The following is a 1,153,433-nucleotide window of genomic DNA, read 5'->3' on the forward strand; positions in this document are numbered from 1 at the left end:
TGGGATCGAGTCCCACATTGGGCTCCTTGCTCATCAGGGAGCCTGCTTCTCCCTCTGCCTCTGCCTGCCATTCTGTCTGTGCTCACTCTCTCTCCCTCTCTCTCTCTGACAAATAAATAAATAAAATCTTTAAAAAAAATAAATAAAATAAAAAATAAAAAACAAAAACAAAACAAAACCTATAAGACAGAAACATAGAAACAAACAAAAAAAGGCAACAAATAGAAAACAGTAGCAAATATGGAAGGTATTAACCCAACTATATCAGTAATTAATGTAAAGGTCAGTGGTCTAAATATGCCAGTTGAAGCAGATTGTCAGAAAGCATCCAGACCTAACTTTTTTTTTTTTTTTAAAGATTTTATTTATTTATTTGTCAGAGAGAGAGAGAGAGCGAGAGTGAGCACAAGCAGATAGAGTGGCAGGCAGAGGCAGAGGGAGAAACAGGCTCCCTGCTGAGCAAGGAGCCCGATGTGGGACTCGATCCCAGGACGCTGGGATCATGACCTGAGCCGAAGGCAGCGGCTTAACCCACTGAGCCACCCAGGTGTCCCCAGACCTAACTTTTTGTTGTCTATAAGAAACCCACCTGAGATATAAAGACATGTAGAGATTAAAATTAAATGGAGGAAGAAAGATCTATCGTGCTGATACTAACTGAATTGGGAGTAGCTATATTAATTTCAGAGTAGACTACTGAACAAGGAAATTTGTCAGAGGGAAAAGAGGGGCATTATATAATGATAAAGGGGACAGTTCTCCAAGACTGAATAATTCTATTAAGGATTATTATTATACTATTATTATATTTATTATTATATAATAAATTATTATATTTGCTATTGTTATACTATTATTATTATATTATTATTATTGTTATTTTTACTATACTTATTGAAGTATACACTTACCAACAGAGGATTAAACTATGTGGGGAAAACCTGACAGAACTGTAGGGGGAAATAGGAGTTGAAGACTTCAACACCTCTTTATCAAAAATGGATGTAACTTGCAAGTAGCAAATCATTATGATGCAGTTGAACTCAGTAGCACCAGCAGTGAACTGGATGTATTTGACCTTTGTCAACTGCTTCATCTAGCGTCATCAGAAAACACATGCTTCTCAACTGCATGTGGAACTTTCACTAAGACTGATCACAGTCTGGGCCATAAAATACATCTTAACAAATTGAAAAGAATAGAAATCATTCAGTGTCTCCATTCAGACCATAATAGAATTAAACTAAAAATCAACAGCACAAAGATAGCTGGAAAATCCTCCAAATACTTGCAGATTAAACAACAAACTTCTAAATAACACATGAGACAAGGAAGAAATCTCAAGAGAAATAAAAATATTTTGAACTAAATGAAAAAAAACCACAACTTGTCAAAATTTGTAGCACAAGGCAGAACAATGCCTAGACGGAAATATATAGCACTGAATGTACATATTAGAAAAAAAAAATCTAAAATCAGTAATCTAAACTTCACCTTAGGTTAAAAAAAGCAGAGCAAATTAAGTCCAAAATAAGAAGAAAATTAAGTATAAATCAATGAAATTGAAAACAAGAAATCAGTAGAGAAAATCATTAAGGCCAAAACCTGATTCTTTGAAAAGATAAATAAAATTGATTAGCCTCTGGCCAGGCTAAGAAACAAAGAGAGAGAACACAAATTGCTAATTTTAGAAATGGAAGAGGAGATATCACTATAGGTCCCATGGTCATTAAAAGGATAATAAATAAATACTATGAAAAACTGTATCCCCAAATGTGATAACCTAGATGAAATGGATCAGTCCCTTAATGGATAAAATCTGCTGAAACTCACATAAGAAGAAATAGACAATTGGACAATCAGAATGGGCCTTTATCGGTTAAAGAAATTGTATTAATAGTTAAAAACCTTCCAAACAAAACATCAGTCCCAGATGGGTTTCCCGGTGAATTCTACCAAACATTTAGGAAGTTATTATACCAATTCTCTGCAATCTTTTCAGAAGATAGAAGGAGAAAGAATGCTTGCTAATGTACTCTTTGAGGCCAACATTACCCTAACATCAAAACCAGACATGACAAGAAAAGTACAGATCAGTAAGTCTAATGAATATAAATACAGAAATTCTCTACAAAATATTAGCAGACTGAATCCAAGTGGCACCACAACCAAGTGGGTGTGCAAGGCTGCCTCAATATTCAAATGTTAATTAATCCATCACATCAACTGACTGATGTAGAAAAATCACATGATAATTTCGATACAGAAAAAATGCTTTTGACAGAATGCAACACACATTCATGATAAAATTTTTCAGCAAACTAGGAATAGAGAGGAACTTCCTTGACTTGATAGTGAACATCTACACAAAAGCTACAGTTAGCATCACATTTAGTAGTGATGAACTCAAATCTTTCCCACTAAGATGAGGAATAATCCCAGAAAGTCACCTTTTACCACTCCTTTCAACATCATACGGGAAGACCTAGCTAATCCAATTAAAAAAAAAGTTGGGAAGGAAGAAGTAAAACTGTATTTGTTTGCAAATGATGTGATTATCTGTATTAAAAAAAAAAAACAAAAGAATTGATAACCAAAAATGAAACTAATAAACAGATATAGCAAGGTTGTAGTATATAAAATTAATATACAAAAGTCAATCCTTTTTCTGTGCACCAGCAATAAACAAATAGAACTTGAAATTAAAAACAAAATGCCATTTACATTTAACACCCCCCAAAATGCAATACTTAGGTATAAATCTAATAAAAATGTGTATAAGAAAAGAAAAAAACTGTGTAAGATCTATATTGAGGAGAACTTCACAACTCTGATGAAAGGAAATGGAAGGACCAAATAAATGGAAGGATATTCCATTTTCATGGGAAGGAAGATTCAATATTATGAAGACGTCTGATTTTCTTAACTTGGCTTATAGATTTATAATGCAATCCCAATCAAAAGCTAGCAAGTTATTTTGTGGATATGGACAAGCTAGTTCTAAAACTTAGAATTTTGCAGAAGCAAAATAACCAGAATAGCCAGCATGGTGTTGGAGGAAAGAGAAAAGTTGGTGAACTGACACTGTCTGACCTCAGGACTTATAATAAAGCTGCAATAGTCAAGACAACATGGTATTGGTGAAAGAGTAGACAAACAGATCCATAACGCGGGATAAAGAGCCCAGAAATAGATACACGCAAATAAGCAACTAATCTTTAACATATGAGCAAAGGCCATACAATGGAGAAAGCATGATCTTTTGGACAAGTCATGCTGGGACAACTGGACATTCACATGCAAAAAAAAAAAAAAAAATCTAGACACAAACCTTACACCCTTATAAATATTAATGGCTCAGAAACCTAAATGTAGACTGCAAATCCATAAAACTCCTGAACGATAAAAGAGAGAGAAAATCTAGATAATCTTGGATTTGGTGAGGTCTTTTTGTAAACAAAAGCAAGGACGTGATCCGTGCAAGAAATAATTGAGAAGCTGGACTTCATTAAAATTAAAATTTTCTGTTCTGTGGAAGACCATGCCAAGATACAGGAAGACCATTCCAACCCACAGACTGGGAGAAAATATTTACAAAAGACACTTCCAATAAAGGACCTATAATACGTGAAGAACTCTTAAATTTCAGTAATCAGAAAGCAACTGGATTAAAAAGAGAAGACCTTAACAGACACCACACCAAAGAAGATAAACAGATGGCAAATAAGCATATGAAAAGATGCTTCATATCATATGTCCTTAGGGAAATGCAACATAAAACAACAATGAGATACTCCTCCACAACGATTATAATGGCCAAAATCCAGAACACTGACAGCATCAAATGCCGAGAAGGATACAGAACAATGGGAATTCTCATTCACTGCTGATGGGAATGCAAAATGGTACCACCACTTTGGAAGACAGCTTAACATTTTCTTTGGAAACTAACCATATCATCCAGCAACTGGGTTCCTGGGTATTTTCCCGAAGGAGTTGAAAACTTATATCCACACAGATGTTAAGAGCTACGTCTTTCATAGTTGCCAAAACTTGGAAGCAACTTAAACGTTCTTTAGGAGGTGAGTGGATAAGTAATCGGTGGCACATCCAGCACTTTACTCGGTGCTAAAGAAGGAATGAGCTGTCCAGCCATAAAAAGACAGGGATGAAACATAAAGGCATATTACTAAGTGAAAGTAGCCAATCCGAAACGGTTCCCTACTGTGTGATTCCAACTGTCTGCCTATGTGTTTCCCTGGAAAAAGTAAAACTCTGGGGAGAGTAAAATAATCAATGGTTGCCAAGGGAAAGAAGGAAGGAGGGGAGAATGGACAAAGCCGGGAGGATTTCTAGGACAGTGAAACTCTTCTGTGTGATGCTATAATGGTGGATACAGGCCATTATACGTGTGTCAAAACCCATAGGATGTCCAACACGAATGTAGACTATCGAGTTTGGGTGGTGATGTTGTACCCATGTAGGCTCATCATTTAGAGCAAATACGGTACTCAGGTCGCAGATGGGGATAATGAGGAAGGCTGTGTGGAGGTGGGGAAGAGTCTATGGGAAATCTCTGGATCCCCTGCTCAATTTTGCTGTGAACCCAGAACGGCTCTAAAAAAACCATCTATTTTTTGTAAAGGAAAGGAAGCATATTTCATAGCTGAGTTCTGCCCATAGACGGCGAACAGTGACCTCCAGTCTCAAACTGTATCATCACAATGATTTTAGTTTTACAAGACTAAAAGTCTCAAAATGTGATCTTCCCCAGCCTTTCCATTCCCTGCCAAAGTCCTCGCAGCTCTCACCCCCAAGATGAATTCAAAACCTAGCTTCTAGAAAAAGAAAGAACCTGCTTAAAGTTGGAAAATAGGGTTCTCTCACCCGCCTCTGGTTATCAGGCTATTGAAAAATGACTGGTGTGCTGACTTAGCTAGAGCTTCCCATTTCCCAGTGTGGGGGCAGTAGCTGGAAGCCCGGAGGTGACTAGAGGAAGTGAGACCTAACCCATTAGAGCCCCTCCCTCCAAGAGTCCTCATTGCAGAAAGAACCATCTAGATGTCTCTTCTGTCTCCTTTGGCCTTGGGACCTCAGTACAGGTCACTGCCTATCACAGACAAATCAAGAAACAGAGGCTGCCTCCTTCCTCTCCATAGCCAAGTAGTCCGTGCTAACCTTTTGTGTGCTAGGGCCATCTTCTCCCTCAATCACCACTGTAAGACATGATGCCTGACTCTTGCTACCTTGAACTCAAATGTGACATGTTGAATTGATGACACACAAGATGGGAAAGAGCAGTAGAGTTCACTTAGTACAAGAGAGAGAGGAAGCAACACACTGAAGATGACCCATATGATTAGAGACCGTTTATTCTGGCCCCTGAATATCTTTTTTTTTTTTTTAAAGATTTTATTTATTTATTTGACAGAGACAGAGATCACAAGTAGGCAGAGAGACAGGCAGAGAGAGAAGGGGGGAAGCTGGCTCCCCGCTGAGCAGAGAGCCCGATGAGGGGCTCGATCCCAGGACCCTGGGATCATGACCTGAGCTGAAGGCAGAGGCTTAACCCACTGAGCCACCCAGGTGCCCCTCCAGCCCCTGAATTTCTATGTAGCACTGTACTCACTGCTTTCCCACTGTACTCCGAGGTCCTTTTCTAATCCTCGGATTCTTGAGGATTCTAGATACATGAATTGAAATAGTGTAAAAGCACAACTGGTTTCTGAAAGATGTTCTAGAGGAGTCAGTTTCTTAGCATTGTTTATCTTTGCTACAACTGAAATTTCCTCAAACTGGAAGGCTCGCATGTGTTATTCATTTGTTCGGATAGCAAACACATCATCGGGCCTCGGTTCCAAACACTGGGCCACACCCTTGTAATTCCGAGCTCTCCTCCTGCATGGTCTTGAATCATGTTGTTGTAACTCATAAAGTCTACTCTTTGATACAACAGTGGGGTTATCATGCTTCTTTAATAATCACTAACAGTGTTAAGGAGGACTCCTGCTGAAGCGGGACTATAAATTATCACATTTGGGTCCAGGCCTTTGGAGTCTGTTCCATTTTTCCACAGAGCAAAATGAACTTTTCTCTCACTGACTTTGATCCCTCTTGCTATTTTTTATAGTAAACATTGAGAGACTTTGCGAATCACGCATCTAGTCATCTCTGTCTGGTCTCGTGTGGTCATTAATTCCTAGGATGGGAGATGGATGGCCTGTGCAGCTCTCCTAATTCATGACACGGGACTGCCACCAGACTATAAACAATTAATGAAAGGAGACTTTGCTAGTGAAGGAAACTGTCAGGTCCATTAGATTTAAGTCCAATTTCAGTTCCCTTCCTGTTAACTTTTCTTGAAGTTTTTACAATATAGAATCAGTTCTTAGTAATGCAATAAAATGACACTAATTCAGATCAGCTGGGGTGGGGTGGGCTGTAGGAAGGGAGTCCAGTTAGAATTAATGAAAGATATGAGGGGTTTTTTTTTTTTTTGAATTATGGATTTATTATATGTTTTTCAAGAAACAACATGAATTAAGGTTAGCTACCAGAGGTTTTTCTGGTGGAATTGTTCTTGAAAGAGCTTGGTTGCAAAGAAGAGGAACTCCCTTAAGCTTAAGTAGAGAGACATGAGGGAGTATAGCAAGGGCTCTTGGACCCCCACCCCCATTCCTCAGCACTCATTGATCCTTCCCTCCTGATGGAATCTTTTTTTTTTTTTAATTTTATTTATTTCTTTGACAGAGAGAGAGAGATCACAAGTAGGCAGAGAGGTAAGCAGAGAGGGAGGAGGAAGCAGGCTCCCTGCTGAGCAGAGAGCCTGATGCGGGGCTCGATCTCAGGACCCTGAGACCATGACCTGAGCTGAGGGCAGAGGCTTAACCCACTGAGCCACTCAGGCGCCCCCCGCCTCCTGATGGAATCTTACTGCTAGTCCACTGGAGGGTGACCTCTGGCTGTGGGAGCGTGTGCAGTCCAGGCCGGACATGCTGGAGAGTTGACCATCCTTACAGAGGAGCCTCAAACAGTGGCCAGCAGGAGTTGGATAGTAAATATTTTAGCTCCTCACTGTTGTGATAGGACAGCTCTGTGGCACATTCTGCATAGCCTCTTAGAGGTCCCCAGTGGGATTGTCCCCACAGCAGTAACCTCATTAGCAAACACTGCCTTGACTCTCTTCTCCTCCTTATTTTCATTCCCCACGACCCTGCCTGTGCTTCCTGGGATCACCTTCTAAACTGCTTGCACTCAGATCTTTGTCTTGGGTCTGCTGGTGGAAGAACCCAACTGAGATGGCAGTGAAGGCGATGAGCAGGATGAGAGACTACAAGAGATGATTTTATTGCACATACAAGGAGTAGTCACCAAGGACAGCCACATAGATAAAGAAATCAGCCCATCCATAGTAAGTCTGCACCCCGTGTCAGTAGAGAAGGAAACTAAAATTCTCAGTGCAGTATAGATCTAGAATAGTTTAATGACAAACACTGCAATCTTTTCTTCTAAAGAGCCCCTTAAAAATGGGCTGCCATATGAGCTCAAGGCCTGCCTCATCTCCCCCTCCTGGCAGAGCAATGGGAGTTGTCTCCTCTACCGGAGCATCTGGGGGGCCTTTGTCCCTGCTGATCTGCGAACAGCTCCTCGCTTTCCTTGGGTGATGCAATTCATGTGATTCACCAGGTGTTATTTTTCAAGTTATGAGTCTGGGTTCTTTGTCTCCTCCAGTGGGTCACCTAGGTACTAAAACTATGAAGTCTGGAACTCTTGGGTCTCTCCAGAGTCTGTCTAATCACTTAGCCCTGAACCTCTGTGGGTATCTGCTCCTTTCTTCTACTTTAGATTCTGTGTTTGCTCAGTTTTTTGGTTCTGTCTTTGGCACGACTCCAGCAACACCTAAATGTGGTCTCTGTGTCTTCACATAAATTCCCAAGAGAAAAAATGCATTTGGCCTATGCATTCATCCAAATGACTGTAGCCACAGGGACAGCTTCCAGCGCTCACTCCTTCACCCTAGGGGAGGGACAGGGGATGTTGGGGAAAGGGGAAGTTCTAAAGAAAGAGAGATGGGCTGCTAAGGCACCCCAAACTACAACAACTACAGTATTAATATTACATATCTGTTAATAACCAGAATATCTACTGTTATAATTAAATAGGGTTTCCTTTTTTAAAATAGTTTTTTTTTTTAAGATTTTATTTATTTATTTGACAGAGAAAGATCACAAGCAGGCAGAGAGGCAGGTAGAGAGAGAGGAGGAAGCAGGCTTCCTGCTGAGCAGAGAGCCCGATGCGGGGCTCGATCCCAGGACCCTGAGATCATGACCTGAGCCGAAGGCAGCGGCTTAACCCACTGAGCCACCCAGGCGCCCCGGGTTTCCTTTTTTAAAAAAATATTTATTTATTTGACAGGGAGAGAGAGATCACAAGTAGGCAGAGAGGCAGGCAGAGAGAGAGGGGGAAGCAGGCTCCCTGCTGAGCAGAGAGCCCGATGTGGGGCTCGATCCAGGACCCTGAGATCATGACCCAAGCCGAGGACAGAAGCTTAACCCACTGAGCCACCCAGGTGTCCCTAAATAGGGTTTCTAAAGTGCTTGAGGCTGCTTGAAGGTTGTGTCTCAAACAGAATAATCTTTCCCTTCAATTTCTTCACTGGCTAATGTTTGCTGTGCTGAACTGAACCAAAAATAATAGTGGGTTAATGATATTTAATTTTAGTTCATTTATCATGTTGGCTGTAATACTTTTCCGAGGTTGCTCAGTATTTGGGGCAAAGTCCTATTTCCTGTGTGTTTTGATGCCCTACCTGGGTTAGCATGCTTTAGATCATCTTCTGTTCATTCACTTGTGGTGAATGAACGGTAAGTACATAGACTAACATGTGATTCACTGAATTGTATCTTCTGAGATTCAGTTGTAGAAACACAAGCTTCTGGGGAAGGGGGGAAGGACAGGGACACACCGATTAACTTACTGTATTGCTGAGGATTTGTCATCACTCTGACGTAGTCTTTCCCCAGGACAAATTTTAATTTGTCTCTGAAGTTGATGATACATGAGCTCAGATGTTTTTGTGTTTCCGTCGATCCTAGTCCGATTAATAATATCTTAGATCCCCATGCTATGCACTTAATGAAGAAGAGCCTGAGCAGGTTGGTCGGCAGCCTAGCCAAGGGATTAAGAACAGGGCAGGGCTGTGGCACCACACTGTCTGCCCGACTCCTGGCTCTGCCAGGGACTGCGTGACCTTGGACAAGCTGTTGAAAGCTCCATGCTCGCTGTCCTCGCGGGTAAAATAGAAATACAATACTCTCTACCTTGCAGACTCATTTTGAGAATTATTTCTAAAATAGCATTTGGACCCATCCTTAATACCTACTAAGCCACAATAAAGCTATCCAGTGTTACCATTTAATAAAAGGTTGGGTCAAACACTTAAAAGCCAACACATCACGGTTAAGTAAACATAGATTGTCTTTTCCATGTGTTTGCATATTGTCAAGGAAGATGATTCTTGAACCTTGTCGTGAAAATGGAAAACAGTTATGAGCGGTGTTTATCAGTAGATACGGGGGTGCCGGGGTGATGACAGAGAAGACAATGGACACTCATTGGGTGTCAAGTATGTGTCAGGCATTTGATGAGTATTACCTCATTTTCTCACATGGTTCATTGGGATTCTGTCCACATCCATGTGGCTCCAGATCTCTCCATGCTACTCTCCCTTCCAAGTAAAATAAAAGCCCTGCCCGTCTTTATCCAGTGAACTAAGAAGGCAAGACTGTGGGGTTTAATTCACCTTCAGTCCCTCACTAGTTCCGACCTTGGGTGACCTTTCTGATGCTCTCTCTCCTCCTTTCTACCTTAGCTTTCTGGACATTTTTTTTGGCCCAACTCCCCTAAGGTCAGCTCTCCATGACCCAAACCCTTTTGCGTCCTGGTCCTGTTCCTCCAGATCCCCAGATCACGTTTGCCGCTAGGACTTGACCTTCTTGTTCATGGCTGCTTCGACTTCCAGACCTGCTGGGAGGCAGCCAAACCAACGCCTGAGCTTGGAAGAACAAGGAGCCAAACCCCTGGGTGTTCCCCTGAGCTGTACAGTTCCTCTTGCTTTTGACTTCTTTTCATTCCATGGATCAGAAGACGGTATTTTTATTGTCGCTCCAAAGGAAAGACACAGAAATACCCATGCTGCTTTAAGCAGCCCACTGTTTGGGAACTGTTGCTGCCCTGTTCTCAAATTTCAGCAAGGCACCTTACTTTAAAAAATAGCAGATCAATTTGAAGTTTCCTGTGTCCACAAGCTTGCTTCTAGGAGAGTGGTTTTGGTAGGTCCGGGAGTAACTCCATCTTCGTCTGTAAAGTGTCACCAAATAATGTGTATTTCTTAATTGCAAACACTGTGTGGTTTAGAGCCAGGTTAAGTGAAATATCACCGGTATTGATGTCACATGGAGGTTTTCCAATGGACTTTCCATCTGTCTGCTCCTGGGTTCTTCAATTTCACTTGTTTGAGCATTGCTTCGAAACACATATCCCTACCAGCGACATAGGTATTAAATAAACAAGGAAGGATGCAAATTCTGGCCAGGCAAATGTTTTCCTTAAAATAGATTGAATGCTGTTTCTAAGATTTAACCAATTGGACAAAATATATCAGCATGATCTTCCTTCCTCTTCCCCCTTTACCTGGTCGGGGCTAATGAAATACCATTTATTTAATGATATGCCTTGCTTGTTTGCGTTTGAGACCCTAGTCATGCACTTCTTCTTCTTTAATTATCTGACTCGAAAGAACATTTCAATAGTCTTTTCAAGACCTACTTGAGTTATTATCCCACTGTTGAATGTAAGAGTTACTTTTCCCCTCCAGACACATAATCGCTGATCATTTTCCTCATATAAAGTTGACAATTCATTTGTCTCCTAAGCAATAAGACATGACTGCCTCTGTGCATAATGAAGAATTGCAAAGTCTGTATTGTGAAGCACATAGCAAAACTAATTGCATTTAACCACAAAAGCCTAATCAACATAAAAAATTAGAATATAGACAGTGAATGCGAGTGCCAGAAAGGACTTGAGAGATCATTTATTATCTGTGCAGCTTACAGCTGAGAAAACTCTGTCCAGAGAGATCAAGAAACTTCTTGAAGGTCACAAACTAGCTCCTGGCAGAGCCGGGTCTAAAATCCTTGTTTCTAGAGTCGTCAAGCAGTTTTCTCTTAAACTAACCAACTTCCTCATATGTTTTGAATTTTGAAAGAGAGATTGCCGTGTATTCCTCAATGTGTTTGAGAAGAAATGGGATTTGCCGAAGGACATAGATCTTTTCAATCTCAGTACAAGATCAGGTCACATGCTACCTATACCGTGTAAGATTTGCAGCTCTCAGCCCAAGCTGGGAGAACTTTTTACTGTCTGAGTTCTCATGTGACATTCTTCACTTGTCACCGGACACACTTGCCTCTTCCTATTTTATGTTACATTTCTCTGTGTCCTATGACTTATCTTCTGTACTAGGTGATGAACTGCTTAAGAGTAGAATTTCTACCTTTATATCTTTGTGATTTCCAAAGTACCCAATACACTGGCTGGTGTAGATAGCGGGTATCAGTCTGTCTTCTCTCTCCTCTCCCTCCTGCAAACTTACAGGGCCATATTCCAAGACTCTGTGAAATAATGTTGACTCTTTTCATTTGAGGAAAGATTTTTCTTGGTTTTTAAACCAATAAAATGATGGTACAGTGTAGATGACATGCAGAACATGCAGTAAATTGAGCAGAAGTCTATAACTTGACAATCCAGTGGTATTGTACTTAATTTCATTCCTGTGGGCTTTCAATAATTCTAGCAGGGTGAAGTTAAGCTCAGGCTGGTGGAACATTTTAAGTAAGCTTGAATTTATTTATTTTTGCACTGTAGCTTTAAGAGAAATGACAATTTACAGTTTTCTCTTTTGTCGTTGTCCCCTCTAAAATTGGGAATAAAGCTAAGATTTCACTGTAGCCACGTACAGGAAAGTAAAAAATTGGGCGATATTATTTTAAAGACCTGTTCTAGCTTTTTTACGTCTTTATCTATCCATGTAGTCAATAAATAGTTATGAAATACCAGCTGTGTGCCATTCTGAGGGTGGGCCAGACACTGTGGATAGAGTGGTGAATAGGAAAGAAGCAATTCCTGGGTGCCCGGGTGGCTCAGCTGGTTAAGCGTCTGCCTTCGGCTCAGGTCATGATCCCAGAGTCCTGAGATCGAGTCCCACGTCGGGCTCCCTGCTCTGTGAAAAGCCTGTTTCTCCCTCTGCCTCTCTCTGTCCCTCATGAAAAGAGAAAATCTTTAAAAAAAAAAAAAAAAGAAAGAAAGCGATTCCCTTCCCTCAGGAACCTCATATAATGATGAGCAAGACAAATAAGCTAGCGGGAGGTAGAGCTCTGTGTGAGAGCTCTGACAGGACAAGCGCACAGAAGAAGCCCAGATAGTCACAGGGGAGCAGATCAGACTTTCTGGAGAAAACGACATCTCAGCTGGGCCTTGAATGGCGAGTGGGAGTTGGCCAGGTTGATGTGGTGGTGTTGGAAAGAATGTTCCAGACGGAGAGAACAAGATGTAGGAAGTCACAGAGATAAAAGAGAGCTCGGTGTATTTAGGTACTGGGAGAAGTCCAGAAGGTCTAGGTTTGGGGATGACAACTCAGTCACAGTGGGGACCTCCATATTGTAAAAGAGTGCAGTAGGCTTTCATGACCGTTCAGGACAGCGTGCTTGTGATTTGCCTCCTTGTGCTTATTGCCAGGCAGAAATACAACCCTGCAAAATTAGATTTATAAATTTTCAACAGAAGCTTGGGGTCAGGCTTTTATGAGAAATCTGGCTATTTTAAAATGTTGGTAATTACTCCACAAAAGTTTTAAAACACTGTGTGGTCTGAATGAATTGGCCTGCCTGCTGGATGCATCCTGAGGGCCCCAGTTTATAATCTCTGATCTAGAACGATGGTTCAGAAAGGTTCAGAGACCGCCATCAGCACCACCTGTGAAAGCGTCAAAAATGCAAATTCTCAGGCCTGCCTTCACTTAATGAACCGAAAACCCTAGGGATAAAACCGGCAATCTGGTATTCAACAAGCCCTGCAAGTGATTCTGATGCAGCTCAAGTTTGAGAACCTTTGGTGTCCAGCCCTACTGGCAAATATGGGGGCCACATGTGGTTAATAAGCGCTGGAAATGTGGCTAGTCCCCACCGAGACATACTCCACACCTAAGGTACATGCTGGTTTTCAGAACTTTTTTGTAAAAAAATAAAATACCTCTAACTTTGTATATTGATGACATGTTGAAATAGCATTTTAGGAATATATTGGGTCAAATAGAAGATACCATTAAAATTAACTTCTGTTTCTTTTCATGTTTTAAAATGCAGCTAGTAGGAAATTTAAAATTATGTATGTTAGATTTCCACTGCTCAGTGCTGGCCTAGGGTGTCGTTCGTGGGGCAGGGAGTGTGGGATAGTGAGGTTGAAGCAGGTAAGGGTAAACAAGCCTTGTGGGGCTTTGTAAGCTGTGCTGAAGACCTATACTATGCTCCTAGGAAACCTCGCAGTGATCAGAACCAATGGGAAGTATGATCAGTCTGGTATTTTAGACACACACTGGCCGAAGGGTGGCTCATGCACTGGAGAGGGGCCTGACTATCCACACACAGACCACGGGGAGTAATCCAGCGTGGGAATGTTGGCTGGCATTGACATTGGGGTGTTCTGCGTAATATAGTTTTGGGTGCCTGTTACTCAGGTGGGTGGAGGAGAAGGACTCACCCAAAGATGAATAATGTAATCTGTGCCCTCTACGGAGCATATGGTCCAGTAGAGAAAAGAGACACCGAGAGGCAGCTGCAGTTCCGGTTGCAGTCCTAGTTCAGAGAAAGGACTGTGGAGCTGGTCTGCTTGAAGATTGGATCCCAGCTCTACTACTTAGCAGGTGGGTGACCCTGGGCAGGTCACCTCTCCAAAACAGGACTAGTGGTGTCTACCTGGAGGATGTTGCAAAGATTTTAAGTGAATCTATGTCTTTAACCTTTTATCTGCCTGTCTGTCTGTCTGTCTCTCTCTCTAAAAGCTTACAGCAGTACACAGGCAATATTGCAATTCTCACAACTCAAGGGGGACTATAGAGGAGAAGGAGATGCATTAAGGAATTAGCCTCCACTCTGAACTGAAATGCTAGTGTAATATACTGTTTAAAATACCTGGTATTCCCAAGACCAAATACAGGAAGAGATTGGATGGTTTCTGAAGCTTAGGACCATCTTGACTTCACTTTCTTCATTTTGTTAGTTCCTGCTACCCTGGTCTATCTCTTTAACATTCATGCCTTCCCTTCTCTCTAGGAACCTACTGCAAATTTCTCAGTCTTACCTAAATCGTTATCCTCAAATAGTTAAAGACCCTCAATACCTCCTCTTATATATCTATTCCCACGTGCCATATGTCAGCCTGAAGAAGGGAGTGCAGTTGACCCTTGAACAATGTGGGGGGTTAGGGCCACTGACCCACTGCATAGTAGAAAATCCATGTACAACTATGGATTCCCCCCAAACTTAACTACTTATAGCCTCCTGGTGACCAGAAGCCTTTTTGATAACATCAGGTCAGCAACACATATTTTATATGTTATATGTTACTCTTATAGTAAGGTAAACTAGAGAAAACATTAATAAAATCCATAAGGCAGAGAAAATACATTTACCCTGACTGTGTTAATTGAAAAAAAAAAAATCCACGTATAAGTGGACCCAGGCAGTTCAAGCCCACATTGTTCAAGGGTCAACTCTAATGACTATTTCCAAGACCCTTTCAGGACATTGAGGTGGATGTTAATCTTCCAGGATCACCAAGGGGGAGAGGGTTGGGCCAGTTAAAAAGAAGCTTAAGGGCAGGCATTTCTTGTGAAGTATTTGCAATCTGCACATTCTAAGCACACCCTACCAGTCAAAGATGGCGGGTGGCTTGCCCATGGCCTACTGAGATTCAAATTCCAAGAGCAGTTTGACTTGTCTCGTGTCTCTCTCTCTCTTGGATCTCACACCAAATTTCATATCCTCCACAAAACTTTCAGGTTCCCTCCATAGCATCTGGCTCCCACCCTTCTCACAGCATTTATCACTTTTGGCAACAATAAATAAACACAGACTAGAAACAGCCAGAAGTTCCCATCAATATGGAACTGTTTAGGCAAGTTATAATAACAACATAATGTGATATGCATGCATTGGTTAGAAAGAATGAGGCAATTCCTTAGGCACTGATATGAAGGCTCTCCAAAATAAATTGAGAAAATGAAGAAGAACGTGCATTACTTTGCTACATATGATGTGTGTGAAGGAAAGGAAAAAATACAGAATATTTTATTGATGCTCAGACATCATCAATTGTAGATGCATTATGATTTTCTCTCTAAAAAGGGAAAATTGGTGCCAAACAAGATTACAGCACCAAAGATTAAAGAACATTAATGTGTCTTTTACAGATGTAAAAACATATGAGTTTTAGCATTGACGAAACAGAATGGTATTTGCTTGTTAAGCACACGGGCTAGCTCTAGTTAGTGTCAAATCCTCTAGGATGGCTGGGGACTGGAGCTGTTCTCTTCAGGGAGTTTGTCACTCTGCATTAGCAGCAATGACCACAGAACTTTGGATACACCTCTGTGGGTCACTGAAGGAGGCCAAAGAGGGGTGTGTTCGCATGTTGGTGTCTTTATCTGGTGTACATCGTGCCCTGTTTGCTTGCTGGTTTGGGAACAAACAGTTAAATAACTTAGAACCAGGTCCAAGTTGTGACTCCTATCCATCCTTCAACAGAAGAGATGCTGTGGTTGACTCTGGCTCAGCCAGAGTTTGGTGCTCAGTAGGTGATGAGGTCATGCTCATGATCATTGGTCACGGAGGACGGATTGAAGGTAGCAGAGTGGCCAGGGAGGGTTCCTGCTTATAGGGGAGATGCAAACAGGTAGTAGGGTTTACACTTGCTGATATTTCCCCAGCCCTGAGCATAGGACATGGTGTGGGACACCCTCTGTGTGTTTTATAAAGGAAGATCATCAAAGCAAACTCATAGGCTGAAAATTGGGAATACACCTTGAAAGCAGTGGAAACCATATTCAACTCTAGGGAAACTTTTCCTATTTAGGCTGTTTATTGAGGATTCAGACTCTCAAAAATATTCCCAGGAAGTCCGTTGAAATTCTGCAAGGTCATAAGGGCTGATTCATACTGAAGGGAAGCGTGCTCAGAATTAAACACCTCAAGTACATCATGCCCTACAAATACAGTGTGATTCCTTAGCACTGCTGTAGGACAAAGAAATCTTGTGGGGTGACTTTTGACACTGTTAGGGTGGCCCTTTTCTAGAACTAGTATTTCTATATAGGGCCCATGCTTGAGTCACTGTAATAGGGAAAGCTCTTATAAAATTTATTTTTACCGAAGTACAGTTGACACACGTTACATCAGTTTCAGCTGTACGACATGGTGAGATGACAAGTCTATACATTATGCTGTGCTCACGCAAGTGGAGCTGCCATCTGTCACCATACAACATTATCACAGTACCACTGACTAGTCCCTTTGCTGTACCTTGTATTCCTGTGATTGAATTTACTCCATAACTGGAAGCCAGTACCTGCCGTGGCCCTTCACCCATTTTGCCCATCTTCCTACTCGCTTCCCCTCCAGCTACATTCATTCAGTGTATTTATGGGTCTGTTTCTGCTTTTGTTTGTTCATTTATATTCCACATATAAGTGAAATCATATGGTATTTGTCTTTCTGACTTACTTTGCATAATATTCTCTAGGTCTATCTGTATTGTCACAGATGGCAAGCTCTCATTCTTTTTATGGCTATATATATATATATATATATATATATATATATCTCCTATATATATATGATATATATATATCTCCTATTGATGGACACTTGGGCTGCTTCCATTATCTCGACTATTGGAAATAATGTTGCAATAAACATAGGGTGCATATATCTTTTTGAATTAGTGTATTTGAATTCTTTGGATAAATACGCAGTAGTGGAATTGCTGGATTGTATGAGACTTGTTTTTAACTTTCTGAGGAACTTCCATACTGTCTTCCACAGAGGCTGCACCAGCTTGCATTCCCACCAACAGGGCACAAGTGTTCCTTTTTCTCTGAATCCTCATCAACACTTGTTATTTCTTGTCTTTTTGATTCTAGCTACTCTGATAGGTGTGAGGTGATGGTATCTCATTGTGGTTTTGATCTGCATTTCCCTGATACCGAGTGATGCTGAGCATTTCTTCCTGTGTCTGTTGGCCATCTGGATATCTTCTTTGGAGAAATGTCTGTTCATGTCTTCTTCCTGTTTTTAAAATCTGACTTTTTGGGTAGTGAGCTGTGTAAGTTCTTTATATGTGTTGGATATTAACCCTTATTGTGTATGTGCTTTGCAAATATCTTCTCATTCAGTAGGTTGCCTTTTTGTTTTGTTGATGGTTTCCTTCTCTGTGCAAATATTTTTATTTTGGTGTAGTCCTAATAGTTTATGCTTGCTTTTGCTTCCCTTGCCTAAGGAGACCTATCTAGAAAAATGTTGCTAAGTCCAATGTCAAAGAGATTACTGCCCATGTTTTCTTCTATGAGTTTTATGGTTTCAGGTCTCATATTTAGGTCCTTAACCTGTTTTGAGCTTATTTCTTTATTATTATGTTCAAGAATGCTAGGTTGGTGACTCCTTCAACATGTAAGTATTCTCTTCGCTCTCTTGCACCGGTTTTAAGGGAATTCCAATGTAATACCAATTCTTGATCCCGTATAGGCAAGTTATTGCCTTCTACCCACATACATGCTGACTTTTTCAGGGTTTTTTTCTGTCTTAATTTTCTTCAGTGTGACTAGGATATGCCTAAGTGTAGATTTTTTTTTAATTTTTTATTTGATTTTTTTGTATTTAACCTGCTTGGTTTTCTTTTATTTATTTTTTTTAAATTTTAATTTAAATTCAATTCAGTTAACATATCATGTATTATTAGTTTCAGGGGTAGAATTTAGTGATTCATCAATTGCATATAACACCCAGGGCTCAATATATCAATGTCCATCAGTCAGCCAGTTACCCTGTCCCCCCACCCACCTCCCCTCCAGCAACCCTCATTTTGTTTCTTATAGTTAAGAGTCTCTTATGGTTTGCCTATTTTCATCTTATTTTTCCTTCCCTTCCCCTACATTCATCTGTTTCTTAAATTCCACATAGGTGTTAAATCATATGGTATTTGTCTTTCTCTCACTTAGTTCACTTAGCATAATGCTATTTCCATACATGTCATTGCAAATGGCAAGATTTCATTCTTTTTGATGGCTGAGTAATAGTCTATTGTATATATATACCACATCCTCTTTATCCATTCATGTGTTGAGGGACATCTGGGCTCTTGCCATAGTTTGGCTATTGTGGACATTGCTGCTATAATCATTGGGGTGCACGTGCCCCTTTGGATCACTACGTTTGTATCCTTTGGATGAATACCCAGTAATGCAATTACTGGATCATAGGATAATGATGTTTTTAACTTTTTGAGGAACCTCCATGTTGTTTTCCAGAGTGGCTGCACCAGCTCGCATTCCCACCATTTTCTTTAAGTTTCCTCATCTGTCATTTGGTATCCATCATGTTTTGGGAACGTCTCAGTCATTATTGCTTCAAACATTTTCTTTTCTTCGTTTTTCTCTTTTCCTTCTGGTATTCCGTTATGCATATGTTACATCTTTTGTAATGGTCTCACGCTCCTGGCTGCTGTTTTATTTTTATTTATTTTTTCCTCTTTGGATTTCAGCTGTGGAAGTTACTCTTGATGCTTGTTCAAGCTCACTGGTTCTTGCCATGGCTCTGACCAGTCTACGAATGAGCCTATCAAAGGCATTCTTCACATCTGGTAGTGTTTTGTTTTGTCTGGTTTTGTTTATAGTGTTTCCTTTTGATCCTTTGAATTTCCATCTCCCTGTTTACATTACCCACATTCTTTCATGTTTTCCACTTTTTCCAATAGTGCCCTTACCATATTAATTAGTTGGTTTAAATTCCCTATCTGATAATTCCAACATCTTTGCCGTATCTAGTCTCCTTCTGATGCTGTCTTTTCAAAATGTGGTTTGGGTTTTTTTGTTTTTTTGTTTTTTTTTCTTGGTCTTTTACTGTGCTGTGTAATTGTCGTGAATGGGATACGATGTACTAGGTGAAAAAAATAACAATGTACTAGGTAAATAGACCTCAGTGTGAGATTTTAAATATTCATATACCAGGTAGATTGGCCTTAGTGTGATGTTTAAGGTTTATCTGTCAGGGGTTAGGCTGTGTTCACTGTTTGCCGTAGCTGTAGGTGTCCGGGGCTAACCTTCCCTCTGCTGCGTGTGGGGTTTGTTTGTTTTTTGTTTGTTTGTTTTGGTCTCCTTTGTTATCTTTGGGTTTCCCTAGAGACGTTAAAAGCACCACCTGTGATGCATAGTGTTTGCAACCTTACTGCTGTCACTCTACAGCAGCCCTAAGGGTGTGGTGAGGTGTTGGGGGAGCCCTGTTCTCCAGGCCCCCCAGTCAGGTCCCAGTCTTTTAGAGCACCTGTGTCCCTGGGGCTGTGACCGTCACAGGAGCTTCTCAGATTGTTTTCCTCCCTTTCGGAGAGACGCCAAGGCTAGAGCATACCAGAGCTGGGTATTTCCCTTCTCCCGCATTGGTTAGGCTCTGATAAAATAGCTCCGGTGAAGACAAACCTTGTTAAAAAGAACAGAACGTTCTCGATATATTTAAAAACAGCTACTTTCCCTCTCTTTCTGCTCCAAGACTGAGGGGATTTTTCTCCTATCTTCACTATGAAAACATGATAGGCTCCTGGTGGAAAAAGTCAGGCAGGTGTGGGGCCCCTCTTGACACTGGATCCCCGGGTGTTTTGAACTCTCAAACTTGTCCCCACCGAGCCTCCAGGAGTTCGTTAGTTACAGACTAGGTTTTCCTAGGCAGCGTTTGGCCCCCTGTCCAGAGAACCCAGTGGGGACTCTCTGTGTCTGCCTGTGTCCTCACTTTCGGGACACTGGTTTGCCCTGTGACTTCAGTTCTCTGGTGCATCTAAGAAGGGTGGTTGATTTTCCACGTGTTCAGCTTTCTTGTTGGGTGAATGGGAGAGAGCACGTCCCAGCTCCTGAAATGGCAGCCAAGAAACACGGAAGCTCAAGTGTTTCTGTCTGGTGGATAGGCTCTCTGTGATTTCTTCCTTCGTATGTCCCTTACTTTCCACATTTTCTACAATGTACACATATTCCTTTTAAAAATGAACAGGAAAACATGTTCTTTTCATATAGAAAAAAATTAAAAATGAGTTTAATCTCTGTTGGCTTCGACAAAAATAAGGCAAGGTGCAGAGAGTAGCATGGTACTTAAAAAAAAAAAAAGAATAAAAAACAGGAACGTTTACCCCTCCCCCACAGCTTACCATCTACATTAAAATGACTTTACAATTCCGCTGTGTCATCAGGACAATTGTAGTATTCAGGGAGACTCTTGCCCAAGCAAATTACTATTGTTCATGATAGGAGCTTCCTGAAAGACACATGAACTCTTCCATAAAGCATCGAAACTGACAGTTAAGTCCCTAGGACCGTTTGACTCTCCACCCAAAATCCTTGCTTTCCTACTTCCCCCAATCCTCAGTTATCCTATCATGATCTTTACGCAGTTGTAAACAAATCCCCACATTGAAAGACACATCTTCAATCAAATTTCAGTTAGGTCCAGCCTTGACCTTGCCCTGCAAGCTACCGAAGCTCCATCGAGTAGCACTCTCCCTCCCTGCAGCAAGCAATACGGTCGGCTTGTCCTGTTAGCAGGTGATGCTGGCGACAGCTGGGGACCCGGCCTTGGACGACACATAGCATTCTACGTATTTATGTGAACAGGAAGAAAGGGACAGGAGTAAGCACATCAGGCTCTTAAAGCTAGCTGCCTGGTGGGGGTAAATTTAAAAAAAATAAAATTTGGGGGGGTATTATTTCACTAGGTGTGGTAGACCCATGTCCATTTTATAATGGACTTTAATTAAAACTTTTGCAAGAGAATTCAGAAAATACATATATTTGCTGGAGGGACTATACCTCCGTTCTCTCTGAAGTTTAGAATCCCACGGTGAGCGTTGCTTCATAACAGTACTTGGGCTCACAAAGGCCTCTTTCTTGTACACAATCCACCCCAGTGTTTATAAACAGGAAAGTGGTTTCCCCATACTCTTGACTTCGTTGTTTTGCCTTATGCAATTTAGTAAATCCCTTTGGAAAATCCTGACTGCAAGTGATGGCGAATATGGATGCCTTCTTACCGAAAGGGCTCAGTCATTCGGAACACGTCCCTTCCACTTTCCATTAAGTTCGCCATTCCAAACCACACCTGTGATGGATGGCACTCACCTGAACATCCCTCTAGCAATTCCACACCTATCCATCATCGCCTCTCACGCTGTGCTCCCCTCGTCTTTGATCATCTCTCTCTAAGCACAGCAGAGAGTGAAATCCTGTGACTCATACACTGTGACAGTCTGAGGAAGGACAGCAATTGTGTTTTATCTGGCTTGACGTAGCTCTTACTTAGTAAATTTTAGGGAGAGGGGTAGAATTGGCTCTTCTTCCAGGATATCTGTAAAAGGAGATCGACTGTTCGTATGAAAATCTCATGGGGACCGCCTTTATGCATAAGTGGAGACTATGTCTCTGTCCTTTGGTGAGGTGGACCGAAAAATTTTCAGCTCGTATTACACCTTTTTGGACTGAATGAGGTTCAAGGCAAGCACAAATGAAGGTTGCTTCCTGGGAACGCCGATGACCGGAAAGCTCTGTCCCGGGATGGGCCGGGGGGGTGGCGGGGGACATTCGTCCTTTTCACGTATCCCTGTTGTGGTAGATTCGACCACAGGGACAGTTGCGGGATGGATGTGTCCACCTGTACCAATGACAGAAATCAAGACCACGTTCCGTGTGGCCCCTTGTAGCTCCCCAGGGGTGAAGTAGTAGAGATGAACAATATGGCAGAGCCCGTGGTGCTTTTCCAACTGGAGCACGCATCGGAGTCACCCGGAGAGCAGTTGCGCTGTCCACACCGGCTGGGTCTCCTGCAGCAGCTGCGGTCTAAGGGACAAGGTTCTGGTCCTTGGAGTGGCTTGTCACTGAGCAGGAAGAGCCAGGGTAGCCGAGGAACCCGGCTGGGGGAACTTGGCTTGGGTGTCGGAGTACAGTCCTGAGCCGGACTGATTTGTCAGCGTGGTGGCGTCTGCAAGGGCAGGGCAGATGCCACCTAGGGTTTATCAATGAGGCGGGAGCCATGTCTCCCCTCGGCATGGCTCGTGGGCCCAGGAGCCGAGAGCCTCACGTCCGGATTCTGCTCTGGTGCACTGGCCACAGCTCTGGGGTCTCTTGTTTGCACAATCCCTACTTGCAAAAAAGGAAACAAGAACTGTGCCTTCTTTACAGCGATCCTGTCATTAAATAAACCCATTAAGGGATCCAGTGGATTGGCCTATACTCTTATCTGAGTATAGTTCTTTCTTGGAAAGAACTAGGCCTACCTGGTGGGCTCGGCTACTCTGGCTGAACAAAACGGCTTTCCCGAGGAGGAGGCAAACGGGCAGCGCCCCAGTGCAGGCAGGATGGCTGGCTTCTGGCTCATGCGCTCCCTCTCCCTGCCTCCCCGCCGCCCCGCCGGTCTGTGGGAGCTGGGGAAACGGAGTCAGAGAACAGTCTAACGCGGTCGCGATCCTGAACCACGAAGGCAGTGGTTTGGATGCCTTTAGAGCACCAGAGCCTCCCAGGCTGCAAAGAGTCGGATTTGCACACGAGGTAGAGGAAATGGAGGCTCGCGGTGAGATAAGGCTCTTCTCTTGGAACTGAAACCAAACCCTTCAATAAAAGACTAACCCAGCGCCCTTTTACAGGGGAAGCGCCAAGCCCATTGTGGCTGGTAAACTCTACAAAGGGTAGGAGGAAACAGCCCAGTCTGTGATGCTCAGACTAAGTGGAAATGCAGACAGGGGAGCTCACACTTCCAGGGACCAGGGAGTGTCTCCGGAGGATGCACATAGTGTGGGTCTGATTTCCTGCAGGACTCAGAGGAGGATGACTTGGCAATACTTGGCATTAGGAAAGCCAGAATTGTGGCATTCTCCCCGGGCGATTCTAGGAAAGGTTTTTATCACTCTATTAGAGAAGAGAGAAAACTTTTCCATTTTGGTCCCTGGAGTCATGAGTTCCATAAGGAAGAAGGTGTTAACCTTCTTTGAAAACTTTTCAAAACAAATAAATGCAAGACAGTTTTGTGACAATCGGGGAAACATGACTACGATAATAAACATGACTAGGAAACTTGTTCATTCCCCGCCTTGTGTGCACGCTCTCTCTCTCTTAAAAAAGTTCAGGCAAAGAGAGGGGGAAGCAGGCCCCCCGCTGAGCAGAGAGCCCAACGGGGGACTCGATCCCAGGACCCTGAGATCACGACCCGAGCTGAAGGCAGTCGCTTAACCAACTCAGCTACCCAGGTACCCTGTTAATTCCCTCTGGTATGAAAGTAGGATTGTGGAAGCCAGAGGGATGGATCAAATGGTACAGAGGAGCATGCTGAAGTATTTAGGGGTGAAGTGTTATGACGGCTGGGACTTAATTTCAAAACGGTTTCATGAAAAGGGGAGGGGGACAAAGTAGTAACCATGGTTCTGTCTTGGTAGGAGAGCATAGGCGTGCACGGAACTCGTCCTTCCCTTGAGATCTCGTGAAATCTTTCAAAATCAAAAGCTATTACTACAGATGTGTTCCATACCATATTATAGCATAGGATAAATCTATATTCCCATACAGATGGGCTGGCTAGAAACAGACTTTAAAGCCCTAATTACGTTTGAGCTGGGTTTAGCATGGCTTGGTCCCTGGCCACATGTCTCCTAGTGGTGGAGATGATGGACTCTTCTCCTTTGCAACAAGCCTGGTTCTTCCCAGGAGAGCAGCTCTCTCCTTTTTGTTTTCTCCCTGCCCCTGACCAAGCAGTCCATGGCCAGAGCCTACCTAGCGCTCCGCAGGAGACCTTCACTCAGGCAAGGGTTTCAACCCCCTGGAACTCAAAAAACAGGAGGCAGTTCGTTGAGCTAAATTCTTTATTAGGAAAGCACCAACACCACATTCTTGGAAATTACTGGAATTTTATTTGCCTCAGGCTTATGACTTGCAACCAAAGACATTGTGCAAAGAAAGCAAAGATTAAGTACACTTTAGGGAGAAGGAGACGATACACATCGGTAACGTAGGAGATCAGGTGGATAAAAGAAGCCATCCAATACACTAGAGAGATTGCAATATTCAATAGCGTTTTCAACAAAACTTTTTTTAAATCAAGAGCAAAGAAAAAATTAAGCAATGTTTACAGTAGACATAAATCTTATACAGTTCAAAAAGCATTTTTTCAGATCGTAGAGCATAAAATGGAAAAAATGTCTATGCAGGTGAAGTCTAACTACTGTACATTTATCACCTAGTAAAGTTGCTTATATGTACCACAGTGTAAAAAAAAAAATACCGAACAAATTAAAACCTTGAAAATTGCCTGATGAAAAATAAAATAACCAGTGGCTTTTAATGGCTTCTCCTGGTTATCAGTTCTACAAAATTAAAAAAAAACAAACAAAAAACCAAAAAAATTAAAAAAAAAAAAAACTTTTCATCTGAACAGGTGGTAACACCAGGCACAGTCAAACCGTTACCAAATTAGACCCACCCATAGAAATATACTATCCACCCACATATTTTCCATCAAAAGCTTTGTCTGTTTTAATCTTTGAATCTTTGAGGCCCATTTGGTCACAATATGTTACAAATATTTGTGTGTGTGTGTGTGTGCGCGTGTCTGTGCGTGTTGTGTCTTTACACCATGATATCATATGTTTGTCGGGCACGATCCTAAAGCTAGTTGATAGATGAGGATGATACAGAAACAACCCAGTGCCCGTAGGACAAATGCACGCACTGGGTAGAAATGAGAGAGGGAGGAAGGAGTTCAGTTCTACCGAGGTGGGGTGGGGTGGGGGAAGGCCCACGCTGATCACTCATCGTCAGTCCCACTTGCTTCTGACTGTTCCTAAAAATTAAAATATGATAAAAATGCATGAAATCACACATAAGAAAAAGGTGTAATAGACCCTCCAGAGGCAAAGTAGAACGGAAATGGCGTTTTGGAAAGGGTTAACCCACGTCTCCACATTCTGGGGCAAGGTGGCAAGACACCTGAGAGAAATCCAAGGTCCAAAGGGGAGCTTCTGCTGCGAATCCCAGAGCACTATACCCCCCATCTATGCCGCTGTTTCCTTTTCTTCTGCCTTGGTATAAGAAGGTCAAGGTCAACTGTTATTTTTAGCACACTGGGTTTAGAAAATTCACCAGAGGTCAAAAGGACCATGCATTTGATGTCAAGGCACAGGTAAGTCTTTGAAAGAAAACACAGCATTTTAAATGCATCTGAAAAAGTCTGGGCCCAGGGTGAAGGCTGATGAAGGGTTCGCACATGTTTTTCATCAGACCCAAAAGGCAGTGCGCTGAAGGAGGGGTGTGTGTGACGAGGAACCTGAGGTCTCCTGGAAAGGGAATATAATGGAGGCCGCTGGCATGTGTCACCCACATCTGGGACACTGTTTGGGTCTGAATCCAACCTCTGCTGTTCGCAAAGAGCCAAACACACCTAACCGGGGCCCGGGCTTCTGTGACACGTTGCAAGTAACAGCGCTCCTTGGGGGCCCCCACGAGTGTTAAAGATGACATCACAAGGGAAGGCAAGTGTTTCAGGGCCTGGTTCCATCCCTGCTCCTGAATTTTTCTGAGATTAAAAATAGGCAGCCTTCGAGAAAACTGTATTTGTAAGCAGTGGGAACGTAAGAAAGGAGAAGAGGAAACTCAACTGAGTAGTTTTTCATTTTTGGAGCCAGGCACTAACCAAAAGCTTGAAATTCTGTGTCCTAGATCATGCCGCTTGGCTCCCAGCCCTCAGGAATGAAATCTCCCCGAGTCTCTACCTTTCCCTTTCTGGATAAAAGAGCGGTTAGACGGCAGGGACGGAGGGAGAGAGCTTCTGGGCTTCAGCCCAAGCCGCTGCACTTACATTTTCATCCTGCTCCTCGTCACTGTCGAAATCACTCACGACAGGCTTGGCTTTTCCCCGATTCGGCCTCTTCTTGCCTTTGCCTTTGTCCCGGGCTTTCTCGTCTTTCTTATTGAGCTTGATTTTCACCTTAACAGATTTGGCTACGACAAAAAACGGAAGAGCAGGGAGGAATCGCAGGCAAGTCCTTCCGCAGGGAGTGAAAAGACCGTCAGGCTGCAGCGCACAAAGCGAAGGTCCCCAGAGCGCCTGGAACACTCGCTGAGCTAGCACCCGCTCTGCTCACACACACAGCTCGGTCAGCAGGACACCGCGCACTGTTCGCCAGAACACGCTCCAGGAGCCAAGGCAGCGGCATGGGGTCCTGCTTGTGGTCGCTTAAGGGTTGGGCAGGGGGCTTCCTACACAGGGGAAGCAGAGCTGCCTTTCTTGCTGGTGGAGGGTTGGGGGTGTTTATTCAGTAGAATTTTGTTGGGACAACGTACATGTAAGTATAAAGCCTTTTCTTTCTTTAAAGGCCAATGTTACTGTGGAGATAACTCCAGCTGACTTGAAAACTGAATAATAGTAACAGCACAGAAAGGTACGAAACGTCAAGGTACATGATTGTGAACACATTCCTTCCACTCCTCTAGTACCTCCTGATTGCTCTTCCTGGGGATGATTTCCAGAAACAAACAATTTACGGTTTATAATTACATAATTAGGGAACATAAAGAATTCCAGGGCAGTACACAGTCATTCACTTGCTGGAGGCACGCCCCAGTTACCCATCCTTACCTTTATACTCACCTGTGGGGGGGGCACTGCTATCCATTAGTATCTATTTGCCCAATTCTTTCCAAGGCCTGGAAATAGTCTACCTCCAAGGGTCCACTATGAATGATTTAACTGGTCAGCTAGTGATGGCTGCTCAAATTCCCAGCTTTTTTTTTTTTTTTTTTTACCAATGTAATAAGCAAAGCTGCTGTAAACCTCTTTTGTTGACAGATCTGGCAGGATTTGGGGGAGGTATGGTGAGTAGAACCATATGGTAAACTTCTAAGCGTTCTGTTCCATCAGCCTTCACAAGACAGCACCCCTATCCACCTTCACAGGGCTATTCTGAGAATACAAACACGGGGGAGAGCTCATCGTGCAAGGCCATGGAGGTAGGCGTGAAAGCCCAGGTACAAGGAAAATCTGTTCCGCCACATTGTTCTGGAACAGGTGACCACTGCATGCCATTTTTAGGACTTGATGAGGAAGTCACGGAGCATGTGGGGCTCTCTTTCCAACCAGTCATACTGGAATTTCATGTTTGTTGGGTCTCAAGGCGCCTAGAAATAGACCTACCCTGGAGGGAGTCATAGCTCTAGAAGGAAACTTAGGAGAGGTTCTCAGACTTTTGTGAAGTGGGGGAACCCACCACAGTATTTGCCAAAGTGAAATTTTCTGTGGAGACAGAGGCTGACAACACAGTTGAGATCAGAGCTGCTCTGAACCGTAGTGCCAGCCTATGCCCTCTGTCCCCACCAAACACGGTAGAGGCCATCAAATCCGAGTACACAAAACAGTACTCCTCGTCGGGCTTTGGTCCCTTGTCCCCAGATGTCTGCTGCAGAATGGACTTACGAGAGAGGGGCCTGCTGTTCGGGTGGAGTAATGGGGGGAAAAGAAGAAAAGACGGGGGATGAAAAGGACGACCTATTCCTAGAAATGCATAAAGCTATAAAGGCCTCTTAAAAAAATCTTGATGAATAGAAAAAAATGCAGTGTGTATCTACAGGAGGAGCACTTCCTGCCATTAGGAGAACAGAAAAATCCATGCAAGGTGGAAAAGGGCAGAAGACTGGCAGAAAAGGTAAGAAAATGTCTCTCCAAGTAGATTATTTAATTACACCTGGAGTGTGAGCTGGTAAACTACCAGGCTGAGTCCACGGACACGGACTTCCACAAACCCACCCGATAGGCTGCCAGGCTCATGCAGGTGAGAGACTGGACCAGCAGAGGGACACTGTACACAGCGTCCCAAGTCTTTATGATCCCACCCTGACGGAGCCATGAAAAGGGCTAATTAATTACCAAGGCTGGCAGGCAGAAAAACGGTCCCTGTCTTCATCCCCCAAATGTGACATGACACGGCCAAAGGGGGAAGGCTGTGGAGCAGCTGACCTTGAGAAGGGGAGTTAATCCCAGACAGCCCACGTGAACCCCGAGTTGTAAGAAAGGAAGCAGCAGAGGTCCTGGTTCAAGATGGGAGCAAAGGAACATTCTGACCTCACCTCCCAAGGAAACGCCCATCCCCAGCCACAAGTAGAACAATTTCCTCAGGTGACAAAACCCAGACACGACCTGAGTGACTGCCCTCGGGCAGGTAAGTAAGGAAAACCCAGCCAACCAGTAGGAGAGGCTTAGACACTCACCATAAACCCCACCCCTGGGATGGTGATCCAAGACCAGGAGGGAACTCAAAACGTGGAGACTCTCCCCAAGAAGTGAAGGGTTTGACCCCCACACTGTGCACCCCAACTTTTAAGACTGGCATCTGAGACAGGAGTCTCTGGAACATCTAGCTTTGACCACCATGGGTTGCCTGTGTAAGAACCCCACAGGCTTCAGGGAGCTGAGAAATGGGTCTCTTGCCCCAGGACTCAGGACAGAGGCAATGACCGAGCAGCACCCAGACTTCCAGTAAAAGAGGCTTCTTAAGCATCACCCCAAAGGTGGACCCACATTTGAAGGCCTGCTGGGGTGCTCTCTAGGGATGGAGGGATCTTTGCACTTTCCCCCTACCTCATACCTGTTTACTTCCTGGAAAGGAGATTGTACGCTCCTCCGGTACCCCAATTTTAGCAGCTACCACCCCCTCAGGGCACAACGAAAGCCGGGAGTCCAAGAACGCCAGTCTTTCAGTGACAGAGACCTCTCAGCTTACCTTCCCAGGGACGGTCTGAGGGACAAGCTTCTAAAGAAACACACACATCCAGCTAAGGACAGACAGTAACCCTTTCCTGTGACCTTGCGGGGGGGGGGGGGGGGGCGCTATCTTTGAGCTCTTAATCTGCCACACATCAGAATGTGTCTCTCAAAGGGTAGTTTTCAGACCGTTCTAGCACCCTGGGTTTCCATGAGTGCCAACCAGGGGCCGTCTCGAGGTCGCCCGGCCCTGGGGGCCAGCAGGCTTCGACTTGTGACCCAACGGCACGCTGTAGGGTTACCTACCTGACAGGTTGCTGCCTGAGGGGCTGGCATTTAAGTGCCTGAACCACGATGCTCACGGAGATCCTCTCCTTTGAGACTGGTCCTTGGCACAATCTTAACTACAAGAAACCCCTAAAAATGGGCTGCCTGGACCATCACGAAGGTGAGCGAGCCAGCCAGGAGGCTGGGGTGAAGAAGTTTCATCTCCACTCAGAGGCTACTCCATCAAGAGTCAGAGAAGTGATGATGTAATACATCGAAACCAACGCCGAGTCAAGGAAAAGAGAAGCAGGACTGCGTTCCAAATGAAAGAGGAAGGTGAAACCTCAGTTAGGGATACCCTTTACTGCCATGTTCTTGAGGACTTTGTCAGAAGAGGAATTGAAAATAAATAATGGCCATAAAAGTGCTCACTGAACGGGGTAGGAGGATGGATGAACATTGTGAGAACTTCCACAAAGAGGCGGAGAATACCCGACAGCAGCCAATAAAGGTCACGGACGGAACTCCAGTATGCAGTGCCAGAAGGGCAAGCTCCATGAGGGGAGTTCCACAGAAGACCGACCGAAACCCAACCGGGGGGGGGGCATGAAAAATAAAATGGAAACCCCCTCAGAGTAGCAGCAAAGTTTTCAGCAGACTTTCTACCACAGAAGGGAGTGGCAGATACATGCAAAGGGCTCAAAGGAAAAGGAAAAAAAAAAAAAGGCCAACCAGGAACACTGAGCTGGGTGAGTTTAATATTGAGAACCGGAGAGAGAAAAATGTTTTCCAGACAAGCACCAAGTAAAGCTCATCGACACCAAACAGGCCTGCTTAAGAAGTGTTACAGGGACATTTTTGGCTAAAAACAGAAGGTGCAAATAATAAATCTCACTGGTAAATATATAGGAAATGTAGTAAACTGATCACTTGTAAGTTAAGTTGGTATGAAGGTTAAAAGATAAAAAATGATACAAGTAACTATAACGACAGTAATTAGTTGAGATACACCAGTATATACATAAGATAAAGGGATTTAAATGTGACGCTGAAAACACAAAATGTGGAGAGGTGACTGGGCGGCTCAGTCAGTTAAGCATCTGCCTTTGACTCAGGTCATGATCCCAGAGTCCTGGGATTGAGTCCCACGTCAGGCTCCCTGCTCAGCAGGGAGTCTGCTTCTCCCTCTGCCCCTCTCCCTGTTTGTGTTCTCGCTCTGCCTCTCAAATAAATAAACCTTTCCAAAAAAATCCTAAATGGTGCAGAGGGGAGATAAAAAATGTAGAACTTTAGAAATATGTTAAAACTTAAGCTATTATAAACTTAAAGTAGACTGTATTATAAAAGTCTCCTGGCCACACAAAGTGAAAGCCTACAGTCAATACATAGAAAATCAAGAGAACTACAGAGACCACTAAACAGAGTCAAGAAACCACAGATGAAGGGATGTAAGAGAAGAAAGGTGCAGAGAGGAACCACAAAAACTCTAGAAAGCAATTAACAATATGGCAATCATCATAGAGCTATCAAGAGTACCTAGGCTGCAGGTTGGTTCAGCATCTGCAAATCAATCAGTGGGATGCAATACATTGATAAAAGAGAGAACAAGAACCATAGGACACTCTCAATAGATGCTGAAAAAGCATCTGATGAAGTACAGCATCCTTTCTTGATCAAAACTCTTCACAGTGTAGGGATAGAGGGCACCTACCTCAATATCATCAAGGCCGTCTTGATGAAAAACCCACAGCGAATATCATTCTTAATGGAGAAAAACAGAGCTTTTCCGCTAAGGTCAGGAACACAGCAGGGATGTCCGTTATCACCACTGCTATTCAACATAGTACTAGAAGTCCTAACCTCGGCAATCAGACAACAAAAAGAAAGAAAACACATACGAATCAGCAAAGAAGCAGCCAAACTCTCACTCTTTGCAGATGATATACTTCATGTGGAAAACCCAAAAGACTCCCCTCCAAATCTGCTAGAACTTGTACAGGAATTCAGTAAAGTGTTCAGGATGTAACATCAATGCACAGAAATCAGTTGCATTCTATACTCCAACAGCAAGACAGAAGAAAGATTAAAGAGTCAATCCCATTCACAATTACACCCCAAGCTGTAAGATACCAAAGAAGCAAAGAATCTGTACTCAGAAAACTATAAAGTACTCATGGAAGAAACTGAGGAAGACACAAAGAAATGGAAAAATGTTCCATGCTCATGGATTGGAAGAACAACTATTGTGAAAATGTCTATGCTACCTAAAGCAGTCTACACATTTAATGCAATCCCTACCAAAATACCACCAAGTTTTTTCAAAGAAATGGAAGACATAATCCTAAAATTTATATGGAACCAGAAAAGACCCTGAATAGCCAGAGGAAGGTTGAAAAAACCAAAGTTGAACCAGGACCTCTGCTGCTTCCTTTCTGTACTCCAAATTCCAGACTTCAGGCTCATTACAAAGCTGTCATCATCAAGACAGCATGGTACTGGCACAAAAACAGACACATAGATCAATGGAACAGAATAGAGAGCCCAGAAATGGATCCTCAACTCTAAGGTCAACTAATCTTGGACAAAGCAGGAAAGAACGGCCAGTGGAACAAAGACAGCCTCTTCAACAAATGGTGTCAGGAAAATTGGACAGCCACAAGCAGAAGAATGAAACTGGACCATTTCCTGACACCACACACAAAAACAGACTCCAAATGGATGAAAGACCTCAATGTGATCAAGGAATCCATCAAAATCCCTGAGGAGAACACGGGCAGCAACCTCTTCGACCTCAGCCGCAGCAACTTCTTCTTAGAAACATCGCCAAAGGCAAGGGAAGCAAGGGCGAAAATGAACTATTGGGACTTCATCAAGATCAAAAGCTTTTGCACAGCAAAGGAAACAGTCAACAAAATCAAAAGACAACTGACAGAATGGGAGAAGATATTTGCAAATGACGTATCAGGTAAAGGGCTAGTATCCAAAATCTAGATAGAACTCATCAAACTCAACACCCAAAGAACAAAGAATCCAATCAAGAAATGGGCAGAAGACATGAACAGACATTTCTGCAAAGAAGACATCCAGATGGCCAACGGACACATGAAAAAGTGCTCCACATCACTCGGCATCAGGAAAATACAAATCGAAACCACAGTGAGATATCACCTCATACCAGTCAGAATGGCTAAAATTAACAAGTCAGGAAATGACAGATGCTGGCGAGGATGCAGAGAAAGGAGGACCCTCCTACACTGTTGGTAGGAATGCAAGCTGGTGCGACCACTCTGGAAAACAGTATGGAGGTTCCTCAATAAGTTGAAAATAGAACTACCCTATGACCCAGCAATTGCACTACTGGGTATTTACCCTAAAGATACAAACACAGTGATCCGAAGGGGCACGTGCACCTGAATGTTTACAACAGCAATGTCCACAATTGCCAAACTATGGAAAGAACCTAGATGTCCATCAACAGATGAATGGATAAAGAAGATGGGGTATATGTATAAATGGAATACTATGCAGCCATCAAAAGAAATGAAATCTTACCATTTGCAATGACATGGATGGAACTAGAGGGTATTATGCAAAGTGAAATAAGTCAATCAAAGAAAGACAATTATCATATGATCTCCCTGATATGAGGAATTTGAGAGGCAAGGCAGGGGTTCGTAGGGATAAGGGAGGGAAAAATGAAACAAGATGGGACTGGGGAGGGAGAAAAACCTTAAGACACTATTAATCTCAGGAAAGAAACAGGGTTGCTAGAGTGGAAGGGGATGGGAGGTATGGGGTGGCTAGGTGATGGATATTGGGGAGGGTATGTGCTATGGTGAGTGCCGTGAATTGTGTAAGACTGATGATTCACAGACCTGTATCCCTGAAACAAATAATAAATTATGTTAATAAAAAATTAATTTAAAAAAATTAAACATAAATGGGCTAAAGGGGGCAATCAAAAGATGTGTTGACTGACTGGATCAACAGAAACAAGAGCCTACTCTCTGCTGCCTACCAGAGACTTTCTCCAGCTCTACAGCCACACAGGCTGAGAGAGAAGGGATGGAAAACAAAATACTCCAAGCAAGTCCAAACTGGGAGCAGCAACAGGTAGATCAGACCAAATAGACTTAAACGAAGACTATACCAAGAGGGAAAAGAAAGGCACTACATGACGATAAAGAGGTCAATCCAGGAGACAGAACACTCATAAATATTCATGCACCCAATATAGAACACCTAAATACATGAAGCAAATATTAAAGGATATAAAGGAAGAAAAGGACAGTACCACAAGAAAAGTAGGGGACCTCAGAATCTCGTTTACACCAGTTAATGGCCTTACATGACACATGAGATCACAAAGTTAACACATGTTTAGAGAACATTCCATCCAAAAATGGGAGAAGGTACATTCTTCTCAAGGGCACATGCAACATGATAACATGTTGGGCCACAGAACATTTCTCAAAACATCTTAGAAGAATGGAATCATGGAAAGCACCTTTTATTTTTAACTACAAAAGTATGAAACTAGAAATCTCAAGAAGGAAACGGGAAAAAACACAAAGATGTAGATTCTAAACATTCTGAGAAACCTGTGAGTCAACAAAGAAATCAAAAAGGAAATAAAATCTCTTGCACAAATGAAAATCAGAAATGCAAGGTTTCAAAATCTGTGTATGCAACATAAGCAGTTCTAAGATGGAGGTTCACAGCAACACAAGCCTACCACAAGAAACAAGAAGAATCCCAAATAAATAAGCAACTAGAAAAATATAGCCCAAGGTTAGGGGAAGAAAGGAAAGAAGTTGGGAAATTAGAGAAATTGTGGCTAAAAAAAAAAAAAAAAAATAGAATGCATCAATTTAACTAAAAGTTCATTTTTTGAAATGATAAACAAAATGGATAAACCTCTGGCCAGATTCATCAAAAGAGGGCTTAAATAAAATCAGAAATGCAAAGGAGCATAAGCAACTACTGTAAACAACTATATGCCAACAAACTGGAAAACAGAAAAAAAAAGGATCAATTCCTAGAAACGATCTTCCAAGGCTTCATTATGAAGAAGTAGAAAATCTGAATAGAACAAGTCCAAGTAATAGAATTGAATCAGTAATTAAAAACCCCACAAAGTCCAGGGCCAGAAAGTTCCACAGGTGAATTCTACCAACCACTGAACAGTTATAACCCATCCTTCTCCATTTATTCCAAAAATTAAAGAATGTTTTCAAATTCATTTAACAAGGGCAGCAGTACCTTGATACCACACAGACACAGCACAAGAAAAGAAAATACAGGCCAATATATGTGAAAGAAACAGATGCAAAAGTTCTGAAGAAAATGTTAGCAAACTGAATTCAACAATGCATGAAAAGGTCACATGCCACAGTCAAGTGGGATTTATTTCAAGGAGGCAGGGTGGTTCAAATCCACAAAACAATGTGCTATACCACATTAGCATAGTGAAGGATGAACATATCTCAGTAGATGCTGAAAATACATCTGATAAAATTCAACAGCCATTTATGATAAAGATTCTTAAAGGAGGTGTAGAGGAAACATACTTCAACATAATGAAGACCATTTACAAAAACCCACAGGCAACAACATATTCAAATACTGAAAAACTGAGAGCTCTTCCCCGGGGATCAGCAACAAGCCAAGGATGCCTGCTTTTGCCACTTTTATTCAACACAGTATTGGAAGTCCTAGCCAGAGCAGTTATTGAAGAATAATAAATAAAACCGTCACTATTGATAGAGGGCATGATGCTATATATAGCAAAACCTAAACACTCCACCAAAACACTATTAGAACGAATAAATGAATTTGGCCAAGTAGCAGGTTACAAAATTAACACAGAAATATTTTGTTCCCTTATAGGACTAATGAGCTATCAGAGAAATCTAGAGAACAGTCCTACTTGTGACTGCACCAAAGATGTAAGAATACCTAGGGAGGAATTTAACCATAGATGAAAGATCGGTGCTCTGAAAACTCTAAGACATTGATGAGAGAAACTGAAGATGACACAAATAATGGAAAGATATACCATGCTCAGGGATTAGAAAGCTTAGTATTATTAAAATGTCCATACTGTCCACTGCAATCTAAAGATTCAATACCATCCCCGTAAGAACATGAATGGCATTTTCCCAGAAAACTAGAACAAAAAAGTCCTAAAATTTGTATGGACCGCAAAGGACATCAAATAGCCAAAGCAAAGCAATCTTGAGAAAGAACAAAGCCAGAGGTAGCAAGCTCCCTGATCTCAAACTACACTACAAGTCTACAGTAATGAAAACAGTATGGTACCAGCACAAAAACAGACACATAGATCAATGGAACAGGATGAGAACTTAGAAATAAACCTATGCTTATATGGTCAAAAGAGGAAGACTATATAATGGGGAAAAGACAGTCTCTTCAATAAATGGTGCTGGGTAGACTGGACAGCTACATGCAAAAAAGTGAAACTGGACCTTTGTCTTATACCAAATACAAAATAAATTCAAAAGACAACAAAAAGGTTAAATGTGAGACCTGAAACCATAAAAGTCCTCTAAGAAAACACACAGTAAGCTCATTGATGCTAGTTTCAGCATTTTTTTGGTACTAGTTTCGTCAGGCAAGGGCAACAAAAGCTAAACTAAAGGGACTAGGTCAAACTAAAAAACTTTTGTACACTGCAACCATCAACAAAATGAAAAGAACCTACTGAATTTTTTTTTTAAGATTTTATTTATTTGACAGGCAGAGATCACAAGTAGACATAGAGGCAGGCAGAGGGCAGGGGGAATCAGGCTCCCTGAAAACAGAGAGCCCAATGTGGGGCTAGATCCCAGGACCCTAAGATCATAACCTGAGCTGAAGACAGAGGCTTTAACCCACTGAGTCACCCAGGTGCCCCTATTGGGCACCTGGTACCTACTGAATGTTAATGATATTTGCAAATTACACATCCAGTGAGGGGTTAATATCCAAAATATGTAAAGAACTCACAAAATTTAATATCAGACAGAGCCCAATGAAAAAATGGGCAGAAGACTTGAATAGACATTTCCCAAAGATGCCAGCCAACAGCAACATGAAAAGAGGCTCAACATCACTCACCAAGAGGGAAATATAAACCAAAACCACAATGAGAAAGCACCTCACACCTGTCAGACTGGCAATTAAAAAGAGAAGTAACTATTGGTGAGGATGTGAAAGAAAAAGGAACACTCATGCCCTGTTGGTGGGTATGTATATTTGTGCAGACACTAGCGAAAACAGAATGGAGATTCTTGAAAAAATTAAAAATAGTACTACCACATGATGCATCAGTGCCACTTCTGGGCATTTATCTGAAAAAGGAAAACATTAATTCAAAGAGATAGATGTACCCTCTGTTCATTTCTGCGTTCTTTACAACAGCCAAGATATGGAAGTGACCCAAGATCTACCAATAGAGGAATGGATAAAGATGTGATCTATATACACAATGAAATAGTACTCAGCCACAAAAAAGAATGAAATCTTGCCATTTGCTACCACATGGATAGATTGAGAGGATATTATGCTAAGTGAAATAACTCAGGCAGAGAAAGGCAAATACCATGCAATTTCTCTTAAGTATGAAATCTAGAAAAGAAAACAAACAAATGGATAAAATAGATGATAGATACAGGAGGGAAATGATTGATTACCAGAGAGGGGAGGTGTTGTGAAAGGGACTTCACAAACCTTGATTTATAAGATAAAGTCTTGGACATATAATGGACAGCATAGGGAATACAGCCAATAATACTGTAATAACTTTTTATGGATTCAGATAGTAACTAGACCAGTTTGTAATACTTGAAAATATCAAATCACTATGATGTACACCTGAAACTAAGAGGATATAGTATGTCAATGATACTTCAATAAAAAGATCCATCTATATGCTCCCTACAAAAGAATTCAGATCTAAAGAAACACAGACTAAGAGTGATGGGATGGAGAAAGTCCATACAAATCAAAACTCAAACAAAGCTGGGGTAGCTATAGTTCTATCAGGGAAAATACACTTTTAAAGAAGATTGGAATAAGAACATGAGCATTACATAATGATGCAGGGGTCCATCCACCAAGAGGATATAACATTGTGAATATTACTGAACCCATCATAGGCACACCTACATACATCAAGCAAATATTAATGGACCTAAAGAAAGAAACAAATTTTAAAGCACATGACTTTACTACATCCAATGACATCAATGGAGAGTTCAACCAGACAGAAAAGCAATATGGAAACATAGGTCTTAAGTGACATGTTGGATCAGAGGGCCTTAACAGATACATACAGACCATTTCATCCAAAAACAACAGAATACACATTTTTCTTAAGTGCCCATGGAACAATCTCCAGGATAAGTCATACATAAGGCCATAAAGCTAATCTGAATAAACTTAAGAAGACAGAAATAGAAAGCATCTTTTCTGACCACAATGGTATGAAAACAGAAACTAATTTTAAGAAGAAAACTGACACATTAAAATGTGGAGATTAAACAATGTTACTGAACAACCTATGGGTCAACAACAACAACAACAACAAAATCAAAGGAGAAATAAAAAAATACACTGATGAAATGAAAATGAAAACACAGCATACCAAAACTTACACTGCAAAAACGCTTCTAAGAGGCTACACTGAGAAAGAAGAAAAATCTCAAACAACCTATTTTTACACCTCAAGGGACTAGAAGGACAAACCAAGTCCAAAGTTAGTAAAAAGAATAAGATAATAAAGATCAGAGGAGAAATAAATGAACAAGAGTGTAAAAAGATAAAGATCAGTGAAACTAAAAGCTGTTTCTTTGAAAACCAACAAAACTGACAAACCTTTGGCTACACTCACCAAGAAGAAAAGGCTGCACAATCGAAATGAAAGAGAAGTTACAACTGATACCACTGAAACACAAAGGAGCTTATGAGACTTCTATGAACAATTAATATGGCAACAAATAGGACAACTTAGAAGAAATAAATTCCTAGGAATATACAACCTACGAAGACTGAATCATAAAAAGAGAGAAAATATGAACAGATCAATTATTGTGTAAGAAGATCAAATCAGTCATCATCCCAGGGCGCCTGGCTGGCTCAGTCAGTAGAGCATATGACTCTTGATCTCGGGATTGTAAGTGTGAGCCCCCTGTTGGATATAAAGATTACTTAAAAATAAATAAAATCTTAAGGAAAAAGAGAGGGATTTATTCCAGGCATGCAAGGATGGTTTAAATCCGTAAGACAACCAACATGATACAACACATTAACTGAACAAAGAAAGGATAAAAATCATGATCATCTCAATAGATTTGGAAAAATCATTTAACAAAATCCAACATCCATTTACGACAGAAACTCTCAACAAAGTACATATAGAGGGACACTACCGCAACATACTAAAGGCTGTATGTGACAAGCTCACAGCTGATACTAAGATCGGGATCAAAAACAAGGATGCCCACTCTTGCCACTTTCATCCAACACAGTATTGTAAGTCCTACCCTGAGAAGTTAGGCAAGAAACAGAAAAGGCACCCATGCTGGAAAGGATGAAGAAAAATTGCCACTCCTTGTAGATCTTACTAGATACTGAAAACCTTAATGACTTCAAAATACGTTAGAGCTAATCAAAGAATTCAGTGGAAGGATACAAAATCAGTATACCACAATCTTTCTGTATGCTAATAACAAGCTACGAGAAAAATTAAGAAAACGATTCCACTTACAGTTGCTTCCCAAAGAATAAAATACCTAGGAATAAATTTAACCATGCAGGTGAAAGACCTGTACACCAAAAACTATCAGGTATTAAATGAAACAAAGTGAAGCATACACAGAGAAATGGAAAAAGTAATAGTGCTATCAACTGGAAGAAACAGCATTGTTAATATGTCCATACTACCCAGAGCAACCTGTAGGTTCAATGCAATCTATCAAAATTCCAATGGGATTTTTCACAGAAATCAAAGAAACAATCCCCTAGAATCTGTGTGAAACCACAAAAGATCCAGAGTAGCCAAAGCAATTTTGAGACAGAGCAAAGCTGGAGGTACCACATTCACTGATTTCAAACTATATTACAAACTTACAGCAATCAAAACAGTATGGTACTGGCATTAAAAATACACACATAGATCAGTGAAACAGAATAGAGAGCCTAGAAGTAAAGCACACACATGATCAATTTACAACAGAGCCATGAACATACCATGGTGAAGGGACAGTTTCTTCAGTAAGTGGTACTGGGAAAACAGGACAGCCACATGCAAAAAAATTAAACTGGACCACTACCTTACACATAACAAGAATTATTTTAATATGGACTAAAGACTTGGGCATATGATCCGAAACCATAAGATTCCTAGAAGAAAACAAGCAGTGAGATCCTTGACATTGGTCTTGACTTAGGTGTCTGCTCTGAAAAATTATTGCTAGCAAAAGCAAAAATAAACAAGTGTGACTATATGATATGAAAAAGCTTCTACACAACAAAGGAAACCATCCACAAAACGAAAAAGCAACTACCGAATGGGAGGAAAAGAAAACAAAACCTGCAAATCATCTCTGTTAAGAAGTTAATACTCACAATCGATAAAGGTCTCCTACAACTCAATAGCAAAACAATCCAATTTAAAAAAGGGGCCAAGGAGCGGGGCGCCTGGGTGGCTCCATGGGTTAAAGCCTCTGCCTTATCTCAGGTCATGATCTCAGGGTCCTGGAATCGAGCCCCACATCGGGCTTTCTGCTCAGCTGGGAGCCTGCTTCCTCCTCTCTCTCTGCCTCTCTGCCTATGTGATCTGTCTGTCAAATAAATAAATAAAAATCTTTAAAAAAAAGGGGGGGGCCCAAGAATTTAGACAGACACTTTCCCAAAGATATATATAGATGGCCAACAAGTACAGAAAAAGATGTTCAACATCTCTCATCATCAGGGAAATGGGAGATCAAATCCACAATGAGGCCTCACCTCGCCCCTGTGAAAATGGCTGGAGTCAAGAAGACCAAAAGCAAGAGTGCTGGTGAGGATGTGGAGAAGAGGGGGCCCTTGAACAATGCTGGTGGAGATGTAAATTTGTGCAGCCACCATGGAAAACAGTGTAGAGGGTCCTCAAAAATTAAAGTATATTACCCATCAATTCCAAGTGTGGGTGTTTCCATGAAGAAAATACTACTAAATTAAAAAGATATGTAAACCCCCGTGTTCACTGCAGCATTACTCACAGTCTGGATTTGAAAACAACGAAATCCTCACTGTGAATAAAGAAAATGGCAAAGGTGGGGGAGGTGTCTGGGTGAGTGGTAGAATATTATTCAGCCCTAAAAACAATGAAATCCTGCCATTTGTGGCAACGTGGATGGACCCAGAGGACATTATACTATGTGAAATGAGCAAGATAAATACCCATATGATCTTACTTAAATGTGAATTCTTACAAATAAAACAAAAAAAACCCACCAAGAACCCAAACCCTGAAGCTGGTTGCCAGAGGTGGGGTTGGAGGGTGAGTGAAGAGGGTCAAAAGGCACTTCTAGGTAGAAAATCAGTAAGTCTGGTGGGTTATGGTAGCGCGTGGTAACTACAGTTAGTAACACTGTGTATGTGATAGTTGCTAAGAAAGGAGATCTAGGATCCTGGCAAAAGAAAACATGTGTAACTGTTTGTGGTGATGCCACTCCATCAGATTTACTGTGATCATTTTACAATAAATACAACGACCAGTATGTTGTACACCTGAAACTAACATGTCACTTATACCCTCAGTTTTAACAAGAAAAAGTGGAAGGAGAGGCAGAAAATAGGGTCAGAGAGAGGCAGCGTGAGTACAATGTTCTCGCCTTCAGCCTCTAGATGGACCCACAGCACCCAGGGACCTACAGATTTGTGAGGTAGTAAATAGGAGTTGTTTAATCCAACCCAAATTTGTGCTGGTTGTGCTGGTTTGTGACAGCGGCCCCAGAAAGCTCACACACCAAGTCTCAGGAGAGCTCAGAGAAAGAAACTAAACCTCGAGGGGTGAGAGGGCAGCTCTGTGAAAGCGGATTAGAGATGTGGCTGTAAAGGAAGGAAGGATCTCATTGAGGTCCCTTAGGTAGAGCTAAGGCATCAAATGCTGGGTTATCAGAACTGGGGAATAACCGTATGGAATTAGAGAAGATAAAATTAATAAAAGGCAGACTCACTGAAAAGACGGACACCAAGAACAGATGTGGGTGTGGGGACACAGACACTCATCACAGTACTGACAGAGATCAAAACTCCAGGCTGGGGGCAGGACTCCTGTGTCTAATGTTTGAAAAACGTCTGCAGTGAATCAGGGGTAGACATTTTCAGGGGGAGTATTTACAGTAAGACTGATCGGTTTCTTGGACTCAATAATGAATGGTAACACATACTGCTGTCTGAAGGCACTCACTGCTATGGGAAAATGTTCATAAAATAGAAAAATTAGGCTACGAAACAGTGTGCTGTGCTCTTACAAAGAAAATAGGTAGAGAAAAAACTGGAAGGCAAATTCTCAAAATGTTAAATGTATACCAAGTAATGGAATTACAAATGGTCCTTTCTTAAGAAAAAATATTTTCCAAGTTGTCTGTACTCAATATGTAATAAGGAACAAACCTAATAAAACAAGTTTGAAGTGTATCTGTACTGTTTCACATAGCAGACTGTAAACCACTGGGATTAATTACCTGGAGAAGAGGTACGGGGTGAGGATGTAATTAGGTAGGAAAGTTTTGAGTTTTGAAGGCAGCCTTAACCTTGTATAAATACAAGAATTATCAAGCAGAGATGGAATGAAGCTAAGACAGAAGAGATCTAGGGTGCAAAATTTTTGAATGGATAAAGATGATGTGATACACACACACACACACACACACACACACACACACACACACACAATATAATATTACGCAGCCATAAAAAGAACGAAGCCATTTGCAGCAACACGGATGGAGCTAGACTATCACACCACATGAAATAAGTCAGCAAGATGGTGGAGTAGGAGACCTAAATATCATCGGGTCCCAGGAGTTCAGCTCGATAGTTATCAAACCATTCTCGACACCTACAAACTCAATAGGAGAGAGAACAGAAGAAGAGCAGCAATTCTAGGAACAGAACATTGACCACTCTTGGGAAGGTAGGATGTGCAGAGAAGTGAATCCGAAACGAGTGGGAAGATAAACCACAGGGGGAAGGGCCCACTCCCGGTAAGCAGTGGAGCAGCAGAGCACAAAATCAAAACTTTTAGGAGTCTGCTCCATTGAGGGACATCACTCCAGAGGCTAAGCAGGGATGGAGCCCTCACGGGGACAGTGTGGTCTCAGGACCCACAGGGTCACAGAAAGATCGGGGGTGTCTGAGTGTGGCAGAGCCCCCAGGTATCAGAGCAGGGTAGCTCACTGTGGAGACGGAGCTGAGGAGTGGGCTCTCAGCTTGCGGTTATCTTAAACTGTGATCCGTGGCACAGTCGGGCCACTGCTCTTCAAGCAGGGATGCCACAGGTGGCAGATCTGGGGAGTCTCCTTCCTTCCTTCCTCTGGGAGGAGCGGCACAGGACTGCGCTGCAGAAATCTGCCGCGTCTGGAGACTCCAAATGGGGCCGTGCGCCAGAGACAGAAATGCTCAGTCACAGGCCGGGTAAGCTCAGAGCGCGGCCGGAGACCAGGGAGATGGAAAGGATTGACTGCTTTTCTCTGAGGGCACACTGAGGAGCAGGGTTCCAGCTCTTGGCTCCTCTGGGTGGAGACAGGGAGGCCGCCATTTTCATTCCCATCCTCCAAAGCTATACGGAAAGCGTTCAGGGAACACAAGGTCCCGAGAGCGAACCTGAGCAGATGACTTAGCCCGGCCCCTGGCCAGAACAGTGCAATTCTGCCTCGGGCAAAGGCATTTGAGAATCACTGCAACAGGCCCCTCCCCAGAAGATCAGCAAAAACATCCAGCCAAGACCAAGTTTGCTGATCAATCAGAACTGCAAAACTACAGAGCTAAGGGAAAGCAACACAGAATTCATGGCTTTTCCCCCTTGATTCTTTACTCTTTCAAAGTTAAATTTTTTTAATTTTATTTTTTTCTTCTATTTTTTTCATTTTTCATGTGCCTATTTTAATATTTTTAAACTATCTTATCAATACCTTTTTAAAAATCTTTTTTCATTTTCATTGCTATAGTCATATTCTATCCCTTCATTGTATTTAACCTTATTTTTGGTATACATATAGGATTTTCTTTCTTTACAATTTTGGGATATAGTTTCTTCTAACAGATCAAAATATACCCTAAATCCAGCACATGGCTTTGTTCTTATCTCCAGCCTGATCACATTCTTTTTTTCTTTTTTCAACCCACTTATCAATTCCTTTTTTAGAATGTTTTTAATTTTCATCCTTACAGTCATATTCCATCCCTTCATCATGTTTACCCTTATTTGTGTCTATATATAAGTTTTTTATTTTTAAAAAATTTGGGAGGTAGTTTCTTCTAACAGACCAAAATACAGCCAAAATCAAATGTGTGGCTCTGTTCTGTTCACCAGTCTAATATACATATATATATTTTTTCTTTTTTTCTTCCTTTCTTCTCCCCCCAATTTAGGGTCTTTTCTGATTTGGTTAGTATATATTTTTCTGGGGTAGTTGGTACCCTTTTAGTATTTTGTTCTCTCATTCATCTATTCTTATCTGGATAAAATGACAAGGTGGAAAAACTCACCTCAAAAAGAGAATAAGAGGCAGTACTGAAGGTTAGGGACCTAATCAATATGGACATTAGTAATATGTCAAAATTAGAGTTCAGAATGACAATTACCAAGGTGCTAGCTGGGCTTGAGAAAAGCATGGAAGATACTAGAGAATCCCTTTCCAGAGAAATAAAAGAACTGAAATCTAACCAAGCTGAAATCTATTTCAGCTATTGATGAGATGCAATAGAAAATGGAGGTGCATGCTGCTAGGATAAATGAGGCAGAAGAGAGAATTACTGATTTAGAAGATCAAATGATGGAGAATAAAGAAGCTGAGAAAAGATAAACAACTACTGGACCACGAGGGGAGAATTCAAGAGATAAGTGATACCATAAGATGAAACAATGTAAGAATAATTGGGATCCCTGAAGACGAAGAGAGAGGGAGGGGCAGAAGGTATATTGGAGCAAATTATAGCAGAGAATTTCCCTAATTTGGCAAAGGGAACAAGCAACAAAGTGCAGGAAGCACGAAAAACCCCCCTCAAAATCAATAAAAATAGGTCCACACCCTATCGTCTAAGAGTAAAACTTACAAGTCTCAACTGATAAGGAGAAAATCCTAAAAGCAGCTTGGGACAAGAGATCTGTAACATAAAATGGTAGAAATTCTAGATTGGCAGCAGACCTATCCAGAGACCTGGCAGGCCAGAAAGGACTGGCATGATACATTCAGAGCAATAAATGAGAAAAATACGCAGCTGAATACTATATCCAGCTAGGTGGTCATTGAAAATAGGAGAGATATAAAGCTTCCAGGACAAACAAAAACAAAGAATTTTCAAACACCAAACCAGCTCTACAGGAAATACTGAAAGGGGTCCTCCAAGCAAAGAGAGAGCCTAAAAGAAACAGACCAGAAAGGAACAGACAATATACAGTAACAGTCACCTTACAGGCAATATGATGGCACTAAACTCCTATCTTTCAGTAGTTACCCTGAATGTAAATGGGCTAAATGCCCCAATAAAAAGACACAGGGTATCAGAATGGATTAAAAAACAACAACAACAAAATCCATCAATATGCTGTCAGCAAGAAACTCATTTTAGACCCAAAGACACCACTAGATTTAAAGCGAGGGGGTGGAAAACAATTTACCATGCTAATGGATATCTAAAGAAAGCTGGAGTGGCAATCCTTATATCAGATAAATTAGACTTTAAGCCAAAGACTATAATAAGAGATAAGGAAGGACACTATATCATACTCAAAGGGTCTGTCAAACAAGAAGATCTAATAATTTTAAATATCTATGCCCTGAACATGGGAGCAGCCAATTATATAAACCAATTAATAACAAAATCAAAATAAACACATCAATAATAATACAGTAGTAGTAGGGGACTTTAACACCCCCCTCACTGAAATGGACAGATCATCCAAGCAAAAGATCAACAAGGAAATAAAGGCTTTAAATGACACACTGGACCAGATGGACATCACAAGATGTATTTAGAACATTCCATCCCAAAGCAACAGAATACACATTCTTTTCTAGTGCACGTGGAACATTCTCCAGAACAGATCACATCCTGGGTCACAAATCAGGTCTCAACCAGAACCAAAATATTGGATCATTCTCTGCATATTTTCAGACCACAATGCTTTCAAAGTAGAATTCAACCAGAAGAGGAAAGTTGGAAAGAACTCAAATACATGGGGGCTAAAGAGCATCCTACTAAGGAATGAATGGGTCAACCAGGAAATTAAAGAAGAATTAAAAAAAAATTCATGGAAACAAATAAAAATGAAAACACAACTGTTCAAAATCTCTGGGACAGAGTGAAGGCGGTCCTGAGAGGAAGTATACAGCAATACAGGCCTTTCTCAAGAAACAAGAAAGGTCTCAAGTGCACAAACTAACCCTACACCTAAAGGAGCTGGAGAAAAAACAGCAAAGAAAACCGAAACCCAGCAGAAGACAAGAAATAATAAAGATCAGAGCAGAAATCAATGAAATAGAAACCAAAAGAACAATAGAACCAATCAACGAAACTAGGAGATGGTTCTCTGAAAGAATTAGTAAGATTGATAAACCCTTGAAAACTATTCCCCAAAGGATAGGAACATGGCAGGGATGTCCACTATCACCATGGCTATTCAACATAGTACTAGAAGTCCTAGCCTCAGCAATCAGACAATGAAAATAAGTAAAAAGCATCCGAATCGGCAAAGAAGAAGTAAAACTTTTACTCTTTGCAGATGATAGTATTCTTTATGTTGAAAACCCAAAAGACTCTACCCCCAAACTGCTAGAACTCATACAGGAATTTAGTAAAGTGTCAGGATATAAAATCAATGCACAGAAATCAGTTGCATTTCTATACTCCAACAGCAAGCAAGACAGAAGAGAGAGAGATTAAGGAGTTGATCTCATTCACAATTGCACCCAAAACCATGAGGTACCTAGGAATAAACCTAACCAAAGAGGCAAAGACTCTGTACTCAGAAAACTATAAAGTACTCATGGAAGAAACTGAGGAAGACACAAAGAAATGGAAAAACGTTCCGTGCTCATGGATTGGAAGAACAACTATGGTGAAAATGTCTATGCTACCTAAGCAATCTACACATTTAATGCAATCCCTATCAAAATACCACCAACTTTTTTCAAAGAAATGGAAGACATAATCCTAAAATTTATATGGAACCAAAAAAGATCCTGAATAACCAGAGGAATGTTGAAAACCAAAGCAGGCGGCATCACAATTCCAGACTTCAAACTCTATTACAAAGCTGTCATCATCAAGACAGTATGGTACTGGCACAAAAACAGACACATAGATCAATGGAACAGAATAGAGAGCCCAGAAATGGACCCTCAACTCTAAGGTCAACTAATCTTGGACAAAGCAGGAAAGAACGGCCAGTGGAACAAAGACAGCCTCTTCAACAAATGGTGTCGGAAAAATTGGACAGCCACAAGCAGAAGAATGAAACTGGACCATTTCCTGACACCACACACAAAAACAGACTCCAAATGGATGAAAGACCTCAATGTGATCAAGGAATCCATCAAAATCCCTGAGGAGAACACGGGCAGCAACCTCTTCGACCTCAGCCGCAGCAACTTCTTCTTAGAAACATCGCCAAAGGCAAGGGAAGCAAGGGCGAAAATGAACTATTGGGACTTCATCAAGATCAAAAGCTTTTGCACAGCAAAGGAAACAGTCAACAAAATCAAAAGACAACTGACAGAATGGGAGAAGATATTTGCAAATGACGTATCAGGTAAAGGGCTAGTATCCAAAATCTAGATAGAACTCATCAAACTCAACACCCAAAGAACAAAGAATCCAATCAAGAAATGGGCAGAAGACATGAACAGACATTTCTGCAAAGAAGACATCCAGATGGCCAACGGACACATGAAAAAGTGCTCCACATCACTCGGCATCAGGGAAATACAAATCAAAACCACAGTGAGATACCACCTCACACCAGTCAGAATAGCTAAAATTAACAAGTCAGGAAATGACAGATGGTGGTGAGGATGTGGAGAAAGGGGAACCCTCCTACACTGTTGGTGGGAATGCAAGCTGGTGCAGCCACTCTGGAAAACACTATGGAGGTTCCTATAAAGTTGAAAATAGAGCTACCCTACGACCCAGCAATCTCGCTACTGGGTATTTACCCTAAAGATACAAATGTAGTGATCCCAAAGGGCAGGTGCACCTGATTGTTTATAGCAGCAATGTCCACAAACCACAATAGCCAAACTATGGAAGGAACCTAGATGTCCATCAACAGACGAATGGATAAAGAGGATGTGGTGTATATATACACACAATGGAATACTATGCAGCCATGAAAAAAAGCCCCAAATCCTGTTATTTGCAACAACTTGGATGGGACTAGAGGGTATTAAGCTGAGTGAAATAAGTCAATCAGAGGAAGACAATTATCACATGATCTCTCTGATATGAGGAATTTGAGAGGCAGGGCAGGGGGCCGTCAGGGGTTTGGGAGGGAAAAAAATTTAACAAGATGGGATTGGGAGGGAGACAAACCATTAAACACTCTTAATTTCAGAAAGCAAAGCGAAGGTTGCTGGGGGGTGGGGGAGGGAGGGATAGGAGGTCTGGGTGACGGACATTGGGGAGGGTATGTGCTATGGTGAGTGCTGTGAATTGTGTAAGACTGATGATTCACAGACCTGTACCCCTGGGGCTAATGATACATTATATGTTAGTAAAATAAAAAGAAGTCAGAGAAAGATGAATACCATATGATCCCACTCATAGGTAGATTTTAAGGCACCAAAAAAACGAGCTAAGGAGAAAGAAACAAAGCAAGAAACAGACCCTTAACTAGAGAGAACACCTGAGGGTTACCAGAGGGGAGGTGGGAGGGATGGGGGAAGTTGGTGATGGGGATGAAGGACAGTGTTCATCTGAAAAGCACTGAGAGATGTACAGAATTATTGAATGGCTGTATTGTACACCTGAAACTAACGTAACACTGGATGGTAACTATTCTGCCATTAAAATAAAAACCTTAATTAACTTCTGAACACACCAAAATTCAGCAATCCCGGTAAATATCCTGATGCAGTATTAGAAAAACTCAAAGTTAATGCCCCCCAAAAATCCACGATGAACAAAATACCAAAACTTAAATAAAGACAGGATCCATGTTTGATCCATGATGGGTAAGAAGGACACTGTTTCCAACCCATTTTGACAATTATTTTCTGAGACACGGATTCTCCCAGTGGGTTTGGTCTTGGGCCCAGCAGCCTCAGGGAGCAGGTCAGAAATGCTCACAGGCCCCAACACAGGTTACAAAATCAGAAACTCTGGGGATGGCACCCACAGATCGACACTCCATCAGTCCCTCCAGGGGAGAAGATCACCATGGTACACAACAGACAGGCATGAAGAGCAGTGTGCGTAGAAAATGTATTTCACGCTAACTTCTCAAAGACAACATTCACTGAGTCTTTGCTAGGACGCTAGCCCAATGCTAAGCTCCTTGCGCGCTGGGGGAGGGGGATTTAATACCTGGCTTTTATAGAGAAGGAAAGTAACCTCGAGCAGGGTTACCTACCTGGCCTGAGGTTGCCCAGCAAGGACACGGGAGACCAAGGAATGGAATCCAGATCTGCGGGGCTGGAAAATCTGTTTTGTTAGCCCCTAGGGAACCGGCAACGTAGGTGGCAAAGGGCAGAGAAGCAGAGGAAGCAAAGGCTTGGGCTTACCCTCTGACTCGGACTCCTCCTCCTCCTCCTCCTCCTCCTCTTCATTGCTGTCGTCCTCACTCTCTTCCTCTTTGGCGATTTTCTGCCGAGCGCTCTTAAACACGGACTGTAAGACGATCGAGTCTTCGTAGATCTAGAGGGTCATAGTGGTACCAGTTACAAACCACAAGCTGAGGACCCAAGATCCTCCTGACTGCTTTGTGATGGGTGAGTCTATTAGAAACAGTGGCAGTTTTCATGCCTGCAGGAAGCCCAACAGGAAAACACTGAACTCAAACACTGACACACGGATTCTTCTGGGAAAAAAGCCCATTAATGGTTGAAATAATTTGTGTGTGTGTGTGTGTGTGTGTGTGTGTGTGCGCGCGCGCCCATGTGCATGGGTATAAATATTTAGGAAAGGGTAGGCTTCTGTAAGATAGCCTCTCATTTTTGATAACAAAGAGAGTGTTTTAAAAACTGCATTTCTTGGGCACCTGGGTGGCTCAGTGGGTTAAAGCCTCTGCCTTCGGCTCAGATCATGATCCCGGGGTCCTGGGATCAAACCCCAAGTTGGGGTCTCTGCTCGGTGGGGAGCCTGCTTCCCCCCAACTCTCTCTGTCTGCCTCTCTGCCCGTTTGTGATCTCTATCAAATAAATGAATAAAATCTTAAAAAAAAAAAAAAAAACCAAAACACTGCATTTCTTATTTGAGCTGTTCTATCCAAAACTGTGGTAAAGTGACCTCCTTAAACAAGCAAAAGCCCTAATAAAATGGAGGCTCATCTTTATCATCCGTTTATCAGCACGGGGTGTTACTACTCCAGTCAATACTTCCCTTTTAGTGTCTGCACACACCTGAGCACAGCCCTGCAGAGTTGCCAAGATCTGAAGCTCCAAAATGGTCCCTTCTCTCAAAAAATTAAAAACAGAAGTGCCACGTGATCCCACCATCCCGCCTCTGGGTATACACCCAAAAGTGCCGAGCGCAAGGTTGCAAAGGGAGATTTGCACACCTGTGTCTCTGAAGGGCCAAGAGTGCAAGCAAACCCAGGGTCCACTGGATGCAGGAACAAAATGCAGTATATACGGAAAATGAATTCTTCAGCCTTAAAAAAGGAGAAGTCCTTCCACCTGATACCACAAGGTTGAACCTTGAGGACTGGATGCTGAGTAACAGAAGCCAGTCACAAGACGACAAATACAGTCTTTGCTTCTGTGAGGTATCTGAGGTAGTCAAATTCACAGGTTCCCAGGGACCAGAGCAGGGAGCTGGGGGGGTGGGGAAGGGAGGGGTCAATGGGAGGTGTTTCATGGGTAGAGAGTTTCAGCTCTATCAGATGAAAGCTTTCTGGAAATCTGTTGGGCAATAAAGAGAACATAATACTGAACTGTACCCTTAAAAATGGTGAAGAGGGGGGCACCTGGGTGGCTCAGTGGGTTAAAGCCTCTGCCTTCGGCTCAGGTCATGGTCTCAGGGTCCTGGGATCGAGCCCCGCATCGGGCTCTCTGCTCAGTGGAGAGCCTGCTTCCTCCTCTCTCTCTCTGCCTGCCTCTCTGCCTACATGTGATCTCTGTCTGTCAAATAAATAAATAAAATCTTAAAAAAAAAATGGTGAAGAGGACATTTTAGGTGTTTCAACAAATAAAGATCCATGGACAACAATGACCCTGGCTGTAGAACAGAGTCCTTTATTGTAAAGAGGAGCCACAAGCTCATGAAGGTGACGGGACACCCTGGAGTGAGCACCACAGGACAGATTGCAAAGGGAACAGAGAGGGTAGGGAGGGGTCCTGGGATGGGGCCGTGGGGGCAGAATCTGCCAGAAGTGAGAATTCAGCTGGATAGGAACATGTAAGGGGGATTCCATCAGGGCTGAGAAAGGAGGGGGCTTTCTAGGGAAGGAAACCAAGTGTATGCATCTGGCATTGTGCCAAGGTCAATTTCTGGCCATGACCGTGGATTGTGTTGGGCAAGATGTTGCTGTCTGGCGGCCACATAAGAAGTACGCGGGTTCTCTCTGTCCTCTTGCTTGTACCAACACATAGATCCAGGGAAGCAAGTGGTCACGGGCCCAATGTGATTAGACCACGAACTGTTCAGGGGGAGAAGCAGCAGGAAAAGGAGGCTACGGCACGAGAGTAGGGTATGACTTTGGAAACCAGCCTATGGAGACGAAATTCATCCTGGACCCTGATAGCACACAGTGGGTAGTACACAGGAGGGCCAAGAAGGCTGTGAGAGAGAGAGAGAGAGAGAGAGAGCGCGCAACTAGTCCCCAGGATGGAGAAGGAAGCCAGTCAAGAAGCCACTTGTGACTCTACTTCATGTGTGAGACAGGGTGTGGGCAGACAGGGAGGCTGCGGTATGGGACGGGGTCTGGAGGCCTAGCACCATGCTGCCACGGTAGGGTAGAGGACACCACCGTGAACCCGGAAATGTACCGTCTTTTCAGAAAAGGTCCATGCAAGGATTCTCGTGTTCTCCAGTTTCACGACTGGAATGGCCACAAGGACAGAAAAGGCAAGATCCAGAGAGAAGCCTAAGGAACTTATTGCTGGTTTGACACGGACACCGGGCAGCAGACACACGGACCTCTCCTTCCTTCCCCATGATACAAGGGCATTGGGCTGGAAAGACAGGCAGGAAAAAAGGGGCACCTACACAAGGGAAGTGGAACTGAGGTGTCATTAAAGTGAGAGGCTCCTCCCCTAGTTATTCTCATTGACTTGAGTGTCACTTGCTCATACACAGCAGACAAGAGTTCTTGATGCAGTCGGCTTGATAAGCATTTTCTGTAAGCAATTAGAGACAGTGGTTCTTTTTTCTCTAGGTTTTTTTTTTTCCCCTTACATCACAGCAGTTTCACTTCTTTTTTTTCCTCTTAAATCACAGTAGTTTCACTCCCTGATGCAAGGTTGCGGTCAGAAAAATGAAGGTGAATATAATCAAACACACAGTCTTGACAAAAGCAGAAACTGTACCTCTAGCCTTTAAGCATTGCACTAAGTGATTTCCTGGAATTCCTCCTCTAATTAGAAGCCAAGCCTTGAAGGGAAGCACAAGCAGGAACTAGCACATCTATGGTACAAAGAGGTTAGCCTTAATCTCAAAGTGCCAAAGCCTCAATTTACTTACATACTAGCTTAGGATGTATGTTTTTACTTCTCATTTTTGATTCCACCCGGGGGGAGCAGCAATGATTCAACAGCAGAAAAATGAAATCTATCACTTAAAAGCACAGGAGCACAGGTAAGGTTCCACATTTTTCAGAAAACTGAAGACGTACCTGGGATCCTTCCAAGTTGAAGGTCTGAGCGTTGTGGCAGAGAAGCATGACGTCTTTCTCCAGGTCACCCAGGCTCCGGTACTTGTGATTACGAATTCTTTCCTAAAGCAAATTTCGGATAAAAGAGAGGAAAAAAGAGGAAGGGGGAAAAAAAAAAGAGCAAACAATCATTGCTTCGTCCAAGAAAAAGCCCGATTTGATTTTCCCTTTGTCTTCACAGCAGACAGCCCTGCTGGGGATGTGGGAGTGAACAACTCCAGGGGGCGCCAGTCAGAGAGACCACCCTCCCACGGGGGTCCCTTCTTGTAAGGGGGAAGGAGCAGCACAGGATGGGACACAAAAACAGCAAAAGGGTGGGGGAGGAGTCTGAAACGTCTTAAATAAAATGCAACATAATACAGCAGGAGCTCTCCACGCAATTCAACAAAATACACGGGAAGGCCCAAGGATGTCTCCGCCATTTTGGTGACAAGCCCTAGAGTGGGGGCGGGGGGGCTTACGGGGGCACTGTCCATGGTGCTCAGATAAGGGCGCCACTGCCCAGTTCTCAATGTTGGCATTTCAAGGGCTTCACCCTTCTTTTTTATAAAGTGCGTAAACAAAATATCTACCTTTATTTTTTTGAAATCCACCGGCTTCCTAATTAATTCATAATATTCTGGCAATTCTTTCCTTGAAGGTAACTGAATGAAGACTTCACTGAGCTGCCGCCCTGAACTGTAGGGTGGGAGAGACAAACAGACACAGATCCGATCATATGCGACCGAGGAAAGAGTTTGAGTCAGAAAATGCCCAAAAAGCAAACAGCACCCCGTGCCTGTGGACATGGGGGCCCTTTAAATCAAGAAAAATCCCACGACCGTACTGGAGGTGCGTGCTCCTTGAGCTCACTCCAGAAGCACATTAAAATGCCATTAGATCCCCACTTCTGTCACACACAGGACATAGCAGGTCCACTGTGAGTTCCTCCTTCAGAGTGAACACAGCTCTGCTTTTTGATAGAAATCTTCAAAATGTCCTATTCAACCAACAATTCCATTTTTAAATGAATATAATTGAATTGGTTTAAAAAAAAAAAAAAGTCCATAATGGCTTTATTTCCATACTCCTTTGTCTCAAACTCCCTGTCTACTTAGAGCATAGTATGTTAGAATATACTCCGGAAACTCAGATGAAAAGCCTTTGTGTGTCTTTCTTTTCTGTCTTATTCCTTTCAGAGTATTTTACACACTGTGAATCACGTATACCTTTATTAGTATTTGCCAGAGGAACCCCTTCTGATCGCCTAACTGCACTCATGTGTGCACGGAGCCCCTTGGGCAGGAAAAACCTGACCTCTGTAGCAAGCGTGGATGCCTCGCATGTCTGGGATGCGTGTGGTACCCTCCCTCAAATCCATGGTCGCTTTATTTGAAAGCAAATTTAATAGCAACAAATGCTTCACAATTTATAACTTTGAAAACCAGTCTCTAATGCACCGTGAGCTTTTAACATCACTTATAGCACTGGAAGCAGGCACAACGGTTACAGGAACAAAGATAATTTCGGTTCAAGAGTCTAACGTCTGACTCGGACTCTCCAGATCAATGGGGCCGCTTGTGAGGCAGGCTGGAGTTATTTTTCACAAAAATCTCGCTTCCCTTACGAGGCAGTCTCTACTTCCTTTGTGAAGGCAGACCTACCAAATAAAATAAACATACATCACTGCCATGTAAATTCCAGAAGGTTGAGTCCAGGAGTGCGCAAGCACGCTAGAAGCCATGGCGAAGGATAAGGGACAATATGCTCTTTTAATCCATGGTCCCAGTTGTATAATTAAAAAATATTCATAATGACAGTTATCATAAAAAAGGCATGCGCAGTAACTCAAGCGGTTGCTTAGCAACCAGTGGGGGAAATGCTGAAGAGCATAGGGGCCTGCATAAATTAACCGAAAATCCTCTGTCAAAGGAATGGGCGAGTTTTTCTGTTATGCTGGGTCTCGGCTTTATTTTTTTAAGACATATAGGAGCCTCACGAATATGAAAATCAGGGGCACACACGAGGGGCTGAAAAACACTACAATTTACGAGGGAATTGGATTTTCAGGTTATCGTGGGAAGAACCAAGGAGGGCCTCCCACCCTACAGCCACCCCTACCCCCGTTCTCCCGGCTGACACATGCGTTTGTACGTCCATCCATTATACCAGAGACTATGTGACAAACATGCTGGTTTATTTACTGTCACCTTCACTATAGGCCCACAATTTCTGGATGGTCTCTTTCCGTCCCATTCTGAGATTTATATACACAAACGTTTTACCTGTTTGAAAAGGAGTCTCTGAAAGGCAATTTATAGGTATCAGTTTTTCTATTGCTATCCGTGTCTTCTCCACAATCAGGAAGTCAGACCCCTTTGTAATCTTGGACTGAACACCTGACCCTCAGTGACATCTTTACGCTGTCATTTTGTACATTGCCAACAGATGGTGTCATTTTTCTATTGACGGATTACAAGGACATCTGTGCTCTGTACACCTGTGATGGACAGACTCTCAGTTTCAACTGTACTACTAGTGACATGAGAAATAAGCCGTTTGCACCAAGAATGGTGATAAAGCACTTTCGAATTGGGGGGTTGGTGGTGGGGGGCGGGGGACAACATGGCCAAAACAATCTTGGTCTGATGTCCCTGCCCTTAGTCGGGTTGTGGGAATTCTAGACCCTGTGACAAGACAGGTTGAGAATTATCTGTGCTCATAAAGGAGAGAGCTGAACGTTCTGGGACTCAGAAAATAAGACAAAATTTTGATACTGTTTAAAAAGTTAAGGTTCACTTGACTCCTTATTCCTGTCCTACTTCCTATCTCCTGTCTCCCTGAGGACAGAGTTACGGGGCAAACACAAGACCCGGAAGCTACTGGAAAAAGACCTCTTGTGGTTTGTTGGTGCCATCATCACATAGTCACCTCAGTCTGGCTTTCAAGGCCCTCTTATGCTCATTCCCCGCAAACCCAGTCTGTACGGAGGACCTGACTCTTCTCGCCAGGACAGCCTCTTTCTCCTGTGCCGTGAAGACCGTGGTCAACCTCCACTTGGTACTCATCCCAGTCTTCATGCCTCCAACCATACTTCAAGAAGCCATTCTCCATGAAAATGGGAAGAAATTCTTACTATCAAACTAACCCTTGGTACCTCCCCCCTGCCCACAACTTAATTCTTCTATGTACATGCTTTTTTTTCTTTTTTCTTCTGCTCTTTTCCAAAGAGGGTGGGAACATCTTATATGCGGACAAAAGCGTCCCCCTCCCTGTTGGAGTAGTGGTTCTGATGACCAGCTTGGGCAGGAATGTCAGGAGGACAACCAGCTTTCTGTGACCTATAGAATGCCATGAGGTAGGGGCGTCTGGGTGGCTCAGTTGGTTAAGCGTCTGCCTTCAGCTCATGTCATGACCCCAGGGTCCTGGGATCGAGCCCCAGGTCGGGCTCCTGTTCAGTGGGGAGTCTGCTTCTCCCCCTCCCCACCTCCTGCCCGCAACTTGTGTATGTTCTTTCCCTCAAAGCAAGCGAGCAAGCATCAAGTTAGCAGGACAACTTGCTGACAGATCACTACAGTAATTTATTTTTTTCCTACATTAAAGGTTAAAAAAAAAATTAAAAAGGAAGTGAAAAAGCCTGAAAGAGTTTTGAATTCTTGGCATTTTTCAAACTTACGCTGAGTAAAGTTTTTTTCAATATACCTTTTCAATGCCTTTTTTTTTTTTTTTTTTTTTTTTTTTTGCGCTGCTGGAAAGTTTTTTTTTTTTTTTTTTTAAAGTCCAGAACAATAGACTAATTGTACGATGGTTTGCAGAAGGTGTTCTGTTTCTGTTGAAATGCTTACCCCCGCCCCCAACTCCAGGTATTTTTCCATTATGTCATTTTGTACAATTTAAGGCCTAGAAGTAGAAACTGTTCACTGGAAGAGTGCACTTCCCATGACAGAAAGGATACCCACTCCCCTCCACGGAAGAAAGGATTCCACTGATGGTCCATGACTTCAGATCTGTTTCATACAGTGATCGATCGCCAAAGAGGAAACGTGGGCTTGATAGGAACAGCCTGGGAGGAGGGAAGGAGTGTAATCTAAAATCTAAAATAACCCTGTGCACCTTCCGAGAGTTTCCAGGTGCTGGCGGGCCAGCAGCCCAGGGGTTTCCCCCGCACAGAGGTGAATGGGCACAGGAACATATGGCCCCAGTGTCAGGGTGTATGAGACAGAAGGGCTCCCGTGCTACTGTGGGCACGTGGTTTGGAATACGCCACTGTGGACTGCATGGATGGTGCCGCATACACATGGGTACACACGCACACGCATGAGGTTTCCTCCGCTCGGCTTCACTTGGGAACCCACTTCTCTCCCTTACTTCCGCAAACCAAAGGATGCAACTTTCATGTCTGTACTCCTGGGATTCTAAAATGATGACTGCGTACACAATGAACACGACATAAACCTCATTTTTCCCTCTAATTCCATTTTAGGCACGGCAGAAGACGGGAAATACACGCTAAGAGACCTAGTCCTTTAAAATGCTTGCTATTCTGCCTTCCCTATGAACCCAAACCAAGAAGATAAGGTATTAGCTGAAAAGTTTTTTGGGTTTTGTTTCTGGGCTTTTTTTTTTTTTTTTTTTTCTGTCTTATGGTTTTCTTTTTACCTGCCTAGGCTGATCTGTTGACAAGCATGGATAATGGAGACTCCTGAAAAAAGAGAATTTAGCTAACACTGAAATTGCCGCACGTTTACACTTATTAACTAAACAAAACCTATCTCGCCACCATAAAAAAAGAAAAACAATGTCACGATTTAGAATACCCACTTGGAAGGATTTCACCAAAACAACAAAAAAGTTACTACCATCTTAAAGGAGTCAAACACAGGAAAATCTTTCTGGACGAAAACTTTAAAAATCTGGGTTGACATGGAGGGCAGCAGGTAAAAGTAAGCCACTGCTTTTCAGGGTCCGATTCCCGTGCACCGGAAACGCACCGCAAACGCGGCGGCGCCCACTTCCCCTGAGAGCCCCCAGAGACCCGGGCCAGGCCGGCAACAGGTGTGAGGAGCACCTGCCCTCCGTGTTCACGACTGCGATCTCTCCCCTGGGTCTTCCTGAGTGCGGACCGGTAATCCCTAACAAGCTTGGAGATCGGAAGAATACGGGAGGTTACGGCAGAACAGAACACAGTGCGGGCAGACGTGCTTTTGGCCGTGGGAAGTGGGTAAGCATCACCCCGGGGGGCGTGTCAGGACTGCAGAGACAGGAAGCGCCCGAGGTAGCAACAGAAATCAGGTCACATGAGGTGGAGGCAAGGTGAGCGCCCTGGCGTCAGCAGTCGACAGAAGGCTCCCCCAGCTCAGTGAGATAGGCAGCGAGGCTTCATGGAGCGTCTTAGATACAGGGGTGCCCGGCTGCGCGCCTCTGGTTTTGGTGATCTTCCCTAGGCCGATCATACACGTATGTAACATAAGCCTGTCCATACAAAGGACACAGACGTACACACACGACGTGCCTCACAGCGGTATTGAGAATAGCTAATGCAAACCAGCCGGGACGCTTGCTGGGGAAAGGACGACAGGACGCTAGAGGGTCTGAAATGATGCATTTGAAGAGGACGCCTTGAGGAAGGGAGAAAGCCTTGTTGGGACCTTCGGTAAAAATAAATCAATATAAGAACACAGGGTGTCCGATTGTAAATATAGTCCAACTGCAACTAGGTTTTTAAAAAGTCACCAACTAAGGACCACAAGGAGATACGCCAGAGCATACATAAACATTCCCAACAACGTACTCGGACTCAACAGGATGAAGATTTACACGCTAATGTAATTTGGAACCGTATCATTATCCGTAAGTAAAGTCGATCTCACACACTTCTCCTGGGTTACCTTCTTTGACAACATGCTGTAAGTCAAAAACCTCATCTAATTTTTTCCAGGGAAATGCTATATCTGAGGGGTATATGACCACCTTTTATTTATATCACCATAAACAGCACATTTCACCTACTGGCACCTTTTAATTCTTCTATAATAAAGCCAAATAAATAGTAGAAGAGAATAATAGTAGAACTTTGTAGAGATTAACTTAGTAGAAGTAGTAAACTACTAAGTAGAACTTAGTAGAAGTTAACTTAATAGAACTTTGTAGAAGAAGAATAGGAGAAGAGAATAATCGCATACGATTTATCATGTATCACAACCCTCGGAATCTACTATACTGTTAAAAGTTCCCATTTATTTCTTCAGGTTTCTCTCCCTGAACTTTCTTCTACAAATCAAAGGTGCTCGGCAGGACATGGGATTCCGAGAATATGATTTCTTTGCTTAGACAAGCATTTTGAGGAAGCTTGGAGATGTAGTACCTATCACTTGACTCAGAAATACTGACCCTGGATGTCTGGTTGCTTCCCCTCTTTTGCTCACTTGACATTTCCTAAGAGCAGGTAGAAGTATCGCATCCTAACCACTCACCTGTCCAGCTGTGACCTTGGACAGCTGCTTCACCTGTTTATGTCATGTCCTCTGAAAGAGTGGGACAGGGCCCAAAGAATGTCTTCCTTTCAAAAGGCAAGGACCCACCTTCCCCTGAGTATTTTATCCTTGGATCTGACGGTGTGTGTCTCTGCTTTGCAATAGTAAAAAACTCTTCAAAGCCTTTGGCCCAACTCAAAAGCATAAAACTCTCGCAGGCAAGCAAAATCAAATGCTCCCCACCTGAGCCTCAAGTCCCACACATCACTTTGCCAGATGGGTGGGCTACCAGGGGCACCGGAGGGCTGCTCTAAGTAAGTGGCTGTTCTAGCAAATTCCTAAGGAAGGTATAGGACGTGTGATTCTACGCGAGGAAGCAGAGTCCCGCCCACCCCCCCCCCGTGAATATACAAGAACATACATGCCCAGGAACTGCCGTCTTCCAGAGCAATCCATTTTTTATTACAATGCTCGTAGAATGGCTTTCAAGACAGTTTTATCAGCCTGTAAGAAACTCTGCCTTGTTACTCCTGTTGAGGCTCCTCCCTCAGAGAGCGGTCACGGACGCTGGTACTGGCCTGAAGCTTGGAGAGGCAGACACACTGCCCTTCCGGGCCAGATGGACCCTAGAAGCCTCCGGAGGCCTTCTGCACCTTGCAAGACAGACAGGCTAGGTTTATCTGTGGGCTGCCCACCTGCTTTGTGTGGGGATAACCGACCAAGCCTCGTAAACGGAGTGCCAAGTGGCCAGAAGTCCAAGCCGCCTCTTTGACTAAACATGCCACAAGTAGCAGTATTTGTCAGGAAGGAAAAACAAAGTTCTGAAATCCACATTTCCCCAAGCAAATTCTCCCTGGGCAAAATGCAGCTCCTGCATTCCAGTTTGGCCTCTCCCAAAGTGTGCTCCAAGGAACACAAGCTTAATCAATTTTCAATGGGTTTCCCTGGGAAAAGGGGGTTTTGCTGGTCGAAGGCGTTTGGGATACACTAGGTGGAAAGAAGCCCAATAGGGGACTTTTGGTCAGACTTCTTGAAGCCTCTCACTGCACCAGGGGGTCTCCAAGAAGCTATGGGACAGAAGTTTGAGGACCCTAGTCCAGGGATCACCATTTCAGACAATGCAGGAGGCTACAACCTCACCAAGCTACAGCTACGTACGAGGAGGCTGAGCCCCAATATCCAATGCAGGAAGCAAGGCTGTTCACCTCCAAGTGTGTCCGAGTTCATGACAACGTCTCTCGCATCTAATTAGAGCTACTATATGCCAAAGGGCTTGGGCCCTAGATCCACAGTCCCAGCCTCCCTCCCCTATCTGAAGAGAGAACTATGTCTGGTGCCAACATCGCTAAAAATAATTCCGTCTGAACGAGCTTCTTGGCTGGTCCTGAAGGGACAGTCAATACTAGCAACACAATCACTACATCAAGGGCCGTTTATAGCCACGGAGAGAAATCGGATTTTCCGGGAGGGAGGATGCCGGGCAGGGAAGCTGTGCACGCACACTCTCCCCTTGTGGGACCCACACACGCCACCCGTCCCTCCCCCCACATTCCTGTGGGCAGCACAATATCCACCTACCAGAGACCCCAGGGCGATCTGTAGGTTCCCTTCTCACATCCAGTCTGCTCTGCATCTTGTCAGTCACATGTCTGAGAAGTCACCTCTGTCCTCACACCTACCGCCTTGTCCCACGCTTTGGCCCCTTCCCTGACCCTGCAGGATCCAGTCCTATTGGGATCCAGATGGTCTCTAGAGGGTCTTGCTTTTTCCTATCACCATGGTGGCCCATGCACAGGGGACCAAGGGCCTCTGCCTTGTCCCCCACCCCTGCGGTCTACTTGGGGATCCCCACTCTGTGCACGAGCAGACCTGATGACCCAATGCCTTCACAGATCCTGCGCTGGCCCTCCATGCCCTCCCTGTACAAACCATACTCATACGGGGTGCGTGTTCTTCCTTCATAGCCCTTGCCAGCTATGTTTTAAGGCTTTCCCTTGGATTCATTTCTACCCTGTTCTCAGTACTTGCACAGAGACTGTCACACAAAGTGCTCAGTGCTTCTGAACATATGAAAAGAACTTTTCAATTCTGTTTACCCCAATACAAGCTCGGAACAACACACATCATAAACTTGGGCATATGGAGAAGAGAAGCACACGGGACAGTAAGGGACGAGAAAGATTCCAGAGCCCGGAGGAAATGCCAAGGCCCGGAACTGCTAAAAATCACAGTCTAAATGTGTCTTCTGTAAAAATGTATTTATCTAGGTCCCGACTACATACAGCCCTATCACCTCCACGGAAAGCCCAGGCAGGACACGGGAGGCTTACAGTACCCTTTAAAGTTGGGATTAATCCACTTTTCATGGTCACATGACCATTCTGACGGACAAGGGGGAAAAGGAGCTTATGTCTGCCCTGTTTACTGGGTTGGGTGCTTAGCCGCATCACACCATTTAGACCATTAAAGCGTCCTTTCCATGTTTGGGGGGGGGGCAATGGAGGGGGGAGGGGGAGTGTTTAACCAAGTTGCTTCCTTATTTAAAGTGGCCAAACTAATAAAGTCCGAGTTATATGTTGTTTCAATCCCCAAATGCAAATCCAGACGGAGTTCTGTCTCCCGGTGGCAGAGACGGAACCTGATTCCTGACGTCCAGCACACACACCAGGGTTAGAGGGTCTGGCTTCCAGGGCTCAGTGCTGTTTCTTCAACACCCACAGGAATTACCAACAAATCGACCATCTTGCACACCGGTCCCATCCCCACACAGGCATGGGGAGGCACCAATCACTCCCACGTTTCATCGCCTTACATGCACCACCGGGGATGGGTGTTCGTTCTGGAATGCACTAGAGAAGCAGCTTCGATGCCTCTTCCTCCTGGCCCTAGACTAGGTCCCACCACGAGTGAGGAAGAAAGATGCTGTAAGGATGTCACTGGGTCAACCAACAGAAATGGAATATAGATGGTCAAGCATCATAACGAGATACCTATTTTTTAAGACTGGAAGGAAAAAAAAACCTTCAGTGCAGGACTAGAAGCTCCACCCTGGGAAAATCCTGCCCATCCCCCGCTCCCACTCCACCAACAGCACCTCCTTCTCCCAAAATCTCTAGGAGAAAAGCATTTCCATTTACAGCCACAGAAGCAAAAGCACACAAAGGTCAAAGGGCCTGGCTCAGGACACTGAGGACCAGGGGCAGGGGAGCCCAGAAGCCCCCCGGGTGCCTCCAGAAATCTGGCACAGGGCATGCGCCCTTCCCCGCGCCCCGGCGGACAGCCACGCACCAGGCACCACGCACCGCAGGCGCTGTTCCGGAAACGCGGACGCCAAGGGGACCCCGAGTTAGGGGGCCAGCGGGTGGGAGGCAGAAGCTGTGCCCTCAGGGAGCGGGGAGCCCCAGCAGCCCGCGGGGAGGAAGAGGGGCTCTGCCGGGCGGACACACCGAATGGAGGCGCGCAGAGACACCTGGAAAGCCCCGGGGCCAGCCGGTGTTTTAGGGGATCCAGACGCCTCCACGCCCCCCTCCACCCCATTGGGGGCGGTCGGGGGGTGGGGGTGTGGGGCCCGCGGTGAAATGTGCTTCCGGCTCCTTTGGAGTCGGTCTGTGGCTGGGCCAAGGGATACCTGTGTTCAGAGACAAGGGCATACGAGACAGATCCTGACCTGTTTCCTTCTATTTCCAACTGAGAATTACCGGGCACCTTCTCCACGTTACACCTGTGGTAGAGTAGAAAGAACACCGGCGTCAGAAGACCTGGGTTCGAGTCCCAGCCCAGTTCTTCCTCCTCTGTTGGGTGACCTTGGGGAAAGCGGTTCCTTTTCCAAGCCTCGGACCGCTCACCCTCCTGCCTCACCTCCTCCGGGGGTCTGAGGGAAGACCACACGAGGTTATGCCTGGAACCACACTCGGAAAAAATGCACAATTCTCCGGAAATTGGTGGGGGGCAAACAATGATTTCCTCGCGTCTCTGAGGCTTGTCCTGCTTCTCTTAGACATGCGAAAGCCTGTTACTCCAGTTGGTTCCCTTTCCCCCTGCACATGTTCGGGGGAGCGTTAGGGCACGGGTTCCCTCCACTGCTCCCAGAGCAGGGCAAGGCAGGCAGCATTGGCTGGGGAGGGGCCAAAGGGGGCTGTGACCTCCCGGAAGCAGCTGTGGCCTGTCCCTGTCCGAGCCTGGCTCCTACTACTTACCTCAGAGAGCTGGAGCGCACGGTGTGACAGCAGCCAGCCTAGGGACACCACCTAGGCGGCCGGCTCTGCCTCCCAGACCTCTAGTCTTTGCAAGTAAGTCCCTTCCACTGCGGAGGACCAGGAAACACCACCTGAGGTCTCTGGCCCTTCCATGGCTTCTAGGGAAGCCATCCTGAGCCATCCTGGGCCTGCTACACGGGTGTCCCTTTGTGTGGCGGCCAGCCAAGCAGCTGCCAGGCATGAGACATCGCAGCAGAAACCGCCCTCCCGTCCAGACCTTCCTCCAGGTGAGGAGAGCTCCCTCTGGCATACACCACCTACATGGGGCCGCCTAGAAAAATCCCTTCTCGGAGCCACTGCCAGCTCGAGGGCTCGAGGCACGACAGAGGGGGGGAAAGTATAGACCGGGGAGAGCAGAGAGGTGGGAAAAGAGAAAAAGAGCTGGGACGTCTGAAAGAAGAGGGAGAACGGGAAGGGACATGATGGATAATGATGTGGGAAGGCCACTGAGGTGGACGGTGGACCACCACCTCTCCTGTGCTAAGAAACTAGATCATCCTTACCCCATAGGCAAAGGGAAGGTGTGCAGTGTTACCTGGGAGACAGGCTCAGATCCACACCCCAGAAAGGCAGGATGGGGAGCAGATGGGAGGCAAGGGACACGGGCAGCAGACCAGGCCAGCCACGGGACGGCCCCCGGAAGAAGCGTGGCCTGGACAGATGCTGGTGTGCCTGTGGAGGGCACTTGGCGTGCGTGTGTTATCAGGAATCAGGCATGGGGTTGGGAACGCTTTTTCTGCTGTGCCTCTGGGACACTGGGTAGGTGATTAGGTTAACCACGGGGATACACAGGAAAACAGACCACGGGGTCACAGGACGTGCAGTAGCGGAGGAAGAGAAACGTGGCCACCAGAAATACTAGCTTAGTTTGCAGCACAGGATGGAAATAATTCGAACGAAGGGCAAGGCTCTGGGAGCCAAAGCTAATGAGGCCTGGAGATCGCAAAGGATGCAAGGCTTGGAACAAGAGCAATCCCTGCAGAGGAATTTTGAGCGATTCGGGTAAGGAGTGCATGGGGACAGACCTACCCAGGTCAGTGATCTGATCACCTTAGGTGGGGGAAGAAAAAAAAGGTACAAAATGCCAACAACAACAACAACAACAACAACAAAAGAGTTCAAACAAGAATAGAGGGATGTGGATTTGGCTTTAGCCATCTCTGTTACCAGAGATCTACTTTGGAGGGCCAGGAGGAACAGAGTATGAGCAGTGCACGCTGGGTGGAAGCCTCTGGATGGTGCTCAGTGCGGGGGAGCCCCACGGTAAGTGATACACATCAGGTCAAGCACGCGAGAGGAAACCTTGGAAGAAGGGAACATTTTAACAGGAGCCCACCCCTTCTGGAGAATGGACTGATGGGATGTGGACCTTCAAAGCCAGCAGCTCAGCCTTCCTCAAATAGGGGGAAAATGCTACAAGGGACTTCGGGATGTGCAGGACATCAGCAAGGGCAGTTTGTCCTAAGGTTGGAGGTCTACCGAGTCCTTCTGTGGAAAGGTGCTAAAATGGAATGGAATGAAATGAAATGTTGGCTCTCCATTCCCGGGGTCAATGTCTTTATGATGACAGTATTTTTTTCCCCCTAAAAGTGACCCTAAACACAAGAGAATGTCACTGTGTCCTCCTATGATGAGCTCATGTGACCCCTCTGTCCCTGAATTCCCCTGGCCAGCCACCTACTGGAAGGAAGACCAGGTGGCAGGAAGACTATGTCCTCCAATGCACGTACGGTGAGCAAGTGGGTAAGTACTTTGAGGTTTTTTTGTTTATTTTTACCTTCTGGCCCTATTCTGGAGGACAGGGCTGGAAACGAGGAAGGAATGCCATAAATGTTTCCAGCATGAAGGAATGATTTTCTACAGGTGAGGACAGTTAAAATTCAGAACAAGCCAAGGCTTTCCACCATTCTCGGACAGGTCACCAAGGCTTCTTAAAATTCAGGGCAAGAAGAGGACAGTCCCTGTTCTGGGAGGACAGCAGAGCCTCAATAGTGTCAGAGAGGAAGGAGCCCAGTGGCCACCAGACTTGCCCCCACCCCCACCGTAGGCCAGGGTTTCATCCACCGATCAGACCGGCCAGACAGGTATCTCCTGCCTCCTGCACTGCTTCCCTGTGTCTGTCCTTAATGCTGGACCTAAAGTCCCAACTGTCGGCAGACAGCAAGGACTGTCCTCCTGCAACGCTCCTGCCACAGTCCTCCAACAACGGGTCAGGGGCACCGCCATGATACGACCTCATCCTCTGTGTCCAGATTCTTCAGAGATGAGAACAGTGCTCAGGTTTGAAAAGCAAGGCACAATAAACGTTGAACAAAAGCTACCGGCAGAGCACAGGAAGGCCCTTCACATGGGCACAAGTTCCGGGTTGCAAACGAATCACATCCTGAAGGAGTGTGGACTGCTTCTCACCATGTTTAAGAAATCACAAAGAGCAGAAATGGAGTCAGAAGACGAGAAGAGTGTCCGTGTCCCCATGTCAAAATGGAAAAGGAAACTGGAGGCTGCTACCCTCGGTAAAAAAATTGAGAAAAAATTATTCAGATGCCACGGGGCTATTTAGGGAAGATAAATAACATCATTGGAGTACCAGCAGGGGGTCTCCTAGAAAGAGCCATGGCGGGCCAACCTCATTTCATGCTTTCGGTGGGGTTTCTGGGTGGATAGACTGGAGAGGCCACAAACGTGGTTGCCTCTTGGTTTTAGCCTTTCTTGATAGCCTTGACAAAGGACAGATGAATGTGCGTGACATGATGGATGGTCATGTGAGTTTGCACATGGCTAATCGACTTTAGGGATTACTGGCTACCACATTCCTGTGACCCTGAAGTGATTTTCAGGGGGCATAGGCTACAGACCTGTCCTTTGCCCTTCAGAAGTTTCTCAGCAACAGCTTATAACAAATCTTCCGATGCCCAAAAGAAAAACAAACAAAAAAAAGAACTTAAAGAAGGAAATCTTCTTTTAAAAAGCCTAAAAATTAAGTTATAACAGTAGACTGGAAAGATGGGACATGAGTCAGTTAAATGGAACTGACAGGGGAAGGAATGAAGTCAGTAGGTACAGGTTCCAAAAAAAAAAAAAAAAAAAAAATCAAATGCTTAGTCCAAGGCTAACCGTGGCAGCATCAAGAGACAAAAGAGCTTTCTGCATGTTTCGGGGAACGGCAGCTTTTCCACAAGCCTGTGTTCCATAAAGGTTAAGTCTGTGTCAGAGTTGCTGGAAAACTTTAACACAGTCTTGAGTCACTGTAACAGAACACTGGTATCCAGCCCAAGGAAACGGACCACCCCGCGCTGCGGCATGAGGATGCAGACGGAATTCTGGGTGCTGTATGTCAAACGAGACACTAAGAAAGCAGGAGGTGCCCAAGGAAGGGGACCAAAAGGCGCACGTCTAGATATCACCCAGAGAGCAAAGTGGGGGGGGGGTTAAACCTAAGAGGAGAATGTGGTGAGGTGGGTACGTTGTCCACAAAGGACATTTCTTGAAATGAGGAACGGGTTTACTCTCTCAAGGTCCAAAGAGAATAATCAGACGACAGAAGGCTGAATCAGTTTTAATATGGGAAATGACTTTGTGTTTAGAGGTTTCCTTCGGTGCCGCGAACTGCGCCCTAACCCAGTAACCTAACCCTTGGGGATAGGCACCCAGAGGCTGGATGGCGGTCTGTCCGACGTGGTGGCGTGGGGGACACACCTGTGTTGTGGGAAGACCAACCAGGGAGAGCTAAAACACGGAATCCCTCCAGAATCTTTCCCTTATCCAGGCAAGTCTAAGCCCCATCTCTAGACTTGGGACAGCTATCTCTCCGAGACCCCTACCCCTCCGCACCTTGCTCTAGAGCTCATCCCCGGGGCCATTTTAAAGGCTTACAAATGCACATCAGGATGAATCCCTTTTTGAAAGAAATTAAGTCTGAGGTTAAATAGCACATAATCTTACAACAGGATTTTTTTAAAACCTTCTACAGAAACAGAAAACAACGCATAATATAGTCAAGTCAAAACAAAGCCTTCTCATACTACTTGATTTGGGGAAAGAAAACGATGGAAACGAGTCGGAGCTGACCAGAATTACCTTTAGAGAGCAATTACTGCCGAAGGAGTTTACATTTGTGAATCACACAAAATGACTGGCTCTTTGGGGTCACATTTTAAAAAGTATCCTCCTTAAAAAACAAAACAAAACAAAACAAACAGGCCTGGCACTGAAAACAAAGGGGATAAATAGACTCTTAAATTATCCTAGTTCTTTATAAAAAAGAAAGATACATCTGTCCCAGAATCATGCAAGAACTTTGAAAAAAACTGTCTCATGAGAGCTAATTAATTCTTATGTATCAGTTAAATATAGATGGCAGATCTTATTTAATACATCGCTAATCTGTATGACTGTCAGAACCCTAACATTTGGCTGAGGTGATAGGAGGGAGGGGAGTACGGCTGGTATTTCTTGCACAGGTAGGTTGAGTTGCTATATTAGTAGCTGACTTTAATGGCAGAGAACTCTCAACACATGGAGGGGTAGGTACATTTCCCAGCAGTATTTTCTAAAACCAACAAAAATATAACAATGTATCCAATTAAGGCCCTCCTAATTTGAGAGCCTCCTACTTGAGAACCAAGTTTGGTAAGAGAAATAAAACACAGAAATATTCAGAATCAGTGCTTTTTCTAGATTACTAACACGAACAGGCCATGAAACACGCGGCAGCTACTGGGAACGTGCCCCCTAGAACGGACCCGAACGTGGAAGCCGGCAGGATGGGCCTTGGGAGGGTACTTTTCGAGGAAGGGTTAAAGAAGTCATTGAAACCAGAGAAAGGGGAGGGGAAGAAGAAGAAAAAAAAAAGGACTTAATGTCTGCATGCTAAAATATTTAAATATTCGTTCCCTGACAATACAAGCAGAGACATGCTCAATCATCAGTCCCAGTGAAACTGTGTTTTCGGGGGGGGGGGGGGGGGGGGGGGGGGAGCACGGAAATCCTATCAGCAAGGACACTTCCTTTCAAGCACCCCGGAGCTCCATTTACCCATCCAAGGGGCTCAAAGTAGTCTGAGAGGCTGGCGATCAGGAAGGAGACGACTCCCCCAGCCCGTATTCAATCCTCAAGCTCACAGAGGGCCTCTCGAGGCAGCTAGTCAGCCTTCCATTTTGTGGATGAGGCACACGGGCTCAGGGAAGTCAAGGCAGCTGCCCCGGTGCCCGCAGGTAGTGAAGGCGGGAGTGCAGACTCCAACATGGGGGGCTGAACCCAGACGAGGGCTTGTGCCATCAGCTCCCGGGCTGGGCTTAGCTAAGGGTAAGGGATGGAGAGTGGCCAGCCCCCAGCTATGGGTTTCAGAAAGGCATAAACCCCAAAGGCTAAGGAGCCAGCAGGTGATATAATATAAGGAGTCGAGTGGGCCAGGTGGGAAAGGCTTGACGGCAAATGGCTGCCAGCCCTCCATGGGGGAAGGGTGACAGCAGGTGATGGGGGGGGGGGGGAGGGTGCCCAGAGCAGGAGAGCCCGTGGGGCGGGGGTGGCCACGTCTTCACTCCCACCAACTATGACCTTAGGGAAACTCGGGTAGGACGCAGCATGATCTTTAGGGTTTTTTGCAAAGAATGGGAAACACCTGAAATTTCTAAGAAATCTCGCCAGTTTTAAGTGTTTGCTTTCTTTTTGTCCTCCCTGCCCCCACCCCAACAACATGAACCATGAAATAAATCAATCTGTTGGCAATATGTGGTCCACCAGCTGGTGACCTCTTTTACACCATGCACGGAGGAACGAGCCATCACCTGGAAGAAAAGGCCTAGCTTCTAACCCTCTTCTTGGCCCTAGACTCACCCAGCAGGTTACAAACTAAGGCACACCTGGGCAAAGTGACCGCTGTTGCACTAAGACAACGACAAAAGAGTGGGTGGCATATGCAGGAGGGATCCTACTTATTTTTCTTGCAACAGGGGCTGTTCAAATAAGGCATTGTTGTCCAAGCTGGTTTCCTGGAAACTGTTCCTGCCTATCATACGTCTGCCGGTAGGGCTGGGGACGGAGAGAAACATGACAGAGTTATGGACTCTTGGTTACAGGGAGGTCTGCATGTTTGCTCTGGTCAAAGAAACAGGCTTATGGCCAATTTTTTCTTCCTTGGACGGCTGTCATTCCCCTGTCAGTGAGCAGGCTCATCGAAACCCAACGTAAAGGGGCTGCTCTCTGTTGCCACCTCAGAAATACATAAGGGGATGCACTTGGAAAACAACAACAAAAACAACAGAAGAAGAAGAAGGAGAAGAGGAGGAGGAGGAGAAGGAGGAGGAAAGGGTAAAAAGAGTGAGCAGAGAACCTAAAAAATCTGGGACACAAAGAGGGGCATGAAATGCTGACTTCTTCACACATACTTCCTCCTGCCACTTTGTACCACTTCTGGAAACTCCTTACATATAATATAACAAAGACTTAACAATAACACCTCTGGGGCGCCTGGGTGGCTCAGTGGGTTAAGGCCTCTGCCTTTCGGCTCAGGTCATGGTCTCAGGATCCTGGGATCGAGCCCCACACTGGGCTCTCTGATCAGCAGGGAGCCTGCTTCCCCCTCTCCCTCTGCTTGTCTGCCTACTTGTGATCTCTCTGTCAAATAAATAAATAAAATTTAAAAAAAACAAAACAACAACAACAACAAAAAACGCCACCTCTGGGTAGAAAGTGTCTTCCTTTTTATACTATTTCACCTTTATAATGAGGTTTTCTTCCTGGTATAAAACATACATTAAAGTCACAATGAAAAACTAAAATCCCAACTTAGTTATTCATGTTAAACACTCCCAGGTGTACAGAGCAACACTAATTAATGTAAAAATCAAAAAACAAAAAACAAAAAAAACAAAAAAACAACAAACAACAAAACTGGTAACCAAAAACTGATCAATGCCACTATGTCATCGAGAGAAATACAGTGTTTAATTCTTCTGTTTCCTATCGATTCTTCAATCGGAACGAGATGTGACCTTCTATGAAAACTGCATCACATGATTATCAAGCAGAAACCAAAAGCAACTCCCAAAAAGGTTGCCCAACTAGTTTATCTACCATATTGGGCTGACAGACACTGGTCTGGGGATAACAGGGTCGAGCACAGATTTCTCAACGTTACGCTGAAAAGTTCCACAAACACGAGTTATGTCTGCTGACAGACCACACTAAGGAGAATCATGACGAAGAAGGAGATGGTCGAGACAAGCGCTCAGACATTCAAGTGTGTTGGAAGGAAAGAAGGAACGGCATTTTTGACGAAGCATCTGTTCCGTTTTCAACAGAATCTTGACATGAAATATTTACCTTAAGTATGCTAGGGTTCTTCTCTCCCTAACAACTCAGCCCCAAAGTAGAATTTCATACAACCACTCCCAAATCCTTTCCCATAAAGGATGCTATTTCCGAGATCCTTTAAGAATCGTCCTCTAGCTCAGACCTTAATCTTGTAATCTTAACTCCTGTTTCCAAATATCTCCAACAGCAGCTGATCAAACAGCATCCAGAACAGCAATGGCAGCCATGGTGAATAAGGTCCCTGGTTCCTTTGGGGCAAAAGCCATGAAACATCAACGAGAAAGAACCTGAATGCTCCAGCACATGCCCCCCTAAATCCTGCTCTGCGGTGAGTATCAAACCTGCTCCTGGTGAAGATGATCACAGGGTAGGAGTGAAACACTCACCTGTCCTTGTAGTTTATCACGGTATCGATGATGGCGTTCATCTGCTTCGTCAGTTTGGGGGGATTTGGGGACAGTTTCTCAGCCGGAGGGCGGCCTCTTCTCTTCTTGGCCTTCTCCACGTCTTCCTTTGCAGGATCTTTATCCACGTTTCTTCGTCTTTTCCGCTTCTTGAGCCGTACTTCCTCTTCCATTTCTTCCAAATTGCCGTCTTCAATGGCCTGGCGTGGCAGGAACGAAGGAGGAAATTCAAGACAGGAGAATCACCAAGACAAGTTTAAAAAGGCAACCTGAGTAATAAGAATAAAATGAAACAGAAATAAAATAATAAAAAAAAAAAAGGAAGTTAACAGTAACCAGTCAAGTGAGAAGAGCGAAGGCTGCCATATTGAATCAACGCGTCTTTAAACCATGTCTAATCCGTGAACAAAATATGTTGAAAGCCGGAAACACTAATCGTGAGAAGAAATGACGAGTACAAAAAGAGCTATACATTTAAGTGTCTGAAAGATAACTGAATCCAAATGAAATTTTAGCTCTATGTAACAAAAAGACCTTAATTGTCTCATTACTATCAGGAAGATAGGGGGGAATGGTAAAGCAAAACAAGGGGTGGGCGAAGGAAAAAAAAAAAAAATCCCACTAAAAATACATCCTTACAATCACATAAGCTCTGACCCTTCTTGGAGGTTTTACATCAATTTACTCATGATTCACAACATAAATCTGAATTCCATCCAGATTTCGTCCTAATGTAGCAATTAGTAAACAAGAAAACAGGAAGTACAAAAGCCACATTCTAAATCGTCTGATAAGGAACACACACACTCACAAACAACAAACACTTTTTTTTTTTTCCAATTACCTGCAAACGCTTGCTTTAAACCACAGCCAGCAGCACTAATGCAGGGAGATAAATAAAATAGCTATAAAAACAACCAGGTATAAAGAAACCTGTTCGTAAATTGGCTAAAAGATCCATGTGACAGACCCAGAAGTTTAAACTTCTTTTCCCCGCCCCCCGCAACCTGGTAAACCTCAGAACTTAAAAATAAAATTGCAATGAGGAAAAAAAAAAGCAAAACGTAGATAAAAGGAAATTTGACCATGAAAAATTAAAAAACAAAACAAAACCTTTACATTACATTTCAAGATTGCTTTCTCACACAAAATAACTGATGTTATTTGTTCCTCCTGCCTCTCAATATTGCTTCCAGTATGCAAATGTTAATCAATCCTTTCTCGTAGCTGAAAGAGCCCTAATCATAAAGCAATTACCTTCATTTCTCCACAGCACCAAACATGGCTAATATTTATGATCATGTGAGTATAACAATCAATATAAAGAGTGATTACAGCTCAGACATAATTTCTTTCACACTTGTGTACAATGCCTCCTGAAAAAGAAAGGTTTTATGAAGAAAACCTGTGCAGAACACAAAACAACCTGGCATGTGAAAAAATGCTGGTGGTGATTAAAAGAATGTTTTCTATGCATCTTTCCAAGGTGCAAACCCATCAGAAGCAACATGCACACAGACAAGAATCCTAAGGGACAGTCTGAGGCCAGGCCTTAATAATCAAAAGACAATTTCCATCAACGATCCTACAGTGTTCAATAACCACTATGAAGGAGGCGAGATCTGATGAGTTAGGAGGAAAAAGAAGAAGAGGAGAGAAAAAAAGAAGAAAAAAAAAAAAAAAAGCTCCACATTATTTCATTAATATTCATTTGCCTAAAAGCAGGACACCCACTATACAGCTAAACACACTGCAGCTAGCGAAGATGAAGAGAAGGAAATTGTCCCGCAAATCTTGAGACGGAACATACTAATAATGAATTCAGCATGCAAGGGCTGTCAACAGTTAATGGTACTGCTCTCCTCAGGCACCCAGTTGCACACAGAAATACGGAGAAACACCGGCTTTTGATGTGTTACACACCTACACATGCCTGGGATGTAGTTCTACTGAATCTTCAAGACGGCAACGAAAAAGGATATTTACCTTACCACTATCAGCAGGCCGGCTATCGGAAATCACAGTTAGTGGGGATAAAATTAACAAGCCAGCAAAGCAGCGAGCTGCTAGTCTCTTCATCAGCTGATCAGGAAAAAAAAGAGAGCTGGGGAAAGGCTATGTTTTCATATACAAGTAATTTTATTTTACTGAAAATTTAATACTGAAAGGATTGTGGATACTCAAATCTGCTGTTTCATTCTACCTACTACAAGGCCCGAAGCCTTCCTCCTTCAGCCTGTTTTAATATTGACAACTACTTATCATATTTTCCCCCCCTTATTATTCCAGGCAGCAGAATTAGAGATTTTTTAGCTCAGATGGTTTCTGGTTCTTGCTCTCATTTTCACAATTAAGCCAATAAGAAAACAAATTAATATTCAAATTTATCTTACAAAATTAAAAACAATTTATGCTTTCTTTTTTTGTATTTTAAACCTTATTTTAGTGCTTTTAAGAAAAGACAGGCTGCATGTTTTTGGAGTAACCTAAGATGAATTTTTTTTTGGTATAAAAGAATTTTTTTCATTAAATCCATGTCAGTAAAAGCAATGTGCATGTTGTCAAGTTCAAACATTTTAATACAATGTCCTCTTTCTCCTTAAAGAAAATCCCAAACAACTATGACACTTCCCTTTCAATTTCCTGCTGTAACATTTCTCATTGTTTTTCTTTTCAGTGGGGTACATGAAGAGGGGGGAAGTTGTGAAAAGGATAGGTCTAGGCTCACCCCCTCCCCTTAATTTTGAAAAAACAAAAACAAAAACCCAAAACAAAAAAACGGAACAAAGCATAAGCTCGTGATATTTGGACTTATCAAATCTTTAAATCTGGGGGTGGCTAAGGAGCGAAAACAAATTAAATTGCAAAAAGAACTAGTGGAGACAATGTTTATGACAATTGCTAATACGTGCAGATCCGTATTAAATTTAGGTTTTGGAATCACAAGGAAACACACAAAGTACTGACCATTATTCCCCTTAAATTAAGGTTTTATGCAGGAATGCCGTTAGCTACAAAACATCTTCCCTCCTCCCCAAAGACCCCAAACACATCCATATGTAGTACTTTATGTTCAGGGGCTTCTAAGGGTCTTTTTCTAATGGAAATCAATTCGCTAAATATTTCCCAGTGCTTTTCGCACTTAAAGAAGTAGAGTAAGATTACTCCTGCCTGGAAGTAAAAATTATTCATGGAAATTTAAAACTGTTCTTTTATTTTTTAAATTATTTATTAAACTGGCTGAACAGACTCAACTCAGTGCTAGGGTGGGGGGAGGCACAAAAAAAGAAAAAAAAAAAAAAAACAAAACCAAAAAAACAAAACCAAAAAAAAAAAAAACTTGCTACACAATGCTAAAGTACTACCCCGAAAAGAATGCCCTTCCAAACCTTTTACCAGCACAATAATGAAATAAATCACAGAAGCAAACCCCCAGTTTCCGACTGGTGACGTGTTGCGCAAGAGTGCGAGCCCTAATTCAACATACAGACGGCTCCCATGCTGAACTGCCTCTAGATTTAATGAAGTGAATAGGAAGGAAGTCGGGGGAAAAAAAGTGTACAAATAAGAAATTAACACTTTCCTTCCCTGTCCGACCGGGGAGCTACAACTATGGGGAAGTTTGGTGAGGCACTTCGTTCCTTAAAGGCACACGGCACCCATTTGGCTCCGGATGTCACTGAAAAACCCTTCTGGTGATACAAATCCCCGGCCAAGTTAAAATACTTAAGCATATTCCAGCCTGCGTTTTTTCCTGAATGAAGCTGGGAATTACTCCTTCCTCCACTGGATGGCAACCTTTTCTTCCCCCCACCCCCTTCTTTTCGCTTTCTTTCTTTTCGTTTCTTTCTTTCTCTCTTTCTCGCTCTCGCTGTCTCTCTTTTTTAAGAATACATTTTCACGACACAGGATGTGCAGGGACGAGATACAGACGGGCTCCTTCTTCAATTAGCTCTTAAGAAAGCGGCGCGTAGGTTCTGATAAGAGAATGCAGGAGACCGTTGTGCAGGGTGAGCCGTTGGAGAGCAAACACTTTTGCGGCTTGCAAAAAAGCACATGGCAGACCCGACCTGGAAATCACCCACACGTGGGTTGGGTCCGTGCCCCTCTCTGTCATCCTGACACAAGCTAGGTCTTTCAGGGAAAGACGGACAGTGCAGAAAGTGGGCATTATCCTTGTTCCTATAACCCTCTCTGTAACGGGGTGTTATTAAACCTGACTTCCCAGTAGGACGCGGGAGAAGGGAAGGGATCCATGGCTGTGAATAGGTAAACAGGGACAAGCAAACAAAGCCACAGGCAACTCTGGGGCATTGTTTCGCTGCCTTTGCCTTTTCCACTCGGGATCTCCAAGCCCACCACGCAGGGTGCCACAGCCCCCCCAACGGCGGAACGGACCATCTTAAGAAAATAAAAAGGAGCAATTCTAAAGCCATCTAGACAATGCCTGGGAAATGTCTAGGATAGGAATGGGAGAGTCCATATTCTAATACCTAACTCTGACGTTTAAATATCACAGCTTCTGCCCATGGCCAAGGTCTCTTGCTCTCTCTGTGGGGGTGGGGGTGGGGTGGGGGAGGGGTCTCTCTTCCTTAGGAACTTGCATTAGATTCCAGAAGAGGATCCTAAATACTGCTGGGGTAGGGGGAGGGCTACAGATGGAGGGCTAAGCATTAAAGCATGTGGGTTAAGACAATTACAGCTCAATACTCTACGGCTTCCTGAAGACCACTCACACTTGGCTAAACTTGATTCTAATATTAGGGGAGGCTAACCCTCTCTTCAGCCCTGCCGAGACCCTGGAAGCCAGTAAGACAGGCAGGGATTCTCCAAGACAACCAGACTACCAGCAGTAGCAGTGGCCAAAAAAAAAAAAAAAAAAAGTGGATTTTAAAAGAAACTTTAAGATTTCACATACGGGAAATTTTCTTACCATGGGGATTTTTTTTTTTTTTTTAAATGATAGCAACAAATTGAACATGGAGCTCTTACCCAAAATGCCACCTCATTTTAGTCACTTGGTTGAATAAAGACCCTAGCACTTCTGGATACAGAATTTGAGACTTGGGGCTTGGGACAAATTTTAGGGTTTTTGATCATTACCATCTCTGAAAGCAACTGTTTGAAAATCTCGGCATAAAATCAAATTCTCAAGGTAGAACAAGCCAGACAGTGAAGGGACACACACTGTAGGATTCCACTTACACGAGAAAGAAGAACAGAGGTTGCCAGGCCTGGAGAGGAGGGGGAGTGGGGAGTGGGGAGTTAGTGTTCAAGGAGTGCGGACTTTCGGGCTGGGATAGCGAGTTCTGCAGTACACAGGAGTGATGGTCGCAGAGCCATCTGCTAACATGTACACTCGGAATGGTGAAGGGAGTCAATTTTGCATGATGTGCTTCTTACCACAACTGAAACAAGACAAGTCACAGGGTTGGGGTGGGGGTGGGGGAACCCAGCTCTGTAAATATTTAAGAAACAAACAAACCCATCGACAGGTTCCTGCGTGTTCCTACCACCTCAACGCACCATGCACAAGACCAGGGAAATCTTGCTAACTTTCCTTCCAGCCTCAGACCTTCCAGCATTTTCAACAGGTTCCGTCTTGCCCTTGTCAGGGACCAGGAGCCTTTTCCAAAAATCCTTATCCATTCAAAGTTTATTAAGCCCAGGACGCATGAAAATACCTGCATAGAGGGGCCTATGGATTCACAGACTTTAGAGTTCTGTTAATAAATGCCTCAGATAGTGAAAGAAAGAGAGCAGAGAGGTAGTGGGATCGATACCCACATCCTCCACCAAAAAAAAAAAAAAGAGAGAGAGAGAGAGACAGGAGTTGATCTAAAAGTTTTTTTTTGTTTTATTTTGTTTTTAAAGCATAGGGTTCCCCCCCTGCTACTGTGGTGCAATCAACTGATAACCTATTAATTCGGGGGACCCTCATTTCTTACTTTACTCATGCCAGGCACCTGGGAGTTGGCCACTGAAGCAGACAGCACTGGCCATGAAGGGCAAGCGCCTGGAGCCCCCATATACCACATTCTCAGTACAGTGAGCTTTTCTGTTTCTTCCTCGACGACTTCAGATCACTTTTGCAAAAACAAACCAAGGTGCTCTCTTACCCCTAATGGCCTAAGGAAGCTACCCAAGGAAGCTCTGGAAGAAGGGAAAGGGGTGAGCTTATACAACTGAGACAGGGCAAATTAGAACTGTAGTTCAGGTAAAGAGCAATTCTGGGGTGGGAAGAGGGAAAAAAATAAGGACAGAAGTATAAAACTTATTTCAGCCACAGGATCAACCGAGAGCCCACAGGGTACATTTTGGGGAGTACTGAGCCCGGGACTCTGTTCAGAGCATGACTTTCAGATTTAGTAGACGGCAGCCCCAGAAACATCCAGCCCCCTAGACCCTACCACATTACAAACACGAGGCATGGACACCTTTGTTCTCACAAATTAGGCACCTGCGACGCTCCAGCTCCCTTGGGTGGAATAAAGAACCGGAGAGAATTTGTGAACCAGCAAGAGACTTGGACAAACGATGGAGAATGAGAAGAAACACAGTTCTGCTTTCCGAGACCATGTGTCAGGGACTGTAACTCACAACCCACTCATCCCCCAAATGGGGCTTCTCAGGGAGGCCTGGGTCACCTTGTACTTCAGGGTTCTCAGTATATTAAAATAAAAAGAAAAGGAAATGCCAAAAGAAGGTAACAGATTGCGGCGTAATTTCAATGCTTACAAAGACTAACATGATGTTTTTGAGATAGACAGGCGACGGACAATGATGGAGTACCACCTCCTCTGGAGGCCCTCGAGCCAAAGAAATGGTTCTCTTCGGGGCTTGCCTGGGACATGGGGCCCTCTTGAGGGCTTCTACACAAGATAGATTCTAAGAGCTCTGACCCCCCTTCGGTGAAAAGCATCAAATCCCAAATAAGAGGGAGGCTTAGAGTAGGATGCTTGTTCTGCTTGAGGCGGAGGCAAAGACCAGTAATTGACAAATTAAGGGAGGAGAACAGTAAATAGCACAAAGCAAAGAATCAACAGCACTGCAGCCCAAGGCCATCCCATAGAGGAAAGGGTCTCGGTTTCAGTCCATCTGAAGATAGCTGGCACTGGGAACGTTTCAGCTGTCCCTACGACCAATCATCATCACCAGCAGCATCCCCTACCCACGCATTTCCACAGTCGCCAGGCACTCCGAGCTACACGCACATTTGCTCAGTTAACCTTGCACCAACACCAGGAGGCAGGTACGGTTACTCTTGTCGGGTTACAGGGGAGGAAACGGAGGCTCCCAGATCAGACCCAGGTGGGCAGCTAAGCCAGGATTTCAGCTCTGAAAGTTTGCTGCATAAGCCGCACACCCTTAACCACGGTATTTGCTACTTTATAGCACGAATGAAGGCTGGGAACCATCAGGTAAAGTCTAATTATGCTGGCTAGGCTTAGATGAATCATGTGTCTGAAGACATAACAGGTTACAGCTTAATAAGACAGCAGGCGCGCGCGCGCACACACACACACACACACACACACACACACAGAGTTCTTGCTTTGCACGGCAGTGTGGGACCACAAAGATGACCGTGCGAGGGGAAACTTCAAAAAAAGCCAGCCTGACAATCAGGAAACGATGATTATCCCCTGCCCCTTGCAAATGCCCGTTGAAAAATTTAGAACCCTCATTATGCAGAAGAAAATGTAAAACACAGTAGCATGAATACCTATTTAGCACATGGACTTAAAACATTTAGAAATGACCAGTAAGAGGTTTTTTGGCTTTGTTTCTGGGGTACAAAAAAAAAAAAAAAAAAAAAAACAAAAAAACACCTTATCAGTTTTGGACTCCATCTGCCCTCTTCCACTCATTAAATAATCTAGGATACAGAAGACGCCTCGTTCCTGGGCATTGGCAAGCTGCCAAGGACCAGCTCCCAACATTTTACCCTCTGCCCTTCCGATGTCCCGCAGTATCTCAGATGAGCCCTTTGATGGGGAGGGGTTGGCTGGTCTCTTCATGCCTTTCTTTAAGCGCTTTTCCCCATTCACCTTGCTAAACTCGTCTTCAACAGAAGTTCCTCCCGCTGAGAATCCAGATCCTTCCACACAGGCTCTCTACGACCTCACAGCTTCCTTTGGTTCTCCACAGAAGGGGCTTCCAGGAAAAACCCATCTCCCCAGCCGTCGAGACTGGAACGATCAGGGGAACCTGCTGCCCGAAGTCATCCCTGGAACCTGGGGACACACCTGACAGCAGTGCCCTCGTCTGCCTGGGACGGCACCACTGACCCACTTAGGTCACACGGATTTAGGCTCCTGAAACCATGCAACCAGCCCTTTCCGGCAGAAAAGGTTCTTCTCCTCTGTCCTTGTCATCACCGTTCTCTTTCAACGCACACATTCGCTGCAACAGTCTGGCCTGAACACCAGCCAAGGGGACTGGGATTTATACACACAAAGTGTTCAAATCAAACTAAATGCTCCAGTTCAGTTTCAACTAAAATACACGGAGAGGACTTGAGCTGGGGTTTTTTTTTGCTGTTTTTTTTTTTGGTTTGTTTTCTGTTTTTTTTTAATATTCACCGACTTTTTCCAATGGTTTTTTAAGAGAGCATGAGGAGTGGGTGGGGTAAAGGAAGAGGGAGAGAGAGAGAATCCCCAGCAGGCTCTTCGGACCAGAGTGGAGCCTGACGCTGGGCTTGACCTCACAACCCCAAGATCATGACCTGAGCCAAAACCAAGAGTCGGACGCTTAACCAACTGAGCCACCCAGGCGCCCCTTCCGATATGGTCTACAGCGGAATTTCCTGCAGGACTCCTGGCTTCACGCCTGGTGCCACATTTCCAAACCCTCTAGCCACCTCCAGTTTCACTTTCTGTCTTGTTTTCTTTTTTCCGCCTCACTTTCGCCTTTGGGGGCCAATTACTACTCTTGATCATCTACTCAGTGGGAATGTCGTGTGGGTCTGTCACCTGGAGACAAGGAGGCACCACAACCCCACGCTTCCGGGACGGTCCTTGGACTGAGCCACAGCTACTCCGTGACCAGTCACCAACACACTCTGCAAGAAGGGATGGGAACGGTCTTGGATCATGACACACACCTGTTCACGGACACAGCACAGACTAAACAGCCAGTAGCAAAGTCTCTACTTGATATGACGACACGGTATACCATGCTGTACCGAGTCTCCTCCCGAACTCATACGGGGTGGTCCTAACCCCGGGCGTACCTCGGAATGGGGCTATGTCTGGAGACAGGGCCTTTTGGGAGGTAATTAAGGTAGAAAGAGGTCACTCAGGTGAGCCCAAATTCAGCACAACTGGTGTCCTGGTAAGAGGAGGAGACTGGAACACAGAGGGAAGGCCAAGGGAAGACACGGGAGAAGTGGGTGGCAGCTGTAAGCTGAGGAAGGCTGTAGCAGAAACCAGCCCTGTGGACACCTTGATCTTGGACTCTAGCCTCCAGATCTGTGAGAAAGTCCGTCTCTGTTCTGTAAGACACCCAGTTTGTGGTATTTTGTTCCTGCAGACTCTGCAGACCAATTCATATGGTCACTGAAATTTCTGATTGGGGACTGAGGTTTTTTAAGTCCGTCATGGTCTCTATCACAGAAATGGGTGTGTTCGGGAAGGACGCTGCCTGAGGACCGCCTCCAAGAAACTGAACATCCGTGTGAGTAAGGGACAGCAACTGCTGTGTCTCACGCTGTCATAGAATCTAAGGGAAACTGTCCTGCCTGGACCCGGGCTGCTGAGTTCTGTGTCAGGGAGCCTCTCCCAGGCCTGGTCTCACCCGGTGGAAGTGGGACCCACGCTCTGTGTTCAGGGTGGCCTGTCTCCAAGCTTGTGCGGGGCCGGGCAAGAGGATCTCGGCGTTAGCAGACAAGCCCCCAAATTAGTTCACTTCTTTTAGGAATTTGGACTGCAAAAGCATGAAAGAGGGAGTCCCACGGGTGTGGGAATGGAAACTGAATGAAAGGAACAAAGAAAGTCGCTGGTTCCAGCCAGGGAGGCTCGAAGCCCATATGCACAGACACGTACCTGTAATGGACTAGACCCATGCGGGTACACGCCTGCATCCACACGTAAGCGTGCACACCCACACACGTGCACACACACACACCCGTGCAAAGAGACCACTAGAGCGTCCGCAGAGGAGCACCCAGGCCAAGTTCAACTTGAGAATCAACTGGGGCCCATGCAGTCATAATTTCAGATTTAGACCTGCTCAAGGTACATCTATGCAGCACTTCTAAATACACGTAAAGCTGTTTGTCAGGTGGGACTCTCCTCCTCTACTTCATGCCGCGCCAGTAAAGCTAAAAATTCTAAAAGGAATTTTGAGCCCTGATGAGCTATAAGCTCTCGGTGACACAGGATACATGACAGTCTGTCATGCAATAAACCTTGCAATGAGTCTGTGATTTTAAGGCACAAAGAAACAAGAACAGGGGTTAAGACAGACCAGGTTTTACTAACAAACATGCTTAGCACTCTTCTGGCTTTGCACGGCTCCCAGGGCCTCCTGGGGTGCAAGCCAGAGTTCTGCTGGGAAGTGATGGCTGGTATGTGTATGGGCTGTGCTGGGGAGCAGAAGAGGCAACATCAGGAGACTGGGTCACCTGAAACGTGGTCAGCGATGTGCCCAGTGTGGATGCACACAGGGCCTGGCTCTACCTAGCAGGGACATTTACTGCAGAAAATCTCTCCTAATCGCATTCTAAGAACAGAGCACAGAGAAAGGGAATTTAAGGGGACGCACAGCTCTCAGTCATTAGATCTGAAGAAGGTAAAAAGGCTCCTTCAATCCACCTCCACTTAAGGCCCTGCCCACCAAGAGGACCCCTTGCTCGCTCCACCTGTCATGTAGGCCAAGAATCAGTTGTGTTCCCAAAGATGGAGATGCCAGTTACGCTGTTATCGGAACTACGAAATGCAACTGGAGATTACGTAAAATGAAGCACGATTGTGAAAAGACACGGGGCTCTGATTTCAAAGAACAGGGAGGATGGTGAAGACTCTGTAAGAGGGGAGTGGCTTACAACACAGAAGGAAACGCTGCTGACTTGGGCAAGGGCTAGACTCTCTTAACGTGGGGGAGAGTCCCCACTCTGCGAGCTTGTAAGGACCGAGATTCTCACGCAGGTGACGGAGGTGATCATTAACTAGACTGGGGAGTGCTTTCAGAATGCATGCTGGAGACGTCTTCTCATTACTCATACCTCAGTAAAGCTAACTGACCAAAAAAAAAATAAAAAAAATAAAAAAATAAAGATTTTAAGAATGCCAAAACTGGAAATCCTAAGTGAAACATAATAGGGTTACTTATGGAAAGAAGACTAGTCAGCAGACTCCAAGAGTCAACTTTAGCCTTAAGTAAAAATGTGGCAAATACACATTATGTTTTCTGTTAAAGGTTTCGTCTACTTTAGGCGACATTTTCTCAGCTTAATATTTCCAGTGACCGACCCGCTGTGGATTATGATTATTTCAGTTAAGAAGGCTTCTTTTCAGAGTGGGAGTCGAAAGTCACACTACCTTGCTTGTCCTTTCCTGTCATTCAGCCTTTTCTCCCCGGAAGTAAGAGCTCAACAGCTGGATTCTGATTTTTCCCTAAGCAGTTGTGGGCGACGTCTCATTGGCCAGATCTTCAGTCTTTCTTTCATCAGGTCACTGCAGGGCGATCCTCAGGACGCCAACTCCGAGTCTCCCCAGTCTGATCTTACCCAACCCGGCTGGCCATTACCTCCTGGCCCGTGAACACCCCATGCCGAACAGGAGCAGAAAGCCAGGACCCGACCCTACTGCGCCGTATTTATCCTCCCCCTTCGCGATTTCTCTCACACTTCTCACCTGGAGCACCTTTCCCAATCCCTCGTACCTGTGCACCTTGTGCCAAGCATCAATCATCCGCTCGTTCCCTGCTCAGGGTCTTGCCCAGCCGTAACCTATCACTCTGATCTTGTCTTTACCAAGGCCATGCCTGATTTCTCTCCGTTCCCCTATGCAGCTAGTGCAGTTCTTAGGCAAGAAAAGCTAGGTAGTATAAATACCATCGAATACAAACTGAACTTTTAGGCAGGGTCCCCTGGGAAAACTGCTCGTGGCTCTACACCTGGTTACCGAACACCAGCCGTGAATTCAAGCATCTCTGTTCTAGATCTTTCTGTGTTCATCTTCAAGGACAAAATCATAAACTCTAGCATCGAACTTGCTGTGTTTTCCCTCTGCCTTCTCGGTGCTCACTTGCCCTGTACTGCCAACCGCTGGAGTCACCTGAACGAATGACTCTACTTCCTGAGCACAGGGGAAAACCCATTAGCACCCAGGACAGGACACTGAGGTTTTCCAAAAGTTGCACAAAGCTTCCAAATCCCCCTATTAGTCTGGTCTTTATTTCCTTCTCCACTGCTCCTTATCTAAAATCTCTCCCTATAATGCTACAGTCTTGGGTTTCCCCAGCTTTTCTCACTACCTTTTCTCTCCTTACTCGGTTTTATTTTTGGCCTTTGTCTCTCTTCTCCTGCTCACAATAGTCAACATGAGGTGAAATGTGGCCAGCCGCCCCAGGTCCGCAGTGGACATCACTGGCACATCTGGTGCCTAGAACGGTAGGTGCCGAGATGTCTCTTAATAGTCCTTGGAGTACGGGCTACTGGAGAACTTCAAAACCTCTCTCCGGGGGGCGGGAGGGGAAGATATGACGTTACTTTGGGAAGGGTTTGGCCTCCCCACTTCTACAGCAGGGTTCCCTGGCAGAATTCCTTCTGCTGAGCAACCTGGACACAGACCCTCGACCCGCAGGACGGTGGGTGCCTTCTGAACAGCCCCTTGCCACTGGTGACAGTTCCTTGCAAGAAGCAGAGTCCAATGGAGATCCGGATTTCCCCTGGCCTCGCTGCGACTTCAATGCACATGGCTTCAAACCTTCTCTCTGCAGCCTGTACTGGCTTTGGAGTTACTAGTTGTGATTTCCAATATCCCCTCAAATGGCCCAGCTCAAAGTCATCGCTTTTCTCCCAGAAGAGCAAATATTTCTCCCTGGATCTCTCTGTCTCATCAAAGGGCAGCATCATTTCCCCCCAGTTATCCAGACTTAAAAAAAAAAAAAAAAAGACCTTTAAAATCATGACTTTCCCTCCTTACAGTCAGGCAGGCCTGCCCGTCACTGCGGGCTTTACCTCTGAAATAGTTCATTCCCTTCTGTTCATTCTCTTCTCGCACAGGCAGGGTCAGCTATAATGGCCTCCCTGTGGGTTTTTCTTGCCCTCTCTCCTGGGCCCTAATTCATCCTTTACAAAGCCAGCGGTTATCTTCTTTCTGCTTAGAAGGAGGAACACACATTTGTTCTTACACTTCAGACCCTATGGTCTTTCTACGGAACAAAGTAAAGCCTAGAGTAAAGCCTCCAGGGAGGGCCCTACCTTAATCTTTCTCCTCTACTCCTATCCCTATAAAACCCCTATAAAAACACTGTGCTCCTAACACACAAGGTCGCAGAGGGAGGAGCCACACATTTCCACACCTCAGTGTGGCGCAGAGCCTGGAACTCTCCTTCTGAGCCCCCGTCCTCCACAAATCAGGCTCCTTGTTCAAAGAAACAGCTAAAACGTCCCTTCCTTCATAAAATCCTACAGGACTTCCTCCTTCCCTTGTACTTTTTACAATATATCACACATACTTTTGTTCACTGTTGATTTAATTTTGCTTTGTATGACTTTTGTTCTTCTCTCAAAATATAACCAAATCTCCTATCAGTCTGACATCTCTTTGGGAATTAAAAAAAAAAAAGTCCCCTTAATCAAAATGTAAAGGCATTTAGATTGATGCCTTACTCACCAGCAGCGCCCAAAAATCTTGTTGCAAGAAAATTAAATCTTTGCTCTTTTTTCTTCTGCTTTCTCAAAGTAGCAGGGCTTACCAAGGAAGCACATTGTAAGGCTGTTTGAGGAAGCTACACAATTAATACGGTGAATTAAAAGAAGCCAGACAAATGGGGCAGAATAAGTATTTTGGGCTTCTATTCACCCTGTTCCAAACTCCCTCTATAAACTGCCACTATTTTATTTTTAAATTTTATTTACTTATTTTAAGTAATCTCTGAACCTGAAGTGGGGCTCAAACTCACGACTCTGAGATCGAGAGTCACACGCTCTTCAGACTGGGCTCAGCCAGGGGTCCCTAAGCTGCCTTTATTTTAATTGGTTATTATACCATCCTGTGTCTTGCTCCGGCTTTGGGAGTAAAACGGCCTAAATAAGATAGCCTCGCCGGCAAAAAGAACGCCCTAACCTGGAGGAACACCCAAGACCAGCCCCTCACTTGGTGAAAAGGCAGAGGCACCTGAGCAAGCCCAGCAGAGCACGCGAGGAGGAGGACAGGGAGGGGCTCGGACCTCCGGGGAACGGAGAACAAGACAAACAAGACGGGATAGAGAGTCCCACCGCTGGGAAGATGGAGGCCGCAAGGAGCGCCCTCTTGAGGACTGGCGGGGCCAGTCACCTTTGCGAAGCGCGTCTTAACACTCATTCCACCTAAAGGGCTGTCTTCAGTTTCTCTAGATGTAAGTGGCCCAGGGTCCTCAAGAGCCTCACCTGTCGCCCATCTGTCTTGAGCTCCTGCACCTTGTCAAGAAGCAGCTGGAATTCACACGCCAGGAAGAGGTCAGCTCAGTGGGCAAAGGGGCTGCCAGTCCGGATAGGATTTGTCTTTTGCCAAAACCCCACAGTCCCGCAGTCCTGCCCTGAGAGGCATTTTCAAAATCTACAGGGCGATAAAGTAACTGAAGTTTCAGCATTCATCCAACAAATCTACCTGCCGTGTAGTAAATGCTAGGTCCAAAAACCAGCTCCTTGCCTATGAGGCTTAGTTCCTCGTCTGTAAAATGGGCAAGATAATAGCTATTCCGAATACGTAAGGGGATGAAATCGAGACAGAGATTGAGAGGTCCCAGGCTGGCACTGTCTGGAACAGAGAGGGAGAGGACGGTGGAGGTACTGAAAGTCCTGAAAATTCCAGGGGAAGGCATTTGGGTGAAGAATTCAGACCTGGCAACTAAAAAGGAGACAGTATTTTTACATCAATTATATCCCAGAGAAAAGAAAACACATTGGTCTTGCAAAGGGGAGTGATGGGAGCCCGTTTTGCAGGTTAAAAAAAAAAAAAAAAAAGTACCAGCTATATGACACGGAGAGGTAAAAGCAAAAGGGGGGAACAGCCTGTGAAATCTGAAGTAGAGACTTGAAAACTCTGTTTATGGAGCAGCAAAAATCGCTATCCCAGTGTGGGAAGGCATGCCCCCACATATCCCTTAATGGCTTTAAAAAAAAAAAAAAGTCAGTTGTTTGGCACACGGCACCCTGTAAAATAGGCTGTTTTTAAACCAAATGGAAGGACATGCAAATATTATTAACGGCAGGCTGGGGCTTGATGGATATCGCTGGCTAGGATTTATTGAAATGGCTACAAAAGAGCTCAGCCTCGTAACAGGTTAAAAATAATTCTGGACATAATGGCACTGAAATAACCCCTGGCCATGTTTGCCTTGGCTACTTTTCCAACCTGGGGACGTGAAGGTCAGGGAGATCACAGGTGATTCTGTGTTCTTTGCCTCGCTCTTCCGTATTTCTTGTTACGCTTTTACAACGGGAAAAGATGCCTCCCAAAAAGCTGTTTTCAACTTTGCATTAAAGAAAAACAAAACAAAACAAACAAAAGCAAAGCTCCAAGGGTTCTTGGGTGCGGATTATAAAAAATGCAGAAAGATAACAACTAAGAAAACAACCATCAGATTCGTGTAACAAGATAAAATGGCAAGTGAAACCCTAAATTGCGTTTCTTACTTCTCTTGCAGAATCTGTATTGATGACAGGGAATCCCCTGAGGGATTGACACTGAGGTCTGCTGGACTCCAAGTACCTTCCTCTGCCTTCCAGTAGTATCCCCTGACACTGGTGTACTGATTTTTTAAAAAAATTAATATGAACGCAAATGGATTCGGTCTTGATAATTTGGGTGGGAGGGAGGACTTGTTATGTGTCCACGGACAAAACGGGTCCCTTTGGCACCTGTTAGGCATGCTGTTCGGTAGTTGCAGGGGACTCAAAAAAAATGAAGGGGTTGGGTGGTTTCTTCTTGACGTCAAAGTGCTAGAAAATTCTTGGTCTCATTCTGCATAGAATGGCAGAAGTCCCCAGCTACCTGTGTGGGGAAGGGAACTCCATATGGCAGGCAGGTGTGTCCGTCGTGGCCACCACCACACTGGTTTCCCATCCATCATGTCCCATCAGCACATGGACGCGGTTCAACTCTCTGAATGAGGCCAACAAGCAGATCGTCCCAAATGCTGGACCATGTCCTGAGGCCACCAACACGCTATAGGACCCTGTGTCAAACCCTCATTTTCAAGACAAAGCCTTCCCGAGGACAAGGAGCAAGTCTTTCACCTATGCGCCTCCAAGTTTTAGGGCCAAGTCTCAGAGCTGGAACCAGACCAGGGTAAATCCAGAGTTCTCTCCAGGGTCACCAAAGGCAAAGTCAAAGACGGGCAGGGCAGGAAAGACGGGCCCATGTACTCTTCCTCACCCTCATCCCTCTCAGGGAGGTGAAATGACTTATCCAAGATGTCACGTAGCAAAATGACGACAGATCTGGAACCAGACCTCTGAGATCCTGGTGCCTGAGCCCCCCTTCCTCCCACTAAGTTATCAAAGGCAAAATGGAAGAGAGGAATAGATCCACTGACAACCTCGATAAAGTTCTGAAGATATCCTTTTAAATAATCTGTAGGACATCTTTAGAAAATACTCTACACAAGGTCCAAGGGAAGGCTATTTTAGAAAACAGCACCCTCCATTAGGAATATGCTTTCTACAAAGGACACTGAGCACTGCGATCTTAAATATTGTATGTCAGGAGGAGTGGCAGAGTAAGCTTTGCCCAGAGCAGAGTTTCATGGTCCCATCGACAATTTTTTTTTCATGAATTCTGACAATCCAACATTCTCTAATAAAAAATAAGAAAGAAACCCTAAGAAAATATAGAAGTTGAAGGCCTTCTGCTTAAAACAACATGCTCTCTTGGGTACTTTCTTGTAGGAAACTAAACATGAAACCCCAGTTAATGTAGTGCTTTCTTTTTGTCTTTTAATTTGGAGTTAGATTGGCTGTATTACTCTGGGTTTTGCCAAAAAAGAAAGAAAAGGTCGGAACTGGTAGGCAGTTGTGAAATCTATGGCCATCTGCAAGGCAGAGGAGGCTGCCGCAGGAGAGTGGCCATTGTACTTTTGGGTGCAAATTTCAGTGATCTTCATCACCGGGCCTGCAAATTCTTGAGAAGCTCACGGGCGCTTCTGTCGGAACCGCATGCCTTTTGAATTCTTTTAAGGAAGCAGTCTTTCCGAGAAGACACAGATCACTGGCATCGAATGGGAAGAATGCCAGCAATGTCTACCTTGACCCTCATGAGTCAAAAAGCACAGGATTCACTCATTCTGCCAAAAGGACACAGACTGCGGCCACATCTCCCGCAAGCCTGCATTTCCAGCGGGTATGCTCGCTTAGTCATGGTACTCACAAGGTGCTTACTGCATGTGGGGCGCGCTCATGCTGGCCTGTGCTAGTGCACCAGGCAGGCGAGGGTGCTGGCTTTCTTGGAGCCTCATACTCATGGAAGGAGACAAGGAGCTCGCCTTCGCACAATGGCAGGGCCATGCAGAAAACTGGCTTAAGTCACGTGACAGACCCTGGCCGGGCCTGGCGATTTCAGCTGGTATGGTCAGGAGGGATCTCTCTGGAAAGAGACCACTAGGACAAGGAGACAGCCATGTGTGATGGCCTGGGAAGGAGGCTTCCTGGAAGTGCAGAGGACCTGAAAGACAGCCCAGGGTGACAGCCCCCCCGAGAGCAAGGGGAGAAGTTGAGGCCAGAAAGCCCCGGGTCACAGACCACGCTGAAGTGTTTGGGTTTTGTTTTGTTTGTTTTTTAATTGTATTTATTTATCTGAGAGAGTGAGCGAGAGAGAACACGAGTTGGCGGGGGGGGGGGGGGAGCAAAGGGAGAGGGAGAAGCAGGCTCCCTGCTGAGCTGGGAGCCTGATGTGGGGCTTGATCTCAAGACCCCGGGATCATGACCTGCGCTAAAGGCAGATGCTTAACCGACTGAGCCCCCTGGGCGCCCTAAAGTGTTTGGGCTTAACTGCACTTGCAATAGGAGGCTGTGACGGGGTTGGGAATGGGGTGGGGGTGGGGATATGGAGGGGTAGGGGGAGTGGGTGGGGGCATGGTGGGGAGGAGGAGGGGGAGTAGTGGGTAGGGCGTGACAGGGAGCTGGTGTCTGCTTTGGCAGGTAGACCCTCTGACCTCTCAGGGTAGCCACAGAATGGCTGTGAACTAAGAGGAAAAGCCGTCCCACAAAGCCAGGAATTAACACATTCCGCAGGCCTCAGCACCTAACGACCTGCATCGCCTTTTCTTTACTCAAAGGTACGGGACGTGCTGTAGTTCTCCTCCAGTGGGGGCCAGGGGCACAGGGGCGGCCATCAGAGGCTTGGATCTCCCAAGCAGGCGAACTCGCCTTCCCCTTCTGGAGGGCATGGAGGGGAGCTGCCCTTCCCTCCTGTGGGGGAAGGAAAATCCTAAGCGGGGGTCCCCAGAAGCAGGACACTAACCCTAACAAAGTAGGATCTACATCGCTTAAACTCTGCTCATGTCTTGAGCGTCTCACAATCTATTTTAATCTCTATTAATTCCCATCTGTGTACACTTGGAGACCGGCTCTCGACAAGCTCTTAAAGGTGGCTAAGTGTGCACTATTATCTCTAATAGCATCTCTCAAATCTGGCTCTTAATTGCACTAATAAGGCGGGCACCGCTTTGCCAGTAAGGAATGGAAACTTGACAATTAACACCTTGTTTCCTGGTCCAGGCACAGAGCGGCTCAGCCTCCTCCATGTTGGAGAAATGGGTGTCACGTTGAATTTGCTTTTAAGCAGCCTCTGTGCATGGCCCTGCTAGTAGGAAAGCAGAGGGGGATCATTCTTTTTTTTTTTTTTTAATTATTTTTATTAACATATATATTATTTGCCCCAGGGGTACAGGTCTGTGGATCATAAGGCTTACACACTTCACAGCACATACCCTCCCCAGTGTCCATCACCCAACCAGAGGGGGGGTCATTCTTAAAACCAGAGCACAAAGTAAAAGTCAAAGCAGCTTCACGTGGTTTTAGAGGTTGTGGAAGGGACCCTGCGAGTCCAAGGTAATACGGCTCACTCAACTCAGGAGGCCCAGGGTCCCATCCTCAGCAGGTGGCAGGGCCGGGACCCATGGGCCCCGTTCCCAACAGATGGCCCCCGTGCTCTTCTGTAGACATGGAGGATTAAGTAGAAAACCCCACAGGACAGAGAGCTCACAGCTGAGTGTGTAGAGCTTGCGGGGGCTTGAGGAGAAGAGGCCCATCCCACCACCTACTCAGGAAGCCCCCATCTCCTCCTCTTTAAGTCCATTAATGAGCGGGGATGGGAGCCTCTTTCATTTCCCCTTTCCCTTTCCCCGGTCGCCCCAAACCCTATACTCAAGACATACAGTGGAAATGGTTTGCGGTTTTTTTTTTCCTCTTTTACTATTACTTATCAGGTTTATTCTGACATAATTTAATTCCTTTTTTGTGATAGGCAATTTGTCTTCGGAACCCTTCTTTTATGAGCCAGGTTAAGCGTTAAGACAGTTAAACCTCAGAAAACTCTACCAAGTACATGCTATTGTCCCCCGCCCCATTTTATGGCAAAAGCTACAAGTTACACTCAGCACGCAGACTTGCAGGCTAATTATAATTAGACAGAGCTGGGATTTGAACTCTGGGTCATCAGATTCCAAGGCTTCCGTTTTGGACCATGATCCTAAGCTATCCAGGTACACGATCACCGAAGTCCCAGTTGTGACACCCACCCAGATGTGGACACAGGGGTGGTGAAATCATCCCACCTTGCCTCTATCTTCCCGACCAACACCTTCCCTCACCTCCACCATGGATGACATCATTGCAGAATGTGTACCTGGATCACGACGTCACATCATATGCCTTAAGTATAAATACTTTTTTACCTGTTAAGGATAAACAAAGAAGATTTTCTTCCTGCAGCCTTACTGATTAAAGAAAACAAAAGTTAAAAAAAAAAAAAAAAAGTATGGGACAGGAACCAAATCTTGATTTCAAAAAAGCAGACATATTTCTGAAACTATCAATTTCTCTGCAGGAGTTGGCTCCACATAAAGATAAGGCGAACTTACTCGGGCTTGTACATATCTGGAAGCCCGATCCAATTTCCCATGGTTACTTTCCATGCCTGAGTTACGTTTCTGAGCTGAATCCCTATTTCAAAGGGTAGCACTTGAAACCAGAAATTCCACGCATCACAGTTTTAAAAACTGAGCAAAACAAGTCTCTCCTGCTTCTCAACCTTTAGTATTTAGTTTAGTTGGCCCTTGGAGAACTATCTCTTCTACCGAACTTACCCTACTGAATTCTGACAAGAGGGAGCACATTAAGGTCCAAGTGCTGTGAAAATAATCTAGCTGGGATTTGGATTTGAGCATAAAATAAAAACTGTAGAAAAGTTACCAAAATTCGTTTACTACTGTCAAGCATTTCCCCACACAACTCAAACTCTTGCCACTAATCATTTCAGTACTTCCTTCCTAAAGTACAAAGAACAGGAATTTGGCAAAATCCAAATCTATTTTCTAGGTCCTTAGCTCTCCCTTGTGTATAAAAACGGAAATGCAGCTTGCTAGAAATTTTGCCCCAGTATATCAGATGACCCAATTTTAAAAGCTAGAAAATGCCATTTGATTAAAAAAACAAAACGAAAAAATAAATAAAAACAAAAAAACCCCATGCTTATGTCTTACAGCAAAAAGCAAAGAAAGATTATTTAAAGTGACAAAACAAAAGCAACAAAATGTTAAAAGCATTCTGCACATTATACTTTTGATAAAGAATCCCCAAAAACAAAAACAAACCAACATAAAGTCTTGTCAGTGTAAGATATTTTAGGAGAAAAGGGACATTTCACAGAATCACAGGTGCTCTCAGCTGGGATTACAGTGAGGAGTTTCCAGCCCCTGTCTCTGATTTCAGGTTGGATTGTACTGAATCCAGACCAAACACAGGAGACACTATACTGTTTCAGAGATTTCTAGAAATTTCTCTCAAGAGGAAAAATCCTCTTCTTGTGGGTGACAAGACAGTTCACTCTTTCTCCTTGTGTATTTCAACAGAATTTCAAATACTGTGTTTGAAATTCCAACTTCTTTAAACTTTCTTGGTACTTTTTCCAGTTCTTTGATTTCTCTGCCTCTCCCCTGTAGTTTCTGACATGGGCCGCTGGTGATGGAAAGCCAACCAGGGGATCTTATCCTGTTTTCGGCACCCTGGTGTTACGTAGCTTTTTGAGACACCCCCAGGTAAATTCCCTTGAGAAGTGTTGCATTTTACTTACTGATGACCCCCTCTACTGTATGGTTTAAGACTCTCTTACTGTTTCCCCCACTTTAAGCTGCGGGAAGGAGAATCCCCCCAAATCCTCTGAGTGGTCAGAAGACAGGACCAGGCACAGAAATCATGGGGAGCTTGGGCTATGACTTGGCTGGACGAAGAGGGCATTCTCTGGGCTGCCCTTCCTCTCTGGGCTGCCCTTCCTCTCAGGGCTGCCATCTTGAAATCCCAAATCGTCTCAAACCAGCTGCATCTATCCCTAGATTGAAAAATGGGAGGAAGTGAGTCTTATCCCGCTCTTCCTTGTAACTTGGTTTGGGGCCCAACTGCAAAAACAGGGCACTGCAGACACAGAGATAACTTCCTTCATCACTGGGAGCTTCTATAGGATACCTAAAAAAGCATCCTCCTCCTCATGCAGGAGGACCACATAGAGAGACACCAGCGAGTAAGAAGGACCTGCCAAATTACTATTTCGAGACTCTCACATCCATTGCTATACAAAAGAGTACTCTTCAAAGTTTGTTCCTTCTATCTGGCTGGCAATTAAATATTACACAGAGCACATAATTTAGTTTGCATTCCAATTATCTTCCAGTGCTGTAGGGTACAAATCACTCACTCGGCAATTAAAAACATTCTGGGATGTCACTAAATGTTTTAAGGGAGGGAAGGATTCTGAAGTTGGCAGAAGGACCAAAGGAACAGGAAGAAGAGAAAAAGCAAGGACTCCAGGATGCACCCTCGGCTCAGCTTTTAGCTTTGTAGTCCACGTCCCCCAGCCCATTTTATGGAGCCCCTGCCCCCGGTAGTGATGACAATACTAGAGACATCACAGACAGCGTGCATGGCTGGAGCTAAACCGAAAAACCTGTCCCCCTGGGCTCATCAGACGTCTGCCAATTCAGGCTGATGGAACGCCTGCTCTCACACGGAGACACACAGAGATATTTTTCCAAGAAATTATCAAGACGAGCCAACTATTGTGTATGTGCACGCGCGCGCGCGCGCACACACACACACACACGCAGTACGCGGTGCAGCTCAGTAATCGCCTTGGGTCCACCATGGGAAAAGCTCTGAAATGCTGATGGAGACCCTATTTTTAAAACCGCGTTCATATTCTCTTTTACGCTTTCTAAAGGCGCCACCCACTGCCTTTAGAAGGATTAGGATAAAGTTGGTATGCGAGAGGAAAAAAAAAACGAATGATACCAGCGCCTTCCAAAAACGGATTTGTGAGCCCACCATCAGACAGCAGGCTAAATCAGGATTTGTGGAGGGAGAGGTGTCTCCTCAGTTGCAAAGGCTCTTTGGGGTCGACAGCGGTGCCTGGGGGACAGGGATCCTGAGAACCACTAGAAGCCACTGGGTTGGCCCCTCTGGCCGGGCCACGCTGTGTAGGGGAAGCTGCTCAGCATATGTGACAGGAAGGCAGGGCAGGGCGCCTCCTGTGTTGGCGGGAGTGAAGAGGAAGGGAGGTAAGAGGTCAGGCCTGAGGGTATTGCCACCTGTTGTATCATCAAGAATTTGTCTGGTCTTTGTCCTGGCCTGCTGGCAAGGAGTTCTAAAGCCCTTGGAATTTCCGGAGTGGTGGTGGTGTCTTTGTTATGCTAATGAGGTGACCAGAGAGGGCCCCCCAGAGGGCTCCAGGATGGGGGCTGTCACCAGGAGGACCAACCGCTTGATGACATGGTTGGGCTGTGGAGCCAGGCGGACCTGGGATGGGTGGAGGACCGGAGGGGAAGGTCTAATCACCCAGCTGATGATTTTATTTTATTTCATTTTATTTTATTTATTTTTCCCTCAGCAAATGATTTTCATCATTTGTGCCTACATAGTAAGAGCCCTGGGTAAAAACTCTGGCCACTGAAGGTTAGTGGCGCTTCCTGCTCGGTGAGGTGCACTGATGTGCCATGAGGGTGATCTGACGAGGACAGGGCGGGGAGGGGATCTTTGTCTGCTTCTTATACCTCACCCTCCCTATGCCCGTCTTCACTGGCTGGTCCTCACTTGGGTCTTCTGTCAGAAAACTGTGGCCACAAGTAGTGCTTTTCTGAGTTCCATTAATCATCACAGCAAATTACTGAACCTGAAGGGCTCATGAGAACCCCTGCACTTACAGCCAGTCAGGTAGTGGAGGTAGCCTGGGGACCCCCAGAGTGCAGCGGGTGGGGGGAATAAGCACGGCCTTGTTGGGGCCTGAGTCCGTTAACTTGTGGCGTCTGTGCCAACTCTGGGTAGTGAGCCTGGTTGGGTTGAAATGGAATACTTGCCCGTGAGGGTCCAAAAGTGGTGTGTGTGAGGGGCTGGGTGCAAGGAGCAAGAGGAGTGAGACCCTAAAGGTACCCAGAGATAGGTATTCTGTGAAGCTAATAATAACGTGCAAACCTCAGGACTCTTACCTCACATGCTCCTTCTAAGGCTCTGGGAGGTCCCTCACGATATGTTCATATGGGCAAATACAATGTACAAAAGCTAGACATTTTCGTCTTGCTTGTGTTAAAAAGCTCCCTCACTGGGGCACCTGGGTGGCTCAGTTGGTTAAGCCTCTGCTTTCGACTCAGATCATGATCCTGGTGTCCTCGGATCGAGTCCCATGAGGCCCGCATCGGGCTCCCACCTCAATGAGGAGTTTCCCTCTCCCTCTGCCCCACCCCTCCCCATGTTCACTCTCTAATAAATATATAAATAAAATCTTAAAAAAAAAAACCAACCCAAAACAACAGCAACAAACCTTCCTCACCCACCGAGCCATCAGATTCTAGAAACTTCAGTCTTGACAACCCCCTGGTGGTGACTGCCATCGCTGAGAAACAGGGCTAGACTCTCTTGCATGGTCTAGGGTGGTACGAAGAAAGCAGCCAAGACTTTGCAGAGTCTCAAGCAGGGCACAAAAGAGCTGGGAGCACAAGGACAGCACCAAGGGGTTGGGGGTCTTCATGAGACTTCAGACTGCTGGAAAGCTGCCAACCGGAGATGGAGCCAGGACCCCAGACTTGAATAGCTCAAATCATGAAAATCTCCCAGGGAATGAGATGGGACCAGACGCATGTCGAGAACCTCCAGGGACGGGACAGATGGGTAGGCCTGTGCTGAGCCCAGCAGAGACCTACAAGATAGCGGGAGAACCAGGGCACCGGCCCCCAAGGCCACCAGGAAACACCAGCTTCTACCATTATCCAGATGCCACTTGGGAAGGAAGGTGGGACAGGAGCCCCCAGGAGAGGAGAGAAAGAGCCCCTGGGACTCATGAATGTTGACCTGATTACCCCAAAAAGATATGTTAACTTGAAATTGGCTAACACCAAAGAAATCTAAGTTTCCCTCAATGAAAAACAGGGATTTCAGAATAACTTTTAAAAACCTTTTTCTTTTTTTTTTTTAATTGAGCTGTTTGAAATTGTGATCCTTCTCATTTAAAACAACATTACGAATACAGAAACATTTTAAAGTCTTCCAACTAAACAGATTGTCTAAAGGTCACTGTGGGAATTTTTAGCATAATAGGATTATAAAATAAAACCTGTTTGTGATAAAACCATAATACAATGTTCAAAGAAAGTGGCCATATCACTTAAATTTAACCTAAGCGTTCTGAGGCAGAGACGGCTAGCTAGTCACCAGAGTCATCTTCTCCTGGGCTGGTGGCCAGACCCCATTTCCCGGTCTCCCTTATGGCTGGTGTGGCCGCATGGCCGAGCCACAGCCCGCGGAACATGAGCGGAAGGGATACGGAGCCGTGGCAGGCCCGGCCCATCCGAGCCCCACAAGTGCCACTCTGTGCTGTCCTCCCCACTTCCCGCTTGCTGGGGTGCAGACGAAGAAGCTGGAGGAAGCTCCCTCTGCCCGGGCTCTTGAATGGCCACATGGAGAGCAGCGGCCACCACCAACCAGAAACACCCACCTTGGGCTTTGATGTGAGGAAGAAATTTCTACTGTTTTTTTTCTGATAGGCCCACGAGTAGGACATGTGTAGGTCCAGCCGTTGCCACCATGAGCGTTAGCCTAGGCCGCACTCTTCCACCTCAATCTGCTGCTAATTCAATGTGGCAATCAGTGGGCGCATACTTTTTGCACACAGAATTCCTAAGTTCCAACCAGATCCACCTCACCTACTACGAGGAGAGTGGGCGTGTGGGAAACTACCAAGAATGTGAGGAAACTGGGTTGTGAGCTGGGCCCAAAGAACGAGCACAGACACGTGAGGGCTCAGAGAACGTTCCATGATGGTTTGTGAGGGCGCCATGGGTGTGGTGACGGTGGAGCTAGCCCTTGAAGGATGAGAAAGGCTCAAGAGAAGGAAAAGGGTGGGGAAATGCCTCCCACACCGAACGTGGGCAAAAAGGCAGAGCGTTTCCTTGAGGGACGGCCCGCCTCCTGGCACCGGGGCTGCGGAGACCGTGGTGTGAGCCTGGGGTGGGGAGCTGCTCCGTTCGGCTGCCATCCAGCTCTGCGAGTCCCCGCATCTCCGAGGCCTCTGCCAAGCAGGCTTTGTACAATATTGCCAGGAGAAAGAAGAATTATTTTAGCCCTGTCTCAGCATTTCTTCCACAACAGTCTCTGCCATATTCCCTTTCAAGGCTGGGTCGGCCGGGCCCATTCAGCGCACTCAGTCATAAGCCAGGAGAGAACATCTCTTCACGTCTGGGCTTGTGAAAACCCCTCGAATATAATGTTATTATCAAAAAAAGCTTGCTAGGCTGATATCGAACAGGACTGCAGCTGGTGAATGAGAAAACAAATGACAGTAAAGCATCTATTTTGAATGCTCAGGCCACGGGGCAAGCTTCCTGGACTGTGGGTCCCAACTGACAGCGAGTTACCAGCTCCTTCCAAATACTGACCGACAGTTTGCAAAAGAATGGATCACAAAAAAGATGGATTGCAACAGAGCTGTGCTGAGCACACTTCTGTCCTTCCTGGGTGACTTCGTATCTCACAAGACAGCTCAGCATGAATAGGATATAATATAATATAATATAATATAATATAATATAATATAATATAATATATAAAATATACTTATATAAATTATAATGTATATTACATATTATATCATATTATAAACATGAATTTCACGGTGTCATTTTGAAAAACAAACCAGTTTTCTGTTTTTAGATGTATATGTTAGAAGTCAAAGAAGGTCTACTGGACCACCAGAAAAGGGAAATGCTATCCTAACATTATGGTAAACGAGTCAATGGCCATTTTCCTCTTAAAAGTTACAATTTCATTTCACCAACATTCCTTGGGTCCCTACTATGTGCCGGGCACTGTGCTGTTCACTAGTAATAGGCACTGAAGGAAAAAGAGAGCAAATGAGGCATTCTACACCTGAAAACTCTCTAAGATCCACGTTATTTTTCTTTTTTCTTTTTCTTTTTTTTTTTTTCTTAGAGTTTATTTATTTATTTGACAGACAGAGACATAGTAAGAGAGGGGAACACAAGCAGGGGGCATGAAGGAGGGAGAAGCAGGAGTCCTGCTAAGCAGGGAGCCTGATGCGGGGCTTGATCCCAGGACCCTGGGATCATGACCTGAGCCGAAGGCAGACGCTTCAATGACTGAGCCACCCAGGCAACCCTAAGATCCATATTATTTTCCTTAAGAGTGTTTCCCAAAGATTATTTTAAAATGGGTGAGTTCAGCCACATTCTTGCCTAAAAGATAAGGTAATGTTTGTTAACATCTGTAGATTCTGTGTGTAAAGACCGACTTTGCGTGTTGGCCTGGAAGGCCGTGTTGTCTGCTGGAATGGGACTCTGGGTACTCAGTTTATCACTTGAATAAAAGAGAAAGGGAGGAGAATTTTCCTGAGCTCGGAAATGATTATTAAACAAACACCAAACTCTTCCCATTACAGAACAAATCTTAACGATACCACTACAACCTCACAATCGGGAAACAAAAGGAACCCACAAAACACATTCTGGGGCCACGGGGATATGTGGATAGGACAGTCAGACAGTCACGCGTAGGAAGCCGGATTTCACATGCCATTGTTCAGCCATAAATATGAGCGACGCTTTCTTCGTCTCTTTCCTTTTTTCAGGCTTTTCAAAATTCAGGTCACGTCTCTCTCATCATACAGCAACCGCAGTACATCCTATCTCAAATGGTACCCAGGCCCGTCGGCCTTGGATAACCAATCTCGAAACACGTCCCCTGCCTTTCCACCCGCCTACCTACCTGTGTCCTGGGTCCTAAAGCCACGTGTCGCAAAGCTCAGAACGGCTTTCCCCTTCCATAAAAGGAACCCCTGACAACAGCTTCTGTTTTGTTTAGTTTTCAACCCGATGGAGCTATCTCCAGAGCTCCTTTACCGGTCCTGCCTGGGACGAGGGTTGCAGACTGCTGTCAACACAGGTCCTAAGTCTGCTCCCAGCGAGGAAAAGTGGGGCAAAACCTTCAAATGCAAGAATCCCACTGGCCACGGCATGCACACACGTCACTCCTAGGGCCACTGAGATATGTCTGCGCTCCCCAGGCAACACTCTGAGATTTCATTCCCCAGTCAAAATGAGAACTCAACATTTTCCAAAGGCGGGCTGTACCCCCAAACTGCAGAATAACATTGCCAAACTTCAGTGACTCCCATCTGCTCTTGCCATGGACAGACCAGATGAGCCAAAACTGAGCACGCGAATGCTTCAGCACTCACAAATTCTTGTTTCTAGCCAGCTGTGCATCCCTGCGTCGTCACTGAACCTCTCTGGGCCACAACTGCTTTGTCCCTAAAACCAAGAATGTACAAAGACACCTTCCAGCTCTAATTTCTTTGGGTCGAGGAAGGAACCACGCAGCTAGAAACCACACTGTCTCCAAACTCTCTCCGCAGGCCTTGGAAAAGTAAAACTCCGAGTCAAGACCAGGAAATTGAGGGGGGACAATTAAAACGATCTCTCGGAACCCCTTCCGCGTTCGGATCCTAAATCCGACAGAGAGGCCTGACCAGGCGAGTGGCCACGAAGCGTGAGCGGGCCTCACGCCTCACTGTTGCCAGTGGCCAGTTCTGCTCTCGCGCAACATTCTTCATTATACTCCAAGGCCCTGCCTTGAAACGCAAAGAGGCCACTGCCACCGTCAAACGACCTTCCCCGTGTTCAAGAGCCGCTTCTGCTTTCCCTGGACACTTGTCCCCGGGCTCCCGATCGCTGGAGCCCACAGGGGCGTCCGCCAGGCAAGGACAGGTAAGAAAGCAGCCACACCTACCCTCAGCCACTGCTTCTCGGTGAGGGCGTCGCTGTAGTCCACGTCCCGGCGCTGGCGAGACCCCCTCCCGAATATCTTCTCCTCCTCTTCCTCACACGTGAGCCGCTCTACTTCGGCGTCGTCCTTAATAATCCAGGAGGGCAGCTCGTCCTCCTCCATGAGGCGGGGCTTCCGCTTCGGGTTCCGGGCGTCCTCCCTCCGCCGGTCCATGTCCATACGCTGGAGGCAGGAACGACAGTGTCACCAGTGGGGACCGGGACTCGGCACAGGGTCGCCCTCACGGCACACAAAACGTCCCCGGGTCACCTCCTGTGGTTTCAGGGTTCCTCTCTGCTTTTCCCATAAAGTCTCTAGATCCTGACCGACATGTTCTAGCTCATTCCTTGAGCACTCGGTCCCCACGGGGATTCTGCAAGGTAAAAATCTCCTCCCTCCCTCTGGACCCCATCTTCGAAATTCGTGCCTCTAGAAGACACTCTTTAAAAAATTTCTATACTACGTCTGCGTGTGCACAAAGCTCCCGCTTTAAGGCGTAGGGAGGAAAGTCCAGTTGGGGATGTATTTAAAATAACTCACTGCTTCCCCGGCATCCAAGCGCTCTGAAAGCCCAGGAAAGAAAAACTCCATGAAGAAAACTTCCCTCTCCTCAATAGGGCTCATGCTTTTAATTAAACAACTAAGGGGCGACCCTTGGACTGGGACATGTGGGCATGTTAAAGGCTTGATTAGTCATTCAGCCACAAAGGTATTGAATTTTTGGTGCACTGTGGGCCCCGCGAGAGAGATGTCCTTCAGCTCTAGCTTTTAAAAAGTTGAGCTCTTACGAAAATACCATAGCACCAGAGCAGAAGGTCGAGCCCATCTCAGCTGCTCAGGTCATCAGTGAAGTGTCTCTCTTTCATATATTTTCCTAGACTCCCAAGTGCCTGTGTCTCCACCTCTTGCTTGCTTTGAAAAAATCCAGTGCACTTGTAAGAAAGTTAAATGCCACATACTTGGCTTTAACCTGTAATTAAACAATCTGCTAGCTTCAAAAAGCAAATAAAACCTCCAATGGACGGCTGCATACATTAGTTATATAAGTAGATAGATAGATAGATAGAGAGGTTGCTAGCTAGATGTACTATTGCTACAATCGAATAGACCATTAACCGTTAAATGATTTACCTTTCCCCTTTCCTCCTTCGGTTCTACCGTATTGAAACAGGGATTCAACATAACTTTTTCGTAAGAGTTAAAACCGGCAACCGAAGGTCAATGACATTTCTATTCAAATCCAAACTTGACCTCTAGGATCCACATAAAAAAATGCAAGTTCAAAGTCCCTTAAACGGCGCTTCAACTTTTTTTGGAAATCATTATATTCCCAAGATGGGGCAGGCTTGCAGCATGGGGGAGCCCCATTGGTTGATAAATGTGGCCGTCCTGTTCTGTCATGTGCTATAGTTAGCTGGACAGGCTGTTCTTAATCCTGACTCCTAATGCTCTGGTATTAGATATGGGATCCACCAAACTTGCACTGGTAGCACAGTGCATGCCTTGCTGGCGATGCAGCCTGGAGAGGGGCCTCTCCAAGTGCCCTCCTGACACTACTTTAGACAGCTAATAAGAAAAAACCCAAAACACACATTTTTTGGTTAATGCATTCTACTGAGATGACACTTTGGTTTTTGGTTTGACCACCACCATTACCTAAACCAAGAACTGTTAAAAATGACTTACACCATGCATTTGTCCACAATTGGGAACATAATCTTCTCTGACATAGAAATAAAAACAAATTGGTATAAAAAATAAAAAGTGAATTGATATATAAAATTGGATATAAAAAGTAAATTGCACTTTTTTTTTTTCTTTTAGAAAGGGCTGATGCACTATTTTTCAATAAGCTTCAAGTTCTGATGGCTGCATCTCTCCCCAGGGATTTCTACTTGCCGAAGACCAGAACGAAATCTGAAGGTGATATGCAAGGATGTCTAATTTACTACTCAGGTACGACATGAATATATTTGTCTTAAGACCTGATTAAATAAATGTTGTGTTAACAAGTACAGTTATTTTTAAAAAGTACTTCTTGCCTTTGTAGGGAACATAGCAGTTTATAAAGTTTCATGCTTGTATGTTACCAAAATGTTTCATATTTGTACCTTGGTCTGTCAAAGATCTTTTTAGGTAAAATTCATATGGAACCAGCATGAAAGATCACTGTTTCTGAAGTCCCATTTTTAGAAGGAAATGAGAAAAATATTCAAAAGAAAGATTTTATTTTAAAGAGACTGTCTGCTTGATGAGTGTTATTTAACTACCATGTCTATGATAAACCAAATCATAAGCTTATATTAAATTTTACAGAGAACTTTTTTTTTTAATAATAAGGGATAAAAAGGTTAAATATATGAAATCCGAATCTAGCTCACATTCCATTCTTGTCTCACTGAACTTCATCAGAGCAGCTGGCAAGGATTCAAATTTGATTTCCTGCCCCCTGGTGGAGGTGTTAATGCACAGTAAACCGGTCAAAGGCGGCCACTGCTTAGACTAAAAGAAAACACACCACCAAACCCAACCCCAAGTTTGTAAAATCCAAAAATGAAAAGTCAACCATTGAGAAAAAGCGGAACATGCCCCCAAATTGAGATGCCTACCAAAAAGTGCTCCCTCGCCAGCTTCATTGTTCTAAGCCTGTTCTTTGCATGATAAAATACTCCCAAATTAAAAGAAGGCTGGGCCTTGGCCAGACATTCAATTTCTTTTTTTTCCCCCCATGAGGCTTTCGATTTCTGCAAACATCCAGCCCAAAAGTCAGAGAAGAGAAGTCCTCTTTTCCCCTCACTCTGGGGCTACCGATGGAAATCTCCATCTCTGGGCCTGCTCTGATTTGTGTAATGACACACAATGAGGCCCGTATCCGAGGCTGTGGGCTGTGCTGAATTATTGCCAGTCGGTGACCAGCCAGGGAAGCTATGGGCCTCTTGCCCCCATGTTCCCCAGGAATTCATGTTTTAATAAGTTCCTCCAGGATAGAAAAAAATATCTGCTTCCTCTGTGTATCTCTAACGTCCCTCAGTAGAGAACAGGCTATAAAGGGAGGGACCAACAGTTTAAGTTAAGAAATTTTGGTTTTATGGGTGCCTGCATGGTTCAGTGGGTTAAGCCTGTGCCTTCAGCTCAGGACATGATCTCAGGGTCCTGGGATCGAGCCCCGCATCGGGCTCTCTGCTCAGCTGGGAGCCTGCTTCCTCCTCTCTCTCTGCCTGCCTCTCTGCCTACTTGTGATCTCTGTCTCTGTCAAATAAATAAATAAAATCTCAAAAAAAAAAAAAAAAAAGAAATTTTGGTTTTAGGAACACCCTACATGGACCCTGCTGTTATATGATCCTGTTGCATCATTTTGATCTAAAATGGCCCAACCCGGGGAGGATGGTACATGGGGGGAGGAGAGGAAAGTACACATTCCAGGTTGGGAATCATTCCCATGGCTACCTAAAACTTCCCTCAGAGAGAATTAAGTGTCTTTTTATCTTGAATCATTATGTGTGGACACAATGACTGTTCCCTAGACAAAAATTAAAAAATCCACCCCCAAAAAGAAAAAAAAAGTAAGCCTCCACACAGCTAGAACTCCCTTCTCGGACTGTCTGCACGAAGAAGACAGAGAACGCAAATCCTGTGGGTCATATCTGGCCCAGGGTCCCGTTTTGTTTGGCATGCAGTATTAGATCATAATAAAAAATTGAATTTAGCCGCAAACATTTTGAAATCCAGCGATCACACACGAAAAACCTAGATTTCCAGCTTCTCTTGGCAATGTGGAATTCCTGGCTCTGTGGGGCTTGGGGCCCTGTCCCCCTCAGACAATGCAGCTCCAGGTTACCACCGCCACCCCCTCTCCTACCCCTCCACTCTCCTCACTCCTGCAAACTGCGTGTCTGACACCTGAGGGCACTAAGACTGGGGAGGGGGCTCCACATTACAGCTCACATTTATCCTCTCATTCCACCATCAAACTAAATGTCAGGAAGATCGGCATGATTGATGGTAGTGGAGGGGGCCTGGCAACTTTTCTATGTCCTGATCCACGCTGACATTGTCTCAAGGCCTAACATTTTGCAAAGGCCGCCATTCATTCAATCGGTATTTGTTAAGCAAGCACTACGTGCCGCGAGCTGTTCTGAGCGTCGGGGAAGCAGAGATAGTTACCCACATGCCCTGAGAATGTAGTAAAACATCCCTCCTCAGGGCCTCCTTCGCTTGCCAAGGGGACTTGCTTCCGCACGTCCTTACCTTGTGGCAGGCCATGCACACAAACCGAATGCAGATTTCCGCCAATTACCCGTGACTACCTACGTAGGGTGGATCATCGAGGTTGAAACTGTGGATATTAAACCCTCAAACGTCAAGGTTCTATTCTACCTGTCCAGACCAGTGAAATCCAACTGACTCTTTCACTGAAAGGTGACACATCAAAGCTGCACCTTGAGATGCTTCTGGAAGGTTCCCTTCAGCAGGCTCCCATCACCGTTAAGAAGAGGCGTGACCCTGTTGTTGGGTCGCCGTGGGGCATGTTTGTTGTGACCCAGTGGGGAGACAGCAAGGGAATGGCTACAGACCACCTACGGAAGCCGGGCAGGTTTCCCGGAAGACGCTGGCTTGGAATTAGAAATGAGCCAGGAAGCGGGCAGCAGGTGAGGGGGGCGGGTAGGAATCTGTGGCAAAGCTGTGGACCACGTGGCCTGTCCAGAGGGCACAGCTGCTACTAAGCCCTGGCCAAGTGCTTCCACACAGAGACGTGGGCCTGGTATTGCCTATTCTCCTTTTTCAAGAGAAGCCAGAAATCAGGATTCTTTTTATGTTGGCAACAAATTGGAAATTTAAAAAAAACCCTGCGTGGGCCAAACAAAATATGTCTGCAGGCTAAACCCAGCCAGTTTGCAGCCTCTGAACTGAAGGGAAGTCACAGCCTTCACAAACGAAATACCGCGGGGGCACGCAGGCCCCGGACACCCTGGGTCAACAGAGAAAGGGGCGTGAGTTCCTATGACATTACCATAAAGAGATCAAATTCTTCTTCTCGTCGAGCAATCATTTGGTTCAGGGTCTCATCGTCGGGCACTTCATCTTCTTCCTGGGGTCAAGAACACAAGGACTTAGCAGGCTTTAAGGAAGAGCTTGGACAAGTGGGGCAAGGTACCAAGGAGTCACGTGGGTCTGTCCTGCAGACCACAGCCAGAAAGCAAAGACAAGGGTCACTGGGTGTGTTCTTTGCCATCCTTATTTCGCAAGCCATTCAAACCATCTTCCCTGAGAAAAATCTGTTTGTAAAGAAAACATGGTACACGACGAAAAACCCGGGGTTTTGGGGGCATGCATCTTGATTCCGTTACTTTTAAAACAAAGATACTTAACGTCTCCCCACCTCAATGACCTCATCTGTAAAATGGGTATGACGTTTACTCTGAAGATAACTTGCAACATTTAAGTACGGAAATGCACAGGGGAAAGTGCCTAACATAAATTCTTTTACTTCTATTAATCTCAATCTACATGTAAGTGCTTATTTTCGAAGCCTTACAAAAACCACAAATAGCTGATAGTTTGTGACTAGGCACAGAGCAAGACCTTAAAATTATACAGACAGGTCAAATGCAGAGCCTTTAAGATATGTATCATCAGTGTCTTTCAGTGGGAATTCTTATGCTAATGGTTAAAGCTGTGGATGGGACAATTCAGAAAGTAGCTATCACAACCCCCCCACACAAACTATCTTTAATTTAAAAAAATTAAATTAAGCAGAGAAAGCAGGTACACAAGGGCTAACATTTCCTTTTTATATTGTGTTAGACCAAGGCACATGCTCTCTCTGCAAATTCCTCAGAAACCAAGTTCTCCAGCTTCCTAGAAATGTGATGACTTCCATACTTGAAGAAAAACATGATTTTAAAAGTTGGGCAGAAGCTGCAGAACTTACCTTCCAAAATTATTTTTATCATATGCTGGCTAAGCATGTTAAAAATTGAGCGGAGAATTTCAGTGTATTAGCAGGAGGAGGAAGGAGGAAAACCCAGAACTTCAAACATCCCATTTCCCAAATTATACATTCACAACGAGGCACCTTGTTCTAGAAACAGTGTGAGTGTACGAGTGGCTTAAATGAGATAACTCGGGCGCTTCCCAAGATAATGTCTGACGTGCTGTGTTAGAAATGAATGCATTTCCATAACACAAAACTCTAATGATTCAAGCTAATAATTACTTCTAAAAAGCTTTCTATGCTAGTTCATCTCTAGACTGATTAAAGTCAATTTGTCTCAATATTCTATTTCATCTGACAAAGACTAGCTGGCAGGGGGCTGATACTTTACCATACAAAGAATCTGGTTAACGGATCCTTTGGTGAAAATGTGCTCTGCTTTGCCCACTCTATACCCAGAACCCCATACTGTCCACTCATTGTCTATACAATAGAGGACTCTGACATCCCCATGATTAAGATGAAAAGATTCTCTTATGGGGTGCCTGCCTTCAGTTCAGGTCATGGTCTCGGGGTCCTGGGATCGAGCCCCGCATCAGGCTCTCTGCTCAGTGGGGAGCCTGCTTCCCTTCCTCTCTCTCTGCTGCCTCTCTGCCTACTTATGATCTCTGTCTGTCAAATAAATATAATCTTAAAAAAAGGAAAAAAGATTCTCTTGTAAACTGGCAAGAAGACTGCTTAAAGTGGCCTGATCTTCCCAGAGACTGGAATGCCTGGGAAGCAGGTGAAATTTTTTCCTGGACTCTTTGTGCCTTAGTCCTTCCTGGCCTGTCAACCGGGCAGATAGTGGCCTTAATATCTGGTACCAGAGGCCTTGACTGCGGTCTGTCAGTGTCCCCAAACATCTTCACATCCCGAAGGCCACCCAGAAAATGGTACCGTGTCTGACACACTCACAGCCTGGAAGGAGCCTGGAGCCCCAGCAAGACTGCTCGTAATGATCCCACTCCAGGCTCCCACCCCAGCGGCCCCCAGGGCTGGGAGATACTGACATGTCCCCGCAGCCTAGGAGGGAGAGAAAGTTCCAGGCTACCTTGCGCCCCATCTAACCCAGGCCAGCTTCTGTTTTCCCAAGGCTTTCACAAAACAAATGAAGCAAAAACACAGTGGAGGCCTTGGGCTGAGTGTCAGCTCTGCCCACACCTGCTGTGGGACTGCATGTATCGCATGTCCCCCTTTCTTTTACATTCCCAGGTGTGTCAACCATAACAACAACAACAACAACAACAACAAAATCACCCGAAAACCTGATTCTAAATTAGTACCAAATACTTAATTTCAAGAAATCGAACCTGTATCACATATTCAGTTTCAAGAGTCAGAGTGCTGAACTATTCGAGATCAAAATTTTAAAACTGTGTGTCAAGGCAGGAATGCATGTGCACACCTACTTTTCATTATTTTAATGAAATCGCATACATAACTCTTCAGTGTGTGGAAAACTTTATTTCAGGATTCATTTAAATATCAAAGTCTACTTCATATTTAAGACTCTGTTTCAGGGGAAAAAAAAAGTACAGGAGGCTTTTAAAAGAATTTGCCTTATAATTTATAGGAGATTTCAAAAACCTACATCCTACAGAAGGCAAAGTCAAGCTGCATATAATATATGCAATGAGAAGAGTGCTTCGCTGGTCGCTGTAAGGTCAACCCGCTCTTCAGTTTACAAATATGGGGACATCAAACCAAACGTGTCCTTCCCAAGACAACCCTGTGATAAGGATGGGTGCTGGAATTTTTGTGCAGTTTTCTAGACTACATTGGAACTATGTCCTTCAATCTCTTTCAAATCCATTTGGGTTGAAAATTTAGTATGGAATTAATAAAACTGGCAGGACGCCTGGGAGGCTCAGTCGGTTAAGCGTCTGCCTTCAGCTCAGGTCATGATCCCGGGGTCCTGGGATGGAGCCCCTGGGATCATGGGCTCGGGCTCCTGACTCAGCGAGGAGTCGGCTTCTCCCGCTTCCTCTGCCCCTCCTCCCGCTTCCTCTGCCCCTCCTCCCGCTTCTGCACTCTCTCTCTTTCTAATAAATAAATAAAATCTAAAAAAAAAAAATTGCCCAAACTGGCAATCAAAAAAAAAAAAAAAAACAAAAAAAAACAAACCAAAAACCAAAAAACAAGTGATGACCTGAAGACCCCCCCCCTTAGAGAAACATAAGTAATGTGTTCTTTGAACAGCCTTGCCAAGGAAAAAAAAAGAAGTTCTTTACTTTTCTTTTTCTTTCTTTCTTTCTTTTTTTTTTTTTAAACTGGTCATTTTCTCAGCCATTGATCGGCTTTTACAGAAAAATCCGAATTGGCGGTAAATGTCGTGCTTTCCAAGTAGGAGTAAATAGGTTAAGGTGGTTCTGAGGGCTCGTCCTACAAGCATCCGGAGGTGCTTAATCGAAAGGCAAAAGACAACAGAGGGCCCAGGGGCGGGGGGGATGGCAGAGAGAAAGGGCTAGGAGGGGCCCTTCCTCCCCAGGGGTCTTGTCTCACGGGCTGGTTTTGTTCCCAGCAGCCTCCGGCCCTAGGGGCCGGCCTGTAGTTCTGCGTGCGCCCTACAGAGGGCAGCATTTATAACTCGATCCCCCCGCACGCCTGGGTTGCATCTCTGGGAAGAACGTGTCCTGGCTGAGCCTCACAGTCCCTCTAGCAAATGCTTCCCAAGGCCCTGGCTTGGATAACTTTCAGAGGCTTTCTGGGCTTGGGATGGAAGATAGCAGCTAATTTATTCATTTTAATTAACGCCAGCCCAGGAAATTCTTTAAAGAACAAAGAGGTCATTCTTAATCCTCCCGAGACAGAAGGTCACCGTCGGATCTCATGCACTCGGCTTTCTGTAATACCTCATTTTCCTCCTCGTGCTCCAGGATGGCCTGCAGGAACGCCCTCCGCTCGTGGCTCGAGGACTTCTGATCGAACATGCCCGCCTGGATCACCTTCTGATCCACGTTCAGCTTGTACTTGGCGGCGGCGAGAATCTTTTCCTCCACGCTGTTCACGGTGCACAGCCTCAGCACCCGGACCTCGTTCTGCTGACCGATGCGGTGAGCTCGGTCCTGTGCTTGCAGATCCTGTGCAGGACAAGGGCAGGCCGTGAAAGGCACCCGTGCCCATGGGCGGAGCCTGCCCCCGACGGGAAGGGCTTTTTCACCACCTGCACCATCAGACTCTGCTTTCATTGCTCCTTCCTCCCTAACGGAGGGAAGCTGGGCTCCGCACAGCTTCATCCACCATCAGCCTTAGTCCCCAGCTAAACAAACAAACAAAACTCAATACATTTGATATCAGAATTAGACTCTGGTGTTACCTACAAGTGACCTTAAATTGCAAGAAATCATGGACACTGGTTTCAAATGTTCAAGAAGATTTTAAAAACAGTCATGAATTACACACACACATACGCACGCACGCACGCACGCACGCACTGCACGTACAGGGGTTGCTTAGGGGACAGATCTCCTGGCATCTAAACCCACCAGAGACGCAATCTTCAGTTTGGGGAATGAAAAGGATTGCTAGTGTAATACTAAATGGGTCACATTTTGGGGGGCAGAAATCTGGCTGTGTGTATCAAAGGTGTGAAAACTGGTTATGGTCCCTGACTCCCGAAATTGTACTTCCAGCAACTTATCCTATGGGAATAATCATGGATATGTACCAAGATTTACAAGGGTATACCTCTCGCTGTTAAGTATTATTTACAATTTTTGAAAAGCAGAATTAAATAAAAAATCAACAATAACAGATTGGTTAAAATAATTAGTCTTTGTAATGTTAAGTACCATACAAAATCAACTAGAAATTTAATGACACAGAGCTATGATAAGTAAAAACTACAAGTTACATATGAGTAGGTACCTGAGGACCCAGGCCAAGAAAAGGCAGGAGGGGACATGCCATTGATACTGACATTTCCAAGTAATGAGAGAAGAGTTACTGTTAAATTCTCCTCCTTTTATGTTCAAATGGTTTAACTTTTTTTTTCTGCTTTAAACATATATTATTCTTAGAAGAAGAAAAAGGTTGTAATGAAATCTTTCAATAAAAACCTTCCCAGGACGCCTGGGTGGCTCGGTTGGTTGGGCAGCTGCCTTCGGCTCAGGTCATGATCCCAGCGTCCTGGGATCGAGTCCCACATCGGGCTCCTTGCTTGGCGGGGAGCCTGCTTCTCCCTCTGCCTCTGCCTGCCATTCTGTCTGCCTGTGCTCGCTCTCTCTCCCTCTCTCTCTGACAAATAAATAAAATCTTAAAAAAAAAAAAAAAAAAAAAAAAAACCTTCCCTAAACTTGAGGCCAAGTTACCTGATTTTAATGCTACACAATAAAACCTTCTCAGTCCGTCACTGTTACTCCTTCTGGCCCAGGCGATGGTCTCTGCGCCCATGCTAAGGAGTGATTTCCATGTGTTCCCCATTAGACCTGTTGACATTTTCAGGCCAGAAGTCTGTCCCTTGTATCCCACATCCCGATTTTACACAGAGCTGATACTCCACAGCTCTAAGCTCATTCCTGGTCGTGCATGTGGCAGAGGTGACAACGGGTCAAAGTCCACCCAGGAGACACCCTGTCTTTGCTGCAGGGACCTCTATGATTAAAAGACTAATGAGGCGGGGCACCTGGGTGGCTCAGTGGGTTAAAGCCTCTGCCTTCGGCTCGGGTTATGATCTCAGGGTCCTGGGATCGAACCCTGCATCAGGCTCTCTGTTCAGCAGGGAGCCTGCTTCCTCCTGTCTCTGCCTGCCTCTCTGCCTGCTTGTGATCTCTGTCTGTCAAATAAATAAATAAAATCTTAAAAAAAAAAGGCTAATGAGGCAAAAATTGTTCCTCAGAAGATGTCTGAATAATGTCAAATATCAGACAACTGACCCATGAACGCAGCTAGCACCCATCCAGATCAGATGTTTTTCCAAAGAGGAGAAAGTGAGGTGGGTAAGTAAAATCCAAAGTTGGGGGGGAGGAGGCAGAGCCCTACACATCATTTATAAGACCTTGGTTCAATCATCTCTCTCAACGCACGCTCACCAGCACGGTGAGGCAGTGACCAAGATGGCCAGTTGTGTACTGTCAACCTTTGGATTATCTTTTGGAACAGGGGTCAGGGAACTGTTTCTGTAATGGGCCCAAGAGTTAAGTTTCTATGAATAGTAAATATTCTAGGTTGTCTGGGCCCAGAGCAAACACTCAGCACCTGTTCTCACCAAAAAGCTGATCATCCTCTTCTTTTTTCCCCATTTTACATTTTTCTACTTAAAAATGGGGGAAAACCATTCTCAGCTCACAGGTCTTACAAAAGCCCCTGGGTCTCAGTTTGCTGACCTCTACCATAGAAGATGCTGATAAATCACAAAAATATTGAGATCCAGGTGACAGAAGACTATGACAGGCAAGGAAGCAGAGGGCCGGGGACATCTACAAAGGGGGTCTTAAGTTCGTGAGCCCCTGCCAGTGGCCGCAATGAGGGGGCTCTGTCGGGTTTTGTTTTGTGGGGCTGGCAGTGGTGTGTTGTGTCTATAAAGCCATTTATCTATTTGGAAAGCAGCAAAAATTAGTGTTTCTAGGCTGAAGCAGTTTACGGAATGTAAGCCTGTGCGTCTCTAAGTCAAAATGGGGAGGGGTTGTACGTGGTGCTGTTACTGGATGGATTCTTCAAGACTTCTGAGGTCTTAGGGATCAGACACTTCATCACGCTAAGCAGGTGTGACTGTGCCTGAAGACAAGGACCTAGTCTGAGAAGAGGGCCTCCCAGCTAACAGTCTGAACAACTCAACCCCAGCTCCATGGGCCAATAGTAAGGGCACCAACCCACGGTTCCAATCCACAGTTTGGAAATGAGAGCCTCGGTAATCCCGCAGGATTTTACTGCTAATGCCACATGTGTGTTCTAACTTCGATTCCAACAGGAGCCCCCAGCCAGTGACTTGTATGCCTCTCTCATCTTCAGTCTGTCAACTTCTGTCAAACAGAACCATGATTTGGTCAATATGCCTTAATTTTGACTCAATGTGCCAAAGAATTACCACAAATGCTTCCCCCCCCAATGCAAGCTGAAACCAACATGGCAAAAAGAGCTCCACAACTTTCACCTTGGGGACCATGCAACCTTCCTGCAGGGGTACAGGGTAGAAAGAGCCCAAAGCCAGGATTCACACCCAGACAGACACGGACAAGTTGCTACTGACTGGTTTCCTCACGTGGAAGGTACTTTGAGAACTAGGTACAAAATTTGAGAACTGCCTTGTAACATCTAGTGGAGTTTGCTGCTTAATGAAAATTAGTTCCTTACCTTGTATATGGAAAATCAGTATCACTCAAAGATCTATGACTTCTGAAAATGAAAAAAAAAAAAAAAAAAAAGTTCTGCCCAAACTTATGGCCACATTTAAGTGACGACGTGAAAAATATGTTCAGCCCAGTTCCCCAAATCAGGTAGCAGTGAAATCTACCTACGGCAGATAAAAGTATTTGGAGAAATATATGGTCCATGGGCCGGGAACCTGTAGTAAATTAGACCAGAGGAAGTCTGAGGTCCTGTGTGTTTTGTTGCCTAAGTTTTAGTTCAAATACAGGGAAAGATGAATGAATTGTTCTGGAGTTCCCCCTTTAGTTAAGGGTTGTAAGCTGGGGTGTGTGCATGCGTGTGTGTGTGTGTGTGTGTGTGTTTGTGAGAGAGAGAGAGATGGGGGAGAAAGGCGGGGGGAGTCAAAGAGACAGAGAGAGAAGGAGAAACAGAAGGGGGAAGAGGGAAGACAGAGGAAGAGACAGAGGGAGAGAGAGGGGTGGAGGGAGAGGAAACAGAGATAGGCACAGACGGCCCAGCATCCTTTCCCTGGTAGATCAGCATGTCTAGAGGCAGTGAATGCCCCGGCACTTGGAATCTACTCTGCCAACGCAGGTGGTCAGCCGAGAAGCCACAGATGTATTTACCTCCAAAGACAAAATCCATCGAACCCTCCAATCACCTAGAGACAAGCTAGTATTTTTTTTTTTCCCTTCAGGAAAGATCTAGGCAGCAGATGTAGGGTGATATAAACCACCCTGAACTCCCTGGGGAGAAGAATCACATACTCCTCCCCTGGATGCCCAGCCGAGCCTCAGTGCCCGTGGGCCTACAGCCACTCTCGAAATGTGGGACGGATGCTGAGTTCCCAACAGTGGACAGGAAAACTGCAGGTCTGCCACGGGAATAAGAATTCTACCTGTGCCCAGGGAACGCAACGTGGGCTATAACAATATATAAAAAATATAAAAATATTTCCCAAAGACTTGGAACTAATATACTCTGCGCTGGTGGCTCCCGCACCCTTTCCAAGGTCCGGACGTTTGCAGAGAAACGTTCTTTGCTGCGCTCATGTAGAACGGCTGGGGGGCACTGCAGGGGTTCAGTGACCGTGGCCTCCCCAAGGCTCAGAATCACGGCTCTGAAATCAGTTCCCTCAGCTAGGAGAGAAATGACGCAGAATCTCTGGGGAGCTTTTTCAATGTCTCCACAAGTCTGGGAAGCGCCTGCAAAATGGGGCGTGGGGTGGCAGGGAATGGGAAGCAGGCGTGCGTGCATTTTTAAAAAGCTCTCTCATGGTTCTGTGCATCCCATGACCATTCCCTGCTCCAAATGACCCCGTGAGCCTTTTCGTCCTAGTCTGCGCTGTGACCCAGTGAGACAACCGCTCGGCGTGTTTGCAGGTGGAGGAAACTGAGGCGCAGGCCGCAGCCCAGGTGAAACTGACATACACCTCCCATTCCTACGGGAGAGCTGCGGTTTTCCCCTCTACTGTTTTGAATTCGTATGTGCTCCAAAATGAATCAAACCCCGACGAACATCATTCTACCCGATTCCTCATGAGCAGGTGCACTACCGCCACAGGTCACGGAGGCAACCCCAGGAGAGCCACAAGAGACCCATTCTCTGGGACGTTTTCAACCATCAAAGCAGCCTCTAAAAAGGAGGAAATTGACACATATATTGACCTGGCTCAAAGAACTCGGTAGTAGATGCTCCATGGGACAGTCTTTGATGGCGATTTTAAACAAAACACACAGACTAAAAGAAAAACTACGAATTGTATACAAATATACTAATTGTTTGACCCTCAGCAACTTATGGCTTCTGGAAACTCCTTTCCTTACCCGGAAAGGTGCATTTAATGACATCAGCAACCTTACAGTATTGGGAAAACGGACTGAACCAATGCCCATAAAGAGACTGGCACAGAGTTGGGTCTAATAAATGTGAGTTGTTGCTGCTTTTGCTTCAGAGCTGTAGTGATTTATCCTGTACCCAAACATCCATCCCAGGAGATGGGCTGAAAATGGAGCAGAAACAGAGTTTCTGGACCCCACACTGGAGCTTTTCAAAGGCACATCGAAGGCATGTGGACGACGTCTCACTACCTACCCCCCGAGGGAGGCAAGCGAACAGCCGTCCTGATGTGCACGGCCGTCTCCCCTCTGGAGCGATGGCTCCTTTAGAAATCCGTTCTTCCCCACACATGCGAACGATGACACCGCTAGTCTTTCAGCCCCTGTAGTTCCAGAAGGGACACGGGGGCACCGGCGTCAGAGACAGACAGACCTGGTGAGGATTCCAGTCGCTGTCGAAGATGACCACGGTATCGGCTGCTTGCAGGTTCAAGCCCAGGCCGCCCGCTCGGGTACTCAGCAGGAAGATGAAATACTGGGACCCGGGCTCGTTGAATTTCTTCAGCAACGCAGCGCGGTCCTCAGACTTGGTGGTGCCTGGGGGTAGAAGAAAAGTAAATTTGCCAGTGAACTCCCACCCGAAAATGGCACCGAGCTGGAGAGATCGGCCGGCCTCCTGGAGAAACAGATGCCTGCTGGCATTAGTGAGGTAATCCCCTGAGGTTTTGTTTTGTTTTTTTTTAACTTTTTTTTTTATTTTTTGAAAGGAACTTCGGACATTTTGCAATTAAGAGAGAAAGAGAGAGAGACTTTTCTCAAATCAAGAAGGAACACTGTCTACTACCCATTGTTTCAAAATGCTGGGTTTAAATACTGAGGACTGGGTATCTTTGTAACTCCACAAATTCCAGAACATTCTCACATTAACCTAAAACTTAACGAAAACATTTTCTAGATTTCTGTGCTTTAAAACACCAAATAATTTTTAAAAGCCTACCTACCAACACACACACACACACACACGTGCCTATGATGACACGCACACACACACACACACACCCCTACGAACATTATTGTACTGGTTTAAGGCAATTTGACCAACAGGCATTTAGAGGGAGAACTTGTTGATGCCAAGAGGGTGGGAAAAAAAGGGAAACCAATTTCCACTGCGTTTTACTGTTTGGATTGCTCCTGAGAGTGATCTGGCTGGGAAAAAAACACAAAACCTAAAAGGAATATTTTTATCCCAATTAGCAAAACCTGAAGCCACAATAACCCCATGCATACCAGTACACGTACATGGAAGCTCTTCAGGTTGCTTCGCACCGGCACATTCTGCTCTGCTGAGTTCACAGGGTGCAGACCTGCGATCCAGCCCTGCGGTGGCATATAACCCAGGGGACCTGAAAGGACTCCACAATGGGGGGCGGGGTGGGAGGGTAAGTGGAGAGCGCCAGACCCCAGAGCAGGGCAATCAGGTGCAGGGCCTGATGTCCCCATACCCGCCTCTCAAATTAGCCACTCAGCCACCTGTGTTGTAATGTCTTCTGGGGTGGCGGGGGGTGGGGGGGAGCACTGCTGCAGAGTTTTGAGGAAAGCTTTAGGCTGTTGGGAAGCAGATATGCATGTCTCAGGCTAGTTCCCAAACATCTGCTCTACAAATATTATTTCTACATGGTGTTCTTGTTTTAAAGATAAAAACACAAGAGCAATTTATTTCAGAGGATCAAAACATTTAGGTGAGGCCAGTTTAGGAAATCATGTTACCCTGAGGGTCAAATACCCAAACACGGGAGGGGGAAGGGTGGGGGGGGGAGGGAGAGGGAGAGCTCTTCTTCCTGTGAATAAAAATGGTAAGTACCCTCCTGAGGAGGAGGGGAAAGAAAAAAACTAGCCCAATTCCCCATATATAGCAAATGGGGATTAGGACCAAGGAGCTTTGGGGGTTCTCCTCATTAAACAAAGCAGCGTTCTGGAGAGCTCATTTTGCTTTCTAAATGAGATTTCCAGTTGACCCACCTGGTCAAATCCTGCGGGGAGAAACAGCAGAGTTTAGACTATTTTGGCGGCAGGGGGGTGGGGGGGAGGGCACGAAATGTGCTGAGTGAGGTCTCTACTCTGTGGGGCTCTTTTTTTTTTTTTTTTTTCTCTCTTCATTTCAGAGTTGGCTTTCTGAGACCACAGTGACCTGTTTGTTCGCGATCCTAATGGCAGATGAGCTCTGTGGTGTCGTGAAGCCGGCTTGCTGCTGTTGTCTTTCCAGGTGCAATCATTAAAACAAAGTGACTCACGTGCAGTCACCGCTCACATGATTTACCTCCGCCTTAAGCCAGAGGGAAAGTCACAGAAACAACGGCAACGGCAAAAATGTTTCCAAAGGGAAGGGAAGGAGTTTCTAGAGATAAGGACGTCCATTTCGGGACAGGGTACAGTGAGGTTACAAGTTTGGTTTTAAATCCACTGAAAACCAATCGGCTACCGGCCACATGCATTAAGCTATAAACTAAAGGGGCTCAGGGATATGCCTCCTGGGGATGAAAATAACCCTAAGGTCAAAATAAAGCACTGGAAAACAAAAGAAACACCAAAAGGACTTGGTCAAAGGAGTTTTTGGGTCCTCCTCCACCAGATAACTCAAGCAGAGAACAACCGTGTGTCTGGTATGGATTCATGCTAAGTAGCTGGGAACGTGATGAAAAATCTATGATTAAATTACTCTTCATGCAAAAAACGAAGACCTTTCTAATGACGAGGTTCAGAATTTGCTGGGTTACCATTCCCAACAGTCACAGGTTCCCCAAGTCAAGATCTTTGCTCATCGTCAGCCATCTTGGGGAGAGCGCCTCAGGGCCACTCAAAGTGCTGTCGGTTTACCCCCAGAGCAAATAAATGCTCCTTGCACGTGGCACATGACCTCACACACTCAGTAGGAGCGTCAGTCTCACGTTCTGTTAGACTTCTGAGGTAGAACGTAACCAAGAACACAACTAATAGCAAGTGTGATTGTGCTGAAAGTTGCAGAATGTGCCAGAAGGAACACACTGCCAGGCTTTCATGATTACTAATTTTAACTTAGTTTCAGCTGCTTTGGGGAAATTTCGTCTTCTGGGATGTAGCTGCACCACTTGGTCTCACTCAAAAATCTTTTCCAGGGAAAACAAAGACTATAACGGGACGGTGTGGCCAAATCTGTTCACGCAACCATAATCTTTGCAGGGGGGAAAAATCCGTTTAGCTGTCATTGAGTGATTTCCGCCCTCCCCCCCCCCCGAGGTAAAAAATCTGAGACCTCAAATTCAGCAATGGGAATCTGAAGTCATTTTAGCAAACGGGGAAGAGGCAGGTGGTTGGAGGCTGGGGCACCTGTGAGTGTGGAGACTGATCGTTTGCCCATCGATTCTCTCTAGCACCTCCACAAAGGGCTGCTACTTCTTGTGGCAGAGCCTGTACTGTGTTCTCAACTCCACCGGTAACCTTTTTTTACGAAGCTTGTCTACCTGTTGTCTCCTCCAGCCTCGTGGTGAGGGCCCTGATGACAGGAACACAGCGGTTCCATTCAGCTCGTACCTCGTTTCAATTCATCATTTTTAAAAATTCTGAGTAAGCTCGAAATCATTCTTGAAATGCTGCCACCAGGACAGCAGCCTGCATTCCTGGAGAGGGGACATAGCTCCCTGGTCTGCTGAAACGGATTCTGAACTAAGCTGGCATCCGAGAGACCGAGGTTAGAACCTGGCTTCGCCACTTGCGTCATGCGTTAAGTTTGCGCGCGTCTCTAACTTACGCGTGTCTCTAAGCCTTTGTTTTCCCATCTGTGAAATGGGGATCCTATTCATACCTTGGTAAAAGGGGGCAAAAGTAGCTTGTTTGCTGAGAACATTAAATCAGTAACGCATATGAAGCGCCCTGCTCGGTAGCCCACATGCAGCAGGCATCCCATCAACGTTACCTTTTATGACAACTATTATTAGTAAACAATGGAGACGGCTCTGCCAGCAACAGCAACCTGTGAAGGACACGCTCTCAAGCTGGCAGGAAAACACGACAGAGATTTGTTTCAAGGAAAGCACTTCTTGTCAGCTTCCCAGACTCGAATACTCCAAGGCTGCAATCCTCCAAGAGGGGAGAGGCTACATGAAAAGCCACACAGTGAAACAGCAGCGAAGCGGGACGCCAGCATGCCCCTCACCTGGGCAGCTGGGAAGGCGGGCGTGCCCTTGGGAGGGGTGCTGACCTTGCCCCTCCCGGAGAAGGGATGGGAGAATCAGGTCAAAGGACAAAGGACAAGACGCAGTGCGAGAGATTTGCCAAAAGAGACAGACTGCGGATGGCAGAACTGTGTCACGAAATCAAGAAGGAACATTAACTCAGCCATGAGTCTCTCTGCAGTAACTTTGGAGGGGAGAGGTAAAAAGGTTTTTCAAAATCAAGTCTGTCTGAGGTATAATTAGTTCAAAATTTAATAATACCCTAGGAGGTAGCCATACCCCCACGCCATAAAGAGAATTCACTTAAAATATAAAAAAAATAAAAATAAATATGAAAAATACATAAATATAAATACATATAAATATAATATATAATTAAGTAATATATTTATATATAATACAATATATAAATATACAAATTAAATAATATATAGTTAAATATATAAATAAAATATATAAATATAAATATTAAAAATAAAAATAAAAGAGAAGGGCAAGTCTGAGGTTGGTGTGTGTCCAGTTCTATCTAATTAGTGGCAACCAGCAGGACAGAATGTTGGACTGAACGTAAAACAAAACCTTTTATTTATTTATTTATTTTTGGTTTTGTTTTTAGTTTTCATTTTTTTTTTTTTTTAAAGGAGGCTCCACGCCCAGTGCAAAGCCAAACAAAGGGCTCAAACTCACGGCCCTGAGATCAAGACCCGAGCTTAGATCAGAAGTCAGAGGCTTCACCGACTGAGCCACCCGGGCGCCCAATACAAAACCTTTTAAAGGAACATAAACTTCTAATTTCCCATGTAGCCATAACTTGAAGACTGCATCAGACAAAAAGAGACAGTAGTAACAGCGTTACTATTCTGTGTGCAAGGGACTCCATAGGGTCCTGGCTGTAAATCTGCTCTTATTCCCACGCACTGCTCTTTGAAAGTGTTATCCCCTTGCCACAACATGGGGAATTTGGTATCTTTCAGTCTCAAAAATATTAGGGCTGGTATCCAAATCATACAGTACTTTTGGAAATAAGTATCTTTAAATACATGTTTCCTTCCACTCATATCTTTTTTTTACAATCTTACTCACTTGAGAGAGAGAGGGAGAGCAGGGGAACAGCAGAGGGAGAGGGAGAAGCCGGCTCCCCGCTGAGCAGGGAGCCCGATGTGGGGCTCGATCCTGGGACTTCGAGATCATGACCTGAGCCAAAGGCAGATGCTGAGCCAACTGAGCGGCCCCTCCTTCATATTTTCTTACTGATTTTCCAAAAAGTGAAATACCAGAGGCAAATCAAGCAACTACTTCACATAGTTTCATAAAATCCAGGACACAATGGGGCCCCATCTCTTAATGCAGCATGGAGGTATGTTCTACTTAGGAGAAGAAAGAAGCTTTAGCGATAATTCAGTATCATCCTAAATGAATAATTACAGTGTTACCAAAGAGAGGAGAAACAGCCTTCATCCCTTTAAAATAAGCCTCAACAAAAAAAGCTCAGGGCTCATCAGAACATTTGGGAGGGTGCGTAGCTAACCCACCATCCCAAAAGCAGAGAGGGCTTTTAAATTTTAACTTAGTTTCATTAAGTTTAATCGTGGCACTTATCAGTGCCTCCAAGTCCACTTGCGCTGGCTTGTCCGGGGTTGGGGGGAAGGGGGAGGCAAACAGCTGTACCAGTGATTTTGGCTTATTTTAAGCTGGAGGATATAAAAAACGCTATCTGGCAAAGCTGCCCCTCACCCTGCTAGTTAACTCTCCAACAACTTCCCTCCTCCTGCTGGCTGGGGCTGGACCTAAGTGCCCCCCACCGCCCCATGGCTTGGCTTCCAAGCCTGATCCCTTTGGGACTCACCATCAAGGCGAAGGTACAGGAAGTTCCGAAAAGCAAAGTAATCCTCCATGATGGTCATGAGGGACGTCATCTGGCAGAAAAGCAGCACGCGGTGATTAGTTGCTCTCAGTTTTGGCAGAATACGATCAAGCAGCTCAAACTTTCCTGAGGCCCGATACAGCTCGGCCCTGAACCCAAAAAGGCAAAACCAGAAGACGGTGTTACTGCTGTCTTCTCCAAGGATCCAGGATAGCCTGAATGAATGTGTGGATATCCACCCCAGAGTGATGGGGGCAGGGCATGGAAGAAGGAAACACTTCTCTACAAAACCCACAAAGAGTACATTCCAGATGCTACATATGGGGACAGATTCTGCAAAGAGAAGGAAATCCTTTCATGTTCCTAATACTTTCACTCTCTGTCTCTCTCTCCCCCTCTCTTCATTCTCTCTCTCTCTTTCTCTCTTATGCACACACATAGTCGTGAATCTGTTAAATTTCCTTAAATTGCTACTTGGTAAGCTCATAAAGTTACTAATTTAGGGCACTGAAGATGTGTCCAAATATTTCTTGAGCATCTACTACAACCTGCTGGGCACAATTCCAGGCACGTGTATAGGGATGAGAAAACAGAACCCCTGCCTTCCAAACGGCTAATTGCAAATTGTGATGAGCACTAAAGAGAAAAATAACAAGTTGCCATGAGACGACACATAGCAACACAGGACATCTTTAAAATCAGAGCAGGGTTTGGCAAATTTAGGGCCTGGCCCGCTGCCTGTTTTCGTAAATAGAGTTTGACTGGCGCGTAGCCAGGCTCACTCATTTCTGTTTTGTGTATGTGGTGGCTTTCATGCCACACAATGGCAAAGCTGGGGCACAGACCTTTTGACCCACAAAGGCAAAAATATTTGAGATCTGGCCCTTTAGGGAAAAAAAATTTCCCAGCCCTTGATGCAGGTGACCTTGATGAAGAGAGAACAATTGAACAAAACCCTCAAACAATGAACAAGACAGCGGGCTAAAGAATGGGGGCTTGGAAGAGGAGGAGATTCCAGGAAGTGGGGAGAGTATGTGCAAAGGCCCCGTAGCGTAAAAGAGGCTGGGGAGTCTGAGGAACTGAACATAAGCAACAGGGGAATTCTGGAGATGGGGGCAGAGAGGCAGTGGGTGTGTGGGATGGGGGGAGACAGATGCCAGAGAACTCTTCAAGCCACACTGAGTGTGTTAGCTTTAAGTGCAACAGAAAGCCACTGAAGGGTCTGAAACAGGGCAGTGGTGCGATCTGCCACCTCCATATGTCACCATGTACACTGTACAAATGGACTGGGGAGGGGACATGAGGTCTGGGTTATGCAGAAATTCAAATCACAAAGGGGATGGTGGGGGTGGTACCTGCTGTCAGAGTGTCAAGGAGCTAAAGCAGGGCCTTTTCTCCTTCATAATAAACTCCTCTCCTTTGTCAACAGGGATGTGATAAATTATTAAAACTTAATTGTCGGGTGGCTATGGCTGGGAAAACTCATCAGCGCACTCACTTGACAACACCACAACGGGTCGTGAGCAACTGCTAGTAGCATGTGCTGTCTCTAAGGGACACATTCTCACGTGCATGTCTTCCCTACCTCTGTCCCCTGCTCCGGGGCTGTAGTGCTACTATGCAACCCTGGCCGATCTCACAGCACCAGGCGTGACCACGAGACCCAGAAGAGAGGGAAGCAAACAGGAGCAGGACAGCCTCGTGGCTCTGGTTCTAGATGGGTCCCAGGTCCTAGTTCTTAGCCCAGTGACACTGTCTGCCCTTGGAATCCAAGTGTGGCCCCCACATTCTAATAAACAATGTCCCAGGTACAAAACAGAGCCTTTCTGCGAATGCAAACATCTTTTCCATTGTTGTTGTAAGGATGGCCACTGCTCACAAAAAAACCCATTTCCTATATGGACCATACTTTGATGAACGTAAAATCACACGTAGGTAGGGTGGGTAAGACCTTTCCCCTCAACCACGCCCATGTTAAGTGTCAACTTGAAATTCAATACGATCCATGGACTTTTGGCCCAAGCTACACTACTGGTCGTGAGTAAAACTCTTTGAAGTTTCCACCTCATTTTTAGGACACGAGGTTATTATTAATTCTATTAAATGAGATCCATGTTCTTTGAATAGTGACTTGATCAAAGCATGCAGAAATTAATGCCAGTGAAGTAAGAGAGGGCTAATACCACTTCGGTTAACAACTCCGATGCTGAGGGGAGCGGTGGGCGCAGAAGGCTGGCAGTGTGTGATAGGAAACACTGGGGTGTGAAAAGTTTTGGTATGACCAACAGTTTTTTGGAAGAAAGATAAATTTTAACATTTACCCATTGATGACCCCATTGGAATAGCCCAGGTGTTCAGCAAAGGATTCCTTTAAAAGAGAGAGGAGAAAAAAAAAAATGATTAAAAAAAAAAACCCACCCAGATATGTAAAATTATTAATTTAATAATTATTCTTTTGGTGAGGTCATCCCATTTATTTCTAGAGAATAGTTAAATAAAATAATAAGTAAGTATGAAAATGCTCCTTAGACGATGAACCAGAAACTCAAGGTCTTTGTAGGCAGACTTTGAATGCAGACATAAACATGTCCTGGAGGTCCCATGAGTCTCCAGAATCTCATAGAGACGTCACGGTCAGTTCACACATCGAACAGTGATTAAGCATCTACTGACCCAGGGCTGAGCCAGGCGGGGGAGGGGGGATCCAGAAAGAACTGAACTATCTGTCCCCTGGGAGTTTAGAGTCTAGACTAGAGAGGGGGCCTAACAGAAGCAAATGAGGATTCAGACGTTCACGGAAATACACTGCAAAAATATTTAACAGGACAAGTCACGGTGACTGTATACTATATTCTAACTCTGAGTTTCGAGAAATCCTGACATCCCTCCGTACTATGCTTTTCTCTGTTACACATACGGCCCTCAGTGGACACCGGCTGCTCCCTCAGGTGTCCGGGCTCCCGTCTTCAAAACACAGGACTTGAAATTTAAAATGAGAATTTCAGAATTTCAAATTGAACTTAAATTCCTGAATCATGTAATTCCTTCCTCACTGATCCTGTAGAAGAAATAAAGGACTGTTCTCCGAGGGGTGTTTCCAGGCTTACCGGAGGGAACTGGTGACCATCTGTGGGGAAGGGAAGCATGTCACGCCTTCACACTAACCGCCCGCCGTCTCCCTCCTCTGCTTCCTTTCCTTCCCTCAGCAGCAAAGCTTCTCCTCCCAAGGGACCAGCTCTCTTTCCCTTTGAGCTTTCCTCTCATGTCTGCTCACTGCCCATCATTTACGGTGGGCTCTGAAAGTCAACACCGATGGACAATGGCCAGAAACCCCACTCTGACTCCAAGAGCCATGCCCTCCCTCTTCACCTGTAGCCATGCCTTGCTACATTTTTGGGATCCATCCTTATCGCCTAAGCAGGACTATAAAAACCCGAGAGTGGTACGTGTCCGTGAACGGTGTAAGTTTAGGGATTAGCATCATTTTTTTGTTGTTGTTTGTTTTTTTAAAGATTTTACTCATTTATTTGACAGAGAAAGAGAGGGAAAGAGAACACAAACAGGGGAGCCACAAGGAGGGGCAGAGCGAGAAGCAGGCTCCCCACCGAGCAGGGAGCCAGACGTGGGGCTCGATCCCAGGACCCCGAGATCATGACTTGGGTAGAAGGCAGACGATTAACTGAGCCCCCAAGGCGTCCCAGGGATCGGCACCCTTTTAAAAAAATGTCTTCATTTCCCTGGTTTGAAGGTCCCCAGGGAAACAGTGAGCCCAGCAGGGAAAGGGGGCTTCTGGGCCGATTTCCTATGAACAGAGGTGACGTGCAAAGCATACAAAGACAGAGGCAAAATGCACACACTAGCCCTGAGCCAGAGCTGGGCCATGTGTGCCAAAGACTCTGGGTCTCATTGGTAGGAATATGCTTCCGAAAGTTTTTATGTTCAAAACAAATTGCAAATCAGTCCGTCTCTCTACTGACGGCTATTCAGAATGGAAATATTCAAGGAATGGAGGGCAGGTTACTTAGGCTCGGCTCCCTGGGTTCTCCAGACAGAAGCCCGAGGATGGAAGGCTTCATCCCCCTTCTGACATGGTCTAGCACGTTTCAAAGGCTAATTTTTGCTTGACAACCAAAATGAAGTAAGACTGACACTTAATTTTCATAACTTTAAAGTCCTCAAACCCTTCTATGAATCGGAATAAGTATCTCAAAATTGTTTTCGGGAAAAAAGGGGATGGGACGGTGGGTGACAGGTTCACCTGCCATGACACTGGTCATTTTCATCATTTGACTTTTTTTTTTTTTGCTCCCACCAGCCACAGACCAATATAGAGCTCTACTAATTCATCGATACCTTCTACCTGTTTAATATAGGTTATGAATTTTTAAGATGCTTCCTCTTTTATATATTGTTGTTAAAGTTTCGCCTCTGCCAGTCCCATAAGCTGTCAGCACGTGATGATAGGACAAGTGCATGGAAGTTTGGAGATGTGAAGAGATTTTCACCAGGTCATGGTTACAAAGTGGCCCAGGGACAAAGCCTCCTTGTTGTACGTGGGATTCTCTTCACCTGAGTGTTTCAACAGCTGTGACTTTCCCGTGGGATTTTATTTTTGTCGCTGGTACTGCTGCTGTTGTCAACGGACTTGGGTCTAGAGCTTGTCCACCTATAGACACCCTGCCCTCTGGATGAGGAGGCAACAGCTAGCTCAGGCTGGGACGGGTCCCCAGAGCAGGGAGCGGGGGTGTCATAAAATACTCATCTGACAAGCGTGATGGCCCAAAATAAGGGAGGGGAAAAAAACTGTCGAAGTCAAGAATATTTCAAAGGCAGGTGTGTTTCAACTTAATTTTTATACTGTAATTATTAAAATTCTGATTTCCCAGAACCTTCTTTTATATCCCTCTTATTGAACCGGGGCAGGTGCCGGAGGGCTCGCTCGCACGCCGTGGTCAGGAGGCCCCACCACGACCCCGTGCCTTGGCCGCTACGCGGGACAGTGGGGCCTCCGGTGTGGCTCCTCTTCCCTCCTGCTCGGGTCTACGGCTCCCACGGGGCTGAAGGTTCTGTCCATTTAGGAAAGTTATTTACATGCCGTGAACAGGCCAGAAAATGTGCTTGCCCCTAAAAATAGCTTTGTGAGAACCCGAGTGTCAGGATGAAAGCCAGGATGTCGGGATGGAAGCCAGAAAGGAGAAAGGCAGATCTACGGAGCCGAACCAAAGGCAGCGTCTGTTACAAAGAAAATACTTCGAGGGCATCTTCCTCTCTAGTGGGTACAAACACGTCATCTTAGTATTTTTCATAACCTCCTTCCTTCCATTTCACAGCTCCTACCATAACAAGGCCATTCACAGCATGTCCCCAGCCCACGGGACAAGCCCAAGCTTGCAGTGTCTTCTCGAGGCTTCGAACTGTTAGTTCTAAAATTCCAGACACTACAGCGCTCGGTGCCAGAGAGGACGGGGAACCAGAACGTTCATGTGTGTTGATTCTCCTTGTTAAGCTATCAGAACACATCCTTCCACCGTCCACACCCATGTCGACCCTCCTTCTTTTCTCCTTTTTAAAAAAGTGGTGTGACTAGGAACAGGGCAGGTGGGATCAGAACCACAGCGGAGAATGCGGACTTACCTCAATGTGCTGGAACATATAGGGGTGGTTGCAGATTTTTCTCAACTGCATGATGGTGTTCATGAGCGTCTTAGCACCTCCCTTCCCCTGAGGACAAGTGGGGAGAGCAAACACAGAACAAACAAATCGTTAATTGACCAGATACCCCCCATTTCTTAAAAAGGAGGCATTTACGAAAGGGCCAGAGGTCTTCTCTGTAACCTACGCCTGTGGGGGTCTGGAGGTCCTGTTCTATAAAAGTTTCTCAGTGACAGATACAACATCTTTCTCGTGACTAACTTATCCTACAGGAGGAAGTCATATCGAGTTGATGGCTTGGTGACATGACTGACTGTTCCCCGGGATTCTGGGAAGACAGAAGCCTGGAACAGATGCCCAGGGAGGGACACAGGATTTTAAAACCTTCTAAGGTGCCCCCTGCCGACATTTAAGTGGAATATATTCCATGTAGAATTGACATGAGCAGAGATAAAAGCTATTTTGGTGATACGGATATACTCCATTCTTCCTGCCCTGATGCAGTTTCCAATTAGGAGGTTATGAGATTTCCTTTGGCAGCTACGGCAGCTACGGAAAAGGCCCAGAAAAACGGTTTAGTAGATCAGCATGAGCAGGGGCGCTTCCTGGGAGGATCTGACGTCACGGCCCAGAGAAGACAGAAACACCCCATGCTGTGTTGTGTCATCTTCTGAAATGTACCTTCTTATCTTTCTCCGAACCATCCGTGAGGAGGATCCCTTTGGCTTGCATGTGGCGATAGAGAATTTTCTGCAGTGCGGACATGTCACACTTGATCACGTATTCAACCTGGGGGAGAGAAAACAGCGGGTATGTTGGAGCAGGAGAGAGGAAGGGGCCTGTTCTGAGAGGACTGCGGGGATGTGGCAGTGGGCGGCAGTCCTGGAACTCTGCGATCCCTCCGTTTCCCCTCCCTGGATTCATGGAGTGGGGGGTGGGCTGGGGGTGGTGGTGGAGACCGTGGTCATCAATGCTAAAGGGACCATAACGATGGGGGGATCTGCCAAAGGGTGTATGTGATCGAGGGTCACGACTTCTGAAATTTCTTGACTTGCTCCATATTTGAGAGAGAGAGAGACAGAGAGAGAGAAAGAGAAGCTTACAAACTATTCAAATTCAAAGATGCTCAATATAATTTCCTCCTAGTATTTCTTCCACTTCCCAGTATACCCCCTTTGATATGAGAGAAAAACACTGACTGTCCGATATCCCAAGACTTGCTCTGTAAGACATTTTTTTAAAGATTTTATTTATTTATTTGACAGAGAGAGATCACAAGTGGACGGAGAGGCAGGCAGAGAGAGAGAGAGAGAGAGAGAGGGAAGCAGGCTCCCTGCTGAGCAGAGAGCCCAATGTGGGACTCTATCCCAGGACCCTGAGATCATGACCTGAGCTGAAGGCAGCCCCTTAACCCACTGAGCCACCCAGGCACCCCTGTAAGACACTGTTGATTATTTATTTATTTGACAGAGAGAGAAAGAGAGAAAGAGCACAAGTAGGCAGAGTGGCAGGCAGAGGGAAAGGGAGAAGTAGGCTCCCCGATAAGCTAGGAGCCCGATGCGGGGCTCGATCCCAGGACCCCGGGATTATGAACCTGAGCCGAAGGCAGATGGCTAACTGAGTCACCCAGCAACCCCTGTAAGATAATTTTTTCAATGGTCACAGGCAGCAACCCCCAGTATTAATCCACAAGTGAGAGCTGTAACAGCCCTAGGTTGGCTGCCACTGACCTCTGCTTTTCAGAGACAAGAGACTACTCCTGTGCGGACGGCAGGTAGGGATTGGATGCAACTTTATGACCACCTCAAGAAGGCAAAGAAAGCCTCGTGAGCTTCCAGTTGGACTATCATAAAAAAAGAAGAAAAAATCCGAGTTAAAACAGTTAAAGGGAATTCACGTGCCCTTGGCTTAGCACACACCTGCAATACTTCTAGAAGGTTCTTAATGCATAAATCTGCCTTGATTATTTCCCGGTATTATTTTCTTTATTAAAAAAATCCCCAGAATACAAATGTGCAATTTTCATAATAAACATCAGATAAATGCCTAGAAATCTGCAGAATGTGATTAAAAGTAAATCAGCAAGCTGTCTAATGTTTAATAAACTGATTAAAAATGATCAGGTTATTTTCAGCTCCGAGGGCCAGGGCGAGTAGGTCACAGATGAAGAGAAGTTGAATATTCATTCAATTGTGGCTTTAAGAGGAACCTATCGGGCCAGATGGAACTGCAATTAATAGCCTTTCGCCACTTGTTTTGATGCACCAAAGAAGACTGGAGAAAGGGTCCTTTGCAGAAAAGTTAAGGAAAGCAGGTGACCTTTTATACACTTGTTTTTGTTTCTAATGACCTTGGCCAGAGGGGGAAAAACCGAAATCTCCAAGTTTAATAAATAAGAATGCACTTGCTCCAGGCTTTCTGTTCCAGATGCCTGATCATGTCCTATTTTTAAAGCACTTCGACTTTTTCGAGAGCTGTTCACTCTCAAAATGAAATCTGATCACGGTGAAGAAGAGCGTTGGACAACTTCAGACGCAACCAGTAGGAGCATAAAAATGGCACCAAGGCAGGTGCCTGGGTGGCTCAGTCAGTTGAGCGTCTGACTCTTGATTTCAGCCCAGGTCATGATCTTGGGGTCGTGGGATCAAGCCCCACGTCGGGTTCTGTGCTCAGTATGGAGTCTGCAGGACTCTCTCCCTCTGCCCCTCCCTCTCTCTAAAATAAGTAAATAAATCTTAAAAAACAAAAAATGGCCCCAAGGGTTAATATCACTGAGCTCCTTCTGTTGACCAGGACCTACACGGAGTGCTGTATGTCACAAGACAATGTCATATCTGCATTTTATACAGACCCTGAGCCTCTGAAATTTAAAAGACTGGCTCAAAGTGATGGCGGTATTTAATGGTGCGGTTAGGACTGGAAACCGAGTCACTGAGTCCACTCTTCTAAGCTCTGTGCTGAGGATGACCTAGGAGACGTTCAGGTTTTCCCATGCTCACCGCCATTGGGGGGACTCTCTGCAGGAAGGGATGGCTGCCACTGCTGGCTCTTAAGTGCGCTGGGGCCCAGCAGATACAGAATTAGGGACAGCACCCTCAACCCCCTTCCCACCATCAGTCAGCCAGTGTTAAGCGCTGGAGGGGAGGGAGTTTGGGAAGTAGGAGGCACGGGCGATGATGCCACGTAAATAGGGATTCCAAGCCACACAGCCCGCGGCACGCCGGTCAATAGAGAGGTGAGCCCACCCCGAGGACCTGACAGCCGCTCGAAGACTATGGGGTGTGGTATATTACCACTTTCTGAACTGAGATTTCCAAACAGTAAGATTACATATCTCAAAGGCGGAATGGAGTAATGTTTAATTACATCAAGCATTCCAAATGTCTACATCATGAATGTACAAGTTGCCCATCTCGGTGAAGCTGATTTGTTGTTTCATGCAGGTCAAGTCAAAATTAGGACCGATTTTAGGTAGGTCAGCCTCTAGTGAGCCTCCAACACTGTACACGTATCTTAGCATATTCAGGCATCTCTCTCTCTCTCTCTATATATACACACACACACACACACACACACACACACACACACACACATACAGCCATCTCCAAGTCTAGTTGGTTCTTGATTATCTATGAATTAACAAAGTGGACAGTCAGCATAGACAACCCCAAATGGGAGCTAAATCACAAGATCAATTTTTATTTAGTTTACGTTAAGTTTTACATAGGTCCTTTCGTGCGAGCTGGCATTCTTTCCTGAGTACAAGGAATGGATTTAATACTACAGCCTGATGGTGGTGTTGGGGTACTGGGGGGATGGTACCTTCCCTTGCCCACTGGGTGTGTCACTGGACTCATGACATTATTAAATCCTTGTCAATGAAAGCTCATTTTTATTAAATACTCATCCATGAACACTAATTTTGCTACAGAGCAGAGCTGCATTCACCCAACTTTTGACCCTCCTATGGCTGCTTTAGTTCCATCTGAGCACAGTCCAGCTACAAGACAGAATGACCATGTAGGACACAGAAAATATATTTTATATTTTTACGAGTTTTCCTAGCTTAAGACTCAATAATAAGAAAAGAAATGACCCAATTAAAAAACAAACAAATAGGCTTGACTTGAGCACTGTTTCATCAAGGAAGACATATGGGTGTCAAACAGGCAAGGAAAAGATGCCCACTACCAGTGGATGTTAGAAAAATGCAAATTTATCACAGGATACCAGTGCACGCCTGCTGACATGGCCAAAAATGTCAAGAAACTGATGGTAGCCAATGAGGACTGATGAGAACGAGGAGGAAATGCAAGGCTCAGACATTGTTGGTGCAACTGCACGATGGTTCCAGAAGTTTCCTACAAGGCTACGCGTGCACTTCCCATAGGATCCGGCAATCCTGTCACCGGGTCTTCACTCCAGTGAAATGAAAACCTATGCACCATGGATACAGCACATGCATGCGTAATTGTCAAAAACCAGAGAAAACCTAACTGTTCCCTCCATGGAATGGACGGACCTACTGTGGTGTGTCCATAGACAAGAATAGACAAGAATGCTAACTCAACAATAAAAACGGGACAACTGTGGCTATGGGCAACAACTTGAGAAAAAAACACTGAGAGAAAAAAACCCAGAAGCAAAAGGTCTGATGACAAGACCTGATGTCTGACTCCATCCCTGTGACATTCTGGAAAAGGCAGAGCTACAGGGAGGGAGAACAGATCAGTGGTCAGACCAGGACAAGGGTTCCAGAAAGGATGTGACTAAAAACAAAGAGCACCAGGGACTCTGGCGGGGGCGGTCCTGGGAGGGAGAACTGTTCTGTATTTTGACTGTGGGTGTGGTTCCCACAATTTTGCATTTGTCAAAGCCCACAGAACTATAGACCCCAAAGAGTGGATTTTATATGTAAATTTAGAAATAAAGTTAAAAACAAACAAACAAAAAAACACACAAAAAAACCTACTTCCTTAACGGGTGGCTTTTCATGAGAGCATTTCAGAATGACTGCTATGGAACAGTTGGCCTTTTTCCTGCCATCAGCCAGAATTCCTGCCCAGGCTCTTTAGAGAGGCCGAGAAAGACACACGTGTTGTTCGTGGCCGTAAGCAGATGGTGGCAGAGGGAAGCTCCTTACCCCCCGAGGATGATACTTCAGTGGCCAATTGCCCTCAGGTAAAAAAATCCTAACAAGACAGAAAAAGTAGAGGGAACGCAGGCCAAACCACACCAACAGCTACTTACGTGGGCAAAGTGGTGAGTTCCCGGACTGCCCTGGAAAGGCTGATGAGCACACGGGTGGGGGAGGGCCACGGAAAGCGTGAGGAAGAGCAGAGCATGAAAGAGAACTTGAGAGGAACGGAAAGGGGAACTAGAAGTCGGAGCAACGGGAGTTGACGCTGAGGGGTAAGGCAGCAGTGGCTGTCGGAGTTGAGAGCCGACACATGCCAGGCTTTGACTCAGGGGTCCTGCATCCACTTAGTCCTCTCAATGATTCCGTGAGGCGGGTGGTATTTCTCTGCCAGTTCACTGGGGAGAACACGGAGCCCCACTGGATTCACTGATCGATGCCAAATGGTTAGTAAGACACAGGGACGGTGATAGGGCATGTGCGCTCTGACAGGGGGCCCATGATTTCCACTCCACCAAGCTCCCTCCATGAAAGGGAGCTTATCCATAGATAATGTATCACATACAGGGCTAAGTTAACATATATATACTCAAATACTCAAATACTACCCTGGATATTAAAGAGGGTAAGTGTACTTTACGCAGGAGATACTGCGCTATAATCTAACCCTGATTTTTTTTTTTTAAGTGTACCAATACTCAGGGAGCTCTTTTGTGAATGGAACAGTGGAATAAATATTTTAGTAAAGCAGAGAATTCCTTTGTGATACAACTCATCACCCCATGGCCCTTATGCTGGGCAAGTCTGGATTTTTATAGAGTGGATTTTCTTCAAACTGGGCATATTTCCAACTTGTGATGAGCTTTCAAAAATCTATCTCTATTAGCCTGTCCTGGAAATTAAGTAAATAAGATGAAGACGTTCTAAAGAATGAATAAATGAAGGACTTCAGTTAATTACCCTTGATTTTTATACCTCTGCTAAAGAAACAAAGGAGCCCAGGACACGTTAAAACCGTTAAATCCGTCTCTGTACCTTGCAGGATCTCTTGCTGGGAAGTAGTTCAAGGTGGCTACATGACGACTGGACCATTCCCCAGTTTATTCAGTAACTAAGGTCCACCCTGAACAGTGAGGGGGTCACCCAAAGATGCCGAGACCATGGGAAGTCAAAAACAATATCAAGACTGTTCAACCCAATATGCATTCACTAGAAAAATAAAATACTTAAATACTTAAATATTTAGGCTTCTGCGGGATAAGCATGATGTAAGAACGGTGCTTAAGTTTAATTTTTTTTTTTTCCTGACTGTTAATGAACAGGGGAATCTGGAACCAGATCCTCTCTTCATAAGGTGATCAACTTTGTATGCTCTCTTGTCAACTGCTACTTAAGAAATGAATAGGATGAACCAATCTGTACAAAAACCAGAGTCACGACACAGAAAAAACACAGTGACACGAAATACACATTTCAGAACTGGCTCATGTACAGAGAAAACTCAAATCCACATCTCTCTCCTGCCACAAGTAGTACACAATGCCCAACAACCTATCTTTAAGAAAATAAAATTTAGGGGCACCTGGGTGGCTCAGTGGGTTAAGCCTCTGCTTTGGCTCAGGTCATGATTCCAGGATCCTGGGATCGAGCCCCGCATCGGGCTCTCTGCTCAGCAAGGAGCCTTCTTCCTTGCCCCCCTCTCTGCCTGCCTCTCTATTTGTGCTCTCTGTCTCTTAAATAAATAAAAATAAAATATTAAAAAAGAGAGAGAATAAAATTTAGAACTCAGAAGGGTGTGGTTCCAAAATATGATCGGGAACATACTAAACTAATACCTGAACCAAACCAGAAAATGTGGAGCAAAGGGCTCAAAAGACATTCTAAAGCTCCGAGAAGTCAGGGTGCTAAACACCATGTGAAAATTACCTGCTTCAAATATTCATGGGGACTTAGTTTATAGGGTACAGGGCAAAAACCACATCTGAGAATAATTAGATGATGTGTCTGTAATTTGAAGGAACTCTGTTTTTCACTTATTATCTAAAGAGTGACGTCATAAGCATTAAATACACTTCTAGGAAACCTGGTAAATGTTTACAAGGACTTCTGGTGATGACGTAAGACCCAAACTCATATCCTCATTGGACTCACTGGCAGATCAATTCGGTGGCGTCCACAAGAGTGAACTTCACGAGGTTAATAACTTAAAAAAAAATCCAAACTTAAAATATAATGTTAAACTAATATAACTGAGTTGATGTAAGTGTGAGCGAAAATGTCAGAAGACTCGATGAATTTGTTAATTTCATAAAAGCCGGCGCCAGAGCTTTAGGGAAACCAGGCCGAAAATGTTGACATTTCCCTTCTCTCTCTCTGCATTCAAACCTCTAGCTTCTCTCAAACAAAAATGTCCTGTACGATATTTCCAAGATCCCTGGGACTAAAACACGAGCTGGTTGTTTTAAGCTTCTGCCTTCGGCTCATGTCATGATCTCAGGGTACTGGGACCGAGCCCCCACATGGTGCTCCCTGCTCAGGGGGGAGCCTGCATTCCCTTTCCCACTCCCCTTGGTTGTGTTCCTGCTCTCGCTGTTTCTCTCTCTGTCAAATAAATAAACAAAATCTTAAAAAAAAAAAAAAAAGGAAAGAAAAGAAAGTTTCAGATGCAGGTACTTGGGAGATCGGCAGGGAAAGGAACCATAGCTTTGGAATTTGCAACATACTTTCTCGGGCAGCTGGGACTCGACTTCCTTCTTCAGCCTCCTCAGTAAAAATGGTCTTAAGACCTTATGTAGACGCCTGATGATCAATATAGTTTCCTCTTCATTTAAGTCCACCTACGAGAGAACCTCAGATGAGTCGGACATTTTTTTTAATAATATTTCACAAAATAATGCTATAGGGTTACATTTATTAATTTGTTGTGATATGTGATTGAAATTTTATGTCCATTAAGGCTAGGTCTTTTCCTGTTTTGCATGCCTCAGAATCCTCTTCCTACGTGCCAAGTGGTAATAAAATGGTGTCTAAATGGGCGTCTTTGTCTTAATGTGGAATTCCATGGAAAAGGGGCCAGAGCCGCCAGTCTCCCAGCTCATTTTTTGGATAGGACTGCAACAAAGCCTTACTGAAGACTGAGACAGAACCCAAGTAAAGGGGCAAGAGTTCATGTGTGCTTCCTCAAAGTCAAAGCCTTAAGTTAGGCTCTTAACTTGGATTGTCTCAGAAGCAGAAACACCCCAAGGCGACAAGGCCTGAACAGGAAAAGAAGAAGAGAGTAGACCTAGTGGATGGTGGTGGGTTTCCAAGCCCCTGTACCTCACTCTTCCTTCCGTCTCCCCTTATCTTGGTCAGTCCTCTTTATCTGGAACCTTCTCTAGAACCTCTGGTCACCTTTCTCTATGAACCTCTAGGGGGCAGACTTGATTGACATTACTTTCTACAAATGGGCAAGCCAATGAATTACTGACAAAAGGCAAAAGTCCCTATGATGTACTTCAAAATTAAAGTGCTGAATAGTTTCAACATAAATGTCCTGAAATCCTTCTAAGTGGCTTTTCATTCCCACAGTTAAGAAACCACTAATCAAAAGGACAGGTACCCATTCCTTTTCTTGCAATGGCCCGTGTCTTCCTTCCATAAATGAGCTCCAAGAGAAGACAGATGGTGGACAGAATAATAAGGAATTTGAAAATGGCTATTCCAGATTTGAGGAGTATTAATGTAGACATAAAACAGGCTCACACTAAAATTGAAAAAAGTGTGTACAGAAAATCAGCGTGAGCTAATTCAGTTTCACACACAAACTCTTCACAGGGAAACAGTTTAAGGAGAAGCCCAAGTTTTACAAGGAAATATGTGCTTTAAGGTTTGTGTTCAGTTGGGTCGGTTGATCTGATTAAATTGATTCAACAAATCTTTCTCCATTCGTCCTCCCTGTGGCCTGTACAAATAAGGATTCCATCAGTCAGGATCATTCTCTAGTGGCCTGATTAATGTGTCGGGAAAAGACCAAGGATCCTAGATCCTAGGACCCTAGACCCATCACTAGATCCATTTTCTTAGGGCAGAAAACACCCCTGGAAAGAGAACACACGCACCCACTGATGAGTTTTGTAAAGTGAGCGACATTGTCAACCACCCTACAGGTTTTCTGGGGCTCTAACACTCCCACCTTCTGGTTCTTTACGTTCATTTCATTGCCATAGAGTGGAAGATACAAAAGGTAGACCAGTACCCTTTCTCCAGTCATGGCAAATGGGGCGTTAAACCACTGTTCAAAGGTGCTGCAGCTCTTGAAAATGGTGGGGAGGAGGAAGTTAAGGAGGGCCCAGAGTTCCGGGAGCTTATTCTGCAGTGGGGTCCCAGTCAAGAGGATCCTCCTGGGGGCCACATAGTGAGTGTTCAAGACCTGAGTCAGCTTGCAGTGGTGATTCTTCATCCGGTGGCCTTCATCCACGATCATGTATTTCCACCGAATCTGTAACCCAAGAGGAAGGACCAACATGAGACGAGCAAGCGGAAATACAACCACCTCCAACAGGCAAACTGTGGTGTGGAAAACCAAGGAATTCAGACTTTGTGCATAATATGGTGTGACTCTCCTTTGTGATAACGGGATGTCAATGCCAGTGCTGCTTAGGGGCCATGTGATTCCAAACTGCTTTTGCCAAAGAGGGGAACTTGGGCCCAGATGAAATGATTGGGCTGGGACTAGCTCCTGTGTCTCCTGAACCAATACTCCCTCTGTTAATGCTAGACCATGACGGCTCTCCCTGATTCAGTGCTCATGCTGCCTCGGCTCATAGCAAGAAGAGAAGAGAGCTCCCCACTTGAAGCAGAAATTAGTGACCGATTTCCCAAGATGGCGTCAGTAGGTACGTACAGCTGAGATGCTCTGGTTTCCTGCCTTTGCTTCTATTGTTATATCGTTAGGGCCTGGCTCAGCTCAGTGTTCTTTTCTCTTCTTAATTTGAATGAGTTGGTAACATTTAAAATTTGGAATATTTCACACAAAAATGTGAACATCCAGCTTCTCTTAAAAAAGTAAGATCTGGCGACCTGGAGTCTCTGGGTTCTGACCCAGGTCCTCGCTGGCCAGGTCTCGGATCACTGTTTTAAGATATCTAAAGTGAAAGGATATACTCACTGGCAGTGAAGACAATGCTAAAATATCATTCCTCTGTTTTTGCCAGAACTTTGGAATTAAACACAATCTCCTTTCCCAGCATGGCCGCTGTGTGAAAAACAACAAAAGGCCACATAACACAATCTTCCTCCCTAAGTCTGTACACAGGCCTCTTCCTCTCTCACAACTTACCCTTCAGCCCTCTTCAAGGTCACTGGTCTCAGTTTCTTTAAGTGAGAACAATGTGGAATGTCCCACTAAGCCTATTCATTCCCTACAAAACAGTGGCAATGGCCAAGAAAAGCATCTGGTGTTCAGATGTCCCTGGATCCTGCTCCAAAGCTCCCAGAGAGAGAAGAGGGAGGTGAGTGCAGTATTCTAGAGGGTCCTGCCTTCCTCATTAGAAGTGACAGTAAAGTCGGGGGAGAAGAAGTATAAAATTAGTCAGGCTGGGATGTTTGGGTAAAAGAAACTACCAGAGCTTTTCTTATTTTAATTCTTCCTCCACTACTTCTAAGGAAAGTGTCCATGAGAGTGAAATTGTATGGACAACTACCCCAAGCTTACCCACAGCATGAAACGAGGGCACCAGATACAAACGTATTTAAGTCAGCAGTCAAAATTCACTTTCCTAATTTGGCTTATGACCTAATAAACAAGGAATCAGAGAGGACTTTGATTCTGCTAATCTACCCATTTACCAATTAGGTCTTCCGCTTGAACAAAATTCCACTACCCTTTTCCATAGCTTCATTCCTCCAGCAACAAATAAAAGCAATTCATCTCATTACCAGGCATCTCTGATGAACGCGGAAATACATATGCAGAAGCTGGGATAGGATTTTTTTTAAAAGAATCTCTGATGTACAAACACACATTCCCAGAGTCCTACCAAAAACATGTCATTTCTGACACTGCCAAATTCCTCTCTGAGAACGAGGAGCAGGAACAGGGCACTGTCGCCAGGGCCATCTCAATTATTAAACCTCCCCTAGGAGCATACTTCCTGTACAGGAGCTCCCGTAATGCCAGGAAGGGAACTCAACAGTTCCCAGAGCAAAGGTTTAGTGGGGACAGAGAACAGACCCCAGAAACAGGGATTCTGCTCTCTTCTGGCCACCGCTTAGTTTCCGATTACAGCAATTCCAAAACACCACAGGGTAGGAGAAATCACCGGAGGAAGAAAATTGAAGTTTCCGTGTTTGGTCCCACGAAAGAAGGTATGCTGAATGAATGCATTAGGAGGTCAGGCTATAGAAATCAAAGAACAACTCTCTATTTTCTGGCTGAAGGACAACTTGGGACGTACAAATTAGGAGACAAGCGTGTCGCAGGTAGAAAACAACTCTTTCTCGGCTTCGAGTGAATAGGCACAGAAACAGCCCAGAGCCATCCATACAGTGGCCCATTATTTCACCAGGGGAAAAAAACCCAACACAGGAAGAGCATCAAAGCTGTAGCGTGGACAACTGTTCACACGGAGAAACCATATGGAGGGGTGCCTACTCATCTTTGGAGAGACAAAGGCACTAGAGGAATGAAGTCATGCTGCTGACAATAACCCAGGGCAACAAAAACAATTATTTCTTCCACAAGCACGTTCAGGGCCGTTGGAGAGAAAAGGAGCTGCACAAGGAGCCCAGGTGAATTTTTTAAAGAGATGTAAACTCATAAACTATGAGAGGCTCCATCACAGAACCAGGATCGATGACATAGACCAACAAAAGAAACAAAACAAAATGAAACAAACAAAAAAGCATCCCTAAAATTAAAACCCATTCCCAAAATATATCTGACTCTGAGAGAAAGAGAGAGAGAGAGAGAGAGAGAATGAGAGGGAAAAGCCATCTAACGATCAAATTATCCCAGTGGGCATGATCTGGGGAATCCTTTACACTCCAGCGCGATGGTCCATAATGAGAGGTAAAAGAACTTTTTTTTTTTTTTTTGAAACATACCTTTGCAAGAATGTGCTTGTCTTTGATAATGTACTCGTAAGTAGTCAGGAGGACGTTGAATTTGCCACTCCGCAGCTGGGGGACAAGGGAGCGACGCATGGCGGGGGTGCCCTGAATGGAAAGAAACACATACATCTATATATATATGACCCAGTGTGAGTAATGTGGCATTTTGCCTCACTGTTCACAGCTTAATGGAGCCCAGACCCGTGAGCGCGGGCTGCGTCTCTATGCATTACCGTATACGGACCCATTATCCACAAAGAAAGTGCCTGGCAAAATCGCGCACATCTGGACACTTTCCAGACCCTTCTAGGCAGGCTTTCCCCCTGGAAACTGAGGGAGGGGGAAGACGGAGAGGGAAATTACAGCAACCCCGAGGTGGCGGGGAACCCGCTGCTCGGCTGAAAGGCTCCATTTCCGTGGGAGCTGGCGGCCCGGGCGCCCCGGTAATTGGCGAACTTCGCAGGAAGAGCAGGCGCGGTGGCGGCGGCCCGCGGAATGTGCGGTATTTGTCATTTGTATTACTCTCATCAGGAACCGCGCAATATGATAATTAACAATTTTCTTCTGCATTTCACTATCTGAAAGTAATTATGGTTTATTACAGTAATCTTCTTGGGATGATTAACTCACACTGTTTGGTACATGATGTACATGACAAAACTTTACAACCAAATACAGTTCACAGATGTGCATATGGAATGAAGAAAAAAAAAAAGAGGAGGGTCTATTTTTTGCTTTTCCACATTTATATATAAACACAGCGTTCCAAACCTTGTAAGAAATTTTCACCACAGAAGGAGCCCATTTGTCAAATTCATATGTCCAGTTAGACAGAGTCCTGTAGAACAAAGAAGAAAACAGACAGAGAAAACGACATTGCTGTTGCGATCGGTGGTTAAAAAGATGTCCTTATTCATGCTCAGGCCTCACCTTGAAAGGGGACAGAGAATAGAAAATATCTCCACTACGGGATTCTTTGAAAAGTATGGAAATAAGAGATAAGTGGGAACTAAGCCGGGCCCAAAGCATGACAAGTGTGTTTGTCAGTTTCTAAGAAATCTCATAAGAAAAAAATAAATAAATAAAATTTTTAAAAATGCATAAACATAGAGAAGGGGAAATTAAAAAAAAAACAAACCCTTAATTTCAATATTGAAAACAGCAACTGCCAGAGTGATTTGGGGACTCTTAAAAAACAGCCATGTAAGTTCACAGAAAAGTTGAGTCAGGAAAAAAGTAAATGACAAAAGCACATGAAAATATTAAATAAATCTGTCAAGAGGGAGCAGGGGGAGAAACAGGGAATGCCTTTTTTGTTCTTTTTAAATCCCTGAAAGCATCACCATAGTACAGGAATCAGAACATGCAAAATATAGATAAAGAACTGAATATGTACTCGAAACGTAGATACAATACCAAGGACGTCTAAATACTATGGATTTGGCTAATATAGATTCCGAAGGTCTGTAAACAGTCCTCGTTTAGACAGAATTTGCAAATGAGAAACCAGAATCCCTCCGCTCATCTGTCTGTCTGTTTTGCAAGGTCCAAGTCTGTCTTAGCACCCAGACTGACAAAGATCTCAGCGGCTGGAACTGTGACCTAACACCAGCAGCCAGAGCCACTGCCCTCCCAGGAGGGCCGTTCTGAACCGGTATTCCTTCTCTCAGGCCCAGAAAAGACCTAGGAGGAGCCGCCCAGGCTCTGGGCATTGAGTGGAGGACAGGAGGACCTGCCCTGGCAGAGCAACGGAATCATGGACATTAGACTGTCCGTTCTGAAAGCGGTTTAATGCCAAATTCACAGTTACGATTGTGATCCAGATTCTGCTCTAAGAGATACAGTCGAGGCAGATTTAAGAAGTCATACTTTTTTGAATGTATGTAAGCTTTTGGAAATGGGACAAGGGGAAAAAAAATCCAAGAAATCTTTTAAAAATAGGAATCAAAACCTTTCTGCCCCGTGAGCCGCTTAAGGTGTGATGCGGGCTGTGAACTGTGGCGTGATGCTCAGGGCGGATGAAATCACTTTGTCCTGTGGTTAAATAGCCATTCAAAGAGGCCGGGGGTGGGAAGCGAAAACCTAAGTTCAGATCAGCAGCTTCTGGTGATCCTGCTACAGGTTACAATTCTGCCTTAAATGGAAAACAAGGACAAGCTCCTAATAGGACAATCTATAACCTACAGAAAGATAAGTAAGGAATAAATGACTTTACTTACGAAAGGGGAACAATGATGAGATAGGGGCCATTGAGTCTTTTGTGCTCCATCAGATAAGTGATGAGTGCAATGGTCTGTATGGTCTTCCCTAGCCCCATTTCGTCAGCTAAGATCCCGTTCAAATTGTTATTATACAGGGAAACCATCCATTCCAGGCCCTGGAGCTGAAATGAAGAGTAATTGCTTCAATTATCCAAGATCTGCACAGGTAATTAATACTAATACAACTCAAGTGAGGCTGCGACTTCTTAACTCCTCGGTGCTATATGTTGGATTTCCCACAGTAGGAAAATGGGGGAAGCACCAACACAAAAAGAATTTAAAATATGAGCCTGTAATCATCCCTGCTGCTTGGCAGGTGCTAAGTGTTAATCAGATTTAGAAATGACGGGCTGTAGCATACTGGTGGGATTTTAAGCAGCTTTGCTGCTCATCCCTACTTAGCATTTCACAGTATATGACATTCCAGAGTTATTATAAATGAAGAAAACCCAAACGAAAATCCATTCCAACCACTCCAAGAACAAAAAGCCAATGTGAGGATTAGAGACAAACAAACCAGAAGGCAGGTTTGGCACACAGATCAGAGATCATTAGACACAGCCTCCTTGGCCATGAAGAGCCTTCCCGGGCCGTGATCCCCTCTGCCAGCAAGCTGGCTGACCAGGGAGCTGGGCTCGCTGCAGGGCCCGCAGGATGGGCCTCGCGTGGGAACTGCCATGGGGGCGCTCCCCCGGGGCACCGCAAGGGAAGCTGATTGCTGGAAACACGGATGACATATTTTTAAAGGACGAAAGGCCTGCACCAGAGACAGAGCTTTGTGGAGTTCCTGTGTTAAGTACAAGAAAGGCTGGGGTGAAAATACAAAACTGTTCCCCTTCCTTCTCCCAACCGCCAATACCAATACCACCACCGTCACACAGATGTTGGGCTTAAATGGTAGGAGCAATTCAATATACTTCTGTATATATACATATGTGTGTGTGCATGTGTGTGTGTGTGTGTACATATTATAAAATACATACAGCTATTTGTGCATATTATGTTATGTATTAAATGTAAGTGAATATACATAAATACACAAATATATAAATATGCATGTCTGCTGAAGTTAATTTAGCTTGCTAATTAAGTTATGCTCAGGGAAATGTTAATTTTAATTTGTTTTATGTAAGAACCAAGTGAGTAATTCAATTATTTTCAATATTTATTAAATGACTGCTCTGTGCAAAGAACCATGCAAGGGGGTACAGCAGATGGACGCCTGCCCGTTCCGCAGGAGGCAGCCTCCCTGCAGAAGCTTGCAGTCCAAGAGGAAACAAAGGCAATCGCATATCCACAGGCACCGAGAAGGGGTTCAAAGTACGTGGCACACATATGAATACGTATCATCTTATTTAAAATTGTTCTGGCACGCACGTTGAGTTGCATCGAGCAGAGATTTTCTTGGGGAGAGCCCTTCGATGGTCTGCAGAAATACTTCCATAGGCCACTTAGGGTACCTTGTACCGTGCAAGATTCCGAATCATCCTAAAGGATTCTGCAGGAGGGCAGCAACACCAAGAGACGGGAGAAGCGGGAAGAGCTCCGAGGGAATGGGCAGACGGCGAAGTGACTGCAAACCGGAAGGGCTGCAGACCTGCTACAGGATCCCCAGACCACCAGACCTTTCGGAAAGTCAACTAAATGCCAGAAACATCTGGATAGTCGTGATGGTGTTTTGTTTTGTTGTTCTTAGATTTTATTTATTTATTTCAGAGAGAGAGAGACGATGAGAGACAGAGAGCATGAGAGGGAGGGAGGGTCAGAGGGAGAAGCAGAGTCTCTGTAGAGCAGGGAGCTGATGTGGGACTCGATCCCCAAACTCCAGGATCATGACCTGAGCCGAAGGCAGTGGCTTAACCAACTGAACCACCCAGGTGCCCCGATTTTTTTTTTAATGAAAACTGGCCAAGGGGCTGAATTTTGCATGTGTGTTAAAGCCAGATAAAACAGAAGCATAAGCTGGCAGAAGAGGAGACCAGAAATTCATGAAAACAGTGGGAGGTGATACGGGTTTCCCCAGACCATGAAGGGGTGGGTCTGGGAAGCCGTGGGAAGACCCCCCACTAGGTCAGGGTTACGTAATTATTAAAGATACGCAAACCATCAAGGAGCGAGGTGGCAGAGAGGTGGCGGAAAGCTTACTCGTGGACAGGGTGATCCAGGCAGGCCCCGAGCCACAGCTGGAATCAGTTTGTGAGAAATGGAAAGAATCTCACGGGTCTGATGCGGGCGGCCAGAGTCCAGGAAGGAGGAAGTCAGGGGAGCAAAAGCCCGTAAGGGGACTGACGCGGACGCATGCTCAGGAAGTCTACAAGCAGCCCAGAAGAGGAAGCTCAGATGGAAATGGGGGAGACAAGTTTGGAAAGGCGGTGAGGACAAGTGATGAGAAAGGCTTTGATTGCAGGAGGAAATCAACATGGCATTAAACGTGATTTAGGTCCATAGGCCCTGGACCCTTCACCCCCACGTTGTGGCAGCCAGCCCAGTGCCGGCAGTGAGGAGTTCAGGGGAGCCAAGCCCATAAACTCAGAGAACTTTGCATATACTTTCTAAATTACAAAACATTAATAAGGGATATATGAACATAAAGTTGGGTGGTCCAAGAAATTTGGGAAATAGGAAGTCAAAGTGATCTCGCTGCAGGACGCTGACACGCAGTCATCGATTACAAGAGTCCTGAATGTGCTCACACACACCAGGGATTACCAGGAGGGGTCACTGCCACGGTGCTCTTCTGTCTGGTTGGCTCAGGATCGTCCTGGGTTATGCTTGGTGCGAATAAGAAGGGCCCTTATTCACTCTTGTAAGCATCCAAATCTGGAGTAGTCAATTACATGACAATCCTACCTCTGGATGATAGTATTTCCTCGTATTCATTTGACCACGACCCCATTTTCCTTTTTTTTTAAGGGAAAGCTCATGAACCAAGTGTTCTAAGGAACACACTTTGGGAAACGCCAGAGTGGTAGGCGGTAGACAATAGGAGCTGCCCTTATTCCAACAGGTCAGACGAAAAGTCTGCTCTGTTTACAGTGGGCGTCTCATTAAAGCTCACCACTTTACTGTGTTTTAAAAAAGGCCATACATGTAGTGGACAGCGGTTCTAGAAGCTGAATCCATGGCATTAAACTAGACCCACCACCAAAGTTCTGGAAGAAATGCTTCATGGACTACAAGACAAGGCAATGATGTTCCCTATACTGGGTTTTCCACTGTGAAGAGATCCACAACAAAACCGTTCTCAATGCTAAGCCTGTATTTCTTAGAACACGAGTCATCCTAAATTCACGGAAGGGAACTTTCTAGGGGATGCCCTGGTATGACGGTAGAACGGAAGCGTCTCTAAAGCAAGAATTACAGGCACCACAGAGAATCATTGTGTCTTAAGCAACGTGACCCCAGAGGCCTCACCACCATCAGACTCCTTACGCAAGCCACGTATGCATGTGCAAGACATAAGGTGAGGGCCATGGCTGCCCCAGAGGGCCCGACCCCAACCAGTTACCTGATAATGCTTCAGGGTCCCGTTAATGAGGAGGGCGGACTGCTTCTCCACGCGCTCGGAGATGGCATGGGCCACCGTGTAGTAGGACTGGGAGCCCCTGGCGCTATACTGCATGCTGTACTCGTCGTCCACGTCTTGCTTGGCTGTCCTGAGACACAGAGAGCCGAGAATCATCTACACATTCCTGGGCATACGGATGGAGAGCCGAGCCCTGCTGTGCGAAGTATAGTTTACTGATCATCTCCCGTACATCTTCTGGTTAAAAGACAGGACTGGTAACCCTCACAGAAAGCGAGCAAGCCGGAGGTTAATTCATGTGCCTGGGCCCTGGGAAAGGTCACAGAGTCAGGACCGGCAGGCAGGCTTGCCTGACCTCCAATGACTGATCCGAGCAGGAACCACATCCCTGCAGATGACCCAGTGGCCAGGGAGGCCAGCCTAGGCTCTCCAGATGCAAAGATAAACCCTATCCACAGAATGGTGTCTAGAGCTTGCTGGGCATGAGAGGGAGGGAGGGATGTGACCACAGAGATGGGAAAGGCACCAGCCGGCTTCCACTTCCTCTGCCTTGCTAACGGGCTGGTGTTTAACTCCACGGGCAGTGAGGAGCCACTGGGCAGATCTAAACCTTCGGCGGACCCAGAAAACAAAGTTTCCTAGTGTGAGGCCCACAGACCTCGAATCAAAGGAGAAAACATAGGCGTCTGGGTGGCTCAGTCAGTTAAGCCGTTAAGTGTCTGCCTTCAGCTCAGGTCATGGTCCCTGGGTCCTGGGATGGAGCCCTGTGTCAGGCTCTCTGCTCAGCAGGGAGTCTCCTTCTCACCCTGCCGGCTCTGACTGTCACTCCCCCTGCTTGTGCTCTCTCTCAAATAAATAAAACCTTTAAAAAAAAAAAAAAAGGAGACAATAACAAAATGCCTATTTTTTTTTTTTTAAATCTCATTACTTTAAAGTGTTCTAGTTTACATATCATTTCCCCCAAGTTTCAACATTAGAGCCACACAAGCAAAGAGCTGACATGGAAAACGGCCCTAGTGAAGACTGGATCCGGCACTCGGACTCGGGGAGGAGGACGAGGTGCCAAGAGGTCCTGGGGTGCTGTGGAGACCATGTGGGAAGGGGGGGGGCTGGCTGGCAGCGGGGACCTGGGTGGAACAGCATCTCTCATGGGCATTCCTGGGTAAGTGTTGATGCCACTGAGGAAGGTGGGAAAGCCGAGCTCCAGAACCGGGGTGGTGACCTCTGATGGCAGCATTTCAAGGGGAACGTGGCTATGAACTTGGTCGCCTTCCTTCCTCAGACAAAGTTCTCTGAAAGAAAATCCATAAAGCACAATTCTGGGGACATGCATTTTTCACAAGGGAGAAAACGGAGTGATGCGCACTCAATGATCTGCTTGGCGTCCTTCTCAGAAACCTCTTCGCTGTTGGGATCCAGAAGTATTTTCTCTTCCATGTCCTGCCGACTGGACTCTTCTTCCTCATCCTGGGGGAAGGAACAAAGACACAGGAAGGATTCCATTTCAGGGACAAAATCTCTAGGATTGGCATTTTCTGAAGGGAGACTGAACGGTGTTCAGCTTCACAGAGTAAACACGATGTAGGGAGAAAGTAAATTTAACACCTCCCTAAACCAGGCGATACGCTGTTCCATTTCTGTTTAAATCACGAAGAGAACAGAAGAAACCCTTTGAGGATCCGTTAGAACCCTTGCTCCCAATATAACTGGCAGATGGGTATTTATCATTGGTTATCAAAGAGTCTGACAGACCATACCTGCTCTCTCTTAGAGAAATTCCACAGCCAAAGCCAGACTCAGACGCTTACTACTGCCCTTCTCCTAAAAATGCCCCCCGATAATTTAGCCAAGGGGACTTGGATGACCCCATGCATTCCAGGTAGTGGGGCTGGAACTTGAAACCCACTGCTTTGGGACTACTTCACACCACAGATCTCTGAATATTTAGACGAAAGCTGTCAGTAACTTGGCAAAGGATTCATTACGGGCTCCTCTTAGCCGCATACTACATTCTGCTGATCTGTTGGAAAGTTTTGCTACATAGTCATTATGCCCACGGCCAACCACTGCTGTTGGGAGCTAAACCCTCCAGACTCACCGGTGGAATTTCTTTAAAAGCAGGTTTTAAGAGATTAATGCTTTCCCATCACTCTTGGATGAAGAAATGGGAGCGGACATGATATTCATGCTAACAACCAAACCTCTGGTGACGGACCACTGAGATGCTGGGAGGTGAGGTGAGGAATCAGTTTGGCTCCTTTGTTTTCCAGGAAAAGAGTGAGGCTCTGAGCAGGGACGTGACTCACTGTAAGTAACAGACCCAAGATGGGGACTCGGGTTCAAATTCATTCTAGTCCCAGCTGCTCGGAGCTGTGTGCAGCTGTCTGTCCTGGGCTGACACCTGTGGGTTCAGCAACCCCCCTGTCCCTCCCTGGCTCTCTGACCCAGTGACTTCCAGTGGATCTTCTGGTTTCTTCCAATGGATCACTTATGGACCCATTCATCCCAGTGAACAAGAAACATTTTTAAAATTGATTCTGGGGGGCACCTGGGTGGCTCAGTGGGTTAAAGCCTCTGCCTTCTGCTCAGGTCGTGATCCCGGGGTCCTGGGATCGAGCCCCGCATCGGGCTCTCTGCTCCGCGGGGAGCCTGCTTCCTCCCCTCTCTCTCTCTGCCTGCCTCTCTGCCTACTTGCGATTTCTCTCTCTCTGTCAAATAAATAAAATCTTAAAAAAAAAAAATTGATTCTGGAAGCTTCAAAGACCTCAGAGCCAAAGCGGCCTGTAAAAAATAAATAATACGCAACCCAAAGCAGCTGTTTTTGCTGGTACCTTTTTCTTAAAACATAACTTTTTAATTCCTCCTCTTTGTAAAAGTTACCAAGTGTTCACAGTAGATTAATTTAGGGGAAAAAAGGGCAGGTACTGCAAAATACAAGAAAATCACAATTGTCTTAGAATTCTGGTGAGTGACCTGATTGGTAGGACGGCTTCGCCCGGTCTGTGGCCATGGTGCTCTTTGAACCAAGATTCCTCGACACTGGTAAACAGAATTAATGACGACCCACAAACAATGCTCTCAGCAAGGAGATAAAAATCTTCTTTTAATCCTTCTATTTATAATTATAACGCATTTCGTAGTTGCTCTAAAGAAAACCCTTTATTACTCTTTCTTAAGTTCTGTTAAAGGTATCCAAGGTTACCATTTTAGGTTCTAGGTAAACTTACTGCCCATTTGTTCCTTCCAAGAGACTGAGAAATGTGCTTCTCTTGGGGTAATGGGAATATCCAAGGAATTTAAACAAGAATCACATTTAAAGAGAAACCAAGAGGATCAATAACTTCATCAAACCAAGTCTGTGTTGCCCTTTCATCTACCCTTCCAGACTTACAATTTTGAGTAAACTCTAAGACCTAAAGGACCCCAGAAACTTCTGGGTGGCTCAGCCTCAGCGTGGGCCAGGGAAGGCAGGGCACTGCCTTCCCAGAGTAACCCATCTCCAGTTCTCCCCAAAAGACCTTTCCACCACCTCCCATTTCATGTCAGCCTCTCTTTTCTTGGTTTCATATAAATTCAGAATTCTCCGAGTCCCGCCACTGGCCAAGAGCCCCGGCGAGGTCACTATACTGCTGGACACCATCGCCATAGCTCTGGGGCATCCTCAGCTCCAGATGTCACGCCAAGGTTAGCACTGGAGGACGCAGTGATAGACACAGGCTCTTCCCACATACACCCCAAAGACTGAGATACCCACGTACCTCCTCCTCGTAATCAGAATCACTCTCTTCACTGTCGGATCGCGGGGCAACTTCGTAACTGCAGGAAGAGCAGTGGGAAGGAGAGGGGGCTTACTTTTCTAAAATTAGAAGACACCACACACGCACATGACCTACGTAGCATGTTCTGTGTACAAATGACAAATGTGGGGAATCACTTGAACTGTTTCAGTGAAGGTCATGGTGCTGGTGTTCTGAGATTTTATGGGGACCACAGACATCTAAGAAGCCACTGGACACCAGAATTTCTGCTTTAATGCCGTACCCGGGATTCATTTCCAACCAGGCGTCCAGCTGACTTGCTTTGGGTGCTTCTGGTCCGAAAAGGACCTTGCCAGTTTCCGTGTGAGTCACTTTGACGGGCAGGTCACTCATCTGACTGCTTTCATCTATGGGCTAGAAAGGAGAAACAAAAACACATCACCGCTGGGTGTTATGACCACCTCCCAGTTCTGTGCTGGACACTGCCCAGCATCTGAAACCCTTTTCTGTGACTGGAAAGTTCCCCACCTATGAGTCCTGGCAAGAGGCGGGAGGTCACCTCCTACTAAAGACGCTGAAAGCACCAGCCTCCCTTGCAGCAAGGGTGTCAGTGCAGACCTCAGCTCCATCAACTGGACGCACTCACCAAGGCTTGGAATTAGGAGCCCGAGGCTTGGGGAAGCCGGGAGCAACAGGCATGCTGGAGGGAGGGTAGAGCACAGGGACGGGCCATGCCGAGCCGCTGCCAATGCACCGTCAGCCACGGCCTCACCGACTGGCTGGACGGTAGAACACGTCCTACTCTAGCCTCAAGGCAGGCTCTCCAGGCTTCCTGGAGGTCCGATGAATTACCCAATATGAACATATTCCCTTCTTACTTAAATCTGGCAAAGTTGTCATCTGTCATTTGCAAATAAGAACCCCCACATAATAACCCCCCCATAACAACTATTGCTAAGTCATGGTTTCTGAGAGAATGGGAAAAGAAACAGGTATTGTCATCTGTGTCCCCTCTCGAGGGGCCCGTCTGAGCTTTTGCAGAACCCAGTGTCCTGTTCTCTAGCTTGGCCATGGGCACCTGGAAGCGAGACACAGCCAGAAGCTGGATCCTCTGAAACCGGGCCGCGTGGACCAAGCCGGAGATGAAGTTCATTATTAGAGACTTCATGAAGAATGGCTTGCTCAGAAAATTAAGAGGATAAATGAAATCACAGAGGCCGTGTCTAACCTACTTCAGGGAACAAATTATTTTAAAAGGCCTAAAAAAAAAAAAAAAAAAAGGATTAATCAATCCTATGCAAATGAATGCTACTGATTACCCGGTGACCACACTTGCAGGACAGACCCCCCAGGCCAGACACTGGCCTGGAAATGCTTGATTTGTGAGCAGTCCAAGTTATCCATCTCCTTAGAAGTAATAAAATTCAATGTTTACACAATTCATTAATTCTGAAGAATTTTTTTCTCAATTGTTCTTAATTGGAGTTAAATAAAAATGACAGGAAACACAGGACACTGCAGTGTATCTTCCATATCTTAGAGGAAATGACAAAAAAAAAAAGTTCATTCTCCCTCCTCCTTCAACAAAACAGTCAGAATAAAAAACAAACAAACAAAACACCAAAAAACAATATATTAGCGAGTATCTACCAAAAAAAAAAAAAAAAAAAGCTTTTAAAAAAGAAAAGGCCAACTCCAGGCCGACTCTTCTTTTTTCTTTGATGTGGGCTAAAGCAACAGATTGGGACACTATTGCTCTACACGCGTGACGTTTCTTCCTCGCTGGGGCGCAAGGTCATCTCCATGGCCGCGCGGTAAAGCAAGGAATCTACCAGTCGCTATCGCCTCCTTTGAGGAAACCATATTCCGTGACCGTGGACTATGAGAACACAGCCTGTTTTCTTGCTTACGTCGTGCCTCAGAGAAAATCGGGAGTCGCCGTGGTTGGAATTAGGACTTGGGCAAAGGCCCTGAATGAGCACCGCAGAGAATAAGAACATGATTTCAAAACAAACTGAGCAAGATGCCCACTTTGCCAACTTCAGCAAGCAGAATGCACATGGGTTAAGATTTAAAAAACAAAACAAAACAAAAGGTGTATGTCGCAAGCCCAAGATCATCCGGGGATCTTCCCAACAGACGGTGAGAGGTAGGAGCACTGTCATAGGAACGCATTCGTCTCCCCCTGCGTGCTTGTTAATTACAGACCCACGTGAGCCGTGCTTAGGTAAGGCTGGGGGCTTTCACAAATTAGCATTGTTTCAAAGTGCTCCAATAAATAGTGTTCTTCCCCCAGAACGGCTCACTGAGGGTGACTGACCCATGAGACACTCATCCTGATCCTTTCTTTCCTTGTGACAGATTACAGTGGTGAAGCAACACTTATTGTTCAAGGAGTTTCTGCAGGGAATAGTGGTTTCAACCTTTCAGCTCCGATCCAGGCTGCTCACACTCGTAGTATGCCTCGCATGCACAGATTCTAGAAGGGTCCCCCAAGCAGGTTTATCAGAATCTGAGAGAGGAGAAGGCCGTTTGAAACAAACTCCTTCCCATCCTGTTCTGGGGCCACGCCTCCTCGTGTGAATCCCTGGCAGAGAACTTTTTCGAGTTTTCGGAGGAGAAAAAAAATCCAGTAAGTAAGTAAGTGTGTTCTCATGATTCTGGGGAATTTTCAAAATCCTGAGAAATCACATTAGGCATGTGGTGGTGAATCTACACAGAGAAGCACTCTTGTGAGCCTACACAAAAATGTCAAAAAAAGAAGCTCACCAAATACGTAAATTGTTTGTGTTTACGGAGTTTTATAATTTCAAATTAGTAATATACTGAGGAAACTGGGTCATATCTTTATGCTTCTGTATCATTTACGGGGAATATGCAATTATAGAATCACTTGAGATTTTTACACGTTCTATAGAGTCATAAACATATATGCGCACAGAAGATTCCAGAATGGTACACAAACTTAATATCCGTTGATTGGCAGTCTGAGACGGAAGGAGATTACGTTTCAGTATATCCCTTTTCTACTTGCCTAATTTTCTACTATGCTAATGTACTACTATTTTTACTTAGAAATGAAAAGCTGAGTAAAAATAAAGTTGATGTTCACAGAAAATGGTGCTGGAGGGCATGGCAGGGACTCATTGAGCAGAACACGGGCAGGAATGGGCACAAAACTCCTCACCTCTCCGTCTGGTCCCAGGGCAGACTCTCCTCCCTCGGCAATCTCTTCAGCCTTCTGCAAAGCAAGGTCAGACGTTACACATCAATCAAGAAGATGGTTATCAGAAAGATTTCATGGCAACTCAGTGGCCCAAAAGAGCACTTCCTTGCTACTCACCACCGTCCCCTAACAGAGCATAAGTACTGACGTCTTTTATTTCCAATTCTCTTCACTGTCTGACACAACGTGTGTGGGATTTTTCGTTTTTGTTTTTTTTTCTGGCAACTTGGAGGGAGTTACTGAATGCCAGGTGTGATTCAAGACTGGCCCACGCCAAAAATTCGTGGATGACATTTTCTAGAACCCAAAGAGCTGAAGACACGGGAGCAGCAGGGCTGAGGTCAGCGCGTGTGAGATGTCCTTCTCGTGTCTGGCAAACCCTGACATAACCAGCCCAACTTTCTCATTCCCCTTAGCAAGTTTTCTAAAAATGTCGACCACCAGTAAACTTGGAACCGCTTCCTGGGTCATAAAAATACAACTTTCTGTGAACTCTCTGGATGTTTTCCATTCTACCTAATTAGCTTTTCATACTATATAGTATTTCCATGGTTGGCAATATGAGGAAGTTGGATGCAGATACTGTGATCTCATGAAAAAATCTGTCATCGACCATTTCTTAAATATTTCAGTATCTTAGTCCATTAACCTCTATGTGCTTCAAAGACAGCCTAAATGAAAAGCTAAGATTATGTCACGTTTTGTACATACCTGAGAGGGTCTCATCTGCAATAAACACGAAAAAGTCTCAAATTTCTTACATTTATAACAACCTTTCTGACAAGTGAAATCTTTACCATCACCTTTACAGAATCCTTATTTTTATTGCTGGAAAGCTACACTACTTCTGCGTGAGGAAAAAAAAAAAAAAAACACAACTTTAGTCATTTCCTTTATCAAGACATTTAAGAAAATGAGCTTTCTTCCCCTGGGCTCTTTAGTTAATTAAAAATATATATAATGATACAGAATCAATATTAACTCTACTTTGTTTACTTAAGGCATTGATTATAGAATACATTTTTGCTTTCCATGAAAAATAACTCCATTGTCTCTTGACAAAACAGCTTTTATAGAAAATGTTCCAAATCCAACCTTTTGTCTACACTGAAGAAAAGCAATTCCCATAAATGTTTGAAATTTTTGAAGTTTTTTCAAAAAAAAATTTTTTTTTTAAAGATTTTATTTATTTATTTGTCAGGGACAGAGGGAGTGAGAGCCAGCGAGCACAGGCAGACAGAGAGACAGGCAGAGGCAGAGGGAGAAGCAGGCTCCCCGCCCAGCAAGGAGCCCGATGTGGGACTCGATCCCAGGACGCTGGGATCATGACCTGAGCCGAAGGCAGCCGCTTAACCAACTGAGCCACCCAGGCGTCCCAAAGTTTTTTCAAAATTTTCTTACAAGAAATACATGTAAGTACGTATGCCAAAGCACAAGGCATGAAAAACTTCAGCATTTCTACCACAGAGTTGGAAATAAAATGCTCCCTTTGGTTATGACTTCCCCAGAATTTAATTATCTATGTCACCCCAAAGTGAAAAGTTCCCAGGCTCGAAAGGAATGGTCAGCTTTGAAAAGCGCCAGGCCCTATGTCTTGGCTACGGACAGAGAGAACAATGGCAGAAAAGCTCAGAAAGGAAACCACCCCCTCAACCAGCCCCTCACAGTTCCATTTTTTGGAATTCTCAGGCACTATACTCAGGCGACTGTTTTAATTAATGGGAAGAAGTCAATTAATCCCACCATTCTTTCCATACAAGTCAGAAATAAACTACAAATTTGGCCAACAAAGAAAATCAAATGAGACAATGGATAAGCCAATTTCCAGTATCTCGCTAGTGGAACTGCATCACCATCTCAATGAATAGTACATTAAAAAGCTTGAAGGACCACAAATAATAGATTCAGAACCATTCTCAAGGATGGTCTTCTATGAATATACTACTGACTCGCTAGAGCGTTATCTAAAAACCACCCCACCACCAGGCCCTTCCTTTACTGAAAATCCTCTAAACTCATTTTAAAAATTCTATGTGGTATCAAATTCGAGAAGCAATGTAATATGGGATTTAAGAAACTTGGTTCTGGGACTAGACCACCGGTGTTTGAATCCCAGCTCTGCCGCTCCATACGAGAGACGTGAGCTGTGTGATCTTGAGCAAATCTCTGAGTCTTGGTTCCCTCTTCCGTCAGAAAGGGACAGTACCAATCCCTCCCTCGTCGGGTGGAGGCAGGACTAGGTCATAATTTCAGGATGCACGATCCAAGGCTCCATGAAATATGTAAGGCCAGTGTCCATCTCCGCAATGTAAAAGATTCGATGCTAGTCCTAGGACCGCTCCTTTATGTCTGCGAGAACTGGCTATAGCACTGCCTGAAGTCAGGGATTTCTGTCTGTTTTTGTCATTCGTGCGTCCCCACACCTACAGAGTCCTAGCACATCAAAGGTACTAGGTAAATGTTTGGCGACTGAAGGAAGGGAAGCATCTGGAACAATGCTTTCCACTTAGCACACACTCAGTGGACTCAGTGGGTCATCATTATTGGAATTAGATGACGGTCTATTTGCAAGCCATAAAACAGTTAAACACACACACACACACACACACACACACACACACTCTCTCTCCTCACCGAACTGTCGCTCTGCGAGAGGTCTCTTGCACGCCCTGAACTTACACCCAGCCCAGCTGTTATTACATGCGGTGGAAGCCAGGTGGCAGTCTTCTCTATGACAAGAGAGACCATGTTCTCCCATCATGCCTTGGATTCTTTCAGTTGGTGACAATCTCGGGTTCTCACATCACAGGGGTGGCTTTATCCTCGCTGCCCAATCCTCCCCCCACAAAACAAAACAAAACGCTTCCCTTTTCTGGGTTCAAGATTAACTCCAAACAGACTGCGACGGGGGCTACCATGTCTCCCACCACCTGGGGAACATCACATAGTTCTCTCCATCCTGCGATCACAAACACGTCCTACACGACCAGCAGAAGCCTGAGCTGGGTTTTTTCCAAGGATCAAAAACAAAACAATCTGCAGCCCTTCACCCATTAATCAAGAAGTTGGGAACTAATTATGCTGCTGGAGGGAGGAGGGAGGGCCATTCTCGTGGTGATGGGAGGGGATATGGGACACACCACTCAAAACGAAAAACAAGGTGGCTCCCCAATTTCAAAGGTCAAAGCCAATTTAGAGATCCACATGGCAGGCCTCACCAAGTTGTGTCTTACCAGCCTCACCCACTACCTGTCTTCTGGCAGAAGCTATAGAAAATAATCAGCAACAGGGATGAGGAGGCAAAGGAATCCCGAGACGGGAAAATCCCATGTAAGCCGAACCCAGGAAAATAAACCCCAGAGGGGCGCTTCACTCCCATTACCATAACGCAGGCCACAGCTTCAATCTGTGAGGAAAACAGTTTTGTACCAATATTTTACAATTTTATAATTTATATTATAAAGTGAGTGCACTTGACCTCCCAGCAGAGGTTCTTCTCCTCCGCTAAAACAACATTCGAAAGTGCGGGCAACTTCAAGGCTCATTCTGTTTCAGGGGAAACCTAAGCATCCAGAAACCACCTGGGTTACTTATACTGTCATTTAAGTGGATCTCTGAGCATGAAGACAGGTGATCGGGCAATAAAAAAGATCCAATAAAAAAGATCCAATTGCACATTACTTTGGTTGTACCCTGCAATGAAAGCCAATTCCAACATTTTTGACTCAAGTAACCGGTCAATCCAGTTAAGCAGGACTTTGATCCAAACTTCTGTTTTCACCCATTTTGATACTGGACTAATCAAATGACTGATCACCACGGCACCGCATTCACCTGCCGTTCCTGGTTGTCCCTACACTCAAAATGCCCAGCATTACCTTAGAGCCTTTCAGGGGCGCCTGGGTGGTTCAGTCGGTTAAGCATCTGACTCTTGGTTTTGGCTCAGGTCATGATCTCAGGGTTGTGAGATCGAGCCCCGTGCCAGGCTCTGCACTCAGAGCGGAGTCGGCTTGGATTTCTCTCCCTCACCCTCTCTCCCTCCCCTTGCTCGTGCTCTCTGTCTCTCTCTAAAAAATAAAGAAATCTTTGGGGAAAAAAAAAAAAGAGAAAAGAAAAAGAAACTTATCCTTTCACCTGTGAGATTCTCCTTGCAAGGGAAAATCTTCATCTTGGGGGCAAATGGGAGAGAGAAAAGAATTGAGAAGAACAGGAGAGTGACTTGAATTGACAAGGAATGTCTCAATGACGTCACTACTGTGCCTCTCATGCTTGTCACCAAAAATTATGCTGAGAGGTTTTTCTGATTTGCTGCTATCTAAAAAGGGTAAAAACATACTTCCCGTTGCTCTACTGACCCGTGTAGAATTCTGAGCCAGAAAGAGCCCCCCTCCAAAATGTCACAGTCCTGAGATGTGCTTTATAACAGCATTTGCTGAGAAAGAGAATAAAAGAATTTTCAGAAGGAAGAGCAAACACCACGACGAAAAAAATACTTGGCACAGAGGTCCCCACGGATTCTCTGCTGGTTCCTGTTAGTGTCATGAGTTTCCAAGAAATGTCACACATTCACAACAAGGGTGTAGTTCTGTTGGTATATGCTGCATTGGAAGATCTGGAAGAGGGAATTAAATATTTATTTCCGGCCTGAAGTCAACCGCTCAGGAGGCAGAACCCGTGAAGGGACTAGACTTCTCAGTAGGCTGGTGGAAGATCTGGAAGAGGGAATTAAATATTTATTTCCGGCCTGAAGTCAACCGCTCAGGAGGCAGAACCCGTGAAGGGACTAGACTTCTCAGTAGGCTGGACGTGGGAGGTGTGTAGGGGGCGGTGAGCCTGGGCTCCTAACCAGAGCTTAAGGAAAAACACCCTAGAGTTGCACAAGGACCACCTGATTACCACCAGAAACCACTGCAAATGAGGGGCCCCACAATTAGAAAATTTTCTGTGTCAGAGCTAGCGAGGGAGGGGTAAGCAGAGTCCAGCAAAAAGGGTAAATCCTCGTTTCCAACCGCATGCCTCAATGGTCAAAGAATCTGTCAATGTCCGAAAAGACATCCTACCCAACGCTTAACTGATCCTAAACTGGGGGGAAAAATGGTAGCCAAACATTCTTTTGACATCATCGCAAATATATAACATGGGAAAAAAGAAGATTTTATTAAAAAAAAAAAAAACCCTTGGAACCACGTTTCAAACAATTGCTAGCCTATGTTTATACCACAGAATTGTTTGGTAAAATAACTACTATTTACTGAGCATTTACTATGTGCCCAGGTACCTTCTAAATGCTCTAAATACATTTGGCCACGTAATCCCATCACCTCCTCACAGATCAGGAGACTGAAGCACCAGGCAACCAATCTTTTAAGGAAATATTCTATAAGGGAACAAAAGCAAATCAGTAGGGTATGTTTTCTGATGCAGTGAGGAACTTAGAAGTTTGCAGACAGACCTGAGTTCTTGGGCGGTGGCCCAATTTTCTACATCAGCACGCTCAAGCCTATCTGTACACACCCTTGTGGCTTTATTAGTCCCATGCCCTTTTTCATCCTGTAGTTCAGCCTGCAGATGTTAGAGAACAATCAAGAGAAGAGGACAGAGACCTCAAGGTCATGCTGAGGGCACGTCGGAGTCCATTAATCCTGTTGCCCAGCAAAAGCTGGTTTCACATAATGGATATTTCACTACTTTGCAAATTACTCCTCCTCAAACACCTAGGTAGAGACACATAGTTCGCTTCCTTTTCCTCCACTTCAAGGGCATTAATGGAAGAGCGGGCTGAGAGCAGTAAGTTCCAGAATGACTTATAAACGTGTACGTCGCAGCAGCAGCTCTCATGGTGAGAACAGAGGTGCAAACACGCTCATGGCAGGTTTAAGGAAACCCACTCTCCTGGTCAGCAACAACAAGGAAACGCAATACACTTCCCCAGAAAAAGAGACACCTTCTCGGTTACACTGGCGCAATATTAAAAAAAAAAAAATTAATCCTTTTCCAGTGAAATCCCAAGTGCAACCGATAACATGCTGGACAGAGGTGCCTGTGGCCCAGCTACCCCTACACCTGTTGTCGCAGCACAGCTCTGTCGGTCCAGTGGGTCACAAGAAACAAAGGCTTATTGAGGCCTTACTTAATCGCAAAAAACACACTCTAGATAGGCACAGCATCATATTCGGTTCTGTGGGAAGAGCTGAAAGGGTCAGTGATGACTATTTAAGCTTCTGAACATGACCGTCCTCCCCAGCAGAGAAACTGCAACAAACCACCCTCGATCATTCACTCTAACGGAGGGAAGAACGACAGATAATCCAGACTGTCCAATAATCAGCTTTTGAAAGCAACCATTTTCTTTGCACTTGAATAAAGGTGCATCTGGAATTAGGTAACTTGCTTTGAACCAAATCTCAAAGCCCCAGGAAAGAGATGGTTTTCAGGAAGGACTGGAGGTAGTGGGGGGTGGGAAGGACCAGGTCTCTTTGGTTTCCTTCCTCATCCCATCCGTCCCAGCAAGAAGGCTCTAGAAGGAAATCCTGCCTGTGCTCCTAGGCCCTGTTGAGGGCAGGGCGAGCTCAAACGCTAGGGAAAAGCACAACAGGGAAGAGGCAGAGCTGATGACAAAGTCATGATTCTGCACATCCAGTCACGTGAGATAACCAGCGGGAGCCCCCTGGAGCGTCCTGTCCGGCAGAGGGGAGCGGGACTGGCTTTGGGATGGATCATTCATTTGCCAGGAAATCAGGCTCCCTTCCCCCCAAGTTTGGCTCCCAGTCTTCCTTCACAGCGTTCATCACGGTTTACGATGATCTCTTTGGGTGTGTGTTTGATCAGTGTCTGTCTGTCTCTCGCTCTCTGGTGGAACTGAGAGAGAGGGCAAGTGTACTCTTCCTCCACATCTCCCTCTTCCTCCCCAGCACTGAGCCCTCTGCCTGGCTCACGGTAAGCGTCCAGGTAGTATGTGCCAGACGAATGGATAAAGAGAAAGAGTATCTGCCATCGGCAAACCCAAAGGCAGGGGTTGGGAAGTAGAGTCTAGAGATCACGTGGGGTTGGCAGCACCAGGAAAAATGTTATGACAGGTTCCTGCCTTGTACGGATTAACCGAAAATACGGGCGCAATCACTATCACTCAATGATATATCCTTCTTTGCCGACGATGATATACCATCTAATATCATGACAGGAATCTAGTAATTATAAGCCAGAAGCACAAATCTGGGCCATTAGCTTTTAATCACACACAAAAAGTAGAATCTGAACTTCAGTACCGAAAACACCAATGGTGACCTTTTGTGGTAACCTGTGCAAAAGATCTCTCCGCATTAGGAAAAGCAAAAACCGTCACTTCACGGGGTCCCCTCGTGGAATGTTACAGAATCCCACCTGTTTGCCCATGTGCTCTCTCCTGACTCTGAACACATCCTTTTAAGTTAGAAATTGGGAGCTGGAATTCTGCAAAGTCTGTAATGCTACCTTGACAAGAAAATGAGGTATTTCTCACCGACAAAATTGTCTAAATCTGAGCCCTGAGTCATCCCTTGTTCATCTTCACAATGCAGGAAGCGATCTTATACCAAAGGAGTCAGGGGCAAGGAGGCGCCTTCTCCATCATTCACCCCCCCCCCCTTAATTACGAAGCAGGTATGAGAATTCAGGAGCCATGAAATTATTTTTTTGAAAAATATTTTGTTCAGTGATTCAGTGCAGAGAATACATGATGAACGCCACCCAGCCTGGCTCCTCACGACCCGATGAAGACTTCCTGGTTCCCGTGGACATTGGGCATCCAGGCCACTCAGGATCCGCCATAAAAACCAAATACGAATCAAGAACCAAACCAAACCAAACCACTCAAGCTTCCAAGAGGACCTACATTCACAGGTCGACCCGGGCCATTTACACCTGCATCGACATTACAACAGCCACAGAGCTCAGAGTCTAAATCTCATCCTTCCCTTTCCACGCTGAGTAGGTTCTACTTTACACGGAATCATTTACTGTCCTCTGTCACGACCGAAAACCCTGGTCTGCCCACTCACCTTAGCGCCACAACAGGGCAGCTGAACTGAACGTACCACTTGGGCATTGCTGTCCGTCTGAACAAACAGGCTCAAACAGGCTCTGACTGTACCCCAGAGCCATCTCTCACCCCTTCCTTGGGTTCTTTCCAACGGCACTCTGCCTTTTCCGCTTCATTTTCAAGGCCCTGCCACACCAATGTTAACCTCAAGCAAACACATATGTGTGCCCATGTTTTTCCTTTTTCTATTGACCATGTACGCTTCATTTTGAAACATGCTATGGAACAAGGAAACACGGACTGGAGTGTTTCAGTTCACTTCCTACCCCTTACACACTCATCTCCTACCTCCTCTCTGGTGTGCCTGGTTCCCTCCCTCACACCATTGTGCCTGGCTCCCTCCCTCACACCGTTGTGCCTGGCTCCCTCCCTCACACCGTTGTGCCTGGCTCCCTCCCTCACACCGTGCCGCCCACTATCGTAAGCATTTTTTGCAACTCGGGGTCACCTGAATCCATACGCACAGCACCCCCCCCCCAACTCGGCTGCCACCATCAGGGCACTCACCTTCTTCCTCCTCCTCCTCTTCTTCTTCTCTTTCGCTGCTTGGGCTTGCTTGTGCTCCCAGACCAGGTTGGTCAGGTTGGCCACATACTCATCGGTCTGCTGCAGAAGGTAAGCTAAACGCCGGTCTTTCTTTTGATCGATCAGTTTTCTGTAGCCCTCTTCATCTTCAGCCTATTAAGGAAAGAAGGACATGATGAGAGCACAGCAAAGATGTACACAGCTCCACTCTCCACTCAGCGCTCCCCATCATCGTCTGAACGGACGGCTGGTAGGCGCCGTGAACTGAATGACCCAGGCTGCGGGAGTGACTGTGTGCAGTGCAAGATGGTCGGGGTGGGGGGGGGCGTGCCTGGGAGTGCATTGCCCACCCGAGTCCCAGGACACGGGCTCTGCGGCAAAGTCAGGACCCAAAACAACACTATTTACCAGTGCGGGCAAGCACTTTGACTCAGCTCTGTGTTTTTCTAGGTTTCTTTGCCCAAAACAAAAAGAGAGAGAAAGATGCTAAAATTTTCCAATTCATCATCCAAAGTGTATCCTTCACTTGGAAGCATGGAAATTCTCAAGAATAACCCAAAGTGGAGAGAGGAGTATAGTCTGTCAGGTAACCAACACCAAGCAACCCAAATGAACTCATGATGACTCCCGTCTCACCGCTACCCTTCCTGCAACTCCTCTCCCTGGTCCCAAACTGGGCTATCCTGCAGCCAAGTCCAGACATATCATTGTTTCATTTGGAAACATTTCAGTAGGAAACATTTCATCAAGAACTTCTAAGGGCAAAGACCCAAATGGACTTTGACAAGTGTAACTTCTTATATGTAAAAGCATGACAAACCGGGCGGTTGACAGGAAATGTCAGATCTGGGGGGACTTTTGTCACAGGCTGGCAGGGCGGGCCTAAGTGACCACAGGCAAGGCGTTTAGCACCCAGAGTCTGATACTGCTGAGTGATAAAACAGATTCAGTCATTTCCACCTCTACGTCCCATTAAGCAACATCATGGGGTTAAATGCCATAAAAACTGATGTCCTTGGAGCCATTGCAGGAGAAATCTTTTTTATACGTCCCAATAGAAGGACATCCCAGAATATTTTCCTCGTGTGACTCAGGATAAAAGGGACATGTCACAAAATCCTCCAGAGGCCAGGGCACCGCAGCCCAGCCAAGGATCTTCTGTCCAGGGGCGTCACTCCAGTGTCTCCCCGAGTGACAGGCGTTTTATCACTCGGTCTAGCTGCTGTCTGCCCCGTGGATGAGCAGGAACCCCAAATGCTATTATAACTCTAATTGCTTTTGGTTATGGTTGATCTCACTTGAAGAAAGAGTGATAAAAAACTTCAGTTTCTCTGTTATCTCTATATTCCATCATTTAATTGCAAAAATTAATGATTTGCAAATGCCTAATCATTAGTGTCAAGCCAATCTGTTACTGAGGTTCTAATATAGTTTCACTCCAGCTGAATCAGACAAATCTGCTTCGTATTCAGATCCCTAGAAAAGGGCCTCCCTGGCTGGGTAGAGATCTCGTGGACAGTCTTCTCCTTCCCGGGGTAAAAAAAAATGGGAGGGGGGAAGGGAGGTAGGAGAAGATGACAAGATTTAGTGTACCTGGATGCAGAGCCTTTTGAAATACGCTTACTCTCTGGAATCCAAAAAAGGTAATGAAAACAAAATGCAAAGCACCGGCCCACCAAAGAAGACAGTGTCACTTGGAATTTTCCAGGGACGTAATTAGGGGTCAAGGCTAACGATTTCATCTCCATCCCATAGTCTGGCATTATGTCCCAGATAGATAGGTCTCCTATCATTATAGATCACACAGACTTTTCTAAAATCCACAGTGTGCTCTGAGGTCCAATTCCAAAAACAAATGGTCAATAAAATCAGACACCCGGGCCAGCGATGTGAACCATCCCTTCTGGATTTATCTCCCCATTAAAAAAACAACAGCACAAAGGTAATGATCCATGAAGAGCATCTGACAATAACACAGCCATAACCAAAAAAGTGACATTTCAAAATTAACTTAAAAATCACTTTTTATACTAGAAGGGAGAAATTTCTACCATTAAAAAAAAGGGGGGGTTAAGCACTAGGGGTTTCAAGAAACGGACCTTCTTTGAGTCCAGATACAAATTAATGACACATTTGCTCAAAACAACTTTTGTCTTTAGTCTCAAAGAGGCACTATTTTAATAAGAACAATCATATCAGTCCTTCCAGGTCTAGTTGTTAAATGCCCTGCAAACTGTGGTGCCTGCCTCGATGGGAGACACTATATTCTGCACAGCAAGGCCACCCCAGGACACGGAAATATTACATAGCCGTCAGCTGTGGCCCTGGGTTTTCGGCATGCATTGTCCAGGAGGGAGATGTTTTTACTCTTTCTGTAGGAAGTAAGTTCAAAGGGACGTGTTCATATATTTGACAAGCTGCTTTTACCCACTCTTGAGATGGTGTATTTAACCTTCTCAATATAGGTGCACACGGGAACCCCACCGCCTGTGGTCCCCGCAGGCGAGCCCCTTACCATCAGTCTCCGCATTCTCTCCTTTTCGATCCGTTCCGTCTCTTTTTTCTGCTCTCTTTCCGTGTTGGCATGCCAAGTTGCCACTGCTTTGGACAGCTTCTGGATCTTCCCGGCCACAGACCGATGGTACTCCTTAAAATCTTTTGCGTGCTGCAGAATGCTGTTGAGGTACTCCTATAGGACCCGAACGGAGGAGGGAAAACGATCCTTAAAGCCTACTTCCCAATGTCATCTGAGGTTTCCGTGGAGCCCAAGAAAACACTCAGGGTGTCTTTCACAACAGCAGAAGACTAGAATCTTCTGTGGTGCAGGTGCCCTGGGATGTCTCTTGGTAGCTGAGCTGCACGATTTGGGGCTTTTGGGAAAAATAGCCTCTGGGAGGAGGCGCCAGCTTGTAAGGGAAGCCTCTAGGACCTTGAGGATAGGGCCTCGTGAAAACTGCAAGATCAGGGACAGAAGCCTGCAAAATGGGTGAGGATAAGACTGAAAGCAAACCACCCTCCCATCAACCCGAGGGAGTCGGCCATTTCGAGGGAGAACAGGTCATAAAAGTGATGCCTCCTTCTGCTCTAACTCAGATGTCTTAGGACCGTGACTTGAAATACTGTGGAGGGGCAGCTGAACTTGCTGCAGAGGGTTTGGAGCCGTTTTTTAAAGACAGGAGAGGAAACGTGTACCCATGAACGTCTAACATTTTTCAAAATGAAACGAAGCCGGGCACTAAATGAAGCCCAGGAAAACAAGCACAATGTATGGGATTGCATCGCAAAATCAGATCCGCCATCAAAAGACTTCCAAACGCCTAGAAAAGGGATGTTTTAAAATATCTGCCCCTAGGAGACCTCCAGCTGGGCCCTGGAAAAGCCCAGGAGACTGTATTTATATTTGCTGTAAAAATAACCGTTTGCTCTCTCCTTTTCCAAGTTCCCACTCCGGGGGCCTTTGCCCTCCGGCAACCCGCCCGCGCCCACTCAGCAGGCAGGTGCAGGCGGGATGGTGAGGAGGACGCCTGCCTGGTATCCAGAAAGCAGGGTCCTCCACCTCATCCCAGCCACAGGAGGCTGTGGACAGGCCACCCACCTCGCCGGCGTGGCCTGTTCTCCCCTCCTGTTCCTTGGGGCGGTCGGCCTACTGCAGCTCTAGGGAACCTTTCTGCTCTGCCATGTTCCCACCGCCCGGCCCCGTGGTCTGTTCTCCAGTCCTCCTCCCTCCGCCAGAGGGCTCGGTCGGGGCGTCTCTGCCACTGTGGGGGCGCAGGGTCCAGGCCCCCAGTACCTGGTGCTTCTGCCGGCGCTTCCTCTCCTGCTCAATCTTCTGTTGCTTCTCCAGTTTCTCCGTCATGCGGGCCTCCCGAAGGGTCTGGCGCTTGCTCCGCTTGTAGGCTTTGGAGTTGAGGGCTGTCTCCAGGGTCGTGTCCCGTCGCATGCAGGCCACCACCTCCTGTCTCAGCTGTCAAGGGGCAGTGGGGGAAGAGTGGTTGGAGAGCCTGTCCCCAGATGCAAGGCCCAGCTCCCGGGCCCTGCCCTGTTCTAGCTCCCGGTTAGTGGAGGCACACGGCGGACTCTAGAAGGTTTGGCACCACAGGTGGCCTTTTTGTAAATGAAGGGACTACACCATGTGAAATCTATGGGGTATTTTCAAAGATGGCATAAGTTTTCTTTCTAAGACATTCAGATCAGGGGAAACACACACACACACACACACACACACAAACTTACAGCACTGTTAACACTAAAAAAAACCAGACACTGACTTGAGTTTTAAATAAATTCATTCATTCTGCTTAATTATTCTAATGGTATTAATGAGCTAATGATCTTCTGAAATATTTGACTTCATTTTAAGTGCCACAGTAACATTCTCTTTGTGTCTAAAGATTAACTTGAATGCTGCTCTGTTAAAAAAAGAGTGGAGAAATGACTTCCTGTTCGCATACAGGAGCTGCAGGCACTCACCCAGTATTAGTTCAATGTTCATGCTCATACAGACGACGGGAAGCACTGGCGCTGACTTCCCCCACTCCCAATAATGATATTCTTGGAGATATTTACATTTCACACTATATCATGGAGTTCCTTTAGATCATCATTAATATGATGTCTTTTTTTTTTTTAAAGATTTTATATATTTACTTGACAGAGGGAGAGAGACACAGCAAGAGAGGGAACATAAGCAGGGAGAGTGGGAGAGGGAGAAACAGGGAGCCCGATGTGAGGCTCGATACCAGGACCCTGGGATCATGACCTGAGCCGAAGGCAGACAGACGCTTAATTACTGAGCCACCCAGGTGCCCCTAGATTATCATCAATATGATGTCCTATCCACGTTGTATATTATGTGGTGGCAGCTGGGGATGGGGTTAGGAATATATTATTAAAATAATAATTCAACTGAACCTCAACTCAGCATCAATTACAGTTAGTTCACTGGGAAGCTTCATAGATCATGGATTTTTCTATAATATCAAGCAAAAAGTCAGAGACCAGTAAGAGTCTGGCATAGTGAAGCGAATCTGACTATAATCTCACTTGTGAAAATATGCTTGGTTATTAATCATTTAACAATACTGGATCAAGCACTTTATCAATGTGTTGTAGGACATCACCTATAAGAAAGGAAGTGAGTAGGACCCAGAGCCTTTTATTTTCTTTCTTTTCGACTTCCAGCTGAAATCTACTATGGCCAGCTGGCACCCCACCACCACAGACATTATAACCAAGAGGGCAAATGCACTCCCGGGTTCATGGGACAGAGGCAAGTGGGGTAGCTTTGCGATTTCAGTCACTCCCTGCAACAGACCGAGTCATGCAATTCAATACTTCCAAACTACTTTCATTCATTAATAATTCATTTTGCACGCCCTGAGACTTTCACCAAGTCAACCCATCCGCCTGAGGAGCACACGTCCCTCTTCCCCTTTGGCTTAAATGAGGCAGTGCGAGGATCGGGCGACCTGCACCTGTTGGCTCCACAAAGCAAAACTCATCGTCGTAACAATTCGCTCTTCTTCTCTAGTAACTGAGATGATAAAACAGCTCATGGTGCTAGCTCTGATTCACCAGTGACCACTAAGGAAGAACAGAGACGATCATCCACGATCAGTCGCCATGTGGGGGCCTCATGGGGTCAAACGGTTTTACATGTTTCTTTAAATGATGAGTTATTCATTTCGCAGAATGGCTATCATATTTGTTAAAATTATTTTCGTCATCACAGCTCAGATTTTACATTCGTGTTTACAAAAGCGGCTCTGGTCCTGCTCTCCCACCTTCTTGCTGGGAAGCTATCCCATTCATTCTCGAGGTTTCATCCACGGTAACAAAATGCCATTACTCTGACTTTGGAAACCATAATAAGGGGGGGGGCGGGTGGGATGTCTTCTGATATACAGAAGCAAGAAAAAAAAAAGAAGAATAAACAATTCAGTCTTCATTACTTTGAGTTCTGTGCAGGCGGTCTAAAAGATACACTGTTTTACTAAGTTTCTATCTTTGTAACAATATTGAACAGACGTGCATCTATTTCCTATGTCTCAGATTCGCTGGGGAAAAGGCATTACCTGACGCTGAAAATTGAGTAACCGAAGTGCTTTCAGTTCCACCGTTGCTTTGGTTCGTAAATCTGGTGGCAAAGAGCCAGGCAGATTTTCCAGTTCTTGTATCCTATGTGCTATGCGAGCCTGGAGCCTAGAGGAGACAATGACATGAGGGAAGGGGGAGGTGGAAATACACATTACGATTTAGCCTTAATGATAAACGAGAACCCTCAGTGGGTCTAAGTTCCTGGCAAGACACATTCTAGACATCGCCGGCCGGCCAATTTCTGACACCCAACTAGAGTTTCTGATGTTAAACAGAGAAAAGCTACCTTCACATGAATGCAGACAGGTGCTACGTGTTACGGGACACTCTGACCTTCTTCACTGACCTCCCTCTAACACCCACAAGAAGGGCTCGTGATACACCGAGGAGGGAAGTCAAGTGTCACAGCTCGCCTTGAACAGAGAGAAAACGAGAAACAGGACGGCGGGGTTGGCTCCCGAACGCCCCGCTGGTCAGAGTGCAGAACTTGAGATCTCTTCCTAAGTTCTAGGCCTGCCCCAGGCAACCAGGCCATTTGCCCTCCTTGCCAAGACGCTGATGACAACAGCCGTTAAAGCTGAGTGAACAAGGGCCCTTTTAGGTGCTGCTGAGGCCACAGAAATCAGCCAACCCAAAACATTCAGAGAGAGCCCTGCCAACCACAACCACTTCCTCTGTGAGCCCAGCTTGTCTGAAAAAAGAAAAGGCAAATTAGGCATTTTTAAAAATCAGGGTTGGGGCAGCAGAGGGTGGTAAAGTAACAGTGTTTAAAAACTGCGAATTTCTGGGGTGCCTGGGTGGCTCAGTCGGTTAAGCATCCGGCTTGGGCTCGGGTTATGATCTCAGGGTCCTGGGATTGAGCCCCGCATCGGGCTCCCTGCTCAGCGGGGAGCCTGCTTCTCCCTCTCCTGCTCCCCGTTTGTGCTCTCTCTCGCTCTCTCTGCCAAACAAATAAATAAAACCTTTAAAAAAATAAAAAACTATGAATTTCTAGAGAAGGATTGCTGTGGATTCTCATCTCAGACATCCTTGAAAATATAACTGCAGGCCCTTCTTCATCATAAAGGCAGAACAGAAGAGAAAAGACATCCCACTTTCTTCACTCAGTTGGGATACTTTTACCGTTACCCATATACACCGGCTTCAGGTTCGCCTGGATCCTGTCCTTACAAATAATTACATGCCATTTAAATCTATTTTTAGAACTACCTCCCTCCAAACTTGGGGCAGGAGCGTCATGGAATAGATTTCATGGAGAACAGTAAAAGGCAGTAAATTAAACTAAGTTAACACTCACTACACTAAGGTGTAGCTAATGCACAATTTTAATTCTTCCTCCCTCCCTCTCTCCTTCTGTCTCTGTCTCGGTCACACACATGCACACATGCACACACACACGCACCCCTACAAGGTCAATGTTACAATGGTCCCATCTTCCTGATGAAAAAATTCAGGTTTGAAGAGAGCAAGCAACAGGCAGACTTCACAGAGCTAGTGAAGGAGGGAGCCCAGACAGGAGCCCTCATTTGCCTGACTCCCCACAGTGACACCCTAGATAACGAATATCCACTTCCTAACTGCAGCGTTGGGACCTTCAACTATAAAAGTTGATAATTAAAGATTTTTGTAAAAATTCGTATTATGTGGGGCGCCTGGCTGGCTCAGTTGGTGGAGGCTGCGATACTTAGTCTCAGGGTTGTAAGTTCAAGCCCCATGTTGGGTGTAGAGATTACTTAAAAAATAAAACCTTTAAAAAAAAAAAGTAAAATAATTAAACACAAATCTGTATCATGGTTTTGTCAGCTTTTAAGATGCTGTGTGTTAAAATGAAAAAGTAAAATCTTGTCTGACCTAGATGTCACAAAATATCGTAATACTTCAATTAGCCCAAACATCAAAATGAATAATTTAAAAAACAAAAACAAAAAACTAATAGCTGTTTGCTCTGGTAGAAAAGGAAATGGGATTTTTTTCAAAACTTCAAAAATGATAGTAAGAGAAACACATCATTTTTTTCACTGACTTCACTGCAAACAATATTATGACAGATTCCTATCTTATTTGGTACACACACATTATTAATTCTGATTTCCTGACTGATTCATCGTCATAATGTGCTATTAGTAGTACTGTCATTGTCATCCTGCTGTTGTTTCTACTGTATGTGCCAACACACGCAATCACACCTTTAAGTGGCACTCTCTCTCCTCTTTGCAACAGACTAAACATCTGCGAGTGCAAACAACAACAGTAAACTTCCATCAGTTTTAAAATAAAAATAAATAAATAAATAAAATAAAAAATAATAAACTTCCACCATTTTCCTCTTTTTATCAAATTGTTCAGACTTACCCGACATTCTTTTACATTCCTATTGATACTCATGGGATCATTATCATTTTTTTTTTAAAGATTTTATTTATTCATTTGACAGACAGAGATCACAAGTAGGCAGAGAGGCAGGCAGAGAGAGAGGAGGAAGTAGGCTCCCTGCTGAGCAGAGAGCCCAATGCGGGGCTCGATCCCAGGACCCTGGGATCATGACCTGAGCCGAAGGCAAAGGCTTAACCCACTGAGCCACCCAGGCGCCTCTACCATGTTTTTTGTTTTTTTTTTTTTTAATTTTTATTTTATTTTTCACTGTAGGAACAAAGGTCCATTTCATTTGTCCAATTCAATTTTTTAAATAGTGACATAGCCCCAAATCTCCAATTATAGCCAAAGATGATGCATCTTAACTACAAGTTTGATAGAAAAACCTACTACTTTTTTTAAGTGCTCCATATCACTCGGCATCAGGGAAATACAAATCAAAACCACAATGAGATATCACCTCACACCAGTCAGAATGGCTAAAATTAACAAGTCAGGAAATGACAGATGCTGGCGAGGATGCGGAGAAAGGGGAACCCTCCTACACTGTTGGTGGGAATGCAAGCTGGTGCGACCACTCTGGAAAACAGCATGGAGGTTCCTCAAAATGTTGAAAATAGAACTACCCTATGACCCAGCAATTGCACTGCTGGGTATTTACCCTAAAGATACAAACGTAGTGATCCGAAGGGGCACGTGCACCCGAATGTTTATAGCAGCAATGTCTACAACAGCCAAACTATGGAAAGAACCTAGATGTCCATCAACAGACGAATGGATAAAGAAGATGTGGTATATATACACAATGGAATACTATGCAGCCATCAAAAGAAATGAAATCTTGCGATTTGCGACGACGTGGATGGAACTAGAGGGTATCATGCTTAGCGAAATAAGTCAATCGGAGAAAGACAACTATCATATGATCTCCCTGATATGAGGGAGAGGAGATGCAACATGGGGGGTTGAGGGGGTAGGAGAAGAGTAAATGAAACAAGATGGGATTGGGAGGGAGACAAACCATAAGTGACTCTTAATCTCACAAAACAAACTGAGGGTTGATGGGGGGAGGGGGGTTGGGAGAGGGGGGGTGGGGTTATGGATATTGGGGAGGGTATGTGCTATGGTGAGTGCTGTGAAGTGTGTAAACCTGGCGATTCGCAGACCTGTACCCCTGGGGATAAAAATATATGTTTATAAAAAAAAATAAAATTTGAGAAACCTACTACTTTTTTTAAAAATATGTAATTTATTATTTTTATTTAAAAAAAAGATTTTATTTATTTATTTATTTGACAGACAGAGCTCATAGTAGGCAGAGAGGCAGGTGGAGAGAGAGGGAGAAGCAGGCTCCCCGCTGAGCAGAGAGCCTGATGCAGGGCTCGATCCTAGAACCCTGGGATCATGACCTGAGCTGAAGGCAGAGGCTTTAACCCACTGAGCCACCCAGGTGCCCCCAAATATGTAATTTAAATAGGAAAATAAAAACCCTGAAGAGAACAACTTTACTCATGCAGAAACGAAGGCCATATTATAGGAAAATTAGTGATGAGAGCGCCAGTGATTTCATCAGGCTACTTCCCTGGTTCTAGATTGACTATAGACCTTTTTCATCTGAATATCCCAGAACTCCAACCATCCTTGGTGTTCTGGTTTCCTCTCTTTGACAAAGTGGGTCAGGTGCGAAAATTAGAGGCATAGCTGCTTTTCCTTAATCTTCCACAGGTCTGTGGAAATAGGACTAAACAAATACTATTAGGACAGCAGGGCTGAGAGCACCTAGATTCAGTCACAGGGACTGGGAAGGGATGGAGGAAGGTGGGGAGTCGAGAAGGTGGGAGCTGGTGCGGGGGCAGGGGACTTCCTCCTGAAACGTCTGCTTCTCCAAAGGGCCTAGTGATTTGTCAGTGAATCTCAGCTTCCCAAGCACAGAAGAATCTTTCTTTTACGAAAGGGAGACAAGAAATGCAAAGTGCGGACATTTAAACTGCAGAATAGGGAAGGGAGCTTCCAGAGTAAAATTACATGCATTTGGTTCAGCACGGGGTGGGTGGGAGCGAGGGTACAGGAGGGGCTCCTTGCGGTGGTTGTTGTCATTGTTAATAGAAATCTTCATTTTCAATAATGCTCCTCTCCAGACAATTTCGTCTCCCCATCAATGGGATCCAGCAGGTAGTCCGATAAAGAGATTTGAGAGTCTAAACTTCCAGAAACAACAACACAAGCAATACTGCTAACTGCAGGAGACTCATTTAGTGTCCTCACGAGCACAGAAAATTGAAGCAGAATTAGGTCACTCAGGTTTTTCATACAGATTGAACAGTAAATCAAGAGGGGTTACTGTTCCGGCAAGAAAAAGAGTTCCATTAAAGGTAACAGAATATTTGCTCAGGTCTAGAGGAGAAGTTTATGATTCCTGTAGGAGAGTTATTTGAACAGAAAATGACACTGGTACATTTTGTTCCTTCAAGAAGCTGAGTGACACTTAAAAAAAAAAAAAGAGGGAGAAGGAGACTGACTTTTTGTAACTCTGCTGATAAAACGGCCCTTGGTAATTTTCGGGAAGGAATTTCAGGGCTGCACTGGGGGAGCTGGGGAAGGACAGAAGGCAGGCTAAGCAGACGAGGCTTGCTTCCTGAAGCAAGGTGCGCCACCGTGTCCACACTAAATCCAGAGGTGATCCCGGAGAGGCCTGGCCTGATGCGACCGGGCTCTTCTCGGATAACTCGTTGGAATGACAAGTGCACCTTCCATGCAAACATCTGTAGAACTCATCTGCATCCTAATGTGACAACCCTGAGCCCTTCTGCCCAAATGCCTACCTCAGAAGTCAGGTATACTGACAGGGCAAAGAAAGTGTGCCAGAAAGGCCGGGAAACAAAACAAAACAAAACAAAACAAAACTGGAAATATCTCTCTGACACTTACTACAGGAAAAGGCAGTCCATTCCATCATTAAGAGAAAGATGGTCAAGAAGAAAAGGATCCAATTTAAATGGGAACAAAATGTTTTAATGGCAGAGCTTGTACGGATCTGAGGCAAAGTGTGCGCAGGCAGAAACTTATTTATGCTCTTGCCGCGTGAAGAAGGTCAATTTGTCAAGATTCTGATTTTATGATGAACAAGAGAAACAGCCAAATGACTTAAAAGTTAGAAAGAAATCTGAGATTCTGACAAGTTCCCTTCAATTCTCGTAGATGAGGTAAGTGATATTACAACGGTCAAAGACATGAACATCTGTTAGAGTCTCTGACAGATGATTTTTGCTCCAACCAAGTTCATAAAATTATAGAAGAGGGTTTTTTTTTCTCCTTAGACCTTGCTCAAATACTCAATCAGAAGATAAAAAGAACATCGGACCCCCCCCCCCGGCCGTTACTGGTGCTAAAGATGAGCGAGCCGCTCTCTCAACAAGGGGCAAGAGTTCCTCCAATGTCTCTCACAAGAGCCCACAGCACTTGATCAAACCCTTTCTAAAGGAGAAATGTAATTAATTTCTGCCACTGAACAATTCATCTCCATACAGAGAAGTCAGCTCTCACCCCTTTGACCGAGGAAGATAAAAGATACACTGCAAGGCTGCCCATGGAAACCTGTACCTCTTCTCAAGATGGCCTCAGGAAAGTTCAAGTCCAAAGACCCCACCAGGTTTGCAGACCCAGGGTTGCCAGAGCGATGGTTTCGGAAGCCATGTGGCTTTACAGAAGAGGAGACGTTTATCAAGCAATGATAATAATATGACAATAGTCATTACCCCATATTGTGCAGGGCTTATCATTTAAAAGATACTGACACCTGTATTTTTTTTTTTTTCTTATTGGCATGGGACCAGAGGACGAAAACGTTTCCACCCTGGAACAGGCTACACTGTACCACTCGGTCCTGTATACTTTGGGACGTCTTCCATTAAGATCGCTTCTAAAAAAGGGGCTAAAATGGGCTCATGACTAGAAAGGCCTGCAAATTAAAGTTCTGGTAAAAACAATAAAGAAAATTTAGGACTCAGTAAAACACATACACACCCATGACACAGGCTGAGTAAGGAAAAAAAGAGTCCAGATGTGTTTCTAGGTATAGAGAGTGTCTGTTCTGAATGTCGTTCGCATGATAGACAACAGTCCTGGTAGCTTCGCACGTTCAAGGAAGGGGAAAAAAAAATGCTAGCTCTTAGGAAGTCAGGATTTTAGAGTAACTAAACAATACCTCCTTGATTCCATTTACTGTCTTTTTGAAAAATACCTATGGGGCTATATGGGAGGCTCAGTCGGTTAGGCAGCCGACTCTTGATTTTGGCTCAGGTCACGAGCTCAGGGTCGTATGTTCGAGTACCGTATCCCACGGGGCTCTGCTACCCCCTCCCTCAACCCCTTCCTAGCTTGCCAGTGTATGCGCTGTCTTAAATAAATAAATCTTTTAAAAGAAATACTTTTGACTTTTTTTTTTTTTAACTTGGTAACAGCATACAGGACCACATATAAAAAAGTTCTCCTACCCCAAATGAGAATACAGCGCTAACATTTGACTTCATACCACACAATGATCTGCGTAGCAACAGTGCAATCCCAACAGACTGATGGGTATCTAACTCTCTAGGGGTACCTGAAACTCGGGAAACAGCAACATGAAAGCTCTTCCTTGAGGATTAGTACTAGGAATGAGAGCAGAGCTCTACTCTTCATCCAAAAAGCTAAGCGCATTTAATGGCAAGTCACTGTGATTTCTTCCTCAGAGTCACACTCAAAGCTGGCAAGTTAGTATTTTAATCTAATAACAAGTCATGCGTTTTTCAATAAAGACGCAGATAATGTCTTTCAAGGGAGCCTGGATGTTATTCACTAACATTCCCTAGGACTTCTAAACTTCAGTTTTCCTTTGACTGATATAATAATCAGGAAACAATAATAGCTGGTATGTCCTCAAAATCCTTGTATCGTTTAGCCTCCCACCCCCATAAGAGGTACTGCAACACTCTCTTTTAACACAGAAGGAAACTGAGTCACAGAGAAGAAATGTCACTTGGGGTGCCCGGGTGGCTCAGTTGGTTAAGGGTCTGACTCTTGATTTCAGCTCAGGTCATGATCTCAGGGTGATGGGACTGAGCCCCATGTCAGGCTCCACACTCAGTGGGGAGTCTGTTTGGGATTCTCCCTCCCTCTCCCTCTACGCCTCCACCCCACTCACATATGCTCTCCCCCCCCTCAAGTAAATAAATAAATAAAATCTTAAAAAGAAAAAAAAGGAGAGAGAGAGAGAGATGTAACTTGACCAAGGTAACACAGCTGGTAAGTGACAGAGCCCGCAGGACTGGCCAACTCCAGAGACGGTGATCTTAACCTTGCTTTATCTTCACTCCTTACTCATGAACTCTCTTTTTGGTTAACATTAACCACTTATTTATATGAAGGGCCTGCTAGCTCCAGCTTGTCCACAGTCCGTTTGTATAAATAAAGTTTTATTGGAACACGGCCAGTACATCATTGTCTGTGGATGCTCTCTCAGTAAGGGCAGAGCTGAGGGACCTTAGCTATGGGCCTGCAAAGGGTAAAATGTTTACCATCAGGCCTTTTACAGAAAAGGTTTGCCAACCATGGATGAGGACGAATGTGCCAGGTCAGGTAAGAATCAAGTTTCTGGAATAAGAGTTTAAATACAGACTCTGTGTGAAGGCAGCTTACCCCTAAGGCTGGAGCAAGCAGGAGAGCCACAAATGCACACATTACAATGAAGAACCCCACTCAGCAGCTCTAGTAGCATGAGATGTGTCATGACCCGGAGGTCCGGCTGGCAGGGCGCACGCAAGGCGCGGCCAGCTCAGAGTCATTTGCAGGATAAAATGACAAGCCACAACAAGGCCCCGCTTGGGCTAAGAGTGAGAAGACGCCCTTCTTGGATCCACAAGCTCTTGGGGCTGGGCTTCGGTCTTCACCTCCCTGGCGCCCAGCACGGTGCCTGGCATGTCACAGGGGGTGATGACCATTTTCTAACTCTGTGGCGGAAAATCACAGTCCTGTCCACTCCCATCACCCCAGTGGCAAACAAACTTGGGGTCCGGCCTGGGCCTCGTCCCACAGGGCAGGGCGACCCCCCACCTCCCCCGGGCTTCGTGGCTTTCAGGAGGACACTGCGGCCAGCCCCCGCGCGGGGCCTGGGTGCGGGTACCTGTACTCGCGCTCCTGCAGGATCTCCACCGGGTCCAGGCCTTGCGGTTTCTGGATGGGGCTGATGCGGCTCTGCTTCTGCTGCAGCTGCAGGACGGGCGAGGGCTGCCCCGGGGCCGGCTGCGGCACGGAGGGCCCTGGCACGGCGGCCGCGGGCGTCTGCGCGGCGGCGGGGGGCGCGGGCGAGGGCCGGCCGCTGGGCGCGGGCACCGGCAGCTTCTGCGGGGTGCTCGGGCCGCTCAGCTCCGGCCCCGGGCCTGCGGGACAAGAGCGACATGGGCAGCTCGGGCGGGCCGGCGCCCTGCGGCCACCCCCGGCCTGCCCGCTGGCCCCCCGCCTCGGGGGGCCACTGAACATCTCCAGACAAGGGAGTAGGAGGGGAGGAAAGGAGATGAGGAGGGGGGAGGTGGGGGGGGAAGTCAATGAGAAGAGCCTGGCATCTATTCTCAGAGCGCGGTGGCATTCAGTGATATACCCCGGTGAAACGGTCCAAAGACGACGCAATTCGTACGTACATTAAAGAAACGGATGGTCAGCGTTTAATGTAGCTCTAGAGTAGACTGTTGGGTTTTTTGCTTTTGTTTTTTTAAGGATTGCAGGTGCATTCAAGAGCTCAGGAAAGTAAGGGAGTCATGCAGCTGTCAGATGCAATCTGGGTGCGGTCCTAAAATCACAGCCTGCAAACTGCACCTTGTGGGTCTTGAGACAGACCCTTAGCCTAAGCTGGGGTTTCCAAATACAGCCAGCAGCTCGGCCAGCCCTCCCCTGCGAACCAAAAGGGGCACACGTTTTCCTTTAATGACCTAAAAGGCACATTTCAGGCTTAATCAGTGCATCTCAGGAACTGAAGGGGTGTGTGTGTGTGTGTGTGTGTGTGTGTGTGTGTTTAAACCACATATAAGAAAATGTTTCTGAAAACATTCAGTGTGTGTGTGTGGGGGGCAAATCCACTCATTCCACCTATAAAAACTAGCAAATATTAAGATTCAGGAGAGCATTTTTTTTCTCATGCTAACAGAATAAAGGGATATGCAATCAAGCTTATCAAAATGTACTTAATAAGTTAATGTAATGCAATTTTCCACATTAAACTTCAGGAGTTCAAATTGATTGCTAGGTATGGACTGAAAATAAGAAGTGTTCTGTCTCTCTTCATAGTTAAATTTTTACTTCAAAATTATAAATAAGATTAGTGATGCTACCAGATGAATTAGGAAATGAAAAAAAAATCTCAGTAAGCTGTTAAAACCTCTGAGAGGCATTCTCCCAAGCATTTTCTATATCTTCTCTAAGAAAAGTTAAAACTATTAAACGGTAATAAAATAATAGTCTGTATACTTCAGAGCGCCTTAATAATTAACCATACAAAGACGTACATTATGAAAAATTAGACACATTTATTCAATTTCCAGCAAACACCATTCAGAAATGGGCTTAAATGACAATGCAAGGAGAGTATAAGCAAACATTTTGACAGGAGGAAATGTGAGGAATTAGAACAAACTGCTTAGGAAACTGTACACGTGTGTGTGTGTATGTATGTATGTATGTGTGTGTGTGTGTGTGTGTGTGCATGGTACTAATGTGCTTTTCTTCACCTTCCTTGTGAAATTAGGTAAACTTTCCAAAACACGTGCAGCTACATAATCCTGAGGTAGCCCTGGGTCCAGTGGGGGATGAAAAACTCTTACGGGAAAAAAAAAAACATTTTTAAAAATTTTCTATTTTAGGCATCATAGATGTACTGTCGTAATAAAGAGATTCTTTTCAGCTAAATACTTTCTGATTTTTTTTTTCTGAATGGGAAGTCTTTTACATAATGCATCGCGTTTCATAATATTTTATATTTAGAAGTTTCTTTCATCCGTATATAAGAAACCGATTTCTACACATTAAATCTCAGGGTTGTTAAGCATTGGAATGAGTTATGGAGGGATGTTCTAGAATATGTTTTCCCTAGAGGTCTTTAAAACAGGGTAGATTTTTCATCTGGTTTACTTTAGGTGTGATCCAACCAAAAAGAGAGGAGACAGATTTCTAACAGGTTGATTCTCTGTGATTCTATAAATCTCCTTAATAAACTCAAGAAACTGGTAGAATTAAATATATATCAAGACTTGGTATAAGCATACTAAAACCCACTCACTGAGCCCCCTAAAAACACCACCATCTTTAATAAAGAAAATGCGGGTCTTGTTGATACGATAATATCATAATAATTACTGTGTGTTCAGTTCTGCGAGTATTTTCCTCCTTTCAAAGTTTAAATAATTCATCAACAAAAGCCAGAACAGGGGACTGGTATTACACATTCCACCTGGTTCCAGAACTTTCTTCATTAGCTTTCTCGCCTATAATTACCTACGCAGAAGCCTCTGATGATTCCTTGAGGTATCTTCAAGTCTGTATTTTTAAAGCCACATTTCATCAAAGGAAGGTATCCGAACCATGTCTGATACCCCTAGTTCCAGTCCGAGTCATTTTTAGCCTACGACACAAGACAAGATCTAATACACACAATAATTTGACTTTCTGAATCCATTAAAGACAAAGACATTCTTAGCCAGCTGACCGACCCTTCAAATGGAGAAGCAGAGAGACAGAGACCCAAACATGAACTTCAAATATCCCAATTCAAAAAGTCCCACAACTTGCTGTGAACGAGCCTGAGCTAGCCCCTTAACCCCGTGAGGCTCAGTCTCCCCATCCACAGAATGGGGTAGTAACCTTACCCCCTAGGATGGGAGTGAGGACTCAGTGAGATCGAGTAGCCACGTGCTCCAAGCCTCCACTCTGGTCATTTTTAATACTAGCAAGGCCACGAAGGTTAAGTCTAATTCAGTTACTTAGCTTTATAGAGAAACCCCATGGCGAAGGCAAGGCTTTTAGGGAAGCTTGGTACCGTGCTGGCTGGCAGCGTTGGGAGTACACTCTCCTATAGCAAACTTCAGGATGTTTCTGTGGCTCAAGACGACTTGGCACAAATACTCAGATAAGTCAGCTTGCCACCTGCTTCCTGCCAAGCTCCTATCAAGAGCCACTTACAAGCAAATTCCTTTCCCGACTAAACACCGCGAGTTCATATACTGCGTGGGGCTATTTTTTCCTCCCTCCCAACAGATTACATAAAAACTCCTACTTACAGAGCCCAGGGAAGCGAGGGCAGCTTGCCGCAGATGGACATGCCCAGAATGTAACTGCCTGTTCCTTGGGTTTCTTGCTTGTCCCTCAGGCCGCTTAGAGCCGAGGTGCCTGGCTGGGTTGGCTCTCTATCGACAGAAGCCATCCCTGCTACCGACACCCACGGTCTGCTAAATGATCAGACCGCTTCCCGGGATCTTCACACGTAAGACAAATTACATTCCTTAGCTTTTCTCCTATCCACCCCCCTCCCAACATAAACAATTCAGGCTCAATTGTCAGAGCTTTCCCCTCAGTCCTCACCTTGGAAATCAAGGCAGAGGTATGTCCAGATACCCCTGTGAGTGACCCCATGCAGCTAAGGTGGGCAGGGGGCATCTTTCTCAGATGCATCCCTCTGCCTGATTTTAAGAAACAGGAAAACAAACTTATTAAAACACTGGAGTCTCACATGTACAGAATTTCTGTGCATTCAGGGCTCACACCGTCTTCCTAGCACACTAGGATCCTCATTCAATATTCTGTGCCTTAAATAAGGATTTAAGTGGTTTCCATGGGCTGAAAAAAATAAATGTAATGAAGTGTATTTAAATTGAACGTACCTAGATATTTTAGGTACCCAAAAAGAGTGAGGGTGGGAGGGACAGGGAGCAGGAGAGACAAGCACTGAGAAAAATTAGCAATGAAACGTTTACTTTCTACCATAAGATCTTCCCCACCCCAAACCAACCCCCCCAAAAAACAAACAACAACAAAAAACCCCCTGAAAAACCCAAAGTTATACAGTTCTTTTTTTTTTTTTTAAGATTTTTTTTTAAAATTTATTTATTTGTCAGAGAGAGAGGGAGAGAGAGCAAGCACAGGCAGACAGAATGGCAGGCAGAGGCAGAGGGAGAAGCAGGCTCCCCGCCAAGCAAGGAGCCCGATGTGGGACTTGATCCCAGGACGCTGGGATCATGACCTGAGCCGAAGGCAGCTGCTTAACCAACTGAGCCACCCAGGTGTCCCAAGTTATACAGTTCTTATTTTTAATTTTGCTTTAGTCTCCATAGAAGAAAAAAATGAATCAAAGTGAAAAATAAAAGATGATGGCTTAGATGTGCACGGAGCCCACAGCAGGTAAGGATTTAGAATTGTTTAAATTTAAGAAGAATTATTTGTTCAGTGTGCAACTCCTGCAGTCAACCCATAATTCTCCAGTCGTGGCCTCTGAGGATATGGGTCACTTAGGGTGAGCAGGTTTGAGGCAGACCACCCCAGCCAAAGAGATTCTCCCAAACACGAGTAACACTACAAAGCCGGACAAAAGAAACATGGAATATACTGCCAGATAAATGGACATCCTTAAACTTATTTTTTCCCCTGATATATTAGTAGAGGCATTAATACACAATAATACTTTTTTTAAAATTAAGGGGGGATGGAGATAAGTAATAACAAATTTAAAAATATTAACTCTAAAAATAAAATATGCTTTGCCTTATTTTGACTTGCCCTAAATGCCAACCCCCCCCAAAAAGTCTGTCAAGTAATGATGTCATTTGACTCTAAAAGCTGAGATTTGGGGACAAGTTGTACAACACTTTGGGGTGTAGCTGCCTTCCCAGTGGCAGGAATGGGTCTGCTCTGCTGGCAGGAGGGAGCTCCTTCCAGCTTTGTCCACAGCCTCCTTGCCCACTCTGGCATAAAACACTATCTGCCCGAGTACCTTCCTTTCTAATGAAGCCTGACCGCTGGAAATACAAGAGACAGAGCACTGAGTAACACAACGGATTCCTCCTGACGACAAAGGCCTAGTGAGCAAAGACGAAGCATCAGAGATGGGTAATGTCTGGTCCAGAAAACACACTCGGGATTGTGCTTACTGGGACTGAAGTAGCTGTTAGATACAGCATACAGACAACGGAAACTTGATCCCCTAAGTTTTACTACTTTAATCGGTCTCCTTATTCGAACTTTGGGTGAAAAGTTTTCTGAAATGAACCCTTCAGCTTCCTGTCTTCTTAAAGGGTACTCTGGCCTCTTTTCCTGCTGTGCACGGGTCATTTTAAAAAACACTCATGTCTGGGACGCCTGGGTGGCTCAGTTGGTTAAGCATCTGCCTTGGGCTCAGGTGATGATCTCAGAGTCCTGGGATTGAGTCTCATATCGGGCTCCCTGCTTAGCAGGGGGTCTGTTTCTCCCTCTGCCCTTCACCCTGCTTGTGCTCTCTCTCTCTCTCTCTCTCTCTCTCCCTCTCGAATAAAATCTTAAAAAAAAAAAAAAGTAGCAATGCTCGTGGAGGTCTGTGATGACACCCCAGGCCACGCTTCAATGCACAGTGAAGGACGCCTATAGGACATGGTCCCACACCACTAGCGCCTGGGAGGTACTGGCTTTGCTTCTCCCTCCTCCAACTACCAACTCTCTGGTGGTTCTAGAGGAAACTACAGCAATGTGGCATGTCAAGAGTCCTAATTTCGCTGCCCTTGTGTCTGGAGAACCAGTAGACAGCCTCTAGGTAAGGAGCGGAGATCCTTTTCCTTTTGGGACACCTATGAGGAAAACGGCTGCTGTCTTTGGCTCCCGGTTTAGGACACGTTCTTTCCCAGCCATGCATGAGCACCTCTGTGATGAAGGAGTCGGGGCAGGGGTAAGGACACAGGCTCTGGGGCAGACCGCTAGCATGGGCGTCCCGACTCTCCATGTTCTAGGTGGGTCCCACGCGCAGAACATTCGAGCTGAGCACAACGCACAAGGCAGGCCCATGGGGGCTTAGGAAACACAGGCTACACACCCAGAGACATGCGTGTACTTTTTCTTTCCCTCTGGCTGCCTTCCCAAGAGCTGGAGTTAGGCTGTTCTGAACCCTTTAAACACAACAGGTGTCCACACTCCCATTTTCGGCCTGGCTTTCCTCAGTCCCACAGGGTCCTCCACCTGCCAGAGCACCACGGTCCCTACACAGAAGTCGGGAGCAGACGCGATCCTCTCCTGCTCCTTAAAACTCCTTAAAAACCCATTCCTAAGGCTACATCTGCAATTAACAAGGTGAGTTAATCCTTCCGGTAGGCCAACTCTTGGAGCCTCCCCCACCAGAAAAGAAACATTTGCAAACCCAGAAGGCAGACGATAACCAAAAGATAATACTACTACTAATCTGAACTCCTCTCCACTGCCTAAGTCCCCAAGCTTAGACAAAGTACCAATGTCCCAAACGAATCGTTGGCAGTGATCGGCACGTCCTGGCTTGCCCCAGGGAGAGGGAAGCATTCACAGGACAGGGTGTCAACGTTGAGGAAGACCCCGGGATTCCAAACTCTACTTAGGACAGAACCATCAACTCTTCATTTATCTGGTGGTTAACAGAAACCTTGCCAGAGAAAACAACGTTCGTGGAAGCTCATCGCACAAACCCCCGCACCTCTGAATTCTAGTGGCGGGGTCCAGCCAGACCGTCAGAAGGCCACGCAAAGGACCGACTCATCTCCACCCGTTACATCCTATCACAGCCTGGGGTCTGATGCCAGGGACTATAGAAGAAAGAGGTCGCATGGATTCTGTCACTCTGTTTATTAGGAACAAATCTTATCGATGCCTCTATCATGCAGTGTCTCTTACAACAACAATAACAATACCAATAATTAAAAAAAAAAAAATCCCACCTGGAAAATCTACCTTATAGTCTCAGGCTAGAAAAGGCTCTGCGTTCCTCTGAGCAATGGGTAAGCCGCCTGCTCCCGCATGGTGAGGCTTTGATAGCAGACCCTGGGTCTCCTCTCCTGGCTGCCAGGAAGCCGCAGTCCTCTCTCGAGCTCCGGGGCAGCAACCGTGAGCTCTGGGGGGCCCTCCATGCCCCTGACCTCCCTGACCCTGACTTCTTGCTATTTCCCTCTGTTTCTGATTTCCTACTTGATAATGACTTTACCGCAGGTTTGCTCTGCGGAGTTCTCCCTAAATGCTCTTCACCACACCAAGGGGCAGAGAGGAATAAATCAACACCCACAGCGTGGCTCGAGGAGAGCTGAGTCTAGGGGCTCCTTCTGGCCCTGGGAACACTCTAGGGGCCTGGTTCTTAACCTGGGCCGGGTAGCCGGGCTCCTGACCAGACCAACCTTGAACCTCTTGAAAGAGAATGCAGAATCGCCGGGGACACGGCTTCCTTCCCAGGAGCCCTGCGGGGCAGGAGCCCAGGGATCCAGCTACGGAAGCCACACAAGGGTACAACAAAAGGCTAAGCCAGAACAGGGCCGAGAGCAGCCCAGCGCCTCTGCGCCCTTAGTAGTCCTCCTTAGCCGAGCTGGACCGTCGCGTTACTCATTTGGTTGCACATTAACCTACCAGATGGTCTGTTGTAGTTAACAAGGGCCTGCTGCTGCGGCTGCTGCGCCTGCGGCTGGGGCTGCGGGGGCTGCTGCTGCTGCATGCCGGGCAACGTCCTCTTCCCCTGGACTGCAAGCTGCAGTGTTTCGGGGAGGGGCTGGCCTCGGGCCAGCATTTTGTAAGCTAAAATCTGCGCTCGCAGCTGATGCAGCTGGACGGGGCTGAAAGGCGAGGGACCTCTGTTGGGCTGGCTCATCGCCTGCGGATCACCCGAGATGAGGGGCCCGGGCTGGTTCGGCGGCATCTGGGGAGGGGTCGGGCCGCCTCCTGACATCGGGCTGGAGACGTGCTCTGGGGCTCCCAGTGGAGACGGGTGTGGCGACATGTAACCTAGAATAAAACAGGAAAGGAGATCACATGCTGCCCCCAATGACCCTGGAAGCCCGGCATTCGTGGTCATTTGGATGGTTTTCTGCAATGGCACTGCCTGCTAGAAATTTAAATATGCATCACTTAATAATTACAGAACTATGGGTGATTATCAAATTGCTCTGTACCAAATACATGTGGTGAAGATTCTCCAGTCATCACATTAAAAAGTGAAAGACACAGAGCCAAGTTTGGTAATAACGCTTTGCTGAAATCAACATACCCCAAATATCATCATTTCAAAATAAAAAATTATTAAAGACGTAGTTTACATTTTTTTTTTTCGCGCTAAGTGACAACACATCTCAATTAGGACAAGCCACATTTTAAGCAAAATGATCAATAGCTGCTACATGTGTCCTAGAAGGTACGCTGCTAGTGGCTGTTGCACACATAAAACCAAGACAGCAGGGGACAGTGTTATATGTTAAAAGTAGTTCCAACCTCCAGAACAGAACCTGGTGAGTGTGTACTATCTCGCAACGGGGAATGAAGAGCGTCTTATGGGACAGCAAATTATTACTTGGTTTATTATTGTGCACAATTATTGAGGGCCTCCACTGCCACAGGGACTACACAAGGCACTTAGTTTTCTCCCTTGAAACAGAGCCTGATGGAAGGATTGAGTGCAGGGGATTTACTTGGAAAGTGCAAACACACTGGCTTGGGGGGGTGGGTAGAGATAGGTGAAGTAAGTAGGAGACAGCAGCTGCTCTGGTGGGTGCTAATTTTAGGCACAACCTCTGGGGTATGAGGTCAATGACTCACCTCTAAATTATCCTAGGGAATGAGATGGGGGTAGGGAAGAAGCTGGGGTATTTATACTCTTAGGATCATCAATCACTGCTTAGGTCACTGGTTTTACTCTAGGGATTATTAGTCCCCAGGGACTTTTCCAGGTGTGGGTAAGAGGGGCTCAAGTCCATTGGAGGCTCCACTGGAGGCAAGATGGCAGGCTGGTCAGTGGACTTCAGATGGGTGGGAGCACAGACAGGGAGGGTAAGGACAATTAAAGGGATATGAGCGGCGTACACATTATTTCTTTAATCCTCACAACAGCCCCCAAAGCTAAGTGCTGTCACCTCCATTTTTTTTTTTTTTTAAATAAGGAAACTGAGACTCAGAGTGTCACATAATTAGGTCTTGGCAGCTTCAAGATACAAACCGAAGTCCGTCTGACTCCAATGTGTATATATTCTTTCCAGGCTCTAATATTAATTTGGTTTTATACAAACAAGTTAGAGACTTGAACGTCTCAGAAATCTTCTAGGAACCATTTACAACATCACATAAACACGAGAGTAATCTGTTTGGGCTTTAAGAGAGCTACGTGGGAAATTTAAGAATGCATTTCTTGGAGAAGAAAAGTTAAAAAAAAAAAAAAAAAACGCCTGAAGTATTTCAAGGAACTCATTTCAGGAGATGAGCTATAGATCCTGGCCAACGAATTCCTAGAAAAACCTATGACTGAGCATTGCTGGCACGAGAGCCAAGGTGAGGAGGGAACAAAGTAGCCCCTTGCATTCCTAAAGGTTGCCGTGAATTCAAACTGAGTGCTAATTAATCAAGTCATGGGTGTCCTAAGACACAATATAAAATATCAAAGGTCTTTGCCCTTTAGTAAATGTACTCCAAGTCACAATTATCATAAAGGTGTTTATTAGACATCTGCTGTGTGTTGGAACCTATGTCGGGCTTGAGCAGAAAGCTCTGGGCATCCACATGGGATCACGGAGGCCCAAGAACATCAGACCGATGCTGAGTGGGGACTCAGCATCATCACTGGAAAGACTAGAGAAGAGAAAGGCCATAATTTTATCTCGAATCCCAGTTTGGAAAGGGAAACAAAGGTATTCAGATGCTCTAAGATGAGGGTAGGTTCTGTCTGACAAACTGGTAAGCTGAGAAGATCCATTCAAAGCAACGCCGCCCTGAGGAGAACTAGAAGTTCTACTAAGTCTCATTCCCCAAATCCCTACCTCATAATGGAGTGCAAAACCACTCAGCCACTGGGGTTCTAGTCAGCCATCTGAGGCAGCCAAGAAAATGCCCCAGAGCAGCCTGCATGACCAGCAGAAATTTAAAGCCCGGTATGTTGTCACTTATGACAGAAAACGTTTGAGTGGATCCTCAACATGCACATAACTTTGTCATTAACATTCTTCCTCCTCCATGAGGCTTATGTTCGCCCCTTAATTGTAATGCTGGTACCTGCGGGCATATAGTTTGTTCATTGTTGAAAGCACCTTCCTGACACCTTTTTGACCAACCCTCTGTCTACCATAAGGGGAGAAACCTGCTACCAAAAATCTTCCTACTGGGATTTGCATAGTTGAATGGATACCATCAGGCATTGAAATGGGTCCTATGTCTCCTGCCTTCCGGTCTCTCCTATTTCCAAGGTCATCATCTGTGGCTTCCCCAAGATCCGTCACAGGACAGCCAACACAATGGATCAAAACATCAGACAATGCAGTCAAAACTCAACTGTTGACTAAACTGCTCTGTCAAACTACGATGTATGGGAAAATGAGTCTAGAAAAGTGAGACAGTTGTATCCGGCACAACAATTAGGTTTACCTCACATTCACTGAGGAAGATGCTGAGAGTGGAATAAAAATCATTTTCTGGAATTAATCCATGCAACAAAATTTTACCTCAAATGTGACAAGAAACTGGGGATGGGAAAAAAATTTTTTTTTCCTAAGAAATACAGGGGATGTTAACAGAATCATTCTATCTCAGTATGACATTAAAAATGTGACAGTATTTAAGCTGAAGAGATTTTTTTTTCCCCCTACATGACTAGCATTCCATAAAACTTCAGGAAAAACCAGAATCTAAATGATGAGACAACATAATGTATTTTAGTAATTATCTTTAGTTAAGGAAACGGGGCGAAGCAATTGCCTGAGAGAACAGACATTTGTCTGTGGGATGCCGGTGTCGATACCGAATCTGCTCTTTTTGAACTCTGGATTGATTTGCTCATTCAAAAGTGGTCCCAAAAAGCGTGGCAGTTTTCCATTCCAAGTCTGTGAGGGCCATTATCTCCCTGGTTTCACCTTGCCTCAAGAGAAGCCATCATGTCTCTCCTTTTAATAATCTTGAACTTATAAGTGCCAATTTTATATGAATTTTCTCTTCTCTCTCTCTTATACACACATACCCCGACATACACGCATTGAATATTATATACTTGCCTTTGAAGGCTTTTCCTTTCCCATGGACTAAAAATAAACAATGTTATCATTGGGACCATAAGGTACACAATTCAGTATTTATTGAAGGAAATGGTTTTGTTTCTCAACCAATACCGCAAAATAACCTAATACGTTGCTAGGTAGTTAAAGCTAGCAGCTTTCCGATCAATACCATACCTCTCCATACGTGTGTTTATAAAGGTTTTTTTTTTTTTTTTTTTTTTTTTTTTTTTTTTTTTTTTTTTACAATGGGGTCTTTAAAGATACATGCTATTACAGGGTCTATTTTCTTTTTAGATCATTACATAGAATAAGACTCTATTACACCAATACTACTTTATGCAAAAATATGCTTTTAAATAACTCATTCCCCAGCCTACAATGCACTTTACTGGTTGGCAGAAATATATTACATGCTAATTCGGATTCCATTTAGCGCAGACCCCTACATTTCCAGGTAATTACGACTTGCCGAAATTATATAAAAATTAGTATCTATTTAAAATGGTTGACTGGTGAATGCATCAGCTCACTTCTCTACCTAACTGAGCAAAATGAACAAGGTATCTATCCAGTTAAGTGCTAGATGATGTACCAAGTGTTGGAGATCCCAAGAAGGATAAAAGGAACCAAGCAGTGAGAGAAATTTTAAGATACATGAAAGTGCTCACCGAAAATTCGTGCATTTAAAGTGTTTTGTGTTGGAGGTTTCCCTCAGGCCCTACTCCTAGAGGCACTGCAAAGCCAGGAGCAGACAGAGCAGGCAGTTGGCTTTGACCATCGTGGAACATCATTCATCTACACCTCTCCAGGAGTACAAAACAGGTCTTCGTTAGCTCTGGGAACACACCTGGCTCCTTAGAATTTAACTGCTAATCCTGTGAGTGTCGTCTAAACCCATTCTTAGTCCCGAACAGGTCAAGTATTTTCTTCCTATACTGCAAAAAATCCAAAGGAATCAGGCTGTCTGGCTGACGTGGTCAAAATTTGAGGCGTCATCTGCGATACTCATACCTGTTTGCCATCAAAATTTCAATCAGAGGGGCACCTGGGTGGCTCAGTGGGTTAAAGCCTCTGCCTTTGGCTCAGGTCATGATCCCAGGTTCCTGGGATAGAGCCCCTCATTGGGCTCTCTGCTCAGCAGGAAGCCTGCTTCCTCCTCTCTCTCTGCCTGCCTCTCTGCCTACTTGTGATCTCTGTCTGTCAAATAAATAGATAAAATCTTAAAAAAAAAATTTCGATCAGAGGCTGGGATATCCAAAACCTGCTTGACTATGAATGAAGATATACTCCCATGCCTCCATGATTTCCGCGCACGCGCGCACACACACGCATATTTAATTCTGAATACCTTTCTCAAAATCCTCAGTCAAAAAATTTCCCCTCGGGTGGAAGGATGGTCGATCACGAACAGAGAAAAAAACCCACATATATTAAACGACAAAGGACTACCTATGACAACACATAAACCACAAACTTTGAATGCGAAGATCAACATGTTAGGGTTAACTGGTCCTTGGTTAGGGCATGCCCTTGCATGTTGAAATGACCGTCCAGTGATTCTGCAAACAGGTCACAATGTACTCAAAGTCACTGTGCCTTCAACAGTGAGGAAGGAAGGCGCTGAGGAGAAGAGAAATATGTCATATATGGATTTGCCATTACTGTGGATTGAATTATGTCCTCTACAGGGATAGGCCAAAGCCCTAACCTCTAGGACCTGTGCAGGTGACCTGATTTGGATACAGGATCCTTGCAGATGTCATCAAGTTAAGATGAGACCATACGGGATTAGGGGGGGGACCCTAAACCGATGACTGGTGTCCTTACGAGAAGAGGGGAATCTGGCAGCAGGCATAGACACTCCAAAGTTCCCATGGAGACCAAGACGGATTGGAATGAGAGATCTACAAGCCAAGGGGTGCCAAGGGTTGCTCTCAACCACCAGAAGCTAGGAAGAGGCAAAACAAAAGGTTTTTCCTGAAAGCCTTCAGAGAGAGCAGGGTCCGCGGATACCTTGATTTCAGGCTTCCAGCCTCCAGAACTGGGAGAGAATCAATTTCTGTTGTTTCATTGCCTGCCGCCCACCCCCTTGTTTGTGGGAATTGGTTACAGCGGTCCTAGGAGACAAACACAGCCACCCACCAGCAATGACAGGTAATTCCACGGCCAGAAAAAGCCACCTGACAATGTCTGAGCATGCGATTCAAGGGACACAGGTGGCTCATCTTACCTTCACATCTCTGCTATCATCTGGAGGCAGACCTTGTTTCTCCTTCTGGCCCTGTCGCTTACTCACTTAAGAAAACATAGCAACTTCTCAGAGATTCAGCTTTCCCATCTAGAAAATGGGGCTGACCTCATTTACCTTCAAAGATCATAATAAAGAATCCGCATCGGGTGCACAGAGTCACTTTGCAGATTGCTTGGACACAGTGGGGGCTAGTAGAATTTACAAGGATCTTGGAAATGACACTGCCCATACAAAAATCATAGTCGTGTTGGCATGGGTGAGGGGAGAAGCAGCCTGCAGGGTTCACCCTTCCTTAGACACGTTCTTTGGAAGTCACAAGTAAAGTAACCGGTAAGACAGAAGACAGACAGTGCGGAGCCAACAGCAGGTGTGCAGCGGACACAAACCTTGGCTGTGTTGATCCATCGGACTCTGGGGAGGGCCCATTCCCGGGTGAGGCGGCCGCATACCGGAACCCTTCAGGGAGCCACAGTGGATATCTTCTACAATCCCCTTGTCGTGCAGACCATCGATGGGCTGGAACATTGAAAGGACATCAGTTAGATGCCTCCGGAAGGTATAAGATTTCCATCTGGGCCTTTAAGATTTAAGACTTTTAAAGTGTTCAAAACCGTGGCATAATCATCCACTGCTCATACGACAGACATATACGTTTATACCTGTACTACCTGTACTTTCATGTATTACCCATACTTTGCAGGTGGGGATGAAAAAAAAAATAAGACTACACCAAGAGGGTCAGCAAAACTATTCATAAGTCGGAAGTTAAGGCTTTAAACAGTTGGATTTCTTTTTTAAGATTTTATTTATTTATTTGACAGAGAGAGAGAGAGATCTCAAGTAGGCAGAGAGGCAGGCGGGGGCGGGGTGTGGGGGGAAGCAGGCTCCCGGCTGAGCAGAGAGAGCCCGAGGCGGGACTTGATCCCAGGACCCTTGAGATCATGACCTGAGCCAAAGGCAGCGGCCCAACCCACGGAGCCACTCAGGCGCCCTAAACAGGTGGATTTTTGTGTGTGTGTGTGATGTCAAACACCTACAAATAAAAGTGATGTCCTGCTCACAGATGCAAGCCACTCTTCCCTACCCTCTCAAGCAAGCCCTGAAACCTGTTGTGGTTGAAGGCAGGCCAAAGTCCGAAGGAAGGCTATTTGAAATGTCTACGACGATGCTTTTTGCTTTTTTCTTTTTTTTTGGTTATTTTTTTCTCATCAGTGAGGAAAGAACTACATGGAAAGTTTCAAAGTCAAAACCAGAAAGTTCAGGCAGTCGGGAAAAGAGGAAGACCCGGGGCGGGACGGGCTGCGGCCAGAGGAGGAAGGTGTGACGGACGAACCGGCACCACAGACAGAAGACGACTTGCAAACGTTTTAAAGGCAGAGTTTGGGAAGAAAAAAGAAAAAGTCAAGATCACAGGGACTCCAAACAGGACGTGAGGCCTCGTGCCTAACAGGCACACGATAAAGAGCCATTGAGCTGACATTAATCCAATCCAGAATTGGGCAACGGAGCATGTGCGGGGGGAGAGGGGGAGGAAAAGTCTATTCCTCCCCAAACTGGAAGAGCAATTTTCAGAACCGCCTGAAAGAAATAGTTCCAGGAGTTTATAGAAACCAAATGACTTCAAGCAAGAAAGTATGAGTGTTTGCAGTTTTACAGAAAGGAAAGTTAATTTCTGCAGAGTCAAAAGCATGCACTTGAAAAGAGGAGAAATTTACCATAAAGAGGATGTTCGGAAGAAAAATGGGAAGAATTTGGTATAAAGAGTGTCTCTGAGTCTGTTAAATAGTAATAATAGGGAGGAAATCAAAGCAACACAAGCAGATGTATTTAGGCCACTTGTTTATTTCCAGCGATGTTGAAAAGCGAAAAGCTGCATCTCAGAGGGAGAAGGAGGAGAAAGACAAGGCACAGAGCTGCCCTGGAAAAGGACTCGAGAAAGGGGAGGCATCTGGTCAGCAGGTGTGAACTCGAGGCTCTTAACCACGTCCCCACGCAGGGAATCATCTGGGGGGTTGGGAGGAAGGAAGAAACAGGAGGGAAAAAAATGCAAACTCCGTAAAACAAGAGAAAAGTGAAACAAAAAGAGAGTATCGTGGGGGATAATGAGAAGATACGAGAAAGGCACTAGGTCGCAAAATAGAAGAGATCAGAAGAGAAATGACCCAGTGCAAAAATCCATCCGTGAACCAACACTCAGTCATAGCTTTTCACCTTCCAAATGCCTAAATAATACTATAGGTCAGCTAAATCTTTCCTCCACATTTTATCTTTCATTTGGGAGGTGAGACAGCCTCGAACCGCCCTGAAATTATTCAAACCACTTGGACTAAGGCCCACGAGTGACAGATCAGGCCTATAATAGCTCCCAAATTAATTTAATAGGAACACAAGACAATGTAATGACTTCAGTATGTCAAGATGTTCAATACGTCCCCTCAAGAATATCATTTGGAAAACAGGCAGCTTTATTTCTTCACATACTGGACAAGCTAAAAATATGTTAAAAAAAAACAAAACAAAACAAAACAAACTCGAAAGCAGAGCAAGAACGTGGGGCTACAATGCAGGGTATCCAGTGTGTGTTGTCAAAGGAGAAGAGGAGGCTCCAGAGTAATTAACAGTGATGACATGGTGGCATTAATGGCGAAAGGAAAACAAAACCAAAAAGTCAGGCCTGTATGATGCGTATACCTGGATTTATCCAGGACCTTTCACTGAGCAGGGAGGAACGTGAGTTATAAAAAGCAAGCACAAAGCTGTTACCTGGGGTGAGGCCAGAATTAACCGTTTCTTTATCTCAGTATGGTTTTATTTCTCAAAGTGAGTATATATTACTTTCCTGATTTGAAAATCATCTAATAACCAGATTTGTTAAAAAAAAAAAATGGAAGAAGAAGAGCAAAGGAAAGGAAAAGGAAAAAGGAAAAGAAAGGAAAGGAAAAGACAAGACAAGGGTAAGAAAAAGGGTCTTCCCTTCTGGGCTCTGATGCCCTACTTTAAACCTGACGTCCAGTCCTACACGACTAGAGGAAAGACTTGCTCTTTTTTGATGTAATCCTTCTGTTTTAAAGCAGGATCTTCCATGGTCTGTGTACTTAATACCAAGAGGCAGCCTGACTGCCCCATCTGTCTGTGACGTCATCCGAAAGGGATGGAAAACCTCTACTTGTCTCATCACACAGGCCCCTCGGGTCACTGCAGTGTGGCGTCACTGAGTTTCACTGGCCACTTACTCCCCTTCAGAGCAAACGGTCACAGGATCTGGCCTTCTCAAGAGGCGGTTCTCTCTTCTTTGCATCTCCTGTGAAAGGCCTAACACCTACTTATACTGAAGGGATCCCTCCTATAGCCACAATCCAAGCCTCATAAGTAGGAGAGTATTATAACCTCAGTCCAGAAACAGACAAATGGACCTGCGCTCTGCAGAATCCCAGCCCTCTTCCAAAATCAGAATAAAGCCACTTGACGGAGGAGACAGCAAAGTGCATTTTAGGGAGTCCCTAGAAACTACTTTATTTCGATAAAGCCTTAACAAAAAAAGAAGCCTTAGAAAATGACTCGTTTACTTTCCACTCTGTGGGATCTATTTTTTTAAATAAGTATCAACATTCTTAGGGAAGAATAAATTTCAATACATCCGTTTGTGGATGATATGTGATTTTACATATACGGCTAGAGAAAAATCAAGATTTATGCGCGAATATACTTACTCACCAGGCCCACAGCCCACAACCCACAAATCACAAAATCTAATTGTCAGAACTACAAATCCTATCTAGCATTGTTCAAAAAGCCAAGATTTGATCTTCCTTTACAACATCTGTAACAATAACAGAGCCTCAGAATGTATGTTTTTAATAATATACAAGATAAGACAAAGACCTTGCTTGATTCTCTTATTAACAAGAGTAGGGGGGGAAAAAAAAGAGGGGGTGTTATTAGGGATATTAGCCATCCATGACTCAGAAGACAAGAGTGAACAAGAAAATAAACTCTTACCTTATGCATCTGGTGCATGCCTTCCTGTGGGAAGTCAGCGGACCCCATGGTCGGCATAGGGTGTGAGACACTGGGAGGTCCAGGGCTTGGCCCCATCATACTGTGCACAGAACCCGGGGACGGGCCGGGTCCTGGACTGGGTCCAAGAATAGGTCCAGGTGAGGGTCCGGGCCCCGGCGAAGGCCCTGGGTGGGGCATCGCGCTAGGGTCTGTGGGCGTGGACATCTACCTCTCCGGTCTTGGCCAATCAGTAGAGGGATCCTGAGTCCGAAGGAAGAAAAGAGAAAGGAATGTCTTCAACATGTTAAGATCAGAATGAAAGAGTGTTAGTCTTTCATGGTGCCATTTCTGTAACAAACACCAAGCAGGACTGCCCTGTCGCGTCCAGATGTTTGAGGGAGCGTGACAGAGATCCATCTGCCCTAGTCTTTATGAAGCCCACTTGTTTAAAAGGGAAAAAAAAAAAAACCACTCTAAATGATTCCCCAGAAAGATATAAATCATCCAAGATACAAAAAAAGACCCACTGGAGAAACTCAAATTTAACACATAAGCAAAATTCTAAACAAGTTGGAAATTTATTACTGGAGTCAACAGATGCTCTCCATTACTTACTGGCTTGGGCACCTTACAAGTCATTAACCCCCCAAAGCCATTAAAACATAAAACCCCTGAAAAAGTATCCAACCAAGACACATTTTCCTAAGCGAATGAGCGCCGGAAACTTCACAGAGAATTCTAGCCAGTTAAAAGAGGGGGAAAGAAGTACAATTTCAGAAACAGAGAAGGAAAGAGAATTAGCCATTGTGGGAAAAGCAGAGGCTGTGGGACAGGGGTTCAAATACCCACACGGAACAGCGACTGGCTGAGACTGAAACGCAGTGTAAGTGGTGTGTGACCTCCGGGCCTCCCCTGCCCCCCATGCATCATTATTGTCCCCACTGTCTCTGCTGTACCACAAGTGATCAGAAGAAACAGCTCACTGATTTCTTTTTTAAAAGATTTATTTATTTGACAGAGGGAGGGGGAGCACAAGAAGGGGGAGCAGCAGAGGGAGAAGCAGGGATTCCCAATAGGGGGGCTTGATGATCCCAGGACCCTGAGATGATGACCTGGACTGAAGGCAGACGCTAGGCAGGTGCCCCAGAAGGAACGGTTTCAAGTGTGGTCCTCCTGCCGGCTCATGAATCGAAGACCACTTGGAGAACTGAGACCAGGGATTCAACCTTGGCTTCTCTGTGGCCCATGATCTCCAAGAGAAGTCATCTGTGACTACCGGATCGCACCCAGCATGGACGAAGTGAGAAAATCCCAGTTCTCTGACTTCGGAAAAGCCAGATTCCATCACCCCCACTCCAAGACTTCTTGGCATCCCCTCTCGTGGGGAACCGCCTCATGGTGGGCATGCCTGCCTCTTGGACAGGAGTCAAAACGAGCAAATACGCTGTTTCCCAGAGGCCCCATCAATGATAACTGAAGAGTGTTAGTGTTCAGTGTGACACGGGACCTTACGCTACCTGGGGCCACGCACACTGTCCACACAAAAACTTTTCTGCTGTCAACCTCAAAAAACACGGAATGAGACCCCCTCGGTGATTTGCTCACCCTTAGTGGCAGGGCTGGGAATGGACCACAGGGGCCCAGCCGCTCACGGCCAGGGAAACGCAAAAAACGCACATTAGTTCCATTCGTAGCCACCGGCTCTCCCCTCTGGCTGAGTCTCTGGAAAGTGAGGGCCTTGAGGACACAGGTCCTGCTCTCCTTCACTCCTGTGTGTCCCCGGCTCCTCCAGCCCGCCTGTAGTGTGGGAAGGACTCAAAAAGGAGCTGAATGGAGGCCCACGGATTCCAAGGGCAAACTATGAATAGCATCCGTTATTTGATAAATAAAAAATTAGAGAGTAATCCGTGCCTGAGCTATGTTCACATAAAGAAATCTAGGAAGGGGAGGAAAGAATTTAGGCCATTCTGATGAATGAATTTGAGCTAAAACGGGAAGCAATGAAAGGCTACGTTGGAGGGATTATAACACAGTGTTTTGCTGATACAAGATGGGACTCAGAACCCAGCTGAAGTGGTTTCTAAAACAACAGGGAAGCTTCAAGGGTGAATTATAGCCTTGAATTCACTAGAGAGCCAAATGTTATTATTTATTCTTTGTGATTAACAAAGCAGGCAGAAGTAACTTTTTTTTTTTTACTTTTTTTTTTTGCATGCCACCCCCTCAGACACAGACTCGTTCAGTCGGCGTCTCCTAAATTTAGGGAGCTGACGTCAACTCGGAGGTACTACAAGTTATAATGTTCTTTCATGTATATCAGCAAACTAATACACCCCTTTATTTTTCAGTGAATAAAAGGAAATTGCTTACTTCCTGTTATGGTTTACCTTGAAATGGGCTTCAATAGCTATTCCGGTAACCTACCAGCGGTCTGAACAATGAAGATACGAATACTGAGCCTGGCGGTCCCCACTGGCCACATTTTCTGTTTTAACGTATATTGTCCCTTAATCCTGCCTCGTGCCTGTGTATGGGATCGCTTCCATGGGGGAATCTGGCTGAGTGCTGTGATCACTTGTATACTGTCCCATACAAATGCTCCTCATTTTTGTGTTAAAGGCAACTCCCAAAAAGGTTCTTCAAGGGGAAAAGAGACGAGAGGGGGGAATGGAAAAGTACTGGATACCTCCAGGGACTGTGGACACAGCAACGTGTTGTGGAGGAAACTCCTTAGGAAGAAGAGAAGCGTCCAGTGTCTGGGCCTACCCCATGGGTCCACAAAGAAAGGAGCTCAGAGAGGCCGAGAAGCGTAACCGAGGAGGAGCCTTGCCCCGGCTCACGCAGGCAGGAATCTGGAGGATCATCCAAATCGGGAATGGGACACTCAGGCTGCTCTGATCGTGTCCAGAGACGCGGGTTCTGTCTGGTCTTCCCGTCTCGGGACCACCACCAACCCTGGGATCCAGGGCACCAGTGCTTTTCCTCTATAGAGTCTTTTTGGATCTTCTGGGCTTGAGCATCTCAAGGCTTCCCCCACCTGTGCACCCAGGACTCCAAGCATCTCGAGGACGGGCTCCAGTCCTGCGTGCGGTGGCGTTCACAGGGCAGAATCAGGCCTGTCCCAGGATTCACGCCTTGCCACCAGCACCCAGGTAGACAGACGAGGGGTGACTCTCAAGGAGGAGGTCATAGCCCTGGCTTCTTGGCCCTCCCTCTGTATTTCTGCTGGGAGCTTCATTGCGGGTGTGAGGACACAACCATCCTTTCCCACTGTGGAGAGCAACTTGGCCGCTGTGAATTACAGAGCGGCTCAGCTCTGGAGCAGGGGTGCGGGGCACTACTAAGTTACTGTGGTTCAGGTGTCAAGTCCAGTGTTGGCCAACTCAGCTTCTCCTTCACCAACCACCTGGGGGTCCCTAGGAATCAAACGCTTTTCTTACTCCTTCAAAGCACAGATGACAGCATGCAGACAGGCAGTGACAGGGGTGGACACAGCAGGGACCTGGGAGGGAACAAGCTCAGATCACCAGGACAGGGGAGGAGCCCAAGTCTCTGCACAAGGTAACACTCAAAATCTGAGTTTCCTTTGGGTTGGGAGGTAGGGTGGCGAGAGTTACGCACTGTCACAGATGAGCACAGCCTGTCCCACAGTTACGTGGCTGACAGAAGGAAGGCAACGCATCTGGGGTGGGGGGACAAGAGCGTAAAGCGCAGCGATCCCCCCCTCCCATGCACTGCACTGCGAGTCCCCATCCTCCCGTAATGCACTCCCCGAGGGCTGGCCGCCGTGTTCTTGGTCAAGACATTTTCAGCAGTACACCCTGTCTTTTTCTGCATCTGGATCCTGCCTTTAAAACTGGGGAGTGTGTGTTTTTAAAAATAAAAGTCGTTGGAGCTTCCCACAGCTGCAACCACCCCAGATGCCTTCCCTCCTTCCTACTCTCCTGAGCTGAACAAGCCCTAGCACACCCATCAGCATATTAAATAGGAGTTCAACTTCCTGGAACGTGGAGGGTCGCCAGCCTGACCATGACGACAGCGACCAAACATACACCTTTTCCTGTCCTACTGTGATCAGCCAAAATACTACTGGCCCCGCCCTTGCCGTCATATTTAAACACGCCCCCAGGGGCATCAGAGTCATTGGAGCAACCTGAGTTGAGGACACCTGCTGTCACATCCCCCTGTAAAAGGTGAGGGCAGGAAGTAAGAAAGGGACCACACAGCTGGCTCGGAGTCACATCTGTCAGCACAACTCTACATCGCCTGCCCCAGCCCAGTGCTGAGCCACTGCACCCCTGGGGCAGGCGGGAGCCCATACATGCAGGAACCAGGAACGCAAAGAGAAGGGCCGAGAAGTCTCCAGACGGCAATAACGGGAGGGAGAGCCTGCCAGGCTGAGGATCTGGCTGTGATACTAGATCAAACTATGAAGGGACAGAGGAGTGACCAGAAGCCCGGGAGAGCGTAGGAGGTGGACACGAGGGCATGCATGAAGGTCGCTGAGGTCTAATCAGATGTCCAGAGGGCCCATTTTGCTTGTCCATTCCCAGCTGTCCTGAATCTCCACCGCCCACAAGGCAGGTAGGAGGCACAGAAAGGCCCCGAGGGCTTACCCCGAGGCTCCGCCAGTCTGATAGGGAAAGGGACTTTTCCATAAATAGCAGTGGGGGCCCAGATGGAAGCTCCTGCAAGACAAGAAGACAAACAGCTAAGGACGAACAGGAGAGACTGCCTGCGCTCTACAGGGTGCAAGGAGGCAGAGGGAATACCGGTGGGCTTCCTGGAGAAGGTGACCTTTCAGCTAGGCCTCCAAGGAAAAAACATAAAACCAACCAACCAAAAAACCAACCAGACAAATAAATAGATGTATGTCTCCCAGACACTTTCGTTTTCTAAGCACAGAAAGGGTTTTTGGGGGGAGACAGGGCATCCCGACTCGACAGCGACTCTTCGGTAACTCATGTGAGGAAGCACGGGCAGATCCCGGCTTTCCCACACATCTTCATCGCTGCCGGACTTACACAAAGACTGGGGTCCGGGTCAAAGGTGGCACATTCTCAATAAAAACTAGGCCCCCCTCGCATCCCCAGGAATAGCTCCGTCCTTTTAAAGTTCTCTGGCTGTTGCGGGAGAACTGCACGGCTCGGGAGATAGTTAAGATAAGGGTTCTTTTATGTCTGTTTGCTGATTCAGAACATCTCCTGACCTGAAGCGCTTCCCGCTTTCTGAGCAGCTCTCTATAAAGGAATTGATAATTCTCCCACAAGAAGTAGCAACATCTCTCCATCGGGAACAGAAGCACCGCTATTCTTAATGGGGGAGTGGGGCGTGAGCAAGAACAGCAGTGAAGATAAAGGAAATAAATCCACCAGAAGTTTCTTTTTCAGAGACCAAGGTTGCCTGGATAGACAGCGAAACATTACCAAAAGGCCTCCCACTCCTCCGTCTGGGACGTGCAACTTGAAACAGTACACACCACGGGGAAAAACCACGCCGGGCCTGAAGTTCAACGGGACATGTCACTGGACCCCAAATTCTAGAAAAGCCTAGAAAACATTTTCCTCCTAGTGCTTTCTGTCAGTTTCCCATTCAAAGTCAAGTAGGTTTTAAAAAGGGGTTGGATTTGGGGCGCCTGGGTGGCTCAGTCAGTTAAGCATCTGCCTTCGGCTCAGGTCAGGATCCCACCTGGGATGGATTCCCACATCAGGCTTCCTGCTCACTGGGGAGCCTGTTTCTCCTTCTCCATCTGCAACCCCCCCCCCCCCCCCACCGCCTTGTGCCCTTTCTATCTCTCTGTCTCAAATAAATAAATAAAATCTTTAAAAATAAAAACAACAAAAATAAAAAGGGGTTGGATTAAAAAACGGTACTCGGTCCGGCTTCTGTGAACTTTTCTGTCAAACGGTCAAGGAAACAAACGATGTTAGCTGCTGCCTTCCCTTTAAATAACCTGGCCTGGGACTGTCCTTGCCCAGAGTCAGACCTGGCCAAGGCTCAGGGGAAGCTCTGTGTGGGACAAAAGAGAACACAAACATTGCAACAGCTAATTCCTGCCCTGCCCTCCCCGGGGGATACTCAGGGACCTGGCACTTAACACCGTCACCCTTCAAGATGGTGGCCTACCTGTGTCACAATCCCAGGACCTCCTTCAAGAGGAGAGCCAACCTTTCCACTGAGGAAAAAGGCTTCGGAGGAGGATGCTTATGAGCAAACCCAAAGTACCAGAAAAAGTCCCTCAGCAAAACAACGCTAGGGCAGAGCATCCTTCCAACGCAGGACTCACGACCTTTGGTAGTTATAAAGGTTATCACCGATCGCCATCACTACAACATTTAGTTGAACCCAAACTGCTAGGCAAGTGGCCAAAACCAAACTACGCCAACCAAACGGACAACAGGTCGCTTCAGAGCACACCCCCCTGACAGGTGTGTCCATTTACATGTACAACCCTCCTTCCTCGGTTCCGTGAGGTCCCTGTGCAAGCAGCCTCATTTGGGATGCTGGTAAGAAATAATGGTCGCCACCTCCTTCTCTGTCCGCTAAGATAACTGCATTTACACATTAAACCTAAACATCTGAGTCTGAAATACCTATTTTAAAAACTCTTCTGGCCGAGAAGGTGCGCTATGACTTCGCAGTAAAGCTCAACCCTCCTTTGCTGAATGAACCTCAGGGACAGGACAGACAGGTTTTGATATGCCCCACTTGCCGGGGCTTTCACAGTAGCCACAAAAGTTCAAGTAGGAACCCTTCAAGTTCACTGCAATTAAAATGGAGAACGGCTATTTACTGCTAACATGCCCTTTACAAGAAATCACCACCATAGCTCATTTGAGCGCTTCAAGTTTCAAGTTCTTCATCTGCAAACTAGGCAAAACCATCGTCGGCGACAACCACGATTCTGATGTGAATCAAGTAAAATACCACATTTGGAGACACCTTCTGAGCTCTGCCGCAAAAATTGTACATTACGGGGACACCCTTTCAATGGTTTCGACACCCACCCCGGCCTCGAATCCACAGGGCGATCTAAACTGGTTTTGCTCATGAATTCCCTCGTTCAAAACTTCTGAGACAACCCTCCAGTAAGCACCGGATAAAATATTCATGCAACAGTCCGGAGATCAAGTCTTTCTACCGCGTCCAACACTGTCTTCCGCAAATTCTCCCCAACACCAACCTCCTCCCTGAGCCATCAGGTCAAATGTCTTCTCATGGATTCTTCAGACCAGTCCCTGTAATCTCTGGATTTTTCTTCTGATGATCAGTACCCCCATGTGCCCCACCCCTGCCCACAAGGCCACCCCTCGGACCTGCGACAGCTCCCCTGACCTCTCCCTGCATCACGAGGTCTGCGCGGTTTACCATATTCTCAGATATATTCTTGAAAACACAACTGCAGATTTAATTGTGGATTTAAATCTCAGTTGTAGATTGTGTACTTTTCACGGAGTTATGGGCTTTGCTTAATAAATAGCATTTTAGCACGTGTATGAGTACGGTACAGCGGCAACGGCCCTGGGTCGCTGCAGACGCTACAAAGGGCAACAGGAGCCCACTTCAAAAGCAGTGCGGGGTGGGGGGGGAAGGGGAGGGGGCTTCCCTCCTGTCCATTCCACTTGCAAGTTCAGTGACTTATCTTCCAGTGGGACAAGAACAATTGGGATACGCAACAGCAAGTGGGTGAAGAAATACGTAATCATCCTCAATAAGGAAAACACAAACACAAACCAACAGACCATTTCCCTGGGGTTACTATTAACCTACAAAACAATACATCCCGGTATTTTTTGTTCGGATATGAGTTTTCTATTTTTTTTTAAAGATTTTATTTATTTATTTGACAGACAGACATCACAAGTAGGCAGAGAGTCAGGCAGAGAGAGAGGGGGAAGCAGGCTCCCCACTGAGCAGAGAGTCTGATGCGGGGCTCGATACCAGGACCCTGAGATCATGACCTGAGCCGAAGGCAGAGGCTTAACCCACTGAGCCACTCAGGCGCCCCTGAGTTTTCTATTTTTAAGTACTTTAAATTTCCAAATTCTGAATTCAGTTTTTTTTAAAAAGGGGGGGAGGTGGGGGGGATTAGAATTATATTTAATGGTTTTTGAACTTCAAACTTATTTCAACTCCTAGGGGATCCACTGGACAATTCACGAAAGGGTCGGCCCATATTTGGAGGAGATCAGCTCCTAAAAAGTTTCTAAAACATCAGTGCTTGCATCGCTGTAGATAATGTCTTGGTATAAAACCGATGCTTGGGTTGATGCTTACGCCCCTGAAAATACTAGAGAAAGCTGTGATTTTTAAAGCTTTTACATGACACAGGCATATAGCCTGATTATAACTGTGTGAATGTTCTGAAAGTCTTACATAACGAAGAAAGCATCACAATTCACAGCTTCAATTACATAATAATGTGTTATAAATCCAGACGCCCAGAAGGGCACCACTTACGTCAATATTTCAGCCAAAATCCTGTATTCCGTATCTAAACCATCATTCCAAATGAGTGAATTAGTAAGTTATTCACCCATAATTAAAATCAAAAGATGCTTCTATCCAACATCGTAAAGACCCAGCTAGGTGGTTTCTGAATTTCATCAGCTCTACGATATGTTTTGCTGAGGTATAATTATTCAAGCATCTTTGACTATATCTTTAAAACCTGTAATACTGACAGTCTAATGTATCCTGAATACTTCCAGGGAAAAGTACTACATTCACATGAGAAAAAAAAAAAAAAAAAAAAAACACCAAAAACCCAAAGTCATAATAAATAGCAATGAGGTGTAAAGTTTTGCAAACCCACGTTGCAAGATCCCATTTAACTTGCTGATAAATAACCTCAAAATACATATGCTGTCTTTCATAATGATTGAGGCAGCACTGAGTTTAGACTTCTGTATTCTCTGGTAAATATAATCATGACTTCCTATGCAGAAAAAATAAACATCTCAGGCCTTCTTAAGTACTCTACCAAACAGCTTTACTGCCATCCCTATTTTCTGCTCCCAACTACTTACGGAATGACCCGAGACTTTTTCAAATGGCTAGAGATTAGAGTCCCATCATGCAAACTCTCCCCAAGATGACAGAGAAGTCAGCATCCTCTGTAGGTCTGAAACGATCTATAGAACACATTTAAGGACAAGGAGTGATTCAGAAGACCACTCTTTCACACAAGAAAGTGACAAGAGAAAAATCAGAAGTAGCTCCCAAATATGGCTTTCCCATTAGGGAAATTTTCTCATCTGTTCACCAGAAACAGTGCAGAAGAGAAAAGTGACTCATTTATAGGGAGTTCTCCAAGTCCACTCATGTTAAGCAACAAACTGTCCGTAGCTCCCCTGAAAATCAACTTGACCCCAAACAGTGGGAATCAAAACTTGGGCTGGTTGAAATCAGGTCCTATCAACACTCCCTCACAAGGCCAGCGCTGGCAAACCCTGCCCAGCATTATATTTGTGATAATTCAGTTCTCATGGCAGCATGTCAAGATGTCACCAATCATGATTTATTATTTCTCTGGAGTATCAGAAAGCTGCTGACCTAGGGCAGTTTGACAAACAAAGACCTTGTTTACAAAGGAAGACTTCTAAAGGGGGAAAAAAAAAAAGAAAAAGAAAAAAGCCAGGAAAACACTGGAGGACACCACCACTTTTATAGCTTATGAAAGTTTTCACTTTTCTGATCTTGCTCTAATAAATAAAAAGCCTTTAAAATGAGATGTCAAAATATTATAGTAATATAAGGGGCATCCCATGGTCTCCTAGAGAGAATGGGATACGCTTTTACATTGGCCTGTAAATGTCTGATCTTAATCAAAGACAGAAAGTTTTGAATAATTATTTGCCAAAGTGTTACTTTCCAGTTACACTGTCAGAAATAATTCCAGCATTAGCAATAAAATACAAGCAGGGGCATTCTTTTTTTTTTTTTTTTTGTCAATTCCAAGCCTCAGGTATTGGTCAAAGCACCTTTCAAGAAACTTGACAAGAAATGCTCAAAAACCACTTTAAAACCGAACAAAAGAAAAGATCTAAAGCTCCTTTGAACACACTCTTGCGGTGAATATTTTCTTAAGACGCCACCGTGCAGCTAGTCCCAGAGCTGGGATGTCACTGCTGTCACTCAGAAGAGAAAGGCTGCATTGAAGGAGACACTCCCTCCCCTCTGACCATTCTTCAAGGGTTCTGATACCCCAAACTCCTAATTTATTTTCACAATCTTCTTTACCCACAAGGCACCACCTCTGCTTAATGCATCCAATCAGGTAAATGGATCCCGGTCCCCAGGTTTGGATTTTTTCCTTAGTCCACTGCAATAAATATCTTTGGTACCTAACAGGTATCTCCAAATCCCTTCTTCCCAGTGCAAACACTGGAGTCAGGGAACTTTAAAAAAAAAAAAAAAAAAAAGTCCAGGAGAATAAAAGCGCAATTAGATCCCTAAAAGAGGGAGTGTGTCAGGATTTGCATAACAATACACCAACTTGGATAAAGACCTGCCACACCTCTTAACACTTCACCAGTGTGCTCAAAGTAAGCTGGACGCCTACCAGGTCTACTGTGAGCAAACAAGCCTGGAGCAGTGCCCCCCCCACACCAAAAAAAAAACCCGATGCAAAATATTACCGAAATATCTGAACCTGCACATCTGTCTATACACACACATGCTGTTGGGTATGGCTTTTATTTTAGTCAAGCTCTCAGGGCCTTCTGAGTCCTAGCTGGTGCGGCAGAAATTCTCTGCTACTCCACACGCCAGCAACAAGCTTTCTGTTCCTACAAGCATTCTGCTCCTAGGAGCACGGCACGACCAGGTGTAAATAAAAAAGTCCTTTGAAATGGGAGTTTAAAATTTAACTCTGCTCTTCATGACGCACAGATGTTAAAAATAACCGCTCCAAGCAGGAGATGAACGTGTATCCTTAACGCTTCCCCCAGGCTCTAACATTTCAGGTACTTAGGAATGGAGTCTATCTAATGACCAGGAGACAATGATGACACCTCTCCCTAAAATATTAACCCCCGTCGCTTTGTTGTTTCAAAAGCACCAACGTCCACCAGATTGGGGAGGAAGGAAAAAAAGCGAAACCTTGCAAAACTCTCCCAAAAGTTATATAAACAAAGGAGGGGAGAAGCCCAGTGTGGGCTTTGCACCCATGTGCTATTAAAATTACATAACACCCGGCGCAGACATTGGAGAAGGAATGGATTCTGCACAACAGCCCCCTCCACTTCCCTCGACTCCCCAAGCCCGTCTCCTTCTCTTAAAAAATCCAAACGCCTGGCAAGACCAAAGGGACGACTCGGCATATTTCTTTTATTGCCGGAGTAAATCCTGCGAGAGTTGCAGGCACGTTTAGGCCCGAAGTTTGAATGTGCAGCAGCAGCGACTCCACTCTCCGGACCCGGAGGAGAAAGAACTGACAAGCGGCAGCAGCCGGCGAGGCCTCCTTCTTCGCCCTCGCGGGGCTTCCCGCTGGAAAGTTTTCCACGCCATCGATCGCAGGGCGAGGAGCCCGCTTCCCCTGCCTGCCTGACTTTGCAGGAAAGGCGAGCCGGGAGCCCGGAGGGGGCCGGCAGGGAAAGAGCTGGAAAGCTCCGCACTCGGCGGGCGGCGCCGGCGCAGGCTCCTTACCTGGGGGACGCGGAACAAAAAGAGGCGCGGGGCTCGGCGAGCCTGCGGCGGCGGCGCGACCGGCTGTCGGAGCGGGTCTCCCCACCCGAGCCCTAGGCCCGCGCCTGAGCCCGCGGCCCGGCCCCCGCCGCCGCCGCCGCCGCCGCTTCCTCCCTCGCGCGCGTCATGTCACGGCGATCAAACATGTCTGTGTGCGCTTCGCTGCTGTGACTTCCTGATTCTCTGCCGCTCGCGCGCGCACACTCACACTCACAGCCACACGCACACGCCACCCCCACCGGCCCCCGCCACCAAACCTCGCCTGGTCCTCCCGGGGCTCCCGGCGGCTGCCGGCGCCTCTGCTCGCGACGCACGGGCCCCGGCGCGCACAACACACACTCACACTCACGCGCAGACACGCTCGCGCCGGCCCCGAGGGCGCGGAGACGCGAGCGGCGGGAGCTCGCCGCCCCCTCCCACCCCCCTCCCTACTTAGCGGCCCTGCCAAACTTTTTTTTTTTTTTTTTCCTGCCTGATCCGTGTCCAACTTCCCTCCACCCCCACCCCCCACCCCCAGCAGTCCGGCCTGCCCCGCGCTCACCAGGATCCGCCGCAAGCTGCAACCCGGATAAAAATAATAATGCAATCCAGGCGGCGGAGGCAGGGGCGAGCGCGAAGACGCTAGCAGGCGGCGATCTCCCCGCGTGTACCGGAAACCCGCCGAGTGCCGGGACCAGGGCACGGGGGTCCCCCCGAGCCCGCACTGCTGCGCCCCGCCCCGCGCGATGCAACTGCTCCCAGGCGGCGAGGCCTGGTGCGGGGCACCCAGAGCACCGGGCTCGGCGTGCGCCCGCAGCCGGAGGGCGCCTAGGGACTGGCACGCCGGACCGGTTATTTGGGGAAGTGCATCGCGACACCTTTGCAGATGGCATGGCCCTGTTTTGCAACGCAAACGGGAGGAGGGAAGACGGCCGGATGGAGGGGGAGAGCAGAGGAAGGGGTAAATCAGGTTGGGATGGGAATAAAGCAAACTCGAAAGCAGGGAGCGAGAAGGAAGGGGTGCGTGTCATCGTTGGGAGGAGGCTCCCACCCGGTCTCCCCGCCTCCCGCCCTCGCCACCCCCTCCCTCCTTCCCCCGCCCCCCCGCAGCCCTTCCCCTTCTCCGGCGAACGCCACCACTGCTGCCCGGGTGCGCGCGGGTCCTGTTTGTGACAGTCAGGCAGAGAAGATTATCCAGATCATGGCCTCCCGGCCCGCAGCCACGGCGGCTCACCCGGGCCCCAGCGAGCCCCTAGCACCCGGACGATCGCGGGCGACCCACACCCGAGGTTCCCGCGGCTCAAGCTGGGGGACGACGCCAAGCAAAAGAAAACAAACCCCGGGAAGGGGAGGGCAGGGTAACTGAGCCCGGCGGGCACCTCCGACCTCCTTCTTTGGGGCCTCCTCCCGCCCTCCCGGCAGTGCGGCCCGGGCCGGACACCCCGAACTTCAACACCCGAGCCCGCGCGGCCGCCAGGTACCCGAGGCAGGGACGTCCGCAGAGCCCGGGGCGCAGCGCCCCGGTAACCCCTTTGCCTAAAGGCCTGCGTACCGGTCAGCGTCCCCATCCCCGCCCGAGAGAACCCGCCAAGTGGAGGTGACACCTCCGATCCCGCACGCACCGGCCCCGCGGCGGTGGCTGCCGCCTCTACGGCGCGCCGGCTCCGGCTTCGCCCGCCGCGATCCGCTCGCGTCTCGGCAACGGGAGCCCTTTAAACAAGTCTCCGGGAAGCGGGTGGCAGCCGCCTTCGTTGGCGCCCCGCCGCCAGCCCGGGCTCCTCGCCCTCCTCTCCCGCTCCCCTTCCAACTCTTCCGGGGAGGACTGCTGGGGTGAACTGTCGCCTTTCCATCCTCCTCCCGGGTCCTCCAGCCTTCCCCCCTCCACCGTCCCCCTCCCCCAGCTTTAAGGGGATGGGGGGGGGGCATTGCAACCTGGCCGAGTGTGTGTGTGTGTGTGTGTGTGTGTGTGTGTGTGTGTGTTGCAACCTTGAGTTGGCAGCGCATCGCTGACTACCTACCTAGGGTCAAGGCTGTGGTTTGTGGGGATTCCCCCCGCCCCTAGCCTCCCCGAAGTAGTAATTATTACTGTTATTATTAGAACAGCAAGGTTCGGTTGAAACTTTCCCGTTTCTTCCGCGGCCGCCCGGGAGCTGTCGTTAGAGCATTCCACCTGAGGCCCGCGGGGAGGAGGCGGGCTTTTTTGTTGTTGTTGTGGCGGTTGGCCCGCCTGTTTGTTTTGGTCTCCGTGCATGCACAATAAATAATAATTAGGATAATAATGAATAATCCCCGGCGAAGGCGGCGCGGTGCCGGAGGGGTTCGTGCGGCGGCTGCAGCCCGGAGGCCGGAGGGAGGGGAAAGAGGAGAAGGGAGTTGTAAGTTATATTTACCTTGCTCGCGAGGAGTGTGCTGGCTGAATCTCTTCCCTCTCTGAGTCACCCAGAGTACAGAAACAGAGGGAGAGAGGACTAGATTATGAATATGACTTCATTGATGACAGCCATCCCCTCCTCTTCCTAAACTCCGGCTCCGCCCCGCGTCCCACCCTCGCCGCCTCCACGGGCGCCGGAAGACGCGCCGCAGTTGGCCCCGCGCGCCGCTCCTCCCTGCCCGGCCGGGCGCGGGTTGGCGGGACGCGCCTGTCACTCGCCCCGCTCAGCGACTCCGGGAGCTCGGGGGAAGGAGGGGGCGGTGTGCAAGAATGTGCATCCAGACAGCTCTACTGTATGCGTGGATCCGTGTGTGTCTGCAAGGCGCCCGCTCTCGGGCCGTGCAGGCGCCTGGAGCAGGGAAACTGCGCAGGACGCCGAGAGCCCCAAGCCCTGGAGGAGTTGGGCGCCCGTTATCGCTCTCCGCGCCGTCCTCCGGGCCGGGGGCGCTGCCGGGCTCCCCCACCCCGCACCGGGGAGGCTGGGGAAGCGGAGGCGGCACCGGGAGAGCCAGGGCAGCCGTAGTAATAGCGCGTAGTAGTTTGGGGGTATGTGGAGAAGGTGCTGGAATGTAACCGTGCCTCCGCCTGCCGGAGCCAGCCTGCAGAGGGAAAGGGAGGGGACAGGCGGAGGGCTCCCGAGGGGCACCAGAGCGGCTGGTGGCACGGTCTTGACCGTGAAAGAAAAAACAGGCATCGTCGTGCCGGCTGAAACTTTTTCTCCCCAACCCCCACTCAAGGTTGTAATTATAAATCTGTCCCCTTTCTCCCCGGTAAAAAGGGAGGCGGGCACAAAGAACATTCCTGCCAAATCTGTCTCTTTTCTGGAGGACGGCAAGCTTCCAAATGCCAGTGAGGGAAAAAAACAGCTGAGAGGCTGAACGCCTTGTAAATAAATAAGCCCACCCTAACCCCTCTGTTTACTTCGTGGACCAGATAGGACACTTGAAGCTTCCCCTCACCTGTCATCTTCGAAGAAAATATATACAAAATGACGGGAAAACAACCCCATGGGGGCGGGGCGGGCGGCTTAGGGGACAGCTGAAGCATGGAATCTGCTTTTGATTTAAAAAGGGGAATAAATCTCTTATCCTGTACAGTCCACAGGCTCTTCTCTCCCACCTCGCATTTAAGAGCGATTAAGGCTCCGCACAGTAGTTTGCCGGTACTTGGCAGTTGGGCGACCTCTTGTTCCAATTCTCCTTGAAATACAGTTCTTTGGCTGGCGGAATAGGTCAGTGTTTGCTGAGACAATTTTATTTTTAGTTTTATGAAGTGTGAAAGAATGTTAGGAGATTTTAAATCAGGGGCCTATTATTTCAGACTCAGATTAATGTAAGTGCTTGACTCTTAAAATTAAAACTGTTCCTATATGGTAGTGTTATGAAAAGAATGATGTATCCCTTATTTTGTAATGTAATGGCTTCAATTAGTCATTCAAAGTGCACTGTGGCTATTTGGTTGAGGATTTTCCCCCTAGAGTAAAATCCTATTTTAAGACCATTTTGCAGTTGCAGAATTGACTCTTGGAGCAGGCGGGTCTGAAACACAGTTCTAGGATGCTGGGAACCAAGCACTGGAGAAGTGGAGGACAAGAAACAAGGCTGCATCGGCTCATGAAATGGCAAAATCTGTTTACGTGGCTGGTCCACTGCGAGGGGAAGCAGAATTTGCAAGGCCACCAAGTTCAGGAGCCAAGGAGTGTCAAAGTCAGCCATCCAGTAGTTTCTAAGGCCTTGTTACCTGCTTGATAACTTCAGCGTTATACTTTCCCATCTATCCCAAAGTGAACCTCAGGATAACAAAAGAGAACGCATCTAAGAGAAATAGGATAGAGTATGCCCTAAAGGACTGACTGTTAGAACTTGTTTTTCTGCCTGAGAATATGCCAGGATAACTTTTACCCAGGAAACAAACATCGAGAAACCTTGAAATTAGCAATGTAGTAAAAGTATAACTTCTAACTGCCTCATAATCCACAACTAATAATATAGCAAGATAATCTAGTTGTCAGTAAGAGGGCCCTCACCTAATAGCAATGCTTATTACATTAGCTAATAATAGGTTCTAATTTTTTTTTTTCAGGCCCAATTTGTTTCTCTGGCACACCAACCTCGCACTTATCCTTCCTTGTGCATAAGTACCTTTGATCCCTTTAGGATTCCATCTTCACCGGCCATGCCACATTTCAAAGACAGAACAATCATCTTAGTAAGACACTGGAGGAAGAGACTGGCCATTCCTCCCGGCGTTTTGTCAGAGGGAGAGTGGACAAGAAAACGCTTGCTTTGCTACACTTGTATATTCCTCGGCTCATATAAAATTTTGATGCAGTGGTTGGAAGGACTGGTATCAATGCATTCTATACTCAACTGTGGGAACTGAAAAATAAAATCTGTCTCTAGCAGCAGAGCTTAAATGCAGATACTGCGTCTCCTTTTCCCTTCGTATTGGTCTAAGAAAGCATCACCTTCTCCCTTCTGGTCTTCCCTCGGAAGAATCGTCTCGTTTGTGGCATGCGCTGCAGAAAGTAGAAATGTTAGAAAGTAAGGCCTACACTCAGGAGAAATGAAAAGGCGTTCACTCAGTACGGGTGCGGGGGGAAGCCTGTAGAACATGGAGCAGAAGCTTCATCTCTTAGGTAAAGCAACATGTAACAACTGATGTAACAACTGATGTTAAGGAGGAAAATGATGGGGTTCTTTTGTCTCGCAGAAGATCCACACAAAAGCCAATATGGTTGCAGGCTAAAAGGACCCCAAGAGGTTGCGCGGGTTGCTGTGTGTGCGTGAAGCTTTTCCTTTTGGACTTTGATGAGTCATGATGTGTTCTCTGAACTTGCTTTTCTCTTTCTAGTTTGGCATCAAGAGATGGAAGTCGCTCTTTCATGTCTGTATGGCCACTTTCACTTGTTATGTAAGTCGGCTGTGGTTGATGTTCTGCTTAGAGTGGATGTTGGGTTTGAAAAATTGGTATCTGGCTATAACATCCTCATAGAGAACAATTCCTCGTACAACGTTTAGAAGCTTGTAATCCCACCAGGCAAACTGGTAATGGCTGGCTGAAGTGTTGCCTGGCTTCCGACAGGAACAAGTCAGACTCTTAGGAAATGAATACTTCTTCTACAGTCATGGAGCCTAAACTTGTTTAGGCTCTTGGACAAAAGTGAATTAGCCGACATTTACTTTAGTGATGAGTTTAGCATTAGCAAGTAAATTGACTACAGAGGTAAAAGCTCTTCTTTCTCCTTTTTCCCAACCGTCTCAAGAGATTTTGTTTTGTCAGTCATTCCTCCAAAATATCCACCCTGTTCTCTGTGATGGTATCACCCTCTCACTTAAGAGCCTTTGTCTATTTCCAATCCATTCTGTGATAAATTTCAGTCATAGCATGTCATCCAAGGCTGAGCACAGACGGATTTCTGCCGGTGTCGTTGACTTCCTCAAACCCCTCAGCGCCAGAAACCTGGTCTACCCGCAGGTTTCTAAGGGGCCATACTGGATATACCTCCCTCCGACCAAAATGCAGATTCCCAGTCATATCCTCCAAGACTCAGCTATGGCCCAGCCTCCTTCCGGTGGCCCTCCTTGCTCTCCCCAGGCAAAAGAAACTGCTTAGCCTACTCTGCTCCCATAGCAACCAGTGTGTACCTCCATTATAGCTCTTACCACTTTGATGCAATTATTTGTTTGGTATCCTCCACTAGATGGTTAGTGCCTGGAGGGCCTAGAGCAAGTTCAATTTATCTTTGAAACCTCAGCACTTAGCCAGGCGTCTAGTACATTGTATGTTGTTTAAAAACAAAGCAAAAACACCAAAAAGCAAACAACCCCCCCCCATATTAAAATTATCTGATAGGATCTAAGGGCTCTTCCCAAATAGTAATTCTCATGCTAATGAACAGGATTATTAAGTGTTCAGAATCCACTGTTTTCCAAGCTGAAAAGGCTAATATGCTTTTGTTTGGTTTGTTCTGTTTTGTTTCGGGGGGCGAGGTTGGAGGTGAGAAACTACAGCTCTCAAAGTCATATAGAGGGCACTGAGAGGAGGTTTTGTGTGGTTTTTAAATTAGACTAGGAGCAACATGAGTACACTTAGCAACCGTGTGATAGAGTAGTAATCGTTATAATAGTATCTCCTTTTATTTCTCCTTTAAATCAAAGGCCAGGGTTTGTGCACAGGCCTTGACCCATGCCCTTTGTCCACTTGATCCGACTGAGTTACGTGACATTATCCCCATTTTACAGATGAAGAAACTGAGAGGCATTAAATAATTTGCCTAAGGTGGGGTCTCCATAGTGGAGTGAGCAAGGCAGTTCACTGTGATTTGGGAAGAACATTAGAAATTCTATTTCTTGGGGGTGCCTGGGTGGCTCAGGGGGTTAAACCTCTGCCTTCGGCTCAGGTCATGATCTCAGGGTCCTGGGATGGAACCCCTGCTCCATTGGGCTCTCTGCGCAGCAGGGAGCCTGCTTCCTCCTCTCTTTCTGCCTGCCTCTCTGCCTACTTGCGATCTCTCTCTCTGTGTCAAATAAATAAATAAATTCTTTAAAAAAAAAAAAAAGAAAGAAAGCAATTCTATTTCTTGGGCACCTGGGTGGCTCAGTTGGTTAAGCAACTGTCTTTGGCTCAAGTCATGATCCCGGGGTCCTGGGATCGAGCCTTGCATCGGGCTCTCTGCTCGGCAGGGAGCCTGTTTTCTCCTCTCTCTCTTTTACTTGTGATCTCTGTCTGTCAAATAAATAAAATCTTAAAAAAAAAAAAAAGAATATATAATGACCAAAAAGAGAAGAGCTTTACAAACGTTCATTATATTCATTCAAGTAGCACCTTTACGAGGTGCCCAGGAAAGTGGTCACGTGCCCAGGGCTGTACCTGAGGAGTACTCACTGAAGAGCCCCGGGGAGGGGTGACAGTGCTCCTGTCTCGTTCTTTCACTGACTTCAGGGTGTTGACACTGCCTAAAGTTCACACCTTCCGCAAAGTGTCTTGTCTGGTTTTAACCAATTAACTCTCTTATTTGGAAAACAAGTGGCTTCAAAGATTCCTTCAAAGAAATCGAAGATTGAGATAAATCCAATAATGCACTCACAGGTGAAAATCAAGATCAAATCTGCCACTTTCAGTTCTAAGAGTTTTTCGCCAGCCATACGGAGACGTGAAAACAATGACAGTCTAATTGGATCTGACAAGAAATAGGTCAAAAACATTCACAATTTTGCGAGACTACTTGCAATTTGGATTTCTATGAACTGTCATTAATGATGAATTCTGATCTGAGCACCTATTTTTCCGTGAGATATTAGCTACTGATAGAGGATGATATCATCGTGATTAGCGGGGTATTTTATTTTCTCATCTTCATCTCGGTCTTCTATAACTTCTATTTTGTGTATGTTTTATGATACACTTGATATAGTAATACTAAATACATGCATTACGAATTAATAGACATAAGTCATGGTCTATCCTTATTTCATTCTTTTCCTTTTTAACTGCAAGCGGAATGTGATCAAACGACTTGAAGAGAACTAAGCGATGAAGTCAGAATTTTTAACCCAGCTTGGTAAAGCTCCAGACTCGGCGTGCTCTATGCTGCTCATGTAAAAACTTGTTCCAACATTTATCATCAATACAGGGTTCTTAACCCATTAGGGGATGAGGAGGGGGGCAGTGGAATATAAATGATCTTTGGCGAATTCGACAATCCCTCGACACCGTGTTTGAAATTCCGTGATCATGTTGAGATGTGCTTTCTGCAAAGGCAGTCCGTACCTTCAGTCAGATCCTCCAGGAGATCTTCAGCACAGGGGATAAGAAGCACTGCTAGCGAGCTATCACCAGCATTAACGATCTAGGGGACTTTTCTGATAAGAAATTAACCTTTCCCTTAACTTTCACAAAATAAAGCGGGTACACTTTCTATGTCCAATCATGTCTATCCTTAGAAAAACCATTTAGAATTCAGTATTTCTCTAGATAATTCAAATGCTTCCTAACTGCCCAAAGGAAGGCTTCATTTGTCTCTGGAGATGGGCTTTCTGAGGATAATTTCATTCTGAAGAATTTTTTCAATAATACTCCATTATACATTGTTGACCAGACAAGAAGGCGTTTTACAAATGTTGTCGTGAACTTATCTCCGAGGCTTCAACGCCTCTCTGGGCAGGTGCATTTTGGGGGTCAGAACAAGAATCCAGAGGCTGAAAGTTTTTATTGTTATTATTGTATTGTTATTATTGTTATTTATTGTTATTGTTCAAGTATTTTAACTTCTCCTTGGCAGGCCACTGTCCCCACTGCCCTCTGTTTCTCTGAATGATGATATGCTTCTGTACCAGTGCGACGCTTAGGTCATCTCCAAGCCCCTCAACCACACACTACGGGGACAAAACATGCCGTGGGTCTCCTTTCCACGCTGCTGGAGGAGATTTTATGGCAGCATTTTACTTTCAGACCACCTTCGGCTGTTACCAGACTTATCTTTTCAGCTGCCGTCCATTGCATCTTATGTGTGTGCGACCCTCTTCCAGCTTGCCTTCCAACACATCACCCACCAGATTCTTGCTTCAAGTTCAACACGCAAAAGCGCAATCTGCTGTTGTTTAATCCAGGCCATTTTTTCCTGTGCCTGAAGTCGTTCTATGTAAATTCAAGGGAAGAGTAGAAAATAAACCAGGAACATATAAAAACAGAAATAACCATGAAAATTACCTTAGATGACTCTTTAAAGAAATTGAGATAAATAATCTGCTTTGGAGGAAAAAAAAGAATCAGTCTCTCCGCAGGTGGGGACAAAGCACATTCCACAACAATATGGTTTATTGTAGTCTTCAATGGTGTCACCAGCCAGAAAGTGATGAATATTAAAAAAAAAAAAAAAACCAACAACAAATATTCAAAGTTTGAGGAAAGGGTTGCAAGCATCTGGATTCTGCATGGGGCAAGGTTTAATGCCAGGCAGGAAGCTTCTATCTTTTATCTCCCCTTCAGATAAACTCAGCTAAATAGTTCCTGACTTTACTGAACGCTGGGCATAGAGGAAAAGCTCACATCTGGTCTGGAATTGTGAATATACAATTGCTTATCTCACCAGAGACATTGTGGTATCTGTTGGAATTTTACTATTTTGAAGACTGGGGACTTTTGGTCATAGACTTTTCTTAAATAAGAAGGAAAGCAAGGGAATGGCTGATAAGGTCAAAGAACATCAAAACATGCAACATTTTTTGTTTGTTCAATAGGACTTAGGGCATGGGGGGGTATGTGTGCATCTTAAAGAGATCAACACCTCACACTTTACATATATTTTACTGAGCTACTTAAAAAATACATCTTCTCATGGGCGCATTTGTCTTACGGAGTGATTTATTTACCGACATTAACGACCGTGACCACTGTTACCTGATATTCTGCAAGTCCCACAGCCCATATCAATGTTTATTCCCTAAGAACTTTATGACCCGAATGCTGAGCTATTATTCCTAGTGCTAGCATAATAAATAAATACTTATCAATTGAGGAAAATAATTAAATAATGCAAGTGTAATGGAATGATCTAGGTAAGTGACTATTCTTTTAAACAGCCTACAGGTGCTAGTCTCACTGGTCTTTGAGCTGTCACAGGCTGTGTATCAATGTCTTCTTTCAAATGGTAACACTACAGCTTCTTATAGGAATCCCTTTAAAAGAGACATGCCAGGGGCACGTGGGTGGCTCAGTCGGTTAAGCATCTGCCTTCAACTCAGGTCATGATCCGGGGTCTGGGGATCAAGTCCCGCATCAGGCTTCCTGCTCATCGGGGAGTCTAGTCTCCTTCTCCCTCTCCCTCTTCCCCTTCTTGCTGGTCATGTGCTGCTCTCTCTCTCTCTCTTACAGATAAATAAGTAAGAAATCTTTAAAGAAAAAAGACATACCAATCTCGGAGCCCCTGGTTCCATGCACAAAGGAAGCATCATGGACTAGAACAAGTGGTTACATGGATTGCTCATGGCCACCCACCAAGATTAGAATCTTGGTCTCCTCACCCCCCCCCCGTCGATACTCCTTCTCCTGTACCACATTGTTTCCCCTTTTTAAGAGAGAGAGAAAAAGAATTTCCAAGTTCACAGTCTTCAGCTCGTAACAGCCATCAATGCTAAAGTGAAGAAACAGGCCCACCGCTGTCCACCCTGTGCTGTCAGATTCATTTTCATAGACAGTGGCTTTCAAATTGCTGTAACAACTCCTCTCCGCACAGAATGTATTCTCCATCATGACCCGATATACAAATACTTAGGTATAAGTGAATTGTGCCAGTCAGGGTCCAACTAGGGAAATGGAGGAATTTAATTCAGGAAATTGATTACATAGGCAAGGGAAGAGCTGAGAAGTCAGATATGGAACTGAGAGCACCAAGAGTAAGAAGTCACACTCACCTTAAAGCTGAAGGAGCTAAAGGATGAGGCAGAACTCAGAACCCAGAGACCATGGTCTCCTAGAGCGATGGGAACCCATGACGGCTCTCAGAACCACTGTGGGGGTACAGCTGTTGCTGGAGAAAGCAACCAGAGGCAGAAAGAGAAGAGACCCTGTCTAGCCCTTCCTTCCTGTCCTCCAGCTGTCCTGTCTCTTGCTGGTGCCTCCCAGAGGCTGACTGCAACAGATACAGGTGCCCGGGAAATGCAGCCCCACAGAGTCAACCCCACTGGCCACAGAGAAGGGATCTAGGGCCAACAGACACAGTCAGGGCAACAAATTCTCCAAGGGCACTCACCCCTGCTAATGGCAACGCTCTCTGAAGTGAACAGTTCCTATTCTATTTCTTTTTGTCACTGTGGCACATACCCCACTATGACTCAGAATGCACAGTGAGTTGAAAAACACCCCTTGGACCCGTAAGGTGATACACATTTCAGGAACCTCTTGCCCTCATCTAAATATTCTTTCAGCTCAGGTTATTAAAACATGGGTCTCGTGATCAAGACTTTATGGGTTGTATCATCTGAAATGTAGTCAAATAAAAATTTCCACCAGGCTCCTATACTTGGACCATCTTTCTTTCGTTCTTTCTTTTTGAAGGTGTCTAGATACCAAGTAAATAATGATGGATGACAATGAGACAAGTCAGTTCTAGGCTTAATTTTTCTACATAATCAGCAAATAGCCAGTGATAATAAAGCTTTATCAAGTCCCTTTATTTTCATTTTCTGTAGAGACTTCAGAGTATAGCAATAATAGTTATATTTTTATAATAGAATCATTCTTTGTAAGTCATTTTTACAAAGATATTCGTAGTACCACAAACCAGGCTTAGTATGCATGAACAGCCCCCTACAACTGTAGTAAGACATTAAATGTAAAATTTAACCAGTGTTTAAAGCCAACTATAACATATAAATATATCTAAAACTACAGATGCAACAATTTTAGATTTTTTGAAATCTAGTAAAATAGATACAATATCCTAATTTGAGATAATAACAAGAAAACTATAGCTCGTGATTACATTTTCACGTGACTATCAGGTTGCATATTATGTTAACAGTGAAATCCATAAAATTTCCCACCTTGGTGAGAATTCAGACTGTGAAATTTGCTAGTAATGCTCCCAGGGCGTACGGTTTTAATAGATTCATGATGGATTTGTTGGTCGCTAGTCATTATGAAGGGCATAGGATCTGGCCTCTGCTGATGTGTGTATTCACGGTCTTTTCTGAAAACTGAGCAAAACTATCTAGTAACACTCTGCGTCAGAGACACTATCTATTAACATAAACAGGGGAAGAGAAGGTCACTCAGGCATCTAATAACCTAATAACACCTTGTTTTGTCGGAATGAATCACCAATGCATGTAGCTTGAATTAAACTTGTTATCAACATTCTGCTGAACGGTCACAATTCCTTCTCTCTCCTGAATAACACCCCCCTCCCCCGCTCCAGGTTCTCGCTTTACGGATGGATACGTTACCAGGCTTCAGAAGCTTCGTGGTGTATGACATCAGATACACTGCTGATAATGAACTAGGAAAGCTGCTTGGAGCAGCCAGATAACACCGACTGACAGAAGCATCAACATTTGTACATTTAGACAATCTACGTATTGAGAAAATGTGGAAAGTGAGTGAGGAAATACCACTAAAGTCCTTTCAGTACCAATTGTGAAAACCCGTAAAAAATTGTGGCGAGGCTCAGCAACACTAGCGGTGGGCTGGCCACCCTCCAGGGGGATTTTGCGTGCATAACCTCCCTCCCACGAAAGCTCCCCTGTTCTATGAGCTTCCGGTCTGGAGAAGTCACGTGACCTTGGCCTGGGAGCCCTTTTACCTTCACTTACAGACTGGAAGGATTTGTGCCATCTTGTGTTTCTGGTCTGGGTTTTCCATCTGTAGAGTGAGGAGAAGGTAACAATGGCACCCGACACAGAGCACCGTTAGGAGAATCCTAAAAGACAGTAGAGATAATGTACATATCCTGCGTGACCACAGAGGAAAACACTAAGTAAATGAAATGATTCTTTAAACTAACTTCTGTTAGTCTCTGTGTCCTAACAGGTCTTAACACTCCTCCTCCTTCTTGGATTAATTCCTTTGGGTTCTAAGGATTTCCCTTCTTCCTCCTCTTCTGCACCTTCATGGGCCAAGCCCAAGTTTCAGGTCTCGCTGGGAGTTTCCTCCTGTGAGCTCCCCTGAACTCCTCAGCTCCTCTCTGGCTCATAAAACTCTCGGTGTTAAGGGTCGATAGCTCCCCAAATTTTCCGCCCCTTATCTCCAGCTGCCCCAGAGGCATCGCGTTTGGACGGTTTTCCTTCATCTTGTTCTGCCTACAGCATAATTTATCATTTTACCTAAAATTTGTGTCCCCTTCGAGCACCTCTTCCTATGTCCATTTTTTAATTATCTCCACGCATTTTCACGGTGATAAACTATGACCCCATAACCAAAAATCTTGATTCAAGAAAAAAAAAATTCCCCATAATTCTTCAGCCCAGTCCAATCACTGTGATAATTCAGTTGTGGTTCTTTCCAGTGTTTCCCATCACGTAGGTGTTTGTACTGTTGTAACCACAGTCTGCCATTCTAATTGTATCTTGCTTACAATTCTAATGATTCCATGAGGATTTTCCATGTTGGAGAAGCTTTCGTAACAGATTATTGTTTTACTGTTATCTCCGTTTCCAGCAACTCTCTCCTTCAGTTCATTCTACACACCTGGCTAAATTTCATTGTATTCATAGCACGGCTTTGCTCATCTTTGGTGCACTCGGAACCACAGGTGATTCCTTACTGTTCAAAATATGAAGCCCAGGCTGCTGAGTCAAGCTCAAAGGTCCTCTTCAGACAGCAGTCCATCCTTTCCAGCCTCGTCTCCTATTACAGAACTTCTCCTTAGGCCAAATCGCATCACTTATTCCAAACACAGAAACGATCAGTGTCCTGGTGCCTTCCTTCAAACCCTTCTGCCCACCTATGATGAGCTCAGGCACTACTCCCTCTCCCAGAAAGGCTTCCCCACATACTGGGGATCCTCTCCTCTCGTTCTGGGCCACTTGTTGGGCAAGCTTCTAGAACCCTATGTTCTACCTCTCTGTGTCCTCAGAGCTCAGCACAAAGGACATGCTCAATAAATATTCATTAATGATGATGATGATACCTACTGTCAGCACAGCTGTTCTGCTTCCTACGATAATGAGGAAAGCAGTATGGGAGCATTAGGAAGAAAATTCACTATAGTCCTCCTTAAAGGCTGCCAAAGTCCGAAGAGATATACACGTATTCTACTTTCATAGTGAAGACACAATCAAAATTAGGAAGGAAGGTTGGGAGGGAGGGAGGAGGGAAGGAGGGAGGAATCAAGGATTATTTTGCATTTTCACTGTGATAATCGATTTCATTTGTGATAGAGCAGAGATCAATGTAAGGCATTCTTAAGATTGTCACATCTCTATTATAAAATGTCTTGAGACCCAGAAAGCTGGAACAGCGGATAGTAAAAGAGTCCAAATTAGAGCCCTAGGCTTTCCAAATCTAGTCAGCGCAAGTCAGACACATCAGAAGCAGGATGGTATGATGGCGAAAAGCTTGGGCTCTTAAGTCCTGCTGCCTTGCAGACAGTTTTAACGCTACCAATTTTAACTACTAGTTGAATGATCATGGAAACTCCACCTAACTTCTCTGTGTCCCAGTTTCCCCATCTGTGAAAGAAGGACAACAGCAGTGGTATTCTAGAAAACGTTTGACAAATGGCTCTCCCCCCAAAAGCCCCGATTTGTAACATATGTCGATTTCCATGGTATAAATAAATACTCCCACAATGACTGATCTCAAGCTACCGGCAGGCTCACAAAATTCCTGAAAATTTAGCAATGGACACTTCCACGGTCCCATCCTTACGGAGTTGATGTGAAGATTAAGTGAGTTAATACGTGTGAAGCCTTTAGAACGGGCCCTCGCACATCATATGTTTCGTTGGATAAATATTAGCTGTTTCTATTATACCATTTTAGTTTCCCTCCCTCTATGGAAATGGAAGATAGAAATAGCAAGTACTATTGAAAAAAAGCAGTTGCCTTGATTTTAGTTCATTTCAACCTCTTCCTAACCACATGTTTTATGTTCACTATTGCCAAGCAGCCCCCGTTGACTTATTTGAATTTCCTCTCCTTTTTCCTTAATTCATCTTTTTCGGAAGCATTCTAAGAATCAGAGGACTGGCTAAAAGCCACATACCAGGAAAGAAAAAGGGGTTATAAAAAGTAAGGATAATCCCAACTGAAAATTTTTTTCCTGAATAATCATTTTAAGAAAAGCCTAAGGACTCCCTCAAACGGCTAGACATGAGAGTTCATTTGGATACAATTACTTACTGCACATTTGGGGTGGGGGGGAGGGGCGGATATGAGATGTACTTCATCTAGCCTCTTTTCAAAATAACTTTATTCCCTGGTGTTCTTCCAGACACAAATAAATAGGAATTGTTATTAAAAGGAATCCCCAAATATAGGACTCTGAACAGGACTTTCTGCTTTTTGGTTTCAATGGGTACTTCCATGACTTCTGCTTATAAAACACCTGCGGACAAATATCCCGCTTTGCCAGCTCTTTCATTAGAACTAAGGCTCAGGCAATAGTATCTGCTACTTACAGAAAGCAAAGTGCTTTTCTATCTTGAAACCAGAAGTTGACCAGCCAACAATTCTGCTCATCAGGCGGAACCCTGGGCCTTGGGATTTTTCTCTAGAATGTCTTCCTCTTTCTTGATCAGCTGTCTTGTCACAAATTCTGAATTCTTCTTTTGCTTCTCCCATTTGCAAAATGGTTTCGAATGGTGCTTTTGTGAAATGTAGTCCCTTCTCGATTATTTTCTCCAGGGTTCCTTTCCTCCTGTTGCTCTCAATTTGGGACTTCTTTTCTACATGCCATGCGTAATGTCATCATCAACTGTTAGAGAGTCTTTATATTAGGAAGAGCCTCCTTTTGCTGTTGGAGGAACATGGGAGACAGTGAAACATCTAGGCTACAATCCCATGTGAGAGTCTGCTTGCATTCTGCCTCTTTGGAAAAAAATGGGAGCCTTTCTCAACTTTAGCCTACCATTTCTCCCCCTTCCCCTCAGGTCCTGGCCACCAGCCTTCTACTATCTGTCTCTAGGAAAGTGACTACTCACATCAGTGGAATCAGACAATATTTGTCTTTTTGAAAATGGCTTATTTCCCTTAGCATAATGTCTTCAAGCTTCATCCATGTTGTAGCATTTAACAGGATTTCCTTCCTTTTCAGAGCTGAGTAATATGCCGTGATACACACCTACAACGTTTTGTCTGTCCATTCTTCCGCTGAAGGGCATTTAGGTTCCTTCCACTTTTTTGGTTATTGCAAGTAATTCTGCCATGATCAGCGATCTGCGATCTGTTTTAGTCCCTGCTTTCAATTCTTTGGGGTATATGCTCAGAAGTGGAATTACTTGGATCATACAGTAATTCCATTTTTAATTTTTTGAGGAACCACCATACTATCTTCCTTAACAGGAGGTTTTCCTTTGTGCACCAGTTTATACTCCCACCAACTGTGCACAAGGATTCCAGTTTCTCCACATCCTCACCAGCACTTGTTCTTTTCTGATTTTTCTGTTTTTAATTTTTTAAACAGTAGTTATTCTAATGGATAGGGAGTGGTACTGCTACAATGAGATACCACTTCAAACTGACTAGGATGGCTGTAATACTGATTGCTTCAACAAATGACCACTACGTGGCTTGTCTGCCTTCAGCTCGGGTCATGATCCCAGGGTCCTGGGATCGAGCCTGGCTTTGGGTTCCTTGCTCAGCAGGGAGTCTGCTTGTCCCTCTGCCTCTGACTCTCACCCCCGACCTGTGCTCTCTCTCTCACTCTGCTCCTGTTTATAAATAAATAAGATCTTTAAAAAAATGGCAGCTACAGAAAATAACACATATTAGTGAAGATCTTGAGAAATGATTAGAGCCTTCATACATGGCTCGTGAGAATGTGAAATGGGACGGCTTCTGTGGAAAACAGCTTGCTGGTTGCTCAGTCAGCTAACCGTACAGTTATGTGACATAACTCCATTCTCAGGAAGGGAGTGGAAGGACTGAAAACAGGTGTTCAAACAAAAGTGTGTGTGGGAGCTCACGGCACTATTCACAATAGCCAAAAGGTGAAAGCAACCCAAATGTGTGTCAGGTGAATGAATACGCAAAATGGGATGTCCCTACATGATGGAGTATTATTCAGCCATGAAAATGAAGGGCTGATACATGTTATCACACAGAGAAACCTTGAGAGTGTTATGCTAAGTGAAAGAAGCCAAACACATTCTCTTGGCACAACATGTCCCAGCATGGAAAAGTCTAAAGAGGCAGAGATCAGATTAATGGTTGCCAGAAGCTGGATGGGGACAAGGCAGGGTGGGGAAGGACGACTCAACAGGGAAGGGGCTTCCTTTTGGGGTGACAAAAAAGTTCTGAAACCAGATAGTGATGATTGTACAACATTGTGAATGTGAGAAATGCCACTGAGTTAGACACTTGAAAATGGTTATAGTTTTATGTTATGTAAATTTTACCTCAATTTAAAAAAAACTTACTGATGAATGTATCGTTCACCATCTACGTGTCAGGCATAGTGGATGTAGAGTTGATTACGATAGCACTTCTCTCTCTGGACTCTGAGATCCTTAAGGACTGGCAAGTAAAATGATAGAGAATAAAGGTCTGTGCGAAAACACATTCCTAGGCCGCTGGAGGCCAGTCCCACCTGGGGTGCTAGCAATAATGACAGTAGGGCTTTCCGAATGAAGTAACAGTCCTGGAGGGTTGATTGGTTGATGGATTAGAATGCCTTTGAGCATCCCCTTTGTGCTTGATACTGTGCTTGGCTAGGAATGCAATGACGAACAAAATCAGGTGTCATCCCTACGTCATGAAGCTTGCTTTGCGGGCAGGTCAGACATGGATTACAACCACCTGCAGACTGAGGTAGGCACTATGAAGAAAAGGAATAGTCTTCCACGAGAGTGCAGAATAAAGAAAGAGCCTAGACTAGCGAGCAATCGGGGAAGGTTGTAGTCACCGCATGAGGAGCGTGAGGCTAGAGACACAAGCAGGGCCTGAAAGGGCCTTTCTGATTGGCCCTAGGAAAGATGCTCTTCTTTATCTCCAACATGATAGGAAAAGGGTAAAGAGGGCTTGCATGACGGTTACCACCATCCTGGCACTCAAGAATGGACGGGAAGGGGGCACGAGTAGATGCAGAGGGGAGACCCGTTAGGAAGCAGATGTAGTTGTTCAGGGAATAGGTGATGGTGTTTGCAAGGTGGAAGGGGAGACGGACAGACATGGACCTGGACCAGTAAAGCAGAGGCAGAGTTAGGAAGGGAAGGGAAAGACTGGCCCAGGTAGACTGACAGCCGGCACAAAGGCAGGAGGTGTTAAAGCCTGAAGTGGAAGCTGGGAGAGGCTTACCAGCGTAAGCCTCACGATGGCAGCATCCACGGAAAGGTGTAGCTGCAGGAGCCATGAAAGGTGTTGAGAAATTCTGCAGAGATCAGATCACAGTGGCGCTCACTGGTGAGTCTGGACCTTGCCTTGGTGGACATGTGAAACTGTGAAGCATTATAGGAGGGAAATGGGACTACAATATGTCTGTTTTATTATTATTTTAAAGATTTTTATTTATTTATTTGACAGAGAGAAATCACAAGTAGGCAGAGAGGCAGGCAGAGAGAGAGAGGAGGAAGCAGGCTCCCTGCTGAGCAGAAAGCCCGATGCGGGGCTCGAACCCAGGACCTGGGATCATGACCTGAGCCGAAGGCAGTGGCTTAACCCACTGAGCCACCCAGGCGCCCCAAGATGTCTGTTTTAGTACGATCCTTACAGGGGTGCTAGAGAACGGATCTAGGGAGAATAAAGTGAAGATACTCAAGTATTAGAAAAAGGAAACCTATCAGGGGGTTGTTGCAACTGCTTAACACAAGAACTAACGTGTGTCTGGACTACACAGTGTCATGAGGCTGGGGGATGGGATGGCTCTAAGAATCAGTTGATAACCACAGCAGTCATGGTTTGTTGAACCCGTGGCACATACACAACCACAACAATGTCACTCAGATGGCCTCGTGGGTCTTTGTCCACTTAAGGGCTGTGGATGAAACAGATGAAAAGGTCCCCCTGGAGCAGAGTCTCTGACGATATTTTGCTTTCAGAATTTGCTCCCATTCTGATGTGATTCGGTCACTCAGCTGAACTACAAACTCTTTAAGGAGAGGGATCACGTCTTACTTGCTATATCATGTCCCACCCCTACTGCCATACTTGCCTCGAAGAAGGGGCTTAATCAATACTTGAATGAGTACGTAAATTTAAAAGGCTTATTTCTCAGTGTTCCTGTCCTATTACTAACATCAAGGGGGAAAATACACAGAGCTTGAAGGATTCTAGAACTGAAGCCCCCACCAGTGAGCTTACCAATGTATCAGCTACCTTTTACGACAAGACGTTGCCCTTATCTGCTCGTGCCGCACAAGAATCTGTCCTCTTTATCACTGATGTGTGCTGCTGTTGACTGGTGTTCCGCGGTGTGGTGGAGTAGACTAGAACGTGATTTACTGGGGTCTGGAAAAAACTCTCTCGGGCTCAAAACACATATGAACATAAATAAAATCTTAAAAAAAAAAAACACATATGAACAGACCATCACACCAGGATCCAAGTAACATGGATGCAGAAATTTCCTTGAACTTGTTCAAACTGTGTCAACTCCATCTCAGGGATTCTGTAACAAATGGTCCTCCCAACGGACCTGGCTTGACAGGCATGAATGCTATTTGTCTGCTCTAAGCACATGAGCAGATCCCATTGGAAAATCTGGTTCTGAGACCCCTCATTCAGAAAACTTTAATCTCAGAAATCTTTAGTTAAGACATAAATCCCAAAAGGCAAGGCTTTGAACATATCGGGGATGGGGAGAAAGCAATTAGACTAGTAATTCAGAGCTTAGAACTTCCATTGGCAGTATTTAAAGCTTAAAAAAAGACTTTAACAACGAACAATTAGACTAAGTTTCAGAAAGGAATCCGAGAAAAACAGAAAAAGTTATTTGATGTGGGAACACTAAATGGCCTCTAAATGCGTGTGTGTGTGTGTGTGTGTGTGTGCACATGTGTGTATATTTCTATATATTTCTTAGCAGGTTTGGTCTTCTGATTATGACACAAAGCTATGGAAGTAGGGTCACACAATTTCTTTTAGAATGAATTTGTGTAACTTAAGAGACAAATGCTAACCTCTTTGAATGACAAAATCTAGTAGAACTCTAGGATTATCATTTCTATCCATCATGACCCAAGGCTAATTTTCTTTCTTTCTTTCTTTCTTTCTTTTTTTAAGATTTATTTATTTGAGACAGAGAGAGAGCATGGGGATGAGCAGAGGGAGAGGGAGACCCTCAAGCTGACTCCCCACTGAGACTGGAGCCTGATACTGGGCTGGATCTCAGGACCCTGAGATCATGATGTGAGCGGAAATCAAGAGTCAGATGCTAACCCAACTGAGCCACCCAGCTGCCCCAACCCTAGGCTGTTTTCAAACTCGCTGTCCTTCCTGTTGCTGATTTAGTAATTGGAGATGGGGGAAAAAGGTGTAGGTAAATGGCAAGAGAGGAGTAAGAAGGAAAAACAAGGCCTGAGAAATATTTGGGGTTGCATGGAACATTGTAGAGCTGTAATTCTCTGCTCTTCTGAGTCTTGCTCTGTGTCCTGAAGGCCGGTGAGTTCCTGAACTGGATTAGTAAACTCCCTTGTCTTCTATCTTCCAGCTGGTACCAGCCGAAACTCTGAGCCATGGGCAAGAACTCTGGGGTGGGGGATAGTGAGATCAGGATGCTACTTCTCTGCTCAACTGCAAACCTCCACCTCAGGCACAATTTATTCTAGGTGGTGGGGAAGGGGAGGGTCTTCCACCAGGACTTTCTTGGGTTCTGAGATTTGCTCCTTCCCCTCACCCTCTCAGGTATTAAATTCTCCAATATACCATACTCTGTTGATTTCCCTTGCCCATACATTTGTAAATAACCCTTCATTAACCTGCCTGGAGTTCCATTTGAATGCACCATCAGCTTCTTGCTGGGAACCCTGATGGATACAATTGTCTTCTAAGGCAAACAGAGCTGAAGCTCTGACCAGAGGATCTTGGAAAATCCCAAGGAGATAGGGTAACAATTTTTACTGACGTTTTCCTTTGGCCTCCGTAATGAAAAAGTGAACGTGTTGTTTAGAATGTAATCTGCGGTTAATTATTGATGGGATAATGTTCCCTTCTGTAGCATTCACTCTCCTCTGGTGAGCCCAACTCCCCCATTAACTATAAACAAAATTAGGAAACTACTTTATGAACTAAGTTTTAAGCATCTTAAGTTTGAAATGCCTGAGGGAGAGCCAAGTGGTAATGCTCTCTAAGTGTTCAAAGATGAAACTGTTGGCCACTGGAGACCGGGCCGTCCACACTTCGGGAGGTGTTCCAGGAGAAGCTGGAAAAGCATGGACTGGTCCTTGAACTTGCTGATTTCAAGGTCATTTTCCATGTATACCTTTAGGATTCTTCGGTTTATGCTTTAACGGTTGATCATCGTAGTTACTAAGAAAATGTTGACGATTGAGCAGGACATTTTGATATAATGATATGTGAACAATATGTACATTTTTAGGCTCAAAAATCTTAAAGAAAATTCATCTTCAGTATGGCGTGGCAAAACCCTGGTCGCTGTTTGAATCCTAACTCTTAGCGAAAAGCTGTGTGTTCTGTGGAAGCTGCCTAACATCTCTGTACTTGGTTTTCACTTAACTTTCTCAATGACAGATGGTGGGAATTCAGCGAAGTAACGCCTGGGACAAATTTAGGTCCTCAGCCAATGTTAGTTCTCTTCTTCTGCTTCAGCATCTCCATTAAACTGTTCCTCCTGCTACATCAATTTATGGTGCGAAGGTAAATAAGAATGCATTTAAGAATTCTTCTTGTAATTGAAGACCACAATCAAAGTAGTGGTCACCACAACCACTTCAGTGTCTCACAGCTTGGAGGCACCGTGTTCCATGCCATGGAGAATACAGCGCATAAGAAAGTCTTCCCCGAAAGGGCTGATATTTTAAAACACTAGTAACACATTCTATCCATACAGTGCTTTTTACCTTATAGCCATTTTGCTTAGAGCCTGAAAATATTCCTTAAGCCAGGCATGATTGTTTCCGTTTATAAAGGGAGGAATCTAAAAAGGGCAGAAAACCTCACTCGTCGTCCTCAAGGAAGTGGTCTTTCCGCAGGCTCATTCAGACATTTGACTCAGTTGAGGAAACAAGTTTTTAAAGACAAAAATAGTTTTTAAAACTTAATAAAGGAAACACAGCGGCCGAGATGAGCCACATGAGTTAAAACTAAATCATCTCTAAGTACAAGGAAGGATGTCGAGAGCGAGAACACCTCTTTGGGCTGGGCGGCTGAGGGTATCAGAGAAACACGCAGCCCAGGGACCTAGAGCCCGGGCAAAGGAAACTTTTTTTTCCCCCTAAGATTTTATTTACTTATTTGACAGAGAGAGAGACAGTGAGAGACGGCATACAAGCAAGGGGATTGGGAGAAGGAAAAGCAGGCTTCCTGCCGAGTAGGGAGCCTAACTTGATCCTAGGACTCTGGGATGATGACCTAAGCCAAAGGCAGAGACTTAAAGACTGAGCCACTCAGGCGCCCCCAGTCTAAGGAAATTTGATGAATTCCTGGCTCTTTGGCAGGCAAAGCAGATCCATGCCCATTCTATGCCTCAGCTTCCCCATCTGCAGAATGGAGGTAATAACAGAATTTACCCACAGCGGGTCTGTGAGGTTTAAATGAGATAATCTAGTTGAAGTGCTTGGCAGAATCCTGACTTTGGGGACAGTGTTTAATAAATAGAGCTGTTAAGATTATAAAACAGAGCAACAGAGTCCCAGTGGAGAGCTAATTTGCCTAGAGCCACAGAGCTGGTTAGTGACAAAGCAGAGATCGGAGCCTGGACCATCCTGTCCCATGTCCTTTTGTTATAAATGAACCATAGCTTAATTAGGTTTTAAAACATGGGTGATAAGCAGTCAGCTCAAAGAGAGACTAAGAGCTAGCTATTCTGCTATCCACAATCTATCAGTGTAGCTTTTCCAGGAAGCAGACACATCACAAGTATCTATGCAGAAAACATAAATAAATCAAATTCCTTCAGAACGTTCTGGTCTTCCTCCTACGTGTGGTACTGCCTCACAGTGGAACCCCTTCTAACATGGCTCATTTGTGATTTGAGTGACCAAATCCCCTTGGACAGGTATAAGAACCATTGGCTTACAAAACGATTGGTTCTTACCGTGGCTAAGGCCGTAGGGAGGCCCCCGTGTAGACAGTTCTGGCAGGACAGAAAAGGATGTGGAGATTAAAGAACTAAAGTAAAGCCTGCAATTATCTTTGAGACTAGCTTGTGCCTGGTTTTATATACACTCCTTAGCTATTTTGAGTCACTCGGGACTTATCACTCTGGGCTTAATTCAGAAAGCATTCTTCTGGTCACGTGTTGTTGCCATGGGACCAGAAGACCTACAACCAGTCACCATACTGTCCATGGTTAATAAGGGCAGGACCTATTGCAACGCATTAAAACGGAATGAACTTGGCCAATCAAGACTTAAATAACAACGCAACTTGGAGCAAGATTAGCTTACTTAACACGACTCGCCAGCCTTTTCTCTGCTCGGATCACCTCTGCAAGAGCGCTTGCTGTTCTCCACCTTTTTTTTTTTTTTTTTTTATAAATCTTTTTTTTTTTTTTTTTAAGATTTTATTTATTTGTCAGAGAGAGAGAGGAGAGCGAGCGAGCACAGGCAGACAGAATGGCAGGCAGAGGGAGAAGCAGGCTCCCCGCCAAGCAAGGAGCCTGATGTGGGACTCGATCCCAGGACGCTGGGATCATGACCTGAGCCGAAGGCAGCTGCTTAACCAACTGAGCCACCCAGGCGTCCCTGTTCTCCACCTTTTAAAGGCATTTCACATCAACCCCAGTCAATTCCAGCGAGGACAATTTGACCCAAAATCTTTACTGGGTTCTGGAGGCACCATTTTCTCGACTTTTCCTGGAATAAAAGTAGAGCCTCCCTGGGTTTAGAAAGTGCTTTTCTGGTTAATGAGGACTGCACAGCTTTATTCCTAATTACGGTAGTCCCTTTTATGGTGTCATGCTTCTAGAAGAGATTGGAAAGTTTGCATCCTTAAATGCCAAGCCAGCAAAACAGTTGTAGCATATATTAAAATCTGAGTAGCTATAACTCTATTTAAATCCTTAAGACTAGTGGAGCGACTGCCACACAAACTATCTACAGACTCCTCGAGTCACACGAGGGGACATTTCAGTCCAGGGTCTCGGCTGGGACTGAGCTGACAGAGCCGGGGTTGAGAACACGGATATGAGAGATTCTGGGAGACTTCTTTCTCAGTGTGAAATCTATTTGTCCTTTTCCTTTCTTAAAGAGTAAGGTGACATTTCTCTGCCTCTCTGTTGAGCATGAAGAATTTAAAGCTGACACGTTTAGAGGGCCTGGCTTCGTCTGTCTGGGTTTTAGTCGATGTGTATGGTGTAGAAATGGGTGTTCCAGGCAACAGACACTGTGCTGATTTTTTGGTCCCTTTCGGGGAGGTTCTGCACTCGTGGCTTCTAGTTGGTTCCTCTTTGTTTTGATTTCATCTGTGACTTCACCCTTAAAACCAGAGGGAGTTTGGTAGTCGTTTTTCTCTTTTAGAAAAGATGGCGGGTCAAACGCGTCCCATCATCAATGGTGACAAAAGACAGAAGGTAATGATAATCCCCTCTCCTGACTTGGGTCAACTTCCATGAGGATTCAGGCGAGACTTTCTTTTAGGAAGAGGCCAGAATGGTAGGACAGAATCGGTTCCCAGCACTGCCAGGCATGTTTCTTTTGCCTGTCGGCTTCCACAACAGGTCTCTCTGGGAACCATGACAGACAGACCAAAGCCCAGAGCATGGGGTACAAGGCAGGGCTTGCTATGTGTTACTTGCTGTTCCCTTTTCCTCCAAGATGACCAGATGAAACACTTAAGAACCCACTTCAGGAAAACAAAATTGCAATAGAAACTTCAAGAATTATGGTAACCAGGGAACATGATCTCCTTTGGTAAGGAACTGGGAGAAAATTGGAGAAATTTCTAAATCTGACATTTCTTTCCTGTCATTAACCCTAGACCTTTTAGACAAGAGGCAGCAAGAGCAGCCTACATAAGGAACATATAATCAAGTACAAGATTAACATCTGCTGACTTACCACCAGGGGACAATATCAGGCTATAATTACTGTTCAGATGCTCCTTATAAAATACTGGGCTCGGCGATACCAGATCCAAAAAGGGGTATGTGACAGTTTCTTCCAAGAGCATCCAAAGAAGGGACATAGTTGTGGGGAAAGAATATTGGTCTTTGACTCCAAGTCTTACCTTGTTACCCATGAGCTGAAGGAACATCTTTAAACCCAGGTTTTGTTTATTTCTTATCTGTCAGTGAGGCAAGAGAAATTCTGATTTGCTCTCAGGACTACCGAGAGGAGTGCTCCTCAAACGACCAAGCGCCTGAGGAACTCGTTAAATTGTAGTCTGGTTCAGTAGGTTTGGGGTGGAGCCTGGGATTCTGCATTTCTAGCAATTTCCAGGAGACGTTGACGCTGCTGGTCATGGGCCACACTTTGAGAAGTCAAAGGACTCATAAACTGCTAGGTACAAGTGAGCAACATGAAACAGCAGCAGTAGTCACATACTCCACTGAGAAGTGCTCTCCAGTGAAAAATATTACTGACCTTCATGTCTTTCCATTCTACACTGTTCTTTTCGGTGCTTCTAACAATACCTATATGAAGAATTAATTTTTCTAGTGTGGTTAGGATGGAGCCTGAGGGAGTTCAACATGCTTGGCATAACATGGATGCTGAGGAAAGAAAAGGCGAGCTCAAAGGAAGGAGGAAGGAAGGGAGAAAGTATAGAAATATGTTGTGTTTTAGGGGTGGGGTGGTTGTCTCATCTTGGAGATAAGGAGGTGTCCCAGAAAGAAGGGAGGCACATCATTGGCATTTTGCCTCAAAATTTAATGGCGGCAGTGAGTGAAGACAGATTAGTCAAAGGTCCTTTATAGATGATGGGGAAATTTAGGGATGCTACTGTGAATAAACACGGCTTGATTAATTTCCAGAAATTACTTGTGATGTCTCATCTGTCCCTATGACTGTATCTAAGCAATATAATCATAGGCCCCTGAAAGAGAGAGGAAAATATGGAGACACTCTTTTTGTCAAAAAAAAACAAAACAAAAAAACAAAAAACAACCAAAAAATCCCCATAAAACACTTTTTTTTAAACTTCTTTTTTTTACTTTTAGAGCGGAGCCCAGACCATGGAACAGCATTTACTGAGCACTTGCTGTATGCAGAACAGGATTCTAGGCAGTAGGCCTGTTTCCATGGAAGGTGCTCCAAACCACAGCTCAGCCCAACGGGGGCTGCTGAGAGCAGAGCGGCTTTGCCTTCTCTTTGTTTTAGGCAAGATGCCTTTACTTCTTAAGTTTTAAAAAGACGTCACAGGTAATTCGGATTTCCTTTCTACTAATATTCGAACTAACAGGAAAAAAAGGCGAGCATTTAGAAGTAAGGCTCCCTAAAAACTCTTACTTGAAGGACACCTCCCAAGGCCACCCCACCTCAAATTGCACCCCTGTCCTACCCTGCTGGACCCCTGCTCTCTCCTGCTGTGTTTCTCCCCAGCACTTAACACATCTCAGATACCTGATTTCAGTCTTACTTTGTTACCATGTGTTATCCTGTGTCTTCGCCACTAAGGCACAATCTCACTGAGGGCGGGGACTTTTGTCTGCTTTGTCCACTACTGAACCCCAGCAAGTTCAATGACTTCGGCACACAGCACGTGCTCAGCAAGCATTGGTTAAGGGAATAAAGAAATCGTGAGGATTTGTCGTAGATAAATGCTTAGCAGTGTTTTCCTAAAGAACTTGAGAGACGAGGCTGTATGCTTTCAAACTTGTGGAAGGCACTTCTGGATTTCTGAAAACCACACCTAATGTATCCTTATTTCATTCTTTTATTTTTCCCTTTCTGCTTCCAGCTAAAGATGCTACCCACTATAACACATTGCCCAAGATTTAGTGAATGTTTATGGAACAGTGAATATGGACAGGACACCGCTTTCTCCTGCATCCTTCTAAAGGAAAGGCACTCATAAAGCCTTCCAGAGGGCTCTGGAATTAGCTTCCCCAAATCTCCCTAGAATACAGAAATCACTTCTAAGTCCCCAAGGAAATTCTTTCTCCTTGTGTCTTTGGCTGGAGAGCCCCAGAAACAGAACTGGGGAAGATGTCTGGTCTTTTCGGAGATGCTCAATAAGAAAGCCTTTGATGGATCTCAGTCGGACTCCCACAAGCTTCCTGGATCAAGCAGGGACCCACAGCATCTCTTGAGACAGGAGGGTGGTAGGAAATGCCAGTCCCTAACTTGAGGTTCCCTCGGGCTGTGGCAGTTTGAATGCCCATCAAACCCCAGCTGAAACAGTGCTTCCTTCCTATAGAGCCCTTATCTGGGGATGCCTTGGAGCTGGGGACCTTCAGTCTGGGAGCTACTAAGGCGACTGCATTTACTGTCTTAACCCTTTAAAGGAGGCACTGACGGTATCTAGCAGAGCAGGGGGTTGCAGTGACCTGACTTTAGAAGGGATTTAGTGAGCGCTGAGCCCCAGCCTGTGAATCCTATTTTCAGTCTTCATGCAGTTTTAAGATTTAGCCCAATTTCCAGACCATCCCCTACCCAGGCTTGAAAATGGCTTTATTTCACACTTTGCGGCAGGAGGTAAGTGGGTTTCTATGTGAAAGTGATGGTGCCAAAGACATTTACGAACATTAAAAAATGTCTGAACATGGCTTCAAGCCACTCAGCCTATTTCTCATCCCGCGCCGTGCCTTGTGAAGCGTATGCAAGTTCAGAGCTCTCTTTGAAATCAGTGGCAGTTATGAGCTTGGAGCAACTCTGTGGGGCACTGAGCAATATAATAAATGAGCCCCTTTGAAGACCAACCATTGTAGTTGGGCTCTTTTTGTGCTATCCTACACTGACTTCTCAGGGATGTTCTGCGGTGATGGGAGTGGCCCGCCGACACACGCCTTCTGCTTTCCCACCTCGGGCCTGAATGGGGGAGGGAGGCCAGAGAAGTCAGTCCTCTGGTTTCCTTAAAGAAATGACCCTGGTCTTTTGCTACCCTTTTGATATCAACAGGTGGGATAAGCCACCCCACACCCACATCCCTTGATTTGAAACAAAACCAAAACCAGCTGCCTTTCATCTGCATGTGCTTACTGGTCTATGCGGCCAAAACCAGCAGCAGTAACAGTAAGAGGAACAAAACACAAACAGAGAGCTATTACCTGCCAGGAGGTAACACAGATGTATTTGTGTATCCGGGGGTCTACAGATCATTCATTTAGTTGAAAGCAAGGAACACAATCGGGGATATTTTTCATGTTTCTCTGATGACATTACAGGCCAAGTTGATATTCGAATACTGAGACGACATTTCTTGAATATTCTTAAAAGGGAATGAGGGCTTTTTTGTTTTGACTTTTGACTAAATACTCTTAAGTGACTGGTATGTATATTTTGAATCATGAAGCTGGGTAAGACACCTATGTTCAGGGTGCTTTAAGTATGTTTTAAGAGAAGCCTCAATTGTTTGGTCCAATTTTTCAAGAGCAAGTTTGAATGGCAACTTGAAAGCCACCTCTCTGCACTAGCGGCGGATTAGATAATTTCTGCAGAGCGCCATCTTCGTTCCGCGCAACCACACTGAGATCACTGGTGTTAACCCTACTCGGCCCACAGAAGAACCGAAGCCAGGGGGCTTCGGTGACAAAGAGTTACTAGTGACAGAGCCTGCAGCCAAAGCCAGGCCCTCTGAGTACCAGATCCAGCCCTCATGCCACCATGAAACTGTAGCTGCTTCTCCAACGACAACAACCCATCCCTCTCTGCCATAAAATTAGCATGCGGTTCATTTACCACAAGAAGCGTGTGAGCGCTTGAGTTAGGATCAAGTCCCTGTAGGAGCCAGTCGAGAATGATGGTAAGAAAAGTAAGTATCAGAAATAGGAAATATCAGAAACAGACTTCAAGGAAACTTGCATTTCTAGATATAAGTGTGGGATAAGAAAATTCCAAGTCCTTTTTACCATCTTTGAAACTTTTCCCAAAGCAAGAGCAAAGATAGACAGGCATGTCTTTGTAGCTGTTGATTGGTATAAGGCCTCTTTTAGTTTACTTTTTAAAAAATTCTGCCTCATTCCAGAATGACGCTAGGTGCATAACAGATAACAACTAAGTGAGGCACAGGAAAAGAACAAAAGGACACGGAGGACATGGGGAGATGGAGAGGAGAAGGGAGTTGAGGGAAATTGGAAGGGGAGGTGAACCATGGGAGACTGTGGACTCTGAAAAACAATCTGAGGGTTTCGAAGGGGCGGGCGGATGGGAGGTTGGGGGAGCAAGGTGGTGGGTATTAAGGAGGGCACGTGTTGCATGGAGCACTGGGTATGGTGCAAAAACAATGAATTCTGTTACACTGAAAAGAAATAAATTAAAAAAAAAAAAGGACAAAAGGAAAACAATACTATTAATTGGTGACCAGAAATGACTTAAAACATGCTACCGCACGCCACAATGAGGATGAAGGCAACGCATAAACACAGGGGCAGTGGTGAGATCATATTTGTCATGAGAACACTAACAGCAAATGCGTACAGTGGACTTATGATTTGCCGGACGACAGGAACAAGCACTTGGACATTGACCGTGTCATTTAATTCTTACCGCAGACTTCTGAAGTAGGTAGGATGACTTTGGTTATTTTGCAGATGAGAAAACTGAGTCCCAGAGAAGTTAAGAGCCTCCAGGTCAGCCAGCTACGAGGTGCCGGTGCTAGATTGGAACCCAAGCATTGTGGTTTCAAGACCATGCACCCTACACCCGACGAACACACTGGGGTTGCTACTGAAAAACCAAGGGAACGCCTGTTTCTAAGGGAAAGGGCTCTCTGTGCCCTCATGAGTGGAACATGCGTGGTTCAGAGGCAAGTGGCTTCCTCCACATCCGCCATGATGCTAACAACACCGACGGGCCAATGGCTGTTTCCTGTGGGGTTCCTCGATGCAGGCCGAGGCCCCATGCCAAAACGTAAGTCACTGAAAGTGAGTAAAAGTCAAAGAAGCTGAAACGATATGGTTCAAGTATTTGGTTTAGATGGTTTACCTTGATCTTGAGATATAATCCAAAGTACCTGGAGAGATGGACGGACTTCATGTCCTTCAAGCAGCGCCCCGCGGAGCCTCCTTAGCTGTAAACATCCCTCGAGCACGGCTCTGCCGGAGGAAACAGAAACATCACGGCCACAGAGAATGGAGACCATAAATCTGGAGGGAAACTAATCTCAGTTGTGCCTTCACTGCTACTCCGCAGTCCTATTACCCGGGCTTCTCCAGGTTCCCTCAGCTGCTGTTCCGAAACCTTCCCCACTCTTCACAGCCTTCAGTCTTTTCTCTTCACGATGACCTCGTTTCTAAGTTAGGGACCCGCAGCCATCAAAATGGCTTCTTTCATTTTCCCACCCATTCGCCCACGGGCCCATCTGCATCAATACCCGTTCTTTCCCAGTCCTCACCTATAGCAAAAGATGCTTTTCCCGTCAGAGGGAACGGCATCCGTCCACTGGACAATGGACATCAGTCCACCTTGCCTCCTTCAAAAATGTGCTTTATCAATAACATCCTTTTCTTACCTTTGATGTTCTGTTGGCTCTTCCGCTCAGCAGACCAATAGGCTCATCCCTCACCTTTAAAAAAAAAAAAAAAACAATTTAAATAACCAATTATTTTTAGCACCTCTATGTCTTTTTCTTTGATAGCGATTCCTTTGCAAAATGCAAGCGAGATTTACTCACTCTTACTCCACATCACTCATGGGCGCTTTGATCCTTTCCAACCTGGCTCTAGGCCTGTCGCTGCCCTGAGACGGCCCTGCTTCGCTTCCTCACCCAATGGAAGAAGCTTTTTTTTTTTTTTTTAAAGATTTTATTTATTTATTTGACACAGAGAGAAATCACTAGTAGGCAGAGAGGCAGGCAGAGAGAGAGGGGGAAGCAGGCTCCCCGCTGAGCAGAGAGCCCGATGCGGGGCTTGATCCCAGGACCCTGGGATCATGACCTCAGCCGAAGGCAGAGGCTCAACCCACTGAGCCACCCAGGCGCCCTGGAAGAAGCATTTTTCATTCTCATCTTATACGACTTGTCCTGTTGACTCTTCTCTCATCTTGCAGTTCTGGCTTTGCCTTTCACTACATTTCTCTCTCTCTTCTGGTTGATGTCTGCACTGGTCACTCCTTATCTTTGCCTTGACTGGGTTCTATTTCTCTCCCCTCTCCTTAGATGTCAGTGTTTTCTCTCCAATTTTATTCACATTTGGGGGATCTTGTTCCCAGTGAGGTTTAACATTTAAATCTCTATCCTGAGCCCCTGTCTCCCACTGTTTTCTAAATAGTTCCACCTGGGTATCCCACAGGCACTACAAACTCAGTATGTCCAGAATCGAGCGTGCTCATCTCTGCCTCTTTACTACACAAAATTGGCTCTCCCTCCTATACTCTTTGTATTAGTGAACGTTAGACCCTTGGCCCAGTTTCCCAAGCCAACATTCTTGGAGCCTTGGACCGCATTTTCACGTTCCAAGCAACAAACCCTATTTATTCTTCTCTCATTTACCTCTCACGTCTAAGGGGGCCACCTTTCGACTTGATTTAGGTCCACTAACTCCCTCAAGTACTGCCATATAATCCCTGACATTTCTCTGCAGGAATTTTCATTTCCACCCCCCGCCCCCTTCACTGGAGGCCCAAAGTTCAAATACAAACATGTGATTCCGTTACTGCCTTGCTTAAAATTGATCGTTAGCATCTCAGGACTCCTAGCGCACGATTTGAAATCTTTTGTCTGCCTGGAAACACCTATTCATATTTTTCCTTCCTCTGGGAAGTTTTCCAGAACAGACTGCCATGTGTTCTCCTAATGTGTCAATCAACTTTGTGGATCAACCAATTTTGTAAATCTCATTGTATTTACTTGTTGGCAAGTCTGCGTCTCCACTTGCCTAAACACCCTAAGAGTAGGACCTCGCTTTCTCCACTTTGTATCTGCAGCACGTGGCCTACTGGTAGGCACTCAGTAAACATTAAGACAATGGAGGAAATGTAGACATTTCCAGAAAGTGTATAATTGCAATGAGTGAAAAAATTTTGCCTGGGGAATCTCTTACCCTAACAAGAGACCAATATTCAATTACTTCTTTATAATAACTCACTCTTCCTCTTACGGGGAATATACATCCAGAAAATATCGTATATTGAGTAATCCAAAACCGTTAAGGTTAACCAGCAAAGCAGAACTAAGGCATGCTTTGTAGCTCCTAGTTGTTTTGAACAAGCATGTTGGAAGCAAATGGACATTGGCACCCATTTACCCAACCTGGGTAACCTGGGGTGAATCTCCTATCCTTCTTCTCTCATCCTTTGTGTCCTGTTTGACCCTGAGACTGGAATTCCAGGGAAAACCAATCCCTACACTAATCTGGCACTTTAGGGTCATGTCAGACTTACCCTAATGGAGACACAGCTCTCCTGGCATTCGGCACTTCTGGAAATGCACAATTAATACACACAGAGATTTATTGGCTGATATCTTCATCTTTGCCCCATTTCCTTTACATTGATTTAGTGGTGGGTAAAGCTAGGCCAAGAGCATGATTTATCCGCCTGACCTTCAGCCTGGCCTGGAGCCTCATTAAAATCTGTATTTTCGTGGTAGGCCTATATTTTGATCATTAAGTTAATTTCCTTGTTGTTCTTTTTTTTTCTGAACCCCCAAAAGAAAAATCAAATTATGCCTCTTGGATCAAAAGAGAATCGAGAGACAGAGAGAGAGGGTATAAGTGAGTCACGGGACAAAAAGATGCAAGTTCACAAACAAGGGAAAAGCGGATGGTCAATGACTCCATGTGAGAACACCTTGTGGCAACCGGTGCTTATGGGTCAAGACTAAAAACTCTTTTATATTTAAAAAAGAAGCTCACATATCTGCTAGCTGGGGTTGTGAAATATCGGTACAACTGGGAAGGTTAAACAAGGTGTGCCTTTTCTGTCTGCTGTGCAAGGTAGTTATGAGAATTAAATGTGGTTAGCAATTTGCCAACTGTAAAGTTCTCCACTCCTGTGTAGAGTTACTGGAGCGGCCACTTCCTAGGGACTCTGGATTTTGGGGTTACTCATCTCCACACGGCTATGGGGGCTTCCATCCGTTGAGTTCCAGGGAGCACTGGCCTTGATCAGAAGCCCAGCATTTGCCCCCCCAGTGAGAATACCAACTACACCACCTGCAGAGTAAGTTATTTGCGTTAAGGGCCACGGATCTTTTTCTTATTTAAAAAAATGCAAAAGACTTTCTGTTTTTGAAACAATAAGTGGCACTGACATCTCTCAAGATTGAAAGCACTATTGTCTCATTGTAAGCACCCCCTTATTATGAGGCGAGGATGTTGTTGGCAGGAATGAATAATTAGGTAACTCTTCTCGGGCACATTTTCTTCGGGTCCCAAGAGGAGCGGTACAATTGTAACATCTCCTTGGATTAGTTCACAAACATATGGCAAATGAAGCACCTGAGCCAGATGTACAAGCATATTATACTAGGTCTGTTTTAACTTAAAACTGTGAAATACATCAGATGGTGGAGTTATTTTGGTCGTGAACATCCATCACGGAAATAGTATAGAAGTATCTTTTCTTTATTGTCCATTTCACTTGGGTTGGAAATAATCAAGAACAGAATAGCTTGGAACTCATCACCTGTAGTAGAAGATTCCAGATGAAGTTCAGGACCTAATGAAGTGCCTGGTCTGGATTTCCATGGGCCCCAGACGCCTCCACATAGTTTATTAATGCCTAGTTCCAATATTCACCACCGGCAGGTCTGGAATCTCAACGAAACAATGATTATTTTCAATTCTCTTTCCCTCCTCTTGTGTTCTCACTCCTCTGGAGATGCGTATAGGTAATTTAATACAGAATTTTTTTAATAATGAGGATGTAGTCTCTACTGATTCAGTAGGGAGTTCCTGGGGTATTTTTTTTAGCCTATTTTGTTATTATGACATCGGTTGTTTATTTTACTAAAGACTATCATCTGGTACTGGCTTTTTGGAATCAGTCATCTAAGCAGAAATGTCCATCCCATTTGCTGGTAGGAACATCCCATTTCAGAATGACTGGGATAATTTTTAATCCGAGTTACTTAAATTTCAGAATTAGAAGGTGTAGATGCCACTGAACTCCCAAGTGTACCGTGTTGTGTGTGTTCAGTCTGAGAAGAAAATAAAGAACACACAGGTGCTGGCAACTGTATTTCCCCTTAGATACATATATGCAAATTCCATTCGCATTAATGAGTGCCTCTGCATGTGTACTGAAAAGGATGTGGACCTAAAGTTAGGATGGAATCTATTACCTTATCCAGTTTAAAAAAAAGAAAGAAAGAAAGAAAGAAAGAAAGAAAGAAAGAAAGAAAGAAAGAAAGAAAGAAAGAAAAGACTTGCATCATACACTCAGGAGCTTTTTCTGATAAAGAGTTTATTAAACAATATGGCGGCACTGGCACCAGGGAAAAGGTACTTACTTTTTATAGCTACTGTGGCATAGAGCGGAGATCTTGGAGTTCAATGACTATGGCTGGCAAATGTTGAAGCTGACAAGAGAGGTCCACCGAGTCTTGGATATTCTGCCTTTGTGCTGCATCAAAATAAGGAAGCGAAGTATTTATGAACTTAATTCTGATTTTCAATTTTTTCCCCCGTTGAAATGGCAATTCTCTGCATGAGAGTATGTATAGATGTGCAGCTCGGATGTGTTCCTAGCCAACACGATATTCCATAAATGTGGTGCACCTGTGTTTTCTTGGTCACCCTGCTGTCACCAGGGTGCCTTAAAGCGCTCTCTGCAAAATAACTGAGTACTGGAAGGGGGAAGGGCGGGAGTGTGAGAGAAGGGGGAGGATCTCCTTTTTAAAAACATTTCTTCTCAGGGCGCCTGGGTGACTCAGTGGGTTGGGCCTCTGCCTTGGGCTCAGGTCATGCTCTCGGGGTCCTGAGATCCAGCCCTTCGTCCGTCCGGCTCTCTGCTCAGCAGGGAGCCTACTTCCCCCTCTCTCTCTGCCTATCTCTCTGCCTGCTTATGATCTCTCTCTTGGTGTCAAATAAATAAATAAAATCTTAAAAAAAAATTCTTCTCATTTGGAAAGCCTTGGAATGTAGATTTAAATTCAGGGTAAGGTATAAGGTTTATCCCAGAGATGTTGACAAATCCCCATGTGGGACTACAGTGGCCCCCGATGCTCTCATATCGTACCGACCTCCCAGGGATGTCACTGTGTTTATAATATGCACTTCTAATATTGCAGACCTCTAAGGTCAGGGAACCTCGGGCAGACAACCACCCCCAACTGTATATCACATAGGGGACCCCTCTATAAAGCTGCTAAGCCAGCATCTCCTGGTGACCAATGGGGACACGAGCATAGGAATGACCTCCACCCAGCAAGCCCAACCCTCCCCCATGAGGCTGAGAAATGGACTTTGAGTAGCAGGGGGAAACCACAACAAGTGGGACAAAATGGCAGGCAATGAAGGTAGACACCCAAACAGAAACAGCAATTTTGGGCACCCACCTTCCTTTTCCCCCTGAAGATTTAAACTTCGGACAGTCAAAGCAATCATGTTCTGACCTTAAATGGCCGAGGCCGGGTGGCCACTGGTTGTTCAAACACTCAGTTCCTCCGCCCTGGTGGTGGCAGCAGCCGCAGAAAGTGGAGTTCAGTCCTCTTGGCATCAGATTCTAGAAAGGGGAGGGCCGGGAGGGAGGGAGTCTATTGGCCTAAAAGCTGAAACATCTGCTAGGGTTATTAACAGCTTTTTGGCTGAGTTCAGCAGCGGGGCACCTTGTGGTGGATAGATCCTTCTCTCAGCAATTCAAAACAATGCAGTTAAAGCAAATTTCTCATTTTCAGAGCACAGCTTAATGAGGCATACAGTATTTTAAAAATAGTCACACTTAAAACGGTCACTAGCAGTCACTGCAATCAGTGGTTACCTTCGCCGCTCCATCGAGCTGTTCACTTGGTCGGGATGATGGCATAACACGGATTTTTCCAAAGACCGCTGAAGCTCACGGTTAACTCGCTTTGGAGGAATTTTACATTATTTATGAAGTTTATGCAGATTACCCTACGATGTAAATATTGGCAAACTTGATCAAAACCACTTAGAGTCCTTGTGGCTCTCTCCCTTCCCAAAAGTGTGCATTAAACCATTTTAGGCCCAGAGGTCCAGTTCCAGGAAAGGTTCTAGGGGCTGGATTTCGAAGATGAGGCAAAAACTGACTGTGTGATGACAGCCTGGGCTGGGAAGAGCATTGGTTGGAAGTCAGGGGCGGAGGGTTCTAGTCCTTGGACTAACTGGCCTGGTTAGTTAGTCCATACAAGGTCTTGTGTGTGGGGGTGTGGGGTGGAGTGGGGTGGGTCACTCAATCTTTCCGCCTCAAGCTCTTCGAGGAACACGCGCAGGCCTCGTGAGGGATACGCCCTCCCGTGTTTCTATCCAGCTCTGTCATCCTGGGAACTGTGGAGCTCAAATGCAGTGTTAAAGAGCTCCTCTCGTGAGATCCACGCTTGTGACCAAGCTGAGTCTGGTTTGCATCAACGCATGACAGTCTGCGTGTATCTGGGTGCGGGCATCAGACGAACGGTAAAATTAGAGAGCTCTGCCAGCCACTTCAAGAGAGTGTACCATATGCTGTAGCAGACGTGGGCAAAGTACAACCAGCCCAGCTGGATTTCCTAGCCGGTTAGTTTATCCGGCCAGATGACAGCGTCCAGCTCAAGAAAGGGTCGCACGTCGCTCTGTATCCTACTGATCCAGCATGCTAACTTTGGCAGCAGGAAGGCGGTGACGAGGGAGAGAAAAGGCTGACCTGGGATGGGCCAACATCTATGACAGTGCTGAATTACTCCCAATTCCCACCCTCACTTTTCTCCTCACCAGCCCCCGTGCCCAGGGCCTGGTAGGAAAGGAGAGAGAGGATGGCCAGGTTGCTGTTTCCCCAGGTAAAATCGTAATCTGACCACAAATTGGAGGGGGGAAATCATGGGAGGACAGCACCCCTGCTTCCTGCATTCTGATCCAGGATCCTCTAGGCACAAAGACAGTGTTTATGTCTATTCAGAAATGATGCTGGTTGGTTCTAAGATACACACTGGTAGGCAAGGGTCTCATGAATGTGGGGGCACCTCTAGCCAGTATAAGCAACAAGTTTCTATCATGAGGCTTAGGGTACATGGTCTAAGTCACCTTGATTTGGCTTGTCCCTTACCTCAGTCAGTGCTCAAGTCTCACTCAGACCTGCTGGGAGCAGCACACAAGTCAAGTTAGTAAGAATAAAACTGAAGCCTTTCCACACTACCCAGAAGGGCTCATATGGTGTGGTCCTTTATTCCCGAAGGAACTTAAAGGAAAACCTTCAGAAGACTCAGGATATCTGAGTCCTACAGATCAAGGACAGGCATATCCTCACGTTCCTTGCTACAGAACCCATTTCGGTGGTCTCAGGCTTGACTCTTACATGGGACAGTGCATCTATCAAAGGCAAACTCCTACCTCTGCAAAGATGCAGGATATTTGGGAGATGCTTCTGACAGCAGTTTGGCTCCCTTGTTACCATTGAAAATCTAGCTGATGTCGCACCTTGTTCTCCAGAAACACCAGCCAGCCTGCTGCTCTGAGCTTTCCTTGTTGCCCCAGGAGGCTGGCCACTGTTGAATGACCAGCATGCCGAGCCCTGTCTACCCAGTTCAAAGCAGAGGTCTGAAAGCCTCAATCTTGGGAGACGGCAATCTCAGGTCAGGCCACCAGCCCCTCCCCTGGCTTTGTGGCACAGATTCCCACCATGTTCCCATGTTATATGGACACTGTCATCTTGCGCAACAATGAGGGAGCCACCAGAGGGTCTGATGTGAGGGAATGCCCGCTCAGGAAGCCTTCCGTAAGTACAGCATATCCCCCATGAGCTTCCAGGGAAAGTCGTACCTGAACTTTTCTTCTATGGAGAGACAGATGAGATGGGGAAGGAAGATCCGGCCTTTGTTGCAAAGACAGTGACCAAGGTTCCTGTGTAAATGGGATGCCCAGTTCCTAAGTCCAGTGCGACTGAACTCAGGGCTGTAGACTCACAGCAGGCCCACCTAACACATGCTACTCTTTCAACACTTCCCTACTGAAGCCTGGGGACTCAGGCTGGAGACTGTCTGTGGTTCTGCGCCCACGGGCCACTGAAAGGGTAGCCACAGACAGCAACAGTATGGCCTGAAGTTGGCCTTCCAGAGACTCATAAAGAGAACCCTAAAATAAGGCTGATGGGAAATAAATATCAATGTGTCACTCTGCTCCCCAACATGTCAACAAATCTATGTCAGAAGCAAGAATAGACATGCCTTCCCATCCCATGTCACCCAGAGCATGGATGCTGATTTGCTGGAAATATGCATGTGTGAGTTTTAAACACAACATCACCTGTCAAGTCAGGGCATGCATAAGACCCAATAGCAAATATTTTTTGTATTACTGAATAAAAAGTGATAGCATCCTACTTAAACTCTGCCATACTTACACATAATTCTAATTCAGACTCAAAGGGCATGTGTAGTATTTAGTACAATCGCGCAGAAAACAGAAAACCTACGGGCCATCTTTACTTTGGCCAATAAGCTATTAGTTAATTTTGAGGAAGTCCAACAGGTATATAACAATCTTTTTTCCAAAGTAGAGTAAGACGAAGCATTGTGACCATTTACTGTTAAATAATGTAAGGCCATCATACTTTTTCAGAGTGAGTATGAAGATCTGGGGATTTCGTAATACTGAGGGACAACCTAATATCTTAACAATTGCTAGAATTCTTCTATAATCTGAAATCAATCAATCATTCAACAGCTATTTCTTAAGGCTGACACATAGATGAAAGATGGAGGAGATAATGCAATCTCGATATTCCACAGCAAAGTAACCATACTCTCATAGAAATCCAAGGGGAAACAGGGGTCATCGCTCTAATCTGACTGTTAAGTGGGGAGACAGGCTTACAGAGGTTTAGCCCTTGACCAAGGCTCCAACAGTGAAGTTTCTTTACAACGTATTCCTATTCCGTTACTCATCGTAGTTTTAATGACAAAACCAGACTCCCTTACAAGATATGTTATCAAAGATAGAGTAAATACTCTAAGATAGGACTCTAATCACATTATCTGTGTGCTTGTCTCTCTTTTATATCCTCCCCCAAATACACTTCTTTTAGAGAGGAATGCCTACTCTTTGATCCAAAAGGAGTAGGACATTTTTTCTTAAAAACTTTCAGTGGAAAGTCAGTGTTGATAGTCAACACTAATCTTTATCAATTCACCAATGGATAAATAAATATTTTGCTGTACTGAAATACATAAGGATATCAAGTAGCACCAACTGTAAGTGAGGTATTCTGGGGATGGAATACTAATACTGTGGAGTACTCTTTATGTTCCAGATACCTGCTAAGAGCTTTGAAAAGTATGTGATATCTTAATTATAATAATCTTGTAATTAGGTACTTTTTTTTACAGATGAAGACACTGGGACCCAAAGAGGGGAAGAAAACTGCCTAATGTTACATCATTACTATGTGGTAGAGAGATGCTTTAATATCAGGCTACCCTGTCTTTGTTGACATGCATGTAAAACACATATGCCGAAGGATATATGTTCAAGAGATCATACATAGTAAGTGATGGGCCCTAGAGATAATAAGTGATAGGAGAATTCAGAGGAGAAATCACTGCAAATATTCCTGGAGTGAATCAGTGATGAATCCTGCCAGGTTAGAGTGCTCGGCTACCATGTTCCATTGAGAAAGTGGATGAGCCATGTCTTAAGGAATGGGTAGGTTTCCATCAGCAAATGTGGTAGGGAAAATCACTTCTACTTTGGGGACATGGATCCTAGCAGAGAAAGCATAGTAAAGAAATCATGTGTAGATTGTCTTGGCTAGAAAGGAAGGTCCCCTTTGGGAAGTCATGAAACGAGCTAGAAAGGAAGCCAAGGTTCAGACTCTAAAATAAATTCAGTGTCGAGGTAAAGGGTTTGGGTGTAATGCTTTGGATAAGAGCAGACTGTAAAGAGTTCCTTGAAGCTAGATTAGGGAACCAGAGAAAGGAGAGTATTTCAGATTTTTCTATGACAGTCCAGCCATGAGGTAGCAATGGTAGTGATACAATGAAAACAGACTTAAAAGGAATTTATGGGGTAAAATAAGCACTGTTCTAAGGGTACAAGGGATTGATTGTAAACCCATGCAGATATCATTCCCTTTAGGGACCCGCTATAATAAAGAAGATTCATCTGTTGACTACTCAATTATTGAATGCCTACTAGGTTGAATGTCTACTACTTGGTGCTACTCTGTGCTGCTAAGGAATTTACATTCTAATGGATGCTCTGGGGACTGTGGTTTAGGCTGATAGGAAAGGGCAGACTCATGAGGGGGGGTTGCTTTTGTTAGAAGACAGTGAGTGGGCGGGGAGATTAAGGCAACCCAATGTAGAACAACAGTAAAGACTAATGTCTTAGTGGGGAGCCCAGCGTTAGAAGGAGAAATTAGCAAGTCCTACAGAAGTAACCAGGTATCAGATCATTTCCAAATTGCAAACTACTGCCTTTGCATTCCCCATGAACACACCCCTTCAACCTTTTTATCCTGCAATCTATACCATGCCCTGAATCCACGTTTCTTTAGTGCTCTTTTGGTGTCACTAAAATTTTGCCTATCAAGGAAACAAGATTTGAATAATTCTATTCGTTTGCAACACAGGAAGATATCTGACTATGTCTAATTGCTTCGGGAGTGCTATGAAATATTTTTATTCCATGAAATTCTTTAGGGCAGTGCTTCTCTCAACTTAATGTGCACACAAATCACCTGAGAATCATGTGAAAATGCAGCTTCTGATTTTGTATATCTGGGATGAAGCCAGAAATTCTGCGTTTCTAAGCTCCCAGGTACTACTGCTCCCGGTGGTCCTCAGAGCTAACTCTGAAGCCTTGGTATCATGGTGTTATTATATCTCACACTGCCCTCTGTCAATGATGATACTGAAAACAACTGTTTTTATCTTGGAGGTGTGAAACTATTAAGACAAAGGCAATAAAAAGAGGAAATTAAACTATGAGAAAAAAAGGCATGTACAAATTTTGTTACATAGACAAGAGTATGGATCAATGACCAAAGAGAAGGGCATATTATGGGGAAAGACCTCCAGATTGGGTGGTTCAAGGAAGTTTCACAGAAAGGGATGCTTTTGAATGGGTCAGGATTATAGTAGGCAAAGAAAGAGAGAAAAAGAATTGGGGTCATAAAATAACATCAGTGGCATATTATTTTGATTATTGGAGATTTGTAACACATTTTGACATCTTAATGCATGGATTCTCTCATTTACCTCTCAATTTTTTTGTTTGTTGTTTTGTTTTGATTTTATGGAACTGTAGATCGTCATTAAGTTTCAAGAAAAATATACTGAGATTGTTTTGGATTTCATCAAGTTTAAGGACTATTTGATGAGGCATTGACATTTCTTTAATATTGTCTTCCTGTTGCTATGTTTCTCCATTTATTACAGTCTTTATGGTCCTCAAAAAATTTTCCAGTTTTCTGGGAATGGTATCTTTTATTAAGGTAGATTTTTTTCTTAGGTATTATATGTATGTTTTGGTTACTCTTATTAATGATTTGGTAACTTTTACTTTGGAAACATTCTCTTAAGAACTATCTTTTCTTTTCTAATAAAATTACAGTTTATTTCCCTATTAAATTTCTAATCAGTTATTGCAGATACATAGGAAAATCTTCTGAATTTGTATACATAATAGGCATGTTCTTTTCACATGTAAGTTTACTAACTTTATTCTTTTCAAATGAGTCTTTTGAGTTTTTCACATAAATAATAACATCTCAAAATCATGATAATAATGTTGTCATTTGTACTCCATTTATCTTTTGTACCTTACTGCATAGGCCAGGACTTCAAAAATGCTTAATAAGAATATCTAATTATGTGAATACCTTTGTTTCCTATTTTGTGTTATCTTTTGTGATTTTATATCCAGATCAATATTACTGAGTCATTCTTTTATTTATCTTCTTTATCAAAACAAATTTGATATTTGTGTTTAATTTTAATTAAAAGTAATAATCCCAAATTACCATTAGTCCTTAAGGACTCAACCTTTCAAGTCTTGGATTCTAGTTTTGTTTCCTTTCTTGAATTTTTCAAAACAAACACCTGAGTGGCATTTTAATTTTAGTCTTCAGATTGCTGAGATTTTTACACATATATAAAAAATGTTTTAGGTTCAAACTATTGGGTTATAATTTCTTCTTATAAGAAATATCTTTAAATAGTCACTCGTTACAGTAGTTTTAGGTTAAGCCTGAGTTTGTTTTGTGTAAGATAATCACTCTCTCCCCTGACTGAATGTCAGAGAAATTAATTGCCAGTTCTCTCTGGTCTCAAACCAAAAGATGTCCAGAAAGGGACACATTAGCTCAGCTGTGGTTTGCACCTCAGGCCTTGGGCACTTCTACGAAGCCGGGGGTGGTGACACATTGCATTATCCAGGCAGCTCCTGCTTTTCCAATGCATGTTTGAATGGAAGCATGTTTCTAGAAACAGATGGGGAGCTAAAAGTCTGCCTGGTGGTGGGCAAGATAAACAGAAAAGACATAATCGGAGCTGTGCCTTGAGATATGATGAGTTTGCCAGGCCATCCAATGGTAGATGGGAACAATTCAATCAAAGAACCAGCATGCAGCCAAAGCACAGAGATGGAAGACCGGGCAATTTCACAAAGGAAAACCACGGGGTGCGTGAAGGGGATAGCTGGAGCCGGCAGGTAGGATGGGGCCAGCTGGAGCAACACCCAAAGAAAAATGGGTGCTGTTCTGAAGGTAATCGCCATTCAAACCATTGAGGGGTCATTCAAAGTAAGAAAGCTTGGACTTCCTATGCTGACTATGTTCAGACTTAATCTTCTGGTGGTCAGCATGGGATTTGAGGGTGGGCCACTTGGGAGCCTAGGGAAGCCTAGAGGAAGATCTGGAATTGGAAATGCAAACGGATCGGGGACAAATGAAACACATGTTTGGGGGTTTGAATGGACAAGCATGTAAGGGAGGGAGAGGCAGAGAGAGAGATGGAGGAGCCAGGAGGACTGTTGTTTTTTTCCAGAGTGTACAGAAGCCATTCCAGAAAGAGCTATAAACAGGGGTCTGGAGGTTGGGAGAATGTTCTGAGATGGTGAAATAGAACTGGTCATGTGTAAGTGGGAGCCAGTGCAGTTACTCAGAGAGAGATGATGAAATGTGGAGCAAGAGCTAAAAGTTGAGGCCAAACACCATGAAGAGACTGGATGGGTCAAGGACTGAAATACGCTCTCAGATTTGCAAATGCAGAAGTGAGTCACCTCGGCTTGAGGAGTTCCCATTCAGTTGTGGAATAGAAACCAAGTAAATAGAAACAGTGGTTATGAGAGAAATTAGGAAGGAGGCTGTGTGATCTTCTAGAAGCTGGAGGTAAAGGGAAAAGAGAAGTATGAGGTAGTTGAGGTTGAGGCTAAGAATTTTTGTTTAATTGATGTTTAAGGTTGAAACTGAGGAAGCAAGTCCCCAAATTAAGTTTGGCTTATCCTGGATCTTCAAGTTATTTCTGGTTTCAGTTCCTTGACTGAACCACAGGATCTGCCTACCTTTCTGCTAATTTATCTTTTCTTCCATTATCTTCCAAATATTTTTTTTCTCCAGAAGACTGTTCAATTGTATTTTATTACCTTCCATCTTAATGATCTTAATTGATAGAGGAAACCATAATTTCGCTGAAATCAGCAATCTAGAAGTGGAAGGCATCTTGGATCATTTTCTCTAACCTACTCTGCCCAAACTGTAATCCCCTTTTAGCATCCTTGACATATATCTAGTGATAATAAATTGCTACTTCAGAAGGAAGCCAATCAGTTAGGTTGGACATACCATACTTAACAGCATGTCCGTGTTAGCTCAGCTGGGATGTGTTTAGCGCAAGTATTAGGTATCTCCAATTCAAAACTGTTTACACAAAGATGAAAGCAGAGTATTTCATCTAGTAAGTGTTGCAGTAGGCAAGTTTACAGTTTGCAAAGTCAGTGTTTCAACATAATGTCAAAGACCCAGGATTTTTCTTTCTTTTCACTGGACTATATTCAGTGTATTGGCTTAGTGTTCCTCATTGTCACAAGATGGCTGCCATTCTCCTGAGCATCACGTGCAATCACCAGACATCTGGCAGAAGGAACAGGGCATATCCTGCTTGACTGTTTTTTATTAGTGAGGAGACCCTTTCCAAAAGCCTTCAGAAGATGTCCACCTTAGTGTTGCACACTGACAATGAGTGTGGCCAACAAGATACACCACCTGGGGTTGTATTCTAGTTCTACTTACACACTTCCTTAAACAAGTAGTTTTTGTCTTTCTAGCTCTGAATTTCATCAGCAGCAAACTTAGAGAGTCCTACAACCTACCTCATAGGGTTGGTGTAAGGATTAGCATAAATATATACATAAAGAATTGGGAAAAGTGTCTGGCATAGAGTCAGTGTTCCATAAGTGTCCATTATCATGCATTCAACAAACCTAGCTGAGCTATGTGGCCAGTTCTTAATCAGCCACTGACAAAGGGAAGGGGGTTACTGTAAGTGGCTTTGAAAACTCAATATTTGTCCTTGAAATGGGGACTGAGATGTGGATTTATATACGGATTATGACTAAAAACCTGGACTCCATTAACAGGAAAGGGAGAAGGGATAGACAGCTCTTGGGGAGGCAACCAGCATCACCGACCACACAAAGCACAACTTGCCAATTACTCTCATTCTATTCATTATCAGTTTGCCAACGTGGGGATATCGGGAAAAGAAGCTGGAGGCAAAGACAATATTATGTTTCACATACAGCCGACACAAACACGGTGGAGGTCAGGGGCACTGACACCGGCCCCTCACCCCCAGCCAGAAGTCCATGTGTAAATTCTGACTTCCCAAAAAACTACTAATAGCCTGTTATTGTCTAGAATTCTTAACGATAACATAAACAGTCGATGGACGTGCATTTTGGGTATATAACATATAACGTTTTATATGCTGAATTCTAGCAATAAAGTAAGCTAGAGAAAAGAAAATGTTACTAATAAAATTGTAAGGAAGAGAAAATCCACGAATAGTACTGCATTTAGATCTGAAACAAATCTGTGCATCGGTGGATCCCAGAGTTCAAACCCAAGTTGTTCAAGAGTCAACTGTCCCGGCAATAAGACGCTAAGACTCATATTCTAAGTACATGCATGCTTGAATCCTACTAAGAGAAACCTGAAACTATAGTAAAAATACTGAATTAGTTACAATATCATCTCAAACATCAGTTTAGAAAAACTTCTATTTCTACGTCAATTTGCAAACATTATCCCGCTGACTTTTCTCCCTTAATTCTTACAACCACCAGGTGATAGATGAAGGGTGGGTTGTCTTACCCTTCACAGATGATACTGATGCTCTTGGAGCTCCAGTAGTAACTTGGATACAGAGTTAAGAAGTAGTAGATTTTCAACTCAAATTCAGATCACCCATTTCTGAGTAAGAAGTTTTTCTTCTCAATCCCAGTGGTTTTCCTGTAAAATAAAGACATTCTGAAATGTTTTCTTCGGCCGTCATTAGCAGGGGCTTGCTGCAATCTTATGGCCAAGAATCAAATACAATGTGCCAAATATATGTCAGAATATATAAGCACATGGCCAACCGTGACATTCTTAGCACCATTCATTCCCAGAGAAGAGAACACACACGTTTACATGTCACTATTCTATGGAAGGGTTATCTGGAGTCTTTTGTTATTATGAACATTCTTTCTTCAAGGGCCCAGTGCTAATTGCTGACTCCTATTTTTTTTTTTTCTAAACCAAAACTGGCAATGGGCCATTTAGAAATGTGATTGCAGAGGATATCATTTATGAGAAACCTCTTCACAAAAAGAGTTGTTCATTAAAAAAAAAAAAAGTTTTATCCCAGAGAGGCAAAATTTGGATAAGTCTTCATTAAAAACATGTGAGATGGTCAGTTATGTATATTTCTTCTTTTTCAAATAAATCGTCATATTTGACAGAATGGGATAGTTAGTGACCTTTAAAAAACTTTAATTACCCTTTTAATAGAAAGCGCTTGACATGTTTTCTAAGAGTGCCATAATCATTGCTATCATGTTATCATGATATGCCCAAAGTTTCTGTCAAAGACTCCAACTGGGACCCCTGCCCTCTGGACATCTGGTTACTCCCTCTGCACCCTATTTCTATGGCTCGTGAGGGTATGCAGCCCTCCCTGTGATTTCTAGGTGTTTCTAGGACTTACTCTTTTATGGTTTTCTTTGCATCTGCACTCCAAGATCCTAGTAGGAGACTGAGGATCTGTTCTAAATGAAAGAGGTATGCAGCCCCAATCTCTTCACTGTTTTATTATTTTTTATTTTTATTTTTTAAAAGATTTTATTTATTTATATGACAGACAGAGCACAAATAGACAGAGGCAGGCAGAGAGAGAGGGGGTAAGCAGGCTCCCTGACAAGCAGAGAGCCCGATGCGGGCCTCGATCCCAGGACCCTGAGATCATGACCTGAGCCGAAGGCAGCGGCTTAACCCACTGAGCCACCCAGACACCCCTCTTCACTGGTTTTAAAAACAGACAAGCCACTCACTCAAATCATTTAATGAGTTAAACAGCCTTGGTAGGGAAATGGAGGTTCAGGGGGTAGGGCTATACTGAATCATTTAGACTCTCCCTGCCATTTTAATTCCTATCTGGGAATAAATGGAATATTACTCTTCCTCTCTCTACTACACCAGCCATCCTCTCCCTAAGGTCTTATGATCTCCATTGTCAGGATATTTTCTCTTACCATTCCCTTTCTAGGAGGAAATCTGGTGTGAAATCGTAGTGTCAAACAATATTTTCCCATTTCTCTGTATTTCTAGTTCACCTGTCCAGTGTCTGCACCACAGTAAGTTTAAATAAAAGACATTATTACAAATTTACTTGTCCAGACTTTTCGCTCCGTTCTTTTCACAGGTGAAATCATAAATTGGACCAGAAGTTGGCAACTGAAGCATGATGGCCAAATCTGGCCACACCTTTTTTTTTTTTTTTAAAGATTTTATTTATTTATTTGACAGAGATCACAAGTAGGCAGAGAGGCAGGCAGAGAGAGAGAGAGGAGGAAGCAGGCTCCCTGCTGAGCAGAGAGCCTGATGCGGGACTCGATCCCAAGACCCTGGAATCATGACCTGAGCGGAAGGCAGAGGCTTTAACCCACTGAGCTACCCAGACCTGTTTGTTACCATTTTTTGTCTAAGGTTGGTTTCACACTCATGCTCCATGACAGTGGAGCTGAGTAGTTGTGACAGAGACCATGTGGTCCCTTAAGCTGAAAAGATTAACAAACTGGCCCCTTGGAGAGAAACTTTGCCCTGATTTAGGCAATATTCTTGAAAATACTTTACTTGCCCCTAGGGCTCTACTGTTGACAACATTTTTATTTATCTTATTTATCTTGCTCCTCTAGCACCTCTGAAATGCCTGTTCTCTCCATTGTACAGAGGGAAATTATAGAAAGACAAAGACCATATAAGTTCACTAATATGTAGAAACTAAAAATCAAAACGAATGGACAAACAAACAAAAACGGAACCAGACTCATACATACAGGAACAAACTGGTGGGTGCCAGAGGGGAGGGGGCTGGGGGATGAACGGGGAAGGGGATTAAGAGGTACAAACTTCCAGTTATAAAATAAGTAAGTCATGGGCATGAAAAGTAGAGCATAGAGAATGTACTCAATAATATTGTAATAACATATGGTGACAACACATTGTAGTGAACATAACTTAATGCATAGAATGATCAGGTCACAAGGCTATACACCTGAATCTAATATAAAATCGAATGTCAATGATACATCAATTAAAAAATAAAATAAAATAAAATAAAATAAAATATCCAAAGTGTATAGGGACAGGGTTAAGCATGGGATGGAGTAAAGATGGAAATATGGAAATATATTGATATGTAGTTTCTCCCCTAATCTCTTAATTCAGACAATTAAAGCCCAATAAGAATTTCCTATTCAAAAAAGAAAAAAGGAAAATTAGAAGTGACTAACCCAAGATCACAGAGGGAGTACCCGACAGCTTTGGGATTGATTAGTACAAACTGATGTGTTGGCACATTCCAGATGATGCCCTACTCCGTTTACTCTGAATTCTTGAGGTAATTCTGCCTGTTCAGTTCCCCTCCCTGAAAATGTCAGGAGGTAAGAGACATTTGAATGAAGAAACAACTGTGGCTGAGTTCTTCTGAGTTCTGCACTCCCTGGAATGGGATTAGAAGGCATGGAAATGCCCCAGAGCCCAAGAGCTACCATGGATGCACGGGTACCTCAGAGCCCAGCTGCTGCTTTGGCTACACTTTGCCCCTGGTGGGACTGTTGGCTTGGCCTCCTCACTCTGAATTCAGTGGTCTTTCCACTATATTAAGCACACTGTTGAATAATGATAGTACAAATGAATGATCATGATTTCATTAGGAAAACACAAAAGAAGAGATGAAACTTTGTGTTGGAGTCCAAATGTGGCCATTACCAATTCCATACCTCTTTGTAGGTACATATTTCTCCTCAGCACCAATGGGTGGTAGAGTCTAATTCCTTTCCCCTTGAATCTGGGTGCTCTTAGGAGCAGGTCTGAGGTGGGACTTTTGACATTAGGTTATAAGAATTTGGCAACCTCTACTTGGCTTTCTTGGAAGGCTCTTGCTGAGAAGCTCCCTCTCAGAACCTCACCGCCATGCTGTGAGAAATAAAATCCACATAGAGAGGTCAGACAAGTGGTCTAATCAAAGACTCCAGCTCATCTCAACCAACAGCTATGCGAGAGTGCCATCTTGGACGGCCAGCCCAATGGGGCCTTCAAGATGACTGCATGAGAAATCCTAAGCAAGAAGCAACGTCCTGACAACCCATAAGTTTGTGCAAGTTAATACACTATTGCTTCAAGCCACCACATTTTAGCACAGTGTTATGTAGCTACAGATAACAAAAGTTTTGGAATGAAAAGGCAATTTAATTACATACAAGATGAACATATTTTGTGAAACTGGTCAAATTAAAAAGAAGCCCATGACCCAATTATAACCAAAGAATAGTACTTCCCTAAAGTTAGTGTGACAAAACAAGGTTTCAGATTTCTTTGGACACTTACTCCTTTTGAGAAAGGGGTGGGGTGAGATGTATGCAGGTGAGAAGTGGTTTCTACAGCATAATCATGCCTCAAAGTTGTTCGCTGTTAGCAAGAGAAAGTTTCCCCTGTAGATGCTTCAGGCACAAGAATCTTACTCCTGGTGAAAATTAAAGAGGTACAGAATAGAAATTCCTCAGTACCTTCCCAGGATTAATCCAGGAATGAAGATTTCCAAACTTTGACCTAGAGAAGGGGGGCCGTGGTTGGAGGAAGGACAAAGGAGTAGAAGAGAGAAGAGGAAAGTTGGAGGCGCTCCAAGAACGCCTGGGTTTCCATCTGAGGCTGACTTTGTATCCCTGGAAGGTAATCCTATGGGAAAAGAGAAGACATGGTTTGCTCTACCTGCAGTTCCTAAAGGTGCTCTCAGTTGACTAATCAAATGGTCTATGTACCTCAAAGTGAATTCTTTTCATGGTTTAAGATCTCATTAGTGTCTGGATTTCAGTGAGCTTATTTTCCTCACAGAGAGAAGGGTGATCATCTTGTGGAGTAAGAGGTTGTCCGAAAATGTCTCTCTTCAGCTTTAGGACAAGGAGGTCCCAACATTGTGTTTCTTTAGTTTTGGAAGGGGTGTGTGTGTGTGTGTGTGTGTGTGTGTGTGTATGTGTGTGTGTGTGTATGTGTGTGTGTGTTCAGCAAGGTCAACACTCTGAACAGTAAGTTTTAGTCCTTCCTTCTCCAACATACCACACCAGCTCTCCCAAGCTCGTTGCTTCTACTTTCCCTTTCTCCCTCCCTCTAGTGCTGGGTATGTTACTTACGCCTCCAGATCGGCTCTGCACTCATTTCTCCCTGGCTCTGCACAGGAAAGCTGACTTACAACAACTTCATCAATGGATCCCCCCCGCCACCACCTTGCCTCCAGCTCTGGTTGAGTCCAACCAATGGAGAGCCTCAGAGAAAAGAGTGAAGGGAGGGATAACAGGAAGATCACCATATTTATTTCTCTGGCTTCATCTCCGTCACCCCGGACCAGGGGTGTCCCTTGTCTCAAGGTCTGAGCTCCTCTCATGATGCCCCTCTCTGCAGGGTACGCTGTTGAATAATGATAGCACGAGTGCTCCCTCCCCTCCTCTCTTGGGCCAGAAATGGTACCAGCTTTGCTTTTATTAGCTCAGTGTGCTGCAGTAACCCTTATGGCATCCCTACAACTCTGTAAATAGTCTTTTTATTCAATTTATTAAATTCACATGGAATGATCCTAACTTGAGCATGCCATCTCTTTCCTGCTAGAACCTGATGGATACACTACTCTACACTATTGGTCATTACATCTTAATATTAATTTGGTTCAAGGTTTTTTTTTTTTTTCCCATTCCTTGGCTACTTGTTACTTTAAGTCCAACTATGGCACTAATAGATTTCTGGTTGCCAGGAATTTCATGGAGAAACAGCAAGTGGTTTTTGCATTGGTGGGGGAGGAAAGGGCAGGAAGATTAAAATCTGTCACTCATGAATCACACCTGAAGGAGTCCTTCACTTATTCTGACATTAATTTTATATCATACCCTGCCCTTCATCTCCATGAAAGCATTAGTTAGGTCAACTAATGGCTAGGTAAGGGTGGAGAGCTAGTTTTCTTCTTCCTGGTGGGGCTGGGATGGAAGATGACTACGTGGGGATGCAGGGGTGAGGTGGGCTGGTGGTACAGTGGGTGGGGGGATACACCAAGACAAAGCTCTTCTACACTGCAATTGTGCTAAGAAGGATCATAACTAAGCACATAGCTTCTTGAAGAGGAACATACAGGTTTTCAATGTAATTCCCATCTTTTCTGTTGTGATTTTGTTAGTTTCAAAACCACCCTGTTCTCACAAAATGTAGGTGATACCAAGGATGCTGTTAAAGGTCTCCCAAATAATCTCTGGGCTTCTAAACTGAAGACCTTCTCAGCAGTGGATATGAAAGAGAGATACTTGATCACAAGGTCATTGTCCCTGCAAAGCCCCCAGTGGTTCTCCATTGCTGAGGATGCAACACTTAAACCTTAAGCCTGATGTTCCAAGTCCTATAATCTGGATTAAGGCTTTCTTCTTAGCTTCATTCCAATTCCTATCGCCTCTCCTACTTCTCCTCTCTTATCTCTCCATGCAGATTAATCTTCAGCCAAATGAAATTCTTCATTTTGAAGCATGCTATACAAGTGCCCCCCTTTAGTAGCCACCCTCAGGGCCTTCGTTCTGCTTCTCTGCAGCTGGAAGTCCTTCCTTAAAACACCCAGCCTCCCACTGGGCAGGAAGCTATGGGAGGAAAGGGTGCTTGATTTCACATTTTGTGCATCTCTCCTGCATAGCACAGTACCTCGCACATTCTAAGTATCATCAAAAGAATTTGTGGAATAAATTAAAGTAGCTGATCCAAATGGCAGTTTTTCAGTAACTGTTTCTAATTTTCTTTGCTTGAGGAAAAACAGGCAAGGTTGAGGTTCAGCAATGAGAGAGGTAGACAGCGAGAGTTCTGTATTACAGGATAATCCTTAACTCTTCCTTTTCAAAGCAACATCTATTTGTCTATCTATCAATAGATCTATGTTGATCTACTAGACCATATTCATGCACAACTATAAGGACAGGGATGAAAAAGAAATTAAAAAAGAAATCTTCAGTATCCCCATTTGCCAGTAGTAAGTTCTCCATAAATACAAACTCCACTGAGGATTGATACCGTGTAAGTTCTTCAAGGTGCTGTGGGGGAGGGGACAATTTCTTTCATGGTTCCTCCATATCTATCTGATAAAGAAGACAGACCATGGAATTGAGAAGAAAGCCAGGAATTGAAAAGACAGAGTTGAATGTCTTAACAATTTTTCTTTCTGATTGGAAAAATGTCCTATTCTGGTGTTTAATGTTGCAAAAAGTTTCCTTCAGTAAGGAGTTAAGGTTAGATGTGGCCCAGTGCCTAGTGAAGTCCTGTGGGAAGGCCAAAGGAAGGCAATGGACAAAGCAGTGCGGAAAATGTTACTTCCAAATCGTTTTATTCCCCCCAGAGGGGGCTCCAGCTCCAACATTTACCCTGTACCTTATAATAGCGCTTAGGGAATCATTAAAAGTGTTTGGTGTCACTATTTTAATTAAGAGTGAAAGTTCTACAAGGGCCAGACACGCCGAGGCTCTGTCAGTAGTGGTCATAGGGGAGAAGTGGAATGTCAAATAAACGCAGGCTCTTGGCTTCTACCAGAGTCCTAGAACCCCTTATTTGAAGCACATTTGGAAAGCGCACTTCCTCTAGCAAGGAAAGTGGAGTTCGTACAGTAAAGTGTGATGCTAGGCATTCTCTATATATCTATCCAGATCTATACCTGTAACATGTATGTCCACTAAAATACAGAATCCAGAGTCAGCTAATGAGAGTTCACATTTTTTGCTAAGGATCGCAAAAGTGTTGTAAAATTGGATATGTGGAAAGCTCAACTTAAATCTTGAAATATGACTTATGACAGCATCTGCCACATGTGGAGCCTTCTTTTTTAAGCTTCATCCTTGGATACCTAGCTTGCATGACATATGTGACTTGACAATCAGTGAGGTACTACAATGGGCATATCTTTATACCTCCTTTCAAGATTGCACAACACGTCATTTTATTGACCAACAGTTCCCTGAAAGTGTACTTTTTTCAGGTTACTCCACCTCTCTTCACCTTTTATGATAAACAAAGAACCCTCTTTTCAAATTCCTAATTTATCATGACACAATTGCTGAATGAGCAGATTCTGTAAACTAACTACATTCTTTTGGCTTTGGAGGGGATCCAGGGATATTTACTTTAAGTGTAGTGCAATCTTATTATAATAAAATACTGTTTGTGAAACATTTCCCAATAACCGCTTACATTAGGATGTTATGCCGTTAGCGATTACTACTCTACCCAGGGTACGCTATATCAGAGAAAACACTAAACTTTAACTATTTCCTCCTTTGGGAATCTGAGAGATCACTTTGCGCAGATTAATGTATTATGCATTCTGCGCTCTATAAAAATGGCCCTTGACTGCAAATTTGAGTATGCTTGCCCTTTGTAGAGAGCTGTGTCCATGAAGACAGGGATGCACAAACATAAACATGGGATGCTTCTACATATATTTAGAGGAAACTTCAGCATATGAAAAAAAAAAAGTAATTTACATACAACTTTGCTTGGCCCAGCAGTACCCAGTTCAGGAAATACCTCCAGAGCTGCAGACACTAGTGTGTTAATGTCTTTGATTACTTTCATATGGTACACTTGGAATTGTTAAAACACAGCTGCCACACATCAGAAGGTACTAGAAACAATCTGTTGGACAATACAGCAAAATGGCAGTAAATGAATTTCAGAAATACCCCATGCTAGTTACTAGAGGATGATTTACATGAAAAAAGAAAAACAACAAAAATTTTAAAAGTGCCAAACACATCAGGAAATATCCCCCAAAGTCACGGTCTTTTTTGGTCTCAAACATCCCTTCAATATTCTGCTGTATACCTAACTGGGGTTGGAGAGGGGAAGGAATATACATATAAACATGAAAAATATATAAATGTAAGATATATATATATTACATAAGTATAAAATATATAATATATAAATATTTAAAAAATATGAAATATATATACTTTCCCCAATACTGGTTAATGAAGTTTTTTTTCCTTCCAAGATAATTTTGTTTGTTAAAAGTAAAGCTTGCCAGTTTTAGAGGACTAATTATTATCCTGAGGTAGAATAATCACCTTGCTAGAGCAAATCTTAAGGGGTGAATTTGTTTCTAACCCTAGCTTCAAAGTGCTATGACATCTCATCTAGCTTAAGCAGTTACCTATTCTATTCTTAAAACTTTCCAATGAAGATGATTCAGCAATGTGTCTTAGAAGCTCGTTTGGTGTCAAACCAGTCACCTAAAAGGACTTGGAAAGCATCAGACATAATCCCAGTGGGTATGCAAAGTTACTAAAACACAAGGGAGGGACCTGAATTCTGTTTCAAACAGAGTCTCTGGCTACCAATATTTTTAAAGCAGGCTCAGTTTTGAGGATGGGAATTGACACAAAGTATGCAGGTGGTTTGAGTGTTGCTAATGGAGTAAAACGCTGTTCCCTATATTGCTGATAGATCACAAGTTCTCATTAGCAATGTGTTGTTTCAACAGCACTGGGTTAGAAGAGGCACAATCAGAACAGTAGAGACAGCTGATGTTCCAGCAAAATGAATCTATTGATATATGCAAAGGGCAAGTGTACAAAGGTGTCAGAGGCATGAACTTGAAAGTGATCTGTCAGCACATACGAACAAATCACGATTCCATGCTAAGTTTGAGGCAGGAGTCCTCAATCTCATTTACCTGGAAAATGAATAAGACAAAGGGTTTAGAGACAACTTTTTTTTTTTTTTTGGACCTAGGGTGAGTGTTTCCCCCAACTGCAGAGAAACTGAAAATGAATGTTTAAAATTAATACAACTAATTCTTTTTTTTTTTAAAAGATTTTATTTATTTATTTGATTTGAGAGAGAGAAAGAGGGAGAGCATGAGATTGGGGAGGGTCAGAGGGAGAAGCTGACTGCCTGCTGAGCAGAGAGCCTGATACAGGACTCAGTCATGGGATTCCATGATCATGACCAGAGCTGAAGGCAGTTGCCCAACCAACCGAGTCACCCAGGTGCCCCTCAACTAATTCTTAAAGAGCACTTACTATGTGCCAGGCAGTCATATGCTGGGGAATACAGCTGGGAATAAGACAAATGCCCTGGCTTTTTTAGTACTTACATTTTGTTGGAGATAGACAGGCAATAGATAAGTAACCAAAAAAAAAAAAAAAAAAAAAAATCAAACAAGGTAATTTCAGCTAATGATAAGTGTCATTAAAACCATAAAACTACATAATGTGCGGGAGGGACTGTGGGTGGAAAGATGGGCTAAAAAATTGTATAGTCAGAGAAAGCTTCTCTGCGGAAATGGCATTTAGGCTGAGATCTGAATGACAAGAAGGAGCCCACTTTGCAAAGCTTGGAGGGAGAATATTCCAGAGAGAGGGAACAGCAAACGCAGAGACCCTCGGGTGAGAGTGAGCTCCGCGAGTTCCAGGGACAGATGAGGCCGGTGAGGAGTAAGGCCTGAGCCTAACAGGCAAGGAGAAAGGCACTTCTGTGTCAGAAGCCTGAATATTTTCACAGTTTACAGCTGAGTTCAGAAAGGTAAGAAGCTCTTTTAGGGTACCGAGAATCAGTTTTGATTACGGGTATCATCTTAGTTTTCACCTGTGCTCCCTGTCGTCAGAACACCTGTGTGCCCACAGAAGGGAGACTTGTGAGCACTTGGGTTTTGCTGCCTCTTGTCCTGTTTGTGAAGGTTGCACCCCAGGCCTCTACAAAGTCCCCACATTTCCCTTGGGTCGTCGTTAGGTCCCACGGGGGCAGGGGCAGGCTGTATATACTCGTGCATAGATCCGTGCCTTACCATGTGACTCTGGGACTGTTCTTTTTCAGTTGTGCTGTTTCTCTGGGTACCTCCCATCTGCTGGCCCTCCTGGGCCCCTGGGCCTGGGGTCACCTCGGCTGGGCTGGGTATGGCTTCTTTCCCTGCCTGGGGACAGCACCAGCACCTTCAGAAGGCACTGAAGTCCTGCCTCTCTACTGAGAGGCTCACATTGCCAGGAATTCTACAAAGTCAGGGAGAATGCTCTCTTTTGTGACACTGCCCTCTACACGGGAGCTTTAAACTGTGACTACTTGTGACCACAGGCTCACAGTTTGGTGACAGTCCTTGCAGCTTCCATTGACAGTGCCACAAACTGGCCTTCTCCCATCTCCCCACCCTGAGCCCTCCCCACCTCTAGATGCACGCACAAGTGCCCTGGGTTCTAACCAGGAGACAAAATGCAAGGGGAAGCTCTATTTGCTTCTCAGCAGTACTCCTCTCCTCTAACAAGCGGCGGGCTTGGTGTCCAGCTCTCTGTCCCCCTAAATATATCTTGGTCTTTGGAGTCACACAAACAGAAGTCTAATAAGCCCTTTCTTTCTCATTTCCCCATCTGCCCAGCCAGGGCAGAGCTCCAGCTAGTGGACGTAATTTTCTCTCCATTGGCTACCCCCCTGCGTGTCTGCGTCCTCTCTGTTGGCATCCATGTCCCTGGGGACGCACCTGCCAGGGGCACCACTGCAGAGGGGCCCCGCCATGCACGAGGCTGTCCTCACTGAGGCACCTGGAGCACTTCCAGGAGCCAGGACACCGGTAGATTTCTTAGCCTCTCCTGTGAGAAGATGACCTCTATCAGTTCCAGGATCTGTTCCAGGCCTGCAATGATTTTTTTTTTTTTTTTCAGGTGTGGATCGGGCACTTTCTGGTTTTTAAAATGTGATTTTCCTGGCCTTTTGTATCCTTTCCGACAGAAGGCTGCTTGGGGCTGCAAAGCAGCATCCCGCATATACTCTCTGGCCAGATGGAAATGCTAATTCCCCAGGCAAGGGCTCTAGCCACACACTCTTCCTGTTTGAGGTCAAGCAAAGCCTCTGGCTCATATCTCCGAGAGCATAGCCTTCCACTTTTACTCCTGGTTCTCGACGTGGGGTGCCTCCAGCAGACTTACCCTCTTGTAGCCCGTTAGGCTGGGTGGGCTGCCATGCACATATGCACTGAGATCTGGGGGGCCGCGTCCCTGTTGACCAAGCTGTGTCCCCATGAGTGGTTGTCAGCCTGAAAAAGGTGCATCTCCTTGCAACTTGGCCACCCAGAGAGGCTGCTTTTTTGTGATTTGCACAAAGACGCTGTTTGTGCCGTCCTGACAGGTGTTGGTAGGAGTGGTTCATTTCTCCATCCTAATGACATCCTCTGGGAGCCAGCCTGGATTTTTCATTGTCTCTGCCCTTCCAACAGTCTTTCCACTTCACGGAGAGAACACAGACCGCCCTGTGTCTCTTCACGGAGCTTCTCAGGCAAGGACCGCAGGTGTCTCCTGCTTCAAGGACTCAGAGTGCTGTCCAAATGCCCCAAAGAAAGGAACCTTGGGCAGGGACGTAGGTGTAGGAAGTGGGCATTCCTACGGTGCTGCGCGTAGCACGGTGAGTATTTTCATGTGCCTCCAGAAAGTCCCCTGAAGTTTTAGCCAAAGGGTTTACCTCTCATTTGGGGAAGCCCCCCAGTGACCAGCACAACCTCCGACTGCTCGGATGCACCTCCAAGATGCGAGCGGACCAGTGTTGGCGCTCGGGGTGAGACTGTGCTCTTGGTTCTCTGTGAGTCAGATCTGTACTGGGAATCTTCCAACAGGAAAAGAGGCAACTCTTTTTTATTTTTTTTTTAAAGATTTTATTTATTTATTTGACAGAGAGATCACAAGCAGGCAGAGAGGCAGGCAGAGAGAGAGGAGGAAGCAGGCTCCCTGCTGAGCAGAGAGCCCGATGCGGGGCTCGATCCCAGGACTCTGAGATCATGACCTGAGCCGAAGGCAGCGGCTTAACCCACTGAGCCACCCAGGCACCCCTAGGCAACTCTTTTTTAAAAGTTCTTATCACCGCCCACTAATGCAGAACTGTGGGCCTCTGCAAGTTCTTCCCCTCCCCCCAGATTTCTCAGAAATTCTTGGGTAGTGTATCCAGTGAACCCAAAGAAAAAGTCAAGTTAGTTAGCATGCAACCTCTTTGTTTTTGGTCTTCTGATATCACTCCGTGTGTCCTATGCTCGGTGTGGGGACCGTGTCTGATGTCTCCCTCTCCCTCCTCCACTACATTTGGAGGCCTCTGCCCATCCTGATCACCTTACTAGGAGGACTGCGGCCTCCGATGAGCCCAGATGCTGCTTTGACCGGCCACGGCCCCCACGGCTTCTCTGCCACCGATGGCCAAGTACCCATGAGATATCACAGCTGTTCAGAATCCTGTTGTGGAATGGGGGGCACGCTCTCCTTTTCAGCCTTCTGTTAACACTAGAGGGTTCCCAAAGCAATAATGTCTGTGGTCTAGAATCTCCGAATGAGCCTCCTGAGCAGCTCTATCCTTTCTACTTATACTATCCCAGCTTGCCTCAGGATGCAGACACAGGGTGGGGGATGAGGCCAGGAGCTCATCCAAGTGACAGATGCTCTGATGTATTCATAATCACCTCTCCCTGGCTCTGTTCCTGACCGAGCCTGTGCCTGGTTCTCTTTTCCATTCTGATGAGACCTGCCTGGGAGGCTCCTTAGCTCATCATACAAATCGACTTATGGCAGGCCCACCTTGCCTCTTCGCCAGGCTCACAAGGCTCCTTAGTCCCTCACCCCTCCGTAGATTTTTCCAAGTGCGACGAGGTTATATATTTTCTATTTGCTGTCACTCTGTCCATGTGCTTTATAAGGACGTGGGAAACACTCAACCACTTTGACAATCTCTTAAGTGACAAAACACATTAACCAGAGACTCAATCAGTCATCCTCTTGCACGTTCTATTAATGGAGTAATGTTTCAAAAGGTTATAATTAGGATGAATTTGTTTGGCACCTAGTGAGGTCATCATGAATCAAAAATGGGGAATAAAAAGCTAGGATACTTTTTCTTTGGTATTCAAGAATACGTGTAGTGGTGAAGAGAGAAAAACACCTGAATTTAAATGTAAGTTGTAATTGATTCAAGCAGCTTAGATCCCATCATTAGGTAAAAAAAGGGAAAAAAATCCATCATTAGGTGAACGTTCTATTCTCGGTTGGGCATTGTGTACAGGTGCATGTGTATGGGTTTCTGTGTATGAGCTTCAGAGACCCTTAACCACCTTCTCCTCCCCAAATTAACACATTCTGAGATTATTATTATCATTATTATTTTTTATGGGTAGGACTTTCCAGGGCAGGAAGCAATGTATAAAGATGTGGGCATTGCTGGTGGATACGTTTCATGGGTAGGTTACTCAGGGTTACAGCCATGGTTCCCCTTTAAAAGTACTTTTCAGCCAAGCCCCCAAGCTGTTGCGAATTTGCATGTTTTACTTTCGGTTAGTGAAACAGATGCCCAGTGGGATGCTGATCAATGTTTAACAACTGGGTCTCAGGGGAAGGGGGCATTAGCAGAGAGGGGCTGATTTGGAGTGCGGGCCTCTCCCTCCATGATGTAAATCCTTCCATCATCTGGGATTTCAAGATGTCAGTGTGATGTCAGCAAGCATGAGCTTGGGAGGAGAAGTGCAGGAGAACACGGTTCCAGAGTGTTTCAACCATGTAGACACAGTGCATGTCAGCAAGCTCAGAAGCAGAGATAAGGGAAGAATGGCATAAACTAAAAAGAAAGTGATGGGTTTTGAATATTTATTACCTTATTTTTTAATGTAAGTTATTTAGTTATGAGCTGACTTATCTTAATTTTAATAGTGGCTTTAACAAGCCACAATAACAAAATATGTGAAAGTTTAACAATCAACCCTTGGGAACCCATAGGAGCTGACCCCAGCGCCTTAGCACATATACCCTGTTACTCAGGACTTGTAAGATCCTGCTTTGGAAACTGGACATGAATGCTCTGTACCATGAACACTGACAAAGACAGCTTGTCCATCATTTGTGGATGATATTGCAATGGCCTTTTGTCAGAATAAAACCTCAATGCTCTATGAAACCTCAATGTTCTAATGAACCCTTAAGAAAACCTCTCAGTTTACTTTTAAATTTCTTCTTCTTTTTTTTTTTTTTTTTGATATAGTGTTGGCTCAAAAAGCTTTCTAAGTCAGTATGGTATTCATTTCTTTTAAAAAAAATCTCTATTCTGACAAAGGCTTACGGGTTATCATGAACTTCCTACGTACCATAAAAAGACAAACAAACAACCAAACAAACAAAAATACAAGGAAAGGTAAAAGAGCGCACCTCGGAAGCTAAGTTGCCGGGATGGCATGTTCTGCATCGGTGGCTCTGCCCCAGCCTGGCCTGGCTGGCCACGGTCCCCTGCTCCAGGTGGTCCATCTCCAGTCTGCCTTCAGATAGGCTGGGCCTGGCAGGACGGGCTCTGCCTAAACAGATGTGCAAGTGGTTGGCAAGGCAATCACATCCCTTCCCTCCGAATCTGGACTGCAGGACAAGAAAGAATTGGTCCAGTCAGTGCTAGGAGTTGAAGCTGAAACAAGGTCATGAGGCAGCACCTGGGCCAGATAGTGAGTTATAAGGAGAAATTATGAGCCAGCAGAGGAGCGAGGTGCCAAGGGAAGAAGGAGGCATTCTACAAGAGGAAAAAATGAGGAGCTCGTCTCCAGCCGATTTAAATCCCTGTCAGCTGGCCCATTCCGGACCACGTGTCATCTTTTTAATAAACCAAGGGGAAAAGAAAGCGGGCAAGGAGAGAATATGGGATACAGTGCTCATTGCTTCCTAGGTAGAATCGTAATTGTACAGAAAGAGGAACTGAATTTAGTCCCAGGGCTGGTTTTGTTTTTGTTTTGCCAGTATTTGCTGTGTGGCTCCTTAAAAGGCTGAACAGAAGAACGGACAGATGTTTTCCGTGGGAAGTTTATAAATGACCACGGACATGCTTCACTCAGTCATTTCTTAGATTCGTCCTTAACTGCAAAAGCCTCGAATTATTACATAATTCAGAGAAGACATTTTACTGGCAGCTAAGTATTCATGGTTGAACTATGCAGCATTTCGAGAATTTAACCTGAAATAAAATTCAGATAATCTTTCAGGGTCCTTCAAATATCAGGTATCAGAGGCAGCCATGTGACAAAACCAAAGTCAAGCTTCCCATTTGTCCCCTCTCCCCCAGGCCCAGCCAGCACCCCGTGCAAGGGCTGTCGGTTTTCTGGTGATATTACTTATGTAAGGCACTATCTTCAAAGAAAACTTCGGGGAAGTAACATTGCCATGAATTTCTGTAATACGCAAGGGTCTTTGTTTAGGATCTCCCATTGGAACCTCTTCGTGTTAGGAGATGGGTGGGCGATAGGGAACACTGAGGCTCAGAGAGTTCGTGCCCTACCTGGCGTTGCACAGCTACAGAATGTGGGAGCTGGGACCTCAACTCCAGCAGCGATGACAGCAACAGCTGAGATTTACTGAGCTGTAGCCACGTGACAGGTATACACACACGCATGCTTATCCCCACTGGATGGATGAGAAAACTGAGAACTCTCCCCACCCACGTCACTATGGGTAACAAGAGGTAAGGGTTTAAAATGCTGATTTTTAAGTTTAGCGGCTTTCTTTGGAGCTGTGAGCCCCTTAAGAGCTGACAGCAGGGGGAGGTTTGGAGAGCACAGGAAGCTCGTTGCACAGAGCCTGTGGGCAGGAGACCAAAGGAAGTTGGCTGAAGCAGGGATGGGAGGTTCTAGAGATACATCAGTTAGGACTGGAGACTGGGAAAATAATTGAGAAAAGGCATCTTGGCTAAAGAGAAAAGGTGGGCACCACGGAGGACGGAGATTCAGTAAGCTGGATGTTAGGAAGCGATGTGCATGGTGCCTTTCCTCAACAATGGAGAGTCTGTCTGCGTTTTCCAGAATGCAGAGTCTCTCTCCGAGGGCCTCTGAGAGATGGAGAGATCCGGGCTTTTGGCCAAATAGAGCCCAATGAGGAAGAGCTAATTACTGTATCACCGAGATATACTGGGCGTCAAGGAATATCTGTCTTGGCTATAAAATTATCCACCTGTTTGCAGCCCATACCTTCAAGACTTGCATACACGACGTGATTTTAGCCTCAGGCCCTAAGTGACTGTGGGTTGTAATCCATTCCCTGGTATCATGGCGGCCCTGAATTCTGCGCCTGACTCGTGTGTCTTCTGTTCTAGGGATATGTGAACTAGCATCATCGTACCCCGAATATAAAACATAACAATAAGATTGCTTTCTAGGGGCACCTGGGTGGCTCAGTGGGTTAAAGCCTCTGCCTTCTGCTCAGGTCATGATCCCAGGGTCCTGGGATCGAGCCCCACATCGGGCTCTCTGCTCTGCAGGGAGCCTGCTTCCTCCCCTCTTTCTCTCTGCCTGCCTCTCTGCCTACTTGCGATTTCTCTCTCTCTGTCAAATAAATAAAATCTTTAAAAAAAAAAAAAAAGATTGCTTTCTAAAGCACCTGGGTCAAAAGAGCATTTATTATAATTGCAGACGTCCTGAAGCTTCCCTAATGGAGAATGTGGATTCACCTCTAGGTCATTTCCAAAAACCCAACCATATCACGGCTCTGATCTTGCAGACTGCCCGACTGGCATAATCTCTTGCTTGGATTTCTACCAAGGCTGTTACAAACCCTCTTCTCACCCACCATGTCTGGTTGCTCTTCCCCTTCCCCAGGGCTTCAGAGACTTGGAGGACACCAACATCCCCCCATGCATCCCTTCGCCTGATCTGACTTCACCTCTGTTCACAGACCTGGTCACTTGCCTAAACGAGGACCAATAGCTTCCTACTGTCCCCGCCCAAACCGACCACTCAAATGTCTGAGATTTGTGCCAAGACCCTCCTATTCGCACAAGCCAGAGAGTTGGGTGTTGGCTTCCCTTCTTCCCTCTCCTGCGCTGGTATGATAAGTTAGTATAACTGGACATGATCTGGCCGTGCCAGCCCTCTGCAGACTAATGTACTCGCTAAATGGCAACGAGAATGTGCTTTCGAAAATGCATATATGATCACATTGTTCCTCCAGTGTAAAGACCTCTGAATTGTTTTCTGTGCTCTCAGGATAAAATGGCAGCTCCTTGGAGTGACTCAAGAGGTCCTAGCCCGTGTAGAGCTTCCCACTCTCTCCCTCCCAGTCTAGCTTCCTGTCACCTCCACACTTGTAGTTCCTTCAGCCTGTGCTGCTCCTTCCTGTGCCTGAGCCTTTGCTCCTGCTGCTTCCTTGCCAACATCCCTTGGTTATCACCGTCCACTTCTTTAATTCAGATTACCGTTCAAATCCCAGTTTAGATGATGCCTCCTCCAAGAAGCCTTCCGTGATTCTAGAGACTCGGTTAGGCATTCCTTCTATGAGCATCTACTACATTTGTACTTACTCTAGTCTGCTGAAATTGAAGTTTTTTCCCTCCTTCAGGGCTTATCACCTTAAGAGCACAAACCTGTCCATTTTTAATTGCAAAACAGTGCTTAGTACAGTATCTGACACAGGGTTGATACTCAGATCGTTATGCTATGTACTCTGTATCCAAAATACCTACCTGTCGATTGAATAATAGTCGCATCAGTGGAAATTCAGTGGGCAATGAAGCCTTATTTGAGGTCCCCAATGCATTATACTAATATGAAGGCAGCTGAGAATTGTTGCATATCTTCTTGTAATCTTTTGTCCCAGAGGCATTTTAATGGAAATTTGAGTCATTCTTTTCAAATTCACTTCCATTTACTTTACAAAATGACTTCAGCACCTGTCTCAGGCTCTCTCTCTCTGTACCATTTTTGGGGGCTTTAACATTCTTCTTAATAACTTCATTTCCACTTGGCCTCCACCACACCAGCTGGCCGCACCAGGGACAACACAGTTACGCAGAACTTCTGCAAGTTTGCGTCTGAGACTGCGACCTTCGCCTTGGAAACTCTGCTTCCCGTCCTCCCATTCTCTTACCATCAGGGTCAGCATGTCAAATGCCTTCTGGCTTCTTGAAGCTTCCCAGGGTGGGGGTCCAGATCACCCGCTGTGTCACTTTGCATCTCTGGAGGGACCTCAAGGGCGGCCGTTCCAATGATGTGTCTGCTGTCATATCCAGATCTTTTGATGTCTTTACATTTAACCCCTTGTCGGGGATGAACGGCTTCTAGGAGGGCTTTCTCCTCACATTCTCAGCCCGCTGAAAGCTGCAGAAGAAAATGATGAAAAAAGTGCTGGATCGGGTCAGTTAAAGTTTTGTGCAACCTCATCAGCTGAACCCTAACGAAACCAAGTACAATAAAAAATAATTTCTTTCAGTCACCTTGTTGCTGATGCCCTATCAAGCCCTTGACGGCGGGTTCCAAACCTTCTCTCCTTAAACCCCCAGCAGAGATCTCCCTTTAGCGAGTTAGGGAAGAATTCCCACAAAGCCACTGGGATCATGGGGCTAGCTTCTCGCTTACCACCCTTCTTGTTCCAAACTCCTACTAGCAGAGAAAGCAGAGCCCTCAGGGGGAGAGATCCCAGGGAAGGGATGACAAAGAATGAGGAAGCTCCCTGGTTGAAAGCTCAGGCGAAGGGCGGAGATAAAGAGGGAAAACGCGGAAAATGACGAGAGTGGAGAGAAGCGGGGTTCGGAGCGTAGACATCAAGTGCCGTACTGTCTCCAGAGAGATTTATTGACCAGAGAGATGCCCGGAGTGGGCACGCAAAGATCCGCCGCTCCATTTCTTCCTGCCTTAATTCCCTCTCCACCTGAAAGCAGTCGAATTCTAAGAATGTCTCTAGCACCAAGGTCTTCAGATTCGAGCAGAGTTTCTGAATGTGAGAAATGTTCTCAATGAGTGGGGTACTGGGTCAGTGGGACAGAAGAAATTGGGAATGGAGGTGATGGCATTCTGTGGTTGATACAATGACAGGGGAGATTCCTGGGAACTGACATGGACTCTGACAAGAAAGCAGTGCCCTGCATTCCCCTCCCAAATGGGGACAGTCCCTCCTCCACACCCTATTGCTACAAACACGCCGTGTGGGTCCCCAAGACAAGGAGCATTTATGGTTTTCTGAGATCCCTTGACAGTGACTCTTTAGGACCGGCTGGGTTTGTAGTAGGTGCTCAATTAAGGCTGGTGAAAAAAGTTCCGTGTCCCTACAAAATTGCATGTGATGTGAATTTCTGTGGCTCTACCACTGACTTCCCATTGACACACATTTTAATTTCAGAGTCGCTTTATCTCCACTTCTGACTGACTCTTAATTGGCTGTGGTTCCTAGCACTGAGAAGGCTTAGTTATTAAAATGGAACCCTGCAGGGAATCCATTTGTAAAGCGATAAATCCTTTTATAGTGTGAATAATCACCCATTAATTGATCTGGTTTATAAATTTGAATTTTCATATGCTTCATTTTTTTTTTCCCTTAAGTATGGGCACAACTACGGTCTCTTTACTATAATCTCAGAGTTCAAGAAGGGTCGAGCATGGACTACAGTTTTTCTGTTTCACAGGTGAGTCCTTTCTGTTAACTTCCGGGCTTTCTCTTCTATTAAATTCTCTTACGAGACAGCTGGACCAAGTCTATTTAAATAACGATCTGTTGCTTGTGAAAGTATTGGTCCGTTCACTTTGTTTTAAAACAACAGTCGAGGAAGTATTTGTCGCTGTGTTGGGGGGGTCTCTGGGCCACTCACTGCAGATTTTAAAATGGTACCCATTCCTACACGTCTCACTTGCATAGAGAAAGGCTATCTCCCAACCTTCATCATTGATGAAACAGAGTCCCAGAATGGCCCACGGGCCATGACCACGTAAGTGTCTTTGGCAGAGACGCCAACGGAATTCAGATCACCTCATCTCCCATCAACGAGCTGCCTCTTGACTAAAGGACGTTTTCTGAGTTCTGTGGAAGTGTATTCAGGACGGTGTCCCGCGACTGACATGACGCTGTTCTGAGCAACGGTAGCTGAGCCAGTCACTCCAGAGAGTGTCACAGGTGTCTGTGTATAGGGCCCATTCAAACAAATTCCGTCCCTAGCCTGTTTTCCAGAAATGAACTCTGTTACACTAGGCTTTCTGCAGGTAAACTCCTGTTTGATAATATTTTGCCCTGCTGCTCTGAGTATTCCAACAGCTCATGCAGAAAGGACAGGATTAGCCCCATCATAGATGATGATGGGGGATATAAGTGTGCGTGGGATATTATTACCAATTGTCATAGAGGGAACATTTAGCCTGGTGTTCAGTCCACGATGCCCGTCGTGTGGGTTATGACAAAAAGAATCTTAAACGGCCTGAAGATACCGGTTTCTCAAGTAATAGTTCCGTAGGGGTCTCGGGTAACATTAATTAATATTCAGCATAATTGCAGCAAGGTTTTTACTTAAGGTTGCTAGGGCACACTTTTTTTTTTTTTAATTCCCATTTCCGCCTCCCCCGCCCCCCAACCCCTTTCAGATTGACACTGGAATCACGCTCTATATTTTCCTTCTATTATTCTGTCCTCGGACTTATTAATCCATCATTTTATCTGGCCCTGCTTTTCAAATGTTAGATTCGAGTGGTGATATTTGTCTTGCCTAGCAAAATACACGGGATGTGAGGATTCACTCTGATTGCGTCTTTCTTAGGTTCTTTTATGTCTCCAGGAGAAACCCGGGAGATGGGCCTCCTTCTGACTTCCTTCCCCTCTGCCTAACCCCCTCCCTCTCCACCGGGGAGCCTGATCCTGAAAGCTGGTTAATCATTTCCCCATCTAGGAGGGCGGGAGAAGCAGGGAAGGGACCGTACAGGTTTATCAGAAAAACCTAAGGGGCCTCGCCTCAGCCCCGTGGCCTCTCCACCCAGAGAGAGTGGGTTATAAGCTAGAGACAGTAACATTAAAAGCAATATTTCTGTCATGAGGCCTTCTCAGAGCTGTGAAACTAACCTGCTTGTATTTTTTTTCCTACAGCCCCATAAAAGGGCTCACAGCCAGAAAGTACAAACCCCATAGGCTGCTATTATGCTGATGACAGTGAAGAAAGGGGGAAAATTGTTTCGTTGCTGAATTGCAGATATAATTATGACATTTTATATATTTTGCAGCCTGTACCAAAGAGTTGTATTAATATCTACTATGCCCTATAGCAGGAAAGAAGTTAGCACCCTAATGCAGGGCGCTCTAGGTCCTGATTTTGCTCAGATTGAATCCCCTGGGCTATTTACTAATATGAATTTTGTGGTTAAAGGGAGATTCAAAGCAGGTGATAATGGCCGCATCTTTTGCAGGACCAGCTGATTCGTACAGATCATTTGTCCCGGCGCAGGGAGGGAAGCTAATTGCACTTGGACGATGTGTCTTTCACTGCCAAGATCTGCCGCTGAAGAAGTCTGCTTAATTCAGCCAAAGATGGATACAATGGGGCGTTGAGCAAAATTTAAATATGTAGCCGGAGCTCATAGGAGAAACGTTTGGGGGGTCAATCTGTGGGGTTTGCAAATCGATGCAATTATGGCAGAAGAAGCCGAAACTTGGTGTGAGTAAAGTCGCCCTGCAGCCAAGTGTGTGTGTGTGTGTGTGTGTGTGTGTGTGTGCGCGTGTGTGTGCGCGTGTTGCAAAAGGGTGTAAAAACGAAAACCAGAACCCGAACCAAAACATCCATCATTACTTTCCAGTGTAGCTCAGACCACAAGGCTGGGGCTGGGGATCCAGTCCATATCTTATATTAAGAATTAAGTAATTCCTGGTGAACAGTGAGCCAATAAATAAACAAACAACATTTTGGGAGATGCAGAATAGACAGGGAAATAAAATGTATAGTAATGAAATATTCATAACCTTGCATTTTATGGACCTCCAACACTGGTTCCGTGATTTACACTATTCCTGTATGTAGTAGTATGGGATCTGCTGAACAATAATAACGATAACATTAGGATGCTGGCAGCTCAGTGTCATGGAGAAGAGAGGACTCATCAGCATCGTACGATCGCTGTGAACTCGAGGAAATAGAAGCACATCTAGGTGGCTGCTTCCCTGCACACTTTATGCTCGGCCCACGGAAATGGAGATGAGAAATGCAGTAATTATGAAAACGACGTGTGTCAGCACCCAACTCCATACAAATACCCACGTTATGCTCCCAGCTTGGGGTCGCTCAGGGGTGCTGGTACAGACCAGCTGCTCCCGAGAGAAAAGCGGGGGTTATTACATCACATGGAGAATCACCTTTCCAGAAAATCATGGCCCACCTGGCCCCTCCACCCACAGTGCTGTGCTCCGAGCGTGGGGGGCTCCTGGCACAGCAAAGAGGGGCTCAGGGTGGATCTGGCTCTCGCCCCTGCCCACTGCGGTCCGGCTCTGGTTGGGAGGGACGCAGAGCTGCAGAGTGAAACGGAGGAGGGGCAGATAACAGCCTCACCATCCTGCTTCAGAGACGGTCTCGAACATTCCTGCTCTCTATCTGTGCCCCCATTTGAGAGCCGGCCTCAAGTCTTCTTTACCCTGTCCCAGGTTTTACAGGTACAGCTGGCCGGCTGCTTGTCAGCGGTCCTGTGGCTGAGCCCTCCTGGCAGGGCCGAGTGCCTGCACCTTCACTGAGGGCTTAGATCACATGTGCGCTGGGCATATAAACTACAGTTTATATATATATACATATATACAGGCAACGCTCCGTGAAAACCACCAGCTCACCTTTGCATTTCCCCCACATCTCCCACGCTCGCCAATGGCCCCCCATCTGTCACTGGGACCCTGTCCCCTGCCCCTCCCCACTTTGAAATGAACAAAGTCAATCAGCCATCAACTTGCCTCTAAAGTGCGAACCCCATAATCAGAATACACTTGCTAACCGTCCTACAGGCGACCGTGAATGATTCTCATTAAAATTTTAGCATTTTGTTACTCACCTTGTCATGGTAAGTCACCATCCCTGCCATGTTTTTTAACGAGACAACACAGTAAGCCATGTTCCCTTCAGTGACATATATTAGGGTTTTGATGAAAATGAGTCCGTCAGCTTTAAGTTTTCATTAGACTTATGGGACATACTTGATTCCCACACAAGGACAAAACTTTTTGAGTGAATAGATCCATTACAGAGAGTCAGACATTACACTCATACGAGTGACAAATAGGCACCACCAACAGAATATGTATACATTGATTTTTTAAGTAAATTGTTTTTGATCTTTGCTAAGTCCCCTATCTCAGCTGATCAAAACCGGGAGTATAGTGATACACCAAGGGTAAGAACAGTACGGTCTCCTTAAGTGTTGAAGACATGAGTCAGTGAATTTCGAGGTCCCAGTGAATTTTTCTTGCTTCTACATGGGATGACGTCAGCTGTCACGCTGTTACAAAAAAATTAAATCAAGTTAAGAGTGGCTTAGAAGGAATACTGAGCTTAATTAAAACACAATTTTTTTTTTTTTTAAGATTTTATGTATTCGAGAGAGCACAAGCAGGGGAAGCCGCAGGCAGAGGAAGAGGGAGAAGCAGACTCCCTGCTGAGCAGGGAGCCCGATGTCAGGCTTGATCCCAGGACCCTGGAATCACAATCGGAGCCAAAGGCAAACACTGAACTGACTGGGCCACCCAGGCGCCCTAAAACACAGTGTCTTATTGGGTCTCCTGGAAGTATACTTTCTTCTAGGACATCCCTTTTCTTTCTTTCTTTTCTTTTTTTTTTTTTTAAACATTCTGTGCCTTCCTTCTCTAAGTGCTGGGAGATTCTTTTACTTGTCATCTTCAAACATATTTTCCTCTACCATCTACTAACGAACGCAGGTAGAACTGGGGAAGCCTTTGCTCAATTGCAATGGTACTTTCCAGAATTTTGTCAATGTGTGCCTGTATTATATATAATTTATATATCCATACATATACATATATCTCAGTATAATGTGAAAGAATAAACAAGATAATAAGCTTTTTGGAACTTCAGTTCCAAGAAGCTGTTGCCTGATTCAGAGTCTTTTCTTTTTTAAGGTTTTATTTATTCATTTTAGTGAGAAGAGAGACAGTGCAAGCAAGGCGAGGAGCAGAGGGAGAGGGACAAGCAGACTCTGCATGGAGCATGGAGCCTGATGTGGGGCTCCATTCCATGACCCTGAGATCATGACCTGAGCCAAAATCGAGTTGGACATCCAACCTATCGAGCCACCCAGGCACACCCCAGAGCATTTCCAAAGGAGAACATCTTAGAATATTTTGGGCCACATAATTCCCAAGTGTTTTATAGATATTGAAAACGTTTAAAGATTAAAAATGATGAAGGGTAAATAAATCATTAAAGGCGATTATAGGAACCATCACCTACCTTGGGAAACAAATGCCATGAGTTATCTCATTACTTATGAGAAGCAACCATTCGTGAATGCCAAGTATCACCTAAAACACAGACTCTCCAGTGGGGCAGCAGAATTGGTTCTACATCCATCACGGTCAATGGATGCTTCCGGCCACCCAGTCCTGCTAACCTGTTCACCAAGGGTCTCTACATTCCCTGAACATATCCCCTAAATCAGTCCTCAGATGGGACGAGCTTTATTCTAGAAAGGGAATACCAGCAGATCCCGGAAAGAAGTTAAAAGGATAGTAAGTTACAAACCCTACCTTGTCCTTTTGTCTCCTGTCCTGCTGGCATCCTTCGAAATGTCTCACTCTGTAACATTTTGGTCTAAGTCATATAAAACATACCTTCCCAGGGTTCTCTATTTGCTAATAGAAAAAGAGCCGAACCGTTGCCCCCGGACTTGCTGTGCTTTGACTTCAGGTGCGCTCACAATCAGCTTATCACCGCAGCGCTGTGATGTGGGTCATAATTAAAAGATTTTACTACAGAAAATGACTGTGCTGTTTGTACATTCCTTTCATGTCCTTGAGGAAGAACGCCATCAATCGCTTATTTGCCTTTTATATGAATTTTTAAAGGCAGCCTAGTGAAAGAGAGGAAGCTGATGCCATAAAAGAGAGACTTCGTTTCAAATCCTGGCTCTGGCCATTAGGAACTTTGTGAACTTGGACCGGTTACTTAATACTGTTGGGTCTTGGTTTCTTCAGCTGGGCAATGGGCCGGAACATCAGCCTTGCAGGGATCCCGTGGATTAAATTAAATAAGACATGGAACGCAACGGATGTATAGGCCTGTATTTAATGCTGTGGATCATTCTCTTCTCTTCTCTTCTTTCCTTCTACATTTCTATGTCCTTCAATGTTATATCCCTCTGGGCAGGGATGGGAATCTCCCAGGCCCTATGTTAGGCGATGAGAAGTTACGAGAATCAGGACATCAGTGAGCTCACTCTCTTTTCACTCTTTTCACTTCAGGCAATCCACAAAGCATCTTCTGTTTCTCCATGAGAAGCCCTCCTCCCGTAACTCATGCTAGCGCTTTGCTTCTTTCCCTATTTGAGCCATAATTTAAGTGCATATTGTGGATTAGATGGCACTGTCCAGGGCATCTGAACCTCCCTGAGGGGGGCTCAGCTTTGCCCCTCCCATACATGATACCATCACTTTTGGGGTCCCCCAAATATTTATTGGCTTGGATAGGCAAGGCAATAAGGTGCTCTCCTGGACTTGGAAGAGTAAATTCACCCTCCTTCACCCTCCAGTTCATTATTCAGTCAGAGAATCAATCCAAAGATAGACTCTACATCATGAAACTTGAAGAAAAAATGCCCCGCACCCTCTGCTCCTATCAGGAGGCACCTCAAGGAAACTCCCTGGGTTTCTCCACTTCCCCACCTCCTTGAGGATGTCAGAGCGGATGTGAATCCCGATTCCCTCCTTCCCACCCTAAACGCTACCTTTAGTACAACCAGAAAAAAGCTAAAGCCACAGTTTTCCATCTAATTATAAGTTTTATCGGATTCATATGTGGCCTTTGAAGAGTTGGTAAGGAAAAGCACGTAGCATCACCAACTATGGTGAAGATAGGACACAATCAGACTGTGTTCTCTCAAAGACCTTTGTAAAGCAGCTGTGAAGATATGACGACACAGCCGTGCTCTTCCCATAGAGGACGAGAAGGATTGCAGGTTTCGCTTCTGGTGAAACTGGGAGATCAGGCTGTCTGACTATGAGGCTGCCCAGCCGCCCTCCTTTCAGGGATAGGATCAAACTGAATAAACTTTAGACACTGTGAGAGCTTCGGGGGGCTTATTCCCTCCTTTAACATACCTTGAACCGACAGACAAGGGTCACTGTCGCAGAGCTGCCAAGACAAAGGGCACCGGGGCCCTGGCTGTGTTTTGCTCCTACCACTTGCTAACTGGGTGACCTGCAGAAAAAAGTTGTTTTACGATTTCCTCATTTTTAGAGTAGGGGAAATGACAAGAGCCCACCTCACAGGGTTGTTGTGAGGACTGAACGTGTTATTACAGGCAAAACATTTTGATAAATATCCAGGCACATAGTAGACACTTGATACATTTAGCCAAAAAGCAGTAACGAAAGCCCCTAAACCTCAGTTTCCTTGATATGCGCATTTGCGTGGCGGGTGTTAAAATGAATGAGAGTTTGCTGGTCTTGGAACCCTTGTTCCAGTAGGTAGAAAGGTATATAAGTAGACAATTATGGTGGAGGGTGTATATTCCCTTACAAAGGACTATGGGGGCAACTTTACAGAGAGGATGAGCTGGGGTTTCAGAGAGCAGTGGCAGTTTTCTCAGCACAAAAGAGGGCACGGGACCAGAGTGGTTCCATAAAGAAGGAATGGCGTGTGGGAAGCCTGGATGGATGAGGGGATGTTGGATTCTGCTGTTGTAGCCTCTGGGACATGGCTTGACAAGAGGCAGGCTACATAGGGCAGTGACGAAGGATGGAGCCAGAAAGTTTAGGCTGAGGACCGGAGGTAAAACTTGTATAGGTCACGCTCAAGATCATCACTGATGGGCTCCCATAAGAGGCATCCAAGCCAAGAGATGCCATGATAACGTAATGAAGCACCTGTTTCTTACTGCATTCATGTTTAACACTCAAGGAGAAATCGTAATAACCAAGAATTATAACTAGCAGAGACATGGTTAATTTGCTGTCAAATTCCCCTTGTATTACTGATAATTACTCTGTTGCCTTGAACCAATCGCTTCAAGTCTCTGAAGCTCATTTTCATCAGGGTTGTTGGGGGGTTTGAGAGAGATAATATATGTTAGTACTCTGTGAAATTTAAAGCAACAGGGAGCCATGCCATGTTAAACGATAAGCCCATTTTAAATCCTTTTGGAATGAAGAAGGCATAAATCCAATGGCGTGTCACGGCCCCTCTTACCAGCCCACCACACGAATGCTGGAATCCCCGGAGGACGAGGAGGGCCAGTTCTTACTACGCTCCTTCATCTTTATTTAGGGACGACACCTACCATGTAGGGGCTATTAGGAGGTGGGAAGGCAATTTACATCCCAGGCAGTGTTGGGCAATCGCTAAGAGGACAGTTCTTAGGGTCCAATGTGTTGTTTTGACACCTAGCTTATTTTTTTAAAGTATCCTTTGCAATTTAGCTAATCTAAGTCTCAACTTGCTTATCTGTAAAGTGGAATAAATAATAATAATAATAAATATTCATTTCATCAGATTGTTTTCAAGATTAAATGTGGTAACACAATAAAGTGCTCAGATTAGTGCCGTGTTCATCATGGGAATCTAGTACATCTGTCATCGTCTGTAAATTTGTAAAAATTTAAAAAACCCTGAAATTTAAATTGTTGGTGAATTATGTGCCACTGATCCCTAACTAGTAAAAGGCACACACAGATTTTAGACTTGAAATATATGCAGCTCCAAGGCTCCTATTTTTTCCCCCAATATCATGCTGCCTCTCCTGATCACAGACCCCCAACACAAATGCACAGCCCTAGTATGAAAATGAGGAATTGAAAGTGAGTGGAGATGATATTTCTAGAGTGTCTGTCAAGTTTAACAAAATGTGCAAAAGTAAACAAGCAGTACCAAGACCTGAAGGTGAGCTGCATATTTAAAATTCTTCCTTTTTAATAATCTAAGCTGTTATTATCAGCGGATAAGAAAACACTAATTTAAAAAAAAAAAACTGCATACAACGTTTTTTTCTTACCCCGATGCATTTTTACCTCTAATGCAATGTACATAGCATAAATAAGTAATGTAATCAAGTTTATCTTTGGAAGAAAAAGTTAATAATCTTACTGGAGAGTTGGAAATAAATGGTGCTCTTATTGCATTTATTACAAATCACACAGATCAAACCCGCACCACCTGAATCTAGGTATCATTTGCATATCTTGAATCCCTTGGGATCCGTTCTCAGCCTCCTCAGGACCCGCAGAGCAAGTTGGCACCTGCACCTCTGCTCTGGGACTTCAGGGGACCCTGGCATCCTTGCACTTGCCCTGTGGGAGCTAGAGACTGCAGGGGGCTGGGCTCGGCATTCAGGGCTCCAGAATGAATTGTATCCATCAGGTCAGTGGGGACAAATGGCTGACCGGCATGACTGGATGACAGAAGGAAACCCACTGAGCTTGCGAGACTACAAAGAGTGACCTGTATGTAAAGAGGAGGGAGGAGGGAGGCATGGACTGGAGAGTAGACGGACAGACAGACATCACAGGGAAGAGTGGAGAGGAAAAGGAGGCAATGTGAGTCCCTGAGGGACCTCCACTGGGTCCTGCAGCTGGGGGAGTTTCTGCAAGTCATGGCCAGTTAACGGCACAGTGTGGCTTGGGGACACCGATGACACCCCCACAGCCTCCATTCCCTGGCTTCCTTTCCATTCCCTGTGCTTCCTTTTCCACACTGGGAATCCAGGATTACTAAACTGGAGGAATCTGGAGGGCCTTTTCCTTTTAGTCCTGTGCCCAGGAACCTTGTCTACACTGCTTATTCTGAGTGTGGCCTAAGCTCCTGCCATGAGCTCTGAGTCCCTTCTCCTGCCTTCTCTTCTCACCCATTATCCCCCCTCTCCCCAGTACTTTCAATAGCTCTATCAGCACTGCCCCCCCAAACCCAAGACACACTGAAAACACGCTCCTTCCAGTCCACCCTAACACCCCCACATGGCTGCCAGCCCTCCTTGGGGGGTCTTCTAAGACATCTATTCCCTGTCCCCCTGAGAGTCGCCCCCCCACCCCCCCGCCACCCCTCTCCTTCTCTCCTCTGCACTCTGCACATCTGCTTATCACGGCATTTCCACGGGGGTATCGCCCCAGCCGGCCCTCTGTCCTGTCTCTGGGTGGCAGTCCCTGAGTCACTTCCGGAATGTGGATGTCTTTTTCCTCTTTGCATTCCTGTGCCTGTTGCTGTGCCTGGGGCTTGGACGTGCTCAAGGTGCCATGAGCTTTGTCGCATACTTGTTGTATAAGGATTCTGCACAGGATGCAGCTGTGGAGACAAGTAGTCCTGAAGTCCACAGTTGGTAAGCGGGAGAGGCCGGAGAGGCTGGTGGTACAGTTCTGGTCCAAGCCCAAGGGCCTGACAACTGGGACAGCTGATGGTGTAGGTTCCAGACCAAGTCCGAGTCTAAAGGCAGGAGAAGATCGATGTCCCAGCTTGGACATAATCAGGCAGAGGGAGAGAGAGAGAGAGTTTTCTCCTATTCAGCCTTTTCATTCTGTTCAGGCCTTCAGAGCACTGGATGGGGCCCACTCGCGCAGGGGAGGGCACTCCGCTTTACTCCGTCTGTGATCCAAATGCTGAATCAGTAGAAACACTCTCAGAGACACACCCAGAAGGTTTAGCAAATATCTGGGCATCCTGGGGTCCAGTCAAGCTGACACATAAAATGAACTATCACACGGGTCCGCCATATTCAACTCCCACGGTGCGTTCTATCTGCTTCAGGAAAACATTAGCACCACAGCTCTTAGAAATTCCTCCCTTCCGATTCTGCATTTACTTTCTGCTCTAGGGGATAGAAAACCTGATTCTGGCTCTCCTCTCTTGTTCTGTGTCTCCTGAGTTCTTTACTAGACTTCTTTACTAACATTGCAAACTCCTTGAGGGTAACTAACGACTACACGCCCCTCTTTTCCCGCACTCTTCATCATGCCTGCCTTGGAGTTGGAACAGAGGAGGCACTCCAAAAATAATTATTCAATTGGATTAGACTGAAATATAATACATATGATCAATGACTTATCAGACATTAGTGACGTTGTACCTACCAGATTGCTGGTTATGGACCCCAAACCCATTGTCCTCCTTTAATGAGAGAGAGGACTCCTAAAATGTGGGGCCGTAGCCATGCCTTCTGGCCGCATCTCAGGGACTGGGAAAGGTACGGTGAACGTGGTCTGGTCATCACTGCACGGAGCTTACGATTCTAATAAAGAACTCTGCTTGCTCGTGGGCCCAGGGCAACAAGGGAAGCTGTCGATGGGTCTTTGATCATGCAGTACAGACAGGAAATGCTGGAGGGACCTAGGGAAGGGAGGGATGTCTGTATGCTCTGATGCTAATGTTTTTCCAGCTTCCTTTGCAGCTAGGGGCAATGGGTCCCGTGAATACGCGCTGGCCACTGGGACGTAGGCAGACAGCTGGGTGTTGTATGGGTTTTACTTTCCCCTTCCTTCTTCTGACCGCCAGGGTCCCAGACGGGATGCCGGAGCCCCAGCAGAGCCAGCTTGAGGATGGAAGCTACGTGCTAGGAATGGTAAAGCAGAAAGACAGAAGGGGTCTTGCGTCTTTGTGCTGCTGCCCTAGCAGCCCTGGACGGCTCATTTCTGGGCGTCTTTCACATGAAAGAATAGAACTTGGTGGTTTTAAACCTCTTTTATTTCGGTTTTCTATTTTATGCAGTGGCACATAATCCTCGCTAAAACAGAGACAAATTAACACTTGCAAAAGAATTGGAGGGAAGTACCGTCTGAAATAAAGGCAAATATTCTTTCAGTTTTTTTTAAAAAAAAAACATGGCATTTTTACTCATATCCCAGAAACAAGGGAGCTACTATCATCACATGTATTTGGTATTACTAATATAAAATATATCCCTTTTATTCATTTCTCCCCCATCATGACGAATCTCTCAGTGATGTGGGGCTTTAGCTTGTCTTTCCACACAAGGACGATTTTCCTGTAAATTAGAGCAAAAGGAAAAAAGCCTTGTAAATCATCTCTCTCACTTAACTTGCCCATTGTCCTCTCTCTGCAGGAAACCCAGAGGTTGCAGAGGAAAATGGCTGGTGGAGATGCAGCGGAAACAACTCGGTTTAGAAATGAGGTGAGAATAAGTGAAATTAATGTAACCGCAGACCTTCCTTTCTTTTCCCCCCTTCTTCGCAAACTTGAAATTGGGGAAATCATTGAGAGGCGTCTTTGTTTTAAATGAGCCCAAGACAAGGATGTCTCTTTCTGTGGATCGCATTAAATGAAGTGGAAAGAGAAGGGGACTCAGAGGATGAATTAAAAAAATCCCACCCGCTTCCGTCTCCCCCAACACAAGGGATCCTTGGCTGTGGGACTTTTAGAGAAATGCTCCACTCTCTCAGTCTTTCCTAATTTCAAAAAGGCTTTCAGAATAAGGACATCAAAGTACCATCTCGCGCTTCGCAAGTTCTGCTATTCTCCCTCAAGAAGAGCCACAATGAATGAACCAAATTGAATCTTTTGCGATGGGACAAATTCTAAAGCTCAAACCAGTCCAATTTAGGGAGCAAACCGGCCTTCTTTGTAATGAAACAAAATGGCGCAGACCAAAGGCAGACCTTAGCATGAGCAGCCAGCACGCAGACGCAACAGCATGTTAGCATCAGGAAGAAAGGATGGTAACAAAACCTGGACGACTCACTTTCGGGATGCTCCCCTCACATGGCCGGTGAATCAGGGCCGGCCCTTGTCTAGAAGCTCAGCTGTACTGGGAGCCAGAAGCTTTGGTTTCTCTCCACAAGGGCCTCTCCACAGCCGCTTCACAGCACAGGGGCTGGCTGCCAGGAGCTGGTGTTCCAAGGGGGAGAAGCAAAGCGCATGGCATTTTGATGCCCTAGTGTCGGAAGTCATGTAGCTCTCCACTGACCATACTCAGTATTTAACACGTTCACAGATATCCACCCAGGCTCACGGGAAAGGGGCCCGGGCCCCACCAGTTCTGTGAGAGACATGGCAAGGCCACACTGTAAGAACAACAAGGGGGATGTCTGAAGAGACTGTGGTCTCCATCTTGGGAAAATACAGACTGCCACAACAGGAAAAAGAAGTTCGCAGTAGGGAAAGTGGGAGTTCTCCCCTCACTGGGTCAGCCTGAAAGCTAATGTACCTGGACCAGCTCTTACAACATCTGGGAAGAGCCTGGAAAGAGATAAGATTCCACTCCCACGGCCCTTTAGCACCACGAGCTGTCCAGGAGGAGTCCCTGGGTGACCCAAACTATGAACTACAGAGAGTCACAAATGGATTTCCAGCTACTACCCCTTTCAAGAAACACCCTGCAGCCATTGTGCTTTTACTAAGAATGAGGTGGTTTGAGGGGAAACTGTGCTGTTCTGTACACTGCCCACTGAGAGGAAGAACAATTCCAAACTGGGGTTTCCATGGCAGTGGGCCTCCAACTCAGGGCCTCCCTGTCATGGCTACTATAGGATCCGGGGAGGCAGGGCGAGCTTGCTGGGGCAGTCAGGGTCTCTCCTTCAGCAGGGCCTGGCACCTGCACTAGAGCGGCAGGGCAGAACCAGAGACTCAGCAGTCCTCACGGAGCTACGACAGGCTGTGTTTAGGGCACAGAGAGAGAGAAAGATGGAGAGAGAGTGCTTCCTGTCCCAGCCCCCTGCTTGGAGCCTCACTCTGTTATTTGGGTACCCGAGCTGCATTGCTGGCATCTTTGTGTCTCACAGAGCCCCTCATGGCAACAGTCTCCTCAGCGTCCACAGACAACCTCTCTCCACAGGGCTCAGATGAGAATCCAGGGAAGCCAACTTCTCAAAAATAGATGCCAGTAGGCTGCCTGCCCCACCAAGTCATTGGACATTTCCAGACATGCCTGATTCCCAGCTGAGAACACAAATTAGGCTCAAACTTGAATCCTTGCTACAACGCTCAGTGTGCCCAGCACACCACAGAGCTTTCTCCCATGCTGACTCTGTGAGGTACGTAGGGTAGATATTAGTATGGCTTCCATTTTTCTATTTTTTTAGGATTTTATTTTTATTCATTCTACAGAGAGAGAGAGAGAGAGCGAGAGCATGCATTTGTACATGAGTGAGGGGAGGGGCAGAGGGAGAGGGAGAGAATCTCAAGCCGGCGCCCTGTTGAGTGCAGAACCTGAGTTGGGGCCCGATCCCACAACCCCTGAGATCATGACCTGAGCCGAAACCAGGAGGCGACACTTAATCGGCTGAGCCACCCATGCGCTCCTGGCTTCCATATTTCATACGAAGAAGTTACTTCTTAGTGGGGATATGCAGGGAGCCTGAAGTGAAATAATAATAATAAAGATTCAGGTTGAACATTTTGGGAGGGCGCCCTGTGTGACTCAGTCGGTTAAGCTGAGATGGGACTACTGATCTCCGCTCAGGTCTTGATGTCACAGTCTTGAGTTCAGGCCCTGCTTTGGGCGTCATGCTGGGTGTGGAGCCTACTTTCAAAAAAAAAAAAAAAAAAAAAAAAGATTCAGATCAAACATTTCAGTGGAGGTCTTTGAATAGCAAATCTGGAACTCTCCTTGGAGTCATTTCTTAATGACAGGTCACCAAGCTTGGCCTGGATGCTCCAGGCAGTTAGACACATTTTCCTGTCTGTGCTCACAGCACGCTGGTCTGTTGTCACATTTATTGCATTTTATGGCACCACTTTAAATGTCATTCTTCCCCACCAAGTGCCTCTTGTGCTAGCAGAGCGCCTGGCATGGAGAAGGCACTTGATAAACATTTCTTGGTGGAATGAATAGGAGTCTCTTCATGTGTCCCAAGCGGAGGTCCGTCCTCCCAGGGTGTTCAGAAGTGGGGGAGCGTTTGTGGATGTCACAACACTGGGTAGTGAGGCTCCTAGACTGTAGTGACCAGGGCCAGGAATATGGGATGTCTTGCCATCTGTCAGGCAGCCCCGTACAAAGAAGGATTCTGCCCCAAATGCCAGTCACTCCTCTGCTGAGAATAACTGCTAGGTTGCTAGAATGGCAGCCTCTCCAGGCTCCGGGCTTGGCCTAGGAACACCTTGGTTACCTGTGACCCGGCTATTTGAGCTTTGCAGTTCACATGGGGGCTGTGCTCTCTTCCCAACCCATGTCTTGGGTTACTGAGATAACATATGTAAAGGGCCCAGGCGAGTACTGGGTTTGGCTCCTTCCCAGCTGTCTCTGGGGAATGAGAACCCTCGCTTGTCAGCGGATCAGTCTGGCCTACGGTATGACTCAACAGAAAGGGATTTTGCATGCAGGCCTCGTGTCCCAGAATCTGCCCTCGTGAAATGCAGAGAGCATTACGGTAGGCACACTGCCGGATTGTTCGGAGGATCTGATGACATGAATATGTAAAGTTTGAGCGGATTGGCGCCTGGCACTTGGTGGTCTCTTGGTAAACAGTTGACGCGACGAGCGGACAGCAGAGATCCAAGAAAAGCAGGGCTCTTGCTGAGACACGAAGGCAGCTGATCAGATCGTTGTCTCTCTTCTTAACAAAATCAAGTGAGATTTCTTCAGTGAATTCCCCCGCATCCTCGACTTCCTGCAAATTAGACAGATTTCCTGCAGGGGACATGCTTCTTGACTTCCCGTTCCATTCCCATCACTGCAGGGGGAGGGATGCTCGGGGCAAAAACATACATGAGTCACTTGCTTCGCTCAGTCCTTTTGTACCCTTCCAATTCCCACTGGTGAGTGTATTTACTTTCCACCTGTTTCTTATTAGAGAACATATGTCATAGCAACATATAAAAATGTTGATAAAAATAGAAAAACCACAATCCTAACCCATCACAACTCTTTAAAAATTGCCTTCTGATGCTTTTCTGTAAGCATGCTTTTATAGAGTTGCTATCATAAGGCACATAGTATTTTGATTTCTACTCCATCTGATTTGTATTGTATATTTTCGACGTGTGTATGTAGGTCGTATAATTATTTTGTCTGATGGCAGCAAAATTTTCATTGCCTTAATACGCCATCCCATCTCACCAGGCATGGAGCTTGTCCTCAAAGGTAGTGCTGCGGTAAACACTTACAAAGGGTTTTTTAATAGTGCTAAAATATTTCACAGAATTAATTCCTAGTACTTTAGCTACAGAGTCAAAACAGTGTGAACATTATGATCCTTGCTCTGTATTTTCTTATTACATTCCGGAAAAGGCTGTACCAGTTTACAATGCCTTTCGAAGGGTACAAGGACCTAATTTCACTTGCAGCCTTGGGCTGGATCTTTTTTTTTTTTTTAATTTTTTTTTTTTATTTAACAGGTGTAAAATGATACGAATGAAAGTTAACTTGCATTTATTTGATTATTATCAAGCATGATTATTTTCATATGTTTTATTTTCTCTATTTTCTTTTTTGTGAAGTTCACATAATCAACCTTCTCCCCAAGCACAGCCAAGTGTAGTTGCAAAAACGAACAGAAGGTTCGTTGCAGGACCTCTAACAACACAGTCTTCTAGCTTAACCTCCTCTCCAACACACCTCCTTCTCCGAAGGGGGTTAGCTTTTCCTAACTTTCAATTTAAATGGTTCTAAGTATTGCACATGAAACAGATGAGACTCAACTCTCTGTAGTATCATGCAGTATTCTATCTGTAGTCAGCATCGGTAAGTGTCTGGAATTTAATATGGGGGTATGTAGAAATCCCCGTGGATCCTAAGGATTTCCATGATTTCTAACCAGCAGGCGAAGGTAAATAGAATTCTTCGTTCCTTCACTCATTTATTCAACAGATATTTAGAGAGGGCCTAGAACACACTGGACTCTAGAACAGACCGTTGGCCTCTAAAAATGAAGAGCCCATAGGCCTGGGGGAGCGAAGGTCAAGTGCAGGAGAGAGTTGAGCAGAGTAATCATGACGGACTGTGAGAAAGGCTGCATGGGCAGAACGGAGAGTGCTCATTTGTTTTGTTTAGAGTAAGCTCGAGGCCCAATATAGAGCTTGAACTCATGACCCCAAGATTCAAAATCATGTGCTCTACCCACTGAGCCAGGCAGGTGCCCCAGAGAGTGCTCGTTTTGGAAGGCTTCACGGAAGAGGAGACATTTGGGCCCGGACTTGAAAGATGAGTAAGATCTGCCAAAAAGAGGATGGAGGCGTAGAGGTGGAGAGGAAATTCTGGGTGTCACAGAAGAGCAGGCACCAGGCACGAAACTCAGGAATGACAACACGATCATAGTGAGAAGTTAAGCTTCTGGGATATGTGGTGTGTTGGGCAGACACAGAGCCAGGCGGATAAAGGGGGATTAGATTTTATGTCAAACCAAGGAGGCTGTTCTTTATCTTCTGGGAAGCTTGGGTAGAAAAGGGAGTCAGGGGAGGTTTATAAGCAAGAGGGTGACATGATCGGGGTTATTCTTTAAAAAAAAATTTCTTTTAGGATTGTTTCTAGAAAATTCCCAAGTACTATTACTCATCTCAAAGCTAGAACCGACTGTGTGAAATTGGGGATTCTGTGTTTTGAGGCCTTCACCACTTTGCCTTTATCCCATTGCTCAGCTCTTCCTCTATTTGCCTCTGGTATCCAAAAACTTGGGAAACCTAGAATATACTCATTTTTAAACAGTACGATAATTTCATTTTCAAATGATGTTTTCCTTCAAAATCCAGCATCTTCTCAGGTGAAGTAGCACTATCTGTAAACAATGGGGTTCAACTTGAATGTGAAACAACACGTAATAAATACCGTGTCCTGGCTCGGGTGATAGATGATACGGGCTCACGATCTCAGCTGAGATATCACAGGTCTTGGAGCAGAGGGAGAGAAAACATGGCGGCACCAAGGACGGCTCCTATGGCTTCCATTCAGACACAGCCCAATCGCTTCCGCTCGTATCCAATCGGTCAAAGCAAGTCGTGTTCTTGTGTTCTGAGTTCATTATGCTTCCTCTCGGGGGAAGGTGCTGGAAGTCACGTGGACGAGCGACGTACACAGAGAGACAGTATGCTTATGCAGTACATACACCAGTATCCATATCTAGATACTATCAGCAGTAGTAAGATAGGTCTTAACTATCTTTTTGAGCACTGCAGTCAGGGGCTAGCCATGTTCCACTTCCTCTTGGCTACAGGCCCTCAACTTGCCACCCCTGCTCTGTATTTTGAGGTTCTGATCCTTGCAAAACAGGCCTCACCGGCTTCTTTGATTTTGTTTAGGTTTGCCCAAGGGTAGGTTGTGGCAGGAGATTGGAGGATGCGGAGAGTGGGGAAGCCTAGGTATTTCTCCCCTTCTCTCTCTGAGCTTCTGGTAGTGTCCCTGGGCATGGCTGTGCCCCCTCTGTAGCTCCAGCAACCTCCAGGCCACCCTCCCTGTTGGTCCCCGCTGCCTGTGAGCAGTTTCCACCAGCAGGCTCCTCTCTGTCCATCCAGCCCCAGGGATGAGAGCGGCCTCTTACAGTTCCTGATGTCCAGTTGCCTCACTGTTTGCTCCTTGGCTCTTTAAACACTTTTGTAAACAGTTCCCCATATTAAATCCCCTCCATGAATGACCTGGTGTGGGTTCTATTTGCCCAATGGAACCCCGCATAATTCAGGCTCCATTCTGTCCTACAAATTAGTTACACTTCTCAAACCTGTCTAGTGGCTGGAAGCTTCAGTCATTTTTACTCCAAAGGTAAATTTAATAGAGTCGGCTATGGCTACTTCAGAAAATGTGGTTAAGCTCCTCTAAACCTCATATCCCAAGATGTCCCAAGGTGAGGCCTCTGGCTTTCTGTTCTAGGCTTCGTGGGTGTGGGCACCAGCGGAGATTTTAAATATTTGCAAAATAAATATTTAAAAATATTTACAAGTTCTCATCTCCTTAAAAAACACAGCAGAGCAGAATAAGATGGGGGGAATTTATGTGAGCGCCAGCGAGTGAGTGATCAGCCCAGGTTCCATCCCTCAAAAAACAGGATAAACTTCTTGTTTGTGTGACTGAGACATGTATCTTCATGCAGGTGTGTGTATAGACATACATACATATATACCTATGTACACAGGCATGTCACATGTATAAATTTATACATCCATATGCACACACATATATGATAGGACCATTTTTAAAGGACTACGGTTATGCGTGGTCTTCAAGGGGGTTATTTAAAGCCGTTTAGAAGGTTATGATCAAAGCCCAAGGAGGATTCATTTAAAAACTCTTACGCTTTGTATCAAATTTCTACTGATGCCTTTGATACGATAATGGAAGCAAATTTTAAATTTGGAAGGGAGGAGACAGAGACGCTGAAGAAAAAAGATTTGATGGCATCCAGACAGAAGGATATCTTTTTGCCAATATGTAGTGAGTGAATGGGCAAATGACAGCCGCGGAGACGGTGGCATCACGTGATGCTTCCCCGGAATTAACGAGGGGATTTGGCTTCGAGATCTACAAGGGAGAGGAGCAGGAAGACTTGGTTTCTAGGGAACAGTTTGCTCATCCTGCCTCAGTCTGCTGCTGGAAGGCCTGGCGGCGGGAGCACTGCTGAGTGTTTTGTTAGGGTCCCCAGGGACTGCCGAGGACCTTCTCTCGGGGGACTGTCATCACTGGGGCAGGCCAGGACGGCACACAGGAGCTGAGCGGTCATTAGGGTTTTCTGAGTCCAAATGATAGCAGGTTCCTGGGAGGGCTATTTGCTGAGGGGAATGTAGTGGCCCTGAGTTCCTGATGTGCCTTTGAGCGAACTTCAGAGACAGACTGACCTGAATTCAAGCCCCCGCTCAGCCACGTGCTCACTGCGTGAGCTGCAGCATGTTATGCAACGTTTTGAACCACCATCTCTGCCTTCATGAAAATGGGCAGGAACATATATGTATATTGCATAGCTATCTATCTATCAGTCTGTCTGGACGGTTCATAGAAAGCACTCGATGCACCATTTTTATCACTGATATTAACAGCCGTTATTTGTATGGTCATTTTTGTAAAATACTCACAGCCACTTTGTAATATAATCATGTGTCCCTGATTTCCTCCGAGGCTACAGGGACGCTCCTATCAGGTTTTCTCACTCCACAGACTGAGATCCTGAAGCCCGAAGGGGACAGCCGAATTAGCGAGTGAGGAGGACACCCAGAGCCGTAAGCCTGTCCTGTGATCCCCGTGCCCTTTGTCATGCCCTTTCTGCTGAACTAGGAAGGCCAACAGACGGCACACTTGCCCTGCCCATGCCCTTTACGGCCATGTGCCCAACAACAGTAGCAGGACACGTCAAGACAGATATTTCTCCTTCCTTTCATTTACTCCCTGCCTCCTCCCGTCTCTTGTTTTCACACTAGAGGCTTAAAGCTTTTCTGTCTTGAATCTTATTCTCTGCTCATCTCCCTTCAAGTGCTTTGACATTCTGTGCCTTTTGGTTTCTTTATTTTTTAATTCACTCCACAAACATTTATGGAGGATTTCCGAGGTGTCCCACCCGGGGGAACAAATGTTTGTGATAAATCTGAGGGGCTCACAACTTCTGGATGGGACGGATCTGCAGACTGGAATTACAGGGCCTCTGTTCCAGAGGGGAACAGAAGACCATGGGACGCCCTGTGTCTCCCCCCATAGTGAGCAGTATGGCTCAGGAGTCCCTGGCCCGGCCCAGGGATGTGACTCTCGCCTCCCTCCATTCGTGCCCTTGGGGGAACAGACTGAAAAGGCACATCGCATATTCCTCCTTTATAAAGGTGGAGTCTTAAGAGCACCTGCCTCAGAGGGAGGGTGGGACTTCCCTGAGAAAACTTTTAAAAATTAAATATTGAACAGTGTTTACAAGTCGTCATCTCCCTTTAAATCCAGAGCTGATCAGAACAAGGGTTGGACTCCGTCTGGGAGCACACGGCATTCACTCAAAGCGATTTCTTATTTCCTTAAGAGGGAGGGTAAACAGATTACTCATTACGGAAGAGCCGGGGTTGAGATCATTGATGAAAAAGGATCAGGATCTTTCCACTTTCTGCAGCCGAACCAAAAAAACCTCGTGGTGCTGCTGCACACCCGAGCGGTGACCGCGATCCGATCGGGAGAGGCCGCACAACGGGCCCTGGGGGTGCTCAGGGATGGCCTGGATCTGGAGGGTGGGGAGCCCGAGCGGAGGGGATGCGCGAAGCCTGCGCAAATCCAGCATCTTACAACCTGTGTGGTCCAGCTGTGGGCTGAACAAAGAGCGGCGGACGTGGTGGGAGAGCTTTGAACAGCACCGGGACTGCCAGCGTCCGTGTGCAGGAAAATGGTCTGCTCAGTGAATACACGATTCCTCCCCAGCATCCATTCCTCCTAGGGAGCACAGAGGTCTGAAACCGTGAGCACATCTCCCTATGCGCTGGCCGTTTCCTGGGCAAAGAGGAGCTTATCACTTTCCATTCAGCTCCCAGCTCATAGAGAAGTTCCTGAAGCAAATGCAAACGCACACTGGGAAGGAAAAAAAAAAGAGAGAGAGAGAGAGAGAGAAAGAAAGAAAAGAAAAGGAAAACACGGTAGCCAGAACAAAACAGAAGGGTTCCCTGCCCTGCTCTAGGGTTTGGAAAAATGAACTATTTGGTAAAAGGATGCTGAATTAATTCTTCAACAGGCAGCACACTTGTGGGTTTTAGCCAGGGGCATCTAAACTATGCTAATCTGTGTGAATCTTACAGTCCTTTGTGTGTATATGTGCGTGTGTGTGCACGCTTATGTGTATGTGTGTGTGTGTGTTCATGGGGGGGGTGTTTAAAGGGGACCGCTGTAGCTCAGACAGGGTGGGAACTCGTTCTCATTTGGAATCAGACACATTCAGAGCTGGATAAAATGAAAAACTTTATTCAGCATTTTCTGAAAGAAGCCATCCGAGGTCTCCTTTCTCAGAACCGAGGACCACAAATACCACTGAAGTCACACGGGCTGTGTAGGCGCACACACATATGTAATTTTTAATGTCCCCCACATGACCAGAATGGATTTGTTCCATTCAGTGGGAAGCCGCAACATTTATTACATCTCTTTCTCAAATAAACCTCAAAGCGAGCATTTCATCTTTCCTCATGTAATCATCATAAGGTAGGAAATGAAATTTCCCAAACCTAAAAGCATGTTGCTAAGAGCTCCAGGGCACTGCGTGTCACGTCTTACTTTGATGTGCTCATGGAGAGGGGTGGGCGAATGACAAAAAAAAAAAAAAAGAGAGAGAGAGAGAGAGACAGAGGAAAGAAAAGAGAAAGAAGGACGCATCGCATCTTCCTTGAGATTTTCAGAAAGCTTTTTTTTTTTTTTCTTTCTCTTTAACTCTTCACGCAGTGACAAGATGGAGCTGATTAAAACAAGACAAGGAAAGTCTTGGTGCCAGACCACTTCAGAAATGGAGCTTTCCAGAAAAGCATGTAGGAACTCCTGTCAAAGACAGGGATGATTTCGTGGCCCCTCTTGCATATTAATGAACTACACGTAACCCCGTTTAGCGGTGCAGATGCAACGTTTCAGGAGCCGTGCCAGAATTCAGCGATAAACGCCAGCTCCGGGGGAAATACATTTCATGAGAGAATTAGGAGATCAGCCATCTGAGACGTCCGCAGAAATCACCCCCACCCCTGGGAGCATCGAGGGGGTTTCTGGGGAGCGGGGCCCTGGCGGCGTGGGCAACGTGGGGTGCACCGGGGTCATTGATCTGAATCGGCTTCCTGTACATTCGCCGAGCCCCGACTCTTCTGACGCCCGGACCTCCTCCAGCAACACATCCACTGCCCAAAGGTGGAGTGCAGGTGAATTGATTATTTCTGCTGTCTGTTTTTCCTGGCGTGATTTTTAAAAAACTGTTTAAACATATCCTCCTCCTTGCTTTAGAAGCAGAGCATCTCTTTCTGCCTCTTCTCTTCGCCTCTGCAACTGCCTGCCAGGTGTTTCTGCTTCTCAACCTGTGGTTGCATTTTTCAGACAGAAGACAAGCACTCAGCAGTCCTCTTCCCTTCCAGGGCTCCTCCAGAATTTGCTTGCTTCTCGTCCCTTGCTCACTCGTTCGCCTTTGCCCCATATGCATCGTGCAACCGTCACCGTTGTCTGTGCTGGCCATCTGTTTCTAAAATTCCTCTGATACAGAAATCACATGACACTCTGAGGTGCAGCCATTCCAATATTGCGAGGTTTCGCTTGGTAGGATTGGGAAGGGAGGGCTGTGTGGTGCTGCCTTAGGAAGCTGACCAGCAAACGTGGAGCGAGAGCTAGCTGGCCCTCTCAAAAGACCTTCATAAGTGGCTGTAGACTCTCTCCGATGCTTTTGTGAGATTGAAAATGGGGAGTAAAGCCACAGCCTTCACTTTCCTCTGAGACCTGGGCCAGACAGCAGCCAAGAGGGAGAGAAGAGATGGCCAGAGCAATGCCCTATGTTGTCATGGAAGAAGATGGCACACAGCAGGTTTGACTCAGTGGCCCTCAGTCAGCTAGAGATGAAAGCACTCACAGACCCAGAACTGCTCCACATGTCTGTCATCCTCTTGGGTCAGTGGACTGACTGCCTGGTTTACATTTGTATGGTGATGGCAAGAGTGCAAGAGGACAAGACAGCTGGGCTTCTGTCCCATATGCTGACATTCCATGCCCAACACATGTCACGTGAACATCTCAAGGTCCAGAGTGGGGAAGGATCTGTCACATGTTTACTCCCAGGTTCAACGGGGATCCAAAAGTATACTCCTCACGCTAGGGAGACAGGGAAGGGGTTCAAAATAATGAAGCGATATCACAAAATCTATCATCCTCATTGAGCTGGACATATGGGTGCCCTCCGAAGTTCTCACCCATTCCTTTTTTCAGTAATCTGATTTTTGTTTTGTACCTAATTCCTCAGCACAAGTTTCACCTTTGGGAGAAACTAATAGCCCACCAGGTTCTAGAGAGACTGGATATACAGATGAGGCTTATGTTACAAGCCTAATCTTATCTGCTGGCCACAGGTACTGGTTTATAAAAAGAGACATGTGATCCAGTTTGGACCACTGAGAATGAAAGAGACAAATGGTGGGAACTCCTGGAAAAGATTTCTTTTTATGCTATGAGAACTCCTAGGAGATACACTTGAAGTTGTGTGGTGTGGAGCTGTGCCTTTTGCAACTGCTGAGGAGGGATGGGGAGCCTGGCACCCAGAGAACATAGGTGAGAGCACTGGACGAAAACCAGTCTACCCCTTGATCAATCCCAATCTGAAGCTCATACTATTTCAGAAATTTCTAGTTAAGTCTAGTTAAATAACCTTATTATTTATTGAGCTATCAAATTGCTCACAATCAACACTATTTTAGTGAATTCACTCCCTGTGTGACTTTGAGATATTGGGATGTGTGTGTGTGTGTGTGTGTGTGTGTGTGTGTGTGTGTCTGTGTAGTGTGAGGTTTAATTTCTTTGGGCCTCAGATTGCCAACCCACAATATTGGGAATAGGTGTTGTATGACAATAATGTACGTCAAGGTCCTAGTGCCCAGCAGGTAGAACCGACCTGCCCCATCTGCAGGTTGCTCCCCAGAGGAGGGAGGGAGTGGGATCTGAAGGTGTAATCCATTCACCAAGCCCTGTGCTGAGGGAGCTGCCTCCAGGGAGACAGGATGTCTGCTTCTCATTTTTTCCAGACCCATGGGCTAGCTGAGGCACTGACAGAAGGCACTGAACAAACATCGGTCCCTTCTCCCCTCCAGTAGTCAGGACTCCTGTTGATAATTAAAAGAGAATAGCAATTCTTTTTGCTCAGCCATAGGACTCAACAATATCGTTAACTTACTCTTTCATGGAAAGCAGTCCATTTCCACCCAATTTTGTGGTCACTTCTTTTCCCCATTCCTTTCCTGAAGCTCATTTCCTTCCCTCTCTCTCTTTTTTTTTTTCATGTTCTCCTCTAGCCTCCCCATCCTACCCCCTTTGCTTTCCTTCTCTCTCCTTGGCCTATCTCTCTCTCTAGGAAAGGACTCCCGAGGACTCTGCCTTTTCATTCTCTGGGTTTGTCCATGTAAGGGCTGATCTGCGGTTTATAAGAGCAGTTTCTGGAGTGAGATGTATGTGAACCCTGATCCTGGTGTTCTGACTCTGGACAGCCTGAGCTCTCTGGGCCTCGCTCCTCCCCTCTGGATAGCTGGTCTGGCTCACTCACCTGCAGTCCCCTAGTGGAGGGCTAAGCAAAATGACATGTGTCAGGTGTCTGAGACTGTACCATCTGTCAATGACCTGTAGCCTCTTCTCCCTCCTAGCTTCATTGAATGAGGTCAGAGCCGTAAACGCCCAGCGGAGAGTGGCCCTCCGAAGTTTAGCATGCGTCATTCACCACGGATCTAAATAGAGTGCTTCCTGCTGCCAGCATTTTCCTGTCTTCACCTTCTTTCCTGTAAACAAGTCTTTACCTAATTGTGTGAGTGGCTGAAACATCTCTTGTCTAACCCTGGACAGAGAACGTAGAGGTGAACTCTGTAGTTCATGGCTACTGAGAGAATTCTGGGAACACTTCCTGCATGCCCTCAGGCAGATGGCTGGCCCACATATATTTCATATTTCAACAACACAAATTAATGCAAAACATATTCATGTATATATTAATTAATGCTAATGTATTCACAGGAGATTCAGATAATGGGAAGTCCATTCTGACACCTCCCTCCTAATTCATTCACCCTAAAGAAACTGAATCTTGCTTAATTTTAGGCTCAAACAAATAGGTCTACTGTGATTTGGGGGCTCCCTTCCTCCACACTCCCTGTGGCCACCTGCTCGCTATCCACAATTTGCTCCCACTGGCAGGAAAGACTTCCATATTGAAATGAGATGAGGGGAGAGATGGCGTCTGTGCAGAGACAAGGCTACTGTGGTACTTGGGTATGAATGAATCTTGGTCTCAGAGACTCAAGACAGAAGTACAGAAGTAAGTAGAAGAGTGAAAGGTTAGTACTTGAAGAGGAGGCTGAAAATGAAGGCAGAGTTGCTTGGGGGTAGGAGGAGGACCCAGAAAGGGAAGCCAGAGTGAAAGGGAAGCCATCACGAAGAGGCTGGAAAATTGCCCAGAGTCAGGTGTTTGTATCTTGAAACAGGAGCTATTTTTTGAGGAAATTTTTTTTTTCTTTCTTTGGGGAATAGCCTGATAATTTAGGCAAGGTTGAATTTGAAGGTTGTTTTGTCACTACTGTTTGTTTGTTTGTTTGTTTATTTGGGTTTTTTGTTTGTTTGTTTGTTTTTAAACCGAGTTCCTTCAATAGATGAATGAGCATTTTCCACAGGGAGCTGTTTTGTGGTGGAGCTTGAATCCAAAGTTATGAGACGAAGAAGGTCTCTGCCTTCGAGGAGCTTATCATCAAACTTGGATAAATGTGCAATGAGATGGGGCGCCTGGGTGGCTCAGTGGGTTAAGCACCTGCCTTCGGCTCAGGTCATGATCCTGGAGTCCCAGGATCAAGTCCCACATCAGGCCCTCTGCTCAATGGGGAACCAACTTCTCCCTCTGCCCCTTGCCCCTTTCATGGTCTCTCTCTCAAATAAATAAAACATCTTTAAAAAAAAATGTGCAATGAGATAAGACAAGTATCAAATACTGCCCCCTCTCCACACAACACACCATTCTGTTGCACCCCCCGCCCCCTGCTGGATGGGCAGGTCTTTGGGGGGACTGGGTTATCAGGACTTCTGTTACTGGGACATACACAATTACATAGAAAGCCCTTCCTGAATCTGGAGGAGCCAGCCCTCTATTTTCTTCCTGGTGTTACTTCTTGGTTCAAACAGGAAGGCTTCCACTTTTAAAAAAAAAGCCCCAAACCAACAAAACATAACCCATGCATGAGAGACAAATCATTAATTCAAGGGATGAAGAAGAATGCAGACCAGATCTGGAGTAAACACCAAAGGACCAGGTCCATGAGAAAAGCAAAGTGAGTTCCCACATTTCCAGAGCCATTTCAGACATACTGTCACAGCCATCCTATGAGGGTCCCAAGGTGCATAGTAGAGTCCAGGTTTACACTCAGAGGGGTTTCTGCTTCTGAAAATAAGGAGTTTGGAAAAAAAAGGCTATTGTGGTAGCACCTCCAAGATGGCCTCCAATGTTGATGCGCTTGGCGTTATTCATCCTCCCCTCGATGATGTGCTGGATCTAGTGACCCCTAAAAATTGGAATGCAGCAGAAGAGAGGGATGTCACTTCTGAGATCAGGGTATAAAAAGACTGTGGCTTCCGTCTTAGGGACTCTCTCTTGTTCTCTCTCCTTCTTGGATATTCTTACTCTAGACAATGAAAGTTGCCCTTTCGGTGAAGAATTGATGTCTCGGTCAACAGGTCAGTGAGGGTCCAAGGCTGGCCAATAGCCATATGCCAGAGTCTGGAAACAGATCTTCCTCCAGTCTAGCCAGAGACCGACTGCAGCCCTGGAAACACGCTGACCCCATCTTTTGGGAGTCTCTGAGCTGGAGGAACTCAGTGAAGCTGCCCCAGGAGTCCTAACCCACAGAAACTGGGAGATAATAAACATTTGTGGCATTCAGCTGCTGATGTTGGGGTAATTTTTCATGCAGCAATAAACAACTAATACAAATGCCTTTTTTTTTTTTGTCTTTACAAGCTACACTTTTTATTTTTCTTTGTAAAACTGAAATACAAAGAAAACAAAAAACACTCCAAAAGTTGTAACCAAAGGTTACCAATACTCTCCACATGAGATACACAGAATGAGCCATTTTAAATGCAAATCATATCAAATGATCCCCTCTTCCAAACCATTCAATGGCATCCCCTTATGTTTGGAATATAATCCAAAGTTCCTTTCGTGGCCTCTGATTCCGAATGATCCCCTGCTGTCCCTCTGACTATACCATGTCTTCCCCTCCCCCTCACTGAGCTCCAGCAAGCACGGCCTCTTGTTGACTGTCAAGTCTAACCCATATGCTCTTTCCTTCAACAAACAGAAAGTGTGTATATTTAAGGTAAACCACGTGATATTTTGATGTATGTTTGCACTGTGAAATACACAGTCAACACACCCATCACCTCCCATGGTTACCATTTTCTCATTTGGGTGTGGTGAGAACACTTGAGCTCTACTCTCACACCTGTTAGGATGAATATTATCAAAAAGTCAAGAGATACAAAGTGTGGCAAGGATGGGGGAGAAAAAGGGAACCCTTGTGCCTTACTGATGGGAATGTAAGTTGGCACAGCTATTACGGAAAATGGTATGGAGATGCCCTCAAACAACGAAAAACAGAAATTCCATATGGTCCAGCAATCCAACTTCAGGGTATTTACTCAAAGGAAGTAAAATCGCTATTTTGAAGTTATACTTGCTCTCCTATGTTCACTGCCACATTATTCACAGTAGCCAAGATATGGAAACAACCTAAGTGACCATCAAAAGATGAATACATATATGGGTATAAATGTAGTATATATATGTACATGTATATTTATTCATCTCTTGATATGTATACACACATACTTATATTTGCATACCTATGTGTGTACATCAACAGATGAATGGTTATATATGTGCATATATATAAAAATAGATATCCGTATATATGTGTATGTACATCAATACCCATCTAATACGCATATTCATTTATCTACGCTAGAACATTACTCAGCCTTCAGAAAGGAAGGAAATGCTGCCATTTGTGAAAACATGACCTACGTGCTTGCCTCACTGTCATGTCCTTGCTGTTTCACCGTATTCATCTCTCAAAGGTGGCCTCCTCAGGTCTCTGTCCAAATGTTACTCCATGGAGGCACCTTCTCGAACAGCCTCATCTAAAACAGCACCCTTCACCCACTATCCTCATGTATCACCCCAGAGCTGAGCCCTGCTGGGGCCTCGGGAACACATTTTACACAGTGTTCTCCTTCTTCCCTCCCTCCCTCTGCTTACTCCTCCGTTCGTGCCCTCCTAGGATCACTTTGCCCATGAACTCCCAGCGTGCAGTTTCTTGATGGCTTCTCCTTTTGGGGAAATACCAACTTTAGATAGCCACCGAGATTTCAGGATTTATCCGTTACAGCCACCAGAATTCCTTAAATAGAATATGTATGTAGTATTATTTGGTGGGATGTTGAGTTATAAATAACAGTGAAACCTGGGACACTGACGCAGACCTCGGGGGAGAGGGGAGGAAACAGATACCGGAGACGGGAGGAAAGCGCTACAGAGTGTCAGAACACCTGGTAGAGCTGTCTTCCAGGGGGACCGAGAAGACAGACTACCTGTTCCCGAGACTGCGGCTTGAGCAGAAGTGGGTGCCCAAAATCCCAGAAATGGAATGTTGGCTTTTATTTTCTACTTTTGGCAAATCACTGGAAAAAAGAACATCTTGAATGAATGGATAAGCAAAAGGTAGTCTGTGCATACAATGGAACACTCTTCAACCTTAAAAAGGAAAGAATTTTGATGGGTGCCGTCACGTGAATCTTAAAGACATGAAGCTATGTGATGACAGCCAGATGCAGAAGGACAAATACTGTAGGATTCCACGTGTTTGAGGTACCTGGAGCCATTAAACTCTCACACAGAAAGTCAACGGTAGTTGCCAAGGGCTGGGAACTTGAGTGTTGAATGGGAAGGATTCAGCTGGGGAAGATGAAAAGAATTATACGGGCAGTGGCGGTGGCTTGCCCAAGAAGCACAGATACTTAATGCTACTGAATGGTCCTTTTAAAAAAAAGTCAGTAAATTTTACATTAAAGATATTTGACTATAGCAACAAAAAAAAGAGATAACCTCAGGACGGAATCGACCAGTTTGCAAGTAGGATCAAATGGATTAGAGAGTCCAGAAGTTTGGAGCACCAAAGACCGAAGAAGCTGTTTGCTTCTAGGCCCCGAGGGGTAAGAGATAAGCACGGAACAGGATTTGTGCAACAAAGGCCCAGCCAAACTCAACCCTGCGGCACCCGTCTGCAGAGGGCATGGCTGTGCCAGCTGCCTGAGCATCCTAGAGAGCTCCAAGGAAGTCATCAGTGAGGTGAGAGAGGCTTGGCCAGGGGGTTGGGGAGGGGGGAACAGAGCAAAACAGTAAATCAGGTCTGACAGTAATGCTTAGGAAAGAACTCTGGGTGTAGTTAGTGACACATGGAACTAAATGAAGGCAAATACCCCAGAAGCAACTATGTCTTTTAGGGCATGGCCATTGCCAACAAAACCACGAGCCCAGAATGAAAATCCCTCTAACTATCTGAGGCTTAAAACAACTCTCAGGCCCCCACATTTGTACCAGCTTGAAGAGTGCTGTGAAAACTGTACAGTCCCCAGGGAGGCCTTTTTTCCCCTACTAGTAACTTTGAAACTGGACACTAAGGAATTTATCAAGAGGCAGAACCAGGAGCCAGGAACCGTGGGTGAGAGTGGCTCCCAGAGAGCAGAAACAAGCTTGAAACAAAGCTAACCCTTTCGGCTAGGGCAGACAACCTCGGAATTGTCAGCCTGGCAGGATCGCAGGATCACCAGATCCCAGGGTCTGTGGCGTGTGGCTCTATCCCTCCACTATCTGCTTGGGAATATGTATTGCTTTTAGCCTCTCCCTGTACCAGCCTTGAGTGGATGGGTGTGTTGGGATGAGATGCATGGGAAGATGATTTGCTCTTTAATTTAGAGTCTGGTGGACCACAAGGAGCCATATCTGGACAGATGGTACAGACTCTGCATACTCTGGAAAGGCAGGGCTCTGAGTTGGGTGCTGGGGCTAGCTGCAACTTCTGAATTTTCTCCCCAAGTTGTCTCTGCAGAAGGGCAAATGTGTTGTGTGTGCGAGATTCAGAGTAAGTGGCTATTTAGGAACCAGAAAAGGAGACTGTGGCTAAGACTTTGATGAGTTCGCCAGCATTCATTTTTCTGCACCTGGGAGCACAACTAGACTACATGTCCCAGCTTTCCCTGCGACTAAGTGTACCAAGTGACCGAGAGCTGACCAATAGGGATGTGGGAAAAAGTGACTTCCAGGGGGCGCCTGGGTGGCTCAGTGGGTTAAGCCACTGCCTTCGGCTCAGGTCGTGATCTCGGGGTCCTGGGATCGAGCCCCACATCGGACACTCTGCTCAGCCGGGAGCCTACTTTCCCCTCTCTCTCTCTGCCTGCCTCTCTGCCTACTTGTGATCTCTCTCTCTGTCACATTAAAAAAAAAAAAAAGTGACTTACAGGATTGACCCGTACAATCCTGGAGGTGGGGGATAGGCACATCTTTTCTTTTTCTGGAATGCAGGAATGGGCACAACTCCCGGGAAAAATTTAGGGGATCACCTGTTGCAAATTGAAGAAGAACAAATTAAATAGGGTCTAGGCCCCTAGAGATGAATATAGCTAATAAAAATATTTCATCTTCCTGGGAAAAGAGCAGAAACAGAAATAAAGAACAATTAAATACAGGGCCACACCCTGGCCCCAAGCTGTAGGATCTGCCTGACAATGCATGAATATAATCCAAGTGGATTCTTGAGTCTATAGGCCAAACAGGAAGGGATGACCTTCAAGCCTTTATATAACCTGAACTCTCCATTCTAGAATTTCTAATATGACTTCATTTTTCCACTAAGTGACGTGCATACTCAAGGTTTTTTTTTTTTTTTTTTTTTTTTTTTTTTTTTTTTTTTTTTAAGGAAAGTCCTTGTAAATCTGAGGACTTTTCTTCTTTAAAGACAGAGATCATTTGGGAAAAAATGTGGAGGTCACAACCTTTTCATGCACCCATGAATTTCTACAATGTTTCAGAAAAATGTGAGGTCAAACTGATATCTTTCCCCTTTGATGATTCCTATTCTTTATTTCCCTTATAGTTAAAGGATTTTTTCCTTTATATATGAAATGCAGATATTTTGTCAGAGTTTGTGTAAATGCGGGTTTGTCAGTTCTCATAAAATGTGACATGGTGGGCTCCTTCAGTTGGCACATTTGTCTTTTTCTTTTCAGGTAGGTTGTTTCTATTACCTTCATCACAGATTAGTCAGGGTGGCTCTCTCACTCCCATGACCTCTTAAAAACAGAGACTCTGTCTTAGTGATGTTTGTATCTTCAGCCCTCCATACATAGTAGACAGGCAGTAACAGACTATTCAAGTGATGAAGATGAGCGTTTTCTGGAAAAATCTCTAGTAAAGAACACATCTATCTGTTGATAGAGGGATGCTTGACACGTCAGACTTCCACGTGATTTCTTAGGTCTACATGGATTATATTCACTGTGTTTTTCTTTAACCAATGAGACTTTGTCCAGGTGATCTGCTTTAGGTGATGAGACATTAAGAAATACAATACCAGCAGAAACAGTAAGAGCCTTTGCACATTGGGTCATGTTCTCTTTAGATGCCTAGAGAGCCCCGAGACTGCTACGTGAAGGGGGGAAGCTAGTCTACAGATGCAAAGCCATGTGGAACAATGATAAGCTGCTTTACCTCAGTCACCACCCCTGAAACTTCCAGACCAATTTGTCTACCAAAGGCCAGACATCTGAGTGAGACCATCTTTGAATATCCAGCTTCAAACAACTCAGCCAGGCCAAAAGTACTTCCTACTGACCCACAAAAGTACAAGGGAAATGGAGATATTTGTTGTTTGTGGTCAGTGAGTTTTAGGGTGGCTTATTATGCAGAAAAAATTAACAGGAAGATAAAGGAAGCCACTGAATCATTCTAATTAGAAGGATGACATTAACGGACTTCCATTTTTACAAGATAACTCTGGCTGTTCTGGGGGTAAAACAGTGCTGGGAGGTGAAGCCAAGAGTGAAAACAGAGCCATTGGGGAGGCCATGTTGCAATAACCCAGTTGAAGGACTTCATCAGTCTGTTCTAGGGTTATGGAAGATCTTCTCTAAGAGAAGGAAACACACATAGGATAGAGTTTGAGGAAGAATTTATTTTAAGGGCTAGGTTTTTTTGTTTGTTTGTTTTGTTTAGTTTTGTTTTCAGAAAAAAAGGCAGTTAAAAACTCTGGAATGAAAGCCAGACTTGTAATGGACTTCTCAAGAGGTATAAAGGATTCTAGAAGACAATACAGCCAAGTCTCCCCATTTTAAGTGAAAAAGGTTTCAAACCAAGAATTCTGTACTTAACCAAACTATCAATCAAATGTGAGGTCAAAATGTAAACATTTTCAACATGCAAAGATTCAGAATGCCTACCATCTAGTCATATCTTCTGAAGAATTAGTGGAGGGATTAAAGGTTTTAAGCAAACAAACAAACAAAAAAGGGGAAAATATAAGCCATAAACATGGTAAGACTAATCCAAGTCTGTTCCTGATATTGTCTGTTGGCACTCAGCTCCACCGTGGTCTTCTGTACTCTCCTTTCTCCTAGCTCTGAGAGCCTGAAAACTATCTCTTTGAGATTCCATTGCCAACTGGGTTCTGTTTTCTTTTACTTTATTTTTTTGGCCAGTGGTCGAACTGTGAATGAAATTAGAAGGCAGGAGGGAGGTGGGAGAACTTTTTGATTGAGGAAGTGGCTTCAGTACCTGTAACACAGCTGCACTAGTCTCACTGGTAGAACTTTCAACAACAGCCCTGGAGTATGTGTTCCTGGAGCACAAAGGGATTGGAGGTTGTGGTCTCAGGAGTTCATGCAAGGGTGGTAGAGGCTTACTGGAATCACTGTTCCTGTGTAACAGCATCCTTTCTCTTTTGTTCTTCCAGTCTGTCCAACACTTTAGTAATGAACTACCTACCTCAAGGTTTAATTCATCTCTCCCTGCGTTCATTATCTAGAGTGGTTTCTGCTTTTTGGCCTGGCCACTGAATGATACAGATTCCAGTGAAATGAAATCATAGGCTAAGACATTTCAAAAGGCATTGAAAGCAATTGATCTACTTTATATAGGAAGTCTACAACTCCAAGAATGCCTTCAAGAAGAAGATTGGAATGATTTCTGAGCATAAGAAAGGAAAGTCTGGGGCATCTGGGTGGCTCAGTCCATTGAGACTCAGAGGTTTGGTTTCATCTTATGGTTTCCCACGACTAACCTCACATTGGGCTCTTGGTTCTTAGAGAGTCTACTTGGGATTCTTTCCTCCTCTTTCTACCTGCCCCCACTCCTCCCACACTCAGGTACACATGCATATACACACTCTCTCTCTCAAATAAATAAACACAATCTTAAAAAAAAAAGAAAGGAAAGTCTGAGGACAATGATAAAGAAATCATGTACTTCTCTGAAAAAGAAAATATGATAACTAACTCTAGGAGAAACAAAATCCTAATAGGAAAGTCATGGTCAAAATATGCAACAAACTAAAACATAACATGATTTTGAGACTCCAGTGAAGTAGGAGAGATTCCCTTTGATCTAGACTCTAGAATCATCCTTCTTCATGTAGTATAGTGGTCATCTCCTTAGACTCACAGAGAGAGGCAATGTAATCCTAGAACATACTTGGCTTTATGTGGGCAAGTAATAATCAACACCATTCATTTCAGCTCTAAAAATCAAGCCATCAAAAAAAAAAAAAGACCTATATATAATTTGGTTATAGACCATCATGCAAATGTAAGGATCTGAGGACAGAAATTGGGGTCTGGAAGGACAGAGATTTGGGTGAGGAAATCCTCATCTTCTATGTAGATAATCAATAAAAACTGCAGAAAATGGATGAAATATGACAGAAGATATCCTAGCACATCACTCAATGCTACAAAGTACCACTGGAAGTAATAGTAACAATATTGGGAAATGTTGATGTGCAAAAAGGGGTAGTTGAAATGAGCCAAGTCCTTGCCATTCTTAATGAAGAAGTCAATGAATCATTTCTAAAATCAAGGAATCAAGGAATCCAGTAATTTATTGCTATTTAGAATTATGTATTTAGGGAAATGATCTTCTCAGTAACAGAACTGGGGCTGGGCAAGGATGGAATGGGTATTCTATAGTCTTTTATTAATATTTATTCATTTTTATTCTATGCTATTTTGATGTCCAAATATTACTTTGAAAAAATACTTTTTTCTTAAAGAACACTGCATCAGGGAAGGATGACATTACTATTTATATATCTTATAATTGAGCTTATCTTCCTCTATAGGGTGGAGTTACATTAGATCATTTTCAGTGCCTCCAGCTGTAAAATACTAAGTATCTTTGAAGAATGGAATGCACCCCCTCCTCCTGGAATGAGATTGGAAAGTTCCTTTACATTCCTACATCTTTTATCCTATCTGAGGACCACACTTAGAGACAACCATTCAAAATACGGAGTTTTAATCATGGGCGGGCAGGAAGAGTGAAGTTAATGCAATAGATATTTATAATAGGCCTCTGAGAATACTAGGCTCCAGAACTGTCATTTGTAGATTAGAAAAAAATCCAAATAAGCATCATAATGATTCATAACATATAATTAGAGATAGGCAAAGCCCAAGTATGCACTTTAAAAAGAGCAAGTCTATACTGACATGGCCATATTAAAACAAAACAAAGTACCTTGAGTGGATTTCTTCTTGAGGTTTGGAGTGATAGAAGGAAACTTTTTTTTCAGTGCTTGTAGAGAAGCACTGATAAGATCTAATGGTGCATTTTGTTAAAAAGTGGTGCATATATAAAATACTAAAAAGGGCTGATGTCCATAACCCGATCGCTCTTTTTCAAGTTCGTTAGACATAAAATTCTCCCCAAGAATTAAAATCCGCACTCTATTATTTTTTCCATGCCCTCTTAGAGATTATGCTAGTAGAGGCCTGCCAAGTTATCTGGAGTCATTCGGCTCATTGGCAAGGCAGCTTTGTCCATTCACTGAACCCTGCAGGCCAAGAACCTTTTCCCATTTCTTCCATCTGCCATATCCACTTTGAATCTGGTGGGCAGTAACCATCCCTTCCAAAATGAAAGCCACCCCCCTTCAATCTGTAGGTCATCATTATGTCCTTTTCCATAATATTATGCTCTCACCATAACGGGCGCTTAACGGATACAACATGGAACAGCAACAAAATCTATAAAAGGATTTCCTATCAACTTAGGTGCAGCCAGCTTGGGCCAGAAGGCAACCACTGACCAGATGGCTCACTGAATGCTTGTTTGCACTACCCCAGAGAACTCCAAACTCCACTCATCTCAATCATTTTCGACTTAGAATGTGGTAGGTGGTGGTACTTATTATCTGATCCTTACAAGAATCTGTTTCTATAAGGGACTCTCACCAGAGTGCTGTTGACTCTCCAGGCTGAGAAATTATTTCCTTCCATGCTGGGAAAATTGCTTTTTCTTCAAGTATGTGTCATCGTCCTTATATATATGCACATATGTCTGTGCATCTACACGTGTGATTGTTGTTCTGCAAATTCAGGGCAGCATTTGTCTGGGTCAAGTGCCTTGTACCTCGGGGGTGTGCATGTCTCCTGCAAGGCCTCCTTTTCAACACCTTCTTTTCGTTTCTGAGGGCTGCGAGGAGAAAATGAAATTCTAATGTATGGCTTTCCTGGAAGAGGAGCTGATCCCTGGACTTGCCTAAATTTCTCATTTGCCCACGTAGAGCAAGATAGGTCAGTGAATGGCTGGTAATCCTCAGTCTGCAAAGCTTCTTAGATGTCACATTTGCTGCTTGGGGTTGATGTGTTTCTTATAACCAGAATGCTACAGAAAACATTGCTATTAACTTTGCAGGTGAACCCTGCAGGGGCTACTTGGGGAGAAGGCACTTAACTCCATAGGTCCTGTCAGTGAGGCATCTCTGCTCGAGATCTCCGTTGAGGTTTCGTGGTCCATCCTGACCTCCCATATTCAAGAGAGGTCTCAATTTTCTTTCCCTTTCCCAGCATCTCTGCTGTTGCTTCAGGTCCTTACCCAGTGGCCATCAGCATCCCCAGCTCTATGCCATTCAGTGATCGTACGGGCACCCAGAGTGTCCACATCCTCAGTGGGTGGCCAGCATAAACAGCAACATCCAAGAATGACACACCTGGAGACGTCTTCAGCTAGACGTTAGACTCCTTCAGATTAAGGCAAGTATCAAGGTGACATGATCCACAGTGCCCAAACAATACAGTGTCAAATAAATGTGTCCTCTATGTATTGATTTTGCAAGGCAAATGCAGACCCACCTCCGGGATGGAGGGATGGCTGGGGTATGAATTTGGGGGGCCTGGTCCACTGAGATGCTCCACCACCTCAGGACTCGTGTGCAAACTTTCTGAGGGTTTTGAAGAATTATGTAGCAGGAAAGGCCAAAGCCACGTGCTCTTTCTCAGCAGAACTTTCCTCCCTTTCTTCCTGGCCTCACAGAATGTTAGACTTGGAAAGGACTTTAGATCTCACATAGGTCAATGCTCTGCTTGGACAGAGGGCAGCAAGGTGAAGAGAGCGGACAGAAGTCAGGTCCTTCTGGAACCACTGAGCCAAAACCCAAACTGGGGCTGGGGCTCCCACACTGAAGCGGTCTCCACACCACCAAGCCTCTCCCCACCATTTCTTCCTAGCCCTTAGCACGTAGAGCAATCAATGGCCCATTTACAAAGGCTGACAAGTCCTTCTTTTTCACAATGAACAGTGAATAGGTGACTTCCATAAAGGAATCTCTATTTTAAAAATTAACTGGTTTTTTTATTTGTATAAAAGTGTCTCATTTGGTCTCTTCAAATTGAAATACAAAAAATGGCGCCTGCCTTCGGGGGTTCTTGACAGACATCCTTTTTTTCTATGGGTATCTGACAAAAACAAGTTGATGGTTTAACCGAAGACAAGAAGACGGACTAGATGTTCCTGTAAGCGCTACCCTAATCGTAGTGTTTGCCACTGGGTCATTCTCAGGGGAGAGTAAGCCTTTAGTGGAGATGGGAATGTTGGTCTCCTGTAAGACTTGAGCAGGAAATTTAAGAGCTCCAGGATCCGGACTGCGGTCCCCCAATCCCTGCCTGTTGAGTAGAGACTGAAGATACCTGGCAGGGATTGGGTCAAGCCGCATGAGGATGCCTTACGTGGAGATGCTGCCATGTTGAGTTTGTCAGTCTTCAGTCTCAACAGGGCTACAAAACTGGGTTTCTACCCACTGAAAGTGGTACATTGTTCAAGGGCAGACTCACCCTAGCCAAGCTAGCAGATATTGCTATTTAAAACTAGACAATTATAATCTTTATTTATTAATTTCTATTTGGAAATTTTTCTGTGTTGTGGACTCTAAAATTTATATTAGCACATTTCTCCCCTCTTTGAAGATATCCATAAGTAACCATATAATCAAGAAGTTGGCTGTTGGGGATTGAATCAGGAAAAGGGAGAGGAGGGGATTTTTAACAGAGATGGCATAGGGTATGTTAGCTTGATGGCTTCACCTCTCTATAGGGATATACGAGCATAATCCTGATACTGAAATCTGTCTGCATAAGACTGGTCCCTGGTCAACTCTGGTTAGGCAATGCAACACTTGCCATTGTCACTCTTTTGGTTTATGCTTTCATTTCAGACCATCTCCTCTTGATTGGCATCCTTCCTCAGGATCTGTTAGTATCTTTATTCTCCTAATAGTTCCATTTTATTGATGTGGAACCATTTCCTTTTTAAGGTGCCTTTGTCTCTACTGGCTCTAAGCCACAATGTAGACTTTGTGCTCTGTGATATGATGTCTTTACCTCCAAGTTCTTGAGGCATAATACTGCCAGCTCCACTCCCAAAGTAGGTACCGACAGCAGTGTCCACATGTAGAAATTTGTTCTTTGTGGTATGGTGAATGGCTGCAGTTTAGCAAACCATTGTTTCATTAGAAACAATATCCCAGAGCAGTTATCCAAACCTTAATGTCTACATTATCAGAGCTATTAATGATTTCCATCACTTTTGTTGTGGCAATTTAGTAGCATGAAGTTTTCTCCAGTGCTTTGGGGACCAAGTTAAGAGACAACAGAATGCAGCTTTGTTGAGGCCACTCAATGGGAACTTAATTAGAAAAACGTACAGCTATGGTCTATACCAAGAGAGAGGGATGATGCTTTCTCCCCCTTCCTACTAACAAAGCCAAGCACTCCAGATGTATCCTTTTAGGGATTAGATCATATTTTTTTTTAACCAAGTGCCATTTCTTGGTAATCTTTCCACAGATTATTTTCCATGAATACAGTCTCTAGAATAGTGTGAGATTACTCATGGGGTGAAGGGTATTTGTAATAGAAAAGAAAAAGCAAAGCACAGAACGGGGAGTCGGAGCTCACACACAGCCACTAATGATGACCAAAAGTTAGAATGTTCTCCAAACACCCTAGAAGCCCTTAATTGAAACAGCTGTTACACAAGTTTCCCGTCCAGGAACGTCAGTGTTGCTTCCTGACTAGAGAGAGTAATGAAAGTGATATATGGCTTTGGTTGTGTGAGATGCTTTTGGCTAAGTGGGAGACAAATTGAGATAAAACTAAGTCCAGTGAATAGAAAGCTAAGCTGGGAATAAGACAAAGTTATAGAGCTGGGAACTGGGGAGAAGTCTCTATTTACCGCTGTCAGCCTCGGTTCCAATCTTATAAATGTGGGCACGCATTAGTCCTGTGCCCAAAGCTACCCTTTGACAGATATGGACCCATGAGCAAATCACTTTCCTTCCCCGAGCCTCAGTTTACCCATCTTTAAGCAGTTGACATGTCTGACTTTATACTGAGTGATCGGGATATTCAAATCTCTTCTCCTCTATGAGCAGAGATCCAAAATGAAATTCCCAGATGCTGTAGTGCCCACCCGCTTCAGCAGGAAGTCCCGTCCACCTGGGTAATGATTTTGGCTGCAAGGAACAGAAACTCCACAAGTGACTTAGAGATGTAAGTGTCTATTTTCTTGCAGAATTTGAATTCAAGGGGTAGGCAGCTGCTGGCTCTTGTTCAGCAGCTCAGCTATGCCAGGAATGCTGCCCTGGCAGTTTTCCTATCTTTTTTGCCTTTGGTGGTGAGTTGGCCACCACAGCTACGGCAGCAAATCGTCTTTCAAGTTTGCAATAAAAACAGGGGATGGGAAGAGGGAGGGAGAGGGCGTAGGTGGCAGCAGCCACATCTGTCCCTTTTTTGGAAGAACAAAAGCTTTCTCTTGACCTCCCTGGCAGATTCATAGCCGAGGTCTGATTGGTCAGAGCTGTATCACATACCAATCCCAGGCTCAAGAGATGCTGCGGAAGGGAGTGCGGAGCTCGGCCATAATATGATTAGCGAGGGCCAAAATGTAAGTGCATAAAATTCAGGACTGCACTGCTTTGAGGTTAACAGAATAATAATTTTTTAGTCTAGCTTGACGGTTACACAATAACAGTGAAACATTTACGGTACTTAGTGGACCATCCACTGACCTGAGAATATCTCAGTTACTTCCCAGCCCCATCCCTTCTCCTGAAGGGGAACAGGGCTCTGATCCAGGGGTGGAAGCTGGGCAGAAGATGGGAGCCAGTTCCCAGCTGTGACTGTGTGGTACTGTGGGCTGTGTCTTGGTACCACAGGATTCTACCCTGCACTTCAGCTTCACTGCGGAGGCAAGCGAAGGGGGGAAGGAATATTAAGATTATTAAGATTGAGATGATGAAGACATTAAGTTTAAGGTGGCCTTATTCACAGTATCTATCATAATGTCCCATTGAGTTTCCCTATGTGGGTGTGTATCCAGTTATGTATGTATATATAATAAAAATAATAATGAAGAAATAATAAAAAGGAAAACCACCACTAATACTAATAAAGGAAGGGAATTGTATGTTATAATAAATGCAAAGTTCGGGACATGTTAATTCAAAGTGAAGGCAGGAGGGTGGGATGGGGAACCGCCTGTTGTAAAAAGAAATTACTGATCGCGTTAGCTTGCCAGGGCTGCTTGGAATAGAGCACCGCAAACGAGGGGCCCAAACAATAGCAGTTCATTGTCTTACAGATCTGGAGGGCAGAAGTCCAAGATGCAGGCTGGTTCCCGTGCAGGCCATGGGGAAACTTTGCCCCTGGTTTGCACATGGCCATCTTCTCCCTGTCCCTTCACATCTTCTACCCTCTATGAGTGTCTGCCTCGGGGTGCAGGCCTCCCCTTTGTATAAGACCATCATACAGGATGAGAGCCCACCTGAATGACCTCATCTTCACTCACTCATGAGACCTGGCATGGTTGTATCTCCAAAGAAGGTCATGTCTGAGGCAGTGGTGGTGAGGACTTCAAGATGTGAACAGAGGAGGATACAATTCGACCCACGACGCTGATATTAGGTTATAATTCCTGTTTGAGGTGAAGGATGATGAGTATTCAGTATGTTTTAAAAGTAATTAGAAGAGGATTCTTAGGACAACAGTGGTTAAGAACCCAGGATCGCGATTAACCCAACTCTGTGGACTTAAGTTCCATAAGAAAAAAAAAAACAAAAAAGAGAACTAACTCAAGCAGATCAGAGAGTTGTTCTTACAACACGTCCTGGGCACAAGGCATGACAGGACCCAGAGCTTTAAATTCTGTGAAAAGCTAGTTTGCTGCCATCTGTGATGGGTGCTCTGACGTAATCCTCAGGCGCCACATGGTTGGGCCGCATCAGCGCTTCTCCGCAGGAGACAATCTGGCTCTCCAAGGTTACATTCCCTCAGAGGATGAATCAGGGGTCTCAACACTCTGCTCATGGATTCTCATTCATTTTCCCAAGGTAAGAGCTTGTCCCTGGAGGGCAGAGAGCAGGTAAGATACAGAACTGCCAGCCCCCTGGCACAGAGCCTCAGCGCCCACTCTGCTTCTCGCCAGTCTTGTACCAGTGCCCTCAGGCACACTGCAACTCCACAGCGTCGTGGCCCTGCCTCCTTTGTGGACTTTGTCAGAATCCCTTGGTCTATCTAAATAGGTTTCCTTTACTTTTGGGGACAAGGGTTATGTTTTATTGTATTTTTTTAAAGATTACACTTATTTATTTGAGAGAGAGACAGTGAGAGAGAGCATGAGAGGGGAGAAGGTCAGAGGGAGAAGCAGACTCCCCATGGAGGAGGAAGCCCAATGTGGGACTTGATCCCCGGACTCCAGGATCATGACCTGAGCCAAAGGCAGTTGCTTAACCGACTGAGCCAGCCAGGCACCCGAGGGTAATGGTTTTGATATCTCTACTCCAGATTTCCTTTGGTATCTCTAGGCATTATGGATATCACCCTCCCTGAGCTCTACACAGCAAGACATAATGGGACAGGAGGTCTCTGAGGACACACACACAAAATATACTTTTTTTTTTTTTTTAAAGATTTTATTTATTTGTCAGAGAGAGAGGAGAGCGAGTGAGCACAGGCAGACAGAATGGCAGGCAGAGGGAGAAGCAGGTTTCCCGCCAAGCAAGGAGCCCGATGTGGGACTCGATCCCAGGACGCTGGGATCATGACCTGAACCGAAGGCAGCTGCTTAACCAACTGAGCCACCCAGGCGTCCCAAAATATACTTTTTTTTTTTTTTTCAGGGGCTGTGGTTACCTACCTGCCTACATTTATGAAATAAGTTGGACCTTGCAGCAATCTTTTTCTGAAATCAAGTAAATCTTTCTCAAAGTGGTAGTCCGTCTAGTGGCTAGTGTAAGTTAATTCTTCCTTCCTTCCTTCCTTCCTTCCTTCCTTTCTTTTTTTAATAAAATTTGCCTCATCAGGTACCCTGAAATACAGGTCAAATTATAAGACTAGGAAAATAATCTCAAAGTTCTTCTCTACTTTATAGGTTATCCTGTTTTCTCTCATGAAACTATAGTTTGTATCTATCATGCAACCTTCATATTTGGTACCAAAAAAAATTTTTTCTTAGCATTTTTCTGAGTTTTTAGGCTCCATGGGATTTTTAAAGTTGCTAAAGCCTCAATTGATGAGTCCCTATGACTCCTGCCTCCTAGTATTCACACCACTGTGATGTCTCCTTCTCTATTGACCAATAACCTACAGCAGAAGTGATGGTAGTTCCAAAGCTAGATCATGGAAGACCTTATGAATTTCACTTTGATCTTTCTTGATCACTCACTCTGGGGGAAGCCAGCTGCTATGGCATGAGGACACTCAAGCAGGTCTGTGGAGAATCCACATGGCAAGAAATGGAGACCTCTTGCCAAAAACCACAAAGGAAGTAAGACTTCCTGCCAATGGTCATGTGAGCGAGCCCTCCTGGAAGCAGGTTTTCCAGTCCCAGTCGATGCTTCCAAAGATGTAGCTCCAGCCGCAGAGAGCACTGAACTATCAGCTAAGCAGTTCCCAAGTACCTGATCCCCAGAAACGGTGAGATAATAAATGTTCGATGTTTTAAACTGTTCAGTCTTTGCGTAATTTGCTATGTAGCCATGGATATCTAATGCAAATCCTGAAACTGAACAAAAGAGCTCTGCAGGAATAAGGTCCGCATGCTGGTACATTCTGGACCAGGAACTGGTAAAGTCAGCTTAGTCTTTGCTCTGGCTCAGTGGGAGAATAACTGCCTAACTTCAGCAAATGGCTGTTCTCTAACCGTGACACTCCCTAGTAAAGTGTCTGTGCCTTACTCATCCTCCACCACTACCTCCATCACAGCACATGACCTCAGAGAGGGATGTGACAAATTCTGGTTGAATCGCTCACAGAAAGAAGAAGGAATGCTTCTGATTCTTCTCCTAGGAAAAGATGAGGACTCACTGCTGTTCCAGATCTTTCTTCCAGATTTGGTCCAATTACATCAGAGGCTCTAAGATAGGAAGGGCTAGAGCATTTTGACCTATTGGACAAGAATGCTCAGAGACCCTGTCATCTTCACGAAGACACCCAGTGGCAGACTATCAGAATTGCTACACTTCAATAATAGGGAAATTGGTAAACACACTTTGGAAAAATTACATAAAGGAATATCAGGCAGCCACTGAAACAGCATTGTAGAACTATATTTTGTAACTTGGGAAAGACATTTTATGATATTTTGATTAGAATGGAACCTAACACATATTTGAATAAATGAATGAATGACGATTCAGCAAAGTATATTCTATTTTAAAAATAAAACATTAATATATCCAGATAGGTAGTGAGATGGAGAAAATCATATTTGAGATATTATTTCTCATAAGTCCTCTGTGTTTCAGGAATTCTTTGGGGTGGCAGTTAGTATAAGAATAGAAGTTGAGACCCTGAATGCTATGCTGGACTAAAAATTTATGATCGGTAAGGTACTGTCTAAGGACCTGGTTAACAGAATGCCTTTTGTTTGGCTGGGCAATAAAATAATGGCTGTATGCAAACTATGAGGCAGAGCTGAATTGCTCTGTCCTTATATGACAAAGAAGTACAGAGGTCATATATGTTTAAGTTATTTGCAATGTCCCCCGCCATGAGGGATTTTATATAAGAAAAATCTCAGGACCAGGAGTTAAACCCTTACCTCATAGGCTATCCATGCTCACTAATTCACAGAGCTTTAGCTAAGATTCATCTTCTCTCTGGGCCTTAGTTACCTCATGTGTAGAATGGGGGGGGCTGTAATTTTAAAGAGCCTCAAATATGTTGTTCAAAGTGCATATTAATTTTTGTGGAAAAAACCAAGGGAATGATTGATGAGCATAAAATACACTGGATATAATTTTGTAAAGTTGATATTATATTCCATTTCACATTTTAGAGTGCCTGGGGGAGGAGTCATAGTGATTACCTGTGTTAAAGTTTTTTCTTTGCCAAGATAATAAACTGTCATCTGGAGTCTCCAATTCAAGCGACTCTCCATTTTAGAAGAAGACTATATAGTTGGTTGTGTACTTTCTGAGCAAGAAGAAGAAATGTTTTGTATTTCAATCCTTGTTCTTTTTTTTTTTTTAAAGATTTTGTTTATTTATTTGACAGACAGAGATCACAAGTAGGCAGAGAAGCAGGCAGAGAGAGAGGAGAAAGCAGGCTCCCAGCTGAGCAGAGAGCCCGATGCGGGGCTCGATCCCAGGACCCTGGGATCATGACCTGAGCCGAAAGCAGAGGCTTTAACCCACTGAGCCACCCAGGCGCCCCTCAATCCTTGTTCTTAAGTGAGGAGAATGTCAGTGTTGTTAGGGTTTCATAGCTTCCTTATAAGTCATAGAGGAGGGAAGATTACAAAGAAAGCTACTTAGCACTTATCTTGCTGTCTCTTTGAAAGTAATGCTTCTCACATTAAAAGGAGGAGAGTTTCAGAAAACAAAAGTAAATTCTACTTTTTCTACTTTTTAAAATGCACACACTCCATTTAATAATTTTGGCATTTTCCAGAAGAGCCTACTCCCAAACCCTACGAGGAACTTAGTCTCCTGTTTTTATACTGACATCTCTGTTTTGACCAATAACTTTATTACTCAGGCTGACTTCCCACTGTTTCTAGATCTGAATGTTTCTGCTCCTAGTAATTCCAAAAAGTCAAATGGATCCATAAAAGGAAAGATCTGAGATGATTAGATATTAAAAGAATTCAATGACAACCCTTAGGCAATTTTAAAAGTTTGACAAACGTTTCTTCAAATGATACCATCCTTGAACAGGGACGTCACCTGTTGTGTTTGGGGCTAGATTGGGAATCCAACCAATGCGTGGGAAGAAATGACTGGATGAAGGAGGGAATTAGAACTTTGACAGAGACAACATTCATTTAGATTTAGGGCATAATACATAGACATAAAATATCTGACATATATACTGGTTATATATTATATATTTGTTATAGATATGTATCTATTTCACATATACAATTTTAGACATTATATTAGTTATGTATTATTTATATATATTGTGTTGTCTATTTAATTTCTATAAAATGTTTGCATGTATTTAGGGAAGCTATCCTAGTATGTATGTAAAAAACTCACTCGCAGTTCTTTTTGGTGCACCCTCACATATTACCATATACCGCATCTGTTCAGTACTCCTTAGATGCTCTCTCTTGGCCTCATCTGTTAGAGGCTCAGTTTGGTAGGTTCCAACCAGCTGCACACAGGTGCTATCTAAGAGCCTCTTGGTTCCAGCCCCAGGGTTTTCTGTTGATGTCCTGCTGTGGACCCCTGCAGTACTGTGTCTGGCACCCCGGCATAGGTAGCTGGAATTATGGGGGAGGATTACACCCCCATGGGGCCAGTTTTGATCTGTGAGAGATGGAAAGTGGTGAGTATATTTATCCTGCTCTCCCGTACAAGATGGAAGATGCCGAGATGGAGTATACTCAGCTTTGGAGGGAAAGGTCCAGTGAAAGTGGACAGTCGGTCACATTTAGAAGGGTTGGCCCCACAGCAGCTTGAACTGGTCATCCCATTCATCTGCTCCACTCCCCTGTCCCTAAGTCTACCTTCCTGGGAGCACCCTTCCTCCTGTTAGTTGTACAAACCTCGATCTTAGACTCTGCTCTCTGGAACACCCAGGCTAAGGTCATTCTACAGTTTGATTCAGGAAGCAGATTCTGTATCCAGTTTGGTTTTCTTTCCCCCACTCCCATATGTCCAGAACTCAACCATTTACTCTACTCTTTTCTTAAAAGAATCAGCTGCTCTAGAAATAATAAAATAATGAATCTGTTGCAGGGCACTATTCTGAGATGTTAATTTGTGTCCTTCTCACCCCACTTCCAACCCAAACCTGTGTGCAGAATTTTCTACCAAGAGAAGAAGATACTTGCAGGACTTTTTCTTTTCTGTCATTTATTTGCAAAAGTCAAAATGATTTGGAGAGGTGCTAAGTGCTCTTAGGACAGCTGGAGGAGAGAGCCATTGCCTGAGGATAATTGGAAGGAGAGAGGCTTCTAAAAAGAGAGGCCAGAGTTTGGACTGAGTCAGAAGCACGAGGAGGAATAATATGAGAGGAGACCAGGATTCATGCTCTTTGTGACCAACTTCAGAACAGGCTACAAGGCAGTGATGTGCACTGGAAGGGTGCCAGTCATTGGCAAAGCCTCTGATACCCCCTTTACGTATGGCAGCTGAGACCAATGGCGTCAAGGGCATTCAAACCAGGACAATGGGCATCCTGATGGTATCTGGCATGGACCCATACCAGGGAAAATCTTCCCACTATCTGTGGGCCTTAGGTAAGACCTTAATACTTGAACACAATCCTCAGGCACATTCCAAGAATGATGGCACTAAATTTCTTGCCATGCCATGTGGGTTTAAGAAGTAAAGAAATGGATATGAATCATATGTCATGTTTCTGTGGACTGGCCTTCATACCCACAAGAAGCTTTTATTGCTATGGTTGGTTCAGTTTTCCATGGAGTAGCTGCCCCAGATCTACCCAGGGGCCTTGGTCAAACTCTCCTTCTAGCTTTGTCGGAGAAGCTGGGGGAAATTTCACAAAGTGTTACCCAGCTCATCACCGTAGCCTCAGAAAAAGCTACTTGAGCTATTGAACTGTTTGCATTCTGATTGCAAGGATTAAAGGTCAGCTTCAGAAAGTAAAGGTATGAAAAGGATTAGCCAAAGCTCGTGACAGCCCAGCAAGGCAATGAACATGGCTGGAGTTAATGTTGTGCTGCCGCTCCTGACGGCGGCAGGTGAGTTTTCAGAGGCTATCCCGTTGAAGGTCATTCTGGGCAGAAGAACTGGCATTTGGTTGATTTTGTTTGCAGTGAATTATTTCTCAGAGAATGGCTTTATGCCACCACTTGCTATTATTTTGATGAACAAAAGCCTGGGCTGATGAAGGGCAGTGTGTATGGCCTGGTGCGTGCACGTGTGCACGCATTCCAGCTCGTCATAAACAAAAGCCAGTTATTTCTCAGGGGACATAGGGTATCCTAAGTGCACTGCTGAAATAGGCTTATATTTCTAAAGACAGTGGGTCCCGTGAAGAAACAATGGAACTAGATTTGCCGGCGTTTCTGGCTCTGGTTGTTTATCAGTGAACCTAAGACATTACATTGCTGTAGCATGTGTTAAATTCCTAAATGATGTAGCCAATTGTCAGATCAGCTTGGATACCTGCCCCTTCTCTTTGGCAGGGGTGACCCTGTTTTTGACAAAAATCTTACGGCTCCTGGAACCTATCCTACTGTGGAAAGTCGCTGTTGACCAGCACTCTGAAGGGAAGAAATCCGAGGATACTAACTTTCAACATGTATCCACACTGTGCCAGGCACTATGCCAGAATTTGTGCCTACATTACTTTACCTAATCTTCATTAACACTCAGAGAGAGGGGGCATATTCAATCCTCTTTGGGTAGATGAACAAACTACCACTATAAAATTATACAACAAATAGGTCAAGATCGCATCAGTCATGATCAGCAAGTACAGAGCCACAATGGCATACCACGATAAGCCCCTTTTTTATTTGTCTGTGAGGGGGCTAGAGGGTTTTGTTCCATGCACCTCGTTCTGAATCCCAGGCTGGAAGTGATGCTACCCAAAACGCTTCTCACATTCATGGCACAAGTGTAAGTGAGCAAACCCAGCCATACAGGCACATTCCAAGCCTCTGCTTACCTCCTGACCACTAAAACTCATCAGAAAAGGCAAATCACATGGCCAAGCCCAAGGGGGTGAAGAAGTACAGTCCTCTCATCACAGGGCCACTAATACAGGTGCGTGAAGAATCAGACCCGATAAACCAATCACCATACTGAGTATCAGAGACCATATTCCAATGAAGTAGATCTCCTTCTCAAGCCCAAGCTCCTTCAGTCATGCTGGTATGAGCAGGCATGCACTTCTCCCTAATGCAGGTTCTCCTGGTACAGGATGGGAATGATGTGGGAGGCTGTGGGCAGCACTGAAAGGCGATGTGTGCAATGTCTTTAGAACTGCCCTGTCCTCTCCATACTCTTTCTTTGGGTGATCTCATCTAGACCCAAGGCTTCAAATGCCATCCCTATGCAGATGGCTGTCATCACTTTTATCTCAAGCCTGGACTTCTCTTTGCACTTCACATATATTTGTCATCTCCACTTGTCCAGTAGGTCTTTCTAACTTAGCATGGCCATCCCCAAGCCTCATCTTCCCCCAGAGCAGCTCCCTTCATTGAGGTCTTTTCCTCATCTGTGTAAATGGAAGCCCTATCTTTTCTGTTGCTCAGACTTAACTCCTTGGTTCCTTGCTTCCTCTCAGCTACCAGCAAATCCTGCTGGGTCTACCTGAAAACATTTCTAGAATCTACCACTTCTCCACATTTCTATTGCTGTGGCCTTGGCCCAAGTCCCCATCATTTGGTGCCTGGCACATATTAACAGTCTCTTGAACGGGTTTCCTGCACCTGTCCTTTCCCTGTATACTCATTTCCAATAACCATCAGATGATCCTTTAAAAAGTGAGTCCAATCTTGTTACTCTTCTACTCACATATTCCATGCTCTCATGGCTCACTGAGAGTGTAGGAAAATGTTATTATAATGTCCTATAATCTGCCCCTCCCTTCTGTTTCTCTCTCCTCATTTCTTACTAGACTCTCCCTCTCTCACTCCTTTCTAAACACGTTGGTTTCCTGGCTATTTTCTAACATCTATGTTTGCTCCCAACCCAGGGCCCTTGCACATATCATTCTCTCTTCCTGGAAAGCTCTTCTCCAAATATCTAAATGGTCTTGTTCAGAGATCACCTTCTTAGTAAGACTTCTTTGTATTTCCTTGTATTTGCTATTACAACCACAGCAGTCCCCCCTTCTTTACTTTCCTAATTGTTTGGCTCTCTTCAGGAATGAAAGCTCCAAGAAGACAGGACCTTTGGTCTATTCTAGGCACTGCTAAATCCCCTATACTTAGAATAATGCCCAATGCATAGTAGGTTTCCCTATACTTAGAATAATGTCCAACACAGGGTAGGGCTCTGCAAATACTGAATGGACAGGTAAATGTGAGGATGGTAGTGCTGCTGCTAATTCTACCAGCAGATGAGCTGCAAAGGTTGTTATTAGATGGATTTCAAAGCAGAGGGACACTTTTAGAGTTTAGTGAGCTGAGGCACACACGCCTTGTGCTGTCGGTCAAAGGGAGATGTAGCTGGCACCATAGTGTATTGTATAAATTCACTTTCAAGACCAAGTCTATCATTCCTCCAGCTGCTGTAAGGGTTTGATGCTGAGCGCTCATAGTTGACTTCTTTTCTAGGAATAGCTTCTGTCCAAAGGGAGATCAGTCACCCAAGTTGATAACTCCTCCTTGGAGGCAGCTAGCATCTGCTGACTAGGTGATCCAGGGGTACAAAGACCTAGTCCATGTGCTTCTATAAGGGACAACTTTGAGGGCTGTCTCAGCTTCAGAGCTTATAGGAACCACATCAGAGTTGAACTTCTCCCTCTGTATAGTCCTACTTCAATTACTTCCTGGTAAATCTCCTGTCTGAAAATCTCCATCTCAGAGTATGTTTCCAGGGAACCCAACTAAAACATAGGTAGTGATTCCCTTATGTTTTTAGCAATTCATTCAAGCAGTGTTCATTAAATTTTTATCATATAGGCTCAGTAGGCTCTGAGGGGTACAACGGTGACTCTGATAGGCCAAGTCCATGGCTGTACAGAGCTTATTGTCTGGGAAGTGAATTTCTTGGGAACAGACAATCATAGTGCAAGGTGGTAAGGATGTGAATGGAATAAACTCACAGGTTACCCCTTACTACAAATGATTAAGTAGGACTGAAGCAGGGAATATGCATGCCATGATGAGGGGTATGATATATGGTTAGAGAGGCAGGAGGGAGTCTACTCAAAGATGAACTCGTGCATCTTACTAAGGCATTTGGACATAATCAGGGTACAAGAGGGAGTCTCAAAAGTGATGAGACATTTTCAATGAGACATGATCAGTCTGTTTCTTAGAAATTATCTTGATGATAGTTACTGTAGAGATTAGGTCAGCAAGATCTAAGGATAACAGAAAATTCTTGAGGGTTTCTGGTTATCCTCACAAGGCTATTGGTCAGATTGTTTTCTATTACAAACACTCATTCTTCTCTTTTAGTGCATTCTTCTCCTTCATGTGTGGACTTATGTCCCTTTTGATCTAATTTCATGTTCCTTTAAGGTAACATCACTGGAGAAATAGATTTGTAATACATGAAAAGAAGCAAAAGGACTGCACATGTGTCTTGCAGATGGAAAGACTAGGCAGTATGTATATGGTGTGATTTGATTCAGTTGATTCTCCAGGGTATCTTGGATCTCAATTTGCATCTTATGGACCAGTCACTTAATACATTTTATTGCAGTCATTTGGGTATGTGCCCTACCATCCTTATTTAATTCTAGGTTCCTTGAGAGCAGGGTATCTTACACGTCTTTCACTTCACTAAGCACTGTGCAGGACCAACACTGTGCTAGGTGGTCAGCTGATAGAAGGACTGCATGGCCACGGCAGGGAGACACTTGGAAAGCAGACAGTATGGGGAGTAAAGCTCCATGATCAACAATAGCCTATGGTGCCCCCACTGCTGCTTTGCTCTCTGTTCACAATTCACCCAGAGAGTCTGAGATGGGACAAAATAGAGAATGGTGCTTTTTTTTTTTTTTATAGCTTTCCTCCTGCCTTCTGTCACAGTGGGGATTTCTTTAGATTTGGGGAAGGAAGAGAGAAGAAATATTGGGAGGGGTAAGCAGAAACAGTGATGAATGGGACTTAAAGGAGAAAGACAGGTGAAGAGAATCATTAGGATCTTTCTGTGTCATAAAATGTAATATGCTTTTCTGGTGCCTCTGAGAGATTTCAGTAAATATTTAAACTACTTTTCAAAGCTTATTTGAATGTCAGTTTTTATTTTTTTGTAGGACACTGGGCTGAGATGGGCATTAAGAAGGTTCTGTTTAAGTCATGTGTTGTATCAGGAAGCATAGGGTTCTGTGAGGCTTTCTAGAAAGGCCTCTCCTATAAAGAATGAGACAGTCCTTATTTCTTGGGCTTATCAGCCACATACACAAACTTTCTGGGCCTTGTGGCTAAAACCGATGACAGTTGAAGGCCCCAAAGCTCATCTCTCAAATCATTTGGGAGGTATGTCTGGTCTGATGACCGTAAATTTCAATGAACCAGAACTGGATTCTTCTAGAGCATCTCTCTCTTTCCCAACAGGGACTCCTTTCCCCTCTTCTGCTTTTCCCATCCTTTTGTATAGTTAGCTCCATGCTAGGTTCTAGGAGCTTTCGCTATCAGCATATAAGGGGCTTCGGATCAATATGATAGAGGATGGAGTCATTCTGGTTGCTTATCTGACTCAGACCTTTTACGTTAATTCTTACAATACGGTTTCTGGCTTGTCCTGAAATTCATCCCATGCTCTGTTCTGAACTCAGGAACTCTACCTTGCCCTTAAGGTCTGAGATCCCATCTTAGTAATCCATCAGGGGACTTTCTTTGGTTTTGCCTGGCCCTCATACAACCTTGGAGTTTTGTCTTGACCCTACACTAGTGCCTTGACCACTGGGTACCACCTGGCCAATCTCTCTCATACAAGTGTCTACTTCTAAAGAGCTTCTCCTGGATTATCCGTCCCTGAAGCATAACCCACGAGGGCTTTGGAGAAAAGGAGTCTTACATTCAAATCCAGGTTCTACCCTTCACTATCTGTGGCCCTGGACATGATTCTTCACTTCCTACAGCAACAATTCCTTTATCAGGAAAGTGGGACTATCCATCCCGCCTTGAAGAGCTGTGATGATAAATAAAATAACATGCAGGGTGCCTGGGTGGCTCAGTGGGTTAAGCCTCTGCCTTCAGCTCAGGTCATGATCTTGGGGTCCTGGGATCGAGGCCCACATCGGGCTCTCTGCTCAGCAGGGAGCCTGCTTCCCTCCTCTCTCTCTGCCTGCCTCTCTGCCTACTTGTGATCTCTCTTTCTCTCTCTCTCTCTGTCAAATAAATAAATAAATAAAATCTTTTAAAAAAAATAACATGCAAAGTCCTCAAGGACTCAATACCGGTTATACTGTTGTTGACCACACTCTCCTGCCTGCCCCTTTGAACACAGCTGGACTCCCATAATTACTAATAATCACCTGAGTATCCTTTCTAGGTCTTGGCCCTTCTCAGGCCATCCTGACCCATGATGGTTCACTGGTTCATGCCAAGGATACACTGAAATATGACTGCTGGAGATTTAAGTTCCTGGCAAATCTGAGGATGTGGGTCCTGTGTTATAGGGAGCGAGAGTGTCGACAACTCCATCACCCTCTTCTTTGGTGGCCTTAGTGCCTCTGGTCTGTATTTTCTCTAGGTTCTTACCAGAGAGCTCCCTCCATGCTATGTTCACAGCCTGTCAAATATTTACTGCACAACAACTGAGCCAGGCACCAAGGGGGTTACCAGGGTTAATAAGAAAAGAACTAACGCTTACTCAGCATCGGCTGTTCAACAGCCATAGTCTCATTTACATCCTTTATTTAATTTAATCATCAGAAAGCCTAGAGAGACAGATATCACCCCCATTTTATAGATGAGTAATCATGGGTTTCATCGGAAACAGAATAGGGGACTTTAGTACACATGAGTTAGATGACACATCGAACCCAAAAAGTCTAACAGTAACTAAATTTTGCCCCACTAATTATTTGGATCAGTTCCTATTTTGTCAACATTAGCAGAAGAAAATGTCTGAGTGAGATCTCCGAGATCGTGTTCTCTATAATTTCTTTAAGCTAAGGCTGTAGATGCCATGCCCAGAGAGGTTTCTGTGACTGGCTCATCGATAGCAACGGAGCAGGAAGATTGAAACCCAGGCCTTTTAAATCAGGGAGGAGGAGGAGGAGGAGGAGAAGAAGAAGAAGAAGAAAGAAGAAAGAAGAAAGAAGAAGAAGAAGAAGAAGAAGAAGAAGAAGAAGAAGAGGAAGAAGAGGAAGAAGAGGAAGAAGAGGAAGAAGAGGAAGAAGAGGAAGAAGAAGAGAAGGAGGAGAAGGAGAAGGAGAAGGAGAAGGAGAAGAAGAAGAAGAAGAAGAAGAAGAAGAAGAGGAGAAGGAGGAGGAGGAGGAGGAGGAGGAGAAAAAAGCCTATACTATTCAAAGACCAAATTAAAGTAAAATCCTTTTCTAGCATTACATATTCCTATTTTTCCAATTCTGTCCTTGGATCTACTTTTCTTGGCTTACAGTTCTATTTCTATTCTTGACAAAGTGCTCTCAGGCCTATCACACTGTGAAAAGGGCAAGGCAGAATAAGGCAAATCCATGTGGCCTGTTAAAAGCAGAGGTTGCTGCTCTTGGCCCTTTGAAAATGGTCCTGGGGGACTGGGGGGTTTTCTTCCATCGCTGCTTTGTTTTAAAAATGCTTGTGAGCAAGCCTCTCTCACCCTAGAGTTTCTGTTTTCAAATCTCACAATTAGTCTGCCTCTGGGGAGGCACGGAGGCCCTGATGCCATGCAGAGAGTGCAGAGGGGAGCATGAGTCCATGGGCCCGCGTGGGGCCCTGCTGTATGCTGGGCTCACTCAGCTGCCCACGAGCCTTTCCACCTGGCCTCGAGCTGGCGGGCACGGAACATCCACTGGGCCTGCAGAGCTGGCCAGGGTCGTAATCAGCTGCCTGCCGTCTCCTTATCAAAAGAGGGATGGCCTGTGAGAGGAGTTGCCAGAAGTCTTCCTCACCCACAGGGCTTGCTTGCTCATGTATTTACATCTTTTAAGACTTTCATTCCTGCTGTGGGGCTCTGGGCATTAGTGGGTGGCATGGACTACCTTTATTGAGGAGTCTCAGAAGAGAAGGTTTGGGAATTATTAGGCCTGGAGGAAAGACTGCCTTCCTGGGTTTTGTATATTTGTAAGACAGCATGCTCTTTCTCACAGTTTGCCTCCAGTCATGGCTGAATTGTGTTGTCCTCAAAATTCATATGCTGATGTCCTAACCCAAGTACCTCAGACTGTAAGTGTTTGGTGATAAGGTCTCTAAAGCGATGAGTAAGTTAAAATGAGGTTTCTAGAGTAGGCTCTAAGTCAATCTGAAATTTGGACGCAGACACCGGAAACATGCTCACACAGAGGAAAGACCATGTGAGGACCCAGAAAGATGGTGGCCATACGCAAGCCAAGGAGCAAGGCCTCTGAAGAAACCAAACTTGCTGACAACTTGATCTTGGACTTCTAGCCTCCGGAATTGTAGAAAATGAGTTTCTGGTGTTTAAGCAACCTAGTCTGTGGTCTTTTGTTGTGATAGCCCAACCAAAATAAGATACTTTTCTTTCTGCTGCCAGAGTCTCAGAAGCCAAAGACATTGGGTCTATCTTCATGTACTGTCTGAGACCTGGAATCTTCTGGAAAACCAAGAGGGGGAGACGGTACATGAGTGGTCTAACTTTTTGTGGTGTCTTTTGGTCCTTCTAGCCCTCAAGACATCAGATGAAAGAGCCAAGAGCAGGTATTATCTGGAAGACCCCTCAGTGGTGGCAGGAACACCAAATTATCTCAGGGCATAATATACTGGACCCTGATGTTTTAAAGTGTCAGCATTGTTACGTGGTGTGTGACAGAGAAGGGTGCATGGTATAGAAGGATAGAGGATGCAGATGCTAATTATAGAATAACAAAGTGAGAAGAAAGGAAAAGCAAAAACTTGGGCTAGCTGTGTGTAAGAAATACTCATTACAGTCATTTATGTGAACTGCTTACCATTGATAGCTAATTATCATGCAGCACAATAACAATTATGTATATCATTAAATATGTATCAGATTAGTTTTATTTGATTAAAATAATAAACTCCAGAAACACAGAGCATCAGGCCTAGGAGGGACCTTAGAGATGAACATCTAGATCAAACCCCTCATTTTACGGATGAGGACACTGAGGCCAGTCTGTGGCTACTGCTGATGGCAGTGCTGGGACGGGAACATATGTTTGTGGCTTTCCAGCTATGCTCGCCATGAGAAACCGGCCCGAGGTCAGAACCAGAAATCCACAAAGACCACATCCTTCCTGACTGTTGTCTTGAAGCAGTACCCTGTTCAGGCACTACCATATCGCTCTGCTCTGTTTCCCTCACGTCACGCAACAGTGGCTGAGCGTATCTTGGGTGTGTATTTGTGCGCCTTTTCACAGCTGCAGACCTAGTGCAGAGTAGGTGCTCGATAAATATTTCCCAAATGGAATTAAGGAACGAACGACGCACCAGGAGAAAGACTCTAGTGGAAGCATCACATTGGAAACATGGCGGCCAAGACAGGACCACACCTGAAGGCTGGTGCTGAGGTTTCCTAAGACCAGGTTTTCTGTCTTTCTGCTTTCTAGGCTGGATCTCAAGGACCTTTGGAGAAACGTGTTAAATACACAGATTCCCAGGCTCTTCACCTGGAAATTCAGATCTGGCAGGTCTGGATAGGGTTCCAAGAACTTGCATTTTTTTTTTTTTAACAGTTATTCCAGGGGGCATGTGGGTGGCTCAGTGGGTTAAGCCTCTGCCTTCGGCTCAGGTCATGATCTCAGGGTCCTGGGATCGAGCCCTGCATCGGGCTCTCTGCTTGGCGGGGAGTCTGCTTCCTCCTCTCTCTCTGCCTGTAGCTCTGCCTACTTGTGATCTCTGTCTCTCTGTCAAATAAATAAAAATCTTTAAGAACAAAAATATAAAAATCTTTAAAAACAAAAACAAAAGCAAAAGACAAGACTCCAGGAATTTGTTATGTTCAGGATATTTGGAAAGCGCTGATTAATATTAACATCTCAAGACCATAGCTATCAACACACAACCTAAAATAAATAGAGAAAAACCTTAATTTTTTGCCATTCTGTGGAGAAAATTCCATGTTAAGAGACTACCAGGTTGTTTAAACAACCCATTGGTGGTGATATGATGGGTAGCAGCTCAGGAAAAAAAGAGCACAGTGCATTCTTTTAGCAAATTATGCCATGCCAGGCCCAATGCTAGGTTCTAGGGGTCAATTACATGGGACACAGAAACCCTGCATGCAGAGAACATACTGTCCGATGGACGGACTGAGGAGGGACTAGGCCATTCTTTCCAATCTTCTCTAAGGTACAACTTTCAGAGAGTAAAAGTAACCTTTTAAGTGTACAGTTCTTGGATATTTGCAAAACATAGTCCCATCCCCAAAACTATCCTGGTGTCTTTCTGTCCAGTTCCAAGGGGACCTGGAGTCCCAATGTGCCTGGGACTGAGGTGTTCCCAGGGAGGGAGACATTGTAGGTTAAAACTGGGCCAGTCTCGAGCAAATCAGGGCTGCTGGTCAGACTTCACAGTGAACCTCTCCCTCTGCCCCCAGCTCCTAGGAACTGTTGCCTTTTATGTTTGACTACACCCCCACAATCAGGGAACGAATTAGAGATTTGCTCATGGTGTTGTATCAGCACTTTACTCCTTTTGATTGCCAAGTAGACCACCATGGGGAGGTACCAGAGATGGTTATTTATTCTCCAGGCAATCTTAATATATTGTGAAACCACTGTTTGGGGGTGAATGACGGCCACAGGGATGTCCTGTCCCTATTATTCCCCTCTGTCTTCTAAGGCGACTCTCTCTGATCCTGTGGGGATAATGAGGCTTGTCCCTAAGAACTTTCACTGCCTGGTCTCTGTCTGCCGTCTTGATGGGAGTATCCCATAAAGGAGCAGGAGGTGGGCAGGGGCAGATGGGAGGCGCCGCAGCTGCTGGCAGTGGTTTCTTTGAAGGCTCTCGAAGCGCGGTGTACACTGAGCACAGATTCATCTTCGCCCAGATGCACAGCCCCCAAATAGCACATGGGCGTCTGAAAGAGGAAGTCAGCTCGCCACTTGCAAGAGCACAGCGCGTGAAGGAGGGGAGAAGACAATTTCGCTCCCGGGCTTCAGAGAAATGCCTACTCTTATTAAAAAGCGCCTAGGTTAAGCAGATCAGATCTCGATTTATAAAAGATCCAGGGAAAGCACCACTCGCCATCGATGATAGAAAACTCATTTCATCTCCTTGAGACGGTAGGAGCCAGACTCCCTTGCAGTTAATGAAAAACTTACGGTGGGCCAAGGAAGATGGTCTCACCTTGACTCTGGAGGCTCTCTTTAAACAGTTACAGCAAATCCGAAGTCTTTCTCCCTTTCTTTGCCTTTTCCAAGAATAGACTGAAAAATCCCAGCCATGTTTCAAAAGAATATGCATCTGTAGCTCTCCCTGTCGTCTCCCAAGCTCCTGACATTTCCTCCAGGTCAGAAACGCCGCATGCAAATACCTGTCTCTCTATTCATGTTCCCTCACGCAGGCAGTGAGGCAAAAAATCGGGACTCAGTCCTTGCCTTGGGATAATTGCTTAGCAAACAGGATGCACATAATCCACTTTCATTATTCATCCTCCAGTTAGGGGCCAGGGTCAGTGTTTGGTGTCTCGTAATGAGAGGTGCCTTACAATGGAGGTGATGAAATCTGCCATTCAGCTCACGGCATTGAGAGAAGGCAAGGAAACCCCTCCCGCGGCTGATGTAGATTCCAGACATTTCTGCTCCCCATAAAGCAGCGAGCCGGATGGACCCTCTCGCGAAGAGCAGGACGTGCTGATGTCGCTGCCTAGCTGATCTTGGGAAAATGCCGTGCCTGCTCATTTGCTTATTATATATTATGCTTTCTTAATCTGGGTCTGATAGCTCCTTCGAAGGTGTCTGCCCCATGCCACTGCACACCCAGGGAGCTGCGCTGCTGGCGTGAAGTAGAACAGAGTTTGAAAGCGATCGTCAAGCAAGGCTAATTCAGATGTAACCGGCACAGCCCTCACGGCTGGCTCAACCACGCAGCGGAAACCTGGTTAGTTTTTAAAGGTTATTTTTTTTCGTAAAATGCTTGAACTAGAGGTGTCTCCTGAAGAGAGTTAAAGGACTTCTTGGTGCAATCTGTTCTCATTCTCCTGCAACTTTCATTCCATCTCAGTGGAAGGTGGTTGGCTATTAAAAGAAAAGATAATCCATTATCACTGTGAGTCTTCAACTGCCAGGGGGGACCCTGCAGCAGACTGGAAGGGAAGGCTGATAACTTGCATTTAAAGGAAAAAAAATATCAATTGCCAGTTGGTGCCTTGCCATCAGTCAGAAATACACCATAAATTTGTCCGTGGGCAGAGGGATGGGGTCCCTTGGAGGATTTGCGATGGGATTTGAAGGCTTCCTATTTCCCTCGAGGTGATTAGTCTGAGCCCAGTTCGGATCTGCAGTGACTGAGTTGGTTGTTTTTGTCAAGCTCTTTGGTGACAGGTGTCCGTGTTACAAGAAACAAATTGGCACTAATTGGGCACTCCTGTTGGCATCTTGGCAGGAGGGAGCAACAATGGCTTGATCAGGAAACTGCACGGTAACGGGAAGGGGACATCTGTGCTGGACACACCCAATCTGTCTGCTTGTTGTTTGATGGTTTTTTATTTGTTTGTTTCAGGAACAAATGTTGAGTGTGGGATTCTCTCCCCGACCTGTCCCCAGCACGTAAACTCACCCGCACACCTGCACAAAACCAGTATGCTGATGACAGGCCCATCACTCTGTGATCACCCAAGATCATCAGTGAGAGATGTGGGCCAGTGACCCCACCCTGATCAAAACACGAAGGGGGTGCCTGGGTGGCTCAGTGGGTTAAGCCTCTGCCTTCGGCTCAGGTCATGATCTCAGGGTCCTGGGATCGAGCCTCACATCTGGCTCTCTGCTCAGCAGGGAGCCTGCCTCCCTCTCTCTCTCTGCCTCCTTGTGATCTCTCTCTATCAAATAAATGAATAAAATCTTAAAAAAAAAAAAAAAAACCCAAAACAAAACGCTAACTACTAGCGGGCAGGGGTGTCGTACTTTTAATTCTCCTGTGTGCCCGGCATCTGGCCTGGAGCACAGTAGACGCTGAATAAATATCTATTAAATGAGCAGATATTTGTTGATCAAACAACTGCCTTCTCTCTCTCTTTCTCTTAAGACTGTTAGTGCACGGTGATCCTTTCTAGTAGAATCCTAGACCTTGAGAGTGAGACCTTTACAACCTTCTGAAGAAAGTGCTCTCATTCTTCAGATAAGAGACACAAGGGCTCAGCGAGGTGAGTGGCTGAGCTGAGAGCAGGATGTCTGTCTTCTGGGCTCTGGCAGGCCGCTATCTCAGTGCTCCTTCTAAGAAGACCCTTTTCAGAACCCGCGCACTGCTGCTATCGAACAGCACGACGGACCATGAGCAGGGAAGCCTGATTTCTGTATTGGGATTCTCTCCTGATTATGTGGCCTCAAGAAAATCACTTCTCATTATTGGGTTTCTACTTCTTACAGTCTATTTGGGGAGATGGACCCGTAACCATTCAATTACAATGCAGAACGCCATGTTGGAATAGAAGGGGAAGAACCTGGAACACACAGGCAAAAAAAAAACACCAAAAAACAAAAAACAAAAAAACCCCCACAAAAAAACAAAAAAAAGTAATACCATTTGGGGGTAAATTATTTTTCAGCTCTTAATAATCCATACACTGAATTAGGACATATAAGACTCTTAAGAGGTGACCCCCTCATTTATTAAGTCCTAGGAGCTCATGTGGAAATTCAGTGACCGGCCCAGCATACAGTAATGACCCATGGGGGTGGGGGGGTGTTCTGTACCACAGGAGATAGAGCGATTTGTGTTTGTAATTAAGAGGAGGTAGGACAGTTGGGGGGCAGACTCAGGTCAGTGAATGTGAGGTGATCTAGTCTGACTTACAGTATCCTCTCTATGGGTGGCATCAACACAGAACGATCCAGGCTTGGGTTCTCATTAGGAACCTGAAAAAACTTTTGCGACCTTATGCTTCTGGTTAATTTCCTAGAATTACAAATCTAGACATAAAGGAAGAGGTGGGGTGTCTTGTTAGCTGTTGATAAATTAGATACTCAGTCATCTAGAGTAAGGGACACAGGGATCGATGGAGCTCTTCAGCCATCCAGAAACTCCTCCATGCAGACTTCTGCTATAGCAAGGAGCCAGAATAATGACGTTGATTGCATTTCTCTTTTTTCTAATGCAGAGGCTCACTAACTTCCATAGGATGCACAGAATGAAGACAGGAGAGGTGACGTGGTCTCATCAGAAAGTGTGTGACAACGATCTCACAGCACTTTGGAGAAGCTTAAGGAAGGGCTCTGGTTTGGGTCACCTTGAACCCACAGAGGAGACAGCTATGTTCAAAGAAGTAAACTTCTGCCTACAGTGAGTTACTCTAGTCCTGAGTGGGCGAGTATCTACCTCCTGATTTGGGGGGTATTAGCAAAGGTCAGAAAAGACTCTGTTTTTCCCGGCTAAATTCATGTATGTTAAAGGAGATGGGACCCTAGCAGATCACTTTGGCCTCAGTAATGATCTTGCCATTAGAAAGGCCTTCTTGTTCCTGAGTGTGGACTGACTCTCACTGCAGCTGGTGGCTACTGAGTAGTGGTGGCATTACAGAGTGGCTCCGAAACAGAAGGTCACTTCCTGGTGTGAGAAAGGATGCTGAAAGGAAAGATAATCACCTGTGTGTACACTCTAGTCCTGGAATAATAATGCTGAACATCCACGTAGTGTTTTTAATGTACCACTCATTGTCTCTCTATTAACTCATCAAACCCTCACTATGCTGTGGATAAGACTCTTGTTATCTCTGCTTGACAGATGAAGAAACTGAGGCACAAAGCAATGAAGCAACTTGCCAAGGTCATACAACATGCCAAGGTCACACAACATGCCAAGAACCAGGATTCAGACTGAGGGGTCTAGTTCTGGGGGCGCTCCTATAAACCCTGTCATAAACCATTGGAGGGAAAATATGCACAAGTTATTCTCAGACAAGAAAAGCAGCCAAGGAAGGAGGCTGCTGTGGTCCTTTAGACCTTGACAGTGAAGATGATGAGAAGCTGGCGGGACATCCCTGTGTGGCAGGAGGTAGGGCGTTTTGAGCAAGGGGGACAAACACTAGTGCTTAGGGACAAGGAGGCAGTGTGGCAAGGCTCTGTAAAAATGGTCCATTCCTGAAGATAGTGTGCAGTTACTGGGGATACTATAATCTATAATCAAACAGATAATAAGTATACTATCTAATATAATAAGTATATTATATATGCTTATATATAAATAAGTATAATAAGTATAAGGTAATAAGTATATTATCTGTTTTTATTTCCTTTCTTTCTAATTACATCTAAGTATTTCTAATTACATCTAAGTATTTCAAAGGTTTTCAAACAACAATCTTTTTTTTTTTTTTTTTTTCTTCATCTGGGCTAATGGAAAGAAAAGTTCCCCTCCACCCTGACCCTGGCCCTCAGGCTTCTGGAGTTGGAAATCAGGCACCATGGACGCTCCGCCCCATATCCACCAGACCCCCTGGGTGCCCCTGGTATAGAACAGACGGGGTCTGACATGCTGACCGCTCCCCCTCACAGCTTCCTGCTCCTCCCTTCCTCTCTCCTCAGGCCTTTCTCTGACATTGAGAGGGCCTCCTCCACTCCACTAAGGACAACCTGGATGACCAAAAGATTTACATTTTCCAGGGGCAGCTTGGAGCAGTGGGGGAGGGGACTCAGCAGATGAATCCCCCAGCCTCCCCAGCCTCAGGTGAGTGGACTCAGATGTGTGGCTCAGTTTTCTGAAGGGTATCTAGTAGGTCAGAGCCCAAGGTGTCCTCAGCAGTAACTCATTCATTAACACACGCTTGCTTGGCTTTTCTCACTTTCCTGTCTCAGTTCCCAATCCCTCCCACATGCTCTCGGGGTCACCTCCCAAACAAACTAACCACATCCAGGTCCTTACTTCATGCTGGAACACAGGACAGTTTTGAAAAAGGTGGCACCTGTACCTCTGGTGTTGACTGTGGTGGCAGCAGGGAGGCCCGGAAGCAGGGAAAATCAGATGAGAATCCCCCCTCCCTCCAGGACTCTTTGTCTAGAGCTCAGGCATTTTAGAAGTCAAGGTGTTTTCCTTCATCAAAGAGAGCCAGCCGTTCCTTTCCTTTGGCCCCACACATTTTATTTTGGCCCTATTAAAGGAATCCATTCCAAGGTTGAGAGACCCCACAAAATGTATTTTAATCAAGTGGGTAATGGAAAACAGCAGCTCTGCTGAATGCAGATGTGTGCCCTTGCTAGAGGGAGTCCAAGAAACAGAACGAGGAGACTGATAACCCACAGGGTAGAAAACATCCTCAAAGCTCTAGTTCTCCATGGTTTGAAAACTAAATGAAACTCCTTCATCCAACCATCTGAAATCCAAAGGACTCTAGGCCCATCCCTAGAGCATGGAGGTGATGGAATGTGTCATGGTCTGCCCGTTCCTTTGTGTTAGTTTTCATTAGCGGGTGGTCCTATTCACGGCTCTCCTGTGTGTGTGTCTCTACATCAGGGAACCCCGGAGCCCTGTTGATGTCTCGCTTTCACGATTGAAAGGGGGTGTATTTGGAAGTGATGGGGCAGAGAGGAAGTTGGTGGTGACTCACTGGGTTTCCAAAGGAGCAATATTCTGTGGGAGACTCTACTCGAGTAAAATAGGATGTGTGTGTATAAAATACTCAGGCTCTGTGACTCACATATTTAAGTTACCAAGTTTTAGTGCCTGGAACATGGGGAACTTTCTATGTGGTGAGTCTACACTTGGTTATTTGGTTCAATTCTGAGAATCCCACTTTGATAGGACTTGGACAACTAGAGTATGTTCTAGAGGCTAGAAACTGTAACATATGAAGTATAAATTACTATGCAGGGGGGGTTTCCTCTCTGGGTGATAACCACATCCTCTCTCCATTCAAATTTGGAAGCAGGTGAGAAGTACCGAGGAGCTCAGACTATCATCTTTACTGTTGGCAAAACTGCATTTATGGGTATGGTTCGTACCTGCACCAAGTAGACTTTAGGAGCTATGCTTGCAAGGACTGAGCTAATGGAACAGACACTGACCCAGCCCATGTCCAGGAGCATCTGTGGACAGCCTCATACTTGTTAAACACAGAGAACAAGGATGGAGAAGATCCTCTAGCCATGCCTCTAGAAGGCATCACTAGGCTTTGATCCAGGTCTTTGTACCATAGGGAAGCAAGAGCAAGGGTGCAATCCCTAGCATGTTTGCCAGAAAGATGGCCAATCAGAGGCTTGGCCTCACATGTTCTGGACTCATATCAGTCTCTCCAGTCAGACAATGGTTCTCCTCAGCTCCTGGGGAAAAACAATGAAAGGCACAGGGAAAAAGTCAAAAAGTCTTGGTTAATACTTCTGGAAGGTAGAAATTACTATCTTATGGGTCAAGATAGAATCATGGGGAATGGAGAAAGTCTTGATGATTACAGCTCTGTAACAGAGCTTGAGGTCCAGACTTGGGATACCACCAGCTTTGGTTTTCTTTTTCAACATTCCTTTGGCTATTCAGGATCTTAGCTGTTTCCATAAAAATTTTAGGATTATTTGTTCCAGTTCTGTGAAAAAAGTTGATGGTATTTTGATAGAGATTGCTTTGAATGTATAGATTTCTCTACATAGCACAGACATTTTAACAATATTTGTTCTTCCAATCCATGAGTATGGAACATTTTTCCATTTCTTTGTGCCTTTCTCAATTTCTTTCATGAATATTCTGTAGTTTTCTGAGTACAGATCCTTTGCCTCTTTGGTTAAACGTATTCTTAGGTATCCTATGGTTTTGGTGCAATTGCAAATGGGATCTACTCCTTAATCTGTCTTTCTTCTGTCTCATTGTTGGTGTATAGGAATACAACGGATTTCTGTGCCTTGATTTTATATCCTGACACTTTACTGAATTCCTATATGAGTTCCAGCAATTTAGGGGTAGAGTCCTTTGGGTTTTCCACATTGAGTATCATGTCATCTGCAAAGAGTGAGAGTTTGACTTCTTCTTTGCCAATTCAGGTGCTTTTTATTTCTTTTTGTTGTCTGATTGCTGAGGCTAGGACTTCTTTTTTTTTTTTATTTATTTATTTGACAGACAGAGCTCACAAGTAGGCAGAGAGGCAGGCAGAGGGGCGGGGGGAAGCAGGCTCCCCGCTGAGCAGAGAGCCCGATGTGGGGCTCGATCCCAGGACCCTGAGATCATGACCTGAGCCGAAGGCAGAGGCTTTAACCCACTGAGCCACCCAGGCGCCCCGAGGCTAGGACTTCTAACACTATTTTGAATAACAGTGATGAGAGTGGACATCCCTGCTGTGTTCCTGACCTTAGGGGAAATTTTTTCAGTTTTTCCCCATTGAGAATATTTGCTGTGGGTTTTTCATAGATGGCTTTGATGATATTGAGGTATGTAACCTCTATCCCTACACTGTGAAGAGGTTTGGCAGAAGACATGAGCAGACATTTCTGCAAAGAAGACATCCAAATGGCCAACAGACACATGAAAAAGTGCTCCACATCACTCGGCATCAGGGAAATACAAATCAAAACCACAGTGAGATATCACCTCACATCAGTCAGGATGGCTAAAATTAACAAGTCAGAAAACAACAGATGTTGGTGAACATGCAGAAAAAGGGGAATGCTCCTACGCTGTTGGTGGGAATGCAAGTGGGTGCAGCCATTCTGGAAAACAGTATGGAGGTTCCTCAAAAAAGTTGAAAATAGAGCTACCCTATGACCCAACAAATACACTGCTGGGTATTTACCACAAAGATACAAATGTAGTGATCCAAAGGGGAACCTGCACCTCAATGTTTATAGCAGCAATGTCCACAATAGCCAAATAATGGAAAGAGCCTAGATATCCATCAACAGATGAATGGATAAAGAAGATGGGGCATATGTATACCATGGAATACTATGCAGCCATCAAAAACCCCCCGAAACTCTGCCATTTGCAATGATGTGGATGGAACTAGAGGGTATTAAGCAAAGTGAAATAAGTCAATCAGAGAAAGAAAATTATCATGATCTCACTGAAATGTGGAATTTAAGAAACAAGGCAGAGAGGATCAAAGGGGAAGAGAGGACAAAAATGAAACAAGATGAAACCAGAGAGGGAGACAAACCATAAGAGACTCTTAATCTTAGGAAATACACTGAGTGTTGCTGGAGGGGAGGGGGTGAGGGGATAGGGTAACTGGGTGATGGACCTGGGGCAGGGAATGTGTTATAATGAGCACTGAGTATTATATAAGACTAAGAAAACACAGGAGGAAAAAAAAATCAGAACCCTAAGGGAGCTCTTTATTCCTAGGGCTTAACTATAAATGACTCTTTGAAAAGGGATTTATAGGTGAACCAATGAAATCTATATTATTATTGTGATGCTAAAATTAAGCTCTAATAATGAACTAGGCCATAAGAGCTGAAATCCAGAAGCATCTGCCCAGGGACAAAGTGTGTTCCTCTGTTATCATCTATGCTCACATTCTCCATGTGGCATCCAGTTTCTTTATCTCCTGGCATGTCTAAGCAATACCCATCACTTACAAATTTCTTTCTTTTCTCCATTTTCCCCACACATCGTATAGGCTTCTGGCTGTGAGCTCACTGAAGGAAGGACCAAGTGTTACATTTCTAGGCTTCTAAGAAGCTGAGGAGCCAACCAGAAAGATGGCGAACTTTCAGAGGGGACAGGACTAGTTCTGAGTCCCACTTAGCATTTTGAAGCTCAGTTTCTTCCTCTGTAGGGGTTTCCATGAAACTGTTGTACTGAGATAGTTGTCCCAGTGATTAGCACAGGGCCAGGAGACTATCAGATTCTCCATAAGATCATGTACAATGCTGGCCAATTGCTGAACAGTAACCAGGAATGGTCTGAGGCACTGGGAGAGGAACAAGAAGGAAGTAAAAAGCGGTGGGTGGCAAAGGACAGGATGTCCCCTGTGTTTGCTTGTTTGCTAACTTACTTAAAGATGGCCTCATTTCCATGCAGGGAGCGAAATTTTGTTTTTTATTTCCTACACTGAACTATCCAGGGAAAACAACTACAATGTGCTTATAAATGTGAAGGAAACGTTCCTGCCCCTCTCCAACAAGCTTCTATTCTGTAGGGTTAACAAATCCAAATGATTTTCTGTCTATACAATAAATGGTTCGCAGCCATCAGTACTTGAGTTAAGTGAGACATTCACCCCAGAAAACACTTCTGTCCATACCTGGCTTAATTAAAATTTAAACTTCTTGATGGCAAGCAACTTATTTTGTCCTACTTGTCTAGCTCAGTATCTTATACCTCAAGTAACAGAAAAAAATAAACAACTCCAAATGGCTAAAAGAACGAGGGAAAATTGTTGTCCCACATAATAAGAGTTCTATGAGTAAGGGCAGTGGGGTACTTGGGGAGAGTAGTGTGGTGGCAGTGGTCTGTCCTGTGCAAAGGGTATTTTATCAGTGGCATTATTGAGGATTGCCAATGCACAGTGAAAATGAAAAGCATGCTTATTTTTAGCCAGTGTTATTACTGTTCTAAAATAACCCATGCACAAGGCACCCCCTATTTGCCTGTTCTTCTGGTGTGCTGCTCCCACCACCCATCTCTGGGCACATGACTGGAGAAGTGCTGTGCATCCCACCCTCCCGACTTGCTCACCAGGGCCGTAGGGCACGGAGGAGTGGTAGGGCCATAGGAAAGGTCTTACATCTATTTATCTGCTTGGTTATACATCTATTTTTTTTTTTTAATTTTTGTTGTCTAACACTGACTTCCCTGAAACACTTTTGTGAACTCATAGGACATCCTCATCAATGAGCCATTCTATAATTTTTTTTTAAAGATTTTATTTATTTATTTGACAGAGAGAAAGATCACAAGTAGGCAGAGAGGCAGGCAGAGAGAGAGGGGGAAGCAGGCTCCCTGCTGAGCAGAGAGCCCGATGCGGGGCTCGATCCCAGGACCCTGAGATCATGACCTGAGCTGAAGGCAGAGGCCTAACCCACTGAGCCACCCAGGCACCCCGCCATTCTGTAATTTTCTTGGGTGGCTGCATCTCTTTTTTGAGTGGTCACAAACCATTCCTGAGCCCCCAGGAGCCTAAGGTTCACCTCCAGGGGTTGCCTTTGGGGTCCCATTATCTGCAAAGGAGGTGTTGTTGTGACATGCTACTCACTGCCTCTCCTCTGCCTTGCCCACAGTGAGAACTTGGTAATGATCTATCTCTTGCTGTGACCAGGGATGCAAGTGCAGGCCGACCTACTAGGGGCAGCTTGCATGTTCCTAGCTCTTAGCCCTTCTCATGCCCTCTAGAGGCATGAGGCAAACCTGAGTCCATGGCTTCTCACAAATACAGGGCTGGTGGAGGAAGAGAGCATCTGTAGCCCAAGGTAAAGCAGTTGGTTCTTCACCAGAATTCCCCTGAAGGGACGGGACACCACTGCATGGTAACAACTCTTCTAAAACAAATACTATCTCAAGAAAATCTTCAAAATCCTTTTCCTTCACATTTTTACCCCAAGAGTTATAGAGCTGGTTTTCCACAAGGACGTTTGGAAGTGCTGCCTTAGGCGGTTTCAGGTCACCGTCAGTGCATCTGTGCTCTTTATTCACTGGTATCTCAGTCACAAATGAGGCAGAAACAGACTTATCTTAACCCCCAGTGACCTAAACATGACAACATCCAACCGGAGAACAAGAGACACCCCTCCTGGGTGTCCAGGAACCCTAAGACTTCCTCTCACATCCTACTGCTCAGGGCAGAGTCCCAGGTCTTCCCCCAAACAAACAGCCGACCAGGGGAATGGTCATCACAAGAGTGGTTCAGACTAATCAATGTTTATTCTTGAGCCAAAGAGACAGTCCCCTCCCAGAACACATGGTCATGGTGGAGAAAGGTGATGCACGACCAAATTGAGGGGACAGGTACCCAACGGCATCTGCTAATTGGGCATTCAGTATCTGTCAAGTGATTTGGACTCTGGGAAACTCAGAGTCAAGGATGCTTGCCAACAAATTCAATCTACCCTAAAAATCATTAGGCTTTTGGAGGTGAATGACAGGGTTAGAGGAAGTAGGGATGGGGCTGCACAGATGGCTCCAATCAGAATGGAGATGGGCTGGCGATGAAAGGATCTCTTGGGCTGTCAGAATGCTCATGGTTTCCTGCCTGCAAAGAGACAGCAGGTGAAGGTCCAGCTCTCTGCCGGCTCTTCCTCCCCGGAGGATTCTCCCCCTGCTTGAGTTTGGTCAAGTTGAAAGACCTCACTTTGATTTGCTGGAGTGTACTTTTCCCTTGGTGCTCTGTGGACAACCTAAGGCATCTCAGACGAGCTTGCTGGACTCTCTCAGCTGTGGGGAGAACTCAGTCCAGCGTAGGCTGCTGCCCAGCATGCTCTGGGGCCCTTGGGCCAAACTACTTTACTGTCTTGACCTGTGAGATCCTGTGGTTGGCTTCTAACGGTCAATCAGGCCAAACCCTGTCAAATAAGGTCAGGCTACACTCATCCATGAGAGCCAGATTGAGATCTGCAACATCATTTTCCCATGCAATTCAGGCCAAGATCTTTTGCTCAAGCCTGCCATGGTGCTGAAAAGAAATAGGATGCTAAAGGTCAAACACACAGAATGGGAGGTTAAAATGGTGCCCTCTTCCTCAAAGCCCATAGTGCCTGTGTACTGTGCTGCCCGGTCTAGCCCTGGTTTCCTTGGCTCTCAGGATAACAGTCATAACATCCCTCAATGCCCATTCTCAGGATTGGAAAAATAAAGCTTTACTGGTGGGTTTCTATTTGCTTGTTTTCTCTCAAACATGGTATATATTATCTCAATATTTTTTTGAAGATTTATTTTTCTTTTATTTTTTTAAGAAAATTTTTTCAAAGATTTTATTTATTTGAAAGAGAGAGAAAGAGAGGCACTCCAGAGAGAGAGAGAGAGAGAGAGAGAGCGTGAGCAGGGGCAGAGGAGGAGGGTCAAAGGGAAAGGGCGAAGCAGGCTCCTGGCTGAGCAGGGAGCTGGACATGAGGCTCGCATGGGATCACAACCTGAGCCAAAAGCAGACACTTAACCCACCGAGCCACCCAGGCACCCCTGGATTTATTTATTTATTTGAGAGAGAGCTCAAGCAGGAGGGGCAGAGAGGGAGAGAGAATCTGAAGCAGACTCCGTTCTGAGTGTGGAGACTGATGCAGGGCTTGATCCCATGACCCTAAAATCAGGACCTGAGACAAAACCAAGAGTCAGATGCTTAACCAACTACGCCACCCAGACGCTCCCTATCTCAACATCTTTCTAGGAGTTGGTTTAAGATCCAGATTAGCAGTAATTCTAGACTGTGCTAAATTCTCTGCAGGATTACAGTTTTTAAAAACACCATTTGGGAAGGCAAGAGGCACAGTCTGGACAAATAACGGAGGTGTTAAGAAACACACCCAACTGGGGCACCTGGGTGGCTCAGTGGTTAAGCCTCTGCCTTCAGCTCAGGTCATGATCTCAGGGTCCTGGGATCGAGTCCCACATTGGGCTCTCTGCTCTGCAGGGAGCCTGCTTCCTCCTCTCTCTCTCTCTCTCTGCTTGCCTCTCTGCCCACTTGTGATCTCTGTCAAATAAATAAAATCTTTAAAAAAACAATCCTTAAAAAAACACACACACACACACCCAACAAAGTAGCCCTATGTGTATATGTGTCCTATATATTCTTATATGCATAAATAGAATCTATACAGAGAAATGCAAGCTTTTTATATCCATAAAGATGTGCTCTATCTAACTTGGAATGGAGAGGTGACAGTAAGAAGGTGATATTCAGGTGTTGCAAGTTTCCACAGCTGCATTTCTTGGGTGTGTTTACTATATGCTGACTTTGTTTTTTTGGGTTTTCTTTGTTTTTTGGAAGAGGCTAGGGTGGGCTTGGAGGCAAAAGGATGTAAAAAGTAAATTTGCACATTGAGATTTACCCTCCCAGAGTCTCAAGTTCTTAGAGTTGGGGTCCTTCTCTTGGTTGTCCCCCCCAACAAATTCTGGATTCTGTTCTTGGAAATCAAGGAAGACACCATTCCATCTTTGCAGCACCCCAAAGAGGATTCCTTCGAAGAAATGAAATAAGATGACGATGAGAACGTATTCTTAGTCCTCATGTCCTACGTGGTTAGAGGGTCCGTCTCCCTACAAGGTTCTCAGAGTCTTGGGATTTTGAGATTTGCACCAAGTTGTACGTTAGTTTATATATTCCTGAAGCCAATATTAATGAGAGCTAATGTTTACCTAGTGCTTCCTAAATGCTTCTATACTGTCCTTAAGGATTCCTCTCTGTTAATTTACCAGGTACATAAAGTAATTATGTCCATTTTACAGATGTGCAAACAGAGGCACAGAAGGTTAAGTAACTATTCAAGGTCCCACCACTGGTAAGGAATAGACCCAGAATCTGATAGTCTGGTTTGGGATGCAAGCTCATAACCATTCTCCTGTGATGTTCTCATTTTGTGTCTAGGGGCAAGGTGTCCCCTGGAGATTGACAGTAGATGCTTTTATGAATGGCAAGTCATGGCACTAGAAAACAAACCAAACAACAAATCCAGCATTTGAGCGTTCAGCTCTCTTTCATTCTGCTTTGTATCATACTAGCTGGTGCGTCAGCTGTAACTGAGGCAGGGAGTCTAGTCTTGGCACTCTGAAACACAGACATCACAGGCTCTAACAGAAGAACCAGACACACTGCCTCTGGGCCCTTCCCTGTCACCCAGGGGTACGTCATGAGTCATGCCTAGAGTGGTTCTTCTCAAATGGCATCACTCGGCTTGCACTGCTCAGTCTTTGGAGATGGTTCTGGTCATTAAGGACAGATCAAAACAAAGAATGATGCTATAGTAGACACGGTTGGGGTGTATATGGGGAGCAGGTGGAGAAGGGAGGAGAGTGAGGCCAAGAATTAGTGCAAGAGGCATCATGAGAGAGTAAGATCAGAATTTGCCCTCTAGGAGCCAGGTGGACCCTTCTATGCTTCTCCCTTACTGTGTTCCCAAATGAAGCCTGCCTGTGAGTCAGCCCAACCCACTTTCCCACATCCTGAGTGTGTACCACCCTGCTTCTGAGTGCTTACTTACGACCCACCCCCCCCAAATGAGGCCCTCTTTTCTACCCTCTGTTTCTGATAGAAAATTCTGCAGTCTTTAGGTCCTACTTAGAATTCCATCTCATCAGCAGAGTCTTGCCTGAGTACTCCAGCCTGTCTTTTTTTGGCGATGGTGGGGGGAGCATACGGAGAGAGTAGGGGGAAAGGCAGAGGGAGAAGAAAGAGAGAATTTCAAGCAGGCACCATGCCCAGCGCATGAGCCAGACATGGGGCCCAATCCCACAACAATGAGATCATGACCTGAGCCAAAATCAAGAGCTGAATGCTTAACCAACTGAGCCACCCAAGGGGCCCTGAGTACTCCCCTTTCTTTTTTCTTTCTTTTTTTAAAAAATATTTTATTTATTTATTTGACAGAGAGAGAGAGAGATCACAAGTAGGCAGAGGGGCAGGCAGAGAGAGAGAGAAGGGGAAGCAAGCTCCCTGCTGAGCAGAGAGCCCGATGCAGGGCTGGATCCCAGGACCCTGAGATCATGACCTGAGCTGAAGGCAGCGGCTTTAACCCACTGAGCCACCCAGGCGCCCAGTACTCCCCTTTCTAAGACTGTTCACAATGTCTGCATTTGGTAGCACAGGGTCAGGGCTCACATCTGGGGATGTGTGACTAGTTATAAGGGCTTCTCTGTGGTCCTGGAGGCCGTGTCTGGGTCAGATTGTGGGTTTAGTCACTGTGGTTTGTGAGAAGGCTCTGGGAGTGGTTCCAGAGCTGAGTGTGCGTTCTGGGAAAGTCCAGGGATGCTCATGACAGAGCCAGAGGGTCAATCAGTCAGGTGTGGTCAAGAAGACCAGTTATCAGAAGCATCTGTTAAGCCTCCTTGGGCCTATGTGATCAGTCTCATCCGGGCTCACAACATGCATAATCTCTCTCTCCTCCAAAGTTCGCCAGAACACTTCTTCTGTCATTTACATAGTATTTGATCATTTATGCCCTGTAATAGTACTCCATGTTTCCCATGTGTTGCATCTCCAATCTCTGGGAGAACAAAAGATATATATATATATTTTTTTTAGATCTCTTTAGTGCACAGTATGTGGCTCAGTATATTTGATCTAGTCATGCCAGAAATATCTATTGCATGAATGAATCTCAGCAATCCTGTCTGTTATGGGTTAAATTGCATTCCTCAAAAAGAGAGACATTGGGGTGCCTGGGTGGCTCAGTGGGTTAAGCCTCTGCCTTCAGCTCAGGTCATGATCTCAGGGTCCTGGGATCGAGCCCTAAGTTGGGCTCTCTGCTCAGCAGGAAGCCTGCTTCCCTCTGTCTCTCTGCCTACTTGCGATCTCTGTCTGTTAAGTAAATAAATAAAATCTTTAAAATGAGAGAGAGAGAGAGAGAGAGAGAGAGAGACCTTAACCACCATTTTGCACCAAAAAAAAAAAAAAAAAAAAAAAAAGATATGTTAGAGTCCTAACCCCCAGTATCTCAGTGTGACCTTATTTGGAGATTTGGAGATATGATCTTTACAGAGGAAACTGTGTTAAAGTAATTGCGGCAGTCCTACTCCAATATGACTGATGTTCTTACAAAAAAGGGGGAAATCTAGACACAGACACAGTCACACATAGCGGGCAGTGTGAAGGGGCACAGCGGAAAGGCAGGGGAGAAGCCTGAGATGGATGCTTCCTCCACAGCCCTCAGAAGGAACCATCCCTGCAAACAACTTGATCTCGGACTTCTGGTCTCCAGAACAGTGAGACAATACATTTCTCTTATCTGAGCTGCTGCTCCTGGTACTTCATGAAGGCAGCCCTAGCAAACACATGCACTATTACTCACTGAGCATATATTCCGTGCAAAGCTCTGTTCTAACCATTTGACAAGTATTAAGTCCCTTAGCCTAAGAAAATCTTCAGGAGACAGGCACAATACTATTGCGGTACCAGAAGAGGACACTAAGACCCAGAGAAGTGAAGTCAGTTGCCCAAGAGGCCTCAGACAGCGAGTAAGCGACAGGCCTAGGATTTGAACCCAGGTAGTCTGGTCTCAGAACACACACTCTTACTGCCTCAGTGGGGGCTCACGCTGCCTCAGTGGGCGCTCTGGATCTGAAAGAGGGCAAACAGGTGGGCTGCAGACCATACTCACTTCAGAGGAGTTTGGTTTGACCTTGAGGCAGAATGCATTTTCCAAAGATGCATAAAACTGCATTTCTTGTCCCACGTACTCTCATGAGGTGTGAACTTGCCACTTCTCATCAAGAGATGGAGTCCATTTCTCTGCCTCCTTGAGATTAGGGAAGCACCGTGACAGCTTTGAAAAAGAGTGCAGGACGAGTGTGATGCTGTCAAAGTTCAGAGCGTGGTTCTTAACTGGGCCGGAATCTTCTGTTGTCTGCCCCTTGGAAGCTGGTTGCCACGTCCATGTCCAGCTTCTTGAGACCGCCATGCCGTGAGAAGGCCAAGCACATGCAGAGGCCCTGGAGGCTGAGAGACCATTCAGAGACAGGGAGAGAGACAGAGAGACACAGAGAGGCAAGGAGCAGAGAGGCAGAGGTGCTAGATACGTGGGGAAGGAATTCATTACTCTGGAAATGGATCCACCAGCCCCAGACACCTCAGCAGGTGCCACGCAGATCAGAAGGAAATTGTTCAGTGGAAGGAGAATTAAAAAGGCGGCTCTCAGCCACTAGTTTTGAGGTTGTTTGTTACTTAGCATAAATAACCGATACAAATCTGACGTTTTAAAATAATTTGACTTGTGAAATTGCATTTGTTACGTTGGCTACATTTAAATTTGCTGCCAATGGTTACAAGATTGAGGAAGGGCTCACACCCACACCAACCTCTCCCCCGCCCAAGGATTTTCAGCTTTTTCCTAAAGAATGAGAAGGCTTAGCTCTTCCTGCTTAGCAACAGTTGCATAAGATGCAGCAGAGTTCCCCTCTGGGCATGGTGGGGGCGGGGGAGCTGCCCTCTGCAGCGCTCTGGTTCCTTAGCAGACTCACTTTCCTCCTCTGCGTTTTCTGCCTGCCTGTCCCCTCCAGCCACCCGAAATATGCGATGAAGCTTCAGCTGTTTCCTGAGAGCCTCCGACCGCATTGCCCGGTTCCTCCAGGTAGTCACGGAGCCCTAGAAGCATCTCAGTTCCCGGCCCCGTACCCCCCTTCCTCCAGTCTCCTCCACGTCCCATCTCTACCCTCAGGAGGGTTGGGGCTCGCGGCCAGGCTGTCGTGCCGTCTGAGGCTTTTCTTGTTTGCTTCTTCTCTACCGCAGGAGGGGTGCGTCTCCAAAATTGAAACTTCATACTGTGCCATTCCTTCATCTCATTTCCAGGCCCCCTGCTGCGTGACCGTGTGACACATAGTCATTCTGTGAGAATTGAGAAGGATATTGGCAGTTTGGGAGCTGTTGTTCCTGCTTATGTATGCAAAGAACATAATTGCTAAGTGCATCGTCTGCTGTAATTTACACATCCACATATAGCACCGAGCAGGGCACTCTCTTCTTCCACGGCACCCGGGGTTGAAGCCGCGCACACACTCCAGCCGAGAGAGAAGCTGGCTGTTTTCCAAGGCCCAAGGCAGCCCAGTGGAAGGCTGGAGCAGCATGGTTTCTAAGACCTCTGAAATGGAACTGGAAGAATTTCTTCTCAGATTATTTAGAATTTTTGCAGGGGAGAGGCAAGGGATAGATCTGCAGCATCTCACCTCCTTTGGCACTTGATCAAATGAGTCTCAGGTTCCTCCTAAGAGTTAGTTGTAATGATGGGTCTAGGATTCACAGCTCGGTGCAAGTGATGGCATTAAGTGAGGGCTGATCCCAGCACTCAAGACACACACCTCCGAGCAGAGCAGCCGCCCATTTCTGGAGAGGATTTCGCTAGGGAGAAGGCACGTCCTCACAGCAAATCTGTTCGGACGTGTCGTTTGACCGAATCTTCCAGGTGGGCTGGTGTTTGACTTGCACGTGTTTCTAAGGGCTATAGGACGTTTCTTTGCTGGACTGGGAAGTGGGAAGGGGTCTTTTCCCAGGATGCTCAGTGAGACCCCAGCATTCGGCCTAATTCATTTTAATAGCGCGGCGGGCATGAACCAGGTTGCACCCCAGAACTCAGTTCCTTCCGGAAGCCATGACGGCACCCGACACTGGGAAGGGTCCATAGTAGAAAGGTTTCAGTGCCGCTCTCCACAAGCTTGTATTTTAAGCTTACATTTTAAAATTGGAGACAAAAATCAATACATATGAAACAATTATTTTGGAGGGCTGGAAAAAGAGAATGTCAGGAAACTCCAATCCAGGCATTATGATAACTAGTCGCTGGTATCAGACTTCTGAGGCTGAATTCTGGCCCTCTGACTCACTGATGGGACCTGCGGTGGTTTACATGACCCCATTGCCTCGGCTCCCTCATGGGTAAGATGGGTAGGAAGCGCCTCTGTCAGTGTCGCTGTGGAAGGTAAAGGACTTCAGGTACAGAGAAGGCTGCCTGGAGCTTGGTAAGGACTCAGAGGATGCTAGCACTTAGCATTTTGTTCCTCACTCTGCATCACCGAATGTTCTTTCTAGACCTTGTGATTTCCTTTATAACGTACCAGATGTCAGAACAGCACCCCTCATCACCAGGCCCCATTAACACACTTTCCCTTCCCCAACAGGCCCTGAAACGGAGCTGGCCTTCAGACTGGACCGAACTACTCTCCCATTTTCAGCTGTTTTTCTTTGGGCCACAGGGTGAAAACTGTTCCATACCTCAAAGTTTTTCATCTGGAATAGGGACAATGATTCCTCTCTGAAAGGACTGCTAGGAGCTGAATTGTATACCCCCCAAAGGTGTATTGAAATCCTAATCCCTAGGACCTGTGAATGTGACCTTATTTAGAAATAGGGTCCGTGTAGATGTAATCAGTTAAGGGGAGTTCAGAGTGTGCCTTGATCTAATACATCTGGTGTCCTTCTGAGAGGAGGGACCCTGGGACAGAGACATACACAGAGAGGGAAACACCATGTGAAGACAAAGACACGGAGGGAAGACAGCTCTAGGAAGATCAAGAAGAGGGAGACGCTGGCATTAGGCTCCACGAGTCCAGAAATGCCGGGGGCCAAGGGAAGCTGGAAGGAGCAAGAAAGGATCTTCCCCTAGAGCCTGCAGAGAGAGCATGGCCCTCCTGACACCCTGATTTTGGACTTCCACACTCCAGAACTGTAAGAGAATAAATCCCTGTTGTTTTTAAGTTACTCAGTTTGTGCAACTTTGTTATGTAATTCTAAGAAACCAACACAGAGATTGTATATACACAATGGACTCATAAGAGTGTGCGGCATAGGATGGGCACCTAAAGTGGGTCTTCTGAAGGCTGCATTTGCTACTGGGGAGATTGCTTACTTGGCCAAAGGAGCAAAGGAGAAGGCTCAGCTCTTTAATATGCACACAGGATGCTTCAGATGCATGTTTTCAAAGGGTAGTTCTCCCATTTATTCAGAGACCTTCGTGTTTCACACAAGGGAAAATGGAGCAGCCCATGTGGGCCCTCAGCCACTAGAGGGCATTTGAAGGACACCAGATCAATAGAAGCTGACCTCCTGTGGTCAACCAAAGGCCACATATACTGTATGACCCACTGTGAGAAAGTAGGAAATAAATGACTCAAACAATGAATTTACTTATTGATTTCTTTGGGCCAGTAGCTAGTCCGGTGGTTGAGTTAGGAATTCTGAGCAAGGAGAATGTAAACATCTCAGCGTGTGTCCCATCTGACTCCTAGTGGTAGCTATTTCCCCACCTGTGTAGAAACAGGCAGGACAAAGAACTTTCGTAGGACAAAGAATCATTTTTCAACAACCAAAGAGAATAAGGAATGACAGATTTAAGCCCAGTTATACACTCCATTAATAAAAACAAGCAAGGCTATTAAAATAGGAAACCCTAAGATTGGACATTTACCACACATACTGTGCAAAGGTACAAAGCAGAATCTTAGACTAGAATCCCATTTAATGGAGCTCCCTATAATTCAAAATCGGCAAGTGACTAGGGGATGAACGGGAAAGGCAAAGCCCACAGAGGTGAGGCGGGGAGGGGAGATTAGAGATTTAATTCTGTCTCATTCTCAATGATTGACATTCTGGCCGACCCTGGACAATTCACTTAACCTGTCTGGGTCATTGTTTCCCAATGTATAAAACAAGATAATAGCAGTCATCAGATCAATTTTCTAAAGTTCATTCAGGTTCCCTAATGAAAGGCGCATTATAAACACAAATTGTAATTATACCTGAGAGTGCTTTTTCCTTGGAGGGAACCAGAGGGCTTTTCTGTCTTTGAAACTTCAATTAGGAAAGTTAGAATCTTATGCATTTGTCAGTAGTGGATAAAAATTTATTCATAATATGAATCATATAAGAGCAGGTTAATGATGCTCAGAATCTAAAAGTGGGGCACTGAGGATGTGAACAAATTACCTGGAACCTGAGAGTCTGGCCCTCATCTTCCTAATTAACCCTGGGGCCTTGGGCAAGTCATTTCACCTCCCTGTGGCCTTCGTCATAAAATGATGCAGCTGGATTAGCAAAATGTTTTGCAAACTTAGTTGCTCTCTTCATGACTTCTGCCATATTGGAGGATCATCTATACTATTATTAACTTGCCTTTTATTTCTTTAATTTGTCCATTATTTCTTTAAATCCCTTAGCCTTTTATTTTTTTAAAAGGTTTTATTTTTAAGTAATGTCTATGCCCAATGTGGGGCTCAAACTCACAACCCTACTATCAAGAGTTGCACACTCTACCAGACTGAGCTAGCCAGGTGCCCTTATTAATCTTTTAAACACAAATGAATACTGCCCACTATAGCCTTGACCTAACAATAAAATAATATTCATAATGTCTCAGGTTTAGTGTGCTAGACCTACAGCTACAGTTAGAGGTACACAGATACAGACCTACAAATACATAGGTACGTGTGTGAATGTAGTCTTTGATTACTCATTAAAGGAAAATATAATTATTAGAAAACTATTAACTACTAGAAAAATATATTCAAAACAAATACAGATATCAGAAAATGTAATTACTAGGAAAAAATACTCTTTGCTTAGATTCCACCTAAAAGTTCTCTTACGAATCACATTAGCATCTGTACCAATTGGGGGGAAAAATGGCCTGGATTATCTTGAAGGATTCTTCTAAAGCTCTGAGCCTCTGAAAGAAATTAAAGTAAGTATAAAACAAATAGGAGAGTAGCTGATGGTTTTGATAAAATTTAGATCTATCCATAGCAGAGAAGCTATCAATTTTTTACCCTGTGTTTTCTCTACCAGATTGATGTATTAAACCCTGATACTGTTAAGTCAGAAAAAAGATTGGCCAGGGTCACATCAGATGGATATTGACAGGAGAAAGTTGAGAGAAAACGTCCTTTAAAAAAATATTAACTGAGGGACGCCTGGGTGGCTCAGTTGGTTGGACGACTGCCTTCGGCTCAGGTCATGGTCCCGGAGTCCCGGGATCGAGTCCCGCATCAGGCTCCTGGCTCCATGGGGAGTCTGCTTCTCCCTCTGACCTTCTCCTTGCTCATGCTCTCTCTCACTGCCTCTCTCTCAAATAAATAAATAAAATCTTTAAAAAAAAAATTAACTGAAAAGGCAGATCCTCAAAGCAGGAGAGGAACTCATCCCACAAAGCCAGGCTTTGTGTTGACTATGTCTCAGAATGTTGTAGAAAACAGAGGTAAACTTAGAAACAAAGTGTGGATGTCAACTATTTCACTCTTGTTTGTAGGTGGGTAGCTACCAACCGCTCTGTGTTTGTGGGTTCGTTCCGCCAGCAGTGCTGTTTGAGTGCTGACAACATCCCAGGCCCTGTTCTTGGCACTGTCGGAGCACCCACGGACGAGGTCTTCTTCCTCAGAGAGCCTGCTCTGTGCGGGGGCTGTGGTACCGGGGGTGACCTTGGACACCGCCGTGCTGCAGCGGGACGGCCTCTGGATCTGGGGGTAAAGGAGCTGTGCTCAAGAAACACCTCTGTGTAGTCACAGCCACTAGATCTACACCCAGTCTTTTCCTTTCCTGCGTGTTCACGTCCTTGCCTCTAAGTGGGTGCACGGCATTTCCCAGAGAAGGCTGAACTGATGGACGATCCGTGGATGGGCCTGGCAAGGCGCGAGCAGCAAGTGCCACTTGAATGTTAGCTGAATTTGAATCTGAGAATCACAGCATTAGAAAGGAATTTAGAGATAATCTAGCCCGTTCTTTCCCAGAAATAGAGCTGGAAGCCACAAGAAATTTAAGCTGAGGGACACAATATGGAGGCTTGGCCGGTTGCCCTGTTGCTCCAGGGTGAGATTTCTATTGTTTGGCTGTGAGATCCCATTTCAAATAAAGTGATTCTGTGCTCAGAGCTACAATCAAATATTAACAATATGTAGTCATCTAAATATAAGATATATAAATATATGTAGTATAAATATGTAATTGTTCAGTAATAATCATTCACATTGGCTCATCAGTCCCACTTTTCTTTAGCTTTAAGGCAGAAAAAATTTCTATATTATCTGCCACTAGGGTTTTTTTTTTAAATTTTTTAGATTCGATATGAGTGCCACCTTTGTTATATTGCTTAATACATGGCATGACCAGGATATGGTCAACAACTACAGTTCTACCTTTTTTTTAATAATAAGTAGGAGTATACTGATTCAATCTAAGATGTGGGGCCAGCATTTTGGAGGCCCCTTCTCCAGCTCTTTCCTAGCTGTATTGCTCACATTGAGGTGAGCAGTCCAGGGGCTAAGAGGTTATGTTACTGGAGCCCTAGCCTGTCCTTTTCTACCATTCTTCCAGGACGTGGACATTAGAGTCCCCGGCTCACCAGGGTATGAAGGTCTCTTGCTAGGCCTTCTCCACAGGTCTCTCTGATTTAGGATAGGCCAGGCCACTGGCAGTCCTCAGTCCAAGCATGAGAAGCCACCCAGGGGAGGGGTGGGTGGACGAAGGGATGGTAGACAGAGCTTGGAAGTACAGGTTAGGGTGTCCACACACACATGCAAAAGACCATTCACAGTGCAGCACAGAGCAAGGATGGGGGGAGTGGGAAGAAAACTGGGGTCGGGCTATGGGTTATTTCTAGTCTCAGCCCAAGCACACATTACAGTTGGACTTGAGTTTGCTTTTGGTGGCTGTCTGGTTTGTTTCTTCTCCCTTCCTCCTGATGGCTTTCTACTGCCAACTCACTACACTCTGGCACATCTATGAGGACTGATCAGGGCAGAGAGCGGAGGTTAAACTCAGAGTGGAGGTTAAACTCCTGGTTGTTGAGTAACTAACAATCTTCACCAATTGTGAGCAGCCCTGATAAAGTGTTTCTTAGAATCACACTATCTGAAAATCTGAAGGGACCTCAGGGATCATTTCTCAAGTCCATGAGGGTAAGAAAAATGAAAGCTGGAAGACAAAGACAGATAGCTAAATTAATACACGATTAATCTAAAATCTCATCTTCACCTATTTTTATGATCTCATTAGCCTTCAAGGCATGTGATCATGCCAACGTACAGAAATGTGGTTTGTTCTTAGACCAAGGGTCCTTGCAGTTGTGTGTTTTTGGAGTTGTATTTGCTGTCACTGTATAGGAAAGGAGCTTCACAACTATTTTGTACCCTGCAGACAATTCTTCTAGAAATATTACAATTCTTGCCCAATTTCTTAGGATTCTAGAGCACTTCCTACACTGTTTTGTTCATTTGACTAATAATATTTTTTTAAGTGCTCACAATGACCCCTTTTCCTCTAACAATCTTAACTCCCTTATGTCTTATTTCCTCTGTGCCCTGCTCCAAGGCTAGGCTATATGATATGCTCACCTAGGATATAATGCCAAAGGCTAACAAAAACTTAATGGCTCTCCTCTCAGGTAGCATTAAAAGACCTCCTTTCTGTATCTGAACTAAAAAGGGTAGTAATTTTTAATTTCCAGATAGAAGGTCAGATCTGGAAAGAGAGATGACAACACAACCCTAAAGCTTTTGGAATTCTTTTAGCCACAGGAGCAACCTGGAGGAAAATGTGTTGGATGGCAAGTACAGATCAGCCCTTTGACACTCTACAGAAAACACACAAAGCCAACGGCTCTGTGTTGGGTCAGTTATCCATGCAGAAGTAAGCAACACCGAATGCAAAGTCTGGGAAGAGCAGACAATGTGATGAGACAAAGGAAAGTCGAGAGAAGGACTTCTGCAAGAGAGAACCACAGCAACACTCATGGCTACAGTCAGGGTAGATGCGTCACAGAAATCCTATTCAGTGACAAGGACAGTGCAGAATGCATGGGCTCTCTGTGGCTGGCGAAGAAGCCAGCTGGTGAGGAAGAGAAGATGAGGTACAGAGGGAAGAATGGGGTATGTCCATCTCAGTAATGGAGCCCTTCAAGAATAGATCAGATCTGTGCAGAAGGAGAAACAATTGCATCTCAATATAGGGACCTAGACCAGGAATTCTTGAGCTTTTTTCTGTGATCCACAGGCTAGATGAAGTTCCCAGGCAGGGCCTCCTCTGATGGGTATGCCAGGGATGAAGCAAGATTGCTGGGGCCCTGCCACTTCCTTTTGGACTTCTTGAAAAACGTGTTAGAATGCAAGCAAGAGCAGTGTTCATTCACATATGGCATGAAGGACCCCCTCCTCCTGGGGGAACAGCATTTACCATGGGTTGAGGCAACAAAAGGTAATATTTGCTGGTGCTACTCAAGGCGAGGCTGGTCCCAGAGCCTCCTTCAGCACCACACAGAGGCCCAGCTTGGGTGTGTGAGATGCATGTTCTGCACAAACAGCCAATCTGTCACCCACCCAGCCTCTACCTCACACACACACACACACACACACACACACACACACACACACACCCTGTGGATGTGAGTAGAAAGGACATGGCTGATGATCCGTGCTGGTTGAAGGGAAGAGAGGAGGAAGGCAAAAGTCTGAGTGTCTTCTGGGTGTTTGGCCAGAAGGGAGAGAAAGCTCTGTAATGAGGGGAGGTTTTTCTATAGGGATCATGAGTGGGGCCACCGCGTGGGGAAGCCTCAAATGCCCAGAGTGCAACATCTATGCCCATTGAGCAGGTGGGTGAGCATAACCCCTGATGCCCTGTAGGTTCTCCATAGATTAGAAGCTATGGATCAAAGTGAAAAGCAAGACTCTTGATGTAGTTCCTCTGAATCATGGTGGTGTGCTTGACTTGCTTACAGTAAGATTGCTTGCTATTATATTTGGCCTCCCCTCCACTATGGTGCAAACAATCCTACAGAGGGATAATCTTAAATCTACACTACTTCCTCTTTGGAAAGTAGATCATCAACACAAACATTTGTTTTTGCAATTACATTACCTGTGACCCATCTCACAACCTCTAAGAATACTTTTGGGCTGTCATGCTACGGAGTCAGGCAGATTGAGATGGAGTAATTTTCTCTGGATGGCATTAAAATTAAGAAAAGATAATGACCGGGCACCTGGGTGGCTCAGTGGGTTAAGCTTCTACCTTTGGCTCAGGTCATGATCTCAGGGTCCTGGGATCAAGTCCCGCATCGGGCTCTCTGCTTAGCAGGGAGCCTCCTTCCTCTTCTCTCTCTCTGCCTGCCTCTCTGCCTACTTGTGATCTCTATCTAATAAATAAATAAAATCTTAAAAAAAAAAGATAATGACCATAAGTTGTCACTGTGTGTGGGCACACACGCACGCTCTGCCTCATAGGACACCGTGGTTCAGCCAGCACCTCTTATTGTTGGATTAGAACATGGTCATTACAGGAGTCGATGTAAGAGACAAAAAAAAAAAAAAAAAGGATATGGACACGCCTTCCATGATCCAAAGCTTTTCAAAATGACCAGTATTCTTATCTAGGTTGTAAAATGTGGGTCCTGGCATTTCAAACTGAAACAGGGCAGCAGAAAGCTAGATCAAAATGGAGTCAACAGTTGGAGTTAAATCTTGTTTGGGTGGAAAAGAAGATGTTGTGATATCAGAGCCACAAATAAAGAAATGAGGTGGGGAGGTATTCATGAGAAACGCAAATTATATTGGGCCTAAGTGTCTAATTACATCATTAATGTTGAGGACATCAGAACTATGGAAAACACAAAATAGGAACCAAGGACTGCAGGAATTTGAGGCTGGCTGCACTCAAGTCATGGCCTCCTGGATGGAGAGCAATGGAGAAGCATGGGAAAAGTCTGGATACACCTGAATCTGAGGAGCTGGAGCTTGAGTGGTCTTGTGACCACATCTTGGCAACTCTGCCTGGGCAATAAAGTGACTTCATTAAAAAAAAAAAAAAAACTATTTTAGAATAGTTGTAGATTTATAGAACTACTATTTAGACAACAAAGAGAAATCCCATGTACCTCACATCTGGTTGACTCTATTTTTAACCTATTAAATTAGAATAGTACATTTGTCTTTGAACCAATACTGATAACACTATTGTTGCCTAAAATCCATACTTTGTTCAGATTCCCTTAGTTTTTATATAATGTCCTTTTTCTGTTTCAGAATGCCATCCACAATACCATATTATATTTGGCTATCCTGTCTCCTTAAGTTCCTCCTGGTTGTGACCATTTCTCGGACTTTTCTTTTTTTTTTTAATGACCTTGACAGTTTTGAGAAGTACCAGTTGGATAATTTGCAGAATGTCCCTCAAGTGGGATTTGTCTGACATTTTTCTCATGATTAGAATGGAGGAATGGGGGAAGATCACAAAGGTCAGTTTCATCTCATCTACCCACGATACAGACTATCACTATGACTTACCACTGTTGATGCTGACCCTGATCAGCTGGATGAGGTCGTGTTTTTCTGGTTTTCCCACTGTGAAATCATGCTTTCAATACTGTCCTCTTTAGAGGGAAGTCACTATGCACAATCCACAGTTAAGAAGTAAGAAGTTATACTCTCTTTCAGGATGAACTATCTGTATAATTTATTTGGAATCCTTTCATGTAGGAAATTTATGTCTTTCCCCCCATTTATTTTCATCAGTATGGGCTCATAGATATTTACTTTATTATATCATATATATTATATCATAGATATTTAACTTTTGGTTATGACCTAATACTACCTGACTTTTTTTGTGCCAACTATTCTAGCTTTGGCTATTGGGAGCTCTTTTAGATGTTTCCTGTATCTCCTTGAAATTCCCCAGTGATTGTGTGTGGGTTTTTAGTTGTTGCTTTTTGTTTTTAGCACTTTCTTACTTTCTGGCACTACAAGATGCTTCAGGCTTATCCTGTATATTTATGGCCCCAGTCTTAGACTCAGTCATTTCTCCAAAGAACCTTTGTTCCTTTTACAGGAGAATGGTATCAGAAACCAAGATCTGAGTACTGGGCAGGGTGGTATTTTTAAAGGTCTGAGCTGCCCACTGCATAGCACTCCTTGTGACCCAGCACATTAGGCATGCTGCAATTATAGATAGGCTTCGAGTTGCCCTCACAGGTCAAAGAATCCATATAAAAATTCAGAAGATAACAATATTGCAGATTGTGCCCTCTACTGGGGAGAGGACTGCTCCAGCTTTTGAGTCACTCAATTATTTTGCAGAAACCCACTTCCATCATACTCCCCAGAAGCTGATGTACGTGTATTAGCTTTGAATGGCATTTATGAAAAAGAGTCAACTATCTAATATTAGCTGACATCAAATAATTTTGCAAGAAAGTATACTTTTGGGCAATAGCTAGTGTTTGGCCCCTGTTGTAGTCACAGCTCTGCTCTTCAGTAGAGGCAGTAAAAGTTGAGTGTTTGGGCTCTAGAGCCATCCAGCTTTATTTCAAATAACAGCTTCTCCCCTTGCTACCCTTAAGGACATTTTTGTGCTTCAGTCTCCTTGTCTATATGATGAGGACAATAATAGCACCTACCTTAAAACTGTACTTTAGATGATTATATGGGCTAACATACACAAAAGGATTAAAGCAGTCACTGACACATAGTAAGTGTTAATATGCAAGAATGTGTTATTAAAATTCCAACATCTGACCCTGAAAAGCCAAGGCAATCTTGGAAAAGAAGAACAAAGCTGGGGGTATGACAATCACAGATTTCAAGACATACTATAAAACTCTAGTAATCAAACCAGTATGGTACTGGCACAAAAATGGACACAGATCAGATGGAACAGAATAGAGAGAGCCCAGAAATAAACTCACAACTACATGCGCAATAAACCTTTGACAAAGGATTATAAGGCAAAAGTATGCATTGGGGAAAAGACAGTCTCTTCAAGATACAGTGTTGGGAAAACTGGACAGCTAAATGTAAAAGAATGAAACTGGACCACTTTCTTACACCACACACAAAAATAAACTCAAAATGGATTAAAGACCTATGTATAAGACTGAAACCACAAAAATCCTAGAAGAGAGTACGGCAGTAATTTCTCTGTTTCTTTCTAGATATGTCTCCTGAGAAAAAGGGAGAAAAAGCAAAAATAAACTATTGGGACTACATCAAAATAAAAGCTTCTGCACAGCAAAGGAAACAGTCAACAAAACAAAAAGATAATATGTGGAATGGGAGAAGATATTTTGTAAATGACATATTTGATAAGGGATTAGTATCCAAAATCTACAAAGAGTTTATACAATTCAACACCAAAAAACAAACCAACCAACAATACAAACAAACAAAAATACACAAAAACAAAACAAAACAAAAAAACCCTAACTATTTAGAACTGGGCAGAAGACATGAACAGACATTTCTCTAAAGAAGACACCCAGATGGCCAACACACACATGGAAAGATGCCCAGCCTCACTCATCAACAGGGAAATGCAAATAAACCCCAATGAGATAGTACGTTACACCTGTCAGAATGGCTAAAATAAAAAACTCAGGAAACACCAAGTGTTGGTGAGGATATGGTAGAAAAGGAACCCTCTTGCACAGGTGGTGGGAAGGCAAACTGGTACAGCCACTGTGGAAAAGACCATGAAGTTTCCTCAAAAAATTAAAAATAGAATTACCATATGATCTAGTAATTCCACTATTGGGTATTTACTGAAAGAATATGAAAATGCTAATTTGAAAAGATATAGGCACCCCTATGAATTTTGCAGCATTATTCACAATAGCCAGATTTTGAAAGCAGCCCGTGTCCATTGACTGATGAATGGATCAAGAAGATGTGGTATCCCTACAATGGCATATTTCTCAGCCATAAAAATGAATAAAATCTTGTCAGTTGCAACATCATTGATGGATCTGGAGGTTATAATGCTAAGTGAAATAAATCAAAGACAAATACTGTATAGTTTCATTCATATGTGGAATTTAAGAAACAAAATGAACAAAGGAAGAGACAAACAAACAAACAAACAAAAAACAAACTCTGAACTACAGAGAACAATCTGATGTTTACCAGAGAGGAAGGGTGTCGGGGGATGGGTGAAATAGGTGCTGGGGATTAAGAAGCGCATTCGTCGTGATGAGCCCGGAGTGATGTGTAGAATTGTTGAAGCTAGTGTAACACTGTATGTTGATTATACTGGAATCAAATAAAGAAAATGAAATTCCAACATCTATCTCTGTACGGCTCTAACTGCATTAGCAGCATATCACAATAATGACCCCACGTGAACAAGAGATGGAAATAAGTTTCATCTAATGTTGAAGATGACACGCAGGTCTATAGCATATCTGGAAAGATTCTGAAGTTCAGAAATCCCTCAAAGGATCATGAGGATCCAGTACCTACAGGGTTAACAATGAGTTGCCGGGAAAATGCCGCAATCCAGGAAAACTTTCCCCGGGGTTAAGGATGGCTGTGTCGTCATCGTACTCTAGGTTTAACAGGAAAACTTCATATATGGGATTGTTAAAGTTTACTGTGGTCGATGGTAAAATCTTAGGGTCACAGTGACTGAGTCAAGGAGGCCAGGCCAGGGCCAAGAGCCATGGCTGACCGGCAGTGAAGGGAAGAGGACAAGAAATCAGGTATATTCCTCCCAGAAAACAAGGCTTTGAAATTTTTGCATTTGCTGTGTGTGTATCAATGTGACTACAGATGTGTGTATCAGTGTACAACAAAATCACACACACTGAATGGCTTAAACAGCAGAAAGGTATTTTCTCACAGTTCTATAGGCTGGAAAGTCCAAGATTAAGGTATTGGGCTGGTTTCCCATGAATTCTTTCTTCCTGGCTTCCAGGAGGCAGACTACTCACTGTTTTCCTGTGGCCTTTCCTCTGTCAGGAGAAGAGATTTCTTCCCCTTCTTATAAAACATCAATCCTATAGAATTAGGGCCATACCCTTATTAGCTCATTTAACCTTAATCACTCCTAAAAGGCCTTATCCCCAAATGCAGTTACAGTGGGGGATAGGGCTTTAGTAGCAGAATCTGAGTGGGAGGAGTGGGTACCCAATTCAGTCCATAATAGTGTGTGCAGAATGTTAGGACTGATTGCTTCTGGCTTTTGGGCAGATTTTCTTGTCAATCGTTATAATGTTTATTTTCCTAAAAGGCAAGCTGATTCTGGATTAGCCTTTCAGAATTAGCTCTACTGATCGGGATTAGGATAAAATGGCATAAGAAAAAAGAGAGGAAAATCCCCGTAGAATAAACTAGAAAAGAGAAATATCTTAACCTAGACTTTCTATGACTTAAAACCTCATGAAGTGAGATGTGCTGATCTTTGAAGTAACCTGAGTGTCCCTTATGTAATCCCATTGGAAATCAGTTTGCACAGAGTTTAATCATGGTGGTATTCAGACAAGGAATGCACCACTTGCCCCTGCTTTCCTGGATAAGGAATCCATAGAAATCAGGAAAGTGGCCTCAAAAGAATTAATTCCTCCTCGAGTTGCTGGTCCATTTTTTCTAGAATTATATAAACAGTCATATTCTGTAGGATGGACCAAATACATTTAGCTGAATTTCAAGATATTGAGGAGGCCTGAGTGACATTAGAATTACACCTTGTGGGGGCGCCTGGGTGGCTCAGTGGGTTAAGCCGCTGCCTTCGGCTCAGGTCATGATCCCAGGTCCTGGGTTCGAGCCCCACATCGGGCTTTCTGCTCGGCAGGAAGCCTGCTTCCTCCTCTCTCTCTGCCTGCCTCTCTGCCTACTTGTGATTTCTCTCTGTCAAATAAATAAATAAAATCTTTAAAAAAAAAAAAGAATTACACCTTGTGAACTGTAAACATTTCAAAACACTTCAAGGTGTTTTTCTATCTCTTTCAAAAGCTATGCTATGGAAAAGACAAGCTTTCAATCTGAATTTTTTATGTTATTGCCCATCCACCACCAGAAGGCACTACAGCTAGGCTAGAGGTCATGCTCACCTAAATTGCACTTGATATACTTAGACTTTTTTTTTTTTTAAAGATTTTATTTATTTATTTGACAGAGAGATCACAAGCAGGCAGAGAGGCAGGCAGAGAGAGAGGAGGAAGCAGGCTCCCTGCTGAGCAGAGAGCCCGATGCGGGGCTTGATCCCAGGACTCTGAGATCATGCCCTGAGCCGAAGGCAGCGGCTTAACCCACTGAGCCACCCAGGCGCCCCTACTTAGACGTTTTTATCAAGCAACACTTGCCATATTCAAGGAACAACAGACACTGTGAGTACAAGGACTTTGTAAGAGCCAGTATTTTACTCCAGTGTCGACAGTCTATTTGGGGTGATGGCGCATATTCACAAACACTGATAATAATAAATAAATAGCTAACATTCACCTAACACATCTCCCGTGTGAGGCATTTTCCATACTTGACTCCACTTGCCCTCATTCTCAGCAAAGTCTAGGAGATGGGTGCTCTCATTTAACATGTCGGAGAAACAAAACTCAGGGAGACTCTACGACACCCCAGAGCCACACGGAAGGGAAGCAGAGAAACTAGGATTTCGACCTGTTCTGTCTATTACAATAGCTTGATCTCTCGGCCAACCAGGCTCCGGTGCAAAGTACCTGGGGTCCAGCATTAACTGAAAATGATTTGGATTTTAAGGAAGAATGTGATCAGGTGGGAAAAAAGCGAAAAGCTTCGGGCTGGAAATACAGAAATGTTGAGTGTATTCTCAGAAGGCAGAAATGGGTACAGAAAAGGGGTGTCAACGGTGCACGAAGGCAGGAAATTGCAAGGCCCGTTCAGGAGATGAAACCTTAGTGGATCATGTAATCATGCTAATAGGGTTGATTGGGACCAGATTATGGGTCGGCAGAAGTTAACCTAATGAATTTGAAAATTATCTCATAGGTGCTAATGAACTGAGGCTTTTGAGTGGGTGTATATGAAGAAAGAACCATTTGGAATCATGATCTCACATGCAAAATGGATTGAAGAGGGGGAGAAATTGAAGGTTAGCTGGTAGTTCTCAGGGCTGGCTGCATATTAGAATCCCCTGGGGAGTTGTTTTTGAAATGTCAAGGCTGGGTCCCGCCCCAGCCCAATTTAATCAGAATCTCTGAGGTTGGGACCAGATAGGATTTTTTTTCAAAGCTCCCCCAGGTGATTCTAATGTGCAACCAGGGATGAGACTCAGTGAGTTAGATTATTGCAATCATGCAGCATATAATAAGTTTTTGAGCTAGGATGATAGCAGAGGAAATGACCGAACGCAGCAGAGACTGTGGAGGTAGGGGAGGAAGTAATAGCTGTATTTGGGGAGAAATTATTATAGTTAGGGAGGGAGGGGGCCAACAAAGATGTTACAGGAGTAACTTGGACAAAATTATAAGTGAATGAATTCAGGAGAACAGATCACGTAGGGCTGGCGAAGTTTTCCATCCTGGGTATGTTAAGTTTCTGTCAAGAACACGATGTTTCGGTGACTTTGATCTTTGGGACTATATTGAAGGAGACATCATGAGAAGAAACTCGATCTCACAGACGGGTAGAATAAAAAGAAAAGAAGGCAGGGACGCCTGGGTGGCTCAGTTGGTTAAGTGTCTGCCTTTGGGTCAGGTCCTGATCCCGGGGTCCTGGGATTGAGTCCCGCACCCGGCTCCTTGCTCAGCAGGGAGCTCCCCCCCTGCTTGTGCTCTTTCTCCCTGTCTCCGATTAAAAAAAAAAAAAAAAAATCTTTTAAGAAAAAGAAAAGAGGGCAGAGGACCTTGGGGGGATGAGCCAGTGGATGGGTGGCACAGGAAAAAGGGAAGCAAAAAAGAGAAACAAAATGCATATTGCAACATGAAGGAACGTGGAAAGGGATGGCCAGCTGCGGACACGGCTACCAAATGGGGGTGATGCAACCTCCCTAGCCCTGTGCCCTCAATACACAAGAACCCACAAGGCTGCCACAGCTCTTCGTATCTTCCTATCCAGGGCTCTCAAGCACACAGTATTGCTTGCTGTGAATGCAATCTGGTCTCTTTGCTTGATGAGGAAAAAGAAAAAAAAAAGCACTTTAAGTATGTGCCTCCATGGAGGAGATTATTAAATCGGCTGAAGGTCTCTGGGATAGGTTGGAAGACATAATAAAAGAAGGAAGCCAAGAAAGGGGAGTTTTTTTAAAAGGCAGAAGGGAATTAAAATTGCTATCAACAAGTTGGCAAGTAAAAAACAGTAACACAGAGAAGAAACAGAATGGGGGGAAAGACAGCAATTCTAGGCAGATACAATGGAGAGGAACCTTGATAGTTTGAAACATAAAATAGTTGCGTTTCGGTCCCATCGCCTGGTGGTCAGGAAGATTCAGTTTCTAGGGGGTTGGAGGAATTCCGAAGAGTATATCATCCAAATGCATAAAAGGTCCATCTCAGAATGAACAGGCCAATAGCATAGTCATCAAGCTCTAAAAACACCTGAGACTGGCCTTTGAGTGATCTTGAAATTCTTCAAAAGGAAAAAAAAAATCAATAACTGAAAAGAAAAGCAGCTGTCACAAGGATGGAACAGGAGTTCTCTAGGGACATGTTGAAAAATTAAATTTTATTTCCTTTTCTGATAAGTTACTTGGCTTGTTGATTAGGGCAGTGACAGAGAAATGTGTATCTGACAATGTCTTTCATGATGTTTTATGACCAACATGGGGCAATGTTAGATGATAAGACATTAGGTGGACTCATCGCTGCTTAAATGATTATAAAGATCGCTGGGCCAGCAATCAAACACACAGGCGCTGGTCACATTCCATCACTTACTTAGAAACCAACAGGAAGGGAGCTTCCATACTCTCCCGGCTTCAGATTCTTCGTCTCGAAAATGGGTTCAATCACAGCTGCCGTTTGTGGCCCCCCGGGATGAGTGAGTCATTATATGGGTACAGGCTCTGAAGTCTGAAAAGTCTAATGACATCAGGTAACTGTTACCACTGATGCTGGTGGTGGGCAGAGTGCCTAACCCCCAGAACTTGAGGGTATGTTATGTGAGTCAGCAAGGTGGAATGAAGGCTACATTGGAATGCAGTTTGCTAATCATGCAACTTTAAAGGGGATTATCCTGGATTATCCAGGACCCAGTGTAATCACAAGAAGGAGGAGGCAGAAGAATCAGGACCAGAGAGATGGCATTGGGACCTGACCAGCTATAAGTCAAGGAATGCAGGGGTCATGGGCCAAGGAATGTAGGCAGCCTGCAGAAACTGGAAAAATCAAGAAAATAGGTTCTCTCCTAAAGCCTCCAGAAGGAATGCAACCCTGCAACAGGTCGATTTTAGCCTTAGAGAGACCCATTTTGGACTTCTTACCTCCAGAATTATAAGATAATCAATTTGTTTTGTATGAAGACACCATGTTCGTGGCAACATGGGACAGCAGCAATATGAAATGATGCCATGCCTCTGTGCAAGCCTTTCTCTAAAGTTCTAGAACCTCTGCTCTTGGTGCTAATCCATGCAAAATTCCTATTAACAATTTCTATGAAGTCATAGAAACATGCTTCCATAATTTGCATGTAATACAAAACTGCAAAGGATGGCAGGTCTACTCCTTAAACTCCTGATGAATCTAAAAGGTCTCTATGAATCAAATTAAGATACAATATCAAAAGGAAATAGGAACTTTTCCTTTTAGGTTCAAAATACAAATTGCACAAGTATGGAATGCATAGAGCAAAAGTTGTTCATGCAAAAAGAACAGATGAATTTTAGATTACTACGAAGTCGTAATAAATCAAGAGAGACTGATAAATAGCCCAGGCCATCCCCAGGCCGCATTGACAGAATCTGGGTAAAGAAATGATCAACAGTTTTGTTGGACCCTAACAGGTGAATATACTTTTCCTTCTGGAAAATCGCATAACTGACTAATGGTATATTTGCAAAGCAGAGACCAATAAGACAAAACCCATACAAAATTGCCAGTGATGTAAGAATCATCTGTTTAAAATATAGAGATTTATGACCCCTATCCTTGATCTACTAAATCGGAATCTCTGAAGATGGGACAAAGAGTATGTATTTTTGTTTTGAGCAAGTGTCCCAGGGGAGTCTGATGTGAAGGACATGTCTAATGTACAGACCCGGGGTCAGAGAAGAAAATGTTGAAGTCACTGGTATAAAACACCGGTATGGATTGCGGACTCTCAGATTTAGCGAAGTCTTCATAATTGTCTTCAAATATTTGAAGGGTTATCAAACGACTGTCCTCTGGAGTTATGCAGTAACTGAACTTACGTATATGTATATATCTAGCTAACTCTGGCTACTCCAGCCTGAAGGTTAAAAATAGGTCCAAGTAACTGTAACAAAAGAGTAATTCTGTGGACACATCCCAACCTGGCGGTGGGGACTCCAAACTTCTCTCCCCCAAATGTTTCTGGGAGTATCCAAGGAGCATTACGTGTGTCTTTGAGAACCAGCTCTTGGTCTCTAAGATTACCTAATGTATTTATCATTTTCTGTCTCTGGCTGACTACCGCACGTTACCAAAGGTACCACTGCAGCCTCATCAGCCAAAGAAAACCCACGGAGGTCTCCACCTCAGAGACCTGCCATGTTTTCTTCAGCTACTTCCTGGTTTCTGACGACTATGGTTTCTCTTATGCTGTCTGCCGGGTCGCCTTGAGACTAACTGTGGTTTAACAATTACTCCAATTAAGGAAGGTTCATGGTTAATTTATGCCACTCTCTGTGATGCAGACTTGTGCTCTTAATACTTTACAGACAACCTTCTTCTCCTTCCTCCCTTCTGCTTCCCTTCTTTCCTTCCAGGAACTCTGTAGTCCCTCTCCCCATGAATTAAACAAATCACCAACATTAACTCCAATGAGTGTAAGGAGATGAGAAACTTCTTGTATAGATACACGGGTATTCCAATGGGAGATATCTAAGCTTTATAAGAGATTACAAGCAGAAAATCCAGCAGGATCTGGAGCCAAGGCAGAAACTCTCAGGAGCCACAGACTTTTCTCTTAGGAGTTTGCTTTATGTATTTTTAAGTCAGCTTTCATTGCTTCTCTGTGTTCAGGGTAGAGAATGTCTGCCTCAGTGGACGCTAACTTTCTGAGTGTTCAACAAAGATTAACCAGGGCCTCTGGGAGCTATTTAAAATTTCCCATGGGAGAGAGCCTAATGGGCCCATTTGGGGTGAGGTGGTCACCCCTGGTCCAATTAATGGTAGTTGTAGATCATATGGTCCATTGCCTTTTAGCAGATATGGAAGTAGAATTTCTGAGAAGTAGTATGAGCAGTGTTTTCTGTGCAGAAGGTTGCCTTAGGGGCGTGGGATGGGCAGGCATCACAAGGGGTATTTATGTCATTAACCTTGGACCAAATTTGTATTCCTCTACTTTCCTCCCTTTGATCGAGCTTTTCCTACAAGACCCTTTGTGGGTAGACTTCTGTGGGGCTGCTCAGCCAGTCTTCCTGCAAGACACACTTGGCCATACCTGCTTCCCAGCATAAACAGAGCCTTCATTCTCCATCTAAAATCTCTTTTACAAATAATTATAAGGAGATGAGCTTCCTATCCCTGGAAGTACAAAAAGCAAGAACCACCTATAAGAAAATAGTAGGAAAAAAATATCATGCTCCTTGGCATAATAGCATAGACAAGACAGTTTTAAAACTCATTAGTAGCCCAAGTTTACAGGTAATATAAGTAGATTTACCAGCCAACTGAAAGTTCAATTTCCATATTCTCATCTAAATTATCCAAAGTATTGAGAACCTACAGAATACACCTACTCTCAGAACTGGCTATTCATTAAAAACAAAACCAAAACCAAAAACTGTTCCTACTGTGACTACAAATCCATTTACTTTGCCAAGAGAAGGAGGAACACATGGGGTTAACAGTTGTAAATTAGGTATTTATCAGTTGGACAGGTTTTCTTGTGCTCTTTTTACCAAATGTTGTAGGGATTTTAAGAGGAGTTTTCCAAGTCATCAAACTAATTACTTTCAGTATTTCTTAAAGAACAGAGGTGGTGGTAAGAAAAACTAGCTAAGATGGTGCGATTGAGGGGCTCGCCACCTTGAATACAAAGCAGATGCCCAGCCGTGTATTTGGGGCAGCTGATGTTGTGTTTGCTAAGTGAGCACCATTGTGATTTCAGGCCCATTTGGCAACTTCATTTTTTGTCATTGGCAACTCCATTAATTGTGTTTAATGATGAAGAGAGAAGTCTTGAGTCTTGATTTTCTAGGGTTTTTTTTTTTAATTAAGTGAACTGTGTCTTCAGTGTTTCACAGCTTTTTCCTTCCTTGTTTCTTTCTCTAGTTTTATAGAGTGTGAACATTTATGTTAGGATCCACAGACAGCGAGCGGTGCCAGTAGCTTGAGAACTGGTGGTCGGTAGGTCTCTCAGCTGCTTGTTCATGCAGGAGATTCCTGAATTCTCACATCACTGCACTTTAATCCCATGGAGCACTGGGAACAGTGTAAGGTCATCTTTCTTGCTATGCAAATCATTAGAGCAAAAACACAGGCCATCCCCATAAAACTCCCCTTTTTTCCTCAAGTAGGAGAAAAAATTAACTATCTAGTAACTAAAGGCACAGACAAGGAGACATCATGATGTACTAGAAAGAGCATGGGTCTTCCAAATACACAGACATGAGTTTGAGGACCATCTTAGTCCTTTGCCCTTGGGGCCTTGTTAAAATGGGAATAATAACACTGACCTCATGATGGTGTTAGAAAAATTCAATGATAAATCTGTAAGCATCATACATGCTCAATAAATGTTATTTCTCTTCTTCCACTGCCTCAAAAGTTGTGGAAAGGGTTAATGGAGGCATGTATGTCAATAATGCTTATATATTATTGAGTCAAGGAGTCCTATGAGATTTTCATAAAAGCTATGGACTTTCTCCTGGGGAAAGGAAAAACCCCAAAAGATGGAAAAAATGAGTAATTGGGGTTCAATTTGAGGAAATTCACGGATCTCCTCAACATAACAATGGATCACTAGGATAAGAGCTTCTGTCATCAAACAAATGATTAATTGTCACTCCCTGCCTGCTGCTCTGTTCTGAACTAAATACTTAGTCAGGGTTGATGTGAACTTACAGAACTGATGTGATGTTAAGAACTCCAGCAAAGGGGGGCGCCTGGGTGGCTCAGTGGGTTAAGCCGCTGCCTTTGGCTCAGGTCATGATCTCAGGGTCCTGGGATCGAGTCCCACATCGGGCTCTCTGCTCAGCAAGAAGCCTGCTTCCCTCTCTCTCTCTCTCTCTGCCTGCCTCTCCGTCTACTTGTGATCTCTCTCTGTCAAATAAATAAATAAAATCTTAAAAAAAAAAAAAAAAAGAACTCCAGCAAAGAGAGCTTGTTTTTTCTATACCTAAGAACCTGAATTTAAGTCTGAGACTGCTGTTCGAAGACTAAAGCTTGGTAACTAAACTTTGAACCTTGGCTTGAGATCGGATGGTAGAGAGAGAGATCCTGGGGTCCTGAATAGAGACAGAGGGAAGGAAAGCAAGAGACGCCCAAAAGTTTGGAGAAAGGGATGGAGAACCAGAGGCTGGGGTTCTTAGGTTTTTCTTCATCCATTTTACAATTTTTTTTTAAAGATTTTATTTATTTATTTGACAGAGAGGTCACAAGCAGGCAGAGAGGCAGGCAGAGAGAGAGGAGGAAGCAGGCTCCCTGCTGAGCAGAGAGCCCGATGCGGGGCTCGATCCCAGGACTCTGAGATCATGACCTGAGCCGAAGGCAGCGGCTTAACCCACTAAGCCACCCAGGCACCCCCCATTTTACAATTTTAATCAAGTATCTGTCTTAGGTGCATAGTTTACAATTCTTCCTTAAGTATGTGTTACATTTTTAAAAGGCAAATTGAAATAGATGCCCATTTAAAAAAAAAAAAAGAAATAACACAGTGTATCTTATAGCAGAAAACAAAGCAAATAAAATACCTAAAACACTTGCTACCATCCTGCTCCTACCCAGTCAACATCCCTTCCCAAGAGAAAAACTCGACCAGTTTTAATGCTATTATTTTTCTACTTTATACATTTTCTGAACTTCCTCCTGTAAGAAGTTAGGACTTAACTTACCTCACGTATTTAGTAGGGAGAGAGAGAAAGTGAGAGAGAGGTGGAGGGAGAGGCAAGGGGAGAGGAAGGGAAAGGGAGAGAAAGAGGGAGAGAAAGGGAGAAAAAGGGGAAGAGAGAAAGAGGGAGGGAAAGGAAGAGAATATATCTATGGTAGCCATTTCAGTTGGAAGAATTGTGTCTCTCCCTTTAGGTCAGAAAATGTGTGTCTTACTATTTGTATAGAAATGTGGTGCTCTTCATTTATTCAGTTCTTTCTTTCTGAAAATATTTCTAATCAGATTCTGTTTCTCCTCTTTAATTGTCTTTCTCCTTCTCTCTTTCCAGTATGTTCTGGGATACTATCTTTCCTTTATTTTCTACTCTCTCCTTCAAATCTGTGTTTTGGTAATTTTATATATATATTATTTATTTGTTTGTTTGTTTGTTTGTTTATTTAATTTCTGAGAGCTATTTCTTGTTCACTGATGGTCCCTTTTCTCATAGCCTCCTGTTCTTGGTTTGCAAGAGGTAATATTTTCTCAAATTTCTCTTAGGAAAAGAGGTGTCTGTATTTTTTTTTTAAGTTCTTTTTTGTTCCCTGCATTAGCTCTGTTTCTTCTCAGTTTTTATTTTTGTTTAATTTGGTCTTTTTATTCATGCTGGAAGTTTTGATGAACTGACTGAAAGCCCTGGTCTGTCTCTGGACTTTGAGTTGATGTTATGAATGAAGGTACACAGACTTCAGGCTCTGTGGGGACAGGGGTGGGGCTTGCAGACAGATACCATGGCTGCAGCCTGAGGAGGTGAGGAGTGGGGAGCCAGCCCCTCATCCTGAGTGCTACATGTGTGTGTGGAGGGGGTATTCTAGAAGCCAAAAAGAAGTCTTTCTTAGGAATGCCAGCAACCACACTAACTCTCCTAATTTTTCCCTAGATGGTGTAGTCTGTTCAATTTCTTCAGAAAGGAGAGCTCTGGGGTTTCGTTGTTATTTTGTTTAGGGCCAAATTCTCAGTTGGCAGCTGCTCTGCCAGGGAGGGCGAGGATATGTTTTGTATTAAGACCCACTTGTTTTAGCCCCACTCCTCTTTCTCCAGCTCTGCCATAACCTGCTGTTGCCAGGTCGCCAGTCTTATGCAGATTGATTGACTGATTATTATGTTAGTCACCATACAGTACATCATTAGTTTTTGATGTAGTGTTCCATGACTCATTATTTGCGTAGAAGACCCAGTGCTCATTAAAACATGTGCCCTCCTTAATACCCACCACTGAAGTACCCCCCCCCAACTCTCCTCCCCTCTGAAACGCTCAGATTATGGAGATTCTTCTGAGAAGGAAAATGGCCACCTGAGCTGTGCCCCTCTGTAAGACTCTTACAGTGGAGCTTTCTCTACTTCTTTTAGTCATGGTCACTTTTCCATTTGCTTTTCACGTCTGAGAAATTTGTTGAAATATGTTGTCTGATGGTGAACCCTACTCATTGTACTCTAAGGAAATCATTGCTATGATTTACAGGGGGTGCCAGGAGAGAGGGGAGTCACAGTAACTCTTCTCAAAATCCCTGCCCTCTCTTATTGGGCAAGCACCCTGATATTTTTAAAGTAACCTCAAGCACCTAATCTAAAAAAACCATCCCTCTCTCATCCATGCTGCCGTGACTCAGGCTCTTAACTACCCATCTCCCCTTTCTTCCACACTGCTACCTACATGTACCGCATGAGTCTTGTGACATGTCCCAGCGCTCTACTCAAAATGGCACACCACTACTAAGTCTACATTTCATCCCAATCTACATTTTTCTCAAGAATATTTTTTTTCTTATGAAAACAGGTGAAAGAGAAAGAATATAAACATTTACCAAGCATTGTCCTAATTCTGTGTTCTGAGGGCTGGGGAGTGGGGAAGGCTGTTGTTAATGACTACTTTTAATGGTTGTTAACCCATCAGAAATGAAAGAACGAATTTCTCTGGAGCAGTAAAACAGTAAGGTCAGGTTTTTGTTTGTGTTTTTGTTTTTCTTTACAGAGAATAAAGCCAAGTAGTTGGGCAATGAAAGATGGATGAAGAAGAGAGAGCACTTGCCTGAGAAATAGTCATTCATACAGGAGTCAGTATTCTCTGTATTCACATAATTAAGTCACGGATAAAACTTTTCAGAAAGAAGATGACTGAATAAAACCATTGTTTACATTTCTTGATTATCATTGCATTCTCTTAACATAAAGTGCTGAAGTGACTTTTGAATTTGCCTCAAAGTCATGGAGATATATATCCACTTTGGTTGTCTGCCCCATCACAGTCATAAATACCAAGAGTGAAGGCCAGTAAATCTGCCATTTCATAGCAAAAACAGCACCATGACAATTTAACTAATGATTCCCTCACACCACTTTTATTATATAAAGAAAGGTTTCTCTTTTTGACAGAGAAAGACATCCTTCATGGATCCTTTCTCAGAAGGGCAGAAATGTGTGCCTTGGTGATATAGAATATTAAACTGAAGTGGAGAAATAAAGCAAAGAAATAGGGATTCCCCCTCTTAATGCTTTTTAGGATTACTTTCTCCCCCTCGCTTACTTTTTCATATTCTTTCTAAGTATGGTTTATAAGAGGATGCCTTAACATGAGAACTGGACTGAGTTGGTGCCCAGCTTTTGATGGACCTGAGTGTGGGTCTAGTCAAGGTCTCTCTTATCACTCATCCCTTTTTTTCTAGTCAGACTATTCTAGTCATTGTCCCTGAAACACATCTTACACCTGCCTACTGTGAAGCTACTGGTTACACTGTCTTCCTTGCTTAACAAGTGCTCCTCCCATTTATATGCCTAAAAGTCCCACACTTCCTTCGAGGTCCAGATCCCACCTGCTCTGTAAGTCTATCCTAGACTGGCCTCCTCCTCTTGGAAGTATCTCCTCCCTGCTCCAAATTTCTGTCTCTTGAATTGTCTATTTTGTTTTATGGCTCCTGTGTGGACACTTCCTCTCTCTCTGACTGCAGTGAGATCACTCAAACTCTCAACTTCCATGACAGTGAGGGTGCTTGCCCATTAGGATAGTTCAGGAAAAAAAAGCAAGCACCAGTTTTAGAAGACTTTATTTTTTTTTAAAGATTTATAATTTGTTTTAACTTAGAAGATATATTTTAAAAATAAAAAATAATGGTTATTTCATACCCGAGGGAAGGAAAATATTGTTGAAATATTTCATCAAAATATCTACAGCCAGCTGAACACAAATAGCTCAATTCAAAGGTCAGTTTCTTCTTCCAATCATTTCCCCCTCATTCTCTAATACTGTTAAGGCTGAAAATTCTAGTTCACAGTTTATGGCTTTAATAGATAGTTATGGACATTACACTTGAATGCAGACCAGAAACTGGGGTAGGTTTCTCACTACAGACTAATTACAGATTCCCCTTCACTTTAAATTGATGAGCATACTGACTGCAAATCTGGAGAGGTGAGGGATTTATATTGGGAGAGTGGAATCAAAGATTCCTACCCCACTGTTTAGTTGCACTGCGTTCAGTCAAGTATTTCTTTATATTCTATGGATGTTTGTGTATATGGGTTTAAAATATGTTCAATGATAGGTTACAGATTCTTTTCACAGATGATTAAAATAAAGCACTAAGGGCTGAGAAAGGGTCAAAATCCTGGTGGCTGAGCTATTTTAACCACAAGTATATGACTTCCTAAGAAATTTTATAGGTTAGCTGAAGTTCGTGGTGTTTTGCCCTAAAATAACACGTGCAGGATATAATAGTAAGTGTCAAAATACCTAATGTTTATTGCATGATGACTATATGCCAGGCAGCATAAGCATTTTATACGGATTACCCTATGAGATCCTTGGGACAATTCTTTAAGGTAGGTAATACTATTAACTTTATTCACTGATAATGAAATTGAGTCACAGAGGTTTGAAATGACTTGTCTAAGATCCTGTAGCTAGTAAACCGTCCTGCTGGGTTTTGAATCCAGAAAACCTGACTCCTGACTTAAGTCTTAGCCACTATGTTTTCATTCTGGATTATACCTAAGAAAACCACCCAGAGAAACAACTATGGCTGGAAATAATAACTTCATTAAAATGTTTCAATCTCACATTCATCATTTAATAAAAATTCATGTAAGCACCAATTCCCCTAAGTGCAAGTGTTCTTGTGTATGAAGAAGCAACATTTTACATGGCCGCCATTTTCTTTACCAAAAGAAGCTAAAAAGATAATCAATAGCTACAATTTGGCTGTACTTAAAATGTCCCTATTTCCCTCAAAACTGAATAAATATAACCAGTAATGTGGCTGATCATCACTGATATTCTGTGAATAAAGTACTCTGTGATCAGGGTCAACCTTTTTCCTTTCTCTAATTACACCCTTCCTCTCTATACATATGACTGGTGTAGCATTCAATACTGACTCCAAGACAACCTACATCACATTGTATAGAGTGATCATTCACCAAACAAACAAAATTCTTCCATGGCACAAATTCTCATTAATAAACAAATGAGAAGTTATCTAGGAGTTATTTCTTATACAGTTGATGATTGAACAACATGAACATGGAGGTAGGGGAAGGAATTAAGGGCACTGACTTCCCCGAACAGTTGAAAATCTATGTATAACTGTGTATAACTTTTGACTCCCCCCCAAACTAACTCATAACTACTCATGGCTTACTGTTGATCAGAACTCATACTGATAACAAAACAGTTACTTAATACATATTGTGTATGTTATCTGTATTACATGCTGTATTCTTACAATAAAGTAAGCTAGAGAAAAGCAAATGTTATTGAGAAAATAGGGAAAAGGAAATGCCTTTTTCAGGACTATAGTGCATTTATTAAAAAAATCCATCTATCAGTGGACCTGTACGGTTCAAATCTGTGTCACTCAAGGTCACCTGCACATGTGTTGCTGCATGCCACATGGGGTTTAGTTAAACTTCAAAGCAAAATGCCAGCAAAGAGCACTTGATATTAATTGTTATTTTATATAGTATGATACTGAAATTCCAAAAATGTTCTCTTATTTATGAGTTTCACCAATAGCAAGCCTTCTGTCATGGTTTACAAATATGTCTGCAAATTTTTTGACACTCCTGTCTTCAAAAGGTTCATGTTAGTTCCCCTCCTCTTGGGTGTACATTGGGCTTAGTAGCTCACCTCTAACAAATAGAATATGGCAGAAATAGACAGAAGCTTTGGAGATTAGGTCATATGGAAGCACTGGAGCTTCCTCCTTGGATCCCTTGCTCTAGAGGAACCTTGCTGACCTTTTGTGAGAACACTCAGACAGCTCCACCACCGGGTCCTCGTATCAAGGAAATGAGTTCTTTCAACAATCATGAAAGAAGTGAGGTTTCCAAGCAACAGTCACCAGAGCAAGTCATCCTACAAGCAGAGCCTACAACCCCAGGGAAGCCTTCCAATGCCTTCAGATGGGGCTGACATCTTGACTGTGACTTCTTTAGAGATCCTAAGCCGGAAATGCCCAGATAAGCTACTCCTAAATTCCTGACCCACAGAAATGGTGAGATAATAAATATAACTTGTTTTAAGATCCTAGGTTTTGTGTTAGTTTATTACATTGCATTAGATAACTAATATATTTTGTCTTCTATACACATAGTTCATCATTAACTTTATGACTTCTTTTATATTTTCTCTACAATAACTTGAATTATACCTGTTTTCACTGGGTATACCTTGACTATGTTTTGCTTCATCTCTTTCTTTAGCAGCAAAATTCATCATTTCTAACTGGAAAGGTATAAATATGCCCTTGTACTAGACAAAGTCCATTTGTTTATTAGCAAGATCACTGTGCCCTGCTTAAATTCTGAATGTTTCATGCCACTATTGGGAAAAAATTGTAACAGTGAATTAAAGGTAGGAGAAAATTGATCTCCAGTCCACTGAAAACCAATTTTCAGATAAAAATCATTGTATTTACTATTTCCATTTCATTTTTAACTACTTTACAAAATCATGATACTTATAAATTCACTCATTGTAGCCTGTTCAAATTCATCCTCCATATTTGCACAAACTATTAGCTATTTAAGCTTATGATTTTTCCCTCAGTGGTAAGATTTACATTAAAGTTTCCAGCAATACTTTTAAGAATATATGTACTACTTTTTAAAGCCACTGGACCGTTTTGTGAAATACAATGTAATGTAACAAAATAGTATTGCAAATTTGCAATGTGATATATATGAACAAAAAGACAAATAGTACATACCTATCTGCCAAGCATTGTTGAAAGTATCAATAAATTTTAAATGTATAGTTAGACCAATACAAATGATCTATATCATGAATGAAACAGGAGATATCACTACAAAATCTAGATATTACAAGGCTGGAAAGCGAAATTTATAGACTACTTTAGGCAGTAAGTTCAACAACACAGATGACATGAAAAATTATTTGAAAGACTAAAACTGCCAAAGTATACTTAAGAAGACAGAAGTAACCTGATTAGCTCCGTGTCTAACAAAGATACTGAATCTGTAGATAAAAATGGTACCAGAAAAACTGCAAGTGCCCTTGATCCAGTAATCAATTGTACCAAAATTATGATAAAGAAATAATACCAATTCTACAATTTTTCCAGAACAAAGAAAAGTAACAAAAACTTCTTAACTCATTTTATGATGCCATAATTACTTCGATGCCAAAATCAAAGACATTATAAGAAGATAAAATTAAAGGCCAATATGGCTCATAAACATAGAGACAAAATCCTTAAAAAATCTTAATAGATCCACAATAAAATTTTAGCAAGTCAAATTGAGCCACATATTAAAAGGATAATACAATATGAGCAAGTGGGCTTCATCCCAGAAACATAATTTTGATATAACGGTTAAAAGATAATCAATGTAATCCATCATATTAATGAACTAAAAAAGAACCGTATCTTAACAGAGTCAGGAAAAGCGTTTGCCAGAATTCAACATCCATTATGATAAAAACCAGGAATACAAGTTAATTTTATCAGTCGATAAAAGGAAGCAGCAAAAACTTACAGCTAACATTCTATTTAGTGGCAAAAGACTAAAACGCCACCCCCCTGAGATGGGAACAAGCTAGAATATCCACTCTCGCCTCTTGTATTCAGCACTGTACTCAAGGTTCCAGATAGTTCAGTAATGCAAAATAAATAAATAAATAAATAAAAGGCACACAATTTGGAAAAGAAGAAGCAAAACTGCTAATTCGAAGACAATATGAATGTCTGTCCAAAAAACTTTAAGGAGTCTGTAATCTAGTCTAAAGCTACCAGAACTAATAGGTAAAATTTGTAACAGATACATTTTATGTAGAATGCAAGATCGATATGGAAAATTCAACTGTATTTCTATATACTAAAAATAAACAATTGGAAATGGAAATTAGTGAAATAGACTTATAATAATATTAAATAATGAAATGTGAGTCAGTGTAACAAAGTATGTATAAGATCTGTATATTGAAAATTATAAAACACTGCTTAGAGAATTTAAAGGAGATCTAAATAAATGGAGAGATATACCATGTTCATCAGCTGGGAGACTAAAACTGTTCAGATTTTAATTCTCTCTAAAGTTATATGTATGTTCAATGCAATTCTAGTTAAAGTCTCATTAGGAATTTTTTTTATAGTAACTGACAAACAAAGTCTAAAATTTACATAAATGGAATGGATCTAGAATAACCAAGCCAATTGGAGAAAAACAAATCTGAGGACTTTACATTACCTGCTTCCAAGACTTAGTATAAAGCCACAGTAATCAGGACAGTGTGTTACTGGCATAAGGACAGACATATAGAGCAATATAACAGAACAGAGTCCAGAAGTGGACTCACCCATCAAAGTTCAATTGCTTTTCTGACAAAAATACCAAGGAGAAAGAACAGTCTTCTCAACATATGGCACTGGCACTGGATGCCCAAAATTAAAAAAAAAAAGAATCTCAAACTTTACCTCACAACATATACAAACATTGACTTGAAACAGACAAAAGGCCTACATGTAAGAGCTAAAACTATAAAATTTCTAAATAAAAACATATGAGAAAAGCTGTGAGACCCTGGGATGTACACAAAATTCTTAAGTGGGCCATAACATTCATAAAAAATATAAAAAATGGGTAAATTGGACTTTATCCAAAAGCTTTCACATTTGAGAGCTAGTGCTAAGAAAATTAGGAGGTTAGCTATGGACTGGGAGAAAATATATGCAAAATATATATCTGACAAAATATTGTATTTAAATATATAAAGAACACTTACTACTCAATAACAAGGAAAGAAGCCAATTAACAATGGGCGATATATTTAAACATAAACTTCATGATGTACTGTATGGTGACTAATAGAACATAATTTTTTAAAAGTTAAAACAAAACAAACTTCAGAGGATGGAAAAAAATAAACAAACAGAAGCTTCACCAAGGAAGATGGCAAATAAACACATAAAATGTTGTTGAACTTCCTTAGTCATTAGGGAAATGCAAATAAAAATCACCAGAAAGCTCTACACACTTACTATTTAGATTAAAATTAACATGGCAGACAATACTATGTATTGGTAAGTGCAATTCTCATTGCTGATGGGAATGCAAAATAATAGAGACACTTTGGAAAACAGGTGGAAATTATTTTACAAAATAAGCATACACCCACATAGCCTAGCAATAACATTCTCAGATATGTACCAAAGAGAAATCAAAATGTATGCCCACACAAAGATGTGTGCATGAATGTTCATAGAAGCCTCATTGTGGTGGCATCACCATGGTGATTAAGAGTGAACACTTCAATGCCAGATTGCAAAGAAGCTAATGATAGCCTCAGGAGAAAAAGGATCTTAGCGTCCGTAAACTGGTAAATAAATAAAGCAATGTAATGGTATGCCTATACGACGGAATACTACTCAGCAATAAAAAAGGAACTATTTAGCAATACAGGTGCTTGTGGATAGACCACAAAATGATTATGCTATCCATTAATTAAGCCAGGCCCAAAAGACTATATGACTCCATTTATATGATCTAGAAAAGGCAAAGTTGTAGTGATAGAGAATCGATCAGTAGTTGTCAGAGCCTATAAAGTAGAGAGAAAATTGATGGCAAAGGAGGCCAAGGGCACTCTCCAGGGTGATAAAAATACCCTGTATCTTGATAGTAGTTCTGGTGGTTGCAAGACTGTACATATTTGTCAAAACCAATCAAACTTTGCATTTAAAATTAGCAAGTTTTGGGGTGCCTGGGTGGCTCGGTGGGTTAAGCCTCTGCCTTTGGCTCCAGTCATGATCTCAGGGTCCTGGGATCAAGCCACGCATCCGGCTCTCTGCTTGGCGGGGAGCCTGCTTCCCCCTTTCTCTCTGCCTGCCTCTCTGCCTACTTGTGATCTCTCTCTCTCTCTCTCTCTGTGTCAAATAAATAAATAAATAAAATCTTTTGAAAAATAAAATAAAATTAGCAAATTTTGTATTCTGTAAATTACATTTTAATAAAACTTATTAAAAAAAACTGATAGGAAAAATATTACTCTGACCAAGATGATGAATACCACCTGTTAAGGAAGTAATGACATTTTTAAAAGCACAATAGGATGTTATGGACAAATTATAATTTACCTTATGTTTCAAATCTGCAAAAAATATATAATAAAATTGTTTTATTGATTTTTTTTTTTTTCCTGAGAGTAACAAACCACTCTGCAGACCAAATTTTGTGAAGCTATAATCTAGAACAGAGCTCTGGGTGTGACGCACCCTGACTGATGCAGGTAAGACTTTAGTTTCCTTCACTGCCTTATTTTAGTCCACCCATGCCTTACAAACACACACATTTCTCAATATTTTGCTCATAGCCATTCACTTTCCTTTTCCTTCCCCAGGGCGTGGACTGTCCCCATGGTTTTGCAGCCACTCTCACTAGAGACAGAGTATGCTTCTATGCCTCTTAAACTTTGAGCTTAGCCATGCTTTGGTCACTGAGATGTTTAAAGAACTTAACTCAAATGGAAGTTCAATGTGTTAGCAGGGTTAGGCTTGCTTTGTGTAACTACCTGGAGAAGCGGATCTCTCCAGTGGGGCTTCCATCCCTTCTCCCCAGGTCCCAGAACAGCCTATATGCATCAACCTCCAGTCAACTTGAAGACCTAGGAGCATGTCTGTATATTCCGGGTATACAGTATACATATATACAGTATACTCCGGTATAACACCGGGTCTGGGAATAATTTGTTATGCAGCATTACTGTTGGCACCTTCCTGTCCCTTAACATTTCTTCCTTCTTTTTTTCCTAGGGACTTTTAGTGCAAGAGATGATGATCCACTCTCCTTGCTATAATGGTCACCTCCAAGGCAAAAGACCACTAACTCTGCCTTGAGCCTGGCCTCTGTGCTGAGCTGTCCATCCCCACATGAGGCTCACAGACTAAGTACCTACTTGATATAGGAAGGAAGGGAAAAATGAAATTATATAAATTAGTTGCCTACTAGAAATTTATAGACTTTTTCCATAAGTTGCACTCAGTGAATATTTTGATTAGTTAATGAAAGTATTATTGATATAATTTAAATTGGACAGAAGATGACTTGTAATTATTTGCCCTCTGCAAGATACAACTGGAGCATGTTTTTTTCTATTGTATGTTCTCACTTGGAAAGGACCTAAGAAAAAAGGGGAGGATGGGTGAAATAGATAAAGGGATTAAGGGCTCACTACACTAATGAGCACTGCTTAATGTAGAAAATTACTCAATCATTATACTATACATTTGAAACTAATATAGTGCTGTATATTAATTGTTCTTTAATTAAAAAAAAGATAGTCCTAAGATTTCAACTAATGGATTTACAATTATTTTTGGTTTAATTTTTAAGAACTGTTTAAATAGTATAGGTATTTATATTGCTATAATATGGAGCTGATGTTACATAGATATTTAGTTTCCCCCTTCAATACAATATGGAGTTTATAATTTTATAGGAAGAAGTACAGATGCACTGGGGTTCATTTATTGAGATAACTTTTTAATGATTTTTGCTATTGGCTTTGAGACGGTATTAAGGTGATATTTATATGCCACATCATCCTATCTCTGCAATGGGTTAAATGAGTAAGAAAGGGAACTACTGTATTGTTAGGTGTTGGGAAATTCACGTGTATGAGTAACTTATTTTGGTGATGTAGAAGCCAAATCACTTTCTGAAATATTTCCAAGGGGATGATTGAAATAAGATACTTTTCTCCTTGGTTAAAATTTTATTAAAACAGACTTTTTTAGAACAGTGTCAGATTTACAAAAGGTTTGGGAGGACAGAAGAGAGAATTTCTGTAATACCCCTTAATGTCGTCTCCCCTGTTACTTAGTTACAATTAATGAACCAATATGGAGATATTAAGGTTAAGTCCATAGTTTATCCAGATTTCCTTATTATTATTATTTTTTACCTATGTCTTTTTCTATTTCAGGATCCCACCCAGATTAGCACATCCCATTTACCTGTCATGTCTCCTCGGGCTTTTTTTGTTTTGGTTTGGTTTGGTTTTGGCCAAACTTGATGAACTTGACGGTTTTGGTGAATACTGGTCAAGTATTTTGTAAAAGTCCCCTCTACTGGCATTTGTCTGATGTTTGTCCCATGACTAACATGGAGTGACAGCTTTTTGGGAAACAGATGACCGGAGGTAAAATGACATCAAGTGGTATTTTCACCACACCCTAACAAGGGTATATCCTTTCCAGCCGATCTATCACTGTTGATAGTGACCGTAATCCCCTGGCTGGGGTTTGTGTAACAGTTCCTCCTCTATCAAGTTACCCTTCCCCTGGCTTGCTATACTGTACTCCTTGGAAGGAGGTCACCATGTGCAGCCCACACTTAAGGCGTGTGGAGTTAAGCTCCTCCTTTCTGAGGATGGAACGGCTACATACATTATTTTGAAATTCTTCCGCCCAGCTTTATCTTTTCTTCTGCACTTATTTATTTACTCATTTGTTTACATTAGCATGGACTAAAGGATATTTACTATACACTTTGGGTTATCGTCCAATAGCACTTTGTTTCATTTGGTGCTCAAATTGTTCTTGCTTTGGCTGTTAGTTTTTTCAGTAGGACTGAAATGTCCTTTTGGCAAAACCCCATCAAGGTGAGTTTTTGTTTTGTGTTGCTCTGGTTTTTGGCATTTCCTTGCTTCCTGTCACTAGAAGGTGCCCCAGTCTTCATCTTATATACTTCCTACTCTGGTCCCAGAATCAACCATTTCTTCAAGGAGCAGCCCTGATTCCTTTGATTGCAAAATGGTATTAGACACCAAGATGCAGCTGCTTGGTGCCCTCGTTGAGACTGGAGTTTTGTTGTTTCTGGGGTCTATCCACTGACAGAGTAAGGATGACATGTGTGTGTATGAACCCAACTATAGATATGTACCTACAGATATTTTGGTAAGTAATGATGGGTATCTGTACAAAGTGAAACATGAGTGCACACTAATTAATGCCTCCCCCTCCAGTCCACAGTCATGTGGATCATTTCAGCCTCCTCCCCTTGCTCAACTGTGGATTCCCATTCTAACAGGGAGAAACCTGGCCCCTACCATCTGCCATACATTTGATTTTTAAATTCTAGGATACACGCAGAGCTGTATCAGAAATGTGAAGCCATATCCCCATGGGAAACAACTTTATCAATTAGAGTGCAGTGCACTGTTGAGGGGGTATGTGTGTGCAGTATAAAGCTCCTTTTGCCTTACAGATTCCACTCATTTCTAGTTCCTTAGGTCAGCAATTTCCACCCCCAACTCCCTTCAGTGAGGTTGTTTCATTCATTTGCAATACAGTATGATTCTCCTGTCACAGACTGCCATCCTTCCTGAGATCCCTGAACTCCTAAATGATTTGTTCAAAGATGGGCAATTAAAGTTTCCTTTATGCTAGATAAAGCTCTATGGGTTTTGGCGACAGCATGATGTCAGGTGCCTGCCAACACGGAAGTGGGCTGAACAGATGTAATATTCTAAAACCTCCTATACTTCACCTACCCAGTCCCCAAACTCCTGGAAACCATTGATTTTTTTGTTTCCTTTATAATTTTTTCACTTCCATAATGTCATATGATTGAAATAATAAAATGCATAACCTTTCCAGACTGAGCTTTCATGTATAATATATATTTTCTAAAGATTTATTTATTTCTTCTACAGAGAGTGAGAGAGAGAAAGAGAGAGCGAGCGAGCATGGGGTGGGGCAGAGGCAGGGGAAGAGAGAAATTCAAGCAGATTCCACACTGAGCACAGAGCCCTATGCAGGACCAGATCTCATGACCCCAAGATCACGACCTGAGCCAAAGCCAAGAATTGGACACTCAACTGACTATACCACTCAGGTGTCCAAAGTGTAATATGTATTTTAGGTTCATCCTGCTTTTTTCATGGCTTGATAGCTTATTTGTTTTTATTGCTGAATAATATTTCGCTGAATGGATATACAATAATTTGATTATCCATTCACCTATTGAAGGATACTTCAGTATTTCCATATTTCCACATTTTTGGCAAATACATTCCCACAAGCAATGTATAAATCATCAACAATCATTGCTTCAAGATGAAAACAGAAAATTAAGTGAACATGTACTTACAAGATGTTGAGACCCCAACCATCTTCCTCTAGGAGGACCCCAGAATTCCCATGCCTGGTCTTTGTGCAGGATACTGAAAGTGTTTTCTCTGGAGGACCTAAAAAGGATTCAAGGGGAATGATGTAACACTAAAGATTCATCAATGAAATGGACCAGCCAGGTCACCTTTGGTGAAACTCACAGTCCACAAATCCCACCTAAGCATCCACAATCCCAGTGAGTTTTTTAGTCTCTCACTCACATGTTAAGAGACAATCAAAGATACAAAAATCAGAAGAGAGCCTCTAACACGAAAGGCAGACAGCGATCAAATAGCAAAAGGCAACTTGGAAATGAGAAGGAAACTTTAATATCCTTCTCCTTAATAAACTCAGAGATAGTGGGGGCACCTAGTTGGCTCAACTGGTTGAGCAGCTGCCTTCAGCTCAGGTCATGATCTCAGCATCCTGGGATCAAGTCCCACATCAGGCTCCTTGCTCAGCGGGGAGCCTGCTTCTCTCTCTGCCTGCTGCTCCCCCTGCTTGTGCTCTCTCTCTGACAAATAAATAAGTAAAATCTTAAAAAAAAACAAAAAACCTCAGAGATAGAAAATATTGCAACCACAGAAAGAGAAGAGCGGATTGAATTGGGGGAGGGGTTGTGGGAGTGGCTATAAGCAACCCAAAATGGCCAAGGCAAGGCTGTTAGTTCATGCTGCTGCTAAGGCAACTTTCCATATTACCTGCACATCATCCTGTATCCCTCCAGCAGCAAAGGGAGTCTTCCACCCCAGAGGGACTAGGAGTCCTTTGTGATCCCATCACAATATGTGTCATGCTGTGTGATGCTTTCTAACAGCAAAGCCCTTCTTCTGAATGAGTCCAAAAAGTATTTTGAGACAGGACCACCTATCATTTCTATTTCTCCTCTCCCAATTCTGTGTTCAAGCATGTATCACAGCTGGTCTGTGAGCATCACCTGAGGAACGTGTGTGTATGTGTGTGTGTGTGTGTTCATGTATTTACATGTATAAGGGATAACTCCCACACGGAATAGAAATAACCTATGGGAGACTTTTGCAGATGTGGTTAGCTAACTTAAGACGAAGTCACACTGGGTTCATGTCGGCCCTAATCCAAAGACTAGCGTCCTTCTAAGAAGAGAAATTAGAGACAAAATTTAGATATGTGAAGAGGGAAGACAGCCAGGTGAAGACAAAGGCAGAAATTGGAGCCCTGCAGCTGCGAGCCAGGGAACAAGGATCACCAGCAGGCACTAGAAGCTGGGAGAGGCCAAGGCGGGTTCTCCCTTAGAGCTTTGGAGAACGTGGCTCTGCCGACCTCTGACTTCAGACCTCTGGTTTCCTTACCTGTGAAGGAATGATTTCTGTTGTTGTGAGCTGGCCAGTTTGTGGTACTTTGTTAGAGCCGCCCTTGGAAACTAAAGCATGGGGACACTTGCCCATACTCAGGTGTCTTGGCCAGAAGTCTGGCAGAGATAGGGACAGAATGATGGGCAAGAGAGGGGGAGGCTGAAGGGAGAGAAAAGCAGAGGAGAGCTGTGCCATTTTCTTAGTTAGGTTTTCAAGAAATAATAGAACTAAGAGAATCTGATGGCGTGACAGACAGATAGATGATACTGGCTGATTTACTATAAGGGATGGCCTCACACGACGCTGGAGGACAGAAAGTCCCAAGATCTGAGGCTGGGAAGCTGGAAGCCCAGGAGAGCCCTGGGTGGAGCTCCATTCCAGACGCTGATCGACAAGAGACCCAGAAGAGCTGATGCTTCAGTTCAAGCTCAATGGCAGGAAGAACACTGGTGCCCCAGTTTGAAGGCAGTCAGACAGGAGGAATCCACCTTACTCCCAGACGGGCCTGCTTTTCCTTCCACTCAGGCCTTGAACTGATTGGATGGGGCAGGGAGGGCTCCTCTCCACAGGCGGGAGGGCAACCTGCTTCCCTCAGCCTACCAATTCCAATGTTCATCTCTCCAGAAACATCTTCATTTAGAGACCCAGAATAATGTTGGACCAGATGTCTGGGCACTCCATGGCCCAGTCAAGGGGACATAAAGTAGCCATCGCGGTCCTGCTTTCTACAGGACTGGAGGCAGCAAGTCCCTGGGGAGCCAAGCCCAGCAGTGAATGACGCAGGTCTGTGGGACCTCGTGCAAGCATGGCCAGAAGCCACAGAAAGCTGTCACCCCGAGGGGACCACGTGCATCTGGTCTGTGTGGTTCAACCATAACCAGAGCAAACCAAGGACATGCTAAACAAGGCCATTCTACTTCTCTGGTGCAAAACTTTGGACATGCAAGAACCTGCAAAACCTTGACCTTGGTGCTAAAGGAAGTTGAGTTTCTCACAAGCCCAGCAAATGAGAGCTGAAATCTATCAGTCAGTTCTTAGGATAGAGAGAGATAAGCTCTCACACACATGTCTTCCTTACCTGGGATTTATACTCTTTGTTCTATTAAGTAATCTCTAGCAAAATAAGATGGCATGGGGCAATCCAAAAAACCCTTGAGAGCTCTGTTGCATAGAACGTGTTTTAGAGAATGTTAGGCTAGAAATGGACACTCGGTGCTCAAGTCCTGGGAAATAGACGTTTCCCTGCACCACCCACACTGCTCGGACACGGAGCTCCTGCAAACACCTCCAGGGCTGCAGTCTGACACTGAAGAGGAGGGATTTCCTGGGCTCTGTGAAGGCTTCTGCTTGCCATTGTCAAGACCGTCTAAGAAGTCAGCCCTCTGGACAACAGGGAGGAAAGCCCTTGGGGCAGGCCCATACAGTCCTACAACCCCCAAGTGCACCAGACTCACTACTGTGATGAAACCTCTTTGTCACAATTTTCCAAGATATCCACTTATCCTGAGAGTAAAATACAGAAAAATGTTAAATCACAGCTGTGTAACGGAATGGCTAGAGAATGCAGGCCATAAAGATGCTGAGGCCAGCGTGGGAGGACCTATGCCTCAGCTGCGGCTACACTGATTCTGTCACCGAGAGCATCACCAGAACTGAAAAGCAGGAGGACATGGTGACTTTTAGGAACCCTGAAGGTAGGAAGGAAGCTTTTAGTGACAGGCTGCTTTTCTGGATAAGTTTTGTCCCTCGCAATGGTGTGAGGAGCCCGGAAAACTATGCACATTGGTGTCAGAAAGGCTGGGGTATGAATTCCAACCCTGCCACTTACTGGGATATTAGGTACATTACTTAACCTCCTGGTTCTTAAATATGGTAACTTTTTTGGTTTTGTTTTGTTTTTTTGTTTTTTTGTTTGGCTTTTTTTTGCCCGCATCTTCCTCTTCAACTTGATTCTGAACTTCTATTTCTAAATACGACTTTATATTCTGGCAAGAGAATGCCCCTTTCGGGGCATTTTCCTAAAATGACATAGCCCTCCAGATAATCAACAATCACTGAACAACCATTGTTTCAACAGCAAAGAGCTCTTTAGAAAGAATTATTATTATTGTTATTATTAGATTTTATTTATTTATTAGAGAGAGAGAGAGAATGTGCACGAGTAGGGGGAGAGGCAGAGGGAGAGCAAGAAGGAGAAGCAGACTTCCCTCTGAGCAGAGAGTGCGACAGGGACTCAATGCCAGGACACTGGGATCATGATGAGAGCCAGAGGCTCAACCGACTGAGCCACCCAGGCGCCCTCTTTAGAAAAATTATTAATGAAGCAAGTATTTAATAAGCTAACCAATGGATAAATAAAAGAGAAGGGTATGGACAGATGAGAGAAAGCACAAAGAAGCATTTAGTGCCTTTCAGGCAAGATTGTGGAACACAAAGGGTCAATTGCCTATGGCGTCAGAGGCCATAAAGTGTGGTCACTTCTGATCTTGAAAGGCCATTGCAAATACGATTCTCTTTCACGGCAGTGGCTGGGGTTGCCTGGGGAAATCACACTTCTGCAGTGCAAGGGAAAGCAACTCGTGAGACTGATAAGGGACGAATGAATGGCAGGTTTTTAGCCAATCAGCTGGGCTGGCAGAAGATCCAGCTTTCCAGAACAAGCCTCTCTGGCCCTTAGTGGCTGCCTGATACGGCCACTTGGAGGCCATAAAACACAGCTCCTGACTGCTTGGGAGAATCTTTGATGCTGACTCCTCAGGATACCGAAGAGAAGGTCCCCATGATATCACCAACATCATCACTCACATCCATGCTCACTTATGAGGGCTCATCTATCCTCTGACTTAGGGAAGATGGGCCAGAAATCTCAGAGAGCATCTGACCTGGCTTTTCTGTGTTACAGATGAGGAACTGAAGGTCTGAATTGCGATGGTGGTTTTTCTCAAGGTGACTCAGAAGACTGACCCATATTTTCTCATTTTGTTGTTGACAGGTCGGATCTAGCTTCAACGAAACCGCTATCTGTAAGCGTCAGTGCTCAGATGGCCCAGGAGAGACAACATTGGGGATAATCAGGATGGAAATGTCAAAGGTAGGCAGAGCCCAAGGTACCTCTTGGCTTCCTTGTTTATTCCTAGTGCTTCTTAGGAAGGATATCCGTTGAGGGACTTCAACACCTTGTTTCTCATTCCTTATGCTCAGATAAAGAGGAAAAGAATAGAGACCTGGTTGTTTGGTATTTATAAAGAGTTTTCACATACCCTGTGAGTGTGGGTCTTCGTATGGATGCTGTGGAGTGAGTAGGACACATAGATTTCCACTTTACAGACAGATGCAGTTCTGGGAAGGCCTCGGTCAGAGGTCATTTTCAGTCTCAGATGAATCACCTGCTCGTATCCCTTACTTTCTTGAGGAAATCCACAGAGACCAAGAAGCAATCAAACCAAGAAGCAATCAAACCAAGAAAATCCTCATTTTCATACATCTAACCTAGAACTAGGCCATCCCATTTTCTTTCTGTTATCGTAGAGCATACAGCATCTTCCACACAAGAGGCACCCCCCAAGTTCATGATGCTTGTACATTGCACACACTTTTGACTGCTACTGGCTATTGTAAATCCTTTCCTAGATAAGAGAGGACTAAGAAAAGTGAAAAAAAAAATAGGTAACCTGGGGAGCTTGGGTGGCTCAGTCGGTTAAGCATCTGACTTCGGCTCAGGTCATGATCTCAGGGTCCTGGGATGGAGCCCCACATCCATGTCAGGCTCCCTGCTTGGCAGGGAGTCTGCTTCTCCTCTGACCATTCCTTCCCACCGCTTGTGCTCTCTCTCTCTCAAATAAATAAATAAAATCTAAAAAAATCGGTAACCTGGATATAAAACAACTGCCTTCTGTTTTTGTTTCTGTCACAGTCTTTTTTTAAAAAGCTTTTTTAAAAAAATTTAATTAATTTATTTATTTGACAGAGAAATCACAAGTAGGCAGCGAGGCAGGCAGAGAGAGAGGGGGAAGTAGGCTCCCTGCTAACAGAGAGCCCAATGTAAGGCTCAATCCCAGGACCCTGGGATCATGACCTGAACCGAAGGCAGAGGCTTTAACCCACTGAGCCACCCAGGCACCCCTGTCACATTCAGTGTTTCACAAAAAAATACCTGTAATTCAGTGGCACTGGGGGAAAAAAAAAGGCACTGGAGTGCAATTTACTACCATGACTGCTATTTCTGACTCCTATTTATGTAGCATTTTAAGTGAACACTCCTTTTTTTTTTTTCCCTCTATTACTCCCATTTCATAGATGAGGAAATTGAGCTTTAATGAGTTTAGGTGAATTGGATTTGCTGTGTGTCTCTATCAACACTTCGCAAGGTGCTCCCTAAGTATTTGCTGAACCGAAGAGCATTCATTTCTATATCTCTTTTTGCACTTAATATTCAAATTAATGGCTGAGCCTTTTTTTTTTTTTTTCTCCTCTCTCCCTCAGAAGTGCACACCATGGGAAGGTGCCTCTGGGGATGCAAATGGCCCACTCGATGTATTAGGCAACTATAAACAAATGGAGATTTGCACAGATGTAATTAAGAATGGAAAATACAAACCTATGTGCAGAACCATGATTTACAGTCAAATTCACCTGCCTTGAAAGCTCATATTAGATTGCTCCTCATTTGATTACCAAGCTGGTGTTTCAATGCAAAGCATATGCTTGTGGGCCCCCAGGTTTGCTGGGCTTGTGAATTAGCTAATAACTATGAAACGAACCTTTTAAGGGAGGATTGGTTTATGCCTCAGCAATGCAAACATGGGCAAGTGAAACTATATGCATCTCGATGGGTTATTTCTGTATGGAGGACAAATGTGTAAAAATATGTTTACCAGAAAAAAAAAAATTCTGGTTTTGACTGTTTGCCAAACGTTACACAAATAATTAGTGATGTTGTTAAATGCTCAGCAGCTCTTCCAAATCTTCTTTTATGGCATCAAATATGTTCGTTCTCCAGTATATGGGCATATATAATGTTTTAGAGTATTCAGAGAATATAGCTTCTGGCCTGAGTTACGACATGGGCTGCGAATGTTCTGTCCCTCCTACTCATCCTTTCCGGGTTCTCTCTCATATCTGAGAACCTGAAGAGAGATGAGTAAGTTTTTGGGGGTTTTGTTTGTTTGTTTTTATATTGTCAAAAGTCAAACTTAACTTTTCCAAATTGTAAGTAAAATAGCCTAAAGCTATTCATTTTTGTCCACACTCATCTCCATTGTGTATCCTCTTCCGTCTAGGATATCTGGAGGGTAGAGTTTTGAATATGAAGCCAGAAAGCAAAAATTTGAGGACTGGAAGACCAGAACTTGGCTTTATCCCCAACATTATTCCCTGCATTACACCCCACAACTTCTTGAAAAGCTGAAATGACCTCAAAGAAAGTCTCTTCAGCAGCACTCTGTAGACTCCGTGGATGTTGTTAATCTGTATAAACTATTGTCCCAACAGTAAACTTTGGGTCTTACCACCATGCAAACTCAGAATGTGTGTCATTACCTTTTCGTGACTTGAATGAAATGCAGTAGATTTAGGGTATCGGGCCACCTCCTCTAACTGCAGGCCTGCCATGGTCAGTGGTAACCTACGATGTTGCATTATTTGGTTTGTCCAGCAGGAGATCCACAACAGGGTCTTTCTACTATGGGGGAATCTGGCCAGGAAAGGGCCTAGGAGGAGTCACCTTGAGGAATGTGTTGTGTTGGGGCTGAATGGAAGAACTGTGTATGACAGTTCTACACCAGGAAAAAAAAAAAAATTACACCAAGGAGGAAGAACCCTGCTGAAGGCAAACACCAACCATGAGACAGAATGGCCAGTCAAAAATGGGCACAGTTGTGATGTACTGATGGGGTTAAAAATCCAAAACAATAGGAGAGTATGTCAGAGGAGAAGGAGACAAGAATAAGGAACTACCAAAATGGAAGGCAGTGTGGACATATCCCAGAGCAGAGCACCGTGGCAGGGCAAAGAGAGGTAGAGTACGTCAGATGCCTTCTGAAGAGCAGTGAGAACTCCCCATCTCACCATTTGACCAAAGGTCCTACAAAGAGTGACCTGGGCTTCATATTCTCATTGCACAGGCCCCAGAGTCTTGCTGCTAGCTAGAGAAACATTCCCAGGACCCCAGGACCCCCTCAACACTGCCTGCCTCTAAGAAGACCTGGGAAACTCATGAGACACAGAATCACCCAAGAAAAGGAAAAAGGAGAAAATCAAAGGGGGCTGGATAACATACAAGATGAGATACCTACCATCAGAAAATAAATATATCCCATGCACTGATGGAAATTAAAAAAAAAAAAAAAAAGTGGGATCCAAGAGAAAACTTTTCCTATCAGAGTCTAGAAAAAAATAGCCATGCAAATAAAGGCCCATTATTTCCCCCTCTGCACGAAATAGCTGGCTTGGAGTTTTAACATGGGAGGAAAAGCCAGATGGCGGCAGACGGCCTTATTATAGAAAGTCCACTTGTACTGAAGTTTCCTCAATGCGCTTCATCACTGCTGAGTGAGGTTTTGTTTTGTTTCCTTCTTAAGTGCAGGGCAGGCTAGTACCAGAATTTGTATAAAGGCTGCAACCTTTTCATGAAAATGTTCTACCCAATACCTCCGATACATGATATATGATGCCACCACAGGAAAACTAGTGTTGCTACAGACGTTAATCATAATTATGAAAATTTTTAATTTAAATGTAGGTCTGAACACACAAAATACAGTGCATGGCCATCTGTTAGTTTTCCATCTGGGCTCATTTGCAAAATACATTCTGTTTCACTCCCCCCTCCCCCCTCTATTTATAATCTTCCCTGGAAAACAAATATGCCTAATGTATGGCATGCCAGAGCTGAAGTTAGCTATTTACAAGTGGCTTTTAATAGACATGGCTACAGTTGAAAGCAGTAACAGAAACTTCAAGGTTTGTGTGTGTGTGTGCGCATGCATGAGACACCTCCTCAGATTCTGTTGGTTGATTTCTCCTTTGAGAATGCCCGGTCCTCATGTCAAGATGGCTTTACAGGTTATTGGTAAAGAATAACGAAAAATGGAATCTTGCTCTACTTATCCCTTGGTGTCATGCTAAGAATACAATCTGAAACTTTAGAGCTTTCATATCAGCATTTTTCATGGTGGACAGAAAGTAGACATACAAACGTTTATCAACAGATGGCTGCAGAAGCAAAAGGCAGTATCGTCATAAACAGAATATTATTCAGCCTTAAGAAGGAAGGACGGATCCACGTGACATGGTGGCATGTTTTCAAACATTAGGTTAAGGGAAAGGAGGCAGGCACAAAAGACTGCATGATGCCTGATCTCTTTCATATGAAGTGTCCTGAAATAGGCAATTATGTAGGGACAGAAAGCAGATGAGCAGTTTGTTTGCTTGGGGCTGGAAGGTGAGGTTGGGGGACTTGGGGAGTGACTGCTAACAGATCACTACTAGGAGTGGCAAAGGTGTTTCAAAATTGGTTGGAAATGGATGCACAATTCTTTGAACATACTGAAATAATAGTGGACTGTACACTTTAAATAGGTAAACTTTCTGATCTATATAAATTATATCTCAACAAAGGTATTTTAAAAAAAAACCTGTAGAGCTAGACAGAGATGTAGAAATTGCTTAGTCTATCTGCCACATTTTAAAGAAGTTACCGCGAGGTTTGGGGGGTGAAAATGACTATTGCCCAGCTGGATAGCACTCAGGTTTCTAGGCCTCCATGCAAGGGTTCTCCCTGATCCGTAATGCTGAAATATGACACCAATAAATTCATCTACGGGCATGAACAGAGTGGGCTGCAGGAGGAGAGATTCAAATGGGAAGACGAATTAGAAAAATACTGCAGTGAAATCAAATAAAGGCAAGAAGGGCCTTCAAAGATGCTCGCGGGAGTAAGGACAGGACAGTTTCTGCGACCACAGGTGATCTCCTGGAGGTAAATGCTCTGGGACGTTGCATCCGATGGCTCACGAGGGCAAGAGTCCCGGGGGAGTAAGGGGGCTGTGATCCAGAAGCCTGGAGAAAGTAGGAACTAGAGAAGGAAGAGGAGTTTAACTCTTACGATGACTTTGAGTTATCTAGAGAACACAGAGTGCAGACACCAAACAGGAAGGTGTCATGGCAGAGCTCCTAATGTGTTGGAGAGCGTAGGGCCAGAAGTAAAGGAGCAGGCTGTCTGCTGAGCATGCGCGGTGACCTCGTAGAATGGGCGCGGATGCCAGGAACCAGGACAGAGCAGAGACTGAGGACCGCGCACAGGGGCCCCCAAATCTAAGGGTGCAGAGGAAACAAAGAAAAGGGGAAGGGGAGGCCCAAGAAAGACTCGTGGGAAATCAGGACAGGTCAGCAAAAAACAAGGCACCAGATCTCATTTAAGCCAGCCGCAGGCTCTCGGATGGATTTTGGAGTTTGTCATTTGAGGGCTCGTCCTTCGTCAGGGGGACTTTTTGTTGACTTAGGCAGCTCGTGGGAAATATATTAAGGAACTTGAATTAAACAAAGGCTCTGACTCTGGAGATAGGCAGGACGAGGAGAAATCTATAAGAATTAAACTGATGAGATGAGAAAAAGTAGTGAATAGCATTAAAATACGGACGGAGGCAGCTGGAAAATTTTGAGAACGAGGCGATCACGACAAACTGTGTTGTGAAAAGGAAACTATAGTTCCCAGAAGATCGACTGTCACAATGAGGGCGAAAATTTACCAGTAAGCTTTTTCCTCATTTCTGCCATAGTGGAGTGAGGGGTGTGGGGGAGGGGGGCATGGGTACTAAACCGGACCACAGGAGAGGAGGATAGTTCTCCCACATTTAGGAGGTTAACCAAATTCTGCGCTTCCCACTTCAGAGGAGGTGGGGTTGACAGTAGGGGCAAACAGAGGCTTCTGAAGATCAAACCCTGTTGCAAAGATTCCCACTAGAAGGCCAGAAAACCAAGAGGCACAGGAGGGGCCACCCCTTGGACACTGTTTTCTCAAAAACAAAACAAACAACAACAAAAAACAAACAAAAACTAACCAACCCCGCCCCCGCCAAAAACCCAAGTATTGAGCATTTGTTTCTTTACCAGGATGATGGGCAGGTCCTAGGCACTCAGAAAAAAGAAAGATGTCTTGACTTGCCCTTCAGGAGATCGCAGGTAAGTCGCAGGCAGGCAGACAAAACTGTTTCCAAACCATGAGCTCAGCACCAGGAGAGAGGCCTGGGTACGCAGGGAAAGGCGTGCTCTGCCCTCCAAGGGCTGGCAGAGTGGGTGGAGGAGGGTTTGCACAGCGGAGGTCATGCCTGGGCGGAATCTTGAGGGATCAACGGTACATCTAGAGGCAGACTGGAGGTGGAATGGGCTCTTCTCCCCACGTGCAGGGCACAGCAAAGGGCCTGTGGTACAAGCGGCCAGCCAGGACCCCGTGCTGCTGATCATGAGAAGCGAGAGGGCCATCTGCAGGGACCCGAGCAGGGGTGTCAGTCCGCAACCTGCATCCCCACGAGTAGCCCCTGAGAGAAGTACTGGGTGGAGGTAATTTATGAAGCACAGAAGAGAAAACAGAAGGAACAGAAGACAGTGAAGGCAGAGTGGACCAGCAGGTTATCGATATGCGCTCCTGGGGCTCGATCTCACTTCAGTCTCCTGGAAGAGCAAAGAGGCCCAGACTTCAGAATGACCAGGGTGAGGGCAGGGAGTGGGCACTTCTTCTCCACTCCTATCTCCTGGGGGTTGAGGATTGCTCTGGGTGTGTTCAGCACGCGTGCACACACACACACACACACACATTTACATTTTCACACTGAATCTGCCCCCAGCTTGCCGCCAACCCCGTTCCTCGTCTCAGGCACAGAAGCAGAGAGAACAGAACTTGAAGCAGGAGGCTGCCTGTGTGTCAGAAGCTGTCTCCCCCAGAGTGGGTGAACTCAGGGGGGGTCACGGGCAGAGCATCAATGGCGTCTGCTAAACAACTCAGAGCAGGCTACCTGTCTCCTCCTTCCAACCATACCTAGTTCACATCCATGCCCACAGCTTCGCCCAGGACCCTCACACTTCCTCAACCCTAAACTTCGGACACCCTTCCAGTCCTCGTCAGTCAGAACCCCTCCCTCTGCTTTGAACACACAGGATGCGAGTCGATGGCAACACACATGCCATTTATTGGCTTTTTGACTTTGTCATCTCTGAAGATCTCATCCCCTTTAAATTGCTGGTGTCGGGAGGAGTCAAGATGGCGGAGAAGTAGCAGGCTGAGACTACTTTGGGTAGCGGGGGATCAGCTAAATAGCTTATCTAAAGATTGCAAACACCTACAAATCCAACGGGAGATTGAAGAGAAGAAGAACAGCAATTCCAGAAACAGAAAATCAACCACTTTCTGCAAGGTAGGACTGGCGGAGAAGTGAATCCAAAGCGACGGGAAGATAGACCGCGGGGGGAGGGGCCGGCTCCCGGCGAGCGGCGGAGCAACGGAGCAAAATCAGGACTTTTAAAAGTCTGTTCCGCTGAGGGACATCGCTCCAGAGGCTTAACTGGGGTGAAGCCCAGGCGGGGTCAGCGCGGCCTCAGGTCCCGCAGGGTCGCAGAAGGATCGGGGGTGTCTCAGTGTCGCAGAGCTTACCGGTATTAGAACGGGGAGCCGGCTGCAGAGACAGAGCCGAGGAGTGACTCTCGGCTCGGGGTTGCCTTGAGCCGGTCGCAGGCTCGGTCAGCTCGGAGCGCGGCCGGAGGCCAGGGTGACGGGAGCCATTTGGCGCTGTTCTCTGAGGGCGCACTGAGGAGTGGGGCCCCGGCTCTCGGCTCCTCCGGGCCGGAGACCGGGAGGCCGCCATCTTTATTCCCGTCCTCCGGACTCTACGGAAAGCGCTCAGGGAACAAAAGCTCCCAAAAGCGAACCTGAGCTGATGACTCAGCGCGGCCCCGGGTAAGGGCGGTGCAACTCTGCCTGGGGCAAAGACGCTTGAGAATCACTACAACGGGCCCCTCCCCCAGAAGATCTACGGGAAACCCAGCCAGGACCAAGTTCACCTACCAAGGAGAACGGCAGAATTCCAGAGGAGAAGAAAGCAAAGCACGGAACTCATGGCTTTCTCCCCATGATTTTTTAGCCTTGCAGTTAATTTAATTTTTTTTTCTTTTTCAATTTTTCTTTTTCTCTTCTTCTGCTAAATTTTTTTTAACTTTTACCGTTTTCTTTTTTTCACGTTTTTTAAATAGTTTATCTAATATATATATATTTTTTCCTCTTTTTATATTTTTTCTTTATCGGCTTTCTTTTTTTTAATAGTTTTTTTTTTTTTCTTTCTGAACCCCTTTTTATCCCCTTTCTCCCCCCTCACGATTTGGGATCTCTTCTGATTTGGCTAAAGCATATTTTCCTGGGGTTGTTGCCACCCTTTTAGTATTTTACTTGCTCCTTCATAAACTCTTATCTGGACAAAATGACAAGGTGGAAGAATTCACAACAAAAAAAAGAACAAGAGGCAGTACCAAAGGCTAGGGACCTAATCAATACAGACATTGGTAATATGTCAGATATAGAGTTCAGAATGATGATTCTCAAGGTTCTAGCCGGGCTTGAAAAAGGCATGGAAGATATTAAAGCAACCCTCTCGGGAGATATAAAAGCCCTTTCTGGAGAAATAAAAGAACTAAAATCTAACCAAGTTGAAATCAAAAAAGCTATTAATGAGGTGCAATCAAAAATGGAGGCTCTCACTGCTAGGATAAATGAGGCAGAAGAAAGAATTAGCGATATAGAAGACCAAATGACAGAGAATAAAGAAGCTGAGCAAAAGAGGGACAAACAGCTACTGGACCACGAGGGGAGAATTCGAGAGATAAGTGACACCATAAGATGAAACAACATTAGAATAATTGGGATTCCAGAAGAAGAGGAAACAGAGAGGGGAGCAGAAGGTATATTGGAGAGAATTATTGGAGAGAATTTCCCCAATATGGCAAAGGGAACAAGCATCAAAATCCAGGAGGTTCAGAGAACCCCCCTCAAAATCAATAAGAATAGGTCTACACCCCGTCACCTAATAGTAAAATTGACAAGTCTTAGTGACAAAGAAAAGATCCTGAAAGCAGCCCGGGAAAAGAAGTCTGTAACGTACAATGGTAAAAATATTAGATTGGCAGCAGACTTATCCACAGAGACCTGGCAGGCCAGAAAGAGCTGGCATGATATATTCAGAGTACTAAATGAGAAAAACATGCAGCCAAGAATACTATATCCAGCTAGGCTATCATTGAAAATAGATGGAGAGATTAAAAGCTTCCAGGACAAACAAAAACTGAAAGAATTTGCAAATACCAAACCAGCTCTACAGGAAATATTGAAAGGGGTCCTCTAAGCAAAGAGAGACCCTCAAAGTAGTAGATCAGAAAGAAACAAAGACAATATACAATAACAGTCACCTTACAGGCAATACAATGGCACTAAATTCATATCTCTTAATACTTACCCTGAATGTTAATGGGCTAAATGCCCCAATCAAAAGACACAGGGTATCAGAATGGATAAAAAAACAAAAACCATCTATATGTTGCCTACAAGAAACTCATCTTACACCCGAAGACACCTCCAGGTTTAAAGTGAGGGGGTGGAAAAGAATTTACCATGCTAATGGACATCAGAAGAAAGCAGGAGTGGCAATCCTTATATCAGATCAATTAGATTTTAAGCCAAAGAGTATAATAAGAGATGAGGAAGGACACTATATCATACTCAAAGGAACTGTCCAACAAGAAGATCTAACAATTTTAAATATCTATGCCCCTAACGTGGGAGCAGCCAACTATATAAACCAATTAGTAACAAAATCAAAGAAACACATCGACAAGAATACAATAATAGTAGGGGATTTTAACACTCCCCTCACTGAAATGGACAGATCATCCAAGCAAAAGATCAACAAGGAAATCAAGGCCTTAAATGACACACTGGACCAGATGGACATCACAGATATATTCAGAACATTTCATCCCAAAGCAACAGAATACACATTCTTCTCTAGTGCACATGGAACATTCTCCAGAATAGATCACATTCTTGGTCCTAAATCAAGTCTCAACCGGTATCAAAAGATTGGGATCATTCCCTGCATATTTTCAGACCACAATGCTCTAAAGCTAGAACTCAATAACAAGAGGAAATTTGGAAAGAACCCAAATACATGGAGACTAAACAGCATCCTTCTAAGAATGAATGGGTCAACCAGGAAATCAAAGAAGAATTGAAAAAATTTATGGAAACAAATGATAATGAAAACACAACAGTTCAGAATCTGTGGGACACAACAAAGGCAGTCCTGAGAGGAAAATATATAGCGGTACAAGCCTTTCTCAAGAAACAAGAAAGGTCTCAGGTACACAACCTAACCCTACACCTAAAGGAGCTGGAGAAACAACAAGAAAGAAACCCTAAACCCAGCAGGAGAAGAGAAATCATAAAGATCAGAGCAGAAATCAATGAAATAGAAACCAAAAAAACAATAGAACAAATCAACGAAACTAGGAGCTGGTTCTTTGAAAGAATTAATAAGATTGATAAACCCCTGGCCAGACTTATCAAAAAGAAAAGAGAGAGGACCCAAATAAATAAAATCATGAATGAAAGAGGAGAGATCACAACGAACACCAAAGAAATACAGACAATTATAAGAACATACTATGAGCAACTCTACGCCAACAAATTTGACAATCTGGAAGAAATGGATGCATTCCTAGAGACATATAAACTACCACAACTGAACCAGGAAGAAATAGAAAGCCTGAACAGACCCATAACCAGTAAGGAGATTGAAACAGTCATCAAAAATCTCCAAACAAACAAAAGCCCAGGGCCAGACGGCTTCCCGGGGGAATTCTACCAAACATTTAAAGAAGAACTAATTCCTATTCTCCTGAAACTGTTCCAAAAAATAGCAATAGAAGGAAAACTTCCAAACTCATTTTATGAGGCCAGCATCACCTTGATCCCAAAACTAGACAAGGATCCCAACAAAAAAGAGAACTACAGACCAATATCCTTGATGAACACAGATGCAAAAATTCTCGCCAAAATACTAGCCAATAGGATTCAACAGTACGTTAAAAGGATTATTCACCACGACCAAGTGGGATTTATCCCAGGGCTGCAAGGCTGGTTCAACATCCGCAAATCAATCAATGTGATACAACACATTAATAAAAGAAAGAACAAGAACCATATGATACTCTCCATAGATGCTGAAAAAGCATTTGACAAAGTACAGCATCCCTTCCTGATCAAAACTCTTCAAAGTGTAGGGATAGACGGCACATACCTCAATATTATCAAAGCCATCTATGAAAAACCCACCGCAAATATCATTCTCAATGGAGAAAAACTGAAAGCTTTTCCGCTAAGGTCAGGAACACGGCAGGGATGTCCGTTATCACCACTGCTATTCAACATAGTACTAGAAGTCCTAGCCTCAGCAATCAGACAACAAAAGGAAATTAAAGGCATCCAAATCGGCAAAGAAGAAGTCAAACTATCACTCTTCGCAGATGATATGATACTCTATGTGGAAAACCCAAAAGACTCCACTCCAAAACTGCTAGAACTTGTACAGGAATTCAGTCAAGTGTCAGGATATAAAATCAATGCACAGAAATCAGTTGCATTTCTCTACACCAACAACAAGACAGAAGAAAGAGAAATTAAGGAGTCCATCCCATTTACAATTGCACCCAAAACTATAAGATACCTAGGAATAAACCTAACCAAAGAGACTAAGAATCTATACTCAGAAAACTATAAAGTACTCATGAAAGAAATGGAGGAAGACACAAAGAAATGGAAAAATGTTCCATGCTCCTGGATTGGAAGAATAAATATGGTGAAAATGTCTATGCTACCTAAAGCAATCTACACATTTAATGCAATTCCTATCAAAGTACCATCCATTTTTTTTAAAGAAATGGAACAAATAATCCTAAAATTTATATGGAACCAGAAAAGACCTCGAATAGCCAAAGGAATATTGAAAAAGAAAGCCAAAGTTGGTGGCATCACAATTCCGGACTTCAAGCTCTATTACAAAGCTGTCATCATCAAGACAGCCTGGTACTGGCACAAAAACAGACACATAGATCAATGGAACAGAATAGAGAGCCCAGAAATGGACCCTCAACTCTATGGTCAACTCATCTTCGACAAAGCAGGAAAGAATGTCCAATGGAACAAAGACAGCCTCTTCAATAAATGGTGTTGGGAAAATTGGACAGCCACATGCAGAAAAATGAAATTGGATCATTTCCTTACACCACACACGAAAATAGACTCAAAATGGATGAAGGATCTCAATGTGAGAACGGAATCCATCAAAATCCTCGAGGAGAACACAGGCAGCAACCTCTTCGACGTCAGCCGCAGCAACATCTTCCTAGGAACATCACCAAAGGCAAGGGAAGCAAGGGCAAAAATGAACTTTTGGGATTTTATCAAGATCAAAAGCTTTTGCACAGCAAAGGAAACAGTTAACAAAACCAAAAGACAACTGACAGAATGGGAGAAGATATTTGCAAATGACATATCAGATAAAGGGCTAGTGTCCAAAATCTATAAAGAACTTAGCAAACTCAACACCCAAAGAACAAATAATCCAATCAAGAAATGGGCAGAGGACATGAACAGACATTTCTGCAAAGAAGACATCCAGATGGCCAACAGACACATGAAAAAGTGCTCCATATCACTCGGCATCAGGGAAATACAAATCAAAACCACCATGAGATATCACCTCACACCAGTCAGAATGGCTAAAATTAACAAGTCAGGAAATGACAGATGCTGGCGAGGATGCGGAGAAAGGGGAACCCTCCTACACTGTTGGTGGGAATGCAAGCTGGTGCGACCACTCTGGAAAACAGCATGGAGGTTCCTCAAAATGTTGAAAATAGAACTACCCTATGACCCTGCAATTGCACTGCTGGGTATTTACCCTAAAGATACAAACGTAGTGATCCGAAGGGGCACATGCACCCGAATGTTTATAGCAGCAATGTCTACAATAGCCAAACTATGGAAAGAACCTAGATGTCCATCTACAGACGAATGGATAAAGAAGATGTGGTATATATACACAATGGAATACTATGCAGCCATCAAAAGAAATGAAATCTTGCCATTTGCGACGACGTGGATGGAACTAGAGGGTATCATGCTTAGCGAAATAAGTCAATCGGAGAAAGACAACTATCATATGATCTCCCTGATATGAGGGAGAGGAGATGCAACATGGGGGGTCGAGGGGGTAGGAGAAGAGTAAATGAAACAAGATGGGATTGGGAGGGAGACAAACCATAAGTGACTCTTAATCTCACAAAACAAACTGAGGGTTGATGGGGGGAGGGGGTTGGGAGAGGGGGTGGGGTTATGGATATCGGGGAGGGTATGTGCTATGGTGAGTGTTGTGAAGTGTGTAAACCTGGCGATTCGCAGACCTGTACCCCTGGGGATAAAAATATATGTTTACAAAGCTGTAAAAAAAAAAAAAAAAAGGAAAGAAAGGATGAATCCCCAAGTTTTGTAGCAACATGGACGGGACTGGAAGAGATCATGCTGAGTGAAATAAGTCAAGCAGAGAGAGTCAATTATCATATGGTTTCACTTATTTGTGGAGCATAACAAATAGCATGGAGGACAAGGGGAGATGGAGAGGAGAAGGGAGTTGAGGGAAATTGGAAGGGGAGGTGAACCATGAGAGACTATGGACTCTGAAAAACGATCTGAGAATTTTGAAGGGGTAGGGGGTGGGAGGTTGGGGGCACCAGGTGGTGGGTATTGTAGAGGGCACGGATTGCATGGAGCACTGGGTGTGGTGCAAAAATAATGAATACTGTTATGCTGAAAAAAATAAAAAAATTAAAAAAAAAAATAAATTGCTGGTGTCTTGCATTTCCAATAGGGCCCTGGACATATTACCACTGATTGATGGCTCAGGCGAGGGAGACTTTTTTATGAGCTTTTTGGAAACCATGCCCTTCCAGTAATTTGGCCAATCCAGTGCCACCTCCAAAAGCATCTTCTTGAGGGCTGCCTGGCTGACTCAGTCGGGAGGACATGCGACTCTTGATCTCAGGGTCGTGAGTTCAAAGCCCGACGCTGAGTGCAAAGATGATTTAAAAATAAAAGTCTTTTTTAAAAAGGCATATTCTTAATACTGAGGCAACAAAGTAAGCTATCTTGGGGAGAAGAAATGTGCTGTCCTATGATATGAACCAAATTAGCCTTACACCGAGTTTTGACTTCTTGATAGCCTTCTATCAAAAATAAATGAACTGGTAGGAGTCAGAACGTAGTCATACATTTGAAGCCGAACTAAAGGATCAGAGCAGATGCAAGACATAAAAAGAGAAAGAGCACACTGGCTTTAAAATACATAGAAAACATCAATGTCTGCTTCATAACATTTATTTAAAATTTTTTGCCCTTTGCGTCACCTTAATTTTGGATACCACTATTCCTATGGACATTACGAAGAATTGTACATTTTAAAAAATCTTTATTTATCTTGGCATCTATTTTCCGACAGGTCAACTAGCATGGAAATCCTGGGCCTTGGGAGGTCTGAGTCTCATTTTTATATTTACCCAGGGAACGTGCTGTTTCTCACTAAAGTCACTTGAACTATATGGGCCAGTTTCTCTTGTCAGCTTCTTGGAAGCTTTGAACTAGAAAAAGAAATACACAGCAGGGTAATCTAGCCCTTTGAAATTTGGGACAACTAGGAAAGATGCACGGCGGTATTGATTTCTAATAGGCTTTGTTCAGATGACACCAGTCTATAATATGATGAGGATTCTTGGATTAAGATGTCCAGCGGTTATAAATGAAAAGCCCGTCTCTTTTTTGGGGAGGGCGGGGTGCCGAGATGGCGTAAGTATGCGATTTTCAGTTATTTCCTTTGTGGGACTTTGGGCATTTGAAAAAAGGCATGTCCTTTCATTAGTGGCACAAAAGGCAGTGGACAAGGACATGTCGGTTTAGAAGTTAACACATTTCAGTGTTTCTCATAGAGTTGAAGACGCTGAAGAAGCCACTCTCCTGGGCTTTTTGCATGGATGCCTCCTGTTTATGGAGGACTCCCGATAGGCTGGGCAAGGGGCTGGCGCCTTAGTGCTGGGTATCCACCATTTTGCAGGCACTCGGGAAGTTGTGTGTCCATTCTTTTGTTGGGCAGATGGGCAAACTGAGGCAGAGGATGGCAGGGGACCCAGGCAGCCTCAAAGCTGGTGACAGTGGCACTGAGTCAAGAACTGGTTTGTGTTCATCTCCGAAGGAGAGGCATTGAACAATGACCCTACGAGGCTTGCCTTCATCCCAAGAAGCCTTCCCTGGCCGGACTGGTTGGTTGACCTGCTGGCTGTTTATAGACATTACCTCCTTGTTGGAGTAAGAGAGGTGAGTCAGAGAATTCCTTTCGGCAGAAATCATTTGAACTATTTGGCTTCTAAACCTAACCTCTTTCCAAAGGGCTTCATTCTAAATAGTTCCTCATTCTGGCTCCATATAAGGTTCCTAGAAATCACTGGAATGGGTTTTTGTTTGGTTATTCCTAGTTAGGCATGTCGTCCCAGTGAGAACTGCAGAAGTCTCAAGGAATTCCAAGTTATTTTTACATTCTGATATTTCGGTGGGTGCAATTAATTCTTTTCTATTATGAGAAACAGAAATCTGAACTATGTGAATCTTGGTATCTGTTCATTAGCGATCTATAATGTTAAAATTTTGAAATAATGTTGCTTTGCTTTAGAAAGCAGTTAGGCCATGTCGCTCCCTGATTTAGAGTCCTTTCAGTATATTTTTCCATTTCAATTTATATGTCCTAATTTCCTGTCAGTTTGAATATATTCTATTTATGAGTTATTTGCATTTTTTCCAGAGTCAGGTAGGACCTCAGTCTAACTGCAGAGACTCCTGAAGACTTTGAATGGAGAGCAGCCCCCAGCTGCAACCCCATAATTTTACAGATACCTGGATGAGGGTCTCATAAAGGGATAAAGGACAAAACCACAGTGAGACACCACCTCACACCAGTCAGAATGGCTATAATGAACCAGTCAGGAAACAGCAGATGCAGAGAAAGGGAAACCCTCCTACACTGTTGGTGGGAATGCAAGCTGGTGCAGCCATTCTGGAAAACAGCATGGAGGTTCCTCAAAAAGTTGAAAGTAGAGCTACCCTACGACCCAGCAATCACACTACAGGGTATTTACCCTAAAGATACAAATGTAGTGATCAGAAGGGGTACGTGCACCCGAATGTTTAATAGCAGCAATGTCCACCATAGCCAAACCATGGAAGGACCTAGATGTCCATCAACAGATGAATGGATAAAGAAGATGTGGTGTATCTATACAATGGAATATTATGCAGCTATCAAAACCCTGAAATCTTGCCATTTGCAACAACATGGATGGAACTAGAGGGCATTATGCTAAGCAAAATAAGTCAATCAGAAAAAGATAATTATCGTATGATATCACTGACATGAGGAATTTGAGAAACAAGACAGAGGATCATAGGGGAAGGGAGGGAAGAATGAAACAAGATGAAACCACACAGGGAGACAAACATAAGAGACTCCTAATCTCAGGAAACACATTGAGGGTTGCTGGAGGGGAGGGGGGGTGGGACGGTTGGGGAGGCTGGGGGATGGACACTGGGGAGGGTGTGTGCTGTGGTCAGCGCTGTGAATTGTGTAAGACTGATGAATCACAGACCTGTACCCCTGAAGCAAATAATACATTATATGTTAATTTAAAAAAAAAAAAAAGGGAGAAGGGCAGAGGGAAGAGGATAAGGACATCTCTCAGGTCCAGTTTCTCACTCCTTCCCACAGAATTTGATGCCCTCCTTTGTTATGGATTGAATCACATGTCCCTCCAAAAGACAAGGAAGTCCTAACTCCCAGTATCTATGAATGAAATCTTATTTAGAAATAAGGTCTTTTCAAATGGTCAAGTCAGATGAGGTCATTAGGTTGGATAATAATTTACTATGATGGTTTCCTTCGAAAAAGGAAAATTTGGAAACAGAGACAGAAACACAGGGACAATACCATGTAAATAAAGGTTGGAGTTTTGTTGCCACAAGCCCAAGAATGCCAAAGATTTCTAGAAAACCACTAGAAGCTAAGAGAGGAGCATGGGTTTTCCCTCACATCCTGAGGAAGAACCAACCTTGCCAGCACCTTAATTTTGGGTGTCTAGCCTCCGGAACTGTGAGACAATTAATCCTTCTTGTTTTAGGCACCCGCCCCTGGCATGTTGTTCTAGCAGTCCTAGCAAATGAAGATCGACTTCATCCCAGGCCTAGGCTTGCTCCCCAGCCCCCTCCTTGCTTTCTCACAACACAGATCCATTTTCCTACATCTCTTCAGTTTACTTTAAACAGGACTTCATTTCATCAATATCCTGCCTAGAAAGACTCGAACCCAAAGTCAGGAGGTCCATCAGAGTTCTACCAAGGCCTCTGTCCGGAGGGACACCGAGTACAGAGGGTGCAAAAGATGGCCTTCATCTCACCCTTTTAAATGAAATACTGGTACTGGCCGTTCCATGACCCAAATACCGGAAGAATGATGATGTCACGCTTTTGCTCTGATGCTGAAGTCAGTAGTTCCAATTTTATCTATTATGCCATTTCTTCTTTTATTAAGCATGTCATTGTAGGGAATCTACTATTTCTGGGGAAAAAGGACACTGCAGGTGGGAATATTCATTCAATATTTAACTACAGGCAACTAAAATGTCTGGGCTACTCCCCACATAGGCATGTCCTCCATGAATGGGCTTCTTACTGCTTCTTTTTGGATTTGGGTGCACAGATGAGCATGAAGCCTAAGGTCTCTGAATCCATGTGTGAGAGAGATCCTTGCTTTGTGGACTTATGCTCCCTCTGTCCTCCCTTGAACTTTCAAAGGTAAATCATTAATGCTAATTATCCAGAAGAAAATTACATTACACTTTTCTCTAGCATTACTCCAACTCTGAACTATACTTTCTTACTTATCTGTAAAAATAATAGTAATAATTGTACTCTCTCCTGTCAGCATCTGTTTCACACTTGGGAATGTCTAAGTGAAAAGACGCCGGGGAGAGTCAAGGCTCTGGGAATAGGAAAGGGTGTGTAGTTAACTATGGAAAAAGCTTCACTCTGTTGTCTTTTCTCCATCTCTAATAATTGTTTTCAGAATCTCAGAGGTTTTAGGAGAGACAGTAGGACAGATGTCAAACCTGGAAGCAGCTCATTCTTGATACCCAGGACATCCTGTCCATTCAAGTTTTGATGGCCTTTTGTTTCGTTTTGGTTTGGCTTCCTAGAGTGGCAGCATTTCTGGTTGTCACCAAAAGAACTGTGTATGTAGGATAACAATGAAAGAGGCTCATGCACTTAACAATGAAGGGCCAAAGGGAAATGTTCACCAGGCTGCAGAGTCAGCTAGAAATGAAGAGGAGTTGCAGGTACTCTGTGTTTCTTTGTAAAGACTTAGGTGGAAAAGAGCTGCTTTCTAACACTCTCGGCAGAAGACTTGATATAAACAAAGCAGTTAAATCCTCCTTCCTGTCCTAAGGGAGAAGGTCTTGGTTGTCCCAAAGGTTCATCTTCCCAGGGATGCTGTGTCATGTCTTCGTTTCTTCTCCTTTGTTCAACAAATACTTATTGAGGGCTTGCTACATGTCAGGTGCCGTGCTAGCCTCTGAGGTATTATGGTGACTAAAACTGTGCCCCTGCCTGCCACGGGGGAGGCCAATGTGATCTCATTTATATAAAGAGATAAACTAAGTGCTAAGAAAAATATAAAATCAGTTAAAGGTCATGTGTGGGAGACAGAGTTGTTCTTTTGGACAGGGCGGTCAAGGAGGCCTCTACGATAGGGTACATGAGAGCAAAGATGAGCGGACAGTGAGGAAGCAGACTGTGGTGATCTCTAAGCATAGACTTCTTAGGTGGTGGAAAAGTGAAACAGGGAAGGCACAGCAAGAAGAGTGGCCTCAAGCAAACAGCTGACTGGTCAGGGAGTGTGTAGGGGGCAAACTCAGGTAAAACTTACATGCCACATGTCCCCTGAGGGATCAGGCCAAGGGTGGGACACAGCCTGAAATCACATACTGCTTGGCTTCTTCCATTTCCTTGCCCAGTTCTCCCTGTTCCTTTGACGGTCTCCTCTCAGAACAAGTCTTTAACAAGTCACGTGACCAAAAATCCTCAGCTCAGGGTCTGCTTTTTAAGAGTAGCCATTGAAGAGTTCCATGCAAATGAGCGCTATGATCATATGATGCTATGATCTCACTGTTTCTAAGGAGCCCACTGGCTGCTGTGTGGAGAAGCAAGGTAAGGAAGTCGCAGTGGGACCAGGGAGACCCCACAGCACGTTGTTGCACTACTTCAGGAAATGATGGCGACCGGGGCCAGGACAGTAGTAGAGAAGGTGACAACTGATGGGATTCTGAAAGATTTTGACAATTGACAGGGTATGGTTGAGAGGATTTGATGACATTTCAGAAGAGAGAAAGAGAAGAATGAGAAACTAAAAGGATGGAATTACACACACTGCAATGGGAAGGCAGAAGGGGTCCATGTTTCAAAGGAAGAGTCAGGAGTTCAGTTGCTGACATGATGAGTTCGAGATATCGGGGGGATATGCCAGTGTAGACATCAACCAGTCCATGGACATACCAGTCTGGCATTCACAGGAGAGGTCTGGGCTAGGGTGCTGGGAGTACTCAGCAGACATGCCAATAAGATGCTTTCACCAGAGGAGTGAAGTTGGATACAGAAGAGGCCTCGGGAGTGAGGCCTAGAGTATTCCAACCCTCGAGGTTGGGGAAGGAAGGAGGAACCAGCAAGGAAGTCTGGGAAAGAGTGGCCAGTGAGACGAGAGGAAAGAGTGAGGGTGATGCCTTGAAGATAATGAAAGAAAGGGTAGCTTGCAGATGGGAGTGACCAGGATGGGAGTGACAGTGCTGAGAAGGTGCAGTATGATGAAACCTAAGAACATTCCATTATATTAGGTGGTAGAGGCCTTGGGCTGTCTTGACAGGAGTTGTTTGGAAGGGAGGGTAGGTACAGTCTTGGGGGGAGGGGGTCAAGAGAAAATGGGACATGAGGAAGTGATGACATCAAGTACAATCCACTTCTCTGAGAAGTTTTGTTTTCAACAGGAGCAGAGAAATGGCAGGTGCTCGAGGGCAGAAGGGAGGGTTTTGAGAAGATGCAGATGTTACCAAATGTTTCCTAATCATGCAACCGATCTTGGAGAGAAATAAAATAAAAATTCAGGAGAAAAGGGAAAACAATTAGAGCAATATCCTTGAGTGGATGGGAGAAAAACAAAACCTGGCGCATGAGCGAAGGGGTTGGTCTCAGGTTGGTACGTGCGCAGTTCCTCCTTCCTCACGAGACACAGGTAATATAGATGCAGACACAGGGAAATGGCAGGTGAGGTGGTGAGTGCACATGAATGGTCTTTTCTGAGTGTCTGTATTTTTTTTAGATATCTAGGACTCATGGTCATAGGCTGTGTTCAGAGACCTGATCACTACTATATATCCATTTTCACAATCATGGTGATTTAGGCACTGATTCCTCTAGGCATCAAAACATAATTGATGTCCACAAAGAGCTACATCTCCATGCAAATCTCTGATTCCTGGGTTGAAGTTTCCTGGAGAATGCCCTAAAATACAGGAATGATTAATAAACCAAGCCATTAATTAATCAAATCTATGTATATGATTTTAAGAAAAACTAAATTCATCCCAGAGAGCTGATTATTTCGTAGGCAACTTTTCACTAGCAACATACAGTTTTATTTTTAAATTTGCTGATCTCTGTCTACACAAATTAAAGACGACACACCAGCCGTCCCTCCCCCGTCTCCTGGTTTTGGCCACTTTGACCAACCCATGGTATTATTTAAACATTTTTCTCTTTTTATTATAAAAACGTCAGCCTGCAGATTAATGAAAACTTGTCCTTTTTGTGTAATTTATCCTTCGAGGCTGATGGAAAACCTTCAGGGGGAATATAAAAGCAATCAGGCATCCATTTAGAAAAAAAAAACAGCTGTGATTATTTTTTGTACGTGGTTTTATATCATTTCACTTTTTCAATATGTCTATTTCACATAATTTATTACTTGACACTTTTTATTTTCAATCATTTTTGGTTGCTTATAAATAAACATGCATTAATGTCAAGAGAATTAGCATTCCATTATAAACTTTATACAAGCTGAAAAAATGGCTTCAGTGAAGTTGCCTCCTTATTTGGGACATGCATATACATTCCATGGTGCCTGTCTAGAGAATTAAACACTGGCACATTTTTTATCTTTGCTAAATAGAAGTAGTTGTGAAATGGAGACAGTGATTTCCAGAGCAACATTATGCAGGTGAAGATGATGCATTTTAATGTTGTTCTGTTTGGAAGTTAATCTTAAGATAATTTAAATGGTAGCTTAAATAATGATTCTTTGCACTTCCCCAGAAAGAATCCCAGTCTGCAGTGTGACCATATGTGTTTATATATAGTCAAATATTATGATATGATTTAATATTTCTTAATGTCACAGTTAAAATATGTTATTAGAATATTTTCAATAAAAGTGAAGCAGGTGGTGGGTATTAGAGAGGGAAAAAAAAAAAAGTGAAGCATTTCTCCACTAGTCATCAAAGCATATCAAGTTTGAGTTCCTCTATGTAAATCTAGGAAGAAATCGGAATTTTCTGCTAGTTTTGAGATGAAGGCTATTGAATCAGGGTCTGGACAGCCAAGAGCGGGGGTGGGGGGGAGTGAGGGGATCTGAATGCAGTGGAAGAAGAAGTCATTATCTAATTTTTAAAGTGATTTCTCAGAAAGCATAACATAATATCGAAATAAAAATTGCAAAAATAATAGAAGGAAACTATAAGCAGAACAAATTTATAAGCAAAATAAATTCATCTCAACAAATAGTACAGTTTTCTCTTCTCTTTGGGTCATATAATTATTAGATAATTAAAATGTTATGACAAATATTACTAATGCCTGGTACTAAATGGATTTATAACATTTAAAGAATTCTTTTTTCAAAGTATATAAATTTTAGCTACACCACAGGTAAACTTTCATTATCAGTTTTGTACAAAACTACAATGTGTCTGCCTGAGGCCTCAGGATAAGTGGTACTAACTGATTGGATCTCCTCTTTTTCCATAAATGTGTTTGTGATTGCTGGCTTTACTACCCCCAGTCGCTAAAAATGGTAGCCTTTTCTTATCTGAAGACCCTTTAAAGACCCCTCATCTGAAACAGCTGCCTTGCAAGGGGATATTAATTCTCCCTCTTTTTAAAAGATTTAGTTAGTTTAATATAGAGAGAGTTAAAGAGCGAGAACATGAGCAGGGGGTGGGGGACAGAGGGACTGGGAAAGAAAATCCTCAAGTTGACTCCCTGCTGGGTGTGGAGCCCGTGTAGAGCTCCACCCCAGGACACTGAGATCATGACCTGAGCCAAAACCAAGAGTTGGACACTTAACCAACTGAGCCAAGCAGGCGCCCCTATTCATTCTTAAGACCTGCCTTCACCAACTTGTGTTGCTTCCAGATTCATAATCTGAGATAAATCCCTGCAGATTACAGAAGGTTATAAAGCCTAACTCTGGAAGAAGAAGCATATCCACTGAGAGATTTTTGCCTATTTATATTGGAAGAGCCTAGAGAGTGTATAGGGAAGTGGATTTTGTGAGTGTCAAAAAGAAAAGTAAACCCTATCAGTATGGATGTACATAGTATAGGTTTTGCCTTCAGTGTATTATTTTAATATGCTAGTATTTAATAATTTAGTTAAGAGACAATAAGACTAAACATTATCTTCCTTTCTGTGATGGGTGAATTGTTAGCACTTTCTTGGTAGAGGAAGGAGTTCAAAGACTTAAGAAGGATAATAAGGTTGATTTATCATATCAATTCCCGCACACAACCTCACACACGCTATGCTCTCAGGAGAGTTAGGAGGGCACATTTTTTTCTAAGGTATTGAGAAATGACTTGGTAAAAATAACACCAGCACCCCTAAAAACATTAGTTGTGGCTTTCCCCCGCAAGCCAGGAATGATGGAAAGGAGTATAGCCATTGAAGAAGATCCTTTGATTTGAATGGAGGATGAAAGCATCCAGCAGTAGGAGATGACCAAGTGCCTAGGATAAGATCAATGTTACCATTGGAATAGGGGTCGGGTCAGCAACTAAATTCAGAAAGATTCGATTTAACCTGTAGAAGTCTTTGGCAGTGGCCATGATGTCCTTATGACTGAAATAGCGGAACAGACTTAAAAGGATGTACTTAATCCACGTAAATGAGGGGGGAAAACACCCTCACATCCGGGTGAATGGATATCTGACTTCAGACAACAAAGGAGAAAGTGAGGACTCTTTATTCTGTCCCCAAGCCACATAGACACACATTTCTTGAATGAAGGGTAAATATGGGTTTCTTGAAGAAGGATCCTACAAGTTTGCCACAAGTATGACCTATGTATTTTCCTCAAAGCATTTTCCCAAAGTGATTATAACAGGGTGACTATATATTGGGTACACTGAAACACCCAGGCTTTTCAGAGATTATAGTATATCCCTTAAAAACTAATGCAAACACTAATCTTTACATATCCGATATATCAGTCAGAGTCAGGGCTTAGGAAGTTAAGTTGTTAAGTGAACTTTAAGTTTGAGTCCATTTATAATAAAACTCATGCATCTTCAACCCTGCTCTGTAATTCTTTCTCTAGCTTCTAGATGCATAGCAGGGAAGGCATATACCTACACTGAATGCCTTGGTTAACCCTTCATCCATGTGGTGAACGCTATTAGGGTAGGAAGGGCCAAATGGAACCACCTGGATTACGTTTTCTAGCAAAATAGTAAATTTAAAATATTAATGCCTTCATTGGGGAAATGCAGGGATTAGTCCCACCAACAAATACTTGAAGGATGTAGGTATTGATTTCTTTCATTCTCTTTTATCTCCTTATTTAATTTGTGCAGAATATAGATTGCCGCGGACTGTCAGCGGTGAGTCTGCGGGGGGGTCCTTGGATAAGCAGGTATGGGGTGGATTCGGCGCGACAGACAGAGAGGCACACTCAAGGCGTGTATCAGCTGCTGCGATTTATTGCGGTGAGTATCAATTTTTATATGCATTGTACATGGAACATTGGCACAGGATCAAATATGATGTTTCTTACTCAGAATAGCCTAACATTTGGTTACGTATTAGCCTAAAGTTAGCCTAAATAATAGCCATTCAGCAGAACTGCGTAATGACCTTTTAGCCTGAGGTTATACTTGCTAGACATGCGGTTTTGACTAGTTTCCTATTGTCTATTTAGTCCCTTCAGCGGGGTGAACCGACCTAACGGATATTGATTAATTGTACCTTTGTCCATCTATTTAGGGAACTATATTTTACTTTCCTTCCCTTATGAGTAACCCACCGCGTGAGGCTTGAATCATATATTCCTGTGTAAGGAAGTGGTGCATCAGTGGGTTGCAATTTATAAGGACCTTTATACGTGCCAGGCGTCCACCATTTTCCCCCAATCTTTACTTGCAATGTGTGATTTCCCCGACGTACTTTTAATCCTAAATGTTTATAATAATCTTCATCCTTATCGTGTTTACTTTTAGTTTCACTTTGTGTGGATCTCTTATTCCTATTTCTTGTAAGTCTTCCTAGTTCTAACTTTTGTAAGGCGTCTAAAATTTCCCCAAAAGACCCCGAAGAATTCTTAAGCATAATGATTAAAGCTTGACCTAGATCAGAGTCTTTATTTGTAACAGTTCTGTTGTTTGAGAGCGATTGCCAAGAAACAATAAGCCTAAAGCAATGGTGATAAGAAACACCCAGGTGCTGAATGCGGCCCAGCAGGTCCCCAGGAGTGGAACACAGCTTCTTGGGAGCTTCTGCGACCCAATACCAGAGGGCTTAGCCACTTCAGGCACGTACCCCTGGACTAGCAGCCATTGAAGCGATTTGCTTGTCATGCTGCACAGTCGCTGGTGCGGGTGCGGCAATAGATTGCTTATGGAGAATGAAAGTGTATTAGCACAAACTTATCAAGTGGTGACCCATTTGCATTTATTGTTCCAGTATGGTCTTTTGGGGCGGGGGCGTACCCGACATAGGTCTTACACAGTGATATGCAGACATTAATATGACATCTTCTTTCTTCTCTATAGCAATCAATAGGATCACCAGAAGAGGTTTGCTTTCGTGGAAGAAACAGCACCGTACCATCAGCAACTTTCCTCAGGAACATGTCAACTTTCTGGCTCTCCCAGAGCAACTGATCTCTTTCTACTTAAGGTGTAATTACCATCCCCTGGGGAATTGTTAGAAACGCAGTAACTCAGGGCCCCACTTCAGATTTATTAAATCAAAACCTGCATTCCAACAAAATTCTCAGGTGATTTGGAGCCTATTAACAGTTTGAAAAGAACTGATCTTTTCTAAAGGGATCTTGATCGTATCAATATCGCAAAGAGCACCATACTGGCCCACCACAAGGATGACAATGCTGACTAGACCTGGAAGGAGAAAGTGAATTTGTACATATGTGTGAGGGTGGGAAATAAGGCCTATGGAAATTTAGGAGTCTGCTAACGCAGGGACATTTCTTGGAGTTCAGTGATCTGGGAAATGTGTAGATAACCTGTTTAAAGAAGAAGGCAAGTTGACGCATCTTGTACCTTCGACTGCTAAGACAGAGTCACAAAGACTGGTGAAGATGTTTGCTTTTTGGAAGTCAGAGAGACAACATACAAAAGTGTTTTTCCACCATTTCCTGAGTATCTATCTGGGTTACCAGTGGTGCCAGCTGTGACTAGAGCCCGGATCAAGAAGAGATTTTGTAACAAGTCCAGGCCATGGTGCAAGTTCATTTCCCATTTTAGCCATACGACTCACCAGATAGGACTATAATCTAATTATCTGTAATTCATATGGTTTTGATATGGTACCTGCTACTAACAGAATCACGGAGTGTAACTCTAGAATTTGGATAGAAAGGTATGCTCTGTTCTTCAGAGAAATAATCTTATTTTGAAAACACAGGGCCTGACTTGTTACAGGGCCGTATTGGAGACGGAACAATGGGCCAAAGAACACTAAGGGACCATGCCATTTCAGTCATATCTCACGAAGGAGCCATGTGTGCTCCACCAAGACGCGGCATTGGTCATGCTATGTGCAACAGTCCCTCATCACCCAATGCAAGTGTGACACAGAAAATTGGACTTAGGCAGGTGGTTAAGGAGCAAGGAAATTCACATGTAGTGGATTCTAATTCTAACTGCTGTTGATACACAGGCACTTCTCCTTCATCCCCTGGAGAAGTTCATGCCAATAGTTATAAGGAAGAACAAATTTAGGCCTGTTGTAAAGGTGATTGCACAGGGAATGCAGTCACAACCCCAAATTGGACCCCACTGCAACTTTATAAGGATTCTCTGTAATCACTCTGACAGACATCTGGGAAGGGAAAACTCCAGCAAACCTTCCAGTGACACATTTAGTTGTTACCTCCCCCTGGAAAGATGCATAAGCAGAAGTAAAGTTTATGTTGACTTACAGGCAACAGCTAGTGGTTTGGACAGATGATGAAAGGGACTGAATTGAGAAGTAAAATGACAAGGAAGACTGAGGGAGAAGGACATGGTTGGACCCATCTCAGAAAGGGGACAGGCATGAAAATATTTGTATTTGTATTTGAAAATATGTGAGAAGGTTCACAAAAAGGTTTTCCTGTGACGAAGCCTCTTATTAGGTAGGCAAAATGGTCTGTTTGCTGGATCTTCGTCAGCCTCTTTCTCTAGTCATGGATTTAAGAACAAAGTTGCTTTCACAGGAAAGATGTAAATTAAAGTTGTGTGTGGATTTAACAACACAGGTAACAGTCACTTTTGAGCGCCTGACACACTAACAACAGAGGCAACCTCGAGTCCTCAATAGGACATCACTCCTTGGAAAGCCTGACCAACCCCTTGGTGATAATAATCACATTGGAACTTAACATCATGAAGTGTGAAATTTATACTCAATGGAATTGACACTTACTTTATATATTACTTGCTTTCCTTCCCACAATCTGTAATGATTCTACCCATAGCATTATCTGTGGATTTACTGAGTATCTTTTTCAACATGAAGGCATCACACTCAACACTGTTTCTGACAAAGAAGCTCACTTTACAACAAAAGAATAGATGAACAATCACAAAATTCACTTGGTCTTACCTATAACTCCAAAATAACTAGCTTGATAGAATAGTGCAGTCACCTACTGACAACCCAATTATGGTGCTAGCAGTTGTGGATTTCGGAAAAAGCAATATGGCTCCATGTAGTTTCTGAGCCAGAAACCAATCATGGGGGCTATTCCTCCTATAGCTAGAATATAAGATTTGGGGAATAAAAGGGTAAAATTGGCTTCTTTCTCAATTATCCCTTAATAACTTACTCCAAATATTTTTGTTTCCTGATTTTGTGACTCTGGAGTCTTGGGCTTAAAGATATCAATTTCTAAGGGAGGAGGGCATCCTCTGGGAATACTACTATGACCACAAGTAACTGCAAATTGGGGCTATCACCTGGCATGGTTTGGCTTTTTTTTCCCCCACTAGCCATAATACTGTAATGCCTAATGCTTCAGGCAAAGAAGCACTGTGGTACATGATGGAGAGCTCAGGCTTGCCTGATTATCAAGGGGGAAATGGGGGGCCGTTTCATAATGTTATACAGTGGGGCATGAGGAATATGTCTCAAAGTAGGATATTCTTTCTTGAGTCTTTTAGAATTTACATGTACAGGGTAAATGTTATTGGGAGACTATGGCAACGTAATATTGGAAGGACCACTAATGGCTCTAGAAATGAAGGTCTGGGTCAGAACAGCTGCAACCCTAGCTGAAGTAAATGGTAAACAGAATAAGCCATGGGAAAAGAAAAATAATCATGACCAGTTTTAGAAATGAGGACAGTAGTAAAGATACCTATTTTGCCCCTAGTTTTGCTATATATATCTTTAAATATATTAATCCAAGCCTTCTTCCTTTATGAGTTACAGAATATAAAACAAGTCTCATTGATGGAGAAAAAGAATGAGAATTACTCAGAAAAATAGAGAGTAACTTGCAAAATTTTTGTTTTCCAGTTTGGGGGACGAAGTGAGCACATCTTTGGTTATGCAAGGTTAAATTGTACATGTTAGCCATAAGCATGATGCTGCTATGTGAATTTTTAAATGTGGGTAGAGAGGTGTGTGTAATTGTTGAGCTGATAGAGTGGTAGGCTGTGTGACACTCTCTATTATCAAGTAGGCACCACCCTCCATCCCTTCTACATTTTGTTTTGTGTTGTAGGGAAGAAGTCTGGATCTGCGTTTCACAGAATCCCTTTCATTACACGGTTCAGGGATATTTTCTGGGACAGAAGCAGTTGTGAAAGATGTGAGTGGAAGAGAAGTCATAATCCAGCAGCAGCTATAAGTAGACAGCTGAAATGATCCGCAACATTTTCCCGTGGCTTCTGGGCATTTTCTTAAAATCAGGCATTTGTGGCGCTTCCCATGGATTCCAGTGGCTCTTCTGAGACTCCCCCCTGAAATGCTGCAGACAGCTGAAATCACCAGAACCGGCCGCTGTTGGGCTCCCAACTCCTGAGAATCACACGTTGCTGCTGCAGACAGTTGGGATCATTGTTGGCACCAGCTTCCCCAGGATTCTTACACTTCCGGATTTCCACCCCCCCAAAGAGGTCTTCCTGATTTGTACTCCTCTAGCCATTCCCACCACAATGCCTACCATTGTGTAAGACTCCCTATAATAAATCTTCTTCTATTTGAAATCTTAAGAGTCATATAGTCACTTGCCAGTACAGATCAACCATTTAGGAGCAAGGAAAGACCCCTTATTAACCTAAATAGACACACTGAAGACCAAGTACATTTTGTTCACAGGAAAACTTCTCATGCTCTTAAAATCTGTCTAAGTATTTGTAGTTAATCCTAGTAAGCTTGGCAATCGATTCTCAAGGAAGGAACAGAAGCAGTAGATTAGAAAGGAGATAGAGTCATCTGAATTTGGGATTCTGAAAGCACCAACAAATAATTAGAAGGGTAGTTTCATTGATTCTTTTATATAATAGTAAATATAAGAACTTAAGAATTTTAGAAGTCTGGGATCATTTAGTATAGGATCCAGCATTTCATATAACAAAGTCCAAAAGGTATGGTAATACTGTACACCAGCACAAAAATACAAAATGAAAATGAAACTCTTGAAATCAAGAAAAATGTACACCACACTGAGAATGCTTTAAGAAACAAGAGAGATGTGCAATCCATTCAAGAGAGTTTACTCCCATCAAACATATTTAAAATTGAATACACAAAATTTTTGTGGCTCCCTACTAATTTTAGGATTGCTTCTTCTAGCTCTGTGAAAAATGCTGTTGGTATTTTGATGGGGATTGCTCTGAATCTGCAGACTGTTTTGGGTAATATGGACACTTTAACAATATTGGTTTTTCCAATCCGTGAGCATAGGATATCTTTCCATTTCTTTGTTTCAACTTCAATTTCTTTCATTGGTGTTTGTAGTTTTCAAAGTACAGGTCTTTTACCTCTTTGGTTAAGTACATTCCTCAGCAACTTAATTGTTTTTGGTGAAATTGTAACTGACTCCTTAATTTCTCTTTCTGCTGCTTCATTACTGGTGTACAGAAATGAAAGGCATTTCTGTAAGTTTGGTACCCTGTGAGTTTACTGAATTCGTTTATCAGTTCCAGCAGTTTCTGGTGGAGTGTTTCAGGTTTTCTGTATATAATATGTCATCTGCAAATAACAAAAGTTTCTTCTTCATTGCTGATTTGGATGCTTTTATTTCTTTTTGTTGTCTGATAGCTGTGGTAAGGACTTCCATACAGTATGTTATGTAAAAGTGGGAGTGGACTAAAATTTGTATGGAACCACCAAAACCCTGAATAGCCAAAGCGACCTTAAAAAAGAAAAACAAAGATGGAGGCATCACAATTCTAGACTTTGAGTTATATTACAAAGCTGTAGCAAATCAAAACAGTATGGTACTGGCACAAAAACAGACACATAGATCGGTGCAATAGAACAGAAAACCCAGAAATGAACTCACAATTCTGTGCTCAATTAATCTTTGGTGAAGCAGGCATGAATAGCCAGTGGGGAAAAGACAGTCTCTTCAACAAATGGTGTTGGGAAAACTGGAGAGTCACATGCCAAAGAAGGAAACTGTTCCGCTTTCTTACACCACACACAAAAATAAATTCAAAATAGATTAAAGACCTAAATGTGAGACCTGAAGCCATAAAAATCCTGGAAGAGAACAAAGGCTGTAATTTCTTTGACATGGACCACAATATTTTCTTACTAGATATGCTTCCAGAGGCATGTGAAACTAAACCAAAAATAAACCGTTGGTACTTGAACAAAATAAAAAGCTTCTGCAAAGCCAAGTAAACAGTCAGCAGAACTAAAAGGCAACCTGTGGAATGGGAGAAAATATTTGCAAATGACATATCTGATAAAGGGTTAGTATCCAAAATCTACAAAGACCTTATCAATCTCAACACCCCCAAAATGACAATTAAAAATGAGAAGACATGAATAGACATTTTTCTGAAAAAGATACACAGATGGCCAATGGACACATGAAAAAGTGGTCAACATCACTGATCATCAGGGAAATGCAAATCACAACTACAACACCACTTCTCACCTCTCAGAATGACTCAACCAACAGCACAAGAAACAACAGGTGTTGGCGAGGATGTGGAGAAAGGGGACCCTCTTGCACTTTTGAGGGGAATGCAAACTGTTGCAGCCATGATGGAAAACAGTATGGATGTTCCTCAAAAAGTTAAAAATAGCACTTCCCTGTGATCCAGTAAGTGCACTACGAGGTATTGATCCAAATACCAAAACATTAATTCAAAGGGATACATATGCACCACCATGTTTACAATGGCATTGTCTACAATAGTCAAATTATGGAAAGAGCCCAAGCATCCACCAACTGAAGAATGGATAAAGAAGATGTGGTACATAATATACACACAACAGAATATCACTCAACCATAAAAAAAAGAATGAAATCTTGCCATTTGCTATAACATGGATGAAGCCATAGACTATAATGCAAAGTGAAATAAGCCAGTCAGTGAAAGAAAAATACTGTATGATTTCACTCATAGAGTGGAATTTCAGACACAAAACAAATGAGCAAAGGGACAAAAAAGAAAGAGGCAAGCCAAGAAACAGACTCTTAACTCTAGAGAATAATCTGATGGTTTTCAGAAGGGAGGTGGATGGGGGGATGGGGAAAATGGTGGATGGGGATTAAGGAGTACAACTGTGATGAGCACCTGAAGTTTAATATAAGTGAAAAATCACTATATTGTATACATTAAACTAATATTACATTGTATGATAGCTAACTGGAATTTAAATAAAAACTTAAAAAAATAAAAATGAATAACGAGTTTTCTATCTCTGACTTGTTGGTATTATTCAGCGTTCTGCCTGAGCTCACATTTCCTCCCAACACATGGTCCCAAGGTTTTCTTATCAACTCTCTTGAAGAGACACTTATCTAAGCTAGCTAGGTTTGTAAAAGTTCTCCCTGAGAGATTAAGAAATGGGGCCCCAATTACTGAATAATGATAACATTTATATAGTGCTTATTGTGTGCCAGGGATTGCTTTGGGGCCTTGCGTATATTAATGAATTAAGCTAATTTTAATATCAAATCTGTGAGATTTCATATTTATATTTCTTTTAATTTATTTGATTTTATATTTAATAGCAATATTTAATATTACTATATTTCTCTTTTACAGATGAAGGAACCAAGCCAAATCACCCCTAGTAGTCAACAACTGAAGTCAGAGTTGCCTTTCCCTCAGGCAACTGCTGTATTCTCCTTTTTCATACTTGGGTGCAGTAAACATCACACCTTGACACCACCTCCTGGAGAAAGCAGCCATTGGACAACTGAAACATATTCTTTACTAACTGTGCTAGGACTCAATTCTAATTTTTACAGTCTTGCCCCTGTAAACACATTCACCAGACATTTCTGTGACCTTTTTGATGATTTCCTATCCATCATCACACCTCCTGGTGAACTCCCCAACCCTCTGTGTGACCACCTAGATCCCTGATTTCTCTGTTGTATCTCATTTATCTCTCAATCCCCAACTACGAGCACAGAGCTTGACACCCATTCTTTTCTCTGCAGATGTTTGCTGAACAGAGTCTTAGAAATCTGAGTCACAGTGACCTACAGGCTTCTAATTCCAATTTCTACTCTCTTTCCCTCAGACCCCTGAACTACAGTAGTGCAGACCACAGCTGGAGAAAAGTTAAACTCGTGGGCAGTTTACTTTACCAAGACTGGAGGACCAGAAGTGTGGGAATCAGCAGAAGTGATGAATTCAACCCAAAGGGAACACTGAGTGGGAAAGCACGAGTTTTCCTTTGAGTCAAGGTGGTGATGGGGGAGGACAGAAATGAGGAATAAATGGTGAAGGTAAGGAGCTCGAAGAGAGGGCACTGGTTTTAAGGTAAAAATTCCAGAGTAAAATTTGAAGAGCAAACATTTGGCCCATCTTGATGTTTCTAAAGCTGTAGTAGCTAGTCTTCAAGATGGTCTGTAAGAATCCTCACCTCATGGTGCTCCACGTGTGTGTAGCAGGACCACTGTCCTAGGGTGGCTTATGGGACTATCAGGATTAGGCAGAGGCGACGCTGTATAACCTGCGACTTAGTCATGAAAGATGTTGTGGCTTCTGCCTACATCACTCCCTCTGGGGGAAGCCAGCTGCCATGTTGTAAGGATGCTACAGTGGCCAATGAAAAGACCCATGTGGAGAGGAACAGAAACTTCCAGTCAGCTTTCAGATCAGTGAGCCTTGAAGTTGCTGTCCCAATCAACCGCTTGACCATGACCTGTGAGAGATTTATTCAGAACCAGCCAGCTAAGCTACCTCTGGATTTCTGACCTGCAGAAACTGTGGGGAATAAATGTTCATTGTTTTAAGCTGCTAAATCTGGGAGTTATTTCATAGCAATAGAAAATTAATACAAAAGCCTAAATTATATGTTGCAGATTGAGGGCTACAGTGCCATTTCTGGCCTGCTGACATGGTTTTGTTTCATGGAAGGATGGAAGGATGGTTTTAAAAATTCAATTGTCAATTAATTTTAAAAAACAACTTACTTGTTAGTTTCTTTAAAAAGCAAAAGATCTTATAACACAGCCCTGTCTTTATGACTCTGTTGCCTTAGACTTGATTTCTCCCATTCCTTTAAACATCAATAGGCATTTGACTGGGGCTCCTGGGTGGCTCAGTGGGTTAAAGCCTCTGCCTTCAGCTCAGGTCATGATCTCAGGGTCCTGGGATCGAGCCCCGCATCGGGCTCTCTGCTCAGCATGGAGCCTGCTTTCCCCCCCCCTCTCTCTCTCTGACTCTCTGCCTACTTGTGATTTCTGTCTGTCAAATAAATAAATAAAATCTTAAAAAAAAATAGGCATTTGACTTTGCTACCCTTGGCCCAGGCTCCCCTCTATCAGGAAATGATTCTGTTTATCTTATAATGTCTTTGTTTTCACAAAAACTGTCGTTTTATGTATTAGATATCTTCTGTTGTTGTTATTGTCTTCCAAAGGTTTCACTGGATGAGTTTTGCTGTTAAAATTAAACAATACAGCTCCCATGATTCCTAAATGTGTCAGCTCATCAGAAATATCTGGAAAATTCTAAAATGTAAAGATTTCCAATCATGGATTATTGCAAACATGGTCATTTTATGACCATATATTTTTATTTCAAAAGAAGTTCAAGTTCTCTCTTCCCCTTCTGGAGACAGGGCAGGACTGAGTAGGTAGGAGTGTGAAATGGTGGTTTAGTCCAAGTTGCTGATCAGGTTGAACATCCCCAAAAGGTGGTCCAACAGTGGGAAAATTCCAGAAGAGCAGATCTGAACCAGGTCCTTTGTTTGGGGGGAGGGGGTGTGGTAGAGCATTAAGCTGGGAAGAGCAAATAGCAATGCCAAGTCAAGGCAGACAGCGGTGGGATCAACAATAAGAAATGGAGCCAAGAGGACGAACGATTGAAAGCAAGAGGTCAGGACAAAGCGGGAGGGGTCTAGGATGATTACCACAAAAAGCTTTGGTGTTTCTGCAGTTCTCTCTTAATCCATGGACGCATGAGACATGATAATGATGTGGCAATGGATCTTTAGGAACTCTGCCAAATAAAGGACTGCTTTGAAAATTTATCATAAAGACTATCCACATGATATGGCTGGTTTCTGGCAATCTAGCCTTTCTAGGTAGAGGAAAATCCCATCGATTACTTCCAATTATTTTTTTCCCTCTTTTGAAATGCCCTAGTACTTCAATGCTTTGGGCAGTGATGAGCAGGCTTACTTTGGGAGAAATGGAAAAATATTGCGGCCAGCTGATATGACGGTTTCTACTGACATCAAGCTAATATATTTAAGTGAAAGACGATACTTTAACATTTATGCACATCTAGTTCAAAGAAATTATATTCACATGCAGATCATATATTTGACTCATTTCATAGACACTTTTCATGCCATGCATTCAAGAAATGTGAAATCAAGCCAAGTTTTCCATAGCTCACATCATTTTACACATTTGGGAAGGTGAGTAGTAAAAATTGTAGGCAACTGATTTAGGAGATTCTACAGCTGATTATAGATTTAAAGGAAGTTGGAAAACCTCAACAAATATCTTCCTTTCTTTAGTTCCCAGAGAATTGTACAGAAAGGAATCGCTAAGCCGGAAAGCATGGTTTTGCTAGCTTCCACAATTCCTTTTCACCACTATCCTCCTTGAGGCAAAAGTTAGCCTGTATTTTTAAGTGTCTGGGTATAAACATGCCCGTATTAAAACATTCTCCTTGTTTATAATTTTATGATTTATCTATATATCTTTATTTTTGGCTACCGTGGCTTTTACAGCTTTCTAATTTATATAGCCATTTGTTTAGGCTGTCAAAACATTTTTAATTTTAATTACTGTGTATCATGCCTGAGGGTGTAAAACTGTCAGATAAATCTGAGACTCGGCATAAACATGTGGAGAAGTGCATGTGTTATCATTCAACAATTGCTAGTGGGCAGTTAGCAAACGCCTTTCTAGGTGGTGGGTTGGTCGGCTTCTTTTTCCCCCTGATGGGGGCAAAGGATGAAGTTGTCAGGCTGGGGGCTGGACACCCCATGACACACCACATGTTGGTAACCTTGGCGCAAAAAGGGCAAGAGTGTGTGATAGACCAGCTGCAGGCAGGGCGGCCTACAGAGGGCTGATGGGAGAGCACTTGGTGTTAGGTTTCTAAGACCGGGCAACTAGATGATCAACCTGCCATTTATTTAAAAACATAATTGGGGAAGAGGAGTGAGAATTCCTAAAAAGTGGGATACTGTATGTGACTGGCAAAATGTGATCAAGGATTTGGCTCCTTCTGCTTTCTCGTAAAGTCTCAGTAGTACGTATGGATGCATGCAAGTATCCGTCCATCCATCCATCAACCTATTATAAATCCAGAAGTCTTGAATTTGAGATCAGGAGACTTGAACTTGAACCTGAGCTTTGGTGATGTCACTTGCCAGCTATCATAACCTTGAACACATTCTTTAATTGCAGATTTATATTACAGTGAGCTGAAAAGCCTTTAGAGATAATCTAGCGCATTATCCAAAATAGCATGTGGATCTGTGAAGAGGTATGTTTCTGGATGAAGCCTGTTATTTATGCAGGCATGACAATGTAATATAATTACAGCTCAGTTATGATTTTTTTATGTCAATCTTAAGGGAAATTCAATGTTTAGGGAAGGTTGCCTTCACTCTGTGCCACTTCCCCTAGAGCCGGCCGCTGAGCTCGAGAACTGGAAACAGGACGGCACAGGGAACATGATGATAGAAAGTCCCTTCTGCAAATTGCTTTTGCTGCTCTTCTCCAGCTTTTACCCTTGACGTGCCGAATGCACACTGATGAGGGAATATGCTTCTAAGTAAATGTCAACTAATTGAGCTGTTAGATGTGCAGCATTGAGTTTTCCAAAAGGCTTCTTGTTCTTTTAGTCTATGATCTCAAGCAGGTAGAGGCATTTATAATACAGAGCTACAATGATTATTGGTGTGAAATCTTTCAGAGAAGAAGCCCTCATAGAAAAAGGAAGAGTCTTGCACTTTTAAATATTAAAGCTTAATGACTTATAGACGATGAATTGAGTGGATAAGTCACATGAACGCAAAAAATATCCCTCATGTACATTTGGCTCTTTGATGGAAAGGTGCTTAACTCAGGAAAGATTTTTTTAAAAACATTTTATCATCTTTGATATAGGAAAACACTGATAAACTAACCCTTCAGAACTCTGCTATTTTTCCTTGGGGGAAAAAAAAAAAAAACTTTTCCCCTCCTAATTTTCCAATATAACACATTTCTCTTTTGTACCCCAAAATTTAATTGTTCCCTGTTGGAGTCATTTGCTTCCTTATGAAGGCATCATTCACTCAGGGCTGATTTATGCGATTTGGTAAGTCCCTACTATGTGCTAGACACTGAGGAAGGGGAAGGAGATTTAGGGAGAGTAAAAACAGGTAATAAACAGGAAATCAGAGCTGGACTGTATTTCCAGCAGGACGGTTGTTGACAGTTGTTCATCTCTGGTAACTATGTAGACTGGACTATGGATTAGGTCTCATTTAAACCAAGTTTGATTTTTTGTTCTTCCCCCAATACCAAGCACACAGAAGGAAGTAAATAGGATTCCCAATAAATATAAATGCAGAACGAGTGTTTCTCTTTTTCTGCCTTTTGATTTTGTTAATTCTACCTTGAAGTCTACACTAAGAAATAATACTAAGAAAAAAACATGACACCCATGTTACTGTTACTCAATTATAATTTACCTTGGCTTTGAAGTGACAAAAATGAAAAGGAAATATATATGCCTTAATATGTCACTTAATTATGGGCATCAGCACAGGAGAGAAAAGGAAGGCAACTTCACACCCATGTCTGTAGCTACATTTTCACAACAGGTAGGAGGTGGAAGCAACCTGTGCGTCCCACTGATGAATGATTAGATAAACATGTGGAATATACACACAACGGAATATTATTCAGGGAGTCCTGCCACATGCTACAACATGCATGAACCTTGAGGACATCAGGCTGAGTGAAATAATTCAGTCACAAAAACCCAAACACTGTATGGTTTCATTTATATGAAGTATAGATTGTAATCAAATTAATAGAGACAGAAAGTAGATTGGTGGTTGCCAAGGCCTGAGGGGAGGGTGAAAGGGGAGTTGGTTAATGGCTGTAGAGTTTCAGATATCCCAGATGAAAAAGTTCTGAAAGTCTGTTTCACAACAATGAGAAGAGACTTAATGCTACTGACTGTACATTTAAAAATGGTTAAAATGGTTTAAAAATGGTTAAGACACTATATGTCAGTATTATGGCATATAGTTTTTACAACAATTACAAAAAAAGGTAACTAATATTGAATAAATGCTATGTTCTGGGTACTTTACAGGAATTATGACACTTAATTCTCTCTATTCCATCATTGGACAGGCACAAGACATACATAAGTTAAATAGTTTTCCAGGCTTTAGGATTCAGAAGCTGAGGACCTGGAATATGAATCCAAGTATTTCCCTGTTTTCCTCTTAATAAAGTCTTCCACAAAACACAGATGAAGATGCCATCTATATTGAGGAGAGATTAATATTTAAAATAACAACAAAATAGTAATACATGACCACCAGCTGTGTGCTATGCTCTGAGTCTGTTTTTCTGATGACTTTACATACAACCTAATCTGCAAAATGTATGACATAAATATTATTTATTAACCCCAGTTTATAGATGAAGATAGTTAAGTACTCTGCTCAAGGTCAAGGAGTCAATAAAAGGCAGAGATTTGACTCTAGGTAGCCTCACCCTCATGCCCTTACTCTCATATTACATGACCCAAGAAAAAGTGTCCAGTCGGAGGGTGTTTCTTACCATCCCAGGCCCCTCTTCCCATACATTATCAATGTAGAGAATCAAGTGGAATTGTGCGGTTGGCAAAAAGCCATCATTCCCTCTATTTTGAAGCAGACAATACAGAAGATCTGTCAGAGAAGTTAGGAATGTTGTTGAGGAACACATGGGGAGTAACTAAGAAACAGATTTGAATCCAGGGCTCCAGACTTCTGGCCACACACCCGTTCTCCCCCTCCCTACCTAGGTGAGGTCTACTCCAGAAATTCCCTAGACCATCTGGGATATGGAAAGACCTGAGTGTGTCACAGACACTCCCTTGCTTTTACACGCATTGCTCTGAGCTCCGTGTGATTGTTGGTGGCCGTAGGTCGGGTGGGATTTGCTGAGGAGGGCTCTGATGACTCAGCCTTGGGGGCAGGCCACAGGGACAGCCTTGCCTGAGGGGCTCTTCTGGTTGGCTGAGGGAGGCATGGGCAAGTCTGTGCCCTGCTTTTTCCTGACATGTCTTCAGAGAACAGGATTCGTATTGGACACTTGGTGACAGGCACGGAATGTGAGCAAAAGGAACCTCGGCTTAATATCTCGTGAGATGGACAGCACATATTATGCTGCTAGTAACTCACAACTGATTTACTGCCCTGGATGACTGGTGTGTTCTGAAGGAGAGGGAGAAGGAAGGGGCAGAAACTGCTTTTTGTCCCAAGACTTCTTTTCCTGCAGATGTCTGCAGCTGGCACTCCCTGCTTTCCTTCCTCTGTGGGTGCAAACGAATAACCCACATAATCATGTTTCTGTCTTAATTACCTTTCTATTACTTAATTAAAAGACCTGATTCTGATGCCAGAAAAAGCTGGTAGATCTGTTGAAGGAGGGAGAGCTGGGCTGTACTTGACGTAGTCAAGGCCTCCTTACCCTTGAAGTCTCTCAAATGAATGAAGCCATAAATCTTGGGCAACTTATTTTCCCCTCTCTCCAAATAATTTTAACATGTTAGAAAAGATCTGGCTCACAGTTCTAAAGTTGTATTTTGGTTCTCTTTGTTCCATTTACCTATAACTACATAAGAAAGTGCCCCAAAGCTTAATCCCTGAAAACAACAACTGTTTCCCCCCAAAAATCTGTAGAGATTTGGGTGACATTGTGGATCTGGGTGGGGACTGTCATGTATCTTTTTGGGCTGACTTGTAGGGTCAGCTGAAAGCTAGCAGTTCGAGGGTGAGCTCTGCTCTGACCCATATAGCCTCTCACCATGAAAGCTGCCCAGGGTTCTTCTCACTGTGGTTAGAGGGTTCTCAGAGAAGAAGCAAAGATAGGAGATGGAGAGGAGAAGGGAGTTGAGGGAAATTGGGAGGGAAGGTGAACCATTAGAGACTATGGACTTTGAAAAACAATCTGAGGTTTTTGAAGGGGCGAGGGGTGGGAGGTTGAGGGAACCAGGTGGTGGGTATTAGAGAGGGCACGGATTGCATGGAGCACTGGGTGTGGTGCAAAAACAATGAATACTGTTATGCTGAAAAGAAATAAAAAGTTTAAAAAAAAAAGAAGCAAGGATAGGCTGCTGCATTTTTAAGCCTCTGCTTATGTCAAGTAGGCTAGCATCCTACTGGCCAAGGTAAGCCACATGGTTGAACCAAATGTCAGCCAAAGGTGGGGACTCTAACACCACAGAAACAGCAGAGCCTCAGGGCATGGGTACAGGAAGGACTTTTGGAGACTAGGAATTCAGTCAATCTTCTACTTCTTGGGGAGTAGCTCTTGTGGAGACACTGTTTCCTTCCCTTCTATCCCAGAGCTAGCACAGGACGGTACCTGGGATACAAAAGATGCTAAATGCCCTTGAAATGAATGGTTACAGGGTGTCCAAGTCTCTTCATCATATCTCCTTTGGTTCAAGTAACAAGCATCTCTTTGAACAGGCTTCAACAAAAGAGAAACTAACCTATCTCGTTGAACTCAAGGCCAGGAAGTGCAAACACGTTTCTTGAGGGACCAGGATCAGGAACTGCAAGTTATCAGGGGCTGAGTCCACTCCACGGGCCAGAGGCCACTCTTACCACAATAAGCTGTGGGGAGGCAATGGCCCCAGTGTCACGTGGTACAGAACTTGGCTTCCTGTAGAACTCTGGATGGAGCAGTGTCCGTTACGGGGGACTATAGGTAGGAGAGGTTTCTTCAAGAATTTAGAAATTCTTTAAGATGTGGTCAATAGCCCCAAGTTTTCTGCCTCCCTGATCAAACACTAGTCTAGATGCGGCTGTGCAGATGGAATTAAGGTCCTAAATCAGTTAACCTTAAGATATGATGGAGATATGTGGGTGGGCCTGACCTATGCAGTGTTTTCTCCAGCTGGTAGCAGAAAAGGAATTCAGAGGTTCAAAGCATGAGGATATCTGACATGCTGTCTCTGGCTCTGAAGATTAAGGGGTCATGAGTTAAGGAATGTTTATAGCCTCTAGAAGCCGAGAGCAGTCCCTAGGTTTCAGACTGCAAGGAAATGGGAGACCCCAGTCCTGCGACCAAAAGAGTTGAATTTTGCCAACCATGCCAATAAGTTTGGAGGACATGCCTTCCCAGAGCCTCCAGATGAGAGCCCAGCTGGCCAACACCTTGATTTTGGCCTTATAACACTCTGAGCAGAGGATTCAGATGAGCCACACTGGATTACTGATCTTCAGAAACTGAGATAATAAACATGTGCTGTTTAAAGTCGCTGAATTTGTGATAGCAGGTGATTGTTACTTCCATCTTACCTCTTGAAAATGCTAATACCCCTTGAGACATAACTGAAATTATTACTCATACTTTGGTCTAAACTTGTTGGCCGGAAAGACTTCATGATTTGTGGAAGCAAAAATGTTCTCAGGGTGCCTGAGTAGCTCAGTCTTTTAAGTGTCCAACTCCTGGTTTCGGCTCAGGTCGTCATCTTAGGGTCATGAAATCCAGCCTTGCATCAGGCTCCTTGCCCAGTGTGGGGTCTGCTTAAGACTCTCTCTCCCTCTCTTTCTGAGTCCCCACCTCTCAGATAAATAAATAAATATGATCTTTTTTTTTAACTTTTTCTTCTTATGTTAGTAACCATATATATTTCATTACTTTTTGATGTAGTGTTCTATGGTTCATTATTTGCATATAACAGTGCTCAACGCAATCAACTTTTCAAAAAATTATTTTAAATGTTCTGAGGGAAAAGGAACATGATAATTTGAAGGGGTAAGTTGCATGTGTGTGTGTGAGAGAGAGAGAGAGGTTAAATTTTGAACTGAGGGAAGGTAAGCTTGCTTTTGTGGATTGCATGCTAGGCTTTCAAGGATACAGCATACAAGTACTAAGGCACCAGTAACCTGAGGGGTGGAATCATGAACATGTGTGCTTGACAGACAGATAAGATAGATAGAGGCAAACTGAGACAGATAAGGAAGGAAGATAGAGACAGAGATAGGCAGACAGAGAGAGACAGAGACAGAGACAGAAAGGCAGAGACAGAGAGACAGATATAGGAGAAAAAAAAGATGGGGAGTGGAGAGATTTGTAAAAAGGTACTGAAAAGAAATGAAAAGGCCTTCAATTTATCTGTACTTCTGCATATCCTATCTCCTTCTCAATTATATTAATATTAATATCATCAGCACTCAAACTTGCTCTAGTAAATCTGATCTCTCTCTCTCTCTCTCTATATATATATATATATATACACACACACATATATATGAAAAAGAAAGAGAGTGACATAGGGAGAGAGAGATAAGAAGAATATGAAAGAATATAAAGAAAAATGAAAACCAGGGAATTCACAGAAGCTGTGTAGATTGGGATTTGATACCATTACATAAATCTCCCAGTTCTTCAGTAAAGTTAGCAACTCAAGAAATGCTGAGAGTGATTGGATTTCTTATGGGTAGCAGTGAAGAAAAAAGAGACTTGATGAGAATTAGAATCAAGATGTGATGCAGTGCACTAGGGGACAATTTCTAAAGAGCAGATTCAAGAGAGCAAGTGGGACGAGAAGTAACCTTCTTTTGACCTCTGTGAATTTCCAGGGGATGTTTGGAGTTACACAGATGTGGAAAACTTTTCTATTCATTCAATAAGCATTCCTTGAGCATCTGTTACAGATGCTTAGGCTGCTGTTATAGGGAATATAAGAGTACATGATGATGATGGTAAAGACAGTGACGATGGTGGTGATCTTGGTAATGATGGTGATGGTGGTGGAAATGATGGTGACAATGGTGATGATTGTGGTGATGGTGATAATGGTAATGGTGGTGGTGATGGTGGTGATGGTGATAATGGTGACAATGGTGGTGATGATGGTGATGACAGTGACAATGGTGATGGTGAGGATAGTGATGATGGTGACAGGGGTCACAATGGTGACGATGATGGTGATGATGGCAGCGACAGTAAAAATGATGTTCTCAGTTCACAAAGAATAATTTCTTTCCTCATTTGATCCTCACATCTAGCCATTTGACCTTTCTTACAAGAGTGAAAAGGGTTCTGGTGATCAGCCCACAAGGTGAAGACAGCACCTGACCCAATCTCTAAATGTGTGTGTGTGTGTGTGTGTGTGTGTGTGTCTGTGTCTGTGTCTGTGTGTCTGTGTTTCCTACTAACCTAGTGTTTCCCAATTATGGTGCTATTTCTTCTGGTGGGCCCCCTATTTTAGTAAGCATGCAAGCAAATCTAGAAAACCAGCAGATATTTATTTGAACACATCCTGGATAAATAAATAAAATTAGCACTGCAAAGACATTCAGTGATACTATATCTTAGGATGAAACCAAAGCAGGTACGAATTAAATACTAAAATAAGAATAGTACAGATAAGGAAGGTGAAATATAAATATTAACATTTATAATCAACATGTTATACTATGTTGTAGATGTTTATGATCCATAACATGGTCAGGAGATGCATGATACCTATAAAACCAGAGATCAGGTAAGATATCGTAACTACGACTCCTGACACTCTTCTTGAGCCACATACTAGAGGAGGAGCTAGGACATCTGTGATCAAAATCACACTTTTGCCTCTCACTGAAAATATGACTTTGGGCAAATCACTCTGGATGTGCTTTCCTTATGAAACGAAAGAAATAAAATTTTCTTGGCCAGGGCAAACAGGTGGCATTTGAGTAAATCCACTAAAGAACAATTAAAATGTATTGCACGGTGGTTTTGGGATCTGGATTGCCTCGGCTGAAATTCTGGCTTTCCCACTTACCAACTATGTAACCTTAGATGGGATATTCACCTCTCTGTTCCTCAAATTCTTCATTCACAAAAGGGAGACAGTAATCTATTCCCACAGAATTGTTGTGAGGATTCAGTGAGTTGATTAGAAGAATGTCTAGCATAATGAACACTAGGGACATGTTTGTATTATTACCTCAGGACCTCAGAGAAGGGTTTGTTACACTCATTAGAAAGGATGAAAAGAAGCTTCACAGAAAAGTGGCATCTAAGATGGGCCAAATATGTTATCAGCTTACCTGCATGGAGCTTTCCAACCATGCCAGAGAAGCAGAGCGAGCCGGGGCAGAAAGGGGAGGGTGAGTAGGCCAGGGAAACAGAGAAAAGACCGCTAGCAAGTGAGTCTGCTTAGTTCTTCAGAGACCAAGCAGAAATCTCCACTGCTCCAGGTTGCCTGCGTCTTCTTTCCTCTGGATCATGCTCACAGTTTGGGACATCTACCAAGTCTGAGGCTACCAGCCAAGCTTGGCTGATTTGTTGGAAGAGCACACACCCATGGGGTGGTGTGATGAAGCTGTACCTAGGTACCTCCCTGTGACCGGGCCTCAGCAACAGCAATGGCTCTGGGAAAGGCCACAGCAAGACTCCCAGAAGGAACCTGCCAATATTATTGAGGCCTGGAAAACTCCTGTTTCAGCCTCCCTGCTCTCATGCTCTAAGAACAACCCACTCTTCTCTGTTTCACAAGGATCGCTATTCAACAGATCATATGCTACTCTGTTAAACAAAATCAGTTACTCTCTCCACATGCTATTAAACACAGCTACATTAAAATAATGTGTAGGTTGAGACAAATACATACCACCACAAGATAATTGGGAGTTAAGTCACTGTGACAAGCTGAATAACTAAATTAACCCTATTAAAACCTGTTTTCACGGGGTCAAAGGCTTTTCAGTGGGAGAAATCAGGTGTAAAAGAAAGCACTCATTTTTTGAATACCTTGCAACGCTTGCTGAAAAATAAACCAGTCGCCTGAAGAAGCAAGCAAACAATTTGACTTAGTTCAAGGAAAAGATGAAATGAGGTCACAGGTATTTTCTATTTTTAATTTAAATTCTATTAGCTTATAAAGAGACACTGCTTTTTTTTCTTTTATCCCAGTAAAAGCATTTTATGGTGAATATTCCAATATGCTGAATGTGGCTTGTTTTAACAGTAAATCACTAGAATTTAAAGAAATGTCATTTAAAACAACAATGCGGTTTAATAGTCAACCTATCAAATCTGGAGGACCTCACAAAATGATAAAAATTCCATGCTGGTGAGAGTGTAGGAAACAGGTTCAAACACAGGAGCGTTCAGAATTCCTGGATCAGTACTTCAGAGCCAAAGAATGATCCAACGTATCATGTGCATTCCTAAGCAGGTGTAATATCTACGACCAAAGGCAACAAAATGATTATACATTAAGCTACAGGAATATAAGTTCAATGAGAGCAGGAATTATTTTGGAATTGTTCCAGCCCCTTGTTACCCAGCACCTAGGACAACTGTTACCACAGAAGGAGCAGTCAGTAGATATTGATATATATCTACATCTATCTATAACAACATACATGCATATATATAGTAATATATATATACATATGTAATAACAAATATGAATTACAGTGTTTTATATCAAAAGATACCTAACTGCTTAGTCATAGGAATGGAGGAAATAAAATATGATCTAATAATACAAAAGGATATGAGATCACCATTAAAAATAATGCTGTAGAAAAAAACCTTCTATTCTTTTTAGAAAAATATGTTTTTGATCAATTGTTAAATGAAAATAGCTGTTTTAAACAATACATACACTAAAATCTTAATTTTTCTATGAGGAGTATGTACAAAAAGATACAAAAACTGGGAGATATATACCAGAACGTTAACACTCTGGTTTATCTGGTTGTAGTTTACTGATGATATTTTTCTCTTAATCTTCTAAAATCAGAAAAAGAATTGTAATGAGAATAGCATAAGGTTAGTGAGCAGGCTGAGACGATGAGCAAACTCCCTCGAAGTGAGAAGAAAGAGAAATTTCTCTGAGTATCTTTAGAGAGAAGATCCAAGACCAACAGGAGAATGGTGCTGAGAAGCAAACATCAATTTGGCACAAGCAATTAGAGTTGTTCAACAATAGGGTGTGCCACGAGGGGAGGCAGTGAACTCCTTGTCCTATAGCTACGCAAACAGAGGCTAAGTGACAATCCAGGAAGGGTTAATACATTAGAAAAAATCTTGGGCTAAATGAACTCTAAGTTCTACAAACCCAAGAATCAAAGATTCCATGAGCTGACTGGCAGACATCCCTCTACAAACTCTATTTGATATGATAAAGAATTCTTTTTTTATTGACAAAGGATGGGTTTCTATTTCTCCTTCTGCTTTCTGTTGTCTCTTCCCTGTCTGTTGTTTCTTCTGTTTGTCAAGTCTCTCTGTAAGCTGTCCTTCTTTACTTGTTTACTACATGGGTAATCAGAGTTTCATTCTTATCTATTTTTATGGCTTCTGGGTCTTCAAGTAACCTTTATAGTTATACACTGTGAAGTAACCTTTATAGTTATCATGAATCTTCTTAAAGTGAATTGGTTTTCAACCAGCTGAGCCTTCCCTTTACTAATACCACAGGATACGTTCTAGAAAACAGAGAGAATAGGATGACAGCCAAGAGCTGCAGAACAGAGAGGAGAAAGGGATCTCTATATCCACTTGATGGTTTTGATGATGGTTGTTTGTAGCCAGTTAAAGTACCCATAGAAAAGTCATTGCCTTTCTTGAACTACCATACATTGATCAGTATCTATAACTTCAAATTTCTGTTTGACAGGAAATTACAGAATAATTTTTATTCTGAGTTTGGAGCTAATTTTTAATAGTTGAAAGGAGCACCATTTAGATTCACAGTATGAACAAAGTTTGTATGAAGCCAGTTATGTAGTGTTCCAGTTCGTGCACATGAATCATGGGTTTTTTTTTTAAAAGATTTTATTTATTTATTTGACAGAGAGAAATCACAAGTAGACAGAGGCAGGCAGAAAGAGGGAGGGAAGCAGGCTCCCTGCTGAGCAGAGAGCCCGATGCGGGACTCGATCCCAGGACCCTGAGATCATGACCTGAGCCGAAGGCAGCGGCTTAACCCACTGAGCCACCCAGGCGCCCTGAATCATGGTTTTTGAAGTTGTTTGGTCTTAAAGATAGTGCAGGGAACAAGGACCTATTCTATACAAAGAGAGCATCTAATCTTTGGTTTGTAGTAACTTGATGTTGGACAATATATGACCCAACTCTCTTCTAGGCTTGGTCCCCCATGGTAGGTTAGAGTAGAAAATTTATTTGGTACAGATCCAAGTGCTACCTGAGGCTAGCTTAACCTGCCATGGAATTAATCTGGACCCAACTTTTCCTGCAAAAACTTACTTGGTCAGCCTTGTAGAGCAGTGAGAGGATTTAGAACACGTATTTATTTTGTGACAAAACTACACAATTTCTTGAGACATACTTGTTCGTTTTATAAAAGAACACAAAGTGCTAGCAAAGTGCCAAGTTCATCATTTGTGTGATCCATTTCTTGGAATACTTTGGAATAACCATGTGGGCTCTCTGGCAGGGAGTGAAGAAGAGAATGATAAAAGATGATAAAAACCATTCCAAATGGTATCTTCCATGGTAACTGAAGCAATGTTTTCAGGGAAGACTGCTGAAACATCACACTTCCCCCATTGCCAAGAACTCCTGGAAAATCACGAGGTAAGCAGATTGGGCAGAAGGCATTTGGGATGCTTCATCAAGCCTGCAGAAGTGCCTTCGAGCAATATCCCATTTCATTAGCTATTCAATGGAATGGGAATAAGAGAACAGGGATGCAGTGCTGACCAACAAAACAGAAGGTCACCGTAAGGAGACTTCTTACCCTGCTGCCCAATCCCAAGTGCCACTATTCACACATTTCCAGTTGGAAAAGACCCATCAGTAAGTTTCCAGGACAGGGAACAGGAATATACTCTTCCCCATTGCTCTCTAAAGCGTGTGGTCTCAGAATAGTATGGAGGCTAATTGGGACACAGGGCACAGTGCCTGCGGTCCTTCAAGCTTCTCTTGGGCTCATCAAATCAGTCCATGCGCTTCCTGCCATACCGTGAGCCTCAGAAATTCTGAAGATGAAGACAATAAGGGGCATGAAGAGGGAGAGATGATATGCAGAATGTGGTAGGACAATTTGACCCATGCTTTGTTAAGAAAGTAAGCAAAGCTGTAGGCTTCTGAGAAGAATACCCAGAGATGGGATGATGAGAACAGTAATGAACATGATAAAGGCTGAAAAGCCACAGGGATATCAGACTGATCTGTTCCATGACAGAGGTATCTATATAAAGACTTTTAGATAATATTTTAATGCCAAGTTCTTTTCATTACTTTGGCTGAAACGCAGGAGTGGACGTTAGCACGTATCTGGCATGTGGGCCATCTCTGGTACACTCATTTCCTTTTGCTTAGTCATGTAGCCAGTAGCAAAGCTGATCTCAACTAAGGTGGCTGGTACTAATTGTTCGTTTCCAATTACTAGTTGTTCAAGGTTTATCAAGTATTGTGACTTTAATTAGGGCCCTAAGATGTAAACTGCAATGTCTTTAACAGACACATTCCGATGGGGATAATTTGATGAGCCAGTTGCTGTTGTATAGTAATTGAAAACCAAAGAGAGATTCACATATGAATAGTAAATTAAGATGTGCAGTAGTAGCTGGGATTTATACCTGGACCGTTGGAGGCCTTAATGACCCCATAAAAGGGAATAAGGTCATTTGTTATTTAAAGGATCATAAGATATTGCATTTCATAAGGATATTGAGCACGCACAAGGTTAAAGCATTCATGGGTGAGCCAGATTCCCCCTTTATTCCATTTATAAGCAGAACCAGAAGAGTTAGCACTTCTTTGTAATAAAGCTCTAAATTCCAGAATGACTTGCTGCTCTACGTCCCAAATCCCAAAGGGCAGCTGCTGCTGGGCTGGGCTTTGTAAAATGTTAGTTTCATCCTCAAACTCAGCACAGGCACTGAATCCTCCATTTTAGAACCAATTAAAGTGAACGGTTTTCCAATTTTCTGGGACAGATTGTCACAAGTGGCTGAATGGGGAGACCCAGAGGTCTGGAAAGGTGGTGAAGAAAAAGCCCAATTCTTGGTGTCCTTTGGGTCCAGTGGGTCTCGTTTGAGGTTGAAGAAAAAATTAAAAGGGCTTAGCTATATATAGATGGGGGGGTTAATAGTGGAAAGAGAACTCTCAATTACCCATAGAAACAAAGGGAAAATCCAAAATTGCAGATTATCCCACTTAATATGTGTTGGCATTTGAAAAGTATGGTCAGCATCGTGTTTGCCTCCTTAATTATGTCTCCCTTGGGCTGCTCTTAGAGTTCGTGGTGTTCTCCTGACACACAACCTAACAGCAGAAAAGGAAAACTGGGGGATTACATTTGAGGATTCTAGCCTGGGATTAAAATTTGGTTGTAGATAAACCCTTCTGTAGATAATGGAGAAGTGACAGCAATGTCTTCCCTATCTATGACACATTTTGTTTCCTTCCGTTTGTGGCAATAGGCATGTCTGCAGACACAGGCACAGACCTTCCCAGAGAGCCCTGCCATCATTTCTGCTATCATTAGCATGTGGTCTATGGATATTTTTCGTAGCCAGGGTCTAAGCAGGCACAGCCTTAGCCTGTGGAGGGACAGTTTAGAAAACGAGGGAACAATTTCTCCAGGTAAGTAATTAGAACAACAGGAGCAAATCAGAAGACTTAAATGTTGCTATTTAAATGGAAATTCAGCCAGGTCCCCCACATGCTGCGAATTTTATCTATACAACCTCAAAAGGCCCTGGTGATGACACCCTTAGATGTGTGGCTATGATTGTCGCATTGATGTGATGGGATTCCAGGAAATATTTCTGGGGTGGAAAGATGATCATGCAGTCACATGTGGTCTGTTACTAAAATGATCAGTTATGAACGATTTCAAACATGCAGGAAGGTACAGAAATAACAGATACCCATATAGCTACTTCTTCAGATTCATAAAATTTTGACAATTTCTTTTCTCCAGATTAAAAAAATAAAGCTACCAATATGGCTATGGTCAATGACAAAATATACAGAGATGTCATTTTCCACTTCTCTGCTGGATTCTTCCAATGTGACTGAATTTCCTCCCAGCAAGGGTAGAGTCTTTTTCTCATTCCTTGAAACAAGGCTGACCTGGTGACTTGATTTAGCCAACGGAATATGACTCTTTGACTTGATATGGTCGTGTGTGCACCAGGTCTGAGCCTAGGCGTCCGAGAAACCCTGTCAGCTGCTTTGTGAACAGGACTGGACTGTCCTGCTGAGTGATGAGAGACACGTGACCCTGTCACCCCCCATCACCCAGTGACAGCCACCACCCGCCCCTCCCCATCTGCTAGCTGACTGCAAACGCATGAGTGAACCCAGCTAAGAACAGAGGAGCCTCGCAGGTCCCAGCTCGAATTGTTATCCACGTAATCCTGAGCAATAATAAGTGGTTGTTATCTGTAAGCCACTAAGCTCTGAAGTGGTTTGTTGCATGGCACTTCCTTCTCCCCATTGAAGTTTCCACTCTTTTGAAATTGGGGTCTATCCTTCCAATACATACAAAGATACCCTAGATGTATACAAAATCAATAGGGATATACAAAAATCAGTATTAAACACTATTCCTAAAATGGTGTATTACGTGCTGCTCAGAGGAAAGATAGATCATACCATCCTTTGCCCCTTGTCTTTTCCAATCTACTTGTTTTCCTACTTATCATGGTGACATACGTGGATGTCATTTATTTTAAGTACTATATATTTTTTCAGTGTATGAATACACCACATCTTATCCATTCCCTTCCTGCCGGAGTAACAAGGAGCTGGGATGAAGGACCTTTCAGCCTTACCATGCTATGATTCAAATAAATGTAAACAGGTAGAAACATTCTGTAAAGAGTCAGTCAGGATAAGGGATAGAAAAACTCATTCCTTTAGCCTTCACCTCTTAATTAACTGATGGTTCCGTTGGTCCTTGAACAACATGGGTTTGAAGTGAGTGGGTCCACTTATATGAGGATTTTTTTTTTTTTGAGGTAAGTACAATACAGAATTGTAAATGTATTTTCTCTTCCTGATGATTTTTTTTAATTTTTTTTTATTTTTTCATAAACCTATCATGTATTTTTATTCCCAGGGGTACAGGTCTGTGAATCGCCAGGTTTACACACTTCACAGCACTCATCATAGCACATACCCTCCCCAATGTCCATAACCCCACCCCGCTCTCCCGACCCCCGTCCCTCCAGCAACCCTCAGTTTGTTTTCTGAGATCAAGAGTCTCTTATGATTTGTCTCCCTCCCGATCATTTACTCTTTTCCTACCCCCCAAACCCCCCATGTTGCATCTCCACTTCCTCATATCAGGGAGATCATATGATAGTTGTCTTTCTCCGATTGACTTATTTCGCTAAGCATGATACCTTGATGATTTTCTTAATAACATTTTATTTTCTCTAGCTTCCTTTGTTGTAAAAATACAGTATATAATGCACATAATATTCAGAATTTGGGTTAATAAACTGTTTATGCTACTCACAAGGCTGGGGTCAACAGCAGGCTATGAGTAGTTAGGTTTTGGAGGAGTCAAAAGTTATACGTGGATACAGAGGAGAATATTACTCAGCCATAAAAAGAATGAAATCTTGCCATTTGCAATGACTTTGATGTGTATCTAGTGGGTATACTGGTAAATGAAATAAGTCAGTCAGAGAAAGACAAATACCATCTGATTTCACTCATATGTGGAATCTAAGCAACAAAACAATGAAAAATAAAGAGATAAACCAACACATGGACTCTTAACTTACAGAGAACAAACAGAAGGTTCCCAGAGGGGCAGTTTTTTGGGGGGTGAAATAGAGGAGATGACGAGTACACTCATCTTGACAATTACTGAGTAATGTACAAAATTACTGAATGGCTATATTGTACACCTGAAAGTAATAGAACACTGTATGTATGTTAACTATGCTGGAATTTTTTTTTTAATTTAAAGTTATACATGGATTTTGAACTGCACAGGGGTCAACACCCGTAATCCCTGTGTTCTTTGAGGGGCACCTGTATGAACCAAAGAACATTCATTTCTGGGTACAAAAATTTCTACATGTTCAGGTCAGGATTCAGAAAATAAGGCCAGGAATATTTAATTTAATGTCATTCACTAACCTTTAAGGGTTTTACACAAAACCACATAGTTTCACCTTGAGAAAATGGTTATTAAAGTATTTCCTACAAGGACACCTTTGTGGCTCAGTCAGTTAAGCATCTGCCTTTGGCTCAGGTCATGATCTCAGGGTCCTGGGATCGAGCCCCACATCAGGCTCCCTGCTCAGCGGGGAGCCTCCTTCCCCCTCTCCCCCTACTCCTCCCCCACTTGTGTGCGCTCTCTCTCTCTCTCTCACTCTCTCAAATAAATAAAATCTTTAAAAAAATTAAGTGTTTGGGGCACCTGGGTGGCTCAGTGGGTTGAGCATCTGCCTTTGGCTCAGGTCATGATCTCAGGGTCCTGGGATCAAGCCCCGCATTGGGTTCTCTGCTCAGCAGGGAGCCTGCTTCCCTCTCTCTCTGCTTGCCTCTCTGCCTGTGATCTCTGTCTGCCAAATAAATAAATAAAATATTTTTAAAAAAATAAAAAATAAAAAAATTAAGTTTTTAACAGCGAACTCATGGAGTTGCTTCATACTGTATCCTTGTTACTATCCTTCCAAGAACCGGTCCCTCCCCAAAGCTGGTAAGTAGAGGCTCCAAGTGCAATGGAGGCACGCAGGCTTTTGCATCGTCACATCACTGTGTGTTGAGGTGATCTGGGGGGTGGGAAATACCAGAGGGTGATAGTAAGAGTGATTACATGCCCACATCTGCCTGGGACAATCCTGGTTTACACCTGTTGTTACCACACCGTAATTAGTAGTGTCCCCTTTCATTCACAAAATGGGCTCTGATTCAGATGATAAATGACATGGATACTGTGGTACCCATGGGGTACACTGTCCAGATCCCTCTCATGAAGGACTTGTTACTGCTCATTGTGAACAAATGGCTTGTGGCTTTCTGCCCCTTTACGGATGGCCTCAGCTTCAGAGACCTGCTTCAAAGTCATAATTCTGAGTTGCCCACAGACCGTGACTTTAAGGGATTATAAAAGTCTTGCTCTTAGTTCATGCAAAGAACTCTGGAATTCTGGCTCAGTGTTCTAGAGTTCTAGGTAAATAATGTTCCCCTCCCACGCACACGTTCTGCCTCATCCCACTCCTGATTCCTCCCCTTTCACAAGAGTTGACCCCGGGGCACTCCAAAACATGCAAATTTCACTTTAGCACCTATTTCTTAGGGAACCCAACCCAGAACAATTGGGATGAGAAGAGGGCTTTTTGAGCTGGGCCAACATGATGATCAAGAAGTTGAGGGAAATGACTCTGATGAAAAGCCATGATCAAATGCCCAGTTTCCAAACCTGAGTTGGGTTTCCCAGGGAGATCCCCCTGACTGGAGAAGAGATGGGTCCCCTGGATAAGGGTGCTGCAGCAACTGGCCAGTGCGATGGCAACAATACCCTGACTTGATCTGCAAAGGGACCGATGGCCATTTTCTTGAGTGAGTGCAAAGTAGGGAAAAGGGAATACATCAGCACCCCAAAGCCACTGAACCCAGAATGCAAATGGATGCTGACACCCAGAAATCCAAAGCACCATCATGACACCCTTTTTGCACTGGGGGCAGAGGGCAGCCAGGTTACAGATGCAGCCCTGGTCATCGTAGACCTTTCAAGTCTACAAACCAATTTGGTAGTTATTTCTTTGGTCTGTGCTTATATAACCAAAGAACTGGGAAGAGGTAGCTGGTACCACCTCCTCTTTGAGTCCTTGGACTGTGGACAGGAGGGACTGTGGAGGGCGGGGAGGCTAAGCTGAGGCTCTCACAACCACAAGGAATACAGAAAGGACTGGACAGTGATGTTAAGAATGCCAATAGGCCAAATCGAGCACAACACTGGGCTAGGACGTCAAAAACATTTCCTCCCCCATGCTGTCTTCTGCCAGCAAACCCAGCAGAATGGACTTGGAAGGAAACATGTACAGGTTGAACAGGCCAACATGACTGAGGAGGTCCGCTCTGGGAGATGACTGATGTGCTCTTCCAGACATTGACTTATTGCTTAGAAACAACAATTATTTACTTTAGCAGAGCTACTTTTTATTAGAGTAAAACGTCCCAGTCAGCTCATTGGTCTCTCTCCTTTAATAGCTGTTCTCAAGATAATCAATGACTTTTAACAGCCAGGCTCAGTTATCAATGTACACGAGTAAGCGTATTGATTTGACAGATACTTTTCTTCACTGGGCACCAATTATTGCTATCTGAATTGTGCCACATTAGGCTAGAAACACCATGTAATCTTGCTAGTTACTTAATGCATTCTGGTGATTGGCTTCAAGAAGCTTTATAATCACACTGTTGATTTGTGAGTTAACAATACTTTAAAATTCCACTGAGAGCTAAGAAGCAGAGTCTGCTTTAAAAAAGGTTAATAGAATAAGACATCCAATCTATTTCATTTTTGTGAGGATAAATGAATGGAAACTTTACAAGACTATGTAAATCTTACCTACATTTTGTGTTCTATTGGAAGCTAGGGTATTTCTAAAATAGAAAAACCTCCCAATATTGATATCCATAGTGCCATTAAAATGCAGACTATTTGATTTCATAAACATTCCTAAAATTAGAAATCATTAAAACGATTAAAAAGACATGTCTCTATTTCTGATTAAAAATGGAGAAAAATCAAGACTCAGAATGTCATTAATATTATTAACCCAGGCACTAGCCTAGCTGCTTAATTAAAAAAACAACAATTTAAAAAAAATGCAGTGAGGGTTCCAGCCAGGCAGAGCAGCCTCACGCTGGACAGAGGTTGTAGGAGGTCTGTGTAATGACACGTCCTTACAGCCCAGAATTTAGCCCCTGAAGACATCTGACATTCCCATGTTCTGTTGTTTGTACAACAGACTTTGTTAGGGCTGCTACCATTAAGACCAACACTCCTTTCTGGTCTGAATCTTTCTTGCTCCATCTTTCTTTCCATCACTTATTCAGTGAATAATTGCAGTGTTCTTACAATCTGCCTTGCCACAAATCAGGCCCCAGTGATACCCAGTGGTGAGAAATATAATGATGAAAATGGAAGTGTTTCCTCCTTACACCCAGTCCTATCATTCATGGTTCTTTTCAAATAAAAATAACTTGATTGCTGCTACAGGGAAATGATTATGAATTTCAAGTGTACCTAGAATATCAATAATAATGGATATTTGGGGCCGAATTCTCAGTGTGGCTTACCTTGAGTCTGTATTTTTTAAAATTTGTCCAAATTCTGAAATATTAAAATTTTACATTTGAATGAATTATTAAACAGAATTGTAAAGTTCAGGATGCCCAGATAGAAACACATGTAGTTAATATTACATTTTATCAGAAGAATATGCTTCGTTTCTGCCCTCTTGGGGGACTAGGGTCTTTATGAAAATGGTCAGATAGCATTCTTTCAGTCCAGACATCCATATGCAATTCCTGGATGGGTTGAAGAAGTCGGGACTTCGTGACAATGCTAAAAATATTATAAGTGATAGGTGCCAAACTTAGGTAATGAGAACTATATACACGTTTTACTATAATTAATTTGGGTATAAATCTACATAAACACCCTCCATACATAGGGGGCCTATGTTCCAGGTGTTTTTTTTTTTTTCATTCCAGTATCTTTTTATTAAGAAAGTTCTTTGTTGGGGCGCCTGGGTGGCTCAGTGGGTTAAGCCGCTGCCTTCGGCTCAGGTCATGATCTCAGGGTCCTGGGATCGAGTCCCGCATCGGGCTCTCTGCTCAGCAGGGAGCCTGCTCCCTCCTCTCCCTCTGCCTGCCTCTCTCTCTACTTGTGATCTCTCTCTGTCAAATAAATAAATAAAATCTTTAAAAAAAAAAAAAAAAGAAAGTTCTTTGTTGTTGCTTCTTCAGGTGTCCAAATGCACCGTAAATATATCTTTGTTTCTGAATTTCGAAGGATATTTTCAAAGGGCTAGATGTCTCCTCTACCTGCTAATTCTGGAAAGAGTTCTGCAGATCTACTGGCCTCTGAAGCTGTTTCTCTACTCTGAACACTTAATCCTGAACCGATGTTCTTTGTTATAATCACCAGCCGTGTTTTATGGCTCTGGCAATACCTATGGAATTACATTTCACAACTTTTTCCTAGTGATTAGCTTTATGGAATATAGATGAGTTATCAAGTTCCCCACTTCCTTTCCTGGAAAAATGTGTCATGTAGGACAAAGCTTGAGCCATAAACGAGTATAAGTAATACTGTGAGAAAGACCTAGTTAGGGTAGGCTAAGGGTGGGTAACAGTGTCAATGAAACAAATTTAAGAATGTGTGATGGCTCGAGTACAATGGAAATTTACTACTTCAAACCTAAAGGTCTAAAGAAGGTGTTCTCGGTTGATGGAAGTGATCCCCCTGTTCCCTATGAACCTGAGGAAGAGGCAGGACCACCACAAAGGAATGCACAGCAAGGAACGAGGGACATGAGGAGCAGCTGCCACAGGACTACGGACCTCTGATTTGTCCTGAATACATGGATGGTGCAGACCTCAAGGCTCCAGTATGACCTCAAGGGAGTGAGGTCATACTCCTGGAAAGTGACCGGTATTGGGCTTTTGACTAACCTTGGTGGATGAGGCCCAGAGCCTAATTGTGTTTGATTTTGAAAACCAAAGAAAACTGACTTTGAGTTTTGTGGAGGAGTATCTACCACATTTATATAAACCACAGTTTACTCCATCATGGCAATCTGAGGCTAAGGAGTCCAACCTTCTATGTTTTGGTCAGCTCCATTTTTGTCTCTAAGGCTATGCTGGTCTTTCTGTGAGGATGCTGGTGGTAATGTCTGTGCCTTCAGGAGATACTGAGGGGTCCTTTCCATTCTTGCCTTCTTATCCCCATTACAGCCGTGGTCATATCCCTCAACCCAGGCCACTTCTACTTCCCCTTCCCCTCACTGCTCTCGTTTTTGATTCTGCCAAGTTTCTTTCTCCCCCATCTGAAGACACCTGGTACTCCTCCTCTTCACCTACCATGGATCTTTCTACTCTCTTCTTAGAGCTTTGCTATCTTCAGGGAAACTTCTCCTTCTCAAATGCTGCAGCACCTCTGGAAAGAATGCCCACTGACTGGCTCTTGCACTTAGAGTTTACAGAGAGGTATAGTGGGACACACGATCTACTTCTGGTGGTATGAAGTCTCTTCCTCATTACACTCTCAGTAAGAAAGAATCCCTTTTGGACAGATACATATAAACTATTAAAAAATTAGTTGCTATGCCATTACACATTATCTCCTGCCTAGAGCCACACTCCTACACAACCACCTACGGGCCATAGCATGCAGGCTTCCACCTTACAGCGATGGGATGTTCAGGAGCTACATGGTGAAGACTCATGATAAAGACGTCAGGTCATAGAAACCAACAGTGTAAGGGTCTATTTCCTGCATGTAGGGCATGGTTTGAAGATAAATATTTTCATGTAATGATCATTTGGAAAACTCATTTCCTGATTTTTTGTGAACTAAATTCCAACAAGTCTTTGCTGCACACTGTATTTTCCAGAGATCATTTAATTTTACTCTATTTAGGCCACAGGAGACAACATAGGCAACAAGGTACATCTCATGATAAATAGTTTTGGTTTATCTTTCAGCTTTGCAAGAATTTCTGAAAAATTCTGATTTTCTTCTTAAAATGATTTAATATATTGCACACAAAGAAAGGAACAAATTTCAGCATGGGTTGGGGGGTAGTCATTAATGTTCAGATATGTACCAGAATCAATTATGTCAAAATATTCTCTTTTTTTGGTTTAAATTCAGTTAGCTAACTTATAGCACATCATTGGTTTCAGATGTAGTGTTCAATAATTTGTCAGCTGCACCTAACACCCAGTACTCATCACAAATACCCTCCTTAATGCCCATCACCCAGTTACTCCAATCCCCACCCACCTCTGCTTGAGTAACCCTCAGTTTGTTCCTATAATTAAGAATATTCTATGAGAATAATCACAGCTGATCTAAATGGTTGATCATAAAATTAGGGTATGCGTGGTTTAATAACACCAGACACCATGAACTGAGCACTAACATATCAAGCCCTGAAGTCGGAACCTCATATGCAATAGTTATTCAATCCTCACAAAAATCCTGCACACATTTGCCCCATTCTAGAGACAGGAAACCCGTGGTTCAGAGACATGAAAAATGACATTCCCGCTGTTCCACATCTAGAGAACATCAAGCTGGAATTCAACCCAAGGTGTTTTTATTCCAAATGCCACACGCTTCAGCACTTTACCACCTCCATGAACTCTGTGTACCTCTGGGCGATTTTCTACTTTTTTGGAGTTAATTTTTTTTTTTAACTCAAGTATGATTAACATGCAGTGTTACATTAGTTTCACATGTACAATATAATGATTCAGCAATTCTATACATTTCCCAGTGCCCATCAAGGTAAATGTATTCTTCATCCCCTTCACCTATTTTACCCATCCCCCCATCCACCTCCCCTCAACCAACCATCAATTTGTTTTCTCTCTCTTTTTTAGTATTTTATTTATTTATTTATTTATTTGATAGAGAGATAGAGACCACAAGTAGGCAGAGCAACAGTTAGGGGAAGGGGGCAAGCAGGCTCCCCACTGAGCAGGGAGCCCAATGCAGGACTCGGTCACAGGACCCTGGGAATATGACCTTTGTTGAAGGCAGCTGCTTAACCAACTGAGCCACCCAGGCACCCTGTTCTCTCTTTTTAAGGTTCAGGGTTGTCTCTTTTGTTCTTTGTCTATTAGCTTGTTTTGTTTCTCACACTTTACATGAGTGAAATCATATGATATTTGTCTTTCTCTGATTAACTTATTTCACTTAGCATTATAATTTCTAGGTCCATCCATGTTGTTGCAAATGGCAAGATTTAATTCTTTTTTTATGGCTGAGTAATATTCCATTAAAAAATAGATTGCCTCTTCTTTATCCATTCATCTATCAATGGACACTTGGGTTGCTTCCATTTGTTGGTTGTTGTACAAAATGCTGCAATTAACAGAGGTGTTCATCTATCTTTTCAAATTTGTGTTTTCATTTTCTTTGGGTAAAACCCAGTAGTGGCATTACTGGATCATGTGTTAATTCCATTTTTAATATTTTAAGGGACCTCCACACGGTTTTCTACAATGGCTGCACCAATTTGCATGGCCATCTCCAGTGCATGAAGATTCCTTTTTCTCCACATCCTCGCCAACACTTGTTTCTTGTGTGTGTGTGTATGTGTGTGTGTTTTAATTTTAGCCATTCTGACAGGTGTGAGATGGTATCTCCTTATAGTTTTAATTTGCATTTCCCTGGTGATTGGTGAAGTTGAGCACCTTATCATGTGTCTGTTGGCCATCTGTATGTCTTCTTTGGAAAAATGCCTATTTAGCTCTGCCCATTTCTTAATTGGATTATTTGTGGTTTTTTGGTGTTGATTTGTATCTATTATTTTTATATTTTAGATACTACTCCCTTATTGGATATATAATTTGCAAATATCTTCTCCCATTCAGTATGTTGCCTTTTTGTTTTGTTGATGGTCTCCTTTGTTGTGTAAAAGGTTTTATTTTGGTGTTTGGTATAGTCCTAATAGTTTAATTTTGCTTTTGTTTCTCTTGCCAGAGGGACCTATCTAAAAAATATTTCTATGGCCATTGTGTCAAAGAAATTACTGCTTGTGTTTTCTTCAAGGAATTTTATGGTTTCAGGTCTCATATATGTGTCCTTAATCCGTTTTGAGTTTATATTTGTGTCTGATGTAAGAAGGCATTGGACAAAGTACATCGATTCATGATTAAAAACTCTCAACAAAATAGGTTTAGAGGGAACATACCTCAACATAATAAAGTCCTTATATGACAAACCCATAGCTAACATCATACTCAATGGTAAAAAACTCGTGGCTTTTCCTCTAAGATCAGGACCAAGACAAGGATGTCTACTCTCGCCACTTTTATTTAGTGTAGCACTAGAAGTCTTAGCCACAGCAAAAAGAAATAAAAGGCATCCAAAGTGGTAAGGAAGTAGTAAAACCGTCACTATTTGTACCTGACGTGATACCATACATAGAAAACCCTAAAGAATCCACCAAAAAAACTACCAGAACTGATTCATGAATTCAATAAAGTTGCAGGATATGAAATTAATTTATGGCAATATGCTGCATTTCAATATGCCAATAATGAAGTAGCAGAAAGAAAAATCAAGATTATCTCATTTACAAATGCACTAAAAATAATCAAATAGCTGGAAATGAACTTAACCAAGGAGATCAAACACCTGTCCTTTGAAAACTATAAAACACTGATGAAAGAAATTGAAGATGACACAAACAAATGGAAAGGTATCCCATGCTCATGGATTGGAAGAACATATATTATTAAAATGTCTACACTACCCAAAGGAATCTATACTTAATGCAATCCCTATCAAAATACCAATAATAACACAGAACTAGTACAAAAAATCTTTAAGTTTGTATAGAGCCACAGAAGACCTTGGATAGCCAAAATAATCTTGAAAAAGAAGAGAAGTAGAGGTATCACATTGCCAGATTTCAAGGTACACTACAAAGCTGTAGTAATCAAAATAGTGTGATACTGGCACAAAAATAGACACAAAGGGGGCACCTGGGTGACTCAGTGGGTTAAAGCCTCTGCCTTCGGCTCAGGTCATGATCCGAGGGTCCTGGGATCGAGCCCCACATCGGGCTCTCTACTGAGCAGAGAGCCTGTTTCCCTTCCTCTCTCTCTCTGCCTGCCTCTCTGCCTAATTGTGATCTCTGTCTGTCAAATAAATAAATAAAATCTTAAAAAAATAGAAACAAAGATCAACAGAACAGAATAGAGTAAAAAAATAAACCCATGTGTTTATGGTTAATTAACCTAAAACTAAGAAGGGAAGAATATACAATGGGAAAAAGTCTCTTCAACAAATGGTGTTGGGAAAACTGGAAAGGTTCATGCAAAAGAATAAAACTGGACCACTTTCTCACATTGTACGCAAAATAAACTCAAAATGGAGTAGCATTTTGGATATCTACTAATGAAGAGTTTAATTTTTCTAATTGTGCCTACTGTCTTCTCCCTCTCTAGTTTTCTAACTATTCATAGTGAGTGGTTGGGAGATAGCAGCATAACCTTTACAATTCATTTTTTTAAATATAAAGAAATTAAAACTAATTTTGAAAATTGGGGGCATTTCACCAAACAACATGGACCAAAATATCATGTTGGATTTTCAATGAGAATCTTTCTTGTTGTATGTAAAGTTCTAAAAAGAAAAGTGGATCCCTGGCAGAAGCTAATGGTTAATGATTAAGGGCACTTAGTTCATGTTGATTGAAAGGACTCAGGGTGGAGTTCAATTGAATTTTAACCAGGTTTTGGGTGGTCCATCAAAAGAGTGAGGGTGCTCTCTCATTTCCCAGGATTACCCCAAATTACATCCATTGTCCCTGCTTAAATATCAATGATGTGCCTCTCTCAAAAATAATTTGATGTGAGTAATAATTTTACCACCATCCCTTCCATGAACAACCCCTCCCTGGATAAACATAAAGACCATCATTCCTCAGAGTCTGGCACTCTAATGTGGCATATGAACCTCGCATTTCATTGGAAATCAAAGTCGGGTGCAGAGACCAAGAGGAATCTGCAGGGTTGTCAGCTGCCAGCACCTCTGATTGAATTTGGGAAAACAGATCAGTTCAAAATCACTAGCCTCTCAGGGAAAACTGCAGGATGATCAATTACAAATACCACATATCTCTGGGAGCAGACGTTATCTATACATTTGTTTCTTCACATCCTCTTCTCCACATGTTCCCAGCTCCTCACTCAAACAGCTATTAACAATAACTCCAAGAAGCAGTGGGAACTAATGACAAGTTTCATCCCCTCAGTTTAATAACCCAGCCCTAATTCTCCTGTATTCATTATCCCCCGGCACCAAACCGTTTCCATTTGCACACCAAAGCAATCCTCCATATCTTTACTGTTGATGTCAGCTTGATCTGCACTGATCACTTTCATTAAGAATACACATTTACTGAGTAATGTGATCCAAAAACAGATGCTTTCCAAATAAACCACTCATTGTATTGATGAAAAGGCACTGTCGTGAAGGTCAAAAGCCCTTGAGTTTTTCCATTTACCAAAGGGAAAATAGATAAAGAATGACTACCTCATAAATTTTGTTATTCATTCAACAAACACACTGGCCATGTTTGAGGCAATGGGATCATCCCTAGGACACAAAGCTGAACAACAAAGCATAGAGCAAACTAGAACAAACTCTTAAAGGGGCAGTTGCCCAGTGGGGGAGAGTGTAAGAATTTTACCTCCTGAAAGAAGGGGATCTAGGACATTGTGCCCTGAGTGGCGTCAGAGGAGGCCTGGTCTCTACACTATGGAAGGGTCAGTGTTGGCTCACTGGCTCCAGAATACAGAAGATGGGGAGATGTGAGAGAAAAAAAAGGCAAAGTTAAGAGCTAAGTGGACAGTGGCACTGAAAAATCATCACAAGGGCATTGTATTAGTTTGCTAGAAGTTTGGTAGAAGGTTCCACACACTGATGGGCTCACCCCATAGAAATCTATAGTCTCACAATCCTGGAGGCTAGAAGTCTGAAATTGAGATATTGGTAAGGTTGGCTCCTTTAGAGAGCTCTGAGGTGGGATCTGTTCTGTCTTATTAGATTAGGACCCACCATAATGACCTCATCTTAATTTAACTAATTATATCTGCAGTGACCTCATTTTCAAATAAGGTCACAATCCAAGGTACTCCAGAGGTGGGGGAATGGTTATGACTTCAGACACCATTCAACCCCTAACAGAGCCACACAAAAAGGCAGGAATGAAGTAGCTAATAGGACAGAAAATGTAGGTGGATAGAGCAGACCCGACAGAGCCTCCGCAGAGTCCTGGAGGCAATGGCGTATCAAGTTTTTGTTTTTTATCTGGACTTCTGAAGCTTGAGGGACTAAGGTGAGGAGTCCATTGGAAGAGAGATACGGACATTTATTTCCCCGGGGGTTAGAGCAGAAGAGCTGTCCTGGGAGGGGAAAGTGTCTAGTGTTCCGAGAACCCTAGAAAGGATCGTATTCAGTCACACCCAAGGCTCCTTCACCCTGTACCCCCGTTTCACCTGATACTCCAAGGGTCATAAAAAACTAGTTACCCTCTCTTATTCAAGGTTAACCATTCATAGGACACTAAACTTCTGGAGCTGCTTTTGGTCCTATAATACACAAACTCTTCAAACACTTTGAAAAAGATTTGCTTTTATTTGTTGGTGTGAAGAGGTGTGTATATTATGTCCATATGTGTACCGCCTACTGTGTGAAAGGCACTTTTTTTTTTTTTGCTTTTATTCTTTTAGCCTCATTTAAGTTTCATGGGGTCAATACACCTTTTCCTAGAATTTCCTAGTATTTTATCTCATTCAAGTTTCATAGGGATACATTTTGTCCTTATCTTTCCTGGTGTCGGTAAATCAGCATGTCTTTTTAATGCTATCTCCAGACTATATTTCAAATCAGTCCCCTTTTTCTAAGGTCCTTACCACAGTAGATTTCAGTGGGTCTCAGAGTGTGCTCTTGAAATAGCAGCATCATTGCAAACTTGTTAGAAATGCAAATTCTCCACCCAGCCTCTATCTTCATCACTACCTGACCTACACAACCAGAGACGCTAGGGGTGGGGACCACAATTCTGTGGTTTTTTTTTTTTTTTTTTTTTTTTTTTTTTTTTTTTTAAAGATTTTATTTATTTATTTGTTAGAGAGAGAGAGAGAGAGAGAGAGCAAGCACAGGCAGACAGAGAGGCAGGCAGAGGCAGAGGGAGAAGCAGGCTCCCTGCTGAGCAAGGAGCCTGATGTGGGACTCCATCCCAGAAACGCTGGGATCATGCCCTGAGCTGAAGGCAGCCGCCCAACCAACTGAGCCACCCAGGTGTCCCACAATTCTGTGTTTTAACAGCTCCCCTGATGATTCTGGTCGCTAGGGCAATGTCATTTCCCACCTGGTTTGATGCTCTGGTCTCCTAACTAGTATCCCTACTTAACTCCCCTCTCCACAGAAGAACCAGCATGATCTCCCCAAAACACTCATCGGATCGTTGCATTCCCCTGCTTACAACTTTTAAAGCAAAGACTTCCCACTTCACTTAAAATAAAGGTGAAGTTCTTACCCTAACTTTTAAGACTTTGGGTGATTTGTCTCCTGGTATCCCACCTCTCACAATGCTAGGAATGCCAGTATTGTAGTTAATAAAACATGCTAAGTCAGCCTTGTTTGCTCTTGTATCCTTAGCACTGGTGCATAAGAGACATTTACTTAATATTTATAGAGTCGAACACTTAATTGAAAAAAGTGTCCTTTATCTACCCTGTTTGGGATTTTATAGAATCCAAATTTGTCCCTTCTTAACTTTTATAAGCTTATATTTTAAAGAGTCCCATTCTTTTTTTTTAAATTTTTAAATTTATTTGACAGACAGAGATCACAAGTAGGCAGAGAGGCAGACAGAGAGAGAGGGGGAAGCAGGCTCCCCACTGAGCAGAGAGCCCGATGCAGGGCTCGATCCCAGGACCCTGGGATCATGACCTGAGCCGAAGGCAGAGGCTTTAACCCACTGAGCCACCCAGGCGCCCCCAAAGAGTCCCATTCTTAATTTGTCCCCTCCACATGTCTCCATCCTTTGGGTCATTCCAGTTAATCATTAAGTAAACTCTACAAAAAATTAACAAAGCACCTAGTAGCACAATAAAATAAAACATGGGCTCCTCCCCAGAAGTTCCTATGCTACTAGAAAAGCAGACATGTGCACACCTTCTTTAAAAAAATAAAACGAAACAAAAAAACTTTATGGTAGGCAATACAATACATGGCAAAGAAGGTAATAACTGAGCTGGGTCCAAAAGGAAAAGAAAGAATTCTCCAAGTAAAGAACTGTGGAAGGAGAGTTCTGACAGAGGAACAGCATGTGCAAAGGCACTGAGCTAAAAAGAAAACAAAAACCAAGTTCAGAGTGGTTGGTCTTGGGGAAGAGATGCTACACATGAGGCTAAGGTGTGAGGGTAGACCCTCCACATATTAAAGGTCCCTGTAAACAAGGGAATTTAGGTTTCACTCCAGAACATTGGAAGTTCCATATTGTTTTCCATAGTGGATGCACTATTTTGCATTCCCACATTCCTACCAACCCTCCCACATTCCTACCAACACTTGTGTTTTCTTTTTTGAATAATAGCCATCCTAATGGACATGAGGTGATGCCTCATTGTGTTTTAGATTTATATATCCCTGATGATGAGTGGCACTTTCATCTCTCATGGAAGAAATCAGATTTTAATCTGGACAGGGGTAGGATCATCTTTGAGTTTAGGGTCCCTCTGGTGGTAATGTGGGGGATGAACTAGAAAGAAAAGAGACAAGAGGCGTGAAGCTCATTCAGAAGGCAATAATTTCGGAACCTTCTCTGCTTCTCTCCCTTGTTCCCTATGTGGAATGCACATGGGGGTGTCCTCGTCACTTTAGACAACGTGATGATCAACACGGGCTTTCTCGTTCCTTCAGATGCTCCTTCAGGTGTAGTTCAAACTGCTGTCAGTTTTGGATAGGTGGGCTCTGTGTGAAGCAACATACCTTTGAGCCCACTGTGCGCTCTGTCATCCAATGAAACTCCTCTGGAGCCCCTATCCCATGCTATCTATAGACTTCTTTACTGACAGCGGCCTCAATGACTGCAGGATTGCGTGTTCACTACTCCTGCCTGGTAAGACTTCAGCCAGCCTGCCCATCCATGCCTTCTTCCTAGTACTTGTGAAGCCCCCACCTTTTATGCTGTAAGAGACATTGAGGAGTATTTAATATATTCTACAAACACAGAAATTGACAGTGAAATAAATTATTTGCCCCAAGTTATACACCTTGGTAGTGTAAGAGGTGGGACTTGACTCTTACCACCATGAATTATTTGTGCCCTAAGTGGTATCCTGTGGACACATGGAAGCATGGGGTGAATAATGACAGCCACAGTAATGACCCTGTAGCAGTATGCATGGTGACTCACAGCTTACAAAGTGATTATTATGTACATTATGTTATTTTAAACTATAAGAGGTAAATATCCTAATCATCCCCAGTTTATTGACAAATACAGTGAAATTAGAGAGATCAAATGACTTGCTGAGTTGTCCATAGCCTGGGCTGGCTGAGAAGACCCCCAAATTCAGGTACCTTGATTTCTAATCTATACCTTTTCTATCACATTCCATGGCCTTGAGTGCACAATAGGCTATAAATGAACACTTGCATCTCCCTGATACGACCTTTCGGTACCCCGGGTTTGTGTATGTTAACACTTTCTACGTGGACGAGGATTTGAAACTGTCCATTTACTAGTTGACTCAGCACCCTGACTTAAATTAGGTAGATGAGCAACAGCTTGATTAAAAAGAATGTGAAATCAGAGGCTCTGAATAAGTAAGATTCTGATAAATTATAACAAATCAGTAAAATAAGCAGAGGGAAATTAGAGGGGGAATAAGAATGAGAAAAATATTATTAAGAAGATATCACAAAATACTAGGTAAGAGAGGTTGCACAGTTGCAGTGGAAATTCTGGGGAATATCCGCCAGTGCAACAAGAAAACAGCCGACGAGAAAACCAACGTGTGATGCTTCCGGTGTTTAAGCAGACCCAGCACAGAGACATGTACATCACTACCATCTCCAGAACCCAGGCCAATGTCAAGTATCTCTCAGAATGTCAAAAACGTCTGGCATTTGAAATTACATTACGCCTCTGTGAAGTTTGCTAACTCACTACACAAAGGACTTTTTCTTTTCCAATGATAAAATTAATTAACAGTGATACCTGCTATTTAGGGAATGTTTACCATCAATGAGCAGCAACCACAATAGGTACTTTCTGTGCATTCTCTCACTTGTACCCCCTGTCATTATTAACATTTCCAGGTTTTAGATAAAGAAAATGAAGCTCAGAGAGGTTGAGCAATTTGCTTAAGGTCACACAGTTATCAGGTGATGAGGTCAGGATTTGAACCCAGGATTGTCTGAGTCCAGAGTGTAGACTTTTAGACACTAGAATTTAGGGGGAGGGGAGTAAGTTTGCATAAGAACTGATATGAATTTTACTTGTAAATCAACTTTTTTACAGAATCATTCTGAAATAGCAGCAGCTAAAAGACAGAGTCTGGTTTTCTCTCCTATTCAACCAATAGGTACATGGAAAATGAGGGACCAAATTTCTTAGAGTAAAGTTGTTAGGTTCTAACCGATTTTTAAAATAGCCCTGTTACTTGTATTTACTTACACCAAGCTACTAACCATATTTTTGAGTGTATGTTTTTCTGCAGCAAATTATCATCAAACTGGTGTATTTTATAGCAAATATCAATAATATATTAAAAATCTAAACATGATTTTCAAAAATTACAAGCAGATGTATTTATTTTTTGTGCACATCTCACAACAGCACAAGAATTTTGGGTGCATATTCTACTTGACCCATATGTGAGGTCTGGCATATATTTTTCTATCATCAGGAACTCTGGCTTTGTGAAATGAATGAATGTCACAGGGATAAATGAGAATGATGATATGGGTTATTGATTCCTAGAAGTATCTAAGATGATTCACCATAAATCATGAATTATATTTTATTCTTCCATTTTAATATTTTAATCATAACTCTCTAGTCTTAAGATGGTGTATCTTGCCCAAGAATCCCATAACCTCAATTCATTACAGAGTGTCCTTGAAGATGGCAGTCAGATAGAACAGTAATTCCCCTCTTAGGAATTGGGCCGTCTAGAGCACTTGTGACTTGCCTAAGGAAATGGAATGGAAGTTTCCAGAAAGCAGCTTCATCTCACGAGTAAGTCTCACCACCGGCATCGGCAGCCCCATGATCTAGTGTGGAGATCTTCAAGCTGTGGCGCATAGACCAATTGGTCTGCAACCTGATTTTCTAGGTCTTGTGAGCCAAGGACGGTATTTACATTTGGAAAGGGTTGCAAAAAATCAAAAGAAGAGGAAAATTGTGAAAATTACAGGAAAAAAAAAAAGAAAATTAGAGGAAATTGAAACCTCAGTGTCTTTAAAGAAAGTTTTCTTGGAATACAGCCATGCCCATGCATTTCTGTATTGTCTGGGACTGTTTTGTGCTGCAAGGGTGGTTTCCACTGAGACTATAAGGACCACGAGATCTAGGGCAGTCCCGATTTCCCTTAACAGAAAAAGTTTGCTGACCCCTGATCAGGATCCTGACCTTCACATCTTCAGAAGGTGCTGGACACAAAAAAAATACATTTGACAAGACATTGCTCTCACTGTTGCACTGAAAACTCACAATCACTCACTCTCAAATGTTTACTGAATGTGTACTATGAGGCGGTCTCTGCGGAAGCCATGTGAAATGCAAAGTTAGGAGGATACCAGCCCTGGTTGTAGGGAGCTTATGGTCTCTCCAAGAAGGACATAAGACACACCAAAAACATAAAAGCCAGAGGCCAGGACAGAGATAACAGGCCAGACTGGTGTTTACAATGGCAACTAGTTAAGAGCCTTAGCGAGGTAACTTTTTGACATAATTCTTCAGAAGGAATCAAAGTTGGGAGTCAAGTTAATGGTCCCTTCTGGGTAGTCTGGGGCTTATTTATTCACAATTAGCCATTTGAGTATTCTTCAGACTTTGAATGGCAAGCAAAAGAATCTTGAGGCTTTGTACACAGAAATAAATTAAAAAAAAGTCTCTATACAAAGAAAAAAAAATAGTTGTGCCTGAAGGTATATTCATTTTTCTTGGGTTGAGAGCTGTGGGGCCTGGGAACCATGAGGTCACAGTGGCCAGTTAAGTGCATTTTTTGGAATCCTTCATAATGACCTCATTGTCATAAATTCTGTCAGTGATTTATTGTCATGACAGAAATCTTGATGAACCCATCTCATATGAATATGGCTATCTTAAACCCTTTCCTTGGTGCTGCCCTGCATTTTCCATCACTGCCACCTTCTTCCCAGAAGCAGCAACCCAAAGCTCAGCCCTCCTGAAGAAAGGACTAATAACGGCCTGTGGAGGCCAAGGCCGGCTGCCCTCTGCATGCCCCATTAACCTCCCTCCCTTGAAACTTTATCACTGGGTCTTTTATTTCCCATCATTTTCAAATTCCACTTGTTCTGTGATCATTTGCCTAACAGCCTAGAGAGAGATGAGATTACTGCTGCTATCTCTTTTTTACAGATAACAGGAAGGAGGTAAAGAGGACCCAGAAACTTGTCCACATGTTATGTAGAATCAACCATTAGAGAGCCCTGAGTTCAGACTGTAGGTATCAAGGGAGGGTGAGCAATGAACAGCCACATTCCGCCCCCTCCCCCGGTATCCAAGCTCTCAGGAATATATGCTTGACAGGAACTGCATCCTCACCAGTATTTGATGACTCCATGGAGTCACTGTCTGCCCTTTTATCAGAAAGTTACTCATTTTCTCTCACTATTTTTACACAGGTGTCTTTTTCAGACTCAGTTATTACCATGCCCGGCAACAAACATGTATTAAGCAGTGACCACATGTCTTATATTATTAGGGATTATGAAGGATCAAAGAGAAGTATCATGCTACCCCCATCCTTGGGGAATGTGGGACCCTTTGCAGAGGTCAATGAACCATCTAAGAAATCATGTGGAAAAAAATCTTTTTTTTTTTTTTAAAGATTTTATTTATTTATTTGACAGAGAGAGATCACAAGTAGACGGAGAGGAAGGCAGAGAGAGAGAGAGAGGGAAGCAGGCTTCCCGCCGAGCAGAGAGCCCGACGCGGGACTCGATCCCAGGACCCTGAGATCACGACCCGAGCCGAAGGCAGCGGCCTAACCCACTGAGCCACCCAGGCGCCCCTGTGGAAAAAAATCTTAATGATACAATCAATTTTTAAATTCTCTCTAGGTGTATCCTCTGATAAGTATACTAAAGATTGACATTGGATGCTAAGAAGGTACTTCCTTGTGGTTATGGATTGTCCTTCAGAAACCTTAAGTCCTGTTGTACTTCTTCAAAGAGCCCAGGAGACAGCAGGAAATAAAGAAGATGGAGTGGCAAGACGTGATTCCCAGTCCTGGCTCTGCCATCGATTCATTCTGAACAAATCAGATCCACTCACGGAGCTCACTTTCTTCCTCTGCAACATGGAGGGTAGAGAAGAGATAATGCTCTGGGTTCTTCCTGCACCTACACAGGAACACCAGAGCCCTAGCTCCCTTGCATCTAGAGGACTGTGTGGCACTGAGGTCTGACCCATGGAACGTGGGCCACTTCCAACCCTGGATATAAAATGGAATCCCTTGTGTGACCTTCCACCTCTTCTAAAGGACTCTAAAAATCTCTGAAATGGTGGAGAGCCTCACGTTAGAAGAAGCTTGGGTGCCTAGGTTCATGGCATGAAGGAGATTTGCCAACTGGGAGCCTCCAGGTCAGACTTTGTGTGAATAAGAACAAATCCTTTTTCTGTCATGTTACTACAATTGTAAAATTGTGGCAGAAATTAGTCTATCCTCATGAGAACAGATATGTTGGTCTACGGTTATCTTCAAGGATGTTTCTGCCATGAAAATTTGTATTCTTTGGTAATTCTACTGCATCCTTTCTTTTCCTTTGCAAGATATGAGTGGACAGTATTTGGACTATGGTTTCCACTGTCTTCTCTTAACTGACATATGCACAAAGTCCCAATCCCCCTCTGAACTTTAGACATCAGACTTGCCTCTATTTTTTGGAACTCATCATAAAGCCATTTGATATCTGCTATGGACTGAATGTTTTTGTGTCCTCAAAATTCATATGGTGATGCCTTAACCTCCAATGTGATGGTATTTAGAGGTGGTGCCTTGGGGAGGTGATCAAGATTAGACAACCTCATGGGTCATGAGGGTGCCCCCCCATGATGGGATTAGTGCCCTTCTAAGAAGAGGAAGAGGCACCCCAGCTGCCTCCCTCTGCATGCAAAGATAGAACAAAAAGACAGCCATCTGCAAGACTGGAAGAGGGATCTCATGAGACAACAAATCTTCCAGCACCTTGATCTCAGACTTTGCAGGTTCCAGATGGTGAGAAATAAATATCCGTTGTCAAACCACCCACCGATGTCATTTTGTTACAGCAGCCCAAGCTGCCTAAGACAGTATCTAACTCAAGGAGTGATTCTTTTTCAATTGTAATCTTTTCACGCAACAACTAAAAAGAGTTACTGGATTGGTTTGTTTTTTTCATTTCTGCAAGGATATTTCCAAAAGTACAAGGCTGTGAAAATTATATCAGTCGGCAAGATCTGCATTGGTGCTGGTCTCAAATACCAACCGTCACCCCTAAGTTCTTCCCATGCTCCTTTTAGCAGAAGACACCCGGATGCAAGATGGGTATGAGCTTTATCTATGGATTGAGCCAGAGAGCCAGAGAGGTCAGACATCGTGGCATAAATGCAGTGCAATTTTCAGGAGCTCCAAAGAAGAGGCCACGTGCTTGCAATGCTTCATTCCCCTGATGATTCCCTTCCCCACCCCCTTTCCCTTCTCCCCCCTTCCTCCCTTTCTTTCAGGTCTTGATCCTCTGGGCCAGTGCTTATTTATGTGGTTGTTTTTTATCAACCAAAAATGAAAAACATAATAGAGGAAAAGGGAAAGTGAGACAAGATAGGACATAGCAATTGTCTGCCTTTCTGACAGATGATATTTGCATTCCAGGATCATTAACTGTACATAGAAATAGTAGTGTGTGTGTGTGTGTGTGTGTGTGTTTTAATAAGTCATCCTCGATGTGTGAGTCTGTGGCTGTTTAATTTATCATGATACGAGATTGCAGGGCACACCTGTGTGAGTACACACTTCTGGATATCGCTGTGCATAAATACAGCTAGCTGGATCCCAGTCTGTGCAGACCTGGCAGCAGTCCAAAAAGGAAATTTTCATTGATCTTCCAGTTTAATTATATCTGTGGCGATATCTACTACCTTGTGAATCATCATGTGGGCTCGTTAGGCACCTGTTCTCTCTCCACTTGCAAGGAAAATGTTTCAATTAGAATAAAAAAATGATTAAAGATTTTTCCTCTTCATTTCTTGCCCTAGGTAACTGGGAGAAAATTGACATGAATATGCAGCTAGTCAGGCGGAGAGCAGGTCAAATCACAGATGGGAACTTATTAGCTCTGTTCCATTTCCCCCAATGCACTCCCACCTTTCTAACCCACACACGCAAATCAAGCATTCATTATATGGGTGTCACACACATATTTTTTACTCAAATGAAGGCTCCACAAAGCATTGTGAGTCAAGACGTTGCATCATTTCTTTGGTCCTGGCCAAGTCTGATGGCAGGATTTGTGAGTGGCTGAAGTTGCAACCACTGGTGATTAAACACCATGGGATATAGAGTGAGAGGGTACCTGCAAATATCTGGCGTGTCAGCCTCTGTATTATGTACCTCTGGGTAGTATATCCAGCAAATCTTCACACCAGTGCTAATGAGAGGTACTGTTAGTTTCACTTCTTTGATGGGAAAATGGAGGCCAAGCCCTATTCACAGTTAGGTGGGTTTGGTTCCAATGTCTCCCCCGGATACATAAGTGTCCATGCTCATTGTTGTGAGCCTCTGAGACTTTGTGGTTTCTCGGTCATGCTGCAAACTAACAGAGGCAGCAAAGACATGCCATGAATCCCACTCTCTCATGTTGGCTTTCTAGGTGGAGAGAGTGGACAAGGGCTAGGGAACGCAAGTTATCAGCACTCTTCATCCTCAGTATGGAGTCTCTTAGTTCCCTCCAGTTTGGATAAGGAATAAATAGGACAGCTAAGTCAGGATGGTGAGCGGGCTGCTCTACGGGAGCTGTTTTTCAGTCCTCTGAAGAATTATCTCAGGACGATGGTGGACAATGGATTTTAGCAAGAGTTCTGACAGCTAAGGCTTGGAAGGTCAAGAAATAGATGCAATTAGGGGCGCCTGGGTGGCTCAGCGGGTTGAGCCGCTGCCTTCGCCTCAGGTCATGGTCCCAGGGTCCTGGGATCGAGTCCCGCATCGGGCTCGCTGCTCGGCAGGAAGCCTGCTTCCCTTCCTCTCTCTCTGCCTGCCTCTCTGCCTGCTTGTGATCTCTCTCTGTCAAATAAATAAATAAAATCTTAAAAAAAAAAAAAGAATAGATGCAATTAAGAATTTTACTTCAACTGGACAATTAGCAATCCAGACAGCAGTGACATCCATGAGGGTGATGAACTAGTCTGCTTATTCAGATTTTACCCCCTCAACATACCTCAGGAAGAGCCTGGAAGGAATTGACACACTGGGACTATCACTTCTTCACTAAAGCAGGACGATTATTCTATAGCAGTGGCTGAACACAGACGACGGAATGCAGTAAGCCCTGGTCCACAACACAGGGCCCAACACATACTAAGGGCGTTGACAATATAAGCTTCACCTTCTCGACCTATCATGGATACTTAATACATATTCATTTTAGTCACAAGAATTGAAACCGTAAACCAGGGTCAGTGTAGTCCAGCAGATCAGACCCAGGTAGAATCAGAACCTGGCGACTTCCCAGCGATCACCTGTTGGGGCAGTCAGTGTGAGGGAATGAGGCAGTGGGTACCTCTGTTCATGCCCCTCCTCTGTGTCTGGAGGGGGCTTTTTTGCACCTTGACTGTAGGGTTGCCCAAAGAGCTTGCTCTAGCCAAAAGAATGTTAGAGGGTGGGTGGGATGCGACCAAAGGCTTGGAAACTAGCTGCATAGTTGAGCTTGCTCTATAGTAAGAACTTGCTCTACAAGTGAACCTTCTGGTCCAGGTTGAGGATGAGACGCATGTGACACAGAGTCAGTCCCCTGGAGCTGTCCCAGCGCCACCCAAGCAGAATCAGCCAACACTCACTGACCCAAGATGTAAGCTAACTAAATGCTGGGTGTTGTGTACCTCTAAGAACTTGTGATCACCTGCTATGGGGCAAACAAATACAGACAGTAGAGGGACTCCAGTAATCCCATCCCCTCCTGCTGGCAGCTGAGATGGAGAAAGCGGACGATGTCTAGAAAACAGACAGACGGCACCAGCTTCAGCCTCAGTGAGAAGCCTCTCTGTTCCTTCCAGCTCAGATAAGAGCCCATCAATAACTGTAGTCGAAATCATAACACTCTGGGTCTGGCAGGAGGAGTGGCGATGAGCACATTTTACAAATGAGAAGCTGAAAGTGTCATGGCTGGTCCGAAGCCACCCAGATGGTGGATTTGCACTTCCATTTGTAGTTGCTGGATTCTCTGACTATGACCTTTCTCAGCAGAACAAATAAGCCTGGCAGAAATGGGGGATGTTGAACAAGAGAGATCAGAGGGAGAAAGTGAAGTCTGGCTCAGGCTGAACTACCGACAGGGTGAGGCCCATGTCTCTGCTTTCTAGAATATGCTCCGTGCCACTGGGGCCCTTGTGACCCACTGTGGCGGGGAGACTTCCAATTCTCTGCTTTATGCAGGGTACATCAGGGAGGCGGCCTTGCTCCTTATAAAGCTTCTCCTGTGAGTTTCCTCCTCCAGGGAGTTTCTTATTATGACTTTGGACTAGCCCGGTTCTCCAGCCCAGAGGACGAGATTTCCGAGTCACTTTGCCTTTATCTGGTAAGCAGCTGTGTGTGGGGTACTCTCCCCTACATTGTCCTGCTAGTGGCCTTTCTAAAAGGCTCCAGAAACAAAACTGGTCAGTCCTGTGTGCCTAGTGGGTCTAAATGTTCAAACATGAGCTTGTTGCATATTCGTTACTGGCATTTCCGTGATCATGATTCCAAGTTCTGGAGCTAAGCTGTGTGTATGCTAACTAGGAGAGGGCTGTAAGTCACAGACAGCCTCCCTGGTCTAAGACGCCATCTGTTCCTGTTTTGTTGATTCTCTAATGCCACCTATTAGAGGGTGTACCATAATTTAATAACATATTTCCAGAAGTAGAGGGAAGCAACACTACATTTACGTACAACTGGAAGTAAGATGCATGCCTATTTCTGTGCCGTTAAATCGCAAAAAATAAAATAAAATAATAATAATAATAATGCAAGTCAGAACTGAGAAAACACACATTCCTTAATGGATACAGATACTGCACCACTGGCTGCCTTTTTTTTTTTTTTACATAGTGGTTGGATTCTGTTCCATTATTTCAACTCAGAAGCTGCGGCACTTTACCCAGGTGTCTTAACTGAGTCTCTTTTGTCCTTCCTTTTTCGGACACGAAAGCATCCTTTCCAAAGGAAGCCCTTTGTTCTCCCATTTTTATCTCAAGACTGATTCTTTCCACTCGTTCTTAGAAATGCACGTGCAATTTCATTCTTGTGGGGAAGGCGGCTGGCAGCATGACACCGAACATCTCTAATGCCACCTTGGAAAAGAGCTACAAGTGAGAGAAGTGGACAGAAGTTTCCTCTTAATTTCAGAGGGCTTGGTTCCTTGGGGACAGGGAACTTGATGTTTACAGCAATTGGGGCCCTTAGTTAGCCACTCTTGTCTCACAGAAGAGTAGGAATTTAGTAAAAGGATTTTAGGGTGCTCTGAGAATTGCTAGAAAGCCTGGAGGACCAAGTTCATAAACCAGGAAGGGAAAAAGGAAGCCAAGCGATAGCCAGGACCACAGCCAACCTTATATCCCAGAACTTCAGTGAGACCACTACTGCTGGGTCCCCTGGATCCCCCGAACCAGAGCTGGGCCTTGTTCCCTGGCACTAAAGCCTGCTGGGGCTCCTCATTTCCCTCTGCATTAAACATCCTTCCCCCAAAAGCCATGCAGCTTGCTCTCCATCTGCTTTAAGTATGTGCTCAAATATCACCATTTCAGAGGCCTTCAAAAATCATACTATTTAACATTTTACCCTTCACATCTGCCTCTCCTCTAGCATATTCTAGTCCATTATACTTGCTTTTATTCTTTCCATATCAGTGGCAAGCATGTGCTACATCACATAGATCCCTCATGGTCTGTGTTTTTCTCCCTAGAGAATATGAACCGTGGGGGACCGTGACTTTTGTCTGCCTTGTTCTGTGCTGTCCGTCCACTACCAGACGAGCACCTGGCATACAGTGAGCACTCAATACCTATTTGTCAAATGAATGAATGAAGGCAGGCAAGCTGCACCGATTCTCAATTGCCCCAACTTCTCTGAGTAATGTACTCAATTCAAAGTCTGGAGAAGGGGAAGCTGATTGGTTGAATCCAGGTCACAGGCTTAGGCCCAGCTAGGAGGTAGGCTGGGAAAAACAATGTTTTCTATAATGCTATTTGTTCTCACTTCACCTCTTTCCTGGGCTAATACCAAAATTCTTTACCCATCCTATTTTGACCTTCTGCGTATTTTATAATGCTTTCGTTGAGGGGTCTCTGCAGCACAAATTTACTTATGGCAAAATCAATTATATCCTCTCCAGATCCAAAACCTCTCATGACCCCCTCCCCTCCTCACCTATAGGCCAAAACCTAAGTGTTTGCCACAGCATAAAGGGGCCTCTGTGTTTGGTCCCCGCCTCCCTCTCCTCCTGTTGTCTGGAACATCCCCGCCCTCAGGGGTGCCCGGGGAGCACCTACACCAGTACCCCTGAAGTACGTCTTCCCCGCAAATACTTGCCCTCTGTGATTCCCAACATCTGATTTGCATTCCCATCCCTCCTGGCCCCGGGAAACTGTCTGGGACTACTGACTTTCCCTGGAGCTTCAAACACCCCTGCAACAGCCCCTGTCACTAGCTCTTTCCCTTCTCACTTAGCCCCAGGCGGTGCTTACCGGAGCCTTCTCCTAGCCTTGAGCTGCCGGCTCCATGCTGGTGAGCTGAGCTGGCCACCAACCAGATGGAGCTGACCGGAAGTACACAGCTATGGGAAGGATCCATTAGCCAGCGCCCTGGAACACAGCGTCCAACAGGGGAACAAAACCTCCCCGAGGCCTAAAGGATAACGGAGGTGGAAGGTTGGGGGAGCTGGTGGGTCGAGGCAGGGGTGGGAGTTGGGGGAGAGCGTGCACAGTGAGCCAAAGTTTATGGATGTCAGGCCTGAGGCCCCTGAGTGATGATGTTTTACGTACACAGGAGGCCAAAAGAAGGCCAGGGCGGATGAAGTAGGGTGACAGATTGGTGAGCCTGATGGGAGATGGCGCTATAAAGACAGAAAAGAGCTGGGTCATGCTGGGCTTTCCAGCCGTATGGAGAATTTTGGATACCATCCTAAGAGCCACAGGAAGCCATCTAAGAGTGTTAGCAAGAGAGGCCCACGGTCTGATTTGTATGTTACGTCTATTATCCCAGCTATAGTGTTAAAGATGCTTAAAGAGGGACAAGCCTGGAGGTGGGAAGCCACTGGAGGCCACTGCTCCAGCCTGTGGGACAAGTGACTGTGACAGACATGGATCAGGCTGTGGGACAAGTGACTGTGACAGACATGGGTCAGGCTGGTGGCAGTGAGAATGGGGCTGAAGGGTAAATTTGGGAGGTATTTAGGAAGTCATTATTCTGATTAATGATTAGGTGTGGGGTGTGAAGGTGCGAAACCAAGAAAAATGCCCAGAAGGGACTCACACATTTCTAATATAAAAACCATGTTTAATTCCCCTCTTTGCTACTCACAGTGTGGTCCATAGGCTAGGGACCGAGAAACACAGACAATGGACTGAGCCTCTGCACGTGACCAATCTTCTAAGGTCATGATGCGTAGGTACATTTGAGTCAGAAAAGCACTGTCCTTGTAGACACTGCCCTTGTGGACCTAGCAGAGCACACACACACATACCACACTGCAGAAATGTGACAAATAAATCTATGCATTCCCATATATGTGTGTGTGTGTGTACACACACACAATAAGTCTCACGCAAATAAAGTAAACAATATGCAAATATTCCTAGAGACCGGACCTTTGTAAATTGCCATAAAAGACAATTTGCAAAATGGTCAATTTTCCCATTTTGAAAAAAAATACTGACCCCAAAATCTACAAGGGAGGCACTGTATTTTCCAGATAATCATAACCAGAATAATACAGAAAGAACAGAAATAAAAGAGTAAGTAAGATGATATTGTGGATAGGAATGTCTATCTGTGTTTCCTCTTGAGTATGTCTGGACCTGTGGCCACACAAAGCTTCTCAGCTGACCAATAGAGAAAATTGGATTCACTTTGCTGGTTCCCTTGGATTATTCCCACCTTGCTCAATGAAGGACTGCTTGAGAGAAATGTAGACAAGCACAGAAACAGGATGGCCACATGTAGTTTATTAATAGCAGCACAGCCTGCTGGATGGCCTTTCCCGCCCTTTAGTTTTTACTGGAAAATGAGTTAACGAGTAAGTTAATTGAATGCTACGTGGTAAGCATGCACACATCTACAAGTGTGTGTGTGGGGGGGTGGGGGATGGGGGTGTGTTTAAGCTGATCACACTCAGGAGCTCTTGTGTTCTGCGGAAGGCAGGGGAAGGGGGCGGTGTGTTAAAACCACCCTCCCACTGGTTTCTGGGTCCTCGCTGGCCACCCTGGAACTGTGCCCAGGCTAACTTGCCGAGATGTGTCTGTCATTTTTGACTGGGTGTGATTATATCAGCCCAGTGACTTGTCAGGTCCCAAAGAAATTAAAAAAGGAAAAGTCCAGATGGTGACATTTGTGGTGAAAAAGAAAAGTGTCTTTTTCAGTCAAGCTGCCTTCCAATTATTTAAATTTATACAGAGTTTATTTATTTATTTGCCATTTTCTAGTCTAAAAAGAGAAAGTTTTAGGCCTGGAAGGGGGTTGCCTCTTGCCCGTGGCATGGTTGCCCTTCATCTGCTCATGGCTGGAATGACTGGTTTAACATGGAGTGAAAGGAAGGCGTGGAAGCTTGCCAGGAAGCGGCCCCTCTGTGGTGTGAAACAACTGTGTCCTGTCTGACTTAGGAGCATCTCCAAACCTTCCCCATTTAATTTTTTAATGGAAAGGAATTCAATGTTTGAATGCTTTGAGAATCTGAGAGGGAAATGTATATCTCTTTGCCTTTTTATTGAGTTTGGTACCATGAGAGGCCCCATAAATGCTATGATTAATATCAAGTAACATTCGATGAAAGCTGAAATGTTCTAAGCACTGTCTTAAATGCCTTACATGCATTATTTCATTTGATCCTCATAACCACCTGATGACATACATATCCATTATCGTTCCCATTTTTTTTTCAGATAATAAAAAGAAAATGAAGCTTCAGGAGGTTATGTAAATAGCTCAGGGTAACATGTTAGCAGGTGGCAGATTCAGAATAAGAAGGTCTATCCGATTCCACTGTAACTACCAATCTTTACAGCACAACAAACCCTACAGCATAGCATGTGGGAATGAAGAATTGGGTACTTTGGGCTACCAGGGGAGGTGAGCTTGAAGGAATGCAGAGGCATTAACCAAATGAAGAAAGGTTTAAGGGCAGGAGGTACACATGACAGAAACCAAAGACATGCATATGAATATGGCTTGATTTGGGAATTACCTGTGTTTGGATCATAGGGTCTGTGTGCATTTGAGAGGTGGGGAATGAGTTCAGAGAGGCCAGAAAGCAATGTCATGTTGTGAGAGGTATTTGTCTGCCCACCTATGAAGTTTCTCCTTCTGTTAGAGCTGGGGACATTTTGAAACCAGGATGTTATGCGATAAGCAGCACAGTTTTTAAAGTCACTCTTCAGACAAGTAGAGGATACACTTGATGTTTCTCTCCTATACCCTTCTCCCTCTTATGTCCCCCAGCCTATAGCCCATAGGCTATAGAGACCACAAAGAATTGGGCGTTTGAATAAGCCTAGCCCCCAGCACTCTGTCCTTGGCCAGTCATGCTTGAATCCTGGCCTTGATCACAGAGATAGCCTGACATTGTTGATTAACCTTACTCTAGAAAAACAAACATAGCATAGGTATCCTCCTGTTTCCCTCCCAAGAGAGGGTCTCGGTGTACAGACAAATTACAAATATTCTGGGAGGCTGTGGCCAAGAGAAGTGAATGATCCTTTCTTTCTTCTTCAAGACAGTCTTGTCTCATCTCCATCCACCTCAACCCCTGTAGCCATCCATCTGTATAGAACCCCCATATACCTCTATTTCAGCTTAAACTTTTTTAAAAAAGGGTTTATTTATTTATTTGAGAGATAGGGTGAATGAGAGAGAGCACACAAACAGGAGTATAGGGAGAGGGAGAAGCAGGCTCCCCGCTAAGCAGAGAGCCTGACACGGGACTCGATCCCAGGACCCTGGGATCATGACCTGAGCCAAAGGCAGATGCTTAACAGACTAAGCCTCCTAGGCAGCCCTCAGTTTAAACTTTCTGAGTTCAGAAAGATCTCAGATCATATCCCTTCCCTTCAATGCAATGTCTTACCTATTTCATCTCTCTCTTAATTTCTTATTCCTCTGTTCAATTCAACCCTGAGCCAAACCCACCTCTGAAACTTTTATCTTTTTCTAGAACCTAATGATAGCTGTTCGTCAGTTGACCAGGCTCCTAGCCACCACTGGTAACAACATAGAAAGCTGTATATAATAAAGTCTTCCTATTAACCTAGCTGTAAGTCTTATGTTGATAATTAGAATTTTTCAAATTGCATAAAAGTCAGATAAGTTCATCTTAATTTACTGATGATAATTTATCACTGAGATTTATGGAACACTCTTTGTGCAGCATCCCCAACGGTCTCCCGGAGAACTGAATTATCATTCACTGATATTTAAGAGTATAACACTGTTCCATAGAAATCTAGGTTTTCTATAGAGCAAAGTAAAACCCCTTAACTTAAAAAGATGCTAGACTGGTCCTTATCTATTTGTCCTTATAATAATCTCTGTGTAATCTTCCCTAATCCCATTCTCTGCAGGTCCTAAGTCTTAAAATCCTTCAAGTTCATGTCAAGCGCAGTTTCTGCCATGAGACATGTTTCATGTGGGATCATCCTAAATAAGACAGGAGACCTATTGGGGCGAGGATCATGCTATGGGGACACTGCTGAAATGAGTGGATCCCTGAGGGTGACAAAACTGAGGGACACATATTTGGCAGGGTTCATTCCCTCTGGTGAAGATAGTTTCAGGGCAGGGGCACCTGGGTGGCTCAGTTGGGATCAAGCCCTGTGTTGGGCTTCAATTTGGGCTCCATGTTGAGCATGGAGTCTGCTTAAGATTCTCTCTCTCCCTCTTCTTCTGTCCCTTCCCCCTGCTCTCATGCACTCCCTTTAAAAAAAGAAAAAAAAAAGCTTCAGGGCAGTGATCTCTCCAAGCATCATGGGATGCATGAGAATCAGAGCATATCAGTCTGTCTCCAAGTCCTTCATCCCTGAATTGTGTTGCCATCAGGATATGAATGTGAACTTTCCAACATATCCTAAAGTGATATTCTGGACTACCATGCAAAAATTTCAAAGTAAGTGTCAAGCACATGCTTCATAGTTCCCACACATTGGTGGTATAAAAGAATTTTAGGTAATCTGTGATGATAGGAGGGAGGGGGAGAATGTTTCCCTTATCATTTTAAGTCAACAGGACCATTCAGAGAGCTTTTTATGTGTTCCATGACAATGTGACCTTGTGTCTGACACCAACTGGAGTAATCTGGAGGGCAAGAGAGAGGCTGGGTAGCTTCTGTGGCAGTAGAGTAGAGAGTTGCGGCTACATGGGGAATGGCCCACATTTCAGAGACTTAGTGGACACTACAAAGGAAAATTTTCCATAGAGCTTGTCATGGAGGTCATGTGGAAGAAATAAAGCTGTCCTACAGCTATCTGAAATCCTGCTCAAGTGGGTCAAATGAAGGAACGATGAAACCCCCAAAAGAGGACTCTTTGAAGTGGATGGCTAAAAAAAAAAAAAAAATCAGAAAAGAAAGACCAAAGAAAGGAAGATACCTCACCTGGAAAGTGCAAAAGATATTTCCAGTAGGATGTGTGAAGTGTCTCAAAAATATCCCGAAGAGAAAGGATCAATTTTAAACATTGGTCAGAAAAGAAAGTCTAAAGCTGTCTTAGCTAGCTAACCATTGAGCAAGAATATTCTGCCCTCATTGCTTTCCTTCACTTCCTCTGGTTTTAACCTTTATGGTGTGAGAACTATGATATTAGATGAGGAAGAAGACGTGAAGTCAAAAGGTATGAAGAAAGAGAAGAAGGGAGGATTGTGCCCCTCTTCCCTATCTTGTGGCCCACCAAACCATAACCTGGAAATAAAAAATAATTGTGATTTGAATGAAATTCAATGTTTTAATTAATATAAGGAATTGAGCACTTCATAAGCTTCATACTAAAGATCCTAGTATCATAGACTGAGAAAAGATGAATAAGAACACAATGGAGCCAATGAATCCAAACCATGTTATTCACAAAAATAGAAGTTATAGTTGTATTTAAAAAGAGGTCTATAGTTTTGAGGGCTCTGGTTGGTCCTCAAGATGTGAAAGACTTGAACAGTTTACTTACTTAGGGAAAAGAATCAGTAGAGGGGGCAAGATCTTTGACTTCAGAGTAGAGATAACTGATGATACAAGTCCTAAAAGAAGGCGGAAAAGGGGATATCTTTAGGTAAAGGAGCTAGGTTTGGAAATGAGGAAAGACAGGTCCTCTGAAACTGGGAGTAAGTAGCTGAACACAGATGAGAAAATAACACAGTTAAATCCAAAGTTTGGTTATAACAGTTGAGAGAGTTATATAGTCAAGATGGCATTCTCAACTATTCCTGCTGGAGAATCCTCAGTGCCCTTACCTAAGTGGATCTGGCACTGTGGTGTCTAAGGAAAGAATCAGGACAGTTCATGGAAACATCTTGGGAGTCTCTCCTCTGCAGCATTCCTGACTCATCTCCCAGTTCCATATGTGCCTAAGCCCCCAGTGGCATCTTTCTCCCCAATCCCTTTTATCAGAGCTATGGAATAAAATGAATTGGAATCAGAGAAATTTACTAGGCAGACAGGATCCAGAGAAACACAACAGTAAGAAATGAGTCCTGTTCATATGTTGAGAAGCTTGAGGCCCATCTTGTTTAATAGGTACCATCAGGGAAAGCCCAGATCATGAGTCACAAAAGGAGTGGGCAAGCGTATACTGAGGTCAAGAGATTGTTCATAGTTTATGAGACCGATTAATCTTTGTCCTTTCTATGTCACACCTAATTTTCGAGAAGCCAGCTGTACAGGTAGTGGTACATACAGGGAGACTATTTGCTTGAGTCTACTAAGTCAACTACTCATTTTGCCTCATGTACCTAGGTCACGGGGGTTAAGTCAATCATTCTTGCTAAATAACCTGACTTCCCAGTACCAACTTACTTATGTATTTCAACCTACTCCTTTAAGACCAAATGCAGTCATAGTTGGTACCCTCCACAGTAACAAGATGGCCAAATATGCTACTGGAATTAGGCCACTCACATTCAATATTTTATTAGTCTTTCTTTCTCTGCCTCTTTGTTCATATTCGATGTTGGCTCTTTTGAGCTAATCAGAGGGCTCACTCTGCAGCACATGGGTTTAAATTGTAGCCTTTTTATTATGGTCATGAGGACCACTCATAAATAGCTTGAAAGAAATTGACATTCACATGCTAAATCTTCTGGGGCTGATTTACATTAATCCATCTGGAGTTCTTGCTATATGAAAAACTCCGTGCTAGGCACAAAGAGACAGAAGATGGATTGGATGAAATGTCTGCTCTCAGGAGCTCACAACATCTCACTGGGGAAACCAGCAAAAATACAACATAAACACTGTTGACACAAGGTAGAAAATACGTGCCAATTTAAGGGAGAGTCCTTCCTTATGGATTAAATTCATCTTTTTAGTTTTTCATATTTGTTTTCCTAAAAGGCAGGGGACATGTTCAAATGTCTTAGAATTCCATTTTCATAGTCATAAACTTTGACTATAACAGGGATAATTCTTACAGTAATTGGATTCTTCCACATTACCAGTATATTTTTTCCCAAAGACTCATATACCCTTCAGTACTTAAAAAGTACCTTCTTAGCGTTGAAAATGTTAATGAAGCAGAGATTTGCAAGAGGTTCTTCTGATAGATCAGTTGAACACGCAGCAGATTTCCTATCCCTATGATACTTCGCTTAGTGTGTGGTTCAAAATCTGGTTTATGATCACCAAAGCATCTCTTTTTAAGAAAACATGCTGATATGTAAATCCCCCATCAAAATTGCCTTTTGTTGAGCTCCTAGTAAAATTCCCTCAATGCTTTTTGACTATTGTTGTGTTACATTCCAAGTTCAATGAACTATGACAAGCTGGGACATGTTTATTTAAATGGATTTTGTGGAAATGTAACACTAGCTTTCTAACACCTGTTTGCATTTCCATACGGACTCAACAAAAAGGGAAGTGCTATTCTCATGATGAACATGAGAAATAATATCTCAAATTTCCTACTTCTGATTAATTGTAGGACAGGCAAGTTGTCTTTATCGTCTTTGTCCTGTATTCATTCAGTTAATCATTCATTCTCCATCATGTATTGGATGCTTATGCTATACCAGGCCCCGTAGGTAGACACTGGTTGCACAAAGATGACTAATCATGCCGTGGGAGGCAAATGCATATGTTAGTGGAAGGTTTTATTTCTTCCTAAAAGACCATCATGTCATCATGCCCATGGCAGAATTCCAGCTATTCTTTTCCAAATGCTTTTTTTTTTTAAAGATTTTATTTATTGATTTAACAGAAAGAGAGAGAGAGAGACAGTGAGAGAGAGAACACAAACAGGAGGAGTGAAAGAGGAAGAAACAGGCTTCCCACTGAGCAGGGAGCCCTATGGGGGGCTCAATCCCAGGACCCTGGGATCATAACCTGAGCCGAAAGCAGATGGTTAACAACTGAGCTACCCAGGTTCCCCTCAATGATTTCTTTTATACTGAGCATTCAGAGAAGTTATATTCTCATCATTCTCTGGGGCATCTGGGTGGCTCAGTGGGTTAAGCCTCTGCCTTTGGCTCGGGTCATGATCTCAGGGTCCTGGGATCAAGCCCTGCATCTGCTCTTTGCTCAGCAGGGAGCCTGTTCCCCCTCTTTCTGCCTGCCTCTCTCCCTACTTGTGATCTCTCTGTCAAATAAATAAATAAAATCTTTAAAAAAAAAAGAGTGTAGATTCTGCAGTGGAATATCTGTATTCAAAGTGGAAGGATGCCAATTTTTACTTATGGTGCCCTGGTAAAGTGGCTAAATTTTTCTAATCTATAAAATGGGTGTAATAATTATACCTACCTACCTCAAAGGATTTTTGAGAAGACCATCATTGGCAGAGAGTAAGCATTCAAGAAACATGAGTCAGCTTTTATTTTTTTCTTGAAGAGATGACATAGCATTTTTGTATGTTTGATGTATTTTGTGTTTTTCTTAGAAATGGTCAGAATGGGGCAGTTTACCCACCCTCCTTGCCACCCTGCACCTCATTTTGAGTACCTCTAGACAGATTACAGGAAGCATTTTGAACTGTATATGGAGAGGGGGGGACCCAGGATAGCAGCAAGAAGTACTAGGCGAGAACAACAAGGCAACCAGAATCACAGCATATGAGATGGTGCTATTCAAAATACCTCACAAGATCCTCTAGCATAAAACACTCCCTCTTGAAATGATAACTGGAGAAGGTAAGACCTACACATAGTTCCCCAGATAATGAGTGATGGAGTTGGGATGCCTTGTTCATTCCACAAAGCGAAGACTCAGAATTGCATAAAGGGATGATAGAGAGGTGGAAATAGAGAAAAGGACTAAATAAGATGATCTCTATGCCTTTCTTAAGGCTGGTCCACTTGCTTCATCCTTCTCTACTCTCCACTATTCCTTGATCTGTAGGTCATATACCACACATCTGAAGGTCTCTATCTGGGTTCACATCTTGGTTTTACTCAAGTGTAGCTCTCCAGTGATGTGATTCTTGCTTTAACTGTATGAGTAACTGAGAAATTCAGTCCAGGGAAGACAAATCACTTTGTTTAAAATATAAACATTATTATTTTTTTTTTACTTTAATTTTTTTATTTTTTTTCAGCATAACAGTATTCATTATTTTTGCACCACACCCAGTGCTCCATGCAATCCGTGCCCTCTACAATATAAACATTAGATGAAAATAAAACTAATGGTGCGAGAAACTTTACTTAAGAATTTTCATTTAATCTTTATAACAACCCTGTGAAGTAGGTGTTATCACCATTGGGAAGCTGTGAGCACTAAGGCACAGAGAAGTGGAGTGACCTATTCAATGTATCATAGCTCGATAAAACAGAACTAGAATTTAAAACTAGGTCTGATTTGACCCTGAGAAAATGTTTATTTATTCCTGGTAAGTGGGGAAAAAAAGTATCAAACAGAATAATCTCTGGATTTAAATAAACTACCTTACATGTAACACAATAGGAAAAAAAAATCTACCTAGGGTTCATCTGGAGGTAGAGGAAGTAGTCATGGCTTTTATCTTTCTTTTTTCTAAAAAAATACTTTTCAAATTTGCTGCAATGGAAATATTTGCTCTTATGATAAAATGACATGCAAAAAATGTTATCCTGGAAAAAAAAAAAATGGATCTGTGCAAGTGGCATTGAACTATGAGTTCAATGGCAGTAATGTAGAGGTTAACTAGTCTTAATTCTCCTTGTGTTCAAAGTGCCCTCATTTAGAAATGGAGAAATGTAATTGAATCTAAGAGGCTTTTTCTTTTTGAAGTAAAAGAGAGAAGATAAAAAATTTCCCATCTGAATTATAATTAAAGCTATGTGTTCTTAAAATTTTATCTGCCCCACATTTATACCATATCCAGTCACCAAGCCCCATTTAATCTAAGTGCAAACATTTCATCTCAGTACCAAGGAACTTGCTGTCACCTTGATTTCTCCACCCTAATTGTCACAGATGACTCTACCTTGATTATAATGAGATGGAACATAATAGAAAGGGAAAGGTTATGAAGATCCTTCAACAACAGCTATAAATTTAGTACATTAAAAAATCATTTATATGAATTTTGTTTCTGTGTCTTCCAGATACCAGTCATGTGAACTTGACACAGCAATATAGTCCCTCTGGGCTTCAGTTACCTAATCTATAAAATCCAGAGGTGAGGATGAGGTTTTCCCTGTACAAGGCAGTTATTGAAATCAAATTATATTATAATTATATAGAGTTAAAAATTCAATTTCTTAGTCACTTTAGCCACATTTCAAGTGTTCAATATCCACATGTGGTCAATGGCTTGTGGCTACCATACTGTATAGCACTGCTGTACAGTCCCATCATCACAGGGCATATTACTGGGTAGTATAGGAATGACAAATGCTTAATTTATGGAGCATTTTACAAGTGCCTATGCAAGCCTCATTTGATTGTCTTTTCCACAGCCCTATGAAGAAAAGCAAAAGATGGGAACTGAAGCTCAGAGAGGCAAGAATGACTTCCCAAGACCACAAAGGACTCAAACCAAGGTCTTCTATTAATTCCAAATCTTTCCTGCATTTTCTACTCCATCGTCCTGGCTTCTAAAGCCACCTTCATGGGCCACAGATGTTCACTGACACATGGATTCTGAGAAACCTTGGAAATGGTTGCCAAACTTACCCAAGCAACAAAAAATAACTATCCTCTTCGTGCATGGCATGGTGGTACAGGCACCACGGGAGAGAAGATACCACCTCCCTGCATACCAGCAGTTGGCAATCTGGTTGAGAGCCCAAGTTTTGTGAATAAATACATGACCCAAGCAGTTTTTAACCCAGACTTGAACAGCATATACCATTAAATACCAAAGAAATGAGGAAAATAAAAGTGTATTCTTTGGATGATCATGTATCAAGATATGGGGAGATCAGGCAGGAAACGGCTGTTTTTCAGTATTATTTGCCTTTTGAAACTGAGTGAATATATTACTTTGATTAAGAGAGAAATTACACCTGTTAGAATGGCCAAAATCAACAAGACAGTAAAGTGTTGGAGAGGATGTGGAGAAAGGGGAACCCTCTTACACTGTTAGTGGGAATGCAAGTAACTTCAGAAAGTTCAGAAAACAGTGCAGAGATTCCTTAAGAAATTAAAAATAGAGCTATCCTATGACCCTGTAATTGTACTACCAGGTATTTACCCCAAAGATACAGATGTAGTGAAAAAAAAAAAAAGGCCATCTGTACCCCAATGTTTATAGCAACAATGGCCACAGTCACCAAACTGTGGAAAGAACCAAGATGCCCTTCAACAGACGAATGGATAAAGAAGATATGGTCCATATATACAATGGAATATTATGCCTCCATCAGAAAGGATGAATACCCAACTTTTGTATCAACATGGACGGGACTGCAGGAGATTATGCTGAGTGAAATAAGTCAAGCAAAGAGAGTCAATTATCATATGGTTTCACTTACTTGTGGAGCATAAGGAATGACATGGAGGACATTGGGAGTTAGAGAGGATAAGTGAGTTGGGGGAAATTGGAGGAGGAGACAAACCATGAGACACTGTGGACTCTGAGAAACAAACTGAGGGTTTTGGAGAGGAGGGGTGAGGGGGTTGGGGTGAGCCTGGTGGTGGGTATTATAGAGGACACATATTGCATGGAGCACTGGGTGTGGTACATAAACAATGAATTCTGGAACACTGAAAAAACAAAATTGAATTTTAAAAAAGAGAAATCATATGAAAGAAGAAAATTGTTGGGGCTTTTATGACATTGTATGTTAGCCTTCCCCTGTGTAAAAAAAAAAATTACAATTAAAATCGTTCCTTTTGAATTAGTCATTTTCCAATTTTTCTTCTTTGATGTAATTAATCCTCCTTTATGTATTACCCAAGAAGGTCTCGGTCTAACTAAAATACTTCCCACCAGGACTGTCAAATACATATGATACGATATATGCATTTGTTTTCTTAAATTTTAAAAATCTTTATCACATCTTTCTTGGGATTTTCCACTCATGTCCAATTTAGACACATAAAGTCAGGGACTATACATAGCACAGAGCAGGAACTTGAACGTTATTTGTTGAAGGAATATGTAAATATATACTCAGACTAACAATGCGCCTAGGCATTGAAGACGTATTCTAGTGATGTATTCTAGTGAATAATAGTGAAGAGAAGTAACAAAATTCAGTAAAAAGATGGGAGGAAAAAGATTGATGGACCTATGTAGGAGAGCTTGTGATCTTGCCAATAAAAGAAGTTTTGTAAATAAAAAGTAGATAACCCAAAACAGTTCCTAATCTAGACCTAAACATGATAAAATAGGAATTTATGAATTTCTTGTCTTGTAACATGCTTATTTCTCCCACTGTACCTTTTTATTTAGTCTAACCTTCTGATTTTACAAATAGTGAATTAGCTTATTCCAGACCCCCTTTCCTTGAAGCCTGAAGATTTTCTTCCTGTGTCAGGATATCTCACATTAGAGTGTAAGACCATGCGTTACTCTCATTGGGGGAAACAAAGAAGTAAATACCTGGTCCCTGATTTTGAAGGGGTTGCAATCCAACTGGAGTGATACGACATGAAAACATTAAGCAACAGTACTAGAAGTGCCAAAGAGCTGCTGCCTTCTCCAGTCTCACAATCTTGTACTTGACCAACAAGATGTAAGCTGTGTGTGTGTGTGTGTGTGTGTGTGTGTGTGTGTGTGTGTATTTGTTGTAATACTCCAGTCACATCACAATCAAGAATAGGTCTTCTCTTCATTGACTACATCACCAAATTTCAACATTTATTATGTAATCAGTCAAAATCTCTTCTTTCCTCACCTAAGAGTAAGGAAAGTTGGGATAGGGTCAAGTTGCCTTTTCTCATCAAGGAGAGAAGTGTAAGTGGCCCCAGTCCTTGAATAAACATGATATAATCCTGTTCAAAGATGAGCCTTACCTATCTTTTAATAGACTTGAGATATTCTTTTTTTCCTAAGAACCTTTATCACAAATTTCCCCCATCCTCACAGGGGTAGGTAAAACATGAAACTGTGTTGGCCAAAATGCTTATTTCAAATAAAAAAGGAACAGACACCTCAAAATATGGAAGGCAAGCACTGGGATAACTACATTCGTAGGAGTTGCTTTGCCATGGCAATCTTAAGACAAGAATTTATCTTAATAACTGGCATTCTCAAATACCTTTGGTTCCAAATTATTGTTCAGCCTCAGAAACTCCATTTGCCTGATGTCAAGTCTCTGTGATTTAAGCCTATAAACTCTCTGGAATTCAGAGCTTTTCAATCCTTCTACCTGCCTGTATGTCCTGGCATGTGTGCATTACTAATAATGAACCAATGGTGTTTCTACACATCACTGTAATCCTTCAGTGTAATGGGAAAACCAATCTGAGTACCGCACTCTAAATCACATTCTGCATATTAACATTTACTTGGTCAAACTTGTTTCTTCCCCCTTTTCCTCTTGGAGAAAAAGTAAGCCACCCAACTCAATTATAAATCATTGTATTGTGTAAATATTTTGGAGGTGTCACGAACCACCTAATATTGACTGGGCCTACCAGAAGGGCAAGTAAGCTTTACAACAAGAATAGCAAAACAACAGAATCCATCAGAGTCCTGTTTAAAATAATTTTTCAAGACCAAAGCTTTTATAGATTTTACTAAGTGTGGAAACTCTCTTGATCTCACACCACTCTAATCCATCAAAAAAATATTTTTTTGCTCTCTTTAGAAAGGGTGAGACATCTGGACCAGAGAACTTGGTGAGAACTGATGGGTATGATCCTTAGAGAATGGCTATATATTCTAATACCCAGAAACACAGCCAGCCCTTTTAAGAACATACATCATTCAATGAAGAATGATTTTGTTTTTGTTTTATATGAATCTGAAACATCAGAGAACAACAAAAACCCAATCCACAGACACTAAAGGCACTGATCTGGGTGAAGGTCTAAATGATGTTACTGACTTGTTAGTGCTTAAGGACTTGTTCAAACATATAGCACCAAACAACCAGGAGTACTATACAATCACAGAAATCGTCAAATCTTCCAGCTGGCAGGGCCAGTGAGAGATCATCAGGTTTACTTTTTTTTTTCCAAACAGTAGAAATAAGTCTTTTAAATTTAAGATGACATTAAATTAAAAAGGCACTCAATAAATGTTAGTTGATTTATTCCAATGAAAGGATCATTTTATTTTGCAGTAATGAAGCATTCCAATAATCAGTCAATCTCTAAGAAATTCTTTGATTCATCCATTCATTTAGAGAATATTTTAAAGGACCCACTATCTGCCTGGCAATGATACAAGGCACTTTTAAGGGAAGAATAAAATCCTGTCATTTTCTTTGAAATTTAGTTTCTCAATTAAAGTCTACTTTATTTAAGTGCTTTACCAAGCAGTGCTTAATTAATCATTATTAACTTTTTTTTTCATGTATGCAGGTATGCAGGTTGGAGGACATATGCTATCTCACTGAAAAAAGATATAAGTCATCCTTAAACCAAAACTTGCACAAACTTTTTGACCTGAAAATCAAGATGAATGAGGCATAAGAACAGAAATTCAAGAACAGGGGGTGAAATGAAAAGCTTATCATTCACAAGTAGGTAATTAAAAGCTCACATTTGATCATGAGCTCTCTAGGAACCTAGGTGCAAAGTGAGGCATTAGTAAATTGTTTATATTGACAGAATGAAGAAACACATGCCTTCTTTAAGAGAAGCAAAGGTTTCACCAGCATTGGAATGCAAAATAACTTATGTAGGGGCTTATGTGCTGCATATTTCCCATAATGACCTTCCCACAGCAATGGCAGGAATAGTTTTCTCAAGAATAGACTATTTCTTACAATGCATCTGAATGTCTCCCTCAGCCTGGTATGTAATAAGTGCTGAAAACATGAATGAACAATAATAAAACAAAAACACTATTGAGTATAGACAATTCTATCCCTGTGGACAGGCCAAGTTAGAGTGATTTATGAATGAAATTAATGAAATCATGACAGATGAGCACATTCTTTACTTGTACTATTTTTTTAAAATGCACCTCAAGTCACAGTAAAATGACATTTAAAAAGATCAAGGAGATGGGGCGCCTGGGTGGCTCAGTGGGTTAAAGCCTCTGCCTTCGGCTCAGGTCATGATCTCAGGGTCCTGGGATCGAGCCCCGCATCAGGCTCTCTGCTCAGCGGGGAGCTTGCTTCCTCCTCTCTCTCTGCCTGCCTCTCTGCCTACTTGTGATCTCTCTCTGTCAAATAAATAAAAATCTTAAAAAAAAAAAAAAAGAAAGATCAAGGAGAACTAGTTAAGAGACATCACTATAAAATTTGTACAAGCAAAAAAGCAGAAAGTTTTCAGTGGCTGAAGACTGAAGATTACTAAAGGTTATGCCTGTAGTAATGGAGACCCAGAAACTGGGAATTACACTGCAAAATCCAGAAATACTTGGGAACTAGAAACACCAACAAGCTAAGAGTTGGGCAGTATGGGTTGGTTTGAAAATAGGAGGATTCATTTAAAGTGCATTTAAGAAGCAGTTGCACCATAAAATCCCTCCAACCCACAAGCCTAGGGAATTGACCTTTCCTAACCCTGGAGGAGGACTCCAGGTTAACACTTTGGATGGGCTGGAACTGAAGGGATTCTTACCTTGGTTAATGACTGGCAGAGCAAAATACAGGGGCAAGGCCAAGAAGTTAAAAAAAAAGGAGTATTAAGTGAAACTTTTCCTTTCTTAACTCTCATAACTTGGATCCTTGAAGCACTGGCAGCCAAAGAGGAGAATGAAGGAGACTTTTTTAGAGAAATGGAATGGAATAAGAGATTCTGATATTTGGTGGTCACTCAGCAAAACAGCTAGGTTCCTGTAGTGCCTGGGTGGTTCACTCGGTTAAGTATCCAACTTGTTGATTTTGGCTCAGGTCATGATCTCAGGGTCCTGGGACTGAGCCCTACATTGGACTATACTCACTGAGGAGTCTGCTTGGGGATTCTCTGTCTCCCTCTCTCTCTGCCCCTATACCTGCTAAAATAAAGAAAGAAATGAAAAAAAAATTGTTTTTAAAAAGCTAGGTCAGTTTACCAAACCATATGCCCCTTTATGCAAACATAACTTCCAATTAGATATTTAGTATTTTTTTTTAATTTTCTTTATCCATTTAGGAGAGAGAGAGTGAGAGAGAGCATGAGACGGGAGAAGGTCAGAGAGAGAAGCAGAGTCCTTGTGGAGCTAGGAGGCTGATGTGGGTCTCCATCCCAGGACTCTGGGATCATGACCTGAGCCAAAGGCAGTCACTTAACGAACTGAGCCACCCAGGCACTCAGTATCTTACTCTTAAGTAAGAAAGGCCAATCAAGGACCAATCAAAAGGATCACCAGAAATTTGAGAAAAACATCTGACAGACAACACAGGAAACAAAACAGACAAACTTCAAAACAAACGAAGTTCAAGAAAGAACTTGAAGGAAATGGACAAAATGAGGGGAAAAAAAGTCCAAAAATGTAATTATTACTCTCAGATTGTTGAAAGATGACAGAACAGTGAAGTTACAAAAATAGGAATAAAACAAAAAAAATTTTTTTTGAAGATTTTATTTATTTGAGAGAGACAGGCAAAGAAAGAGACCAGAGAGCATGAGCTGGGAAGCAGAGGAAGAAGTGGGTTCCCTGATCATCAGACTTGACCACCGGACCCCAGGATCATGACCTGAGCCCAAGGCAGATGCTTAACCGACTAAGCCACCCAGGCACCCCAAAACAAAAAAATCTTTAAAAATAAATAAATTTTCGAAGTTGGGATTAAAATATAAAAACAGAAATGAAAGAAATCCAACAGAATGTTTAGAATATAAACTTGAGGAAATCTCCCAGAAATCGGAATGAAAAAGTCAAAGAGATGGCAAATAGAAAAATACATATATAAGTAAACAAGAGAATTAGTATAATAACATGTGAGTGGTAAGAGTTCCAGAAAGTGAAAAGATAGGAAATGATCAAATTTACTGAATAAGCAATAGAAGGTATTTTCTTAGAATTGAAGAACATGAAATTGCAGAATCAAAGGATCCAATGAATGAGCATCACAATGGACACAGGCCAAGGTAGATTACTGAATTTTCAACACTTGAGGCCAACATAACTAAAAACAAAGAATCTTCAAAGCTTTCAGAAATGTATTTTGTTAATCTCAAAAGAGAAATGAACAATCAGAATGGCAGTGGACTTTTCAACTATCCCACTGAAGGAAGCAAAGAAAAAAAGTAATGTTTCTGGCTTGCAACCAAGAACTCCATAAGGAGCCAAATGATTGATCACATATGAGAATGGAAAACAAGACATATTCAGATATCTCAGGTCTCAAAGATCATATTTCATGTATCCCTTCTCCAGAAACTAGAGAAGTTGTTCTACTGCACTGTGCATTGAAGTAAAAGAAAGTCATAGAGTCTAGAAACCAGAAGATCTAACAAAAGTCCCAAGACAGAGAACAATAAAAATAATGATAAAAGGATTATCTTGACAGTAGATATAGATCAAATCTAAAGAGAAGCCAGTCCATGCTAGACCAGGAGAATGGTTGATTATAGAAGGGATATCTCAAAAACAAAAAGTGTGTTTGAATATATTAAGAAAAAAATTTATCTTTTTAAAAATTGTGATAGGGGCACCGGGGGGTGGCTCAGTTGGTTAAGCAACTGACTTGAGCTCAGGTCATGATCCCAGGGTCCTGGGATCGAGTCCCACATCGGGCTCTCTGCTCAGTGGGGAGCCTGTTTCTCCATCTCCCTCTGCCTGCCTCTCTGCACACTTGTGTTCTGTCTGTCAAATAAACAAATAAAATCTTTTAAAAAATTCGTGATAAAACACATAAAACTTACTATCATAATTATTTTTAAGTGTTACAGTTCAGTAGCTTTAAGTATATTTTCAGTTACTCAATATTCTTCCAGATACTCTTCATCTTGCCAAACTGAGACTCTACACCAATTAAACAAGTCCCCACTTGCCCCTCCCCCTAGCTCCTGGCAACAACCATTCTACTTTCTGTTTTTATGAATTTGATTATTCTAGATACAACATCTAAGTGGAACAGTACAAATTTATCTTTTGTGACGGGCCTATTTCACTTAGCATAACGTCCTCAGAGTCCATCCATTTGTAGCATGTGTGAGAATTTTTTCCTATTTAAGGCTAAATAATATTCCATTGTATGTATATAGCACATTTCTTTACCCATTCATCAGTTAAAGGACATGTGATTTCTTCTAGTTTTTTTTTTTCTATTTCATATAATGCTGCCATGAACACAGGCATACAGATATATCCTTAAGACCCTGTTTTCAACTTCTTGGGATACATAGTTGAAGTATACTTGGATGGATCATATAGCAATTCTATTTTTAACTTTTTGAGAAACCACCATACAGTTTTCAAATAGTGGCCATACCACTTAACATTCCTACTAAGAGTGCACATGGGTTCCAATCTCTCTATATCCTCACCAACACCTATTCTCTGATTTTGATGGTAGCCAGCCATTCTGAGTACAGGGTGCTATCACACTGAGATTTTGATTTGCAAGACTCTAATCATTAGTGATACTGACTATCTTTTCATATCCTTACAACCACTTGTATATCATTATGGTAAACAAAAAAATGTCTTTTGAAGACTCCACTCCAAAACTGCTAGAACTCATACAGGAATTCAGTAAAGTGTCAGGATATAACATCAATGCACAGAAATCAGCTGTATTTCTATACACCAACAGCAAGACAGAAGAAAGAGAAATTAAGAAGTCAATCCCATTTACAACTGCACCCAAAACCATAAGATACCTAGGAATAAACCTAACCAAATAGGCATAGTTTACTCAGAAAACTATGAAGTACTCATGAAAGAAATTGAGGAAGACACAAAGAAATGGAAAAACATTCCATGCTCATGGATTGGAAGAACAAATATTGTGAAAATGTCTATGCTACCTAAAGCAATCTATACATTTAATGCAATCCCTATCAAAATACCATCAATTTTTTTAAGGAAATGGAACAAATAATCCTAAAATATATATGGAACCAGAAAAGACCCCAAAGAGCCAGAGGAATGTTAAAAAAGAAAGCCTAAGTTGGTGACATCACAATTCCAGACTTCAAGCTCTATTACAAAGCTGTAATCATCAAGACAGTATGGTACTGGCACAAAAATAGACACATAGATCAATGGAACAGAATAGAGAGCCCAGAAATAGACCCTCAACTCTATGGTCAACTAATCTTTGACAAAGCAGGAAAGAATGTCCAGTGGAAAAAAGACAGTTTCTTCAACAAATGGTGTTAGGAAAAAGGGACACATGCAGAAAAATGAAACTGGACCATTTCCTTACACCACACACAAAAATAGATTCAAAATGATTGAAAGACCTCAACGTGAGACAGGAATCCATCAAAATCCTTGAGGAGAACATAGGCAGCAACCTCTTCAACCTCAGCCACAGCAACTTTTGATGTGAAACATCGCCAAAGGCAAGGGAAGCAAGGGCAAAAATCAACTATTGGGACTTCATCAAGATCAAAACCTTTTGCACAGCAAAGGAAATGGTCAACAAACCCAAAAGACAACTGACAGAATGGGAGAAGAATTCACAAACAACATATCAGATAAAAGGCTACTATCCAAAATCTATAAAGAACATATCAAACTCAACACCCAAAGAATGAATAATACAATCAAGAAATGGGCTGAAGACATGAACAGATATTTCTGGAAATAAGACATCCAGATGGCCAAAAGACACATGAAAAAGTGCTCCACATCACTAGGCATCCGGGAAATACAAATCAAAACCACAATGAGATACCACCTCACACCAGTCAGAATGGCTAAAACTAACAAGTCAGGAAACAACAGATGTTGGCAAGGATGCAGAGAAACGGGAACCCTCCTACACTGTTGGTGGTAACGCAAGCTGGTGCAGCCACTCTGGAAAACAGCATGGTGGCTCCTCAAAAAGTTGAAAATAGAGCTACCCCATGACCCAGCAATCATGCTACTGGGTATTTACCCTAAAGATACAAATGTAGTGATCCAAAGGGGCACGTGCACCCAAATGTTTATAGCAGCAATGTCCACAATAGCATTGTAGAAAGAACCTAGATGTCCATCAACAGATGAATGGATAAAGAAGATCACACACACACACACACTCACACATACATACAATGGAATACTATGCAGCCACCAAAAGAAATGAAATCTTACCATTTGCAATGACGTGGATGGAACTAGAGGGTATTATGATGAGTGAAATAAGTCAATCAGATAGACAATTATATTATCTCTCTGATATGAGGAATTCAAGAGGCAGGGCAGGGGGTTGTGGGAGGTAGGGAAGGAAAAAAATGAAATAAGATAGGATTGGGAGGGAGACAAACCATAAGAGACTCTTAATTTCACAAAATAAACTGAGGGTTGCTGGAGGGTGGGGGATAGGGAGAGGCTGGTTGGGTTATGGACATTGGGGAGGGTATGTGCAATGGTGAGTGCTGTGAAATGTGTCAGCCTGATGATTTATAGATCTGTACCCCTGGGGCAAATAACACATTATATGTTAATAAAAGTAATTTTAAAAAAATGTCTTTTGAAGTCTTTTACCAAGGTTTAATTGGCTTTGGGGTGGGGGTGGGGTTCTTGCTGTTGAATTTACCAAGTTGTAAAAGTTCTGTATATATTCTACAAATTAATCAGATATATGATTTACAAATATTTTCTCCCACTCCACACATTGCCACACAGAGTGCCATCCACTCTGCTGGCTGCCTGTGTCCCTTAATGCACAGTTTTCCATTTAAATGAAGTCCAATTTATCTATTTTTTTCTTTTGTCACCTATGCTTTTGGTGTCATATTCAAGAAATCATCACCAAATCTTATGGCATGAATCTTTTACCTTATGCTTTTTCTTCTATGAGTTTTATATTTTTAGCTCTTATGTTTAGGTCTTTTCTATTTTGAGTTAATATTTGCATTTTGTATAAGGTAAGGAAAAAGTTTCATTCTTTTGCATGTGGATCCAGCTTTCCCAGCACCATTTGCTGAAAAAGATGTCCTTTCTCCTATTGAATGGTCTTGGAACCCCTATCAAATTGTCTATATAGTCAAGTCCCCCCTTCCCTGGGCTTCCTATGCTATTTCATTGGTTTATACATCTTTGTGCAGTATAATGCTGTTTTGATTACTATAACCTTGTAGTAAGTTTTAAAATCTGAAAATGTGAGACCTCCAATTTTGTTCTTATTTTTAAAGATTGTTTTGGCTATGCAGGGTCCCTTGAGGTTCCACATAAATGTTAAGATGGATTTTTCCACTTCTACAAGAATCACGATTAGCATTTTGATAGGGATTGCATTAGATTGTAGATTACTCTGGGTAGTATTGACATTATAACAATATTAAGTCTTTCAGTCCATAAATGTGAGATCTTTCCACTTACGTGTGTCTTCTTTTTCTCAAGCAATATCTTGCAGTTTTCAGTGTACAAGTCTTTTGACACCATGGTTAAGTTTATTCAGAAGTTTTTTTTTTTTCCTTTTTGATGCTATTTTAAAACAAACTATATTCTTGAGTCCCTTTTGGATTATTATAGTGTATAGAAATGTAACTGGCATTTACATGATTTTACACACAAAAAAACTGATTTATGCGTATTCTATAACCTCACTGAATTATTTGGTCTTTTTTTTTTTTTTTTACTTTTTTTTGGTGAAATCTTGAGGGTTTTTACTTAAAAGATTATGTTATATGTGAGCAGAGATAATTCTGCTTCTTCCTTTCCATTTTGGAAGATTTATCCTTTTCTTGCCTAACTGCACTGGCTAGGACAAGTATATATTAAGAAGAGAAAAAAGGGAGGGAGGAGTCAAGATGGCGGAGAAGTAGCAGCTGAGACTACTTCGGGTAGCGGGAGATCAGCTAAATAGCTTATCTAAAGATTGCAAACACCTACAAATCCAACGGGAGATTGAAGAGAAGAAGAACAGCAATTCCAGAAACAGAAAATCAACCACTTTCTGCAAGGTAGGACTGGCGGAGAAGTGAATCCAAAGCGACGGGAAGATAGACCGCGGTGGGAGGGGCCGGCTCCCGGCGAGCGGCGGAGCAACGGAGCACAAAATCGGGACTTTTAAAAGTCTGTTCCGCTGAGGGACATCGCTCCAGAGGCTTAACTGGGGTGAAGCCCAGGCGGGGTCAGCGCGGCCTCAGGTCCCGCAGGGTCACAGAAGGATCGGGGGTGTCTGAGTGTCGCAGAGCTTACCGGTATTAGAAAGGGGAGCCGGCTGCAGAGACAGAGCCGAGGAGTGACTCTCGGCTCGGGGTTGCCTTGAACCGGTCGCAGGCTCGGTCAGCTCGGAGCGCGGCCTGAGGCCAGGGTGGCGGGAGTCATTGGGCACTGTTCTCTGAGGGCGCACTGAGGAGTGGGGCCCCAGGCTATCGGCTCCTCCGGGCCGGACACCGGGAGGCCGCCATCTTCATTCCCGTCCTCCGGACTCTACGGAAAGCGCTCAGGGAACAAAAGCTCCCGAAAGCGAACCCGAGCGGATGACTCAGCGCGGCCCCGGGTAAGGGCGGTGCAACTCCGCCTGGGGCAAAGACGCTTGAGAATCACTACAACGGGCCCCTCCCCCAGAAGATCAACGGGAAACCCAGCCAGGACCAAGTTCACCTACCAAGGAGTACAGTTTCAATACCAAGGAGAGCGGCAGAATTCCAGAGGAGGAGAAAGCAAAGCACGGAACTCATGGCTTTCTCCCCATGATTTTTTTTAGCCTTGCAGTTAATTTAATTTTTTTTTCTTTTTCAATTTTTTTTTCTTTTTCTCTTCTTCTGCTAAATTTTGTTAACTTTTACCGTTTTCTTTTTTAACGTTTTTTAAATAGTATATCTAATATATATATATATTTTTTTTTCCTCTTTTTATATGTTTTCTTTATCGGCTTTCTTTTTTTTAACAGTTTCTTTTTTTTTTTTCTTTCTAAACCCCTTTTTATCCCCTTTCTCCCCCCTCACGATTTGGGATCTCTTCTGATTTGGCTAAAGCATATTTTCCTGGGGTTGTTGCCACCCTTTTAGTATTTTACTTGCTCCTTCATAAACTCTTATCTGGACAAAATGACAAGGCGGAAGAATTCACAACAAAAAAAAGAACAAGAGGCAATACCAAAGGCTAGGGACCTAATCAATACAGACATTGGTAATATGTCAGATATAGAGTTCAGAATGATGATTCTCAAGGTTCTAGCCGGGCTTGAAAAAGGCATGGAAGATATTAAAGCAACCCTCTCGGGAGATATAAAAGCCCTTTCTGGAGAAATAAAAGAACTAAAATCTAACCAAGTTGAAATCAAAAAAGCTATTAATGAGGTGCAATAAAAAATGGAGGCTCTCACTGCTAGGATAAATGAGGCAGAAGAAAGAGTTAGCGATATAGAAGACCAAATGACAGAGAATAAAGAAGCTGAGCAAAAGAGGGACAAACAGCTACTGGACCACGAGGGGAGAATTTGAGAGATAAGTGACACCATAAGATGAAACAACATTAGAATAATTGGGATTCCAGAAGAAGAGGAAACAGAAAGGGGAGCAGAAGGTATATTGGAGAGAATTATTGGAGAGAATTTCCCCAATATGGCAAAGGGAACAAGCATCAAAATTCAGGAGGTTCAGAGAACCCCCCTCAAAATCAATAAGAATAGGTCCACACCCCGTCACCTAATAGTAAAATTTACAAGTCTTAGTGACAAAGAAAAGATCCTGAAAGCAGCCCGGGAAAAGAAGTCTGTAACGTACAATGGTAAAAATATTAGATTGGCAGCAGACTTATCCACAGAGACCTGGCAGGCCAGAAAGAGCTGGCATGATATATTCAGAGTACTAAATGAGAAAAACATGCAGCCAAGAATACTATATCCAGCTAGGCTATCATTGAAAATAGAAGGAGAGATTAAAAGCTTCCAGGACAAACAAAAACTGAAAGAATTTGCAAATACCAAACCAGCTCTACAGGAAATATTGAAAGGGGTCCTCTAAGCAAAGAGAGACCCTCAAAGTAGTAGATCAGAAAGAAACAGAGACAATATACAATAACAGTCACCTTACAGGGAATACAATGGCACTAAATTCATATCTCTCAATACTTACCCTGAATGTTAATGGGCTAAATGCCCCAATCAAAAGACACAGGGTATCAGAATGGATAAAAAAACAAAACCCATCTATATGTTGCCTACAAGAAACTCATCTTAAACCTGAAGACACCTCCAGGTTTAAAGTGAGGGGGTGGAAAAGAATTTACCATGCTAATGGACATCAGAAGAAAGCAAGAGTGGCAATCCTTATATCAGATCAATTAGATTTTAAGCCAAAGACTATAATAAGAGATGAGGAAAGACACTATATCATACTCAAAGGGTCTGTCCAACAAGAAGATCTAACAATTTTAAATATCTATGCCCCTAACGTGGGAGCAGCCAACTATATAAACCAATTAATAACAAAATCAAAGAAACACATCGACAAGAATACCATAATAGTAGGGGATTTTAACACTCCCCTCACTGAAATGGACAGATCATCCAAGCAAAAGATCAACAAGGAAATCAAGGCCTTAAATGACACACTGGACCAGATGGACATCACAGATATATTCAGAACATTTCATCCCAAAGCAACAGAATACACATTCTTCTCTAGTGCACATGGAACATTCTCCAGAATAGATCACATTCTTGGTCCTAAATCAAGTCTCAACCGGTATCAAAAGATTGGGATCATTCCCTGCGTATTTTCAGGCCACAATGCTCTAAAGCTAGAACTCAATAACAAGAGGAAATTTGGAAAGAACCCAAATACATGGAGACTAAACAGCATCCTTCTAAAGAATGAATGGGTCAACCAGGAAATTAAAGAAGAATTGAAAAAATTCATGGAAACAAATGATAATGAAAACACAACGGTTCAGAATCTGTGGGACACAGCAAAGGCAGTCCTGAGAGGAAAATATATAGCGGTACAAGCCTTTCTCAAGAAACAAGAAAGGTCTCAGGTACACAACCTAACCCTACACCTAAAGGAGCTGGAGAAAGAACAAGAAAGAAACCCTAAACCCAGCAGGAGAAGAGAAATCATAAAGATCAGAGCAGAAATCAATGAAATAGAAACCAAAAAAACAATAGAACAAATCAACGAAACTAGGAGCTGGTTCTTTGAAAGAATTAATAAGATTGATAAACCCCTGGCCAGACTTATCAAAAAGAAAAGAGAAAGGACCCAAATAAATAAAATCATGAATGAAAGAGGAGAGATCACAACGAACACCAAAGAAATACAGACAATTATAAGAACATACTATGAGCAACTCTACGCCAACAAATTTGACAATCTGGAAGAAATGGATGCATTCCTAGAGACATATAAACTACCACAACTGAACCAGGAAGAAATAGAAAGCCTGAACAGACCCATAACCAGTAAGGAGATTGAAACAGTCATCAAAAATCTCCAAACAAACAAAAGCCCAGGGCCAGACGGCTTCCCGGGGGAATTCTACCAAACATTTAAAGAAGAACTAATTCCTATTCTCCTGAAACTGTTCCAAAAAATAGCAATAGAAGGAAAACTTCCAAACTCATTTTATGAGGCCAGCATCACCTTGATCCCAAAACCAGACAAGGATCCCAACAAAAAAGAGAACTACAGACCAATATCCTTGATGAACACAGATGCAAAAATTCTCGCCAAAATACTAGCCAATAGGATTCAACAGTACGTTAAAAGGATTATTCACCACGACCAAGTGGGATTTATTCCAGGGCTGCAAGGTTGGTTCAACATCCGCAAATCAATCAATGTGATACAACACATTAATAAAAGAAAGAACAAGAACCATATGATACTCTCCATAGATGCTGAAAAAGCATTTGACAAAGTACAGCATCCCTTCCTGATCAAAACACTTCAAAGTGTAGGGATAGAGGGCACATACCTCAATATTATCAAAGCCATCTATGAAAAGCCCACCGCAAATATCATTCTCAATGGAGAAAAACTGAAAGCTTTTCCGCTAAGGTCAGGAACACGGCAGGGATGTCCGTTATCACCACTGCTATTCAACATAGTACTAGAAGTCCTAGCCTCAGCAATCAGACAACAAAAGGAAATTAAAGGCATCCAAATCGGCAAAGAAGAAGTCAAACTATCACTCTTTGCAGATGATATGATACTCTATGTGGAAAACCCAAAAGACTCCACTCCAAAACTGCTAGAACTTGTACAGGAATTCAGTAAAGTGTCAGGATATAAAATCAATGCACAGAAATCAGTTGCATTTCTCTACACCAACAAGAAGACAGAAGAAAGAGAAATTAAGGAGTCCATCCCATTTACAATTGCACCCAAAACTATAAGATACCTAGGAATAAACCTAACCAAAGAGACTAAGAATCTATACTCAGAAAACTATAAAGTACTCTTGAAAGAAATTGAGGAAGACACAAAGAAATGGAAAAATGTTCCATGCTCCTGGATTGGAAGAATAAATATTGTGAAAATGTCTATGCTACCTAAAGCAATCTACACATTTAATGCAATTCCTATCAAAGTACCATCCATTTTTTTCAAAGAAATGGAACAAATAATCCTAAAATTTATATGGAACCAGAAAAGACCTCGAATAGCCAAAGCAACATTGAAAAAGAAAGCCAAAGTTGGTGGCATCACAATTCCGGACTTCAAGCTCTATTACAAAGCTGTCATCATCAAGACAGCATGGTACTGGCACAAAAACAGACACATAGATCAATGGAACAGAATAGAGAGCCCAGAGATGGACCCTCAACTCTATGGTCAACTCATCTTCGACAAAGCAGGAAAGAATGTCCAATGGAAAAAAGACAGCCTCTTCAATAAATGGTGTTGGGAAAATTGGACAGCCACATGCAGAAAAATGAAATTGGATCATTTCCTTACACCACACACGAAAATAGACTCAAAATGGATGAAGGATCTCAATGTGAGAAAGGAATCCATCAAAATCCTCGAGGAGAACACAGGCAGCAACCTCTTCGACCTCAGCTGCAGCAACATCTTCCTAGGAACATCACCAAAGGCAAGGGAAGCAAGGGCAAAAATGAACTTTTGGGATTTTATCAAGATCAAAAGCTTTTGCACAGCAAAGGAAACAGTGAACAAAACCAAAAGACAACTGACAGAATGGGAGAAGATATTTGCAAATGACATATCAGATAAAGGGCTAGTGTCCAAAATCTATAAAGAACTTAGCAAACTCAACACCCAAAGAGCAAATAATCCAATCAAGAAATGGGCAGAGGACATGAACAGACATTTCTGCAAAGAAGACATCCAGATGGCCAACAGACACATGAAAAAGTGCTCCATATCACTCGCCATCAGGGAAATACAAATAAAAACCACCATGAGGTATCACCTCACACCAGTCAGAATGGCTAAAATGAACAAGTCAGGAAATGACAGATGCTGGCGAGGATGCGGAGAAAGGGGAACCCTCCTACACTGTTGGTGGGAATGCAAGCTGGTGCGACCACTCTGGAAAACAGCATGGAGGTTCCTCAAAATGTTGAAAGTAGAACTACCCTATGACCCAGCAATTGCACTGCTGGGTATTTACCCTAAAGATACAAACGTAGTGATCCGAAGGGGCACGTGCACCCGAATGTTTATAGCAGCAATGTCTACAATAGCCAAACTATGGAAAGAACCTAGATGTCCATCAACAGACGAATGGATAAAGAAGATGTGGTATATATACACAATGGAATACTATGCAGCCATCAAAAGAAATGAAATCTTGCCATTTGCGACGACGTGGATGGAACTAGAGGGTATCATGCTTAGCGAAATAAGTCAATCGGAGAAAGACAACTATCATATGATCTCCCTGATATGAGGGAGAGGAGATGCAACATGGGGGGTTGAGGGGGTAGGAGAAGAGTAAATGAAACAAGATGGGATTGGGAGGGAGACAAACCATAAGTGACTCTTAATCTCACAAAACAAACTGAGGGTTGATGGGGGGAGGGGGTTGGGAGAGGGGGTAGGGTTATGGATATTGGGGAGGGTATGTGGTATGGTGAGTGCTGTGAAGTGTGTAAACCTGGCTATTCGCAGACCTGTACCCCTGGGGATAAAAATATATGTTTATAAAGCTGTAAAAAAAAAAAAAAAAAAAAGAAAAAGAAAAAAGAAAGGATGAATACCCAAGTCTTGTAGCAACATGGACGGGACTGGAAGAGATTATGCTGAGTGAAATAAGTCAAGCGGAGAGAGTCAATTATCATATGGTTTCACTTATTTGTGGAGCATAACAAATAGCATGGAGGACAAGGGGAGATGGAGAGGAGAAGGGAGTTGAGGGAAATTGGAAGGGGAGGTGAACCATGAGAGACTCTGGACTCTGAAAAACGATCTGAGAATTTTGAAGGGGTGGGGGGTGGGAGGTTGGGGGCACCAGGTGGTGGGTATTGTAGAGGGCACGGATGCATGGAGCACTGGGTGTGGTGCAAAAATAATGAATACTGTTATGCTGAAAAAATAAATAAAATTAATTAAAAAAAAAAAAAAAAGAAGAGAAAAAAGCCTCAGTCTTCCAGCATTGAGTAAAGTGTTAGTTGTGGGTTTTTCATATGCGGCCCTTATTATGGTGAGGTAATTTCCTTCTATTCCTAGTTTGTTGAATGTTCTTAAAATGAAAGTATAATGAATTTTATGAAATGTTTTTTCTACGTTGAGATTACCATGTGTTTTTTTCCTGTCATTTTGTTAATGTGGTATGTTACAGTGATTGATTTTTGTATGTTAAATCATCCTTGCATTCCAGGGATAGATCCCACTATGGTGTTTAATCCTTTAAATGTGCTGCTGAATTCAGTTTGCTTGTATTTTGTTGAGGATTTTTCCACTAATACTCATCAAGAATATTGTTTTCTTATTTTTCTTTTCTTGCAGTGTCTCTGTCTGACTTTGGTATCAGGGTAATGCTGGCCTCATAGAAAAAGTTTGAAAGTATTCACTCCTCTTCAATACTTTGGAAGAGTTTGAGAAGGATTAGTGTTAATTCCTCCTTAAATGTTTGGTAAACTTCACCAGTAAAGCCACCTGGTCCTAGATTTTTCTTTGTTGGAGACTTTGATTAATGATTCAGTATCCTTACTAGCTGTAGATATGTTTTTTGTTTCTACATGATTCTATCTTAATAGGTTATATGTTTCTAGGAGTTTATCCATTGTATCCATTTCATCTAGGTTATCCAATTTTTTGGTGTACAGTTGTTCATAGTGTTCTCTTAAAAACCCTCTTCTGTAGTATTAGTTGCAATGTTGCTTCTTTCATTTCTGATTTTAGATATTTGAGTCTTTTTTTCTTAGTCAGTCAAGCTAAAGATATTTCAATTTTGATCTTTTTGAAGAAACAACTTTTGGTTTTGTTAATTTCCTCCACTACTCTTCCAGTCTCTATTTTGTTTTTCTCTGCTCTTGTCTTTAATATTTCTTTCCATCTGCTCATTTTGGATTTAGTTTGTTCTTTCTCTAGTTCCTTAAGGAATAAATAAATTTGATTCAAGATCTTTCTTCTTTTCTAATGTAAATATTTAGAGGTATAAATTTACTTCTTGGCACATTATTATCTGCATCTCACAAGTTTTGGTATTTTGTGTTTTCAGTTTCATTTGTCTTAAGGTATTTTATAATTCCCTTTGTTACTTCTCCTTTGATCCAATGGTTGAGAGTATATTGTTAAATTTCCACATATCTATGAATTTTCCACTTTCCCTTCTGCTATTAATTTCTAGTTTTATTCTACTGTGACCAGAAAAAAATGCTTTGTATGATTTCTATTTCTTTATTAAGACATTTTGTAACCTAAGATATGGTCTATAATAGTTTTAAAATGTCACATATGTACTGAAGAAAATGTGTACTTTTGTGTTGTTGAGTAGAGTGTTCTGAATTAAGTCTGTTAGGTCCAAATGGTCTATAATATTGCTGATGGCCTCTATTTTCTTACTGACCTCCTGTATGTTTATTCTATTCTTTACTTCAATTAGAAAACTGAAATCTCTTACTACTATTGTAGAACTATTTCTCCATTCAGTTTTGTCAGTTTCCTTCATATATTTAGGAGCTCTGAATCTTAGTGCTATATATTTATAACTGTAAAATTTTCTTGGTGATTTTACCCTTTTATCATTCTATATAAGGTCCTTTTATGTATCTTGTAACACTTTTGACTTCCAAGTTTAATTTGTCTGGTACTGCTATAACCACCTCTATTCACTTTTGGTTACAATTTGCACAGACTGTTTTTACCCTGTCACTTTCAACCTATGTGTGTCTTTAGATCTAAAATGAGTCTCATGCTGTGTATACAGAATATCACTGGATTTTTTTAAAAGTCCTTAAGCCAATCTATATCTTTTGATTGGGGAGTTTAATCCATTTACATTTAAACTAATTACTAATAGGGAAAGACTTATTATCACTACTTTATTAATTGCTTTCTACATGTCTTTCAGCTTTTTTATTCCTCATTTCCTCCCTTACTGCCTTCCTTCACATTTGGCTGATTTTTTTTTTTTTTTGCAGTAATATACTCTAATTCTCTTCTCGTTTTCTTTAGTATATATTCTGTATATGTTTCCTTTGTGATTACCAGGGAATTACCTATAACACTTTAAGTTGTAATAATTTTTTAAACTGATAACTTAATTTTAATAACATACTAAAACTGTATTTATTACTTCTTCACTCCTCAGCCCTTTATGTTTTTTCCACAAATTTTATATTCACACTTGAAATAGATCTATATGAAATGTGTGCCTATTTACATAGATTTATCATTGTCTTCATGCTTTTGTCTTTAAACTATAAAAAAGTTAAACTTTTAATGTAACATAGGAATAATATCCCATGATACTGGCATGAAGAAGCTGACTTCCAGCAGACAACAATTTTTATCTTTTTTAAATTTATTTTTTAAAAAGATTTTATTTACTTGTCAGAGAGAGAGAGAGAGAGACAGAGATAGCACAGGCAGAGAGAGCAGCAGGTAGTGGGAGAGGGAGCAAGGAGACCAATGTGGGCTTGATCCCAGGATCCTGGGATCATGACCTGAGCTGAAGACAGATGCTTGACCAACTAACTGAACCACCCAGGCATCCCAGACAATAATTTTTAAAACTGGATAGAATTACAAATAGAGCTTTTATATGAAGTCACCGGAAAATGAACAGTGGTAGGCAGAGACTGGAGAGGAGTAAATTCTTGATAGATTGCCAGTGCTCTGGGTAAGAACTGTGATTATGTAGCTTTGTTGCCCAAAGATATCCCCAAACTCCTATCCCAGTTCTAGTGACATAAAATTGCAGCTTTGTCAGCTCAAGGTGGCAGACAACAGAATTCAGATCATCAGAGCAGCTGGAAATTTAAGAGAGCAATTTTTGGAAGTGAGAGAGAATTAGAAATGCTGATATCCAAAATCTGAGAATAAGCTGCCCAAATTTCTGCCTGACTGCTAAACTACACATTTACATAGGAGACCCCAGGGGGCTCAACAAGGAAGCAGGCAGAAACTAGGGGGTGGTCTACACTTAAAAAATACTACTACTCCTGATGAGATTTGCAAATTTCCCATGTCTGATTAAGCACATTCCCTAACTACATACAATTCAAGTGGTAAAAAGTGAAAACCTTATTGGCTTGAGATGTTAGAGGAAAGAACTTGGGGCTGAAGAAGCAACTGAAAGTTTATGGGGAACTACAGAGCAAACAGCATGAAGAATTTGATCCCAAATTTTGGTTTAAATTTACTCTAATTCTTGGGGACGTCTGGGTGGCTCAGTGGGTTAAAGCCTCTGCCTTTGGCTCCGGTCATGATCCCAGGGTCCTGGGATAGAGCTCCGTGTTGGGCTCTCTGCTCAGCGGGGAGCCTTGCTTCCTCCTCTCTCTCTGCCTGCCTCTCTGCCTACTTGTGATCTTTATCTGTCAAATAAATAAATAAAATCTTAAAAGAAAAGATTTAAGAATCAGAGAGGAAGGCCTTGGCAAATTAATTAATTTATCCTTTGTTTTTCCTAAAAGCTTTTACCACTCAAATCATTGCCACACTGTGAAGTTGTATCTGTGCATCAGTGATGTGACAACCCACCAAATGTCAGGCTTTTTGATTTGGGGGCACAGGGGAAAGAACTCTGGAGAATGGCTTCCCTGAGAAGTGTGGGCCATGGCTGCCCATGACTAGAACAATAGTGTGTGTTGTGTGGCTTCTGAGGTTCACATCCTTCGTGAGAGAGGGGCCTGTGTATTTTATAATAGGTTGTTCTTGAGTCTTTGTGGTATGTGGAACCCTGCAAAATATGAGAATCCTCTGTTAGGATTCAAAGGAAAAAAAAAAAAAGGTAAGAAATAGTACTATAAGCATGTTATTTAGAGATACTAGGCTAAATAATAAAAGAAACAGGTAAAATAAGCAAAAATGAATATTTTCTGGTCAAGTGTCAAGATATGGGGAGGATGGTCAGGGAAATGCTGTTTGTTAGTGATTACTATTTGACTTAAAAAAAAAAAAACAAACTCAGAGCATGTACTGTCTGGATCATAAAAGAAATTAAAGAAGAGAATTACTGGGAATTAAGAGTTGATGACATTGCACTTTGGCTTTGCCCTTTACAGAGTGAACAGTCCTGGTCCTAAAACCTTGATTTCAACTGGTCATTGTTCAGTTTGTAACCTTTGATAGCACTCTCCCTGTTTATTACCCCAAGACTGTCCCAGTCCAGATAGAATAATTCCTGACAAAATTCTCAAACATATGTGGTCTGATATATACATATTTTTTATTAGTGGTATTGACCACTAATGTATGATTAAGATCCATGAAGTCAGGGCCCATCCACTGCACATCATACTCCTTTGACAATTACTTATTAAATGAAAATGTAAATAATGCAGTTAAACTAAAAATGTACCTAGGCAGTGAGGATGCATTTTGGTAAATAATTAAAACAGTTAATAAAGCCCAGAAAAATATGGGAGAACATAATGAAACTAGACAGCATTATATATTATTTTTAAAGATGGAGAACAGAATGGAGATTCAAAAGAAGATCTACTGCATGTCGTTCCCATGCCCTCCTACCCCTCATACCTGTCCAAACAGCCTTGGAGAAAACATATGGTAGACAGTGAGAGTTACAGAGGTCTAAGGCTGAGAACAGAATTGCTCCCCTTTGGCACTACTGGCATGATCAGCCCACTATTTCTTTGCTGGTGGGGGGCTTTCTTGTGCACGGCATGATGTTTAGCAGAATCCCTGGCCTCTACTCACCAGATAGCAGGAGCACCTTCCCTCCAGTTTTAGTAACAAAATGTGTTCAGATGTTGCCTCTGGGGAGCAAAATCTTGCTGGGTTGAAAACCAAAGGCTTAGAGTGAGATGCACTGTCTTCACTGTGGGGGCTCTAATGTATCACATGGAAAACAATCACAGGTAGACTGTTTGTATTACTAATAATCTTTTAGGATTGGTTAACACAATGAAAAACTATTTTAAATATGAACTATCTCACGGATCTAAATAAGTACTCCCTTCTATTAATTCACACTGCCCCCATCTTATTTAGGGTAGGGATATAAGGCCACAGTACCTTAGGATCTACAAGAGTGTCTGTGATGGTCCACTAACCACCAGATGGGTGTCGACGCACTCTTCCTCTGGTAGTTGCCTCGGTGGTCACTGTGGACTGGATGTGGTGTAAGTGGTCTTGTCAGAGTGAAATCTAGAGTCTCTGGCCAGAGACTTAATACTGTAATGTTAGGATAGCAGGAGGACAGCTTGCACCCCGTACCAAGAACATATGTCTTATGGATGTAAGAACTCAGGGTGTTTAAAATTAGTAAAGCCATATATGCTGGTCGATAGATCATTAGAGCACAGGCTAAGTTCACGCCTTCCACCCATCTGCTTGTAGGTTTCATCTATATGCAAAGCAGACAACTGTAATATGTTGATACTAATAATATATGGTATCTTTCACTGGGCCAAAAGCAGGTCTTATGGCATGGTCTGTCGCCAGAATTTGGATTTTAGAGTCACCATTAATCAAAACAAACATTCTGCATAAAGAAACAGAATACACTGTCAGGATTTTTAATTCTCTAAATTAGTAATTTCTTTCCTTGTGGTGTGTTGGGGCAAAGTTGTGAAAGACAAGTTGATAACTTCAAACTTTTAAAATTTATTGTGATCTGTATGCTGCTGAGAAATGCATAATTTGGGGATTTAACACCTGATTAGCTATTAAATGGCTGTCAGGAGAAAATTTTGCAGTAATCGGTTTAGCTTTTAGCCCCTAATTATCACTTCACAGTGGATTTGGGTTGAGATAATTGAGAACTGCAACACTTAAAGGACTCCAATTGGGCATTTTTTTAATACAACGAAGTGAATTATTTCTCTATGAGGATTGCATTTAACAGGTATTGGTAACAAGGAAGGAAATGTGATAGTGGATGGGATTTTGCAAAGTGATTTAAAGTAGTTGATTCATTCATTATGCAATTAAGTGGAGCTCAGCTGTGTATAACTTATCTGGTGTCTAGGTCAAAGAATGTCTTTCAAAACTCCAGAAAATTCACTGGGAGGAATTTTATTTTAATGATGGGTTGGAGGGATGGCGTTGCTGTCTGGACTATGTAACAGATTCTATCTTTAGATACTGTGACCTTGGGCTGGCTCCTTTCTTATTCCTTTGGTTTCCTTTTCTGCCCAGTGAAATACCTATCATTCCATACCCTATTTGTATAAAAGCTCTTAAAAGCTCGGCACTGGCAGGTTGTTCCTCATTTATCACTAACAAGGACTTACTATCAGAGCTAGTAGATTGTTACACACTGTCCAACCACCACAGACTCTACACTCACAACTGCTCACTCAATACACACACACACACACATTCATGCTATTACTTTAACTGTTGCACTCTCCTCCAGAAAAGCCCAAATTCTTTCCAACCTTTCAAATTTTCTTTTCTTTTTTTTCCAAAACAAAGAACAGTTGAATCCATTCTGTATGACAACAGATTAACCACGAAGATGATGGGACCCTTACTGTATCGTGTAGGGCACACAAGCAGACGTGTAACTCAACAAGGGAAAGAGAAGAACCAGCTTTGCACACTTTAGTTCTCCACTCTCCCATTCCAAAACTACCTTTAGTTCAAGGAGCAGGACTCTGACTACGCACTATATTCATTTGTCTGTATTCCCATCTCCTCTAACCATAGTGAAATTGGATGTGATTTTTTACCCCAAAGCCATTCAGTACCACCCTTCTTCCTTCATAATAGAAAGCTGATTTGCAATAGGATGGGCAAGTGCCTGGTCCCAGAAAATAAACCAGAATTGGTATAAACCAATAATGGCAACTTCTTCTCCCTTTGCAGAAAACTCACTTTTCTAGATAGATGCCCTCAAAAACCAGAAGTGAACATGTGACCTATTATTGTATTTGAGGTGCTTGGAAAAGTGTGCTCAAAGGCTTCTGAGTGTGGTTTTTCTAAATACAAAGGGAGGATTCTTTTTTAGCCATCTCATGCTCGAGTGCTAGGAGACCAATGTAAGTAGTATGTCAGCTCACAACCAGGAGACAAAAAGCACAAAGGTGTGAAGTCCTTGGTGTGAGCCTGACAGAAGGCTGTAAAGGGCCTAGAAGGACTTCCTCTGTTGAATGGTTGGAATAGCTTGTGTCAGATCATGATCCTACTGGTGACAGCTAAAAATTGCAGAGAAAATACAACAATCATCTGGCTAAAGGCATCGGATGCCTGGTGAGGCTTATGAGAACTGTGGGGGCTGAAACTCTGCGAAGGGGAAGACCTCAGAGAGGTAAGCTGAATTCTACTGCCATGGGTTCTCTCAGGGAATTTAGTGATTCTGAGCTTGGCCAAGAGTTTTAGCTTCTGGGATTTGTACCAACGGCTGCTTGTGAACAGAGAACTGGCCGAGGTCTGGGCTGAGATGGGGGAGGAGGAATGTTAGCAGACAGCTAGTTTTTCCTGAAGGACATTTGCTGACTTCTAGGGCTGACGGAGAGAGGGTAAGAAAACTAAACAGAGTAAAGCAGTCAAGCATTTCATGAGACAAATATTAGAATTCGGTACCCATCAAAAGGAAGGAACTTGAAGAACACTCCAGGCCCTTGGTGTAAAACCCTGGAGGGCTAGGGGGAGCTAGAAAGGGACTGGGTCTCACTAGGGATACCAGCCTTGATTCGGTCCTAACTGGATTAAGGCAGGAGATCAGTTACCACTCTCTCTGCCTGGCAGTGGGAAGAGTCTATCTCTTCTAGAGAAAGACAAAATAATCTGGGACTTACATACATTTTAATACATAGTGCTTGATATTCAATCCAAGACTACTTGGCCTGAGGCAAGTTCAAATCACATGACTGAAAACCAAGAAATGTGCATGCATACCCACTAAAAACAGAGCCGGGCATAGTTGAGACACTGTACTTCGCTGAAAAGAACTTAATAGAATTACAGTTAATTTAGTCAACACAAAAGGTGAAAAGATACAGGAAATAGATAAAAGACTTGCAATTTCACCAGTGAATAGAGTCTATTAAAGAAAGAAACAAATGGCAATTATAAAACTTAAATATACAAAGTCTGAAGTTAAGAATCATTACAGGGGTTAAATACCAGATGAGGCAAAGCAGAAGACAGGATCAGCGACCTGAAAGACAGGTCAGCACAAATACAACCCTAAACTGCGCCCAAGTACAGGATAGAAAGAAAAAAATAAAGAGAAAGATCATAAAAACAGTCAGGAAACAAGACACATTACCTTCAATAAAGCAACGATAAAACTTAAAGATTACATCTCAACTGAAACAATGAAATCCAGGAAGCAACAGAATGACATCTTTAAAATGCTCCAAGAACTGACAATCTAGAGTTCTCTCCTTCAAAACTAAAAGTGAAACAAGGACACTTTAAGACAAACATAAACTAAGATAACTCGCCACCAGTAAATCAGTTCTAAAAAGAAACAGCAAAGCGAGTTATGCAGGGAGGAGGAAAATGAGGCCAGAAGGAAACAGGGATGTGGGAATGAAGAGCCACAGGAACGTTAGTATGTGGGTGAGTATAAATAAATAGTGACTCTATAAAACAAAGGAGTAACATCTCCCGGGGTTTAAAAGGAATTCAAATACATGGCAATTACACAAAAGGCAGAGGGGTAAATCGTAGTGTTTAACATCACAGCCAGAAGAGGGAATAACTTGTTTTAGATGATACCTGGTCAATAACAAATGTTGTAATCTATTAAAGACCATGTAACTAACCAGCTGGAAGAGGGAAGATTCAATATTAAACACAGTCGATTATTCTTAAAGAAACCAGGAAAAGAGAGGAACATAATACAGATGCATCAGAAAGAAAAAAAAATAATAGAAAGATGGAGGCTATAATTTAAATTGGAAATATTACCTTTTTGTTAGCTAAGTACTACATGTAAAAGATTAATACTGCCAGGTGAATAACACAGCTGAAATTCAGCCCATGTGCTGTAAAATCCAGCTGAATGCCTTCAATATAAATATACAGAAAGATTCATAATAGGATTTACCATGAAAACTCTAGCAAAAGGGGGAAAAAAAGCTGATGTAACTCAACTAATGTCAAAGCAATCATTTTCTAAGGCAGGAGTAGACAGAGAGCTAGGTACAGATAAGAGACAAAAGCAAGTTAAAATAACAATAATAACAACAACAATAATAATAGTAATACAGAAGTCATTCCACGAGAGAGACACCACCCAACATGGAGCTTCAACATGAAGGAAGTGCTTTGGATAACGAAGGTAACACGGATCCAAACAGCAAACCTTACCCTCCCAAACCACCCGCTCCCGGCTTCATCACAGTAAATCCCATCATGCCTTAAATCACTGCTAGCTTCTGTCGCACAGAGCTGTAAGCATTCCTAACCTTCACCTGGTCACCAGGCTAGAAATCCGGAATCATTCTTATTTAGGCAAACGTTTGCAGGGGGATCAAAGACTTCTGCAGAATGATGCTGATTAGAATCGGCTGAGGCGGAAAGCAATCTCGAGGACCCCCTGCAATCCGTCCATCTTGCCAATGAAGAAATAGGGACTCAGGGGGACAAATGACTTGGCTAAAGCCACACAGGGGTACGGTGGTAGGATGAGGAGTCCTCACGTCCCTGACTTCCAGTCCATGCTGCCTGTCCTGCCACCACCCCCAACCATGCCAGGTGCTGCTAAGCCTCTCTCTGAGCTGCTTTATTATTATTACGGCAGATAACTCAGCTTTATTTTCCACAACGCCATTCATCCCTGCAACTATGCCAAAGTGCTTTACCAGAGAAAGAGTCCAATTTCACAGTTAAAGAGGAGGAGAGAGAAATTAAATACTGTAGGTGCAGACACAAAGATATTAAACCAAACTCAGTTTGGAAGGAAGGCTTTAGACATATTAGAGAGAGACACACACACACACACACACACACACACACACACACACACCCAAAGCTCTGTGCACTATGCCACATGCGTGGCTTTCAGACAGGGTCATTTTAACTCTGTGTTAAGGGAGCCAGAATCAGGGACAGTGTAGAGCATGACACGGTGCTTTGTCTGGGGCAAACCCCCCGTTACTGGTCACCCTGGGGCTCAATGAAATCACAATGGCACAACCTCACTTCCACGAGAATCCTTTCTCTCCAACGCGGCTAACCTGTGTTGAAAAGGAGTTTCTTGTTCCGCTGCTTCCTATACCTATGTTGGCAGGAGGCATTCAGGACAGAGCGCACCTGAGGACCCCAGGGCCGCCGACCGAGGACATACAGGCACCGAGACACAGTTTCTGGCTGTGTGACTGCAGGCAGCTGCATCCCCAGATGAGGGATTTTTAAACAAGTTGGTGATTTTCAGATGAAGGATACCAGCCACGGAAGTTTAAAGTGCTCCTGAGCAACTTGGGCTGCCAGTGAAATACCAATTTCTCCTTTTTTTAGAACAATTATTTCTTTTATTTTTCCCCAGACAAACCCTAGACATTCTTCTCCTCCCTTCTGAGGCTTCTCTTTGAAAGAGCCCGCGCCGTAGATCATGCCGGGTGACTCCCCAGATAGAGCTGCCGAACACAGGTGCATTCTGGGGCTTCAGTGTCTGGCTTAGTCTCTGATTTGTTGCAGGAAAAATACTTGCTGTAGTTTCCCAATTCCCAAATGTGGATACTTTGAAGATGGATATGATGTATTAATTTTGTGTTTTTACAGATTTATGCTCTGCAGACGTAACTACATTTTTCCAAGAAATGAAGTGAGCCCTGACTTCAAAATCTGTACATCAGGAATGGCATGACAGGATTTGTGGGTCTTCTTCTCTCTTATAGGAGGCAACAGTGTCCAAACATGAAAATAAAGAGTCTGCTGTTTGAGTATTTAGAAGACTTCAAGAGGTTGATGTGGAAAAGGCAACATGGGAAGAACCTCTCATGATATTTGGCGAATAGAAATAACTCCATAAATAGCAGTCCCATCCTTTATCTGCCATGTGCCCCCTTGTCATCATCACCAGCTATCAGTTACTGAGTGTTTGGTGTCCGAGGCCAAGTGTATAGATGGTTTTCTTATACTCAAAATAGCTTTTAAAAAATATGGTATCTTTGATCAACATGATGAGGAGTAACAGAATCCGGGAGGGTTAAAAACAACAATCAGGGTTGTCAGGGTGAGTCATTTGAGAGCCCAACTCTTGGTTTTAACTCAGGTCATGATCTCAGGGCTATGAGACTGAGCCGTGAGTCAGGCTCCAAACTCAGTGGGGGGGTCTGCTTGAGATTCTTTCTCCTTCTGCCCCTGCCCCACACCCCCGCGCTAATAAAAAAACAAAACAAAACAACAACAGCAAAAACATATTAACAATCAAAGATATTAGGCAGTTTTAATAGAAGATTAATGGAAAAACAGACCATTTGTTTTTACCAAATTCTTTTTTAATGTGACACAATCTTGAAAGTTTGTAATGATAACACTTAAAGAGCATTTGTAAACTAGTCTGTAGTTTACAAAGTCTTTATCGTTATTGCTTTCGAACCTGTAACAATTACGGGAAAGAGGCAAAGGATGGATTGTCACTCCCATTTAATAGACGAGAGACCAAGATGGCAGAGATGGAGAGCGGTAAGGGGGAATGAGTTAGCGGCTAACCTGGGAGGTGAGATGAGGGATGGTGAGGGTGGGGGGGAGCAAGGGCTATAATATTTTCTGTGGTGAATGGTGGGTGTGTACCCAGATCTCCCCTCATTAGAGGATTTACTGCCTGAACTGCACAGAGTGGTGTTAGCAAAAAGCCTGCACACAATGGTCCCTTCAGGGACGGCTTCAACTGCAAAGCCTTCTTGCCCCAAATCATGGCCCTTGCCGGGGTGGCAATCATGTCCCATTAACTGACTGATGTGGTTAGAAGAGCCCAGCCTATCCAATTGAACTCTGTATAGCTCTAATGTGCCATTTTAGCTGAAAAGTGTCCTGCGGGTTTGGCAACATTGCACCATGACTCCTCTACCTAATTATGTTCCCTTCCCCTCTCTTCCAGAGGTGTGATTCCAAGGACACCCCTAATAATACCTTGTACTTTACACTTTGTCTCAGAGCTTCCTGAAAACCCAACTTGGGTCCATCACGACCTGGAATGATCAGAAAAAGAAGCAGGCAAGAAAGGGTTTCGTAGATGAATCACACAGTGCCTGGTTGTTGGAAGACCTAATCACCACTGGTGAAAAACTGAGTATCTGGTACAAAGTGAGGATTCGGTTGTTAAAATGGACACTGGATATGAACAGGGATGGTATATAGGTAGAGTGGAATGCATTGAGCAGTACAGTATACCAGAGGCTATGAAAACTATGGGGGAGAGTAATCATAAAAACAATAAATTCCAGGGATTATCCTAAGCTTGAATGACATTCTAGAAAAGATCATAAAAGTCTGAGAGCAATTAACAGGCAACGGAAAGCCAAATATGAAAAGGGTAACCTATGAAGACACTCTCATCTCCTGCCCTAATGTGCAGAGAAACCTTAGGTCCAGAAGCAGAATTTCATCATAAAAGAAGCCAAATGTCGTAGTTATCTAGGCTGCTTTAACAAAAATAACATAGACTATGTGGCATATAAACAACAAGAATTTATTTCTCACCTTCTGGAGGCTGGAAACTCCAAGGTCAAGTCATAGGTAGATTTCATATCTGTAGAGCTCCACTTCCTGATTCACGGACAGCCACCTTTTCCCTATGACCTCACATGGCAAAAGGGGGCATGGGAGCTCTCTGGGTTATAAGGCACTTATAAGGGCACTAATCACACTTTTGAAGGATTCATCACCTCCCAAAGGCCCCACCTCCAAATACAAGCAGACTGGGGATTTGGTTTCAATATATGAATTTTGTGAGGGCATAAACATTCAATCTATACCACCAAGCTCAAAAGAAGATTAAATTCTGAGAAGAGGCAGGTCTGTTGTTTTGAGATCAGGGTCCTGTGAAAATCCGAGACCCTGACATTTAGGATGGAAACATCTGGGTTGGTGTCCCTGAAAATCCTGACTTCTTAGGCTTCTCTGAATGCTCTGAACTCTCTCACTAGCAACCTAACACTCACTATTAGCAACTAATACTACCTCCTGGCTTGAAGACCATGAAGGTCCCTCTCTCCTACAAAATGACATACACCCCCCCAGGACCTGCCACTAGCTCCTCTTCTGGACTCAAGTCACAGCAAAACCTAGATGAGACATTCTGGGCCTGGTAAGGGATGAAAGGGACTATCTAAACCCCAAAGAAGCTGTGGAAGCTAAGTATGGCAGGGTCTAAAATGTATGGTGCTTGTTATGGTATTTGATCAAGAAGACAAGAACATCAAATTGAATGAGGGAGAGTTTAACATTGTGGGAGCACTCTCCTGAGAAATAGGATTTAACACTCTAACAAAGACCCCGGGAGGTGATGTGAACTTGCTGCAAGGATGAATCCTAGAAACCCGAAAAAGTGATGACCCACACTGAGTGAGGTTCAAATGTCAGAATTCTTGTGACAGTGGTTGAAAGAAGAAAATAAAAGGATTAAAGAAGTAGGCATGCTGGAGTGCATGTACTATATAAGGCCAGAAAATCCTGCATATGTTAATGTCACACAAGAAAGACAGAAGGCACTCCAGTTGCCAAGGCCATAAACGATGATCTTGTGAGAGGGCATCATCACTACTAAAATATTCAGTGGTACTCTTATCTATACAGCAGAGCTGTTTGTAGGTGTAGTCATTACAGAACTAGGCTCACTGAAAGCAATGGATATGACAGGACCTCAAAACAATGGAAGCCAGGTGACAGTCCATTCAGATGGAAGACAAATGGATGTGATTACTGTAATGAGCAGCAATGTAAGAATGGTAACCAGGGGGCCTGACCTATATAGAATGATTTTTTTAAGTTCCATTATTTTTATTTATCTCTACACCAAATGGCGCTTGAACCCATGACCTCAACATCAAGAGCCCCATGCTCTTCCACCTGAGACAGTGAGACACCCCTGTAAACCAAGTAAAACTTTAAAAAAAGGTAATAAATACACACCTACCAATAACTATTTTAAGTGTATATGGGCTAAATGTTCCAATCAAAAGACACAGGTGACAGAATGGATAAAAAACCAAAATGAAACAAGACAAACAAACAAAAACAAGATCCATCTATATGCTGCCTCCAGGAGTTCACTTTAGACCTAGACACATGCGCAGACTGAAAGCGAAGGAATAGAATGCAAGTGGAAGTGAAGAGAAAGATGCGGTAACATTATTTGTGTTGAACAAAATATACTTTAAAACAAAGATTGTAATAAGAGACAAAGAAGGATACTACATAATGATAAAGAGAACAATTCAATAAGAGAATACAACAATTATAAATATTTATGCATTCAACATGGGAGCACCTAAATATGTAAAGTAACTATTAACAGACAAAAAGGAAAAAAACTGACAGTAATGCACTAATAGTAGTGGACTTTAACACCCAACTTTTATCAATGAATGGATCATCCAAACAGAAAATAAACAAGGAAACAATGGCTTTGAATAATACATTGGACCAGATGGACCTAACAGATATATTCAGACCACTCCATCTGAAACCATAAGAATACACATTCTTTTCAAGTGCACATGGAACATTCTCCAGAATAGATCGCATGTTAGGCCACAAAACAAGTCTCAAGAAATTAAAAAAGACTAAAATCATATCATGCATCTTTCCCTAACACAATGGTATAGAACTAGAAATCAATCACAAGAAAAAGTCTGAAAACAGCACAAATACAAGGGGACTAAATAACATGCCACAACGAATGGGTCAACCAAGAAACCAAAGAGGAAATAAAAAATTACAGGGGGACAAATGAAAATGAAAACACAATAGTCCAAAATTTTTGGGATGCAGCAAAACAGAGGGAAGATTATGGCAATTCAAACATACCTGTTTGAGAAAAATCTCAAACAACTAACCTTACACCTAAAGGAGCCAGAAAAAGCCCAAAGCCAGTAAAGGGAAGAGAAAAATAAAGATTAGAGCAGAAATAAATTAGAGACTGAAAAACTATACAAAATATCAGTGAAACCAGGAGCTGGTTCTTTTAAAAATGAAACAAAACTTATAAACTGTTAGCCAGACTCATCAAGAAAAAAAAAAAAGACTCAAATAAACAAAAAAAAACAAATGAAGGAAATAACTGACACCTCAGAAATACAAAGGATTATAAGAGAATATTATGAAAAATTATATGCCAAGAAATTGGACAACCTAGAAGAAATAGATAAATTCCTAGTAACATACAACTTTCTGAAACAGAATCAGGAAGAAATAGAAAATTTGAATAGACTTATTGGTAGCAAAGAAATTGAATCAGGAATCAAACCACCCCCTCAGAAAAGCCCAAGACCAGATGGCTTCATAAGTGAATTCTTCCAAACATTAAAAGAAGAGCTAATACCTATTCTTCTCAAGCTATTCCAAAGAATAGAAATGGAAAAAAGAAATGTCCCAATTCATTTCATTAGGACAGCATTACCCTGATACTATAACCAAATAAAGGCACTACAAAAAAAGAAAGAAAGAGAGAGAGAGAGGAAGGGAGGGAGGGAGGGAGGGAGGGAGGAAATTGCAGGTCATATCTCTGATTAACATACATATAAAAATCTCCAACAAAATATTAGCAAACAATTTCGACAATACATTAAAAAAAAAAAAAAAACCCCATTCACCATGATTAAGTGGGATTTATTCCAGGGAAGCAAACAAAGGTGGCTCAGTATTCACAAACCAATCCATGTGATACATCAAATTAATAAGACAAGGGATAAAAACCACATGAGCACCTCAATAGCTACAGAAAAAGATTTGACAAATTACAACTTACATTCATTATAAAAACTGTGGGGTTAGAATTTTTAACAGTGGGGTTAGAGGGAACATATCTCAACATAATAAAGGCCATATATGAAAATTCCACAGTTAACATAATACCCAATGGTGAAAAACTGAGGGCTTTTCTGCTAAGATCAGGAACAAGACAAGGATGTCCATTCTCACTACTTTTAATCAACATAATATTAGAGGTCCTAGCCGTAGCAATCAGACAAAAAGAGAGAGCGAGCAAGTGAGCACAATAAAAGCCATCCAAGAAGTAGTAAAACTGTCACTATTTGTAGATGACATGATAGTGTATATAGAAAACCTCAAAGACTACACCAAAAAAAAAAAAAAAAGACTAGGACTGATACATGAATTCAGTAAAGTCACAGGGTACAAAATTAGTACACAGTAATCTGTTGCATTTCTATACTCTAATAATGAAGTAGGAGAAAGAAAAATTAAGAAAACAATTTCATTTATACTTGTACCAAAAGAAGAAAATACCTAGAAAAAAACTTAACCAAAGATGTGAAGTGTCTGAACTCTGAAAAGTATAAAACACTGATGAAAAAAATCAAAGATGAGGCGCGCCTGGGCGGCTCGTGTAGGTTAAAGCCTCTGCCTTCGGCTCAGGTCATGATCCCAGGGTCCTAGGATCGAGCCCCGCATTGGGCTCTCTGCTCAGCGGGGAGCCTGCTTCCTCCCTTCTCTCTCTCTGCCTGCCTCTCTGCCTACTTGTGATCTGTCAAATAAATAAATAAAATATTTTTTTAAAAAAATCAAAGATGACCCAAATAAATGGAAACATAATCCATGCTCATGGATTGAAGGAATTAATATTATTAAAATGTCCGTACTACCCAAAGCAATCTACAGATTTAATGCAATCCCTATCAAAATACCAACAACATTCTTTTCACAGAACTAGAACAAATAATCTTAAAATTTGTATGGAACCACAGAAGACCCTGAATAGCCAAAGCAATCTTGAAAAAGAGGGACAAAGCTGGAGGTATCACAATTCCAGATATCAAGATATACTACAAAGCTGTAGTAATCAAAATAGTACAGCACTCACACAAAAACAGACACATAGATCAAGAGGGAAGAGTAGAGAGCCCAGACATAAAACCACACACTTATGGGAAATTAGTCTATGACAAAGGAGCCAAGAATATACAATGGGGCAAAAGCACACTCTTGAACAAATGGTATGGAGGAAACTGGACAGCTACACGCAAAAGAAAGAAACTGGGCCACTTTCTTACATGACACACAAAAATAACTCAAAATGGATTAAAGACCTAAGTGTGAGACATGAAACCATAAAATTCCTACAAGAAAACAAAAGCAATAATCTCTTTGACATCAGCTGTAGGAACATCTTTCTAGATATGTCTTCTGAGGCAAGGAAACAAAAGTAAATTTAAACTATTAGGACTACACCAAAACAAAATCTTTTGTACAGCAAAGGAAACCATTAACAAAACAAAATGTCAATTCACTGAATGGGATATATTTGTGATATATTGGCAATATATTTGCAAATGATATATCCAACAAGGGGTTAATATTCAAAATATATAAAATACTGATACTGCTCAAAACCAAAAAAATAATGACTAAAAATTAGCAGGAGACCTGAACAAACATTTTTCTAAAGAAGACATACAGCTGGCCAACAGACACACGAAAAGATGCTCAACATCACTCACTATCAGGAAAATGCAAATTAAAACCACAATGAGATATCACTTTATACCAGTCAGCATGGCTAAAATAAAAAACACAAGAAATAGCAAATGTTGATGATGATGTGGGGAAAAAAATGAAACCTCATGTACTTTTGTAGGAATGGAAAGGGTGTGGCCACTGTGGAAAAGAGTATGGAGATACCTCAAAAAATTAAAAACAGAAAAACCACATACTCCAGTAATGTCACTACTAGGTATTTAACCATAGAAAATGAAAACACTAATTTGAAAAGATACATGCACCCCTGTGTTTATTACAGCATTATTTATCAGAGCCAAAATATGGAAGCAACTCCAATGTCTACTGATAGATGAGGGAAAAGATGTAGTATACATACATACATACATATACACACAACAGAATATTACTCAGCCATAAAAAGGAATGGAATCTCACCATTTTTAACAACATCAATGGACCTAGGGGTATACTGCTAGCCAAAATAAGTCAGTCAGAGAAAGAAATATACCACATGATTTCACTCCTATGTGGGATTTAAGAAACAAAACAAAAGAAGAAAATAAGAGACAAACAAAAAATAAAACCCCAGACTCTTAAATATGGAGAACAAAATGGTGGTTGCCAGAAAGGAGGTAGATGGGGGATGGCTGAAACAGATGAAGGGAATTGAAAAACACTTATTTTGATGAGTACTGAAAAATGTTTATAATTGTTGAATCATATTGTATACCTAAAACTAAGAGAGCACTGTATGTTAATCATACATGAATCAAAAACAAAGGTTTTTCTTGGAAGAAACTATAAACAAATAAACATGTATAAAGATTTGATATATGTATATGCTGTGAAAGAATTCTCACCATCGAGTTAATTACTATGTCCATCACCTCATATATATACCTTTTTGTGTGTGAGAACACTTAAGAAGTTCTGCTACCTTAGTAAATTTCAAGTACACAATATGGTTTTTCCAACTACAGTCACCATGTTATACATTAGATCCTCAGGTCTCATTCATCTCACAAGTGAAAGTGTGTACCTTTTCATCAGCCTTTCTATATTACTTTCCCTACCCCCAAGTCCCAGATAACCACCACTCTACTCTCTGCTTCTGTGAATTCAACTTTGTTTTGTTGGTTTTCAGATTCTACTCATAGGTTAAACCATACAATGTTTGTCTGTGTCTGTCTGGCTTACTCCACTTAGGTTCATCCATGGTTTTGCAAATGACAGAATTTCCTTTTTTCACTGGATGGATGGATGGATGGATGGATCACTTTATCCATTCATCTGTCATTAAACACTTAGGTTATTTCCATACCTCGGCTATTGTGAATAATGCTACAATGAACCTAAGAGTGCAAATACCTCAAGGTGGTAATTTCATTTTCTTTGTCTACATACCCAAAATGGTATATAGCCAAATGGGTACACTGTATCCTATGGTAGCTCTATTTTAATTTCTTAAGTAGTCTCTACAGTGACTAAACCACTTCACATTCTCACTAATAGTGTAGAAAGTTTATCTTTTCTCCACATCCTTGCTAACATCTATTATCTCTTGTCTTTTTGATAACAGACATCTGAGTAGGTGGAAATCTTATTACCCATTTCTCTGATGATTAGTGATGTTGGGCACCGTTTCATGTACCTGTGGGATATTTGTATCCTCTTCCTTGCAAAAATGTCTATTTAGGTCCTTTCTACATTCTAATTAGATTATTTATTTTGTACCATTGAGTAGTATGAATTCTTTTTATATTTTGGAAAAACATTCAACTCTTATTCAATTTCGCAATTCTGAAAAGCAACTCTGCCAGGAAAAGTATTCTTGGTTAGCAGAGTTGAGGTTTTTTCTTTTTTTATTTTTTTTCAGCACTTTGAATATATCCCTTCTTCCTGACTTGCACGGTTTCTGCTAAAGATTTTCTAATAGTCTTATGGGAGTTCCTTGTACATACAAGTTGCTCTTCCTGTTCCTTTTAAAATTCCATCTTTATGGGATGCCTGAGTGGCTCAGTCAGTTAAACAGCTGTCTTTGGCCTAGGTCATGATCCTGGAGTCCTGGGATTGAACCCCACATCAGGATCCCTGCTCAGCAAGAAGCCTACTTCTTCCTCTCTCTACCTGCTGTTTCTCCTGCTTGTGCTCCCCACTCCCCGTAAGTAAGTAAGTAAGTAAGTAAATAAATAAATAAATAAATAAATAAATAAAAAAAATAATTTCTTAAACAGTGGACCTTTTATTTTTATTTATCTATTTTTTTTTCCTAAGTAGGCTCCATGGCTAGCATGGAGCCAATGCAGTGCTTGAACTCATGACCCTGAGATCAAGACCTGATCTGAGATCAAGAGTTATATGCTTAACCAGCTGAGTCACCCAGGCATCTTTAACTTCTGAAAATTTATATATAAAGTGTCCTGGAGTGGACCTCTTTGTCATCTTTGTTGGTGTTCATTGGGCTTCCTACCTCTGGATGTCTGTTTCTTTCCCCACATTAGGAAATTTTTCTGCCCTATTTCCTTGAAAACACTTTTTCACTCTTTCTCCCTCTCTGTTCTTCTATGGGACCTCCTTAATATATACAGGGGTCCCCTTGATGTCCTATGAGTTCTTTATCTTCTTTCTTCCATTCTTTTTTTTTTTTCTTTTGCTCTTCTGATTGAAGGACTTCCATTGTTCTGTCTTCAAGTTCTCTGATACCTTATTTCACTTGCTCTAGTCTTCAGTTGAATCCCTCTATTGAATTTTCAGTGCAGCTATATTCTTCATCTCTACAATTTGCTTGATTCTTTTAAAATATTTTCCATCTCTGCTGAAATTCTCACTTTGTTCATGCATTGCTCTCCTGACATCAATGAACTTCTTCATTACTGATATTTTGGAATATCTACCAAATAAATCACTTATCTTCATTTCATTAAGATCAGTTTCTAGAGATTTATCTTGTTCTTTTGTTCAGAACATATTTTCCTGTTTCCTCATTTTCCTATGGTTGTTGTGTTGATTTCTCCACATTAGATAAAACATCCACCTCCTCTAATCATGACAGAGTGGTCTCATGTAGGAGATGAATCTCATCAGTCAGGCTGTCCCAGGCTCCTGTTTACTTCTCCAGACTTTGTGATTATCTGAGCTGCATCCTTGTTCTAGTGGCTCTCAGGAATTAAGGGTAATCCAAGAGCCAAAAAAGAAGATTGCAATCATCACTCAGACAGGCTGCTTAGAAGATTGACCCCCAAGAAGCAGCTGGTAAAATATGCAGTTAAGCCCCTCCTAGAAAGAAACTGGAAATGAGAATTTTTGCCTAGCTCCTCTACACTGAGTCTGGATATGTAGCTATGGGAGTGCTCTCATGCCCATTTAAAAACTTCATTTATGTATGCTCCAGTCCTATGGGACTCAAGGATGCACACTCCACTGGCCATCAGAGCTAAGTGATTTGGGGACCTGTTCCATGGATGGCAAGCTGGGGCACTAGATAGGTGGACAAGCTCCTTCCTGGAAGATACTGGCAACTTGGATTTATTGTGGAAGTGAGACAAAAGAGAAGGCAGGGAAAGTGCCCCCTTGCTCTTTGGAGCTCTATGGAGGACTGCAGTCAGCATCAAGATGCAGGTTAACTAGAAGTTGAGCCCTCATGCAGCAGCTGGTAGGATATACATTCAAACCCCTTCCATGGAGAGACTGGGAGAGGATGTCTTTGCCTACTCCTTCTGCATTGAGCCCTGGGAGGATGGTTGTGGCAAGTGCTAGCGCACCCATTAAGAACTTTCTCTTTGTTTACTGTATTCCAGTGAAACTCGTGAATGCAAGTTGCTTTGGCTTTCAAAGCTAGGGGTTTTGGGGGCCCATCCTTTGGGTCAAATTTGGAGCCTGATACGTGCAGTCCAAACCCCTCACTCCTCATGAAGTTGGGGTTCTCTCCTGACTGTATGCTGCTGTGCCACAGGGTGGGATTTATGGTGACAGTGTCTCAGCCTTTTCTCTCTGTTTCAATGTGGGTGTTTTCTCAGTTTCCCGACGTGTAGGAGTTGCTCAGCTTGTTTCTCAATTTCCTTCAGAAGGAATTACCCTCTGTGTAAATGTACATTCCGTGTGTCTGTGGGAGGAAGAAAGGTGAGGCACCTCCTATGATGCCCTCTTAATCTAGAGGCTCCTATCCAAACTTTTTTAGAGTTTCTTGATGCATGGTTGGAGTGGCTACAGACCTAATAGAGCAATCTGGTCCTTTGTTCCACAAGCCAGTTAATAAATTACATCCTGGCCCATGTTCAGCTCACAACGTGTCCTCAAACCCATCATTTTTTTTTTCTTTTCACAACTTTCCAGAAACATTAGAGATAAACATAGCTTATGGTCAGTGTAACTCTCACAGTGGATCCCTTGGCTTTAGGGTCAAGGATAACCTTAGTGCAAAGGCCAAACAACAATCTCTAAAAATGACCCCTTCTCTTCTTTCTTGGAAAAGATAATATTTTTTTCTTATTTTTTTTTCTTTTTCAGGTTTTTATTTAAATTCTAGTTAGTTAACATGCAGGGTAATATTGGTTTCAGGAGAAGAATTTAGTTTTAAAAACTGCATACTCAGGATAGCAGAAACCAGCACTATCCTTGAGATCCCAAGGATGCATGAATGTTGGTACCCATCAAGTCCTCACTTAATACACCAGTCTGGTCCCTGAAGAAATCAGAAGCATCCTGGAAGATGGCAGGAGACTTCTGCAGACACAATAAAATAGAATTTCCAATTGCAGCTGTCGAGCCAGGTGTGCTATCTTTGTTAGGGCAGATTTATGTGGCCCCAGGTACAGAATATACAACCACTGATTTCATAAATGCATTCTTTTCTTTCCCTCTTAAATAAAGGGCCAGTAACAGTTTGAATCATATAGAATGAACACCAATACACTTTTATAGTTTTGTCTCAAGGCTATGTTAACTTTTCCAGTCCTCTATCATAATTTTGTTTGAAAAGGTCTTGACCATCTTGATACCGCACAGAATATCAAATTAAACTGCGACTTTGATAATATCATGTTTATTAGTCTGGATGAATAAGAGATGGTTAGCACTGTGGAGGCCTTGGTAAGACACCTGGCTTCAGCATTTATGTCCCTCTGACAAAGATCAAGAGGCCTGCCACACTCGTAAAAGTTGAGAGGTCTAGTGGTTAGGGGCATGTGGAGATATTCCCTGCAAGTCAGATTATTTCATCATGGTCCTCCTACCACAAAAAATGAAGCACGGTGCCTGTTGGACCTCTTCATGTTCTGAAGGTAGCTTATTACATATCTGGAAATGCTGCTTCAGCCCACAGATAGAAGGCAGCACGTTTTCAGACAGCCCAAAGTAGGGAAGACCCTTGCATAGCAAGTTAAGAACGCAGTGGAAATATCCTGAAAAGCTTATGATGCTGGATATGCTAGTTGTAGGGAAAGATATCCTTTGGTGTTTATGGCAAGGACCAAAGGGAGAATAACAATATAGATACCTGAAGTTCCGGAGCAAGGCTATGCCACTTGTATTGGAGAATCATTTACTTTTTGAAAAACTAGGTTTGGCATGCTACTGATCTCTGAAAGATACAGAGCATTTGACCATGGGACACCAAGTGACCATGCATCCAGAATGACTTATTATTAACTAGATTCTGTTAGATTCACCAAGCCATCAGTCTGGCGAGTCCAATAACAATACACTGTAAGATGGGGGTAGTACACCTGGAATAAAATGCAAGCAGGGCCAAAGGGGAAAAGCAAATGAGCTGCACGGAGCCCAGGCACACTGGCACTCCTTCCTCAGATCACACTCACAGTGCTAAGGGGTTGGTAGGAGAGTTTCCTTATGAGCAACCAACTGAGGAGAAAAGGACCTAAGCAATGCAGATGGCTGCACTGACTCATTCTGTGTCCAAGATAAAGACACGTGGGTATAGTAAATCCTCACTCAAGGCTGCCCTTGAAAAACATGTACAAGAGAAAATATTCGTAATGGAATCCCTAATTTGAAAATGCACCCGAGCATCTACTCTTCTCTGGCCTGAGGACTCCAGGACCAGATGTTCATACCCTTCATACTCAAGTGTCTGGATCACCATTCCAGGTAAGAAACCAGGACCAGCAGAAGAGCTGAGTGAGGTGAGAGAAAACAGTGGAGAAAGGAGAGAAAGAAAGTGGAACGGTAAGTGACCTGAGATATGAATATATACAGACTCACACACCGTGCTGAATGACTTGCATGGCTAGTGGTGGAATTGGAAGAGGAAAAATGAGAAGATCAGGAACAAGGTGCTTTGTGGGGGTGGAAGGTCATGGGAACATGAAGGTAGATACAGTGGAGAATATCTTTGTATTGCATGTTAATACTTCAAAGAGTTTCTATGGCAGTAGAGAGATCAAGCAACCAATCAGACAAAATTACTAGGCCAGATGATGTCAGCCATCCTCTGATACTGGCTACCCTAGTTTTAACATGATGGACAGTTGAGCCAAGTGGCTATTACAATAGGGATAGAGATTGCTTGCATTCTAAAAACATGGACTCCCACTTACTAAAGTGAATGACACACTCTTGCCCCTGAATGTCCAAACTCTCAGAAACAGAGACCACTGCTAAGTCCCCAACATGGTACCAGTTCTTGAGGAAACCAAATGGCAACTTGGTGGTGAGTTGGCTACATTAGACTGCTTCAACCTAGAAAATGGCAGATACTCATTGTGAACATTTCTCAGGTATGAGTGTGCCTTTCTTGCCCACAGGCACTCAGGAATAAGTAATATCCAAGGGCTTATTGAGTGTTGGATCCACTGCCATAGAGTCTTACACATCCTGAAATCAAACCATATGACCCTATTAAAGCAAGCAGAGAGAGAGAAGGTAAACCAAGAAATCCACTGGTCATACAACACATCTTACCATCCAGACCCTGCTGTCCTGATAATGTTTTGAAATGGCCTGCAGAACACCTGACTGAACTACTATCTGACAAACAATACTCTATTGCAAGGACAATATACCAACTTCTAGAACACAGAATCCTTGAACCAAAGATCTGTGTAAAAAAGTGGCTCATCTCTAATAGTTAGAATACATAAACCTAAACTCAAGGGGTAGATGCAGGAGTGGTCCAATTAGCATCACTCCTAATAACATACTTAGGAAAATCATGTCTCGCATACTTCCAACATTTGGCTCTCTGGGTTTAGCAGCCCTGGTCACCTAAGGAGGAACATTTCAGACTAGAATACACTGGATTTGAGAGTTATAGCAGCTATCTTCTAATTCTTGGTTCCTTGTGTCTAAGGACCAGAAAGAAAGAAGAAGAGATGCCATCTTGGCAAAGGTAACTGACCATTATCAGAGGACTATTTTTACACAATGGGGAAAGGCGCTCTCTAATAAATGTCCTACTTGCTAAAATCTGTCTCAGAGTCTGCTTTCTGGAGAACCTAACTTGGTCTTCAAAATGTTTTTATATACATTATCTTATTTGTTCTTCCCAATAACCCTGTGAGCTAGACAAGGACAATTTTATTTTATAGATAAAGAAGGGCCCCAGAGAGGTTAAGTGGCTTTCCAAAGTCTAACAATTAGCTCATCAGTGACATATCCACCAATGGCACCCTGGACAGTTGCCTGTCTCATTTTGTATACCACCATATGCCTTTTTCCTGAGGGAGGGAGCCAAGCTGGGCTGCAATGTCATCCTTCTGCTGTGACAATGACATGCCTGGATCTTAAGACTCATTCTGTCAGAGGTACTCTGGGAGATGTAGTCACAGCACCATCAAGGCGATTTATAACCAGTAGAGGGGAATGTTTTAATGATGTTGTTATGATATATTGGCCCTGTAAAGGCTTATTAAAAAGTAGACTGTGCTAATAAAATGCAAAGGTTGTCACTTACAATGAAAAACCTGGTGATTTAGAAGTAGCGCCCAACTTCTGGATCATCTCTTAGACAATGAATAAATCAAAAGAAGCAAGGTGTCAGGTGCTAGGAATTGCACTGTTGACTGTGATCTTAGCACTGGGTGTGTCTTGTCATTTGGGTAAATTGGCCTGTGAATATCTAGAATCCTTAAATGAATGACTTGATTTCTTGAAATAGTACGGTGAATGGAATCATTCTTTCTCAGCATACCTTCCAGGGACAACATTCAGACTTCCCAGTGAAGCTCAGTGGTAGGAGACTATAGAGCTGTGTGAGTGAAGAAACACTGTGGGTGGCGATATGGATGTTCTTTGAAGCCTAGGCTTGGAAGATGTGGGTCCTAAGCTGCACTTAATTCCTTAGGGGACCCTGTACACATCAAAGTCTCTCTTTGTGTCCAGGGCCCCTGTCCCAAAGTGGGAAGAGACCAAGATGATTATCAAAGTCGACCCTATACTGTGACTCTATGCTCTGATTCACAACTTCTCCAGTGTTTCTGTCTGGGCTCAGCTGCACTGTAGTTTGGAGATGGAATCAGCAATGGTTTCCAGAGTTTGAAGCAATAAATCTGTTACCAAATGTGACTGTGGTAGAACTTTAGAGCCCCCTAGTTTCTTCATGTTATGTAGATAACAAAAAGTGTCTAAGACTAGGACTGTGTCAGGGGTAGTGGTACAGGGAAGTAATCTACCATCACTGAGACCCTGGGCAACTTCAGTACAATGTATGGGACTCATTACAACCAACTGCGTACTGGCAATAATAAGATCTACCTCAAAGTACTCTTATGAGGGATTTAGTAAAGTCATTTATCTAAAGGGCCAACCTTATAATTAGTGTTCAATGGATATTACTTCTGTCCCTCTATTTTTCTAGCTCTTTGAACACTTTCAAGAGAGTGGTCTGAAACAAAATGAAAACCTTTATTTCCAAATTTCTGAAGGAGACTATAGCAAATAGGAACCCAAGGGCATGCATCCAACACCCCTGTAAGGATAACTTAAGTAAGTGGCAATTGTACTCCTGGCTAGGAGAGAAATTATTACCAAAATCTAAGCAAAAATAGCTTCCAGGTAAAGGGACTACTTGACTGCTTGCTACTGTGATTTTAGGGTATGAGCAGAAAACAAAGGCCTCCAAACTTCATACCCCACTTTAATAATTTCCTGAAGCCTAAACATCTGTCTTCTCTATTTTTCTTTTTTGCTAAAAGCAAAGATGTCCAACATTCTTGTAAGGGACAATTTATTTATTTATTTATTTAACCTTTTCAATTCTAAGGTCAGTTGGCAGTGTCTTGGGAAAGAAGAAACGACTATGACTTGATCAAGAAAGGAATATCAGCCTTATAATGCTTGTCCTCCTTTTGGTTGGTAATCTCAACAAACCACAGACACATGGCATGACAGTGGATCAAGAGAGTGGTCTCATTTGGGTGGGCATGGAAGCACCTGCTTTTCCTCTTTCCATCTTTTCCCCATTGGAAGCAGTGATTTTAACCCTAGGTTTAGGCCCAAAGAGAGAATTCCAATGAATAGGAAATGAAGAGGAAAGTTCGCTAACAGAGCCAGAAACCTGCCTGTGGACACAACAGAGAATAGCACCCTTCCCTGCTTAGAATACGAATCCAAGAGCTGTATTCCAGCAGCAGCCACAAATAGAGACACTGTGCCAAGAATGGGCACTTAAAGAAGCCTGGCTGGAGAACTCTACCAAATAAGAGTCTAAGGTTTCCAGGCAGATGCCAATGACTGCTAGAGATCCTAGTTCAGTCCTTAGTTTCCTGTTAAAATACAGATGCTCTTAAAGCATCTGTACACACACGTACGTGCGCGCGCGTACACACACACACACACACACACACACACACACACACGGAGTTCTTAGGGATCTTATGCCCTGATATGAAAGGCAGGACTTGAAAGCAGGTTTTTGAAAGGAGGGAGAAAAGAACTTGAGAAGACTTATGCCTTGAAGAGAAAACCTTTTAAGAAGGAAAAATTAAGTTTGAAACAAACCCTGACCATGTCATCATTTTGCTTAGGCCAGCAGGGCATTTGGACTGTTCCCTTGGTTGTATCCATATGGATGGAAGAGTGGGAAGAGAAAGGGCTTCTAGGTCCAGTGAGATGAAGTAATTTCCAAAGATAACACAGCTAATACACTGGGAATCAGAGTTAAGATGTAGGTCTCTTACCTGCTTCCTCATCTAGAAAAATAACATACCCTTCAGTGAGATTTCACAATAATTAAATGAAGTAACATATACAAAATGCCACTTGAACTAAAACACTACACAACTCTACATAGAATATAAATTAAAGTGTCAATATATCTTCCCAGAAGTCTTCTCTCAGTGTTTGGGAATATAGTAGGTGCTCAATAAATGTTCATTTCCCCTTCTTTTTAGGAAGCCTTTAGCTTCAATTGCAGCCAGAATTTGAAACACCAATTCATCTTCTAACCATGATAGAATCAAAATGTAGTAGAACATCTCTTTTTCTGAAGTAATTTTTATGAGTTTAATATAATCTTACTCTTCCCCTACTAGTTAAACCATGTGAAGTCCATTTTATTTTCTGCTGTCTGCACTCTGACAACATGTTTGACACTCTTTAATTAATTAGTTCCCTTCCAGTCCCTGCATGCTGGGACCTGCTGGCCAACTTTGGCACGTCTTCCAAGTCGGTGACCCTTGGGTGCTGCATGTCTGTTTTGTGACTTGTATAACCTGTCAGCACTTCCATATTAGGAGCTTTTTTTTTTTTCACTTTTTTTTTTTGTCTGTTTTCTTCTTCCATGACAGGATCTGGCAGAACCTCATTCTTTTGCAATGGGATTCCAAAGAGCATGCTAACTATCCAATTGCTTTTCTGATTACTGCAAGAATAAAAGAGGTTTAATCCCACATTGAAAGCCAAGCTATATAATGACTGTTGACATTGGAACAGCAAACACTGGCAAAGCTATTAAGAGAACAGCAGATTGTGGGTAATATTTTTTCTTTGCCTAAGGGCGTCTTCAAAGGATATTAGGAGAGGGTATATCTATGGGTATATATCTGAAGATACCAGGTTTAAGGGGGGGGGAATGCCATTTATAGAAGCCATCCTGCCAAGGATATGGCAACCTTTCCTGAATTCTCCTCATACCCAGCTGCCATTTTGGGGTAAGGTGGACACAGGTGGTAGACCAAGAAAGAGGAGACTCAGAAATTCTCTTATTCAGCTTCTGCTTCATGAACTTCTCCTCATTGAAGACTAGCTCAAAATTAAACTCTTCTGTGCTGTTTTACTTCCCACGGGCAGTAAGTGACTCTTTACAGATCCCACAGTTCTTTGTACATATTTCTGTTTTGATTTAATGCAAAATCCTTTTAAGTATTTGTTAATATGCCAATGTCTCCCACTATAGTGTGAATGCTCTGACCACAGATGTCTCCTTTGTATCTCTATCGCTGGCACTTAGTGGAGTTCCTGACACATGGCAAATACTTAATGAATGCTGAATGAATTAATGGATGATAAATGGTTAACAGAATCCTAGATAGATATTTTATTCCATTTGTGATATGCCATGGACACCAAGGAAGTATCACCTTCTAGACAACTCTCGCTAGACAACTCTGCTGCAGCTCAGCTGCCCAATACCCCCCACCCCATCATGAACCTGCAGGAGAAGAAGTGGGAAGACTCTCCAGGATGGTGATAAGGTGGATCTTCTGTGGTGTGGTCATTGACATAGACCCTCAACCACATAGAATTGCATCTTTTAGCAAATGGCCAAACTATCATATAGTTAGAAGGAACTGTCAAGTCTTTACTTTAGATATTACATTATATAGATAAGAAAATTGAGCCCTAGGAAGTAGAACATCAAATTCAATTCTATAAAATAACAGTGGGATAGAAGATGTGAGAATGGAACTCATGTATCCTAAACAGAATGGTAGTTTTTTCTGTATTATAGTAAAATATACAGAACATAACATTTACCATTTTACCTTTTTGAGTGTACAGTTCAATAGCATTGAATATATTTACATTTTTTAAAAGATTTTATTTATTTATTAGAGAGATGGAGAGAGAGCACAAGTAGGCAGAGCAGCAGGCAGAGGGAGAGGGAGAAGCCGGCTCCCCACTGAGCAGGGAACCCGATGTGGGACTTGATCCCAGGACCCCGGAACCACGACTTGAGCCAAAGGCAGAGGCTTAACTGACTGAGCCACCCAGGGGCCCTTATATTTACTTTGTTATGCAACGGTCATCACTTTTCATCTCTGGGGCCTTTTTCTAAAAGATTTATTTATTTTGGGGGTGCCTAGGTGGCTCAGTCGGTTAAGCCTCTGCCTTCAGCTGAGGTGATCATTCTAGACTCCTGGAATGGAGCCCCACATTGTGGGGGTGGGGGTCCCTGCTCAGGAGGAGTCTGCTTCTCTGCCACTCCTTCCCCTGCTCATGCTCTGTTAATCTCCCTCTCAAATAAATAAAAATCTTTTTTAAAAAAAAGGATTATATATTTTAGACAGAGAGAAAGAGAGTGGTGTGAGGAATAGAGGGAGAGAGAACCACAAACAGATTCCCTGCTAAGCATGAAACCCAACACAGAGCTTAATCCCACTACTCTGAGATCATGACCTGAGTTGAAACCAAAAGTCAGCTGCTTAACCAACTGAGCCACCCAGGTACCCCTCTCCAGGACATTTCTATCATCACAGACTAAGATCTGTAACCACTGAACAATAATTTCCCATTCTCTCTTTCCCTCCAGTATTCTATCTCTTGTCTCTATGAATTGAACTACTCTAGTTACCTTACATAAGTGGAATTACATTTCTTCTCTTGTGTCTGGCTTATTTTATTCAGCCTAATGTCTTCAAGTTTCACCCATGTTGTAGAATATGTCAGAACATCCTTCCTAAGCCCGCATAATGTTCCATTATACATAAATACTGCAATTTTATTCATCTGTTCTCTGCTGATGGGCATTTGGGTTGTTTCTACCTTTTGGCTGTTGTGGATAATGCTGGTCTGAACACTGATGTAAACTATCTGTTTGAATCCTTGGTTTCAATCTTCTGGGTATATGTCTAGAAATAACATTTTGAAAAGTGCTGTATTGGTGATACCACAATATCTTAAATAGCAGGCAGACTGGAGACCACACTGTGATCTAGCCACTTGTTTCTTAAACATTTGCTAGAAGGATGACCTGAATTGGAATGGGTTCCAGTCTGGGTAAGTTCTTCAAATACATTCTGAGATTCTGTTGCATGGCAGGCTAGGTAGCTGGGGTGTACAGATGTGGGACACAGTAGCATGCCAGTGGGACAAGCACAGCACATGAGATACACTGAGTGGAGGAGAGGAGGGAGTGGCTGATCATAGCGGGTTGGGGGAGGGTGGTATTGAGGGAAGCTGTTCAGTAAAGCCTTTACACTCAAGGACATGACACGTGAATAGGATTTTTAAGGATTAAAAAAAAAATTCAACAGTAAAATTAAGGTTGAAAAACTGTACACTCAAAAATAAGAGTGTGAAAAAACATGTTGTATAGTTTAATATGACTGAAGTCTAAAATGTGAGAAAAGAGTAAAGCAGAAAATGAGTCTGGAGAGCTAGACGGAGTCATGAAGTCATGAAGGGCTTGAACACCATGGTAAGGGACTTATATTTTAGATTTTACTCTTTAAGCATCTTACAGAAAGAACATTGTGAAGATGGTGTCTGGGCTACATCACTCTGGCCTCCATGGGGGCTGATTAGAGAGTGGGAGGGGGTCCGGGTAGGAGTAAGAGCTCTGTCACAATCTGAGAAACAGAGAAATTTCTAAGTTGAGATGTTAGAGAACCTGGAAACATAGGATTTGGTGGTTGATTAAGTGATTACAGGGGAATAGAGAGAAGTTGGGGGGAAAAAAGCAGTTAAGGATAACTCCGAGGTTAGTGGCCTTATAACTGGGCTGTTGGGTAGAGTCATTCCTTGGGGAAACAGGATAAGATAATCTTCTCAAGTAGAGAAGATTCATAAGAGGTTGTAAGTTAAAGATACAAAAATTGAGCTCAAATTATTCCATTTGTAAGAAACAAATCACTCTTACAACTTTTTTTTTCAGCAAGAAATTAATACAGGGAATTAAGTGTTCATGAAATCATTGGAAAAGCTGGAAGAGCCGACTCTAAATTGAATTTCCAGGAATAAAGCCCAGAAAATGGCTGCAGAAATAATGTGCTAGGAAAACTACAATCAGCATCCTAATTAGGAAGCTCAGTCAAGTCATCAGGACCCACTACAACCACTGATGCAACTGCCTTTTGACACAGAGGAAGTCAGTTGCTAGAGGCTGTACACCCAGTGCTTCCATGATTGTGTCTGCCAAGAGTAACAATGAAAAGCAGTAAAGAGAGGACTCTGGCCTCACTTTTGCCTCTCGAAAAGCACATCTTTTCTTGATTGTGTTGGTGGCTGCACAATTCTGTGAGTGTACTAAAAGCCACTGAATTATAAACTTTAAATGGGTGCATTGCATGGTATGTGAATTATAGACCAATAAAGACACTGAAATGCCTTACCTTTTTTCTCACTGGCAGAACGTATCTTGTACCCTGAAACCTAGCTGCAAGGGAGTTGGGAAAATGTAAGTTTTAGCTTTCTAGCTTTCATTGTATGGGAAGATAAAACCCATACAATGGTTTTTGTGCTTTATGTGCTTTTTCTGCACCATGTTCCACTGTGGCCAGATTCCACAGTGAATCTGAGTGTTGACCAAGGCAATCTTTGGTTTCCATCCAATAGGATGGATGAATTTTCCTAATAAAAATTTATCATAAAAAGGAAGGAAGGGAAAGAAAAAGTGACTATTTGTAATGTCAGTACTTCAAGGAAGAAAATCAAAAACAGCCAAGAAGTAAAATTGATAAGAATGATTAAGATGGTAAATAAAGAAAATACACTGTTCTAGAAGTAAATGTAGAAACTGAAGAAGGAGGGACATCAGAGATGTAATGGATGCAGCATTGTTTTGTAGTAGGTAGGCTGGGCAAGTCACTCAACCTCTCTGCATCTCAGTTCCTTCCTCTTTAAAATGGGGATGGTAACAGTAACATTCGTCCCTGCCACTGAACTTTCCTTACAGATCAACTGGGATGATGCATGGAAAACTGAATTGCAAACTATAAATCATTCTATTAACTGTTATTGATAATTATTAATTAGTTGTGATAATCTTTCCAGGAAATTATGAAGCCTCTACTGCTCATATGCCGCTTAATATTAGATATAACTGAACAAAAAGTCCTCCCACACCAATTTGACCATTTTATCTCAAAAGAGATGAAGAACAACTACTCACAGCTACCCGTATGCCGCCCACATTTGTCCATGAAGAGTGTCATAAAGCATTCTTCTCAGCCAACACATTACTGCAAAGATCTGAGAACTGATTTACAAATACAAACTCACTACTTCCCACAACAGTCCTCTACGGTCATGGTTGGGTGAAAGACAGGTTCACAGCACCAGCAGATGCAAGGAGCTTGGCTTTCTCATGCTCAAACCCCTCCAATCCCCATCACACCTCTTCCTGCCATGTCATTTACCAACTCTCAAATATCGACAGCCTGTGTGCTTAGGAGTGGGATTCCAATCATCCCACTTCTTAAGGCTCTCAGTTGCATTTGTAACACACCAGCTGTTTCTGAGAACACATTCTTAATATAGGAACAGCAAGAAATTCCACTGTAGCTGTCCCAAGCCACATTAGAGTGCTACCATGGCAGTGACATCTTGTGGCAGAAGAAGACTCAAAGCTGAATCATTAGGAAACTGGGCAAGCGTCACTTTCTCATGAAAGGGAGTTTGCTCTGTCACAGGATAGCAGGCCTGAGTACTACCTGGAATACAGGATCAGGTAAGGTGGGATCTGGCCACAGTGGAACACGGTGCAGAAAAAGCACATAAAGCCCAAGCAACATGTCCACGGGGCAAAAAAATCAACAGTGAGGATATGGAACTAATTAGACAGCCTGCTTGTCGGAAGTCCTAGATGGAGTGGTCATGATGCTCTTGCCATTTCAAAACCTTTGTTGTGAAAAGCAAATTAAAGTGGATCTCTGGGGTCTGGAAATAGGGATCTGTTTTTTCACTACAGATGGTCAGGATGCACCATTCATCTTAAGGATAACTTGACATTTGTTGATCTTTCATTAGGGGAAGTATGATATTTAAGAGCATGGACTTCGGAGCCAGGCTGTCTTAGATTATTGGATTCCTGGATCTGCTGCTTCCTTGCTATGTAAACTTAAGCAAATTACATGACCTCCTAGGCCCCAATTTATCTTTTAAAGGAATAACTCATGTAAAGTGCTTAGCGCAATCATTGCCCATGTGAAGCCCCTTATAAATGTGAGCTACTATTATTCCTATCAGTAATTTTGCCTGAAGAATGCTGTAGTATCTTTCAGATCATTTTAGTTATTTACTTACAATACATAAGGAAAGGGGAGATGCTCTCTTTAAGATGATTACAGTTCTCAGCTGAATTGAACGGAAGCAAAAGCCTTTCTAACATCATCTTACCTCTTTCTTCTGAATACTTTATTTGTGTTACTGTTTGCAAAATGGTATGTGCATCTGGGAATATTTATCCAGACAGGTGATCCTGCCTATCTCCTTTGTTGAGGTGAGCTCACTCAACAAAGATGAAGCATTGGTGATGGAGAAAGAAAATATCAATTAGCAACAAGGAGTAGGGAGGTTACGTTCATGTTAATCAAGAGATGAAGTTCTTAGACTTTTTATTTATTTGGCACAGAGAGAGAGTGCGCACAAGCAGGGGGAGCAGGAGGGAGAGGGAAAAGCAGACACCCCGATGAGCAGGGAGGCTGATGCGGGGCTCGATCCCATGACCCCAGGATCATGGTCCAAGCTGAAGGCAGATGCTTAACCAAGTAAGCCACCCCAGGAGCCCCTGTTTTTAATCAAACAAAACACAATCACCAATTTTATCATGTAAAACAAATAAGCCCTAACACTCCAGCAGCTTGACACAGTAAGAGTTTATTTCTTACCCACGTGAGAGCCCAACATGGCCTGGAAAAGGAGGATGTGTTGAGGGTGGGGGAAGGAAGGCCACAGAGAGGCCTCTGCTCACCACTGTCATTCAGGGTCAAGGCTCCTTGTGTTATGTGACCCCACATGCCTTAGGGCCTCATCTTCTTCTCTACCTACCCAGAGGGAGAGGGGTGGAGAGTATACGCAGGATCACATGGGACCAGATCGGAAACCTGGCCAGAAGACAATCACATTGTTCTATTTTACTGCAAGGGAAGTTGAGAATTGTGCTTCTAGAAGGCATATGCAACAGAGTATCTGAACCTACTAGGGGGCTTGATCTTCTCTATTGCTCACCAAGACATTGAGTCTTTGGTGTCTCTTTAAGATAAATTTCCCTTTGAGATCTGCAAGCTTTTGGCCGGTTCCTTCAAATGGTTTCACATCTTACAAATTAATAAGCTTGACTGAAACGTTAAAACTTCCCAGATCATGTCTAACAGTGAGGTCTACACCAATTAAAAAGTTATGTACTGAACTTACAACTGCAGGCACCCCATAACTACTGGCATCAGGGGAGGGGGTGAGATGAACACTAATGTTCAAGCCTGTCATGTTCTTTCAGGTTTTGAGATTAAAGGACACAGTCTCCTAATGGTACACAATTTTCTTTTTTTTTTTTTTTTTAATCAGTAAGGCACATCCAACTATATAGTTGCAAGTGTGGATTTCTGCTTGGTGATTTGAGAACATCTTCTCTGACATGTCCTCATACACACCAACCTGAACAGCTCACAAAAGCCAATGGCCCCTCCCGCACATGGGACAGCAGAGCCGAATGGGAAGGGGAGGTGCAGAAGTAAAGGCGTTTCTCAGTATCTTGTCTACCTTCGGCAAGCCAGAGCAATGCAGACGTGTCAGAGTAGTTTACTGAATTCAGCAAGATCGCCAAGAACAAGGACAGGGCACCATGAGGAAGGACAATGAAATCTTTGGATCTCCATGTTTCAGAGCCTGTGCTAGAGGGAAGCCGGAGATTAAACCTGGCTTAACATTTTAAATGCTCATCTCCTCTTCCCTTTTCAGAAAATGACTTTGTGATGGATTTGTTCCCCAAGTGGGTACTGAGCTGAGTGGCAGCACCCAGACCCTAAAAAGAGCTGAATTCCTCCCGGAGCCTGAGGATGACCACAGAGTTGGCTCCTTGTAGGGCAGAGAACGGTGACCTTGCCCTCACTCAGCATGTGTCCATCTGACAACACCCCTCAGGACTCATCTCAATGTTGATCCTACTTCTCTTAGCCAAGATGCACCAGATTCTACTAGAAAGGGATCAACAGGAGACAAGCCTTTGAGGGAAGATTCTGTTTTCCCTAACGGCAACCCCTCTTGCCAACCCAGCCAGATTATCTCACGTTCCCCATCATCCCCTCCAAACAGAGTCTGGTCTCTGGGCCTTGTCGATGAATTCTCTCTGTCCTGTCCAGGGTCTGGAAGGTGCCCCCCCCACCCCACGGCGGCTGTGCAGAGGCCCTGAGGTCACCACCACACACCCAACCTCGAAGAACCTGAGTGCACTGTGTGCCTCTGTGCACGGAGCTAATGAGGAGGCTGAGGCCGGTCTAGCCCAGCCCGCGGTTCTCAGGGCTGCAGTGCAGAGCGAGCCTGCAGTTACTGGGGAAGCCTGCCTCCACAGCCCCTGACATCCTCCGCTCCTCCAGGAGACAGTAATACATTACAGGTGTTATAACTTTTCCTCGGAATCAGACTGCCTGGGGAACTGTAAATCTAAATCATGGCTGCCCTCAGGAAACCTGTGGGCCTGTAAACACAGTGAAATGAGTGAGATGAAAGCATCTGAGGGAGAAAATGAATTTCTGGCATCCCACCGACGTCTATTTCATTTTTACAGTCTGGCCACCCCCCTGTGGCAGGGGCAGTGCCCGGGAGGGACAGGCCGCCCCCTGACAGAAAGCTGACAAGTGTGGCTCCTCCTGGAAGCCCTGGCTGCGGGGCCTCATCAAGACGCAGGCGGCCCCGCTCGGAGTGTGCCCGCCTCAGACGCCGCCGAGGCCACGGCGCGCTTGCTCTTCGGGAGGCTGGGCCTGACTGAACAGGCATCTGTAATCAAGGCCGGCCTTCAATGCCAAGGCAGAGCGCGGACTTTTAGAGGGCATGTGTGCCAGGTTAGGGTAGGGAAGAGAAGCGGCCCCTCAGAGAAGGCACCAGCGAGGCAGAGCGACGGTGCCGGCCGACTCCGCGCATGCGCAGCACACGGGCTGGGACTGGGATAGTGACAGGGCCCGGCGTGGGCCCCGGTAGCCGTGTTTGTCTGGGGGCAAGCTGAGCTTCCCGACAGCCAGACCGCATTCTTCAGCCATGAATGTCGGAACACGCTGCGAAAGTCAACCCCAGGGGAAGGATGGGTCACTCGGAAGGGAGGACAACATTTGGACGCAAGGGTGCCCTGGTTTTCGTGAAGGTTCAGCCTTCCCATAAATCCAAGCACACGGCCTTCATGGCGCGGACTGACGGATGAGTTCAGTGGCTGAGGTTGGGACGAAAGGGTCCTTCAGTGTCCTTCCTGTTGCGGATGGGGGAAATGCCGAAGGCTTATAACCGGAAGCTGAAGCCCCTCCTGTTCCCGTGGAAATTCCACATGGGACTCTGAAGCCCGTGTTTGAATTCTTTGCAAATCTCCCCAAGCTCACATTTTACATGCTTTTGGCAATGACTGCAAAACTGCAAAAGCCTGATTTTAGAAAATCACCTAGACTAGTTTGTAGTGTAAATAATATTTTAAAGCGTTGGAAATAACGTCTTGATATTTCAACTTGCAGATTGTTGCTATAGAGGCGGTAGCGCGTACTGCATTACCAGCCTAGACTCCAAAGCCAGACCGTCTTGGATCAAATCCCTGTTTTTCCACTTCCTAGATGTGTAATCTTTGGCAAGTATCTGAACATCTCCGTGCTTTGGCTTTCTCATCCATCAAATGGGTATAATAACAGCACCCTCAGAATTATCTGAGGTTTACTAACCAAAGATGTAAAGGATCTGTACTCAAGGAACTACAGAACACTCATGAAAGAAATTGAAGAAGACAGAAAAAGATGGAAGACCATTCCATGCTCTTGGATTGGAAGAATAAACATTGTTAAAATGTTTATACTGCCTAGAGCAATCTATACTTTTAATGCCATTCCGATCAAAATTCCACCGGTATTTTTCAAAGAGCTGGGGAAAATAATCCTAAAATTTGTATGGAATCAGAAGAGACCCCGAATCACTAAGGAAATGTTGAAAAAAAATAATAAAACTGGTGGCATTACGTTACCTGATTTCAAGCTTTACTACAAAGCTGTGATCACCAAGACAGCATGGTATTGGCATAAAAACAGACACATAGACTAGTGGAACAGATTAGAGAGTCCAGATATGGACCCTCAACTCTGTGGTCAAATAATCTTCGACAAAGCAGGAAAAAATATACAGTGGAAAAAAGACAGTCTCTTCAATAAATGGTGCTGGGAAAACTGGACAGCTATATGTAGAAGAATGAAACTTGACCATTCTCTTGCACTGTACACAAAGATAAACTCAAAATGGATAAAAGACCTCAACGTGAGACAGGAATCCATCAGAATCCTAGAGGAGAACTTAGGCAGTAACCTCTTCGATATCAGCCACAGCAACTTCTTTCAAGATATGTCTCCAAAGGCAAAGGAAACAAAAGCAAAAATGAACTTTTGGGACTTCATCAAGATCAAAAGCTTCTGCACAGCAAAGGAAACAGTCAACAAAACAAAGAGGCAACCCACGGAATGGGAGAAGATATTTGCAAATGACAGTACAGACAAAAGGTTGATATCCAGGATCTATAAAGAACTTCTCAAACTCAACACACACAAAACTGATAATCATATCAAAAAATGGGCAGAAGATATGAACAGACACTTCTCCAATGAAGACATACAAATGGCTATTATCAGACATTATCAGACACATGAAAAAATGTTCATCATCACAAGCCATCAGGGAGATTCAAATTAAAACCACATTGAGATATCACCTTACACCAGTTAGAATGGCCAAAATTAGCAAGACAGGAAACAACATGTGTTGGAGGGGATGTGGAGAAAGGGGAACCCTCTTACACTGTTGGTGGGAATGCAAGTTGGTGCAGCCACTTTGGAGAACAGTGTGGAGATTCCTCAAGAAATTAAAAATAGAGCTTCCCTATGACCCTGCAATTGCACTACTGGGTATTTACCCCAAAGATACAGATGTAGTGAAAAGAAGGGCCATCTGTACCCCAATGTTTATAGCAGCAATGGCCATGGTCACCAAACTGTGCAAAGAACCAAGATGCCCTTCAATGGACGAATGGATAAGGAAGATGTGGTCCATATATACTATGGAGTATTATGCCTCCATCAGAAAGGATGAACACCCAACTTTTGTAGCAACATGGACGGGACTGGAAGAGATTATGCTGAGTGAAATAAGTCAAACGGAGAGAGCCAATTATCATATGGTTTCACTTATTTGTGGAGCATAACAAATAACATGGAGGACATGGGGAGATGGAGAGGAGAAGGGAATTTAGGGAAATTGGAAGGGGAGGTGAACCATGAGAGACTATGGACACTGAAAAACAACCTGAGGGTTTTGAAGGGATAGGGGGTGGGAGGTTGGGGGAACCAGGTGGTGGGTCTTAGAGAGGGCACGGATTGCATGGAGCACTGGGTGTGATGCAAAAACAATGAATACTGTTATGCTGAAAAGAAATTAAAAAAATTATCTGAGGTTTAAGTGACTTAAAGCATATAAAGTATGCAGGACAGGGTCTGGTACCCAGTAAACAATGAGTATCACCATGAGTATTGGAAGTGAAGTTTCTCAACATTTTAATTCTGTGTTTGAGTGGTACTAAGACTAGCTGATGATGATACATGGCTTTTTGCCCAGTGATCCTGCAAGGAAGTAAGTACATGTGGGTCTCAGCTTTACGTGTGAATGCCCATTAATTCATCAGTGGGCAGTGTTCTTCCCCTAGAGACACCTTTGCTGCCAGAAAAAATATATATATTCATTTTTTCGTGACCCAGCACAAACGGAGCCTCCTCCTGGACACTTTCCTGAACTGTTGCTGTCAGCTCTGGTGGCTTTTCTCTTCAGCACCCCCCCCCCCAATGTCTCTTTGCACAGGTCCCAAACAGAGCTTTTCTCAAGTGAGACTGTGACCAGGTTTCCTGGCACCCAGCAGGGCAGGACTCCCATCTGGTGCACGTCTGCACTCCCAGAGTCTTCCAAGCAGGAGGAAAGAAAGAAGCCATAGAGAGGATTCTTATCTCTGGGGAAAGGAAAACCAATGGATCGAAGGACTTAAAAAGATTCGAGAGCCAGGCCTCTAAGTCAAGGTTCTCACAGCTACTGTACCTCCAAGTGCAAGAACAGTTACTCCCATGACCTCGACGGTGATGCTGCTGAGGAAGACACTGAGGGTAACAACTCCAATCACAAAGAACGTGGCTGTTTTCACAGGTCTGACTCCCAGATCCTACATCCTCCCCACCATCCTCCCCAATTAATAGTCATTTCTCTGAATATGGATTGGAAGCGAGAATAGAGAATGTGCAAACTTTAACATCCAGTGTGGGCGAGACAAAACACTTTTGTTCCCTGGGACCATGTGACCATTTAGATTTCTTTTAAATTCAACTTGTTTTTCCAGCTTCTTCTAATACCTATAAACCCGTAGTTTCTAAAGCAAAATAACCTTCCTGACAGGAAGGGAAAGTCTAGGTAATAATATTAATGATGGCTGATGTTATGGAACACCAACTATGTGCCAGACTATTCTAAGAGCTTCCCATGGATTATTCATTTAAATCCTCAGGTATTCTTTGAGACAGAGCAAACCTGTATCAGAGTAATTATAATTTGTCTTCATTTCCGTGATCAAATTGCAATGTCACATATTTTCAAATGCTTCAACATACCAACAGAGCACTGGAAGTGTCCTTTAATTATCATCTCAAGGTTGCGTGCTGACAAGACTAGTGTTTCCCACAGAGTGGTTAGGAGAAAGCTCAGATTTACAGGCATCACAAAATTGTCACCTCCAACACATTGCTTGGTCTGAAAGTTATTTTCTATTTATTCTACAAGTCAAACTATGGGAAGGTGAAATAAATGCCTGAAACCTTTCAGGGATCATTCCTTTGTCTGCAGGGACTAATATTAATTCTAGGGACATGTTCAAATGAATGAGCAAATATGTCACCGGGACAAGAGGCTGAGAACACCCTGTGTCTGCACAATGTTGTTCCTTCTCTCCTTTTTGCCCTCATTTGTTTCCTCCACTGTCTGGCTTTTTCCCTTCCCCATTCTTGGCACCAAGAATCAAAATCACTCTTAGATCTCAAGTATAAAATGGATGGGGGGGGAGAGTTTTCTGAGAAAGCGCCTCATTCTTCTTGTAAGTAGGGATGGAGAGAGAGAGAGAGACTACATCATTTCAGGCAAGTGTAACTTCCTGCCAGACCAATTCCCAAAACTGGCAAAAGTGGCATTCCAGAAAGGGTTCTCATCCTTCCAAACCCATTTTCCCATCCACAGTTAGAATCAATTGCCATCAAACTGGAACTTCTCAGAGAGCATGCAAAGAGTGCAGCTTGTAAAGCTGGTAAAAATAGTTTCCAGGAAGTTGTCAGAGGGCAAGGTGTGAGTCCAGGACTGCTGCTGACTTGCCCTGAAAATACGTGTGAAGGGAAGCACCAGGAGAGAAGGGAAGCTTATGAAAAATCCTGGAAATAAGATGTAAATGGAGTTGCCCGTGATTATGTTTTTTATTTTAAATCATTCTTTTGTAAACAGAAGTTTACTCTTAAAGGCTGGCAGATTTTTGTGATTTGTTTAAAAGCTTTGACGGGATCCTTGATATTTTGTCCTTGTTTTATATCATCCACAGTGCTTTACAAGGTACACTGCCTTACAAAGATGCTTGATACATAATTTGAAGATGGGTAGAAGAAAGAAGAAAGAATCACTCTTTGCCTCTGATTCCAGGGATGGCAAAGGGAATGCAGAAGAATCATGTCAAAATATGCAGTAATCAGAAGTCAAACAGTCGGTTGTTCAAGGTCTGACTTACCCCCAAATAGAGAATCTATAGGACCCAAGTCAACATCACCTATTTTTTCTTAAAATTTCTAATCAGAGTAATTTTTTATGGCTGAGTACCTCAAGAGGTGTTTGAGATCCTGATGAAAAGCTTCCAGGCAGATGTTATGGTTTGTCAGGTCAAAAGCAATATTTTCTGGGTTTTTTTTGTTTTGTTTTGTTTTGTTTTTTCTTGCTGAAAAAAGGATCTGCCTCTAACATTATTAAAGTCTGATAGGAAAAGTGTGTTTTTAAAATGTGTCTCTACCTTTAGAGAATTCCAGACACTAATGGCTTCAAAGTAATTCTTACACACTTTAGAATAAATGACATCCTTAAAAAATGTCTGACTTGGTATTTACAGTTATTAACATTCCCCCTGCTTCCTGTCTAGTTTGTCAATGTGCACGGATGTCCTTAAGAATAATGCTTTAAAAGGAGAAAAATTGCAGTGCCAGAAAGTGTAAAAAATCACAAGAAGAGGCCCCTATTTCACCCTTACATATGCACCCCCACCAAAGGTAATGGAATTTCTCTTTAGGCCAGTGCCTTTTTCATGGTAAACTCCCTGGAATTGAAACTGGGTCTCTTAATCCGTTGATTTGTCTGTCTCAGAAATGCCAAGGGATGCCCTAATGAACAGTGTGCTGCGGAATCAGCATGTGTTGGGGCTGGTAGGAGGCAGACCTGGTTGCTGGGAGCTGCGGGGCTGTCTCTCACATACATGGCCGCATTTCTGGTGCCTGCTATCACTCACAGTGCTCTGCTTCGTCAATCTTGACCGGCAGACTCCGAGTCCAAGCCCAGAGGTCAGGCAGCTCCACACCCTCCTGGTGGAGGACGGGAGATTCGGGAACATCAGGACCATGCCCCTCATGGGCTATAAATACACAGAGGCAAGAGCACAAAAATAGGGGAGCGTCTTCCGTCCATGCTCAACCTCCAGTGGAAAATCTTTCCTGATTCTTCATCTAAGTAGGTTGTTCTTGGCATGCCAGGAGTCTCAGAGCACCCATGTTCTTCTCCTATCCCACCCCTTATCACTGGCGCCCCTCCTGATTGCTGTGCTCTTTCTCTCTCTAAGCCCCATTCTGGCACAGTACTATGTGCAACTTCCTGTTTAACTTTCCTATAGCCACTGTAACTGCTTTCTTGTCCTCACATGGTGCAAGGGGCAGGGAGCTCTCTGCGGTGTCCTTTGTAAGAACACTGATCCCATTCATGAAGGTTCCAGCCTCATGACCTAAGCAGGACCTAAAGGCTCCACCTAATACCATCATCTTTCGGGGTTAGAACTGCGACATAAACATCTGCGGGATAGGGAGACATAGCATTCCACCCCTAGTCCCCTAATATGCATGTTCTCTTCACATGCAGAACACATGCATTCCCTTCCAACAGACCCCAAAGTTTTTAACTTGTTTCCCAGCGCAAAGCTGAGTCCTCTGAGTATAGTCTAAATCAGGCATCGGTGAGACTGGAGGTAGGTTTATCCCCTGAGGCAGACTGCTCTCCTGCTGTGAACTGGGAAATCAAACAAGTTCTGTGCTTCCAAAATACAACTGTGAGTCAGGCATAGGGTAAGTATGCCCACACCAAAAGGGAGACAGAGGGAAAAAGAAAGGGTCTTTAGCAAGTCCAAAACATGAAGTCCCACTATGGGAAAGGGGTTCTTCCTTCCATAACGTTGTATGGCCCACCCCATGGCTCTGCTGGGCACAGCTCATTCTGCATGTCTCATGGGTTGGAGTCCTTTCTGGGTCAGTGGCTCTCCAGAGCTGGAGTCCTAGGACAGCCTCATCCCACTGTTTTCCTAGTCACTGCCCTACTCTCTCTGAAGGTGTGCCCCCACTAGCTCTTGCAACTGTGTCCATCTGCAGGGAAGGCACCACACTGATGCTGCCACCTGTGCCGTCCAGAGGGACAGCCACCAGGCCAGATCGGTACCTGGTCCCCATAGAACAGAATATGGAACAGCTGCTGAGTGTGGTACTGGAAAGTGAGTAGGCAAGCCAGTGATGTGAGGCAGCTCTGAAATCATTCCGCCCAGCAGGCCCTTGCACTTTCAGGCTGTGGTAGGGAGGGTAACCCTAGGTTCTTCAAAATGCCTTTTGGAATCAGGCTTCTGGCTGGCCTGGCTTCTGTTTAGATGGCTGACTAATTACAGAAAGTCATTGGACCGTATCTGCATCCTTTCCTAAGCACACGTTCTTACTTCTTTCCACAATGGATAAGCTGAAAATTTCCAACTTCTGTTTCTCTTATGATTAACAATTTCCCCCTTCAATCGTTTTTCTCTTCTAGCATTTTACCATAAGCATTCAAGAAAAGCCAGGCTGCTCCCTTAGTACTTTGCTTCGACATTTCTTCAGGCCAATATCAAATTCCATTGCTCAAAACAAGAGGATATGAACACAACTCGGCTAGCCTCTATGCCGCATTGTAACAGGGAGCCCACTTCTCCAGTGTCCGTAACACAGTCCTCATTTCCATCTGAGCCCTCAACAGCATGACCTTTACCATCCACATTTCTACCAACGTCCTGCTCAGGATGCCTTTGGGATTCCCTGCTAAGACTAGGGGTTTTTCTGTGGCTCCCCTCTTCTCCTAAGCCCTCAGGAGAATCACCATTAACAGTGCTTTTCTACAAGCATCTGCAAACTCTCCCAGCATCGGCCCCTTGCCAGACTCCAAAGTCACATCCACATTTTTAGGTATTTATTAGAACACCACCCCTCTCCTGGCGCTGATTTTTCATCTTCGTCCCAGGCATTAGGACACGGACATGTTTTAGCAGGAAGGACCAGCATTCAACCCACTGCTGACCATTCAAGTCCAGGGCCTAGCATGGTGTCTGAGCTGTAGTTACTGATCCATATGCATTTGTTAAAAGGGAAGACAAATGTTTCTGGCCCCCTTTTCAGAGCTTCCTTCCCTTTTTTTTGCTTCTATCCAAGCATCTCACCACTGGCCTGACTCCACAGGTTATATCTCTTGACCACCATCTGTTTCTATACTTCCCCATCAGCAAGATACTCCGTGCTCTCTGCTCCAAGCTAACAGTGTTGGGAAGCATCGTCTTATAGAGACGGTCCCAACAGGGACCTGCGGAAGCCTGGGGATAAACAAGCACAGATCCACCTACCCACGTTCAGGAGCTTCTAATGGAGTCCAACTATCCCATATTGCATAGAGAGAAAACAAGACCCAAAGTGTGAAATGACTTTTCTAAGGTCATGCAGCAGAACAGGGAATAGAACCCAAACATCACAACTAGTTAATGATAATCACTATTTTTCTAATCGTGACTCTTCTAGTAACAACAAGCAGGCAGCGGGCACCTGCTGTGTGTCTATCACATGTAGACAACATGCAATGTTTAGTTCAGAGCCTTCATTGCATAACTATAATAATGAGCATAATACACCCTAACACTTACTGACTTCCAACTTGGCCACAGTGCTAAGCACTTTACAAGCAATATTCTCCTTAATCTTCGCAGCAATCCTGTAAGGTAGCAACAACATTGTACCCATTTCCAGATAGATAGCGGCTTAGCGAGTGTAAATGCAATGACATGAGTGGCAGAGCTGGAGAGGGAATCGAGGCCAGTTTGAATCCAATGCCCTTTGTTTTAACCGTGATGCTCAACTACTCCCTTCTTTCCCAATAGCCTTCTCTCCAAGGGCTCTCCCCTCTCAGCAGTGAAACGTGACTAAGCATTTTCCTTTGTCTCTCCTACTAGTGCAAGAGTCTTTCCTGCAATGAAATCCTGCCTGCAGGGGTGACTCCATGTCAGAGAAGGTATTTTTGATGAATGGCTAGAATCTGCACTGCTCATTGTTAAAGGCCCAGAACGGACTAGCAAAAGGGCATCCCACAGAAGTCTTCAAGTCGCCTCCTCTGAAGCCCACGGTGGCCCCAAGTCCCTCACTGCCATCCCATGATGTACTTCTTGGTCTCTCTCCTCCCCCATCTCTCGCTTCCTCTGTCCTACAAAAACTGATGCTTTGCATATATTGAGAAGCCTGTCTGTGCCATGTAAGTCTCATTTACCTTTTACTATAGTTCTTCAAAGTGGTTTTTAATCACATTTTATTGACATATTTTGACTCTGCATCACTGTAAGCTAAAACTCACAGATTTTGAGAGACAATATGTCCCGGGGGCCGGTGGCTTAGGGCGTGAGCACTGGAACCAAACACCTGAATCTTGCCCTTCTTACTAGCTCTGCAACTCTAAGCAAATTATTCAGTCCATTCTGAGGCTTAGTCTCCTTGGCTGTAAGTTGAGAATTATGATGATAATAAAAGTACTCACTAAAAGACAATGCGGTGACAAGTAGATTAAATGGTAACCTAAAGGACTTAGAACAGTGTCAGGTGTAGTGAGTTTTCAATACATATGAGCTCGTATCATTATGTGAATTATCTTGTTTGATCCTACAACTCTATGACCATCATAAGCCATATTTTCCAGGGAGCCTGAGTGATTTATCCAAAATCACACAATAGGTCAGAGCGCAGGGATCCTGGTTATTCCCACTCAGTCACCTGATTCCTATTTCACTTCTTTTCCCCCTCTGGCACAGCTGCCCTAACAACGGACTGACTTCTCCCCTTGGGTAACAGTTAATACAAGCACAGAGCTAGGAGTACATTTTGAAATAGTAATAATTATATTATTAATAAATATATGATCTCAGGACTCGATGAGTCAAGATGCAGAGAAGTAGCAGGCTGAGACTACTTCGGGTAGCGGGAGATCAGCTAAATAGCTTATCTAAAGATTGCAAACACCTACAAATCCAACGGGAGATCGAAGAGAAGAAGAACAGCAATTCTAGAAACAGAAAATCAACCACTATCTGAAAGGTAGGACTGGCGGAGAAGTGAATCCCAAGCGACGGGAAGATAGACCACGGGGGGAGGGGCCGGCTCCCGGAGAGCGGCGGAGCAACGGAGCAAAATCAGGACTTTTAAAAGTCTGTTCCGCTGAGGGACATCGCTCCAGAGGCTTAACTGGAAGCCCAGGTGGGGTCAGCGCGGCCTCAGGTCCCGCAGGGTCGCAGAAGGAACGGGGGTGTCTGAGTGTCGCAGAGCTTACCGGTATTAGAACGGGGAAGCCGGCTGCAGAGACAGAGCCGAGGAGTGACTCTCAGCTCGGGGTTGCCTTGAACCGGTCGCAGGCTCGGTCAGCTCGGAGCGCGGCCGGAGGCCAGGGTGACGGGAGTCATTTGGCGCTGTTCTCTGAGGGCGCACTGAGGAGTGGGGCCCCGGGCTCTCGGCTCCTCCGGGCCGGAGACCGGGAGGCCGCCATCTTCATTCCCGTCCTCCGGACTCTACGGAAAGCGCTCAGGGAACAAAAGCTCCCGAAAGCGAACCCGAGCGGATGACTCAGCGCGGCCCCGGGTAAGGGCGGTGCAACTCCGCCTGGGGCAAAGACGCTTGAGAATCACTACAACAGGCCCCTCCCCCAGAAGATCAACGGGAAACCCAGCCAGGACCAAGTTCACCTACCGAGGAGTGCTGTTTCGATACCAAGGAGAGCGGCAGAATTCCAGAGGAAAAGAAAGCAAAGCACGGAACTCATGGCTTTCTCCCATGATTTTTTAGCCTGCAGTTAATTTTTTTTTCTTTTTCAATTTTTTTTTCTTTTTCTCTTCTTCTGCTAAATTTTTTTAACTTTTACCGTTCTCTTTTTTAACGTTTTTTAAATAGTTTATCTAATATATATATATTTTTCCTCTTTTTATATTTTTTCTTTATCGGCTTTCTTTTTTTAAATAGTTTCTTTTTTTTTTTCTTTTTGAACCCCTTTTTATCCCCTTTCTCCCCCCTCACGATTTGGGATCTCTTCTGATTTGGCTAAAGCATATTTTCCTGGGGTTGTTGCCACCCTTTTAGTATTTTACTTGCTCCTTCATAAACTCTTATCTGGACAAAATGACAAGGCGGAAAAATTCACAACAAAAAAAAGAACAAGAGGCAGTACCAAAGGCTAGGGACCTAATCAATACAGACATTGGTAATATGTCAGATATAGAGTTCAGAATAACGATTCTCAAGGTTCTAGCCGGGCTTGAAAAAGGCATGGAAGATATTAAAGCAACCCTCTTGGGAGATAAAAAAGCCCTTTCTGGAGAAATAAAAGAACTAAAATCTAACCAAGTTGAAATTAAAAAAGCTATTAATGAGGTGCAATCAAAAATGGAGGCTCTCACTGCTAGGATAAATGAGGCAGAAGAAAGAATTAGCGATATAGAAGACCAAATGACAGAGAATAAAGAAGCTGAGCAAAAGAGGGACAAACAGCTACTGGACCACGAGGGGAGAATTCGAGAGATAAGTGACACCATAAGACGAAACAACATTAGAATAATTGGGATTCCAGAAGAAGAGGAAACAGAGAGGGGAGCAGAAGGTATATTGGAGAGAATTATTGGAGAGAATTTCCCCAATATGGCAAAGGGAACAAGCATCAAAATCCAGGAGGCTCAGAGAACCCCCCTCAAAATCAATAAGAATAGGTCCACACCCCGTCACCTAATAGTAAAATTGACAAGTCTTAGTGACAAAGAAAAGATCCTGAAAGCAGCCCGGGAAAAGAAGTCTGTAACGTACAATGGTAAAAATATTAGATTGGCAGCAGACTTATCCACAGAGACCTGGCAGGCCAGAAAGAGCTGGCATGATATATTCAGAGTACTAAATGAGAAAAACATGCAGCCAAGAATACTATATCCAGCTAGGCTATCATTGAAAATAGAAGGAGAGATTAAAAGCTTCCAGGACAAACAAAAACTGAAAGAATTTGCAAATACCAAACCAGCTCTACAGGAAATATTGAAAGGGGTCCTCTACGCAAAGAGAGACCCTAAAAGTAGTAGATCAGAAAGAAACAGAGACAATATACAATAACAGTCACCTTACAGGCAATACAATGGCACTAAATTCATATCTCTCAATACTTACCCTGAATGTTAATGGGCTAAATGCCCCAATCAAAAGACACAGGGTATCAGAATGGATAAAAAAACAAAACCCATCTATATGTTGCCTACAAGAAACTCATCTTACACCCGAAGACACCTCCAGGTTTAAAGTGAGGGGGTGGAAAAGAATTTACCATGCTAATGGACATCAGAAGAAAGCAGGAGTGGCAATCCTTATATCAGATCAATTAGATTTTAAGCCAAAGACTATAATAAGAGATGAGGAAAGACACTATATCATACTCAAAGGGTCTGTCCAACAAGAAGATCTAACAATTTTAAATATCTATGCCCCTAACGAGGGAGCAGCCAACTATATAAGCCAATTAATAACAAAATCAAAGAAACACATCGACAAGAATACCATAATAGTAGGGGATTTTAACACTCCCCTCACTGAAATGGACAGATCATCCAAGCAAAAGATCAACAAGGAAATCAAGGCCTTAAATGACACACTGGACCAGATGGACATCACAGATATATTCAGAACATTTCATCCCAAAGCAACAGAATACACATTCTTCTCTAGTGCACATGGAACATTCTCCAGAATAGATCACATTCTTGGTCCTAAATCAAGTCTCAACCGGTATCAAAAGATTGGGATCATTCCCTGCATATTTTCAGGCCACAATGCTCTAAAGCTAGAACTCAATAACAAGAGGAAATTTGGAAAGAACCCAAATACATGGAGACTAAACAGCATCCTTCTAAAGAATGAATGGGTCAACCAGGAAATTAAAGAAGAATTGAAAAAATTCATGGAAACAAATGATAATGAAAACACAACGGTTCAGAATCTGTGGGACACAACAAAGGCAGTCCTGAGAGGAAAATATATAGCGGTACAAGCCTTTCTCAAGAAACAAGAAAGGTCTCAGGTACACAACCTAACCCTACACCTAAAGGAGCTGGAGAAAGAACAAGAAAGAGAGCCTCAACCCAGCAGGAGAAGAGAAATCATAAAGATCAGAGCAGAAATCAATGAAATAGAAACCAAAAAAACAATAGAACAAATCAACGAAACTAGGAGCTGGTTCTTTGAAAGAATTAATAAGATTGATGAACCCCTGGCCAGACTTATCAAAAAGAAAAGAGAAAGGACCCAAATAAATAAAATCATGAATGAAAGAGGAGAGATCACAACGAACACCAAAGAAATACAGACAATTATAAGAACATACTATGAGCAACTCTACGCCAACAAATTTCACAATCTGGAAGAAATGGATGCATTCCTAGAGACATATAAACTACCACAACTGAACCAGGAAGAAATAGAAAGCCTCAACAGACCCATAACCAGTAAGGAGATTGAAACAGTCATCAAAAATCTCCAAACAAACAAAAGCCCAGGGCCAGACGGCTTCCCGGGGGGAATTCTACCAAACATTTAAAGAAGAACTAATTCCTATTCTCCTGAAACTGTTCCAAAAAATAGAAATAGAAGGAAAACTTCCAAACTCATTTTATGAGGCCAGCATCACCTTGCTCCCAAAACCAGACAAGGATCCCAACAAAAAAGAGAACTACAGACCAATATCCTTGATGAACACAGATGCAAAAATTCTCGCCAAAATACTAGCCAATAGGATTCAACAGTACATTAAAAGGATTATTCACCACGACCAAGTGGGATTTATTCCAGGGCTGCAAGGTTGGTTCAACATCCGCAAATCAATCAATGTGATACAACACATTAATAAAAGAAAGAACAAGAACCATATGATACTCTCCATAGATGCTGAAAAAGCATTTGACAAAGTACAGCATCCCTTCCTGACCAAAACTCTTCAAAGTGTAGGGATAGAGGACACATACCTCAATATTATCAAAGCCATCTATGAAAAACCCACCGCAAATATCATTCTCCATGGAGAAAAACTGAAAGCTTTTCCGCTAAGGTCAGGAACACGGCAGGGATGTCCGTTATCACCACTGCTATTCAACATAGTACTAGAAGTCCTAGCCTCAGCAATCAGACAACAAAAGGAAATTAAAGGCATCCAAATCGGCAAAGAAGAAGTCAAACTATCACTCTTTGCAGATGATATGATACTCTATGTGGAAAACCCAAAAGACTCCACTCCAAAACTGCTAGAACTTGTACAGGAATTCAGTAAAGTGTCAGGATATAAAATCAATGCACAGAAATCAGTTGCATTTCTCTACACCAACAACAAGACAGAAGAAAGAGAAATTAAGGAGTCCATCCCATTTACAATTGCACCCAAAACTATAAGATACCTAGGAATAAACCTAACCAAAGAGACTAAGAATCTATACTCAGAAAACTATAAAGTACTCATGAAAGAAATTGAGGAAGACACAAAGAAATGGAAAAATGTTCCATGCTCCTGGATTGGAAAAATAAATATTGTGAAAATGTCTATGCTACCTAAAGCAATCTACACATTTAATGCAATTCCTATCAAAGTACCATCCATTTTTTTCAAAGAAATGGAACAAATAATCCTAAAATTTATATGGAACCAGAAAAGACCTCGAATAGCCAAAGGAATATTGAAAAAGAAAGCCAAAGTTGGTGGCATCACAATTCCGGACTTCAAGCTCTATTACAAAGCTGTCATCATCAAGACAGCATGGTACTGGCACAAAAACAGACACATAGATCAATGGAACAGAATAGAGAGCCCAGAAATGGACCCTCAACTCTATGGTCAACTCATCTTCGACAAAGCAGGAAAGAATGTCCAATGGAAAAAAGACAGCCTCTTCAATAAATGGTGTTGGGAAAATTGGACAGCCACATGCAGAAAAATGAAATTGGATCATTTCCTTACACCACACACGAAAACAGACTCAAAATGGATGAAGGATCTCAATGTGAGAAAGGAATCCATCAAAATCCTCGAGGAGAACACAGGCAGCAACCTCTTCGACCTCAGCCGCAGCAACATCTTCCTAGGAACAACACCAAAGGCAAGGGAAGCAAGGGCAAAAATGAACTTTTGGGATTTTATCAAGATCAAAAGCTTTTGCACAGCAAAGGAAACTGTTAACAAAACCAAAAGACAACTGACAGAATGGGAGAAGATATTTGCAAATGACATATCAGATAAAGGGCTAGTGTCCAAAATCTATAAAGAACTTAGCAAACTCAACACTGAAAGAGCAAATAATCCAATCAAGAAATGGGCAGAGGACATGAACAGACATTTCTGCAAAGAAGACATCCAGATGGCCAACAGACACATGAAAAAGTGCTCCATATCACTCAGCATCAGGGAAATACAAATCAAAACCACCATGAGATATCACCTCACACCAGTCAGAATGGCTAAAATGAACAAGTCAGGAAATGACAGATGCTGGCGAGGATGCGGAGAAAGGGGAACCCTCCTACACTGTTGGTGGGAATGCAAGCTGGTGCGACCACTCTGGAAAACAGCATGGAGGTTCCTCAAAATGTTGAAAGTAGAACTACCCTATGACCCAGCAATTGCACTGCTGGGTATTTACCCTAAAGATACAAACGTAGTGATCCGAAGGGGCACGTGCACCCGAATGTTTATAGCAGCAATGTCTACAATAGCCAAACTATGGAAAGAACCTAGATGTCCATCTACAGACGAATGGATAAAGAAGATGTGGTATATATACACAATGGAATACTATGCAGCCATCAAAAGAAATGAAATCTTGCCATTTGCGACGACGTGGATGGAACTAGAGGGTATCATGCTTAGCGAAATAAGTCAATCGGAGAAAGACAACTATCATATGACCTCCCTGATATGAGGGAGAGGAGATGCAACGTGGGGGGTTAAAGGGGTAGGAGAAGAGTAAATGAAACAAGATGGGATTGGGAGGGAGACAAACCATAAGTGACTCTTAATCTCACAAAACAAACTGAGGGTTGATGGGGGGAGGGGGTTGGAGGGGGGGGGTTATGGATATCGGGGAGGGTATGTGCTATGGTGAGTGTTGTGAAGTGCGTAAACCTGGCGATTCGCAGACCTGTACCCCTGGGGATAAAAATATATGTTTATAAAGCTGTAAAAAAAAAAAAAAGAAAAAGAAAAAAGAAAGGATGAATACCCAAGTTTTGTAGCAACATGGATGGGACTGGAAGAGATTATGCTGAGTGAAATAAGTCAAGCAGAGAGAGTCAATTATCATATGGTTTCACTTATTTGTGGAGCATAACAAATAGCATGGAGGACCGGGGAGATGGAGAGGAGAAGGGAGTTGAGGGAAATTGGAAGGGGAGGTGAACCATGAGAGACTATGGACTCTGAAAAACGATCTGAGAATTTTGAAGGGGTGGGGGGTGGGAGGTTGGGGGCACCAGGTGGTGGGTATTGTAGAGGGCACGGATTGCATGGAGCACTGGGTGTGGTGCAAAAATAATGAATACTGTTATGCTGAAAAAATAAAAAATTAATAAAAAAAAATAAATATATGATCTCAAATGGAGATCAGAGCATAAATGGAATGTACTAAGGATAATTAATATGTTAGCTAACTGCATTAACTAAAGTTAATAAGATCACATTTTATTTATTTATTTATTTATTTTTTAAAGATTTTATTTATTTATTTGACAGAGAGAGATCACAAGTAGACGGAGAGGAAGGCAGAGAGAGAGAGAGAGAGGGAAGCAGGCTTCTTGCTGAGCAGAGAGCCCGAAATGGGACTCGATCCCAGGATCCTGAGATCATGACCTGAGCCGAAGGCAGCGGCTTAACCCACTGAGCCACCCAGGCGCCCCAATAAGATCACATTTTAGATCAAAGTCTTGGATGATTCCAATTCTGGCCTGAAGTTTTTCTTCTTTAGGCCGTTTGTTTTTTTAAGGACGGGCACATTTTGTTTCTGAAAGCAGAGCTTTGGCATTTTGAAAATGCAAGCAAATCACAAATGTTGCACAACCTAACTACAAAAATAGAACTTCATGCTAATATCCATAAAATGGCATAGATATTAAAAGTGGAAATCAAATAGAAATTAAAGCAATAACTAAATTCAATGCTTCTAATGCAAACTTCTGCGATTGCCCTGTGGAGGGTTCTAACTACCATTCCCCGGGCTCCTTCTTGCAGTCCAACACTGTGCTGTGAGGGCACATTCTACATTTTCCTAGGAGGACCATTTTGCATTTTCATCTGTGATGCTACATAACCTGGCGAGGACAAAAGATCCTCCACTCCCATTACCGGTGCAAAGGAAGAGGTTTTAACTTCCCAGAGTGTTCAGAACTAAGGGGAGTTCTTCCACTTCGAGAAGCCAGCCAACCAAGACTCTGACACCATAGAAAGTGCAGCCTTGGAAATCACTCTGTGACTGGCACACAGCTCGGCCAACGAGGGAGCCACGGGAGCATCTCAACGTGTATACTGTGAAGCATGGTCTGGGCTGGACACTGATTGGCAAGACTCCCTGGCAGGAGAGAAGAGCACCTGGCAGGTCTTAAAACTACTCAAGGGCAGAACAATGTTCTGCTTCCTTCTCTCTCTGATGCCTGTAATTTGTGGAGCCCCACAGCTTGGCTGAGGCACAAACAAGCCCTAGGAGCTGAACGGACATCAGTGTCCTGTGGTCAGTGGTGCAGCATCTTCAAATCCAGCCCTTGCACTGGCTAATAATCATGTCCTTAGCAATGTTTGGTCTCACTGAGTCTCAGTTTCCTTATTTTAAAAATGAATCATAATTGGGATACCCATCTCACAGAAGGATGGTGATGGATAAACAAATTGGTGATGTAGAAATTGCTTTGCACATTGCGTTATACGAAGTTTGATTATTTTAATTATTTGTTTGGTAATGGGGCTCCAGTGTGAAAATCTGATTAACTGCATAATTATCTGTGGGTCAAGAGTGGGAATTCTTTTTTTTCTTAAAGATTTTTATTTATTTATTTATTTGACAGACAGAGATCCCAAGCAGGCAGAGAGGCAGGCAGAGAGAGAGGAGGAAGCAGGCTCCCTGCCGAGCAGAGAGCCCGATGCGGGGCTCGATCCCAGGACCCTGAGATCATGCATGATCCGAGCCGAAGGCAGCGGCTTAACCCACTGAGCCACCCAGGCGCCCCAAGAGTGGGAATTCTTAATGGCAAGAGTCCTGCATGCAAAATAAATACCCGCATAACATATTTACCTTCAATCTACTGACAGATGTAGATTTCTGAACTTTTAACAAAAACATTAGGAAAAATTTACTAAATAATTGGGAAATTATGTCTTAATAAGAAGTTGCTTGGATCATGCCTTTTTTATTTTAGAAAAACATTCTGTTTTGTTTAAAATAATGGTAATAGATGTTTAATGTATTAAGAAAACAAGTCAACTGTAATTTCATTACCGTGAGATGACCCCATTAACTGTATTAGCTAAACTTGCTAATTTTTTATACATAAATGTATATGAACATTACATATATTGAACACTATATTTAATAAAAGTGGATCACACAATATACATTGTTTCACTTGCTAATATTATGTGGGGTACACTTTCCTATGTTAATGTATGTAATTCTGTAATATTATTATTTTTTAGAGATTTATTTATGAGAGAGAGAATGTGCATGAAGGAAGGGGCAAAGAAAAAGGGAGAGAATCTCCAACAGACTCTGCATTGAGCACAGAACTAGACACAGGGCTGGATCTCATGACCCTGAGATCATGACCTGAGCCAAAACCAAGAGTTGGACACTTAAACAACTGCACCACCAGGCTCCCCTATAATATTATTTTTAGCAGTGGCATAGTTTTCTCTTATGAGCATATGGAGTACTTTCACCAATGACTTCTTTTAGACGTTAATTCACAATGGGTTTACCATAAAGAGGAACATATTTTATATAAATATTTTCATGCTTTTATGATTTTTCCTTGAGAGGAGTCTCTCATTATAAAATTGTTGGAAAATAATTTTTTTTAAGATTTTATTTTTAAACAATCTCTACACCCAACATGGGGCTCAAACTTACCACCCCAAGACAAAAAATTGCATGTCCCAACAACTGACCCAGACGAGAACCCCAGAAAATACATTTTAACATAGATTTTACATAGATATATAGATTTTTAAGCATATTAACATATTCCCAAATTAAACTACAAAGCAGATTCTAGTTTACACTCCCACTAGCATTGCACAGGATTGCTCTTTTCTATATATTCTCATCTACACTCAATGATATTAAAAAGAAATTTGTCAATCTGAAAGGTAAAAACTGTTACCTAACAGCTGTTTTAAATAGTATTTCTTTGATTATTAGAGAAAGCATATGATTTTGGTGTATTTATCAGATATTAAAATTTCTTCTCTGAAAAAAAAATGCCCCTATATATGTTCTTTGTCTTTTTTTCCACTTTCTCATTTTTTAAAAAATAATTTATAGAAGCAAAGTAGGCAGCCTTTAAAATGGCTCCAAAAAACATTTGCCTTCTGGTATTCACACTCTTGTGTAATCATCTGCCCTTGAGAATGAGCTGGAAATAATCACTTTCCTCTAATGGACAGAAGATGGCAAAAGTCATGGGATGTCATTTCTGAGAGGAGGTTATACACAGATAAAACTTCCATGTTGCTCACTTGCTCATACTGTCTTTACTGTGTCTCTCCTCCTTTCAGAGCCCTCACTCAGGGAGAAGCAAGTTCCCATGTTGTGAGTAGCCCTGTGGAAAGACCTGAGTGGCAAGGAAATAATGTCTCTAATCAATAGCCATCAAGGATGTGAGCCTTGTCAACTGCCATGTGAGTGAGCCAGGACATAAATGTCCTGTGACCTGCCAAGAAGCACATGAGTGAGCTTGGAAGCAGACCCTTCCCTGGTTGAACCTCGAAAGGACTCCAGCTCTGGTCAAGACCTTTGCTGAAGGCTTCTGAGAGAAAGACTGTAGACAGATTCCTAACCCACAGAACCTGTGAGAAACAGAGGGTTGCTTGAAGACACTAAGTATTAGGATAATTGATTACACAGAAACAGCTAACTAGTTCAAGGAACTTTATAAAAATATAGCGTTAGAGATTTTTAGAGACTTCACACTGAAAGATGCTGCATAAAATATTGATGACATATTTCTTAATGTATACATGAACTGCCAGGGAAATAAAGGAATCTCAGAGGTTAGAAATGACAAGAAGTGAAAACCCAGGAACTAATAAGCAAGTACCAGAGTCTGTTTTGCCCTCAAGATATCTGCCAGTCCCTGGTGGCTTAGGTTCTCATTTTAAGGGACTAGCAGGACTGCAGCAAAGCCCAGGGCCTGAGCAATGTGGGAGGTCTGACTGGAATCCCCTCACACATATATCATCAGAAATCTGACTGGATCAGTAGATGACCTAGAAAAAAAATCTACCATGCCAAAGGAGATAGCAGTGATATGTCCCTGGCTTGACCTTGGACAGAGCAGAGAGAAAAGTGAAGAAAGCAAGCCTCGCATTAAAATCCCTAACTTCAAACCCACACAACACGGAGATTTGGGGCTTGAATTTGTACTGTGTCGTATAAAATTTTAAGCTAAAATTTAGTTTAAAGCCTTTCCTGGTTGAAAATTCTCCAGGGTGCCTAGCAGAAGCAAATGCAAATTCCCTCTGGAGGAACACACTATACACATATCTAAAAGAATTTCTGTGGATAAAAGACCCAAGGCACAGGAGCTCACCAACTTATTGAACACAGGAAGGAACTAAAGCCATGACTAACAGTCAGGAGAAACAACGAAGCACATTATTAGATCTGTAAAAGCCGTAGGCCATAGAACAGACAATATAAAACCAGCATGTTCTAAATGTTTACAGAAATAAATGAGCATGTTGAAAGAACGATGAAAAAACATTAGACTATGAAAACTGACCATATGTTTGAAAAACCAAACAGAACTTTGAGAAATGTAAATATAGCAATTTGCTTTAAAAAGTCAATGGGAGGAAGAAGTAGAAGATTGGACACAGCTAAAGAGGCAATCTGGAAAATACACGTGAGAATTACAGGGGATCTGGCACATGGAATCAGAAACATGAAACTTTATGAAAGAGAGGTTAACAGACATAGATGACAGACAGAAAAGATCTGCAAATGTTAATGGAGTCCCAGGGGGAGAAAAGAGAGAGAATGCAGGAGAGAGGACATGAAAAGAGGCAATAAATTAGAATTTTCCAGCAATGATCAGAGAGACACCAGTTAGGAAATTCAAATAGGATAAATAAAGGTATCCACACTTAGACATCAAAATAAACTTGCAGAGTACCAAAGAAAAGTTCCAAACTTTAGAAGTTGGGAAGCCATGGGGTGCCTGGGTGGCTCAGTGGGTTAAGCCTCTGCCTTCAGCTCAGGTCATGATCTCAGGGTCCTGGGATCCAGCTCCACATCGGGCTTTCTGCTCAGTGGGGAGCCTGCTTCCCCCTCTCTCTCTTCCTGCCTCTCTGCCTACTTGTGATCTCTCTCTCTCTCTCTCTCTGTGTCAAATTAAAAAATAAATAAAATAAAATCTTTTAAAAAAGAAGAAGTTGGGGAGCCAGAGAGAAAAAACAAATGACCAATGATAGAACTATGATCAGACTGAGACCAGTTTCCTCAAAAGCAACTGCTTTAATGTCCTACTGCTACAATAACATATCACCACTAATGTGGTGTCTAAAACACCCCACACATTAATTTTCTTACAATTCTGATGGTCAGAGGTCCAAAATGAGTCCCAGGGGACTAAACTCAAGATGTCAGCAGGGGAGATTCCCTTTAGAGATTCTAGGGGACCTTAACCCCCCCCTTTCTGGCTTCTAGAGCTGTCAACTTGTGGCTGCTACAGCCCAACCTCTCCTGTTACCACACATCCTACTATTGACTTTGACATACACACCTAGCTCTTATATGGCCCTTGCGATTGCATGGGGTTCATCTGAATAATATAGGATCATCTCTCCATCTCAAGATCCTTAATTTAATCCCATCTATAAACTACCTTTTACAATGAAAGGTACCATATTCACAGGTTCCAGGAAGTAGAATATTCTTTGGGACACCATTATCCAGTCTCCCACAACAAGAGCAGAAGGGAAGACAGTGGCATAGTATCTTTGAAATGCTGAGACCTGGACTTCTACATCTGGTGAAATCATTAGTTAGGAAATGAGAGGAGATAAAGATATTTTCAGAGCAACTAAAATAGAAAGAGTTTGTCCTTTAATTCACTAAAGGGATTTTTTTTTTTTTTTTAGGAATGAACTATGTATTTTATTTTATTTTATTATTATTTTTTTAATCTATAAACATATATTTTTATCCCCAGGGGTACAGGTCTGCGAATCGTCAGGTTTACGCACTTCACAGCACTCACCATAGCACATACCCTCCCCAATATCCATAACCCCACCCCCCCTCTCCCAAACCCCTCCCCCCATCAACCCTCAGTTTGTTTTGTGAGATTAAGAGTCACTTATGGTTTGTCTCCCTCCCAATCCCATCTTGTTTCATTTACTCTTCTCCTACCCCTTTAACCCCCCATGTTGCATCTCCTCTCCCTCATATCAGGGAGATCATATGATAGTTGTCTTTCTCCGATTGACTTATTTCGCTAAGCATGATACCCTCTAGTTCCATCCACGTCGTCGCAAATGGCAAGATTTCATTTCTTTTGATGGCTGCATAGTATTCCATTGTGTATATATACCACATCTTCTTTATCCATTCGTCTGTAGATGGACATCTAGGTTCTTTCCATAGTTTGGCTATTGTAGACATTGCTGCTATAAACATTCGGGTGCACGTGCCCCTTCGGATCACTACGTTTGTATCTTTAGGGTAAATACCCAGCAGTGCAATTGCTGGGTCATAGGGTAGTTCCATTTTCAACATTTTGAGGAACCTCCATGCTGTTTTCCAGAGTGGTTGCACCAGCTTGCATTCCCACCAACAGTTTAGGAGGGTTCCCCACTAAAGGGATTTCTAAAGGATGAACTTGAGGAGAAAGAAAATGATCTCAGAAGAAAAATCTGAAATCCTGAAGAATGATGAGCAAAGAACTCAATAAATACATGGGAGAATTTAGACACATACTGAATAAGGAAAGGTTAAAAAAAAACAAGATTCAGAATAAAGACTTATAAATAAAAATGTCATTTAAAACAAGAATCTTTTTGAGACATTTTATGCCAATAAATTGGAAAACGTAGATGAAATATACAGATTTCTAGAAAAATATAAATTATCAAGATAGATCAGAAGAACTAGGAGATCTGAATTGTTCTATAAATATTTTAAAAATTGACCTAGTGGTTAAAAATCCTTCCACAAAGAAAATAGACTTGAATGATTTTATAAGGAAATTCTACTTGCACTCAAAGAATAGATAGTTAAAATCTTACAAACTTTTTCAGAAACATAGAAAATACTTTCCAACAAATTTAGGCCAGCTAATAGAAACTAAATGCTAAAATCTGAGAAGTCTGGGGCACCTGGGTGGCTCAGTCAGTTAAGCATCTGGGATTGAGCCCAGCATTGGGCTCCTTGTTCAGCAGGAAACCTGCTTCTCCTTCTCCCTTTCCCCTCCCCCCTCCCCTCCACTTGAGTGTACACTCATTCACTCTCAAAATAAAATATAAAATAAAATCTGAGAGGCCTAAAAATGATAAGGACAGCTAGCTTCACTCACCAACATATATGAAAATATCCTAATAAATATTAACAAACTCCAATCCTAAATATTACTTATTTAGATTTATTCAGCAAAATCAAGACTGGTGCCACATTAGAAAATCTAATAGGGCAATCTGCCAGATTAGCAGATTAAAGGGAAGAAATCATGTGGCTAACTCAAAAGATGTAGGAACAGTGATGAATTTTCACAATGAGAAATAGAACACAATTTTCTTAACCTTAAGAAAATATATCTATAAAATCTAAATAGCTATCATATCCAATGGTAAAATCTAAGACATGTTTTATGTAAAACCAGGATGAGATGAGAATTTTCACCATCAGTACTTCTATTCAAAATAGCATGAACATCATAGCCCGAAAAACAGATAGAACTTAGAAGATTCAAAGTAAAGGCAACTCTTATTATTCATAGGTAACAGAGTTGTTCACATAAAACACAAAAATATCTGCAAACATTATTAAAATTTTTAAGAGAGTTGAGAAAGGTAATGAGACATCCAAAGACACCATCAGCGTGAAGACAAGCCACACACTGGTGGAAGATATTTGCAACACATTAACTGACAAAGAATTTGTATCAAAATATGTAAAGAACTTCTACAAATCAATAAAAAAAACCCTGTCCCCTCCATGTTTCTCCCTTACCTTACTAATGTGATGGGTAATATTAATAGATTTCTTTATGTGGAATCATTTGTATGTTCTCCAATTACAGGATCACACTGTCATACATTTATTCTTTCAATAAACTGATCAATTCTATTTGGGTGCCAGAGTGGCTCAGTTGGTTAAGCAACTGCCTTCAGCTCAGGTCATGATCCCAGAGTCCCAGGATCGAGTCCCACATCGGGTTCCCAGCTCCATGGGGAGTCTGCTTCTCCCTCTGACCTTCTCCCCTTTCATGCTCTCACTCTCTCTCTCTCAAATAAGTAAATAAAATCTTTAAAAAAAATAATCTGATAAATTCTATTTGCTAGCATTTAATTTTGGAAGTTTCTGCCTATAGTAACAGGTACAATTGATATGTTGGGGTTTTTCTGTTGCCATTTTTTGACCGGTCTTTGGTTTCCAGGATATGTTCACATTATAAAGTCGATTGGAAAGTTCTCTTTTCCTGTATCATAGAATCATTTATAAAGAGAGAAATATTTATTCTTTCAAGGCCTGAAAGCTCCTGATTGTAATACCACCTGGACCTGAAGTCTTTTAACAGCAGTCTCTGACAACGTTAAATATTTGTTTTCAAGGTAATTGTTCTCTTCAGATTCTTTTTCACTACACTTCACATTTTTCCACCTATCCCAATGGCTAGAAGTCAAGGAAAGGATGTAGTTTCTTCACAAACCCCCTCCCCCTCGTGATGGAGGGTAGAACCAGGCTCAGAGGCCCATGAAGGCAAAATACTCAAGCACTTATGTGGGGGGTGGGTGTGCGCTGCTTGTGGGTGTCCTCAAGATGGCCGTTAGCTTAGTAGCAACCTCAAGACTCTAGCTTCTTGAAAGACAAAGATCCTTAATATCCAGAGCATAGAATTATTTTCGGAAGGAACCAATATTAGGTCCATTTATGCATTTCAAACTTTTTTTTTTTTTTGCAACAACCCCCAAAAGGCAATATAATCCACATTACCATGTAATTACACACACACCCCATTGAAATAAATATTTCACAAAACAATACTTATCCTTTCTGCCTGGGAGTCACTCTGACCTATTCATTTAAAAAAAAAAAAAGGCTGTATAAAACTCACTAAATTGCTTTCATGACTTACTAAAGAATTGAAACTGGCAATTTGAAAATTCCACATTAGGGGCTTGATGAAGGATCCGCCCAAGAGGTGATATGTGAGTGGTGGCAAAGTGCAGGAGAGCGCGTAGGATGGGAGTAGTTCCTTCATCAAGCAGGACAGGGCAAGTCAGTCCAGCACATCCGATGAACTTCCAGTTGCACTGGGGTCACAGACCATCTTTTCCTGAGTTTGCCTGTCTCATAGACTATCATTTGTTCCAGCCAAATTTCTTCTCAAGTGGACTTTGGGGAATATAAAATACTATTTAAAACCCAAAATAATCTTACTAATAGTATACTTAAGTTCCACTGAAGAGTATGTCATAATAGAACGTAGCCAACTCAAGGTTGTATCTTTGCATACAGAGCTCCCAAATTTAGTAGCGTCTAAAATAAATCCAAAACATGTACGGAGCTGGTCTATATCTGTAAGTAATACAATACACGCCTCCAAATGTGAAATTGGGGGAACTACATGTTATCTGGGCCACCTTAGAAATGTCGACACCTTTTTCCGCTGCCTTGAAGGGATGTGGGTGGGTGAGAACTGACACCAGCATCATAATCCACAGGCGTCTTGCAGTAAAATGAAAAGAAGCAGTGAAATTGCCGTTGTGGGAAAAATTTAATTACCAGGGAAGTCAGTTTTGCTTCAGAAATGACTAGGATAAAAAAAAATACGTGTATAATTTAAAACGTCAGACAATAGGCGCTCCAATAAACCAAAATATCCTATCTGTAGGAAAACAAGTGAGGGTAGCATGATGGGCTCCTCCAGAGGCCGCTCGGTCAATGACCGATTGATGTAATGTCAGGGGCGGCTTTTACGGAGTTTTATTTCCAACATCACTGTGGTTTGCAAAGCAGCAGGGAGTATCTTCCAGCTAACCAGTTTCGTCGGGCATGAAAAGATAGTTCAGGAGAAAGGCCAGAACTTGCAGGCCAGTCCAAAGCAGGAGTGTGAAGAGAGCACGAGGAGTCCGCAGTGGCCTCTCGGGAGTATTAGCTTTCTGAGCTGCGTGTCCTCTGGTCCCAGCCTCCTTCTTCCCTCCCCGGACCTCATCTAGAAAACTGTTTCCAGAGAGCTGTGTAGCACTCAGGAGCCAAAATGAAGATCAGACGGCTGCAGAGAGGGTCCCAGCAGCCCCCGGAGGTGCCCCAGAATCTGCCTCCTGGACCTGATTTCCTTACATAGCAGAGTTCCAGAAGCCCTCGCCCTCGGGCTGAGCCTGGGAGGGCTGAATTCCAGAGTGGGAACACATGAGGAAAGACAGGGGGCGGGGGGGGGGGGGCGGGGACCAGTGGTCAGAAGTAAAAGAGCATCACCGTGTGTCTGATCCTGAGGTGGGAAGGACAGAGATTCTGACAAGGGCCCACGCCATGAGTCAGAAGGTCACAGATGGGAGGTCAAGATGGGAGCCTGGAAAACGGGCTGGGTGAGACGTGCGGGAAGTCAAGGCACAGCGTGCGGGGACGGCAAGGGATCTGGGTGCTCACAGTACTGGGGCCAGACGCACAACAGGGACTGAGAGCAGTTTCAGGCACAGAGTTGGGCCTGACAACACGGCAGTGTGGTCTCAGGCACTGAGTCATCAGACTGGGCTGCAGACGGCTGGCGCGGTGGGGAGGGCAAGAGAGGAAACCCCTGTAAACCAGCTCCGAGGGCACCCTCAGCTGTCAGCCATCATCTCATCGCCTTCTCAGAGCACTTCTCACACCTGACCGTGCACAGGGACCACCTGGGAACCTTGCTGAAGGGCAGATTCTGACCGGGCAGGTCTGGGTTGGGGCCTGACATCTTGCTCCCAGGAAATACCCATACTCCTGAGGAGCACGCTCAGAATAACAAGGTCCCCTAGAAGTTTTTTGTCTTTTGTTTTTGTTTAGTTTTTAGACAGAGAGAGAACACATCGGCGCATGAACTGGGGGTAGGTAGAGGGAGAGAGAGAAAGAGAGAGAAGCTTAAGCAGGCTCCTGCTGAGCACAGAGCCCCAGGATGTAGGGCTGGCTCCCATGACCCTGGGATCATGACCTGAGCTGAAACCAAGAGTCTGACGCTTAACTGACTGTGCCCCCCAAGCACCCTAGTCCCTTAGAAGTTTTTCAACTCCTACCAGGGGCCCGGCATTGCCCCTTGTTTAAATCCCAATGTTACAGGCTCTGTCCCCTCCGTGTTTCTCCTCAGCAGTTAGAAACAGAACAATTCCTTAACTACACACCTGAACTCCTGATGACACACATACACACACTGTATCCTCTTTATGTCACCATAATTAAACAAGGAACAGAATTCAAAACAGGACTTAGACATCTCAGTCTTCCTTACTACATACCAAAGGCCTGGCTTGTAAGGATAGGGAATCAGGACAGAACACAGCAACTGGCACGAGGGAAAGAGAAGAAAGGATAAACATTTTCTTTAGGGCCCACCATGGAGCGCGTACTCACTGTGCCGGGCGGCGCACACCACGGCCAGAAGCTCACGGAGTGCCTAAATTCCAAGCCGAAGACTGAGGACTCGTCACACTCCCTCGTCTATTTCTCCCAACAAATCCACGTGTTTTTACTTATTTAAACCCCCAGAAGCCCCTGGGTGGGTCAGCCAGTTAAGCTGATAGCTGCTCAGCTCATGAACTCAAGGTTGTGAGACCGAGCCCTGTGCATCGAGCTCCAGGCGCTATGGGGAATCTGCTTGGGACACTCTCTCTCTCTCCGCCCCTTCCCCACCAGGGGTTTAAAAAAAAAAAAAAATCTTGCCATTTGCGACGACGTGGATGGAACTAGAGGGTATCATGCTTAGCGAAATAAGTCAATCGGAGAAAGACAACTATCATATGATCTCCCTGATATGAGGGAGAGGAGATGCAACGTGGGGGGTTGAGGGGGTAGGAGAAGAGTAAGTGAAACAAGATGGGATTGGGAGGGAGACAAACCATAAGTGACTCTTAATCTCACAAAACAAACTGAGGGTTGATGGGGGGAGGGGGGTTGGGAGAGGGGGGTGGGGTTATGGATATTGGGGAGGGTATGTGCTATGGTGAGTGCTGTGAAGTGTGTAAACCTGGCGATTCGCAGACCTGTACCCCTGGGGATAAAAATATATGTTTATAAAAAATAAAATTAAAAAAATACAAAACAAAACAAAACAAAAACCCACCTTACAATAGAGACAATAGGACTCTAGGATTCTAGACTCTAGGACTCCGAGGGGTTAAGCAAATGCCTAAGGGGACAGGGGTTCAAAATGGGACAAATGTGATCTCACCCAATGCATAACAATCCAGGGAAATATTGTCAGTCCTGATTTTTTTTTTTAATAGGAGAAAACAATTCTTACGTGAAAAAACATGCTTTCAAAACCTCCGCAACCAAGAGGTTTAACCCATGCCACAAGGAGGCCGCAGCGTGGGCCTCTACCCAAGCTTCGTCCTCCACCAAGCAAGTCCCAATCTCCGGAGGCGGGGCCTAGGAATGTGCATTTTCCACAAGTTCCCCAGGTGATATATATTTTTTTTCCTATTATTTTTTTTTTATTTTCAGCGTAACAGTATTCAATGTTTTTGCACCACACCCAGTGCTCCATGCAATCCATGCCCTCCATAATACCCACCACCTGGTGCCCCCAATCTCCCACCCCCTGCCCCTTCAAAACCCTCAGATTATTTTTTAAAACTTTTTTAAATTTGAACACGAGTCCTGCAGGATAGCCAACTGTAAAAGGGGAAGATGAGGCAGGTCAGTCCCTGTCATCATGGAGGTAAAGATCACACACCTGTAGAATGTCCTTTCCCTGCCCCCTGCGGCCCGACTGTCATGTCTCCATGGAGGTCAGAAGAAATGGAGAAAACCTGCCTACAGGAGGTGGCCAGGGCCCAGGCCGACTGTCATGTCTCCATGGAGGTCAGAAGAAATGGAGAAAACCTGCCTACAGGAGGTGGCCAGGGCCCAGGCCGACTGTCATGTCTCCATGGAGGTCAGGAGAAATGGAGAAAACCTGCATACAGGAGGTGGCCACTGAGCTGAACTCTGAAAGAATTAAAAAGAAGACGGCATGCAACAGATGGCAAGGCCAGAGTCTGATGACCCGTGTTCCCATGGTCCTTTGTGCTGCTGCTTTTACTGCAGAAAGAATCTGGTGAACCTGGTCCTAACAGTCAGGCCTCGTCAAGTTCAATGGCATGTTAGGTTCTCGGCACTTCTTCTTCAGGAGTGGGTAGGTTTTGCCAATACCAAATTGTTGCTAGAGAAGTGTTCTCTTTTCCAATGATTTACTTAATATGTTAGATAGGGTACAGCTTCAAGATTCCAGGAATGGTTTTGCTGGGCTTCCATCACTATGTCACTGATTCATGGAAAGACCATGACTTCCATTAGCATTGGATGTGAACAGGTGTCCATGATACTTGTCCAGGCTACTGCTAGCAAAAGAAAATTAGCTGGACTATGTGTTTAGTGTAAAGGTCCGTGTGTGTGCATGTGTGTATGTGTGTGAAGGTGGGGATGGGTGGATTGTAAAAAACAGCCCAACAGGGCAATGTTAATGGCCAAAGAAGTTGATGTAAACAAATCAGACCTATTGCTGACTTAATAGAAACAACCAGTTGCCCTGTGAGGGGGCATTCCCACTCTTTTCTTTATGGAGGAATGTCCAGAGTATGAGAAATGGAGGGCAAGAAAGAGTTTTAAAAATTATTTTTAATTCAAGAAATTAATAGAGACTCTATTTGCCTTATAAAATTGTTGCCCTATACCCATAAAGTATCGTTATCTACCAGTATGTACATGTATATCTATATATACACTTTTTTTTCCCATAAATGGCTTCATCATGAGAGTAAATGAATGACTGATGTAGTATCAGAAGTATCTGTGTATCGGATATATCCACTCTTCCTCCTTAACTTCTAACCCCCAGAACAGAGAGTCTTGGGATGCATAGATATGAGGAGCAGCGTGCTTGGTGTGAATGAGGGCGGACGGGAGACTGGGCAGCTGGGGCAGTCAGCCACAGAAGGGTGGCGGGAGAAGGGTCAGGGCCTCATGGCCACAGGAAGCACTTAGGTTTTTATTCATTGTGCTAAGAAGTCACTGTGTTAAGAAGTCACTCAGGAATTCTGTGCATGGGAATGTTCTGATCTGATTTCTATCTGGAAGGGATTTCTCTAGCTGCCCTGAGGAGACTGTAGAGGGCCAGGAGTTAGAAGTAAAGGAAACGGGAGGTTGTTGCAGGAAATCACAGAGACGAGGGTGCCAGCTAACCAGGTGGTGAGAAATGATGGGGCAGGTTTTAAAGACTGAGCAGATTCAGGACTTGCTGAAGGACGCAGTGGTGGAGGAAAGTCAAGAATATGGGTTCAGGATGGATGGCATGTCACTCTTGAGTAGCCTAGGACACATTCAAGGAGAAAAACCTTACAGGCTGTCAACTAAGTAAGTCTGAGTTTCAGAGGCAATGTCAAGGCTAACGATCAATATTTCTGAGTTATCAACATGCAGATGGCATTTAAAGTCAAGCAACTAGGTAGGACACCAAGGGAGTGAGCAGGGGAAAAAGAGGGCCACCGTGGGGCAAACTGACCTTTGGCAATCTGGATTGTGAGGGGTGTCCAAAAAGAGAACTGAAAGGTGTAGCCATTATACTATGAAAGAAAGGAGGAAAATCAGGAGTATGATAGAGCAGCTTTCAAATTTTCTTTTTAGAGCAGCACAAGTCTTTCAAAATACTGCTAAACCTGGGCGCCGGGGTGGCACAGTCCATTAAGTGTCTGACTCTTGGCTTTGGCTCAGGCCTCGAAGTCAGGGTTGTGAGACTGAGGCCGTGTCAATCTCAGCTCAGCAGCAGAGTCTGCTTAAGACTCTCTCTGCTTCTCCCCCCTGCACTTTCTCTCTCTAAAATAAGTAAAACTTAAAACAAAAACAAAAGTAAACAACAAAATAAAAACAGAAATAAAAACCACAGACACGGGGCACCTGGGTGGCTCAGTGGGTTAAAGCCTTTGCCTTCAGCTCAGGTCGTGATCTCAGGGTCCTGGGATCGAGCCCCGCATTGTGCTCTCTGCTCAGCAGGGAGCCTGCTTCCTCCTCTCTCTCTCTCTCTCTCTGCCTCTCTGCCTACTTGTGATCTCTATCTGTCAAATAAATAAATAAAATCTTTAAAAAAATTGTTTAAAAGAAAAAAAACCACAGACACACACACACACACACACAAACTATTGCTTAATCTTAATCTTACAAGAAGCCGGTAACAACAAAACATTTTAAACCCTGCTCTTTAAGCAGGGAGTGCTGGATGTGTCCCTGTCAGTAAGAAATGCGTCCTGAACCCCGGGCTCTCTGAAGGTCAACCATCCCATCACCGGGATAATACGATATTTCTAACAAAAGCTTCCTGTTTGTTCATTTCTTATACTCCAGGACCCAGCTGAGAGCAAAGGCTTGAGGAATGACACTTTGGTAAACTCGTTTGGGGTCAGAAGAGAGAAGGTGCGACTGATGGGTACTACAGACTAAACATTTGTGTCACCCCAAATTCATATGTTGAACCCCTAATCGCCAATGTGATGGTATCTGGAGATGGGCCTTTGGAAGGTGATTGGATCATGAGGGTGAAGCCCTTATGCTGAGATCAGTGCCCTCATGAGAAGAGATGTGCTGTCATTCTCTCTCCATCCCCTGAGGGCATAACCAAGAGGAGGTTCGTCAGAACTCAATCCCCAGACTTCCTCGGTTACAGAACTGAGAGAAATAAATTTATGTTGTGTAAGCCACCCGGTCCATGGTGTCATCTTATAATAGCCCTAACTGACTGAGACAGCAGAGAATGGGAAAAAATAAATAAATAAATAAATAAAAATTAAAAACACCACTAGACCAGCCAGGGGCCTGTCGACAGTAGCGCATGTCTAGGGGATGTGCAGTGTAAGAGGTGACAGGGGCAAACCCAGGCCTGGTTCTTTGAGCTTCACTTCCAAACAACTCTTACAGGAAGAAGTCAGGCCAGTGTGCTGCTGTGTGGAGTAAACACATTTTGTCCATGAGTTGGGCATTTTCTCTTTCTTTTATGTTTTGTAATTTTTGTAATGTTTTACACTTTGTAATTCTTCTTGACCTTGGTTCTTCATCTCAGGAGAGCACAGGACCTTATTTGCCCTGATAATCCACTGATTTCCCTCTCAGACACAGAGTCTGCGTCTCAGTCAGGAAGCTGTAGTTAATTACTTCTCAGACTCACCTCTACATATGTTCAGAAAAACTGGGAAATTAACTTTGGTTCCCACCAAGCAAAATGTTTTCCTTCTTTTAAAACTCTTAGTTTTCAGTGAAATTGCAATTCAAACTGTGGCATGGTTAAGGTCCTAAGCTAGAGTTCTTCATCTGTTCATTCCCTCCTCATTTTAATGGGGATCTTCTTAGTGACATTCATGCATTTTTTATAAAAATTCACTCATTTAGCATTTATTCACTGAGCACCTCCTAGGAGTTGGGTACTGAACTGGGCACTCGGGCACGGGAGGAAACAAGACAGACAAACAACTCTGCACTCATGCACTCTGCACTCTGCAGAAGTAGATGTGTAAGGGGGAAAGGGCAAGTCAAGTTAGAGAAAGCTGTTAATGATGAGTAGCATAAACAAGGTAATAAAGGTAAATGTGAAGACAGTACCTGAGTAGACCATGTTCCATAGAATGATCTGGGACACACTCTGAAATGGGGACACTTGACATGATGGGCATGCCTGAGGCAGATACACAGGTGACCTGCCGAAGGTTCCAAGGCAGAAGGAACGAGCAGAATGTCTTGGTAAATGGCCTGACCTACCAAAGGAACAGAAAGGAAGCCACTGCTGAAGCCTACAGAAGGAACGATAGAGATGGAGATGGTTAGAAAGGCTGACAGGGGACACATCTTACAGAACCATATAAAATCTAGAAAGAATGTCTGTTTTTATTCTAAGTGGGATGGAAGTCAAATGCTTTTAAGGAAGATGGAGACTTGATCTAGTGTACATTTTCTTTTAATTAAACTTTTGTATTTTGAGATAATTATAGATTCCCAGGCAGTTGTGAAAAATAAAATAGATCCTGTGTACCCTTTTCCCAATTTCTCCCAATGGTAATATCTTGCAAAATTACAGTACAGTATAACCACCAAGATACTGAAAGTGATGCAATGCCCCAATCTTACTCAGATTTCTCGCGTTGTATATGTACCTGTGTATTTAGTTTAATGACATTTTCAACAGACTCTTTTTTAGACCAGTTTCAGGTAAACAGAAAAAAATGGAGCAGGAAGTACAGAATGTTCCCATGTGTCCCCTGAACCCACACACTCACACCCCTTCCACCATGAACCTCATGTACAATAGTGCTATGTTTGTTAATCATCTGTGAAGCTGCACTGACCCATCAGAAAGTCCATCATTCATATGAGGGTTCATTCTTGGTGTTCCATAGTCTGTGGGTCTTGACAAATGTATCATGACACATCTCCATCATAGTATCATACAGAGTAGTTTTACTACCCTAAACATTCTCTCTGCTCTGCCCATCATCCCTCTTTCTTTCCACCCCTTGGCAACCTCTGATCCTTTTACTGTCTCCTTTTTGCCTTTTCCAGAATGTCATATAGTTGGAATCATATGGTAAGTATCTTTTTCTGATTGGCTTCTATCACTAGTAATATGCATTTAAATTTCATCTATGTCTTTTCATGGCTTGACAACTCATTTCTTTCTAGCGCTACATAATGTTCCCTGGACTCTATATACCACAGTTTATTTATCTATTCTACTGAAGAACATCTGGGTTGTTTCCAAGTTTTGGCAATTGAATAAAGTAACACTGCCATAAAAATCTGAGTGCAGGTTTTTGTGTGGACACAGGTTTCAACTCCTTTGGGGAAATGCAGAGGAATGTGATTGCTGGATTATAAATGTAAATTTAGTTTTATTAAAAAAAAATCCTGCCAAACCATCTTCCATCGTGGCTGTATTCCACCACCAGAATGAGTTAAGAGTTTGTTGCTCCATATCCTTGCAAGCATTTGGTGTTGTCAGTGTTCTGGATTTCAACCATTTTAAGAGATGTATAGTGGTATCTCATTGCTTTTAATTTGCATTTCCCTCATGACATATGATGTGGAGGCTCTTTATCATATGCTTATTTGCCTTCCATGTATCTTCTTTTCTTTTTTTTTTTTTTTAAAGATTTTATTTATTTGTCAGAGAGAGAGGAGAGCGAGCGAGCACAGGCAGACAGAATGGCAGGCAGAGGCAGAGGGAGAAGCAGGCTCCCTGCCAAGCAAGGAGCCCGATGTGGGACTCGATCCCAGGACGCTGGGATCATGACCTGAGCCGAAGGCAGCCGCTTAACCAACTGAGCCACCCAGGCGTCCCTCCATGTATCTTCTTAAGTGAGATGTCTGTTAAGGTGTTTAGACCATTTTTTAGTCAGGTTGTTTGTTTTCTTATTGGGCAACAATTTCTTTTAAGCAACACTCCTTTATCAGATCTGTCTTTTGCAAATATTTTGTCCCAATCTGTGGCTTGTGTTCTCAAAAAGTCATCACCATAGCAAAGGTTGTTTAGGTTTTCTCCTATATTATCTTCCAGGAGTTTTACAGTTTTGAATTTTCAGTTTACGTCTGTGATCCAATTTGAGTTAAATTTTATGAAGGGAATAAGGTCTGTATCTAGAATCATCATCATTATTTTTTACATGCGGATGTCCCCTTGTTCCTACACCATTTGTTGAGAAAAATATCTTTACTGTATTGTCTTTGCTCCTTTGTGAAAGATTACTTGGCCATATTTATGTGGGTCTATTTGTGGACTCTATTCTATTCCATGAATCTTTTGTCTCTTCTTGTACCAGATCACACTGCCTGGATTACTGCAGCTTTATAACAAGTCTTGAAGTTGGGTAGTGTCAGTCCTCCAAATTTGTTCTTCTTCCATACTGTGTTGGCTATTCTGGGACTTTTGCCTTTCCACATATACTTTTAAATCAGTTTGTTAATATCCACAAAATAACTTGCGGAATTTTGGTGGAGATTGTACTGAATCTATAGATCAAGTTGAAAAGAACTGACCTCTTGATAATACTTAGTCTTCCTATGAATGAATGTGGAATATCTCTCCACTGATTTAGTTTGTCTTTGATTTCTTTCATCAAGAGTTTGTCGTTTTCCTCATATAGATCTTGTACATATTTTGATAGATTTACCCCTAAGTATTTCATTTTTTGTTGACTAACATACTGTGTTTTTAAATTCAAATACCACTTATTCATTGAAGCTGTATAGGAAAACAACTGTGTTTTATATATTAATCTTATACTCTACAGCCTTGCTATATCACTTGTTATTTTCAAGTTTTTTTCATCAGTTCTTTCAGATTCTCTACCCAGTAATGTCATCTGTTAGCAAAGACAGTTTTATTTCTCCATTCTCAATCTGTATGCATTCTTTATCCTTTTCTTGTCTTATTGTATTAGCAAGGATTTCCAGTACAATGTTGAAAAGGCATGGTGAGAAGGGACATCTTTGTCTTCCACCTGATTAGTGGGAATGCGTCCAGTTTCTCACCATTAAATATGATGCTGGCTGTAAAATTTTTGTAGATAATCTTTATCAAGTTTAAGATATTTTCCTCCATTGCTAGTTTACCAAGTTTTTATCATGAATGGGTATTGGATTTGTCAAATGCTTTTTCTGCAACTACTGATAGGATTATACATTTTTCTTTTTTAGCCTGTTGGTGTGCTAGGTCACATGAACTGATTTTCAAATGTTGAATCAGCCTTGCATATCTGAGATAAATCCAATCTGCTTGCGGTGTGTAGTTCTTTTTATACATTGTTGGATTCAATTTGTGATTTTTGTATCTATATTTACAAAAGACACTGGTTTGTAGTTTTCCTATGATGTCTTTTGTCTGGTTTTGTTATTAGAGTAATGCTGGCCTCATAGAATGAGCTAGGGATTATTCCTTCTGCTTACATTCTTTGAAAGAGGTTGTAGAGAATCGATACAATTTCTCCCTTAAATATATAAATGCACCAATGTAAAATTCACCAATGCACCCTTCTGGGCCTGGTGCTTTCTGTTTTGGAAGATTATTAGTTATTGATTCAATTTCTTTAATAGATAGAGGTCTATTTTGTGTATTTTTAAATAAGGTTGTTGATTTTCTTATTGTTGAGCTTCAAGAGTTTTGGGGGAAATTTTAGAGAATAGTCTTTTATGTTAGTCTTTTGAAAAATTTTCTCTCAGCCTGTGGTATGAGTTCCGTGGAATTTCACTGCCTAAGGAGGTTCAAGTATGATCAGCACTGTCAAGATATAGGACAAGCCCATTACCACAGGATCCTTTTATAGATGCCCTCTACAACCACACCCACTTCCCTCTTGTTCTCCTTCCCAGTCTTCTCCTGTGACAATCACTAATCTGTTCACTATTTCTATAATTTTGCAATTTAAATAATGCTTTATAAATGAAATCATGAAGCATATAATCTTTGAGGATGGGCTTGTTTCACTCAGTATAATTCTCTAGAGATTCATTCAGGTATTTTGTGCATCAGTAGTTCATTCCTTTTTATTGCTGAGTAGTATTATGCAGTATGGATGTACCACAGTTTGTTGAAATGTTTACTTATGAAGGACATGAGAGTTCCTTCTAGTCTTTGACTATTGCAGATAATGCTGCTGTGGGTATTCACATGCAAGTGTTCTTGAGTCTAAGCATACATTTTGCTGGGACAAATGCAATTGCTGGTCACAGAGTAGTAACCTTTTAGACTTAAAAGAAACTGACAAACTCTTTTTGGTAAAATGGCTGTACCACTTTACATTCATACCAGAAATGTATGAGTCATCCAGTTTCTGTAAATCCTTGCAGGAATCTGGTGTTGTCACTATTTTTAAATTTTATAGTTTGCAGTGGTTACTCATTGTGGTTTTATTTTGCACTCTCCTAACAGCTAATGATGTTGGGTGTGTTTTCATGTGCTTATTGGCCATCCATATGTCCTCTTCAGTGAAATGTCTATTCATATATTTGCTCATTTTCTAACTGGATTGTTTGGGGACTGTTTTAACTATTGAGTTTTGAAGGGTTCTTTCTATATCCCAGATGCAGAATCTATGTCAGATATGCAATTTGTAAGTATTTTCTCCCACTTTATACCTTGTCTTTTAATCCCCCTTAACTGAGTTGTAGATAGGATAAAAGGTTTTAATTTTGCTAAGTTCAAATTTATCAATTTTTTGTCGTATTCATGTCATATTCATTCATTTCATTTCATTTCATGCTGTATTTTTGGTATTTAATATGAATAGTTCGTCTATTTTGCAAATCTCTGTCTTTTAATTACGGTATTTAGACCATTTACATTTAAGGCAGTTATTCATTTGTTAGAGTTTACATGTACCATTTTTAAAGTTTTATTTATTTACTCTGTTTCTTATTCCTGTGTTTCTATTTTCTTGTCTGGAATAACTTGAACAATTTTTAGAATTTTAACTTAATTTTTTAAAGATGTTATTTATTTGTCAGAGAGAGAGGAAGCATAAGCAGGGAGAAGTGGCAGGCTGAGGGAGAAGCAGGCTCCCTACTTCAGGGGAGCCCAATGTGGGACTTGATCCCAGGCTGCTGGGATCATCACCTGAGCAGAAGACAGATGCTTAACTGACTGAGCCACCCAGGTGTCCCCTAACTTAATTTTTAATAGTATTTTTGAGTGTATCTCTTTGTACAGTTTTCTGAGTTATTGTGCTATAGTTTAAATTTTTTAAAGGGTCACAGGCTGCTCTGTCTAGAATGGGTTTGAAAGTAAAAAAATTAATGCAGAAAAACAAGTGGAAATGCTATTGAGTTTATTATACTAGTTTACAATGGTTACTTTAAGTGTTGCCCCAATTGGTACAGTCTCCAGAAAAGCACACATTTTTCTATCTGGGTGAAATATTATTTCTCACCTCTTTCACCTAAACTTTTTTTCATCTTTTATTTTGTCACCTTCATCTAGAAGCCTATTTATTCTTAAGATTGGATTTCTGTGTTGCCCCAGTGTTTGCCATATAACCCCTAACAGCTCCAATTATACAACCAACTACATGCATTTGTAATTGCTTATTTATGTGTCTGTTCTTCGTATTACACTATGAATTCCTTGAGAGCAGAAACCTATCTTTTCCTTTCTGGGAATTAACCCCTCATAGAATGTCTGGGACCTAGTAAGCCCTCAAAGCATATTTACTGACTGAATCAATACATTTTGTGAGATAGATGTGATGTCTTAAAAGGGCAAATTGTCTTCCAAAACATGGTCAGTTTATTCCCATAGATGCTATCAAAGTGCTTCAATATAGTATATGACCAATTTTAAAGATTACTCATTCAAAACCACACAGTTTAAGTTTGCTTTTACTATATTCCGTTAGAACTGGGTTATAAACAATAAAGGAAATATTGATTAGTATGTTTATTATACATAAAAGTACTCAGTGTGCTAATGCAAGATTTTTTAAAATGCTGTTTCTGGTCACTTCTGACTGGAAGAGAAACAGAATATTGCTGCAGAATTATTCCAGTGCATCAAATCATTATTTCAACTCACAAGGCACTATGGATTAATCACTTCAGCATCCAATATGAGTTCTGGTTTTGATTTCCCTGAGGTTTCAAAGGTAACAAACCAAAACCTCCCATTTTTCTGTTCCAAGGAAATATAACTGAACCCACAACACTCACGTAACACCAAAAAGTGGCCCAAAAAGCTTCTGCTGCTGAAACCTTTATGTGCAGATCGTAACCCAGAGGAAACATTTTCGGACAAGTGTGGATGAGGGCTTTCTGCACTGTATTCACTATTCAAAGTGCTGACACACAGGATGACAGTGTGGCATGGGAATCCATATTCCAGGCTATGTTATTCTAAAAGGTAATGCATGACCGCTCCCCAAGGAAAACAAACCATGGAGTCAGCCTGCCTTATCTTTCTGTCAAATGCACAATTGTATTAAAAGTCTTTGCAGATAGGGCAGTGGGATTTTCCCACAGTAGAGTGACCTGCTGCTTTGTCAATAACCTGGCTTCTGTTTTTGTTAGGTGAAATCTTACGGGATCTTGACTTCATCTGTAAAAATAAGACAGGAAGGAACACTAGTGGTGAAATATAAACACTGACCTTCTTGGATTTTTCCAAGGAATGATTTTCACACGAACCACAAGATGGCATTGTCTGCTATGGGACTGTGTTCTGACGCTCAGCAAGAACTGACAGCAGAAAATGGAGAGACTGGTTTCACATTCCTCATTTTATTGGGGAGATTTTGTGCTTCCCTTCTACGTCAGCTTTGTTCACTGCCTGTTGTGCGGTTGTGGTGAGTGTTGGGTTGTAAAGGAGGAGAAGGGGCGGGAAATGAGTCTTGGGCAGCCTCAGGAAGGGCACCAAAAGGCTATAATGAAATAAAGAGGAAGTTGGTTAAGAACACAGGAGCTCTACCTGCCACAATGCCAGACTCAAAGACTCAGCTTATGTTCACAGATGAACACAAGGCATATCCAGACCTGATCCAGTTGCTTTGGTTCAAGAGCTTCAGATATCTGTTTGCATGAATCATATCTAAAAGATTGTCTTTCCCTTTGGCATCCCTCCATATCTACCTACAATGGCAAATCCAAAGCTAAACTTCTATAGAGCGTGTAGGATGGAACACAATTTCTCATCACGTTACCTCCCGTACCCAAGCGTGATGCCATTGATGGAAAGCAAAAGGAACAAATTCGTGGCAAGTGCCTATACTGAACCTTGAACTTCACAGAACTTTCTCATTTTGAGCCCCATACAACCCCTTTTTGTAGGTATTACAGATGAGGAAATTGAGGCTCAGAATAATTAAGAAACTAGTGCAAACTCAAAAAGTAGTGTCCTATAATTTAGTCTCAAATTAATCCAACCCTATTGCCCATGGGCTTTCCATTATACCGTCCTGTTTTCAAACAGAAAGACCCTTTGCCACTAAGCAAACCTGAAACAAGTGTCAAAGTTCTGTCTTTAGCCTTACTGTGCCTACCTATATCCTGAAGGCCATAAGCACCCATATTGCAGACACTACCCTCGTCCCACACTGCTGTTTCAATGTTCTGGTTGAGATGGCTTGTTACTATCACACATAAAGGGATGGGATAGTTGTACTTGTTCCCTCAATGGAGAGAAATTCAACTTCATCTCCCATGTCAATTTTATATCATGCTTTCTGAACCACTGCTTGTTAGTTCTCTGTGTGTCATATGTACTCTCAGTGCCATACGGGAGAGAGTTTGCAATTTGAGGACTTAGAACTTGTGTAAAATGTATGTTTTTTGCAAAAATCTATCAAAGTGAGCAAACTTAGATGACACGACACATGCCAGGAGCTAAAGTTTCAAAGATGCATAAGATGAAGCTCCTACGGAGCTTGGAGTCTAGTGAGGGAGACAGACACGTAAAGAGATACAATTTCATCATAATTTAGTAAGTGTTATAAAAGAAGTAGGAACTGGAGGCTAAGTGAACACAGAGAAGGGCATTTACTCCATCTTGAGGGTTCAAGGAAGGCTTCTTGAAGGATATGATTTATTACCAGTCCTGGAAGGATGATTTAGAGGCCACTGTTAGAATAGACTAAGCCTTAATCTTTCCTCCTACCCTTCAGTAGAAACCCACTTAGTAGGGAAACCTTCACCAAGCCTCAGTTGAGTATCAAATGCTAATTTTGGGGTACATGCTGGTTATTCTTCATTCTATCCCTCAAATTATTTGTGCTATATTCACTGGGAGGCTAACCTCTAGAGGCTGCATCATTTGAGCTCCGTTACCGTTTGGTTTCAGTTGGATTTGGCCGATGTGGAAGCACCAGCTGAAGAGCCCACAGAAGAAGAAGAGGGACTGGAGTATTTATAACTCACACTGCTCTCAGATTTGTTGCAATTATGCTGGTCACCATATCGTCCTAGGACTAGAGCTTCTGTTGGGGACCCTCTTCCTTAGCTGCAGTTCACCACGCGGCTCTAGGCATACCATTCCCACCTTCGTCCTCTTGCTAGTGCCCAGAGGCCTCAACACCCCTTGCTGGCTCCCTTAACCCTTCCCAACCTTCTCTAAATTCTTCTCTTATTAAAACAATTATTTACAGATTCCCTTACAAAGGCACCACCTGTTTTCTGTGGGACCCTGACTGAGAGAGTAAGAGAGAAAAAAGAGCTTTCTTGCAGCTATACCACCTGTAACATGTGGCCTCGAAGGTTCTGTGGGAGAGAAGGAGAGGCACGGAACCAGCACACTGCAATTAATAGTCTGGGCCTACAAGTAACAAAGTCACTTCTGTTCATCATCCATTACTGAGAACCAACTTCTGCCTAAGGAACACAGGGGTTCATGGCAAGACTTGTGGAAAAGGTGACAGCTGAGCTTGGTCTCAAGGAATAAGAGGAAATTACAGATGATAAAGGAAGGGAGGGTGTTCCAGACAAAGAGGAGGACATGTTTAAAGGGAAGGTAGCAAGAACAAGTGGGAGTCTTCAGAGCAGTGTACATATTTTGGCATGAGTCGAACTCTAGGAGGTTAATAGAAGTTGGTGAGAAGTGCACCAGGACAGGAAGGCAGAGGCTCCATGATGAAAGGCTTTGCTTGTCACGGTTAGTATTTGGGGGTTCATCCTAAAGTTCAACCTAAAGTTATCGGGTTTCAAAGATGGGGAAAGTAACATTAGAAACATTAAATTTTAAAACCATTATTCTCCTAGTATGAGGAGACATATCAGAATGGAGTGAACCAGAAAGCAAAGGGGCTCTGGCTTCAATCTGGACACAGATGGGAAAGGCCTGAAGTGAGTCAGCAGCGGTGGGGGCAAAGAGCATGATGTACTTGGCATGACTTCCAGCTGAGACTTCAGCAGCTCTGCAAACTTGAGAGGAGGCAGGACAAGTGAACTTTGACCTTTAGGGTTTCTGACGGGTGTCCCTCGATAAAGCATGGTACATTCCCTGAGACAGCACAGAAGAATAAGAACCAGAAGATAAAGGGGACAGTTTGAGACATGCTGAGGTTGAAGTTTCTGCAGGATCCACAGGAGGTGATGTTCAGTAACTAACGGGAATGGGATCAAGGCCTGGGTGGAGATAAAGAACTGGGAGTCAAAAAAGGTGGTCATGGGGGCACCTGGGTGGCTCAGTGGGTTAAGCCGCTGCCTTCGGCTCAGGTCATGATCTCAGGGTCCTGGGATCGAGCCCCGCATCGGGCTCTCTGCTCAGCAGGGAGCCTGCTTCCTCCTCTCTCTCTGCCTGCTTGTGCTCTCTCTCTCTCTGTCAAATAAATAAATAAATAAATCTTTAAAAAAAAAAAAAAAGGTGGTCATGGAAGCCCTGGGGATAGGCACAAGTATCCAGGAAGAACAGATAAGAAAGCTCAGAACGCACCTGGATGAGACCTAACAGAGAGGACACCACTAAATAACAAGCTCCAGAGGAGATGTTGATAAATAGTGATCCAGGAGTGCAAAGGAAATGCTGGGAAGTGATAAGTAGGCCAGAATGAGAGGAGCATGAGGGTGAGGGAAAAGGAAATCCCATCAAACCATCTGTCTGTGAGTGGAAGAGAGGGATAAACAATGCAATACACATTGCAGAGAGGTCATCAAAAGTCAGAAAGATGGGATAACTAAGGCAGAAGGTCTGAGAAATTCGGAATCAGCAGGTTAGAGAAGCCTGAGTGTACAGTTGTGAAAACACTTTGGTTAATACACCCCAAGTACAAGTCTGTGGGTCAGTGTTCTTCCTTCCCAAAGATTACCGCAGAGACTGCCATCTGTACATTTCTCTACGGACTGATGGCCCATTGTATAAAGCGAATTTGGAAACTTGTATAAAGTTGTATAAAGAAGTTTTGGAAATTTGATGAATTTGGAATTGCTTAGGCAGCAAATCTAAAAATCTCCAATGTTTTTAAATTGAGGACTGGAGACCTACTAGGCACAGACATAGTGCTTTATGTTTGCTACCTCATTTCATTCTGTACAGAGAGTATTATTATTCCCATTAACAGAGAAGAATCAAGGGCTCAGAGAGATAGCATAATGCACCTAAAATTGAACAGTTAGCAAAGGGCAAAGTCAAAAGTAACAGCCCAGTCTTCAAATTACCAAAGCTTTGGCCACTAGGATCCTGTCTCACATAAGTGGTCAAAGAGGAAATGCCTCAGGCAATCACCCCTCTTAAAACTGATAGGTGAAAAAAAAAAAACAACTGACAGGTGACCAAATTTGTAAATCACAGAATCTTGAAACTTTAAAACTATTATCTAGGATTGCCTCACTCCCTCCACATTGAGCATTAATGCTCCGTGGTTCCTCCTTCCATTATTCTCTTTTAAATAACAAGATTAGTTATTAAGCAGCATCTCACTCCAACCTTGGGTCCCTACTGGACATACGCTGGGTCATAAAGGATAGAGAGACCAGAAAACTAGGTAACTGCCTCTCAGAACTACCTAGAAATAGGCTTCCCTGCTATGCAAGCTTCCCCTCCTCTCTGGCTATCCTACTCACATATTCGTGGTGACTAGAAGAATAGGGACATTGTAGTGAAAGGATTTAATAAGTGTTCAGGAAAATCAAACACAGTGACAAGCAAACCTCCTTTTGAAGGAAAACTAGTAAAAAATAAAGAAAAAATAAAGAAAAAATGTAGTGTTTTAATATATATAACATACCACTATACAATTAATTATGCAATTAATATGATAATGATATAATAATTTAAAAGTATCTTTGACCACTAATGCAAGTGACAGACAGTTGAGGGACAGGAAGGGCAGGGTCATGACAGCATGCTAATTTTCTCCTGGGGCAGGGACAGACCAAATATTACCGTGTCTTGTCTTTGATAAAGAAATGTACATTCAATTATGTGCTTATGTGTGTGAAATCAATCTTTAAGACACTGAGAATCAGAGTATTTTGTATCCTGATCATCACTGTTAAATATTAAAACACACGATAGAACATAATCACACAGCAGAAACAAAACAAACCACCAAAAACATACACAAAAGATGAGAGTACCAAAATCAGAAGATGTAAAATAAGGTACAAAATATAAATTAAAAATTATTTGCTTCAATTTACTTACTAAAACACAAAAGTAGTAAATAGAAAATGATTGTATTTCTTTATCAAAAAGTAAATAGTCCCAAACCAAAAATATATGATATATGAAAAACCTATACAACAAGAAGATAGGAAGAATTTATTAATTTTAAAAAGGAGGAATAAAGATCCACCAGGAAAAGGCAAAGTTAAGAAAAGGAAAATGGATATTAATATCGTGGAAGGTAGAATTTGAGAAAACACTATATGGCATAATTGAGGCCATTTTGAATTGTCAATATGAATAATGAAATTATGGTCGACACCAACTTTATATAATGGGTCATTCTCATAAAAAGCAAAACAAAGTGAAACACAGGGAGAAACTCGCAGGAACCCAGCTGCCTGGGGGATGAAACAAAGCACGTCTATCTGTGTGGTAAGTACAGGTCATCGGTAGCCCGGAATGCTATACCTACTATTTGGAACCTTCTACCTCCTTACCTTCTGCTCCACAGACAAGACATCAGCCCCGGCTCCCCTACATTCCTCTGTGTGAAGCACGACAAGCCTGAAGATTTACGAGGCCCAAACAGTTACTATCAATGAGAGAAGTCACCAAGTTGAGAAAGGCCCATGCAAAGGGCACAGGCAGTACCCAGCCCCAGACAGTTTCGCCCAAGGAAGGAGAACAGGGCTGGGAGCAGGGAAGCCAGAGCCTCAGATCTGTAGGTGTCCTCTCAAGGATTCAGTGTTGGTCTGCTTCACTGCAAAACAAACTAAGACTCCACTCCGTAATGAATCTAGTCCGTAAGACTCCAGTCCGGTTCACAGCCTCCATTCTAGGCTGTATCTCTAATTATGGAATTTTCGGTCTTTGTCTTTCAATATATACACAGCAAACTCCCTCGAATATAACTGGTAATCAAAACACTTGCCGAATGAATGACTGCGTGAATGAATGGAATCTTATCCACTATCGAGTATGTTTTGGTCTAGTTAGGAAGAAAGATAATAGTGATAAAAATAGTATGATAAATGCTACAGAAAGGCCATACCGAGAATACAACGGAAGCCAGAAGAAGGATCCCTAAGTCAACTCTAGAGTCTCCTTCCCAGAATATTTTTATAAAAATCTCTCTCAAGAGAGCAGTGAATACACAAAAGAGGAGGTTTATTCATTACAGTATCCTCTAGTGAAGTGAGGTTGAGTGAATTTGATTTACAAGTAGCAACATGAACAAATATCAAAAAATAGTATCAGGTGAAAAAAACAAAGTCAGAAACAGATTCCTAGAGAAAAATACCAGTTACATAAAATTTTAAAGCACACAATTACTACACATGCATTTTTTTCCCTTTTTTAAAAGACTATGTACATGTGTTCCAAAGTAAAAAAAAAAAAAAAATTACTGAAACCTCAGGGCAGCATTTATTCTTGGTGAGGAAGGGAATGGGGGATGGGGAGAGGGCTGGGCTTTAATTATATTTGCAATATTCTATTTCTTAAGAATATTAAGAATATTTCTTAAGAAACAAGATATGAAACAAATGTACGGATATATGTTGGTACTCATTAAATTTGTGGGGTAGGTTCACTGTTGTCTGCATATTGAATATTGCTCTCTGTACAGTGTGTTTAAAACATTCATAACTAAGAATAATAATTACAATGCCCATATTAGAAGAAGGAATTGGGGAGTTAATTCTGAGACCCTGACGGTTATGTTTTCAGGGTTAAGAAGTGAACGAAGCAATGAAATGCTAAGCCTTAACTGTGCAGCCCTGACACACGTTTCCTACTCAGATAATTTCAGGGACCTAGAGGTCTGTCTCGACCTTCCCCAAGTCCTGTTTCTGTCTGTCCCCAGCTCCTGCAGCCCATGGACCTGGCTGCTGGCCACACAGGACCTCAGCGAGCCAACTCCCAATTCTAGACATGGTCACCGGACAACACACAAGGCCATGGGTGTAACAGTAAGAAGATGTCCAGAGTGGGACCCTGGGTCCTCACCTGTGTCCAGGCCATACTATTTTTTTTAAGATTTTATTTATTTGAGAGAGAGGGAGAGTGAGCAAATTCTTAGAATTAATTTTGACCTATGATAAAACCCTTCAAACAGTAGATCTTGCAACAGACTTTGAAGAGCTTAGGCAGAACATACTCCATTCAGTAATGAGTTGGGAAAAGATGGAAGAGTCTACTTCTGAAAACACTCACTGGAAATGTTTGAAGGAGAAGGGAGCAAAAGCCTGGAAGGGTATCTTAGAGGAAATTTGAGTGCTGGGTGAGGGGTTGGACTAGGTGTCCTTCAGTATTTCTTCTAACTAGGACCTCTCCTGAGACTCGGACTGTTGGTAGAGGAGCCAGTCCATCATCAGTCTACGAGTCATTCACTCCAGCAGGAACTGGGGAAGTAAAAGGGAAGAGACATGATAAGTAGCTTTGAGGAAGTTTGTTTAACAGAGAAAACCACTCAACCCTTTGAGCAGTCCGACAAAAAAGTCAGCCAACTTGTTCTAGGCTACCCTGATAAGAAGCAGAAAGTTAAGTGAATGTTATGCAAATACCATGCCAACGGCAGAAAGGATCTTTTTTTTTTAAGATTTTATTTATTTATTTGACACAGAGAGACACAGTGAGAGAGGGAACATAAGCGGGGGAGTGGGAGAGGGAGAAGCAGGCCTCCCGCCAAGCAGGGAGCCCAAGGCGGGGTTTGATCCCAGAACCCTGGGATCATGACCTGAGCTGAAGGCAGATGCTTAATGACTGAGCCACCCAGGCGTCCCAGAAAGAATATTTTAATAACCAAACCAATATAGCAGTAGAATAAGCTCCCCTTATGTAGGAATGAGTATCCTTTTCTTGGAAGAATTCCAGAAAAGAGGTCAGATGGCCAATGGCTTGGGATGTGGTCAGATGGATTTTTATCTTCATAAGAAAGCAGGGTCACATTTAGAGAGGTCACACATTCTGGTTTTCTCAGGACAGTTGTAGTTTGCATCTTTTGTTCTGTAAAATGATTACTGCCCCATTTCATTTTTTAAAATGTCCCATTTTGAATGATAAAGCCTATGGTCAGCCTACTTACATGAAATGGCTCTAAAATCCCTATAGACTTTAATAATCTTGCTCCCTGTTTTACCTGGGGTAGGAACTTTATAAAAGATGGGACATCTCGACTGGGTTAGAAGAGGGACTTTCTAGTCCCTTTCAGACTGAAGGAGACATTCCCCAAGATCCCACTGAATCACCTCTTGCATCCCACAAGTCCAACTACCACTATCTGAAAAGCTCTCAAACCCATTGGTGACCTACTAAGACATGAGTTTTCATCACACTCAGCACCTTAATGTATCCTAAAGATACTCCTAATACAACATAGTTTGTTTAGTTTTAGGAAAAGGACCTTAAGAGTTTGTTAGAGGAGAACTTTCTGACAACATATCCTTCCCTAGTAAAAATTCATACAGCTGGAGTAATCAAATTAAAAATTAAATACACATATTAATATTACGTATTGATTACAAGAAGTCATGTAAAGCTCCTTGGTTTTATCACAGAACCTGCAGAGTTGTGTCAAGAGGGGAGAGCCTCAGCTCAGTCTCACGATGTAATGAAAGGTTACAGTTCTTCGGCCTGGTGCTATATACTTTTTTGCCTTCTTAATACGTATTTAAAATACTAATAGGGCCTTCAAGTAGGAAAGTGAGTAGGTGTCTGAAATCTGAAACTTACATTTTTCTGTTGCTAAGTGATATTTTTGACTAGCAGAGCTGAAGAAGGGTCACAGACTTTAACACGTATCCAGAGATTTGCCGTAGCTCTCCGCAGGGTCCCCGTGGGGACATGGGAGGATGAGGATGATGTTCGTGGCTACTGCCTAACGAATTTGTTGGGAGAAATCACAGTAGATGATGAGGTAGAGGAGTCAGAAACTAGGCCAACCTGTCCCTGCACGGATGCATGTGACACCCTTGGGTGCCATCTGATATAACTCACCTCTTGTCTCGAAGTTCAAATTCCAGTACGGTTCAGAGCTGCAAAACTGCTGAAACACCAGGGGCGTGTAACCCAGCTGGGAGTGCGGCCTGAGGGCCTGCGCACCTGGCACCGGCTGGGTGCGCATCTGAAATGCAGAATCTTGGGCTCTACCCAAGACCTGCAAGACCAGCATGTGCATGGCGGCAAGATCCCAGGCAAAGTCAAAGCCACTTCGGAAATGTCGGAATGAAAATGTTCTCATGATGGAAAAAAATAATGAGACTCTGTGAGGCGATGGATGTTAAGTGATTGTGGTGATCACTTCACAATAGACACACAGGTCATATCATTATGTTGTACAGCTTAATGTCCTACTCTCAGTAAAACTGCGGGGGCCTGGGGGGGGGATGGGAGAAGCATGAAGAATGGAAGCTCTTTACCCAAAGCCTAGAGGCATGGATTCACATCTGGTCTCTTGGGTTCACTATAATACTGAAATTGCAGGACTAAACCCGACGTCGTGACTGACAATGAGGAAGGGACCCCTCTAGGCTCTCACTATTAGTTACTCACCCTGAATAAAATCTGTCCGGGCCCCGGTCAGGCCCCAGGAATTGGTTCCTCCATACATCCTTTGCAACCTTTTAGCTTGAATGGCTGTCCTCCATTCTTAGAAAACATGCACAGACCTTGGCCCAGAAAGACCGGCTTGGTCCGTGACCACATCTCCCCACCCTGCACCTTCCTTCTGAAGATTTAGAAAGGGCTTTTGCCTCAAGATAAAAATAATCAGAAAAAGCAGAACCTGGCTCTGTATTTTTCACACAGCCTGCTTGGGGTTTTCGAAGAGCATGAAATGCAATTAACACCGATGTGAAATCCACATTTGTTCATTATGAGGTTATCCAATGCTATTGTTACCTGACCTATAAGCAGCTGTTGTCAACTAATGTAAATTGTCACTGGGATCTGGAATTATTATATACAAGTCAAATAAATCTGTCTTTCAGATTGGCGTGTTACAGAATCCTTCCCTCCCCAGCTCTCGACCCCTCACCACAGTCGGGTCATGCAATAGCTACGGTCACACATCTCACTTTTCTTTATGCAATTTCTCTCTTTTTGTTTTTTTTTTCCCCTGAAGTTCTGCTCTATTAAACATTCTTATTCTTGCAACCCAGGATTTTGGGCCATTGAAGACACAGTAAAGAGGTTAATCTGAGCTGAAATAGATCAGATCTGTTACACTCATTCTGATTTATCTGACTCCTTTACTGGTTCACCAGCTTGAAATCTTTGGCACTGGTTCAGGCCATGTCTCTGGCAGAGAATTTTTTCTTTCCTTCCTTCTTTCTTTTTTTTTTTTTTTTAATTTATTTTAAAGGTTGCTCTGTTTTCATTACAGATGATATGGTTGGATCTCAAAGTGCCACAAAGTAAAATGCATATACTAAATGTGATAGATATTTTTCCCCCTGGGGCCATAAAAATGCTTAAACAAAAGCAATTTAAGGAGCCCTTTTCAAACTTCTGGGACACACACTGGAAAATATATTAGGTTGGTGAGAACTATTTTTGTTCTTGGGTGCAGAAGACCCCGAGGCAGTAGCTGTTTTTTTGCACGTGCTGTTATTATCCCCACCAGGATAAATCCAGATGGACAGCGTGCAGGACAGAGATGCCCTGGTATTCCGCTTGGGCTCTCGGGCTCCTCGTCAACAGAGAGTGTCAAGGCTGGCTTGAAGAGGAACAGCTCAACCGAGAAAACCAAGAGAAGGCAGAAATCCTGCCTTGAAGGCGAAGAGGGGAGAAGGGAAAACAGGACCCAAGCTGGAAAACCCTTTGCCCTTGGCAACAGAGTCTGCCCTGCTTCCCAGCCCCCCACGCTTCCCCAGGATTCCGGAGGTCATGCTAGACTGTTTGATTAGCAGAAACAACGGATTTGAAGAAGATGATTCAAACTGGATATGGATGGGAGTTAAATACACAAGCGTAATGAATCTAATTGATCATAAAACAATTCTTCTGGTAACGCAGTCTTTGCCACTGGTGAGTTTGGCTTTGAATTTCAAGTAAGCAGACTGCAGGATAACTTACATTTGAATTGTATTGATTATAACATGGCCATCATTCTCTGTGGGGCTCAGCGTAATATGTGCCCACAGGGGACAAGACCCTGCTTACAGTGTGAGGCCTGCTTCCAGTAGCCTAGGGAGAGAGAGCACCCTCGCCCAGGGCTGTGTGGGGCAAGCGTGGCACCAGAGTCTGGAGTGTCTGTCAGTCATAGAGCCTTGTGTCCAAAGAATTTCTCTCCCAGCCAGAGACAGACAATGCAACATCTTTGGGGCTCTTTACTTTACACTCAGAGAGGAAATATTTAGAAGGTAGTAAAGCACTGACTCCCATGTTTCCTTCAGGGTCTTATGTCTTTGGAGTCAACAATAGCTTTACTTTCTGGAATACCAAGTGTCAGTGAACCAGTACCTCCCCATGCCTTGGACTATGGAAGCTGGATCTCAGGGCCGAACAAGGAGCAGATGCTTGACTCCCTCTTTCCTCAAGAAGAAACCTTGAAACCCTGATACATCACTCTGCCAAACGGTTTTCCTTATTTCCCTGAGGTCCGGAGATCTAAGGCGTCCGGTCACAAAGGTCCCACTAAGTAAATCCTCCGCACTTGTGGCTCTGCTGTGTCCAAAGTCCTGGTTGTTTCCAGAAGAAAAAGCAGGCCCGATTTCCTCACGCATTAACAATTGTTTTGAATCCACTTGTCTACCTAACTTCAAAGAAAGCTCTGTTGACAGGTTTGTCCCCAGGATGTTTTCACTTGGCCCGTAAAGTCCCCGTGACTGCAGAGACTCTGACAAAGGTGGGGTCAGGTGTCCTCTTGCACATCTGTCCTCTCCACCCAGAGCTCTCACTGTAGGGGACACTTGAGCATCTCATCTTCGTGTCTGTGAGACACAAGCATGAGGGGACATGACTGACAGATTGCCATGTCAGCTCTGAGGCAATGGCACCGGCCTTGGGGTCTTGAGGACTGTTTTGTTTGCTTTCTGAAAAGATGAAATCAGCTGGGAGGAACAGCTATTTGGTTGCTTTTCAAAATGCTCCTCAAGTGAAATAGAGTGTAAGGTCTTTACAAATACTACTGTGACTACTCGGGAGTTTATGGGGTAACACAGATTCATCACCCATCTGTCGTGACTGGAAGTATTAGGCCCAACAAATCCACTTCTCTGCCACTGGTTGTGTTTTATTACAAAGCACATTCTCTTTGTGATTTCTGCAGGTGCACAAAACTGGGTTGTCAACGTCTTGCACAAACACTGTTGACCCTAAACTTATTTACAGGCCATTTCCAAAGGTTCATCTAAAAGTTGATTTTTCTGGAAGTCAGAACCATTCTACAGAGAAACGAGATTAGAAATTAGGCTTAGGGTTCCTCAAAAATCTCCTTAAGACATAAGGTATTTATATACTCTTCTATGTTTCAAACAAAACATAGTTAACAACAAAATGCTTGAAGAACTTTTGCTACTCTGAATATTACTTTTGATGAAAACACATTTTTTTTTCATTAGAGGAAGATGTGGAAGAGCCAGTGGCAACTTTAGTGCAGATATAAATAACTGGACACTTTCTAAGTCTCTAGGATATAATGGCAATTAGCAAATTTCAAAATTTGTGTTGTTATATACTTAATCAAATGTGTTAACTAGTCATACTTATCAGACCATATTGGGCTCCTCTCCTTCCTTTTTTAAATCTTAATTATAACAACAATAACAACAACAACAACAACAACAAAGAAAATAAGAGGAAAAGAAAAAAGGATTTTTCTAAGATATCTTAGGTGAAAGGCAGTTAAAAATGTTCCAAAAAGGCAGTTACACAAGAAAATGTGTGTTATTATGAATAAAGAAAATGACCGGAAGTTTTAAATGAGCTCATCTGTGGTGAGTGAAGTTGTTCACAGTAGATCACAGTTGATCACAGGGTACAGCCTGTGCATGGCCTCCTTACAAGAAAGAACATTGTGGTAAAGCAGCTCTTCTCATGGTGGGGCTCTCAGACCAGCAGCTCACCACCTGGAGCTTCAGAGAAATGAAAATGACTGGGCCCAACCCCAGACCTTCTGAAGCAGGGGCCCTGGGAACAGGGCGCTGCAATCTCTGAAGAGACCCTCCAGGGGATCCATGGTCAAGAAGTTCTGGGTTGGAGAGTTTCCTGTAACGCCCGCTAGGTGGCTCTGTTGGTCAGGACAGAAGGCGAAAGAAGGCAGTTGGGTGGTCAGGGGACAGGATTCAGGCTACTCCTAAGAAGCTGTGGAGGAGGGTGACCTATGGGCTGCCTCAAAAAAAAAAAAAAAAAAAAAAAAAAAAAAAAAAAAAATCTTTTCTAAGTCACCAGAGAGAAACTATAAAGAAATCCACTCTCCTATATTGCCCACTAAAATTATGAGGCATGTCTAGGTTTGTTTTTTTACGTCTAGGGCTTGACAAAAGGGAATTTTTTATTAATATGTAGAAAACATAAAATACCTGATTTCCATACTGTAACATTAAATATTGCTACTATTACCTAAAAACGTCACTTAATTGTCCCTTGACTTAGACACTTTGTGACAGAGTGATACCATGACACAGCCAGCAAAATTAGGAATGAACCCTTAATACAACGTTGGATTCTACTGCACTCTGCGTCCATCCTTAGACCAACACTTGGCTCTGTTGCTCTACTTTTGAATTTGTCTCTCTCGTCTGACCCCTCTAGCCTTTCTCATTGTGACCCAATCTTATACTTAACCTAGAGCTTTTCTCATTCCCTGCTTTTACAACACAATCCTACCTTAGTCCCTGTGACTCTAGTCAGGGTCAGGTACTCAAGACTGAGGATGGACTTGGTCCATTCCATTGGACAGGGCATCCATCAGAGAGGGGAGAAAGCAAGAGCTGAGAACCTCCACCATAGCAGCCTTCCGACCGGGCACATTTTTGCGTCTATACTGAGGAGATACTATCATAGCTTAAATGTTCCTCATGGAACTCTGTAAATGCTTCAAAAGAAAGGCACTAGAAAGCTCAGTAGAAATAGTTGGAATCTTTTTGTTGTTGTTGTACCAATGGTTCTATAACAAAAGGTGTTCTCCACCCAGAAGGCGTTCTTAACTGAATGCCTTCTAATAGACATAGAAGTCTATTGCAATATAGTTTTCCTCCAGAATTCTAGCATTTTTTTGTCATATGACTTGAAAAAATATTATTCTGAGAAATGTTCTCTGGTTTCATTGGACTGCCAAAGGTGTTCATGGAGGATACATATAAAGAAACACTGAATAACACTGGAGACACTGTGTCTACAACACATGTAGGTAATGCTGACCTCCCTGGGCCTCACCGAGGGACAGAAGAAACAGTCACCCAGGGACAGAAAGTGAGCTGAGTCCCCGGATGAGCTGATCGAGGGTGGTAATGTTCCCAAATTCAGCATATGTCTCAAGCCAGCAAGCAGAAAGTACTGTTCGTTCATCAAGAACACACCCATGAGAGCCCATCCTTGTCTCCCCAGAACCCTAAAGAGTGTAGGCACTCAATCCAGTTAACGCATAGTGCATGGGTGAAGAGAGTAGACATAAGTGTAACAAATGAAAACCGCATGCTAGATTGCGGGTCTACGACTTGAGTTCTTACGCTGTATAAATTAACACGCAACCTCCATTTTCGTAAAGGCCATGTAAGCACCTTACTCTTATTGCGATGGTTGGGGGGCAATTATGGCATCACCAATGTATAAAGTACATTTGCCGTGGGAAAAAGCATTTCCTTTTTCAGGATATGTTCAGGACCGAGGGAGGTTTAATAGCTACAAACTAATCTCAAGCATCTGGTTCCTGAGCAGCAAAGTCCATAGCTCATCCCTGCCAAAGTCAGGTCCTGACAGTCCGCTAATCTTAGCCAAAAACATAAAGTTGAGAATTTCAGGGTACGGTCAGTAGCTTAAAAGAATCAGATCTTCCACACCCACCAGAAAATTAAAATTCTCTACCTTTGTACGGCTCAGGAAAAACCTACTAACAAGTGTTACTTTCATGGAAATAAGCCATGATCTACACCTCTTCTTAAGAATCAGTCCCTTCAAGCGTTACTCTTAGTGATTACAAAACAGATTTTCTTCTCTCTACATTATTTTGTTTTCTCTAAACCCTCTTCAGGTGAGTAAGGGAGTATTAGTCTCTACAGCTGAGACTTTTGTCCCTGTTTACATGACTCATTGGTCCTGGAATTAGAAGACCACACAGTCTGGTTTTCAGTATGAGCTGAGGACTGTCACAGGGATGTCAAATAGTCCACGTGACTTTTCACAATCCTCTTCTCTCTCTCATCCACTATCAATAGTTGTCATCTCTGGCAAGGAAAACAGCTGCTCCTGGAACAACTATGACAACAGAAAAGACCATCTCCCATCCCACTGCTTTGTGTTTCCCTATTTGCTTGCAGCTGGTGCCACTGACTCACCTCCCATCAGCCAGCCACGGGGCTGGACAAGTTTCGTCACTTACGGATTTGAGACCGCAGCCCCCCCCCCCCCCCGAAGTTTTCCACTCTTTCTGCCACGGATTGAAGGCTGACTACAAAGTATTTACTACAGTGGGAAAAAAAATTCATAGGATTTAAGTTTCAGGAGGGAAGAGATATTTTATATTATGTTTGTCTGGTTTAACAGATGAGGCAAAAAGAAGAAAACGCATCATGTCCCTTAGAAGCAAAGACTCTGCTTCGTTTCTTAGTACGTGAGGAAACAGACGTCTTCTCACCAGTACTGGACATAGCCTGTAAACTTAAGCTAAAATCTGCATTCAAGTCAGTGTTGAGGATGGAGGTAGCGATGCTGGCCAAAACCTGCTTCCGTCCTCCCATTCCCCTGCGAGTAGGAGAGGGAGCCCAAGATGGGACGTGAACTAGATTCAAGTCACCCTCAGAGTCACAGCAGAAGTGAACGCTTAGGACCAGACGAGCATGACAGATGGGACTTTATTAAGATTTAGAAAGCAGAACACTTTCAATTAAACAGTAAAAAGTGGAAGTGACGGGCTAGAGTTGAAAGAGGAAAGGACCGTAAGGCCATTGGCTACTCACACCGGCCAGAGCAGGTCACCTTCAGGAATCAGAGCAGCCTAATTCATGAAATTAGGAGTTCGATCAGATCCTGGAAAACACTGGGAGACAAAGGGAGGCTGGAGCCCCATGTGGCAGGCTGCATTGGAAGCTCGAAAGCAGTCAGAAAGTTTCACTGAGAAATAAGAGAGGAGCTGCAGAAAAAGCGTACGTAGCTGCCGTGAGCTGCACGCTGCTGGCCTTTGAGTGCTAAGAGAGAATAAGGCAGCTGAGAAAGGCCAGGAAATCCATAAAGGAAAATGCTTCTCATTTCAGCTGCATTTAAAAGTAGGCTTTTGGGGCGCCTGGGTGGCTCAGAGGGTTAAAGCCTCTGCCTTCGGCTCAGGTCATGATCCCAGGGTCCTGGGATCGAGCCCCGCATCGGGCTCTCTCCTTGGTAGGGAGCCTGTTTCCTCCTCTCTCTCTCTGCCTGCCTCTCTGCCTACTTGTGATCTCTGTCGAATAAATAAATAAAATCTTTAAAAATAAATAAATAAAAGTAGGCTTTTGTTCTGATTTGGTTTGTTTTTCATTCCTACAGCACTGTGCAAATGACTGTGCAACTAAAATTAAAAAGGGAGAGGAGTCTGTCCATCTTGAACGTTTATCCGACTCCACAGCTCTCAGCTACTCCTCATTCCCGTCTCCACTCCCCTTTCTCACACTGCTAGAAGGCCTATGGAACAGGTGTTCTTGGTGTTCTAGATCTGGCCATTCAGCGGTCACCATTCCAGAACCTAACGGTGCACCGTACGTGAACGCCCGCAGTTCTGCTTGACAGAACACCTTTCCTTCTCTCCTCCGGTGGCGTGACTCCAACTACCGTACATGAGTCCTACTGTGGCCACACCGAGCTCCGGTTTCCCCAGCACCACCGGCTCACTGGCATACGTCCACACTACTTCCTACTACTGCTTCCCGGGCTCAGCAACTAAATCAAATACTCCCCCCAAACCCATGGCACAGGATACACTTCTGGGAGAACCTAAGATTGTGTGTGTACGAGTGTGTGTATAAATTTTAAAAACTCATTAAGATTTGATATTTGTCGATCAAGTTTGCCCTGAAGTTTTGCAAAGCTCCTATGCGGCCAAGCCACAGATTTTGGGAGAAGCGAGGTGGGCATGAGGGGCTGGCTTGCAGCCAGGGGCAGCTGTATAAGGAAGGCTGTCACAGGCTACTTTCCTGACCTCAGACTCTACCCTGGAAAGAGGAAGCAGATCCTTTTTCATCAATAGAGAAAACTGAGTGTCTGTGGGGTCTATACTCACTAAGGGTTTTGACATCATCCAATGAATCAAGTATGACTATATGACTTTTCTCTTTTCTGCACAGCATTTAGTAACCACAAATAACAGGACATTTTAAATAAGTCTACCAAAACCGTAAAGCTTCTCTGGTCGTAAATAAAAATACAACAATAATTGCTTCCTGGAGGGAGCGTAACACTGTGTTATTTATGTTGGGATATGACTACCCAGAGAGAGACAAATACATTTAGCATATTGTAAAATCTTCTTTCTCTCTTCCCAGAAATTTGTAGGAACAAGGAGGTGAGGGAAGAGGGAAAAGAGTCATTTTTACACTCATTTTAAATTTCGGTTTAAACATTTCTCCTAGAAAACACTTTGGCAAGTGGTGAACCTCTCCCAGCTGTCCTCAGGATGAGAAATACCAATCTATTTTATATTATCCTCCTCTCGATTAAATATTTCCTTGGGAAATTGACTAGAAAGCTTGTAACCACCAAGGATAAAATAACTTTTTGGTGAGCGAGTCGCATCCCTGTGCTGAGGCAGGTCAACGTATGAGAAGCAAAATTAAGTGGCCAGGTGCAGAGTCTGTCAATGAGTTACTCGGCCCCTCAAACTGAGCAGGTAAATGAACAATTCGTGGAATAAGATTATCTCCTGCCAGAGAAGCGTTTGCATGAATTTGAGGACGGAAGATCTCATCTGTCCCTCTCTCCTCCCCAGACCCCCCATGACTCTGTGAATGACGATGGATTACTTAAATGCAAGGTCATGGTGGCATCCCCTTAGTGCTGGGAGCCCATTCCCGAGCAAAGTGTCCCTGAGCAGCACAGGAAGTAATCTCGTGGCACTGGGAGATTCGGGGAACCCTGTGGCCAGGGCAATGAAACACACTGTGTTTGGTCAGTTGTGTGGAAACTGCTTTAAGATGCGCCTGGAAAGCAAAGGGCCAAACCGTATTGTCTGTTGGGCAGAATGGCGATTTCTAATTAAAAATGAGGAAGCAAAAGGAGAAAGGAGGGGGAGCTCCAACTCTCACTTAAATACCTAAAATATGCTGCAGCGAAAAGGCCCCACAGAGACACGTGCAAACTGCTAGCTGCTCCCCTGTCCCGACCTTTTGGGAATTCAAAGCTCTGACCTGACCCGGCGTTTCTGGGTAATCCCTCCCCTGTCTGTTCCACATCCAAAGCACCAGCCGTCCTCTTGGCCTATTTGCAGGGTCCGATCTGAAATAATCAGTAAGTAATGCGAGGAGTGGACGTCCCTTGATTGCAGAACACAGGATTGCCAAGGAAACCGTGTGAGGTCTGATCTCAGGGCAGCTCTCTGCAAGCAGGGGAGGCCACCAGATGGACGGGTCACAAGGGATCACAAGAGGAAAGCACTAGAAGCTCAGTGTAGACCGGAGACTGTGGCCACTCCCTAGGATCACGAGGGAGAAGCAAAAGCAGCAAGAGGGAGGAGAGGAGCAGATAGTGTTTATAAGCACCTACTCTATCCCTTACACTGCCGGAAGTGTAGTGTGTATTTTTAATATACACTTAAACTTAATAAATATAATTCACTGTGCTAAGAACATTTGTTTATAGTGTGACTACATCGTAGCCACATAGAATGTTACTGGCAGAACAAAGGCTTAAATCTCATTGTTTCTTTCTTCGGGGTCATGTACTCTCCAGTGACAAAACAAATGCCCATCTTCTATCTACTTCTCCCCTGCACCACAGAACAGAGATATGGCACCAAGGCCGGCCACAGCAGGGTGGGAATATCATAAAGCCTGGGCAGACAGTTCCGGAGGGCTTGGGAAGCCTTTACACAGCTAAAATGTTAACACCCAAGTGATCTTAGAAACCGTTCCCTTCTATTACTCAGATGAAAGGACAGATGATCAGAGAGGTGAAGCTACTTGCCTAAGGCCACACAGCCTGTGGGAGAGTGGGAGCTAAAACCCGAGAGACTGCATTCACAGATTAGAGAGCTCTCTGTACTGCCTAAGACTCCTTTAATTCAGTGTGTCGGAAGTTCTCCATTCAATATTAAACAACAAAACAACAACAACAAAAAACCTCGTTAAAGAAAAAAAAAAAAGGAGAGATTCAAACGTCAAGGGAATTAGGTATTCCAGAAGCTCTCCAGATTCTTATCTTTGGGTCATGAACTTTGTCTCAGTCTGATTCCGATGAGTTTGGACAAGTTCCAGAGGCCTCTGCACATGTGTGTGAAACGCATACACACACGTCCCGTTGGTAATAACTCAGCAGAATGACCGTCAGGGCCACACAACTCCACACATCAGTCCGGCCTGGTGGGCCCTCAGCAGCGATTTATGGGACTACAGAGGGGAGGCCGTCTGGGGTGAGATTAGGAGCCTGGCAGGGGCTTCCGGCGGTTCCACACGGCCCCGCTGTTGCTACAGCTGCCTGGCAGCACCAGCCCGGGGAAACCAGGCCGTGGGCAGAGTTTAACATCGTACGGATCTGCCCAGAGAAAGCACCACTCTTTCTTACTGTCACCAGATCACAGCAATAGGCTCAGAGAGTTCTTCCTGGGAAGAGAAAAACGAGTCTCTGAGTCTGTGATCACATGAGATGGTATGAAAAACAGAAGAGAGAATCCTTCTGGTGCCAGAGGCCTGGCCCCGTCCCCAGTTCGCTGTGGGTCCTTGGGCGAGTTCCTTCTCCCTGGGCCTCGGGGTGCCTACCTGTGCAGCTGGAGAGGGAGAGGATGATCTGGAAGGATCCTTCCCAGTGGCTGGGTCAATCAGTGTTTCCTGATTGGGTGCTCTGACCTAGGGACACAAAAGTCCAGTGTTTACAGCTGGGGGCTATGTCCTAGGGACGCAAAGATGAACAAGGCCAGTCGCTGTGACAAGGAGCCCCTACTGCGTGCGAGACACAGCACAGGGTGGTGTTACTTAATAATGGCAGGTGTCACTGTGTTTCAGGCACTCCATGGGCTTGACCCTCCTTAATCCTCACAACAACCCATTTTAGTCCCGTTTTACACAGGGAAAACAGGTTCATACAGAATAAGTAATTTGCCTAGGTCACATGTTTAATTAGTAAGTACATACCTGCCTTTAGAGCTCTGAAGGGAGAGTCGGGGAAGATTATACAGGAAGCGTTATTTAATTTCTCCCTGAGATATGAATGGTTTACCAGGTGGAGAAGTGATGGCAGAGAGGGCAAGGACACTCCAAAGGAAAGGAACAGTATATGCAAAGGTACAGAGGCACTAAATATTGGAGCCATTTGGAAAACCACAGCTAGTCTGGTGTGCTGGAGTTCAGCGTGTATGAGCAGGTAAGGTGGGAGGCTGAACAGATCCTGGCCTGGCGGATGGCAGCTGGCATGCACTGAACACCTGTGCCCCCCTCACCCATGCCCCTGAATTCATACTCTGAAACCCTCACCCACAGTATGGAGGGGTTTAGAGAGGGGACCTCTAAATAAGGAAATTAAGTTATGTGAGGTCGTAAGGATGGGGCCCTGATCTGACAGGATTAGTGTCCTTCTAGAAAGAGACTACAGGGGCACCTAGGTGGCACAGTTGGTTAAGCGTCTGCTTTTGTCTAGGGTCATGATTCCAAGGTCCTGGGATCGAGTCCTGCATCGGGCTCCCCTCTCAGTGGGGAGTCTGCTTCTCCCTCTGTCTCCCCCTGCTTATGCTCTGTCTCTTGTCCATTCATACTTTCTCTGTCTCACTCAAAAAAATAAATAAAATCTTTAAAAGAAAGGAAGAAGAAACAAACAAACAAACAAACCACAGAGAGCTCACACCCTCCCTGCTGTGAGCACACACAATGAGGAAAGGTCATGGGAGCACGTAGGAAGAAGGTGACTGTCCATAAGCCAGAAGAGTGATCTCACCAGGATCTGACCTTTCTGGCACCTTGACCTCAGACTCTGGCCCCCAGAACTGTAGCAAAATACACTCTGACTGGGAAGCCATCTACTCTACGGTATTGTGTTATAACCGCCAGACGGATGGATACACATGTGAGGTCAGTAAGGATGCAGGCATGCTTGTAGCTCAAGGGGCTAATGTGTGCTCTTCAGAAGCTGTGTGGAGGGCTGCTAGAAGAAGGAGGTGACGGACCCAAGGACCTCTTAGGGAGCCCTCCCAGTGAAACAGCACTAGAACCTTGAGGGCCCAATCCAGGCACTGTCCTCAGTTCCTACTCAAGACACAGCTCGAAAGCCAATGCTTCCAGAGCATGTCCAATTCTGCTCAGATGCTCCAAGGCCCTCTGTGTCCATCCCTATCAGACATGTGTGACCCTGGGAAAGTTCTCTAATGTGTCATGAGTTACAGGGTGAATGTCCCTTTCCGCTTTCCTGTCAGCTGATCAGTATAGATTAGCAGTCGGCTCACAGCAGCGGCCCATTAAAGAGGCTCAGGGAGAGGGGTTAAACCAAGCAAATGTTCCATGCTAGGTCAGTTCAGGTCTGTGCCCCAGAGATGGGAAACCCAGGCCAGGGACACACCAGACCTCTTATGTTTCTACTTGACTCAGCTCTTCTCTCCTATGTTAGGATTTCCCTAGTCCTCCTCATGAAAAAGGAAACAAAAAACATAAATGGATAAAAATCCAATACTGCGTCATATTACAGTTAACATACTTTTCTTCCATTTAAGGAAAAAGAAATCCCTTTGGCAGAGAAAGGAATATAAATATTATATTATTTATAATATATATATATATATAAAACATGCAATATTTTATATATATAGTATAAATAATATTGCATGTTTTATATAGTATATACATTATATGTAATAAAATTCAGTCTTTGGCATGTGACTATCTTATTGTCCCAAATCATTTGTTAAGAAGATTTTTCTTGCATTTAATTATCTTGACACTGTTATCAAAAATCAATTCAACATATTGGAAGAACAAATGTTGTTAAAATGTCTATACTACCTGAAGTAACCTACATATTTAATACAATCCCTATGATTTTTTTCATTTTCAAATCCCTAGCATTTTTTTCACAGAACTAGGACAAACATTCCTAAAATTTGCAAGAAGCCACAAAAGACATCAAATAGCCAATGTAATCTTGAAAAAGAAAAACCAAACTGGAGGAATCACAACCCAGATTTCAAGGCCTATCACAGGGGCGCCTGGGTGGCTCAGTGGGTTAAAGCCTCTGCCTTTGGATCCTAGGATCGAGCCCCACATTGGGCTCTCTGCTCAGCAGGGAGCTCACTACCTCCTCTCTCTCTCTCTCTCTCTCTCTCTCAATGCCTGCCTCTCTGCCTACTTGTGATCTCTATCTGTCAAATAAATAAATAAAATCTGTAAAAAAAAAAAAGCAAGGCCTATTACAAAGCTGTAGTAATCAAAACAGCATGCACAAAAACAGACCCATAGATCAATAGAAAAAAATAGAGAGCCCAGAAGTAAACCCACACTTACATGGTTAATTAATCTACAGTAAAGAAGGCAAGAATATACAATGGGGGGAAGACAGTCTCTCCAATAGATGGTGCTGGGAAAACTAACGAGCTCTAGGCAAAAAAATGACACTGGACCACTTCCTTACACCATATACAAAAAATAAACTCAAAATGGATTAAAGGCCTAAATGTAAGACATGAAACCATAAAATTCCAAGAAGAAAGCATAGGCAATAATCTCTTTGACATCAGTCATAGCAACATTTTTCTAGATGTATCTCCTGAGGCAAAGGAAATAAAAGCAAAATTAAACTATTGGGACTACACCAAAATAAAAATCTTATGCAAAGGAAACAATATACAAAACAAAACGACAACCCACCATATAGGGGAAGGTATGTGCAAATAAATATCCAATAAGGAGTTAATACAAAAATATGTAAATACTTTATATAACTCAAAAAAAAAAAAATCCAATTAAAAGTGAGCGGAAGGCCTGAATAGACTTTTCCCAAAGAAGACATCCAGATGGCCAACAGACACATGAAAAGATGCTCACCATCAGTCATCAACAGGGAAACGCAAATCAAACAAAATGAGACACCCCTTCATACCTGTCAAGATGACTAAAACCAAAAACACAAAAAAACAAGTGTTGGCAAGGAAGAGAAGAAAAAGGAATCCTTGTGCACTGTTGGTAGGAATGCAAACTGCTTTAGCTACTGTTGAAAACAGTGCAGAGGTTCCTCAAAAAGTTAAAAATAGAATTACCATATGATCCATTAATTTTAATACTAGGCATTTACCCGAAGAAAAGAAAAATGTTAATTTGAAAAGATATATGCTCCCCTATGTTTACTGCAGCATTATTTACAATAGCTAAGATATGAAAGCAACCCAAGTGTCCTAGAGATGAATGGATTCAGAAGAGGGGGTGCATATACACAATGGAACAGTACTCAGCATAACAAAGAACGAGATCTTGCCATTTGCAAGGACAGGGATGAAGCTAGAGAGTGTATTGCTAAGCGAAATAACTTAGAGAAAGGCCAATATCACATGATTTCCCACATATGTAGAATTCAGAAAACAAAACAAAGAAAAAAAGAGACAAACCAAAAAAAAAAAATTTTTTTTTTTAAGATTTTACTTATTCATTTGAGACAAAGTGAGATGGAGCGGGGGAAAGAGAAGCAGACTCCTTGCTGAGCAGGGAGCCCGATGTGGGACTCAATTCCAGGACTCTGGGATCATGACCTGAGCCGAAGGCAGACTCTCAACCGACTGAGCCACCCATGTGCCCCCCAAAACCAAATTCTTAACTAGAGAGAACACACTACTGGTCACCAGAGAGTAAGTGGGGTTGGGGTAATGGGTGGGACAGGTGAAGGGGATTAAGAGTACACTTAAAGGTAATGAACACTGAGTAAGATTTAGAATTGTTGGATCACTATATTATATACCTGAAACTAATATAACAGTGTTTGTTAATTATACCTGAATTTTAAAAAATTTAAAAATTAACTGATCATAAATGGAAGGGTTTTATTTCCAGACTCTCAGCCCTATTCCACTGATCTATCCCTTTGTCTGTATGACACTGTTTGATTACTATAGTAGGTAGTAACTTACTATAGTAAGTTTTATAGTAAGTAGTAACTTACTATAGTAAGTTTTCAAATATACTCCATTTTTGCATACTAATTATATATAAATTATGTTAAACATCTTTGAGATATACCTGATTTACCCTAAAATCTTCCCATTTAATGTGTACAATTCAACAGTATATTCACAGAGTTGTATAATCATTGCACCAGTGTAAATTTAGAAGGCTTTAACAATCCCCAAAAGATCCACCCTATCTTTTCAGCACATGTTTTCCCCCAGCCATAGCCAGCCACTGAACTACTTTCTGTCTCTACAGACTTTCCTGGTTTTTTTTTTTTTGTTTCTTTTGTTTTGTTTAGATTTTCCTGTCATACACATTTCATATAAATGGAATCACGGGGTATGTGGTCTTTTGTAAAAGGTTACCTAACATAGTATTCTAAAGATTTATCCAAGCGGAAAAAAACTGAATCAAAATGCTTTGTTCTTTCTTTCTTTCTTTCTTCCTTTCTTTCTTTATTGACAGAGATCACAAGTAGGCAGAGAGGCAGGCGAGAGAGAGAGGGGGAAGCAGTCTCTCTGCCGAGTAGAGAGCCAGACATGGGGCTCGATCCCAGGACCTTGAGATCATGACCTGAGCTGAAGGCAGGGGTTTAACCCACTGAGCCACCCAGGTGCCCCAGTGCTTTGTTCTTTAAGGCTAAATAATTTCCGTTGTATGGATATACCACATTTTATTTGCTCATTATGAATAATACTGCTATGAATGTTAGCCTACATTTTTATTTATTTTTTAAAAGATTTTATTTATTTGTTTCAGCAAGAGAGGGAGAGAGAGTGAGAACGAGAGAAAGAGAGAGAGAGAGAGCACAAGCAGGGGGAGGGACAGAGAGAGAGGGGGGGAGAAACAGGCTCTCTGATGAGCAAGGGCCCAGATGCAGACAGAACTCAGTGCCAGGACCCCAGGATCATGACTGAGGTGGAGGCAGATGCTTAACTGAGCCACCCAGTCACCCCTAGCCTACATTTTTAAACATATCTTTTCATTTCCTTTGGATATGGTAATTCTATGTGTAACAACTTTAGACACTACTAAACAGTTTTCTAAAGAACTGTAGCATTTTTACGTTCCCACCAAGAGTGCAGGAGGATTCAAATTTTTCTACCTCCTCATCAGTACGTGTTGTTATGTGCTTTTTTGATCATAGCCCTTTCCTTATAGTCATTGTACGCATGGCCTAGTGAATATATCTCATCGTGGTCCTCATCTAACTTTCCATAACAGCGGACATTTCTGAAAATCTTGTCACGTGCTTATTGTATATTTGTATATATCCCTTGGCAAAATAATACCTATTCAAACCCTCTGACATTTTAAAAATTGAGTTATTTGTCTTTATTTTGTTAAGCTATAAGAGTTCTTTATCTGCTCTGAATGCGAAGTCAATCCCATAGACGATTTGCAATAGCGCGCTGCTGCCTGCACATGATCTGTGCACTCTCTTGATGGTATCACTTGCCGTGTGGTACGTCTTTAATGCGATCAAGTTCTTTGTATCTATATTTTCTTGAGTTGTTGTCCTTGGCTGTCATACCTAAGAAATCACTGCCCAGTCCAAGCCCAGGAAGATGTACTCCTAAATTTTCTTCCCTAAGTTTACAGTTTGAGCCCTTACTAAGTATATGATTTACTTTGAGTTCATTTGTATGTAAGTGAGGTAGAAGGAAGAGGCTGAAAGTTTTTGTATGTGGCTATCCTGGTGTCCCAGCATCATCTTCTGAAAAGACTTCTCTTTCCCATTTAATTATCTTGACACTGTTATCAAAAATCAACTGACCATAAAGGCGAAGGTTTTAATTTTGAACTCTCGGTTCTTTCATTGATCTTTCTGTCAGTACCACACTGTCTTGAGTGTTGCATCTGTGTAGTTAAATGTTCCACTTGCAAAGTTTATGTAAGTTATAACTCTTCTTTTTTCTCAAGATTGTTTTGCCTATCCTGCGTCCCCTGAATTTCTACATGATTTTTAAATTAGCAGGTTAATTTCCACAGGGGGAAAAAAAAAAGAGCTTGGATTTTGGTACAAATTGCACTGAGTCTCTTGATCAATTTGAGGAGTTGGACCATCTTAATAATATTATGTCTTCCATTGCCTGAATGTGAAATGTCTTTCCATTTATTTCAATCCTTATTGATTTCTTGCAACAATGTCTTACAGTGTATAGTACATTAGTCTTTCCCTCATTTTGTTAAATTCATTCCTGTTTTTGATATTATAAATGGAAAAGTTTTCATAATTTCATTTTCACATTGTTCGTTGCTAACGTACAGAAATATAATTCATTTTTGTATATTGATCTTATATCCTGCAACTGGGCTAAACTCATTTGTTCTAACAGCTTTTGTGGGGAGTCTTTAGAAATTTCTGTATGCGAACTATGTCACCTGCCAACAGAGACAGTTTTATTTCTTTTTCTTTTAATATGAATGGCTGAAGACAAAGCAGAAGGTAATATACCCTGCAACCTCTCCCAGACCCACTCCTGGATGGGACACTTGACATTCTTCCAGGAATCTCCTAATCTTAATGTTAATACCTCGCTGGAGGGGAAAAACAACCTGAACTTGACAATGGCAAGACCTCTGGTACCTCCTAGGTCTTCTTTAGCATATGAAAGTTCTTTTGAAACTTCCCTTTTTTTTTTTTACTTCCCCCAATCCCTTAGTGTATAATCAGCCCCACCCTACCCCTCACAACCCCAGGGCAGCAGCCCCAGGGCAGCAGCAATTTCTGCCCTCAGGTCCAGTCCCTGAGCTTTAATAAACCACCATTTTGCAACACCCCCCCCCCCCCCCCCCCCCCCCCCCCCCCCCCCCCCCCCGCCAAATGTGTTTTATTTGTTTTTCTTGACGAACTCTCCTGCCAGGATCTCCAACACAATGTTGAATAGAAGCATAAAGAGTGGGCATCTGTGTTTTATGGCTGATTTTAGGAAAAAACATTTTATCTTTCACCATTAACTATGATGTTAGCTGTGAATAGTTGATATGACTTATAAATGTCTTCTCGTCTCTAGGTTCTCTGTCTCCGTCTCTGTGTGTCTCGCTATGCTTTTCTCTCCCTCTGATCTTCCGACCTTCCCTTACTCTCCTCTCTTTTTTTATTTCTCCCTCCGCCCCACTTTGAGGGAAACCTCTTGCTTGAAGTAGTCCTTCTGGGCAGAATGAGAGTCAGAGTAAGTAAGCTAACCGGTACAGTTCTTCCCCAGAATCCAGTTAATCCTTTTCTTTTTAGTCTCATCCTAAGTCAAGCTTTGTTCTCCCAGGAATTTCAATTCTAACCTTCTACATGTGTGATATACCTTTAGTTTTAGACATCTAAAAACCTACAAAACTATTTTTGGTTAAGCTTCTTGTTATTGTTACTTTTGCTGTTGGGAGCCTATGAGTGACTTGATAAGATTTCTGCTTTAGTAATATGACTGTCACTGCCATCATCTCTCATTTAAACTACATTAAAACAGTATATTTCTACTTGGGCTCTGTGCACTGAGGAAATCTTAGACATGGCGTGCTGACTAGTAGGTACACTCTGGCTATACATACAGCACATGGAGAAAAATACCTTGTATTTCTATATAATTATGCTCACAATCCAAAACATCACTGATTAAAAATGATACTGTTTTGCTTATATTAAAACATCTATTCATATCATTAAAAGAAAAAAATAATGGACTTACAGTACAATTGTCTACTTTGGAACTAATCCTTAAGTATTACAACTATAATTCCTTCTCTCGTGCCCTTTTGTGAATCAATGAGAGACTGTTGACTTTGTCATTTCACATTCTTGGTTTGGAGGACACACCCAGCATGTTCAAACTTGTGGCCTCTGATATTTCAAATAGAGTTAGACATCCTTTTCTCCAAAATCCTTTTAGATTTTTGAATGCTTTCTGTGTCTTACTTTTCCACCTAGTAAAGGAATCCCGCAAACAGAATGGCAGAGATAGAACTGTGGGTCCTGGGTGTTTAAAATACTGCCAATAAAAACAGTTACATGGATCAATGGAACAGAATAGAGAACCTGAAATGGACCCTCAACTGTATGGTAAACTAATCTTCAACAAAACAGGAAAGAATGTCCAGTGGAAAAAGGAGTCTCTTCAACAAATGGTGTTGGGAAAATTGGACAGTCACATGCAGAAGAATGAAACTGGACCATTTCCTTACACCACACACAAAAATAAACTCAAAATGGATGAAAGATGTCAATGTGAGGCAGGAATCCATCAAAATCCTGGAGGAGAACACAGGCAGCAATATCTGTGACCTCAGCCACAGCAATTTCTTACTAGACACGTCTCCAAAGGCAAGGGAAACAAAAACAAAAATGAACTATTGGGACTTCATCGAGATAAAAATCTTCTGCACAGCAAAGGAAACAGACAACAAAGCTAAAAGGCAACCTATGGACTGGGTGAACATATTTACAAATGGCATATCAGATAAAGGGCTAGTATCCAAAAAATAAATAATCCAGTCAAGAAATGGGCAGAAGACATTAACAGACATTTCTCCAAAGAAGACATCCAAATGGCCAACAGACACATGAGAAAATGCTCCACATCACTCAGTATCAGGGAAATACAAATCAAAACCACAATGAGATACCACCTCATACCAGTCAGACTGGCTAAAATTAAGAAGTCAGAAAATGACAGATGTCAGAAAGGATGCGGAGAAAGGGGAACCTTCTTACACTGTTGGTGGGAATGCAGGTTGACACAGCGACTCCAAAAAATGGTATGGAGGTTCCTCAAGAAGTTAAAAATAGAGCTACCCTATGACCCAGCAATTTTCCTACTAGGTATTTACCAGAAAGATACAAATGTGATCCCAAAAGGCACCTGCACCCCAATGTTTATAGCAGCAATGTCCAAAATAGCCAAACTAAGGAAAGAGCCGAGATGTCCAACAACTGATTAATGGATAAAGAAGATGTGGTATATATATATATGTATATATATATATACATATATATATATATATATTTACGATTGGAATATTACTCAGCCATCAGAAAGGATGAATACTTGGACATGGTTAGAACCAGGGGATACTATGTTGAGTGAAATTAGTCAATCAGAGAAAGACAATTATCATATGGTTTCACTCATATGTGGAATAGAAGAAACAGGGCAGAGGACCATAGGTGGAAGGAGAGAAAAGAGAATAGGAAGTCATCAGAGAGGGAGAAAAACCATGAGAGATGCTTAACCAAGGTAAACAAACTGAGGGCTGCTGGAGGGGAGGTGGCTGCGGGAATGGGGTAATTGGGTGATGGGTATTAAGGAGGGCATGTAATGTGATGAGAACTGGGTATTATACAAAACTGATAAATTACTGAACACTACATCTGAAACTAATGATGCACTATAACTTGGCTAATTGAATTTAAATTTGTAAAAAAGAATAAAAAGAAAATAAATAAAATAGTGCCAATCAGTGGTGCATGAGTGGTGTGGTTGGTTAAGTGCCTGCCTTCAGCTCAGGTCATGATCTCCAGGTCCCAGGGTCCAGCCTCTCAGTTGGCTGCAGGCACCATGCTCAGGAGAAAGTTGCTTCTCCCTCTTCCTCTGCCTCTCCCCCAACTCGTGTTTTTTTCCTCTCTCTCTCTCAAATAAATAAAATCTTTAAAAATAAAATAAAATAGTGACGATCAAAGATCAGTAGGCATGAGAATCATCTGGGAAGTTTAGTAAATTCATGAGCTCATTCTCAAAGATTCTACTTCTATAGTGAAGAACACCAGCTCTTAGCAAAGTTCATTATCTGTTTTGGGGGTGGGGGGTACATGGTTAGACCATGTATCCAAACGTACCCTGTAGTGAGATGTGGCCATGTGACTGTGTCCTAGTTAATAGAATATGAATTGTCACTGTGTACTTGTTCCAGGCTGGGTCCCCAAGTTTTCCTTTTGCTCTTCTCCCTTTCTAGGTGCCTGAGATTGTGAAGTCTAGAGTAACCTTATTTTCTCTTTCATTTTAAAAAATTGATGTAAAATTCACCCTTTTAACCATTTTGATGTTGATAATGCAGTGACTTTTATTTCATTCACAACGTGTGCAACCATTACCCTTACCAGAATCTAATTCCACAATAGTTCAGCACCTCCAAAAAGACACACCTGTCCGTTATATGATCACCCACCTCCTCTCCTCTACACACCTCCTGGTAACCACCAGTTGGGTTTTTGGTTTTTTTTTGTTTTTTGTTTCTTTTTTGGTCTCTATGTATTTGCCTATGCTAGATACTTTATATCAATGGAATCATACAATATATGGTCTTTTGTGATTGTTTCCTATCACTCAGTATGTTTTCAAGGTTTATCTATGTTGTGGCACGTATCTTTTCTTTTTATGGCTAAGAAATAGCCCAGTGGACTAGAGTGCACTATAGATAGTGGACTATTTTACTTATAGATACTTTATTTCTCTATATGTCAGTTGAGGGCTATTTGATTTATTCTCATTGGGGGGTATTATGAATAATACCGCTATGAAAATTCATATAAAACCTTTTTCTAAACATTTATTTTTCAATTCTCTTAAGTGTACACCTAGGAGTGGAATCGCTGGGTCATATGGTAACTATGTGTAAATTTCTGAGGAACTGCCAAATTGTTTTCCACAGTAACTACACCATTTTACATTCTCAGCAACAATGTGTGAGGTTTCTACTTATCCACATCCTTCCTCAATGCTTCTTAATTTTTGCCATTTTTATTATAGCCATCCCAGTGAATATGAAATGTATCTCATAGAGGTATTGATTTGTATTTACCTGATAGCCAATCATGTTGAGCATCTTTCCATGCACTTATTGCATTTGCATATCTTTTCTGGAAAAATGTGAATACAGACCCTTCAGCTATTTTTAAATTGCATTATATTTGTCTCTTACTGAGTTTTAAGATACTTTATATATTCTGGATCTTAGACCCTTATCAGTTAAACGATTTGTGAATCCTTTCTCCCATTCTATAGGGTATATTTTCACTTTCTTGATAATGCCATTTCATGCACAAAATTTTTTAATTGTTGATGAAATCCAATTTAACTACTTTTTTTTTTTTTTTGGTTGCTTCTACTTTTGGTGTCATCTTTAGGAAAAATGCCTAATCCAAATTCATGAAGATTTATCCTTGTATTTCCTTCTAAGAGTTCTGTATTTTTAGTTTTTACATTAAGATTTTTTAATCTATTTTGAGTTGATTTTGTATATGATCTAATTATATTCTTTTGCAAGTGCATATTCAGTTGTCCCACCATCATTTTTAAAAAAACATTGTTCTTTCTCATTAAATGGGTTTGGCACCCATGTTGAAAATCAATTTATTATAGAGGTATTGGTTTATTTTTGGACTCTCAATTCCATTCCATTGATCTAAAGCTCTATTTTCATGCTCCTGCTATACTGTTTTGATTACGGTAGCTTTAGAGTAAGTTTCTAAATCAGGAAGTGAGGACCCATCACTGAATTTCTTCTTCTTCTACATTGTTTTGACTCTTTGGGCCTCTTGAAATTCCATTTGACTTTTAGAATTAGATTTTCCATTTTTTTCCAAAACATCTGTTGAGATTTTCATAGGGATTGCACCTTATCTCCTATTTGCTTTGGGAACTACTGCCATCTCAACAATACTGATATTAATTATTAAAATCACTATCAAACAATTAACATTAAGCAATAATTAATATTATTAATTGAATCTATAACACAAATGTCTTTCCATTCATTTAGGTCTTCATTAATTTCTTTTGTAGTTTTCCATGTACTAGTCTTGTACCCACCTGGTTAAATTTTTTCCTAAGTATTTTATTCTTTTTGATGATCTTATAAATGGAATTGTTTTATTCATTTCATTTTGTTTGTTCATTGTTAGTGTATATAAATACAAGTGATTTTGTATATTGACATTGTATGCTACAACTTTGCTGAACTTATTTACTATCTCTAATAATATTCTGTGAATTCTTTAGGGGTTTTGATATATAAAATCATGTCACCTATGACTAGAGATAATTTTACTTCCTTTCCAATCAGAGCGTCTTTTATTTCTTTTCCTTGCCTAACTCTCCTGGTGAGACGCTACAGTATCATGTTCAACAGAAGTGGCTGAGAGTGGATAGCCATATCACATTCCTGCTATTAGGAAGAAAGCTTTCAATCTTTCACCATTAATATGATGTTAGCTATGTATTTGCACAGATGCTCTCTATCAGGCTGAGGAAGTTCCCTTCTTTTCCTGGTTTCTGTAGTATTTTTTATCATGAAAGGGTATTGGATGCTGGCAGACACTTTCTGTCAACTGAGATGATCATATGGAGTTTTTTGGTCTATTACTATGATGTAAATACTGATAGAGTTTCATATGTTAAACTATCCTTGAATTCCTGGGATATATCCTATCTAGTCATGGTGTATAATCTTTTTAATATGCTACTGGATTCCATTTACTAGGGTTCTTTGGGGGATTTTTACATCCGTGTTCATTATGGATACTGGTCTGCAGTTTCCTTTTCGTGTGATATTTTACTTGCCTTGATATCATGGTAACACTGGGTAAGTGTTCCCTCCTCTTTTATTCTAGAAGAGTGTTGGAAACATAGATGTTAAGTGTTCTTAAAATATTTGATAGAATTCACCAATGGAACCAATTGAAGCTAGGCTCATCTTTGTGGAAAGCTTTTGTTCATTTCTTTTTTGTTGTTTTTTATTGCTGATTCAATCTTTTCCCTTGTTATATGTCTATTTAGATATTCTGTTTTTCTTGAATCAATTTTGACTATGTGTATGTATATTACCTACTATGTTGGTATATGATTAATAATAGTTTCTCAAAATACCTTTTATTTCTGAAAGAGGTAGTTATGTCCCTACTTTCAGTCCTTGTTATTTTGGGTCTTTTCTAAAGATTTGTCAAAAAGGAATTACAAACCAAAAATTCATTAATACTGACCTTTACATTTACCCATGCAGTTATTTTACCAGTGTTTCTATTTCTTTGTTTGGATTTGAGATACTGACTACTATCATTCTATATCAAACTGAATGATTCTTCAGCATTTCTTATAGGACAGATCTACTGATAATAAACTCTGGGCTTATATTTATCTGGGAATGTTTTAATTTCTCCTTTATTTTTGAAACAAATTTTTGCCAGATACAGAATTCTTGTTTGGTACTGATTTTCGTTCAGCATGTTCAATATGTCCCTTCCCATTGTCCATCATAGTTTCTGATTAGAAAACGGCTGTTAAACTTATTGAGGATGCCATGTATATGAGTCCCTAGACTTATTTTTTTTAAAGATTTTCTCTCTTTGTATTTTGACAATCTGACTACAATGTGGTTTTATATAAAGTTCTCTGCATTAGTCTACCTAGAGTTTATTGAGCTTACTTAATGTACAAATTTATGTTTCACCAAATTTGGAAAGTCTTTACATATTATTTTTCAAATATATATTTTGTCCTTTTCTCTCTCACTTCTTCAGGGATTTCTATTAGGGATAGTTAATATGGTTGTTGATATCTCATAGGTCTCTTAAGCACTGTTCATCTTTATTTCATTCTTTTTTCTTTACGTTCTCAGACCAGATAATTTTAATTATCTTCAAGTTTGTAGATTCTTTCTTCTGCCTACTCTATCTGTTGAATCCATCTAGGGAAATTTCCATTTCAGCTACTGTACTTTTCAACTGTGAATTTCTCTTTGGCTTTTTTACATAATTTCTAGTTGTTATTGATATTCTCTATTGGATGAAACAACACTCTCATCATTTCCTTTAGACATATTTAAAATAGTCAATTGAAAATCTTTGTTTAGTAAGGCAAATGTCTGGCCCTCCTCTGTGATGTTTTCTATTAACTACCTTGTGTATGGGCTATATTTTCTTATTTTTTTGCATGGATGCCTTCTAATTTTTCTGCAGGGAAATTTGAATATTATAATGTGATGACTCTAGAAATCAGATGATCCTCTGTCCCTATGTTTATTGTTACTGTAGCTATTATCAGTTTTTCCCTGAGATTTTATTTATTTATTGTCAGCAAGAATGAGAGAGACAGAGAGGGAGCACACAAGCAGGGGAGGTGGCAGTCAGAGGGAGAAGCAGGCTCCTCATAGAGCAAGGAGCCCGATAAGAGACGAGGCTTGATCCCAGGATCCTGGGATCCGACCTGAGCTGAAGGCAGATGCTTAATGTCAGTTAAGCCACCCAGGCATCCCAGCTACTGTTGGTTTAATGGCCTTTTTAAACGAATTTTGAAAGTCTGTGCTCTTTGTTATGAGTGGTGTTGAAGCCTCTCTTCCATTAGCTTAGTGGTCAGCTAATTATGCAACAGATGTTTCTTCAAATGTATGAACACACAAACACCTCTATGCACATGTATGTGTGCATGCATGTGTGCAAGAACACACACCACCCAGTCTTTGCAGATGGGCTATGAATGTGTGCCAGGACATGCCTTTACCACTCAGACAAGCAGTTCACAACTATGCTCTCCCCTTTAGATCCTGCTTGCAGAGTGTGAAGTTCAGCCAGAGGTAAGAGGTTAGACACTTCTCAAGTCTTTTCTGAATATGCACCCAGACTTGGGCATGTGTGTGGCATTCTAGGTTCCTAGGAATTTGTGAGAGCTTTATAAAGTCTTTATTCCTCCAAAGCATCTTATTCCTCAGCCTTTCTTATAAAGAATTTTTCGGTAGTCTATTGTTTACCCCAACTATTATTCCTTGCCCCAGGTGACAGTGCCTAATATACTCTGTCTTTAAGTGTTTTTAACAAAGCCTCAGCCTTTTCCTTTAGGCATTTTTAAAAAGACAGCTCTGCAGAGAACAAATTATCCCTATTATCTCTCTTTTCCTTCATCTGAGAATGACTCAATGTCCCCCTATTTCCTAAACTACTTTCACTGATACAGGATACTGAATTAACATTACTTTTCTTCAAGCATCTGAAAAATAATGTGCCACTTCCTTCTGGCCCCCAAGGTATCTTACAAGAAATCCATTGTGGTATTATTTTATTCTTGTAGGTAAGCATTGTTTTCCTCTGGTTGCTTCAAAAATTTTTTGATCTTTAGCTTTCAGAAGTTTAATTATACTGCTTCCTGGCATGAATTTCCTTGTATTCTGTTAGAGGCTCACTTCATGAATCTGTATGTTTACATCTTTTGCCAAATGTGGAAAGTTTTCAGCCATTATTTCTTAAAATATTTTTCAGCCTTATCATCTTTCTCTTTCTAGGACTACTAACAAGAGTTTTAGGTATTTTGCTAAAGTTCCCTAGGGCTCTATAACTTTGTTCTCTTTTTATTCCAGCTTATTTTCTGTTTTTCAAACTGAGTAATTTCTATTGGCCTACCTTCAAGTTCATTGATTCTTTCCTCTTTCCCTTCCAGTCTGCTCTTAAACCTATCCACTGAGATTTTTCATTCATTACTATAATTTTTAATTCTAAAATTTCCATTTGTTTTCCCTTAGTATTTCCTATTTTTTTCTGCTTTCTATTTTATTTATGTGTTTCAAGTTTTTTTCTAATTTCTTATTGAAGCATTTTTATCATGGCTGCTTTAAAGTCTTTATCAGATAACTCTAAAATTTTTGACATCTTGGTGCTGGCATCTATTAAGGGTCTTTTACCATTCAAGCTGAGGTAATTTAGGTTGAAATTAAAAGCATGGAAAACATATATCATACATATGTTACTCAAAGGAAAACAAAAGTAACTATATTGATACCAAAACAAAGCAAATTACTAAAGATGGAGAAGAAGATTAAGAGTGAATTTACCAAGAACACATACCAGTTCTAAATTTGTGTGAGCAAACAACATTGCTGAAAAATATGTGAAGCAGAAACTAATAGAATTTAAAAAGAAAATTTAAAGAAGAAATGGACAAATCCACAATTACTGTTAAAGACATCAATGTCCCCTTTCAAAACTTGATTGAACAACTAAACAGAAAATCAACACAAATGTAGAACTCAACACCACCAACCAAGAGGATCTGACATTTAAAGAACACCCCATATAGTAAGAGCAGAATACAACTTTTCAAGTGCCCACAGAGCACATATGAAGACACATCTTATCCACACAAACCTCAACAAATTTTAAAGAATTGAAATCATATAAAATGTGTTATCTAACTATAACAAAATCTACTAGATATTAATAATAGATATGAGGAAGATCTCCAAACATTTAGTAACTACACCACACCATTCCAAATAACCCATGAGTCACCAGAGAAATCTCAAGGGCAATTTTTATAAAATATATTGAACTGAATGAAAAATACAACATATCAAAATTTGGGAGGCTCAGCTAAAGCACTGCTGGGGGGAAATTTATTACACTAAACATATACATTAAATAAAAGGGAAAGATTTATGAACAATTATATGCCAACAAATTGGGCAATCTGGAAGAAATGGATAAATTCCTTGAAATGTATAAACCACCAAAACTGAAACAGCAAGAAATAGAAAATTTGAACAGACCCATAACCAGCCAAGAAATAGATTCAGGAATCAAAAATATCTCAACAAACAAGAGTCCAGGGCCCAATGGCTTCCCATGGGAATTCTATCAAACATTTAAAGAAGAATGAATACCTATTCTTCTAAAGCTGTTTTAAATAAAAGGAAAAGCCTTTAATCAAAAATCTAAGCTCTCACCTCAGAAACCTAAAACAAGATAAACTAAACAAGCAAAAGGAGGGGTGCCTAGGTGGCTCAGTAGGTTATGCATCCAACTCTTGATTTTGGCTCAGGTCATGCTCTCAGGGTCATGAGATGGAGCACCACATCTGGCTCTGCACTAGGTATGGAGCCTGCTTAAGATTCTCTCTCTCCCTCTGCCCCTCCCCGCAGCTCACACACTATCTCTCTCAAAAATAAAATAAAATAAAATAAAAAAGAAATCAAGCTCTCTAATAGAAAAAATGGGCTAAAGACATGAACAGGCATTTCAGAGAAGAGGAAACTCAAAGGACAAATAAACTCATGAAAATACATTCAACCCATTAGCATTCGAGAAAATGAAAATGAAGACCACATTGAGATACTCATTTGATAGGCAAAGATTAAGTATTTTAAGGAACATATAACAGTAAGATTTGCCATGACCGCTCAAGGCCATATTTGTGCAATGGTTGCAATAACCCCACCATCATGACAACTACACTGCCTTCCAAGGAACTCTGATCCTTTTCCTTTCCCTTTCAAGAGCTGGCCCTTGCCCCTAAACTCTAAACAGTATAGATATAAAATTTCTTGCTTCCCGACCCTCTCTTATTTGATCCTGAAAATCCTATATTCCTTCTAACGCAGAACTCAGAAACAAGAATTTTTACTCTCCGTATACTATCCAGGGAAGTTTAAGTCATCTTTTTTCTCCTTATAAATCATTTCACTCATTTGCTGTTTGGATGAACTGATTATTATTTTTATTTCATTTAACTTTTCTTTAACAACGTTGAGATTTCGACACTACTTTAATTCTAATAATGAACTTGAGCCCAAAAAAACAGCAGTGAAAAACCAGAGCAGCTCCCCACTTAGGACACTAATATAATAATTTCCCTGCTTTTCTGACATTATTCAGTGCTGTTCTACTTTCACTCTCTTAATATTATAATAGGGATCCTCAATAAATATATATGATTATCATTATAAAGCTCACATATTACCAATGTTATTTATGATATAGATTACAAGCACTTGTATTAAATCAGTTTCTATCATCACTCACTTACCTTGTTACTGTCTGAAAACATTAAATACACCCACCATTTTTTTAAAACTACTCTTGTTTGGGAGACGATAACTTCACTGACGGTAAGACTGTTTGTTTTTTTCATTGCCTTATCTCCAGTGCTTCTTACAGTCCCCGATACAAAGTGAAATCTTTTGATTGACCAAATAAATTAATCCCATGTGGCTACCTTGTTTTAGTTTGCTAGAGTTCAGGAATCTCAATTGTTTTCCAATAAGAATAATAACTAAAAATGGCTAGTGATTTTTTTTTTTAATGTTTACTTGTATACAGAATTGTGCTAAGGATTTGTATCCATTAGCTACAGGTCATTTCCCCTAGTAAAGTATATTTAAATTCGTAATTTGACAGGTGAGGACACTGAAGCTTAGAGTAGTTTGGGGGACTTCCCAAATGCTGGTAATTAATGGTACCAGAATTGAAGCAAACCATCTGTCCTTTTTCTCTCCCTAGGTCTCAGCTCAACTAGGGCATTCAGCCTCGAAGGGTCATATGGAGGTGAGGAGTTCATCCCCTATGCACTCTTAGTTTGACCTCATAACTAGGAGACCAACCTCTTATTCGATTCGGCTGATAGCATATCTCTGATTCATCCTTCTCAGTAGGACACTGATCTCCTTGTTGAATTTCCAAGAACTGAAAGGAAAAAATATATATATTCATCAGCATTTCTGGTCACTCATATCTCTTTTCTTCTATTTCTTTTCTCCTTCCCTAAAAGTAAAAGCCTCCTCGGGAAATAATGTATTTTTCTATTGTTGCTATGTCCAATGATTGCACACTTTGTAGCTTTAAACAACACGAATTTATTACCATATGATTTTGTAGTTTAGAAGTCCTAAATGGAATCATATGATTAGATTGAACTCAAGATCATGCAACTTAACCATATCTGAAAAACCCCTTTTGCCATTTAAAACTGACACATGTACAAGTTCTGAGAATTAGGATATAGCCATCTGTGGGGAGCTATTATACTGCCTAACACAAATAATTAACCCCACTGCCTATTTTCCATAAAGCATTTCCTCACTGAAAGTTCCCTTTAGCCATTTTCAGACCAATTAGATTCAATGTGTTTTTTAGTTCCATTAATCCCTCACTATATAGGGAGTACAATAGATTCTGTGGGAGAAAATGAAACACAAGATGCATATACTATGACTCAAGACCTCAAGATTTTTACAGCTTTGTTGGACATATGGGATAGAGAATTGACCAGACTTAGAAGAATCTTGAGTTGTGTCTAGAATTAAATATGCAATGTAGGACTTTTACCCATTTAGTTATGTGAGGAGACATGATTTTAAAAGGATTCTGTCTCATGGACTACATGCAGCAAAATGCTAAAAAGGCAAAAATTCAATATTTTCAGTTTTCACTTTTACTTTGATCATGAGTATTTGCAGATGAAGAAACTGAATCTCCCAAAGGAAAAAATAACATATCCATGGTCATACAGATAATTAAATTGAAGAGCCTGTATTTAAATCCAGTTCTTTCTGACTTGAAAGTACATGTTCTTTACACTTAAGCATCTAAACATCACTAAAGAGTCAACTCCAAAATTAATGATGACTCTTTACATTTCTAGGTGGTCATCAAGCCACTGTTCCTGAAAGAGCTATATATCCTATGAGAAGAAATAGCCTCATTTTGCTTGTTTCTGTGTGAGGTTAGGCTAGGTGATGGGTTTTAAAAAACTGAGCTCTCATCTCTTTGAAAGTGAGGCACCGTGTTTTATTTAGTGTGTGTTGAACAATGGCTTTCCAGACACAACTGACAAGTTTTGTTTCTGGTTATTCATTTGATACCCACCACTTTAAAAACTGAAAAGTGATATGTTGACTTCAATTCGTTAACAACGGTATCTACAATAAATATAAGGTATGCTTGACAGATATCCTTTTTCAGTAACTGCTATAAAAACAAGCCTAATAGACTCAAAATTCCTCTGGAAAAATTAATCATACTGGATTAAGAGGAAGCATTTTATGATTTCCACAGACATTCCTTCCAAAGTACCTGGCCGCAGTTTAGTTTTCTTAGTAATATAAGAAAATATTAACTAAAATTCAACACAGGTAAAAGCAAAACCTGAGAAGAAAGAAAGCGCATAGAAAAGGAGAGAACTCCACCAACCCCTGCCTCAAAGTAAGTGAGATATGAAGTCGTTGTGGTTGAGGAATTCCAGACTTGAGAAGCCCAACTTCTTTGAAATGATGTGGTAGAAAACTGAGGACAGGAAATTAGCCAACCAAGAGAGTAAGTATTCTCCAAAGGCCACACATGTGGAAACGGCAGGGCTTCTTTACAATGGAAAGTGTGTTTGGTAAAAAATACTCTGAAGTTTGGGGACAGAGAGAAAAGATATTGTAAATGCCCTATCTTTCTCCCAAACTCTTCTCTCTTCCTTTCACTCAAAAGAACTGCATTTTATTTTTTCAAAGGACTTGTGGAGTGATTTGTGTGCCTCTCCTAAAGGAGGAAGAAAGCCAAAAGTAGATTCCAAGTTGGCTACTAACTCACAAAATGACCCTGAGTAAGTCACTTAAATTTTTCCAGCCTTAGTTCCTATAGCTGTGAGTGAGCCAGGTGAACTAGATTAGCTTTCGGGCCCACTTCAAGTCTACATATATGTCATTTGAGTTATTCTCTACGAATAATTGTGGACAAGTCTGAAAACGCTTCTGATGACCAAACTGAAGGTGAGAAGTGAGGTGTTCATGGTTTTATATAATCCAGATTCAAAAATCAGCTTCTTTAGCGGACTACATACATGAGTTCCATTTTGATCAAGGTTATTTGCTGTGATCCAGCAAACTATCCCAGCAGGTGGAACCCATTATATTATTCCCTCTGCTCACTACAGGAGTTTAGGAGTTTAAAAAAACAGCAACTTTTTTCCTAGCATTTCTGGACTTAATCGTCTTCTTTAGTGTTCACTAGATTATTTAATTGAATTCTCTCTCCACCATTTATTCTATGAAGGGTACTTCACAGCCTCTAGCATTGTGCCTTGGAAAGAACAGTAAATTCCCAGTGATATTTCTTAACCAAATGAAGAAGGGAAGGTGTGAGTAAATGAAGTTACTGTTTATAAGACAGATGGTTGCCCGGTTGACTTGATTTCCTGGGAGTTTCAGTATTCTAAATGCTGAGTGCTCTACTTTGTCATGAAAAATATTCAGGGAACTTCACCTTAAATGATGAGCAGGACAAGGTCCTGGAATTACCTTTGCTAATCAGTTGTACTGTAGTTTACTTTTGTCCATGTCTCTTTTCTATACATCTTCTTGATGGTACATTATAGTTCAATCTTACAAATAATTTTCAAAAATCACAACTTCATGCAGCCTGCAAATGGGCAGTAACCCCAGTAGCATTTTCCAGGCCACTCACTTCCCTTTGCTTACTTTCTTTCCCTGCTCTATGCATCATTAATAATGTGAAAATGACAGAAAACTAACAGGCCCTCAACTTCACACAAGTTCCAGGGGAAAAACTCAAAGAGTAAACCACAAGTCTCTTTTATCTTACGATGTATATTTAATTTCCCTTGACATCTTGGTCCCCCTTAGGCCTGTCTTGACCCTGTTCAAGTAAGTAGAAGAGACTGTGCTTATTTTTATGGCCCAGTTTTTTAAAAAGACATTTCTTTATTTCAGAGGGGGAGGGGAAGGGAGGGGGGGAAGGGGAGAGGGAGAGGAAGAGAAACAATCTTAAGCAGACTCCACACCAAGTATGGTGCCCAATATGGGTCTTTTTCTCACAAACCTGAGATCACAACCTGAGTCTAAACCAAGAGTCAGACACACAACCGAATGTGCCACCCAGGTGCCCCATGGCCCCGTTTAGAGGACCTGTGGCTAACAGATGGAAGTGGGGATGAGGAAAATGTAGGTGGGATACATCCGGGTGTAGTGTAGTAACCTTTGAACTCTTGCCTATGCCTCCCAATAAGAAATAGATTTTCAGGTATCATGGATACACATGCATTAAAGTTTCATGATAAAACACCCTGGATTCGTAGAACATTCTCTGATGTTTTCTATTCCTACTTAATTCTCTATTTCATCAAAACAAAAATTCTAGTTGTAACAAAATGACATACCTGGAAACTCAGTTTACAAAAGCCTATGGAGTAGAAATAAGGTTCTAGGATTCTATGCCAATGGATTTTCAGTCTAGTTCTGACAATTATCATTGAAACCTTGAGACAGAAATTCTCTTAATCTCTTGCTACTTCGTTTTTCTCACCTATAAAAACCAAAAAAATAAACCTACTTTACACAGCAGCTTTGAGAATTTCAGCAATAATGCTCCTAAAAATACCAGGCACATTATCAATGTTTTCCCTCACACACACCTACTGTATAAGCCTGTCTTGGTTGAGTTTCCCTTCAAAGAGATAGGATCAGGAGCAGAATGAGTTCTTCTCAGCCCCACATTTATAACTGGACTCAGACCCCACAGATGATAGAGCAGTCTACCGTCCAGCAAAGGGAACAGAGGGAAGTGACGGGAAGACTTAAGATCTGGAGCCCACAGCCTTCCTGGGAACATCTGTGGTCAACAGGGTGGGTACGAGCAGGTGGCTAAGTTCTGGACATGGAGCCAGGCTGCATTTCTAAGCCTAGAGAGCAAGGAATGTAGAAATGCTCTCCCCTGCCTGGCCTCCCCATCTGTGCCACCTCTTGTTTGTTCATCCACAGACATCCTGGACAACACGAAGGGGATCTGATATAGGTGTTGCCTTCCCTCGGCTGCACCTGTGCAGAAGCATTAGTTAATGTCTCACTGAAGGGCTCCACATGTTTCTTTTACCTCAAGCCAGCTTAGTGACGACATTCTCACATGCTCCCTTAATCCTGGCCCCCATAAATCCTTTACAAGCCCCTCCCTCCATTGTCCCTCCCGTCCATCAAGAGCTCAGTGAAATCCCCTGGCATGTACAGTACATCTTTTCCTGAACCCATTCACAAAGAAGCCCTGTCATCACTGTTATTTTAACCACCATTCCTTTTCCCCCTTTGTGTTTGAGTGGGTGTGGCTATTTGTGTGTAATGTGTATGGCCAGGGCAGAGCAGAGGTGGTGAGTAAGAGGGCAGAGGGGTCCTGACCTGTATGTGTGCTGAGGATTTGAGAATGGTGAGGGAAAACTTGGAAGAAGTAAGGACGGCCAGGAGAGGCTATCTAGTGGGGCAAGTATAAGTCCTAATAGCTTTTCTGCGATCTTATTGTCTCTAGACATGAACCGGACTGAGTTTAATTACTAACAGTGATTAGGATCAGTGTGTCCAAATAACACTGCAAACCTAAAAATCTGCTGTTCTTATATCCAGAACAACTGAAATAAAAAAGCAGAATTGCTTTCTAGAGAGGCACACTGGTCCTAAATCCTCCACCAACCCCTTGGTGGGGGTGAAGTCCTTCTCAATTAATTTATCTACTCTGGTATTTTTCAGTCTCTATCATGATCATCCCCCTAGAAAGAAAAAAAATAATAATTTAGATTTTGTTACTGTAAATAATTTTATGCCATTAATAGAGATAACTTACATTTAAGTTATATTTAATTTTTTCTCTAATGAGAGAAATGAAAGCCTGAGCAATACTATCTTGTTGGACAGGACTGAGCTTTAGACCATTGTTATATCTAAGATTTTGTTCATCCACTAAGAACCAATTTTTGCCCCAATCTTGGGGTGCAATACTGCCCCTGTTGGGAAGACATGTTCTGCTCTGCTCTATTGTAGGTCCTGACCCCCAATTTGAGATGTTCTGTCTTTAGATCCTTCTCTCTTCCCTAGAGAGAGTTATAAAGTCAGTAAGTGACAATATATCACTGTCTAGGAACAAATAATGTCACTTCATTGTCTTCAGAAACCATTCAAATTCTTATACTTTGTCTTCAAATAACTCCTGTCTTCAGTTTTGTCTTATTTTCAAATGAAAATATCTCTAATTTTTATTATAAATATTATGTAAACTTGTTACAAAAGATATTGGGACTTTATAAAGAAAGCTATAAATAAACCATCATTCATTATCTCATCGTACACTTTAAAATAAATCCAGACTTATGCACATAATCCCAATAGGTACATTTGAAAAAAAAGAAAAGTGAATCCTACATTTGAGTATTTTTCTGTAATCATTTTACTCTCATTTTACATATGTCACAAATATACTTTCATGACAGTAGAACAGACTGGGTTTTCCATTAGGTAAATACATCCTAAATTCGTTAATCACCTAATGACTGAGACATTTAAATTGTTTCTGAATTTACTATAATAAAAATATTCTATGAGGAATATCATCTCATAGGTATGAAGAGTCTCACCTTGTACATTACAACAGCTGCACATCCTTTCCTCCTTGCCCACTTTTTTCCTACAAATGGATTCCTAAAGGTAGAACTGTTGACTCAAAAAGAATTCGCAAATTAAACTTTGAAACACATTGCTATACTGCCCTTCCATCTTGATTGTATGGATCCAAACCAATGCAGTGGATTGTTTGGTGTCCTTTAAACTTTACATAAATAACCTCATAGTCACTGATCCGTATTATAAAATCTTTTTCTTCGATATAATTATTTGAGGTCTATCTCTTTTGAGATACAAAAATTAATTGCTATAAATTGCTGTAGAATATTGTTTATCTGAATGCCATTATACCTAGTCTTCTACTGGTGTGCATTTAGATTCATTCCCATTGTTTGCTATCACAAATAATGAACATTCAAATACCTATCTCCCTATGCAGGTGTGTCAAGGTCACTGTGTACAGTTTACTGGTAAGTAGCACCTCTGGGTCATTAGTGAATGCATATATTGAACTTCGCTAGAAATTACCAGTTCATCTTCAGCAGTTGTTTTGCCAATTTTCACTCAAAACCCAGAGCTGGAGTGTTTTCGAATTCCAGTTTCACTCTTTTTTTATTTTTAACCAACATTTGGTATGTTTAAGTATTTTTATTTGGGCAAAATGATATCTTGATGTTGTAATTTGCATTTTCCTCATTACTGGTGATATTAAATATATTTTAAATGTGCTTATTGGCTTTTACTTTCTTACTGATTGATGGGACTTTATTGATAACATGGATAATTTGGACTGTTTTAAAACTGGATTGTCTTTCTCTGCCACTAAGGAGCAAAGATATTTTTCTGCAATTTCTCTTCAATGTTTCAGTGTTCTGTTTTTTTTTTTTTTTAAGATTTTATTTATTTATTTGTTAGAGAGAGAGAGGGAGAGAGAGTGAGCACAGGCAGACAGAATGGCAGGCAGAGGCAGAGGGAGAAGCAGGCTCCCTGATGATCAAGGAGCCCGATGTGGGACTCAATCCCAGGACATTGGGATCATGACCTGAGCCGAAGGCAGCTGCTTAACCAACTGAGCCACCCAGGCGTCCCTCAGTGTTCTGTTTTTCACTTTTGGAGATTTTGTTATGGTATTAGATAAGAATCATACATACTGGTATGTATGTTTTCATACTGTCTGAGCAACATCTATCCAGTAATTATTCTTGCTGATTTATAGAACTACTCATTGTATTACTATAATATAGCAACTTTCCATATTTATCTAGGTTCATTTCTTGGCTCATTATCTATTCATCTGTCTATTGTTTCTGACACTATTTCAAAGCTTCCACCAGTCTAATTACTACAGCTTTAGAAACGCTCTTGATACCTGCATGTTAGGTGAGCAAGTCCCACTTTGTTCTTCCTCCTTGAAGGTGTCGTGAGTACTGTTAGAACTCTCTTTTCTCATATAAACTTGATGACTATTTTGTTAAGTTCATGAAAAATTCTGTTATGATTTATTTCAGGACTATACAGATCAAAGCATATAGATTAAATTGGGGAACCACTGACATCTTTGATATAGACCCTTTTGATATAATAATATTCAGTTTTATTTCCATGTTCTTCAATGAATGTTTATAATTTTATCAGTAAGTACATTAATCAATATATGTAATAATATATAATAGTAATAAATAGTAATAGTAATAAAATTAATAATTAAAACACCCAATAAATTATATTACTAATGACAAATATTAATAACATATTACTTATACGTTATATATTTTTCTTCAATGTGTATGGCCAGTTTTGCCAACTTCACATTTGTTTCTAAGGCTACTATGAAAAAAGCACATAAACTAGGGGTCTTAAAACAACAAATATATATTGTCTCACAGTTCTGGAAGCTATATGTCCAAAATAAAGGTGTCATCAAGGCCATGCTCCCTTTGAGGGGATTCCTGCAGTGGAATCCTTCCCTGTCACTTTCCAGCTTCTGGGGGGTTGCCTGCAATCATTGGTATTCCTTGACTTACAGATGCATTGCTCCAATTCCACCTTTCTGTGACTTTCTCCCTGCCTGTTTCTGTCTTCGTGTGGCTGTCTTCTTATAAGGATACCAGTCATACTAAATTGTGGGTCCATTGTACTCCAGTATGGTCTTATCTTAACTCATCATATCTGCAATGATCCTACTTCCAAACAAAGCCATACTCTATGGGCCAGGACATCAACGTATATTTCTCTGAGGGGACATAGTTTAACTCATAATACCTCCTTACACAATCTCAGTCTAAGCTGATAGACAAGTGTCTATCACTTGGAACACTGAAGAGGTCTCCAGGCTGCTCTTTGTGCTTCCACACTGACCTTGTGCCTCACTGCTTACAGATGTTCACTTGCTCACACACAAGTCTATTTCTGCAGAGCATGGCAGATCATTTTCGAGCTTAACTTCATTCATTTCCGTCCCCTAATGAAAATCCTCCAGTAGCTTCTCAGTACCAGAATAAGAAAACCTCAACTTCTTACAAGGGCCTATTGGGCCCTACGAGATGAGCTATGTTCTTCTTTCTTGAAGTTATCATGATTATTCCCTACAGGATCGGGCCCTGCTGCCCCGACTCCTCTCATTCATTTCTCTGCAGGTCCTCTGGTCTTCTGATTGCTCTTAGGACACTTCAGGCTCATGGCTGTCCTAAAGCCTCCACCCATGCCAGTCCTCCCCTTGGAATATTCTTCCTCCTTTTGCTATCATGAAGACACCATGTAATTAATCATCTTTCATCTCTCTGCCATATCCAATTTCCCCCTCTATTGGATTATTCCCAAATACCTTACCAACATGCTTTAACATTGGAGAAAACATGCAGAAAAGAAAGCCAAATCTGCTCCTTGATCCAGATAACACCTCATATTCTCCTTTCTTCTTGGCAAAACTCTCTGGAAGAGTTTTTTAGACTCAAAATCTTCAATTCCCCTCTTCCCACCCTTTTCCTCTTTTCCTTTTAAACTTTTCATTTAGAAAAGTATAGCCAAAAGTATAAAAAACATTCCTGGGCCCATTATCAACTTCGACATTTATTTACATCAAAAAATGTTCCCTATAGTTGATGTGCCACATTACATTAGTTTCAGGTGTGCAGCATAGTGATTTGAAAATTCAGCAATGTTATGCTGGGCTCACCACAAGCGCAGCTGTCATCTGTCATGCCACAAAGCTGCTACAATACTGCTGACTGTATTCCTTATGCTGTGCCTTTTATCCCCTGACTTATTCATTCCATAACTGGAAGTCTGTACCTCCCAATCCCCTTGACCCATTTTGTCGACTTCAAAAATTACCAGTTGTTCCCAATACTGTTGTGTTCTGGATTATTTTGCAACAAATCCTCGATATCATAAAATTTCATTGTAAATATTTTAGTACATCTTTTTTTAAAGATTTATTTATTTATTTGTTTGTTTATTCAACATGAGTTTGGGGAGGGACAGAGGAAGAGGGACAGAGAATCTCAAGAACACTCAGTGCTGAGCCCAGAGCCCAATGCTGGGTTGGATCTCAGGACTATGAGGTCATGACCTGAGCCAAAATCAAAAGGCACATGCTCAAGGAACTGAGCCACCCATGTGCCCCTTTAGTATATATTTCTGAACATACTCTATTCTTAAAAAACCAACTAAACTTCTAAACAAAATACGAAAGTATTTTATTATCAAATACTGTCTGCTTTGTATTATTTCCCCAAAGGTGTCAAAACAGAACTCTGTGTTCACTAAATGGCTGGGGTTAGCACTACTGTAGGATCTTTTTGGTCCTGACCATGGCCTTGTTCCTAGGTCTACCATGGAATGAGTTTGATATATTGTACTTATTGGGGGAGGGGAGTGAAGTTTACAAATATAATAGATACATTTTCTCTGATATGTTCAAAAAAGGAAAAAGTCCTATAAGGTCTACAAGGAAGAAACTTTATCAGAAGGAAGAGGAAATTAAAAGAATGGAAAGTATTCATAAACTGCATCATTCAGATAGTGAAAAGGCACGCCTCTAGTTTAAGGAGATGTTTACTATATCTGTAATTAATTAAAAAACTCAATTAGAAAAAATAACTTTTACAAATTGACAAAAGAATGTACACAACATAATAGTGAAAAAAAAAAAAAAAGTGGGAAACGTATTGAACAGGCCCTTCACTAAAGAGGATACCCAAATGGCCCATAAGCAGGAAAAAGCATTGAACTTCCTCAGTCATCAGAAAAGCACAAATGCACATATTAAAAGTTGAAATTAAAAAGAGTAACAGGGGGCGCCTGGGTGGCTCAGTGGGTTAAAGCCTCTGCCTTCAGCTCAGGTCATGATCCCAGGGTCCTGGGATGGAGCCCCTCATCTGGCTCTCTGCTCAGTGGGGAGCCTGCTTCCTCCTCTCTGCCTGCCTCTCTGCCTACTTGTGATCTCTGTCAAATAAATAAATAAAATCTTTAAAAATAATAAAAATAAAAAAAATAAAAAGAGTAACAAAACTGACTCTTGACAAAAATATTGAGAAACTACAACTCTCATATACTATTCAGGGGGGTTAAGTAAATTCTTTGGAAACCAGCAGTATCTACTAAAGCTGAACATATGCATACCATTTGACCCAGCCATTCCACTCCTACATGGATTCCCACAGAAATACATATGCATGTGTCCCAAAGCTTATCAAAATCTTCACTGCAGTAGTATTTGCAATAGCAAAAAGACGGAAACAACCCAAATGTCTTTCAACAGTAAAATGGATACAGTTCGATAAGATCATATAATGGGATCCTTTACAGAAATGAAAATGAATTTGCTGCACTAAAAACCATGGGTAAAGCTCACAGATATAATCCTGAGCAAAAGAAACCAGACACGAAAGTCATACTTTATGACTCTGTTGACATGATGTCCAAAAACAGGCAAAATCTATCAAGGGTGATAAATACCAGGAGAGTGGTTGCCTTTGGGGAAGGATTTAATGACTGGGAGAAGTTAGAAAAGGGGCCTCTTGGGTAAAGATAATGTTCTACTTCTTAAGGTGGTGCTTAAACGGATGTGTTCACACTGCAAAATTTGGGCTGTACATTTATCATTGTTCAGTATCCCTTGCCTGTATGTTATACATGAATAAAAACTTTAAATGAAAATAAAAAGTAATCCCGACCTTTTGCAGGCAAGCACCAAGAACAGCAGGGGAAAAAGCGAGTAAATCTCAGCACAGCCAGGTGATAATTTGCTAATGGAGAAAAATATTTTCTCTTTGGGGTTGGTTTAGATCAACATCCACCAACTTAAGACTGTAGAGGGCATGGCTTTCAAAAACAGGAGTGATGGGGTCAGGTTACACCTGTAGGTGTAGGGTATAGGGATTAAATGGGCAGAAACGTTTCCAGACATGTTGCAAAACTCAGTTACTTCACCTTAATTTTTTTGAAAGATTTTATTTATATTTTCTTTTTAAATTTTTTTTTAAGTTTTTTTTTTTTTTTATTTGACAGAGAGAGAGACAGAGAGAGATCACAAGTAGGCAGAGAGGCAGGCAGAGAGAGAGAGGGGGAAGAAGGCTCCCCCCGCTGAGCAGAGAACCTGATGTGGGGCTCAATCCCAGAACCCTGAGATCACGACCCAAGTCAAAGGCAGAGGCTTAACCCACTGAGCCACCCAGGTGCCCTCAGTTACTTCACTTGTAAAAAACACTGTGTATGCATACCTCGTAGACCAGTGGATACCCAGGTTAAGATTGCTGGGACTATTGTGTCTGCAAGGAAAAACAAAAGCAAAAACATCTGTCTTTTCACATGCCTTTTCTTTAATAGGTCAACTAGTATCAGAAACGGCAGGCCTGTCTGTGACACTTAACTGATGGGTATTGAAGAAGGAAATTCAACTGGAGAAGGTACAGTGAAATTTGTCCATGGGACAGGAGCCTATTTTTCCTAATAGTAACCATGAGACTTGGTGGCAATGGACATAAAACTTTCACCCTGTTGAAAACCAGGGAGGTATGTGACATTGCAGGATTCGGAAGGTAACAAGGGATAGAATTTCTTATGGGGACAAATATGTTTTCTCTGTGGAAGCCAATCTTACATCCTGTTTTTAGGTTTGAAGAACTTGAGGGCATATCATCTTAGAATGGTGAACTAAAAGGGGCCTTGGAGAAGCCAGGGGTCTTGGAATGATAAAGTACAAGATACTTTACTGATTAGCCAGTACCTCCTATTTATAGTGGGATGAGATTTACGTTTTGTTTAACTCTGGCATGTGTGGCATATAAAAAGGAACCCCAGCATGCAGTCTGAATTAAAGGGCTTTGCCACTCACTGAAGGTGCTGTGTGATTTGGCCCACTTACTAACCTTTCACCATCTGTAGAAGGAGGAAGGAAGGGTGACTTCCATCCTCAGGGAGAAGGCATGAATCTTAGTGCATGAAAGAGTTTGTAAGACATATCACTTGATTCCCTTATGATTTACTTGAGTCCACCCATGTCCCAGCAAGAACTAGGTGGCCCACTGTGAGGGATTCATCTGCAAGAGAATTCATGGAAGGACTATTCTGAGAGTGTGAGCTGTGTTGAGGAAATGAACCAGGGAGAGCAATGTAGGGTTTAACAACAGCGCAAAGCCTGTGACCTCTCCTAAGCCCAAATGTGCAGGGCCTAAATAAATAAATAAATAAATAAATTGTGTTACTAGGTCAGTGACACAGCTGGAACCCCTAAAAAAGGAGCTGATAAGCAGGAGGTGTGGTCGCAAGGACATAGCATGGTGGCCCATAGGAAGAGGGCTAAGACAAGTATGTGAACTTCACTCCTACATCTGCTGGTGTCTCCTGATGGCTGAATCCATGTGAAGTCAGAGGACAAGAGAAAATGGGTGAGGACCAGAGCAGTGGGCCTTCCAGGCTCACAACAGGGAAGACAAGAGCAGAGTGGACCTAGGGGTGGGACACACAGAGTAAAGTCAATCACTTATTTTTGTCCCTGTTCTAGGTCCTTCCACATTCAGTTTTAGTCATTATTTCCTTATTTTTATTATTATGTTATGATAGATACCATATAGTACATCATTAGCTTTTGAGGTAGTGCTCCATGATTCATTGTTTGCGTATAACACCCAGTGCTCCATGCAATACGTGCCCTCCTTAATAGCCATCACCGGGCTAACCCATCCCCTCACCGCTTCCCCTCTGAAACCCTCAGTTTGTTTCCCGGAGTCCATAGTCTCTCATGGTTTGTCTCCTACCTGCCCCTACCCAGCCCACAGGGGCTGGGCCAAACTCCGGGGGTGATTCTCCATACCAAAAGATTCAGCAGGACCTGTGGTCACTGGTTCATACTAGTAATTTCTGAGGATCTGTTATCTCAGTGCTAGAGGTCCCTGCAGGTCTAATGGTCCAGTGAGTTCTCCAGGCCATGACTCAGAACCTACGCTTCCCGATGGCCTGCTTTTGGTCTCCATAGGTCACCATAAAATTATTCCCGGTGAAGGTAATTCCATCTCATTAAGCCCATTCAACAAACATGTGTCCCCCAGGCTCTGGAAGTACTAACCTTTGTCTACTTTTCAGTCTGTAAAAACCCTATCTATCCATCCATCCATCCATCTATTCATCCATGCATCCATCCATCCATCCATCCATCCATCCATCATATATGTGTCTATGTATCTAACAACCAAGGACTGATGCTTTTCTCTCTCCTTTACCCACCTAGACTTCCAGCCTTATCATACTCTGTAATAAGCTTGAACTTCCCTAAAAGACCAAGAAAGTTCTAGTTCCCCAGCAGATTTTACAAGATTCCTGTAGACAAGGTGATACTGAGGACCTGGATACTGGAAGGGAAAACATTCATCTGCTTTCATCTTCCCTACCTCCCTTGTCTCATGCCACAGCAGCATCCCTTCTGCTCCTGGAACAATTCCAGCTCATTCCAGCCTCTGGGACCCCATGCTTGCTGTTTGCTTTCCCCCCAGCAATACTCAATGCACAACCTGGCTACTTTGTCTACTCTGGGTCTCAGTGCAAATGTCTTTTCCTCACAAGAAGTCTTCTCAGGAGATCCTATTTTAACGTCTTATTTATTTCTACCAGCATCTCAGGTATCTTGTGCACTTATTTACTGGTTCATTATTTGTCTCCCACAACAACAAGTCCGACCTTTGGTCTCATTATAATCCTCTATGCTGGCCAAAATTCCCAGCACATAGTAGGAGTTAATACAGATTAGCTGGAAGAATGAAGAAATAAGTGAATCAATCGATAAACCCATTTGTTGAAATGAGTATCCTAAATTGTCTTGTTCTGTTGCCTTCCTCAAAGGGTTATTCTCTGGATCAAATGAGATAAATTACATGGAAAGGCTCAAAGAGTTCAGTGAACTTTTGTGTTATTCTGTGGGGATGGCTTCTTGCTGGCCTGTTCCTCTCACACTAGGATTTTTGGAGCCCCTAAGCATTCATCTTTTTTTCCTTGAAAGAAAGATGGTATGTGGCTCTTACACATACACATGAGAAAAATCAAAGTGTTGTGGAAAAATTACACATTCCAGCTCTGTTGAATACGCAGGCTTTCAAACTGTTAGTCTATAAGAGACAAAGCTTAAACTACCATCATGTAGACATAAACAGCAATATGGATATTATCCATAGACAGGTGGACAGATACACATACACAATATCCATATATAGATTTGAAAATTTGGAAAATACAAAACATAATAAAAATAATGAGAAAATAACACCGATAGTCCCTTCACCCGAGAACAATAACTACTGAAGTTGTGGTATAATTTCCTTCCCCCTTTTACATTCTCCTTCCCATACTTAGGTTTGCTTACTTATCTTTACATTTTATTTTCATACTATATTGTTTATAATAACTGTATCTATAATTCACAGAGACTCTGGCTTCTCATTTTAGTTAATAATTTCAGAATGCTTTCATTTAGCACTAATAGACAATAGAGCATGAATTTGTCTTGTCCTTCTCTTCCTCGGTTTCATGCCCCCCTCCCCATTCTTCCCTTTCCAGAGCAATGACAATGTACTTGCAAGAATGGGGGGCCCAGGCTGGTATGCTGAGAACCTACATGTGAGTAAAGAGCCCCCCCTCCAGATTATTCTGACTCAGCCTTACCCAAGTCCTGTTTAACTAAGCCATGGGCTGCTGAATACTATTCTCAGGATGTCCATGTGGTGTAGGAAGCAGAGGAAGAGGCGGGAATCTGGGGCTGAGAAACAATAATCACAAAAGGCTGACATTTGCCAGCACTTCCAATGTACCAGCGACACGGCTTACACTGATATTTATGGCCCATCTCAAAAATTCTCTCCAAATTCCTTTGTAATGATTACTATTCCTTTTTCTCATCTCAGAGATGAGGAAATTGAGACTCGAGAGGTTAAGTGACTTGCCGAAGCTCACCTATGTAGTCAGACCCTTGGACCTGCCGAAGGGTCTAACTGCAGAGCTCCAAGAGGAAAACAAATTTGATGAAAACAACAAAAAAACAAGAAAAAATAAGTGCACCTGAGAACTGATTTTGGAAGAAGATAAAAACCCCAAGAAGGAAAGACAGACTTACACAATTTTATCCTTTCCAAAGAGCACAGATCTCATTCTCTCTCCCTAAAAGCTATATTTATTTTGTCTCCAGAATGGAAGTGCCCTGTCACTCAGGACCAGGGAGGGACACCAAGACACAAGGCATTTGATGAAACTTCTCTCTTTCCTCTGTTGAGAAGTATGCCTCCCCCTCTTCCCACTACCGTAACCAATTTTTATGTTGGAAAAATCTTTCTTTTTTAATTCAAATACAATTAACACAGTGTTGCATTAGTTTGGGGGGGATACAAATAATGATTCATAAATTCTATACATTACTCAGGGCTCATCATGATAAGTCTCTTAATTCTCTTCATTTATTTCACCCATCCTCCCACCCACTGGCCAGCACCAGTATGTCCTCTGCATATACGAATCTGTTCTCGAGTTTTCTCTCTTTTTTTTTCTTTGTTCCACTTATATACCTCAATGCTGCAAAAACAAATAAGCTGATTTAAAAGTGGGCAGAAGATCTGAATATACATATTCCAAAGAAGACATGCGGATAGCCAACAGACACATGAACAAATGCTCAACATCTTTAATCATCGGGGAGATGCAAATCAAAACCATACTGAGAGATCACCTCACACCTGTCAGAATGGTTGAAATCAACAACACGAGAAACAACAGGCATTGGCGAGGATGTGGAAATGAGGGTACTCTAGTGCAGTGTTGGTGGGAATGGGAGCTGGTGCAGCCACTGTGGAGAAGAGTGTGGAGGTTCCTCAAAAACTTAAAAACAGAAATACCACATAATGCATTAATTCTACTACTGGGTATTTAACCAAAAGGGAAAAAAAAATTAACCTGAAAACTATAAGCACCTCTATGTTTACTGCAGCATTTTTTACAATAGCCAAGACGTAGAAGCAACCAAGTGTCCAGCCACAGATGAGCGGATAAAGAAGATGTCGTATATACATACAGTGTTGGAACAAATCCTGTCTTAGCAGCCACAAGGATGTTCCCAAGAGATGTAGAGAACAAAAATTTCTTTTTCCTCTTTCTTTATTACTTTCCACAGATTCAGTGTCCTATCATCCCCAGGTTGATTATAGTAAAACAAAACAAAATAATTATTCTTGTCAGAATTTTCCCTCTCATCGCACTTAAGGAATTTGGATGGTACAGTAAGGGTTTTAAAATTCCTTTACTGTTGACACCCCTGCTGGTGACTGATGCACCATCAGAGCTCCGGCTACAGGATGAGGCGACCCGAGCTCTTCTGCAGGAGTCAGTGGTAAGTTGACTTGTCTCTCTACTTAGCACATGTCATCCCAGGACCACTCTTAATGGCAAATGTAAGAGAAATTCTACGTAAAAGATGAATACACATAAAGATAGAGGAAGAAGAAGAGCAGCTCATCCAAAACACCCATGAAAGGGGGTTTTGCTAGCTCAATCTCTCTCTCAGCCTCTCTCTGATGATCTCTCTCTGTGTCATATGCACACACACAGTCTTAAAATCATATATTTGGTTAAAGTTACTCATAATGTGCTTTTGCTTTCCCAACACCATTTATTCAAAGTATTCATACCCCGCCTTTAATAATTTTCTTTCTTCTTTTAAAAAATATGTTTTGGGCACCTGGATGGCTCAGTTGGTTCAAGGTCCAACTCCATTTTGGCTCAATTCATGATCTCAGGGTTCTGGGATTGAGCCCGTGTGTGGCTCTGTGCTCAGCGGGGAGTCTTGAGGATCCTCTCTCTCCCTCTCCTTCTGTCCCTCCCCCTGCTCACTCACTCTTCCAAATAAATAAATCTTTAAAATATATATGTTTAATCCAGACATTTCCTTCCTATAGAGTGTGAATTACATGCTGTAGACAGCCTCAGCAGATAAGAACCAAATGTATCCATAACCCTAATCCTAGCTATACCTTTTTTAAAAAATAATTTTTAAGTAAGCTCTACACCCAAAGTGTGGCTCAAACTCACAACCCTGAGATGAAGAGTTACATGCTTTACTGACTAAGCCAGCCAGGTGCCCTGATAGCTATATCTTTTTATTAATTTTTTTTTAAATTTGTATCAACTCTTCCTTGCCATCTCAGATACAAATGTCAAATTCTGAACTCTGAAGCTTTTGTCCATCCCACCCATGAAGGCAGAAAACTGTTCTCTATTCTCCTTGTGTGTGAGTCTTTTCTTGATTCTTGTGCATGAATTATAATTCAAGTCTTTCTCGAGATTATATATATATATATATATATATATATATATATATATATATATATATATATATATATATATATATATATATATATATATAAAATGTTTTCCCAAGAGACCATATGCTTTGGGAGGACAGAATCCCACTGTATCACTCCTCACTCTTACATAGCTTTGCAACCCAAACATTTTTTCCAATATGGAAAAGCCTGGTATAAGGCTGAGAGCCAGAAAGGATACTACTAGTAGTACTTGGCTCACCCTCTAATGCCAGCATATTAAGGAATTCAGTCCATTGAAAAATGTGCCACTGAGATTTCTCAGATAGGCTTTATTCCAACCCAACATCTACAATGAACATAAAAGTCCCCTACATAACCCCCTATGTTTCCCCAGTTAGTCCAACACTTTGTGCCATGTTGTCAATGTTGGTGAGTTCCAAGTGCTATTTGTGGGAAACAGGTGTCCCCTCCAGTGTGCATGGATAGTGCTCAAGGTAGAAAAAGGGAGTGACACTATCAGGGGCAGTCTTTAATGGTGTTTTTCTGGTTGTGTTTTGACACTTCATCCCTAAGACGGTTTCTATGAAACACAACGGCATTTATTTTTTGAAATTAATACTATTTTTATTGCTTTCTTGACATATAATTTAATATAATTTGCATATAATAAACTGCAGATATTTAAAACACACACTTTGATTGGTTTGATTGGTGATGTTTTCACTATCACCATAATCAAGATACCAAAAATATCCATCACTCCCCAAAGTTTCCTTGTGCACTTTTTTGATCCATCACTACCACTGTTCCTATCACCACGGACATTCTGTCACTACAGATAAGTTTGCATTTGCTAGGATTTTATGTGTGTGGAATTATACATGAGCGTTCTATTTTTAATCTGACTTCTTTTACTCAGCAAAATAATCTTGAGTTTTCTCCACGTTGTTTTTATGTGTCTATAGTCCATTTTTTATAAACGTTGAATAGAATGCCATTGTATGATGTACACCATTTTGTTTACTCATTCACTTGTTGACAGATGCTTGGATTGTTTCCAGTTTAAAGCTGCCATGAACTGTTACATCCTTATCTTTCTGTGGACGTAGGATTTCATTTCTCTTGGGTAAATACCTAAGGGTGGACTTGTAGCATAGTTGTACAACCTGTTTAGCTTTAGAAGAAAAGAGCCAAACTGGTTTCACAAGTAGTTGTACCATTTTATATTCTGGCCAACAGTGTTTTTTTTTTTTTTTTTAAAGATTTTATTTATTTATTTGACAGAGAGAGATCACAAGTAGACAGAAAGGCAGGCAGAGAGAGAGAGAGGGAGAGAGGGAAGCAGGCTCCCTGCTGAGCAGAGAGCCCGATGCGGGACTCGATCCCAGGACCCTGAGATCATGACCTGAGCCGAAGGCAGTGGCTTAACCCACTGAGCCACCCAGGCGCCCTGGCCAACAGTGTTTTGATAGTTCTAGGTGATCTACAGTCTCACCAACACTGGGTATTGCCAGTCTTTTTCACTTTAACCATTCTCAAGAGCATGGAATGATATCTCATTGTGGTTTTATTTGTATTTCCCTGATGACTGGTGAAACTGACCATCCTTTCATGATTTAATGGCCATTTGTAAATCTTCTTTGGTGAAGTGTTTGTTTACATCTCTGCCTATTTTTTATTAGAATTCCTTTCTTCTTATTCTTGCCTTTAAAAGTCCTTTATGTATTCAAATTACGAGTCCTTGATCTGATTTATGTATTAGTCATAATAGGATTAAAACATTACTTCTAGAGGGAGTTTGACTACAGTTGCTTAATCAGATGTTAGAAATCTTGATGAAGAAGTAGAGGTTTTAGAATCATTCATTGCATGTTTATTTGGTACTACCTAAGTGCCAAGAACTCTGTAGGCCCTAGTAAAATAAACACCCCTAATAAAAATACTTGCCTTTAAGGAGCTCATTATACAAAATAAATCTACAATAGAATTCTATTGGGAGTGGAGAGCAGGGAACAGTGAAGTTATTTTGCCTAAATGAAGATTTTCAGAAGCAATGTCATTTGAGCTGGGCATTTAAGGATGAATAGGTATGTCATAAAAAGAAACTATGAAAAAAAAAGTATAATCACACTGACTATTATGTTAACTCAGAATGCTAAATCATTTTTTATTTATACTGGTACATCTTAAACAAAAATGGTACATATCACAGTCGGAGTACTGGATCATCTGAAAAATAGCCCTACCAACATCAGTTGCTATGAGGTTGCATTTCCATTAAGCAGGGGTACCTTTATAGGAAAAGTACATGTTCCCTGGTCCCTAGCTAATTGCTTTGCATGGATTAGTACTTAGTAAGTATGCTAATTAAATTTAACATTAAATAAATAACTTTAACTAAACCAACTAAATAAATAGATATTTTAGCCCACTGAGAGGGATTCAAAGATGACACAACAGAGACATTTTTTTTTCACCATAGACAGAGTGGGCATGAATGGCAAACAGGAGAAGACAGTATCTCCTTTCTGAAGCTTTCCCAGAGCTTCTATATAGGGAGACATCATTGCAGCCCCTGGTATACTGCTACAGCAGTTTAGTCTTACCCCGTGTGAGGACTCATCCCTATATACAGGACTGTCCTGTTACAGACAGAGAACTAGAGCAGATAGAGACCATATCTTGTTCATCCCGGCATTTCCAACATTTCTTGCAAATAGCTCAGCTCCTGGCATACATTAAGTATTCCACAAATGCTTACTGTTCTAGAAGAAAACTGAAAATACCTAAATATAATACTATGCTTAAAGTAATCGGTGTCATATTAAATGTAAACATAATGTCTTATGAAGGGTCAAAGGAAGACGTGATTAATTACATCAGGCTTGGATGAGGTAGCACTAGAGAGGGCTATTAATGGAAGGGAAGGATGGGCTTTAGGTGCAGTACAAGGAAAGAGAACGTCAAGTAAAGCAAAGAGTAGGAGCAGAAATGGCTATTACTAAGTTTCTAAGTGAAAAGGGCCCAGATTGAGTTGGCCAGTCCCAAGGAGTCATTTATTAATGGATTCATCAAACAAATACATATCCAGTACTAAAGGGAATGGTAGACTATAAAAACAGAGTAGAACCCCACCCCTACAGATTAAGCAAGCCAAGATGTTGGCTTGCAGAAGTTCCGCGGATGCCAAAAGTAGACAAGGTCCGATGGGTCCAAACAAAGCAGTTCAGTACTCATAGCACAGCCAACAGCAGTAGCATCTGCATGGTTGTGCTTTCCCTTGACCCAAAATTCCCCTGTCCCAAAGGGGTGATACAATGAACACAAATGACAGCTATGCATGCAGTAGATTGTGGTGCCACAGTGGCAGTCACAGCTCAAGGCACAGCACGTTTTGTAGCAAAGCAGCAAGCAAGGAGTCCCATCCCCCCAGCGAGCAGGGGATCTCAGGGCAGAGGCTGCAGTTGCTTTGACACACTTAGTTTCCCATGTGACTAGCTATAGGAGCTGCTCGGGGCAGAGAATGGTTAGGCCTTGCAGCTGACATACTCAGTAAAGATACAAAAGGGTTCTTCTAGCCCATGGTAGACAGCCTCCCTCAATACCTGAAGACCAGACTAAGAAGTCTAGCTTTTCATCTGCTAGAAAGTTTTGAGCAAACAGAAGAATGTTAGTGAGGGGCTACCCTTAAGAACGAATGGAGAGGAGGATACCAGTAAGTGAGCTCACTTAGAACGGGGCTGTGATGGGTCACTATTCAACAGAAGCATGGGCAAGGAAGAGGAAGGAGAGATTTCTCAACACTTCCAGATTTTCTGCAGACACATGGCTCATGAAGGTGGTTAACATGAGACAAGGTCATGGGATCAGGGTGAAATGGGGAAACCAGAGCCATGTGAACTATATATGGAGGCTAGAGGGAAGAAAAGAAGAAGAAATGGCTTACCTACATGTTAGTAAGACTAAAACTGTGAGTTACCTAAACCAAGCCCCTGTATCCCCTTATAGTTCCAAGGCAGATGGACCTTTGGCCTGTTATCATCTGGGGAGTCTACCATGACAGCTCAGACTTCAGCTTCTCTCTTACCACATGCCCTCCGATATGTAGTTCCTTCACTTCCATCACTTACCCACCAGCCGAAATCCCCCTACTAAGTAATGGAGTGGACAGAGCCCAGGAGAGCTTAAAATGACAGTAAGGCTGCCTTAGAATTGAAGGGCTGCCTTAGAGTCAAACCACCCACTTTAGCATGGTAGCCTTTTCTTTCTTAGCTTTAAACACATTTTTTTTTTTCCCACTCTTGGCACTGCGTGACCAAGAAAAGAAATATTCTCATTTGCATTTTGTTTGGTTGGTTTTTTGTTATTTTTTTTCTCCTTGCTGGTGAATCTGTCTTTTAACAGTTTCATTTGTGTTACCCTGAACAGTGAATCTGGGAGATGGTTTTCCCTATTCACATGGAAATTATAGAGCATTCTCCATCACTTAGGAGCTGACAGGTGGAGCCAGAGCTGAGATTCCTTCAGAATTATTCTGTAGACAATGAGGACTCTAAGAGGGCCTTACCTCCCATTTTCATGTTGTCATTATTTTTGACAACAACAAAAAAATCTGGCAATTGGAACTTAAGATAAAGATTAAACAGTATTTGACATAATAAACACAGATGGAAGGAACTTCTTCCATCTTTCATTTTGCCTGCAGAAACTTGCACAGCTGCAATGCTGTCTCTCCCTACGCAAGAGGGAACTAGAATCAGGGTATTTAATTCTGACCCTTAACTATTTCAGGACTGTCTTTCTTCAACAGTCTTTTAGCAAAACTCTTATTTTTAGGTACCTACACTACTTTGATTTGTCTGAGATAGAGAGATGGTTTCTAAGGAATTCCTTCATTCAGCATGGACAGTAAGGAAGTACATTACATGTATATTACATGGACTGTACATGTAATATCTGTCACGTATTACCTATTATTTGGTACAGTTTATTGAAATTATGCCTAATGAGAAATGAGCACAAACAATCCCTAGTGAGAGAAAGATCTAGAAGATCTGCATTTTAATCTGAGCAACCCACTGACTGGCCCCTGGCAAGTAAGTTAACCTGCCTGACTTGCAGTTTTCCTCTATCTTTAAATGGGAACAAAACCACTTGCCTGTCTGCTTCATAGGAATACTAAAGGATCAGAGAAGAGGGGATCTGGGAGAAGTACTTTGAAGAACTGCACTACTGATTTCCAGGAATTCTGAAAACTGAAGGTGATAATGCCTGTTTTATATACTTCATTGAAAAAAAATATTTTAGGTTTGTTTTGTACTCCTGAAATAAAACATGTTTGGATAGTTGTGAAAATAAATATTTCCTAAGTGAATTGATCTGATAGCAGTCCAAGAACAAAAGGGGTCACTACTGTCCTTCTCCCCTATTAATTTTTTAGGTGGTGGGTAGATCCAAAAATAATTCAGAGGAGAAAAAGAGAGAGGTTAATCAATGTGTGTGAATGCTAGGAGGTAAGAACCATGGGTGGATTGATTTTTGGACTTGGGAAAAGATAAAAGGATCATTTTGTATGTATTATAATTATATTACATTAATATATATTATGTTGATATATATTATATATAATATATAATTGTTATGCATTAGTAAGGGTGTATTACTGTCTGACATATCTAGATACACAAATTCATAATGTTCCATTAACAATCTTTTCTTTGGAAATTGAGCATGAAGATCTTTTCATTTTTCCTGTCCTTTTTAAGTATTCTTCAATTCGCCCACAATATCCACATTGAGCCAGATTTGAGACTGCCCATGTATAAAGGACAATAGTTGTAACATGGGCATAGTAAGAAGAAAATCATAATAAAGAACTGAAATAATAAATATTCTTGATTCAAGTTGTCATTTGGCTATGCTGCCTCATGCTATGGAAAGCAAGAGTACAAAGGGATTACAAAGGAGGCAGACCTAACTTTGAGGGTCATGGATATGTTTGCAATCTTCACAGTCATGATGATTTCACACATGCATGCTATGTAAAAACTTATACCCTCTACACATTCAGTTGATTTTATGCTATTTGTATCTTAATAAAGCTGTTGACAGTATCATAACAATTTTTAAATGCAAAAGTTATGTAGCTTTACACCTCATATCTGTCAGAATGGTTAAAATAAAAAAACATAAGAAACAAGTTGTTGGTGGGGATATGGAGAAAAATGAACACTTTGCACCCTGGTACCACTGTGGAAACAGTGGAGGATCCTCAAAAAATTAAAATTAGAGGACTTGAGTCAAGATGACAGAGAAGTAGCAGGCTGAGACAACCTCAAGTAGCAGGAGATCAGCTAGATAGTTATCAAACCATTCCGAACACCTACAAACCCAACAGGAGATCAAAGAGAAGAAGAGCAGCAATTCTAGAAACAGAAAATCGACCGCTTTCTGAAAGGTAGGACATGCAGAGAAGTGAATCCAAAGCAAAGGGAAGATAGACCATGGGGGGAGGGGACAGCTCCCTGCAAGTGGTGGAGCAGCAGAGCATAAAATCAGAACTTTTAAACGTCTGCTCCACTGAGGGACGTTGCTCCAGAGGGCAAGTGGGGGTGGAGCCCTGGCGCGGACAGACATTCTGCAGGATCTAAGAAGGATTGGGGGTGTCTGAGTGTCAGAGAGCCCACAGGTATTAGAGCGGGGAAGCCGGTTACAGAGATGGAGCCAAGGAGTGAGCTCTCAGCTCAGGGTAACCTTAAACTGTGATCTGTGACACAGTTGGGCCACTGCTCTTTGAGAGCAGGGACCCAACAAGTGGCAGATCCAGGGAGACTCACCTTCCTTCTCTGGAGACAGGAATCTGCTGGGTTTAGAGACTACAAACTGGGCTGTGTGACAGAGACAGAAATGCTCAATCACAGGCCAGATGAGCTCAGAGTGCAGCCAGAGACCAGGGAGACGGGAGTGATTGAGCGTTTTTCTCTGAGGATGCACTGAGGAGTGGGGCCCTGAGCTCTTGGCTCCTCCTGGCCAGAGACTGGGGGGCCGCCATTTTCATTCCCATCCTCCAAAGCTCCACGGAAAGAGTTCAGGGAACAAAAGCTCCTGAGCAAACCCAAGCAGATTACTTAGCTGGGCCCCTGGCAAAGGTGATGCAATTCTGCCTCAGGCAAACACATTTGAAAATCACTACAATAGGCCCTTCCCCAGAAGATCAGCAAGAACATCCAGCCAAGATCAAGCTCACTGATCAAGGAGAACAGCAGAATTCCAGGGAAGGAGAAAGCAAAACATGGAATTCATGGCTTTCTCCCCATGATTCTTTACTCTTGCAAAGTTAATTAAAATTTTTTAAGTTAATTTTTTTCTTATTCTAATATTTTTAACTTTACATTGTTCCTCTTTTAGTGTTTCTTAACTAGTTTATCTTAACAATACTTTTCTTTAAAAAATCTTTTTAAACCTTCATTATTAAAGTCATATTTTATCCTTCATTGTATCTAATTTTATTTTTTATATACATATAGGGTTTACTTTTATAAAAAATTTTGGGATACAATTTTTTCCAATAGATCAAAATATACCCTAAATCTAGCACAGGGCTTTGTTCTAGTCTCCAGCCTGAGAAAATTCTCTCCACTTCCTTTTCTTTCTTTTCCCAACCAACTTATCAATTCTCTTTTTAGAATTTTATTTTAATTTTCATCTTTACAGTCATATTCCATTATTCATCATATTTATTCTTATTTTGATATATATATAAGTTTTTCTTTCTTTAAAATTAAAATTAAATTTTTAAAACTAAAAATTAATTTCTTCTAAGAGACCAAAATACACTCAGAATCAAGTGGGTGGCTCTGTTCTATTCACCAGTCTAATATCTATATCTATATCTATATCTATATCTATATATTTAATTTTTTTAAATTTCTTTTTACCCCCTTACTTTCTCCCCCTGATTTGGGGTCTCTTCTGATTTGGTTAGCACATGTTTTTCTGGGGTCTTTGGCACGCTTTTAGTATTTTATTCTCTCATTCATATATTCTTATCTGGATAAAATGACAAGGCAGAAAAACTCACCACAAAAAAAAGAACTGAAGGCTGGGGACCTAATCAATATGGACATTGGTATTATGTCAGATCTAGAGTTCAGGATGACGATTCTCAAGGTGCTAGCTGGGCTTGAAAAAGGCATGGAAGATATTAGAGAAACCTTGTCTGAAGAAATAAAAGCCCCTTCTAGAGAAATGAAGGAACTAAAATCTAACCAAGCTGAAATCAAAAAAGCTATTAATGAGGTGCAATAAAAAATGGACGCTCTTACTGCTAGGATAAATGATGCAGAAGAGAGAATTTGTGATATAGAAGACCAAATGATGGAGAATAAAGAAGCTGAGAAAAAGAGAGACAAACACCTACTGGACCATGAGGGAAGAATTCGAGAGATAAGTGATACCATAAGATGAAACAACGTTAGAATAATTGGAATTCCAGAAGAAGAAGAAAGAGAGAGGGGGGCAGAAGGTATATTGGAGCAAATTAGTGGAGAATCTCCCTAATATGGCAAAGGGAACAAGCATCAAAATCCAGGAGGTACAGAGAACCCCCCTCAAAATCAATAAAAATAGGTTCATACCCCATCATCTAATAGTAAAACTTACAAGTCTTAGGGACAAAGAGAAAATCCTGAGAGCTGCTCGAGACAAGAAGTCTGTGACATACAGGGGTAAAAATATTAGTTTGGCTGCAGACTTATCCACAAAGACCTGGCAGGCCAGAAAGAACTGGCATGATATATTCAGAGCACTAAATGAGAAAAACATGCAGTCAAGAAAACTATATCCAGGGAGCCTGGGTGGCTCAGTCATTAAGTGTCTGCCTTTGGCTCAGGTCATGATCCCAGGGTCCTGGGATCAAGCCCCACATCAGGCTCCTTGCTCCGCAGGAGGTCTGCTTCTCCCTCGCCCACTCTCCCCTGCTTGTGTTCCCTCTCTCGCTGTGTCTCTCTCTGTCAAATAAATAAATTCAATCTTTAAAAAAAAAAAAAGAAAGAAAGAAAACTATATCCAGCTAGTCTATCACTGAAAATAGAAGGAGAGATAAAAAGCTTCCAAGAAAAACAAAAACTAAAAGAATTTGCAAACACCAAACCAGCTCTACAGGAAATATTGAAAGGGGTCCTCTAAGCAAAGAGAGAGCCTAAAAGTAGTAGACCGGAAAGGAACAGAGACAATATACAGTAACAGTCACCTTACAGGCAACACAATGCCACTAAATTCATATCTTTCAGTATTACCCTGAATGTAAATGGGCCAAATGCTCCCAATCAAAAGACACAGGGTATCAGAATGGATAAAAACAAAACAAAACAAAACAAAAACAATAAGATCCATTGATATGCTCTCTGCAAGAAACTCATTTTAGACCTCCAGATTTAAAGTGAGGAGGCAGAAACAATCTACCATGCTAGTGGACATCAAAAGAAAGCTAGGGTGGCAATCCTTATACCAGATAAATTAGATTTTAAACCAAAGACTATGACAAGAGATGAGGAAGGACACCATATCATACCTAAAGGGTTGGTCCAATAAGAAGATCTAACAATTTTAAATATCTATATCCCTAACATGGGAGCAGCAAATTATATAAACCAATTAATAACAAAATAAAAGAAACACATCAACAATAATACAATAATACAATAATAGTAGGGGACTTTAACACCCCCCCCCCCACTGAAATGGACAGATCATCTAAGCAAAAGATCAACAAGGAAATAAAAACTTTAAATGACACACTGGACCAGATGGACATCACAGATATACTTAGAACATTCCATCCCAAAGCAACAGAATACACCTTCTTTTCTAGTGCACATGGAACATTCTCCAGAAAAGATCACATCCTGGGTCATAAATCAGGTCTCAACTGGTACCAAAAGGTTGGGATCATTCCCTGCATATTTTCAGACCACAATGCTCTGAAGCTACAACTCAATCACAAGATGGAAGATGGAAAGAACTCAAACACATGGAGGCTAAAGAGCACCCTAGTAAAGAAAGAATGGGTCAACCAGGAAATTAAAGAAGAATTGAAAAAAATTCATGGCAACAAATGATTATGAAAACCCAACTGTTCAAAATCTTTGGGACACAGCAAAGGCGGTCCTGAGAGGAAAGTATATAGACATACAAGCCTTTCTCAAGAACAAAAAAAGTCTCAAGTACACAACCTATACGTACACCTAAAGGAGCTGGAGAAAAAACAGCAAAGAAAGCCAAACCCAGCAGGAGAAGAGAAAAAATAAAGATTGGAGCAGAAATCAATGAAATAGAAACCAAAAGAACAATAGAACAAATCAACAAAACTAGGAGCTGGTTCTTTGAAAGAATTAATAAGATTGATAAACCCCTGGCCAGACTTATCAAAAAGAAAAGAGAAAGGACCCAAATTAATAAAATCATGAAAGAAAGAGGAGAGATCACAACCAACACCAAAGCAATACAAACAATTATAAGAACATTATGAGCAAGTATACAACAGCAAATTTCACAATCTGGAAGAAATAGATGCATTCCTAGAGATGCATAAACTACCAAAACTGAACCAGGAAGAAAGAGAAAACCTGAATAGACCCATAACCAGTAAGGATATTGAAGCAGTCATCAAAAGTCTCCCAACAAACAAGAGCCCAGAGCCTGACGGCTTCCCAGGGGAATTCTACCAAACATTTAAAGAAGAATTAATTCCTAATCCCCTGAAACTGTTCCTATAAGTAGAAATGGAAGGAAAACTTCCAGACTCATTTTATGAGGCCAGCATTACCTTGACCCTAAAACCAGACAAAGACCCAATCAAAAAAGAGAATTACAGGGACACCTGAGTGGTTCAGCGGGTTAAAGCCTCTGCCTTCAGCTCAGGTCATGATCTCAGGGTCCTGGGATTGAGCCCCACATCAGGCTCTCTGCTCAGTGGGGAGCCTGCTTCCCCCTCTCTCTCTCTGTCTGCCTCTCAGCCTACTTGTGATCTCTGTCTGTCAAATAAATAAATAAAAATTCTTAAAAAAAAAAGAAAGAGAGAATTACAGACCAATATCCTTGATGAACACAGATGTGAAAATTCTCACCAAAATACTAGCCAATAGGATCCAACAGTACATTAAAAGTGTTATTTACCATGACCAAGTGGGATTAATTCCAGGGCTGCAATTTTGGTTCAACATCTGCAAATCAATCAATGTGATATAATACATTAATAAAAAAAACAAATAAGAACCATATGATACTCTCAATAGATGCTGAAAAAGCATTTGACAAAGTATAGCATCTTTTCTTTATCAAAACTCTTCAAAGTGGGGTGCCTGGGTGGTTCAGTGGGTCAAGCCTCTGCCTTCAGCCAGGTCATGATCTCAGGGTCCTGGGATCAAGCCCCGCACCAGGCTCTCTGCTCAGCAGGGAGTCTGCTTCCCTTCCTCTCTCTCTGCCTGCCTCTCTGCCTACTTGTGATATCTGTCTGCCAAATAAATAAATAAAATCTTAAAAAAAACCAACCTCTTCAAAGTTAGGGGTAGAGAGTACATACCTCTACCTGAATATCATCAAAGCCATCTATGAAAAACCCATAGCAAATATCATCCTCAATGGAGAAAAACTGAGAGCTTTTCCGCTAAGGTCAGAAACACAGCAGGAATGTCCATTATCACCACGACTATTCAACAGAGTACTAGAAATCCTAGCCTCAGCTATCAGACAACAAAAAGAAATTAAAGGCATCCAAATCGGCAGAGAAGTGGTCAAACTGTCACTCTTTGCAGATGATATGATACTTTATGTGGAAAACCCAAAAGACTCCACTCCAAACCTGCTAGAACTTTTACAGGAATTCAGTAAAGTATCAGGACATAAAATCAATGCATGGAAATCAGTTGCATTTCTATACACCAACAACAAGACAGAAGGAATAGAAATTAAGGAGTCGATCCCATTTACAGTCGCACCTTAAACCATAAGATACCTAGGAATAAGCCTCACCGAAGAGGCAAAGAATCTGTACTCAGAAAACTATAAAGTACTCATGAAAGAAATTGAAGAAGACACAAAGAAATGGAAAAATGTTCCATGCTCATGGATTGGAAGAACAAATATTGTGAAAATGTCTATGCTTTACCTAAAGCAATCTACACATTTAATGCAATCCCTATCAAAATACCATCCTTTTTTTTCAAAGAAATGGAACAAATAATCCTAAAATTTATATGGAACCAGATAAGACGTCAAATAGCCAGAGGAATGTTGAAAGCAAAAGTTGGTGGCATCACAATTCCAGACTTCAAGCTCTATTACAAAGCTTCATCATCAAGACAGCATGGTATGGACAAAAAAACAGACACATAGGTGAATGTAACAGAATGGAGAACTCAGAAATAGACCCTCAACTCTATGGTCAACTAATCTTTGACAAACCAGGAAAGAATGTCCAGGGGAAAAAGACAGTATCTTCTTCAACAAATGGTGTTGGGAAAATTGGACAGCCACAGGCAGAAAAATGAAACTGGATCATTTCCTTACACCACACACAAAAATAGACTCTAAATGGATGAACAACCTCAATGTGAGACAGAAATCCATCAAAATCCTTGAGAAGAACACAAGCAGCAACCTCTTTGACCTCAGCCGCAGCAACTTCTTCCTAGAAACATCGCCAAAGGCAAGGGAAGCAAGGGCAAAAATGAACTATTGGGACTTCATCAAAATCAAAAGCTTTTGCACAGCAAAGGAAACAGTCAACAAAACCAAAGGACAACTGACAGAATGGGAGAAGATATTCACAAATGACATATCAGATAAAGGGCTAGTATCCAAAATCTATAAGAACTTATCAAACTTAACACCCAAAGAACAAATAATCCAATCAAGAAATGGGCAGGGGCACCTGGGTGGCTCAGTGGGTTAAGCCTCTGCCTTTGGCTCAGGTCATGATCTCAGGGTCTTGGGATCCAGACCCACATGGGGATCTCTGCTCAGCAGGAAGCCTGCTTCCCTCTCTCTCTCTGCCTGCCTCTCTGCCTATTCGTGATCTCTGTCTGTCAAATAAATAAATAAAATCTTAAAAAAAAAAAAGAAATGGACAGAGGACATGAACAGACATTTCTGCAGAGAAGACATCCAGTGGCCAACAGACACAAGAAAAAGTGCTCCACATCACTCGGCATCAGGAAAATACAAATCAAATCAAAACCACAATGAGATACCACCTCACACCAGTCAGAATGGCTAAAATTAACAAGCTGGGAAATGACAGATGCTGGTGAGGATGTGGAGAAAGGGGAACACTCCTACACTGTTGGTGGGAATGCAAGTAGCCAATCTAGAAAACAGCATGGAGTTTCCTCAAAAAGTTGAAAATAGAGCTACCCTATAACCCAGCAATCACACTACTGGGTATTTTCCCTAAAGATACAAATGTAGTGATCTGAAGGGGCACGTACATCCAAATATTTATAGCAGCAATGTCCACAATAGCCAAACTATGGAAAGACCTAGATGTCCATCAGCAGATGAATGGATAAAGAAGATGTGGTGTGTGTGTGTGTGTGTGTGTATACACATACATATATATATACAAAGAAATACTATGCAGCCATCCAAAGAATTGAAATCTTGCCATTTGCAACAATGTGGATGGAACTAGAGGGTATTATGCTGACCAAATAAGTCAATCAGTAAAAGACCATTATCATATGATCTCCCTGACAGAAAGAATTTGAGAGGCAAAGTGTGGGGGTTGAGGGGTAGGGAAGGAAAAAATGAAACAAGATGGGATTGGGAGGGAGACAGACCATAAGAGAAAACTCTTAATCTCACAAAACAGAGGTTTGCTGGGGGGAGCTGGGTATGGAGAGTGGTTGGGTTATGGACATTGGGGAAGTTATGTGCTATGGTGAGTGCTGTGAAGTGTATAAGCCTGATGATTCATAGAACAGTATCCCTGGGGCAAAAAATACATTATATGTTAATAAAAAATAATTTTTTTTAAAGTTAAAAAAATTAAAACTAGAAATGCCCTATGATCTAGTAATTCTAACACTGGGTATTGACCCAAAGAATATGAAAATGCTAATTCATTAAAATAAAAAAAAGCTACATAGGGCCATCCAGTTGCCCCTACAGTGTTAAGAAATCCTGTACCTCTGATAAAAACAGTAAGCACATTTGAAAGTTCAAGTCACTAATGCTTCAATCTTCTTTACCTTTAAAAGCATGGTTAGGGGCACCTGGGTGGCTCAGTGGGTTAAGACTCTGCCTTTGGCTCAGGTTATGATCTCAGTGTCCTGGACTCAAGCCCCACATTGGGCTCTCTGCTCAGCAGGGAGCCTGCTTCCCCCCTCTCTCTGCCTGTGTCTCTGCCTACTTGGGGTCTCTGTCAAATAAAAAAAAAAAATTAAAAAAAAAAAAAAAAGGCAGGGTCAACAGTGTCCAGAACTCTATCTCCTCCAGGCCAGTCAGTGCCCAGGGGAGGGAGATATGGGTTCCCCCAACACTGCACACAATCTGGTAGGCCCTGGAGATGCTGTTGGGCAACCAGACATTGGAGCCAGGTGCTCATGACTTTTTTTAATGACTTGTCAACACAAGTCATTGGCCCAAGCTTCAGTGACTCTCAACAATGGAAGAAAACTCTTCGCAAATAGGGGAGTGTGAGGAAAGAACTTAAATCAAACTCAAAGCTTAGTACCTGCCAGATTTAATCCCTTCTTCTCTCCACTGACAGAGCTAATAAGTGGATTGCAATATTTTACACCTCACCTCTGCTGTTTTAAAGACCTCAGATAATAATAGAAATACATTTATATAGTGCTTTATATGTGTTGGCTCTTTTAATCCTCACATCAATGCAACAAAGAAGTATTAGCCATGTCTTACAGCTGTGGACACAGAAGCTTGGAGGGATCAAAAGACTTCTCTAAAATCACACAGCTGGTAACTGAGAGCTCTTCTGACTCCAAGCTCAGTGCTCTTTCCTCTACACTCTCCTAGTAGTGGACAAAGTGACACGGAATCTTGCCTCTCGGCAATAAGAGGAAATAAGTTTCTCAGGTAAGCTGAGAAAACTTTAGGAGCAATCATTCCCCATCCCAGGCCTCCCTACACTGTGCCCCTGCCTCTCTTCAAACTTCAGTTTTCCCTGAACCAGAACCAGTTCTCAAAATGTCAGAACCCTGAAATTCAAATGCTCATTCACACGTGCAAAAGTTAGTTGCAATAAGTTAAACTGTTAACCTGTCTATATTTCCACTGAGAGGTAACTAAAGCCTGAATGGCACCTGGGGGGCTCAGTGGGTTACTCATCCAACTCTTAATTTTTTTTTAAAGATTTTATTTATTTATTTGACAGACAGAGATCACAAGTAGACAGAGAGGCAGGCAGAGAGAGAGGAAGGGAAGCAGGCTCCCCACTGAGCAAAGAGCCGGATGCGGGGCTTGATCTCAGGACCCTGAGATCATGACCTGAGCCAAAGGCAGTGGCTTTAACCCACTGAACCACCCAGGCGCCCTTCATCCAACTCTTAATTTCAGCTCAGGTCATGATCTCAGGGTTTTGCAATCCAGCCCCTCATCAGAGCCTGCTTAAGATTCTCTGTCTCCCTCTGCCCTTCCCCCTATTTATTATAATAATTAGGAGGTAATTAAAGGTAATTAAGAGGTAATTAAATCCTTAAACAGAAAGAATAGCATTTGGGCAAGTGGCAGACATCAAGTGTGTGGCTACGTAGCTCGAATACCCACAGCACTAGCTCCCTAGCTCCATTTATATGAACAGCTTAATTTCTAGTATCAGAACCTAGATGTGCTAGGAAAGGAGACCTGTTCCAATGGCTTGTCCAGATCTACTCAGACCTGCCCAGTCCCTTCTAGCATCTTCACCTCAGCAGCCAAATCAACAGTCACAGTACTCACAGAGATGATTTAATATTTAGGCTCATATTTTGTTCAATGGTGTCATAAAAGTCTCCTTAGCATCAGTGTCAGCCGCAGATACTTGAAGTTTTTTTTTTTTTTTTTTTTTTTTCTGTCCCTGCCTTTGTCTCACCCACAATGACTCAAGAGACACAAATTAGGAGTTAGGTGTGAGATGGTGATACTTGACTCCATTCCTGCCCACCCCCATTCCTTTCAAAATGGAACATGTTTGCTTCTTTTAGTAAGAGAGTGGATTGTGGTTGTCACGCAGATAAATGCAATAGGGTTTCACGCCATGTCCATTTTGACTTAGTAAGAAGGAACTCCCAAGAAGCATCTCCACTGAAGGAGAATGCAGGTGCTTTGATGCCATGCCAAAGACTACATTTTTGAAAAATAAGGTTTTCATGGCAAATCCAAGAAGAAGAATCTCTTGCCATCATCAAAAAATATCTACCACGTAGCATAACAAAAGTAATGCACGCCTGACATTAAATGGAGCCCTTGTTCTCCAGTGGCATCTTCAATCACAGATCTAATCAGGCATATAATCTATTCCGAAAGAGTCTAGAGAGTTTGCTAACCACAGCTGGAATGTCTTTTCATTTTTTGTGGGGGCAGGGAGAAGCTGAATTTTTGGAAGCCTCAAGTACAGAGCTACTCTACCTGCTTCTTCACTTCCATATAAAACCTCCTAAAATCCTTCTGAAACATGTTGACCTACAGGAGAGCACATTAAAGATAAGGTAAGAAAATAACATTTTTCAACTATTTTATTCCCATTGAAAAAAAGTAAAGATTTTTCCAAGCCATGGAAGGTATGTAGAAAAAAATTGTTAACAAAAAAGGAAAATGTGAAAATGTGGTCCATATTGAAATTGATAACATCTGAAGAATGAATCTAAAAGTAGTCGTTTAAACCGGCACATGTAGACTTTCATGGAAAATTTGTGCCTAAATTTTGTTGGAAATGTAATATTGACAGTAAATTAATTGTTGCTATAGAACAATCTAACCCTGAAAGGATCTCCATGGTAAAATCTCACTGATGGCTAATGCACAGTGCTTTCACACAATGACTGGAAAAACTATCTAAAACCTTCAGCCTGGTGAGGTCAGAATCATCTTGGTCACACACAGGATGAAATTTTATTATGTACAAAGTAGTTTTTCCAAAAATATCAACATCTGAAGTAGAACTGAGTCCGTAGCTGAACCCATATATTCATGGCCAGTTGATTTTTCAACAAGTATGCCAAGATCATTCAATGGAGAAAAAACAGTCACTTCAACAGATGGTGTTGGGACAGCTAGATATCCACACAAAAGAATGAAGTTGGAACCCTGCTTCTACTATATACAAAAATAAATCAAAATGGATCACTGACCTACACATCAGAGCTAAACTTAGAAGAAAGCATGACATAAATCTTGATGACTTTGGATTTGACAGTGGCTTCTTAGATACGACACCAAAATCACAAGCAACAAAATAGATAAACTGGACTCCTTCAAAACTAGAAACTTTTATACATGAAAAATCATCATCAAGAAAGTGAAAAGACAACCTGTAGGTTGTCTTACAATTCATATCTCAGTTAAGGGATCAGTATCCAAAATATAGAAAGAACTCTTACAACTCAATAATAAAAAGAAACACAATTAAAAATTTGGCAGACAATTTGAATAGACATTTCTCCTAAGAAGATATATGAATATGGCCAAAAAGCACTTGAAAAGAAATCACTAGTCATTCAGGAAATGCAAATCAAAATCACAATGAAATAACAACTTCATACCCACTAGAATGGCAAGCAGAAAAAAAAAATTAAAAGTAAGTCTTGGTTGCTTTGCTGTACAAAAGCTGTTTATTTTGATGAAGTCTAAAAAGTTCATTTTTTGCTTTTGATTCCCTTGCTTTTTAGAGACATGTCTTGAAAGAAATCACTGTGACCAGTGTTCAAGAGGTTACTGCCTATGTTATCCTCTGAGATTTTGATGGATTCCTGTCTCACATTTAGGTCTTGTCAACCACTTTGAGTTTATCTTTGTGTGTGATATAAGAGAAGGGTCCAGTTTTATTCTTCGGCATGTGGCTATCCAATTTTCCCAGTACCATTTATTGAAGAGACTGTCTTTTTTCCAATGGTTATTATTTCCTGATTTGTCAAAGATTAGTTGATCATAGAGTTGAGGGTCCATTTCTGGGGTCTCTATTCTGTACTACTTATCTATGTGTCTGTTTTGTGCCAATACCGTGCTGTGTTAATGACCACAGCTTTGTAATAAAGCTTAAAGTCTGGCATTGTGATGCCCCTAGCTTTAGTTTTCTTTTTGAATACTCCCCCAGTGATTCAGGGTCTTTTCTGGTTCCACACAAATTTTAGGATTACTTGTTCCAACACTGAAAAATGTCAATAGTATTTTGATAGGGATTTCATTGAAAAATGTCAATAGTATTTTGATAGGGATTTCATTGATAGGGATTTCTGCTCCTGACAGCACAGACATTTTCACAATGCTTGTTCTTCTAATCCATGAATGTGAAATGTTTTTCCATCTCTTTATGCCTTCCTCAACTTCTTTCAGAAATTGAGAAATTCAGAAATTTCCCTCAGTTTCCAGAGTACAGATCTTTTAGAGTCAACAAAACGAAGAGACAACCCACAGAATGGGAGAAGATATTTGCAAAATGACATCACAGATAAAGGGCTAGTATCCAAGATCTATAAAGAACTTCTCAAACTCAGCACCCAAAAAATAAATAATCCAGTCAACAAATGGGCAGAAGACATGAAGAGACACTTCTCACAAGAAGACATATAAATGGCTAACAGACATATGGAAAATTGTTCAACATCACTAGCCATCAGGGAAATACAAATCAAAACCAAAATGAGATACCATGGCAAAAAGTAACAAGACAGGAAACAACAAGTGTTGGCAAGGATGTGAAGAGAGGGAACCTTCTTATTCTGTTGGTAAGACTGCACACTGATACAGCCACTTTGGAAAACAGTATGGAGGTTTCCCAAGACGTTAAAAATAGAGCTCCCCTATGACCTAGCAAATACACTAAGAGGTACTTACCCCAAAGATACAGACATAATGAAAATGAGGGGTACATGTACCCCAATATTCATAGCAGCAATGTCCATAATAGCCAAACTGTGGAAGGAGCTGAGAGGCCCTTCAAAAGATGAATGGGTGAAGAAGATGTGGTTCATATATATAATGGAATATTACTCAGCCATCAGAAAGGATGAATACCCACCATTTGCATCGACATGGATAGAACTAGAGGGGATTATGCTAAGTGAAATAAGTCAAGCAGAGAAACACAATTTTTGTACAGTTTCATTCATATGTGGAACATAAGGAATAGCATGGAGGACCACACAGGAAGGGAGGGAAAACTGAATGGGAGGAAATCAGAGAAGGAGACAAACCATGAGAGACTCTGGACTCCAAGAACCAAACTGAGAGTTTCAGAGGGGAGGGGGCCAAGGGTGGAGGTAACAGGGTGATGGATATTAAGGAGGGCACGTGTGGTGATGAGCACTGGGTGTTATAAGCAACTAATAAACCATTGAACACTACATCAAAAACTTATAATGTACTATGTTGGCCAACTGAACATAATAAAAATAAACAAATAAGAAGAATAACTCAAGCTGAAAAAATAACTATTGGTGAAGACACAGAGAACTTTAGAACTTTGTATACTATTGTTAGGAATATAAAATATGACAGCCACTACTGAAAGCAGTTTCAGCAAATTCTCAGAAAATGTACCCATAGAATTATCCCATGACATAGCAATTCCACTTCTAAGTTTAGACCCCAAAAGAATTCAAAACAGGTATTCAAACCAGCATATGTACACAATTGATCATAATGGCTCTCTTCATAATAATCAAAACCCAAATGTCCATTAACAGATGTATGAATTTAACAATGTGATAAATCTACATATTACAATATTATTCAGCCACAAAAGGAATGAAGTACTGAAACAGACTATGACATGAATGAACTTTGAAAACATTACACTAAGTGAAAGAAGTCAGACACAAAGGGTCACATTTTGTAGGACTCCATTTATACAAAAGATCCCAAAATGGTAAATACATAAAAATAGAATGTAGACTGGTCGTTGCCTGAGATGGGAGGGAGATTGGAATGGGGAGTAACCACTTAATGGTGTGGGGTTTTATTTCAGGGGGATGAAAAGGAAAGTGCTTTCAAATTAGAGATGGTGGCTACACAACATGGTGAATGTATTAAATTCCACTGAATTGTCCCCTTAATAAAGGTTAATTTTATGTAAACTTAACCTCAGTAGAAAAATATATTGACAACAGTCAGGAAATCCTTAGAATTTCTCTTATGAACCAATGGTCCATTATAAATTATAATTTCCAATCATATCCTTTTTCTTTACTTTCTCCTTTTACTCTGTTCATCTTTTTGTTCAGGGTATAATTTTTTGTTTTCCTTTGACTCTGCTACAAGAGTACCAGACATAACCCAGGACATACCAAAGACAATATTCTCTATCCCTCTGGATAGAATCTTCACTGTTTTCCCTCTTGTAAATGGAATTTGGATGTCTTCACTGAAGTAGATATTGTTTTGTTTATTTAGAATAGGACCATCCATTTCTACCCCTAAATTTAATGAATACTTCTTCAACCCAACTGGTTCTAGCAGGGACTGGCAGTGATAGCACATGACTCAGTATGGGCCAGTCTTAGGCATAATTCAAGGATAAGCACATGACTCAAATCGTAATAATCAGATACCTTCTCCAAGACTTGTTAAATTCCAGATAGGAAAGGATAACCCTTTTCTCTTTGGCTAGCAAAACATAAGAATGAAGTTCAAAACAAAGCTATGGGTATCGCTCTTAGATTTCAAGATACACTACAAAGCTACAGTAATTAAAACAGTATGGTACTGGCACAAAAACAGATACATTAATCAAGAGAATAGGCTAGAGAGCCCAGAAATAAACCCATACATGTATGATTGATTACTCTTCAACAAAGAAGGTAAGGAAAAGATAATCTCTTCAATAAACAGGGTTGGGAAAACTGGACAGCTACAAATGAAAGAATGAAACAGGACCAGCTTCTTTTTTTTTTCCCCTTTGGACCTGTGTCTTATACCATATGCAAAAATAAACTTAAAATAGATTAGAGACCTAAATATTAGAAGTAAAATCAAAAAATTTCCAAAAGAAAACATAAGTAGTTCATCTTCTGTAAAACATTTTTCTGAATATGTCTCTTCGGGCAAGGGAAACAAAAGCAAAAATGAACTATTGGAACTACATCAAATTAAAAAGTCTTTTCACAGTAAAGGAATTCACCAACAAAACAAAATGTAATGTACTGAATGGGAGGAGATATTTGCAAATGATAGATCCAATAAGAGTTTCATATTAAAATATACAAAGAATGGATACAACTTAAAACCAAAAAGAAAAAAAAAAGCCATAATCTGATTTTAAAATGGGCAGAAGACAAAAAAAGGAAGGGGGACAGAAGACATGAATAAACATTTTTCCAAAGATACACAGATGACGTAAAGAGACATGAAGAGATGCTCATCACCACTCATCATCAGGAAAATGCAATGAGATATCACAATGAGATATCAATTCACATCTGTCAGAATGGCTAAAATAAAAAATGCACACAAAGAGGTATTGGTGAAGAAGTAGGGAAAAAGAAACTCTTGTGGACTGCTCATGGGAATACAAGCTGGTATAGCCACTGTGGAAAACAGTGTGGTGGTTCCTCAAAAAAAATAAAAATAGAATTAATATATGATATCATTACTGGGTACTTCCAAAAAACAAAAACACTAATCTGAAAAGATATCTATACCCCTATGTTTACTGCAACATTACTTATAATAGCCAAGATGAAGAAGCAACTCAAGTGTCTGTGAAAAGATGAACTGATAGAGAAAATGTGGTCTGTGTAGAGAGGGATAGAGAGGGGGAGAGAAAGAATGGAATATTACTCAGCCATAAAAAGAACGAGATCTTGCCATTTGTGACAACCAACAAAGACGGATCTAGAGGGCATTATTCTAAGTGAAATCAGTCAGAAAAAGACAAATTATATGATTTCTCTTATATGTGGAATCTTAAAACAAAAGAAACACACAAACAAAAGAGAAACAGATTTATAAATACAGAGAACAAATAGCCAGAGGGGAGGAAGGTAGAGGATAGGTAAAAGAGATGAAGGGGATTAAGAAGTTCAAGCTGTCAGTGAGAAGATAGGCTCATCATGGAGATGAAAAGTACAGCCAGCACAGGAAACACAGTCAATAACATTGTAATAACATAGTATGGTGACAGATCGTGGTGAGCATCACAAAATGCATAGACTTGTCAGACCGCTATATTGTAGGCTGAAACTAACATAACATTATACATTAACTATATTTCAATAATTTAAAAAAATTTTGGCTTTTTTTTTTCACTTTGTTAAGTAGGCTTCATGCCCAGCATGGACTCCATTGAGGGGTTTAAATTCACAACTCTGAGAACAAGACTTAAGCTGAGGTTAAGACTCAGACACTTAACTCACGGAGACCTCCATGCCCCAATAATAATTTTTTTTTTTAAGAATGTGGAACAACTGAAACTCTCATACATGGCTAAAGGTATTCAAATTGGCACAAGTACTTGGGAGAAACTGTTTAGCTGTGTCTTACTAAAACTAGACACGGGACAGACCAATCACCCAGAAATTTACTTCCCATGTATACATCCCCAACAGATATGGGTAGTGGCACTATTGATAACAGCCAAAAGATGGAAATGACTTTTGCCCATCAATGGAGAATAGATTTGTGATGGTCTGTTCACATAGGAGAACACCATACAACAATGAGCAATCCCCAACCACGTACAACAATACGGACATATACAACCTCGCGTATACAGTGCTGAGGGAAAGAAGCACACACAAGAGTGTCCACACCACGTGCATTCACTTATGAAAGGAGAGATATGGCCAAAACCAAGTGGTGCTAGCAGGAGTGACTATTTCTGCAGGGACAGTGGCTGCAAAGGAACATGAGGGGGCATGCTGAGTGCTAACAATGTGTTTTTTATGTGACTGCTGGTTATTCATATTCTTCCTGTTTGTCAAAATTCTTACCAAAATTTTCAGGCTTGGTTTCATTTCATGAACACTGTAATAAACATCATTGTTTTTTAGTCTGTATCTGATTATTATATTATCTGGAGACCCCGTGTTCCTTCCATTTATTGGTTCTTGTTTGGGCTATCCTATTCCTTTGTGTGTCTGCTGCTTTCTGGGTTTGTGCTAGACACTGTCTTCCTAAATTATTAAAGGGAATAATTTGAAAACTGCGGTGACATTACTTTCCTTTAAATAGTATCTTTTTTCCCATTGCTTTGACTTACTATTTGGGGTCATTGGCAACCTGGGATCATCCTAATCCAAATTCAGTTCTTCACATTTTCCAGGCCTCTTTCTTCATGAACCTGAGATCTAAACGCCAGTTCTCGGATCTCCCATCTTCATCAGGGCCCCCACAGCCTGCTCTTCTGTCTCCTCTTTAAGGACAGGTGATCCCAACACTAATACCCTCCCTCCCACCTTTAGCCATGAGGACAAAAAAAAAAAGACTGAGTTCAAAGTTGCCTATGGTCTCTATCATTACTCCTTACCCTCCATTAACACCTCCTGAGAGAATGAAGCAGAAACTAGCATCCAGGGAAAACCAAAGCAATAAATAAATAAATAGATAGATAGATAGATAGATAGATAGATAAATAAATGACTAGAGTAACAAAAAACATCTCTGGTTCCAAATCATATGACGGCCAATACCACCAATGGCCTTTCTCGAGTGTTGTTCCATGGACCACACCAAATTTCTTCCTCTCTTCAGACACACTGGCACTTCTGAAGGGCTTCCCTCACGTGTGGAGGGCACTGATGCTGTAGTTACTTCTATTCAGCCGCACAGAACACAGACAAGAGTGACGTCTCTGCTCCTGCCATCCACTCCAGCTTCAGATCCTCATCGTTTACCGTTGGGGTGAAAGGGATAGCAGCCCCTTATAGTTCTGATCTCATTTCTCAAAACCGAGTTGGAACCTCTTTATAACAAAACACCCAGACTGAAGATTTCAGATCCTTAGTGCACAATCTCTGGGAAATTACCTTAGAATAAATTCAGAGCACATTCTGAGACAGCAATCCAGAGCTTCATTTCCAGAAGTCAATATGATTTTCTATTTATGTAACCTACAATGTTAGTCACATAACTCCTTGAAAATGAATTATCTGTCTTCTTTAGGTCTGTCATACACAAGTGTCTCAGTAAGTATTTGCTACATGACAGTCTTTTGTCATGGGACACTATGTTATGTTCAGTTAAAGAGAGAAAGGAGGTGATTCCTTGAAACTGAGATGCACTGATGTTATGGGGAGAAGAAGACACTCTTACATGTCCCATTTCAAGTTTGTTTCCTACAAAGAGAAGGAGTTAGTACTTATTTAAAAAGATGATTGGGGCACCTGGGTTATTCAGTTCGTTAAGCATCTGTCTTTGGTTCTGGTTGTGATCTCAGGGTCCTGGGAATGAATTCCACATCAGGCTCCCTGATCAGTGCAGAGTCAGCTTCTCCTTCTCCTTTTGCCCTCCCCGCACCCCACTCATGCTCTCTCTCTCTCTCAAATCAATAAATTCTTTAAAAAATAAAAAAAAGACCACTAATTACGAAAATAATATTTTTAAAAATAAAAAATAAAAGACCATGAATTACAAACTATGATAGACAATTTCATAGGTATGATTTTGTTTAATGATCACCACCAGCATGTGGGGAGAATAATGTTAGCTGCATTATCACATACAAATAAAATAAAACTCAGAAACCTAAGTTATAGGATAAATAGGGGATTTAGGCATTGCTCTATCTGGCACGAAAATCTGTCTCTTTGACACAAATTCTTCGGAGCCTTGATTTCCTATTCTGTGCCATGAAAAATTTAACTAGGTCTGGGTTGGCAAATGGCACATAAGCCCAGTATCCAATGTCATCCTTGGTGGCCATCAGCAAACTCAATCATGTCCTTCTTTTCTGCTGAGTCATGACTCACAATCTCTGTAAGGAAGTTGGTCTAGAAACAAGTCTTACCATCAACAAGAGGTAACACGCATATTAAAAGTTTTTATTCCATTCCTTGTTCTTAAAATGATGCTAAGCCCCTTCCCAGGACTCCAGATTCAATCTAAGAATTTCAGTTAATAACAAAGCAGATCTAAAGAGATTATTGTGTTCAGCTGACATGGGAACCCACTACCAGATAGTCTGGGGAGCAGTTGCCCCTCATCAAATAACTCCTTAGCCTCAGAGACACCAGACTGGCAGGCCTAGGCTTCAGTGCTAAGTAAATCCAGAAACTGAAATTCACGTAGAAGCCAATGTTTCTTGGAAGTTTCATTCCTGAAAAGATCAGCTGAAGTCTGATAAAAGGAAGGAAGCAGGACAAGCGGTAGGAGGAGTTTGGGTGTTGGGCAATTTGGGTAGCTGGGAAATGTCAGCTTGTGGGAGCTGGGGAGCATCAGGGACCCAACATTTCAGGATGATCAGGTCTCATTTTGTCATTCTTCACCCTTGGCCTAGAGAATATGCTGAAGTGATTTCAAACAAAGCCTCAAATTCCTGGCTTGATGAAAGAGGCAATATTCATTTTGAATTATGTTTGCAGAAGGCTGGGGGCAAAATATAAGAGGTCGGGAAAGGTGAAGTGACGTGGTGATGTCATTTCGAGTAGAGTTATTTTGCATAATAGAATTTTCTCCTATGTAGGGCACTGTGGAGAATGACATATCAAAAGAGCACAGCGAAAATAGAAGGCCATCAAATGAAGTGGGAGTTATCAAACTTGAGGAGGCTTTGGACAAAACCTAATAACCCACGTGCTAAGCCAGGCTATCCCTTCAGCGATATCTCTGTGCTTTGTGCCACCTCCTTTGGGATCCTACAATTAGGGAAGTGAAAGTCCATTGGCTTTCACAATTGTATTAGCGGTGAAATGTTGGATAAAATGGAACTCTATATATAAACCTAGATCTAATGAAGCCTCCCCGAGCTCCCATTCTGGGGCTGCTGACGTACAGGGCCCTTCAAGAGGATCTATCAGGATTCATTTCATGGTGAAATACACAAAGTATGTGCTAGCCCTGCTGTCGAGTGACCTGGTTCAAGACCCTGATCCAACACTCACCTATGTGACCCTGAAATTAATGCCCCTCTCTGAGCCTTGATAGCCTCATTTGTAAAACTTGGGGCTTGATGCCACGTTACAGTAGGAAAAGGAATATGAGAATGCATACCTGCTCTCGGTCAGTCCATTTAGCTCCAGCAGCCCCTACCGTGTCAGGATCTTTGGAAAGATCCCATGCCTTCCACCAGCAGACAGCAGGGAAAGAAAAGGAGAAAGGATTGCATGGGAGGTTTCTGTGTCCTTGGCCTGGAAGTGGCAACATGGATTCTGAGCATCTTTCATTGTCAAAACTCAAGTTATAGGATCCTGTATCGATGTGATAGGAACTAGGAAATACAGAGCCGGTGGAAGTCATCTGATGGACAGAGACTATACGAGTGTCAACTTTATGTGATTCTCCACGTGCCACCATTGAGAATTATCATGTGAACACATCTTCCTTGGAGAGGAAGCAACTGTTTGTCAATACAGCTACAGAGATAAGAAAAAACAAATGAGGCTCTATTCCAAAGATAAGGCAAAATGCACTTTTTCTAAAAGCCTGTACAGTCATGTGTGTGAATCCTGTGGGGAAGAGCATTTTGTGGCTACAGAAAGAACAAAGTGTGTTTTGTATCCCCAGTTTGATTTTCTCTATGACCTTTTATGACTGTTGATTCTCTCCAAATAATTCCTTTTCTGTTTTCTTCCCTGTTACTTTTGAAAGATACTTTTACCTGCCTTATTTAGATATTTATGAACTGTAATATGTATGGGCTCCAAGTTCTAGGACTATAAAAGGGGGATGTTGGTGGAGAAAATATTACAGTCTTATGTTGTTCCTTACCCATGAATTAATTCTCGATACATGACTTGTTGAAGTTAGTTAATCAGTAAGCACTGTGCAAACAGGTGTGTCATCCGTGATTTTCAAAAAGTGATGTAATATGCAAACGGTTCCAAGTCCATGTTCTGTCCATGGGGCTTATTGATATAAATGTTTCTCGAAACTAATGTTAGCTTTGTTTGTATGGAAAGACCAAAAGCAAGAGCTGGAACTGCCAGAGGCCAAGCCGTCCATTTGTCCTGGAAGCCTGCCCACGTGTCCCGCCATGGACCGTGGAACCATCCTGCCATCTGCCTCCCACAGGGCAGCCTCTGCCCACTTTCTACAGAGTGAATTCTAGCCTCTGCGGCCGCTGACTGAAAATAGGACTCTTACCCAATCTCCGATTGCTATCATTTGCCTCCCTCCCCTCTGCGCTTGGGAACGGTCTACCTGAGCACATCATTTCTTCCCTGCCAGGAGCAGCGCCAAGTCCTCAATGAGCACTTGTATCCTGTTTCAAACTCTCTGCACCTCTAGGGACCTTCCTCTCTGTCCCAGGGTCTGGCCTGATGGATAAAACTAGTTCTCACCATCGTAACGCAGGAGTGATCTGATTCCTCATGGCCCACCACCGGAAGGGCTCTAGCCCAGCATGGTCCTAAGTGTGTTTCAACAAATCCCTTTCCATAGGTTGTTGACAGATGTTACCAACAAAGAGGTGAGAGAGGTTCCCATCATCCAACACGCTGTGGAAACACTGAGAGAAACAAGTTCAACATATGTATTTAATGCAGAACTTGAACAGGTCTCAGTACTTGAACTAGACCACTGTTGTTAGGAATCTCTGAGAGAGGGATGTGGCATGGAGCATTTCCCAAAGCCGTGTGACATAAGCACCCTTTTCCTCAGAGTCTCTCATGGTGCTGACCAGAAGACACGTTGGGGAAAAATGCTGATCCAAGCTCTTCTGTCTTGAGTTGGCGATTCCACGCACCATGAGAGGGTTTTGTGATAACTCACTCTGGTACGACTCTGCTCATGAGGAAGGGGCCTTGCAAAGATTTGGCTGATACCGTTTCTCACAACGGCATCTCCGGAACAGTAGCGAATGTGCCAGAGATGGAGAGCTGCTGCCCAGCATCCCGTCTGGCCGTGAGCACACAGCCTCCGGCTCTCAGCCCCTGCAGTTCTGCTTCAGCACCGGGGAGCCCCCTTGTCCGCAGTTCCATCCCCTATGAGGTGTCGGAGTACGGCAGGGGAAGAGGCCTCATCCGTCTCGGCTTTAATGTGAGTCACTCTGATGTGTACCTTGTGCCCCCCGATGGGATGACTGGGGCTTTCTCAGGCCTGCATCGCAACTCAACTTGTCCTCTGCCTCATCCTGCTGTTTCCCTGCCACTCTCCTGTCATAGGCACTGAGCCATAATACATATCCCATATCCGAATGCCCATCATGTCTTAGGGTCTGGTTTCAAAGAACCCAACAGGGGAGAGCTGTGACCTGGGATAGTCTCAGGAAGGTGTATGAAGATGGGCTTTTGGAGTGGGATCAGGCACTTCCCAGCCAGCCACTGAGGGCACCGCCACTAGAGGTAACTCCTGCCACAAGCCGATGGCCCACCTGCTAAGTCTTCACTGGAGGTTAACAGAGGGATGATGAACGAGTGAAAGGAAGGCATGGAGGGTGGGGTGGACATGGTAGTAGGTTTTTTGAGACAAGAAGGAAACTGGAGCTATCAGGATAAGGACACTGATGCCTTCTGCAAAGCCACAGAAGAGGCCACAGAAAGATCACGAACATGTGAGGGTGAGTGACAAGAACCGAAAACCAGGTGGCTTGGCATACGGAAGGATGGCAGAAAAGGTGAGAAGCAGGTCCAGTCAGAGAGGCTGAACCTTGAAGGCGGTTAAAAGTCTAACCAAGGCAGATATGTTTAAAGGTCAGGGCCTTGATGGGGAAAAACCACCACCCTGACACGTGGAACGGAACGTACAGATGGGCAGAGCCCAAGGTATTGCAGGTGTCCATCATGGGCAAAGACGTCACATGGAGCCACAACAGGCCCCACTGAGAAATTCCCAGTCCGAGCACCTGGAGCTCTGCAGGGAGGCTACATCCTCTGTCACATAGGAGCCTTCTGAAGACGACCCATGACAGGCTACCAGACACGCCAATGGACGGAGTGCCTGAGCCTGGGCCACCGCAAGCCCATGAACCCAGAACTACCCCTATGAGCTGGATCCTGTCGATGCACCCAGTTGTCAAGTTGGTGGGCTCAGAAACAAGTGGAGCTAAGATGAAGGCAGTGTGTCTGGGATGGAGCGTGAACACAGCAGCAGCTCAGATCCCCCAGTGGTGCCCACCACAGATGCCCCAGCATGCCCTCTGAGCTCACACCTCCATCAGTCTCAGAGATCCCTTAGGACAAGCTGAAGGAGGAAGAAAAAGACTGAATTTGATTTGGGAGGAGCCACTCATTATGGGAGTGCAGCTGCACGACATTCGGGGACAGACTTAAATACCTGTAGCGAGGGGCGCCTGGGTGGCTCAGTGGGTTGGACCTCTGCCTTCGGCTCGGGTCGTGATCTCAGGGTCCTGGGATCGAGCCCCGCATCGGGCTCTCTGCTCGGCGGGGAGCCTGCTTCCCCCTCTCTTTCTGCCTGCCTCTCTGCCTACTTGTGATCTCTCTCTGTCAAGTAAATAAATAAAATCTTAAAAAAAAAAAAATACCTGTAGCGAGAGAAAGCTCTTCCAACGGAGCGACAGAGAGGCTGGGATTCGGTCATAATAATGGACACAGCACACTGGTCATCGAGTGTGAAGACTGTGTTTGTTAAGACCCATCAGCCAAAATTATTGAGCCAGTAAACATCAGCCAGTCTCTGTCACTGGCCACCACAGTGTGGGGACAATGACACATGAACTAAATGGCCACCATGAGAGAGATGGAGGATATGCCTGGACCCAACACCGTGCACCCCACTTACCCACTAAATATCCAATATGTCCGCAACAGAAACCAACACTGTGGCCTCGATGTGGCACCCTTCCTCCCGGATACCAACCAGCCAGTTTATTCCTAAAAGGGCCAGGGGTTCTTTCTCACTGGAATAGATACTTTTTTAAAGGTTGATTTATTTACTTATTCATTCATGCATTTAGCATCTACTCGAAAGGGGAGAGGGCAGAGGGAGAGAGAGAATCGCCAGCAGACTCTGCGCTGAGCAGGGAGCCTGACACAATCCTGAGATCCTGAGATCATGACCTGAACTGTAATCAAGAATTGGGTGCTTAACCAACTGAGCCACCCAGGTGTCCCCGGAAGAGACGGTCTTTGTCATGTGTGTGTTTGTGTTTTCTGCCTATAAGGCCTACACAAAAGCACTAAATACAGAGTGCTTGATCCCCTAGCATGGGATCTGACAGACAGCCCAGCACGATGGGGGACTGGGTTTACAGCAAAGGAGGTACAGGAGTGAGTACACACTCATGGGATCCTCTAGTCCCCTCACACACCCCAGCCCCCAGAATCCTGACAGAGCACCGGTGTCACCTGCTGAAGGCCAGGTGAAGGGCAAGCCCACAGCGATCTGTGCTGACGGGGCGCCGTACCGCAGGCGGCAGGACATGAATCACACCCTTGCGTCTTCAGTGGGAAGACACCACAGGTGGTGGAGGCAGGAGCGAGCCCACTTACCACTATGCTCTCTCCCACACTGGAGGACCCCGTACTTCCCATCCCACAACTCAGGGTCCTTTATGGCTAGAGATTCTGCTTCCCAAACAGGGTACACTTTCACCACCAGGAGACAGAGCGAGGACGTTCCACAATGAGCTCCATCTGCCACCTGGACATCTTGGGTTCGTGTGCAGGGACCAGCGGGTGAGAAGAGCCACTGTCCTGCACGAGAATTCAGCCCCATTACCAGGAGGAGCCAGAGCTGTGGGCTGTGATACATGCGGGCATCAAGGAATATACGTGGACCCAGGAATCCATCTGGGACTCCTTTGCCCACTTGGATGCGCAGTAGGAAAGTACAGCAACCCTCATCTATGGGGGGCTTAGCGACCAGGGGCTTAGGGCCTAGCACAGGATGGCGGGGTCCTATTTACAAGGAGGTCATCACAGAAGTGATAAGCAAGGGGAGGACAACGTGTCCCCCACAGTGGAGGGGACAGATGAGCACCAGCTGGGCCTCTGAGGCCCCGTGCAGCAGTGTGGATGACAGCTCCCCCGCAACCGCCCTCTTCCCACCTCCCTCAGGAAGGCCGGTCCACATGATCCTGGAGAAGCTGTTCACTGAATGTGTATGGAAAAGTGGATCTCCACGTCACGGCAGTAAACACAGAGGGGCATGGCCACCCTCCCCTTCAAGGAGGGCCTCGCTGCCCGGCAGTGAGGACCATCAGCAGGCGGCCTCTGGGGCTCAGCTCCTTCAGGACGGGCTTCAGCTGCAGAACAACACCGCAGCACTGCCCTTGCCTGTGCCCGAGGGAAGCAGGGGTCTAAAGGCTGGGCCATTCGGGCTTCATGTGGAGCCCCTGATGGACAATATTCCATCCAGAGTCTGCGCTGGATGGCCTGAAACTGGCTCAGCCCAACTTGCTGGTCAAAATCTTCCTCTGACCAGCTCTGTTTTCTTCCCTTTCCCTCCACAGGCCTTGATCCCTCAGAAACATCTGGTACCCCGAACTTCAGCTTCCAGAAAACATGAGCTGTGACAGCGTCCCACGCAGTGGGAATAGACAAACACAGTACCAGAGATGGGCAACATTTGGTGAGCACTTAATATGAGCCAGGAATTTTGATGAGTGCTGTCTGTGTGTGTGTGTATAAACACACACACACTATATATATATACACACTCACACACTATACACACACACACACACACCATATATATATATATATACATATATATATATATATATATATATATACATATATATATATATATATATATATAAAATATCTCATTTTATCCCAAGGAAAACACCACCTCATGGGTCATGGGATCGATATTATTATCAACCCCCGCACTATACAGATAAGGGAACTAGAGGTACAGAAGGTCGTGCGCTTTGCCCAAGGTCACATTTCTAAAATGCCGGAGCCCATGTTATCACTACATATATTAAAAATAAAATATCATGAGATAATAAGATTATGTTGAAGAATTTTTGTAAGCTGTGACATATTATGCAAACAGTAGTCAATCCCCAGGTGTGGGGATAACATAACAAAGAGATGACACACTCAAATTAGGTATTTTAAGGACAGATTAATAAATGATTGGCAAGGCTGTGAGCCTGGTGTAGGGAAACATAAGAAATAGTACAGTGCCTCAGGGCTAAGAATAGGATTGTTCTCCCACACTAGGTATGGAGGAGGGAGAGGAAGAAGTGGTCAGAAGCAGAGGCTCTGTGGGAAGGGCTGCCTGCCAGGGTCTGTGTCCTTGGATTGATGATAATGGGAAGAAGACCCAGAGATAGTATGCGCACCTTCTCTCCTCCCTCCCTCTGCCCTCCTGCCAGGCCCCCCACTGGGTGCACCTGAAGACAGGCCAGAAGGCCACACAAGTCAGTCTGTCCCAGCAGAAAGCAGGGCACAGAGAGTGAAGAGCGGATCAGAGCGGCAAACGGAAACCATCTAGAACACCCAGGGACACCGGTAGCAGCTGAAAAAACTGAGGATCAAAGCAGACTTCAGCCAAGACCACTAATTTAGGGTGGCAGAACGAGGGCCTGAGTTTTCTGAACCCAATCTTGTGTTCTCCAACCTCATTGCTTCACGTAACAAAAGAAGGGTAATTTTTCCCCTTGCGTGGGCACTTACTTACAGAACAATCATATAACCTGTCCGGGCTCCCAACAACCTTGAGAGCTCACTCATTTCTTATTTCCTGCCTCAGGTGACAGGTCATCTCGTAGGATTCAGATGATTGTCAATGGGGTGACACCCCACCCCTGTGGTATAAAGAGATTTAATGGACCTCCTTGAAAAGTACCATCTTCCTCATCTAGAAACTTCTAACAGAGCATGAAGAAGTGAAGCAAATCCTGCTAGAAATATAAGACTTCCTTCCCTGAGGGGCAAAAGAGTGTACAGAAATGAAGTCAGGAGCCTTGTGCAAAAAACCTTGGACCATTCTGCTGTTTTATGAAATGAAATAAATGAAACTATAGAGGTGAAAAGAATTAATCTTAATCAGAAGGAAAGCAAGAAGGGAAGGATGGGCCAGTGGCTATGTATGGACTACCTTCCATAAGCCAGGCCTTGTTCAACACACACACACATACACACACACTCTCTCTCTCTCTCTCTCCTCATATATATACATATATGCATATATATGTATATGTATATATACGTATATATATATATATATTCATATATATACACACATACATACACACATATATATACACATATACACACACATAGACAAACATATATATATGTGTATACATGTATATATAAATAAATAGATAAAACAGGCATCTGACTTTGACTACTCCAGATTTATTCTCCAACCGGAGACATAAATGGAAATCTCCTTTGGGAAACTGCTCTTTCTTCATTTTCAACCATGAAGGTGAAACAGTTGACTACACCCCCATTTTTAGGACTAGGCTCTGACTGGCTCATACCAGCATATCCTGTCTCCTTATATTAGTTTGTAAGAGCCGCCATAACAAAATACCACAGGCTGAGTGGCATAAATCACAGAAATGTATTTTCTCACAGTTCTGGAGGCTAGAATTCCAGGATCAAGGTGTCAGCAAGTTTGATTTTTTCTGAAGCTTCTCTCCTTGGCTTGTAGGTTAGGCTTCCTGCTATGTGTTCACTTGGTCTTTCCTCCATGTGCACCCATATACCTGTCCTAATCTCCTCCTCTTATAAGGATGCCAGTCATATAACAGAGCCCACCCATATGACCTTACTTTACCTTCGTTACCTCTTTAAATGCCCTATCTCCAAATACAGTCACATTTTTAGGAACTAGAGGTTAGGAGTTCAAAATATGAATTTGGTGGAGAAGACACAATTCAGCCCATCACAGTCCCTTTGGGCATCATAAATGATTCAAAGATGAGCACATATTCCAGTCAGAGACTTGAAACTCAAGGGAACGATTATCCAGACTTCTGAGAGAGAAGAGTTTCCTTTCCTCCCCTGGACTCCATAGTACTACAAGGCCTGGGATTCCCGCAACCACTTTTACCCCTTAAGGAAAGCCAATTCAAGATGAAACATCACAGAGAGGAATGCAGAAGAGGGATTCAGGAAAACTGCACCTGAGTATTGGATTTGAGTCTCTAAACTGCCCCTGGTCTTATACTTGAGCTAATACATTTCCTTTGGACTTAAGCCAATTTGACTTGGATTCCTTTAAAGTACAATATTGAAGTTCCTAACTGATATAATACTATACCTTTGTTTTTCACAGTCAGGTATTTAAGTGCATGGTAGAATTTGTGTCCATCTCTGATAGACGCTAACGTTCTGGCTTTTCCCACTATACAGAGTTTACTTTTTGTAGCCACAAGTCTGCAAGACAGCTACAAGTACGGCCTCAACTTCAGTGTCTCTCTTATACAAGCATGGAGTGAATTACCTATCCTTCCAAAATCCATGCCCTTCACACAGCATCGCCCAAATCCAGTTTATGAATAGGCTGCTTCAAAGTGATAAACCATTTGTCCATCGATGAACACTGAGGTTGCATCCATATCTTGCCTATCGTAGGTAATACTGCAACAAACACTGGAGTGCATATATCTCTTCAAATTAGTTTTTCATTTTCTTTGCATAAATACCCAGTAGTGGAATTACTACATCCTATGCAATTTTTATTTTTAATTATAACAGATAAGGAAGATGCGATAAACACGTACAATGAAATACTATGCAGGCATACAAGAAGAGACCTGGCCATTTGTGACAATGTGGATGGATCTTGAAGATATTATGCTAAGTGAAATGTGTCAGACAGAGAAAGACAAATACCATATGATTTCACTTAAACATGGAATCTTAAAAAAAAAAAAGAAGAAAAGAAGAACAAACAAATAAGCAAAAAGCAGAAACAGATATATAAACACAGAGAACAGAAAGAGGGTGAAGAGGAGTGGGAGATAGAGGCTTCCACCTATAAATGGAACAAGAATGAATGAGTCACAGGAATGAAAGGCACAGCATAGGGAATACAATCAGTAATAATATAATAGCATTGTGGGGTGACAGATGGCAGCTACACTTGTGGTGAGCAGAGCATAATACAGAAAAAAAAGTTGAATCACTATGTTGTACACCTGAAATTCATGTAACATTTTATGTTAACTATACTCTGATCAACAAAAAATTATGTGAAGAATTTCAGAAGAATAATAAAGTCACTGATCCAAAGGGGGGGAAAAATGAATAAAGTGACAAACCAGCCAGTGACTCTCTATTCAAATTCTAGAAGAAACCCTAGAGTTTCTGAAATGTCACCCATCCTGGATAGACTGCCTAAAGTCACTGGAGCCACAAGTTCCCAGAGCCATAGTTATTTTGAAAAAATGGGACTAAGGCAGGATTTTTCACTCTCCTTCAATGCAAGTGAACTGAATACCAGGTGGCTGTGCCAGGCTCTCTACCGTGCACCATAGGGGGTCTAGAGAAGACAGTGACATGGCCCCTGTCCTGAGGATGTTCACATTTATCACAGGAAGAGGAACCTGCAAACAACTGACAAAATACAAACAGAACCTCTTGTAGCTTTTTTTTTTTAAATATTCAGTTAGCCACTGTATAATACATCATTAGTTTTTGATGTAGTGTTCAATGATTCATTAGTTGCTTATAACACTCAGTGCTCATCACAAGTGCCCTCCTTAATACCCACCACCCGTTTACCCCATCCCCCCACACACCTCCCCTCTGAAACCCTCAGATTGTTTGCTGGAGTCCATAGTCTCTCGTGGTTCATCTCCCTTTCAGATTTCTTTCCCTTCCCCTATGATCCTCCATGCTATTCCTTATGTTCCACTCTGCTAAAGAATGATTGGGTCAACCAAGAAATTAAAGAAGAAGAACTTGAACAATTCATAGAAACTAATAAGAAGGAAAACACAGTGGTTCAAAACCTATGGGATACTACAAAGGCAGTCCTAAGAAGGAAATACATAGCTATCCAAGCCTCTTTCACAAAAGCAGAAAAACCCCAAATGCGCAAGCTAACCTTACAGCTAAAGAAGCCAGAGTAAGAATAGCAAATAAAACCTAAACCAAGCAGGAGAAAAGAAATAATAAAGATTAGAGCAGAGATCAACGAAATAGAAACCGGAAAAACAGAACATATCAACAAAACTAGAAGCTGGTGCTTTGAAAGAGTAAGATTGATAAACCTCTGGCCAGACTTATCCAAAAGAAAAGAGAAAGGACCCAAATTAACAAAATCATGAATGAAAGGGGAGATGTCATGACTGATACCAAGGAAATAAAAACAATTATTAGAAATTATTACCAGCAACTATATGCCAACAAATTAAGCAATCTGGAAGAAAAGGATGCCTTCTTGGAAATTTATAAACTACCAAGACTGAAACAGGAAGAAATTTATAAACTACCAAGACTGAAATCAGGAAGAAATCCGAATAGATCCACAACCAGTATTGAAATTGAAGTAGTAATCAAAAAACTCCACAAAAACAAGAGTCCAGGGTCAGAAGGCTTCCCAGGGGAATTCTACCAAACATTTAAAGAAGAAATAACACCTATTCTACTGAAGCTGTTGGCGCAGGCACTTTGGAAAACAGTGTGAAGATTCCTTAAGAAATTAAAAATAGAGCTACCCTATGACGCTGCAACTGCACTCCTGGGTATCTATCCCAAAGATACAGATGTAGTAAAAAGAAGGGCCATCTGTACCCCAATGTTCATAGCAGCAATGGCCACAGTCGGCAAACTGTGGAAAGAACCAAGATGCCCTCCAACAGAAGAATGGATAAGGAAGATGTGGTCCATATATACAATGGAGTATTATGCCTCCATCAGAAAGGATGAATACCCAACTTTTGTATCAACATGGACGGGACTGGAGATTATGCTGAGTGAAGTAAGTCAAGCAGAGAGAGTCAATTATCATATGGTTTCACTTACTTGTGGAGCATAAGGAATAACACAGAGGATATTGGGAGATGGAGAAGAGAAATGAGTTGGGGAAATCAGAGGGGGAAATGAACCATGAGAGACTGGGGACTGAAAAACAAACTGAGGGTTTTGAAGGGGAAGGGTGTGGGGCTGGAGTGAGCATGGTGGTGGGTATTAAGGAGGGCATGTATTGCATGGAGCACTGGGTGTGGTGCATAAACAATGAATTTTGGAACACTGAAAAAAATTTAAATTAAATTAAAAAAAAAACTTTTTAAAGGAAAATCAAAAAACAACAAAACAAAAAACAGAAGGGAAACTTCCAAACTTGTTGTATGAGGCCAGCATGACCCTGATCCTAAAACCAGACAAAGACCCCACCAAAAAGGAGAATTATAGACCAATAACCCTGACGAATACAATGCCAAAATACTCAAAACACCCTAGCCAATAGGATCCAACAGCACTAATTAAAAAGATTATTTATCACAACCAAGTGGGATTTATTCCTAGGATGCAAGGGTGGTTCAACATTCACAAATCAATCTTTTGTAGCTTTTACATAAATATCTTTGCTCAGAGAGGTTGAGAAGAGAACACTGCCTCAGATTTGTGGTTGCTGTCATCTTTGGGGCGCAGGGAGGCCAGATCACTAACAGGACCTGTTGAACAATGAACACAGAGTTTTGCACTTGGCCACCGCTGACTTTAACATGCTTTTGCCACCATTTCCAACAACAAAGGTAGAGAGAAATATAGAACCACGTGGGACTCTAACAGCTCATCATCCTCTATGCCCTTTCCTGAAGGAAAAGAGTAAGGCTGTAACCATAATAACTACGCAATATGGTGGAAACAATACAGAAAATCACAGAATCGAGAGCATCTAAAGGGACTATTTTTTAGGGCTGTAATTTCCTCAATAATAACGTGGCTTTTTTTCTTGAGTTAATCTGATTATGTGGCTTATAAATTCAAAACGCTGCTTGGCTTTCCCACTTTGGCTTTTGAAATGACGTCCTTATTATATTAACTGAGAACAGAGAACTCATAGCCAAAAAAACATCCTTACAAGGACCCTGGAGACAGAGTATTTGAAATCTAGAGTGCCTGAAAATTGTAGAGCACTGGTGTCCAAAACCGTAATTTAATTATTTCTCTTCCTTACTGTTTTTATTACGATCATCAAATGCTACACTGAATAGTATACTGGACAGATTAAGTGTTATGAGAATTGTAAAATCTTCTTTGAACAGCTCCTTTTATTGTGAAGTTTACACTTCAGTGAAAACTTTACCACTTCGGACAGACCTACCACTGAGTCCTTTTGGAAAAAAAATCTGTCTAAAATTGGTGTAATCAACAGTCCAGCAAGACAGAAATGAACTTCACAAAAGCAGCATTCACTAAAGGGGTGTACCTTGCTTGGGTTAACCCAATCCCAGCAGTAGCATCTTGTCTCCAGTAGCCACATCAGGGATGTCAGGCTCATTCCTCTTCTCCTGCCATACCTTTAACTGAGGAATTAGTCAACCTTCTCTATGAAATGAAAATGAGGTACTTAACTATGCCCATGACCTCTACGGTGTACATGCAACTGGGCCTCTAGATTTCCAGTCCTTTACCCCTTTAACTCCAGCTGAACTTGGTGAGGAGTGAAACTCACATAATGATCATGCTGGACTTTTCTGGGATCCCAGTTCTGTTTCTCCTTTTTTGTGTCACCCTTAGGCTGCCCCATTCCACGGTAGTGTGCGTGATGAGTGTCCCTTACCCCAATCAAGGTGCCAGATTACAATGTGCATTTTCAGAAGCTCCAGATCCTTTTGAATAGGAAGCGCTACCTATGCTATGGAAAGGCAGTCCCTCTCTTCCAGGGCCATCTACTGAATGCCTTGTAACAGGTAACTATTTTCTAGGAAATGGCCTATCATGCTAATCGCATGGCTTAAAACATTCTCTGAGACCCTTCCGACCAGCCTCTTAGTACGGCTCATGCTCTAGTGATGACGGCAGGCCGGGAACCCACGTTTGGTAGAATGAGTGACTCCCTTATCATGCAGGTGAAACCAACGTTCCCCCAGCTGCTGCTGTTCATTCAGCAGGATAACCAGTTATTTCTCATGTATTGTGGGAGCTTTATTTGCACCTGAAGAACTGGATATTTCCAACCAATACCTGTCTGGAAAAGGATCCAGGCTAGGATCTGTGAAGAAATAGGATAGTCCTTATTTTTCAGGAAGTCACATCTACCCGGAGAGCCAAAGCAAGAAGCATAAAATGCTGCTTGCGCAGAATAAAAGACTCTCTCTATCCCTAAGAATTATGTCCTAAGACATTCTTGCATCTCAAAATCCATATATCATATAATTTCCCTCATAAAATATGGTCAAAAATATTTAAATGGCACCTTCAGACATAAACAATTTTCCCTAGATAGGTCTAAAATTATATATAACAGAGCCTATTTCTGGCTAGGAATAATCACTTCCTTATGACTCTTCAGCTGCTTCTCAATTCCATTACCAGCATCTGCATGTTTTTCGTGGAAGAAATGAACCTCAAAAGGAAGTTTTAGTAAGCACTAGAATTGCTTGGTTTGTAAAGAAGACCAAGCTATCAGTATTAAATGATCAACTAGATTCTGTTATTAGTCACATGACTTATTTCCATAAGCCAGCCTCACAGTTCCTAAGAGTTTGAAACAAAATCTCAAATTCAACTTATTACCCATCATAGGCCTCTCAGTTGCTCACAAGTGATGGAAACTACATGTTCAGTCTCTGAATGCCAAGCATCAACTCTCTATTCTTACCATCAATGGGTAGAATAGGTCAAAAGTACTTATCCCAAGTGCATGGAAGGAGTGCTTGGGAACATTTTTAGATGAGAAACAGGGAGAGTGGAATAAGGGGAGGACCGTGGGTGTGGTTGGATGAAATGTATCTCAGACCCTCTGCTGGAGTGCAGAGGGGTGGCAGTCTAGGCTCTAAAATCCATCCCTGCTTGTGCCAAGACCACAATTCCCATGGATGGTGCCCAACCAATGAATGAATCCAGTAAGGAAACTAAGGCAGGCCCAGTCCTGGAAGATGTAAAACTCTGAGGGGCAACCTTGGATCCTTGCTGACCCTACCCAAACATTTGTAGATGTGTGCTACAGTCTGAAGACTTGTTTCTTTCCTTCCTGCTATCTCCCCTCTTGGGGGAGAGATTAGATGGCATTCCCAGTTCCTTCTGCTCCCCCCAAATTTTCCTTAGAGCAAATCTCTTGCATGTCTAAGCTCAACGTGGCATTTGCTTTTGAGCAGTTGGACAAACACAGCTATATTCTAGGCTGTTTTCAAAATTTCAGAGTTTTTGCTCTTCATGATGATTGTGGGATTGCAAGCTGGGGACCACTCACAACCGGTGTTCATGGATATGGTCACAGACACCAATGGCTACACGCTCTATGGAACAGTCTCCCTCGGGGAAGAGTTTTTTTTCCACATCTCTCACAGTTTCTACATGTCTTCCCGGATATCCATACAGATAAAACATCTGTTTGGAGTTAGCCAAGCCCAGACCTTAACTCCATTTGAAACACAGACAAAATATATTTTTTGCTTGATTTTTTATATTCACTGAATTTCCTAGAAATGCAGCCACCTTGCAAATCAGGGGACAATCATCCCTATGTTGTTGAGTATTTCCTAAGAGGTGCTCACCATTTCCGAAAAACTGCATCACCAGTAACCACACTACTTCAGCTATTTTAGTAGCCAAAATTAACACCGATACCAGTCTGCATTTGTAGCTTTGGTGCTGATAATGTACACAGGTAAAATTGTGTTTTATGGTTCATTCGTGCCTCAAAATGGGTATGTTCAAACTTACGCTGTTTGAAGTACTACTAAGTACTTCTCTTATATTTTCCTTTTACTTTACACTTACTGAAAACATTTCATTGACATTTATCAGTGCAGGTACAGCCAAGTGACTTAACATACTTCCATTTCAGGCTCCAACAGGAGTATTATAAATATCCATTATGAAAGAAAGAGAAGTGCTCAGTCCGATTGGGTATAGAACCTCTGATTCATGTAAGAGGAGAACAAGATGATTTTTTGGAGGAAAGGTCAGCAAGACATCTTGGCAGGGGTAGATATGTATTTTCTATGTTCATAGGTCTTTCAACCATCCCCCCACTCCTGGCCTGACCTTGATGAATGTGTACTTTCCTGCAGGATCCCTGGCACATGTCTCTATTATTCCATTACAGAACTTGAATCTTGGAAACCAATGGCAAATGGGCTATGGGACACTTGGGACACTGGGTTAAATATGCTGCTCTTTTGGCTAAATGGTCCAAAGCTGTCAAGCTTATTCTAGGGACTCCAGCAGCTATGTGCATGCTTGCTGTGAGCAAGCTGCACTGGGCTTCCAAAGCCAGGCTTTGCATGGTAAGCGCAAAAGGTCTGGAAGCAATCAGCTTTGCACAGACCGGTAACAGGTCTCACTGTCTTTGAACCAGATGGCCACCATTCCCAGATGTTACCTTGGTCTCATTTACACATAATCCTTTCAGCTGCCAGTTTCTGTAGTCCACACCATGCTAGCAAAGCTAAGTTACACCTTGGGTGAAGGGCTATTACTAGATCAGAATAATTTCTTACAAGATAAGCAGAATGCTTTATGTGTAATTCAACCCCTCAGGTTCCAATAAACATTTATAAAGTGCCCAAAGGATGCTGTACAGTTCTAGGGATTTCATAATAAAGGAACAGAATATTGGGAAAGATTCGGTGTCTGCAATTTCAGTATGCACCTTGGTAAAGCCAAACCAAGTCAGTATCAAGAACAATAAACATTTACTCAGGGAGTCTCGTATCATTAGGAGCAAAATTACCATCTCCCCGTCCTCCTGATATTTACGGATTATGTTATTTCATTGGAGATATACCCTCCAGTGCAGACACTTCAAAATGATATTCAGAGGAACAAGTTCTCAACTTAATTAACAAGAAGGCAGCTTCCGCCTCCGGTGCTATCCTGGGGATCTTCAATCAATATCCCGGAAGCTTGCCCATGTCTATCTCTGTTGCAACATTTTCTACCAAGAATTAGGTTCCTGGATTTTGAGTCACACTCCAAAAAGGACCATACAAATGAGTTGGTTATGTTTGCTTGTGGCCATTCATCTTATTAGCAATACGACCTGAATTTATGAAGTGTTATGGTACTTGACTTTGTGTCCAATTTATATCAACATATCAATAAACAATTATTATAACTGTCTAACTACAGTTTGCAATGGGAAATAATATGTCTTCTAATTAAGTCTTTGTTGTTCCTTTCCCTGGAGTTATAAAGTCATAGTACTTTTTATACCCTGATCAAATAGAGTGGCTCATTTGGCCTCATGAGACTTCATGGGTCTTCTCTGCAAGGTCCTATCTCCCTTCTCTTTCTCCTCTTGCCTCCTGGCCACTAGAGGCGTCTTCATTTGGTTGGGTTTGTGTAACTCTAAATGGGCTATCAAGTGTTTGTGACAAAGGGACTGTATCTCTGATCCCTGTTTATTCCCATTTCCTCCTAGTTCCGTACAGTGGTTCACAAAGAAGATGACCAAGCGGTGGCAGACTTCAGTTCTAGGCCCAGATGTAAAAAAAATCCAGGACTGGCTATGCTAGCCTCAGTGAACAATCATTTGGGGGCCCTCCCTGATCTCTCTCTTGCCATCAGGGGCAAGTAAAGATTTGGGGGTTTTATCCTCATTAAATACTTTTTCTTAGATGAAAGTCTTCACTATTACCCACTCTTTCTTATTTAATTTGGAAAAGAGATTTTCTTCTCAATAACAAGTCCATGTGAATAGCCTGTCTTATGAGGCCTGCGCGTCAAGCAGGAGGGGAGAAGACAACTGGTATTTATCGAATAGGTACAGTGCGACACATATTGTTGTTAGTGTGAGCATCTCATGGAAAAAGAAATCAAATCAGCTGGTGGGAATAACTTAACCAAGGTCCTGATCTAGTAGGTGGCAAACCAAATCTCTGACTTCTCTGCCCCACTTTGTCCACTGCTGCCTTGAAAGAAATGGGGAGAAAAAAATCAGGTTTTGAAAAAGACAATGGTTGTAGTAATAATTCACATCTCATGTACCTATCCTGAGCCAGTATTTTAGTGATTTACCTAATAAATTAACTCAATTCTAATAATCACTCTCCCTACCCTGTTTCTTCATCTCTAAGACAGATGTGAGGAGATAATAAGTTGACCCCTACTGTCCTATCTCTTTCTCATCCCCTTTTGGTATGTTCTCTAAGGAACAAAGAGGTCAGACAACCCTTCTGCCTAGGGTCACAGAGTTCATGAATGGAGTAGGAAGAATTAAAATGCTGCTGGTCTGGTTCTAGGGTCCATGCGCTCAATACTATGCACTACCTAACATTTGGGAAAAGGGAGACAAGTGGTGAGTAATGGTGACTGGTCTGTTAAAAGGTGGTGTTTTAATAGAGGTACACACAATGAATTTGACCTTGTTGCATGTAAAATTCATTAAAAATTGGTTTTGGCTGTGTGTTCCATAGTGATACTCTGGAGTCCTATTATAATGTGAGTATCTGGGGACAAGGAGTTAACCCACATTATAGACTTTACTTGCTCTAGGAAAACTCTTTACTCATTGGTATGCACAGAGATGCAAAATGTAACCCCTAATACTCCTGACTGTGTGGAGTGCCCAGGCCTTTCTCATGGGGACCTGCTAAACTACATCCTCAAGCAGAGACATCACCTTACATTTTGACTGAAAGGCTGAGCCCTGTGTTACAGGGTGGCTGGTGGAAGGATCACTGAACTCGAAGGAAACCTGAATTCTCATTCTGGACCACAGAGAATCCTTTTCAGAAAACACTGGTCACCATTTCTACACTTATTCCTCTACTATTTTGTTCCTTAAGTTACGGTCCTGTTACCTCCCATCTGATTCTGACCGTAGTTAAGTAAGTCAAAAAAATTCACTCAGGAGGGCGCCTGGGTGGCTCAGTGGGTTAAGCCTCTGCCTTCAGCTCAAGTCATGATCTCAGGGTCCTGGGATCGAGTCCTGCATCAGGCTCTCTGCTTGGCAGGGAGCCTGCTTCTTCCTCTCTCTCTCTGCCTGCCTCTCTGCCTACTTGTGATCTCGCTCTTTAAAAAAAAAATCCGCTCAAGAGTACAGAGGCAGGATGGAAGTGTGGCACAGCTCCAATAAAATATTAAAAACCACTTTAACCATTATTATTATTATTGCTCTTAATAAGAAGTTGTTTTTGTTTTAGCATAAAACATTCCATAAGCCTTCTCAGCCTTTATTATTGGACATAATAGACTCATTATAAGCCACATGCTCTTAAGTTATTCCTATATAAATTCAGTGTTCCTAAAACTAGTTTTAAGAATGACATCTTTGATGATCCTCACTCTTCACATTTAGTTCAAACCATAAACTTTATGGTTTTCCAAATGATCTCATCCAGGCCTACGGTCTCGCTACCATTTAAACGTAGCTAATCCCAGACAGTACCTTTAAAACTCCCTGAATACACAGTCCCCAGGAACCAAATAACCCGTACACACTGCCCCTGCCAGTACCCAGAACCCGTGGTTTCATGTCCGCGAGCGGGGCCCCCCACTTCGGACCGATTCAAGTTGGAACTTGAAGTTTCTCATTCAGTAGTAAACCCTGATACAGAGTTGAGAGTTAAGTATTTAGAGAATAAACCCAATGAAAGAAGCTTTGCTCATCACAAGGAGGCTCCAAAAAGTGTGGGTGAGCATCTGCTTGTTACCAGGGAGAGTTTTTCTCTGTGAATTAGTGAGGTGCTATGCACAATACAAAAACATCCAAAGAAAGATTGTGAAGCATGGAATTTTCAGAATAGGATGATCTCCGAACTCACAGAGTAACTCAGCAAGATTTTGGAACAGAGGAGCATTCTTCTTGCTGGAGAGTTTTAGACTAAGTGTTTCCCAGAAATACATTTGTTCCGTATCATCTACCTCTTTAAAAAAAATCTGCCTGCACAAATATTCTGTCCCCATGGTGTGAAGCTCTACATGGTGTCATAATCCAGTTGGCTTTATATAGGTCTAGGAGGTGACTGTCCCTAAGTGTAATGCTGAGGCTCTGCGATGAGTGGGTGCCCTGTTCCAAATCCTGAATTAGAATAAGTCCCTCCATAGAAATATGCCTGGGAAGTGTATGACTCGAGCTACTCATAAAGCAATCTTTCTTTCTTGAGGAGTAGGTCTTAACAGAACGGAGCACAGAGAGTGATAGGAGCATTCAGCACCAGAAGGAAGGGAGGACAGTTATGAGCAGGATGGCAAGGCTTTGCTGAAACCGAGCACAGCACATTTCAAGGATGAAGGTCGCCTGTGCAGTGGACCAATAACAGATAGAGTAAGGAATGGGAGACCTTGAGATACTCTGAGTTTTTCATTAAATAATTTTTTGACTCTTGGTCCATTGCCCAACTTCTCTCGTCTTCAGCTTCCTCATCTATGAAATAATTAGGGCTGTAAGACATTAACTTATGTCCCTTTCACTCCACTCACCCCCAATCTGACCTTGAAGTTTTGCCTTGGGTGACCATGCATAAAAGTCCTAATCATACTTCACATATCGATTTCATCCCTGTTCTCTTGTCCCAGTGGAAGCTTGTCAGAACATGGGCTTGGGAAACCATTACAGGCATTGAACTGAAGGATCCAAGAAAGGTGAGAAAAATCTGTCTACATGCTCCCGCTCACAGAGCAGTCAGCTGACCTCCCTGCCCTGAAAAGTGGGAAAGGACAGCTGAGGTTAAATTAGTGGCTGTACAATAGCCTTACAGGAAGCCCATGAAATGTTTGATTCATTAGGCCAACACAAACTTGAGCTGAATTACATCTTATTCCTGATTCAATGCCTTTTACTGTTGCTAAAATGCATGGAATAAATGCATAAGGTTGATGTTGTAAAACAATAAAGGTAGGGGGTGGAGGCAAAGACAGTAATTCCCTAATTCCTCCCTGTTGGATGGGCTCCCTTTGCCCAGACTTGCTGGTGTTAACTGATACCAGATACAGGAACCAGAGAGTGACTGGTGCCCATTTGCAAGGAGCATCGCTAGTTCCCCATGTTGACCACAGAACGCTTACAGTGAGAACTCTACTTGATGTGGGGGATTTAAGTCATGAGCCCCTATCATGGCTTCCTGTCATGTCCCCCAGCCTGTGGCTTTGGAAAACACAGGTAGAAGGAGCCCCTCCGGGTGCGTGATGTATCCTAGTGGCCATATGTGGAGCAACGACCTAACGGATGTCTCTCTGACACAGCAGCTTTGTGGAAGTACACGTACAATCCTGCACGCTTATTTCCAGGATTTAACTTATTGCTGCTGAGGTCTTAGCCCCCAAGTGCAATTTAAAAGTTTTTCATGCCCAGATAAGAATTATGGAGCTGGGGTGACAGGGCAGCTGCCACCAAGATGCTTGGGTTCTGGGAGTGCACGCCAATCCTGAAATCCCAGAGCTGACTGGCTATGGGTTACGTTGCACTTCTTAAAAGAGGGTAGGATCCTTGGCTGGGGAGTCATAGCTCATCAGATGAGGGCATTTGGAAAGGGCCCCTTCCTGCCAAGTTGGGCCCCATGCCCCTGACCTACTCTAAGCAGCACTTAATGTGTGTGTATTTACAGAAGCACGTGTGGGAAGGAGCTGGGGAAAACCCAATGACTTGCTGTTTCTGCTCTGCTGTGTCCTGTCTTTTCCTCCATGGAGACACAGCATGGGAATGGATGCTTTCAGCGGGAGGTGGTGCTAGTACGTGCCGCCTTATTCTCCACCTCCCTTCTGACTAGTATCTTGGAAACTGCCTACAGTGATGTCAACTGTGTGTGTGTACAATATTTCAACTTATGTTTTATCCTTACTTGCTGTATTATCTTTGTCTCCAAAGACACAGATTATTGCTTTCTTTGCTCTTCTGCCATGTCCCTCCTTCCTCCAACTCACAGTCAGAGTCTCTGCAAAAATTCCTGATCTTGTGAGAATTTCTAGAACCAGGAGTGTCTTCCTTTGGGAGAGCTCCATCTATAAAAGCCTCTAGGACCCCTTCATGTAATCTCCCTGCCCCAACTCCCATCACCCACATGATAAATACAAGATCTTAATAATGGCCCATATGGGTCTCCATTGCCCACCCCCTCAGAGTCCGAATTCACCAATTACAGTGTTCCCCACAGCAGACCACTGCCTGCTCAGGTCAAGCAGCAAACTATTTTCTATCCTCAAACAATCACTCTTGCTTCACAGAGCCCTGCCTTGACACATGGTCTTCTGGCTGCATGGCTTGACCCATGTGTCCTTGCCCACCTGAGAAAAATCCTCCTCAGGCTTCAGACTCAACTCAAGAAACTCCTCCTCTCTGAAATCTTTGCTCAGCCCCCAGAATGGAGCAGATCCAGGTACTGAAGAACCCAGAGGATGAAAAATTATAGGGAGGAAGATGCCATAGTAAAAAAAATACAAAATAGACATTTACTAATTACAGTTAAAATAGCCTACTTCCGCAAAATTAATACAAGCATGATGACTCAGGTCCCTCTAGACCTTAGGAAGAAGGCTTCTGTGTAAGTGGGACCCTGACACTTAAGCATCATTAACTTCTCAGGAAAACCACCCCTGAGAGACTGAGCTACTTCCCTCATTGGTCTGGAATGTTCTCTGTACTTTAGTTATAGCATTTATCAAAGTAAGTATCATTAACTAATTACTTCAAAACTCTCCCAGGATTAAAATGTGAGCTATGAACATATGTTGTCAATTTCTAGAATTCTGATATCTAACAAGTGGCTTTTGACAGCTCAATACTGAGGATATATTAGTTGAAAGCAGAAAAATCCAGGCAATCTTGAGAAATGAACTGCTGGGTTTTGTTGAAGACCTCCCAAATGCCAAGATGGGAGATGAAGCATTTGCTGCAGCTGTCAGGAGAGGGGCTTCGAGAAAAGTACTCAAATCTGGGTAGACCCAGCATCTTGACTTTGGAATTTGGTATTCTGTCATTAACCTGGTCTATTGCCTCTCTGTGTCTATTTCCAGAATCCCTGCAACCCACCAGCCAAGTTTCACAGTATGTAGGTTCAAGTCTGCAGTGACAGAATTTAGTTGTCTCAACCCAGACAACTGTCATCCTCCCCTCCTTCTCCCAAGCTGGCTGTAAGAGGCATGTGGGAGTATGAACGATTTTGGAAAAACCCCCACCAGTATCTTTTCAATCTGAACACATTCATCAACTAGAACTGAGCATTTCCACCCCTAGCCCTATACATACCCAACAGGAATATGTACACCCATTCACCAAAAGACTTGGACTAGAATGATCATGGTATTCTAGTGGTACTAACCCCAAAACAAAAAACCAATTGCCCACCAACAGTTGATGGACAAACTGTGACATACAAGGGAATACTAGACAGCAAAGAGAATGAGCATCTAAGAAACACAGACAGTAATATGGATGAGTCTCATATATAGAACACTGAGCTAGAGAAGCCAAACATCAAAGAACGTAGCCTGTATAGTTCCATCTACATAAAATATAAAAATAGGTAAAACTCATCTCTGGTGCTAAAAGTCATAATAGTGGTTGAGTCTTCGGGTGTGGATATTAATTAGAAGTGAACATAAAGGGAACTCCTGAGGTGCTGATAAATAGTGTGTTTCCGGGTCTGGGAGCTCATTGCAAGGTGGTGTTCAGCATTGGAACGTGCATGAGCAACAACCCAACACACACTTCTCCGTATGTATATTATAACTGAATGCAAAATTTAGATGTTTTCATTTAAGCAAGCCTTCACTTCTCTATAAAGGAGAAGTTAAGTAATGACAGTTGGGCCCTCTAGTCTGCACCTGGGGAAATTTTCATTCCACCAAGGACCACTAAGCCAAAGAATAAAATCATGGGTCTCTTACGTAGAGAGCAAATTAATTTTTTTTAAAAGAAACATCCATGTTATGGATAGAGCATTATACTTATATTCACAAGATCTGGGCTTGATTCCTAATTCCAGTGATCACTATCTATATGACAATATCTAATTCTGCTCACATCACAGGTAAGTCCTGGGTTTAGAGAGATTAGTGATGACCTCCCCACAGTCTTAGAGAAATACTCTAAACACCAAATCAAATCAAATAGTGCAGACAAGGCTGCTTCTGAACCCACCCAGTGCTGTAGATCTATAAAATATCAGCTTTTAGAATTAAAAAAAAATAAAATAAAATAATGCAGTGGGAAAAAATAGTTTTTTAATTTAATTTAATTTTTTTCAGTGTTCCAAAATCCATTGCTTATGCACCTCACCCAGTGCTCCATGCAAAAGGTGCCCTCCATAATACTCACCACCAGGCTCTCCCAGCCCCCCAGCCCCCTCCCCTCCAAAACCCTCAGTTTGTTTCTCAGAGTCCACAGTCTCTCATGGTTCATCTCTCCCTCTGATTTCCCCCAACTCACTTCTCCTCTCCATCTCTCAAAGTTCTCCATGTTATTCCTTATGCTTCACAAGTAAGTGAAACCATACGATAACTGATGAAGAACAAAATAGACCAAAGATCCATGTAATGGTTTTAAGCCAAGGAATCCTGATTCAGTCCTAGAGCACAGTATGTTTTATTAAACACACAAATTATCGTCAAGTGATTCCTAACAGCAAGTGGTTCAAAATCAAATCAAATTCTATGAATCATGAGCAAAAGTAAACATTTAAAGTTTCTATTCTAGGAATTAATGAGAAGCTAAGCTGGGGCGTTCATCCTAAATGCATTTTCCAGACAACTAAAGCATGAAGCAGTTGGTGTGAAAACTTCCAACCTTCACTATTTTGTATAGAAATGCTTTGGAAGTAAGTATTTTGAGAAAGGGAATGCACGATCAGGAAGGTGCCCACAGCCCTGACATACATCTTGATAGACTACCATAAAGCAGAAACTGATGCACCCACCACTGCAAACATCCCAGAAGATCACTCTTGCTACCTTCCCAGGCCCACCTCTCTCCCTGAAATGTAGTAGCTAACACGACTATCACAGAAACCACTTCTTCCCTTTAAAGTTGCAAACTCTAGTCAGACCTTTCCCATTTATTATGTTGTGGACATCTTTTCAGGCTAATAAATCATCACACTATTTAATGACTATTTTTAAAAGAGGCACCTGAATATTTTTTTTTAACTGCTCAAATTTTAAATGCCTATGTGTCATCCATATTTATGTGATTATTTCCCTGTGCAGGGACCTGTGATGGCCCCAGGTGCCAGTCATTTAGATAAGCGAGGCCATTTGCCCCCATTGAAATGGCCTTAGACCTCTGATTACTCCAGCTTTGTTCCTCTGTGTCCTTTGTTTGTAGGAGTCTTTCACCTCATAGTGTTTTTACAAACTTACTTCACTTCCAGGACCCCTCCCTCTATCAAAATAGGGCCCCCACAGCTGATTTTCCTTAGTTAATATCCTGGACAAAAGATTGAATACACAAAACCAAGTCTTCTTTCCAGCCTATAGGGAAAAATTACCAGAGTTTAAGAATACACATTCCTAAAACCCCAAAATTTTACATTCTGGGGATCATAAGATGAGAGCTCCGAGTCTCCAAATGCCCCAGATAATTCTGTTGGTGCTAGACCCACAGATCAGGATTCGGTAGCCACTGCTCTCTTTAGAATTAATGAGCCTGTCTCCCAGGCACAAGCTGGGAATCCAGCCTAACTTGGCATTCCTTCAACACACATGTGCGATGCGTAGGTAGACACAGCACACGCACCCCAACACATGTACAAGCATGCACGCACTAAGATAAAGAACTCCACAACAACCTAGGAACAATCAAAGAATGAATGAGGTTGATTCTACTTCTAGTTTTTACACATGTTAGCATTTACTTTAGCTGAAAAATGCTGTATTTTCCTAAAATCCAATGGATGGCTTTTAAAATTCATGTTTCCTTAGTTCACTAACTTTTTTTTCTGTCTTGAAAGATCTCTAGAGAGTAGAAGGAACTCGAGTAAGGGAGAAGAAGGGAGAAAGGAAAAGGAAGGTTAGAAAACAATGCTGGAGGGGCACCTGGGTGGCTCAGTGGGTTAAAGCCTCCGCCTTCAGCTTGGGTCATGATCCCAGGGTCCTGGGATCCAGCTCTGCATCAGGCTCTCTGCTCAGCAGGGAGCCTGCCTCCCCGCCTCTCTCAGCCTGCCTCTCTGCCTACTTGTGATCTCTGTCAAATAAATAAAATCTTAGAAAGAAAGAAAGAGAAAGAAAGAAAGAAAGAAAGAAAACAATCAATGCTGGAAATCTCAACAGTACCACATGCTACAAATGAAAATAAGTTCCCAGCCCTTGTAAGTAGCTGTCAATGAAGGGACAGTGACATAAGTAAGTCACTTATTTAATAATCAAACAACTACCTATGGGAAATGTATAATTCCAAGCACTGCGCAGGGTGCTGAGGAGAAGATGAACAAGGCAGACACAGTCCTTGCCTCCAAGCAGCTGAAAATCTGATGGGGGTAAGTCACACTTGAACACAGGAAGCAACAGTCACAGTGTGCTTTGCTCTTCTCATAAGTTCCCTGGACTGAAAGTTTGGTTCTCAGTGCACGAATGCCGAATGGGTAATGATCAAGGAGCATGTCTTTAGAGGACTATGAGGTAAGGAACTGTAAGCCATGTCAAAGTGAAAACATACTGCATGAACTAGAACAGGTTAGCCTGGAGAAAAAAAAAAAATGAGCCAAGGAGAGGTTGGACAGCTGTTTTCAAATATTTGAAGGAAAAACCTGTAAAAGCAGGAATGGATGCACTTAGTTCCTCCACAATAGGCAGAACCAAGATAGGTAAGATGAAAGCAGCAAGGAGACCGAACAGAGCTCACCCCCCACCCCCACCCCCACCCCCAAATTACTTTCTAACAACTTTAGCAGGTCAGTAATGAAATGGCTGCTTTGAAGTATTATAAAGTCCTAATTAATGAAGTGTTAAATGGAAGCTGGGGGGGCCCTCTGTCAGAGGAAAGTTCTTACACTTACGTGGAAAATGAAGCTCAAAGTTTCCATCTATATCTAAGGCTCTGTGATGCCACAAAATTAAGAGAACAACTATTGTCACTTATAATAAAGTTTTGTCCCAAATGTTTTGAATTTAACAAAGAATAATCTTTCTACTCTGCTTAATCTTCATCAAACCTTTTGAGGAAGAACACAGATACGAGTTTTCTAGAACACGGTGGATATACTTACAGAAGTTGTAAACTCACAGACTATGGGCTGAATTCTGGCTTGCAGATAGATTTTGTTTAGCTCATACAGGGTTTTACAGCTGGGATTTGAATTTCCCTTAGGCAGTATGTTATGTTTTACTACAAAACCTACTCTTCCTATTAGACTCCATCTGTGCTCCCTCCACACATACTTTACCCTCCTCCTTGCTGGTGACAGCACCTGACTCTGTTATCTTGATTTAGACTGAGATGACTGGGAACAGAAAGATCAAAAATGTATGAGTGAACTATATCCTCACTTTGGTAGAAGAAGCGGTTGTCTCTTGGAGATTCTAATATGTCAGTTGACTTCTCAAAGGACTGAAAACGAGATTGGCACATTCCGGGATGGGCTTGGGAAGTCCTGCTTTAGAAGAAGATCCCAGGTAGCCCAGGGCAAATTTACTAGTGGAAGAGAGACCAGAAGGAAAAGACTGCCATTGGGTCACAGAGGTAACAAGCAATTCAGTAGAAAATTATGTCACGAATGTATCTCAACTTCATTTTAAAATCTCATTAGCCTTAAGCCCTAACATGCAGAAGTTAGGGTTACCAACTGAACAGTTTGCCTGGCTTCTGCCTATTTTGTTAGTATCTCATTTGGGTTAGCATTTCCCAGGATCTTTAATTTTTATTTTTCTCCAGGTGAAATTCACATGACATAAAATTAATCACTTTGAAGCATATGCTTGAGTGGCATTTACTACATTCATAATGTTGCACACCATTACCTCCGTTTAATTCCAAAACATTTTCATCACTCTGAAGGGAAATCCCATACCCATCAAGTAGTTATCCTATCTCCCTCTGCACAGGCACTTGCAACCACTAATCTGCTGTCTCTTTGGACCCACCTCTTCTGGATATGTCCTAGAAAAGGAATGACACAGCATTTGACCTCTAGTGTCTGGCTTCTTCACTGAACATAATGTTTTCAGTGTCCGTCCATCTGGTGGCAGGTATCAAAACTTCATTCCTAATAGCTAACTGATATCCCATGGCATGAATATACCACATTTTTCTTACTCGGTTGAGGAACATAGGTGTTGTTCCTATCTTTTGGCAACTGTGAGGAGGGCTGGCATAAGCATTTGTGCATAGGTTGTTTGGAACCTGTTTTCAGTTTGGAAGATACACACCTAGGGAGTGGAATTGATAGGCTGTGGGGTAATTTTATGTTTAGTTTTTTGAGGCAGTTCTGAGGTACGGTTTTCCACAGTGTTATAACCATTTTACTTTACCTCCAGTCATGCACATGGACTGAACACTTCTCCATAGCCTCATCAGCATTTGCTGTTTCCTGGTATTTTATTTTTAGATATTGCAGTGAGAGTGAAGTAGAATTTCAATGTGTTTTTGATCCATATTTATCTAATGACTAATGATGTTATGCATCTTTTCATGTGCTTCTTACCTATTTGTATTTATTTTTGGAGAAATGTCTATTTAAGTTCTTTGCCTGCATTTTTAAATTATTTTGCCTTTTCATTGTTGTGTGATTTCTTTACATATTCTAGATGCTAGTGGTTATCAGACATAATTTTCAAGTATGTTCTTCCATTCTGTAATTCATTGCACTTTCTTGACAGTGTCCTTTGATGCACTAAAGTTCTTAATTTTAATGAAGTTTAATATCTATTTTTTGTTGTTGTTGCTTGTGCTTTGATGTCATATCCATTAATCCATTGCCAAATCAAAGGTCTTAAAGATTTACTCCAGGTTTCCTTCTAAGATCTTTATAGTTTTTCATCCTTATTTATGTTTTGTGTAAAAAAAAAGTTTTAATTTTTATATGGTGTGAGGTAAGGATCTGATTTATTTCATTTGTGCGTACATACCCAGTTGTCCCAGCACCATTCACCAGCATCATGATCATTCAAGGGAGGAAAAGATAATCTTTTTTAAGAGATTTTTTTAAAAAAAAGTATTGTCTTCCTCCCTTGAATGATCATGATATCCCTGTCAAAAATCACTAGATCATAATTGTATGATTTATCTCTGACTCTGAACTCTATTCCATTGATCTATATGTCTATTTTATGTTAGTACCATAACATAGTTATGGTAGCTTATAGTATGTGTTAAAATAAGCAACTATGATTATAAGTGTCTTCTTCATGGCCTGGAGGAGGCAACAGTTTCTTAGATATGACACCAAGAACAAAACAAGCAACACCACAATCAAAATTAGATATACTGGAGAACATCAAAATTAAAAACTTTAATGCTTCAAAGGACACTATCAAGGAAAGGGAAAGAAAGAACAAAGAATGAGAGAAAAAGTCTGTAAATCATGTTTCTTGTTCTTGTATCTAGAACATAAAAATATTATAACTTAATAATAAAAAGACACACAATCCAATTTTTAAATTGGCAAAGTATCTAAATAGGCATTTCTCCAAAGAAGATATAAAAATGGCCAGTGAGCACCAGAAAAAGATGTTCAACATGAACCATCAGGGAAATGCACATTAAAACCACAGGATATATGGTTTCAAATACAATAAGCCTGCTATAGTAAAAATGAAAGATCATAAAAAATGTTAGCAAGGACATGAAGAAAATGGAATCGTCATACACTGTTAGTGAGAATGTAAAATGCTGGAGCTGCTGTGGGAAATAGCCTGGTAATTCTTCAAATGGTTAAACATTGAATGAGTATGTGATCTAGCAATGCAACTCCTAGGTATATACCCAAGAGAAGTGAAAATACCCAAGAACCTGTCATGAATGTTCATAGTGGCATTAATCATAAGAGCCAAAAGGTAGGGACAACCCAAATATCCATCAACTGACGAACAGATAATTACAAAGGTAGTATATCCGCATAATGAACTATTTGGCAATAAAAAAAATGAAACATCGATGCATGTTAAAACATGTATGAACCTTGAAAACATATGCTAAATGCAAAAGCCAATCGCAAAGGACCATGTACTGTATGATTTCCATTTATATGAAATGTCTAGAATTTGCAAATCTAGACAATAGGAAGATTATTGGCTGCCTAAGTCTGGGGGTATAGATAGGGAATTTGAGAAGTGATAGTTAATGGGAGCAGGTTCTCTTTATGGATTAATAAAAAAAAGTTCTAAAATTGTGGTGATGGAAATCCAAATCTACGAATATACTAAAAGCCATTGAACTATAAGCTTTGAATGGGTGAATTATATGGAATGTGCATTTTGACTCAAAGTATTTACATATAAGTAAAAGTAGTTCCCAGCAAATTTTTTTTGTAAAATACAACAAACATTCTAAAACTTATATGAAGTGGCAAAATAGTTATAACAGCTAAGAAAAATTAAAGAAGTTAAAAATGGTAGGAATCAACCTACTTGATGTTAAAATTTAATTTATAAGCATAGTAGTCATTATAGTGAGGTACTAGCAGAGGAACAGACATACAAATCAATGAAGCACAATAGAGAACCCAGAAACAGACCAACACAAATACATCTAATTGATTTTTGACAAAGATGCAAAAGTAATTCAATGGAATACAGATGGTCTTTTCAACAAATGATCCTGGAAAAACTGGACATCCATAGGCAAAAGGAAAGATTTTCATACTCCATCCAAATATCAATTCGAAATAGTATGTAAAATTATAAAACTTTTAGAATACACAGGAGAACTCAAAGATGTAGGATTAGGTAAAGACTTATTAAACATGACACCAAAAGGACAATTCATGAAAGAAAAAAAAATTAAAATTGGAATTCATCACAACTAAAAACTTTAACACAGTGAAAGGCTATGTTAAGTGGATGAAAATGCAAGCTACAGCTAGGTAGAACATATTTTCCAATTATGTATCAAACAAAAGGCTTATACCTAGAAAAGATAGAGAACTCTCAAAACTCAACAATAAAAAACAATTCAGTTTTAAAAAGTGGGCTAAAGAACAGACACTTTAACAAAGAGGAAATATGGATGGCAAACACTCATATGAAAAGATGGTTAATATCATTAGCTATTAGGGAAATGCAAATTAAAACACAACTAGATACAACTACATATCTATGAGAATAGTTGAAATTAAAAAATAGTTGTAATACCAAATGGGAGGACACGAGAAACCATCTCTTAAGCACTACTGGTGGGAACCTAAAATGGTATAGAGACTCTAGAAAATAATTCAGTAGTTTCTGACAAAATGAAACATGTACTGACCATATGACCCAGCAATCATAATCTTGAACATTTATACTACAGAAATGAAAGCTTACATCCACACAAAATCCTGTATATAGAGTAACTTAGTAGTTTTATTCATAACAGCCTTATACTGGGAAAAATCTCAAATGCAGTTTAATGAGTAAATGGTAGAACAAACTCTGGTACATCCATGTAAGAATGTTTAATAATAAAAAGGAATCAACCACAATGTGTTCAACAACATAAATGAACTTCAAAGACACTTACACTTAGTGAAAAAGGTCAGTCTTCAAAGACTGTATGCTGTATGATTCTGTTTATGTAACACTCGCAAAAACGACAAAGCTACAGAGATGGATATCAGATTCGTGCTTGCTAGGTCATAGGGATGGACTGGGGACTGGGGAGAGGAAGGGGCAGGTGCGTGTAACAAAGAGGTAAAACAAGGAATTTCCTTCATCGGCATGGAAGAGTTCTGTGTCTTAACGGTACTGGTAGTTACATGAATATACACATGGGACAAAACTTCATGGAACTATGCACAAACGAATGAAAGTTTTAAAATAGGGAATACTGAATAAAGTCTAGAGTCTAATTAACAATAATGTATCAATATCAATTTCCTGATTTTAATATTGTACTACATCTTTATAAGAGATTGTCAGTGGGGAAAGTTAGATGAAAGAGACACGGGATTCTACTATTTTTTGCAACTTCCGGTCAGTCTATAATTATTTTTAAAATGAAAAGTTAGAAAAAAGAAGTTACAATTCAAAATTTACAAATATTTTATTTATATACAATTAGAGTGAATAAAAAATTTTGTAATGAAGCTCATAATGAGAAAAAATATATCATGGAGACATATATTTTCTTTGCTGCCCACTTTTTTATACCAACCTACTATCTGATTCCATTTCTTTTTTTTTATTTCTAAGAACAAAGATTTTAGAAGTGTTTGAGACTTGGGAAAACTAGTATATAAATCAACCAAAATGACTAACAATCGTATTAAACTTTTTGTATGTGATTTACCTGCACTTTGTTCAAAACCTATTGGAAAGCTTTAATTAAAGAATTAGTGAATGAAGTACCAAAAAAAACATTATTTTTGTTTTTATTTAATTGTACTTATTGAAAACAACATTTCAAACTGACAAGAGTTGAAATTTATCTCTGTGTAATCTTCAAAGAAGCAAAACAAATTAAGCAATGAGAATTCTACTGGAGTGTAAGATTTAATTTGAAATTTTGTAATATACTTTGGAATAACTTGACTTGTGGCAAATCTCTGATGGAGCTCCTATTTTAATTGTGTAAGTTTATATTCTATGTTAGAATGAAATAAAGAAAGCCTACATTTTTTAACATCAGGTTCTGGCAAAATAATTGTAAGAAGCATAAATACAGATAATTTAGTTGGTTATATGTTAAATAAATTATTAAACAAAGATGCCCCGAACAGTAGAAAAAGACAGTGCCTATGAAAATGTTTGGGTTGGGACGCCTGGGTGGCTCAGTTGGTTAAGCAGCTGCCTTCGGCTCAGGTCATGATTCCAGCGTCCTGGGATCGAGTCCCGCATCGGGCTCCTTGATCAGCAGGAGCCTGCTTCTCCCTCTGCCTCTGCCTGCCATTCTGTCTGCCTGTGCTTGCTCTCTCTCTCTCTCTCTCTGACAAATAAATAAAATCTTTAAAAAAAAAAAAAGAAAAGAAAATGTTTGGGTTGAAATACATGTGCATTTCAACACACAAAAATTACAACTGGAAATGTTTATATTTAGCAAACTTTTAATTTTCTTATAGAAAAAATATTATCTTCAATTAAAAATATGGCCTACAGAATAGAGACAATGAAAATATCAAAAATTTCCAAGTTATTAACTATAAGATGCTACTTTGTAGAAGACTCCAGGCTACTTAAAAATAATAATACGCTCAGATTGAAAGATACATTCTTTAGGGAAAACATTAAGGATATAGCATTAGAAACATGTGACTAAGAATCTGGTTATACAGTATATGCTAAAATACCATGAATAATTATTTTGCATGTTATCTTAGTACTCCCATAATCAACACACATTTTTCAAAAACTGAAATTTGTAATAACTGATATGTGTTATTTTTAGTTTTAGAAGAAAGTTTGTGTTTGGAAGCTGTTTTTAATAGAAATGTTAACATCTACTTAGCCAAGTCATATAAATAGCTCAAAAATATATAATTTTTATTACTTTTTGATCATTGGAATCTCAAATGTATCTCAACTTTTACAATAAATTTTATGGTCACCCTCATAAAAGTATTCTTTTCCAGAGAACTTAACAGCAATTCAGGAGCTTAGAACTGTCACATACCTAACTTCAGGAACATTCTCTTGAGGCCTACCTAACACACAGAGAAAAACAAGACAGGGTCAGTTCTGCAAAGGAATAGGACGTAGTCTTTGTTCAGGACATGATTCTCAAAGTCAATTTTGGTGACCACAGAAATGAAAGGAAGGAAAGGAAAGGAAAATCAAGTCAAACATTTGGAGTTAAATGACTTGGATTCTTTCCTAACGGGAATGGTTTCTAGCCTGTGACCACAGGTGAATCACTGAGTTTCTCTGAGCTTCAGTTTCTCCATGTACAAAACGGGGATGGTACCAACAGCTTACTCCAACAGGAGTGCCAGCAAAGGGTACGTGTGAAAGTGCCTGGGAAACCAGGAAGTCCAGGCAACTTCTGACTTAAGACAGTCAGCAGAAGCAGGGAACAGACCTCCAAGAATCAAAAAGGGAAGAGGTAAGAGCTCTTGAGCTCTTGGAACAGCCTATGGCTGCCCGGAGGGAGTTAGACAAAAAAAATGGAGGGAGTGGGCAGGGAGAATGTCTAGGATTTAGTCAATCCTTCTAACTAGACCTTTGTTTTGGTAGCCTGACCTTTACAGCAGTGCTAGTCATCTTGTGCTAAGCCAAGAGCCTTCCATATCCGTTCATGCCTGTTTTCCTTGTCCACCTGTTCATCTCTCACAGCTCAGCTGCCCCTCATCCCTAGTCTATAAACTACAGAACTCCATGCCACCACCGTGTTACAAAAATGCTCATATGACAATGTGCTCTTCCTCCCTGCTCCAGGACATCTGTCCACCCCAAAGTGGCTGATATGGGCAGAACCCAGCAGGATGGACCCTCAACCCTAATGCAGATCAGATGCTGACTGGCTTGGCCATATTCTGGCAAAAGATCCCTTCTACAAGGGTGTCTTGTGTCCCAGACTGCTGCAGTCTTTTCTGTGGGATTCATAACTTGAGCTTTGTTGGTTCCCAAGGATTAAATCACAGAGGCATGATGTTAAATCTTCCCAAGTTAAATAGAACCATGTTCCAGGGTTGATGTGCTTTGGTTTCAAAGTTTTGGGATTTACGGTTGGTTACATTTGCTGGGAGCCTTCTACTCTTACTTTTCAATCCTACCTGACCTCCTATCACTACCCACACCCCCAGCAGCCTGCTTCTCTGAGGTCTCAAACCAGATTCCCTTCCTTAGGCCCTGCCTGTCTTTTGTGATTTTCTCAGAAGTTGGGGCCCTTCTGACATTGGCATTCAACCTTCTCCCAAAGCTCTTTTTAGAACAGATTTCCGCAAAAACCTGTTAAAGATTCATACAAAGGAAAAAAAGCAGGGGAACAAATAAAATATCAGCACCTACAGTGGCTTGAACATTGCCCAAGTCAGAATAAAATGGTGGAGAAGCTCCCCGCCTTTATTTACAAATCCAGAGTTGCAAAGAATTCAGCAGAACACCTGAAACCATGGATCTCGAAGTCCAACCGACTCAGTTCAAATTTGTCCTAATTTCTACTGATTTGTGAGACGTTGCACAAGTCCCTTTTCTCCCCTGGGCTTCAACTTCGTACCTGTCAAATGAGAATGATAACTATGGCGACTTTATCACAATGACATGAGGATGGACTGAAAGTACATGGAAGGGACCAAACATGGAGCCTGTAGAGAGTAAGTCCTCAAAGCAAGTACTCAATAATTAATATTATAAAGTATTTAATCCACTCAATGAAGTATTATAAATCATACAATTAACTGAGGCCCCTGAGAAGGTAAATGACTTGCTTAAGACCACGCATTACAATTCTGAGTTAATAGCAGGTCTTAAACTGCCACCAGGCATTCTTTTCAGTTAGCATCTACTGCGAGTCTCCTTTGTGCTAGGCACTACGCTAAGTGCTAGGGATGCAAGGATGAATGAGACAGCTTCAGTGAGCTAAGACATTATTTAAGGGACAAGAGTCATAAGTACAAATAATCAAAATTTTATAAAAGTAAAAGAAGAGAAGAGAAGAAAAGAAAAGAGAAGTAACTAGAGTAATTCTTTCTCAGATAAAGTGAGTCTTACGGTAAAGTTAGTAAGAGACTTACTTTGGAAGTTTACACAGGCAAAGTGTTAAAAAAAATGGCATTCTAGGAAGAACAAAGCACATGCAAATATATGCAAAGTGCAAGGAGGTCTGCAACTGCATGGTCCAAATGACAAAGCTTTCTTAGCTTAATTAATTAACTAAACTCGTCGAAGCAGAAAGTACAAGATGGAATTGGAGGCAGCGACCTGCTGAAAGGCCCCGGAGCTCATCTTCCTCACCTCGACATACACTCACCATGGGAAGTGAAACCAAATTAGATGTTGTAGAAAAAACTTCGAGAATCCAATTATCATTAGTAACAGATATTACCTGGGAAGTAACAAGGATGTTGATCTAGGCTCTCGCTAACAGTAATCTATCCTCAACAGCAGTCCAGAAAGAGACACTGCAATTAAAAGTCAAAACCAGCTCAAAGCTGCACTGAAGATTCACTTGCAAAAAAAGAGCTGAACGTTGGGAGTTGGGGAGTTTGGGTGACATGATCCCTCCCTCCTGCCTCGCTTTTCTGTGGCTTTCTGCTTCCCATCCTTGAGGTCTGAGGTCTCAGTGTCACCAGCTCCGACAGTCTCTCTCTCTAATCAAATTGCACAGACTACCTCAATACACATATATTGATTCTATCATATCGCCATGCATTTTTCCTTCCATAAAACTTATCCAACTCTGGGGACACCTGGGTGGCTCAGTGGGTTAAGCCTCTGCTTCTGGCTCAGGTCATGATCTCAGGGTCCTGGGATGGAGCCCCGCATCGGGCTCTCTGCTCAGCAGGGAGCTTTCTTCCCCTTCTCTCTCTGCCTGCTGCTCTGCTTGCTTGTAATCTCTCTCTCTCTTGATCAAATAAATAAATAAAATCTTAAAAAAAAAAACTTATCCAACTCTAATTATATTTTTATGGGTTCAGTTGTTTATTTTGATGTCCCCTACTAGCTTGTGACTTTTGTGAAAGCAGTGACTGTATTAGTCTCATGAGCATTGCTTCCCCAACATTCGGCCCAGTGCCCAGCATACAGAGTATTCAAAACGTATTTGTTGAATGAAGGGGCAGTGTTTTGTAGGAAGGACAGAGCACGATAGGAGATCTCCATCTCCACAACCTGGTACCAAAGGTGACTCTTAGAGTCATGCGTAACTTGGCTTGAATCCTACCTCTTTCAAATAAGACCTCTTTGCCCTCGGGCAAAGTGCTTATCTTTCGGGTACCTACCTCAAACTCCTCATTTCTTTTTCTTTCTTTCTTTCTTTTTTTTTTTTTTAACTTATTCACTTGACAGAAAGAGAGATCACAAGTATGCAGAGAGGCAGGCAGAGAGAGAGGGGAAAGCAAGCTCCCTGATGAGCAGAGAGCCTGATGTGGGGCTCGATCCCAGGACCCTGGATCATGACCTGAGCTAAAGGCAGAGGCTTAAACCACTGAGCCACCCAGGCACCCCAAACTCCTCATTTCTAAAACAAGGGCAATAATGCTTGTAGAAGGTTTGTAGATAGACAAGAGACTATTTAAATCATTTACAATCATCAGGTCTGTACTCATCCACTTCCCTTTAAATCTTCACCTGTCCAAACCTCAATCTTTTTTTTTCTTTTATTTATTTTTTTTTAACATCTTAACTTTATTTTATTTTTTCCAGTGTTCCGAGACTCATAATCTTAAGTATCACGTTATGTTTTCTAACACGACTGATTTTAGGGGAAGTGAAGGGGTGAGACAAGAATCCCTAAAAGGACAACTGGAGCACAGGGACACAACATGAGAGAGTAATTTCACTTAGGACCAGCCCTGGGAAAAGTCATACTATCCATGTATCTGAAACTTTTCAGGTTTCTCCTAGGGAAAAAGTTGTTATATGAGGGGGGACAGTTTTCACGGAACCCCGGGTGGGTACTGACACCTGGCCATATTGAAACTGATCAAAGAAACCAAACACACGACCCTCCAGTGTCCTCCTTACAACTCAGCTTCCTGCCTTGTTAAACACTACCATTAGTCTTGGACGCTCACTCTGGTTCACCCCAACTTCATCTACTGATTGTAAGAGGACACTCCTTGGTAACTGAGCAGGTGGTACTTGATGCCAAGGATGCATGAAAGGAAATAGTATTTATCCCTGCAGTCACGTCCCCATTAATCATCTGGACAAGACACGGAGATCAGATGCATTTTTCTCTGTTAACAAGCAAAGACAAGGAGGTCCGTGGGGCTATCTGTAACAAGAACGAGGTGAGTGAAGCCATAAGCAACTCACGGTGGGTTGTTTTAATTTTCATATGGTGCCCTCACCACACACCTACACACGCCCTTGCTGAAAAGTTTTCATTCACTTGTAACACTGCCCACATTGTTCCCGCTTGACTGAGTCTGACAATGACCACTGCTTTCGGAAAGGTTTTCTTCTCTGCTAGTGCCTTCTGTGGTCACCTGTAATGGAGGATGACAAACCACCCTTCTTTCTTCTTCTCCCCTGGCCCCAAGCTTTACTGGCTCCACCCAAAATAAAGTGTTTCCATCACGAGAAATTTTTTTTGAATTAAACAAGCAAAAAACAGAACAAAATTAAAAAAAAAAAAAAAAAAGGCACCGTGACCACAGAACTGTGACTAATATTGGAATTTAGCAAGAAGTCAGCTCTGGTTTCATGAGGCTACACTAAGACTTTGGGAACATTCTGCTACTAAAGCTTATGATGAATGACTGCAGGAAGAAAGGATTGCTATTTCTTGGGCCCTCTTCTCTTTCAGTGTCAGTTTCATGCCACTGGTAACGGGGAGTGACGGGGAGGCATGCGGCAAATTGTCCCCTTGACTGACAACGATAAGCTACTATCATATCAGTTCTGGCATCAGAAAGCTGCTGGGTTGTGGCTCAATTTGATTCAAAAAGGGGGGGAAATGGGGCAATCAGGAGAAAATTATAAATCATTCCACTTTGTCTATGTTTAGAATGACTCCATCAACTCCCGAAAGGTTAAGCAGTGTACACCTAGTAATAAAAAGAAATTTAATCCTCTGTGTTTGAGCCAATTCACTTTCGGTAATTTTTTCCATATAATTTCAAGCTTTCAGATAAGCTGTAAGGAAGATACAAAGAATTTATGTATCTCTCTTCCAGATTCAACAATAATCACATTTTCTTCCATTTGCAACATCATTTGCTAGCTTGTGTTATGTATGTGTGCCTGTGTGTGTGTGTGTTTGATTTCTTAAACCATTTAAAAGAAACTTGTATAAATCATTGCCATAACCTTAAATATTTTGGCATGTATTTCTTTCTTTTTTAATAGAGAGCAGAGAAAGAGTGTGCATGCATGCAGGGGCAGAGGGGCAGAGGGAGAGGGAGAGAGAAAATCCTAAGCAGGATCCTTACCCAACACAGAACCCAATGCAGGGTTCAATCTCACAACCCTGAGATCACCACCTGAGCCGAAATCAAGAGTCAGACACTCAACCCACTGCACCACACAGGTGCCCTTACTTTGGCATGCATTTCTTTTTTTTTTTTTTTTTTTTTATTTGACAGAGAGAGATCACAAGTAGATGGAGAGGCAGGCAGAGAGAGAGGGAAGCAGGCTTCCCGCTGAGCAGAGAGCCCGATGTGGGACTCGATCCCAGGACCCTGAGATCATGACCTGAGCCGAAGGCAGCGGCTTAACCCACTGAGCCACCCAGGCGCCCTGGCATGCATTTCTTAAGAATAAGAACATTTGTTTATTTGACCACAGTTCAATCATCAGAATCAGTGTAGTTTAAGAGTGTTATATTACTATTATCTAATCCACAGATCATATCCAAATTTTACAGTTGCTTCAATTTTTTTCCCCATGCAAAATCCAATCTACTCATTCACTCCATTTAGTTGTCCTGTTTCTTTACTTTCTTTTCATCTGAAAAAGTCCTTCCGTTTTTCTCTGTATTTTGTGACCTTAGCACTTCTAAAAGCACAGGCCAATTATTTTATAGATTCTTCCTACATTTGAGTATATCTGTTTTCTGTATATGGTTATGTTATGAAAAACATGCATTATATAATTTTGCCAGAAGAGTTCAGAAGTACCGCTGGAAAAGAGGAGGGAAAAGACTCTGGAGCCCACAGAAAACCAGTGAGCTAGTTCTAACTCCTACAGCCCTAAATGAAAACACTTCCTAACCTAAAGGACACAGATGTGTTCCTCAGTGGGATGTTTCTTCTGTGGTAGAGCCAAATTCATCCTGCACGAAAGTTAAAAAGCATGTTTCAAGAGGATCAAACTGAGTCTAAATAAATGGGTTTCAAAACAAATTCCAACAATATTTAAAAAGAATACAAAAGACATAGCACCCAACATATGAAATTCAGACATTTTTCATCCCACAAAATATTATCAATATATAAAGAAGTATAAAAATATGACCCACATTAGGAGAAACAAACAACAAACAGGCCCAGAAATAACACAGGTGATAGAGTTGGCAGACCAAAGGTGTTAAACAGAGAAATATAAGATAAGAAAGCCCCCCCCAAATTTTCATAAATAAAAAAATATATTATATATACATATTGTAAATAATATATACAATAGGTTAAAATGTGAAATAAATAAACAATAAAATATAATTACCATTATATTAAACACTATAGAGGAAAAGTTGGTAAGACATAGCAATAGAAACAATCCACAATGAAACAGAGATTAAAGAGGCTGAACAGAACATCAATAATCCTGTGGGACAATAACACACATTCTAACAAATGTGTAACTGGAGGCCAAAGGAAGTTAGGGAAGAAAAAATATTTGAATAAATGATGACCTACATTTTTCCACATTTGAAGAAAACCATAAATGCACAGATCCAAAATAGTCAACAAACTCCAAGCAGAAGAAACATAAAGAAAATTCCCAGCAAGGCATATCACAGCCAATTTTTTCTAAAGATTTTGTTTATTTATTTGACAGAGAGAGAGAGCATGCACACAAGCAAGGAAGTGGCAGGCAGAGGGACAAGGAGAAGCAGGCCCCAGGCAGAGCAGACACTTAACGGACTGAACCACCCAGGCACCCCTAGAAATGTACTTTTGTATGGTTATTACCCTGATGTGAAGTGATGTAATATGTTAAACAGGAGACAAATAATATAAACCCCAGACCAACCACTAAAAAATAATACCAAAATATACATATATATTTAACAAATATATATATACATACTTATACATATACATATGTATATTATACATATACATATATACCATAAACTAACAAATGAAATAAAATGGAATTATAAAAATATTCAATTTGTGCCAAAAAAACAGAAAAACTAAGGATAGAACAACCATTAAAAACAAACAGAAATCTTAGAGTTGAAAAATACAGTAACTAAGCTGAAGGATTCAATAAGGAGTTTCAAAAGTAGATTCAGCCACATGGAAAAAAGAATCAGAGACCTAGAAAATAGGACACTGGAAATTAGCCAGTCAGAGGAGTAAGAAGAAATAAGAATGAAGAAAAAAGTAAAGAAGCCTACATGAAATATGGGACAAAATAAAAGACTATTCACATTATGGGAATTCCAGAAGGAGAGGAAGGAACAGAAAGGATATTTCAAAAAATAATGGCTGAAAACTTTGCAAACCTGGGGAGGGAAACAGATACCAAAATCTATGAGGCCTAAAGGATCCCAAACAGGTTAAACTTGAACAGGACTACACCAAGACACATTATCATTACAGTGTCAAAAGTTACAGACAAAGAAAGAATTGACAGAGCAGCAAGAGAAAAAAGAGAAGTTATATTTAAGGTAACCCTTGTGAGACTACAAGCAGATTTCTCAACAGAAACTTTGCAGGCCAGAAGAGACTGGAATGACATATTCAAAATATATAAAAGAAAATAACTATCAACCAAGAAATCTAGCCTGAAAAAGCTGCCAGAAACAAAGGAAGGAAGAAGGCTTTCCTGAACAAACAAAGGATGAGGGAGTTCAGTAACACCAGACCTGCCTTACAACAAATACTATAGGAAGTTCTCTTAGTACAAGTTAAACAGTGCTAATTAACATCATAAAAACATAAAAAGGTAGCATAAATCTCACAGGTAATGGTAAATACATAGTTATAGTTAGATTCTGCTGTAAAATAGTGGTGCATAATTCACTTACAACTCTAGAAGTTTTAGAAGTGAACACAGTAGAAGTAACAATAACAACCTAACAACTGAGCACACCATATAAAGATATGTAAATTATAAAGACAATAAATTAAAATGCGAGAGGGAGGGAAAGTAAAAGTATAACATTTACAAATTTGAGTGAAGTTTTTATTAGTTTAAAATAGGTTGTTATAGATCTGAGAATTTTGAAGGGGTGGGGGGTGGGAGGTTGGGGGCACCAGGTGGTGGGTATTGTAGAGGGCACGGATTGCATGGAGCACTGGGTGTGGTGCAAAAATAATGAATACTGTTATGCTGAAAAAAATAAAAAAAATTATAAAAAAAATAAAATAAAATAGGTTGTTATAAAAAAATAAAATAGAGGGTTTTAAGTTGAAAATATTTTATATTAGCTGCAATAGAGAATCCTATAATAATTACACAAAAGAAAATGATAAAGAAATCAAAACATACTGCTACCAAAAGACTTCAAAACACATACACATACACACACACACACATGACAGCAGGATAAGAAACAAGGAAAAATGGATCTACAAAACAATCAGAAAATACATTTTTAAAATGGCAAGAGTAGGGCACCTGGGTGGCTCAGTTGGTTAAGTGACCATCTCTTGATTTGAGCTTAGGACATAATCTTGGGGTGGTGAGACTAAGCCCCATGTGGGCTGAGCATGGAGCCTACTTAAGATTCTCTCTCCCTCTCACTCTGCTCCACACCCCCTCATGCGTGTGACCTCTCTTTCTCGTTCTTTCTCTCTCTCTCTCCCTTTATCTCTCGCAAAAAAGAAGAAAAGTGGCTATAGTAAGTCCTTACTCATCAATATCACTTCAAATGCAAATGGATTAAATTATCAAATTAAAAGACATAGACTAGTGGAATGGATTTAAAATTTTAAAAAGATCTAACAATATGTTGTCTTTAAGAGACTTACTTTAACCTACAAGAAACATACACAAACTGAGAGCAAAGGGATGGGAAACAAACAAACAAACAAACAAACAAAAACATTTCAAGCAAATGGTAACCAAAAAAGGAAGGTTTTTTTTGTAAGCTATACTTACATCAGATACAATAGACCTTAACTAAAAATGATAAAAACAGACAAAAAAGGTGATGATAGTGATGATATAATAAGTGAGTAAAGACATCAAGAGGGACATCTGGGTGGCTCAGTGGGTTCAGCCTCTGCCTTCAGCTCAGGTCATGATCTCAGGGTCCTGGGATTGAGCCCTGCATTAGGCTCTCTGCTCGGGGTGGGTGGGGGGGGTGCCCCCCCATGCCTGCCTCTCTGCCTACTTGGATCTCTGTCTATCAAATAAATAAATAAAATCTTTAAAAAAAAGACATCCAGAAAATATGACAATTGTAAATATTTATGTGTCCAACTTAGAACCACCCAAATACATAAAGCAAAAGTTAACAAAGCTAAACAGAGCAATGAGCAGCAGCACAATAAGAAAGAACAGCTAGTAAACCCAAAGTAAGCAGAAGACGGAAATTCTTTTAAGAAGCAGAGCAGAAGTCAATGAAATAGAAAACAAGATAAAATAGATAACACTAACGAATTAAAAACTGGGTTCTAAAGATCGGGATAAACCTCTAGCAAGCTGATAATGAATAACAGAAGATGTAAATCAAAAATGTCAGGAACAAGAAAAAGGACATCACTATCCATTTTATGTATGTTAAAATTTTAATTAGGGAATATTATGAACAATTTTTTAAAAGAAGCCCAGCAACTTGATGTAACAGACAAATTCCTTGAAAGATGCCAGCTACCAAAGGTCAACACAAAACAAGAAGGTAACCTGAAAAGTCTACACCTAATAAAGAAATTGAATTCATCACTTTTAAACTTCCCAAAAAGAAAACTCTGAGCACAGATGCCTTCACTCGTATATCATCTAAAACATTTAAATAAGAAAAAACGCAAATTTCAGTCAAAATATTCTAGCAAATGCCACAGAAGGAAATCTTTTCAACTCACTGATGAGACCGCCATTGCCTTGACACCAAAACCAAAGAAGTTACAGGAAAATAACTGAACAGTATCCCTCTTGAATATATAGGCAAAAAACTTTTAACAAAAATTAAACAAACTGAGCCCATCCTAGTAATTCAAGGTAGGTTTAACATTTGGAAGTCCATCCGTATAATTCCCCACATTAAGAATCATAAAAAGAAAATACATAAAAATGACCTAATAGATTCATAAAATGGACTGGAAAAAATTAAACACTCTAAATGATAAAAAAAAAAAACCTTTTCAGCATAGGAATAAAGGAGAACTTTATCAATCTGATAAAGGGCATCCACAAATAACCTACAGTTAATATTATACTTAATGGAAAAGACTGAATGTGTTCCCTCTTACATAAAGAACAAGAGAAGGATGTCTGTTCTCATTATTACCATTCAGCATTATGCTCTAAATTATGGCCAGAGCAATAAAGGAAGAATGAATGAATGAATGAATGAATCAATCAATCAATCAATCAATAGATATGTAAATGGAATATATACTGAAAAGGAAGAATTCAAACTGTCTTTGTTCACATGAGGACACATTTATCTATGTAAAAAATCCTAAGGAATTTCCAAAAAAGGATCCCAGAAATAATGTCAGGTTCATAAGATTATAGTGTACTAGATAAATATTTAACAACTTCTACATATTAGCCACAAATAATCAGAATTAGAATTTTAAGAAATACCATTTACATTAGAATTAAATATGAAATAAAAGGAATATATTTAATAAAATATGTATAAGTCATAGTCATTGAAAATTACAAAATATTGCTGTGAAAAATTAAAGAAAACAAATGCAGAGGTAAATCATTTTCATTATCAGGTGATTTTTTTTATTTTTAAGATTGCTGTTTTCTCCAAATTGATCTATAGATTCAGTGCATTGCTCAACAAAATCCTAACTATATTTTGTAATGATTTGAAAGCTAATGCTAAAACTCATATGGAAACCCAAGGGATCCAGAATAGAAAAACTAATTTTAAAATTAAAAATAAAGTTGAAAGACTCATGATTTTCAATACTTAACTCTAAAGCTACATTAAGTAAGATGGCATGGTATTGGCCTAATGCACACAGATCAATAAAACAGAAAGCCCAGATATAAATCCACACATATGTTGACAACTGGATTTAGCAATGTGCCAAAATAAGTCAACTGGAAAAGGATTTTGTTTTCAACAAATTGCATTGGAATGACTGTACCTTTATATTAAAATAAATTAAACTTCACCTCATATAATAACTCAGAATAGATCATACACCTAAATAAAAGAGTTAAGAGCTCAAAATTTATAGAAGAAAACAGAAAATACTTCTAGAATAAAATAGAAAAAACTGTGAAACTTTGGGTTAGGCAGAGATTTCTTAAACAGGACACAAAAAGCATGAAATATAAAAGAAAAGTTAATGAATTATACTTCATCAAAATTAGAAAGTATACTCTTCAAATATATTAAGACAATAAATGGTAGACCAGTTAAATAGATAGGTGTTTGCAAAATATATATACTTTATAAAGCGCTTGTATTCAGAATCTATAAAGATCTCTTACAACTTAATAATAAGACAAACAATTCATTAAAAATTTGGACAAAAGATTTGAACAGACACTCTATAGTCTTATTAGCAGGTGGCAAATAAGCATATGAAAACATGCCAAACATCACTAGTCATTAGGGAAATGCTAATAAAACCATAATGAGATACCACACCCATTCATTAGATATGGCTAAAATTTAAGATATTGACTATCAAATGTCACAACGAGGGGCAACTGAAACTGAAAATAGTCTACATTACGAATGAGAATGAGTAACAGGAAAGCAATTTAGAAAATAATTTGAAAGTTTCTTACAAATTTAAGCACACCTTACCATAAAACCTAGTAATTCCACATGCAGGCGTTTCCTCAAGAGAAATGTATGTATACATTCACACAAAGACTTGTGTCTGCATGGCATTCTCAGTTTTATTTCCAATACCAAGACACTGGAATAAACTCAAATGGCCATCGACTTGTGAATGTGTATACTCAACGGTGCCATGATCAAATGGGATCATCCCATCATCAGTAAAAAGGTACAAACTAATGATGCTTTCAGCAATCTGGACGAATCTCAAAAAGATAATTCTAAGTTGAAAAAAATCCAGACACAAAAGACTACATACTGTATGATACCGTTAGTTTAAAATTTTAGAAAAGGTGAAACTCTAGGAAAAGAAAGGGGGGAAAAGAAACAGTGATTGTCAGAGATCAGGAGGTAGTAGAAGGCCTGTAACTACAAAGGAGGAACCAGGTAATGATGAAAATATTCTGTAACCTCATAGGAGAGGTGGTGAGCTAACTTTCTACATTTGTCAAAACTCACTGAATCACATACTTTAAATTGATGAGCTGTGTTATGGGTAAATTATACCTCAAGAAATCTAACAAAAATAACTGTCTTTATCCATGAGTAACAGAATTTGTATCTTGTGCATGTGTGTGCGTGTGTTTGTATAAAATAGTTGAACTGAACCTCAGAGGTAAAAAAACAAAAAAGATATTTGAATCACATTGTCAGATGTTTAGACCTTGCTATAAATTAAAAAAAAAAAATTGTTGCTAACTAGAAATATTTGAGGTCATTTAAGCAGTTAAAAAACACAATTCAGAACTTCATCGTACAAACAATATTCTAAAATTTGTTTTTAATTATGCTAAATCTGAGATACTACAAAAATAGAGTGAAGGAGAAAGGAACTAAGATTCTAAGTGAAAACTGTGTATTTAGTTCTTTCAATGTCTTTGCCACCTCATTTAATCTTCCCAAGAACTCCAAAGGTCAGTTGAGCTGTCACTTCAAGGATATCAAGCGGCTAGAGACATGGAAGTGATTCAAGTTCAAGTCAATTTGACTCCAAGGCCTCCCATCCAGCCCTTATTTTCTATACCCAGGAAGATGGAGTTTTATTACAAGTTCCTAGAGGATCTGACAGATAAATCTACATTTAGAGATTTCCAAACGCCCCCAAGTAAAGAGTAGCCTTTTCTACGTTCCATTTTCCAAGTATCATGTTGGTACTTTGACATATCTCATTTAAGTCTTTTAATGATCCAATGGGTTAAACATCATTATCATCACCATTGTGTAGATGAAAAGAGGTAGGTTCATAATGAAACAAACTCTGTGTTCATTCTACACAAGTCACTGCCTACTTTCATAACTGATCCTCAGTAGATATAGGGTCTGTAATTTTCTATTAGAACCAGCAGACAGCGGTTTCTATGACTATGAGTCAAACACTTAAAAATCCTATGCATGTCCAACATGGTGACTCCTCTGTGCTGAACCCTCCCCTTGTTCCCAGCCTCTGCTGAGCGGCTCTCCGTCACTTCCTTCCTGCTGTTACAATCCTCTTTCCTTTCTCCTTGTATTTTTTCCAAGTACAGAAAATCAGGATTCTGCCCAGCCTGTCTCTTGCCAATGTTTATTGGATAGCCGGCTCTTCCTTCTTTTTGTCTTTAATGTTTCCCATTCAACACTAACATTGGTTGATGGCACTATGTCACTGATAGAACTTCCTACCTTTTGGAAACTCTTGGTCTTCTCTTAGGTCCTAGACTCTTGCAGGCTGATGATAGTGGAAATCTATTTTACAGAGTGGTGAAGTCCTAAAATCAGGGCATAAAAAAACAATTTGTATAATATCAAATTTTCTCTTAGAAAATTCTTAGAAGAGGATTGCACTGCAAGCAAATGGACAACTTTCCAGTACATTCTCAGGATTATCTTCAGAAAAGAAATCACCACTACCTTGGTTGAGTTGAGGTTGTACTAGTTGCTTCCATTAAGGGGCCATTCCACACACAAACACATATCTGTTTACGTAATGACCAGAGTTACTTTTTGTGTGGCAAGAAGATCTCATTAAGAACGTTACATGGGCTTTGCCTTCCATCGCATGCTCACCTGAGCAGAATGGTAACTGGAATCACCTGTAATTACTGTTACCTTTTGGTCTCTGTCTACCTCCCTCTTTTCATTATAAATTTTGGACAGCACTATTGGCTGAGTATGCATAAATTATATGCATTTATAATGCAATGTGCCTACATAGAGGGAGAGAGAGAATATTATATAATCCCTGTCAGTGTGCAGCCCTGAGTTTTGGCTTTATGAAAGACCAATATGTTTCTCTTGTCCAAAGGACTGGAGTTCATCATGACACTAGATCACTATCTAAGACTTACCAGCAAACTGTTACTCCTGCCTCACCTTCCCACATTCTAGGACGAGAGTGAGTGATACAACCAGCTGATGGATAAACCCTTGATCTCCATGTGCTGTGACCTGGGGACCTACTATCTCAAGTTCCTCATCCACAAAGCTGAGGCAGTAAGAGATAAATCAGTGATGATTAAATTTGCTTAGATAAAAATACATCTATCTTAAGGATATGTTAAAGATTTATTCATTTTTTTCCCAAACTTTGGGGTCTTGAAAACATCATCAGGTTTTTCCAAAGTCCTAGTCCCTCTTACTATTTAAAACTTTTTTTTTCTTTGACGACAATTTAATCCATGTGGTTCTGATTGGCCTTCTTTTAAAACATCAGTATTTTTTTTTCCTAAATGGTATATTGTATCCAAGAAGCCTTAAAATATGCTTCCACAGAAGGTTTCTTTTGTTTTGTTTTCCCTTTTTGAAACCTGGAAATTATTCCTTGCCAAATAAAAATTAACTGAGACACCAATAGGTTTGAGTTCAGGCTGAAATGTCATATCCATGAATTTTGAATAGGTTCTAAACTTGGCACAATCTATTCTGTGTCTGGCACTTACAGCCATTAGTTAGAAAAGAATGGTCTCTTGATTAAATGAATTTTGATATCTAAATAAAACGAAAGCATTGAACAAGCACAGCTAATGATGAAACACTGAATGTCATCACGTGGAAAACAGGAAGATCCAAACTCCTTCTCAGAAGTTTTATATCAGCCATGGGTGTTATTTAAGAAGCTTACAGAACACTTGATTCATTTCCAGAAACCAAATACGAGAATTTCAGAGAATTCAGCTAAGCCATTTGTCAGATACTCATGATCAAAAAATTCCAGAAAATGGAACTGGGAACCAAAGTTCATTAGATGCAGTCCCATGGTGTTATATAGTATTAGGATTCTCACACTGGTTCTATCACCCTGCCTGGTTTCCCAGGAATTCAACAATGAGCTCTATAAGAGCTGTGTATACAAAGGAAAAACTCTTCTGGTTTTCTTCCCTGCAATCTCAAGCATATTGTACATTGTTATAGGTGTACCTGGAAAACTGGTTGCTTGTGACCACCTTCTCCATCCACTCTTCCCAATAAACAAGACTTGTTGGAACAAAGCAGTATGGAAACAGAAAAGTTCTGAGTCAAGCTAAATCCCTAGGGATGCTTTGTCAATTTCCCATTGCTATAAATATCCCCAAGTCCATCATTTTAGTAGCTTCAAAGCCCTTTGTCATATCCGGTAAGTGTAGAAGCCACACCAATAGGCATAAAGATGGTTATAGCATTTTCCTAAAAGGCACTCAACAGAGTAGGGCTTTTTTCTGAGAATCCATGACAGGCTGCCCACTCACTGATTAGTGATAGAAAACCAGCACCTCTCAACAAATTCCAACCTCCTCTGCTTGTTTCCTGGTACAATGCTTACCCCCCATCTTAGTAATAAATCTCCCATTTGGCTACCTGACGTTTCTTCAAATTCACCTTGTGTTTTGTTTTCACTGTTCTACATGTGTGCTTCTGTTGTTTCTAGAACCTGGACTGCCTTTCCCTGCCTCTCTGTCTATTTATCTCCTACTCATCCTTCAAAGTCCCACTTACATGCTGCATTCTTTACTCCCCAGCCACACATAGCTATATTCAGAATTCGTCGCCCTCTATACTCTAACACTACCATTTTTAACACCATTATTAGTAGCATCTCATTAATTTTATAGCTAAGACTTTACAGGCCTACCTACTCCACTAAACTATGAACTTCATCTTTTTTGAATGTCTCATTCATCTACAACTTCGAACAACTAGTGCTGAAAAATATTTCAATAATATGTTTAACACTCAATAGACTTAAGCCATGTATTGGATTGCATACAGTAACACCTTAAAAATATGATTCTTGATCACAAGGAGTTACATTCCACAATACATTACAAAAATATAAACATTGAAGTAATTTGTCACCTAAGACAAGGTTAACAACTTCTTTTGTCAAAGGCCAGATAATGAATATTTTAGGCTTTGCACACTGCACACAGTCCTACTTACATATTCTTTGTTTACATTTATAATCTTTTAAAAATGTAAAAAAATATTCTTAGCTCATACATTGTATAAAAACAAGCCAAGGACCAGATTTGGCCCAAGGCTGTAGTTTGCCACCCCTGATCTAAAACAATGCCACCCAATAGAGCATTTTGTGATGATGGAAATGTTCTTTGCACTACTCAACATGGTAGTCACTAGCTGTATATAGCCATTGAGCATGAGGAATTATGGCTAGTCGGAGAAACAAAATTTTGTATTTTATCTCATTTTAATTAACTTTAATAGTCAAATGTGGGTGCTGGTTTGCCTACATGAGTAGAAAATTTAAAGATTATTCAAACCACCAACCCCCGGGGCATTAGTATGACCAGATTATTTTAGAACTGGACCATCAGCAACCAGAAAATCTGTGATAATGGGTCTCTTTGCTCGATGTTATACAAGAAACCAGCAAGCCCCCAAAGTTACCTAAGTGCTACAGAAGAAAATCTCCACCTGTTGAAAATCAGATCAAGTAAAAGGCTTTCAGAGCTGGTGATTACATGAGGTTGCTTCATTCAGGGGGATTCAGAAAGCCAAGGTTAATCCTTGCCACCTATAAGAATCCTCAAACCTAATAAACTCAAAAGAAATAACTTTATTTTACAAGCTGACAAATCAGTTTCCAATCCCCTCAAGATTTTTAAATGTCCTTACTCCCTCATCATTTGTCCTAATAATTTACTGAGGGCCTAGTCCTTTAAGAATCCACAGGTTCAAGGGACCAATGAGGCCCATGCAGTCTGCCTAGACCTAGCTGAAGGCTTTGCTGATGGTGATAGTAGAATGATGGGTCATGTGATGATAAGCTGAATAAGGAGGGGGTCAGACAAAACAGGAAGGTGTTGATAGGTCATAAGAAAGCAGTGGATTAAGGAATTTGTGGGATCCCCGGTCAAATACCTGTGGCAGGGAGGTATCAGAGCACGTAAGCTAGAAGTACAGGAAATGGTATATGGGGTGGGTGGATTTTGAAACTGAGACTTTGGAACTGGAGCAGTTACTGGTGATGACAAGGTCTAAGATGAAACTTGGCTGCAGTATGGTGGAAAATAATGTGTTGCTGGAAATGAGGAAGTAAAGGAAAGAGAGGCCAGAGTGTTAGATGGGTCATCTGTTCTACATGATGAAGTCATGAAAAATGATGATAGAATTAGGGCCAGCAGCCAAAGTTTTCAAGGAACTAAGGAAGGAAGTAGGGTGGCATGAGCCAAGGGTAAACAGTTGACAGCAATAATAAGGAGTAGTAGGTGGTATCACCAGGTACCATCCCACCACGTGCCCCCCAACTCCATGTCTATGCACCTCTACTTCCTGGGCCAAACCTAGCATTGGAACATGAGATCAGCTCGTGCTAAGACTACTACCAGTTAACAGTCTCTGCCTAATCTGGCTCATTGTGGGTCAAGGCCACTTCCTGTTTTAGCCTTCAGATACAAAAGGGCCAATGAGAACCTCCCAAGTGTACCTTCTGGAGTTGGGAACCTATACCTCTTCTCTCCTTTTGAAAGAGACTCTAGTAAGAACTTAGAATAGTCAGGGCTCTCTAGAAAAGGAGAAAACAGAACCAATAGGGAATGTGTGTGTGTGTGTGTGTGTGTGTGTGTGTGTGTGTGTGTGTGTGTGTGTATAGAGAGAGGTTTATTTCAAAGAATTAGCAAATCCTCAAAATCTACAGAGTAGGCTGGCAGGCTAAAGGCCCAGGAGGGGGTTGATGCTGCAGTTCAAGTCTGAAGACAGTCTTCTGGCAGAGTTTCCTCTTCCTCAGGGGAAGTCAGTCTTTTTCTTAAGGCCTTCAACTGTTTGGATGAGGCCCACACTTATTATAGAGGGCAATCTGCTTTACTCAAAGTCTACTGATTTAAATGCTAATCTTATCTAAAAAATATCATCACAACAACACTGAAGACTGAGAGTCAAAAACTGACATAACTTACAAAGGATTTTAATTTAAATATGTACCTCCTCCTACAAACTGTTTGCTAACTCAGAAGATACCATTCCTTGCCCCCAAGCAAAGCTGGCCAACCCTTGCATGAGGGTAGTGCTTGCCAATCTCATCTTGTTATGGAGTCATCATTTCTTCTGCTTTCCCTTCTTTCTTCCTCAAAGAAGTTCTACTTTCTCATTAATTGACTTTATCTCCAGTTTACTTCATGAAAAATAAGTGTGCTTCTCCCTTCACAGCTTACCCTCACTCACCAGGAGACACAGCTAATGTACCTATCTCTAAAGAAAAGTCTAGTGATGTGCTTGTGAATTCAGCATCTCCCACGGCTGCCTTTGTTTTTGGAAAGTTTGTGATCTCTCATACATGCAGAAGATGCTAGCTACTCCTAAACTTAAGAGTAGTACTAAACAGGGGCACCTGGGTGGCTCAGTTGGCTGAGTGTCTACCTTCGGCTCAGGTCATGATCTCAGGTTCCTGGGATTGAGTCCCATGTCCAGTGCCTGCTCAGTGGGGAATCTGCTTCTCCCTCTCCCTCTGCCCCTCCCACCTGCTCATCATCTCTCCCTCTCTCAAATAAATAAAACCTTACAAAAAGGAGTAATCTATACATTATATTTCATTGACTACAAGCAATTGATTATTGCTTTGACAGAAGACTATCATAACACACAGTGCTTGGCATCTAGGGGCATCTTTGATTCTTGTTGTTGGAGATGAGTATGTGAAAACAAATTCCTGGACAGATATCTTTGTCTACAAAGTACATGGTACCTACTGCCTGAGCTACAATAGATTGATTTATTTAAAAAATGAATTTATTGTCTGATTCCACTACTTAATAAAGTGCCTCCAAGTGGCACTTTCATGGGACCTACAGGAAAAAAAGGACCATCGCTTTCTATCCTAGAAATCTTCCCATTAATGTTCTTCAGAGAATTCCACATGTGCTGAGTAATTTCTCCTCCTCATTCTATAGAAATCTGGAGGCCAATGACCACCCAAGGAGGCTGTATTATGGGAAAAAGTCAATCTTTGATTGATAGAGCAAGCTCAACATGGGAGTGTAAGGGTGAACAGCATATGTAGGCCACTTGGGAAACAAAGAAGAAAATGATACCTTTTAGACTCATTGGCTGATATTAAGAGGAAGTTGGAGTGGCCCTGAAAGTATGAGGACACAGTCAAGTTCAAGTGAACCTCAAAAATGTCTGGATGGAGACTGGTCAGGTACATTGGACAAGCAGTCAAATTCTTTTTATCCCACATCCTGCAGAGAGTCCTAGCTATGAATGAATGTAAATGTCTGTCTTGGCTCTCATCCTGGGAGGGTGTAATTTTGCCAAAATCTACCTTACTTTCCTCAGCCTTGTCTTTACTTCTATTTATCTATCTCTAAAGGGGTAACCTCAGTAAGAGCAAAGCTCTGGTTTGAGCTTGTGGGACTTCCTCTACTGGAAAAAGTTCAACAGTTTCCCTAGGCAAATTGGTAATTCATGTATTACTTCCAAATTTTTTTTGTGCTTAAATGGCTCAGTGTCCCAAGGGATTTGAATCCCCGTAAGTAAAAGTCTTTGGGAATTTCCTACTCAGCTAACCTAGAGCTAGGAAGCACAAAGAAGCCAGAAAGAATGCATTGTGTCCAAGGCAAGGCTGATTACTTTACTGCTAATACCCACATTTACCCAATGCAATTCAACCTAAAGACAAAGTTCTCCCCTTGCCTTTTCTCTTTCTTTTCCTAATCTAAATATACTGAGATAAGAACATTTATTTTATTTTTTAATTATGTTCAGTTAGCCACTGTATAGCGCATCATTAGTTTTTGATGTACTAATGTTCAATGCTTCATTATTTGCATATAACCCCCAGTGTTCATCACAACACGTGCCCTCCTTAGTACCCATCACCCAGCTACCCCATCCCCCTACCTCCCTCCCCTCTGAAACAGAATAGAGACTCCAGAAATGGCCCCTCAACTCTATGGTCAACTAATCTTTGACAAATCAGGAAAAAATATCCAATGGAAAAAGACAGTCTCTTTAATAAGTGGTGCTGAGAAAATTAGATAAGAACACTTAAAACCGTTACTGTTCTCTATAAGTCACTCATTAGCAAATGAACATGACCAAAAAAAAAGTGATTTGTTTCACCACTATTTAAGGACAAAGGAAAAAAATAATTTCATTGATTCATTTTTTTAAGATTAAATAATTATGAGATTCTGAGTTATATTAGCATTGGAAGAGAGTTTCTTAATATGGAGGTCTAAGGAATCCTGGAAATCAATGGAAAGAAAGAATTTAGATGGCCTGTGAACTTAAGAAAAAAATGGCATCTTCAGTTTTGTTAACCTCCAACTAAAACCTAGCATTTCCTTCCACTATGGATGCAGACCACAATCCATAGTATTAATAGTACCTGTGATGGCTAAAATTAACAAGTCAGGTGACAACAGATGTTGGCAATAATGAAGAGAAAGGGGAACCCTCCTACACTGTTGGTGGGAATGCAGACTGGTGTAACTGCTCTGGAAAACAGTACGGAGGTTCCTCAGAAAGGTAAAAAGAGAGCCGTCCTATGATCTGCAATTGTACTACGGCATATTTATCCAAAGGAAACAAACATAGTGATTCAAAGGAGCACATGCATCCCAATGTTTATAGCAGCAATGTCCACCATAGCCAAAATACGGAAAGAGCCCAGCTGTCCATTGACAGATGAATAGATAAAGAAGAAGTGGTATATATCTACAAGGGAATATTACTCAGCCATCAAAAAGAATGAAATCTTGCCATTTACAATGATGTGGATGGAACTGGAAGATACTATGCTAAGCAAAATATACAAAGAAAGATGAATACCGTGCGATTTCACTTATATGCAGAATTTAGGAAACAGAACAGATGAACATAAGGGAAGGGAAGGAAAAACAAAATAAGATAAAAACAGAAAGGAAGGCAAACCATAAAAGACTCTTAACTTGGGCACCTGGGTGGCTCAGTGGGTTAAGACCTCTGCCTTTGGCTCAGGTCATGATCTCAGGGTCCTGGGATCAAGCCCCGCACCGGGCTCTCTGCTCAGTGGGGAGCCTACTTCGCCCTCTCTATCTGCCTGCCTCTCTGCCTACTTGTGCTCTCTGTCAAGTAAACAAATAAAATCTTAAAAAAAAAAAAAGACTCTTAACTCTAGGAAACAAACTGAGGGTTGCTGGAGGAAAGGTGGGTGGGGGCATGGGGTTCCTGGGTGATGCGCATTAAAAGGAGGACACTTGATGTAATGAGCACTGGGTGTTGTATGTAACTGATGAATCACTAAATTCTACCCTTGAAACTAATAATACACTGTATGTTAAAAATAAATTTAAAAAATATTAACTGTGGCACACATTTCATGCCATATTACATTTGTAAATATTTCAAAATATTAATACTCATCACTATTTCAAATTTTCAGTAATTATTAAACTCACATTTGATTGGTTTTTTTTTAAAGATTTTATTTATTTATTTGACAGAGAGAAGTCATAATACTCTTATTTCTTAAAGGTTTTCATAATTTCTTTCTGAACTTCAGAGAAGTATTTTAGAAACTACTATCCCCCCCACTGTAGCACAATTAACGTGTTTCTGTTTCTTTCAGCCCTTCTGGGTTCTCTCCATAATGAACACCTACTCTACTAGGGTGTAACTTTTCCATTCTGTTCTCTACGTACATTTGATCAAGTTACTAAGTTGCAACTCTGTATTCATTATTAATTTTATGTTTAGATTTACCAGGTACTTTCTAGTTCCTGAGGGGTTTTTTAAAGATTTTATTTATTTCTTGTGAGAGAGAAAGAGTGAGAGAGAACATGAGCCTGGGGAGGGGAAGGAGGAGAGGGAGAAGCAGACTCCCCACTGAGCAGGGAGCCCAACATGGGGCGCAATCCCAGGACCATGAGTTGAGCTGAATGCAGACATTTAACCCACTGAGCCAGCCCGGCATCCCTAGTTCCTGAGTTCTTTATTTTGGTTCATCTTCTTTTTGGACAAGATGTAATTGTGGAGTCAGTCCTCAAGGCATGTCCATGAGGGGTGCCTGGGTGGCTCAGTGGGTTAAAGCCTCTGCCTTTGGCTCAGGTCATGATCCCAGGGTCCTGGGATCGAGCCCCGCATCGGGCTCTCTGCTCAGCGGGGAGCCTGCTTCCCCCTCTCTCTCTGCCTGCCTCTCTGCCTACTTGTGATCTCTGTCTGTCAAATAAATAAATAAAATCTTAAAAAAAAAATGAAATGAAATGTCCATGTGTGCTGATTTCATGTGCACAATTCCCTGTTTTCCTGTTTTGAAATATTTGCAACAAATGGAATTTGTCCTCAAATAGATTATGACATTATAGGGGCCCTGGACGGGGGACCGAGCACAGAAAGGCTAACAGACAAGTATGCCAGGACTGAGCACAGAGATGGTTGGCAGAGGAGGAGGGAGTAGGGAAGACAGAGTGATTACGAATTGAGCCAAGCCTTGAGAAGAGGGCAGAGGAAGATCATCAAAGAGAAGAGGGAAAGGACACCTCAGGCAGGTGAGTAAGTGGCAGCAAAGACCAAGGATAAGGACACATTTGGCATGTGGGAGAGACACATAAACAATCTAGAATGTGCTTGCTGGGAAGTCTATGTATCAGAAAACTGACACACATCACCTGACAGTTTCACACCATTTCTAGACTTCAGAGAGAAATTGGCACTTATCTCCTGAGTGATAAATCGAATGGCCGCTACTTAAATCCTTACATCCTTGACTTCTGTGAAGCACATGGACATTCCTAAGCCCTTCCTTTATGAAATTCTGTCCTCTCTTGGCCTCCTAGTCCTGAGTCCCTCTAGCCTTCCTGTGTGCACCAGCCCATTCATCCAGGCAATCCTTGACAGTGGTATGCCCATGGTGTCTGTCACTGGCTCTGTTCTCTTCTCCTGCCACCATCGTTCCCTGGAAAGTTCATCCACCCATGCTCACCACATCAGCTACTGCCTGAAGGCCCATGACCCCTAGATAAATGGGTATCGTGTAGGCTGACTCTCCTCTGGGTCCCAAATCCCTACGGATGGGACATCACCTCCTGGGTATCACAGAGGCTCCTCACACTTAGCATATCCAAGACTAATGACTTCCTCTTCCCAACTTGCTCTTCTTGTGTTCTTTATCTCAGCATGACTCAGAAGTTGAGGAAGAAAAAAAAAAAAGCAAAGAAATAGGGAAGAGACAAGGAAGGGAGCACTAAGTCCTACAGAGCCCTTGCATGTCACGTCTTTCTCATTTTGCATCCCAAACATGAAACTTTAGGTCTGCCTCTCTTTCCTTCTCACCTGTATTCCTGCACCCGTCTCCTGATCGTATCTGGGCCTCTTGACTTGCCTTATTCTGTCCTCCAGAGTCAGTCACAAAGATTAGTAAAATATGAATTTGAGCATTGATCTCAGCATAAACATTCTTACCCTCATGGCTCACCAGCCCAAATTTATTTTCAGTAGCCCCATCCGTGCACACCCCCTTCCAGACCTAAGCATTTTTTTATAAAATCCAACGAAACTTTGATCTCCCGAGCACACTCCGATCTGGGATCTCGGACTTTTCCCATGCCTCACCTGCTCTATGTAAGGATCTATCTTACGTCTTTCCGTCTGGCCATCAGCCAATGGTCCTGGACAGCTCAACTTAGACACTACTTTCTGTAGACAGACTTCCCGCCTTCAAGCCTGCATTAGGGCCATGCTCCCTGGTTCTCCCAGAGACTGGCTATGCCCCACAATCACAGACCTACCAGATCCTTTTGTAATTCTTTGTCTCCAGGCCTGCCTAGCCCTCTAGACTCTAAGCTGAGACTCTGGCTTATAGTGGGTGGGCGCTCTGTCAGTATTTCTTATTTTAAGATGGCCAACCACATGATGGCATTTTTGGAACTCTTGATGTTGAATCAAGACAACAGGGCAGAGACTTGGAATTAGGACTCTCTCAGAAAATCCAGGTGTGTGGTTATTAAACACAATACTTCTGTGTGATTTATTTGGATTTCAGAACTCAACATTGTCCTTTCCCTCAAGGAGCTCACCTCCTCACCTAAGATGTATTTGTAAGGAACACACAGCGAAATGACCTGAGAACTCTGAATTCTGTGGCCCACTGCCCCTGCAGAGGCCATCCAGGGCGGGCATTCAGGAAACTTCATCTTCCTTTCTCTCTCAGCAGTGAGCCCCGTGCTTCAGGGGACTGTGTCCTGACTGCAAGTAAAGTAACAAGGCTCAGCTTGAATAACAGACTGAAGCTGCCAACCAGGACCTCTCACGCCTGACCGGGAGGATCTGGGTGACCAGGAGTCTGTCTGGTCCTAGTCACATCCGTCCTCAGTTCACGTCTTTATTTTGCAAGGGGGTCCCTGTGGCCTCCCCTCAGTGTTTCCTCCATTCCCCAACAGCCATGCAAAGGTGGAAGCACAAAGCTTGTGCTTGTCCTGCTGTCTCTGAGGCATACCTGATAAGCACATGCCCTGATAAGAAAAATATCCTGAAAAACTCTGGTCTTTGACCATTTTTTTTCTCCTCTCAATATTCAAGGAGCCCCAAAATATACCCACACCTTGCCTCTTACTGCCTTCAACCCTCCTTTGTCCACTTTTCCGGTTTCTGGATATTTTTTTCCATGTTTGCAGATGAAACAAAGCATTTTGCCAGATGCCCCTGATGGCCCTCTGGTGGTTGAGGGGATTACACAGGCTTCCTCCCCCGCAGCCCCCCTCCCACCCCCGCCCGCCTCCTTTTCCGCTTCGCTGCACACCTGGGAGTCCCAGCTCTGAGCCCCATTCTCTATACCTATGAACTGTAAACAAGCCTTAAGTAACTGTGAGCCAAATGAGAATGGGCAAAGCATGTCTGAAAACTGAAAATTTTAAAATATTACATACATGATAGAATTTGTAGGCCAAATCCTTCTAAGAAACAGGTCAGCAGGGAAACCAGCTGGTTACTTAAGGAACACTAAGTTATCACTGGGCAAATAACGCACTAGATAAAAACATGAAGACTTATCAGAGCACCTGTCAGGAGAAGCACCATATGTGCATTTTTTAACCTGCTGAAAAGAGGGGAGATAGTAAGAGCCTGCCACAGATGTGCTAGGAGACCAAGCGGTCACCACCCCGCCTTCTAAAGAGGGTACATTGTCTTCTGCAGAGCTGCCATTTTGCTGGGTGGGGTGTGGAGGTTCTCCCAGAGCTGGAGGGGGTCTCCCAGACCGCCGAGGGGCTACTGGCTGCTGGTCAATCAGTCAGAACCTCCCCCCCACCCTTCTCCAGACTATGCCAGTTTTCTCTCTTAATGTTTGTTAAAAAATGTAAAGGCTCCACACCTCCCAGTAATTAGCCTGCCCAGACTCTGTCCCTATGTCTCCACCCAACCTTTTGATGTATCCCCATGCATCCTTGTTAATGGAGACAGGGGACTATCTCTATAAAAAGAATAAATGACGGGGCACCTGGGTGGCTCAGTGGGTTAAAGCCTCTGCCTTCGGCTCAGGTCATGATCCCAAGGTCCTGGGATCGAGCCCCACATGGGGCTATCTGCTTAGCGGGGAGCCTGCTTCCTCCTCTCTCTCTCTCTGCCTGCCTCTCTGCCTACTTGTGATCTCTGTCTGTCAAATAAATTAATAAAATCTTTAAAAAAAAAAAGAATAAATGGCAATGACTCAATGGCACAAAGAGACGGGCAACAAATCCTTCCAGTTCAACCCACTAAACAGACCTCCAAATCTCTATCTGGAGGACAAGGACAAAACCTGTATGTTGTTTTCTGGGTTCTGCTGAGGTGCTGTGGCATTGCACATTATCTTAATGCATTTCTGAAATTGTGTCTGTTTTTAGGCCCACATGGGAGGAGCTAGATGATCCTTGTGCCAAGTGTCTTCAACAACGACCCGGGATACAGTTTCCTTTCCTGGTACCAATTTCAGGCCCAGCAGACAGACGGCTTGCTTTTTCTATCCAGCCCCTCCAGGAAAAGTTTCCAGGTGATATACTGAAACAGAGCACATCCGTCCTCCCCATCGCCCACAGCTTTAGCCAGCTTCACTACAGGTCTTCCTAAGGCCCAAAGAAGCTTGGATAATTGAATTCAATAAGCTCTTCACACATGTTAATGGGATTTTTCCAGCAGTCTGAGCCCCATTAGGAAATCGGTCTTCTTCTTCTTCCCACCCCCGGGCCCTGCTGTGAGCAGCACATGAAAGGCTTACCACACATCCCTCCAAGTGCATGGGCCCCGGTCACGGCTTGAGCGCGCCCATCCTCTTGGCCCTCCAACAGTACAGAATGCTGTTGTGCCATACAATGTCATCCAAGGCGTTTTCCAACATACTTGTGCAAATATGCTCCAATACTCTCTACCTGGCAAAGTTTAGACCCAAAGGTGGTTCAAAGAATGTGTCTTCTCTGAAAGCAGTAACATTTAGTATGTTGTAGCTCATTTTTCCATTCCAAATTTCCATACCAAACATACACATGAAACACTCATGTAATCGTTCCCTCTTTCCATCCCCAAACCAAGTAAAGTCCTGATAATTTTAAAGAAGAGGGAGCGGGGAAGAGGGTCCCTGGTTTCGCTCTATGTGTTAGACCCTCTGAGTTCAACTATAGCAGGTCCTGGTAAGTATTCTTGTTTGCATTCTCTTGTCTCTCTGGACACCAAATGTATGAGTTGTGTGAGTTCTCACACATACACTCTGTATTCATTTCAGATCCCTACCCAATTTATGACTCATCACCTCAAGTGAGAGAATGAATGATGACGTTTGCCACAACATGGAATAATTTTCCCTCATGAGTCAGCCCCCAAGTGGCCAGAAATATGTCTCTGGCGTTAAGAACCACTCCAATGTAGTTGCAATGGGACCTATCACGTGAATACAAAACTGTATTTGAAAATAACAGAAATCATAATCTGGGAAATGGAGCACTGTCTCATATTCATAAAGAACTGATCTGCACGGGGCACCTGGGTGGCTCAGTGGGTTAAAGCCTCTGCCTTTGGCTCAGGTCATGATCCCAGGGTCCTGGGATTGAGCCCCGAATCGGTCTTTCTGCTCAGCGGGGAGCCTGCTTCCCTTCCTCTCTCTCTCTCTGCCTGTCTCTCTGCCTACTTGTGATCTCTGTCAAGTAAATAAATAAAATCTTAAAAAAAAAAAAAGGAATTGATCTGCAGAAGTTTCTATAACCAGTTTCCATGAAGGATCACAATATTCTAAACTCAGTTAGCATAATCTCATTCTACTAAGCTAACATCCCATCTCCTCAACTGGAGAATCTGGTTCAGCTTAGTAAGAGTTAATCCAACTTGATTCTTTCACTGTCCATTTCACAAGTATTTATTGAGTTAATATAGTTTACGGGGGGAAGGGGAGACTCAAATGCACATCTGGAGTTCTGAGTTCTGCTTCCAATCACTACTAACAAACTTACGGGTGCTTAATCAATCACTTAACTTTTCTTGATCCATTTCATCATTTATAAAAGGACAGACTGTAGCTGTGCTTGTGAATTTCAAGGAAGATAATAGATTTGAAAATGCCAGCAGGAAATCATTAAGCACTTGTTTTTTTGTTTGTTTGTTTTGTTTTGTTTTTGTTGTTATCATGACGGTCTCAAGCCACCATATAAGAAGCGTCAAAGGATCAAGAGCTTTCAAAGCAGACTGCCTGGGGACAAACTCCAGCTCTACATTTCCTGGGTGTGAGAACACAGGCAGGGCACGGAGTCTTCCATCTGTGGATCTGGGCCAGCAGTACCTCATTTATAGGGTCATTATGAGGGTTGAACAAGACAAAGCAAAGCCTATGAATCCCTAGACAATTCCTAAGACATTTTTAGATGTTAGTGTTTATGATTCCACAATAAAAGTCACCGGAGACGGATAGCTATCTACCAAAACCTAGTCTCTGCTTCCCCCGCAGTTAGAAAGTAGAAGTTGGGTTTGTGGAGAGGCTGGATTTCCTGGCTTCCTTTCCTGGGATCACATGAATCTCTTTGATTCGTGCTTTGCCAATGGTTAGTGAGTTCATGTGATTCTGCAATTTCCAGATCTGATTGAACTAGTGGGTATGTGTTTATCCCTAATTTCCCTCCCTGTGGCGTGAGCTGGATCGTGACGTGCCTATATTCAAGCTTCAACCATGCCCGTGGGGACAATGTTCTTAGTGATGGCTGAACACAGTGACAGCAAGAACCTCGGTCCCCGAATGCCTCTGTGAGGGAGAGCTTCCTTGCCCAGCTGGATCACTCGCCTCTGAATTATTTGAGAACGAAATAAGCATCTGTTTTCCTCCCGCCACAGTATTTGGGGACTTTCCTGTTATAGCAGCCTAGTCTGGCTGAGAGCACAGGGTGATCATGCCGTCTGTTTCTCTGAATTACCCCCCTACCTACCATCATGGTCTATGCAGTAAAGTTGCTCCAATGCGTCTTTTGAAACACTCCTCCAGCAACTGTCTATTACATCTAATGATATTAATTATAGCGCACTATATGAAAAGTGCTGCTCCCTATCATTTTAATTGATATTATGCATCAACCTAAAAATCCTACATTTATTCATGGCTTTGTTCTGACATACAGTTTTCGGTTCCTGAGAACCAATGACTGATCCGACAATATATGAGTTAGTGTCACACGAGAAGCCCCAGATAAATATATCAGAAACACTTCCAAGTTTCACTTAGTGTCCACAGCTGTCTCTATGCCCTGTGCAAGATGCCTCAGTCATACTTGTTTCGATGCTCACATTACTGTTATGCTTCCCTTTGAACCTGAGAACATCAGCACCAACAGAATGGGGTCCGGGAGTTATTGCTCAGGGTAATGAGCTGTGGAAGCAAACACTATCCTCTCTATACATGGTCCATCACGACAATAAAATATGGAAGAAAGAAACATAATCAGAAATCGAGGAACGCTAAAACCATTATCAGGAAGTAGGTCAAGTGGGAAGACACTGCCCCTAAAAACAGAAAAGAAAGAAAACCTATCCAAAAGAATGCACTAGCGCCTTCCTCAGCCTTTCCTGCCCTTGGCTTCTAGGCACTGAGTTCTCCTGATTTTCCTTCAGCCCCACTGGTTACTCCTTCTCAACGTCTTTGGCTAGTTTCTCCTCTTCTTGCAGATTTCCTATCACTGGAGTGTACCAGGACCCCATCGTTGATCCCTCCATCCTTTCTCTATACACAGTCACTTAAAATCATGTTTCTTGGCTTTAAACCATTTATCTACTGAAAACTCCCAAATGTTCAGGTCAGGCCATTCTGCTAAACCGCACTTAGGTATCCAACTGTCTACTCCAGCTCTCCACTTGGAAGTCCAAGAGTCATCTTGGGTTTTACGTGTCCCAGAGGAAGTTGGGGTCTACCCTCCACAACCCTCCCCCACGTGCAGTCTTCCCCTCCTGACTGATGGCAATTCCACCTTGCAGTCATTGCCACGATGACTACACTTAATAGTATTTTCTCTCTCAGTTATGCATGTCCACTGGCTTTGCTATTCCTCGAATTTGTCAATAAGCTCCACTCTCTCCAAAGTTCTCTTTGCCCTGGCTGCTCTCTGCCTACAGACAGCCCCTGGGTGCTGCATAATCATCCACCCCTAGCCCTGCCCCAGCTTCCTTCTAGTCTCTTTTCAAATATCACCTCCCATGACCGCCCTATGTGTAACTGTAACTCCCAGAATGGTCAACCCAGATGCCTTGCTCTCAGCTTTCATTGCCACTTACCATGTTCTAACATGCTATATAATTCACTGATGTAATTGAACCAGTTCTTACTGTCTGCTTTCCAAAGACAATGCCAGTGAGAAGCTAAGCACCATAAAAGCAAAAACTTTGGCTGGCGTGTTGTAGATTTCCAGTTATACTGGTTAAATTAGTAAACAAATATTTCGGGAGCATCTACTTTGTGTCAGGCATTCAGCCAGACCCTGCAAATAGAATCCGAGTGAACTGGGGGCATGAGCCTTGCTCTGCCGAGCTGACTAGGGAAGGACCACCCTGGTAAACTCACATTGCTACATTTGTTTCGGAAACAGGAAGAAAGGATACATGACCAAATCTAATGAGGAACAAGTAGGAACATACTACAGAGGTTTTCAGAAGGCCAGCCTTTCAGAATAGCCTTCAGAAGACTGAAAATAGTTCTTTGGGAAATGCACAGAGGGACTGCTCTTGCCCCCACCCCCAAATGAATTCAGTTCTTCACTCCTTAGTATTGATAGGGAGCCTGCAAAGTGAATCAGGGACCCATGGATTCCTATCAAGAAAATTTAGTCTAGATGAAGCATGGAGGGTTTTTCTCTTATTGTCTTCAATTTTTGGTACACTTTTGGAGAAGCGTCTTCAGAACAGGAACATACCACAGCGCTCAGTGAGGATCTGTGCAATGCTGAACTGGGAGGGTGCAGAGGTCAGAGCTTGCCCAAAGACCTGGGCAGTTGGGATGCTAAAGCTAAAAAGCCAGCACAGACCCTGACAGCCCCCTGCCCCTCACCCCCATCAGCTCAGGAGCAAAGTCAGAGTTGCAGATGAGCTGGTGAGTTTTGTAGACTGGAGCGGACCACAAATCTCCAGCCCTCGTAAGACGTCACGGCTTTTCTTATGAGGTGTGTGTATTACATACCATTTTCTATACGTTGCAAGTCTTCATACAAGTTTTTGGAAGGAATGCAGGTCCCTGCTCTGATATATTCCCAAGAGACCCGTGAAAGAAAGTTCTGCCACACTGTCACCATACAAATTACTTGGAGAAAGTTACTTGAACAGATGTACTGATGATAGCATTACACCAGCTTAAATGTAACACAGAGACACTTGTCCAATTGCAAGGGGGTTTCAAAGTCCCAAGAGAGATGGGAAAATGTGCTCTTCCTTTTCCAATCAGAATCTCCAGAAAAGGTATCACTGTGACAAGACGCCACCCAGGGGACTGCCTTAGTTACTTTCAGCACTGAAAGTGCAAAAGGGCAGAATTGGCACATTACTCCCACTTGAGAAAAGAGATATAAAGCTGCATGTCCAAGAGAAAGAAACTCTTCAGTCCTACTTTGCTTCCACCATTTCTGTCATAAAAAAGCAATTTTCAGACGGAAAAGAGTCATCCTGACACTATATCTTAAAAAAAAAATCATACCACAAAGGAGATTTTGCGTTCCTTCCTAAATTTTACAATATAAACTTATGAACATGTATGTTTACATGAACATGTGTGCTAACGTGCATGTGGAGGGTCTGCCCATATATGAGCTTGGGGCCACGGGTGAGGGAAGTCTGGAAGACATATCCTAAGATGTTGAAAGTAATCATCACCCAGTACACCGTGACTTTTTCCCGTGTTTTTATATATTCTACCATTTTCTACAACATCTATTACTTTCCTAATAAGAAAACCACATATAACAAATAGATGAAAGGGAGCGGGTTATTGCCAAAGTTAGATGGGGAGAGACAGAGGAAGTGGCCACAATGAATGAGTTGAGGTTTCCTGAGCTGCACATCAGATCCCAGGGTATGAAAGGAACATGCAGATGTGGTCATCGAACCGGTGTCAGCAATCCTAGAGGAATTACAGAAAGCAGGCACGGCTCCAGAAGACTGCAAATTTACAAATGTTGTCCAGATTTTCAAGAGAGGGAGACTGGTGAATTTCAGAGACTTGATCCCGAGGCACATGACATCAACCCTTGCATAAATTCAAGAACAGATTATTAAACAGATGGCTTCTGAGCTCTTAGCAAAGGAAGTGGTGGACTCCCTAGAAACACATCCTGCCAAGCGAACCTTGTTTCTCTCTTCGGCTGGACTAAGAGATTTGCAGGAGAGAGGGGCTGACATTTCCACAAGGCACCTGAGAGTGTTTCCTAACATCTGCTAACACTAGAGCTTTCTTCGCTGGTAGAATCTGGCAAGCCAGGAAAACCAAGAGCAATCACACCCTCCAGGATGGAAGAGGCATTTGGGAAATTGATCACGTGTCTGAAATGGGTGGAAAAGCGGGGAAGCGGGTCAGGGTAAAGTTCCCTCTGCTGAGACCCTCACAAGGCTAGGTCTTCATCACTCAAACATCACCTCTTCAGGAAGAGCCCCCCTGACCACACTGTCTTACCCATCACCGGCTGCCCTGTCAATTTGGTTTTCCATCAGAACACTTCTCCTCTCCGAATGTATCCTATTTATCTAGTCAGTTTGTCATCTGTCTTTTCTCACTGGCATGTAGGTCCTACAGGAGCAAGAATGATTACCTGTTTTGTTCAGGGATGAATGCCCAAGGCCTGGCACAGAATGATTCAATAAGTTTTTTTTCAGTGAATGAGATCTACTCTGCCTCGTCTTCCCCGGCCATATGCAAAGAGGCCTATTTCAGGGACCTGTTGCCTCCTTCCCTCATCTGTGAGCACCGAGACCTCCAGAGTGGCCTCCCTGCCTTCAGCACCACTACCTTTACCCCCTTCTTCTTCACCAGCCCGCTGTTTGCTCTGAGGAGAAAGGAAAATATTCGGCAACATTCCCCAACACCTAAATCCCCCCATTGCCACCAATAACAACAACCACCAGGTCATGAAGTGGAAGGAGTGGGGACACTCTAGCAAAGGACATGTTGATTACTATGAATGAGATCTTGGGTCTCCAACTGTGGTACCATGGTCAGCACAGCTGGTCACGTGAGATTAGCACAGCCCAGAGGAGAACAGGCTTCTACCATTTCAACAGCTACACATGTCCCTCCTCCATGGACAAGAGCCAATCAGCAGGTTGCATGAGGAGCAAAGTGCCTTCTTCAACGTCCCCTCCAGAGGGTAGATGGTAGCAGAGCTTCCCTCTCCTGGACTGATGCAACTGTGAGGGAGAGGAGACAGGAGCCCCAGCAGCTTAGAATTCCGTTTCCTACTATGAAAATTTCTCCACGGCTTTGGCTCAGGCCCACTCCTTCAGTTTTATGATTTTTTAGGCCAGAAAAGAGGTAACCTAACATAATTGTTAAGAGGACAAATTCTGGGGCCAGGCTGTCTGGCTTCACATCACATCACATACCCATCAGCTATGTTACTTTTCAAGATAGTTCATTTCTCTGTACCTCAGTTTCCCCAAACTTAAAATAGGGATAGGATTCCATCAGCCACATTGGCTTTCTGCAAAGACTAAGTGACTTAATAAATGTATGTAGAACCATGACTACATATATTTAATTCAGATACATATATCTGAAGTTTTTGCTATTCTTATACATCTGTGAATACCTAATATTTTAGTAAATCATCAGAAGGATCCTCAGCATATATGAAGCACTTGTGTTTTTATTAATCATTAAACTCAGCATTAAATCTCACCCCCCAGATTGAAAGAAGAGTGACAGGCAGATACCACCCCAAAGATTCACATACCATTTCTACCTCATTCTACATGTATGAGACTTTGGTCATGGTGTTAATGCTATCCAGAATTCCTCTTAATCATTTAAGTTTTTATTTAAATTCTGGTTAGCTAACTTACAATGTAATATTAGTTTCGGGTATAGAATAAAGAGATTTGACACTTCCACACACCAGTGGTGCTCATGTACCTTCCTTAATCCCCATCACCTCTTTCCCCCATCCCTCCCCACCATACTCCTCTGGTAACCATCAGTTTGTTCCCTGTACTTAAGGGTCTGTTTCATGGTTTGCCCCCCTCTCTTTCTCTCTCCCCCCCTCCTTTATTTTGTTTCTTAAATTCCACATATGAATGAAATATGGTACTTGTCTTTCTCTGGCTCATTTCACTTAGCATAATACTTCCTGGCTCTATCCATGTTGCTGCAAATGGCAAGATTTCAATCTTTTTATGGCTGAGTAATATTCCATTGTGTGTGTGTGTGTGTGTGTGTGTGTGTGTGTGTGTATCCATCACGTCTTCTTTATCCATTCATCAGTACATGGACATTTGGGCTGATGGAAAAAGCTGCTATAAACATTGGGCTGCATCTCCTTTTTAGCCATTTTTTGAATTAAGATAATCAGGCAATAGTAATTACTCAGATTTTTCTCATGGGATTCTTGTAGACTAGTAGAACATGCACGGTATTTCTTCTACAAAGAAAATAAGAACAATTATTAATATGTGAGATGTTCTCACTACCACCAGAACCTATAAAAGAAGCCAATCACCAACAAAAGGAAAACACCGTTAAATGCATGGAAGCTGTGAATGGACCACCTTCACTTGTCCTCCAGACCACAACTAACAGGCTTCATGACCTCAAGAAATCTCTTGGGCTTTCACTTCCTCTCCTGTAAAATAAAGAAGAAAATCACTAATGTCCCTTCTGATCTTCCTCTCGTGGGAGAATGGCAGAACAGGAGCTTTCTGGGTATAGGTTTTGTATATGGCAAAGCATCATATAGAAGATATTCATATTATTAATTCAGTTAATAATCAACATGTTAGTATATGATTACTCGTTTCTACTAACAAAAACAACTAAAAAAATCCTCATCAAATACATGGATAACGAGCTATTACTAAGCAGGAGTAATTTAATTTGAAGCCTTCTCTCCTAGCGAGAAGTGTTTGTTTTTTAAGAGGCAGTTGATGGGTTTTCCAAGCTCATTTATCAAACAGAATAAGGGGGAGTATAATTTATATAATGCTTTTATTTATGAAACTGCTGCTGGTGTGCAATTCTCTCATCAATATTTGTGAGTACCCACATTTTTCGAGGTGCTAGGAAAAAGCAATGAACAGGACCAGAAAGGGGCTGGTCTCAGTCCACTTAAATTCTAACAGAGGAGACCGGCAGTCTACCACAACCGAGATCAATAATGACAGGATCACAACAAAGTCCAAGGAACCTGATAGATAGAAAGACGTGCTTCTCCTGTGCTTCACAGCAGGAGAAGCACCATCTAAGAGAAGGTGGTTAGGAAAGAGGCCTTTAAACAGGTAACATTAAACTACAACCTACAAGATCAAAATGATCCACCATATAAAGACATGGGGATAAATGTCGGGCAGGAAAAAAAAAACCTAACAAGCACTAAAAGCCTGAGAGAGGAAAGTGCTTCCAATGTCTGAGCAAGTGAAGGAAGAACAGGGGGACCAAAGCAATGGGGAGGCGAGCTGGGGTAGCCCAGAGCCTTGAGGTCATGGAACAAAGTCTATATATTCTCCTAAGAGCAATGAAGAATTTAGGGACCCAGAGATGTGCCGTCAACCAACCTCTTTGAGGGTAGGTTCACACAGACTACAACAACTCATCTGATGCTGCCGTTAACCACCTCTGGGCACTTTTTACAGTTCTGTGATCTGCTAACAAGTTCCACCCATTTTCTGGATAGACATGTCGCGTCTTGGGCAATTCCAAAATACACCACGTCTCCAAGAAGTCAGGGTTCATGTGGGTGAAAGCTTTCGGCCCTGAAAGATGTTCAACCCCATCCTGGATGGCCTTATGGGTAAATAATCCCAGAGGGTTCAAATGTCTCCTATGAATGCCCAACGGTCACCAGGAACAAACACAAAGCCGAGAAATGAAAGTCAAAGAAACGCAGATTTTACTTCAAAATAAGGAAGGGCTTTCTAAATGTTAAGACTTTTACCAGATCCAAAGAAACCAGGGGTCAACATACCTTTTCTGTAAAGGGCCAGAGAGCATGCATTTTAGTTTCTGTAGGCCAATAATGTCCGTCATGGCAGCACAAAAAACAGCCATGACAACACACAAACGAATAAACATGGCTGCATTCCAATAAAACTTTACTCACAAAATCAGGCTGGGGACTGGACTTGGCCTGCAGGCCACAGTTTGCTGACCCCCGGAAATGGGCCTGAGAAAGAAAAATGGCCGCTCACAGATGTCATTCACCCCCTCCAGACATGTTGCATTTGGTCCAAATGGTGTTTTAAAATAGAAAACATTGAGAAGTTAGAAGATTTTATTAAACATCCAGATTCCTAGCTTTTCTTGAGAAAGTGGAAGATTAGTAACGCAGGGCCCACATTCCTATGTGTCAACAAGTGTCAGCAACTATGTAGAGCTGAGCAGTGGCTGCCCACTTTGGAGGGAGCATGGGCTCTCTGGGCTGCCACAGGCCCCACCGCAAGCCTATCGCTTTCCTGCCATTAGGTTTTGCTGCTAAGTTGCCACCTAGCATTATGTTCACCCAGTTTTTTTTTTCCTTATATTAGAGAATTATTTCTCTGAACCTGCATCTATATCCAACAAAGGAAAATAAAAGACAGATTGAAAAAGCCACATTTCAAGAAAAATAAGCACAGGCATATGGGTTTAATGTGCATACAAAGGAAGCTGTGTTCAAAGAATCATTGTTTCTATTCTTCAATTTGTATTTTTTCGCTTTTGAATTTAAAGTTCTTCCGTATTTACAGATTTATGTTACATCCTGATGCCACAATTCAGGAACAATAAAAATAGTTTGGATCTATTTCTGCATTTGATTTCTTCCTTCTTTAGTCATCGGTTACCTGGCCAACTCCCATAGGGATTTGAGCTTGTCCTCCTGGGACAGACCAACATAGAGGGAATGAGCACCCCACCCCTGGGCAAGTGACCCAGGTAAAAATGCTTGCACTGAGGATCCTACCGGGGTTAGAGGCTGTGTTTGTGATCATCTCTAATGCCTGTGATTCTAGAATCCTGGAAACTCTGGAACGTGACCATGGCAAGGCAGCTCAATGAACAGTACAGTCCTTCTCAGCATCACAGACTAACCCAACAGGAGTCCATGCAGTCCATAAACACAGACACGGTGTAGCTTCATGAGCAGAACTCAGATGGAAAGAGACTTATATAATCTGTTGAATGAAGGAAGAAAGCCAAAATGACCAATTTAGGTGAAGGGCAGATGACCGCGCAGAGCAAGCTAACGCAATTCCTTGTTTCTACACACAGCGAATCTTCTCCTCTCTTCCTCTTCTGACAATGATGAGGTAAGACAAGCTTCCATCTACACCTGACCTTTTGCTTCTGAAGTAAGTTTGCATCCGTTCATCTGCTTAGGGCACATATATAGATACTCTTCAGCTTAAAGAACACCCAAGCAGCTGAAAAATTATTGATGGAAGAGACTTATACCCAGATAGAAGGATTATCACCACATGAAGATGTATTCCTCATGGAGACAATGAGCGGCAACAAACATGCAATCATGAAAGTCGTTAGAGACTAAGACATGATGGGAGCTTGACATGGCTCTTCTATTCCCTGTGACTTTACATGATTTGTATGTTAATAAGCAAATCAAAGTATAAGACATGGCATCAAAGAAATCACAGACATCAAAAGACCTCAATACAGAAAGACCATTTGTAAAGAGGTAAGGAGTAAAACCTGTTGTGAATCTCAAGTAACAGGGATGCCTTCTGATCACTGGAAAAAGACTGAATGAGGCTTTTCCGTCAGTTAGAAATTACGAAGGCAGTAGCTGAAGCTGTTAAGAACCTGGGATAAGGGGCGCCTGGGTGGCTCAGTGGTTAAAGCCTCTGCCTTCGGCTCAGGTCATGATCCCAGGGTCCTGGGATCGAGTCCCGCATCGAGCTCTCTGCTCGGCCGGGGAGCCTGCCTCCTCCTCCTCTCTCTCTCTGCCTGCCTCTCTGCCTACTTGTGATCTATCAAATAAATTTAAAAAAAAAAAACTTTAAAAAAAAAAAAAAAAGAACCTGGGATAAGCAAGCCTCTGGCACGGTCTGTCACACAACTGGGAGCTCTAGTACATGTTGAGGGAGTTCCGGTTCACCTTCTGCTTGTCTGAAGATGCCACTTGAGATCACTAAATTGCACATAATTAGAGTGAGCGTTCTCCAGCTGACTTCTATAGGACAAAAAAAGCCTAATCCTTTGCCCTCTCCTGTCATAGCTTCAGTCTTAAGACTGCCCTCGGAGCACACAAAATTACATGGAAGGTCTGGTCCGACACAGCACAAATCATTTACCTCGCACATTTTGCTTCAGATCCATGTTCATTAAGTCTTTATGATCTCGAACTGCAGAATTTTTACAACTTAAATGGAAATAAAAATTATCTAAACCAACCTACTCCTTGAGCAGATGAGATGGGTTAAGGGACTTGTATAAGGTCATACACGTGTCAGCTCCCCAGTCGGGAAGATGGCTTGTGTCCCTGTAAATGATTTCTGATGGAACTCAGATACCCCAGAACTATTTTATAATGACAATGAGAATCGTGAACCACAGCAACCAGAATGCAGCCTCTGTTTTTATGAAGCATGGAAGCTGTTGTTTTGTTTTCTCATAACTTTACAGAAAATGGTAACAGCTATATTGAGATTTTTTTGTTCATGATTATTTTTCATGTGATACATTAACTCCATGGAGCACTTTCAAGTTCTTTGGCAGGTGCCAAATAGTTTAGGCGTCACTTACAATCAAGACAGAATCCTTGCAGAGGATCTCTGCATGAGCCCAATGAGGGCCGTGCTCCACAACACATCGAATACACAGTTGCCTACTGCGGGCGACACAAATGATGCATTCATTTCACTGTAACAATTGTGCCTGTGGCAACATTAGCCAGGGGGAGGGGGGAGTCTCAAGTAAGTGGCTATGGGCACCTGGAAATTAATTTCTCACGCATGGCTTTTCATTTGGAAATCCATCAGTCGCCAGTCCTCAGTGAATTTCTTGAGGTGCCACTGTCATGATTTCCCTAAATAAACCACAGTACAGACACCAGAAACCTCAATTTTTCCACCACGGGCTTCATGGGCCCCGCACAACTCAACCCCACACGCCTCCTTGCTATTCACCACGCCTTACACATGTATTTTATTTCATGCTTTTATTAATCCAAGTCTTCCCCGCCCCCATTTCAGCAGTAACAAAAGAAGCTGTATCAAATCAATGAGCTCAGAGCTGAGAAACAGGGGCCAGCCCCACGTACCCTTTCGACCCACCCGACACAGGCTTGCCGAGCGGAACCTGATGTCTGAAAACACTTTCTAGACCAGCCTCAAAGCTGAAGTCAGAGCTGGCTTGTCTCGCAAGTCACCACTTAGAAGGAAAACATTGGTGCTCTTTACGTTGGGGAAGGAAGGGTGACAGACAGGAATCCTTGACCGAGGCTTACTGGGAGAAAGAAAGCAGAGTAAATGTTCTGTTTTCACTTTGAAATTACAGAAGCAAGTCAGGGCACAGAGGAAAGGCAGAGGGCGGGTGCGGGCCGTCTGGAAGGGAACAGACGTGCATACTTTCGTGTGTTTGTCCTCTAGGCTCAGTTACGCACACCTCACCATGGCTAAACCGAAAGGCCTGCGCTCGGCGGGCAGATTGGCGGTGGAGTTTGTACTGCGCAGCAGAAACCGCAAGGGCCAGCCTCGCTCTGAAAGGTGGCTGTCAACGTGCGTGTCCCGTTCAGCCTTCCCGCCAGCGACATTCTGAGCAGCTTGCCAGGGACACCATGCCGGCTTGGGACAGCAGGATGTTCTCGATGTCTCTCAGTGGATGGTGGTAGAAATATTAAATCAATAACGAAGGGATGAGAAAGGAGAAGAAGATTCGGGAATCCTCGAGTCAGTTTCAGAGGGTAACTAGGCTTTCCCTGATGGCACAAGCATCCTGCTAGGCCTGAGCTTTCATAAACCAGAATTTCTATCCCGGTGAGACTGCGACAGGTGACAGACAGGCCAAGCCACTAAACCTTGAGCTACAGCTGCCCTCCTAACCTCCCTTTCCCCCGCCAAGAGGCGGGGTTGCCACGTCTGTAAAACGAGACTGGCAGGGGTTCTAGCCCTTATTTTTGGATGGCGCTGCTCCTAAGAGTCGAAGGAAACTGGCCTTGTGATGCTATCTTTGTGTGACACACAGGGTACAACAGCAGCAGACCAACCCAAAGGGACACTCTGGACAGGTCCCTGGGCCAAGGCTGCGAGCCTTCCAGCTCACCGCCTAGACCCCCCAGGCCTCTCAACATGACTCGGTGAGGGGAGAATCCTAAATAGTAAGCAAAGTGAAGTGTCCCACTTTACAGCAGGGAAGGGGAACAAAATCAAAATGAAGCTGATTTCTAGAAAATCCGGAGATGCCGCACGGAAGCTTCGACAGTTAATGGACTGACACTCCTATCCCTGCATTTCTCTCTCGCCCCCCCTGCCCCATCTCTCTCTCTCTCTCCCTCTCTCTCCCTCTCTCTCTCTCTCTCTCTCTCTCTCACACACACACACACACACACACACACACACTGGTTTTTACCTCCATGAGTCATGCTTCATCTCTGGTATTACCTTGTGATGACTATATGGGAGCTTTAATCCTAGAGTGACTTGTTGCTTTTCCCTTTCCGTGCTATCTGTGCCTAGATTAAGAACCCTCGGGGCGCCTGGGTGGCTCAGTGGGTTAAAGCCTCTGTCTTCGGCTCAGGTCATGATCCTGGGGTCCTGGGATCGAGCCCCGCATTGGGCTGTCTGCTCAGCGGGGAGCCTGCTTCCCTTCCTCTCTCTGTGCCTGCCTCTCTGCCTACTTGTGATCTCTGTCAAATAAATAAATAAAGTCTTAAAAAAAAAAAGAACCCTCTTACTTGGTCCCTATTTCTTCATGAGACAGGGTTATCACCCTACATGGGGCACATACAAGGCAGGAGATCATGTGATACAGCCCACCTGTGACCGCAGCAGGGAGTGGAAGCCGGGGCTCCCCCTCGCAGAATGCAGGACGCGGCTGCTGCTTCCAGACGTCAGCCTGAATGTCAGGATGATTCTTTTGATTGACTTGAAGTGGCATCCACAAATACAGCCTAACACCTGTCTTCTTCAATCATGTGTGATTGTGTGTAATTTTTGAAATACTTATTTCTAGCCCAATCTTCAAAGATTGTTTTTTCCCCCAACCTCCCCAATTTTAATCAGCCAATCTCTAAACATTTACCAGGTTCACTGTTAACAATCAAAGAGCCCTAAGTTCTAACCCCAGCTACTTGCCATGCCATCTTGGAGAAGATCATTTCTTCTCCTAAACATCTGCTTCTTTTTATTATAAAATGAGGTTTAGCATACTTTCCTCATAAATATTTTTATAAGGATTAGAAATAAATATTGCAAGATACCAACCATAGCGTTCAACACATGGGAGGTATTTAATCAATGGGAACTATTATTATTATTATTTTAAAATATTTGTAAGTTTTACAACTTTGTGTTCACAAATTTTTATATATTATATAAATATAAAAATGTAAGTATATTAAATACAATACATATTTGCATATATTATGCATTTTATGATTTACAATAATTTATTTTCCAAGTGCCAGGGAAAATTTAAAGATGAAAAAAGACTTACCTCCTTCCTTTCAGAGAAAAGAAGCCCTATACACTTGAAGAAAACAATGCTTTATATCAAACATCACAGACTTTCGGGATTTAAGAGACAAAAGCAAACCCTTTGTTTTGGGGGTGAAGAGACCACGGCTAGAGTGCTCACCGGCTGGCTCTCAATCATGCAGTAACAAGAGCAGGCATTTCTCTGCGGGGTGCATTTCCTCTAATGAAGAAATCAAAGATGTGTACAGCTCGAGGTTTGAGTGCCCAGGAGTATCTACTAGCCTGACACCTGTTCCCTCTGTGGGCCTGTGGAGCACTACAGGAAGGCAAACACTCTTTCCGTCTGCCGTGTAAAAAAGTCAGCTAGTCACACCCCACCCTCTCAGAGATAGAACATAATTCCTCTCTCCTTGAGTGGGGACTAGACTTGGTGACCCACTTCTAACAGCATAGTATAGAAAGGGAAAAGCTGCATTGTTGGAGGGAAGAAACGTGGCAGGAGCACCCTCAGCCAAGAGTTCAAGATCATCCATGACCAGTAAGTCATGCTGATATCCAGTACTGTAAATATGATGCATGAGAAGGGCACCAAGATACTCAGCTCCATGCTAGTCTTCCAGAAAACTGATCATCTCAGTCTCTTCATGAAAAAACAAGACACAAACCCAACTGAGATGCATTCTACTGATACCTGGCACCTGTTCTTCAAAAGTCTCAAGGTCAGGAAAGACAAGAAAAGACCAAGAAATGGTCTCAGGTTGGAGAAGACTGAGAAGGCAGGCTGCCCAAATGCAATGTGGTACCCTTCACTAGATCCAGGAATGGAAAAGGATCCATTTTCCTAGTGGAAATCAGTGAGAGCTGAATACAGCGGGTAATTTCAAGAATGGCACTGGGCCAAGGTTAATTTCACATGCCAGATGCCAACTTTTAAAGAAACTGAGTAAAGGGGCATTAGAATTCAATGGACTACCTTTGTAACTCTTCTGTGAATCTAAACATCATTTCAAAATAAAAAGATTTTAAAATCAAGCAATCAATCGGTGATTTTTGAACCGATTAGAAGAATGGCACGCAATTTTATGAGTCAGAAATAAAGCAGTGCCTAGATTGTTGTAGAGTGACACACCTAAATTAGTAATTCCCAACACCAAGTCTTTCTTTAAATAAATAATTATATAAATACATGTAACATATATATATATACACAATTTATTGTTTAATTTTGTAATACATATTGCATAATTATACATTAACTATATTTTATATAATACATATTTTGCATACATAATTAAAGGCATATGTATATATACGCACCCATATATAAGCAGAGAACCCCAGCTTATGATGTTAGAAAAAAAATTTTTAACCTCAAAGGTAATTTTACACAAACTAGAGGCATGACTTTTGGGTATGTTACCAGGTCAACTTGCAAAATCAACATAATGCAGAATAGGGCTAAAATGTGGTAAAAAAAAAAAAAACTGAACCCCAAGTCCTTCACTGGCTTCAAGGCCAGGAGAGAGGTAAGCAGAGAGGAAAGAACACAGACTCTGGGGTCACACAAGGGTGACTTCAAGACCTAATTCTAACAGTCACAGCATAAACCTGAGCAAGTCACTTAGAATTTTTGAATCTCTGGTTCCTCATTTTATAAATGAGAGCTATGATTTCTATCCCAGAATTTTGACAAAAATTAAATGGAACAATGCATGAAAACCACAGTTGTTGAAATATCTAGGCACAATGATTGGACCATATAATTTAAAACAACAACAACAATAACAAAACTCCAAGGCTTCCTGAGTCCTTAGACCTAGAATATGATAGTCATGAACTAATGGCACTCACTGGGCTAGGGGTAAGAGGGCAAGAGTTTGCAGATATGGCTTTGGTGCTACCAACCAGTGAGACTCACGACAAACTCCTCATGAAGGGCTCAGTAGTGCTAATGGGCTGGGGAGGGAGAAAAACAGTTTTATTTGTCAATAAACAGGTGGCTGCCTAACTAAGCATTTGTGCCACTCTGAACCACTCGAAAGACCTAATATTAAACCACAGATAACCTTGTCTTGTGTTCCAGTTATCCAGGGCTATGTGACAGACAGCTAGACAAAAACTTAGTGACTTGAAACAAAGATAACATATATGTTGCCCTCAGATCTGCAGTCTGGGTGGGGGCTCACTGAGGACGGCTCATCTCTGATCCACGTGGTTTCAGGATGGGCGAATTCGATACAGGGACTGGAATTATCTCCAGGATCAGACATTCACACATCAGCAGCAGTTGATGCTGGCTGCCAGGTAAGACTTCAGTCGGAACTACCACCTGGATTCTCACAAGCAGCCTCCCCCTATGACCGGGGCTTCCTCACAACGTGGGAGCTGGATTTCCAGGAGGAGAACATGGAGAAAGAAAGCCAAATGGAAAACCTGCTTTGTGTGACCTAGTATCAAAAGTCACACAGCCTCAATTTTACCATAGTCCATTCACCAACGATGCTACAAAGAGCCACATAATCTCAGGGGGAAGGAAAGTAGGCTTAGCCTTTTGATGGGGGAGCATTCCTGTCCTGAAGAGCATGGGATACTGAAACGACGCTGGGCCATTTCTGGAAGATAGAATCCACCACATTTTATGAACGGTTGCTACTCAGACTAGAAAAAAAGGGGTGGGGGCAGGAACAAGGGTCAGCTATTTTCACATAATCTAGAAACAGAAAAATGTAACACAGCCAAATCGTATGTGAGCTGAGATGTTACACACCAGTTCACCGTTGTCATGTTTTAGGAACCACATGTCCTCTCTTACTTGTCTCTCTGTATCTGCTACTCCATTCTCCACCCTCTGTCTAAAGAATAGCTTTCTCTTCTTCACCAGCTTACACAGGCTTGCAATTTTGCCCTCAGCCTTTTTGTTTAAATCATTCATCTACTGATAACTGATTGATTCAGTAATCAGACTCTGACAGTGCCTTTCTCATATCCTCTCAAGGCCTGAAGCCTTCTGTATCCGCTAGCCCACTATTCCATGCCCACACTCGCAACTCCTGATCCCAAAGTCACCTCTGGCTGCTTGGGTCTGCTCTGTCCACAGACGGTGCCTGTGAATTAATACCTCCTGGGAACAGCTTTTAGCCAAGAATAATACCAAGGGATGAATGAGTATCTTAGCTTCCTCATCCCATAGGATGGGGTAATTCAGACACACTCTACCCTAAATTCTTTAACTGCATTAAACTGCAGTTCCCAAGATATCACTTGTTGGATGAACTTTTATCGGCATATTTTTCCTTCCCTATTTTCCACTCCCCCACAGATGTTTTCCTGGGATCTCCTCTCAAATAAACGTCTTCACTGAAATCCTTACCTGGAGTTTTGGGGGAAACCAAGCTAAAACAATCTCTCACTGCCCTAACTTCATACTCATCCTTTGGGGAGCAGTATAATTAGCCCAATTTGGGTCACATGACCATTTTCCATCTGATCTTCAGTAATTGAGGGTTGGGTCATAAAATAACATGGCTTCCCAGGCTTCTGATAGAGAGGTTGTAGGTGGGAGCAATGGGCAGAAAGGTTCACTGGGCAGAAAGGCATGCCAAAACATGGCTGCCACATTCACGTGGTTCATTTCTAACTTGCGTATTCATAGTTTCCTTTACACCCAGAAACTGTTACCCAAATCTTATAAAAGTGGAGCTCCAAATTAAAAACAGAATACCCACTGTTGAAACCCTGCCTTTATAGATGTAGTAAGCAAAGCCCTTTATAGCTTATGGAGATAGTGGTTTACCAATTATTTAGACTCTACTGTGCCACACAATTTATACGCAGTCTCTCATTTTATGCTCCCAACAAGTGCACATTTTAAGAAGTGGAAGCAGATCAGGAATGTTCTGTAAGTCAGAAGACTGTTTCAACAGCCAACACATTTCAGCATGGAACAATATTATTTCAGATCACTCATCATCTCTTACTATCATTGTAGAGATTCACCATTATTTGAAATAAAATACATAGAATTAAATTTAAAATATATTTAAAATAAAATTAAATGCATACTTTGAAAATAAAATTAAATATATAAATAACATTACCCAGAAAGTTGTGCATGTTTGCCCTCAACTGTTTTGTTGTAATAACTTATGAATGATGCAGTTCAGGAATTCCTTCTGGGCTACTAACTCCATAAACGTACCCCAGAATCTTTTTCTATTTCAGACTAAGAGAAAACTCCAAAAACGGTTATACCAACACATCCCCCCCAACTGAAAATGTGCTTTATTATAAAATTTGAAATCACAGTGAATTTAAACACCTGATAGTCAACCAATGTTACAATCACCTATTGCCTCTAGTCCCCACCAGCTAGATCTACCAAGTAAGAACTGGGACTTCCTTGAATTTCCTCCTCGTATTTTCTGGAGTCCTCGAAGTGAACCATTTCGTCAACTACAAACACGAAGTGACCTCCAAATTTTCCTCTCCTACTTCCGCTGAACTTAGCAATGTCAAGTGCAGCTCCTTGAAGGAACCACCCCAGTATTGTGTTGACGGTGCCATCTTGAGCAATGAGGCTTGACATAGTCAAGGAGCCTCCAGTTTGCCATCTGCCAGTGCTAGATTCGGAGTAGAGTCAGAGAGAATGGCACAGGCTCCACCTTCTGGCCTGTGGCCAAGACAGCCCACCCTGCCTTACAAAGTTTCCCAGGAATGCAGTCCATTTCTATCCCCCACTCTCTATCAAAAGGGCCTCAAACTTGATCCAAGAGGTCAGTGGGTAAAGGCCACCACCATATCCATGGCTGGATAAGGTTTCTCACCCCACATTTGAGACTCCTATCCAGATAAGAGTCTTTCGTATATGTATGTACTGTGGCAGACAGAGGTGGACATGTGGAGAGAGAGTAATGGTGTTTTCCCCATCGGTCTTTCACCCTACTTTGCCAGATTTGTCATCTGAGAAGCACTTCAATGTTATTCCTAATTTCTTGGATGATTTTATTATTGTTAATGCTCAGTCAAATTAATTTTAACTGATGCAAAATTATCATCAGTAGTACGGTACTGGAATGCATTTAAATAATGCCTGCTACCCCTAGCGGGCTGGGCTCCTAAATGACCTCGGAGACCAGGAGACAGCCCAAGAGGGATGAACGTGATGCACCTGGAAGAAAAGCTAAAGTAATGCTCCAAACACACACGGAAGCACAGCATAAAATAACAGGGCAAGCCTGAAAATGCCGGAGACCAAAACCGCAGACATCCCTGCCTGGCGGGTGACAGTTGTATTTAAGAAATGGAACCGCAAGTGACACCAGGGTCTGCATACAGTAATTGCTACTTCGTATCAAAAAATGATCTTTCCAGGGGTGCCTGGGTGGCTCAGTGGGTTAAACCTCTGCCTTTGGCTCAGGTCATGGTCCCAGGATCCTGGGATCAAGCCCCGCATTGGGCTCTCTTCTCCAGGGAGCCTGCTTCCCTCTCTCTCTGCCTGCCTGTCTGCCTACTTGTGATCTCTCTCTCTGTCAAATAAATAAATAAAAACTCAAAAAAAAAAAAATGATCTCTCCATACACACCCATCAGGAAGCATGGAACCTTCCAGATGCATGCATTATTCACCTCCCTGTGCAGAGCAACCCACTCAGTACTGCCCCTTAAACTATGAGCAGAAATAGAGACTAGCCCTCAGTTTTGTTAAAACCATGCTCTATATTCACTGGACACTCAATCCCTTCGTTGCTCTGCTGCCCGAGGCCCTGTCAGTGCGGTCAATTCCGAATCCAGGCTTAGGTAGACGGGATGGGACCTACTGTTTGCTCTCAGCGCATTCTTCTAAAACTAATTTTTAAGCTAATATAAAAGGAGGGCATTGTGCCAACAATGTGTTTGTGTGCCAAATGTTTCACCCAGACCATCTCCCTTAATTCCAATCACAACCATATGAAACGGGTCCTGTTGCTATGAGAAACTCGGGCTTGGAAAGGTTAAGTGCTTGGCCCAGTATCACAGTACTCGTCACAAGACAGACAGGATTCAAACCCAGTGAAATGACTCCAATGTACTAGATCACTGACTTGTTCTAGCCCGTTCCTCTGACTTGGGCAGTGAGGATGTTAGCAGGTGTCTCTTTAGGAGGTCCATTTGTACAAAGTGGAGAGCATCCTTGTTGATGAATAATTGTTTTTCCAGCATCTCCTGTGAAGCAGATGGCTGTGGGGCTGGGAGGGGTGACTGGTGGTAACTGGCCCACCAGGTTTCAGAAGGAGGAAAATTACATTTACCGAAACAGCAGGTGATGGTACTGTCCACTCGTGTATGTAGTTTGTCAACATCTGCTTCTCCTCACAACTCACTCTGTTAGAGCAGAAAACTTCGTAGAATTGGACAGAATTTCCACAATGTTCAGAATCTGTCTTCTTGCCATTTATGGCACGGTCAACCCACAAAATGTGGGAAGGACCACTGTGCCCCAGTGTGCTAGGGGTTACTACTGATATTCCACAACTCATTTCTTCCTGTGACCCTGGAGTGGTGACTATCACAGGAAGGAGGAGGGGAGGGAGAGAAAACTCCCCGTGTAGGCCTGTGCTGAGCACCCCATCCACAGACCTAATTCGTGCTTCACGAGAAGACTTTGTGGTGGACATTTCCTCTATTTTACAAATAGAAGTAGAGACATTTCAAGAAGTTAAATACTGTGTCTATCTGACTGGTTAGTGCCAAGTCTTGAGACGAATGCCAAAGATAAGCCTTCTTCCCACTGACAAGACAAGTTGTCATCGTTGGCTGATTTTGGTCAGGAGGACATCAAGAGCGTCTCTGGATACATGAGGTTATGTTATAAACATGACCTATGCAAACAGCACATCTGATTTAAGAAACTCACTAAAAGGGGCACCTGGGTGGCTCAGTAGGTTAAAGCCTCTACCTTCGTCTCAGGTCTTGGTCCCAGCGTCCTGGGATCAAGCCCCGCATCGGGCTCCCAGCTCAGTGAGGAACCTGCCTCCTCCTCTCTCTCTCTCTGCCTGTCTCTCTGCCTACTTTAATCTGTCTGTCAAACAAATAAATAAAATTTTTAAAAAAGGAAAGAAAAGAAGAAACTCACTAAAAGTGAGAGAGAGAGCACTGCAAAGGTGGGAGAAGTCACACTTGCCTGCTACTTCTCAAGCTCAAAAAAGGGCAGATTTGTTCCTAGTATTCTCTGGGATTTAAACACAGTCAAACATAAATCATGTGGAAAAAATCATCAGTTTTGTAGCCCAAGCATGTGTTATCTGTGGAAACGGCATCCCCTCCGCTCAGCGTCTCCGTCCTTCCCACCCCTGGCCCTCAAATTCAGCTCACCAGCCTCTCACAGAGGCTCTGCTGTTGCCTAGGAAATCTGGCAACGAAAGCCAACCGCGGTTTCACACTGCTCTGGGTGCAAAGTTTGAACAAAATATTGTATTTTAAAAATTGATTTTGTATACTCCTTGGGCCAGCTTCCTGGGATTAGAAGTTTTCTTTCACACTTCACGTTCTCTTCAGACTTCTCAGGTATCAGTGAAAAGAGAGCAAATGGAGACCACGGCAGAACAAAACCATAATTCAGGAGTCAGGTAATAGGTGAAAGATGCTAATCCCAGTTGAGAGGAGTTCATAAAAATGAATCCTGGCCCCCCTTTGGGTAGCGGGAGTACAGCATCATGAATATTTATGGGGGAATATGGGAAGTGTTGGGAAACGGGCTCAGCGGGGGCCAATCCACCCGAACAGCTGGGGATCGTTTGGGTGTTAAAATGAAGTTTTAAGGGACACCATTTAGATAAAATCATATTTGAAAAGAATTATGCCTGTGTTCCTAATAACATCGAGTGCAGAGCAATTTTGAGTTTTATATGCTTTGCAAACATCTGCTTGCTTTTAAACTTTACCCATCTTGTGCCGTGGAAGTTGGATTCGGTTTCAAAAATCTCCCCTATTTTTATGGTGGGGTGATCCAGTTTAAAGGGTTTATAAAAATGTTTTTTTTTTAAAGTGTGTATACCTATTGTGTATATCACGAACTAACTTTTCAAAAAGCATTAATTTTAAAGAGGTCCTGGGTCTAGTGGTTAAGCATGTAGACTCCGAAGCTAGGTTCCCTGCGCCCAAATTCTGGCTCCGCCACTCCCTAAGGATGTGTGGCCTTAGGCAAGTTACTTAAACTCTCCGCGCATTGGTTTCCCAATCTGCAAAATGGGGTAATAACAGTGTCTCCTCTTGTGGTTACTAAGAAGAGTAAATTAGTTGCTGGCTCATAATAAGTAGATTGTGTTAGCACTGGCTTGCATCATCATTATTAAAGTTATTCTTATTTCACTGGGATAATCAAGTAAAGGGTATAAAATGAGATTCATATGCCTACCCCAAAAGCTTTTTAAGAATTAAAACAGATCATGAGCTGAGAGTCTAGCTCCCATGTCTGTAGGAGGCACTGAAGACAGACAACTGGGGAGCTAAAACCCACTTTTGCATCTGCTCTCCAGAAGTATTCCTGAAATGAATCTGAGGATTCACCAAACTAGGAAGAAGTTACCACCAACTAAACCAAAACTGCCGTTAATGATTTAATGCCTCAGTGTCACTGCATGTTTTTAATGAATGAAGGCACAGCTTACTGTGTATTGCCAAGAGGGTTATTCCTACAGTCTACAGAGCAGAATCTCTTCTGACCCCGTGTCCCAGGAAAATGTCATGGGAAACTCTTGGTACCAAATTCTGATTTTGCTCATTCGTGTAGGATTTAATTCACTTATCCAAAACAAAAATAAGGAAGGAAGGAAGGAAGGAAGGAAGGAGGAGGAAGGAAGGGAGGAAGGAGAAAAAGAAAGAGAAAGAGAGAGAGAGGGAAGGAAGGAGAAAACCACCAAAGACTCCATTTAATGACTGCTCAGTGATCTGCCATTGCTCTTGGGGTGTAACTGTTAATTTCATCTCTGTAAAATTTCCAAACGAGGCTGACAATGATTAATAATCACATGTCCCTTTGGAGGAAATGCCCGAAAGCAGGTTCACAGACGTCTAAAACCCAGACTGCTGCACGAGCAAAGAGCTCTCCCTTGCCCAGAGAGAAAATAACTCACTCCCAACAGTTTCCATTCACCTCCCAGTAGCCAGAGTCAAAATACAAATAGGACCATGTCATTTCACAGCTTAAAATTCTTTAAGAACTCCCAAATTCTCTTGAGATGAAGACTGAAATCCTTAATAGATCATTAAGATCTATTATATTAAGATCACATGCCGTGAGTCTGGACTGGCCTCCTGCCTGACTCCCCACACCCTGCCCTACGTCCTAGCCCAGGTCCCCGCTGCAGTGCCCCTCGCTTGGTTCCGTGAGCTTGCCAAGCTCCTTGCTGGCCAGCACCGGTGACAAATCTGTCCATTCCCTGGAAGAGCGGTCATCAGACAGCCTTTGAATATTTGTTTGCTGTGGACCCAGTGAGAGTGCAGTGAACCTAATTTTCTAGTGATTAAAAACGGTTTACATGAACAGATTTAACATACACTTTACCTGGGAGAAGCAAAATCAGTATTTTGAAAAAATTGGAGCATGTTCATTTGTTCTGTAGTTGCTGTTTTCTCCCCCCCCTCTGGCTTTCTTCTGTCAGTTATGGAACAAGATGATTTCCCAGGTGGGGTCTTACGTTTTGATCCCAGAGACCGTCACCTGCTCTGCACCAGGCACGATGTACTTTGGGAGCCCTCCAGATGCCCTCAACCGCTGGTTTCAGATAGAGCTGTGCCTGTGCCAGTGCACACCAAGGACACACGAGAGAAACAAACCAGTGAGGGTCTGGTTTCATTTTTGACTCAGCAATCCTCTCAGCTTCAGGGAGGGAAGGAGCCCATGGAGCAAGCTCAGACAGCAAGCGTAGGCAACACTCGGGCCCCACCGGAGTTTGGGGCTGGGATGGGCTGTGCAGCTGGTCTACCCTATAACCTGGCCCTGCCTTTACCAGGATGACGCTTTTCCACCTCAACTCCTGGATAACTTCTTGGTTTGCAGTTCTAGATCTAACTGTCACCATCTCCAAGAGGATGTGGCTGGCCGGGAAGACCGGGTCAGATCATGGAGTGACTGTAGCTCGTGGATTCTGCAGCATTTTTATGTTCCCGCATCTCTGAGATCAGATGTGGCTTTCTCACTGTGGGGTTTCCCGCCTCCAGAGTCAGCTCAAGTGGGCATCCTGACATGGCCGTCGAGCCCGCACATGTGCGCACATGAGGGTGAGCCCCCGCCACGTGACTGCACCAGCGAAGCCCCTTGCCTTTGCTGACAAACCACTGAAGGACCATTTGAGGAAAGAATACGAGGCTTAGTTGATGTCTGAAAAGCTTCTGTTTACACTTCTGTGTAAGCCCAAGAAAGCGCTGGCACCTGAACGCTGAGAATCAGGTCAGCTGCTGGGGAGACCACGACAGCCAACGGCAAAGTACTCTTCGAAGACGTGCCCTTCCTTACCCTTCTGATGGCCCAAGAGGGACACACATTCTGGTGTTGCTCAGGCAGCAAGCGAACCCCAGAGCCCAACTCCCAGTCTGAAACAGCTATAGGAATGCCGTATGTAATTTATATTTTCCTTTTTATGGCTGCGTAAGAGTCATGTGGGATTTTAAAAATCTTGAGAAAAAGTCCAAAATGAGCCTTATCCATAAAGTGTAAAACAAAATGAGTTGAAAGCATGGAGCTTTCATTTCTCAGACACAAGCAAGTTTAAGGCCATAATTCCATTATCTTTCTTAGCAGTGGACAAAACTGTCATGTGACCTAGAAGCACACAAGTTTTAGGAAACAAGGGGTATGTGTGTGTAGTTGCCTGACATTTTCATTCATTCCATTTATTACAGCTGTAGTTCTGTCGCAGTGATTAATATCTATCTCCCCAACGTGTGTCTCAATGCCGACGGAAGCCTGGAATGGCGTACACTTTCATTCAGTATTTTAGAGTGAATCAACCATGCTTAGCTTTTGGTTCCTGGATGTACGAATATCACCGGGGATCTTCTGTCCACTCCCTGACTTCCAGGGCTGGACAGCTGCAGGCTGAGTCTGAGTTGCAAATGCAGGCTGCCCTTCGCTGTACAGTCTTCCTAAAAAAATTTCAATGAAACGGAACGCCTCTAGGTGGGGCATGTGGTCTCCAATTCACAGTCTCTATCACTTTCATCCTGTTACGTCGACATCATCCACCTGCCCTTGAGGGCTTTGGAGTTCGTGATGCATCTCCTGTGCTTTATCTTATTCCCACAAAATAATCACATCCTTTATATGGTCAGAGGGATGGTTACCGATTTGTGGGGAAAAGTCCCAACCCACGCCACAAGCGTACCCATGAAAACACTGGCTGTTGGAAGAATTTTACATTGTCCCACTCCGCAGGTGGTCCAATTTTTGCACAAATACTTCATCACTGGTCCTTCTCACTTGGGCCTACAGCATGCCTGCGCTGTGCTGTCTCCCGTCCACAGGTGGCAGTGGTCCTTCACTCTTGCAGACGTCCCAAATGCCACCCTGGCTTTGGAGCTCTGAAATCCTGGCCCTTGGGAGAGGATACCTGCAGGGTTCCAAGGTAATGTACCTGCCTTTATCACTGCACCTCCTAGATGCTGGTGCCCATGTGCAGTAGTTACACAAGGGAAGAACTCGGCCCCTTACAGGTCACAAGATGTGTTTACCCTGAAAAGTTAAGTGTCAGTTTGCAAGGGAGAAGGCATTCTTCCCTGTGGTTTAAACCAAGTAAATTTTCCAGTCTTGCTCCTCAAATGAGAAAGCAGGACAGGAAGAGGTGGTTGGTTTTTGTTTTGTTCTTTTGGGGGGGGGGGTGTTTTTTTTTACTATTACCCTAGTGTATTAGTATATCTCCAACTCGACTTATCAGTATAATGAATTGTAAAAATTAAGACATTTTAGAAAATACTAAACTATTAAACTATTTAATATTAAAATACTAAATATCTGTTTTGCATTTTAGCCCCATTCCATGTACCTTTAGATACAAGGGAAAGGTCAGTTTTAAAGAGGTTGAAATCAAGCAATATTTCAGCTCTAGCCCATTTTTCCAGGTAACTTAGCATTTGACTGATGGAAACTCTAAAAGCAAGGCTTCTGTACCGTATCTTTCTTCTATTTGAACTTCAGCCGAATGTGTCCAACTTATAATTCAGTTACAAAAGTGTTTGGTTTGCCTAAGAACAGCCCCACAAGTGTAAATTTTGCTTAGTAACTCGTGACAAAATGTTAAAATCTTTTGTTAGAGACCATGGTGTTACCTACAGCAAGAAATCACAGCAGATAAGTATTAATGGACTAACCACCAGAGAAAAGACAGTCCCACTGTACGTATGACCATTAGCAATGACATCTGTTGGAGGTGACTTAAATAACTTTCTTCACATGAGGAAAAAAATACAGTTATAAAGGCAATATTTCCACGCACGGGACCAGCAGGATATTCCTTTTCATGATTTGACATTAAGAAATCCTCAAGGAAAGTATAGCCTTTTAATAAGTATATATTGCTGAATAAACGGAACCTGTGTTAAACAGGCCACTTGAATTGAGAAATCTTCAGCAAAATCATTCTCATACTTTTAAAATTGGAAAAGCACATGAAAGACAAATGGCCCCATTTAGACCTTGAAAAAAGAGAAAGACTAAGTTGATGAATAATAAACATGAATGATCTTACTTTTCTCGAGTTGGAGAGATTTATGTCCCCTTCCATCTCATATAGAAGTAAAACAGCCAACGTGTGGCTTTTCCTGCACTGGCAGGAATCACTCCCCTAATACAGCTGTGCACATCTGGCACTGAGTCCCCCCGACAACACAGCCCACAGAACGGGGCACAATCTCTTGCTCTGTGAGAGCAAGCCCTTATAGTTCACGTCCTCCCTGGAGGTGTTTCTTCATCTGAGCCCGCACCTAACTGAATCTCTGCCCCATGCTAAGGGAGGACCAGTTTGTTGATCTTCCATAGACTCAAAAATGAGTTTTTCTCCAGCTGTTGCATGAAGAAAACACTGGACGTGAGGAGGAACACCCCACCAGGCAAGCGTTGGAAGCCATTGCCCTGGTGCGGGGAGCACACCACCAAAGCTGTGGACCTAGGTGCAACGCCCAGGACTTTACACTTCATGGAGAAGGTCACAAAACGTTCATTCCTCAAGCTTCTTGGGGACAGATCTCTGGGCCACCTCAACGTCATTGTCTTGGTGCTTCTAACTGAGCCACCAAGAGCTGCTGAACTGAAAAAAAACACTTTCAGGGAAAAACTATCATGTAGTTCAAAAGCAACATCCAAGTACCCAAGTCACTCACAGGGACAGAAATTAGCATTTATTAAGCGCCCACTAGAAGCCAAGTTCCTTATATGCGGTATCTCGGTAGGTGCTTAGAGACAGTGTGACAGAATTCTATTAGTCCTACTTCATGGATGAGACCACTAAAATTCAGAGAGGTTGGAGGTTGACTCCTTCTTTGTTTCATTGTCCCTAAAATAATCTTTAGAAATACGTACTTTGGGGGGGTCCCTGAGTGGCTCAGTCAGTTAAGCGCCTGACTCTTGGTTTCAGCTCAGGTCATGATCTCAAGGTCCTGGAATCGAGTCCCATATCAAGCTCCAGGCTCAGCTGTGAGTCTGTTTGAGGACTCTCTCCCTCTGTCCCTTCCCGCCACTCATGCACATACATTCTCTAATAAATAAATACATTTTTTTAAAAACCTGCTTTGGAAAGGGCAGTCTGAGTGTCTATGAAATTTATTCCCTCCGTCCTTTTATGAAGGATCCTGGGGGTGAGGCAGGAACTTGATATCGGTTGTGGCTTTGGATACGGCATTTACTTTTATAATAAATATTCTTTTCTCTGAGTTCAGTGATAGGCATCTTTGACTTTAATAGAAAAAGATGTCCTTTTTTTGATTGATTTCAGCATGAGTAATACAAGTTACAGAGATTCAGTTCCTGAATGCAAGGTGATCGCAGATGCTTACGAGCAAGTCTGCACTTGTCAATGTGTTCCATGTGTTTCTGGGATCACTTTATCATGGCCAGTGTCTGTAGCAAATAAATAAGAGTATGAATTTTCTCCGGAGGATTCTCAGGATACACAGCACTGTGGCATGGTCTGAGATTCTTCTCAGCTTCCACGTCCCAGCTGATCAATGTAGAATTGCAAAGAGATGTGAAGAAGAGGTATATTATTACTAAGAGAATAAGCTTTTCTTCTGAGAGGTCTGGATGACCCGAGTGTCCATGGTTCGTGTCTGCTGAGCAGCCAGACTCAAAAAGAATTTCAGACGGACAGCTTCCGAGGGGCCTGGCCTATATGTCAGCCTCTGAGATGTAGTAATTAAGCTGAAAATCCTCCTATTTATAAAATATTTTATGTTTGCCTTGTGGTTGGGTATCAGATGTGAAATATTCCTTATTCAGTCTGAACTAAAATTCCAACAGCTAAAGACCCACCAAGTCCAGTTTTATCTCCTTCCTCCCTTCACTCGAAAAAGAATCATGGGAAACACCCAAATATTAAATGAACCACATCTGTGAAGCCCTATGCAAAGTACAAAGAAAATTAACCCTAGTGACATCTGTCTTCTGGGGTCTAGAGATTTCTATCCATCAAGAATTGACTTTTCTGAATTAAAAAAAAAATAGAGGAATTTGACAAATACTGTAAAAGACTTCAGACTGATGACTTTATTTCATTTGTTAGAACTTAGAACTCCATCAGAAAGTAAGAAAGCATAACTATCACCCACAAAATCCTATTCCAGTCATATTTCTCTACAGAATAGTCGCGGGCTTACAGTCATCATCTCAATTTTCCTTATTTCTTTAGTAGAAGAAAAACATTTTAAAAATTTATTTCTACTAGTAATATTTTCCTTGAGGCCACCTACCTATTTTATAGATGTATTTGTTGTTGTAAAGACAGCCAATGGGGGCTAAAAGTATGTTATACTATAGAATGCTCAGAAGCTAGGTTCAGATTGATTTCCATTTATTTATGGTGTAGACAAGCTAGTTTAATTACATCTTTTTCAAGATCCTTGTTTTATTGAGACTGTGACCTAAGACTTTCTATGACCACAAGCATGTCAAGTTACTTGGTACACTAAAAAGAGCCCCAGGTCCTGAAAAAGGAAACCTGAGTCCACACCCTACACTTAAAAAAAGAAGAAAAGATTTATTTATTTGAGGGGGTGGGGAGGAAGGGGAAGGGAGAGGGAGAAAGAACCTCAAGCAGACTCCCGCCTGAGCAGGGAGCCCAATGCAGACCAGACCCCCAGATCCCAGGACCCTGAGATCATGACCTGAGCCGAAATCAAGAGTCGGCCACTCCACTGACTGAGCCACTCAGGGCCCCCTTCACACCCCACTTTGAGAATGACAATGCAATCAGATGGTATTTCAGAAGTCACCACAACTCTAACCCTGTTTCCCTATATATTGTAAAGCCGAGAAATAAGGTGATCTCTAGGGTTCCTTCACAACTTAACCTGTCTGTTTTAGTGTATGAAGCACATCTTTAAAATACATACAACATAAGGAGCCAATTTTAACATGTTTTTTAAAACTCAGAATATTCTCTGACAAATATCATATCTCAATTATAAGTAAAGCAAAATGAGGAGGTAAGTGAGAGACATGGAGATACAATTATCTTCCAAATTCTGGGAGCTCCTCTAAAAATCCACAACTGTGGAAGAAAGTCAACATTCATTCCCCTGTCTCCTCCAGCAAATGTCACAGGGAGTCCCAGGTTAGGCTACCTTGAGTCTCCTCCCAGTGATGCCAAACTGACAGGGGGACCGTGAGCACATCTGCACTTCTGGAATCCTTCGGCCAGGCCATGAGACATCCACACAACAGAGTGGCTGGACAGCACATCCCTGGCCCCCGTCCTATAAGGATTACTGTTAAAACAGAGATTCTGGGGACATACCACTCTTGTTCCAAATTCAGAGTTCAGTTACCCACAATCCTCTTCGGACACAGATCAGTAGAAACTCATGTACTAAACAGCAGACTCCTGTCGCAGTGTCTGTGAATGTAACTCAACCAAGGTAACTGTCAACAGTGGCGAAGAAAGAGAGAAGGGGAGCTGGAAACAGTTGGAGGAGGAGCCTTTTTATACCAAAGACTCCAACTTAGTTAGAAAAAAAAAGGGGGGGCTCTTTTGTTAGTTATTAGATGCTGCCAGATAATGAACTTGAATGTTTCACTCTGTGGTAAGCATTTAAGAAGTATGACCTCACTTAGGCTATTTGAGCAAATGAAGTAACTGGCTGTTCCTTTCCAGAAAACAAGTGAAGATTTCAGTGACGAGGAGCCCAACTTCAGCTGCTATTTTGTCAACAACCTGGTTCCATCTCTTCTCACGTTCACGGTGCCATAAGTTATGCCCCAATTCAGAGACACTGGGGTTTTGGTAGCTGAGGTAAGCGGTTGAGCTAGTGGTTCCAAAGCGAGTCTCTGGTTTTGAGGGCAACACAGCATCTATGTCTCCAGATGCTCTGGTTCACAAACCCTCATTCAGCAAAAATTTTAATGTGTGTTTAGGCCCTGAGGAAATAAAGATGAAGCAACACTGTCTCTCCAAGCGCCCAGTCAGGCAGGCAAAGACAGTCTAGAAGGCGTGATTGCTGTGACAGAGGCAGGTACCCAAGGGGGTAGAGCCCTTCCATCTGCCTGGAGGAATGAGAAGAAACCCCACAGAGAAAGTCTTACATGGGGGCACAGCAGAAGGATGAGGAGACACATATCTGCTGGACAGCTGTGGAGACGGGAGGGGGGCAGTCAAGTCTCAGGACAGTGTATGGGTCAAGACACAGATACAGGAGACAGTTTAGTTATGTACTGAGAACATAAAGTTCAGAGACTGTGTGGAAGTTCATGATGATAAAGACAGGCAAGAGCCAGGTTGTGCTCCAGAATTTGGACTTTTGCTGATGGAAGCCTCCACATTCTCCCAGCATTTCTTTTTAGTAACAGGACAAGTACTACCTTATAAACATGTGGAATGTAGGAAGTGAATTGAAGCCTGTGGCTCAGGGGTGTGTGCTCACAAAAGAAAAGGAGGCCTCCCTTACTAGGAGATTGGGGTGGGAGATGATTTGGAGGTCAACACCAAAGTCCATGTGTCACAATCCAGTGCACCCTGGTAGAGCTCTCTGGTTCCCCTCAAAGTGAGAACCCCCTTTCTCTCATACAGACTGCAGATCTGACTCTCTCGGTCATTTCGGGGCATTGAACTGGGTGGAGGGGGTTATCCTGCAAAGCTTAAAATGGCCCAGAATCAGTTTCTTTTACCTAATTCGAGTTTTAAAATGGAGTCATGCTGCTACTGGTGATTGGCCGTAATGAGCCAGGGGGTGTGAGTGAGAAGTGAACAGGGAAGAACAGCACGTGTGGCCTCAGACTCCCATTCAGCCACACTCAGCGTGTTACTGCTATTATAGTCATCATTTTGTACTAGGAATTCTAGGATACATCCTCACAATCTCACAAGGAGGAATCCAATCCAACATGTAATGGATCCAGCAGTGACTCATTCAAATATTTGTTACCCCAAATAGGAAAACTTCTAATAAAACTTGAAGGGTTATTAATGATTGTACATAGTATTCTAAGAAGCCAGAAGACCTAGTGTCTATAAAATCCTGACTTTTATACCTACTTAATATCCAACCTTTGTTAAGTCATATGATCTCCTGAAAGTCTTTTACCCTTGATTTATTGAGGTTCAGATTGGTCATCAAGTACCTAGGAAAATTATTACCTTACTACTTTAAATAGCTAAAACTAGAAGGAGGAGGAAAAAATTATTATGTAACTGAATGAGACCCTTTTTTCTCCTATTTCACTATAAACATACATGTATAAACACACACACACACACACATACCCGAACAACAGCAAATCACAATAGAAGAACTAAAACCCCATTTTAATGAGACAAAGAAATAAGAACAAGCTAAAGTTACAAACGAGATCATCCTATCTATGGAGAACAGAGATCAAACATGACGAAGTATGGTAGACATCTAAGGTCCAAATGGGGTCTCATAGGGTTGCAGCCTATAGAGAAGGGTGGAAGAAGATACAACCGCAAAAATCGGAAATGGCAGAGCCCTGCTCTGGCTAAGGGCCTAGAACAATGCCATTCCTGCAGGGTAAGAGCTCCAATCTAGTAAATCAGACCAGCTTCTGTTTCTGAGCTGTGTATCGATGCTCTCACAGATACCACTCAACACAGGCTGAGACATCAAAATCCTCTGATGCATAGGGACAACTAAAAAGAAAACCACTTAAGGTAACTTTCAAACAAAAATTACAAAGTACACAAAAATTTCTAGCACCGGGAAAGACAGCCAACAATAACAAAAAGAACAAACAACAACAAAAAAAGATAGCGAAGAATATAAAACTTATAAAGCAATTTGAAACGACTTCTAAGTATGAATTTCCAAGACCTTCAAAAGGAAAAGTGTATCCACAAAATGAAAACAAGAGATTATGAAACCAAAGCATGTGATAATAAATTCATGAATAGAAATCTTATCACTTCTTAAAACCTTGATAGATGGGATAAATAGTAGACTAGAAACAATTAAATAACCAGTAAATGAGAAGATACAAATGGTAAGTCACTCAAAACACAGCAGAAAGACAAAGGCATGAAAATGAGGAAATAGTGACCCATAAGACAAATACCGAGTAGTTCAAACCTAACTCTAAGAGGTCTCCAGGAGAAAATACCAAAAGGCATATTGGAATATATAACTGCTGAAATTTTTCTAGATTTGTCACCTAACCTGGACTAAATGGCAAAAGCTTACACTTATAATTAAAATGAGCTGGGAGTCAAAGGAAACAGTCAACAAAACAAAGAGGCAACCCATGGAATGGGAGAAGATATTTGCAAATGACAGTACAGACAAAAGTTTGATATCCAGGATCTATAAAGAACTTCCCAAACTCAACACACACAAAACAGATAATCATATCAAAAAATGGGCAGAAGATTTAAACATACACTTCTCCAATGAAGGCATACAAATGGCTGAGAGACACATGAAAAAATGTTCATCATCACTAGCCATTAGGGAGATTCAAATTAAAACCACATTGAGATACCACCTTACACCAGTTAGATTGGCCAAAATTAGCAAGACAGGAAACAACGTGTGTTGGAGGGGATGTGGAGAAAGGGGAACCCTCTTACACTGTTGGTGGGAATGCAAGTTGGTGCAGCCACTTTGGAGAACAGTGTGGAGATTCCTCAAGAAATTAAAAATAGAGCTTCCCTATGACCCTGCAATTGCACTACTGGGTATTTACCCCAAAGATACAGATGTAGTGAAAAGAAGGGCCATCTGTACCTCAATGTTTATAGCAGCAATGGCCACGGTCGCCAAACTGTGGAAAGAACCAAGATGCCCTTCAACGGACGAATGGATAAGGAAGATGTGGTCCATATACACTATGGAGTATTATGCCTCCATCAGAAAGGATGAATACCCAACTTTTGTAGCAACATGGACGGGATTGGAAGAGCTTATGCCGAATGAAATAAGTCAAGCAGAGAGAGTCAATTATCATATGGTTTCACTTATTTGTGGAGCATAACAAATAACATGGAGGACATGGGGAGATGGAGAAGAAAAGGGAGTTGAGGGAAATTGGAAGGGGAGGTGAACCATGAGAGACTATGGACTCTGAAAAACAATCTGAGGGTTCTGAAGGGGCGGGGGGGTGGGAGGTTGGGGGAGCCTGGTGGTGGGTATTAAGGAGAGCACATACTGCATGGAGCACCGGGTGTGGTGCAAAAACAATGAATACTATTATGCTGAAAAAAAGTTTTAAAAAAATGAGCTGGGAGTGAGTGTTACGAAAGCCAGTGTCTCCAAACTTTTCTTGTTTAACTTAAAAAATCATAATTGAAGTAAGAATGAACTCTTGTCAAGTGTGGACATGCCATGTCATTAGTAAGTTACATAAACCGGGGAACAGTCATTGCAGGTGGAACAGCACAGGCCCAATGACAAACCCAGGAAGTCTTCCTGAGAGGTCTCCCCCCACCCTCCCATGAATCCACTTTGCTAGGCATACTCGCTAGATTGGGACTTTCTTCTAAGTTTGTTCCCTTCCCTGGCTGAAGTGGTAAGACACTAAATTTAGGTTCCATAACAAAAATACATTAGACCCCTCTGAGTGAGGAAACTTCCCTGAGAACCACAGTACCTGACAAATCCTAGTTTTATGAATAACAGACACAGGGCAGGAACCGACAAAACAGAGGTCCAAGATGTCCGTGGAAGAGCTTCCCACCATTTTGAGGTGATCTTCCTTTTCCCTCGTCTTGTAAAGTTAGCACCCAGCTTTTCCTCAGTCCTTTTTAACTACTAAGCATCCAGGAAAGATGACAAAGATACTGTGGGATCTGGTTGTTTCTACTGTTTACAGTAACAGTAACAGTAAGAGGAAGCATGAAAGACATAAAATGGTAAGTGGGGTTCACTGTGATGGACAGCTGACGTGTAAGGACTCATCAGTGGTGGAAAGAAATGGAAGGAAGAGAGAGTAGACGGTGGGAAGCCATGGGAAGGCCAGAGGAGCTTGGCTTTATTTAGAATAGACCCCAAAGGTTGAATGTACACTGGGAAAACAGGCCGGGGTTGGGGGGCAGGCAATAAATTCCACTGCATTGTCAAGGAAGGCCGAGAAGCTGGTACTACAAGTTCCAAATTTACACATTTATACATTTCTTTTTTTCTTTAACCCCAATCATGACACTTGAGGCAAGATTTACTGAAGTCTTTTGAGACATTTACCCTCTGTTGATATCACGTTACTAATTAAAAACAACAACAACAACAACAACAACAACAAAACCACGGCGCCACTCCTGAGAGTTGAGAAAAATGGAGCCTCCATGAAGCAAGCCCTGAAAAGTAACACAGGCCAGAGGAATTCCAGCAGCTTAAACAACCCAGAACATCCCCTCACCTGCCGGAGTAAAACCATTAAGAAAATAATAGACTCTAAGTCCTAGTGGTTAATCCTGTAGCTATAAAAGGGAAACTATGATGAGGAGTCCACGTCTAAGGGTTGGGTTTGGTTTTTTCCTGTAATGCAGATTTGCATCAACGCACTGTTATTTTCTGACCTGGTCCACCAAGGGATTCATGTGGTTTATACTTTGACAGGACAGGAGTGGAATTAGGAGCAGCCACTGACTTGGGGACAGAGAACAGTCAGCCCACCAGCTCACGAAGGGATCAGTATGTATGTTCAGGAATATTGAGTCTCCTGGGCCGTCCTATTTATTTGTTCTTTCCACACACTTTTACTAAGTGTCAGTCATGTACCTGGTACTGCACCCAGGACTAGGGAAACAAAGATGAATTAAACAAATAAAATCATTGCCCTCTTGGTGGGGGTAGGGGGACACACTAAACTAAGGAGACAAATGAATAAGTAAAATAATTGCAAGTTGTAAGAAATGTTGTGAAGGAAATCAGCCTCGGGCAAGGAGAGGCCTATTCTAGATTAAGGGGGTCAGGAGGGGCCTCCAAACAAATGAATATCCCTATAAAATTCCTTCAAAAAATTTGAAGATAACTAAGTCCCAAGAATAGTTGTTTTCTTTTCTGAGTAAAACATTTATAGTGACTTTGGCCCATCCTCCCACGAAATGGTCAGAGACGGTGCCTTCTACATCTCCTTAACCCACTTCTAGACTTCTTCCACTATAAGAAAAGGATGCAGAAGACTGTGCTCAAGAGAATTTCTTTTGTAGGGGTAGTTGGTGGGTAAGTCAGAAAAACCTTGACACTTTATCATTCACTGTCATTAGGAAGAAGCTTTCCAACTCAAAGTCTGATCCCCAAATCTTTGTTTGCAAACAGTTCTGGATGTCTAGAAAAAAAAAAAATTTCCCACTGAGAACACTCCTGGTTCCAGGTGCTATCAGCTACCACTGGAAAGCCAGACCCACACGGAGGCTTCCAGAGCACTGATATATAAGAAGAGGCACAGCAAGCTACTGTTCACAGAGCAGCCTTTTCCGTCCCCCCTTATCTCTTGTTTCGTCCAGGCCACTTCAAACTCCCTCTTCACCCCCACTATTCCACCCTCAGGGAGGCTATCATGAGGCTAGAAATAAGGCTAGAAATGAACAGGCAAGGCAAGTGTTCCTTCTGTGTTTATTCCAGATTCGGGGAAAAAACTCATTCCTATCCCAAAGTGGATATATGAGACATTCTGAAAGAACGAAACCAATTTGTTCAGAAATGATGGAAACATTTTCAGTACAACATGGAGATATTGATCACGCCATACAGGAGGCACTGGTTTTATTTACTAAACACCCCCCTTTCCTGGGTTTGGCTGCAGCCAGTCAGAACTACCACAAATTTGAGTCCAACTGGTTGGCCCATAGGTTTGTTTTTTTTTTTTTATTTTAGAGCTCCTCCAACCCCCCAGCTCTGTAAATATTTATTCAATATTTTACCATACTTAAATTTAAGATTTCAGTTGTCTCTCTTAACTGGTTTATAAACGCCAAACAGAAGAACGAGTTCCAAAGATGGAGGAGATAGCGTCTGATTGACACACTGAACCTGGATTACGTATTACACGAGAAATGCCCTCCTTGAGCCAAGATCATTGTGGAAAAGCAAGTGACTCTCCCGGCCGATGATGCATCCATAAAATGGTTGGAAAGCTGCCCTGTTTGCACATGGAATCAGAAAATAAAACAAAGTAGAAAGAATCTATCCCATTCCTCTAGTTTCATCATCCTGCTACAGCTTCTCCCCAGGGCTTTCCTCTAACCCAGTTGCCAAGGAGGCGTAAGGGGTTATCCTCTCTGAAATACCATTCACGATTCTGCGGGCCCTCCTGGGGCCAATCCGAAAGAGCTCTGTAGGGAAACTGGCGGCTTCTCTGGGCTCATCATATGGAAAGTATATTTCTCAACACAGCTGGCAAACAAATCTCTTTGAAGGAGATAGCCAAGAGGCCCGAGATTGGCCCTCCAGTAATGAGTTCAGCATCTTTCACTCTCCCCAGCCTATAATATTCTTCCTCCCTTGTAGTTATTTATTATTATTCAATATTTATGCAAGCTACAAATGTGCAGAGCACTGCACAATATCACAGAAAGGGCCAATGCAATAACACCATCTTACCCCAAGGCAGAGGAAAGAACCAGCAAGCCCAGACCAAGGGCAGAGGTGTCCAAAGAGAGAGGAGAGCAGGGGGGTAGATGGAGGGCTGTCTATCTGGCATCAAGGACCCATTCTCGGGCAGGGCACGTGCTGCTCGGTGAGAGCTCCTCTCCCCTGCATGAATCACGGGAGGAAATGGCTTGACCTCTCCATGCCTTTGGCTATTCCACACTTGTTTTGTAAATAGAGGTAGAAATAGAGATCCGGAATTAAGATATGCACCATAAACTACAACTCCTATTCCTTGGCCACATCCAAGGGAGTGGGAACTATTAAAAGCAGGAATTTAGCAAGCAGTGCCTTCATTTGGGGCGCTTAACCCGAGGAACACCCCCACCATTATTGCCTGTGTCCGTATTCAAAAATAAACTGCCCTGATGTTCTCTAGCAATGACCTGAGCACAGTTTCTGTGTACCAGGAAATGAGTGCAATCAAGTTCACGCCACGGGAGAACTCTCCAAGGTCATGTCATCAGACAATGACAGAGCTGAGACCCAGACACCAAATCTCTGACTCCAAGGTCAGTAGCCCTCCATGGTAGGAGCTGCTGCTTCGGCCTCCTCCTTCCGTGGCTGCTCTGCACGTCGGTTCCCTGGCTCTCTTCCCTTCTCTTCCATGCTTCCCCCACCCCCAATGGCTGTTCATCTCCCCCTTTGACTCCAGACCTCCCATAGTCCCTGGCTTCCTTTTTTCTTTCCTGTCCCCTCTGCTCTTTTCATTTCTATGTTCTTCCTGGGAAATTACACTGTCTCTCATGCTCAGACCCCCTAGTCTATGTGGTGGAGGCTCCATGAGCTCTCCAGCCCCACGCTTACACTAGGCAAAAGCTTAGGGATGTTGGAGTCAAACAGCCTTGGGGTGAAACACCTGCACAACAATGTGTGACCTGTGGGACCCTCTTCAGCTCTCTAGAACCATTTCATGTCTCTCAAATGAGTATAATATTTACCTCAGAACTGAGGCTAAGACAGCCAGGTGCTATCTAAAGTCCATTCTCTGCTCTTTCTTGGTGACAGTGCCCTGGTTTTCAGCTAAATACATCAGGACCAACCTACCACACCAGCCTCCCTTTCAGCTTCAGGTGCCCGTGGGATTACGTTCCAGTCAATGAGGTACCAGCTGAGGAACAGTTCTCCGTTTCCTCACTCCTACTGCCTAGAACACAGATGTGACGGGTGAGCTTCTTCTGCCATTTTGGACCCTGAGGAGACCCTGACCGGAGACACCAGGTGCCAGAGATGGCCAAGCAGAAAGAGAAATGACTAGGTCCCTAAAGAGACTGCAGAGTTACTGCAACAGCCCTGAACAGCCTGCATTTTATATAACAGATTGGGGGGGGGAGTCACTATTTGGTCATTTTTTTGTTTTTTCTTATAAGCAAAGTCAGCCAAATACAGCTTATATATGGGGTCTCTCTTTTCCTATCCAGTTGGAGAAGATGTCACAGAAGACAGAGGGCAGCTACTGACACTGGAGAGACACCTGGAAGCAAACAGGGGAGAAATATTTTTCTCCTGCCCTCCAATCTTCCTTGATGATACTCACTGACCAAATCTAGCCAGAAGCCATTTTCCAAGAAGTTTTGGAACTGTTGTTGCATAAGACAGTGTCCTTCAATGTTGAACAAAGCAAGAAAAGGTCAGGGGATGGATATGAGAGTAGGCTGATGACATGCCCAGTCCAGAGAATGCTAACTCAAGGACCCCCATGTCGAGCAGTTAGCACAGTGCCTGTCATGTAACAGGTATACCATAAATATGGGCTCCCCCTTCACCTTCACCAATTTCCGAGTTACAGATTCGCAAAGACATTCATTTCTGTGTTCCCCCATCTAGATCTTCCCAAAGTACCCCCACACAACTCATCACAAAGTTTTGTGCTGACAAAACTCAGCACCTTCTGCCCCTACAAAATTCCCTTACTACTGTGATCCAACACAAGTGATGGAATCCCCACCATCTTAACCACAGTCTTGAAGTATCAGAGTCCTGTTAAAACTCTTTCTTCTTTGCTAACTCCCCTTCCCCACATCCACTGAGTTACAGAGACACAGATGTCCTGCCTAGCTGGATTTCCTAGCTATCCCTTCTCACTCTAATGACCGTGAATCTAACCTGCTCTTAGCATCACTGCATCTTCTCACAGTCTTTGCCCTCCTCTTTACCTAGTTTACCCACACTATCCAAATCTCTCTTCTAGCTTCTTCATCACCTACTGCTGTTTTGTTTTTTTTCCTCACAGAGGACTTTGAATTTTAGTGATTCAGACTCAACTTCCCAGCCTCCTTTTGCCATCAGCTACATGACTAACTTGCAAATTCCTATGTCTTAGAAATTACGTTCATAAAAACAACACTCTGATTCACCCCATGTGTATTTTCTTGCTGCACCACTAAGTTGATTACTTATGGTTTACCTGTCTGTGAAGGATAGGTCTACCATGCCTGTCTACTGGAGGTCGAGAGGGGGCAGAACAGGCTACAGTTGCTATCTTATAAACAGTCTTACTGCCAATATTCTCTTCAATCTCAGCTATGATCATGATATACTTCTGGTCAAACTTCTCCAAGCCTTCAAGGCCTAGAAACGACAGGAGGGAAAAGACTGTTTATCTTACAAAATTGAACAGGAAATACTTCCACCATGAAGAGATGTTTGTCATTTTGTGATTCATGAAATGGTATGTAAAACGTGCTCACTGGGAATCTTCTACAATAGAAATAATTTCCAGTGGCTCTTCCCATAGTTATCCTGTGCTCCACCATCTTGGATCCAGTGCCTGGGACTTATTTTTTCCCTTTCCAAATACATCCTCCAGAGTCTTTCTTCTCTGTGCTTGTGTCTGGAATCCTTTCCCTTTGAAATCTTTACCTGTTGAGATCCTACCAACCAATCCCAAGAAATTCTAACACAAAATTCGTCCCTTCTAGACATGTATGTCCTCCGTACCCTATAAGCTCCAAGAGAGCGAGGACATCATCCGTCTTGCTGGCCAACATAGTCTCAGCAGCACTGGAGAAAGACTGTGGTTTAGCAAATGCTCAACACAGATCTGTTGAATAACTTTACATTTCATAGCGAATCATTTCTTCCCTCACAGTAGATCATGTCTACTGTAGCACTGATCATAGCCTGCCCATATCCGAACCATGACAATTCCAGCCTCTATCCCCTAACTGGTAGTGAGTAAGAATATGTCTTATTAACTTTGGCATCTCCTATGCATGTAGGAGACTACTGGAAACACACTCGATTCTTGATCAACATTTGTAAAAGTATATTGTTGAATGTATTTGTTCCTCTTGAGGTCAAAAGAAAGATTTAGATCCATTAAGATACTTTTTCTTCAAAAGCGAAAAATATAAGAGTCAGCTATGCAAAACAGAAATCTCTAAAAACCATGGAACACTATTTAGGTTTTTGACATTTCTTAATTATAACATTTTAAGCTGAAATAACTACTTCCAGAGGAAGCAATGAGTGTTGATCTCATACTGTCAGTCGGCCACTACTGTAAGAATAAGATGTTCTTATATCCCAAGTAGTAAAAATAATATATACTTTTTACTAGTGGAGAAATTATTTTAATTTCAACTCTGTCACCTGTGGCAAGGACTTTTTTTCAAAATTTATTTGGAGTGTCCTATTATGACAGAGGATGAACAGAGGATGCTTGTAGAGACAATTGTTGCTTTAAATGGTCACGTACAATAATTTTAGCAGAAACAAAGTGAATTTTAAAAAAAATTTATTCTCACTAATTCTGGTGGAAGGTAACAATGCGTGAGATTAAGCTAAAAATTTATTATTTTATTTTAAAGGTAGAGGAGTGTCCATTGCAGAAGAAATTTTTTTTTTTTGTAATTTTTTTTTTATTTTTTCAGCATAACAGTATTCATTATTTTTGCACCACACCCAGTGCTCCATGCAATCCGTGCCCTCTACAATACCCACCACCTGGTGCCCCCAACCTCCTACCCCCCACCCCTTCAAAATTCTCAGATCGTTTTTCAGAGTCCATAGTCTCTCATGGTTCACCTCCCCTTCCAATTTCCCTCAACTCCCTTCTCCTCTCCATCTCCCCTTGTCCTCCATGCTATTTGTTATGCTCCACAAATAAGTGAAACCATATGATAATTGACTCTCTCTGAGAAATTTTTTTTTTAATAGAGTCAGTGACAAAGACCCTTTGAGGACAATGCTGAGGAACTGAGAAAGTCATGAAATTGTATGAATTTATACAAGATGAAGTTCAAAATAGAAGATCTTAATAATTCTTCAATATTCAATCCAAGCACCTTATTCCAACCATGTCAACTCTTCCATCCTTCTAGGGAAGTTCTGAAACTTCTGCTCCTCACTCCCCCAACGCCATACTTCCTGCCCCTCTGACTTGCCTTCATGAGACCTTATTTCTCTTTGGGTAAGATGCACGTACATGTGGGTGGCCTCACATAGCCCCTGGTGCACAGCACTAAAGTTCACGGCCATGGCCTTGGCTGGCAGGTTCTGCAGGAAACGCAGATCAGGCAGGATCCCCTTCTGGGAAGCATGGCCAAGATCTGCTGACTTATTCTGCTCTGGCTCACTTCTCAGACAATGTAGGTAGAACAAGGCAAGCCCATCTTTCCATATGGCCCACCTTCCATGCTGGAAAGGTTGAAGGGAGGCACCACATCAATTCTCATTCCATCTTTGCTGTTGCTAAAAGTCATCTTATGATATCCATCAGTGCCTCTCAAAAGGGTTGTTAAAAGCAATTTTTGATGCATCAGTTTTTGTCGTGTGAAACTCTTCTGAATATTGTGGGGATGTCTCACTTCTCTGCTTCCCACCATTAAATGCCAGGAATGCCCCCAGATGCTGTGAACACGAAAAAAACATCTTTCCAAACCCTCTAGAAGGATGGTAAAGCCTATGTGCTGAGGCCTCCTTTCAGCCTAAATTCAAAATTGAGGATGGCTGAAACTTAATTTCCTACACAAATAGTGAATTAGATATTTAGGCTGTGGTACTGGTGCCATTGCCATCAGTATAGCAGGATCAATCAAGAAAACGTATCATTTTCACTACTCTGAGACAGAGAAGGCACAATTCAAAAACTGCTTTTGCCCCACAAAATTCAAATGAAAACACTCTCTCCACTTAGGAGAATGTATCACTTCATAAACTCAAGAAATGACAAGTAAAGTGTTTCTTAAAGCTAAACCCACCTCAGCCTATCCTCCTCACCCCAAGAAACACACATGTCGAGAAAACGGCTCCCACTATGGATGAGTTATCTGCATTCATACAGACAGTTCTGACAGCTGGCAGAAAGGAAGGGCTTGTTTGAGAAATATATACTCAAGATTGACTTTTCAGGGAAATGCTTGTTAGCAATGCACTGCTCCTCAGGGGACAGGGGGATACATCCTGAAGTTTAAGATTTAATGAGGATTTTTGGAGAGCAGACCAAGTTGCAGCCACAGAAAATAAATTATAGGCAATTAGGTCTACATCTGATCCATTTTCCAGCACCCTCCGTTTCACTCATAATCTGTCTTCAGATTCACATTCTCCTGCAAATACCAAACCTGCTTCGCTTTTGAGAACCTAAGTGATTGGAAATGAAATGTCTCTGGGTTGACACCCAAAGTCTGGTCACAGGTGAACCCAGACCAGATTAGATTTACAGGCAGCAAGGTATTGAGTTACCGAGTTCTTCCGGGGTATATTTGTTACAATCCCATTGAAAATCAGCTGGCTTGGCAGAGAAAGTCTCATTTGCAAAGGAGAAAAATGAGAATTGTGCCCATGGACAGGGCTGCAGATCTAGCAGGTGTTTGCGGCAGCTACAAAACACTGGCTCCAAGCCTGCCTCTATCAAAATTACCTGGATAAACAATGAATTCTGGAACACTGAAAAGAAATTTAAAAAATAAATAAAAATTTTAAAGAATTTCTCCAGAATTTCCCCTAAGTTGATAAAAATGACAGTCAACAACACAGACAATAAAGGAAATAGCTTATAAATCAGAAAAATAAAAATAAAAATTACCTGGAGACAGGGCTGGAAATACAGCTTTCCCGAGTTCTGCCTGGTATGCAACGAATTGTGTCCTCTCCAAATTCCTATGTTGAAATCCTAACCCCCAGAGCCTCAGAAGATGACTGCATTTAGTGAGTGGGTCTTTAAAAAGATTATTAAGGTCAAATGTGGTTGAGTGGACCCGAATCCAACATGACTGGCATCCTTTTAAGAGAAGGATGGGACACAGACAAGCACAGAGGTAAGACCATGTGAAGATACAGGGAGCGGATGGCCAAACCTGCTCTCACCTTACCCTCAGTCTTCTAGCCTCCAGAGCCATGAGGTAAATGAATGTCCCAGTCTGTGGCAGTCTGTCCCAAAGTCCAAGGTGAGCAGCTCACACTTCCCTGGACACACTGACTCGGAATCACTGGAGACTGGGGGCAGAAGGAAGTCTACCACACCAGGGTTTGAAACCATGAATGTGAACTTCTTCCCAAGAGGCTAAAGCATTTCCCCCGGATCGCCCAGCACCTTGACCTGCTTTGACTGTGGCCGAGTGCTCGGCCCACCCCTGCTCCAGCTACACCCGGGGGTCCACAGTGGAGTCTCGTACTTCCTTCCTTGACCCTGATGCCTAAAATAATTGTTGCCCTTTGGTTCTACGAGTTTCTAGAACGTGTCTCCTCAGAACCTGCTTCTACCAAAACTGTCTGAAAAATAGCTCAAAGAGATATTTGAAGATGGCATGAAAATCTTTTTTTTTTTTTTTTATAAAGAAAAACACAGAGAAAGCAGATGATCAGGTCTAGCTGACCACATTGCTGGACGACTGCTAAGAGATGAAGGCAGCTCAGTGGCTCAAGGATTCTATGTCTCAGCACAGGGTGTCCCCAGCTCACTAACCCTGGAAGTCTCCAGGTTTTCCTGGGGCTGCAGAGTCTGAGTATGCCAGCCTCCAGAAAGGACATCTGGGAAAGCCACGATCATTCTTCAAGGAATTACCATGGAAAACCACCTTGCTCATCTCAATTCATAACCACCTAGGCAGTAGCACTGGGGAGGTTATAATAATATAATTTTCTTCTGGTAAACCAAAAGCCATGTAGGGACCCACCTCATGAAGAGCTCTGGATAATCTAGAACCCACCTGTGGACAAGAGGGACCCTTGCATATCATTCTGTTATAGCTCTGGCCAAGCACCCAAGCATGAAAGGAAATTACAAAGCCCCATCTATTCCCACCATTTAAATTACCCAGTGGTTCCCTAACATTATGTTTCAGGATTACTGCTCCCTGCCCCTAGGTTTGCAACTTTGCATTTCATTTGCCTAGAAGCAAATGTGACCGACCAGCCATACCTCCTATCTGGGCATTGGGACAAGTGTTTCTTTGGCCCAACCCTACCCCAATCACCACCACCTAATAACCTCTCACCCACTAAACTTCTAGGTCATGTATCCATGTCTTAATTTAATAAATATTGACCAAGTACCAATTATTAACCTATATTACAGGTTAGGCATATTCCAAGCCCTAAGGGTATAGTAGTGATATAACAGACTAAATTTCTGTTCTTATTGAACTTAATTTCATGTGGTGGAAAAAGACAATAAATGAGTAAATAAATATAATTTCCAGATATATGCTATAGGAAAAATAGAGCAGAGTAATTAAATAGAGCAGTTATCCTCCTAGCGTGGTCCCTGAGTCAGCAGAGTCAACAATCATCTGGGCACTCATTAGAAAAGCCAATTCTCAGGCTTCTCTCAAGACTTTCCAATCAGACACACTCCGGAGCTAAGACGCAGCAAACACGCTCAGTGAAGTTGGAGAACCACTACTGCAAGAAAGAGTGATGATAGGCGAGAAACTTCAGACTGAGTGGCCATAGAAAACCTCCCTGAGAAGGTGACCTCTGGGCTGAGACCTGAATGTCACCCATGCTACGACAAAGTCCTGCTCTTAATTCCCTACAGTGGTCACTTGAGGTCTCCTAAAATTTTGGTCTTTGTTTCATGCCTACCCAACACTCTCCAAGGTTCATTTCCCCTCATGGCTAGCTTCATGGATGTGTCACCTGTACCATCTCAGAAGTCCTTGCTCTCGGCAGGGCCCCACCATTGGTTTAAAGCTCTACTGTCACCATCTTAAAATTCTTCATAGTTTTATCTCTGAGCTCATCTTGCAAGTGAGCTGTCACTGGACAATGAAGCAGGTATGTGAGCAGTATAGTTTTGGACATGACGCATGGTGTCCTGCTCACACACAGTGTGGGCAGCCTCTAGGAATGCAGGATTCTGGCAGACTTGTAATACACAGGAGTCCAGTGACACTCAGGTGAGTTTCACATAAGTGTGTTAAGTCCACAACTGGAGGAAGCAGGCGCACGGACACAGAGAGGCCATGTTTTCTCTTCTACTTACAATATGCTTCACATATGGAGAGAATGCAAAGGTTTTCTAGGAAATCAGACCTCCCAAGGAGGGCTGCTGGTATCTCCATACTCAGGTTACTTCCCTGTATTCACCAAACCATTTAATGCTGCAAATGATGACCCAGAAAGTTAAAGGTATGACAGCCCACAGCTTCATTTCCTTTCACTTCTTCCTTACTCTCCAGTAAGCGCAGGCGGGACATGTTAGCACAATGCAGGTGAGTCAAAAAGTGAAATAAAATCAAATGAGTTGGTACCGTGTACCAGTTCCACTGTTCAGGCAAGGATGAAAGACAGATGCATATGTGAGTTACTGCACATGTGCTGTATAATTTCAACGACTCCATATAGGAGTTAAATCCTCATAAACTTACAATTAAAACAGATGGGCACAACAGATATGGTCAAATTCATCAAATAATGTAACATTTTATTTTTTCATTACTTAAAATGATGGGCAGTAGCAAAATCAGAGCACGACTTGTCCAAAGAAAAGCCAGGGGAGAAAAGCAAAAGCTTTATATCTTTGTTCCTTTAGTGACAACTGTTTCCCGCTTTTTGAACAAGGAGCCCCATAAACGGTGTAGCCGGTGATGCTTCCCACGTGGGTCTGCCCACAGAGAGAAGGCACCCTCACAGGGCTGACATGAGCATTCCAAGACGTGCATGGGGCAGCTCTGTTTTCTTTGTCACAAATGGGTCACCGAGTGAAGCACCCATCTCTGAGAGGGTGCCAGGTGGCACCGGGATCAGAAACGTGAGCTGTACTTGCATCAGGAAGGAAGACAAAAAGAAAACTTTTTCCTCTAGCTCATGCCCAGACCCTATGAGAGCAACCGGACACCAGCACCATGTTGAGTCTTAAAATTGACCCCTATTCTGTGAGACCCCTGGGCCATTCCTCCAAAGCAAGAAATGCAGAAGAGCTCTCAACGCACAGACTTCCGGAAGGACAGACGCAGAGTGGGGACATCTGCTAATTGACTAGCGCTACAGCGGTAACACACACAACCTAGGAGGACTCCAAGAGGACTCCCGTGGCCGAAGCTCATGGGGTTCAATGGTCCTGTCTTATTTCGCCTAACACTACACACTCACGTTCCGCCCACACGGAGTGGACACAGCCCCCTTCCCTCATTCACTCCCACTCTGCTTTGCACGCCTCGAACAACCAACCAAGAAGGAGCGGGTGGGAAAGGAGTGCCTTTGACTTCGCCTGCCCCGGGTTCAATCCTAAATGCTAAAAGGACCTCCATTTACAGGCAGTTCCAAGGCCTGGTGTGTGTCACCTCACACAATCAGATGCGTCACCGTGGTCACTTCGGTTCATGAGAAATCCGGGCTCTCTCTCGCACATGTGCCGAACGAGGTACAAAGGCTGCTTTCATGACCGTGGACAGGTTTACAAGGCTGGAAGTGCCAAGATTTCGGGGTTGCAGCATTATCCCACTCATTTCTTATTAAGATGCTCCTTCATCATTGGAAATTCCTTTCAGTCCCAAATGATTTCAGTCCTGTTACTGAGCCATTAGTTAAAAGAAAAGGCTGAGAACCAAAATCCTCACCTCCCCAGTGAAACCATTAGGTTTTGGAGATCGATTTTTACAAGATGCCTAAATGCTGACCCTGGAGAATACAGTGTTCTATTAGGTGAAAACATGGGTAGCAGATTTATTTTCCACCCTCGGAATCAAGAAATAAATACCTTTTGTTGAATAAGTCATGTGTGGAAAATGTTCTGGAAGAGCTCAGAGGTGGAGTCCCTCTGCCTCTTGTAGAGAACCTGCAAAGAGGCTGGAGATGTGGGGTGTGGGGCACGGGGGGCTGGTCTGCCCTCCACCTTCAGCTGCCGTCTGCTTCTCAGTGTCTCCATCTCCAAGGGGATCACAGAGGGGGTTGTAACTGTGCTCTGTGAGGTTTTCAGGGAAAAGATTGTTAAGCCTTGGGGAGCATTAAGAATCACACTCGCAGTCCTCTGCCTATGAAATTGATTCAGCAGGTTGAGGAGGACGGGGGGCCCAGGAACCTCAATTACTAGACAATTTCCAGCTGACTCGGAGGCAAAGCCCACAGAGGTGCCGGTCTGAAGCTGAGGGACAAGATGCATCATGGGCTCTACCGTCTTCACCCCTGCATGCAGGAAAGCAGCTCAGCCTTCCTCTGTTTAACAGTGAAGTGCCCCCAAAGCTTTGAAGAACACAGGACTAGATGTCCTCTAATGCCCCGTGCAGTGTCCGTGTCGAGGATTCCAGGAAGTCCACGGGAGCCCAACTTCACTTAAAGGAGATACGCGTCGTACCTGAAGAGCCTCCGTTCTTTCTGTGGAAGAACCCCTCCCCCCAAAGGAGGCCAGACAGGAGATACCCGCCCTGCCCCCCAGAACTCCGGGGCCTCAAGCAATTCTACTCCCATAATAGATAAAACTTCAATACCTCCCTTCTTTTAGAAATTATTTCAAATAATTAGTGCTGTGGGTTGAATTTTGTCATTTCAAAAGATGGGCTGAAGTCCTAAGCCCCAGCACATGACATCGTGATCTTTTTTGGAAACAGGGTACTTAGTAAGAGGACGTCACACTGGAGTAGGGTGAACCCTTAAGGCAGTATGGCCAGTGTCCTTAAAAGACAGTAGGAAGACACAGGGACAACGACGACAGACATATTGGAGTTCCGCAGCAGCACACGGAAACCCACCAAGGACAGCAGTGAGGAGAGAGGCCCCGAAAAGACTCTCCCTCAGAGCCCTCAGAAGGAACAAACACACACCCTCACCCTGACCTCAGACTTCCTGCCTCCACAACTGTGAGAGAATGAATTTCTGTCACTGTAAGCCACGCAGTTTGGGGCACTTTGTTATGGCAGCCCCAGGACACTAAGACAATCACTACATTTGCACGTGATAAAAATGATCTTTGCAAAGGTTGCTCTTTTATCTTGATTTAAATTGCAGTGCAGGAATATGAAAGATTATCTAAACTCGGCCCAGGCACCAGGGAACCTTCTACCCTCCATCCTTCAAAAGCAACAAGGTCCATCTCTAAATCGAGTCTCAGTGTGTCATTAAAACAATCTCAAGGTCACACAGTCCATGTGGCCCCATCACTCAGGGTGCCTCATCCTTTCACAGAGGTAATTAATTGGATTTGGGCATGAAATCAAAAAGCTTAAAAAAAAAATGTTTAAAAGGAATAAATGATCTCCATGTAAAAGGATTCCAAAAGCTCATGTTCCTCCAGGAGCCAGGAAAACATTGTACATGGTGACATTTCTCTGGAAATAGTCACATTTCCATTTCCCTAAAAAAGAACTTTCCATTTTTAATCTCATTCAATATTGTGATAATCAAAATCACCTCTGAAAATATCTACATGGTGGTACTTATAAACCACTGGGCTCAATTAACCTCTTCTTATTAAGGAGCCAGCCATGATTTTAAACATATTTTTGAAGTAGAGTATATGTGACCACTACCCTCCTTTTTATGATGGATTCAAAAAGAGATCCAGGTGTCACAGTTAGGACATTCATTTTTATTTTGAAAGAAAATAAAATAAATGGGAAACTAACTTATATAAAACATACACAGTCAAGTGTTAAAATTCTTTCCATTTTGCTTTACGGTTTTTGTTTTGTTTTGTTTGTTTGTTTTTTGTTTTTTAAGATCTCATTTCTTTATTTGACAGACAGAGATCACAAGTAGGCAGAGAGGCAGGCAGAGAAAGAAGGGGAAGCAGGCTCCCTGCCAAGCAGAGAGCCCGACGCAGGGCTTGATCCCAGAACCCTGAGATCATGACCTGAGCAGAAGGCAGAGGCTTTAACCCACTGAGCCACCCAGGCGCCCCTTGCTTTACATTTTAACACTGTTTTTAGGATAACATATGTTCTGCCTGTCTACAAATATATTAAGATGAAAAATGAAGGAAATTCTGGGGCCCCTACCATCTGGCTTGGGATGCGGATTGCTAATTGCTTAATAAATCCCTTGTAGCCCCTGCCCCTGCTGGAGGGTTCCTTCTCTGCCTCCCCCACCCCCTGGCTTTTAAATCCTGGTGTGGACCTGAAGCCTAAGCAGCTAAATCTCATTCAGGTAAGTTATGTTGTTTAAATGAGAAGTATTTACCCTTGTACTCTGATTTAAGTGAAGCTGTGACATGACAACCCAAACTACCGAAATTATTCGTTGGAGATGATTATTTCCATCATAAAAGGAATCGTAATGAAACTCTCAGAAATAACATTTAATGTTGGTATACTTAAAATTGGATTCAACTAAGAAGAATTCTGTTTGCATAAAATGTTTAGGACCTCAAGTAATATATCAACTGAGGTGAGATAATTTGTGTTATATACACATAAACACACACACACACACACACACACACACACACTCATTTATTCAACAAACATGCATTGTATAAACCCCCTGTGTGCTAAGAATCACTTGGCGCTAGGATCACAGCTGAATAAGATACAGACCTTACCATAAGAATTTGTCATACAATCACGTCTCATCAGTAAGTACAATGGAAGGCAAGAAAGTGAACAACGAACAATCACGTGTGCAAAATAAACTCCTTAACAACAACAACAAAACCCACTGGTTTCATTGATGGCTGCATGAGGTCTACCCTAATTTATATCCTTCTCTCACACCCCTCTGCTTGCCTATACGTGATTCTGAGTCTGGGTTAAACTTGCATACAGCACCGAGAGTCCCAATTGGAAGGCTGGGGATTACTGAATCAGAATGATCCAGAAATGTTAAGGAACTACAAAGTTGAACTCCCTCTAGTTCCCAGGAAAGTCGTCATAAATCTCAGCAAATTATACCTGAAAAATATTTTGATTTTGATTCGTCGAGCTCCACAGCTGTAAGACCCAGTTCCAAGAAAATGCATTACAACTTTTACCCTAGAGTCATTTTCAGTTCGTCAATATTTATCCCCACAATTACTCCATTCTTCCCATTCCCAGCATACACACATTAAAATAAATCATAAATTGGTTATCTTGAAATCAGGTAATGTGATGCCCCCAGTTTTATTTGTGTTTTTCAACATTTCCTTAGCGATTCGGGGTCTCTTCTGGTTCCATACAAATTTCTGGATTATTTGCCCCAGCTCTTTGAAAAATACCGGTGGAATTTTGATCAGAATGGCATTAAAAGTATAGATTGCTCTAGGAAGTATAGACATTTTAACAATGTTTATTCTTCCGATCCAAGAGCATGGAATGGTCTTCCATCTTTTTGTGTCTTCTTCAATTTCTTTCATGAGTGCTCTGTAGTTCCTCAAGTACAGATCCTTTACCTCTTTGGTTAGGTTGATTCCCAGGTATCTTATGGTTCTTGGTGCTATAGGAAATGGAATCGATTCTCTAATTTCCCTTTCTGTATTTTCATTGTTAGTGTATAAGAAAGCCACTGATTTCTGTACATTGACTTTGTATCCTGTCATGTTACTGAATTGCTGTATGAGTTCTAGTAGTTTGGGGGTGGAGTCTTTTGGGTTTTCCATATAAAGAATCATGTCATCTGCGAAGAGAGAGAGTTTGACTTCTTCATTGCCAATTTGGATACATTTTATTTCTCTTTGTTGTCTGATTGCTGTTGCTAGGACTTCTAATACTATGTTGAACAAGAGTGGTGAGAGTGGGCATCCTTGTCGTGTTCCTGATCTCAATGGGAAGGCTGCAAGCTTTTTCCCATTGAGGATGATATTTGCTGTGGGTCTTTCATAGATAGATTTTATGAAGTTCAGGAATCTTGTACACAACCAGTTGCTAAAAGGTAAGCATATGTGGTTTCAAGCAACAGAAATCAATTCTGAGTAATTTAAGCAAAAGAGTGGTCATTTATTGAAACCAAAGAAACTGTTGAGCAGTTCAGCCTTGAGAAAGACACCAATATATCCCTAGAAGCTCAATAAGTATGCAGAAGTTCTCTTTAATGAGCTAATTTACTCCTAGTATGGCTCCAAAGAGTCCTGGCCCCCTGATCATTCCAGTCTGTGTGTCAGACTTCCAGAACCAAGAACCTGGTTGGCCTAGTTTGGATCATATGCCACCCACAGATCACCAAGGGGGTAGGATCAGAGTAAGCAGCCTTTTAGTAGAAAGGCCTTTATTTATACACAAAGGAAGGGGATGGGGGATGGCTGTGAACAGTGAAGTTGCCTTTGTCATTAAAGTAAGTTTTTAAAATACTCCCTCCCTTTAAGGAGTTAGATTTCCCAGTTCACCATTGTTTCTCTTCTAATACTTACTCTGAGTGTAACACAACAAGTATGGGGAACTGTAGGAGTCAGGAGGGTGTAAAACAGGAAAATGAGCATAACACACAACCCAACACTTTACACTCATCTCTACATGTAAGAGCTACTTTGTGATTTATCCTGCATCCTATGGACATAGAGAGCTCCAGGAAAAGAAGAGTCACCTAGAGTCACAAAAGGATCTGATTTCTAGTCAAGAGAAGAGAATGAGGTTTGCTCCAAAAGCCTAAGGAGAGCTTTATACTCCCTTAAACAGCCAGCAGAGGAATTCCTCAGAATCAGTCTTCATGGTATCTCTGATACTACTCTGACGGAGAAACATTACCTTTCTTCGTGAATGATGAAAAACAAAAACAAACAAATAAAAATCCTAGCTTCAAAAAAAAAAAAAATGAGGAAGAAGCAAGGGCTCTGGGTTGATATATGATGACTGGCTAAACATAGAAATTTCCAGGGTGCCTGGGTGACTCAGTCAGTCAAGTGTCTGACTCTTGATATCAGCTCAGGTCATGAGGGTCATGGGATCAAGTCCTGTGTCGGGCTCTACACTGAACTTGGAGCCTGCTTAGTATTCTCTCTCACCCCCTGGGCCTCTCCCTGCAGCACATGCACTCTCTTAAAAAAAAAACAAAAAACGCACAAAAGTCTGTGTGTGTCTGTGTGTGTGTGTGTGTATAAATTTACTTCTTCAAGAAGCAAATGCATCTACTGTTTCTTTCTGTTGGAAAGGTTGCTTGATGAGCTTAGTTTTTGAATTGAAAGACTTCTACACAGTGAACACTTTGAGTCTAATGAGAAATGTCAAATGGAAAATGTAACTAAAAGAGTCTTGCTCAAAAAGTCCCTGCTGATGAAACCTGAAATCAATATTGATGAATTTGGCTTGCCCAATTTTTGCTGAGTGGAATGAACTGGGTTGGTAGGAGAAGTTATTTTAGCTGTATTTCCTCAGCATGCCAACAGAATTTTTTCCCTGTTCCCCCAGCCACACATGTGGCATACATTTATTATTTACAATACATACACAGGAAGCGCTTGATTGATGAGATAACCCCTCATTCAGAAAGATCTTTTCCAAATGGGACTTTGTACTGTAGGTATTAAATGAAGTACCATAAAGTCAGTAAGATATACTTTTTCACCCACAGGTTTTATTTCCGATAAAGATATTACAGGGGTGATTTTTTTCATAGACAGTATGTGATGTAAAATATGGTTACAGATAAATATAGATTGTGCCTATATACTTTTCTCTTCCCATGCTCTTGAAGGCTTTATGTGGGGTGTGTATGCAAGCTTACATAAACACGAGAGGAAAGAGAGAACAAGAGACTGGAAAGACTGAAACTGGGGTGGTTTCTGTGTAAAATGTAATCGTATAGAGATTATTGTATTTATGTAGATTTTAGTCCATACTTAGGTATTCATATTGTACTATTCCATTGAATAAGAACGATGAGCATTCAAAATGGCATCTACTCGGCATCAAAACATCTAATTTAATTTTGAAACATCACTAATGCTACCCTATGAATGTTCCCATCTTATTTTAGGAAGCAAATTTTCCTTTTAGGGAAGGAAATAACATTTAGGACAATGTCAAATTCCTATCATTTGACTTAGTATGAGCTACTGGTTTTAAGTCTGACCACATCCAAATACAATTCAGTCCTGCTTTAAGAGTCTTTAAGAGTCGTGTGTTATTTTTTATAAATTTCCTTTATAAAAACATTTTTTATAAATTTTTTATAAATTTTCTTTATAAGGAAATTTTTTATAATTTTTATAAATTTCCTTTATAAAATTTTTAAATAAATTTTTATAAATTTCCTTTATAAAATTTTTTTTATAAATTTCCTTTATAAAAAAAAACTCCTTCCCAGATCATCACCTTATAGCTTTTCTTTCAATGGTATTATCCAAGAGCACATTTTATGGGCAATTGCATCTCAAAAAGAAAATATTCATATATATATTGAGTATATGTATTAATACATATTTATTTATACACAGTATATATTCATATGTTCATTTATAAATGGAAACACATCTGGAATGATAAGTAATTTGACATAATTCTAATTACAGTCTTACAATAGATCAGGCACTATTCTCAGTAACTTGTAAATATGTGCTCATTTACGCCGCATCATGACACTCTAAGATAGGTATTATTACGACTAGTCTTCTCACTTTTCCAATGGTGGTGCAGCGGTATAGTGAGCTTTGTAACTGGCCTCCGGTCTCACTCGGAAACTGCTCAGCCAGTTTAAGCTAAAAATGCTGTTCACAGGCACAAAATTAAGTGCCTCACAGACTAGATGAAAAGTTTGCAGGCTCACTCACCACGCTATCCAGAGCACGGGTCAGGATTTCTGTTGCATTTTCTTCTTTTTTAACAATACTTTTTAAATGCTGTTCACAGGCAATTACAACAACGGGCCATGGGCCGGATGTGGCCTGGAGGCCATAGCCAGCCAATTCCAATTCACTGCCAGATTTTCTCATAAAATTTTTTTAAATGAAAATGCAATAAATGTAGACAAAAGAGCTTTAATTTTTGTGGACAAGTACTTTGTTGACTTCACAGTTTTTCCCGAAGGCCTCCTGGTCACCCCTCTGTAACATCTGCCTTGTCCACCCTTTAAGCACCTCTGGGTTTGAGCTCCTGGTGGCCCAGTTCTTATCCTGTGACCCCACTCCCAGGCTCAGATGACTGGTCCTAGGTGATCTTGTCACCCAATCTGGGTCAGAGGATGGGGAATTCTTACCTTAAGTGACAGTCCCCTTCTGTTCTGCTTGAGGGTCCATATCAAATGAAACAGGACTTCCAGCGGCCGTCAGAGCTGGGAGAGCCAGCCTGAAAGGGAGAAAACCGAGTCAGCACGTCGACGCGAGCCGGGTGACATATGGAGAAAGGATCTCGACAGCAAGTCCTTCTTTTAGGTTATTCCTAAGGCTCAGCTGCATTCTTGTCCTTGGATTTCCTGAGAAAACTCCTATTTCCTTGTAATAACCCCCCCTGCCTCCCCACTCAGCTATCTGGCATCGGTTTCTGTTGCTTACAACCAAAACTAATACTTTTTATACACATGTACCATTGTTAAGTAGCCAGCATGTTTAGACAGGGAAATCATGTTTAGGGAACCAGCTCACGAAGAGTTTAAGAAAGTGCCTTCTTTCAGATGACTCAAGAAGATTTTAGTTCGGATATTTCCATGTAAACATTTAAAGTCCATCTCTGAAGCAAGATTCTCATTAAACTAAATACATAGCAAAATGTAAGAGTTCATCAACAGAACTCCTTTCCCTCCCTATCCCCTCCAGGAGCAGTTCTAGTCACTCAGAGTCCAGAAGCTGATGTACAGGGCAGTTCAACAATTTTCTAAATCCCTACTATGTTTCTAGCACTTTTCTTCTCTTTGGCTGTCACCCACGACCCAAAATCGTGCCTGGGGCAAAATCATCACTGGACACGTACGGAGTCAAAAGGATCAATGAATCAATACACATTTTTAATGATTTTTTAATGTTTAATAACCCTCCAAAGGACCCTCTTCATCTGAAAAGGATTTTTAGCTTAAATAAGTACTTACAAAAAATGATTTCTTTAAACCTGGAACTGTCCCCCAAAGAAAAAATCCTAGGTAGAAATAAGGAAAAAAGGAAGACATTGGGGTGAGGGGAATCTTGTTTTAAGATATGTTAAAGTGAAAACACAGTAAATATGTCAGCTAAAGGAAAGGACTTTGCTTTTTTTTGGTTTTGGTGCAATTTAAAAAATGTGAATATAATAATACATATAGAATTTTCAAATCCTTTAGGAACATCAAGTTAAAATTCATATATGGAAGTTACTTTGGGCTATTTCTCTGTTATCTTTTGTCCTGGAAGTCACATAAAACGTAGTCACATTTTCAGGCAAATGGCAAAAATCACCCTCTTTTTTTTTAAATGTGTTCTGAAGAATGGCCAAGGAACCTGTCATCCTGGTGAGGTCAGTCTCACCAGCTGCTTTCTTGAGTCTAGTTCCACAAGCCAAATGAATCAGCTTACATAAATGGGATGCAGTATGGCAAAGTGATTTCTTTCTTGAAGAAATTCATAGATTTTTTTAAAGTGAATAATCAAATGGAGTTTTCAGTATCATAAGACTGGCCTATACATTTGGCGCATGCACACACGCGTGCGCGCGTGCGCACACACACACACACACACACACACACACACAATGTTCCAAAGGGACTGGCTTCATTATGAGTCTTGCTGGACCTTGTAGACGAAGCTAACGGCACTGATGACAACTTGCCACCAAACATTAGTTGGCTTTCACCCATCTGCCACTGCGTATTCTTGTTCTTGTACCTGAAGATCCATTGCCTCAAACTAATACCACCAGAAGATACATTCTGCGTTTTCCATAGTTCTGGTCTCATTTCATTTCCCCCCACCACAGGACTGCCTTCGGTCGTTAACTCTACCCCCAGAAGGTCAGGAGGTCACCTGGAAACAGTCCCGTTTGTAAAATAAGAATCTATATTTAAAACACAGGAACCCACTCTTCCAGGTTGGAAGTGTTTTTATTTGAGCCCTCAGATGATAATGGCCACTGTCCATCAGTTGCCAAATGACCTTCTCTCTTGGGATCCTTACTGTTTCCTTGTTATTACACAGAATAACAACTCTTTGGTACTCATTTCCTGAAGAAGATTACTTTTCAGTATCAGGCTTCACCAATAAGTCTTTTCCCAGCCAAGGACTACAAATCCACACTGTGACTAACAGAGTGACTTTCCCAGTAGTGCTGACTGGAGAAGAAAACAGACAGACAGACAGACAAGAATGACAGAGTTTGCTGAGCTTCTCCACTGCTGCTCATAAGTGAGCACTTCACTGGGCTGTCCTCACATAAGATAGAAAAGTTCAACCAGAACAGTGGTACGACTTCCCAACCAGGACTTAAGGGCCCACCAAAATAGGAGAAAACAGTGTCCATGACCTAGACTGGGTCCATGTCAGTTAGAAAAGGGCTATGGAATGTTTCAAAGATTTTCAATAGATACTAGTTCATTACAGGTAATTGTTTTGCAAGAAGCTCACTTGGGCCTGGTCCACGCACCAGACAGAAGTCCACACGTGGTGAACGACCACCTCATGAAGGTAAGAAGGAAATATGAGACTTGGGAATCACAATGTGGCTTTGAATCTGGACTACTAAAACATGCTAGCTAACTGTACGGAAAAGATATTCAAACTCAGTGAGCCTCAATTTTCCTTATCTGCTAATTAAACATCATATCTAGATCACAATCTTGTTTCAAAAACTGGATGGAACAGTCTCTATGCAAATATCTAACCAGAACAATAGGCACACGATAATGAAATAAATTTTCCTCTAATGGCAGCCAGAGGGTGATGACAACGTGGGCCAACTCAAAGCAGCTGAAAATGACAGCTGGCATGGCCACCAAACAAACCCAGAGAAAAATGCGAATCCACATCAAGATGATGTCTTCCTCAGCAAACACTTTTCCTACAGCTGGGAATTCAGAGAATTTCTGTGTCTCTAGTTAATGTAATAAAGCAATAGGGGACTACTAGAATCCACTTAGGGTACATGTAAAAATCCAGCAAACATCAGAAAAGGTCCCTCTATAAAAATTCAGTTTAACAAAACTCAACCTATGATGATGGGGAGCAGTAGGCATCCCTTATGTTTTATTATTTACAGAGTGTTTAGAGTGTGCACCACAACCTCCCAGGTGGTCTCCAGAGTCGCAGGGTTACCCCCTCCAAAGTGACACCTCAGCCGTACCTTCATAAGGTTTCTCCGCTTCCTTGAAAGCTGATGGCTTCTGAGCAGTGTGGTCTGTGATAGGACTAGTGGGCCCTTGGGCATGGGCTTACCGTCATATCTCCTTTGATAGGAATCCCTCATCACAAGCAGTATTTTGTGGTACCCTGTTTCAGCGGATAAAACCCTCTTTAAGGTATCTAGTGGTATGGTGCCCACGGCCCTTCCATCAGGAAAGGCAAATCCATACCTGGAATATGTGTCAATTCTAGTTAAGATAAAATGCTGCCCCCCCTTTTAGAGTGAAGGGATGTCTACAGTGGGTTTTGAAGAACGGTACTGTATCAGAGGCTCAGGCTGGACAGATTGGTAGGTTGGACATTCAGTAGCAGCACTAGCTAGATGAGCACTGGTGAGTGACAGCTTATGATCTAGGCTCCAGGAAGTGTTTGTCACCCTTGCCAGCAAGGATGGTCTGTTTATGAGCCCTCTTTGCCAAAAAATGGAGTGGCCAGTTATAGTCTGGCTGACATCAACTGTTCGAGTCCTTCTGTCTAGTGCCACTTCCCTGAAGGAGATTTCCTGATGAGAATGAAAAAGTGATACAAAAGCCTTCAAACTTCATGCCCACTCTCATAGGTCCATCCACATGCCTGTTACTCCCCAATCTCCATCACTAATATTCTTTCTTCTTCCAAGCTATTGGCAAACCACCAACCACCCACCACTACCTGTATCCAACCAACCACACCCACCACTATCTGTATCTAACCAACCATCCACCACTACCTGTATCCATATACAGTCTTATATCCAAATCTCTTTTCACACTGTTTGGATGCCAGATACACCTGCCAAAGCTTTGCCCACCGGTATGACTGCATCCATGTCTTTTCTCAGGGCCACCCATGGGCAAGGCTGCAGTGGAGCAGCAAACCATTTTTGGCTTGTGCCCAGCCATGAATCAGGTTCAGACTTTCCCCTCTCCTGTCCGTTGGACATAGGAACCCCCATACAGGTAGGAGCTGAGGTAGAGAAATTGGAATAGTGGTAGATGATATGGTGGTCTGGGAGTGTGCTGGAGCATCTCACTTGCATCTTCTTGGTCATGTTCATGTTCAATCCTGAATGCACCACCACCATCTGACAGTGAATTTCTGTTAGGCCCATGTTTATGTTTTCCATCTCTATCAGGGCTGTAGTACTCCAGGAGCCACTGTTTCAATGGTGTCTACTATTCTACTAGATGCATGGCCTTACTGAAGAGTCCTCGTGGCTTTCCATAAACTCCACATGGCCTCTTTCCCATCATACAATTACTTCTAATACCATAGGTTCTACTAGGTTGTATGATCTGAGAGGCACCCTTGACTTGCTACATGACCCTTTCCTGCCCTGAGTCTCCACTGAAAGCTGGCAGCCAGCCTTGTCAATTAGTAAATGGGTGGGAGTAGTATTCCCAAAGGTGGATATATGCTGCCTGCAGAACCCAAAGAAATCTACAATATATTACATTTCTTTCTTAGTAGTGCCAAGAACAAGATACAATATTTTTTCCGTTTACTGAAGTGAATGCTCCAGATCATGGGACCCATAAATGTTTACTGATGTTGCAGGACCCTCAATCTTTTCTCCTCCTCTCTGGACTCTATGTGTTGTACAATGACCTCTAATGTTCTTTCTACATTTTTCTTATCCAAATATTTGGACAAGATAATATCTTGTCCAAATAACAAGATATCATCAATATGGTAGACTGATGTGATATTCCATAAAATATCCAAATGGTCCAGTTCCCTTTGGCCTGTATTGTGGGAGAGTAACCTGTTAGACTCTTAGGAGAGTGGGAGAGAAAACAGAGCCTTGGGGCAAGGGGCATGACCATGAATGTATATTGTTGGCTGTTCCATGGAAATGCAAACTACAACTGGTCTTCTTTCTTCACAGGAACAAAAAGACTATTTGCCAAATCAGTGGGAACATACTATGTACCTGATGACATACTAATCTCTAAAGGTTGCCACACCTGACAAAGAGTTACAACACGGGCAACTACTTGACTGAACACCAGGCATAAGGGCAGATTCAGAGGCGCCCACTGGTTTCATTATAAACTCTCTTACCACAAAGTCTAAGGAGCTATTGGGACACTTCTTCCAGTTACCAAAGAGTCCATTCCAATTATACATTCAGTGACCAAGGAAATGATCACTGGAGGTTCCTGGACCCAGTGGATTCCCTATAATTCAAACCTAGCCAGTACATCATTTATGACTCAGTCCCCATATGTCCCTACTTTAATAGGAGGGCAATGATAATATTTGGGGGCCATATAAATCAAAATCACCTTGGACTCCATGTCCAACAGTCCACAAATATATTTGGTTTGTATCTTTTCCCCAAGGCATGATTTTCCAAGTAAATAGCCATAGTTCCTATGGAGAATGATTAGGAGTATAGTTAATGTACACAGTTGTCACGGGGCCAGAAGATCTTTCTTTCTGGATATTCAGCTTCTTCTTTAGTCACTGGCTTTCAGGTCTGAAAACTGACTCAGGTCCTAAAGCAGGGCTAGCCATTGGGACTTTCTATTAGAGCAACCGCCCTTAGACTCCTGATCATTAATCCCTGATTCCTTTGATTAAGTAATACTCCCACTGGCTGCCCAGTTTTCTGGTCCTTAAGAATACTGTATTTTGATATCTCCATACCTCTCTGTGGTCAGGCTGACCAGCTGCCATTTCACCCTTGCTATATATCATCATAATTGTTCCCACCTTGCTTCTGATGGGCAAGGGCCTCTATCTGGCCTATATCATGAGGCTCCAGTCAATCCCATCGCATAAAAGCCCAGTTGTGTAACAGCATTCTATCAGCTCTGACCTCAGAGGACAGCTGCCACTGAGCCTCTCTACAATGCTTTGGCCCTTCCTATCAGTTGGTTAGTGGAGTGTCCTTTAAGCCCTCCCACAGAATATAGCTGGCTGAAAGGTCTTGCTGATTAGCATTCCCTCTCCTCGGAGAGTTCTGAAGTATGCATCATCTGCCGTGACAGTCCTGGCAATTCTGCTTCACTCATTGTGGACCATAGCTTTCTCAAGCTTTGAGAATCTGTTAGCAGTATGTTAGCATTATATTCCTGGGTCCTCTATAAGTGTTAGGTCCCATGTCACAGGAGTATACTCCCACATCAACATACCCAACCATATCTTCCTCCTCCCACTTTCTTCAGTACAAAAACCATATTTTCCTAGCTCCTGAGGTTTAAATTGGCTAAGTCCTACAGCTTCTTGGGGGTATAGTTCCTTTCCTCCCTTTGTATAAGAGTATTTCCTCTGTGGCACTCTGACATTAATTGTTGGTCTGCTGGCCAGGAAGGTGGTGAAGGTAGATCCCAGTGAGTCTACACATTGTCATCCAAGACAAATTCTTCTGCATCTTCTTTAAAGGGAGCATGCTAGACTATACAGGGAGAAATGGGGCCACTGTAGCCCAGATGGTTCGGGAGAAAAGAAAACATTTTGAGGAGACAAAATCTTCTAGTGAACCTTCACTGTGCCAAATCCCAAGGTCTCCCTTTTTTCCAATCAGTGTCATAACCTTGCCAGGGCAGACTTGCCAGAGTGGAAATTTTAGCCTTCCCTGCTGCTCTGCTACCCTTACAACTGAGGGTTAAGTTGTTAGCATCCTCTGCTTTTTCTGTTTTCCAACTACAGCAGATGAGAATCTTTTTATATGCTGCCATGAGCTTTCTGGCTTTCATATTTAGGATCAAACTGGTAATTAATCACCCTCAGTCTATTACTGTCTTTTCCAGTTCCTCAATAGGCCCTAGCAAGAGCTATCCAATTCTGTAGTCCTTAGTACTCCATGAACCCCCTCAAAAGCTTGAAATATTGCACACTGCACTGCATTCCCTTCCACCTGTGTCTCATTCAAGTTCACCACCAGTAACGACTGCAGTGCAACTCCATGCCAGGTGTCTGAGCACTCCATCTGCCGCCAGTGAATAGGGCTTCATTTCCAGTCAGCTGACAGGTGATCCAGTTTCAAAATCCCATTTTGGAATCCTCTTCCTAGGACAGTTCCTGGTACCAACTGTCACGGGTTAGGTTCCCTAGAAATAGACTCTAATATGAAGATTTGCATGGAGGAAATTTACTAGCCCATTGTCCTAGGAAAACACTTGTGCAGGAGCAAGAGAAATAGGACTGGGCTTGGGGAGAAGATCAACTATGGTATATTTTCAACTGAATTCTCAGTTGAGACCCCACAGGAATGTCAAACTTGAAAATTGCTCTTGAGGGATATCCCTAACTGAGGCACAGAGCCTCGCCCCTTCTATACCCATTTGGACCAGTCACTGATTGGGGACTTCCCTCAGGGAAGGATGTAACTGTGAGTAAGATAGTTCCCATCAATCAAGGGCAAATTCCAGAGAGGAAATCAGACAGGAGCCTTCAGCAGCCAAAACTCCTGGCAAAGGGAGTATGAATCCCTCCATTTTCAAAAAGAATTTGAATATACACCACAGCACCCACTCTATTATCTAAGAAAATAAAGTGCATGGAATTGACATTGCCAACTTGAAAAATTGTAAAATGTTATTCAGGAGACAATGTATTTGGAGAAGCATTAATGAACTAATAAATAACAAAAGAAAAAGAAGGAGTATAAATTTTTCAATGTGCTTCAAGTGTTATAGCAGGAAATAAGTGCCTTGACTCATGTGACAACAAAGCTAACTTTTATTCAACAGAGCACAATGCTAAGAGTTTACTGAACATCAACTCATTTAATCCACATTAAACCCTCTAAGTTATTTGCTCTCATTATTCCCATTTTCAGATGGGAAAACCAGGACCCAAAGAGATTAAACTATTTGCCCAAGTAACAATTCCTAGTAATAGAGGTGGCATTTGAGTCCCAGCAATCTGTGCTCTTAACCACTGTGCTAAGCTACTTCTCTTACTTAACATGTGTCAGATCTTGTTCCAAGTACTCTACCAGGACTAGTCACTTAATGATTAATAATCCTAGTATGAGGTTGGCTCTACATTTACCACATCTACAGAGGAGGAAATTAGGGCTAAACATGTATTTTATTCAGTAAGTTGCCCTCTGGTCTTCATTTAAATTATCAAATAATCATGTCTGGATCTAAGAATCCTGATTCCATCACTTGCTACCTGTGTGGCCTTAGCCAAGTTACTTAGCTCTCCAGGCCTGCTTCCTCGTCTGTAAAATAGGGGCCCATGCATTGTGTTGGTGATATATAAACTCTCCTATATCCATGCTAAGAACTCAAGAACTGTTGACCATCATCAACATGAACATCACCATCTTCATCATCACTATGAGGAGAACCCATCAAATGTCCAATTAAGCAAGCATTCCTGCTCATTTGGCTGCTTTTCTAATTAGTTTATATGAATTACTTTCCATTCTGATTTATTAACTATGATCTTGTAATGTCAACTGCCTGTTAGTTGAAACACCGCCAGGTAAGCTGATAAAATGTTATCAATGAACGCCTAAACACTGAGGCAGGATTTAGCCTTTACTGCAGAAGTTGGCTTTGTGGAAAGGCAAGCTCTCCTCTGTCTGTGGAAATCCATGCATTTTCAAAACTCAACATACCCTAGAAATACCAGCATACCCAGATATCAACATACCCAGTCTCACATACACTAGAAATCACACTTGGAAACCATAGTGGTCATGATGGGTCAAGGCTGACCCGCACAGTACTATCAGTGAACTATGACACCCTCCCGCTTCCTACCGGAATGATAAAGGGAGGTAGCAGTCAATGAGAGCACCAGAGAAGAATGACTTGAGAGTCTGCCCCCAACCCCTACCCCCTGTGGTTCCTTTCCTACCACATTACATAGTTTGGTTACATCCTTATACCTGTATCTCTTGCCAGTCACACTTTCCTAGAGCTGGAGCTACTCTCTTCCAGGTTCCATCTTCCATTCACCCCTTCTAGCCGAGGGTGGTAAGAATTCCACTGCTCCCAGCCCCAAGAAGTGGCAATATCAGTGATACTTTTCCTAAATCTTGGCCACACTTTTGCAAATAGATCATCAGATTCTCAATTATCCAATCCAAGTGTGCCATCTATTCCCTGCTGGGACTCTGACTTATACAATACACTAAGTAAGTGCTAGTCTCTTCCACTCAAGGAGTACCAGTCTTGAGTTCCTATCTGGATCCTGCCACTCTGCCCTAAGCCTCCCCTTGCCCAATCCCTTCTCCACACTTATTCAACATCCAGTCTTCACATTCTCAATCGGTTCTTAAAAGCAGTATCTACTTATTGTAATGTAATTATTTCTGAGATCTAAAAAATGATCAGATAAATCTCCATCAATCCATTTTGCCTCAAACCCCCACCTGGTACGAATTAACTCATAAGACTGGTGTATTCAAGATGAACTTCTTTTTATCCTCAGTCATTTCTGAACTATTCAGTCTCCCAGCCTAAATTCTGGTGGACAGCAGGTCATTTCTGCAAGGGTCAATGTCTAACTTTTCCACTGTGTCCCCCTGTCAACTCTGCCCGTGTTAGGGTCACAAGGCAGCCTGAGCTACTAATCTGTGTCCTAAATTCCTGGTCACCATCTCTATTCCTCTCACCATTTGACTGCTCAAGCAATATAATCAATCACAAAACACACTGGATCACAAATTAGACAAGCCATGGCCTAGTTATAACCCTGCCACTACTTAGCTGTATGCCTTGAATATGTCACTTCCTTCCACCTGGGCAGCCATTTCATTGTTTATAAGCAGAAGGCAATTGAACAAAATCTCTTCCAGATCCACAAAAAGGGCCCCCTTTTTGGCTTTTAGTGTGGATCCTCTCACTTCCTCTAATCTTCTTCCCTTGCTACATTCCTGAAGCTACCGCCCTTGGTTCACCCCAGCGAGGTTATGCCCTTTCTTCTCAACCATGGCTTTATCTTTGCCATATGTGTGTGTCTATTTACTCTTAACTTAAACATATGTGTGCATGAGTACGCACACACTTTTCCATACCCACGCATGGGAGACCACAACATTGCCTTGCTTGCCACATCTCTGAACTACAATTTATGGTGAAATAGGAACCACCAGGCTACACGGTGTATTGAACCAGACTCCCCCACTGTCCTATCAATTACACACACACTTTCCAAAACCATCATAACACTGCAGTCTACAAAAGATGTCAGCTTTTCACTCTTTATTATATATATACAAGGTGTCCAGAAATATATTGTGGGACCCACTTGTAAGAGCCAAGTGTAACATCTAGCAAAGAACAGACCCATTAAAAGAATCAAGTTTCTTTTCCTCAAATGATATCATATGTAATAAAAAAAAAAAAACCATAAAATGGGCATGTTGATTTAAAAGGGGCACAGGGAGATAAGAATGCTCACTCCAGTTATGAGTTTAACAGGGCTCTGGTTTCCATATATACTCTGTATCATTATAGCAGTTTTCCCCTTAGTTGAGAGGTGAATCACTATCCCCAAAGAACCCAATCATCTGGTCACCTCATGGACCCCTGGATATGGAGGTAAACCTGTTTTGTTTGAAGTCAGTTGGAATGTGTAGGAGATTGAGGCTCAAGCATGTGGGTCAGGTCAGAGTAGAGTGAAGACCACAGGCAAATTTCCCCTTGACTTCCATACCAACAGTGAGTTCTGTTTTTCCTATCCAGTTCATAACATTTAAAAATGCTAAAATCATGGTTTGAGAGGGACTTTTGGATGTGTTATAATCCAGGCCAAATGTCTGGATTCTAAAGAACAAAAAATCTTATTTGCCACCATGCCACTCATGTGAAAATATCCTGCAGATCTTATGGAGAGTACGGGGATGGACTCTACTTCTTGCCTTTGATTCAGAGAGAGGAAGACACATGTCACCATTGGTCCTGGTGGGACCAAGCAGCCATAATTAAGGAAGTACTAAAGTGTAACCAGAGGTACTGAACCTGGGTAAGCTGAGTTACTACCTTCCAGGACACAGATTCCCTCACTTTGTCTCCACTTTCATATCACCGTGAACTCTCTACTCTATCTCGTATCATTTTTCATTCATTTTATTTTTAATTTCCCTGAAGTTCGTACCTACTTATCAGTCATAAATACACAAAGTTTTAGAAATAATAATGCTGAAAGGCATGTAACAAAGGACAATAGATTCCGGACTCACTACTTCTTGACTCACCTTCATCTTCTGTTCTAGAAACAACCACTACCAGTCCTTTAAATTGTTCTTCTATGAAGCTATTTCAATTTTTGTGCTTATAATATTCTTTTCCAATTTTGATTTTAACCACTATTTACTGATTTCTTACTATGGAAGAGGATACTGTAGCTGATCTACACCACCATTCCTTATACTGCCACTGTCCTTTCCCACAACCTACTGACACAATTAATGCATTGCTCAGGTTTACATCATCATCATCATCATTATTTAATATATACGTATTACATATATTATATACAGTATTACACTGCTGTGAGAAGTAGGAAGCATGATTACATTTCTTCCCTTGAAGAAACTTTTGCTTTTTCTGGGATGTCCTTAGTTTTCTAGACACTAATGACCAGACCCTCTGCATACCCTCAAAGCCCCTCAATACAATTTTCCCTAAGTTCACATATATAAAGCCATTAATTACATTTTTTTCTTGCCCCTCTTCTTGCTCCTGACTGACCTATCACTCTCCCATTCTGCTGCAGAGCTGACAGCCTGGAGTAGCTTTCCTTCTTGTCACCTAGAAATGCCCTTCACTGCTTCCCCCATGTTTCATTTCCTATTTCCTGGATCTTATATCCTCTTCCAGTAGCTTCAAAGAAGCACAGAAAGAATATTCCAGGAAGATCTGCATGTCTGAAAATGGCTGTCTTTATTTTACTCTCACATTCGATTATCAGTCTTTCTGAGTACCCAAGTCTATGTTAGAAATACTTCCCCTCCAAATTTTGAAGGTTTTCCTCTGTTATCTTCTTCTGGACTGATTCTAGTGTTGTTACTGACCAATGCTATCTTAGTGTCTCAACCTTCATAAGTGAGTTGCATTTGGTTTCTAGAAAGTTTTAGGATTCCTTCTTCATCCCTGTCACAAGAATGTGCCCAGGTTCTGATCATGGTTTTAGGGGCGAAATGGATTTTTGCAATATGGTAATTCATGTTCCTTCCATTAAGGACATTTTTTCTTAAAGTATTTCTTTCAAATTTTCCCCCCTTCCATTTCTGTTTCTGGAAATCCCATTAGTCTGGGTCATTCGCTAATCTCTGTACCAATTCTAATTGCTTAAGAACTCTCTATTTTCTGCAATCCTTGCTTTTAGCTTCCATGTCTATCCCTTCTATTAGATCTTAATGCTACTGGTCATGAACATAATCTGCAAAATTTCTCTTATGGTTCCTTTTAAAAGTACTATTTTCTCATTACATAGATGCAGTAACTTCAGTAACTTCTCTCAGTTCTTCTAAACCCTGAACCATCTGTTTCCTCCATATTCCTATCATTTGTATTTTTTATAGTCTCAGGATCTCATTAGCCACTGCTTTCTGAGTATCTATTTATATTGGAAAAGTGAAGAATAAAATTCTTTCCTCCTCTGTTTGTTTGAACTGGGCTTACAGGCCACTGGGCTTCACTTTAGGAAGATGGGACTTTCACAGTGGTCCCTCTCCCGTCACACTATCTGTATATCTTTCCTCTGCATGTTCTTCCAGAGAAAAATCTTCCAATTTCCTACCCAGAAGGTATAAGTCTGATTTTTAACATTCTAAGAGCCTTTTGGGATCCTTTGGGGAGGAATGCCTAATTGTTTGTCAGAATTTTCCCCTATGAAGAAGTGTTACCCATCCTCTATATGTTTGTACAAGTGGCTGTATCCCCTCTCATCTATTCAAGGACATCACTCAGCAATTTTTCTCTTCAATCTGCGTCCATCTTTCTCTCTCTACTTGATCATTTTCATCATCATCAAACATGTTCTAGAATCTCACATCTTAAAAAGAATATTGAATTTTCAATATTGAATATTGAATCATTCCTTGATTCAAAATCTCTCCCAACTAATGTCTACATTTTCCAATTTCCACTCTCCCAACTAATGTCTACATTTTCCACTTCAGCAAGATCCTTGGAAGAGCTGTCATCACCAATGTGTCTCCTTCCTGTTTCTCTAAAACCCACTCCACTAAGGATTTTGCATTATCATGGCCACCAACAAACTCCACATTGATAAACACAAAGGTCAGTTTCTTAGTCTCCATCTGATTTGGTTCAGCAGCAGCAATACCTAATCATACCCTTTCACTTGGCTCTCTCTGGTTCTCCCTCTACTTTACTGGTTACTGCCTTTCAGCCGCCTTTGTAGCTTCCTTTTTAATCCCACACATTCTAAATGCTGGAGTATCCCAGAGCTCATACTTCTCTGTCTGCACACCCTTCCTCAGTTATTGTATCTGTAAGATGACATTTCCTAAAATTATATCCTCAGCTTTGACCTTTTCCATGACCTCCATATTTTTAAATCAACCCCCCTTATTTGTCATCTTGAATTTCTAATAAGCATCTCAAAAAACATGATCAAAACCAATTTCTGTTATCTCCCTAAACTCTGAAATGCTTTGCTTCTCTGATATCTCAGCAAATGGTGAGCTCATTCTTCTGCTGCTCAGGTCAAAAACCTTGGTATCATTCTTTTTTTTTTTTTTTTTTTACAGCTTCATAAACATATATTTTTATCCCCAGGGGTACAGGTCTGCGAATCGCCAGGTTTACACACTTCACAGCACTCACCATAGCACATACCCTCCCTAATATCCATAACCCCACCCCCCTCTCCCAACCCCCTCCCCCCATCAACCCTCAGTTTGTTTTGTGAGATTAAGAGTCGCTTATGGTTTGTAACCTTGGTATCATTCTTAACTACTTTCTTCCTCTCACTTCCTCTACTCCCACAGCAAATACTATTGTTTCAACCTTCAAGGTATATCCAGAATCCAGAAATTCTTCCTAACTTCACCAATATCATCCTTGTCCAAGACACTGTGAACTTGTTCCTTTTTTGTATCCCTACCATGTTTTTCTGAATACAACAAATACCCTAAAAATGTAAATTATATCACTTCTCATCTCTAAATAAAATGCTCCAATAGCTTCCATGTCCATCAGAGAAAAGCTAAAATCCTGAAATTGCCCTTAAGACTCTACAGCCTCTATTGCTCCCTCTGATATCATCTCCAAATGTCCCCACCCCTTATTTATTCTACCCCAACCACCACAGACCTCCTTGCTGATCTTCAAATACTCCGAGTGGACTCTTTACTCAGGCAACTTGAACTTGCTCTTTGTTCTGCCTAAAATGCTCTTCTTCCAAGTCTCCAAGTGATAACTGCTCAAATGTTATCTGATCAATGAAGACTTCACTGACCACCCTATTCAAAACTGCAACATTCTCCCCTATTGGCACACCTTATCGCTTTACACTCCCATGTTTCCCCCAATTAAAACTTATTACGATCTAATATATTCTATACATTGTTCACTTGCTTATTTTTTTAAAGATTTTGTTATTTATTTGACAGAGAGAGACACAGCAAGAGAGGGAACATAAGCAGAGGAGTGGGAGTGGAAGAGGGAGAAGCAGGCTTCCCCCTGATCAGTGAGCCTGATGCAGGGCTTGATCCCAGAACCCTGGGATCATGACCTGAGCCAAAGGCAGCCACTTAACGACTGAGCCACCCAGGTACCCCTGTTCACTTGCTCATTGAGTTGTCTTTTGTCTTCCTTCAGAGTACACATTTTGTCTGTTTTATTTCCCTACCATATTCCCAGATTCTAAGACAATGCCTGAGACTAATCGATTATTAATACAAATCAGTCTATGAATTAGTGAACAAATGAATAAATTCACAGAGTCAGATCTCAAGTGGCAGGAAAATACCTCATTTTGAGAAATAAGGGCTAAATTGATGTTCTTACAATTGCTTCAATCAAAAACTGGGTTGCTTCTGGAGCCTAGGATAAAAATGAGAATTCAGGTAAGGATGGAATGGTTAGTTAGGTAAAAATTCCATCAAAATGAGTACCAAAAGAGGTTGCAGAGCCCAAAGAGATCACATGAGCTATAGCAGACGGGAGGTGAACAGCTTCACAGAATTCAAGGAGGAGGGTAGGGGACCCTGCACAAATGAAATGCAATAGCATTTCAATTCCTCTCACACCTTCCAGAAAGGACCCCAAAACACAGAACTAAGAAGAGTGCGCCAATCTGAAATACCAATAGGGTGATTCACAGACTGATTCCAAGTCCTCAAAGACAAAGAAATAAAGGGAAAGAGGTTCCAAAGAGAATGTAAAAAGATGTCTCCCATTAAGTGAGAGAGAGAGACAGAGAGAACTGAGAGAGAAAAGAATGCAAACCACATATCTTACTTGGCTAGCAAAGAAACCACGTGTGCTGAGACATCAGAGGGGAACGTGAGCTCTATAAGAGCCTCACTCTCCTCATGCTCTTTCCTGACCACTTTCTTCCTCAGATCCAATAAACCTTTTCATCTCTTTTTAAGCAGTCTGGAGGGAGTCATAAAAAGGCAGGCCTGACAGATGCTCATGTCGGCTCAACACTGCCAAAAACATGCATCTGGGCCCGCCGCTCCTTGGCATGTCACTTGAAGGTTTCACTGGGGTATCCTGGCAGGACAAGTGAAGGGGTCCCTTTTGAACCCACTGATGCCACATAAAGAAGGAGCTCCCAGAGGCTTGCCCATCCAGAGAGTCCCATCCCTGAGTTTTCTAGATACTTAAGAGCATGCGATGAAAGTTTTAAGATTGAAAAAACAAAGACAAAAACAAAGGAGAACTTGGGAAAGCCTCAGAGACTGCAAAATTAGATACTTTCAGGGAAAAGTATCTATTCTGACATTTATAAAGCCCAGGTTGTCCCCATCCTCCGCTTTTTAAGAGACTCTTAAAGATTCAAATGATAATATAATGTTAAGTATCTTTAAAAAAATTAATTTAGTTTTCTAGTTTATTCTTTACTGATGTCTAATCAAGATGCCAGAGATGAGGAAAAGAGAAAAGGAAAAATTGAAAAAGTGTCCTTTTAGTACCAGAGTTGGGAGAACTGCTAATGGGGCAATGGCAGGGACAACCCGGTTCCCTCTTCTCTGAGACTCTGGCTTCCAGAGAGAAGGAGGTGACTTGGCTCACACAGCCTTCTTCATCTAGGTGCTTCTCCATCCTTCTCCACAACCACATCTTACTTGTCTTCTAAGTTCAAACTTAGTTCAAACAAAGCCTCAACTGCGAAACTAAACTCATCTTGTCCTTTTGGTTAAATACATTAAACACTTATTTAATAAAAGAAAGGAAGAAAGGAAGAAAAAAAGGAAGGAAGGAAGGAAGGAAGAAAACGAAATTAAACTACTGTTAGATGTTCAATCCTACTAAATAGTCTATTTCTTAAGTTCAGGGTTCATGTCCAATTCATCATGGTCCTTTGCCTAAAATAGGTCCTTGGGGTACCTGGATGGCTCAGCTGGTTAAGTGTCCAACTCTTAATTTTGGCTCAGGTCATGATCAAGTCATGAGATCAAGCCCATACTGGGCTCCAGGCTGACCGTGAAGCCTGCTTAAGATTCTCTCTCTCACTACATCTGTATCTTTGGGGTAAATACCCAGTAGTGCAATTACAGGGTCATAGGGAAGCTCTATTTTTAATTTCTTGAAGAAGGGCCATCTGTACCCCAATGTTTATAGCAGCAATGGCCACGGTCGCCAAACTGTGGAAAGAACCAAGATGCCCTTCAACAGATGAATGGATAAGGAAGATGTGGTCCATATACACTATGGAGTATTATGCCTCCATCAGAAAGGATGAATACCCAACTTTTGTAGCAACATGGACGGGACTGGAAGAGATTATGCTGAGTGAAATAAGTCAAGCAGAGAGAGTCAATTATCATATGGTTTCACTTACTTGTGGAGCATAACAAATAACATGGAGGACAAGGGGAGTTAGAGAGGAGAAGGGAGTTGAAGGAAATTGGAAGGAGAGGTGAACCATGAGAGACTATGGACTCTGAAAAACAATCTGAGGGGTCTAAAGGGGTGGGGGTGGGAGGTTGGGGGAACCAGGTGGTGGGTATTGGGGAAGGCACAGATTACATGGAGCACTGGGTGTGGTGCAAAAACAATGAATACTGTTACGTTGAAAAAAAAAAAAGATTCTCTCTCTCCACTCCCTATAGCCCTCCCACCCACGTTCTCACTCTCTAAATAAATAAAATCTTTTAAAAATAAATGAGAGACTATGGACTCTGAAAAACAATCTGAGGGTTTTGAAGGGGCAGGGGTGGGAAGTTGGGCCAGCCTGGTGGTGGGTATTGTGGAGAGCACAGATTGCATGGAACACTGGGTGTAGTGCATAAACAATGAATTCTAGTACACTGAAAAGTAATTTAAAAAATAAAAAATTTAAAAATCAATCAATCGATAAAATAAAATAGGCCCTTAATAAAGCCTGCATCAATCTATCAACTAACTAACTAAGTAAATAAGAACAAAATTAAGACTTCAGGGATAACTTAATCAGTGCACCAGTGAAGAGTGATTTTATATGGGGAGGGGGGACATCCAGCCATCACTTGATAAATATAGAGACAATGGCTTTCAGGAGGAAAACCAATACATTCCCATGTTGTCAAACCACTGAGAAAGGTTTCCAGCACACTACACCCATGGCATTACTTCACTTAAAAATAAGAAAAATATTCCCAAATGTGAATTTCAACAAGGGTCCTAGACAAAGGCAAGATAGTTGATCATCGAGGAAGAGCAGCGGCCCAAAACCCTGGGACCAGAGGGTTCTTAGCACATGTGGCACATGCCCCACAGAGCAGCATACATTTAAGAACAGAGCCCCACAGAGAGCAGGAATTGGGATCTCCAGGCGCCTCTAACACAAGCTCTGTAACCCTGAGTAGGTCCAATGATCCAGTGGACGCATGAGGCTTTCAGGGATTTGCCTGTCAATGAATAGCAAGGCTGGCTGACTCTAAAATCCCTTCCAGCGCTAGAGTTCAATGATTTTCCATCTGTTCCACATCAGAAAAGCATTTTAGCTCTGTCCAAAATGCAATCATCCTCAAAACAATTTTTTTAATAGCCATTTCTTCAAAATTCTACAGACTCTCTGAAGATTTAGTAGTGCCAAGCCACATAGGACTGTTCAGGTGGTCCAATCTTAAGTCTCTATACCTCCTCCCAGACCCCTTAGTTTCATTCTCTTGGTCCCCAGCAGCCCTCCTAGGTCCGGGGCCATCACCGCCACACCATATCCTTCCCCGCCCGTCGTTAACATATGGTCTCCCTAACTCACATGATGGTCTGCCCCACTTTTGGTAAAGCTACTAGTAAAAAGTTCCAAAATGGAAACCAGATGCACATTCGCACCTTGGGATGTATGTATTATAGAGATGAAACTGCCGCTCTCCTCCCAGTTGGCTCCACCTCTTCTTTCCCCACCTGGTCATGTGGTGCACACCTGTGAGGCACTGACAAGGCTTTAGATTACAACACGAATGGTTATATCAGGTTCCAGGATGGCCTTCGTTTTAATCCCACATGAGTTGTGCATGCATCAAGGGTTTTTATTCCCTCTTTGCCTTTATGGTTTTCAGAGTTTCCTCTTGCACACAAACTAATATTTCTTGTAGACAAACAAGCCTCTAGTTCCCCTTCCGTCTTCCAAGCTTTTTTTTTGTTTTGTTTTGACCCAATTGGTTTCCCCCTCTTAATTGAAAGTAGAAATACTGTGGTCTGAGGCAAACATGTACTATGGTTGGAACACCACTCCCACTATAAGATGGCTTGTCTTTTTTGACAGATTGCCTCAGACTGGAAGAATGCTTCCGAGCCTAGAATCTAGAAGAAACTTCGGCCTTAGAGTTCATGTCTCCTGCCACTGCCCAAAATTGCCTATTAAGCAAAGAAAAGTGGAAAAGAAAACACCAGGGCTCTAAATAATTCCACAAAGCCCAAACGCCAGAGAGCTATCCAAAGTCAAGGCCACAGGCAAATGATCTACAAGTAGGCTGACCAAATTTCCTGAACCAAAACACAGAATTTTATTTGGCAAATGATGTGAGACTAGAACAGAGCATTTTAAAGTCTAGACGCATTGGGGAATCTAAAATGTAAGATCAACTGTGCTAAAAGTCACAGACTGAAAAAACTGGACCATAAAGTTTACATCGACAAATAATTTTTAAGCACCTACAATGCATCAGTCACCATGCTGTCTTTGCTTATTTCTGTTTTTATAATCCAGATGTCAAGTGACAAAACCCTGTAAGAATGCATAACTTCAGACGTCCTTACCTCCTAAGGTGGCCACGAATTCTTTGTCTCTTATCTACCAGGAAGTGAGCTCTGTTTGCCTTCTCCTTGAATCTAGGTTTCTTTGTGACTTGCTCTGATCCATTTTGGAAATGATGCTGTATAATTTTCTCAGAATAGGTCCTAAAATATCAGTAATTTCCATTGTTGTTCTATGATTGTGTCTTAGAGCCTTTTGGAACCCTAGTGCAGGAAGCCCTCATGTTACGTTGACCAGCCACATAAACGAAGATCAAGGCTCTATGGTCAACAGCCCTGGCTGTGCTTTCAGCACAAATGCCAAATGGCACCAAATGCCCATGATGGGAATAATTCACCTAGGATGAACCAGCACAGTGGTGGTCTCCTGATGATGCAGCCTCAACTGGCATCACACAGAGCAGAAGGGCTTCCTAGCAGAGCTCAATGAACTCACAGAATCATGAGAAAGAATAAATTATATCTATCCCCTTTAGCCATTATGTTGCAATGGCTTATTCCACAGTTATAGATAACAGAAATACTTTTATCCCTCTAACTCAACTCTCTTTATTATGTATTTCTTCTAGGATATATATAGTTGGCTAAAAGAGAATCTCACTTCCACAACTACTGTTTAGTGGTATAGAACTGAAACATGCTTTGAAATTTATATTTGTCCCCGTCACTCTACCCCAGGTGTCTCTATGAAAAGAGAGCAGGACAGAAATTTGTTTCCCCACTGATATTAATTAGGTCACCACCCTTAAAAGAGAGACCGATGTAGAGCCAGTACACATTTTAAGCAGAGGCAAATTTTCCCATAAGCAAATGAAGCTAAAGCTCACTTGCCCAGATCCCATCCAAGGCCCCAGAAGGAGTCCTGCTTTTCTGTTCACATGTCATAAGACACTGAAAATTTGCAAAAACACAATATGTTAAATGTAATATGTTCCCACTCTGTTACACTTCCTTCCTAAAAGGATGGCTTTTGAATGACCACAGACATTGATTATGGGGATCTAAAGAAAGGGAACAAGAAAAGAGCATAGATGTTGTTTGGGTTCAAGGAGACAGATTTACGCAGTTTACAGTCACTTCTGCATCTAGTTATTACTAGCCATTTTGGTATGAACAGCAAGTGGAAGGAGTTATCCCATAGCCTAAAAAGCAAAATCACCCAACATTGTTATATGGAGATATAGGGTCAAAGATCATGACACAATACAAATGTATCTTATGGTGCCCAGAACTGGATGAATCACCGAGTAAAGGAGAGACATGGTTTGAAACATCCACCACCAACTGTGGGTCTGTGGAATACTCTGCCAGCCATCAAATGTATAAAATTGTAAGCAGAGGATCAGGGGGCTGGTTCTTATTAACAACAGTCAAAATGGAAGACCTCTCCTTTCAGAAACAAATTTCATAATGCCCAGATGTCATCATGAGCACATGATGCTTTTTTTTTTTTTTTGGTTCTTTTATGATGGCAATTATATGAATTACGTCTATAACATTTCTGAGTTTCAACATAATCTTTACCACTACTGCAAGTAGGAAGGGTATCTCTGTATGAAGTCATAGAAATCTATATTTATTGTTCCTACTCTCTAATCATCATCATCATCATCATCATCAAACTATGACCAACCATTTTATAAATGAAACTGAAAACTTTGTATTCTTCTCTGAAAAGTAATATTACAATATCAGAATCACAAGAAAAAGCAAACCAAAAAACACAACTCCTATAGGGAAACGAGTATCAGAGAGGTGCAGCGGACAATAAATTGAAAAAAAATCACTTCAGTACTGTGTATATTTTTTACACAGAAAGAGAAGAAGAGAGGCAAAGAACACCTGTCAAGTGAATCTGTCCATTTTCAAAAGTCTTTTCTAGAAGCTAGGAAAAAAATCCCGAAAAAATCTAGAAAAATCCTGATTCTGGTACAAAAGAAGAATGCGGAAAATGGAAATTAGAGATCCAACCTGAAGGATCCACTTCAGACAACTGAGATATTTCTGTTTCTTAATGGTTATCAGCTAGAGAAAAATCACCATTTGCTTTGGCTCGCAGCCTTACCTGCCAATGATCACAAGCAAATGTTTTGCTTCATTTTCATTTCACAGCCTGGATCCGCCACTCAGCGACCTGACCGTGTACTGAAATACTTTGAGAAGATACCTGATAAGTCATAATCAGACCAAAAAGAACTTTCTAAAGAAATCAAGCAGTTAGGACTATTATTTGGATTGTTCCTGCTCTCTTTCCCTTCCTAACTAAGTATAATTATCCATATGGAGGTACTTGAGAAATTAGCACGGACAGACCTACTAATACATTCAATGTCTTGCTTGAGTATTTCCTTAGTTTGAGTGGTCCAAGAATACTGCTTGTTGAGAAACTTTTCAAGTTTGCTTTCTGTTATGAAACATTGCTCTTTCACTCTGCTCAAGTTTCAAGTTGCCTACTAAATGAGAACTAAGTGGGTACCTCACTGCACACACTGCAGGGCACAATATGGAGGCCCAAGGTAATCCACTGACATCTTATTTGGTCCACACAGTGGACCAAAAGTAGTCACTAACATTAATTGAAGTAGTCACTAACATTTAATAACCAGAACTACGACTCTGATTTCTTGGTGTCTACCATTACTTGAATGGTCACAAGGTATGGTAACCATGGCTTGTTTTTGTGCATAACAGCTATCAACCATGGCTAGTCATGGCTCATGAGTTTCCACTTCAGACAGCTCCAGCTGACCCAGCAGTGCACATAGGATAGCTGCCTGGCCTCTGCTTACAGACGTCTAGGTTTATGAACCTACACCTATTCCCATGTTCAAAACTGTAAGGGAGAAATACTTTCAATTGTTGTGATTATTTGCAGAATTTACATGAATCTACTAATCAAGGGCTTCCCTGTAAAAGATGAATAGTAGCATAAAAAACAGTTCATACTCTGAAAAGATCACAAAATCTAAGTGTTGAAACATAAAAACTTCAAAGAAGCAGCTATAGTAAGTAGAAAGATGCATACTTTTAATGGGACAGACAGTAAGCAACAAGTGGTAATTCCACGGTAGCTAGGGATGGACACATTTCTCTTGTAATAAGAAACAAAGTAGTGGGGAAAAAAAAGTATGCCCAAGGAGACATCAACTTCCTCACTCAATCTTACATAGCACCTGTCTTTCCTTTCGGCCAAATTCTGAAGCATTCTATTATCTTAGCAGACTGGACCCTCTTCAACATGCCAGCAGGCCAGATTTTCCAACAGAACCTACAGGAGAACTGAGCATAATAAAAACAAACAAACAAACAAACAATGTTTAAAGTAACATTATAAATTATTCTGTCTGAATCTATGATGGATTGAAAGGGATGCATGTCAGAGAAACTAACCAGAAACTTCTCTCTTAAGTGAATGTAGTTCCAGTTTAGAACTTAAAGAATGTATATATCTATATTAATCAGACACTTGTATATAATTTACACAAAAAATATATATGTATAAATTTAGGAAACTTCTTCCTTGAATGTTTTCTAAATAAGTAAAATATGTGATTTTTACTTAAAAAAGAAGAAGAGGAAGAAGAAAGAGAAGAAGAAGAAGAAGAAGACGACGACGACGACGACGCAACAGCAGCGGCAGAAGCAGCAGCTACAGGAGAAGCCCTGGGCACATGAGGCCATAGTGGGAGTCAAAAGAAAATTGTCCGCTTCTACTTTCGGAACTACTGTGAGCCGTCATGTTCTCTGCTGCCAAAATGTTAACCTTTTCTTTAGAGAAATACATGTAGGAGAAAGGTGATATGTTTCTCTGATTTTTTTTTGTCATTCTTTGCCCAATTGAGTAACGATATGTGTATTTTTTTAAGTTGTCATAATGATAGTTAACAATGACCGAGCACTTTCAATGTGCCAGGTACTAGGCTAAGAAAATCACAAATACTATCTCATTCACTTAATTTTCATAAAAGACTCCAATATAGAAATGAGAAGGAAAAAAAAAAACTAAGGCAATTAAGGCAAAATAACTTGTTCTAAAAGTTTGTAACACCTTCAATAGGATACCTAGGAAATGGAATCCTACTGGACTTTAAGTCGATGTGACAAGAGTATCTGCTTGACTGCTGTCTAATAATTACAGCAATAAATACCACTTGTAAAATACAGTGAGGGATATGAAGTCTCTTAATATACATCAATTCATTTGATCCCAAAAATTCTGAGAAAGGTACAACATATTAATACATATATGATGTATTCTTTCTCTTCTCCATAGAAAAAAAGACTAATGAGAAATGGTTGAATGTGCACCATTTGCAAAGCACTATGACACAAAAGCAGACAACAGATGAGAAGAGTATGACATAGTCCCAAATGGCTATCATCAAAAAATATCAAGAAATAACAAGTGCTAGTGACAATGTGGAGAAAGGAAATGCTCGTGCACTATTAGTGGGAATGTAAATTGGTGCACCTGCTATGGAAAACCGTAAGTAGCTTCCTCAGAAGGTTAAAAACAGATCCAACAACTTGGATCTGAATCAAGTTGTATGATCCAACAAATCCACTTCTAGGTATATATCTGTAGAAAATGAAAAACATTAATTCCAAAGGGTGTCAACACCCTCATGTTCATTACAACATTATTAGCCAAGACACATAGAAGCTATCAAACAAATAAATCGTCAACATAAACATGGATAAAACTAGATGTGGCACATATTTACACACTGGGAGACTTATGAGTCAGCCATAGAAAGAAGAGAATCCTTCCATTTGCAACACGGATGGGGCTTGAAGGCAATATGCTAGGTGAAGTCTGTCAGACAAAGACAAACCTATACGATTTCACATACATGTGCAGTCTGAAGCAAAACAAAACAAAAAACTCATTTTGTGGCTATCAGGGGCAGTGGTGGAGAGTGAGGGAAATGGACCAAGGTGGCCAAAAAGTACAACTTTCCATTTATAAGTAAGTACTGGGGATGTAATGTACAACATGGTTATGACAGTTACCACTGCTCTATGGTATACAGGAAAGTTGCTAAGAAAGTAGATTTTAAAAGTTCTCATCACAAGGAAACAATTTTTTTTTGGTAACTGTAAGAAGTGATGGATGAAGGGGACCTGGGTGGCTCAGTCATTAAGTGTCTGCCTTTGGCTCAGGTCATGATACCAGGGTTCTGGGATCAAGTCCACATTGGGCTCCCTGTTCAGTGAGAAGCCTGCTTCTCCCTCTCCCACTCCCCCTGCTTGTGTTTCCTCTCTGGCTGTCTCTTTCTCTGTCAAATAAATAAATTAATTTAAAAAAAAAAAGAAGTGATGGATGTTAACTACACGGACTGTAGTAATCATTTTGCAATACATGTAAGTCAAGTCATTATACCGTACACCCTAAACTTAGTACTGTATGTCAGTTATAGTTCATTAAAAATGAATTTTTAAAAAATACCCTCTAGTCACGATACCTTGGTTAAAGGTAACTCATTTATTACATTAACTTCAAAATCTGACCACAGCCTTAAAAAAAAAAAAAAAAAGACACATTCCTGATCTGATATAGATCATCATTAATTCAAGAATGAAAAGTTCCCAATAACTCCTGGGTGAATTAAATCAATGCTTTAACAAGAAAGAATATAACTAAAATTGTCATGGGATCATGGAGGACTGAGTGAATTCAAAGACAAAAAGACAAGCCAAGAGCAGGATTTCTATAGGCAGGGATGGGAGCATGGCACGTTTCTAGGCTTAGAGAACAATACTGTGAGCCTGACACACACACAAAGGAACAAGATGTGAAGGAGCAGGAGACCTAAATATCATCAGGTCCCAGGAGTTCAGCTACACAGTTACCAAACCATTCCGAACACCTACAAACCCAACATGAGATCAACGAGAAGAAGAGCAGCAATTCTAGGAACAAAAAAGTGATCACTTTCTGGAAGGCAGGACGTTTGGAGAAGTGAATTCAAAGCAATGGGAAGATAGACCGCGGTGAGAGGGGCCGGCTCCCGGCAAGCGGTGGAGCAGCAGAGCACAAAATCGAAACTTTTAGAAGTCTGCTCCGCTGAGGGACATCACTCTAGAGGCTAAGGGAGGGGTGGAGCCGTCGCAGGGACAGTGTGGTCTCCGCACCCGCGGGGTCACAGAAAGATCGGGGGTGTCTGAGTGTGGCAGAGCTGCCTGGTATCTGAGCGGGGAAGCCGGCTGCAGAGACAGAGCTGAGGTGGGGCTCTCAACTGGGGGTTACCTTAAACCATGATCTGAGGCACAGTCAGGTCACAGCACTTCGAGCAGGAACCCCACAAGTGGCAGATCCCAGGGCAGGGAATGGGAGCACGTGGCAGATCTGCAGGGTTTGGAGACTCCAGGTGGGGCCCTGAACCAGAGACAGAAACGCTCAGTCACAGGCCAGGCGAGCTCAGAGCAAGGCCGGGGACCAGGGAGACGGAGGGATTGAGTGCTTTTCTCCGAGGGCACACTGAGCAGTGGGGCCCGAGCTGCCGGCTCCTCCCACCGGTGACCGGGAGGCCGCCATCTTCATTCCCGTCCTCCGGACTCTACGGAAAGCGCTCAGGGAACAAAAGCTCCCGAGAGAGCGAACCCAAGGGATTACTTAGCCTGGCCCCTGGCAAGGGTGGCACAATTCCTCCTCAGGCAAAGACACTGGAGAAACAGGTCCCTCCCCCAGAAGATTAGCAAGAATATACAGCCAAGACCAAGTCTACACATCTATGAGATCGTCAGAACTCCAGAGATAAGGGAAAGCAACACATAGAATTCACGGCTTTTTTCCTTCCTTAATCTTTCAAAGTTAAATTTTTTTTAATTTAATTTTTTTCTTATTCTATTTTTTAAGTTTTCCTCTTTCCTATATTAATGGTTTCTAACTATTTTATCTTATCAATACCTTTTTAAAAATATTTTTTAATTTTCATTGTTATAGTAATATTCTATCCCTTCATTGTATTTAACCTTATTTTTTGTATACAGACAGGTTTTTCTTTCTTTAAAATTTGGGGTACAGTTCCTTCTAATAGATCAAATATACCCTATATCTAGCATGTGGTTTTGTTCTAAACTCCAGCCTGATCACATTCTTTCCTCTTTTTTTTTTCTTTTTTTCAACCAATTTCTTATCTTATCATACCTTTTTTAGATTCTTTTTTAATTTTCACCTTTACAGTCATATTCCATCCCTTTATCATGTTAACCCTTATTTTTGTGTATATATAAGGTTTTTTTTTCTTTAAAATTTGGGGGGATAAAACTAAGAGGCCAAAATCAAGTGTGTAGCTCTGTTCTATTCACCAGTCTAATATATGTATATATATGTATATATTTTTTTTTTCTTTTTTTCCTCCTTTCTCCCCATGGTTTAGGGTCTCCTGATTTGGTTAGTGTATATTTTTCTGAAGTTGTTGCTACCCATTTAGTATTTTGTTTTCTCATTCATCTATTCTATTCAAAAAAGCTATTAATGAGGTGCAATAAAAAATGGAGGCTTTTACTGCTAGGATAAATGAGACAGAAGAATTAGTGATATAGAAGACCAAATGATGGAGAATAAAGAAGCTGAGAAAAAGAGAGACAAACAACTACAGAGGACCCCCCTCAAAGTCAATAAAAATAGACTACACCCTGTCCTCTAATACAAAAACTTACAAGTCTCAGTGACAAAGAGAAAATCCTGAAAGCATCTCAAGACAAAAGGTCTGTAACATACAACAATAGAATATTTGATTGGCAGCAAACTTATTCACAGAGACCTGGTAGGCCAGAAAGGACTGTCATGATACATTCAGAGCACTAAATGAGAAAAATATGTAGCCAAGAATACTATATCCAGCTAGGCTGTCATTGAAAATAGAAGGAGAGAATAAACGCTTCCAGGACAAACAAAAACTAAAAGAATTTGCAAACACCTAACTGGCCCTACAGGAAAAATTGAAAGGGGTCCTCTAAGCAAAGAGAGAGCCTTGAAGTAACAGACCAGAAAGGATCAAAGACAACATACAGAACAGTCACCTTACAGGCAATACAATGGCACTAAATTCATATGCTTCAGTATTACCCTGAATGTAAATGGGCTAAATGCCCCAATCAAAAGACAGAGGGTATCAGAAAGGATTAAAAAAAAAAAAAAAACACCAAGATCCATTGATATGCTATCTGCAAGAAACTCATTTCAGGCCCCCAGAACCATATGATAATCTCAATAGATGCTGAAAAAGCATTTGACAAAGTACAGCATCCTTTCTTGATCAAAACTCTTCATGGTGTAGAGATAGAGGGTACATTCCTCAATATCATCAAAGCCATCTATGAAAAACCCACAGCGAATATCATTCTCAATGGGGAAATACTGAGAGCTTTTCACCTAAGGTCAGGAACATGGCAGTGATGTCCATTATCACTATTGCTATTCAACACAGTACTAGAAGTCCTAGCCTAAGCAATCAGACAACAAAAAGAAATAAAAGACATCTGAATCTACAAAGAAGAAGTCAAGCTCTCACTCTTTACAGATGATATGATACTTTATGTAGAAAACCCAAAAGACTCCACACCCAAACTGCTAGAACACATACAGGAATTCAGTAACGTGTCAGGATATAATATCAATGCACAGAAATCAGTTGCATTTCTATACACCAACAGCAAGATAGAAGAAATAGAAATTAAGGAGTCAATCCCATTTACTCCTGCACACAAGACCATAGGATACCTAGGAATAGACCTAACCAAAGAGGCAAAGAATCTGTATTCAGAAAACTATAAAGTACTCATGAAAGAAATTGAGGAAGACACAAAGAAATGGAAAAACATTCTATGTTCATTGATTGGAAGAACAACTATTGTGAAAATGTCTATGCTACCTAAAGCAATCTACACATTTAATGCAATCCCTATCAAAATCCCATCAATTTCTTTCAAACAAATGGAACAAATAATCCTAAAATTTATATGGAACCAGAAAAGACCCCAAATAGCTGGAGAAATGTTGAAAAAGAAAACCAAAGTTGGATACATCATGATTCCAGACTTCAAGCTTTATTACAAAGCTGTAATCATCAAGACAGTATGGTATGGACAAAAAAACAGACACATAGATGAGTGCAACATAAGAGAGCCCAGAAATGCACCCTCAACTCTATGGTCAATTAAACCTCGACAAAGCAGAAAGGAATATCCAATGGAAAAAAGGCAAGCTCTTCAACAAATGGCATTGGGAAAATTGAACATCCACATGCAGAAGAATGAAAGTGAACCATTTCCTTACACCACACACAAAAATAGACTCAAAATGGATGAAAGACCTCAATGTGAGACAGGAATCCATCAAACTCCTTGAGGAGAACACAGGCAGCAACGTCTTTGACCTCAGCCGCAACAACTTCTTCCTAGAAACATTGCCAAAGGCAAGGGAAGCAAGGGCAGAAATGAACTATTGAGACTTCATCAAAATCAAAAGCTTTTGCACAGCAAAGGAAAGAGTCAACAAAATCAAAAGACAACTGACAGAATGGGAGAAGATACTCACAAATAAGACTATGGACTCTGAAAAACAATCTGAAGGGTTTGAAGAGGTGGGGGGGGGTGGGAGGTTGGGGGAACCAGGTGGTGGGTATTAGAGAGGGCACGGATTGCATGGAGCACTGGGTGTGGTACAAAAAACAATGAATACTGTTATGCTGAAAATAAATTTTTAAAAATGATTTAAAAAACTCTAAAAAAAAAGACAATGTGAAATAAATAAATAAACGATGGAAAAGAAAAGAAATATCAGGTAAAGGGCTAGTATCCAAAATCTATAAAGAATTTACCAAACTCAACACCCAAAGAATAAATAATCCAATCAAGAAATGGGCAGAGGACACGAACAGACATTTCTGCAAAGAAGACATCCAGATGGCCAACAGACACATGAAAAAGTGCTCCACATCACTCGGCATCAGGGAAATACAAATCAAAACCACAGTGAGATACCACCTCACACCAGTCAGAATGGCTAAAATTAACCAGTCAGGAAACAACAAATGTTGGCGAGGATGCGGAGAAAGGGGAACACTCCTACACTGTTGGTGGTAATGCAAGCTGGTGCAGCTACTCTGGAAAAAAGTATGGAGTTTCCTCAAAAAGTTGAAAATAGAGTTACCCGGGGTGCCTGGGTGGTTCAGTTGTTAAGCTTCTGCCTTCAGCTCAGGTCATGATCCCAGGGTCCTGGGACCAAGCCCCACATCGGGCTCCCTGCTCAGTGAGAAGCCTGCTTCTCCCCCTCCCACTCCCCCTGTTTGTGTTCCCTCTCTCACTGTGTCTCTCTCTCCAATAAATAAATACAATCTTAAAAAAAAAAAAAAGAAAGAAAATAGAGCTACCCTACGTCCCAGCAATCACACGACTGGATATTTACCCTAAAGATACAAATATAGTGATCCAAAGGGGCACGTGCACCCAGATGTTTATGGCAGCAACGTCCACAATAGCCAAACTATGGAAAGAACCTAGATGCCCATCAACAGATGAATGGATAGAGAGGATGTGATACACACACACACACACACACACACACACACAAAATGGAATACCATGCAGCCATCAAAGACACAAAATCTTGCTATTTGCAACAACGTGGTTGGAACTAGAGGGTATTTTGCTAAGCAAAATAAGTCAATCAGAGAAAGACAATTATCATATGTTCTCTCTGATATGAGGAATTTGAGAGGCAGGGCAGGGGGTCATGGGGGAAGGGAGGGACAAAGTGAAACAAGATGGGATCGGCAGGGAGACAAACCATAAGAGACTCTGAATCTCAGGAAATAAACTGAGGGTTGCTGGAGAGTGTGGGGGGGAGGTTAGGGTAGCTGGGTTATGGACATTGGGGAGGGCATGTGCTATGGTGAGGGCTGTGTGATGTGTAAGACTGATGATACACAGACCTGTACCCCTGAAGCAAATAATACATTATATGTTAATAAAAAAATTAAATAAAAATAAAGGGCAGTCTGAGAATGGTTCAGGTGGCTCAAACAAGTCAGTAAGGGAATAAGGTATGCAAAAAAAAAAAAAAAAAAAAAACAGAAAAGTAGGTCAGGCCTGAATGGCAGAGGCACAGGAGAGCCATGAATGATGTTTGCGGTGGACACCAGCATGATCCAACTTGTAGTCAAGGGTTTTACCCAAGTCACCAGTATAGTGGATGGGTGAGATTACCAGTGAGTAACCTGGACTCTGGGGCCACACAGAGCTACCCTAGCTTGTTCATAAATTCTGTGATCTAATTTAAGGATGAAAAATAGAAATCCACTTTCACGTTATCATTCTCAAATATACACAGCCATGACCTTGCTAGTGGCTAGAAAACACTCAACAGTTTTCTCATTGATACTGTTTAATTGTAGAAAGCAATTCATTGAACTTGGAAGAATCCATGTATCTTCCCTAGAAACTTTAAAGCTGTGTTTTTCTTTGTGAATGAAGGAGCCAGAACTTTTACCACTAAATTTCTCATTTAAATTTCCCTCAGTTAGTCTTCATGAACAATATGCACACTGTCCTAGATTATCCTAAGGAAAGAGACGCACCAGTCATAAAATTACTGCAACAATTTTTATTTGAATAGACTAGCATCTCAGCAGACAAAATGGTGCCCACAGGAGGCACATGAGGTTTATTTCACCCAATTGCATGAGGTTCTAGAACAATCCTGATTTTATGCACAAGAGAACACAGACTCAGAGAGATTAGAGAGCTTGCCCAAAGTCACAGAGCTGTTACAGAGGCTTCAGAATTTGAGCCCCCAGATGTGTCCATTTCAAAGTTTTTTTTCTTTACTGTGCTAGAAGGGCATCTCCCAACTAGGGTGATGGCAGCAGGTGGAGATACATAACACAGGCAGGACTGACTTGTCTTGATGCCGAAATGATGCCATTTGAGAGGAAGTCATCTATTTGCTATGCCAAGGGAATGGGACACAAGGCCATTAAAGGATTTGGGGCATAAGTATGATGTGATAAGTTTAGCAAAAACTGGAAATTATTCAACAGTCTACTTCAGACATGATGTACACTCGGCCAAAGGCAGAGGCAATTTGGGCAGCTTTTCCCCTGAAACAAACACTACCAACAGTAATACTCTGTCAGGGTTTCTCGACCTCAGCACTGTTGATATCTGGGGCCAAATAATTCTTGGTTGTGGGGAACTGTCCTGTGCCCCGCAGCAGTATCTCTGTCTACTACCCATTAGACGTCTGTATCACCCCTGTCCCCTGCAGCTGTGACAACCAAAAATGACTCAAAAAAAAAAAAAAATCAACCCAGGTAGAATGCCACTGCCTAGAAAGTGACCATAATAATTATAAAATGCTTGATCAAAAACTAAGCAGGGAAATACTTATAAATGAAAAAAAGTAAGAAAGAAACAAATCACAACCATACTACATATCAGGATGCCACCCGTGGACCCTGTTTGCTGATGCTTGTGAAAACTGGAGCAAAGTTCAGCCTTGAGAGGAGCATTTGAGGGTCAAGGCGACATGAGCATCTCAGATGAGTGCCTCTGATAAATCGTGGAGCACTCGATCTATTTTTGAGTGTGAGGCTGCATGAAGTTCTAATCTGCTTAGATCTGATTGGATGGCCCTTTGATTGCTCTATTCATCTGTTCATCTAAACTCTCTTTCATGCAGGGTTTTCTGACTACACTCATAACCCAGCAATCATCCCAGCTATATCAAGAGGGATAATGTGGCTTTGCTTTAAGCTGAGATACTCCACAAAGCATAAACAGGAGATTTAAATTCAGCTGAGGTTTCTGAAATTTAAGAACGCAGCAGGAGTTACCATATAGGCAACAAACACCACAAGGTCCTGGTTTAGCTTTTCCTCCAGTTGCAAACATAAAGCTTTCCTGTTCCCTTAGATCCTTTTCATTAAGCTGGACCTTTCATGCCAAGCTTCCCCGGGACTCATCCCTGGCTTCTGTGTGGGGTGGCATTGGGTGGCCGACAGATGAAATACTTCAATGTGCCTCCTCTGTAGCCCCAGCACCTCCAGGAATTAGCCCCCTGTTAGGTCTCCTGGGAGCACCATGTTAAGCATTGCCAAGAACTAACTTGTTTCCAGAAGGAGGGCATATCCTCCTATCATAACCACTGAAGGAGAGATCACCATACTACTGAGTACAGAGTTTTTGCTACTTCCAGACAAAAGCCACTCCTGAGATGGGCCACTTAACCCATGCTCACTCCAGAACTGCAAAGGATCCTATCAGTATCCCAGTTACTCTCACACCCTCCCAGAGACACCTCAGCTGGTCACCACCCCCACCCAGGCATGGAGTGATGGCAGAAGCATATGAGGAAGTCAGTTGACTTCTTGACCCTACCCAATCATTTGGTGGCTGTCACAGGGATACCAAATGTGAAGCAGAAGGTTGTCAGAGATGAGCTGGGCTCAGAAAGAAGTTCTGAGGGCACAGAGAGCCTAAAGAGCCTCCAGGGATCCATCCATCTTCCCAAGGAGCCTTGTGATCTGCACTTCAGAATCAGGTGCGCCATCTTGAGAAACCATCCCACATTCCAAGCAAAATTAGTTTAATGTTCCCACGTAAAAAAAAGTCCCAAGCCAGGTGGAGGATCATTATAGGAGCGCACACCGTGGAACTAAAAAGGTTTGCATGCTGCTGGAAGGAATTTATGGGGAAATTTATTACAGGTTCACTTCTTATGTAAATCGTGTCCCCATATGATGATGAGCTCAGTAACAGTTGCAAGGGCAAGAAAGGTTATTTGGGCCAAATATCATTAGGGTTTTGCCTTTGAGAAATAAGATATTCTTCATCCAGATAGGCTTATGAATCCCAAGAAGGGGAAGGAGGGCAAAAGGAGAAAAAAAAAAAAAAACCCAAACCTTCTGTAATGGTAGGAAGGATATCTCCTTTGCCTTTCTGACAGATCTATGTATTTCTAAGTTCCTTCTAAAAAGGAGGCTAACCAGGAGAAGAGGACAGATAAAGGAAGCTGGAAAATGGTACAGGTTGGCAAACACAGCACAGCTGAGAAGTAACCCAAGAATTGTGAATTCTTGAAAACTGGGGGCAATTTTATACCACAAAGACCCTGAGCCAGGGACATGCATGGTAAAAGGACAGCACAGCAGCATGAACTGGGAAGATGAACGGCTCCAGAGTCACATTCTAAGCCTCTCATTTCTCATTTTCACTTCTAATAAGAGGAAGCAACTATAAATAACAACATCCAGACTGGTGACTCCTGTACTCCATGCCTCCACTAACACCCATTTCACCCAAACTAGAAGCCGCTGAATTTGCAAGATGCTAGATGGCCCACTCCAAACCACCCGTGCAATTTTCCTCCTTTCATTCCATTCCAACCACAATGGCTTCTGTATTATCCCTGGAACATTGAGAGTACACTCTTGCCTCAGGGCCCTTGCACTAACTGTCCCCTCTCTCTGGAATGCTCACTCCCGGATCCTCATAATTTCCTCCTATCTTGGCTTACATGTCAGCTTATCAGTGAAACCTTGCCTATCTAAAATTCAAAGGCCCTTCACTCACCCCTGTCTACTATGCCCCAAGACTTCCTATTCTCCTTGCCCTGTTTCATTTTTCTCTGTAGTACTTATTACCAACTAAAATAATATATAATCATTTATTATATATTGTCTCATTGTATACAAAGATGTATACTCCATAAGGACAGAGTTTTTATCTATTATATTCACTGTCAGTCTCCTAAAACCTAAAACAATGCCTGGCAAAAGACAGTGCCTATGTGAATGGAGGCAAGCGACCACCTACTATGTGCTAGGCACTCTCCGTAGGCAAGTTTCTCTGAAATTCACTGCCAAGTACATATGAACAATAAATCAATTATACTCAGGTCTTGACTTAGGGCAACCCAATCCTTAATAAATCTACAATTCTTTAAACTTGGCTAATTAGAAGCTTCTAATATACACAGTGTTTAAATCAGGTAACAGAAAAGAAACTTCTGGCAATTGTTTGTTTTCAGGAATTCTCTCCCTGTTATCTATTCCTGCATCACAAATTTCCCCAAAGCTTAGTGGCTTAGAACAACAACGGTGTTATTTTATCTCTCGCTTTCATGAGTCAAAAATTCCAGCAGGTCTCTGCTGGCTGACTCTTCTGTTCCAAGTGGTCTCAGTGGCAGTTTCTCAGCGATATTCAGAGGTGAAATGGGCTTGTTGGGAGGGATGTTCTGCCTTAACTCATACATCTGATGGAGGGGTCTGGTGGGGAGGGCTGGGAAGGACTGCCTATCAAAGTGGCTCTGGAACGGGTGCTTTGTCTTCAAGATCAGGAAATCAGACCAGAAAGCAATTCAAAAAGGGATTCCCCAAACCCTGTGAGCAATGGTAGTGTTCCTGAAATGGCATTTGGCTCCCAACAAAGAACATCTTCATGCCCCAGGTCCATAGGCCTCTTAAAACAGTCCCCTCGTAACTTGATTTCCTACTTCACATACTTAATACTCAGTCCTTTAAAACAACTGGCATGGAGAATAAAAAATGGTCTCTAGGCATAAATATGATGAGAACTTCATTTTCTGGACTGGGGGTCAAACTCGGCTGGAGATTCCTTTAAATGTTGCCACTATTTAAGCCAACACACGAACGTTTCATGATCCCAAAACAACAACATGATGAAAAAGAAAAAGGAAAAATGGTAAATGCCCATCTGGGCTGTTTTGTACATTTTAAAGGTAGGCATTTTGTTTATCTCAGGTTGAAGTAAAAAATGGCTATGACAGGTTTCTTTTTTCTTTTTTTTTTTTAATTAATTTACTTATTTTAGAGAAGGAGAGAGCAAGGGGAGGGGCAGAAGGAAAGAATCCCTAACCACACAGAGTGCAGAGCCAGACACACGGCTCAACACAGGACTCAATCTCACGACCCTGAGATGATGACTGGAGTCAGATGCTCAACTGACTGAGTCACCCAGGCACCTCTGGATATGACAGTTTCTTAAGAAAACATGAGGATTGGGTACCTGGGTGGCTCAGTGGGTTAAAGCTTCTGCCTTCGGTTCAGGTCATGATCCTGGGGTCCTGGGATCAAGCCCCGCGTCGGGCTCTCTGCTCAACAGGGAGCCTGCTTCCTCCTCTCTCTCTGCCGGCCTCTCTGCCTACTTGTGATCTCTCTGTTAAATAAATAAATAAAATCTTTAAAAAAGAAAGAAAGAAAGAAAGAAAACATGAGGATTATTTTCAAGAATAAACCTCATCTCTCACACCTTCTCTTGCAAAGGTGGGGGGTATGATTTGAGAAAGGACAGAGAAGCAGAACCCCCTGCATCACTTTTATTTAAAAAACAAAATCCTGACCCACAATTTCACCTTTATGTACCCTCAGAAATACCTATCAGAACCTTCCCCCCAACAGAAAGTTTTCTGTACTTCGAGGAGCATCTTGAAGCGCTTTCATTGGCTCAGACACAATAAAGCATTATACTGTTGCGCAGGACAGGATATGAGGCTGACCTCAATGATGTACACTGGGTTCCCACTTCTGCGTGCAGGTAGGTTTCCAGGAGCTCTGGGGAGACCCAGGGGAGGATGCCAGGGAGCTGGCAGAGGCAAAGCTGGCCCAGGATGGCTTGGTGCCTGCAGTCCACCCACTGGTTCACTCCCTCCTCCTCTGTGACTATGAACAGCGCTCTTAACCTTCCCTTTCCTCCTCTAAGTCCTCTCATACAGATTGAGTTTTGCTTTGTTTTGTTTTGTTTTATTTTAAGATGTATTTATTAGAGGGGGGAGAGGGGGCATATGGAGAAAATCTTCGAGCAGAAACCCCCAATAAACATGGAGCCCAATGTGAGTCTTGATCCCATGACCCATGAAATCACGACCTGAGTGGAAACCAAGAGTCGGAGGCTCTGCCAACTGTGCCACCCAGGCACCCCTGGATTGAGACTTTGGTGAAATCTGCATCCTTTTCAAAAAAGTTTACAAGGGCGCCTGGGTGGCTCAGTTGGTTAAGCAGCTGCCTTCGGCTCGGGTCATGATTTCAGGGTCCTGGGATCGAGTCCCGTGTTGGACTCCCTGCTCAGCGGCGAGCCTGCTTCTCTCTTTCCTTTTGCCTGCTGCTCTGCTTACTTGTGATCTTTCTCTATCTCTCTGTCAAATAAATAAATAAAATCTTTAAAAAAAAGGTTTACATATTTTCCCAAATTTGAAAAGGAGTTTCTCAATTTCTTCCTTTTGATGGAAAGGCGTATGTCACTGTGGAATTTGTTTTATCTGTGAATCCTGTGTCTTAGCAGCAATATTTATAATAATGACAATTAAAATTAAATGGTCCACTTCTAGGTGTTAGAAGTCTTCTAAAAGTCTTAAATGTACTAATTCATTTAATCCCTATGGTAACTCTCAAATGTAAGTCCTATTACTATCTCCATTTTTCAGTGAGAAAATTATGGTTCAGAGACCTGGGAAATCTACTTAAAAATCCCTCAGATAATTAACGGTGAAGCTGGTAGTTGAGCGCAGACACTCTGGTCCAGAGCTACCATTCTCGATACCACACAAAACTATATCCGTAAAGACACCAGCCTTTAAAGCATGATTTTGTTTTAATCTGAGATGATAAATTATGAGTTTGGTAATGAGCCTGCACGCGGATCATACCAGGCCATGAGCTGCAGACTCCTTTACCACTCTCGTTTCTGGGAATCCCCAGCACCAGTGAGGATGTCTGTTCTACCTCCCTGGGTGTAATGTCTAAATTCCTGTTTCCACCCTTGACCCTATCGCTGAATTCCACACTTCTCTCTCCACCTGCAAATTCAATGTAAACTTCAAGAATTAAAGGATCTTTATTTTTTTTTTATTTTTAGTTTTAGTTTTTTTTTGTCACTGATATACCTGAATCACCAAGAACACTACTCGGCACATGGCAGGCACTCCATAGGTAGTTGCTGAATGAATAAATGGACATCTAAAAGGCATCTTAAATATAACCAGGACAAAATAAAACTTTTCACTTCTCTCCCTTTAAAAAAAAAAATGTGTTCGTCGACAATCCTTGACCCAGCTTCCCAAGCGCTAGTCCCAAAGCCTCAGAATCATTCCTAAAAGCTCTCTGTGTCACCCTCACAGCCAATCTACCAGCAAGAAGTGGTTCCTCCATTTTCAAAGTGTACCCACAATCTCCCCACCTCTCTCCATCTCCCCAGTTCCAAGTCAACCCCTCTCACCTCCTCATGGGTCCCCTGCTCCCATTCTCTCCCAGGCCTGCTTCTAAAATCGACCCATTGCTCAGACATCTCTTCCCACTTCAATGGCTGGTCATTACACTTTGCACCGAATCCAAACTCCTTGCTTGTCTTGCAAAGGCCCCATGTGATCTGGCTTCTCCCATCTCCCTCAACTTCCTCACTATGCTCCTTACACCCTGGCCATTCTCTCCTTCCACCTACTGTTTGCACACACAGACTCACTCCTACTGCCACACAGCACAGGGGACAGCATAGTGTAAAAGGTGCTATGTTTATGCATGCGTTCACATGCATGTATAAGAGAGGCAAAGTGTGTGTGTATGTACACACGTTAATTCTAACTTGTACTCTAGAGGAAGTTAGTATTTAAAGTTCCTCTATCAGCTCTCAATACCCCAAGAGCAGTTAAGTATAAAATATAAGACATCATCAAGAGTCAGTACCTTAAGTGTTGGTTACATGGCACTTAAGATACTGTTATCCAAAAGCCAAATGAACTACCAGAAGAGATATTTGATTGTTATTGGCACAATGAGAAGAATTTAACATAGGTGAATGGTTAGAAATAGTATAAAAACTCCCCTTCCCTGAAGTAAATGAAATACCAAGATCTGGCCAGCACCATCACTCAAGGGTCTAGCTTGCTTGTCCTGAATCCCTCCACTTCATGGATGCCCTGTAGCCTGACCAATGCTGAGGCTGCCTGACCTGGTTGGGATTTCTGCCCAGACGAGTCTTCCAGGGAAGGTGTAGTTGGAGCCCAAGTGTAGAACTATTGAACTGGTTGTAAAGCTTCTTTGCGCATGTTTGCTAAATGTCTGGTCACTGGTTAAAGATGAGCGTGCTTTTCCTTGAACGGTCTTGTGTTTGCCCAGAAGCAGACCCTAGGATGATAATTCAAGGGCAAGTAATTTTGTTGGGAGGTCACGGAAACAAACAGGGCAGGAGTGTAGGACTTAAGGAAAGGAAAGCAACAGATGGAGAGTACACGATCAAGCCAGCTGCTACTGTGAGCTCCTGCACAGGAATGCAGAGACTGACGGCAGAAACTTGGCAGAGCACGCTGTAATGGACCCTAAGGTCCGAGGGCCACGGACAAGTCCGTGACCGTGTCTGTATGCAGTATCGCATTTGCCTGAACATGAGTGAACTGACCCCAACTTACTTCTATCTCCCTTGGTGACCAGCACGCAGCAAAAGAGTCTGCTGGATGTTTTTCATTCGCTGGTATGGAGCACAGGCCAGTCTGAAACACCCTCCTTAAGGTTTTTGCCTTTGCTGTTCCCTCGGCCCGCAATGTCTGCAGGTCTTTCTTAAAGAGATGATCCAGGAAAAACTTGGTAACAGAAAGCTCTAAGCTGCTTACTACTGCCTTCCTTTCCCCCGAGGCCTTCGTCTGGACGATAGCTCTCTGGACGTTCCTGCAGTGCAAAAGCACACTCCAAGGCAAGCCAGAGCCTTCCCACCACGCCAAGGGGGAGTTTTCAAAAGGCTTTTTGGAAGGAGGAGAAGCTTTGCTGCTCCACCCCAAGCTTCCACTTCTGGTGGGGGTGGGGTGAGAGACAGGGGAGGTTATTACTCTTTAATGCTTGTCGGGTACCCATCCTGTGAAGGGTGGGATCCAAGAGAAGAACAGGTGTGAAAGCCCATCATACGTGAGCGGCTGCTGCTAAGCATCATCAGCTCGTCTTGCTGCTCTAATTCTATAGTACCAACAGCCGCGGAGCCTCAGTGACGTACAACAGTATGTTCACTGCTTGGGCATCTGCGGTCAGGTGGGGGTCAGCAGGCTATTGGCTGGGCAACTGGGAATCTCTGCTGCATAGGTCTCTCCTCTTTCCGGAGGCTTATCCAGGCAATTCTCATGACAGTCACTAAGCAGCAAGACTAAGCCAGACTCATCTCACAAGAACTTTCTAAACCTCCATGTGCATTATATTTGCTAACATTCCACTGGCCCAGAGTGGCGGTTTCCTGGAGCTGGCTCCTCCACATGGTTCAGAGCCCATTGTTACGGGATTCCCCTGCTGCCCCAAAGTACGTTCCCAGGTAATCTTTCCTGTTTGTTTGTTTTTAATTTTTAAATATTTTTTTTATCTTTAAAAAAAGACGGAGAGATAGAGCACAAGCAAGGGGAGCAGCTGGCAGAGGCAGAGGGAGAAGCAGGCTCCCTGCCAAATAGGGAGCCCGATGTGGGGCTCCATCCCAGGACCCCAGGATCATGACCCGAGCCAAAGGCAGATGCCCAACTGACTGAGCCACCCAGGCGTCCCCTAGGAAATCTTTTGAAGCCAACATGGTGTAAATCAAAGAAACAATTGTCCATTTTTATGGGAAAAAAAAATGTTAAGCATTCCCAGACCCAAAAATAACTTCTCTTAGGATTTTCTAATACCTTAAGATGCATCTTACTAATGGATGCACAAAATTAAGAGAGGTAAAGCACCCATTCTCACAGACACAGGGCAAAGCCATGTGGCTTGAGGCTGAGATGCTGAATGGAGTTCCCGAGGAGGGGGCCGGGAGGGGGACTGCCCCTGCTGCTCGGGGTGGGCACTGATCTCTGAGCACCCGGCTTGCTGCAAAACAAACCCTGAATGTTTTTTCCTTATCGCGTCTTTTCTTAAAAGTGAAAATCCCCTTCACACTTATCATCGCAGTTAGCGGAAACGAGTACTGACGTAGGTCTTTCCTGAAAGTGAAGCAGCAGAATGTGAACTCTTGAAGAGCAGGGGATACCTGTATTCGAAAACTTCTATGAGTCAGCTACAATAGCACTAGTAGGTAGAAAGTTAAAAAAAAAAAAAAAAAGAATCAGGAAAAATTACAAATCAGGCCTTTCTTTTCCCAGAGAGCCTGGTGCACATGGCTGAGCCACCTGGCTGCGGTCAGAATGAAGGGGCAAGCCAGCTGGCCCGCCCAGAGGGAAGGGCTCTGCAGAGCTCCGGGGACAAGGGAGTGGATTTGGGGAGTGGTCAAGAAGAAAACAGGGGCCCCCTTTGGCGTTTATCACAGGTACTCAACAATGCCAGAAGAACTGCATTTTTTCCAGGCTCCACTAAGTGTGGGACCAGTCAAATCACTTTTTATTGTTATTTTTTGTGGTTTTGGTTTTTTTTGTTTTATTATGAGTCAGGTCACTTAAGTCTCACGCTGATTCATTTTGGCAACCTTGCGTCTTCTCATAAAGATTCATGCGGTCTTGGATGTTAAAAGAGCACTTTCAGTCTTTCCAAGGACTGTGGCTAATAAAAAGCAGGGACCTGTTTCTTCATGCCTGTGAGCTCCAAGAGCTCAAAGGTTGGGATCTCAACCACTGAAGAGATGGAAAAATATTTGGGAAAAAGGAGAAGTGGAATTCATCCAAAATCCAACAAGGGAACTGCTGGGAGGAGGTCTCCCAAGCTCAAGCCCGTGACCATATTCTCCAGACAATCAGGCTTGGGAGCAGGCCCAAGGGGGCGATACAGAAAACATGGAAAAGTCAGGTGAATCTCCCCATCAATGTCCCTGAAGCGCACCTCCCTCCCTCATGGGTCAGGTGAAATTTACCTACAATTTGTCAGCTGCAGTATTAAACTGCTCTTACAAATTAATATGGTCCATTCCATATTAAACAGGAAATTATGTTAAAACTATCCTACCCTGTGCTGCCCCTGGATTAGCTGGGTGAGAAAAGACAGCGTGTTAATGAAGACACAAAAAGTGTTAGGACCCAATGCAATGTGGAACTGTTTTCACCTTAAATACACTTGCATTTGCAACAAGAGCTTTCCAACAGGGTATGCTGGTCTTAGTTGGATCTGCTGTAACAAAAATACCCCATCCTAGATGGCCTAAGCAACAGAAGTTCCTCTCTCACAGTTCTGGAGGTGGAAACCTTGCATCAGGTTGCCAGCACGGCGCAGCATAGCTGGGCTCTGGAAAGGGCCATCTTCTTGTTTCACAAATGACCTTCTCCTTCTGTCTTCACATACCAGAGAGACAGGCAGGCAGACAAGCAGACGGAGAGAAGGAGAGAAGGAAGCTAACTCTCCAGCCTCTTATTTTAAAGGCACTAATCCCGGGGCACCTGGGTGGCTCAGTGGGTTAAGCCTTCGCCTTTGGCTCAGGTTATGATGTCACGGTCCTGGGATTGAGCCCTGCATCGGGCTCTCTGCTCAGCAGGGAGCCTGCTTCCCCCTCTTTCTCTGCCTGCCTCTCTGCATACTTGTGGTCTCTCTGTCAAATAAATAAATAAAATCTTTAAAAAAATAAAAATAAAATAAAGGCACTAATCCCATCAGGAAGGTTCCACCCTGTGACCTAATCGCCTCCCAAAGGCTCCACCTCCAACACCATCACACTGGTGATTAGGATTTCAACATCAAGGTTGGGGGACACATTCAGTCCATAGAAATACCACATCCTCATCTTAAGGAGTCACACTCAGCATTAGCACACAGAAGCTACTGAGAAGTGTTCCATAAAGGAAACCATTACACCTTCCATAGCCCAGCATTTCCCCCTTACCTGACCACAGAAAATTGGAATATGCATCGCCATCACATGGGACACCACTGATCTGGAGAACATGGATTGAGACTGTCCTGGACTCAGCAGGATGCTAGAGAAGGGGTTCCATGGACCCAGAGGACCAATGAAGACCAAAGGGTACAACAAAGAGTTTGCCTCCAGGAACGTTCCATAGCAACCAACCAGGCCCCTTGCCTCCGGTCCAGAGGGGCTAGGAGAACCATCTCCAAGTCTCAGGAGGGTTCAACAACCAAAGTTAACTTTTCAGTCATGCTCATGTCCTTTATGAGTCAAAAGAGGAGCTCTGCACAACACAGTCACTCAGAGACCCAGGTTAACAAGCAGCTGCCATCTTCAAACCAGCCCATGACCAAACAGAAAAAAAAAGAACATACTAAAAAACACACACTGGCCCTTACCGACATTCATGACCTCCACTCACATGTCATCAGCTGGAACAGCAACAGGGACACCTCTAACTTCAAGTGGTGAGGGAGGCGGAGGGCAATCGACTGTATTTGTTTCCTGAGGCTGCTGTAACAAATGACCGCAAACATGGCAGCCGGGAACAGCACAGACTTCTTCTCTACAGCTGTGTCAAGCCCACAGTCACTACCACCGGAATAAAACCAAGGCACTGGTAGAATCACATCCCTGAGGGCGCTCCAGCTTCTTGCCTCTCTCCTGCTGCTGGTGGTCGTTCTTTGCCTCGTGCCCACCTCATTCTGGGCTTCCAGACCAACATCTGCAGCATCTTCACAGCTCCCTCCACTCAGTCTTTGCATGGCTCCTCCTCCATTCTTGTTGAACCTCCCTGGGCCACTCTCTTACAAGCATACAGGTGGCTGCATGGAGACCCCCCAGGATAAGCTCCCCATATCAAGGTCCTTCATTTCGTCACATCTGCAAAGATCCTTTCTTCCAATAAGGTAACATTTATAGGAATTAGGACCTGGTATCTCGGGCGGTCATTAGGCAATCCAAGGAAAGAGAACTACAATACTGTTATTTTCGAACAGCTCTAATGACTGTCATATTTTATTTTAGTCTTCCCGCCCACCAGAGCTCCTGGCTAAGTGCACAAGGTTCTAAGCACTTTGCTCATCTATATCTAGACATTCATTCCATTCCAGGCAGAGCCAGAAATGGACATTCAGAGACGAACTCAAAGACCCTCTTGTCCAGCCGTCTCCCTTTACAACTGAATAAATGAGGGCTTGGGAAACATCACGTGTCCAGAGTCACATGGTGAGTTTGAGACGAAAGTAGAGCGGAGGTCACCAGACTTGCAGGGGGCCAGCGAACACGACACCATCCTCTGTCAGCTGTCTGGTTAGCCACTGGGTGGGTACCCTGATTTTTGCCCTCTGATACATCCCTGCCTGGAGAGGATACATGCTCTCCAACCTACATCACTCTGTCACCTAGCCACTTTCTCAGGAGTTATCACCATCTGACATTTTATGTGTATTTATATATTTATTAGTTTATTGTCTGTTTCTGTCCACCAGAACACAAACTCCATGTCAGCAAGATCTTGGTAATGCTCACCGATGTACCTCCACGGTCTATATCAGCACCTGGCCCATGACTGGCATTCGAATGAATAAGTGAATCCGGAGAACTAAATTCCCAATGGTTTACGTAAAAATTCTGCCATCATGTTAATTTTGCGAATGCCTGTTAATGTCATCTGGAGTCTAACAATGGATAATGTTTTCTACTTTCTGTGACTATGGCTGCAATTTTTAAGCCTTTTGTATTTATTCTGTGATCTTATATTTTAATATCTTTTAAATATTTTATTTATTTGTTTGAAAGAGAAAGACAGAGATAGTAAGAGAGAGCACAAGCTGGGGGCAAAGGGAGAAGCAGGCTCCCAGCTGAGCACAGAGCCTGACGTGGGGCTCGATCCCAGGATCCTGAGATCATGACCTGAGCTGAAGGTAGATGTTTAACTGACTGAGCCACAGAGGCACCCCTGTATTTTAATATTTATGTATTTGCCAACTATGTAAGATAGTGGTCTTCCTGTGATACATGGGAAACTAGTTCAGGGCTCTGACTAGTAGGGAGGAAAGATCTGGATTTCGTATAGATCTAAGCATGGTACGGAATGAGCCTAGTAGAAATCTAGCTCTCCCAGCAATCCAGAAGTTTACAAATGCTCAGCAAACCTGCTATGGACTGAATTGTGTCTGTAATATAACTAATTTGAGCTTCGGGGATTCAGATATTTATCTCAAAGAGCCACTGCAGTGCATGACCATATGAGTTCTAGGAGGCCAGAGGGGGGTATGTTTCTGGAACATGGGGACTGTTGTAATGACAACAAAGGCTCTTCTAGAAACACAGCAATTCAGAAGACATCAAATACTATGTCAACAATCAGAAGTAAAATTAAGTGGAAAGGACTGTGACAGATAATGTTATGTCATCTAGACTAGACACGGGATGCCTGAATTAAACATTAAATCCACTGGAATCCCCTGGGGATATTAATGTGGGGTCCTACTTAGAAATTCTAATATAATTGGCTTAGGTGTAGCCTGGGCATCAAGACTATTCCAAGGTCCCTAGGGGCAGCCAAGACTGAGAACCACTGATGGACAAGAAGATTTACTGTCATCAGAGCAGCCTATCTAATCTCTCTATAATCAAAACCCCATTCAGTCATAATCTGAAACCCTTTTTCTAAACTGCCACGTTTAAAGACAGAATCCAGAAACATTTGGGTGGTATTTATTGTTCTTATTCAATAGAATATAGTGAAATCTTGGAAAAATTGGGACAATAAAATAATTGGGAAGACCTTGAAAACCCAATGGCACTTCGTTCAGTATTAGCACTATTTTATCAATCATCACCAATCAATACCATTATCACTAGTCCCCGGCATACTGCCCTAACCCTATGACAGGTATTACGTTATGAAGTGCTTGAACGACAGTAGAGATGGGCCACTGATAAGTGTCATCCTCACTGCTCTCTAACGGCTCAGGTTGCTGACCGCGTTTACTGGAAGACTGCGTTTACCCTTCTCCAAGGTACCAAATGACACACATCTGTCTGCAGAGCACGACAGTTTACAAAATGGTGGAACTTTCACCTGCTTTCTTGGCACTCATTTTACTGTTTCTTCATCTTCCATGGCAATTTTATTAAAACAACCACCTTGACTATGATTATAGAGGAGGGAAAAGCACCCAGGCCTTGTACTTTTAAACAATTCAATGACTCATGAGCTGTGTGATTTCAGGCAAGTTCCTCGGCCTCTCTGAGCCTCATTTTCCTCATTTGTGAAACTGGACCAATAATACCAACAGTCCAGGTACGCTGTGATGATGAAGTGAGATCTGGTAGCTAGAGTACTAGGGTAGGGCCTGCTGCACACTAGGTATTCAAGCACCTGGCACCAGGTGGGCCCTATACAAGTATTAGCTGTTGTGGTTATTCTGTCCCTGCTGGCATTATTCTACAGGGTACAAATGGCAACACTGCTACAGATAAATCATGTCTGCCTAACAAAAGAAGAAGATTCAGAAGTCTTTTTCTCTTCCCTGCTAGCCAAATCTCAAGTTCATCTGGGAGAAAAGATTCAGGTCAGTGATCTGCACGAGGGCGAAAAGGTGCTGAAGTCAGCAACTACTGACTTGGTCCGTTTTGGGTCTTTGCATCATCTAATGCTTTTCTTACGTAGACGCTCAGAGCCAGGCAGGATCTTGGAGGTCAGGAAGCCCAGCACATTTTAATAAGTAAGAAATGAAGTCCCAGAATTTAAACAGTGCCCAGGACAGGCTGGATAGTATCTACTTATCAGGTCAGAATTAGCCTCTGGAGGCATCTGTACTAAGACTTTACATTCATACAGCTTTACACAATTTATAAAAAGACTTAACTCTCACTGCAACCTCTAAAGCTAAGCTTCTCAACCTTGGTGCTACTGACATTTGGTGCCAGAAAATCTGTTGATTTTTCCATGTTCCCCTCTGCTGAGTGAAGGTGAGTTGCATTCTTTCTTATCCTCTCTTAGAAAAAAAAAAAAAAAAGAAAGAAAGGAAGGAAGGAAGGTAAGAAGGATGGAAAGGTGGAGGGAGGAAAGGAGGGAAGAAGGAAGGAAGGAGGAAATATATATATATATATGTGATATATATGAATAAGAACTTGAAAAGCCTGTGGAGGCCAATAGTTTCAAATACGCTCTGCATGAATTATCAATATTTTCATCACAAGATACAGAAAGTGTGAGTTTACTGTGATTATTTTTAGATGAGACCAATTGAAAATACACAACCCACAGGGTATTTTGTAGACATACTTGAGTTATGCCTTCCCCTCATATACACTGAAGCCCCATGCTTCTAGGGTAGTGTTTGCACCCCGATCAGTGAGGGATGGTTCTGTTTTCGCACTGGAGATATAAAAATTCTCCTACAAATGGCCCATAATTTCCCTAAGAAATGGTTACAAATGTTCAACTCGGCTGTTCAAATGACAGTAGTTCGAAACGACTTCGACAACCAGTAGATTGTGGAACCAGGCATGCTCTCGTGGGTGTGGATAAGAATGCAGAGGCTGAGAGAAAATGGAAATGAGAGATCTGACTTTGTCAAGGTGAATGATGTTATCTCGAGTAAAAAGCTACCGTGGCCTGCCCACTGGAGGTGGAAAAGTATTGGATTACTGGCCCAGTGGCTTTGGATGTGACCCATACAGTGAAGACAGTTTTCCTCTGGGTCCCCTCCCTGAGGAGGCATTGGTGCATGGTCACGGCCTTGCACTGCTGAGAAACCTCTACTCCCTTGTTTCTCTAGTTCCCTGGCTAGGCCCTAGTAGAGGAACTTCTGAAGAAGTACGAAAGAGAGCCAATAGCTAGGGAAATAAAACAGACACCTAAGGGACCTTCCAGCTGGCAAAAGGCCAGTAATCAAATTATAAGAGAAAAGAATAAGCAAATTTAGGAAAGCACACCCAAAGAGAAGGGTCAATGAAATATCCCATCCATCTTAAGCCTGGGAAGGCTGAACATGAACTTAAGATTCAACCAATCTGAAAAAGTTAGACCTGATTCTATGGCACAGCCCCAACTAAGGTATTTTTCAGTTCTGTGTCCCTCTGCAACGTATGGTTTTCCTCTGAGCCTCAGTGTCACCCTCTGTACGTTGGGGATAATACGGCTACTGCAAGGGTTAGTTGAGATGGTGTACGTAAGTCGTTCAGGACACTGCCTGATACAGTGGAGTCATTCTAGAATCCTCTTCCTTCTTTTTCCAAACCCACACTGGAACTAGGAAAGCCAAAAGATGTCATTTTGCTTTTAATCCCTAACATATTCCTTTATCATCATCTCAAGACTGTGAATTTGGCCATGAAGTCAAACCCTGAGAAAGGTCAGTTCCCCCAGCAAGACCCTGACTGCTTCTGCACTACTAACTCGGGCAAGGGTGTGGGACCTCCCTGCTGCAGCGGGGTATCCAGTCCAGAGCCCGTGTCCCCCAGGGGGGCTCATCATCCTGGGGGAAACATGTGCAGCAAAGAAATCCGATCTGACAGGGCGCCTGGGTGGCTCAGAGGGTTAAAGCCTCTGCCTTCGGCTCAGGTCATGATCCCAGGTCCTGGGATCGAGCCCCACATCGGGCTCTTTCCTTGGTGGGGAGCCTGCTTCCTCCTCTCTCTCTGCCTGCCTCTCTGCCTACTTGTGATCTCTCTCTGTCCAATAAACAAATAAAAAAAAAAAAAAAAAAAAAAAAAAAGAAATCCGATCTGACATAGGGGTGCTCAAAGCCAACGTAGAAACATCGGGGGGTGAAATCAGAGGGAGCCGGCGAAATGCCTGGGGCAACCTTCACCTGTTGCCCAGAGAGAAATACCCTCAGCCAAGTCTTCCTGCTCCAGAAGCGCCTTCCTGGCTGATGCTTACCTTCCTAGAGCTACAGGCAGCTATAAATGTCCTCAAGTCAACAGCGTCATCATTTTCAATAAGAAAAGTGAGATTGAGAGAGTTATGATTTGCCCCAAAGTCACATGGTTAGAATATCTTTTAAAAATAGGAAAACTAGGGTAGCTCAGTGGGTTAAAGCCCCTGCCTTCAGCTCTGGTCATGGTCCCAGGGTCCTGGGATCGAGCCCCGCATCAGGCTGGCTCTCTGCTCAGTGCGGACCCTGCTTCCCCCTCTCTCTCTCTGCCTGCCTCTCTGCCTACTTGTGATCTGTCTGTCGAATAAATAATAAAAAAAATAAAAATAAAAATAGGAAAACTAAAAAATTAAACAAGCTTGGCCTCCAAAGCTGAGCTCCCTACAGAAAGCATCTTCGCCATAAGCTGTGCTCCTCATGGGACCCTGATCGAGAACCTCCTGTTTCTCACAGTAAGGAGACAGTAAGTCCTTGCAGACACTGTATCATACTTCCACATCTCATCTTTCCACTCAGCAGAGTAAGGTCCACGCTTGTAAAGTGTGGATAAAGGTAAGGATGATTAAAAAAAACAAAAAACAAAAAACAAAAAACATCACCTAGTGGTCTTTCCTTTCCCACCACACAGGTCTGTAGAGCCTGGCAGGGAGGAGACCTCATGTCACTGAGCTGCAGAGACATTCGTGAGGGTCCACATGTAGAGGTGTGGGCAGGGCGGAGGGTCCCTAGATCCTAGCAGACATTAGCACCTCCGGGCCGACAAGAGAGAGGGTGTCACTGGAGTCCCACGAGACACAGCGTGTCAGGAGGGCCACAGCTACTGTTCCTCTCCATCTGCTGACCCCATTTGGTGGCCAGAAAGTATAAGATCACAGGTAAGAGAGTCAGTTGTCAGTGGGGATTACCCAGGATGAGTCCTCCCCAAAACAGTGACGGACATGTCCTGGTTAGGAACTTGGCAGGGACGCTTCTTCAAGGGTTTCTCATTCACTGCAGGAGCCACTGGGACCTAACTGGAACCGGGACCAAAACAAGGTGGCCTGCACGGAGTGTAGGAGGCGCCGCAACGGGGCACCGGGAAAGATCAGGGTGGGGACTGTCCCTCAAAGAGAAATCAACAAGAAGCCCCACAAGGAGAGACGCCTCTCCCAGAAGCAATCCAGTCCCCCAGCATGAGGCAGAGAAGCACCACCCAGTGCGTGACCTGCATGACTTAGAGAGCAGCCCTTGGATGTGAGGTCACGTGAGCTGAGCTTCGCCCTCAGGTGCCCTAAGGAGCGCGGACCTGTGCAGAGCTGAAGGTGGAGAACATGGAGTAGCATGAAAGGAAGCATGGCAAGGGCCCAGGAAAAGACAGCTGGGCCCGTGTCAAAGCTTCCAGCTTCATTCAGAAAACAGAGTGCTCCTGCATTTCTTAAAAGAGGCACAGGAGAGACTATAGACTCTGAAAAACAATCTGAGGGTTCTGAAGGGGCGAGGGGTGGGAAGTTGGGTGAGCCTGGTGGTGGGTATTATGGAGGGCACAGATTGCATGGAGCACAGGGTGTGGTGCATGAACAATGAATCCTGGTACACTGAAAAGAAATTTAGAAAAATTTTTTTAAGAAGAGGCACAGGACTTGGAGCTGCTGATAGTCGAGCCCCTGCTCTGACCCAAAGGGTTTCATCCATTAGCGTCTCATTCCATTTCCTCTTCACATTGTGGAGGGAGCTCTTTTTGTCCTTGTTATACAGATAAGGAAACAGAGGACAGCTTAGGGGTTAAAAGCCTAGGAGACGGGGCGCCTGGGTGGCTCAGTCGGCTGAGGAACCCCCTCTTGATTTTGGCTCAGGTCATGATCTCAGGGTCCTGGGATCATGCCGCATGCTGGGCTCCCAGCTCAGCACAGAGTGTGCTGGAGATGATCTCTCACTCCCTCAGCTCCACCCCTGCTCATGCTCGCGTTCTCTCTAAAAAAAATCTTAAAAAAAAAAAAGAGCATGGGTGCTGAAGGCACATGCCCTGAGTTTCGATCTTTGCTGTGTGACCTCAGGCAAGTTCTTGCGCTCTCTGTACCTAAGTTCCCTCAATTGTGAAATGAGGTTAGTAACAGCGCCTGCCTCCTAACATACTTTCACGTACTGAAGATTACTTGCAAGCGTCCACAGCCGTCCGTGTCTGCCGCGTGGGAGACATGCAGCAAATGCTAGTTCCGGGCACTGCGCATTGCCTAAAGCCTTGCTGCTAAGAAACACAGGTGCCTGGAATGGATTCCAGATTTTACCCCCCAAACTCGTGTAAGTGTTGTTGGCGCTCTGCCATGCCTCTACCCTGTCCCAAGTGACACCGGCATCCCAAAGAGCAGAAACCCCTGAGCCCTCTGGTGTCACAGGCTCTCTTTCAGACCTTGCAGCTCTCTGTTCCAATTGTCTAAGGGACCTTGGGACCGACTGCTCATTCTAGCTCCCAGGACCCGCGGCTCTGGGGAGGAGGGGGCTCACTGACGGGCACAACCGGGAAAAGCTCAAGGTGCTGTACCTGGCCTGGAGCTGGCCCTCCGCCAGCCTCTGCTGGGTCTGACCTACCCTGTCCAAGCTCACTCGGACGCCTACTGTCTCCTGCCTTCTCTGCCCAAGGCCAGGCACCCCCATCCTGAGGTCCTCCCTGACTCTATGACAATGTGTGCTCCCGGCAAGGAGTCACTCCCAGGCTGCAGGAGCGATGGGCTCTCTTGCCCTCATCTGCACCAGGGGTTTCAAGTCTGCCTTTTGACTGTAAACCAAACTAGGAGACTCAAAGTGGCCCAGGTTTGTAAGCCGCACGATGATGAGCTCTCACCGCAGGTACAGCACGTGTTACGGATTAGATGTCTGTATCCCCCCAAAATTCCTATGTTGAAGTCTAAGCCCCCAGTATGATGCTGTTAGGGGCTGGGGCCCCCGAGAGGGATTAGATCATGAGAGGGAGCCCAAGAATGGAATGAGCGCCCTTATGAGAAGAGAGCGGAGAGAGATGCTGTCTTTTGTCTCTCCTGCTCTCCCGCCCTCTGCCCTGCGAGGGTACACGGAGAGAACAGACAACTGCAAGCCAGAAGGAGGGCCCTCAGCAGACCCCGAATGTGCTGGGGCTGTCACCTTGGACTTGCCAGCCTCCAGAAGTGTGGGAAATAAATTCATGGTTCATGCCACCCGGGCTCTACTATTCAGTTACGGCAGTCCACACTGACAAAAACAGCTTGGAAGGAGGAAGGAAAGGAGAGAGGGAGCGGGGAGGATGAGGGAGGCCATAGCCCTACGGGATGCATCACAAATAGAGATGGTTCAGGGACTGAAGTTCTCCTAGGTCCCCTCACAGTTGACCTCATGATAATTTCCCGGCATATAAGGTCCCTGCTGGACTTGGGGCGTCTGATCCTAGAGGGTCAGTGCTGACCAGGAAAACCCTGGTTCTTCAGTAGTAACAGCCCAGAGGGTGGTCTGTTGGGACATCAAGAAGACCTGACTTTCACCTCAAGCCCCCTCACTCGTTGATGGTAACTTGGGGAAGTCACCGAACCTCTCAGCCTCGATTGCTGTGCTTGCTAGGTGAGAATGACGTCCCCTGCCCACAGGGTTCGCAGGGCTGCTGGTGAATGGGACAAGGCGGGGCAGGCCAAGCACACACACAAGCTCTCAGTGCTGACCCCTTGCCCTCCCCTTCTTTGCCAACAGGATGTAGCAAACAGAGAGGGCCCGCTTCCCAAGATTGCCAGCCTCCTCCCTCTGGGGACCTGGCCCACGGAGACTGCGACAAGACCCACACCGTATCAGCAGTGGATGAGCTGGGGTGAAGTAAAGGACAGAGGTGGGAAATGGCCAAGAAATCACGAGGGCCTGCTCACGCCTCTTCCTCTCCGTACCCTCTGTCCTCACGTGGCCTCGTAAAGCTGCTTCACCCAGGAGTCGCAGCTCCCGAACTAGGATGCACACTGCTGGGAGGGAGGGTCCTTTTCTACCTCCCCAAAGGCCTGGCTTTACTGCCAGGGGCTGGCGACCGGGGTTCCCACCACCTTCCTTGTCTCCAGCTTCCATCACGTGCGCAGTGCTGCCGGAGCAAACTTTTTTAAAAGAATGGAACGATCACATATTGCACTTCATAGGTCTGAAATATCTGGCTTTGTTCTAAAGTATTTTCTGGAAAGGAGTCAAACAAACGATGGCTTGAGAACATTTCCGGGTCTCAGAATCGGTGATTCTTGGCCAATAATAGAGCCCTTAGAATGCAACAAATTCAAAGTGATACCACAGTTAAGAAAACTAGTCATGGGAAAAGGAGAGTTCACATAGTATTTGATGGTGCTGTGCGGAAAATGTCACCCTGTACACATGAGGAACCCCTCCGCTGCTCCGATGGCCCCAAGAAAGAAATTCATCACACCCAATCTCAGAAAATGGGGACTCTAATTGCAGCAGGGAGGCTGGGGTCCACACAAAGCTGAGCCTGGCAGAGAAAGGATGCAGGCTGGGACAGGAGGGTGACCCGACAGAGACAGCTGCACCGCCCTGGGCTCAAAGGCCACCAGGGTTAATGGGTAAGGAAAACTGACAGCATTTGCAGGGCATGCTGGAGAGCATCAAAGGCCTCTTTGTAAATCATCAGCTAAGGACCGTCCTAGGAACTGGTTCAAAAGCAGAAACGCAGGAATAATGGCCTTAAAACAAACAGAGAGGCTCTGTCCCTGCCTCTGAGAACCACACAGGGCACCCAAAAGAGCATCGGCACCAGCGCGACAAGAAAAATACAGGAAAGGTGGCAAAGCAACTGCCCCCGCCTGGCCAAGAGGCGCTACAGTTCAACGTCAGCATCCACTGGACAGTTTGTGCTCCTTCCTTCAAACCCACGTTTCATATTGTTCTCCAATCAGGGTGGAGATTCTGCTCTTATAAAATTTTTATAATGATACGAATAACCTCTCAAACCTGCGAGTGTTTCCTGCGAGCGAGAGACTGTGGTAAGGGCTTCATAGCATCCCCTCGCCAAATTCTCCCCGCGCCCCTAGCTGGTGGTGCCACAGCTATTTCTGTTTCAGGGAGAAGGAAAGCTGAACGCTGAGAGTGGACACACACAGCTTTTCTCCGTCACAGACACAAGGGGGGGGAGTATGATTTGAACCCAGAGGCAGTGAAACTAAGTGCACGAGCAGAGACTCTCTTTGTGTACAGTGCAAGACAATGGTCGAGTTTCATTCTTCTACACGTAGCTGTCCAGTTTTCCCAGCACCATTTATTGAAGAGACTGTCTTTTTTCCACTGAATATTTTTTCCTGCTTTGTTGAAGATTATTTGACCATAGAGTTGAGGGTCCATATCTGGGCTCTCTACTCTGTTCCACTGGTTTATGTGTCTGTTTTTATGCCAGTACCATGCTGTCTTGGTGAGCACAGCTTTGTAGTAAAGCTTGAAATCAGTTGGTGCAGCCACTTTGGAAAATAGTGTGGAGATTCCTTAAGAAATTAAAAATAGAGCTTCCCTATGACCCTGCAATTGCTGGTAAATACTGGGTATTTACCCCAAAGATACAGATGCAGTGAAAAGAAGGGCCATCTGTACCCCAATGTTCAGAGCAGCAATGGCCACGGTCACCAAACTGTGGAAAGAACCAAGATGCCCTTCAATGGACGAATGATAAGGAAGATGTGCTCCATATACACTATGGAGTATTATGCCTCCATCAGAAAGGATGAATACCCAACTTTTGTAGCAACATGGACGGGACTGGAGGAGATTATGGCGAGGGAAATAAGTCAAGCAGAGACAGTCCATTATCATATGGTTTCACTTACTTGTGGAGCATAAGAAATAACATGGAGGAGATGGGGAGATGGAGAGGAGAAGGGAGTCGGGAGAATTTGGAGGGGGAGATGAACCATGAGAGACTGTGCACTCCGAAAAACAATATGAGGGTTTTGGAGGGGTGGGGGTGAGAGGTTGGGTGAGCCTGGTGGTGGGTATTACGGAAGCCACGTACTGCACGGAACACTGGGTGTGGTACATAAACAATGAATTCTGGAACACTGAAAAGAAATTTAAAAAATAAAAATTAAAAAAAAAAGAATCATCCATTAAAAACAAACAAAGAGCAGAGACTCTTAAAATTCAGTGGGAGTTGTCTTGTTAAAATTGCAGGCTCTCAGGGCACACCCCCAGAGCTCCAGATTCAGTGGGACAGTGGAGGGCAGATCTCTAGCACCCCCAGATGATGCCAATGGCCGTGGTCTGGAAGGGCTCATGGCTCCGTGCTTGACTGTATCCTAACGCCTCATTTGCTGCCCTTCAAGAGCGTCCCATGCTGAGGATGCTGTTCCGGGGGTTGTGTATGGATGCGTGGACTCGGCAGACCCACGCTCAGCACCAAGGTTCAAAATCCCAGTGTGGGCCAAAGCAGGTCAACAGCTGCAACTCCTTGGAGAATTTTCTCTCCTTGTGGTTTCTTTCTGCTTGAGTTCCTCCACAAAAATGCTAGCATGCTCGCCTTTATTTCAAAAGAAAACTCAGCCGAAGAGCATTACAGGAGAGGTCGCTTTTCAAACAACAAAAGCGATCAAGAAAACACAGAGGCCTGCTCTAACTTGCTCTGTTCCTGTTCACCGAGAGGAATCCAAGCACTGGAAGATTCAGCTGGAAGACAAGCGTCTCCGCATCACCATCTTTTACTGACGTGTAGTAACATTTTAAAATTCAAAGTCTAATAAATGGGGGAATTGAAGAACCAAAACTGATGAACATAGGGGAAGGGAAGGAAAAAAAAAATCAGATAAAAATGGAGAGGGAGCCCATAAGAGACTCTTAACTCCAGGGAACACACTGAGGGTTGCAGGAGGGGACAGTGAGGGACGGGGTAACTGGGGGATGGGCACTGAGGAGGGCGTGTGACGTAATGAGCCCGGGGCGGGGTGGGGGGGTTCCTATGCAACTGATGAATCTCTGACCTCCACCTCTGAAATTAATAATACATTCTATGTTAACTAAATTGAATTTAAATAAAATTTTTTTTTAAAAACCACATAGGAGGGGCGCCTGGGTGGCTCAGTGGGTTGAGCCTCTACCTTCAGCTCAGGTCATGATCTCAGGGTCCTGGGATCGAGCCCCACGTCGGGCTCTCTGCACAGCAGGAAGCCTGCTTCCCCCTCTCTCTCTGCCTGCTTCTCTGCCTACTTGTGATCTCTCTCTCTCTCTGTTGAATAAATCAATAAAATAAAAAAAAAACCACATAGGAGTCATGTAAAGAAATATATATGAGCTTTAAAAAGAGAAGATATCCTTTAGTGCTTCATGGTCATCGAAAGTCACATAATTATAATGCAAAAAAAAAACCAAAAAACCCAAACCCTGATGTTAGCAGATAATAAAAATTATACATCAAAAGGAACAGTGGGGGGGCGCCTGGGTGGCTCAGTGGGTTAAGCCGCTGCCTTCGGCTCAGGTCATGATCCAGGTTCTGGGTTCGAGCCCCACATCGGGCTTTCTGCTCAGCAGGGAGCCTGCTTCCTCCTCTCTCTCTACCTGCCTCTCTGCCTACTTGTGATTTCTCTCTGTCAAATAAATAAATAAAATCTTTAAAAAAAAAAAGGAACAGTGGGATATAAGATCCTTTTACAATGTATGAGACTTGAACAGCTGGGGGGCTCAGCTGCTAAGTATCTGCCTTTGGCTCAGGTCATCTCAGAGACCTGGGATCAAGCCCCACATTGGTCTCCCCGTCTGCTTCTCCCTCTTCCTCAAGTTCATTCTCTTTCTCACCACCTCTGTCTCTGTCTCTCTCTCTCTCTCTCTCTCAAATAAATAAAAGAATAAAATCTTTTTTAAAAAATCTACATTTTCTCTCTCCATTCTGCAGTACTGGATCCAGGAATATTCCCACCACAGGCTAGAATTTTCACTCTGTCCACTTTAAGAAGCTCTGTTACCTCTTCGGATTCAGAAGTCCACACATTATCACAGGATCTGCTGGTACGTAGAAAGCCTCTGAAAAGTTGACTCTGTCCCTGAGTGTCTGTGCCCCCTGCTGAATTCACAGCCTTATCGAACCGAAGTGAAACTTGAAAGGCAAGTGAGGGATGATCTGTGCCGACCGTAGGAGCTCCTCTGGACCCTCCTCACCCTGTTTCCTCGCCTGTGTGTCTGTGTAACTGATATGCTATGGCTAAGAGGGAGAAACTGTGGATGGCCTGTGGGGAAGGCCTGAGGAACAGAAGCCACGTGGCCAGGACTCCACGGGAGGGACCTCCTTTCCTCAATGGCCTCTTGAGCAGCCCCAGAAACTGGAGAGCTGAGTCAACAACCCAGAACCGCTCAGAGACCCTGTAAGCGAAACCACACCAGGTGGCAAGGAGACACCCACCACCACCTTTCAAACAAGGTTCTAGAAACCATACCTTACCGTCTCCAAGCCCTGGAATGTACAAAGTCCGCGTAGTTTCTCTTGGCAAATAAAGCAGAAAATACTCACAGCTTTCTCCTCTACAGTGGCTGGAAAGACCACTCTCTACTTTAAAAAAATTTTTTAAAAAAGACTTTTTCAAATTTTTAAGTGTTTAAAATACATCTAGGGAATACATATAGGGAAACCCCCCAACCTTTTTTTTAAGTTTCTATTTAAGTCATATCTACACCCCGCATGGTTCTCGAACTCACCACCCCAAGATTAAGAGTCTCGGGTTCCTCTGACTGAGCCAGCCAGGCCACACACCCCCAACCTTTTCATAAAACAGCAACATGTGTCAAACAACAAGTTACAAAAGGATGGTGGGCCCGGCTATGGCTAGGAAGTCTAACACTTCGATGTAAATTTCCCAATAACGGTTAGGAAAAGAAATAGAACTTTAACAGCTAATGATTGGGGCAAAAAATGAAATCATAAACTTGTTCAAAAATCTAAGACCATCATCATGCCACTTGAAGTAACTGAGAAATCAAAGCTATTAAGGACTTGAAAGAACATGTCATGAAAGCTCTTTATTTCACAAAGAAACTAGTTTATGGTTGGCCCCAAAGTCTCATCCTTTCTTTTCTGCTTTAACATTTAAGCAAGACTTACATTCAAGAAGAACGAAGACTTGATCAGAAATTTTTCCTTTGATAACCAAGAGTGAGGATCCGGACCTCAACAGGGAAGATGACTGAAGGCCAACAGATGCGGAAAACGGAAGCCATGATGCCTGAGTACAGGGTGAGAAACGAGATCATAGCTGGTGGGTTTAAAGCGAGTATAAGTGGATTGGCCGGAAACAGGCAGTTTGGTGACAAAGAAAATCATTCCTAGGGGAGGAGTCAAGATGGCGGAGAAGTAGCAGGCTGAGACTACTCAGGTAGCGGGAGATCAGCTAAATAGCTTATCTAAAGATTGCAAACACCTACAAATCCAACGGGAGATTGAAGAGAAGAAGAACAGCAATTCTAGAAACAGAAAATCAACCACTATCTGAAAGGTAGGACTGGCGGAGAAGTGAATCCAAAGCGACGGGAAGATAGACCGCAGGGGGGAGGGGACGGCTCCCGGCGAGCGGCGGAGCAACGGAGCAAAATCGGGACTTTTAAAAGTCTGTTCCGCTGAGGGACATCGCTCCAGAGGCTTAACTGGGGTGAAGCCCAGGCGGGGACAGCGCGGCCTCAGGTCCCGCAGGGTCGCAGAAGGATCGGGGGTGTCTCAGTGTCGCAGAGCTTACCGGTATTAGAACGGGGAAGCCGACTACAGAGACAGAGCCGAGGAGTGACTCTCAGCTCGGGGTTGCCTTGAACCGGTCGCAGGCTCGGTCAGCTCGGAGCGCGGCCGGAGGCCAGGGTGACGGGAGTCATTGGGCGCTGTTCTCTGAGGGCGCACTGAGGAGTGGGGCCCCGGGCTCTCAGCGCCTCCGGGCCGGACACCGGGAGGCCGCCATCTTCATTCCCGTCCTCCGGACTCTACGGAAAGCGCTCAGGGAACAAAAGCTCCTGAAAGCGAACCCGAGCGGATGACTCAGCACGGCCCCGGGTAAGGGCGGTACAACTCCGCCAGGGGCAAAGACGCTTGAGAATCACTACAACAGGCCCCTCCCCCAGAAGATCAACGGGAAACCCAGCCAGGACCAAGTTCACCTACCAAGGACTGCAGTTTCTATACCAAGGAGAGCGGCGGAATTCCAGAGGAGAAGAAAGCAAAGCACGGAACTCATGGCTTTCTCGCCATGATTCTTTAGACTTGCAGTTAATTTAATTTTTTTTTCTTTTTCAATTTTTTTTCTCTTCTTCTGCTAAATTTTTTTAACTTTTACCGTTTTCTTTTTAAACGTTTTTTAAATAGTTTATCTAATATATATATATTTTTTTCCTTTTTATATTTTTTATCGGCTTTCTTTTTTTAATAGTTTCTTTTTTTTTTTCTTTCTGAACCCCTTTTTATCCCCTTTCTCCCCCCTCACAATTTGGGATCTCTTCTGATTTGGCTAAAGCATATTTTCCTGGGGTTGTTGCCACCCTTTTAGTATTTTACTTGCTCCTTCATCTACTCTTATCTGGACAAAATGACAAGGCGGAAAAATTCACAACAAAAAAAAAGAACAAGAAGCAGTACCAAAGGCTAGGGACCTAATCAATACAGACATTGGTAATATGTCAGATATAGAGTTCAGAATGATGATTCTCAAGGTTCTAGCTGGGCTTGAAAAAGGCATGGAAGATATTAAAGCAACCCTCTCGGGAGATAGAAAAGCCCTTTCTGGAGAAATAAAAGAACTAAAATCTAACCAAGTTGAAATCAAAAAAGCTATTAATGAGGTGCAATCAAAAATGGAGGCTCTCACTGCTAGGATAAATGAGGCAGAAGAAAGAATTAGCGATATAGAAGACCAAATGACAGAGAATAAAGAAGCTGAGCAAAAGAGGGACAAACAGCTACTGGACCACGAGGGGAGAATTCGAGAGATAAGTGACACCATAAGACGAAACAACATTAGAATAATTGGGATTCCAGAAGAAGAGGAAACAGAGAGGGGAGCAGAAGGTATGTTGGAGAGAATTATTGGAGAGAATTTCCCCAATATGGCAAAGGGAACAAGCATCAAAATCCAGGAGGTTCAGAGAACCCCCCTCAAAATCAATAAGAATAGGTCCACACCCCGTCACCTAATAGTAAAATTTACAAGTCTTAGTGACAAAGAAAAGATCCTGAAAGCAGCTCGGGAAAAGAAGTCTGTAACGTACAATGGTAAAAATATTAGATTGGCAGCAGACTTATCCACAGAGACCTGGCAGGCCAGAAAGAGCTGGCATGATATATTCAGAGTACTAAATGAGAAAAACATGCAGCCAAGAATACTATATCCAGCTAGGCTATCATTGAAAATAGAAGGAGAGATTAAAAGCTTCCAGGACAAACAAAAACTGAAAGAATTTGCAAATACCAAACCAGCTCTACAGGAAATATTGAAAGGGGTGCTCTAAGCAAAGAGAGACCCTAAAAGTAGTAGATCAGAAAGAAACAGAGGCAATATACAATAACAGTCACCATACAGGCAATACAATGGCACTAAATTCATATCTCTCAATACTTACCCTGAATGTTAATGGGCTAAATGCCCCAATCAAAAGACACAGGGTATCAGAATGGATAAAAAAACAAAACCCATCTATATGTTGCCTACAAGAAACTCATCTTAAACCCGAAGACACCTCCAGGTTTAAAGTGAGGGGGTGGAAAAGAATTTACCATGCTAATGGACATCAGAAGAAAGCAGGAGTGGCAATCCTTATATCAGATCAATTAGATTCTAAGCCAAAGACTATAATAAGAGATGAGGAAGGACACTATATCATACTCAAAGGAACTGTCCAACAAAAAGATCTAACAATTTTAAATATCTATGCCCCTAATGGGGGAGCAGCCAACTATATAAACCAATTAATAACAAAATCAAAGAAACACATCGACAAGAATACCATAATAGTAGGGGATATTAACACTCCCCTCACTGAAATGGACAGATCATCCAAGCAAAAGATCAACAAGGAAATCAAGGCCTTAAATGACACACTGGACCAGATGGACGTCACAGATATATTCAGCACATTTCATCCCAAAGCAACAGAATACACATTCTTCTCTAGTGCACATGGAACATTCTCCAGAATAGATCACATTCTTGGTCCTAAATCAAGTCTCAACCGGTATCAAAAGATTGGGATCATTCCCTGCGTATTTTCAGACCACAATGCTCTAAAGCTAGAACTCAATAACAAGAGGAAATTTGGAAAGAACCCAAATACATGGAGACTAAACAGCATCCTTCTAAAGAATGAATGGGTCAACCAAGAAATTAAAGAAGAATTGAAAAAATTCATGGAAACAAATGATAATGAAAACACAACTGTTCAGAATCTGTGGGACACAACAAAGGCAGTCCTGAGAGGAAAATATATAGCGGTACAAGCCTTTCTCAAGAAACAAGAAAGGTCTCAGGTACACAACCTAACCCTACACCTAAAGGAGCTGGAGAAAGAACAAGAAAGAAAGCCTCAACCCAGCAGGAGAAGAGAAATCATAAAGATCAGAGCAGAAATCAATGAAATAGAAACCAAAAAAACAATAGAACAAATCAACGAAACTAGGAGCTGGTTCTTTGAAAGAATTAATAAGATTGATAAACCCCTGGCCAGATTTATCAAAAAGAAAAGAGAAAGGACCCAAATAAATAAAATCATGAATGAAAGAGGAGAGAGCACAACAAACACCAAAGAAATACAGACAATTATAAGAACATACTATGAGCAACTCTACGCCAACAAATTTGACAATCTGGAAGAAATGGATGCATTCCTAGAGACATATAAACTACCACAACTGAACCAGGAAGAAATGGAAAGCCTGAACAGACCCATAACCAGTAAGGAGATTGAAACAGTCATCAAAAATCTCCAAACAAACAAAAGCCCAGGGCCAGATGGCTTCCCGGGGGAATTCTACCAAACATTTAAAGAAGAACTAATTCCTATTCTCCCGAAACTGTTCCAAAAAATAGAAATAGAAGGAAAACTTCCAAACTCATTTTATGAGGCCAGCATCACCTTGATCCCAAAACCAGACAAGGATCCCATCAAAAAAGAGAACTACAGACCAATATCCTTGATGAACACAGATGCAAAAATTCTCGCCAAAATACTAGCCAATAGGATTCAACAGTACATTAAAAGGATTATTCACCACGACCAAGTGGGATTTATTCCAGGGCTGCAAGGTTGGTTCAACATCCGCAAATCAATCAATGTGATACAACACATTAATAAAAGAAAGAACAAGAATCATATGATACTCTCCATAGATGCTGAAAAAGCATTTGACAAAGTACAGCATCCCTTCCTGATCAAAACTCTTTAAAGTGTAGGGATAGACGGCACATACCTCAATATTATCAAAGCCATCTATGAAAAACCCACCGCAAATATCATTCTCAATGGAGAAAAACTGAAAGCTTTTCCGCTAAGGTCAGGAACACGGCAGGGATGTCCGTTATCACCACTGCTATTCAACATAGTACTAGAAGTCCTAGCCTCAGCAATCAGACAACAAAAGGAAATTAAAGGCATCCAAATCGGCAAAGAAGAAGTCAAACTATCACTCTTTGCAGATGATATGATACTCTATGTGGAAAACCCAAAAGACTCCACTCCAAAACTGCTAGAACTTGTACAGGAATTCAGTAAAGTGTCAGGATATAAAATCAATGCACAGAAATCAGTTGCATTTCTCTACACCAACAACAAGACAGAAGAAAGAGAAATTAAGGAGTCCATCCCATTTACAATTGCACCCAAAACTATAAGATACCTAGGAATAAACCTAACCAAAGAGACTAAGAATCTATACTCAGAAAACTATAAAGTACTCATGAAAGAAATTGAGGAAGACATAAAGAAATGGAAAAATGTTCCATGCTCCTGGATTGGAAGAATAAATATTGTGAAAATGTCTATGCTACCTAAAGCAATCTACACATTTAATGCAATTCCTATCAAAGTACCATCCATTTTTTTCAAAGAAATGGAACAAATAATCCTAAAATTTATATGGAACCAGAAAAGACCTCGAATAGCCAAAGGAATATTGAAAAAGAAAGCCAAAGTTGGTGGCATCACAATTCCGGACTTCAAGCTCTATTACAAAGCTGTCGTCATCAAGACAGCATGGTACTGGCACAAAAACAGACACATAGATCAATGGAACAGAATAGAGAGCCCAGAAATAGACCCTCAACTCTATGGTCAACTCATCTTCGACAAAGCAGGAAAGAATGTCCAATGGAAAAAAGACAGCCTCTTCAATAAATGGTGTTGGGAAAATTGGACAGCCACATGCAGAAAAATGAAATTGGATCATTTCCTTACACCACACACGAAAATAGACTCAAAATGGATGAAGGGTCTCAATGTGAGAAAGGAATCCATCAAAATCCTCTTGGAGAACACAGGCAGCAACCTCTTCGACGTCAGCCGCAGCAACATCTTCCTAGGAACATCACCAAAGGCAAGGGAAGCAAGGGCAAAAATGAACTTTTGGGATTTTATCAAGATCAAAAGCTTTTGCACAGCAAAGGAAACAGTGAACAAAACCAAAAGACAACTGACAGAATGGGAGAAGATATTTGCAAATGACATATCAGATAAAGGGCTAGTGTCCAAAATCTATAAAGAACTTAGCAAACTCAACACCCAAAGAACAAATAATCCAATCAAGAAATGGGCAGAGGACATGAACAGACATTTCTGCAAAGAAGACATCCAGATGGCCAACAGACACATGAAAAAGTGCTCCATATCACTCGGCATCAGGGAAATACAAATCAAAACCACAGTGAGATACCACCTCACACCAGTCAGAATGGCTAAAATTAACAAGTCAGGAAATGACAGATGCTGGCGAGGATGCGGAGAAAGGGGAACCCTCCTACACTGTTGGTGGGAATGCAAGCTGGTGCAACCCCTCTGGAAAACAGCATGGAGGTTCCTCAAAATGTTGAAAATAGAACTACCCTATGACCCAGCAATTGCACTGCTGGGTATTTACCCTAAAGATACAAACGTAGTGATCCGAAGGGGCACGTGCACCCGAATGTTTATAGCAGCAATGTCTACAATAGCCAAACTATGGAAAGAACCTAGATGTCCATCAACAGACGAATGGATAAAGAAGATGTGGTTTATATACACAATGGAATACTATGCAGCCATCAAAAGAAATGAAATCTTGCCATTTGCGACGACGTGGATGGAACTAGAGGGTATCATGCTTAGCGAAATAAGTCAATCGAAAAAGACAACTATCATATGATCTCCCTGATATGAGGGAGAGGAGATGCAACATGGGGGGTTAAGGGGGTAGGAGAAGAATAAATGTAACAAGATGGGATTGGGAGGGAGACAAACCATAAGTGACTCTTAATCTCACAAAACAAACTGAGGGTTGATGGGGGGAGGGGGTTGGGAGGGGGGGGTGGGGTTATGGATATTGGGGAGGGTATGTGCTATGGTGAGTGCTGTGAAGTGTGTAAACCTGGCGATTCGCAGACCTGTACCCCTGGGGATAAAAATATATGTTTATAAAAAATAAAATTAAAAAAAAAATCATTCCTAGAATCCATGGCATGCTGGACCAGGGAGAAAACTGACAGCTCATCTGGTTTGACTCTCGATTTACACAGATGAGGAACCTGACAGTCAGTGGGACAGATCCTTCCTTACTTTCCACGTTCGCGGGGTGGATTCAGAGCAGGGTCAGCACTAGCATGCACGGCTCCTGATACTGGGGCCCACAACCATTCTGTCAAGCTGCCCCGCAGAACCCACATTCAGGCATTGCTTCCAACACTGAAGATGTCAGATCTTAAGGATGTAAATAAAGCAAGAGGTGGAAGATATCTTTGGTTTTTAGCTTTATTTTCCAGGTCTTTCACTGTGTGGAAGCCAGGTCTATGAGTCACTGACATCCATCAGAGGATCGGACCCCTGTGAAAGGGAAGGGAAAGTAACATGGAATCGGGGGGAAGAAATCTCCCCTTCCCATTCTTCACTTGAGATAGTGGCAAAGTTCCAGACCGAAGCAGTGTATTCAGTATGAAGTCATCACAATAAAGCTGTGAGTGCAAGAAGCACCTCGTTTCTATTTATTCATAGTCAAAAATCATAGTCAAATCAATCTAAATGCAAGGTCCCAATTTTTACCATTATTGGGGCTCTCACCCATAGCTAGACTCAGGTCTCTAGAAGTTTTTCTGCATCAAAAAAATGTTTGTAGATGACCCTCTGTCCCTCCCTCCCCACTGGGTACTGCTGAGAGGCCTTCTACCCAACCCCACAGGATCCCGAGGAATTGAGGGACGCGGTTCCATCAATACCCCTGGAGCCCAGGAAATACTGCTGAGCTGCCCAGAGTCAACACCCGGGACACACCACCCACCGTCCCCTGGGAGTTCCAGTCCCTACTAAATCTTGTCTGTATTTAAAACTGTGATATTTAGGTGCCTGGGTGGCTCAGTGGGTTAAAGCCTCTGCCTTCAGCTCAGGACGTGATCCCGGGGTCCTGGGATCGGGCCCCACATCAGGCTCTCTGCTCAGCGGGGAGCCTGCTTCCTCCTCTCTCTCTGCCTGCCTCTCTGCCTACTTGTGATCTCTGTCTGTCAAATAAATAAATAAAATGTTTTTAAAAAATAAAATAAAATAAAACTGTGATATTCAGTTCATCACGGATTTTTAGCATTGATTTTTACTTTTTTAAATACGGCACTAAAATACCATTTATGTGGGTTACTGAGATTTTTGGAGTCCTCTCCAATTTTGAGCCTGAGTCAAATGCCCCATCTGCCCCACCCTTGTCCTTGCCCTGTCTCTCCCTGAAGACACATGAGAAGTGAGTCAAAGGCCACCACCTCTCCTGGAAGCTATATGCTATGAGCCTCTGTCTCTCCTCCTATCATCACTTTCCACCTCACCCACCTTCTACTCCCCTCCCATGTCCTCCCCATAGCATAATCCTCGCTGGAGTTTCTGCTCTCTGAGATCCCAAGCCAGGATGAGGAGGGAAGGGAGCCCCTTCAAATACTTCATCTCCAGACCCACCCACAACCTTCCTCAATGCAAGGAAGTGAAAGTCAGGCTAAGAATGGATTTGGGGGAAGAAGAGACCAGGGAGAACATGGAAAAGAGGCACGAACACTCCTAACTGAACCAAGAAAGAAGAGTCTCTCAACTGAATGGTCGCCAAGAGTAGCAACAAAGAAGGGATTTGTACAGCCGCACGTCAACAGCAGAGTGTCTTTGCAGGAGAAAGTTGTCTTCGTGTAAATGATCTCTCCTGGTGGCAAGGATAACAATTTGAGTTTTACTAAAGGAAATATAAGAGTGACGGGGTGTGAAGGGAGATGGTGAGAGAACCCAACATTTAAAAAACTGACCAGCCCAGTTCCAGGCTTGGGGGCCACGACAGAAATAAAACTTTCAGACTCTCGGGGAAGATGTAGGAAATGCTGGAAGAGGAGCTACGCTCTGGGAGGAAACTGATGTTGAGTAAAGAGCCCAAAATGACTGGCAAGCAGGTAAGAGGAGAAGGTTGAGAAAACCTAAGAACAATTAAGTAGTAAGGAAAAAAATAAAATGAGGACAAGGTCTCCGGTATTCCCACTGGAGAGGCTGAGAGAGAAGAACAAAGTCTACCCAGGAGGCACGTGACTGCTGTCACCATTCACAGTCTGATGGGTTCTTGTCCCCATGCAAGGAGGCCCCGGGAGAAGCCAGCCAGGGGACAAGGGCAGGTGTAAGTCTCTACTTCAGGCTGACCAGAGAAACCTGCTGAGGACAAGGGTCATCAGGAGGTATAGCTAAGTGAGGATTCTTTTGTTTGTTTGTTTTTTTAAATTTTTATTTAAATTTTGGTTAACATAGAGTACAATGTTGGTTTCAGGAGAATTCAGTGACTTATCACGTACATACGACACCCAGTGTTCATCACAACAAGTGTCCCCCTTAATGCCCATCACCCAGTTAACCCATCCCCCCACCCCCTCCCTCCATCAACCCTCAGTTTATTCTCTATCAGTAAGAGTCTCTTACGGTTTGTTGCCCTGTCTCTTCTTTTCCCCTCCATCCTGATGTTCACCAAACTATGGAAAGAGCCCAGATGTCCATCAACTGATGGATGGATAACGAAGATGTAATATTTATACAATGGAATATTACTCAGACATCAAAAACAATGAAATCTTGCCATTTACAATGATGTGGATGGAGCTAGACGGTATTATGCGAAGCAAAATCACTCAGTCAAAGAAAGACAAATACCACTTGATTTCACACATACACAGACTTTAAGTGCAGATTCTTAAGAAGAGAAAGAGAGACAGGCTTAAATATGGAAAGAAACGCTAAGGGGATGCAAAGGAGGAACAGAAAAAGCAGAGAGAAAAAGAGAAAAAATGAGAATGGGGAGACAGAGGATACATGAAAGAAAGAAAAAAATGAGCCTAGTGGTTTGAACCAAAACTCCTTTGAAAACCTGTTAGAAGAGCAGAATTTCTCAGCTGGGAACTTAAATAAATCACCCTCCACTTCCAAATACCTCCAGCTTAAGGAGGCAGAAACCCGTGCCTCAAGCTTCTCTCTCTGTCCCACCATCAGCACAGGGCTGGGTGGCAGGGGACATGTTCCCCAGAAACCTGAGCCCTGCTGTGACCCGCTGGCTCAGTAAAGGCATCTCCCCACTTTCCTTCTAGGATGGCCTATTGTGTTCTTTCTTGCATGGGCAGTGTAGGAAGCTCTTTCTAGCATGTTCAGCAGTTCCTGATAGGTATATAATACAATTCTCAACATGAAAGTAAGACAGTTCAACAGTCCCACCGTATTTTTAAATCAGAAAGAGTCATCTGTGATAACTCAGTCAAAATAAATCCTAAGTAATTCCTTATTATGCTTTCAGTTCTACTTTTTGTACAGGGCCTATTTGGGTAAAGCTAGAATCTGAAATCAATAAACTCTTCTACACAGACTCTATCTCTAGCTCGTCTAACATCTGAGAGCAAGGAGACAGATTTTTACAAGATTTTGGACTTCTTTCCAAATATGTATCATATGTACTTTTGTGACATGTCTACTAAGAAAATATTGACTTCACATGATTCCTTGTGGTTTTGTGGTTTGTTTCTTGAACTTTCTTCCTCTACACTACACAAGTTTAATAATATTTTGGCTAATCAGTTGGGAAAGGAAAGGGGTAGGAATAGCTTTTTATCACATAGTCTCCCTAACAGATTAAATTTCTCCATTTAAATTGACATAAATATCTTTGATAATATAAGAGAAAGTTATGAATAGATGAGAAATACTGAAAACATATTCTCTTCTCTGTGGTCATTTCAATAATACTTAATGTTGGGAATGCGTAAGGCTTTGAAACAATATAAATGCAATAGGCAACTTAGTTCTGCTTTTATTAAGACTATTTTTAAAGCAGTTTAAAGTTTACAGCAAAATTGAGGGGGTGGTAGAGGGATTTCCCATATGCCTCACCCCTAAATATGCATAGCCCCACCCATTATCAACAGCACCCCCCCCCACCAGAGTGATACATTTGTTACCATCCCTGAAGCTACAATGATGTTTCATGATCACCCAAAGTCCAGAGTTTACATTAGGTTTCACTCTTAATGATGTACATCCTACGTGTTTTGACAAACGTATAATGACATGTATTTATTATTATGATGTCCTACAGAGTATCTTCACTGCCCTAAAAATCCTCTGTGCTCTGTCTATTCATTCCCCCCACAAACCCTCTCCAAACAACCCCTAGCAACCACCCATCTTTTTACTGTCTCCCTAGTTTTGGAGTAAGAATGCCGTAGAGTTAGAATCATTCCTTATGTAGTCTTTTCAGACTGACTTCTTTCACTTAGTATTATGCATTTGAGTCTCCCCCATGTCTTTTCATGGCTTGACAGCTCATTTCTTTTTGGTGTCGAATGATATTTCATTCTCTGGATGTACCCCTTTTTCAGTTTCATCCATCACCTACTGAAGGAGATCTTGGTTGCTTCCAAGTTTTGGCAATGTGAGTAAAGTTGTTATGAACATCTGAGTGCAGCCTTTTGTGTGGAAATAAGTTCTCAGCACCTCTGAGTCAATACCACAGAGTACAACTGCCAGATCGGAGAGAGAGTGAGAGAATTTTCATTTTTACGAAACCACCAAACTGTCTTCCAAAGCAGCCATACCATTTTGCATTCCCAACAGCTATGAATGAGAGTTCTTATTGTTCCAAATCCTTGCCAGCACTGGTGTCGTCAGTTCTGGACTTCAGGGAGTCTAACTGGTGTACAAGCAACACATTTAATGGAAAAAAATGAACATAATCCTCAAAAGGGGGTTTTGCAGAATGAGTGATTCCTTTAATTAAGTATTGGTTAAATCCCACAACCTAGTGAGCTTCCAAACATGGCAGCAGATAAATTACAATACACTTCACAGGTTAGTATCAAGAGATGTAAGAAGAGCTTGAAATGCAGACATTGAGCATCTAACTCTGTCAGTAATCATGTGGACCATTAATTTGCTCATCTCCACACCAACAATACAGTATACTTGTCAAATCCCTGTGGACATGCTACTGGATTTGGAACCAGATGGCCAGAGCCTAATTCTGTCTCAATATGCCTCTCTCTCCTTCTTCCTGAATAAAATGAAAGGTGTGGACTAACCAGGCTTACAGGGGTTGAGTAGTTCATTTCAACAAGTGAAGCAAGCCCCATGAAGGGGAACTAGGGATCACCTGCCTCAAAAACTGGGGAGCTGTGGTTTTCCAGAGTCTGTTCTTGCTGTGTGGAATATACATCTTGCTTTGCCAAATCTGTAGATTCCTCATGAAAAGGCAGGAATCTGTATGTGAATAGGAAACCTCCTAATTTGTATCTGTTGGAAACAAATTACTGCAAAAAAAAAAAAAAAAAAAAAAAAACACACAACCCACTGAGTGGGACACTCATGATTCTGGCCCAGATGGAGTAGCAGGAATTGGACTTACCCTCCCATCTGAAATAAACAAAAACTGACAAAAAATGTGAAAAAATGATTTCAAGATTCTGAGCATCAGTCAGTGAGGGACAGTAACTTCTGAGAAGTGGAAAATGAGGTGAGTGCTACAACTGCCCCAGCGTGAGAGAGTGCTATAATTCAATGCAAAAAGGGTAGTTTTTCAAAAAAAAAAAAATGATGTTGGAATAATTTGATATCCATATAAAAAATAATAAACTGCCATGTAAACTTCAGACCATCTATGAAATTCACTTTCAATGAATTTGGACCTTAATATAAAACCTAAATTTGGATTCTTGAATGAAGCTCAAAATAATTATGCTGAGCCAAAGACAGAAAAAGAGCACACACTGCAAACACTACTGAAACCATTCAATAAAAATTCTAGAAAATGCAAGGCTCCTGGGTTAGGAAGGCTGCTGAGAATCCTGGTTTTGGTTCATGTCATGATCTCAGGGTCGTGAGATCAAGCCCCACATCAGGGTCCACACTCGGCCCGGAGTCTGCTTGATATTCTCTCCCTCTGCTCCTCCCCTGCCTCCAAAGGTGCATTCTCTCTCTCTCTCTCTCAAATAAATAAATCTTTAAAAAAAAATCTAGAAAATGCCAACTAGTCTACAGTGACCAAAAGCAGATCCAGGATTGCCTGGAGGGGCTAGGCATAAGGAACCTTTAAGTGGTGATGATTGTGTCCGTTATCTGTATCGTCATGATGGTGTAACAGGTATATACCTCCACCCAAACGTATCAAATTGAATAAATATGTGCAGTTCATGGTGTGGCAGTTAGGCCTCAGTAAGACTGTTACACACACACTGAGTGGCCAAACAAAACCCAACTGCAGGCAAAATCGGGTGTGCTGGCTAACAGTTTTCATATTCAATGACATCTGGAATCACTTCCAGTGATCTGTGATTCTCTGAAATTTACTCAAGGTTGCAGCTAAGATATAATTTCCATAGACAATACATGTGACTGTAGAAAATCATTCTAGGAAATATTTGCAGTTGACAATTTAGATATACTGAATGTGTCTATTAGCATAAGCAAGAAGGTTCTCAATGAAGGTTTGACTTAATGGTTCTTTGACTTTATGATGGTGTGAAAGCTATATGCATTCAGTAGAAACCGTACTTTGACTTTTGATCTTTTCCCAGGTCAGCCAAATGCAGTAGCATCCTCTCTCATGATGCTGGGCAGCCACGGCAAGCCAGAGCTCCCAGTCAGCTCCGCAAATATGGGAAAATGACCCGTATACCCACAATCATTCTGTACCCATACAATGATTCTGCTTTTTACTTTCATTTCAGTATTCAATAAACTACATGAGATCATGTAGTTTATTGAATACTGAAATGAAAGTAAAAAGCAAAAAATTCAATACTTCAATATAAAATGGGTTTTGTGTTACATGATGCTGACCAAGTGTAGGTTAATGTAAGTGTTCTGGATATATTCAAGGTAGGCGGGTTAAGCTATGGTGTTCACAAGGTTTGGTGTATTAAATGCATTTCCAACTTAGAGACTTTCAACTTACAATGAGTTTACTGGAACTTACCCCATTGTAAGTCCAGAAAAATCTATGTAATTACCAGATAATTATAAAGTTTGTGTCATCACAAATAAGTAAAATAGATTGTTCATCTTCAACAGATCTGTGTCTCCTTGTCCCTTTGGCAGAGCCTGTAATGTTCTCATTGCTCAAGGGGGTAAAAGGTACAAATGTATCTCATGCTACATTCCAGGACAATTAAATCATGATATCAAGAGGAATGTTGTCAAAGATATTTCAAGAATGCCTCCCTTTTCCAGCAATCCTAGTATTTAGGAGTACTGCGGTATTTATCTACTACATTACTAGCATTCGTACAGTGAATGACTCTGGGGCTTTGTACCCTTGACAGCTACACACACAAACCCGTGTGCACACCTAGCTATGAGATAATGTCTTATCTCAGCATCTGTGAACATACATCATTTGAAAAAACACTTAGGGGTATTTTTCTTGTAAGGCTATATTCATGGATACATGGGCATATTACTTATCACAGATATATATTCATGGATACATGGGTGGGTCACTACTTATAAACACTGTCCCAGATTTAAACTGAAACTGCTCAGAGAACTGGAAAACCAGAGGGAACAGGTAGTCTGGTCACCAGGTTGTCATTACCCTCCCCACTAGTATCAGCTTTCATTGGCCATCAGATCCGCCTGAAAGTGCTGGACTTGATACAACCCAGTTCTGCAGGTAAAGAGAGTCCTGACATATTTTGTGGCAGATGGTTGCAGGAAAGAGGGCCTGAGGAATGTCACTTGTTCTGCATCAGAACAATATGAAAAAGGGCTCTATTGTCATTGGGTCACCCCATTTGGGTACTCTTAATGCAGGTGGAGCCCCATAAAACCCCATCTGGAATGTTGTCCGTTGTGCAGAGAGGCGCTATTCACAAGCTGCTTTTTTTGTTTGTTTGTTTAACGTTAAACTGTGGTTTTTGAAAAAATGTCAGTGGCATTAAGAACACTCAGACACGGGACAATTTTCATAGCTCAAGTTGTAGGCAGAATAAATGTCTCCTGCACCATGTTGGGGAAGTCCAGACAAGTTCTTAATAGCAAAAGTAAATATCACTTACTCAGGATGGTCTGGGCCCCTGCCTTTGGCTTCATTGATTAACAAACGCCTGCCTTTTGTTTCCAAACAGTTCATCTGATATAAGGCCACGGGAAAATTATGATTGGCATCTTTAGAATAGGTAATTAGGGAAAAGGCCATTTTTTTTTTTTTTGCTTAAGATCCACCAAAGAAAATTGTTTCATGTGTGCTCGTGCTGCTAAGGCAAGACTGAGGACCTTTCTGGGAGAACATTCTCCTACAAAGACATCGTAGGTGGATTTTCTCCCTTTGGTTCTTAAGATGGAGAATATATTTAATATTTAATTTATTTGCATTTAGTATATTAAATATTTAAGAATATTTAACATATTCTTAAAATACATATATGGTTTAAAATAGGTACAGTATTGAATAGGAAAGTCATGAGAAGTAATTAAAACATTTACATGAAGCCATAGCAGTAACTAACTCCTGAGAATGACTTGATAGGACTGTTAGTGTCAGAAAGGCCCTGAAGTAGACAATCTTTCCAGAAAAGTTAAAAAAAAAAAAACGACTTAAATAAACATTTCTATTGCTAAGATGGAAGTGGGAATTTCATGACTTCTCTGATAAAGAAAACACCTCTTGGCTCCGGAAATAATCCTAACTGTTAATATTAATGTTCCACATCACATACTGTACTATCTATACTCATTCGGTTCTCAAAAAATGCGATGAGGTTGTCACTATTATTGGCTCTATTTTATAGACGAGGAATCTGAGGTAGGTAGAGGTTGAGAAACCCGCCCATCACCGAGCTAGTAAGCGGCAGAGGTCAGATGCCATGCGGCCCCCAAATCAAAGTCCTTCAACACCATGCTGTCCTGCCTTGTGAACCTACAGAGCACTACCTACCTGACTTGCCCAGACCACTGTCCTCTACTAACTAACCACATGCGAGTTGAGGCTGTTTGGATGTGCTTAGTTGGGTTCCAGCTGGCTCCCTGCTAAGAAATTCCATCATTCCAGCTCTGTTAATTGAGTTTCCTGCAAATAATTTTTTAAAATGCAAACTGCTGGCTATTACTATTCATTTACCTTTAACAGTAAACAAGGCTAGAAGAGCAAATTTTGATCGGAAGAGAGTATTTGGGGGGGAGAAAAGAAAAAGAGGACTCCTAGGGATGAAATGTGGCAGCTCCAGAGGCAAGAGGAGAACAGAAAACATCACATGGCCAGTTTAGGCTGACTTGTGATTTTCAGGGACTGACGCCTTCAAGTTTAGCACAACTTCAGTAACTCATCTACTGGTGGCTGTTAAATCCTGCTCAGAGGGACTAGGAGCTCCTCACTGAAACCCAGGGGTCTAAGGGGCAAAGCTGGAGCATGGCACTCCTCCATCGAGCCTGGAACAAGTGTCACCCAATGTCATAGCCTCTGAAAATCTCCAGAACGAAAGAAGAAGGGTCTTCAGGAGGGCAGCTGGGAGCTGAGAATAGGAAGACTTCTGCTCAAGAATGGTCTCATCTAGGAGGTAACACGCCAAGGTTGTCTTCATGGGCTACTCTTCTCGGACAGCGTCAGAGAGACAGACCTGCTCCCTGCAGAAAAGGTCCACAAAACTACACCTACATTTTCCTTTGCCAGATCTTTTTCCTGCCCTTCCCCAGTTCTGGAAGTCTGGGTCTAGGGCTAGAAAGACCACAAGGATGGATGCTCTTCGTTTTTTCCATTCCATCTTGACAGCTATCCCTGGTAGAAGTTGTTCCCAAAGGCCTGGCATGCTCACAAAAGCATCTCAAGGTCCACACCTGCACATTACAGTTCAGGAAATCATGGAAGAATTCTGTGTAACTGGGAGCAGTTCTGTTCTTCTCTAACTCAGACCTTTGGAGCTCTACTCGCGTAAAACTGGACAGATCAGTCCACTCTTCACACACAATGTGTGTGCTATGCTTAATTAATGTCTGCCACTCTTTCGCGAAAACACAATGGTAAAGTTCTACAATAGCTGGCCGGCATTATATGTGATTCACCGTGATTTTGTATGTACATGCTTTTGCCATGTATACTTTTGGGCTGTTTATCTGAATTTTATAATTATGTAAAGAAATTTCATCACTGATTTTTGAAACAAAACTACTGAACTGTCTTCCCACAGAGTCCTAGGTTGGTTTAATTTGAAAAGAGTCTGGAAATTGCAATGTGAAATCATTTAAAAACATGACATTTGAAGCTACTTATCTTTCCAAGTAAGGTTTTACTCAGTGCTATGCAATCAAAACACAAAGAGGCATGGTTTAAAATCTATAACCCTGATTTCCAGTTTTTGTGCCCCTAAAATAACAGCTTTGCTGTCACTGCCTGTCTGCCCACTGTGTGAAAGTGAAAGTCTGATCTTATAAAATAAATGTGTACTAGTAGTAAATTGCTCTGAAAATACTCCTTTGACATCCCATTCCCATTTTCGTTTTTTTGGTCAGCTTTGGAGCTGACTTCCTTCTCCAACGTCCCATCTCTCCTGTCAGCCTTCGGCTGCTCTCTCCTGAGTCACTTCCAACCACCTCCTGGACATACCCCTCTCTAAGACTTCTGAGCGAAGTTGCTCTGAGTTGTATGGGGTCATTCACCCTCTACTTTGTGTGATTCTTGAATCCTCTTTCATGTCTGGCTGGAAAGATAGAGAATGAGAGGTCAAGCCAGGCTCCAAGGATAACAAGATCTAGCCAGACTTTTCCAATCCCTGGAATGGAACAGGCCCCCCGGCACAGCAGACATAGATGGGAAATGCTCCTAATTAAATGAGCAGTTGTTAGAGCTTTCATTAGGAAGATGCTAGCCAACCCGAGAAGCACTTGCCATCCAAGCTGGAAGCCAAAGGAACCCCTGGAGAAAGGGCATCTCCACTTCTCCTTTCGGCACCTGGACCATCATTAGTCTAAGCCGCCCTGCAGATGCCAGCAGCTCAGGACAGCAGTGGGAGAAGGCCAGGGTCTGATTGAGCTCCCAGCTTATGCCATGAGGCAGGCGAGCTGGAGGGGGGTGTCAGCGGACCCTTTCCAAGCCCCAGAGTGCCTCCTCTCCATAACCTCCAAAAGTCACAGAGATTATTGTGGTTCTGGAGTAAACAAAAATTGTTCTGGAAAAGTATGCCTAGGAATGGAAAGGCCTAAATGCGAAACCCTCCAGCAAGACTATGCATGTTGCTTTATAACTGCTGATGAATTGCATAATATTTAGTTCTTCGTTGGTGCTGCCTTTCAGGCTTTAGCCTGCCTGACCCAACAGCTGCTTAACTTGGCTCCAGGCATTTATGACTTTATTTTGAACAAATCTCGAACATTTTCATTTGACTTTTCCCAACTCGACTATGCGATTCAAAATTTGTTTTAAATTTTACGGTTCTTTTTTCCCCCCCTATCTCTCTCCCTTTTTCTCCTTCCCTTTCTTACAGCTGGAGCTTTGGAATTTGAGTTGGTTTTCTTTCCAGCAGCAGATTTTGTGATGCAAAAGAAAGGAAGTTTGCAGAAGGGAAGGGGGCAAAACAGGGAAGAAGGGGAAGGTCATTTTACTAACTCTTTGGATCCCTTCAGAACAAGCTAAAACCTAATACTGTATAAATATTGAAGTGCACAGTAGAGTCAAAGTATTCAATAAACATTTACTGTGAATGGAGGCATTAGAATCGGCTTAGGCCCCGCCTGAATTCCCATGAAATTTGTAAATATTTCTTTCATTTGTTCTCCATTTACAATTAGTTGCGGTCAAGCTGATCAAAGCCAGAAGAGGCCTGTTGCATGTGAACCCGCATCCCTCACAATGACATCCACGAAGCAGAATGAAATATGGAATATCAGGTTTCCACGGATGTATGAACTTGTAAAAAATCTGAAAGAATAGGAGGTTTTTCACACTGAGTAATGTGAAACATTTGGTGCAGATTGTAGGCCTCTGCAGAGGGAAAGAGAGGACCCAAATCCACCAGGTTGTAAAACAGAAGCAGGCCCGAGCAGACACAAGGGCCGTCCCCCGACCTGTGTCCAGTGATTTAGCTGTCATAGGCTCTCTGCCCTCCAGCGGTTCTAGCAAAGGAGCCCCTCAGGCAAGGAGACAGGAGGCACCCAGAGGTCCACACGATGCAGGTTCTTCCATGGTGCACGCTCAGCTCCAGTCCACCCCCACCCTCACTGTTTCTGAATTAAGGAACTGCCGTTCCCCTACCTGAGCCACATCCATGCACAGCCTTTAACTGAAGCATTCACAAAGTATTTTCAATCAGACAAGTGGTAAAGGACTTGGATAAGCACTTGGGCCGCTCTTCCCATTTTTATACAGTCTAAATACATAAATAACCCCAAGGGAATCCAGAAGCATACACAACCACAAAGTCTCAAAAACTCAAAAAGCCGCATACAACCGCCTCCCCGACCCCGCTCGCTCATGCTTTGTCTTCTTTCGCAGACTTTCTCCTTCCACAAAGCCTGTCACACTGTCTGCAGAGTTTTGTTTTGTTTTTTTTTTTGTTTGGTTTTTTTTGGGGGGGGGGGTAATTCAGAGCATTTTAATTCCTTCCTATGTTTTTTCCAGCTGTTAAGCAATGATGAGATCTGAGGTTGGGACAGGAGCTTTAGCAGTTTATGCTCTTTGTCCTCCTCAAATGCCTAAGGCCATGAGGCAACATCTTCTTCCTTTATTCGAAAACCAAGCAACCAGTACTGCGAGCTTAATAAAAGACCTCCCGGTAATTCACAAATATGCAGAAGGAAATAAACAAGGGCTATTGCCAAACATGTTCAACCAGCAAAGGCCAGCAGACTGAAAGCCTGACGCGACTCTCCTTGGAAAACACAAACAGTCCTCCTTCACCCAAAGGGGCTGTAATTCCCCTTCTCTCCTCCCCCTATTTTTGAGGGGGACACATTGTTTTAGGGAGCTTAGGATTTAGGGAGCTCAAGGTAAATTCTGGCACCAAAAGACCGGAAAGGCGAGCCAGGCTGCTAGCGACTGTATTTTGCCAGGTTGAGGAAAGGTTTGAAAGGATTAACACTGGGGTAGGTAAACAATTAGAGGGAGAAGCAGTCTTCTTCTCGAAAGCTCAGCCTTCCTCCTCCCCCTTCTCTGAGCCCTCCTCCTACTCAAAACAAAGGAAGACCCAGTAGCCTGTACAAACAATGGATGATGTTGGTGGGTGAGGAATAAAGTGTCACCTTTGAACTGAAAGCTACTATGCAACACCACGCTGTTCTTTCAGAGGGAGACTTCCAAAGCTCTGGGTTGGGACTGACCTGCTGCTGCTGAACACAAAGTCCTGCCCTTGACTTGGAAGAATTGACGGACACCCCCGGTGCAGGAGAGCGAGACCCTAACGCTCATGCCATCAGGACAGAGAGAGAATCCTCATCTCACCTTGCATGGAGGCCTCTGGCTTAGGAAAACTGAATCACCCCAAACTTCTCAGTTTGTTGGGCAGGGCAGGAGGAGAGTAACCTTTATATGGTGTCTCAAATAGTCTCCAAAGGACTGGTGAAAACAAGGAGGTGCGCCCAAATGCTATGTTGGCAATTTGGTCACAAATTATTTGAAATGTGGTGGGTTGGGTTTGTTTTCAAATGATCATGAGTTGGTAGTTTTTAAGAAGAGAGCACTCAAAGGAAATTCACAACTAATGTGTTGAACTCACTCATCATTTACCAGGATGTGGGTGAGTACAGACACTCTGGGCGATACCATCCATCCCCGCACATGGTAGAGAAGTTACTGCGGTGATTTTCCTAAATGAACATCCACCATCCATTTCAAGACCACCAGCACCCCAGAACCCACTTCTATACATCACAGACTGTATTCCTTCCTCCTTGGAGGTAACCATGTTGGTCATTTATAGTGTTTTCCACCTATGTATTCTAAAACAGTATATCGTTTAGTCATCTATATTCAAAGTTTACGATCATGGAATTATACCAATATATTCTTCTTTAGTGATCTGTTTTTATTCAATATCGTGTTTGTGAGATTATCACTGTTGATGCATATAAATGTACTTCACACTCTCTGGTGCACAGTAACCCACTCTGTAAGTATACATCTTTCTTTAGATAAATCTATAGGGTTTTCTGGACAAAACGAACCAGTATATATCCTACTCGTTCTGTGATTGACAGATAGATAGATAATATGAAATATAAAATGAGGAATTGGCTCATGCAGTTATGGTGGCAATCTACTGGTATAACTGCAGACCAAGTTTGAAGGCCTAAAAACCAGAGGAGCTAATCATGTAAGTCCAGTCCAAAGACAGGAGAAATCCCGTATCCACAGCTCAAACAGGCAGGTAGGGAACAAAAAGGGTCAATTTGTCCTTCCCTTCCCTCTTGTTCTAGTTAGGCTTTGAATGAATTGGACAATGCTCACCTACACTGGGGAGAGCAATCTATTTGACTGAGTCCAGTGATTCAAATGCTAATCTTATCTAGAAACACCCTCATAGAAATGCCCAGAAATAATGTATAATCTTGGGACCCCATGGTGCAGTCTCAAGATTAACCATCACACTAAACTATTGGGTTATTTAAATATTATTATATGTTTTATTTATGTACACAATTTATATAAATATATATGTTATATATATTTTTGCTTATACAAATTTCATCCTAAATATCTCTGTGCATATTTCCTGGATGACATATACAAGATTTTCTCTAAAATACATACCTGGTTGTGTAATTCACAGGTCAGAGGACAAGCTCATTCATGGTTCAACATTATCAAACTCGTGTCCAAAATAGTTACATCCATTTCTACTTCTAATAACAGTGGATGAGAATTCCTGTATCTCCTTATCCTGGTTAATACTTGCCATTGTCCACCAATACAGTAAGAAATGAAGCTTACTGTTAGTTCAATTTGCATTTCCCTGACTAGTAATGAAACTAACCATTTATCCATTTGTCAGGTGAAAATAATTCTGTAAGACTTCTAGGTTTCATTTGCCCATATTTTTATTATTTCCCTTTTTATTCATTAGTAGGAATTTATATACTGTGAATAATATTTTATATAATTGTAATATCTTTTAATGAACAGGAATTCTTACCTTTATTTTAGAATATTTTAATCAGTATTTCCTTTATTAGTTATGCTTTTCTATGTTAAGTAATCTTTCCCTACCTTAATGTCACAATGATACTCTCCTTATTAATTTCAAAAAATAGTCTTTTTTTTTTTACATAGGAGTTTTGGTGTACATGAAATTAATCTTCAAGTTTCATGTGAGGTAGGAATCAAATGTCATTTATTTTCCAAATATATAACTAATTGTCTCAGCATTATCTATTAAAAATACATCCTTTCTCTGCATTTATTGAATGATCTTACGATTTTTATCCTTTCTCTTATTGATGTGATATATCACATTGGTTGATCTATGAATATTGAATTACCCTTGTTTGTAACCTGGGGGGGGGAAATCTCACTTGATCATGGTGAATTATTTTTTTCAGATTTGGTTTAATAATATTTTGTTGAGAGTTTTTGCATCTATGCTCATCAGACATATTGACCTATAGTTCTCCTTTTTTGTGGTGTCTTTATCTGATTTTGCCTTCCAGGTAATGCTAATCTCATACAATGAATTTGGAAAGCATGTGACAAAGTACAACACCCATTCATGATAACAACCCTCAACAAAGTAGGTTCAGAGGGAATGCACCTCAACAGAATAAAGCCTTTATATGAAAAACCCAAGCTAACATCATATTCAATGGGGGAAAACTAAGAGCTTTTCCATGAAGTTCAGTAACAAGACAAAGATGTCTACTCTCACCACTTTTATTCAACATAATACTGTAAGTCCTAGCCACCGCAATCAGATAACAGAAAAAAAAGACTTCTGAATTAGTAAGGTAGAAGTAAAACTACCACCATTTACAGAAGATATGATACTACACATAAAAAACCCTAAAGACCACCAAAAAAGTTACTAGAATTGACACATGAATTCAGTAAAGTCACAAGATACATAATCAATATATAGAAATCTGTTGCATTTCTTTATACTATTAATGGAAATTAAGAAATTAAGGGGAAAAAAATCTCATTTACAACTGCCCCAAGAATAACAAAATACCTAGCACTAAACTCAACCAAAAAGGTGAAAGACCTATATCCTGAAAGCTATAAAACATTGATGTAAGAAACTGAAGCCAACACAAAGATATGGAAAGACATTCCATGCTCATGGATTGGAATAACCAATATTGTTAAAATGTCTATATTATCCAAAGCTATCTACACATAAAATGAAATCCCTATCAAAATACCAACAGCATTTTTCAAAGAACTAGAATAAACAATCCTAAAATTTGTATGGAACCACAAAAGATGTCAAATAGCCAAAGCAATCTTGAAAAGAAAAGCCAACCTGGAAACATCACAATTCAGACTTCAAGTTAAATTACAAAGCTGCAGTAATCAAAACAGTATGGTATTGGCACAAAAACAAATCCATAAAACAGAACAGAAAATGCAGGAATAAACCCACAATTATATACTCACTTACTCTCCAACAAAGCTGGAAAGAATATCCAATGGGAAAAAGACAGTCTCTTCAACAAATGGTGTTAGGAGAAGTGGAACCCTCCATGTAATGGAATAAAACTGGCCCACCTACACCATACACAAAAATAAACTCAAAAAGGATTAAGGACCTAAATGTGAGACACAGAATCATAAAAAGCCCAGAAGAAAGTACAGGCAGTAATTTCTCTGGCATCAGTCATATCAGTATCTTTCTTGATAGGTCTCCTGAGGCAAGGGAAACAAAAACGAAAATAAACTACTAGAACTATGTCAAAATAAAAAGCTTCTGCACAGTGAAGGAAACAAGCAATGAAACTAAAAGACAGCCTACTGAATGGAAGAAGATATTTGCAAACAACATATCTGATAAAGGGTTAGTATCCAAACTATATAAAGAACTTATACAACTCAATACATACACACAAAAAAATCAAAAATATACACACAAAAAAAAAATCACAAATAATCCAATGAAAAAAATAGGCACAAAACATGATCAGATATTTCCCCAAAGACATACAGATGGCCAAGAAACACATGAAAAGATGTTCAACATCACTCATCATCCAGGAAATGCACATCAAAACTACAATGAATTATCACCTCACATGTGTCAGAATGCCTAAAATCAACAAAACAAAAAAAGCAGATATTGGTAAAGATATGCAAAAATATGAAACTTCATGCATTGTGGTAGGAATACAAACTAGTGCAGCCACTGTGAAAAACAGTATAGAAGCTGTTCAAAACTTCAAAACAGAACCACCCACAAATCTAACAGGTGATCGAAGAGAAGAAGAGCAGCAATTCTAGAAACAGAAAATCGACCACTTTCTGAAAGGTAGGATGTGCGGAGAAGTGAATCTGAAGCAACATAAAGATAGACCGCGGGGTAGTGGAGGGGGGAAGCTCCCGGCAAGCGGCAGAGCAACAGAGCACAAAATTCGAACTTTTAAAAGTCTGCTCCACTGAGGGACATTGCTCCAGATGGCAGGGACAGTGTGGTCTCAGGACCCACAGGGTCACCGAAGGATCGGGGGTGTCTGAGTGCAACAGAGCTCACAGTTATTAGAGCAGAGATGCCGACTACAGAGACAGAGCCAAGAGTGAGCTCTCAGCTCAGGGTTACCTTAAACTGTGATCCATGGCACAGTCAGACCACTGCTCATTGAGCGGGGACCCCACAATTGGCAGTTTCAGGGAGACTCACCTTCCTTCCCTGGAGGCAGGAATCTGCTGGATTTGAAGACTCCAAACGGGGCTGTGTGCCAGAGACAGAAATGCTCGGTCATAGGCCGGGTGAGCTTGGAGTGCAGCCAGAGACCAGGGAGACAGGAGGGATTGACTGCTTTTCTCTGAAGGCACACTGAGGAGTGGGGCCCCAAGCTCTAGGCTCCTCCAGGCTGGAGAGTGAGAGGCCGCCATTTTCATTCCCGTCTTCCAGAGCTCAACAGAAAGCGTTCAGGGAACAAAAGCTCCCAAGAGCGAACGCGAGCAGATTACTTAGCCCAGCTCCTGACAAGGGCAGCATAATTCTGCCTCTGCCTTGTGCAAAGACACTTGAGAATCACTACAACAGGCCACTCCACAGAAGCGGAAATCCAGACAAGAAATCCAGACAAGACCAAGCTCACCATCTAGGAAAACAGCGGAATTCCAGAGGAGGAGAAAACAAAGCATGGAATTCATGGCTTTCTCCCCATGATCCTTTAGTCTTGCAAAGGTAATTAAATTTTTTTAATTTTATTTTTTCTTATTCTAATTTTTTTAACTTTTACTCTTTCCTCTTTCAACTTTTTTTTACTAGTTAATCTTAACAATGCCTTTCTTTAAAAAAAAATCTTTTTGAACCTTCATTATGATAGTCATATTTTATCCTTCATTGTATCTAACTTTATTTTTTGTATACATATAGGGTTTTTTCTTCGAAAAAAATTTGGGATACAACTTCTTCTAATAGATCAAAATATACCCTGAATCTAGCACAGGGCTGTGTTCTAGTCTCCAGCCTGAGAAAATTCTCTCCACTTTCTTTTTCTTTCTTTTCTCAACCAACTTATCTTATCAACTGCTTTTTTAGAATTTTTTTTAAATTTTCATCTTTACAGTCATATTCCATCCCTTCCTCATGTTTACCCTTATTTTTGTGTATGTGTGTCTGTGTATACATATATGTATATGTGTGTGTGTGTGTGTGTGTGTATTTTTTTCTTTCTTTAAAATTTTGGGAGGTAGTATCTTCTAAGAGACCAAAATACACCCAAAATCAAGTGGGTGGCTCTGTTCTATTCACCAGTCTAAAAAATATATATATATATTTTATTTTATATATTTATATATTTTTAATATATATATATAATAAAAATATATAAATATATAAAATAAAATATATATATAATATATATATATTATATATATATATATATATATATAATTTTAAATTTAAAAAAATTTTTTTAACTTCTTTCTATCCCCTTTCTTCTCCCCACGATCTGGGGACTCTTCTGATTAGGTTAATGCACATTTTTCTGGGATCTTTGCCACTCTTTTTGTATTTTATTCTCTCATCCATCTATTCTTATCTGGATAAAATGACAAGGTGGAATAACTCACCACAAAAAAAAAAAAAAAAAAAAAAAACAAGTGGCAGTACCAAAGGTTAGGGGCCTAATCAATACAGACATGGGTAACATGTCAGATCTAGAGTTCAGAATGACAATTCTCAAGGTGCTAGCTGGGCTCAAAAAAGGCATGGAAGATATTAGAGAAACCTATTCTGGAGAAATAAAAGAACTAAAATCTAACCAAGCTGAAATCAAAAAAGCTATTAATGGGGTGCAATAAAAAATGGAGGCTCTAACTGCTAGGATAAATGAGGCAGAAGAGAGAATTAGTGATACAGAAGACCAAATGATGGAGAATAAAGAAGCTGAGCAAAAGAGAGACAAAAAACTACTGGACCATGAAGGAAGAATTTGAGAGATAAGTGATACCATAAGATGAAACAATATTAGAATAATTGGGATTCCAGAAGAAGAATAAAGAGAGAGGGGGGCAGAGGTATATTGCAGCAAATTATAAGAGAGAATTTCCCTAATATGGCAAAGGGAACAAGCATCAAAATCCAGGAGGCACAGAGAACCCCTCTCAAAATCAATAAAAATAGGTCCACACCCCACCATCTAATAGTAAAACTTACAAGTCTTAGCGACAAAGAGAAAATCCTGAAAGCAGCCCAGGACAAGAAGTCTGTAACATACAATGGTAAAAGTATTCGATTGGCAGCAGACTTATCCACAGACACCTGGCAGGCCAGAAAGGACTGGCATGATATATACAGAGTACTAAATGAGAAAAACATGCAGCCAAGAATACTATATCCAGCTAGGCTATCATTGAAAGCAAAAGGAGAGATAAAAAGCTTCCATGACAAACAAAAACTAAAAGAATTTGTAAACACCAAACCAGTTCTACAGGAAATATTGAAAGGGGTCCTCTAAGCAAACTGAGAGCCTAAAAGTAGTAGACGAGAAAGGAACAGAGACAATATACAGTAACAGTCACCTTACAGGCAATACAATGGCACTAAATTCATCTCTCTCAATAGTTACCCTGGATGTAAATGGGCTAAATATCCCAATCAAAATACACAGGGTATCAAAGTGGATAAAAAAACAAAACCCATCAATATGCCTTCTATAAGAAACTCATTTTATACCCAAAGACAGCTCCAGATTTAAAGTGAGGGGGTGCAAAACAATTTACCATGCTAATGGACATCAAAAGAAAGCTGCGGTGGCAATACTTATATCAGATAAATAAGATTTTAAGCCAAAGACTATAATAAGAGATGAGGAAGGACACTATATCATACTCAAAGGGTCTGTCCAACAAAGGAGGTCTAACAATTTTAAACATCTATGCCCCTAACATGGGAGCAGTCTATTATATAAACCAATTAATAACAAAATCAAAGAAATACATTGACAATAATACAATAATAGCAGGGGATTTTAACACCCCCCTCACTGACAGGGACAGATCATCCAGGCAAAATATCAACAAGGAAATAAAGGCTTTAAATGACATACTGGACCAGATGGACATCACAGATCTATTCAGAACATTCCATCCCAAAGCAATAGAATACACATTCTTCTCTAGTGCATATGGAACATTCTCCAGAATAGATCATCTCCTGGGTCTCAAAATGGGTCTCAACCAGTTCCAAAAGATCGGTATCATTCCCTGCATATTTTCTGACCACAATGCTTTGAAACTAGAACTCAACTACAAGAGGAAAGTTGGAAAGAGCGCAAATACATGGAGGCTAAAGAGCATCCTAAAGAATGAATGAATGAATGAATGGGTCAACCAGGAAATTAAAGAAGAATTTTAAAAATTCATGAAAATGAAAACACACTCTTCAAAATCTTTGGGACGCAGCAAAGGCAGTCCTGAGAGGAAAATATATGGCGATACAAGCCTTTCTCAAGAAACAAGAAAGTTCTCAAATACACAACCTAACCCTGAACCTAAAGGAGCTGGAGAAAGAATAGCAAAGAAAACCTAAACCCAGCAGGAGAAGAGAAATAACAAAGATCAGAGCAGAAATCAATGAAATAGAAACCAAAAACAAAAAACAAAAAAACAGAACACATCAATGAAACTAGAGTTGGTTCTTTGAAAGAATTAATAAGATTGATAAACACTTGGCCAGACTTATCAAAAAGAAAAGAGAAAGGACCCAAATTAATAAAATCATGAATGAAAGAGGAGAGATCACAACCAACACCAAAGAAATACAAACAATTATAAGAACATATTATGAGCAACTATACGCCAGCAAATATGACAATCTGGAAGAAATGGATGCATTCCTAGAGATGTATAAACTACCAAAACTAAACCAGGAAGAAAGAGAAAACCTAACAGACCCATAATCAGTAAGGATGTTAAAGCACTCATCAAAAACCTCCCAACAAACAAGAGCCCAGGGCTAGATGGCTTCCCAAGGGAATTCTACCAAACATTTAAAGAAGCATTAATTCCTACTCTCCTGAAACTGTTCCAAAAAATAGGAATGGAAGGAAAACTTCCAAACTCAATTGATGAGGCCAGCATTACCTTTATCCCAAAACCAGACAAGACCCCATCAAAAAGGACAGTTATAGACCAATATCCTTGATGAACACAGATGTGAAAATTCTCACCAAAATACTAGCCAATAGGATCCAACAGTACATTAAAAGGATTATTCACCACAAACAAGTGGGATTTATTCCTGGGCTGCAAGGTTTGTTCAACATCTGCAAATCCATCAACGTGATTCAATACATTAACAAAAGAAAGAAAAAGAATCATATGATACTCTCAATAGATGCTGAAAAAGCATTTGACAAAGTACAGCATCCTTTATTCATCAAAACTCTTCAAAGTGTAGGGATAGAGGGTACACACCTCAATATCATCAAAGCCATCTATGAAAAACCCACAGCGAATATCATTCTCAATGGGGAAAAACTGAGAGCTTTTCCACTAAGGTCAGGAATACGGCAGAGATGTCCATTATCACCACTGCTACTAAACTTGGTACTAGAAGTCCTAGCCTGAGCAATCAGACAATGAAAATAAATAAAAGGCATCTGAATTGGCAAAGAAGAAGTCAAACTCTCACTCTTTGCAGATGATATGATACTTTATGTGGAGAACCCAAAAGACTCCACTCCCAAACTGCTAGAACTCATACAGGAATTCAGTAAAGTATCAGGATATAAAAATCAATGCACAGAAATCAGTTGCATTTCTATACACCAACAGCAAGACAGAAGAAAGAGAAATTAAGGAGTCAATCCCATTTACAATTGCATCCAAAACCTTAAGATACCTAGGAATAAACCTAACCAAAGAGACAAGGAATCTGTACTCAGAAAACTATAAAGTATTCATGAAAGAAATTGAGGAAGACACAAAGAAATGGAAAAATGTTCCATGATCATGGATTGGAAGAACAACAATTATGAAAATGTTATGCTACCTAAAGCAATCTATACATTTAAAGCAAGCCCTATCAAAATACCATCCATTTTTTTCAAAGAAATGGAACAAATAATCCTAAAATTTATATGGAATCATAAAAGACCTCAAATAGCCAGAGGAATGTTGAAAAAGAAAACCAAAGTTGGTGGCATCACAATTCCAGACTTTAAGCTCTATTACAAAGCTCTCATCATCAAGACAGCATGGTACTGGCACAAAAACAGACACATAGATCAATGGAACAGAATAGAGAGCCCAGAAATGGACCCTCAACTCTATGGTCAACTAATCTTTGACAACACAGGAAAGAATGTCCAATGGAAAAAAGACAGTCTATGGGGTGCCTGGGTGGCTCAGTGGGTTAAAGCCTCTGCCTTCGGCTCAGGTTTGGATCCCAGGATCCTGGGATCGAGCCCTGCATCAGGTTCTCTGCTCAGCAGGGAGACTGCTGGCCTTCCTCTCTCTCTGCCTGCCTCTCTGCCTACTTGTGATCTCTGTCAAATAAATAAATAAAATATTTTTTTAAAAAGGAAAAAAGAAAAAAGACAGTCTCTTCAACAAATGGTGTTGGGAAAATTGGACAGCTGCATGCAGAATAATGAAACTGGACCATTTCCTTATATCATGCACAAAAACAGACTCAAAATGGATGAAGAACCCCAATGTGAGAAAGCAATCCATCAAAATCCTTGAGGAGAACACAGACAGCAACCTCTTCGACTTCAGCCTCAGCAACTTCTTCCTAGAAACATCACCAAAAGCAAGGAAAGCAAGGGCAAAAATGAACTATTCAGACTTCATCAAGATCAAAAGCTTTTGCATAGCAAAGGAAATGATCAACAAAACCAAAAGACAACTGAGAGTAAGGGAGGAGATATTTGCAAATGACATATCAGATATAGGGCTAGTATCCAAAATATATAAAGAACTTACCAAACTCAACACCCAAAGAACAAATAATCCAGTCAAAAAATGGGCAGAGGACACGAACAGACAGTTCTGCAAAGAAGACATCCAGATGGCCAACAGACACATGAAAAAGTGCTCCACATCCCTCAGCATCAGGGAAATACAAATCAAAACCACAGTGAGATACCACCTCACACCAGTCAGAATGGCTAAAATTAACTAGGCAGGAAATGGCAGGTGTTGGCGAGGATGCGGAGAAAGGGGAACCCTCCTACACTGTTGGTGGGAATGCATGTTGGTGCAGCCACTCTGGAAAACAGCATGGAGGTTCCTCAAAAAGTTGAAAATAGAACTACCCCATGACCCAGCAATTGAACTACGGGGTATTTACCCTAAAGATACAAACACAGTTGTCCGAAGGGGCACGTGCACCCAAATGTTTATAGCAGCAATGTCCACAATAGCCAAACTATGGAAAGAACCTAGATGTCCATCAACAGATGAATGGATAAAGAAGATGTGGTGTGTGTGTGTGTGTGTGTGTATATAATGGAATACTGTGAAGCCATGAAAAGAAACAAAATCTTGCCTTTTGCAATGAAATGGATGGAACTAGAGGGTATTATACTGAGCAAAATAGGTCAATCGAGAAAGACAATTATCATTTGATCTCCCTGATATGAAGAATTTGAGAGGCAAGGTTGGGGGAGGTTGGGGGATAAGGAAGGAGAAAATGAAACAAGATGGGATCAGGAGGGAGACAAACCATAAGAGACTCTTAATCTCACACAAAAAACTGAGGGTTGCTGGGGGAGGGGGGTGGTTATGGGAGAGGATGGTTGGGTTATGGACACTGGGGAGGGTATGTGCTATGGTGAGTGAGCCTGACAATTCACAGACCTGTACCCCTGGGGCTAATAATACATTATATGTTAATTAAAAAATCAAAATATTTAAATAAATAAATAAATAAATAAATAAAAACAGAACCACCCTAAGATCCAGGAATTGCACTACTGGGTATTTACCAAAGAAATACAAAACATGAATTCAAAGGGATAGAAGCACCCCTATGTTTGTTGTAGCATTACTTACAATAGCCAATTTATGGAAGCAGGCCAAGTGTCCACTGATAAATGAATAAAGAATAAAGAAGATGTGGTGTATACACACACACACACACACACACACGTACTATAATTATATTATGGAATAGTACATACCCATAAAAAGGATGAAATCTTGCCATTTACAACAACATGGATGGATCTAGAGGGTATAATGCTATGTGAGATAAGCCAGTCAGAGAAAGACAAATGCCACATGATTTCACTTATATGTGGAATTTGCAAAACAAACAATGGGGAAAAGAGAGAGAGACAAACTAAGGAACAGACTCTTTTTTTTTTTTTAAGATTTTATTTATTTATTTGTCAGAGAGAGAGAGAGAGAGAGCACAGGCAGACAGAGTGGCAGGCAGAGGCAGAGGGAGAAGCAGGCTCCCCACAGAACAAGGACCCTGATGTGGGACTCGATCCCAGGACGCTGGGATCATGACCTGAGCCAAAGGCAGCTGCTTAACCAACTGACCCACCCAGGCATCCCCAGACTCTTAACTATAGAGAACAGACTGATAGAGGGAAGAAGAGTGAGGGATTGAGTTAAATAGATGAAGGGGATTAAGGAAGGCGTGTATCATGAGGAGAACTAAGGAATGTATAGAACTGTTGAATTACTACACTGTACAGCTAAAACTAATACAACACTACGTTGACATCAAAATAAAAAAAACTTAAAAAAAAAACTTCAAACAAAAAAACAATCTTTTTCTTTCACTCTCCTAAGTAATTGTAATAAACATCTTTTTTTTTTTTTTTTTTTTTTTTTTTTTTTTTTTTTTTTTTAGCAACAATATCACTCTTTAATAACAAACATTTACTGAGCATTTACTATGTGCCAAGCACTTTCCTGGCACAAACAGACCAAAAACAGACAAAAATTCCTGTCTGAGGGAGTTTCAAGCTGTGAAATGTAGGCATGTGCTCACACACACACACACACACACACACACACATCTAAATACGACAGCCGTGGGAGTCTTATGTTAACTATGTAATGCACTGGTGAAGTCTTTTTTTTTTTTTTTTTTTTTTAATTTTTTAATTTTTTTCAGCATAACAGTATTCATTATTTTTGCACCACACCCAGTGCTCCATGCAAATCGTGCCCTCTACAATACCCACCACCTGGTGCCCCCAACCTCCCACCCCCCACCCCCTCAAAATTCTCAGATCGTTTTTCAGAGTCCATAGTCTCTCATGGTTCACCTCCCCTTCCAATTTCCCTCAACTCCCTTCTCCTCTCCATCTCCCCTTGTCCTCCATGCTATTTGTTATGCTCCACAAATAAGTGAAACCATATGATAATTGACTCTCTCTGCTTGACTTATTTCACTCAGCATAATCTCTTCCAGTCCCGTCCATGTTGCTACAAAACTTGGGGATTCATCCTTTCTTTCTTTTTTTTTTTTTTTTTTTTTTTTTACAGCTTTATAAACATATATTTTTGTCCCCAGGGGTACAGGTCTGCGAATCGCCAGGTTTACACACTTCACAACACTCACCATAGCACATACCCTCCCCGATATCCATAACCCCACCCCCTCTCCCAACCCCCTCCCCCCATCAACCCTCAGTTTGTTTTGTGAGATTAAGAGTCACTTATGGTTTGTCTCCCTCCCAATCCCATCTTGTTTCATTTACTCTTCTCCTACCCCCTCGACCCCCCATGTTGCATCTCCTCTCCCTCATATCAGGGAGATCATATGATAGTTGTCTTTCTCCGATTGACTTATTTCGCTAAGCATGATACCCTCTAGTTCCATCCATGTCGTCGCAAATGGCAAGATTTCATTTCTTTTGACGACTGCATAGTATTCCATTGTGTATATATACCACATCTTCTTTATCCATTCGTCTGTAGATGGACATCTAGGTTCTTTCCATAGTTTGGCTATTGTAGACATTGCTGCTATAAACATTCGGGTGCACGTGCCCCTTCGGATCACTATGTTTGTATCTTTAGGGTAAATACCCAGCAGTGCAATTGCTGGGTCATAGGGTAGTTCTATTTTCAACATTTTGAGGAACCTCCATGCTGTTTTCCAGAGTGGTTGCACCAGCTTGCATTCCCACCAACAGTGTAGGAGGGTTCCCCTTTCTCCGCATCCTCGCCAGCATCTGTCATTTCCTGACTTGTTAATTTTAGCCATTCTGACTGGTGTGAGGTGATATCTCATGGTGGTTTTGATTTGTATTTCCCTGATGCCGAGTGATATGGAGCACTTTTTCATGTGTCTGTTGGCCATCTGGATGTCTTCTTTGCAGAAATGTCTGTTCATGTCCTCTGCCCATTTCTTGATTGGATTATTTGTTCTTTGGGTGTTGAGTTTGCTAAGTTCTTTATAGATTTTGGACACTAGCCCTTTATCTGATATGTCATTTGCAAATATCTTCTCCCATTCTGTCAGTTGTCTTTTGGTTTTGTTCACTGTTTCCTTTGCTGTGCAAAAGCTTTTGATCTTGATAAAATCCCAAAAGTTCATTTTTGCCCTTGCTTCCCTTGCCTTTGGTGATGTTCCTAGGAAGATGTTGCTGCGGCTGACGTCGAAGAGGTTGCTGCCTGTGTTTTCCTCGAGGATTTTGATGGATTCCTTTCTCACATTGAGATCCTTCATCCATTTTGAGTCTATTTTCGTGTGTGGTGTAAGGAAATGATCCAATTTCATTTTTCTGCATGTGGCTGTCCAATTTTCCCAACACCATTTATTGAAGAGGCTGTCTTTTTTCCATTGGACATTCTTTCCTGCTTTGTCGAAGATGAGTTGACCATAGAGTTGAGGGTCCATTTCTGGGCTCTCTATTCTGTTCCATTGATCTATGTGTCTGTTTTTGTGCCAGTACCATGCTGTCTTGATGATGACAGCTTTGTAATAGAGCTTGAAGTCCGGAATTGTGATGCCACCAACTTTGGCTTTCTTTTTCAATATTCCTTTGGCTATTCGAGGTCTTTTCTGGTTCCATATAAATTTTAGGATGATTTGTTCCATTTCTTTGAAAAAAATGGATGGTATTTTGATAGGAATTGCATTAAATGTGTAGATTGCTTTAGGTAGCATAGACATTTTCACAATATTTATTCTTCCAATCCAGGAGCATGGAACATTTTTCCATTTCTTTGTGTCTTCCTCAATTTCTTTCATGAGTACTTTATAGTTTTCTGAGTATAGATTCTTAGTCTCTTTGGTTAGGTTTATTCCTAGGTATCTTATAGTTTTGGGTGCAATTGTAAATGGGATGGACTCCTTAATTTCTCTTTCTTCTGTCTTGTTGTTGGTGTAGAGAAATGCAACTGATTTCTGTGCATTGATTTTATATCCTGACACTTGACTGAATTCCTGTACAAGTTCTAGCAGTTTTGGAGTGGAGTCTTTTGGGTTTTCCACATAGAGTATCATATCATCTGCGAAGAGTGATAGTTTGACTTCTTCTTTGCCGATTTGGATGCCTTTAATTTCCTTTTGTTGTCTGATTGCTGAGGCTAGGACTTCTAGTACTATGTTGAATAGCAGTGGTGATAACGGACATCCCTGCCGTGTTCCTGACCTTAGCGGAAAAGCTTTCAGTTTTTCTCCATTGAGAATGATATTTGCAATGGGTTTTTCATAGATGGCTTTGATAATATTGAGGTATGTGCCGTCTATCCCTACACTTTGAAGAGTTTTGATCAGGAAGGGATGCTGTACTTTGTCAAATGCTTTTTCAGCATCTATGGAGAGTATCATATGGTTCTTGTTCTTTCTTTTATTAATGTGTTGTATCACATTGATTGATTTGCGGATGTTGAACCAGCCTTGCAGCCCTGGAATAAATCCCACTTGGTCGTGGTGAATAATCCTTTTAACGTACTGTTGAATCCTATTGGCTAGTATTTTGGCGAGAATTTTTGCATCTGTGTTCATCAAGGATATTGGTCTGTAGTTCTCTTTTTTGTTGGGATCCTTGTCTGGTTTTGGGATCAAGGTGATGCTGGCCTCATAAAATGAGTTTGGAAGTTTTCCTTCTATTGCTATTTTTTGGAACAGTTTCAGGAGAATAGGAATTAGTTCTTCTTTAAATGTTTGGTAGAATTCCCCTGGGAAGCCGTCTGGCCCTGGGCTTTTGTTTGTTTGGAGATTTTTGATGACTGTTTCAATCTCCTTACTGGTTATGGGTCTGTTCAGGCTTTCTATTTCTTCCTGGTTCAGTTGTGGTAGTTTATATGTCTCTAGGAATGCATCCATTTCTTTCAGATTGTCAAATTTGTTGGCGTAGAGTTGCTCATAGTATGTTCTTATAATTGTCTGTATTTCTTTGGTGTTCGTTGTGATCTCTCCTCTTTCATTCATGATTTTATTTATTTGGGTCCTCTCTCTTTTCTTTTTGATAAGTCTGGCCAGGGGTTTATCAATCTTATTAATTCTTTCAAAGAACCAGCTCCTAGTTTCGTTGATTTGTTCTATTGTTTTTTTGGTTTCTATTTCATTGATTTCTGCTCTGATCTTTATGATTTCTCTTCTCCTGCTGGGTTTAGGGTTTCTTTCTTGTTCTTTCTCCAGCTCCTTTAGGTGTAGGGTTAGGTTGTGTACCTGAGACCTTTCTTGTTTCTTGAGAAAGGCTTGTACCGCTATATATTTTCCTCTCAGGACTGCCTTTGTTGTGTCCCACAGATTCTGAACTGTTGTGTTTTCATTATCATTTGTTTCCATAATTTTTTTCAATTCTTCTTTGATTTCCTGGTTGACCCATTCATTCTTTAGAAGGATGCTGTTTAGTCTCCATGTATTTGGGTTCTTTCCAAATTTCCTCTTGTGATTGAGTTCTAGCTTTAGAGCATTGTGGTCTGAAAATATGCAGGGAATGATCCCAATCTTTTGATACCGGTTGAGACTTGATTTAGGACCAAGAATGTGATCTATTCTGGAGAATGTTCCATGTGCACTAGAGAAGAATGTGTATTCTGTTGCTTTGGGATGAAATGTTCTGAATATATCTGTGATGTCCATCTGGTCCAGTGTGTCATTTAAGGCCTTGATTTCCTTGTTGATCTTTTGCTTGGATGATCTGTCCATTTCAGTGAGGGGAGTGTTAAAATCCCCTACTATGATTGTATTCTTGTCGATGTGTTTCTTTGATTTTGTTATTAATTGGTTTATATAGTTGGCTGCTCCCACGTTAGGGGCATAGATATTTAAAATTGTTAGATCTTCTTGTTGGACAGTTCCTTTGAGTATGATATAGTGTCCTTCCTCATCTCTTATTATAGTCTTTGGCTTAAAATCTAATTGATCTGATATAAGGATTGCCACTCCTGCTTTCTTCTGATGTCCATTAGCATGGTAAATTCTTTTCCACCCCCTCACTTTAAACCTGGAGGTGTCTTCGGGTGTAAGATGAGTTTCTTGTAGGCAACATATAGATGGGTTTTGTTTTTTTATCCATTCTGATACCCTGTGTCTTTTGATTGGGGCGTTTAGCCCATTAACATTCAGGGTAAGTATTGAGAGATATGAATTTAGTGCCATTGTATTGCCTGTAAGGTGACTGTTATTGTATATTGTCTCTGTTTCTTTCTGATCTACTACTTTGAGGGTCTCTCTTTGCTTAGAGGACCCCTTTCAATATTTCCTGTAGAGCTGGTTTGGTATTTGCAAATTCTTTCAGTTTTTGTTTGTCCTGGAAGCTTTTAATCTCTCCTTCTATTTTCAATGATAGCCTAGCTGGATATAGTATTCTTGGCTGCATGTTTTTCTCATTTAGTACTCTGAATATATCATGCCAGCTCTTTCTGGCCTGCCAGGTCTCTGTGGATAAGTCTGCTGCCAATCGAATATTTTTACCATTGTACGTTACAGACTTCTTTTCCCGGGCTGCTTTCAGGATCTTTTCTTTGTCACTAAGACTTGTCAATTTTACTATTAGGTGACGGGGTGTGGACCTATTCTTATTGATTTTGAGGGGGGTTCTCTGAACCTCCTGGATTTTGATGCTTGTTCCCTTTGCCATATTGGGGAAATTCTCTCCAATAATTCTCTCCAATATACCTTCTGCTCCCCTCTCTGTTTCCTCTTCTTCTGGAATCCCAATTATTCTAATGTTGTTTCGTCTTATGGTGTCACTTATCTCTCGAATTCTCCCCTCGTGGTCCAGTAGCTGTTTGTCCCTCTTTTGCTCAGCTTCTTTATTCTCTGTCATTTGGTCTTCTATATCGCTAATTCTTTCTTCTGCCTCATTTATCCTAGCAGTGAGAGCCTCCATTTTTGATTGCACCTCATTAATAGCTTTTTTGATTTCAACTTGGTTAGATTTTAGTTCTTTTATTTCTCCAGAAAGGGCTTTTATATCTCCCAAGAGGGTTGCTTTAATATCTTCCATGCCTTTTTCAAGCCCGGCTAGAACCTTGAGAATCATCATTCTGAACTCTATATCTGACATATTACCAATGTCTGTATTGATTAGGTCCCTAGCCTTTGGTACTGCCTCTTGTTCTTTTTTTTGTTGTGAATTTTTCCGCCTTGTCATTTTGTCCAGATAAGAGTTTATGAAGGAGCAAGTAAAATACTAAAAGGGTGGCAACAACCCCAGGAAAATATGCTTTAGCCAAATCAGAAGAGATCCTGAATTGTGAGGGGGGAGAAAGGGGATAAAAAGGGGCTCAGAAAGAAAGAAAAAAAAAACTATTAAAAAAAAGAAAGCCGATAAAGAAATAAATATAAAAAGAGGAAAAAATATATATATATTAGATAAACTATTTAAAAAACGTTAAAAAAAAGAAAATGGTAAAAGTTAAAAAAATTTAGCAGAAGAAGAGAAAAAGAAAAAAAAATTGAAAAAGAAAAAAAAATTAAATTAACTGCAAGGCTAAGAAATCATGGGGAGAAAGCCATGAGTTCCGTGCTTTGCTTTCTTCTCCTCTGGAATTCCGCCGCTCTCCTTGGTAGGTGAACTTGGTCCTGGCTGGGTTTCCCGTAGATCTTCTGGGGGAGGGGCCCGTTGTAGTGATTCTCAAGCGTCTTTGCCTCAGGCGGAGTTGCACCGCCCTTACCCGGGGCCGCGCTGAGTCATCTGCTCGGGTTCGCTTTCGGGAGCTTTTGTTCCCTGAGCGCTTTCCGTAGAGTCCGGAGGACGGGAATGAAGATGGCGGCCTCCCGGTCTCCGGCCCGGAGGAGCCGAGAGCCCGGGGCCCCACTCCTCAGTGCGCCCTCAGAGAACAGTGCCAAATGACTCTCGTCACCCTGGCCTCCGGCCGCGCTCCGAGCTGACCGAGCCTGCGACCGGTTCAAGGCAACCCCGAGCTGAGAGTCACTCCTCGGCTCTGTCTCTGCAGCCGGCTTCCCCGTTCTAATACCGGTAAGCTCTGCGACACTGAGACACCCCCGATCCTTCTGCGACCCTGCGGGACCTGAGGCCGCGCTTACCCCGCCTGGGCTTCACCCCAGTTAAGCCTCTGGAGTGATGTCCCTCAGCAGAACAGACTTTTAAAAGTCCTGATTTTGCTCCGTTGCTCCGCCGCTCGCCGGGAGCCGGCCCCTCCCCCCGCGGTCTATCTTCCCGTCGCTTTGGATTCACTTCTCCGCCAGTCCTACCTTGCAGAAAGTGGTTGATTTTCTGTTTCTGGAATTGCTGTTCTTCTTCTCTTCAATCTCCCGTTGGATTTGTAGGTGCCTGCAATCTTTAGATAAGCTATTTAGCTGATCTCCCGCTACCCGAAGTAGTCTCAGCCTGCTACTTCTCCGCCATCTTGACTCCCAACTCGTAATAAACATCTTTATATTCATGGGTCCATTTTATACTCAAGTGATCTATTTTCTACTCCTCTACCAAAAACTACCTACTGGATAGAGCAAGTCATAAGAAAAGAAATGCACGACCTTCACAGGCCAAGACTGATAGCTAACCTAAAAGAAACATCAGAAGCAAGGAAACAAGGGGAAATATCATGTCCACATATGGTCTTCTTTGTATTTTTCTTGTTTGGAAAAATTACAGCACTCCTTGAACCTGTGGCTTGCAATCTTACATCTGTTACATAAAATTCCAGCCATTACTATTCCATAACTCCTCCTGCCAGGTTCCTTCTCATCCACTTTTATTTTTTGATGTTTTCACTCTGTCCCATACATCTGTTCTCTTTCTAAACTGGCCCATCCCTTTCCATTTCATTCTTCAGTATAGACACTTTATTTGGATCTATTATTTACTCATTCTCTTATCTTCTGTGTCTAATCTGAAGTTAAAATACATCTGCTGAGTTCTTAATTTTAGTATTGCATTTTTTTCATTTTAGAATATCCATTTAATCTTTTTTTTTACTTCCTCCTTCTTTGTCAACATTCTCCATCTTTTCTTTCAACTATTTTAATGCACTAAGCACAATTATCTTAAAGCCTATACCTGATAATTTAAACAACTACCTCTCTGCAGGGTCTGCTTTCAATGTAGTTTCTTCTTTCTTTTTTTCCTTTTTTTTTAAGTCAAGTGCTGTCCTGCTGTATATTTAATTTTTCTGATAGTGCACAAGACATTTTTTGTCCAGCTCTGGCTGTTGTTATTATCCTCCAAAGGGACTTGAACTGTAGTTAATCTTACAGGCAGCCAAGGTCCAGCCAGGATTAAGCTGATTTGATCTTTAGTCCTATGAGGATTTGCCTGGCTCTGGTTCACTCTTACTCCCACTGTGCAGCTTCTCGGGGTCCTAACTGAAGGCTTGGGGATGTTTATCATGGCAACCTCTTCTTACTAGGCCCTGAACTCTATTACTTGTCCCTCCAACTCTGAAAAACTGCTGAAAGCTCTGGTCAGCTTCTGGATCTCTTGGCCATGGATTCTGTTTTTAAGAATCTATAGTCATCTGAAGGCAACCTAAAAACAACCTCCAAGGGTTGTGCTCACTTTTCTAGCAGCTTCCCTCATAATCTAGATTTGGGACCTGAAAATTCTCACTGCCTACATAGCTGTCTGTACCTTCCAACATTAATTTTATATATATATATTTTGTGTAGCTTTTCTCTGAAGGTTGGTCTGAAATACCCTGATCCACCATCACTGAGAGTGAAACTGGTATTTTCTTTTTTGATCCTATTACAAATCTTATCTTTTATTTTTCTTTATTTTTTATTTAAAATCATCTAGCCTACATACAGTACATTCATTAGTTACAGATGGAGATAATAGACACTCAACTGAATGAGCCACCCAGGCACCCCCTCCTTTTGTTTTCTATAGTTAAGGGTCTCTCGTGGTTTTTCCCCCTCTCTAATGACTTCCCATTGAGTTTTCCCTCCCTTCTCCAATGATTACCTTATAGTTTCACTCTTCCGTGGAACATAAGAAAGAGGGCAGAGGATCACAGCGGACTGGCTTTAAAATGATGTTATTTTATATCTTTCTATTTGTGACTGAATTTCACTTTTCCTTAAATATGACACATTCGAATGAATGTCCATTAACCCTGGAGGGAGGGGGTTCTTCACTCTTCCTCAGTGAGGTAGGATCCTGAACTAGGTGTCAGGAAAACCTCATCTGTGTTATTGTTCATTTGGTGCCCTTGCTGGGCCTCAGTTTCCTTATGTGTAAAACGATGAGAGATACAAATGCTAAATATTTTCCCAAAGATCTTTCAGCTCCAAACTTTCAATGGTTACAAATAGTTGAATATTGCTTAATCCATTAAACAAGGGATATGAATAGTTATTTGAATTACTTTATTAAGACACACGACCTAGTAGAATTTCAACACCAGAAGACTATAGCTCCAACAGGACTTGAGTGAAATTCTTTTACAACTATAAATATCATAGGAAGTTGTCTTTTATGTGAATACAGAGGTGGGTACTGGCCTTTCTGTAAACATACTTTATTTTTGTCTTTGGACATTTTCATTCATCTTTTTTGGGGGGTGTTAAATGTTCTAAGGTTTATTGTGTCTGGAAAACAGTAACAGGAAGGGGGGTAGGAGAATGGGGTAACCAGGTGATGAGCATCAAGGTGGGCATATGTTGGAATGAGCACGGGGTGTTATACACAACTAATGAATCATTGAACACTACATCAAAAACTAATAATGTACTACATGCTGGCTAACTGAACATAATAAAAAATACTTGGAAAATTTAAAAAAATAGTATGGGAAGAAAAAATAAATAAGTAAAAAAAATAACATACATTCATACTGTTACTGTTTTCCTTAGACAGGAACCTTAGAACATTTAACCCCCTCCCCCAAAATGCTATCTTTTGAAAACTAATTTTCAACTATAGTTGTACAGAAATGGAACCAGTTTTACCAAACTGATATTTATATCCAGCAATGTCACCAAATTCTGAGTAATTCTAGCCATTTACTTATAGATTCGCTAGAGTTTTTTCTATGAATACTTTAATGCTCGCTAGAGTTTTCTAATAAATCCTAATTATTTGTATCATCTGTAATTACGGCTTCGTTTCTTCCACTCTAACATTTACATATGACTAACCTCTCCTTGTCTCATATGTTGGTTGGAAACTTCTAAACTAATGTTAAATCAAAGCGGTGATAGAGGGCACCACTGTCTTATGTGCAATCTTAAAGATAATGTTTACACATGTTTTCCATCAAGTCTGATGCTTGCTGAAAGTAATTTGTAAATGCCCTTTATCAGAATAAATACGTTTTCCATTAGACCTCGTAGGCTAAGACTGAGTGTGCCGAAATCAAAGTTAGCTCAGGTAGGTGTTCAGCAAACCCAAGGAATACCCACTCTGTCGGCGTGTGACTAGCTATGGAATTCCAGGACCATGTCTCACTCCCTATACGGAGGGAGAAGTTACAGAAGTGTCCTATTTACCCTTTCTGGGGGGCCTTGCATTCCAGATATATTATGAAGTTTCATGTTTGTCTACTGGGCCCCAAAACAACATCAGCATGTATAGCTTCCTTTCCTCATACCCCTTCTTCACACTCTTACATTTTATCAGAAAGTTCTTTCTAAAGCCATTCTCTATTCTACTCTCCTGCTGATGAAAGAGATCCGCTCATCACCAACTTTCATACAAAAGCACTTTTTGTATAACTGAAAAATGCTAAGCTCTCCCCTTTGTCTTCTTTTCAACATACTAGATAAGATCAACATTTTTTACTTTACTCCTTGCTTGGTGTTTATTTGTGTCCCCTGAACATCCCGAAGTTCATCGTAACTGCCCTTGAGACCAGCTTCCTAACTAGGGCAAACCTAGAGACTGTCCTATCCACACGGAGTACCCAGGAAAGGGGGGACCAGGGTTTCTTGCTCCCGCATTTCCCATTCTCCAGTTCCTCTGTGCCTTTGAATCATGGCTCTCCTCTGCTGAATCACTGCTCATAGGCACCTCACTTGGACTTCTGGGTACCTTTCTGATGTGTGAGGATGGCAGTTCTCTGCACCTAGCAGGACTGGGACATACACCTACACTTTCTCCGCTCTTGTCACAGTAGCTTAACATTTTAGCCCTTGAGCTAAATGTTGGACTGCCCAAGTGATTCGAACACACAGCCAGAATTAAGTCTACTGATCAAGACCCCTGATGCACTGTGCTGTGTCTCACATGTTTTAAAAGCACAGTAGCTCTCAAATTTCACTATGCACACCAATCACGTGGGGATCTTTTTAAGATGCAGACTTTCCTTCAGTAGGTCTGGGACAGGACCTGAGGTTCTGCATTGCCTATGAGATCCCAGCTGATGCTGTGGCCATGACCTATATTCTGCACAGCAAGAGAACAGGGACCCTTACTCAGACGGAACACCAAGTTCACTGTTGGACATCCTGAACTACATGACATGTGAACATGCTCAATAAAATATCTTTTCAGCCTAAATCTGACACCTTATTCAAAATATTTTCTGAAAGACACTCAGCCTTTGCCCAGGTGCTGTGGTTATTACCAGAGGTCATGCCCTGTCTGTTTTTTGACCCATCTTATACACGACATCATTTTCTGGGTTTGAGAAATGAGTGAGCACATGAAGCTGGGTTTCCTAACGAGTATTTTTTTTTTAAGATTTCATTTATTTATTTGATAGAGACACAGCGAGAGAGGGAACACAAGCAGGGGGAGTGGCAGGCAGAGGGAGAGAGAGAAGCAGGCTCTCCACTGAGCAGGGAGCCCGATGAAGGGCTCTATCCCAGCACCCCGAGATCATGACCCAAGCCAAAGGCAGCTGCCAAATGACTGAGCCACCCAGGGCCCCTCCTAATGAGTATCTTAGCATCTTCTGCCAGTGGCCATCCATGTCTGAGTATCCTGAGAAACAGACTTTGGCCCAAAAGCCTCCTTCTCTGAGGTTTTCTGGGGGTCCTATGGGGGAAAAGATCCAGCACTAGTGTCCTTACACACTCAAACACACACCACCCCCACACGTGAATATCAGAGTTTCACATGCCGACCGTAGTCAGGCCCTTGCCTCCCAAGGATCTAGAGGTTTTAGGGAAATGAAAAGTAGCTGCTCTTCCCTTCAAAAGAAGGCTGGGGCCCCAGGTAGAAAGGGATATTGTCCAAGACCTTGTGCTGAGCCCTGCCTGTTTTTAATTCCGCCATAAACACTCCTCATATACTTATCTTATTTCCTCCACCTGTGTTGAAGACATTCCTCTCACCAATGCCAAGTGTCATCTGACTTTGGGACATGTCACTGGACTCTTGCAACCAGTACACTCGAGGGTTTCCCAGCATTTCTTTCTATAGGGTTATGAGACCCTCACTGGGAGAACCCCAGAGGCTTTAAGGAAGACAAAAGCCCAGCTCAGTCACTTAGCAGTGGTGTGATCTTGGCAAGTCATTTGATTGTCCAGAACTTCATTTCCTTCATCTGAAAATGGCACTAATGGTACATATATCACAGGGTTGTTGTAAAGATTCTCTGAGGTGGAGAGAAGTGCTCTACAGTCCCTGGTACCTAGCAATAGTTCCATCAAGGCTAGTGACCGCCATCACAGTCCAGGTGGGTCCTATCTGGAATATCTCAAGCTTTATTTTGATGCCTTACAATTTGTTAGATGCCTAAGAGGAGGTGTAGGACCTCCGTTACCAACCTATGTCTATTTTTTTTTTTTAAGATTTTATCCATTCATTTGACAGACAGAGATTACAAGTAGACAGAGAGTCAGGCAGAGAGAGGAGGAAGCAGGCTCCCCTCAGAGCAGAAAGCCCAATGCGGGGCCCGATCCAAGGACCCCGGGATCACGACCCAAGCCGAAGGCAGAGGCTTTAACCCACTGAGCCATCCAGGTGCCCCTATGTCTCCTATTTATTAATTTACAAACCGTATTGTACATACTCCGACTGGGCTTCCCTACCCCTAGTCCATCCTCTCCTCCCCCCCACCCCACCTCCAAAAACAAATTTAAGAAAGAGAAATTTTCATGAGAAAATTAAATAACTTTATATTTTGATTTATGCTAACCCAAGTCAGGCATTAAATGTGGGCATAAACACTCCAGTGGACATCACTTTGCTTCATGGTTTCACTTTTCTTTCTAAGCCTGGGACATTGTCTGCTGTAAGAAACTGAGGACAGAGAGGAACTACACCTTTCCTGAGGGGCCAAAAAAAGAGATTGGACTTTCCTTCTCTCACAGGAAAAATGAGAGCAGCCAGAGAAGATGCAGTGAAAAGGCAGATTGGAGACACCATGCCTCTAGTCCCTTTGGGAGGACTCTGGATGTGTCTGCAGGGGGTAGTGAAACCCAGGGCCAAGCCTTTGGTTTGAAGCAGGCTCCCCGCCCGGCAGAGACCCCGATGCAGGACTTGATCCCAGGACCCTGGGATCATGACCTGAGCCAAAGGCAGAGGCTTAACCGTTCACTGAGCCACCCAGGTACCCCTTGCCCACCATTCATTAACTAGTTCACCATCACATTTGTTGTCACTCAGGTCCATACAGAATGGGACCAGGAAGGGAAGAGGGCTATTTCTCAAGTTCTTTTATGGCAAATAATGCATCCAATTCTTTTTGTGAATGTGAGCTTTAATGAGATCCATAAAAACACATTATTTAACAGAAAGCAAGCTCATGGTTGGGACTTTGCCCTACTCTCCTTTAGGTATACTTGGCCACACAAACTTTAGAAGTTGGAAACTGCTGTGGAGCAGCTGGGTTGCCCAGGTGATTAAGTGTCGGTGGTTAAGCTCTGGACTCATAGCTTTGACTCAGGTCATGATCTCAGGGCTGTGAGATGGAGCCCCAGGTTGAGCTCCCCGCTCAGCAGGGAGTCTGCTTGAGATGCTCTTCCTCTGCCTCTGCCCTGCTCAATTGCTCTCTTCCTCTCTCTCGCTCTCTAAAATAAATAAATCTTAAAAAAAAAAAAAGTTGGAAACTTCTGTCAGAAGTCAATTGCTGGTCAAAGGAAATGGCAATTGTGCCAAAATAGTACTGAAAACTACCAAAATACATTTATACTCTGCCCCTGCATATTTTTCTAAACCAAAATTCAGGATTCCTAATTTCACTAGAACATATTTTGATTTGGGGGAAGACAAAAGATTTTAAAATAAAATCATATTTAGTTATCTGTTTAATGCATTGATCTCCCCCAACCCCCCCAAAAAAAAACTTACATGAAATTGTCACTGGCCCAATCCTAGAAAGTGACACCCTAAATATGCTACCTCAGGTACATGCTACTCGCATGTGGCTTCAGAGAGCAGTTACTCTGCAAGTTCACTGCCACACTTAGGGTGGACAAGGAACCCAAATCTTTCTCACACCTCAAAATCACCATCAGGCTGAATAACCCTACAGGAGGGGGGAAGAAGTCATAATTGTGAATTCAGTTGCCTATGCCTTCAAGTCTGTTTTGCTGGGACATTAGACGTATACACACCTGGAAAACAATGACAAAACAGTCCAGATTCTATCTGGTCTTGACTGAGACTGTCAACCCCATGCTCCTGATTTCTAGAACATTCTTGGGGACACAGAAGGTACTCAATAACACCACAATTGCCAAATGAATAAATGAATAAATCACTTATTGATCCTTGACAAATAAAGTGTTTTTATTCCAGCCAAATAACTCCCATTTTTTCCCATAGTTGTGAGAGATTTGTAGTAGTCTGGGCCTAAAAAAGCAAAAACAGCAACAACAAAAACAAAAAATAAAACAACAACAACAAAAACAGAATCTACTTATTCATGCCTAAAGCATAGGGAGAATGGGAGAAGAATTGGGATTCTAGGGTAAGAACAGATAATGACATAGGAAGCCGAGACAAATTGGGAGACCTCATAGACAATAGTGAGATCTTGGCTAACTCAGATCCAGTGAAGGTAAGGTAGGGAACCACAGCAGAATTACAGGAATCTGAACAGAACATACCAGAAGCCAACTGAGTCCATGATTTCAGCACCTGTCTTTGAACCCTCTGGCCCAATTTAATTAAAGAGGTCAAACACCCCCAGCGAGAAGGGGCACCAAGGTCATCTCAAAAATTCAGCTTGCATTTTATATCTTTCCTATTAAAAAAAAGAGTGCAGAAAATTTTTCCAACTTTTAAATTTTTAGGTTATATATATTTTAATTCAACTGTGCCTACCATTCATATGCTGGGTTCATTTTGGTATCTGTGAACATACAGCATTTGCCTAGAGGGCAATAGTTCAGGGCATCCTGAATAAGAAGAGGAAACCACAGAAGTTTTGAAATCTGCTACTGATGTTTGCTGAAGACAACAAACGCTACCAGGGGCTAGCATGGGCACTGGGGCCATGAGACCTGCCATCACCATGCCTGTGCACCCTTATGCAGGTGATGGATAGAGCACTTCATGGGGACTATCCTACTTAAGGGGAGGAGCAGGTCACAGACTTTGCCTCCACTTGTCCAGAGAATTCTGCAGGAGGAAACGAGGCACCAAGCAAGGCCCCTCGGCTACAAAACGTTCAGCAGATTAGGTTAACAGAGCTAAATTCTGGGGGGAGTTAAAAGACGTATTCCGGACTAGCTCCTGGTTGATTAGAGGAAAATGAAAAGTCCCGAAGTCCTACTGCCAGAGAAGAGAGATACCTAGAGGAATTGTCCTACCCAAGAAATGGGGAGTAAGAGAACCAAGATCAGATAGATGAAGACTTCAGGCGAAAATCCATCCTGTAATTTTGGGAGATTTTAAAATAGTCACAATTTCTTGTTTCCCCAATTAAGAAGTCTTTTATATTATCCTGTTGTCTAACCTTCTAGGTACACTGAAGTGTTAAGTAACACACAATCAGTATAAATAAATACAATTTCAAGAAATTATTCCTTGGAAAAAAATGTTATCCACTGGCAGACAAATGGACCTGAAATTCCTAGAAGGCAGGAAACTGACCACCTTCTGGTCAGACAACAGGCCGTGCATAAAGGGCTGTGGAAGTCAAGTTGAGAAGAATCGCAACATCCGCATAGGAATCTGTTTATTGTAATAGGACCAAAACACGGAACATCCCCTGGTAAATTGCTGCTCTGCCCCCTTTCGCCATCACCATCCATCAACAATGGAAACATCTGATGTCGTGTTAGTACATTACAACCCCCTCTTAAATTCCCGCTTTTCTGAGAGACTGTAGAAAAAAATGGTCACCCAATGGTGGAGTTCTATGTGCCCCCTGATGGCACATTCTGGTAGAATCACCAAGGGAAGCACAACATCTGTGGGACTGAAAGCCGATCCTGACCTTTGGATGGCCCCTGACCTGCACCTGAGTCCTCCACCTCAAAATCTAGAGAGCTCTAAGAGCCATGCCTCAGAAACCGTGTAGAATTTGGTCCATCCACACCTGGACTTCACACTGGAATGAGCCAGACTGTGCCCACAGAGAGAGGATGGAACATATGGCAGCTCTGACCCCAGGAAGGCAGCTCTACAGAATGGGGCCACTGGGACCAGGACCTGACATCACACAACTCCACTGAGAGGCATTTACATAGATGACACGTGAATGGTGTCTGTAGGAGTTACACCACACGACCCTATGTGGGACCATAATCTGAGACCAGACCAATGGATGGGTGTCGGAAGTTTCCAGAATGGAAACGTCTGAGGCTTCCAAGCCCCAAAATTTCAAGTCACATTTTCTTAAGTTGAAAAAGAAAAGTCTAGTGCATGACTTCCCAGCAGTCTTCAAGTCTACTAAGTAAACCAAGTAAACCCTCATTCTTCATAGAGGGCCACACAGTATTAGAAATCAGTAAGAATGGATTGCTGCCTTAGGAATCTAACTAATTAAATAAATAACCTTTAAAAAAAAAACAGGTTCAGAGATTTTTTTTCTGTAGACAAAAATATGGCCTCTGAAATAAAAGATACTCAGCTTCACTTTCTAGCTGTATGACCTCTGGACCCTCTGTTTTCTCATCTGAAAAATGGGAATAAAAATAGTACAGACAACACAAGTAAGATTTATACTTTGTCACAGGGGTTCTCCAGGTATTTTCTCCCTTGGGTCCTCACTGGTGTTATGGAGCTAAGAGAATGCTCCTCATACTCCTCAAAAAGGGCTGCTTTTACCTCAAGGGGGCCCGCATCCTCTCACTCATACTCCCTCGGCCTCGACCCTCACCCTCTCAGTGTGGCCCCCACTGTACACACACCTACACTCCAGCCCCCGTTCTGACGTCCCAGGCCCCACAAAGATCATATTTGCTCACATATTCCTAGAAATCTATACGATCCTAAGTATTTAGTTAAATCTCTGGGGCCATGAATGGCTTTTGATAGGAAACTAACTAACTCAAGAAATAAGACAACCGACATAAAGTATGCAAAGAACATGTTTACCCTCTTGCCTTATCTCACAAGTGATGCCCAACCAATATATTTAAAATTTCTAAAAGCATAAATAACAAATAATTGGTTTTCAAATATGTAGAAAGATGGTTCCGAATTTTCTCTTTCCATGTAAATGTGCTCCCTTACTTTTATGACACTTTCCTCCAGCTAATAAGTTATGGTTTTATGGTATGCCAATGGATCTGTCAATCGTGGGGATGGATTGATTACGAGGGCTGTCCTAGGGAATGCATTTAATGGCAGAGAAGCCTGCCAAGGCTTTGCTTTCAGCTGCTTGGTTGTTGTGTTTCCTGCCATGGGTCTGAGGACTGTGAGACCAGGAGAGACACAAGGGAAAAAGTAATTCAGTCTACTGCAAGCCCACAAATCACTAAAATATGTTCCTAGACCAAGTCACCTCAAATGTCACTGCTGAAGCTTAGAAAGTTAGGTCCAATTCCAGGGCCTGGTCCTTACCATTTTGCACGCCACTGACCCAGAGCAAGAACTACATCTCAGAATCAACCCTTCTGCTCACATGCATGGTATGGAGACCAGTCAGTGCTTGGGTGGAGAACTTTGACCCAGTCTCTGATCTCAAGCACTTGCCATCAGCACCACTATCTAATAGGGGAAAGGAACTGAATTCTGTGAGTAAACCTGGTCCAGAAGAGCCAAAGAAAGGGCAAAGTCAGGGAAGTAAATGTTCAGTAACATGTGGTTTCATGCTTGTAAATTAGGCTGCAAAGTTCAACTTTAGTTAGAAGCAATAAAAGTTATGCCACCATCCAAAAACAAACCCAAATAAAAGAGACATTACCTCCAGACTAAATCCTATCACAAGACATTGATCATGTTTACTTTCAGGGTGGCCTTCATGGAGAAGACCCAGAATTGGTGCTTGATGCCAAGACACCTAGAGGCTGATGGCTCTGCTCCTGACAAACACAACTATGTCCCAAGGATGTTAAAACCATCAGTTATTTCAGTAGGAAAGATTCTCCTCTAAAACAAAACAGATGTTTGACAAACATAACCATGTTTTAAAATAATAGTCATTCAATCAAAGCCAAATATTTATATTAACTCCTTGTTAAGATGCCCAGTCTGGACTATCTCATAGGCCAGTGGGTAGCGTCTCACTGCTCTCAACAGCAATGCCAAGGAAATGAGGATGAAAACATAAACATTCTCTTCAGTGCCTGGCTGGACACGGTCGTATTGTCCCCCACCTCACTGGGTGTTAGCCCCTTCACTCAGGGACACGGCACAGGCTTCATGTTTGCAAGTGCACCTTTTTCATCATCATTTGCTCTTCGTGTCCTCCCGAAAACCAGGTCGGCCTGTCACAGATGCAACCTTGTTCCCTCAAGTTCTGCTCCTTCCTCCACATTCCCTAATCAGTCCAAGGCCCTGCCCATCTCCCCAGCTGTTTGCCTCTACTTTCAAAACCATGTTTACTCTGTCCTCCTCTTTGCTTGTCCCACTCCCTATTCAGGGCACTCGTTGTCCCAGACCAGATTATGTGGAAAGCCTCCCCGAGCGTCTACCCTCTTCCGGTCTCCGCAGATCTATCATAGGCACTGTGGCCTCCCTGGCCTTTCAGAGGCGTTGTTTGGTCATGTCACATTACTGCCCTACAGTTTTTGATGGCTTTCCATCTGTTCCAAGACCATGAAGACCACATTCCTCATCTGAGTCAAGACCCCACTCCCTGCCCCTGCCATGTCCTGATCTGACCAAGTCTATCTTTCCAACTTCATTTTTTTTTTTTTAGACTCTGCTTTCTAGCCAGCTTTTCCCCATCCATTCCCCACTGCTCATTTAACATGTGCCCTTATTCATGTTGTTTCATTCTCCCAGAAGTCCTTTCTGGCCATAAATCCACATGTACCAATCATATCCTCTTCAAGAGTCCATCCAAAAACCACCTCTTCCATAAGACCTCTCTGCATATAGAGAAATCTCTATCTCCCTCCTTTGAATCTCATAATTCATAGGACACTTGTCAGTTGCTTTCTTGAATTTTAACATTTTATGTATGTAGCGTATCTGTTCTACTAGACTTGAAGATTTTATGGATAAAGAAGCCTATTTAAATTATCTTTTATCCTCTGAGTGCCATACTTAATGCCTTCAACATAGTATATGCTCTATGAATATTTTTGATTGACTCAATGAACAAATAAATTTTAAGTTGAGATTAAAGACCATGGATTAGAATGTGGCCCAATAATGCTTTAAAATGAAGAAAACTTAAAGATGTCTTTTGTTATGAACAGACACATGGCATTATTACAAAAGAAGAGGAGTTGGAGCCATCGATGGGCAGTCACTGGCTAGCTATAATGACTTTGGGAAAATGATTTAACCTCACTAAGCCTGTTTTGTACTTAGTTTGCAGAATTGTAGTAAGGGTTATAAGAAGAATATCTGGGCCAGATTTTGACACACAATAAGTATTCAATAAATGTTGGGTGATGTTGGTTTTCATGACTTACTTGTTGACCACTTCCTATCTCTTCAAGTCACCTCCAATCTAGACAATGCCAAACTGGATTTGGAGGAAAACTGGCTGGTCCCAAGCTTTTCCACTAGGAAGTTTAATCCCATCAAAGGTGAGCCAGACAATTTTCTATCTGTGAGAGACCTGGACCAAATTGTTCAGCCTGAACAAGACAAGTTTCAGCATAAAATAATTTCTTACTTTTGCTATATTCACTTACAAATGTCACCTCCTAGTTTATTCATGTCACCCCTGAAAAAATTTAGAATATATAGAGATAGCCCATCAAATACTGTCCAGATATTTGGAACACACGATCACTAATAACATTGCTCCACTTTCCATAAAATAGGCTGTCTTGTTTTTCTCATGGCCTTTTGTAGTTCTGAAGCTTTTCCATGGAAAATATTTCTCCATGGCTTCTTTTCCTATTGGTTTCAGTTTTTAGCCCCTTCTTAGTCATTGACAGTGAATAGCCTCCATGTGCATTGTCCAGTAGAGTGGTTTTGTATTTTTTTTTCTTTTTGCAAAGAGAATTTCAGTACATGACACAGACAGAAATGCAGGGCTGCTCTTGGCGAAGCTGTGGAGCATGGCAGAGAAGGAGAGGAAACAGCCCCAAGGGAGGGATCCCCTTCCCCCGAGTCCATCCAGAAGCTGCTTAAGGGTCTCTACGTAGTCTCCAAGGACTCACATCAAACACCATTGCTCCCCTGAACAGACATTAGAGCTGCTATAGACCAGAAGAAAATGAAATCTTACCTCTCCCTCTGACAGAAAGAGAGTCAAAGTGATAGACTGCTCACAGCAGTTTGAAAGGGGGAAAAGCAAATGATAATCCACGCGTCTGAAGGCCAAGCCCATGTGCCTTTCACTATTCCAAACTGCCACCTAATGAAAATTAAACCTCCCCAGGAAAAAACTATGTCAGAGACATCGAAGCCCATGCATCGCATACGCTCTAAGTCTTAGTAGGTGTGAGCCCCTGGCCCTGCACAAAAGCAGAAAAATGTGCATGCACACGATTTGCTCTGGTCTGCAAATGAGTCTGAGTTATTGCATCTGTCAGTCAGAGCTACATTCTCCCGTCCCTCCTACTTATTACTCTTTTGTGAGAGGCACTGGAATGGCAGGAAAAAGGGAGGCATGAGTGGATGGGGGAAAACACGGGGTCCCAACCTCTTGGACGTCTCTAAGGCACCCGCTTACTAGAAGCACATTGTACTTCCAGATGTAAGTCAAGGCGACTTCAACCCTCATGTCCTCAGATGCAGTAGGAAACCCAGAATTCTCCCCAGTAACTGCACGGCACCTCAAGCCCCAGGTTCTTGTTTCTGCTCAAATCTTTCATTCTGTACATGGCATTGTTGGATACCTCACTGATTTCTTTACACTATAGCTCAGCACTGGCCCCTGGTTGTTTGCCTAGATGACTGCACTAAAGATTTCTAGTAACAGGGGGAACGTGGCGGTGGAAATAAGGTACAATGAGAACTGCACAGTAAACTATATAACTTAAGAACAAGACATTTCTATTATTAAAAATCCCTCAACCATTTCCTTCTCCTAGAAAACTATACTCATTTTTTCCCCACTCAGGGGTCAGTCTCTTGACATTCTGCTAGAAACCCCCTTGCTCTTCCTCCATCCTCCCTGGCTTAAGCCCCCTCAAATACTACAAACCCCTCTCTATTCCTTATGCAGGGTGAGTTAGATCTCTCAATCCTATTTCCCCAATATATCCATATCCTAAAGTAGTGGTTTTCCACCTGCTTAGTGAAATTCATAATGTAAGATACATTTTATATTGTAAACACACACTTCTGTGTGCACACACCTGTCATACATATATACCCCAAATTAAATCATATGTGTGCATGTACTAGTGCATGTGTATGTACATACACAAAACACCAAAATTTTCACTGAACAACAGTTACCCCTAATACTGTGTATGCAGATATTTTCAGGTCTACTCTCCTCTATTTCCTTTTTTAAAAGCATACTGGTCACAATGTACTAATAATTGATTTCAGGACTCAAATCAGTTAAAACCCCTACGTAGTCAACTTGGGCTGGCATAACAAAATACCATGCACTGAGGGGTTTCAACGACAGGAATTTATTTCTCACAGTCCTGGAAGCTGGGAAGCCCAAGACCAAGGTGTCAGCCAATCCAGGACCCCAGTGAGGGCTTTATTTCTGGTTTGGAGAGGACTGCATTCTTCCCTGTGTCCTCACACAGTGGGGAGAGAGAGACACTAATCTTACCAGAGGGGCCCCACCCTCATGACCTCATCTAAATCGAATCATCTATGGAATATTCCACCTCCAGACACCACCGCACTGGTGTTAGGGCTCCAACATATGAATCTGGGGGAGACGCAGACATTCCATCCATAACACCCAGACCAAAAAACATTCCTTTAAGATCTCTCCTTCCAGGTTCCGGAAGCCCATCGAGGGGTTTTACTGAGAAGTATACATCCAGTCTCACAAACCATGAAAATTACAATCAGAAAAACTTAAAATATCCTCCCAAAGTAAGCGATAGAGTATAATAATGAAAATGGATAGGCTATGAATGAAAAATGGCTAGACTGAAATCCTTGTTTTGACTCCGTTCCTAACCTCTCTAAGCTTTACTTTTAAGTATACCACTACACGGATAGCTAATTCACAGGAATACTGGGATGCTCAAATTTAGTAAAATCACATATTATATAAAATATATGGCACAGTATTTCCCTACAAGGTAAGTACCGAACCCATGGTGGCCATGCATACTGTTATTACTATTCATAAAAGCAAGTAATATTTGGAGGATCTGTTTATTATAAGAAACTATTTGTGCAACTGGCATCTGTGCCATTGAACTCTGGCCCCTGTGTGTGGTCTGCACCTCCTTGGCAAGAGAGTCCCACGCTGTGTGTCACCAAGGGAGAAAACAACAGTTACATGTAGGAAGGGACTCGTCAGGTTTTATATTTATTTCTCCAACCATCACAGCATTTTCTTGCTTAGTCAGAGTGAGTATTTGGTATCCAGGCAAGTTTGGAACTGAAAATGCAACCCTTTGGAGGGTACATCAAAAGTGTTGTAAATAACCTCTTTCAATTTCACTGGTTTCCTTTGTTGTTCATCACCTCCTAGAACTTGTCACCCTCTATAAAGAGACGAGGAATAGGATGGAAGCTACCTCCCTTACCGTATCTCTTGGTGTTGTTGTATAGCTTGCAGAGACTGTGGGTCAGCAATTTTGAAGCTTGGAGTGATACAGGACAAGGCCGGCTTAGCCCAAGTGACACCCAGTGCCTAATACGCTATTCTGATGGTCAGAGCCGATGGTCTTCTCCATCACCGAGCTGGGCATGAGCAAGCAACTGGGCAACTTCGAGGAGAAACCCTCCTCCACTACCATCAATATCAATCACCTTCCCAGCAGCCCCTTTAGGGCTCATCTGCCAATTCTCCGAGACGTATTCATGTTTGTCACTTCCCTTGGGAACATGGAGGGGGCCTCATGCCATGGATGCATCAGAAACAAAAACGGGTCTGCTTTACTTTCAGCTACAAGACCTCTGATCGAATACCCTGTGAAAAGGAATGTCATCAAGAGGGGATTTTTTTTTTTTTAATCTTGTCTGTCCTGATCGTAAAACTCCTTGGATATGTCCCTGTCACCATCTCCGTCCCCACTAAGAAGTAGTAACCACTTCTCATTAGGTGAACCATCCATCTAAAGCTACTTAAGTGAGACTGTCCAGGTTAACGCAGCTGCCACTTGAGACTTAACCCAGAGCAGCACTAAAAGGACTCATTGGGGATACTGACCCTTACAGACCTAGGCCAACCCGTGCATTCCTGTCCCACTGGAATCAATGCTCTAAATTCAGAATACTAACAAGATCAGGGAAGGTCACGCTCTAATGTCAACGTTCTCACTCTCCCAGACTACTACTCTCTTGACTTTGTAGCCCCCAGGCCTATCACAGTGCCTGACACATCGTACCTTGTCAATAAATGTTGGTTGGATTGAATTGCCTTGACTTGTGGAAGCCAATATAATATGAACAGAGTAAGTTGGGTATTTCAATTCAGTGCCTTCACTTCCCAGACTGATTTTTTTATTAAATTTTTAAATCAAAAGCAGGCATATACATCACCCTAAATTCTCTGATAACGCTGTATCCTCCAAACCACCTAGTTCTCCCTGACTTTTATGAGCATCAGTCAGAAACTGTGGTATTTGAGTGGGGTTTTAGAAGGGTCTAATCTTATCTCATGACCATATTAAATCTGCATTTATTAAAACTATGTCACTTTACAGGCCATTCCAGCCTCAGTCCAGCTTGTAGGAGGATGTTAAGAATGAGTTTCTGATTAAAACCTTTTTGGAAAACATGAACAAATAATAACCAGTTGTGATACTTTTCCACATTTTTACAATATTTAAAAATATGTTCAGATATCCAAAACTGATCCCACAATTTGATTTATTCACAAGTTCCCTGAAGTGCTTAATAAGTACAATATGGTACAATGAAAATCATGGTTATTACTGCTATTGGGTTGGTAATTCTCCAGGATGAAATCATACTTTTCAGGTTATAAATATACATTTTATTGTTGATTTTATGCCGCATTTTGAAATACTGCTTCTCTGCTTTCATATTTTCAGGGCCTTACAAGGGCATCATAAATCAGCTCCAAACTGGAGGAATGCTAATTGATATCAGGTGATCTCAAGATGAAGGCTAGGTTAGACTTGCTGTGTTTTTCAAGAATCCCAATTCTTCATGGAACTCTTTCAAAACCAAGACATACAAGGAACTCATTTTCCAAAGTCAATTAAATAAGTGTAATCACCTTAAATCTTTTAATTATCTAAAACAGAGCTTCACTCAGCTCCAATGTATGTGCAACTCAGCTCCAGTGCCCAAATACAGAGGACGGAACACATTCACAGTGTGCTGTCATGGGATCCAATGTTTTCTTACCAAAAAAAGATAAAAGTTCTATTACCCATAACTTGATCTGAATGATTTTTCTAACCATCCTCTACCCCTTTCTCTGCTCTTCAATCTTACAATCTATGTTACATCTGTGGTACACAGAATTCCAGGTAGAGATTGACAGGTATTGCTGGCAAGAGGAAGGCTGCCACTTTCTCAAAGCTGCTTAGAGCAAAATGACTCCAGCTTGTCTTTGGGCTAATGGGAAAGGGCTAGGACAGAGCAATCACTTTGGCATAACTGATAAGCTAGTCAAGACAGACAAATTAAATTTTTGAGTAGTTGTATATCAATCTCTCTCAAAAAATAGACCATAGTAGAATGTCACAGAAGGTGTTTTTACAGGGAAGAACAAAAGATAATAATAGCTGGAGATTTTGTGTGTCTACGCGTGAGTATGTCCAAGTTTGCACACTCATGAATACTACTACTACTACAGAAGAGGGTAAGTTTAAAAAGTGAAGAAATATTGAGTATATGATTGTCTAGATAATGAATAAAGATAAAAATATGAAGCAGACATAAAAGTTAGTGAATTTGAGACCTATGCATTACAGCATACTTAAGAAAAAGTCTATGTTCACTTCATATGATAACAGAACTAAAGATCTGAGTTAAATGATACCCAAAATTCCCTGATTTTAAAAATGGGGAAATTGAGGGCTGGAAAATGAAAATACTAGCTCAAAGTTACAAGGTGCTGAGGAGCAAAGCCAGGACAATAAATAAGGCTTTCTGCTTCTAGTTTAGTTCTCCATCCATATGATGATAGAAAGCACAATGAGTGGACCACCTGTAATCTCTCCCTTTCCAGGATATAACAAGGCCAAGAGCCACACAGGAAACAATTTTTCACCTTGGTCACCTCACATGTCAGTTGGGTCACTTCTTAATCACACTCACGAAAGCAGTGCTGAAGGAGACAGAGCTGTTTTTGGTCTTTCACAAGTTACTGAGAGAAACCAACATCCTAAAAACAGATTATAAGTCATGGATTTTAATGACATTGCTTGTTTTTCTTTGGTGACTTTCTGGTGGATTTACTGTGACGTCACCAAAAACACCAGGCAACAAACCCCACTCTCCTTCCCACCTCTCCTCTCAATCTGCAGTCTTACAGTGGAGTGAACAAGAAGATAGGAAAGGCATGTGTGATGTCTGACTCGGTCTCACGGACACTGAGCTCAAAGTGCACGTGTGTGTGTATGTGTGTGTGTGTGTGTGTGTACATGCACATCACTGCTCTTGCACACAAATGGGAGTCCTCTTGTTATGGGTATTCATCATGAGTGTGATGTGTGCTAGGTGATGTTCCCACCACACTTCTTTCCTAAGCATCTTTTCTTTGATCACTAAGAGGACAGAAGTCCAGTTCTGTCCAGTCTGTCTACCACACCCTGACCACCACCAAGATAACAGAGTAGATTCCCACATGTGCCATTCCTTTAAGAAGAAAGTGGTCAGCAGTCAAACATCCAGAGAACAAGACAAGCAAAGCAAATACGTAAATACCCACAGTGAACCAGGACTTGAGATATGCCCCATCAATGTTCACCTTGACCTAGACAGGGAAAAGGTATTGACTCCATGCAATACGTTAGGGAACTGAGGATCTGAGAGGCTAACTAACAAACTTTGTCCAAAGTCACTAAGGTTCCTCTGACTCCAAAATCCATTCCATGAGTCCCATTTCATCTTATTGTTATGGAAATAAGGGTCCAAGCGCTGAGGTAATGTCTAGGGTCACAGGCCAAGTAGTGGCAGAGAGGAGACTAAAATCATTGACTCCTGTCCAGGGCTTTTCCTACAACTTTCAGAGAGCTCACTAACTTGCAAATTCAGAATTAATGACAAAACAAAATAGGTTAGTTCCAGACTGTCAGAAACTCCAAAGCAAACAAATAAATAAAAAATAAGACAAATAAATAAATGAATAATAAAACAAACCATATACCATTACCAGCACGTGTGACCTGTTAGCATGGGAGTGTGTGTGTGCATGTGTGTGTCTTGATAGACTTGCGTATATCGTCTGTGCTGTATGTTTATGTCAGCTCTGTGGGGGGCAGTGGGAATACTTCAACATTATCGAATTGTGCTTCTATTTACATTTCCATTACCAATAGCTAAGTAGTAAATAAAAGACTGCACTGTAGCTAGCATTCTGGGATGGACTTGAAACATGAAATTCAAACGTTCTCATGTAAAGCAAACAGTTTCTGTGGTCAAAAAAAAAAAAAAAATCAATAAATGAATTACATGCCATCCCTGGAGATTAAACATCTAGGTTCATTACTGGATAGTTCATTTATTTTTTTTATCATTTTTTTAATTTATTTTCAGCATAACAGTATTCATTGTTTTTGTACCACACCCAGTGCTCCATGCAATCCGTGCCCTCTCCAATACTCACCACCTGGTTCCCCCAACCTCCCACCCCCCCACCTCTTCAAACCCTTCAGATTGTTTTTCAGAGTCCATAGTCTCTCATTGTTCACCTCCCCTTCCAATTTCCCCCAACTCCCTTCTCCTAACTCCCCCATGTCCTCCATGCTATTTGTTATGCTCCACAAATAAGTGATAGTTCATTTATAAAAGAATCTCTTTAGTGTCAGATTTATATATCCTCTTTGCCGTTAATTTTCACTCTATTATAACCTTATACCCTGTCTTATGGATTTATTAGCTTTTTGTTAAAATGTACATACATCTAAGAGCACCTGGGTGGCTCAGTCGGTTAAGTGTCCCACTCTTGGTCTCGGCTCAGGTCATGATCTCAGGGTTTGAGATCAAGCCCCATATCAGGCTCCCACTCAGTGGGGAGTCTGCTTGAGATTTTCCCTCTCCTTTACTCCCCCCTCTTTCTCATACTATCTCTACCCTCCTCTCAAAAGTCTTTAAAAAATATATGCATATATCTCTACCACCCCATTAGAAGAGAAGGCAGAAACTCCAAAAAAGAAGTATCCTCAATGTACTAATAAGGATAAAACTAAGAGTCATTATAATGAACATTAAAAAATCAGTGGTGTTGCTCATTTATCTCTCATATCTTAGACTAATTCAAGTCCATAAAGGGTCTCTGCTCCATGGAGTCATCTGAGAATCCAGAATTTTCCATCCCATGGTTGAACCAACTCTTCAGACTTGGAATGCTTTAGTGTGTCCTCAGGCTTGAAACGGCAGGCAAGGGAAGAATGACAGAGCATAGAGATTTGGGTAGAAAGATTTCAGGGATGCAAATTTACCAATGTATCTCTGACCACAACCTAGTCACATGGACCTGCAGAAAAGGCTGGGAAATGCAGATTTCCTGTATGCTGATGAAGTTAAAAAAAAATGTGGGGTTTGGTGCCACATAGCAGTCTCAAATAATTAAATCTTAATTATGAAAGAATTATATGTAACAATTAAGCCAGCCTATTTTAGAAGGTAAACAACGAAGCAGAATGAATTAGCTTTAAGTCGTTCTGAATTTTAATTTAATTTTCCTGTAAGTTGCATGACATTGCTTGTGGAAGATGAAGTTCATATGTGTACATACAGACGTGGACATGCATGTGTGTGTTCATATGTGTGGGCATGTACATACACACGTGGACATGTTATAGAAAGTATCAGATGAAATCTAAACCTACATCATCATGGCCACTGTACTTCTTCCCACAATATCTAAGCTGTTCCTTTTCCCTACCGGTCTTCTTTCCAGACCCCATTTCATCCTTTCCCTGGGAATCCTTCCATCCCAAGGACATTCTACTTATACCATCTTTTCTAAAGACAGCCCTGATTCTATCTCCATCTATACATTGTCACTAGAGAAGCTGCCCTCCCAAAGAAGTATCCCTATGACCCCAGAGAAGAAAGACTACACCAGGTACATCTCTACTGACCAAAGGTGAATGCTGGACCCCTACTGGGCCATGCCATCATTATTCCAAGATCTTGTAGTTGAGACTAAAATCTATAGTTAGTGGGACCAGGGTGGGCACAAAAGGCCAAGTTGCCTGGCTACTGCTAGGATATCCTTAAGTGCAACGCAAAGTTACAGGGCTGAGATAACAAAATGCCTTGCAGAGCGAGATGCTGCAGAGAGCAGAATGGAGCAGAAAGGCAAAAACGCAGCCATGCCAGAACAAGCCCTCTTTCTGGAGGGCTTGTTCTCTTTCTGGGAGCTGCCTGAGACAATAAAGCCCAGTCATACCTCCTGCCCCCGGGTCCATGAGCATCCCACCATTTATAAGAGAAATCCTCCTTTTCTTGTGTGATTTCAAATGGGTTCATCTTTCTTATCACTGAATGACTCTGGCCTGAGATACCTATTAGGTCATCCCCCCTTCCCATAGTTAAAGAACTAAAGCTAACTATCCCCAACTATCCCCCCAAACACTTCCCCTTAGGTCGTGACTTAATAAATCCAATTCCCAGGGACCAAGGTTTACAGACAATGTAGAAGATGTATTAAACAGATAGACCGGATGGGTGACCAACTGGCCTGAAGAAGTCATTCAAACACAAGAGAAATAGAGAAATGGGGCTGGGGCTGGGGTGCCCTCAGGAATAACACCAGTAAGCCACCTGCTTTTATAATCTACCCATGCTCTCTCCTGCTTGTCTTAGCACGCCAAATCCTTCCCCTCCTTGAGGTCTTTGTATTTTCTGTTTCTTCTGCATGGCAAAAATTTTGTGCTCCAAAGCTCCCCACATCTCATTCCTCTTCATTCAAGTGTCTGCTCAAATACTACCTCCCAGAACAGACTCCTTTGTCCACACCATCCAAGGTCCCCACTTCCCTCTGTCCCTAGCCCAAGGCCTTGGCACTTATTTTCTGAACGTAAGTCATCACTTTTTATATTTATTTGTATCTCTGTTTTACTGAAATGTAACTGACATACAGTATTACAGTAGTTTCAGGTATAACACAATGATTTGGCTAACTACAAATATTGTGAGATCATCACCACCGTATGTCTAGTTACCATGTCACTACACAAAATGACAAAATGTCTTTTTTTTATGATGAGAACTTTTTAAAAAGATTTATTTATTTATTTATTTATTTATTCATTCGTTCGTTTGTTCGTTCGTTCTTTGATGGGGGAAGCGGGGGAGCAGGGGGAGCAGGGTGAGGGGCAAAGGAAAAGGGAGAGAGAGTCTCAATCAGACTCTGGGCTGAGCTTGGGGCCAGGATTTGATCTCACAACCTTGAGAGCAGGACCTGAGCCAAAACCAAGAGTCGGATGCTTAACTGACTGCACCACCCAGGCATCTCTCTTCTGATGAGAACTTTTAAGATTTACTTTCTCAGCAACTTTCCAATGTTAATACAGTATTATTGACTACAGTCGCCATGCTGCATGTCATACCTCCATGACTTATTCTATTACTATATGTTATATGTTTGTTTATACAAACTATATGCTTGTAACCTTTTGACCCCCTTCACCCATGTCACCTAACCTCCCCACCCCTTACCACTTTGGCAACTGCCAATCTAGTTTCTGTATCTGTGAGTTTTGTTTTCCTTTTTGCATTCATTTGTTTTGTTTTTTTAGAGTCTACAGATGAGTGGAGCCATACGGTATTCGTCTTTCTCTGGTTTATAACCAGATAACATAACACCCTCCAGGCCCATCCATGTTGTCACAAATGGGAAGATCTCATTCTTTTCATAGCTGAGAAGTATTCCATTGTGTATGCGTGTGTGTGCACCACATATTTATCCATTCATCTGTCAGTGGACACTTTGGTTGTTTCCTTGTCTTGGCTATTGTAAAATAATCCTGCAATGAGCATAGGGGTGCATCTCTCTTTTCAAATTAGTATTTCGTTCTCTTTGGATAAAAACTCGGAACAGTTGTATCATGTGGTAGTTCTACTTTTAATTTTCCAGGGTTCCCTTTTCTCCTTATTCTCTCCAATACTTGTTATTTCTTGTCCTTTTGATAAGAGCCAATCTGACAGGTATGCCATGTTATCTTATTGTGGTTCTGACTTTCATTTCCTTAATGAATAACAATTTGGAGCATCTTTTCATGCATCTGTTGTCCATCTGTATGTTTTCTTCACAGAAATGTCTATTCAGGTCTTCTGCCCATTTTCCCTACTTGAGTTGTTTTTTGTTATTGATAATGATGATGAACTATAGGAGTTCCTTATAGATTTTGGATATTAACCCCTTATCAGACATGATTTGCAAATAACTTCTCCCATTCAGTACCTCATCTTTTTACCTGGTTGATGGATTCCTTCACTGAGCAGAAACTTTGCCTGTTGTAGTCTCATTTGTTTATTTTTGCTTTTGTTGCCATTGTCTTTGGGCTCAGATCCAAAAAAAAATATCGCCAAGAGTGAGGTCAAAGAGCTTACCACCTGCATTTTTTTCCAGGAGTTTTATAGTTTCTGGTCTCACATTCAAGTTGTTAATCCATTTTGAGTTTTTTGTGTATGGCATAAAGTGGTTGTCTAGTTTTCTCAACATGGTTTACTGAAGAGACTTCCTTTATCCATCATATATTTTTGTCTCCTTTGTTATAATTGACCAAACCTGCTTGGATTTATTTCTGGACTCTCTGTCCCACTGATCTGTGTGTCCGTTTTTATGCCAATACCCTAAGGTTTTGATTACTATAACTTTGTAATATAGCTTGAAATCAAGTCACATGATGCCTCCAGTTTTGTTTCTTCTGTTATCTTTCTTTATATACTTATTTCCCAGCAGACTGAAACTTTCTATGGGGATAATATGCTTCCTTGACTTGTGATTACTGTATTCCCAGCTACTCTGAGCAAGATAGTTATAGATCCTCCAAAAACATTTTAGCTGCTTAAGTGAAATATTTCAAATCCAATGTCTATCTGGACTGATGTCTGCCACAGAGACAGACATGCAGAGAGGTTTAGCTAGATGAAAGAAGGTCATACAGCATCTCTCTCTAGTAAATGGAATACCCATGATGCAAAATACAACCAAAATGAAACAAAACCTCAAGAGGAGCTGGAGACACAACTGACAACACAAATACTAATTATCAGAAACCATTCAAGGAGAAGATAGGCTCTCCCCACACCTTAAACAGCTGTGTGTTGTTAGTAAACCCAGAGATATGCCAACAAAATGAAGCCAGGCTGAGCTAGAACATTTTGGAAGATGAAATTTTAATAAAATGTCATTGTTGGCCTATACAAAGGAATCCATAGCCAATCGTTTCCCTAACTGTTGACAAAACAGCACAGCTTTGAAAACTGTCTCTTTCCAAACCATCCCTTCTTGATCCCATCTTTATGTTTCTCCAAGATTTTGTTCCTCTAAGGATGAGGAAAATATGTCATCTAAGGGTGGAGATGGCCACTGTGGGATTTACTGAGAAGGAAATGTTTGGAGGAACAAAGTTCCTGGAAGATCAAGACTGAAGTTTCTCACTCCCTTGTGCCTCATGCACAACCTGGCAGAGCAGAAAATCAATATTTGTTGAATCAATAAATAACGAATAATAATACCATGTAATCCCAGAGCTTGAGAGCTTAGAGGGAGCCTTAAAAGTCACCTCAATTAATTGAAGACAGGACTGAGGCTAAAAGGAGATAAACAACGATTGCAAAGTCCTCTTGATGTCCAGATCAAAATTTAACACGTTCCTTTACGCCTGCTCTGTGCATCAGCGTGCTGGTCTCTAGATTATGAACCCTCTCATGCAGACGGGAGGATCCCCACTCTGAGACAGTGGGGCAGGATAGTTATTACCCTGATTTTGCACTATGAAGACACCCAAAGAGGTGAAGATACTTGCCCATGTTTATACAACTCATTAATGATCGTTGCCAGGACTAGACCCAGAGTTTCTAACACCAGGTCCAGGACTATTTATAACCCACTGAAATTCAGAAAAGAGGAAAATTTTGAGCTGCACATGGAGAATGGCTCATGTATGCTTTTGCTAGGGCTGCCATAACAGAACACCGCTTACTGAGTGGTCTGAACCCAGAAGTCTATTGTCTCACAGTGTTGGAGGCTAGAGGTGTAAAGTCAAGCAAGGTATTGGCAGGGTCAGTTCTCAGAGGGTAGTGAGGGAAGGATGTGTTCCAGGCCTTTCTCTTCCTCCTGCAGGCTATTACCATCTCACTGTGTTTCTTCACATTTTTACCTCTATACTTGTCTGCCTCTGGGTGCAAATCTCCCCCTTTCTTAAAGACAACATTCTAATTAGATTAGGGCCACCCTACTCTAGTAGGTGGTTAAACCTACTAGTAGTTAAACCTCCTCTTAACTAACCCTGTTTACAAAGAAGGTCACATTCTGAGGTACTGGAGTGTTTGGACTTCATCCTATGAATGAGGAAGGAGGACACAACTCAACCCATAACAGCTAGCAAAGAGGATGAAAGTGAAAGGACAGCTTTTCAGGTGAATTGAATGATGAGTAACTTAAATCAGCAAAGATACAGGCAGAAATGAGATTGGAATGGGAGGGCCAATGCTCACTGTAGGGAAGCACTGAGACAGGGAGAGAGACAAGGTTGAATGGGCCCAGCTTAGGATGGAAAGTTCCTGTAGGAATCTTTCCCCATGAAGGGCGTGGCAGTACATAAGGATTACAGAGGCAGGGCATGCTTATTGTCCTTAATGATATCCTTAGTCTCTCACTACTAATCCATATAGGAAAATTAATCACTTGAAATAAAGGGCCAATGTGTTTATATTTAAAAGGTATTCAAAGGCATATATAAATACCATCCAGGATAGATCAAAGGAGGAGAAAGAGAAGGAAAGTTATTACAGTCAGTGGGGAACTAACTCCTGGTGCCCCACACTGTACCCTCCTGGCCCACGTCTGATTCCATCCATCACTGTGATGAACTCATGACAACAGTGTCCCGCTTCGAGGGCATGGAGGTGCTTCCCTCTGCCTTGAAGACTTCTGGCAATGTGAAGAAAAGGAAAGAGTGGACAAATAACCCAGCCTGTGCCATCAGGATGGAAAGATCTGGGAATCATTCTATACCCTTCAAAGGGATTCCAGTGAAGTCAACTCCCCACCACTGCCTACGGCAGGAGCCTTTGTAATTATCCCTAATGTTTTCTTTTCCTCCTTTCCCATCTTGTTGTCCCCCCTCTCTCACTCTTACTTCTTGGGATCACCCCCACAACACACTGCCTGTACCCAAGTCCTTACCTGAAGCTCTTCTTTGGGAAAATCTAAACTAAAACAGTGAAAAATGAACCTGAGGTCAGCCACAGGGGTCTCAGCACTGAGCAGCTACCTCCGATGACTACCTGCTTGCTCCCAGGGGACTGAATGCAGTAAATGGCTCGGGTGTCTGCTCCATTGGAGGCACCCGCTCGGCGCTGAGAAAACAAAGTGGAAAAAGACATGGCCTCTGCCCTCAGGAAGTTTAAAATCTCCTAGAAAAGATTTATGGTGTGGAATATTCTCTAGCTTTTGCTGAAACACAAAGATCCATCTTCGTTTGATGTTTTTGATCCCCAAGGCCTCCAATAATTGTCCCCCCAAATCTACTTCTTCTCCTGCCTCAGAACATCCCATTCAGTTTATGACCCCAGTTCCCATGGCTCCGATTTACATGTGACTCACAGAACATCTGTTTAATTTTAAAGTTTATATGGCAGCTTTTCGAAATCCCAGGGACTTTCTCAATTTTTTCCCCTCTTCCCTCAAACACCAAGAGGATGGAGAAAATTAATTTCCTGTGTAAAACTGCAAGATGACAGCAAGTCTTAGGTTAAACCTATTTACAAAGGAAATTGTTGCCAATGTTTAGAAAAGCCTACTTTTATTTGAAGAATTCATGATCTACCTGGCTTCCAGTGTCTCATGGCATTTTATCAGGAAAGAGTTTTAACCTATAAATAGCAATAGGGAAGAACACAGTTCATATTTGCTTTTCCCCAATGTGCCGTGAACCGTTGGCTAATAGGCTGATCAATTTGTTTCACTCAACAGCCATCCTGGGAAGTCGCCCATTTTCCCTTCCTCTGGCAGTGTCTGGGAATACCTAGGTTGGCCTGGAACATCAGGTTGGCCTGGCTGCCCCTGCCCTCTCAAAACTTTTCTCTGTCAGTGCTGATGGCATCAATAGTCGTGGGCTTCACCACCATTGGAGGTGAGTTTTAGAAAACGTGATGTGCACCAAGTGCACAATCCGACACAACTCCTCTTGTGAAAAGAAAAGGGAAGTGTCGGGTCCTCCTCCGGACAGATAACCGAGGTCGCTTTCCTTCCCCCATCTTTCCATGCAGACGAGAGCTCCAATCTTTCTTATTCCTACCCAAAGGCCCTTTCAGTTTGGACCTTGCTCTGAGTTGAGGGGGGATCTTCTTAACTTGTGAGCACATTCTACAGCTCCACCATCATCATAGGCTTTCAGGAATCTTTGTGGTCCTCTAGGACCATGTCTCTTCCCAGTCCCGCTGAGCCACACGAAGTCATTCTGCTGCTCTCACCCCTTTAAGCTGAGGCCTCTCTGTATGGACACAATACCTGATCATTTATACCTTGACGTCTTATCATCTACTGAAGAAATAAGGCCCATATCTCCTTGGCTCTCAGTTCCCCCCAGACATGTCAGGGAGTATCTTATGGATTGAACTGTGCCTCCCAAAATTTTGTGTGTTTAAATCTTAGTCCCTGGTACCTCAGAATGTGACCTTATTTGTAAATAAGTTATAGACCTTATTCGACAACTAAGTGGTTGACCCTACTCAACAAATAAGCTGACCTTATTTGTAAAAATGGTTGTTGCAGTTATAATGAGTTAAGATAAGTTCATATCGAAGTGGCTGGGCCCCTAACTGATTATGAGTCATTCTTGCAAAAAGGGGGGATTTGGACACAGAGACACAAACACAGGGAGAATACCGTGTGAAGATGATTTACCTACAAGCCAAGGAAGATCAAAGATCGCCACCCCAACACCAGAAGCTAGGCATGAGGCATGGAACAGATTCTCACTCCCAGCCCACAGAAGGAACCAATCCTGCCAACACTTTGATCTTGAACTCCCAGCCTCCAGAACTGTGAGACAATAAAAATCTGTTATTTAAGCCATTCAGTTTGTGGTACTTTATTACGGCAGCCCTAGCAAACTAATATAGATTTTTATTATTGCTACCATAATATTCCTTCTCTAAGGCAATCAATACTTCTAGTCCACTTGGCTGAACTGGAGAAGGGTCAAAGGGACAAAACGCACTGGGGAAAACTTCAAGAATATTATCCTTCCACTGTTTCATATAATTTAAGAAAGAGCTGTATGAAAAGGATTATTTTGGAATTCGACTGGGAAAATGTTAGCACTTTAGGACTCTATCAACATTTTCCAATCTTGATAAAGTGACTCCCAAGTTGTTTTAATGCCCAAGATAAATATATTATAGAAATCATTAGATTGGGGCTAGCTTGGTAAAGGCAGTGGAAAAGATATATGGGCCTAGGGAGGCCCAGTGCTAGTTCCAACATGTGCTAACTGGACAAGACAGACTTTGGGCCACACGAAATCCCTTTCAGTGTTTTCTCATTTGTGAAAGGAGAACAATAACACCTCCTTGCATGGTTATTCAGGAAAACAATAAAACAATTTATAGGAAGTGCAATGCCTAGTATTTGAGCATTTTTTTTCTTCCTTCCTTTAAATCCTGTACATTGGGTATCTAGCCATCTGGAAATGAAGAAGGGAAGGAAAAGGAGGGTGGCAGGATCAAGGCAAACAAAAGTCCTTCCATTTCAATAAGAAACAATGTTTATGACCCTTCATTTGATGTCCCATAATACCATCAAGAAGAAGGATCTTTGCATACGCCCTGCTTTCTTAAAACTAAATAAGTCATTCAAATGAATTATCATCATTATAAACCTCCCCTTCATACTGACAATGCAAAAGGAAATTTTAATTTAAAAAAACCTATACTGGGTGTTATATGTAACTGAAGAACTATTGAACACTACATCAAAAACTAATGAGGTACTACACAGTGGCTAACTGAGCATAATAAAAAAATAAAATAAGTAAAATAATCTATACAATAAGATTTATAGGATCAAAGAAACTTAAATGTTATTTCTACTGGTAGAACCGGATCACCTTTTTGATTCTAAAAGCATACGTCCAAATTTGATTCACCCATGAAAGGAGAGAGAGGAAAAAAATGTGCCTGGAAATAAATATAGATACTACCTTTGAAACTTTAGCAAGGGGTCCCCACCATTCAAGGTGAGCCCTAAACAAATTCCGTTGCTGCTTTAACATGCCCAGAGCCATGGCTCTTTCTTCAGTTAACAATGGACATTGAAGGAGTATCTCCTAGGAGACTCCAAGGATCACTGGCTTGACCTAAGAATGAAATTGGCCACTCAACCACTGGTTCTCAGACATGCCTGAGTAGCACTGAGAGACGTAGGAAAAATGCTCAAAGTAAACAAATTCAAATGATTAACAAATGGTAGTTCCTTCCAGAAGGTAACCAGATATATGTATGATGTATATGTGTGCTAAGATGTATGTACACACACATATGTGTTTGCTTATATGTCTGAACATGTATTGGTATGTATTATATATACACGGATGCACACACAGAATCAAATTATTCTGCAACTCACTTTCACTTTCACTTAAAATATACATGCATATCTTTCTCTATCTACATAGATTTCCCAGATGGTCTAACTTACTAGCTGTATAGTATTCCTTACGTGGACATGTCTCATTCATTAACCCCATTAACAAATCTTTAGGTTGTTTCCAGTTTTTTGTCACCACAGAGTTACACCATGTTTGATTTGTATGCAAATATGTTTAAAGGATGCAAACGAATCACTGCTTCAAAGAGGAATGGATTTTACACTTTGATAGAATGAAATTGCCCTCTAAAATAAGGGTCTGCCAACTTAAAATCCTTTTAATCACACATGAAGAGACCTCCTAAGGATGAAGAGGGCTGATGAAAAAACAACAACAACAACAAAAAGAAAAATACAGATACAGATGCCCAGGCCCCATGTTCTTGCAAATACTAATGCAGTAGGTTTGAAGTGTCCAAAGAAATGGAAAGATTAGCCGGGACTAGGAACCTCTGAGGTAACCATCCAGCCACACAGGCGGTACTCAATTAGCCACATATCACTTATACATCATACTGAGAATCACTCACACCTGTGGCTCTGACGTGTGTAGGGACAAGCAGCGTTTGAAAACCAGCTAGATTTAGTGCCAGGAAGACAAGCGCTGTCTACTGATCCTACTTGCCCACATCTAGCTATAAAACTTCCTGGTTGGAACTGCTGGGATCTGTTTGGAAGCTTAAAAAGAATGTTTTGTGTTTTTTTTGTTTTTTTTTTGTTGTTTTTTTTTGTTTTTTTTTTTTTTAAGATTTTATTTATTTATTTGACAGAGAGAAATCACAAGTAAGCAGAGAGGCAGGCAGAGAGAGAGGAGGAAGCAGGCTCCCTGCTGAGCAGAAAGCCCGAGGTGGGGCCCGAACCCAGGACCTGGGATCATGACCTGAGCCGAAGGCAGCGGCTTAACCCACTGAGCCACCCAGGCGCCCCAAGAATGTTTTGTTTTATTCCAATACTTTATTTAGGGATGAGGAAGGAGACATCCTTGTTACTACTCTACCAGCAGTTCAGTGTGTGAATTAAAGAATCCTTAGTGCTTTGAAAAAGTTTTATGAACTTGGAGCATCTGGCCAACGGAGAGTGAAAGTAAATGGCATTTGCTGCCCCACACATCGGTTCCACTGTGGTAGGACATTAAATGTTGGACGGCACCCCTTCTCTTGATGGGGAAGAAATCTGCCCTCGGTCTTCCCAGCCATGTCTGAGAAGGAGGAGTAGTGAGGGGAGTGACCTCCTAACTCAGGAGGATAAGCTGATGCACACAGATATTAATGATGTTTATTATCTAAGGCCCATCTGTTTGTCTGCATAGCGAGGTAGTGTAGAGCATTCTTCATTTCGAAGACCTGAACGGTCCCCTGTCAACTTCTTCAAAGACAACCCAGGGATAGAAAACTTAAGGAGCTTTAAATATTCCTGATAGCCAGGCTCTCAGAGACTCCGATCCCACTGGTCTGTGGCAGAGGCCAAGCCCTGGTGTGTTTTCACTGTTTGCAAAGGATTTAGTGTGAAGCCAGCATTCAGAACCTCTGTCCTGACCTATCATGCGCAGGACCAAAGGAGCATTCTTCCAAGTTCCTGTAACACTCTGGTCTGAGTCAAGCTACCGATGAAAGCGGAGAGCAAGAATGAATAAAGAAAAGTGAAAGGACACGTACAGAAAGTTCCTGGGCAACCCTTCCTCTTTTGCCTCCCTCCCTCCCTCAGCTACAACTCACATCCCTGCTGCCTGACGCCGAGCTCAAAGAAAAGAGTTCTGCGGCGGAGTGTCTTTCAGGCAGGTTAAATGAGACCCAAAGCCTACCAGATTGGTAGTAGTGGATCTCAAGGAACCATCCACTTTTTCACAGCTCAGACCTGCACACACTGATCCTAAGAGTGCAAACAGTAAAATACAGTGGGAACCCGAACAGTGACAGGTTTGGTTGACTTATCAAAAAGCAGGTCTGTATCTCTTAACCAGAGGAAGTTCACAGAAGTGTGGGGGGCTGGTGCAGGGCTTAGGTTGAAGTGTGAATCCAGATCAAGTGCATGGAGCTGGTTAGAGATGCATCTTTCCTGGGATCATTACCCCTTCGTCCCCACCGCCCCAAATAAAAGTCCGGGTGCACCTTCCTCTTTGTTACATGCCAAGGAAGACTCTTTCCACATGATCCTCATTCCTTTGGCCACCATCTGAGACCCCAAATCCTGCTTCCAACACATATGCAACTGTCAACACCGTTAAGACAGAAGCATTTTCCCTAACTGATGCAAAATAGTCTTCTGACTCCCCTTCCCTGAGACTAGGAGGGTAGGAGTCTGCCCTCAGGAGAATATACAGCTCAGGCAGACCAGTGCTGATAGACCTAAAAGATAGAGGACAAATGGGCCATGGCATCTATTTAACTAGTAAATAATAGGGAAGCGCTAGATAAAACTAAGTCAAAGGACTGGGGTAGGTGTAGACTGCAGAGGGTCTCAGACATACGTTCTGTGGCCAGCGAGGGAAAGGAAGCCTCCTACTTCTTCCGTGTGCCTCCTCTCACCTATGAAAGGGGGAGATTCAGAACTCTGCACTGTTTTCCATGGTGGTTTTGAGAATCAAATCCTAACAATGCACATGAAATCAGTTTGAAAATGAGGAGTTCTGTGCAGAGGTGAGAATTCCAAGGGTCTGTCTGGTAGTAAAATGACACTGTGGGAGATGGGCTCTGAAAGTTCCTCCCCCCTGGAAGAAGCAACTCTGTGCACCCTGGTCATCTGGTCAACTCAGGGGAGCCTACACAGGAGGCTGGCTGAGACGAAGGAGGAGACAGCAGGCCAAGATGGCTGGGTCCCATTCCTTCAGCCCCACCAGCCACTGGCCCTACCGAGGGTGAGAGCTTTGACCTGGTGCCAGGTGGTAAAGGTAAGGTCAACATTATTCCCTGGTCACCCAAGGGCCAAACAGTCGGACTTCATCTGCATCAGAAATGTCAGAGAGCCACTTGTTGAGAAAAAAGAAAAGAGATGGGAAGGACAGAATAAATCGGATGGAGAGTTAGGTGCCAAGCTGTGGCGCATGATGAGTTCTAAGGGAGAGCGGAGAGGCTGAGAAGCCATCAGAGGAGGAGACACTTGTGTTTGTCATGCAATACCAGGCCCTCTGGGGTTTGCAGGAAGGTTGTAGGGAAAAATCTAATAGATGTTCAATGTATTTTCTGAATATGATCTTCTGACTCTGATGAGAAGTAGGATTAATGTAATATGAGTTACAAGCTGAGAAGTTAAACCAAACACAGAGCTCTATTTATCTAAGCAACAAAATATATTGTTAGTAAAGGTTACAGGTGATTCGAACAATGAAAAACCAACAGGAGAAAAGTGCCTGGATATATTGTTATAAAGACGACCAAACCAAGAACGGCCCTGATGATAGAAAGAATTTTATAGGCAGAGAGGAAAGGGGAGGACTGCAGAGAAGTGGGCGGAGAACATCAGCAGGGACATCTTTGGTTTTAAGCCACGAGAGTTATGAAAGCCCAAGGCTTTCCCAAGTACAAAGTGCTTTCATAGCCTTTGTTATTATTTTGATTCTCTCAAAACCATATATCCAGATGTTACTAGCCCATCTTACAGATTAGAAAACTGCTAGGGGGCGCCTGGGTGGCTCAGTCGGTCAAGCATCCGACTCTCGATTTGGGCTCGGGGTCACGGGATCAAGCCCCACGCTGGGATCTGTGCTCAGTGCAGGGTCTGCTGGGGATGCTCTTCCTCTGCCCTCCCCCCTGCTCAAGCACGCTCGCTCTCTCGCTCTCTCTCTAATTAATGAATAAAAAAAAAAAAATCTTTGAAAAAAAAAAAAGAAAATGGAATGTTAATACCCAGTAGAGATTATAAAACTGAATGTTAGTTCTGAGACTTCTGGCTTCCTCTGTGGTCGGAGCCAGTAAGTGGGAGAATCAGGTCTCTAACTCACAGTCCAGAGGTCTCTCTACCACACTTATCCCTGAAGAAGGACTAGAATCTGCGGAGCCCCTCATGTGCCTTAGCACTGCGTTCCATGACTTCCAAAGCTTATCCCTGAGACAGACGCCTCAGCGAACAGTGTTGGAAGAAAGGAAGTCTTTGGGCCCAAAAAGGAGGTGTGGTAGTAAGAAGGGAGGCCAAGTGATGGTAGGCCTTAAGAACAGAATGAAGGGAATCTGGCCTTTATCCTGAAAGCAATTAATCTGCTGAGCACTGACCACGTGGAGATATCCCAAATGTACTAAACGCGTGCCCTATGGCCAGCTGGGTCTTCAAGGACAGACATGCTCTCAGTCAAAGGCCCTAGCCTCAACGTCCTGTGAAAAATAATGAAAACACTGTCTCAAAAGGATATCCATCTGTAGCATTAAAGCCTTTTTGAAGAAAATAATCCATCCATGGAAATGAAAGAAGCACACATACAGAAAGTTTCGCCCTTGCTGGTGAGAGAGACGTCAACATACCATCAGCTCAAAACCCGAGCTGTGAAGTGTAAGGAAATTTGAGAAGGTCCAATTGGGCACCCTTTCGGAATGCAGGGCCACAGAAACAACAAAAAGTATTTGCATTCGGCACAGAAAATTAACTCTCTTTCTCCTCTTTCCATTCGTAGGCCTTATCGGGTTGGGTAATCAGACACTCTGTGGTCTGCCCTGAAAGGCATTTTCTTTTTGTGTGTGTCATGACACAGGCACAAATGCAAGTTGTACAGAATTGTTCCACCTGATGATGAGGGGGGAAAAAAAAAATCACTGCTTTCACTGAAGGATTACTACGTATCTTTTGACCACTTCTCTCTGTTTCCTTTGCAAATGTTAAGCAGATGTAAGGAAGAAAAGCAAGCTATGTTTCAATGCTTGGTGGCACAACCATGGCTGGGAACAGACATGCGAGAAAGAACAAAAACACAGTGGAAAGAGAATGTTGCACCCAGTGTCTGCATGGACTCGGCCAGTTTTGAGCCAGAAGCCATGATAATTAGGAGCTAACCCATGAAACCTGCCCCACCCCCTACTGCTTCCGGCCTGTCTTTTCCCAAGGGGTTCTTTGGGTGCCTCATGTAATGAAGAGCCCATTATTTTTTATGTGTTAACTTTCCTAACCAAGCCTCACACAGGGCTACCCTCTGATTACCAGCTGAGTGATGGTTACAAAGACAATCCCCGTATTTATACTGAGGAGAAATTTGTACATTATGTAGCTTCAATCAATACTCAGCATATGGATTTAGATAGCTCATTATCTTGCACAAAAACAGGATAACAGAATGGGCTGGAGACTACATGTTTGAAGGAAAAATCCTTGAGATATTAACAAGATGGCTGAGTGCTAAGAATACACATTAATTTATAGACACCTGTTTACCTCACCTTAATGTCCCTAAGAAAGAGGGACTCCCAAAGTAAGACTCCAGGATCAAGCATGAAATGGCCACCAAGAAGAAAACAGGAAGGTGACTGAGATAGAGCAGGTCTTCCTCTTATAGACACTGTGGTAAGGACTCTAGCACCTGGGCTACCCTCTCAATACCTTGCAACAGAGAATTCATCTCCGTTTCACCCAGGAAGAGCAGGGAGTTCAAGGGAGGTGCCCAAGCCCACCCCGTGCTTCCACACCTCAGACTTCGCAGTTGGGTCACTCATCCCTTCACTTGCTCACTGCTTCATTGAGCAGCAATCCTGTGATAGGTTCCATGTCAGGCAGCATAGACATAGAGTCAAATAAAACACCTACGCCAACTCATGAAAGCCTGGATCATTTGTCTAATGGAATTTCCAAAATCAGAGAAAATCTCTTTGAATGACATGACCTAATCATGGCAAGAAGGGGACACTGCCTATGCTTGATAGTCCTTCTTCTTTCTCTTTTACCTTCTTCCCTTTCTTCCTTCCATTTCTTTCTCTCACAGGGAGGAAAATGTTTGCAACACTCAGTACATATGATCCTATAGGGCAATGTACAGCCATCAGTGGGACATAATGTCCCATATCGTGTCCCAAATCAAAGAGGACTATTCAAGCTGAGTCAACTCCAGGTCGCCAGGTATATCGGGAACAAGAGGGGTTCCACAGTCAAGTCAGCTCACAAAAATGGGTACACAGCATTCCACTCTGATGATTTGCAACACACACCGTCATTTTGAAGGCTCGCAGAATTTCTTTAACACTGCTCAGTGGAGGACCCCCTACACTTTTTCAAGCATTGGAATATTCAACTGGAACAACCTGACAGCTTCCCAAATATTGGCATGTAGAGGGAGAACTGCACTAGGGAATAGATTACTATTTTGATTGGGGGGAAATAGATGGGCCTTTAATTCAAGTTACCACCTTACTGAGAAGTGGAGAATTTGATATCAGAAGACCCTGGTTGAAGTTCATAAATTGCCACACACTAGCCAGGTAAACTTGAGCAGGTCACTTAAACTCTTTGAGTCTTCATGTCCTTATGTAGTAAATGAATTGGATAACACACACCTGGCACTTACTGTGAAGGTTAGAGATCATGTGCGTACAATGTTAAATGTCTGACAGACAAATGCACCTTAAATGATGCCCATTTTAAAATACAGAACATAAAGGTGCCTGGGTGGCTCAGTGGGTTAAGCCTCTGCCTTCAGCTCAGGTCATGATCTCAGGATCCTGAGATCAAGCCCCACATCGGGCTCTCGGCTCAGTGGGAAGCCTGCTTCCCTCTCTCTCTCTCTGCTTGCCTCTCTGCCTACTTGTGATCTCTGTCTGTCAAATAAATAAATAAAATCTTTTTTAAAAATAATAAAATAAAATACAGAACATAGTATAGCTGACCCACAGTGAAAAATACATGCATTCTAATCTACTGTCCTGTGATTTATGAAGGTCTTAGAGCCGCCAGCCATCCACATTTCTACTGGATAGCCTCAGAGAAATGACATTCAAAAACAAAACAAAACAAAACAACAATTGACAGAGTCACTTCTCCATGAAATACTTTTAGAATAAGAAAAATGGTTTTTGCCATGGTTGGCATCGGGGTCCAATCAACTCACTTAACTTGCAAGAGACTGACGGGAAATTACACACATGGAAAAAGAAAACTTTGCTTAAGAAATTATTATTTCGCCATTTATTTTGTCTTTGTGTTTTTCCTTTGTATTTGATTCACTGCATTTTTCCCCACATTGTCTTTGCTGTGTCTTCACTACATAAATTAAACACAACAAAATATTTTAAGCTCTATTTTTCTAATTATCAAAATCAAGAATAAAATGGAATTTCCTGACATCCCATTGTCTAAACAAGGGACTTGGCAAGTTGTACTCTATGATGCTCTTTACCTCCATGTCCTAGTCTTATTTATTTTAGTTTAGCTTCAAGCTAAAATATAGTTATGAGATAATTATTTTTAACTTATTTACCTTTGAACATTGTTTGACATTTATAATCAGCATTGCAAACATATTTACAGAATTATTTAGACAACCTTTTTTACTTGTTTCAAATAATAGTACTATGAATATATAAGTAAGTTTATATTTATTCCCAGGTTAGGATGATCTTGAATGAGGTCACCAAAAGTCTGAATGTAATAATCCCATTTCCTTACAAATATATTCAAGAGTAAAAATTTATCTATCTTGAAAGCTCTGTACCAAAATGACACTAACAATGAGTATGTCTGGAAAGTGAGATTATGGGTGATTTTTAAATAGTCTACCTAAATATACTACCCCCAACACTCCCTACTAACATGACATAAAGGGATTTTTATAAAGATATAAATCCATTAGAATAAAGAGAACAAAAGAAAAGACAACAGCAACAAAATCGTGGAAGCTGGAAAGCAGATGGCCCGTGGTAATTGACTTAGCAGACCCAAGAAAGCTGAGTCCTAAGCTGACAGTGGGAAAACCCATGAAAAACCCAATTTACCCTTAGGAACACCCTAAAGACTCAGAAATTGGCAGCACCAGGTACCTCTGTAAGTGGGAGGTGAAGGTCAGACTAAAGAAGGATTTGTGCAAGTCTGTTTAACAAGTAATGAGATCCCCAAATCCCCTCCCCTACTTCACGTGGCCAGGCAACTGCCCATCTCTCCCCCAAAGCTTCCCTCCAACCCATGCCTAACACTGCAAGTTTAATATCCAGACAAAATACAACAGAAGGTCCTGCATAGGAAGTTACTAGATACGGGTAAGGATGAGGGTATGGAGCCCTACAGAAAATAAAGGGACCAGGCACATTTTGAATGCAACCAGCCCTCCCTCCTCAAGCAGTTGCCATAATGCAGGCCACTAGGTCTTACGCCCCCTCCAAGCAGGAAATGAGAAGAGTGTGTCTGAACAGTACAAAAAGAAAGCCTTCAACGAACGACAGGGGTTCTCCAGGGAAACAATCCCATCAGCTCAAAGAACAGTGATACCAACAGTCAATAAGCCCCATCAGTGTTCCTTGGCTATGAACAGTATTGATGCCGTAGTGAGAACAAACAAGCTGAAGAGAAATCAAAATTATCCCATAAATATATAAACATACCCAGAGGAAAATGGAAAGTATGTGTCTGTGTGTGAGGAGGGAAGACCCTGAGAATGTCTGGGTGTCTGGTGGACCGGGCTAAACCAGAAAGATAAATCCTCATGCTCCACTGTGGGGAAGTGACCATACAAACATGTCACATGGAGCCACTGCGGTAAACGCTAGAAGAATCTCGTGAGAAGCCAGACATGGCGGCCTCTGAGAAGGCAGAGATAGCAGGAAGCTGGAACCAGCGGTGACCACTGCTCTTTGTAACAAGATCTACAGAACTACTTGATTCTTTCAAATGGGTTAAAAATAAGATAAGTAAGAAAATTGTTTGGTTACCCGATGAGACACAATGGAAATCTCAACGAATGGAAAACGCAGGCCATGTCTTTAAACACAATACAGAATAATTAGATATTAATCAACCAGTGTTAAAAAATGAACAACCTAGCAAGCAAGGTGGGGCAGAGATGTCAAGAATAATCCCCCATCAAGGTTAGCACAAAATCAACCCTTCTTGGTTAGTTCTGGGCAAAACAGTTCAATAGCAAAAAAAAAAAAAAAAAAAAAAAGAAAGAAAGAAAAATGTTTTGGAACTCTGTCCTTTGAGACCTATGCAAGCCTCCAGCTCCAGAGCTTGGGTCTCTGCCAGTCAACTCAAATAAACCTAGACTCTTGGGCACCTGGGTGGCTCAGTTGGTTAAGCATCTGCCTTCAGCTTGGGTCGTGATCCCAGGTCCTGGGATCGAGTCCTGCATCAGACTCCTCAGGAGGGAGTCTGCTTCTTACTCTGCGCCCCCCCACCGCAACTCATGAATAAATAAAATCTTCTTTTAAAAAAGATAAAAAATAAAATTAAAAAAAAAACCCTAGACTCTTGTCTTCTATCTTATCATGCCAAAACAACATTCACAGAAGTTAGAGTCACATACTTTTGAAAATATAGCATGAGAAAACTTATCTGAGGCTAAGGAAAGCCATTCAAAGTATAAAACAATCAAATCACAAAGTAAAATTGGCAATATTTAAATACGATAATTTTTTAAAACTTCCAAAGACTGAAAAAGAACTTAAATAAATATTAAATGATTCATCAGGAAAATTTATTCACTATAAACATGATAAAGCGGAAGTATCTATATTAAATGAAAAAAATTCTTCCAAATCAACAAGAAAAACACTCATATGTCAACAGAAAAAGAAAAGAAATAAAATGAGCAGAAAATTCATCAAAGAATAAAATCGACATTAACATGTGCTAAAAGGAAAACATGTTCAGATCTTCCTTTAAATACAAATTAAAATTCCTAGCAGATGGAAATATACTTTTAAAGGTAATATTTAGTGAGAAAACCAATTATTCTCATATATTGCTTAAGTATTCCCATGTACTGCTATTGGAAATTTAACTTGGAAAGCTATTTGGCAATATGTACTAAGAACCATAAAAGTGCTCATACTTCTGAATCAATAATACCACTTCTAGAAATCTATCCTAAGTAAATGAGAAATGTAGTAAAAGATTTATGTACAAAACTATTTATCACTCAGTTATAACCCCACAAAAGGGAAAAGATTCGGTAAATTATAGTGTGCCCTGTAATAGAATATTAGGTAGAAATTAAAAGTCATATTTTTGAAGAACACTTAATAGCATAGGTAAATGTTTATGACAAAATACTAATGTTAAAAACACATGGTACAAATTATATAGGGCAATGATTCCGATTTTGTAGTATACACATATATCAAATTTTATTATATATGCATATTACCCTATACGCGTATTCAAAAATACCTGAAGGAAATATATGAAAATCATTAAGAGTTAACCTTAAGTGAAAGGATCATAGGTGAATTCTACTTTTCTTTTATTCTTCTAAGTCTTCCAAACATTTTCATAGTGAGTACAAATCACTTTTTAAGTGAGAATTAATTTCAGGTGTAACAGAAATAAAGGCGTAATTAACCTTATCATAAAAAATAGCAATATTGATAATATTTATAATCCAAATTCAAGTTTTCATAATTCTGGATCTGTAGAAATCTGGACAAAGAATAAAGTTTGGCTTTGTTTGGTAAACCTTTCACAGGAGACAGAAAACATGAACGGCACAAGTATAACTATAAGAGGAAATGTACAGGCTAACACTTCTTATGACCACATACAGAGCACTATTGTCACATATTTACCATGTGTTCTCTCACCTGTGACGTTCTCATTACAATGCCCCCATTTTACAAGTGAGGGACTGAGACTCAAAGGATTAGAAACTCTTGAAGGCCATCCTACTAGGCCTCAAAGCCAAGTCCAACTCCCACTGCACAGCCTGTAAACTCTTCAAGGATCTCAATGCTGATGGCCGATTACAATCTTCCGGGGAGCTTGTAAAAAAACAAAAAAAAAAAAATCCCAAAGCCCGGACTGCACCCAGAGCAATTAAATCAGAATCTCTGGCAATGAAGACACATCTTCTTAAAAAAAAAACTCCCCACATAAGTTTAAGGTGTAACCAGACTGAGAATCTGCAAGTCTAGCCAAAGGTCTCAATTTACAGCTCTGACTGCCAGGAGGCTCCACCAGACTCTGATGCAGCAAGCCTGGGGCGGGATCAGGGGTCTGCACCCTTAACACACGCTTCTAGGAAGTTTAGTTCTGAGCAGGTGGTCCACCGTCTGCCATTTGATTTTATTGAAAAAGAAGTGTGTGTGCATATCTATTATTATATACATCTATAATACACATGTATATGGATGTGTACATACAAATCTGTTCTTAATTATTCCAGTGTGGAAAATGCCATGATTATTTTTCTATACCTTGCTGCTCAAAATGTGATGCATAAACCAATAGCATTTCTATCAACCTGGGAGTGAGTTAGAATTGCAGAATTTCAGGTCCCATCCCAGATCTACTCAATCAGAACCTGCACTTCAACAAGACTCCAGTAATGTGCACACATAGCAAAGCTGTCAAAGCACTATTCTAAATCCAATTAAAGCTAGCTAGGCCCATTCTTAGCAGAGTGAGCGAGAAACCTCATTTTATTCATTTGTTGAGGACACTTTCTCTGTCTCTGGGATCCTAGGCCAACCTTGGGGTTTACATAGTCTCGGGAGCTTGGAGAACGTCCTCTGCTATTTGAAAAGCATCTCAGCGGGCACCCTGAGATCATCCTGGTTTAAGCAAGCACAGCCCATTTGAAGGTGGTACCTGTCCATTTACAGCATCTTCTCTGTCTGAACCCCCAGGTCCTTTGCCCGGGGACAAACATTACTTAGTGTTCTGTCCTGGACATTCACGCTGCCATTCCCCCTGAATAGCCCTGAGGCACAGGAGAGGGCCCAGGTCAGCTCCTAGAGCTGGCCACACTTCTTGTTCCCCATGTCACAGGAAATTCCAGCCTCCTCCTTTGGAAATCCTAAGACTTCCAAACAAAGATGCTGGGGGCTTTCTCTAGCTGACCATAAAAATCTAAGGAAGCAATTAGTTCTCCAGAGACAAGGTATTCCAGAACAGACACTGTCCATGGTTGCAAGAGGGTAGAATAATGGCTTTTCTACCTTTTTACAGTCTCTTAATCAAAAACCAAAACAAAGGCATTTCAAAAAATTATCTACCATTATATTCATATGTATTATAGATCTTTGGGGAGAAATTTGAAGCATTCTCAGGAATTCCTGGGGTTTCTACACATATAAAAATTATTACGCGACTTACAAATTAGCACCATATTTTATAAACCTCCTGAAGCTACCCATCAGGAACGGTTCGAATGAACAAGTGAATGAAAAAAGAAATGTATTAATGAATGATATTTTCTAGCCAGAGTTATATCGTTTTTAATCAGTATTTCATGTACTGATACTATCCCCTCAAATAAAAATATAGTACTATATAGATTTCCCTCCCACTCACTTTTGATACGGCAATTGTTACATGTCATCATCAGCAAGATTCAACCACAAACGTGGGATCTAGGTGGCAGTACATGTCTCTGCAAACTTTGTCCATACCTAGCCCACCGTAAAACAGACACTGACACATTTATTGGCATGTTAAAACGCTTTGCGGTTTAGTGATTCAGATAAAAGGTCCAGCTCTGAGAGATGAGAATCCATCAACAGTTGCTTCTACATGAAATACTACAGAGAAAAACCTAAAAAAAAAACGCAGGTCTGCAGGGAAAAAGGCAGACTCTGTAGTCCAGTGTGTAACCATCTTAAATGAGTATTTGTCTAATGAAAGCACACTGACTGCAGTAGCTTTGGGATTTGTACAGCTCAATGTCCTTTCTCCAAACCCTAGTAAAGATCTAAAGTGCTTTGACCCTAACACCTGCCACAGAAAGAACAGATGACTCAACCCAGAGGTCTTGATTTTCAGCAGGATGTTTGTGGCTCAAATTATTCATGGAGTGAGTCTGCTCTGGTGATTAAAGCAAAGTCATAATACTTTGCATATGTCTGTGCTACAGGCATTTTTCATGGAATGATGGCAAATTTCTTCTAGGAAGAATTCTACCAAAAATTCTACCACAGACTAGGGTAGGCAAGAGGGACAAATCTTTCACCTTAATGAAAGAAGGTAAATTTGCAAGAAAACCTTATTGGCTACAAGCCAGGAGCATAGAGTGAACAAAATCATAACGCAAAATTCTGCATGTGATGATCCAGAAACGATAGAAACTAAAATACTTCCACTTAGCATGTCTCTTAATTAACTCCATATTTGTACAAACATTTGTACATACATTTATATATCATGAACTCACAGGAGTACCATGCTATACTCAAAACATATAGTCTCTCACTGAAACAGAATTGAGAGCCCAGAAACGAACCCGCACACATATGGTCAACTTAGTATTTTTTTTTAAATATTTTATTTATTTATTTGACAGACAGAGATCACAAGTAGGCAGAGAGGCAGGCAGAGAGAGAGGAGGAAGCAGGCTCCCTGCTGAGCAGAGAGCCTGATGCGGGGCTCGATCCCAGGACCCTGAGATCATGACCTGAGCCGAAGGCAGAGGCTTTAACCCACTGAGCCACTCAGGCGCCCCTCAACTTAGTATTTTTAAAGGGAGCTAAGAATACTCAGTGGGGAAAGGATAGCCTCATAAATAAATGGTGTTGGGGAAACTGATAGCCACATACAAAAGAAAGAGATAGACCCCTACCTTATACCACTCACAAAAATTGCCTTGAAACAGATTAAAAACTTAAACATAAGAACTGAAATTGTAAAACTCCTAGAAAGCAAAAAAAGAGGGAAAATCTTCCTGGCAATGATCTTGGCAAGAATTTTTGGATGTAACACCAAAAGCACGAGGAACAAAACCAAAAATTAAGAAGTGGAACTACGTCAAATTAAAAAGCTTCTGCACAGCAAAGGAAACCATCAGCAAAATGAAAAGGCAATGTACGAAGGAGAAAATATTTGCACATGATATATCTGATAAAGGATTCATATCCAAAATACACAAAGAACTTGTACAACTCAACAGCAAAAAGAAATTAACAATCCAGTCTAAAAATCAGCAGAGGAATTGAACAGAAGATGTTATCAGTAGTGAAGAGGTATTTGAAATGGTGCTCAATGTTACTAATCATCAGAAAGGCCCTAATCAAAACTACAAGGAGGTACCACCTCACACCTGTTACAGTGGCTATTATCAAAAAGACAAGAAACAAGAAGTGCTGGTAGGATGGAGAACAGGGAATCCTTGAGTATTGCTGGTATAACTATAAATGGTGCAGCCACTATAGAAAACAGCATGGAGATTCCTCAAAAAATTAACAATAGGGGTGTCTGGGTGGCTCAGTGGGTTAAAGCCTTTGCCTTTGGCTCAGGTCATGGTCTCAGGGTCCTGGGATCGAGCCCCACATCGGGCTCTCTGCTCAGCAGGGAGCCTGCTTCCTCCTCTCTCTCTGTCTGCCTCTCTGCCTACTTGTGATCTCTGTCTGTCAAATAAATAAATAAAATCTTAAAAAAAAATTAACAATAGAGGTACCATATGATCCAGCAACTTCACTTCCAGGCATATATCCCCGGGAAACAGAAACAGGATCTCTAAAAGCTATCTGCATTCCCATGTTCATTGCAGCATTTTTCACAATAGCCAAGATATAGAAACAACCAAAGTATCCACCAACAGATGATGGAGAAAGAAGATGTGGGGTGTGTGTGTGTGTGTGTGTGTGTGTGTGTGTGTGTGTGAGAGTTGGAATAATACTCAGCCATGAGAAGGAAGGAAATCCTGGCATTTGCAACAACATGAATGAAACTTGAAGGCGATATACTAAGTCAAATAAAATCAGGCAAAGAAAGACAAATACTGTATGATATCACTTACATTTAGAATCAAAAAAAGCCAGGCTCATAGAAACAGGAAAGAGTAGGGGTTGCCAGGAACTGATGGGTAGGAGAAATGGCAAGATGCTGGTGAAAGGGTACAAACTTCCAGTTTTAAGATAAGTTTTAAGATAAGTATTGTCATTACTGTCACTAAATACAAAGGTTTGAAAAAGTTAATATCAAGCTATTAGAGAACAAAGACTAATCTATGCAGAACTGACGGAGGGCAGCAGGAGTCCAGAGTGAGAATAAGCCCAGGGAACTAGAACAATCAGGTAAGTTTTTATGCCAGAGACAAGAAAGAGAGCTCAATCCCAAAGGGCAGGTAAGTTTGGGGGAGAAAGACGGTGGGAGCAGAGGCCAGCACGCCTCATGATGGGTGTTGGCTCTAGGAATGGAACAGAGCGTGTACATGAAGGAAATCAGAGAAAAAGGCTCTGCAGTAGGTAGGACCACATCAGCAGCAGTCCCTCTGGTTTCCTAAGGATAGGCTAGAGGAAGGTTTTCTGTTTGATGTGTTGCTGAGTAATCATCATCCTAAATCCATCAAAACTAGAGAATGAAATTGAGACTTTCTCTAATAAAAGGAACTGTAATAAAGACAAGTTATAGGACAAAGGTAAAGAGATTTTGTTGTCATGGAATTCTTCAGCAATAAAAATTGCTTTGCTTTCCAGAACTTGGATCTCTGAAGCAATGTGCTAATTAGTATTGAAAAATCGGTTTATCAGAAGAACTTTGATACTCACATATTTATACAGGACCTCAATACACCAAGGTCTGATGGCAAATGGGGACGCCTGAGATGGCCAACTGTACCAAACTGGTCCACTCTGCCCCCAAATACATCCCAACGACCACCTGTAGAAGTCTACCACATATATCCAGACCCAAAGAAAAACTCTAGAATGAGGCCTCCCGTGTCAGAGTAAACTAGGTCTAAAACGTGAGCAGAGGTTACAGAACCCCACACTGTATTACTCATTAAAACCCACTCTCGAAAAATCCCCAGCAGGCAGAGACTTTATGCAAGGAGAAGGTTGTGACTTAACTCACTCAGCAAAGGAGGCCCGATCTCTGAAAGACCTTAACAGAGAAGGGAGGGTCTCAGAGACCTCACTGGCATCTGCAGAGGTGGCTCTTAATTTAGACTTCTGACCCTGAGGGAACAGTGAAATGAGAAGATGTAAGTGACCACTGCCAGTGCCAACATCCGTCTTTGCCAAGCAAAAACTAATGATAATGAAGGATAAAAGAACTTAATCCTCCGAGCACTTTCAGCTGACCAGCCACAGAATCGTAAAAGCAGGATCTCCTCAAGGCAGAAGTTAGCCATTCTAACACCATTTTCACTGGGTCTTCATGTAAATCAGGGAGGGCAGCCTCCCCCAGGCAGCCATGTGAGCTGTGAGGTTTCCAAATACCAAAATCTGACCCAGACTGGAATAAAGCCTTTTGTTCTTCCAGCAAATATGATAGACTCTTAGAAGCACGAGGTCTGTTTTCACAAACAAGGAGTTGTTAAAGCTTCTCTCCCACCCCAGATGAGCTGCTGGGCTACCAGAAAGCTGAGTGTGCCCTCCAGGTAAGGATGTGGCTTCCTCCATTGGGCTGTCACGACTCGGCTCCCACCACCTGCCATCCCATATATTTTCCAGGTTTCTTTTGCAAGAAACTTGGTCAAATCTTAAGTTTTGTTTTTTTTTCTTTCAAGATCAGAGACACATCTGCAGATGTAATTTTCAAATTACAGAAGCACCAGGATAATCTGTTGATGTTACTATTTTTCTTTCCACACACGCGCTGGGAAATTGTAGGGCGACACGAAAACTCAAACAGCGTTTTACGAGGAGAGGAAGGAAAAGGGAGAGGGGAGAAGATGAAGGAGGAAAGAAGTTGGGGGAAGGGAGGGGGAGGAAGAGAGACAGAGCGAACAAAGCCCAAGCAGGAAAATTTGTATAAACCTTCACTACCCTCATCAACCTTCACCTCTTGTCAAGAGTTCCTTACAAGTTTTTTACACATGAAACTTAACTCCAGCCTGTTTAGTTAATTATGAAAAATCAACATGGAAACCATTATTTCGGTGTGTAAATTTATTCACCAGGTGTTGTACACTCACTGCCCTCCTGTTCTCAAGCTGACAGGAGTAGCCCGAGGCACCCGATGAGGGGGATCCATGGGGAGCTGTCACATTATCCCACAAGATGCCAGGGGGAGGAAGGAGGGCTCCCCTTTCCCACCTTACTGGCTCTCATTTTAAGAAAATAACTGTGTGGTGAGGGCAGGGCTGTATCCCGGGGAGTGGCCTGGCTTAAAGCCTGACTACGGGTTCCACAGGCACGAACACACACCCTTGCCTCAGGGGCCAGGCTCCTGGGGGCCTGCATGGTACCACGTGAGCTCACTGGAAAGGGCCACCTGCCCCCTCCCCCACATTAAAAAAAAAAAAAAAATCTCTTCTATGGCCTGCCCTAGGTGGGGTTCCCTAAACACAGAAGGCAGAGAGGGAGTGTTAAGAAGTCTCTGGAGTGGGTGCCTGGGTGGCTCAGTGGGTTAAGCTTCTGCCTTCAGCTCAGGTCATGATCTCGGGGTCCTGGGATCGAGCCCCGCATCGGGCTCTCTGCTCAGCGGGGAGCCTGCTTCCCCCTCTCTCTCTGCCTGCCTCTCTGCCTACTTGTGATTTCTCTGTGTGTCAAATAAACAAAATCTTTAAAAATATAAATAAATAAATAAGAAGTTTCTGGAGTGGAAAAGCAGGAAAGGACAGGGAAAGAAGTTCAACGAAGACGTGTTCTCGGCTGATGTCATGCCACTGGCACCCCTGGAGCATGAGTTGTGATTCAGAATGGACCCAAGCTGGACGCCACCAACCACTCCTGCCATGCACGCAGTCCCTGCTCATGGGCCAGCCCCGCAGGAGAGAGAGGCATGAGCTCCCAACTCATGGGGCGATTCTCTGGACACGAATGCCACTGGGAGCCATTCACAGCCACCACCCGAGCGGCTGCAGACCGGTGCACTGCCCAGCAAGGAGGACAGGGCAGGGCGCCACCAGCTCCCCATGCGGGCTGCCTCTGGCCCTGCTCAGAGCCTTGTGCTTGCCGTAGGACCTGCATCCTTCCAGACACAGCTTCCCCAGGAGTCAGCATTTCCAGGGAAACTCCTAAGAGGCAGATTCGTGAGAGGAATCCCAGTCTTCGCTGCTCGGTTCGCTCTGAGCCTGAAATGATATTCCTCAATTCGCCCCCCTCTCCTGCCAGGGTTCTAGATCCCGTCCCTGCAGCTGGCGCTTCTTCTGGTCTAGGGAATGCAACTGACGGATGGTTCGGACCTCACCCCTGAAGAATCTGCACCCCCTGCTCATCATGTCTTTGTCAGATGAGAGCTGCTACCATTGCCCTTTTACAGCAGGAACCCAACATGGAAGGAGCTGCCACGGCAAATCATCCGAATGCAAAATGTCCTCATCATCATCAGGGTCAATTACCCCTAATTTCTGCTCTTGCCTCTTCTCCTGGTGTAAGGAATCCCAGATGACTAGTCGCAGCCCTAAGCTTTAAGCTTTAAAGCAGCCTCAGCTTTAAATGAAACATAGTTCCTGTGACCCTCGTGGAAGAATCCCTCTCTGGGAATCCTGCAGTTACACGGATTCTAAAATCGCAGAGACAGGAAACGTCAGTTCCCCCAAGTGAGTCACTGGAAGTGATGGGGACCAGGGCCATTCCTAGCGCCATCCTCAGGCAGCCAGACTTCTGCATTCTACTCAAAGACCACGGCTCAAGATGCAGATCATCGAAGCCTGAAGGGTAGCACCAAGCCCCGCAGGTCACCATCTACAAGTTGCCCTTATGAGGTCATCATCTCTTCCTCACATCAGACCTGCAGTCTCCAGATTCTACGGCATCAGGTAGGACCAGTGGATTCCATGGTGCTGTGCTCGCTGGCATAACTCCTTGGCCAAGCAGTGTGTCCTACAGGTCAAGGTGATGTTACGCAGGACTTCCTGCCAGTGTTTTGGAGACTCTGTGAGCCCTCCAAGAGCCGTGCCAATGAAGTCAGTGTGGAAAGGAAAGGAGAATCCAAACCTGGAATATGTGTTCATCTTGTGCAGGATAGTTTTTCTTCTTTCTCCAGATGGAAAAGACCCAGTGTCATCTACCTGCCAGTGGGCTGGCTAAGGACAGAAGTGGCTAACATCCTGTCTGCTTGGTTAATGAACCTTCTCAGTGCATAGTCTCTGTTGGGCATCACTACACAGCACAGAGTTCCTCATACTTTGTTCCTGCTCACAGAGGACTACCCACAGGTTCTTCCCCAGACCTCCTCATCCCCAGTCTTTCATCCATGCTCCTCTAGGACCCTGACAACCCACTAAGCCATGTACCACTAAACAACAGTCTGCATTTATACTTAACCTTGAACCACTTCTCCCTCCACACAAAAGGAATGACTTGATTCTCTGCCCCAAGGTCTGCCCTCCAGAGCTCTTCCCCTCAGCACTGTGCATTCCGGGTGGGGCTGTACCACAATGGCTATGTATCTTTGGTTGTACCAACCCATCTGTGAACCAAGCTCAGGGTCTTTCCTTTTCTATCCATTGGTCACAGGGAAGCCCCATGAAACCACAGGGGGATCTGAGGACAGGCATGGGTGTGAGTGTGGAAAGGTAGGCTGGGATCTAGGTCATCTGCTTGTTCAGCTATCTCTAAGCTCACTCAAGTCAACCCTAGATGGAACTCTTCCTTTTTACTGTGAGTCACTGCCCTACTGGGTCTGATAAGTGAAGCTCATAATGGACAGTTCTGACCACATAGTCACTTGCTGTTTCATAATTAGACTCTCAATTCTCTTGTGAGACCCCATCGCTTGTCAACAGCTGGTTTACAACTAATGAATAGTTCTGATGATACGGCCTTGCTCAAGAGTCCAGGTGCTGTGCTGTGACTCTCCACCAGGGGCTGGTCCACATCCTCCCAGAACTTCCCTACCTACCACAGATTGCTACTCTCAGGGGATCTGCCGGGCCACACGGCTAATACAGCAGCCTGGGCAGTGCAGAGCTCTCTTGCTTTCTCTGAGCTCCCCCAGCCCAACAGCCTTGTGTCCCCTTGATATAGTCAGACCGGAACTCCCAGGTGGGTCTTATGTCCCCATCTTCTCCTCCCACACTGTCTCTCCCATGCTTATGAGGAGGTTAGAAGATGGAGCTGGCTCTTAAAAGCGCTCAGGGTTCAACCCATGAGGGTGTCCCACCTCCAGCTGTTGCCTTAATGCTCCAGTCCTACTAATTTCTCAGAGTAATCACAGACTTCCCCTTGAAGTTCACTATGGGCCTCACGGTCGATGTGGTCCAGATGAAACATAGTCAACTCCAGGCCCAAAAGAGAACCCCAATTATCCAGACCCCCCCCCACCTGGGGCATTCAGAGGTACCCATAGGAGTAATTCCGATGGTCCTCACAGAGGGGCTTCACCATTCTGTGGCTCTGCATGCTTTCCTGGGGGCATTCAGGGTCCTGCCTGATCTACCCCTGCCCACCCCTTCCAGCCTTACCTCCCACTGCTCCATCTACTCTGACCATGCCCCCCTGTTCGATAATACAGTGCATTTACATGGCAGTATCCACTCCCTAAAGTGGCCTCATCAACAGTGTCACCGGGAGGGCTGGTCCCTCGACCCCCGGAAACACAACGCAAACACCCTCTTCCAAAAAGTAGGGCCCAGTGCTCCCGAGCTCTGCTCACACCGCCCCTTCCTTACAGTCCTGATTGTATCTTATGGGGTCATTGTTTGGGAAGCCTGCCTTGGTCATTCCCTAGGCTGTGTGCCACTTAAGGTCAGCCACTAAGACTGTTTCAGGTCAAGCATTTTATCCCCATCATCTACCCCAGAGCCTGAGTATACAAAATGTATAATCAGTGGATATCAAATCAACAAATGAATGAATGCATGCAGGCAAAGGACGTGGGTCTCACATAAGAGAAAAATCCATGCTGCAACAACATAATTCATAAACATATATAATTAAAACACTCTGTGTACTCCCACCGCCTCACCCTCCCATCTGAGAATCTAAGATATTCGCAGAAATGGAGGACTATGAGGCATCCCTAATTATTTCTACGTTGTCTGAGTCACGCCCCCAACCTTCCAGATTTCCTAACTGCGCTTATTTGATAACTCATTCCCACTTTATTTTCACTGATGACCATGGCCCGTCTTACCCCACCAGCACCACCACAAAATCCACAAAATATTCTCCTTTGTTCTCAAAATCCCTTCTCCAGCTGGAAAAGAGGAACAAGCTGGTGATCTCTGGGTTCTCTGGGGCGCTCCTGCTGCCTCACTGGCCACGTCAGCCCCTGAGCTGTTGATTCCAGGCCACAGAGTACAGCTTAAACCGCTCCTGATGGATGGGAAATTTCGCAGCCGTGTTACTCCTGAGCCCTTCTCTAAGGGGGAGAGTCCCTGCTCAATCACTCAAGGCAGCCGTAGGGTTTTTTAAGTTGTTTTAAGAAAAGGCTGTCGAAAACTTTGTGAACCGCACAAAATCATATTCCTAACTGACCACTGAGGCAGGACGAAGGTTCTGTGTTCTCTCCTGGCCAGAGGAGTGAGTCTGCCCGTTCTCAGGAAGCTTGAATGATGGAGAGCACGTGGGCGTCGCTCCAGTCCGGGATGCTCTGCTCCACATCCTTCACGCGTCTCTCCGTAAAGTCACATACGCAGTGGAAAGTCACATACACAGACTGGACCTCACCAACAGCCTCGGGTCTCCCCTAAGGTAGTTAGACACCTCAGTTACTTACGTGGACCAGGTTTGTTGTTGACCAAGGGCTTCGTGTTTTAAAATAGTAACAATCATTCCTAATCCTATCAACATGGATTAGGTCTTCATCTGGTTTTGAGAAATCCCAATGGTTCTACTTCTCACAAAGACTATTTCAGGGTAAAATATTTCCAATTGAAATTGATGTAATTAATTTTGATTTTAAAAAAGAACTCAGCTATGGACCACTTTTATGAGGCTGGATCCCTCTGGAGACCCAGCCAATTGCCATCCCTCCAGCACACACTGGGAAGACCACACTGGGGTCTGGCTCTAGTCTGACTCACCACCTAGAAGGATAGAATGTACCAGGGAAGTCCAGTCACAAGGAACCAGTGTCACCATGAATTGGGTTTGAACCCAGGTTTCAAGGGAAAGGGAGACATCATGAACTCAGATAAATAAACAACAATATGGGTCACGCCCCTGACAGGCAGTAAATCCCTAGTCTAAAATCAGTCTCAGCTTCTGTACGGATTCCTTCCTGAGCTCTACATTTGCTGAAGAAAATCAGGATTCTCAACAGGGGACAATCTGACTGATTTGTTTCTCAAAGGTTTCAAAGGCTTACAAAGGAAATGTGATTTTAATTTACAGCTTTTAAAACTCTCTCTGCTTGAAGTGGTTTGCACATTAAGGTTGTGGCTACATGTCAACACAGCTTGCTGAAAAGATTAAAATATCAGACTTTAAACTTTGTTGTTGATGGCTGTTACTCTGTTGGTTGGTTATACATAAGTCAAATAACTAGTCCGACTATTTTTCCCCCTGACTGATTTGACAGCTGGTCTTAGCATTTTTGTTGAAACCACCTGAGAGCTCCTTGGGCTTCCGACTCCCTAAAAGTTAAACACAGAGGGCAAAGTTCATCGCTGCACAAGTCACCTTTAGGTTTATCCCTTGGACATGTCAAGTTTTCCCAGCTCTCAGGATGGACTTATGAGAGGAGAACTATATGGTAACGTGCCTTTTCCGTGGTTGCCACTACTCAGCAGCAGACTTACCCTGTCTGTATCTCCCTTATCTGTGAGAGGAATTCATGAGATGGGACATGGAACGTGCTACCCATGGTCAAACTTTAGCCCAACATTGGACGTAATCTATTTGTAGTAGAACCACTTCAGTTCTTACTGCCCCCCAAGGTCTCTCCACCCGAGGTCAACCAAGTGTACTCTTCCACTGTCCACTTCCCAGGCTGTAGTCTTTCCTCGCTACATTGATTTTCATCTTGGCAAAGAACATGAATGTAGAAGTGAAAAAGAGTTCCCATTCTGTCTTCTGTTGGCCTCTCCCTTGTTCTTCTCTCCACACGCAAAAGAAAGAACCTTCTCATGATGGACATCTGCCTCCCTGATACCTTGTTTCATCCTTTTCAAGGCCCATGTGCCATCAGTGCTGTGTCTAGGGTGGGACGGACTGCCTTGTGGGAGAGGTGAGGTGTTCACATAGCTGTTGAATGACACGTAGCTGTGGTATGACAAAGTAGGGGGCTGTGTTACATGGATTGAAGGTCCTCTTTGAAATTCTCCATCCATGTCTCCCCAGGCCCATGTAGGCCTCCTGGGATATCCGGAGCTGCATTAACATCAGTTAACCACCTCCGACTACTGGCCTCCTGCTGAATCTCTACTACACTAAACTTCTTGTACAGGCGCTTGCTACAGTTTCCAGAACACACTGTCCAGCTGCCTTTACCATGTACCATTAAACTTGCCAGTTACTGCCATAACCTCCACCAGGAGCTGCCTCTAATGCATGGAAGCCTTCCAGTGACAACATAGCTCTGGATTCTCTGGGCTTCTCAATGTGTAGAAGTTGTCCTGTAGTCCAAGCAAAGGAGAGGAGAATGTCACCCTCCCAACTGGTCATGGCACCGTGCCTCTTGGGGACTACGGGATACTAAATTATTGGCCTCACTTCCCCACTCTCCTGTGATGGTCACATATATCCCACGTCCTTACCAAAACCTAATGCAGGGCACAGTGTACTTCCCTGTCCTTTGACATTTGCCCTGACCCTTCAACTTGCTTTGACCAATGAGATGTAAGGAGGGAAGACACGAACAGATGTTTTAAGTATGCCTGCACCTTTGGTCTGGATCCCGTGCTTCTGTCATCTCCTACTCTGGGCAGCTGGGTCCCCAGCATGAATAAAAGAAGAAGAATCATCCTCAAAGACCTGCCAACCTATGGTCTAGAGCAGAGTCACCACCACAAACCCATGCAACCATGAGCAGGAGAGTAAACCATGGCTGAACTGGGCAGGGAGCTTTGGGGTGGCTGGTTATGCAGCGTTATGGTGGCAGGAAGTAATTAGTACAGGAATTAATGTAACGCTGGTTATAAAATTGTGCTGTCATAAAAGCTTCAATAGCCACATGACTGTTAGATTTTCTTTGCCTTTTTCCACTTCCATAAAACTCAGATAAAGGTGTATGGTAGACTTGGACAGTTCACAAATTGGCATATCAAATATGATGCTAGATCGAATGTTCCTTTTCTGCTTGGATGAATGAGGCTTTGTTACTGAGTGGCACGTCTTAACAATGGATTCCTAACTGGATTCCTCAGACCTCTACAGATTCTACTAGGACCAGAAAGATGTTCACAGGAGATCCTTACTCCCATGTGCTAGAAATTCAGATCAGTGTATGGGATACCCTCTCCTTTCTTCCCAATACTCCAGACCAACCATAATGCCTTGGACATATGCCATATTTCTTCGTTTTACTCAGAACAGCTGACCTCACTTCCATCTCCAGCATTAAACACCTTACACCCCTCACCAGTTCCTTCAGGCCCTTCTTTGTTCAGCAAAGCTTTGAGCACCTACTACATGCCAAGCTATGAGCTGGGCACTGGCAACACAGGAGTGGTAAAAACTGAACCATCCCTGTACTCCCACATTCAATTACAGAGCCATGGCTATGGCTGCCCCAGACAGGGCTTTCCTTGGTGGTAGAAGTCTTTTATGCCTTCTTTAGCCTAGCTTGTGGGTTCCTGATCAACAAAATCATCTTGACATCTGCTCTAATATGCAAGTAAGTCATCATTCCATATCCTAATGCCATTCTTTTCATTCCCCTATTTGGGCCCCCTCCCTAGACTCCCAACTCCCAGATGGCTAGAAAGAGTATCTACCTGCCATTTTTAAAGTGTTCCTTCCAGTCATACCTATGACACTCACAGCAGTACTTCCAAATACAGACAGCAAGGTTCTCCACTGAATGCCTTCTCTAGGTTACCAAAGGGCTTAAGTATTCACTGGGCTATATTCACACACTCCTTTCACTGGAAGCTCCCCTAGATTTTTTTTATTACTTCTTCTGTACTTCCATATTCCAATTTCTTTTACCCAAATCTTCTCATTCAAGAGCATCTCCTAACACCTCCAAGGCATAACACAGCTTCTGAACTACTGGCAATGGCACCTCCTTGGTTTTGTTCCACCAAAAAGTAACTGTCTTCAAGGACATTAACAAAATTATTTCTGATTTCCAGAGTCTCAGGGATTTCCCTAGAAGGATTTATTTCTTAATGTCTTCTGATTTGCAGGTGAGAGGTCATTGCCCTGATGCTATTTTAAAGAGATAGATCCCTAACTCTACTCTCAGTTACAGCCCTATGAGGTTTCCAAATCCAGCCCACTGTAAACTTGGTTCCCTTAGTGCCAGAAAGTGGTTTCCTTGCCAAACACAGATGACCTACTCTGCCCACCCATCTTTCTTGTAGTGGGAGCGCAGATGTGGAAACCATAAGGACCTGTTCCCAGGACCTCTCTGAGTCTGGTACTCCCAAGCATCCTTCCCAGACATGTAACAGCAGGTCTCAGTGTCCCACTCTCGATGCTGTCCACATATATTCAAGTTCCTAATGCAAGGATGGCACCAAAAAACCATCTCAGCATCCAATTTATTAGTACTGGTAATTTGTACTGTCTTGAAATTTTATCTGAGACCACATCCTCTGTCAGCAAGAAAGCAATCCACAATCAATGAGTTATGTCTGCTGTGGAGCCAAGATAAATAATGGCACCATCCTGATGTTGAACTTCAGATGTGAATGATTGGGCTAGGGTTTCAGCTGCTATTCCTTTCTGTGCTACATTTTCTTATGTAAGCCTCTAATTTTATTTAAAGTCAAATTTCAAAGGGTACCAACATCTTTCATAAATTTATTATGCATCTATTTCTGGCAGGTCCACTCCACAGTCATTCAAAGATACAGGGACATGTCTAAACCCTGGCAGTGGATTCTTCTGGGGGCAACTCCCCAACAATACATTTAGAATTTCCACAGAAGTCAATGCCAGGGTCTGTGCTCTGTTAATGCAGAGACAAAAAAGGAAGCAGCTCTAGCAAACCACAATGGGGGTAAATTAGATTATTATCCAGCTAAAAACACCTCCATCCTCCACCTCTGTGGCCAGGATCTCCCAGATCCACTGACGTTGGGTTTGGTCTAGGACTTCCTCTGGATGACAGAGTGTGGGGGGAAATGAAGGTGTGCCAAGCCCAAGCCTAAGCCCTGAGAGCCATCATATGTTTCCATAGTTCCAGCTGGTACTATCCCTGCAGGCTGACAGCCAGAAGAAACACATGGAGCAGAGCCACCCTAGGCACCCCTTAGAGAACTTCGCAAAAACAACTGCTTAGGGTTGCAGTAATGGGAAGCAGTGAACGTTGACTGGCCAGGGCACAAGCCCAACAAAGGTGGGGCGCAACTTGGCAAGCAGTTACCCAGAGGGTGGGTTGGTCCAGTCAGAGGTAGGAGCTCTCAAGGGAGAAATTCGCAGGCAATACGGTGGGGCTGGGCTTGGTGAAAAGGTCGGGAAGAATCCTATGAGGAAGGATGGGCAGGGGAGGGGGGTACAGCAGGCTTGCCAGTATCCACAGACCACTCCCTGTGCTCTGCAAGAACATGCTGCTCCCCCCTTTTTAGGAGGGGCAGGATTTCTGCCCATGCATCGTTGTTGCACACCATGCATTGACAGGATCCTTGAATTGCCAGTGACCTGGCAGAATGCCCCTAACGACCTCGTCAGTATGAAACTCACACTTGCTCTTCTCTCCACCCCACAAACCCTGCCATGCCCCACCACCTCGCTGCTTGGGGGGATCCCACACCTGCTACCGCAGTGAGAAGTAGCAGCATTTACCCGAGCCCCCCCCCACCCCACCCAGAATCCTAACAGTAGGACCTTCTCAGAGGAAAATATGAAGAGACAAGACTTCCTCATTTGGATCTTCTATTCCCAACTCTCTCAAAGCCAAAGCCAACCATACAATACAAAAGAGGATGTTTCTGAAAGAGATGGAGAGAAAAGAGAAAATGAGCAAAGTCAAGGAAGCTTCTCCATGCAGGTTCATGCCCTTGAAGTCCTCATAGGACCCACTGGAGCCTACGCGAGAGGAATCGCATCAGCAGCCGGGTCGGAAGGGCAGAGCTTCTCAATAGATCTCGGGAAGACTCATCTGTCTCCGTCCAAGAAGAGGATTTCTCCCACAGTGACAGGGGAAAGTCTTTATGATCTTAGAGAGTGAATCCCGAGGCCAGCCCAGGCCAGAGTGGGTGAGAAACTTCTCTCAGGGGACAGATGAGGACTCGGCAGGTGAGAATCCAACTCCTGTCTGGCTGTGGCAGGCCCAGGTAAGAGCAGAAGGAGCTGATGTTTCCATGGTCTGCTTATCCTCAAGACCCAGGGGCCCCTCTCGTTGCCTCCCATTACCCTGCAGTAAGCTCCATACTGAATTACACATGATCGGAACCGACAATTACAGGAGTATGTGTCTTCAGCACTTCTCCGTGAGGAAGCCTGAGGGGAAGGGCGTGGGTATGCGAACATCAGAGCGGCACCTTCGTAAGGGTTACCTGGGAACTTGTTATAATGTACCTTCCTATGCCCGCTCCAGCAGAGTCTCCAGATAGGGGTGGGCAGGGACTCCTGGCGGGTAGTTTCAATTTTTAATTTTTTAAGCTTTTATTTATACTTTAATTCTCATTTTTTAAAATTTATTTTTAATTTTTAAATAAAACCTTTTAATTTTTTTAAAGATTAGTTCATTTTATTATTTTTTTTAATTTTTTTTCTTTTCAGCGTAACAGTATTCATTGGTTTTGCACCACACCCCGTGCTCCATGCAATCCGTGCCCTCCATAATACCCACCACCTGGTTCCCCCAACCTCCCACGCCCTGCCCCTTCAAAACCCTCAGATTGTTTTTCAGAGTCCATAGTCTCTCATGGTTCACCTCCCCTTCCAATTTCCCTCAACTCCCTTCTCCTTTCCATCTCCCCATGTTCTCCATGTTATTCCTTATGCTCCACAAGTAAGTGAAACCATATGATAATTGACTCTCTCTGCTTGACTTATTTCACTCAGCATAATCTCTTCCAGTCCCATCCATGTTGCTACAAAAGTTGGGTATTCATCCTTTCTGATGGAGGCATAATACTCCATAGTGTATATGGACCACATCTTCCTTATCCATTCGTCCGTTGAAGGGCATCTTGGTTCTTTCCACAGTTTGGCGACTGTGGCCATTGCTGCTATAACCATTGGGGTACAGATGGCCCTTCTTTTCACTACATCTGTATCTTTGGGGTAAATACCCAGCAGTGCAATTGCAGGGTCATAGGGTAACTCTATTTTTAATTTCTTGAGGAATCTCCACACTGTTTTTCAAAGTGGCTGCACCAACTTGCATTCCAACAGTGTAAGAGGGTTCCCCTTTCTCCACATCCTCTCCAACACATGTTGTTTCCTGTCTTGCTAATTTTGGCCATTCTTAATAAGCATCCAGTGATCGTGATTCAGGAGTGTCCTGCTCAGGCTTTAAGGGACCAAAGCATGTGCAACAAACAACTCAAAACTCAAAGCTGGAGATACAGCCCCAGGCCTGTCATACACTGTACAGGGCCTCCAGCCCCTGATGTCTCCTAGCCTCAAGTTCCCAATCTGTAAAATGGGTAGAGTTGGGCTAGATGGGTATTTCCCTGCACATCCACACCCCACCCTGCTTTGAACAGGGCATCTGCACTTCATTGGTCTAAGTTTCTAAAAGGATGCCCAAGGTTCTGTACTCAGGAAAAGAGGCTGCTTTCTGTGAAACGAACTTTAAAAACCACTGGATTAGATGATCCCTTACATCGCAAAACAATCCAGAAGCCGGGGGGGATCTCATAAATCTTTTTCATTATCCCAAGTCCCTGGCTTGCCAGGACTGTCCTAGTTTTAGCAGTGAAAGTCCCAGGCCCATGGAAAACCCTTCTCCTGGGCCTAACAAGGCAGCTTCATGTCATGCAACCCCACTACGTTTGTTTTTCTAAGGAAAACATAGTTCAACATTATCTGGCTCTCTCCTCTGCCTTCCTGTCTTCTCTCTGGTGGCTGTCAAGTGCTAGAGAGTCTCGTGAGGTTGTTTCTTCAGGTCTGTGCATCCTGAAGGGGAAAGCAGGGCTACTAGTTTCCAACTCTAGTCTCCCCAGCTCTTCCACTTATTTCCAAGTGCATTACCCCACAAGTTGTGCCAGCAGCACTGACTGCGATGAGCAGGGCAGGACAGGCTCAAGTTGTTGGAGAGCAAGGCGTGCCCTCTCCCACATACTTCTGGGGTAAAGGGATTCTTGAATTCTGCCTGATGTTACATGAGCAAGACATGGAATCCTGGAGCTCCTGCGTCTAGCAACTGAGCTGGCTCCAAACTATCCCGTACTTCTCTCCTCAAGATGAATATGGTTGAGAAGCCTTCACTAGTTAGAACAAAACCTTACTGTCCTATATACACTGGTGTGGAAATATGAATCTTTTGCTGTCTTGGCATTTTTCATCTTTCACTGAAGCTGGACCATTTGAGTCACAGAATCACACGGGGGTTTTGCAAACATGGTGAGTCTCACCTGACCGTCACTCATTAGTGCTTAGCTAGCTATCAGTATTAATGAAGATGGTGGGCATGGACCCAAGTCATGATAATTAAACCCTTCTTTAAGAGACAGTATGATTTAGGCAGTTGGGACCCAATAAAAGAAAGAAACAAATGGGGCGCCTGGGTGGCTCAGTGGGTTAAGCCGCTGCCTTCGGCTCAGGTCATGATCCCAGGTCCTGGGTTCAAGCCCCACATCGGGCTTTCTGCTCAGCCTGCCTCTCTGCCTACTTGTGATTTCTCTCTGTCAAATAAACAAATAAAATCTTTAAAAAAAAAAAAAGAAACAAAAAGGGCTTAGATGACATAAACATTTTCTGAATTCTACTCAACTCAACTGTGACAAGAAGAAAAGTTAGTATAGACATCAGTACAAAATTAAATCATTGATAGAGGATACTATTAAATGTTTTTTTTTTACAAGTAATGGTCAAGGTTTATTTCTAGTATCCAAAAACTGAAAACTACTTACCAACAGTAGGATGTGCAAATTAATTGTGTTATATTCATACAGTGAAATAATACACAAGAAGGAAAAAGAATAATCTAGTGATTTATGCAAAAACATGCGTGAATCTGAAACTTGTTACTGAATGAAATGCCAGACACAGAATATGATCCCATGCACATGAAGTTTAAGAGGAGGACAAATGAATTCAAGGTGCTACAGGAAAGTCCATTCTTTTTATATGCCCCGGATGGAGAGATTTGAGGAAGAGCGTGTCCCTCTATCCTATGAGGCAGAAGGGAGGGATGGCCTCGCAGAGCCATAAGGATTCCATGACCCTAGAAGGTCATGGTGCCTCTTCCCAAATTTCTTCCTCTGATAATGGTGCTCTTGAACATCAATGTAGTTGGTCTCTATTCTCTTCCCCAGTAAAGGGTTGCAATTTCTTTTGAAGAACCCAGACTGGATCACTCCAGCCCACAAAGTTCAATGTTGTTGCACTCTTTAATGATGTAAGTGACAATAAGAGAATAATTCATACCACAAGTCATGGGCCATTGTAGCAAAAGGTATCAGCAAACACATAGCTCAGAGGAGGTTCAAGCCCTATTGTAAGTACTCATGTTATCTTTTCAGTAACCTGGGAGGTAGATACTGTTATTATCCCCATTTTCCAGGAGGGGAACCTGACACTTGTAAGTAGCATAAATGAGGTTTGGAAGAGGGAGTCTGATGTCAGGCTCTATAATCTTAAGGAGTATTTATATCACACTGCCTTGAACTTGGTTGAGACTCCTTTACATTTTCCGCCAAGGTAGTCATCTATTTTCTCAAATATAACAAATCAGATTGTTCTGCTGTGTTTTTTCATTAAACGAATTTTATCACTTTGTTCTGAATGCTATTAGGGTCATGACACACCTGGATTTCTGAAGGTCAGGATCTCTTTTCATTCCTCCCAGAACCTCTTTTTCCTTTTGCTCTTAGTGGGAGAAATGGAAAATAGCCTTTTACTTTCCATCCTCCCATACCACTTAGATGAAGGCCAAACTTCCCCAGTCAGCCAAATCCGGCAGTTCCAGCAGTAATCCGACATACCATAAAAATGTTTCAGAAAGATATTCTTTTACTCCTTGGAGTGCTGATCAAATTCTCCCAAACAGAATCAGAACGCATTTTATACCAAACTGAAACCAAACAGAAAAGAAGTGGAGGGTCTCTGGTTCAATGTAGAGTTATCTGAACCCTTTTTGTTTCCCCTTTGCAGTAAGGAAAAGAGTGCTTTAAATCACAAACATCATCGTCAATGAGTACTAGAAAACTTAATGCACCAGAGGGCAGGAAGATCAAAGCTTAGCACCTGGAGAGTTCCACATGGTGTAGATTAATAAAACAATGCCCTCCATTACATAAATCTTGACCAAGGTTGCACATAGACACACCCCCTCCCAAAAAAAATTACTGTAGGGGTCAGATAACTGATATACAATACACGTAGTCTCCCAATCAGGAAGCGTTCCCTCACCCTAGCTCAGCTGTTGACACAAAGCAGGGAGACTATTTTGTTTTAAGCTTCTTTTGTCTAAAATTGACATTGCAGATTTTGGACCTAGACACAGCACATCTGCAAACCAGCGGAAATACCAAGATCCTGCACACTCCTTTGATTGTTACATTTAAGATATCGTGTGTGCTACCAGCTCAGCTGCTGCAAAGCATTATAAGCCATTACTCCGGGCTTGTAAAGTACTTTGGAAATACTATAGACCAGGATTAGGGAAGATGAGTATTCCACATGGTTTCAGGAGGGAGGATGACCACAGGCAAGGCTGCACCGTTCAACTGATCTGTGATCCACACGTGGGAAGCAACAGCTTAAGAATCCTGCCAAAGGTGTGGATGGGAGTGTGTGTGTTAGTGGTTGTGAAATAAACATGTTGGGCACGCTTGGGAGAAAGAAAAAAGAGTGGTGAATGTGGGGGGACATGTGTTCAGCCTCTCTGTAGGTTGTGTGTGTGTGTGTGTGAGAGAGAGAGAGAGAGACAGTCTGAAAGCAAAACCAAAATTGAATCCAACCATCCACTGCTGAATGTCACTTTGGAATTTGGCTGACAAGGCCTGTGGCGTGTTCATAAGTGAGAGGCCGATCATATGGAAGCCGTGAGTCCAAGTGCAAGGTAGCCGAGGTTTTGGTATTACGTTCTTCGGAGGAAACTTTAGCATGTGTTGATAATGCCCTGGAAACTTTCCCGGTGATAAAAAAATAAGATAACTTTCATTTGTGTGGGCTATTTAAGGCTGCTAGATCCCGACCAGTCATAAAAGTCCACTGAGGTGGACGGAAAAATTACTGACCATTGATTCACTATGCTCGTATGCCTTAAGCACGCGTGAGTTGTTTATCTGTGATGCTCACACGGTCGAGAGCCGCTGGCACAGAGCATACACACTGTCTATGTAACCTAGTCATGTCTCACCTGGGGTGGCACAGTCCCCCGGAGTCTCCCCCATTTGAACCTCACAACCAGTCTGTGAGCTCAGAAAGAGATATTCATTACCGTACCCAACTTACAGGTGAGGAAACTGCATCCCAGAGAAATTCAGTGATTTATGTAAGCTTTGATAATGATTAAGGAACAACGTAACACAACCCGAGCTGTGCTTCTGAGGGTCCAGTGTAAATTACACACCACCGTTTTGGGGGCAGAGAAGGGAGATCTGTTCTACTCCAAGCCATTTCTCAGGAAACTCTGGGACTTACAGATAGAAGGAGAAATGGAAAAATGAGAGAGTCTCCCAGAATTATCCAGCCGTCCCTACCTCTCTTGGAAAATATACATAGACATCATCCCTTCCGGAAGTTTAGCCAGACTTGGATGGTTGGCACATGCCCCGTAGTCTCAGTATCCACCTCCACATTATTTTTGTGGAGTCCCACAACAAATCCTTCAGCTTGTACGATGTGTTAATTTTGAGGTGTTTGGTGGGGAGGAAACAGAGAATTAAGAAGAGCCTATTCTGAATTTATATTTTCATTGTCCATTTTTATGGTGCCATATAGTAAATAAAAAATACATGGTCGCTCCGTTACATTTGGAATATACAGAATACAACCATACTATATTTGATTTCATATATAAGAACTTCACAATTATCAATTATAACCCAGTTGATTTAATCCTAAAACCACCGTTCCTATTCTCCCAGAATGAATAAATCCAAAATGGCCCCATGGAAAAGGGTTGGATGCTGGGTAAGGAGCATGGAGGCGGCACCCAATTTCACAGGGCATGCTGCTGGTGGGCCAAAGGGCTACTCTACAAGGCACATCCAGAGCCTATCAGAGAGAAGGGGATGCAGTGGAAAAGGAAGAAGATTTAGGTTCTAGCAGATAACTTGGAAACTGGTTTAGAAAAATAGCAAAGCCGACTAACAGGCAACTCACACACAACAGTGAAACTTTCTTGAGACCTTTTATGTCTCAAGATCTGTATTAAATGCTCTGTTTTGTTGTTTTTTTAATAACCTTTGAGGTAGGACCTATTAGCATCTGCCTTTTACTGATGAGCTAAATGAGGAGCAGAGAGATCAAAGAGCCTTGCCAACACCATGCACACTGACCACGGAATATACAGTAGAACGTGCAGCTAACTCTGAAGCCAGAGACAGGCCTCTTAAGAAAAACCGATGTATATGTAATTTAATGATTACTAAGGCACACTCATCACCCCTCCGCTTTTCCCTCCTAAGTCCTTTATGTCACTTAATCCTCACCTGACTTCCTGAGGTAGCTATTATTAGCCCGACTTTAGCGAGAATATTTTTTTTAAAGATTTTATTTTATTATTTATTTGACAGACAGAGATCACAAGTAGGCAGAGAGGCAGGCAGAGAGAGAGGGAGGAGAAGCAGGCTTCCTGCGAAGCAGAGAGCCCGATGCGGGGCTCAATCCCAGGACCCTGGGATCTTGAGCTGAGCTGAAGGTAGAGGCTTTAACCCACTGAGCCACCCAGGCACCCCTAGTAGAATACTGAACCCCAAAGAGAGTAGGTGACTTATCTAAGCTCATCATTCTGTGAATGGTGCACAGCTGGATTCACACCCAGACCTGATAGGCCCCAAGGCTCATTTGCCTTCTTCAGCATCACACCCATTCTCCGGCTCACTCTGTGAGCACAGAGGGGCCAAGACAACACCTTGTCCTAAGAAGCACCTTCTTTACACTATCCAGCCAAGAGATAGTCATTTTTATGTTGCTTCCCTCTCTTCCATCAATCCAAAATCTGTGATCACTACTCAATCCATTCAGACCTCACTCAAGTATAAATATAGAAGGAACCTAACAAAGTATTTTAAACCAAACCCAGCCATTCAGGCTGGCGCTGTAATTGTCCGGCAACCACCTTTTTGGAAAGGGCAGGCATAACTGCAGAAGGCCATAGAACTTTCCACACAGCTGGCCTATCGAAGGCAGACTGAGTAGCTTTAAGCTGATTGCTTTGATCACCATTTCTTCAGTGCCTGGCCTCCCTCCTGTGAGTAACCCTCTCATTGAAGTCTGTAAGAGCCTGGAACCCCTGGGAAAATAGGTAACATAGAATCCAGCCCTTTGTTCTTGGGCTGGCCTGTCAAAATTCTTTAATTTAAAATAAATCCCTTTTCTTTCTTGCATTCAATTATTCCTTTTTGGCTAAAATGCCTCTGTGAGTGTGTGTTATTTCCTGCTTAGTCTTTTAAGGTTTTTGTTTGAAAAAAAAAAAAAATGGAGGGCGGTACTTCTATCTTGGAGAATAAGTGTGTCTTAACACAGTTTGAAGCAGAAACCATACTGACAAAAAGCTTTTTATTTTTTCAAATACATTAGCTGCGGTTATAACTTCAAACCCTGGTAGGATTTCAATCACATTGGGATACATGCAATTTATGGCAAAATAAAATAATACCAGGTCATTTGCAATATAAGAATATTTCTAATTTACCTTTTTTGCGATACTGTAAAAATATACCTTTGTGCATAAGTGAACATATCAAGTTTTAAAAGTTATTTTCTCCACAATCATAATAAGGGTTCAGGAGTTAGGGCTCAGAATGGCTTTTCCATGAGTTTTCAGGAAACTTGAGTTTCTGTCCAACAGTCGGCTGTAGAGAGGTTTTGCTGAACAAGCTATATTTTCATCTGCCTCCTACCTCTAAATTCTGAAGGACACAAATTACTAACCATAAATCTGCCTTCTCTACTAAGACCAAATCCATCAAGTGAAGTCGTATCGTTTTGGTGATTTTTTTTGTCGTCACTGGGTATGCTGTAGGCATTTCTTTCACTCACCTATTTGAAAAAAATACTTCCTATTCCTCTAACAATTTCAGGGATGTATACATTGCTTTCCAATGCCATCTGGTCTTTTCCTCCTGATTTGAATTCGGTGCTCTTATAAAGAATGCCAACAACAAAGGGATCTGTGTTGACCACACAAGTGGACGTGTGACACTCCATACTCCCCAAATGATGATGTCAATTAATCAGGGTTATCATCTGATTTGGAATCTACAGATTTAGAGTTTAGTATTGAGCAATAAATCCTACCAAGTGATTTTTAATCCAAACTCAGTCTTCTTGCTTTTTTTTAAACAAGATTTTATTTATTTATTTATTTGACAGAGAGAGAGAGCGATCACAAGCGGGCAGGCAGAGACAGAGAGGGGGAAGCAGGCTCCCCACTGAGCAGAGAGCCCGATGCGGGGCTCGATCCCAGGTCCCTGAGATATGACCTGAGCCAAAGGCAGAGGCTTAACCCACTAAGCCACCCAGGTGCCCCAGTCTTCTTCTTTTTTAATATGGCCAAAGCACAGAGGAGAAAAAAGTTATGCAAGTGAATGTGTGTCTGTGTCTCTTTGTGTGTGTGTGAATGTATATGAGGATACACACACACACAGGTACATATTGTATAATTATATATATTATGATTACTAATATATATTATAGATATATTACATGCTTATACATACATAAAAGCTTATTTCAAATCCTCAGCCAAAACTGGCCTTACTCTTTACCCTTTTTAGAGCATGGACAGAGAGCTGTGTCCCACCATGGGGCTGTGTTCCCCTTGCCTCTGCCACCCGATCTCAGTCTCTGTTGAATCTATGGACCCACCAAGTTGTCAAAATCCACTCCCTTCTGCAGCCTGTGAGGCACATCAAGCCACAAGCTCCGGTGATGTGGTGAAAACAGAGAAGTAGTGAAAAAGGCAGAAGTCTTGGCAACCATTTGTAAGGTGTGTAAAAAGCCCCTAATAGAACCTCATCGAATATCAACTCTGGTGTTGGGGGGGGAGGTGCTTGAAACCTGCCCAACATCATAATTTATTTTGCCAGGAGGTAAGAAATTGACCAGGGTTCAGAATGTAATCCTTCTTCAAATATTATTTCTGAGAACACTTTTCTCACCAAGCATGACCCCGCAAATTGAATCTTGCCTTCCCATCTCAGATCTACATTCCCTAAGTTCTGCTCTAAAAGTAAATTATTTATATAGGCAAGAAGAAAGTTGGGTCTTATTATGCGGCAGAGAAAGGTTTAGGATTTTTCTATCTGATAGTTTTTCACTCATTTCCCTTCTGCACCACCCCCCACCCATCCCACAGATTACCAAAACAACTTTTGCAGCTCATGTTTTAAGTAGATCTTGTGAAAAGCTGTCACCATACCAAATTCAGTGCTCTTTTAACTAATCATGACTATGAAGAGTCAGAAAAGCATGCAAAATCTCAAACCTTAGGTAATACAAAGGCCTCAGAAGTGAATAATTTCCCTTGCTTTCCTTCTTCAAATTTCCTGTCTTTTGACCAGCAGAGCATCTGTCCAAAAGTGAGTGTCAGCACAAGTATTTCAATCAAAATAATAGTCAGCATCAACACTTACTGTTTCCTATTTGCCAAAGACCATGTGTTTTATCTGTTAACTGTCAGAGCTACCTTATGAGAGACTCCATTATCCCCATTCTACATGTGAGCAAACTGAGGCAGAGAGATGTAGCTAACTTGCTAAGTCACACAGCTGTACACAGAATCCTTTGATCTAGTAATCCTATTGCTGGGAAAAGAATAACTCAAAAGGAAGAAAAAACTAGACACAAAAATACATGAATGGCTTTAAGGTATTAAATTACATGTCTCAGATCATAGAACTAGGTAGTAGAAGAACTGAGCTTTGAACCCAAGCAGGGTCCACCAGAACCATACACTGAATTGCAATGCTCTACTACCTGCTCCAAGCTACGGGGTCTATAAAATTTGGCATCCATGTTTTAGTACTTGTAGTACAGCACAAGGGATAATGTCAACACCAGGATGTAATCAGAAGACAAGTAAAGGATGCAACGCATGGCAGATGCTGTAGTGGGATTGGGTTGGACTATCCAGAGAAGCGTGAGGGTAATGGCAGACATGCAGGCAGGAAACTGATGAGTAACGACTGGGTAGTATTGCCTTTGGCTGGGCAGTGACTGTGTGCCAGGGCCATCTCTAGTTTCTCTCCCTTTCCCAAAACTAATTTAACCTAACAAGATACAGTCCATCTGCTCACAGATGTGCCACATCTAAGGATTCACGGCACTAGCTCAAAGAACCAGCTCCCAACTTGAAGATTAAACCAAAGAAAAAGACCATTACTAGAACCACACTGTATTTTTCTAGTGAAAAAAAGTGTTTTTTTTAGTAATCCCCCACTGATCACATAGGATTTGGGAGATGGCATGGTAGGGCTGAGGAGAAAAAACAAAAGGTATTGCCATTTTCTAGACTCAACCCAATCAGCCTTCCAAAGAAACCCATCTGTGATCTTCATTGCCCACTGATTTTATATGTACCCTTCTGGCTTCTCCTTTTTATACCCACATCTACCCATATACTTGAATTCATGGTAGATTGTTGGTTTTATGAATTTTTTCACAATCAAGGGATATATAAATAGTTTTGACATTAAGAAATGTCCTGGGGCACCTGGGTGGCTCAGTGGGTTAAAGCCTCTGCCTTCAGCTAGGGTCATGATCTCAGGGTCCTAGGATCGAGCCCCTCATCGGGCTCTCTGCTCAGCGGGGAGACTGCTTCCTTCCTCTCTCTCTCTGCCTGCCTCTCTGCCTACTTGTGATCTCTGTCAAATAAATAAAATCTTTAAAAAAAAAGAAAGAAAGAAAGAAAAAGAAAGGTCCTCACCGGCCTGGTATGCTTCATAGATACTTAAAAAGTAAATGCATTTTATCTGTGTAAACATGAATGTTCAATATAGTCCTATTAATTATTTCATTTTATTAAAATATTCTCTAAACATATTTGTTGCTATTTTATCTGTCAGATAAAGTTCTGTTAAAAGACCAATGATGACCCTACCAGTTTCTCCTCATGGTTCCAACTTTTCTCTTCAACTAATTTTAGCCTACATTATTCCATACACAAAGATTCATAATTGCTATACTTGCATTGTAACTTCTACATTTATAAGTATAAAAACAATACTCTACCAAGTTTGACTATGACTCAGACTTTCAAAATTTGCATTTGACAGCAAACCCAAGTAAGAATGTTGCTGACTATAGTGATACAGAGGGCAGAAGACTGACATCAGCCATTGCAATGGAAAACGTAAGTCCCTGTATTGACCTAAAGCCCACTGATGGGAGGAGAGATGAGGTGCTGTTGAGGAAGGATCTTGCAAGGTGGCTATAAGCATAATGGTCCACACTCCTCTGATAGTTCTCTGAGGAGTCTGTAATTATTTTCCATGGTATTTATGTACTGGGGAAAGGGATAACTTGGGCTTTTTGAAGACCAAAAAATACAGAGCCTGAACTAACACTAACAGCAAAGACTCAAATGTCAATGTGGTGCTGTAGTTAAGAGTAGGGTCTCTGAAAGTCAGGTGTGAAATGCCAACACATCCTAATTTTATCTCATGGTTAGTAGTATGGCTTATTTTCCGCCAAAGTCCTCAGTGTATAATTGGAGTATAAATAATCGGCAGCTGTCATAATAGTCAGATTTGTTTCCTAACATGTGGAGTAAGAGCCATCAGGAGAGGAAAAGTCAAGTGGAAGTACTTGAAGCTACTACCCTCCCCCAGCCTACCCAACCGAGATAATGAAAAGCGATACCTGACTTCTACAAAACCTTGAAGGATACAGTATGGCAATCTCCATCATATCCCTATTCAACTCAACTAATTCTTGAACAAACTACATTATTTGTGGCAGGTGATGGTAAATAACCATGAATTTACCAAGGTAGCTGTCCCCATCACAGATGCTCTGGTGAATGTGCTATTTTCACTAGTGAGATCAATGTAACTTCTACACTTGGTATGCAACCATCAATGTGACAAAGGTATTCTACTCAATTCACAACAGAAGGAAGAATCAAAGGCAGCTGAACTTCACATGACAGGAACAGCAATACACATTCACTGTCTTGCCCCAGAGGCTATGTAAACTCTCCTGCTCTCCATCACATAGTCTGTAGGAACTCTGATCTTCTTGAGATTCCACAAAACTTTATGCTCGTCTGCTCTTAATGACAATATGCTAGGCAAACAAGTAAGCAAGATGCTCCAGTAGTCAGCTGTATGCCTGAGGCAGGGTGTCTTGGAGAGCTGCCCCATCAGTGAAGTTTGTTTTTTTTTTTTTTACAAATACAAATGTCTGGGGATAGTCCAGGATATCTCTTGTACAGTTAAGAGCTAGTTGCCATGAGCTAGTCATTTCAGTTTGCAAGTTATACCGGCAAGAAAAGGGCACAGTGCTTTCTGGATCTCTTTGGATTGTGGAAGATTTACTGTATGTGGGAAAACTGCTTTTGTCCATTTATCAGATGTCAAAGGCTGGGTCCCCCAGCACCACACTCTAAAACGAGGATGCGAGTACAAGTGAGCATAAGGAGCTTATTTGAAAAGGGATCCCCAAGAAGTGAGATAAGAAAACCAAGGACAACACTAAAGGATGTGTTATCAAGAGCATTACCATCTTCCTGGGCGCCTGAGGCTCAACCATGCTAGGGAATTCTAGAAGGCCATATATGACACACCTTGGGATGGGAAGCTATCTGCCATAGCCTGAGTGCTGCTTTCAGAGGTATTCATTCTCTGGCACTTGGGTTTCTGCTGTGCATGGACTATAAACACTCCCAAAGGTGTTAAAAGGCCTCATTCAGAGAGTCACGGGTATTCACAGTAATCCATTTTTGGTGTAGAGAAGTGACTATCAGGGATATTTGGGCCATGTACTTATGACCTATAATGCTGCCAGATGCAAATGTGGTAGAACCCAGGGGAGGTCCAGACTGTGGTAGAAACTGCCCCACCACACACACAGTCTGTTGACCCAGGAAACACAATGTTGACGAAGGTATCCACAGTGGATAAGGATGCTCCACGGAATCTCTGGTAAGCCTCAAGAGCAAAGTTGTGGTCTGCACCCCCAAGGCTCCAGAGCAAAGCCTTCTTGAGCAGAGAACAGTTCTCTATTCGGAGAACAGTTACTGTGCAGGATATCAACTGACTGCACTTGGAGCTACCCATCATTCACTGGGTACACTCAGATCCACCCCTCATCAGACTGAGCAGGCAAAGCACAAAGTTATGATACAAGAGACATTACATATTTGGAATTGGGATCAAGAAAATCCATAAACTTCCAGAAGAGGGAACCAAGACTCTCATGCCTGTATTGCTCTAATGCCCATGCATTGGCTTCTCTTCTTTGGATTCAGTTTGTCCGATCAAGCTTGGGAACTTCAACAGCTCTTAATTTTAGTGTAGACTTTCATTTTGACTCAGAGTGGTAGCTTCCTACGGAGGCTGGGCAGCTCTTCAGAGAACAAGAGAAAGGCTTGGCTACTTCAGACCCTCTTCCAGCAGCTCATCAGGCTTCAGGAAGATAACAAATTTCAGTTCCAGCCTCCCTTCTCCATGAAAAAGCATGTATGGGAAAAGCTGTCAGCAAATCCAAAGTACGCCTTCTGGGAATGCCCTTAACGAGAGTAAGAGTGATCTAAAAGAACTAGTGTGGAAAAGGTCTCGGAAAGGTTCCCAAATACCTCATTATTTTCCTGTCTTAGGGCTGAGAAGGAATTTGTGCTTAAGAGAATGGCTCTACTTATACCAACCTCTATGAGGCATTATGTGTTTTACTTATTAAATCTTAGTAACAGTCCTACTAAGAATTGTTATTAGAGGTAATATTAGGCCTATTTTCCAAGAAAGAAATGTCAAAATCACAGGGAAGGCAAAGGTGTCAGCATGTCAGCTCTGAGACTGACAGCCCATGCTCAGTCACTACCCTGGACGCTGTGTCAGACACTCAGATTTCTGCCTGTTAAAAAAATCATCTATGAGGTGCCACTCTCAAGGAAATCCCATGCTAAGTAGATTCTATAGTTACTGACAAGCATAAAATGACTTTTTTTCCTTTTCACAAAACCAAGTGGAACCAAAGGCTGTGATTTTTATTCTGACCTTCCCAAGTACTTTATGCATAAAGCCCAGCAAAGAACTGAGCAGGGTATCAGCAGTGTCCACCACCTCATCCAACCATCAAATCCACATTCTGGACAGCAAAGAGGAGAAAGAGATGTCTTCATTCTCTTTAAGAGCATTTCGCAGAAGGAGCATCTGCTGTTTCTATACACATTCCTTTTTATCAGAAGTTCATCCATCGCGACAAAGAGCTACAAGGGAAATTGCACGACACAGTCTTTGTTACAGATGGCTATATAACCAGCCATAAATGGGTGGCTCAATTATTTAAAATTTTGGGAGACAATGGGTCTATACTCCAAGTTGCCAATTTGATCTTCACTGCCCCTCCCCAATGGCAAGGCATTTGTACTCACCTGTGGACTTCCAGTTTTCTGGGCCTCCTTCCCACTGACCTGGCAATGGCTCTGGGACCCTCCAGCTTGATATATGACCACTTTTATGCTCATCTATTGGGGACCTTTTTATACTCTCAACTTACAGTCCTGACATACCTGTGCCCATGAGCCATCTACGCCCTCGGTCTCCCACCTAGCACCCCATCTCTCAATTCTGGTTTCTGTGTCACTACGACATTTCTCTTCCTCATATGAATGATATAAAAAATTAACAACACTTTTAGGGGACAATGGCTCCTCACACTTATTTTAATTTAATTTCATCCTTAGTTGCTAACCATTACCATAATTTAACAGAAATTGTAAACCCACATTCGGAATAACAGGAGGGTGGTTTTCTTTTTTTTTTTCTTTAAGCTTTTATTTATTTATTCATGAGAAGCAGGGGTAGAAGAAGAAGCAGGCTCCCATGGAGCAGGGAGCCTAATGTGGGACTCAATCCCAGGGTGACCTGAGCCAAAGCCAGATGCTTAACTGACTGAGCCACCCAGGCACCCCAAGGATGGTCAGCAACTGTAAGGTTGCTCTGTGCATGGAGAGTACTTTTCCCACTTAATTCTAAGATTAAGAACTGATTTCCAGGCAGTATATTCCACTAAAAATGAGGCAAAGGTGGACATGCTGCATCACATTTTTTCATTATAAACCAAATTACACAAAGATATGAAACCTTAATGAGAAATGAGCTAAGGATATAAACAAAAGTAGAAACACAAATGGGCAATAAATCTATGAAGAAATATTCACTTCATTAGTCACCTAAGAATACAAATTACAATAATAATGAGACATCTTTATCTTCTATCTGACTGATAAAGATTAAAGAGAATTATATAGAAAGATGAAATGAGGCAATGTCCATGTTAACTGGCTGAAGATGAAATTAGTACAACGTTTTTCAGGAGAGCCAACTTGGAAAAATTGTCAAAAATCTTTTTAAAAACACCTTGACCCTAGGAATCTTCCCTGCTGGGAAATGGACACATATGAAAAATGTTTGTATGAGATTGTTCTTCTCAGATTGTTTATAATAAAATAAAACACAAATGCTAAAGGAATGCTGAAGGAATCGTTAGATAGATACATAATGGAATACTATGTGAGTCATTTGAAATTCTGAAGATCTATAGTCACTGATACAGAAAAAAGGTTACCTTTCAATTTAGGAAAAACGGGCAGTTTCCAGAATACATGTGCTGTAGCCAATGTCATTTTTGTAAAAAAGTGTGTCATCAAACATTTATTTTTCTATATTCACAGTGTAAATAGTCTGAGAGGACATCTACCAAAAATGTTACCTATTATATTTTCTAAGGAACAGAATTTCTGAATATTTTATTGCTTTTTTTTCTTTCCTCAAAGATTTCACATTTCTTGATAAGTTGTTTTTAAGTCACAAAAAAAAAAATCTCAAAGAATACAGGACTGCACCAATTCTTTGCAGAGAAAATAACTTTCTAAGAAATAGAAATCACAGAAGAAAATGACTGGTTATTATTTACCAAAAATACAGTTTGGGTATGTCAAATAAATAAAATGAAAAGCAAGGTGTCTCAGCAATTCACAGCAATACCTAACATAAAATTTCATATAGTAACATCAGAAAAACACTATTTTAAAAGTTAAATAGGAGGGGCACTTCAGTGGCTCAGTCAGTTAAGCATCTAACTCTTGTTTTCACCTCAGGTAGTAATCTTAGGGTCATGAGATCAAGCCCCATGTGTGGCTCTGTGCTCAGTGTGGAGTCTGCTGGACATTCAATCTCCCTCTCCCTCTCCTCTACCCATTCCACTCCTGCTCACTCACTCTCAAATAAATGAATCTTTAAAAACATTAGGAAAAGGGAGAGAGAGACAAGATGGCAGAGGAGTACCAGACTGAAATGACATCAGATCCCAGGAGTTCAGCTAGATAGGAATCAAACCATTCCAAACACCTACAAACTCAACAGAGGATAGAAGAGAAGAAGAGCAGCAATTCTAGAAACAGAAAATTGACCACTTTCTGAAAGGTAGGACATGCGGAGAAGTGAATCCAAAGCGATGGGAAGATAGACAGTGAGGGGAGGGGCCAGTTCCCAGCAAGTAGTGGTACAGTGGAGCACAAAATCAGAACTTTAAGAAGTCTGCTCCATTGAGGGATGTCACTCCAGAAGCTAAGTGGGGTGGAGCCCCATGGAGAGAGTGTGGTCTCAGGTCCCACAGGGTCACAGAAAGATCAGGGGTGTGTGTGTGGCAGAGCTGTCAGGTATCAAAGTGGGGAAGCCGACTACAGAGACGGAGCTGAGCAGTGGGCTCTCAGCTTGGGATTACCTAAACCGTGAACCATAGCAGAGTCAGGGCAGAGCACTTCAAGTGGGGACCCCACAAGTGGCAGATCCATGGAGACCACATCCTTCCTTCTCCAGGAGGAGTGGCATGGGAATGTGTAGCAGAAATCTTTTGGGTTGGGAGACTCCAAATGGGGCCATTGCCAGAGATAAAACACTTGGTCACAGGCCGGGTGAGCTCAGAGTACAGCTGGAGATGAGGGAGATGAGAGTGATTGTTTTTCTCTGAGGGCACATTGAGGACAGCCCCCCCCCCCCCAAGCTCTCAGCTCCTCTGGGCTGGAGACTGGGAGGTCACCATTTTCATTCACATCCTCCAAAGCAATATGGAAAGTGTTCAGGGAACAAAAGCTCCTGAGAGTGAACCCAAGCGATTACTTAGCCTGGCCCCAGGCAAAGGCAAGTGCAAAGTGTCGGGCAAAGACATTTGAGAATCACTGCAACAGGCCCCTCCCCTAGAAGATCAGCAAGAACATCCCACCAAGATCAAGTTCACCGATCAATAAGAACTGCAGAACTCCAGAGCTAGTGGAAAGTAACACATAGAATTTGTGGCTTTTCCCCCAAGATCTTTTAGTCTTGTGAAGTTAATTTCTTTTTAATTTTATTTTTCTTATTCTGTTTTTTTAACTTTTCCTCTCCCTCTTTTAACACTTTCTAACTAGTTAACCATACCTTTCTGAAAAAAAACCTTTATTGTTATAGTCATATTTTATCCCTTCATTGATTTAACCTTGTTTTTTGTATACATATGGGTTTCTTTATGCTAAAAAATTTTAGGATACAATTTATCTAATAGATCATAATATATCCTAATCTAGCACATGGCTTTGTTATCGTCTCCAGCCTGAGCAAATTCCCTTCTTTTTTTTTTTCTTTCTCCAACCAACTTATCAATTCCTTTTATAGAACTTTTTAAAAAATTTTCATATTTATAGTCATATTCCATCCCTTCATTTTTACCCTTATTTTTGTATATATATATAAGTTTTTCTTTCTTTAAAATTTTGGGAGGTAGTTTCTTCTAAGAGACCAAAATATACCCAAAATCAAGTGGGTGGCTCTGTTCTATTCACCAGTCTAATATATATTTACTTTTTTTATTTTTTTATTTTTATTTCTTTTTTCTCCCGTTCTTCTCCCCCTTGTTTTGAATCTCTTCTGATTGGTTTGCATACATTTTTCGGGGTCTTTTGCCACTCTTTTAGTATTTTATTCTCTCATTCATATATTCTTATCTGGATAAAATGACAAGGTGGAAAAACTCACCACAAAAAAAAAAAAAAAAAGAACAAGAGCAGTATGGGTGGGGCTAGGGACCTAATCAACATGAACATTGGTAATATGTCAGAACTAGAGTTCAGAACGATTATTTTCAAGGTGCTAGCTGGGCTCAAAAAAGGCATGGAAATCTATTAGAGAAAACCCTTTCTGGAGAAATAAAAATCCCTTTCTGGAGAAATAAAAGAATGAAAATCTAACCAAGTTGAAATTTAAAAAAAAGTTATTAATGAGGTGCAATAAAAAATGGAGGCTCTTACTGGTAGAATAAATGAGGCAGAAGAGAGGAATTAGTGATATAGGAAGACCAAATGATGGAGAATAAAGAAGCTGAGCAAAGAGAGAACAACTACTGGACCATGAGGGGAGAATCTGAGAGATAAGTTACAGCATAAGATGAAACAATATTAGAATAACTGGGATTCCAGAAGAAGAAGAAAGAGAAAGGGGGGCAGAGGTATATTGCAGCAATTATAATAGAGAATTTCCCTAATATGGCAAAGGGAACAAGCATGAAAATCCAGGAGGCACAAAGAACCCCCCACAAAATCAATAAAAAGAGGTCCACAGCCCGTCATCTAATAGTAAAACTTACAAGTCTTAGCAACAAAGAGAAAATCCTGAAAGCAGCCTGGGACAAGAAGTCTATAACATACAATGTTAGAAATATTAGACTGGCAGCAGACTTATCCACAGAGACCTGGCAGGCCAGAAAGGACTGGCATGATACATTCAGAGCACTAAATGAGAAAACCATGCAGCCAAGAACATTATATCCAACTAGGCTGTCATTGAAATAGAAGGAGAGATAAAAAGCTCCCAGGACAAACAAAAATGAAAAAAAAAAATGAATGAATGAAATGAATGAATGAAAAAAAAAAATTGCAAACACTAACCAGCCCTATAGGAAATATTGAAAGGGTCATCTAAGCAAAGAAAGAGCCTAAAAAGTATAAATCAGAAAGGATCAGAGACAATATACAGTAACAGTCACCTTACAGGCAATATGATGGCACTAAATTCATATCTTTCAATAGTTACTCTGAATGTAAATGGGCTAAATGCTCCAATCAAAAGACTCCAATCCTCCAATCAAAAGGGTGTCCATAATGGATAAAAAACCAAAACCCATCAATATGCTAACTACAAGAAACTCATTTTAGACCAAAGACACCTCCAGATTTAAAGTGAGGGGGTGGAAAACCATTTACCATACTAATGGACATCAAAAGAAAGCTGGGGTGGCAATCCTTATATCAGATAAATTAGATTTTAAGCCAAGACTATAATAAGAGATGAGGAAGGACACTATATCATAATTAAAGGGTTCAACAAGAGATCTAACAATTTTAAAATCTATGCCCCTAACAAATGAAGGAAACACATCAACAATAATACCATAATACTAGGGGACTTTAACACCCCGCTCATTGAAATGGACAAATCATCCAAGCAAAGATCAATAAGGAAATAAGGCCTTGCATGACACACTGGACCAGATGGAAATCACAGATATACTTAGAACATTCCAACCCAAAGCAACATAATAAACATTCTTCTCTAGTGTACATGGAACATTTTCTAGAATAGATCACATCCTGGGTCATAAATCAGGTCTCAACCAGTACCAAAAGTTTGGGATCATTCCTGAGTATTTTCGGACCACTATGCTCTGAGACCACAATGCTCTGAAGCTAGAACTCAATCGCAAAAGGGAAAGTTTGGAAAGAACCCAAATACATGGAGGCTAAAGAGAAGCCTACTAAGAAAGAATGGGTCAACCAGGAAATTAAAGAAGAATTGAAAAAATCATGGAAACAAATGATAATGAAAACACAACTGTTCAAAATCTGTGAGACACAGCAAAAGCGGACCTGAAAAGAAAGTGTATAGTGATTCAAGCCTTTTTCAAGAAACAAGAAAAGGTCTCAAATATACAACCTAACCCTAGACCTAAAGGAGCTGGAGAAAGAAACAGCAAAGAAAGCCTAAATCCAGCAGAAGAAGAAAAATAATAAAGATCAGAGCAGAAATCAATGAAATAGAAGCCAAAAGAACAATAAAACAATCAATTAAACTGGAGAGCTGTTCTTTGAAAGAATTAAGACTGATAAACCCTTGGCCAGACTTATCAAAAAGAAAAGATAAAGAACCCATTAAATAAAGCATGAATGAAAGAAGAGAAATCACAACCAACACCAAAGAAATACAAAAATTATAAGAACATATTATGATTATGGACATTGGGGAAGGTATGTGCTATGGTGAGTGCTGTGAAGTATAAACCTGGCAATTCACAGACCTGTACCCCTGGGGCTAATAATACATTATATGCTAATTTAAAAAATAAGAAGAACATATTATGAGCAGCAATACGCCAGAAAATCTGACAATCTGGAAGAAATGGATGTATTCCTAGGGATGTATAAACTACCTAAACTGAACCAGGAAGAATAGAAAACCTGAACAGACCCATAACCAGTAAGGAGATTGAAGCAGTCATCAAAAATCTCCCAACAAACAAGAGCCTGGGGCCAGATGGCTTCCCAGGGGAATTCCACCAGACACTTAAAGAAGAATTAATACTTATTCTCCCAAAACTGTTGCAAAAAACAGAAATGGAAGGAAAACTTCCAAATTCATTTGATGAGGCCAGTATTACCTTGATCCCAAAACCAGGCAAAGACACCATCCAAAAGGACAATTACAGACCAATATCCTTGATGAATACAGATGTGAAAATTCTTACCAAAATACTAGCCAATAGGATCCAATAGTACACTAAAAGGATTATTCACCACGAACAAGTAGGATTTATTCCTGGGATGCATGTAGGTTCAACATCCACAAACCAATCAATGTGATACAATACATTAATAAAAGAAAGAACAAGAACCATATGATACTCTCAATAGATGCTAAAAAAGCATTTGACAAAGCATAGCATCCTTTCTTGATCTAAACTCTTCACAGTGTAGGGGTAGAGGGCACATACCTCAATATCATCAAAGCCATCTATGAAAAACCCATGGCGAATATCATTCTCAATGGGGAAATACTGAGAGCTTTTCACCTAAGGTCAGGAACATGGCAGGGATGTCCACTATCACCACTGCTATTCAACAGAGTACTAGAAGTCCTAGCCTCAGCAATCAGACAACAAAAAGAAATAAAGGCATCCGAATTGGCAAAGAAGAAGTCAAACTCTCATTCTTTGCAGATGATATGACACTTTATGTGGAAACCCAAAAGATTCCACTCCAAACCTGCTAGAACTCATACAGGAATTCAGTAAAGTGTCAGGATATAATATCAATGCACAGAAATCAGTTGCATTTCTATACGCCAACAACAAGATAGAAAAAAAGAGAAATTAAGGAGTCAATCCCATTTGCTACTGCACCCAAACCATAAGATACCTAGGAATAAACCTAACCAAAGAGACAAGGAATCTGTACTCAGAAAACTATAAAGTACTCTTTAAAGAAAACTGAGGAAGACACAAAGAAATGGAAAAATGTTCCATGCTCATGGATTGGAAGAACAATATTGTGAAAATGTCTATGCTACCTAAAGCAATCTACACATTTAATGTAATCCCTATCAAAATACCATCAATTTTTTCAATAAATGGAACAAATAATCCTAAAATTTATATGGAACCAGAAAAGACCTCGAATAGCCAGAGGAATGTTGAAAAGAAAACCAAAGTTGGTGGCATCACAATTCCAGACTTCAAGCTCTATTACAAAGCTGTCATCATCAACACAGTATGGTACTGGCACCAAAACAGACACATAGATCAATGGAACAGAATAGAGAGCCCAGAAATGGACCCTCAACTCTATGGTCAACTAATCTTCAACAAAGCAGGAAAGAATGTCCAATGGAAAAAAGTCTCTTCAAGAAATGGTGTTGGGAAAATTGGACAGCCTCATGCAGAAGAATGAAACTGGACCATTTCCTGACACCACACACAAAATAGAAGCAAAATGGATGAAAGACCTCAATGTGAGACAGGAATCCATCAAACTCCTTGAGGAGAACACAGGCAGCAACCTCTTGGACCTCAGCCACAGCAACTTCTTCCTAGAAACATCGCCAAAGGAAAGGGAAGCAAGGGCAAAAATGAACTATTGGGACTTCATCAAAATCAAAAGCTTTTGCACAGCAAAGGACATAGTCGACAAAACCAAAAGACAACTGACAAAATAGGAGAAGATACTCACAAATGACATATCAGGTAAAGGGCTAGTATCCAATATCTAGAAATAACTTATCAAACTCAACACCCAAAGAACAAATAATCCAATCAAGAAATGGGCAGAAGACATAAACAGACATTTCTGCAATGACGACATCCAGATGGCCAACAGACACATGAAAAAGTGCTCCACATCACTCAGCATCAGGGAAATACAAATCAAAACCACAGTGAGATACCACCTCACACCAGTCAGAATGGCTAAAATTAACAAGTCAGGAAATGACAGATGTTGGAGAGGATGTGGAGAAAGGGGAACCCTCCTATACTGTTGGCAGGGATGCAAGCTGATGCAGCCACTCTGGAAAACAGTTTGGAGGTTCCTCAAAAAGTTGAAAATAGAGCTATCCTATGACCCAGCAATCACACTACTGGGTGTTTACCCTAAAGATACAAATGTAGTGATCCAAAGGGGCACGTGCACCCAAATGCTTATAGCAGCAATGTCCACAATAGCCAAACTATGGAAAGAACCTAGATGTCCATCAACAGACAAATGGATAAAGAAGATGTGAGGGATATATATATGTGTGTGTGAATATATATATATAGAAAGCAGCCATAAAAAGAAATGAAATCTTGCCATTTGCAATGATGTGGATGAACTAGAGGGTATCATGCTAAATGAAACAAGTCAATCAGAGAAAGACAATTATATGATCTCCCTGATATGAGGAATTTGAGAGGCGGTGTCGGGGAGTTTGGGGGGTAGGAAGGAAAAAAATGAAACAACCAAAAAAAAAAAAATGAAACAAGATGGGATCAGGAGGGAGACAAACCATAAAAGACTCTTAATCTCACAAAACACACTGAGGGTTGCTGGGGGAGGAGGGGTGTGGAGAGGGTGGTTGGGTTATAGACATTGGGGAGGGTATGTGCCATGGTGAGTGCTGTGACGTCTATAAGCCTGACAATTCATAGACCTGTACCCCTGGGGCAAATAATACATTATATGTTAGTAAAAATAATTAATAAAAAATATGAAAAGAACATGAACTATTTAACAGACAATTCACAAAATGGAAAAACCGGTAAGAAACACATTAAGAAATCAATGCCAGGGGCGCCTGGGTGGCTCAGTCAGTTAAGTGTCTGCCTTTGGCTCAGGTCATGATCCCAGGGTGCTGTGGTCTAGCCCCAGGTCAGGCTCTCTGTTCAGCCAGGACTCTGCTTCTCCCTCTCTCTCTCTTCCTTCCCCTCTCCCTCCCCCTGCTCATGCTCATTCTCTCATGCTCACTCTCTCTCATATAAATAAAATCTTTTTAAAATCCATTAATTTCATAAACCAAATTAAAACACAGCTATAAAATCGGTAATTATTACATTAAGAATTTTATGAAAGTGGTTCTAGGGTCCAGTGTTTCTAGCTATAGAAATTAATGCAGTACTTTTGGAAAGCCATTTGCCAACAATCCTCGGGAGCTGGAAAGCTGGTTATCCTTTGATTCAGTAATGTCCTAAAGGACAATCCCATTAAAAAAAAAGCTACATACACGAAGATGTTTATGATAGCTTTTTTATAATAGCAAATTCGTGGAAATAACCTAAATGTCAACAAAGAATGCTTCAATGTATTACTGGTAAAACTTCTAAATGGCATATAATGCATCTATTAAGATTATGTGTATGTATGATGCAAAATTCTTATGTTAGGTGACAAAAACAGGATACTGAGTTACATGGTATTTTTAGAATCTGGATACTAATGTGGATACACAAAATATGCAAATACTCAAGGAAATTAAAATTTATTAAAACTGCCATTGTCAGTACTTTCCTTAAAGAATATGTATTTTTTTTAAACTGAGGGGTTTGGAGGGGAAGGGGTGGAAGGTTGGGTGAAACCTGGTGGTGGGTATTAAGGAGGGCACGTATTGCATGGAGCACTGGGTGTGGTGCATAAACAGTGAATCTTGGAACACTGAAAAAAATAAAATAAAATAAGATTATAAATAACTGTTAAAAAAAGAATGTGTATTTTTAAATTATCTAGGTGATAGCCGTGAAGACTAGGTAGCAACATGGACGGTTATATACAGTATTAGCCAAAGAATGTGTATTCAGTTGCATGCACATATGGACTGCAACATAAGAAGGTTTTTAGGAAAACTGTCTGCTGTGATAATGAATTTTTGGGTCAAATTTTATCTCACCTAGTTAAAACTGTATAGTTCTAAAAAAAATAAAATATTTCTCGTGACAAAAAAACAAAAAGACAAAAGAAAACTGTATAGTTCTGTAAAAATTCCTTATCTGGAAATAAAAATAGATATGGTATAGCCTGAGGTCCATTGATATAATTTTTGAGCCAAAAAAGGGTATGTGACATAAAAAAAGAAACTTAGATCTCAATTTATTCTCTTTCTTTCCTTCTCATGTTCAAAATCTACATGTCATTAGCAAGCATTTACTTTGCTCTAGTAGAAAATCGTTGGGCCCGGATCTTGACAGGAACAGTAGAAAGCGAGCTGAAGAGACAGACATTAGTGTTCTGCAAACCTCTGAGTGGCATGAAGCAGCCTGAGCTCCTGAGGTGAGGAAATGAGCACAGACATGGTGCCGCTTCCTTGTTCCTGAGGATTTCCAGCTTTCTGTGATCAGTCTTCCACAAGCCTGGCCTGGGTCCCAGAAAAGAAAATACACAAACTTTCGACTTCCTCATTGGTCCGCAATCCAACTCATGAAAAATTTTTAAATGATCTGAATCTGCTGTCTTCCCTTGGCGCGTGCGTATGTCCAACATGCCAACTGTTCACATGTGGCTTCCACACTTTGCCCGCCCATACGTGGTATCTGACAGGGTTTGCAAACTCACAGTAATTCAGGGAAATGGAAGTCTTGCCATCCTTCTCGAAGAGTGAGGAAGCATTTGTCAGGACAGCCCTGCCTGCAGGCGTCCAGGTGGTAGCCTGTTCCTCCCGCGCCTCAGAGAGGAAGGATTCCAACACTGACTTCAAGCAACCACCTACGTACGTTACTCCCTGCTCAGCACCACACTTTTCAGGATATGCTAGAGACAAGAAAACAAGCAGAAAAGGCTGGCTACCTTGGAGTTCAGTTAACAGCCGTGACTTCCACAACTGAGCTGCACAAGGACAGTAGGCTTTCCCAGCGGGCCTTCAGTAGGTTTTCAGCTGCTTCGTAAGAGTTCGTCCCACTTGCCAACACCACCACTGGGGGGTATATTTAAGTGCTCAGGTATTTTTCGAAATTGGCTGGTGGCTTTCCTCCACAGGACTCCAGCCCGGCGGTTCTCAACACTTTCTGAACAGTGACGCAGAAGACCATTGACTTCTGCTCATGGGAAAAGTTCTGGCGGAAGAACCTGCCTTCCCACAGAGGACCTGGCTGAGAAGTCCCAGAGTTGTTTCCAATCCTAAGTCTTCACAGTACCTCTAAGTGAAATACCAGCACCCTTCCTGTTCAAGCAGGCACACAGAACATTGGCTGATCCGCGCAGCAGGCCTACCCCACAGGGGGTCTCCCCACAGTATTTGGCTTGGAAGCCGAGAAGGCATGTCATCTGCAGGAAGGCACATTCCCAAGAGAGGAGGATAAAGCCAAGATGAACAAGAGCAGTTCTTCTTCCAAAATTTAGAAATGGGATGAGTCCATTCACCTCCCCTAGGGTAGAGCAAGTAAAGGGGCTGATAGGTTTTCTCTCCGCAAGATGTCAAACATGACCTCGGTGAGAGAAATCTCCCACAAGTACAGCCCATTTCAATGATGAAGCTTTAGCACATACTGAAGAGCCTGATTTGTAGAAAGTTCATGGGGCAGGGATAGGCAATGCAGGGACCAAGGAAGAAATCCCCTGTGTCCTAGTTAGTTTTTCAATAAATATGGAGCGAATAAAGAAATGCGGTCATTCCCATTTCCAAGCATCACCTTGGAGGTGAAGAACAATGAGGCCAGGTCCTATCCTCACAAGAGTTTGAACCAATCAGTCTGTATACACAACCAAAGTAAACATCTCTATCTAATTCATCTAGTGTGTCGGAGTTGGTTTCTCAACTTTCTTGACTATGGTCCACAGTAAGAAATATGTTTTACAAGATGATCTTGCATGAGCCACACACATAAATGTACATGTGTGTGTGCTAATCTTGACCTATCTGCAGTATATCAGTTAGGAAGGGAACAACGTGGAAGCATGAAAGTACAACAAAGGCGGTAGGTGGCCCACCTGGCCGGTCCCTTTACAGGCCCATGCACCCATCAACTGCACCGGTGAGTGCTGGCTGCACCCTTTTCCGGGTAATTGCCCTTGGCCAACTAAAGCCACCTTGACAAGAAACGCTCCAGAGGTTATACCCCACCCCAGACACAGCCGGCACCCTAGGAATGACTGATACAGGGTCAAAATCCCTACCCAACTGCCTCAGATGGGACAGCATCTCTCCTCCACTTGTTCTAGAAATAAGGCTGAAGCCAGAGTGAAGTTAGCTTCTCCCTTGCCCTATCCTGCCTCCCTCGCTTCCTTAGTGAGTTGTCCTGAAACCCTCAATAAATACCTCCACGAGATCCGCCATCTCAGTCTCTGCCTCCAGGGGCCAAACCTAAGAGAGGCAGCTAGACATCAGAAAGGGAAAAACACGTTTGACATATTGCCCTGCCTCCTTGCAGCTCTTATATTTTGGTCACCATATCTATAGAAAAACTCTTAGCATATTAAAAACACTTCATATATCATGTATAATCACAGTTGGAAGAAGCAATGATTCCAATAGATGTACTGTCTTAGTCGAAGTCCTTCCTTGTTGATGAAGGAGCCATTGTACCTTTATTCACACATCCTGAAGTTACGGGGGTATGCTGCTGTGTCTTCACCTCCACATTACGCTCTCATTTGGTTAGCTTCTCCCTTTTTAGTGGCCTCCCAGCCTTGTGCAGAAAAGACAAATGACCGACCAAGGGAGACCACGGAAGAGGTCAGGAAAGTAGAAATTACGGCCATATTTCATGGAACAATGTATGGACTGCAATTCTGATACATCATCCCCTCCGTGAGAAGGCTAGCAGCAGCAAATACATTCTTTCACATTCCAGTAACACCCGGCTCTTTTACAGAGTAAACAAATGGAAACTCGGGACACCTGACCAGCCATGGCAACGGCTCCCCGCAGCCGTCCTTTATAGCTGAAACCCTGGGTCTCCTGAGAAATTGCTAATGGGTGGTGGCACTGGTCCATGGTGAATGGTTCCTAATACTTTTAAATTATGTTATCCCAAGGGATCAGGCCACCAACTGGTGAGGTAGGATTTCACTCTCAAAATTCATCAGAATGCATAAAGGTGACAATTACTTTCTCCTTCATTCCAAGAGTAGGAAGCTTGTAGTTGAGCCTGTGGATTCAGGAGAGAATGAGTTCTGGGTTCAAATTCCAGGTTTGCCACTTACTGGTTGAGTAAACACAAGCAAATTATTTCACCTCACGGAGCTTTGCCTCCCCCGTGCATTGAAGTGAGGATGAGAGACAGACTATATGGATGTAGTGAAGACTGATTCTCATATAGATGAGCCGAGTACAAGAGGTGAAGCAAGGTGTTCAATAAATAGTGTCTGTCACGGTTCCTTCTCAAGCCATGTGTTTAGAACTAAATTTAGTAATATGTAATCCCATTTTATAAATTTTTAAAAAAATGTTACACATGAGATTGGCGACTCCAAGTTCCCAAAGAGCACCCAGTCCCAGGGCACCGCACCCGCCAGGGCTCTCCACTTGTGTGCAACGTGACGGCATCCTGCAGCTACCGTGAACTTGCCCTGGGCCCCTCACTAGACCCTGAGCGTGGCAAGTCTTACCTGAGTCAGGCCTGCTCATGGCTTCTCCTGCTACATTTCCTTCAGAGAGACCAACCAGAGTTATCCGTGTCAGAACCCGTCTCTACTATGACAGATGGCTCCATAGGACTCAGGCAAAAATCAAAAGCAAATGGATTAACATGATAAGATAATTAAGCCAAGGACTTGGCCAAAAATGAGTATCTGAAGGCACCAATTTTTCAGAATTTTAGATGTCTTGAACTAGTCTTCTTTTTTTTTTTTTTTTTTTACTGCTAATTCATGTTGAGCCAGTTACTTCTACTCTATGCAGTTTGCAGCAGCAGGAAAAAAAAAAGGGGGGGGTGGGGAGGGGGTCATGATCTAATCATGCAACGATGAGAAAGGACTCTGACTACTTGCCCGCATCATGGTGTGATGCTTATTATCACTGCTACTGTCTTATGCTGACATCCTTACTAGGTCCGGTTTCTCCTTGCTCTAATGTCCCTGGAGGCAAGCAGATCAGTATTAGACTTCAGTGTTGGGCTCCCTGTCCTCTAGGCTTTGCTTAAGTTTGGCGGAGGGGGAGGGAAGCAAGCTCTAACAAGCAATCAGAAAGGAAGGGGGAGAGTGAGGTGGAGGTGTTGTATTTACTTCCCACCCCCTCCCCAGCAATCACAGTAAGTGCACTGCATCCCTCTACAGAAGACCCCAACTCCTATCCTAAAAAGTGCCCCCCTCATCGGGCTGTCTCTGTTCCTCCTCCTCCTCCCTTCCTTTTGTTCCCTCTACCCCTCTGGGTTCCAGGAGCCAACAGCCCCTTTTCTGCCCTTGGGCACAAGGATGGGAATGACTTCCCACTGTGACTTGCCTCAAGGTATCACACCAGCCTTTCTGACTTGCCCTTTTTCCTGTCCTTTCATAAAGAGGCCCTTTTTATTGGTCTCTCCCCAAGTTCTGCAATCTGACTGTTCCACCTGTTTCTTACTGAGACTCTCACCAAAGACATTTAAAGAAAGTCGGTAGAATACAGCCTGAGGATCTGATGTTTAGCATGGTGACTGCACCTGATAATATTGTATTGTAGAATTCAAATCTGCTGAGAGTAGAGCTCAAGTGATCACACACACACACACCATATATATAAATATATATGTATATATATACATATATATTTGTATATATGTATGTATGTATGTATTTATGTTTGCTTAAAGCATATGTGTGTTTTAAAAAACAAAGCCCGTACAAGGTATAGTTAATTTCCATGCAAGGAATTAATCTTAGTTGTACCTCTAAATGCCCTGAATCATTGTTCTCTTCCAAGGCAGGCAAATCTTTTCTCACCGTTGCTCCCAACAGGTACAGTAACCCTGACTCAGGAACTGAATCGCATGGAGATCCAGACTTCCAAACAGCTTTATTGTTGTTGCTGTGGTGGTGCTAAACTGATCAGCTGAAGCCACTGCAGTGGGTACCAATCCTGACCCACAATAGTGGGTGTACCTAAAGGAGACAGCACATCTTTCTTTTCTAGAAGTCACATCTGAAGCTGGACCCTCACCAAGCTGGTAGGGAACTGCCGCAGGGGTTGTGTGACCACCCCCTTTCCCCATGCAGAATCTCAAGGCCTACGGCAGAGAGTGGGGAGAGCTTACTGGTAATCAGTAGTTTGTTCCCTTAATTTTCCGAAGAATGGCCACAGTCTTGTCCCTATGGCTCCCTGGGGCCCAGTTTCTCTCTGCTGCTGCCATGGTCCAATTACCCAAGTTTCTATGAGAATGTCTCTGGCTCATCTACCTAGATACACCTCTGGCATCTTGCTCCCTCTGCAGGAATCAGCCAGGATCCCCATTTCTCAAGGCCTCCAGAAGAATATTCTAGTCTGCAGCGAGCCCTTCTGTGAACTCCTCCTTCTGCCAGGTCACTCTGCTTCTTCTCTGAGAACCACTCTCCCCTTTTCTGGTCTTTCTTGGATATGTCAGATCTTCCTATGGGCTTTGCCCTTTAAAACAAAAACCAGGAAGAACTGACAACTTCCTTTGTCATTTTCAGCCTTGTTGTTGATGTCCTTGAGGAAAGGAGGTGACTGCATATACATAGGAGAGAAAGGGAAAATTAACCCAAATTACTATCCCGAACTGCGTCCAGCTACACAGTCAAAATCAGTTAATTAGACAGTAAAAAGCCATCATGCGGTCTGTGACTTTGCCCTCCGTGCCTATATTTGAGGTCACGTGCACAGCATAGCTCTTACTCTGTCACAGGGGACGGCCTCAAGGAGACGGTGTGGCCCTGAACCCTGGGGTCCAATCATAAAAGCTTAGAAAGAGCTACAGACACCCGGACTGAACAATACTGTTCTACTCAATCCCATTCTCTACTAAAAAATCTAATTTTCTATTCCATTAGTTTAAAATAATAATCTGCCATCACTTAATTTCTTTCTAATTGTCATCTAAAAAACCATTTTAAAACCAGGAAACCTGAGGTTCCTATCTCCAAAAGCTGCAGTCTACCTCTCTTTGATGTCAAAACAGCCCTTTGCAACCTAAAGAAATTTGCTTTCCCTTGTCAAAAAGGCAGGATTTCATTGTGAAACTGATTACCAGAATCATTAACTGATTATTGAATAATTAATTGTTGCTCTAGAAGATTTCAAGTTCCATTCCATAATGAATTTCAAGTGTTAAGGAAATCGTGTCATTTTTTTTCCAGATCAGATTGCAACATTTTTAAATAGCAAGAATGGTTAATTACAGATTTTCTAGTACAGTTTCACAGAAGATATTACACACACACACACACACACACACACACACACACAGTTTTGTTTTTGTTTTTGTTTTTGTTTTTGTTTTACTTTCCTGTAATTGTCCACTCTAAGTCCTCGCTAGGCAGCAAAACACACGTGGAGCCCTGTTTTGTGCAACAGTGAAGTGAGACTCCGCAGACTGTGAAAGCAGCATGGAAGGTCTGGTAAGGAGTCTAATATTCAAGCAGAGCAGGAGAATGGTACAGCCTGTGTCCCCACAAGGTGTGATGGGATTCCTTGCATTTCCTGATGAAAAATGCAACCTCCTCCAACCTCAAATATCCTGTGATCCTTTGAGTACTAAGAAAACCTCTGCTCTGGCCTTTTAATACAGCTGACTCCGTTCACCACAAAGCCTTCCCGAACCCCATCCAACTTCTCCAGCTCTGACTGGGGAGAGCTGAATCGGAGCTACATTTGGGTTAAGCTCAGAGCCAGATCCCGAAGTTCACTAAGAACCAACCTGAAATGACCAATCACAATACAGTCCCATAGATCAAAATCTTGAGATGTAGATAAGACCTCACAGAAAAAGCACCCCGAACCCCACCTTCTCCCATGGACTGAGTCCAGGCTCTTCATCCTGCTTGCAGTCCCAACAGGCAGAGTGCGGATACTATGTAGTATGCTGGATGGTCAATGAACAACGTAGGAAGGAGGCTGCCTACGAAGTGCATTTAAGGCTACAAATAAAACTGAATTCTTACTAGAGTATTTAAAGTTCCATAGACAATCTGTCCAGCAGGATCCTTTCCTTATTCAGGACATGTCTGTTTCATGACCTACGGAGTTTTAGCCTACGGAGCTAGTTTATAGCCTATGGAGCTAGAGGCTGTTATCCAACGACACTTATTAACCAGAGACTTTTTAGTGAATTTCCCTGTAACTAATGCCCTTTTGTTAGTTGTTCACTTGCCTGGAAGACAGGATAATTTGGAGTCTCTGAAGTCTTAGAAACTGGCATTTACCAAATTCTTTCCACTTGTTTGAGCTTATTTACTGTTTTAAAAAAAAAAATCTTCTAAGTGTAACATTCCACAAACCCCACCACCAACACTGTTCTCTAAACACCTGGCTTAGTTGTCGAAAGGAAGAGAGTGGCTTGGGGAGGGAAGATTGAACTGAGTGAGCCCCGGCCTGTTTTCATTTACGAAATCCCCTCCGCCGGTGAGCTGATGGGGAGGCAAGGCTACAGAGACTCCTCGAGGCATCAATCTGCTTGAATTAATGTGTTACTACCCAGAATCCGAATGTGGAGCTTACGAACCTACGTTTGGGGAGAAAATGCCATGTGTGTCTGGGTATGCGGTGTAGATTGACAGGGAAACCAAGGCAGGCATGTGGTTGACTTTACAGAGCATATCTGGGCGCCATAAATCACCAGGTTTGCACATGTTTCTTGGAGTGTTTGCACACTCCAAGGGAATGCAAGCGTTATTACAATATTAGAACCGTCTCCCCTTCTGAGGTATTTTACACATAGGTCATTGATTCAATTATAGAGAAATCACTTTCATATCTCTGAGTTGTTTGACTTATCACGTTCAAAAATTACTTGACTCGCACACATCAATGTACTCTTAGAAAGCCCGACAATTTTCTTAGAGTTAATAAATTTAAGGGTCTAACACAAAACATATATGCAAGGTTTCACAGCTTTCCTATCTGCCAAGAAAAAACAAGGAAAAATAAAAAGAAATCAAAGACTATATATATTAGCAATGATACACACTTCAGGATAACTTTAGTGATAGATGTGAATATCTTTATGAAGAAAACTGCCAAACTTTATTGAGGTACATTAAAAATATTTAACTAGATAAAGATATATGTACCACATATATCTGGATGGGAAGAACAAGTATTTTAACAAGGTCACTTGTTACCAAATCAACGCGAAGATTTGACGCATTCTAACCAAAATGCCAATTTACTTTTTGTAAATTGATGAAGTGATCTTGAAGTTCATCTGCAAGGAAAAAAATAAGCAAGAATAACTACGAACTGACAAAGAAGTTTAATAATATACACCAGTGGAATTCACCAGTAGGAATTAAAATGTAACACGACGACGAACCTTGGAATACTGAAAAAATAAAATTAAATTAAAAAATAAATAAATAAAAAGAAACAAGAAAGGAAAAAAAAAGGCAACATGTCAAAAAAAATAATAATTACGGCATTAGCACCAGAATGTAAAAATAATCAGAATTGAATACATACCCAAAACAGATACTCCTAGCTACACATGTTTTTTAAATGCAAATTTAATATATGCAGAATATATAAAACGAAGAAATATATGTAAATTTAATAATACAAGCATACCAGTCAATGATGAAAGGTGTTGGGACAACTGAAGTCACTTTTAGTTTGTCACTTGTGGTCGGTCAACCTTGTGCACATTCTCCCTATATATATTTTTTTTTAATTTTCTATATTGTGAGGACTGCCTTCTCAAAACAATTTACAGAAAATTTCTTCCCTAATCAGATGCAGACACCTAACATTTTTCCTCAAAAGTGAATTTGGCAAACCAGCTCTAACCATGGCTTGGCCTCAATTTTGTTGGGAGGGGTGTCCACACAGGCAGCTGGCCCACCGACCCCTCGCCTGGCCCGTTCTGGGTTGCGGCTCCAGGCATTACTGCTGGAAGTTACCCCCTATACCCAGAGATTTTGTGAGCCACCTAGAATCCTCAGAACATTATGTGTCTGCTTAAGCTAGCCCAGAGGGGATTCTGTCATTTATAACTCAGGTGCTGAAAAAAACTGGTTACTAATTCCAAGAAAAAGTTATGTAAATCCTCAACCTCTATTGCACATAAACAAACTTCATGCAGATCAAGGAATAAATTTGTTTTAAATCAAACCATTTTTTAAATCTCGGGGAAAAAAATACAAAGATGAGCTCTGAATGGAAAAAGACTGAGAAGACGGAAAGCAAAAAAGAGAACCAGGAAAAGAAATGTATTTTAGCACTTAAAATGCTTTATTCCTATGCTCCAGGGGTGGGAGGTACAAAAGCCTGATGTATGTCTGTTTGCTTGCATGTGCATTTTTTAAATGCTCATTAATAATTTTTTAAAAATACAGTGAAGTAAGATATTTTTACCTATTAAGTTGGTGAGATTTTATTAGTAATAATATTGCATTCCAATAAAAATTTATTCATTTACTCAACTGGCAGGAAGGTGAATTGGTACAAACTTTCTGGCATACAATTTCACACTATGTATATTAAGGGTCTAAAATTTTTATGCTCTGTGTGAAACTAGCACTTTCACTTCTAGGAATCTGTCTGAATTATTTATATTTTCTTTTTTTTACTTTTTTAAAGTTTTTTTTTTTTAATTTGACAGAGAGATAGAGAGACAGAGAGCACAAGTAGGCAGAGTGGCAGGCAGGGGGAGAGGGAGAAGCAGGCTCTCTGCTGAGCGAGGAGTCCGATGCGGGGCTCGATCCCAGGACCCTGGGATCATGACCTGAGCCAAAGACAGCTGCCCAACTGACTGAGCCACCCAGGTGCCCCTAAATTATTTATATTTTCTACATTACTTTTATCAGCAGAGAAACGAAGGTACTACAAGGATACTAATATTAGAAAAGGGCTACAAGTGACCATTCCAGCAAGACTGCTTCAACCTCTAATACTGCTTCCCCCAAACATTGAGAATTACATACAAATCGATGAAAGATGGGCCCACTTCATCTCCAGATCAGAAGCTTATACAAGCAAGGGAACTGTCCCTCAGGCACATCAGGAGAAACTCAGTAGAGGGAATCACAGTCTCTCTGGGAAGCAGGAGGAAAGGAACACCTAGCCAGGGGCTGATGTGCCCCCTGTATCCCAGGCACATGCAGGGAAAACACAGGGAACATTTTCAAGGACTCTGAGGACCTCCTCCCACCCTGGACTCTGATGGGTATTTAGCCCACACTGCCCAGAAACACCACAGGGAAACTGATTTACTGAGACATTTTATCTTTTCTAGACTAACAGCTGTAATAACCCTGAAGTCATTTCTTCTCCTCCAAAACCAAGACAACAACCCCTCCCTGGAAACTAACGGCCAAGAAGACCAGGAAGCCAACTGGAACTCAAGAGTCAGAGGGACCCCAGGGGTGTCAGCATGGAGCCGGTGCTCCATGAGGCCAGACATCTCAGCAGGCATGGCGGGAGCCAAGACCCAGCTCGGCCAGAGGATGAGGAAGATCAGAGAAGTGGAGACTATATATTCAATTAAAATTGAGGACATATCATCTAACCTTTCCCACTGTACTTACAGAGACTGCAAGGCTGAGCATTTAACCCTGGAACTCTTCTAGGACACCCGGTCACGCAGTCATCGTGTGACTCTGACGGCTTCTCGGTATATACACGATAGCACGCAAAGTGGGCCTGTCCCAGGCCATGCCAGGATGTTTTATACGACTCAGACCCCCAGAGTACAGACTCTGTCTTAGTTTAGTCACAGATTAAAATTAGCCACAGAGTAAGATCCAAAATTTAGTGTCAGCGGAAGTTTGGGAAGCAAAAATAAGACAATTCTGGATACAGTGAATCCAAAATTTAGAGTGAATAATGGCCTGTCATATGAGTTTTCATTAATAGCAGTGACACAACCACTTAAGTCTGGAAGTTACATATTTCAGAAACTAGATACTTGCGTATTGGCTCATTCTCCAAAGACCTTCAGTAAATTATTAATTCTATTCCCCACACGTAACTCTCTTGTATATATTTTTAACCATCGCCCCATTTCTACAAGACTGAAACATCTGCGTCAGTCATTTTCAAGATACCACAAAACATCGGCATGAGGCAGAGAAGGGTAGGACCGAATAGTTCCAACATGCAAATAACAAAAGTGGGACATGGGTGAGGCTGGGAGGTGGGGACACACAGCGGCAGCCCCCATACCCCCATATGGAATTATCAGTAACCTCTTTAACATTCTCTGAAGACATAACGACAAACTTGGGAGAGACGTCTCTTCTCTTTACTCATTCTGGCAATTCAAAGTTTTCCAACTCTGAATCGACCTAAAGCTAGAAACATAACTGATATGCAACTATTAACTTTCAGTGGAACTCAAGTGATGAGAAATCAGAGTGGGAACCTGAGAGATAACTGCCATGTCCAAGATAGCAGTAGCACGCCGATGACTTGCTCTGGACAATAACACACAATTCTGTCAAGACAAAGACCAAGGATGATTCAAAATGCCCCAAGGTGGCCTATGGCATAACTGGGAATCACCACCTTCTTTGTGACTCTCCAAGAAAGGGACCATAGGGTTTAACTGAAGATATATTCCATTTATCTTTCCATTTTATTTCCATTTTACCCAATGATTTCCATTTTATTACATTTTATTAATTTTATTACTAAAATTCCATTTTAGTATTATTTTTGAAGCTATGAAATAAAAATCTATCCCAGGTACCCATAATGGAGTCAACTAATTATTTCATCAGCTAATACAGAAATCGGCTCAGGTCAGGCCTTGAATCTAACATGAAGGAGAAAGTCTCCTCAAAGTACAATCCTCAGTCAAGGAAGACTTAAGAGGCGCGTTGTGAGAAAATGCAGGGCTGAACACCAGACTATCAAGAACTCTGTCCCCAAAATGAACACTTCTCCTTCCTATCGTATCAAACTTCTCTGCAAATTCTCCCCCATTCCTGCTCCCTTCACAGGCCCCAGTCTGATGAAAAGGAGTCTGGTCCTTATAGCAAAACCAAAACAAAATAAAATCTCTGGTGGGAAGGAGCCTTGTCTTCAAGGCCTTTCTTGACACAGATGCTGCCTTCCCCTGTTTCCTATCCCATATGGCCCTTCCAGCTCCTCGAAACTAATTCTCTAGGCTCTTGGCCACTCTCGGCCTTTCCCCCAAGGTTTCTGAATGTCCGGTGTTGACGAGTTCTCTGAGCACTCAAACCACTGCCAATCAAGGCTTTCCCCCTACACCCTACAGGAGCTCCAACAACCAGAATTCTGGGAGCTCCGGGGCCCTGCTCCACCCTGGAGCCCACAAGGATGGAGACTAGGACATTTGCAGCATTGCCTCCCCCCACATAGGACAAAATAAGAACTATGTAAATTGTATACTACAGGTACCCACAAAGGCTCTTTCTGAACCATAAGCTCCCCCATGTCTCCACATACTGGAGCTCTGCACAGGGGAGTGCGAATGCCTCAGTTTCCCTGTTTAGCACTGTCATTACCCATCCGTTCTAGAACCATGCCCATGATAGCCTGGCCTGAGAGCTTCTCACTGTGCATCTTACCAAGTCCAGCACAGACAGACAAACTCACTGCCACTGAACAACAGTCATCCATCTAAGTTTGGACATATGCTGGGGAGTATCTGTCTCTTTTCCTCAGCCCTGTCCCCACTTCTGTGCGTTACTCTGTGCCCCAGGGGCCTGACCTTCCCGATCGATCTCCTGACTGTCTTCAGACGGGCCTGACCAATAAAAGGCAACAGGAGGACCTGGGAGAGAAGGACAAAAAGTCAGAGTACTTCATCTCCACTCTCTCTACTATGGTCTGAATATCTGTGTTCCCCCAAAGTTCATATGTCAAATGTGATGGTATTGCAAGGTGAGACTTTAGGTCATGAGCCTGGAGCCCTCATGCATGGGATTGATGTTCTTATCAAAGACCCCTACGAGGTAGTCCCTTAGCCCTTCCACCATATGCAGACACGAGGAGAAGTCCGCAGCCCTGAAGGTGCCCTACCCTGACCATGCTGGCACCTGGAACTTGGACTTCTAGCCTCCCCAACCTTGAGAAATTTCTGTTGTCTGTAAGTCACTCAATCTGTGGCATGTTGTCACAGCAACTTGAACAGACTAAGACGCCATCCTGGGTGGGGCCCTGTGATCCTAACACGGGCCAGGAAGCCCCTCCCCTATGGCTTCCACTCTCACTGGGCTGCAGAAACATATCCCCCCATGTGGCCCTTCAGACACAGAGTGGAAGAAGCTCCCAGCTGTGGCTAGCCTGAGTACCTCATCCTTTGTTGGCTCCCTCCCCATCGTCCACACCTAAGTTTTCCCTTCATCATCATCTCTTGAACCACAGCAGCTGGATTCTCTTTATTGCAAAGTCCCTAATTCGTATCTACCATCATGTCATTTCCTGTCACCCCATCGTCTACCTGCCATCTTCCCCATTCACTTCCTTAGACAACTCTGCCCTGCAGACAGGGGATTCCTGGCTTCTTTATCCCCAAGTGTCGCAGCCATGCTATACACCTTAAGCATCAGGCTCTGCTCTGTTCATAAGCAAGACACCCGCGCCTTCACCGTCCACCCGGACCGTTGCTGATCTGTGACTCTCCCAACACACACTGTTCTCGCACACTACTACTGGCTTCCAGTTGCTACTCAGAGCAGGCTGCCCCAAATGTGACCCTCCGTCCTACTGCTCTGCCCCAGCTGGAGCTCCTCCTTATAATCCACGGCAGTCAACACTCTGCCAGGGGTGACTCTTTCCGTCTTTCCATCACTCCTCCCCACTTTCTCCCACTTGACCTCTTCTTCATCTTCCTGCTGTTATTGAAGCTGTAAAGCCCTTCCATTAAATAACAGTCCTGCCATCAGAAGACCCTGGAATTCTGGCAGATTCCATCTCCAGAAAACTGACCTATAATTGGGGATGTGTAGAAGCATCATGGTCCTGGGTGACTTCAAAATGGCCAGGAATAGTTCTACTCTGAGAATGTTATGTTTTTTGAACTTCAAACTTTTCCTCTTCGAGCTACAGAGGTCTTCGTGACTAAGTGCTAACTGCGTCCGGCGTCCAGTGCCTGACCTCTGGGAGGACCCACTTTGGGAGGCCCCCTCTGCTCTGGCAGTGTCTGTCCCAGCAAAAGACCACTTCTCCTGCTCCCTGAGAGCCTGCCTCTTAGCTTTCCAAAATGTCACTCCCTTTCTTCTGAGCCTCCCAGCCCTCCCTCTCCAGAACATCAGTCCTCACGCTTAATAAATAATTCTTACATCTTCCTCCAAAACTCTTCCTCCTTTTCCCTTGCTGCTTTCATTTACATGCTGATGTCAAAAGGAGGCGGGGGCGAGGGAGGGCTAGAGCCGGGAGGGAGGAAGATACATTACCTTCCTGGCATTTTACTAATAGGGTCTTTTTTTTTTTCCTCCTCTTTCAAAATTTGAAGGGAGCTCCACAAGCTGGAACAAATTTCTTTCAAGCCTGTTTAGGCTTTCTTGTGCTTTTTCCATTATCATTTTTATAGCGGAGATTTCAGTGAGGATTCACAGTGAGTCATTTTATGAGGCATCTCCATCTGTACCATCTGCAGGCATGACTTTCCCATCACTCGAGACATTACGTATCTCCTTATGGCAGCCCGGACAGGGGGTGGCGATTGCCAAGCCAGGTCACATGCCAGGAGCCCATCACTCATCTGAAGGGGATGGGCAGGGTCTGCTTACAATTAGATTCAACTCCTGGTTCTGGATAGTATGTCCCTCTGGCTTCAAATTCTTTCTTGCCAGCTCCCTGCTGGGCCCAGGAGGAGTTGGGGTCCTGCCTTCTTGGTTTCTTTCCCTCTCCACCTCTGATCCCCATCTCTCTCTCCTCCTTTCTCATTCTCCACTGTCCCCAACTGTTGTCTTCTCTTCCCATCAGTCACCTCTGTCTTATATAACTCTGTCTCTTTCTCCTCCACTTTTCTCTTTCCATCCCTCAACCACCTCTCTCCCACTTGGCCTTGTCCTTCATCTTCCTGCTGTAGTCTTTCTCTCCTTTCTGTCCTTCCCACCATCTCTGGTTCTTTACAAAGAAAATTTTCATGTCACACCAACAGGGAGTATACAGTGGCTTCTCACAACATAACCAGAATGCCAGGATGCAGAAAAAAATAATAATAATAAAGTTCATCTCCCCAGGGAGAGACTCTCACAAATAAAAACTCATCAGAGCTTGTGTATAATGCTAATGTAGAGGAAACAGATCTCTGCCTTTAGGAATAGGGTGGAAAAACCATTGTATATTGAGGGTTGAACGGAGCAGTCGGCACTGAATGAGGAAGTTGGATTCCCCAAAACAATCGTTTCAAAGCTATTCATCACTAATGCAGACCAAAATTTAATTCAGAATAAATTTCCTTAGTTTCAATCATCTCTCCCATATTCTAGTCCATTCGTCATAAAGCATCACAGCCAGAAATGAGGGGCTTAAGTAGAAATACCCTTAGAACTTACATTCATTTGCATTTACTTCGCATATTACTTGTAAAATCTACATAAATACATAAACAAACACTTCTAAATCTTCAACACTGTCAATTCAATTTAAAGGATGTCTAATGCTGGCAAAAAAAAAATCCATCTTTTAATAACTAATCCAACTATCACTCCATTAAACAGAAGAATCTACTTCATGATTTTCTGATCTATATCATGGTAAATCTTGTAAACATCAAGGGAAGTTAGGGTGGCTTTTTTATTTGTGTATTAACCTCCCAGAGATACTCATGCAGGTTCCATTAGAGATCAAACTCAAAATCAGCATCAAAATCTATCAAATTCAAATCAACATACATTCACATCCATTCTTTGCTCGCTTATGTATTACATGACATCACTTTACCTCTGAAAGTCTCAGTTTCCTCATCTGTCAAATCTGCACAATAATACCCAGCTGGTGGGGACCTTAGGAAAATCTAATTAAACACTCTGCCTACTTTAGTAAACTCACTAGTTAATGCCTGATAGCTCTTCCCTTTATCAATAAACTACCGGGTTCTCTGGATCAGGTCTCAAATTAACAAAATTACTCAATGATGTAGATGAATGAATAACAGTGTTTTTAAATTATTTGACAGCTTTTCACAAAATTTTTTCACCATCTCACCCTTAGAACTTCAGTAACATTAATAGCAAGAGCTAGTATCTATTGGGCCAAGTGCTATGCTGGATGTTGTACGTGCAGTATTTCATTTTGTTTCATGCCAATATCCTCAAGTAGAAACTGAAACCACTCAAAAGCATAAAGTCGAACAAAAATCAAAATGGCTGTGCTAATGCTTCAGCAAAGCTCAATTGTGAAAAGATCTTTTTTCTCTCTTCTGCAAACCTCCCCTCCTCCCTTCTCTGTAAGGCAAGAAAGCTATAGTTCCTTTTTACCCAAACTCTGCCTTGGTGTGATATTTTGGCTCCAAAGCCCGGAGGAGGTTTTCAACAGTAACTTCCTCTTTTTTCACCAAACTGAGGCTCGCACTTGCCTGATTTAACACAACATGTGGCAGAGCCGGTGATTTTAAGTCATACTCTCATCTCTAGGCAACCACAGAACAAGGCATTAGGGGGAAGAGTTGGGCTAACAATTCGGGCCACCAGAATAATCCTATTCCTCCTCATTACGTGGTGAGTACCGAACGCTGTCATCCCAGTTGCCTTGGCTGAAAGACGCCTGAGATTTTTTTAAAATCTACGAACAATCTAGAAAGCTAACAGCAGTGTCTACACTGATCTAATGCGATGGAGCTGCCTGAGCAATGCCCCACCAAGAGATCAAACATCAACTCAGACAAGATGGGAAAGCAATTGTTTTTTTTTCAGTGTTCCAAGAGCCATTTTAAATGAAATGTGGAAAACAACCAAGACCCTAAAGACTCTGGAAGAAATTCTGACCTGCCCGGACCAACTGCCTAAAAGAATTTAGATTAGAGGACCTGCCCCAGGAAAAGAGCCATCGCCATAGAGAACTGCATTATAACATAAACTAGGTGTGGAAACGTAGGCGTTTGGCCCAAGTCTGCTAAAATTCCTCTCTGTGCCTCATTGTTTCCAAGTGGCAGAGCAAACAAACATTTGTTTACCAAACATTTGCTCTTTTTCACCATCCCATTAAAGGTACTCCTTCCTGGTGAAGTCCCAAGCCTCTACCCGCTCCCCTCATTCAGGACGACATGTCTACTGCCTGTTGGCGTGACTGCCTCTTGCATCTCAGGCCTGCGAAGCTTCCCTGTCTGAAATTACATACCTGCTTGCCGTGGAGCCCGAGTCCTGGGCTCGATCCCAGCTTGGCCTGCGAGGGCTGTGCCTGTGGCGACATCTGAGCACTTCTCCAATCCCGGCTTTCCTCGACCTTCCGATGTTAAAATAGGACTAACCTAAAAAGGTGAAAATTGAGTTCAACAGTGTCTGTAGAACTACCTTTTAGATAAATACAGAAATATTTTTATTTACCAACACAGCTTTGCCAGACAATTAACAGCCAAGCTACCCTGAGATGAAGTGTGAGGCTGAAAGATATCTAGTCTGCAGGCCACTTGGCCAAGGCAAGAGCGTCACCTCTGCCATTATCTGCCTTAGAAGGTCCCACCAAGGGAGGGGGGATGGTAGAACTTTTGACGACACACCAGTAAGAAATAGTACGTACACATCAATTCATGACCGAGAAGGAAATCTAATACATGGAAGGGGGGGGGGAATCTTGTAATTTTTCTATACATTAACTTTTATACATTTTTACGTATACACTAACATCACATTGTCATTCACGGAGCTTAACTTGCAATTTATTCCAAGGCCTAGAAAAAGAAATGGAATCTAAGACTGGTGCGGTTTCATTCTCTTTGCCCGAAGATGGCTCATGTCCATCAGCAGACTTGATGTCACTAATCCCAAGCGTCTGTTGATTCACCTGCCAGCTCTTGGGGTTGGGGGAGGAAAATAAGTCACTTTTCGGTAACCCTTTTCTCTTTTCTCTTGGGAACCCCTAAAGGAAATATTTGGGGTTCAATGAATGCTTTCTTGGGCTCTAGGTGGTGCATTTCCATGTTGTCTTCACCCACTCAGGATTCAACATTGGTGGGAACCTAACGAAGGAAACAGCACACACTCAGCCCTCAGAAAGCAGAGCACTTCCTGTTCTTTCTGTTGGATCTGAGTGGAAAGATCTGCTCCCTAAATCACTTCTCATCACACAGTAGCTAAACTGGGAAAATGATGAAGAAAAAGAGTGTGCTGAAAACCGACTGAACAGGAAACGATTCTTAGACAGCCATCGTCCAGGAGTGGAAGGACCAGCACCCTGGAATTTCAGAATTTGATCTGCACCTCTCTCTGTCTCTCCTTGAAAAAAGTCCCTGAATTCTTCTGATTTCGGTGGTCTCGTCTGTAAAATTACAGGAGTCGACAAAATAGTTTCTTTCTAAGTCCAAGACTATCTAGTCATTTTGGGGTCAACTGCATTAAGCAAAACTAAAACATCTTGATTCTTGATGAGACCCATTTTAGTATTTACTCACAGAAAAAGAGAAGACTCCTCATTTAAAAAAAAAAAGAAAGAAAGAAAAGTTTATTTAAAAAAAATAAACTGTCAGCTCTGGAGAGGTAATGCAATATTGCTTCATTGTACATCGTCTACAATGGACTTCAGACTCAGAAGGCTGAGTGTGATGTTAAGCCTCCAATCAACCACACATTGCAAGCACCTGACACATGGGCCAACCCAAGCAAATGTCATTTCCCCTTACCCAGGCTTTCCCAGGATCTTCAGTGTATTCCTGAAACTGAAAAAGTTAAGGCTGCCTAAATATCTGCTTCCAGAAACACATCTCACCCAGGCAGTGCCAGCAGTAACAAAAGAAATCCCAATTTTAACGCAGATGGTGCAGACACTCTGCTGCCTTGCCCCTGGCACAGCGACTGTGATCTGATACTTAGGGCATCATTTTTCCTTTGCAAAAGATGAGCACTGGGGTCTTTGCTGAGAAACAGCTAAATTGATTGTCTCCGGGATAGCACGCATGATTAAAAGAAAAGCAGTTTAAGGAAGGGGAGTTTCTTTTTTGCCTTGTGTGTGTTGGGCGGTGGGGGGGGGGGGGTTCTCTTAGAACACGTCTGTTCAAATTTAATCTCCTTAGTAGGAAGGGTAGTAGTATGAAAAGTAAAAAGACTACTCCAAATTAGGGCCACTTTGGAAACCAAATATAGTAAAACCTGAGGCCTTTCTGCCCTGCTTTAAGAGAGAAGAACATAGCAGAAATCAGGACAGAGTCTTCTGATAGCTTCTACACTGCCATAATGAGACTGTTCAGTAACAGAATCTCTACAGAAAGAAATAAAAACCACTGAACCAACCGGTTTACTCCTAGAACAAATGACAAAGCTCCAAAGCCCGATTCCAACAGGTTTCTCTCATTCATTGACTCTGATTCAGAAGCAGATTCATGATGCTGACGAAACCAGTATCCGGATAATATAATTTTACTAAGAAATGCAAAAGACCCAAAGAAAAGAAAACAGCCTTCTGGTACACTGACCTGTGGCCCAGGCCGGACAACACCACTTATAACAATGCTAATAAAGTAGTCCAATCTCAGCAGATGAAAGCGATCAATGAACCAAAGCCTCCTTTCCTTGGCACAGACGAGAACAGTGGAGGAGCTGCCTGTCCCCTCCCTGCAGCCTAGGCTTACTTTTCCCAGGTCCATTCAGTTGCGAGAGGCTGCATGCTGGACACCAGGGGAAAACAGAACTGGTTCTGCGTGACACACCATGAAGGTCACATGAGACCAAAGGGCTCGTGGGGAGGCATAGTAGTCCATGGACTGGGGAAGAGGAGGGAATCCTTCACTAAGGGAGCACCCCTGCCTTCTTCAACACCATCTACGTTTACCACAGAAAATCGAGACAGGCCAATGTCTTAAAAAGCAGAGCCACCTATATCCTTACAATCTAGAGATAAGCATTTTTGCATATTCTATATGCCCTTCTAGAATCCATTCTAGAATGGTGTGTGTGTGTACAGGCATTTTTATAAAAATAGAAATATATGCTGTCCTGCAACTCATTTTTTGAACTTAGTAATACATGATATTCTACAGGACTTTTAAAAACATCAAATCCCCTATCTTGGCACACTCGGTGTTCCCAACTTCCCTCTGTTACAGTGGGTGGACTCATACATTTGCATTAATTTTGGAAGGGTATAGATAAAAAAAAAAAAAACACCACACCATGATAAAGATCTTTGAACATGCATTTATTCAATGAACATCCTTTTTCTAACTTTTCTTCTTTAAAACGTTCCAAGAGGTAGAATTAGAGAGGCCAAGTCTGTGCACGTTTTTTGAAAGCTGCTGAGACGGATGCCCAGACCGCAGTGCATTCTCCTTTCAGAGGCCGAGGTGCTTCGCCCCGGGGGGCACGCAGGATGCCCAGGACTGGCTGTTAAGGGGCACGCAAATCCCAGCCGCCAAGAAGCCGAGGGGAAACAAATTGGAACACTTTCTAAAGCATTAAAGTGATTATTGCTTAGTACCCAGAGATCTTTCAGCAATTTCATATAAAATACTCTTTCATGTCAGCCCCATAACCACCTTTGCAAAATCGTGCCTTGGAGAGTCGTGGATGTGTGCTCGGCACGCGGGGCATAAATCTCTCAGATCCGTGAGCAGCCTACAGAGCCGCCCTCCCACAGGAGAGGCGCTGCTCCTGCTCCGCAGCCAGCCTGGGCCGCTGAAAAGCATCTGGGCAGCTCCTCCCCTCTCACCTCCTCCCCTGCTCCCTCCCCCAGCTTCCTTGCGCCTTTGGGCCTGCGTATTTCTCTTTGATGAATGCTTTCAGGAGAAAATACTTTACAAGATGCTTACCTATGCAAATCTGCATTTCCAGACCATACCCAAAATCCAGCATCAACTCACCGAGTCAATGCTTACGGATGCCAAATGGGGAGCATCAGGACCACCAAAGCTGTGGGGATCCTGGGGGGCTGCTGACTAGAGCCCAGCGCCTTTGTGACCTGAGTCATGTGAGCAGAGGAGGGGAACCGCGGCTGTTTTGCCCTTCAGTTAACGAGCTGCACACACAAACGGACACCAGGTAGCAAGTGAATCAGACAAGGGTCATTTCCCTAGGAAGCGGGCACAGAAGTTCACATGTGCGAAGACCTTCTTCTCGGTTCTGGCGTGTTCCATCATCAGATCTGACACCTCCTACCTTACTAGGAAAAGAATGATCTAACGACAAACAGCTTCCCAAGCCCTGAGGTAAGGAGTCTAGCTCCTCCAAAAGCTGCCAAGAGTCCCGGTTTCCCAGAGTTCTCTGCATCTTGACAGGCTTGGCTGCCCTCACTTCTGTCCCCATATGCAGCCTGGCCCAGCCCTGGCTTGTGGAGGACACAGCCACACGTGAAACAGCTGGGCTGTTATAGCCACTGCGGTCTTGTGGCCAAGGCCAAGTGACCTACAAGCACTTAAAATGCATCCTGAGACCAGACGCAGGAGGGCTATCTCAAGTCCATGTCTGTCCAGGACCTGGAGTATCTGAGGAAGGTCCCTAAATGCCATGTGCTCTGGCCAGTGCTTGTGGTCCCTCTGAGTTTACTGTCATCCTCAGATGTCAGAGCCCAGAAGCAGGTGTTGGGGGAGGAGGGGCTGGTAGGGCAGTGGCAGGGACTGGAGCTGCGCTAAGTGGAAAGGTAAGCAGGTCTACGGGCTTTGGAGGCTGCTTAAAGAAATACTCTAGATCCCTCCAAGTGGGTGTCTTTCTCCAACCAGACTCTCACAAAGAGGAGAAGGCTCCCAGCCCAGCAGCTCCAGGGTGATGAGAAGTCATCAGGGAGTACCCCCATATTCCAGTCAGTCTCGGGAGTCCCTAAGCACCATTTCCTGAGAGTCCTGAACCCACCGGTGAGTGCTCTACGGGGCACGACAACGATCATCACAACAGCAACAGAGACCACACCTGTGATACCTGGAGCCTTACACACCACTCTACACATCTTTGTAAATGCAACTGCACCCAATTTTGGCTTGGTATCTTCCCAATGCCTTCACGAAGCCCACACTGTCATTCCTTCTTTTACAGATGACTGTCCTAAGGCTCAGAGATGCTGCAGTGACTGCCCAGGTCACACAGCTGGGTTTGGATCCAGATCTGACTCTGAAGCACCTCAACTTAACCTGGGTAGCCCACACACACCTGCCTGTTCATTTAGACCTAAGCAACACGGTTCCAGTGGCACATTGTAATAAGGGAAGAGCACGATATTCCCAGTTATTCTCAGGTGAACAGTCTGTCCCTCAACAGTTCACCCACACCCTATCCCCAGTGGTTGACTGGACCGTATCATTTGAATGCTCCCCCAAACCCACCCCACCACCCAGTCTGCCCCAAACAAAATCACTCTCCTTCATCCAGACCCTAACTTTCTTTGGCTTTGACCATGGAATCTCTGTTATCCAATCAACCAGGTGTGAAACTACAAAATCATGTTTAACAAAGCTTCCTTCCTCACTGCCATGCAGTCAAATAAATCCTGCCTTTTCTCTTTAAAATGGTTCCTCAAGGCAGGCAGTCGTTACTTCCGTATTTACAGCCTTGGACCTATGCTCTCGGCCTCCAGGATCTAGCCCCTCTATCCTGAATACCATCTCCAGAATCGGCTTCTTTCCACAGCACTTCTGCCATGTCCTACCTTCCTGAAGATCCACAATTTCAAGACAAAATTCCTTTGTCTGGATATCAACACCACCTCTAACTGGCCTCACCAACATTCCACATTCCAACATTCCACTATCCCTCACTCACCCTGTGCCTCTACCATGCCCCTCTACCATGTTGGAGGCAGTAGGCATTGTCTCCTGTGCTCTCACTCACACCAACCCCACACACACACACACACAACAGCAATATCCACCCCTCCAGTCTGTACCAGTCCAATCCAAACCACTGTTCAAGCACCAGCGTGGGTCTCATTTCCTTCATAAGACCTTCTTTTGTTTTTCCCACCATTGTTGCCCCAACTTTCTCTGATCGAGACTTCTGATATGCTCAGTCCAATACATCATTAAAATATTTTCTCACATCCTTCATTAACTGCTTCCTAATTACTTGGCCTTTTCTTCCCAGCTGGATAGTTCTTGAAAAGCAAAACTACATCTTTCTCAGTACATACTTACTAATGAAGTGATCTTGTAATTACACAAATTTCACAGTACTCCATCTCACAGAGAACCCCATACACTGTGCTCAGTCAAAACACTCACTTCTAAATTAGCTATGATAGAGTCAAGACAGTTTTCCCAAGTCAAGAGGCTTGGCTTGACTCTGTGTGGAACAGATCTCAGCCTTTGGTTGACCATGAACTTGAGTGAATCAGTCAAAGGACAGAGCCACTGAAACAGCCAATCCAAGGTAATCTGGGCCTGTGTCATCAGAAGCGTGGTGCCCAGATCATCCTAAAACATTGTCTGCACTAACCAAGTCACAACCCGAGTGATGTGTGCAACTCAAATTCTGTATACACGTGGTCAAGCTACTGGTCATCCACTACGGTGAGATAAAACCAAGGAAAGGAGGTGGAAATGCTTACTAATGGAAAACCACTGAAGGAACCCATATGTTCAGAAGACTAGCTAACTGAATGGATATTATAGCAAAGATAATTATTTTTTCTATGTTCCTCCATGGGGCAGAACCACTAGGCAGAATTTTTAGGTAAAGGGAGAAAATGTTCCCAGTTTTACATGTACCAAGTGTATATACAAAAAGTTATTTCCCAGTGATTGAAAGCACTGGAGCAGACATTAAATGTCTATATCCAGGGGCGCCTGGGTGGCTCAGTGGGTTAAGCCGCTGCCTTCGGCTCAGGTCATGATCTCAGGGTCCTGGGATCGAGTCCCGCGTCGGGCTCGCTGCTCAGCGGGGAGCCTGCTTCCCTTCCTCTCTCTCTGCCTGCCTCTCTACCTACTTGTGATCTCTGTCTGTCAAATAAATAAATAAAATCTTTAAAAAAAAAAAAAGTCTATATCCAGAATGCTTTTAAAAGGATTTATATGTTAAGGGAAAAGTTATGATAAGGTGGTCGAGTAAAGAGCTTAAACCTTCTTTCTACCTCATTTTCTGAAATTGAGGAGGTCCCAGATTTCTCTTGTCTCCTACGAATATGACAGTCACTCAGTCCCAAACATAAGCCCCATTCCTTCTTTTCTGAGCCAGCCATAGTGAGCTGGAACAACAGAAAATTCAAATGCCTATAAGCAGGAAACTAATTGTTTCCATCAGATTGAGAAGAAAATAATGAAAGAGAGTCTCTAGTGTAGAACCAGTACGTCTATACACTGCTCAAAGGTATTCAAATTCTAGTTATTTTAAAACAGTGGCAGGCAAAAGGAAACAACCAGTTTACAACCCTGAAATAATCACAGGACAGAAAAAAATAAGGAAGGATTTTTAATTGTTTTGTTTTGTCCTATTTTTGCTGTGGCCATAGATTATAGTGATTATTAGCATAGATTTTAGGAGCCAGAACAACTGGGATCAGATAACAACTCAGTCATTTCTAGATACTTCATTTCCCTGAAACTTAATTTCCTTATCTTTAAAACAAGGGTAAGAAGTATACATACCTAACTGGTTTGCTTTGAGGAAACAATAAAATAATGTGTATTGTATACTTAGAGCACTGCCTGGCACTTAATGAGTGCTCAAAAATGAAGCTGTAATTGGGAGGATATTCTAAATACAACCTTTTTAGGACTCTCCAAGTGGTACAGCTTACCTGAGAGTACATTTCCTAAACCATGAGCCTTGAAAGACTTCATAAGTGTTCTTAACAAAGAGGGTTCCATGATTAAAGCATTTTGAGAAATGGCAATATATTAATTATATATATTATACATATTAACTTTGTTTAACCTGTTTGACCACAAAACTTTAATCCTTTGACACCCACATCTATTATCCAAAGATCTAGTCGTTTTTATGACTACATCTTAGAAATGCCTTATTCTGAGTTTCCAATTTTCTTTCTTAAAGTATACTCTTTCACCATTTACACCCACTCCTGGTTCCAAAAAATGATTTGAATCAAATTCTAATGGAGTCAAAGAAACTCCTTTGTCTAAAGTTACCTCAATCTTTCTCCATCTTCTTTCTCCACTAGACCTCTTTCCTTCCCCCAAACCCACTGCAAAACTTCAAAGCCACCATTGGTATCCATTTCCTTTCCCCCCGCAGTCTCACTGAGAGTCAACTGCTGTACAATACTGGGTTATGTTTAAGGCTTACAACGTGTTGATTGGGTAGACTTGAAATTGTAGAATGATTACTACCGTAGCTTTAGTGAACACCTCCGTCCTGTCACATAATCACCTTCGTTTGTGAGGCAAACACTGAAGATCTCTTGACAATTTTCAAATATCTAATACAGAATTGTTAACTCTAACCGCCATGTTGTACATTAGATCCCCAGAACTTAAACATCTTATAATGGGAGGTTGGACCCTTTTGGTCATCTTCTCCCACCACGCCCCCCCAACAGCCTCTGGCAATGACCATACTACTGTTTCTATGAGTTTGGCTTTTTTAATATTCTATATACAAATAGGATTGGATGGTATTTGTCTTTCTCCACCTGACTTATTTCACTTAGCACAATGCCCTCAAGGCCCATATTCTTGCAAAGGGCAGGATTTCATTTTTTCTTATGGTTGACTAATATTCCATTGTTTATGTATATGCCACCTTTTCTTTATCCATTTACCCACTGACAGAAACTTAGGTGTCTTGGCTACTGAGAATAACACTGCAGTGAATATGGCAATGCAAAACCTCTTTGACATCTCGCCTTCATTTCTCTTAGATATATACACAGAAGTGAGACTGCTGGGTCATCTGACAATTCCATTCTTTTAAATTTCTGAGGAACCTCCATACTTTTTCTATAACAGTTGCACCGATTCACATACCCACCAAGAGTGTGTAAGGGTTCCCTTTTTCTCCACATCCTACCAAAGCTTTCTCCGTGTTTTTGAGGATAGCTATTCTAACAGGTGTGAGGTGATAGTTCATTGAAGTTTTGATTTGCCCCTGACGATCAGTGAGGTTGAACATGTTTTCATTTTTGTCTTCTTTTGGTATGTATTTCTTGATTCCGGCTCAACAGTCTTGAAGTCTACATAGTCTCTGCCTAAAGGATCCCCTTTTCTGCAGTACTGAGTATCTAGGGAAAAGTCCTCCCCTTCTCTAATTTCCTACACCATTTTCATACCTCTCCAGGGCCTAATTATTCCAACCACTGTCCCACAAGGTATATAAGACACAAAAATAGTGTAAGACACGTGGTTCTTGACCTCATGGAGTTTACTTCAGACTGGAGCATCCAGATCTCATTTTATGTGAGAATCAGAGAGGCTCAAAATTAACAACCCACTTCTGTGACAAGTGATCTAAGAGGTCTCCCTTCATCTTGAGATGGACTTCCTGCATTTCCTTGTCAATAGGAAGATTTGAGAAAAGATTAATAGCATTAATAAGGGAACAATGACCTCTGTCAGGGGTGACTCAAGGGCACATGAGACCTCTGAACATCAGTGATATGGTTGAACCTGTACCGCCTGAGGCTTAACGAGAAACACGGCAGGTCTTGCATTCCTGTGGGTCTCTATAAATAACAGCTTCCTCACATTCACCCAAAACTTGCTGTGCTTCCAAAGGTTGAGGAGAAAACAGTTTGTTGACACAGTCTAGAAACCAGCTGTGGAATTAACTGGAAATTTTTAGTTTGGGGCAGTTTGAAGAGAGTTTGGGGCGGTCCAGATAGAGTTTGGGCACTTGTTATTTAGGTCAACCTACGAGACCTCCAGTGGTACATGTGTGACTTTGGGGGCTGGGATTATGCAGGCATGGGAAGGTTCACGCATGAGTTACAGAGCAGTTGTGACCCCCGAAAGTGAGCACACTCCAGAACCTTCAGGGTGTCACGATGCAATGACCGGTCCTGTAGTCCCCATCCCTGGGAAAGCTGGGCCGAGCCCAGGCAAGCCCAGAATGAGAACACTCGGGACTCGGCCACTTCGTGTGGGACAATTATTACATCTACATTTACAAAGGTGCCACACAGATTATGAACCAGTATCACACACACGGTTTAACTGCCCAGTTTCCTGTGAGTTGCGATCCCTGTCTCCATTCTATGGACGCAGAAACCACAGCTCAGAGGCAGGGGTAGAGTGATTTTCCCAAGATCCTATAGCTCATAAACGGCAGAACAGGGACCCCAACACACATCCTCCTTGATTGAAATTCCATGTTCTTCTCTTCATCCTAACACTCAATCCCCCTGGCTCCCATAGGTGGTAGTAAAGAAGTTCCAGTCAAAAACTAAAGGTGGAAAACACAGTGAAGGTTTTCCAGGTCTGCTAAACCACCGCAGCAAGTGACATTATAGTGTCAGCAACCCAGCAGGCTGTCCTTCAAGTCCACCCTGTTGGGTGACATCCCTTGTCCCGGAGGGGTAAACCCAGCATCACAAACTCCTATCAGAAGAGCACATCCGGACACTGGAATGGGATTCAGCACCAAAGAGAAATGAGCTATTAGGCCATGAAAAGACACAGAGGAATCCCAAATGCATATTATTACGTGAGAGAAGCCCGTGTGAAAAGGTGACATACTCTAGGATTCCAACCACGTGACATTTGGAAGAGGCAAAACAATGGGGATAAGAAGGCAGAGGACAGAGGGGCTCCTGGGTGGCTCAGTGGGTTAAAGCCTCTGCCTTCAGCTCAGGTCATGATCCAGGATCCTGGGATCAAGTCCCGCATCGGGCTCTCTGCTCAGCAGGGACCCTGCTTCCCCCTTCTCTCTGCCTGCCTCTCTGCCTACTTGTGATCTCTGTCTGTCAAATAAATAAAATCTTAAAAAAAAAAAAAAAAGAAGGCAGAGCACAGAGGATTTGTAGGGCAGTGGAACTATTCTCTGTGCTATGATAAAGGTGGATATGTATCATTATATCTTTGTTCAAGAACACAGAATGAACCACACCATTCATTTAAACCACAGATGGAGGGTGATAATGGTGGTGTCCACATGGGTTCATCAACCAGAACAGATCTATCACTTTGGTTGGGGGGAGGGAGTTCTGACAGTGGCAGGGGGGAGCCTGGGGGCAGGTAGGAGACATAAGGAAATTCTTGGTACCTTCCTGTTATGTTTTATCTAAGAAAATAAAGCCTATTTTTAAAAAAATAGATTCATATACCTTCATTATTCCAAACATACTTTAAAAATTCTCCAATGACTGACTTGTATAACAGTTTTTAAATTCATAACCTTTTAAATTCAAAACAAAATCATATAGGAGTCACCACAGAACCACATCCTCACTTTTTTTTCTAACTGGAAACCTTCTACAGTCCCATCATCTCAGGAGCAAGAGGCCATTTTGAGAATCTGTTCCCTGGATTTGGAAAGTCTTCCCCGAGTCCAGTTGTACATGAACCTCCTAGCCGAAGTGAGTAGCTGCTGTTGGAACATCACCCCAGTAGGAAACCATTCAGAGGTCCAAGCTCCGGCTTCACAACCCCATGTCCCAAGATTAGCAGGAGAGTCTGCGGAACCATCTCTTGGAAGTGGAAGCACATTGCCAGTGGCGTGAGTCATCCCGGCCCAGCAGGCATCTGCTTCTCCCACCAGAATACGGATTCTTCTTCTCCTCCCTTCCCATCCGCTCCTGAAAAACACCTCCTAATGACTGTGGATGGTGCCCAAGAGAGGAGGAGGAGGGAGTCACCTTCCTGACCCGACAAGCAATCTGTTCACACCTGGCAGCGAGAGCCTTGATTATCCTCGAGTCAGGTTGTAGAACTACACATGTCTCTAATTTTCACAAAGCAAAGGAGCTCTTGTCTGGAATAAATGAGATAGATAAATTAGAGGGGGAGGGAAAGAGTCAAAGGTGTCTCCCCCTACTTTTCATCTGTGGCGATCTGGCGCTCTAATCTATTGTACAAATGTCTGCACACAGCATGCCGACGCTTGCTTGTAAACTCACAGGAGGACTATCACCTGGAGACAATGAATAATGTCTGTTTCATGCCTTTCGCCCCTAATATACTTTTTGTTTTGAAGGCATCATATGGATTAAGTTAGTAACACCCATCCTCACGTGTTCAAGACACTATCTCCCCCTAAATCATCTCTTTTTGGAGCTTGACAGGTTATCACACCTTGTCTCATTTCATGCTGCAGCTTCCCACGAGAAGATTAGTCTTGCTTCACAAATCACAGGCTCCTTTCCTGAGTGAAACACCTTCAAAATTAGAGCAACTGTCCCCAGGGGGTATCAGAGTTCCTTTTGCCCCACTCTGTGGTGCTCCGCCACGGGCCCTCACCGTTCCGAAGCACCACGCCTTGGATCACCTCCTTGATGGAGGCCTCTGGAAGAACAGCCAGAGGAGGATTCACCCAGCGCGTGATAACTTCATCTCCCCTTCTCACAGGGTGTGCTTGGGGCAGCGCTCCAGGCTGCCTCGGCATCCTGAGCCTGAGAGATAAAAAACAGATCGTCGGCATCTTCCCAGTGGCTCTGTGGTTCACGGAGTTCGCGTGCAATTGCTTGCACCTTGCACACTCGTTCCAAGCCACGGTTACACCAAACACACCCCGATGCAGAAACACCCGTGTGGGGCGCCTGGGTGGCTCAGTGGGTTAAAGCCTCTGCCTTCAGCCCGGGTCATGATCCCAGGGTCCTGGGATCGAGCCCCACATCGGGCTGTCTGCTCCACAGGGAGCCTGCTTCCTCTTCTCTCTCTCTCTGCCTGCCTCTCTGCCTACTTGTGATCTGTCAAATAAATAAATAAAATCTTAAAAAAAAAAAAGAAACACCCGTGTAAACACACTCCACGGAAGAGTCACAGAATTTGACTGCTTCTCCCCACTGTTCCAAGGACACACTTTGTACTGGTAGCCGCTATCGCTTTTGCCTGTTCAATATCCATCCCTTTCTCTTGTGGAATCGCCACCTCGGTTTCTCCTGGGAAATCTCATCCTAATTGATATAATTTGCTTGGAGCCCACCCACCTCATGATCTTTGCATTGATGGTGAGCGTTTGAGCAGACCCAGCCAGTAAGAGGACTCCATCATCCTGGTCATAATCCTATGTGAGAACGGTGCCCTTGACACAAGTGAGGGACATACAGGATGGCACTGACACCTGGATCCAGCCTTGCCTGAAGTCAGTGCCACATTTGCATCACAAGAACTAGTAAACTTCCTTTCTTTCTAAGACAGTTTTAGCTGTGTTTCTCTCTGGAACCACAAGAGTTCTGATAAACTCACTACCCAGTAACTTGAAGGAGATAAAAGATATCAGTTGTCCTAAATAATTCACGGATCACTTATTCAAAAGCATATACTTTGTGTCAAGTTCTATGCTTGATGTTAGGGACCCAGAAACATGATACAATCCTCGCCTTAAAGACTTTACAATCTAGGGACGCCTGGGTGGCTCAGTTGGTTAAGCAGCTGCCTTCAGCTCAGGTCATGATCCCGGCGTCCTGGGATCGAGTCCCACATCGGGCTCCTTGCTCAGCGGGGAGCCTGCTTCTCCCTCTGCCTCTGCCTACCACCCTGTCTGCCTGTGCTCATGCTCTCTCTCTCTCTAACAAATAAATAAAATAAAAATCTTAAAAAAAAAAAAAGACTTTACAATCTAGTACCCGATTTGGCAACAAAATCCAATCTCAAGACCTCCAAGCGACAGTGGGGACTCTTGAGTTTATTTTTATTAAGAAATTCAATAGCATAGATTGGCATAAGAATCTGCCAAATTTATGGAACCCAGCTGGGTGTGCAGGACACAACCTGCATTTATTACATGCTATTGTGATAAGAGATAAATGCCTATCTAATAAATTCTGGAAAGATGACTCTGGTGACCACAGGTTGCTTATGGGTACACAGGGTCCCTTCCTTCTGATAATGACTTTGCAGAACCATGTCCACCATTGCTTGCAGTCTTGGTGTGACTGTCAACTTGTTAAGACTACTCCCACTCCCAGACCATGACAGGGCCATTAGATACAAGCTGGTCCAATCAATTAGATTATTCCTTCTCAGTCTCCTTTCCAAGTCCTCCCCTCTCCCTCTATGCCTTAAACTTCCCTTTTCATTCTACTCACTCCCAACTCATGGCCTTAAATTTCATATACTGTCATCTCCCAAATTATTATCCCCAGCATAGCTCTCTCCCCTGAAGCCAATGTCCCATTGCATGTCCAACTGCCTACTCCTGATACTGTCACCCAAGCTCACCCTTGACACACCAACACCAAGCCTCAGATCCCTGGAGACATTTTCTTTCCTGCAGTCTTCCCCATCTTAGTAACTGCTCAGTCAAAAGAATTCCAGGTGTCACCATTGATTCTTCTCTTTCACACTCCATATCCTGACCTCCTTCAAATCCTGAGAGCTCTCCCTTCAAAAAAGATGGTGACCTTGATTCAGCTTTGGTTCCCCTTCAGTGTATTCTCAATAGAGCAACTAGCACAATCCTTTCAAGAATGAGTCAACACAGTCCCCTCTTCCAGAAAACTCAGAGTTGGTACAGATTTATTCTAGGACAAGTGCCCGGAAGAGACAGCCCTAATATTAGCACCTGCCACCTAGATACTCTGAGCTGTCCTTCTACCTTCACTGATGCTCAATTCTGCATATCCTTCAGTTCCATGAAGGATTGGAATTGAATCCAATTCACTGCACTACAACCGCTAAGTTTTCTATTTGATGCAAGCCAGGGTCGGTTTCTGTTGCCTACAGCCAAAGACTCCTGGTTGGTTCAAGAAGCCAAATATCTAGACTCTTACACAATACCATTTACTGTCGTAAATGCATAGAGGTATGGTGGTCTGGTGACTTGGGTGTTCTTTTCCACAATAGATAACGATATACCTGCAAAACTCATTGCTTATAACTTAAAATCACACAAAAATAGTAATAACAAATGACTTCTGTCTGGGTCTTTCCTGAAATGAACATGGTGTTGTTTATTTTAAACCAATCAGAACTTTGTTAATTTATAAAATGCTTTTCCTCATATAACAAAGATGTGTGCATGAATATTCTAAAACTGCTTCATAACATAATAATGAACAGATTCATGAAGAGAGCAGAGTACCTTTAGCTCCACAGTAGCAATGAGAACTCGAACATCATTAAGTCTGACAGGACAAAACATGAAGGGTATGAAAAACAGCATTCGTGTCATTAAGCAGACTGATTCCAATTTTATGAAAAGAGAAAGAAGAAGGATATATACCAGAACATTAGCGATGGTTCTCTCCAGGTAGAGGAATGGAGATCATTTCTATTTTCTTATTTATCCCTTCCTGAATTTTTACAAGTTCTGTAGTTAACAGCATTATCTTTAATAAAGGAATCAACAGTACTCATTTAGAATGTGAAAGCACAAAAAATTTTTAAAAGATAGGGAAAAAAATCCGGGAAATGGTGTGTGCGATGGTGAAACCTCCCGACTACTAACACAAAGTCATCAAAATTAAATGAGATCCTCACCTTCTGAAACACCTTCCCTTCTGGAAAGCACCAGAACACCGGCACAAGGAAGGAGAGGAAATAAGAAAGGAGAACAGACGACAAGTCAGCACTTTTCAAATGACTGTCTGCAACAGAATCACCAGGGCACTTGTTGAAAGTGAAGATTCGTGACAGCCACCCCAGACCTGTTGGACCGGGTCTCTGAGGGTCAAACCCAGGAGCCTGCACTGCACAAATGCTCCCCCACACCCCAGTAAATCTGATGCCTGCTAACACCCAAGAACCACTGGAAAGACGAAGGAGGCTCCTTCAGGCTCCGTAAGGATTCACCAAGCCTCTGCTTTAATGATTTCAAAACTGAAATATAAAGCTTAACTCAGTAGAAGGAGAAAAATTCAATCAATCAGAACCATCACCAGGTTCCCACTTTGCTTTCTATTGTGTCGACATAATCTACACCATATGCCAGAGACGTAACATTTGCTATCCCAACCCCCATAAATCCATCAGCCCGTCGTTGGATGATAGAGTGGAATCCTCCTTATGAAAGCGTATTTGACAAGTTCTAATAATTGATGGTGAACATGTTTCCCAGAACAAGACTATCATCACTGAGTGTTCGATCCAACCCAATTAGTTCTGAACATATTTGTTAGTCCTCTTTCCAGCATTTTCAAAGGATAGCACTTTAACGTTTAATCATTTCAATACTTTGCCTATTCTTCCCCGTCTTTTCAGTGGACATTTTTCCGCCAAAATAAATGACTCTCCACACTGGTCCGTGCCTTGCTCCCTAGACTTGGTACATACAGTCCTATCTCGGTGCTTCCCATGGATGGCCCCCGCGCTCCTCCGTTCTTCTGGATACCTCTTTCAAGGCTCTGTCCATTCAGACTTGGCCACCTGGAGCAGAAACCCAATGACAGTGGCTTAACCCAAGAGGTGATGTCTTTTCTCACGCAGCGAGAAGTCCAGAAGTACACCTCTCGGGGCTGGTCCAGATACTCAAGGACGTCACTTAGGATGCAGACCACATCCCTCCTCCTGCTGCAGCCTGCCCGGCGTGTGGCTTCCGTCCTCTTAGCTGTAAGGCAGCTAGGCCACCTCTGAGCGCACCATGTGCATTTCAGACAAAAAGACGGAGGCAGGGAAACGTCTTTTATGCTAGCTAAACCCAGATCTTTTTATTTTTATTTTTTTTACATAGGTTATATTTATCTTTAATTTTTTTTATTTCTTTTCAGTGTAACAGTATTCATTGTTTTTGCACCACACCCAGTGCTCCATGCAATCCGTGCCCTCTCTAATACCCACCACCTGGTTCCCCCAACCTCCCACCCGCCGCCCCTTCAAAACCCTCAGATTGTTTTTCAGAGTCCGCAGTCTCTCATGGTTCATCTCCCCCTCCAATTTCTCTCATATTTTTTTAGATTGTTAATATTTTCTTTTGTTTTTAGATTTTACTTATACTCATGTTAGTTAAAGTATGGTGTTATTATTATTCGTTATTATTAGTTTATTATTATTGTTATTATTAGTTATTATTAGTTTCAGGGGTAGAATTTAGGGATTCATCAGTTGCGTGTAACTCTGGAAAACAATATGAAGGTTTCTTTTTATCTTTGTAAAAGGAAACAAAAAAGTTCTGATCCAGCAACTCCGCTTCTGAGGCTACATCCACAGGAAACCCAGTCACTACGTCTGCACCCCTGGGTTCACTGCAGCATTAATTACAATAGCCAAGACATGCACACAACCTAAGTCCCCATCAACAAACGAACAGATGAAGAAAGTGTGGTGTATATGCACGATGGATTATTATTCAGCCGTAAGAAGGGGAAATCCTGCCACCTACTCCAACATGGATGGACCCTGTGGGCGTTACGTTAAGTGAAGTAAGTCAGCCAGGGCAAGGCAAATAGTGGACAATTTCACTGACGTGCGAATTCTAAGCAAACCCACAGAAAGAAGCTAGATTTGTGGTTGCAAGCAGCGGGGGTCAGAGGTCAGGAAACTGGGTGAAGGTGCTCAAAAGGTACAGAACTTCAGTTGTAAGAAAAGTAAGTCCTCGGGATGTAATGTACAACATGATAACTAGAATTAACCCCGCCGCACGGTATGTTGAATAGATCCTAAAAGTTTTCATCACAAGGGCAGAAACACATTTGCAACTCTAAGAGGTAATGGATGTTAAGTAAACCTGCGGTGGTCCTCGTTTTGCTAGATATACATACGTCAAGTCATTATATTACACACCTTAAACTCATACAGTGCTATACCTCAGATAGAGCTCAATAAAAACTAGGGGAGAAACCTCCTGGGAGACCTTTGTTTTCCATCTAATGGCCAGGAATATACAACCCTCCCATCCAAGCTGCAAGGGGACTAATTTGTTAGCTGGAGTTGACTAATAACAAAACCAGGGAGGAAGGATAGAGAGGTGGCAACCAGCAGTTTCTGCCACAATATCATAATCAAATCTGCAATGACATCTTTTCGGACTCCTTTTCCACAAAGATCTGCCCCACTGCAAAAATTCCCCAGCATTCACTCTCTTTTTCTCTCCCATTTGTTGCCCATCCATGATAACGAATCCGATACAGAGATTTATCTACGTCCACAAATAGTAGGCCTGAACGTCAACCTAAAAACCTGATATATAAAATAATCTTCCATTTTCTTTAACTCTGATTCAGTCTGACTCTTGACTTCATCCCCATGGATATCAGTCATGATGGGAAGCAAAGGCTATTCCTAGGCCACACCCGAAGACACAAGACTTGCATGTTCTCATGAGTCTTTTTTTTTTTTTTAAAGATTTTATTTATTTATTTGAGAGCGAGACAGTGAGAGAGAGCATGAGCGAGGAGAAGGTCAGAGGGAGAAGCGGACTCCCCATGGAGCCGGGAGCCCGATGCGGGACTCGATCCCGGGACTCCGGGACCATGACCTGAGCCGAAGGCAGTCGTCCAACCGACTGAGCCACCCAGGCGTCCCTCTCATGAGTCTTTCAGCACATCACAGTCCATGCTGACAGCCCTATCGTCCAAGCCCAGTCTACTCCACTGGGTTCGGGAGCTCTGGATGCTAGTCGCACATGGCTTCTGGAATTCTCACAGAAGTAAGAGCACAGAGCCAGCCTCACTAAGGATGCTAAGCAGTTACTTCCTCTGACATCGTACACCAGAACAGAACAGGAGATAAGCCCCACTATTCTTTTACCCACCGCTCATTTTTTGGTGGGAACAGGGAAGGAGGAGAACCAAGTCTCACAAAAATCCCTTTCTGTTTTCTTCAAAGTAATACAGCAGCAAGTTCTTTCCCAGCCTCTCTGCTCTCCCTGAGCCTACCATGCAGGAAAAGTAAAGGAAGAAATTGATGTGTCTTCAAGTTAGCTTCTGCATTAAGACCTGTAGGGGGCTGAGAGGGACTTAACTGCCTTTGCAGATTAGGTGAAGAAAAAATACAGGAGGGGGATGAAAATATATCTCTTACTATAGTTTTCTGAGACATTGGTATGACTTAAATCCACAACGAAGGAGAAGTTCCCAACCCCCTTACAAGACACACTTTGGTCTTTCACACCCAGCATGATGTCATGAGCACAGTAACTTGGTCCATCCATGTTTAGCCTGTAATAACTAGCCACTCTAAGTTCTGCTCAGTCACTTGAGCGAGAAATGAGGAGTATTTTTATAGGGTCTGAAGATGGTGTAGACCTCTACTAATCTAACACGGTTAGGCCTCAGATGCACATTTTCTCAGATTCAGTGGAGAGTATCAAGCAATGTCATAAAGAGAGGCTAGAAGTCTTAAACTCAGTGAGCAATGATTAAGAGGACCATGAATGGGGAGAAGGTCATGAAAACGCAAACAAAGATGTGAAAACAAATATAGGCCCGTCCAGTTGTATAATGCAGAGAAAAGCGTGTGGATTTCAGACATCAGAAAGACCTGGCTTTAAATTTCAGCCCATGAATGAATTACTGAACCTCTCTGATCCTGTTTTCTCATCTGTGAAGTCAGGACAAAACTTTGAGCACTTCCAACCAGCATGTGTTACCTATCGCAAAGGAGGATGAATGCCATGAAGACTAAAATAAGAAAGCATGCAATAACACATGGCCCATTGCCCAGGAGTTGGTAGACTATATAGGAAATATTTGTTTCCCCTTCTGCTTTTCCTCCTCCTGTGATCTACTCTGAGTTTGGGATCCTAAGCAGGATGTGACACTGTCAAAATGACTGCCTTTCGATTCATTATCCTGTCTGATTAATATGATAAGCGTCAAAACTAGCATTCCCACGGAGATGAACTCCAGGATCATCGATGGTGTAATTTCTCCTCCCTCTGGGCACTTCCCCTTGCGTGTTCCAGAACCTTCCCCAAAACTACCTCTGAAATTAAGCTTAGCCAACATCTTCATCCAAACCCTCTCCTTGGATTCCCCCTATTTCTCTTGGTCTTAAAAACAGAGTTGGGGCGCCTGGGTGGCTCAGTGGGTTAAGCCGCTGCCTTCGGCTCAGGTCATGATCTCGGGGTCCTGGGATCGAGTCCCACATCGGGCTCTCTGCTCGGCAAGAAGCCTGCTTCCCTCTCTCTCTCTCTCTGCCTTCCTCTCCGTCTACTTGTGATCTCTCTCTGTCAAATAAATAAATAAAATCTTTAAAAAAAAAAAAAAAAAACAACAGAGTCACCTGGGCTTTTGCCCAGCCCCAGGCACTAGGCCTGCCAATTTTTTCTTCCTAGAACGTCTCCTAGTTACCCATTCTGTTCATTTCCTTCTGCCACTTCCTGAGGACCCACTCCCTCCATCTCACAACTAAAATGTTGCCAAAGCTTCTTTGCTGCTTTGCTCACGGTGATGCTTGATTCGAGAACCATCTTTCCACCGTGTTCAAGTCGCTGAGCCTTGCCAGAGGAAAGAAGAAGCGTCCTTCATGTCTCATCTGCATCTAGCAAGTGCGGGGACACGTGGTGCCTGGAGCAGTACCTGAGCCGTTGGCATCGTCGTTCAGTCTGCGTGATGCCAGCCACGCATTGCAACGGGGAGCTGTGTGGGCAGGAAGCAGTGCTTTCTGTTTCTACCGCATTTTTTCCAGCAGTTTGTTCACTAGACCACAAGCACTAGACCAAAAACACTTTCTTTAAAAATAGGTGTACTTTTTTTTTTTTTTGAGAAAAAAAAATTTTTTTTTAATCTCTTTGGCATTTCTGTTCTGATTTAAACTGGTAAGGTCTCATTTTAATCCCCTTAAAAGTTAGGTGCAAATGCATTCTCCCCCTCACAGTCCTATCCTTGTTCTTCCCTGGTAAGTTTTGTTGATCCTGCCTAAGTATCAACACGGTCAGCATCTCTTTTCCCTTTGAGCAACTTAACGAGCCAGGACAACAGCCTCTGTCTAAAATGCTAGCGTGTGTATTTTCTGAATGCTTCTAACAGACCTTATGTTGAGGTTTTCCTTTTCCCTGATCTAAAATGTGAAAATGGTGCTATTGAAAAAGTCAGGCTCGCCCAGAAGCATAGCCAAAGGATCACTTGTTCATCTCTTCTCACTTCTCAATACAAAGTCTGCCCAGCCTTGTTACCGGCTTTATATAATGTTTCAGAGACAAATAAAATATTTGGGGACGTTTGCTCTGTAAACAGCACTTTGCGAACAACTTTAAAGAGAGCTTCATGTCTATCCATAAACACCTCCTCTGTGATTGCAACAAGGGTCACGGTTGAAAACAGTTTATGGTCAATTACTTGATCAAAAGTCATTGAAATAAAGGGTATTCTGGTCTTTCTTTGTGCCTGTGCACACCACGCAATGTTCCCTTCCCCTGCAGAAAAGGGGCCTTTTAACCCACTGCAGAGAGACTTGTTCCCAAATGTTTCTAATTCAGCTAAACATCTTGATAGGAAATATCATAAATTATATGTATAGGCCTGTCAGTACAATTTTCAACAGGAGTAACATGAGTTCAGTTTGAAATAAAATGAAAACTTCAGACCAATTTTTGAACTTGCTACCCTGAGTTTTAATCCAAAACCCATTTGTGCAGAAAGAAAAGGCAAAATTTTAGTCCTCTTGGAAAAAAAAACCTACCATTGAGAAAGATGCTCAAAGTGCAGTCAATCTCTGTTTCGTACTTCTCTGGTAGGTAGAGGAAAAGTAAGCACAGGCACATAAATGTTCCAGTAGAAAACCAGACCCAGGAAGACCTCTGGCAGTACTTAAATACCCACTGTCCTGTAAGTTCTTGCTTGACTTCTCCCATCCTAGGTAATTAAAAAGGGTCACCAAAGGGCCGAAGTGTGTGACCCTAGTGGACACTAAATTTGGGAAAAGGAAGGGACAGGCAAGATGAGGGCTGATGATCTTGAATATTAATTCCTTTTCCAAGTTTATTTGCGGTAACATAGCACAGTCAGCATATAGGAATCTCTCCTTGTTGCACGATTGTCTAGAAAGAGAATGAGCTTATCAGCAACTACTTCTCTAGAACACATTCACCTTACAGAAAAGTAGTGCAGTACGGACACACCGGAAACACACACTTGCCTTTTTCTGCTCCTAGGGCAAGCTCACATGTCTTTTGCCCCCTTTTATTTATCAGGTGGTGAACAAGACTTCCTTCAACTCCCTATTCCTAGAGAATAAACCTAAATAAATAAATGGTTTTGGGGGGGGGTTGGGGTTTTTATTTATTATTTAAGTTAATCTAGTTAACTTTAGTTAATATTATTAGTTTCAGGGGTAGAATTTAGTGATTTATCAGTTGCATACAATACCCAGTGCCCATTATATCACATGCCCTCCTGAATGCCCATCCCCCAGTTATCCCATCCCTCACCCACCTCCCCTCCAGCAGCCCTCAGTTTGTTTCCTATGGTTTAGAGTCTCTTATTTGTCACTCTCTCTGCTTTTACCTTATTTTTCCTTCCCTTCCCCTAGGTTCATCTGTTTTGTTTCTTAAATTCCACATATGAGTAAAATCATGTGGTATGTGTCTTTCTCTGACTTACTTGTTTTGCTTAGCATAATACCCTCTAGTTCCAAGATATAATATACGAAGTGAAGAGAAAGGTTTAGATGAACAGGTTATGGCCATATAAACAGAGGTGCTTTTCCATTTTCACTCAAACCTATCTTAGGACTATCTGTCTTAGGACTCATTTGGGGGCCATTAAACTAAAAGGCTAAGATTGTATAATCAAAAAAATCCATCCAAGAAGATTCAGTATAGTTGATACCAATATTTTCTTTCCTCAAAAGAATATTTCATATTAACTTCAGAATTCCAGTCCCACAAGTTTAATGTATCCATATGGACAACAACCAACTTGCCATTCCTCATCTAAATAACCAAGGAAATTAGATTTGATCTTAATTATATGTTTGTTGCATGCATAGTAGAAACTCATCAATTAAAAGTTCACTGGCATTTAGTCTACAGTTGGAGGAAAATGAAATGTACTTTAAAATATCTATAACACCCTGTATGATTCCATTTCTGTGACATTCTTATAAAGGCAAAACCAAAGGAACAGAAAATACATCAGTCGCAGCCAGGGGCTAGGGAGGCGGAAAGGCAATGGACCACTAAGGGCCATGAGGGAAGTTTTGGGGGGCATGGGAACTGTTCTGTATCTCAGTGGTGGTGCCCAGGGTCATAGATAAATGTGTTAAAACCTTGGATCGCTAAACCTACATAACATATGAAAACGATACTCAATAAACCAGGCTTTCGAGATTATTGAGAAAACAACTGAACGATTTTTAATACAACAGATGGTAAAGTGAAAAATTTCTCAGAATTGTCAAGCAGATTAGAAGCAGTGTTGCACACGAGCAGAGCGACCCACTGGCGTGGAAATGCAGGGAACAGAAATGAGCCTATTACTGATAGATGCTGACGACAATGCTTCCTTAAAGAAGGAAGTCTGCCAACAACCAGCCCTTCACATACTCTCCCTTGCGTGCCTGGTGGCTCAGTGGGTTAAGCCGCTGCCTTCGGCTCACGTCAGGATCTCAGGGGTCCTGGGATCGAGTCCCGCATCGGGCTCTCTGTTCGGCAGGGAGCCTGCTTCCCTCTCTCTCTCTGCCTACTTATGATCTCTCTCTGTCAAATAAATAAATAAAATTAAAAAAAAATACTCTCCCTTAGTGTGCATAACTGCAAGTTAAGATAAGTTCAATTTAGAAAGCACCGCATCCAAGTTTAGCTTTTCCTCACTTGCATGAATGGGTGGGGTGGTGGGGTGGTTTTGTCTAAGTCAGAAGTCGGCAAACTTTTTCTGTGTGGGCTAAATGGGTAAGTTTGCAACTACCCACCAAAAAATCCAGAGAAAATAATTAAAGAACAGGCATGGCTGGGTTCTAAAACTTTATTTATGGAGGCTGAAATTTGAGTTTCACCTCATTTTCATGTACCACAAAATAGTCTCCTTCTTTTGGTTCTCTGTAGCCATTGGAAAATGTGAAAACCATTCTGAGTTCCCAGGACGTACAAAAACAGGCAAGGACTATAGTTTGTCAAGGCTATCAGTGCTAACGGTAAGGTCTTCTTGGACGTGCAGGTCTCTCTCGAGTGCTACGAACTACTTTTTGCTAAGTCTGTCCATATCAAGGCCCACCACTTTAAAGTCACTGAGAGGTGACCCCCCCCCCGCCCCACACACATGCACAAAACTATCCAGATTGCCTTGGCTTAAATATCAGAGAAGAGGAAAGGTGACAAGCCTATATAGAGACCATGATAAAGAAATTCTGCCTGTAATAAAAAGATGCAAAAGAAAAACAGTGGGTCCACACCTTCCTAACTAAGGTTTTTCAGACTCCAGACTCACACTGCCTAAGGAAAGCAAGTCTGGTTTGGCCCCCCAGGGGTAAGGGCTTAATGTCACCTGTTCAGGTAATGAATGGTTGATATTAACATTCCTTCAAACAGTGTTTCAACTGACTGTAACTTACAAACACGTATTTTTAGATACACAAGATGGTCTGCGGGGGGACAGTTTGGAGAGAGGGAGGTTCTGTCTTAGTGAGGACAGGAACAGGGCACATTTATCTGAAACACATTTGTGTGATGGAAACATTTCCAGCTGCACCGACGCTGTAACATCTACACCCAAATTAGCTCAGGAGTCAACAGATCTCGTTTGGTTATTACATTTATTGCATCTACTATCTACAAATGAAATACAGCTGCGTTGTCAGTATCCCCACATCCAAGCATCTGCTTAATGAGCTTGCAAGGTAGGACCGATCAGGAGGACTTGCTGACAACAAATAAAGAGGAAACCCAATCCTCCCGCCCCAGACAGACACTGTCCAGCTGAAATTCCTTTCCTTTATGGGCAGCAGTAGTCATATTTTAAGAGACCCTAATCAGGTATTTATCCTACACACAAGCAGCAGTACATTCAGTTTATTTGCTAAATAGAAATTGGGTAAATCTGGCGTCCAAATCACAGTCCCAGCATTGCCCGTACAGTCCAAGGTCGCTTGGGTCGCCTTGGGGCATGGGAGGGTTGGTGAGGGGAGAAGGGGGGGACACAAGGCAGGGGATGAGAGCCACATTTCCAGCTGCGCAATGCCCAGTCTGACATTTTGACAGAGTCTCTAATCTTTTTCACATTTCCTTCTACACAACAGGATGGTGGAACCATATGCTCCCAGTTTCCCTGCAAGTTTTTTGGATTAGGTTTTTTAAGAGAGATGAGGCTGGAGGCCTGGATCTAGGCAGAGTCAGAGTTGGGAATTGTCTCCATATTTCTAGCAGTTGGAAGAATCTCCAAGGATCTCCCCCATTGCCGGTATATATTTTATAGGCACTGGGTAGACACCTGTTTCCAATCGCACCTTCACATCAGAGGAGCCCTCTAGAACAGCCTGAGAGCACAGGCCTGGCTAAGAGCACAAGGAGCAGTTGCCTGCCCGGGGCTGTCTTCTCTGTTTGCTTTGTAAATGATTTCTGAGCCACGTGTGGGAGAAAGGCCTGCCCGGGCTCTCGCTGACATCACGCCTGTGGAACTCCAGCCTCGCCATAGGAATGCTACAGAGGCGGACACGCGCTTAAGCGGCCGGTCAGCCAGGGTCTTCCTCATTGCAAATGGATTTGGGCTCATAAACTACAGGAGATTACTTTTAAGCCCTCATGGTAGACCTTGCTGAGCGGGCTCCAGGTGACATGAAAGGCAGAGGAGGGGCAGCGAGGTGAGCCCAGCCCCTTACCCCATTCCAGATGTCTGGACTCAGAAGCCGGGGCATGGAGAGGGATGTCCAGGGCAGCTGGAGCCCACTGCTGTAGCCAGAGCAGTCTCCGCTGCCCGGCACCATGGGTCACATGCCTCCCCCCAAAATGATTCCCCAGAAAATGAAAGCTTTCATCTCAAGCTATGCATGGGGTTGTCCTTAAGGCCAGGCCTCCTCCTCTGGTGGGATCTGAAGAAACTCCTTAGCCATCCAGCCCCTTAGCATCGGGGAAGAGGATTAAGATACCTTTTCCCAGGTTTAGAGAAATCCAGATTCCAATCTCACCTTCTAGGTCTGTGACTGAAGACAAGCCTCTTTCATGATCTCTGAACCAGTGCACTGATGTTGATTACTCACGGCGGACCCTGAATAAATCTGGAATCTGCCACAAAAAGACAGCTGTCTGGGAACCGGATATTGTAGCTGGAGGGCTCTGATTGCCTTCTGCCAAGCAGATCCCAGCCAAAGGTGGGCTTCCATGACCTCCCATGACATGGGGGGAGCTTGTGGCCTTCTCCTTCCCATCTTCCTACCTTCCAACCTTTCCGGTTGCCTAACGCTGGACTTGACTCTCCCTGTTCCCCACAGCCACACTCGGCTCCTCGACTTTGGTTAGGTTTTATACAGGAGAGCGTCACATGAGCCAATTATGCATGTGACTTGGAATAGCTGAATACAATGTTTGAGGCAGATTGAGGGAACCCCTCAAGCCCGAAAACGAACAAAGTCATAGCTTCAGCCTTCAACCAACAGTGGAAGGGGACATAGGGAGTCTAAAGGCCTTCCTGATAGCTTTCTGCAGGTCTACTAAGTCATCTTTTCGTTAAGTCAAGGACAAAACAATCAGAAACTCAATTTGAGAGTGGTCAAGACAGAGAGACACATTCACGCTACAAACCCCAGAACCAGGCCATCTTCACCATAGCCAGGCCTCCCTCTTATAATCCTTCCAGAGTCGGGACACCTGTGTAGTCAACGGGTGGTGGTAGTGGAAGGGGCAAATGAGAGAGCTGTGTCCTCACTTCCCAAATCCCGATGCTACACCCGCAGCGACAACTTCTATCACCTTCTTTGTGCCCTACTTTTTCAGACGCTTCAGAATGCTTCAGGCGTTACATGTTCTAGGCCAATCCCAGTCTTTCATTTCTTTTCCCTCCCCCCATTGGGAAGGATGAGGACCTGTGCTTGGGATGGAGGTACCACAGATGCAGAGTCTGTGTCCTCCCAGAATTCCTGTGTTGAACCCTAACCCCCAGTGTGACGGGACTTGGGGATGGGGCCTTCAGGATGGGATTGGATCAGGAAAGTAGAGTCTTCGTGAATGTGACTAGTGCCTTAGAAACGAGACCCCGGCGAGGTCACTGCAGACAGTTGTCTGTGAACCCAAAATTGCAGCTTCACCAGTTGCTCAATCGGCCAGCACCTTTCCCTCAGACTTCCCCTTCGGAAGTGTGAGAAATAAGTTTGTTGCTTGTGCATCACCTAGTCTACAGCATTTCTGTCACAGCAGCCTGAAGGACTAAATGACTAAAACAGGAGGCAAATGGCAAACGTCATGGTAACTGAGCCACTAGCATTAGAAGCTGTCACCTCTGCCCAAGCTTCCCCCCGGCTCTTCTCGGCAAGATTTCACTTTGTTTTTGCCCAAGAAAGAATAACAGTAATGAGGAAGGAAATGCTCCAGGCCAGAGTCTTGGTAAACCTGAGGGGCCGCGGTTCCGAGGACAGTCTGTTACTTGGCTTTCACGGACGCCCATGCTCAAGTGTCAGTTACCAGTATCCTCACACCCACACACTTACTTACTTCGCCCATGAAACCCATGTTGTTTTCCTTCCTATTATCAGCATTTCATAGCTTGTCATCCCAGTCAACTTTAAGAAAAAAAGGTTGTTTTTCCTTCATTCGATCTGTCATCATGGGGTGGTTTCCTTGCTCTCTCTCATACCAAAGAACCCCCCCTTTCCCGCACGCACGTGCTCACACACACACACACACACACTTCAATGTGGGCCTGCCCTTCAAAAGCCAAAAACAACAAGATCAAAAAGTTGTTAGTGGAGCAGATGTCAAGTGGTCCCCCTGGACGCCTACTTAACCCCTTCCAGAGACCTGACTGGACCCTGACAAGGAATTGATTTGGTGAGGAAAGCAGAAGTCTTGGTAAACAGGGCCCCACCTCTCCTTATAAATCTCCAAAAGGAAGGACGGTGCAATGATTCCACACATTTGCCATCTGCCCCCAGGGAAACGTGCCCACAACTGCTTTTCAAAAGGAAATTTTAACTGGGAACGTGCTTTGCTAATTGGGGTTGTTTATGACCCAATGTAATAAAATTTGATGTTGCAAACTAGAAGCAATGTCCTTGTTTTGTTTCTTTAGACCTTCCTCTCTTCCTACTCTAGAACTGTTACCAAAAACCAGGTGTGTGACATGTCTGAGCAGAAGTTAAGGAATCGGGGCCTTTTATCTACATGACAGAGATTTATGGAGGATTTCAAGACCTAATGATTACAAATGGGCAGGAAATTAGCATGAAGGAACTTTTCCTTATCTTACCTCTAAACACAGCATGCATCACAAATTTATCATGTTAGACTAGGGCCATATTGGGATGACCTGACCTGCAACTCTTCCATGAGTAAAAAAAAAAAAAAAAAAAAAAAAAAAATTGCCAACTATTTTTAAAGTCCTCACAGGCAGCATCTCAAATTGCAGCCTTTTTATTTTTTTTTTCTTAGGGTTTATCTATTTTAGAGAGAGAGGGCAAGAGAGAGCAAACGGGAGGGACAGAGGGTGAGGAAGAGAGAATTTCCAGAAAATTCCACACGGAGCATGGAGCCCGACTGCAGGGCTCGATCTCACAACCCTGAGCTGAAACCAAGAGTCAGGTGTTTAGCCAGCTGCGCCACCCAGGTGCCCCTCTAACTGCAGCTTTTTCCAAAACCAGGGGATTATTACCCAAATTGTGTATATACAATAAGATGAAAAGATGGACATTTCTGAAAGTGCTTGGCTGGAACAAGTTTCCAAAACATTGACAGTAATCAGAACGATCAAGATATTTTCCTGTCATCAGATAACTTTGACTTCAAATGAGTGGCCACTTGGTAAAGGAGCAACTGTGTTTGCAAATCAAATATAGATTGTGACGTAACATTGAACCCATTTCCAACTCCCTGAACCGAGATTCTACAGCCATTAAATAGCCCTCAAAGATATAAGCAAACTCCTTGCCTTAAAGGAAAAAAAAAAAAAAAAACTAGAAAAAGTCACCCCATGTGGCTTCAGACTCATGCTCTTTTTAATCAAAAGCATTTGATGGTCATTAATTACATGTTTGTCAGAAACTCTAGGCTGTTTCGAACATTGTTCTTTGAACTGGAGTATCACGTTCAAATGCACTGCCGTCAACAGCGGGTTTTATTGCACTTTTACTTCACCTTTTCCCCAGTGTCAAGCGATTCAGGTTGCATAGGAGCTGACAAGCATCAGCAATGGAAAGTCTGTAGGGGATGATAGACAGTGGGGTTTGTAACTTTCAAAGATGCGGGCTGCCATATTTCAGGGGGGAGGCCCCAGTGACAGGTCTGCTTTCATTTACTTGTGCATGAATGCTTTGGTCCCAGGACTCAGTTATGGACTTTGACATCTCCCCCAAGGTGCTCCAGAAAGCCATATCCAGGCAAAAATGTGCCCAACAACAGCTTAATCATAACCAGGAGATGCAGCATTGTGTGGCTGGCCACGGTGAGCTCCTCATTCTGGAAACCCACTCTGCCACCACTGCTGTTTGCAGGAGGCAAAAAGTAACCCAGGCGCAGGCCTAATGTGAAGGAGGCCACAAAGATGCCGGTTCCAAGTGCAAGAGAAAGGTAAGAACTATCTGCATGTGAGGAGGGCTTCAGGGGACCTGGAATCCTAGGTTGTGCCCTAACTAGATGGTTTCAAGTTCAGCCAGTCTCTGCTCCCTTAGCTGGCCCCATGGAAAACAATAAGTCCGGTCCCTGGAGATGCTGCCAACGGCTCCTGGCATCTTCCAGCCTCTGTGCCTTTGCCCAAACTCCTCCGTCTTCTTGGAATATGCTCTTCTTTCTTCTGTTTAAATCCAAGCCATATTTCTAGGTCCCAGATCTCTCCCAGAGCTCTCCCCAGAGCTTTCTTAGCATTACTCAGATGTCATCTGGGTCATTCTCCTCGGAGATGTAGTTAAACCTGACCCAGTCTCTAGCTCCCTATCCCGGTCTGGGATGAAGTTCTCCTCCTGATCTCCATGAGTTCCCATCACTTCCATGTTTCCATTTCATTCTCTTAATCATGCCCTGTATCCAGTATCTGTCCAGTCCACCTCCTTAGAGCCAGAACACACAACTCAGTCCAGCAAATGTATTTTTATTAAGCATTTAATCATCTTTGTAGGCATTATTGAAGATTTAGCAATTCCTAAGGAACTACATTGAGAAGCATGCAACTTTTCATTACCTCCTGGCTCCATGTCAAGCTTTCTCTCTTTCTCTCCCCCCCTCCTTCCTTCCCTCCCTCATTCCTTCCCTTCCCTTATCTCCTTCACTCCCTCTTCCTCTGTCCCACAACCAACACATTTTTTGCTCTATCCTAAGTAGGGCAATTCATTCAGGACACTAATGATCCCCATTTGCACCCACAATTATTTTCCAAGAAACTTGAAAAAGTAACATTCTTGAAAATGAAAACATTTACCCTGAACAAAATTCCTCTGAAAACCATTTTTGACCATTGTGTTGCCTTCAGAATTAATATCCCTTCCAAAATTCTATGTTATATGTCTGTATGCCACTGATCCTTATATTGTAACAAAAAAATCTATTTTTTATCTGAACTTCTGAGGTTTGTGTCTTACTTTTCCATTATTTTGAGGGTTCTGGGAAGTACAAACCATGCATACTCATTTTAAAGTATTCCTTTAAAGTAACTCACACATTGTTTTGGCCCTATATGACCCTCAAAAATTTCTGAAATTGTACCAGAAAATGTGTGAGATGGTGCGTCATTCCTCCAAGTAACATCAACTGGTTGAGTTTTCTTGAAGCGGCGTTCTTAGCTCACATACCACCCCTCACTAATGCCATGTAACTAGAATCCAAGAAGATAGACTAGACACAGATGTGCTTTGGAAAAACTAGTCAGGTCTGCTCTTAAACACAGTAATAGAGTTTTTTTAATTTCAAATAATTCATCTTCCTTCCCTGGTGGTCTAGTTGTTAGGACTCGGCGCTCTCTCAAGTAATTCATCTTCTAGATAAAACCCAAACCTTATTATTCTTTGTACTTTAATATTCCCTCCACAAGCTTTTAAGTTGGGTCTTTTTTTTTCTTTAGAATAAACACTATTACATTGTATGCCTAAAAAAAAAAAAAAAAAAACAGTATCTCAAGTTTTTCTGGTTCCATTTCTGCTATAGGTTGTTTCTGTTCATTCTTACTTATGATGACTTTCTTCTTAAAATGTTAATGAATCATGGCAGTTAGGTTGCTTATTTTCCTGAATGGAATGAAAGTGGTTTCCTCCAGAAGAGACTTACCTTTGCTTCCGTCAGGAGCTTGAGGGTAAAAGGGCCTATTACCCAGGTCCCACTTTAAACTAAATTCTTAGATTTTTGTCAGACCATGCGAATAGTGTCAATTCAGGCTGAAAATGCAAGTAAGGGGCACAGTGGTTATAACTTTTTAGGAAATTTTTTCTTTCTTCTTCTGCTAAGCAACTGAGAAATTTCTTTCCAGTTCTCAAGGGAGGGATGGGAAGTGGATTGGGAATAAAGTTTATTTTGAGTTCATCTTTACATTGAAGGTCAACAAATCCCAAGCGGGATAATTAAAAAAGAAACCATACTTAGATAGTACAGAACAACGAAGCCTACAAGAAGATCTTAAAAGCAGTCAGAGATGAAAGACCAACTATATTCAAAGGGGTAGCTGTTAGGCTGAAAGCTACAATGGAAGCCAGACAAAAGTAACTTATCTTCAATGTGTGGAAAGCAAACAATTGCCAACTGCAAATTCCATACCCAAGAAAATATCCGTTGGGATGAAAGTGAAGTAAAGACACTTTCAGACCAAAAAAAACTTAGAGCGTTTGCCATCAGCCTAAGTAAATTATAAAGGATATACTTCAGGGAGAAGAAAAGTGATTCCAGATGGCAGATTAGAAGTCCAGAAAAGACAAAGAGCAAGAAATACAACAAATAACATGAGTAAAATTAAATGAACATGAACCATATTAAATTAAAAAATGATAATATCTGTTGATAAAAATAAAATATACAACCAGAGTATATAATTCAGGGATGGGGTAAATGGAGTCCATGTATTCTAAAGGCCTTGTCTTGTTTGAAAAGAAAATACAGACTGACTTACCTTAGTAAATGAGATATGCATGTACTAATTGCACAACTAATCACTGAAGGAGTAGAAACAGGGTCCAGTAAAAGAAAAAAAACAATGCAAAGAAAATATGAACTCAAAAAAAGTCAATAAACTGGGGCACCTGGGTGGCTGAGTCAGTTAAGCATCTGCCTTCAGTTCAGATCATGATATCAGGGTTCTGGGATCGAGCCCCAACAGCATCAGGCTCCCTGCTCTGGGGGTAGCCTGCTTCTCCCTTTCCCTCTGCTCCTCTACCCACAAACCCTCTCCCAGCTCATGCTCTCTCCATCCCTCTCTCTCTCTCTCAAATAAAGTCTTTTTTAAAAAGTGAAAGCAAATATAAAAACCAAAGATCAGACTAATAGATTAAAGTCTATAAAATATGATATAAATTCAAATATATCAGTAATTACAATAAATATAAGTGAACTATGATTCAACTGAAAAACAGATTTGCAGATTAGATTTTTAAAGCAACAAGATAATAAAGGATTTTTTTTTCTTTTTCTTTTTTTTTTTTTTAGTTGACTCCACGCCCAATGTGGGGCTTGAACCCACATCCATGAGGTCAACAGTCAGATGCTGTACCGACTGAGCCAGTCAGGCACCCCAACAAAGAAATTTTCTCACCCATATTATCAAAAAAAAAAAAAAAAGAACTAAAATTGATCTATGATTACACTTTTCAGAGAAACCACACTCAAATTTTTGTTTATCCTTTTAGCTGTTATCACAAAGGCAAACCTACATCTTTCTATTAAAAATGTAATCTAAGGTACCTGGGTGACTCAGGGGGTTAAGCCTTTGGTCTCAGGGTCCTAGAATCGAGCCCCACATCAGGCTCTCTGCTCAGCAAGGGAGCCTGATTCCCCCCCCTCTCTGCCTGCCTCTCTGCCTACTTGTGATCTCTGTGTGTCAAATAATCAAATAAAATCTTCTAAAAAAAATGTAATCTATACATGTTTTCTAACTTATTTCTCTAAAAAGCCTCCTGACTATATTTACATATAGTTAAAACTTTCTTGAAAGTTTTATACTGAGATTAAGATAACACATGTAAAAAATACAGAAAGCCTGTACATTTATTGTCATATGCATAATATTTCATTGTATAGTTATTTTAAGCAGTCTATCACTGGATATTTTGGTTGTTTCAAAAAGCAGCAAAACCCCTTTCTCCTTGAAGAAAAAACTTTTGAAAGATGATCGCCAAATCTACTTTCCTGCTTCTTCTTCTGCTGTCACCTCAAATTAAACAATTTTGAATTTTAAAAATCAAGAGAAGTTTATGTTTATTGGTGTGTTAGAGTCCTGTCTAAAAAAAAGCCAAGAACCTTTTGATCTTGATAAAATCCCAATAGTTCATTTTTGCCCTTGCTTCCCTTGCCTTTGGTGATGTTCCTAGGAAGATGTTGCTGCGGCTGAGGTCGAAGAGGTTGCTGCCTGTGTTCTCCTCAAGGATTTTGATGGATTCCTTTCTCACATTGAGATCCTTCTGACAGAATGGGAGAAGATATTTGCAAATGACATATCAGATAAAGGGCTAGTGTCCAAAATCTATAAAGAACTTAGCAAACTCAACACCCAAAGAACAAATAATCCAATCAAGAAATGGGCAGAGGACATGAACAGACATTTCTGCAAAGAAGACATCCAGATGGCCAACAGACACATGAAAAAGTGCTCCATATCACTCGGCATCAGGGAAATACAAATCAAAACCACCATGAGATATCACCTCACACCAGTCAGAATGGCTAAAATTAACAAGTCAGGAAATGACAGATGCTGGCGAGGATGCGGAGAAAGGGGAACCCTCCTACACTGTTGGTGGGAATGCAAGCTGGTGCAACCACTTCTGGAAAACAGCATGGAGGTTCCTCAAAATGTTGAAAATAGAACTACCCTATGACCCAGCAATTGCACTGCTGGGTATTTACCCTAAAGATACAAACGTAGTGATCCGAAGGGGCACGTGCACCCGAATGTTTATAGCAGCAATGTCTACAATAGCCAAACTATGGAAAGAACCTAGATGTCCATCAACAGACGAATGGATAAAGAAGATGTGGTATATATACACAATGGAATACTATGCAGCCATCAAAAGAAATGAAATCTTGCCATTTGCGACGACGTGGATGGAACTAGAGGGTATCATGCTTAGCAAAATAAGTCAATCGGAGAAAGACAACTATCATATGATCTCCCTGATATGAGGGAGAGGAGATGCAACATGGGGGGTTAAGGGGGTAGGAGAAGAGTAAATGAAACAAGATGGGATTGGGAGGGAGACAAACCATAAGTGACTCTTAATCTCACAAAACAAACTGAGGGTTGTTGGGGGGAGGAGGGTTGGGAGGGGGGGGGTGGGGTTATGGACATTGGGGAGGGTATGTGCTATGGTGAGTGCTGTGAAGTGTGTAAACCTGGCGATTCGCAGACCTGTACCCCTGGGAATAAAAATATATGTTTATAAAACCTTAAAAAAAAAAAGCCAAGAAGACAAATTTCAAAAACTGATAGTTTCCATCTCATAGTTCCATGGACAAAACTCCAACTGGCATAAGCCCTTTGTCCAGATGGTTACCTTTCCTTTCTTTCTATTCATCACTCTATCCTGTGAGATGATCTGTCAGGAACAGGAGAAATTTAAGTCCTTGCTCTACCACTTTCTAGTTGAGAAATCTTGAATAACTTAACCTCTCTACCCCAGTTTGTTCCATATAATGGATGTTCCATACAACATACTGCTTATAAGCAGACTCCAGAGTCAAAGACACATTCATAATCACAGGTCTATCACCTAACAGCAGTGTGTCTTTGAGCAAGATTAATTATTCTACAGCTTCTTCATCTGTAAAATGAGTTTATCATGAGGTTTATTTGAAATCAATTTCTTAATGCAGTACTTGGTTCACAATCAAGCACCCAGTAAATGCTATACAATTGATCTTCATTATCGTAGATTTTGTATTTGCAAATTCCCTCACTCAAATTTTTAACTTCAAAATCAATACTCATGGTACCTTCACAATCATTCATACACATGTGCAGACCAGTGAAAATTTTGAGTCAAAGCACCCATTCTCAGCTGAGGTCATGCTCAGCCTTCTTGTTTTAGCTCTTACATTGTAGATAAGAGTCCTTTCACCGTCTATTTTGTACCATGTTTTTCATTGTATGCTTTCTTTGGTGACTTCACTATACAAAACTTCCCCCAAGCACAGTGCTTAAGTGCTGTTGGGGCACATGTAAACTGGTGCAGCCACTAAAGAAGACAGTGTGGAAGTTCTTCAGAAAGGAAAAATAGCACCATCATATGATCCACCAAGTCCACATCTGGGTACTTACCTAAAGAAAATGAAAACCCTAACTCAAAAAGATATGTGCACCCCCATGTTCACTGCAGCATTATTTACAATAGTCAAGATATGGAAATAACCTAAATGTCCATCTAGGGATGGATGGATAAAGAAAGTATGGCGTATATACAATGAGATATTTCTCAACCATTAAAAAGAATGAAATCTTGTCATTTGGAACAACATGGATGGACCTTGAAGGCATTATGCTAAGTAAAATAAGTCAGACACAGAAAGACAAATGTCATAGGATCTCACTCGTATGTGAAATCTAAAAGAAATTTTTTAATTCGTTTTTTAAAATCTCATAGATACAGCTTGATGATTGCCCAAGGCAGGGTAGGGAGTGGGCAAAATGGTCCAGTGGGTCAAAAGATATAAACTTCCGGTTTTAAAATAAATGAGTCAAGGGAACGTAATGTAGAGTAGATGACAATACTAATAACACAGTACTGCATATCTGAACTTGCTGGCAAGCAACCTGTAGATGGACATACTATGACTACCACATTTAAAAGGAGTCCATCCTTCATCTTGTTGACATTTCACAGTGATGCTAAGAAAAGAACTCTTATTCTACTCCCAAAGAATTTAAGTGTAAGAGAAAAAGGGTAAGCTGGGGTCCAGAAGTACTATTACTATAAAACAGAGGACAACGGCAAATCAGTTGTCTTTATCATACATGCCCTTTAGATCAAGCTTTTATGGTCAGCTACTTTGACAGACATCACTGTGCCCAGTGTCTGATTTATTGCTTCAACGCACCAGGAAATAAGTCATTGATTATGTGTTAATGAAATACATCAACTTAAAAAAAAAAAAGTCTGTTTTCACCCTTATCATCACTTTCCTCTGCCTAAATGATAAAATCCAGACTTGATGGTTTAAGCTGACCACACCATGCTTGCAGGCCACCCATACTACAACTCCCTTATAGGAATTCTGAACACCCACGTGACCTCATCACTGGGCCCCCAGGCACATGTTCTCCCAGCCAGCCTCCAGTTTAGTAATCACTCCCCCCGCCCCCATGCGGGACACACAATTACATTTCCTCTTCAGCCTGCTTCAGTTCTTCCCATCTATCAAGGTCAAGTTTGAGTCCCAATTTCCTCCCAAAAATACCTTTCCCAGTTACACCAATGCACTTACTGTCAGTAGCCAGGCAGGGGACGACTGAGGCAGAAACCAACAGGGGCTCTCTAGATCTGTGAACGGAGCAAGACAGCAAAAAGGGGAGGAGAAATTCTGCCCAGTTTAGATTTTCTGGTGTACCTGTGTCTTGCTCCCTGTTCATTTTTTTCTCAGTTCCTTTCGATAAACTCCCTTAATTTTGTGTCTTGCAATGGCTTACTCTGGTCATGAATATCTCTCTTTGTTTTCTGAGTACTCAACCTCTGGCCCCGCTCTCTCAATTTCTCCTTTGTGGTATACGTGCTAAGCTACAGCCGGACTCTCCCAGGCCAGTATTTACAGTTCACATAGAACCAGAAATTTGGCTCATATCTTATCAAGGAGACTATAAATTCTTTCAAGGTAGCTCTTTATGTCTCCACAATTTTCAGATAGTGAATGATAATAATGACATTAATAATAGAATATAAACTATTTGAGTTCTTACTGTGTCGCTGAAACCATGATAAGGGTTGTATAAGCACTACCCATTTAATTCCTACAGCAAACCCTCACAGTATTACTGTATCCTTGTTTTCTACATGAGGTAAGAAAACTGAAGCCTAAGAGCCAACAATGCCAATAAGACACTTAAGTCTGGTCATAAACTAGTTAAATCTAGTTAACAAACATAAGTGTTGAAATAAGAAAGAAATAATATCCATTTTTCTTTCAGGTTATCAAAGACAATAGATGCAACCTTGTCACCTTTGTAGTTCCTTCTTGATAATTTCATAAAATCTTCATAGTGCCAAAAGGAGACGAATTAATCTCACACAAGAATTTCAAAATTTCTGAAATAAACTTTACAAAACTGTGCTAAACCCCAAAATACAAGAAAAAATGTCTCTAGTCATATAGGGATCCTTATAAATCATATATACATTTAAGACTTCATTACTCTCATAAGAGCTTTCTCTTGCCATTGAAATGAAGAAAGTCTGTGCCACAAAGTAGTGCAGTATTTAGTACTAACAGCAATTTTAGAGATATGTTCTCCTCATTCCTCAAAGAGTACTAAAAAGAATTGTTACAGACAGAATTGGGTCTCCCACCACAAATTCCTAACTTGAAGCCCCAGCCCCCATTATGACAGTACCTGGAGATAGGGTCTTTAGGGAACAAATTAAGGTTGGAAGAGGTCATCAGTGTGGGGCCCCAATCCAATAGGACTAGTGTCCTCATAAGAAGAGGAAAAGTAGGGGCGCCTAGGTGGCTCAGTGGGTGAAAGCCTCTGCCTTTGGCTCAGGTCATGATCTCAGGGTCCTGGGATGGAGCCCTGCATTGGGCTCTCTGCTCAGCAGGGGGTCTGCTTCTCTTCCCCTCTCTCTCTGCCTGCCTCTCTGCCTACTTGTGATCTCTGTCTGTCAAATAAATAAATAAAATCTTAAAAAAAAAAAAGAAGAAGAAGAAGAGGGAAATACTGAGTGCACACAGGCACCCACAGAGGAAAGGCCATGCAGGGCACAGCAAGCTAGGAGGACAGACTTTACCAGAAACCAACCCAGCTGGCAACTTGATCAGGGAATTCCAGCCTCCAGAACAAACAAAAAATAAATTTCTGTTGTTTAAAGCCAAAGAAGGAGAAAGAAGAAAGAAAAAGAAAGAGGAAGAGGGAGGGAAAAGAAAAAAAAGGAAGGGAAGGAAGGGAGAAAGAAAAGAGGAAGACAGCAAGTTTACGAGGAAGTACATTCTGTTCTTCTAGGTAATAGTCTGTTGACAAAAAAATAGAAGTTAGATTCTAACGATTTTTTAATTTATTTATTTGAGAGAGATTGAGAAAACGAGTGGGAGGAGGGGCAGAGGGAGAAGCAGACTCCATGCGGAGCAGGAAGCCGGATGTGGGACTCCATCCCAGGACCCTGTGATCATGACCTGAGCCGAAGGCAGACGTTTAACCAACCGAACCACCCAGGCGCCCAAACAAGGTAGTTTCTAGACCTGTACTTCAGTGCACATAAATATGGCACAAACTAAAGTCATAACGTTATGATAGCAGAGAGAAACCCTGTAAAAGTATGGAGCACTTACCAGGTTGCTTTTCTGGCAAAGAGAGCCAAAATAGCTATTTGGTGAGAAAGTGCAAGCTTTCAGCAATGCCAATGCAATTTGTTTTGTGAACCTAGGGAACTTGCCCGGACAAAACTGGACTGCCTACCTACCTACGATACTCTTAGGTCCTTGGCAAATCGTGCTTTTCTTATGCTTGGACAATACCATCTATTTTTGGTCCAGCATGAAGCTTGGGGAAATTGAGGGATGGGAGACACATCCTTAGCTAACCAGCTCCATGGAATCAGCAATAGTGACCATCACAGTCTCACAGGGACAGTGGCTTTGCACTCGATGGTGATTACATAGTGTGCATTACTGCTGCCAAAGGAGCTATTGCTCCCATAGGATTTCGGGTAAAATGAAGATTTCTTCCAGATTATTTCTAAAGACGGTACCAGTAAATCCTGGAAAAGATCACTTTCAAGCTTTTATACTAATAGAAAGACCAACAAAAACGTTTCAGAATCAAAGGTGGATAGCAATTCCAGAGAACAGTCCTGACCCACCACATTGCCCCAGGTTACTCCCTTCCAGAATATAAGAGGCACGTCTTCAGTATTCAGGTGACTGCTGGGAACAGTGAGTCCTCTGTGACCCAGAATGTAACCGTAATTCTCTCACACCCAGGAGGATGAGGGGGAAAATAGATAAAACCTGAGGAAAATCATAACAGGAAAAAAACTAAGGTTTTTGCCATCTATGTTCTAAGTTAAAAGTCACCAAGTCAATTTACTAATAGGTAAATTCAAAAATCCAATTTCAGATTTGGCACAAGCAGTGTAAAGTGGACCAGTGAGCTTGGCATTTATGGGAAAGGGACCTGTATGCTGCTCTCTCCTCTCCTGAACAAACCTGTAGGGGTAGTAAGTCAATCAAATGGGCCAAGCACAATAACTCAACATTTCAATCTTCTTACCAATGTGTGGAGCCATGATTCGATCACCCAGATTTGGTCATAAAATCACCAAATTAGATTTGGTCATAAAATTACCCAAAGGGACCCAATGACGACGTCACCATTTGCCTTTCACTACAGCTTACATTTCTGTACTACAACCGGTGACAATATCTACTTCTTGAGGATACCAATAAGCTAATCATTGATTATAAATAGAAACAAGCATTTCTTAACTGCAGTAAGTGTCTCAAGAAAATTACATAAATTGTAGCACTGGCATCGGTGTATTAAATTCCCACCAGATCCAGACATAGAGTTGGTGTACATGTTATTTCAAATTTGAATTTGTCTATTTCAACCAACTTCTCCAGTTAGTGTGTTGTGAATAGAGTGACCACGTCCTCCAGTTTTACCTGAGAATTCCTTGGTTTTAGCACTGCAAGTCACACACTCTGGGTGTCCACTTAGAGGACCAGGCTGACCCAGTTATCTGAGACCATAACAGTTTTAAAACTCCAACTCCCACCTCTCAGGAATCCCGTCGTCCTATGAAATCCAGGACAGCTCATTAACAAATTGCAGAACACAAAAAAAAATATGTATATGTAATAACCCTTCATTTTATTTGTGTTGAAAAATCTGTGCTTTTGGTACTTAAAAGCATATATGACCAGTGACAGTACTAGGCAAACACAGAACACACAAGAAACCCCAATAGTCTTTTGTGTGTGTGTGTATGTGTGTGTGTAATACTCACAATAAGCTTGTAAAGAAAATAAGGAATGTAATTTCCCTGTTTTCTGGATGAGATGACTAAGGAGAAGAGAAGTAACTTTTTCAAGGTCAACTTATTAAGTTGACCTTAATAAAGTTAACTTATTAAGAAAACAAGCTAGAGCAAGTAATACTTGACTCAAGGATGAGACAGATCCATGCCCTCCCATTTAAAGGTCAGAGAGAGCAGGTGGGCAGGGATACAGGAACAGCTCTGTGCCACGTGATGGTTCAGGGACCCAGGTTCCTATGTTGCTCCACCATTCCCTACATGCCAATCCCCACCCATGTGGTAGAAGTTGGTTCCTCATGGCCACATCAGTGTTTCAGCCCATAGGAGCACTGTACTTCACAGGTCGGGGGTGAAGGCCTGGTGACTGCCTTTAAGGAAGTGATGCTGGTACTTCCTGTGTCACCTCGCATTCTAAATGGTGAGAACTTCATATTTAAAAGGTCTGGGAAACACAGTCCCACGGTGAAGGACACTGTGCCTCATGCTTCTCTGTACAAAAGAAAGAAGGGGAAACAAAGACTTGGGGACAATTCATGATCTCCAGGGATTAAACATCTGGTGTTTGGGATCACTGGGATCAGGACCCAATTCCATCAGACTCTGAAGATCACCACACTTATTCCCCCATGCCTTGCTACCCGCACTGCTATTTCTTGTTGTTTTGCCAGGAAATATGTCATCTAAGTAAAGTGCTTCTCAGAGCTTATCTTAAGGAAAGCAAGACATTTTAAGCACCTTAAGACCACCTTTCCTCCCAAATTATCTTGAATAAAGCTTAACAAACTATACCTTTTCACTTAAAACTTGACAGAGCTCTGCATCTTGAGTGTGAAGTGGAAACTGAGGCCTGTCAACTTTCACATGTGATGTTTACACAAAGATGTGGACAGCAGAGAACACAGAGCATCTGCTGGAGAAAAAGCAAAACATGGTAGATAGTTTCTGTAGCCAAGTCACTCAGAAATGAGGAGGTAGACATGCTGGTGGGCATAACCCAGGAAACAAAGCTGGCCAGTACCACCAAAAAAGAACACTTTAGGACTCAGCTCTCATTGGGTGTGTTACCCAGAAAGAAAATTCCTGCTTAGAAAGTGTATTAGGTTACTTTCTCTTTTCTTCAATTGCTTTTGAAGGTAACATGAGCCTGAAGTTGGAAGTTCACTCTGAGTTTATCGTAGCTTCTGTTGTTCAGACAGACCTAATTAACACAAGACAAAGCTTTCTGTTGTCACTGTTATTCTCATCCTACTTGGTTTTCTCATTATTCGTAACAGCTTCCAGCTCCTCCCCACACTCTGGACTCATAACTGAACCCCTTAGAATGCCAGCCTCTAACACTCCAGCTTTGTAAGGTTGCTGTAAAGAAGCAAGGACTCAAAAAGAACAAACCTGCAAAACAAACACTCCTTTAAAAAACACAAAGAAAATCAGAGGTTTGTTGCTGGAAAGTTAACAGGAAAGAGTGTCACCAACTGAATTTTTTTTTTCCATTTAAAAATAGCATTGGTTTCTTGGGGCACCTGGGTGGCTCAGTGGGTTGATCCTCTGCCTTTGGCTCAGGTCATGATCTCAGGGTCCTGGGATCCAGCCCCGCATTGGGCTGTCTGCTCAGCGGGAAGCCTGCTGCCTCTCTGCCTACTTATAATCTCTGTCAAATAAATAAATAAAATCTTAAAAAAATAACAATAATAATAAAAATAGCATCAGTTTCTAGAGCCCCATGGAATAAATGTGTATTCTTTAGAAGATAAACGCACAAATACACACACAGCATATACCAAGCCAATGACAGTCACACTACAGACCAGTAAAGGGAGAGCAGCAGCACAGAGGAAACCTCTAGGACAAAAGAAGTGCTCACCCATCCTTACTCAACAACCTTAATTGGAACTGTTATTTCAGATATCCTATTTTTATTTGCTTGTTTTTCATTATAGGAGAAAATGAGAAATCTCCGAACCATTCATTTAACATTATTAATAGTAACAAACATTTCCAATAAATGGGATTCCCTTTATTGGTACTCATGCTGGTCTGCATGTGTTTACAGTTTCTGTAGATGTCACAAATATTCACAATCATCTATTCATCATTCAAAGCCACATTCAGATTTTCCACACTTGCTCCCAAGACCAATAAGCTATCTTCTGATTAATCTATTAGATAGATTAAATTCCTCTGCCCCATCATGCTTTAAAGTTGTAGCCTTTTGAAGTCATGAAAAAAGCAAAAAAAGTTTTCACATCCCTTCAACAAGTGTCTAGAGACCCTGTGCTCATGTTTTGGGATTGGAGCAATTTGTTTTGCTCTAGTAAAGGCATTTAAGAGCATAAAAATGGAGCAGCAGAACAGGGAGATGGCAGCAGAGTAGGAGGACCGTAAGCTCATCTCATCCCACAAACACAACCAAAGAACTATCAATTCATCCTAAATACTCCAGAAATTGACTTGAAGATGGACAGAACAGACTCCACAATAAAGGCAGAGAAGAGGCCACATCGAAGAAGACATAAAGTACAGAGATGTGGTTTAGGGGAGAAAGGAATCATGGCTGCCGTGGAGGGGAGGGAACGGTGGTCATAGAGAAGGGCGAGAGATAAAGAGGGAACACAAAAGTACAACGTTCCCCCAGAGTCGTTGGCTTGGAAAAAGACAGGAGCTGAAATTCTTGAGTTCTTGTAATCAGCAGGACTCAAGGCCTATACTTTCAAAGGTCAGCAGGGCCTGGCTAGGATAGTGTCCAGAGGGTACTATGCCGCTCCTGGAAAGAAAGCAGGCAAACAACCCTGAAGGCAGACAGTGTGGAAACAGCTATCTGAAGGTGCCGGGGGCACAGAAAGATCGGGGGTGTCTGAGTGTCGCAGAGCTCTCAGGTGTCAGAGCGGGGAAGCCGACTATAGAGACACAGCCGAGGAGGGGGCTCTCAGCTCGGGGTTACCTTAAACCGTGATCCGAGGCACAGTCAGGCCACATCACTTCAAGCAGGGACTCCACAAGTGGCAGATCCGGGGGGACTCCCTCCTTCCTCCTTTGGGAGGAGTGGTCAGGAGCACACGGCAAGAATCTGCTGGCTTTGGAGACTCCAAACAGGGGCCAAGCACCAGAGATAGATACGCTCGGTCACAAGCCAGGTGAGCTCGGAGCACAGCCAGAGACCAGGGAGATGGGAGGGACTGACTGCTTTTCTCCGAGGGCGCACTGAGGAGTGGGGGCCCGAGCTCTTGGCTCCCACGGGCTGGAGATTGGGAGGCCGCCATCTTCATTCCTGTCCTCCAAAGCGCTACGGAAAGCGTTCAGGGAACAAGAGTTCCTAGAGCAAAGAGGAGCAGATTGCTTAGCCCCGCCCCTAGCAAGGGCAGTACAATTCCCGGCTCCGGCAAAGACATTTGAGAATCGCTGCAACAGGCCCCTCCCGCAAAAGATCAGCAAGAACATCCAGCCAACACCAAGTCTACAGATCAATGGGAACATAGGAACTCCAGAGATAGGGGAAAGTAACACATAGAATTCATAGCTTATTTCCCATGATTCTTTAGTCTTTCAAAGTTTAATTTTTTTAATTTTATTTTTTCTTCTCTTTTTTTAACTTTTCTTCTTTCCTATTTTCACCAATACATTTTTAAAAATCCTCTTTAATTTTCATTTTTTAGTCAAATTCTATCCCTTCATTGTATTTAACCTTATTTTTTGTATACATATAAGTTTTCCTTTCTTTAAAACTTTGGGATACAGTCTCTTCTAACAAACTAAAATATACCCTAAATCTAGTGTATGGCTTTTTCTAGTCTCCAACCTGATCACATTCTCTCTTTCTCTTTTTTAAATTTTTTTCTTTTATCAACCAACTTCTTCTCAATATGTTTTTTAAAATCTTTTTTCTTTTATTTATTTATTTATTTATTTATTTGACAGACAGAGATCACAAGTAGGCAGAGAGGCAGACAGATAGAGAGGGGGGGGAAGCAGGCTCCCTGCAGAGCACAGAGACTGATGTGGGGCTCGATCCCAGGACACTGGAACCATGACCTGAGCCGAAGGCAGAGGCTTTAACCCACTGAACCACCCAGGTGCCCCTTAAAATCTTTTTTAATTTTCATCTTTACTGTCATATTCCATCCCTTCATTGTACTTACCCTTATGTGTGTGTGTGTGTGTGTGTGTGTGTGTATTTTTTTCATTCTTTAGAATTTTGGAGGCAGTTTCTTCTAACAGACCAAAATATTCCCAAAATCAAGTGAGTGGCTCTGTTCTGTTTTCCAGCCTGATCATATTTGTTTTCCTTTCTTTTCCCCCTGGATTTGGGTCTCTTCTAATTTGTTTAGTATATATTTTTCTGGGGTCATCATTACCCTTTTAGCATTTTGTTCTCTCTTTTGTATGTTCTTCTCTGGACAAAATGACAAGGCAGAAAAACTCACCTAAAAAAAAAAAAAAAGAACAAGAGGTAGTATGGATGGCTAGGGACCTAATAAATATGGACATTAGTAATATGTCAGAACTAGAGTTCAGAATGACAATTATAAAGATACTAGCTGGGTTTGAAAAAAAAAAAAAACAGAAGATTCTAGAGAATCCCTTTCTGGAGAAATAAAAACTAAAATCTAACCAAGTTTAAATTTTAAAAAGCTATTAATGAGGGGCAATTAAAAATTGAGGCTCTTACTGGTAGGATAAATGAGGCAGAAGAGAGAATTAGTGATATAGAAGACCAAATGACAAAGAATAAAAAAGCTGAGCAAAAGAGAGACAAACTACTGGACCATGAGGGGAGAATTTGAGAGATAAGTGATACCAAAAGAAGAAACATATTAGAATAATTGGGATCCCAGGAGAAGGAAAAGGGGGGGGGGGGGCAGAAGGTATATTGCAGCAAATTATAGTAGAAAATTTCCATAATTTGGTGAAGGGAACAAGCATCAAAATCCAGGAGGCACAGAGAATCCCCCTCAAAATCAATAAAAATAGGTCTACACCCATCATCTAATAGTAAAACTCACAAGTCTCAGTGACAAAGAGAAAATTCTGAAAGCAGCTCAGGACAAGAGGTCTGTAACATACACAGTTGAAATATTAGATTGGCCTCAGACTTAACCACAGACACCTGGCAGGCCAGAAAGGACTGGCGTGATATATTTAGAAAAGTAAACCAGAAAAATATGCAGCCAAGAATACTATATCCAAAGGCTGTCACTGAAAATAGAAGGAGAGAGTAAAAGCTTCCAGGACAAACAAACCTAAAAGAATTTGCAAACACCAAACCAGCCCTACAAGAAATATTGAAAGGGATCTCTAAGCAAAGAGAGAGCCTAAAAGTAACAGACCAGAAAGGAATAGCAACAATATACAGTAACAGTAACCTTACAGGCAATAAAATGGCACTAAATTCATATCTTTCAATAGTCACCATTAATTTAAATGGGTTAAATGCCCCAATCAAAAGACACAGGGTATCAGAATGGATTTAAAAAAACAAGACCCATCAATATGCTATCTACAAGAAACTCATTTTAGACCCAAAGACACCTTCAGATTTAAAGTGAGGGAGTGGAAAACCATTTACCATGTTAATGGACATAAAAAAAAAAAAAAAAAAAAAAAAGCTGGGGTGGTAAGCCTTATATCCAACAAATTAGATTTTAAGCCAAAAACTATAATAAGAGATGAGGAAGAACACTATAGCTCTAACAATTTTAAATATCTATGCCCCTAACTTGGGAGCAGCCAATTGTATAAAGCAATTAATAACAAAATCAAAGAAACACATCAATAATAATACAATAGTAGGGGACTTTAACATCCTACTCACATAAATGGACAGATCATCTGAGCAAAAGATCAACAAGGAAATAAAGGCTTTAAATGACACACTGGACAAGATGGACATCACAGACATATTCAGAACATTCCATACCAAAGCAACTCTCCCTCTTGGCAGATGATATGATACTTTATGTGGAAAACCCAAAAGACTCCATTCCAAAACTGCTAGAACACATAAGAGGAATTCAGTAAATTGTCAGGATATAAAATCAATGCACAGAAATCAGTTGCATTTCTATATACCAACAGCAAGACAGAAGAAAATTAAGGACTCAATCCCATTTACAATTGCACCCAAAACCATAAGATACCTAGGGATAAATATAACCAAAGAGGCAAAGAATCTATACTTAGAAAACTATAAAGTACTCATGTAAGAAATTGAGGAAGACATGAAGAAATGGAAAATGTTCCATGCTCATGGATTGGAAGAACAAATATTGTGAAAATGTCTACCCTGCCTAGAGCAATCTACACATTTAATGCAATCCCTATCAAAATACCATCAACCTTTTCAAAAAAAATGGAACAAATAATATTAAATTTATATGGAACCAGAAAAGACCCCAAATAGCCAGAGGAATGTTGAAAAAGAAAACTATGGGGTGCCTGGGTGGCTCAGTGGGTTAAAGCCTCTGCCTTCAGCTCAGGTCATGATCCCGGGGTCCTGGGATCGAGCCCCGCATCGGGCTCTCTGCTCAGCGGGGAGCCTGCTTCCCTTCCTCTCTCTCTGCCTGCCTCTCTGCCTACTTGTGATCTCTGTCTGTCAAATAAATAAATAAAATCTTTAAAAAAAAAAAAAGAAAGAAAAGAAAAAGAAAACTAAAGTTGGAGACATCACAATTCCAGACTTTAAGTTCTATTACAAAGCTATAATCATCAAGACATTATGGTACTGGCACAAAAAAACGACACATAGATCAGTAGTACAGAATAGAGAGCCCAGAAATAGACCTTCAACTCTATGGTCAACTAGTCTTCAACCAAGCAGGAAATAATGCCCAACAGAAAATAGACAGCCTCCTCAACAAACGGTTTTGGGAAAATTGGACAGCCACATGTAAAAGAATGAAACTGGACCATTTCCTGACACCACACACAAAAATAGACTCAAAATGGATGAAAGACCTCAATGTGAGACAGGAATCCATCAAACTCCTTGAGGAGAACGCAGGCAGCAACCTCTTCCACCTCAGCCGCAACAACTTCTTCCTAGAAACATCGCCAAAGGCAAGGGAAGCAAGGACAAAAATGAACTATTGGGACTTCATCAAGATTAAAAGCTTTTGCACAGCAAAGGAAACAGTGAACAAAAACAAAAGACAACTGACAGAATGGGAGAAGATATTTGCAAATGACATGCCAAATAAAGTGCTAGTAGCTGAAATCTATGAAGAATTTATCAAACTCAACACTCAAAGAACAAATAATCTAATCAAGAAATGGGCAGAGGACATGAACAGACATTTCTGCAAAGAAGACATCCAAATGGCCAACAAACGTATGAAAATGTGCTCAACATCACTCAGCATCAGGGAAATACAAATCAAAACCACAGTGAGATACCACCTCACACCAGTCAGAATGGCTAAAATTAACAAGTAAGGAAACGACAGATGCTGGCGAGGATGTGGAGAAAGGGGAACCCTCCTACACTGTTGGTGGGAATGCAAGCTGGTGCAGCCACTCTGGAAAACAGTAAGGAGGTTCCTCAAAAAGTTGAAAATAGAACTACCCTATGACCCAGCAATCTCACTACTGGGTATTTACCCTAAAGATAAAAATGTAGTGATCCGAAGGAGCACATGCACCTGAATGTTTATAGCAGTGATGTCCACAATAGCCAAACTATGGAAAGAACCTAGATGTCCATCAACAGAAGAATGGATAAAGAAGAAGTGGTATATATATATACAATGGAATACTATGCAGCCATCAAAGAAATGAAATCTTGCCATTTGCAATGATGTGGATAGAATTAGAGGGTATTATGCTGAGTGAAATAAGTCAATCAGAGAAAGACAATTATCATATGATCTCACTGATATAGAGAATTTGAGAAACAATATAGAGGATCATAGGGGAAGAGAAGGAAAAATGAAACAAGATGAAACCAAAGAGGGAGACAGACCATAAGAGACTTTTAATCTCAGGAAACAAACTGAAGGTTGCTGGAGGGGAGGGAGGGGGGGAGGAGGGAACGAGTTCTGGGGGTATGGACATTGGGGAGGGTATGTGCTATGGTGAGTTCTGTGAATTGCATAAGACTGATGAATCACAGGTCTGTGCCCTTGAAACGAATGACACATTATATGTTAATAAAAGAAAAAATGGACAAAAAACAAACAAACAAACAAAAAAAAAACAAAGACTGGGGGTGCCTGATGACTCTTGATTTCAGAACTGTGGATTTAGGCACAGGCTAAGTGTACACACTAAAAAAAAATCTTTATAGTACATAAAACACTGTAACAAGTGACAAAGAAAGATACTATATAATCACAAAGGAAATAATCCAACAGGAAGATAAAACAATTTTAAATATTTATGCATACAACATGGGAGCATCCAAATATATAAAACAATTAAAAAGAAACAGAGGCACTAATTGATGATAATACAGTAATAGTGGGAGACTTCAACACCTCATTCATACCAACAAGTAGATCATCTAAATAGAAAATAAATGAGAAAACAATGGCTTTGAGTGACACACTGGATTAGATGGACTCAACAGGTAAGTTCAGAACATTCCCTCTTATAACATCAGAATACATATCCTTTTCAAATGCACATGGAACTTTCTCCAGAACAGATCATATTTTAGGTCATAAAACAGGCCTCAACAAATACAAAAGGAATGAACTCATACCATGTACTTTTCTGGCCACGGTACTGTAACACCGAAGTCAACCACAAGAAAAAAAAATCTGGAAAGACCACAAGTTAAGGTTAAACAACATGCTACAAACAATGGATGGGTAAACCAGGAAATCAAAGAAGAAAATAAAACATACATGAAAGCAAATGAAAATAAGAACACAACTGTCCAAAACATTTGGGATGTAATAAAAGTGTCCTAAGAGGAAGGTATACAGCAATACAGGCCTGCACAAGAAGCAGGAAAATCTCAAACAACCTACACTTACACCAAAGGAGCTAGAAAAAGAACAGCAAAGCTTAAAGCCAGCAGGAGGAAGGCAATAATAAAGATTAGATCAGAAATAAAAGATACAGAAATGGTGGGGGAGGAAGGAAAAATGGAACTGATCAATGAAACCAGGAGGAGGTTCTTTGAAAAAATTAATAAAATTTATCAATTCCTAGCCAGACTTATCAAAAAGAGAAAGAAACCAAATAAATCACCAATGAGAGAGGAGAATTAACAACAAACACCACAGAAATAAAAATAATTTTAAAAGAATATTATGGGTGGAGTCAAGATGGCGGAGAAGTAGCAGGCTGAGACTACTTCAGGTAGCGGGACATCAGCTAAATAGCTTATCTAAAGATTGCAAACACCTACAAATCCAACGGGAGATCGAAGAGAAGAACAGCAATTCTAGAAACAGAAAATCAACCACTATCTGAAAGGTAGGACTGGCGGAGAAGTGAATCCAAAGCGACTGGAAGATAGACCGCGGGGGGAGGGGCCGGCGAGCGGCGGAGCAACGGAGCACAAAATCAGGACTTTTAAAAGTCTGTTCCGCTGAGGGACATCGCTCCAGATGCTTAACCAGGGTGAAGCCCATGCGGGGCCAGAGTAGCCTCAGGTCCCACAGGGTCACAGAAGGATCGGGGGTGTCTGAGTGTCGCAGAGCTTACCGGTATTAGAATGGGGAAGCCGGCTACAGAGACAGAGCCGAGGAGTAAGCTCTCAGCTCGGGGTTGCCTTGAACCGGTCGCAGGCTCGGTCAGCTCGGAGCGCGGTCGGAGGCCAGGGTGACGGGAGTCATTGGGCACTGTTCTCTGAGGGCGCACTGAGGAGTGGGGCCCCGGGCTCTCGGCTCCTCCGGGCCAGAGACCGGGAGGCCGCCATCTTCATTCCCGTCTTCCAGAGCTCTACGGAAAGCGCTCAGGGAAAAAAAGCTCCCGAAAACAAACCTAGCAAACCTGAGTGGATTACTCAGCCCGGCCCCGGGTAAGGGCGGTGCAACTCCGTCTGGGGCAAAGACGCTTGAGAATCACTCAAACGGGCCCCTCCCCCAGAAGATCAGCAAGAAACCCAGCCAGGACCAAGTTCACCTACCAAGGAGTGCAGTTTCAATACCAAGGAGAGTGACGGAATTCCAGAGGAGAAGAAAGCAAAGCACGGAACTCATGGCTTTCTCCCCATGATTCTTTAGCCTTGCAGTTAATTTAATTTTTTTTTCTTTTTCAATTTTTTTTCTCTTCTTCTGCTAAATTTTTTTAACTTTTACCATTTTCTTTTTTAACGTTTTTTAAATAGTTTATCTAATATATATATATTTTTTTCCTTTTTATATTTTTTATCGGCTTTCTTTTTTTAATAGTTTCTTTTTTTTTTTTCTTTCTGAACCCCTTTTTATCCCCTTTCTCCCCCCCCCCCCTCACGATTTGGGATCTCTTCTGATTTGGCTAAAGCATATTTTCCTGGGGTTGTTGCCACCCTTTTAGTATTTTACTTGCTCCTTCATATACTCTTATCTGGACAAAATGACAAGGCGGAAAATTTCATAACAAAAAAAAGAACAAGAAGCAGTACCAAAGGCTAGGGACCTAATCAATACAGAAATTGGTAATATGTCAGATATAGAGTTCAGAATGATGATTCTCAAGGTTCTAGCCGGGCTTGAAAAAGGCATGGAAGATATTGAAGCAACACTCTCAGGAGATATAAAAGCCCTTTCTGGAGAAATAAAAGAACTAAAATCTAACCAAGTTGAAATCAAAAAAGCTATTAATGAGGTGCAATCAAAAATGGAGGCTCTCACTGCTAGGATAAATGAGGCAGAAGAAAGAATTAGTGATATAGAAGACCAAATGACAGAGAATAGAGAAGCTGAGCAAAAGAGGGACAAACAGCTACTGGACCATGAGGGGAGAATTCGAGAGATAAGTGACACCATAAGACGAAACAACATTAGAATAATTGGGATTCCAGAAGAAGAGGAAACAGAGAGGGGAGCAGAAGGTATGTTGGAGAGAATTATTGGAGAGAATTTCCCCAATATGGCAAAGGGAACAAGCATCAAAATCCAGGGGGCTCAGAGAACCCCCCTCAAAATCAATAAGAATAGGTCCACACCCCGTCACCTAATAGTAAAATTTACAAGTCTTAGTGACAAAGAAAAGATCCTGAAAGCAGCTCGGGAAAAGAAGTCTGTAACGTACAAGGTAAAAATATTAGATTGGCAGCAGACTTATCCACAGAGACCTGGCAGGCCAGAAAGAGCTGGCATGATATATTCAGAGTACTAAATGAGAAAAACATGCAGCCAAGAATACTATATCCAGCTAGGCTATCATTGAAAATAGAAGGAGAGATTAAAAGCTTCCAGGACAAACAAAAACTGAAAGAATTTGCAAATACCAAACCAGTTCTACAGGAAATATTGAAAGGGGTGCTCTAAGCAAAGAGAGACCCTAAAAGTAGTAGATCAGAAAGAAACAGAGACAATATACAATAACAGTCACCTTACACGCAATACAATGGCACTAAATTCATATCTCTCAATACTTACCCTGAATGTTAATGGGCTAAATGCCCCAATCAAAAGACACAGGGTATCAGAATGGATTAAAAAAACAAAACCCATCTATATGTTGCCTACAAGAAACTCATCTTAAACCCGAAGACACCTCCAGGTTTAAAGTGAGGGGGTGGAAAAGAATTTACCATGCTAACGGACATCAGAAGAAAGCAGGAGTGGCAATCCTTATATCAGATCAATTAGATTCTAAGCCAAAGACTATAATAAGAGATGAGGAAGGACACTATATCATACTCAAAGGAACTGTCCAACAAGAAGATCTTACAATGTTAAATATCTATGCCCCTAACGTGGGAGCAGCCAACTATATAAACCAATTAATAACAAAATCAAAGAAACACATCAACAAGAATACAATAATAGTAGGGTATTTTAACACTCCCTTCACTGAAATGGACAGATCATCCAAGCAAAAGATCAACAAGGAAATAAAGGACTTAAATGACACACTGGACCAGATGGACATCACATATATATTCAGAACATTTCATCCCAAAGCAACAGAATACACATTCTTCTCTAGTGCACATGGAACATTCTCCAGAATAGATCACATTCTTGGTCCTAAATCAAGTCTCACCAGTATCAAAAGATTGGGATCATTCCCTGCATATTTTCAGACCACAATGCTCTAAAGCTAGAACTCAATAACAAAGAGGAAATTTGGAAAGAACCCAAATACATGGAGACTAAACAGCATCCTTCTAAAGAATGAATGGGTCAACCAGGAAATTAAAGAAGAATTGAAAAAATTTATGGAAACAAATGATAATGAAAACACAACGGTTCAGAATCTGTGGGACACAACAAAGGCAGTCCTGAGAGGAAAATATATAGCGGTACAAGCCTTTCTCAAGAAACAAGAAAGGTCTCAGGTACACAACCTAACCCTACACCTAAAGGAGCTGGAGAAAGAACAAGAAAGAAACCCTAAACCCAGCAAGAGAAGAGAAATCATAAAGATCAGAGCAGAAATCAATGAAATAGAAACCAAAAAAACAATAGGACAAATCAACGAAACTAGGAGCTGGTTCTTTGAAAGAATTAATAAGATTGATAAACCCCTGGCCAGACTTATCAAAAAGAAAAGAGAAAGGACCCAAATAAATAAAATCATGAATGAAAGAGGAGAGATCACAACGAACACCAAAGAAATACAGACAATTATAAGAACATACTACGAACACCTCTATGCCAACAAATTTGACAATCTGGAAGAAATGGATGCATTCCTAGAGACATATACACTACCACAACTGAACCAGGAAGAAATGGAAAGCCTGAACAGAACCATAACCAGTAAGGAGATTGAAACAGTCATCAAAAATCTCCAAACAAACAAAAGCCCAGGGCCACATGGCTTCCCGGGGGAATTCTACCAAACATTTAAAGAAGAACTAATTCCTATTCTCATGAAACTGTTCCAAAAAATAGAAATAGAAGGAAAACTTCCAAACTCATTTTATGAGGCCAGCATCACCTTGATCCCAAAACCAGACAAGGATCCCATCAAAAAAGAGAACTACAGACCAATATCCTTGATGAACACAGATGCAAAAATTCTCGCCAAAATACTAGCCAATAGGATTCAACAGTACATTAAAAGGATTATTCACCACGACCAAGTGGGATTTATTCCAGGGCTGCAAGGTTGGTTCAACATCCGCAAATCAATCAATGTGATACAACACATTAATAAAAGAAAGAACAAGAATCATATGATACTCTCCATAGATGCTGAAAAAGCATTTGACAAAGTACAGCATCCCTTCCTGATCAAAACTCTTCAAAGTGTAGGGATAGATGGCACATACCTCAATATTATCAAAGCCATCTATGAAAAACCCACCGCAAATATCATTCTCAATGGAGAAAAACTGAAAGCTTTTCCGCTAAGGTCAGGAACACGGCAGGGATGTCCGTTATCACCACTGCTATTCAACATAGTACTAGAAGTCCTAGCCTCAGCAATCAGACAACAAAAGGAAATTAAAGGCATCCAAATCAGAAAAGAAGAAGTCAAACTATCACTCTTCGCAGATGATATGATACTATATGTGGAAAACCCGAAAGACTCCACTCCAAAACTGCTAGAACTTGTACAGGAATTCAGTCAAGTGTCAGGATATAAAATCAATGCACAGAAATCAGTTGCATTTCTCTACACCAACAACAAGACAGAAGAAAGAGCAATTAAGGGGTCCATCCCATTTACAATTGCACCCAAAACTATAAGATACCTAGGAATAAACCTAACCAAAGAGACTAAGAATCTATACACAGAAAACTATAAAGTACTCATTAAAGAAATTGAGGAAGACACAAAGAAATGGAAAAATGTTCCATGCTCCTGGATTGGAAGAATAAATATTGTGAAAATGTCTATGCTACCTAAAGCAATCTACACATTTAATGCAATTCCTATCAAAGTACCATCCATTTTTTTCAAAGAAATGGAACAAATAATCCTAAAATTTATATGGAACCAGAAAAGACCTCAAATAGCCAAAGGAATATTGAAAAAGAAATCCAAAGTTGGTGGCATCACAATTCCGGACTTCAAGCTCTATTACAAAGCTGTCGTCATCAAGACAGCCTGGTACTGGCACAAAAACAGACACATAGATCAATGGAACAGAATAGAGAGCCCAGAAATAGACCCTCAACTCTATGGTCAACTCATCTTCGACAAAGCAGGAAAGAATGTCCAATGGAAAAAAGACAGCCTCTTCAATAAATGGTGTTGGGAAAATTGGACAGCCACATGCAGAAAAATGAAATTGGATCATTTCCTTACACCACACATGAAAATAGACTCAAAATGGATGAAGGATCTCAATGTGAGAAAGGAATCCATCAAAATCCTTGAGGAGAACACAGGCAGCAACCTCTTCGACCTCAGCCGCAGCAACATCTTCCTCGGAACATCACCAAAGGCAAGGGAAGCAAGGGCAAAAATGAACTATTGGGATTTTATCACAATCAAAAGCTTTTGCACAGCAAAGGAAACAGTGAACAAAAACAAAAGACAACTGACAGAATGGGAGAAGATATTTGCAAATGACATATCAGATAAAGGGCTAGTGTCCAAAATCTATAAAGAACTTAGCAAACTCAACACCCAAAGAACAAATAATCCAATCAAGAAATGGGCAGAGGACATGAACAGACATTTCTGCAAAGAAGACATCCAGATGGCCAACAGACACATGAAAAAGTGCTCCACATCACTCGGCATCAGGGAAATACAAATCAAAACCACAATGAGATATCACCTCACACCAGTCAGAATGGCTAAAATTAACAAGTCAGGAAATGACAGATGCTGGCGAGGATGCGGAGAAAGGGGAACCCTCCTACACTGTTGGTGGGAATGCGAGCTGGTGCAACCACTTCTGGAAAACAGCATGGAGGTTCCTCAAAATGTTGAAAATAGAACTACCCTATGACCCAGCAATTGCACTGCTGGGTATTTACCCTAAAGATACAAACATAGTGATCCGAAGGGGCACGTGCACCCGAATGTTTATAGCAGCAATGTCTACAATAGCCAAACTATGGAAAGAACCTAGATGTCCATCAACAGACGAATGGATAAAGAAGATGTGGTATATATACACAATGGAATACTATGCAGCCATCAAAAGAAATGAAATCTTGCCATTTGCGACGACGTGGATGGAACTAGAGGGTATCATGCTTAGCGAAATAAGTCAATCGGAGAAAGACAACTATCATATGATCTCCCTGATATGAGGAAGTGGAGATGCAACATGGGGGGTTGAGGGGGTAGGAGAAGAATAAATGAAACAAGATGGGATTGGGAGGGAGACAAACCATAAGTAACTCTTAATCTCACAAAACAAACTGAGGGTTGATGGGGGGAGGGGGGTTGGAGGGGTTATGGATATTGGGGAGGGTATGTGCTATGGTGAGTGCTGTGAAGTGTGTAAACCTGGCGATTCGCAGACCTGTACCCCTGGGGATAAAAATATATGTTTATAAAAAATAAAATTTAAGAAAGGCAAAAAAAAAAAGAATATTATGAAAAACTATATGTCAGTGAATTTGACAACTGAGAAGAAATGGATAAATTCCTAGAAACATTTAAATTACCAAAATTGAAACAAGGAGAAATAGAAAACTTCAACAGAACAATAACCAGGAAAAAAAACTGAATCACTAATCAAAAACTCCCAGCAAACAAAAGTCCAGGGTCAGAATGCTTCACAAATTATAATGAACATTTAAAGAAGAGTTAATAGCTATTCTTCTCAAACTATTCCAAAAAAGAGAAAAGGAAGGAAAACTTTCCAATTCATTCTATCAGGCCAGCATTATGCTGATAATGCTGATAACAAAACCAGATAAAGACCCATCAAAAAAAAAGACCTACAGACCAATATCCCTAATGAACACAGATGCAAAAATTCTCAGTAAAATAGTAACAAACCAAATCCAACAATACATAAAAAAAAAAAAATCATTCCCCATGACCAGTCATTAGTTGTAAGGGTGTTTTAATACTCATGAATCAATCAATGTGACACATCTCATGAATAAAAGAAAGGATAAGAACTCTTATCATTTCAATAGTTGGAGAAAAAGCATTTGACAAAGTACAACGTCCATTCATGATTTAAAAAAAAAAAATCTTCAACAGAATAGGCTTAGAGGGTACATGCCTCAACATAATTAAGGCCATATATGAAAAACCCTAACATCATCTTCAATGAGAAAAAATTGAGATCTTTTCCTCTATGGTCAGGAACAAGACAGGGATCCACTCTCACCATTGTTATTTAACATAGTACTGAAAGTCCTAGTCACAGCAATCAGACAACAAGAAGAAATAAAATGTATACAAATCAGCAAGGAAGAAGTCAAACTTCCACTATTTGCACAAGACATGATACTATATATAGAAAATCCAAAAGACTTCACCAAAAAAAACTGCTACAACTCATAAATTCAGTAAAGTTGCAAGATACAAAATCAACATACAGAAATCTATTGCATTTTTATACGCCAAGAATGAAAAAATAGAAAAAGAAATGAACAATTCCATTTACAATTACACCAAAAACAGTAAGATACCTAGGAATGAACTTAACCAAAAAGATGGAAGACGTGTACTCTGAAAACTATAAAATACTGATAAAAGAAACTGAAGATGACCCAAAGAAATAGAAAGACATCCCATGTTCATGGATTGGAAAATCAGTATTCTTAAAACATCTATACTACCCAAAGCAGTCTGCACATTTAATGCAATCCTTGTGAAAATACGAATAGCATTTTTCACAGAGTAGAACAAACAATCCTCAAATTTGTATGGAACCACAGAAGATCCTGAACAGCAAAAGCAATCTTGAAAACTGGAGGCATCACAATTCTGGACTTCAAGTTACATTACAAAGTTATAGCATTCAAAATAGTATGGTATTGGCACAAAAATAGACACAGATCAACAGAACAGGATGAAAAACCCAGAAATGAACCTATAATTATATGGTCCATTAATCTTAAACAAAGCAGAAAGGAATATACAATGGGAAAAACAATGTCTCTTCCACAAATGATATTTGGAAAACTGAACAGCTATCTGCAAAAGAATAAAATTGGACCACTTCCTTACATCATACACAAAAATAAATTCAAATTGGATTAAAGACCTAAATGTGAGACCTGAAACCATAAAAATCCTACAACAGGACACAAGCAGCAACTTTCTTAATATCAGCTGTAGCAACTTCATTCTGATGTATCTCCTGAACCAAGGGAAATCAAAGCAAAAATAAATGATTGGGACAACAACAACAACAACAAAAAGATTTGCCAACTCCTGCTCTGAGAGATTATTGGAATTTCACACAGTCACACATCAGCAATTCTCCTTGAGCATGATAAATTTCCTAGAGAAAGTTAAATAATATCTCCACCTCAACACACCTGACTCTTTCCATTATGCCACACTGCCCTTTCAGGAGCTGGTCAGTCCTCAGAGAGCTCTGTAGCTGGGCCAGTATAACCACAGGTCAAATCATCATTCCAGGGCATCACACGGAGGAAACATCCAAGACTGCACACGATAGAGTTTACAGTGAAGAGAGAAGTATTAACCCACCCAATTATAAAGTTCTTCCTTGCAAGTTGTAGCCAAGATGCACATATCCAAGACTCTTCAAAACAGCACCTGTGACCTTGGTCTATAGATTTGAGGGACCTTCGCTGGTTCAGTCCTTGAAGGAGAGACCTCTGTAGGTGATTTGACACAAGCCATTTCTTATCATTCTTAGAGCTTAGAGTGTTTAGTCTTCTGTGTTTTTACTCTCATTGCTTTTATTGCTGTTGGTTTGGTTTGGTTAATTTTTATGACTTTTAAGTCTACTTAGTAAATTGAGTCCTACATTCATAGAAAAATGTGATGTCTGTGTATTTAGTATCTGGATGACATTGGAAGGTGGAAAAAGACTATGGGAACTGAAAACTGCCTTTTTAAAAGTTCTATAATGCCTATTTAAGCACTAGTAGCATTGTTTTCTTGGTGGTGGGGGAGCTTCATTTTTAAGGAGATAGGGGAGAAACAAGTGGGGACAGGGAGTACTAGACTAACCACTTTAGAACAGATCCATGTTCTCCTAAAGAAAAAAAACCCTCTATCTGACAAAGCCAGGCATTCCCCAGGAACTTAAAAACATACCCAATACTGCAAAGAGCATTATTCTAAATCTTGGAGACATAACCAGAAAAATATGTACTCAAGGATATATTGTTCTTGAAAGATTTCCGCAGCAGACACAAACTTATACTCACTCAGGTAATGGTAAAAGTATTTGAAAGATGCCAGGAATTTGTGTGTTCCAGTTTTTGTTTGATTTTGAAGGTCTGGGGTTTGCATCCTTTTCAAGCATCTTCTGTTTGACTATGACATAGTTACTCATGTTATATTGGAGTATTTTTTAAGAAATACCCTTTGGTAAGTGTGGTAAAGTGAGAGAGAAGAAAAACACCACTTTCTCAGTCTCCTCAGGCTATCCTGGACATCCTGGTGAGGTGGTTTCCTCCAAGAGCTGCGTCTCCCCCAAGCATTTAAAATTAAAACCCTGGCACCGTTACCTCGTAAGAGAACAGCCAACAAGAGTGTTAGGTCATGGTTCTTTTGGGCTGAGCATCTCAGTGCCCTGGGATTCATCCCCTTTTTCTGCCATAACTTTCCCAACAAACATTATCTGACATATTAGCAGACAAGGGACCTTACACCTCCAGGGAAACAAGAACTCCCAGGTACTGCTGCAGAACAAATTTGTAACATACAAATTGAGAAACTCTCCCAGGAGAGGCAAGAGAAAAGAATAAAGAGAACGAGAATATAAAAGAGCATTTTAGAAACTAAAAATAGAATTACCATATGATCCAGTAATTCCACTACTGGGTATTTATCCAAAGAAAACAGAAGCACTAATTCAAAAAGATACATACATCCCTACGTTTATTGCAGCATTATTTACAATAGCCTAATTATGGAAGCTGTCCATCCACTGATGAATGCATGAAGAAGATACGGTTTACCTAGACAATGGAATATTACTCAGTCATAATAAAAGAATTATATCTTGCCATTTATAACAACATGGATGGACCCAGAGGGTATTATGTTAAGGGAAATGAGTCAGACAGAGAAAATATGATTTCACTCATGTGTGGAATTTAAGAAACAAAACAAATGAGCAAGGGAAAAAAAGCTAGACAAACCAAGAAACAGACTCCTAACTGTAGAGAACAAAGAGATGGTTACCAGAGGGGTGGTGGGTGGGTGGGGAGTTGGGTAAAACACAGGATGGGGATTAAAGTATACACTTACCGAGATGAGCCCTGAGTAATGTATGGAGTTGCTCAATCACTATACTGTACACCTGAAATTAATAACACTGTATATTACTTATACTAATTTTTTTTAAATATAGGGACAGAAAAGAGCATTTTAGATACATAAGAGGAAAAAAAATACTGCTGTTATCTGAATAGCGGGACTTTTAAGAAGAAAGACAAAAAAATAAAGAGAAATATTTTAATAAGTAATAGAGATAAATTCCCTACAAATAAAGCTACAAAATCTGAAATTTAAAAATCCTCTAGAAAATGCCATACAGAAGACACAAGTAAATGTACTCCTCTGCCTAGAGGTGAAATTTTAGATTATCAAAGACAAAGCAAAACTTCTGAAATCTTCTAGGAAGAAGCAAATCATCTTTAAGGGAATGAGAGTCATAGAGTAATTATACCTCTCAACCCTAATGCTAGATATAAGAAATCAGTTGAGTGGTATTTTTAAAAAATTAAAGAAAGATATATTTAAAACCAGATTTCTCTAGACAAACTGTCATTCCAATGTGAGAACATGATAAAATATTTTTGGGCACATGAGCTTCGAAAGGTTTGCTGCACAAAAACCCACACGATAAGGAAACACATGCAGAATTTCAAAGGGTATAGGAAGTAATGGGGTATCACATTTCCTGATAATGTATCTCATTGTCCAAACAACCATAAAAGACTAAAAAAGAGAAAGTAGGAGTGCCTGGGTGGCTCGTCGGTTGGGCGTCTGCCCTCGGCTCAGGTCATGATCCCAGGGTCCTGGGATCAAGCTGCACATCAGCAAGAAGCCTGCTTCTCCCTGTACCTCGGCTGCTCCCTCTGCTTGTGCTCTCACTCTGTCAAATAAATAAATAAATGATCTTTAAAAAGAGAGAGAGAGCAAAGATAAACTCAAAATGGATAAAAGGCCTCAACGTGAGATAAGAATTCATCAGAATCCCAGAGGAGAACATAGGCAGTAATCTCCTCGATATCAGCCACAGCAACTTCTTTCAAGATATGTCTCCAAAGGCAAAGGAAACAAAAGCGAAAATAAACTTTTGGGACTTCATCAAAATCAAAAGCTTCTGCACAGCAAAGGAAACAGTCAACAAAACAAAGAGGCAAGCCATGCAATGGGAGAAGATATTCGCAAATGACAGTACAGACAAAAGGTTGATATCCAGGATCTATAAAGAACTCCTCAAACTCAACACACACAAAACAGATAATCATATCAAAAAATGGGCAGAAGATATGAACAGACACTTCTCCAATGAAGACATACAAATGGCTATCAGACACATGAAAAAATATTCATCATCACTAGCCATCAGGGAGATTCAAATTAAAACCACATTGAGATACCACCTTACACCAGTTAGAATGGCCAAAATTAACAAGACAGGAAACAACAAGTGTTGGAGGGGATGTGGAGAAAGGGGAACCCTCTTACACTGTTGGTGGGAATACAAGTTGGTGCAGCCACTTTGGAGAACAGTGTGGAGATTCCTCAAAAAATTAAAAATAGAGCTTCCCTATGGCCCTGCGATTGCACTACTGGGTATTTACCCCAAAGATACAGATGTAGTGAAAAGAAGGGCAATCTGTACCCCAATGTTTATAGCAGCAATGGCCACGGTCGCCAAACTGTGAAAAGAACCAAGATGCCCTTCAACGGACGAATGGATGAGAAATGAACTAGAAACAAAATTCTAGACAATATGAAGATGATACAGCCAGTGGGGAAGACAAAGCATAGGAACAAACGTGAATGTGCTTCTCTTGTTATGGGCTGTATATAAATACTGATCCATTTAAGGAGTTGATGGAGGTAAATAAACATCAACGTTGTGATGAAGGCAACCACCAAAAAGACCAAAAATAGAATATGTAACTTTTCGACATTGACAAAAATTCCATCTATTCAATGGAAAACAGTAAAGAGGGGGGAATAAATAAAAAATGGAGAATCCAAACCCATTGCTTTTTTGAGTTTACCTGTCAGTAAGTCACATAATACTCCTGAATATATTCTCTTCAGTTAACTTCTAGTAGCTTTTTTGCTTCACACTTAGGACTTTAATCCACCAAAAAGTAGTATTTGTATATGAAGTGTGGCAAGCGTCAAGCATATTTTTTACATTAAAAAAGCACTAATAATTGAAAAGATCATTTGATCCCTACTGCTCTTCAGTGCTACCTTCGTTGTAAATCAGATGACCCCGTTTAAGAGTGTTACCTGAATGTTCTATTCTGTTCCAGTGGTCTATGTCCATCCTCGCACCAGTACCGTACTGCCTTCCAGCATTACTCTTGAAGAATGTCTTGACTTTTTATGGGCCCCAAGTTTGTTTCCTTCTATCTCCATTTTTAAATTGTATTATCTAAATGGATATTAATTTTTATTAAATGTGCTTTTCACATTCATGGAGATAACCCTAGGACTTCCCTCCTTTGTCCTTTCACACAATGATTTACAGTTGGTTGTTTTTTGAATGTCGGGCCAGCCTTCCATTTCTAGCTCCAAAAAAACTGGGTCCTGATATAGTATCTCTTCTTTGTATTGCTAGATTTGGTTTTCCAATACTTATTTTGGATTTTTTTTTAAAGATTTTATTTATTTATTTGACAGAGAGAAATCACAAGTAGGCAGAGAGGCAGGCAGAGAGAGAGGAGGAAGCAGGCTCCCTGCTGAGCAGAGAGCCCTATGCGGGGCTCAATCCCAGGACCCTGGGATCATGACCTGAGCCGAAGGCAGAGGCTTTAACCCACTGAGCCACCCGGTGCCCCTAATTTTACTTTTCTCTACGTCTGTGTCAACCCATGTTATCAAGATCAGGCAGCTGTATAAAATGAGTCCGGTTGGTTACAGGGAAAATGCTTCATGCCCCATGGAGGGGCCAATAGCCATGAAGCTGAGGCGGCCGGGAGGCCTGAGCCAGAGGAACACCCCACCACGCAGCAAACTGCCGGACTGCTGGGCCAGCTGGGGGCAGCGAGCGGCCGGCCACAGAGGTAGGTGTGGGCTGCAGCCATGGGGAGGGCAGCTGGGCCAGGGAAGCTGGCTGGGGACGGCTGAGCACTCACTGGGACATTCCTCTCCCCTTCTCTGGATAGAAAAGGCCATGCACCCTTCGGAAGAACAGCTCTGCCTACTCTTCCAGGAATCCTTTCGTCACAGAATCCAGCACAGTTTCAATTCTTCGGGTGCCAGTCCTGAGCTGAGGAAGAAACTTCTAGCAGAGACTGTAAAAAAAGGACAAACTCTGAAACCTTCCGATTGTTACTAAATTCCCTGCTTTATCCACAGCAAGGCTCATTGAGCAAAAACCATGCTGTACCGATATCCAAATCCTACCGTGTTCATCAACACCAAGCCCACATTCAACTCGGGGTGAACATGGGCTCTGGCCCAGCAGACAACAGACACTCTGCCTAGTCAACACGCTGCAGCAGACATCTATTGTGAAAACTACGTAATCCCTCCTGGCTGGAAATATGAACCTGCCTCTGAGTGTAGCCAGCAACATAAGAGCTGAAAGTTTCTCATAGAACTAGCTCACATATTCCAAGACAATGGTTGGGAGCGAAAATTTTCCATTCTACTTTGAATACCATTCTTGTGTGTGCTCGCTTCGGCAGCACATATACTGAATACCATTCTTGTGAAGGAGACTCTAAACAAGATGCAAACAAAGGAGAGCCCTGCTTCACAGTGTTTCCTAACGTTTAACCCCACAGGCTAGTACCATAGCTAGGACATTCTGCATGGTTTCTCTGGTTCATCTTGAGTCAGGTGTCCCCTCCTATACCTATCTCCTCGTTAATGAAGTTATTTCTGAAATCCCTAGTGACCTTTTCCAAAACATTGATGTTTTAGAGAAGTAATGATCCAACTGATGCTTCATCTCAACGACATTTACTCAAGTTGAGCACCAAATTGAAAATTCCTAAAGAATATATGGAGCCTCTCATATAGAAAGGTCTACCACCATCTTGCATAAGAGTGAAGACGATGGAAGGTGGGCAGTTCATATTATAAATTAAATAGGCATTCATCTTGTAGATGATGAACTGCAAAGTTACAGTGCTCATTTAAGTACCTTCCAGAAGCTATCACTAGATTAATACATCAAAGGTGTTTTTTGCTGAAAAACAGAGAATCTCACAATTTATAGAGGTTGTAAGTGGAGAAATAGGTCTAATGTTAGTAGCTTGTCTATTTGAGCAATGAAGTATCTTATCTGAAAAGTGAACTAGTTGTCATAAATGACAGCTCACCTAGAGGCAGAAAGTTGCATTCGTTATTAAGTATTTGTCTCTTATTCATTTCCTGAAACATGAAATCATACTTTTAATGGTGTAAGTAACTTTATGGCTTTTATGGCTATTTCAATGGAGAAAAATGTTCCTAGACTACTATCAGTTTATTTGAAGAAAGGTAATTTTTTTGCAAATCAAAGTGGCTAGAACCAAAAAGAAAGTTAAACTTGAGAGGCGCCTGGTTGGCTGCTCAGTCAGTTGAGCAAGTGTCTACCTTTGGCTTAGATCACGGTCCCAGGGTGCTGGTATTGAGCCCCATGTCAGGCTCCCTTCTCAGGGAGTCTGCTTCTCCCTTTCCATCTGCCCCTTCCCTCATTCTCTCTCTTTCAAATGCATAAATAGAATCTTTAAAAAAAAAAAAAACTTGAAATGACAGGCTTTATCACATGTTTTCTTTTTTTTAAAGATTTTATTTATTTATTTGACAGACAGAGATCATAAGTAGGCAGAGAGGCAGGCAGAGACTGAGGAGGAAGCAGGCTCCCCACTGAGCAGAGAGCCCAACGTGGGGCTCAATCCCAGGACCCTGGGATCATGACCTGAGCTGAAGGCAGAGGCTTTAACCCACTGAGCCACCCAGATGCCCCATATTAGATATTTTCTGAAGGCTAAAATTATAAGGTAATGTTAATTTTTTTAATTTAATTGATATTTTATTTGCTGGATTTTTTTTAAAACTGAAAGTGTAAATTTTCTTTTTCTGTGTATTAGAAGAGACCATATAGAACCAGTATTGTTTCTTAAAGAACTGGTAAAACTCAGCAGAGAAGCCAAGAGTTTTGAATAAGGGTTTTTTGTTTTTTTTAGATTTATTTATTTGACAGAGAGAGATCACAAGTAGACAGAGAGGCAGGCAGAGAGAGAGGGGGAAGCAGGCTCCCTGCTGAGCAGAGAGCCCGATGCGGGACTCGATCCCAGGACCCTGAGATCACGACCCGAGCCGAAGGCAGCGGCTTAACCCACTGAGCCACCCAGGCGCCTGAATGAGGGTTGTTAATCACCAATATAATTCTTGTTCTTAATCTCACAGAATTCCTCAGATTTTCTTCTTGTTTCACTAAGTTGCATTTTTTCCTATGGTATTTCCTTTCCATCTGAATTTGGCACTTTTGTATTTTTAGTAGTTTGCACATTTCAATCTAAACTTCCCAATGTATTGCCATAAAGTTGTTCATACCATTTTTATAATTTCATTTCATGTCTCTAGGATATACAGTCAAGTCCTATTTTTCATCTGTCCCTTTTTGTTGCTCAGTTTCCCCAATGTGTTTATTCACTATCAATTACTCTTTTAAGGAACCCGTTTGGGGCTTCAATAATCTTCTCTATTGTCCATTAGGAAATCTTTTCATTAATTTCTTTACATTGTGATTTCCTTTTTAGAGGTATCATACTTAACATCCACTCACATTTGAGGAGTTTTCTACTTATCTTTTTCTTATTGATTTCTTTCCCCTGGCTTAAATGACACAGTTTATAGAGTTTTGATCCTTTGAAATTTGTTAAGACTCATTTATTTTATAACACAGCAATGTTCAACTTCAATGAATTTTTCATGTGTATTCAGGGGGGAAAATGTGGATTTTACAGCCGTAGGGTACAGTGCAATGTATATGCCTATCAAGTTTTTTGTTGTGTTGCTCAAATCCTTTGTATTTTTAATATTTTTTCAGAAGTTGTATCAGTTGCTGAAAAAAAGTAAGATACTAAAAATCTCCTACTATGATGGTAGATTTGACTCTTTTAACTTTTTGATTTTTGCTCTATATATTTTGAGGCTAAGTTATTAGGTACATGTAAGTTTAAAACTACCATATCTTTCTGTTAAATAAAACTTTTATCATTAATGTTCTTCTTTTTAGCAGTACATTATACTTTACAATGACCTTTGTCTATTTGCATTTTATTAATTCCCTTGTTCCATGTTCTGATTTCTATCCTTTATCTTTTATTAAATTATGTCATTTTATTATTCCATTTCTCTTCTCCAGTAACTGATTATATATTCTCTTGCTATTGTTTCAGTGATTGCTTTGGAGATTACAATGCACCTTTTCTTAAAATCTTTTACCACTTCCCCAATGCAAGAACAACACTTTACCTCTATTTACTGCCCACTTGACATTTACTTTAACTGCATATATTATCTTCATATCTCCAATTTTGAAAGACATTTTTAATGAACATAAAATTTTAAGTTGGCATTTTCCTTCAGCACTTTGAAGAGATCATTCTGTTTTCCTGATATCTACCATTTCTATTGAAAAAAAATCAACTGTTAGCATCATTATTACTCCTCTGATAATAATACAACTTTTTTTCTTCGCCTGCTTTTCAGGGTTGTTCTTGTTTTTTTTTTTTTTCCTTTGTCTTTGGTTTCCAGCAGTTTTTAATAAGCCAAGATGTGGTTTTCTTTTTATTTATCCTGCTTAATGTTTATACTATTTCTTCAATCTGTGGTTTCCTATCTTTTATCAGACTTGGAAAGTTCACAGCCATTATCTCTTAAATGCTTCTCCTGATGCATCCACTCTTTCTTCTCCTTTTAGAATTTTAATTTCAGGTGTAATACATCTTTTCATAGTAATTTATTTAATTCATCTCATGTTTTCCATCTTTTTCTCGCTCCATGTTTTACCTGGATGATCTTTCTGATCTTTCAGTTCACTGAAGTTCTTCCTGAGCTTGGTATAAGCTGATGATAAATTCAATTCACTGCATCATTAATTTCAATTATCTTATTTTTTCATGCCTAGAATTTATTTGGTACTTTTCCATAGTTTCTAATTTTCTGCTAAAATTTTCAATTCTATCTTATTTCCTTAGGTCTAGTTACTTGCAAGTCTATGCCTGATAATTCCATTACCCATCCCTAGGAGGCTCTTTCTATTACCTACTGATTCCCTTCATTTATAGTCAAGACTTGTCTACTTTTATGACTGATTGTTTTTGCTTGATTTTTGATTACTAAGAAATAGAGAGATGACTTGAACCTTTGAATAAATTAGCTTCCTAAAGAACATTTAACTTTCTCTGGCCAGCAAGGAAACTGGAACATTAACAATCCCAAATCACTATAATCCAATCAGGGATTGAGATTACTTCAAAGCTAAACTTCTATTTCTGTAAGGCCTGGTTATTTCTGATGCACCCTTACTCATGTAGTAATGTTCAACTCTGTGGTTTTAACCCAAACACTGCAGTTTAGTTGTATTCCTTCCTTTCAAAAGGCACTAAAATCCAATTTTTGGCATTATAAACCCACGAATCTGTTGAAAGTTCTGTTCAGCTCTTTATCAGCAAGTGAAATAAGGAAATGCGCTAGGGTAAAATTAGTACCAAATGCTGGACTCCTCTTCATGGCTTCTTTCCTAGATCATGGCCCTGGAATATTGCCTTGCCTTTCTTACAGATTTACATGGCCTTTAAAAAGGTTTGTAGAAAATATTTGCCCAGACGTTCTAGTTGTCCTAATGGGAAAGTAGGTTGAAAACAGATTGTATGTCATTGTATGCCAGAAACAGAAGTCTCCCCACTGTATTTTTTAAACCTCAAATCTCTCAATAATGTCCTTTGATGCCATTGATATTTTAAAAGATTGTACATATTTCATGATTCCATTTCTTCACCTCATACTCACAACTCAACCCAATCGAATCCTTTGCCTCAATGATCCACCAAAACAATAGGTCTTAAGTCATCAATGACCTCTCTTTTGCTAAGCCAACATGAGGTTTTTCAGTTCTCATCTCCTTTGACTTCTCATCAACATTTGTCCTTACCAGTATCCCCTTTTCCCTTCCTGAGACATTCTTTCCCCTTTTTTCCATGTTAATTTTCTCCTATTGCTAGCTCAGCCTCCTCTGCCTGGAAAGTGTTTCATTGCTTAAGTGTTTAAATACAGACCTCTCCTGTTCACACTTCAAACTGAGAGAATCCCATTCATCCAAGCAGAGTATCTATTTGCAAATAGTTCATATGTTTTTATGTCTAACTCAGACCTCTCTTCTGTGCTCTAGATGCATAAATCCAAGGAACTACTTGAAACTTCTTGAGGATCATAATGGTACTTCATCCAAAGGACCAAAATCAACCTCATAATTACCCATGAATTAAAAAAAAAAAAGGTATCTTCTATCCAGCTGCTCAAGCATCAAATCTAGTAGTCTCTTTATACATTTTTCTCTTGCCCCATATCCTGAGTCTGTTGCCACATACGAACTTCTCACTCAACTCCTTCTCTCTCTCTTCTTCTCTACCACCATCAGCCTAGTTCAGACTACCATCCTTTCTCACCTAAACTATTTCGACACACTTTCAATCTACCCATATTCCCCCTACCTCCACTGTTCCAAATGGTTATCCACACTGCAGCTCAGGAGACCTATTTTACTGACACTTATCTACCTGGTAACGTGTACACACTTCACTCCTTAAATCTTTTAATGGCATCCCATTTCTCTTAGGAAAAAAAGCACTGTATGTTGGTTAATTGAACATACTTTTAAAAAGAGAGAGAGAAAGAGAAAAGAAAGGAAAAAAAAACATACCCTTTGCCATACCTGTAAAGTCAGAAACTTGTTTACCTGTCCAGCCTCATCTTCTGTCCTTTGTCCCTTCACTGTCTGTCCCCCAGCCACACTAGCATCCCTTCAGTCTGCCTCTCTCCCACTGGAGGAACTTTGTTTTGCCTCTTTGCAGGGAATGCTCTTTCTTCCCCCTCTTCAATGGATTAATTACTGCTCATCATTCAGATCTTTTCATCTTCCTCAGGGAAGCCACGGACAAGCTCACTAAGCCAAGTCGTCCTAATGTAAGCTCTCATAGTACTTATTATCTGTCCTTTATAGAATGTGTCATAGTTCCAAGTTTACATTTATTGTTATTATTCTGTCATTGTCTGTCCCCTGAAGTGGATTAGAAATACCATAAGGCCAAAAGGCATGTCTGTTTTTATTCATCGCCTTGTCCTAACACTCAGCATTATGTCTGGCTTTTTTTTTTTTATATATTTTATTATTTATTTATTTGACAGAGAGATCACAAGTAGGCAGAGAGGCAGGCAGAAAGAGAGAGGAGGAAGCAGGCTCCCCACTGAGCAGAGAGCCTGATGTGGGGCTCGATCCCAGGACTCTGGGATCATGATCTGAGCTGAAGGCAGAGGTTTAACCCACTGAGCCACCCAGGCGCCCCGTTTTTTTTTTTTTTAATATTTCATTTATTATTTGACAGAGAGAGGGACAGCGAGAGAGGGAACACAAGCAGGGGGAGTGGGAGAGGGAGAAGCAGGGATTTCTGCTGAGCAGAAGGGAACACTCCTGCTGAGCAGGGAGCCTGATGCGGGGCTCAATCCCAGGATCCTGGGATCATGACCTGAGCCAAAGGCAGATGCTTAATGACTGAGCCACCGAGGTGCCCCATATCTGGCATGTTTTACAGACCCTCAACAGTATTTGCTAGATGGACGAATGAGTCTGATGAGGTCCAAAGAGGACAAGAGGAGAAAATCCACCAAAACAAAATTGTTATATATGCATAAAACATCTCTGAACAAACACCTAAGAAACAGGTAACCCTTGGTTACATTGGTAATAACTGGGTAGCTGAGTGAAAGAGGGGAGAAAGGGGCTTCTTATGGTCTACTTTGCAAATTTTAAAACAAGTAACCATATCACTTATTCAAAAATAAATAGGTTTTATAAGAAATAACCAGTTCCACAGTTATAATTCTTTTTTTTTTTTAAGAGAGGGAGAGAAAGGAAGAGGAAGAGAGAGAATCTTTTTTTTTTTTAATCTTTTTTTCTGTATGGAATAATTATTCTTTTATTTAGAAATCCTGGTGAGAAGTATCTGTGTTAGGAAATATGATTGAAAACAATTCAAAGGGGGCAGGCACCTGGGTGGCTCAGTGGGTTAAAGCCTCTGCCTTCAGCTTGGGTCATGATCCCAGGGTCCTGGGATCGAGCCCGGCATCGGGCTCTCTGCTCAGCGGGGAGCCTGCTTCCTCCTCTCTCTCTGCCTGCCTCTCTGCCTGCTTGTGATCTCTGTCTGTCAAATAAATAAATAAAATCTTAAAAAAAAAAAAAAAGAAAGAAAGAAAACAATTCAAGGAGCTACTTTATTGTACCATGATTTCATCTTTGGGTTTTTCTAATTTTTTTATTAACATATAATGTATTATTAGCCCCAGGGGTACAGGTCTGTGAATCACCAGGTTTACACACTTCACAGCACTCACCATAGCACATACCCTCCCCAATGTCCATAACCCAACCACCCTCTCCCTAACCCCCTCCCTCCAGCAACCCTCAGTGTGTTTTGTGAGATGAAGAGTCCAAGAGAGGGAATCTTGAGCAGGCTCTGCACCCAGCATGGAGCCCAACATATGGCTCAGCCTCACAACCCCAAGATCATGACCTGAGCCGAAATCGAATCGGACTCTTAACCAACTAAGCCACCCAGTGCCCCAAGAGGATAGTTCTTTTAGCTCTAGATTTTGAGTGGTATGAATGTAAACATCCCAGGAAAGGTATACCAGGTTTATGCATCTTCTTGGTTATACTATTTCAAATTACTTGTTAATGAGACAAAAAGAAGCAATTTTCAAAGTTCAGTTCTGTCTACAACTTCTTTCACTGACATGTCCTAGAATAAGAATGCAAACATGAGACGGAGATCTGCCTCCTCAGTTCCCATGTGTCTCTCCTGGTATCAGTGTACCACTCCAAGTGTAATCCTTGTGTTTAAAGACACACCACCTAGGCCCTGGACAAGTCTCTCTAAAATAAAAACACACTAATCCATTTTGTTCGAAGAATTGTTCTAACTCAGATAGGGGAAAAAATGTACCTGTGCTCCATTTTCTGTGGGACAGTGTCTCCTTTCATGTATTTTATGCTGCCATTAATGATTTAAGGGACTTTTGCTCACTTAAGGATCATATCTCACAGTATGGTGCAAATATACTATATAATTACCAGCAATTTGTACATTCAGGCCAAGAAATACTAAGTGCTTAATATTTGTTAGGAACTTTCTGGTATTAGGGATCCAGGAAGCAGAGGGATTTAATATGAAGTTCAGATATAAAATAGAAGTTATGGGCGCCTGGGTGGCTCAGTGGGTTAAGCCTCTGCTTTCAGCTTAGGTCATGATCTCAGGGTCCTGGGATGGGAGTCCTGCATCAGGCTCTCCTCTCAGTGGGAAGCCTGCTTCCCCCTCTCTCTCTCTGCCTGCCTCTCTGCCTACTTGTGATCTCTGTCTGTCAAATAAATAAATACAATCTTAAAATAAAATAAAATAGAAGTTACAAACCAATGCAATCTGTGCTATGCGGGTAGTCTGCAGAAAGCTTTTGGAGACAGGGACACCCTGCTGCTGACAGCTTTAGTTTCCCATTATAGTGAAGCAGCTCACTGCCTTCAAAGATCAAGAAATCAGTCACAGTTGCCTTCTACATTTGGGGAAACCCAACGCCGCATTCCAACACATATAAGGGCCATTGAAATGGGAGACTCACAGAGTAGTACCTGGATTCTGGAGCACTTAAACCAAATGTCAAAGAGCTGCATTAAATACTCTCCTTGAGCTCTCCTGCCATGTGAGTCTACAGTGACCAATTTCCTGTTCGAGCCCCCCAAATAAGAGGCCCAGTGGGAAGTCTGCGCTATCCTAGAAGTCTCATAAAATGCCTACTTAATTGCCTTCTTTCTCGATGTCTGGCAGCCACCAAATGGCCATCATGAAGTTACACTTTTACTTCCCCTTTCCCTATCTGCTGCCCAAGAGGGGGTCCTGGACATTTGTGGGACAGAGACACAGAGGCAGCAGATTTTCAGGCAGGTACTTCGAGAGTCATCTGTGCCCTCACATCGTCAGTGAATGGGTCCCTGATGCTGGGCAGATTGAAACAGATCCAAGTTAACTGGCTCATCTTCTTAATGTCAGTATAATCCTAATAGTTGTGCCCTGCAAGGAAGTACAGAAAAGAAGGAAGTAACTAAATCTCTAGAAAGAGGAGGGGGTATTTAAGGCTCTGCGAGAAGAGGTTTTCTCAGATGACTGTTAAAGATGATTAAGAGTTCACAAAGCAAAGGCAAGTTGGGGAAACAACACGTGGCAAAGTCCAAGTCATGGACAAAAGGCACAGAAGAGTGGTAGAGAGGAGAAATATAGATTTTTTAAAGTATATTTGTGTTTTACTTATATTTGTATTATTTTGTATCATTTTATTTTTATTGAGAGGTGACCCAGGGTAGAGGGTAGGCAGACGAGCAGATACTTTAGAGAAAAAGGTATTGAACAGGGATGCCAGTGTTCCTTTCATCCACTCTTCCATTTTCCCAACGTTCTGCCTGTTCTCCACCCAGGAAGTTCAGCCACAGTCCTGAGCTGCCCAGGACTGACTTGTTTTGGGGACATGGGACGGTCAGTGCTAAAACTGGGACAGTCCTAGGAAAATCAAGACATCTGGTTGCCCACCCTTCCAGCCAAAGCCCAAGAGTGAATTTCCCACTCAACTTTTCAATTTTCTCAACCAGCCTTCCAGTAGCAGCTTTAAGGAAAAACAAAAAAGTAAACCAGGACAAAGATTCAGAGATAGGAGAACGTCTAGCAGAACAAAGATAAAAGGAGGCATTTGGGAAGTCTCCAGGCCAAGTCTTTCTGACCATTATTAAAAGTTTTATTATTAATAATAATTATGACTATTACCATGATTGATTTTGAGCAATTTCATGTTCTCCCTGATCCCTTCTTAAGGGGAGAAGAGGGATCAGGAGTAATTATTTCATTTGCCCATTAAAAAAATTATCATGAATAGGGGTGCCTGGGTGGCTCAGTCATTAAGCATCTGCCTTCGGCTCTGGTCATGATCCCAGGGTCCTGGGATCGAGCTTGGATTTGGGCTCCCTGCTCAGTGGGAAGCCTGCTTCTCCCTCTCCCACTCCCCCTGCTTCTGTTCCTTCTCTCACTGTGTATCTCTCTCTGTCAAATAAATAAATAAAATCTTTTAAAAAGTTATCATGAACCAGACATTTAGTCATGGGCCAGTCCCATTTTCCAAAGCAATAATGCTCCCCCACCTGTGGCTCGAACTACCGCCTCTAACACATGGTCCTGCGCCTCACACTGACTCCGGTCTCTCCCCGGTATCTTTGAAGGGGATAAGAAGGTACTTGTTTCTTTTCAGTAATGCTCTAGAGAAACAGATCGTACAGTACCGCTCCTGCTCTCCAGTTCATGATCTCATTGGGAAGGCATGACAAAAATCCCTTCAAGGTTTGAACAATTCAAAGCAGCATAAATACAAACACATACTTTGCTTGCTCTGCTATTTAACATTTAGCTTCAAGGAGTCCTGTTCAAACTGGCTTGCACTGTACTTCAGATGACACTGGTGACAGTTTATTTTAAAAAGTGTCACTCAGAAAAATAGACATTGAACATTCCAAGGACAAGGGACCTCAAGTTCTACTCTATCACTCTACCAGTTTCCCCAGCTGGGAGGAAAAAAAAAGTGACAATTACCTATAATCATAGGCATTTGGCGATGATTTCAAATATAACAAGAAAATCCAAGCATCTTCTCTGCCCCTTCCTGTGATTCAGATGGACATGAAAAGCTAAGTGCACTGGTTTAAAGCAAAGAAAAATATTGTCTATGTAATAGAAACAGACCCAGTTTCAGAAAGTTCAGCATGATAAATGGAATATAGTAACCTCTGAATCTAACAGGTGTGCAGGAAAAACAGAAGAGGAACTACTAGCTCTCACTCAGCAAAGGCTCTGGTAAGGTAAGCAAGTAGATTCTGCAAGCAAATGCAAGACCATTGGGGCGTCTGGGTGGCTCAGTGGGTTAAAGCCTCTGCCTTCGGCTCAGGTCATGATCCCAGGGTCCTAGGGTTGAGACCGACATCGGGCTCTCCTCTCCATGGGGAGCCTGCTTCCTCCTCTCTCTCTTCCTGCCTCTCTGCCTACTTGTGATCTCTGTCAAATAAATAAATTAAATCTTAAAAAAAAAAAAATACAGGACCCAGCCACCAAAGTTTAGCTAAGTGACAAAACTCCAGGTTTTGGGTAGAGTGTGATAAAAACAAGTGCTAATTCATTCATTTATCCAGAAATTGGAGCCAATTCTGTACAGGGCCATGCACCAGGACCTCCAATACCACAGTAAATACCACATGCCTGGCCCCTACCCTTAAAGGAAATTTATGCTAAGAAAGGGAGAGCAAAATTAAGAAACAAAATAATTATCACTTTTCTTTAGTTTTTTTGGTAAACAACCAATAGGCACGGAGGTAGAGAATATGATGGGGAAGAAACTTACTTTAGAAACAGAAGTCAGGGGGCGCCTGGGGGGCTCAGTTAAGCATCTGCCTTCAGCTCAGGTCATGATTTCAGGGTCCCCAGATTGAGCTCTGTGTCAGGCTCCTCACTCAGCAGGGAGTCTGCTTGTCCCTCTGCCCCTCCCCTGGCTTGTGCTCTCTCCCTCCCTCCCTCCCTCTCTCCCAAATAAATAAAATCTTCAAAACAAGAAAGAAAGAAAAGAAAGAGACAGCGGTCAGGGCATGGTCCCGTGGGTGATACCATTTAAGCCGCAGCACAGGAGATGAGAAAGAGCTAGCCCGCCGGGCAGAAGGAAGGCGCGGCAGACAGAGATGCCTCGCGTGTCAAAGTCCTGAAGTAGGAGAGCAGGCAGTGGGTTTTCGCAGCTCAAACAAGATCCACGTGGGTGGGGCAGGGTAAAACTGGAAGAATGGCTGCAAGGGCCCACAGGGACCAGCTCAGGAAGGGTGTTAGGTCTAAGGAACTCAGACTGTATTCCAAATTCACTGCAGGACTTGCCAATGAAGAATGTTATGCAAAAGAGGCACATGATGTAATCCACAATATGAGAACATCACCTTGGCTGCTGGGCAGACCACTGACTGGAGGAGAACAAGAATGAACATGAAAAACCAACCCAGAAGAACGATGGTGGGAGACTGGAGTCGAGAAAATGCTGGAGATGCGGGTGAAGGGTTAGATTTAGAGTATCTTTTGGAGTTTGAACTGAGACCTTGCCACAGGATGGACTTAGGGATGTAGAGAATTAAAGATGAGTTTTGGATTTCAGGCCAGAACGACCAGATCACGGTCACTATCTGTTTCCAGGTTGGAGAACATTAGCAGAATGAGAGAGACTTAGAGGACAGAACTGATATGTTACCTTTGAAATCTTTGTAAGACCTCCAAGCAGAGACAACAAATCAGTCTGTAAATTTGGAGCTCGGATGAGAGCTGGCCAGTGATACAAATTCGAGGGTCAGTAGTCTGAAATGACAGGAACAAGAAGAATACCACGGCGGGACAAATAGGGGCAGCGGGAGGAATTAAGGAAGCACATTTCTCAGCCTGATTCCACCTGAGTATAGGAAGCTCTGATGGTCCTGCAGCCATTAATGCCCACCCAGCCCCTGTTCTCCGGTTCTTCTGGTCTCTTCTAAATCCATGAGGGTCCCAATAATTGATTCCCAAAACAAATGAAGTTGGAGAATGGCTATTTGGAAACGTGATTATTTATAATGGCTTTTGCAAGAAGAATTTCTGTCCTTGGCTTTAGAGGATCTGGGGGTATTGGGTGGTGACTGCCAGATCATCCACCTTAATTAACTTACGTGGCCTGAGAGCCCGACTTGTTGCCAACGCTTCCGTGTAGCGCTGGCAGCTCCTTAAACTCCCCAGTCCTAAGCGGGCTCAGGCTCTAGTTCTGGGAGCTGGAGATGTGCCTCCGGTATGAGAGAAGAAAGATTGTAAGGACTAAGAGGACAAGTCAACAGGCTTAGAAGAAAACACAGATATGCAAATTGGTATTAAAGCATGTCACATGAGAATGGAATTAAAGCACAGATGAAACAAAATTATTCTGCCCAAAATGGGTTTTATGGATTCATTAATTCATCCAATACTTGGTTTTCTGAGTAAGCTGTAGACTAGAAAGTCAGGCTGCTCAATTTAGCAAGCAAACATACAGGACCCTGGGGAGCTGGTAGGTCACCTAGCCAGAGAGAGAAACTTAAAACCAGCCTCACCGCCAAGTGGCTCTGTCCTCCTTCTTTATATTAACTACATATTCTTGTTTTCTGCATTCTTGATGCTCTGACATCCAGGGCCTCAATACCAGAAGAGGAACTATCCCTCCCAGGCTCAGCTAATCCCTAGAGAGAGCTGAGCACACATTTCATATGCAAACTAACCAATCCAGAGCCCCATCTAGAACCACCTCCACTTTCCACTGTGCTGGGATCACCCCAGGGGCAGGGGTAAGAAGGAGCAGCTCCTCTGCCCAGGAGCCCACGGAAATTATTCTACCTAAGCCCTGCCTTGCCCTTCCAATGTCAGCCACAGTAAAGACTGTTGCTTCCCTGCTCTTTTCTAGCTTCTGGCCAACTCTGGAGCCCCCCAAAGTATCCCGGCAGGGAGCAGTGTGCTTCCTCCCTTTGGGAACAGTGGGAAACCATCTCTTCAGTGGTCTCCTGGTCTGAATAAGCACCTGAATAATAATAAAACCTCTACTTTAAAACACTCTTCCTCCAGACACCTGGGGGGCTCAGTTGAATAAGAATCTGCCTTCTGCTCAGGTCATGATCCCAGGGTCCTGGGATCAAATCCAAATGGGGGGAGTCCTTGCTCACCAGGGAGACTGCTTCTCCCTCTCCCTGCCACTCCTCCTGCTCCTGTACACACTCTCTCTCTGACAAATAAAATCTCTAAAAAATAACATAAAACACTCTTCCTCTAGAAGTGTTCAAAGACTACCCTGGAGGGGCACCCGGGTGGCTCAGCAGGTTAAGTGGTTAAGCATCTGCCTTCATGATCCAGGGTCATGATCCGGGGTCCTGGATCCGGCCCTGCATCAGGGCTGAGCAGGGAGCCTCTTGCTCCCTCTCTCCCTCTGTCCCGACCCCCTTTGTGCATGCACACGGTGCTCTCTCTCTCCAATAAATAAAATCTTAAAAACAAACAAGCAAACAAACAAAAAACCCTACCCTGGAGTGATTTTAAAACAATAAAATGTTTTCTTTCTTATCCAAAATAGTCAACAAATTAGAAAATGTTAAACGTCAGCTGAAGTTGAAAAGTAGTTCCTTAGATGCTGAGCAGACACACTGAAGGCAAAGGGTTCTCAAAGGGAAAATGATTTTGGAAGATGGAGAATCTGTACGATCCTGCCCCCAGGAGGGTTTCAGAAAGGTTTGCAGACCTGTCCCTTTAAGATCATCGGTGGTCTTGCGGCTCCGTTTTACCCACGAAGAGACGAAGACCCAGAGGAATCAAGCTGATGTCCACAGGTGCAGCCAGCTGGTGAGGGTCAAGCCAAGAGCTGACCCTAGACTGTCTGAACGTGCACATCCAGCCACGAACCGCCTTTCTGTTGTTAGTAAGGAAGATGCTGAGCTGCCTATGATCCTCGCAGCACATTATTTAAAACTGACTCTGAAGAGCAAAAAAAAAAAAAAAAAACAACCCGTCTTCTCTTTGAGACAGCTTGCCCAAAAGGCTCCGCTTCTCCAAGTGTGGTTCTCAGACCAGCAGACCAGCAGCATCAGTATTCCTCCAGGACTCATTTTAGTGCCAACCCTGCATCCTAATCTAGAACCACTGAATCAGAAAGTGGGGGTATGGAGCCCAGCAATGAGAATCCAGATTCTCGGGGTGATTCGATGCATGCTGAGAGCAGCTCTCCTAAGCGTGCTTAGCTCACTGTATCAAGAAAGACTGGCACCCTTATCACAAGATTCCTGAGAACCTTTTTTAAACGGTCTCCGTGTGTTTGTTTTAAAAGCGATTTCTAGGTAAATCCTAGGGATGACAGTAGAGACGGAGTTATAGGCATTCTAGAAAGGAGTACAGTAGCTGAAGCTCGGTACCCATCAGTGCTCAAAGACCTCGTATGGTACCTACAGTTCTAATCAAACCCTCAGAAAAGGAGTAAAACCTCAACGGAGACCATGTCATTCTAGTATTTTAATTCCAAAAAGCCATAAAATACACAATTAAAATCAAATTCTTGTATTTTAAGTTAGCTGACTTCTTCCTTAAAGCCCACACTCTCTGCCAGCCCTCTGACTTGCCCCAAATAGAGTTTCTTTCTCTTGGGTCTTTGAGCTCCCTGAAGACAGTAACCATGCCTTGTTTCTTTATGTACCTCTGCACCAAGACCAGCGCTGGTTCCCATTTGATGCTCAACAAGGAACTCTCAAACGTAATTGCAGCCTCCAATCCCAGATGTTCCACAGCCTGTTGTAAATCAAGCCATGAAATTAGCATTTTTTAAACCCACATTTACCTTTGGTTACTTTCTGTCCCTAGGGAAGGGAGTAACTGTAGAATTCACAATTTAACTTGAGGAGGAGACCATTCCTTCACAGGACACAAGCAAAGTTCTGGCCAAAGACCTTGATTTATTGGGCACTAGGAGAATCTGATCACTACATATTTATAGCAGTAGCTAGAAATAAGTACATTCGGGAAAGTGCTACTGAAATGTGTTTCCTTCATTTCCTTGACACCAAAAGGAAGCAATGAATGCTTTAAATCACAGAAAATATTTAGAGTATAAAAGACAAATGCAAGTCACATCTCTCTCAACCCACAGAACAGCCACTATTTTATGAGGTTCACCAAGAGTTTGTGGGAAACTTTGATCCCTCTTCTGGCTGCTTCTAGAAGAATCCATGAAGACCCAGTTCATTTACCAGGCACTAGTAAGAAGTTATCAACTAAAGAGATAAATCTCTTACCAAATGGATGGTCACTGCTTAAAGACAGGTTTATTCTCCATACTTCTCTTATTCTTTAAGGACTTAAGATTCTTTTTTTTTTTTAAAGATTTTATTCATTTGACAGAGAGAGAGAAATCGCAAGTAGGCAGAGAGGCAGGCAGAGAGAAAGTGGGGAGGAAGCAGGCTCCCTGCAGAGCAGAGAGCCCAATGTGGGGCTCGATCCCAGGACCCTGGGATCATGACCTGAGCAGAAGGCAGAGGCTTTAACCCACTGAGCCACCCAGGTGCCCCAGGACTTAAGATTCTTAAAAGGAACTAGCTCCCTGCTCATTTTGTTCCCCTTGATTCACCTGTCCAACCTTTGAAACCACATATGTTAAACATAAAATGGGACTTCACTCTGAGTTCCACCATTTTTACTGTTTTCATGACAAAAAAAATTCAAAAAATATTGAAATACACCAAAAAAAAAAAAAATTCCAGACCCTATCACTTTAAACTCTTAAACTCAAACTCTTAAAAACTTTCAACAAGTTAGTATGTACCTTCTAGTTTTTTCCCACAAATTGTGCATGTAGGCTTTTTCAGACACTGTATATATTGATGGACACTTATTTTTCAAATGCCATTATACTTGTCAACAGCATCATGCTTTTTTCCTCACACATTTTATTTTAAAAACAAGATTTTTTTTTACACTGAGGTTATTCCCAGCTTTCACATATAATTGAAAAAGAGTGTTACATAAGTTTAATGTACATGGCAAGATAGTTTGATCCATGTATTAGCTTATGCAATGACTACAATAAGGTTAGTTAACACATCATTCTTCTCAAAGAATTACCATTTTTTGGTGGACAGAACATACAAAATCTACTCTTGACAACTTTTAAGTATTCAGTACAGTATTAACTACAGTCACCATAGAGTCAGATCCCCAAAACTTACTCATCTCATAGCTGGAAGTTTGTACCCTATGACCAACATCTCCCCATATCTCCCAGCCCTTGGGCCCTGGCAATTGTCACTGTACTGTTTGTATCAGCTTGTCACTGTCGTTAAAGAATAAGACAAGTAACCACCATTATTTGTGGTGCGAATTATATGTGGAACCCCCATATTCCACATATAAATGAGATCATATAGTACTTGCCTTTCTCCAACATCTCACCTAACATGACATCTCCAAGGTCCATCTTTTGTGTTGTCCCAAAAGGTAGATTTCATTTGTTATGCCTGAATAATATTCCACAGTATACGATTACCACACCTTAACCATTCATCTGTTGATGGATGTTTATGGTGTTTCTGTATCTTGGCTGCTGTGGATGATGCCACAATCAACACAGGCGTACAGATCTCTTCAAGGTCTGGTTTTCATTTCCTCTGGATTTTTATATAGAAAGTGGGGCTGCTGGGTCATATGGTAGTTGTATTTTTAATTTTTTTGGAGGATCCTCAACACTGTTTTCCATAATGGCTATACCAGTTTCCCTTCTCAACAGAGCACAAGGATTCCCTGTTCTCCTATACTTGCCAACACTCATCTGTAGTCTTTCTCTTCGTCATCCTAACAGGTGTGAGGTGGTATCTCACTGTGATTTTGATTTCCACTTCCTGATGACTTGGGATGTTGAACACGTTTTTGTGTATGTGGTGGTGATCTGTCTTTTGGGGGGAAAATGTCTATTCAAGTCTTCTGCTCACTTTTATTTTAATTACTTTAATTACTTGGGTTGGTTTTTGTTTGGCTATTGTGTACATGAGTTCCTTACATATTTTGGATATTAACCCCTTACCAGACAAATATTTTCTCCCATTCTGCAGGTTGCCTCTCTATTGTTGACTGTTTCTCTTGCTGTGCAGATGCTTTTTGGTTTGATACAGTCCACCTCTTTATTTGCACTTTTGGTGGCACATCCAAGAGATCATTGCCAAGAACAATGTCAAGGAGCTTTCGTCCTATGTTTTCTGAGGTTTCATTTGTTCAGGTATCACATTTAATTTTTTAACTGATTTTAAGTTAATTCTTTTGATTGGTGTAAGACAGGGGTCCAATTCCTTTGTTTTGTCTAAGAATGTCCAGTTTTGCTCATACATTTAAATCTTAATAGCTCCAGTCAAGTTGAACTCGAAAAAAGTCATATACCAACTTACAGCTCCATGGACTGTGGGTAAAACCTCCTTTCCTCCACACTGTCATATCGGATAGACACATGAGAGGTACCTTACGGGTACTTTTAATTTGCATTATCACCCGAGCTATTGGTTTATTTTTCCCATGAATTTGAAGAAATTTTCTTATATCAGCTCATGGTGTTACATAAACCCTCTTGGGATTTTTGTTGGCATTTTAAGCCTTACTTGGACCAGAAACATCTATATCTATGTAATATTCTCATCTGGAAATGTAGTCTTTTATTCATGACTATTTTTCCTATCTTTCTAGAAAATTATCATTTTCCTCATGTAAGCCTTACATCCTCTAGTTTATTTCAAGATATTTGAGGGATTTTTACTTGTTTTTCCTGTTTTAAATGGAGTTTTTTTTCTGTTTTCTAATTAGTTTTTGTTAAAATGTAAGAATGCCATCAGTTTAGATATATTAATCTTCTACTTGGACTTTGTGAACTCCCTCTTATTAGTTCTAGCAATTGCTAATTGGTTGTCCAGGATCTTCTTGCTATACTGTCAGCTGATATGTAAATGTAATTTTAATCTTACTTTTTCCCCCACCCATTGCATTGACAGGTACCTCCAGAAAAATGTTGAATCCTTGTCTTATTCTCTAATGACAAGATTTCTAGTATTTCCTTAAGTGTGTTGCTGACTCTAGATTTCTTATATATTCTTTTTTTCCAAATAACATTCCTTCTATTCTTAGATTGCTGGGTGTTTGTTTTAATGGGAATAAGTGTTGAATTTTAACAAGTGCTTATTTTATGTCTAATGTGGGATCAAACAGTGAAGTACACGAAGAAGTTTCCTAATGGTGAAACCTCTCTGTATTCTTAGAACATGTTTGCACTGGCTTCTGACTCAGTGAGGATGTCAGTACAGGGTAGACTTGAAAAGAGGAGATAAGGAGAAAATTCTCCACCCCACATTTGGAAAAGTGCATTCCTCAAGACTCAAGAAAGGACCAGAGTCTGCAATTAGTCTTCCTAATTATACTGATTTCGGCTATACTGACTCTCCCATCTCCATGTCTTGGAGTAAAGCTGAAATAATAGGTCATGGGTCTACTTTACCATTAAATAGTGTGATCTTGGGAAAAACAAGGGGGAAAGTAATTGCCACTGGAAAACTTGCAACAACAGAAATCATACCAAGGAAAAAAATCACTCAACTTAGAACACTGCTTGCTCAGCTCTCCTTGGTACCATAACCAATACCTGTGAAATCTTACCGCCAGAAACATTCTATCCCATCTTACTCCCTATCACATCTCTTCTCAGCACGAAGCTCCCAATAGAAGTAGATTAATTTCTAACCTTAAGTAATCAAAATGTGAACTAGTGACGAAAGGATGCTGTTAATTTCAGAGGTGATGGGCTCAGAAATATAGGCAGAAAAATGACCCTAGGGTACTTCTTCTCCAAAGCCAAGGAGGTGAAACAACCATGGGAGATAGCACCTTGGGACAGGTTGGGCTAAAGTAGCCATATATAGCAAATTAAAACACAGAATGTTCTATTTTGATTGACCCATGCAGTATTTGGCTCACACTACTTGTACTAAAAAGAAAAAAAAAAATTACATTGTTCACGTGAAACTCAAATTTAACTCAGTGCCCTATGTATTCCAGCTTATGCTAGAGTGATTAACTTGTCTGAATTTCTACCCTGGTACTACCACTTAGTCGCCATATGACCCTAACATGTTAGGAACCCATTCTAAGTCCAGTTTTCTCAATGGTAAAATGTATTATATTGAGTATTAAATGATTTGAAGCACAAGAAATACTCAGCACATCCCTTAGCATTTAGGAAACACTCAATGGCAGACAAACCTTAAGGTTTAAGCAATGGTTACACTAGGATGTTCAGGATGTAGACACAAAAGTACTAGAAGAGTGGGGTGCCTGGGTGGCTCAGTGGGTTAAAGCCTCTGCCTTCAGCTCAGGTCATGATCCCAGGGTCCTGGGATCAAGCCCCGCATCCGGCTATCTGCTCAGCAGGGAGCCTGCTTCCCTTCCTCTTTTTCTGCCTGCCTCTCTGCCTACTTGTGATCTCTGTCTGTCAAATAAATAAATAAAATCTTAAAAAAAAAAGTACTAGAAGAGGGGGTGTCTGGGTGGCTCAGCTGGCCAAGTAGGTGACTCTTGATTTCAGTCTCAGAGTTGTGGGATCAAGCCCTGTGTCAGGCTCTGTATTTAGCCTGTAGTTGGCTTGTCCATCACCTTCTACTCCTCCTCCACTACCCATACTCGCTCACTCTCTCTCAAATAAATAAATCTTAAAAAAAAAAAAAAGTATTAGAGCAAGGGGTTAGGAGATGTGTTTTAATCCTATGTTTCAAATTGGCTGTGTGCCCTTAAGCAAGTCCTTTAACCTCCCTGAGTCTCAATTTTCTCATCTATAAAATAAGATGGTTGAATTAAATGGTCTCTTCCCACTCATAAGAATCTCTGATTCCTGAACCCCTAATTGCTTGGACTTTGGAGAAGTATCAGTGTTGTCAATTCCCTTTAAATGAATTCTTCCCATGGAGCCATATGTGATTAATATCTTTTGAATACCACTGAGAGTAAAAATATGCTGAGTTGATATTTTAGTAGCGTTTGCTTTGAGGAATACAGGTGCAATTGGTCATACTTGTTCGCAGACAAAAGTCCATGTGGTTTCATTGACTTAAGTCTTCACCTTAAGTAATAAATCAATTCCTGGAGCCTGAGCCTTATTTGACACCCTGAATGCAAGTTACATTATCTTCAGCATTAGAACAATATGGTATCTTGGTTGTCACTGTGTAGTGGTTTATGGCAGACAGAGGAATAAGTTGTGGGGTTTCCAAATAAAGAGCCACAATTTCTAACAAAGCCAGTATTCCTAACAAATACTACCCAGAAGTTTTACTTTAATTTAGAGTTAATTTTTTCCCTCTTTAAGCCACTGAAAAGCTTTTGATGTTTACAGAGGTATTGTTACTGTTGTCCAACAGGCCAACAAGAAACGATTGACTTATACATCTGAAGAGCCATTTAAAACCCATGTGCTTCTGATTTTCAGAACTAAAAACCACCTTCCCATATATCATGTCTATAGAGGATGCCAAACATACACATGTACATGCAATGTCTCCATCAGAATTATTATGGAAATGTTTTCCATTTTTTTTGAATCGTGTAATTTAGCACAAGAAGGAAAAAGGGATCTAGTCTACTGTTCTCTTACAGATAATGAAAATCAGGTTCAGAACATTTTGATGAATTCTCTAGTATCAAAAAGCACAAAATCCACCTTGTCTCTGATGTGCTCCTTCATCTCATACACTCTGATCAGCACCATTGAAGTTGTTAGTCACCAGATAACAAGTAAGAGTTTCTGCTGACCTACCCCAGAAGCCTCTGAGTAGCTACTCTATGCTGGCACTATGCTAGGCACTGGGATGTTGATAACGAATAACCCAAGGTCCTGTACTACTTCCTATTAACTGGAAAAAATCACTTGTCCAGTTCACATCCACGGCAGTCCCATGACATGGACTCCAAGGGTGGCTGTGGCTGTGAGTTCCCAGAGTTCATGGGAAACCACTGGAAACAGCCTTCCAAATCATTATTTGAAATCCTATTCCTGAATGCCAAGTTTACTATTTCAATCATTTCTCCTGAAACTATCATTTATGTTGTGGACATATGTCCAGGTAGCCCAGCAGAGTAGGAACAAACATGGCTTCCACTCCCAAACGTATCACCAACAAAGTGGGTCAGTTGGACTAAATGATTCCACTTCTTTGGTTACCAGCTTCCTCATCTATAAAATGAAGAGCTTGACCAACAGGACCCCAAGTCTCCTGCAAATTATAATAGTCTAAATTTCTCTCCAAAATGCAACAGATACAGTCAGCACAGGATCAGGAAGCAGTCAGTGGGGCTCTGAATGGAACTAGACAATCCCAAAACTCCTACTTGGGACACTGAGGGTATGTCCTGTAATTCCTTCCAAATCTCATCCCAGAAAGGAGTTCCACAATTAAAGAATGTTCTTAGGTCTAAGAAAATATGTGTACCTCCTTCAAGACCCCAGAAGTAGTTAGGGACTTATTAATGGCACAGGTGGTGGGGAGAAGGCCACTCTCTAGACAAGCCACACTTTACATCTCACTTCAGCACCTAGCCAACTGCGCTGAACTATCATATCATCCACTCTCTTCAGTTGGGGATTTTGAAGCTGTTTTCATTGTTCCAAAGATTTATTTTAACCTAATGGGGGAAAACATTGCTCCTGGACAGCAAGCAACACCACCCCCAGATTATAATAACTATACCACAGTGCAAGGGCACAATTTGCCAGAACATTTTCCTCTTTGCATTACTATTCCAGGAAGGCATGTGATGTTCCCAGCCCTTAACTGATCCGGACCAACAAGTTCTTTGCATCTTACTCCAAGCAACAGCCAGTTTCATTGTGTCAGCATAGCGCTGCCTCTGCCAACCTGAGACAATTGTATTTCACAATGAGGAGGCTGGATTTCTTGCTGGCTGTTCTTAGATCCAGGCTCGGAAACCCTGCTGATGGGGAACCAACTGTCTGTGCTTCATTAAAAATGTCATCCTCAAAAACATTGGTCTAATAGCAAAACACACCACTCTGAAGACGCCAATATCAGGTGTTATTTTAATAACAAACCAAGTCTTTGCCACAAGATTGACAGCACTTTTCTTAGTTACGGGGCTCACAGGCAAGAGAGACGCGTCTTGGCCCTGAGGTCAGGGAACCTGATTCAAGGCCAGCTCTAGAAGCAAGTCTCTTTGTGACTTTGCAGAAGTCATTTCACTTCTTAGGTCTCAGTCTCAGTGTTAAGAATCAGGCAACATAATCTCAAGGACTCCCCCCACCACCTGCTCTGGCACAAATGTCTTATGATTGCACATTCTTTTCTCTCCATTGCTGGCCAGTTACCTGCTTTGGAAGATGTATGAACTGTCTTAGGCCACGAGGGTACTATATAACACACTCCTGATGAATAAATCAACAGTCCTTCCTTCCTTTGCAGTAACCTCACATTTGTTTCTGCTCCTCTGGCCATGGAGGATTACATGGGAGCAGGTGTCCACAGTATACCAGCAGGGCAAATCCTGGAGCTGGGACCCTGATATTGGCACGCTCATCAGTTTTCCAGGTGAACTGGAATCACCGTTCTGAACCTTCCTCGTCCATAAAGCCACAACCAACAGTCTTCTGTGAAATGATGTCACTTCACACCCCAACAGGGGACACAAGGATGTGGTGGCTTAGGGTCTACCAAAGGGCTTGGTGGCTTTTTATTCACTCGTCCCTTCCCGCATGCCCAGGACTGGCTACGTAATTTTTGGTTCCCAGTACAAAGTGAAAATGTCACGTCTCCTATTTTTAAAAAGTGGGGGGTGAGAAGACAAAGCATTAACATTTCCAAAATTAAAGACGTTTTCTTTCTGTGGTCTTTCTCTTGACCAACCATGGTATTCTTTATTTGCTACTTGAGGTCATGCTCCCTTGGACAGGGAGAGTTGAACCCCCCCATCAGCTCTGGGGGGACTTGAAGCAGGCACAGCCGCTGGCTGCCAGTTTCCCCCTTCCGCCAGCCTAGGACCAAAGTGCCACACCACAGACCCGATCTGGGAAGTCAGACTGGGCCCTTCCCCTGCCCACAACCTGCAACCCCAAACCACAGTGGTTGGGCCACCCCCGGGACCAGGATGTGCTAGGTATCTGGATCCGGAGTGGCCGAGAGGCTCACCCAGGATGAGGAAAACGCACCACATCATGCTGCCAGACCAGGGCAGGGACGGCCACTGCTATGCCCCACCCCAAAATGCAGTAGAGCCCATGCACTTAATCCAATCACTCGGGCCCCCACTGGGGCAGGTGCACAGTGCTCCCTGACTGGGGGAAGAAGGGAGGATGCACCAGGTGGGCCATGGAACCAAAATGTGGAAAGCAGGTGGCCAAGATTCTTCCCTTTTAGGGAGGCAGGGAAGGCAGGCCCAAGAGTCAGCCACCACACCAAGCTCCTAGCACACACTCTTCTGTCCCACTGACTTCACTCACAGAACACAAATTCAAAGAAAATATTACTCCCAATCATCCCTCAAAACCCATGAGGTCATCACTTCTCCTGTGAGGTCTTTCCTGCCTGCTGTGCACCAAGCACCCGATTATACTCTAATGCCATGTTATCAAACTTTATCTCCATTTATTTCGGCCTGTCTTCCCCATGAGCCTAAGAAATTTCAAAGCCAAGTCTATAGTTTATGCACTTTTTATACCCCAAAGCATAGTAGGTGCTCAGCTCTCAGTCTCATCCGGACTTTGCCACAATCAAGTCCTGTGTTGACTTGGTCACCGCTCACACCACGGGTATCTACTGATAAAGTCTGTGACCAATGAATTCAGGGTCTCTTCTCTCTGCTCCATCAGGCTTAACAGGTCCTTTCTGTTGAAGTGGCTTTCCTTTCCTCTTGCTAACACAATATATTCCTCAGTGGTCTGGACATGACTCCCACTTGATTTCCATTTCAGAGTTACCCCACAGCCCCTAGTTTCCACTCTACAAGCTTGGCATACCTGTTCTGAAAGTGCTGCCTGCTAAGTACATCAGCCACCATGTATGTAATTCCACAAGGCACAGGGGCACTCATGCACATTTCCATACCACACACAGGAAACAACTTAGACTCAGGAAAGCCAACTTAGACCAGGGCCATCACAAAACACAACTCCAAGGGACAAAGCATTCGCAAAGTCTAAGCGTATGGTGACCTGTGGAATCGTGCAGTGCACAACCTACACAGCTATACTTAGTGTCTGTGACCCAGGTCTTCCTCTGCCTAATCCCACCATTGTTACTGTTTTCTCTGACACTAAGGGTATCTTATCCTACATATCTGTTTACTACAAAACTCCTTATTTCCACTTTCAGTATATTCAGTTCTTTAAGATTTTAACCTTGGTTGGCAATGAGTTAGTAAACGTATGGTCATAACCCAAGTGATTAAATGCTTTTCTGCTTTTGCCTACCTCTTCCTCCCTCCCACAGACTTCCATGGAAAAAGAGACAAACATTTTTTTCTTCTGACTGTACTCCCTCTACATTGTATCCTTTGCCTTCATGGGGTTACTGGGCCTTAAAAGCGAAGGGGCAACCTCTCTGCATTACAAAAATAATCTCCAGTCTCCAGTCTCAGTTCTTAATATGCCAACAAGGACTTTGAGGGATTCTCTAATACTGTGTTACTGAAGCATACTGTTACACTCGAGACTAATAAAGTCTTACTCTTCATGTCAGAAACTGCTGAGAGTTACCCTAAGGCATAAAGGTAAGCATGAACTATGTATGGCCAGCCTGCCTAGGTCCACGTTATAATTGTACCTGCCTTGGAAGGCTGCGGTGGGGTGAAGTGCAGAGAGCAGTCCCTAACGACCCACCGGTGAGCACCACAGGTGCCTTGGCTGCTCCTACGGACTCTTTCTCTTACCAGCTCTGCCATCACTTCTCCATCCGTCAAAGGCGAACAGATGCCTGTGGCAGGATAGAGAACCGGCTATTTCAAATAATGTCGTTCGTCTACACCACGGGAGAGTTAAAAAGCAGTGGCAGGACAGAGACATCTAAACCTACACAACAGAGCTATTGTCAGAACTTTCTTCCACTGCTACCAAGAAGCCAAGAATGGTCTAAAAGGAGAACTAAATTATGCTGGCAAAGAGCATCTTATCAGGATGTTCACCGAGGCCCAGATCTTTCCACAGGGTGGAAGTCGAGACACGGAATACAAAGAATTCGACGGTGAGGGTAGCCGGGTCCGACATAGATGCAGACGCCTCCTCGGGACCGTGCTGGTGGGTCTTTAGTTTCCAGATTGTCTGTTGTGAGTCCGCCTTAGAGAAAGATGGTGTCAAGCTGGGACATTCACGCCCCTAGAAAAACTCACTCTGAAACAGATGCAAGTGGATTCTTTCCCCATAAACCCCAAGGTGCAACGTGTCTTGTACCAGGTGATGGATTAGAATTTTCCAGCATGGGTTTATGTTGTCAGCCCCTATCCATACAGCACCCATCAGAAGAGATTAGTCTGACGTCGTCAGGATTCTTGTCCAACAATCGGAGTTCAGAACTTAAAAGTCTGCTGCCTTGCCTTATATCAACTTCACTATACAGAAACTGGGAATCAACAGAGAACTGCAGACAGACTCATCTGACACCAACTTTCAATTTAACAAAGAAAGCCTTTTAAGATGTCACTGCATTGAGGTAAGAAAACATGTCTTTTATCACTTGGACCATGTAGATGTGGACATTCAAGTATTCGAAAACCTCCTGGTGAAGTTCCTAGTTTCTCAAAAGAAGAAATTATTAACTCATGAAGGAGAGAAATTTCACTTTTCACCAGCTTAATCCAATGTGCTTTACAGTATTTGATACTCTCATTCATGTCCTTCTTAGTCTCACCTCCACCAAGAGCAAGTGAAGTCCATTCCTGTATCTACACAACTTGGGTGTCTTGTTCCCCGAAGTTCCTTAATCCCTTGGAACTTCAGGAGGTACTCTGGCTTCTTGAGGAGGCTTATTTGGGTCATTTCACAAGCTTCTATCCAGACATAGCCTCAAAAAAGTATCTTTTATTCTGGCCACAGGAAAAAAAGACACTGCCCTTGGCTGCTAGCATCCTGATCAAAAGTCAGCCCTGGGGTTTTGATCTGGTTCAATACCATACAGCATTGAAGACTTCTTGGGGGGCGGTGGGGGGCACCTAGGTGATTCAGTAGTTAGGCATCTGCCTTCAGCTCAGATCCCAGAGTCCTGGGATCAAGCCCCACATCAGGATCCCTGCTCAGCGGGGAGCCTGCTTCTCCATCTCCCTCTTACCTGGCTTGTGTTCCCTCTCTCGCTCTCTCTCTGTGTCAAATAAATAAATAATCTTTTTGAAAATAAAATAAATAAATAAATAATCCTTTAAAAAAATTTAAAAACCTTTTATGGCTTTTCTGCCCACAGGGTAGGGAATAACCTCCTTACCCTGCTCTAGAATGCCCTACATGATCCAACCCCTGACACCAACTCCCAGTGCTTCCCACCCCATCCTGCCGGGATTCATGCATTCCAGCCACAACAAGTGGATTATTTTTCTTTAGACATCTCCATGGTCTTTAGGAGTTTCTCACTCTTGTTCTCTCTTCCTCAAGTTCCCTTCATCTACTTCTTCAGCATAAAGGTTATGTCCTCCTCTGTCAAGGTTTCCCTTAACTTCCCTCCCAAGAATAGGTGTGTACATACACACACACACACCCCTCTCTCAGGGTGTTAGCTTGAATGTCCTCCCTGTCACCAAAGCTCTTGACAAAGCCTCTGATACAGTCACCACACTGTGCTGTAATTTCTCTGTGCTTCCCTGGGACCAGAGCTTATTTATCTTTAACCCCCAGCACCCAGCAGAGTACCACTTGGCATTCATTCAAAACATTTCTTGGGGCACCTGGGGGGGTGGTGCTCAGTCAGTTAACCAACTATTGATTTGGGCTCAGGTCATGATCTCAAGGTCAGGCAATGAAGCCCCATGTCCGGCTCTGTGCTCAGCAGGGAGTCTGCTTGGGATTCTCAGTCTCCCTTTTCCTCTCCCTTTCCCCCTCCCCACCCACTCACATGTGGGCACACACTCTATTTCTCTCACTCACTCATTAAAATAAACAAATCTTTAAAAAAAAAAAAAACACCTTTCTTAGCATCTAGGGGCATCTGGTTGACTCAGTCAGAGGAGCATGTGGCTCTTGATTCCAGGTTCATTAGTTTGAGCCCCACGTTGGGTGTAGAGATTACTTAAATAAAAATTTAAAAACATTGTTTAGCATCTGTGATAGGCCCTGCTCGGGTCCATTCTCAAGCCTGAAGGCTCCACAGTAGATCACGTAAATCCCCTCTTTGGGACCACGTGTGCAAGAAACATTTGCCTAAACTGGACAACAAGGAAACTGTGGAAATCTTCCAGGCTGAAAGTGATTTCAGAAATTGCCTAGAGTCAGCCAACTCGCATTGTAAAGATGACAAAACTGGGGCCCACAGAGAGGAAGCAACATCTTCCAGATCGACACGGTGAATTCATGCCAGTTCTGAGACTGTAACGCACATCCTGTGGCTCCTACTAGGTACAAGGTGTCCCCCCCTCATTCCACCAGAATCCCTCCTTCCAGGATTACTGAGCCACTTCGAAACACCCCATCTGTCCTTGTGGGGTGAAAATACTCTCCAGATTCGGAAGACTGTGCTTCCTATTCCACAGTCACTTCCAAACAGGACAACAAAGAGTAACACACCGATCAGTTAAGGTCACCAGTGTACACCAAAGCAACAGACCCTGGATGGTAGAAGACAAAGAAACGATTGAGAGAATACAGGATGGCTCAGAGAACTGCCAGGAAGAGTGCACAATCAGGCTCAAACAACAGGCAGGAACAATCGGAGTGATGCTGCGGCTGGCACCAGCCAGTCCCTGCCCTGGGCGGCCGGCCCCACTGCTACAACTGCCCTGGACGGCGGTGTTGCTACAGCCCTCCATTCTCCCCTAAGATCTCCCCTTGCCCTCCACCTTTTCTAGATATGAACTCTCAGGAGACTGTGTGATAGGCCTAGCTTATGTACACCGGGTAGGTCACGTACCCAGGCCTTAGGGCCAGAGGAGGGAAGCTCTTGTTACCAAATGCCATACAAATACCAAATGCCATACAAAGGATACACACCCACCCCCAGCTTAGTGGCTTTAAGAGTTTATTATCTCTTACATCTCAGAGGGTTGATTGAGCTCAGCAGAGCCCCTCTTGTGCAATCAGATGTCAGCTAGGGCTGAGGTCATCTGAAGGGTGGACAGGAGGGACATCAAATGTGGCTCCCTCACATGCTAGCAGTCAATCCCGGTTGTCAGCCAGAACCACCACACATGACCTCTCAATGGTGCCTGGGGTTCTCACAACACAGTAGCTTGTTCTCAGAAAAAGCATCCTGAAACCAAGCCTTCCAGGAGATAGAAACACTCCCACACTGGGAGGCAAGATTCACGGGGCTCATCGTTTGAGACTAGCTATCACCAAGAAAAACATCAGGATCTGATTCTTACAGCTTTGATGGGTATGGAGGGCACATAGGAAATGATCAACAGAAAAATAATGAAAAGCCATTTCATTATTATAACTACAGGATTTCTCAAGGGCATATGGGTTCCAATGTATTTGTTAAAAGATCAGCCACAGGAAGTCAAAGCATCATCACAGAGAAGAAGCACGCTAGGTCCATTGTGAGCAGGAATTAGAAAAGCCATCTGCACCCCCTCCCTTCAAAAATCAGGACTCTGAACAACTGCCCCAACTTGCTCCATGCAAAGCCAGCCCTCCTGCAAGGCCTGCTGGGTCTTCGTGTTTGTCCTGGGGAGTCTGAAATCATAATCAGGGAAGCCTATACTATCTACATATGGAAGACAAAAGAGAACAAACATGGAGGGGTGAAGGAAAAATAGAAAAGAGGTAATTTTATTAAATTTTATATATTTATAATTTTATAACAATGGAAACATTATGAATATTGTTTTTTTGGAAAATTCTGTGTTTTTCATGAAAGTCATCAAGGTGGTATTTGGAAGAAACTATCTGGGGGGAAAAATTCTGTGTATCCCTGTCACCCAGGTACGCTTTCTACTCTACTCCCAGTGCAATGGAGTTTCCTGGCCCAAGTGAAGCTATACTCCCTTTTCTGTGATGACTAGTCTATGGTTGTTCATTCAAAGAGCATTTATTTGATGAGAGCATTGTGGATTCCCAGCAGTGTTCTCGGTCCTAGAGGCAAAGACTAATGAGTCAAATGCCCTTGACAACTGGTTAGAGAAGGAATATCTGTTCAGGGGACACTTCTGATAAAGATTCCTGCTGGGTTTACACATATCAGTGAAACAAATACATGAGTACGCCAATAATAGCTATTTAGGACAATAGAATATTGCCTTCATCAAGGCTGAAAGTTTCTAAAGGTGTGCCCATCTGAAAAGATACTTTCACTATGAGTTGAATAATGTCCTCTAGAAAGATGTGAAAATCCTCACCCCCAGTACGTATAAATGGGATCTTACTTGGAAGTGGGGTCCTTGAAGATGTTCAAGAAAAGATGAAGTCATTAGAATAGGCTCTAAGTCAACATGACTGTGTCATCATAACAAGGGAAAATTTTAATGCATAGTCAGGCATAATGGGAAGACCACATGAAGACACAGGGAGAATACTACCTACAAGCCAAGAAGAACTTGGGGCAACCACCAGTTGGAGAGTCTCCCTCTTAGCCCCCCCCAGAAGAGCCAGCCCAGCCAGTATTTTCACCTGTAGCCTCTGGATCTATGAGATAATAGATTTCTATTATCCCCAGCCACCCAGTGTGTGGTATCTTGTTATGGCAGCCCTGGGAAACTTCTGGAGTTTTCATCATTAAATTTTGTTAAATTTTGGTAAAGATAAGGGGTTTGTTTTTCATGTTTCGTTTGGGTTTTTTTTTGTTGTTGTTTTTTGTTTTTTGGGCTTTTTTTGTTTACTCAACAAGTAGCTATTAAGAAAGCAACCTGAAAAGCAAAATGTTGGAGGTTAAAAAAGAGAGAGAGATGGGACAGACCAAAAGCTTTGTAGTTCATATTAAAAGTGTTCTCAAGAAGAACTGGGTGGATTCTTGGGTGGTACAGTTCGTTAAGCATTTGATTCTTGACTTCTGCTTGGGTTGTAATCTCAGGGTCATAGGCCTGAGACCCACATCAGGCTGTGCCCTCAGCATGGCATCTGCTTTACATTCTGTCTCCCTCTGTCCCTCCTGCTCATGGGCTCACACTCCCTCTCTCTGTCCCTTTCAAATATATAAATTTTTTTTAAAAGTGTTCTCAAGACCAAACAATTTCAAGATTATAAGAAGGCATAGGGACTTGTTAGATTGTGTTTTAGAAAACTCAGTGTGCATAAGGGATGGACTCAAGAAAAACAAGAACAGAGGCAGGAAGGCCAGACAGGACACTCCGAAGATGAGCTAGACAGGCCATGATGATGGCTTCAGTAGGGTGGAGCCAAAGAAAATGACAAGGAGATAAATATGAAATATATTTAAGAAGGTGAGTTAATACAATGCAGTGGCTTATAGGTCATGAAGGTGGCAATGTCAAAAATGAAACCCAAATGTTTGGTTCTCATAGCTGGTTGGGCAGAAACCCACCTTTATTATTACTATTTCTGCACAACTGGTATGTTCTCTGGTTCAGTGCAAAACAGGAGACCCTACTGCTGGACCAGACCTATCATTCACAGCCAGGATCCAAGTCTCCCCCTCTGCAGCATGCCAGAGGACCTCATTTTTCATTGTCCCTCCCAAAACCAATTCAGAGCAAGAGTTACCTCTATTGACCCATCACAACCTGGGGTCACATGTGGCCCACCTGCCATAGCATGTTGCACAGAAGCTGGACCCAGAAGTCTGAGCTTTGATACCTGCCTTTAGCATTGCTGGACCTCGGGCACGTTACCCAACCTCTTTGTACCTATTTCCTACCATAAAAAGGTGGTGATGGTACCAACCTCAGAGCTGATGTTAATAAGTCAGTCAATATACACAGAGTGACTCACACTTAATATTCAGTAAATAAAATTAGTCAGTGTTGGTAATATGATGAATTTGATATTGTTGGTATCACTAACATAAAGCTTAAGTTCCCAAAAGCTGATCAGTAATGAAGTTTATCAGTCTACTGTAAAACTGTCAGTCCAACATTTCCAGTTGTCTTTTTCTTTTTTTTTCTTTATCTACTTTTTTTTTTAATTAACATGTAATGTATTATTTGTTTCAGGGGCACAGGGTCTGTGATTCAGTCTTACACAGCTCAAACCACTCACCATAGCACATACCCTCCCCAGTGTCTATCACCCAGCCACCCCATCCCTCCCACCCACCCCCCACTCCAGCAACCCTCAGTTTGTTTCCTGAGTTTAAGAGTCTCTTATGGTTTGAAAAATGAAACAAGATGGGACCAGGGAGGGAGACAAACCAGCTGTCTTTTCTTTAAGAATTATTCTGTCTCTGTGATTATGTCCTTTCTACCTGGTCAGAGTTGGGGTTGTAAAAATATCCTTTCCCTTTAAAATATATGACGACAGTGGTGGTGCCTGGGTGGTGCAGTTGGTTAAGCATTTGACTCCTGGTATCCGCCAGGGCCGTGACCCCAGGGCTATGACCCAGCCCTGTCTCGGGCTCTGCACTCAGCACAGTCTGCTGGAGGTTCTTTCTCCCTCTCCCTCTACCGCTCCCACTTGTGTATGTGTGCACTCTCTCTAAAATAAATACATTTTTTAAATAAATGATGATAGTAGAAGACCACTGATTTTAAGTATGGACATTTGGGGCGCCTGGGTGGCTCAGTGGGTTAAGCCGCTGCCTTCGGCTCAGGTCATGATCCCAGGTCCTGGGTTCGAGCCCCACATCGGGCTTTCTGCTCAGCAGGGAGCCTGCTTCCTCCTCTCTCTCTGCCTGCCTCTCTGCTTACTTGTGATTTCTCTCTGTCAAATAAATAAATAAAATCTTTAAAAAAAAAAAAAAAGTATGGACATTAAAAAACACCCAAAGTAAAAGTTGGCAGCCCTAGGTCAATCACCAAAACAAATCTGATATCTTACTCTATGAATTCCAGAAGTCTGGGGATCCCTGATAAAGGTAACATTAGCACGAGGAAGTGAACATCACCAAAGCTGTACTAGAGTGAGGAAATGACACCAGATGATAACTCAAAATCAGATAAAGAAATAAAGATCAGAAATAGTTAAAAAAAAAAAAAGCTAACCAATTCAAATACCTATTTTCTCTTGTTCCTTCTCTCAGCTTTTTCTCAAGATCATGTAAAATAATTCTAACAGTGTATCATTAGGTAACTTATATAGACATAGTATGTATACCACTAAAAGCATAAAGTATATTTTACTTAAATTAAATCTAAACAAGACTTAAATAATATGACAAGCCACAGAGCCACAAACAGGAAAACCATTCAAAAACCTGTAATTAAAAAATTAAGGGAATGACTATGTTACACTAGAAAAATCCACTTAATACAAAAGGAAGTAAAGGATAAACAGAGCAACAAAGATGACATGAGGTACAGAAGGAACAAAAGTAGCCCATGTAAATCTGACCTTACTCATAACATTAAGTGGAATGGAACTCAACTGTCTAATCAAAAGGCAGAGAATACCAGATTAGGGGTATTCTCTGATACAAAAAAATCATGATCCAAACAGGATGTCTACAGGAGACACACATCACTTTGAGAAATACAAACAGGATGAAAGTTAAATAATGGAAACAGACATACCATGTAAACAGAGATCATAAGAGGATTGGAGTAGATATACTAATATCAGACAGAGTGGACTTTGTTTTTATTTTTTTTTTAATTTTGATTTTTATTTGACAGAGAGGCAGGTGGGGTGGGGGAGGCTCCCCGCAGAGTGGAGAGCCCAATGTGGGGCTCGATCCCAGGACCCTGAGATCATGACCTGAGTTGAAAGCAGAGGCTCAAACCGCTGAGCCACCCAGGTTCCCCTATTTTTTTTTAACTTTTTAAAGATTTTTATTTATTTATTTGAAAGAGAAAGCACAAGGAGGGGGAGCAGCAGGCAGAGGGAGAGAGAGAAGCAGACTCCCCCGAGCCCGATACAGGACTTGATTCCAGAAGCCCGGGATCATGACCTGAGCCAAAAGCAGAAGCTTAGACTGACTGAGCCACCCAGGCGCCCCCAAAGTGGACTTTAAAACAAATTTGTTAGAGATAGAAACATTTCATAAGAGTTAATCCATCAGAAAAATATAACAATTATAAACATATGTGGACCTAAGAGACCCAAAAAATACACACATTAGAAATGAAGGGAGAAACAGAAAACAAAAGTGAGAATTGAAGATTTCAACACCTCTTTCAGTAATGTAAGGAATAAGTGATGTGACTATCTAAGAGGAAGAAGACTTTCAAGTCATTATAAAGCACCTAGACCAACAGACAGCTACAGACACCTTCAGCACCACGTCCCACAACCACAGAATACACATTATTCTGAAGTGTACCTAGAACAATATATCAATTCGTAAAACAGTCTCCAGGAATTTTCGAAGGACTAAGATCATACAAAATGTCAACTAATCTCAATGGAATTAAAAATTAACCAAAAAAAAGTTTGAGAAACTCACAAATATGCCAGTATAACACCACACTCCTAAAATCAACAATGGTGCAAAGAAGAAACCAAAAGGGAAAGTAGAAAATATTTTGAGATGAAAGGAAACAAAGATATGACATACAAAAATGTATTGGACACTGGTAGAGTAGTGCTTAAGGGGAAATACATAGTTGTAGCAGACTATATTAAAAAAAAAAAAAAACTCAAATCAACAATGTTAGCTGCCACATCAGGAAACTAGAAGGAGAGCTAACTAAACCCAAATTCAGTACAATGAACAAAACAAAGACTAGTATAGAAATGAGTAAAAAATTTTAAAAACAGAGAAAGATCAATGACATTAAAAGATATTTGGAAAAAAACGGATTTTACAACCCTTGAGCTAGACTGACCAAGAAAAAAGAAGACTGAAAATACTAAAATTAGAAATGAAAACAAGAGCCTGGCTGACAAAAATAAAGAGGAATTAAGAGAATTATGAACTGTATCCCAACAAACTAGACCACTCAGATAAAAATGGACAAATTTCTGCAAAGATCCCCACAACTGAAACTTTATCGAGAACCAGAAGATGTGAGGAGTGTGATTAATTATAAAACAACCCACAAAGAAGAGCCCAGATCCATCCAGATGGCCTCACTGATAAAATCTATCCAGTATTTAACTATTGACACTAACCCTTCACAATCCCTTCTGAAACACAGTGAGAGGGAACACTGACCAACTCTGTCTATGAAACCAGTATATCCAGATACTGAAACCAATACTAAAGATAACACAAAGAAGAAAACTTCAGGCCAGTATTCCTCGTGAATATAGGCGTAAAAATCTTCAACAATATACTAGCAAAATGAATCCAATATACAAAAAGGATTATATACAACAATCACGTGGGATTTAGCCTGTGAATACAGGATTGCTTAACATCCAAAATAAATATAACAACACAATCAATAAAGAAAAACATGCACGATCATCTCAGTAGATGCGGAAAAAGCAGTGACAAAATTCAAAATACCTTCCTGTTGAAAACAATAAACAAATTAGAAATATAAGGGAACTTCCTCAGCCTGATAAAAGGGATCTACCAAACAATAAAAAAACCAAAAACCCTATCATTTTTACTTACTTGTTCATACTTAAGGGTGAAACTGGATGGATGCTTTCCCCCAAAGATTAAGATGAAGACAAAAATGGTGAACAACTTCTACTCAACACTGTACTGGAAATTCTAGCCAAGGAATTTAGACAATAAAATGCAATAAAAGGCATTCATATTGAAAAGGAATTTAACTATCTGTATTCATAGCGGACATAATCTTATGGGAAGAAACATCCTACACAAGCCACGAAAAATCTATTAGAACTAATGAATGAGTTCAGCAAGTTTGCAGGATACAAGATCAACGTATAAAAATCAGCTGCATTTCTACACAGTAGCAATGAGCAAACAAAACATGAAATTAAGAAAATAATTCCATTTGCAACAGTATCAAAGATAATAAAGACATTTAATAAATTGAATCCAAAAAGTACAGAGCATATATTATGAAAACTTCACCCTGCTGAAGGAAATTAAGAAGACATAAAGGGAAAGGCAATTAAAATTATTAGACATAATATTGTTACGTATGAACTCAATACAATCTCTACCAAAATTCCAGCTGGCTTCTTTGCAGAAACCCACAAGTGATTCTAAAATTGATTTAGAGAGGCAAGGCACCCAGGATAGTCAAAAGAATCTTGAATAAGAACAAAGTTGGGAGAGTCAGACTTACCAATTTCAAAACTTACTACCAAATTACAATAGTCAGTGCGGTGCTGGCATAAGGACAGACAATGTGTCTGTTCAGTGGAACAGAACTCGTAGTCCAGAAATAAGTGGTCACATTTATGGTCACCGGGTCTGAAACAAGAGTGCCACGTCAGTTCCACGGAGAAAGGATAATGGTACAGAGATAACATGGAAAAAATGAAGTTGGACCCTCATCTCACACCATGCAAATAAAACATATCCAATTAGAAAATACTTTAATTGGTCATTTCATTAGTTCTTAAGGGTAATAGAAATCAAAACCACAACATGCCTATTAGGATTACTCAGATTGAAAAAGACATAACAGTAGAAGGTATCAGCAAGGATACCAAGAAGTTAAAACCCCTGTTCATTGTTGGTGGGAGGACAAAATGGCACAGGCATGTCGGAAAACAATATGGCATTTCTTCAAACAACGAAATAGAGTCACCATGTGACTCAACAATTTCACTCCCAGGTATACATCATAGAGACATGAAAACTTATGTCCACACAAAAACTTGTATGTTTTTGTTTATATAATATTTATAGGAGTATTATACTTTTTTTTAAAGATTTTGAGAGAGAGAGAGAAAGCACGAGCAGGGGGGAGGAGCAGAGAGAGAGAGAGAGGCTTGTTGGACTCGATCTCAGGACCTTGGGATCATGACCTGAGCAGAAGGCAGACCCTTAACCCACTGAGCCACCCAGTGCCCAAGAGTATTATATTTTGTTTGTATGATGTTTACAGGAGTATTAACAGTAGCTGAAAGATAAGGATAACCCAAGTATCTACCACCCGATGAGTGGATACGTCAAATGTGGTACATCCATGGCAATGGAGAGAAAGGACATGTGAACACATGCTCCAACTTGGACGAACCTTCACAACATTACCCTGGGTGAATGAAGCCACTCACCAAAGGCCATATACTATGTAATTCCATTCCAATGAAACATCCTAAATAGGCCAGCCCACAGAGAAGTTATATACCCGGATATAGATAGATCTAGATATAGCTTGCTAATGGGTAATGGAGTTTCTTTTTGGGGTGATGAAAACATTCTCAACTTCAATTGAGGCGATGGCTACACACTGGATATGCTAAACAATATTGAATTACACATTTTAAATTGGAAAATTGTATAGTATCTGAGTGTTATGGACTGTTGGTCTTCCCTCGAAATTCCTAGGCCATACCCTGACCCCCATGATGGGATTGGAAGCAGAGCCTGTGGAAAGGATTTAGGTTGAGATGAGTTCATGAGGGTGAGGCCATCAACATGGGAACAGTGCCCTTCTCGGAAGGGAGACCAGAGTGTGCATGCTCTCTCTGCTAGGTGAGGACACAGCACAGCAGGAAAGCTGTCTTCTGCCAGACAGGAAAGCTCTCACCGGGAACAGACTCTGATCTTCCAGCCTCCAGAACCGGGAGAAATAAATGTTTGTTGTGTGAGTCACTCAGTCCGTAAGATGTGTTATAGCTGCCTAAGCTAAGAGCATGAGTAATCGCCGTTAAGATTTTTTTTTTTTTAATGGACAAGAACCACTTGGACAGAGACAAAGGAGGAGAATGTGTCCTTTTCAGAGAGTTTCCAAGCAGAGATACAAGACAGAAATTCCCAAGGGACCCATGAAACTAGCAGGCAATTAGCAAGGAAGCCCAGTAGCAGGAAAGGTTGGAAATAGAAGTTAGTGTCAGACTTGGAGGCCCTGAAACTGCAGGCAGAGAGGTTCTGGGTTCTCCTGTCCGTGAAGGGGGGCAGGTCACTGATGCCTTCTCTCTGCAGTATTTCCTCCCCCAAACATACTGAGCATTTTGCTTTTGAAGGCCTAAGATCTAAAGCTGTAATGAGGGTCAAACGGTCTTTCAGAAATAGAGTAAAACAATTTGCCTACAAACAAGTACATTTCCTGTAGTTTTGGGGATTTATTTATTTTCCTTTTACACAGTTGCCCAGTCTTCTAAATGGTACCTTTCCCGTATGGATGCCACTCCTGAACCCCTTGCTTTGAGCACAGCAGATTTCCTTTGCACTGAAAACGGCAGAGACAAAATATCTGGGTGAATGAAAGAAATTTGCTCTCTATATTCTCTTTCTGCCCTGCCCCCAGTACTAAGCTAGACGATATTGGCTTCATTTTCTTTTACCTCCCCTAAGAAATACCACCAGTCGTAAATATTATAGCTGTCCCCTAGACTCCGGCTGACATTTCATGCAAAATTCATTTTAGAGAACATCCACCTTTTTGTGATTTATAACTAGAGTGTTAGGGATTTCAGAGAGCCCACGACTTGAAATACTACCAAACAAAGACCTCACCTTGTCAGTCACCGTGTGCTCTTTTTCCGGTGGGTGGTGGTGCATTAGAAACTTATTGTTCTGAAATTAGAAACAGAACAGAACAAAACCTCTGTGTTCTTGTGGAAAGGATTTCATGGTCATTATGTGAAAGATAGAGAGGAAAGTGCCCGCCTGCCTTGCTATCAACCTGAGGGCTGAACATTTCAGTATGGGAAGGAAATACAGGACCTCAAGGGCAGCCCAGTTCTTTAAGAGGGGATAAGACACAGCTAGAGCGAACTCAGTGGAAGTTTCCCCACGAGTCGCCTTCCTAGGAGCCCAGGTGGAAAGGCAGGGGTGGGAATGGGAAGTGGATACTGGAAGCTTAAGTCTAGGACTTCTTGTTTTCAGTTCGGATGCTAAACCACGTTAACTTCTTGCTGGTAATTAATTAAGTCTCCTCCAGCACAGTCCTCACTTGTGGAATGGAGATCATCGAACTAACCTATGTTGTACTGCACAGAACATTAGTCTGGAGGGGAAAAGTATAAACATCCAAAAATCTGTACGAAGAAGCTACGGCACCCGAGGAGGCTTTGAGCAAGGCTAACACACAATTCAGGAGGAGTCTGGGGAGCAGCGGGATTACTTCCGTGCACCCCAAGTCCCCCCTCTCACCCAAAGAGTTTCAAAGGGAGTTCCTATTAGGACGTTCCGAACCGTGGGCTACGCATGTGCTCTCACACAACCTTCCTCACCTTGACCTGACTGTCACTTTAAACATTTAGCCACTGAGAAAAGCACCCGCACACCTGCAGTGCAGAGCGAACACCTCATTTCCCTACCAGAAAAACAATCAAGCAAATTTAACTGCACCACCTCAGTGCACCTCCAGCCACCGCCCAGCTGCCTACTTGTCCCCGACCTGCCACGAGATTCAACGTGTCCCTGCCCAGCCGATCCAGCTAACAAAGGCACTGCGCGCTGTGGACGCGCGCTGTGGACGCGCGCTGTGGACGCGCGCTGTGGACGCGCGCTGTGGACGCGCGCTGTGGACGCGCGCTGTGGACGCGCGCTGTGGACGCGCGCTGTGGACGCGCGCTGTGGACGCGCGCTGTGGACGCGCGCTGTGGACGCGCGCGGCCGCATGAGGCGGGCGTGGCTTTGTGATGCCGAGAAGGAAATTTCTTTACCCCCGTCCCTCATTTGTTAACCACCCCCACCAGGCCCCATGCACCAGGCCCTGGCACCCAGCCCCCACCCCTCTGTCCACACATCCTCCTCACCCACGTTTTTGTTTTGTTTTGTTTTGTTTTTTAAGATTTATTTACTTATTTTAGAGGGAGGGAAGGGGCAGAGGGGCAGGGAAGGAGAAACTCAAGCAGACACCCAGCTGAGCACGGAGCCAGGGCTGGATCCCAGGACCCCGGGATCATGACCGGAGCCAAAAATTGAGAGTCAGACACTTAACTCATTGGGCCACCCAGGCACCCCTCAGCCACATACTTTCAACAATGCTGTCTTACAGGGGTTCTCTGGGTGAGGTTCCCCCAAACCGGCAGCATTAACATCACCTGGGAACTTGCAGGAATGCGAACTCTCAGCCCTCGCCCAAGACTTCTAAATCAGGACCTCTGAGCAGGACCTAAGCATCCATGTCTGAGCAATCCTTCCACTGGACTCTGATGCCTCCTCCAATACAGGAACCACCGGTACAGTTAATCACATCCACCCAGACCCTCCTTCCAGAATGCTCTCCTATTAAGCTTATGGCTCCGAGACCACTGCAGATCAGTTTAGCTGGGAGAACCGTTTGCCCTTGTAAAGCAGCCCCGCACCTGCTCAGAAGTCTAAAGCTATTTGGGTTATGCGGGGTTTGGGGCGGTTTTCCTGGTTTTGTAGTTAGGCCAGCACGCGTGCTAAGCAGAGATGCCGGGATCCCGTCAGGAGGGAGGCGGCAGACTGGGAGCCTCGCGTGTCCCTTCTCTGAGCACTAGGCCCAGAGTCATTTCTTCAGGGTCTTGCCATTTGAGCATCTTCTCAGTGAGCTGTGGGCCTGGGCAGTGAAGAGCAAAGGAAACCTGTACTTTGGGAAGCCTGTTCCATCCACAGGCGTCACCTAGTGGGCACTGCGGAGAGGGAAGTGGCCTTGGAGGCCCGCACAGCCTCCCATCCGGAGCCCCGGCTGCAAGCCCAGACCTCGCTCTGCAGCAGGCCTCCAGGCCAAGCACCCGCAAGGCGGGCCTGAGCGTTCTCCTCAAACAGCACTGAGTCGCCGGTGTTCCCAGAGACCATGGCAAAGTATGTAAGAACATATTTTAAAGCCCATGTTAAAAGCAACATCTGACAAGTTTTACACCCCAACTTTCGGATTCGAGAAGGAAGAACTCTCACATCTCTCGTTCGGCGCGAGCCAAACGCCAGCCCTGGTTTTCTATCAGTATTCCTCCTGTAAAAACGGCTAGATTCGGCTGGCCACTGTGACCTGGGTTTTTTAGGATGCTGTGACCTCTCTCCAAGGTGCCCTGACCCATCAACCCACGACCCCTCGGCCCTTGTGACCCCTAAACCGGGGGCTGCCCCTTCCACCTCTCCCCTGTGCTTCTGCGGCTGGCTCCAGCAGCCGCCCAGACCTCTCCTCCGGGACTCCTCAGGCTACAAACCGGTTTTACAGCGCACTCAGGCTGGACTCCAGTCGTGTGGACGAGGGCGGAACAGGCTTGAGTGATACAGCACGGTTTTGTGGGAAGCCCTGGTGCGGCTCTGCCCACAAAGGTGAAGAGGGGACTTCAGTATGGCCACAGGCGCGCCAGTGAACCGGTGGGGGGCGTCTGTGTGCCGCCGCATTTTCCTCAGGGAGGGCGACAGGCCACACTACCAAGGTCAATATTCAGGGCGCCAAGGTCCCCTCTCCCTGCTCCAAATTTGCAAACTAGGAGCAAGTGAGCGGTCTGAGAATTTGTTCATAGTTGAAGGGAAACCAAAAACCAAGAGCCCTTTCCTGTGGAGGTGGCTAAATTTTAGCAAGCTAGAATAGAGTTGTGACAAGCTATTACTGGGTGACAGGGTGACCCCCTGCACGGACGGAGAACTCTAGAACGATCAGCAGGAACCCTGGAAACCTGTGACCCGGAGTGCAGCAGCCTTCAGTGAAAGGGGAAATAACCCCTGACCCGGAGTGCAGCAGCCTTCAGTGAAAGGAGCGCAGGTTTGCACAGAGGGGCCCGGGTGCCCACCGCAGCTCTTATGCTACTTGGGCAAAGGACTTCTCCCAGCTTCCACTTCAGTATTTCTGAGAAGGGGGGAAAGTTACCTCGCAGCACTACTGAGAGGACAGTACATGCTTCATTAATGGTGTCTCTTATCTTCAGTAGTTACACATGGAGTATTATCAAACACGATTTTAAATGCTAGAATACCGATAAGATAAACCCTAGTAGTTAGACTCGGGAAAAGAGGGTTAGCAAGTGCCTTTGCAAAGCTCTGTGAGCCCTTCTCCCTCCCCTACCCAGAAACCTTGAGCTGTTCTACTTATGCCCTCAAGTTGGCCCCATCTGTTAGATTAACCATTTTAGTGCTTTAAATTTTAGCACCTGTTTTTTTTCACCAACCCAGCAGAAGTCATAAGAGGCAGGGGGAAAAAAAGGTCGTAAGAGGCTTCAAAGACAGCTGTGAGCTGTGAACTCCCCCATTCCTGGGCACCTCATCCCCAGTGTTTCCCCATCTTTCTGACCTCCTGCCTCATGTTGAGCCCCAGAATGTGTTCCTTGGTTTCTGCCCTAGGTTCTGGGCCCTTCTGGATCCAACACACACCTCGGTCTGGCTTCCTCTCTTTCACTCCCAGCCTTGCCTCCGTTTTCCCTGTGTCAAATCCAGGCCCACCTCTCTCCAAGTTCTGAATATAACGTGTACCAGAGGTGGGTGAGCTCTGCCCCCAGGCCGAATGGACAAGGGACGACAGGGCGGGAAAAACAATCCTTGGAGAAAACATGAACCCAATGACGTAGGCATAAGTCCCCCCTCTTTACAGTCCACTGGTATGAAGACAGCAAAAAGTTAACCCGACTCCAGCACCAGCCAGACAGCCCCATCTCTCCCCTCTCTCCCTCCATCTCCCTCAAGCCAACAGCTCACTCACATGTCCTTGGAGCCATTCACTGGGTGCCAAGTCCACAGAGCCAAGAGAAACCATCTGGTCCACAGAAATGAGAAGGCTGTTCCTAGCATCCCAGAAAACGCCAAAGGAAGGGGGAGACCTGGCCTGTGCCCAAGAGATGTTTGCAACATACCAGAGGTATGATCAGCCTAACCAAGTATGAGTGAGGACACAAATTATGGAGGAAATACTTTATATGAGATCAATTACAGTTGCGTAGTTGTTAAACCCTACGGCAGCTGTGCTCCAAATGTGGCTCCCAGACCGGCAGCACCAGCGTTGTCTGAAAACTTGTTAGAAATGCAAATTCTCAGTCTCCTCCCACACCTACTAAATCAGAAATCTGGCATGGGGCAATCTTTGGTTTCACAAGGCTTCCAGGTGATTTTGATGACCAGTAAACATGAGAACTCACTGCTCTATAGCCAAGTGTCTCAAACTTGGCACTCCGGACATTTCAGGCCAGATCGTTTTGGTTAACAGTGCCGTCCCGTACACCGAATCATGTCCGTCCCTGGTCAGTCCCCACGAGGTGCCAGTAGCAACCCATAGCCCAGTCATGACAATAAAAACCTGTCTCCAGACATGGTGAAATGTTCCCAGGAGGCAAAACTACCCCCAGTTGAGAACTATTGCTGGTATGACTGGAATTATTAGAGACAATATAGTTAGAGAGTCTCTGTATCTGTGCCCAGGGCAGGAGTATATGGTTAGGATTTTCCATCATACTGAACGGAGACAAGCATCTGCAAAGACTCCCCCAAAACAGCAGATCAACGCCAGCTCCTAGAAAAGCTCTAGTTCCTGGTTATCTCTGAAATATGGAGCTACAGGTGGTCTATTTTGTCTCTGTAAGTTTGTTTTGTTTTCAGCTATTCCACTCCAAGTATTAGAAGTACAGCAAAACAAAGGCCTTGAGCACTGCGATGTTTTTTCATCCAGATACTCCTTCCTTTACTTCAGTGTAGCAAGGATAGCTAGGAGCCTGGAGTGTCATTTGTACTTTCTGGCCAAATCTGCTCTCATCGGACATCCAGAAGGTAACTCGCGTTTGTGTACGGTGACTTATAAGTCACCCACTGCATTTACAGGTCTCCTCTTACGGGTTATCACAGTAATTCTTTAAAAAAAGAGTTTGGAGCCCTAAGTTCCCTCTACCCCTAACTTTCAAATCTTATGTTGAATAATTATTTCAGCCATTTCCCATGTCCAACACCAGAATCATTTTCTCCATCATGACAACTAAAAAGCTTTGCTGGTTTTGGTTGCCCAGTCCCTAGAAAGCACTTAGCGTCTGGACCGGAGTGTGGTCCCCAGAGCAACAGCCCTGACACCCCCTCAGGGCCCCCTGGGACCTAGGTGATCATAGGGAGATGCCCCAGGTGATTTCTATGTACAGTCAAGTTTGGGGATCATGGACTTGGACCACCGAACTGGTAATTATCTAGAGGCAAGCATCAGTATCTCATTCACCTCTGCACTCCCCCATCATCAGCACATTTGGCCTTTGTACAACATGTCAGAGTCACCACCACTAGTCCAGTTGAGAACTACCCAAGCTTTATGGCTTTGAACGGGGAATAATCGTCTTACAGTTCTGAAGGCTGTCCCAAATGGCTTTTGCCAACATCAAGGTGAAGTCGCGGCTGCCTTCCTTCCATACGGCGTAGAACGGAATCTGCCCCCTTTCCCCTTTAGTTTCCGAAAGCCAACTTCATGCCTTGGCTTGTGGCCACGGCGCCCATTTCAACACTCTCACGAGACTCGTGCTCATCCTTGTAAGGACTCTGCCTGCTCTGGGGCCACCTGGGTAATGCAAAACATTCTCCCACCGCCACATCGTTAATCTAATTACATCAGCAAAGTATAACGTAGCATATGTACAGGTTCTGCGGGTTAGGACAAAGAGAAAAAACGGAGCGTGCGGAGGGTGCCTGGGGACTACTGTACCTATGACAAGAAATGTTTGCTGACTTGGATTCAAATGGAGTAAATTGACCTTCGGTGGCTCACTGCTTCCCAGACTCCGACTTTCTCAGGAACTCGGAGCTTCCCGCAGGTCAGTCTACCTCCCTGTCTCCTCCTCTGCTCTCCTGCCTGGCCCACAGCACCTAGAGCTGCCCCGTCCTGCTCCCTGCCCTTCTACCATCTCCAGAGACCTTCACCGTCAGCACTCATTTCCTCCCACTCCTAGCTCACCTGCCCAGGCTTGCTCACTGGTCACTGCCTGTATTTCCTTCTTTTTTGCCCTTCTTCCCACTGTCTTCCCCGGAATGCTGATGCCGGCCACGAGTCTGTTGGCCCAGCTACCCTTTTTCCTCTTTCAAATCTTCCTGAATATTCATTTCTTCAAAAAAGATGTTAAATGTTAACTTCCTGGTTAAGACATTGCTTCCTCTACTTACTCCCCACTCAAGCACAAGAAAAAATGAAAAAGAGAAATCACGAATAAGTATGCTCTTTCATATTTACAGAGCACATGTCCAAGGAGATGCTCAGGAACATGGGAGCTGGGCTTCCTTAGCCCGTCTGCATCATGGCCAGTGAATTCGCAGATGAAGACAACGTTAACCTCTGGCTGAGAACAGACTGAAAAACTTGTCCACACAAAGACAGCCAATGTTCACTTTCCGGATTAACCTCTTAAAGTGTCTTTGGCATGAATCAGTCCATCTGATTAGTTGGTCACCGCATGGTTCCCAGGGGCAATGCGGTATAGAAGCTAGAATTTTCACTAGGAAATTTGGAAAGCGTGCTCTCTCCTGGGAGAGACCAAAGGGTGATGACAGGCTACGGAACTTAGAGGTGAGATGGAGCTCAAGAGATACAAGGAGAAGCGAGGCTCTCTCCTCAGACGCACAAACAGCAGAAGAGGTCTCCCAGAATGACTCAGAGAAACAACTGAGCCAAAGAGAGTGAAAGCAACCTCAGGTTTCAATCTGCCACACACATTAAAATAATAATGACAAAAACTACAAAAAAAAAAAACTATTGAGTTACATGAGAAGAATAAAAGAACGCAGACTAACAGTTTTGCCCATGGTGGCCTCACCACCTTCCCCTGAAATCACTAGAGGCAAAACAAATTTAGAAGCTGGAGCAGACACATTCCACCTTACTAACAAAATCCTAATTAATTTGGGGTAGCAATATGCCCAACGGAAACATTTCTCAGCCACGTTTGAAGCTATGAGTGACTAAGGGACAGCTCTGTACATTGAGGTATAAACAGAAACCTGCTGAAATTTTCTGGGAAAGTTTGCTTTTCTAACATAGATTGACCTTTCCTCCTTGTCTTTTTCCATTTCCCCAGTATTTCCATTTCCATTTCCCCAGTGGTGGAAAGCAGATGTAATGGCTGGACCTGTAGCAGCTATATTGTGCACATGACAGAAAAGGGCAAGAAAATTGCAGATCTCAGTACTAAAATCCTTTAGCCACAGAATCAATAACTTCCTATCTCTAGGTTTCCTGTTGCATGAGGGGAAAAAAATCTGTAATTTTTTTAAGCAGATATTATGTCCATTCAGAGAGTTTTTCTTCCTTGCAGCCAAGGAAGCTAAAAAAGCCTCAAAACGAAGCTAGAATGGGCCGTGGGCAAGTTTTTACATTAGGTTAAAAAAAAAAAAAAAAACAAACTTTTGGACACCTTTCCAGCTTCACTCATGAAGTCCATCTCCTTCTTTGTGCTATCTCTTCTCTGAAATGCTCAAGTCTCAAAGATTTTAGTGCACTCCTTGAAAGTACCCCTCTATTAGATTCCAATGCATGTTCTAGGAGACCATTATACCCTCACCTGATTAAATTAATCTCTGGCATTTCACAGTGTCTAACAATGGTAGAAATTTATTTTACTTACATTATCTCAACACTAAAACATGTCCTTAGAGCAGTAATTTTCAAAATGTGGCCCTTGGTCTAGCAACATCAGCATCACCTGCAGAAATGCAAATTCTTGGGACATGCCCGAGATCCACTGAACCTAGAACTTTGAGGGCAGGGGCAGGAACCTCCACCTTATCAAACCCTCCAGGTGATCCGACGTGTGCTCAAGTTTGAGAACCACTGCTGCAGGGGATGGTGCACATTTTTCAGAAAAGGAAATTGAAGCTTTTGTGGATTACATTAACTTATCAAAGGCCTCCCTGTAATGTGCTGGAGACAGGCCTTTTGATGCTAAGCTCAGAGCTGTTTTTACTGCATCCATTCAGACACACTCATCAACTGTCTCATTCTAGGGGGAGCTGTTATTTGGAGAAAAAAGAGAAAATCTTACAAACTAATTCACTGTAGAGTATTTGCATCTGATAACATTTTGGTTTGTCCTTCTCAAGGGAGTTTTAAAAGAACTACAGCTCAAGTCACCATGGAGCTCACACCTCACACCCATCGGGATGACTGCTAGAAAATAAAACAAAACTGCACGAAGTAACAAGTGGTATAGAAGGATGTGGAGAAACTCGAGCTCTTGTGCACTGCTGATGGGAAAGTACCATGGAGCAGGTGCTATAGGAAACAGTATAGTAATTCCTAAAACAATTAAAATGGAATTACATAGTACATATATATACGATATATTATATAGTGGGATCATATGATCCAGCAGATCTAGTTCCGGTTCTAGATATAGACCCAAAAGAACTGCAAACAGGGACCGAAGAGATGTGTGTACATCAATGTCCATACCAGCATTAGTCCCGACAGCCAAAAGGTAAATACAACCCGCGTGTCCATCAACAGGTGAATGCCTGAACAGAACGTGGCATATATATACAGTGCAATATTGTTCAGCCTTGAAAAGAAAGTTGACACAGGCCACAACACAAAGGAACCTCGAGGACAATTTACTAAGTGAAATGCACCAGTCACAAAAGGGCAAATACGGTAGGATTCCACTTATACGCAGGACCCGGAATAGTCAAATTCATAGAGACAAAAAATAGAATGGTGGCTGCCAGGGCCTGGGGGAGAGAGAAGTGGGGAATTATCATTTAATAGGTATAGAGTTTCTGTTTTTCAAGATAAAAAGAATTCTTATGGGTAATTGGTGAAGATGGTAACACATTCTGCATGTACTTAATGCCAGTGAGCTGAACACTTAAAAATCATTAAGGCTTTTTATGTTATGTGTATTTTATGTTATGTGAATTTAACACCATTTTTAAATGTATTTTAAAGGGAAAAAAAGGGAAATACAACTCAACTTATAAAACTCCTCTTCACTTCTGATAAGCAAAGTGTTAGAGATAAACAGGGTGACTTCCTTGATACCACTTAAACCAAACCCCGAGGGGCACGTGGGTGGCTCAGTGGGTTAAGCCTCTGCCCTCAGCTCAGGTCATGATCCTGGGGTCCTGGGATTGAGCCCCACATCGGGCTCTCTGCTCAGCGGGAAGCCTTCCTCCTCTCTCTCTCTCTGCCTGCCTCTCTGCCTACTTGTGATCTCTCTGTCAAATAAATAAATAAAATCTTTAAAAAAAAAAAAACCCACACACCGAAAGGCAATTTTTTTAAAATTTACTTATTTATTTGACAGAGATACAGGAGAGAGAGCGAGCACAAGCAGAGGGAGCAGCAGGCAGAGAGGGAGAAGCAGGCTTCCTGCTGAGCTGGGAGCCCAATGTGGGACTTAATCCCAGGATCATGACCTGAGCGGAAGGCAGTGGCTTAAACAAACTGAGCCACCCAGGCACCCTCAAAAGGTAATTTCTTAGACTTTATTGTTATAAAAACACCAAGGTTGGGAAAAAAAGTCTTAACAAGGTTGAAACTGTTAGGCTTGTCATATACCATTCTAAGTAAAAGTAAAGATAAAACCCTCTATTCACCAACAAATGCCTTACAAACCAGAGAACCAACAAGGAGATCTCTGCTCCTGATGAGTTAGGGTTAGCGTTAGCCCATCTGCGGGACAAATACACCCGCCAGGAAGGCTACTGATCCATTCTTTAAGAAGAACAGAGATGGCATGGGTCAAACCTGGTTGCCAAAATTTGTCAGTGTTTTTGACAAAGGGCCATATTTACAAATTTCCCCCCATTTCTTTTCGATTCTGAAATAATGTCATACTTACCAAAAAGATGTAAAAATCATACAGAGAACTTACAGGTTCCCTCCACTCAGGGTCATAAATTTTCACCCTATTACCACATGACTTATTCACATCTTTACTTACGTCTTTTCTGACCCACTGGAATGCCCCCTTTCCTTAATATGTTGGCATATATCTCTTAGAACAAGAATATTCTTTTACAGTCCTGTAGCAGTTTGCCTAATTCAGGAAGCTCAACACAGATACAATACTTTTTCTCGTCTACTCCACAATCCAGTTTTGCAAATTGTACCCATTACACCTTTTGTCATGTTGCCTTCTCCAGTGCAGGATATCATTAAGGATCCCATACTGTATTTTATATCTCCTGTCCGTTCAGTCTCTTTAAAATTTTTTTTTAAGATTTTATTTATTTATTTGACAGAGATTACAAGTAGTCAGAGAGGCAGGCAGAGAGAGAGGAGGAAGCAGGCTCCCCGCTGAGCAGAGAGCCCAATGTAGGGCTCGATCCCAGGACTCTGAGATCATGACCCGAGCCAAAGGCAGAGGCTTTAACCCACTGAGCCACCCAGGAGCCCCCGTTCAGTCTCTTTAAATCTGAAATGGTCCCTTCGTCTTTCTGCAGGGCCAACTATTATATAAAACACTCCTCCATTTGGGTTCTGCTGATGTTTCCCTGAAATGAATTTGGTTGCATATGTTCAGCCAGAACACTAACATAATACACCCACAAAGCATCCTATCTACAGGCACAAAAGCCCATCTTTGGTGATACTAACTCTTATTACTAGACCAAGGTGCTTTCCAGCTTCTGCACTGTGTATTTACTATTTTCTTCCTTTGCACCTAGTAAATAACCCATGGAGAGACATTTTAAGACCACGCAAACGCCCTGCTCCACATCACAATTTACATTCTGGATTTAGGATGCATTAAATGATTCAAGCCTAAACCAATCTTTGCTGTGATAGTTGCAAAATCAGGATTTTTCCAACTACACGTTTCCCTTCGAGTTTATCAGCTGGCATTTTTGCCTTAAGGAAGACGACTCTTTTTCTCTCCTATTTTGATTTATCTATTTATTACTAGTACAGACTTGTGGATTCTTATTTTATTCAATAGATTACAGTTAATTACTTTTCTTAGTTCTTTTGAAGCTCAACTTTTTCCAGATCTGACCTATTTGGGCTTGTTTCCATATCCTTTGACAGGTCCCCATCATTTTTTACGAGGACTCCTTTACTTTCTGGCATAATAACATGCTTTAAGCTCATCTGTACCTACACTGTTCCAGTCCTGGGATCACTCACTTCTCACTCATTTTCCTTTCTCCCAAATTTATAACATATTGAGATGGAATTGTTTTCTTCTGTGTCTGATGACAAACTGGCTTTCATTTTCTTGTCTCTTTCATATTAGTGTTAGAGATCTTTTAAGGACTCCAGGGGGGTATGTAGGAAGGACGTGCACTTTGGGAAGAGACCCGAGTTTGAACCCTGGCTCCCTCACTCGTTAGCAGAAAGAACTCAAGTTAGTTAACTTCTTCAAGTATTTGTTTCCTCATCTTTAAAACAGGGGAGGTGGGGGGTAGAATGTGCCTCTCAAAGCATTATTATGAGGCTTAAGGGACATAACATAACAGCTTTGAAATGACCAACTGCTGAATTGCCTACCATAGGGCCTGACACATAGCAAATAATTGCAAATAATTTTTACTCTTTCAATCACAGTACTGTACAATTTTAATGGGATTCTCTTCCTTTCAATTCAGTTGTTTCCAGTGAAGCCCTGGAAAACCACAGATTATCAGCCCCAATATTATTTACTGAAATTTGCCCATAATCTCCAATTCCCCCCTTTAACCTATCAGGATTCCTTGGCATTATGTATCTGTCCTTGGCATAGGACAGATACATAATGATCCCACCTTCTCTTCCCTTCCTTATGTTCCTTAGAGTGAGAAGCAATGTGGTACTGAGGACAAAGTTCTCTTGCTTATCGAAGAACGTAGAGACAAAGCATGTAGTAGTAGTAATGAATTAGAAAATAAGATGCCATTTACAATAGTAACAAAAATGATAATGTATCTAGGAATTAACAAAAAAATGCATATAGCCTGTATAGAATAAACACTAAAAAATTCTATAAAAGGACATAAAGGAAAGTCTGAATAATTGAAAGAAAATGCAATTATTCATTTAGAGAATGACATATAGAAGTAATGATGTTAGCACTCCTCAAACTAACCTAGACATTCAAGGCAATCCCATTAAATTTCCAAGGAGATTTTTTTAAAGAATTCCATGAACTTATCCTAAAATTTATATGGGAAAGTAAACTCCCACCAATAGCTGAGGCCATTTTGAACTAGATAATAAGGAAGCATTACCCACTACACCAGACATTGAGACATACTACAAATCCACAAAAACAGCTTGGTTCTGAATCAGGAACAGGCAAATGGGCCACTGAAAAAGAACAGAGTTCTTAGAGGTAGGGCCACAGATACATGGGAACTCCATCTCAGAAGAAGTTAGTATCATAAAACAATGGGCAAGGGATAGATGTTTGTAAATTGTGATGGGAAAAGTGGATCACTGTGATGAGCCAAACTAAGGCTGGACCTTACAACATGCATGAAACTATTTTTTGGTTTGCTTTAGATGGATTTTGACATAAATGTGAGGGGTAAACTTATACAGATAATGTGGAAGAACTATGAAGACACTAAAAGAAACATAAAGAAGATTTTAAAGAAAATGTGTAACACTATGTTTTTTATAGAGGGGAGGATGAGGACTTCTGAACAAGGCCCTAAAAATAAAAGATATATAAGATGAAATATATAAGATATTATTATATAAGATATATTATATAATATAAGATGAAAAATTAATGAATTTGATTCTGCTAAAATAAAGATCACCATAGACAAAGGAGCTAAGACATGAGAGTTTGGGGGAAAGTATTTGTGACTTACAAAACCAGCCAAGAACTCAATGCCCATAATAGGAAAACAACTTCTGAAAATCAATAAACAAAAAAATGGGAAACCCAATTTTATTTTTCTTAAGGGGTTTTATTTATTTATTTGATGGAGAGAGAGCACACGAGCAGGGACAGGGGCAGAGGGAGAAGCAGGCTCCCCTACTGAGCATGGAGCCCAATGCAGGACTCAATCCTGGGACCCTGAGATCATGACCTGAGCTGGAGGCAGCCACTCAACTGATTGAATCAACCAGTGTCCCTGGAAACCCAATTTATAAAATGAGTAATGTATTGAATAGGTAACTCTCAAAAGGGAAGCTCAGGTAACTGACAAGAATATAAGGAAATACCTCCACAAAGAAATTCAAACGAGAACAAGACTATTAGAATGGAAAAAATTAAAAAGTAGAGAAGTACAGAGATGACAGAATGTAGCAACATGGAAACTCTGATATACTTCTGAAGAAACTGTAAGCTTTATAGTCATTCTAGAAAACTGCATATCTTCCATGACTCCAAAATCCCATTCTGGTCCTCTGTGTCAGAGAAATTCCTGCACAGCTTTACAAGGGCATCTGTATAACATCATGTTGTGTTCCTGGGACTTGAAAGCAACCTAAATGTCCATCAGTAGGGGAATAATAAAATACAGTGAATGATAAATCAGGAAAAAGTATCCAATGGAAAAAAGTCTCTTCAATAAATTGTGCTGGGAAAATTGGACAGCTATATGCAGAAGAATGAAATTTGACCATTCTCTTACACCATACACAAAGATAAACTCTAAATGAATGAAAGACCTCAGTGTGAGACAGGAATCCATCAGAATCCTAGAGGAGAACACAGGCAGCAACCTCTTCGACAACTGGCCACAGCAACTTCTTTCAAGACACGTCTCCAAAGTCAAGGGAAACAAAAGCGAAAATGAATTTTTGGGACTTCATCAAGATCAAAAGCTTCTTCTGTGTACCAAAGGAAACAGTCGATAAAACAAAGAGACAACCCACGGAATGGGAGAAGATATTTGCAAATAGCACAACAGATAAAGGGCTGATATCCAAGATCTATAAAGAACTTCTCAAGCTCAAAACCCAAAAAACAATCAAGTCAAAAAATGGACAGAAGACATGAACAGACACTTCTCCAAAGAGGACATACAAATGGCTAACAGACACATGAAAAAAATGTTCACCATCATTAGCCTTCGAGGAAATTCAAATCAAAACCACATTGGGGGGACGCCTGGGTGGCTCAGTTGGTTAAGCAGCTGCCTTCAGCTCAGGTCATGATCCCAGCGTCCTGGGATCAGTCCCGCATCGGGTTCCTTGCTCGGCAGGGAGTCTGCTTCTCCCTCTGCCTCTGCCTGCCACTCTGTCTGCCGGTGCTTGCTCTCTCTCTCTCTCTCTGACAAATAAATAAACAAAATCTTTAAAAAAAAAACAAACCACATTGGGATACCACCTTACACCTGTTAGAATGGCAAAATCTGACAAGGCAAGAAATAACAAATGTTGGAGAGGATGTGGAGAAAGGGGAACCCTCTTACACTGTTGGTGGGAATGCAAGTTGGTGCAGCCACTTTGGAGAACAGTATGGAGATTCCTCAAGAAATTAAAAATAGAGTTTCCCTATGACCCTGCAATTGCACTACTGGGTATTTACCTCAAAGACACAGATGTAGTGAAAAGAAGGGCCATCTGTACCCCAGTGTTCATAGCAGCAATGGCCACGGTCACCAAACTGTGGAAAGAACCAAGATGCCCTTCAATGGATGAAAGGATAAGGAAGATGTGGTCCATATACTATGGAGTATTATGCCTCCATCAGAAAGGATGAATACCCAACTTTTGTAGCAACATGGACGGGACTGGAAGAGATTATGCTGAGTGAAATAAGTCAAGCAGAGAGAGTCAATTATCATATGGTTTCACTTATTTGTGGAGCATAAGGAATAACATGGAGGACATAGGGAGATAGAGAGAAGGGAGTTGAGGGAAATTGGAAGGGGAGGAGAACCATGAGAGACTATGGACTCTGAAAAACAATCTGAGGGTTTTGAAGGGGCAGGGAGTGGGAAGTTGGGTGAGCCTGGTGGTATTAAGGAGGGCATGTATTGCATGGAGCACTGGGTGTGGTGCATAAACAATGAATTCTGTCATGCTGAAAAGAAATAAATTTTTAAAAAAAGAAATTAAAGGGCGCCTGGGTGGCTCAGTGGGTTAAGCCGCTGCCTTCGGCTCAGGTCATGATCTCAGGGCCCTGGGATCGAGTCCCACATCGGGCTCTCTGCTCAGCAAGAAGCCTGCTTCCCTCTCTCTCTCTCTCTGCCTGCCTCTCCGTCTGCTTGTGATCTCTCTCTGTCAAATAAATAAATAAATAAAAATCTTTTAAAAAAAAAAAGAAATTAAAAATAGAGCTACCCTATGACCCTGCAATTACACTCCTAGGTATTTACCCCAAAGATACAGATGTAGTGAAAAGAAGGGCCATCTGTATCCCAGTGTTCATACCAGCAATGGCCACAGTGGCCAAAATGTGGGAAGAGCTGAGATGCCCTTCAACAGACAAATGGATAAAGAAGATGTGGTCCATATATACAATGGAATATTACTCAGCTTCAGAAAGGACAAATACCCAACTTTTGCATCAACATGGATGGGACTGGAGGAGATTATGCTAAGTGAAATAAGTCAAGCAGAGAAAGTCAGTTATCATATGGATTCGCTTATTTGTAGAGCATAAGGAATAGCATGGAGTACATTAGGAGAAGGAAGGGGAAAATGTAGGGGGGATCAGAGGGGGAGATGAACCATGAGAGACTGTGGAGTCTGGGAAACAAACTGAGGGTTTTAGAAGGGAGGAGAGTGGGGGGAATGGGTTAGCCCTTTGATGGGTATTAAGGAGGGCACGTATTGCATGGAGCACTGGGTGTTATAGGCAAACAATGCATCAAAAACTAATGATGTACTCTACAGTGACTAACATAAGATAATAAAAATAATAATAAATAATAAATAATAACAATAAAATAATGCAGTGAATGCAGTGGTGGTTTCCAGGGGTTGAGGGGAAGAGGGAAGGGAGAGTTAGTGTTTAACAGTTGCAGAGTTTCAGTCGGGAAGATGAAAAAGTTCTGGAGAATGGTGATGATGGCTGTGGAATAATGTGGATGTACCTAATGTCCAAAGTGGTCTACACATAAAACCTAGTAGAAATGGTAAATTTTATATTATGTATATTTTACCACAAATTTTTTATTATTTTTAAAAATAGAGTAGATGCACGCTACGGAATACCTTGCAGGAGTTAAAAATACTGAGCAAATCATAGTTATATCCTCATGATATTAAAAACAGGATCGAATGACAAATTAAAAACACAAACATGTCACAGGCAACACTCCATAATTTACTAGCACATATATATTTTTAAATACTCATTATCAACACATTAGTTTGGAAGCTTGTTAGTTTGGAGAGGGGACTGGGAACAGAGGTTGGGAATTAAGTGGAAAAAATAATAAAACAAGAGGGTTGTTACATGGGACCAATGATGAATGACAATAAGATATTATGAACTGAGAAGTTTGCACCTTCAGCTAAAAAGAAATGACATCATACACGTGAAAACACTTTGAAAGAACATAAAGTTTAACAGTTTATGGTTTATTATTTCCTTCCTTTGAAGAAGAATGAAATGAGCCAAAAAAGATTTTACTCCTAATTTTTTTGTATCTTGAGTGAATTCTGAAAAAATGGTGATTTACACATTGGCTAAGCATCACACGTTGAAAGTTCATCTGTATTTTACAAGCTTTTAAATATTTCCAGTGATCTCTCATTACCACAAATTTCTTCTTTCCTCTCTTTTATATTCTATTCCACCCTGAGCCAGATGAAGAAGGGGGTCAGACAGGAGTTGCCTGGAGTGCTAGTATTTAAGAGGTGCTAAAAATATCACTAGAATGATGGCAAGATGGAAAACATTAATTTTTTTTCCTAGCACTCCTATTATGGAGAGCACTTTGCAAGATTAGAAAGAATTCAGTTATAAATTGTGTGGGGTGGGGCTGTGTGTGTGGCCCCTCTCCCAGAGAGATACACAACTAATAAGACGAGTGATTTAAACTCAGGGATGCAAGGCCACACTGTAGAGTTGTGCACAACTCCAGAAGATGTCATTCACATATGACCACAAGACGGTCCATGGCGGCCTGTTTAAACAGCCCTCCTTTGGAGGGTTACCTACTTGGGGGAACAAATATCCCACTCGGTCAGAATGCAAGGCTTCCGTATCCACATCGGGTAAGCACATCTGGGGCTAGAGTTGAACTGTTTAGGAAAAGAGAAGACGTGCTGAGTGCTATCAAGGCACCAAGTTTTTTGATGGCTCGGAGAGTCACCTGTTCTTTTCTGGTTCTACTTCCAAGATGGAATTACTGAAGTTCCTTCTTTTTAGAATGTTGAAGCTTGATCATCACTCCCATCCTGGCCGGGTCTTCAGGATTTACCCATGTTCCTCATCTGGCCACCCTTTCTTGAGTGGCAGAAGGGGTAGGTGCAGCAGATGGTGCATAGAAGATGGTTGTTAAGGGGTCCTCGGTGGATTCCATCTGAGAATGGGCTAAGGTTATCATGGCTGTACATACAACCAACCAAGAATCTTAACCTGACCCTACGAATGGGTATTTTTGAGAGAAGGGACAAGCCTTTATTTAACCCTAATTAACCCTTTACTTAACCCTAATTATTAACCCTAGGAAAGAGGGTTGGGCCATTACTAATTTCTAAAGGCATTTTGGGGATACCAAGAGAATTGTTTGCTCCTGTGTTTCTTTCTTTGTTCGAGAATACCTCTGTCGGACGTTTGGCAACAGTAACTCTTTCAGTTTCCATTCTCAACTTAATTTCACATGATTTAATCCAAGGTGTAATATAGGCATTTTTAAAAGTATTTTCTGACTGTTGAAGAACAAATTAGGACGGCATTTTGAAGAATGAATTTGAACTGTGTTTTCATACATCAATAAGAAATTTTCCTTAAAATATCCCTTTTTCTTTTTTGCTTAGTTCACATATAAGCTGTTTAATCATTTGGGTCATGCATTAAGCAGTTCACAATATTATGCCCATTGAGTCTTCAGAAAGACCTCGAAGCAGAGACACGAAGCCAAAGCAATCTCTTCTGGTGACGTGTCCAGCATCCCAGAGTTTCATGTGCCCACCTAACAAACTGAGTGCCAGGCACCATAGTAGGGGCCGAATATACTTTTTAGAACCCCGCCCTGTGGGAGGCTGGAAGTAGTGAGATCTAGCAGAAGCAGCAGCAGTCTAAGACTGAACCGTGACCTCTTCCAGCCTCCTCTGGCTGTCATCCCTTGGGGAAAGCCACTGCCCCACCTCAGTAGGAGGAAGTTGAACCAGATTGCTTCAAAGATAATGTCCAGCTTCTGAACTGGAAGTTTTGAGTGAAACTTTTTTTTTAACCACCTTTCTTATATGTAATGAGTTTTTAAAATTTCTTCTTTTTTGTTTAATTTTATGTATTTGACACAGAGAGAGAGGGCACACAATCGGGCGGAGCGGCAGGCAGAGGGAGAGGGAGAAGCAGGCTCCCCGCTGAGCAGAGAGCCCTAGGCGGGGCTCCATCCCAGGACCCTGGGATCATGACCTGACCCACCCAGGCGCCCCTATATAATAAGCTCTTTAAAAAAAAAAAAAAAAAGGCACCCACATTGGAGCATAACCTAAGCATTGAACACACATTATTTTCTTACTCATCCACCCACCAGTCCTCTGACGTAGGCTCGGAGATGCACGCTGTTTGGAGGAGAAAACAAAGTACCTTCCCCATGATTAGCAGAGGCTGCGTCAGTTCTGCGACAGATCTGGAGAGTTCACATTTCCTTTACCTCCTAAAACTGCCTTTGATCTTTGTCCCTAGTTACCTGCAGCCCCTTTTCCAGGTCCCTACCTGCGACCTACCAGCTGCCACATCTTGGTGTTTCAGTTTTGTGCACCTCAACCACTTATTTCCACTCTGAAATGAACAACCTCCCGAAGAGGATTTATTCGCCTAGTGCTCCCGCCAACAGAGCCAGCCCCGCCCCCCAGGGGGAGTGGCCAGTTCCCAGGATGGGCGGGGTGCCGGGATGATGGACAGCCACGCCGCGCATGCTCCCCGAGGCTCTCCCCACTGAGCCACGAGAGGCGCTCTCGTAATTCACACTCCCCATTTGGAATATAGATGCTGAAGCACCAGCATTATCCATCTGTTCCCTTGACTTTTTAACCAAAGAGTGTTAGTTTATTGCTGAGCTTAAGGATAAAAGAAGCAGAAAATGAAAGTTGGGTTGTTGTGCGTTTTTTAAGTTTCCTCCCCAGTAAGTACAATCATATGTGGAACTCTCAGAGCCCGATGCTAGGGGGATGCTCGCTTCACTTTGCCTCTCAGTTTATCAGCTCGTTTTTTTTGCGGTAACTTTTCATCACACACACACACACACACGCACACACGCACACACACACACACGCACACACAAAAACCGAAGGACCCTATACAAATATTTTTGTGTGAAATGCATCAAACAGCCCCAATGTTGTGGTGCCAGAAAAAATAAAATAAAACAAAACAGGAATGATACCGAAACTGATTTACGAGGCTTTACAGGGAAACAACTGTCCTTTCATCTCTGGATACACAGTTTATCTCTGGCCCTGGAGAACTCGCTGGAATTCTGGGCGAAGGACACCTATTCAGCAATAATCCATCCAAGACCTGAGGAGCTCCATCATGAGCCAGAGATCAAACGCCTTTTATGTCCTTTCTGGCCCAGGATTAAAACAGCAGACCTCCTATATTTTAATGCACAAATAAAGAATCGATCAGGGGAATCTGCTGCCTCAGCAAACACTTTCATCCAAAAGAACAAATTACTTGTGATATAAAATCCGGTGAGTGTCTCTGTTGAGCATCTCAAAGATGGAGAGATGGAATGAGTCTTTTCAAAGGTAGTCAGGTAAATGAATGACTAAGCAGTCTGACATGTCTTTTCAAGGGAAAAAGAAAACGTCAAAGTGCTAATGTTCACCCCTGGTTCTAAGAAATGTTTATTCCTTTCAGATGCACGGCACGAGAAATTTCTCTGCACCTTTCCCACACTTTCTCCTTTGGCCAAAAGAATCTTTTGCCCTGCATCCAAGATTTGTATGTGGTCTCTGGGTGTAGCACCCAGAGTCCCACTGGGTTTTTGCACTTGGAGGTCAGCATAGAATTGTATCAGGTGCACAGGGTTTTTTGCAGGAAATACAGAGATGCCCGGGCACCTGGAGAGACCGAAGGCCAGCTCACTGTGAAGGGCACCGAATGAGGGTCTGCCTGGCTCAGGTATCTCTTTTCTGGTCTCTAGCAGCCTTGCCTGTCCTTTGTGTCTTCATCTCCCTGAACAAGGCTTGCTGGTTCAGGGATGGTTCTCTGCTCAAGACTAACCAGTCAGAGTTCTTTCCCAGGACTCTTAACAGAGACAAAAAGAGGAATTCTGCATTCCTCCTCTTTCATAGTAAAAGCTATGGAATACAATGTATGAAAGAGACATGGTCTGCAGTGAGAGAGACTAGAAAGAAAGAGTACACGGTCTCACAGTGGAAGAGAGGAAGAGGGAGAAGTGGGCTTCCCACTGAGCAGGGAGCCCAACTCAGGGCTCAATCCCAGGACCCTGAGATCATGACCTGAGCCAAAGGCAGTCACTTAACTGAATGAGCCACCCAGGCACCCCTATGCCATATCTTCTTTATCCATTCATCTGTCAATGGACATTTGGGCTCTTTCCATAATTTGGCTGTCATTGATAATGCTGCTATAAACATCAGGGTGCGTGTACTCCTTCAAATTAGTATTTTTGTATCCTTTGAGTAAATACCTAGAAGTACGGCTGCTGGATGGTAGGGTAGCTCTATTTTCAACTTTTTGAGGAACCTCTATACTGTTTTCCAGAGTGGCTGTACCAGTTTGTATTTTCACCAACAGTGTAAAAGGGTTCCCCCTTCTTCCCATCCTCACCAACACCTGTTGTTTCTTATGTTGTTAATTTTAGCCATTTTGGGGGCTCCTTGGTGGCTCAATGAGTTTAGCATCCAATTCTTGATTTTGGCTCAGGCCATGATCTCAGAGCTGTGAGACTGAGCCCCAGGCTGGGATCTACACTGGACGTGGACGTGGAGCCTGCTTGGGATTCTCTCTCTCCCTTTACCCCACACTCTCACTCTCTCAAAAAAAAAAAAAAAAAAGTAGCCATTCTGACTGGTGTGAGGCGATATCTCATTGAAGGTTTGGTTTTTTTTTTAAGATTTTATTTACTTATTTGACAGACAAAGATCACAAGTAGGCAGAGAGAGAGGGAGAAGCAGGCTCCCTGCTGAGGAGAGAGCCCAATGCAGGATTCGATCCCAGGACCCAGAAATCATGACCTGAGCCGAAGGCAGAGGCTTTAACCCACTAAGCCACCCGGCTGCCCCTCATTGTAGTTTTGATTTGAATTCTCTGGCCAACCCCAAGCATTCTAACACATCTCCCAATTCAGAATCCTATAAGCAGGAGTTGGGGCACAGACGTTCTTCTCCCAGATTCCTATCAGCTTATGGAGGGTGGTGGTGTTTCTGCAAGGCTGAACTTCTAGTTCACACCATGGGAGTAAATAAAGATGCCCTAAATCCACAGGATTCACAGCCAAAATTATTCAAACTAGACTGAATTTTGAGAACAAGCATGAATGGATCATGAATATGTCTCCCTCATACTCGTGCCCCCACCTTCATTTCAGTGAAATTTATTTTGTATTTTTAGGGTTTCAGTCTTCCCATGAGTAAGAGACCTAAAAATTACAGCAATAGTCTGGATATGAGGTTTATTTCCATTCTGTTCTCACTTGGGAACATCTAGTATCTGGCCTTCTCATCCTAATCCACACTTCACCTTGTGTGGAACCAATTTTCAATCACTAATTCATTAGCAGGAAGTTCGGTACTGAAAAAATGGAATTGATCTTATGCTCTTAGAGATCCAAAGTTTTCTAGTAATGAACTATGTAAAAATCACATTCAGTATTTTTCTCAGAAAGATTGTTGGGTTCTGATGAAGTGTTTTAAAATAGCACAGTTGGGGCGCCTGGGTGGCTCAGTGGGTTAAAGCCTCTGCCTTCGGCTCAGGTCATGATCCCAGGGTCCTGAGACTGAGGCCCGCATCGGGCTCTCTGCTTGGCATAGAGCCTACTTCCTCCTCTCTCTGCCTGCCTCTCTGCTTACTTGTGATCTCTGTCAAATAAATAAAATCTTGAAAAAAATTTTTTAAAATAAATAAATAAATAAAACAGCACAGTCTAAGAAAATCTGTCTTGTTTTAAAATCAGTAGTATGGGGACGCCTGGGTGGCTCAGTTGGTTAAGCAGCTGCCTTCGGCTCAGGTCATGATCCCAGAGTCCTGGGATCGAGTCCCACATCGGGCTCCTTGCTCGGCAGGGAGCCTGCTTCTCCCTCTGCCTCTGCCTGCCACTCTGTATGCCTGTGCTCGCTCTCTCTTCCTCTCTCTCTCTGATAAAAAAAAAAAAATCAGTAGTATGTTTGGAAGGGAGGAGGGTGATGGTGCACAGCCATATGTCAGGAAAATCTTCCTCAATCTAAAGGTGGGTTGTAAGCCAAAAAAACTTTTTTATGAAAAAGGCAGGTTAGAACATGGCATATAGCTGTCAGGAAAATCCATTTTTGGAAAATTACCAACATGGAAAATAGTAACTATTTCAAATGAACTTATATTTATTGACTATATCCAATATCGGACCTATTTTAATATATGACACCCCTGTAATGTATATATATTTCTACTTTATAGACAAGAATAAAGAATCATAGACTATTAGCCGCTTATACAAAATGATACAGAAAGTGTATGTGTCCTAATGAGAGGTTTATGAAAATTCTTCCCTTAGTTCCCTTACTTCAACAGAAAAGCATGCTAATCCATGTCCTCCATAGCTCGCTGATGTATGAGACCACAGCTGACCACCCCTAGAAGAACCAAAAGGCAGGTGGGGCTCTGAAGTTAAATTTGCAAACTCCAGCTCAATAGATTTCCAGTGATGGGGGAAAGTGGTAGGAGCTGCGAATGATGATCTCAATTTTGAAAGGAGTTTGATGCCATAATTGAATTTAAAAATGGCCACTGCAGGGCACCTGGGTGGCTCAGTCAGTTGAGCATCAGGCTCTTGATTTTGGCTCATGCCCCACTCTCAGGTCATGAGATCGAGCCCCACAATAAGCACATGATATTGATTTCCAGTGTGGAACATGAGAACACCACCAACTGGGAATCAATTCAGTTACTAAAGAAGGGTACTGATCATCTTGCAAAATAATGCCAATATTCTATGTGCCCTTCAATAGTGGACCATTTACACAAACTATGGTACTTCCAATTAAAAGAAAGAGAATAGATACAATATGCTGATACTGGATGTTCTTGTAGATATGTTATTAAACAGAAAAACAAGATGAAGGAGAATCATTTGATACTATTTTCATTGAAGAGGAAGAAGAAGAATGTCTACCTGTATTTTCTGTATATACTTTAAACATTCCTCGGGGAGCGGGGGGGGGGGATTCGGTGATCACACCTAAAGGAATGAACTGGGTGGCCAAGGTACACGGGTAGGAGGGTAAATTGTCATTGTATACACTTCCTTATGCTTTGGAGTTTGAACAATGGGAATGTATTACACATTAAAATTTTTACATTAAATTCACAAAAGAATGTATTGATTATCTACAGTGCCAAATCTTGTCCTAGAACTTGCTGGCCTCTTTTAATATTCTCTTATCTCCATTCTCTCAATTTCTATATCTCTTTTGCCTGTATCATTTATTTGAATATTAATCATATTTTGCCTCATATCTCTCACTTGCCTGGAAATGGTTTAGGGAAGTTGAAATGTTTATTATTTAATATCTTAAATACTTACATCTTACCTATTAAACTAGTTTATTGGTTACTACAAAGAGACATCATTTTAGTATTTAAAATTTTTTCCTTTGTAAATGTTGAAAAAGAAAAACAAAACTGGGGGCATCACATTGCCTGATTTCAAGCTTTACTACAAAGCTGAGATCACCAAGACAGCATGATACTGGCACAAAAACAGACACATAGACCAGTGGAACAGAGCAGAAAACCCAAATATGGACCCGCAACTCTATGGCCAACTAATCCTCGACAAAGCAGGAAAAAATATACAGTGGAAAAAAGTCTCTTCAATAAATAGTGCTGGAAAAATTGGACAGCTATATGTAGAAGAATGAAACTCCACCATTCTCTTACACCGTACACAAAGATAAACTCGAAATGTTGAAAACACCTCAACATGAGGCAGGAATCTATCAAAATCCTAGAGGAGAACATAGGCAATAACCTCTTCAACATCGGTCACAGCAACTTCTTTCAAGACATATCTCCAAAGGCAAAGGAAACAAAAGTGAAAATGAACTTTTGGGACTTCATCAAGATCAAAAGCTTCTGCACAGCAAAGGAAACAGTCAACAAAACAGAGAGGCAACCCACGCAATGGGAGAAGATGTTCACAAATGACAGTACAGACAAAGGGCTGATATCCAAGATCTATAAAGAACTCCTCAAACTCAACACACACAAAACAGATAATCACATCAAAAAATGGGCAGAAGACATGAAGAGACACTTCTCTAATGAAGACATACAAATGGCTATCAGGCACATGAAAAAATGTTCATCATCATTAGCCATCAGGGAGATTCAAATCAAAACCACAGTGAGGTACCACCTTACACCAGTTAGAATGACCAAAATTAACAAGACAGGAAACAACATGTGTTGGAGAGAAAGGGGAACCCTCTTACACTGTTGGTGGGAATGCAGGTTGGTGCAGCCACTTTGGAGAACAGTGTGGAGATTCCTCAAGAAATTAAAAATAGAGTTACCCTATGACCCTAAAATTCCACTATTGGGTATTTACCCCAAAGATACAGATGTAGTGAAAAGAAGGGCCATCTGTACCCCAGTGTTCATAGCAGCAATGGCCACGGTCACCAAACTGTGGAAAGAACCAAGATGCCCTTCAACAGACAAATGGATCAGGAAGATATGGTCCACATATACAATGGAGTATTATGCCTCCATCAGAAAGGATGAATACCCAACTTTTGTATCAACATGGGCAGGACTGGAGGAGATTATGCTGAGTGAAATAAGTCAAGCAGAGAGAGTCAGTTATCATATGGTTATACTTATTTGTGGAGCATAAGAAATAACACAGAGGACATAGGGAGATGGAGAGGAGAAGGGAGTTGGGGGAAATCGGAGGGGGAGATGAACCATGAGAGACTGTGGACTCTGAGAAACAAACTGAGGGTCTCAGAGGGAAGGGGGTGAGGAGTGGGGTGAGCCTGGTGGTGGGTATTAAGGAGGGCACGTGTTGCATGGAGCACTGGGCATGGTGCATAAACAATGAATCTTGGAGCACTAAAAAATAAAATAAAATTTCAAAAAATGTTTTTTCCTTTACTTTAGGTCAAAATTTCCATCTCTATTCTTTAATGAAAAGTCAGTTTTAAATTTCACTAAGTACACACTAATGCTTTCCCCTTGTAAAACAAAATGATATATTAGCATCAATATTAAAATTCCCACTGCTTCACTCACCTTCATTGTAAATGAAATGTGGTAATTATTACCAAGTTGGGCTGTCCTTCTACACTATTCCTGTGCTTCTGCATCCACATATGTGTAACCTAGCAAACACACAGCGTGGTGTGGGTGGGGGTGTTAACCTACATATCACAATCTATGTCTTGTCCTGCATTATTTTTTTACTCAGTAATATGTCTCCATGCTTGCACACACAGGTCAAGCTCAATTTTTTAAAAGTCTGCACAGGATCGGGGCGCCCTGGTGGCTCAGTTGGCTAAGCGGGTGACTCTTGATTTCAGCTCAGGTCATGATCTCAGGGTTGTGGGATGGAGCCCGGCATCAGGCTCCCAGCTCAGCAGGGAGTCTGCTTCAGATTCTCTCTCTCCCTCTCACTCTGGCCCTCCCCCACTCACGTGCAGTCTCTCTCTAAATAAATAAAATCTTTTAAAGATAAGTCTATCCAGCATCTCGTAGTTTGGGTAAACTATATTTTCACCCATTTCTTATTTGCGGGCATGTGGAAATTTTTTCTCAATCATTTTGGTCTTAAATAACACTGCAATGAACATCCCTATGGCCATGAGTATGCCTCTCTCTCTATTTCTCAGTGTCTAGTTTACTGTTACCAACAAAGTAGGTTTTCAATATACATTTGCTGATTTGGTGACATTTCTCAGATGTATTGATCTGATTTTAGGTGCAAACAAGTAGCCAATAATTGTGTAAAATGATTGTATATTTTCGTTTTAGTTTGATATGGCATTTTGTGAGGTATTAGCATGCTACAGAATCCTAATTATACAGTAATATTTCTCCTAAGAAAACGGACAGGATTTTGGATCAGGTAGGTTACCTGTTGAACATTAGCCATAAAACTACTGGTGGAACAGGTTATGCTTTGTTGACATTATTCCTACTAAATGGTACAGTTGCTTTGAAAAGTTCCTCATGGCTTTTCATCAGAACACATTCAGCCGGACTCAGACATGTTCTCCTCACTCCTCGATTCCCTAACTTTTCACTTCCATTTCAAAGTCTAATCAGCACAGTAGAGTCCTTTGCACATGCTAACTATTCCCAACAAATAGTCCTGCATTAGCAAAGACGGCCTTTGTACCCAGGTCTGAGAAAGCTTGTTTCCTTCTATGAGAACCAAAAATGAGAACATACATGGGTATTTTAGGCAAAGACTCAGGCCATGCAGGGGAGTGGAGAGTGAAGGACTCAGGCAGGGGGGAGGGGGCAGCAGTGGGTTGGGGAAGGAGAACCTGAGCGGAGCAGACGTGTCTGTAATGAATAGCCCCAACGAACTACCTGGTAGCTCCCTTCTCTGGGAGACTTAACTGTGCCCATGGGACTACAAAGCAAGGGTAGAGGCTGACATTCCAAAAAAAGGCTAATAGTAGGAGCCCTGCATATAAGTCACCCTAGTTGATTGTTCCAGGAACCCAAGCAGAGCAGGGCTCTGCTCTGTTCAGACTCTGTGTTTCTGCTGAGGACTGGGCAGTACAACCCTGACATTCATGTGTGAGCAGCACCATCTCTGGTCTTGGACAGCAATAGTGCAACCCGGGGAGAGAGAAGTAACATTCTTACAGTAATTCTTTTTTTTTTTAATTTATTTTCAGCATAACAGTATTCATTATTACAGTAATTCTTATTTCAAACCTAGCAGCTGCTTTGGGAGCATAAGGCTGATATATAGACCTAGGGGCCTTGGAAAGAGGTCTTCAGAAATGGTGCCATGTCTACCCAAGAGAAATGAAAGACAGGTCCACACGAAAACTAGATCACGAATGTTCATAGCATAATAGCCAAAGTTCATAGCCATGAACCATAGCCATGTCCATCAGCTGATGAATAAGCTGAAGTCTTATATCCATACAGTGAGATGTTCTTCGTCAATAAAAAGGAATGAAGGACTGAGATGCCACCACATAGATGAACCTTGAAACCATGAGGCTTGAGGAAAGAAGCCAACGGCCGAGGACCACATACTCCGTGGGCACATTTATACGAAATGTCCGGAATAGGCAAATCTATAGAGACAGAAGTAGATTCATGGTTCTCTAGGGCTGAAGAGATGCGAAAGTTGGGAATGACACTTAAGGGGTGCACGATTTCTTTAGGGGCTGGAGAGAATGTTCTAGAACTGATGGTGGTCATGGCTGCACAACAAGCCCATAAATTATACACTTCACGTGGGCGGATTGTATGGTATATGAACCATATTTCAATAAAGCTGTTTTAAAAAATTAAACTACAGGGGCACCTGGGTGGCTCATTCCGTTAAGCGTCTGCCATCAGCTCAGGTCATGACCTCAGGGTCCTAGAATCGAGTCCCCATCGGGCTCCCTGCTCTGTTTCTCCCTCTGCCTGAGCCTCCCCCCATGCGTTCTCGCTCTCTTTAAAAAATACATAAATAAATATATAAAATATTTTTAAATTAAAGTACAAATCACCTGACTTCAAATCTACCACGTCCTCTATCATCCCAGCCTGATTCTTGGGTTCTGACCCCTGCGGGGGCTGCTTTGCCACATTAGATGTGCAGTGGATCCTGATGCCAAGGGGATTATGACCAGTAATGACAGGGTAAAGTGGCCACAGCTGCAGTGGCTGGCCACCCCTGTCTGCGGTCTGCCTGCTTCTGGCAGGGTGAAGGTAGCCGTCCCTGCTCACGGGTAGTCTCGTGAATATTCCCCCACTGCCCCCATTTGGCTATGAATACATTTGCATGTACATATACATGCATATATAATCGTTGTGCTCCTTCCTCTCTTTCTCCCTTATCATGTAACAGAAGATATGCTGATTTTACATCATAATAGTTAAGTATTGTTAACTTGACATCATAGTGTTTAAGTTACAGGACATCAAGAAGAGTAATCCGCGTTCGCGGACTTTACCGCCTCCTCTCAGGAAGGGGTTAGTCTGTTTCTGATTGTACACGGGCTAGATGCATCATGTTAGACACAATTAGGACCTTGTTATTAACTTCATTTAGAGAGGAAGTATATTTTGATGGGACACAGGTAGATGCCAGGCTGGCAGGGGTGGATTTGTGATGGTTAATTTTGTTTGCCCATGTGGCTAGGGAGCCCAAGATTAAATATTATTTCTGGGTAGTTTGGTGAACTACCCAGATTAGCATTTGAATCTGCAGACTCTGCAGAGGAGACTGTCCTCCCCCCATGTAGGTGGACATCACCTGATCATCAAGGGCCTGAGTAGAACAAAAGGCAGAGGAAGGAGGAAGGTGCCCAATCTTTCCTGCCTCACTGCTCGCGCCGGGACACATGGTCTGCAGAACACATGGTCTGCTCTTCCCCTGCCTTCAGACAGACCTGTATCTCTGGCTCCCCTGGTCCTCAGGCCTCCGGACTCAGATTAGGTTACACCACCGGCTTTCCTAGGGTTCCAGCTCATAGCTGACAGATCATGGGACTTCTCAGCCTCCATTATCAGGTCAATCAATTCCTCATAATAAATTTCCCCATAAATCAATATAGATATAGGTAGATGCGGGTACATGCATTTCCTACTGGCTCTTATCTCTGAAGAACTCTGGCTAGGACAGGTAAGCAGTGTCTGAGCTCAGAGAGACACACCATCTAGCTTTGCAGATGAGAAAGCTGCTTCCTAGGGAAGCAGAGGGATCTGTCTGTGGGCACAAAGCTGTTTGAAGGCGGACCTCATTCATGTTTTCCAGCAGTGTGCTGGGCTCTGGGGTTGTAGTGGTGGGCCAGCCCACACATAGACCACACTCCATACAGATTACAGGGCTGTAACTGGGAATTCAGATCCCTAATTTGGCATATCTTTTCCTTTTTCTTTTTTTTTTTTAAGATTTTGTTTATTTATTTGACAGAGAGAGAGAGAGAGATCACAAGTAGGCAGAGAGAAAGGCAGAGAGAGAGGAAGGGAAGCAGGCTCCCCGCCTAGCAGAGAGCCCAATGTGGGGCTTGATCCCAGGACCCTGGGATCATGACCTGAGCCGAAGGCAGAGGCTTTAACCCATGAGCCACCCAGGTGCCCCAGCATATCTTTTTCTTGAATCCAATCATCTACTGCCAGAATGTCCCCAAGTTCCCCAACATGCGCATTCAATTGCAAATAAACTGGTTCATACTCCTAGCCCTCATTCGGGATCTTCTCCAATTTCTCAGGGTGTTGGTCTGCCGGCACCTATATCAGAATCATCAAAGGGACTTGTCCAACAGACATTCCTACAAGTGGCCAAGAGACACATGAAGAAATGCTCAACATCACTCGGCATCATGGAAATACAAATCAAAACCACAGTGAGATACCCCCCCCACGCTGGTCAGAATGACTAAATTACACAACTCAGGAAATAACAGATGTTGGCAAGGATGGGGAGAAAGGGGAACCCTCTTACGGTAGGAATGCAAGCTGGTGCAACCACTCCAGAAAACAGTACAGAGGTTCCTCAGAAAGGTAAAAAGAGAACTAACCTAAGACCCAGCAATTGCATTACTAGATAAATATCCAAAGGACATAGTGATTTGAAGGGGCGCCTGCTTGCCAGTGTTTATAGCAATAATGTCCACGATAGCCGAACTATGGAAAGAGTCCAGATGTCCACTGACAGATGAATGGATAAAGAAGATATAGATATAGATATAGATATAGATATAGATATAGATATATAATGGAATATTATTCAGCCATCAAAAAGAATGAAACCTTGCCATTTGCAACGATGTGGATGGAGCTAGAGGGTATAATCCTAACAAAATAACTCAGTCAGAGAAAGACAAATACCATTCACTCATATGTAGAATTTAAGAATCAAAACAGATAAACATAGAGGAAAGGAAGGGAAAATAAAATGAGATTAAAAACAGAAAGGGAGGCAAACCATAAGAGACTCTTAAGACTAGGAAACAAAGTGAGGGTTGCTAGGGAGGAGGTGGGTGGAGGCTGGGGTGACTGGGTGATGGGCATTAAGGAGGGCATGTATCGGGCTCTCTGCTCAGCAGGGAGCCTGCTTCCCCCTCTCTCTGCCTGCCTCTCTGCCTACTTGTGATCTCTCTGTCAAATGAGTAAATAAAAATCTTAAAAAAAAAAAAAAAGGAGGACATGATGGAATGAGCTCTGGGTTTTATACCCAACTGATGAATCTCTGAATTCTACCCCTGAGACTAATAATACACTATATGTTGAGTAAATTGAATTTAAATAAAATTTTTTTCTAAAAAAGAATCATTGAAGGTACTTGTCCAAAATGCAGAGTCCTGGCCCCATCCCTGAACCAGAATTTCTGGAGCAGCATCTGAGAGTTTGCATTATTAACACAAACACCAAGTGATTTTCATGCACCTGAAAGTCTAAATACCTCTACTCTAAGGGTTCCAGGAGGCTTCAGTGTAGGGTAGAAGGTTATAGTTTCCAACTCCGTTTGCCTTCCACTGATTTTTGCCTGATAATCGCTGCTCTCAACTCATTTCTTGAAGTCCATATAACCAGAGGATGGAAAGCCGCCCTCCTTTCCATTCCAACCCAAGCATTATCTGCACAGACTTGTGTATTTACTTCTTTTTCTGAAGACTTGATTTATTTATTTGAGAGGGAGAATATAAGAGAGAGAGCAAGAACCGTGGGGAAGGCAGAGGCAGAGGGAGAAGCAGACTCCCCACTGAGCAGGGAGCCCAATGTGGGACTCGATCCCAGGACCCTGGCACCATGACCGAGCATAAGGCAGACACTTGACCGACTGAGCCACTCAGGCATCCGTGTATTTACTTCTTATAAAGACCTAGGAATAATGAAGATGGAGGAGGGCAGTCAGGCATGTATAGGGAACAAGAAACAACTTAACTCTCAACACCAAACATCTTTCATTAATTGGCTTTAACCACCAGGGGTAGAGTAGATCATTGTTTTCCCAATGTTTACTTCCTCCCCTCTCCCTTGCCCACCAGTGGAGGGTTATCCCTACATAGGGCTTTAGGTTTGGCCAAGAGATTTGCTCTGGACAATACAGGGTGATTATACATATGCAAATAGCTCTTAATATCGCCAGTGGAAATGTGTTTGGAAAATAGGGAACTTGGGTTTGAATTCTAACTCTGTTACTAACCAGCTTTTGACCTTGAGGGTATGGGTTGAACCACATGACCCATTTAAGGTCCCTTCCAGCTCTGATGTATGAGCCTGAATGTGATGCGCACAACATCACAGGGGAGACTTCCCACTGCAACAGAGAAGGGCGTCATCACTGTAACATGAGACCTGACCTGGATGTAGCATGAAGTATGACGTTTTTAATTCTTTAATTCTTTAATTAATTTAGTTCTTTAATTCTTTAATTTAATTCTTTCCTAAGTAGCCCCTGTTCCCCTATACTACCTTGATCAAGGAGCACTCTCTGAGCTGCAGTACTGAACAGCTCTTCCCTCCACTCAGAGGCAAACTGAGGGCCAATATTTGGGACAGCACCTCTCTCCTCAGCTTGTGGCATCATCTCCACCTCCCAGGTGTCCCCGTTCTCAGCCTCCTTCCTGCTGACCTTCCGTCAGTACTCTGCTCCGGAAACTTCATTCAGTCTGAGGCATCAGTGAATTGAAGACTTGTCAGAATCTTCTAGGGTCTTTTCAGAAACACCTTGCCGCAGGTCCCAAATCTACTGCACCAGCATCTTCAAGGATGAGCCCCAGGAATGGGAGTTTTGAAAAGCCTCTTAAGCTATCCTGATGGTTGGCAAGGTTTAAGGACTAAGTTCCCTCCCAGAGCAGAAACCCCAGCCCAGCACGTGCCTGTAACAACTCATCTGGCCAGTCCATTCCACTCCTGAACAATGTCAAAGTCAGAAAGATCTTCCCAAGCCTGAGGTTATCTGGCACTCGTCCCTGCCCCTATGAATTCCATTCTGCGAAGCTACACAGGGAAAGCTTAACTCTGCTCCCAAAGAAAGACTTCAGATATGAGAAGGTAATTGCTATGCTCTTACTCTCTTAAGATGAGATTTCCAGATCTTGGTCACAGCTGTACTTGTTCCCTGGATATGCCCAGTTGACCATTGTCCCACTTAGAAGTTGTGCCCAACAAAAATACTCTTCTGACAAATATAAAAATGTGATGGTTGACTTTTAAGTATTACCCTTCCTGGGGATACATGCTTTGTATCAAAGTTAGAGATAGAGATTTGGGAATTCTCCAGCCAAAAGGGAAACCGGAGGATGGGTTTGAGCTTGTCAGTGCTCCTCCAAATCCTCCAGTCTTGGCTGGGTAATGATCTGCTGGTGCCAAGACATGCCTTAGAGGAAGTATTCCCTACCTTGGGGGCTGCCTCAGCTTTTCTCTATTTTCATTACTCGAAATGAGAAGCAGCACTGAGGCAACTCAGAAGGGGATCCTCGCACAGCATCCAGAATACCTAGAGCGACATACATCTCGGTAATTCACAAATCACATGAGATGAGGATGTCTGCCAAGATACACTCTTTCCTAAACAGAGAAGCAGGAGGAAAACAGCACGTTCCTGGGGTCATGAAAGGTATGACTTCAGTCCTAAAAAGCTTACCTCCTGTCCCTTCAAAGCAGATACCATGCCCCCAGTCCTAAGGCCAGTTCATGCTTGTTGTTTAACACCTAAACACCCTCTTAAAGAGAGGCCACCAGTCACTCTCGGCTTTGTAAAGCTGTTGGACAGTGTCTTCCATACAAGAGGCAGGATATCTGTGGCAGTAAATTAAGAACCAGCCTAACCCTTATAATACAGAAGCGAATTGCAATTATGTTTTCCCCAGATCAGGGCTGCCCCAGAGTGAGGATGGCTCAGATGACATTGTCCGCCAACCCCCAGGAATGAAGCCCTTCCCTGGGGAAAGGGGAGAGGATTCATGACAGGCTGAGAAGCCACAATGAAACTGGGTGGCATGTTCTTTGGTTTAAAAGAGTAAACCCGGTTGGCAGGTTGGTTCTTATGGAAATGAAGTCAGTTAGCTGTGTTGCCTCGAGAACACCTATGTCCCTGGGCTTGCACCACAGAGCTAGAATAGTCTGCCACACCTGTGGCTTTGAACCATCTCTCCTAGGGACTAACTTTCCAGCCACTCCTGCACAACACAACATAATGTGCCCTTCCATCAAGACTCAACAAAGTCATTCCTTTAATTGAAAGTAGTTTATGTCTAATCAAAACCTATTCACTTTCCACAGCAATGACCCAGCCAAGAGCGAGAGAGAAAGTAGTGGGCAGTGCATGAGGGTATGGATTTTAGAGTCAAAGAAAAGCAAAATCCTTGGGCAAGTTCTTGAACCACTCAAGCCGCACTCTCCTCATCTGTGTTTGTAACTCTTAGGACTTTAAAATGACTTAGCACGTCATGAGTAAATAAATAAGTGTTAGCTAACTCACTGGCCCTTGTGCCCACACACATGTCTGCACACATTTACATTCCTACACATCCTGCTAACACAGATCACTTGCTGGAATAAAAATCGAGAGATCTGCAAACTTGAACGATTCACACCCCATCTGTGGGCCACAGTGCCCTCGTCAGCACAGTGAAATGTTATACCAGGTCACCTCCAAGAACCTGTCCAAGATGGGGAGCCCAACAGTCTCAGTTGAATTCAAGGTTCACCTCTCTATGAACGGGCATGGAACGTTCTCCACGACAAAGCACTGAGTGAAGAGGACAGGATGCAAAGCTGTGCATGTGACGTCTCCCATCCATCCCCTGTGGTCATCGACTATCTCAGCAAAGACAGATAAGGAACTGGCAGTGGTAGGTGCCTCTAGAGAGGGGATACAGAAGGCAGGAAGGACACTTAGCCTTGTTCTGTATAACCTTTGTGGTCTTGAGCCATATGCGTTCTTTACCTATTTTTTTTAAATAATTTAAAACCTAGAAAAGAGGTTCTGTTACGAGTAGATACAAAACCTCCACTATTTATTATAGGGCATTTCTACCCACCTGTAGCTTGCTTTTAAAATAACGTCAGGGGTGCCTGGGTGGCTCAGTGGGTTAAGCCTCTGGCTTCAGCTCAGGTCATGATCTCAGGGTCCTGGGATCGAGCCCCGCATCAGGTTCTCTGCTCAGCGGGGAGCCTGCTTCCCCATCTCTCTCTGCCTGCCTCTCTGCCTACTTGTGATCTCTGTCTGTCAAATAAATAAATAAAATCTTTTTAAAAATAAAATAAAATAACTTCATATTTATTATCATATTTAAAAATTCAGTGATACAGGCTGCGGTTCCATAGAATCTTAAGATGAAACTTTTCCACCTTAATGATTAGCCCTTAAAGCCATTCAATTCTCCTTGTAGGCTGGTTAACGTTAGGGGTGTTTGGTGAGATCCTTCTCACCAGCACACCTTCCAGGGAATGCCATGGGTCAAAAGTGCACAGAGTCATTTAATTATGGATCAGGGACTTGACATACATTATCTCACATAACCCTCACAGCAGTTCTCCGTGCTGTAATTTCTCCATCACGCAGACGAAGGAAAGGAGCCTCACGAGAGGAGGCAGCTTTCGTGGAAGAGCCGAGTTTTAAACCCAGGTTTAACTTGACATGGCGCCCATATGCATTCCCACTTACCAGGGTGCCTCCTGGAAGCAATGTAGGAAAGAGGTTCCCATTAAAGCACCAGTCACTTACGTGAGGAGGGAAAGGAGGGGAAACGTCACAGAGAAGGTGGACTCGAGCTGCCGCTGCTGTGAACCTTGTCTGTTTCCTGGCACAGGCTCTTCAGCATCAGGGCAAACTTCTTAAAACACATCCTCTGGTTCACGCCTCTGAAATCCCCTGACAATTTAGATCTAGTCTACCTCAAGTGGATTTTTTAAAGAGTCTCCTTCCAGAGGAATAACGCTGCAGATGGAACCCACGCTGGAGACGGGCCAGAGGGGCGCCTGGGTGGCTCAGTGGGTTAAAGCCTCTGCCTTCGGCTCAGGTCATGATCGCAGGGTCCTGGGATTGAGCCCCACATCGGGCTCTTTGTTCGGCAGGGAGCCTGCCTCCCCTTCTCTCTGTGCCTGCCTCTCTGCCTACTTGTGATTTCTGTCTGTCAAATAAATAAATAAAATCTTTGAAAAAAAAAAAGAGACTGGCCAGAGCCACCACAACCCAGATGGCTCCAAGGGTCTTGCTGCCACGTGACACGCATGTGGCCCAGGCGGGACTTAAACTCAGGCCTCAGGATGCCTACATGGCTCAGGTGGTTGGGCGTCTGCCTTCGGCTCAGGTCGTGATCCCACAGGTCTGGGATCTAGGCCAGGGTTTCCTGCTCGGTGGGGAGACTGCTTCTCCCTCTCCCTCCGCCACTCCCTCCAAGCTTGTGCGCTCGCGCTCTCTCTATCAAATAAACAAAACAAAATAAAAATAAATTTTAAAAAACCTCAGGCCTTTTGACTACCAAGTCCTTATGGCCCACTTCATCTACTCCCCTTGTCTTACAGATGGAAAAAGATCTGAGGTCCAGAGAAGCAAAGGGACGGAGAGGAAGCACCGGGTCAGAACTGAGATCTCCCACCTCTCCGTCCGGTATCCTTCCTCCTACACTAAGACGCTGCCGTGAACATGAGCCATATTTCGTATCTGGGAGACGGCATAAGACACTAGCTCCACGGGTCTGGCATTCTGCTCTACTCAGGCACTTCCCAGATGTATGGTACCTGGCCAGGAGCTTCACTTCTCTAAGCCTGTGTTCTTATGTGGAAAGTGAGGGAACAATTACACCTACTTCACAAGGTGAACTTTGTGTGGATTACGTGGAATAACGCATGCAAAATGCAAACACACACCAAGGAACCACAGTAAATGTTAGCATCTTTACTGCTGTTATTGTCTAACTTAGAGAGGGGAAAAGATTTTGCAAAAAAAACACGAAGCATAGAGATGCTTCTCCTGAAGTGGGCTCTGAGCTCGTGGAGTGCAGGGAGCATGTCCTGCTCCTCTGTGAATTAATGTGGGAGAAGGATTTATTGTATTCTAAGAGCCCGCTACACCCAGGATTCCAGTGAGGGGGTTCACAGGTGGTTTATACCACGGGACTCCCCCCAGAGACCAGATGCGGGCATCTTAACCTATAAGACCTGGCTGAAAGAGGACAGCAGGAATTGGCCAAATTCATCAGATCCCATTCCTAGGTTTGAATGAAAGACTTAGAGTAGGAAGTGACAACAGATGGCAAAGAAAAAAGCCAAAAGAGGCGCATGGAGATCTTAGTAAAGAGAAGCTGTGACGGGGAGGCCCCTGGGTGGCATGCCAGGCATCCCAGTCCGTTGAGTGTCCAACTCTAGGTTTCAGATCGGATCCCGATTTCATGGCTCATGGGACCAAGCCCTCAGTTGGGCTCCCCACTCAGAGGGAGTCTACTTGGATGTTCTCTCCCTCTGTCCCTTCCCCCACTCATGCTTGTGTACTCTCTCTCTGTCAAATGAATAAATAAATCTTAAAGTCGGTGGGGGGGTGCTGGCGCCTGAGTGGCTCAGCCAGTTAAATGCTGACTCTTGATTTTGGCTTAGGTAACAATCTCTCTTTTTTTTTTAAGATTTTATTTATTAATTTGATAGAGAGAAAGATCACAAGTAGGCAGAGAGGCAGGCGGGGGGGGGGGGAAGCAGGCTCCCCGTTGAGCAGAGAGCCTAATGTGGGGCTCGATCCCAGGACCCTGAGATCATGACCTGAGCTGAAGGCAGAGGCTTAACCCACTGAGCTACCCAGGTGCCCCAGTAGGTCACAATCTCAGAGTCATGAGATCGAGTCCCATACCCGGCTCCAGACTCGGCAGGTGTCTGCTTCTCTCCCTCTTCCTCTCCCTCTGTCCCTCCATAACCCCACGCCTACCCCCACTCCCGCTTGCAAGCACACATGCTCTCTCTCTCTCTGAGATAAATAAATAAATCTTCAAAAGAGAAGGAAGCCATGATGGGAAGGAAAATAGAGAAAATGCAGTGAGAACCAGAGGAAAAGCAGATGCAGGCAAGAGACACTTCATGGGAATAGAAGCGCCCCCCCCTCCTCAGGAGAAATCACACTCAGCTGTTCATGACCCAGAGCCAAGTATAAGAGCTGGTGCTCATAAACGGTTACCATCTCCCACACTAGATGCTCCGACAGAGGAAAGCAGTTCAGATCAGAGCTGGCACAGCAGACCCTCATGGGGGCAGGCGTCCTGGCTCCTCTAATTTCTCTGCTCCAACCTCCTTGGAACATGGTGGCCAACCTCCAGGTCAAAAGAGCCCACTAGAATTTCAAATTCTGGGAATAAAGACACCGGAAGAGAAAATATCCAAAGGAGCTTCTCCCCGTCGTTGGGTAAAGATTTCCTGAAGTCATCCAGGGCTGGGCACCTCTATCTTGAGGGCTGTGGCTGATGCAAATGAAGCTGGAAAATGCTGCCTGTCAACTGGGCATGTCAGCAGTCCCAGTGGAACCAGGGCTCTGTTACTGAGGAGGAGGCGCGGTTATCGAACAGCAGCAGCTTCTGGTACTCTCCATAGGTCATGCCTTTACCCACCGAGGGACTATGGAGGAAGTAAGTCTGCTCTACCAGGCTGTACCCGCTTCCAGTGCCCAGACCACGTTCCAGTCTTTGTGAGACTTGCTAAGTATCAAGATTCCCATCTTCCTTATTTCTTTATCTCTCCTTAAAATAAACTGTTATTTTTAAAAATAAGTAGGTCTCGGGAGTTTGGGGGGAATTTTTTTTTTTCTGCTTAAAAGAACCTGAATAACACAAGCCCAGCCTCAGGCATGTATCTGGCATGCAGAAAATTCTCCGTCAATGTTTACTACACTGAACTGAATTCCATGAACAATGACACAACGACAGAGCTCTGTGGTTTACGCACCTGCTGTCTGCACATCCTGAGCCTTATCTCAGAAGACGCTGCTGGGCTTTTTGCGTTTATTTCTCCCTGAGATTTTGCCCATGTTTTATGCATAGTCATCAACACCAGCAAGCGTTTGGATGCCTTCTGGCTTGTGGATCACGAGTTAGTGCATACATTGGTGAGTGAGGGTCCTTTGTTGATTTTAGGGCTGCCACCAAGCTGGAGTTTTTAGCAGATTGGAGCAACTGAGGCCAAACCTACTATTTTCCTACAAGGAACTCCTGAGTCTACAAATTTCATTTTAAAAGCTCTGATCAGGGGCGCCTGGGTGGCTCAGTGGGTTAAAGCCTCTGCCTTCAGCTCGGGTCATGATTCCCAGGGTCCTGGGATCGAGCCCCGCATGGGGCTCTCTGCTCTGCGGGGGGCCTGCTTCCCCCTCTCTCTCTGCCTGACTCTCTGCCTACTTGTGATCTCTGTCAAATAAATAAATAAAATCTTTAAAAAAATAATAAAATAAAAAAAATAAAAATTAAAAATAAAAAAATAAAAGCTCTGATCAAGGGATGCCGGGGTGGCTCAGTCAGTTAAGCATCTGCCTTTGGCTCAGGTTATGATCCCGGAGTCCTGGGATCAAGCCCCGCATCGGGCTCCCTGCTCAGTGGGGAGCCTGCTTCCCCCTCTCCCTGCTGCTCCCCCTGCTTGGGCTCCCTCTCTTCCTCTGACCATGAATGAATAAAATCTTTAAAAAAAATAAAATAAAAGTTTAAAAAAGAGAGAGAGAGAGACACTCTGACCAAAATAAAAAATAGAGGGAGAATATGACAGAGCTGAGTCACATCCAAACAACCCAGGCCTGAAATGACAGGAAATAACCAGGGACCCCCTCCAAGGAGGGGCCGGAGGAAGTGGGAAGTAAAAGGGCTGTCGGCATTCACAAGGAACAGTGGACAGAGAATTAGCGAGTGTAATCTAAATTCATCTCAAGATCACCCATTTTTGAAAGGCCTTATCTCAGTTGTCTCATATCTCAGAGCTCAATACCCCCAGCCCACTGTAGGTCTTAGTAAATGCTGAATTAAATAAAACAGTACTCAAGGGTAAGAATAGGATTTATAGACTGATCCACAGAACAGCAAGCAGAACTTCTACTTCACCATGCTTGAACAGACTCCGACTTTATCTAAATCAGTAATCTCAAGCCCCTTTTGGTCTTTTTAGCCATATTGGACAAAATTTTCAGTCAAAATTGACCAGCTATTAAAGTAGCTGAAGCAGAGAAGACACTTTTGAAATTCATTATTTGTTATCATTTAGACAATAATCTTAATCCAATTAAATCCCAACAATTCATATATAAAATTAATTTCATTCAAAGCAAACCAATTACTTATATTTGTAATAAGACTTTCCATGTCATAAAACCTCAAAGACCCTCAATAAACTCATATTCCAATAAATGCTTTTTGGAATAAAAGAAAAGACTCAAAACAGATCACATGGGGAAAAGAATCAACTAAGGGAATTTACCCAGTCTAGACTTTTTTAAAAATTTCACTACTCAGATTGGGATTATACAAAATAAAGGTGCAATGTTCTTATTCACAATGATGTTAGATGTAAGGTATTCATGAGTTACTTCTTTGTGCCATCTTTTAAATTAAAAGAAGAAATTGGTGGTGGGATATTCTAAAGAGTTTGCCTGGGACAAAAAAATACCACAGGTTATATGTCATAAAATGAGTGATTATTGGAATTGAAAAATACTCTCCTCATTCAGCTAACACTTCTTGACTCCATTGTGTGGTAGGATGTGGGACACAAAGATAAACGAAGCTGATTCCCTGCTGGCTAATTCAACGTCATGCTCAATGCAAGGTTTCTTCCTGTGCCCCACATGAAGGCCTCCACATGCATTCAACTCAAGGCAGACCAGTCCATTCATGGACAACTCAGACTGCAAGATGGTCTCCCTTTTATTGAGCTGTATTTCACTTCTCGGGACATACTCTTAGCTCTGCTTACTTCTTCTGGAGACTCCCAGTGGACCTGAATTAAGGAATGCATTAATATGAAGACACAAATCAAGTGCTTTTTCCTTAAGACATCTCTTCTCCAGGTCATCATCCCCAGTGTCCTTACTGTCTGTAGTTAGACACGATGTCAAGGTCTTTTGCCATCCTCATCCTTGGTTCCACTCCTTCTATGGAACCGAGTCCATCGATGTCCCTTTTAAAAATATAATGCCCAAGGGTGCCTGGGTGGCTCAGTCAGTTGAGTGTCTGACTTTGGCTCAGGTCATGATTTCGGGTTCCTGGGATGGAGCCCTGCAGTGTGCTCCATGCTTAGTGGGGAGTCTCTCTTTCCCACTCCCTCTGCCCTTCTCCCCCCTGCTCATGATCTCTCAAAAAAAAGTTTTTTTTTTTAAATACGTAATGCCCAGACCCGGACATAAATTCCCAGATGTGATGTGACCAAGGGCAGTAGAGGAGTGGAGAGGAATAGTAGTTAGCATTCCCCTTGATCTGGAGAGTCTATTAATGGAATCCAACTTTGCATTAGTAATTCCTTACAGCCATGACTCATTCTTGGTTCCTTTTGAGCTCTGTGATCCCCTACGACTCCCAAATCATTTTCACATAAACTGATGTCAAGTCAAATCTCCCTCAACATATAGTTTCATAATTGGATGACAGTTGTTTTCAAAAGTCAGATATAAGATTTTCCATTTGATGTACAGTCCCAGTATAAGTCCAATTCTGCTATCAACATAGGGGTCCGACTTCCCAACTTAAATGTTTTCTACATATTGATAATATACCTTTTATGTTTTCATTTGCTAACCAGGATCCAAAACAAGAAGACCCATGGGTCATAAGACTAAAAGCTTTCCTCAAAATTGGCATTGATCTGTTGCTCAATGCTTTTTGAAAGTAGCTATTCAGTTACAAATCCGTCTGACAGCACTGTTTTCCATCCACAATTCCCTACCATGAAAGATTTTGTTAAATGCCTTGCTAAAATGAGATACATTTGGTTTACGGCATTCCTTTGATACCTCTCTAGCAACCCTGTCAAAAAAAGGAAATGCTATTAGCTCAGCTTGACAACTTCCCAACATCTCAGGTACCTTCCTATGATAACTTTTTAAGATGATGCGCCATGAAAACAATGTGGTGACGGCTGATGGGAGGAGAAATCCTCTGGGTCATGCTACTTACCAATATCAAATGATGTTCTCGTTGGTGAAATGAAACTTTGGTGCTTGCCAGCGTGTTATACATACTGCTCTAGGTCTCATCTGGGGTAAATTAAGTCATTTCTCCTGTTTTCCTTTTTGTTCTTAAAAAAATACATATAGTTTTTAGTCTAGTTGCACATATGAAGTAATCACACCATTCCCCATCCCTTAGTTGGTATCTTCAGCAGTGACTTTGGAGGGAGAATAACTCACCTGATCGGCGAGTTTGGGACTGGGAGAGGAGTATGGGTAGCTCTGCCTATTCCTCTGCCCTTACTTTTAAGAGCCAACTTGTGTGCAGGGAATAGAATCAGTCTATCACGCTCTGCATGCAGGAGAAGTGTGGGGACCACTGCTGACTATTTCCAGGCAGATAAAGCTACTTAATCCTGGAGCTTAATAGTAGAGATCCATCCCAGAGATCAATTCGGGAAGTCTCCTTGCAAGTCCTTCTTACTGTAATCATAATCAGCAATAAAGGTAGCTAAGGTATATTCTAATCTCCAAATGCCAACTCTTTTGTCTTATTTCTTGATCAAATTCCAGGCAAATAATAGAGGTGCTAGTTTTTAGGCTCTTCAAATATCCATAAGGAAATATTTGGATAGGGAGTCCCCAGCCAAGGATGCCTGTTAGAGGGGTCCCATATCAGGGCAGAAACTGTTCCGTTCTAGCAACCCCGCTCTACTGTCACTCATTGGAAGCAGCCAAGGAAAGTGTGACCTTGGCCTGAACACTGCAGTAGACTGAAAGGCCTGACAGCTGGGGCTGTCAGTCAATTATGCCTAGTCGACTCTCTTTCTCATTTTTTATCCCAATGGTTCTCATAACTCCATGGGCCGTGTGTGTATGTGTGTGTGTGTCTGTGTGTCTGTGTGACTGTGTCTGTTATTTCATGAAGTTAGGACAGATATCCAAATATTTCTACATAGAGATACAGCCAGTCTTACAGGTAACATTTTTATACATATAAATATATATATATATATATAAAATATAGTATTATATATATATTACATATATATAATTATATGTAATTATAATTATATATGTATATATAATTTATATCTAATGTACATATAATACATATTATATAATATATACATTACATATGATATATATTACATTTACATTAAAAAGTCTTAAAAACAGATTAGACCACATCAAGTCATATTGTATACTGGGGAAAAAATTTTTCCAAATCTCTGTCCACATACACAGAGATGAAATTAAACTCCTTATATGGCCACTTGCCAATCTTACAAAGAATTTTTATGTATGAGGAACAAAAGAGTTAAACGTGAATGTGCTCTGTAACTTAGCAGGCACTAAATGCATGCTAATTAGTATTATGAATATTTACTACCACACCAAATGCCAATCTATTTCCAGCAATCTCTATCTCTAGATGTGTTTATAGATATAATAAGTTAAAAACCAAAATAACTAAGGGTCGTAAAGTATGAAAAAAGCTTGGTACAATCATTAAAATAAATACAAGTGGGCCAAATTTTATTATTTCAGGATCCAGCCATCAAAAGAATTATTGGCCTTACAAACTGGATCCTAGAAGGAAGTAAGCCTGAATTCACAGACCTAGAATAGGAATTTTTAAAAGTTTACCAAAAAGTAAATAAAATCAGGTAGGCCAGTAAGAATTCTAGTCCCAAAGGCAAACCCAGCCTTGATACTAAGCAATGCCATTATTCTACATGGAATTGTGGCTTCGTTTTTCTTCTTTATCTTGACCATCGGCCACTTCTTTGGTCTTTAGCACCCCTGAGACTTGGGAGAAGGAATTCCAGGAAGTTTCTTAATGCAAGTTAATACAAGTCCTTCATTTCACAATTGGAATTAAGGTTTTAAATGCAGACGATGTGATAACACATGCACTTAAAGCACATCAGAAAGGGCACATCTGACATTGGAGGCTTTGGGTGGAGTTGTGTTGCCTTGGGAAGGAGAGAGGTGGTCCACACACTGGGGGGTGGGGACAGGGTTGGGGTGGGAGGGATGTGTACTTGAAAAAAATGGAGTTCCTGAAGATGGGAAGACGACGAAATCAGGAAATGAGGACTGAGGGAAGAGATATTCGCACCCACGCTCACAGCAGCCCTATTCACAAGAGTCAAAAGATGGAAGCAACCCAAGCGTCCACGGATAGATGAATGGACAGACACAGTGTGGAGTATACACACAATGGCATATTAGTCAACCTTAAAAAAGAAGGAAACTCTGACGTATGCTATAATATAAATGAACCATGAAGTGAGATAAGCCCATCACAAAAGGAAAATATACAGAATGATCCCACTTAATAGGAGGTACCTAGTATGGTCAAATTCGTAGAGACACAAAGTAGAATAATGGTTTTCAGAGCCAGGGTTGGGGGTGGGGGCGGGCGGTGGGAGAGTTATTGTGTAACTCAGAGTTACAGTTCAGAGTTTCAGTTTTGCAAGATAAAGGGTTCTGGAGATGGATGGGGTGATGATTGCACAATAGGGTGAATATATTTGGTATCCATGGACTGTACCCTTAAAAATGGTTACAATGAAAAAAAAATGGTTACAATGGTAAATTTTAGGTGATGTGTGTTTTGCTGCAATCAAAAAAATACTTTGTAACTGAAGTAAAAGATCTTCTAGTTTTAAAAAAAGGAGAAAGGGAAGTAATTTGTCTCTGTCAGGACTATGCCTAGGTCCTACTTCTTTCTGCCACCAAAGGGTTAAGAAAGGACTTTTTGGTTTTTTTAAGAATAGTTTTAGCTTCATGGCAAAATTAAGAGAAAGGTACAGGGATTTCCCATATTCCCCCCCAACACAGGCAGTGTCCCCCACTAACAGTCTCCCTCCAGTGCAGTGCAGGAGTCACAACTGATGAACTAGCACTGACGCTTCCTAATCACCAAAGTCCACGTTCCCACGTGATTCCCTCTTAATGTTGTACAGTCTGCGGGTTTGGAGGGCATTGTTTTTTCAATGAGTCACTTATATTAAATTATTGAAGATAACTCCATTGCGTTAGAACTCAAAATCCATAGAAGAGTAGATTAAACGTGCCTTGAAATAACCAAAATGTATATATTTGCTGCTCAAAGTGTGGGCTACAGACCAGCAACCCCAGTATCCCGTGGCAGGGGGTTTAGAGAAGCAGGATCTCAGGCCCTTCCCCAGACCTACAGAAAACAGAATCTGTATTTCTCAAGATCCCCAGGTGATTCGCTGGTCCATTCAAGTTTGGGAAGCAGTGTTGGAAACTATGCATGACTACAAACAGAGCAAAGAATCGTAATGTTTGACTGGTTGAGATGGAAGGAAAATATGTCATTAAAACTGCATTACTTTATTGTAAGTTAAATGGAGGAGAAGGTCCATGTTTTACTCTTCTTTACCTTCTTAAAAATAATGAAAGCCAAATCCATTTATTGCCTTGAACATAGAAAATTGAACCACAAGTTTGATTTGATGTCGATGACAGTGCTCTTGGAAGGTTCTATAGAATCAAACAGTAGCTTTGATCAAAGTGAAATGATGGTAGGACGTAACAGGCCAAGCACAAATCTTTCACTGAGTGGCTGACGGTAGGTTTGATCCCAAGAACTCATCATTAGAGCAGAACTAATGCACGATATAATAATAATATTATTACTTTAAGTACTGACCCTTATAAATGTTCAAGAACAATAAAATTCTGACCGCTGGTGGGGTAACTGGGTGGCTCAGTGGTTTAAGCATCTGACTTTTGGTTTGGGCTCAGGTCACAATCTTAAGCTCCTGAGACAGGGCCTTGTGTGGAGGCCCTCCTGGAGCCCCATGTCATCTCTACATAGGGCTCCATGCTTGGTGGAGAGTCTGCTTCTCTCCCTCTGCCCCTCCCCAGCTCACACGCTGGCTCCCTTTCTCTCTCTCTAATAAAAATAAATAATCTTTAAAAAAAAATTCTGGTCACTGGTAACGTGATAAAAACCACTTATATCCACAGCCAATGGGATTCACTTAATGAGACTAAAATGATACAGGACAGAAAAGATGTCCCAAAATGTACACTGAACACAAAGAGGGGGAAAATTTGACCAATGTTAGTATTCAAATTATTTAAAATAGAGTAAAAAAAGAGAGGAAACCCATGTTTGGATTAAGAAGGACTTCTCGTTGGGATTTATTTTTCCCTGTTGGGATTTTTTTTCCTGTGAGTTTATTCTGATGTGTTTTCCCCATTACCTCGGCAGTAGTAAGGTTGAATGTTAAGTTTACACTTCACTCCAGACACAAAAAACAAATTCCTGATAGGAAGACAAAAATCAACAACTCTATCGATAAAACAAAGATGACTGGAGGAGCGGGAAGGGTGGCTGAAGTCAGATTCTGTCCCAGACACCCCAGCATTCATGACTGGAAAACATATTTCCACTTAATGATGATAATCTCCGTCATTGTGAGCTCTGTCCTCTTTCATTTTCTTTCCCTCTGGCAAACTGCCATTTGCTCTGGCTTTTGCAATAGTAAGAATAAGTAAATTTGACTCAATCAAACCAAATATTATTTTACAAGAACAAACTGGAAATCAATCTAAGCCTTGGCTTGTTGTTTTTGAAATCGATTCTAATTTTAAGCAAGAATTCAGAGAACCCCTGGAGATTTACATGAGCTCATCAGTAGCAAAATCACTTTTAAGTAATTTTAAACGTTTTCCAGAACAAGAAAGAAACTCTTTAAACTGCCAAAACTCTTGGCACATTCCACATGCCCAACGAGTGTTCTTGCTCCCCAAGTGACAGGAGAACTGGAAATAACAACTCACTCCATTGCAAAACCAACGGTGGGGTGTCTGGCTCTGGATTTTCGGGGGGTGAAATGACTGTGGCATCCTAAAACTTCATTTGGAGTCCGCAGATGAGGTCTTCAGAGATAAGTTTAATACTCTCATAAATGACTTACTCTCATTTTATCAATCATAGAGAGCAATAGTTATTAACATTTTATTGAGCAAAACTATAAGGTAATAATAAACTCAAAAATGGAGGGGTGGGAAGTCACCCTCATGCTGTGAAGACTGTCTGCCGGCTTCGGCCACTGTCAGCTGAAGCGATATGAACGTGATTTGTTTAAAGCTACGCCGAAAGCCTTTGGCACTGGGGACAATGTGGGAGCGTCAAGCTGGACACGGAAGAGTCATGACCGTGTCCCCCTTTCAGTGCCTGCTGTCTCCAGTCCTTAGGAAACAGTGAAATAACAGAGTTGAGACGGGTTCAATCATACAGTCTGATGACAAGTGAATCTGCTCTGGGAGCGCTAGCCACCTAGATGGCCTAGAAAGTTCGATCTGGAAAGGAAGCTTGAGGACCCAGATACACATCCCGTCAGGAAAGGAAACTGGGATGCCAAGAGCTAAAAGACATCCATCCCAAGAACTCAGATCACCATATAAACAAGATCTTAAACTTGATCTTCCTGCAAATTAATTCCACTTTGTCCCATCACGCAAAACTATGATTCTAGAAACAGGCAAAGCTGTTCTATGCTCTCCTTAAAGCTATTTTTTGCCTCAGTTTTGAGTAGCTATATTTAGACAGCCTCTAAAATGCAAAACTAAGGCACTATAAGCTATCTCCTGTGGCCTCCAGGGACCACTGGGAGCATTTGGAACTACGCAGAATCACAGAAAAACAAGGAACATGTTTCATGGACACTAGTTTTTCCTGTAGACAGAGACGACTAGGTACTTCTGCAAATACTGGGTCTTTGAGAAGACAGTGTCAACTTTATTGCTTTTTGAAATGCGGTGTAAAGCACGGAACTTTACAGTTTGCACATAAGCAATTTCCATCTTTAGGTTTAAATATATTTATGGGAAAAAAAGTACATGCATATGAATAGATATCATTTTTTAAATCATCACCATTTACATTAGAAATTTCTTTAGACAAACATCTTAGCTTTTTTTCTTAAAAAAAAATAGCAACTGGTAAGAACCCTCTGAGACGGCAGAAAATCCAGCTTTCCCTGTAAGCAGCCTTTCACTGAGAGACGTGAGTGATGGCAGATGAAGGCCTCTTAAGAATAGACTCAACAGAAAATGACAGTGGCTCATTCACAGACAGTTTTGTTCCGACTTGTTTGGCTGCGAAAAGGTCTTTGGCGTATCTGTCTATTGTAAATGTGTACTTCTGCTTCTCCTTGACTAGACATTCCCTGTGCTTCTTAGGGACCTCTTCAAAGGCCTCTTTGACAAATGGTGTTTGCAACTCAGGACCTGATTTGTCATTAAGAGTTTGCTGGAATAATGAGTGGAATGGATTATGTTTAAGTGGTGGAGGGTGCCTGGCGCTTTCTTTGCTGATCTTGGTTAAGACGTCCCCTTGAGCTGCCAGGGAGTCCGTGTCAACAATGGGAGAGAAATTCCGTCTGGGTGGGGAGAATGCAGACCTCTCGGGGACGGCCTGGTGACCCTGAAGGTCACTTCTCGAGGTCTGGACCTCCGCAGGGTGAGGCAGCAGCAGCGAGCCTTCTAGCTTGGGGGGCGACAAGTCGTGTTCTGCCACAAATCCGTCCTGGACCCGCACTCCCTTCAAGTCCCAGCCGGTGCCGGGCTTCAGGGCTTGAACAGAGGTGGTGGTGTTTAGCAAGCACTGCTGATAGAGAAGAGTGTCGCTGATGGGGCCACACTTGGGCCAAACTAAAAATCTCGAGGACAAGGGATACTGCCTGTAAGTTGTGGCCACACTGACGTTGGAAGAGATGAGTTCCATATTCCCAGACCCTGAATACTGCATGGTGAGATCAAGGCAGGTGGGCAGGAAATTGCAGAAGTCTTTGTTCGCCGTCTCCACAGGGGTGGGGCTATAGGCGCTTCGGTAGGAGCTGTACTCGGGTCCGTGCCCCAGGCGGCTGGGCAGAAACAAGGCAGTAGCTTGGGATGCTTCCAGCATCTCCCTCTCTTTATATTCTCTCTCCAGCATAATGTTCTCCAACTCTTTATCGGCAAAGGCCCGCCTTTTCCGCATCCGGTCACTAACCGGGGGAGGGAGGGGTAAGCCCCCTCCCACATAAGTCTCAGCTGGAATGGGGCGGTAGCCTAAAATGAGCAAGCATTGCACAGGGAAAGAGATTAACATCTAGGGAAGACAAATCTGGGAGCTGAGAAGGCAACAGAAACACCGCAAGTCGGCAGAACCAGAAAAATTTACAGTTCCAAAACACTCGTCTTTTACACAGAAAGCAAAAGTGTAGGCTCAGTTTAAAATAGGTCTCTCCGGGGAGCAGGGGAGCGATCCTGTAACTTTCTTTATTGTTCTGTCATTACGGGTGTGTTTGTTTACCTGTCCAGGCACATGTCACTGGCTGAAACTGTCATGCACTTCCCAGACTCCTACATGTTAAGAGACAAGTCTGCCCATCATCTTGCTCAATCAGTGCTTTCTTACTATCCGTGTCATCTTTCTCCATGGTAAAAAAAAAAAAAAAAAAAAAAAAAAAAAAAAAAAAAAAAAAAAATCTCTATCCCTAAAGCTGACAGCACGGCTATTTTCTAAAGATGGTTCATTACATACACATGGTTACAGGTGTAGAATAGTCCAAGGAGAGCTAGGGGAAAAGAGAAAGTTACAGCAGATTAGTGGGGAGAAAAAGAGAAAGGACTTAAGGAAACAGAGAAACACAGAAAATTAAAAAGAGCTGTTAACTGGTCAGACTCTACAGTGATTTCAGCAGGCCCCTCCCAGAGCCTGGAGGTAGAAAAAAGCAAACAAAAGTAAAGGCAGAGAGGAGAGCTGCAGCTACGTTGAAAATTACTGAACTAAAACATTCTTCCCAAGTTCTGATCACACTGGCCCGATCCCAGAATGGCTGAACAAGCCATCATTAGGATAAAAAGTCAGTGCACATTTTATGAACAAGGACGAAGTATTAAAAACAACAAAACAACAATGAAGATTGACGTGACATAAGTAGAATTCCCGGTAGCATAAAATCCTTTGAGTATTTCACTAACCCCCAGGACTGGCTGCTCTCAAATTTGTTTGAAGTCTCCATTGTGATGTCTCTGTTTACACAGTGACAAACCCATCGTCCTCATTTGCAAATAAAATAAAATTTGAATATTAATGTTCCCATCTCTACGGTAGGTTTTGCCAGGAAGTTATTTACTTGAATTTACTATTCCATTTAGCCCTCCCACTCCTTGAGCTGCTTTGGCACCATTTCAAGTTATCCCTGTGGTCCCTATGGCTAAAAATCTGTTTACCCAGTTTGCAACCAAATTCATTTTTAATGCATGAGAAACCATTCTAAGGTCTGAAGTATATAGTACAGAGTAAGACACGAACAAACTTTAAAACCTGCGTAGAACCAACTCCGTTCAGAAGCCACATAAGGGGAAAAAAAAAACAGAATTCAAATATCTACTTAAAAAAAAAAAGTCTGCTTTTCAACCCGAATCTTATGAAGAGACAGTGATAAGAACAAATATAAACTTTCCTTTATTTAAATGGTGAAAGGTAGTCAATATATTATCAGATCAATAAATAAATTCTATTCCCAGAAAATCAGCAATAATCTAAGAAGAATTAATGTATCCCCAGGCTTTAGACATGGTAGAGAGAAAGAATTCACGCTGTTCAAATTCAGCTTCAATCTCCACTTTCCTCGTTAGATTCAAAACCTCTTCCCAATTCTACAAACTTGACTGTCAGAAATGGCCAACTGAGGTGCACAATAACCACAGTTACATAGCTTCTCTGGGGAGGAATACAGTACGATGAAAAACAGTGGCGTTAGAGGGTGGGTCAGCCCGACTAGAGGTGTTTACCCGCGTGGCTAGCTGCTGACCTCCTCACTTGACTGACTCTAGCTCCAACGACAACCAAAGAAATTTTTTAAATTGACGTCCTTCCTCACCCCATTATCAGGTGACAGTGGATCTTTGCACACCCCTCATGCTAGGGCAAATTCCAGACACACTCCATGTTCACCCCTTAACTATTAAGCAAACAACAACTACTAAGCAGACAGCAGAATTATCGGTGAAGAAAACCTCAGGAGGGATGTGAGATCCATTTTCCCACATCCTGATTTCCTCCCCAGAGCAAAACTTCCTAATAAAAAGCACCGTCCCCTCAGACTGCTCCTTCACAGGTTAATAAAAACGCCATATGTGTGAATAATGGGAATCCCTCAGAACTTGGTTTAAAAGGCTAAAGAATAATTCTGCATTGCTTTACCTTCTAAAATGCTTTTGGCCAGCAAACTGGGCGCCCTGACTTGCCTCTGATACACGGCTTTGCGCTCGAAATTATTCTGCTTCCCGGAAAGCCCCTTCTTGTCCTGTAAACACAAGAAACATAATCAACACTGGCCTCAAAGAAGTTGTGGGACGGGAGGGACTAGGAAGTGGCATCAGCAACCCTCCTCGTCTAAATGTACTTACTTTTCCATCCCGTGTCAAAAATGACTCTCAACTAATTTACACCAGCACCCCTTAATTCCAGGACAACGAGCTGGAAGCTCTGTCTGAGGCCACCAACTTCAACTGATGGGGGGTGGGGCAGATTTTCCCTGGGTCCACTTTGGCTAGAGTCACCCCAGATTCATCCCACAGCCAGAAATTAGGGGACATCCCACAGGAAGGCAAAACCCACAGTGGAGACAGGAGCCAGGCCCTGAAGGAGAGCAGTGGGGTACAGCTGCGTTCCAGGCACCCAGAAATAGGGTCAAAGGTGCCCATGGCCTGCCACTGAGCAGTGAGGCGGAGCTGGTCCCTCCTCGCAGTAGGGCAGGTGCAATGGGGAGCAGGGGGTTGAAGGACAGATATGAGGGTACCGGTCTCGCAAACCCGAGCCTGGCTAAAAACACTGAAAGACTGGGACACCTGGGGCATCCAGCGCACACTGGGGGGGGGGGGGGGGGGGGCTTGGGAACCTTTCCGGTAGGGTCACTGTCCTCTGTGTGTATGGTGATCCATTCCCCAGGCCCCTCTCGCCAAAAAGTAAACGCAAAACTCTGGGAGAGGGGACCCCGCGCGCAGCCTCCCTAACTCTGAGCTCTCCGCGCGCAGGAACACAAGGAAACCAGAAACCCGACGTTCAAGAAGAGCCTCCCTCTTAAAGAAAACCCTGGCACGGTGCGAGGCAGCAGGGTTCTTTCCTGCGGGCACCTCACTCCCCTTGCCAGTGTGGTCTCCTCTGTAAAATGGGCAGCTCGTGTGCCTCTCTTAAAGGGCCCGTGACAGCGGCAGCGCTGAGCGCACAGCCCGCTGCGTGGCTGTCCTCCCGAGACCAGCACTGAAACACGGGGACGGACGACAGAACCGGGGCACTGCGGCTACCACCGTCCTCCTCCCCCCGGCACCACCAAAATAAGCTTTAACATTTAAAAGATTTAAAAAAAAAAAAAAAAAAAAAAAAAAAAAAAAAGGCTTTCCCACAAAGTCCGGAGCCACTTTCTAGGTCTCTCCGCCTGCTTTTAATACAAAACTTTTCCGGGCAAGTTCCCTCAGCGATGCCCGCGGCCGCCTCTCCACCCCGCCGGACTCCGCGGGCCGCGGGGAGCAGAGACGCGTCCTCCCCGGCCTTCCCGGGAAGCGCCAGGCGCCGCGGCCCCGGGGACGTCCCTCCCCGCGCCCGACCCCCACGGCGGGCGGCCCGGCTCCCCGGCGAGGCGCGACCCCGGGCCCGGCGGGCACGCACCTCAGTGGCCTGCTGCCTCCGGAGCGCCACCTGGGCGGCCATGACGCGCTGGCGCTCCACCACCAGCAGGCAGTTGGCGCACTGGCAGTCGCGCCAGCGGCAGAAGCGCTTGTGGCCCTTGAGGCAGGACACCACGCCGTGGTTGCGGCAGCGCGCGCACTTGGGCGTGCGGCTGAGCTTGCGCGGCTCCGCGCCGCCGCCCCGCGTTCGCGCCGCGCTCCGGGGGCCCGGCCGGCGCGGGCGAGGCCTGCGGCGCGGGGCTTGGCCCCGGCGGTGGTGCCCGCGGCTGCTCCGGCCCGCCCGGCCCCCCCGGGGACGCGCTCGCGTCCAGGCCGTCGCCCTCGTCCTCCGCGTCGTCGTCGTCCTCGTCGTCTTCGTCGTCCTCGCCGTCCCCGTCGGCCGACGGCGGGCTGGGCCCGGGCGGCGTGGGCGGCGGCGGCCCGCGGCCGTCCTCCTCCAGCTCCAGGCTCTCCACGTCGATCTCCCAGTCTCCCGCCGCAGGGCCCGCCGCCGGCCGCTCGGCCATGGCGCACTGCGCTCCGCTCCGGCCTACGCTCAGCCTCCTCCTGCGCTCTGCGGAGACACGGAAAGACCGCAAGAGGCACCGACCGCCGTCAGGCACGGACCCTCGGCCTCGGGCCCCACGCTCCTGGTCCGCCAACCTTGGCCCCTTGAGGACCCCTGTTCTCTACACGTCCCTCAGTTCCACACCACAGCGCCTTTCTTGTATCTTCAGGGCCCCAGAAATCCCCAACCCAACAAGGTTATCTATTGATTCTAAGTGCTCTATGAGCACCTGACCTTTAACCACAGACTCTCTGGCTTTACACCCCCTCTCGGGACAAGTCCCTAGGAAACGCGTTGATCACACACACCGAAGTATTGTGTCCAACTAGGCCGGCCTAGTCCGCTCGTCAGGCTTCCCCACGTCCAACTACTATGGCCATGATGAACAGGACCACGTCCATGGGAGAGCCCTCTTCCTTTAGATCACAGGGGCCCTTCAGACGCAGCGAAGTACCATCCTACACCTTTCAAATGCCTCTCAAAAACAGGGACCCCATTTTGAGCTTGGAAAGGTCCTTTCATGTCCCCCACCCCCAGCAAATAACCCAAAGCCCAAATTGTTCTTCTGTCAGATCCCCATAAGGACACGGGGCATGCAGCTGCGATGCTCCTCCAGTATCATAGCGTTGAGCCGCGCAGGGCTGAGCTGCAAGGTCTCCATATCGACATCAGGCACGGTTGCACGTACAGCAAGACATGCACGTAAAGTAGAAAAGATAAGAAAAGGTGATATTTGCCCTCCCTGACACCCCAGCAACATCACGGCACTCACCAAGACTCTGAGGCCCGGGCCAGCAGCCGAGGCAAAAGTTATCCAGCCTTGGGACCTGGCTCTTGGGCTGCTGGCAGTGCTTGCAAACAGAAATCGGGGTCGCCACACCCTGCCACGAAATCGGGGGCTGACAGCTGGAGGCCTGGAGCCCAGTGGATGGGGAGCAGGGGAGAAGGGTGGAGAAGATGAATCAAGTCCTCAGCGGCCTCGCTCCGCACATCCCGGACTCTGCAAAGTTCTAACCGGTCCTTGGCACCCCCGAGCGCTTCAACCCGCTAAAGCTGCTTTCGGCTTCCTCTCACCCAGTCTGGGCGGGAAGACTGGGCCGCCCTGGCCTGGCTCAGATCTCGGGATCTAGGGGCGGGCGGGCGCACGCAGCTGCGTGCGGCGCAGCGCCCCTGGCTGCAATACTCAGCCTCTGCTCCCCTTCCTAGTATTATGGGCTCCGGGCCCCGAGCTCCGCGCCCTCTAATTGGACGGTTGTCAGGCGGTGTGCACGCTGATTGGCCGAGGCGCGCCGGCCTGGCGCTCTCCACCTCCTCGCGGCCGTGGCGCCCCTCCCATCTGCGCTCCTCTCGAAAATGCTCCGCGCGGCGTTCGGTGCAGCCGGGTCTTTGGTCCCGACGTTAATTCCGAAGTGTGACGGCGTCTGCTGGGGTGAAGTCGCCATTTATCCCGCGGTCTATAGGAAACAAGCAGAAACACACTCTTACGGATCGCGTTGTTCACTGAGAAGGCAACAGTCAAGCCAGCGGTCAGAAAGGCTGGTGCTGATCTGCACGTTATCAGCATCGCCCGTATCTCCGCGCCTCGGTAATTAACCCAAAGCTGGACGCGGAAGCGAGGCCTCTCCAACCCGGTGCGCAGCGACATCCTACTTTCTCCTGCAACACTAAACCTCGATACCTTGCATCCCCAGCGCCAGGTTGGCGGACAAGTGATCTGTAGATATTTCTGTGGCCAGCTCCGCTCATCCTTGAAGTGCAAAGTAGTTAACTCATTAACTTCCACCAAACCCGTGAGGCCGGCAGGTGGCCAAGGCACCCACGTCACTTACATTTTTCTTCGCTGTCAATTATTGTTACAGTTGATTGGGGGGGGGGGCGGAAATACATGCTATTAGGAGATTTAAGTGCAATATACCCACTACAAGCATGTTTTCAAACGAAGTTGTTTTTTTAAAGGATGACTTTTTAGTGTGCATGAGTGCACTTATAAAGAAAAAAGAGAGACTTTCTACCGTCTGCCTCAAAAATCCCTTACGCAAATGATTAATAACAGTTAAATTTCCGACATGCTCGAAGAATTGGTCTCCTATTTCAACGTTACATTTATTTCTTGAAATGAATTTAGAAGCCCTTAGACCCACTTCTAGGAACACCTTTAAATAATCAGTGCCTCTCAGGATCGGTTTTGGAGAGACTGGGAAAGCGCCACTGCACTGGGCACATAGTAGGCCTGCGGTAAGTGTGTGTTAAAGGAAGGAAATTGCTGAACTGATTCTAGCGTCTCTCTTCTCGGAGCCCGTGGAAAGAAGTTAACCAAGTTCTGAGCGGTGGAAAGGAGGAAGTTGATTACTGTCAAAGTAACGCGATCGGCGGGCGGGACGCGCAGGTACTCTCAAGCTTTTGGCGGAGTTACAGAGTTCTTTCCTAGTAACCAGACACTGGGATTTCCCTTTGTGCGGGTGCTTCTCCCCGAAGCCTTTCGCGATGTCCAGGGAAGGAACCAGAGAATCCGTCCTGATGATTGCAGTGCACTGCTCAGTTGCTCTGGGGCGTCTCAGAAGGTAAATTAGGAGCTGTGCGCGCTCAGACACGGGACAAAGCGTCACGCAGACCTTTCGTGCCTCTCGCTTGGCCCCACTAATAGTAACACCAGTGAGTTTTATTACCTTTTTCGTAGTTTCTTATATTCGTCTAAGTGCATTTGTTCACTTACGTTAGAGCGTTTGAATTCCTGACAACAGAAATGTGTTATTTTCCCCCATTTTGTCCAATGACGACTCTGAGGTTCAAAGAGGAGCCCAGTGGTCTCCGGGAGCCCTTCGCGACCCGACCACAAAGACTCACAATGGGTCCGCGTTTTTTGTTTTTGTTTTTGTTTTTAACTTTATTCCCCCGCTCCCTGACATTTGTACCTGGCGTTAGGAGCAGCCCTCCTATAACAGGACACAGCACGTTTATCAACTATTCTGCGACTATTCCTGCTAGACACATTTCTGCTTTTGCAAACACGCATTTCAGTGCTTCTCCCCCATGACATGAAAGTGAAGGACAAACCTTCGCCGGAGAGCCGGCCCCGTGTGCACGCAGTTGGCTCCCTGGGCTTTTATTTCATTTATTGCTTTTAGGGGGGTAGTATATAAGGTCATCATTAGCCCTTCACTAGTTCTTTTAAATGTTAAGAAACAAAATCAAGAAAGTAGGTTTGCTAATGTGGGGTAATAGATCGAGGGGAAGGGGAACTGGGAAGGAACGAGAGGGCAAAGGGACACTGAATGGCAATTTCCTAAACACAAAATAAACCAGACAGACAGCCCTTGAACTAGTTGGGAGTTGTAAAAGCTGCTACATAAGGAGGAAACAAGAGGGATTTGTGTACAGTAAACCATGCGGGAGAACCTAGGACTGGAACTGGGGACTGGGGGTGTAGGACGTAGTAGGGCCCAAGGACAGTGGCACCGGCTCCCGGGACTCGGAGTCCCGGGACTCGGAGCAAACCAAGAGAGCAAGGTCCTGAGAACGTGGGTCAGCAGGACCGGCTTCACCAGCCCCGAGGTGGGGAAGGCGGCTCTTCTGCGCTTGCGGAAGGGACCTGCTGTCAGGTTTCTGGTGGGTGGGCGCAGGGCCCTTACCTTCTCAGCACTCCCCCACGCCTGGCAGAAACCTACAAGACAGCCTCCATAACTCCACACCTCCCTGCCACGAGTCCCGCTCCACCCCACCCCTACCTGTCCACCACCTTCCCTGCACCCCATCCGCCAAGGGGAGGCGCACAGCTGTAATCGCGATCCAGTTAAATTACACTCTATGCCCTGGCCCCGAATGCCCCCCCTCCTTGGGTATCCCAAGTCCAACAACCGCTTAGAAGTGAGGTATGTGGGAAGGGAGTGGGGAAATGGATGTTTTTATCTCGAGATGAGCTTCAGGAAGTCTGAGGGACTCCAATATTAAACAAGAAATTGTCTCCATTTTTCTGGGGAAATGAAAAGAGAATCTACGGTTGCACAAAGTGGCTAGTAAATAAACCGTGCGGAAGCAGCAGGAGCAGAGAGTCCGGGCTCTAGTCGAGTCGGTCCACTGACCACGTGATCTTGGTCAATTCTATCTCTGAGCCTCAGTTGCCTCATCTGCAAGATGGGAAGAGAAGCTTTCCTCGGCAGTCTTCACCTAGCGAGAACAGCTCAACGAATGTTCCTTGGTTGGTTCTGGGCCCGGCCGCGGAAAGGCAGTGGGGATGCTCGACGGAAAGGCAAGGGACCAGGGAATCCAGATTCTTTCTCCGGGTTCCTCTCTAAAAAGGAGTCAGGCCAGGAGTCTAGGACCTGTTAGGTGAGGAAGCAAGTCCCTTGCCAGGTAAACCACCAAATTGCCAAGTGCAAGTCCGAGTCCCTCTTGTAAATGACAAAGCAGCGGGGCCGCCGGTGATGCGGTGAGTCTGGCTTGGTGGGCGAGGCCCGCAGAATCTTCTCTCTTAACTGCTCAGCTCCTCTCTCAGCTTCCTTCTCCCTTGCCCCCCAAATCTCTCTCACCCTAACCGCAGCACCACTGCCCCCCCCCCCGTTCCCGCACAGCTCGGACCTACCCGGTGCGAAGACCCCCTGCCGCAAGTCCATCAACAGAACTTTAACAAGAAAGCGGAAGGAAGGGAGGGTCATTTTCTTCTTTTTCTTTTTTCCTTCAAATACCGCTCCAAAAAGAAAAAGAGGGAAGCGTGTTTCGGATCAGCCCCGGCTCACGCGTGGATCCGCTGCGGCGCCCCCCGCTGCCCGCTCCCGCGCCCCGCCCTCCGTGCGCAGTGCCTCGGGCCCGCGTGGCCACGCCGGCTTGGGTGCGACTGGAGGGCGCTTGGCGTCCCCTGCCAGGCGGGCCGCCTCTCGCCCGGTTCCTAGAGCCCTAGGCCGCCGGAGCGTAGCGGGCCGTGGCCGGTTTCCGGGCGGTGGCTGGGCGCGGGAGATCGGGCTTGGAGGCCGAGCGCCGGGGTTTCGGAGCCGGCAGACGGGGCTTCCAATGCGGGCTCTGCCGCTCCTCGGCTGGGCGGTAGCGAAGAACATCCTTCAGCTCCCTCTGCGCCTCCCTCTCCCCAACTGCGAAGTGGGGTTAACCTTAAAGGACAGGACACTGTAGATCCCCTGGCTGGGCGACCCGGCCCTACTGACCCCGGAGTACCTGGAAGTTGTTACTTGTATCAGTTTATGGTTGTCATTTTAACTCCGCGAACCAGCCTGCAGAAAGCGCGAGGCCCGGGGAGATTCCAAGCCCGATCTCCTCCGCGCCCGGCCCTGCCCCACTTTTCTGCTTCCCATGCCTGGAGACCAAGCTGGACCCGGGAGGACCCCCGCCTGCATCACCAGCCTGAGACGGCGCCAGCTAGATCAGCCTGCCGCGAGCGCCTGGGGTAGTAAAGAACGCTTGAAACTTCTGCGTCTCGCAGAAGTGATTGCTGTGGCCGGTTATGGCTCTGGTTTCTCTGGAGATGAACTCGAATCCACCTCCTCTCTCGGGAAGCTACTTTTAACATTGTATCCTCTCACAACTTTGACCGGCTGTGGACGCAGCGAAATAAATAATCCCAGATGGGATTGCAGAGATATGATTTCCCAATTTGCTTTGCGTAATCAAATATACGACCTGTCACAAGCAAGGGGGCCGGCGGGGGCAGCTTTCGGGAGATAACTGTTCTCCCTTTCCTTGCTCCGCGTGTCGAAAAAAAAAAAGCTGAACAAAAGGACAATGCAATCTGGGTTCTCCTCCCTCCTCCGCATGAAGCAGGGTTTAAATCACAGGCATTTGAAACCGAGAGAGACATGACTAGTTCAGAGGAAAACTGAGGCTAAGAGAAGAGCATGGGATTTGCTAGGGAGGCACACAGTGGCCGTCCTGGACCCACGGGCCCACAGTAACTTCTCAGGCTCCACGGTGCCTCCGTACAATTAAAAAAAACAGTGCCCTTTGCAGCGGGTGTGGCGTCTGATGCCCCAAACGTGAAGCAATCCTGCCTCCCTTGCATATCTGAAGGATATCCCTCCCACCCACCACCCACCCCCCCCCCCCACCCCCGCAGTATTTATCCCCCTTGCTGGGAAACGGGGATCCGTTCACTGGAGGGTCATGTAGCAGCTAGAAGATGAGGCAACCACAGAGGACCTTCACTCCTCAGTACCCATTCCAAATGGTGGTGAGGGGAGGCAGACTCCAGAATGGTGGTGGAGCCTGGGTTCTGCCCCAGGGGCAGTGCCATGCTATAAGGAAGGTTACCGTGAGAGGAAGCTCGGCCTGTCTCCTGCTCCGGAGCTCCCACTACCCCCAGGGGGCCTCATGACTAACTGAAACAGCTCACCCTCAACCCTGAGACCTTACCCCCCCCTTCCATTCCATACTGGAGGTTAACATGGGGAGGGAGCAGACTTTATCCATGCTCAAATCACTCTCAATATTTTCCCCACAGTCCAACTATACCAAGGAGAGAGAAAGCAAGAGAGAGAGATGGAAGCAAAGAGCAGGGTGGGGTCAGGCACTACGGTGAAAATTTAATTTCATCCATGTGTAGCAGGCATTGGGCACATTTTTTAACCTTGCTGGGCCTCAGATTCCTCGACTAAAAAGTGAAGGAGTAAGATTCAGTGGTTTCCAGATTCTCTCTCAAACCTTAAAGGCTCTAACAAACTGTCACTTCTGTTGATGGACTCGTGGTTCATGGTAATAAGACGAAGGGCATGAGGAAAGTCCACGGAGGACAAGAGGAAGAGGAGGAGGAAAAAAAGTAGAAACAGACTTCACTGTTAGTTCTGACATCTTGGTGGTATTTCTGCTGCACCATACTTCTAAGATTGATCCTGTCTAGTCAAAATGCAGGTCAAAAATGTTAAAGCGATCCAGGCACCTGGGTGGCTCAGTGGGTTAAAGCCTCTGCCTTTGGCTCAGGTCATGATCTCAGGGTCCTGGAATCGAGCCCTGCATTGGGCTCCCTGCTCAGCGGGGAGCCTGCTTCCTCCTCTCTCGCCTGCCTCTCTGCCTACTTGTGATCTCTGTCTGTCAAATAAATAAAATCTTTAAAAAATGTGAAAGCAAAACCAAAAAAACCCCAAAAAACAAAAAAAATAAAGCTGTCAACTAGTCAAAAAAGGGAACATGGTGTAGTTTCAAGAAAGAGTTAATTCCTAGAGCCCAGATCCAATGAGGATTCATTCCGGGGACAAAGAGGGTACTCACAATTCACAAAGGTTCTAAAGTAGGATTTTAAGCAAAAACTTACAGGCCATCTAAACAGGCCTTCCTGGCCTGTTCTGTGTGATATGCTCACTCTCGGGTCTGAGTATTAGCCCCAGGAAGTCTCTCTGAGAAGTGTCTCTCCTATCAGGAGGGATCCTCCTAATTTCTACCAGAAACATCCTATGCTCAAGCTCTACCCCAGCCCGGCAGAAGACCGTGACAGAATGTCTTGCACAGCTCAGATGCATGCACTATGGTGTCTGCTCTGGATTGGGGGTGGGAGGGAGTGGAGAGGAAGAGAGGACCAAACTGCACTGGGCTCTGTCTTGCTTTCCTGCGGCTAGCAAGCGACTGTCCCTATACTCCAGTGACTGAAGTGTGAGTCCCGAGCCTCCAGCCTCAAAGCCAGTTGGTGAGAACACCGACACCTCTACAAAGTACTTGACTTGGCCTGAGATACTTCTGGGATTTTTTTCTGTCTGTGAAATAAGTGGGGTTTGGGGGTTAGTAATGCTAAGGATTTTCCTGTTCTATCCTTGGTTTTGCCAATTAAAAAGTCACCCTTGACCTTGAGCCACTCTCCTCACCCTCCCTCCTTGAGGCTTCCATCTGTTAGTTTGCAAAATAAAAGACCTAAACTTAAAACAAATCACCCCTAAAGCTATGTCCCATATATTTTTTTTATACTTCTAGGTGGGGTGAGAAAATGGGAAAGGCCTGTGTGAGGGGAGAAAGGGGGGGACAGGGAGAGAAGAAAGCCCCCCCTGAGGGCACACGCCTTATAACAAAGTGCTACATAAACTTTTAAGAGGCCGGAGGAAAAGAAATATTCTCTTTGAAAACGCTGACCCCACAGAGCAGGCGGGTGTTTAAAGAAGGGCGATGAGCGGGAGGGAGATGAGTGGTTCGAAGGGGGCAAGAGAGGGGGAGATGTCACTGGCATCATACTGATTTAACGCGGCAGGAACACAGGTGCATGACACTCCCGTCCCTTCGTTCCGGCCACCAGGCCCCCCTTGGCCCTCCACCCCTGCCCCATCGTTTGCAGAAAAATTTATTGGTGAGGTGAGGCCAGGCTAACAAAAGTGCATCCCTCGGCGCTTCGGGCTCCGGAGGAATGCTTTGATCCTCTCCCAGTGTTTAGCGATCCCCAGGCGATTGCAGTGTCAAACGCCAGCGACCCCCAGGGCGGGGTTGCTGCCCGGAGACCCAGCTTGGGGAAACCAGTGGCAAGTTCGTCCTCCCTGAGGCAAGAGGCCGCGAGGGGGCGCTGTGAAGCGGGCACGTGGCCCTGAGACCCCGCTGGGCCGCCGGGGTCCAGACCTCGGAACCGAGTGGCACCCAGGCACCCGCGGCCTTACATTCAACCCCCGATCCCACCCCGACCCGTCCGCTCTTCGAGGAGGGTCTATGGTCCTAGGGACAGTGATCGGGTCGTAAGTTTGGACGGTCACTGGCAGAGGAAAGGAAGACGGTGGAGGTCGTTTGCTTCCCTGGGGGTTCTGATTCCTCTCCTTCCAGCCTTCCTTCAAGCATCTACTGGGAAGAACAGATTCTCCGGGAGGATTTTGCCAGGAAGGAAAGGAGAAGAAGGAATCGCACTTACTGAGGGTCCAGGTCAGATTCTGTGCTGGGCAGACCCTTCCGACTAGCCATTACTGACTCGTCCACAGCTCCTCATTTTACACTTACCGGGAGCCAGTCCGGAAGGGCTGTCCTGTCCAGAGTACAAGGTTAGGACAACAGAAGCCAGGTCTGAATTTGAAGCCCCCCATTTAGCAAGCTCCCTACCAGGAGTTAGCCAGAGGGGCCCTCAAGAAAAGGGGCCTAGATCCCAGGGGCTTCTGCAGGAAATCAGCTCCCCACGTGCCCACACGCCCAGGTTTTTCTTCCAGGAGAAGCCAACTTGATCTCCACAAACACGAATCTGGCAAGCTCTCTTCTCAGAAGTGCCCCAGCCCATAGTTCTCAGTCCTTCTCTCCTCCCATACTCCCCTGCTTCCACCTTGCAGATCTCTCCCTACAGACAGCCCCCTGAGGAACAAAGAGCATTGTCAGCAAGGAACAGATTTTCAGAATTTGGCTTTGTGGCCAGTGAGAAAGACTGAAGTTTGGTGGTAGGAAATGACCCAAGACACCCACATAATACAAACTTGACGGGAAGCTGCATAACCAGCCTGGGCTCCAAAAGCATAGAAGACCACAAGTCATTTCTGGAGCCCCTAAGAAGTTTTAGACAAGTCATTTAACCTGTCTAAGCCTCCGTGGCTCGTTTGTAAATGGGCACAATAAATATTTTTCTTTGCCTACTATCAGTGGTTTCTTAAGTTCAAAAAAAATTGGAATTCTTTGAAAATCACAAAGCATTTTCAGCATTAATGAGGTTCCCCTTGTCTGATTTTGCTCACTTTCAAATCAGGATGATCATATCCTGGGTAGCAAGTTAACCAGAACAAATAAGATACTGTCTGTGACAGGCCAGAGAGGGAAGTGACAGGTGCTGTTTCATTCATGACTGTTGAAGCAATGCCCTTCTCTCAAATTAAGCTGCCATTACGTTCCTTCATCCACTAAACTTAAAAATCCAGTGCCTTCCTCTCTGTGGCCAACAGGGAACCAAGCTATGGAATGTTTACATAGATTTCTTTATCCCTGTGGAATCACTGAGAAGGAACTATTCCTTCCATTTTGAAGAGCAGGAGGGATGCAGAAAGGTAATAAACCTAAATAAACAGTTTGACTCGAACACTTTTCATTTGTCCTCCAAAGAAACGTGCTGCTGTGTGGGGAAGGACAGGTTCACCTTCCACTCTCTTATCTCAATCAGCTAAGGCTGGTTTCCAGCTGCAACTAGACGCTGAGCTGTTTTCTTTCCCTTTCTCTTACTTACACTTGTAGTAATGAAAATTTTAAATAATATATAAAAGCAGGCCACATAGTAAAAGGTCCATTAATATAATCCAATTGTATAATATCCATGCTACCCATATATCCATTTGGATATGCAACATCTGTATATCCATTAGCGAGATGTAGCAGTTGTCATGAGCCATTCTTTCTGCCCCTCCCTGCTCAGAGGATGCTTGAGAAAGTTGACTGCATGTTTGCCCATTAGAGCAGCAGCCCCATTGGCTGAATCGGTATACCAAGGGGATGGAATTTCTTGGGCCTCAGATTTGATATTTTCTAGAATTCACAACCTTGTGACAACTCATTCTAGCAAAATACTATCTGGGCACCGGGCTTGACACCACTTGACTGGGGCCAGAGACAGAAGTGGCAGAAGTGAACCATGCCGCTAGATTCGAGAGTCTAGAAATTGAATTCCATGCAGCCTGATTTTCTAACCAATTTGGAGGGGCCCTTCTCAAACACGCAGCCATTAATTACTCCCTTGGAGCTTTAGGGCTGTTACCCTGTAAGGGCCTGAAAGCAGTTACTTCCCAGAGAGCTTACCTCTCCCTTGGTTTTCGAACTGTGCACCTGCTGGGCTCCTCCCCACTCGGGGAATTGTACTCTGCCCACTAATGAAAACACATCCTGAGCCCAAAGGCTTCTTTGCCTGCCCTGCCTTTACATAAACAGACACCCTGCCAGGGAGGGTCTCAAAGAACAGGGATTTGTTGTTTTTTTCTTCTCCATGGTGTTTTGCTTCCCACTTGCACCGTCCATGCAGACAGACATCTGCCTGCTTAACTTTCATCTACTGAAGAGTTACAAAGTCAGTAGACCCCTGCTTATCTCTTCCAAAAGAACCAGACCTGGCCTCAGTCCACAGAACAACGTATGAAAGCACATAATCAAGTTCCAGCTCGGCGCTCCGTGTAGTCTTCCCAGATGCTCCACGTCATTTGGCAAATCTATAAGGTAATAAATATTGAGGGCTCCCTTACATGTGGTGTTAAGATTTGCTCAGCCAAATATTTCTTTTCTGCACTCTTTAAAAAATATGTCACTGGAGTCGTCGTCCTGAAAGTTGTTTGTACTCTCGTGTCTTTATGTAAATGTCAACCAGATGCCGAGTTTCATTGTCATAGTTTCCTTTTGCTTTTATTTGTCTCTGTGGATTACTTGTGTTTGAAACATCTTTTAAGTCTTCGTAACATGCCAGTTCCTGACCAAAGATAAACATATATATATATATATATATATATATATATATATATATATATATATGAACTTCCTTGCTTAATATGTTTTCATTGTCCTTTCTGACCACAGGACCACGGTTCCTGAATTTCAAGCATTTTTCAAGTCAAGACACAAGTTGAGTAACCGCCTAATTGAGTGTAGCTTGCAGTTACTGGAATGGTGACTTTTCACGCCACAGAAGGGACCTGTCAATTACAGCCTTTCCCCCGCCCACGTTCGGTTACACACATGCCTTCATTCAAAGCCCTGTTTTCACTCCTTTCCAAAAACATTATCCTTCTGGGGAGAAATTTTTCATGCATAAACTCAGCTCAACCAGTGACTTTTCCTAAAGACGAGCCTGAGAACACCAATTCTTAGTTATCTGAGGGAGGTAAAGTATACACTGGTTCTTAAACCTAAATTTGTGGATGCTGATAATTAAAAATTGAAAGAGGAGAAGAATCAATGTGGTTAGCCTGCCCTGAGAAAGACTCTTGAGTCCTTTGGAGCTTACCAAATTAACTCTGTAAGAGCAAAAAGTGGTTTAAAAATTGTTTTAGATTATAGATTCTGCAATACAACAGAAGAATTTCCATTTTTCTCACGTTCCATAACTGTAAGTGAGCATTTATTGTTACGGGGGTATGCATATTTGGTAGGCTCAGATACATGTAATTTTGTTACCACTGCTACAAGAAAGGTTTTTATTGGTTTTCTTTTTTTTTTTAATAACTCTTCTTTAAAAAAAAAAATAAAAAGCAAAGAGAAATAAAATAAACTCTGATCGTCCTGTGCAGTACACAGAAAATAAGTATCAGGAAATTTTAGAGTATTCACTTCAAAATCCACATTGTGTATAAATGTCCTGGAAAGATATGAATTCTTAAGTGTGGAATTTTATCTAGAAATTTTGAGAAATCTATCATAATGACATCAGCCTCACATTTGTGTTTGTATGTTTGTAAAGCATTAAAGTTTTATTAACCAAGTTTTTGGTACTTGATATAAATTAGAAATAGCGTTTACAAGCTTTCTGAAAGTACAATTTGCTTTTGCTTCCATCGTAAAATTGATCTCTGAAAACTACAAAGCTAATTAAACTGATGAACAGCATCTGTGGTGCATGGTTTGGGGAAGGAGACTCACCCCAGAGGTGCTAACCATTTCATTTCTGTTTCTCGTTGTTTGCAACATGGTGCATGCAGACAGACAAAAGAGGCTACTTCTCGATTGTTCAGTAATCACAGTATTCTCACAGAGGAAGTCGGGAATGCAATTTATCACGTGCGCCGGAGTTATTCAGGAGTGACAGACAAGAGATTTTTCGTGTGATACTGCTCGCTTTATGCTACTGTGTTACATGATAGCCATCCTCAGGGACCCTGGTCCCAGTCCTACCTTGGTTTTGAGTCTCACCCAACCAAGAAGTAATTCATCTCAATCCAAGTCAGCCCTACTAAGCTTCAGTGGAGTCATGGTGACATCTGGGGCAGCTGCTTACAGAAACACCAGAATAGAGGGGAAAGCCACCCAGCATCCTCTACCATTCACTGCCTCCATGAAAGCAGATCTTAATGGGCTTTAAAAGGCATTTCTGTGAATCCATTTTTTTCTCTCTACTTAAATTCCTACCACCCAATCTACTTAATTCTGAAAAACACTGAAAGAGCTTCCTTCCTTTGTATGCAAGGACTTCTTTTTTATTCATCTGTCAGCGAAATTAAAGAATGCTCAGGCCATATGGGACGGCTCTCCAAGATTCCATGTCAGAGCTTGATTATTCTAATGTGTTTGAGATACAGTTATATCCATCACTTACTACAAGAACAGCCAGAGGACAGTTGAGGCCATGAGCTAAGTAATTCAGAGACTCAGACTCAGACTGCTCTGCCTCTATTCGAGGAGCGGGTCATGGGAGCGGGTTCATGTCTCCAAACAGACATGAACGGAAAATTCTTACCAGCATAAGCAAAGCCCACTAACCTGATAGGGTCTCAGCCACCAGCCCCACATTTCTTTAACACCATTGTTGTTCCTTGCCAGGGGAACAGTGTCTAAGCTAAACCCATCTGTGAGCGCCGCATAAGACAGCTGAAACAGTTTTTGGGAGGCCCCCCCCCCATCTGGGCACTGGGGACTAGGGACGGGCCGGCGAAGTGAACTCATCTTGCTAAACATGCAGCCTGATGTAATTAGTGTTTATAAGACATTATAAAACATTAAATTTAATGCTCACAATATCTTTTTTTAATGTTTATCAAAGCCCGGAACCCAAGTCGCTCTCCCTCTGAAAACCAATTTTAAAACGGGGGTTGAGAAAGGTTTTAAAAGACTAGATTTCACCCTTCTTATCTAGTGAAAGAGGCCACGAGCCATGAAAGGACCAGAAAGCTAAATGTTAATAAAAGAAAGATGAAAAGTGATAGTAGAGCCTAGATAATGACCAAGCTTTCTAGCCAGCCCACAAGGGTTTATTTTCAAAGCTGGTCTTCTTCCCTGGTGCACGGCTCTATCTCCCGTGCCCTTGGCCTGGCCTGTCTCCAAAGCCTCCCCTGCTGGCAAGCCTCTCCCGGCTCAGCCCTCCCGCACACATCGGCAGGTGCATCATCTGATGACACTGCCACAATCCGCTCTCCGAAGCCATCACTCCCTCCTCCGTTGTCCCTGGACAATGCCACCTGCCCTGATGCTTGTCCAGTTTGCAAAGCCATCCACAACCTCAATCCCCACTGTGGCTGTGAGAGTAGCCAATGCGCTCTCACAGACCTGCTGGTGTTCACCGATGCCTTCGCTCCATCCTTCCACTGGAGCCGGTGCCTCAGTTCTCCACCCAACTACCCTATCTTAAGGATTTGCTCAGAACCCTGTTTTATGAAAAACCATCCCTGCCCACCCTATCCAAGATAGGATATCCAAGATTTCTCCTTTGACCTCTGATTCACCTTAATGTCTATATCCTTTATAATCTACCATCATGCATTTTTAGTTATGTTTATATTGTTTTATTTCGTTTTTACCATTTTGGTCTGAGTATTTTTCCAAATCTAGGCTGTCAGCTTCTTAGAAGTAGGGTCCATATCTTAAAACTCCAGTTTCCCAATAGCACCTAGAACAATACCTTAAAAAAAAATGCCTGGTTAGTGGATATTTGTTGATTAAATGACTAAGCTGTTAATTTGTGAAAGGCAAATAAAAGTCTCTCATTCATTAATTTAACAGATATTTACTGAGTACTTAGCATGTGCTGAGCCCAGTTCTAAACCCTGGGGACACCACAGTGAACAAAAATAAGGCTCCCAGCATCATGAGAGAAAGAAGGACAATAACGAATAAACCAGAGATCTGCCTGGGAGGCTCCGTCAGTTAAGTGTCTGACTTCAGTTGAGATGATGATCTCAGGATCCTCGGACTGAGCCCCAAGTCATCCTGCTCCCTGCTCAGTGGGGAGTCTGCTTCTTCCTCTACCCCTCCCCCTGTTCATTCCCTGCTCAGGTTTCTCTCTTTCTTTTTCTCTCAAATAAAATATTTTTTAAAAATAGAAAAAGAAAAAAATAATAATCCAGAAAGAACATAATACATCAGATGGTGATAAATTACATAGGGAAGAAAAAACCCTGAGTGAGAAAGTTAGGAATGGCTGCAGGAGTGCTGTCTTATATACAAAGCCTCACAGAGAAGGGGCATTTGAGCAGAGACCTAAAGGAAGTGCTGAAGATGTCTGTGGAATACCATTCCAGCTGGAGAAAATGACAAGTGCAAATGTCCTGAGGTAGGACTGTGTTTGGCTTGTTTAAGGAACAAGAAGTGGCAAGTGCGCCTGTATCAGTGTGAGTAAGGGAGACAGTGGTGGTGCACAAGTGTTTGAGAGGTGGGGAGGGTCAGATCATACAGAGTCCAGAGGACCTGGGTCCTCACTCTGAGAGAGATGGGGGACCTAAATAAACAGAAATGTAAAACATGAACTCGGTCTGTAGCATTCGGCGTGAGCGCGGGTGTCTAAGATCAGACCAGCACCCCAGCTATTTGTGTGAAACGGAAACACCGCGACATTTACAGGGCGCCCACCTGGACCACACGCATGAACGGATTACCTAATTCCTATCTCAAAACAGTGCTGGGAGTCAAGCATTATGTCTACTTTTTTTAGACTTACAGAGTTTTAAGAAACTTGCCCAAGGTCACACATATGGTAAATTAGTGGGGGGGGGGGGATTCAAACCCAGCTAGATCTGACTCCAGAGACCAATCCCTTTACCACCACCTGTGGAAATGGCAGAAATCTCCAACATCTACTACCTTTGTATGCATGCTCTCGAGTACAGATGACTTGTTTATAAGATAGTCAATGTCAGGGGTGCGGGGATGGCTCAGTGGGTTAAACCTCTGCCTTCAGCTCAGATCATTATCTCAGGGTCCTGGGATCGAGCCCCGAGTTGGGTGCTCTGCTCAGCGGGGAGCCTGCTTCCCCCTCTCCCTGCCTGCCTCTCTGCCTACTTGTGCGCTCTCTCTCTCTCTCTCTCTCTCTCTGTTAAATAAATAAATAAGATCTTTAAAAAAAAAAGATAGTCAATGTCAGCTGTATGAGCATCTCCTTTTACTGCACTTGACATTTGAGAATCTGGATGCAGACTGTTGGCAAGGGGCACTAAACAGGTAAGTGATAATTTATCTGCCATTAATGTGTTACTAGACGTCCTCTCATGGAATAAAGTTGCATGAAGGGCCTGAGAGTGAGAGCTCTGTATTGAGAAGCCCTCCACACCCTGCGACTGCAGCCTTTCCACTAGTCTGGACAATATGCACAGAGCCAAATACTGACCACACCTATCCCCCAGGGCAGAGGTTCTCAACTTCCACAACAGATGGCAACCACCTGCGAAATCCTGGCTCTTCCTTGCCCCTCCAAAAAGAGTGCTCACTCCTGCAGGCGCTGAACCAACAGATCTGAAGGGAACACCAGCCACTCTGATGTCCACTGAAGATTAAGAGTCACTGACCTATCCCTGTTGATGCAAAAGCTGGGGATTCATCCTTTCTGATGGCTCAGTAATATTCCACTGTGTATAGGACCACATCTTCCTCATCCGTGGGACTAGAGGAGATTATGATAACTGAAATAAGTCAAGCAGAGAAAGTCAGTTATCATATGGTTTCACTTATTTGTGGAACATAAGGAATAGCATGGAGGACATTAGGAGAAGGAAGGAAAAAAAGGAAGGGGAGAGACGAACCATGAGAGACTACGGACTCTGGGAAACTGAGGGCTTGGGAAGGGAGAGGCGTGGGCAGATGGGTGAGCCCGGTGATGGGTATTAAAGAGGGCATGTATTGCATGGAGCACTGGGTGTTATACGCAGACAATGAATCATGGAACGCTGCATCAAAAACTAATGATGTAGTGTTTGGCGACTAGCATAACATAATAAAAATTTTTTTTAAGATTTTATTTATTTATTTGATAGAGAGAGACCACAAATAGACAGAGAGGCAGGCAGAGAGAGAGAGAGAGGGAAGCAGGCTCCCTGCTGAGCAGAGATCCCGAGGCGGGACTCGATCCCAGGACCCTGAGATCATGACCCGAGCCGAAGGCAGCAGCTTAACCCACTGAGCCACCCAGGCGCCCCAGAATAAAATTTTTTAAAAAATGAGTTTCCACCAGAAAAAAAAAAAAAAAAGGCACTGACCTAGAGGCACAAGTGTTCTATTAGAGCCATGATATCCAGAGAATTTGTCCAGCTCTGACTTCGTAATTGAAAGGCTTACAGGGCAAATATTGATCTAACAAATTCTTTTTTTTTTCTTTTTCATTTTAGAATCATAAAACATTGTGTCATTCAGATGAACTTCTAGACATAGTGTTTAGACCCGAATATGTAAAAGGAGGAGCTACAGACAGGTAGTCTAGTAAGCAAAAAGGGAGTAGGAAGTGTTGTCACTGCAAAGAGAGGTACCCACTGGTCACCTGGATCCTGGAATCATCAGGAAGCAGTGGTGAAATCATATGATGATTGTCTTTCTCCAACTGACTTATTTCACTTAGCAGAATCCCCTCCAGTTCCATCCATGTCGATGGAAATGGTAGGTATTCATCCTTTCTGATGGCTGCCTAATATTCCATTGTGTGTCAATAGCAATCTTTATCCATTCATCTGTCGACGGACATCCGGGCTCTTTCTACAGTCTGGCTATTGTGGACACTGCTGCTATGAACACTGGGGTAAGGGTGCCCCTTCCTTTCACTCTATCTGTATCTTTGGAGTAAATACCTAGTAGTGCTCTTGACTCTAGGAAACAAACTGAGGGCTGCTGGAGGGGAGGTGGGCAGGGGATGGGATAACTGGGTGATGGGCATTAAGGAGGGCACATGATGAGATGAGCCCTGAGTATTATGCACAACTGATGAATTATTGAACACTATATCTGAAAGTAACGATTTACTATATGTTGGCTAATTGATTTTAATTAAAAAAAAAAAAAGGAAGCAGCGGCCGTCAGAGGCGGGATGGCAACTGGGTTTCTGTCCCCGCACCAGCTCACATTGCCAGTCTGTGGCTGCCACGATCATGGCACCATGACAGGGATTCGGAGGGTGGGCAGGACAGAGCAGAGTGATGGATTAGCAACATCTGTCATGAATGTGCCGTGCAATAGCACAGTTTATACGACAGCCAAGCGGGAGATCACGGCAGAGAGAGGCATCCGACCCAACCCCAAAAAGGAAATGAACTTGCAAGAAACAGTAGCCCTGATATTTAGCAGGTAAAAACCAATCTATGCTCCACTTAATCACAGGGGTGTGCCGACAGATCTCAAGAGAAAGCCCAGTCTTTAACATTACTTGTTCATTTAGCTCATAATGTTCATGCTTAAGAAGGGTAAACTGAATTATCACGTGGTTTATAAAACAGGTCATGGTTAATGAAGCTATATTTTACTGCAGTCCCATGGCTGGATCAAAGCCATCAACAATGAGCAATTATCAAATTGCCAACGTGCTGACGCCACTATTCTTAATGGCTTGTTTATTTAACTGTTGGCTACTGTCTCTCTTATGAGCTTTTAGCTTCTTCCTCCAATGTTTTCTGAGCCTGACAGTGTGACACTTTTTGTTTCTTTTTGTCTTTTTTTCCAAAGTTTATTATTGGTTTAGTATTTTCTTGAGTGGCCAACTTGTTGGACAGTCAAATCCCTCAGCTGAGGATATGTGAAAAACATGCTACTGTTTACCAGCAACCTGATCTTTAAAAATATTTAGGTAGGGAGGACACAAACAAGCCATTTTCAGGTCACCTTGCTCTGTCTACACAATACAAGTCTCAAGACTATTTTGATTATTTTTCCTATTTGTACAAAACAATTTGGGGTGCCTGGGTGGCTCAGTGGGTTAAGCCTCTACCTTCAGCTCAGGTCATGATCTCAGGGTCCTGGGATTGAGCCCCGCATCGGGAGGGAAGCAGGGAGCCTGCTTCCCCCTCTCTCTACCTGCCTCTGTGCCTACTTGTGATCTCTGTGTCAAATAAATAAAATCTTTTAAAAAAATTTGTAGTATGTAATATTTAACACATTATAATATTCTAGATGGTGCATAGTTATTATTTTCTTTCATATAACTATTAAGTATATATGGATTTTTTTTAAAACATTGAACATCTTACATTCCGCATAATTACCATTTTCCCTACATTACGTGTTCAGCGTACTTCAACATGAAAAGATTTGTTGATTGTGGAGGGATACTAAAGCACAGCTCCCATGAGATGTGTGCTCAGGCAAACATCTCCTCATTGTGCTATGGAGTGACGGAGACATTAAGAACTGGGAGACACCTTAGGAATCATTTACTCCAGCGGTTTTCAAACATATTTTAGCTTAAGACCATTTCTACCCCGGAGAGCATCCAAGAAGGCCCCAGGATGAAACGCTCAAGTCCCAGGGGCCCTGACTGAAACAGGAGTGGGGAAGCTGTGTTTCTCGACTTCCCCAGCCCGGCCTGGTGGTCTCTAAATCATGGAAACTGAGGAAAGGGGGGCTTAGTCGGATGCTATCTTACACAGGACTTGTTTGCTGAGCATTTCAACACCAGACAGTGGACGCTTTATTGGGTTTTCCTTGGATCGCCCCTTTATGAGGGGTCCCGAAAGCAGGAATTTGCCACTTTTACATACCAGCCACTGCTAGAACATGAGGCTCCACCATGAATGGGCTCTGAACATACCCTTCCTTTTCTGTTTCTGAAGTAGTTTATAAGTTTACATCCATAAATCTTCTTAATGAGAATAATATTATTGGGGAATAACAATCAATTTGACAGACAAGTTATGGGTCCTATTGTCATATTTTTACCAATTGTTTACCAATTTTTTTTAATTTTTTATCCATTTATTTGAGAGAGAGAGAGAGGGCCAGTGGGGAGAGAGGGAGAAGCAGGCTCCCTGCTGAGCAGGGAGCCCGATGCAGGGCTCGATCCCAGCACCCTGGAAACACAACCCGAGCCAAAGGAAGACCCTTAACCCACTGAGCCACCGCAGTGCCCTGTTTCTGTATCTCATCTCGATTGTAAGACATTCAGATAGGGTTAAGCAAGGGCTATAGAGTATAAACAAGGGGTAATTTTTTAAACTTTTTAATCGACCTGGAATTTATATCCAGTGAAAGATACAGCGATTAAGTGTACGATTCAATGATTAACGTGTATACCCACGTAACCAACACCCCAACGGAGATGCAAGTGCATGTCTGTCTGCCTGCCCTCGGGGTGACAGAGATGCCGGATGCTGTGTGCAAGCAAGCCCTTCTCCGACGGAAGTCTTGCTGAGAGCCTCGGGAGCCGACGACCAGGCAGGGGCCGCAAGTCCCAGTCAGAAGGGTAGCCCAGGCTGCTGGAGTAGTCCTGGTCCAGCGCAGCCAGAAAGCCCCACACCACCCCTCCTGGAACTCGGGCCCTGTCTCTGAATCCCAAGCACCAAGCGGCCAGTGGACACCATGCTTATAATACCGCACAAGGGCAGTTTTTCACCCGATGGGGCAGGTCTGGCCAGGGAGAAAAGGCCGGAGCTCCGTTTCCCAATGTGGGCTCTCACTGGGTCAACAGCGAGACTGTTAGAGAAGGTAACCCGAGCCGGGTAATGTGCGTAGGATCTGCGGCTTTATTGTGTCCCTGCTATGTTAATTAGTACTGGAAGCATGATGGATGGGCAACACGTGTGCGCTCGGAGTCCGAAACCAGCGCTGAGAGAGTTCGGCACCCCATTAGTTACACGTCACAGAAACCCAGGGGATGTTTACTCTAGAAAGAGGATCACTTACAAGAGGGAAACATGCTAATTCATTCCTGATTCCGTCTGGGGAGAGGGATACCCCACCGGCCTGGGAGTGGTGTAACCTGTCATCCAAGACAGAGATGCAATGAGAGCCTGGCGGGAAAACACAGAAGGCCCCGGCCCCTGGTGTGGGAACCCTGAAATCTCAAATCCTCAGTTGTTCCTACATGAACCCTCTGAGACAGAAGTTCTGAGAAGGCTCCGTGTTGACATTTCAATCCATTACCCCGTTCCAGAGGCAGGGAATCTGGGGCCCGATCGCTCCCACACCCTTGCCAGGCCACAGGGAGAGTACTTCTCTTCCCTCGCACCAGGTTTTAGGCCGGCTGCTGCCTCTCAGGCCTGGGCCAGCTCTGTGTACTTCGACCTCAGCCTGACAGGTACCACAAGAGCTCAGAAAGGATGTCGAAAAACCTGGCACTCCTTGAGGCACATGATTATTACAGGCCTGTTTTTGTAAATTCTAAGGACGTTGGGAAGACAAATTCCAAGTTCCCTTCCCACGGTAGGGTTCCAGAGTTCCAGTATTGTCAAAGCAATTGTGTCCCTGTGAGAAAATACAGTAGTGGCCAACAAAAGTTTTTTTGGAAGTGGCTAAAATATGAACGACTCACTGGTGCTTGCTTTCGATTAGCCAGGATACCTGGAACGTAATATCACCTGAGAACAGGGAATACGTGTCGATACGTTTGGGCAGTGGGGTGCTGGGAAACGTTTAACAACTGCCTGGGGATGGGCGGAGGCCGCCGTGAGGTGCAGGGCCTGGTAGTTTCTGGGGTGTAAACATTCCCACCATGGCCAATTTCAAGCTACGAACCCGGCACCCCTGAATGCAGAGGTGGGAAGAGGTGTTCACACGTGTTCCTCACACGCCAGTAGGAACAGGCCCCAGTACATGGTTGTAAGTTATGTAAATACTTCTGAATAAAAATCATCCTTGCTCCTCATGACCTGTAACACTGGCCCTCTTCTTCCCTCTGTTACCGTCCACACATCTCGGCACAGCAGGTGAGGGCTTGCGACCCAAGTCAGCATATCTGGTTCAAAGCCCACCTCTGCTGCTGTGAAACCTACTGTGTCTTCCTTTGTCTCTTCCCTCATCTGTAAAATTGAGACTTTTTATTGACTTATTCATTTAGAGAGCAGGGGGAGGGACAGAGGGAGAGAATCTTCCAAGCAGTCTTCCTCCTGAGCGCAAAACCCCATGTGGGGCTTGATCCCATGATTCATGAGTTCATGACTTGAGCCAAAACCAAGAGTCCTATGCTCAACCAACTGACCCACCCAAGGTGCCCCCAAATTAAGACTTTTTAGAAAGAGGTTCTCCTCTACAGGGATGCTGTATGGATGAGATAACTCACTTAGCACACTCTAACTCAGTGATATTCAAACTTCAGTACACTACAGGATCACACAGTCCAAGCACTAAAACACGGATGGTTGGGCCATACCCCCAAACTTCCCAATTCGGTGTCTCAGTTAGAGCCTGAGGATGTACATTTCTTTTTTTTTTAATGTTTTATCTATTTATTTATTTGACAGAGAGAGAGAGATCACAAGTAGACAGAGAGGCAGACAGAGAGAAGGGAGAAGTAGGTCCCCCGCTGAGCAGAGAGCCCAATGTGAGGCTCGATCCCAGGACCCTGAGATCATGACCTGAGCTGAAGGCAGAGGCTTAACCCACTGAGCCACCCAGGTGCCCCAGGATGTACATTTCTAATAAACTTCCTGGTGGGGTCTGAGTTTGCATTTGTAACAAATTCCCAGGTGATGACGACATGGTTGGACCAGAGCCCACACCTGGAGACCCATCTATAGGTTTCAGCATGGTGTCTAAAATCCATTTCATACTGACTGTCATTACTGTCAATTTGAAGAGGTCAGAGCCTTTACCTATAAATAAGGCAAAAAGACCCCAGGTCCTTCCCAAATGAGCAAACTACCCCAAATGGCTCCTTAGGATCTAAGAAAAACCTCAGCTCCCCTCAAATAAGGAATAGCAGGGAGAACATTCACTTTTCTTGCTCTTTCCATAAGTAGGTCAACAAATCCTCCCCACCTGAGTCTTCATGATGGACCAGCACCAGGAAGGAAGGATCAGGTAGGGCTAAAAGGCACATATATTAAAGAACCAGGAATCAGGAGCACCTGGGTGGCTCAGTGGTTAAAGCCTCTGCCTTCAGCTCAGGTCATGATCTCCGGGTCCTGGGATCGAGTCCCGTATCGGGCTCTCTGTTCAGCAGGGAGTCTGCCTGCCTCTCTGCCTACTTGTGATCTGTCTGTCAAATAAATTTTTAAAAAATCTTTAAAAAAAAGAACCAGGAATCAAAATTTGGATTACTCCGAGGACACCGGCCAAAAGGAGAAATCCCTAAAGGGCAGCTGTGCTTCCATCCGGCATTGCAGCTGGCATGCCTGTCTTTAAGTAGCTGATTCCACATATGCCTGGCCAGCACTTGTACTAATTGGTGAGGACAGGGGCTGATGGCTCAGAGCGCTTAGCAAACTTAGACAGACATGACCAATTCTTGAGCGAAGCACAGAATTTATATTCTGTGTCACTCATTCTTTTTTTTTTCCCCAGGTTTTTGCTTTTATTTTTTTTTAAGATTTTATTTATTTATTTGACAGAGAGAGAGATCACAAGTAGACAGAGAGGCAGGCAGGGGTGGGGGGGAGGCAGGCTCCCCGCAGTGTAGGTAGCCCGATGCAGGGCTCGATCTCAGGACCCTGAGACCATGGCCTGAGCTGAAGGCAGAGGCTTAACCCACTGAGCCACCCAGGCGCCCCCCCAGGTTTTTGCTTTTAGTAATGAATTTGATTCTTTTACATTTTGGTGAAAACCTCAATAAAAACAAAAAGCAAAACAAACCAAAAATATATCTTGTTTTCCTACCTCTTTTGCTTAATAAGTTCCCAGTTCACCTTTAATTTTTCTCTAATTTTTACCTGCTTTATTTTTTTATAATTTTTATTATGTTATGTTAGTCACCATACAGTACATCTGTGTCTCTCATTCTTCATCAGTCTTGCATTGTGAGTCTCAAATTTCAACAACTCAAAATTATGTGACATCTTATACTCATCTCTCATTACAATTACTAATTAATTGCTCTAAGCCCAATAGGTTCTCCGTATAACTGAGAGGGGAGGTACAAATGGCTAACCCTTCACGGTTTTTTAGGTCAATGATACTAGTAGCTCAAATAATTGTTTGTTGCTAATAGATGTCACACAAGCCACAGCCTGGGGTCAGGCCATAGGGCAATAGTAGCTCAATATTTACAATAACATCAGGGAAAGTAGGACTCAGCAACTGAGGAAGAGAATGTTTATGCCTGCCTAGTTCCCACGTGAACTCTCTGGACAGCGGTTCCCGGCGGCTGGGGAGTTGGCACGCATGCTCTGTTTGATGACGTAACAGCTAGCAACTTCCCTGCTCTTCACAGGGAGACCACAAGAAACACAGAATAGAAAACCCAGATGGAAATCCCTGGGGAGGCACGTGCTTCAGGATTTTCGTGGACTGGCCTTTTGGAGCCTCAGTATTCTGATTTTTGGATATACCCAGAAGATGCCTGACCCAACATTTCCATCTGATTTTAATATGGCTCATTTGCATGCCTTTCATCTAGCAGTTGAACACCAGTGTGGGCAAAGTCTCCCACTGCACACAAAACCCTTAACACAACCCTAAAAGCCAGCTTTGCCCGAGCCAAGAAACACAGACTCTATCTTTCCTCTTTTTCCCAGGTTTTGCTTAGAAGGTAGTTGGTCCCTCCAAAGGTATTCCACTACGATAATCCTCTTCCTTACTCCAACAACTCGAGCCAGCTGCTGTTCTCCCCTCTTGCCATCTTGAGTCTCCACAAAGGGAGTATGGAAGGAAGAAGAAGAACTGAGCCTCCTGCCTATTTCTTCCTAAATCCCATTGAACAAAAGCACAGTACCAAAGGTATTGGAACTGTATCATGCCCTTCATACTAGGAACTAATTATATGACCCAAAAATTCCTAAAGTAAATACGGAGTGAGGTGTGAACTAGCCAGAAATATAAAACTAGAGAAATTTTCCCAGCTCATGTACTGGGTGCCTGTCTTTCCCCTGTTACTAGTATTTATGTTCTTACAGCTTATAAGCAAAGAAGTCAAAGGAAAAGATCAACAGATTTGACTACCTGAACATTAAAATAATGGAAGGAAGGGAGGGAGGGAGGGAAGGAGGAAGGAGAAAGTAAAGGAAAGGGAAAAATAACAGACTAGGGAAAACATTTGCAGCAAACAGGATAAAGGATTAATATCATAAGTAGATAAAAGTGTTATTTACTTGATAATAGAAAAGAGAAATGAACAGAAGTCACAAAATAATAAATACAATAAGTAATGAATACAGAAAAATAGCCTCATTGGAAATCAAAGAAATACAAAATTTTAAATATCAAGATACCATTACTCACCTAATAAAGTAGAAAAAAGAATGTAATGTTAACACCCAAAGCCAGCGGTGTGAAACGGGCCCTGAAACATTGCTGGGGGCACCCAAAATTGGTACAACCCTTGAGTAAAGAAGCTTAGAAACCTATCAAATGCCATAACATTGTTCATACCCTTTGACCCATAAATCCTACTTCTGAAAGGAAATAACACAAAGGAAAGAAAAAGCTACATATACAAATATATTGAAGGTAACATTATTTATAATTTTTTTAAAGGGAAGCAACCCAAAAGCCCAGCAATACAGACCAGCTAGGTAAACTACGGTACATCCATCCATTCATTTATTCAACAAACATCTTTTTAATTTTTTAAAAAGATTTATTTATTTCATTTTAGAGCGAGACCCTCTGCATGAATGGTGGGAGAGGCAGAGCGAGAGAAAAAGGGAGAATCTCAAGCAGACTCTGCACTGGGCATGGAGCCTGACAGGGGGTGGATCCCAGAACCCTGAGATCCTGACCTGAGCTAAAATCAAGAATCAGATGCTCAAACAACTGAGCCCCCCAGGGGCCCCATTTATTCAGGAAACGTTTATTAACATCCCCCATGTACTAGTCACTCTTTCCCCACTCTCACAGTCTAAGAGTAATCAGTAACAGATAAGGAAGGTAAAAAAATACGTTGAGATAATTTCCCTTTAAATCAAGAAAAGTCATGGGGCACTTGGGTGGCTCAGTGGGTTAAAGCCTCTGCCTTCAGCACAGGTCATGATCCCAGGGTTCTGGGATCGAGCCCCGCATGGGGCTCTCTGCTCGCGGGGAGCCTGCTTCCTCCTCTCTCTGCCTGCCTCTCTGCCTACTTGTGATCTCTGTCTGTCAAATAAATAAATAAAATCTTTAAAAAAATAAATAAATAAATCAAGAAAAGTCAGCCTTCAACAGACCACTGGTATGTATATTACACCCAGATCATCCGGGAATAAAACGCCCATATCCTGTAAGAATGGGCATCCTCAGAAAGATAAGGAATAGTAAGTGTTGGCAAGGATGTGGAGAAAAAGGAACCCTCGAGCATTGTTGGTGGGGATGTGAATGGGTGCAGCCGCTGTCAGAAACAGCATAGAGGTTCCTCAAAACATTCAAAATAGAACTAACCTATGATCCAACAATCCCACTTCCAGGTATTTATCCCAAGGAAGTAAAAGCAGAACCTGGAAAAGATATCTGTACTCCCGTGTTCATTGTGGCATTATTCACAACAGCCAGGAGGTGGAAAAAACCTAAGGTTCCACCAGTGAATGAACCAATCAAGAGATTGGGGTACGTGCTGGGGCGCCTGGGTGGCTCAGTGGGTTAAGCTGCTGCCTTCGGCTCACGGCATGATCTCAGGGTCCTGGGATCGAGCCCCACATCGGGCTCTCTGCTCAGCGGGGAGCCTGCTTCCCCCTCTCTCTCTATCTGCCTCTCCGCCTGCTTGTGATCTCTCTCTGTCAAATAAATAAATAAATTCTTTAAAAAAAAAAAAAGAGATTGGGGTACGTGCATTCAATGGAATATGACTCAGCCACGAGAAAGAGGGAAATCTTGCCATTTGCTACAACATGGAGGAACCCGGAGGGCATGATGCTAAGTGAGACAAGTCAGACAAAGATGAATCCTTCATGAGATCCCTTATATGTGGGATCTAAAAAAGCCAAACTCACAGAGAGACTCGACTAGAATGGTGGTTGCCATGGGCTGGAGAACAGGGGGAATGGAGAAATGGTCAAAGGGAACAAAGTTTCAGTTATAAACTGAGTAAGTTCTGATGGTACAAAGCAGAGCAAGGTGATTCTATGTAACAATAGTGTATTACATACCAGAAAGTTGCTAAGAGAGTAGATCTTCAATGTTCTCACCACAGAAGAGAAATGGTAATTATGTGATGTGACAGAGGAGTGAGCTAACCCTAGGGCAGTGATCATTTTGTAATATATACGTGTATCAAATCAATAGGTTGTACACCTTAAATGTACAAGTCATATGTCAATTATATCTCAATAAATCTGGAAAAAAATAAATTTTAAATCAAATGCTCGGTATTCATATCAAGGAAGTTGGTGGCCCTTGTCTGGGGGCTCACCAGACTATTTAAAGCATTTGATGAGAGCCTTGGGGCAATCATGGGAGACAGAGGTGCCAGGGACCCCGCGCCCAGAACTGACAGCCCACCGCTTTAAAGACTTGAACTTAAGTGTTATACTGGAGCCCCTGGGCCTCAGCAACCACTTGCCTTCAAAGAGCCCTATAAACGTTTATGTGATGCCTGGGTCCCAGGGGCAGTAGAGATGATGGACAGAAGCAGGTGATGAAGCAGCATTGTTGCCCAATGGGGCTCCTTTTCTCAAACGCAATCTCTCAGCCCTTCTGCTGTGCTCGCCACCATCCCTCCAGGTCTCTGGAGGCATGGTAGGAGGGGAGCAAGCTTGTACTCCAGGGAGCTGATTTGCTTCAGATCCTGGGCTGCTAGGCTTGGCCACGCCAAAGAGAGCTCCCCGGGCTGCCCCACTTGCCACTTGCCTCTGATGGCAGACCCATGTCCCCGACAATACCATTAGACACCTGCCTCCCGGAAACATGTAAAATGCCTCCCTCTAAAGAAACCACTTCTCTGGGACACCTGGGTGGCTCAGTTGGTGAAGCGTCTGCCTTCAGCTCAGGTTATGATCCCAGGGTCCTGAGATCGAGCCCTGCGTTGGGCTCCCTGCTCAGCAGGGCGTCCGCTTCTCTCTCTCCCTCTGCTGCTCTCCCTCACTCATGCTCTTGTTCTTCTTTCTCAAATGAATAAATAAAAAAATAAAATGCTTTAAAAAAATAAAATAGAGGAACCACTTTCCCACCACTCCTTAACACTGAAGATGTTTTCCAATAAGGGACAACCCTTCATTTCACAATTAGAGATAAGGTTTAGAAGTGCCACCATAATAATAACAAATTAAGTATCAAATATAGTAACTGCCGTGACCCAGCTATTCTGTGTTTTGCATACGCGATTCACTTGCTGCTCATAACAAGCCTGTGAGGGAAGTACTACTACTTTCGATCTCGCTTTCTAAATGAGGGAATGTAAGCTTAGAGTAACTTGCCACACACGAGCCAGATACCTTCTGACCTAGCGATCCCACGGCTGGGAGTAAATTAGCCCACAGGAATGAAAATCTCTATATACAAATACATTTGCGGTGGCATTAGGAGCATGGGGAAAGTCGGAAGCGATTTGAAGAGCGTAACAAGTGGAGGACAGCTAAGTAAACACATTCATGTATTAAGGGATTTGAACTCAGGCAGGCTGATTACATTAACCAGGACAACACCGTGCCTCCTTAGAAAGAGACCGACTACAAAATTTACATCATGGGTAAATGACTGATAGACAAAGGCCGTCCCAAAAGCAGGGGGAGAAACTAATGCCTGAGAGATGGGATGTGGGGTTGGTGACCAGGATCCAGGCTCAGGCAATACATTTTACTCATGTCTCGGTTCTACGTATACTAGGTCTGGGAGCCCAAAATCCAAGTTCCCCCGCCTCTTCCTCAAAATAAAAAATGAGCAGGCACTAATCTAGGTACTGACCTATCTTAAGAAAGAAAGAAATGAAGAAAGAGAGAGAGAAGTGTTCATCTCTTTTGTTTCTTAAATTCCACATACGAGTGAAATCCTATGGTATTTGTCTTTCTCTGACTTACTTCACTGAGCACTGTAATACCCTCTCTCTAGTTCCATCTAGGTCACTGCAAATGGCAAGATTTCATTCCAAGGAAAAATAAAGTAGGATGAAAACTGAGAAGGAGGGCAAACCATAAGAGACACTGAACTCTGTGGAACAAACAGGGTTGCTGCAGGGGAGGTCGGTGGGGGATGTGGTAACCGGGGGACGGGCATTAAGAAGGGCACGTGACAGAATGAGCACTGGGTGTTGTAATGCAACCGATGAATCACTAAATTCTCCCTTTGAAACTAATAAAATAAATAAAAAAAACAATAAAATAATAAAAATTCAAAGTAAAATTAAAAATAAAATTTAAAAAGGAAATAAGTGTGCTTTGGTTCCCCACCCCCCCCCCCAAAAAACAAGCCTTAGAACCAGCAAGCTAATCAAAACCAAAGCAAAACTTCTCTGCACCGCTTCGGGGCTGGTAAAGGAACGTGGGAACAGCTTTGGGTCTGAGCAGTGATCAAAAGCCTCGAGCCCAGCTACCCGAGAGCGCAGCAGATTCCCACAATGGCAGCCTACGGAGAAGGGCTCCTGAAGTGGGTTTCCTCATACTTCCTCATTCCTTCAGTCACGTCAGGGGCCAGGCCAGGGCACAGAGCACAGCTTGGACGGGCATGCCATCTGCAGGAGCCACACACACACAGAGGCTACCTCCCTCCCCACGCTCATGAGCGTGTGGCAGACATGACGCATGCTCTTTCCTTCCCCGGTTTATCTCCTTCCTGCCTCCTCCATGACTCCCACCGCTGAGAAGCCCACCCCCCTACCCCAGGGTTCTGCTGAGAGGTGCCTAGTGATGCAGATAAGGACTTTCTGAGCCTCAGTTTCCATTATGGACTTGGGTATTCATTTCCCTCTGAAAGGACAAGCCCTAACTCCTTCTCTCATTTACTATCCCAGGATACAAAGTCATTTCACAGAGAAATCGAGGGCTATCTTAAGTAGTGTGGACTCTTGGCATTCCTAGTTTCAACATTCATGGTTCCAACTTGAGCTGACTTGAAGATCAGGACACGTGGACATGAGCGATTTTTCTGGGGGACGAACTTGAGTCTGTTCTCAGTGGCGTGTGCGGAAGCGAGCTCCTTCATTATAGTGAGCATCACTAAGCACCCAGTGTATACATCTATGTATACATAGAGAGTCATCTATGTGACTCTCTTCTCCAAACCTAGAATGTATTTTATGGAAGAAGGAAAGAGATTGATACATGCGGGCTCTCACAAAGGCCCTGGAATGTGACCGCAGAAGGTCTTGGGTCAGCCTCCTCTCTCACTGTCACAAAGAAATCAGAAAATAGATCCTTGGCGTGGTTGAGGAAAAGGAATTGGTTCCATGAGCTGTGTTCACAGTACAATCTGCATGGGTCAGTCAGTAAATCAGCACAGAGATGATGCAGAAAGAGTACCCCCTCCCCTCCTGCCCCGGGAATCCGGAATTCTGTTCTAAGCAAAGGAGTCAGGAAAGAACTGGGCCCTATCCTTCCCTCTGGGAACGTGTAGGGTTAGCAGAAAGAAGGCAGCCAGAAAGACAAAAGAGAGGGTAAGCTAACAACAAAGACTCAGTCCTTCTCTGTGAGGGGGAAGGTTCCAGAAGTACCTCAAACACGGGTTGGGTGGTAGACATGAGTCAATGTCCCAGCTCTGCCATTATCGGTTATATGGTCACTTTAAGATTCCATTCTCATCCATTCCATCCTCTGAGATGAGGATAATAAAAGTGCCTTCCTCTCTGGGTTCTTATGAAGATTCAATGGGATCTGTGTGAACCGTCCATCACGGTGCCCAGTGACTTGTCTGTGCTCCAGGAATACTCACAGTGTGTTTATTACTTTGCTATCTGTCAGACGGTGATGGAAAGGAGACACTTCCTGACTGCCTCCACCTCCATTTTCCCCTTCGGCTGCTTCTCCTCGAGAGGTTTATTTTCCTGGTCTGATAAATGCCTTCTGGGTTTTACTCCATGGGGCTCGAGTGGCCTCCACTGCCCATCCTCTAAACCTACAAGAGTAGACAGGACCTACCTTGCACGTCTTGGATAACTTCGCTCTTTGCCGGAAGGGAATCAAAGAGGCCAGGGACAGCCCATCTGGTCAGACTGCTTGCTAATAAAAGCCAGGACACTGTGGAGAAAGAGACAACTTTTCAGAAATGTGATAGACCCCCTTCTGTGATGGACAAAACATCTGTTTGTTCCATCTTGCAGATTCAGGGATGCTGGGTCTAAGAGCTGTTTCTTCTGACAGCATTAGATGGAATACTGTTTCTAGCTCACACGGGGTGTCTTTTCAACTCCAAACGTAAACACTGAGCTCCAAGAGTGGAAGAAATACCAGGTTGCTGGCACGAGCAATGACTTGGTTTTTCTTTAAGGATTCCCTGGTTCAGGGCTACTTGTGGGTGAGTTAGCTCCTGATCGACAAACAGTACTGCATGGGAGGAGGAAAGGCTTTTACAATGAGATTAGAAGAAAATAGCCATAATACGTCTAGTTGACAAGGGAGTTGTAACTAAATTATATAAAGAACTCTTGCAAATAAAAGGCAAAGGATGCAACCTAAAGAAACATGGGTAAAAGATTTCAACAGACACTTCACCAAAGAAGACATACACACTCTTAATAAGCACACGAGAAGATGCTTTCCGTGGTGAGTCACCAGTCACATAATGAAACAGCACTATCTATTAGCATAGCTAGAAAAATGTTTAAATTCAACAATGCAGAGGGTCAGTGACATGAAACACCCAGAACTCTCATCCTTTACTGGTGAGAATGAAACCAGTACCACTACTTTGAAAAATGTTCCGGAAGTTGCTTATTTGGTAAAACATGCACTGGGCGTATGACCCAAAAATCCCATTCCTGGGTATTCACTCAAGAAAAAGGAAAACATATGTCTCCATAAAGACATGACCAAGAATGTTCGCAGCACGCGTATTGAGAAGAGCCCAAACTGGAAATAAAACAACTGTCCCCCAGCAGCTGAATGGATACACAAATTGTGACGTGGCTATGACCCAGCCATACCCAATATGACTCAGCAACAAAACGAAAGGAACTAACGCCTACACCAGCGTAGCTGAACCTGAAAAACACCACACTGAGCAAACCAAGTCAGACACAGAAGACTATAGCACACTGTAGGTTTCCATTTACACGACACTCTAGAAAAGACAAACCTCGTGTGGGGAGAGAAAGCAGGACAGCAGTTACCTGGGGCTGGGGTTGGGGACACTGCCTGGGAAGGGACAGAAGAATGTCAGGGCTCCCCAATCTAGGTCTCTCTTTAGCCGCACGAACAAGTTATCAGTCTTCCTTAGCGAAATACCTCCGGCCAGCTAAGACTCGGAAAGCAGCTGCTAATGAGAATTTAGTCTAAGAATAGATGTCCCCTGTGATCCACAGAGGAATGGTCACAGAGAAAATGTATATAATACTCATTTTGTGCCAGGGCCCCTCTTAGACACTGCAGAGATATGATCCTCCCAGGAACGTGGGAGAAACATACCAGCAGGAACCTGACGGCTGAGGGAGAAACCAGATGCCTGGTGCCTCTGCTGGTGGTAAGTGGCCGAACCCGCATTTGGACACAGACGGTGCGTCTGCGGGGATCTGCGTCCTCAGCCACTTTGCTAGTACTGCCTCTTGGAGCAGGTACTATTTTGACCCCAGAAACTTTAAAAAGGATCTTCTAGAAGAATTACTAAGAATAGCCCCAGAGGGCACAGGGGCACATCCCAACGGGGATAAATAGGTTTTCCTGTTTTCCTAGAGGGAATGGGCATCTCGGCACACTGGCAATTTTCTTCTGGGGGCAGCAGACTGGATTCGAAGGACATCTGAAAGCCCCTCAAACTCTTGGCGCCGCGGGCAGTTCTTAGACGGTGTATTTGTGTGCCGGGTAAGGTAGACATGCACTGAGGCCAACACACTGAGTCCCGGGTTGGTTCATCCAAGGGGGACATAAAAACACACTCGAGGGAAGACAGTGAGAAGGGAAGGGGCCGCCAGGTCCCCATGATGGAGAAAATACAGGAAGGTGGCCATCTGACAGCTCCTCTCCTTCGGGAGAAGAGGGGACTGAAAGGGAAGAGAAAATACATCGTCAACACCCTCCTCTGCAGGAGCACACAAAGCTTCGCTCTGGCCAACCCCTCAGGGCAGGGACAAGGCGAGGTCAGCCTCGGCGCCAGGCGTCACCAGTTCCACATCCAAAAAATCACCTGACAGAGGAAATCTTGCCACTCAAGCCATGCGTGTGGGTGAATCAGCCCCTTCCCAGAGCAAACTGATAACAGGAGGACCTCCTTGGGGTCTCTGTTCCCTAAATCCTGACTCTGGACTACTAGTCCCCATTAACAGCCTTCCCCTCACCAACCTGAGCCGGCATCCCTGCTCAGGACACATTTTTACAGTCTCGGGGTGCTTTGCAGTTTCCATCCTGCACGCGTCGAGCGTCTTTTATTTCCCACTAGAACGAAAATTCTAGGAAGCCAGGGACCCTGCCTAGACCTCCAAGCATCCACCACGGCATCTACTACACACGAGCGATGGGCCATATCTTATCTGTTGGACGGAAAGAAGGCAGGAGGGAGGAGGAAAAGAAGGATGGGGAAATGAGTAAGTGAGCGAAGCTGTATTTTCCTAAAACACAAATGCTCATAACCAGAAGTGATACTCAGAAGCACACTTCCCCAGGCCGCTAAGGCCTCGGGGCTTCAGGATGTGAAAACATCCCTGATGGCTTTATGTGTTCTAGAAGCCCCACTGCTTCAGAACCAAGTGATGACTTCTGTTTCTGCGTTGCTCGTTTGCAATCCCAACCCTGCCTAATAGATAACTCTTTGGATTGTCATCAGTGAATAATATCTTCCAGGTGCTGAATGTTGCATAAATACATTTGTCTTACTAGAAAGCTCAAGAGGTTTTTTGGGGGGTGTGTGTGGGGGGGGGGGGTGTGTTTTCTTAATGGGAAACTATAAAACTCTGAATGGGTCTGCTTCTACTGGGTCCATCCTCCTCGACCGTCCTTATCCTGGGTTGAGTAACAAGGTCCAGATGAACTGTAACTTTAGTTAATTTCTCTCCGGGCCCTGATTTCCTATGAGAAAGGAAGGTGAATGACATTTCAAAAGAGCTTTGGGAGATTTATGTTTTTGTATCTGTGGAGGTCTTTCAAGAGCCCACGCATTTTCTCATAACTTGTGGAAGCTCCTTTTGTCTGTCTTTGAAGCTATTTATTAGCTGGACAATATTTTAGGTGAATTGAAAAAAGAAATAGTCTTCGGCTAGATATAGAGAGGGGTTAGGAAGAGTCATAAATCAGGTATGGATTGCCAGCAGTAAGAAACGGTCTCACTTGAAGTGTGTACACATGCGTACGTACGTGTGTGATGTGTGTACAGAGAGAGAAGCATTTTTCCTTGTAGTACACTGAGATAACTCTAGTTTTCCGAGGTTGTGTTACAGGGAACATGGATATTCTATTTTTACCAAGCGCAACAAAACAAACTTTTGAACCTAAATGAATTCCTACGTGAATCATCATCACAACACACCCTGCCAGGCTCCAGGGATGCACACAGCATGATGCTGGCTCTGCGGAACATATAAAGAAAAAGAAGACTCTGGCCCTGCTTTAGAGAGTTTACTGTCCTCGTGGAGTCCCGCAAGACATGCATATAAAATCAGACTGTACCACGCCCCTACTGAAAATCCTAGAATGATTTCCTGCTGTCCTTAGGGTGGAAAGTCAAAACATGTAGCACCTCCCCACTCTCTTTCAGTCTCATCTCCTTGCTCTCTGCAGGTTAACCCAGGCACAGTGGCTTCCTCAATTCCTCACAGGCACCATGAATGTTCTGACCCCAGGCCCTTAGCACCTACCGTTCCCTCTTCCTAAAACTTTCATCCTCCCGGTGGGCCTTCTTTATTTCTCGTCTGTTCCATACTCTGTATATTAATCAGAATGCTCTAGAATAACAATCAATAGGATACATATATATAAAAAGAGATCAGTTAACAAGATTTGGCTCGTGCAGCCACAAGACTCAGAAGTCCCACAATCTGCCATCTGCAAGCTAGAGACCTGGGAGAGCCAGTGGTATTATTCAGTTCGAGTTCAAAAGTCTCCAGAACGTGGGTTGATGTTGTAAGCCTGAGAACTACAAGCGCCCCAGTCTGAGGGCAGAAGGGCAGGAGAAGATACATTTCTCAGATGAATCAGAGAGGGCATGCATTCACCCTTCTTCTGCCTTTCTGTTCTAGTCAGGCCCTCAAGGGTTGGGTGATGCTCACCCACATTGGGGAGGGCCCTCCGCTTTCGTCAATTCAGCAATTCAAATGTTAACCCCTTCCAGAAACACCCTCCCAGACACACCTGGAAATAATATTTTACCAGCTTGGTCTTGGCTTCCCTTAGCCCAGTTACACTGACACATAAAATGAACCATCAGGGTGTATTGGCTCACTAGGCCACACGCCTGAAACTAGTGTAACACTGTGTCAACTACACCCAAATAAAACAACTGATTTTAAAAAGTAGCCAACACACTCAGAAAGCCTTCCCGGAATTAACCAGCCTTTTGCTCATGCACCCCTTTAATTTCTTCTTCATAGTTATGTTTGTAGTTTATCTGTATTTATACTTATATTTGTTTCCAGATTGATATTTATTTCCAGATTTCCCCCACTGGACCATAAGCCCCACGGCACCTGAGCTCTTTGGCCCTTGCTATCTCCAGCCCCAAGCCTGGCACACAGTAGGTGCACAAGAAATATGTGTTGACTGAATTAAGAACCGAAGGAAGGGGCGCCTGGGTGGCTCAGTCTGTTAAGCCTTTGCCTTTGGCTCAGGTCATGATCCCAGGGTCCTGCAATCAAGCCCCGCATCGCATCGGGCTCTCTGCTCAGCAGGGAGCCTGCTCCCCCCCATCTCTGCCTGCCTCGCTGCCTACTCGTGATCTCTGTCAAACAAATAAATAAAATCTTAAAAAAAAAAAAAAAAAAAAAAAAAAAAAAAACCAAAGAAAAATGAAACCTTACCAGAACTTGACCACAAGGTACAGGGCTAGATACACAATAACTCAGCAAATGGTCCAGTTCAGCCACATTTCCTCAAATTGATACACAAGATTTGTCTCAGTTTGTTGCTTTTCCCCTTGTCTACCTCAGAGACACAGCAGCGAGGGACAGAGCCCCCCCCCCCCCCACCGGCTCTGCTGCCCGCCCCTGAGGCGTGGAGCCTTCAGAACAGCAAAGCCCCCCGCCGGGAAGGGAAGTCTTCCCTCTGGTGGCTGAACGCCCCCTCCTAGTGCTGATTCTGCTTTCTGCTTTTTTCAAACAACGCAGGAAGATTAGTAGGAAGGAGGATGCGGCCCTTCCCACATGAGGGGTCTGTGTGAACCTTCCAGAGGAAGAACTATTGACAGCTGGCACGTGACGGCTGAACACGGGGCCAGGAAAGAACCCGCCGGAACCCAGCACGTCATCTGCATCAGGCTACCATCCAGATGTCTCTCTATGTTCCAGGAACAGTGTTCAGGGTCAAGGAGTCGTCCCACAAGTGAGGAGGGTAGCATCCATTTTGTCTCTGTGCGTAAAGGCAGAGACGCTAAGCCCCCACTTTGCGGAAGCGGAAGCGGAAGCGGAAGCGGCGTGCTTTCAAAGGCAGGTGGAGATTTCTGAAGGGGATCAGAAAGCAGAGCTCCCCACCCCTCCCCACCCCCCATCCCCTCCCCACCCCACCCTCCACCCCTCCACCCCCATCTTCACACCATGCACAAAAATTAACTCAAAACAGAGCACAGATCTAAATGTACAGCTAAATGTTAAGAGCTTAAACTGTGAAGCTCTTGGGAGAAAACACAGGAGGAAAGTTATGTGACCTGCCATCAGGCAAAGCCTTCTTGGGTACAACACCAAAAGCACAAGCAACAGAGGGAAAAAGAAATAAACTGGACTTCACCAAAATTTAAAACTTTTGCCTGCACACAATACCATCAAGAAAGTAAAAACATAGTTCACAGAAGGGGAGAAGATATTGGCAAACTGTGTCTGATAAAAGACTGGTATCCAAAATATATAAAAAACTCATACAGTTCGGGTGCCTGGGTGGCTCGGTTGGTTAAGTGTCTGCCTTCAGCTCAGGTCATGATCCTGGGGTCCTGGGATGGAGCCCCGCATCGGGCTACCCACTCAGGGGCAGTCTGTTTCTCCCTCTGATCCTCCCTTGTCTCGTGCTTTCTCTTTCTCTCTTTCTCTCTCTCAAATAAATAAATAAAATCTTTTTTTTTTTTTTAAAGTCCTTTTTAAAAAGGACTTACACAGGGGCGCCTGGGTGGCTCAGTGGGTTAAGCCGCTGCCTTTGGCTCAGGTCATGATCCCAGGTCCTGGGTTCGAGCCCCACATCGGGCTTTCTGCTCAGCGGGGAGCCTGCTTCCTCCTCTCTCTCTGCCTGCCTCTCTGCCTACTTGTGATTTCTCTCTGTCAAATAAATAAATAAAATCTTAAAAAAAAAAAAAGGACTTACACAGTTCAATAATAAAAAGGCAAACAGCACAATTTGAAAATAGGCAGAGGGTCTGAATAGACTTTTCCCCATAAAAGACAGACAAATGGTCAAATAGACACATGAAAAGATGTTCAGTATTCACAGCCATTTAAATAAGTGGAAATCAAAGTTATAAGGAGGTACCACCTCACATCCACCAAAATGGCTATAATTTTTAAAATAATAACAGAAAGCAAGTGGAGATTTCTGGAGCCAAGATCCCAGAAGGAAGAGCAGCATGGACGGGGACCTGACACTCAGCTCTACTTTTCCCCTCCAGCATTTTCCAGTACATAACTAGGGTCCAAAAAGCTAGAAGCTAAACAGAGTTTTTATTGGGGTTTAGGAGGAAAGGGCCTGTGAAACACCCAGGCTCTTTTAGGACCCCTAAAAGCCTCCACTCTGAGATTTAGGACAATGGAAATAAGCCAGCTCTCACAAATACAGAAATGGAGCTTCTAATGACCTCCAATTTAGATTGGATAAAGTAGTCTGTCCCTAGTCCATCAGAGTCAGATGACGTGGTTTTAAAAGTTAAAAAAGGGGTGCCTGGGTGGCTCAGTGGGTTAAGCCTCTGCCTTCGGCTGAGGTCATGATCCCAGGGTCCTGGGATGAAGCCCTGCATCATTGGGCTCTCTGCTCAGCAGGGAGCTTGCTACCCCTGCCCCCCTCTGCCTGCCTCTCTGCCCACTTGTGATCTCTATCAAATAAATAAATAAAATATTTTTTTAAAAAGTTTAAAAAAATGAATTAACAGATAAACTATTAGAATCAATAACTGAATTTAACAAGTCACCTAGATAAAAGCCTAAAGTACATAATATTTATAACTGTACCCTTTATAACAGCATAAACAATCAAATGTCTGGGAATGAATCCATCAAAATGTAGGCAAGACCTCCATTCAGATAACTACAAAATATTATTCAGTATAATTAGAGAAAACTTAAATAAACAGAGATATCTCCGGAGTTGGAAGGATAGTAGTTCTCCCCAGCTCATTTATAGATTCAATTTATTCCCAGTCAAAACCCAGACAGGCTTTTTCCCCCCCTGAAGAAATTGACAATCTAAATCTAAAATTTATAAAATGACCAATAAAAGTCACTAAAATCTTAAAGAACAAAACTAGAGGACTTATATGTTAAGATATCAAGACTGATTATAAATCTACAGTAATTAATATAGTTATTGGCAAAGGGATAGATCATCCAATGGACCTAAAAATCGTCCAGAAACAAACTTTTTAGGTGGTCATTTGATTTATGATGGAACTGCAAGGCAGGGGAGGAAGGATGGCCTTTTCAGTCAATGGTGTTGGGTCAACTGGAAATCTCTATGGGGAAAAAAAAAGAATCTTGACCCTTACCTCACCTTATACATAAAAATCAGTTCCAGATGGATTGCAAATCCAAATATGAAATGTAAAACAACCAAGCTCCTAGAAGAAAACACAGGATTACCTTTATAACCTTGGACTTCATTAAAATAAGAACTTCTGTTTCAAGTACATACAATAATAGGCTTAGACTCATAACATATAAAAACTTCTCCAAATCAATTTAAAAATACAGATAACCTTATTTTTAATTTTAAGAACGCGAGTGGACACTACATAAAAGAGAATACCCAAATGGTTAATACACATGTGAAAAAAAAAATGCTCCCCATCCTTAGTTGTCAGGGAAATGCACATAATATTACAATGAGATAATCACTAAACACTCACCAAAATGGCTAAAATTTAAAAAGACTGACAGTACCAACTGTTGGCAAGAATATGGAACATCTGCAACTTCCGCACACTGCTGGTAGAAGCAGAAATTGCTACAATTGCTATAACTGTTGAACAGCATCTGCTTTTAAGCTGAACATATGTATACTCTGCATGAGCAACTCCACTTCTACCAATATACACAATGGATACATGTACATCTGTTCACCAAAAGATGTGTAAGACTGTTCACGGAAGCACTATGAGTAGTAGCCAAAACCCAGAAATCGCTCTAGTGCCCATTATGGGCAGAATGGATCACTGTGGTGTATTCGCACAACTGTATACAACGCAACATGAAAAAATGAGCTACATCCACATTGCAACAATGTGCATGAGTGCCACAGATGGAAGCGGAGTGAAAGCAGCCGGTCACAAAAGAGAGCCACATTGTAGGAGTCTATTTTTAAGATCTACTTACTTATGCATTTGGGGGAGGAGGGGCAGAGGAGAGGGGTGGAGGGGGAGAGAGAATCCCAAGCCGGCTCCTGGATGAGAACAAAGCCCAATGCAGGGCTCAATCCCACCACCCTGAGATCATGACCTGAGCCAAAACCAAGAGTGTGTGGCCAGGCTGACAGAGCCACCCTGGCGCCCCTGTATAACTCCATTTGTATAAAGTTCAAAAAAAAAGGCAACATGAATCTAGTGTTAGGAATCAGACTTGGGGTTACCTTTGTTGGGGGTGAAGATGAGTGGCTGAAGGAACAGGAGGTGGCTTTGAGGTACTGGTAATATTTTGAATCTTAAGCCAGATGCTGACTGCACGCATGTGAGGTCATCTTGTGAAAATTCCCATGGCTATGCAATGAATGGCAATGATTTGTGCTCTTTTCCATATCTACTGGATACTCTAAATGTATTTTTAAACAGTTGGGGGGAGGGGTTTCTGGTTGACTCAGTCAGTACAGCATGTGATTCTTGATATCTGGTTCAGGAGTTCAAGCCTCAGACCAGGCATCCAACTCACTTAAAATAAATTGTTGTGTGGGGCGCCTGGGTAGCTCAGGTCATGATCCCGGGGTCCTGGGATCGAGCCCCGCATCGGGCTCTCTGCTCAGTGGGGAGCCTGCTTCCCCACCCCCTCCGCCTGCCATTCCCCCAGCTTGTATTCCCTCTAGTAAATAATTAAAATCTTTTTAAAAAAATTGTTATCCAAAAAAATAAATAAAAAATAACTTGCCATCGCTAGTATGATCTTTACTAGTTTGG

At 42.8% G+C, this 1,153,433-nt stretch overlaps 3 protein-coding genes and 5 long non-coding RNA genes across 17 annotated transcripts; 4 read left to right on the forward strand and 4 right to left on the reverse strand.

Moving 5' to 3' along the window:
* Positions 1-24,241: 24,241 nt before the first annotated feature.
* Positions 24,242-205,437, reverse strand: SMARCA2 (SWI/SNF related, matrix associated, actin dependent regulator of chromatin, subfamily a, member 2). Of its 8 annotated transcripts, none has more exons than XM_047701024.1 (34): positions 205,308-205,437; positions 191,251-191,511; positions 187,638-187,767; positions 181,384-181,755; positions 173,924-174,179; positions 165,369-165,495; positions 163,085-163,258; positions 161,810-161,983; positions 159,277-159,447; positions 150,654-150,707; positions 147,750-147,880; positions 147,467-147,524; positions 145,075-145,175; positions 143,691-143,838; positions 140,141-140,304; positions 138,693-138,759; positions 137,916-138,026; positions 135,067-135,309; positions 133,553-133,666; positions 126,374-126,481; positions 125,675-125,761; positions 122,362-122,408; positions 120,023-120,189; positions 114,402-114,565; positions 108,677-108,904; positions 104,859-104,936; positions 99,812-100,030; positions 71,080-71,297; positions 62,791-62,844; positions 53,244-53,349; positions 52,633-52,734; positions 49,364-49,496; positions 26,205-26,347; positions 24,242-25,190 (listed from the first exon to the last, which is right to left on the reverse strand). In XM_047701024.1, the coding sequence occupies exons 2-34, from the start codon at positions 191,473-191,475 to the stop codon at positions 25,155-25,157; spliced, it is 4,710 nt and encodes a 1,569-aa protein (XP_047556980.1). In that variant the 5' UTR covers positions 191,476-191,511; positions 205,308-205,437; the 3' UTR covers positions 24,242-25,154. The 8 variants fall into 8 exon arrangements, with proteins under 8 accessions (XP_047556980.1, XP_047556985.1, XP_047556986.1 ...); XM_047701029.1 differs by lacking the exon at positions 205,308-205,437 and adding an exon at positions 204,540-204,673; XM_047701030.1 differs by lacking the exon at positions 205,308-205,437 and adding an exon at positions 204,470-204,490.
* Positions 205,438-205,487: 50 nt separating this feature from the next.
* LOC125083977 (uncharacterized) lies at positions 205,488-207,765 on the forward strand. The gene is made up of 3 exons (XR_007122423.1): positions 205,488-206,085; positions 206,446-206,579; positions 207,431-207,765. It is a non-coding gene; the product is annotated as an uncharacterized LOC125083977 (long non-coding RNA).
* A 24,703-nt stretch (positions 207,766-232,468) lies between these two features.
* LOC125083807 (uncharacterized) lies at positions 232,469-554,552 on the reverse strand. 2 transcript variants are annotated; one of them, XR_007122380.1, is made up of 10 exons: positions 554,475-554,552; positions 554,399-554,423; positions 378,737-378,833; positions 266,580-267,213; positions 263,297-263,497; positions 248,685-248,822; positions 238,777-238,886; positions 237,673-237,785; positions 233,734-233,787; positions 232,469-233,317 (listed from the first exon to the last, which is right to left on the reverse strand). It is a non-coding gene; the product is annotated as an uncharacterized LOC125083807 (long non-coding RNA). The 2 variants fall into 2 exon arrangements; XR_007122381.1 differs by lacking the exon at positions 238,777-238,886.
* On the forward strand, positions 283,291-295,169 carry LOC125083806 (uncharacterized). 2 transcript variants are annotated; one of them, XR_007122377.1, is made up of 4 exons: positions 283,291-283,766; positions 288,085-288,146; positions 293,253-293,414; positions 294,249-295,169. It is a non-coding gene; the product is annotated as an uncharacterized LOC125083806 (long non-coding RNA). The 2 variants fall into 2 exon arrangements; XR_007122378.1 differs by lacking the exon at positions 288,085-288,146.
* Positions 554,553-554,564: 12 nt separating the features above from the next.
* Positions 554,565-762,897, reverse strand: LOC125083808 (uncharacterized). Its single transcript, XR_007122382.1, has 3 exons — positions 762,812-762,897; positions 603,583-603,664; positions 554,565-554,652 (listed from the first exon to the last, which is right to left on the reverse strand). It is a non-coding gene; the product is annotated as an uncharacterized LOC125083808 (long non-coding RNA).
* Positions 762,898-962,324: 199,427 nt separating this feature from the next.
* Positions 962,325-964,821, forward strand: LOC125083845 (uncharacterized). The gene is made up of 3 exons (XR_007122391.1): positions 962,325-962,604; positions 963,115-963,246; positions 963,425-964,821. It is a non-coding gene; the product is annotated as an uncharacterized LOC125083845 (long non-coding RNA).
* Positions 964,822-1,107,532: 142,711 nt separating this feature from the next.
* DMRT2 (doublesex and mab-3 related transcription factor 2) lies at positions 1,107,533-1,113,813 on the reverse strand. The gene is given in 4 exon segments (XM_047700809.1): positions 1,107,533-1,108,873; positions 1,111,017-1,111,119; positions 1,112,481-1,112,681; positions 1,112,683-1,113,813. Coding segments are annotated over 4 exon segments (1,686 nt in total). The 5' UTR covers positions 1,113,007-1,113,813; the 3' UTR covers positions 1,107,533-1,107,815.
* A 3,225-nt stretch (positions 1,113,814-1,117,038) lies between these two features.
* On the forward strand, positions 1,117,039-1,118,168 carry LOC125083743 (uncharacterized). Its single transcript, XM_047700595.1, has 2 exons — positions 1,117,039-1,117,373; positions 1,117,616-1,118,168. The coding sequence occupies exons 1-2, from the start codon at positions 1,117,279-1,117,281 to the stop codon at positions 1,118,166-1,118,168; spliced, it is 648 nt and encodes a 215-aa protein (XP_047556551.1). The 5' UTR covers positions 1,117,039-1,117,278.
* The last annotated feature ends 35,265 nt before the right edge of the window (positions 1,118,169-1,153,433 follow it).

The sequence above is a fragment of the Lutra lutra genome, chromosome 13 (genome assembly GCF_902655055.1).
Source record: "Lutra lutra chromosome 13, mLutLut1.2, whole genome shotgun sequence".
NCBI classification, from domain to species: domain Eukaryota; kingdom Metazoa; phylum Chordata; class Mammalia; order Carnivora; family Mustelidae; genus Lutra; species Lutra lutra.

Excerpts from the sequence above, each read along its gene's own strand:
- SMARCA2 (XM_047701024.1), bottom strand. The coding sequence starts at position 191,475 with ATGTCCACGCCCACAGACCCTAGCGCGATGCCCCACCCAGGGCCTTCG. Across the intron at positions 120,190-122,361 it reads TCCAATGGGGTCATCAATGG|GGCCGAGCTGTATCGGGCCT; the intron begins GTAAATGTTAAA and ends TTTTGGGTTCAG. Across the intron at positions 26,348-49,363 it reads GGAGGAGTCCGAGTCAGAGG|CCAAATCTGTTAAGGTGAAA; the intron begins GTAAGCCCAAGC and ends TTTTTGTCGTAG.
- LOC125083743 (XM_047700595.1), top strand. The coding sequence starts at position 1,117,279 with ATGCTCGACGGAAAGGCAAGGGACCAGGGAATCCAGATTCTTTCTCCG. Across the intron at positions 1,117,374-1,117,615 it reads AGGAGTCTAGGACCTGTTAG|CTCGGACCTACCCGGTGCGA; the intron begins GTGAGGAAGCAA and ends GTTCCCGCACAG.